Source organism: Camelus dromedarius, chromosome 8 (assembly GCF_036321535.1).
Source record: "Camelus dromedarius isolate mCamDro1 chromosome 8, mCamDro1.pat, whole genome shotgun sequence".
Taxonomy (NCBI): domain Eukaryota; kingdom Metazoa; phylum Chordata; class Mammalia; order Artiodactyla; family Camelidae; genus Camelus; species Camelus dromedarius.
Genome location: NC_087443.1, coordinates 40,399,123 through 41,551,648, shown reverse-complemented (window position 1 = coordinate 41,551,648; position 1,152,526 = coordinate 40,399,123). Strand labels below are relative to the sequence as shown.

At 39.7% G+C, this 1,152,526-nt stretch overlaps 5 protein-coding genes and 1 pseudogene across 30 annotated transcripts; 2 read left to right on the top strand and 4 right to left on the bottom strand.

The window, feature by feature from the left end:
* Window positions 1-25,114: 25,114 nt before the first annotated feature.
* Window positions 25,115-130,620, bottom strand: CCDC6 (coiled-coil domain containing 6). 2 transcript variants are annotated; one of them, XM_010985772.3, is made up of 9 exons: window positions 130,017-130,620; window positions 81,167-81,316; window positions 63,270-63,398; window positions 47,979-48,082; window positions 45,982-46,142; window positions 41,676-41,832; window positions 39,170-39,270; window positions 30,473-30,597; window positions 25,115-29,441 (listed from the first exon to the last, which is right to left on the bottom strand). In XM_010985772.3, the coding sequence occupies exons 1-9, from the start codon at window positions 130,326-130,328 to the stop codon at window positions 29,247-29,249; spliced, it is 1,434 nt and encodes a 477-aa protein (XP_010984074.2). In that variant the 5' UTR covers window positions 130,329-130,620; the 3' UTR covers window positions 25,115-29,246. The 2 variants fall into 2 exon arrangements, with proteins under 2 accessions (XP_010984074.2, XP_064344224.1); XM_064488154.1 differs by lacking the exon at window positions 130,017-130,620 and adding an exon at window positions 114,457-114,613.
* A 77,222-nt stretch (window positions 130,621-207,842) lies between these two features.
* Window positions 207,843-802,437, bottom strand: ANK3 (ankyrin 3). 22 transcript variants are annotated; one of them, XM_064488140.1, is made up of 46 exons: window positions 802,120-802,437; window positions 719,329-719,367; window positions 415,239-415,340; window positions 414,727-414,825; window positions 414,422-414,520; window positions 409,842-409,940; window positions 404,822-405,007; window positions 402,859-402,957; window positions 378,176-378,274; window positions 365,182-365,280; window positions 360,106-360,303; window positions 358,127-358,225; window positions 355,420-355,518; window positions 353,371-353,469; window positions 350,809-351,006; window positions 349,153-349,251; window positions 348,765-348,863; window positions 342,189-342,386; window positions 337,518-337,616; window positions 329,723-329,821; window positions 329,537-329,635; window positions 328,917-329,012; window positions 324,394-324,466; window positions 324,170-324,232; window positions 312,867-312,920; window positions 305,933-306,056; window positions 300,630-300,732; window positions 286,760-286,866; window positions 281,952-282,176; window positions 279,087-279,241; window positions 262,763-262,974; window positions 261,325-261,532; window positions 260,188-260,284; window positions 259,350-259,578; window positions 258,604-258,729; window positions 257,758-257,880; window positions 257,294-257,320; window positions 256,142-256,223; window positions 244,292-252,100; window positions 243,597-243,671; window positions 241,209-241,340; window positions 240,190-240,333; window positions 236,867-236,957; window positions 234,285-234,663; window positions 221,744-221,834; window positions 207,843-209,265 (listed from the first exon to the last, which is right to left on the bottom strand). In XM_064488140.1, exons 1-45 carry the CDS (start codon window positions 802,174-802,176, stop codon window positions 221,766-221,768), a joined length of 13,167 nt encoding a protein of 4,388 aa, XP_064344210.1. In that variant the 5' UTR covers window positions 802,177-802,437; the 3' UTR covers window positions 207,843-209,265; window positions 221,744-221,765. The 22 variants fall into 22 exon arrangements, with proteins under 22 accessions (XP_064344210.1, XP_064344219.1, XP_064344213.1 ...); XM_064488149.1 differs by lacking the exons at window positions 719,329-719,367; window positions 802,120-802,437 and adding exons at window positions 237,237-237,542; window positions 511,515-512,218 and having other exon boundaries at window positions 249,524-252,100; XM_064488143.1 differs by lacking the exon at window positions 719,329-719,367.
* Window positions 221,841-234,274, bottom strand: LOC135321825 (ankyrin-1-like). Its single transcript, XM_064488153.1, has 4 exons — window positions 232,541-234,274; window positions 230,360-230,440; window positions 223,446-223,529; window positions 221,841-223,320 (listed from the first exon to the last, which is right to left on the bottom strand). The coding sequence occupies exons 1-4, from the start codon at window positions 232,559-232,561 to the stop codon at window positions 223,222-223,224; spliced, it is 285 nt and encodes a 94-aa protein (XP_064344223.1). The 5' UTR covers window positions 232,562-234,274; the 3' UTR covers window positions 221,841-223,221.
* On the top strand, window positions 748,051-749,013 carry LOC105093850 (calpain small subunit 1-like; annotated as a pseudogene).
* A 28,805-nt stretch (window positions 802,438-831,242) lies between the features above and the next one.
* Window positions 831,243-842,349, top strand: CDK1 (cyclin dependent kinase 1). The gene is made up of 8 exons (XM_010985774.3): window positions 831,243-831,334; window positions 833,367-833,428; window positions 834,757-834,913; window positions 835,756-835,879; window positions 838,006-838,176; window positions 839,326-839,489; window positions 839,612-839,753; window positions 842,012-842,349. The coding sequence occupies exons 2-8, from the start codon at window positions 833,392-833,394 to the stop codon at window positions 842,108-842,110; spliced, it is 894 nt and encodes a 297-aa protein (XP_010984076.1). The 5' UTR covers window positions 831,243-831,334; window positions 833,367-833,391; the 3' UTR covers window positions 842,111-842,349.
* Window positions 842,350-903,503: 61,154 nt separating this feature from the next.
* On the bottom strand, window positions 903,504-1,019,971 carry RHOBTB1 (Rho related BTB domain containing 1). 4 transcript variants are annotated; one of them, XM_064488139.1, is made up of 13 exons: window positions 1,019,893-1,019,971; window positions 1,019,264-1,019,397; window positions 1,006,372-1,006,473; window positions 965,774-965,824; window positions 941,964-942,165; window positions 941,507-941,610; window positions 925,012-925,197; window positions 921,444-922,423; window positions 919,671-919,789; window positions 913,519-913,669; window positions 908,961-909,049; window positions 906,214-906,319; window positions 903,504-905,699 (listed from the first exon to the last, which is right to left on the bottom strand). In XM_064488139.1, exons 5-13 carry the CDS (start codon window positions 942,153-942,155, stop codon window positions 905,530-905,532), a joined length of 2,097 nt encoding a protein of 698 aa, XP_064344209.1. In that variant the 5' UTR covers window positions 942,156-942,165; window positions 965,774-965,824; window positions 1,006,372-1,006,473; window positions 1,019,264-1,019,397; window positions 1,019,893-1,019,971; the 3' UTR covers window positions 903,504-905,529. The 4 variants fall into 4 exon arrangements, with proteins under 4 accessions (XP_064344209.1, XP_031317101.1, XP_031317103.1 ...); XM_031461241.2 differs by lacking the exon at window positions 1,019,264-1,019,397 and having other exon boundaries at window positions 1,019,893-1,019,970; XM_031461243.2 differs by lacking the exons at window positions 1,006,372-1,006,473; window positions 1,019,264-1,019,397; window positions 1,019,893-1,019,971 and adding an exon at window positions 968,607-968,678.
* Window positions 1,019,972-1,152,526: the final 132,555 nt, after the last annotated feature.

Here is a 1,152,526-nt window from a genome sequence, read left to right as displayed (position 1 = left end):
TTTACCTGTGAGCCTATCCGTCCCTCTCCCTTAAAGATCCTAAAACAATTCCTGGAAAAGCGGGCGTGGTGGGGGAGGGGAGACAGGGCGTGGTTGGGGGTTGGGGAAGGGGGCGGGTCTCGGAACGGTATCATACGTAAAAGGGAAACTGTAGAAGTCAAGTTCGAAGAATGAAAGTGTAGTCATGATCTGGCTACTCGTTTGGAGTGACTCTCCCCTTGTGAAAAACTGTATTTCCAAAAAGTCCAAGTTTAAGCCTCCCCTGCCTCGACAACTGACATCAAATTGTTCAGAACCAGGAACAACGCGCCTAAAGACCTAAATCACATTAAACAGTGGCTCTGTGTCTGTCCGAAGTGTTAAGAGAAAACTGAGGATCACACAAAAGTTATTGGAATATATAAAGAGACAAAATTGAAGGGCACAAATACTGGTCAAATGGTCTCATTCTTAAGGATCCAGCTGCCTGTCACTCTGGCCCAGGCCTGGTAACTATTCTTTTCTCAAATTAAACTTTTTTTTTTTTTTAACTAAATGCTGGGGGTGGGGAGGTCAGAACATCTCACCACAAACCTCACACAGCGAGTGTTGTTCCGTTGAGGCCACTGTTAAAAAGAGAAAGCAACACGCCAGTTATCAGTTTAACAGATGAGCGAGGGGGAGCAGAGCAGGTACAGGACCTTAATTTTCAAAAAATGTTTCACGCTGGTCAGTCTTTAAAATTTGAGTATCCACTGAATATATGTATCTTCATAGAACATATTCATGTACTACTGTAATTATATACATCACAAAATAGAAATTTTTAAAAGATGAAATTTTAAAATAGACATTCTAATATACTCTCTTACACTCTCAATGGGTCATCCGACTTCCCAGTCAAGACTAAATAAGGACAAAAAAATCCCTCCTCCCCCACCAAGAAGGTGGAACTGGAATGAAGATCCGGAAAGATGACCCCAAACCCCTCCCTGCCCATGAATATTCTGCCCATTCGTCTTTACACCCGTATATCCAGCTTGCCACAGAAACTCAGGGCAGCCGCCCACCTAGGTTGGCCTGCTCTTTCCCTGTGGGCGTACTATCTGTCCCTTAATAAACCCTTGCTTTGCTTTCGTGACCTCCATGTCTCGTTTCTGAATTCTTTCTGGGACAAGAACCTTCCTGGAACCTGGTCACCAACAGCAACTGCAGAGAACCACCCTTCCTCAAATGACTTCAACAGGACTGGTAGATGACTCCCTTGTTTACTTAGGACAAGGCCAGACACAGACTGTCTGTGTCCCAAAGGACCAGCTGAACTGTTCGTCCCCACTGACCAAGCGGGACAAGACTCCTGCTAGTCGTCTTAACCAAACTCTATTCCGGCTCCTCCTCTCCAGACAGGCCCCTGCATGCTGACCCATCCTCAGCCTGAGCCAGCACGGAGTACAGGACAGCCCTTCCTTAACCACCTCCCCCCAAAATAAGCTGACCATGAAGACTTCTCCTGATCTCTCATCCGGTCACACACCCGCTCATCCCACTCCCAACACTCAATTCCTTTGAGCTTTCTTTACTCCTGTTTACAAAAGAAAAGGCCATTTTTTTGCCTGATCTTTGACTTGCTTGCTGTTCCTGTGGTCGGTGTGTTCTATATATTGCAATAGGCCCCTTCCCCATACTATAAGTCTTTTCTCTTTTTCTGCTGTGGTCAAAAGCATACATCATAAACTTTAGCACCCTGACCATTTTTAAGTGTGCGGTTCAACCATGTGAGGTATGCTCACATTGTTGTGCAACAGATCTCCAGAACCTTTTCATCTTGCAAAACTGAAACACTTGTACCCCTTAAGGAGCCATTGCCCACCCTCACAATCTCTGGTGACCACCTACAACAGTCTTTACAAATAATTTCCCCTTACCTAAATCTGGATTTGTCTTTCTTGGACAGTTTTCTGGGGCTGTGTCTCAGACCAATTACCCACTATCCCGTGGACCATGCTGGCTTCACCCAGGTGTTCATACTGGTTTCTCTGACCCTTTGTGCCCTGGGGATACAGGACCCATGACAAGGAGTCACAACGCCTAATCCAGTGCTCTGGACGTTTGTTGGTCATGACATGATAAGGAGTTACAGTGATTCTTTCAGGCAGAGAGACTTTCCTCTGCCTCTTCTGTTTTTCCTTTGTTCCTCTAGTGGAGATTTTTCGAGGCAGTTCCCTCAGCTCCTTAACTGAGGACTGAATGGAAGAGGATTCTGTGGGTGGGGATTGTGCGAGGAGCATTAGAGCAGCCATACAAGGAGCATTATCCTTCCTCCCTCCAGTAAGTTCTGCTTTAATTACCTAATCCCGTGGAGTACTGACCATGCTAGTCACCTAGGGCTGCCCTAACAAAATACCACAAACTCCTTGTAGCAATTTACGGTGAAAAATAATATGAAAACGAATATATGTATGTTCCTGTATGACTGAAGCATTGTGCTGTACACTGGAAATTGACACAACAGTGTAAACTGACTATACTTCAATAAAAATTATATATATATATACAAAAAAAAAATCCCACAAACTGGATGTTTTCAAACAATGGAAATCTGTTGTCTCATTGTTCTGGAGGCTAAAAGTCTGAAATCAAGGCATCAGCAGAGCCACCCTCCTCTGCTGGCTTGAAGAGAAGGTCTTCTCTTGCCTGGTCCTGGCATTTCCCCGGAAACCCTTGGCATTTCCTGGTTTACAGCGGCAGTACTTCAGTCTCTGCCTCTGTCATCATGTGCCTGGCTTCTCCCTGTGCGTCTCTGTCTTCTCTTCTCATAAGGACACCAGTCATACTGGATTAGGGCCCACCTTAATGACTTCATCTTAACTTGATCACGTCTGCAAAGACCCTATGTCCAAGTAAGGGTGCATTCTTGGGTACCAGGGTCAGGGCATCAACATATCTTTTGGGGGGGACACAATTTGCCCCCTAACAGTAATTATGTACCTGGCCCCTTCCCTCCTCCTCCCCACACACCTCATGCCTTACCATGATGTCACTAATTCAGTTCAGAATCTTCAGTAATGGCCACATTTTACCAAAGACCCCTGGGAACTTCGGTGTCCTCTTTGGAAAACTAGGGAACTCCATCTGACTCTCGTCTAGAACCTCTCCCTCCCCATCACTTCCTGCCCCTTGCTGTTCCTTCCTCCTCCTTTTCACTAAATCAGACCGTCCCTTAAACTCCCTTGAATTGCTTGACCTGTTCCCCTTCAAAGCCTTTACCTCTTCCCCACTCTACACCCTCCACCTTTCCCCTCTCTACACCCTCCACCTTTCCCCTTCCCACCGTAGCCCCTCAGCTCCCTATAGTCACAGAGCTTTAGGTGGCCCACCCCTTGTCAAGGGTTCTCGAGGGGCTCAGGACCCCAAGAGAAATCATCTGAGGTTGGAAATTTATCCACTTACATGAGCTGTGGAGACTCCTGGGTGGCAATCTGGTCCTCCTCAGCCCCTTGCCCAGAATTTAGTCCACAGCTTCCATAAGCTCTCATGTCAGGGCAAGGAAATCTTAAAGGAGCTCCTCCACAAATACTGGTGGACCCTTCAGCCCTCGTGTTGAATGGATAACCTCAACTTGCTCTATCTGCCAGAAACACAATCCTGGTAAAAATGTAATGGTGGGAAGAGGACAAGAGCCTTTCATATGAACCAGCAAGTTTAAACTTTATAATTGAAGCTATGAGCCCTCATTAGTGTCTGCCTGTCTGATTACATGTGTGTATGTTATATATGTGTAATACTTTCCCACCTCCAGATGATATTACCAAATTAGATTATAAAAACCTCTAAAGGAGCTTTATTGTGATTGGTTTGAAGTTAACCAAGTCCTTACATAAGTTAAACACTCCACGAATTTCCAGAAACTAAGAAAATTGAACTTCTAATACTTTTAAAAGTGCCCTTATAAACACTAACTCAAATGTATTAAGAATTCAAGTTCACAAAGTTTTGGTAAATCTTTGGCAAATAAGACTAGTTTAATATTATTGGTTTAATAAAAGCAGCTGTCTTCTCAGTTATCAGAGTTAGGTTTAATACAAGCATACATTTTTATTCTACCTAGGAATGTTCTTGCTGAACTTATACAGATTTATTGATTGAATAAATTAGCATTACGTTTACCAAATGTTTGAGATTATGAAAACTGTAAATGTGCATTTAACCAAATTAAATCATTATTCAGACAAACTTTGTCTCAACACTAATTACGTTTTCTAGTACGTGTCAGCTTGAAGACAGTCTCCAAAGTCTTTTGGTAAATTGAAACTCATGCTAGATTCCCTACATCACTTCTAATAAGGTAAAATACTGAAATATTAACTACTAAGCACAATTTTAAGGCTTTGTATGTTTTGGTCTGTTAATGAGTGCGTTAGATTTTGCCACATTGAGAAGTTGTACTGTAAGGATGTATATGGCTGTAGAAAGTTGTGAGATGTCTATTTGTAAGTTCTCCCACGAAACACTGGTGTGTGACACACAGTTCACAATTATCCACTTCATCATTATTTCTGTAAAATAAGAGTCACTATGGTTAAGAGTTACGATCAATATATGTGAATGAGACTCTCTGGGAGAAAAAAATTACACAGTGAAATACCTTTGTATGCAAGATATTCAGGATGTTCTTTTGTTGAGGGAAAGGAGAGCAGCTTTGTTTTGAAGTAAAATGACTAGTTGTTCCAGAATCAGGAAGAGGAATGAATAGGACAAAACCTGAGTGGAGACAGAAATTTGTAGACGGTTCACAGAAAGGGAATGGTATTTGTCATGGTTAATGTTGGCTAAGGTTTGACAGGCTTATTATAAGATTTTCTTTAAAAGATCATTAGTGTCAAATGTTGTACTGATGCAAAACTGGAATTTAATTTCTCTTTGCTAAATGACAAAATTTTCTCAGCTTATTGACCTGCTTCTTAAGAGCTTATAAGAGATTTTTCTTTACCTTCTGAGAAATCTGCCTAAAAGGCAAAGATTCTGTATCTTACCAGAATTCTGTTCTGTGCTTTATGTTGACTTTATTATGTCCTTGATGACTCAAAGGAACAAAGTCTTCTCACTTTTGGAAGAGCTAAGGTTCTTTACAATCATGTTACCTCTTAATTTTTAAAATTTTTTGTTATTTTGATTTTAGATTGATTACTTGCATACCACAGAAAAAAATTTCCTTGTCAATTGCTTTATTTTTGCAATGAACTCTTAACAGAGCTTTTATTTTTGAAAATTATCACTCATAAGGTAACCAGTCATTTGATGTCTTTTGCCATCTACAGATAATTTTTTGTTTTACCCTGATGTTTCCCTTAACACATTTGCAAATCAACTACAGGCCAGAATGTTTTGATTTTAGCAAAGGATGGTCTCAGAGCCACATGGGAAAGGGCTAAGCCAAGTACTCTTGAGCACAGGCTTCTGATGGCATTGCTTAAATAATGATGAGCCCAGGCCACTGGACTGAGTCACGACTCCCAGCACTCTGTGCTGGGTCCCTGAGACTGCTAGCCCAGGACGGAGCAGAGCAAGAATTGCACAGAAGGCTGAAAGAGCTGATGAGGGGTGGCTTGGGTTTTGCTTAGAATTTGGCTGTAACTTTAATATTCCATTCTCTGTATATAGGGAACTCCTTTCCCTTTTCTCTTAAGCTGTCTATAACAATTTTGATGACTATGCTTCTGAAAAATAGAAATGAAACATTTACCTTTTTCTCCATATCTGATTGCTCTGGAATTTGGAAACTGTAATTGAGTATTCTTATTTTCATGGCAATATAATTCTTTGCATAAGTTCAATAAGAATCTGACCTTCTTATTAACAAGATATGATAGAAAACAATGGTTATACAACAATGGCTTTGTCCAGAATGTTGTATTTGAGAATGAATGAGAGATGACCAGTCAGTTTTAAGGCACTAAGGTTGACTTTCTAGAGCCAGGGCTTACAAAGCTCTCTTGGGAAAGTCAGGGTGGTACCTGGCTTACAGGGCTCCCAGCTTACAAGTGAGTAAGATGTTCTCTTCCTGGTAGGCCCAGGAAAACTGGGCTATTTGAGGGACCATGATAAGGGAGGAATGCATCCAAATGTATGGGTAATGCTGGTGAAATTTGATGGGTAGTCAGTCCTTGGCTTGGCTTCCCAGCCTCAAGAAGTTTTTAAAGGACCATTCAGAGACTCCTTATGAGAACTTCCAGCAAAGCAAACTTTAAAAGGCCTATATATTAAGTCACCATTCTTGCTACGCCTGGCCATATCTAATGAGACCAGCTTTATTTTATGATCAGGAATAATCTTTCTTTGTGATTATCTTTGATCAAAAGAGAGGTAACTACGGAGAGAATTTTTGTGTTTCAGTGGAAAACTATAGCACATGGAGGGTTATCAGATTCTGGCCCTGGTCATTGATTTTGAGCAAGTTGAAGCCTCTTTGTAAATTGCAGGTAACTGATAGATATGATCACCTGTAAATTGGACAAGAGCCTATCATCTTGCTCACATAGTCAAACCTTATTAAATTCTCAGTTCTTTTATTTCCCTTTGGTGTCTGCTGACAATCATCCAAACTAACATTTCTGATGTTTCTCCCTCCCTCTTGCCTTGGCGTCACCAAGAATTAAAATACGACTGTCCAGATCCTTACTGGAACTCTAGTTTGCCTTGTTTCTGGTTCCCCATCCCCCCAACATCTGAGGAAATATGGAAATTTAAAGCCCCGATGACTTGATATATACCTTGAAAGACTTATCCCTACAGCAGCCTGCACAGGGGACAGGTTTCTCCCTGGAAAAGGCACTGTCTCAGCTACCAAAAAAGTTTGATAAAATGCTCAGGTTGTGTATGCCCTTATATGAGAAGTAACCAAGACCATGGGCAGAATTGCCCAGAGCATTAAATCTGGATACAACAAATTCAATGAGCAGTGCTGCATTACCCAAAGATTTTCACCCACTTACCTCTTGGAATCTGCTGGACTGGATATCCTCAGGGTCCACCTCCTGGCCCTATACTTTAATATAACCATTTATATTAATATTTCTCTTTTTCATTCTAGTCATCCCCTGATCGTAGAACCTTAAAAAAACTGACCCTAGCCACCACCTTGCAATAGATGATTCAACTGATTTTGCAAGAACACCACGAACAAGAGTCCTCTGAAGACTATTTCTTAGATGCTTTTTTCCACATAGGAGATTTATGATCACCTTTGAGTTATTCAGTGATGAATCATCTTGAATGAAAGAAAGGACTGATAATGTTGAATTTATAAAAATTTTAATTGTGGCAAATACATGTAACATTAAATTTACCATCTTAATTATTTCTAAGTATACGGTTCGGTAGTGTTAAGTACATTCACAGTTTTGTGCAATCTCCAGAATTCTTTTCATCTTGCAAAACTGAAACTCTGTACCCATTAAACGATAACCCCCCTCTCCCCTTCCCCCAGCCCATGGCAACCACCACTCTACATTCTGTTTCTATTAATTTGGCTATCCTAGATACCTCATATCAGTGGACTTACATGGTATTTGCCTTTTAGTGACTGATTTCACTTAGCATAACGACGAGCATGTTGTGGCATGTGTCAGAATTTCCTTCCTTTTTAGGGAAGAATATACAAAGGAGAAAAGACAGTCTCTTCAATAAGTGGTGCTGGGAAAACTGGACAGCTGCATGTAAAAGAATGAAATTAGGACATTCTCTAATACCACATACAAAAATAAACTCAAAATGGATTAAAGGCCAAATGTAAGACTGGATACTGTTAAACTCCTAGCAGAAAAACCAGGCAGAACATCCGTTGATATAAATCACAGCAATTTTGGTTTTGGATCTGTCTCCTAGAGTAATGGAAATAAAAGCAAAAATAAACAAATGGGACCTAACTAAACTTAAAAGCTTTTGCACAGCAAAGGAAACCATAAACAAAAAGAAAAGACAACCTATGAACTGGGAGAAAATATTTGCAAATGATGTGAATGATGAGGGATTAACTTCCAAAATATATAAACAGCTCATACAGCTTAATATGAAAAACCCAACAATCCAATTAAAAAATGGGCAGAAGACTTAAATAGATATTTCTCCAAAGAAGACATCCAGATGGCCAATGAGCATGTGAAAAGATGCTCAATATCACTAATCATCAGGGAAATGCAAATCAAAACTACAGTGAGGCATCACTTCACACTAGTCAGAATGGCCATCATTCAAAAGTCTACAAATAAAAAATGCTCCAGAGGGTGTGGAGAAAAAGAAACCCTCCTATACTGTTGGTAGGAATGTAAATCGGTGCAGACACTATGGAGAACAGTATGGAGATTCCTTAAAAAAGCAAAAATAGTTACCATATGATCCAGCCATCCCTCTCCCGGGCATATATTTGGAGAAAACTCTAATTTGAAAAGACACATGCACCCCAATGTTCATAGCAGCACTGTATACAATAACCAACACATGGGAGCAACCTAAATGTCCATCAACTAATGAATGTATAAAGATGTGATATATATATATACACACACAATGAAATATTACTCAGCCATAAAAAGGAATGAAATAAGGCCATTTGCAGCAACAAGAGATTATAATACTAAGTGAAGTAAGTCAGAGAAAGACAAATATCATATATCACTTATACGTGGAATCTAAAAAAAGATGGTACAAATGAATTTATTTACAAACCAGAAATAGATTCACAGACATAGAAAACAAACTATGTTTACCAAAGGTAGATGAGGAGAAGGATAAATTAGAAGTTTGCGATTAACATATACACAGTACTGTATATAAAATAGATAACCAACAAGGACCTACTATATAGCCCAGGAAACCATATTCAGTATCTTGTAATAAACTATAATGGAAAAGAATCTGAAAGAGATACACACACACACACACATATATGTCACGTTGCTGTAAACCTGAAACACAGCATTGTAAATCAACTATATTTCAATTAAAAAATCAACTATATTTCAATAAAAAAATTCCCTCTTAAGGCTGAATAGTACTCTATTGAATATATATGCCATACTGTATTTATCCATTCACCAACTGAAGGACAATGTTGAACTTTACCTGAGTCTTATGCGCTTAGAAAACAGTAATCAAGAAATCCCACTACTTTTTATGTATCAAAATGGCTTACCACACACACACATACACACACAAAAACCACCCTTCATAAGATAAATAAATATTAGGGATGTTCAGGTACAACATGATAAATATAATTAGCACTGCTGTATGTTATGTATGAAAGTTGTGAAGAGAATAAATCCTGAGTTCTCATCAGAAGCAAAACGAATTTTTTCTATTTCTTTAAATTTATATCTATATGAGATGATGGATATTCGCTAAACTTATTGTGGTAATCATTTCAAGATGTATGCGAATCAAATCATCATGCTGTATACCTTCAACTTATGCAGTGCCGAATGTCAATTATATCTCAGTAAAACTGGAAGGAAAAAAGAAAAACACACCTTTTCTGTAACTTGGATGAGGCTCATGGACACCCTCTTATGTACCTAGGATGAAACCAGATGCAAACTCTCCAAGTTCCCCTTCTCTGTCTCATAAATGATTAGCTGAATTGTTTGCACCCAATGACCCACCTAGACAAAATACCTGCTAATGCGGCTTAACCTGACTACTCCAGCTTCTTCCCCCTCCACGGGTGCCTGAACTTTGATACCCCCTCACCTGAGCCAGCATCAGAATACAGAAAGGCCCTTCCTTCCTGACCAAACCTGTCTGCGGAAACTTTTGAGACTCTTGCAAGATCTTGGGTTCACAGCGCTCTCTCCCCTACAGCAGTGTCCCTCCCCCTACTGCGACAGTCTTTTCAAATGAAGTGTCTCCACACCTTAGCCTAGATCTGTTTTTATCTGACTGTAAGAAAGTGAGAGGTGTGCACCACTAGATGAAAACATTGAGGACCGTGGGGCATGGTCCCAATAGTTAAGCAGACAGTAACTTCTTGGTCCCCTGTTACAGGTCAGGAGATAGAGATACAAGAAGGCTGATGGATTTGCTGACTCACAGCGCCAAGGGCAGAGCTGGGAGTCCAGGCTCCATCTCCGATCTTGTAGAAAACAGTTCTCCTTCCAGCACAAACAGGCCCGGTCCTGGTCAATGTTTGGAGTAGGCTTGGGGAAATGATAGAAAAACTTCGGTGAAAAACATTCTCCAATGTTCTAAGGAAAGGAAATTAGATCCAAGAATGGAAAAAAATAAATGGGATACCCGGAGCTTCAGGGGACTTCTCACCTAGAAATGAATGAAGAGCACTCAAATAAGAACAAGCAAAGGCTATTTAGTCAGGGGGAGTCGGCCACCATCACTTGCATTTGGCAGAAACTCAAAAGCAGGCAGAAGAGTATGAATGCGTTTTAATGGAAAAAAGGGGAAGGCTTCAGGTATGCCCTGCCTGGAGGCTGCTAGCAGGGGAAGCAGTCGGCAGGCCCCCTACAAGTGGGTATCCTGTGTGATTGGTGAGGGGTGCACACTGGCTTTCAAGTACTGGCTGTTTGGGACCAGCCGCAGGAGTGACGATTTGACTCCCAGGACTGGTTACTGTTGCCAGTAGGCTGACTGCCTGGGCTGGTTGCAGCAGGTTGTGGGTCAGGGTTCTATTTTTATTTCTAGTCTGGCCATTGTACGTTCAGACTCTCAGGTCTCTACAGGGACCTTGCATTTAGAAGAGGCTTTCAGACATCTGACCAGCCCTGCAGATGATTCTACACTCAGGCCAGAGAGATTGGCAAGAGGCTTTCCACTTCCTGTCTGTAGGAAGGTAAGTATGTAGTGGCCAATTTTGCCTCAACTACAGTCCCCACATAACCCTCATTTTTGCCAATAGGTGACAAGAAGGGCCTGAACATCAGCCCCAGCGTCTTGGGATTCTCAGGCCCTCCTTAGACTGAGGCCCTCTTGCTTGCCTCCTTTTCCTTATGTGGTTCATAGAATCTCAGAAAATCCAAAGGACTTTGGCAATCTCCTCCTACAGCCCTTATCTTTAACAGATGGAGATGAGATTCCAAATATCCCAGTGTTTGGGTTCTAGCCTAATGTGCACTGAGACCTCCTCAAGCCAGGCAGAGGGGATGTGACATCCCTGAGGAGCTCAGCCAAGTGGGAGAGGCAAGTAAATAGATGAACACAATAATTTCTCCAAACCTACCACAGGTTGTCTCGGCCCTGAGCTTGCAAATGCCATTCCTTCTGCCTGGAAAGCCTTTTCTTGCCCAAGCGCCTCACTGTGAGTTTCTTTCCATCTGTGAGTTCCTAGCTTCAAAATTCCCTCCTCTAGGAGGGCTTTCCCTGCACCCCGGGCTGGAGTCCTCCACCAGTGTCTCCTTGGAGTGCCCTGTGCCTACCTTCCCAGGACCATGCATGCTGCTCTGTGCCAGGGTTTTTGCTTCTTTCCCCCAAACGACCCTAAGACCCTGAAGACTATCTCTCAATCTTGGTTTCCACTGTCTGTCTCATTTCTAAGAGAGACCAGCCCCCCAGATATTCGGGGGCGTGCATGGAGCACAGGCGCAACCCAGGCGGGAAGACTGAATGATGGAGGAGGTGAAGCCAGGGTCAAGTCTGAAAGAAGTAGGGATTTGTCAAGGTGTCAACAGGAAAGGCATTCCAAGCAGAGCACAAACAGGAGCAAAAGTCTGGGGAGGAGGGGTGGATGTGGATGAGGTGAGAACAGCACGTAGCTTGCATTGCTGGAGGGTAAAGAACAAGGCAAAAGGGGCCGAAGACACGACTGAGACTGAGCAGGGATACTGGGAACTTGACTATTTGGCTTCATCCCTTACTAGCATTTTAACTCCAATGAAGTTATTTAATCTCTCTATGCCTTAGTTTCCTCACCTGTAAACTGAAGATCATAATAGTAATCCTCACTTAAAGGTGTTGCAAGGAGTAAGTGAGTTAACATGCTTGGAACATTTAGAAGAGCATGGAGTAAGAACAATGAGAGTGCTCGCTGTTTTTATTATGTTAAAGACTTCTTTCTACAGGCAAGATGGGGCTAATGCTTCTATCTAAGCAGGGGTGAGATACGGTTGGTGGAACAGAACCTGAGGCCAGAAAAGAACCAAGAAACTATTTCCTACAACAGTCCAATGAGCGATAACGACTGTACCGACCCCGGGCAGGAGTGGAGAGGACAGCAGGATGAAGCAGCATTTAGCAGGTCAAACCGGCAAGATTTAGTGCCGGGCTAGAATCTGTTAGGGAGAGACTGCAAGAAGCCCAGGACACCGCCAGATCTGTGGTTTAGGCAACTGAGTGGGTCAGATACAGAAAGACAAGGAGCCTGTGAGCGCCTCTGACGTGCCAGGCAGGGGGCTAGATGCTTGATGCCAAGAGATGCTGAGGAAGTGGTCCAGGGCTGAAGCGAGCAAGTGGCCAAAGGAGACTTGAAACTCTGCCTCCTGACACCCAGGTTATGCACTTTCCAGCACACCCCATCCCAACACGAGAATTGGGTCCTTCCCTGGGATAAGTATTTTGCCTCTCACATCATAGCTCTTAACCGTCAAAGAGAACCAACAAGGAAAATTCAGGCACTGAGGGAGATGAGAGGGAGCACTTACGAACTGCTAGGGCTTTCCACACCAAAAACAAAAACCAAAAAGTACACCTGGAGCTGCCTCCCTTTGGCAAATTCCTTTTATTCCATTCATTTTGATGTAATCCAAGTTATACAAACTTAAATACTTTGCCTCTAACACTTATTTTTATTGCTGGAGGCAAACCTCTTATATTTATTTCTTAAATTTCAAAGAGGGCTGTAGTTTGAAAACTGCCATTGAGCATAAGAAATGAAAAAAAAATCTATAGAATTATGTATGCAAGCTGTTTTTCAAGTATTTTTCCCCAATTTCATTTCAAGAGGCTGGTTTGATAAATGTGTGTTGAATGAAGGAGTCGGTGAAGCTGGTAGGAAAACTAAGCAAATCCTCAATCGATAAGATTCAGGAACCAACACGCTCTCTTCTCACAAGCCCCTCCAAGCACCCTCAGCAGCCAAGGGAAGTATTCAAGGAACTCCAGGCTCCAAACACCCACCGACAGTGCTGTTAGTGTCGAACAGAGCCTGTTTGTGTTTTCACTTAGTGGAAGGCACAGGATGTTTGAGGAAGGGAGCCTGGCTTCTTGCAGGCAGTTTCACCCAAAGTGAAGGTATTGGCAACATGCAACTAAAGGACTGCCCTTCAGTCCTTGATAATATTTATCAGGAAATTGACATCCTGTCCTTAATCAGCTCATTATTTTTTAAAGAGATGAGAATGGTGGGGGCAGTGGAGAGGAAGTGGCAGAGAACAGTAATCAAAAGCTGTTGCCTTATGTCTCTGCTCTGTCCAGCTCCACTGTGGCCCAGTTCCAATTTCTGGGCAAGCTGGGGGAAACCTGTGTGGCTTATACAGGTGGACCTCAGAGGTGGAGAGTTCTGCTCAGTTTTCAGGACTGACAGGCATAGTATCACATTTTCCAGGTGGGAAGTCGGTAAGAATCAAGCACATAAATCATTCTTGAGACAACACAGCACTCCAAAGGAGCCTACGTAACATTCAGAAAAGTTTAGAAAGATAATCTTATATATTCAAGATACAGCATTCACACACGACTACTGGCAAGAAAAGTAAGTTGACTTTGAAAAATGCAACTTTTTTTAAAATTGCGTTTTTAGAAAGCAAACACTGAAAAAGAAAAACTTAAGAGATATGAGAAGCTAAGTTGATATCTATCATCAGAACTTACTATCATGACAATCCTGGAGTGGTAAAGCCAAGGAATGCAGAAATGTATAATAACAGTTCTCATATATTGAGGGTTTAACTTGTCCTAAGTTCTAAGTCCTTGTTCTAAGAGCTTTGTATATAGAAACATATTTATTCCACACAGTTCCATAAGGAATACAAGAAAACGGACTCCGAGTGGGTATGCAATTCACCCAAGGATCTAAGTTTCACAGGCAATATCTGAAATCAGGCACTCAGGTCCCAAGGCCTCGTCTCTCACCTGTACTTTCAAAATATAACATGGGCAGCTCCAACAAAAGCATATGTTTTGATGCAAAGAAGAAAGGGGGTACGGGGGCCACACCTAATATCAACTGAACTGTTTGCTCTGGTCTCCTTGTAGGCAGATTTGATAAGAGGGTAAATAGTAGAGAAGTAAAATTCTTAGGAACTGATCAACCTCGAGAGATCACGATGGATGAACACTAGCGCCCTCTTTAGACAGAGACTGAACTTCCTTCAGAGATGTAAACAGGGTGATGCAAGGTTACAGCTAATTCCATTTATCATGTCACATAAACAAACAAACAAAAATGCAGCTCAGGGTCTGGGTTCATGAACATTTCATTTCAAACCCGGCTCAGAGTCTGAAATGTGGGTATGTCCCACCTAACCTTTGAAGGGACTCTTCAATGCATTTAAAACGTCGGTAACGTGAATAACCTGCACTTTGTCTGAATGCTAATAAAACTTATTTAACAGCTGAGGATCTTGATGCCAGTTTAAGGCACTTGTTCTCGTAAAACATACAGAGAGTAATTAACTTTAAAAAGCACTTGGTTTTTAATTGCTTTATAAATAAAATCATTTCTTTTTTCCCTTTAAGTTGCTATAATTACAGAGTAAATCAGCTCTGGAGAGCTGAACCGAACTAGTCTCTCAAGTATTTTCTTTAGAACCAAGGAAACCAAAGGCCTCTTTTCAGATGGGGGAATGGAATTTGAAGACAGGGTTCCACAGATAAGAAAGGTGGCTGGAAACCTGGGGACCAGTAGAATCTAATCAAATGTTTGCTAGTTCCATGATTCAATATTGCTGTCCTAAACTCTAAACCAAATTAACAAATTCTACCTTTGTGGGGAAGCCAGAAGGAGAGAATTGAAGAGCTTTCCTCCAGCCTACGTTTCTTTATATTTAGTTTTATTAAACCATTTGGTTTTACAGCCAAGACTAAATATGTGATGATCCCTTTAGAAAAGGAACTCATTGTATCAGAGTTCCATGCGGCCATTTAAATTTTTTTTAAATTGCTATGCTTAAGTCCTGACCTAGGGCTACTGAGACAAGCAAGTTAGAAGCTGCTCCCAAGGTCTGAAATTAGCCAAATGGACATTAAGCACATCTCAGAGCCAGACCCTCAGAGGATTGACCCCTTATTCTGCATCTCACCTTGATTTATGCCCATTGGCCCTACCTGACCTGGAGTTTTGCATTATACACCCTGAAAGGCTTATAAAAGGAGTCACGAACACCCACCACAGGGAAAGGCCAGCAATTTAAAAAGAGCCCACAAGTTGAACTTCATATGTCCACAAAGAGATTGAAAAGCCGAAGTGAAATGAAGCCCAATGACTTCCTCTCCCTAATCTCATCATGAGCTCTAAGTGGAGTCTCACTGGATACTTGGTTACGTATAGACTGTTTCTTTAGAAGCCTCATTCCTGATGTAGCTTCTCCAGGACTCCCAAGCTCCATGAATTCACCCCAAGCCTCTTAGGATTCCAAAATTCCATTAAGTCAACCCAAAAATGTAATGATAGCAACATCACATCTCGACTTAAAAATTAGAACCCCACAGAATGACTGCAAGCAGAGGCCAAGCAAAAGGGAAGCCCCTGCCATGCCAGCCAGCCACGTATCTGCGGAAATGTGCATATGGGAACTAAAAGGGGGAAAGGACAGGACATCCTCTTCCGTTTAACTTTACCAGGTCATCAATCACGCCAATCCAGTTACCCAGAGTCCACAACTCACAAACCCATAAACTTATGCTCAGTTCAGAGCAACTTCTCCCCATGTTCCTCATTTTGGAGGGTGATGTATAAAATACTCCTGCATTTCTGCAAAAATGAGAATTTTCTGTGGTTGCATCCCTAGCACTGTTTTGCCCGAGACTCCCTTCCCCTGTCCATCCTTAAAATCCCTCGATCCTCTCCCTTCTGTTTCTGAAAAAGTTACAATGAAAATCTTAGACATACATAGAGAGTAGGATAACAACCTCTCAGATACCCATCACCTAATTTAGGGAATCAACAAACTCCCCATCTTGTTTTCTTTATACCCACACCCACCTCTCCACCCACCCAATGAATCTTTTTTTTAAATTGAAGTATCCTAGATTTCAAATGTTCTGTTAGTTTCTGGTGTACAGCATAGTGGTTTAGTTATACATCTCTATATATACTTTTTCATTATAGGTTATTACAAGCTATTGAATATAGTTCCCTGTGCTACACAGTATGATCTTGTTGTTCATCTATTTTCATATATAGTACTTTGTACCTGCAAATCTCGAACTCCTAATTCATCCCTCCTCTGCCTTTCCCCTCCATGACCACAAGTTTGTTCTGTCTGTTTCTGTTGTGTAAACAAGTTCATTTGTGTCATTTTTTTTTTTAAGATTCCATGTATAAGTAATATCATATGATCTTTTTCTTTCTCTTTCTGGCTTACTTCACTTAGAATGACGATCTTTTGTTCCATCTGTGTTGCTGCCAATGGCATTATTTTATTCTTTTTTATGGCTGAGTAGTGTTCCATGGTATATATACCACATCTTCCTTATCCAATCATCTGTCAATAGACATTTAGGTTGCTTCCGTGTCTTGGCTATTTTAAATAGTGCTGCTATGAACATTGGGGTGCACATATCTTTTCAAATTAGAGCTTTCTCCAGATATATACCCTGGAATAGGATTGCTGGATCATATGGTAAGTCTATTTTCAGTCTTTTGAGGAATCTCCATACTGTTTCCCATAATGGCTGCACCAAACTATATTCCCACCAACAGTGTAGGAGGGTTCCCTTTTCTCCACACCCTCTCCAGTATTTACTGTTTCTGAACTTCTTAATGATGGCCGTTCTGATAGGTGTGAGTTGATACCTCATTGCAGTTTTGATTTGCATTTCTCTGATAATTAGTGATATTGAGCATCTTTTCATGTGCCTGTTGGCCATTTGTACGTCTTCATTGGAGAAATGTCTGTTTAGGTCTTCTGCAAATTTTTTCACTGGGTTTTTTTTGTTGTTGTTATTGTTGTTATTGAGTTGTATAGGCTGTTTGTATATTCTGGAAGTTAAGTCTTTAACAATTATATCATTTGCAAATATTTTCTCCTAGTCCATAGGTTGTCTTTTTGTTTTGTTTATGGTTTCCTTCGCTGTGCAAAAGCTTGTAAGTTTAATTAGGTCCCATTTGTTTATTTTTCCTTTTATTTCTATTGCCTTGGGAGACTGACCTAGGAAAATGTCACTACGATTTATGTCAGAGAATGTTTTGCCTATGTTCTGTTCTAGGAGATTTATGGTGTCCTGTCTTATGTTTGAGTATTTAAGCCATTTTGAGTTAATTTTTGTGTATGGTGTGAGGGAGTGTTCTAATTTCATTGATTTATATGCGGCTGTCCAGTTTTCCCAACACCACTTGCTGAAGAGACACCATTGTACCATTAAGTATTTTACTTATGAATGTCTAAAAGATACAGATCTTTTAGAAATATTTTTATTTACAGATAAGAAACAGACTGAATGCATCTTATATATCAATAAAAAAAAAATAGAAAGGAAAGAAAAGGACAATTAGAGATTTAGGAACTTCCATAAAGTCATGAACCAGGCAAGTTAGTCTATTTCCTGCATTTTCTACTGTTTGGAATTCTGCCCTTCTGCAGCCATAACTTGTGACCTCTCAGGAAACCCTATCCCTAATGGCTCTGCTGAGTAAGCCTCTGAACTCATGTTTAAGGGCAAAGCTCCCCTAACTACATAATCTGCCTAAAGTGATGAGAAAGGTCTCAAGGTAAACCTGGAATCTTCCCGGGATGGATTTTCCTCTCTGTGGCCTTCTCCAGCACTTTCATTCCAGGGTCCTGGTATTTCTCATGGATCTGGGGCCCAGGTTCTCAGGCAAATAGATTTTGGCTAAAATTAAAACCATTTTAAAAAAAAAAGGAAATAGCCACATAATACCATTATCATAGCTGGAAAGAAATGAACAGTAATTCTTTAACAGCAACTGTCCAGAGGGTGTTGCATCCATTTCCTCTTTGATCCAGGTGGCCCTGGTCTCTGGTGCTGGACTGGGTGCAGAGAGAGGAGGTCTCTTTGCTTCTGAGAGCACAGTCTGCCAACACCCACGTGAACATGCAGATGAACTGGGCACCTCTCCAAATGCTCACAGGCTTCCCTTCCCTCCAAGCTGAACCACCTGCCCTCCTTCTATGCCACTATATCCCCAGCATCTTCCCAAGGACTTTGTGGCTGCTGCCAATGACCACTGTGCTGGAATTCCCTAAGTCTGTGAGGCCTGCCCCCCGGTGATACATCCATCCTGTAACCACATTTCTTTCCCCCCAAGTAGTTAAGAGCACATTCTGGAGCCAGACGGTCTGGCCCGGCCACTTACTGTGTGATTCTGGGCAAGTTACTTAAACTTTATGAGTCTTACTCAGTTTACAGTCCCGACCCAGACAAAGAGGAATGGGGACTAGGGGCAGCCAGTCTAGTGCAGACTGCCTACCATCAAGGACACTCAAGGGAGAAACCACCCCACTGCAGAGCTTCTCAGCCCCCCGGTAACGCCCCTGCTTCTGCAGAATGAAGTTCTGACTTCCCATCCTGGCTGAAACTAGGATGCTGGGGAGGGGAGGTAAAGGTCGAGTCGGGTGTAGTAACTGTGATCGCAGGGACTGTGACGCCTGAGCAGGCCCGAGGCGTGTCTGGGTCAGAGCAGCAGTCACGGGACCCTTCCTTCCAGGGCTGCTGCCTCAGCTGCCTTGAGAGTCCTGACGGAGTCCCATCCTCAACCCTTTGTCCTCTGCCAAGTCCAGACCCAGCCTTGCTGGGAGCCTGCACCTGCGCTTGGGGTTTGAGGGCCCCCAGATAAATCACTTTCCCTTCCGTCACCACCGCCTTTGCAGTGGGACATGTAAACACCAGGGGCCCTGAAACAAGAGCCTCCACTGACCCTTGGCCCAGAAGTATCCTAGAACAAGGTCAAAAAGCTCAAGGGAGTCGACTGTTACATTTCCAGGAATTTTGTGAGCTGGTTGTTAAGTATGGATACTATAAAAATCTAATTATATAAAATAACAAGTGATTATGTTAAAAACACGGGTAATAAATACTCAAACCACCCCTCTTCCTAATTATTTTACTACATTTTACTCCAATTGTGTATTCAAGGCCACGTACACCTGATGTGTCTGTGTGGTAGAAACGCCGTATAGCGCTGTCACTGCTGCCCCTTTCTCTCCAAGTTCAGGGACTTCACATCGGTGGCTTGAAATTGGCCAAGGTGGGGAGTATTTCCACCATGAAAATTGGTGAGCAGGACAAACCAAGGCTTATTCTCCCAGAGAGCAGACTGTTAAGTGCTTATCCGCACTCCTGTCTGACTCATGTCGCCTCCAACTGTCACCCCGCGGGCACGTCCTCCTCTCAGCCTGCTGAGACCATGCGGTCTGTTGACTCTGGGGAGGGCAAGGGGCAAGTCAGGCGGCACCACAGCTCGGAGAATTCAGGGGCACTTTAATCCCACCTCGACTCTTGGCCGACCTTCCCCAAGAGGCTCACGAGAAAGACTGATTTCCCACAGTCCCTTGTGTGTCTGCAGACCACCTTCTTCTCACAAGCTGGACGTGTGGTAGCTCCTGGGGTAGGCCCCTCTCCTAACAGGCCTTCAGCTGTCACCTCTCACTCACTCTCCTACCTTTTCCCCCTTCTCTCTCTCTCCTGCACGCACACAAGCTCCAGCCGTCTCAAACTTCCTTCATTCCTCAAGTACCCGATGCCAGGGGTTCACAGACTCACAGGCCTGCAGGGACCACACTGTAGGAACTTGTGTGCTGGGCAGCGGGACCACTGCAGCTCTGACAGTGGGCAGGTGTCCTCTGCTCCCCGGCACAGCTACTGCCAGGACCCGGCTGACTGAGCAATGGAGGGGCGACGCCTTGCTGAGACTTTTTTTTAAGAGAAATTAGAAATCTGGATTTTTTAGAATTAAAAATCTCCATTATTTTAAATTAAAAGTTATTTCAAATTTTCATAAATTGTAACTGTGTGAGGTGATGGATGTATTAACCTTATCGTGGTAATCATTTCGATACACATACATACGTGTGTGTGTGTGTATATTGTACATCCTAAACTTATACCATGTTATGTCAGTTATTTCTCAATAAAGCTGGGGGAAAAGAAAAAGGAAAATAAAACACATTACATTTGTCCACCTTTGGGAAAAAATTTTTTTCATGACTACTTCAGACCAAACCAAATGATGGTGAAAGGTGTCTGGTCCCCAGGCCACATGTAGCAAATCTGACACATCACACCCCCTTGGCCCACCTAATTCCACCTCAAACACTCACCCACCTTGTCAGCATCCCTCATCGAAAACGGGATGGCCACCACAGGGACAGTGAACAGATCAGTGGCTACCCAGTGGAGGTGGAGGGAGGTGCCTGGATACAAAAGAGAATGACGAAACTCATTCATTGTGGGTGATGAAAATACTCAATAGGTTAAAGAGGAAACTATTACTGGGGCTTGGGTGATGGTGTGAAAATTCAGGGACAAAAGGACATCGCAGGAAGGTCATTTTGAGCATGGGGCACAGTTCTGTTGTCTTGAGAAACAAGGTCATCTGCCCAGGTTTTGGTTTCAACAAATGGTACAAATTTCTTTTCTATGTCCTTTAGGACATCAGTGAGGAGTTGGTGAACACAAGACATTGAAGAGAACTGAGAATACCCTGCAGGCTGAGCTCTGGTTCTTCAATACCCGCAGAAGGCCTTAAGTGGATTAAAATATGGTTCCCCTAAGCAGAAAGCATTGCCATGTTTTACAGAGAGTGTTACGTGTTCAATATCAGTGTTCTATTTTGGGGGGGCGACGTGTGGTCTTACACGACTGGGACTTTCCATAGAATTTGTAACTGACAGATTCTGCCTCATTAAAGAATCCTTCTAATTGAAGTACATCCCAGCTATTTACCATGGCCCCAAACAAACCCGCCTGGAAATGATTATGGTAGACTATAGGAATTCCAGCACCTAGGAGGTGGGGGATGGGGTCAGGGGGAGTGAGGACCGGATACTTTTGTTTGAGGGAACCTGTCCAATATATTAAGTCACATCACACAAGCAGCTGTCTATTCTGTTACAGTTCTGATCACAAGATCCTGGACAGCGGTATCTGAACGTGTCTCAGTGTCTGAACATACCACTGCCTATAAGGTGACCTGACGAAGAAGTTTGATCGAAACAACTGGTGTGAATGGAATCCTACGGTTATTCGGGGGCTGGAGCAGGTTTTTAGACACTTGTTATTGCTGATGTAAATTTTCTCCCTTATGTGTTGGTTGTACATGTACATATCCCTGCATCCTGATTATTAAGCACCGGGAGTTTATAAATAAGCATTCCACTCGGATGTAACATTACTTCTGAATTTCAAAACGTCACCATTTCAGCACCATGATATAAGCACACCCATTCTCAGACAGGATTTTCAGAACTGCAGATTAAGTGCTAAACAAACAAACACAACCATGAAGCAGCCACTCTTGGCTTTAATGTCTCAGGCTTTCCAGGAAGCCTGAGGCATAATCCAGAAAATCCAAATGTGGGAGTCATTCCCTCCAGGGGCACCTTCACCTCATAGGTGAGAAAAGTTGGTGAACAGGACAGCATTCCTGTCCTCTGATGAGACAATACTGAGACACATTCTACATCAGTCCTTGGGGAGACCCAGCCCAACTGAATACCAACTGCCCGCAGTACTAACAGGTTTATCCACACTCTCTACACTGGTCCCTATTTCTCATTCCGCTTCCTGGACTCACCTCCCAAGTAAAAGCACCCAAGTTCTTGTCTCAGTTTGCTTTCAGGGGACCTAAGCAGTTACCACTCAGATCACACTCTTACCGCCAGGTTCCCGCATGTGCTGTTTCTTCTGTCCCACTCTTCACCCAGTTCCCACGTTCCTTGGGAAGTCTTCTCTGACCCTTCCTCTCTTCCAGTGCTGTGGGATGCCACTGTGCTGTTTCCCCGGTCACAGCACTACCACACTTGTAAACAGGAAAAGCCAAAAGAGAAGGAACTGCGGGATTCTTGTCCTCCACTGCCTTCCCTGTGCCATACACAATTCGTATTTTTAAAATATTTGTAGAATGAAAGAAGTGACATTAGAAATAGTTAAGAAGATACAATATGAAGAATCTTACACTCTCTAAATTTTAACAGCGTTCACTGGATCCCAACAACCCCATTTGCCACAGAGAACAAACCTGACTCCATGTCGGAGTCAAGTCTGTTCCTTTAGCTCTAACCCTTGTGGGCTCTTGCCTGTGCTGAGTCATGCTGGCTCTGCACCTTTTGTAAAAAGAATGCTGTCTACGGTCTGAAACACACATATAGCCCATTCTCAAGGCTCTGACCTTTAAAGGTGTAACACTTTTCCATTCATATAGAGACAAAAAGGGTGCAGAAGAGAGAATAACATTTGTCTTGTTGGAGGTTTACAGTAATATTGTGACTAGACCTACACGGATAGCTGTAAGAACAAAGGATTCCTGCACTAAAAAGTTTGCACCAACCAACCACCCTCCTTTCCCTTTTAGTATAAAGAAGCCTGACTTCTACCTCAGGTAAGATGTTCTCTGGGACATTAGTTCACCATCCTCTCAACATGCTGGATTTCTGAATAAAATCACTGTTTCTTGCCCCAGCATCTCGTCTCTTGATTTATTGGCCTGTCATGCAGCGAGCAGAATGAGCTTGGACTCAACACGTTCTCATTCTTATTTTATAGGTAAGGAAACCGAAGCCCAGAAAACTGGACTTAGACCAGCCCTGAACACACAGGACACTTACTACTGTCCCTGGCTACTTGAAACTTGAGGCTTCCTGTCCAACATTAAAGTGACGAATTAGAGTAGTCAGTCTGTCCCCAAGGTTAATAACCTCCCAGCAGCAGTTCATCAGAACCCAGATAAAGCTATCCCCGGGGAGAGCGGGTGGGAGAAATGTACGCTAACTGGGCTTAACCTGAATTTCAGGAGTGGCCTGTCAAAGGAACATTTTATTAAGGAGCACAAATATAAATCCACAAAAGACTGAAAATGAGTTTTTTGTTTTACATAGTTCAGATATTGCATGTTTTGTTTCTAGAAGTTCAACTGGGGTCTTTCTTATGTTTCATTTTTCTCATCATACCCATGTGTCCTGCCTTCTTGAACACACAGAGAATGTCTAACGGCTGTTTTCGCATCCTTGTCTAGTAATTCTATCATCTGTTTAACTTCTGAGTCTGGCTTTTCCTTTTTTTGATTTTAAGATGAAAAATTTTCAGATTAATTACTAAAATCTCTTTTTGAGATAATTAGTAACCAAAGCTGCACTTCATCATTAGTAGTGTATCAGAAAATAAGATCTTTAGAAAAAGATCTAAATACATTTAGTTCAATAGCATTCAATGTGCTATGGAATGAGAAGCCATATGTAAGACAGAATAATCAAACTTTGAGGGGCAGGAATTCAATCTCTCATGTTGGCATAAACATTTGACACGAACCATAATTTACTACGAACTGACTTCTTCCTCTATTTCTAAAAACAATGTTAAAAAGGCTGGGTCTTACTTAGACATTAGTGACTGAATACGACTGCATCTCCCCAGGTATTTTTCAACAGTCTGTATGTTAAAACAAGGACCCAGATTTACCTGAGTTTTACATAAACATAAAACAATTCTGAGCCAACAGTTTCAACTGTAGAAGCATCATTGGATGCACAGCCCCTAGAAGTATTAAAAGAAAAAAAAGTAGGGCACATGCCCCTTAAATCTTTACAACTTACACATTGTTAAAGCACTTTGTTTTAAATACCGTTTTCTTCAAATTCTACCTGAAATAAGAATGGCTATCCCCATTACACAGATTGAAACTGGCAGATGAAGACAAGCCCTGAATTCAGAGGTCCTGGGTAATTTCTTAGTCAACATTTTCATCAAATTACAACTAAAACTTCACAGGCATAAGGAGAGAGGCATTTTGAGATTTTGGTCAATTCACCAAATGATGAACCAAATTAAAAGCTCTTTTCATTAACTAGTAGTTAATATGAGATCTTGCTTAAGCCAGAGTGAGTCAAGACTCACTCAAGGTTTATTTAGTACTTTCATACATAAAAGGACCTAGATTTCAATAGTGTGTTCTCCTAAGATGGTACTGCAGCCAGGTTCTTGAAAACTATGCCACCAAGACAAGATCCGGCTTTAAGTTCTGTGCTCTTCCCTCCAGAATGTGGACTGACTGCTGGGGGCTTACTAAAATACAGCTGGCTAAGCTACATCCTCCCAAACATGTATAAAACAACACTCCAAATATTCATTGTAACTTTCTTCCTAGATGAAGAGACATGGAAAGGATGTGTCTGTGTCTTACTGGGTGTGTGAAGGACTGCACTAGAGGTTTCATCTCAATTTTCTCATCCTAGCAAAGTATATATTACTTTTACAGCTAAGGAACTTGAGTTCCAGGGAGGTTAAGTCACTGAGCCAGTGAAGGAACTGGTACTCAAACTGAAAACTGATTCTAAAAACATGCTTCCTACAGGTAGGAAGGGAAGATCATACAGATAGTAAAGATGTAAGAATAAGCTAACACACCAAACAATTTCCAAAGCCTGACTACACACGTGTGTGCGTGCATATACACGTGTATCTGTTTATATGTAACATTTTAGCAAGGAGTGTGATTTTCCTTTCCTTTTCACAATATTCTATTTTTATGGTTTTCAATAGAAACACAACACAGCTTTGAAACGGTGTGCCAATCATAAACATACAGTGCCAGGAATTTTTAAAAACTCGATACATCCATGTAACAGCATCCTGATGAAGAAACAGAGCGGTACCAGCCCCTTTGGGGTCCACTTCTTAAGTTCCCTTTCTAAGGCAGCCTTTAGGATTCAGTTGTACGTCTGTCAGAAGCAACTGGAAACAATGTTCATTTTCCAACTCAAAGATCAGAAGGAAAGAGAGAGGGTTTAAGGCTCAAGAGTTTCATTTTAAAAAATTATCTTTATTTAGGTTTCTGATTCAGCACACGTATCAAAGACTAATCAACATAAAGAAGTAAATAAGACATGAATTGGAAGTCTTACATCTCTCTAAACTCTGACCAAGAATGTCAAGATTGCCACTATTACCAGAACTCCAACCTAGTCAAGTTGTAGACAAGCTATCATGAACGACGTACAGTGTGCACAGATATGTGGAGGCAAAAGACACGCTAGCACTCGGCTCTCCTCTCTTCCTCGCTGGCGTCCTTCCACGTGACAGTCCACTTTTGCTTTCCATGCCTAGTTCCAAATAAAGTCCAAAGAAGGCTCAGGGTCAACCTGATCCAATCCTCTTCTGGAGGAAGGCATTCTTACACTGTTGTGCCTGCAACTTTGTTTTTGCCAGGATGAAGTTCAGATCGAGATGTACAATACAATCCAGATGACAGTGCAGACTAAGTCAAGAACTGAAGTTGAGCAGTAACCCGAGTTAAGGCATGAATGCACACACACACACACGTGCACACACACAGCACCCACACTATCATGAACATAGGATTCCTTTCATTGCCTACAAGAGGCAACCAGGGCTTGGCAGTTAACCACGACTGCTGAGCATTCAGAAAAATGCTCCCCATAATTTTATGCAAACAGCTGTGTGTGTATGTTTTACCAAAAAAAAAAAAAAAAAAAAGTAAAGAGAAAAGAAAAAAAACTGGAAAAAAAAAAAAACCCAAATAAACAAACAAAAAAACCCCCAAAACCTAAAAACCCCTTAATCTCTTATAATGGCTCTTGAGCATGGAACTCACGTAGCAGCGTCAATGGCTGGCTCTTTAATAATTTGGAAATAAATGGTTGTTTTACTATGTATTTCTTTGGTAGTCATCACTACAAAGTTTTCAGTGTTGGTTATCTATAAGTACTAGACAGAAGATCAAGTTACATAGAAATATTTCTTCTGTACTGATGAGATAAAAATATTGAGCTCTCAAAGCACAAGTTACTATGCTTTTTCTTGCCTTACTGGGGGCGTCCTCTACAAGCAAGGCTTCGTGCAGGAGAAGTTCATGTCTACCTAACAAAGGGCGATACGTAGTCTATTTTCCTACAGTGGAACAGTTAACAAGACATTCACATTATGAATTCTCTCCGGTCAAATCAGAAGCCAATTACAAAGGGTCAGCAGCACTTGGTGTCAAAGCCACGTTCTGGTCGCACATTCATTTCATGATTGTGGTCAGTCTCTCAGGAGCTCAGAATTTGAAACTCCTTTCAGTTAACAGAGGATCGAGTCCAATTAAATCTTAAATAATTCTGCCATCTGCCAAATTTCTATAATTCTGTCTAGAATGCCAGCATGCTTGATGAGAGAGAGCAATCAGAGCCCAGAGAGGCGTCAGGTATCAGGGAAAGTAATCTGGTTTTGTATAAAGGCGTGGTGATCTGGCGTATTTATCCTATTAGCAGCACAGTGGTAGCTGAGGGTCTCTGTCAGCCAGACAGGAAAATGAAGCCACTGAACCTGCTGTTGCTCCCACCTGCCTTCGGGGGCCTCTGGGAGTCAGTCCAGGGCTACCCTTGGCGGGTGGGCAATGCAAACAGCAGGAACCACATTTAGGCCCAGGAGAAGCGCCCAAGGTAAATCAGCTTCTATGGGTAAGAGCCCCTGTGGGTTTGGGATCTGAACCTAAGAGGTCCCTGGGGGCTAAACAATTGCCAAGAAACTGCTCTAGCAGGGACAGCCCAAGTGTGACAGGCTCCACACGGGGTCATAAAACTAACAGGACGTGAGACAGCTGCAATTCAAAATAGTAGTGTTTGTTCTATCAATTCCAAATGTCGGCCGGGAGAGGCAACTGGATTTATGGCGACAAAGTGCTGTTTGAAGGAGCTGTGTTTTATTTTGAAATGAAATGACTAGTCTAGGGAAACCAGCACTACATTTCTGCAGAAGTCCGGATGTCAAAAACCTGTCTCTAAAAGGCGTTTATCAGGAACTGTTTGCTCACTCCAAGTGCTTTTTCAGTCACCACCATATGGCAATGTTTTGACTTTTGTGCTTTCGGGAAGTAACTAAATAGCCAGCAAGCGGAGGGATGATGGTTACATCACTTGGGTGAGTGTAAGACACTATCTAAAAGCACTGAAATCTACAATCTCCTAAGATTCTTGTAAACATATACCATATTTCTCCTGTAAGGAAAACTGAGAACTGTACCGTGAAGGCAACATCTGTCTGTCTGCCTGCTCTCAGAATTCCTCAGAATGGCCATGTACCAAGGGGGTGGGTGGAGGGAGACAGTGAGCTGTTGGTAAAATCCCCAGGTTGGATATGACCCTGTCTGCTCAAATTAAAAACCTCAAGCCTCAATAATTAAATGCCAAACCTCTTCCCTGTATTTGAGAACTGTACTATGATTATGTATATTACACATTATAAATAAACATTGATATAGATCTACAATTTCTTCCCAACAATTGAGGAGAGATGTTCTCAGTTCGGGGGTGTAAGCTGCAAGGGGTGAACACTCCTACTGCTGCTTTTACTCTCAAGTTCTTGAGATGCTAGTCCAACACTATTACCCAACAAGCCTTCTCTTCATTCTGTAACTCTTAAATATGCACTTGAAGGCAAAAAATGGAGGTTCCTCTACTGTACAACATTAAATATCTACAATGTCATGGTTCCTTATGCTTAGGAGTGTGTTCAGTAAAAAGCTAGCTGTTGGAGATGGTTGTCACAAAACAGGGACTCTTAAAAGTGACGGATAAATTAATTTTCAGTTCTCTGATTATATCCAACAGATACACATTCTCATCATAAAATATACATTCTCTAGTAAGTTATTTTTTTGTCCACAGCATATATAAATATGCAAACACAGGTGGTAAAAATCACTTTACTACCAAAGTACAAAACAGCAACTGCTGAAAAGCAAAAATAAAGATGTTGCGAGAGTTAAGAAAAGAGTGACTCACCATGTTCCACTTTAAAGTGAAACCAAATGATTTATTTGTGCTAAATGAATGGAAATAATGTATTCAGAATATACTTCTTTGTACACTGCACTTGCTTTTACTGGGCGAAATAAGCAGTCCTCAATGCTAATGTGCTACTTTCCTCTACACCTCTTCTCTTTTCTGCCAAGCAATAAAGTATTTTGTTGGCCATTATGCCAAGATATTCCTATAATGTTCGTTTCAAATAGTATTTTGCACCTTTAAAATATTTGTCTGAACTCTATTTTAGGGGAACACAAATAAACACCGGAAAGGGAAAATAGCTGTTTTTGTTACAACACATTGCCTTCTGCAAGCAGAAATCAAACAGCACGTTCTCATCAGCCACCGCAACCACTGGTGGGCAGGCCAACATTTATCGACTCACGTGAGAGGGGCCAGTCTGGTAGATTAAATCCAGGATAAAGAGAGACTCACACCTTGATATACAATCATCATCCGCCCCATGTATGTGGAAAAGGTACAGCCACGTGATCCATTGCCTTGGGCTGTTTTACCAGAGGCATGGATGTCGATATACACTGAAAATAATCTATACAAAGTGTATCTGCAGAAAGCTCTATTAAACAATATACTGTCTTGGGCACTGACCCCTCTGACTTCCCATTCTACACTGAAAGCTCGATTTTCAAAGGTCTGAACTGTAGTGCTGAATTACTGGTATGTTTGGTAAACACCATTATAATGGGGGAGAGGGCAATAACAGCTCCGTAATTTTCTGCAAATTCATGGGAAAAAATATAAAAAAAGATATCCCTTTTTATTTCACAAACCTAAAAGCCAGGAAAATGAAGCTCTGGGGCCAAGCGAAAATTGCACACTGCTGCTGAACTACCAAATACAGGATAGCCGATGTTCCAGCCAGGGAATGGACGTACATGTAGATTCAAGTAAAACACCGATGGAAAGAGTCGTCTGGTTAGTGTTGTAGACCCACAACACTGGCTGCGTCTCCGACAAACGTTTACAACACAATGAAGAGTGAAGCCTAGGTAACCTCAGTGCAAATAAGTCAGATCCAAATATGCCAGGGGAGGAAGCCTTTGGCGTAGAGGAGACGGCTCCACTGCACGAGTCCCAACGCGAGAGTCGGACCAAGCACATGCATTAAGGCTGGGAGGAGGGGTGCACCGAATGTTGCGAGGGGGCGGGCTGCGAGGTGGCTGCCGAGGGGACCGTGGGCTGCATGGGCGGCGGCGGTGGAGGCGGCGGTGGCTGGACCGGGGTCTGTGTGTTGGGAGACGGAGGCGGCGTGGGCCGTTTGAATTTGTCAGGGCTGTTGCTTCTCCGCGGTGAAGGCCTCTGCAGAGAGGACAGGAACAGCAGGTCAGTCTGCGTGCAGACGGCTCGCTTCGCCCGCAGCCTGTGCCGGAGCAGCGGCTGGGGCGGCGCGGACCAGCAAAGACACAACGCTGGCGATGCGCTTGTCCGCCACTGCGAGTTTCCGAGCTGGTAATGAAAACTTAGACGAGGCAGAGTTTACACTTACACCTAGAAAGAGCTATGAAACTGGCATTGACCAAACCCTTAACGAGACCATCCTAAAATTAAAAAACCACGGTCACGTCCTCCCCTTAAATCTCTTCTGTCCATTTTATACCCCCAGTTCCTTCTATCACTCAAACAAGTGTTCAACATCCTGAAAGCTGTAGCTCAACCAAAAATGTTCCCACTTTTACGTAAAGCTCATCAAACCAGCGAAACTACTTCAGAAATATCTTCCTTTTGCTTCCGTGCTTTTACAGGAGAGTTCTTTTCAAGATTCCCTCATCAATTCTACCTCAATTCTACCCTGCACTCAAACCCCTATAAGCTACAAGTCCAATTGCTCGGTAAGTCAACTAAACAACCAGCTCTACAGAAAACACTCCCCTGAACAGAGTTTTAACCAGATGCTCTTAAGATTCCTTCTAATTCCAGGAAAGAAAATTCTGAGTTAAACTTCAAATAAGTCTAATTTCAGGAAGAATATTTAGGGTCAGTGAACTGTGAAGGTGCAGACAATAAATATTTTAGACATTATGGCAACCAACAATAATTCATTATGGCAAGGAGCTGGCCAGAGTTCAGTTGAGGCATTGGCCAGAGTTCAAATTATGTTTCACAAAGGGCAATTTTTCACAGAAAGTGAAGGTGAAGTTCTGCGTCCTGGGAAGGATTTTAGTTTCAGCACCAGAATGCAGTATCAGACTGCTGGGAGGTGTCTAGAAGTTTAAGGTGAACTGACAGCAGGAGGGAAGAAAGGTGCATGTCCAAGGACATCAATGCTGGCCTCCCACGGAGGACCGGTTGCTGCCACCATCAGTGCTGCTTCCTGCCCTGGGGATACTCACTGTGATACCATGGGATGCTCCCATATGCTGCACGTGAAGACCTGGAGAATTGTAATAAGACATTCCAGCTCTAGTCAGTGAAGTTGGTGGTGTGAAACCAACTGTGTGACTTGCATACGAGAGACCTGAAATAGAACAACAATTTGTATGTATTATTTCAAACTCAATTATCTGGAGTCTTCAAGCATCTAGGAGGCTGTAAAATGCAGAAGTTCTTAGTTACCCACAAAAATGAAAACAGATGAGAGAAGCAGTGGGCTCACCCAATGGCCTGCTGGATGGATAACAAGGGATGGAACAGCCAAGCCCTGGAACAAATAGACAGCCCAGAAATAAGCCCTCACACAAATGGTCAAATGGTCTTCAATGAAGGTGCCAAGAATACGCAACAGGGAAAGGACAGTCTCTTCAACAAATGGTGCTGGGAAAACTGGAGATCCACATGCAAAAGAGTGAAACTGGACTCCTATCTTACACCACACACAAACATCAACTCAAAATGGATTAAAGACCTAAACATAAGACCTGAAACCTTAAAACTCCTAGAAGGAAGCACAGGGGACATTTATGACATTGGTCTTGGCAATGATTTCTTAGATAGGACACCAAAAGCACAGGTACAAGAGCAAAAACAGACAAGCGGGATTACATCATACTGAGAAGCTTCTGCTTAGCAAAGGAAAGAATCAACAGAAAGGTAACCTATGGAATGGGAGAAAATATTTACAGACCACATATCAGAAAAGGGCTTAGTATCCAAAACATATAAGGAACCCCTACAACTCAACAGCAAATAAACAAAGAATCTAATTTTAAAAGGACTTAAATAGACATTTCTCCAGGGGGGAGGGTATAGCACAGTGGTAGAGTACATGCTTAGCACGCACAAGGTCCTAGGTTCAATCCCCAGTACCGCCATTAAAAAAAATAAATATATAAGCCTAATTACCCCCCCAAAAAAACTTTTAAAAAAAGGGTATTTCTCTAAAGACATACAAACAGCCAATATGTACAAGAAAAGATGTTCAACATCACTAATCAACTACTCATCAGGGAAAAGAAAAGGTAAGTGTTGATGAGGATGCAGAGAAATGGGAACCCCGTGCTCTGCCGGTGGGAATGCAAATTGGTGCAGCGACTGTGGAAAACAGTATGGAAGTTCCTCAAAAAATTAAAAGTAGAATTACCATATGATCCAGCAATCCCACTTCTGGATATTTATCCAAAAGAACTGAAATCAGGATCTTGAAAAGAAATCTGTACCCACATGTTCACTGAAACATAATCCACAATAACCAAGATGTAGAAACAACCTAAATGCTCATCAACAGATGAGTGGATGAAGAAAACATGGTATATACATGCAATGGAACATTATTTGACCTCTAAAAAGAAGAAAATTCTTTTCAAAGAGAACACGGATGAATTCATGCTAATTAACAGAAGCCAGTCCCCGAAGGACAAATACTGCATGATACCGCTTACATGAGGTGTCTCGGTCAAACACACAAAAGCAGAGAGCATAATGGTAGCTGCCAGGGGCTGGAGGGGAGGAAACAGGGGATTGCTGTTCAATGGGCACAGAGGTTCAATTATATGAGAGTAAGTTCTAGAGATCTGCTGCACAACACTGGGCCTACTTAACAATGCTGAATTGTGGTTAACAGTTTGTTACGACGGTAGATCTCATGCTAAGCGTTCTTATCTCAACTTAAAACAAAACAAAACAAAAAAAACAAAGTCAAGCCGTGACAAGAGTCCAACTGAGATGTACAAAAGCAGCAGAAGACGTGAGAAGAAATGAGAATAAAGTGGAAAAAATAGAGTAAAGAAGTAAAAATCAGATGGAAGAAAAGGGAAAGTGTGAAAAGATACAGTGGTAATAATGAGACACAACCACTGTGTGTCTGGGGGTGTGTGTGTGTGTGTGTGTGTTTAGCAGCCACAAAGGCAAATAAAAAGCACCAGTGAGAACCTGGCAACTTCAGGATATTCAATGAAGGAAACAAAAGCCATATATATGCCACAAGTGCCCCTTCTACCTTCAGTTGTCCTGTCCCAGAACTTGTCTGTGCCCTCAACAGCTCATGTTAAGGATTTTATTTCTTGTTTTTTTGCAGTTTAAGTTTTTTTTTTTTAGGGTGGGGGAGGCAATTAAGTTTATTTTTATTTATTTATTTTTTTTTAGTGGCAGTCCCGAGGATCGAACCCAGGACCTTGTGCATGCCAAGCATGCACTCTACCACTGAGCTACACTCTCCCCTCTATTTCTTGGTTTGACTGTCACCTAGAGCTGCTTTCTATCTGACCTATTTCCATTTCCAACTGTGGATTTTGGGTTCCCATTTACGAAATGGAGGTCCAGGGTAAAACACAAGTCTTTGGGAGCTAAGTGGTCATTTACTGTGATTTTTGTTTGTATCACAAGGACTTTGTTCAGCCGGGGGAGAGAAGAGATTTTCTTTAAACAGCCTTAGGGGAATACAACCCTAATTTCATTTCTTATGAAAATGATGACATTTAGGAGAAAGGCTTTGAAAGTGAATCCTCATCCCCAGATAGAGAAGCTCACGGGGTTCAATCTGTAATTTTAAAAAGCAATAATAAAATTAAGCCTATTGTCCAAAATTACAAGGCTAATTATGAATGTGTTAAACTGCTAATCAAGAATCTTCAAAGACTTCCTATTGCCGACCTAAATTAAAAAAAAAAAAAAATCCCTCTTGGGCTATTAGAAAGGCTTGCATTTGGCTCCAAACTATCTGGGTTTGGTCTAGATTAGTTGTTCGCAGTACCGCGTATCAAAGCCCTCGCCTGACCCCAAATCAGATGAATGAGATCTATGGGGAGCAGGGCTCCTGGGCGGGGAGAAGAACCATAGTAAACTTACCGATCTTGATTCTGCCCTTTGCCTGTTGTCTTCTCTTTATCACAGGACCTGGTCCCTCCTTCTCCCCTGTCCACCAGGACCTCACTCAGCCTTTGAAGGAGTAAAGAGCCCAGAATCTAGAGCTGACTGTCACGTCATCTTGGACTCTAGTTTTACCTCATGGCGCTGAGTGACAGTGGACAGAAGACCCCTCAACTGTAAAACGGGATTATCACAGTGCCCTCCTAAGTTGCTGTGAGGATAAAATGAGGGCCTGGCACAAAGTGAGGGCTCAGTAAGTTCCAGCTCGCTAAACTGCTCCTTCAAGGCCCAGCTCAAAAGCTCTCCCAGCTGGCACGGCTTTCTTCTTTGAGTCTCTTTTTAAAATTATTTAGCCTTTTAAACATTGTAACTTAATTTTATCATAACCTTTTATTTTGAAATCGTTTATGATTCACAAGAAGTTGCAAAAATATTACAGGGTCCCTGCATACCCTTCACCCAGATTCCCCCAGCGACAGCTTACAGAGCCACAGCATATGGTCAAAAGCCAGGAAATTGACATTGGTCTCATACTAGTGACTAAGGTGCAGGCTGTATTGGGATTTCATTAGTTTCTAACGTACTGTGTGTGTGTGTGCGCGCACACGTGTGTGTGCGTGTGTGCGCGCATGTGTACAGTTCAATGTAATTTCACCGCATGTGTAGAGGCAAGTAATTACCACCACAATCAGGATACAGAACTATCACATCACCACAAAGAAACTCCCCTGTGTTAGTCCTTTTAACAGTCACACCTTCCCTCTAACCCTAACCTCTGGCAGCGACTGATCTATTCTCCATCACTGTCACTTTGTTACTTTGAGAACGTTACAGAAATGAAATCACGTAGTCTATAACCCCTTGAGGTTAGTTTTTCATTCACCAAAACACCCCTGGGATCCATCCAAGTTACTATGCGTATTAAGCTAATTTCTTTTTATTGCTGGGTAACCTGTGATTGAGTGGCGGTACGACTACTTAACTTTTTAGTTATATAAAATACATAAAATTGCCAGAGATCGTGTCTTACTAAGTTTTGTTTTCCTTTAAGTTCTAATCATCATGCATCTGATCCTCTGGCCCAGGAGTATAATAAAAGATAAGAATCCCCCCAAAACCTAGGTTGAAAACACCTCCTGAATAGAACACGATGGTTCTGTGAAGCTAGTGCTGGAATAAACTGCTCTTGCTCTGATACAGAAATGCAGAAGTGCATTAAGTAAAAATTTATTTAAGATTTATTTCATTGTCCACAAGCTCAAGACTGCAAATTTTCAAAATGATTCACTAAAGCAATTCATGACCAAAAAACACCAAGCAAAATGAAGCAAGAGACAGACATGTACCATCCATAGAAAACCAACTACCTAAAGGAAACCTGTAAGAGGAGTGGGGGACAGGGAGAGGGCACACTTGAAAACAACACTGAACTATTAACACTGCCCTTGGATAAAAGGATTCTGGGTGACTTGACTTCTGCTTCTTGATGCCTGTCTGACTGCCTCCAAATTTCCTCTAACAAATCTTTGCTAAAAACAAAAAACAAAACAATGTAGAACCAACTGAAGGCAGGCACCTTTTTTTCCCTGGAAGATATTTTAGTTTGATAAGTCACACATGAAAGCACCACCCCTATAAACCTTCATACCCTAGAGATACGACTTCCTCGTTAACGCTCCCCATCTGGCTCTGTCTCCATCGCTCCATCGAGGCTGCTCCTGCCAAGGTCAGCGGCGTTCCCGTGCTGCCAGCCGCACTGCTATTCTCCACTCCTCAATTCACCTGACCTCAGAGCAATGACGGACAGGGCTGACCACTCCCCTCACTGAAATGCTGTGTCTTAACTCCAGGGACATCGTACACCTACTTTCCTTCCCCTTCCCTGGTGGCAATGTCCCATTTCCTTTGCCAGGTTTCCTCCTGTACTTGACCTTTAAATATTAGAGTCACTTCAGGAGCAGATGGGAGGGTTTTTTCTCTTCTCCCTCTATCTTCCATGACTAAGTGATCTCATCTGTTTCAGTAGCTTTTTTTAAAATAAATTTTTAATTTTTTTGTAACAGTTTTAGGTTTACAAAAAGGGGCAAAAACAATACAGAGAGTTCCTGCATGTCACATACTCGGATTCTCTATTATTAACCTTTCATGCTAGTATGGTACCTTCATCATAACCAATAAACCAATATTGATGCCTTATTATTAACTCAGGTCCATACCGAGGTTTTACCTAGTGTCCTGGTCCTGTTCTAGGAACCCACTTAGGATGTCATGTTAGAGTTAGCTGTCATGTCTCCTGAGGCACCTCCTGGCGGAGACAGGTCTTCAATATTCCTCTTTCTAGATGACCTTGTCAGTTTTAAGGTATATTGACCAGTTTGTCACAAACAGAATGTCCCTCAATTGTCTGATGTTTTCCACATGGGTAGACTGAGGTTGTGGGTTTGGGGGAGGAAGACCACAGAGGTAGAGTGCCCTCCTCATCACTTATCAAGGGAACGCATCACCGACATGACTGACCACTGTGGAAGATGACCTTGCCCACCAGGCTGGGGCAGTGTCCGCCGAGACTTTCCATTGTGAAGGCCCTCTTTTCCCTCCCTTTCATACTGTATTCTTTGGAAAGAATTCCCTATGTTCTGTCCACACTTAGGGTGGGGAGCTATTTCACTGCCTTGAGGATAGAGAATCTATGCAAATTATTTGAAATTCTTCTATATGGGAGATTTATCTCTTCTCCCTCATTTATTTACTTATTCAGTCACTTATTTAATAATCAGTGTGAACTGATGGATATTTGTTCTATGTTTGGGTTATCATCTAATATTACATTGTTTATTTTATAGCTCCAGTTGTTCCCATTTTGGCCGCTGGGAGCTCTCTCAGCTCCTGGGTCTCTTGGACACAACCCTCAACTTGTTTCTGAGCTCCTACTTACTTTCTGGCATTGCCAGATTGTCCAGGTTCATCTCGTGCATTCCCTGCCCCAGGCCCTAGGAACAGCCATTGCTACATGGAGCCCCAGTTCTTCTCAGTGGAGAATGCAATTAGAAACCAAGATCTGGGCGATAGGTATGCTTGTTGCTAGTAGGGTGTAGACCCCTTTTAAAAACTTCATTATTCCCCATGCCTGATGTAGGCACACCAACTGGGACTACATACACAACTCAGACTGTATAGAACAGTGAACAATCTGAAAAACAATTGTTGAAAAGTAATACTGTCCCCATATATAACCTACACATGTCTCCCTAAGTCCACATACAATCAAGAAGAGGACCATTCATAAATTCTAGGAATCATACCTCTCAATCAAATTGTGAGACAGCACTTAAAATATCCCAGTAAGCTGCTGAGAATGCAAGACTGCCAACGTCGAGCAGAAATGATAAGGGAGGAAGAAGAGTCGAAATGCTTAAAATGGAAATGAAAACGACCTAAACAGCATCATTCCACTAAGGAAGTGAGTAGAAATTCTTAATGCTGAGAACCACAACTTCTTCCAATAAAAACTAATGTGAAAAGAAGATTTTGCTAATGTGTATTATGTATAAGACAGCAATGGACTAGATTAAAATAGGAGTAATTCCACTGCCAAATAGGAGATTAAAATCTACTCTGATGATATTACAGAACTTAAAACAGGACACAAATGTTCTCACCTAGGCTGGCTGAAAGAAGAAAAAAAACCCCTAAGTGTTACCTATTATGATGTAGTTTAAGGGAAAACCAAATAGCCTGCCTATACAAGCAAGCCCACACTACAGGGACCAGGGCAGTAAAAGCCAAAATTCTGTACAAGGAGTAAGATGCCGAGTATTTATTACCATAGAAGTTAATACTCCCAACCACGGTCTGACTTTCGTTTTTCTTTCTTCAGTGACCACAACATTATATTTAACGAACTGAAAATTACAAACCTCTATAGAGTTCTTTAGGTTTAAACAAATCAAACAACATTAAACTATACTTCATATGAATCAGCGTCACTACCGACTGCAAAAGCCACCCCCCATCTTGCTTCTTCCTAACTCATGACTTCCTTCTACACGCATAAATCAGAAGGCAAAGATGACCTTTATCCTGGTAATGAAACCCAAGCGCTATTTGGGGAGAACTGAGAAGCAGCGAGGAAGAGAAGCTTCTGGAGAGACCTAACGGCCACTGCAGAGTAGGAGAAACATTCAGAAACATCCTTCAGGCAAGAAGAAGAGTGATGATCATGCTGTTGACCCACCAGAGAAAGTCCTCTTCGTTGGCAAACGGCCAACCTCTTCACTCCGCCCTGCGATGCTGGGGAGCATGCTGGCCTGAAGTGGACAAAAGCTGCACACTTTGAGTTGGATTTTTTTTTTTTTAATTTCTCTTCTTAAAAACCAAAAAGTCACAGCAGCTCATGCTGGGCTGGACCCTAAACTCATAAAAGCACGCCATCTCTACGTCCCACTCTCTGCAGCCGCTGGCACCACTGCCCCATTTCTCCGTCCACCTGAAGGGCATTCCCCTGGTCTCATTATTACCAAAGACGAAATGAGATGTCACCTAATAGGAAGCTGCATTCCTGTCCAAAACCACAAAACCTTGATTGCTGCCACCCTTCCATGCCATCACCCCACTTTTTCTGCTGTGAAACTGCCCCTCTGCCTCCCGCCCTGCCCCCCCCCCCACTTTCCCCCCCAATTCTGTTGAAAGTCTGTTTACCAGCGAGCACAAGAAGATCAGTCTCGTCACTTGGGTCACAAGACACAGTCCGCTGGCCAGCTACCTCATCTTTCCTCCCCTCACTCTACTCGCCAGCGCCCACCCCCGCTTCCTCTTTCTTCCCTGCTGGATCATTTACTTGCCCTCCTGGCCCAAAAGGCCCACGCTGTGCTGGTACCAAGCCAGAGACCCTGGGGAGAGAGTTTTCGGGGTCAGAGGAAGACAAGCATGCCTTTGAGGGAAAGGCTTCTGAGCTCAGAGCAAAGCCAGATGCAGAAGCAAAGCCAGCTCCTTCTTGCACGGCCGGCCTCCTACGGCCAAGCCTCCTCACCCATCGCTGCAAGTGTTAGGAGGCTGCTCATGCTCCAGAGAGCACAGGCTCTGGAAACAAGGCACGCCCTGCCTTGCCCGCTCCCAGCCATGGGACCCGTGGCTACTGAATCTCTGAACCACTGCTTCCCCATTTTTTTTTTTTGAGTAAAAGTAGATTTATTTAGAAAGATGTACACTCCATAGACCGAGTGCAGGCTGTCTCAGAAGGAAAGAAAGGCCAAAAGGTGCAGGGTTGGGTGTTTAGTTCAAACTAAAAGTAGACACACACTCCATAGACAGAGAGCAGCCATCTACTGCTTCCTCATTTTTAACATGATGCCTGGGTTAATTATTCTGAAGCTAAAATTGAGATAATGTATATAGAATATAATGCGAGAATCCATAAGATTTGTTTTCATGCATCTTAGGAATCTACTCAAGGTTTTTGTCGCTCCACTGGCACTTGACCTCATAGTCAACGACAGTCTTTCTGAAAAGGTTTTGTAGAGTTAAATTACTTTGGTTACAAAAAAAAAAGGAAAAAAGAAAAAGAAAAAAAGAAAAAGAAAACCAGTTGGCACTGTAACATTTATGCTTAAACATTTCAAGCTAATACTATCACTCATTCATGATAGTATTGATTGTTTCTGATGTTTCTGGAGAACACATGACCAATCTGTTCACAAGATTTTTGTATGTTCCCTGTAGCACACTCAGCGATGCCTGTTACATGCAGCAGAAACCCGCCACAGAAGGAGGCCAGAGCACGTACTCACCGGGTGATATCGGCCTGCTTGAGCTCGGAGAAGGCGTGTAAGGGATCGGGCTGGACACAGTGCGAGGTCTTAATCCTTGTGCAGACATCTCATTAAAATACCTAAGAGGAGGGGAGGCATGGTTAGAACAGCCTGCATTCCAACAGCTCTGAACAAAGCTCCTATGAGAAAATGTTTGGGGTTCACATCTTGAGGTCAAAGTCCTGAGTGTTTAGAATGTGATTGCTGTAGCTAGGAGACCCGAAACAACAGCCTGCAGGGTCACACTGCTCCACTGCGGGGCAGAGCTCTCTCCCAGGGCTATAGGTCAGGAAATCTGGGGTGTTTCCTGCTGATAGAGCTGCACCGTGCAACAGAGAGGACCAGGCTTCCCGCCATCACACAACAGCTACATAGAAATTCACCTCCACCGTCCCAGGAACCACAGACACATCCATGTTCTAGTGGCTACATTTAAACTGTGACCCGAAAGGCAAACACGAACAAGCCCTCTGAGATTTATGTCATCAAATTAAAGCTTAAAGGTATGTGATCCTGTGAACCGCATGCCAATCGTTTACAAGGCAGGCCTTGCTGAACAAACATTCACGCGTCAGAATGCAGGATGTAATAAAAGATGCATGGGCCAAGCACCTACTTACTGCAGGTAGCCCCGTGCCGTGTCTGTCTCCTTCCTGGATCCGGAAGTCATATCGGACCTGACTTTGTGACAAGCACAGAGCGGACGAGCAGCAAGTTCTGCTCGAGAGACTCCCTAATGAGCGACCCTGCACAGGCCGCATGGCCAAAGGAAGGAATGGCCACGTGCACAGGCATTTCCACCCCAGGGACGATCTCAGCCCTGATGTTCTGTCAGTGTCGTTTCTACGCTGCATTATTCCCCCTCCAAGGAAACCGACCCCGAGCTGGGCCTGCACTTCTCGGGTTACTCCCACTCACTCTTCCCGCCCTCCCCGGTGCAGGCCACCATGGTGCCACCAGGGCGGACTTCTGGTACTCTCCAGCCAGCTACGCAGCTAAGACAGCCTCTGATCTTCAAGGAATTAAACACACCCACAGATGTCTCAGGTGTCTATTTTTCTTCTCTCACTTAAGACATCATCATTCCCAGCAAGGAGGGCAGAGAAGTCTTTATGGGGCAGCTGTACCCTACTTGGGATAATCTGATCTAAAAAGGTAAGGCAAAGCTTCTGGAGTGAATACCAGATCTGAAAAAAAAAATATTTGTCTGCAAACCTAAAGTAGCTTTAGCTACTGTCACCCCAGTGAGAAGTGTGACCTCAGGGTGTCTTTCTAAAAACCCAGCACCACGTGCTGTGTGTGCCAACCAACGGTCTGCTCCGTGCCTTAAGGTAGTTAATAAGCTATGTATTATTCTAGCTGATGTTTTTAGTACAACTGTTTTTAGAGGGAAGAATTTCAGAGAAACACCATCAGAAACAGAAGAGTGAAATTCAGAGTTAAGGAGGATAGTTTTGTAACATAAACTTTCGAGAAAAAGAATCATCTTTATTCTTTTCAAATGAGGAAGAAATTTAAAATAGTATGATCTGTTAGTCTGTTTTTATAAAACAATTCTTTTAAATTATAAAAGTAGATCTTCATTATAGAAAATCTTCCGTTTTTCATGAAATGATATTACCACTGTCCACAGAAAGTTAATCAAAAGCCCTGTTGGCCTTTTGGATCTATTTCATAAGAGAGCCTGAGTGCGGATCAGCTGATACTGCTCACGTGGTCTCAAGTTTCAATAGCCAGTACCAGTCATCACGGCCATCGGCAGACCTGGTCCGAGACACTGGCTGCCCAGTCCCATGGGATGTTGAATCCTAACACTCACCTCGCTCCCAAGCACAGGGGAGGAGGGTGGGTGGTGAAGGAGAGGAAAATCTGGACGAGGAAGAAACAGAGACATTTTCTCTAGTTAACTAAAGGATGGTTCCCTTATTCAGCCCATTTCTCAGCGGGACAATGAGGGGACTTGATGTTGAGGCTTGAGCACATAAACTCATTGCATTAGTTTTACTATGGAAAAGTAGTGGCAGGAAGCTCCAACGTTCCCAAGTGCACAAAAGCAAAGGCTCCGGCTTTCAACAGCCCCCACCTGCCTCCTGCAGAGCCATCACCCTGCGTAGGCAAGTGCTTCCTCAGGCTTCCCACCGCCTGCTCACCAGATCTATGAATTAAGACGCTCCCATGCCCTAAACAGGGCAGGATTAGGTGAATTCCACAACACACGTAAACACTGCCTCTATACAACACTCGCCTCCATTTCTCTCCCACCAAGTAATTTCGGAAAAGCAATTTTTTTCCATCGTTTTGTGTTTAAGGAGAAGGGTCAATCTTCATTTATCCCATTCTTGGCATCCACTTGGACGCGACAGCATTCACCACTGCGAAAAATCAACGTTTCAGCCACCTCTGTTGACGTCTAATGGATGTGAAGCGAGGCCAGAGGCTGGGCTCTTGTTAGTGCTTCCCCAACGCTCGTTAGACACACACGCACCTCTCATCATCCATCTCTAAGCTGGACTCGCTCTCGGAGAGCTGGCGGCAGAGGGCCTCTCTTCTCTCCATCTCCCTCTGCAGCTTCCTCTGCAGCCTCAAGTTCTCCTCCCTCATGTGACGTTCCTCCTCCAGATACTGGGCCATCTTCTCGGAATCTGAAAAGCCAGAGTTCTCAATTAAACCACAGTCCGGGCCATCAGACTCCTCTCTTTAAAAAGACAGCCGTCCAGCCCCTGTGGTACAGACAGAGAAGTGTTTGGAGAGAGTCATTCTCACTCTCCCACAAACAGCTGAGACCTGGATTTAAAGTCCATTCCAAGTACTGAGGTTTACCAACAATCTGCATTCAGAAAAAAATATGAAAAGCAGTGCTGGGAGATCAGGCATCTTCACTACTTCCTCGCCTTCTCTGGTGCTTTGCATAGAGGAGGAAATGGTGGAGCTGCAGCCAAATCTGGACTGAGCAGCTACCAGGGCTCTCTCTACACCATGGGAGCTGAGAGGGGAGGGAGTCCACTGGTGAAACAGGCTCAGCCCACAGGCTGCCCTCCTGGCACCTAATCTGCTGCAGACACAGTGGGGTAGGTCACCCACAGGAGCACACCCATCGGCCACACTTGCTAGCGCACCCCCAGGGCACTGTAGAGGGGCCACAGAACCAGTGTACTCAATGCGCTGGGTAACGGTTATAAACCTTTTCATCAAACTAGAAACTGACATAGTGAACAACTTAGATCAGTATTTCAATGAAGTCTAATTTCTCGTGTATGTTTCTGTTTCCCTGACTTATGCATGGTCTTTCTGAGTCCGACAGCACGTAAAGACCTGTACATAGCCAGGTTCTTGGGGTGGCATCTTCTTTATGACAGATACCCCTTCCACGGGAGCTGCCCTGCGAGTAGAGGTCTCTGCTGCAGCACTGGCCTCCAGGCCAGAGCTGACGGGTCCCGGGGTCAGCGCTGGACCCAGGCTAAGCCAGCCAGATTATCTTTCCCAGGAATCTGAATGCAGAACTGACATCTTCACGAAGCCCTGGAATCTCCTGCTGAGTCACCTAGAGCTGCTGTAACCCCTGCCCATCTGAGTTACTCCATGCAGGGTTCTGTGGCACAAACACACTCTGGCAATAAAGGTAACAAGACATTCCTCCCTACCCCACCCCTATCTGGTCTACCTTAGACAGAATGTTGTTACTAAGTAACCAAAATAACCTGAATACAAAACTCAGCGTCTACCCATCTTCTCGTGTCCTCCCCTTTTCCGTCTCAGCCAATGAACTTGGAAAAGGTGAAATCTCCATCTACTTCTCTTTTCTGAAAAACAACTACAAGTTCAGAGTGGCCATGACCACGTCAAAGAGACAGTCCCACGGGACACTGTTTCATACTGTAGAAAGGAAGGCACTCAATGCCACACTGACCATTTCTCTCCCACAAACTGACCCTACTTCAACTCCCAAGCCCACTGAATTAGTTTCATTTTTAAGCAACTCTATGGAGGTCTGGCATTCTTAGCAAATAATGACTTTGGATAAGTGTTCAGTGATATCCAAGATAGCACCGTCACAGAATCAATGAGTTCTTGAGTATTCTTATTTTAGAAATTCAAATGAAAATACCAAAATTATTAAGCACTATTATGTGCACTAAACACTAAATCCTTTTTGGCTGTTTTCAACATAACCAGAAACCCTGCTGTCTAATCCAGATGCAAAAATCTCTTTAATTGAAGGCATGCTGGGAAAATGCTTACAAAGCACACTTTTAATATAAACGATTTAAATTATTTCATCTCAAATATGCACACGTGCAGAATTTTTCACTTGCTCTACAGGAGGCAAGAGATTGGCCTCCCGGAGTATTTACTGTTTCTAGAAGTAGAAGGGGCTGTCAGAGAAGGTTGCCTTTCTTCTCCATAAATAGGGAAGCTTCACAGAACTGAGGATTCATGAGGCTTCAAGAATAATTGCTCAAGAGGAAACACTGACTTTCAAAGAAAATGGCAATCCTTTAGCATCTAGGGGAACCAGCAGCGGCGATCCCTGGACAAGGATCTATAGCCAAGAACATCAGTCACCAGGAGTGGCGGCTGGAAGACTTCCTGGTTGTTCAGCTATTAGCCCAGAAGCCAGAGGCATAGAGCAGGCACCAGCCCCAAAGCCTCCAGGTGCTAGAGACCCAGGCGCAGGGCGGACACCATGGCATGCCTTGGGTGCCCCCTGCTGGCACCTGGATTTACACCCCTGAGTCATCTTCCTCCCTCCACTCGCACACTAGGGGCCGTGCTTCCATCTCCTCCGTCTTCAGCCATCTCACAACATTCAAAGACAGCGTCAACTGAGGGTGGCTTCCAGACAGCTCCAAAGAGTTGGTTCCCGTATGATCCAAAGGTGGCCTGGACATTTTGCCTTCCCTTTCAAGTGTGTAGTTAGAAAATACGGATGCCCAGGCCCCACGCCAAATCAATTAAATCAGAATCCCTCAGGATGACACCTCTTCAGTAGTACAGCAAAAACTCCCCAGGGGATTCTTATGTTCAACCAGAGCTGAGAACCTATTCAGAGAGGAGGGTTCAAGTTCAGACACAGCTGGACTTGGTGGGGAGGGGCCAAGTGCCCCAGGAGCTTTCAAAGGAGGCCAGGTTATCTGACCTAACGAGGCTGAGGCAGGTGGAGGAGGAAAAGTCATGAACTCAACCTCAAAACCCAACCCCTAAACCCAACCCAGACAACTGTGAGCGGCTCCATGCCGCGTGCTGCAGCTCCGGGTCAGCACCCCTGTCCTCACCAAATTGCAGTCGCACCCATCAATGCCTCTCTTGGTATCTGCAGTCTCTCCGAAGACCAAATAGTGAAGTAGGAAGGAAGCAGTGAGAATGAAAAATTCTCCCCAAATGTCTTCTAAAAACTGTGTCTGGAGCACAAGGCAAGTCTGCACCAGGAAGTGAAATGTCAACTGACAGCACCGAAAGAAGTTCAAACGGTGCTGAAAGACTTCTGTCTGTCCAACACCACAGAAACTCAAAACATAGCCTCACCTAAGACAACCAGCATTTGAGAACTTGATTTGTTTTCACAGAACCCACATACATAGTGTTCTCAACCCTGGGTACCTATCAGAATCACCTCTATTTAAAAAAATACAGAGGACCAGGCTCCCCCACTAGAGTAAGCCCAGAAACCTGTATTGGGTTAGACAGAATACTGGACCCCCAAATATGTCCACAGCCTAATCCCTGAAGCCTGTGTACAAGTGGCCTTACGTGGCAAAGGGACTTTGCAGATGTGATGAAGGGCCTTGAGTGGGGAACTCATCCTGGATTGTGTGGCTGGGCCCATTGTAATCACAGGGTCCTTAAAAGGGGAAGACAGGAGGGTCAGAGTGAAAAGGTGAGACAAGGAAGCAGAGGTGGGAGTGACACCGATTATAAGAAGGAGCCATGTGCCAAGGGGTGTAGACAGCCTCCAGAAGCAAGGGAACAGATTCTCCCTTAGAGCCTTTTACAAGGAACCAGCCCTGCTAACACCTTGATTTTAGCACAATGAGACCTATTTTGAACCTCAGACCTCCAAAAACTGTGATAAAATAAATCTGTGTTGTTGGAAATCACTAAGTTTGTGCTCATCTGTTACAGCAGCAGTAGGAGCTCCCAGGCTGATCTTCATGTACCCACCCAGATGCACGACTGAACAGAACTTGCAATGAACTTCAAGATTCAAAAACATAAGATAAGAATCACTAAAATTTTACATGCACAGTTCATCTGACTCAGCAAATCCACATTCTGGAATTTATCCTCGGGGTGTTCTTGCACAGGGATCAAACTATATTTGTATATAGAGATGTTTACTGTGGGTGCAGCTTTGATTTCCAAAAATAAAAAGGGTAAATTCCAAAAGTACCATGAACAAGGGTTAGCTGAGACGGAATTTTGGTAGTAGCGTAGATAAACACTATTCTCTGCCTTAATGTCCCCGAAGCACACGGAGGTCGCCCGCCCTGCTTCTGTTAGCACAATCGGAGAGACGAACACCAGGGAGAAAGTTAGAAATAGTTTCTGTGATTCTGGGCCCTCCTGAAATTACGTGAATTATTTCCCAGAAGAATTCTAAACTACTTGCCCTGCCCTACTACAATATTTTTAAAAATAATCTACTCCAGGATGACAGACTTACAGAAGTATGTACTGACAATGAAATACATTATGAATGTGATTTACACACGTTCAAAGTGTAAGTAAAATCCTGTATTTGGTAAGTGGATGAATTCTGCAGACACACCACCAGCAAAGCCAAGGCTACGTACGCTGTAACTGGGCGGCTCTCAGTTGCTTCTTCAGCCTCTCCACTTCATTCTTTAAAAACCTGATGTGCCGCATCATGTTTTCCGGAGAGTCGATCTCCATGGAGATGTCCCTAGGCGATGGGGGAGCAGAGACCGGCTGGTCTAATTTCTCCTGCAGGATTCTTTGTTGCAAAGAAAAATTCCAACAATGAAAAACAGTTTGCTTTTAAAAGACAAGGCCCCAGATTCTAGCCGGGAAGGTTTGTTTTAATAGCAAGGGCCCGTTAATCGCCAGAATCTACCAAATTGTTTAACCCCTCTGCCCATTTTCTATCAACTTCTTCACTGCCCTTACCTGGTATTTATTTAGGTCAAAGGGCAGAGCTGAAGAATCCACTTTCTTTTTTTCCTTTTAAATGACCACAGGTAATTAAGTATTACTAATAAATCTCCAGTGAGGGTGTCTGGCATACACTAGGCAATCAGAATGATCTGCTGACTAAATGGTCCACATGCTGGGTTTGAGGGAATGGAGATACTGAAGGAATTTTACTCTCTCACTGCTTTCCACTTGAAACTTATGAACTGCACACTATACATCTCCTTGGAGGGTGGCATTCCATAAAGAGACTTCTAAACTTACCTCCTGAAAAACCAGCCCTGAGGGCATTGCTAACTAGACTGAAGACCCTTTGCTTCTGGCCTCAGCAAAGGTAAAGAGATTTAAAACAACCAAAACCAAAACTTAGTGGGTTAATAATTGGGGGTCCCACCTTTTCTACAAATTATTATTAGTTTGAAGCACATAAAATGCTAATATTCAAATATATTCTACAAAATGACAATTTCGTATTATTCAATGCAATAATTTGGTACTTAGATATATTATATATATATAAAAATATATATATCTAACACCTCCAATTGCTTTCTGCAGAGGAAAACAGACTGGCAACAGATCGCTAAGCCCCCTCTTATAAACTGTCGGGAAGTTTTTGGTTTAGTTTGGTTTTTAACTTTTTACCTTTAAGTCTGCCCAAGTGCAAGCTGTGGATTACCCTCAAGCCTGGCCTTGTTGAGAAAACTAGTATGATAAATATTATAATGGTTCCCTACATTTATTATATTACATAACTTTTCATGATTCAATTTATTACTACCCCGACAATAATACAAAACAGCTGGTTCACCCACAGCTTGAATCATTTTCACGGTATGAAAATGCTGCAAATCTTGAGATGAACAAATTATTTTACTTATGGATGTTCATCCAAACCAAACACTCATGGCAAAACGCCTCTGGTTAGCAAACAAAATATCCTGGTGAAGAAGACGGATGAACATTTTAAAGAAACTTTCTTACTGCACCACCCCAACGCCCCCACCTACAGAACCTCCCTGCCGTTCTTGGAGCCCTGCTCCATATACCCCAAAGTACACAATATTTAAACATAAGGGCCTGGCTGGATCTTGCACAAAGAGGTTCAAGACATACGTGCTGTTGAATATTTCACATCCTTGTACATATATTTAACATTTAGAACCAGAACCTTAAAATGTACAAATATATCCTTATAGCAAGTCTTAAAATACATAGACGGTAATTTTTCTATTAAAATCTCAGCCTTCCTAACGAAGTCCATTCTAGAGATGTGCGATAAACCCGAGAACTTCAGAGAACAGCTGGGGAGGCCAACATGTTCAAAACCTGAAACTACAACCATCTACCAGAACAAGCCAAAGGTTCCTTAGCTCATAGCTCCTTAACTAATTTCTTCATAGCCTTTAACACCAAGTGAAAGAAATTCTGCTGGGACAGTGAGAGAGAACTATAAAGAAGTGACTGACATGAGGATAGTTCAAAGGCTTTCAAAACTGTTTCCGCTTGTCAAATTAAAATGACATGCAGCAACCAAGGAATTAAACTGTCCCACTGTTACGCCTCAGTCATGCCAGGTACAGTGCCCCAGACACCCCCTTGCCCCCCCACCATAAGTGAACAGCACAACTAAACAAACCGCTTTTCGGCTTCAAGTTTATCCATCCTTTTCCAGAGACGATTAACTAGGGCTTCTTGTTCTTGTTCCAAAGTATTTTCAAGGTCGATCTTCTCTCGCCTCAACTAAAGGAAGGAAGAAAGTTTCACTGAGAACTGTAGGCCACTTAAACTCTTAATTAGATTTTCCGATTGGACCATTAGGACCCCTTTAATGGAGAAAACTGTAAAGAAATGGCCAATTTTCTGGCGCAGGCACATTAAGCGCATCTAGTTCTTAAACTTTAATTGAGAAAACCCAGACAGGTTCACTCTTTGTCGTTAAAGCTTAATTGCTGTCTGGTGCATGAATCACATTTGTTTCAGCATTTATTCAAGGCACATGGAAAGTCTTCCTTAAAGAGGGTTTGAGGAGTCCCGCTTACCAGTCATCCCAGAACTTATTGGGTTTGTCCCCCAGTCCTGCATGCAGTTCAGTGCTAAACCAGAAAGGTTGTATTACCATTTACAAAAATGACCCAAACACTTAAAAGACAGTTCTACACAGTGGTTAATAGGTACACACATCCTTAGATATAAAAACAAGCACAGAAAGGATTAACACCAAAATTCACAATACTGGTCACCTCGGGAGAGGTAGGGAAGAAGGGAAATTTGATTTGGGGGAAGGTAGGCAGTTGTGGAGGGCACCCCGAACTCCATTCTACTTCATAAAAAGAAAATGCGGAAAAACTCATTTCCTCGATTGATATAGAGCAGTGTGCAAATACAAGAACAATGCCAGACACTGGGTAACTGGGGGGGTCGCAGGGAAGCACAGATCAGAAATGTCTGCCCTCAGGGAACTTACATCTTAGTGAGTCAACACAGTAAATGAAACAAATACATCACCTACTTTGGTAGAGGGTGAAAGCGACAGGAAGAAAAAGAGGGCTGGTGAGGGTGACAGAAAGTGCACTAGTAACTAGACTTCATGGTGATGGGCAGAGGGAATGTGTTATATCATTCTTTGTACTTGTCTACACATTGGAGAAACTAAGTAATTTTAACAGGAATCTTTCCTTTTTTTTTTTTTTTAAGAGAAAAAGACTAGGTTACTGCCCCTATGCTGTCTCGTCAACCAACAGCGAGTTTCCTTTTCAACCACTGACTCAACAAATTATTTTTGATTGCACAGCTGCAGAGATGTCAAGGTAGCAGATTTTATGTTCCTTTAGCAGGTCACAGAGGCAAGCTCCTCACCAATCAACGATTCCTGTATATACAGTAAAGTGACACCAATCCCATGGAGAAAATAGTCTTACAGCACCCACCGGAGACCTTACCGAACAAGTAAGTAAACCAAGATCACACAGGCAATTCAGAGTACAGTTTAAAGACATTTTTTTCTTTGCATGGAGAAGCGAGAGGGCTCAGAGTAAGTCAGAAGCATTTTGTGCTGTGAAGTTGGGAGCGGGCTGATGAACAAACGCTCCTCAAGACGTGAAACTGCTCGTACCCGCGGCAAGGAGCATCCTGGGAAGACCTCGTGGAACGCCTAAGAAACTTTGTGATTCTCTGTGCTGACCAAATTTTGGGACAAGCTCTGAAGCACAATTCTTAGCCATTTATTTAAAGAAACAAAATTCCAAGGCATTTACCCTTTAAGGATTCTATTCCCATGTTTAACTAAAACATAATAGGGGGGTACTCGGTAGGTAAGGAAAAAATTCAAGCAAGGCATCACTTTGTAGTAGAGATGCCTGGTAAAGAGACTTACGCCCACTAAACACTTAATTTCAGAGTCATCATGCATCATGCTAATCAATTCTGAAAAACAAAATCAAGACAAAGCTGTCTTTATGCATGTGTAACTGACTGGATGTGTGGCTTTGAGCAGGTACTCATGGCTTTGAGTCCCAACATCCTCATCTATGCAGTGAGAAGGTTGGCCTAGATGACATCTGATGTCCCTTCCAGGGCCACCCACTCTATCATTTTCTGTCAGTCAAGATGGCAGCTGTCTTTAGTCTGGGCTAGCTCACTAGAGACTTTTAGAGCTAGAAGCAGTAAGAGAAATCATCGAAATCCACCTTTCAGAGCTGGGAGATGGTGTGATTCAGGAAAAGTGGTACTGCCAGGAGAGGAATGGGTGTCAATCACCACAGTGGCCAGAAGAGCTGCGTCCCATCCAACCAGCAATTACAGGGGATCTTGTGGGGAAAGCAGGGTTTGGGGTAAATTATCCAGCAAATTCTTGGGGGTAGCTTAGTGAGTCTGAGAGTATGCAGAAACAGAGGAGAGAGCAGGAAAAACAGGAGTTGAAAACAAACATGGACCGCAGCTTCTTTGGGGCATCTGTTGGTAGAGCTACAAGCTATCAATTTACTGCCCACTTCAGCGAACCAGTACTTCCTGGGGGTGAGACTTAGGTCTGCTGCACTAATTTGTTGTGCTCATTTGCTCCCATGAAGCAGGCCACCCAGGAGGCCCCAGTTCAGCAGCTTAGATTTGGGTGTTTCATCACACAGGCTGGCAGTGCCCTGGGGTCCATGGTTTCTTTAGCCTTAGAAAGAACAGGGTTTTCAGTCTTTTTTTTTCAGTTAAAAAAAACCTTAACTCTTCAGCATTGCTGAGGAGCACTTAGTGACATTAAAGGCCAGAGAAGTTAGAGGAAATTGTACTCATAATGATTACGACTAGTTATGATTATGATTAATTCCCCCTGAAGTTCTTTATCAGAGCTGCCCCTCCATCTCCTGCTCATCTAATTCCACAACTATGTATTCACAGCCACGGCGTACACACCAGCTCTACCAATTCAGACAGGAGTAGATTTCCAGTGCTATACATAATCCTCAAGGGTAACAGTTTATTTCAAGTTTACAGGGTACAAAGTCAGAAATCCTTGCTGGAATGGAATCAGCAGCCCAGTGACGCACTGCTTTCCCTGTGCTGGTCTCTATCGGTAATGCTCTCCCCTGTCTCCTTCCTAATCATATCTGATGGCTTTTTAAATTCGGTGTCCATGCAACAGGCACCCACTCTTCTATCATCAAGCATCAAACTCTCCAGCTAACCCAAGCCCCTTCTGACTGCGGCTCCTGTGAGCACACAGCACTAATGGATAGAGCTGACTTGTAGACTATTCATTTGAAAGCTGCTTTGTAATTAAGTCAGGTCAATGGGCTGCCAGCCAAACTCTTTTACTTCTCTTCAGTAGCTCCCTTTCCCATTATAAGTTAATTAACGTCACACCAAGAGTTCTTATTATGTTCCCAGAATAAATACAGAACTTCTTCAATGGATAAACTTAGTGTCTGAGAACAGGGCTGACTCATTTGAATTCACAGCCCATCCTAGCTGTGTCTTCTCAGTGGGCAGACACTCATCACCAAAACAGCAGACAAAGTGGGGGCAGCCAAGGGACAGCTCCCACCACCACCACATTTCTTTCTCACTGTAGCAATTTCCTACTTACAGAGAACCATGGCGCTGGGGTGCAGGTGGAGGTAGGGGAAAGGAATACTTGGCAAAAAAGCCTGATGAGAACTTCAGCATAACCACTGTGCTCAACTATAGAATTCATTCCAAAGGTTTTAGTGGATCTTCTCAATCTACTTTGAGGAATTTGAGTCTACCTACCATATTATCACCATTTCTTTGGGAGAATATATTTTGAAACCCAAACATCTGATTTAAAAAACAAATTTTGGAAGGCAGCCCATGACAACTAATCCAAGATAATAAACAGAGAAAAGCCCATGAAATAAGGGTTACCATATATACAACACACATACAAAGCTTGTTACAACATATGGTAAAAAGCCCTTAGAATAATTATGACACAAGAAGTAGACCTGATGTTTAAAACAAGAAATGGCAGAATGAGTGCTCTAAGACCTACATTGACCAAACTCTTGTTAGTTGGCTAAATGTTTGATTGTTTGTTTTAAAGAGAGAAGGGCAAATTCTAAAACAAGGGGGTGCTGGGGATAACACAAATCCCAAAATCCTTCCAAGTTAGGTAGCATCCAAGGGCCATTAACAGTTCAGCCCAATTTCCTACTAGTTCATTACAAAATACCATAGATGTTCAAAGTGGGGACCCTGGAGGTACATCAGAATCACCTGGGAAAATAAAAAGTACAATACTCAGAAAATGACTAAATCATAGTCAGAAAATGAACACAGTTTTTGCATTGGACTGAATGTCTGTGTCTAAAATTCACATGCCTAACCCCCCAGTGTGATGGTATTTGCAGATGGGGCCTTTGGGACGTAATTAGGTTTAGTTGATGTCGTGGGGGTTGTTGGACCTCCCCCTCTCCTCCCCTGGATGGATTAGTGTCCTTCCTAAGAATCATGAGCCACCTTGCAACTTGCTGCTCTCTGCTCTCTACCAGTTCAGGACGTAAGAAGTTAGCAGTCTGCAATCCAGAAGAGGGCCCTCACCAGAACACCATCAAGCTGGCACCCTGATCCCGGACCTCCAGCCTCCAGAACTGTAGAAAAAAATTCTTGCTGTTTATAAGCCAGTCTGGGTTATTTGTTAAAATAGCCCAAATGGGCTAAGACAGTTTTGTTTCGACTGTTAAGAGCAGAGCCAGTAAAGGATCATCCCTCATTTCATCACCCTACTTTGCCAATACATCTGAGTCAATCAAGGTTTTACTTCCACGTACCGATGGAGTGGCTAGTATAGTCCCTCACAAAGGGAATGTTAAAACATACTGTGTGCAGATGACACAGGAAGAGCTGAGAACCGTGCACAATGGTCCCCGCTCCCTGGCAACGCCCTCACAAATTAAAGCAACAGAGACAAGTAAAGTAAACGTACACACGGCCTCTGCTGGTGTCTGTTTGGGCAATCAGTGGAATTTTGCCCGGCCCTGGCAATTCTCCTCCTAGGCTGGAAGACATCTACCCTCTTGTCTTCTTGAAGAAAGAAAAACAAAAAAAATTTTTTTAAAGAAATCAAGCAGCAGATTTGTGTTAGAGATGAGTTAAGGCAGGTGTTCACAGACCACACAGCCCCTGAGGTACCTACTTGGTTAATCAAGCTGCAGCTGGTTTCACAATTTTTGAAAAGTTCTAGGTCATCGCCACTGGCTCCTGCAAAGCTGAGCCCAGAAAGAACCAATAAAAGTTCATCAGTGAAGAGCAAGAGAAATGGAGAGAAAGGAAGACCACTTCCAAGTCTAGGGGGTCAAAAATTACAGTTGAAAAGAAATTTATCTATGTGCACTAGATATCTCTACTGCTAGAGGAAAAAAAAAGAGATGCTAAATATAAAGAACTACATAGCAAGATAAGTAAGGTTGGATCTTGGGTGAAAGTAATATTGTTATTAATTTGTCTTCCTACATTTTTTTGTCCCACCCAATTTTTATTTATTATTTTTATAAGAAAAACTATAAAGATACTGAATTTTAAAAATTAAGTTTCCTAATAGTACATCCATTAATTTAGAATATTAATTTATACATATAAAGTATGGAATGAACCAATAAATTCTCAAAGGATAAATGATAGTCAAGGCTTTGCTATCTGGAAGACTGGGAATTTTCCAGACAGCCCAGAGTTAACCTCTACCACAGCTTACAACTTTTTTCTTCTCAAAAACTGAGGAAGAACTTCAGGATAATATTAAAACCCCATTAATATGTGAAAAATGACACTGTTTCATAGTTTACCAGCTCAATGACGTTGAGAAATGAAAGCGTTTTATAAAATAGATACACATATAATTAGTCAGATTTATCCAGTTTCTGGGCTTAAGTTTTCGTCACTTTGACATCAGCACAACATTATGCAAACTTGCATAATGGGTTCCTAATTCTAGGGGACTCTTTTACCAAATAATTACCATTAGTGGAAAAGCAGGTTCCAAAGTCTTGGGCGTGCATTCTTTTGATACATCAAGAGTGCAGCAGAGAAATCCTGGGGAAAGAACTCAGATCACAGTGTATGTTGCAAATACACCATCCCATCAGTAGCTACCATCAGCTCATTATCTACAATATATACCTCCTTAAGAAAACAATGTTAGGGAAACTTCTCTTGATATGCTTTCTCTTAAAAGGAAGTTTCCTCGATAAAAGAAATCATTTCTTTCTAGTCATTACCACATCCATCCTACTTCCTTACAGAGAGATGTAGGGTTTGTCTGCCATTCACTCATTTACCCTGTATGTTCAGCTAAGGAAAACACCTTTCCTCAGTCATCAACTGAATCCTTGTTCTGGTCATAAAGACATGGACTTCGTGCATTTCAAAATTATAAGCAACTAGTAAGTCTCAGTACAGTATCTCTGGATTTTATTGCCCTTATTGTATGTAGCAGATCAATGCCCTGTAACTTAATGGGCAGTCTTTCCCCGCAGTGCATGACCAGAAACACACACTGCTGGGTCACGATGAGGTGCCTCTTTCTTTACACAGGAAACCCACTTTTAATTCTGACCCTGCCATCATGTGACATCTGTACAAACTGATCCACATGCCGAGTATTATCCAATGCTTCAAAATAAAGTCTGGTAAGACGGAACATAGTTTTGTACTTAACTGAAATGGAGCCCAAGGAAGGAATTCTGGGGGATTTGTGTTTCACATTCTGCAGAAAGACCTGTCTGTGCCCCTGACTGAGCGCAGCGTCTGCTCTCGCAGGTCTGGATGTGAGATCTCAACTGGCTTCATGAGATCCTGACAGTTCCTGGGTTACAAATCAACTGAAAAGAGCCTGCTGGAGCCTCCCTGAGTACCACCTATTGCCCGTGGTGTGCCTACTACCAAGGCACAAAATCCCACTTATTTTCAGCTATGCTCTGAGGCTTTCCCCTCCACTCCCCAGTAAGCAGTAGGTAGGATGTTTGTAGTCAAGCTTCAAGTGACCCACATCTCCTCCAGGATTTGCTACATCAAATCCACACCAAGCTGACTTCAGGATTTACCATGATGGTATCTAGCTGTGCCCCAATATAGCTTGTCTAAATGTGCAGCCATAGGTTATAATGCTTTATTTAAAAAAAATTAAGCACAGGGCAGCAAGTTATAATGCACTATTATTCAGGAGTACAAAGGAACACAAAGTGGAGAAAGAGGGAGAGGATGAAGGAAAAAACATGAACAGAAGTTGTTTGTGGGAAGTGGGGGAATTGCAGTCTTGGTAATGTTCTTTTATTTTGTACTTCTATGTTTATGTTTTCTAAATTTTCTTGAAAGAGCCATGGAGTACTTGTATAATGCAAATGTTTACAAGTTTTCAAGACTTCCATAAATTTGCGATTAGCATTTGAAATCAAGCTTCAACGGGTGTACAGTGGCCACTAAATTCAATCTCCTACACCAAAGGATCCCTCAGGGAACACAGTCATTCTCTGAGATGAGCAGGGGCTCCCGGAGCTACTGCAACAGCCTCCTCCCACAGCCAGACTGCAAGGGCAGCTGGAGCTCGAACGAAATTTTCACAATACCCAGAATGGGCACACTACCTGCGATTTAAAGGTAGACCTTATTCCAATTAAAAAAAAAAAATCAGTCAAGGATGCAAACCTGAACATGAGCCACTGGACACTCGATTCACTGCTGAGTCACAAAAACACAAGGAAGGTCTACATTACTAGAGTTAGTTGTCGTAGCTACTAAAATAAGTAGCATCAGAACTGCATGTGGACGGATGGTGACGTCAGATGGTCTGTATTACTTTTTAGACAAGTAAGGTGGAAAGGCCATCTTGGATCCTTAACTCAGGACCACTGTTCAAAGAGCTGGAAACCTAAAATCTCCCTTTCTTCTTCGCAAAACTTAAAATGTATTAAATGCTCCGTTTCACTTTTTTAAATTGGACAAAAAAATAAATCTTGTGCTGAGGATTGAAATTCATTTGAAATCCCAACCTCTGTGATTTGCCACAGTTACAGTCGCTAAGGGACACCGGGAGAAGTGGATGTCACCTCCACAAGGTCCCTGGAGGCTGGGGTCTTGTCAAACCTCTGCAGTCACCTGATGTCGTCTAGTGGCTGAAGGTAACCCCTGGGCACGTCAGCACTGAGGCTGCAGGAGCCCTGGTGCAGCGACGTGGCTGCCCTCTCCAAGACACTCACTATACAGACGAGCTTATGCCCTCAGGGACAACACACAGCAGATGTACTGCCAGACCCCTTCTTTCTCCCTGCCCGGTAAAAAGAAGACGGACACAACTTCATGATTCTTCATGAGCTCTCTTTTCTTCTCTCAGCATCTCTTCTCCCTGCAGTACCTGCATCCACTTTTTACTGCCTGTCTTCTCTCCCATTCCTGTCCCCCTCACGTCCCTGTTTCTCTGCAAGAAGGCTGGACTTAGATTTATCCAGTCCATGTGTGTCAGTTAACAAACAAACCAAGTGCCAAGGAGCTTGTTTGGGTGGGGGGAGGGGAGGGTCCTGCTGCAGTAGTAACACTAGTCCCCTCCACCAGAGCACTGCACAGAGCATCCCACATCACTGTCCACAGGCCCACTGGCCTCTGGGACCAGGCTGCATGAGGCCAGGGACCTAACATCATCTTTCTTAGAGTCCATGGCAGACAGCAGCATGTAATAAAGGTATGTTTAATTAACGGAGGACGTGTGCCACACCAGAGCATCAACTGCATCATGGGCAAAAACGGAAGTCACAAAGACCTGTGATTCAAACAGATGCATAACCAGGTCATGGAAGGCGGTGAGACATTTGAGGCTCAAATATGCATGCTCATTTTCCTTGAAAATGGGTAGGGCAAAGGACCACAGAAACTAGATGGAAACTTTGACGATTAAAGGCAGCAGATACAATTTTTGGAGAGCTTACTCTACGTGAGTCACCAGGGATACAGAGGTAAGGTCAACATTGTGCCTTCCCTCTTTTACCTTACAGGGAACTTACGGGGAGGAAACGATCTGTTTAACTGCTAATTGCTGTCTGTGTAGCAAGTGTTACAGGAGAAGGACTGAACACTACAGAAACACTGTATAGCACAGAACCCTCACTGGCTAGAGGAGGGAGGTCAGTAACTATTAAACAGGGATGGGCCAGGGGAGGGAAAAAGTGGTTCAGGCAGAGGAAACATATCCATGAAGATCTGAGGACAGGAGAGCCCCGGGCACATCAGAGCATGATTTTCATTCAAACTGCAGATCATGACCCATTACTGGGTTGTGAAATTACTCGTCAGCTGTGACCTACATTTGCTAAAAATGAAATAAGATTGAAGAGAAAATCAGTGCAAAGCACACAAACGCTGTTTGACGAAACCTGTCCCAGTCATTCACACGGTTACAGAAACGTCCGTGTGCTGGGTTACCATGCAAACTTACTTCCTGCTGCGCAGCCCACATGGGAACAACTCTGCATCAGAGTGTAGGGGCACAAAGTTTGCCTCCCCAAAATGCATCTCTTTGGCGTGAGGATTAATTGAGGCTGATTATTTTTAAGGTCCCAAAGGAAGAAACTTTGACCTTTCCCCTAAATGTCTGAAGGAATGTAGACAGAGGACGTGCTCCAGGAAAGAACTATCACCATAGGTAGTGACGGTGTGAAGTAGGTGTGTAGACAGGGAGGGACCTGGCAAAGTGTTAAAATGCCACACTGGGTCCCACGGTCTCTGCAGGCCCAGCAAATGTGTGTTTATCAAACATCTGCGTTCCCTTCTCCGTGTCACCTGCCTTCCTCCCCTTCCTTGAAAGTCACAACCCCTACTCCCAACACTATCTCTGGTCTCTAGCGCTGACGACAGTATTTAAAGTGAGGGTTTCGACCGTTTTGGTGAATTTTTTCCTGGGTTTCTCCCACGTATATATATTATTAAGTTTTTGTTGTTGTTGTCTGATCTTTTCCTGTTAATCTTTCTCATGTCAGTTTGATTCTTAGACCAGCCAGAAGAACGTAGAAAGGTCGAGGAAAATTTCTTCTTCCCTGACAAGAGAAACGAAAAGAACTTCAATACGGATGGAGTGTGAGGAGGGGCAGAATGGAAGATTAATCCTCCCAGCAAACCTGCAAGTTAGATATCATGTCTGTTTCACAAAAGACGTCAAACTGCTTGCCTGAAGTCACACAGCTTCTTCAGACAGAAGGGGGATTTCAGCCTAAGGAAGTTTTCCTGAACTAGACAGGCTATGAGCTTGTAATTATAAATGGAGGCCAATGAATAAAATTACCATTCCAATCCTAAATGGATTAGAAATGGATGTCTGTGCTTTAGGAGGAAAAGACTTCTCAGATAAGAAAATACACCCCAAATTCCAGGAATAACTGAGAAAACTTTACTGGGCCAACTACAGGAGAAAAGAGCAAGATGTCTAGTACATGACAGTCCTGTTCATCATATCTGCTAAGCTGAACTTCACTTAATAAATAAATTAAACTTTTAATGCTAGTTATCCTCCAGAGAAGGAAAATTCTTCCTCGTTGGCAGAAAACATTCATTCAGATCAAGAGTTCTTGGCACTAAGAAAATACTTGATTCTAAATGTTCTTACCGTCACCTAAAAAATGTGCATACCAAATAAGAGATTAACAAAAGAGATTAACCATTCCAACCATAAACCCAACCTTTAGAAACAGATGTCTGTGGACCACACATTTGAAAAAAAACCTTCAAACAAGGGTGTATAGGCAGTGCCCACCAGTGTTTGTTAAAAAGAATCCCTAATAGTGCTGAAGTCATGTTGACGAGCCCAGTTTATGAGACTAATATTAACCACTAGTGCTGCAAAGACCGCACAGTTTTACATTTTCCTGAACATGCTTTTTTACATCTGCTTATGCATCTAGAATGCTAAGTTGTGAAAAAGTGGGAGCAGGATGAGCAGGCTGGGCCACCGACAGGGCAAACTGGTCTGTCACTCTCCCGAGCCTCCTCCTTCCCGAGTTCTGCAGGGAGAGGAAGCAGGTGCAGGTGGCTGTGATTCCAAATCCTGGAGCAGATCTGGAGCCCCTGCCTTCGGATTTCTTCATGATGTCCCCACTGCCTCATGTCCCCATGGGAGTCTGGGGATAAAGGTAATGACAAAGGTAGTCTTCCCCATAAGGCGGCCCTCCAGCTCTATGAATTAAAATTCTATGAATTCACATACCGCAGAACACCAAAGGAACCAATTATATCCCAAAGACCCTGAAGATCAAGCTGTTAACGTTCTCTTTTAAAAAGAATGAAAGGATCCCAGATTCTGGGTCTAAGAGAAGAACAAACGCTATCTGACTGAGTCAAGTGTTCATGCCAAAGGCCTGACTTGTGGTGAGACAATCTTATAATGAGGGCCCCTGGCATGTGAGTTAATTGGGGCCCACTGTGAAAGGAGCCCAAGACTTAGTCTCAAACCCAGCTAACTTCTGCTTTACAGAGAACAGGCAGGTGCCTTCTTAAAAACCATCACAACCCAAGCCACACCTGGAAAACAAACATGTTTTAGCCAACACAAATCTCTGGCAGAAGGCCTTCCAATATCCTTTCTGCAGGTTCAACCCATTAGGTTCAACACGTGGATAATTTTAAAATTAATAGCAACAGCTACCTCATGCTGAGTGCTTGTAGCAGGCATCATGCAAACCACCTTTCACTCTCTCTCATTCATCATACCCTGACACGGGTTTGCTATTCTTGCCATTTTACAGATAAAGAAACTGAGGCTCAGAAATGAACTAGTTGAGACAACTGGACAGCCACATGCAAAAGAATAAATTTGAACCCTATCTCACACCTTATATAAAAATTAACTCGAAATGAATCAAAGACCTAAAGACCTAGGAGCCAAAAGAAAACAAAGGCAAATCTTTGTGACCTCAGATTCTAAGATAGGACACAAAAGCACAAGCAACAAAAGAAAAAAAATAACTGCTCTTCACCAGAATTAAAAACCTCTATGCTCCAAAGGACATTATCTAGAAAGTGAAAAGAACATCCACGAAATGGGAGAGAAGACTTGCACATGATGTATCTGATAAGGGACCTGTATCTAGAATATATAAGGAACTCTTAACAATTCAACAATAAAAAGACCTTGAATAGACATTTTCCCAAAGAAGACATACAAATGGCCAATAAGCACCTGGAAAGATACTCAACATCATTAGCCACTGGGAACATAAAACCACAAGAGGCAATGCCTCACAGCCACCAGAACGGCTCCAACAACATCATGCAGCCACTTGGGAAAACTGTCTGGCAGTTCCTCCCAAAGGTAAACATAGGGTTCACGTGTGCTCCTGCAATTCCACTCCTAGGTATATATCCGAGAAAAAATTAAAACACATGTCTACACAAAAAACTGTACACAAATGCTCACAGCAGCATTACTCATAACAACCAAAAGGTAGAAACAACCCAAATGTCTAATAAATGCTGAATGGAAAAACAAAATGTGTTATATCCCTACAATGGAATATTACTTGGCCCAGGAAAAGGAATGTAATACTGATGCATGCTACACCATAGGCAAAAATACGGTGCTAAGTGAAGGAAGCCAGTCACAAAAGGCCACACACTGCACGATTCTATTTATATGAAGTGTCCAGAGTAAGCAAACACTCAGAGACAGAAAGAAGAGTAGTGGTTGCTTAAGGGAAACAGGAGATTGAGTGACCGCTGAAGAATACAGGGTTTCTTTTTTGAGGTGATGAAGATCTTCTAAAATTGACTACGGTTATACAACCCTAAATATGCTAAAATCCACTGAATTTGTATACCTTAAATGGGTGATTTGTATGGTGTGTGAATTATTACTCCATAAAGCTACTACCAAAAAATTTTTTTTGAAGTGAACTAAGACATTAAGCAAAGGAAACAGGTTCACATCTGGCTCCAATCAAGTCTAGTGCCCAGGCTCTGTCTCTACACTGTGCTGCTTTCCAAAGTGCAAACGACAGCTCTCCAGCCACCTGCCCAAATCTACACTTAAAGCTCTTCCAACAAAGCAGTGGTGGAGCATGAGACACACAGGAAACATGCCTTTCAAATAGCTTCTAGGTTTAAAAATAGACCTGTTGTTAGATAGAAGAGACGAGGCCTGCACTCCATATATACATACAGTTATAATGCATAGTGTAGTATATGCCTTGGCTCTTCTGATAACAACCTGTAGTGTAGGATATATTATATCAACTATGACATACAGTATATATTATGATATAGATAATAATTCCAAAGGATGGCCATAAGAGAGGGTCAGATCACATCCATGGAAACACAGAGATTTATTTCTACTAGAAGAAAAACCCAAACGTTCCCCTAAACACAGACTAAAATTATTTCTAGTGAAACAAAATATAGAGTAAAATCCTCAACATTTAATCATCCTGGACACACCCAAAACAAAGTGGGGAAAGTCTTATGATGATGTTCAATTTTTCCATCTTAAATAGGGACTTGACATCCCAGATCTGAGGTTTATTTCTAGGCTAGGGCTTTGCAATGCACATATTCCACTGTAGAAATCCGTTCCTTTAGTGCTGAGGTCTCAAATAAGCCTTCCAGTATACTAAATCATTAACCTGGGGGAGAACGTACGCCTTGGACCTCATTTTAAAGGGGGGCTCAGTTACTAAACTTTCCAAAGAGTCTTAAGATCCTACAGCAGTGCATCCTCTCACGGACTGTAGGACCAGACTGTCCTTTTCTGATTCTAGGCCACTACCTCCACCTTGTGGCCGCAGCTAAACGATAGGAGTCCCAGTCCCAGCCCCAAAGTCTCCTTAGAGCCTGGGAACAAATACAGGGGAGAAGCTGTTTAAATCACTGACAGTCATCACCGCAGAGGTCTTGATCAAGCGACATTCTCACAACACCAACCATTGTGAGAATTTCACTTGGTCACCTGGTTAACTCTTAAGTGTTAACTCATATCAACAGCAATTACTTGGTGTCAGGTACTTACACAAGAATCTTCAAAGTTTTAACCTGAACAGAACTGGCCACGGCCTATCCTGGAAATTAAACAGGTGAACTTCAGGAAAAAATGTTTTTAAACCGTAGGGAGTGGAGGAGTCTTCTAAATTTAGAAATTGCATCTGAATTCCAAAGGTGAATGGTAAGAATAGATTACTGTGGATATGAATAATAAACAGTCAACCCTTGGCAACTGAATTTTTTTGTTCTCTTACCTGGAAGGAATGAAAAAAATTTTAGGGCCATTATTCAGTCTTGGAAAAAACAGTGACATCCCACCCTTTGATATTGGTAGATACAAGAATAACACACACACAAAAGTCAGTTAGATTAGTTTAAAACAAACCCTGACTTCCTCTCAAACCTGACCTTCCCATCATAGTTCCATTCTCAGATACAGTGATGAAATAAGAGCAGTCGGCAGGAACTAAGATGCACAGAAAGACCCTAAAATCGGGATAAATCAGACAACTTTAGATGAAAGAATTGGCCAAGTCATGAAAATGGCAACTGGGATCCAAATTCCAAAGAGCTGGAAGATGTTAATCAGTATTCTGAATTTTACATGGAAACCAGGTAGCAGTAGGCTATGGCCAAGGGAAAATAAATGAGCGTGGGGTAAAGTATCAGGGAGCATCTAGGCCAGAGCCAACAGGCACTTCTGTCTGGCACAGCAGCCTGGATGGACTGATGACGGCTGTCCTCATGCTGTGTGTTGGAGTACAACGACTAGCTGGGACTCTTAAGGCGGGGCCCGGGCTCAAATCCCAACGTCTACCAAGGGCAATGTCCAAGCGGACTGTGTGCTCTTATCCTCCACCTTGTGTATCTTTTTAAGCTTGCCACTCCTGAGTTTAGTTTGTGCTTCTCTGTTTACAAATGGAAAACTTGAGCCCAGAGAAGTTGACACAGCTAATGCAAAATCATACAATTAGTCAGTGGCTGAATCAGGATAAACAACTGAGTCTGTGACGCTTTATCTGGGAAATCTAGATGAGAAAAGACAGGGTTCATATAAGATTGCTAATAATTCAAAGAAGGAAAGTGTTAACTCCTTGTTCTGAAGAACCCTTGAAAGAAAAGTTTTAGTTCCACAGCCACACTGTCTCAGGAACTACCACAGAAATGATCCTGTGGTTAAAAAAACATTCTTCCCCTTTGCAGCAGGAACCTAACATTTCCTGCCTGTAAATCAGCACATCACAACATATCTCCTGAAACTTGATTAACTGTGGTTAAAGAAAGAGAAAGTGTGAGAGAGTGAGCAGGTGCTATGCAGATCTGCCAGTGTGTACTTTAGAAACGAAGTCTCCACGGGGGAAGAGAAAGTTGGAAAATGTTTTTCACTGGTATTCCTCAGGACATCTTAAAGCTTGAAAGAACAGTTGATGAAATGAGACCGAACAAACAAAAAACGCCTACATATTCTTACCTGTTCTAATGTAAGCTGCTTAGAAATGGTATCATTCTCCAGTTTTTTAATTTTCTTCATCAGTTTGTTGACCTGGAATTCCTGCTCCTGTTCGAGATGCTGTTCTAGTTCAGCTTTCTCATGCTGCAGCTGGAAAAATGAAAAGAACACAGATGTGGAAACCACGACATTCAAAAGCCATGGACACACTGGCTCCAAAAGCTGGTTAAACTGAGTGAGAGAGCATCAGCCAAGTGACATGACTCACTTCTGTTCATGTATCCAAACGTACACCCAGGAACCTGCTCCTAACTGACTCCTCTAACATATAACCAAAAACTGTAGTGTAAAGACATAGGCACTTGATCTTAGCCCAAAGGCCGAGAAATGATAGGGCAAATATATCTGAGCATCAAACCATGATCAATCACCAATCTCAATTTTTAAAAATATATAAGTGGATCAATCAATGTAATACATCACATCAACAAGAGAAAGGACAAAAACCACATGATCATCTCAATCGATGCAGAAAAAGCATTTGATAAAATTCAACACCCATTTATGATAAAAACTCTCGCCAAAGTGGGTATAGAGGGAACATATCTCAACATAATAAAAGCTATATATGACAAACCTACAGCCAGCATAGTACTCAACGGTGAAAAACTCAAAAGCTTCCCACTAAAATCTGGGACAAGACAAGGATGCCCACTATCACCACTCCTATTCAACATAGTCCTGGAAGTCCTAGCCACAGCAGTCAGGCAAGAGAAAGAAATAAAAGGGATCCAAACTGGAAAAGAAGAGGTAAAAGTGTCATTATATGCTGATGACATGTTACTATATATAGAAAACCCTAAAAGGTCCACACAAAAGCTACTAGAGCTGATTGAAGAATTCAGCAAGGTAGCAGGTTACAAAATTAACGTTCAAAAATCAGTTGCATTTCTTTACACTAACGATAAATCAACAGAAGAAAGTAAAGAAACAATCCCCTTTAAAATAGCACCCAAAGTAATAAAATATCTGGGAATAAATCTAACCAAGGAGGTGAAAGAATTATACACAGAAAACTATAAACCACTGATGAAGGAAATTAAAGAAGACTTTAAAAAATGGAAAGATATTCCATGCTCTTGGATTGGAAGAATCAATATTGTTAAAATGGTCACACTGCCCAAGGCAATCTACAGATTTAATGCAATCCCTATCCAATTACCCAGGACATATTTCACAGAACTAGAACAAATCATAATAAAATTTATATGGAACCATCAAAGACCTAGAATTGCCAAAGCATTACTGAAGAGAAAGAAAGAGGCTGGAGGAATAACTCTCCCAGACTTCAGACAATACTATAGAGCTACAGTCATCAAGACAGCATGGTATTGGTACCAAAACAGACATATAGACCAATGGAACAGAATAGAGAGCCCAGAAATGAACCCACAAACTTTCGGTCAACTCATCTTCGACAAAGGAGGCAAGAATATACAATGGAATAAAGACAGTCTCTTCAGCAAATGGTGTTGGGAAAACTGGACAGCAGCATGTAAAACAATGAAGCTAGAACACTCCCTTACACCATATACAAAAATCAACTCAAAATGGATTAAAGACTTAAACATAAGACAAGATACAATAAACCTCCTAGAGGAAAACATAGGCAAAACATTATCTGACATACATCTCAAAAATTTTCTCCTAGAAGAAATAAAAGCAAGAATAAACAAATGGGACCTAATGAAACTTACAAGCTTCTGCACAGCAAAGGAAACCAGAAGTAAAACAAGAAGAAAACCTACGGAATGGGAGAAAATTTTTGCAAGTGAAACCGACAAAGGCTTGATCTCCAGAATATATAAGCAGCTCATATGACTCAATAAGAAAAAAATAAACAACCCAATCCAAAAATGGGCAGAAGACCTAAACAAGCAATTCTCCAAGGAAGACATACAAATGATCAAAAAGCACATGAAAAAATGCTCAATATCACTAATTATCAGAGAAATGCAAATCAAAACTACAACGAGGTATCACCTCACACCAGTCAGAATGGCCGTCATTCAAAAATCCACAAATGACAAATGCTGGAGAGGCTGTGGAGAAAGGGGAACCCTCCTACACTGCTGGTGGGAATGCAGTTTGGTGCAGCCACTATGGAAAACAGTGTGGAGATTCCTCAAAAGACTAGGAATAGACTTACCCTATGACCCAGGAATCCCACTCCTGGGCTTGTATCCAGAAGGAAATCTACTTCAGGATGACACCTGCACCCCAATGTTCATAGCAGCACTATTTACAATAGCCAAAACATGGAAACAGCCTAAATGTCCATCAACAGGTGACTGGATAAAGAAGATGTGGTATATTTATATAATGGAATACTACTCAGCCATAAAAACCGACAACATAATGCCATTTGCAGCAACATGGATGCTCCTGGAGAATGTCATTCTAAGTGAAGTAAGCCAGAAAGAGAAAGAAAAATACCATATGAGATCGCTCATATGTGGAATCTAAAAAACAAAAACACAAACAAACAAAAACAAAGCGTAAATACAGGACAGAAATAGACTCACAGACAGAGAATACAGACTTGTGGTTACCGGGGGGTGGAGGGTGGGAAGGGATAGCCTGGGATTTCAAAATTGTAGAATAGATAAACAAGATTACACTGTATAGCACAGGGAAATATACACAAAATGTTATGATAACTCACAGAGAAAAAAATGTGACAATGAGTGTGTATATGTCCATGAATGACTGAAAAATTGTGCTGAACACTGGAATTTGACACATTGTAAAATGATTATAAATCAATAAAAAATGTTAAAAAAATATGTATATATATAAGTGGTTGTCTCTGTAGGGAAGAATTAGGGATGAGGTAAGGAAGGAAACTTACTTTTCAGCATATATATATATAACCCTTGGTACTTTAAAATTTTTATACCATGGGCATAAAAATTATTAGGTTAAAGAAATTGGAATTTTGCAACTGTCAGTTTTCATTAAACTGCTTACTTGCATTTATACAGTGCGTGTAGAGGGGGAAGAGATGTTACCATCACGAAACATACTTAGTAAGTTATTCTGAATGCTATTTCCCAGTGTACTAGCAAGCAGGCTCTGCAAGAATCAGTATGAATAATTAACTTTCTGTAATTTGACCAAACATCACACCTCCTACCTTTTCCCTAAAAACCAAGAGGGAAGGCCACTGATTTATGCAATTAAAAGATAAGGTTATGGTGTCGTTGCAAAAGAAAAAAACGTTTAAACGTACTGCAACCTTCAAAACCATAAGGAAATGAGAGAAACTGAGTGGACACACGACAGCAGGGGCTCTCAGTAATAACCATGCATTATTTCCAAACATTCTCAACTGGGAGGGGTTGTGGATTCACAGGAGGGGATGAAAGGAATGATAGCCACAGGACCCGGTGTTTTCAGAACCAAGGGGAGATTAAGGTAAAAGCTATTAAAAGCAATGAAGCACACATAGTTTGATTCAGGGGTCCAAGATGACACCACTCCCTAACTCAAACTTCAAAATCCCTTCTTCAGCCAGGCACTGCGTCCCAGGCCTGACACATGCATGAGGCAGGTATGATCAGCCCCCATTTCATATGTGACATAACAAGGTACTGGACCAAGGTCATTCAGCTGGAGAGCGGCAGAGCTTGGGGCCTAAATCCTGCTCTGAACTCTAAGCCAGAGTTCTCCCACCAGATCTGGAGCAAACCTCAGGGGCTGACTTCAGACTCCTCCATCCCCGAGTGCCTAGTGCACCCTCGCCGTCTGGAAGGTCAAGTGATTAAACATGGCAAACAAGAAGGCACACGTGCTTGCCCAGGGGATGTCACGTCTCTCTGCAAACCTGGCATAGGGGACGATGGACAGGAGAGAAAGCTCAGCTGGGCCTGCTCAACCTCAAAATGGCTACATCTAACCGTCTCCACATTTGAGACAATTTCCACTGCTCTGAAAGCACCATACTTGGTTTAAATTTTTTTTAAAAAAACCTTAAAATCTGACATTGTCTTCCAACACTGGAAATGTTGACTAAACAGATGCTGTTTTTCCTCCAACTGTTTTTGATGTGCAACTCTGAAAAAAGCTGGTCAACCTTGCAGGGACCCAGGGAAAAAAAAAATCAGATGCAAAGAGGTGCTTATAGTGACAAGTCTATTTTTAGCTAGCTCTTTAAAACTCAGGTTCTGCAAGACCAAGCAGTAATTAAAAGAACCAAGAGGAACAGACAGAGAATGAAAAGAGTTCCCAGCATTTATGCCACAAAAGACTCCAATGGAACAGGTAACACTTAGGAGGAAAAAATAGCCAAACATTTGCATCTTCATCTAACACTTATATTCTGTAAACACGAGATGTCTTCTATCTGCAGGTACTATGTTAGAGGCAGTAAAATCTACAGCTAAGATATTATCCTCGCCCTAAAATAGTTTATGAACACTAAGCTTAAATGATATCTACTGGTTTTAGAAAAATGAACTTTAGTCTTAAAATCTTTAAACTATTTGCATATTTTTTATATTAGCTGTGTTCTCCTCCAATATGTTTGCAGTTGTTGCCATTTTTATTTGAAAGAGCCCCCTTCCTCCTTTTTTTAGCGTTATGTTTCTGCCTTGAGGTAAATTAAAACAATAAAGGATGCAATCTAATGCTGAAAACTCTCTTGCCCCCCAAGCAGCATTTGTCACAGAATATTAATCTGAGAAAATGTAAGGTTCTCATTGGCTTAGAGAGAAATACTCATATACAAGCAGATGGTCCAACACTGTCAATATCTGATTAGGTATTTCCTTTAAGAATATAGACTAAATTAGTAATGAAATCCACAAAAGCTCTCAATTTTAAGGGACTTTTTTCCTCTCAAGAGCAGTACCCTAAGGAAAATTTGATGGTTAAGCTGTCATTACCAGAACTCAAGTGAGGTCCCTGGGTTACGCTAACTCATTTGGAAAATATCAAGCCATTGTGAGATGTAACTCTGCCCAAGATTCACAGTTCTCATCGTCCCCAAAGGACAGACCTGAAACAAACAGCTCTGCTGCTGCTTTGTTCTGCCATCTCTCAGGTGACAGGCAATCTAGGGGCAGGGCATGGAGTTTCCCAACAGAACACAAGAAACAGAAAATACGTTTCTTCCTTAGAACAAAGAAACCTCCAATAAAAAGAGAAACATGGTGAGAAATACAGAAATAACCACGCCCCCAAAACAATCATGAGGTGAGAGTTAAGAGGAGCAAGGAGAAGGGCGCAGAGCAGGGGAAGGCGTCTCGAGAAACTAACAGCCATAGAGTTTGCCTCGTTAACAGTTTGAGAAAAATTCAGAAATTGTTTCTGTTTTAAACAGATACCATGTAAATTCAAGCCATTTGGCCCCAGTGGAGCTTAAACCAACACCCTGAATCCACCTGCTTATTTTAAATGCACTGATTTTGAGGGAGTAGGGGGAGGTAATTAGGTTTACTTATTTATTAAGTTTTTTAATGGAGATACTGGAGATTGAACCCAGGACCTCATGCATGCTATGCACATACTCTACCACTGAGTTATACCCTCCCCTACTCACCTGCCTATTTTAAAGCTGTATTAACCCATGACACCATACACAAAAACCCTAAAAGGAAGCACAGTTTAGGCTGATCCAGGACTAGCTATCAGAAGCAATGAACTCCAGTTTCATCTCTGAGTAGCATCTTCAATATGGGCACAAAATTCAAGACATGATTTAAAATTTCTCATCAAAGGTCTTAAAACTTTGGGTGATTTTTTATCTTCTAATAAATTGAGAGATCCTGAACAAGAACAAAAATCATTCAACTAAGAAGTAAATAGTCAAGCAAATTCTATTAATGTGTTTGAAATAAACTTATGTGTCTGCCTTAAATATATCTAAAGCAAAATGCTTAGGCAGATTAAAATTTGTTTTAAAAATCAGAATTTTCTATAAATACACCTCTTATAAAGTCAATCTTGGGGGGAAGCTATAGCTCAGTGGTAGAGTGTGTGCTTAGCATGCATAGGTCTTGGGTTCAATTCCAAGTACTTCCATTAAAAAATAAGTAAGTAAACCTAATTAATCCCCCTCCAAAACCCAAAAAACTCAGTCTCAAAGATTACCCTTATCTGTGCAATATACCGCTAACATAAACCACCAAACAAAAAACCCTAGTAGAATGGCATTTATGGTATACAACACTGTCAGTGGAATTAGGGTTATAAAAATAAATGTCTGCTCCTTAGGAATCACCATGAAAAACATACTAACATAAGTGGAAAAGCCATAAGCAAAGATATAACTATAAACCTGTAAAATTCGAAGTACTAAAACTTGAGCATTTTCTTATTGTATCCACTCACATACAAAGTCCCAAAGCAAATTTCCAGTTCATTAAAAAAATACAAGTGTAGCATTAATTTGATCTAAAACAGGCTAGCCTTAAGCATCATTGAATTACCAATAATTATTGTCTTCCTCATGATTTACAAAAGCTTTCTGGAGCCACTTCAGTGAACCAGGCTTCCAACAAAAGAGATTCAAGGACTCTTCACTGAATGAGTTTTATTCAGGGTAACACTCTCTCCAGCAGGTAGAGGGCCTGAGAGCCGTTCACCTGAGAGAAACACCACAGGTGCACACAGAAGTTGGCTGTCGAACCAGGCCGCCCACCCGGCACACAGCAGGTTTGGCAAATCCCAGGCCAAGCGAAGTGTGTTTGCAAGTCTGGGCCTGTTGTCAATCCAGCCAGTGCCAAGTGAGGCACACCTTCTGGCCACCTGCCCCAGGGCCCCGCTTTCTCAGTGCAGCTTGAGAATAAACCCAAGATGCCCCCACCTCTGTTTTCACTTGTCAACACTAGTAACTCCCTCTGTGTACTGCCCACGGTTCTGCAACCAACACCCCTGTTTGCTGACGACTGCCAAGGACCAGAGTCACCTGCACTGGCCTAAGTATAGGCCACCATAGTTCAGCAACTACATTAAATCACTGGATTGTCAGAAACAGTTACCATGTAGTTAACATGGGCTTTGAAAAAAAGTTCAGAACTCTCTCTCACAACACTGAGTCTCTTAACCAACTTTTTAACTGCTCTGCGGAGAAGCCTGAGCAGAAAGTCAGCCTCCCACCCCGAACTCAGTGCATCACCACTAAACGCCTCTTGGGCCCACACTTACTCCCACCTCCTTCCCCCTTCCGTTACTGGTACCATTGTCCTCAGCCAACACCTCACATTTCATCAGTCACCAGGTGGCATTAAGTCAGCCCCCATAACCGCTGTCAAACACACCCTGTTCTTTCTGTGCTCACCGCCCCAGTCTAGCTCAGGTCTTTTCTTCTTCACTGGGCCGCAGCCAAGGGCTCCTAATGGGTCTCCCCAGGTCCAGTGCAGATCATGCTAGCAGAAAAACCCTATTATTTCAATACCCTGCTCAAAACCTTTTAATGGCCCCTTACTACTTGCAGAGGAAGTCCAAATTTGTTGGCAAGACATTCAAGCCCTTCAACAAACCAGTCCCCATGCAAGTCTCCCTTGCTTTCCTCATGCTACCTTCACACTCAGCCCAAGTAACAGTTTAAGGTTTGCAAACATAAATGCCTTCAGGGCCCAGGCGTCTGGCAAACAAAGAATGATGGGTCTGAGCACAGAGAGCAGTGCTAACTGCCTTTAAAGGAACAGCTTGTGTCTTTTTCTAAAAGATCTTCTTCTGAAAAGGCACATTTTAAATGAAACCCATCATGCCAAGCAAATGTGTCTGGAGACCACTCTGGTCCAGGGGATTCAGACGGCAAGCCCTGCCAGTCACAACACAGGGCCACTCTAACACAAGCCGCCGCACATCCCAAGCTCACACTCCGGTCACACTGTGCCCTCTGCCTACAGTACCTCAATCCCTCCCCCCAACTTACTGAACCTGGGGGATGACTCAAAAGGTCCTCCCACAGGCCCGCAGCACAGCGTATGCTCCTCCCGCTTTAGGCTGGGATGAGCACAGTGTAGCTCTCATGCATCTTCACGTCTGCATCTTCATGCCTCATTCACCATGGTTTTCATATCCTTCCTACTAGTTCTAATAGCAGCCAACACTTCAAGGCACTAGTTACTACGCACCAAGCACTTTATGCACATTGTCCCATCTCTATGGTAGGTACCACCATCTGCATTTTACAGTGACAACACCACAGCTTACAGAAATCAGGGAACCTGCCCAGAGTCGCACAGCTGGTCAGGGGTAGATCCTGGGTTAAAACACAGGGTTCTGGCTTCAAAGTCTCTGTCTTCATCCTTGACGTGTGCTGCCACCCTGGGTACTTTCTCAATCACCCATACAGCACGGCAAGCTCTACGAGCAGGAGGGACCAGGACTTAATTCTCCTCCAGGGCATCTAGAAAATGCCTTACCTATGCAAGTACTGACTGGATCAATGGTAATGACCTCATTTCCTATGGACTCTCTGCCCCTAGATTATGCCTCAGGATAAACAAAACAACCAGGCAAGTGTGAAAGATACCACCAGCATATGTAGAGTACTCAGGTGACCATCACCCAAATTATGAAATGTTAACAGTGCCATCTCCCTAATGTGTCCCTTCCAGATCTCAGCCCTCTATCCCCTGGAGGTCATCACTCTCCTAATTCTTTTGGCATTCATTCCCTTGCATCTTTTTTCTTAAAAGATTGTATTGCCTATGTACTTATTCCGAAACTTTAGTTTTGCTTGGTTTTGTATTCTTGTTTGGCTGGCATCTTCTGCTAAATGAAATTATGATTTCATTCACCCCTGTTATTGAGTCTAAATGTGGTGTGTGTTTTTACTGCCTTAAATTATTCCACTGGATGAGTATATCACAATCTGTCCACTCTACGGATGATGGCTATTTAGGTGACTTCTAGTTTTTTTATTGTCATGAACAATGCCACAAAGAACATTCTTCTACACATCTGGTGCACATGTGCAAACATTATAAAATATATCCAGGAATGGAACTGCTAGGTTAAAGACGATGAATATTTCCAACTTCATTAGGTAATGTCAAATTACTTTTTAAATGGTTGAAGCTACTTCCATTCTCTGACAGCGAGCATGAGAATTCTCTCTAATAACATCTCTCTAGTTTATTTTGCCTTTCCTGATTACTCATGGGGTTGTGTTTTTTCATTTGATCCCTGGCCATTTGGCTATCTGCTTATATGAAGAGCTAGTTCAAGTCTACAGCCATTTTCTCTTTGGGGTTGTCCGTTTTTCTTACTTATCTGTAGTTGGGGGTTGGTTACATATGTTAAGAATATCTTCTTCCTCTGTGGCTTGTCCTTGCATTCTCTGAACATGATTTTCTATGTTATGTCTTTGGTCTTTTTTCTCTAGACATTAATTAATGACAACACTCCCAAATTTATAACTCTAGCCTAGACTGCTCTGTTGAGAGAACCTGTCCAGCTGCCCTATTTGTTATTAACTGGATGTTTAGACATCTCAGCTGAACTTCTGACCTCCCCACTCCAAGTCTATTCCACTTGCTGTCTTTCCCATCTTAAAAGATGCTAATTCTAGTCTTCCAGTCATTGAGGCCAGAAGCAAACTTCCATGATCTTGTCTTTTGCTCACATTCACTTCAAATCCACCCCAAAATCCTAGAGAATATTCCTTCAAAATGCACCCAGGAGCCAATGAAATTTTATTTGTGGGTGAAACTTGTGGCCTAGGATGATGATATCTTCCTTGAGAAAATTCCATTTTCTTCTGCCAGGCACCCTACATCTGGATCTACTTTAATCCAAAACCACAGCTTCGTGTTCCCTGGTTCACCAGGTGACGGAAAACGGGCTCACTCTTACCCTGAAGGTGCAGCTCTTCACGACTGCAGCTTGAAGTGGGGGTGATGTCGCCCTCCCCGCCTCTGGCCGGTCCTGAGCTCTGACCTCTGCAAGCCCAGCTCCCCACAACTACCAGAAGCACAGCTCAGTTTCTCGGCTGCTCTGTAAGGAAGAGCAAATGCTCTCAGGACAAAAAGGAGCCTTGAGTGCTGGGTCTCCGTGGAAGTCCCGTCCTCCCCAGACCTTGGCCACACAGCTGCTCACGGTCTTGTCTGTTCTTTTATTTATCCTCAGTGAGGTTTGTCATAGTTACCATATCTGTCATTTTCTAAGAAGAAAGGCACATACAACTTCTTTGCAAGGGAAAAAAATAGGTAGGCCCTTCCAGAAAAACACTTATGTTTTAAATGTTATTTTCTTGTCAGCATCCTCAACAACCAGAATGCTCTCCCCGACGAGGCAAGCACCCCAGTACAACAGGCTTCCCATCCACTCAAAATAGGGGCTAAGCTTGCGTTTCCTAGATTTCCAATAGCATGATGTTGCTTAAAGCATTAACACCTTTAAGGACATCTGGTTAGGAAGAAGGTTTAAAAAAGATGTTCCACAAGCAAGATTTAAAAAGTCCTTTAGACTCTAGAGTCAACCTGCCAAAAAAAAAAAAAAAAAAAAAAAAATTCCATTTTGTAAAAACTAGCAATTTCTCCTTTGAAGAACAGAGTGTTTAGCCCAAAGAAAGAATTCATTCTAAGCTGAGACCTTACTGTCAATTAAAATTAAAAGTCACATCCTTCCTAACCAGTTTATGAATAAAGAGGAAACAGGAAAGTAAACATAATTAGCAGCAGGATATAACTCTGTATTTTAAGGTAATTACTAACTACTAACCAGGCTGACAGTAAACTGTTTTGAAAAGGAAAAAAAAAAAACAAAGAACCTACCCAAGGAATGCAAAGCATTGCAACATTTATACCTGCAAAGTTTTTAAATCATTTGAAAAAGCATTTCCAGTGATAGCTCAAGCCCATCTACAGGGAGGCCAAGTGTCCTTCAACACCAAGATTCACCTTTTCAACTAGAAATAACAATGCTTACCCCTGTGCTGGTGAATAAAGCAACCTCTCACTCCAGCTTCATCTCATTCTTTTTAATTTCCTTTTCCTTCTACCTTTACTTTCCACCTGCATGTTTCCATATTTTGTGAAACAAGTCAGCTTGGGAAGCTTCTAAGTGCTTAGTCTTGCCCTTACATTGTGGGCAGTCCAGGCTGATGTGTCGGCTCGAGCTGTGGCAACACACACACACACACCACACACACAAACACAGTGAAAGAAACTCAGCGATTTCTTACCACTAAAGAATGGCGTCGTTTATTGTATATTCTAATCACAATGCAAATTATGTTGGACTGAGAGATCTCTGGCACACTACTAACAGGAAAATTCTGGCTTCCAATTTGGCCTCTGGTGGTTGCAGCATTTGAAATGCATTAACAACATCCCAGAAGCCCTCTGCAGATGTATCGTAAGCCCCTTGCTTCATGAAAAGAAACAAAGAACACACAAAGCTGAGGTTCAGATCACTTGGAATGAAAAACAACAACAACAAAAAACCCCACCAACTTTGCCCCAAATGTTCTGTAAGCTCTTAGATTAATAGCAAATTTTTCTGATCAGCATGAACAGCCCCCTAAAGCTAAAAGCCAAGGGGGCCCGTGGTCGAGCCACCTTAATGAAGAACATATTTCAAGGTCTCTTCCCTCCTGTCAAGGGAGAACGAGTTTTCACTGGAATGGATGCAATGGCAATGTTCGCCTTGGTGCCTTTAAAATTAACTAAACAGAATTTCCTACGTGTTTATTGCCCTGATGTGATTCTGCTGCCTGCACAAATGAGAGCACGTCACTGCCATCTTAGTGACTTGGATGGGGTGAAAAAGGTGTACGGGCTGGAGAAGGGAACTGGGAGACTGTGCCCACTTCTAAGGCCTGCAGACACACCTGCCACCCAGAGACAGCTTCACAGGGGTTAGGGAAGGGAATGCTCCAGAAAAAAAACAGAAGTCACTCAGATGGTACTGGAAGGAGACACGACTTCTCCAGAACCAAGGGGAGGAGGAGAAAGTAAACAAAGGTGAGCCTTTGTCTAGATGAACAGGAGACTTGAGGACTTACTGAAATCCTTCCTCTCAGTTTTATTCCTGTGCAAACAGAGATGGGAGGATAACGCTGCGGCACGACAGCCTTCTGAACTACTCAGCTATGAGCCCTTTGGCAGCAGCAGCTTCGGCAGTGGTTTCTGCCCGCAACTTCCTTCCTTTCATCCATATATCATCTTTCCATAGATGCTAGGAAACTTCAACGGCTTTTCATTCCAGGAGGCAGTCTCACCTCAGGGACAAGCCATGCCACTTAACAGGAGATCCAGAACACTTTTGTTCTTAAGTGCTTTCAATTCATCAATAAGAATGTGCCTCCCCGGTAAGGAAATGAGTACCATAATTTCTATTATAGCTAGAGTGGCATTATTTTCTGAGGACCAGATCCAATTTCAGATGTGAATCAAAAGTACAAAATTACAAACCTATTGGTTATTTTAAGGCCTCAAATTTGAAAATCGGACTAGACGGGAAAGATTCAGAGCTGTATGTCATAGCCGGTACTCTTATCTCAGTCCTGTTCCAGGGTTTAAAAAAAAAGTATTCATTAACTTCTGGCAGTGGTAACGATTAAGAAGAGTGTGGGTAGCCACTGAACAGGGCTTCCCAGAGAGCAGGACGTGAACCTGGTGGCCTGGGCTTACACAAAAGCAAGTGAGAAAATGCACAGTTACTAAAACCATTAGCAGTCTCAGCAAGGGCAGGTCTTCCAGTTGGCACTGGTCATTCATGGTTGCTGGTTCACAGTTAGCCAGGAGAATTAGGGATTTTAAAAAAGTTTTAAGACTGAGGGCCAGTGGAATGAATCATATCAAGACTGACAGGACAGAAGAGCGTTCTGTTAATGCTAGTTCTTAATAATCTGGGCAGTCTGGAATCTTCTAACACTGCAAATGAGCCTAACTCTGCAGAGGGCTCCAGGGCATTGCTGTCCATGACAAACAGATGCAACTATGATACTGAAACCAAGCAGGACCCCAAGGAACCTTCCTGGGAACAGACACCCCCCAGCCGCCCCCACCCAGGTGTCCCTGTCTCTTGTTTGTAGAAAAGCTATAGCCTCCTAGGCCTTCCCCGAGTTCCAAAGAGCAAATTTAATCAGAGAAGTGGGAAAAGAGTGAAGAAAGACAAAATAGTAACAGTTTAGCAATAAAACAAAGTCAAGAACCTTTAGTTCCCCCTCAAGGACTGTAGATACTATTCTGAGCCATATCCCTGAGCTGTTTTGCAGATACTAAAACCCACCCAGGTGGAAGTTGGCTGGATGCTGACCACCAGCATGGAGACCGTAGACTGGCTGGAAGCAGAAGATTGATGACTGAGACTTCTGAAACACCACCCTGTTACTAGCAACCAATCAGAGAACTGTACACCAGCTGATCAGGCACCCTGAGACCCTCTCCCTCACACTAAATCCTTCCCTAAAAGCCACTGAGGAGTTCGAGTCTTTTGAGCATGAGCTGCCTGTTCTCCTTGCCTGGTCTGCAGTAAACACTGAACCTTCCTTCACCACAACCTGGTATCAGTAGACTGGCTTTGCTGCGTGTCAGGTTAACAGGCCCACGTTTGGTTCACTAACAATAGGAGGGCTGTGAGCTCTCAAAGTCGGTGACACAGGAGGTTTCAAAAGATAAAGACAAAACAGGCATCAGAATTTTTACATTTCTTTTTCAGGAAATAAGACACTTTCCAATTCCAAAAGTAATGCATGTTCCTTTTATAAAATGAGAAGGAAGGAATAGGGCACCAGAAAATTAACATAACCTGTAAGCTCAGCACCCAAGTATAATTACAGCTAACATTTCAGGGAACAGTCTTTTAGGCTTTTTTTTTTTTTTTTCTAACATAGATATTATACATCAAATTCTGATGAAGAGTTTGCTCACAAAACATTTCTTATAAATTTTAATTTCAAATTTGATGAAACTACAACCTCTCTTTTCAAGGTATTCTAGAGATGAATTTAGTTCCAACGCCAGGCTTGGGTTGGACTCAGCAAATGTAGCAGAAGGTTCTTTTTAGGACAGTTCTCACCAGTCAGGTCATCCATCCCATGGTCTGGGCTCAAAAGGATGCAGATTTTTCAGACAAGTGTTTTCACAAAATCAAGGTCTACCTGATCCCTGTCTACCTAGTGGATATACACAAAAACAATGGAGAAAAGCTGCATGCTCTGTTTTGCTATCTCCAAAGCCTGATCTTCTGAAAGGGCAAAGGGACTTCCACTCATCTATACTTAAATAAACTTGATTCAGTTTTTAAAGATATTAGGTACCACCACTGCCACGGCAGATGGGAAGTAAGGTATCTCCTCTATGGCAGTAATATCATTTTATTCTCAGGATAAAAGAATTCCTTTGAACTGCGCATAAAAGCATGGTTCAATCACTCTCGGAGACAACAGCCATAGCACTGTGACAAAACCAAGATTGTTCTATAAATAGCCTTTAAGTGGCCTTTGGGTGAAAAATGCTAAACACATCTCTGGTGCACAGGTCAAGTTACTCATTTGTCTATCAGTGCCACCTGCAGCACAGTTTCTCTTCGTAGGCTATCATAATAAAGTCTTATCCAGGAGCAAACATCCTAGAGAGTCATATTAAAGTAATTACACACTTGGAAAAGCCTATCGGTACCAATTACTCTAAAAATCTTCCAGATGAAGATCAGTTCTTCCACACTGGGTGGCAGAAAATGTGAGCCTTCAACAAAGGACTGACTGAAATCCTTAAGGAAAGCCTAGGGGATTTCCTCCCCACAGCTATATGAGATCCTTCCAACTGGCCAGTGACAGAGGAACTCTCGGATACTTGGCACAAAATGGCATGATGTGACCCCTGATGTCTAAAGTGAGAGGTCACCTACCATGTCACGGAATAAAGCTAGCTCTGGAACTTCCCAGAGACCTCAACCTCAAACTACCTGCCACCCAAGTCCTTTCAAAAGTCTAAGTAAGAATCAGGAGTGGGGGCTGAGGGGTGACTTCTTTTAATGGGTTCAGAGTTTCATTTTGAAAAAGTTCCGGGAAAGGATGGTGGTGATGGTTGCACAACAATGTGAATATACTTAATGCCACTGAATTATACACTCAGAAATGGTTGAAATGGCAGATTTTATGTTATGCGTATTTTACCACTAAATACATATTTTAAAAGCCTAAGAACCAAGCTGGATTCAGAAGTGATTGCCTCAGAGACATGCTGATCATCCATCTGTCCAGATTCTCCAGGGAGATGACTAACAAGCTACAGACCCACCTCAAGCCCCTCAAACAGACTCACACTTTGCACCGGATGCAATGTTGTGACTGAGGGCAAACACAAGACTTGGTCACTTGAAGACCAGTGCGACACATTACCGACTACTTTTGGCAGGAAGAGTTTCTTGCATTGTTCAGTTTCTGTATTATTCAGTCTCTTTAAAAAGATCCATGACCCTCAAAAAAGTAAGTTTTTAATATATGAAAATTTTTTTCTCCTGACCAAGTAAAACTTTTTTTGATGTAAGACTTATGAAAAAATTCACATTTCTCCAGATTATGGCTTTATTTATAGGATGATCAGCACTTAAGTTTTAAGTTCAAACCTTCTTATGCCAAGACAAACAAACAAAATCCACCGTCTTATGCCAAGTGCATTGCTATACTTAACCTCCTTCTCTGCTGCACATGGCTCTTATGCTTTCCCTTTTCTTTCGTAGCTTATTTTAAGGGATATCAATGTCCTCGGAAAGCAGGTATGTCACGATAATAACTGAATGAGAGGCTGGTTATCAACTACACACTCCAGAACCGCTCACGATGAAAATGAGTCTTTACAGATAAAAGGAGCATGATCTGGCTCGTTTTGACTATTTTATAATGTATTTTAGTAAAAGACTCCAAATACTAACAACTATGCAAGTTGAAAACAAAAAATGTTCCTTGCAGTGTTAAAAATTAGAGCACTTGATTACACACTAAACTCAGAAAAGCAAATCTTAATTGCATCCCTATAGTTCTGAAAGCAACATACAGATTCAGTTGTCTAACGCTGCCAAGGTGAGAGAGTCAAGGGTGAAACTAACCTTCTCCATCATTTTTTCTCTGAATGAGAGTGTGCAGGAATAAACAAGACGTTTCAATGCAGAAATTCTGCCATAAATCTCTGCTAGACAATAATGCCTGGGTACCTATACCCTTCACATCCCAACAGCTACCATATAAATCAAACTTTGTGCAAGACTATAATGATATCTTTATTCAGTAGTTAGGTAGCAAAATCAGACTTCAAGAAAGATTGGGTAAAAGCTGCCTGGACCATTGCATGGTCTTAACCCTAAACTCTCTATACCAAAGCTTCTGGTCTCCTCTGCAAACATTCCCTATGTTGGAAGGTAAGAAAAATATCCTTTTATTACAGCCTCACTAAGATACATATTTTAATCAAATTAATGAAATTGTTGGTGATGCCAGTAAATAGAAAATACAAGAAAGTGTTTCTACCTTTCACAGCCATCTGACCAAATGGTAATAATGGCCCTCCTGGGATACTTTTAAACCCGCTACTGTTTTAGACATGCCATGTTAAATAATGAAAACTCAATGTCCTACTTATTCTGAAGTTCATACCAAAAAAAACCCCACAAAATATTTGCCCTAAACAAATTTTGACACCATGGGCAACTCTATGGAGCCCTTACCAGTACAAAGGCCATTCTGTGTCCCTCATCTCTTGTTTGTAGGAAGAAGGTTTCAGTCTCCTAGACCTTCTCTGAGTTCCACAGGGCAGTTTCAAATAGTCAGTAATTAGAGGGTGAGGGAATGCAGAAAGAACAATAGCACAACACGGGCCTGGCCTGGTTCCTCCTCAGGGGATGTGCATGACAATTCGATACAGATCTCTGAGTTCTTCTGCAGGCACTGAGGCCCTCACCCAGGGACAGTAACTTCAGGCTGAGCATAAGCTCATGGACCCCAGACTGGTTGGAACCAGAAGGCTGATGACTGAGATTCCTGGAGCACCACCCAGTCACCTCACCACCAACTAACCAGAGGAGGGTTACGGCCCCTCTACACCAAATTTTGCCTGTGAAAACTTCTTCCCCCAAAAACCTTACGGGAGTTCGGGCTTCTTGAGCATTAGCTGTCCCCGACGCCTTCTGCAGCGCCTTACAATAAACGCTGCTCTTTCCTTCACTACAGCCTGGTGTTGGTGGATTGGCTTTACTGTATGAGCAGACCCAAGTTTTGGTTCAGTAACAATCTAATTTCTGTGCTTTACTAGTGACGTTCAAGGGGAAAATAAATGAGGGGGAGGGGGAGAACCTCTGAACTAGAAAAATCAGAATTTCTATTATGTTTTGTGTGGTGTCTTCTATACACTATTGGTGATTAATGTTAAGTTTCAATAGAAGTCTGATTTGTTCAGTAACATATTACTCACCCATTTGAACACACCTGATTGTGTATAATTTTAACTTTCACGGATACATTTATTTTTCTTCCCCCACAGTGACATTTCACTTGGTGTTCGCATATATTAGTACAAAAGAGCCATTTCTGATGGCCAGAAATGTTTCTGTATTCACTACAGATTCAACATAAAAGGAGAAAGAAATCTCACATTTGGTATTAATTCTCTTATTTCCAAAATGCTAAATATATACAGTGTTTACTCCTGTGCTAAGGCCTTAAGCTCATCAGAAATTTTTTGAAATGTCAAGGTATGAAAAATCTTACCTTACCTAAGCAGATGAGCTAGGAACATAGTCTTGAGTATTACGCTGCTGCCACCTTTACTCAGTATTTTTAATCTCCCAAGAATTTCACCTACAACCTCAGCAGCAAATGTTTCAAGCCAAATGCTTTATCAAAGTTATTTTTACCTAGAGAGGAAAACGGGCAAAAGGAGTGGGGAGAAAAGGTAATTTACCTGCATCAGTTTTCTGGAGAGCTCATTAGTGAGAAACTCCTCTTCCTTCTCATAGTTGACAGCAAGGGTTTCTTTCTCCTTCTGTAAAGCCTGGATTTTCTTGAATAAAGTGTTACTGATGAATTCTTCCTCCTGTTCAGCCCTGGCTTGCTGTTAAAATTTTTAAAAAATTAAAAGAGAAAAAAAATATGTTAAGGAAGCAGGAATTCACTAGTTGAAATAATAGTTCTTATTTCCAGAGAGGGTGCCCATTTTCATTAAAGCTCTACTTTTGACTGTGAACCAATAGACCCCCAAGAAGGACAAAACAGAAGAATTCAGCAGCAACCATAAAAGCCAATCTGTCACCCCAAAGGGACACCCTGTACTGTACATGGCCCCTCTTCTTAAAGTGATATTCCGAGGAAATTAACAAAGACAGATTTGCAATTTTTACAACCAATCCTAAACCAATCACCAGAATACAGGAAGCTCCTTCGCAGGTGGCAGGCAGGTCCAATTCTGGGGTATGTGCATCAGTTCATGATAACACTCTGCAAGTCTCCACACCTCAAAGGTTTATAGTGAAAATATCTAGGCAACATTTTTTACTGAAGCAGAGACGTTTAGCTTGCTTAGAAGTACAATCATGTCACTTCCTTAAGCTGTTACTGAAAGGGTTTGGATATGCAATTTAAAAAGCAATACAGATATATAGATAGATTAATTTACACGTTTATTGAATAGTTACTGGAAGGGAATATAGCAAATGCCTAAAAAGTAGTTAATGCAGAGCAGCGAGAATCCATGGGGTGAAGGGGAAGGGTGGATGAGAGAAGTTTCATTTTCCACTTATTTATTTCCCTACTAGGAATTTTTTGGAGGTGAGGGCAAGGACAGGCACTACTGAATATTAAAAACAGAAGAGGGGGTCAGATATAATTCAAGGGAGAAGAAAGTATTCTTCTCTAGATCCCTCCCCTCACCTATGTTTTAGCAGAATAAATAGAAAAACCTAACCATCCTTGAGGGAAATTAATCTTTTCAGAAAGAGGGTACTGTTTCAAATGGACCCAACTCTATTCAAAGCACTTTTTCAACGGCGACATTTTGATGCACTCATCCCAAACTATGCATTCCTGAACGGGAAACTACCACTTCGGAGGAGGGAGAGCTGCACCAATTCCAAGCTTCCAGCACCTGTCATCTATACAAGAGCCAGGGGGCAGGAGACAAAAGGGTACCTCCCCTCAACAATCACGGCCTTTTATTGTACAGGAACAACCACTCCCAGCGCGGGTGGCTTAGATTTCTGTGCATATGTCCCTGCTTCCCGAACACCCACACCCTAGAGCCGTGGTTTCTGGGGAGTCCATTCTCCCTGTCCTCCATCACAGCCGCCTACAGGAAGTACGCCAGGGCCTGGAACTGCCTGCCAAGCAAATCTACAAACGAGAGCCACATGTAGTACTTAGACTGAAAAACAGAGTGATTGAGAAAGTGGAAATTTTGGAAGGAGGTCTGGCACTCCAGTTCTTTAAGACACCATTTGGGACAGGCTGGGAGACTTGAGCAACAAAGAAAACATCACTCAGCTAATAAGGTTTTATTAGCATCCAAGAGCACGGGTAAGCAGGCCCTGGTTCCCTGGGGCTCCCTTACACACCCTGTAATTCACCAGTACTGCTCAAGGTCGTATCCTTTCCTTGATGGCCAAGGTGAACACTGCTGAGGACTGGCACTTCCCCTCCCTTTAAATTAACCCCCACGTGGTTTCAAAACTTGCATACTTTGCGATCTCCTACCAGCACAACAGGCAGGAATCCAAAGCATTTATTTAAAGCATATTTGACGCATATATCCAGGCCCGCAATCTGTTTGAGCTACCTGTTTTTCTGGTTTTGACTGACAAAGTTCTGTATGATTTGAATTCTGATTATTCTAAAAGCTATAGAACAACAAGGTGGTGAGGAACTGTAATGTCTTGGAAGGTGACTGCACATGGAATTCAAAAGGGTGTCTGCCATCAACTCGTTTCATTATCTGGTCAGACTCAACTCCTTGCCCTTACCAGACCTTCCCTACTGTAGATGACTGGTCAGTTTCCCACCAACAGTGACAGACTCCAGGCTCAGCAGACCGCCTTCCCCTTTGGGGCCTAGAAGTGAGAAGCTGAATGTAAGAGGCCAGCCCCTAAGAGCTGATCTACGTAGCTTCCACCCCTCTGCTCCTGCAACATTTCATCTAACCATTAATTTACAGGGACAACAGATTTCAGTGGAATATAAAACAGAAGTTTGAATGAGAAATTGATTAGTGGTTGCCAGGAGCTGGCAGTGGAGGTGGGTAAATGGGGAGTGACTGCTTATGAGTACAGGGTTTCTTTTGGAGGTGACGAATATGTTGTAGAATTAGTGTTAACAGTTTACATAACCTGGTGAACACACTAAAAACCACTGAACTGTAGTTTAAAAGGGTGAATTTTATGGTATGTGAATTGTAAATCAATTAAGAGGGGGGAAAAAACCCTGATAATTAGCAGGGTCTGCGTTTCACAGAGCACATGTCCAATTCTTCCCAGGCAAAGTAGCAAACTTAAAAAGGATTGGGGGAGGGAGATGTTAGAACTAGATCTGCTCTAAAAGTGCCTTCCAAAGTCAGTGACAGTCGTGAGAGGCCAGGCCTAGCAAACAAATTATTCACCATTTTAGAACAGCCACTTATTTCTAGGCAAAGCCCACGAATAGAAAATGCCACTCTCAAGACCCATGAATAACATGAGAAACTGTTCCAGGGAAGCTGAGTAAAGCCTGTCTAACTTAACGAGGGGTTACCCAGGCCCGACACAGATTGTGCGAAAGGCCTCCCTTAGCTGAGTTTTGGCCACTTCTCCGAGGGGACTGTTACTCTACCTCCCACAGCATCTGAACACCTAGAGAAAAACCATCCAACTGGAGGGGGAGATCCCAGGTCCCCAAAACATAAAACCCTAGCACACTCTTTTTCCAACTGGCCACAGAGCTTTTAGGAATTAACACATAAATGAGGACAAAAGGCAAGGTGCTGTATCCAATACAACCACAGAGAAAACTGTTCAAAAAAATTCAGATCTAGTGTTACTGACACGCACAGGGAGGCAAGGTCATCAGAGTCTGAGCCAGGCACCCCAGCAAGCACCAAGCAACTGTTCTGATTTCTCCCTGCAGCTTCCTCCCCATTCTTTGCACATAATCTTCTTCATCTTCATCTTAAATCCTGGCTTTTTCTTCCCCTCATTTCAAAACAGGCCATAAAACAAATTACCTTTCCAATGTATTTGCTCCAAAGAAGCAAGGGTTAGGTAGACAGGGGCCTGGGAGCAAATAGACAGCCCCCAGAGTCATTTGCAAGGCACTAGGGGTCGGACAGGTGGACAGTGCAGAGATAAGACAGCCTGACTTATGAAATCTCAGTTTTATCAATATATTTCTCCTTTTTTAATCTGAAATGCTTGAAAATCTCAGCATACTGAAACACACCCAAATTCAAAAATAAAACTGTTTCCAAGGCTAAATTAATTAATTAAAGTTTGCTTATAACTCAATAAACTCTCAAAAGGAAGTATGAACCCAAAAATTGGGATCTCTTTGTTCTGCCTACGTTTGTAGCTTTGAAGATGGAAATCTGGGGGAGATAAAAAAAAATCTGTGACTATATTTTCCTGTTCAATATGGTTCTCACTGCTATGTTCAGAAATAGAGTGAATTTTGAAATCACCTTATTCATTTATCAGTGTCTGCTCTTTTTTCCCTCACCCAGCAGTGACCACTGCTGGTGACGACTGCTGATGTGAGGACTAGAGCACAAAGGAAGTCTTCATCATTCTTTCCCCATCCTACAAAAGTCCAATTAAAAAAAAAAGGAAACAAAAAGAGAAAGGGAGGTGTAGGGGAGAAACAGGAGCAACTGACTAAGTCCTCTGGGAAAAATACACACACACACACACACACACACACACACACACGTACACACGTCCTTAGAAAAAATTAGTTTCTCCGGAGTCACCACATGTCTAGGCAAACATACTGCAGGTGAGTACAATCTTCTGCTAATAAGGAAATCACAGTTTGTTCTGACCCACTGCTATTCTGACAAGGGCACAAACCTGATAGGAGATTCAAATGTGATTACTTAGTGCTTCTGTTCTTTATCAGTCATGTTTTGGAGATCAAGGGTTAGTACAGAAAGTAGAATTCAAAAACTCACAACAACAGCACTCACTGCTGACGAGAAAATCCAAGTGCCAAAACCAAAATTATGTAAGATGATGCAACTCATGATCTGTCAAGAGTAAGATAAAGGACAGTTTTCCAAAGCAAGAAATACAGGCAGTATCTATCTGGAAGCAGCCAACAGTAAAGGACAGAATCAAGAGGAAGTTCAAATGCCTACCAAGATAACACATTTGCATTTGTTTAAAAAAGGAAAAAAATTTAAGTTGAATGCTGGCTTGCTTTAATAACAAAAAATCCTAATACTAACATACCCTGAAGCTCTAACGCCTAAGAATCCAGACAGGCTCTGTTTATTATTTTGATTATTTATATTCTTTAGATTTATGAATCTATTTAAATGTGTTGTTCTAATTATTTAAATTTACCATTCTGTTGCCTAGTCACTTACAATCCAAATTTTAACGATCTGAACATCTCAGTTTGAAATAGGATCTGAAATCAAATTGTTAGGATAGCAGAAACCATTCAACACAAAGCAAGGCAACTGAGTAACACCCTGTTCTCTCTCCACTGTCATCTATTAGGTGCACCACCGCCCACGTCAACGGTTCTGGGAGAGGTTCAGCGCTCGGCAGAACAGGTGACTGATGGCTGCACCTCTCAGAGGCCTCACTCAAACATCAGTCATACCAGTGGGTTTACCAACGCAAACCACTATCCTGCAGTGGCCCTGCACTGCCTCCCATTCTAAGGGCCAGCACTGCAGGGGTGGGTGGCAGGAGATGCATACGTCAGGCCCAAAGCTCATACCTATGTTTCTTCTATTAGAAGAACTAGGGAGCTGATTTCAATTACATGCCTGAGAAAGACTCTCTATTTAGTCTGTGGAAGCATTATGTTATTTTCTGCTTCCTCCACACACTGCACACCAGCTCGCTGTAAAAGCAATTAACAGCTGATAGATGAAAGCACTTATTTATTTCAATCCAGTATTGCCAGCCAATCACTAAATACACAGGGATCAGAGCAGAATCATTATGAGCCCTCCCAACTGTGCCATTCTGCCCCAGATACTATGCTTAGGCCATTGTTACAGGACTGCCGGACAAGAGGAAAAACAGCAACAAAGAGTGATTTTCAGGACAAGAAGAGCTCACAGAGCCTTGGTGTTAAAAAGAATCCTAATGGTTACCAAGTTTTATCAAGCTGCAGTGCCTCTCAAACCAGCTTTAGTGAAAGCCAGTCCTCACCACACGTCTGCAGTGGACACCACATCCCTCTGGGCACGTCCCAGTAGACCTGAGCAGGACGCAGCTCCACGTACATACCTCGCCATGTGAATTCAACAACACCCATACTGGTCCACACGCAGTTCAAGAAGATAAATGTGCTGGTCACTTGCTTGGATACAGAGCAATGAGAAATTGCTGGACAAGTTGCTAAATGTTTATGCGGGATGATGGATTAAGAATTTATCTCCCCTAGGGCCGGTAACAGAGTACCAGTCCAGAGGCCAAATTCTGAAAGCACTGGCTTGGAGGGGAGGTTCATATACACCATCAGACTCTGGAGTCCTCTGGTTTACAAGGTGCCCATTCCCACCTCCAGCTGTGTGACCCCAGGGGAGTCATATGACCTCTCTGGGCCACTGCTTTCTCCTCTGTAAAGTGAAAATAATGGCACCACCCTCTGGGTTGGCTACAAAGAAAAATTCACATAATTATTCACATAAAGAGTTTATCACAGTACCTTGCATGAGTAAGAACTCAAGAGGTATTTATTAAAAAGCTTGGGGAAGGGGCATGTACAGGATGATTCATGAGAAAACATTGAAATCTTATGGAATCTTGCTTCACTTGGCTAAAAGGAGAAATGAACAGAATTATGGCACATCCATAGGAAAAAAATACACTGGAACCATTTTTTTTTTAAATATGGTTTGTGTATGTACTGTCATGAAAAGAAATCTAGCAACAAACAGTTGAGTGAAACAGGAAAGATGAAGGTGGAAGGGCCCCACACTGAACTCCCAAATAAAAACCACACATGAAGGACACAAACCACTATGAATAAATTAACAGAAACTATCTGTTCATAACTCCACACACAGACACTCACTGCTTTATCCTGACAATAAGCAAAGGCTTCAGACATTCAAATTCTCATAAACTATGAAATAATTTTTCCTAAAACATTACAAAGACAAAATACAGTGAATGAGTAGCAAGAGACTAACAAACAGATCAGGCAGGTTTAAAAAAGAAAAATGAACTTGAAATAAATGTTGAAATTCATCTCACATTCTGTATTTCAACAGCAAATTCGACATAGCTAACCAAGCAAAGGAAAGGCTGAAAGATCTAAGAATTAAACCAAAATGTAGCACAAAGAAGCAAGATGGAAAATGTGCAAGACATAGATACAGGAAGGAAAATGAAAAGATTTAACACACATCTAACAAAAGACTAGGATGAATAGTAAGGAGAAAAAAAAGAGAGGGAGAATATTTGAAGAGATGATGGCTTTAACTCTACAAACATACAATCTGAGAATATCATATAACTAATGAAAGACTTGAATCTATAGGTACAGGAAGCAAAGAATTGCTGGGGGGCAGGGAGTGGAGGGAGGGATATCTGTGCCTAGACACATTTCAATCCAACTGTACAACATTAAGACAAAAATCTTTTTAAAATCCTAAAAGAAAAGACTAAAAGATGGTCTACTAAGAAACAAGCAACTAACAATCACTTCTAAACGTCAAGAGGGAAAGGAACCCAATCCAAAAATGGGCAGAAGACCTAAGAAAGCAATTCTCCAATGAAGACATACAAATGGCCAACAGGCACATGAAAAGATGTTCAACATCACTAATTATCAGAGAAATGCAAGTCAAAACTACAATGAGGTATCACCTCACACCCGTCAGAATGGCCATCAGTGAAAAATCTTTAAACAATAAATGCTGGAAAGGCTGTGGAGAAAAGGGAACCCTCCTACACTGTTGGTTAGGATGTAGTTTGGTGCATCTATTATGGAAAACAATATGGAGATTCCTAAAAAAACTAAAAACAGACTTACCATATGACCCAGCAATCCCATTCCTGGGCATATATTCAGAAGGAACTCAAATTCAAAAAGATATATGCAACCCCAGAATTCATAGCAGCACTATTCACAATAGCCAAGACATGAAAACAACCTAAATGTCCAATGACAGATGACTGGATAAAGAAGTTGTGGTACATTTATAGAATGGAACACTATTCAGCCATAAAAAAGAACAAAATAATGCCATTTGCAGCAACATGGATGAATCTGGAGATCATCATTCTAGTGAAGTAAGCCAGAAAAAGAAAGAAAAATATCATATTATATCACTCATATGTGGAATAAAAAAAAATACATAAATGAACTTATTTACAAAACTATAAAAAGAGACTCATAGACATAGTAAACAAACTTATGGTTACCTGAGGGAAAGGGAGTGGGAGGGGATAAATTGAGAGTTTGAGATTTGCAGATACTAACTACTATATATCAAATAGATAAACAAGTTTCTTCTGTATAGCACATGAAACTACATCCAATATCTTACAGTAACCTATAATGAAAAAGAATATATGTATGTATATGTATGACTGAAACATTATGCTGTACAACAGAAATTGACATATTGTAAACTGACTATACCTCAATTTAAAAAAAAAAGAAAAGAAGGAAAGGAGACAGTGAAATATTCTCAAAATGCTAAGGGAAAACAACTGGCAAAGTACAGGTACTAGGATATCAAGAAAACCTGCCTTTCAAGAAAGATACAAAACCCACATTTCCAATATGCACCCAGACTGAAAGAGCTGACCGCCCACAAACCTACACTAAGAGGGCTTCTACAGGACGGACTTATCCCAGAAGACAGGTCTACAGTACACAAAGGAGTGGTGAGCAAAGAAAATGGGAAAAACGTAGGAAGATCTAACACAGATAAAATCTAATCTGTGAGGTTAGAATAAAATACCAAACAACAGCAGTGTAAGTCAAGGGGAATGATGAGAATTAAAATATTTTAAGGTCCTTACATTTTTTTCAAGAAAAGATCTAACATACTAGCTTTAAATTTGCAAGGTAAAACTTCAAGGATAACTAGTCAAAGAATAGAAATGAAGGACTTCTAAAGCAGCAGAAGAATAATTTAGTTTAAAAAGGTAGAAAAAAGAAGAAAAAGGTGGCAGAAATAAGAAAAATAAATCGGTAATCACAATAAACAAACACAAGTAGACTAACCAGATTGTGAGATATAGAAGGGGAAGAAAACAAGCGATACCTAAAACAAATGGATAAAAGCGTTGAAAATAAAGAAGTAAAAAAAAACCCAAAACGATACACCACACAGCAAACTTCTCCCCCACAGGAGAGGGTAGTTATACTAATATCCATCTTAAATAGGCTTTAAGATGAAATACATTTTTAGGAATTTCTAGCCAGCACAGGAAAAAAATATATTTATAAATAAGCAGTATAAAGACTGGCAAGGAAGAAACAAGCTGGTATTATCAGCTGCATGATTTAAAAACTGTAACGCTGTATCAAAAAACCAAATAATTAGGAAAAAAGACAAAGACCACAGCATTCCATCTATACCAGCCACAAAAAATTTAAGGCATCTAAGAATAAATTTAATCAAAAGTCAAGGATGTATATGAAGAAAGTAAGTTTTGACTGAAATATACTTAATAATAAATGAAAATACGTGAACAGATATACAAAATTTACTACTGTAAAGATGTCAGTTCTTCCTCAAACAGTCCATAAATTCAATGTAATTTAATCAAAATATCAACAGGGCTTTTGGAGAAACTAAACAAGCTGATTCTAAAATTCACATGAAAGTACAAAGGCCAAAAAGAAGCAAGATTCCTGAAAAAGACTATCAGGCAGAAACTTGCCCTACCACAGATAAAAACTTAGTATAAAACTACAGCTATTACCTCATACACTGCTGCTGAGAATGTAAAATGCTGAAACCACTTTGCAAAACCGTCTGGCAATTTCTCAAAAGTAAACCGAGAGTTACTGTATGACTTAATTCCACTCCTAGGTATATATCCAAGAATACTGAAGACCTATGTTCTTGCAAAAACTTATACAAGTTTTCACAGAAGCATTATTTATAATAGCAAAAAAAAAAAAAAAAAAAAAAGGAAAAGGAAACAACCTAAATGTCCATCAATTGATGAACAGTTAGGCAAAATGTAGCCATAAGAATTAAGTACCTGAAACTACAACATGGATGAATCTTGAAAACTTCACGCTAAGTAAAAGAAACCAGACAAACAAGGCCACATATTATATGATTCCATTTTTACTAAATTTCCAGAAGAGGCAAATCCAAAGGGGCAGAAAGCAGATTAGAGTGACTTGGGCTGAAGGTGGGAGAAAATGAGCAGTGACCACTGGAGGGTTTGGCATTTCTTTTTGGGGTGATGAAAATGTTCTGCAATTAAACAGTGGTGATGGTTGCATCATTCTACTAAAAACTACTGAACTGTACATTTTTAAGGGGTAACTGTTACGGAAAAGATGAATGTTACCGTATGTGAATTAGATCTCAATTGGAAAAAAAAGGGAGAGCCTGAAGCCACTCTGGGAGAGACTGCAAACCCTCTAGTCCCCAGGACCCAGGCAAAGAGATCCAGCTTCAGGAGGAGGGAGAAGCAAAGCCTATGTGCATGTGGAGCAGGGAGGGGGAACCCTCCTCCCCAGGACAGGGGCAAAGAGCCACCACCTCTGGGGAAGGGAAGAAACTCCCCCTGCCCAGCACCCGCAGCAGCTTAAAGTCAGAGTTTGGCTGCAGAGGAAGAACGCTGAGAAGACAGCATATCTGCCCAGCCCAGGCACACAAAGCAAAGCAAACTACCTGACACTAGACCAGACGCTGAGAACCACCCCTTTCCACTATGAGGAGCCTGGAAAAGAGAAACTACCCACAGCCGGCTACTTAAGAAGGGGTGGAGGCATGAGGGTCATTCAAACACTACATATTCAAGCGCCTGAGACAGTGGAGCAAGAACACTGAGCACAGTGAGGCACCACAGACCCAACTCTAAGGTCAGGCGGCAGCAGCCCACCACTGCAGGAATTTAAAGCCTGTGGTACGGTGACCACAGAAACTAACAACAAAACCCAGGTCCACTACTGATTAGATTGACTCAATCCTACACTAACAGCTTAACAGAAGAAGAGACATGCTCATTTCTGAGCTGAAATACTATTTATCAATCTTCCACATACAATTTCTCTAGTTGATCAAAAATTACAAAATCATAAAACTGTACAAACAGAAAAGTCTATTATTCAAAAGACAAAGTGATCAACAGAATAGACTCAAGAGATAACCTAGATGTAGGATTATCATACAGATATTTTTAAGTAACTATGATTAAAATGCTTAAAGGATTTCAAGGAAAAGATGGGCAACACACTTGAATACATGGAGACAGTAGCCAGATGAGTAATACGGAAATGCCGGGAATTTTAAAAACAGGGTATTAGAATTAAGAATCCCCCTTCAGTGGGATCATCAGTAAACTTGGCATGGCTTAGGGAAGATTTATTAAAAATAAGTCAACAGAAATTATCCAAAGTGAAATAAAAGTTGAAGGGGAAAAAAAAAGAATGGGAGGGGAAAGCAGGCAGACAATCCAGAGAACAATTTCAAAGAGTCTAATTAATAGTGTAAATAAAGTCTCAAAAGAAAAGAGAAACAGACAGAATTATTTTCAAAGATATCGGCAAAGAATTTTCCAAAATTAATGAAAGACAACAAACCATAAATCCAAGGAGCTCAGAGAACCCCCATCAGGGTAAGTACAAAACAACAGAAAACAGACACGTACGCCTAATAATCACGAACTGCTGAAAGACCAAAGAGAAGAAAATCTTGAAGGCAGCCAGAGAAAAGAACTTCACAAAAAAGGAGTAAAAGGCAGTGCTCAAATTGAAGGGGACCTGCAGTACATGTAACAAACAGATGAAGAGTAACCGGAATATACAAACAACTACTACGGGAAAAATACAGCCTCTAATAGAAAAATGACATGAGAAGGAAGTTTAGAAAAATAAAAATTTGAATGGCAATTCAAAAACTTGCATAAACAACCTCATAAGTAATCAAAAAGGTACAAATTAAGATCACCATTATCTATACCCCGGCTAGACTAGCAAAAATTGAGAAGTCTGAGAATATCAAGTGTTCATAAGGATGTGGATCACTGAGAATTCTCACTTAATGCAGATGGAAGTGTGAACCGGCACGGTATTTTGAAAAATTAAATATTCTTATAATCTACTGTGTACCAATTCTACTGCTAGGAATATGCCCTAGAGAAAACCTTCTGTGTGCAGAAGGAGGCAGTTCAAAAATATTCATTGTATTCTCATTCTTAGTAAGTAAAATACTAGAAGTACTCCAAGTATCTATTAAGAGAAATAGTACTTTCACACAGAAAACGAAAAAAGCAATGAAATCAATCCATTGCACTCCAGATGTGCTGACCCCTGCAATTTCCCCCAATGTGGGAAACTCAACTGCATAATTTGTGGTAGTAGGGGACTGCGTTCACAAAAAAAAAAAAAAAGCAGTGAAATCAAAGAAGTACATACAGCTAAGGCGGGGAGGGTGTAGCTCAGTGGTAGAGTGCGTGCCTAGCATGTACGAGGTCCTTGGGTTCAATCCTCACTACCTCCATTTAAACAAAAAAATAAACCTAATTACCTCCCCCCCACAAATAAACAAAAGACATACAGCTAAACACAACACAAAGGAATCTAAGAAATATAATATTGAGTCAGGGAAAAAAAGAAACTGCAGAAATACACATTTATTTTTATTTGACTAAAAAAACAAGCAAAATAAATGATGTACTGTGTAGGGATACATTTGTGAGATAAGAGGTGAGGGAACAGGATAGGAAAGGAATTCCTGGGTAGATGCAATGGTCTCAGTACCATTCTTACTCTTGAGTGGTGGGAATTCAGATGTTCACTTTGTCATACTGTATGACTTACATGTGTTACATGGTCCATTTATTACTTTTGTTTGAATAAAATATTATACAATAACAATGTTAAGCAATGGTTATTATCTCCATGATGGATAAATCATTTTCCTTCTTAGTATGCTACATGCTAAAACATGGATAAACCTCAAAAACATTATGGTAATTGATAGAAGCCTGACACAAAAGACCACACTATATGGTCCCATTTATATGAAATGTCCAGAACAGGCAAATTTATAGAGACAGACGGATAAGTGGCTTCATAGGCTTGGGGCTGGGGTAGGCAGGTACAAGGGCAGAATGGGAAGTAACTGCCAATGGGTGCAAAGTTTCCTCTGTGGTGATGAAAATGTTCTACAATGAGTTTACAGTAATGATTGTACAACTCTGAAAACATACTAAAAACCAGCGAATTGTACACTTTAGATGGATGACCTTTGCAGTATATAAATTATATATTAACAAAGTCGGTTTTTAAAAAGCCTTCCAGCAGGTATGTTTTTCATTTATATCAGAAATATCGGTGGAATGTAAAAATGTTAAATGGCCTTAGACAGAAATGAAACAGAAAAAGACATAGAAACAAATCTAAAACATAATAAAATATGAAAAAGCCCTAAATTTACATCACTGTAACAGTTCCGTGACTTGAAAAGTAATTATTAGACAAGTCTAATATTTGTCATTTTGATAAATTCAGAAAAACAGCTGGCCTATTCTTCAAATATCAGCTCTAGCTCTACCATGGTTAGGCAGACCCCAACTTACCAGTGCTCTGAAGTTATAAATGCTCTAATTTACAAGTTAACATTTTATATTCCAACAACATAAATTGTGGTTCAATTCCCAAAGCCAGCTTTCAAAAACACATTCATGCCATGATGTAACAAAAAAGAGGTAGTCAGAATCTGAGTTCTAAAAGCAAAGAGATCCCATATGAAATAAGTAGAATAAAGGAAGATTTTTTGCCCTCTTTAAGTATGGTGCCTTGAATGGGTTTCTTTGGTATTTTTTCATTTTTTCCTCTCAAAATTCTTTATCTCTTACTGAAACACTTACCAGCTCCGTAGTATACTCAAACTGCTGAAGTCCCTACTCCAGTGTAACTCCCAAACAATCCTTTCCCCCAAATGAATCATGCCCCCAAATCAGCCACCTTCCTTCCTTCCATCACAGAACAAAGCTGTGAGCACCTGGCAGCCCTTTCAGCAGATGACTAAGAAGAAAGCAATCAGACTGATCTAATTTATACTAAAATGTGAAAGACCTTCTTCCTAACCCTAATTTTTCTTTTTTTAAGAGGATAGGAGGGCATAACAGGATCCCTGCCTGAGTATTTTCATCCAGAACAAGTTCATTCCATCAGTTATCTACTACTATGTAAAAACTATCCCAAAACATAGGTATTACTTGTCATTATTCTATGGGTTGATGGGTGGTTCCTCGGTTGGTTTCTTTGAGCTAACTCATGAGGCTGGAGGTGGAGCTGAGCTAGATGATCCCAGACCAAAGGGTAGGAAATGGATTCAAATAGATTCCTTCTCTTAATGGGAGGAGCAGTGAAATACCGTGCTGCTGATTTTCAACGGACCACACTCAACCAGGATACTTCCCCTTTTCAAAGCTTCTTCCCTTCTTTTGAAGACACAGATTTCCTAAAATCTCTTGAGGTTTTTCCATAACTGATCAGCGTGGGAGAGGAGCAGCTCTAGAATTTGGCTCGTACGTGAAGTCAGATGTAACTGAGAGGACTACCTACATTGGTAATGACCAAATTAAGCACAGTCAGAAGCTTTTTCCTTTGTAATCTTACAACAAAATAATGTACTGCTAAACTCATTTCCTCTTAACTTGTTGACAGTACTAGAGAATGCAGTCTCACTGTGAAGTCACAAACCATTTTCCCAATTATTAACACAGGAACTGATCCTGCAGGATTATGATGGGTAATCTCAGGTCTATACGCAATATATAAAAAAGAGATCAGACCAAAAAAAATGTCTGTGCCTAACAGTCTCAAGCCATACACATCTGTGAGAACAGGGGTCACAAACCTGACAGATAAAGAGATATAGACAGAAACACAAAAGTAGAAAGGACCACATCTGTGATGTTTGATTCACATCACTAATTAATTTATATCCATGTTCTTCATATTGATGAATCTCTATGGTTTACTTTAGCTCACAAACTGTAGGGGTTGTTATCTATTGCTCTTGCAAGACATGTTCTTAAAACTGAGGTCTCTGTCATTTTTTTTTTCACAAGACCAGCATGCGTGCCACACCCTCTGTACCTCTCCCTATCCCCAGACACCTCGAGGTTTCCCAACATGGTGCTGGAGCAGTGACTGAGGTCTGGAGAACATGGACATGAAATGTCTACAACTCTACATTCTTAGAAAATGAGTGTTGCTTCTCAGGTGCCACCTGTGCAGAGGAGTGAGCAAGCACTACTCCAAAGAATCAACAGGGGGAGCTGTGGGAAAGTGATCCCCACACAACAGGAAGGCAGGCCAATTCAGACAAAACCTCCCTCTCTTCCCCCAACACAAGCAAAGACAGAGAAATTGTGAAGGAAATTAAAAACAACAAAACAGAACAAAATTTTGAGTGAAGAATAAACTTACTGGCAGTCAATTGCACCCTGGAGGTAAAGCTGAATGCAAATGAGGATTATTCTAGATTGAATATTGGCCACACCACTGGCCGGATGCCTAACTCGAAGCTCCCCTACACCAGGGACGCTATTTCTAATCATATCCCCACTGCTGCTGACGTGGGCAAGGGCGAGCCTCAGCACTACTCCCAGAGGTGTCCCTCCTATGACCCACCCCATAATAAGTTCCCAACCAGAACCGCTGACAAGTAGAGGCAAACTACGGACATTAGATTTTTTAAATTTAATTCAACACACATGACACAGCATCTCCTACACACACAGCATGTGCGGTGTGGACACGGCAGTGATTGCCACAGATACTGTCCTTGCCCTGAAAGGGTGTATAACTCTTCCAGCAATTAAAGGAAAGGAACATCATTAATCCATACATTTAGCAATTGGCCTTGGGATGATCTTGGCTCTATAAAACAGCCGGAAGAACCAAAGGATTTAAAATGAGATTAAGCAGGGGAAAGGTATAGCTCAAGTGGTAGACTGCATGCTTAGCATGCACAAGGTCCCCGGGGTTCAATCCCCAGTACCTCCTCTAAAAATAATAAATAAATAAACCTAATTATCTCCCCCCACCAAAAAAACCCCACAAAAACTAAAAAATAAAATTCTTTAAAAAAGAAAAAAAAGCAATATAAAAAAAATTCTTCCACTCCAAAAAAATAATTTTTAATTTTTAAAAATGAGATTAAGCTGCACAGAAGAAAAAGCTATTTTATCCACTACAGTAATAAAAGAAATGGCTCAGCACATAAGCACTCAGACACCTGCTGAATAATGAGAAGCATAAACTTACACAAATACACAAACTTTATATTATATACATGTGTGTATGTATATGCATATAGACACCTGAATAGTTATATACATATATGTGTGTGTATTTACAAATGAATACTTAACTCTATGGACTCTCTTCCCATAACAAATGATAATGGCAGTCCATGTTTAAGTATTGATTGTATTTCTGGCACTGTAGCAGGCTCTTCCATACATTCCCTCATTTAATCCACACATTGCAGCCCCACATCATCCCTGGGGAAACAGGAGCTGAGAACGGTCAAGCTACTTGCCCAGGGATCCAAGTACCTAAGTATCAGGGCTACCATTCAGACCTAAACCCTGACCTGGCTCCAGAGCTCCCAGTCCTCCTGTGGTCTACCTCATCATCCAGGAACAACGTCTTCCACTGGTTCAAGGGACGCAGCATCATGCTCCAGAAGCCAAGCTCACTAACTTGCTACCAAAGCCAACAGTATTTGTGCTGTCACCCAGTGCCTGAGCATCACAAAGCAGTTCATCTTTGGGAGGAGATACCCTGTAATTTCCTCACCTGAACAAAGTAACTCAGCATTAGGTGAGTGACAGGTAATCTTTAAGAACTGCAAAAGAGCCACTTGTTGCTACTGCTACCATTGCTGGTGCAGGTAGGAGACGACATATATTTCCTGACGGCACAAACATCACGTGTATGTGTATGTATCGTTTCCGTGTGTCGACAGCAAGCTCTGCTAATTTCACTTTAACTCCACATGCTTTTGTCCCCTCCTCTTTCAGACAGTGATTAAAGGTGCAGCTGTTGGGGATGAGGGAAGAAGACATGTCAAAGAGACTGCGGGACAGGTCAGCCTTAAGCAGGTCAGTGAGGATAGGGATTCAAGTCTGTAAAGAAAAATTGCAGAATGAGAAGAGTCACACTCTTTATTATGCAGAAAAGAGTTAACGTAACAGGCCTAACTGCTCTCCTCTGAAAGGCTGCTCACAAGGCAGCCCTTTGCTGGTGACAGAGAACTTAGATTTGGGGAGGGTTCCCACCTCCTGAAAAAAGTGGCTCACTGTGTCAAAACTTTATGAACAGAATGGTTTGTGACGAACACCTGCTCTCCTTTAGGAGGCTGGGATTTTGGTACCTGTTAAGCAGAGGATGCCTACAGGGCCAGCCCCCAGTGAAACGCCTGGGTGCTGGGTCTCTAATGAGTTCCCCTGGTACACACCTTCTCACATGTGTTGTCCCAATTTGTTGCTGGGGGAATTAAGTACATCCTGAATGACTCTACCAGGAGAGAACTCTTGGAAGTTTGTGCCCAGTTTCCTCTGGACCTCACTCCACGCACCTTTTTCCTGTGCTGATTTTGCGTCATAGCTTTCCGCTATAATAAATCTTAGCCACGAGGATGACTAGTACTGAGCCCTGTGAGTTCTCCCTGCAAAGTCAGATTTCTGGGTCTCCCTTTCAGCAGTGCAGCATCTACCCTAACTGATGCAATTCCTGAAACGGGCACTCATCAGTATGAGAGGAGAGGCAGATCTAAGTAAGAAATGAAAAGCTCCCCTACGATATAGTAAACTAAAAAGGCAAAAGGCTAGAGCATGAGAATTGTGAGCGCATGAATAAAGTTTGACTTAACAACGATATAGAAAATGCATTTGCTTAATAAAAATATAAAATAGAATAAGCTTTTATAAAAGTATATATAAATATCATGTATCTAAACCATTGTAAATATTTTGAAAGTGAACAGAACTGCACCCAAGAAATGTTAACAGTGCCTCAGGAGTTGTTAAGTGATTAACCTGCTGTACAACATCCACAAGGCTGAGAACACTGCCTTGTATGTACTAAGCACTTAGTGACTGTAAAAATGAATATTCACCTAGCATTTGTAGGTGTGCACACACACACACCTGGGTGGGACTGCTTTGTAGGCAAAGGATTCGCGAAGCCCAAGATTTTATTAGCATCACCTGATACTCATTTTAAAAAGGGGAGGGGGGTTAAAGCTACTGATGCCCAGCCCCTCCCATAACACACCAGGCCAGCTCTGAGGGGTGGGGCCGGAGGGCCCGATGAGCAGTCCAGCTGGCAAACCAGAAGTAGATGAACAGACACCGCACCGGCCATCGGGAGACCTCAGCTCTGGTCCTGGCTTCACGGTCATTAACTCCTGATGAACCTCAGCAAGCTTCCTCCTTCCCTAAGCCTACGTCTCTCCCTCTGTAAAATGGGAGAGAGTCCCTTATGACACCACAGCTAAGAAAAATCACATACTCATGAAGGAAACCTGTTGTCATCAGGGGACACTGAAGCCAGGGAATTCGGCTGGTCAGTAGGGAAACGAGAACTAGAGCCAAACATCCCTGTTCCCCACCCAGGGCTTCTCCGTCCTCACCATCCTGCCCTGGGGGCAGTGGGCACCATGCCCTGCTCTGAACAGTAACTCCTACGAAGTATCCCCCAAACTCAGTTGATAATTAGCAGTAAAAGAGGGCAGTACTTTTGATGAAATAGAAGAGAATACAACTCTCCCCCCAAAAGTAACAGGCCCTGGACCAAGGGACTTAGAGGAGAGGAAGCGAGGGAAAAGAGAAAAGAAAAAGAACAGATTACAGAAAAGTAGAAAACTGACAAACAGAAGGCAAGTAAGCAGTCTATTATGAAAAGCACGGCTGGTATTGTCATCCGTCCCTTCTAGACCCTGCGCTTACACCTCTGATGAAACTGATTCACATCATTAGGTACAGTTATCCCTTCACCTCACTTATTAGACTGTAAATATTCTCCGTAATTAAAAGTTTTAGATTTTTGACATCACAAATGTCCTATCTCACTGATGGGCCCAAACCATCTCCCTGACTTTCCAGATGTTCCCAATACTTCTGCAGTCAGGGCTGTTACAATGAACATGCTTGAACAATGCTGACACTTGACTCACTGGATGTTCCTTCCAGCAGGTTCTCCAGCCTTGGATTTCGGTTGGCAGTTGAGATACGGGGATTTAAGCAAACTGCTTCCTAATTTGCAGCGACAAAGCTGTGCCTGGTTCCTGTGCGGCCACAGGCGAGAAGGTGGTAGCCAAATTACTCCATCATCTGCTTGCTCCTTCAAGGTGTCCAGGGGTTTGGCTTCTACACTGACCCTCTGTGGAAGCCAACCCTTCTAAAGAGGGGAAAGGCATAAAACTTCGGTTAAATGGAAGGCTGGCTTTGTGGCTGTTGGCGAATGGAGCCTTTTTCTGTGAGGGAGGAGGGAGAGAAGGTTTAACATCTAGTAAGGATTTAACTTTCAGCATAAACTTTCTATTCTGGTGGGACATAAGGATATGGTGGTCAAACTACATCACATCCTTGATACCTGGGGCAACCAGTCACGGATAGAGAAAAAAGAAAAAGAAGGTAACAACATCAGATAGTACATGTGTAGTACTCTCCCCTGACAGAACTTCCAGGAAAGCTCACTCATCCGCCGTTAGGGATCAAAGAGAAAACCTAGCACAGGTCTTCGATCCTTTAAACAAAACTCTGATCCAAGAGATTCCAAACCCCAGAAGTTGCAGCCATGTGGCAGGCACCGAGCCCCAGCCTGATCTGCATTCATTGGGTGGCAAAGCTTCAAAGTGGGCTTGATGTAATCACAGCGGTTCTTTAAAATGGAAATGGAGGCAGAGAGGAGGTCACAATGAGGCCATGTGAGGACTCTTTTTTTCCTCAGGACACATGTATCACGTTAGGGCAGAAACCCCGGTACTCAGTTTGATGTTTTAAGACCTACACAGGCACCCAACTGGCTGAAATTGACCAAGCCAAAAGCTCTGACCCTCCCAAGCCTACCACATGGTGTTCTAAGTGTGTTTGACGACATTATGCAAAGAGCGTTGATATGCGGACGTAATTTGGTACTACATACTCCTACCAAAATACTAAAGTAAATTCTGCAGTCCTGAAAAAATCATGGTTGCTAAATTCTTGAAGAGGAATTTCACGACCACAAGCATATGTGTGAGCAACATGCATGCACGCAGACACGAATGTGTCTACACATCTGTCGTATTTTTAAAAAAAAACCTTACTGATGTGTGACATGCCCAGCTGCCTCACGAAACGGGTGACTTGCTGCCACTAATTCTCCCACCACGAAAGCTTCCAACATTTTTTAATGCCTCCTCTATGTAGAAAGGATACCACCCCAGATGATTTTTACAGAAGTTTCACCAAACTTTTAAGATAAGGGTAACTGCCATGTTATATAAACTATACTTGTTAATCAAAAAAAAAAAAAAAAAAAATCAAGAGACGCTACCCGAAAGTGGCCCTGCTTCCAAAGCTGTGTAACAAAAAAAGCCAAAGGCCACTTGTGTGTAATAAATGTACAGAAATCTTGAAAAAACATTAGCAGAATGAATATAAATACAGCAATGTACTAAAATAGAAAATATTACCTAGCAGGGTTTATCTCAAGGATAAGTGGATAGTTCAATATTAGATGATGTATTATTGTATTTCATTACATTAAGATTTTTAAAATATCAACAGATAGAAAGCATTTGGCAAAAACTACACTCATTGGTGACAGAAAACAAATCAAAGCGAAATCCTAAGTCCAGGCTTCTATCGAAAGCTCTGGCCAGTATTTCTGCATCAGTCACTAGAAGCCCTCCCATCCAAGTCGGGAGCGGGAGGAGGACGCCTGCTGTCATCCACACCACTCACACTGCACAGAACGTCTTCACACAATAAACAGGAAGCATGGTGGAGGCGCCTCTTGTGTTTGGGTTAGCTTCCAAGGTCAGCTTGAGTGGGAAATGGCATGAAGTCAAGTCTTCCTTTGATTATGATATGGTTGGGATAGGGGTAGGGAATCCTGTTCTGCTGTTAAGGGAAAAAAAAAGCACCACTAGAAAGGTTATGGGAACATCAGCAGCCAACTTAGGGAAGGAGAGACTGACCCGGGCCTACAAGCGCTCATGGAGTCAGTGAGAGGAGGAGCCAACACTGCTGAAATCAGTACCTCTTCTGTTTACTAGGTATAAATAGCTGAACATGGCAAGTTAAATGTATGACCCAATTCAATGGTAAGACATTAGAAGGTGCCAGAAAGGAGGGAACACAAATCAGTCATTCCAGATGTCATCATCCGCCTAGGAAGTCCAAGAGAACCAGCCAGCAATTGTCCAGCAGTGTAACCAGAAGCCAGGCAACACAGTGAACCACTATGCTGTATACCCAAAACTTACATAATATTGTAAGCCAACTATATACCTCAATTGTTTTTAGGTTTAAAAACTTATGAAAAAATTTTAAAGCAATCACAATGAGATATTTCAGTACCGCCATGGGGCATTCTTAGATGTAGTTTTTTTAAAGAACCCCCCTTTCAGAAAATTTTTTTCTTGGTGGGCAGGAAGTTGTCTCACAACCGTGAATGCTCATTTAGGACAGGCCATGAGGGAAAGGAAAGTGAAAAAAAGGAAAAGACGTTCTGGGACTGCTCAGAGGGAAGGCACACCATCTCGGCCACCTTGAAATCTTCTCAGAAGCAGGTGCAGTATAAATTAGCAGATGTCAACTCTCACTGTGAGGTCGAACCATTACATCACAAGGGGTCATTAAGAAATTTGGGTCACCGTTATAACTACTCTCCCTCAACAAGTAAGGAAAGAAGGGTCTAGTGTGAATGAGGATTGCCAAAAGCCCACTTGACTTCACAAGAATTATCTAAAACCTCTAAAAACCAGTCCACATGGGGCAACCCAGTCACTTAAGAAGCCTGAAAACAAGGATCTAAAGGGTAATGTTCTAAATATACTTTCTGTTCATAATTCTTATTTAGTATCTTAAGGCATAAGTATCTACTAAAGGTCAATCCTATTTTAAGAACACCCATATTATAAAGCATACATAGATTCATGGGGAAAAAAAACAGCCTACAAGTTTTCCTTGAGAAGGAAAAAGAAAAAAACAAACAAACAGCAGCAGCCCCTGACACCAAGGAGCTGGTCTGAGGCTCACAGCTAAAGCTCCACATTACAAGCTCATCTGACGCAGGAAGTCCTCCTGTGGGATATAAACCCTCTCACAGAGCATCCACATCAAACAAGCTCACTCTGAGACCATGACAAAATGAGACAAAACAAGATCACTGTGAAACCCACAAAGATACCAAACACCCATCCTCCTGGCTAACATGAGTGACTGCTGCTGCTTTACCAATTAACCAATTACAGCTTCCATTGGACTCGATTCTGCCCTCTCTAGGTAAGATTTAGGGAGATACCCAGTCATAGACCTGCCCCTTCTTTTTATTTATGTATTTACTTTACAATATCATATTTTTTAAATTAAAGCACAGTTGTACAATATTATGTTACAGGTATGCAATACAGTAATTCACAATTTTTAAAGGTTACACTCCATTTATAGTTAATATAAAATATTGGCTCTATTCCCCCATGTTGTTCAGCACATCCTTGTAGCTTATTTTACACCTGATAGTTTGTACCTCTTAATCCTCCACCTCCATCTTGCCCCTCCCCCTCCCCTCTCCCCACTGGTAACCACTAGTTCCTTCTCTACATCTGAGTCTGTTTCTTTTGTGTTATATTCACTAGTTTGTTGTATTTTTTTAGACTCCACATGTAACTGATATCTTACAATATTTGTCTTCCTCTGTCTGACTTATTTCACTTAGCATAATGCCCTCAAGTCCATCCGTGCTGCACACCAGAAACTAATACATTTTAAACCAACTGTACTTCAATTAAAAAGCAAACAACCAAACAATCAATCCATTTAAAATATGGACCTGCCCCTGCTTTTTGAAAACATCCAATCTAGAGGGAACCTGGGCTTTTGTAGACTCTCCCAAGATGAGCCAACCCAAACCCCAATCCTAGAGAAGGTGCTTTCTAGCAACACCTTCTTACTCTCTAGCCAGTGTTCTCCTTCACGGCAACGAGAAATATACTCAATTTGTTCAATGACAGGTACGTTCCTGGTGGTCTTCTGCAAAGGGGCACAACTGTCACTTTGCAAATTTCCAATTTCTTCCCCCCTTCAAGATCCCACATATGCTTACATTTTGATAAAATCAAATTTTATCTCATTTACAAACAAACTGTTCAGAATGCATACCTACTGCATAAAAGCACGTTCTACCTGTGAGACAAAATGTCTCTGGCAAAGGCTCTGAATGCATCAAGATTTTTACTCTATTCTTTTAAAAATACAAAAAGGCATTTCCCTGTTACTATAGAGAGAATCCTTTATATCAGGGACCCTGAAAATCCAGACAGCTTTTTCCCCCTAAGGTTCAACATGGCAAGCTTGACGACATTGCACTGACTACATTTTCCAAATTGACAAGTTTTGAAAATACCAACTGGACACCAGGAGGATTTTACAGCCCTAGGGTATAAATGGTTTTTCTAGACACTCTGGGCCCTGAGACTCAATCTGAAAAAGGAAGAGATCAACAACACAGGTCAGCCCCACAGACTTAACACCGGGAGAAACAAGTCACACACTGAAGAAGACCTATTATAATATTCCAGTTAAACAGAGTCCAAACTCAGGACAGGGGTTACTCCTGGGGCAATAATGTCTGAAGGGGACAAAGCAGGGTCCAGGGTGTTAGTAATGTTCTGTGTCTTGATCTGGATACAAGTTTTATACAAGCGCCTTCAATCTGTGAAAATTCATCAAGCTGTACATTTAGCATATGTGTTTATTATGTAAGTTCTACCTCAAAAACTGTTTTAGAAAAAGGGAGGGCTGGAGTAGCAGCAGGTCACAGAGCAGCCTCCACTGAAGTCTGGAGGTAGCACATGTCCACATTTAATGGAGGCCAGTTTCTTAGCCTCTCTGGGCTTTGTTTTCCATTAGTAAATGAAGGTAACTGCTTATAGTTCATAGGCTTCTTTTGAGGGTGACATGATAAAGGTACACAGCCTGGAGCCTGGTGCACAGAACATGCTAGTTCGACCAGCTGGATGTCCTGCCATCCAGTCTCTGCCCAGGGTCTCCTCTCTATAGCTCAAGAGGGGTGGTCATCTCTGGCCTGATCCGGGGAGATGGCACAGAGTGGATCGACATCTGACTGACCCCATTTGCACTCCCTTCACCTCCTCCTTCCCCGACCAGAGCCTCTGGTCCTAACCAGCAGGTCTCACCAGGCTCCCCTAGTCTGACCATCTCCACAACCTCTACTAGTGCAGATAATCCCCACCTCCATTCTCCAAACTGCACAGAGTGGTCTGGGCCAGTCAAGACCCGTTCTACTGTCCTCACTTTGTTCTCACAGATGTAACCACTGAAGGAGTGCTCACTCCCACCATGTCTGGGGCCCCTGGTACCAACAGCCACCCCAGGTCTGAGTTATCCTGAAGTGAAGGGGAGGCCTGGGGACTTCTGTGAGAAGTGGGCATGCACCAGAGTGTGACAGGTCCTCTAAGACTTAGGATGAGAATGCCTTTAAGATAAACATCAAGACAGTGCACTCAGAAGGAAAAGGAAAGTAGTGGGGCTTGAGGTGGGAAGAACTCCAGTCTTTGTCTTGGTGTCCCAGAAGGGGCACACTGAGGCTAGACCACGGCAACCCATCCCCCTCTGAGGGGTCCGCTGAGGACTGACCACAACTTCAGATTCACCTGGAGTTCATTTTTACACACCAATTCATTCTGAAGCTCACGGGGATGCTCTGCATAAATACTTAAGATTTTAAAAGGGAAGGATGTATGAATGGTCACAGGGAAGGAAAAAAGTCTAACAGCCAAATAAAGCTAAAAGTTACAGTTGCTAGTCAACAGGTCCTATGCATTTTGAAAATTTAGTTCTGAGTGTCCTAGCAGCCTAGCAGTTTTTGTTGCCCCAAAACTGATGAGCTTTACTTGGTATTAAGACCCAGGAAGACAATTTTTTCTGTAAGGCTCCATAAAGGGGACACCGAATGACCGGGTGGATGGCAACTTCAAAAATCTTCTCACCCGCATGGTCCCTGTTCCTGGGAGATGCACGCTGAATACTTAGGAATGAAGTGAACCTGATATTTGAAACCTATTTTCAGATGACTGCGCAAAAGGAGAGAGAGAGAGAAGGAGGGAGGGAAGGAGAGATGTGTGTGAGGTGGGAGTGGCATGGTGTTAAATACTGGTGAATGTACTTGTGCCCACCCAGGGATGCAAAAAATAAATAAATAAGTAAAGTGAATTTAGGTGAGGAGTATAAGGGTGTTCACTGTACTGATCTGTCTGAAAATTGAAATTGAAAAACATATTTAACTCATCAGAAAAAGAAGGAAAAGGGGATATATTGTTACCTGCAAAGCACCAGTGAGTAACAGGGATGCTGCCGGGTCATATCAAGGAAAGTAATCAATCAGCTGGGTTCCCTGCCCGCTGTCATCATGCTCTCCATTCCTCTGTACTAGCAACAGCTCTCAGAAACCTAGTCTTCGAGTTCAAACACCACGTGTCTTTGCAACAGCCATACAACAGACCACTTCTGCAAAAGATGAGTTTAGCAATGAAGGAAATGTGAGAGTGGACCTAGGGGACTGGGAACTAGGAAGGGAAATTAACACACCCTTCTGTGACTTCCAAGGGAGATGACGGCATCAATACCTTGCAAAGGATGAAAGAGTCAAAAACTGAGACGCACTCAGTTGTAGCCACAACCCAACCGCTACAAGTGACACCAGAAGCAGCGCTAGTACCTTCCACGGGCGCCATCACCTCCTGTGGCTCTGGACTTGGAAATCCAGGCTTTCCTTTCTCATCTCTTTGTACTTTCCTGTTCTATCGACTGAACCCATGAAAGCACGGGTTAATGATAAGAAAACTATCATTAACTACCTAATTAATTAGTCAGTTTTATTAGAAGGTTGCTCATATTATAAATCCTGCCCAACTGAACATAATATTAAAAGCTTGAGTTCCCTTTATCAGTTGGACTTACACAGATTAGAATGAATTCAACTGATTATGTACTTAATGAGGAAATCCACTTTACTCTAAAACTCCCTAAAATATAGTTGAGAGCATGAGGCTAAGATTCCTATCACGATAGTGAACCGATGGTGACCAGGGTAGAGCCTGTTTTACGGAACTGAGTCTACAGACTTTGTACACAGTATACACTGGATAAAGTTTAATGTGTTGTTGTCAGGGTTCAAAACCCTCAGAGCCCCAAACTTTGAACAAATTTCCTAACACTCTGTAGCATTTCACAAAGATCATCACCCTCTTATGTGACCTGAGCCGGCAAACCATGCTTGTGAAAGACAGGTCTGTCGTGGTACTCCAAAAAATGGTTTTGAACTCCCAGTATCTATCAATTTGCAGATTCTTATTTGTTTTCTCATCGACTTTTAGGTTATTTAGACAAAAGAAAAGTTTTCCATGTTAAGAAAGTTGACTAAATTCCAGGAAAAAAAAAGTTAAGCAACATGGCAACTTTTTTCTGAGAAAACACCAATCCCTTCAAAATTCAATAAAGAATGAAAGATATTTCTACCTGAAGGACAAAGAAAAGGCCAGAACAGACAAGAGAGTAAAAAGAAGAAAGGATTCCAAGTGCAGAGAGAAATGACAATAAGCAAAACATGACTCATGCTGCCCAAATGAATAGAAACAAGAACATTTAAAAACACACACTGAATCAGCAATTATACTCCAAGATATTCATCCTATTGATAATACTCACAAACCATCGCTAAAATTCACGCTAGAATTTTTTTTAAAGAATGTTTACTGTGGCTTTGTTTGTAAAAAAAACAAAAGACTGGAAACAATCAATAGAGGAAGAGTCATAAATCCGTGCTCCCATTTCATGGGATGCTCTCTAGGGAGCCCTTGATAAGAAAAAGGCAGCTCTATGCCCCTGCCAGGGATGAACTCATGACAGTCAGTGAAAAGCAAGAGATAGAAGAGCATGTACAGTGTGCTCTCGTTTCTGTGTATGTCTTAAGGGGGACAGCAGAGGCCCACACTTGCGTCTGCATAAAATTTACCCAGGAAAACACTTAAGAATCTGCCTAAGAAACGAGTGACAGCAGTTATGCCTATGAAGACAAAGCAGGGTCCAGGACAAGACTTACCTTTCATTTTTATGTGACATGAATTCCAAAGGCACCAGTTACTTAATTTTTTAAACTTACCTCTCCTAAACATATAAAACTTTTTCCCCCTAGTTTAAACCTGGAGCCTATGCATTCTGTATCAGTGAAACAGAAGTCCCAGACGATCTCTGCAAAGTGACAGTGGAGGGCTCAGCCCTGGGACAAGACATGGGCAGTTAATAGGATTTAATGACGGAATGGCATACAGAAAGAACACAGAATGGGAAAATGCCAGTAGGATATTCCTGCCTGTCTTCATCTATAGACTTAAACTCACCAATAAGCAAAGAGACGTAACAGCCTTGGGCAGGAAACACTGGAGAGCTCTCCGGCTTACCAACCTGCTAAGCAAACAAGTCTTATTCAGGCTCCTGGTGCCCTCTGCTGACCAGACCACCCCCAAAATAACCCGATTCTTCTCCATTCACCTCCCCAGGCAGAGGGAACCTTCCTACATCTGACCCCTGCCCACCTAAGACCTGAAAACTAACTGTTCCTCCCCACTCACCTTAACCTCCCCTTCGGCCCCAGCCTCTGGCCCACCTCGTGGATAGTACCACTGAATCCGCCTTTTCATCCAGGCTCCTTTTCCATCCCCTACATAAGCAGCCAAGATCTGAAATGTGCACATCAGACACTGCAGAGATAACCACAGCACAAAAATGTACAGGCTCCCATGAGGGAAGGTCTAGGGTCTCAGACTCACTCCATGTGCAAGATAAAAGGGCTCCTCAAACCCATTAGCAAGACACCAGGAAGTCCCACTGAAGACAGGCAAGAGCCTTCCACCACCGAAGGATCTAAGACTCTAACAGATGCAAGAAGAACATATCCTCGACCATCTCCCCGTTTTTCCTTCCCTTGTATAAAGCAAGCACAGAGTGGGCTACTCATCTTTCACTTAGAATGGGCACAGAATAAAGCATGAACCGCAGGGAGGACGGGAGAAACCCATTATGGATACATTTACTATCTATCGACAGTCCTCCCATCTTTACTCCATCTTCAATCCCCCAGCCAAGTGAGGAGGTTTGCTTAACAAGCAGGAAATCTTTTTGCCACATATGGGTTTTAAAACATGAAGACTCTTGGCAAAAACACATCCTAAAGAAAAACTAAAAAAAGGATGGATTAAAATGCCATTTCCACAGGCCAAATTTATTCATCTGAAGAAAGTTCTAGATTGCACAGGCACTGGAATAAACACCTATTCCTAATTTAAAAGACACATAACGCCAGCATTGCCCCTGGAGTCAAATGCTATAGATACTACAGGGCATACAGAAGCTGCGGGATTAGGAGCGGGGACGTGGTCTCAGCAGATTCCACCTTCCAGAAGGCAGTCTCCCCTTTTGTGTGGCATTTTTAATGCTACTCCAGAAAATTCTTCAATGATTTCATTTTTAATACCTTCATAAGATTTCTCTTACAAATCAGGAAAAAAACATACATCAATACACATTTCCAGGAGAGGGTCTAGCTCAGTGGTAGAGTGCATGCCTAGCATGCATGAGGTCCTGGATTCGATTCCCAGTACCTCCATTAAAATAAATAAGTAAATGTAATTACCTCCCCCCAAAATAAAAAAAAAAGTTAAAAAACAAAGCACCTTTTCGTTTGTACACAGAACACATGTTTTCTGAGGGAAGAGAAAGTACAGAGTACAAAGAACACTGTCTGCAAACCAGAGATCTAGGTTCAAGTTCTGCCACTGGCTCCCAGCGTAGACTCATGATAGTCATTTGATTTCCCTGGTCTGTCATCTGATAGAAGTGAGCATCAGCCCAGCCATAAGCAACATTCAAGGCAGCTCAGAAATTCGAAGACAGCAGGAGATAAAGCTAATGAGTAGGTCCCTTCCCTTCAAATGGATGTCTTACATATTTCGCAAATGGTTCAAGGGTTATTCAAAGGAAAACTCAGCAGTGCCAGAAGACAGGCTATCAACCCTGTCAAAAGGGGCCCCACCTACTTCCAGATCCTTCCTCAGGCCACATCCAGATGGTACTCTGACCACACTCATCTTTCAGTTCCTCAAACTTGCCATGCTTCTGTTGCTTTCAGGATTTTTGCATGGCCTGTTATCTGGGCCCAGGACACGTTTTCACCAACCCTCTGTGCAGTTAACTTTTTATTCCTCACTCAGATGATGGCAGCCTATGTGCCGCTCTCCTTGGCTGCCTCAGACTAGTTCAGTTCCCCTATCATATCCTCTGAGAACCACATGCATATCTTTCAAAGCATCTGTCACAATTTTAATTCTGTAACTTGAAAGTAAATGTCTCATGTCTAGTCCCCCAACCCCTCTGGAATATAAGCCCTAACAGGCAGGGATTGCCCTCTACAGCCTCACACAGTACCTGGCACACAGAATAGCTTCAGAAATATTCGTGAGAGGAACAGAGATGACTGGCTAATTGGTCAACATGGAAGAAAATTAAATTTAAGGTCCAGAGCTTTAAACATTTCTTTAAGCAGGGGAAATGGAAAATACTGCAGAGTAAAATAAAACCATCAGATAAACAGAGTCTGAAACTGACCGGGAGAGAGAAATAATGCCAATGAAACTTAAGGCCATTTAAGAAGGTTCCAGAGAGAGGAAAAGGCTACAGTAGTATTCCCAAAATGCACAGTGTTCAGGGATTGATCGGTTCATCCCAGGAGAATATTTATCCTAATTCAAGATCCTCTATGAAATATTAAGTGATCCTGTAGAGAAGGACGAGGGGGAAAGACACGGGGAGATGTGCCTCTATTACTCAGCTATGAATTCAAGTAGTTTAATGCAAGTTAAAAGAGGATCCAGCCGTCACTACTTCTATGATTTCTTCTGAATCACTCTTAAAAATGCACTGTTTATTACTTAAACAAAAAGGAAACAGTAATCTGCCCTTCATTTTTCCGAAAAGTGTAAATGTAACGTAATTTAACCATAACATCGTAACAGTATTTCCTGTAGATTCTAAATGACATTAAGAAGGCATAAAGAAACTTTATTGTGGCTAACAACAACAAAAAAACCCACCAAAAGCCAAGTCAAAAGACAAATGACAAGTGGGAAATTCTTTTGCAACTCAAAATTAGAAAAAAGGGCAATTCTCTGTAATATATAGACTACTGAGAAAAATGGATTAAGAGCAACGTCCCAATAGACAGATGAGAAAGACTGTGAACTAGGCATTTACGGAAAAGGAAATCCGAAGGCCCTTACTCACATATGAAATGATACTTATCTACTCCAAGAGAAATGCAAAGACTATCCAAGATGTCACATGTCATCTACAAGACTGGCAAAACCCAGTTCTGATAAAAAAAAGTGGTACGGGACCATACACACTCTCCCTCATATCCTGCACATGCATGTGAAAATAAATTAGGACAAGCCCTGTCGAGCGCAATCTGGCGACATCTATTCAAGTTACACATGCATAGTGCATCTGACCCCACAATGTCACTTCTGGGAATTTACCCAGAAAAGCAGTATCTCAAAGTCAAAGAATTCCTCCAGAATCAACATGCCTAGGTGTGAATTCCGGCTCTGCCATTGTCTGGAATGTGACTTTGGGCAAGTCACCCAAGTCTCTCTGAGTATCATCTGTAAAATGGAGATAATAATACTGGCTACCTCACCAACTAATGCGAGGACTGAGCCAACATAAGGAAGTGGTTTAAGAGGGTGGCCAGTACATAACATGGACTAGGTCAGCATTAACAACTGCAGTGTATCCCTGAGGTACACTCACCCACATACAAAATGATCCTTGTACAAGGTTACTGTCATCTTGTTTTTAAGACTGAAAACTGAAAACAAATTAGATGCCCAATGGTAAGAGCCAGGAATACAATGAATTACTATGCATCTGTGAAAAAGAATGAGGAAGCAATCAATGTACTTAAGGAAAAATCTCCAAAATATAATTAAGTGAGAGAGGAAAAAGGCACAGAACAAAGAATCATCTACTCCACCTTCTGTGTAAAAGGGGAGGGAAAGCCTATCATGAGGTGTCTCTGCTATTCAAAAAATGCAGTGAATAAATAAAAGAACATTTAAGGTAGTTACGCGACGTGAAGCACATGGTTACTGATGCTATGGTAGTAACCATTTTGCAATATAAAAGCCCATCAAATCAACACAGGATACACCTTCAACTAACACAGTGTGTTATGTCATCTCCAGAAAGCTGGGAAAAAATAACTAATGGGAAAAAAAAAAAGAACATTTTAAAGGGGCAGTATTTTTTTTTCAAGCCTCAGTTGAAATTAATACGTACTCACAAATGTATAGACCCATGGGTCCTAAACTTCATTGCTGGGTCAAAAGCAATGGTGGAATTACCTGGGAATCTTTCAAAAGATACTAGTGCCTGGCTCCTACCCCCAGACTTTGAAGGATGTGACCCGAGGTATCATGACTTCTGAAGTTCTCCAGGTGATTCAGATGGACAGCAAAGTCTGGGAAGCACAGACTTCAGACAGAAAAGGTAAAAGGCCACTGGCTACAGAGGTCAAATTATTCTCACAAAAAGTAATGGCTCCAAAAATAACCCTGGGCCCAAGCCCCCAGGTCAGCGGCTCACTTCAGACACTAGCTGATGCAAACACATGAGGGCGAAGTAAAATCATCTGGGCCCGCCCTTGGAAGGCATGTCAACAGCCAGGGCCCACGTCTCCTTCCCTAGCCGCATATGTAAGTGAAGGGCTTGGCCATCCTGCCCCAGCCCCGCTGAGGCTGCGTTACCCACATGCACTGGCCCCATCTAGCAGAGGCCCGGTAAATATTTGGACAACTTCTGGTAAAAGGACACTTGGTACTTGTCACCTCACTCTCCTTCGTGAAGTACTGTCAAAGTCCCCTTTGTTTCTAAGCATGGAACTACCAGATCCCTTTTTTCCTTTTCTGCTGAGGCGCTGACAGAGTGGAAAAAATGCTGGCCTGGGAGTCAGGCCATCTGCCTTGCTATCCCACTCTGCCATGCACCTAATTTAATAGCATTTCACCTGAGCCCCAGATCCTTGGTTTTCAAGGTGAGGCTCCTCCTACCCACCCCACAGACTTGCTGTGAGATTCAGATGAAATAACTGAGTTGGAAACATTCTGTGAATGCTGCACAAGCTGCAGATTGCGGAGCTGGAGGTTCTGTGCCAAGATGCTGGTTTTCTACCTGTCCAGAAGACGTGTGACTGCACACACTGCCCGCAGCTTCCTGTCTGATGCTCTCCAGCCCAGCATGGCTTCGCACACAACACTGTGCCAGACTTTCTAGAAGCCCTAGGAGGCCTGCCCATCTTGCTACGACATGATTCCTCCAGGATGCTCAGCAGACACTTCCCAGCTAAAAGCTTTCAGGAAGACTGCAAAGGAGATTTCCTTGCAGCAGAGCTGCAAATGCCAAGATTCTTGCCCCACATGCACAAGGTGGGGAAGTGAGAGTTGTACCACTGTGTGCCACAGGGGCTGGGAAGCCAGTCCAAGCACCTTCCTGAGGGAAGATCCAGCATGACTGAGATGCTTGGGGGACTAGTACCAAGAAACAGGGCAGCAGGTAAAAGGTCCCAGAGCCTGTAGTCAACACCCTAGGGAAGAAGAGATTTCCATCTGGGGCCTGCAGTCTCAGGGCACAAGGGTAAAGCCTTAAAGCAGAGAGGAAGCAAGGATGTTAACATTTGATTCCAGAAAAGCCTCTGCTGTTCATCTTTCAAATACAAATTTACTAGGGGAAGTATTACTATTTTTTTTAAATGTGGTAATGGTATGGTAGTTATAAAACCCTTATCAGAGATGGAAACTGAACTATTTCAGGGCAAAACCACTTTAAGAGTGACCATGTGTTGATAATGAGTGAAGCTGGGTGGTTTGTACATTCAATCTACTCTGGTATATACACTTGAAAATTACTCATCACAAAAGAAGTTTAAACAAAACCCTCTATCATCATAAAACAAATTTCACAGCAGGAGGCTGTGAGAAATGTATCCTAACAGCATGATCAAGTACCAGATGTTCAGGACTAGGAGGCAAGCCCCTAAAAGTCACTAACTTGAGCAGCTATGTCTCCTCCCAAGGCGTCAGCATCCTCATCAGAGCCCTGGGCCGTGATGGGACCCAGGCACGGCGGTAACAGGCACTGGCCAGGAACTCCCTGCCTGTGCTGGTGAGGCCCCCAGCTCTCGACCACGTAAACAACACATGCTCCATGAAGGATGCAGCTGGCCTTGAGGATACCCAGGGTGCAGCACTCCCCACCTGGCACTCCCCTGTGAGAAAACTCGTGTCGGCCGAAAAGACTGCATGGACACTCGAGAAAGTGTTCTATGAACTGGGCTTCAGAGGCAGAAGAAAGAGGGACGGGAAAGATCTCAGGTACCAATTCAGCCATTCAGAGCTGCATGTGAGGCTATGAGTGGCCCCTGCTGTTCAAGTGTGCCGTGACTTTGTCCGGGCCGTCCCTCCTCCCTGCAGTGCCCTTCACTCACCTCCTCTGGAGGGAATGAAAGCCTACAAGTCCTCCAACATTCTCTCATCCGTGAAGCAGTCAGCAACTGCCCAGGCCAAACCGAGTCACTGCATTTTCATTTCTGCCTGAGCCAGTCCTGGGTCTGTCTGGGCCAAGATCACCGCATTGCCCTTCTCCTGCTCTGCAGGCTGCATCTCCCAGCTCCCGGAAGGCAGCCAACTTCCAGCTGGATTCTGCCAATGAGAAGCACAGGCAAGAGACTGAAGGGCTGGAAGGAGGGAGGATGGGGGTGTCTCTCCCCTCTCCTCTCCACCCTGGGCAGCATTTCCTGTCTCCAGGTTCACCATGGTTCCAGCTCTCCGTGAGTGACCCCTGCTCCTAGACTCTGGTAACAGCACCTCCACCCTTTGTCCTCCAGAGGAGGTGAGTGAGTGGTGCCCTAGCTGTTTCAAACCCCTGGGTGGTCTCACTGCACCTCCCCACAGTGAGCTAGCTGTATTCTCAGTACGTCTACCACTGGGATAACCAATTCCTGGAATTACCTTCTCTCCCTCCTACTCTGCATGGTTTGTTTTCCTGTGTGAACCCTAGATGGTCAACACACCATCTTCTTTCAGCCATGCTGCGTCACTGCTTTCTCCCCTGCCTCGGGCTTTGGATGCCCGTAGCCCTAGGCAAGGCACTCAGTTATGACTCACATCCTGCCTCGCTCCTAAAAGGACATCTCAGGCATATAGCTGGCACTTAGTAGGTGTCCAAAAACTAAACTGAGTTAAATGCCACCAAGGATCACTTATCATCTATAAAAGATAGAGAAGGCCACAGGAAGAGGGAAAAAAACTCTTAGAAACATCCTTAAGATATAAGCAGATAGGGTTGGGGGTCCTTGGAGAAAGAGAACCAGGCATGGCTTTCTTGACATGTGAGAAGCCATTTTTAGGCTAAGCCACTTTGTGATCTAAGCCTGGCCACAACTGCTTGTCCTTGAACAGATCTCAGTAATTAAAGATCTTAATGGAAGGGAGGGAACGCAGGAACAAAGGAAAAGCAGTCAGAAAAACAATAGTTCAGCAATAAAACAGAGTCGTAGCTCCTCCTCCAGGGATGTATGTCACAATCGGATACATGTCTTTGAGTTCTTCAGAAGTGAAGACCCTACCAGGTAGAGGATGGAATGACGTTGACCTTTTCTGGCCCTAGTGAATTCCATCAACTACAGCTCAGACTGTGTAGACCTTTGCCCCAATTCTATGCTACATTATTTTCTGCCCAAGCCCCTTCATGAATATGCATGTACCCTTAGCTTAAAACCTCCCCAATTTTGCTGTTGGGGAGACACTGTTTTGGAAAAGATCCCTGTGTTCTCCTTACTTGCTGCTAGTAATAAATCCTTCCTTCTCCCAGTCTTTGGCTTGTTTGTGTCTTTTGGCTCAACACCCACTAAGAGGCGAGCCCAGTTTTCAGGTAACAAAGGGACAGAAGGATACTTGAAAGGAAACTGAGTATAAGGATTCACCACCCAAGAATTAGAGCAACTGTCCAGACGATAGAGCAAAGACTACAGATTATGAATTTAAGTAACAAACAAAACTACTCTACTCACTATAGAACGCTTACAGAACCTCACAGCTCCAAGTGGTCACAGAAATACAACACAGTGGTTAAGAGCAGGGGCTGCAGAGCCAGGCTGCCCATCCACAGACTCTGGCAAGTTAAATTCTCTGCACCTCAGCTCTCTCCATCTGTAAAACTGCAGTAACTGTGCCCTGTGGTTTTGCTTCAAAAGCTAAATCAAGCAGTGCACTCTGGCTTCATTAGTCACTACCTGCAACACAGCTCCCGGGGTCTCAAACCCACCTGCCGTCGGGATGGGAAGTCAATCAGCCTGTGAATGCCGGGGCATCCGTGCCTCTCCCTAGACCTCTCTTTCAAAGGGCTTTCAAAACTCTGACACCAGACCATTCACCTGCAGGCCAAATTTCGGGCTGCCGGTTTGTAATCCTTGAATTCTCAACAACCCTCCTCAGTGAAGGGAGGAGAAAACGGAGGCCCCAAAAGGAGAAGTGATTGATGCCTGCCCCCACCCCCGCCACCCTGAGAGGCCAGTAGGCCCCGTTCTCCACGTGCCGCTCTAGGCTCAAAAGGAAAGGAGAAATGAAACCAGCAGGTTGGGAACATGTGGCCAAATAAAGAGAGACACCTGAGACTAGAGTCAAAGACAGTTTCCAGGGAGGGAGACAAAGGAAGATGGTGATGGAAGGACCAAAAAAGTGAAAGCAAACAGCTTGATGAAGAAGAGGAGGTGACGTCCTGAGAAGACCCCCCAAGAGCCACACTAAAGGAGAGGACACTGGGTTGGCTTCACAAAGAGGAGAGGAGGCAAAGGAAGATGGCAGGAAGCAAATCCATGATTACCGCTCAAGAGGGAAAAGGAAGATACATACTGAGTGTGTCCTGCAGGCTTTCATGAGTCTCACCATGTGTCCCCAAAACCTAAGCGCTCAGACAACATAATCCCTTTCTAGAGAAGGTGTGGTGGCTTAGGGGTCAAGTGAGATGCCATATGATCACAGAAGGGGGAAAGAGCAAAACTGAAATTTTTTTTTTAATACTATGGATTTTAGGATTGCCAGATAAAATATGGATGCCTGGTTAAATCTGCTTTTAGATACACAGCAAATAACTTTTTGGTACACATATGTTCCATGCCACATTGGGGACATACGTATACTAAAAAACTATTCCTTGTTTACCTGAAATTTAAATAACGGCTCCTCATCCTATGTTTGTATTTGCTGAATCTGGCAACCCTATCTGGTTTCCAAGTCTCTCCCCATTATACCAAGCTTTCTCCAGGAGCCTGGGGTGGGAAAACAGAAAGGAGTTAATGAATAAGAGGAAAGGAGGGACGATTCACACAGACGGCCTCATGGAGAATGCTGATCGACAACCCATAAAGTTAAAGCATTAAGAACCCAAAAGGTGAGCAGTGGGACCCACGGAAAGGAAGACACTGTACTCATGAGAAGCAGCACAGCCTACTGGTTTTCATGTGTGGGCTGACAGTGGATTCCAGGTGCCTTTCCACATCACCCATCAGGTACCAATGATCCAGAGGTGCATGGCCTGGGGCCAAGTAAGAATCAACCAAATCCGGGATTCCAGTCATCAGTGCTGATCTCCCTCACCAGAAAGAGTTCAAGGAGAAGGAGGCAGAAGAAACCAAAAGACTCCAATAGCCTTGGCGAGAGCTGACAGATGGCAGCAAAAGAGGAACTCAGCCCTTGCATTCCTGGGTTCTAGCCAGCTAGCTTTAACCTGTTTACTTTACAATGCCAGCAGAGTCCCTGAATTACACCAACTGTCTGTCTGTCCCCCTTGCCCTCCCCTCACCACACCAAAAGCCTCCACACCAGGACAATAAAACCCCAAGAGCGCCCTGGTGAAAAGCATGCTCCTTCAACTTTCAAAAAGTCCCCAGGCTACCATTTCTACCACTAGAGAGAGAGCCGGAGGCAACAAAAGGTAAACCAGTCCCTTGAGGAGTGCCCTGCAAACAGAGCAAACTGCGGGCCTCCCACAGACCTGCTCCTGATTCACCAGTGGGGTGGTCCGCCCATCATTTGGGGACTGCAAGCCTGTGAAGTCAGGCAGTTTCAAAGAGAGTCATGTTTTGGTTTCTGTTCTTTAGACCCACAGATAAGCAGGAGTGGCACTTGCATTTCAGCCATCAAAGTCCACCCTCCGGAATCCATACGCCCATGAAACAGGGTCAAAAGTCACAAGACAGAGAAGCAGGCTGACTACCTGCTGCCCACAGCGCTAAACACAGAAAACTGGGGAAAGACTCACGTTGGGTCTTTTTTCAAGAAATAATGGAAAGAGCCCCCTACAACCAACCTACAAGAAAAAAAATGGATCTTTTAGGAAATGCGTTTGCCTCCTGCTGTCCTGTTACTTTTACACAGCCGCACAGGCTGGTTTTATCCTGACTCACCAAACCCTAGGAAATCGGCCGAGTTCCCAGGCATCCCCAAGTGCCAGAAAAACACGGGCCCTGAGAAGCCAGGCTGCAGCCGGAGTTCTCCCCGGAGCCTGGTGCCTGCTGCCTCTACCACCCACTCTCAGCTTCTTAGACGTTGTTTTGCACCATCATATTATAGTCAGGATTATCAAGAACAGTTTTGATCTTGAAACACATTTTGGAGAACAATAAAAAGTATGTCTGTGGAGGGGCATGGTTCCTAATAATCCTTACTATCATTTTCTACAAGAGTAACAATTCACAAGTTACCAAAACACTTGGATGTATACTGTTTCGTCTGATTCTCCTAACAACAGTGGGTGGAAGTGAGACTGATATTAACCCTCAAAACTATAGTTTTACCAGGTAAAGTCCACCAAGGCTCAAAGGCTCTGAGGGCAACAGAACATTAACTAGCAAGGTAGCTAGAATTTCAACTGGAACCCACGTTCTCTAGGGCCCTGTGTCCCCTGCTGTGCCACTCTTTCCACGTGGTCCTGATGTCCAGCGATCCACACTAAGGGAAGGGAGTGGGGCCACCCAGGGGGCAGAGCTAAAACTGAAAACAATTCCACACATACTCATGCGGTGAACGCTGCCTGGCGGTAACAGAGAACCGGCACTACAGGTAACACAGATGCTGTTTAATACCAGTCAATGTAGGAACTAGGATAAGAAATCAAAGCATCTACACACACACATTCTGAGCGAAGCCCTTGATAACATGACATTCAAAAACAAGCAAAGCGAATTTACAGTGACAGAAGACAAAGCAAGGTTACTTTGGTGGGGGTGATGACTGGAACAGAACGCTGGGGAGCTTCAGGGGTGCTGATACTTGCATGCATCTTGAGCGGGGTAATGATTTACACTGGTCAGTTCAATTGTAAATTCACTGAGCACTTCTCCATAAATTTGTGCATTCACAGCTTCTGTACTTTACCATGTGTTATACTCCATTACAGAGTCTATAAAAAGTAAACCTGGGCACCCCCCCAAAGTAAATTCCCCCATCTTTATGGAGCAGCTACTATACTAAGATTGTGGAAAAATGCAAATGATCTTTCAAAGGGCAGGGCTTCATGAGCCGCTCATCACACAAGGCCCCTCCTTGCCTGGTCTAAATCCCCATTCTACTGCTCACTGCCACCTTGGCCGGGGTGCTGGGGCTCCTACACCTCATTTCTTTACCTGCCACAGGGAGACCGCAAAGGGTTGCTGTGAGACTGAAGCAAGCCCCTGAACGTAAGGTGTTTAGAACTGCACCGGGCACAGAGTAAGATGTAATACGTAGCTATTATTATCATGGAGTAAGACAGATCATCTTAAAGATGACAAATGTCAAGTACCTGTCTCCCAAGAGTTTAAAAGGAAAATACAAATGTCCGCACTAAGCAGCCAGAGAGGATTATGGAAGTGCAGAAACGCTCCTACTGTTCCTCCATCTCCCTGCTCCTGTAGTTAAGCCCTGGAGGCGACCCAGGAACACAGCCCACCACCCTCGACTTTGTTTCTTTCCCAGTTTCCTTCCCCACCGTCACGGCAGGAACGCCTCCTCCTGCCACCACCCGGCCCCCACCTCTAGATCAACTTCCATTTATTCTTCAGGTTTTAGCTTAAACACCACCTCCCAAGAGAATCTCGTCCTTGACTATGGTCCCTCCTCCTGACTTGTGTCCAGGGTCCACACAGTGCCTGGCATACAGCAGGTAAATGATAGATCTGTTGGAAAAAAAACCCACTCTTAACTGCCGTAGTCAGACAATGGAGGTTATAACATAAGTACAAAGAGACTGGCTCCAGACTGGGATGTAGGGGAGAGGGGCCCAGATGGCTGTGCTGTCAGCAGAAGTGGCACCTACTGGGGAACACTGGACAGGGCACAGGGGAAAATAGACCAAGGAGGATGACAAAGCCAGAAAGGGGCACACAGACCGCCCCCCATGTGCTGAAGGCACCCTCTTTATCGTTGTTTCTTTTCCAAAGCAGGGAGTTTGCTACCCTGGAAACACTCCCTTAGGCCTGGGCTGGCATCCTGGGAATTTGCTGTGGTAATGGGGTAGCCCTGACTTCTCTAACTGAACGAACAGAACAGTGTCAGAACAACCAAGAGGAAAATGCCCGCAACAAGACAAAGATAAAGCTGCTCATAAATTAATGTACATGTAGCCTTGCACTTAAACTCTGAGGCCAGACCCAAGTTCAAGTTCCAGCCCCCGTGATGGCCATGCGTCCTAAGACAAGCTACACAACTTCTCTGGGCCTAAATTTTCAAGTTCGTAGGCTATGCATAACAGTAGTACACCAAACAGGACAGTGATGAGGATTGAGTAAGAGGACGCGTGCAAACCCCTCCCAACAGTACCTCTCCCAGAGTAAGCACTGGATGAACATCACCTGTTACCACAGCAACACAATGATCTGCAAGGAGAGTAATGCTGGTAAGTCAGAACTGTTACTCATTTCCTCAAGCTTTTTCTTTTTCCGACTCTCTTAAGTTATGGTTTATTTGAAAGGCTATCAAGGAAATTAAACTCAAGATTTCATTAAAAAAAAAAAAAAAAGCAGCAGTAGCAACCATCACCTAGGAGGTGCTAGGGCAAAGTCCTTTCTCTTTTCCAGAAAACAGGCTCTCACTGTGGCTTAGTCCCTCCCAAAGTTCTCCACATCTGGGTGCTTACTCTAAAGACAAATTAGGACAAATGGTCGGAGCCCAGGGCTGGGGTGCGAGAGATGTTCATTGAATTGGACAGAAAAGAACCACATCTGGGGCAGCCAACAGGCAAGAAAAATTGAAGCTGGAGCAAGATATTAACAGCACTTTAGTTAAAATGCTTTAGGTCCAAACTCATAACTTCAACACCAGGTAGTATAAAGCAGCTAGCTGCTTTTGTAGATCAGAGTAAACTTTTCCTTTTAAAAAAAAATAAAAATGTTTGAAAGTCACTAGGAATAGAGGTGACCAGGGGCTGGAGGTGGGGGAAATGGAGAGTTACTGTTTAATGGACACAGGGTTTCTGCTTGACATGATGAAAAGTTCTGGAAATGGACAGTGGTGATGGGTGCACAACACTGTAACCAATGCCACTGAACTGTACACTTAAATAAAAGTGAAAATGGTAACATTTATGTCATGAACATATTACCACCACCAAACAAAAAAAGGCAAAAAAAGTCACCAGCCCTCTTCTCTGGGTACCTAAGGTATTTCTTGATAATAAGCTATATGCATTCAAGGCTTAAAATGATATGAAAGAGTTAATATACTTTTCAAAAAACATGGCACTTTACCAGGTAGTGATTTGAAACTGAAGTCCAAACCTCTACTTTATGGCATATATACTTAAAATTGTACTCTTTGGTTAACAAAGACATTAAAACATCCAGCCGATTTTTTCCCCTCAAATTTAAGTGTTTCTATAATCAGGAGCTACTAAACGAAGCAGAGATACAATGTTTTTGACTCCCACCAAATGTCTTTGTTTAAATAAATTAAGGCCTGTCTAGTAAAGAACCAAAAAGAAAAAGAAAAAAAAAAAGCCCAAACAAAAACAAAAATCTCAATAGAGTAAGTTATTATTTGAGTTGGTATATTAGGATAATTGAAAAAAAAAAGCTTACATGCAAATAATTTCATGAGTTGAGATGCTCTTTCTATAATTAAACACTAAATAAATTCTTTTTCTCTCAGGACTATTTTAGCACTTCTAATTCAATCTCAAAAACCTTCCTAGCACCAGACTGTTCACTAATGAAACACATGAAAGGTTTAATGCTGGCATTAGATTTCTAAGAACTTTCCTTAGCTCACCCATACTCCATGCTGCTTTCATTCTTTCACTCTCCTCTTTCCTTCTATGGAAAACTTTTTTGAATTATGACCTAGGTCTGTCTGGCTAAATATCCCAACCTCCTCAGTACCGATTGGCCTCATTTGATCCCAAGTGCCCCGAGATGCCCCGGAGGGTATTAACCAGCTCACTCAGGACACACACCTGGCACCCACAGAGGCTGGTTTGATCTGGAACAGATGCACCGAGGATTATCCCGTCAATCAACGCTGGTTTTTTAAAAAACAGGAGTTTGAAATTGCCCCTAAACTCATATCTCTAACTTTAACGAAAGAGACTTTGCTTTCACATAGTTTTGGGTTAAAGACTTAAGAAATTTGTTCCAGCCAACAATGTCCGTTAAAGGAACATGGGTGGACCTCAGAGTGTCACAGGAATAGAGGAAAAAAAACCTAGATAATTTGGATCTACAGACAGATGTAAATTATGAAATTAAAAACATCAATGACCTTTCTTTCCAATCATCACCACATAAAAAAGAAAACTAAAAACAAACAAAAAGCCTTTCGTGCCACCTGGACACAGACCAATTGAGCAACAGCTCTCCCCATCCCTGTCTTACAAAACAGACTACAAGCTAATTAAACTGTGGGAGGGAACATGACACATTGTTTCCCTTAAAGGTATTCAGGAGAGAGACCAACTGCATTTAGGAAGGTGGAGGGTACCAGCCTCCCTGGACCCCCTGCACCACTCCCTCTCTTGCTTCCACTTGGGTTTATTTCTGCATTTCACAGCTCTCTGGGCTGAGAAGTGCTGGAGAAGGAAGGACCGTTGTCTCTGCTTGGAATTCCCTACAGCACGCAGCCAGGGCCAAGCTGAATCACAGTGTAATCCTCCCAAGGCTGCTGGAGAAGCCCTTACATTCCTTCTGCGTATTTCAGAGGATGTGGCACACAGTGGGCCGTTCACAAGCGCTTGTAGGTTGAATTCTGCCTGTTTCAGGCTGTATTTATCACACGTCAGTCATTCGGTGCTTGACTGAAGAGGCAAGGGGAGTGGGGGGAAATCACAGAAAATTTCCCAGCGTTTAACGAGTATTAAAATGAATTTTAATCACTAAACTGCACCCCATGCGTCAAATCTAGGGACCAATATTAAGTAAGTGGGTAGTAAATTCTAAGTAACCATTAATCAAATTATTAACTCTTTTTTTTTTTTTAAGTATTCTTTTCCCTAAAAGAAAACACCTACTCAAAGTGATGTTTGCAATTTACTGGTAGGAGCACTGGGATAGAGTCCACAGCTGTGGGCTTGACATCCATAAAAGATAAGAAAATCTGACAGCCTCGGGGAAGTAGGAAGAGTCTGCAAGCTAATACCACTCCAAGATCCTGATGATTAGAAACATTTTCCAGAGCATTCATTTCCCTGTCAGGAAAATTTCAACCACCACCAAGCAGAACACACCGAACCTGTGAACATTTACTTCACCAGATATGACAATCGTTCCCTCTATCTAAAAGCAACTGCGCTGTGATTGAAAACAAAAAGCAACACCTACCCACTGAGGGGAAAAGTATGTGAGGGAACAAGGAGGATGACTGTTATTCCTTGCTCAGCCTGGCTGGATAAATTTAAAAGCTCAGATTAGCATTTGTAGGCTTAAGTGCAATTATCTCTGTAAGATGTGATTTAAAGAAAGGCGCGGGGGGGGGGGGGGACCGTTTGATACTGTATGTGACACTGTATCAAACCCCTAGTCTCCCCTCTGCAAGCCACATGTGGGTATCTACAAGGATGCAGCAAGTCTCCCAACCCTGTTTGCAGATACTTCCCCTGCTGGAGATTCAGATGTCTGGTACCTGCAGATGCCTGGTACTTGCACTGGTGCATCCCCCGACCCATGATGGTTCAGAGTGGTTTCCCAGAAGCGGCTGTGGGGCATTTCAATGTTACAGAAAGTTGTAAGAAACACATGGAGTGATCTGTCACCATCACCAAAACTGAGCTGGCAAATCTGAACACTTCCAACAGAGCCACACCACCTTTTTTCCCCTAAGTCTTGCTCAAAAGCCCTTGAAAAGGTGAACCCAAAGACACTTTGTCCCCTTCTAGTGGTGAAATGTATCATAAATGCCTAGGTATATGCTACAAGGTAGCCTACAACATCACCCCTAGCTAGAAGGCAAAGGTATGGGACACATTATTGTAGTGGTCCCCCAAAGTATACAGTGTATCCACTCAACCATCCAACTATGGTGAAGATGGTGTCTGCTGTTGTTCAGGACACATGCAGGAGAGTGGCTCTATGAGTATATGGTCAGGAGACAGTACAGTCATCCTCACCCAGTAAAAAAATAAAAACACCTCATCACCCAATGGGGTCTGGGGTCAACCCAACATACCCTTGAGTGTCTACTGCATGCCAGTCACTGAGGGATGGACGTGAACAAGGCACATTCTGCCCCTAAAGGAATTTACAGCTCTCCCATCTTCCAAAGGGGAGACCTATGTGACAAGAGGTCAAAGCTGGGGAGGTCTCACAAATGGGCACATAGCCCAGTGTGTGGCTGGCGGAGAGGCAGTACCTAGTGCACACTGGGCTCAAGAGGAAGCGCGATCTACTTGGATTTACAAGACAGAAGGTGGGGAGGAGTAGGGAAGAACAACTGAGGGCAGGAGGTGCATCCTAGAGGAACCAGAGAAACCTATACAAACTCCAAAAAGTTAGCCATTCGGCTGATTGAGAGCTTCGAGAACGTGAGCGGAGTGAGCTGGGGCCAGATTGTGCAGAACCTGGGACAGCCCAGAACGTTTACCTGCATCCAGGGGCGCTGGGAGCCACTGCAGTTTCTGAAGAGCAATGACTACTTCAGATTTTTGCCTGAGACCAGTGTCTTTGGTCTTGAACAAGAGTCACCACAATCTAGATACGGTGATTCTCTGAACTATTACTCATCCTCAGCAAAATAAATAAAAGCACTATAAAAGGCTGCCCCAACTTCCTTTAGGGTTTTATGCCTTTTTTAATCAGATAATACAAAACACACAGAAGAAATCTAATAGCCTCTTCAAGAAGACTGGACTTGTGTCTAATTAGACCTGTATGTGAGGTCATACTTTTCTCAAAGTCGTGTCTAAAGTTTGGTGTTTCCATAAGAATCTTAAGAATTTTATTGTTTTAAACAGGGGATACCTTTTTTACAAGGGCAATGTCAATCTGATCACTTCATAGAGTCTGCCAAAACGAAGTCTTAAAAAATGGAAAATAGTGTATTAGGCTTTCAGAGCAAATAATCCAAAATCCACAACATTAACTATCTGGTGGCTTTTACTGGTTAATGAAATCATTACACTGCTGATGTTTAAAATAGCCAGGTTTTCTAACCATGCCATACCAACATGTTTTTCTACTGTAACTTCAAAACACTTTTATATATCTGCATTTTCATAAATTTCTATAATGAAGGACTAATTTTACAGATAGAAAGAGACTTACATTCTAAAGATTTATTATAGGCCTTTAGTTTTGAACCACACACATGCTCAAGGTCTGAACCAGTACAGAAAACATATCTTAGAGAACTAGCCACGCCAGGTATGAGACTCTGCTTTTACCCTGAGAAACTAGTCCAGAACTTAGAAGCCATTCAATTACAGCCCACCAATACAATTCCTCACCTTCTCAGAGACCACAACCCCTGGACACCTCCCACGACATTGAATCAGATCATCTCTAATTACATTTTAACCCACAGTACAAGTCAGTTAGAACTAGCCTAATAATCTCAAAGCTACTTAACAGTGTGACTATTTGTTTTTTGTTTATTTTCTCCACTCCAAAGAAGAAATTATGATCTATAATCAGCAGCCTGGTTCCACTGATGATTTAGTAGGAGAAACTGGATAATCACTCAAAACATTCCATTCCACCTCTAACCCAAACAAAACACACCAGGGGCAAGCTGTAACACCGGACACTTACAGACATGAAAGGCCTCGTACAATTGTTTCTTCCCCATAGCTGATGTTAACCTCTATCATACAGGTACTGAGAACACAGACCCATGAAACCAGTCTTTTATTAAATGGGTTGCTTGACCACAGTAAATACCCACATACCAAAAGAGACAAGAATGACCATTGGTTAAGAACTTCTATCGGCTTTTGGACTTGGCTTAAAAAAAGAGGGCACAATAATGAGATATCACCACACACGTATCAGAATGGACGCAATCCAAAGCACTGACAGCACCAAATGCTAGCAAGGATGTGGAGCAACAGGAACGCTCATTCACTGCTGGCAGGAATGCAAACTGGTACGGCCACTTCAAAGACGTTTTGGCAGTTTCTTAGCAAAACTAAAATACTCTTACCATACTATTCAGTAATTGCACTCCTTGGTATTTACCCAAATGAGCTGAAATCTTGCATCCATATAAAAACCAGCACACAGATGTTGACTGCAGCTTTATTCGTAACTGCCAAAATTTGGAAGCAACCAAGTTGTTCAGTAAGTAAATGGATAAGCAAGCTGTGGCACAGCCAAACAGTGGAATATTATTCAAGGCTAAAAAGAAATGAACTATCAAGCTATGAAAAAAACATGGAGGAAATGTAAATGTGAAGGAAGCCAACCTGTAAAGGCTACACTATATGGCATCCCAGAAAAGACAAAACTATGGAGACATTAAGAAGATCAGTGGAGGCCAGGGGTCAGGGAGGGATGAAAAGGCAGAGCATAGGGGACTGTAGGGCCCTGCATCAGCTCTGTACACTATAATCATGGACACATGTCATCATACAATTGTCCAAACCCATAAAATATACAACACCAAGAGTGAACCCTAATGCAAACCAGAGACTATGGGTGACGGTGATGTTTCAATGTTGGATCATCAATTGTAACAAATGTACCACTCAGGTGGGCCATGTTGATAACAGAGGAGGGGAGGAAAGGGAGGGAGTATTGGGGAAATCTCTGTACCTTCTGCTTAATTTTACTGTCAACCTGAAACTACTCTAAAATATAGTCTGTTTAAAAAAAAAATAAAAGGGCGCCTCTCTCTTCCCAGGGCATGGCTGATTAACAATGTACCTTCCTGAACTCGGTCAAGGAAAAGGAAGGACATCCATAATCACCTTTAGTGCTCAAAAACATGAAGGTTAATATTATAATTAGAAGAACTGAAGAGCCAGGAAGGCAAGTCGTAATAGGATTATGGTACGATCTTCTCTTCAAATAAACAACAATAGTGAAAAATCTAGCAAGGCCTTCACAGAACTGTGTATCTAGCCCTTGTCCCAAACTTCCTGGGCAGCTACCAGCAAGGGTTCTATGTTTCAGTTAGAACTGTCAGGCTGTGCAGCTTCACCCTGACACACACCTATGACACAGTGTTGTTCTATGGAGCCCTTATATCCATAGACCCATTTCATGTAGTCACACACATTTCTCCTCCCAAATGACATGTCTCAGAGATGACACCCTCTTCAACACAATGTGGGTCCTAGGTCAGTTAGTTAACTTTAACAAAACTCTCAAAAGCTTAGAGGAATCTCTCCTCTGTGTTTGCCTTAGTAACACCTGCCAAGTACTGAGGAACTAAGTAAACCACAAGCACTTTTATTTGCTTCCCTGAATATATTAATCAGAGATTAAAGAAGAACTGAGAGGCTTCCGGTACACACAGGCAGTCATCTAAAACAACTTTAAAATTTGACTCAGTGAGGCCACAGAGCATTTCACAAAGTACATTGGGATGGTTGTCAGTTTTAGTTGACGGTAAGTGCTAAGAAAGCCACCACTTTAACACACCCTTCAAGCCAAGTAAGTGTTCAGAGGTCTCTGATCTTAAACACCAGGAATGAACGTGTTTGTCCATGCAAAGCCAACGTGTTTATGTACAATTTACAGACCTACTTATAATATGGTCAAGTGTCAAACAGATAACCCTTTCATAGTTATCTCCACCCCCAACCCAGTCTTCCCTCCCAAACAAATACAGCCTGAATTGCTCACTCTATGCAAGAGGCCAGAGATTTTGTTTCACGTAAGTTTTACAACTTTTGGTGGTTCATATTCTCCAAGAGACTAACCCTCTCATTTACTAACTCCAACCTTAAATAAACTGCTTCAACCAACTTCCCCCACTTCTCAAACCCCTACTCACGAAAGCCATCTCTCTTGGGCAAGAAAGCTACAGAAGAGTCTTGGAAGTGGCTGCCTCTGCACATTCTTTCCCCTTCCTACCAAAAGGGCACTTTGGGAACATTACAGTCTGGGGACATGTGCATATTGCTCCAATTCCATTCAGTAGGGCTGGACTTAAGAATGCAAAGGGTCTTTCAACAATCAATTTCTATTCAGGCTGCCAATCACACTGAAACTTCAGTGGAAACCTGCTTTCTAAGCAAATTCAGAATGCCATCCAATGCCCAAGTGTGAGTTAGCACCGGGGGAGCCTACACACGCACTCACTCCCCCACTGAAGACTTTTTCCTGCCACAGGGGCACCCTAACTCGCCCCATTTGCTTTCCAGAGTGTGACTTTCGATCCATCCCCAAATTCATGACTTTTTCTCCAACTGAAGGTTCAGTCTAGTCAGCTATTATGCAGCAGCTATGGCAATTTATCCCCTCGATTTCTCATTTTCTTCCCTGCTCCTGGCTGGGAAACTGTTTTGATCTGAATAAAGTTGCCTGTATGGGGATTCTGCATGTTAATGATGTGGCTAGCTGGCAGGGATGTTAGGTGAGAGCACACAGTGTACTTTTTCCAGTTATGTTTCGCTTCATCACGGCTAACAGTGGCCTTTCTAAAGGCCTGCTACACTAAGAGGGAGACCTACACACCTAATCTTATCCTTTTTGAGGGAGCCTCTGGGGACCAGGTGGAAACAGAACAGACAGCCTGTTCTCCCGTCAAGTATCTGGACTCCAAGGCAAAATATCTCTAGCCACTCCACCACCAATGAAGCAAACCCACGTACATCCTGCTTAGCGAGGGAGTCAGTCGATACCCTTCACCCTGGTTTCAGCCTGTCCAGACTTCATACCCTTCACTCTGTCCAGGCCAGTATAAGATGCTGCATTCTCCCCGCTGAATAACGCCGCCGCCACCTCCCCACCCAGGGAAAGGACTTCTAACGGAGGTGGGAGCATCAGCTCCGGTACCCGCCCTTCCCTCTCGATCCTGGCCAGAAAACTCCACTTCCCGGATTCCCGGCCACTCTCTCCCGCCCCCTCCCCGGGCGATCCAGCCAGCGCCGTCCTGATGCCAGCGAAGTGCCCAGCCCAGCTGCGCAACCCCCCGCACCCCAAGTCAGGTCCCCGGAACAGGCCTCAGCTTCCTCCCTCTCCCTCAGCCTAGGGCTCCCAGATTCTGGACGCACCCCTCAAGCAGGCTAGGACCGAAAAAAGTCCCTCCCCGCCCCCCAAGCCACGCCGCCAGCTTCCAGCTCGGCCCGGGAGGGGCCTCCTCCCCAGAGGCGAAAAGGGAACGCGGGTGGTGGTCCCAGCAGACTCCTCCCGCACCCCGCAAGGGGCCTGGACCTCCCGGGGAGGGCAGACCCGCCTGGCCTCGAAGGGGCACCTCCCTCTCCCCCACCCTCCGGGGCCAGCAGGTCTCGGCAGGGAGTGTGCTCGCTGTGGGTTCTCGGGAGCCTCGGGGTGCCAGGAGGCTGCCCGGGTCGGGAGTGCAGCCTCTCCCGGGGGTGGGCGGAGGCTGGCGCTGCGGCGCGCCCCCCGGGGGCACTCACGATGGTCACGCTGGCTTTGCGCAGGTCACGGTTCTCCTCCTGCAGCGCCTTGCACTTGAGTTTGTAGGTCTCCAGCTCGATCTTCAGCACCTTGTTCTCCTGCTGCAGCGAGGCCAGGCGGTTGGTGAGCTCCTCCAGGCGGAACGGCGAGATGACAATGCCCCCCGACTTCCCACCGCCGCCACCTCCCCCGCCGCCACCGCCGCCGCCGCCGCCGCCCGAGGTCGATGAGCAAGACGACTGCATGGCGGCCGAGCTGCCGCTGTTGCCCCCCGCCCCGTCCGTGTCGCTCTCGCTGGCGCTGTCCGCCATGGCCGCGGCGGGCTGGGGAGAGGAGAGGAGGAGGAGCAGGGAGGCGGCGGCGGCGAAGGCTGGGCTGCGAATGAGTGGGCGCCGGGCGAGCACAGGGGAGCGCCGAGCTGGGCGCCTGGCACCAGGGCGCAGACTCGGAGCGGCGGCGAGAGAAAGAGAGGGAGCTTCCCGCTGCCAAGGGACCTCCTCTGCCAGAGAACAGAGACCCCGCCCGGGCTCGGGCAGTATTGCACTGGGGCTCTCTCCAGCCAGGCCTGGCGTGCTCGCTAGGCCGCTCTGCAAAGCTGGCCGAGAGCTCCGAGACCCGCCCGCCGCCGCCGCCGCCGCCGCCGCCTCCCGCCTCCCGCCTCCTGACGTCCGCCGCCCGGCCGAGGACGCGCGGGCCCCGGCGATGCGGAGAGGCCAGGCCAGCCTCCGCACCAGCTGCTAGCCCGCCACACGTGTTCCGAGGAAGGGCCTCCCAGCCCCCTGACCTAAGCCCCCGACCGCCCAGCCTCTTCCGGGCTCGCGCCCGCTCCTGGGAAAAAGAAACCTAATGCCCCACTAGCCTCGCAGGTGCTGGGGACACGTGGAAAGGTCAGCCTGGCTCCAACATCCAGCCCTGCCCGAGTCGTGGCCCCATCTTCCGCCGACTGTGTGTGCTCCTGTCTCCCTCTGTCTGTTTCAAACATACACGCAGCCCTTTTAGTTTAATATCGGTGAGCTTGACTGGGAAGCTTTGGATAGCGCTCACAGAACAGAAAGTTCCCCTGCAAGGAGCCGAGTGGGGCGATGAGACTGCGGCCACAGGTTAACCTTGTTAAGAAAAAATTTGCAGAAGAGACACACCGCCCTCTTTACTCCTCCTCCTAATAATCTCATAAACCACACAGCGCCCAATTGTTTAAACAATGTGCAATTCTTTTTTCTTTTTCTCTCTGCATCTTGCAGACAGTGCCAGGACCTGTCTCGCAATAGGATCAAGACAGTAACATTTATGTAATCCAAAAAGAAAAGATAGAGAAACACTTTTTGTGGATTAAAACACTTCTTTAAAGGCCAGTTTCCCAAGGTAACTGCAGACAGAGCATTATGCTACACGAATAGTGATGATTGAGTGAGAACACAACATAACCATCATTCTTTACTATTTATCTTGCCCACGCCTAGAAAACTTAAATAAGTCAAAAATAAAACTAATTAATTATTCTAATGTGGCCTAATCCGGGGTTCTGGTTTTGAAGTTTTGATTCAAAATCACAACTGGTATTTCCCCTCTCCCTTCCCAAACAAAGGCTTACAGGAAATTGACCCAGCAGGTGAAATGATTCTAAACACTTTACTCTGTTGACACAAAACAGCTTTCACTTATGTATAAAAATCAGAAAATGAAACTGACCAGACCTGTTCTATTATCCAAGCTTAGTCAACGGAAGAACAAACAGATAAAAACAAAAGGGGGGGGGGTGTAAAAATTTTTCCTTTGCTTTGAGTTTTTGAGAAAGTTTATGTGTTAGGAAGGATAAAGAGGTGGCTTTAATGACTTTTATTCCAACACCTCCATTATCTTTTAATCTAAATTTGACCTAATGATTCAATGGCTAATGGAAACTGGTACCTCAGAATAAACTAAAAATCCAAGTGCTTCAAACGACATTATCATTTACCAACATGGCTGCTTCTAGCAGACAGCTCCAAAATGCCCACTGCAATTAAACCCCAAATTTCTCATAATTATTTTTTAGTTTAGTGCTAGTGGATTTCTGAACTTAGTCATTGTTGGTGTGGCAGGGAAAAAGAGTTGGCTTTGCTCCTCAAAAATACATAGCCAATGTAAATAATTTTGTTAGAAGTGATCCAGTTTAATTTTCACTGAAACTTTCTTCTCTCCCTGACTTTTCCTTTTGGGAATCTGCTACCTCAGACAAGGAGCTCATTAAACTGGAAACAGTTTCTGGAAATCTCACTTGCTAGGTGAAATGGAGGAGTAAAGCTAGCAGGGAGTCGTGCCACAGGGGGAAACTCAAACTTAACAGCATTCTTTTCACTTTATCCAGCACCGTGATAGAATCTTAAGAGCCAGTCTGGCTTCCACACTGCACAAGTTTCTATTGTTCCGTATCCCATTGTATCTTAAACCTTCCACTTTTAGAGCTCACTTCGATAGAAACAGTCCTTCCAAGCAAACCAGGGGGCAAGTTGGCTCTCTGCTAGCTTTATCACCAACTTACCGCCTCAAAGAGGACTTACAAGTCAGCAGATGGGTGGGGTTTAAAGTGCCTGACTTTCTTAAAGGGCCCACGTTCTGGTAAATTAAAATGGATTGGTCTTGAATAGGATTTGGAGGAAAACTGCATTTCGACACGGTACTTGTAGGCAATAACAGTGTTTAGAAGAGTTTAGGGGGAAAGCCATCTTCTAAAGCCTCCCTGCTGATACAGATGGGAATAAACTGGAGAATATTTTTTCACTGTGGTTTTTATTGTTATTGCAAAGCAGAAGCGTGTCTAATTTTCTACTTCTTGTAAAAGTGATTCCCCTTATAAACAGACCATTTATCACAACATTGGTTCAGTAATAGCATTACAATAGAAACACCAGTTACAAGACCAATAACATCATTATAAAACTTCTTCTCAGCTTTCTGGGGGAAATGAATCAGAAGAATAAATGGTAGTATAAGCTGCCTAGAGGAAGAAGAGACAAATTTAGATCATCACTTCCATTGGAGAAATAATGAAATTTACCCTCTTTGGCCTAAACTCAAGCTGCAAAACTATAATAACAAAGGAAAAGAATACCTGTAGTCTGATTGCAAAGTACAGCATCAAAATCATTTTGTCTAATGCCATTCATTCAGCTGATTTACTCTATGGCCTTGGAACTTCCAATACTAAAGTTAAAATAAAGGTATATATCATAGGAAAATTTTGTTGTTTAATTTTTTGTTATTCTATGATCATCATGATGAATTTTTTTAATTGAAGTGTAGTCAATTACATGTTTAATTTTTAATGGCTATAAATAAATTGCTATATATATCTAGGTATGTTAATGTCAGGTACAAGTGATTTCATTCAAACTCTGAGTGGATTTGGTAGTTACAGAACCCACCATCACAATTGTTAAAAGAATCAGAGTGAGCCAAGTATGGGCTGGTTACCATGGAGTGTCAGAATTTGTATAGTATCGTAGAAGAATGTGCCAGGGTGGTGTTATCATTTCTTGAAAGGCAGTTGATAGTGTTTACTTAAGTAGTTGTTGATTTAGAGGCTGAGTCTAGTCCTTTGGTCTAGTACAGGGTTTCTTACCCTTGGCACTATTGACACTTGGAGCTGGAAAATGATTCATTGGGGGAGGGGGGTCTCCTGTGCATTGTAAGATGTTTAGCAGCATTCCCAGTCTCTACCTAGATACCAGTAGCATGCCAACCAAAAATGTCTCCAGACATTGCAAAATATCCCCATAAGAGGCAAAATTACCCACATTTGAGAAACACTGAACTAGAAAATTTACTTTTGCAAGGCAAAAGCAGGCCCACTTTGGTGTGACTCTTCTAGGAACACCTGGATAACATTCATCTGGGCCATTAAGAGAGGTTCCCTCTCATTTCAAATGCCCAGTGTCAACTAGCCAAGAGACCCTGGACCCAAACAACCACATCCAGGTCTCACAATTGCTTGTCTTCAACCACCTCACTTCTTTAATATGCCTTTTTAATAGTTTACACTTATTAACGTCCAAGTAGCCTTGGACCCAGGCAAGAGATCAAAGCTATGAGATTAATTACATATCTCAACTCTGTCCTCCCATTTGTGTTCGCTCATTATTTGTTTACAGGAATCAAAACCATTTCTGCAAATGGCAATCTAAAGAAATATCATCAGCTCAAGTAAATCAGATGAGAATCAAGAACTTAGGAAATTAAGACCGACAGGAAAAATGAAATATATAACTTACATGTCTGAAGATTTGGCAGTCCACAAAACCTAAAACACAGATCATACAGAATTACTGACCAGGAAATGCTTTTTAAATCTTACTAAATACACATCAGAGCTTGAAAGAAAGTAAAGAGAAATCCCAGGCTCTAAAAGCAAAGAGGAAAACTGGAAAAAACCCAAATGTCCACCTACAGTATAAATCCAGTTATATTCATACAATGAAATAACATAGAGCAGTGAGAATAAACTACAACTACATGAAGCAATATGAGTGAGCCTCACAAAGATAATGATAAGCACAGGAAGCTAGCCTCAAAAAAGAATATATGCTGTATGATTGCATTTATATAAAATTCAAAAGTAGGCAAAATTAATCTATGATGTTAAGAGTCCGAATAATGGTTCTCATTGGATAGAGATGGTGTTTGGAAAGGATACTAGGAGATTTCTGGTAATGTTCTTTTTCTTTATCTGGGTACTTGTTACATAAGTATGTTCACTTTTGAAAAGACATTAATCTATATATTTATGACCTGTGTGCTTTTCTATATGTATGTTATACTTCAATAAAATGCATGAATCAAAAAAGAGGAGGGGCAGAACACTATAAACTAGAGTAGTAATCTGGCAGCTGAAACTGAAACAGCAACATTATAGGTCTTCTCAACCACGACATTTTAGTTTAATGCCCATCAGGGACAGGATTTTGAGGTCCTGGGTCCATACAAGGCAGGAAGATGTCACTAAGACACCTACAAAATGTCAGTGTGTCAAAGAGCTACACCACACTGAAAGGCTGGGTTAGGAGGAAAGTCTTCCTAGCAGCCAACAGGAAGATAACAAGAAAGATCGTCTGCCTTAAACTGGATTCAGAGTTTAAAAGAAAATCTCTTTGGAAGAGTTATAATCTAGACTTAAGCCTCATGGAGTTCAGAGCTTCACATGTATACCTCCTACTACATACATGGTCCAGAAATCCCCCAAATGATTATAGTATCTTAAAAGTTGGGCTAGCATAGGAACTATTTGGGTGAGGGAAATGTTCTATATCTTGACTGTGGCGATGGTTACACAAATGTATAATTTGTCAAATCTCATCAAACATATTTCAAAAGGGTATTTGTACTCTATAAACTCCAACCAAAAAAATAAACTGATGAAAAACAGTTGGCATAGGGATAGTAATATCCCTAGGTCACATGGCAGAAACAAATACAAATTCACTCTAGAAGCAGTCTCAAAATGAAGATGGGATGACAACTGAAAATCACAAAACACACAGAGAAATAATCCATCTTGAAAAAAATTAGCAAACAATAAATGAGATGGTATCCCTAGAACTTCAGTTAAGACAAGTGTTGGATAGAGTTGGATTGGAGAAAATTGAATATATTTAAAATAACTAGAGTCATAAAAGAAGAAATAGAAAGCATAAGACAGAAAAAAACATAATCAGAATTGAAGATAGAACAGTCAGAATCACAAAATTATTAAATAGGACATTAGGAACTTAAAAAGGTAGTTCCAAAGACCAGGAACATATCTACAGTCAAAAAAAAGCTAGCTTTATCTAGTTTGCTATAGCAAAGGAGAATGTACACCAGAGCAATGGTGGGAAGGATTTACTATAGGATTTGTGCTTGAACTGAGTGGTTCTAAGCAGGGTTTAAGAAAGCAGGGGTCAGTTCTGCATCAGATGTTGTCAAGAAGTGGAGGAAATTTGGTGATTGAGTAATGATAATTTTTATCTAAAAAACAGGAGAATTAAAGAAAAGCTAGAATTATCATTGGCAGAGAGGCAGTAGTCAACATATTAGTCAAGTGCTTTGTTTAGTTATTTTTGTGGATGCAGAGTGTCCTTTTTGTTTTGTTCCAAACACCAAGATGGAGGGGGGGTCTTATCTGATCGTTGTTTTCACTCTGTTGGCATTGTCTCCTTTCAACTAGGAATATCTGAACTGTCACCTGAGCAGTTTTTCATTTTAAGTGATTAAATTTCAAAACCCTCAAGGAATTAAACTATTTAGCAGACTGACATAGTTGAAGAGATAATTAGCAAAGTAGAAGATAAATCTGAGAAAATTGGAATGCAGCATAGGGACATACAAAGTTATAAGAGCACATAGGAAACTTAGAGGATAGAAGAACAAGGTCCAACATACATTTAATAGGTATTCAAGAATCAGAAAACAAAGAGGAAGAATAGAGAGGTGATATTTAAAGTGACAACAGCTGAGAACTTTCCATAATTGATAGAAAGTCTGAATGGTCATATTCAGGAGGTAAAATGAGAATGGAATAAGATAAACAAAAATCAAGCTATATCAAAAGAGAATTTCACACATATACTGGTAAAAATTCTAAAGACCAAGTGCAATAAAATTAAAAACCATCTTACGTAAAACGAGAGAGAAAAGAGAGGAGATTTCCTATAAAGAGTGTCAACAAATTTCTTAATAGCAGCAATAGAAATGAGAAGACAATGCAATAATACCATCAAAATGCTAAGAGAAATAACTGTACTAGGATTGTATGCACAGCTATCCAACTATTTAAGAATAAGACTCAATTAAAGACATTTTAAGACAAATACAATGCCATTAACAGAGTCCAGCTGAAAGAATTTGTAGATGTTCTACTGCAAGGAGAAAGATACAGGAAGGAACCATGAGCAAAGAAACTTGGAAGAAAGTGTATAAATTTAAACAAACACTGACTACATAATATAAAATAATAATGATGAGGAATAATGAGAGTTTAAAAACAATAATAATAATTACTATTTTGGGAAGAACTAAAATACTGGAAGACGAGAAATTAGTAGAGAAGAATTAGTAGCATTCTAAAACCGTTATGTTCAAAAAAGAGTAGGGATAATGATTCACTTATGTTTTTGTCAAGTTGAATAATGCATGTTAAAATTTTAAAGCAAACTACTAAAGGAATAGAAATGAAATTTTTAACTTCCAAATCAGTTGAGGGTAATAAAAGAGAACAGAAAATGCTTAATCAACGTACTATGAGAGTTAAAAAAATAGAAGGAGAAAAGAGAACAGAGAAAATCAGAATAAATAGAAATCACACACCTTAACACAAAATTAAGAGAAATTTGTACAAATATATGAGAAAGCATAATAACTATAATTGATCCTACCTATAAAAAGAGTTAATCTGTTTAAAAAGGTTAGAAAAAAAAAAAAGAAAATCTCAGCCATATTTTTACAAGACTATAAGATATTAAAATTAAGGACTTAAAAATATTAAAAGTAATAGAATGAAAAAAGGTATATTACACAAAAAGTTACCAAAAGACAACTAAAAAAACCATATTAAAATAAGCCCCTCAAAGAAATCAACTGTAACAGAAAGCAGAAACCTAACAACTAAAGAAACAAATAGCAAGGACATTTTAACAATTAAAATTTTATGCACCTAGCAATGTAGTCTCAAGTATATGTGTTAAAAATTAATAGAATTATAAACATAAATGGACAAGTCCACAATCATTGTATCTGGTTGTAGCACATCTCTCTGTTGAAAGATTAAGCAAATGAAAAATTAAAAAGAAGATGGAAGATTTGAACACAATTAACAAGTTTGATCAATTGTGAGTGTGTGTGTGTGTGTGTGTGTATGTGTATCCCTGCAGCTAACAATTATGAAACAAGCATTCTATTCAGGCACACAATTTACCCAAACTGACAATGAAGTAGGTCATAAAGCAGGTCTCAACATGTAGTATCTCATATTTATTAGATCCTTACTCTGTGCCAGGCACTGGCTAAATGCTTCGGTGTTTTACATGTATTAACTTGTTTACCCCTCACAACAACCCTACTGGAGCAGGTACTAGTATTATCCTTATGTTAAAAATGAGGAAACTTGGGCTAAAAGAAATTAATAAAATTGCCCCAGTTCATCAACTGGTAAATTGGACTGCAATTCAAACTAACGCAGTCTGCAGACATGCACTTTTTTTAAGAGAGAGCAAATTTTAAAAGATACACAGGAGTACACATTCTAAATACCCTAAATTTATAAGTTTTGCCATTTGGTCATATTTCTTCCAGTGTTTTCCTTTTTTCAAAAAGACACAGAACCCTTTCAGCTAAGTCCCCTTAACAACCACTCACAGTTTGATTCCCAGCCTCCTCTCCACAACAGATATGTGTCCTTCCAGTTTTATATGTATTTTATATATTTATAATCACCAATGCTTGCCACCATTAAAAATGCTTAACATTGGTTTTCGGGAGCATATATGTGCAAATGTGCACATGCACATGGGCATCAATTAAAAGTTTTACATGGAGAAGGTAGGGAAGGGCATCTTGAGCAGAAAAAAAATATGGTAGAGGCAAAAAATTGTGAGAAATTTAGTGAGGTCAGAACTTAAACTGTGTAAGAGTAAGTGACTAGAGATGTCAACTGAGACCAGAGTCAAAGCATTTTTTTATGCCAGAGAAAGGAGTTTGGATTTTATCCTGTAGGAAATAAATCAGACTGTTGCCTTTTTCTTTCTAAGGAGGAAAGTGGTATGTTCATCTTCAAGTGAAATAGAAACATCATAATGTTTCACTCCAAATAACTTTCTAAATAACCACAATACAAAAATTAGCCCTAATACACACTATACAATACCATTATTATCCCTAATAAAATTAACTGCAATTCTCTTAATATCATACAATACTCTATCGATATCAGATTTTTCCCAATTGCCTCTAGCATGTCATTTACAGCTGGCTCATTCAAATCAAGATCTAATCAAAGACCACATATTGGTCTTTGGGGCTTTGTTTTGGTCTCTCTAGTCTCTTATTTCAATAAAGCCCTCCCATCACTTCTTCACGTCATTAAAATAATTGTCCAATATCCCACTTCTAGATTTGCCCAATATTTTCTTTAGATATTATTTTAACATCTTTTTCTCTGCCCTTTGTATGTCCTGTAAATAGGAATTTAGGTCTAAAGCTTGTTTAGATTTTGGTTAAATATTTTTTAGCAAGAATCCTTCATGGATGATGCTGTGTGCTTCCCTTTTCAGGACATCAGGACGCACATAATGTCTGATTGCTGGCTAAAAATGGATGCTAAGAGTGATCACTGAGTTACAGAGGTAACAGCTGGGTTCCACCATTGCCATGCTATCGTTTACATTTTTCTCCCAGCAGATAGTTGGTGGGGTGGTATCTTGGCAATGGATATGCTGTCATCTTGTCTCCCATCATCACTTGACCCAAAGGTTTCAACATCTATGGTTGATCTAGTTTTGAACAGTGATATCTTTAAGGATTCCAAATTGTCTAGTTCTGTCATTTCCTCTACATCTATATTAGCTGTCATTCTTTTTTTCAAGGAAGAGACTTTTCTCATTAGCTGAGATTATTTGGTTGCTCAGTATACAGTTCCTACTGGAAGGGGAGGATAAAATTCTTAATTATAGCGCATATACTCTTAACAACCATCATCTCTTGCTTCTCCAAAGAGTCAGTATCAAGTTTGATCATAATGTCATTAAATGAGAAATTATTAATAAAATATAACTAAAATAATAGGTATATTTAGAAATTTAAAATAGTTTCTAAATCAATTGTGGGTCAGAAGTGAATTAAATATAAAAAATTAACAGACATTTATAATAATGATAACTTAAAATCTACCTATTAAACATGTGGGATGCTGCTAAAGTTTCAAAACACCAGACAGACAGTAAGATTGCAAGGAAAACAAGACAAGGGGCCAATACCTATAAGAAATTTTATGACAAGAAATTAAAAATTTAGAAAAAATGTACATTTTTTTGGTAGAAAAAAGTAGCTTGCCAAGAATAGATAGAAAATCTGAATGTAACCATTGAATAAATTGAGTCAGAAGCTTAAAATGTTCCCCTCAGAAAACTCTCCCCTGAGGTCTGAAAGATTTATAAGGAAATGCTACCAAACAATCAAAGAACAAATAAGACTTGTCTTCTACAAACTGTTCCAGAAAATAGAAAAACAAGGAAATAACCCAGAACTATTTTATAAGAATAATAAACCTGACACTAAAACCAGACAAGGGCAGTACAAAAAAAGAAAGCAAGCAAGCAAGAAAGAAGGAAGAAAAGAAAGTTAAATGCTATTAGCCTGCTAACTATTCACCGAAATTGTTCCTATCTCTGTCTCCCTTGCAGTTAGATGTGGGCATCTGACACTACTCTCCAGGGTGGAACATAAGTGAAAGTGATAGACTCCACTGTCACACCTGGAGAATAAAACATTTCAAGTGCAGTCCTTCATGATTTTTTCCTTTATGACTAACTGTAATGGTGACCCCAGGGCTACCGTAAAGAATCCAAATTGAAGATGGCAGAGCCCCTATCAGCCTCAAACCCTGAAAGACTACATGTAGCAGATAAGAAATTTGCATCTCATATAACTGACAAAGGATTAATATCGGAATATATAAACAATCCTACAAGTGGATAAGAAAAAAGACAATCCATTAAGAAAAAAAAAAAAGGCTAAAGCTATTAATAGAGAATTCAGTGGAAGTACAAAACCAAATTGTGAGTAAACAAATAACAAAATGCCCAATCTCACTAGTAAGTAAGTGAAATCCAAAATAATACCACAGTGAGATTGCAGAGCTTTCAAATTGGCAACAAAAATTAAATCTAACAATAGCAAGTGTTGGTGAGAACATGAAGCAATGAAAACTCTCTTCTCTCACTCACTGCTGACAGAAACGTAAAGTGGAGAAAAATTTGGTAATAGCTAGTAAAGTTGAAAATGCACGTTTCTTATAATCCAGCAATTCCATTCTTTAGTGTACATTCTAGAAAACAATTGCATGCAAACACAGGGAGACACTCACAGAATCTTTGTAGAATTGTGTCAAAGAGCAATCCTTAGGAATAAATAAATGTTCCTCAGCAGGAAAGCAGATAGATAAACTCATTCTATAGAGCAAAAAAAATAAATTCTCTAGTACAACATGTATCAACATGGGTAATTCTCAAAAACATGTTAAGGGGAAACAAAACAAGCGGCAGAAACATAGTACAGATGATACAATTTACAGAAAGTTCAAAAGTAGGCAAAACAATGATCATTTGTGAATACCACCATATGTAGTAAATATATACATATATACTAAGTCTATAAAAGGCGTATGTAACAGTAAACACCAAATTCAGGAGGGTGGTTGCCTCTAGGAAGGGAGAGAAGATAAAGAGGTCTCCAACTGTGTCTGTAATGTTTTATTTCCTTAGAAAATAAGTATAGAAAGCATAGATATAAATGTTACAAAATGTTAAGATTTGGTAAGGTTGGATCCTGCATGCCAGGCTGATCAATAATTTTCTGTGTTTAAAATATAGTTGACAGTATTTGTGAATGTGCCTACTCTCTAAAATTTATTTGTAACTCTCAAATCAATCCATGTGGTGCTGTTTTGGTCATTGGCAGAAATACACAGTGTTAAAAAACTTGAGTCACTTGATACACATGTTCCCAGCTGAGTGAGGCAGAACAAGGCAACAATCCACCTTTTTGTTTCACTTCTTATAGGGTAAGAAGCGTCCTTTTCATGGTCTGTTTAGTGCCTCATGTTTTGCATTTGTGTGCTTTTTGTTGGTAATCTCACTGTTTAAAATGACCTCAAGCATCCAAAAAGGCTGTGGTACCTTGGCGGAGGGAAATAACATGTGTTAGATCTTCTGCCTTCAGGCATGAGTTATAGTGCTGTTGGCCATGAGTTCAATGTTAATGAATGAACAGTGTATATTAAACAAGTTATCTTTAAAGAGAAATACACATAAAGCAAAGTTATGTATTGATGATGAAAAGTTGTGACCAGAAGCTCACAGGAACCTAAATCTGTATTTCCGCTGGGAGCAATAGCTCCTAATTCAATGCTTGCTTATTTGCTAGGTGAGGGATGAGGAAATGTCTCCCCTACCCACCTTGAGTTCTTTTGACTTGTCTAATAATTAATTGACACAGACAGATTAAAAGGAGAAAAAACCAACTTAATTTGTACCCACAGAGATCTCAGGTCCCTGAACTGACCAAAGCAGACTGTTTATATATCACTTTTAGACAATTATTTGTGAAGATTTAACAAAGGTGCTTGTTCTTAGGGTAGCCACCTAATGAAGAATTAAGTTTGTTTATACACCTTTCTTAGCTTTGGATTCCCTGCCTCTGGTGGTAAGGATGCTTTCTATTTTCCTGGTACAGGGAGGAATCTCTCATATGGGAAATTTATTTCCTGCATTCAGAAGGAAGAGTGGAGTCAGAGTGTTTTTTGTATCAATTTTTTTTTTCCCACCAGCTGTTTCTCAAGTAACTTTAAATCAAAGTAATCAATGTGCCATTATGGTATATCTTGGGGTGGCCTGCTCTGAGCCCCAACAGCTAATTATCCACCATTTGCAGAGACAGCATTAACCATAATTACCATGAATAACAAGAATCAACTGTATTTAATTTAAAGTATTGTAACACATATTTCCAAGAAAGGTACAGGCTGTGGTATCTCCTTGATAAATCTGAAAAGAAAAGAATGTAAATACAAGAAAGAGGACACTTTTCAGGATGGATCTAAGCTAATGACAACATGATTTGAACCATATTTCCCTGTTCTAAGATGTATGTTTATATTGCACTTTTTACACTTTTGAAACTGGGATGTACCCTATAATCTATGTGTTCATTTAATGTGGAGGCATTCTTTTTATTCCCCTCAAAATGTTATTAAGCTAATGATGGGTTGTACTATTGATGGTGTTTTAGAATATAGGGAATACAGTGAGTGTAAGTAATTCTGATAAGCTTTATTGATAGCCAGTGATTTCAAGGAGAGGTGGGTGTGTGGCTGGTAATAGGGAAGTGCCCTGAATGTTCCATCTGAAGCCTCTGCCAGCCTCTAACCTACTTGGGCAGCAGATTTCATTAAGCTTCATCATAATATTTTCCCCCGCTCTTGCTAGAAGACACAGGAGGAAAGAGGGAGGAAACCTCTAAAGAATAATTGTCTCAGTTTAAAAAGGTTGAGGGATGATGTATCAGCAATGAGGAGTATCAGCAGATCAGACAGAGGAGGAGAGTAGTTTCTTAATGGGAAGAAAAAGAACATGAGTATGAAATGGTATGAAAGACAAATCTCAGAAGGTACGTGGTTATACAATTTTTGATTTTTGAACAATGTAAATGCATAATTAAAAACAAAATAATTAATAATAATTAATTTTAAAATGAATTTCTGAAAATCAAAAACTGAAACAAAGGAATTTAGGAATCCTTTGTACTGTCTTTGCAACTCTTGTCTGTCTAAAATTATTTTGAGACAAAATTTTAAAAAATAGCTGAAATAAAGAATCCTAATTATATATTAAGTTGGTGGCACAACCGCAGAGAGAATTTTTTAAATGTCTATATGTGATAGGCAGGACAGTATCTCCCCAAAGATGTCCTCGCTCTAGTCCCTGGACCTGTGAAAATGTTATGTTAAAATGGCAAAAGGAACTTCGCAGATACAATGAAGATTATGAACTTTTAATAGAGAGATTATCCTCAGTTGTCTGGGTGGTCCAATCTCATCACACAATGTTTAAAGGCAGAGAACTTCCTCTGACTAGAAACAGAAGATGTGCAGCAGAAGGAGAAGTCAGAGAGATTCTAATCCCCTCAAAAGTTAACATACTGTTGCTGACACTGGGTTAGAGAGGCTACGTACATGAACTGGAGAGAGGCTTCTAGAAACTAACAAAGGCTCCATGCTGACTGCCAGCAAAACATGGGGACTTCAATCCTACATTCACAAGGAACTGATTTGTGCAACAACCTGAATGAGCTTGAAAGTGGATTCTTCCTCAGAGCCTCCAGATAAGAGTCCGACCTGGCCAGCATCTTGACTTTGGCCTTGTGAAACCTGAAAGAGAAAAACTAGCCAAGCCAGCCTGGACTTCTGACCTCCAGAATTGTGAGATGACAAATTTGTGTTGTTTTTAAGTTGCTAAATTCGTGAAAACATGTTATGGCAGCCATAGAAACGTAATGCTCTTTGAAATGCGATGTTTTGGCTGTGTATTCCTGGAAGGATGTATTGTTGGGACAAAAGGAAGTACAATAAATGTGAAAGTCCATTCTGAGTCATCTTATTTTTAGAATTTACATTGGCATTATTATTATTTTGAAACCATGAATAGTTCTGTCAGTCATAGTTCCAGCAAGAAATAAATTGTCTCAAATTGGGATAATTTGAGGAAAGTGTAATAAAAACAGTACAGAGGTGGGTTGAGTGTAAAGGACACAAAAAGTAGTGCAGGAACCTGCCACCCTAGCTCTGAAGGGGCAAGGGAGTCATTCCTGGAACCTGTAGGAAGACAGCTATGTGAAGGCAGTTAACCTGATAAAAGCAGTAAATATTTGTTGAATGAATGAATACATAAAAGAATGAACTGACTTGATTAAATAATAGACCTGAAAAAAACTGCCCATGCAAAATACATACATAGGGAAAAAAAATGCTCCGTGGATAGAATGGTCTTTTTCTAACCTGTCCCCCAAACCATCTTTATGCCAAGATATATTTTTTTAAATGGGGCCTGTTTGTGCCAGTTATTCATTCCCCTCTAATAAAAATATACATCCACCGCTTTTTTACTTATCTTGCACTTACCCTCTCTCCGTGAGCAGAGTGTACTTCTGTCCCATTACGTGAGCAGAGAGCTTAAAGGTGTTTTCATGATTTGGGCTTAGTTTCTTGCCCTCCTGTGACCCATCAATCATTGGTAGCTGCAGGTTCAAAGAGAATGTGGAGATGTAGAATAGACCTAAACCCGACTTACTGGCTAGAGTCTGGAGCCTCTATCCAGAGCTAGGAGGTGGCCAAGCCCACCCAAATCCAGCCAAACCCTGGCAAGTAAGGCCAAACTAAAGCCTGAAGCACTGCTTCCCAGTTAACCTATAGGCTCACTCAGATTGATTCTGAAACGTTGTTCTGGAGGTTGTAGCCAGAGCAGTTAGGCAAGAACAAGCAATAAAAGGCAATTGGATTGGAAAGGAAGAAATAAAAACATGTTTGTTCACAGATGACATGGTCTTTTATATAGAAAATCATAAGGTATCTACTAATAAACTATTACAACTAATAAGTTCAGTAGGTTTGCAGATTTCTAGAGCAATATATGAAAACCAGTTGTATTTCTGTGCACTAGTAATGAATAATCCAAAAATAAAACTAATAAGGGGCAGGGTATAGCTCAAGCGGTAGGGTACATGCTTAGCACGCAGGAGGCCCCGAATTTGATCTCCAGTACCTCCTCTAAAAATAAATTTAAAAATAAACCTAATTACCCTCCCCCCATAAAATAAGTAAATTAAAAAAAATGAAAATATAATTATTTAAAAAAACTAATAAAATAACTCCATTTACAACAGCATCAAAAAGAATACATATTTAGGAATAAATTTAACAAAGTAAGTGCAAGAATTATACTAAAAACTATAAAAACGTTATTGAAAGAACTTAAAGACTACTCCACACCACTGACAAAAACAAACAAACAAACAAAAATAGACATTATCAAGTGCTGAGGAAGGGGTGGAAAAATTGCAACCTTCATGCATTGCTGGCAGGATTGTAAAATTAGCAGCCAGTTTGGAAAACAGGTTGGAAGTTTCTCAAAAACTTTCTCAAAACATAAAGTCACTATATCACCCAGCAATTCCATTCCTAGGTATATACCCAGGAGAACTGAAAATATATGTTCATACAGAAACTTGGATGCAAATGTTCATAGCAGCATTGTTATTCATAATGGCCAAAGAGTTGAAACAACCCAAATGTCAATGAACTGTTGAATGGTTAAATTAATGTGGTCTATCCATACAATGAATATCATTCAGTCATTAAACTGAATGAGGCATGCTACAACATGCATGAACCTTGGAAACATTATGCTGGATGAAAGAAGTCAGGCATAAAAGGCACACACCATATGATTCCATTTCTATGAAATGTCCAGAATAGGGAGATCTATAGAAACAGAAAGTAGATTTTTAGTGGTTTCCAAGGACTTGAGGAAGGGAGAAATGAGGGGTGGTGCTAATGGGTATTGTTCAAGGCCACATACAAAAAGGAAGGCGTCATAGTTCATTTGTTTTTAAAACAAATGATGTTCTCATATGATGAACCAGTGATCACAAAGCAGGGTCTGTTGAGCCTGAGAGACCATCTCAACCAGGTTTCTTATTCTATCTTTTCCTCCCTTGCTTTCTTCCTCCCCTCCTTCCCTCTTTTGTTCCTCCCTTCCTTCCTTCCTTCCATTTTGAACTTTTCACTATGGAAATTTTAACACAGATTCCAAATGGACTGTACAATGGACTTCCTATTCATTTGAGAGTATAGTGGTTGGTCAGACAGATGAATCATCTGTCTTCAACAATTATCATCATTACATGGCCAATTTCTTTTTTAAACTATAGCCTTTTCTTTTTTTTTCCCGCAGATGCCTAAGCAATGTATTTTTTAGTTTTAGTTATTAAGGGTATACCTCACACATTTATATTTCTGTGACTTGCTTTTTTTCACTCAGGATTCCTTTCTAATATTCATCCATACTGTGTGTTGCTGCAGTTTTTCGGTTTTATAGGCATAAACTGTTGATCTGCATGTTATTCTGCAGTTATTTATTCATTCTTCTGAATGATGGGCATTTGGCCTTTCCCACTTTTTTGGTTATCACTCAAGACATTGCTGTGAACATTCCTACTTGTGTCTCCTGGTTCATATGCGGTGAGGATTTCTCCTCATTGAGTACAGCCCCATTGATTCTTGTGTTAGGTTTAGTACTCCAACAAATAAAGGAGAAGACAGGATAAGATGAACAAGAGATTTATTGGGGAAAATATCTGAGGAAAAAGGGGAAGAAAGCTGGAGAAGGCTAGGAGAACTGCCAGACAGCAGTGCAAGGTCTAGGCCTTGTGGAGAGGAGGAGGGAGGAAAGTTGGGTAGGAAAAGTCTTAGACTTCAGTGTAATTTTAAGAAACTTTCAGCAAACTCTATGGGGAATTTTTGATCCAAGGTGAATGGGCCTGCCTTAGATCTCTGCTGCACTTAGTCATTGGCCGGAAAGAGATCATGGCAAGCATGGCCTCAGTGTAAACAGGTAATTTCAGAGTGCAGTTTGGCTGGGTGCAGTTTCCTACATTCACCTAGTGTTTTCACAGATGAAACTGCATACAAATCCAAAATTTGCATTATGCTCAAATCATTTCCTAATAAATCAATTGCAGTAGAATAAATTCTCATTTTCAAAGAAAGTGTTACAGCAAAACTGATAGAATAGCAAAGGATATCTCCACCTTCCCCTCAAGTAGCACTGGAAAAAAAAAAAAGAAAGCAATGGGAGTCTGGTGGGTCACCAGACTCACCTCCAGGGAAGACTATAGGCTGGAGTTCGATCTCATTTCCTTGATGTACATGCATCAATCAATTTCTACCTGTTTGTCAGAAAGAATTAGGTAGAATCAAACATGCCTTTGGTATTATGCTTATGTGGTCAAAACTGAAAGAGAATTCTTTGGAGAAGTTAATCATCTGAAGAATTGCCTTTAACCCTTTGATTTATCAGGTTGTTCACTGTGAGCACTTTATTTTTTCTTTTCTTTCTCTTTCCCCCAAATTTTTAAAAGAAATTTTTTTAAGGTTCTCTGCAATTGCTAACCATTTAGGAATACATTTCTGTTGTCCAGGAAAGTACTAATCAAAAATTTTAAAGGCCTTGAATTCCCTATTCCTCACAGGAAAAAAAAAAAAAGATACAACATATGACATTGGCAATATCGGTACAGTATTTCCTTACAGCAGCAAATTTATGAAGAATGCTTTCTTCATATTTCTGTTTGGGAAAGAATGTGGCAGTACAGGAAAAGGTACCAAATGGACATAGGAGATTGAGTTATGTAAGTTTTGTTTTTATTTTAAGAAATACATCTAACTAAGTGAAATAAAAATTGAAGCTTTTTTCACTTCACCCATGTTTTTATCATAAAAATTTCAAATATGCAGGGAGATTGAAAGAATAGTACAATAATCACCCATGTACCTATCATTTATATTCAGCAATTTCAAAAATATTTTGCCATTTAAAATATATTTTACATTTTTGTTTGTATATATATACATGTATATAATTTTTTTTTGCTGAACCATTTGAAAAGAAGTTGCAGACAACATATCTGTTTACCTCTAAATTCTTCAGCATTCATCTGTTAGTTTATATGGGCTCAGGAATTTCATATGCTAATGAGTAGGAGGATTATTCCAACTACTTTGGGGAAGGGGCAGAGATTTCCAGGAATTGGGTCCCCCGCACCCACTTTCTGATCTTTTAAGGTCAGCCTCGGAACTGTCTTGGCTCCCTGAGGCTCAAGGTCTACTAGAAATTGAACCTTCTGACATCTTGGTTCTAACCAGTTTGTCCTGTTCTCAATTGCTGTGTCATTCCTTCAGTGATTGTGCCCTGCCTCCTTCCCTCCTGTCTCATAACCTCTCTTTTTCTGGACACCTATTAATAGGAAACCAAAGCCCCCTAAATCTGAGTTCCTCTGCCAAATTTATGAATCACCTTTCCATCCAGAACATCATTCGCTTTCTTGTCCAATACTTGTTCCCTTCAAGATTGAGGAGTATCAAAGAAAAACAGGGACTGAAACGGAGCAGGACCCTGTAGGTCCCTCCCAGGCATGAAAGCCTTTCCGTGCCCCTCATTTTGTTTTTGTAGGAAGAGAGTTTTAACCTCCTAGACCTTCCCTGAGTTCCAAAGGGCAGATTCAGTTACTGATGAGAAGAGTGAGGGAACAAAGAAACAAGGGAAAGGCAGTCAAGAAACAATAGTGCAGCTAGTGCAGCCATGGGGCAGAGTTCTGGATCCTTCTCGAGGGGTATACATAACAATCTAACACAAATCTGAGTTCTTCTATAGGAAGTAGGCCCCCACCCAGGTGGAGGATGGTAACTTCAGGTTGAGTACAGGTGTGTGGATCCCAGACTGGTTGGAGCCAGAAGGCTAATGACTGAGATTCCTGGAGCACCACCCTGTTACCTCTCCAGCAACCAATCAGAGGAAAGTCTGACACCCTGCAGACCTTCCTCCAAATTTTGCCTATAAAAACTCTTTCCCGAAACCCATTGTGGGGTTCGGGTTTTTTGAGCAGCTGCCTCAGACTCCTTGTCTGGCACCTTAAAATAAATGCTGCACTTTCCTTCACTACAACGCAGTCTCAGTAGATTGGCTTTACTGTGTGTAGGTGAGAGGACCCAAGTTTGGTTCAGTAACAAATATACCCTAGTACTTTTCTCCCAGCCACATGATAGTGATGATTCCTGTGTGTGTGTGTGTGTGTGTGTGTGTGTGTTTAAGAAGTATATTTAGTTGCTAAGAGCATTGACTCTAGAGTTAGACTGCTGGAATTTCAGTCATGGCATTGTCACTTTACCACTGCCACTGTGCTATGCTATGTCTTTAAATTTCAATGTCCTGATACTTTACAACAGAGATAATAATATTATCTATCTCATGGGGCTACTTGTGAGGATTAAATATGCTTGTGCACATAGCACACAGCACTATCTGAAAAAGTGTAAGCCCTCAACAAATGTTTGCTACAATTATTTAGTCCTTCCTCATTTAAACACATGTTTCCTTCCACATGTGCTGAACTCTCAGCGTTTTCTCATCATGGGCTGATGTTTTGGTTGTTTGGCTCTCAGTGCAGGAATTTACATTCATCTCTACTTAATTTCACCTTAATGTGAGCATGACTCTCAGAATCAGATGATTTGGGTTTCGATTTCAATTCTAGCTGTCACTTACCGGAATTATGGGAATTAAATAAAAACAATATGTAGCAAAAGACCAAATGAGTGCTTCTTAACCACTTATGTACTTTTCCCTCCCAGGTGACACTTGGCAGTGTTTGGAGACATTTTTGGTTGTCACAACTGGAGGCTGTTAGTAGCATCTAGTGGGTAGAGGCCAGGGAGGATCTAAACATTTTACAGTACACAGGATAGGTTCTTGCAACAATTATCCAGCCCAAAGTGTACAGCGCTGAGTTTGAAAAACCCTGCATTAAATTGCAAATGTCAGGTGTTACCTGTTCTAGCACCAAACAAGCCTGTTGAGGTAATTTTGAATCCTGGCTCTGATCTCTCTAATACTTTAGCTCCTCCTCCCTGCTTCAGGTTGTGCTTAAATTTGATCAGTACACCATCTATTATCTTTAAATGAATAATAAAAGTTGGGAGTGCATAAGGATGGAGTGCTCCAGTCACGTTACTGTTGAGGCAGTATGCATGGCAGTTAAGTGCGCTGATAGGAATTTGCTGAGTTCAAGTCCCTTCTCTATCCATTACTAGCTGTGTGAATCATTGGAAGTCATTGAACTAATGTGTGCCTCAGCTTCCTCATTTGTAAAACAGAGAAATAATAATAATATTCCCATAGAGTCTCAGGGAGGATTAAATGTGATTAAAGCAGGTAAAGCATTTAGTCCGGTGACTAGCCCATAGCAAGTGTTCAGTGTTAACCAATTACCATCCATTAATTGAGTGAATATTCTCCAGGTGTACTGGTTCAAGGAGTTATATATTCTTTGCTCTGTACCCCAATCCAAACCACAACTTTATCGTTTTGTCAAAACAACATTATGATACAACTTGTCATACGCTCTGTTGAAATCCTCTCATCACACACATTTTATAAAAATATTAACTCTAATGACCTACCTTCCTCCCTTTCTCTCTTCCTTCCTTCCCTCCCTCTCTCTTTTTCCTAAGACCGCTGTCGGTACTCCGGAAATCTGAGCTCAAATTACCACAGTTGCTGCCTTTGAAATCACTGTAGATGACTTCTAATTTATTAGTTAAAATTCTATTAAAAATTTAATGAGACTGCATGTAAATCACATATCGCCATGCTTGCCACATCCAATGCTCTAAAAGACGTTAAGACTCCTTTAGGAAAGCAGCCACGGAATCCAAGGAGGGGCCAAAGTGGTGAGGAGGAAGGGTCATTGTTAAGAGATGGCGCTTGGACGCTGTAGAAAGAGAGGACTAGTCTCGTTGCTGCCCTAGGGCCTGAAGAAGGCCTGGGCAACATAAGAAAGAGGTCAGAGCTCCATGCAAGGGGGAGAGTAGGAGAGGTGTCAGAGTCAGAGATGGGCCTTCGGGTTCCCCAGACCCTGCAGGAGGCGCAGTGGTACTAGGGAGGCGTCAGTGGTACTAGGGTGGCGGGGCAGTGGTTCTAGGTTGGCGTCAGTGGTACTAGGGTGGCGTGGCAGTGGTTCTAGGGAGGCGGGGCAGTGGTTCTAGGGAGGCGGGGCAGTGGTTCTAGGGAGGCGGGGCAGTGGTACTAGGGAGGCGGGGCAGTGGTTCTAGGGAGGCGGGGCAGTGGTTCTAGGGAGGCGGGGCAGTGGTACTAGGGAGGCGGGGCAGTGGTTCTAGGGAGGCGGGGCAGCGGTGCGAGCGAGGCAGGGCAGCGAGCCGCGCAGGCGCAGTGCCAAGCTGGACAAGTCCCAGAAGGCACCGGGGCCTCGAGGACGCCGGGAAGGATGCCTTTGCTCCTGCTGCATATTCTGGTGCCTCGTAGCTGAGCTGCTCTCCCCTGGGCGCTGGAGTCACACACTGGTGAGTCAGTACATGAATGAATGCGTGTACGAGTCAGTAAACACGCAGGCCTCACACTCAGAGTCCAGGCACATCCCCGAGGCAGGTGCGAAGAGGGACTTGGCTGGCCTCAGGCCGCTGACTCTGCGCACACCTGAATCTCTGGGGTACAAGTGGGATTTGCCGGGCAGTGGAAGCCTCCAAGCCCGGTGAAGGTTACGTGCCTGGTTCTGGCCTCCTGAAGAGCCCACTGTTTATTTTATTTTATTTTATATTTTATTTTATTTTATTTGAAAATACACATGACATAAAACCTAACCATTCTAACCACTTTAAAGCATACAATTCAGTGTTGTTAAGTGTATTTACAACCAATTTTTATCTGTTAAAATCAATTTTAATAATAAAGAGCATTTACTGAACTCTTAACCGGGCTGCAGTGCAGCACTAAGAATAAAATTCAAAGTTGTTGTTGTGGCCGACAGATGAGTTGCTTTGACCTCCAGGAACGATTGGATGTATTCATTCTTTAATTAAGTACATATGTTGATCACCATTTGGCCTACACACAACGGAGTTAGTCAGCCCAGGGAGAGGATGGTAGTGCCTTTTTTACAAGGGATAGCTGCATCTCATTAGGTAAAAGTTGCTGTATGGAAGTTCACATATACATAGTTATAGACGGATGAGTAGCTGAGGGGTGAACAGTGCAGACTTTTAAGCTCAACTCTCAGCTGCCAATTTGTAGGAAACTCAAATCGCAGAGGAATATTTGAATCCTCCCCTGTTTAGGCAGTCAGCAAAACCAGGCTGTCTATAAGTAAAGACCTGAAGAAAACAGAAAACATGAATGCCAGGGGGAATATCTTGGGTGAGGGGGGTGGTATTGGGGGCGGGGAGTGCGCCTTCCAGGCAGAGGAAATACAGATAAAGGCCTCAAGAGAGGAGCATCCTGGTGTGTTTGAGAAATAGCTAGGAACTAATGTGATAGGATACAGTGAGGGCAGAGAGATGAGGGAGACTGAGAACACTTGAATGCTGCTGAAATGATTTTGGATTTTATTTTGAATAAGAATGTCATAGGAGGGTTTGAATAAGGGTTCCATTGTGATGGAGAGAAAATGGATGGGTATATTGATGAAACAAGAATGGCTATGCATTGAAAATTGTTGAAGCTGGGTAATGGGTAGGTGTGGGGTTTCATTATGCTATTCTTTTGTATTTTTGAACAAAATTACCGTAATAAAAAAGTGAAACACACAAATAAGAACCCTTCAGCTGCTGTGTTAAAAGTCGATGGAAGGAGGGCAGAGGTAGAAGCAAAGGGGACCAGTCAGAAGGTTTCTGTACTTACCCAGGGGAGAACTGATGGTGGCTTGGAATGGTTACAGTGAAGGCGTTGAGAAGTGGGTAGGTTCTGGATATAATAGTAAGGGAAAGTAGAAAGGATTGGTTCATGGATATGGAGGTGGAGTGAGAAACAAGAATCAAGGATGATTGAGCAACTGGAAAAAAGTGTTATCAACTGAGATGGAAAAGAATGAGGGCTGCCAGGGAAGATCAGAAGTCTAGTTTTAGTCTTGTAAAGTTTTAGATGCATATTAAAGTAAGTGTAGATTTCAAGTAAACAGCTGGATATAAGAATCTGATTTTAAGTGGGGAAGTCAGAGCTAGAGATGTGAATTTGGAACCAGAACTGTATGGATAACTTTTAAACCCATAGGACCAGATGAGATCACCAGCTCTAATTCTCTAATATTCTGTGATTCCTTTGAAAAACAGACCTTTCACCTACAGAAGTCACACAAATACAAGTTGGCTCTCCGAATGTAGAAACAATAGACTATATGAAAAATGACTGTACTCAGAACTCTGAGTGTACGTGTATTAATCACTTTTATGAGGGCTTTCAAATGTCGTTTAATAAATTGTGTGGTCTTTGGCTACACTAAACAGAGTCCACTTGTTCTGGAAGCATGAAAAGAAGTAATTTTACATCTTGAAGGGTACAATGAAAGATAAATTGAGTCACTCTCTTTTTCAATGTCAGTAACCTCAGTGGTTTTATTGAATATAAATTTTATAGTTTATTTATATGCTAGTCACCCTTCTAATAATCTGCCAATGAAAATGCCCACAATTATTTAAGGGTGTCCCAAAACCATGTATGAGGGGTAAGGAGGAAGATTGTGTTTTCTCAGTCTGGGCCTGCTAAGCACTGTGTTCCATGAATCTTCTAGATTTTTCCCCACAGATGTTTATAGTGTTTTCCAAACTGGTTGATCATTATAATCACATGAGGTAATTTTTGGGCCCAGCTCTTAGATACTCTGAGTCAGCATGTCTGAGGGGAAGGTATATAGCTCAGTGGGCACACAGTCCTGAGTTCAATCCCCAGTACCTCCATTAAAAAGTAAAAATATAAATTAAAAAAAAAAAAACCTAATCCCCCCCCCCCAAAAAAAAATTAAGAAAAAAACATGTCTGGGATGGAGCACAGGAATTTGTATATTTAACTAGTACCCATGTTTGGGAAATACTTTAAAGCAAACAGTTTCAAGAATTATTTGATTTATTCTTTCTCTACAGCTGTACTTCCCATGTCCCATTTTCCTGGCTTATTTATTATAAGGTATTTTTAACATCTGCTTCCCTTTTGCAGTTGGCAGCAGGGAACCAGAATCTGAGATGAGTTGAGGTGGACTATGGGAAGTACTGGGTTCAAGTTGTGGGGCCTCTTCTACCTGGACCCCAAAGTCACTCAATCTGATCACTTTACATAAGTCTATGTTTGTCTTTAAATCTACGCCGTTTAAGTTGGTAGGCCTCCGAGATGGTTTAGATTTAAACACTGTCTTAATGTTACAGAGTCCAGGCTCGTACTGCTCACTGCAAAATAGGCCAGTAAATTGAGAGATGAGTTGTTGGGGCAAGGAATAGTGACTTTATTCAGAAAGCTGGCAGATTGAGAAGATGATGGACTAGTGTCCCGTCTTGCCTGGGTTAGAATTCAGGCTTCTTTTATACTGAAAGGGAAGGGAGTAAAGTCAAACATTTCCTGGTCCGAATCAGCCTCTGGAGGGGATGTGTTAATTTCTTCCTTCTGGCAGTCATTCACAGGTGGGCCTTGTCAGGATGTTTCCTATGAGCTAAACAAAGGTATTTCAACTTAACTCTGATTACCTGGGAGACAGGGTTCCCAGAGATGGGCCATTATGTGTAATTTAATCTTATAGGCAACATCCCTTTAGTGATTAATTTGTAGCAGAAGCAATAGAATGCAAGGGTTAAAGTAAAAGAAACAGCTCTAATATGGAGTCAGATTTGTTCTTCCCTGTTACATTAAGCAAAAAACAAAAACGAAAACAAAAACAAAGACAAACTCAGAAAAAGAGCTTTCCTATGAAGTTGAGAATCCTGCCACTCTGGCATTCCAGAAACCAGAGAGGGTCATTTTGATATTTTGGGAAGAGGAATTGGAGGACAGACGAAATAGAAGAGTCTTGAGATTTTTACTCCTTTAAGGGGCTGGGCCAGGTAATTTTCTCCCATTCACAATCATGAACCCCCTGAATTTTGTCTATGGACTTCTTGGGAGTGTCTGTGGACCTCATACTGGGAATCGTTGCTCTTAGTATATTCTCCACAGTGAAGCCAGAGTGAAAACTTAGAACATACAGATCAGAGCACATCAGTCCCTGGTAAAACTCGTCACTTGAAGGCAAACTCTTTTGACGCTGTCCTCCGGACAAAGCCCTCCATGATGTGCCCCAGGCTCACCTTTCCAACCTCATTTCTTACCTCTCTCCCTCCACTCCCAGCACCCTCTGGAGCCCCACTGGCCGCCTTTCTGTGTTTGCCTTAAATCTTTCCCCCCCTACTCTTCTCTGTACTTGCTGTATCTTCTCTCAGTTTTCACTGGGCTGATTTTATCTTCACAGTGTAGTCTCATATAATATTACCATCTTCTTTCCTGTGTAACATTTATTACTAGCTAGTATTTTTCTGTTTATTCATTTGTTTACTGGCTTATTGTGGGTCTTCTTTCATTACAGTGTGACCCATAGGAACAGGGATCTTACTAGATTTACTTACCAATGAAATAGCTATGTTTAGAATAGCGCTTGGCCCAAAGTGCCCACTCAGTAAATATTTCCTGAATCGATAAATGAATAAGCGAGAGAGAAATCAGTAGGACCGATAAGGACCAAATCGATAAAAGTGGTCATCTCAGGGAAAGGGTTGGTGAGACTGGAGGGGAGGAGGAAAAGGCTTTCATCTTGTACTTTATAGTTTTGCCCACCATTGAAGGACAAAAATGACTAAGGGTGATTTTAAGTTTCTCTTTTGTGTTTTTATGTATTGTTCAAGTTTTCTAAAATAGGTATGTTTTACTTGGAAATCAGAAAAGTGAAAAAAACATAAATTGTGATTATAATTACTTACCAAGATTTGTATTTTCAAGGAACCCTGGCTTCCACATGCTTGCATAAACACATTGCTTTTGTTTTCTACACAGGACCTAGTCCTGTAAGGCCATACATTAGGATATTTTCTGAATAGGTATCTCCCTGGGTTTTCTTGGACATCATTAAGGAAAAGCATAAGATGATCTCCATGGTAACTAATTCAGAGCCAAGACTGATCCTTAAGAATAACAACAGTGGGTATTCCAGCACTGGAAATTTTTTGGATTTTCCCCAGGTTGAGTAGCAGCTTACGTGTTTAGTTACCTGAGCACCAATCTCAGGAACCTTCTTTAGCCAAAGATTGCTCTACAGATGTGATCCAAATGCAAAATGGTGAAGTGCCTTCTGGGTTGAGGCTGCTTCCTTCCTCTCTTTGTGAGATCCTGCTCCCACCACACAGGTTTTCTCCTATCAGAATCTTACTCATCCCTTAGTCCTCAGGTAAAAAGTTATCTCTTTGATGAAGTGAAACTCGAATCCTCATACCTCTCATTAGCCCTGTTTTATTCTGCTCTATAAATATGATCTTTACACGTCTATTCTTCTTAAATAGTAATGGCAAAGGCCAACACAAAGGAACATTAATTAGTGTGACAGTTAATTTTATGTGTCAATTTCATTGGGCCACAGAGTGCCAAGATAGTTGGTCAGACATTATTTGGGTGTTTCAGTGAGGGTGTTTTTGCATGAGTTTAACAGTGAATGGTAAACTGAGTAAAGCAGATTGCTCTCTCTAATGTGGGGGGACCACATCCAGTCATTTGAAGACCTGAATAGAACAAAAAGGCTGAGTAAGAGGGAACTCCTCCTGACTGACTGCTTTCAAGGTAGGACTTCAGTTCTTTCCTGCTTTTGGTCTTAAATTGAAACATCGGCTCTTCCTAGGTTTTAAGCCTGGAGGCATTTGGTCTAGAACTACACCTTTGGCTGTCTTCGTCCTTCTTAGGCTTTTAGACTCTACCATCAGCTTTTCTGTGTCTCCAGGTGTGTGTGTGTGTGTGTGTGTGTGTGTGTGTGTGTGTGTGTGTAGATTGCTAGATAAGATAGATATAGATTTGTTCCTATTGGTTCTGCTTCTCTGGAGAACCCTAACTAATAGGCCTTGAGCTAGGAGTTGGGTTCCCCCAGCTCTCTAACTTAAAAGAGATGATAGATTAACTTCAGTGTGATAAGTGATCTAGTTGAGTTACATACTTGCAAAATGTTATGAGACCACAGAAAGAGCACATAATTACCTAACTGCATAAGGAGTTGAGGTGGCTTCACTTAAGAATTGACATGATCACAGTTGTGAAAAATGACACCAGCTTGAGAAGACTGAAAAATTGAACTACTGGTACATCCAACAACATGGGTGAATCTCATAGTCATAATCTTGAGGGAGATAAAAATCAGACACAAAAGAGGACACATGAATAAAGGTGCTATGGACATCCTTAAAAAACAAGCTCTTGACGATGAACTTGGGAGGAAAACAGCCAATCTCATCATTCAGTGCAGTGTTAGCAGTGATAACCTAGTGTATATGACACCCCAAGAGGATCATTTATTAGTGTACCATTCCTCTGTGACAAAATTATTTTCAACAATAATAATGAATTAATTACTAAAAATAATTATTTTCTTTATTTAGGTTAAACACAATGAACAATTTAAAATGAATACATTACAGTTTTACAGATATTATTAAAATTCAGCAAAATATTTCACATATGGATTAAAATTCAGTCTTAACAAAAAAATTACACTAGACAGTTCACACTGTTTCATTGTTTTAAACTTTAAACACAGATAAAAGCTCCATGTGGTCACGTAGACTTACAGAATTGAAGTAACTTTTCTGTTTGTCTTTATGATCACTGTTCTATCATTCTATTTTCAATTCACTGTTTAAAAGTAGGAATATATAGTACCATAGAGGTGGAGATAAGAACTATGCATGAAGTAAGCTTGAATGATTCTGAGTTAAGAACTTTGTGAAATGAATGCACGTGGCTGAGTCTGTGTGTAGTGAGCTAACCGCAGAAGTGAAGTTGTTTGGATGAACTTCCACATAGAATAAAATGCTCATTACAGGGAAGGTAATAACACTAATTCAATACTTAACCATATTTATAAAGTTCAACAGTAATAGCGGCAGTTGTTTAGAACAGCAGTCCTCAAACTTTTTAGTCTCAGGACCTCATTGCACTTTTACAAATTTTTGAGCTTTTTGCTTTTGTTTATGTGAGTTATATCTATTGATATTTACCCTGTTAGAAATTAAAACTGATAAAAAATTTAGATAATTATTTTAAAAGCAAATTTTCATCTTAGGAATACATAGTCCACTTCATATTAACATACATAATATACATTATAAAAAATAATTTTCTAAAACAAAAGAAAGGAAAATTTAATGATAAGAATGACATAATTTTACATTTATGCAGCTGGAGTCTCATAGGTGCTCCTGCATCCAATCTGTTACAGTATGTTGTTTTAGTTAAAGTATCTGAAAAGAATTTGGCCTTATACAAATACGTAGTTGGAGAAGAGAGGGTATTTTAATAGCCTTTAAAAATAATGTAGATGTTCTTCTTTGATGGTACACCAAAACTTGACAAAGGAAGTAGTTTCTTACAGGTTAGTTATAATGTGTTCTGAAACCACATAAATGAATTTTAGTATTATAAAGTTATAATAAAATCTGTTGGTCTATCTTATATTGTAAATGAATCTTTTTTACTCATGCATGACTTTGTAGCATTATGCTTTGGTGGTTTGGAGAATATTATTTCCTGGAGTTGATGCAGCTTTTTCTAAATGTTGACACATTTAGTTTTATAATAGCAAAAACATTACATTTGTTAATATCACCACTGACGTCCTTAGAAGAGCCTGTAAACCCACTGAAGCTTTCAGGCTCATGGTGTGTACAATATTCAATTTTGGTTTGAAAGCTCAAATTTTAGGTAGCAAATATTTAGGTTGTTTTCCTTGAAATGCCAGGTTCACCTTGTTCATTTTTCAGAAAATGCCTGCTACATAACCATGTCTGAATAAGTAGTCTGTCAGTTGTTTGTTTGAGTCAAAAATGATGTTCCATAAAAAAAAGTGGCTAGATCAGCTCACAATTCAAATAATCACTAAAGTGCTTTTCCTTGAGACAGCAGAAATGCTTTTCTTTCTATTTCATCACACAAAAAAGATGAGTGCTCAAGGGTCAGGGTTTAATAAAATGTTTACTGTTTCATTAGGGGATATTTTTAAGTAAGGCTAGGTTTTTGTTATTGCTGTTAATCGTGAGTGTGTAGTGGTAAAGAATACAGTGTACTAGTACAATTTGTGCAACTGCCATGGCTTGTGCTGGGGAGTCAGCAATTTTACTCACTATTGTTTCTGGACCATCAGGGTACATAGTTAACACCATGAAAAGGCAAATAATGTTTTATATTACTATGGAAATCATTTTACCCCATAGACTCTCTGAAAGGATCTTAGGTTACTCCAGGTCTGTGGATCATACTTTAACTTCAGAACTTACACCAACAAAAGATATTTTTTCTAGATGAATGTTTTATTATGACATTGTTTGATATTTCCAGTGCGTGGTAATAAAGTGCAGACCAACTTTTAGTCAGTTTTATTACTGCTTTTACATTCTTCTCAGATAATACACTATTGTCTGTACCCAGGGCAGACTTATCCACTGCCCTATCTATGGTATACTGCGGGAAGCTTTATGTATGTGTATACACACACACACACACACACACACACACACACACACACACGTTTTATATATGTCTATATGGTATATATGTAAAGGAATTTTTTTTAAAGAATTGAGTTCTTTATTAGGTATATTTATTACAAATATTTTCTCCTAGTTAATGGTTTGTCTTTTCCTTCCCTTAATGTATTTTGATGAACAGAAATGTTTAAAAATAAACTTTCAATTTTAGAGAGGCTTTAGATTTACAGAAAAATTATAAAGATAGTACAGAGTTCCTGCATATCTCTCACCCAGTGTCTCCTAACATTAACATCTTACATTACCACGGTTGATTTGTCACAACTAGCAAATCAACATTGATACTTACAATTAACTAAACTACAGAATTATTTAAATTTCATTCATTTGTCCACTGTTTTTTTCCTGTTTCAGAATTCAGTTCAGGATACCACATTGTGTTTAGTCATCCTGTCTCCTAGTATCCTCTGTTCTGTGGTTCTGTGACAATTTCTTAATCTTTCTGTGTTTTGGATGTGACTGACAGTTTCAAGGAGGACTTATCAGATATTTTGTAGAATGGCCTTCCGTTTGGGATTGTCTGGTGTTTTTCTCATCGATTGGTGTTATGGATTTGATGGGGAAGGCCACAGCGAAGGCTCTTCTCATCACATCACACCAGGGCTGTATTATATCAACATGACTTGTCACTGTGATGTTAACCTTGCTCACTGGACAAGGTGGTATTTGCCAGGTTAAAATTGCTCAACATAATGATGTACTTATCCTACTGTGGTACAGTCAGTTCTTGCTTTATATATTTTAGAGCTCTAGTGTTATGCATACAGTATTGAAATCATCATATCTTCCTAATTAATGGAATCCTTTTGTCATTTTACAGTAACGATTTTTAGCAATCTTTAAAAAATTTTAAGTCTATGCTTGCTACTAATATAGGTACACTGGCTTTTATTAGAGTTAGTTTTTTTCCTCTTAGTATATCTTCCCATTCTTTTTTTCTTTTTTAATTTTTTAAAAATTGAGGTATAATTGACATAATACATAATATTAGTTTCAGATACATGACATAATGATTTGATGTTTGTACATGGAAAATAATCACCACAATAAGTTTAGTTAATATCCTTTAACATTCATACTCCCACCTCTGACAACCACCAATCTACTCTCTGTGTCTATGAGCTTGATGGGTTTAAAAAATTTTTTTTGTTTTTAAAATGTATTTTTCATGTATAAATGAGATCATACAATATTTGTCTTTCTCTGTCTGACTTAGCATCATGCCCTGAAGTTTTATCCATGCTACCACAGATGGCAAGATTTTCTTTATCCATTCATCCGTTTATGGACACCAAGGTTATTTCCATTACTTGGCTGTTGTCAGTAATACTGTAGTAAACATGGGTGTGCAGATATCTTTCCTGGATAGTGTTTTCATTTTCTTCAGATAAATACCCAGAGGTTGAACTGCTGGATCGTGTGTATCCATATACTGGATCATTTTTAATTTTTGAGGAATCTCCATACTTTTTTTCCGTGGTGGCTGCACCAATTTACTTTCCCACCAATGGTGCACAAGGGTTCCCTTTTCTCTATATCCTTGCCAACAATTGTTATTTCTTTTTTATACAGAAATTCTTCAATTTTGGTGAGGTTTAAATTACCAGTCTTTTGTAGTTTGTGCTTTTTATGCTTATTCCAGTATTTTACATTCCTGGCACAAATTCCACTTGGTCGTAATATATTATGCTTTTTATATAAAGGAGAAAACCCATATAATCATCTCAACAGATCCAGAAAAAATTTTTTTGATAAAGTTTAACAATTCTTTATAAATACTCTGTAATCTAGTAATAGAAGGAAACTCCAAGGTTGTGCTAATCCTATAAAATGAGTTGGAAAATATTCCTCTTGTCTAGTCTCTGGGAGAATTTTGTTTTTGTTTTGTTTTTGCCTTAGTTTAGTGTTTTTGCCTTAGTTTAGTTTGCCTTAGATTAGTGTTATTTTTGCCTTAAGTGTTGAGAAGAATTCACCACTGAAGCTGTTGTGACTTGAAGTTTTCTTTGTGGGAAGGTTTTTACTTATGGATATAATGTCCTTGATATTTAATTTCATTGAGATTTTCTATTTCATCTTGTCTTAGATTTGATAAGGTATCTTTTACAGGGAATTCGTCTATTTTATCTATATTTTTCACAGCTTCTTTGAGATGTAATTGATGTGACATAAGCTCTCCCATTAAAGTTTACAATTCAATTTTTTTTTTAGTATATTCTCAAAGTTGTGTAACTATCACCACAACCTAATTTTAGAACATTTCCATCATTCCAAAAAGAAATTTCATGCCCATTTGCAATCACTCTGATTTCCATCCCCAGGCCTAGATAACCACTGATTTACTTTTTGCCTCCAAAGACTTGCCTTTTCAAGATATTTCATATGAATGGAATCAAATGGTGTTTTATGTCTGGCTTCTTTCACTTAGTATGTTTTTAAGGTTCATCTATGTTGTAGCATGTATCAATACTTTGTTCCTTTTTTTCCTTTAAATTTTTTTTATTGTGAAGTATAACTTACATATAGAAAAGTAGATATATTTTAAGTGCAATAAAAAATTTTAAAGTGAACACTTCCATGAAAATGAACACTTCCATGAAACCACCAGGCACATCAAGAAACAGAATATTGCTAGGATTCTGAAAGCCCACTCATGCCCCATTCCCAGCTTTACCCCTTCCTTACAAAAAATCAGTATCCTTAATAATACTGTGGATTGGTTTAGTCAGTTTCTGAACTAAATAAAATGGAAAATTGTGTACAGTGCATTATTCTGTATCAGCTCTTAATCAACAATGTATTTTTTTAAAGACTATTTTTTAGAGGAGTTTTAGCTTCACAGCATAATTGAGAGGAAGATAGAGATTTCCTGTGTACCTTCTGCCCACACACATGCATAGCTTCCCTTATTATCAACATCACTCACCAGAAAGGTACATTTGTTACCAAGGATGAACTTACTGACACATAATCACTCAGAGTCTGTAGTTTACCTTAGGGTTTACTTTTGTGCTGTACATTCTATGGATTTGGGCAAGTGTCTTCTGACATATATCCATCATTGTAATATCATACAGAGCATTTTCTGTGCCCTAAAAATCTACTTTGTTCCTTTTTATTGCTGAATGCTATTTTATTGTATATATATTACATTTTATTTATCCATTTGCCAGTTGATGGACATTTAGGTTGTTTCCACTGTTTGGCTATTATGAATAATGTGTCTGTGAATAATTTTAAGTACAAGTCTTTGTATGGAACATTCATTTCTCTTGTATTGATATCTAGAAATGGAATTGCTGAGTCATATGGAAACTTTGTGTTTAACGTTTTATGAAACTGTTTTCAGAAGTGGCTTATACCATTTTAGGTTGCTAGTGGCAATATATGAGGGCTCCAATTTCTCAACAGTTTTGCCTACTCTTGTTATTATTTTTTAAATTATAGCCATTCTAGCATTTGTGAAGCAGTATCTTATTGCAGTTTTGATTTGCATTTCCTTTATGACTAATGATGTCGAGCATCATCTTTTTTGTGTTTATTGACTATTTGCATGTACTTATTTGGAGACATGTTTATTGAAATCTGTTGCCTATTTTCTTTTTCTGATTTCTAAAATGAATTTATTAGAACTCTTTTAGTTGCATGTAGCAGAAACCACCTCTGTCTTCAGTGAAAGAACAGAATTTATTTTGGTGTGGATGGTGTGGGGAAGAGATATTCATGGTATCCATGGGCATCATACAGTGAAACCCAAGAGAGACTGGGCACGAACACTAGGTACTGTGGAATACCCAGGAAGTCCTCTGTCAACTGTTTATATCTCCTCCTTCTCAATGCCTTCATTCTTACCTCTCATCAAGGCCTGGCTTTCCACTTTCAGGCCACATGACAAGACACAGTTATTGCTAATTATTCTTAGGTTTCCCTCTCTTCATTTTAAAAGAACAATCAGATATTTCTTAGTCATATTCTAATTTCCTACAGAAAAGATTCTAATTGTCCGAGCGTGGGTTGTGTACCCACCTCTAGAGCAAATAACTGTGGCCAAGAGAATGGTAACCCACATGAAAACCATGTAGATCCATGGCAGATGTTGACAACTATTGCCCTCTATCACACAGGCTATTAAGCAAAGAATGTTTTTTGCATTTTTAAAGAATAGTTTAAAAAAAAAAACAGCAAACAAATAATGTGTGATAGGAACGTATGTGGTCAGAAAAGTCTAAAATATTTTTTCTCTGGCCCTTTACAGAAAAAGTTTACTGATCCCAATCTAGGGGGAGGGAAGCAGTTTTGCCAAAAGAAGGGTGAGATGAACTGGTCTGGTACCCTAAAAGAAATCTACAGGCTATCAGTTCTACAAGATATTGACCCTATATTCATTATACTTGGGAAATCAGATGGAATGACCCTATATTCATTATACTTGGGAAATCAGATGGAAAATTTAAAAGAGCTTCTGTGTTGAAGGACTTCTCATAGTATTTGATATACTAGAAAACACTGAATCTTTAAGAATTTTCAAGAGGAGGCTATAGTATGTTCTGTTTCCCAAACTTATTTGACTATGGAGCTGTATTTCCTCCTACCTTCAAGGAAATAATATTTTCACATTTTCATGGAACACACTTTGGGAAGATTTTTTTATATGTGTGCTCTCACATGTACTGATGTGGGCTTTATTCCTTGAAATTGAGTTCAACAGTGACCATGTGCCAGCTTGTAGTGATACGTGTAATGGAAGCCAACAATGAATAAAACAAATTCTCTGTCTTAAGGGAGTTTTTAGTCTAGTGGGGGAACCCAGTTTAAAAAAAAAAAAAGCCATTATAAGGGTATGAAGAGTGCTATAAAGGATAAGATTGACTCAAGAAACACAGAAAGGACACCTCCTAATCTTGTGGGGTAGGAGTAAGGACATCAGGGAAGCCTTTCATGAAGACATGATGACTGAACCATAAAGATCAATCAGTAGAAGTTAACCAAGTGAAAAGGGAGAACGAAAGATGAACTTTTGCATAGAAGTGATAGAGGCAAAGGCAATGGAGAGAAGTAGATCATCTGAGTGTAGTTGAGTAGGACTCAGTGATTGATTGGATATTGGAGATGAGAGAGGCGAAGGGACAGAAAACAACTCTCAGGACTGTGAGTTGGACAGTTTGGTGGGGACCCGTAATAAATTCAGTTTGGATCTGTAAGGTTATCTTCCCACAGGCCATCCTACTGGAGATGCCCTGCAAGGTTGGACATATGAGGCTAGAGCTCAAAAGAGAGATCTGGGCTGGAGATACAGATAAAGGGGTCATCATACAGCAGATAGTTGAAACTATTTACCTACTTTTAAATTAGGTCATTTGTCTTACTAATACTGTGAGATTTCTTTGTGTATTCTGGATACAAGCCCCTTATCAGATACAGTTTTGTAGATTCTTTCTCCCAGTCTGTGGGTTCTCTTTCACTTTCTTTAAAGGTGTTGTTTGCAGTCCAAAACCATATTTCTATGGTTTCTATGGGTCTGGCTAATGCTGTTTCTATTAACAACTGTATAGTTGTGTAATTTTGAAATTTAAGGAGTTTTAATTCCTTTAATGGGCCCATGGCAAAATGCTTGCTGCTGCCTCCTGCTTTCTTTGTAAGGGCTCTTCTTTTTGCTCCTCTGTTCTATGTTTTGTGGACAGAACCTGTGGGAAGTAATTTCATGTTAGGAAGAATTTTATAGTCCTCGTTAGCTTTTTGTTGGGAGAGGAGCAGCTTTAAAGTCATAGCTGTTTATATGCAGATCATACCCAGATCTACACATCCAGTATTTACTGTTCATCTCAAAAGTCCTAATGCCAAGACTGCAGCCCAAACCAATTTAATCAGAACCTCTGGAGGAAGGAGAGGGGGTAGGTATCCCAGACACCCCTGCCTTTGAAAGCTGTCCAGATAATTTCAATTTTTAGTTAAGCGGAGAGCCTCTGTGGTTAGAGTCCCCTGCTAGACTTCATTTCATTTATTCATTAATTCAACAAATATTTATTGAAAGCTGGTTATGTTCTAGACACACTGTCAGATGCTGGGTATTTAGTGATCAATAAGACAAAATAATCTGCTCAGAATCTAGCTGGGAAAGGCAGATTCTAAACAAAATATCATATGAATAATCATTTAATTGCAGTTATGAGCTGTGCCTAATAGATAATCTCCTTTCAGATTTCCTCAAATTCATTGTGTCAAAAACTGAACTCTTAATCATACTCTCCAAATAACTTTATCCTCCCATCGTTTCTAACTTGTTTCTAACTTGGAAGGTCAGTTCAGTCATCTAAGCCTTGATGTTTACCTTACTCCTTTATGTTTCTCATCCATTCAGTCACTGGGCACCCTGTTGCTGCCTACACATCGTATCCTGTCACTGCCCTTTCCTTTCAGTCACCATCGCTGTTGTCTTTGGGCAGGTCCTCCTCATCTCTTGCCTAGATTACTGCAGTTATCTATAACTGCTATCCCCAGGTCCAGATTGGTGCCTTCCCAATCCAGTCTCCATAATGTCATCCAAATGATTGTTTAAGAGTCCAGGTATTTAATGTCCTCTCAAGACTCATTAGAAACTTATGGTTACCAGAGGCGGAGGTGAGTAGGAAGGGATAAATTGGAAGTTCAAGATTTGTGGTTACTAACTACTATATATAAAATAGATAAACAAGTTTATAGTGTATAGCAGAAGGAATCATATTCAGTATCTTATAGTAACCTATAATGAAAAAGAATGTGAAAATGAATGTATGTATGTATACATATGAATATATGTATGTATGAACTACTATGCTGTACACCAGAAATTGACACAACATTGTAAACTGACTATACTTTGATTAAAAAAAAAAGGCTCATTAGTTAAAACCCCAGCTCTTTACATAGCCCTCCAGGATCTGCCAATTTTTCTAGTTTTATCTCCACTCTCCCATGCCAAGTGTTTTGGTTATCTATTGCTACATGCCAAATCATCTCAAAATTTAGTGGCATGAAACAACAACCATTTATGACCTAGGAGTCTGAGAACATCATTTCTGCTGCATTTGTTTGACTAGGCAAGTCATGAAGGCCAGTCCAGGGGAGAAGAATTAGACCCCACCTCTCACTAGGACAAGTAGAAAAGAAAATATGTCCCTAATCTGCCACAACAAGTATACCACATCTGTTGAACTATAGGTCTGTTTTTTTCCAGTACTGTTGCATTTGCATCTTTGCCAGTTCCTTGACTTGGCAGATTTATGTTCTTCCAGAGTTAACTCCAGTGTCACAAAGCCCATCTTGAGTAAGAGGGCAACTGCATGCTCTTTTTTACTGTGACTTATCATTTACTGAGTGCCCTAAAAGGAAATTAAGCAAACCCTGGCTGATGAGTTCAGAACCATCCAAGCAGAGTTGATCCTTCTCTCTGTTGTGCTGTGACTGTGTATTGTATTGTATTGCCTACACTATGTTTTTGCAGTTATTTATCTATATGATTGCTCTGCTACTAAATTGACCTCCTCACATTTTCTGAGTCCATCTTAATTCTCTGAGTTGCAGGCAGCTAAAATCAGTGTAAGTGAAAAGAAAAAGTGTGCATGGGAAGAGGGCCAGATTTATTGCCTCAAGGTCATGAAAGTGATTTTTAAAAAGGGAGGGCTGGTACTGGTGTTTGGTGTGACTGGATCTAAGCAGCAATGCCCAGTGGTCTCCCTCTTACCCTCCTCACACTCCTGTTCCCTCTCTCTCCCTCCTTCTCTCTTTTCCTCCCTCCCTTTGTGCCAATCTCAGTGCTGGCTTCCTCCACTCCTACTGCAGACATTATTTCTCCACATGATGGATAATTTGGCCATGGTGGTACTAGGAGTCTAGAAAGATGTCCCCAGAGGCAAATGGCAGTCTTTGCTATTCATCCTAGATAAAAATTCCTGAGAGGAAGGGCTCTGATTTAGGCCAGGAGAATGGAGCATGGTGGTTGGCCAACCCTGTGGTTCTGTCTGTTATCAGAAAGGTGATGAGGAATTGTCCCAAGTCAAAAACCATGGGCTATGTTGTATTTGTCTCTGTTTTCCCATACCTCTTCTGAGTTATTGGCATGTAGCAGGAGCTTCCTGAATGTTTATTGAAGGGAATGAATGAATGAATGACTCAATCAATCAATCCTTGCCTTGAAATGTCTTCCTCTCTGCACAGAAGACACTATAACACTCTCTCAGACATCTCTCACTGATCATAGAAGTCAAGGATTTTGCTGTTTAACTACTTCATGGCCACTCGGTGAACCTATCTTACAGGTACTGACACAAGAAAGAACATGATTAACATACTAAATCCCTAGGCTTTTTGGTTTCATCTTCAGTCTGGGTTTGTTAGGTCAAGAAAGGTTTAGTATGTGTGGGGTGTCCTCGTGAAAGATCCTTCAGGAAATCAAAGAGCTTCAAGGTGAGTCAGTGCTGAGGGTGGAGCTGTTTGGGGATTTGAGTCTCAGCAGCTCCTCGTTACCAGGAGCATGGGCTTGCCTTGAAAGCTATGTTAGTTTCTATGGACTGCAACCTTTAACGCAGGCAGCAGCCAGTCCACAATTCCTCCCAAAGGCTGGTCGGTGAGCAGCAAGCTTTTGGAAAATTTTTCCCGAGATCTTTCACTCACATTCACTGTGTTCAGAGAGAGGAGAGAATTTCAAAGACCCTTCATCATTTCATTCTTACCAGAGGCTATTTCTTTTGTCACTGGTAAGAGGAAACAGAATCTTGTGGAGAAAGAGGGAAAAAGGCCGAATGGTTTCTACAGCTCTCACGCCGTCCCAGAGTAATCCTAAACCCATCAGCCAGGGCCTAGCTCATCCCCTTTTAGGGCATATTGCTTGTGCTTGGTAAATACTAAGTTTAAAAACTACATGTATTATCTTGTAGTCAAAGAACCACTGTACCACTGGCATTGCCACAGGCCTCTCACCCCAAGGGATCTTTGAATCATTCAAGACTCTAGGATAGTGATAAATAAACCAAGTCCCTGCATTTAGTGGCCTTTTTTTTTTTTTTTCTGATGAGGACACAATCAAACTCGTAAATGAATACGTGGAAACAGATGGTTTCAGTTTATGGCAAATGCTATAAATATGGTTTATAATGTGTTAAATGTGATAGGATTTAGGCAAACTTTAGGGATGCTGGCTAGAGAAAGCTCTCTGAGAAGGTGACATTTGAGCAGAAACCTGAATAAGAAGGAGTTGATATGTGAGCTTCCATGGAAGAAGGAACAGCAAATGCCAGGCAGAGTGAACTTGATGTACTTGAGAGACATGAAGAAGGTCCTTGTGGCTGCAGTGTACTGAGCTAGGGGAGAAGGTGGGCAGGGTTCAGACCATGTGAGGGACCTTGTTGGCCAGGCAGGGACTTATTTTAATTGCAGTGGAAGATTTTAAGCAGGTAAATTGTGTGATTAGACTCATACTCTTTATCTGTGCTGTCCAGTATGGTAGCCACTAGCCTTATGTGGTTACTCAAGTTTAAATTAGTTAAAATTAACTAAAATTTAATTCATTAGTTGCAACAGACATTTCAAATAGCTGTACAGGCTAATGGCAACCATTTTGGACAATGTAGATACAGAACATTTCCAGCACTGCAGAAAGTTCTGTTGGATAGTGTTATTACAGAGAGTGGAAGCTGGAAGCAGTTAGGAAGCTGCTGTTCTAGTTTATAGTGAGAGATTAGGGGCTGTAACAGTAGAGATGGTGAGAAATAGTTGTACTTAGGGTCGAGGTTGAAGGCAGGGAGAAACTGGACTTGATGAATCTTTTTACAAGGGAATTAAGAAAAGATGAATTAGTTATGTTTGCAGTTCTGCTTTGGGGAAGTAGAAGGGTTAGAAATGTTTACATGCAGAAGAAGTATGTCTCCGTTGGCTCAATGGAACAGAACTCATCCTTTATCTGTAAGAGAGCAGAACCTTTAAAAATCTCTAAGATACGTATATGACCAAAAAATGCCTGCAGGAGTTGCTGGGGAACTGGTGGGTTTTGGAACTTGTAAATACCTATGATTAACAGTTCAATGGGTCTGTCACTAAAGTGGTGGGAATAATTTTGAGAAAAATTTGGTCACTGCTCAGTAAGGCACATAGAGACCCCACAGATCTCATTTCTAACTTCAGATTATCTTTTTCAGGACTCCTTCAAGTAAACAATTTTCTTTATAATTTCTAAAAACAATTATATACTGTTTTTTCAAGTTGACAAGTTTAACCTGACTGTAGGTACTGCAGGTCATCAACAGGAAAGATTTGGGCACTGGGAGGCCAATTATGTACTTCAATGGGAAATTAGTAATTTGAAAACTGTAGGAGCAAATATTCTACTGTCATTACTCGCTCCTGTTCATGAAGGGATTTATTTGTGGAAAAGAGGTGTGCACTGGAGGATTCACAAGGTCAAGGCTTCAATGCTCAGTTGACTGCTTAAGGAGCCTGTGATATCAGACAAGCCATGTACCATCTCTGGGCCTTCATTTCCTCATCTTTGAAGTGAGATGATAAATTCCTGCTCTATCTGCTTTATATGAATATGAGCTTTAAATTAGATGAAGATAATAATGATGATACCACTTTATTACATTTATTAAGTACTTGTGTGCCAGGCACTGTTCTAAGCAGTGTGAAGAAGCTAAGACAGATACTGTGCTAAACTTAGTAGCTTAAAACAACACTTAGGTTTTTTATTCACCGTTCTGTAAGTCCAGAATTTGGGCTTGGCTCATCTGGATGGTTTTTCTGCTTTTCTTACCTATGGTCATGCATGTGGTTACAGATGATCTGACATCTCTAATGGCCTAACTTGTCCCCTCTCATATTTGCAGCAGTTGGTGGGAGCTGTTAGCTGGTTGATCTAAGGAGCCGAAACTGGGACTGCTTGTGTCTCCTTTATGGACCTTTCATCTTCTAGTAGTCTAGACTGGGTTTATTCACACGGGTGCTTCAGGGTAGAATTGCAAGAGGGGAGAGCAGAAACTTAAAGGTTAGTGAAATTCTGGGCTTAGAAGTCCTACATATCACTTCCACTATATTCTGTTGGTCAAAACAAGTCACAGGTACAACCCAGATTCAATGGTAGGAAGATAAACTCTACTTTTTTCTGGGAGGTGTGGAAAAATCACATTGCGAATGGGCAGGTGCGCAAGGATAGAAATTATCCTAGTCGTTTTTGTGAACAATCTGCTGTGCTTGTCAACATATGATCTCATTTAATCTGCACAGTAATCCTTGTTATCCTCGTTGGACAGAAGAGGAAACTGAGGCACAATGAGGTTGAATAACTTGCTTGAAGTCATATAGTCAGTAAGTGTCTAGGCTGGGATATGAACCCAGGCAGCCTGGATTCTGGAGGCCATGCTCCTTTTTTATGGTCATCAAAATGGAAATCACGTGTTGATAGAGATTACTTGTGTTTGCTCTGTCCAGTTCTCTTCTCTGGCACTTCCCATCCCTTACAGTTTAAGTGGGGCTACGTAACTGGTTCTGGGCCAATGGAAGCATTTAACAGTGGGTGTAAATGCTTCATTCTCTTTTATTCCCTACCTCTGTGACTTCAGAAACCAAGGATTGAAATGATGGAACTCTGAGATAGAAGTAGACTTGACTGCTGAGTTACCATTCAAAAAGAAGCTTCCCTATAGAGCTGCCAGATGATCAGATGAAAAGAAATAAAATTGCATGTGTTAAACCACTGAGATTTGGGGGATTTGTTATAGTGAAGACAATTCTCTCCTGATTAATACAAACTTCACTGAATTTTTTGCTTATAAAGTGAATCTATAATATAAAAATTTTAATTAAAGAGAAAAGAATAAAAAAAAATTAAAAAGCACTCCAAATCCTACTACCCAGGGTCAACAATTCTCAATCTTTTGGTGAATATCCCTCCAGTTAATCATCTGTATAAAAATACACAATTCATATAAATAGGTTCACACTCTCCAAGTTTCCTGATAGCCTCCTTTTGTCATCAAACAGTATAATTTCAAAATCATTCTGGGTCAAGTAAATAGAGACCTATGTAGGAAGCTCTTTGAAATATATAAAAGGAAAGTTTTTGAGAATATGCACCTAAAGGGTTAAGAATGTGGGTTCTACATCTAAGTGCTTAAATTCAAATCCTCAGCCTATCACTGACTTTGAGAATGTGACTTCATCTTTCTGTGCCTCCATTTCTTCAACTGTAAAAGGGGAGTAATAATAGTACTTACTCCACAGTGAGCATTAAATACAATTTATAAAACACTCTGCACACGACCAGGCATGTAGTAACACGCAGTAAACGTTAGCTACGGTACCAGGGTAGCAAATTTACAATTTATCTTATCTTTCTTAACTTATCTTGCCTTGGGATGGTTGGTTTAGTCTGTACTGGCATCCAGTAGGAAAACTAGTTCCATTTGATGTTTTGGCAAACAGTGGTATCCACTGATGTCTGTTGGTGACTTGACATTGCCACCAGTCATTGAAGGTCGTGACTTTGCAGGCCTCCTTTCCCCAACTCCAGATCTCTGCCAGTCCCATGGTCCTCTCAGCCTCTCTCCAGATGACCCTCACCAGGGTACACCAGAACTTTCTCTGCATACCACGCACAGACCATAGAGAGCAAAAAGCACTACCTCTTCAACTGTTACCCATCCCGTTCACCCTAACCCCTTACCAGAGCTTATCAGACTCCTTTGCACATATGTCCCATTCCAGGATTCTAATCGGGGAGTGGGTCAAAAACTCCTCTGATTTTGGCCCTTTATTCAAAGCTATGTAATAATCCTCTGTCCTCTCCAGAGTCAGCTCATGTGTCAGACAGCTTATTTCCCTCCCCCACCCCACCTATCCATGATTTCCAGGTACTGATTGGGGCAGGCTTTCTCCTCCATCTTACTGTCTGCAGGGACTTTGCTTATACCATTAAAGCTCATCGCTCAGCTTTAATGACAGACAGGTAAAATCTCTACATGAGAAAGAAACTACATGGCTCTTGATCTGAGGATCTATAAGTCAACTAGGAGTTAGAGTTAATTAACTATGAATACAAATACATTTATTTAATCATCTCAGATGTTGACTCATTATGGTATATTATCATTATCAGCTTGTAGGAAGTGCTTATTTCTTCCCTCAGTGCCCTTCCACCTTTCTCTTGGACTTTGTAGCAGCTTTGCCTGTTAAAAGACAGTTGGAAGACCGTCCACCTGCCATTTGCCTAGCCTGCAGGAAATGAGCATCATATCACCTGGACCCTTTAACACCCACCCACGTGGTCCCAGGCACAAGCAGCAGATCCTGTGGCAACTGTGGGCCAGGCACCGCTGGGGTGACTGCTTCACTTGGGGATAACACATTTAAAAAATCTTCTTAATTATATTTTTATCCCACTGATACAAAATTGATTTTTGGTCTTTCTGTTGTCTGTAAACCAGCCCAGGATCTCTCTCCCACTCTCTCTGATTGTCCATCCTACACATAGCCTACAAATGACCAGTAAATGTTATGTCTGTGGCAACTGCGTAATTAACACTTGCAACCAGCAGTGATAACCTTAGATAGATTGAATAAGACATCTGTCTAGGTGTGAGGGCCAGGGCTGCCACTGAGACCTTTCCTAGCTATGTGCTAAAGCCCAGGCTTTGGCATTTATTTCTTTGAATTAAGACCCCCTTTTTGTATATGTATTTCAGTGGATTTATCAGACCATATGAGAACCCAAGGGGTCTAGGTGGATCTTACTTTTAACCAGCATTTTGGGTAATTAATATGATCAACTTCAACTACAGTTTTTTCTTTTTCCTTTTCTTTTTTTAGTTAATTATTTTACTGATGTCAATTTCTGGTATACAGCACAATATCACAGTCTACAGTGTTTTCCTGATGACTGCATATTATTTAAAAACAAACGAAACCTGTTATTCATTTGCTTCCCCTTTAAGGTTAAATTATCCCAAGTGAGTCCAATTAAGGAGAACTCATGTGTATCTCTTTAAGCTGTGGCCAGAAAGATCCAACAAGGTTCTATGGCATTTTTGAGCTCTTTTCCGTGACTTCATTGTATCTGAAGTTTTGCCAAAATAAAATATCAAGACTTGTGTCTTGGGGCAGAGCTGTAGGACTAGCGCATGACTTTTGGTTTTCATTTAAGACAAGACGTTCATTCTGGAAATCAGCATATGCCTGCCTCCACTCATTAATTAAGCACACAGGTGGGACTGCGTGGGCAGCCCGCAAGTTGCCCCTCCTCTTCACCCTGCTCTCCTAGGTGAGGGGTGTTTTGCTGATGTGATCCCTGCTGCTGGGATTCCTGAATTTTCCCCTAGCGCCTTGCAGAAAGCTGCCTTTAGATGCAAGTTCCAAGATGGGGTTTACCTAATTTGTTTTGAATTGGCGAGGACTGAATGGAGAACTAGAGTTAGACTGTTTCTAACCTCGGGAGAGCCAGTTCCTCACTGCTCAAGTGGATAGAGAACACTGATACTGACTTTCGGTGGAGGCAAATGAACGCAAATGGTGGTGCTGCCGAAAAGTAAGTGCTGATGCTTCTCTCTTAGCCTTACTTTTTTTTCTCTCTGTCTTTAAAGTCAGCTATTCCTTCTTTCAAATGCTGTTTGCCCCCCTGGTTTTTTGGTTAATATGGTAGGAGAGATTAAAATGGTATTTGGAAAAAAATGTCAAGTTGCAGTTTCAATAACCAAATCTCATTTGGGGCTGCTTGGAATATCTAGGGCATGTAGTTTCTTTAAAGCAGAAGTTGCTAGCCTCATAATCCTAAGCCATGTCTTGGGGTCATCAAAAAAGGGGAGTGAGTGTGTGTGACTGTATGTGCACAGAGGGTGGGGACTATCAGATGATACAGGAAAAACGAATGTGGGGCGGTGTGAGGAGCGCTGTGTCCCAGGTCTTGGTTGAGCCCCTGGGACGTGCCCTGCGCCAAGTGTGGGTCATTAGCTTCGCGCAGTGAAGAATTCAAGAGCAAGCCACAGCTGAGTAAAGGTCTATTTATTTAGAGAGATACATACTACACAGAGTACGCTGTTTCATGAGGTCTGGGGGTTGGCTGCTCAGGTTAAAGTAAAAGTAGATGCACACTACAGATGGAGTGCGGTCCGTTTCCGAAGATAAGGGAGCGACAGAGGCGGCCACGAGATGTGGTGTTATGTTTTTATGGGCTTGGTAGCTTCACACGCCAACAAGTGGGAGGAATCATTTCAACTACCCTGGTAAAGGTGCTGGGATTCCCAGGAATTGGGCCACCGCCCACACTTTGACCTTTTATGGTTAGCCTTGGACGTCATGGCATCTGTGGGCATGGTTATTTATCATGCTAATACATTACAATGACCGTATAATAAAGCTCAAGGTCTACTAGAAGTCAAATCTCCCATCATCTTGAGCCTCAGTGCCTCCTGGGAGTGGAAGCTTCCACCATGTTGGTGTTCATTGCTGTGTCATTCCCTGAATGGCTGTGCCCTGCCCCCTTCCCTCCTGTCTCACAGGGAGGGGGAAATTTCCCCCTCTACTCCTCTTGAGTTCTCGTGACTGGACTAAGAAATCGACACAAGGCAGATTAACAGGAGAAAAAGAAACACGTTTTAATTTGTGTTCATGAAGGCCTTATAGGAATAGGACCCAGAAAGTGGCCAAAGCAGGTAGCTTTTATTTTTTTCAGACAAACAATACATTTGTGAGGAATTGACAGGACAGAGAAGCGGAGGTTTTGGTTGCTCAGTTAGTAAAGATTCTAAACAGAGTTTGGGTTTGGGGTAGTAAATTAAAGAAGTAACATGGTTTGTTTATAAAGGCTTCTTGGCCTAAATTCCCGTTTCTGGTGATAAGAGTGTCCTACTAACTCCAGATGCAGGGAGTGCGTCTTTCACATGACAGATTTATTTCATGCCTTCAGGGAGACCGAAAGAAGGGTCAGAATGTCCCTCTGGCATTGGTTGTTTCTTAAGTAATTAATTCAAAATGATCACTGTGCCATCGTGGTACTTTGGGGCTGCTCGCCCTAAGCCCCAGTAGGACATTGCAGCAGCTCTAGACTGGTAGGGGCTGGAGGAAGAAGGGAGGGACTGGCCCAAATCTTTAAAATAATAGGTGCTTGAAAGTCAAAGAGCCATCTCTTGTTTAGAGTCTCCCCACTCCCTCAGCTTTATCGTTCTCTACTGCAGTTCCTTGTGTGTTTCTTCAGGGACTTAACATGATTTTCTATTACTACATTAATTACATGCATTAGTTTAATTAATTAATTAATTATATTTATTAGTCTGCCCCTTTTTGTTCCACCTCCAAAAGTATATGTTCCCAGAGGGCAAGGACCTTACTTGTCTTTATTGACTATTGAATTTCTAACTCCTAACAGGTGTTCAGTAAAAATATACTGAATGAATGAAGGGTTGAATGCACATACATTGCCTCTCAGTAACCTATGGTGTAGAATAATTTGAATGAGAGATAGGTTTTTTGAATCTGCTTTTTTTTTTTTTCTGTTTATATAAACAAAAACCCGTGGGTGAACAGTTTAAGATTTTAGAGTATGGCTTTTGGAACCCGATCATTATATCACTAGATACGTGGCACCTTTCCATTGCTTTTATGAAGACCACATACATTCCTCTGCTAAACAAGCACAGAGCTGAAGACAAGTCTATCAAGCTTGCGTTCCATCTATTTTAGGACTGCTAATCTCTGCAGTCGGATCACAACTGTTTACATGTGTCTGTCATTTCAGTCCTCATTGTCCCAAGTCTAACCCAGAGCTGCTTCTCATTCTTGGCAGAATTCCAAAGGTAAAAATTGTTCCAGAGCCCACCTCAGCCTGTTACTGCTTCCTAAATAAAGCACCTTAGAGCTTTACAGCTTGGATACAAGGTTCAAACCTTGGAACAGGGAAGGTGGATGCATCGAGCATCAGAAAAACATGAGATACTTTTAGATGATACTGGTTCAGAAATTTTAATCCCTGTTCTTTGTGACTTTGTAAAACCTCTTAAAGGTAATCTCTTTTAAGTTTTTCCCTCTCCGACGTTCATCTTCTGTTACTAACAGTTTTATCTTTTTATAAAGTATACCCCCCTATTTGAAAGAGTATAAAATTACAAATTTGCATTCTTGTTTTCATACTCTGTGAAACCAGAGTCCTTATTGGTGGGATAGTATATCTACAAAATTACATTCTCCTCTGTAAGTTTACAGTATCTAAAAGAGGGAAAGGAATTAGAAATCGTATTCATTAATAATGTTAATAAGAGATTCAGAAATAGAAAATTTAAGGAGACTTGGCTTTGGCTGCGCTAAAATCTAAATATATGTAGGTTGCTGGGGGAGGGAAAGAAATAGTTTATATATTTGCAAGCTTTGTTTTTGCCTCTTTGGTCTTATTTTCCTTCTGAAATTCAGATTTTAATTTATATGGTGGCCACTAAGCGGTAACATGTTATATGTGTTACATAAGAAAAGAAAAGTAAAAAGGTAATATTCAAGACAGGATCGCCTGTGTTATAAGTGAAAATCCATACGCATATACCCACACTTGGCTGAGTGGTTGGGTAACTCAGGAAAATTCTTTGGATAATTTAATATAAAATACAGAAAGATCTGCTTATAGATTTTTGACCCAGTAATCCCACCTTTTGTCGCAGCAATATTCATAATATATTTGAAAAAAAAAGTACAACAACCAGAGAATATAAATTAAGTATAGCTTGTAAGTTTTGTATCTACTGGAAGGAATAGATAGAATTATTAAAATAGATGTGTATATAGTTATTTATATTATATACATACCTATTAAATTATATTTGTGAAGATCAGGCATGGGGAACAAGCTTTTTATTAATGTAAGTGAAAAAGCAAAAAGCAAAGTTATATCATTGTGATTTCACCTGTGGGAAAATATGAATACATGAGATGCAAACTGGTAATACTTATTTCAGGAAGGTAGAATTAAATAAGGTCTTTTTTTCTAGTTTTTTTCCTCTTAAAATGTAAAAAAAAATTTTAAAGATCGTAGAAGATCACGTAATTTCCAGGAAAGGACTTCACAAACTGCATTGAAATAAAATTGACAAAAGCTTTAACTAAGAACCTTAAATGAAATAAGCAAATGTTCATTGGTTACACAACATATTCCACTGTTCAACTTCACTTATTCTACCAATGCAAATGTTTGCAACCCAGCTTTTGTGACCCTCCCAGCATATCTCCACTGTTTTTAAAAGCTGTTCAAAAATATTTGGGATTATATTTAGTCCTGTTCAAGGTGTATCCAGCAACCCAGACGCAAATGAGGCCCAGATTACAGTAGTAAGGGGTGCCACACCTAGAAGTATAGCATTTAGCCCTCATAGGCCAACTCCAGCGAGCGAAGCTGATTAGGGGAGCACTGACCAGTATCACTACTGGAGCTGCCCGTGGGAGACAAGGCCCTGAGACAGAGAGCTCAGCACTCTGGGAAACCAGGTGGAGGCATGCTGAGCAATCAGGGGGAAGACAAGCAGCAGAATTAAACCAGTGAGTGGGTCTGAGAATGAAGCTGTATTAGTCTGGGTTATTGTTTGTAAGGGACAGAAAACACAATTCAGAGTATATTAGGCATAAAGAGACTATATTGGCTTCTGTAACTAGGAAGTACATAACTTCTGAGAGCTCAAATGACTTCAGGATTCCCCCTCCCCCCCTTTTCTCTCTCTCTCTCTCTCTCTGCCTCTATTTCATTTTCCATCTTTTAGATCAGCTTCTCTTTGGGTGTTGGCCTCCCTCCTACTTCAGTTGGCCTTCCTCCATGGGTCAGAAATTTAAAAATTTTCATTGAATTCAGTTTATGTGTTTTTCCTTTTGTTGTCTGTATCTTTGGTGTCATATCCAATAAATCATTGCCAAATCCAATATTATGAAGCTTTTCCTCTGTGTTTTATGCTTAAAGTTTTATAGGTCTGGGCATCATTGTCAAAAAAGCATACAGTTACATATGCAAGAGTTTATTTCTGGGCTATTTATTCTATTCCATTGTCCTATATGTCTGTTTTTGTGCTAGTATCACACAGTACTTTAGCCTTGTTTTGAAATCAGGAAGTAGGGGTCCTCAAGTCTTCTTTTTCAAGATTATTTTGGCCATTAGGAGTCCCTTGATATTCCTATGAATTTCAGGGTGGGTTTTTCTATTTTTGTAAAAAAAAAAAAATTGAGATTTTGATAAGGGTCACATTGAATCTGTGGATTGCTTTGGCTGTTATTCAATTGTTAACAATATTGTCTTCCAATTCATTAACATGGGGTGTGTTTCCATTTATTTTTGTCTTATTTAATTTATTTCAAAAATGTTTTGTAGTTTTCATTGTTCAAGTTTTCATGTCCTTTGTCAATTCCTGAATATTATTCTTTTTGATGCTGTAAGCGGAATTATCTTTGTAATTTCATTTTCAGATTGTTCATTGTTAGTGTATGGAAATGCAGCTAACTTATGTGTTGACTTTATTTCCTGCTACTTTGCTGAATTCGTTTATTCTAAGAATTTTTTTGTGAAATCTTTAGGGTTGTTTTTTTTTTTTTAAACATATAAGATTATATCATCTGTGAACAGAGATCATTATATTTCTTCTTTTCCAATTTGGGCGTCTTATTTTTCTTTCTTGCCTAATTGCTCTGCCCCTAATTTTCAGTACTGTGTTGAATGGAAGTGGTGAAAGTGGGAATCCAACTCTTTCTCTGATATTAGAGGAAAAGCTTTCAATCTTACACCATTGAATATGTTTGCTATGGAATCTTCAAATATGGCTTCTATTATGTAGAGATAGTTTCCTTTTAGTCCTAATTTTTTTAGTCTCTTTAATCATAAAACGGTGTTGAATTTTATCAAACGCTTTTTCTGCATCAGTAGACATCATCATGTGGTTTTTGCCTTTTATTTTGTTAATGTGATACATTATATGATTGATTTTGGTATGTTGAGCCATCTTTGCATTCCAGAAATACATCTCACTTGATCATGGTATATAATCCCTTAAATATGCTGCTGAATTTGATTTGGCAGTATTTTATTGAGGATTTTTGCATCAGTGTTCATAGGGGTATTAGTTTATTTTTTGTATATATTATTATTGTTATCTTTATGGTATATTTGGTTTTGGTATAAGAATAATGCTCTTCTCATAGAATGAATTAGGAAGTGTTTTTTCTTTTTCAATTTTTAGAATAAGTTTGAGAAGGATGGTATTAGTTCTTTAAATGGTAGAATTCAGCAGTGAAGCCATCAGGTTCAGGGCTCTTTTGTTGTTTGGAGGTTTTTGATTACTGACTCAATATCCTTACTACTTATAGATCAATTCAAATTTTTCTGTTTCTTTATGATTTAGTCTTGGTGGGTTTTATGTTTCCAGGAGTTGGTCCTTTTCATCTGGGTTATCCAGTTTGTTGACATACGGTTGTTCATAGCATTCTCTTATAAAACTTTTTGTTTCTGTGGATTTAGTAGGAATGTCCTCACTTTCATTTCTGATTTTAGTAATTTAAATCTTCTCTCTCTCTCTTTTTAGTTTATTTGGATAAAAGTGTATCGATTTGTTGATTTTTTCAAAAAACATACTTTTGATTCTCATTGGTTTTCTCTACTTTTCTATTCTCTATGTCAGTTATCTCTGCTCCAATCTTTATTTCCTTCCATCCTCTGGGTTTAGTTTGTTCTTTTTCTAGTGTCTTAAGTTGGGTTGTTAATTTGAGATTATTAATTTGAACAAGAAAATTTTAAACTGTAAGATTTTATGGCTATAAATTTCCAGTTTAACACTGTTTTTGCTGCATCTTTTGGTATGTTGTGTTTTTGTTTTCATTAGTCTCTAAAGTATATTTTAATTACCTTTGATATTTATTCTTTGATCCATTGGTTATTTGAGTATGCTGTTTAACTTCCACAAATTTGTGAATTTTCCAGTTTTGCTTCTGTTACTGAATTCTAATTTCATCTTGTTGTAGTCAGAGAACATACTTCGTGATACCTATCTTTTTACATCTATAGATGCTTCATTTGTGGTCTGACATATAGGCTGTCCTGCAAAATGTCCCATGTGAATGTGAGAAGAAGGTATATGCTTTGTTGTTGGGTAGAGTGTTCTGTGTGTTAGATCAAGTTGGTTTTTGTGTTAAGTCGCCTGCTTCTTTACTTATCTTCTGTCTAGTGGTTCCATTTATTACTCATTGCAGTATTGAAGTTGCTAACTATTATTGTAGAACTGTCTATCTCTCCCATTAATTCTATCCGTTTTTGCTTCATGTGGTTTGATGGTCTGCTATTAGGTGTGTAAATGTTTATGATTGTTATATCTTCTTGCTCTATTGAAACTTTTAGTAATATATAATGTCCTCTGTCTATAATGTCCTCTGTCTCATGTAACCTTTTTAAAAGTCTCTTTTGTCTAATATTAGTGTAGCCATTATGGCTCTCTTTATTGTTTACATGGAATATCCTTTTCTATTCTTTTCACTTTCAATATATTTGAGTCCTTGGATCTAAAGTGAATTTCTTGTAGATAGCATATGTGTTTTTTTTTTTTTTTATTCTGCCAACCTTTGTCTTTTGATTGGAGCATTTAATTCACTTACATTTAAAGTAATTACTTACAAGGAAAGACTTACTTCTGTCATTTTGCTACTTGTATTCTATTTGCCTTATAACTTTTTTGTCCCTTATTTCCTTCACTACTGCCTTCTTTTGTGGTTAGTTGATTTTTCATAATGAAATTCCTTTCCCATTTCTCTAGTTATTTTCTTCATGACTACCATGGGGATTCCATTTAACATCCTAAAATTGTAACACTCTAATTTGAATTTATACCATCTTAACTTTAATAATATAAAAAAAACCTGTTCTTTTACAGCTCCCTCCCCACCTTGTTCAGTTGTTGATGTCACAGAGTTACATCTTTATACATGTGTGCCCCAAGCATAAACTAATAATTCTTTTAAATGCATCAATCTCTTAAATTATGTAGAAAACAAAATGTGGATTACAAACCAAAGTTAAAATAATACTAGCTTTTATAATTACCCATGTATTTACCCTTGCTAAGATCTTTATTTTTTCATACTGCTTCAAGTTACTGTCTAGTGTCCTTTCATTTCACTTTGCAGGAGTCCCTTTAGTATAGCTTACTGAGCAGGTCAGGTGGTAACAAACACCCTCAGTTTTTGTTTATCTGTGAAAGTCTTAATTTCTCCTTCACTTTTGAAGGGCAGTTTTCCCAGATACAGGATTCTTTGTTGACATTTTTTTCTTTTAGCACTTGGAATGTATCAACCCACTGCTTTTTTGGCCCCCAAAGTTTGTGATGAAAAATCTGCTGATAATCTTATGGAGGATTCTTGTATGTCATAAAGTTGCTTGTCTCTTGTTGCTTTCAAGATTCTTTGTCTTTGGAAAGTTTGATTATAATTGTCTCAGTGTGAGTCTCTTTGAGTTCATCTTACTTGGAATTAATTAGGCTTCTTAGATGTTTATATTTATGCATTTCATCCAGTATGGGAAGTTTTCATCTGTTTTTTTTTTTTTTAGATATTCTCTCTGCTTTTTTCTTTCTCATCTTCCGCTTCTACCACAGTATGTATGTTGGTTTGTTGATGGTGTCCAAAAGGTGTCTTAAGCTCTGTTCGCTTTTCTTCAAACCTTTTTGTTTCTGTGATCATTTCCATTGCTCTGTCTTCAAGTTCGCCAGTTCTTTCTTCTTCCTGCTCAGATCTGCCTCTGAATCCCACTAGTTATTTTTTCATTTTGTTTATTATACTCTTAAGCTCCAGAATTTCTTTTTCATTTCTTCATAGATTTTCTCTTGTCTTCCTTTAGCTGTTTAACCATCTTTTGAGATAGTTGTTTTAAAGTCTTTTTCTAGTGGATCAGCTGTCAGGTCTTTTTCAGGGAAAGTTTCTGTTGAATTATTGTTTTCCTTTGAATGGGCCATATGTCCTTGTTTTTTGTTGTTGTTGTTGTTTTTGTTTTTTCTGTATGCCTTGTGATTTTTTTATTGAAAACTGGACATTTTAATCTAATAATGTGGTGACTCTGGAAATCAGATTCTCCCTCTTCCCTAGGGCTTGCTGTTTTCGTTATTGTTTTTGTTGTTTTGCTTGTAGGCTGTCTCTGTGCCAAGGACCAGCCTGGGGTGTAAACTGAAGATCTCCTAACATCTTGCTGGGCATACGCATCACTTTCTGATTTTCCTTACACATGGAATTGTTTTTGGATGTCCTTGTATTTAATGTCTGCCTCCTAAAAGAGGAAAAAGAAAAAAATGAAGTGGAGGAGGGGAGTGCCAGCCCTTTAAATTCCCTGGCAGTCCCTTCATCTAGAAGGTGGAGAGAGGTACAGCAGCAATGTTTGCTTGCCTCTTTGTTTGCTCCTCTGTGATCTGAAGCAGCAGTCAGTGATTAGAGCACAGATCCCTGACAGTTGGAAAACAGAGTTCTTTATGCCCACCCTGACTCCTGAAAGCTGTGTGCAAGCTGCTCTGGGAACATGTGCACGGCTGCCTGCCATGGGGGTAGGGGATTGGTAGCTGCTACTGTGTTAGTGGCTGAAATGGACCAAAAATAACTACAATTTACATACCAGGCCTTCCCCTGGAAAATGCAAGCCTTTAATAGACTCCAGAGTTCCAGAATTGTTACATCAGCCAAATTCTGCCAGTCCAGTTGTTGTCTAGGTGGGGAGACAGATTCCTGATGCTTCTGCTGCCTTCCCAGAATCCTTTGATAAAGATATTTTGCATTCAGATATGTGAGGTGGAAAGAGCATTGAATGTTTCAAGTGAGAATATTCTAATATTTTAAAAGGTGTCATTGCATAAAATCTTATTATGTCTGTTTAGTGCATTACAGACATTATTTAATTTAATCCTCACAATAACATTGAAAGAGAAGTGTTATTCCTTTTTATAGATGAAGAAATTGGGCACAGAAGAGTTCTCTCTGTATGTGTATGTCACTTCTGAAGAGGTCTTCTTTTACTTTCTCTTCTTGCCCATACCACTTAGGCTATTGGTTTGACTACTTTATAAAGTTAAAATAACAGGCTTAGTCAGAATTAAAGTTTCTTTCTCTTTCACAGTGATATAATGGTAGGCATATAGTCCTGGCTTTGTAGGTAGTTTTGTTTCTTGAGGAGGTCCAGGGACCCAGGTTTCTTCTGTTCTGTTGTTCCACCATTCTCTGGGGTTTTACCCTCATCCATGTATTTGAAACTGGCTTACTAGCACCCAAGGAGGGAAAAAAGGGAGTGGAGGCCAAGTAACTCGCTTTTAAGAAGTGAAGATGTTTTAAAAAGTGGCATAGGTCACTCTTAATCACATCCCACCTGCTAGTACTTAGCTCAGTCACATGGACATGGTGAGGTGGAAGGAATGCTCTGCTATGTAATCTGTATCTGGGTAGTGGAGTTATATTACAAAAATACAAAAAATGCAAATGGATATTGGAGAAATATTTAACAGTGTCTTCTACTCTCAGTTCACACCTCTCCTCTTTGAAAAACATGTCCTAGCATTCTCTCTATGTTGTGGAAAAATGTGTTACAGCTCAGTATTAACAGCTCAGTTGTGACAGCAATCTGGATCCGGGCGAGAGACCAAGCAGCACTCGGAGAGTTGGAAAATTCAGGTTTATTATGCCAGCGGGCACAGAGGAGTTAACAGTCCAAGCTCTGGACCCCGTCTGTGGGTTTACACCGGCTTTTATAGGCTGCTTCATCTTTGCAACATCATATGCAAATGAGGTATAACGAAAGTTGACTAATTAGGAACAAGCTTTGTAGAAATGGACCAATCAGGAGTGAAGGACATAACCAATCAGGAGTGAGTTCAGGGAACCAATAGAATTTTAGGGGGTAAGTAAGCCATTTCAGAGGCAAAAAGTGAGATAGAGCCTCTGGGCCAGGGAACCGGATGGTGCTGGCGGGAGAGTAGTGGCCCTGCTGGTCTTTTTATGGGGTCTACTGCCTCATCTACTTAAGGGAGAAAAGTGGGTCTTTGTTGTACAAAAAGAGAGTCACATCAGTGTCTGCAGGGGGTAGCGTTAGTAGTTGGGGTGAGTCTGATGGTGAACACCCTTGGGACCATATGTCAGTTCTAGGAACACACCTAGAGGCGGAGGAGGCAGGTAACTTGGAGAGGTGTTGCCAGCAAAATTTGGCTGCTTCACGAAGAACTGCCAAGGGTAAGTTCCTTGTCTCAGCCCTGGTTTAACTAACTTTAGGTCTAAAAACCATTCAGCCAAAAACATTTTGTTTTCTCTGTAAGATTATAAACGTTTGAAGTCAGTGCAAATGTCCTTATTATGCAGGGATGAGTGCGTTTTTTACAAATGACATTGTGCTTTGGAAAGCAAGTTCTACTCCAATGTTTGCCAAAATAAACAGTTCACTCATTAGAAATAAGGAGCCAATATATCTCACCCTTAACTGAATTTAAGTGAAGTAAGCTGAAATTCCTCTGTTCTTGCCAGGACATTGATATGTATTTTCAGTCGCTTTTCTGCACTTTTGATATTTTGAGTGTGTATGATTCTTCGCACTTGTTTACTCTTGCCAGGGAAACCTGAAGCAATCAAGCACATTAGTCTCCTGTATTAATCTTTCACATATGGGAGAGCAAATTATCTCAAGAATATTTTTATTTCCTTGATTCTTTATTTTTAGATTTCTTGTTTTTTCTCTGAATGAATGGTTTTTTATTTCCTCTAAGTCAAAAAGAACAAAAGTCAGAAGTTTTGTAAAGGATTTAAAACTACAGAAGCTGTGTTGTTGGCTTGCAAAAAGGGGAAATAGCACGAACTGGCCTGATTTTAATTCTGACTTTGCCACTTAGTAATTTTGTGAGTTTGAATTAGTCACTTGACCTCTTTAAGGCTTATATTCCTTGTCCAAAAACTAGGGGAAATTATCTGTACCCCACTGTGTTGTTATTAGAATTAAAACATAGTTACACTACATACTGTATGGCCTTAGTCGGGTTACTGAAGCTTCCCATACCTCAATTTCCTCATCTGTAAAATGGGATAGTTATAGTACCTACTATATAGAGTTTTTGAGAAGTAAAGTGCTTACAATAGTGCCTGGCACCATAGTAAGCTCTATATAAATGTTAGCTCTGTGGCTGCTCTATGAATATGTAATAGCCACCTGTGTGCGCTGGCTTGGTTGGGACATTGACAAGATAGGAAAGGGAGTCGGTCTCCAGCCTAGTTATCCAGTGCAGGCTGGAATTCTTACAGGCTCCTATATTTGCAGGGAGCATTATGGAGGCTGCTTGGAGGCCAGAACTACACTAAAACTGCCGAGGATGCATATGAGAGAACCTAGTGCCACAAAGTTTTGCTGAAGAAGGTAAAAAAAAAAAAATCTTACAATGAATATGTCTTCTTAGGGGCAAAATGCTATAAATGTGTAAATGAGAACAATCCCAGAAAGATTCTGGTGAAACCCATTCAGTGATGAGGGTTTCTTTTCTTTTTAAAAACTCTTTAATTATTTTATTTCATTCCATTTCATTTTATTTGAGCTTTATTTCTTATAGCCCTTAGTAATATGAGCTCCATCCTCTTCCTCATGTGCATGATGTATTTTCCTTCATCTATAAAAACCCTTCCTGGGATGATAATACTACAGTGATGCAGTTCTACATGTTAACAGGATGTAGCAGATAAAAATGTTTCACAGGGAACTCTTACCAAAGACTCTACCTTGGGACTATTTCACTTAATAGACTGCCCAGTTATGCTTAATTCTTCTACACCCTCCATTCCACTTTCCCCTACTTTTCAAATTCATTTTTAAGGACATTTAGTTCCAGAAACAGGGGCAGCATTTGATGTTGGAAAACATACATTTTTAGCTGAAAAAACTGTGTTGTCATTTCCCTTTTAGCTTTCTTTAGTTCCTTCCTTGATCCTGGAAGAAGGTGGAGATTTGCAATCATGTTTTGTTGGTACTTTTCTCCATCACAGAGATGATAAATTATTAAGAAGCCATTTGGTCTATAAGAATGAAATACACAGCCTGTCCCCTTCCAGCATGCTGCTTGGACTGGCTCCAGCTGCTGTGAAGAGCTAGGGCCCTGTAGTCAGAAAAACAAAGCAAATCCCTTATACATTTTGGGCTTGTTCCTTTGTAGAGGGATAGAGAGGAACAATGACCTGATGGACTATTGGCGCTCTGGATGTTACTGGAGGGCCACAGACGGAGTCAGCTCTTTTATTGCTCCAGAGAGATCCTTTGTTCTTCTGAGCGTCAGAGTTCAGAGATTTTGTACCTATGTTTTAGCTAGTTCTTGTTTGGGACCCCAATCAAAGATAGAGCTTCCAATAATTGACAGTGTTTAAAAGTTTTCTTATACTTTACTGCAGTCAGTTGTAACCCCTTTGTTTGAGTCACATACTCCTCTGAGAATCTGATGTTGTGAACTCTCTTTCTCTCCTCCCACCAACTGCACTTACGCACAAACACAGAAGACTTCAGAGTGTTTGTGAACCCCCAACCACCCAACTCTTCAACTCTTTACAGTTCTGTGAATCTCTCTTATTAGATTATATTACTCTATGGTTTTTAAAAGCATATGTTTGATAATATTGTAATTTATTTCTCTCTCTTTCAAAATAGAAGATGCGTTATTTTACTGTGACCTTGTCTTTTATGTGATGGTAAAATCAGCTGAACTTCTTGGAAAAAAAAAAGATTTAATTTTTATTTTAGGACACCTTTCTGGATTCTTAATATTTTAACACTCAGTTTTAGAATCAGATGGAGGTGTTTTGTTTTCCAAAATCTAAGTTTTTTTCTTTTTTTTTTTTTTACTGAAATTCAGGCAATTCCAGGATTAGTCTAATTTTTTTCCAACTTAGATTAGTTCAAATTTATTCAAATTTATCTGCAGTATAATGTAATGCTAATTATTTTGTTCTCCTGATTATCTTCTAACATTATATTAAAAGTGTTATAAGAACCATAACTATTCAGATATTTTTGGTGAATTGGTGCTTACTTGTTTGAACTGCAGGTGTGAAGGATAGTCAGGCATTAAGGAATACCCATTATCTTCTACATACTCATGGTGACATTGATAAAACCATCAGTATGGTTTCTAGAAGATGCTTTGTCATGGGCAGGTAATTATGGCTATCTAAATCTTGCTTCTCATTACCAGGGAGGAAATATTGAGCCTCGTAAGAGTTCCATTCAGGTGCTTCATTCTTCAACTTGATGTTCTATGTCTAAGTATCGTATACTTGACTGCCTTTAGACTCTGGATCCCATCATGAAGATTGGCATCTGCTCTTTGCTATTGCTGTGTTGATCTGTTATAGGCCATCACCTCCCTCTCCATCCTTACTGAGAATGATGTTACCAGGACTTAGTGACCATGCCAGTGAGACTTCATCCCTTAGTGCATAACTATCGTAAATCTATCAGTAACCATTCCTTTGGCATAGTCAGGATCTCCAAACCAGTCACCGTGGGGCTTTGTGTGATGTCAAGCTGTTGAAGTTCCAGTTTTCTGTGGCTAAACATGCCCATCTTTTCTATGGTTGAGCTGACCTAGTGAACAAGTCCATGACCTAAGATCGCAGGCTTTAGATGTGAGTTTAAATTTCAGCTGTAACACCACATAATTTTGTATTAGGCTCATGCTGCCTTTCTTGGTGGATTATTCTAGGATTAGAGATAGTATCTGTAAAGCACATTATAGGTGCTTAATAAGTGGTAGCTATTCTTACTGTTACCGTCTAGCCATAATCCCTACCTCTGTGATACTGAAGGGAATCAAAAGGTTTTCTGTTGGATTTGCACAAATGTAAACTAGCAGAATATTTGATGTTGGGCTGGGCGAGCCCATCATGGTAAGTGAGACGGAAAGAGGACAAGGGCCACTGCCAACTGCAAGTGCAGTTTTCATTTTGGAGCAGTGCCACCTCAGAAAGGTCTGTGCCGTGTGACCAGTACAGATGTCTAAGGGCTAGATCATCCAAGGTGAAAGCTTCTGTTACTTAGAAAAAATGCAAGTAAAGTGGGGAGATCATGAGCTACAAGTAGAAGTTCTCACTGGTTTAAAACAAACAGAAGTCCCAATCAGGTTGTACCTGTGAGTGCAAATAGATTGCCTATGGTGGTCACAGTTAGGGAGAAAATTATTTCTGTAATGTTTTGCAGCTTCACAGAAGACATAAGAAAAATAGATTTTTAGTTTCCCTGAGTGAAAAAGAAGAGTACCCTTACCACAGTGTTGCTCTAGTTGAGATTTGGGGTTGATTACTTGGTCCTTGAGACCCCTCTCTGCTTTGGGGAGCTGGAGACAGCTCTACTTCCCACATAATGCTGGTTATGGTGAAGACCTGTATCTGGGCCTCATTGGACACATTGTTCACATCACAAATGGTGGACTTGGTATCATCAGTCCTGGGAAAGATTTTGGACATTTCTTATCTTAACTTGCATATGAGGAGGTTGTGTGAACCTGTTTTTACTGTGTCCCACGGCTGGAAGAGTAAGGGGCACCACGGAATCCTGAGGGTTTACAAAAGTCCCCAAAATCTGATTCTGGCTCACATTTAAATTAGGCCAACCTGGTTTTTATTTAACGTAAATTGACTCAATAACACGATTGCCAAAAATCTGATTCCTTTTTGAGGAACAGCTGTTTTATTTGATGTTTGCTTAACTTAGTTGCCTTGGGGAAAACAATGGCACAGAGGCTCAGACCAGGATGGACTGAGTTAATCTTGCCTGTGAGCCCTGCCCTACACTCAGTTCAGAGGACTGGGACAGGGTGGTTTCACACAGGCAACTGGAATGCTGAAGGTTTTTATTGTCTGAGCTGTGGCCAATGGCTTCTTTCACTCTTCTCAGCCTGCTCTGTAGTTGACACAGATGCAGAATCTCTCTGTACTGGAGAGCCTAGGATGCTAATGCTAATTAGCTAATTAGTGAGTATCTGCCAGGATCTTTGCATATGGCTGTGTGGGTTGAACAGTGTTTGCTGCCCCTGGAGTCGAGCACTGCGTGGCTTGTACAACTGTGATAGAAGAGCCCTGATACCACTTTAAATGCGGAGAGGCGGGGGTTTGGGGCTCCCTTTCTTATGGTAATTGCACTTCAGATGTTGACTTATTTAGCAGAAAGGGTGGACTGGTCCTTGAGTTCCTGCCGAACAGCAGCAGTCAGGAGTCCTTGCTTTAAGAATTCTAGGAATTGTACTATATCTCTAGTTTCAGTGCTGGTTCCCAGAAACCTTGATCCATGTATGGTCCTGACTCAGGCTGAAGCAGCTAGATTCTGCAAGTATCCTCACAACTTCTCGATGAACCATGAGGCAGTTGGATGATAAGGCCCCTAAACTACTACTTGATGGAGTGGAAGTGGGGATAAGGCAGACTTGGAAATAAGTAATCAGAGCTGGCCTCAGGTAAGGCTGCAATGAAACTAGTTTGCTTCTAACACCTCCCAACATACTATTTTAAATGGGGCTCTTTGGGTTAGAAGAGACAGAAAACCACGTTAAATGGATTAAGTAAAAATAAAGAGGTTCTGTTGGTTCATTTTACTGAAAAGTATATGAGTACAGTTGGTTTCAGGTGCTTGAATGATGACACTGGAATCTAGTCTTTCTTTCTCTCTCATCCCCTGCCCTCCTCTCCATCTCTCATTTCTGCTTTCCTCTGTGTTGGCCTTGTTCCTAGGTAGATATTCTACATCTGGTGGTCTCCAGCATCTCCAGGCATATATCCTACAGATTTAAAAATTCCAGAAGAAAGGAACCCCAAAGCTTTAAAATGAACAAACAAACCCAACTCACACCAACCCAAATCAAATGAAAAATGTTAAAAAAAAAAAAAAAAAAAAGAACACACACAAATAAACAGTAAAGCACTTGTGTCTTCATGGTGTGGTTTGGGTTATGGGCTCATGTCTGAATCCATTGCTGTAGCCAAGGGAATGGGATCCTCTGATTGACTGGGCCAGGGTCATGTGTTCATATGGGTTAGGGAATGTCCATACTCAACCAAGTAGATGCTGACAGGATTCGCTCTCTAAAGAAAAATCAAGATGCTGTAACTAGGAGAAAGAGGAATATTTGGGTGGTAAAACAAGATCAGGCCTTTTCACCTCTCCCTGAATCTACCATACAGGATGGGGGTGCTGGGCTCTTCACCATGGTCTCTACTTTTTGAGATATATTTCCCAGTTTGGGGTAACCCTTATATTTATTAAAACCACTTACAGTGCCTTTACCAAAATGTCTAAAAGCCTTACAAGTATCAAACCTAAACAGACATGTTTCTGCCCCTAACTTACTTGACCTTTTCGTAAGCGTTTATGCTGTGGATATCCATCTCCATTTAAAATTGTCTCCTCTGGTGACTTTTTTTTTTTTTTTAACAGAATATATGGTTTTATTTTTGTTTTCTAAATAAAAAAATCTCTGCATACACTTTTTTTTTGTTTACATTTTTTCACTGAGCAATAGCTACTTCACAATGCTGTGTCAAATTCTAATGCAGAGGACAACTTTTCAGTCATACATGAACATGTATGTATTCATTGTTACATTTTTTTTTCGCTATGAGCTACCACAAGATCTTGTATATTTTTCCCTGTGCTATACAGTATAATCTTCTTTATCTATTCTGCATTTTAAAATCCCAGTCTGTCCCTTCCCACCCCCCCCGCCCCCTTGGCAACCACAGGTTTATATTCTATGTCTATGAGTCTGTTTCTGTTTTGTATTTATGTTTTGTTTGTTTGTTTGTATTTTAGATTTCTTATATAAGCGATCTCATATGGTATTTTTCTTTCTCTCTCTGGCTCACTTCACTCCAAATGACACTCTCCAGGAACATCCATGTTGCTGCAAATGGCGTTATGTTGTTGGTTTTTGTGGGTGAATAGTATTCCATTGTATAAATATACCACATCTTCTTTATTCAGTCATCTGTTGATGGACATCTAGGCTGCTTCCATGTCTTGGCTATTGTAAATAGTGCTGCTATGAACATTGGGGTGCAGGTATCATTTTGAAGTAGGGTTCCTTCTGGATATATGCCCAGGAGCGGGATTCCTGCGTCATACGGTAAGTGTATTCCTAGTCTTTTGAGGAATCTCCGTGCTGTTTTCCACAGTGGCTTTCCTTGCTTCCCTCTCCCACTCTTAATGATTTAGATGTCTTCTTTTACAATTTTATGTTTATTCTTTTTGTAATTCATGGCAATTATCTCCATTCCAGTTACAAGTTCTTATTTTTGTAGAATCCTGCTTCTTTTCTATTTAGAGTAGACCTGTGAATATTTCTTTTAGCATGGGTTTAGTGTTGCTAAACTCTTGTAGTTTTTGCTTATCTGTGAAGTTCTTTATCTCTCCTTCTATTCTGAAGGATAGCCTTGCTGAATAGAGTATCCTAGGCTGCATCATTTTTTCATTCAGGACTTTGAGTATATCTTGCCATTCCCTTCTGGACTGTAGTGTTTGTGTAGAGAAATCAGCTGAGAGCCTTATGGGGGTTCCCTTGTAACTGACTCTTTGTTTTTCTCTTGCTGCCTTTAGGATCCTTTCTTTATCCTTGACTCTGGCCATCTTGATTATGATGTGTCTTGGTGTGGATCTGTTTGGGTTCTTCCTGTTTGGGACCCTTTGAGCTTCCTGTACTTGGATATCAGATTCCTTTCGGTTTGGGAAGTTTTCAGTCATTATTTCTTCAAATAACTTTTCAATCCCCTTTGTTCTTTCTTCCCCTTCTGGAACCCCTATTATGCGTAGATTGGCATGCTTTATATTATCCCATAGGTCCCTTATATTGTTTTCATTGTTTTTAATTTGTTTTTCTCTCAGCTGTTCTGATTGGGTGCTTTCTGTTGTCCTGTCTTCTAGGTCACTTATTCATTCCTCTGCATTATCTAGCCTGCTTTGTACAGCCTTTAGGTCAGCTCTCATCTCAGCAGATGAGTTTACTAATTTTACTTGGTTCTTCTTTATAGCTTCTATTTCAGTTTTGACATATTTTATATCTCTAAACACTATTTCTTTTAGTTCTTTCAGTACTTTGATCAGTTCTTTTTTGAAATCTTGATCTAGTAGGCCATCAGTGTCTATTTCCTTGATCATGCTTTCAGGGGATTTCTCTTGATCTTTTAATTGGGAGTGGTTCCTCTGCTTCTTCATATTGCTCATATCTTTCTGGCACTGTGGCTTAAGGAGTATCAGTTATCTAGTTCTCCTGGAGATGGTGTGCTCTTAATGATTTTATTGAGAGGTCTTTGTGTCTTTGCCCTGTTTCACGAACTCAACTTGCTGTTTCCAGAGGCCCTCTGTTGGTGCCCTCGTCTGTGCTGCTCCCAGTGGCTGTCATCTAGCAGATTGCACCCCCTCCTAACACTGGGTCAGATGCTGTGCTTGGGCAGGGGAGGCAGGTGGGTGGATCGTGCCCCCTCCCAGCACCGTGGTCAGGTGCTGCATTCCTGCCAGGAAGAAGGGTGACCTCCCACCCTTTCCCAGCACTGGTTTCTCCACTGCTCTGTTCAGCTGCCCTCTCTGCCTCGGGTTGGCGCTCCGAAGGCGGGCTCGGGGAAGACTGCAAAACAGTCCTGCCCCTGCTCCATGCCAAATCTCAGCTCCTTGTTTGTCTTGGTGGCGTAAGTTCTCTGAGGTGCCAGGGCAGATAGATCCTATCTGCCTCGGGCTGTAAAAATGTCTCAGTCCTGCCTAGGAGGTTGAGGAGCCCCTCGGTGCGGATTCAGGTCTTGGCCCTGCCCCCGCCCCCGCCGGGCATTGCACACAGGAGGAGATGGCGGCTGTGGCTGCACCCCACCTCTCGTCTCCCGAGATGCACCAGTAATGGCAGTGCAGGTTTGAGGAGACAAAGGCTACGGTGCCCCTCCCCCCAGGGCACACCAGCCGTGTTGCTTTGCTTTTTTTTCCGCAATTTATGGGGGACTGAGGTTGTTTTGCTCCGTATCCCCTCCCAGCCACGATGTGCAGCACCCTGCAGTTCCCTGGGGCTGCATCAGTACAGCTGCCCCAGTCCTCTGCCCGGCTCAGGCAGCCTGTCCCAGCTGCAGCTGCTGGCTTATGTCTTGGCTGGGTGTTGCGGGGACCCTTTGCACCCTTTTAACTCAGTTCTGTTGGTCAAGGGGTGCTCGGGGCAGATCTGAGCCTCAGAGGCTCCCCCTCCGTCCCGCTGGCCTCTCCGTTGGAGAGGGGAGACTCAGCAAATGAGCACCAGTCCCCCTTTGCCACTCCCTCCCCGCGGGATCAGTCCCGCACTGTTTTTGCTTTTTCTTCTTTCTTTTTTCCTTTTCTCCTACCAGATTTTTGGCGTCTTTGTCTTTCAAACAGGGCGATGTTCTGTCAGAGTTCGGCAGGTGCTCTGGTTGGCTGAGTGGGTCCATAGATGTGAGTTTTGGTGTATTTGTGGGAGAGGTTGAGCTACAGACATCCTTCTACTCCTCCATCTTGCTTCTCTCCTCCTCTGGTGACTTTTATGACCCTGTGGTCTCCTTGTTCTCAGTCTACCTCTCAGATCCTCATAAATCTCTTTCAGTGGCAGCACACTAGGTTAACTCACAGGTTTATTAAACCGCTAACATTTCGTAGCCCTTCTTCCTTGGTGGTCCTTAGATCTAGCATCTCTCTGTCTCCACAGTCCCTTCATTTAGGGCCTCCTCATCTCTCATCTGTGATGTTGCCATGCCTTCAGTAGCCCTCTTTGCTTGCAGTTTTATGCTTCTCAGATCTATCCACCCGACTGCTTCCAGATTCTCTCAGTTCCCTGCTTGAATCCCCTCCGTTGTTTCCCACTTGCCTGTAGATAGTCATAATAGGCCCTCCATTTATTGTTCCTAGTCCCTAGCTCCAGCCTCATTTCTTCCTTGATTCCCTCTGGATTTCCATCACTTCAAACATCTTGTGCATCCTCTTGTACACTGAATGTTTCAATCCTACATGCTTTTGCACGTGATGCTAACTTTGCCTGAGATACTCTTGACTCAGACACTCATCGTTTCTTGGAGAGACTAGGAAGATTTTTCTGTTAAAATCTTGGCCAGTCATGTGTCAAGATGTCAACGTAGTCCTTTATATATAAACCTCAACAAACCTTCAGGATAACTGAAGAACAAGTTCCAGAAACCATATGGGTTGGAAGAGGCTTTTTATACCTTTTCACGTTACTGAAAATGGAAGAAATTGTATAGGAGGAGGGAGAGAGAAAAACAGGAAGAATATGAGGGGAAAGAGTAACAGAAATAACAGAAAACAATTTTTTCCTTTCTCCTTCTAGCCACTCTCTGCCCCAATCTCCTAAGGCCTTTCTGGTTTTCTTCCATGACTTATAAGTTCTCGTCCTTTTCACCTCCACCCCACCCCTCACCCCTCGCCCCACTTCCATTGAATCTGTGCTTTTACTGTTAGCCTCTTTAAGTGTTGTCTGAAGGTAGCGCATATAAACCATAAACACAAAAGAACACCATCTGTGGGGAACCTCTATACTTTGGGGATGCTGCCTGATAGCCAAGCCTCCTTTTGTTTGATGAGTCTGGTAGGAGGTGGAAAATGCTAATTGTAGAAATTTGAAAAGGCCATATCCTTTTGACTCCTGGGCACTAGGACAACCTGAGCCCAGCCTATCTGACCATCCCATCCAGGACTTTGTGTCTGGAGTGAGTGTCACAAAGAAGCAAGGACAGCTTTGTGTTCAAACCACTGACAGCAGTGGTGGCTTTGAGTGTCTCTGACAGTTGCAGGGTCTCCCTAACCAGGCTTCTCTTGTGACATGACGCTGGCTCCAGTTCCAGTCTCCCAACTTCTCTTGATCTGTGCTGTTTCCCAAAGCTCCAGCCTTTCCCTGGATTCTATGAGCTGCTTGACATTCTTTCAGTGAACTCCTTTTTCCTCAGGTTAGGCAAGTGGGTTTCTTTTGTTTTCAGCCAAGAACTCTGACCAGTAACCCTTCCTAATCAGCGTTAGAAAAGTACAAGGAAGAAATATGCAGTCTTATCTTGTGGCATGTCTTATCTAGGTCCCCCTTACTCTTTGATTTTATCCCCGCCCCTCCTTCTTGTTATTCTGTAGATATCTCTTTTCAATTCCATTTCAGTTTAAGCTAGTGGATTAATTTTGCCAGATGCTTCTATTATGTCTGAATCCTGAATAATCAGCTTTTTTCTGTATGGGCTTGGCAAGTGTGAAAAATACTGGAAATCTCTTTACATAGAACACAGACACATCTCATATTTGATGGTCAGGGAATCTATTTCCATGACAACAGGATGTTTAGGATTTTAGACAAATAAAGGGATACAGATGTACTTTTTTTCCCCTCAATAGTACAGGCAATAAGCACACCTCTGATTTAATGCCAGCCTGCAGAATTCATTTTCAAAAGTCATGGCAATGTACTTAATAACAAGGTGTCATAAGCATTATACATCTTCTAAGACAAAAGCAAATTTCTCTGTTTTTTTTTCCCCTTCTCTTTAGGCGAGGAGGGGAAGGTAGACATTTTCAGTTCCATTTGTCAAGGATGGAAAGACCTCTTTTTTTTTTTTTTCTAACTGTTCATTTTCGCTACAAACAATATGAAACCTATGTCTTTAGTATATAGTTTTCAGAGCATTTATGAGACGCATTTAAAGATAAAGCATATTTCTCTCTCACAGTCCATTTGCTCCCTGCCCCTCATGCATGGCTTCCTTTTGTTCCTACCCAACTGTGCTGCATTCCTGCCACAGCACAAAGTGACTCGTTTGCTCTGTCTGCAGTATGCAGCCTGATTCTGTGAGCGCCCTGGCAATTTCTGGTCAAAAGTCTATTTGATCACTGTAATAATAATTACCATTACTGGACAAGGACTTTTACATATATTATCTTAAATCCTCAAACACCCTTGCAGAGACGGATTGGTAGTCCATCTACGTATGGAAAGATAATTTGCCCAAGGTCACAGGGAGTCAGACCATGAACCCAGAGCTATCACACTGAGAAGCCTGTGCCTGTTCCACATCTCCATACTGCCTCTGCTAGCTTAACATCTTCAGGAGAATTTTTTGTTTTTTTGAGATGTAATTGACACAAAACATGTTAGTTTCAGCTGTACAAGATAATAATTCAAAATTTGTATGAATTGCAAAATGATCACCACAATAAGTCTGGTTAACATCTACCACCACATAAATTCAGAAAAATTTTTTTCTTGTGAGAATTTTTTAAGATCTATTCCTTTAACAAGTTTCAAATATATATATAGGATTATTAACTATAGTCTTCATGCTATATACTACACCCCCAGGACGTACTTATTTTATAATTGGACGTTTGTAGCTTTTGATCACCTCCCATTTTGCCCCCCTTCCATGTCTGGCAACCACCAGGCTGTTCTCCATATTTGAGTTTTTTTCTCTCTTTTTTAGAGTCCACATATAAGTGAGATCACACGGTATTTGTCTTTATCCATCTGAATTATTTCACTTAGCATAATGCCCTTAAGTTCCATACGTGTCACAAATGGCAGGATTTCCTTTTTTTAAATGGCTGAATAATATTCCATTGTATACATATATACCATGTTTTCTTTATTCATTCCTCCATCAGTGGACACTTAGGTTATTTTCACCTCTTAGCCATTGTAAATAATGCTGCCGTGAACACAGATACAGGTACCTTTTTGAGTTAGTGTTTTCATTTTTTTAGGTAGATACCCAGAAGTAGAATTGCTGGATCATATGGTAGTTCTATTTTTAATTTTCGGAAGAATCTCTGTACTGTTGTGCATAGTGGTTTCACCAATTTACAATCCCACCAGCAGTGTATCAAGGTTTCCTTTTCTCCACATCCTCACCAACCCTTGTTACCTCATTTTGTTTTCTGTTAATAAGCCATTCTGATAGGTGTGAGATGATATCATTGTGATTTCGATTTGCATTTTTCTGATGAGTGGTGATACTGAGCATATTTTTATGTACCTCTTGGCATTTGTATGTTGTCTTTGGAAAAATGTCTATTCAGATCTTCTGCCCATTTAAAAATTGGGTTGTTTGGGTTTTTTTGCTGTTGAGTTAATATGATTTCTTTATATATTTTGGGAATTAACCTCTTATCAGATATATGATTTGCAAATATTTTCTCGTATTCCTTACGTTGTCTTTTCATTTTGTTGACGGTTTCCTTTGCTGTGCAGGAGAATTTTATGACAATAGGACAAATTCCCTTTAACTGGTACTTACATTTTATCACTCTGTTTTTAAACAGACAAAAAGCAAGAAAAATTTGCAGTACTTGGAAAGCTAGAAAAGTCAGGAGAAAATAAATCCTTAGAGCCTAATGCTCTTTCTTGTCCCTATTGACTACAGGTAGCAAAGAAATAGAAGCAGCAATGCCTTGAAATTAAGAATGCCTCCTCCCTTGGATAAAACAGTTGAGCAGACACTTGTGAAAAGCAAATAGGCTCTGAGTGATTCCTGATGAATCAGCCATCATTTACTGTTCTTTAGCAGTACCATTGAAAACAACCTGTGTTGTTGAGGTACTTTGTACTTTGCAATGGACTCATGTCTAAGGCATGAGGTGCCTTTAAGTTGCCCCTGGAGAAAAGCTGCCACATTTGAAGATGATGTAATAGAAGTAGACTCAGGCATCTGAGAAAGCATTAGACAACAATCCTGAATCCGGTTTCCTGATTCACCTCCTATCCCAACTGGTTGGTTGTCAAGCTCAGCTTGGCCTCTAGGTTATTGTTTTCAAAATCCTCCCAGTGTCCTCGTGAGAACACATATCATCAGTCCTGACTGTGGCCCTGACTTTGCTGTCTGTGATCCTGGCTCCTTAGTGTGGCTGTCTGTAAGTCAGCATGCTCCTGGTTTGGACCCCTGCCCAGGCTGTACACAGAGGAGGCAGCTCTCCATTTTAATATCTGATTTGATATTTACAGGAAGTTCAGTCTCATTTATGACTTGGTAAGCTGTGAACTTGAGTACCGTATTTGATGATCAAGAGGTAGATAAATCATCCAGGAATCAAAATCTTTTTATTTTAATCTGTTGGTGTAATTGTGGATCCAACTCATAAAAAACCATGTCTGGATACAAGTTGCCCATGACTCAACATTCACTCCTCACCCCAGATACACACACATTTTACGCCTCTGTGAACAACAACAAGAAAACCACTTCTCTTTTCTTGTGGAGCAGAGGAAGTGGATTTGGAGAAACAAGAATGAGATGGGAGACCATTGTGTCAAGAGGGGACCTTCCTTCTTTAGAGAAGGAGTTAGTGACTGGCTTTAGAGAAGGGTGGGGCTGTGTGGTGGAGACAGAGGTGGTTTTTCTAGCAGGATGCTGACTTTTTGTTTGTGGGCTGGGAATGGAGGCCCGTTTGTCCAGGGGCAAGGGTGAAAGAGAGGGGCCGCTGGAGCCCTGAGGCCTTGGTGGGCTGTGGGAGCCGGGCTGGACCACAGGTCTCAGTGAATATCCCCTGGCCTCTGGAGCAGCATGTAGCCTCCTAGAGCATAAAAGATTATATCACAGGTCTCATACCAGCACCAATGCTCACAGACCCTAGAGGTCCAGGTAAGGAGTATTCCTGTTTCACCTCTCAGTGTAATACACCACCACAAATCATAAAAAGTAGGGAACAGTTATGGAGCATGTTACTTTGTGCCAGAGACTTTTTGAAGTGTTTTATGTGAATGATCTCATTTCTGCCATTTGTGGTTGATGAAACTGTCACCCCCATTTTCCAGATGAGGAAATATAAAGGTTAAGTATAATGCCTGAGGCCATAGAACTAGTACAGCATGATGTAAACTATATAAAAGCATGTATGCACATGAAACTGTGGTCTGTGTCCTAAATATCTGACATTTGGGACTGCTTTTGAAAATGAGCCTCACTTTTGTCTTATTCCTTTATGCAATCTGGAAGGCTGTGCAGAGTAGGCTTTCCATTGAGTTCGAGTGTCTCTTGTGATCTGCATGGGGTCTTGAGTAGCATTCAGGGCTCTCCATGGTGAGTTTCTCTTTCCTTCCTTGCCTCCTAGTCTTCCTTCTCAAGTTGTGACCAAAACAAACTTTGTTCATGCTTCTGGGTGCCTTATCCTTCTGGCTTCTTTGTTCCTTTTGCCTACTCCTCCTTTCTTCACATGTTAAAATCCTCCTTACTTCTCAAGTCCCAACTCAAATGCTGCTCTTTAACCAAGCATTCATTCATTCAGCTAGTGTTTACTGAGTACCTAATGTGTGCAAGAGTCTCAGCTAGCCTTCTCCTTTTCATCGTGTCAAGAGAAATCCTGAGATCATGGTTGTAATGATAATGTAATAATGCTGTTAACAGTCGAAACGGTCATAACTGGTAGCCAACACATGTAGCATTTACTGTCAGGGCTGTTTTGTGCCTTATGTGCATTTACTTAATACATAGCACTCCCCAAATTGTCTTATGTTCTATTTATTTAAGAATATACCTTGGTTTTCTGATAAGATTAAAGCTTTTTGAGTTCATGGGTCCCAGCTTGTATTCCTTTTTATTTTTGATAAATAGCTGTATCTAGGACATATGTAGATGTCTAGGACAGTGACTTGGACATAGTGTGAACTAAATAAATAGCATTTGGGTTGAATTTGATGTATATCATACTTGTATACATCCACACCCTCATTCAGATTTCCAGTTATCTCTTGAAAAATGCAGAAGAGCTGACAATTTCTGGGCCTGGATTCCTTCTTTGTAGTGTTTTGTTCGAGCTAGCTAACCACTGTGGTTTGAGTTGGGGCATGTGCTCCCAAGTGTTCTCAGTCCCTTCTACTCTGTGATACCTTGCATCAGGCCCTGCAGCGTCTGATTTTTGACTCTTTCTGAAGCAGCAAGAGAGTTTAGATTCCAGCCCCAGGTTGGCCCCTCAGGGTAGGAAGTGTTGCAGCCGTCATACAATGTAGCCACTTAGGCTCTCTTTGCTGTTATTGCTCCACCAGCAAGACTTTTGTTTCAGCCAGAAAAATGGCTCATTTTTGGAGCCCCAGTTTAGCAGGGGCTGTGCTATGTTTGGATGATTCAAAGAGTCATTTGAAGCTCTTATGCTGTGACACATACCAGATGACTTTAACAACCTTCCCGTCACATGCCCTCAGCACCGGATGGAAAAACACCACGAAGACACCTGACAGTCAGTAACAAGGCTCTCATAAAAGGCTGTGGAGGGGGAGTTGAGTTCTAAAGCTCTTCTGAGCAAGTCTTCTCTGGGGGTAGAAGTACAGCAGCCCTCCCAGGAAAGTGAAGTCTTTTTGATTCTTGACAATGAGTCACTAAAGATGTTGCTGGTTTTCCTGGGCACTCACAGCATTCACAGATATGTAGCCTGGGACATACTCATTTGTGCTTCCCTCCACCCCTCGTTCCTTTCTTCAACAAATGTTGCAGTGCCTTCTAGTAGTGCTAGATGCTTTGGAGATAGCAATGAATAAGGACAGTAAAGGAGCTTCAAATAAACAAAAAGGACGATTACAGTGATACATGCTATGGAGAGAATAAATAAAGTGATGTGACAGAATACTGGGGGGGGGGGGGGTGTCAGGCTACTTTAGAGAGGGTATGCAGGGAAAGCCTCAGGGGTGTCATTTGGAGATTGAGATGAAAGTTTCCCTGGCAGAGGGTGAGTACAAATGGGAATGAGATGAGGAGGAACTTGGCACTTTTTGAGGAACAGAAAGGAGGCCGGTATGGCTGAAACTGCGCTGTGCAGAGCAGCAGTCTGTGACAAGATAAGGAGCTTGCACCAGGCTGTAAATCTGTGCACCATTTCCTTCTTAAGAAAGACTTACCATGTTAAAAAAAAAAAAGTCAACTGAACCAAAGAATATGCTTAGTAACATAGCTGATTTGAAATTGGACCAGGTTTTTAATCTCATTGCAGCCGGCAGCAGTCTTAGTTATATTAAGACTAGTCCATGGACTATACTTTCTCACTGGTCTGGAGCGTAGTGAGAGAAAAGGGTAAGATAGCGTGGTGTGGTTATGGAGGTTGGCAGGAGCCGCATCCAGCCCAGACAGACAAGTGAAGATCAAATCTTCATCAAAATGCAATGAAATGTAAGTGGAAAAAGCCAAATGACTTCTTCAGGTCCTTAATGAAAATTTCAGCATTTGAAAGGATGCAGAGAACAACCAAGCTGCACTGAGGTGGGATGTTAAGTGGTCCATTAGGAAGCCTCAGGAATTACGGTATTTGCTTCTGCACACCAGCTTCATACTATGTAATTCAAAATCACATATCAGTACATTTGTATGGCATGATCCTGAATGTGTTCATTCTGCAAATGCCAAGAGCCAGTGGCTGAGGTTGAAGACTGGTGTCCCATAGGCAGGTTTTGTTTGCTCCACACAATATTACTGGGGGATACAATCAAATTAATTGCCAACATTTAAAAAAAACAACTTGAAAATCTGGCAGAGCTGGGCTTGTATTCCCACAAGGCAGACTTAGAAGGGCCAGTACCTGCCACCCTTTAATGTCTTCTACCTGACTAGTGTATTAATTGTGAGTTATGCTGCAGTAACAAATGGCTGAAAAGTCTCCATGGCATACTAGAGAGATTTATTTCTTGCTCACATTGCACATCCATTGTGAGTCGACTGTGGCTCTGCTCCAGCACCAGGCAAGGGAGCAGTCTCTGTGGAGCATCACTGGTGTTGAAGTGGGAGGAAAGGAAGCATGAAGAAAATAAACTATATGCTATCCAGGTGGCCTTGAATGGGTGAAGGTTTTGCAGGCTTTTCCCTAGATGCTCTTTATTTACTTGCTTTAGGCTCCACCTGACAAGGTACACTAACCACGACGGCAGTGTTAGCGAGCCAGGCTGGGAGGCGTCTCTGGCTCTGCTCTTGTCTGCACTCAAGCACTGCCTCCCTGAGGGTGGGGTGTATGCCCAGAGGGGCCATGAGGGTGCACTGCAGGTAGCTGGAGTCTGGTGAGACAACCATGAATGAGCATGTGGTTAGGCATGTGAAGCTGAGTATTTTATTACACCCTGCATGCACCCTGCTCTGCTCTTGGGACCATGGAAAACAGTCCTTGTTTGCAAAGTGCAAGAAGATGTTCAGAGAAACCGTCAAGGATGTAGGCTTGGGTGCTGAATCATGGGGTACTCATTTAGTTCACTTAAGTTGCCAAGGTGGGTTGGCAGGGGAGGCTTTGTGAGGAGCTCAGAATTAGGAGGGACTTGACCTATGGAAGGTGAAGAACACTGAGCTAAAGTTGAAAGTCTTAACTGTTTTCACCTACTCTAGAATCTCTGGAAGCAAGACGGACTTGTATTCTCTTGTGGAGCTGTTTAAATACCTTTGAAATGTTTTTAAAGTTTTCTACTGAAATGGATACTTTTGTCAGCCTGGAGTCTCACTTAATTGTGAAATAGTGGGTGTGACATGGAAGCAGAGAGGCTGCACTCAGCAGCACAGGCTGTCCCTCAGTGTCCGACGTGGCCTGCCCTGTTCTCCAGCATGCCCACTTAGGACGCACTGCAGCAGTTTTGTTTCCACAAGTCATTTTGGGGCTTCCTGTCCTGAGGAGCCCTAGATTTAGATTTCACACAGAAGCTGTTTATGTTCTCATTTTGAAAGCAGTGGGCAGGAAGTTGATGTATCCTATACATAGGGGAGCACCTGAAAAGTGGCAGGCAGTAAATACATGTTGTTGAATGAGATGGTTGGATGGATGGGTTCAGAGAACCACGTGAGTTACCCTTCTCTTCTCAGTTACTCATGTCATTATTCCATCTTCCTATTGGCTCTGAAAGAGACAGGATGAAAATGAGATTGATGATTGGCTTGCCATAAAGGAAAAAGAATTTAAACAGGATCTCATCAATTTGCCTTCTCCTTCCTCCCACCAGATCAGAGACTGGGGATAGAAATGAATAAAGTTGATTGGGTTTTAGAAGCCATAGGAAAAGTAGGGACCATGGTGAACAGTAAAACACATGCTTGTCCAGAGGCAGTGGGTACAATTCTGCTCCACGTGGTTGTTGTCTGAAGGCATTTCAGAAACAGCATTGTCAGTTCTTCTTATTTCAAGTAGTCAAAATCCATTTTTCATCTACAATCTCCTGATTTAAAAACAAAAAGTGTTGGCTGTCTTTTTTCAAACTCTAAATGGTCCAAACAAAACATGGCTGCAGACTGGATTTGGTCCAAGGGCTTCTAGGGTGTAATTTCTGGATCTCTGGTCTTTTACCAGCCCAATACTTAGCAACACTGAAGTGGAGATTTTGAGGTAGTCGGACTTTTAAAAAAATTTTGGATATTATGTCTGAAAGAGAGGAGACTAAGCTGACTTTTTTCATAGAGATTAGAGTTCATGATAAGTTATCCACACTCTTGCCTGGTCTCTCAGTGGCCTGTCAGTGATGAGGATGAGGCCTCTAGCTCGTGGCCATGGGAAAGATGCCGGATTCAGCAGTGTGACTAATGGGCTATTTGCTTATGAGGTATTGGTATACCCAAACCCAGTTATTTAAGACTTTGTGGCTAACAGGGGGATTGTGCAACTGGAAAGGGCTAGTGGATGGAGACACAAGTTAGTCCTTGGTGAGTGAAGTCTTTAGAATGAACAACTGTGCTTTCCTTTGATTTCCAGCTTGCTTGAGCCTGGAAGGAAAATGGTACACAAGATGGTGCAGAGAATAAGATTTCCCGTTTACTGGTCTTTGCCCTCTGACATTTGTTGATTCATTCATTCGAGTATTCAACACATATTTATTAAGCATTTATATATGAGATGTCAGGCAGTATTCTAGATTCTGTGGATATAGCAGAGAACAAAACAAAGTCCCTACCTTCAGGGAATGTGCAGTCTGGTTATGAGAACCTGGTTGTGTGCCTCACTTGCTGGAACTCTTTGGAAGTTCCATTATTCCTTCCCAGCTCTCAGAATTATGCCATTGTCTGAGTTAGATGTCAGGAGAGAAGTGGCAATTGAGGATGGTAGGGAAAAGCAGGCAAGGAGATGACTTATTTTTCTGGGATGTCAGCAGGATGTTCCAATGTGGTCCTAATAGTCCTTGCTTCTGGTGTACCTCTGTGGCCTAGTGGTCCTTCTCAATGTCTTTAGAATCCTCTGAGGGTATTCATCTCTGCTTTGCTTTGGAATTCCTTGGGAATTGGTAAGGAGTCTCAGGATGTCCTGCTGGAAGTGCAGCCCTCAGGGTGTTTATTCCTTAACTCAGGAAAGCACCAAGGGATAAGGAATAAAATTTCTTCACTGCAGGTTCACTTAGTTGTACACACTATTCATAGCTATCAGTCCTTGAGTGTAGCAGATATAATGGCAAATTTCATTTTGCTCTATGTTGAATCTGTCTGCACTTAATTCTGTTAAAAAAAAAAGTGAAAGCTATGGATGCTTATCAGAGTGTACTCTGGTTTATTTATTTATTTACTTTGTACTGGTACATGGTTAGGCAGATAACCTTTTGTCTTTATTATTGAAAGAACTCTTGTAAAGTTGGGCTCAAATCTCAATGTTGGTAATGTTTACTTCTGGACTATTTGATCATTAATTCATGAAAGAGCAGCAGCACCCAAAAGGTGCATGTAAGATGCACCTTTTAATATGTCAGGGTCTTTTTTAACAAATCAGGAATACTAAGAGTCACCCGGAGGGGAGGTTGGCCTTTGGATCACTGGCTTCTTTAGAGCCTCACAGGATGAATTCCCATTCCTGTGATTTATATTTCTGGGCTTTTTACATATCCCTGTCATACTGCCAGATGTGACCTAATGCATATAATAATAAAGGCAGGCAAACTTTTTTTGTTTATTTGCCCTGAAAAAAAACATCAGTCTTGATGGTACCCCAGGATGATACCAAAATGAACATGGTGGAACATCAGGATGCCAAGGCAGAATTTATTAATAGAAGGCTGGCTGCTTATGTGTTCAGTAAAGTAAATCCTTCTTAGAAATGGTGAAATAACGCTGCACAGTATATTGCCATAACTTGGCAATACAATAATGATGATACATTTTAATTTAACAAACTCAGGAATTTGGTAGGAATATAAAATTGAAAAATACAGCAAAGATCAGGAATCTATCACAATTCACTTTTTACAGCAATGTAAATCAAGGAAAAGCTGAAATACATTTTTATAAGCCAGCAAGCTGAAGACTGTGTTAGAAATATATAACGTATGCCCCCATTCAGTGCATGCATACATATATAAATATATACATATACACATCTGTATGCACATAAAATCTTGATTATCCTATCTTGAATACTTCTCCTTTTGAGTAAATTTATGAATTTTTACTTAAACTGCAGTTTAGCCCATCGTGTGTCCATAAAATCAAATTTTTAGGTATATAAACATAACAACCATTTAAATACCCAGACAAGTATACTTAACATTGAGTTTCTAGTTCAGGATAAATACTTTACTGTCAGGAACTGTGAGTCAGAAATTCGTAACACTTAGATGGGAATTTAGGATACCTGGAGTCTGATTCTGGTTTTACAAAGAGGCTTTTGGGGCAAATTTTTAAAAAAAACCTTTCGGGGTCTCGGTTTGCTCATCATAAGATAATTTGGGTGTGGGGTAAAGGCAGGGATAAGGGGATATCATGCAAATATAGTCTAGCCCCACTTTTTATGTGAAGTAGATTCCTTGTACCTGTGTTCTGCATTGATATGGGAAAAACTCATCCCATTTGGCAATAATCTTAAATGACAGGCAATATATGACATTGCTGAATGGCTCTAAGCACCCATTTAATATTTATACAGGAACTACTACTATCAAAGACAGAACCTATCTCATAAAGTAGTTGTGAGGACTAAGTGAGTTAATAAATGCAACGCACTTAGAATGGAGTCTGGCATATCGTGAGTGTTCCAATTTCAGTGATAATGATGAGAGTTGTTAGTGCCCACTGCTGTATGCCAGGCTCTGGGCCAGAATAAAGATGAAAACAACCATGGTCTTTGCCCCTGTTGAACTTACTGTGTGGTGTCCGGTTATAGATGACAGTGCCGACCAGGCCATTCAGGGCACTCACGATGTAAGACGTGGCGCTGGGACTGTGGTGCCTGGACACCACACCCCTGGTTGCAAAGGGCAGGGGCTACACGACCCGGCAGGTTGTTGCTTTCTGGGAATGAGGCTTGTGGTTGCTAAATCCTGCTTTTCAAGAGAAGTTGGAAATGTGGGTTATTATGTGAAATCTCCCAATTTATAAGCAGTGACAGTGAACGTCAAAAAAAAAAAAAAAAAAAGCAGCTTTCTGGGCTAAAAGCATCTGCAACCTGGATGGTTCCTGGAGATGCTATTTTATAACTTCTGGATGTGCCAGCTGTTAAAGCCTCAGTTCTCCACTTTTTGGGGGGCAGCTCAAACCAGATGTGGGCAAAGATCACTTGTCAGTTAGTCTTTACCTTTTGGCTTCTCCATGAAATGCACAGAATTTGTTAAGTTGGGAGTTGGCAGGGCAGAACTGAAATATTAGGGGTATCTCTTTAGTGACCACAGAGGCAGAGACACGAAAAGTACTGGTGAGGAGGACTGCTGCAGCCGGAGGACAGGGAGTTGGATAATGCCCTTTGGCAGAGAACACAAGGACACTGTAGCGCACAGACAGGTGAGGAGTTTGACACAATTTATTTTATGCTTAAATAATCGACTAGGTCATCCAGTGTATGGTTTTTCATACATATGTCATTAGAGCTAGGTGTCAATGAATGCTGATTTTATATGAATATAATCAACAAATTAAAGAATTTCACCAAAACCCAAATAAAAATGCCCTTTAAAACACAGCAGCCTTAATAACCTAATATGACACTGCTAGAATGGTTACAAATGATTGGCTTACTGAAAGGTGTCTACATCTTATAGCCAGTACACGATACAGTAATAATTTTACAGCGTGCTGCCATTCTACTAGCTAAGAATTTCTGTTCAGTCCATATAAAGTACCCCTGATGGGGGCCTCTTATGAGCACCATCCACCTCTAAAGCGGCAAGCATTACCCCCTTTTAAGCGCTAACAGCACCCCCCCTCCCCCGAAAGCAACTACTGTATTGGTTTTTTTTTTTTTTCATTTTTAGGTCATTTCATTGAAAAATTGGCAATAGCAACAAATATTAGATGAAGGGCTTTGTGTTTACAGATAAAATCTTCTGTGTTGCAGTATACTGTAGTGTTTGCAAAATTGGAAAAGATTTAATCAAAATAAGGTGATACACATGCATCAAAATATTAGTATTCTGAAGAAAAATTTTTTTCACAGAACTACAGAATTCCTCATTTTGGGAATTATTTAAATTTGCAGCAGATTTTAAAGTTTTTTTTTTTTAAATCAAGCTAGCAGTTTTGCATATACAAACATTATAATTGCTAATATACAAGAATCAGTGAAGATCCCCCCACCCATAACCCCGCCTTCTGCTTCTAGGGTGAAGTCACTTGAGACCCCTATAATGTTAAATGCATCTGCAATATTCTGTTTGTGTTCTAAGAGGCAGTGCCTTATCAACATTTATTCTATTTTTCTGTTAGAATTTATACAGTATTATTATTTACAGCAAAACTATAGATGTTTTAAAAAAGAAACAAATAGTGTTTATACCCTGACAGTTTGGGTCCAAGAAAAATAAGGCGAGCTGTTGTGGATTTAGTAATTTTAGTGTTTCTTCGTGGTTTGATCATTCCATCTCCTTCTGTCCCTTCTGGCTGCAGGAATTTCTTCCTTTTGTAAATGACACCAAATTACTTGAGATAAACTGTTAACAGCATGGCTTCTTGTATATACACTGCATTGCTAATTGCACACGTGCCAATCCTGGGAATGAAAGTGAATTTCCATGCTCTGTAAATTGGCTCATGCTAAATTAAAATGTGGGTGGTTTTCTTTTTCTTTTTTTTTTTCTTTTTGCATAAAAAAAAATCATGCCATTAATGTGTGGAAGCAGCAAACACACACACCCTTCTCCATGAATTTTTACTTCCTGCTGATTTATCTTCCATGAATTTCTCAATACTGGCAGTAAAAACACATGATCCTGTGGAAAGAGAAACAACAGGTAGTGAGTTTAACTTTATTTTTTTCCTCTTCTTTTTCTATTAAAGAGAATTTGCCTCAGTCTTCCTTGCCATTCAGCAGAATGGGGTCCCTCTCCTTCCTAATGGGGTGGTTTAACATGCTTTTGCCTGAGGCCATTTGCTAGATATCTCTGAGAAAAGGCCCTGAGGTATACTGGAAAGCTCTGTGAAGGCAGTGACCTTCTCTAGGTGACCCTCTGCCCTCCACAGAACACTGCTGACTGTATTTGTGGTTTCAGAGATTGAGTCTGAAAGATCTTCTAGTTCTGTCTCTGATGCTCAGGTTACTCAATCAGTACGCAGGACTGTAAATGGCCTCTGGGCCTCAGTCTTATCTGTAGAATGAAGAGGCTGATGGAGGTGTTCTCTGGGTGTATCTGAGCAGGCAGGACCCTGTGGGGCCTTCCTGAAAAAGGCTCTTACCCCATATTCTCTGTTGTAGCTCCTCTCTGAATTACCTAGATAGTAGTATCTCATGCACATTTCCTGAGTTTTTTAGACCCTAAAACCACCAGGCAGTGGAAGAAATTAACTACCTGATGATCATGAGCATGTGGGCCCCAGACCTCCTGATGCCTAGGGATTGATCACCATCAGCCAGTTGGAAAATTGTGCACAAGCTGATCACATACCTTGGGACACCCCTCCCTTACCTGGCCTTTAAAAATGCTTTGCTGAAGCCCTTCAGGGAGTTTGGGGTTTTGGGAGCATGAGCCACCCATTCTTCCTGCTCAGCCTTGCAGTAAACCTTTCTTTGCTCCAAATTCTGATCTTTCGGTTGTTGGGACTCACTGTGCGTCGGGCACATGAACTTGCATTCGGTAACGTGAGATTTCCATCAAAATGTCTGGGCTTTTTTTTTCAGGGGCACACAGGGCCAGGGATATGGAGTCAGGATAGAGCATCTTGGTCATGCCTGGATATTTTATAAGTATCTTAACCCCTAAAACACAACCAATCTTTCAAAAAGGGAGAATGGTGTCATTACTTCATTACTATGAAATTGCTTTTCCACATGCAAATTAAAATGAAGGATTCTCTTCTACCATTGCAAAGAATACTTTTCCTTCTCCTGCCTCTGTCATGACAGGATAAATGAATTTTGAGCTTTTTTATGGCAGTTCCACTAAGAATGTCTTGTCTTACTGGATAATACCTGCATAAAGTACCAATGTTTTATAGCCAGTCTTAATATGTCAAAATAAATTAACATTCTTGGCCAGAGGTTTTCATACTCTTGTGCAGTTCTGTTCTTGGTAGGGACTCCTCCATAAAACAAAGTTCTTCCTACATTTATTCCTTCCTCCTGTTTGAATGCCTGCCTGAGAATAAGACAGCCTCTATAGAAAACCTGAGTAAGGCAAGATTAATTTTGGGAACATACATGGTGGAGATGTTCACTCATATCTTCTCAAAACCAATAGCCACAGACTTATTTTTTCAGGTGTAGGAGACCCTTTAGAATTCTGCTTCTGTTGGGGCCTAAAAGTGTTCCCTTACCCGAGACAAGTTTCTTTCCCTTGAGATAGATCACCCGGGATACCTTGGCTTCTGTAAACATGTTAGCACAGAACTACCTCTCTGCCCCACTATAGTTCTGCCTCCCTTTTTTGGTATTGAAAGTGCTACTGACCTCCACACCCCAGGTCACTAACGCTTGAAGCCAAGAATATCAAAGCATCGATTCCTTCTGGGGTGGTTTCAGCACCTGCCCCATGACTCCCATGACTCTGCAGAGGTTCCAGAGAAGGAAAGTGACTCACTTGGGCAGGCCATGTCCCAGAAAGTGTGCAAATTGGAGTAAGAAGATCAGGATTTTCTCACCTCTGCTCTTAGCATCTACTGCTAATCTCCTAGGCACCAGGCTTCTTAGATGGTCTGATGATAATGTTACCCTGGTGATCTCACTTTGTTTTCTTAGGGAGAATTCTCAGCAATTTTCTCTAGTTGAACCCCACCCCCCCAACTTTCTACAACTTAATTAATATATAATTTATATACCATATAATTTATCGCTTGTAAAGGTACAGTTTGATAATTTTTAGTAAATGTATATAGATATACAGTCATCACCACAACCCAGCTGAACTTTTGTTTTGCTTCATCTTCCAAAAACCAATCCAGCTTCCCAGTTAATCTTGCAATAAACAAGGTCTTTCTCTTATCATCTCAATGCAAGTGAACATTATCTTTCTAGAAAGAGTAGATATGTTTCTGTAATTAAAAAATATACTACTAATTGTGCCCATTGATACTGGGGTATGATTTGGGTGATAGTTTCATTCTTTCTTATTTATTTTTGGCGGGGGCATGGTAATTAGGTTTATTTATTTTAAGGGAGGTACTGGGGATTGAACCCAGGACCTCATGCATGCTAAGTGTGCACTCTCCCACTGAGCTATACTCTCCCCCTGGGGTGATTGTTTTAAATAAATCTCTCTTGTTCTCAGTCACACAATCAGAGTGTGTAGGCCCCAACCACATAGGGTACAGGAAGGTCATTCATAGAACTATACCAAAAAGACTGTACCAAGTACAGTGTTGCCCAGAGAGCATGAGAGCCTTGGTTGAGTGACTGTGCCTGTTATAAACTGTGTTGAGATCTCCATCTGAGGGAAAGGTGTGCAGGCAGGATCCATCAGGATGACATTTCAGAAATAGAATTTGACTCATCTTCTCTTTCTGGGTATAGAGAATGGATCTGAGAAACATTTGCATTTAGGAATCTGTTTTGGGGTTTTCATGCCTTTCAAATTCAAAGGTAGTGGAAAACAATTTAGAAAACCAACAGTTCCTTTTAGTCATTTCATGATATATTTTTAAAAATTTTAAGAAACATTTAAAATATGGAAAAACAGCTATTCATTGGATTTTCATGGCAGTTTATATTTCACAGATGAATGTTGTACTTTCCATATCACATTTTCAGGACAGGAGTATACTTGAATTAAAACCAACCTTCCTTTATAGGTCCACATACTCCTGGGTTTTAGCCCCTAGTGTCTAGCTAAAAAAAACAAAACAAAACAAAACAAAACAACCCAAACAAAACAAAACAAAGAAGAAAAACCTCACATCTTTAGCTCTCTGCATTTCAGCCCAATGAACCTTTACATGTTTAATGCCCGCTATTCTCCACTGAAAAGCACTGCTTCACAATATCCAGTGGTTCTCAAACTTGGGTACACATTAGAATTATCTGAGGAGATTAAAAAAAAAAAAAAACTCAATGTCTCAACCACATCCCATACCAGTTTATTTAGAATTTCTAGAGGTGGAGTCCAGTATCAAAAGACTTTAGGAAAAACTCACTAGGTGATTCCAACAATGTTCAACCAAGTTTAAGAGCCAATGATATGTCCTGGAGCAGCACTTCCCAAAGCTTAGTATGCATAGATGTCACCTAGGGGTCTTCAAATACGGGTTCTGATTCAGTAGGTCAGCGTAAGCCCAGAGAGTCTGCATTTGTAACAAGACTGCCAGGTGGTGCTGACGCTGCTGATCCGTGCTGGAAAGCTCTAGAGGACCTAGACTACATGCTAGTCATCAACCCACAGGTTTCCAGTTTCCTTATTTTTTTTGCTCATGATTTTGTATCCACCTCTAATCCCCTTTTGTAATCTTCATTTAGCTCTAATTTCCCTTTACCCTTCAAGTTTGTTTCAAATGCCATCTCCTTGAAAGTGTGGGCTCTCTTCTCCCTAGGGAGATCACCTTTGCAGGTTAACTCTTATTCATCTTTACAGACAGCTCTGTTAGGCCTTAAGGAAGGATTTCTCTGATACGCCTTGCCTCTAGCCCATTTAGAAGAGAGGATTTGTTATTCTAGTTCTTCTTCTCTTCCTACCCACCTCTCTCTTCCCTTCCCTTCTCTTTTTCTCTCTCGTTAAGGAAGTCATGCAGCTTAAGAACATTTTTTCCTACGCATTAATTCTGATTACTTTTTGTAATCATAGTAACTATGGTGCAATTTAAAAATAATTCCTCGTTTATATAGATTTGTTCTTCAACTAATACCAGTAAGTGGGACTTTTCTGGAGTTCTTTTCTAGTGACTTGTGATTAAAAAAAAATCTGAGGTCATAGGGGGCAATTAAAAAAGAAAAGTGATTACTGGGAAAATATTGATACACATTTTGGCAGTGGAAGAAAAATGTAACTAATAAAGTTGTATAGCTGTTGTTGTTATTAAATGTTTATGATATGCCAGGCACTGTTCTAAGGTGGATTAGCTCATTTAATCCTAATAACAATGAGGTACTGTTTCTTCCAGTTTACAGATTAGGAAATAGAGCCATAGAGCTGTTACACGGATGGTACATTTAGTGCACAGGAGAGCCAGTACTGGAAGTCAAGCCACCAGACTGTAGAATCCCTGCACTTTTACCTTGAAGACAAGGCTTTTGGTTAATTAGGCATTTAAAGGCTGAGAAAAACAAAGTACTACATAAAAACGTTATCTACTCCAGATGAATTCTGGAAAATATTCTGGAGGTCAGGGTCCTGGAGTGAAGCACTTGAGGCCATAGTTCTGTCTGCCTGGAAGCAGAATCAGAAGGTCTAGGTTAAAATCCAGTCCTGTCATTAACTACAGCCTCAGGGATTTTGCTACCTCTCGTTAGTAAAGGGGAGTAAGAATACCTACTTTGCAGATTTCCCAGGGCTACTGTGAGAAACAAGTGATGGAAAATAATTGGAAGAATTCTGAAGTGTAAGCCAGCATCACAGGCAGAGGATCCCAGTGGCTGCTGTTCCCACTCCTCCCCACGCTGCATCCTAGCACACCTGGCTGCCACTGCTCAGTCCACTGGCCTCTCGAATCAGGCTCTTCCAGGTGCTATTCTTGGCTCTTTTCTCACCTCTCTTAGTACTACTGATAACAGCTGCAGGTACTGAGTGCCTGCTGTGGGCTTGCCAGCCACTATGTTAAGTGACTTACATGTGTTAACCCATTTAAACCGAACAACAACTCTATGAGATATGTTACTCTTATCCTAATAGAGGCAAGGAAATTCAGGCACAGAAGTTAAATCACTTGGCCAAGCTCGCTTACACAGCTAGTAAACGCCCCAGTGATTCCACTCACTCAGGCCACTTCAGTCCCAGACATGACCACACTAAGACCTCTAGCCCAGATTTCTCTTTCTCATCATCAACAAACATGGAAGGGCACTGCAGATCAGCCTCCTTCATCAGCAGGGCGCCTTCAGTGCCTGATTTGGTTCTTGTCGTCTTAGAGCCTACATTTTTATTAGTGATTATACAGAAGCTTACAACTGTGATGTCATCTTTAATTAAACCTCACTCCTTCCATAGAATTAATCTGGTTGTGATACTTCTAAAACATTCCTCAAATCTGCCTTCTCCTTTCCATTCTCTCTGCCTCAGTTCAGGCCCTCATCCTTGCCTCAGAACTGAGGTCCTTGTGTTCACTCTCTCCTCGCCACTAACTCCCTCTGCTACCACTAGGATTACCTAAATCCCACCTGATTGTATTATTCTCCTACCACAACACTTCCAGTGGTACCTACGTCTCCAGGGTTGAGGCCAAACTCTTGAGCTTAGCACCTATGATCACAACTGCATGGCCTCAAATCCTCCTCCTTCTTAAAAAGCCAATTCAAGTACGCACTTTCAAGAAGGTTTGCAAGATCTACTGTGTTGGAGTTTATTTCATCTTCCAGTGGATTCTCCTAGCATTTTGTTTATATTGTTTATTATAGTGATATATTTGATTTGTGTTACTTATGATCTAGCCCTCTTGGCCTAGACTGTAAAGTTACATGCTCTCAAATGAATGGCACATGCTTTGGATAATGTCTTTTTTTTTTCTTTTCTTTTTTGTACAATTTTTAAAGGTTGCTTTCCATTTAGTTATTACAAAACAGTGGCTATTTTCCCCATTTTGTACAGTACATCCTTGAGTCTATCTGACACCCAGTAGTTTGTGCTTCTCGCTCCCCCACCACTGTATTGTCCCTCGCCCCTTCCCCACTGATAACCACTAAGTTTGTTCTCTATATCTGTGAGTTTCCTTCTTTTTTTAATATTCACTAATTGTATTTTTTTGATTCCACATGTAAGTAATATCACACAGTATTTGTCTTTCTCTGTCTGACTTAATTCACTTAGCATAATGCCCTCCAAGTCCACTTAGGAAAATGTTTGGAACATTGGACTCCCCGTACCACCTACACAGGAGGTGTCACAAACTAGAAGTAAGGGGGCTCCAACTGTGCTTGGTCACTTATTTACAAAGGCTTATCAGCTAATCTATATTATATTATGGGAATTTTTTTCATCCACTGATATTAAACAGCATGGATTAAAATATTTTGAGGTAAAACCAAACAAATACACTAGAGGGCTGAGGATGAATATGTAGGAAGTTTTAGATTAGAGAATAGCTGGGGGATCTCCAGGAAGGAAGAGGTCAGAGCTCTGTGCCTCCTCAAAATGCTGTTCCCTGGGGGCTCAATCCTGAGCCTCTTGTTTGCTCATTTTCTCTTGCTCCCTAGGTAATCAAGTCTGTTCTGTGGTGTTCCCTTTCTCTGGTATTCAGTATGCACCCCTTTAGTGATCACTCTTACATTTTTTATATGCCCGGCCTCATCCTTTCCTCAGAGCTCCAGACTTGTCTATCAACAAGAGCTTGACTGATACTTTTCTTAAAACCCATTCTGTTCCTTTCTCCACCACCCACTTGCTCAAGCCTGAAGCCTGACCATCATTCTTGACTCAGACCTTCTCCTCCAAGTGAATCCATCCAATGCTGTTGGCTTTCCTAAAACTACTGCCCAGGTCCTAGCCCAGCCACCACTGTGGCTTAGTTGGGCTACATACAGCAGTAACCTCCCAGCTCATCACCTTCAGTTTACTCTTGTTATCCTTCCAATCCTTCTGTACCTAGCTGGTGTGCTTCAAAAAAAAAAAAAAAAAAAAAAGTTGGGCTCTTGCTTAAAATCCTTCAAAGGCTTCAAATTCTTTTACAATGAAATCCAAACTCTATTCTGGCCCATGAGGATGCATTTCTCACTTCATCATGTGCCTGCCTTACCCGCCACCAGCTCATCAGGCTCAGGCTCTGGTGTGCTGATCTTTCATTTCCCCAAATGTGTTAGGCCTTTTACCGCCTCAAGGCCCTTTGCACATGTTGTACCCTTCCTTTGCTTGGAGTCCTCTTCTCCTTTTCCCCATTCTTTTCATGGTTGGCGCCACCTGTGAGATCTTAGCATAATGTCATGACTTTAGAGAGACTGTCCCCAGCCCACAAGTCTAAATATGTTCCCACATTATTCTTTCATTGGATCTTTGACTTTGTATTTTAAGCTCTTAAACAACGTATGTCCCATCTCCTTCCCCATTGGACACTGATTGATCAAAAAGGGCAGGGACCGTGGAGGTTTTACTTGCCATTGTCTATCTAGGCTTTTCACTCTAAACCAGGTAGGCGGTTGAATACTTTGTAAAGGAGTAAATGAGATGAGTCAACTCTTTGGCCTTGGGTAAAGGGTTGCCTCTGGCAAGCATGGGTGCTGTTGCTGCTTCTGGCTTCCATGTGGTTGTGAGATCTGAGCATTTCCCTGAAAGAGGTTTAAAATGCAGCTGTTCTGCAGTCTTTTACAGCATGTAACTGGGGACCTTCCCTTGCCATAACCTCACTAATCAGCTCTCTAGTGGTGTTTCTGAAGTAAACATTTGGAGATTATGGCTACCTTAAAAGGGAAGTTTTGCTTTGTTTAAAAAATAAAAACTGTATCTTCACTGTGTTGTATGAAGCAACTTACGACAGAGTGTGTTTGTACATGTATTTGATTCAGATTTGCTTTTAGGTTTCTAATAATCATCAAATACTATGTAAATATTAATAAGAGTAATAGTTAAGAGCTAGGCTCTGGATAAGTTCACATTTTTTATTCTTATGCTCATCAGTTACAAGACCTTGGGTAAGTCATTTAACTCTTCTAAACTTCAGTCCCTCGTTTATTAAAAAAAAAAAAAAGGAAATAGTAGTACTTAACTTACAGCATTGTTTTGGGAACTATATGAGGTAATGTATGTAATGATCTTACCTGATGCCTGGCATATAGTGATCTTGGATAGACTATGACTATTATTATTACTCATAAATTATTTTAGAAAGACAGCTCAGTGGAATAGGGCACCAGGTGAAGTATCGATAATCTTGAGTTCAAGTCCTAGCTCTACCAATCATAGCTGTGTGAGGAAAAAATGCCATCTGACCTCTCTGAACTTCAGTATCCTCATCTGTAAAAGGTGGCAGGCAAAATTGGTCTGATCTTCCTCGAGGCTTATTTGAAGGATTAAATAAGACAAAAATGTAAAAGCACTTTATAGACTAAAAATCACTATATGTTATATACAAATATTTATACTTATTTTAAGCCATTGGCTTTTCCTTCACATTAAAAATAAGATAGCTGTGACTCAGTATTAAAGAAAAGCAGGTGTAGGGTTCAGATAGCTTAAAATTCAACTGGTTATAAAATGGGGAATAAAACTTTTGATGTCATCTGAGACTCAGTGAAATTTGGCTGCATTCCACATGCTTAGTTTGTTGTTTAAAAAAAAGACAGCCAACAGGGCTGTAAAAAAACTCTCCAATATATTTGCAAATTGATTTTTCCAGAGCACACATTCCGTGTCCTGGAATCCCAGGCAGTATTCTTGGACTCATTTCCTAAGTTCACTTACGGAAGGTAAATACCATACTGGAGAGTAAAATGAGGCTTGCAGTCAGATCACCATTCTTTCCATCTGACACATTCAGTTTGCTATATGCTGAAGCTAGTTTCACATTCATATGAATTCTCCTAGCAAGCATCTCTCTCCTTCTGAGTGGTGTAGCAAGTGAGCCAAGGCCCTGCCAACTGCTTTACAGGGTGGATTATTTATCATTTTCAAGTCTCTTGTACATTTAGTGACCAAATCATTTCTGTATTAATTCACTCTAAAGGACCCTGGAAGTATAGCACTGTCATATATTTTTGGTGTCATTTATTCATAGATATTAGGTACCTGTTACTATAGAAAAATGGCTCAGCTGTTGTGGGTGACCTTTTTAGTTTCCCACCTGGGGTCTGAGTCTATGAACAAGTTGCTAAACTTTTAAGGGCATACTAAACCTGTCTGAACTCTCTTCTAGTTTCATTTATCACTTAGAATTTCTTAAGCAGAACAATTCAAGACTGTAAACTCATGCTTAATGTTTTATTAAACTGCTGTATAGCCAAAGCAATCTTGAGAAAGAAGAACTAAGCTAGAGGTATCATGTTCCCTGACTTCAGACTAATATTACAAAACTACAGTAATCAAAAAAGTATGGGATCAAGAGGTACAAAGTACTATATAGAAAATAAAAAAGCTACAAGGATATATTGTATAGCAGAGAGTAATACAGCCAATATTTTATAAAAACTTTAAATGGAGTATAATCTATAAAAAATTTGAATTACTATATTGTACACTTGAAACTAATAGAATATTGTAAATCAACTACACCTCAATTTAAAAACTCTCTCTCTATATATATATCTTTCACCAGGTTTAGCTATAAGACATGCATAATGGGTGGGAACATTCTAGATATTGCCTCACTGATGTCATCCTTAATTTTCTCATCTCTTATCCTTGTCATCTGATAAAAAGCAAGTCATGTTGCTGTCTCTTGATTCAACCTATCTCTTACCATCCTCACTGCCCAAGCCAGCATCTGCAATAGTTTAACAGGATTTCCGCTCACCTGTTACTGCCACCTCCAGTTCATTCTGTGCCCTGCAGCTACAGCAAGTGATGCAGAACAGAAACTTAGTGTAATGAGGCCTATGGGGCCTGAATAATCTGACCTTTTTTTTTTTTTTTCCTATTGAAGTACAGTCAATTACAGTATGTCAATTTCTGGTGTACAGTACAATGTCCCGGTCATACATATACATACATATATTCATTTTCATATTTTTTTCATTAAAGATTATTATAAGATATTGAACATAGTTCCCTGTGCTACACAGAAGAAACTTTTTTAAAAAATTATTTCTATATAGAGTGGCTAACATTTGTAAATCTCAAACTCCCAAATTTATCCCTTCCTACCTGCTTTCCCTGGTAACCATAAGATTGTTTACTAAGTCTGAGTCTGTTTCTGTTTTGTAGGTGAGTTCATAGTGTCCTTTTTTTTTTTTTTAATGATTCCACATATAAGTGATATCATATGGTATTGTTCTTTCTCTTTCTGGCTTACTTCACTTAAGAATGATGATCTCTAGGTCCATCCATGTTGCTGCAAATGGCATTATTTTATTATTTTTTATGGCTGAGTAGTATTCCATTGTATAGACACACCACAACTTCTTTATCCAGTCCTGTCAATGGATATTTAGGTTGTTTCCATGTCTTGGCTATTGTAAATAGTGCTGCTGTGAACACTGGGGTGCATTGTCTTTTTGAATTAAAGTTCCCTCTGGATATATGCCCAGGAGTGGATTGCTGGATCATATGGTAACTATTTTTAGTCTTTTGAGGAATCTCCATACTGTTTTCCATAATGGCTGAACTGAACTACATTCCCACCAGCAGTACTATAAGAGGGTTCCCTTTTCTCCACACCCTCTCCATCATTTATTCTCCATGGACTTTTGAATGATGGCCACTCTGACTGGTGTGAGGTGATACCTCATTATAGTTTTGATTTGCATTTCTCCAATAATTAGCAATATTGAGCATTTTTGCATGTGTTTATTGGCCATTTGTATGTCTTCATTGGAGAATTGCTTATTTAGGTCTTCTGCCCATTTTTGGATTGTTATTTGTTTTTTTGTTATTAAGTTGTATGAGTTGTCTATATCTGAATAATCTGATCTATTCTACCTCTCCAGATACAGTGGCAAAACTCTTCTGCCAGCTACACTGACCTGTTCTCACAGTTCCTCCTTTCTTACTTCTTTTCGCTTCTGGCCTCTGCAGAATGCTATTGCCTGTGCCTCAAAGGCCACTGCAGACACCATCATATTTCCTGTCCTTCACCCAGCTGAGTCCTGTTGATCCTTTAAAATTCAGCTCAAGCATCATTTTCTCAAGCAAACCTTCCCTGTCATCTCAGACCGAGGTCAAATCTTGTTAACCTGCATGACAGTGTGGGCTCTGGAGGCAGCCTGTTAGGGTTTGTATCCTATTTCTGCCACTTTTTATTTAGATGACTTTGGGTAATTCTGGGCCTTTTAAATGGGGATGACCAAGAGGGTTGGCTGTGAGAATTAAATGAAAAGTACACCTGAAACACCAGAAGGGTATGTATAACAACTAATGTAATTTCCAGAGTACTCTACAATTCTTAGTTTTCTCAATGCCGTTAAATACTGATGTGATGAACTACCATTAAATCTCCAAAACGTAAGCTCAGTGAGGGCAAGTACCTGGCTAGTGTTGTTTACCAATGATTTCGCAGTGCCTGTGCACAAAGCCTCACAGAGAGGAAGTGCAATAAATCTTTAAGTGAATAAACAAACAAACAATAAGTTTTTTTTCTGGGGAAGAGGGATTAAGAAGTTATTTGGGCCTTACTTACAGTCACCTCACATAGAAAGGTAGGGTCTGTTTGCTCTTTGTTACTTTGACCAGTGGGGTTAAGAGAACTGTTGGTGAACAGCCCTAAAGAAATGCGCCTGCTTTCTCTCACAGACTTAGAACTTTTCAAAGCTCTGTCTGCTTTTTCACCCCAATGGGTTGTCTAATTAGAGCTATGCAGAAAGAAATAGGACAAAATAAAGTTCAGAAAACAATGTTAAAGGAAAATAACCTTCTCTATGAACAGAAGTTCAGACAGTTTTAAACAAAGCTCGCTAAACATTTTAACCTATAAAACATGGTAGTACTGTTAACCTATTTAATTTGCTTTGGTTTATACAAAATATATGAAGTAGTAGGTAGGGATTTCACTTCATTTAAACTTGGCAACCACTATTTTTCAACCAAAATTGTATTCTTAGATGCTGTTCTGCTAAAACGGTGAAAAGCCGGATCAGTACAGATCTCTGAGTACTTCTGCATGAACTGTTTTTTGCCAAATAGTCTTCCTGTTAGATCAAATAATGCTACTGCATTTCATACTGAGCCTTCCGCCTTAGAGGAGACTCAGAAATCACTATTTACATTTGCTTCTGCAAACATCATTTACGTTTAAATTCCTGACTAATTTGTGAGGGGCAAGTTTATGGACTGTGAGCTGGAGTTCCTAGGCTTAGTGTGTGTAAGTGTGCATACATAAACATAAAAATAACTCCAACAACTTCATACTGGCTATTCATATTGGATATGCAATTCAGTGAAAAAGAGAGGAAGGAGGAAGAATGGAATCACTTATTTGGTGAAATTAGAAGTTTTACAGGAAGTTGGGGCCTACTGTTGATTTGAGCACACTTACCACCTTGACTGACCATCTGCTGTTACGAGTGGCTCTTCTTTTCCACGTGCCGGATTTCTTTCTTTGTCTTCACCTTATAACCTTCTCCCTGCTTTAAAAGGAATGTACACATTAAGATCTCATAGTGAAAAGAGTTTTAGTTAAAAAGAAGTTTCCATTCTGGTCTCTTGAGGCTGGATTAGGATAAGTGAAACACAGGATAAAGCACTTGGTCACTTCAAGTCCGGAAATACAGTCTCTTTGCCTTAACTGCCAGCTTAGCGTCATCACAGCAAGCTGGAGAGCACCTGTCAGGACAAATGCAGCATTACTGTACTTCACAGCAATTCAGTAGGTTAGTGATACATCACACAACTGAACAGCCTCTTTCCTGCAAGCTAGAAATAATCACTAAAGCTCTCAAGGTACTCATACCCCAATTATAAAAAATATTAGTAAGTTATAATATATGCCTTTTTAAGCCAGCAGAATGTTAAGTACCCTGTTGCAACGAGACTGCAATTTCTCAGTAAAGCACTAATCACGAACTAAACACCATGGAAAGGCTGTTGAGCTGAGAGACTTTTTCTTTTTTAATTTGTGGAATTACCAACCCCCTCCTCTTACTCCAGATCAAGCAGGCATCCACCTTTCATAAAACAAGACCCCCCCTTCACTGAGCACCAAGGACACACTGCTCTGAGAGCAAAGTGGTTGCCCAAATATCTTCTTTTACCCTGTTTATAATGGAAGAAACAGCAGCCTTTCCAATTTTCTGATTTAGTCCTTCTGAGAAATTTTCAGTTTACTTTTTTCTTATGTGAATACAAGCTATTGAAGTTTCTAATTTCTTAATGAAATGGGAAAAGTTCTGAGAGAAGGAAAGAAATGAAAAATAACCAGCTATGATTTCTCTGGGAGATATAGATTCATTTGCCTAGTTACACTGCTAAGTGATGCGTTTGGTTCTTTAACTGGCACATTGGAAATGGGCTGTTATTAACCCAAAGAGGAAAACCCTCTTCAGGTTAAGATGGGGGAATTCCTATTTCCCTGCAGGATATATCAGAAAGAGAAAACATATAGATTTGATGTAAGGATCACGAATTGAGCTTTGTGTCATCCTATCTTTTGATTAAACACTGTGCATTTACTGGAAACAAGTGCTCTCCATCCGTGTCCCAGGCAGGGACTGGGCTGCAGGAAAAGCACTGGCCGGGGGTGGGGTGGGGCAGTGCCGAGGGGTTTGGTGGTAACAGAGGGGTTTTATTTTCTCTCCCATGCTCAAACCAGCACTTTCTAACCTCCATACATGAAATGATCTCTGTGGAAACTCTAAAGATGGTAAAAGTATATAATGTTAAAGAATGTTAGGAGAAAAAGTCTTTTTCTTTGACTCGGATCAAATGCACAAGATGTCAAAAGCAGCAATTGCTTCCAGCTGCCACACTGCAGATGCCAGCCTGTTAGGAGCGTATTCTAGAGAGTTCACAAAGCTTTTATCCTCTACTTTCTTTTTGACAGTCCCTCTCCATTACCACATCATCATGTTTTCTCTCTTGTGGGATAACAATTCGTCTTAAGACTTTCCGAGTGATCTGTAGGAAGCAATAGTGAAAAGTAGAGATTTTTCTTTTTTTCTATTTCAAGAGGTGACACTACAGCAAACAAATAGCAGAAAATCTAAACCCCAAGAGAAGCATAAAATCCCAGTGATGATTACTTTTCTGGTGATGAGATTGCCTTCTTCATCAGTAAACTGTTCTTCTGTGACAGATTCACCAGGAATGTTTTTTGCTTCCTCTCCCTAAAGGATGTGGCATAGAGATTAGCAACCTACTAGATGGATAGATCGCCACACCACTCCATACACCACACACATGCTCTTTGGAATTTTAGAAAAGAAGGTGTAAATTCTACTTGCTATTCCAGGGCAAGGGGGAAAAGGCTGACTCCACTGATGGTTATTTAGCAGTCAACAACATCCAAAGCATTAAACCTCAAGTACGTACAGAAAGATGGTTAGCAACAAACTCCAAGAAAGAATTTGAAAATATATAATTAGAGAATGCAGTTATACATTGATATACAAACAAAAAGGTTTCATTTGTTGAAAAAAGATTTAGCCAATGATTAGAGCCCTAATTAGATCATTTCACTTTTGTAATGTTTCTTCCACTAGTCCTACCATATCTCTCACTTCGATAGATTTCATTTTGTCTAATTTGAATTAAGACATCTTAGTTATTATTATATTTATTATCTTTTTATATTTATCACCTTCTGTTTTATTTAAAAATTCCTTTACTAAGTATAATATATACATTTTTGAAACATTATGAGAATACTTCAAGGTACAGAGAAAATTTTTTTTTACACTGAGACTTTCATAAGATTTAAAATACATAACTGTCTGATGAAGTACACGGTTTCAGAATATTATCTTCAAGTGAAGTAGTCTTATGTGATGACTGATTAATTACTAAAGGAATGTAAGATGACATCTTTTAATTAGTGACTGCTATCTGATTTAGGAGGGGAAACTGCCAAAGATCTTCCTGTGGTGAGTTAGAAAAGTGGAAAATTCTGAACTTGCCAAGGTGGCCTTAAATTTTCCTCCTTGTAGGCAGCACAGTAGGTTTAGATGGCTCCTTAATGTCTAATATCTATGATTGTATACTAAGAAAAATCACTTGAAGAGCAAAAGTAGGACTGCATTTGTAATACGTTACCTTCTTCACTGGTATCAACTTTAGCTTAGTCCCACTTACAGTTTTGGGGAACAAACATCTTAAGTACGGACCCATTCTAGACACCTACTGACTTGTTAGTCAGACTTCTTGTCGAAGAGTGACCTGGATAATGCTATGGTGAAGTGTAATGTAGTTATTGCACACCTGTGGGGTTTGGGTTTTGTTTTGTTTTGTTTTGAGGACAAAGAGCAGAACATGAAGAACAGCTGCATTTCTGGGAGAGCCAGGACTCTATCTTTCAGTGTTACTGCCGTAGGAAAGGCAGTAGCCCTGTTCACGTTGTCAGCGCCAGCAAGTGGTGAGAAAATTCTGTGATTGTTTCAGGTCACAGCTAGTAGAAAGGCAGTTCTGGCTTAAAGACTAAAACACTACCTTGCTTTGCTAACAAAATTCTGTTTTCATTCTTTTTTCTTTTTACAATGTGACTTTGTATTTTTATAGATTGTGGGCTGTTAGGTCATGGGTGGAACATTTGACTCATTTTACCTCCCTGTGCTATAGAGGTGGGATGAAAATAAAACAAGATGTTTCTTGCTGCTCATGTTTGTTGAGTTCACCTTGAATTTTGCTTATGATTAGTTTCAGTTAGCAGAGTTAAGAGAGGGAAGGAAATTGTAAAAATGTGGAGGTCTCCTGCCCAAATCCACTAAAATCTGCAATAAGTTCTTGGGGGAGTATTATTTATGTTTTCTGGGGTTGGTTTTATTTATTTGGAAAAAAAACATAATTTCACTTTGTTTTAAAAATAAGGACATAAAGACAGCAGAAAAGCCAAAAAAAGGTCATGAAAGGTTTTACTATAGTTTAAACATGAATAAGTGAAATATGTTTGAGCTAACTCTTGGACATGTCCAGCTGTTTGAATATTAAGACAATTCAAGGGCCCCAAGAAAATCCATTAAAGTCGTATCCTATTGGATATGTTATAAATTGACCCTTTGGTGGGGCAAGATGCCAGTTAATTTTCAGACCATCTCTGAAAGAAATGTGAAGTAGGTATATTTATAAGCATAGTGAATACATTTAAGTGTATTGATTTGTATTAATAGCCTTAGGAAAAAAGCAAAGCCCTATTTAGAAATAACAAGCCATATAGGTTTGTTGAGATCTGCTGTGGTATAGTGGCATTTCATTGTTTCCTACTGAAAATTTATACTGTTTATGTATAATTAAAGGTAAGGATACTTAATCTTAAGGAGGCATTAAATATAGTCAACCAGTTCTTTAATAAAGCCAAGATAAGCTGTATGATTATGTAGAAACTCACTAAATTGGGGGAATGGATTAGATAGGAAAGATAGTAAGGCATTAAAAAAAATTCATCCATCTTTAATTCTGTCATACACATTAGAGACCAGAAGTTACCAAAGAGAGGTCTTTGGGGCCTCACTTTAGAAAGTAATTAGAGATTATTTTCTCTCATTAAAGTTCTTGAAAACATTTGTACTTCTAAGTAAATAAAATTTGCCCCTAGTCTTGTTGATGACATTTTTGGCAACACCTTCCCCCACTTTTTTTCTTTCCTATTTCAAAGGAAAATTACAGCCCCTATGGTATCACAGTATCATCCCCGGTGGCCACCTTAATGAAGACTAACTGTACTTTCCTTTGGACCCTGGCTGGGAAGTGCTGCATTTTATAATTTTTATCCCTCTCTCCTTGAATAAAATGAAATAATAACAACATGAAATTACCAATTTACTTTGATGTACACATTAAAACGAACTTTCCAAAACATGGGATGAAAAAAAATGTGTGTAAACTTGGCAAGTTACTAAGCAATAATATATAGTATAACCCATTTTTGTATTCTGAGAAACTCACTTGCTGGGGATGTATGTATGTATGTATATTTTATATACACGTACATATTGATATATATTGATATGTTGATATATAAAACAACCTCTTTTTAAATTGAAGTATAGTCAGTTTACAATGTTGTGTCAATTTCTGGTGTACAGAAATGTCCCAGTCATACATGAACATATATATATATTCGTTTTCATTTTAAGTTAATATAAGATATTGAATATAGTTCCCTGTGCCATACAGGAGAAACTTGTTTATCTGTTTTATATATAGTAGTTAGTATCTGCAAATCTCGAACTCACAGTTTATCCCTTCCCACCCTTTTCCCCCCCAGTAACCCTAAGTTTGTTTTCTATGTCTGTGAGTCTGTTTCTGTTTTGTACGTAAGTTCACTGGTCTTTTTCGTCTTTTTTTCTTTTTTTTAGATTCCACATATAAGTGATATCATACAGTATTTTTCCTTCTCTTTCTGGCTTACTTCACTTAGGATAACAATCTCCAGGTCCACCCATGTTGCTGCAAATAGCATTATTTTATTCTTTTTTATGGCTTAGTAGTATTCCATTGTATAAATATACCACAACTTCTTATCCAGTTCTCTGTCAATGGACAGTTAGGTTGTTTCCATGTCTTGGCTACTGTAGATATATAAAACAATCTGAAGCTTGTGAAGAATGGTTACCTCTGGGAGATGGAATGGATAGATTGGACTTTTTGTACTTTTGAATTGCCTGATAGGGGGAAAACAAACATCTAAACTCCTACTTTCAAAGTCATTAAAAAAGCTCAAAAGTAGAAATAAAAACACAGTTGAACTGTATAGTAAAAATTCAGTTATTTGAATCTTATCAAACTTCGATAGTTTGTTATGAGTTGGTTTAAAGTTTTTACTTTCATAATCACTGAATTTGCTAAGCAAATAATGTAAGCAAGCTCATACGGACTGGTCAGTTTACTAAAATGCTTCCAAGCATTTTAAACCACTGTAATATTATCAAACTATAGAAATAGATGAACATGCTTATAAAATTTTAAAATCCCAAAACAAATGGGAGAGTTAGTTGACTTGACTCATTCCTTAAGGACCTGAAAATATTAAATGTAAAAATATAAAAAATAAAAAAGAATGAATCCATAGATGAAATTAAAGAGAAAAATCATAAAATTATACTTTCACCCCATTTATTATACAAATTGAATGGCTAAGAAGACAGATTTGCCTAGGCTTATGGTAATGGAATCCTGAACACACCTACTGCTTCCGTTGATACTTCCCAGCCAAAGCTATCTCTGGGAAGGATGGAACAACCCCCAAATAGTTCTTACCTTTAAGATTCTAAGTGCTAGGGGAATTACTATGGCAAACAGTATAAATATGCTGGTTCAGTCCAAGGTTAGACAGCCTCCATGAAGTAGGTCAAATTCCCAGCATTGGAAAGTCAGCCCATTGCTGCCTTCTTCTCTGCCACTGGAAAAGTCTAAATTGGCCAAGTACCTAATTTAGTCTAGGAAAATACTCCTTTTTAATTTGTTCGGGAAGAGAAAGAATACAGTATTGTGGAGAAAGCAGGTAGAAGGTACTTTACTAGAGGGTGAGGGATTAGGTTTTGGTCTGAGAACTGCTACTGCTCAACTGTGATTTTGGATAAATCAGTTCATCTCCAATCCTTGGTTTTGTCATCTAGGAAAAGAAGTGATTTTAATCTCAATGACCCTTTTGGGTCCTAACATTCTCATTCTATGATTTTGATAGAGATGGATCCCATGTCACATGTATGGTATAGTAGTACTGCAATCTCAAGCTCTTTTACATTAGAAAGGTACCAACGCATGGAATAAAGGGGAAAAGGACCGGAAGTGTGATCTTTTTCAACTGCCCCAAAAATCTGAACAGAAAAATATTAGCCATAAAGATTTCTATATATATAATTTACAAAGATTTTCTGGTTATACTTATAGCTTCCCATTTTAATTATAGCTATTCTTTAGATTTTGGTTTCTCTGTCACACACACAAGACATTTCTCAAAGGTTGTTTAAGTGATTCTGTTGTTTATACAATGCCCTCCCCAATTACAAAACCCGTTTCTCTGATGATACCATTCAACCTCCCTAAAATTGCACTGACTTTAAGAAGTGGAGCTTTGGGGAAAACAGTCTCTTCTGTTTTATGAAGCCTATAACATCACAGTGTATTTTAGTCTTTTAAACTTAAGTTCTTAATAAAAATGTTATATATAATTAATTATATGTTAAGCTTAAATATATATAAATAACTCATTCCAACAAAATTACTGAAAAGCTTAACTTGATAATGCTTTATGTTACATTATGTCTAGAATTCTAGGAGACCAAAAAAAATAACCCTCATTGATCTAGGGTGGTGGGGTGGGAGTAAATATTTCTATTGTTTTGTTTTAGTATTCTCCAGAGTAAAACTTCTCTACCCTCTCTCCCACTTTTTATGCAGGATTATGTTTATTTCCTTCCATCACATATATGAGACTCAACTTCTATAATGGACAATGAGGAAGTTCTCTGTAATGAGAAATGAGGTGAATTTGGATGCATCAAGAGTATGTCATATGTTAAGTATAAAAAGCAGGTTATAAGACAGTATGTTTGGTGTGCTTTTTCTAGATGTTTCACTTTAAAATACCTCTTGAAGACAATTATTATGGGAATAGCAAAGCCTGAGCAAAGAGTATGGCTTTAACATGTTCAGAAAAATCAAATTAAGTGTTTCTTCCTCATAATCCCAGAAAATGTGTGGGAGGTGACTGATATAAGGACTTTATAGATAGCAGGTTGAATGCTTGCAGATATGCTATATACTAACAATTGGGATTGCCCATGTGGAATTTTCAAAGAAGTGATTCATACTTTTTTTGGATAGCACCTAATGAATAGCTAAAGGTTGATTTATGGATAATTTAAGATTTAGACAAAGACTTATTTTCTTCTCTAATGTTTCCAGAGTCTTACAAAAACTCTGCTAGAGCAGATTTGGCAGATTTTCTTCTCTTCTTTCATCTGATCTACATGAAAAATTCAAGCAGCAGGATTAAGAGGTTTTGGATATGTAAGCCAGCTTCCCTGCCTCTCTGATGGGTCTCCTGACACTTTGGAAGTGGATGGTAAGTTTGATAAGTGGTTTTCAATAGATATTTCCCTTCCTTTCTTTTCATAACTGCCAAACAAGGAGCCTCATGTTATTTGGACCACATTCAAAGGCCTGTGTAATGAAAATGGCTTCCTAATTCTCTGCACTCAATTATTCTAACATCAAGAAAGACCTCTGTAAAGACAGAGTAATGAAGGCAAGTAGCAGACTGCAAAAAGCTTTCTGCTGGACTTCCCATGCATAAGGTCAGTGCTTCAAAAGGCCTTTGTAGGGGAAATCAGGATTTATTTATAGTTTTCAACTGTGCTGTAACAGGACGGAATTACATTTTTCACTTCCAGTAAGAGTTGCTTCCTCTACACTGCCTGATTTTTTTTTTTTTTTTGTATGTTAGTCAAGTTAAAAATTATTTCAGAAGTTTTGGCTTGGTTTGCATTATGTCACATACATCCATGCCAGGCTGTAACTCCAAATGCTTAGTAACTGATTGATCGTGAACAACTGGTTTTCACTTAAAAACTTTAAGGCAGTAGGAATTTGAGACTGAGGAGGGAGCGTTTTCATTCTTTCACTCTTTCTTCTTTATCTTACTTTATACTTCATTACAGCCTCTGGGGTTTCAATTGAACATTTTGCTTGATATGAACTATTCTCTCACCAAGATAGAATCTTGGTTCATACATATAACACTTCTCCATGGAAAGCAGGAGACAAATGCCAAGAATTCTTAGATAAAATTACAACTGCCACATGTCAAACCTAGGCCAAGATGGAATACTCACTACCATGCAACGTGAGCTTTTCCTTTTTGTGGTTGTTTTTATGTTTCCAAATATGCAGAGAAACATACAGAGCCATTTAGTTATTAAGCATGCTGAATCTTCAAAACCACAGGAAAGGGAAGTCTAATGATACAGTACTGCCCCATACTGATCTGGCTACGGGATACCTTTATAATCAAACGCCGGCGGATAACTCGGGTAGTGACTCTCCGTTCTTCCTCTGAGCTTGAATCACTGTCTTTCAAGTCCTGATAAATGCATTTTTAGTATAATTTTATCATCACATTTAAAACAAAAGACATTCTGAGAAGGGAAATCAAGAAAGAATTACTTTTACTTGCTGGCTTTCCCCCTTAAGGAAAATCATGATGTATGTTTGCAGAAATCTTAAATTTAAGTGGAAGAAAATTTTGAGCAGGATTCTAAATGAAATTACTCTGTATATTTATGTATATATGGGCATATATGTATTAATATATATAAAGTATATATAAGCAATATATATATTTAAATTACCTTGATCTTTACCTGCATATGTATTTATATACTTATGTGTGTATATAAATGCAGTGCATACATAGGTGTAAGTATACATGCAAGTCAAGATCAAGATAATAAAATGATAAATTATTAAAAATAATAATTATGGAGACTTTTTGGCATCAGAAACTACTTACATGCTACTGATTATTAGTTTGGGAAATATTATAGATTTAAAGCTAGTTTAAAAATGAATATTATACATTTGACATGAATGTATATAACCTTACAGTTAAGGCCATGTTTCACTTGATCTACAGAAAGAAGAGTAGTATTTCTGATTTTCTGATTTTTATGATATTTTGGTCATATTTGACAACTTTAATCAAAAGCTATTTTGAACTTTATGAAAAGTTTATAATTTATATCAGCAAATTTGCTGGGACATTTTTATTAGCACAACTGGTACCTAGTATATAATTGGTACTCAATAAGAATTTATTCAAATGAAGGAAGGAATAATGTAAAATAGGTGAAACCTTGAGGTCTTATTTTAAAGAACTGATGAAATTAGAATAGAAAAAACATTTCACAGACAAGAATATAACAGTACAGATAGGAATACAATAATTACACAAAATATTAATTTTTAAGCAATAAGGAAAAACTACCTAGTGACAAATAGTTTGTAATTCAAAGGGAAAATTATCTTCAATTTATACTTAAATGTCATGGTCAAGAGTATTTACTGAATAATTTTATTTCTAAATTTTAATGGTGAATTCAGAAAATAATGCTGGTATTTAATTTTCTAAGTTTACGAGTTACCCCAAATCTGACAGTCACAGAGATAGAAATTATAGTTAATGTCCACTGGAAAAATCAAGTAAAATTGTTACAGGAGGTGTAAGTGTTAGCTAAATTGATTTATGAAATGTTATTCAGATAGATAATAAAATAGGCCATTTTCACCAAAGGTAAACTTACCAAATATTTTAAAATGCTATAGTAATATCAGCCTTAACTTTGTAGGAGATTTCATCTGAACAAAATATCTTACTGAATAACATGGTGTCAAAAGGAAATAGTTTTTGAGTTTCTTACTTCTTACAAAGATATAGGCTGCTAAGTACCCTATTACTTTAAAATTTTTTCAGAAAAGGATCATTCAGGACACTTAGAATGATCTAAATATTGTGAAAGGCCCTACAATGGCTCAAAAAGGCAGAAAAGGGTAATTTCAGGAATTCATATTGTGAAAGAAAAGAATTACTAATCAGCATTCAGGGATTAACAGATTAGATGAGGCAGAAGAGAAAATTCAATCTGAATTGTCCACACATTGAATTTTTTTTTGTAGGTGGAGGTAATTAGGTTTATTTATTTTTGTTTACTTTTCTTAATGGAGGTACTGGGGATTGAACCCAGGACCTTGAGCATGCTAACCATGCACTCTACCACTGAGCTATACCCTCCCCTCTGCACATGGAATCAAACTGATGAAAGATTTTCACTCGGGATGGGACGGGACATTTAAAAGCAGAACATATGTTAATGCAAACACTAACCACAAACCTAGTTGTCAATTATATTGTAATTCTATCAAGAATTATCTGAGACCAGCCCCTCGCATAAAGAAAAAGTGGTCATTTGGCTAATGTTTCAGTTCCTATTTTCTCCCTGGAATCTCTGCCAATTTTAAGGTAAAGGGTAGAAAGAAGATGGCATTAGAATCTTGATCAGGATTCCTTTTAGAGAATTCTCTAGGAAATGGCACAGATGGTAACTAGGAGACCAAGTGGAATTTTCTCAGTACTCCTTGCCATGGGTTGCTGCATGGGAAGAGGTGGAAAATAGCAGAATTTTACCTTGTAACAGCAGGCAGTCATCCGTGTAAGGGCTGCACCTGGACTTTTGACCTGATTTTTTAGGGGACAAAAAAAGGGGGCTGTTTTCTGAAATCATTCATTAGAAGACCAAGTGGGCTGCTATTTGTACTATGGTCGAGCCACAAAAGATACGTCCTGAACACCTTTGGATTTCTTGTGAGGTCAAGCTCTTACCTCGTGGGAGCTTTAACTTCTCTGTGAATTGTTACGCTCATGAAGGCTTTATGCATTGGAGTAGGACCAGGGACCAATACTAAAGGCACAAATTCGTAAGAAATCTTCAAAACATTTTCCAATTACTGATGAATTTGGCTGTATTTCCATTAAGGGTTAAGACTTTCATTTTCAATCCCTCTTTATGCCTTCCCTGTGGTTCCCCAATGGCCAATATATTGGCACATGTATACTCATAGAAATGCTTTCTTAAATTTACATAGTAATTTGATTTCAGAACGTCTCTATCCATTTTTAATAGGCTTTTGCAGAATATATTTTCATAGTTAAAACATCATTATGTTATTGCTTCTCCGTATATTTTGTGTGCTCATTTTAAAAGGAAACATTCTGTCACATTGCTTAAATATACTAAGAGTTAACTAAAAGGCAGAAATCAATATTCAAAACAACACTTGTCAGAAAGGAAATGAAAGTAAGGCCTGAGAATTACTTCCTCTTTCTTTCCCTCCTGACAAACAGGAAAGTGATCAAAAGATAGCCTGCAGAAGGGAAAAGGAAAGGATATGATTAGTTAATAAGCAGATAATTAGCTCCTGAGTGAATGGGAGTTTACTCAGTTTTTCTAAACCTCAAATTAATCACGGACTCATTTTTAAAAAGACTTGTTTTCAGAAGATCTTAAGTAAAACTAGATGTTTTAGGGATAACTTCAAGTGCCACTATTTCCAAAGATGTACAACTCTCAATATATGTCTATTGCATAGTTCATGAAAAGACACAAAAATGGAAGAGAGCTGATTATTTTCTTATATCCAGCTGTGAGTCATAATTTCAGTTAAGTTTTTTTTAATATCTAAGAATGGGTAAACCTCAAAGAATAAAGAAATGTATTAGATGGTACCACAAAAACATATAAGTACAAAAAGCAAGCAAATAATTCTATGGCAGTAAGGTTTTAACATTATTAAATATTATCAACTTAGAGATAAAAATTATTAAAATGATACTTCTAATGTTACATTTTTAAGTGCTTTCAACCAGCAGTAGTTTACCCAACTCATTCTAGGCTTGGGAACTGTGTTTCTTCAACTTTTAAAACACACTTTCAGACAACAGACCTTATAGGGTAGAACTCTTAGATGGGTCACATGCTATAAACTCTAAATTACGCAAAAGAACCAGAAAGGGTTAGAATACTTATACTTTTTCCTCAAGAAAGAAGACTGGGTTGGGAGTCAGGAAACCTAAATCCCTGACACAATTAATACTGGACCTTAAGCTACTTACTTAACATCTCGGTAATTCTTTTCCCTCCTCAGAAATGGCTAAAAAGATGTTTATTCCTTTTTCACAGTGAATGAAGGTATGACTAAATAGCATATGTTTTACTCAGTACTTTCTTTACCCCCACCATTGGTGTTCTAACTTTCGATTACATGTTTATAATTTGGAACACTGGGCCCAGTGCTACAGGATTAACCAAAAGAACTGAAGCATCAGTACTTTCAGTTTAAGAGACAGCATAGTGGATGCCTAGATGACGTACCTTTTGCTCAGACCCATTGGACCCCTCTTCTTCATGGAGGTTAAGCTTTGGCTTTCCATCTGCAGGAGAAGTCCTACTCATCTTTTTCATACTGACAGGCACACAGGGTTTAGGCTCTTCTATGACAAACTTGCTGGTTTCTTCTAGAGCTTTCTGATACGCTGCTAGTGATGGTGCTGCTTCATCAGCACGCCCAGATCCTTGTATTTTTGGTTTCAGAGTTTCCTTTGCACTCTGTTTCCCTGCATCATTTTGGGCTTCTGGAAAGTAAGATTTTGTCTTTGCTTCTGGAGTGACTTCTGCATGGCTTCCATTTGCTTCGAATTTTCCAGGTTCTCCTTTGAGATATGAGGTAATGGAATCTCTACACTGGTCCGGGCTGTGAACGATAAAAAGTGGAAATTTACAATGGTAATATATGAAGCCCTAAATTTTTAACAACCATGTTTTTAACTACTTTTGAAGACATACAGTCGAAGAGTATGAGAAATCTGGTCATTGGATTTCAAGCTGTGAGGGCCTGGCATGGGTGTGGCTGTCGGGTGAGGAGGGGCCACGTAGGCTCCAGGCATCCTCTGCACCCTAGCACCCACCTTGCTGGCTGTACTGTCATTGTTTGCTTTGTTTCATTTAATTGTACTTCTAGAGCTACTTGGATTCTGTATCTTAAAAAGTAATCCTGAGAGGTTCAGGGGCATACCCAGAGTTCCAGAGCTACCAATCAAAGAGGGGAGGATGCCTCAAAATGCTTTTAGATTGCCAGTGAAAAAACTGAAGACAAAGAACAAAATGAATTCCTGTGATGAGAACTCCGGTATGCTCAAGAACCCTGTGTTCCAGTCTTTGTATATGATTCCAGTTGTGACTTGAGCATCATGCCTCTCCAACTGGAACACCCTTACCTGGGTTCTTAGCTTTCTCCACTCCTGATGTCTGCTGATGCCCTCTGGCGATCAGGTGTTGGTGCTCACCTGTTGCTTCTACTACCTGTGAGGACTGATTTCCTTTCAGCTATTAAAAATCTTTCTGTCACTTTCTTTTAAAATGATTTCTAATTTTTGTTAGTTTCAATACAGACTTTATTTTGTAGCTTATGTGTTGTTTTTAGCATCTTTGCTTATTACCTGTATAATTCTGAAGGCGATAACTAGTGCAGTGTTTTACATGTATAATATATATTATGTATATATGTGTCTGTTCCTATAAATCAGATTCTGATTGTCTAAACATATTTATCAAGGAAATATTAATAGCATACCTTATTCTGTATGTTTAAGGACAAACAGCCCCAGCATACTGTGAAGATCCTTTACCATATCTAGCTCTATTTCCTGTTATGCAGCTATAAATTGTGACTATATTTGAACATAGACATCACCATCAGTACTATTTCTTGTCCCAATAGTCTCTTTGATAGGCTGAACATAAAATTCACTGATGCTAACATTCTGAATGGTACTGTTTTCCCTCTTTGAGAATTTTTATTAAGCAGGAAGCTTATCATACTAAATATGCGAATGAAATAATCTGTTTTTTTAATCCAACTTCAGTTTATCACCAGTTGCCACTGAAGTAAAATATATTTCAGTCTAATGTGTGCATAAATAAAAATAATGCCAACCAACTATTACTGAGAGACTATTTGCACCAGTCATTGGGTGCACATGCTACAGGCTTTCTTTTTCAATCTATAAACCTCTTTGAGGAAAGTAATAGTATTCTAATTTTTAAAGCTTAGAAATTAATCTAAATTCACAAAATGCAAATCTAATGGTGGTGGGATTTGAACCAATGTCTGAAGGATATTAGAATCTTACTTTTTTAGAGAAGGCCAATATAAACAAAACCGGACTCATGATTAGGGAATTATTTCAGTTATAAACAAATTCCTATCATGGCAGTATTATTTGGGGTAAAGAATTACATATGCAGTTTTACAAATTATGTAAAATATTCATGTATAAAGAAAGGAAGGATATATAAAATGTTAAGTATTTTTCTTAGTATGATAAGAAGACAGATGACTTTTTTTGCTTCTCTGCATTCGCTATGACAAGATATTTAGAAACATGTAAAAGAAATCCACCAAAATTTTACTGGTGGTTATTGCTAAATTGTGGCATTGTATTGATTTTTTAAATACATATTTTTCAATTTCCTATTTATGTTTCAAGTCAGGAAACAATAGAAATGTTTATATTTCTGAAAGACTTAGAATTCTACTTATTACATTATTTTAAATGGACATTAATTACTGGCTATGTGAAAATAATAATACAACAGGGAAAGTAGAAAAGAGTAGCCTTCTAAGTGAAGAAAATGTTTAAATCTTTGGCATGTATAAAACTTTTTGCATTTTACTTCAGCTTATCAGTAGTTTTAAGCTTAATGATATTTGAGCTTTATGTAACTTTCCCTCTCTGGATTAGCAGAATGAACCAACCTTTAAAGCAGGTATTGTCCCAAAAGTGGAATGGTAATTTAGAAAAAGAGTAATTGCTAGAAAGCATATATTTAAAGCAGACTGCGAACATGTAACCTGTGTTTCACTTTCTTTTTTTCTGACCCGGAGCCATCCTTACCTGTCATCCAGTCGATCTAGTAACCCACCAGTTATTCTTCGAGCTTGCGCAGGGGACTCTAGGTCTCCACTTGATGTCTCGTTCTGCCAACCTGTAATTGAAGACATTTCCAGTTCTGCTTGCTGAACACGTTTAAGAATAGCCTGTACTTTTTCTTCTGTCATCTCCTCAGACTCTACTCCTTCTTCAAGTTGAATGTCCTCAAATAGAAATTTGAGTTTTTCTTCCGTCATCTCCTCATCAGGACCAGATTTTCCTTTCTCTTGCTGCTCAGATCTTATTCCTACTTTTCTAGTCTGCTTCAGTGGCTCTGCTGGCTTAAAATCTTTTGGGACCCCAGCCATACTTCCGAGGTATTGAGGATACTCACTCAGATACATATTCTCCAACTGGTTCTCTACATCCACTGCTTCAGGTATTTCTGTTAAAGGCATTGAGTCTTCAAGTTTGCTGTCTTCTAAGGATGTGTCTTCTGCAGTTACAACTGGAGGTCCATCTGCTGGGTGCTTTATATTTCCCTGGGAAGGCACTATCCCATCACTCAGTCTACTGGGGGTTCTAAGGGGAGATTCTATGCTAGAGATATCACTAAAATAATCATCTTGCTGGAAAGGGGTGGGTGGTGTGTAGTGCAACCCTGTGGGAGTTTCCAGTTCCACTTGAAGGGAAGGATAACCTATGGAAGACAGTACATTCGGACTGACTGGAATGAATTAGAGTACATCAAACAAAAACACATGGAATGACTTAAATTATATTAGGTATGAAAATGTATGATGAATTACAGAATAATGTTGATACATTTATTGGTTTAGTTCAATTAAATGTAATACAATGAAATAAAAACTAGTGCAAACTACAATAAAATAGAATACTAATTAAGATAAATTGTTTCTATCCATTTTGGTCATTTTAATACAGTAAACTTAAATACACAGACTAATTTAAATCCAGTATAAAGTTAGTTGTCATTATATAAAATACACTTAACCCATGGCCAAATTTAGTATCTTTTTTACTTTTAGCATGCAAAATCCACATTGTGGTAGACTGAATACAGCAAGCCACAAGAAACCAATTTTTATAATTAATTACTTATACCTTATTTTAAGAACTGTACATAAGAGTGATGCTACCCAACTCTTAATCCTTACGTATTTCACATGAAATTTACAGCAAAGAAAAATGAATTTAGTCTTTGGAAAGTAACGACTATTAGATTTTAAAACAGTAGCTCTGGGGAAAAAAAATCTAAAAAGATGTTAGGAAAAGGATTTAAAAAGCAGATAAAGTAGAAGAGACTCCATATAGACTTTAAAGTATCATAATGTGACAGAGATGAAAGGGTCGTGGTATATGTGGAGGACTTGGTGATAGGGGTCCACTCAGAACCACAAATCAAATAAAGAGAAAAGAAACAGTAACACAACAGAGACAGAGGAATACCGCTCTCAACAGAGAGCAAAGAGCTCTCTGAATATTCGTGACAGTGCTATGAAACATGAAGGTTTCTTAACCACCCTACACGAAAGGGAAGAAGGGAGCAATTCCTGTGTTTTAAACTTCGCTGCGTGGACTAAGGGAGTGTTTTCCTCCTTCAGCAGAGAGAAGAGTCAACAATGGTCTGGTCATGGTGAGGAAAGGAAGTTTCACAAAAATTCAAAGAAGAGGAGAGACAAGAAAAAAAAGCAACCAGGCACATTTTCTGACTTGTTGGTCTACAAAACTGAAGCCTAATTTTTCCATCAGTCCAAGATAAATAGCAGCTTAGCTTTGGTTGTAAACTCAAATTGCTATAGGTAAGTGAACATTTTTCTGTTATGGTCACCCATAAACCAGAATGTTGTTGAAAAGTTGGCTAAGACTAGGTGGGGTTTATAATCTGCAGAAGTGAAATTTATTTCATATACACATTCCTAAATTTCCCTAAGAATTTTTTAAAATAAGGAATATTAAATATTAAGGTGTTAAAAAAAAACCCTTGTGAATTTATTTCATAATATTCTGATTTTAAAATGTTAAAATTAATTGAAGCATTCAGTTCCACTGACTACTTCCATTGCTTACTGATGATCTTATTAGAGCCGCCTGTCTTAAAAAAATTTCCCTATAAAGAGTATTAAAATATTCTGTAAACTATAACTTGGTAATAATTCAGAATTTGATATAACACTAACCTATCTTTATCTAGTGCAAGAGAGTCTGGTTACCAATATATGGTCTCATATATAGGACAAGGCCTTGAAGAGAGCTTTCTTCCAAGGTTCTGTGGTGTTGATAAGCCAGAAAAGAAACCACTGCTGACATTACTACCCATCATGTTGATGTTATGGGGATGACAAGGTACGCTTTCAATTTTCTGTTGACTTCAGTTTTAGTAAGCAGAAACTTTCTAAGAATTTGGGATCTTTTGTCATATGTGCAGAATTAGAAGTTATTGACTGTTGTTAGCTAACGATGCCATTTAAAAGTGGGAAAAAACAGTATTTTTCAAAACTTCAAATAGTAGAAAATTATCCCTCGCTCCTCTTCCTGCCTTCACCCCATCAATACTTTTACTCTAAGTTCAGTATAAAAATAAATTTCCACTTGTGAAGGAGGATTAGCGTCTTGAAAAACATAGTAAGATATTTGTTATACTTTTCTTAATACTTTGATGAAAAAGCCCTAATTTATATAATGAAAGAAAAATGACAATATTATTATATAAATAAAGCTAATGTAAAAGAGGAATTATTATGTTACTGGCAACATCTATGCTCATGGAATTAGAAATTATGCTACCTTTTATATATGATGGGTCAAGTAGGGTTTTTCCAATCAATAAATGGTAGCATATGAAGTTAAAATAATGCTAAGTGACTAAAACACTTTTGAGTGATACATTAGATTCTTTCAGAACATGCTTAATTAAATACTTGGTCCCCAAACAGTAATTAACCATTTTACTTAAAAATTTGTGTAAGAGCTCACAATTTGGTCTTTTATATGAATAAAAGAGTTCACTAGTTTTTTAGGTTAATACAACACTGACAAAAGAAATGTATTCTCTAGATATTGAATTTTGTTCCATTTGGTCATATAAAATAGTTGGAAGTATCAACTCTTATGTCTTTATACCTCATTTGTATTTTATATAACAGAGACATCAGGTTTACTCTATTAAGTGTTTGTTTGCAGACTCTGGTAGAGAAAATGCTGTGAAAATGAGAAATTAAGTCAAGTAAATCACAACTGAGTTGGTTTTAAGTGACTGCATTGCCCTAATGCACTTTCAGATTTTATCAAATGATTAAGTAAATATGAACACTAAATTCAATTACCATCAACAGGGTCATGGAAAACATTGTTCTCATCTGCAAAACTTCTGGTGCCTGAAATATTTCCATAATCAAATATTGGTCCTTCTAGCAGAGTCACTATATCTATCCGATTAATTTTTGTCAAGACCGAAGTTAAGGCATCAGCTGAAAAAGGAGAAAAAAAAAAAAGGCTGAAAACCCAATTAAATTATTTTTTCTAGGCATCACAATATCCACACAAAGGCATGGCTTTCTTGACCCTCCTGGTGTTTTAGCTCCTTATTCCAGCTCTGCAATACTCACTATCCAGAGGGCTCAGGGAAGCTACAAGGAAGACATGTTTGGGTCTTAAGAGTCACTTTTGAAGCTGTGTGTGATGACAGCAACATTTATTCCACTGTTAAGACGCAGAGCAGATGGGCCTCCAAGTAGCTGGACTCCTTTTAGTTATAAAGGGATCTAATAAAATTTTAAACACATTCCTCTCCTATTAGACTGTCAAAATAGGTCACCCTTACATTTGATGCTTAGCACTTTAATGACTTATTAAGGTCAGGCTGACACAGGCAAACCCAGAATAACTTATTCCACATTGTTGTGGGTTGGCACTTTTCATAGTACAGCACCACTCCCCTAACCCCCACCCCAAACTAAACCACACAAAACCCAACAATCGTAGAGACTTCTCTGTCATCACAGACCAGGCTGCATAAAATGACCGGATCCTATTCTCCTCTCTCTACCTCCTGCACATCCATCTCTGGTCAGAGCAGCCACCCCATGATTTAATGACTAAAATTATATTTTCATTTTTGATGGTCACAGAGAACTACAGACAAAATGCAAAAACTCTCCTACTACTTGCTTTCTAAAAGCTTCGTAAAGACAGAAGTTTACAATGTTCGCACTAAGTTAAACAAGTATAACTTCAAAAGACTTGCTATTACTTTATGATCACTCTCATTTTATTAACAGTGGGCTTATCTAAAATACTGGACATCCGCAGTTTTGAAAGTTAAAGTAATATAATTTCAGCATACTTGTAGCATTTTTTCCGTCTCTGGTAACCCATTTTTTTAATAACATGAAGCTTTGAGAAATTAAAGAATTTGGATTTTCCACACGTATTTGATTGATTTCATCCACTGAAAAATTCAGTTCCCTTGCCAGTTCTGTAGAAAAGAAAAAGAGTTACTAAGATTTCATATTATACTTTTATCACTTACGTTTCATCAAAGTAATGCTCAACTGCCACAAAAAAAAAAAAAGAAAGAAAAAAAAAAAAAGAAAAGGAATTTTATAGTAAAACCCAAGTACAGCCTTGGGCATTGTTCTTTATATACTTGATTTCACAGGAAAGTCGTCCTCCCACACAGGCTATGACTTAACTCTCCTGAGGTCACTCCTTATCTTATAGTCAGATTCCCTTTAGAGATTATAAAGATTCTTGATCTGTTCAAAGAGGATGCTGCCGGATTCTTGTAATTCAGACAAAATACTCTCTGTAATTTGAACAAACTTCATACAGGGTAGGGTAGGGACATACAATTCATAAGAATGCCACAAGAGACGCTGCTAGGATTTTCTCTAGGCAGTCTTAATGAAGTACATCTTTCACTCACATAATATTCTGCTCTCTAGGCCTTCAAGTTTCATGAACTCCACCAGGGAGGAGTGACTCCTAAATGATGACTCCAAGCCAGATCACTGTCTATGACTGCTGCCATTTGTGTAAAAAAATAAAAGGGGGATAAACTTTCTGTCCAAGGAAATGTATATACCCATACACTCCAAAGTTCTTCATTTCTTTGGGTTTTAAGAGACAATACTCTTTACTGCCGTCATGACCAAACTGGATCCTTTGTCTAAAGACTCAGTGAAAAGACAAAACTGTCACTAAGAATTTTAGTTTTATGACTTTATGTCTCGCTACTCTTAAGTCACATCATCTCCAAGTTTATTCTGACAGACTAAGGACTATTTGCTTAAAGAAGAAAATCTAATAGTTATGGGCAAGCAATACCACAAATATCAACATAAGCTCCATGTTATTTTCAGATACAGTGTTCAGTGTTAAAATATAAATATTATTAGCTTTATGTTAGAAAATACATATACATAGTGAATTACTATTAACTCTCATCAATCTACAAAGGATTACTCAGAATGCCTGTCTTTCTGAGCTTCACTAGGCTCCAGGTCACTGGCAGTGTGCCTGAGGGCAGGACTGGGTGGAAGGAGAGAGGAGGACTTAACATGTGCAGGAGAGAGGATGAGGGACAGGGGGGCAGGGTTCACAGAATTTGAAGGAAAAAAAAAATGTAGAAATGTAGGTGACCTCTTTTGCCATGATCTAGTTTCATATTCTCCCTTTTGATAGTGTAGATAATTGTTTCCCTGAGTAGAGAGTGTATGTCGCTGATAGTATGAAACATGACTTTAGATATGACAATCATTTATTCATTTAACTATTATGTTTTTGGCTCTGCATTAAAAAAAACACTCAACCTATAAAACATAAAATTCCTCTGATTGATGTGAAGTAGGATTTCTGGTGCCCAGTTAACTTTAAAACCACAAAGCAGTATTGTCCGGTTGACACAGAGCCTTATCTTCATCTTTAATGAAGTAAAATCAAGCCAGGTAATCCTTTTCTACACACGGATCATGAGAAGTTTCTTTCATTTCACAGAATGCAGCAATTATTTTTGTAAATTGAATAGATTGTTTAAATAGGGTACACATAAATCATTTTTTAATTCAAAATTTAAGCTTACTGCCATCCATTGTTTTCTTGTTTATGTAGTTATTGAAAATGATTCTTGTTTTCTATTGTCAAAGAGATATGACTTCCTTTTAAATAAATCTTTTGAGCATTAAAGTGTCCCCTTCAAAGTGCCAGGTGAATAAACGTACAGATGATATGTGTATATCCTAAAAATTGTGAAGATGACTCATGAGTGATTAAAATTTGTGAAACCTAGGCATGGACAAGTGAACTGTTGCCCAAGAGAGCTGGTCTAAGGGCATAAACCATGTATAAAAATTGTGGATTATTTAAAAAATTATAGGCCTTAGCTATGTTTTCTTTTATGCCACAGAATAAATTTGCAAATAGGTGAAAATTTATCCTATATTAACAGAAATGGCATTGTGAAGAAAGTGCTTAATTTAAGGTAAAATAAGACTTAAATTTTTATGCTTTATTATATATGCACAGAAAAAAAGCTTTGAAAAACACCATATACAAGGTATCAGCCATAATTAACTCTGGGTAGATAGAATTATGGGTGATAAAAAAAACTTTTAAAAATTCATTGCTTGTTTCTTTTCTTTTCTCTTTCTTTCTTTTTTTAAATAATGAACTGCTTGTGAAGAGGACAAATTAAGAAACTGTATTTGTTTCATTCAGGCATGTACACACTTACCTGTCCAACTAAGTCCCAGATGATCGGCTACTATTGCCATTCTGATATCTGTCCGTTCACATGGACTCTGTGGACCTACGATTTACAATTGCTTAATTAAAATAATCATCAAGAAAAATACGACACTGGAAAATTGCTTTTAGCAGTACTCAGATTTTACAGAGACACTAATGCTAACACTGTACACTCAAATGTGTCCTAATCACCTACATGAACACTTCTCTTTTCACATGGCTCACTTGATTTTCAACTGCATCAGGCCAAATGTCAGACTACATGGATGCTCAATGTAATGGAATTCAACATGCTGACAAGCTAGCTACTTCACAGAAGTTACACAATTGTTGTGTTGGTGAAAACACCACGATGGCATTTCAACATCTGTGCTTTTACTTTGACAGAATCATATCCATTAGCACATTTTAAAAAAAAAGTTGCTCATCTTGAAAGACACCAATATCTTCAGCATGCTTCCCTAGCTGTCTACAGTGTTGTTGGGTTAAAAGGAAGAGAGTGTATAGACAGCACATACAGATGACAATGACAGAATGAGAAACTACGGTTAAGTCACTCCACAGGCAATCACGACAGTTCATGCACTAGGGTCTACGAGTCGGAAAGTGTTTACAAACTATGTTCGTTCTCCAGGATGTGAGCAAAGAGTGCTCGAGAGACCTGACTGCCTTCATTCTCACCAGTCCTCCTACTGCTCCTTTTCTCACTGCCGGCCTTTTCACTCTTTGATTTTAAAGGTGCTGCCTCTGTTTTCTTATCTCTAGTAGACTTCGTGGTAACCGAAGGCCAGCCACCCCGGGAAGTCTCGGACAACGACGTGGTTCTGGAGGTACTGTCTTCCTCATCGGACAGCTCGGACTGCATCTTTTTGTCTTCTTCAGAGAGGCGGTCCACAAGCTTTAAGGTCTCACCACTAATTCCCTTAAAATATTCAATGGAATGTTTACATACTTCCTTAAGCTGACTTTTCCTAACTTTAACTGTGGTGGTGGTGGTGGTGGTAGTGGTGGTGGTGGTGGTGGTGGTGGTGGTGACACAGGTGGATCTTACCTTTACTGGCAACTTGGATGGAAGCTGTTTGGCCTTGCCCTTCTCTGGCTGCTCTTGCTTGTGTGTGGCACACGGCTTTCTAACTGAGCCTGTGGTATCCCTGTGTGTGTTTTTCACTGGAATTCTAGACTTCACATCTACACATGAAGTAGTAGTAACAGTTTTGGTTTTCTCAGATTGACTAACTTGCTTCATTTTACTCACATTAATGTTTGGCATATGATTTGGTGGGAGGATATCTTTAGGTGAAGTGGCCTTTATGGGAAGTTTGGATTTTTGCCTAATCCCTATCGATTCCTTTGTCTTTGGCTGCTCTCCGAGAACTTTCTGCTTATCTCTCACACAGTGTCCTTGCAGTACCCCTGTCTTTTTTCCTGAGGAGTTTTTCACTGGATTAGCTTTCTCTGTGGTACAAGTGGGTGCAGAATGTTCTGTCAGAACTATGTTACTTGTGATGTTATCTGTCTGTATGGTGGAAGCATCCAAATTGTTGTTGTTATTAAAGTTATCTTTTTGAAAATCATGTTTTTCTTGGGGCCTAACGCCCATGTGGCTATTGGCTGTATTTGAGATCACTGTTATAGTTTCATTCTCTAATCCCTGACCACTGGTCATCACAGCTTCTATCTTATCTGTCACTTCTCCGGGGCCTTCTTTCTTCATGGTCATGGTGGATGCAGAAATTCCCATTTTTATAGGCGTGCGCAACTTGGGATCAACTTTAGAGGTGTTAGTGGCTGCCGCTGCCTTCTCCTGGGAGCCGCTACCGGATGTGCCTTCCTGACACTCTCCGCTGGTCGGGCTGCTGGGGTTAGGTTCGACTGTAGGTGCCTCTACGTTTCTCTCTAGATTGGTTTCTACAGTGGTGTCCCCTGACTGTGGCTGTGGTGTGGCAGTGACCATACTTTTATCCCCTTCCCCCGGGTCCCCTGACTTCCCTTCAGAAGTATGCTCACCAATCTGGAAAAATTGGAGCCTCTCTTCAACAAAATCCCTCTTGCTCATGTCAATTGCACCACTGCGAGTCATCTCAAACATTTTTCCTTCATGAAATGGGAAGGGGTTAGGCTCACTAGTTGGGGTACTTTCGTCAGTTGGCGTTCTGGCGGGCGTTGTATCAGGGGTTGTTGCTGGAGAGCGGTCTTCCACAGCCAGACCAAATGGCTTAGTTTCATCTTCCCGCGCTTTACTGTCATAAACTTCATCATCCCCTCGGTTACTGGACCAAGGGTCAAAATCTAGGCCTTTGGTAGCTACTGTTTTAAAAGGAGTGGCAAATTCTTCATCTACTTTGTAACTGAAGTAGGTATCGGGAAACACGGATCTGTCAGGGTGTCTGCCTTCTAGTGTAAAAAACTGAGCCCCTGACTTCTGATCAGTCTTATCAGGAGTCTTCTCAGATGAAGGACTTTTAGGTGGTGGCTTATCTTCATCCAGTCCCACCCTTCCCTCCTCCTCTTCGATAACTTCAAGTTTGCTTTGGCTAAAGGAGCGATCAGCTGGCTTCAGAATGCCCTCCATGCTCCAGACATCTTTCTTAATCTCCATGGCTTGGCTTGGGAGTTTAGAATCACTCTCTGTCAAGCCGTCATCTTCATCCTGCAGGTCATAGCCATCCAGGGAGTCGATCTCTGTGGCATCTGTGTCGTGAGAAAACTCTGCCGTGGTAGCAATGGAACACTCTGTGATGGACTGGTCGTTGTTCCCATTCTGGGCAGTTTCATTCTGAGGCGAATCAAGGCCAAGGCCAAATTCGTGATCTTTTCCGGATCCATTCATTTCCAGTTCTTTCTGGGTGGAGGCCTTTTCAGCAGAGCCTTTGGATTGTGTCATTTCTTTTTGTTCATCGTCTACTTCCTTTAACTTGAAGGTGTATTTTTTAACTGGGACTGGTTGATAAATAGATTCGTCATCACTGGAATCACTGATGTCTGCCCCAGGAGGAACTGGTGAGGGTGGCTGCACCCTGATGACTGGCTCAGCCAGCTGGTACTTGTCGTGCTCGTCCTGCAGATTGACCTCAATCATGTCAACCTCTCTCTCAGGGAGGTAGGGGTGTTTCTTATCTGACTCCATCTGGTCTGCATCCAGTGGTGGAGGAGGGGGAAACTCAATATAGGCAACTCTGTTGTTTTTGGGTCTTTGGCTAGAGTCTTTGCTCACGTTGTCAGGCACTTCGTGCTCGACTGCTGCTGTTTCCTCCACTGTAGCCTGCTTCACGGAGGCTGACTTGGCCTGCTCCTCTTCCTCAGATTCCTCAGAAACCTCGGGAATTGGGCTGGGTTTGCCTGGTATGTAAGCTATGAGCGAGTCTGGTGTCTTAGACGTAAATTCGTAACTCACTTCCTCTGAACTGGGTGTTTCTGGGGTCAGGGGGCTTTTCCCAGAGCTGTCTAGAAAGGAAACTTGCTCTAGAGTGTCATCTTCGGGACTCCCTTGGGGAGAAGGAGGTTGCTTCTGCTGTCTAGTTGTATAAAAGGTCCCCCTGGTCTCTTGTACTGTCTTACATTCCTGACTTACGATTTTTTTTACACTTCCTTGTTGTATCTCCTTTTCATACTGCTTCCCCACCTGCACGAAACTGACATACACAGGTAACGTTTTTATCTCTTTCCCTCCCTCTGTCTGGGCTAGTGGTGCCACTCTTTCCAACCCATCAATGGGACTGTGGTCGAATACATCACTAGGGGGAGATTCCTTTCCTGGACTAAACTCTAAAGAATCAGGAGACTTGGTCGGGGAGGTTTCGGTTTCCTGGAGAGGCGGGCATAAGCCTACATAACTCTGTTTGGAAACTTTGCTGATTTCTGAATAGGTAACTTTTTCATCTTCTATAGAATTAAAGTGCTGTGTCTCAAGTGTCTCTTTACTCAGACTTGACTGGGATAACTTTTGGGATAGTTCATGTTTTGGAAATGTCGACTGTTCGCAGAAACCATCGGGAATGTGAGAAGACGGCATCCTCCTCTCGTCCACGACTCTGACCGGGATGTGCGACACGGCTGAGCTGTCACTTCTCCTGGAAGGCTGGTCAAGAGAGCCACCTGGGCGTTCCCCTTCCTTAACAACATACTCTCTATATAAGACTTTTTTGGAGGGAGATTTTACAGTCATTTCCTTAATTTCTGAGAGAGAGCCATTAGTTAACAATTTGTGTTCTCTCTCAGTCACAGACAAAAATTCATTCCTTTGATCAACCATTTTACTCTCAGGGTGACCAGAGTGATTCTCTCTTACATCATGAACAAGTACATGTGAAAGTTTTTCTTTCTGCAACTTATTGTTAGTGGCTCCAGAACTTTCCCACGTTCTAAAGACCTTTTTGTCCCATGGTCCCTTAGTTGCTAAATCTGAGGTTACATGACAGGCCAAGTCTTTAGCCTGTTGTTCAGAAAAATAGTCAGGCACAGCTTTACTTAACATTTCAGTTCTCTGTTTTGTCACGTCATCAGAGCTGGAATCATTTACAACAGTTTCACTGCTCTGGGCATGCTCATCTTTTGCCTTTAATACCATAAAATCTTTTTGCACAGATACACTTTCATCCGAAATGAGATCCACGGCCTTCTGCTGTTTTTCTCTGGCAAACGCTTGGTAGACAGGTAGCTTGCTCTCCTGGATTTTTTTAACCGGGATTCTGGATTGGCCATCTGGCTTTTTGTCTTCTTGAGAAACGTCCTTACTTTTGGCCTGTGTGCCTTGTTCAAATTTTAGTCGAATGGAACTGAGTTTCGATTGTTTGAGCTGAAACCCAGACTGGGGCCCTTCGGGGTCTTTGCTCTGTGAAACGCTTCCTTTGGCTTCCTCCGTGGACTTGCTGTCCTCAGTCTGTTGGGCAACAACCTTCTCTGGGCTGCTGGGCGGGCTGGCTGCGTCCCTCTCATCAGCTTTAGGGAAGCCTTGTCCATCCTGGCCCCACTGCCTCGCCTTAACCCACTCATCACTGGATGCCAGCCGTTCTGCCAGGAGCACTTTCTCAGGGCTGCTACTGGTGGAGCTTTGAGATGAGTATTCTTTGCCATTTCTAGGGCGTGGCTTTTTCTCGGGGGACTGCAGTTCATCATTGAGCTTTTCGGTTTTGTCACGAAAAAACTGTGACACTTGAGTCAGTTTTTCTTCAGCTTCCTTCACAGTCCTGTCCACCCTATCTTCGTATATCAACTTCTCTCTACCTCTGTCTAATCTGTCCTCAGTAAAGCGCATCCACATGGCATGTTTTGGACTACTAACATCGCCAGAGTAGTGCAACACTGTCACTTTATCAAAATGCTCATCTTTAGACACTTTACCTACACCATTTTCAGACACATCTTTATAGATTTTGGAGAGAATTTCTTTTGGGGGGGCAGTGACTACTTTTTCTCTGGACCGCTTATCAGACGCCTGTAACTCTGAGCTAGGGGGTCCTGCATGGTCTGTAACCGATTCCTCAGTATCAGAATGAGACACATCTAGCTTTTCTGACAGAAGCATTTTCTCAGCAAACCTGTAAGACTCCCCTCTTAGTTCTGACAACTCATCGTCATGGTATTCTATTGAGTGTTGACTCAAAAGCTTCAATGTTTTATAAGAGTCATCAGATATGAGTTGAGCAGAACTAGGGCGGCTGTCTTCTTCTTGGGACACAGGAGTGTTCACTCTGGAAGACTCCAGATAAGAAGGCAGTGACTCTTCAGCAGTGAGTTCTTCTTCTTCTTGCTGACCCTGTTCCTCTGAACAAGGAAAAGCATCGTGTTTTTCTGGCAGAAAATCTTTTAGGTTAATATCTCCCCGGGATAAGTCTTTCTGATATACATACATTTCCTTTTCTGGATGCTTTTTGGTTTCTCTAATAATGACTTCAGTGGGTTCAGCTTGGTTACCTTTTTCGATGTGGACTTCTATTATACGCTCCAGTTTGGGTTTCATTTGGTTGTCCTCTGCATGCTGGGCTGAGGTTTCAGCAGCAGACTTGTGAACCTCTGGAGACACTGCCGACTTATGTTCAAACAGACCTGCCAGCTCTTTGGAAGGATCCCGCCCGGACTGAAAGGCCTTCATGATGTCGTGGACTGACATGGTTTCTTCAAGTCTTTCAGAGGCACCTTCGCTCCCTGGCGGAGAATGATAAACCATCCTGGTGGTGGTGGTGATGTGAGTCTCCTCTTTAACGCGCACGCCTTTGCCGAGAACTCGGTTGTGGTCGTCTTCTTCGCCATTTGCTTTCATTTGAAATGCTTTAACTTTCTCTTTAATACTAGAAGTGGTGGGCTTTGGTTCCAATTCCATAAAAGTAGGTGAAGGCTTGGGTGACACGGGCTCCTCTGGCTGGGGCTGGGGAGCATCCCCAGCTGAGGGCTCATAGCTCCTGATAACGTGAACCACTTCAGTTCTCGTTTCTGTAATGACTGGAGGGATGGGGACTTCATGAAAAAGTGGTTTAGGACCAGTGCTTTCAGCGCTTTGTGGGGCTGAAGGTGTTTTTTCACTTCTTGTTTCAAAGCCACTGTCGGACAAGGGACTTTTATCTTGATCGTGTTGAGAGAAGTCATCTGGAGACTCTAAAATTGTATCTGTTCCAAAAAAGGAATCGGCCATTTTACATAACTCTTTCTCGGAGGTGGATGGCCTCATGGAGGCTGGAGGCATTTTGAGTTTGTGTTCCTGCAGAGCAATTGCTGGCTTTAAAATTCTTTTCTGTCTCTCTTCACCATCCTTCTTTGCATCCTCAAACTTGTACTTTAAGTTTGTCAGTGAACTGCTCCCGATATCATTTGTCAAGTAATCAATCACTTTGGTCAAGTTATAATCCTTTTCGGAGGCGGCCTTGGCTTTTACTTGTACTCTCTCTGGCAGAGAGGGAGAATGACTCACAGAAGCTTGTCTTGCTTCTCTTATTTCTTCTGAACTAAATTCTATCCAGTCATCTTCGGGAGACTGTCCTGTGTCACTCTTTGGTGATTTGGGTGGTCCTTTGTTATCTACACAGACATCTTTTTTGAGGATTTCACTAACTTTCACTAAGTCTTCCTTTACTTTCTCGACAATTTTGAAAGGTTCTTCATCGTCCATTCTCCCCTCTTTGGGGAGTTCGGGTTGGAATGGCTTCTCCTCAGGCACATCTGTTTGGAGTATTGCAGTCATCCGCATTAGGTCCTCTTTCATTTCAGCCACGTCTTTTAGTATCTCCTGACTGGAAGATAGAGAAGATGGTGTAGACAACTTAAGGGCAGACGGTGCAAGGAACAAAGATGACTTAACTGGAGATGAAGTTCGATTGAAATGGGGCTGTGGATGTGTCTCCGTAGTCAATGTTTTAATGGGTGACAGCAAGGCTGCTGCTGATTTCGTAAGTGAATTAGAGTCTGGAAGTTTCTTTAGTGCTGGTTCTGGCGAAACATTGACTACAGAGTATACTGGCACTGTTATTATCGATGAAGTTACAGATGAGGTAGTTGCAGATATTGACGACCCAAGGGATGTATAGAGTGCACTTGCAGAAGGAGTCCTTAGAGACTGAAAAGCTGATGGTGCTGAAGAAACATAGGACCTGAGTGGGGAAAATGGCATTGCTGTCGTGGCAGGGAACACTTTCTCAACTGTGTCAGTGGTTGCATGAACCACAGAGCTCACAGAGTTTGTAGCTGTGGAAATTTTTTCCTGTAGCGTGGCAGTGGCTTTGCATCCATTAATTAAGGTTGAAGATGATGGATATTTCAGAGGGGAAACAGATCCGTTGACTAATGCTACCTCTGCGTGTCCAGGCATCTGTTTCACGGGTGATGAGAGAGAAGAGGCCATTGTAACTTTAGCTGATGAGATAACCTCAGCTGTTGATTTAGCTGGAGACACCACTGACTTTAAAGGTGAAGATATTAGCGGTGCTGCGGATGTAATAATTGACTTAAATGGCAAACTTGAGGAATACATATTAATGTTTGATTTGGGGGAGGCAGGGGGCGTCATAGTAATTGACGACCTCTCCAAAAGAGATCCTGCTGTAGTCACTGGAGAGGTTCGAGAGGAAAACGTGGAACTGGATGCCAGCCCTTTTAAAGGCGAGGCCTCCGTGACTGTGGGAGCTCTAACCAGGGTACCAGAGGAAACTTGGATATTGTATGGAGATTGTGACACCACTGTTTTTATTGGCGAAGAAATTGTCCGAAAGGATCTAATTGGAGATGCCACGTCACTAATGGATTTAACTGAAGATGTGGTTGATGCGCCTAACGTGGATTTGATTGGAGAAGGAGTCGAAACAGACCATATTGATTTTAATGGAGATGCTGATGGCGTATTAGAGGAAGAACTTGATAAGGAAGTGAAGCCTGACTTGGCCGGCCCGGGCACTGTGATCGGAGCTGTTGTCCAGGACTGGTATGGTCTTGTAGAAAAGAACGGCTTGTATGAGTAAGTAGTGGGGAGGGATCTTGTTGCTCCTGCACTCCGTTCAACTGTTTCTTAAATTTTAAAATGAAATCAAACACAAAAATCAACAAAAATGGTTGAGAAACAGAGAGACCAGAGAAAAATATTGGTCAGTAAACTTTGAAATATTACAGAAGCAAGTACAATTGTTTGCATGATTTAGAATGGAAGAGGCAAAAGGAACAATTATAAAAAGAGGAAAAAAAATTTCTACAGACATAACTAATCCAAAGTTAAAGATAAAACGAAATAAAACACAGAGCAATATGAAATGAAAGACAGAAAAAGCACGTTGCAACCAAATAGGCCAACAATGAAAAATAAAGAACATGAGGAAACAATTAATGATGAGAAAAATAACCACAATGGAAAACCGTTCCCTTACTTCCTATTGACTTTCTTATGTGCTGGTTTTGAAATATCAGTAGCCGTTCTGTTTTGCCTGTATAGGCACACGTTTGTTTTGTGCAACCATGTAACACTCATTTTAGTAATTTCTAACGTTCCCTCTCCTTGGACCTTTTGGTGATACAGATTGCACCTACTTAGAACTATATCATTGTGTATAGCTATACATTCAATGTCTAAGACTCTTTTTTAGAAAACCACTCAAGCCTAGTTCATGCAGATCCAAAATAACTTTTAACTGACAGGCAACTGATGTGCAAACTGTGAAGCCACTGGATTTTAAATTTGTTATCTTCCATGCACAATTCGGTTATGCTTCACACCCATAAAAAGCCAATAAGAGCAAGAAATTTTCTGAGTCAGAATTTTAAAAGAAAAAAACAAAAGGAATGTTTGCATTTATCTTTTCCATGCAGTATATTCCTTTTGATGAGGAAGAAAGAAAATGTATGAAATGATTTTAGAATGCATGTGTACACACACACAAAGCGGGGGGAAACCAGAAATATGGTTCATGGTTACCATAAGCAAGCAAAGCAACTGAAACATTTTCTCATGCGTGATATCATGGCAAACAAGCCAAAGAAGTAATACAGTTTTTATGCCATATTATGCACAATGTGTAAACTTTAAAAATACTTTCACAACAGCATTTAGAAAGAAGAGTACACTTTTTCCATGAGACGTGAAGTCTTGGTACCTTTTGAGATTTTAGAAAAATATTTAACATTGCTTATTAAAAATCCTTTGGCAACTAAATATATCCACATCTGGTGGTGTCTTCATTGCGGATAAAAGCATATAGTTTATCTTAGATACTTTTTTCATAATCCATTATGCTTTTAATTCTCAAAAGGTATCATGGGGAAAATTTTGAAAGCAGTCATATTTTTAACACCCCATATTTAAATATCTACAGTGGGATACAGTATATATCTGTATGTATATTTAATCAATGGCAAAGGTACCAATTCTCGTGCCTTCCCAGAATGTTCATGGGACTCATGGATACCCCCAAACACTGGAGCAGCCATGAGGCAGACCTACCACCAGGAAAGATGGATTTAATACCGGCATTCTTTTGGCAGTGGGACAAGAAACATACAAACGAGGTAAGCACACTGGCTGGGGGAGAGCAAACACACACTCAGTCCTCTCTGCTTCTACAATTCTAAGAAACAAACCGAGCTGGTCATTCGGAATGCCTGCGAAGGGCTAATGTTCTACGTCAGAGTTGAGTACGGTCTCGCTCCCAGAAAGCACTGGTTCAGAATAATAGAAATGCGAAGAGGAAATGAGACTCTGCTTCATCTTTATGCTCCTCTTCATGCTGTGCTCGTGCCATTGCTACACTCCAGTCCTTGCATTAGCAGCTACTCCCACAAGGGTGAAGATTTTCATTCCTAGCGTACATTTAAATTCAAACATTCAGAACATACCCTTTTCTAGGCTTACATATTATTCTAAAGAAAAGTGGAAGAACTAAGGAAAAACTCACCCATTCATTACCCTCCCCTACCCCCAGCCATAATTCTCAGTGTTATATTGCTTAATTCTTTTGGAAACACCACGTTGCAAGTGGAAGGTTTGGGGATTCCTTCAATTCAGGGATTTGGGCTCAGCTCAATGTCTCAAGAGAACTTAACTTTTATAACCAGCAGAAATTGGCAAAGCATCTTTCCTTTACCACTGAAATCTGGCTCCGTCAAGGAAAGAAGTCTTCTGAACCACATCTATGGTTTTATGCTTCGCACGAAGCAGCCAATTTACTGATTAGTTACATATTTTGTGATACCCTTTATAACAAAGGGGATTCTGGATGTCAGGCACTGAATTACACCAGAATCTTTCTTCTGGGGGCGTGGGGGTTTTGGAAAGGACACGGTAATGCGGGAAAAGTTGCATTCTTTTGGCGTTCTAACACCAATTCTGCAGCTACATTTCTTTAGTTTTTCTTTTAGTCCCTTCTTAGTTCTCTCTATCCTTTTGTTCATCTCACTATGCACCCTCTCATAAAACAGAAAAGTACCCTCTTCCTTCTATCAAAAGTCAAGGAAGATAAGCTACATACACCTTAACTGAAGGGAACCAAAAAGTAGCAGTATTTTCAGAACTGGGAAAAATTCAGTTGACTTAGCACACACCTGACCTTACAACTCCTATGTCCCCTAAACAAATACCTTAGGGACCAAAATCAGATAGGCGCTCTCCTGCCCTGAGGCACCCCTGACCTCAAGCAGCCGATCCATGGAGCCTGTCTGAAGCTTGCGAATGTTGCCTGGGAGTCCCAGCCAGCTACCCCATGAGAGCCTTCGCTCTAGGGTAAATTAGTATTCTAAGGAAAACTTCTACCTGGGAGAGTCAGTTGTACTGAAAAACCATCTTGTTACACGCACAAATGTACCTTCCCTGCTTTGTAGCAAAATGGGAGTTAATTTTAGCCTGTGGCTTTGGAAACATTTAGACATCTATACTAGAGGAAAAAACAAATTTGGAAGAACATTCATGAGTGTGGTAGAGTTTCATTTCTCTTATGTCCCCCATTTTGTGTCTGACTATAAGTTTCCCTACTAGATAGTCAGGGAGCTAGACTCCAGGAGATTATGCTAAGCCCACCTGCGTTAAGGAGTGGAGTAGTTTCCTCTTGCACATTTAATATGTGATGTTGGCTCAAGGAAACAGGAATTCAAGAAAGATGTGGAAAACCAAAGCTGTGGTTCTTACTGGTAAATGTCCAATCCTCCCTGAACTCAAGTAACTGTGAGTAATGGGAAACAGCTAGAAATGATTCCCTAATTTAAAACTAAGTTTTGTATAAATCCTCCTCTGATGGCGAAAGTGGCACCCACTCTGCATCAGTCAGACACAGTGCTGCTCCACTCTCTTAGTTCCTGTTGGTGGACAGGATTATCTTGAGGGCTGTAGTGACCACCAGAGGTGATGACCATAAGGGTAAGGAAAGGAGAGGGAGGAGGGAGGGGGAGACACAGAGAATGAACGAATATGACTGAATGAGTCTATGCCTTGATAACTTGCAAGCCAGTTAACAATGAACCAAAACAATCATCGAGAGAAGAAAAGGTAACGAGTCTAGTGAAGACTAGCCTTAGAGTTGATGTTTAATAAAGAGCAGAGGGAGGGAGGAAATAAGAAATCAGTAAACAAGTGCTACCTCAAGAAGGCACGAAAACACAATTCTTACAACTGGGAAAAGGAGGAATCAGGGCTAAGAGATAATGACCTACCTATATTAAGAAAAATGAGATGCTGACCAGAGTTACTTTATCATCCTTTATACCATTCCACATGTATGAAAGTAAAGATTTTCTATTTTGAGCACAGATTTAAAGCAACAATGGTACATTATCTCCTAGCATAGTTAACAATCAAAGTGAAATCAAGGTTTTCAGAGACAGTAAGTGTTTGGAATTTTAAAAATAGCTAATGGCTTAAAAAAAAACTTCTGAAGCTACGACCTAGGGGTGTTTGTACCTCATATTTTCACCTATCTACACTATATCACTTAGATTTTGTGATAAAGTTTTCCTGCAGGCAGTTTTCTTCTGCCGTGGGTTTTCAAATGACCCCCAAATTCAGTTTGTATAGAAAAAATGTCTCTTCTTATAAAAATCCACATAGATCAGTAAGTGTGTTAGGAAACTCACTCATTCCAGGCTCCGTCAAGTAGCTGTAGCGCTTACGTAAAGCTAACGATGCAAAGCTCTGTCGTCGGTCCGCTTTCTCGCCCTGGAAAAGAAAAAAAAAGACTACGTCCAGCTTCCTTGTGACAGTTTCATCATTCTGAAACATTTTTGTAGGCTGGCATGTGCACATCTCGTTTATGCTTTTTTCCCTTCTTATGGATTTTCCTCAGGGAAATGTTAATTTCCCCTTGTCATCCTACAACCCCACCCTGATGTCTTAACCAAATAACCACCATTTAGCAAAATGTAGGAGCACCAACACAGCAGACTACAGGGAACTACAAAGAAAAGACAAGCATTACAGAGACTTCTGATGCTGAGCGGTAAGTTTTCCCAAATTCATTCGTATTGAAAGCACATATATCACAATGTACACTCACTCTTGGTGAGTACATTCAAGGAAAAAAGGCACACAAAGTTTACTATTCCGATAACTGCTGTTGTTTCTGTATGTTAACAGGCATAAAATGTAGATGAGGAGATTAAAAACAGGTTAATGGTTTTATTAGAAGTAATGTTAGTCTTACAGCTGCCAAATTCTATTTATTATTGCTGAGGTGTGAGTTTTAAAAATCTAGTGATCATATAACTTGTAGAAATATTAGGAGATAACTTATAATGAAAAATTCATTTGAAACTTAATTGAACAATTATACCCTTAAAAATGGCCGAGATAAACTTCTTTAAATATAGAATACCAACTATTTATCAATAGCCATTGAGCACCTATTTTATATTGCATAAAACATAAGGTGATTTGCACAATAATATTTCATATATTACCCATGATCTTTGATTTAAAAGTTAGAACGGTAGACATGAACAGATGTGTATTTATCCATGCCAATCTATCACATTTAAAAATGATGAAAGAACTTGAGTTCCTCTTTTTAACATTAGCTGGATTATAATTTTATTGAATGTACTGAAATACTCTTCTGTGTATGTGGAAGAAGAGTGAACTATTAAGAAAAAATTTATATATCTCACTTAAGCTAAGAGCTGCACAAATACAATACGTTTCCCACACTTCAGCCCTCTGCAACTTCTTTTATACAGACGCCATTTCAAGTCTATCTCTGGATAGAGTAAAAGCAGAAGTGTTCATATTACCTCATCATCTTGATCTGACTCTGTCTCCTTTTGGTTCCAAGATGCATTGCAGAGACAAGGAATATTATAATGGACAGCAGGGAAAAGAATATCAGGATATGAAAAGGAACTGAGTAGGGAGCACAAAATGCAAGCTGCTTTAGAAAGCAAAGCAAATCAAAAGAAGCCGACAAAAAATATCAAGAGCTGTACATCCATGGCAAGTTAACATGTGAAGTTATCTGAAAGCATAACAATCTATGAGCTACCAGCAGAAGCAGAAGCAATAAACAGGACTCCATCATACAAACCATAAGAATTTGACACCACAGTCACAAGACTAAGTCAATCTACACAAAGAGACTAATAAAACTGGAGTTTTAAGAGCTTTAATCATGTTACAAAGCATTCCTTAGTTGCATACCAAGGGCCCACTTCTTCAAGACCAGGGAAAGAAAGTTAAAATAAACCAGTATTAAAGATACCTTTTTATGTGCTGGCAGAGTGATGTTTAAGTTGCAAACAGCTGTTTGAGGCAGTCCTTTTGTTGTCTTTGGTTCTTTCAGAAAAGACAGGCGACCACAGGGCTCCTGGCTGGTGTCTCTAATCTAGAAGAATTTAGATAGTTGACATTATAGAAAGAGACTTTTCTGAGGATGCCTGTCTGTACAAGAGTTAAGCACATTTGTTTTATGGAGTCCCTCAAGAGGCAGGAGAAAGTAAAGGAAAAATATGATAATTACATGTCAGCCACATTTAAACTTGGCAAGATTTTCTTAAATGCCCAATCCCTAGTCTAAACACAGGAGTGTTGTGTCTGCTTGTCTTATCCTGACAATTCAGTGTACAGTCTGTGTTATATGCATTTCCTCCTGCCTAATAATTTCTTTTTCTCAAAGCCACAGTTTTAGCAACAATAACAACAGAAAGTACTAGCAGTAAACAATTGTCCTGTGTCCTTCAGTTCTCTTAAGGAGGAAGATGGTTTCTCCAGCATGTCCTTGGGCTCCACCAGAAATGAAGATGAAACTTGAACCTTCAATCTGGATTTCACCCATTATTTGATTACTGCCCATTAACCAGATATCATGCATTTTATTATTCTACATTGTTTGGTCTTACAAACATTTGATTAAATATAAATGATTATTTAGCTGTTTAAAAGGTAAAGACTCTTTTTACTAACAATAAAGGTTTCCTGGCTCAGAAGTGCACTCAGATAGAACTAGGGCAAATTTGGTAGGATATTTCAAACTGAATAAAGCATTAGATCTTTTTTATTCTTTAAGAGCATTTACAAAAAAATCCAGAGTCTGTTGAAGGTGATTTACCTTGATGGAAAATGGCAGTCTATTTTCTTTGAAAGCATAGAAGTTAAAAACAAGTTGCTGTCCTCCTTTGATAAGTGGGGCCAAGTTTCCATAACAATCAACATAAATAGGTTTTCCTTCCAGAACCTTTTATAGTAAAACAAATACATAATTTCCTGTTAATTTAAACTGAAATAATTTTGAGATTTTAAGTCATGTAGCATTAAAAGACTGACATGTTTCTATGTCACACTTGTCTCCGTATTAGGAAATTATGTCTATGGTGCTGTTTGCCACAAAAATAATTTTATTGGTTTACAATTCAGTAGCTGTGATTGGAAACTGTATCACGGTCATGTATAAGAAAATTACAAATTTATTTCTATCCTAGCAACTTCAAACATGTTTAAGAAAATATCTGACATCAACCACTTATTCATAAAGACTATGAAAGTTTTTTGGACTTTTAATGCTTATTTGATCACTGGGTTTGAGAAAGGATAGACTGTGACCATGAAAATAAGATAACTCAAGCAGCCACAGGGAAAAGGCGACCATGACTTAAGAGTCACTGGTACTAGACTTTAACCAACTAAGATAACCTCAAAGACACTTAAAATAATTTGAGAGTGAATCTATATCAAAATTTTAAAACAAAAACTAAAATCAATAATGTACTTGATATTTATAGTGGTGCTTTTATGGCCTCAAAATAAAACCCCATATCTGGGGAACGTAATTGAATGAACTTGTTGTGACCAAGGTACCTCAATATCTTTGCTTCTTGCAACTTCCTCAAAATTCTCCTGCTGCTCTAAAGTCTTGTCCACTTTATCATCTGTCATGCAGAAACACCGCAGGGAGGATTCTACAGGATCATTCATTTTGGCAAAAACAACAAACTTGGCCATATATGGAACACATATTAATTCTCTGTACAGTTGTGTGGCTAACCCCACAGTTTCTAAAACTTGATGGCAGTCTGCAAGCCAAAATCTGAGAAAGACAAAAACAAAGCAGAAGTGTGAACATGAGGTGACTTCAAATCTTTAAAAATCACCATCCAAAAAATTAGAGTATATAAAGGAGCTAAGCCAGAACACTAACTTGTTCATTTAAACAAACAGCAAAGATGTTTACTCTTTATCAAACACAGAAACCGTACCTTTATTATTGTTGTAATTTTGCTAAGAAAATGCTAAGGATTTTTTCCCCTCTATTGTCTTTTTCATCAACCTCTTGTTCCTCTCTTATACCCACGATAAGCCTTCCCTTCTACTCCTGCTTAAGAGTTTAATTTATTACTTTACCATTGGAAGGAACAAGCATTTTGTAGGGGGCGGAATGGGAGAGGAAGGAAAATCCTATCAGGTTTTATGAATTCCTAAGAACTTCTACTGGAAGAAGCAACTTTACCACCTTGTAGCTTCCCGTGAGAACTGGATACAGCGACATCCAAGTGATTTTACAATTTCTGAGTTAGGCCCAACTTCACCATCAACATTTTAGGGAATAATTGTACTGGCATTCAGCACAACAGTTTTACTTGCCACAAGGTAATAAACACAAATTCCTAGCGCTTTTTGGGATCCTTTATTTCCATACCTGGCTGAAACATTGGTTGTAAAAGACACACAATCCTTTATAAATGTCAAGGGAGTGGTTCCTGTGATGTCTTCCCACTGAGCAGGCGATGTGCCCCCTGAGAGAACAACAGCACATAGGTTGACTTTATTATGGGAGATGCTCCTTGTAAAATTGTTATCATTCTGTTCTTCCTGCATAGCCAGTAACTCGCAAAACTTCAGCACTTTCAATCACACGTCTTAAGAGGTAGTTTTCCTCTCCACTCTCCTTTGATACTTTTACCAGCTTATAGGGATCTCCTTGTAAGACAGTATTAGATTTAAAAAAAAAAAAAATGACTTTTCTGTTTGCCTGGATACTAATGAATGGCTTCAATTTGAGGCTCACAAGTTTAGGCCATATATTATAAGCCACAATTTATAAGTGCACTTTGTAGGTACAAATGATTTATTGTTTCAGATAGACAATATAATTCTTTTTTTTTTAAAGGCCAGAACTATCAAGAAAGTTAAGAAGCAGCTCATTTTATACTGCCTGGACCGTTTAATTCTCCAGGCTAACAGGGGAAACAGCCATTAAGATTACTCTTCAGAAAAGAACAAAAAACATGCAAAAAACACCCTATCTTTACCTTGGACTTTCAGGTAAAAGTCACATTAAGTTAATCAAATGATGAACTGAGCGCCAGACTCCAGGTACTTACCACAAAATGTGCTCATCTAAGCCCCGTGTATCCAGTCTATTGGATGACACCCAGGAGCCGAGGGGGTGAGAAAAATCAGGTAGTCACTCTGCTCCTCCCTATTCCTGGCACTCTGTGGGAGCTCTGTTTTCCCCAAAGTCCATCCAATTTCCTATAACCTATGTCACGAAGACATTACCTAGATGCTCCAGTGGATTCAGTAATACCTCAATAGCCTTAAAGAAAAGCGCTGTTATTAACACTAAACTTAATAGCAGGCAAAGTGCTATCACTGAGTTTTAAGTGAGTCATGATATCAGCATCTTAAAGAAATCATTACAGGGGTAACAGAGATGAGGTGATGGGCAAGTATACGGTTTTACTCCTTTTTCCTACTCTTAGAACGCTGTCTTTGTACAGAATCACCATGAGTGGTAGCATCGGTGGCAAGAACAGCAACAACGTCAGCAAACCTGTGATGCTACAGAGGAGGCGCAGGTTGGGCGTGGCGTCCCCCTTGTACCCGTTGGCCACGCCTTCTCCTGAGGGCGGGGGCACTGGAATGGTCATTGTGATAGGCTTATGGAATTTCCTTCTTCTTGGTTCCACAGTGACAATTGGGCTAAATGTTGCTTTGTTTCCAAGGATCTTTTTCACAATTTCATCTGGAACAGGCTGGGCCTAGAGACAGGGAAAAGGATCTCAAATGGAAGTGGGTATTTTTGTCTTACCACAAAGTTGACTTTTTAGTTGAGGGAAAAACAGCAACAACAACAACAGATGTCTTCCTTCTTCATCCTTTCTCACTATTTCAGGAAGGCATAAAACCAAACCAAAAACAACCTAACACTGTAGCAGGAACCAGCCAGCCCGAATATGTCCCCAGTAGAACACTGACAGCATGGGCTTGCGTGACAGAGGGAGTCAAATCTCACAGCAGAGAAGCCTCTCGTCTAACCCAAAGGACAACAAATACTGAGTCCGGTGTATTTTAACTCGGTGCAGGACATTCAGTAAAACATTATAGAGGCAACCTGCACCCATGTAAAAATTTACGTTTTCAGAGTTAAGTAACAAAAAGGCGTACAAGATTTCAAAGGATATCGTTTCTAGCCTACCAAGCCTAACTTCTTTCTTCTGGTTTCTTTGCTGTTTGGTAAAAGATTCAATATGGGGGACAGTTGGTGGGAACTTCATCCACTGAAACGTTAGGTGGTCTCTTTAGCTCCAAAAGTTTACCGAAGGCAACTCTAAAAAACCCAACTCCTAGGGCAAGAGAGCCCAGTTTTACAAAAAAGACCATGAACTTTTAGTTAAACTATTAATTACTATATTAACAACACAGGTTATATTCCTTATTCAATGAGAAAAAAAGTACCAGCTAAGTTCTAACAGAAATAAGTATACACCAGAAAGACCACTCCTGCCAAGACTTTCGGCCAGCTTTCCAAACCAGAACAACTTCCAACCGGTTTGGCTAAAACCCAGCATTCATGATTTACTTAAATTGAACTAAAATTTGAAAGCTTGCAAGTTTCACTATTACTGATTTTATGATGTGGCACATTATAAACCAAATCAAATATGGTTCGTTTCTTTAATGGAATGTGTGCTCTTAGGTGCTTTGTTGCTCCACAGACTGAGACCAATAACCTATGGTTAAAAAAATGAACTGTCATCAGAAACCAAGTGATACTTCTATACAGAAAACCCCTAAAATACGTACCTTATTTAATAAGCCACCAAGCTCACTTAATACCTTTCATTTAAAATAGGTTCATGATTCCCAACGTGGCTTAACACTTTGATGAGCAATACCATTAGGATGAGTCATGACAGCTGTTTTCAGAGCAGAACGTGCTCACGTGCTCCTGACATGTACCAAAGAGGGTAACTTTTTGTGAATGTTACCTGAAGGCCTACTCGAATTCTTTTGGTTAAAGCACCCTCGGGGAAAGAAGCCTGGACGAGGGGCACCGTGGTACTGCTCAGAATTCCACCTTCAGGACCAATCTGGTTGCTTTCCTGCTTAATTCGTGAAACCACCGCAAAATACTGGGGGAAGTCCTTAGTGATGATCCTGCAGATGCGCTTTTTCCCTAGCTCTTCTGGGCTGTCGAGTTCTGAAAGGGAAAGTGAAAGAGAAAGCCATGAGAATAAGCCCAGCCCCACAATACTCGGAGACAGACTGATACATAATTTTGACAGTTAAAATTATTTACATTCAGTAGTCTAGAGTTTTTATGCTAGCGAGAAAACAACAGTGACTTTAAAGTAAGTCAAGCTTTGCAGAAACATTATAAAGCTGTTCACGTACGGTATTTGTAGAAAAATATTTCTACTGAAGAGGAATAAACATCTTTGAAAACTGGCATTTTACCACCTATGGACAAATTTCTCTTCAAGAAGGGATACCTTGATTCTGTGATTATTTACAATAATTTGCCCTCAAACCGGCCTAAAGAAAGAATGAGTCAGAAAAAAAGTAGTGCCTCACAAGAAGGTGTGTAGGGGCTTCAGTATGTGTAAAAGGCTGTAGAACTTGATCTGAAAAACCTCTTTAAAACATTTTAAAATTACACAACTGATTTGTATCATCATCATCAATTGCTGCCTGCCCGTCAGTGGTCCTCGTACATCAGTCTCGGCCTGTCTGCAGGTGGACACATCTTCCCTCCTGTGGTAACTCTGTTACCAACTCTGGTAGAGGGTTTACACTCTGCCCGGTTCTCCAGTCTAATAGCTTTGACTCACTTTGCGTTGTACTTTACATCAAAAGGTCAAAGTCCAGTTAATTCTACTTTGGAACTGGCTTGCTCTCCTGCCACCCCCTTGTGCAGGCCCTGTTCCAACTTGTTCACATGACTGAGACCACCTCTGAACCACCTCGCTGCCTCTCACCTCTCCTTCCTCCAGTCCATCTCCTATAACGCAGCCAGACGGCTTTCTTTCAAAAGCCCACCTTTATGCAGAATTCTTGTAGGTTTAATTGAAATAAATGATTTTTAAAATATATGAATTAACATTTGAGACTAGCCAAGAGTATTTGGGAGAAGTAGATTTGTGAGGGAGAATTTATCTTGTAAGATTTTAAAACTTACCTAGAAGTATCACAATAAAAGTTATTTAGAGAGACATATAAGAATATAAGAAATATATAAGAACAGACAAATAGGGCAGAGGGATGAAAACAGAATCAGATTCAACTTTATCTGTGTGTACACATATACACACATGTGTAAGTTCATATTTTTATATATGTATTATGTATTTAATATATTTAAATCAAAGTCATACATTTAAATTTCAGTTCAGTGGGGGAAAGATGGTTTATTTAAAAGACAATGTTGATGTAATTGGAAATTATTTGAGAGAGCAAAGCTAAATCATTACACCTTATCATATATTAATAAAAATTCAGCTGGCCAAGAGACTTAAGTACTTAAAAAATTAAAATATTACAGAAAAAAAATCAAGAGCATAGCCTTTAGCCTTGGGTAGGAGAAACCTCCCTACTCAAAACTGGATACCCAGAGGCCTGTAAGGGAGCTTTTTGACTAAATAAAAACGTAAAGCTTTCTATAACAACAGCAGTAAAAAAGGTAGACTTGGAAAGATAACAGCCACACATGACAAATTAAGAATACACACAACTCTTGGCAGCTACACGTTGATAAGATGACAGACAAGCCAGTGGAAGATGGCAAAATGTTATAAACAGGCAATTCACAGAGAATGGACAATAAACATACATTAAAACATTCAAAGTCAATAATTTACATGGAAATTCCAATTCAAACAAGATACAGTCTCCCTCCACACCCACCCCTTGGTAAGATTCAAGACTAATACAACATCTTGTCAAAGGAAATTTTGGGGAAAACAGGTGCTTTCAGTCATTGCAGGTGGGCGTGAATGGCGACCATCTTTTGATGATGTAACTGGGCATCATCTATTCAAAATGAAAACGCATCTATCCTTGGACTCAGCAGTCCCCTTTTCTGGAGTCTTACAAGCACACACAAAGCTCCACTGCTTGTAATGACTACAGCTGGAGGTAAGGGCGTCAGTAGGGATGTGGGTAGCTAAGTCACGGTTCATCCACACACTCAACACTCCTGCAGCAAGTAAACAGGATGAGTCAGAGTTGTTCATTTGCCAAGTATTTTTACTGAGGCCCTACTATGTGCAGGCGCTGGTCTAGTCACTGGGGACATAGCAGAAAGCAAACTAAAGTCTCTGCTTATATGGGAGATTACATTTGGGGGGTGGCAGGGAAGGAACACACCACTAAGCACATAGGAAGAAAAAAATAGAGGGGAGGAAACAGAATGTGACCAGGGAAGGAGAAGGGGAGGGTCAGGAAACACGTCTCTGAGGAGGTGACAGGAGAGGTGAGCTCTGAGGGCAGGGGGAGCCAGGCAGGGAGCGACTGACATGTATATAGAGTGAGGAAGGAACCAAGATGCAGAGCTGTGTGCAGAGTGTGATCCTTCTTAGAGGAAAAGTATAACCTGTATGTTTGTATATTTTTATAAGAGAAATTTATGGAAGAAACATTCTAGGCTATTAGCACTGGTTGTTCCAGAGGGGTGGGTGGTGAGGTGAGCAGGTGCAAAGAGGGTGGGGAATAAGATAGTATGACCTTTGGGTTTACACGGCTGGGTGGTTTTACTTGCTACAAAATAAAGGGAGAGTCCCCAAGCCTCAGGGAGGGGTGCTGGCTTTGTTTTAGTTGTTCGCTGCTTACACAGCCTCTCTTCATGCCTCTGCTCCATCCAACACAGGCCCCACCCTCCCCCCACTATGAACACGTCTGCCTCATTTATTAGACACAGGGCGGAGGGCATGATGGATTCTAAACAGGAATGTGTAGAAGGTAAGTGGACGGTTAGGTCGTTGATTAGTGACATCTTCTCATTCTGCAGATTAACCACCCAAGTCTGAGATGGGAGCACCAAATGAATTGTCAGCTGGGAGAGAAACAGAGTTCAGATCAAAAATGGAGCTGGAATCTTGGTCCTTTTTGTTTTCTGACCATCTCCTTCCCCTCTGCTCTGTCCAAACCCAAATACTGAGTCCCTAGTGAAAGGAAAAGAAAACGAAGGTAAAGAATAAAAAAGAAGGCTAGTGCAGAAGAACAGGAAGGAATCAAGGGTTTGCTTAGAAAAATACTCTAGAGAAGTTTTCACCTATTCAGCAATTGACAGAAAATAAGTTTTCCATACAGAGCAGGTATATTTCCCTTCCCATAATTTGGCTTATTTTAAAAAGACTGAATTCCCAGAGTTCATAATATGCTACAGCTGAGAAAGTTCTGATAATTTGTTTAAACTCCTGTGCAACTCATCACCATCAGCTAAGTAGATATTTTTTTATTTCAGCCTCAAACTTGTGATTATGTTCTCCTTTAGAAATGGCTTAGGACTCCACTCAGTGCAAGCAGTTTACACAGACTCTGCCATGAAATTACATCCTTCAATCAAGACAGATTTCCTAACTCAGCCTGTAACAAGCGTGTATCCTGTGCATCTGAAGTTTACTCCAGATCAGTCTGGACCTACCAGGGGGAGGGAGGCACCTTTCAGGGGACTCGTGGCCATGTGCACTTCTCAGCTGCTTGGAAGTGTGAGTGTTGCGGGTGTGTGCATGTACATCTGTGAGGAGTAAAGGCGGAGACAGATGTCTCACCCCCGGGAACCAACGGCAGTGGATTGGGAAGAGCTGCCTGCTTGTGTAGTGGAGGCAGCCCGGCCACACCTCCGGCATATTACCTCAGATAAAACATTAAGGTGGCCTCAATACATCTGCACACTTCAGATGCCGCATATGAGCGGTCAGTGGAGATGCTCAGATTTCCAACTCCACGCTCAACTTCTGATATCTTTTAGGATCTGCCAGGGGTTCAGGGACCCTGTGCCATTCCCACTCTATTTGAAAGCTTTGGGCAATTCCTCTGTCTCCACTAAAAACTGCATCATTATCCACCTTCAACGTGTATTTTAACAGATACTTTAAAGATAAGCCTCACCCTAAAGGAATGACTGAGGTGTGGATTTTAGGCACTGGAGTCTCCACGCACCATTCTGAAGTGGAATCACACACACACTGCCTTCCTGAATTACTCATATCCCCAGACCTCTGCATGATGAAACGGAGAAAAGGTACCCTCCCTTAACCAGATTATATTCTGTACACATGTGTATTTAAAATATTTTAAATTTTTTCCTCTGAGAATAAAAGTTAATAGAAATGTAAAAATACAAAGATTATTATTTAAGTATTGCTTTATAAAAGAGAAACATAATCTCTTCAAGAGCCACAGGTGAAGGCTATGCCATTACACTGCAGGGTATCTGCATAAATAAGAAAGTAAGTGATGTGGACAGAAGGTAAATGTGAGGAGAGAAAACCAGTAGCCACTACAGAATTCCTATAACCTGAAAGTCTATCACAAGATTCTACTGGCCATCAGCATAAATTATGATATGTTCATACTATGGTATACTGTGCAGTATTAAAAAGAATGGGATAGAAGTGTATGTTGTTATGATGTCACTTACATGTGGAATCTAAAAGAAAATGATACAAATCTTATTTACCAACCCAAAATTCACTCACAAACAGAAAACAAACTATAGCTACCAAAGGGGACAAGGTAGGGAGAAGATAAATCAGGATTTTAGGATTAACAGATATACATCACTATATAAAAAATAAACAACAAGGACCTATAGCACAGGGAACTATATTCAATTTCTTATAACAATGTATAGTGGAAAATAATATGAAAAAAATATGTGTGTGTGTATATATATATATATATATATATATATACATATATATATATGTATATATATCCATATATATATGGATAACTGAATTACTTTGCTATACACCTGAAACTAACATTGTAAATCAACTACACTTAAAAAAAATTCAAAAATACACTAATTCTGTTACAAAAAAGTATGTTTTAACGTGTAAATCTCTAAGGTACATTAAATTAGAAAGAAAATATATAACTGACAAATCACATCTTTATATGTCTATGTATAAATTCATATAATTTACATAAAAATTGGGGAAGAGAAGAAAATTGTAATGTATATTATAATGAGTGTACACTCATGTATTATTATGTGGGCAATAATACTCATGCTAGTATTAAATAATAAATATACATAAATATAAGTAATACAACAGACTATTAGAGTTTTAATGTGGATTCAACTCAAGCCCATTTTCCCCTCTATTTCTTGCTTTCAAAAAAAGGAAACTCAAAAACAATAATTGAATGATCTTAGCTCAGTGTTTGAAAACAGGTAATAAAGACCCAGCTTGGCCGGAGGAGTCTGCCAAGAGGGAGCTGAGAGGACTCCTGACACTCAGCTACTGTGAAGCCCTGACTGGTACCCGTTCAGCCGGCACCGTGAGCACCTTGGAAAGGCTCTTTATTCAGTTTAGAATCTGGTATATTTTTAATGGGTCTTAAAGTTAGATTTTCTGTTCACAAAATGTGAAGTGACCACGGTTAAACTACAATAAATGATGTTCACTGTTGAGCCCTGGCACACTGGAGGGCCTCCTCATATCCACTAAGAAATCAACTGAGAATTAATGAGACACACTTTCATACCAGATACTGCATCATTCTTTAAAAATTGCTCTGAAAATATATAGTAGAGACTGATGATTGATTTTTCTTTTAATAAGTTTTTTTATTTAAAAATTGTATGTGAAAAACTAGGTCTAGTCTTCCTACTTTTCAATCCATAGTAAAGTTTATTATGTCCAGGTATTTATAACTCAGAAATTACTATTTATTTAATGACTGCTTACTCAAACTGAATTAAAAACTCATGAGAATAAAAACTTTTCTGAAAGTCCTATGTTGCAAACTAAAAAGGCGTATCAGAAAAGTCAGATTTCCAGGCAAATAGCAATGAAGTGTGATCATGGGAAAATGAATGCCAGTGAGTCCAGGACTGAATTTATTCGGATTTTAAAATGGTCTATTACTTAGATCAGAGAAACCGGAATCTTTGCTTCGTCCTCACCCTTCACATACAGAGATAAACTCAACAAAGAAATCTGCAGCACAAACGTGGTGCTGCGTACAGAGCAGCTAGGCCCTAGTGCAGGGCGCCCCGAGCTGGCCCCATCAGAAGCAGCAGCAGTGCCACCCAGGCTTCTCGGCTTCTCGGCTTCTCGCATGGACATTCTGGTTGACAGGCCAGGGGTGGAACCTGAGATTTCCACACTCAGTCAATTCAGGTGACTTTATGATGATGCATTTGAGAAGCAAGATCATAGTAGACTCCCACCCTGCACCTGTCCTTAAAAATTCAGAACCCACATTATTAAAAACAGGACAACAGGATCCCATGAAAAACAACTCAAAGATGTTTCAATATGAGAAGAGGAGCTTATGGGGCAACAATAACTATCTGTTAGTTCTAAGTGGTTTTATTTTGAAAAGGATATACTAAACTCCTTCCCAGCTGTAGAATTAAAGGAGACAAGAGCATAAAGAAGTTAAGAGCTTCTTACCTTTCAGGGTGACTATGAAAGGACCCTGGACTCTCTCTCTGTTTTTAATCTGTCACTAGCAAAGTTTTCACACACACACAAATTAAAGGCAAAAGAGGTGAATTCTGTAATAGGTTTGGCCAGGAGAAAGGTTAGAATTTACACTTACAAAATGTCTACTTTGTGGCAGGTCAATCACTATTTTGCCTGTGCAGCATTTTGGTAAAGTAAGTGTCTGAAGTTCAGAGACATTAAGTATTTTGTCCAAACTGACCTAGCTGATCTGCTTTAGAGCTGAGATTAGAACCTAGGACCAGGGTGGGAGAAGGGATGGAATCACACAGACATGGACTTCAACCACTAGTCAACACAGTGTCTCAGCAGACTAGCTGGCCCGTGGGTGGTAGTTGATAAATAGATGAGTAATGGATAGATTTGCAAACACCCTTGGTCCAGAAGGTGACATGACTTCTTGCTGGCCCACTCCTGGAACAGAAAGCCCCTATTACAGTGACACTTACTGCTGCGTAAGAAGTGGAAGCTAATGTCCTGCTGCATTCTTGCTTCACTGATTAATGATACATTTCTTAAGCACTTTGTAACTCATTTAGTTGCTTTATTTCTAAAAGGTGGGACAGCATTCTCTGTAACTGAGATTTTGCAACAGAGCAATAAGGATCAAAAAGGCTTTGCAAATATAAATGGTTCTGAATATCATAATACAATGAAGCATAAATAACAGGATTGAAATCATGTTCCCACTGAGTTGCCTTTTTTTTTAAAGCATTCAAATGATGATGCTGATTAGTTTTGCCTCACTCTTACTTGCACATCATTAAATGTCTTGATAACTTGGTCAAATGGGGCCATGACTCTTTCTGTATCCAATTTTTAAAAAAATTATTGAAGTTAGTTAACATACTATGTAGTTTCAGGTATACAGCAAAGTGATTCAGTTACACATATACACACATACATATTTTTTCTTCTCTTATTCTTTTTCATTATACATCAATAAGAAGTTGAACACAGTTCCCTGTGCTATACAGTAAGTCCTTGTTTATCTATTTTATATGTAGTGATGTGTGTCTGTGAATCCCTAACCCCTAATTTGTTCTGAAGGCTGCCTGTGACCTGGTCAGGTGTGAGTGTGAATAGTCTATAGAAAGAATACAACTTCAGGGTTTCACAAAGCATGATTTCTGTGTCTAGGGTTTAACTTCTGGTCATGTGAATGCTCTGCTCAGCTTGTTCTTCTAAGAATGGAGTATTTGATACTGAGCAGTGGGGAAAAAATGGAGTCTTAGAATGTTAGAATTCAAAAGGGCGAGCTAGCTAGTATAGGTCTGTGGAAAGTCACTGGAGACAGGGGCCTGGGGTTCAGATCCAGCTCTCCAACCAGTGCGCTTGGACCCTGGGCAAGTTTCTGAACTCTGAGCCCTACGTTCCCCGTCTGCAAGATCAGGATAAGAGAAATTTCCTCTGGGGTGGATATGACAAGTAAGTGATACAAAACCACCAGCACTGCTCTGTTCACATCATAACTTAGGCCACATATTCCTTCCAAGGTCACACAGCTCTGGAGATAGAGGGATGCCAGAGAGCCAGTCTGTGGCAGATCGAAGGCTGGATTAAAAAAAAAAAAAATCACGCTATATCTGTTTTGCATCTCTCAAGCATACAAGTCATAACTGTTATCATTTCAATTTCATTCTGTTTTTAAAAGAAAATTTCACCAATCACAGAAAATTAAGTATCAGATAAATTGGGGGAAATGAAGGAAATAAGAGATACATCTGTAATACTTAACTCTGTCTGTAGAAAATGCAGAACAATAGAGCACTTGTAACATATTCACTGAAATATTTCAGAAAATTAGACATTCATTTCTTTGGAATTAAAGTTCAGCTCCAACTGAATATACAACTTTCTTAACAAACCCACCCATTATTTTATAGGAAAAAAATACCCTCAAATGATATAACTTGATCCTTCTTCCTCAAACACAGTAGGAACCTTTTCAGTTTTTATTTTGAAATAATTAGATCTACGGGAAGTTGCAAAGACAGTACAGAAAGGTCCCGTGCACCTCTACAATGTTAGTCATTTAACTCACATCCTTCCTGAATTCTGGCATCTGCTACACGTCTGTCTGGATCAGCATTATACGTCTTTAACTATCCAGAGTAACATTTTACCCTTAACTACCTTCTTTGTCATTCAGATTTGCACAAGTAATTGAGTGCTAATGACGCAGAATGTCTGGAAACAATGATATACCTGCTTGTTTTTCCCTCCAGTTTTAGCAATTCGTACGATTTCTGACAGTCATTTAAAGTTATTTTCAGAAAACGAATTCCTCATCATTACGTGCCCTTATCCTGCCCCTAGACCTCCTCTCCCTATTCGGTTGTTTAGAAAGTCCCTTTAGAAAGTCGTTTTCTCTCTTGGGTACGGATCACCGAATTACTGAGGAAATGTTACCACCCAGAGTGACGCATATGCCTGAATACAAATCATTCATTCTTCACTCAGTCAACAAATTACGATGAAGTAGCAACACTGCTAAGAGCTGTTACGTGTACTCGGCATAATGGCTGTCGCCAGTCAGAGCCAGTCCCTGCCCTCATGGACTTTACAGTCCACCAAGGAAGACAGCAAAGTTCAAAGTTTCTTGTTACTGAAGAAGACAGGCCAGGTGTGGGGGACGTACTTCCCAGGTGGCTCTAACTTAGGCTGGGGTTTAGGGAAGGCTTCCAGGAGGAGAGAAGTGAGGGAGGGCACAGCTAGCTATGCTGCAGTAATCATTCTAAGGCTTCCTCCATCACTGCAGAAGCCTCGTATTCTTTGCATCTGCTTCTCCGTGGTTTTTTTTCCCCCAAAGGGGGGAAAAATGTTTCTCCACATTTACTTTCTTTTCCACTTGTGCAAGTAAAAAGGCACAGCTTTCAGGCAATTAGCCCCCTTACATAACTTTTCTTCAACCCTTTGTTAACCATTGTTACTATACCCATACCAGAAACCATTAATATAATCCTATCTTCAAAGGCAGGGTTGTATATAACATCTTCAAGCCAAACACCGTAAACAGGACCCCAGCATGTGCAGCAAACACGGAAGTGCACTGAGCTCCAAGGGGCCTGACCTGCGGGGTCCGGCGCGTTGGCCTCTATCCCCTGGACGCAGAAGGTGATGGAGCCAACGCCCACTCTCTCAGACTGCCTCCCTGCCCTCGGAGGGCCCAGAGCCCCGCTCGGACGTGTGGGGCAGGGTGTCTGACGTCGTTTTTTGACCCACTAATGCTTCATCTAACTGCTAGCAAATCCATACACATAGAAATATATAAAATTTGGCATTATTAATGCTCATGTGCTTTGGTCCCATTTTCATTTCCTGACTAGTAAGTGGAGGGAACTGTCCCGATACAGTTACACACATGGTGGGCATTGTTCAGCTGATTTAAAATAACAGTTTTATGGCAATTGACAAAAGCAAATTAGTATTTTGTTATGGCTTAATTAATAGTGTTTGGCTTTTTCTTTTTTTAAAAAAAATCCCAGCCACAATCCTGATTTGGTTAAGTTGAATTTTTCAAAATTCTTAATAGATTTCTCCAACAGATGGTGCTGTGTACAACAGAAAGCTACATAGTTCACTTTTCAGTGCTCAACTGCTTCTACAATCTAACTTGACACTTTAAGATTACTGTTCGGTCTCATGGCTGATAAATTAAAAACAAGATCAACCGAAAAGAATCAAAGTAGCAATTTTTAACTGAGACGTGTTTCTAAAATATTATTGATATAGCTAGAAAATAAATTATGGACATTTTGTTATATAACATTGTAAGTATCAATTTTTCTTTCCTGCTTCAATTTACAATAAAATAATATATGTAGTTATTTTATCTAAAATGTATTATCTTAAAATCTCAGTTGCTTTCATCTGAATGTTAGGCAATGATAACAAGGGAGAAAGTATTTCCCCAGCACTGTAATGTTGCTTGGAGAACTGCAGCAACATTTTGTTCCAATATAGTGACTCGGATTTTAAAGTCATAGCAAAATTCTTATCTCCTCAAAGCATGCCTGTGATACTGAGGTGGCAATGATTTTGATTTTTAAAACCTACTGGATTTTAGACCTAATATGTGTAAAACAAAATCTACACACCACCCAGAGGAGGGCTGTCTAAGAGAAATATAATGCAAGCCACATAGGTAACTAAAAATGTTCATATAGCCACAGTAAAAAATAAAAAAGGAACCGGTGAAATTATTTTTAACAATGTTTTAATTAGCCCAATATATCCAATGTTACCATTTCAATACGTAACCAATGTCAGAATTATGAATGAGATATATATGGGGGAGGGGTACTAAATCTTCGGATGTCTGGTATGTTTTACTTACATCTGCAGCACATCTCGATCTGTCCCAGCCCCATTTCAAGTGTTCTGTAGCCACACGTAGCCAGGGGCTACTGTACTGGGCAGCACAGGACCGGCGCATTCCTCAAGCTCTTCAGGTTTTGAGACCTCTAAGGAGGAAGGATGCTTCTACCAGTCAGTCCTACTCCCAGGTCCAGCATAACCACGAAACTACAAAACCTCCTTTGAGGTCTCACTTTGAAGGCACAATTTTAAACATGTTTCACTGAACTTTGTGAGCTTAACTAAAGTAAGGTTTTAACTGAACCTACAAAGTGGATTCAATTTGGTGCAGAGGAAAGCTGATGTTTCTGCAGGGAGCAGAATGAGTATTTTTTGTTCTTTGATATCTTTTTCTCTCCCGAGAAAACACGAATTAATAAGTGCTCGAACAAGATCTATGTCTGCTGCCAAAGAGGAAAGTTACTCCTGCCACGTGATCCCTCAGTGGTAACAGAAGGGTCTTCACACCCAGACCACATGTCCTCTGTGTCATTCTAGCCTCTTCTTTCAATAGAGCTTTGCTCGCACACCTGCTTCATTAGCATAAGCTCTGATGCCTTTGTCTCTTGAGCTTGCTAGGGACATAAATAACTCTTGATTCCACGTTATTCTGCAATGACAATTTTTCCCTGAACACATACCACATCCTTTTGAGCCATCAGCAACTAGCGCTGTACCTTGATTAATAATGGAAAATTTAAATAGCAGCTGACATTTAAGCAGCCTTTTGTTCCCTAGAAAGCACTTTCACAGGCATCCTTCATTTGAGAAGATACAGAGGCAAGGGAGTACTGCAGAAAAACAGCTAGATTTGGAATCGAAGTCCAGATTTTGGGACTACAGATCTACCTAGTGACTATTTCCTGACTGGTGGTGATGGAGTAACCGTCTTCAGTCCTCCCATGATTTGGAAAAGGGCGCTCACTTGGGGTGGACAGCCTTGCAGGTATACGGCTCGGCAACTAGATAGTAGCTTTGAAAAAATTCCATCCAAGTGCCCCTTTGTCCTGGTGGCCAGTGTCAGAGCAGATGAAGAGGCAAGATTTCTGCCCTCAGTTGCTCTCCTGCCCAACTGTATGTGGCAGCCATGTCTATGACTTTGAGTGGTTCTCATGTCAGGTGTCATGCTAAGAACTTTACCTGTATTAACTCGTCTGTTCCCTGTTAGTTCTGAGTTTAGAGAGACCGAGGGCTTTGTTAGGGCCGCACAGCTAGTAAGTGGTGGAGCCACGACAGGAACTCCAGTCCTGACATCCACAGATCACAGTCCTGACGACCACACTACAATGGGCAAATGATCGCCTCCCTAGATTTGTCTTTCCCTGGAGTTACAATTTGTGCACGTAGAAAAGTTTGACGAGTTTTAAAATACTACTGGAACCACAATCTAATCTCTACAATTGTGTTGTTAGTAAAAATCAGTGATCACAATACTAAGATGATTTTTAAATACTTGGGTTTTATATATGTATGTATATGCACGACTGGAACATTATGCTGTACACCAGAAACTGACGCACTGTAACTGTCTGTACTTCAATTTAAAAAATTAAAAATAAGTAAATAAATATTTGGATTTTAAGATTTTCAGAGACAAGGGTGTACCAGGAATAGTTACAAAAGTAGAATATCGATTCCAGTAACATGCAGGATTCATTTATGGAAAATAGGGTTAATATGAGACATTTAATAAGCCAGGTATTGTCAAGGGTCACTTGCCATAGATGACAGGTAAAGCTTAATTGTTATGAGCTGGGGAAATTAATACATTAAATAAAATAATAGTAGGATGATTTATTTCTATTTCTCTTTCAGGAAGTCTTGAGTGGTCTGGTCACTGGCTTATTTTATGTACTATTTTTTCCCCCATTTTTTTAAACTGTAGTGTAGTCAGTTTACAATGCTGTGTCAATTCCTGGTGTGCAGCATAATGTTTCAGCCATACATCTTTTTCTGTACTATTTTTATCTTGGTAATTAACAGCTATCCAGGAGGACAGAGTGGAGAGGGTAGAACATAATGTGAACCCTCCTAAACCATCCCTCATGCTCCTCTTCCTACAAGAATACTGAGGGGCTGGGCCTTGAAGGAAAAAGAAGGTTGGCTTTTTTAGAGACAGATCGATTTTTGGTTTTGCCTGTCTGTTTTTAGAGAGTGTTCCAAGAGGAATGGAGGTTCTCTGGGGACAAGAGAAGAGCAGTGGTATGGGGAGCTTGAGCTGGTATGAAATCTGACTAATTGAGCTTCAGTTATAAAATGTGACGATCGGTTCCTTCATCACTATTTTTAAATTTAATACATGAAGAAAACCACTGTGCCTTGAAAATTTAGTCCTCCTTTTTTGCTGGAGTGACCTCCAGTGCTTGATTCTTTGAACTTGGAAGTATTTACATTTCCTTTTAATTGTCTATAATGGAACCAAAGTTTATCTGGTCTTTAAACATGTAGCAAAGAAACTCTAGCCACTATTGCCAAGGTAACATGTAGAATCCAGGACGGAGGGCTGTGTCATCGTGTCTTTAAAACACCTGACAGATGCCCTTAGTATGGCAGTGTTTGGGGCATCATTTGTCTAAGCAAAGATATGACAGATTCCTGTTTGGAAACTAGTTTATGAAGAAAAAAACGAAGACACACCAGTATGAAAACATGGAAGGCCATTCCATAAACAAACCTTAAAATTAAAAAAAAAAAATCTGCTTGTGCCTGATAGGACATACTATAACCTATACTGAAAAATGAAGAATATGTTATTAGAACCTACAGTGTTTATGTTAGAACTGCAGTGTCCAATGAGGGAACCACTGGCCACATGTGGCTATTTGAAATTAAACAAAGTTCAAAACTACCTTCACCAGTCACATTTTAAGTATTCAAGAGTCACATGTGACTACTGATTACTGTTGAGCAGCACAGGCAGGGAATACTGTCGAGCAGCACAGGCAGGGAATACTGTCATCATCACAGCAAGTTCTACTGGGCAACATTCTCTTAGAATATTCAATTTTCTTCCTAAAATATTGTCACTTTCTCAGAACATTCCTCAAAGTGAATGCTCCTCTTTAATTTTTTCCCCCTGGAGATTAATATTAATGAAGTGTCGGGTAGAGGAAAGGGACCGGTGAGAACTTCCCTCCACCTGCCCACCCCAAGGTAGCCACACGTTACAGTGAGGTTCCCCCTCCTGCCCCTCTCCAGGGGTGGCTGTGTCTCAGTCAGCACTGTGCCTGCTACTGGTGATTCAAAGGTGATCAGACATGTACTTTGCCCTCAGCAGCTGACAATCTCAATGCAGCTATCAGCTGAAAAAAATCCTCGTGTGGAAGATGCTACATTTTAAAAATTAGTAATCTAAGATATCATTTAAGACTGGATACATGAAAATATTTACATACTTCATTTTCCATAAAACAAACAAAACAAAACCAGCTACCCTCTATGGAAAACTGATTTATCTTATTCTCTCCATTTTTTAATCCTGAATCACCGATACTATTTTATTCTTTTCAAAGTGCTAATTCAATTCATTCTCTTAGGATTTATTCTTCTTAAACCTTTTGATTGTGTTTTCTTGTAAATTTTCTTATAAAAGAATGACAGTATTTTATGCTTTAAAATACATGAAGGTAATAAAAATTGGAAATTTTAATTACCATTGCATGTTTCCATCCATCAGACATCATTTGAAGTTGTTGATGGTAATGCAAGTATCAGTGTTATGTATAAACATTTAATGTCCACTCATTACACGTGTAACATTTAAAATGACTATTCTGGATCTTTAAACCTAGAGGTTTATAGGCATTTTCTTCTTTAGGTTTATTCTCCACAGGAAGGACACACATTTCTAAAGTAAGTGGGATATGGTTAAATTCTTTGAAAACAGGTAGAACTAGATTTCAACCCTGGTGCTGCTACTTAGTTGGGGTAAACCTTAGACACGTTATTTGACTTGTTTGAACTTCAGTTCCCTTATCTATAAAGTGGGATTAAAACAACCTACTTTGCAGTACTACGCTTTCATGCAAAATTTTCATATATAAAGGCATTTATCAGTGCCTCACAAATGCTAGGTACTCAACAATGATGAGTTTCCCCCTACCCTGCTGTAAAGACACTTTAAATTCCTGGCTGGCTGTGATTAACTGTATCTTATACAAAACCTTTGACATGACAATTTTTTTCTGTAGAATGAATATAATAGTGACAATATTTATCAAGGGCTTAGTGTGTGACAAGGGCTGTATTTCCAAAGTGCTTCACCTAATTTTTTTTTTTTTTATCAGCAGCAACCCCATGAAGTGAGGAAGGTAATCTCCATTTTACAGACGTAACAGAGGCTCTCAGAGATCAAAGAACTTGCCCGTGGTCGTCCCTCCAACACCCCCATGAGTCTGTTGGCCTCCTTTGTCCACACTTTGCAGCCAGGAGAGACCATGCTGGCTGCATTCCAAAAACCAGTGAATTAAATGCTAAGAGAGTGACTATATAAAAGAAAGCTGATATACAAAACAACTGCTGGATCTGAAGTGATTAGGAAGTCAGTATAAAGATTAGCTTTCTTTTATGGTGAGCTTGCTCTCTACTTTTTTTTTTTTTTTTTTTTTTTACATTTTTAAAGGAAAACACTGCATCAGGGACCTACTCTCAAAATAAGTCTATTCCTTAGGTCTCCTCAGAAAAACTGCTGTGATTTTAAGGGTCAGACAGCCTGAAGGGGCGTGTGAGAAGGAGACACGCTCACTACCTCCTGTCGCACAAGGTCAAAGACGACGATGTGGGAAGCACCACACACTCCAGTAATGAGCCTGGACCTTATGTTGTAAAACTGATTATTGCCCAAGAGAAATTAAAAATCCATGAAGAACACTGAGAGAAGACTACGATGAAAGAAAGAGTCTGGAAACAATAATTCCAAGAAGGAAAAGTGAATGTATTCTTTTAAAAACGCTCCGCGTGCTTTTCATAACTTCCATCATTATTTCACCCCTCCTTCCACATTTTCAACTTAGAAAACTCTCTTACGTTTTGAAAAGACTGATATAGTTGATTAAATCTATGATCAGAAGGTTGGCACCTTCTAATGAGTATTAGGTTAAATGGGACTTCATGCCTCAGACACAGAAACAGAAACACAACCAGAAGTGCTGAGCAACCTGATTCCCAGTTTAAAACACAAATGTGTGAAATTCAAGCACCGTTTCCTTTCGTCTAGCCATCCTTTGCTTTCTGCCTGCAGATGTTTATAGAAACAGGGAGCCATCACACTTACCTTCATCCATGCCATTAAGTAATTCAGTTAAATCTTCATTTTTACTGTCAAACTGATGCTCCTTCCATGTTTCACCATTTTCACTTCGAAGAACAATGAGTTCTCTCTCTTTTCCTCTCATAGACCCAAAGTGAGGGATTTCCACTATGACAGGGCTGGAAAAAAATCCCACATTATTTTGGTATCAAATGAAACACACTGATAGTATCATAACTCATAAAAATGTTTCATTAACAGTATTCATTTGAAAATCAGAGGTGCCACTAAGGTTGGGAATGATTTCAAAGCTGCAGAATCATTTGCTAATTAAATAATATATTTGAAGCCTGAGAACATGCCATCATTCATTCAGTCACAGACAATTCTGGGGGGCCTACCATACGTTAGGCATTTGATTTAATAGGGGTAAAATATTCAGCACACATGAGGAATTGAAAGTTATTAAAATAGACCATAAGAAAGAAAGTTGGTCCATTTTTAAAAACACGATAGGTATATTATATTATACAAAATGCTCACGATTTAAAAGGACACGGTCATTTCTTTAAAAAAGAAATTCCATGAATTTCCTATTTTGAAAGAGTCCAATTTTTTTCCCTTAGCAATAAAACAATCAATGTAACAATCCACTCCCTCCAACAGCCAGTTTCCATAACTTTCGTGGCCTGCATAGTTAAGACGGTTTCTCTGATTTTCAATTTGTGAAATGTTAGCGGGCAGCTTAATTTCCTAGCTCTAGTAGGACTGCACAGGAATTATTTAAACTTTCGGAGAAAGCATAGTTGGTATGAAATTGTCATAAACTGATTATTAATTTTTGACAGTGTCCTTTTGCAAAAGAATGTGAAAAAATGGCTGCAAATTGAAGATAGCCAATCAAGCACAGGAATAATTTTGTTAAATTTTAGAGTAGGATAAATACTAAAAAGATGAATGGAAGTAAGCAGACCACAATCACACACAGTTTATGTAGTTGGATTGTGCAGCTTTATTTTATGACGTTTAAGTAGACAGTATCATTATTCTCCTACAGAGGTTGTATGTAACCTCACCTCTTAGCCTATGTGTTGATGTGCACATGGTAATAGGATTACATAGGTAAGAGCTTAAAAAGGGATAGTGGTTGTAATGATCAAATAATATAAATAAAAACATATTACTATCTGATTTATTACAAAAGCATTCACTTAAAATGGGATGATAAATATGATCATTTTACTTTTAGCAAAATAATTGTAATTAATTCAAATTAAGGGTTTGAAATTTTTTTTATAATGCTTTTATTTTTCAATGAATAAAAACAAAACCAACGATTTCTAACAGTGTTAATAATTTCAAAGGTTATTAAGATGTTTACCATCATTTTTAACCACACTTGGAGATGAGAAAAAAATTTTTTTTTAGAACTGGATACAATCTTTGCAGGTTAATATATCAGATACTGTCACTGAAGATACTTAAGGAATGTGGCTTCGTGTAGGACATTCAACAATATTGGAGAGAAGAAATGAACAAGGGTCTTGGACCAAGGAGAAAGCCAAGCATAGCTTTTCATAACATGTTTCTTCATGCAGATTGCCAAGGCAAACACACCAGACAGACAGACAGACAAGCAGACAGATCACAAATACCAACACAATTCAGCTTAAACAGAACAAAACAAAACAACTGAACAACTTCAGTAGAATGTTCTACCTGTTGCCTATTTGGTTTTCATTAAATGTCTTGTATTTCCAACATTTTTGCAAAATCAGTTTACTTACTGATGACTTTTCCTTCTCCAAGCCCATAAAGATAACTTAGTACGCATAAGTACTTTTAAAAAAAAGTAACTGCACACACATACATATATATATCCATATATATATATACACACATATATCATTTATAGCAAATGTTGATTCATAGCCTACAGTTACCTTCTCTTACACTGGGTTAAAATTAGACTGTCAGCCTGTCTTAAAAACTATCCTACTCAGTCGAAACACTTCAAATCAAAGAAAGGTTTACAAAAGCACGAAGTCATGAAGCGGAATGCTCGCAGTGAAGTCCACATGCTCGAGAAGCACAAGAGAGTCGCGGTGCTACATTAAGTCAAGCCACTATGATTTTTTTTTTCTTTCAGTGACACACATCAACTGAAAGCATTAAAAACTGAAAAGAAAATTCAGACAAGAAGAAGACCATGGGTGTGACAGAAAAAAATCGAAAATGGAAAAAGAATTGTAGACATTCTGTATCTTGTCTATAAAGATCCTACCCAATAAATTTTGTTCCTTGAGGCCCAAGCTGCAGGATTCGGCTAACCAAGCTCTCACCCTCATTTACAGGGGGAGGATTGGTAGGAAGATGCAGTTTACTGAATAGCATCCATGCAGCAGGAAGAGAAACAAGAAGGGGAAACTGTGAACAAACTGTCAGTCACGACAGAGCCTGCCTGATTCACACCCAAGTGCCACCTCAGAAAATAAATTGATTTTTCCCTCTTGTCAAATACCATGTCACAATGGGCTGTTTCCAGAAAAATTATCTTTAAAAAGACATGCACCCAAAGATGCCAGTATTCAGTGTGATACAGATAAGAGTGGTGCCCTGACTTCTACGGGGCCGCTGGGGTTCCGTGCGCTCACTGAGCGGAGAACATGCTTCTCGGTTAGTAAAAGCTTTGACCAGCAAACGGAGTTAAGGAAATATCAGTCTACCAGCTTGTCACAGAATTACACATCTCTGTGACCACTATACGAACGTGGTACTCATTCGAAATGGTGCAACTAAATAGATTTAATAACCACTTGAGTTAACAAGGGTAAAGAAAGTCAAAGATGTGGTATGAGGGCCAAGATTAAAATTGACAAAACAACTTACCCTAAAAATTGTGCCCCTGCAGGACCCATTTCTACCAGCCTACTGGCTAATCCCTCTCCTTCCACCATGGGGGGTGGGTTGGCCAGTTTATGTCTCTTTACCAAACGGCAGGTGATGCGGGTGGGGGCTGTACACTTGCGTGGAGGAATGATGATTCTCATCCCGTGGTGCCGGCTTCCTCTCATGGAACCACCTCGTGCATCCACCATAAAGCTAACCAGAAACCTGCAGGCAGAAGATCAGAGGCCCGATCAGGGAGAGAAATAAACCATCCTCACCGGCGGGCTTGCAGTTAAATGTTCAGGTTTAAAGTGACAGACGATGTAGCTATCATTTCCTCTCTTTAAGAAAACACTGGAAGTAAATACAGTGGAGTCACATCAAACATGGATTTCACTTGTGAACTGAGCAGAAAGTGAAACACGACAACTTATTTTTGGGGGAAACGTGATCTTCTAACGGAAGCCAACTGCTTTGTCAGAGGCTCAAATTGAAGGAACAGTGAATGTTTCAAAGTTGGAATAAAAATTGGCTATTAAAGGACTGTCATGAATTTAAAAACAAAAACCAAAAAGCAAATGCGGTCTCTGTGGGTGGTTTAAGATCTATTCAAGGGTCATGTTAACTTTGAATGGTTTTAGCCATATGCTGACTACGGAATCTCTCTCTCCGGTAAGTCAGATGCAACTCCACAGTATGCCTTCACAAGTACAACTCATAAAATGAATGATATTTAATCAGACCAACATTCTATGTTTTACTATCACAAAGCGGAAAGTAAGAATAAAAGCAGAAGATGACTAAAGTTTTACTAAGACAATTTTGATGGAAAGGGATTTCATTTTTTCAGTGTAAGTTTGGCTTTAAAATTGTTTAAAATCACCTACATTGAGTATCTGTATAGCAATATAAAAATGGTAATAGACTTTTTAGAAAATACTCTAAAGTTATAATTCTGTCACTGGCTGTTGTATTAAAGCTAGTGAGGAAAACTGATGTGTTGGCATGTAGCTATGAAAATGTGAAGAATGAGTTGTGGCATATTTGGGTAGTATCTTGATTCCTATCACGCGGGCATGGGAAAAAGACCCCCATGACTGCTCTCGGCATCGTCACGGTTTTATAAAGCACCCAGGCGAACATAAACCAGTGAGCCTGACGCATGGAGGAGGGCAAGTCAGGCGGGAACAGAAACAGGTATTTTTGCGTTCTAATTTTCACATGTGAAAAAATACGCTTCTTAGCGGAACAGCACCAGATGTTGATAATCAGAAAGTTGTTTGAATACCTACAGTACTGGGCGGGGCGGGGGGTCGGTAATCCCATCCATCAAAATCCTCTACCGTGTACTCACCTCAGACACTGTTCTAACATCCTGCAAATAGATGTTAGGCCTTGCTCAGAGGTCCTAGCTGGAGACCCTTCCCTCAAGAGTGATGCCTCTCGACCTTGGAAGCGTAACCTCTTCAACAAAGCACGCTGACCCACCATCCCCACGGAGAGGGGGCAAGAGAAGGGGAGTCATTTTTCAGCCTCTCAGATTTTCAGAACCAACTCTGGTCATCAAGTGAGGCAGAATCACCTTTACACCCTTTGCTCATTTTGGATTTAGCCATTTTTCTCTGGGTTCATTAATGGTTTTCATACATGTTTTTTTATATCATTATACCTACTTTGAGAGACTGGAACCACCAGATATTCAAAGTACAAGGGCAAGACCTCAAACCTCTCAAAAACAAAACAAAATAAAAAACACTCCTCCCCAGTTAAAGACAAAGGTACTTGCTCATTTGTACCAGTGTCTGCGTGAGTTGCCTCCAGTGATAAATGGTACAAGGCTCACGTGAAACTGCTCTGGGGAGCCTCCATTTTCTTAGACAAAAACGTATTTAACAGCTCCTCTTCTCAGTTGTGAAGACAGCATGGCAATATTATAAAGAAGCCCAAGACAAAAATTTGATCTTTCCCAGCTTCTAGTAGTTAAAATCAACTCGTGGTTGGGACTAATAGTAACAGAATGAATTAAAAATGATTCAAGATAAACTCTGGGTTTGAAAATTCAGTTGTATGAGTACAAACACTGGCGTGTTTACACTGAGAGGGCAGTGTTTGCCCTGGCCACTAACAGCGGAGTCTCACTAATAGAGAAAGTAATCCAGATCAGGTTTGTCCTGTTTACGGCTCGACCTGCAGAGCTGAGCACAGTTCCCACACATAATAAGCACATGATAAATGCAGCCCGAATAAACCAACGAACAAAACCATTTTGTTAAGTGTGCTGAGAAACTGCCTAGGTCAGACTTGGTTACTAATACTGGAAAAAAAAAAAAGGAAAAAATATATATACAAAATAAACAAACCACTTGCAGCTGAGCAGTCTGAAGGTAATGTAAGAAGGTTACCAGTGTCGATATAAAAATACCCCAGCTACAAAGAATATCAGAACCAAAAGGAAAAAAAAAAAAAAAAAAACATGGCTTAGAAGATTTTAATGACAAATTGGAAGAATCTCTTCCCCTGAGTTCTGCATAGCACCCAGTGCATAGCTGGTGCTCATTGCTGATTATTTATTGTTCTAAGGTTTTCAACTTTATAGAGTCAAAAGACTGAGAAAAGATGGGAGTAGATGTTACGCAGGATATCGGTCCTATTATTCAATAAAATTATGACATATAGTGACGTGTTTTCCAAACTCATCCCTTACATGTTCTATGCAAAATAAAATTTCATGCAATATAACTCACAGGAACAAATTAAAAGGTGGTATTTCGTCATATTCATTGTATCGTATTACTATTTAAATGAAAGCAGGAATTCTACAAATGATCCTAAAACTAACACATGAATGTTTCTAGTTTTAGGAAGGGCAGGATGACAAATGCTGATATACTACAGACATTGACACGATCTAACTGTGGGAAAAATGCACATAAATTAAAAATACAAAAAAGGGATGGTTCACATAAAGGACACAGTCATCACCTTGAATCATACTGAGGAAGTGGAGAAGAATAGCTGCAAAATAATTTAGAAAAGCAAATGGGAAAAATTAATGTAAGATAATTAGAAGCAAGCAACAGAAAATGTCAATGATCAGCAAAGGAAAAATAAAAACCATCAGAAAATGAAACCAAAGCATTTGGCATTTGTGGGACAACTTGGAAAAATATTTACCGTAAATAGCTACATATAAGCTACTCCACAGACTTGGCATTAGTGAACTATTTCCAAGTGTATACCAACTGTATATTTGCCTTTTCAAAGCAGCCCAAACTAGTTGCCATTCCTTTTGCTTCCCTCCAAAAGTCTACTGTCTGCCATGAATTCAAGGGGAAGGAGAGATAAGTTTCATATTCAAATACTTCACTGTCTCCAGTGCACTGGAAAGCTCATTGCTGATTTTATTATCCTATGCGCCCTCAAGTCCTCGATTTATTAAATTAAACCCTAGTACTTCTCTTTCCTATGTAGAGTACAAAGTGATTTTTGTAACACGGTGGCAATTCACCAAGCTTGGGTCGAAGCACTCTTCAATACGTCTGCCCACCGAATGAATGCATCCTGAGTGTTTTATGTTTTTCTTCTTAGTAATTAAAGGGTTTTCTAATTGAATTAAAGAAATGCAATGTTAAGGACTTAAAGGCCACCATGTAGTTTACAGTTTATAAAGCACTTTCATGTAAATTATTTTTATTTAAATGACACTGCAGTGATTTGTTTTTCAGAATCGTGGTGTTACAAGCCGCAACTGTGCAAGAATACTTTAAAGAACCTGCAGCATTACTCTGACTCTAGGACGTCACTTCTGTAAAATGGGGCTAATGAGTAATGACACTATCTCACAGTGTCATTTTAAGGTTCAAATGAATGTTAAATAAGATAATACATGTAAAAGATTTAGCACAATGCCAGATACATGAAAAGCACCAGGTATGTTAGCTATTACAATTTATTGTAATTAAAAGCAGGAAAAAATGCTTCATAAAATACATAAGGCACTTCACAAATGTTAATTATTCTTAATTTATTTCATTCAAAACTAATCTGCACATGTGCTGGATCACAATGAACTTATGGCCTAAATGTCAATTTCAGAGTGGCATTTGTATCATCTTAATGAATTATTTCTATTTCATTTGTATGGGTATCAATTATCCCAAGTTTTAATAACCTATAGGTGAAGAATCCAGTATCCAACAATACCGTAATCATCAATTCAGCGGTTGAAGCAGGTCACCGCTTGGCTGCCTGCCTCCCATCCTGCTGACCAGCAGGGCAGAAACGAGGGGCCTGTCTGATGTGGCTTTTGCCGTGGCACTTCTGCTGGACACACATCAGTACATTCACTTTTTCTTTTCTTTTCTAAATTCATTTCTTTTAAAAAATTGTAATTTAATACAGCTCAATTATAATTTTATTTCAGGAAAACCAGATACTCAGGGGAAAAAAACTACATTTGAATCAAGTAAAATTGAGAGAAATGACTATATTTAAATTTGTTTATTGAAAAGGGAAATTAAGGACCTAAAAGTAGTGCCAGAATAGCCAGGAAATTTTTATGCAGTGATACTTTAATTTCCTTTCCAGCACTTCGTTTTTATCAGTAAAAATAAATACTCAGATTTACTTAGAAAAAAAAATTTACCAATGATTTACACATTTATATCACATATACTCACTAAAGAAGTTCCTTTAGAAGATCAATATTTCATATATGTGAAGCTTGTCAAGATGAATTTATTAACTGCAAATAGTAAGTGCAAGGCTAATTCAGCAGGATAAAGGAAAGTGACTTTTTGGTTACTTACCCAGAATGAACAGGACTTGAGACGAGATTGACATTGTCCAAGGTGTCTGCAGCCCAGCTGTAATGTCTAAGAGAATCTGAATCGAGTTCTCTTGTGAATGTTAGATGCTGAAAAATGAAATGATATATTGTGTCAACAACCCACACAAGACACTGGTTTCTCTATGCCTACAAAATATGCCAGTATGTCTCCGTTAAGTCCAGACAGTCTAACACTCAAAATAAACAACTTTTCTTTTTTTACAGCTGTCCCTCAATCCCCTTGAGGGATCAGTCCCAGGACACACCCCACTCAACCCCTGCCCCCGTGGGTACCAAAATCTAAAGATGCTCAACTCCTGTATATAAAACAACCAGTACCTGTGCCCTCTGCATCCACGGGGCTGACTATATACTCCTCTAAAGGTCTACATCGAAGTTTCAAGAATTAGACAATAAAGTTTATTCATATGCTGTATTATTTCACTCTTCAGAAATCATCTTGACTAAAAGACAAGGCAATAGGAATATCACAGCAGTAATTCTAATCCCCTTCAACAACCTCTAAATTCATCCTACAACAATTGCAAAATTCTTTTCCAAATCTCAAAATAAAAATTAAAAAAAAAAAAATCAACCTGATGACTTGTGTTTCCCAGTGGGGCAGAGTAGCCAGCAGCAGCCTAGTGCTGCGCCATGCACATCAGATAAGGATGGAAGTCTTCTCTGAAGGCAGCAGAGAACAACGGGGGCACAGAGAACTGGGTGCTATCGTAGGAGAGGGGAAGACCTTGAAGAGTTGAGCTGACTTCCTGTTGCCATTTTAAACTTGGGGGCATTTGTCAATTACCAGTGCAGACAGAATTTGGGCTTTGCACTCACAGGGGCTACCTGCTGGGGAGCAGAAAAATCAAGGGAATTTAGTGGAGACTGGGGTGGCCTCAAGCATGCTACAGATTTCTGTTAAGAACACTTGCTAAATTCTGGGGCTGTGCAGAAAACAGCAAGCGAAAAAACTAACCAGAAAAATCTCTGAAAGGCGTAATGGAGCTTTTGAACAGTTTCATGAAAAAAAAAAAAAAAAGGTTTAGAGTTTGAGACTTGGAATGGGAGGGGACTCCAAGATCACAGCAGAATTTCAAATAAGAACCTTGAAGGGCCAGGGACAAACCAGAGGTAGCCTGAGGTTTACCAGGGCTGCAAGCCAGCCTCATTTCAGCAAATGATTGATTGGATTAAAATGATCAACCACCACTCTATCTGCCTAGCAGAAAGATGGTGAATCCTCTTTGAAGGTATATATCATCATTGGATGTCAGGTCCACAAAATTTTTTTATACATCACCTCTAGCATGCAGTGAAAGTCTGCCAAGTGTGGCCGGAGCACGTGAACAAAAACAAAACCCCCTCCTCCAAATCCAGATACTATAAAGAAAAAACCAGATCATCCTAAATGTGAAGTAAGCGAATGAGAATTTTGATTATAGTTATGATAATAACTATGATTAGCATGTTTAAGAAAAAAGGGGGAGAGATAGAGAAAGGAAATTAAATGGTGGATAATTTAACAGAGCACTGGGATATACATAAGAAAGAATCAAATGGGCCTTTGTTCAGTTCAAAGGATAATGTGAATTCTTGACTAGATGCAATAGAAAACAGGGTTAGTAAATTGGAAGTGTAAATGGAAAAATATACAAAATGAAGGATAGATTTTAAAAAAGAATGGAAAATACAGAAAATCGTATGAGACTTGTGGAACACAATCAAAGGTTTTAATATATGTGTGATTGGACTCTAGGAAGTAGAAGAGGAGAGTATGGTGGAGGCTCTGTTTGAAGAGAGACTGGCTAAGAATGTTCCAAATCTGACGAAAGATGTTATCTCACAGACCAAAAACAAAATCATTCTCAGTTTTTGTCCTGCTAAAGATCTGCTTTCTACTGAAACCTCACGACACTGACAGTCAAGTATTCACACACACACACGGACAGAGAGAGTAAGAGAGGACACCAGCAGAAACACAAGGAATGGTTGAAAGTATCTGAAAAGTGATCAGATCCCCGTAATCCCCAAATAACTCCCTCCCATCATCACTGCAGAAAACTAGAGGCGGAGAGAGCAGAGGCAGAGGACGGGAAGGGCAGAGGCATCAGAATTAAAATGGAGATGAACTGAAAGTTTATGGACTGAAAGTTCAGATCCAGCCTTCTTCCTTTACTGGACTCTAGGCAGAAAATGGGCTGTCTTCTGTGGGATTTTCCAGTGAAATGTCCCAGGCTTATTACTTTGGTGGAAATCATGGCTGGCAAGCCCTCCACCAGGCAGAAAGCATCCAATGAGCTTGGTACTCAGTTATCCAAAGGGAATGCAAGCGGTTGTCTCTGGAGAGGAGTTGGGGGCTGAAAGTGTATATGGGGATTCTTTTTTTAATGAATAATGATTATGTCTTATAAAATGACATGACTTTTTGTTTGTATAACTTTGAAAATAATAAAACTTAAATTTAAAAAATTACTGTAAATTACAAAGATTAAAAACAACAAAGCCCTGAAACCAAATTGATAAATAACTTGTAGAACACTTATGTGCAAGTCACTATTCTACCTAGAATCCTAGGAAAATGCAAAAACGAATGAGGAGTGGCTGTCTCTGCATTCAGCGAGAGAGGACACATTTAGTGGGTGGGTGTGTGATCAATGGTGGTGGTAAGGGTTTACAGAACCTAGGTCCTAACCCCGAAAGAGCAACACATCACTTCACAAAGCTCCCCAAGTCTTTGGGGTTAACGAAAGATTAGGTGTTGGTTTTAATCTGGCCTCATTTACCAGTTTTACTAACTTTCAGAGACCCCAACCAACCAATCTTCAGAGTGGGGCCAAATATTTAACATAAAGTAGGCACTGCTGCTCATGTGATCTTTTTAGCAAACTGCCATTCCTACATTCAGGGCCCTAAGGTTGTTTTTCAACAAAGGACCCATTTTTTTTTTTCAAGTTCTAATAAATAAGTAATATCACTCCTCTTTGGTAATTACAGTAAATTATTTACCTTTGGAACTCTTAGAAACACGCACTGGAGACATTAATTATTGAAACAATGAATTGTGTCACACAAAAAGGTATCAGCGCCATCATGAAATATTTATCGAGGCTGGAAGGTGTCAGCACACGGGACCCACATCTCTTTGAGTCCATCTTTACTCCTTTACTCTCACAACTGCTTACTACTCCTAGGAACCTCGTCGTAACACAAATGAACACATGTATAATGAATAGCCTGGTTCCAAACAAAGAGCCATATGTCCCAATATTTGTCTCCATTTTAAATTTAAAAATTTTAAAAATATTTAAAAAATTGAAATATAGCCAATTTACAATGTTGTGTTAATTTCTCGTGTACAGCACAGTGATTCAGTTATACACACCCAGTTTATTTTTCCACAGAGTTTTGCTTAGGTATATGGGTGGTCCTAGCTATTTTAATAACCTAAATACGGATGTACAAAATGTTCTTCCTACAGTGTATCCATCTAAATATAAAATAAGGTAATTCATCTGAACTTAGGGGTTTTTTTTTTTTAGAAATGAATTGGTAGCTTCATTTCCAAGCTACCTGTCTCCAAACTTATTTCTACACACTAGTGTTTAACTTAAAACTAACGTGTAAAACTGGAACCATTTACTTAAGCTACAATATGAATTTCAAAAGTGTCTGACGTGCTATTGTGCATGGTGCCACGAAAAGCTCTTCTTCCATTTGGTTACTGAACAAATAGACATCTCAGATGACAAATAGGACACTCTATGTGATGACGGTTAAAAAAGGTGAGCTAGAGATGGCTCTCAAATTTCCACAACAAGTAGCGGTGTTACCAGCGTTTCATGGAAAAGCTTGGCTTTAGAGCTGAGTCAGACTTGGATTTGAAAACTGCCTTTGCCACTTGTTCATAGAGAGCACTTCTTTCCCACTCCTAAGTTTTCCATTTTGGAAAGGCAGCTCAGCTGTGTAACTGTGGGCCTCTCCCCAAGTAATGTGAAAGTGCTGTGAAAAATCTAAACTGCTAAGCAAATGAAGACACAGAAAATAATAACCTTGATACTCCCAGATTTTTTATCACTGAAATTATTTCCTAAATTTGTATCACATTGCAGCCCCTTATGTCGCTTTCTAGGATCGCCTCTCCCTGTCTCTCTGTATTCACTTTGGCCCTGGGAATGTGGGGTGAGTCGTTTATCTGAGTGGTAGACGTGGGAAAGTAGCTGGAAGGGCTCTGCTCAGATCCAGCTTTTACTGTCACGGGCCTGGGCGTGGTCACAGAGGGCGGACATCCCTCTCAGCGCCCCTGAGCACGCCTCCGCGAGGGGTCTGCTGCTCTGGGCTGGTCCTGCTGGTCGCTGGGGAGGGGGTCTCCTTACTTCAGGGGTTCAGTTACCAGGCCCAGTTGGCTCAGACACTAGGCCAGCCCTCAGCCTGGTCTCCATCAGGAATAAAGAAGATACTTTGCCTTTGACTTTTTTTTTGTATTTTTTTAAAGTGAAGTATAGTTGATTTACAATGCTGTGTTAATCTCTGGTGTACAGCATAGTGATTCAGTTATTATATGTATGTGTGTATATGTGTGTGTGTATATGTGTGTGTGTGTGTATATATATACACATACATATATATATTCCTTTTCACTATAGGTTATTACAAGCTATTGAATCTAGTTCCCTGTGCTATCCAGCAGGACCTTGTTGTTCATTCTGTATCCTTTGACCTTTCTTTGTTTACTGAAAGTCCCCTTGGATATGCCTCAACATTATTTGTTGGTTTCTAGATCCTCAGAATGTTTCTTAACTTTTCTCAGTTTCAGTTTCCTCATTTTCAAATTGAGGATTCATTGATATGGAGATTAAATGAAAATGTGCATTAAAAAATCTGGCACCAAGGCCAGCGTTGGCATGGTATAGTCGTTTCTACGTTTCAAAGGACTTTTATTTATATTAGTTCATCTGTTAAAATCTAATCATTTGTGGACAAGACAGCAGAACCAAAAATATTCCAGTGCCACCACTGGTCCTTTACACACAGGGCGCCTGTATTAAATCAACAGAGTCCATCCAGTTAGAAGAATGTATCTTATAAATGCCTAGGTATTATTTATTGATTCAAAAGCATTCACATTCCTATGTTAACAGCAATACTGCCACTTACTCTGTATCAACTCAAAGTCAAGGGCTGTCCTGAGGCCTTTACCTTCATTTGTTCTTTGAATCCTCAGGACCTGGTAGCCTTGGAGGTAAAATTATACTATTTTACAGATGAAGAAACTCAAGTTCAGAGATAGACTTCAAAAATTTGACAACACAAAGTCAATACCCAGCAGTGGGTGGCTTTTTTAATAGAACAGTGTGTTAAGGAGAAGCTCACACTAACTTAATAAGACCTCTTACTCCCACGTCAACAATGACTGTGAACAGGCACATCATTTTTTATCTTGGAAGTAGTATCATGGATACCACGAAAATCAAAATACACATTATTCAATAGAGTCCAAAGCCTGACTAACGATGATATCTCTGTCTCCAAGAGCTTCATACTTTCCCTAAACAGTTTCTTCCCAGCCCTATTCATCAGAGGAAAGAGGAGACCAAGCACACCCTGGATTCACAAGGAGACACCCAGATGCCCAGGTCTGGAAATAAATGTCCAGGCACAAAGAAAAGGGGCAGAGGCAAGAAAGTATTTGCAAGGAAAAGAAAGAGAAATCCAGTTAACCCCAATGTAAGATAAGTCTTCCAGCTGCAGACTGTCAGCCCCCAGCTGGATGACACCACCTAAGGTCCTTGTCTGTCCGCTCTGCTATCTCTGGCAGCGGGCACAAGGTGATCCGGCAGATTAACTGGGGGCCTCGATATGCTACTGTTAACAGTGCCAGGTAGAGCTCACAGTAACAGGTCACATGGAAAACCCAGGGCATCTGATCTGAAAAACTGTAAACATGACCTAGTTGGGAAATGGCTGGATGTTGGAACCAGCCTGGGAGCCCAGGAAAGTAAAGGCTTGTCAAGGATAACTTCAGCCTGTGGCCACCCATTGGACAGGGCCAGGGCAGGGGGACCCATGGGAGTGTCAGATCCTTTAGACAGAGAATTGAAGGTTGGGTTAGATGTGGGCTGCATCACTTCACAGCCCAGTGAACGGCAAGCCAAAAAATGTCACTGAACCTCCACTTCTGCACTAGAGTTTGGACAGATAACATTAACTGCGCCAACTCACCGTGAGAATGAAAGGAATGAAACGACCCAAGTAATGTGAAAGTGCTGTGAAAATCTAAACTGCTAAGCAAATGAAAACACAGATAATAAAAATCTTGATACTCCCAGATTTTTTAACATTGAAATTATTTCCTAAATTTGTATCATGTTGCATCCCCTTATGTAGCTTTTTAGGATCGCACATGTTTTATCAGACTGTAGGAGCAGCCTGCTAGATTAACAAGTAATAGTAGCATCTTGGCCCTCCGAACACTGCCCTATGAATGGGCTCTTCCAGGTCCACCACGCTTTGCTGATTCGAGTGGCACTGCCGCCTAGTGGTCGGCAGCGGAATGGGTTTAAGCAGGCAGAAGACCTCAATTTTATTCTTAGCTCTACCACCTAATGAGACACTAGGGAAACTGAAATACTCTTCTCAGCCTCAGTCTCCCTGTCTGTAAAGTGGTAATGACCATACCTCAGCCATAAGGTGGCCGAGAGCACGGAATGAGTGATCCATCTAATAGAATGTGAGGGAGGTGCTGGGCTGAGTGGTATGATTAATTTGATCTATAGCAGATACTTCGTGAAATGGCCAACTGCTCCTGGAATAGGCTGCAGTTCTGTTTGGACATCCACCACCATGACTTGGAAATATTCTTTTAAGAAATGGATTCCATCTTAAAAGAAAAAAAAAGTCTAATTCCCAATAACAGAGAATAGAATGGGAGTTACCATGGGCAGTTACCATGGGGGGGGGGGTGGAAGAAAAGGGGAGATATTGATTAAAGGGTGCAAACTTTTAGTTATAAGATGAATAAATTCTGGAAACCTAATGCACAGCATGGTGACTGTAATGAACAATAACATATCATATCCTTGAAAATTGCTGAGAATAGATCTCAAGTGTTCTTACTATGCACCAAAAAAGGGCAATTATTGGAGGTGATGGATATGTTAATTAGCTTGGCTGTGGAAATCACTTCACAATGCATACATATATCAAAACATCACGTACACCTTAAAAATGAATTCCATGGGGAAACTTTGACTCAGCAGCAAAATAAAAACTAAAAGCTTGCCAAAGCAGGTCTATTTTCCCTCAAGTACTTCTTTTCTTGAAATCAACTCTACTACCCCTAAGATTTATTTGAGACTTGAACACAAACCCTAACAAAGCTGGGTTCTTGGGATTTCCAAATCGGATTGATCTCAAGATAATTTAGCTACCAAATTCAACAAGAGAAGGGGAACCAAGGTCAGCCTAGAAGCTGACAGTGTTAACTCATCAACATCCAGCTCAGGATGTCTAAACAAACTGGACCACATTAAGTCAGTCACAACACCAGCCTCTCTGCCTTAAAAAAAAATCTGTTATCTTGCTGATCAATCTGTGAGAGGTGTTGAATGGATCACCTGAGTAATGCTGGCAAAGCACTTTGGAGAGGAAAAGCAGCATATTAAATGTCACTAGTCCACGGTGCTTATCTTCCAAGAGACTATCTCTAGCACATCTTTAATCCCAGACCGGTTACCTTCCACCACCATGCACATTTTGGAGAGCCCCTTAGACATCAGCTTAAACGAAAGAAATAGGAAGGTCAATCTGCTGATGAAGGAGAGGGAAGGGGGTTTGCAGGGAAAGAAGGAGAGAGCATCAGTACACCCAGCCTTTTGGGTTAGGCATTCTCCTTTTCTGTTAATGAGATCACTGAAAAGTGCTTAGGTCTTGAAAAAATAAACAGGAAATTTCCCCTGAAGAACTCTCCAATGTCCACATTACCTGCTAATATATCAAGCAGCACAATTCAATACATAACTAAATATTCATGACATCATCCTTAGCCTCAAAAAAGACCAAGTCTAACCCAAAGGCTCTGGAATCCTAGGCTGGGAGACAAATGAGAAGGATTACGGGGTGGAAGTGACAGTGGCCTCCAGGGACGTGGAGGCTATAATGAGGCCTCCAATAGTGACCACAGAATCCTCTCCACAGTGACTATCCAAACAGCCAGTGCAACTGTTCACACACTTTAAGTTAAACCTTCTCAACTGACCACCGTCTGAGGCCCTGCTAATAGTCCCCTGAGAAATAAACCACATGGGCAAATCTGTACTGAAAAAGGGAAGTCTGCAAGAAGATAGCAGTCTAATCAGAGAGGGACAGGGCCCTACAGCTGCCCCGTTTCTTTCTTTTTGCAGGTGCTCGGCATCTGTACCCAGAGAATTGAAACGAAAAGGAAGGAGCTCATGCCTTAGTGATCAACTGTAAAGAAGTCCTTTCTACAAGTTTTTGCTTGGGAACACCCAAGTTTATAGTTATTCTCCTAAATCACAGCTCATTTTCTTTTTATTTTGTTAAAATGAGATTTATTTCTTGAGAGAAGGCATAAAATAAGGGAATCTCAAAGCTGAACTACATTTTCAGATGCTAGAAGACTTCCTTTGTTCCAACCTTGACATGTGCTTGTTCATGCAGGATTTGACCACCACCAATAGCAAGCGTATTAGTGAGGACAGAAACCCAAATTAAATGGGCTTAAGACACCCCAAGGGTGGGGGAAGATGGAGATTAATGTATGGGTTTATATAGTGGGAAAGTCTGGATGGTATAACTTCAGGCATGGCTGAATCCAGCTCCGGCTCAAAAGGTGGTAGGGATGGTTTGTCTTCATGTTCCACCCTCAGCAGCTTTGAGTTGACATCACTTTTACAGCTTAGTAACCCTGAAGGCTAGACAGAGTCTCATTAGACTGGCTCAGATTTTATATTTCACCCTAATCTAATCACTATGATCCAGGAAAATGAATCCTCTGAATGGCCAGATTTGAAGCCCACCTTTGGAGGAGAGGCAGAGATTTTAGCTCCTTCTAAACTACACTGACTGAGAAGACGGCGGGTGTAGGGGGTTGACTATCAGATCCTGTCACTGTCACCTAAAGAAGTGGGATGGGCGTCTGCAGGCAAAAACCCATTCCCTAAGTGATTTCTGCCCTTCTCTCATCTTTGAATAACCACCAGGAATCATACTGATTTAAATGTTTCTGCCCACAGTATACATCCCAACTACTTCTAGGGTCATTCAAAAGAAGTGTAATTAACTGGGTAACCTGAAAAATATTTTTAGGCCACTATTTTTCCCCTATTTTTTTAAACTGAAGTATAGTCGATGTACAATGTTGTGTTAATTTCTGTTGTACAGCATAGTGATTCAATTATACACAGACACACATATATATATTCTTTTTCATTATAGCCCATTACAAGGTATTAAATACAGTTCCCTGTGCTGTACAGTAGGACTGTGTTGTTTCTCTCTCTTATATATAGTAGCTGGTATCTGCAAATCCTGAACTCCCAATTTATCCCTCCCTAGACCACTGTTAGACCTTCTACCTCATATCTATGTAAAGGTCAAATATTTCTATTCCTTTAATGATGCCTTACATGCCATAATTTTTAGTATAATAATTTTCTCCATAACTTTCATAATTTGTCACTGAATATAAACTGGAGCTGTTGTCAGCTCCTTTTAAAGCACATTAAATAAGAACTTATTATTAGAATTAGAAATAAGCATAATGAAGAACATGTGTCTAAATATAATCGTCCATGCTAAAAAAAAAAGGGGGGATACAGATGATTGTACCGCACCCATGTTAAGAATACTAACAAGTCTGAGATCCTGGAGGACACATGTAAAGTCCTGGGCTCTCTGGCTCCCTTCAGGGCAGAGGTAGAGTGGACAACCTACAGCCAGCCAGCCAGTGACTCTGCCCCTGATCAGCTGTGTCCCCTGACGTGAATTCCTTAAGCTGTCTGTGCCTCCGTTTCTTCATCTTTTTAACGGAGCAAATAAATGATCCCATAGGGTTTTTGTGACATGTAAATGAGTTCATTCTAAATTGTTCTAAGCTAATTCTGCAACACTTAGAACAGTGCCTGGCACACAGTAGGAGCTGTTTTCAACACCATCACCACAAGCATCACCACCATATCTCCTGACGCTACGGGGTCTACTGAACAGTATTTCATTTATGCAGTGAGGACTGGCTGAGCTGGATCTTACACAGCAATTACATAAGCCAGACCAGACAGTTTCCTTCAATAATTATGTCAGAAGAAATGAAAGAACCTGTTTATTATTTTCATGCTAGACAATCGGGCTTCAGTTGGGAGTAATCCCTTTTCTTTACTATCGCCTATTTGGAAAGGAATGTTTCCAGGCACAGATGTTGCTCTAGGACATCCTGACACAGACAAATCTCAGCTTATAGAACAAATACATTAGATGTTGACTGACCAATATACAGAAAGAGCCCAGCCAGAGCTGCTTTAAATCAGTGGTTCCTAACCAGAGGTGCATCCCAGAATCACCTATAGAACTTTCAAAAAGAGACACTGGGGTCTCCCCAGCCAGGGAGACTCCAATTCTATGGGCACCTTGCTCTCCAAAGAGCCACTTAAGGATTCGAACGCGCACTCCTAGTTCAGAATTCTAACTAGGAATCAGCGGCTCTCAACTCTGGGTGCATTTAAAAACCACAAGCCCAGGCCCCCTGGATCAGGAACTGAGTGATCGTCTCTTTTAAAGAGATAAGGATGGGCTTCCTTCCCCTATCCTCCCGCCCAGCTCTGGCCTCCACCCCAGCCTTCAAGCCAGCACAGGTTCTGAGGAGCCTGGGGGCAGCAGGCCTTGCTGACGCTCCTGGGTCTTAACTGTACTTTAACTGTGGTTAATGTGCAAACTGGTTAATCAGCGCAGGATAAGAGACAACTGTGCTTGGTATGGGTGAGGTCTACTTTTGTCAAAAAAAAAAAAAAAAAAAAGGACATTCATGGTAAGTTAATTTTTATTCATTTTTCACCTTTACTTGTCAAAGCAACTTTAACTGGGCAATGACAGGGCAGTTTTAAATGTGACAGAAAGTCATATATTATTGCTTTAGGAAGGCTCAATATTTTAAATTTCTTGCACGCTTTCAGGCAGAATCAATACTGCTGAGGAATTCCATTTTGGAATTTATAAATGCAGATTTTGAGGCATGATAGACAAACTAACAATTTTTTGTCATTTATTTCTAACATAAAGTGTTTCAGTGCACTTCTGAAGAAAATGCATCTCATTACTCATGCCCAGCATAAGCAGACTCTTCCCTCCTAAAGCCCTTCTTTTGAGGAATTAGCCTTTCTCTCTCTTCTATAATAAACGAGACACGAGGGACTAAATCAGTTAATATACCTCTTTCAGTTTTTTCCCTTTCCTCCAAGTTTTTATTTTATACAAATAAAAAAGTTGAAAGAACTGTATAAGGAATACCCACATACACTCCACCTAGATTCAGCAACGAACATTTCGCCATATTTGATTTTTCTGTCTCACTCCATGCCTATACAGTTCTGGCTGAACCATTTGGAAATAAATAGCTGACAAAGATTACTTCACTCCTGAAAACTTCTGCATGCACACCCCTGGAAGAGAGAGACTCCCCTGTCTAGCTTCACTACTGTTGTCCCTGCTAGGAAAGAACACTGGTTTCTTAACGAGATAGCCAATACATTTTCAAATGCCCCCAACTGTCCCTAAAATGTCTTTATGATTTTCATATCTTTTTTCCAAATCTGTGGTGAATTTATCACAGAGTCATGTGATATGCTCATTAAACATGCTAGTTCCACAAGAACGCCTGTCAGACCACGGGTTCTCTGTGGCCATTAAAGAAAGCAGCCTCTTGCTTCTGTAGTTATCAATTTAAGATTTGTCTGTAAAGATTTCAAGGCGTCCTAAGCTCTCCTTTCTCCTCACTGGCACGCAGGAGGCTTTGTGACGTCCACAGAGGTGTTTCTGAAATTGAAGCAGGAACCAACTACACAAAAGGACATCAGTTTTACCCCAAAAGTTCTCTCTAGCCTTCATTTCTGATCACAAATCCTCCATTCTGAGTAAAGGCTGCCTCGCCATGCTACCCGAGTACGCAGGTCTTGGCAGAAGCTGATGGTGACGGGTGAGAACCCTGAGCAGCCTGTCCACAGCCTACAGCACCACATTCACATTGTACTTGAAGGCTGATGTGCAGAAACTGAGAAGCTGTGCAACTAAGATGGTAAGAGTGGTGGTGGTGGCTGTGGTGAGGGTGACGTCATGGTGAAAATGGTGGCGGTGGCCCCAATTTCAGGCTCTTGCCCCCTAAACAAGAATATATTCAGAAATATAAACCCTTAATAGGTTCAATCAAGGACCTGTTCTTCCATTACAGAAGTAGACACATGTGGTACATGACAGCAAAGTGTTACTGATAACCAAGGCATCTCCTTTCACCTGCAATTTTCTAAGTTTTATGGGTTTTCCTTAGAGCACAGAGAATTTCAGGTATTTCTACACTTGTGACATCAATATATCCACTAACATTTCACTTCAATTGGGTCCATAAAGAGATCAGGATTACTCAGCTAGGTAGTGACCACAGCCAACCAAGCAGAGGATTCTTCAGAAAATCTCAGCCAATACCTGGGCAACACTTATACCTAAGAGCTTAGCTTCAGGTTCTGAGACAAGTGCTTTCTCTGTGGCCAACACCCACTTAAGCCATGGGATGCACCTATAATCATTCCACATAGGGTGTTTTGTTCGACCAAACACTGAAGAGCCACTGTGAACACTTCTGTAAGGCCTGCTTGCTAAGAATGTTCTAGAGAGTATAAAGCATTAAAATATGTACCGCAGGTCCTTGTGAAGTACAACGTACATCTGTAGTGTCTCGAAGTCGGCGTCTCCAGACTGGTGGGAGTTCCCAAGGTCTGACTACCTCTAACTTGGTGATAACAAGTATCTATCACTTATTCATCTGCTCCAGTTCATCTTCATTACACAGTGAATCAGTAAGTCCAGCGTGATTTCACCAACTATTTACATGGTTTAAATATTATAGGCCACCTTCAAAATTAGTTTTATGGTCCAAACAGTTTCCTCCATCATCAGCTCCTAACCGTCCACATTTAAAACCAGGTATTGTGTGTATCTAGAATAACGAACCGCCCTGAGCCCCTGTGCGGCAGGACTCTGTCGCTGGGACTTCCTGTAATAAGCCAGCATCTATTCAACCACAATCATCGGCAAGAAGAAATTGCACAAACACCAAATGAACTGAGCAGAGATTCCGGTAGAAAGCAAAATACTACCACATCTTGAGAAAGTCCATCTCAGGCAGCTTTGAAGCTGAGGGACCAAAAAACATGACCAATCTAGTCTTTAACTCACTAAAAACGATTTCAGCAAATTCCAACGTGCATACATAGTTTAGCAAAATCAAACATTCACATGACTAATGTCAGCAGCTTTAGCTCCCAATTATTCTGAACTCTCTTTTTAAAAAATGGAAAGATTTATCCCACAAATGAGGAAGGTATCCACACCTTTCCCAGGACTTTCTAAGTTTCTCTCTGTGGGATTTTAGAGGCTTACTTGCAGAAGAGAAGGATATTTTTATTTATGGTAAAACTGATCTTTTCTTTAACTGGCAATACAGGTAGACTTACAAATGCAAGATCACACGTGCAGAAAGAAGAGTTTTTGTCATGCGACAACGAGCGTGACTCAACCACGAATGGAAGTTGAACAGTCGAAGGCTGTTCTATGAAGCGCACACGTACCTGCTCCTTGGATGGGACCAGGAGTTCTTCGATCATCATGCTGTCGCGGGCGTAGGAGCTTCTGTTCAAGGTGTAGGACCTATCCGAACTGAACGAGCGGAGGCTGTTGTAGTTACAGTTAACCATTCAAGAGTGGCAGATGATGATGAGATGGATAAAAGAACATTAATGCATGCAATTTCGAGAACAGGCAAGATGGCTAAAAATATCAACAAAAGTCGCTCTTGAGAAGACATCATCAAAAATTAAATTCCTTGCATTTGAGGAAATTTCTTAAGCTTAGACCATCTCACAGTCAAGCTTTGTTTAAAATTAGGCCAATTGATGGTAAATCTGTGAGAAGATGAAACGCATGAAAACTCTGGATGCTGCACTATGACATCGAACCAACATGACAATTGAGAAGAACCAGATGACTCCAGATAAATTTGATAATTTGAGAGATTTTTCTTTAAGACCTAATTTTAGAGTCTCCTCTCTTTCTGGTCCATATTTGTCTAGTTTAAACTATTGAGTGGGATTATGTCTGCTGTAAATGTGTCTGTTAATAAGTCTTTGCTTACTAGATATGGGTTTAACCTATTGAGAGCTCTGGTTTATAGTTGCTACTCATGAAAGACATGAAGAAGGACATAGCATTATGAATACACCTGACAAGATCTCCTTCGCCATCTTTCTGTCCTTGAAAAACTCAAATTCCATGTATAGTTATTTTGTCTTCCCTTACTATCCTCTATTTCTTGGCTCCTTCTACTGTTCTCCTTTCTAGCCCCTCTCAAATCCTCTACACAGCCTTTGAACTTCCCAGAGTGTAGGCCCCCTGACCTCCTGAAGTGCCACTCACCACCCTCACCTCTAAACACCAGTAAAATTTGGGGGATGGGTGAAATGAGTGAAGGGGGTCAAAAGGCACAAAGTTGCACTTATAAGATAATTATGTCTTGGGGATGCACCGTACAGCATGGTGCCTATAGTTTATAATATTATTTTGCATATTTGAAAGTGGCTAAGAGAACAGATCTTAGAAGTCCTCATCGATAAGAAAAGAAAACATGTAACTCCGTGTGGTGATGCATGTTAACTAGTCTTACTGTGGTGATCACATTGCAATATAAACACATATCGAATCATTACGGTATATACCTGAAACTAATATAATGTTACATGTCAATTACATCTCAATTTAAAAAAGAGAGAGAGAGACCAGCAGGGTATGGGACCCTGGTGACCCTGCACATGTCCACAAAGGACACGCAGGCAGACTCAGATTCACCGAGCCTTGGCAGAAGCCCTCGTGAACCTTCAGGAACACAGGGGATGGAGGTGTGTGGAGCTGCTTAGAGGCCGCCTCCCACTCGCTGCCCTACCTCACCTGTCATGGTGGGCTGTCGGGAAGTAGCTTTTCATTGCCTCCCATTTTGAGAGGGGTCTGAGGCTCCCTGCTGCACTCTCCTTGGAAGAGAGTGCAGAGTACAAGACCTCTTAGCTGTGGTCTGGCACTGGCTCCGCAGCAGTGGGCAGCCCATGACTCCTGTGGGATACAAACAGCTCTGCCTGTTTCGGTGGCATCCTTTCTGGTGTGGAGGACAAAGACTGCGGGAAGCTGGCGCTGCCTATGAAGTAATGAGCCGTCTGAATCTAAACGTGGCTGTGTGAATCTTTACCAGCAGAAGCAGTCAGACTTTGGCCCTTGGCCTTGCTTTCTGTGTACTTGACACGGAAAAGAGCAAAGAAGAGGTAAATAAGGAATGATTCTGTGCTTGCACAAAACGATTCATTTCCCCACTGCTTATACTAAAGGCATGTATGGATATATTTGGGATATGCTAAAGAGTGTCCCAAAGTGGGCATTTTTATGCCAAGATACAGAGGCCCCTGAATGGCAGGCATCATTCTAAGCGTAGGTACACCCTGCTGGGATTGGAGCCTTAGTTCTCTCCAGGATCTCGGGGGGATCTCTGACCCCCAAATAACCATCATTCTACAGAGGCATTATTGAGTGTATTCAGCAAATATTTACTCAGTGACTATTATGAGCAGGACACAGTATTAGAAACTGGATACAGAGGCAAAAAAAAACCCCCAAAACAACCCAAAGTCAGTCATATCCCTCCATGGAGCTTACCTAGTAAGTGTGTGACTCTGGGCTGTGGCCCAGTCGGGCCTCCAGTACCCAGTCATGTGACCCACAGCTCTTTCCTTTTTTCCCCTATTTCCGCTGCAAACTTTTGTTGCTGTTACTCTTATTTCTAGCCCCCGATCTTCTCTCAGATACAAGATAAGCCTCTCAAAAGCAGGAATTCTCTGTCTCCTCTCTAACTCAGCGCCATCCAACAGAGCTTTTGTATCCAATCAAATGAGGGGCATGTACTACATCTGCACCCTCCAGTATCCTGGGCACCTGAAGAGTCGCTAGTGTGACTGAAGAATTGAATTCAGTTTTATTTAACTCATCTTAATTTAAGTAATCTTATGTGGCTGGAGCTACACCATTAGATAGTGCAACTTCTACGTACTTACAGCAAGGCTCCATTTTGCTCCAGTGATGTGATTTGAGAGGCATGGGAAACGCTCCACACTCTGCATCGGATATTCATTTATTTAAATTATGGTTCCCACGGCACATGTTCATATTGGTGGTATGTGCATGAGAACGGTTGTACTGTATATGTGAGTAAACACAAGTTTTTTAAAAAATATTACATATTCATTTTAACACTAGTTTTTAAAGATATCTAAGATTTGTTGGTATTTATTTTTTAAACAATCTTTTAACTCATGTATGAGTGCCAACTAAAGAACAGAGCCTAGAATTGGGAGCCACCAATGGAAAAGTCTAAAGATGTCTACATTTTACATAATGTCATTTTATTTTGTTATTTTTTAAATTTTTGTAAGTGAAGAAATTTGTATTCAAGAAAATCTACTAAATCTTGGTAAGATAAATGAGAGTCATACAACGTGATCAGTATCATTAACATTGCTCTATGTGACATATGAACGTTGTTAAAACCCTAAGAGTTCTCATCACAAGAAAAAATACATAATGTCATTTTAACATAATTCCTACTCCCCATCAATTTACATGAGGCAGGTGGAGCCCGTTAAATGCATTAAGGTTCACTCTGAATTCTTAATACACCAAAGTACCTTCAGCTACTAAAATAAGAGATTATCTGGCTAGGGGTCTAGATAGCCTGGAATCGTTTTTAACTAAGGTCAACAATATTATTTGTAGCCATCAGCATCTCCTAAGTGTTAAACAGAGAAAGAGTTAGAAAAAAACACATGCCTCAGAATTCTAAAGTTATACTAATGTACCTAGCACAACTCATATAAAACAGCACCCAGCAAACAAACAGACCTTCAAATCAAGACTCTTCCTTTAAACCCAGTGAAATCTCTCCAGTTACTCCATGCACTATACCACTCTGTTACGGGAAATCAATACCTTCAGTATGCAGTCAATTTTGCCAAAGGAACATTACTTATCATACATTTAGTTACTTGCTAATTTTCTCAAGTCACAAAGCTGATTTTTCTAAAGCTCAGCAGGGAAACAAAAAAGGCAAAGCACATCACAGCACATCACAGCACAATGCTGAAGAAAATAAAGATGAAGAAATGAGTCGGGGAGGGAAGAGAAACACTGTCAAAGTGCTGTATCTTCTTACCTGATCTTGGGGCTATTTTTAAGTATTTTTAGAAAAAAACAGGAGAAGGAGAAAGCAAAAAAATCAGACAGGGAAAAAAGAAAAAAATGTTATGGTTGAATGAGTCACACATTTAATGCATTCCTTTTTAAATGTTACACTCAGAATCTTATACTTGGTAATACTCTAACAATACTTTAAAAAACATATCGGCTTTATAGATTTTTTTTTTTTATATTTGCCTCTGAGCATAACATCAGTTGCCAATGTAAGAAAATGAGTTACATATAATAGCAACAAATAATAATGATGCAATCCAAACCAGAAGTGTAAAAGCCTCAGGACTATCTTGAGAAAAAATTAGACAATATTCGGGTTTCATCTCTCCCTGGAGGTCAGCTGCTACGATTTCCTATTACAAATGACTGAGTCATAAAATGGATACATTATTCGAAGAAGACAATCAGCTAGTCATTGGACTACAAAAGCTAGTAAATTTCTAAACAGGATTTTCCCTTGGGATCCTCTAAGATTCTGCATATTTTCAGTTCTAACTTGTCGCTATCTGTGATTACCTTAAATATGACGTATATTTTAAAAAGTTATTTTTCCTGACTTATTAGTGATACTTGCTACAGTAAGATTTCAAGGCCTTTTATAAATATATTTATAAAGCAAAAATTCTCCTAAGTTACATGAGGTTCCAAATTCTATTTAAAAAAAAAAAAAGACGAACTCAAATTAAAATCAATTCAGCATCTACACTAGCCACATCAACACTGAGAAAAAACTCCCAGGTTTACTTTGTGGGAAGTGCCATTTACTATCGGACAGTGAAACTTTTTACAACAGGTCCTTAAACTATAGGAAAATGTCCCCAGGGCTCTGGCTTAGAGGTTTAATTATTAGCTTTAAAATAACCTGACTGTCAGCAAACATGCTGTTAATCCAACCAGGGAAAAGAAATGTCCAAATGTCCAATCCTTTTCTTTCAACCAATGTCAGGCTGAAACCAAGGTTTTCCACATACAAGTTTGATGCTTCAGTTTTAAGTGTTAAATGTGCCACCGTGTGCCTGTGACTTTTGGTTAAGTCACAGTTTCACTCTTAACTTGTCCCTTGTAAACAAACTAATGGCATAGTTTTCGAAGAGCTACTCCAACAGTTGGTAGACAATTCCAGTAAACAGTATGTAATTTTTCCCCAAGAATGCTCTCGTTTAAGTCTTCATCATAAACTGTTCTCTCAGCAACGAAGAGAGAAGAGTGGGCAAACACCAAAGTTTCTTACTTATTGGAAAATAGGATTTTTCTTTCACTATAGAACAAAATTTAATTTTGAAACATGTGGCTGAGATTGGTTCTCCCAGTTTGCTCAGTGAGCTCTTTTGCTATTATGCTTGAAGCACGACTTAAAGGTGGGGAAAAAAAGAACAAACAATTAACATGTTCAATCACATAAAACTAAGGACTGAAAACCACAAAAGAAAACAGCAGCGTGTGTATACTGGAGCGGAGAACATTTCATCAAATTCACAGCCTCATCCAAAGAGCACATTTGGGGGTAATGGGAAAAATGAAAATGATTTCGGTTTATGACAAATCATGGTTGTTTAAAATTAACTATGGAAAAAGAGCAACAATAAAATACCTGGCAGAACGGGCCCCCAGACTGAAGCCCACGTAGCCCTCTGCGGGCAGAGAATCATCGCCCAGTTCCTTAAGGTCCTGTGGCCCAAGATACTTGTCAGTGTCCCCTGTCATCGCATCTTCACCTGCGGATATACAAAGCAAGCCGACGTCAGAAGCTTCCCTTTTGAAGACGTGTCCATGGTGAAGAAAACTGCTCCTCTGGTCATTAGCAAGTCACCCATTTTCACATATTCACTTCCCCCAGCCCCTGGATAATATTTGTAACTGCCATTTAGAAGGAAAAAGTATAGACAGAGGTTAGTTCATAATTTCAAGAGCGAATTTAAGTAGCAGAAAGAGCCCTTGGCATTAAGCATCAATTTAAAAAAATTTCCCCCAACACCTTCACCCCTACCTCAAACCCCAGCCTACCAAAAAGGTAGATCTGTTATGTCCGCTCACGTTCTCCTGACCTGACCATGATGAGGGCAGCTTGTTTGAATGGACCTGGGTTGCAAAATAAGAGGCACCTCTTCCTTACCGTTCTGGAAATTATATATGGGAAGGGAGCGAACTTTCTTTAAAATGGTCTTCTCACACCCAGGATTTCAATTGGCTTTTTATGTAAGAAAGTAAGTAGCAAGTTATTTAATCTGAACTGTAACTGCTCATCCGGGAAACCTTGAAACACATTAATTTCACACTGTTTCGAAATCTATCACATTAACAACTCAGTCCAGTTGCCCATATAGCTTGAACCCTGCTGGGAAAGCAGCTCTGCCTTCCCTGGAGATCAAGCTGGGGCGTCAGCAGGTTGAAAGAAGGACTATACAAATTGTTCTTTAACCGTCTACACAAAGAGTTAATTGCGTAAAATACTTTTACTAGCTACACATGCATAACATGACCTCACGCGGAAAAACCACATTCCAGGAGTGACAGGGCAGGTTTTCCAAATGCCTTTTGCCCTCTGGGACGTTTCCCATCCTTCTCAAAACGTAGCACTGGCTGTGGAAAAGTTCCTTTCGCAAACAGGCAAACCCTATCTCCTTTTCATGACTTATGTCCTCTTTCCGGACACCAGCTTGGCTGGCCGAGCAACATTCAAAGGCATGTATGTTATGTTTTCTCCAAGGTAAGTGATTTCACCCACTCCAGCTACATTTTCCAATCCTCCATTCAGTACCATTTATAATTTCCACTCATTTCAAACTCAGCAAACCACAAGAGCTCAGCTTTTAAACTACCAATCAAGTCTAAAAATACACTATCAACTACCGTTTTTGCAAATGTAAAAACTAAACAGATCAACTTTCTACTGCCACCCGGTACCAAGGGATTATTTTAAGTAACTCTGTACAGCTGGGCTATTTGCACATTCACTACCTATGAAACAAAAACAGCACACACCAAGTAGGACTTAAAGAAAGAGCTTACTCTGTGGTAAAGCCATTTCCACCAGGCTGGGCTGATCAAGTGTTTCACTGATGTTTCCAGGAATTCCTTAAGCAGTGATTTAGAATCTAGCTCCAAATCAGCCCAAACAAACCAATCCCTGGGTTGGATCCACCGTCTTCACCACCACCTCTGAGTTCCTCTCAGCATCTCCGTCTCCTTGTAGGCAACTGAGGAATTACACATCTTTTCCTACTCATCAGTGTTCAGTGATTTTCAATAGTTCAGATGAAGAAAAAAAAAAAAAAAAGAACAAAATCTGGCTACATTTAATTGAGATTAAGATCCTTTTTGATCACTCCGCAGACATCCTTTTAAAGCTCCTTCTGATTGGATTAAAAGCTCCTCTGGCAAGCCTCTAGCAGGACCGAATGGTGACATAAATGCAAGCCCTGGAGTTATTTGTATGTAAATATGAGGACTGCTCCAGTGTAGACTTTCGGTAATTTGATACCAATGCCCGGTGCCTACCCGGGTAACCGAGACAGCCTTAAGCCTAGGGAGGGCCAGCGAGCTACTGCATGTAATTGGGGGGCGACTCTTCTCCGACACACGAAAGAAGAAACGGCCAACCCAGGTAGAGGGAAAACAGAGGGAGAAACAAAGAATTGGCCTGGGCAGGGAGTGGCAGGCAGCTCCAGGCAAACTTTAACTTTGTTCTCAGCTGGGAACACCAGGAGCCTGGGTTATTTATGGTCCCTGTCAGGTGGAAGGAGAGGGGGAAAAAGAGAGGGAGGGAGGGCCTGCCCTTGAGTTGAGGTTGTGAAACTGCGGGCAGAGGGAGGCAGCAGTGATTCCCACAGCAATCCAAGAAGTGCTTGAGAACGCACTCATCACTGGGGCTTTTTATGCAGAGTTTGAGGAAAGGAGTAGGGGGAGAGACACTCTGGTGAAAGGGAGTGGGTGTTCTGCTTTTTTTTTTTTTTTTTGGTACGTATTCTTATCAAAGGAACTAACTGGCCCTCCCTCCTGGGGAGGTCTGCGCAGACGGGGCGAAGCGGAGGGGGCTGGGGTTGGCCGGGGAGGTCTCTGCTGCGAGGGGCGGAGGCAGCGAGGGGCTTCCGCTCCGTCCCTGCGCCCTTACACCCCTCCCTCTCCCGGGGCTCCTGGCCTCCCTTCTCGGTTGCTCCACCCTGTTTCTGTTGGCAGCGGACGAAGAACCTAGCGGGACTCCAGCATCCTCCATCTGGGTACACTGGAGAGGCAATTTCAGTGGCTTTTTCTCAGGAGAGCTGGAGAATTGGGCTAGAAAGTGCAAAGGGGTTTGAGATTACCTTGAGAAAGTTAGTGCTTTGCCGTTCTTTTTCATGATGTGGCCTCTATCTCTTGGATTGTTACCTACATATACAGAAATGTGGATCTGTAGAACTGATGAGGTGGGGAACGGATTTGCGGTTCCCAGATAAATGCGTAAAGAATGACTTATCCAGCATTAAGACGATGTGACACCTGGTGCTTTAATTTGATCGGCCTAGCTGTAAGCAACGTTGTAAATACACAAATAGAAGGGAAGCCACTTATAATGCCTGGTACATACGGAAAAATATTCCAAAAATAATACAAACATAAGAAAAAGAATCACTTCCAACTCTGTAAAGAACAGAAGGGGAAGTTGTGGTTAAAATGGAGAAAATCTCTGAAAGTTAATCTGTTTTCCACATGCCTCTCTCTGGCCCTCCTCCACACTGATCCTGCCCTTCCGTTATCCCCAATTCTTTCAGTCCCTAGAATTCCTGAAAATCTTTAGACTTTGAACCACTGCATACACTGTACTCCCTAATGGGACCTTTACTCCTCTTCTTTACCTGAGTAACTTCTCCAATCTTTGACTCTCTCTAGAACTCTCCCAACCCTCTACTCACCATCCTAAGTTAGGTGTCCCCAACAAGGGCTTCCCTTACCAAAGTGTATCGCCAGCAAAAACATCTGCTTGTCCCTCCCACTGGACACTGAGAACCCAAACCAGGAACCCAAAATTTTCCTGGGCCTGCCATATTGTAAGTGCTTGATAAAAAATTTTTGGAATCGCTGATTGCTTTTGGTAAAGAGGTTAGTGGTTTCACTTTTTTCCCCACTCACATGCCACAACTTTGTACTCTCTTGGCAAGTCAAGCTGGATGATGGTATACAGTAAAATTACGTTTCTATTCTTTTTCTATACATCCTTCTTAGGCTTCAGAAATGGTCACTACAAAACCAAAAGAAGCCCAGAGTTAAGAAGGAGGTGGGAGCTGTCAATTCATTTGGCCAAGATTAATTAAAATAGTCCTACCACTATTAAGTCATAGTCATCACATAATTATGCACTTATCATTTTAGAATGGTGGAAACATTTCTTAAAAGGCATGGAATTCAGAAAAAAAGGCAATGCTGTTATTTTAATGCAGTTTTGCATAGTAGGTGCCCTGGATGCAAATTTAAGCTTCATCACTTACTGATGAGGTGACCTTCGGAATACAGTTTACTCTGAATCACAGTTTCAGCCTCTACTAAACTGGGGTAACAACTCTGCCTCTATCCTAAGACCTCCTGGGGGAATGAAATGATATAATGCACAAAGAAAGGGTCTAATCAGCACTGTTAGTGTTATTCAGGAACACAGCTTTCTTTAGTGTGCAAACATCCGAATGCATGAATCATGTAGACAGTATTTAAAATGCTTCTATTGATAGTGATGAAGGCAAAATTCCCCACAGCAGCTCACGTCTCTACTCTCCAATGCCTAACACAGGGTCTGGTTCATCACAGGCATGCAACAAATATTTGTTGACTGACTAAATGAATGAATGCAACTAGCTCACTCTCATTGCAATAAACAAAATATTCTATAATTATTGTACAGTAAGTACAACATACCACTATACCAAACATTAGAAAGGTATGAGATGACCTGTATTGAGTGTCTTATTAACTGCACATTCTATAATCCGAAAATATTTTGATTAGTAGTGGCTTCTGACCAACAGGTACAAAGGTGGATAAGCCAACAAAAATAATTCTATGAATGGACAACACTCAAACAATTTCAAATACATTTAGTTAAAAAATATATATTACCAAAAAACACATTTTCACTTACTAAGTACTTGTGTGGGTTTATGTTTCTTAGAAGTGTTTGGTGCAGGGGAGTAACCGTTGTGTTAAAGATAAAGGTGACTATTTTCTGGCAAAGAGGGTGTGGTAGCTGGTGTTGAAGATGCCCTCTCCACCCCATCCAATAAGCCAAGTCTCCCTGTATCCATGCCTTGTGGACTGCCCTTATTTAAGTCTGGGCTGGCTCAATTTTTGAACAATAAAATGCAGGGGAAGTGATTTTACATGACTTTGAGTTCAAAGACGCCTTGCATTTTTGGCCTGAGTCTCTTTAGAATACTTGTTCAGGGGAAGTCAATCCCAATGCAAGAAACCTGACTACCACGAGGTCCCTTGTGTAAAGGTGTAAAGCAAGGCAAGCTAGCCGTATGGAGAGGCAGCACAGAGAGAGATGCCAGTCAGCTCTCAGCTGTCCCAGCCACCCCAGCTGAGGTGACAGACCCTTGAATGATGGCGCCACATTGAACATCCCGCCGTGTTACTCCTGCCTCAGCTAATCTCTGACTGCTGTCTTCTGAAAGAGCTCAAGAACCCAGCTCAGCCCCGTTAACTTGTACCACCATGGGAGATGATGATGATAAATTAAACCACTGAGTTTAGAGGAGGATTGTGACCTTGTAGTAAGTACAGGGAACAGAGGGGAATGAGAAATGACAAGCTCCAAAGGTAAGGCAGAGCGGTCACTCGCTGGTTGGTTAATGCATCCATAATCAATCAGAGTTAGCTCCGCACTGCATTATATGGCTGATTAGTGTGAAGTCCGGGAGAAGCACCCCGGCAAATGCCGCTAGAGGAGGCCTCACTATTTGGGGTGGACTTTATGCCTCTCAAAATTATGAGCACTGAGGTTCTTACTGAGAATCCATTTCTGACAATAAAATACCAGAGGCTGGAAAATGTTTAAAGAGGAACACAAAACACACCAATCCACCAATGGTGAATCCCACCATTCACCAAATAAAAGGCATTTCACTTCAACTTCCCAGCTAGCCCCTCTTCCTAGTCCTAACCCTCCTATCATGACTAGATTAAGAGAGGTTTCCTGGACTACAATCCACCTTTCAAAGATCTGTACACTTTGTCTACCAGGAAATAATACAAAATAGAATGAGGGACAAAGTAGTGAAAGACAGAAAGGGAATACATTAAATGATCATCAGGACTGTGGTTGGTCAAATAGGTGTCTCATTCCCTCTTAGACTCCGTGAGGTCCAGTGTCAGTACATGGGGGAATACACCTAACCCAGATTCCTTGCAATCTTTCACTATGCCCACTAATAATTTTTTAATGCTGCAAAAATGAAACAGGTCTTGGCTTAATATTGAAAAATATTTTCATGCCCCAAGAGTTTCTTCCCTCTCTTTTTTCTTTCTTCTTCTTCTTTTTTTTTTTTTTTTTTTTTGCATATAATTTTCTTCTAATCTTTTCCATCTTAAGATCATCTCTAAGGAATACTTTTGTTTCTTTTCAAGGGGTTGAAACTTGTTTTCCCAACTAGCTGGAGACTAGAATAATAAACAGTGTTCCTTAAGGTAACTATACCAAATTATATTGTCAGAACTTTGGTCTGAAGTGCTTAATTCCTTTGATGTGAAATGCAGAATTCCCTCTAGGTATGCACTTTGTAAAATTATAAAGTTGAAAATAATAGTACAAAACAGCTCTAAATAAATTGATAGTAGAAAACCGCCAAATGACATGGGATTTTAAAAAAACCTAGATTAAAAAGAATAAAGAGGAACATACTCTCTATAGTCTAATGAGTAGGAGTTGATTACTTAATAGAACTCAGCAAATAGTCTTGCAGACAAGCAGTTAATGATCAGAATTTAGAAGACAAATTTACTGTGCTTATTTGAAAAAAAAAAGGTGATTTTTTTTTTGATCATCATGTGGCAAAGAGCAGAAATGAAAACCTTTGGGAAAAGAAATCCTTCAGCCGTGTCTCATCTACATTACAGAAGAGCAGACTAATCACATCATTATCATCAACACCAATATTTATTGAGCATTTACTATGTTCTGGGCACTGTTTGGTGCTTTTAAAGTATTATTTCATTAATTCTCACAGCAACCTTATAGAATTGTTTGTTTCAAGATAAAGAGAACCCAGTTCACAGTGATGGAAAAAAATAGGTCAAGGTCACGTAGAACATGGGGAAAACTGGATTCAAAATCAGCTGGTTTGACTACAGAGCCCTACTTGTAGCTACTGCAATACTCTCTGCTATTGAACAAATACTACAAGTCAGCTCCACAAAGGCAAGCTTTTGTCTGTTTTGTTCCATATCCAGTGCCCAGAACAATGTCTGGCACATAGTAGGTGCTCAATACATATGTGCACTGAAAGGTCAGTGATTATGGGGAAGGGAACTATATTGGAGCAAGAGAGAGGGAGACTTACTTTTCACCGTAAACACTTGTACCTTGGGAATTTTATACCATGTGCATCTATCACCTATTCAAAAAATGAATAAAATTAACAAAACAAAACACATGGACTGCAGGTAAGTCATACAGGCTGTGTGTCCCATACACCAGAAAAGGTATTTTGACATACATCAGTCTGCCAGGTAGATAATAAGTTGTGTATGTGCACCAGCAAGTATCCAGAAAACACGGTGAGAAAATAATATGGTGTTCAACCTTACTTGCCTCTTTAAGAGATGGAAGAGAAGAGATGGAATAAGAGGCAGGAAGAGGAAGATGTGCATTATTGATGTGGTACTTCTGGTAGCTTCCCAGTGTTCTAAAGCGTGATTCCCAACCTATAGGATGCATTAGAATCACCTGAAAACTTGCATTTCTAACAATGCAAATTCCCAGGTGAATCTGATGCTGCTGGTCCAGGGACCGCATTTTGAGAACCACTGGGTCTAAAGGCTCCTTACAAATAAATGACAGTGACCTAATGGCAGTATTGATTCTCAACAATTCAGTGTCCGTTTTCCTAGTGGCAACTGTGAACATAACCAAAGTATCAGCTTCAGCAACTGAGTTCCTGAACGAGCACAGTATTTCTCAAATTTCAAGGTCTGTATTTTATCACCTGGGGACCTTGCTAAAATGCTGATGCTGATTCCACCGGTCCTGAAATTCTGCGCGTATGACAAGCCCCCAGGTGACGTCAAACCACACTTGGAGTGGTGAGACGGTACAGCCCTGGGCTACAACCTACCTTAGGAGTCAAGCCAACTACTGCCTTTGAGGCATTTAGTCTCTAGTAGAGAAGTTAAGACCAAGACACAAACAATAGCACAAATGCTGTCCTCCTCCTGCTGGCTGGGATTTATTTCGTGCTTTGAATGTGCAAGGCATTGTGCTAACTGAGCATTTCATATGCACAGCTCACTGAATCCTCAATCCTAGGAACAGGTACTATTATTTCCAGGTTATAGATGAGAAAAACAGATTCAGAGAGGTTCCGTTACTTGTCAAAACTCACACAGCTAGTTAGCGGTAGAGTCTAGATTAGAACCCACGCAGTTAGGATGCAGAACCCACCCTCTTCCCTATCACACCACAGGGGCAGAGGGTGTGCAACGGAAGTTACAAAGCAGTACCAGAGCCCAAAGGACAAGGGCGGCACGTTGGACCGCGGAGATCTGGTAGATGCTGAGTGGAGGGTGTGTGAGTAAAGACGGGGAGAGAAGAGTAGAAACAGGCAGTTGGCCATTCCCGGCCAGAGGATGCGTCCCAAGGGAAAGAGCAGGAAAGCTGGAGAACAGCGAGCAGCCAGCTTTACGAAAGTCACAGGCAACTGAGTTGTAGGAAATGGGCTGGCTGGGTCACATGTCAGGGCCTGTGAAATTGGATTCTAGAATAACATTGCCATCCAAGTAACAAGAAACATACATCCCTCAGTGGGTAACAATACAACGACTTTGCCAAGTCACGTTGTTTTTTTGTTTTTGTTTTTAAACTGGGGACCTAAACTCAAAGCTCTCCGTCTTCCTCCCGTGCTCTGCTGGCCTAATTCTAACCCTACACCAGGAAGCAGGACACAGAGCGGTATCCACCTGATCAAGAGGGACTGCATTTACTGAGCACCCAGTCAATTACATGCTGGTCACTGTTCTAAATGCTTTACGTGTATCATATTTTTTCATCTTCACAGCAACTCCATGCTATTATTAACCCCTTTAGAGACAAAGGAGACTCAGCATATTTTATTTTTCGAAGGTTCAGATAAGGAACATAAAAATACAGGTGATCTTTTTAAAATAAGTAATTTTGAAGAGAAAGTTTTCTATCAATTCAAAACCTTAATAATAAGATATATCTCTCCCCTAATGTTTACACAATAAATTCTCATCATCAAGAATCCAAATGACTGTATTTGCTCACATGTCTTTTCCCTCAATTTCCTGGTATTTGCACACTCAGAAAAGCAAAAAAGCAGGAGTAGGAAGGAGGAGAGCTATTGGGGGTATTGGGACACTGAGCTCACTCTAACCTGGAGTCACACAATAAATAATGGGAAAGCTACCTAGATTCCAAATCTGCATGCATTTCACCTTTCACTTTGCAGTTTGGAGCAAGAACTTGTATTAAGCAAGGTCTCCTGTGAATATTCTGAGAAACTGCTAAAAGGAAGGAGGTGACATGCAGACGACGGAGTTGTGCCACCTACTCCAAGAGGCTCCTGTGTGTGCACGGGCACTTCCGGGTTGGACTGGAGAAGCGGGGACTCCATCACCTCTGAGTAAGCCCCAGGTGAAGAATGCAGTGAGCCTCTCTCCTGCCCCCTCTGCCCTCCACCTGCCCTGAAGTCAGGAGTGAGCAGGTGCTGGTGCCTTCACTTTAACCCTTTGTTTTCCAGCATCTCCGGGAGCCAGTTGGTTGTCCTTTCAAAACATAAACTAAGTTCTGGAATATACTATTTTCTTGCTTCCCTTCTCAAAAGATGGGAGGGCAATGGGGTAAGCTGAGAAAATGACTAGATGAGTAACGGGTGACCGAGGTGGTCTTGAGAAGACCAAAGAAGCGTGTGTCATTTTAAGGGACTCGGGTACCTCTCGTGGGAGGGCCAGCTGCTGTGTCCTTTCTCTCCTTCCTCTAACTCCAGGTGCTCCCAAGATGCTGGCTTCATAGGTGGCCAAAAAGGAAACGGGCTTAAATGGCAAAGTTTGCACATTTCTTAAGCAGTGATAGAAACCAGTTGCTGTTATCCCACAAAACAGACCACTCTTTCTGCTCCGGCTGATTCTTTTTTTTTTAAAGAGTACGAAGTCAATTTGGTTCTTTCCTCTTAAATGTTAGTCTGTTCTTTGTGGCTAGATGTGCTTCTTTTTAAAAACTCTATAGCAGTTTACTGTTCCTTAATCCAGGCTAGATATAGTCACTAAAGGAAGCACGCATGACTCAGTGTTGGAACCTTTCCAGATGCAGCAACGAAAAAAACGTCCCCTGTGTTCTCGGTTGGGTTAATAAACAAACCCATCCCAGAAAGGGAAAAGAATTCTGCGTCTTTCCCGTGAAGAGGTAGAAAAAGACAACGTTGGGACAGACACTATAATTTTTTCCTATTTTTATCAGTACTCCTTGACCCTAATCCAGAAATTACCCTCAGTCATCTAAGATTAGACGTTACACTGACTTAGTCAAATCAACACTTAAGACCAGAGACAGGAGGCCGGTAGAGAGGCGTACAAGGTCACTTACACTGTTCTCGTTATCTGAAAATCGATGTCACTTTTAAAGGTTAGACAATGAGTAAATTCCTAGCCACACACTAGCTCTGTGAAATCAGGCACTAAAACAGTTCTTACCTACAGAGAAATTAGGTTGCTAAATTCAAGATGGCCGTGTTGTGCCAGCTGGTTCCTTCTGTTCATTCTTTCTCAGCTATATATATGTCTAGATGCAACCCCACATCCAGACCTCATTGGTCTTGGCTCTACATCACGCAGGTGTATAAGGACCATGTGTGCAAAGCAGGAAGACCCTCACTGTCCCCAGGTGTAGCAGTACCAGTGTTATGTGCCCTTTGTGGGTGAGGATTTGGCCTCTTCCTTCCCTTATACCCAAACTCCTTTACACTGTGCACAGCAACAAACACCTGTTACTGGTTTGTTTTATGTTCCCTGTCTCTACCTAATCAGTGTGGACATACAAGGTCAAGCCAGGCCGGGCCTGTTGACCGTTCTCATCCTCACTGAGCTTCTGGGCCCGGTGGTCAGCCCACCCCTTCGCGTTTGTAACATCTGCCCCTGCTTCTCCAACCCCTCCTGTTCCAAGCCCTCCTCCGCTCACTACCCCCCGACCCCCTGGCCATTCTCAGTGCTGATGCTCCCCACTCTCACCCTCCACTTTCTTCTTTTCGGAGTAAGAATCCCAGTGTGGGGCAGGGGTAGGGGTGGCCAGATGAGGACCCTACTTCTGCATGAAGCAGGTCAGACCTTCCAGGTAGACGGGCAGAGACTGAAATAATCGGAACTGAGGCAGAAATCCTATTCGAAATTACAACTTGTTTTGGGCAAATGAAAAGAGCACCTATGGTTTTTGGTGAATAAATGCGTTTCATTCCCTCCACCTCAGAATTCTAACAATTCCTGTCCCCACTCATTCTGCAGGCTACTCCTCTGTCATGGCTTCTTGGAGAAAAAATATATATATACTTACACTACATTAGAGCTACTCTATTCTGTGTTTATATCCGCGATGTCATGGATGTGGCAGCTGTTGAGGTCACCAGGGATCCCCAAACTGCCTGTGCTCATCTGACTGTTCCTTCCATGGTGCCCATGGGAACCCACTCTTCTGGGTTTCTCCCTCCACCGTTCACCACGCCCTCTTCATATTCTCTAGCATTCCTCTTCTAAAATGTCAGCGTGCCTGGAGTTTTCTAGAACTGTTCCCCCTCCTCCCAGCACCCTGTCCTGGGGTCCTCTTCCAGGCCAGTGCCTGGCTCCCCTGCTTCATGCCCAGCTCCTCTGTGGTGTCCTCTGCTTCCTGTCCCTGATGCTGTGACCAAACACTTTCCTGAACTTAGAACACTGGTTTCCAGTCCCCACCCTTCTACCCACCCCAAATCTCTGCTTGTCCACATTCCGTCTGTTCTGTAAAACACTTCCCTCTTGAGGGCTTCAGAAATCTCCCTTTCTTTTGCATTTCCTTATCTGTTCTCTTACAACATCTCATTGAGTAGAAAGTGGAAAAAACCAAATTCCAGTTTCCTTGGCTATGTGAACCTGAACAAATACCTTAAACTCTTTGAGCCTCAGAATTCTTAATGTAAATCAGGACTATTACAACTTTAAATTAGGGCTTTGAATTAGGACTGGCTGTATATTAGGAGTAATGAAAGTACCACTGATGCTCTCAACTACTTCGAGAAAATTAAGCAAGATAAGGTGTCTTGTAACTAACATTCCCTGAGATCTCTGGGCTAAACTTAATACACGATCTCATTTAAAACCTAGAATAATTCAATAGTTGTGGGGCCCTTACCTGAATTACCAAGCACCATGGATGTCAGAGTAGAGGTTAAAGAGACAGATTTGAGTATCAGCCCCTGCCTTGACTTGTGTGATCTGGATCAAGTTCCTTAACCTTGCTGAAACTGATTTTCCACATCTATAAAATGCGAATACCAATGGCTCTAACCTAGAGGGTCACCACAAGGGTTAAATGACATCATGCATGAAATGTACCTAGTTTAATGCCCAGCACATAAGGGCTCAATAAATGGTAAGTACCCTGTTTATGATGTTGAGAGTGTCCATTTATAGGGAATCCTGTGGAGGGACAGAGACACAGGGAAGTGTGTGGAGGTAAGCCAGTGGGTACACTCACTCCCCCATGAATGAGGAATTATATGTGTATTTCCCAAGTGCCATGACAGTGCTAAAGACGGCTTGGCTCTCATAGAGCTAACAGTCTAGTTGGAAAGAAAATAAAATTAATCACAAGGTGGCCAACTAGAGCCTGGGCAAAATTCAGCCTACTGCTTATTTTCGTAAATCAAGTTTTACTGTCACCCAGCCATGCCCATTTCTTTGGTTAGACATTGTCTCCGGCTGCTTTTGGGTTACAAAGGCAGAGTCAAATAGTTGGGTGGAGACCACATGGCCTGAAAATTTGAAAATAGTAACCACTGGCCCTTTTCAGAAAAAGTTTGCTGCCCTCTTCAATTAATGACTAATATGTTGAGATGAGTATTAGGAAGAAATAAAAAAATTTGATTGAGAGGAGAATGGAAGACTAGAAAAGGGGTAGCCAGGGGCCACATCACACAGGATTTATTGACTATGGAAAGGCCCTGAGTTGTATTCCAAGTGCCTTGGAAAGTTTTAATTTTAGTTTTGTATTTGGAAGGTTTATCTGTATTATTTAGATGTGGTGGCTCCTTTTATCAAGAAATACAGCAAACCTGCAGATGAGTACATACAATGTAAACCAACATTTTAACAGGTTGTTTTAAAATAAATATCATATAGGTTAAGAAATAGGACATTGGCACCTCAGCGGCCACCTACCACATTCCCATCCCCATCACAGCCTCTTCCTCCCTCCTCACGGTCATCACTTTTTTATGATATTCTTTTCCTGGCTTTTTTATAGCCTCAATATCTAATTTTATAGTCCTAGCTTAATGCTACCTGGTTTTGATGAATTCTGTTGTCTTTGCATGACCTACAACCCAGCAACTACAATCTTGGAATTATACCCTACAGAAATGTACATTTACGAACGTACACCGGGAAACATCTATAAGGTTTGTAGCAGCTTTGTTTGCAAGAGCCCTAAACTGGAAACAACTCACATTTCCATCAGTGGTAGAATGGATAACTTAATTATGATACAGGCATATTGAATATTATATAGAAATGAAAACAAGTGAACTATAATTATATGCAGCAACATGAATGAATCTTAAAAACATAGTTATGAGCTTGGGACGGTTTTAAGCTGGGAAAGGGAATAATGCGATCCAATTTACATTTTTAAAAGATCTCTGAAGATGCTGTGCAGAAAGCCGAGTCTGGGGGGCAGAGGAGAAGCGGACACACACAGAGAGGCTCCTGCAGTATTCCGGGGAGGGGTGTTGGCAGGTGGGATCAGGGTGGTGGCAGCGGGGAAAAGAGGGATGTGGGATGGTTTCTGGAAGCAGAGCTGGCAGGACTTGCTGATGGACTGGCTGTGAGTAGTGAGAAAAGGGAGACTGCACAGAACCACAGGGTTTGGCTTGGGTGATGGAGCCATTTCCTGAGATGGAGAAGGGCGGGAAGAGAGTGTTTTGCGGGGTATGTTTAGGATGAGTTAAGATATCTCTGAGACTCTAAATGGAAACGTCAAGTACAGAGCTGGGTAAATGGGCAGTGTGGCTGAAGATCACTAAACAATTCCAATTCCAAAGACAGGCGACCCGAAGTAGGACTGACTCTTTTAGAACAGACGCCTCTGTCTCTGTCCAAAGATCTTTTTCTTTAGCTGGAAATTCTTTTAGATTCACTAACTTCTCTGAGATGCAGATGCCCCTTGGGAGAATCATTATAAACCTGTTTATTGATTCAATACAGAGCCTCGGGCTGTCTCAGAAGAAGGGGTTTAATGGAAGGAAACAGGAGCCTGGCAGGCAGATTTTCTCCATCCTGACTGTTCTCAGAGCCTGGAAAACTATCCTCCCCTTGAGTCTCCCTCCACTGTGATGCAGCTGTCCAAATACATGCAGCAGGGCTGCTGTGTGCCGGGCACAGTGCTAGGTTCCGGGGCTACAGCAGAAGGCCTCTGCTTCCGATATTTCACTCTGACTTCATTGCAGACAGCAGCATGCAGTTATGCAATGTCTGATAATAATTTCTACCACATGTGTACTTAGATTCTTACTTTTTCTTTACATATTCAGTGTCTGCATTTGATCCTGTAAGAGATTTTGCAGTCCTCCCAGAAGTGCTAAGTAGCTAAGAGTTAAACAATTCTTCCCAGCAAGGGTTATCTCACCCAGTTGTCTTGGAAACCTGCTTAGTAGAGTCACAGTTCACAGAGCTGCCATTTTGGTTTTTATCTTCTACGGCTTAATTCCAGTTCTCAGTATGCCCCATCTATAGTTCTTTAAACCTATTACTATAACACAACCTGCCAAAATTCTGCAAGCTAAAATAACATTATTATACATTTTTAAATTTTTACAAAATACACTTTATAGGAATTTGCAATTTAAAATCAGCATTGAACCAAAGCCAACGCTGAAGTCTCCTAGGAGGGGGATTCAAACTAGAAGACAACTTGAATCTTAATTCCCCATTTGCTTCTTTGTTTTCCATTTTTCCTCCCTCCCTCCCTCCTTCTCTTCCTTCCTCTCTCCTTTGTCTTTCTTCCCTCCCTCCTTCCCTCTTCTCTCTCCCTCTTTCATCTTTTCTTGTCTTTCTTTTTAATTGCAAACTGAATTGCAAAATGTAAGACTCTAAGTGGTACTAGAATCAACATTAATTTTGCATGTATATTAATTTTATATGCATGCAATGCATTTTCTGGGAAAGAAGAAAGAAGAGCATTAAGATATTTGTCCATTGGTCTGGCGCTCCCAGGAGCTCTGCTTACCCAGTGCCTGTCCCACACCCACGTAAGGCTTATCACCTGCTTTGGATAATTTTTTTTTTTTTTTAGCTTTATCTCCACTGTGCTAATACTTCAACCTTTGTTCTACTCTGTAGCTTAGCTCCATTGTTCTCCTAGGCCATTAACTGATAACATTTTCTAGCCTTGTTTTCCTGAAATTTTTTTCTGCAAGATTATTCCAAACATTCACCTTTACTAAGTTCTTTTTAGTGGACCAAAGAAAAAGGAGAAAGAGGAGGAGAAAGCAAAGAAAAAGGAAAAGAGAAAAGAGGAGGAAAGAGACTATCTTTGCACTGTTCCCTTAATACTCATTTGATTTTTGTAATTGAGGATTAAAATTATATTTTCCCATATTATAAATTCATTCTTCTTTTCTTTCTTGAGGAATACTGGCAGTATATATTACTTATTATTTTTCTTTGCTTTTAAAAGCTGCTGATAGTCTTATCACCTGGGATACTTTAGGGTCTTACTAGTTCTTATAGAGAGAGATTCACAACATGCTGTGGTTCCATGGAAGTACAATTTGCCTCCATCCATGAGGGCTTCATGAAACAGGCAGCTCCAAGTCAAACTACAGTGGCAAACTGCTGGCAAGACTGCCAGGCAAATGACTCAGAAGTAAATACCATTTAGGGATTCTTGTAGAATTAAAATTTCATAATGATTTGTTGTGGGATTTGGAGGAAAACAGAAATGCTAGTTCATGCAGCAGAGAATAACATAAATACATGATAGGGCTAATTGTGGCTTACTGGAGCTCATGGAAGCAAAATTTAGGGACATTAGCTGACAATAATATTAACATGAGTCAAGTTAAGTATATATTATAACCTCAAAAATATCTTAATCTTCATAGATTTTTAATATCTTCCAATACAATAGCTTCTAAAACAACAACCCTGCTATACTCTGCTTTGATCAGACTGTTCCTAGAATATGGTGTTTAGTTCTGGCCACCCCAGTTTGAGATGGGTGCAGACACACTGAAATGTACATTGAAGACTGACCATGATGGTAAGGGAACAGTGGAAGGAATTGGTGATAATTCGTCTGGAGGAGAAAACACTGAGAAGAAATATGAAAAGTGTTTTTAAATATTGGAAGGATTGTTACATGGAAGAGGCATATTTTGCTCTAATTGTGACAAATATATGAGAGCCTGAATCAGTGAGTAAAAGCCTAAATCAATGAAAAGGATGAATAAATGATAAAGAATTTTTAAAGTGAGAGTTGTTTACATGGAACAGGCAACCTGGGAATTAGGGAATTCCCATCATTGAGGCAAAGGATGTCCTAACAGAGGTTCCTCTACAGGTAATTTCAGCACCTGGTGGTTGTTGCTCAGACTGAGTGACCTTTAACCAACCCCTTTTCAACATTAAAGTCTACAACCTTATGAAATCAAAAGCCATTTGATTCCAACAGCCCATGGACACACCCATAAAGCAAGAACCAAGTTTAAAGAAAGATGGACAAAATGAGAATTAAAATTTGCTTATTAAGTTCAAATTCCCAAGCTGAGATAAATCTAAAGTAAGTGATTGCCATTCCTAGTTAAACAGCTAAATGAATCATCTTCCAATTAAGAGATTCAAAATTTCTTTTTTGAAATTAGTTTTTCATATGTATAAGGTTGTTCCATTGTCCATTCAAACTTGGCCTCTCATCCATGCAGCTATTTTGGGATATTCTGTTAGAAACTAACAAATTTTTAGGTCTGTGATTGTCATATTGTATTTCATAATAATTTCATTTGAAAATGTACTTTTGATATCATATTTTGTGTGTATACACATCTTTGTGAGAACATCACTTTTATTTTCTGCACATGAGAAATTACTCTGAAAATGTTTCATAAGAAGGCAGTGAAATATAATATGACATTAAGGCATATTAACTGTAGAGTTCTAAAGATGACAAATATTATCCAGTAAGGGAGAAATGGAGATAAACATAGAGTTGATGTTTTAGAGAAAAAGAAAGAAAAACGATGAGTAGAAGCCTTTAACATTTACCAAAACAACACTTACAAACAATGAGACAGGTCCTTCCAGACTAAATGACCACCAAGACATTAGCTTTTCTAGGCAGGCAGTCCCCAGCCACAGCGCACTTATACTAAGGCAGCCACTAGATATCATAAAAGCTAAAGTGTCCTTGGATCAGGTAGGGTTTCCCAGTCTTTAGGTTTCCAGTGAAATTTGTGCAAATCAAAGAAGGAACCAATAATTGCACTAAGGAAGATTACCTAGAGGCAGAGAGAGGCTAGCTGCACTAAGACTGATCCAAGAGAAAGACACAATCTGAGAGATGGCAAACGGAGAAGCAACAAGACAGAATATCGTTTGACAGAGTCAAGTGATGCAGGAGAGAAACAGAAATATAATACACATTCTACTCTAAGTAAACGTTTCATTATTTCAGTAAAGGTCCAAAATTTGCCATCTTTATTGTATTATTCACTGTAAAAATGCTAGTTTTCCAACGAAACTTTTAAAGATGTCATTCATTAATATATCTATATATCATGACCTGGTCAAATGCATGGGTTTTTAAGTAAAGCAGAAAACCAATAGTTCCTTTTAAACACATGAAGAATAGATATAATCATCTATATTTTTATTTCTTTCATGAAATCAATATTGAAATTTTGTATTTTAAAGGCAGTTTTGTTCAGATTGGGTTTTCATCATTAGTTGAAGATCAAAAGTAGCTTTTACTGCAAAGCTTAGAGTCCATCTTATAATGAACATTTAATCCCTTCCTTATAAACCTTCTCTTCTTTATTTAAAGAAATATTTTAGATGTAAACGTTAATCAGATTTCCATCCCTAGATTTTCTAATGTAAACAATAAAAACATCAATTTTCTGCTTAACAGAACCCAACAGAAAGAAAGTAATTCAGGTAATTAGTGACACTTGTATTTTCAAGTTGGAAAATGGGTTCAAAGAGAGGAGATTCAGAGACTAAAAGAAGATGTTCAGTGATACCAAATACATGTTGTTTAAATGACACAGTAATTAATAATCAGAAGGTAAAATGAAAAGTTAGTAACTCAAGGAAGGGTTACATTTCAGGGATAAGAAATGGAAGATAAAGTTGGTAGTTAAATTTGATCACAATAAAAATTTGCAAATACCTTCTTCAACATCTGAGATATATTCGCCATCACTGAGCATTTCAGGGGCATTGGCTTTACGAACTGCATGATTTAAGTGAACAGTGTAAGTGTGAAAAATGCATACTCTTGATACTACAACAAAACATATCAATGCTTCTAAAAACATTTTCGCAATGAACTTTCTTCTGGAAACAAAGACACAGTCACTCTCTGTACTATGAATACAAAGGAGGTTTTCCTACCTTCATCATCAGACATATCAAGAACTTCATTCATTGTTTCTGGAACATTCATTTTGTGCTTCTCTATGACAGTCTAGTAACAACAACAACAACAACAACAAAAAGCAGTCACGTTAGTGTGAGCAGACTGCACATTTTAATGAGATTATTCATTTCTTTCTAAAATAATCAGTTGGTTTATTGTGGGGCTTATGTGTTGAATATCCTGAAGTCCCCACGGATAAAATGACATCAGAACCGGCCCACAGTAGCACTAAGGTCCTCTCATATGCACAATAGAGAATGAATACAAGGTGCAAGAATTCTAGTGGCAGCTTAAAAGATGTAGGTTCCTAATAAAGCTTTTCAAAGGAAAAGAGAAGGGAGATACTGCCTCTCTTAGTCCACTGCTATACTTTTTCATGGTCTGATGAACCTGCCAACCCACTCCAGTAAAAGTCTTGGCTGAATAAGCCAAATGAACGGCAAGCAGTATGTCTTTACTGCATGTGCCAAGCCAGCCACTTACTTTGTTTTCTCCTCCTATGCGTATGTTAATTCCTAGAATAAATCAACATATTAAGATTCCACAAATTATATAATTTTTACAGCTCTGTGTATGCAGAAAGTATTTGAGAGGTAATGCATTTTCACCATAATTTAAACCTCCACAAACTTTTAAAGAACCATATATTACAGAGCAAAGACCTTTCTGAATCTTTTACTTGCTCTTTGATGACTTTTTACCTATATAGATGTTATCCATCCAAAAGACACTGACAGGATTACTTGTTAGAAAATACTAATGACTTCATGTATTTTAGTTTAAAATGAGTCTTCTTTTAATCTGGTCATATGAAAGACTAATGGTACCAAGTCATGTTGAAAGAAAGCATTATTTGGTATTTTTTTCCAGCATGGAATCCTACAACTGAACATCTTCAAAAAATAAATATTTTATATTAGAACAGTTTTAGATTTACAGAAAAATTGTGAGGATAGTATAGAGCATTCACCCAGTTTTCCCTGTTATTAACACATATTAGCAATGGTATCTTTGTCATAATTAATGAACAAATATTGCTATATTATTATTTTGTTTTGTTTTGTGTTTTTGGTGCCAGGAGTTGGGTAAGAATGGTATCCTTTTTCTGTTCTAGCATCCCATCCTGGGTACCACGTTATGTTTAGTGGTCAGGCTCCTATGGCTCTGACAGCTTTTCAGACTTGCCTTGTTTTTAATGACCTTGATCGTTTTGAGGTGAACTGGTCAGGTATTTTGTATAATGTCCCTTCACTGAGATTTGTTCATGGTTTTCTCATAGATTAGACTAGGGTTATATGTTTTGGGGAGGAAGACAACTGGTAAAATGACATTTTCATCACACCACATCAAGGGTATATACCAGCAACGTGATTTATCAGTGTGGATGCTGTACTTGGTCGTCTGGCTGAAGCAGGCTTGTCAGGATTCCCCACTGCAAAGTTACTCCATTCCCTGCTCTGCATACTGTTTTCTTTGGAGGGAAGTTCCTATACTCAGACCCATGTAAGCAAGGGGTGATTATGCTCTACCTCCTTGAGGGTGAAGATTCCCCCCCCCCCCCCAACTGAGTCAGCCTCTTTTTTCCTTTTTCTTAAATTGAAGTATAGTCAGTTTACAATGTTGTGTCAATTTCTGGTGTACAGCACAATGCTTCAGTCACACATGAACATACATATATTTGTTTTCGTATTCTCTTTCATTAGAGGTCACTGTAAGATATTGAATATAGTTCCCTGTGGAGGGTGAAGTATTTTCATAAATTATTTGGAATCTTTTTGCCTGAGAAATTTGTCTCTTCTTCCCTATTTCTTCAATCATTTATCTATCTCAGTATGGACTCACGGGTATTTAGTTCACACTTTGCAGTGTACTCCAATATTCTTTAATTTATTTCTTTAGCTCAATTTGTTCCAGCTTTGGCCCCTGGAACTCTTTCAGCTGATTCCTGTGTCCCTTGAGCATATCCCATCATTCTGTGTATGTGTATTTATGTATTTATTCACTTATTTACCTGGCAGGGGGAGGGGTTCCTCACCTTTAGGAACTATAAGATGTTCCAGGCTCATGTGTATATTTCTTGCCCTGGTTCTAGATCTGCCGTTTCTCCAAGGAGCCCTGGTTCCCTTTGTTAGAGAGTGCTACCAGAAACCAGTCTCTGCGTGAGACATGTGCTCTGCTCATGGTTACAGAGGGAATTTTAAACACTGCAATTTAAATAACTTCATTCATATCTTTTGCACATCAGTTTTTAGCTACTCAGTCTCCTACTCTGCCATGACTATAATGTCATTAACTAAAGCATCTCTCTCAGAATTGCCACCTCAAATGTGGCACTCCTATCAAAGACACAGTCCTATTTTTAAGGTTTCTGACACACCGATGTCTGCGTATGGAGCCAAGGGCTGCTGGGCTTCAATAACTGGCTGTGCAGAGATCCACCTGTGCTCTGTTTAGTTCGCTTAAGACTGTAAGCTCCACTCTGCATGGTGTCAGTCCTTTCTAAGCTAGATGACCTGTGACTGCAGAAGCAGGGCTGGCAAGGTGGTGTCTCAGCCTGAAACACCCCAGTGCTGGACTAAGTCTTAGGGACATCGACGAACTCTTTTCTAGTTGAGGTGAGCACTTCATTTGGAGGAAGCCTCATTCACTTCATCAGGCAAACAGGACCTTCCTGTTACCATGGCCCATCTTTTCTCTCTGGCAGAAAATCACCAGCCAGGTCAGCTGATGACACTGAGTGGGAAATGGCACAACCCCCTATACATGCTGTCACTAGGAGCCCAAGCCTTAAAACCTTTTCTTTCAGTACATTTCCTGAGGCTGTAACTTCATTTTCTCTGTCTGTAAGTTAATTTTCTCCTAAAGCTTTTTTTTTTTTTTTTTAATCAAAGGAACATTTTGAACTTTCCTAGTGGGTAAGAAAGTCATTTACACTTAATCAAGGAAGATTTATATTTTGAACGATTATATAAGTTTCACTGTCTAACACTGAAACAGAAGTTTCATATATTTATTGCAGTGACTTCAAATCTTTTATAGCATTGGGGTGCTTGGCCATTGTTTAATCCTTCATCCTTCTCTCCTTCCCCACCCGAGAGTTATAAGACATATCTATAAAGTTAAGGTTAATAATCATTATTTATTTAATAATAGATTTTAAGATAATGAAATACTCGAGGCATATGAAAGCAGTATGTGAGAATTTATCTCTATTCAAACTACATCTTCAAGTTAGAAATGGGCCCCGGTTGACAACCATTGCTCTAGTCCATTAAGGCTACTGTTTTCTCTTTGCAAATTATGAAATTTCACTCTTGGGGTCAGCAAGCTTAATTTTTGGTTTCTAAAACCTATACACGGCCAAATAACTCAACAGGCAGGCAGCTAGAGAGTCCCTCAAGCCATGCTGTTTTACACGAAGCTCTGTGCACATGGACAGTGGATGCTAACAACCCCTTCTCCGCAGCAGAGGGTGGTGTACGAGGGAAGGCACAGCTGATAAATCCAAGTGTTGCAGGTCCTAAGTTTACATGGTCCAGAGTCAATCTCAGGCCTTTGTGTTGAGTCATGAAGTCAGGAATAACTCAAATAAGCCTCTGATATGGCGCAATATCTACCCTTGATTCCAAAGTTAACAAATCCTGATGGAGTTCAAAGGCACCAGATGGGGTTAAAGAGAAATGACTTGTCCCAGAGGCTGGCAGCTTGTAAAGACGCATCTGATGCAATAAGGCCTCCTGGCAAAGATTTACTTTAAATTTTAATAACACATCCTATTATTTTTCCTACAAAAACTCCAATAGATGAATGGAAGAGTGAGAATGGTGGTAAAAATCAATTTTAGTCCTATCTCTAATGTTTTTATATAACAATGTAAACATATTTTTATAAAAAATGGTGACAATGTAATCTATTATCATTTTTGAGTTAAAATATTTTGAAGAACCAACTTAGAGTTTTCAACTTTCTTGCATTGCCAAAGAAGGAGGTTAAAACATTTCTGCCTTCATCTCATTAAAACAATTTTATACCAAAATAAACAGTGAAATACAGTTTGGTTTATATGAAACCCAACACTCTATAGCTTTTTGAAAAGTGTAAATTTAAAAAGGTGTTATTGGTGTTTTGAATTTTTCTTAATATCAGAAATAACTAAATTGTATAGCACAGGGACCTATATTCAATATCTTGTAGTAACCTATAATGAAAAAGAATATGAAAAGGAAGATATGTTTGTATATGTGTGACTGAAACATTATGCTGTACACCAGAAATTGATGCTCCATTGTAACCTGACTATACTTCAATTTAAGAAAAAAAAAGAAATGAAAGAAATGAGAGTGGTGCTTGCTGACTGCTATCAATGAGATGACAGCATTTGGAGACACAGCGCTTAGGCTCTGGATGGAGGAAACAGGCTCATCTCCCCAAAGCCTGGCAAAATCTACAGTCTGAGAACCAGCTCTTGGGGTAACACGGCCTGGCATCCACTACTTACAGTCGTGGTCATGGTCTCCTCCGTCACCACCTTCAGGGTGTCGACCACTGAGATGTAGCCGAGCCTCCGGGCAATGGCCAGGGCAGTGTTCCCATTCTGGCAAAGAGGGAGACGTGGACAAGGAATTACAGGTCATCCCACATGCCTCAGCACCTGTGTGTTCCCACGTTTCACCTACACAAACGTAAGGCGAGGGTCTCACCATTCCTTTGCCACTGTCATATGAAACACGCTGTTTCACTAAAGACATACCTTGCACAAAACCCACCTAACCTGTTCCTATTCATACAGCAGAGTCTGGGCTGCTACACTTCAAATCAGAGAGGCTTTTTAATGTTCCAGGTTATCAGGGAAACAAATACGTGCTTCTTACGTGTGCACTTCCTACTAGTGAGCCATGGATGAGCTGTTTTTTAGTGGGAAACACTAATCACACCTCTCTCGGGACAGCTCACAACAACACTGTTTTTGTCCTTTCCCCTTCATTCTACTGAATGCTCTGTTTATCCCTATTAATGAAAGTCAAAAAAACAACACTGCTGCACAGTGAAGAATATGAGAAGATACCAGCACCCAGGCCCACGCCTTCCCTCCTCCCTTAGCTGGCCCTTAACTCTTACCACAGTGAGTTCATTGGGGGAGGCGTTGTTCTGAAGCAAGACATTGATTATGTGCGTATGTCCCTGTTGAGCTGCTTGGTGTAACGGCGTATACCCATTCTGCAGAAGGAACATGGAAGAAATGACTCTTACTTCCTTGGACACAAAATCAATGGCTTGATGGATACAAAGGAGCAAAGAGTTTACCTTCGTTTTGGCATTAACTTTTGCAGAATGCTGGAGCAGGAAGTTAACAATCTTGATGTTTCCATAGTGGCAGCCCACATGGAGTGGTGTGTACCCCATCTGTAATTACATGTTTTTAAAGAAAGAAACATCTTAAGCATAGTTTCAGTAACAGTTATCCTAAATAGAAACAAAAGTGTTACGGAACCTTTCTTAAAGAGGCAGAAATAGTTTCTTTTTTTCCCCCTACATAAAACCAATGTCCTTGATAATTCTCAGAGCTAGTCTGAGGTATAAATAACAATGCTGTCTCACATGGAAATAGTTATTAAATGTCCCAAAGTGCTCTCTCTTGCATTGGCTTATTTTATTCTTAGAACAGCTTTTCAAGAAAGGAAGGGAAGATGGACCTATCGACAGCCTCGACAGAGGTGATTCAGTGGCTTCTTGTCGAGGGTCTGAAGATACCTCAGTGGACAGACTTGGACTAGGATGTACTGAACACTCTATTCTCCAAAAGCATAAAGTTGAGGTTAAAAGCTAGGAAGTGGCTGAAAGATCGCGAAGGCAGGCGCTGATGATCAGAATGCATGGCAGAGATGGGAAACCCAGGAACACTGAAGGAGATGAGGCTGCTGTGAACTTAGGAGGTCTGAGATGTATGAAGTTGATTGAGGTCCACAGGCTCCTGTCTACCTTGCTGGAGCCCCACAGTTTGAAAACCCCTGATTTAGACAAAGCAATGGATGATTTCTCTAGTTAAGATCCACTGACTCCAGAGGGGCTATAACTCCTATCTGTTAATTATCTTCCTCCCTTCCTTCCTTCCTTCCTTCCTTCCTTCCTTCCTTCCTTCCTTCCTTCCTTCCTTCCTCCCTCCCTCCCTACTTTCTTTCTTTCTCTTTCCTTTCTTTTTCTTTCTTTCTCTTTCTCTCCCTCTCCCTCTCCCTCTCTCTCTCTCTCTCACATGTGTGTATGTATGTGTAGGTATATATGCATACACACACATACATACTCAAGATAATTATTTTTAAAATAAGGATATCCCAGATACTTTTCTCAATGGCCACATTGTAACAGACTTCACCACGCAAATTCAGTGCCCATGGTGAGCCTCTGTCAGCACCAGATCACTGAAAGGGAGAGCACAGACTTTTTATAATGTTTCTAAATGGGCATGGGTTGGGGGGGGCACATTTCAAAGGGTCTGTATCTCATATATGATGGCATTAATGTGTCTTTACGGTGATGTTGTGCCATATGCTGAATGTTTGTATCCCCCCAAATTTGTATGCTGAAACCCAAATCCCAGTGTAATGGTGTTTAGAGATGGGGCCTTTGAGAGCTAATTAGGTCATGAGGGTGGAGCCCTGGTGAATGGGATTTGTGCCCTTATTAGAAGAGACAGAAGACAGCTTGCCTGTTCTCTCTGCTCCCTGCTACCTGAGGATGCAACAAGAAGGTGGCCAAGGTGAAGAGCACCTTGATCTTGGACTTCCCAACCTCCAGGACTGTGAGAAATAAACATTCTACCAGTCTACAATAGTCTTATTATAGTAGCCCATAATAAACTAAGATACTCCAGCAAACAAATGTATTTGAATTTGGAAAAGGGGGTGCCCAGAACACAGCCAATTGTGGATGGTGAAGACACCTCACCGGGGATGTGCTGCCCTAAAGAGCTGACTCTGGTTAGATTCTGTTCCATGAACTGAACAGTCAGCCCAGCAGCCCGGACCCAACCCTGCTGATAAGCTCACCACAACCGCATGTGTATGAGTCTGACTTACAACCCCTGAGGCTACTTCATGCATGATGAAAGGCCTCCCTTTTAGGGAGCAGAATCCACCTGCCTGCTTTCCAGGGCTCTTCCTTGGTACTGAGGAACTCAGGATACTGCTTTAGGAATCAGAATGCTGCTTAGGGAGGGAGGCATGAAAACAGTTTTCTCCTATCAGTTCTCAGTACAATTAGCTTAACTGATTGAAGTAAAATTATTCCCAACTTTCGTGGCAGAGGATGGATCCCAAGCCAAAAATATACAGAAAATATTTTTAAAATCTGAATATTAGGGAACACTTCAAGTTTTTAGTCGATGTCTTTAAGCAATGATGCAACAGTTTCCAATGGCTATTGTATTAAATATATTGCTTAGATTTTTAAAATAAATTTAATCATTTTAAATATCTTAATGTACAGATTCTTCTCATCTTCATTACTTCCCTCTAACTCCTAGTAAAACCTGAAGTTATTATAATGGACTGTTGGGACCTGTCTGATCTGGTGCATACACCCCCCCCCCCCAATCTCCCATCTCTTACATCTCTGAGATCGTCTCCTGCTAGTCTCTCCCTTGTTCACTCTGCTCAGAGATACTGGTCTTCTTGCTATATTGTATTAAAAATATGTGTACATGGGCAGGAAGACTTATTTTGTACCCAGAGAAACCAAACTGGGTCTCCTCCATTCACAGAGGGTCACAAAGTCCCCATGTTAAGTGGCATCTTGCACAAATAGGCCCAGAGAGACGTAAAGTGGGAAATTCCTCCCAACTACTGGCAGTGCATTTTAGAAAGGCCAGCTTTTCTTTCCTGAATAACTAAGAAACAATCACAGTGCAGATAATTGAGCCATCTTTTGCTTCTTTTTTTCACCTTTGCCTACTTTTACTATCATTGCAAGCTGAAGTCAAGTCATCTCCTATAGGTGATGTTGAAAGTTTCTATTTGTGTAGCAAGAGCAAAGAGGCACAGAGGGAACGTTCAGACTGGTGTTTCGGACCCATGGTGGTTGCACATGGTATCTTACTGAGCAAAACTTGGGTACCTCCCTATGCAACGTGGTTGGGAGAGAGGGAATAGAAAATCTGCACTCAGTCCCTCACCTCCTAAAAACTGTGCTCAATCTGTCTTTGGTCTTTCTTGCACTTGGCATAGTCTTTCTCAGTGAATGCACCCATTCACATTACAACATCACGATTCACATTACAAAGTAGGGAGTCCTACTTTAATTTTAGTTAAAATTAAAAAAAATTTTTGGGGATACTGCTGTTTTAAGGAATCTCTTTGTCTTATCACATATTACACTAAATATTATATGACATGGCAAGTAAAGACCTGTGGGAGACTGTAAGATACTTTTATAAATAGACTTTTCATAATTTTAGTTGAATATAACTAATTGAGATGGGAAAAAATTACATTTAGTAACAGATTTTTTTTCCTTTAGAAAACTAACTCTGAAAATAAACTCTTAGTATCTCATTTCCTGAAGGTAGTACAGTTAAAAGTCTCAGCACATGAAAATGAGAAAGAAGTTGAAAATTTTTCTCCTGTGATTTTTTTTTTTTTTAACTTACTGCTCACCTCCAAAGTCAGTATGAGGATAAACTGGAAAACCAGACAAATAGCCTCTCGGATATTATAGAAGAGTCAGAGATTATAAAAGAGAATTTCCATAATGATAGAAGAATAAGCTAATTATCATCTCCATTCTTAGCCCAGCCTACCCCACTTCTGATACCCCCTTGTAATTTTTTTTAACCATTTCTCTTTCTACTGGCACCTTCCTCTTAGCCTACAAACATATTTACTTATTGCAACCAAAAGTTACCCCTTTCAAATATTTCTCTCCTTTCCTAGCTCTATAGCCTCTTAAAGCTTCTCGGAAAATAAAACCCATTTATATTTACCATTCCCTGCCATTTCCCCCGTAGCTGACCATCTCCATTGCTCCAGTGAAACTGCCTTCTAATAACCCAAGTGCTGATTTAGTGCATGTGTTTCAGTGCTTCTTTTCCCTGACACAGTTACTTGACATGCATGTCATATTCTTTCCCGTTTTCCCTCCTGTGCTCAGTCAGGCCTTCCTTCCACCTCCTTTATCGACTCTGAAGCATCACTGATCCCTGGGACTTTGTCTTTGATTTCCTCCACACTGCTCCTCAGGGACACATCCACCTTCACAACTTCAGATAATACACTGATTCTGACCACTTCCACATCCAGACCCACCCCCACTACATCCCAGACTAAAACTTCAGTCATTTACCGGCTGTCTGTCCCTGGATGGCCCCTAGGTGACCTCAAACTCAGCACACCCAGTAAGGAACTCACGGTGCTCTTTCTCCAACCAGCTGCTTCTCCTTCACTTCCTGTCTCCTTGAGTGGTACTTGGGATCCCCTGGTTACAGAGTCACATCCTTAGATTCATCCTGAATTTCTCACTTTTCTTCGGTCTCCATATACTCGTGGTCTCAAGTCCTACTGTTCATATTCGTTATGTATTTCATCAGTTTCTCTCTTGTTCATCAACATCCCATCTGCCACTTAGCTGAGTCCTTCTCTACTCTTCATCTGGACCTCAGCAAGAGCCTTCAAACGGCCCCTGCTCCCAACTCTTTTACCAGCGCCTTTACTGGTCCCCGAGGATCTTTCTAACCCACATGTCTGATCTTATCATCTTCTTTTAAAACCTTTCAAGGTTTCTCAGTGCAAATAGGATAAAAAATTTATGCCTGGCACAGGGAGGCCCTCTGAGATCTTCTTAATTTTCTACCAGTATCTTGGGCCATGCCTCCAATTTTTCCTCATGCTCCTGTGATACTAAACCAGCCATAGTCCGCTTTTCCACTCCCAACTTTGTAAATCTTTCAGTTAATGCCAGTATCTCTAAATGTATTTATTTATATATGGGGTCAAAAATCTAGCTTTGTACTAATTAGCTGTGTGACCTTACACAAGTAATTACTTTTCTGGGCCTCGGTTTCCTCCTCTGTAAAATAGCGATACTAATTTTATCAACCTCATAAGGTAGTTGTAAGAATTAAACCAATTAATAAAGGTAAGTGCTTAGAACAGTATCTGACACAGAGAAAATGGGTCATAAGTTTTGCTATTATTCTTATATTTTTATTGTTATTTGTATTCACAAGTGTCTCCCTGTCTAGACTGAGCTCTATGAGGACAAGGACTACATCCCCCAGGTAAGAATTTGATAACCAGTGGGAGCGCTAAAAAAAAAAAAAAAAAAAAAAAGTGAAATGAGTACGTAGCAGATAAACAATTTTCATGATTTTACATTCATTTAAAGAAATCCAATTTAACTATTTATTCATGAATCTGGACTGCTGGGAATCAGTGCTTCAGTATGTTTCAGGGTGGTCTAAGTAAAATGCTTCCGGAGATTATTTTTTAAAAACCAAAACAAGTGGCTTCATTGCAGTTAAACATCACTGAGTATTAAACCCTGTGGCCAGCAGCACAATTTAGTCTGAACTGACGTGGCGAACTTCAAATACACAGACATAGAAAATAAACTTACGGTTACCAGTGGGGGAAAGGGGGTGGGAAGGGATAAATTGGGAGTTCGAGATCTGCAGATACTAACTACTATATATAAAACAGATAAACAGTAAGTTTATACTGTATAGCGTAGGGAACTATATTCAGTATCTTATAGTAATCTATAATGAAAAAGAATATGAAAAGGAATGCATGCATGTATATGTGTGGCTGAACTATTATGCTGTACACCAGAAACATAGTAAACTAACTATACTTCAATAAACAGAATGAGGCGGAGATGTGGTGGGTCAGTAAGCGAGTGAGAAGGCTGCATAAGCTGTTACTGGGATGTCTAGTCTTTTCCCAACAAGAGAAGAAAACCTTTTATATTTCACTATTACAATTTTAAAATTTAAGCCAGTGAATCAAATGATACCATACACTCCCCCTGCAGGCTGCTTGGGGATGTCACATTTAGCGGGAAGAATTTGGAAGTTCATGGGATACAATCAACTCCACATTCACAAGGTTTAAGAACCAAGCCCAAGCAACCCCATCTCTTTCCCCTCCTGTTCTGCTCAACCATTGTTGAGCACAGCCTCCTTTCTCTTTGGTGCTGAGAAGAAAAAGGAAAGCAGAAAAAATTTTTAGAGGCAGAGAGATTCTTTCTGAAGTGCATCACTTGTGAAGGGCAGGAAAAGGTACCTGTTTAAAAAATATGACACTTAGTAGAAAAATGATGACTGACTATGACCTGGGTTGGGCCAGGTTAGGAGGAAACCCAGGTAGAGATCTGAGACTCTTAAACCAAGGGGTCACTGGTGCAAACCAGGAGCAGAAGGGTCACAGCACCATTTCTTCTCCTCCCAACCTGCCCTGGAGAATCACTGCCTTCATGCCCGACTGAATTTAGGTGTGTACCTTGGATGTGTTGGGACAAAAAAGTATTGGGAAACATAACCCTGTTCTTATCTTCTAGAATTTTCACTCTATACAGGGAGAGGCAACCAAAAATAATTTTTTTTTTTGGCTGTGTTTGTCTATGTGCATATAAAGAAAACACAGATTGGATATATTTACCATGAAGTTGCGAATTTCTAAAGTAAACATTTCTTTTTTGATGAAAGTCTACAAACAAAATAAAGAACATAAGCTAAATTCAATCTGATTTTTTTTTTTCAAATTTAAAAATGCTGGTATTTTCCAAATGGAATGTCACAGGAAACCTTTCTACCACCACCACTGCCTTTATTGGTTTCTTTGTTAAATACTCAGCTCCCTAGGAAGGCATTCAGGGCTGAGGACAATGAGATTTTTCAGAATGAAAAGTTTGGGAGGGAAATAGAGTGAAGAGAGAGCTGAGCTATTGAGGCAACCAAAGAGGCCGCGGGGACTTCAAGGGCACAAGGCTTTTCAGGAAGTGAAGTGAGGGGAGCTGCGGTCAGTCACAGCTCTACCCAGGGCTGGCCCGGCCGGGGACCGTTAGGTTTGCTTTACAGTTTTCCTACAGAGTTTAAAAAGCAGAAAGGATCTTGCCTGGTCACGTCTCTCTCTAGCAGAACACGCAGGGGTGGAGGGGCCCCAGCCCAGGAGAGTCGGGACACTGTGCCAAGGCGTGGTCTCCTCAGGGCTGCTCCCTCTGTGCCTGTCCTGTCAATTCTGCCTGACTTTGATGTCCTCAGTAAATACCTTTCTACCTGGCTAATTCCCAGGGACGCTTTTATATTGTCAACATCTTCCTTAACTGTCCATATACTCAGAATCTATCTATATTATACATAAAAATGTTTGTGGTCACAATACTTAAGTAGTATCCATTTTCGTGTAAAAAAATGTGACACAAAGAAATAAAGCAGTATTGTATTTTGAAGGAGATAAAACAAGTTTGATATGAAGAGTAACAAAATTAAGTGCTGCAAGCAAATGTTCAGAAGAAGAAGAATACAAAGTTGTACCTTTGATGGTGACACAAAACATCCCTTTTTCTTATGTGAGTTTGAAATTCTGGCATTACATGAGATTAATCAGAAATTTCTTTTTGAAAAGGGAACTATTTTGGCTGGGGGGGGGCGGTGTCAGTGATCACACACACCACAAGGAATTTAGCAAGTGCGCAGTAAATGAATAAAAATTAATTTGTCGTTTTTCATAGACTATGCCTGAACAGAGTTCAAAGTCATAAATGACTGACAACCTCTTCTATACGCATTTTAAACTCAGTCACAAAAACTAAGAAAGCTACAAGCTTTCACAGCTTGCCCTTGAAGGGCAGATCTGCTGTAACAAGGATTACTCAGTCGTGTTAACACCGGAAGTGCCACTATGCAGCTCGGTAAGGTATTCAGGGCACTAAAGGAAAGAGTGCCTGGGACTCCACAACCAGACACTTTGGTGTCCCTTGCACAGACACACGTCTGAAATACGTGTATAGAAGATATAATGAAAGATTTGTTCTTCCCTCTAGAAACTGGTACTTGTTCCACCCGGGAGTCACAAAAGATGCTCTGGATGGGCACGATCTTTTTGTATACCTTTGTCTGGGCGTCCACGTGTGCTCCTTGGTTTACGAGGACTTCGGCCACATTCACTCTGTCTTCCTGAGCAGCCAGATGGAGTGGGGTCAGGCCACTCTGCAAAAGATCAAAGGTGTCATCTTACAGGAGGACTGTAGTCCACGGAGGCATGCTTGAGACACAATTTATGAATTCTAGGAGAGGAAGCCCAGAATTTCTATGTTAAAAAAAAAAAGTCTGCAGAGTGAGTTTAAGCACTAGCATGTGACAATACTGTTATCTGCAGGCTTAATAAAAATTTTCAAACATACTCAAAAGGGGTGGAAATGGGTTGAAGCTTATGTACTGATCACAGATGCAGTGATTATCAAGGTTTTGCTACATTAGCTTCATCCTGCCCTAATCTCTGTTTGTTTTTTAATTTGTGGAAATATTTTAAAGCAAATCCCAGACATAATATCACTTGCCTCTTATGTACTTCAGTGTTCACTTTTTTAATAGAGACTTTCTTTTTATGAAATTATGCAAGAGTTTTAACACATTACCAATGGCACTAGCTTTAGCAAAAATAATTAAAATAAAATTGTTTATACACTGAAGATTGACATATGATGAAAATATTTTCTCCATTAAATATTAATACCCAAGACTGACAAACGTTTTCTGGATGTTGTCTCTGGGTAAGAAAGATGACCCATGAAATGTCATATGAGAATTTCCAGGTCATCTAGTGAGACTGGATATTTGAAACGGACTCTACCACAACATGGATGAGCTCTATGGTTGTTCTAATGGCCAAGAAAAAAGATCACTAAGACTGTGCTCTACCTTAAAAATCCTCTGCAGTTGTAAAGTAGTTTTTCATAAATAATATTTAAGAGAAAGTCAGCTGGTGGAAATGCTTCCAGATTCTTTTCTTTTATCCATTATGAGCACAGAAGTTATTATCTTGGAGGCCTTCCTTCTCCTCCTCTGACATGTGTGCCGCAAGACCATCAGCCTGCCCCATCTGTCAGAGGAAAGGATGAACTGCAAACAGCCTCAGGAGGGGCACGGAGCCCTCTGGGTGTGAACAGTATTTATTCAGGGGTGACTATTCTGTCAAACAAATTACAGGACTCAGGGAGAGCCATTCACTCCTGACTTTTAAACGGTGTTTACAGAATTTTGGAAGAAGCTCACCCAAACTGAATAAAGAGGAAATGTGAAAAGGAAGATGGGAGCATTCACTTAAACTCCAAGAAAAATAAGCCCGGGCCAAAACTGGCACCACCCAGACACTGACATCATCACAGAACAATGTTCCCTGTTCTACTTCAGAGGAGACAAGTATTCCAGCCGCCACATTTCGTAGAAGTGTCATGAGCACCTAGTCTAAGTCTGACTTCAAAACTTCTGAAGAACTTGACTGAGGGGCTCTCAGCATTGCTTGGGAAATGGATTCTGGCCCATGACCAACTTGTGCCCAACTTTCTCATGTGCCCCCTGCTACGTTCAGGCTGCCCCCAGGGGTGACCGGCTGTCCCTTAGGCACGGGGTCACTTCTAGATTTCCTGGGCTCCCCTTGCTCCCTGGGTCTCCCAAAGGGCTTCCCTGTTACACTTATGTGCATACATCCCATGTGCTCACTTCTACTGAGAGCATCATAGTCCTGTATTTTCTTGTCTTTCCACCATAAGCTAGTTGAGACAAATCCTGTACCTTTCATCTTTGTGTAATCAGAGTCTAGTATCTACCATTGTGTCCATCTACTAACTGATTAAGCCAGAAGGAAAAACCAACATCTTTAGGTAAAACAGGACACATGACATAAAGGAAAAATGATTTTATATCCATGATTTTGATGAAAAAGATTAAAAAAAATAATGAGATGGTTAAAACAGACCTGTTTGAGTTCAGAAGTTATCTGTTAATCTTTTAGAGGGTTTCGACCATGGCTCATTTTAAAAATGGCATTTATTTGGAACAGAGAGAACACTACCAACTCAGAACAGCAACGGCTCTGTTTAATATTCTATTAGCTGCATAAAGAATTAGAGCTGCTTGCGGTCTGCAAAATTCATGTGGGAAAGTAGGAATGACAAAAGCAAGACTGAGCCAAACACTAGCACTGAGCAGTAACTTGGGCTCAGGGTCTCTTTTTTCCTTAAAAATCTGGGAAGTGCTGGGGAATAATAAGGAAAAAAATAAGTGGTAACAAGAAAGTGTTTAGTTCCATACAACTTTTCACGAAAGTTAAATCTTTAATTATTCCTTTTTTTCAGCAAGGAAATAAAGTCTAACACGAAACGGGGAGGTGGGATGGGTGGGGTTGTGGAGGGACAGTAACTGATATTTAAGACTCTGACAGCTCAGGAAAAACGGACAGGAAAACTGTCAGAGTTCCTTATCGAATAATATAGTTCTTCCAATTCCTGGTTTCACATCAAGGCTTATTTAATACTTTCTACAGAAAATGACAGCGGAGGAAGGAAGCAAAGACTTACAAATGCCTTCATATGAGACTGCCTTTAGGTGCTGTGAAACTTCCTAAGTACAACGTGCTAATGGGGAGGCGGCGGATCTGCTTTTCAGAATTTCCTGGGTGGGATTATCTGCTTGTGCAGAGTATATTCAGGAAGGTGGCTGGATATTTCCAGGTTTCTTTGGTTTACTAAGTCTTCGGGGCTTCAGAATTCCCTTGCTAATATCCAGTCTACCAAAGTAAACACTGAGGAATTCTTTCTTAAGTATTCTCAGCCTAAATTTTTTTTAAAATGATTTTCAGGTGAAGTCAAGGCCAGATGCCACCAGTTGACTGAGGAATTTAAAGAAAAAAATTTAAAGAAAAAAAATTAGTTACACTGTACTTTGGTATCAAACCTACTGAAAATATTCACCTGTTAATCAATTGTTTAGATGTATTTTGTGTCTGGGAGAATTAATGAGATACAATGTTCTGGGCTCATAAGAAAATACACACTAACTGATGTTAGAATGTGTTTCAACTGGAAGCCAGACAAGTTGAATTTTGTAGCAAATTATTATAAGGCTGGTCTGTATATAGTATATGAACCTTAGACATTTAATTGTTTCATGATTCCCATTAATGCTGAGACAGATATCCTGAAAGAAATGTTTAAAAAGAAAGATAATGAGAAAAGTAATCAGTACACCAGGAAAAAATGAAAATCATGTTTGCTCTGCAATGACCACAACACATTTTCAAGATACTAAAACTAAAAAAAGGTTTCCCTGTTCTCTCACATACGTCTTTTGGTTTACAGAATTTGTTAAAGTACCACCTTAGAAATTCAGATTAGTGCAGAGTAATCTTTCTCCCAAACTGAAAAGTCCAAAATTAAGACAAATATTTTTTTTTTTCACTTAGAAGCAGGTGCTGAATGTTATCTCAATTCATCATCATGACATTTCTGGGAAGTAAATATTACGGACTTCATTTATTAGAGGACAAAACTGAGGCTCAGAGAGGTCACAGAACTTGTCCAAGTTACACGTCAAGTAGTAGTCACATTTAGGATCTATACCCAGGAGATTCAAAGCCTCTGTAACTATAAAACACAGGCCACATATATTAAAATATTTAAACTACTTATTATTTGCTGCCATAAAATTATGCAATCTTGAAACTCTACTCCAATATCTGAGCTCTGGCTGAGAGATGCCACAGCTGTGTCACCACCAACTGGTAGAGAAGAAGCTGAATGCCAGGGAGTTTGGATTACCAGGAACTGGGGGCCCTCTTGCAGGTTTCTCTTTTATCTGAAGACTTAGGAGCATCTGTCTGGCTTTTTTTTTTTTTTTTTTTAAATGGAGGTACTGGGGATTGAACCCAGGTCTTCGTGCACGCTAAGCACGTGCTCTACCACTGAGCTACTCTCCCCGACCCAACTCCAGCATTTCGGGCAGATCTCAGACCTAGGTATTAATGAGCAGGTCAGCAAACCCGAATTCTCTGATAGAGACAGTGAGAGGCAGGGACTTCATAACATGTCTCTGGTTAACTGGGGGCTGGACTTGCACTTTGCTTCACAGAACTCTTCACTCACAATGGGGATGCCAAATATGAGGGCAGGGGAGTTTGAAGACTTTTGGAGACGGAGACTTAAGAAGTTCCTTGGAACTGCCAATTTATACATAAAGACTAAACTTATCTATTGAATAAAATAGCTCCTCGAAAACTTTGTTATTAAAATGAACCCTCTGAAGGCAGACCTGTTTCCAATTTCTTTTTGTAACCTAGGACTTAAAACCGGGATAGGCAAGGAATAGGTACCCCCAAAATGTTTATGGAATAGGATCAACAGGCTATAACTTACAACTTCTTATTTGCTACATTCTGATGAGGTAACAATGAGAGACATACAATGAGTAACAATGTTGCTCTTTGACTTGTCATTACAACAAAAGTACAGGTTATTAGAAAAACGTTATGGACCTCCTTTTAATGGCTATATGTTGCTTAACTGTATGACTTTGCAATTAATGACTTACTGTTCTCTTACTATTTAAACAGATTTTTTTTTCAATTTTTTTTTGCTATGATAAACAACATTTTGGTAAATATCTTTGTGCAATATTACACTTTACACATTCTATTTGACCTGAATTTTTCATGACTTCTTTGTGGCCTTTCTGAAGGTGAGGTTTTGCTGTGCTGTGTGCTTTGCAGAGGGTAAAAAAGGTTACCTTATTACTCAAGTTCACGTTAGCATTTCTGCTGAGGAGCAGCGACACCATGTCCACGTGTCCTTCCTGAGCTGCGAGATGGACGGAAGCAATTCCTTGCCGGGTAACTGCATTTGCATCAGCACCATATTCCAGCAGAGTTGTCGCTATGTCCATCTGGTTCTTTTTGGCAGCGATGTGCAGCGGTGTATAACCGTTCTGTCAACACAAATCACTTGATCAGACCCCTAGTAACAAAATAACAATGTGTGCAGTGCATTTTCAAATAGTATGCTTCCCTTTCTAGTGATTTTCTTGGATGGTTTAAAAAATCATGATCAAGTAAGCAACACTGATAAATCAAGAAGTGCTATTAATGTAGCACCCTCCTGTCTACCTCATTCCTAAATACGGAAAATGTGCCCGTAGACAGTTTAATGCCACAGAGTCAGAGTGCTACTGGTTTGACAAAAGGAAGATAGAGCACCTTCTCCCGGGGGTTATGTTAGTAGGTGCTCAATGATTACCAGTCTCATTTAAATCAGGAATGAGAGGAAACTCAACTAGGAAACCAACAAATGGTACCAGTGTGCAGTTCAGAGCTATTATTCTACCTGTAAAATCCCTATAATGGCCTACTGCTTACAAGTTGAACATTTTCATTTTCATGGTAGTCAAAATAGTGTAATCTACTCCCATCTGCCCCTCTGATCGGCTCTTTTACAAAACTCCAGTTTCCATGTCATGCTTCAGCCAGACTGGTCTCCAAAACATACTGCTCGTGTTTCTGTCTTGCCTCACTCTACCGAAACTGTTCCTCATGACCATGCCCTTGTGGCCAGCATCTTTCACCCGAACATTCAGCTCAAGGGTCACACCCCTCCTGCACCTCCCCCGCACTTGACTGACTCCAATCGAAATCCCAAAGATGACTCGTGGCACTCTGCCTCACACACCTGTCTCCTCCTCCTAAGATGCAAATTTGTTGAGGGTAAGCATTGTGCCATGTTTCCCTTTGTATCTCTAGTGCTTTCCAGCAATGGGTAAATCCTTAGAATTTGAGTCAAGCTTCCTAGAGCTTTCAGAACGTCCTGGGATCCTTCTCTTGGTTGACTCTGATGCTCAGAGGTGGAGGTAACCAGAATTCCTTTGACAAATTGTTAATTAGTTGCTTCAGGTACCCTCAGAGTCCTCTGTTGCTAAGAAAGTAAGGTCCCCTACCTCCAAGAAACTTGTCCTGGCTCACAGTCATTTCAGAGAAATGCAAGATTACTGTTTGACATGGACATGAGTCTAACGATAGAAAGTATGCCAGTGAAAAATGAGAATGGTTTTTTTTTTGGTATAGACAAGAAGATTTAGAGAAAGAAAATAGATAACTAGAATTTGTAAATTATAAATAGGATTTATATTTGGGAATGTGATCTAAATCTAGTCAATAGATCAGTTACAATCTTTCTAAGCCATATGGATGGGTCAGAAACAACTCAGAGGGCAGTGGGACCACTAGTTAGCCAGGTTACTGTAATTAACCCTCATATTTAAGTCACTGGTATGTTCCAGTGTAACTGCATTTCTCCCTTGACAAACACTCTTCCTATAATTGATTGTAGAAGACTCAGGCTATTGGAGACCAAGGGATGAAAAGTGGAAATGCCACTTCCAGACTTTTCTGAAACCAGCCTCTGCCAGATGGGATGGGCCAGGGTAGAAGCTTTTATATCCCTATTTTTAGTTTTGACCTATCGCCATCTGGAAACCCCAGCTGACCTGGTAAGCATTTGGCCTTCTGCTCAGACACACCCTGAAGAGACCGCCTTCAGAAGCAAATGCAGAGCTTTGGACTGAGCCCAGCTCTACAGTGAGTGACAGGAGAGAGTGAGCTGTTTTACTACCAACCCCACCCTCGAATAAAAGGGAAAATTCACAAGACAGCGCTCAGATAGGAGAGATGATTAGTCAGTACTCGAACACTCCCCAGCGAGAGCGGTGAAGGCAAGAAAAAGTCAGAGTGGAGCCTCTTACCAGGCATCTTCTCTCCTTACTGCTTTTACTACTGACATAATCCTCAAGTCAGTACCTCCTCCACCCTAACAGCAAGTCAGTATCTTCTGAGATGGGACAGTCTCACTGAACACTTTTAATTCCACCAAAAGAATCATAGGTTGTTAAAAAAAGAGAAGCTCTGGCATCTTGGTAATGCATGCCAACTTCAGACAAGTTATTCATTCTTCCTGAGGGGTTTACCCTGAGCCCCCTACCTAAGATACAAAGGAACGTATAAAGAAAGCAAAAAACAAATCAGGGTATTATTTCAGAATGGAAAGTAATCTCAGAAAGACTTAAGGAATGTTTCAAATAATCAACAAATAGTCTATCTTGAGGCCTATCATAAAATATTCTGAATTTTCTAAGTTCTTTCTAATTTCTAAAAAGTTAAAGGATTCTTACTTGCCATACTAAAGGAGACAGGTACATTTATCAGAAGAGAAATAAAATAGCGATTCAACTGGAAAATTATCTTAATCAACACTTTTTTCCTCTTCATGTAGTGCATGTCATGTGTGCTTTTGTATTTCAAGATTAAAAAATAAGAGAAAATATAATTTTAAATTATCAAAAGTAATAAATTTACACTATATTTTATATTTCTTCCAAAAACATCCACAGTCTCTATTGACCATATCAATAGATATAGTGCACATTTTATGAAAGAGAAATCTGAAAACTAATACGTTAAAGCTCACTACACCTCCCACAGTTAGTGCCCAGGGTATGCCTGAACTCAAGCCAGTCCCCCTTCCAGCATGGTGTCCTGCCTCAGGAAGTAGTTCTGGCTAAAATGGATTATAGAAGCCCACGTAGTTCTTCGGCACCCCCCTTCCTCCCCCATTACCTAAAGTAACATCTCGTTTCTAGGATATGTAGGAGTAAAAAGATATGTTGGCAATTCTACAAAAGAGAAAAAAGGGCAAGAAGAAAGCATTACGTACTCTAAGAACCAAGAATGTGAACTGAAGGAGTGTTAAGAGTGAAGTCACCACTGTCATATCCATATGCATGATTAGCTCTACTGAATCTTGGTCCCTCATTTCTTACCACGGCCAGGATTCAGAAATGCTGTAGCTTCCCTGGAAGAAAGGAGGCTATCTGCCTGCCCTACGTCCATTCTCCCTCCTTCCTTAATAAAAGAATCTTTGGCCTTGTGCCCTATTGAAAACTACATCTCCCAGCAGCCCTTGCAGAAAGAGGCGGCCAATGAGATGTTAAGGAGAGATGGCTGGGTGGGGCTTCTGCGAGCTTTACTGCTTGAAAAGAGGACCCGGCAGCCTGAGCAACAGTATCTGAAGCAAAGAACAAAAACAATAACAACAAAAATCACAGGGTACTTTCTTCAACACTCTGGAAACACTGAACCAGCATCAACTGCCTGTCTCCAGACTGTTTACCACGTGAGAAGAATAGAGCCTCATCGGCTGTGGAGAAAAGGGAGCCCTCCTACACTGCTGGTGGGAATGTAGGTTGGTACAGCCACTGTGGAAAACAGTATGGAGATTCCTCAAAAGACTAGGAATAGACTTACCCTATGACCCAGGAATCCCACTCCTGGGCATATATCCAGAAGGAACCCTACTTCAAAATGACACCTGCACCCCAATGTTCATAGCAGCACTATCTACAATTGCCAAGACATGGAAACAGCCTAAATGTCCATCAACAGGTGACTGGATAAAGAAGATGTGGTATATTTATACAATGGAATACTATTCAGCCACAAAAACCGACAACATAATGCCATTTGCAGCAACATGGATGCTCCTGGAGAATGTCATTCTAAGTGAAGTAAGCCAGAAAGAGAAAGAAAAATACCATATGAGATCGCTCATATATGGAATCTAAAAACAAACAAAGCATAAATACAAAACAGAAATAGACTCATAGACATAGAATACAAACTTGTGGTTGCCAAGGGGGCGGAGGGTGGGAAGGGATAGACTGGGATTTCAAAATTGTAGAATAGATAAACAAGATTATACTGTATAGCACAGGGAAATATACACAAGATCTTATGGTAGCTCACAGAGAAAAAAATGTGACAATGAATATATATATGTTCATGTATAACTGAAAAATTGTGCTCTACACTGGAATTTGACACAACATTGTAAAATGATTACAAATCAACAAAAAATGTTAAAACAAACAAACAAACAAAAAAAACAGAGCCTCATCAGTTTAAGCCACCTTGTGAGGTCTTTTTCCCAGCAGATGAGTCAAGTCCTAACTGAGAGGACTGGCTTTGCTCAGGATCAAAGTCTAGAAAAGGCCCCAAACAAGGATCACTGCCTCAGAAAGCAGGGACGGAGGGACACGTGGCCGGGATGGCATTACAGAGGCGACCGTGCTATGGGAATGAGAATTACTGTCCTACTAGAAAAGCCTGTGTTCAACTGACTGTAAAAGACATGCCTAAAGCTAAAGGGCTGCCAGAAGGAACTAGTTAAACAACTGTTATTCCGGGGGGAGGGTGTAGCTCAGTGGTAGAGTGCCTGCCTAGCATGCACAAGGTCCTGGGTTCAATCCCCAGTACCTCCATCAAAATAAATAAAAACCTCATCACTTTTCCTCCCATGAAAAAAAAAAAAGAACTGCTTTTCAACTCTTTGTCAAAGATGTTTTGCAGATAGGGAACCATGAGGTCTTGTTAGACAAATACAAAGCTGGAAATCAACTGCAAATATATCAACTGTTGACCTGTGTAAGAGTTATTTGCGGAAGGAAAGGTTGATTGGACTCATCCTGCTTCACTTATTCATGATTTCTGCCAATTCTAAACTGCTTAGCATTAGTTGTGACAAAATTATTATTCTCACATGAGGAATGAATAGTTCACTTATTACTTACTTACTGGTTGCCTACCATGAACCTTAGGGTATTTATAATATAAGAAAAGTGGCCCAGGCTCAAAAGGATATGAAAATAAACAAATGAAATGGGCAACTATTAAATTTTATCATAAATTTTTTTCTTTTTAAAAACTGTGGTAAAATATACATTATATAAAGCTTACCATTGTAACCATTTTTAAGTGTACAGTTAGTGGCATTAAGTACATTCATTGTTCTCCATTCCTTACCACCATCCATCTCTAAACTGAAACACTATCCCTTAAACACTAACTCCCCCTTCCTTCCTCCTCTCATCCCCTGGCAACCAGCATTCTACCTTCTGTCTCTACATATGTGAAATCATGCAGTGTTTGTCCTTTTGTGTTCCTGGCTTATTTCACTTAGCATAGTATCTTGGAGGTTCATTCATACAGTAGCATATATCAGAATTTCCTTCCTTAAGACTAAATAATATTCCACTGCATGCATAGACCACATTTTGTTTATCTGTTCATCCTTCCATGGACAGTAGGGTGGCTTCTACCTTTTGGCTATTGAGAATAATACTGCCATTCATTTTTTTTTTTTTGACAAAGTGTTTTCAAAAGTCAACAGATGGCTTTATGATAGAAAGAACGTCAGGGTTAAAAATGATGGGGAAAAGCCACACTTAGATGAAAAGCAAATTTGGGAACTAGATTTTGAATTGGAGATTTCATTGGGTACAATTCTGAAGAGGATGGAGCAGGAGATGACTGAAAAGAGGTTCTGAAGAGAAACACCTGTCAAAGATCACACGCTCTCTACATGGAGAAAGTACCTGAAAACTTTATGCGTGAAGGTATCCAAAGTAATCTCTAACAGCCCAAGTTCTTTAATTTGTATGTATAAGAGATTTGATCCAAACACTAAGTTTAAAGGAGAACACTATAATTGCCCCAAAATGAAAGAGTAAAACAAAAACAAAAAGCCAGGGGATGCTAAAAGTTCCTTCAACCAACGGTATTTAGGAAAAGAACTGGGCAGCGTTTCAACTGTGGTTTGTATCATTCCAGTGTTCTCTGATCACAGCCACCTGCTCGACAACAGTGGGCTCACTAACTCGAGAGGACTCAACCTGTCTCTAGATAAACTCTTCTTTATGGTTTGCCTCTCAAATCAGAGTCCTGGAGTCGTAAGAAAGCCATTTACTACGAGCATCTCTTTTCTGAGAAATCTGTTGTCCACTGGTCAAAAATGACCTAACAATTAAAATAAAGGTTCTCCTTAGCAATAATAATAACACATAAGCAAAACCACCCCACCTATTTTATTAAACACACATAAACCACTCGAAAGCAATGTTTTATGGCCAGGAAAATGTAACACATATTTTATGACTTTGACAAATGAGAACTTTCTTACTCCTTCAGGCTGTGCTGATGTTTTTAATCTGGCTAAAGAGTACTTCAAAAAAAATTTTTTTTCCTGGATATTCCTCAGGCTCCAGGATGTCCTGGATTTTCAAGGAAAATCAATTGACAAGTAATTATTTATGGAGCATCTGCCACATGAGTTGACTAAATAGCTGAAGGCACAGATTTCCGAAGGAGCTTATATTCCCATGCCTCAACTCGGGGGGTGCTACGGATCAAGCAAAATTGGATATGCACATGGAGACCGATGGACACTCTCCATCAGTCTCCGCATGCTGTTGAATTACAGGTACCTTTGCAGCCGCATGAGGTGAGGCTCCTTGGTCCAGAAGCAGGAGGGCCACTTTCTGATTATCGTAATGTGCAGCTACATGCAGTGGAGTTAGCCCGCTCTGAAAACACGTGCAGAAACAACAACCAGTGTCAAAGCGTCTTAACATCAGAGGCCTAGATTCACTTAAGAGATGGGATTAGATTGGCTGCAACAGAGAGTGTCATTTACATTCCAGTTTCCACAACACTTGGGCCCCTGCTTTCACCTCCTATTTCCGAAGTGGTCTTCATCCTGTGAGGCTTAGATACGGATTAGTTATAACTTGGGTGGCTGTGGGTGAGTACTAGCAAGGGTGTGTTTTGCAATCATGGGTGTGGCCTGTTGCAGGGTGGCCGATGACCTCATACCTTCCCAGCAGCATCTGGAGACGCACTTTTCTGGAGCAGAAGATTGGCTACTTCAAGCTTCCCATATTTTGCTGCCACATGAAGGGGAGTAAATCCTTTCTGAAAAAAGAAACATAAAAATAATGAATGGCAGAAATGACGCGAAGGCATCAGTTTCCTGAACTGATGAATTATTCTAATGATAAAGAGCAGTTAAGTTTGTATGTAAGGACCAAGACGGGTAGATAACAGTTAAAGAGTCCCCTTAGCAACAAAGATGAGCAGGATATTTAATCTCTCTCTGTTGACTGAGACCCAACAAGATGCTAATCCTGGGACGAATGAGGCATCTGACAAGGATGAAGTCGGCAAGCTGGATCTTGGGCTATTTTGGGATTTTGCATTGTTGGAAGAATAGGTGACAGGGTCCTAGGTCACATTTGCATTTCGAGGGCTTGGAAAACTCCAGGGAGCCTCTGGACCTTCCACACTCTCTCATCACTAGGTGGGAACCCTTCCCTTCCCTTCCCTTTCTCTACTATCGCATGTATACACACGTCTTTACATAGGCTCCAGTCCTTAGGCGTAGAAGCCAGAGTCTCAGGCCTTAGCCTCCGCACATGAACTGAATAATATCACATGGTTCTCTCCCAGTAAATACGTGAGAGCTGGATATTGACAGTTGAGTGCCTGCCCTCCCTTGCTTCTACCTCCTACAAGGATCTGGGTATCAAGTAGTCAGTCAACATGCACCTTTAGGGATGGCCCCCAGCATGAGTCAGGGACTGGAGGGCCATCAATGTATTTGACCTCATGAGACTACAGCCAACTAAAGCCACTGGGCAGCTGGCTTGGTTGGAAGGATGGGGTGCTCAAAACTCCATCACTCATTACTCTGTTTCACAAGATAAATGAGATCCAGGAATTTGTATCTCAACTCTACTGAAGAGTCTAAAGAATCACAGGGGGTGAATTTTGAGGTAGTCATTATTTATTCAGCTAGATTGCCAAGTATTTGTAATTATTGTAATTATCTTCCACATTGATTACACATTAATGCTGATTCTCTGCATGCAAATAAGGGACTGTAACACCAATTTCTAACTTTCTAAGACACGCCATGGCCCAATTCATCTTGCTATCACACTTTCTAGGTTTACATAGTATCAAAGAAAAATGAGCTCTAAATTCTGCATTCCCCACTTAAAAAGCAACTGTGTAGTGGGTTATTCCTCTAAGACACCAGGGTTGAGATTAAAAAAAAAAAATCCCATAAATCAGAAAAGACAGCAGCAACAACAAACTGAGAAAAATCCACTTCCTGATTTGGAAGTATTATAAAAGCATTAACCAACTGAGCTTTGGTAACGTGGTTTGTATACCTGGCTGCAGCAAGAGAAATCTGTGGCTATGCTTTTAAACCACCATTTAGATTTATCCAATAACTTGTGAGAAACATCTGACTCCGGACACCAATAAGGTCACGTCAGACGATCATGTACCGAGAAACGTAAGCCTTATGCAGACACCTGCCCCACCCCAGGGCTTTGCTGGCCGTGTTAATCCAACGATCCAAGCACAGATGCTGCTGTGCAGCTTTTATACCTGTTACCATGCAGGTATCACTAAAGACGATGTGTCCTGGGGGACCAGCAGGATTTCAAGAGGCTTGTATACCTTTGTTGTTATGGATAACGATGCTCCATGATCCAAAAGGAATGCGGCCACATCCTCATGCCCTTCTCGGGCTGAAAGGTGGAGCGGGGTGTACCCAGAAGTCGTGGCTGCATTTGGAGACGCCCCTTGCTGCAACAGCTGTTGGACTATATCCGCCTTCCCCAGTCGGGCAGAAATGTGGAGTGGGGTTTGGTCATCCTAGAGGGCAAGGCAGAAATGCAAGGCTGAGGGGCTGAGAAAACAACAGTGATGTCATGAAAAATTTAGCGAACTTCGCTGCTTGCTACACTCCGCTCTTTGATTCAGTACTGAAAAGGAAAAGAACTTTATTTATCTTTTTCTTTAAGTCTCAGAAAGGTAGAGATGGCAGATCTAAGCATCTTCAATACCCTTGAATAACCTGTTAGCATGAGAACTGCGAAAGGCCGTTCTACCTATAAATTATCCCCACTCCCACCTGTTACACTTTATCAACGTTTTAAACCTCTAATGACTCCTTTTTTTGGGGAGAGAAGGGAAGGTATCCTGGTAAAACTGAAGTATCTGGGAGATATACTATACCTGCACCAGTTATCATGAAAACATATGGAATGAATTGTTTTGTTGGTGCTGCCCACCCCCACCCCCTCATAGTCCAAAGCAGAGGGAGAGGCGGGCAGCACAGGGTGGTTGCAGGAGTCTCCCAGCTAAGAGGGCTGGAGGGGCTGACAGCCAGCCTGCCCCCTGCTTGCTGAGCTGTCCTCCTGGCATGGGCTGCATCTGCCTGGAGTGGAGGGGCACCTTGTCTCAGTTCACCAAAGACACGAGGCCCTCATAAGTCCCTCTCCCTTAGCAGCTCCTCCCCATATTGGAGGGGCATCCTTTCCTCATTTGCCCAAAGATGGCCTCTGGAGGGAAACCCCCACTGGAACGTGGAAATTTCAGGTAAATACTTTACATAGGGCAAGTAGAGAGAGGAGACTAGAACACAGGACGCTGCTTTGGAACATTAAGATGAGGGTCAAGGTCAAAGCAAGAGAGCCTGTGTAACCAGGAGGAAGTGTGAGAAGTTAGGGAAGATGCCACAAGGAAGAAGAGGAATACTGGAAATAGAAAGAGGTGGTTGGCAAAGAAAAATCCCATTCAACCCCCACCACTGAACACTAACTGAGCATGTGCACGCCCCAGGCTCTGTTCTAGGTACTCCACCTACATTCACTCATTAATTATCGCAACAATCCTATGAATTACAACTCTTGTTATTTCCATTTTCTCTATGAGGAATCAAGATAAGGAAACATGGCCCAGAGAGGTTATTTAACGTGCCCAATGTTACACAGTTAGTAAATGGTGAACAAGGATTCAAACCCAGGCAGGCAGGCTGTGGAAGTCAGGCTCCTAACAATGATACACACGGTCCCCTTCATGAAATAACTATAAATCCTAGGGTCAATGTCAGCTTGTGGGTGAAACCATCTCCTAGATGAAATGCTTCATATGTAACTAACAACACCCACAAATGTGCGGTTTCTTGTACTGGCAGCGTACAGCCGCTCTTAACCATTCCACTTAACCGAGTTAGCTAGCGGATTAACCAACATCCTCTAGAGAAGGGGTCAGAACAGTAAAATCCAGGGGCCAGATCCAGCTGTCACTTGTATTTGTCAATAAAGTTTTATTGACACACAGTCATGTCCATGTGCTGATGTATTAAATTATGTACTGCCTATCTCGCTATTTCCACTCTGTAACAGCAGAGCTGAGCAGCTGTGATAGACTGTGTATCTTGCAGAGACGAAAATATGCTGTATCTCAAACTGCTTCACAAATGTCTCAGTTTTCTCTCCATTTAACCCCAAAATAGAAAGTACAGAATGTGTAAATAAATGACAAACAAATATATATTTGTATATTGAAGGGCTAAAATTAAACAGTTGAGGTGGTTACGTATCTGTTTATGATTCCTGACCTAAGCTGTCATTTTGACAACCAGACCAGCTACCCATCAGGATAGTGACAGAGACATGGGTTTGTCCTGGGGGCAAAACGCCAGGCAGACAATGATGCACTCAACTCAGCCCTGACATTCTTCTCTGTTCCATGAACAACTCTGGTCAAGTGTCAGGGTTTATAGTTTCACAACTTGTGGAGGAAAAGTTAAAACTTCTTTTTTCCTTTTGTGGCTATGAAAACTGACAAATAAGTCAACCAAAAGAACTCAGTCATGCATCCAAACTGAGCTTGTTCTAGAAGCTTCGTGCAGAAGCCCTTCTCTGGAGAGCATGTAGAACTCTGGACCAAGTCTAGGTTTGTTTCCTAAGCGTTAGCCATGTGCCAAGGACACAAAGTTCCTTCTGGCACAAAGTTCTTGTTCTATTTAATTTTGTTGAATAACTGAGTAGACACATGTGCAGGGTAGGGATGTTTTCAATATCACTTGGGTAGAGACTTTTGTCATGGGTGGTGGTTCATTATGTTAAAAGAGTGTTCCTGAAAGAGAACATGTGCATATCTAAAGGCTTTATTAAAATCTTTTTTTTTTCCTCTCGGTAGCAAACACTTTCACGTAAACACTGCACATACCTTAGCTTTAGCTTCTACCTGAGCTCCGTCTTGCACCAGATACCGCACGACTTCAGCTTGGCCGGACCGAGCTGCCATGTGCAGTGCTGTTTCTCCTCTCTGGGGAACAGGAGCCAAAGTGAGTTAACGCAGCTCTAAAGGAGAGCGGCATGTTTTATTGGCATCAAGTTTATGATGGAGGATTTTTTTTTAAGGAAAAAATAGTCCCAAGCACTTCCTTTTGGGGGGGGGGGTGGTAATTAGGTTTATTTATCTATTTTTTTTTTTAATGAAGGTTCTGGGGATTGAACTCAGGACCTCATGCATGCTAAGCATATGCTCTAACACTTGAGCTGTATCCTCCCCGATTCCAAGCACTTTCTTATTGAAAATAGGAAAGATAGGAAATGAAATACACGAGGATCGCACAGGAACCCGGTCCCCGATGGAAGACTTCAATGTAAGCCCTGGGAGCCTGGTCGCCGGCAGTCTCGGAAGCCGTGCTCAGTCGTCTACAGTGAGGCCTCACTGGGGGCTGAGAGGCAAGTGCTACAGGGCCAGGCAGGAGGCCAGAAGAGTGAAGAGGGCAGGTGGGGGGGGGGGTGGTGGCGTGGCGCTCCCAGAGAGAGGCCCTGCCCTGTCCTGCCTGAGGGAGGCGCCGCTACCTGGCAGGGGCAGACTGCCCCAGTAACTGCGGATGCCAGCCACATCATGCCACACCTTCCTATTTTTCAAAAACAGTGGCAGTCTGGATATTTATGTACATTTCTTGAACACTGGTAAAAAAGATCAGAGTTCAAAACAAAGCAAAACCAAACCAAAAATGCTGCAGGTACAACACAAACACACCCAGCTTGCTGGCTGTTGGTTTGCAGTTCCTGCTTTATCTCAACAGGTCACTATCCTATATCTTTGGACATTATCCCAAGGGGTTATTTTCTTTGCCACTGGACTCCCTCCACCCCTGCCCTGCCCCTTTTCACCAAACAGATTTTAATTCAGATGATCTCTTCATTTATTTAATTAAAAAAATAAAAACAACATATACAACACGGATAGACTGAAGTGTAAAAAGTAATAAAAATCAAATATTTTCTCTCATACCAGGGATGCCCACCTTTAAATTACTTTTATACATTTTGCTTTGCTCCATGGGACATCCACCTCCACGCAAGGAGATGCAAAGACACATTTCACATGCAGCTTGCCACTGTGCTTCCTGGAAAGGTGCTGAGGGTGTAGTCGACCTTATTACCCAGCCTTCTCTGTGGAAGGGGGTGCATCCTCTCTCTGGCCGTTAGTACCAGGAAAGACTGCATTTCAGCTGAGAGCTGGTTCCAGCTGCTAGAAGACAAGGAGCCTTACTGGAGGCCCCTCTCAGGGTGAGGGTGCAGGACCTTACAGCTTGCCCTTCCTGTGCCGGAATGTTGCTTGTTTTATTTTTACTTCTATAGTGCTCATGAGTCCAACTAGTGCTCTTACGCTTGGGGTCTGGGATGCTAATGTTATTATGATGTTAAATTTAAAATCCTGTAAGACAATATCAAATCACACGTGCAGACCTAGGGGGCTAAGTTCCTCCTCTGACATTTGCTATGAAGTGAGGCTCTTGCTTCTGCAGAGCAACGCTTAGTGTGGGAAAACAGCATCTTCCTCCAACAATGAGCTGGCTTCCATGAGTTTGCTGTAACACTGTCAAGCACACTCAAGAGAAATTACTTTGGAGTTTACTTGGAATCACAGTAATGATAGTGTTTGAACCACCTTCTCAACATGGAACACTTCTTAATGCTTCCACTGAAAAAAATTCTCTCCCTCCACAAGACTTTCCTTTTTAAAGCATAATATTCAGTAGCAATACACACAGTCCCTGTATCTTAGCAATCTGTGACCAGCTAGTGACTGAAAGGCTCTTGCCTTTGAGGTCAAGGAAACCACAGGTATTCTCAAATTCTGTTAAATTAAATAGTGATTAATTTACTTATCACAAAAAATAAACAGATCGGGAGCAACCTTTGCCAGTTTTGTAAATACTCACAGTTGGACCTGCGTTGTTAAAAGGATACTTACCACGTTGGTGGTGTTGGGTGAGGCTCCGTGATGCATTAGTTGTGACACGATATTTACATGCCCCATGAAGGCAGCAACATGGATTGGGGTGAGGCCCGACTGAAGGGAAAGAGGGAGATGTCAGTTCGCTGGCTTGTCATACCATGGGTTTGTCTGCCTGCCTGCCTGTCTGCCATCCACCCATCCATCCATCCATGTTAAGTTGACCAGTTTATTGATCAGATCAGAAAACATCAAGACATCACCACTATGTCATAGATTCTATAAGACAAATGGATCAATAATCATCATTTCCCTCAAGCAAGTTCCGTGATTATGAAAGGCCTGTGTCATAATCATTAAAGATTTATTTCATTTTATATAGTATTTTGAAAAAAATTTAGAGAGAAATAACTTGAAGGTTTTTCTCCCTTTGCTACTAAGCCTTTCTTATTCATACGACTGTGTGTGTGTGTGTGTGTGTGTGGAGAGGACACACATGTGATTACATACACAATAGTAAAAAGTCAACTTTTATTTCAGATCCTATTCTGGCCTTTAACAAGGACGCCTCTGCACTCAGAGTAACTGATTCTATGTATGTGAAAGGGCAGGGTAGGAACATAAAGCCACCTCTCTGATAAATGGGCAGATCACCATTAATCGTTCCAATCAGTTAAATTTTTAACTTTTTGAGTATTATAAATTAAGGTGATAAAATTAAGGCAAATATAACAAGGGTCACTAGACTGAACCTTAATTTTCATATGTGTTTCAAGTCTGACTTACACACACACACACACACCCCCCAAAACATTGGTATTTTTTGTATAAAATGAGTCCATTTCCAGTTTTTCAGAATTTAATTCCACTTACATCATAAACACCATAATTTGGAAAAATATTTAATATGGCTAGAAAACGCTACAACAGAAGGAGATAACTATTTCAACAGGAATTTGAGTAGTGTTAAAGAATACATGAAAGGAATTCTCCACAATGAAAGTGAGACTGAAGACAGAAGAGGAGGAAGTCTGGTTGCTGGGACTTCAAACAGTGGGAACCGACGACAGCAGGGGGAAGGAGATTTTGTTATAATTCGGCACCTTTTCCCATCAGCAGGGGGAGTCGTTAGGACACACGTGAGGCAGAGCCCTCATCCTGGTCAGCACCGCCTTTGCAAGCTCTTAGGGAGCTCAGGGCCAGCAGTGGAAACTTCTCAGCACGGGTTGGCATTTCTGGACGTGAGTCAAAAATCTCCTTTTGGCGGGAGGGTACAGCTCAGCGGTAGAGTGTGTGCTTAGTGTGCACAAGGCCCTGGGCTTAATCCCTGGTACCTCCAATAAGTAAAATAAAAACCTAACTACCTCTCCCCAAAATAAAAATAAAAATCTCCTTTAATTCAGAGCCCATTCTGATCTTTAAAAAGGGTTGCCGTGCACGGAGAATAAACTTACTTTTTTTATAATGAAAATAACTGGGTACCTACCATGAAGCCAGGAGACTCACAGCAAATCAGGATTCATATTTCCAATCATTTAGCATTTCAGTTAGAATTGTTAGAAATCAGGGCAAACATTTCTTTTGCAGATAAGAAACTGAGGCAAAGCAACAACTCCTAGACTAGACCTTAGTCTTTATGTTTGCTTCCGATCCTGTATGCATTCAACAAACCTTGACTGAATGATCTACTATGGGATCTACTGGGTACATTAAGACCAGTAAGACTCAGGCCTGCCTTGCTGGAGCCTGCAGTTTCTGGGGGAGCCAGGGGAGCGGCTGGGTCACAGGTAAGTCAGATGGACAAGAGCTTTGATGGAAATGTGCCCAGGATGTGGTGATGGTCCTGAGGAGGAGCTCCTAGATCAGGCCACAGGTTAGGGGAGGATTCCGAGGAGAAGGTGGCCCCAGATCTGGTCCTGAAAGGCAGGCAGGACCAGACTGGAGAGGAGGTGTGGCACATGGAGGGTCAGAGATATGGAATGAACAGGAGGGAGTCCAGTCTCGGGAAGTGCCAGTGGCTGGAATCCAGGGGGACCAGTGTGCTGGGGGGTTGGGGGATGGCGTGAGTCTGAAGGGTGGACGTCCCAGTGGATCACTTCTCTGAGTTCTGCGTCATTTTGTATGAAAGAAACCTAGAGCTAGTCCTTCAGCATTCTGAGTTTTCACAGAAAGTAATCCTTACTTCAGAAATACTCAGAGGTTATGTTATGCACGGGTTCTCAACCACAGCACATATGACATTTTGAGCCAGAGAATTCTTTGTTGCGGGAGGCTGGCCTGTGCACTGTAAAAGGTTCAGTAGCACCTCTGGCCTTTACTCACTAGAGGCCAGGAGTACGATCCAGTTGTGACAACTAGAAATATCTCTAGACATGGCCAAATGCCTCTTGGGGGGCAAAACCACCCACAAGCACTGCAGTGTAGGATTTGAGAAGGACTGCATTACAGGATTTCACATAAATTACACTTTGAGTGACAGCACCGCTCACCTTTAAGCATGACACATGTCTGGGCTACATTTCTCATCACAGGATGTATTTACACTCACCCACCCACACTCTTGTCTGCTTTCCTTAGGACTGGCAGCCCCTTGGGTGAAGGGTTCAGAAAGTCATCTAACACCACACACAGCAAAACAAGCACATTGTGGGGGACGGCTCTAGGACTCTGGCCGCTGAGGCTGCACTCCCGGCACCCGGAAGTGCAGAAATCCTCCTTCTCTCACCTCGGTTACGGCTTGGATGGATGCACCGTGTTTCAGAAGGAGTTCCATTACTTTAATTCGATTCTTTTTGCAGGCAATATGAAGAGGGGTAAAGCCATTCTGCAAGGGAGAAAAATAAATATCGATTTGATTACATTCCACTGAAATCTACTTCCACTGTGTATGGTAAAATATTTTTGCTGACGCAACGTTCTGTCAAGATTTGGAAATGAGCAGAAACAACAAGGGGTTAAATTGAATGTAGATTCTTTTCTGCAAGCATAGGTAGTCGACCTGCTCCCAAGAACCCAAGGTGCCTTCGTAATCATGAACAGGAAGCCAATTTTGGTCCCAATCTCCTGGTATCTAAGGAATAATGGTCATGCATTTTCTTAGACTACTTTATTCTGAAATTCACTCTTTTAAATAATACATCCCTCCCCTACCTCGCTTCGAACACAGACTAAAAACATCTGGGCCAAAAATTTGCCCTCGACGCGAAAACTTCATGCATGCCTGTTCTGACTTCTCTGCTGCATTTCAGGACAACTACAAGACCCATCTTAAATGTTTTTTCTTCTTCCAAGTTTTAAGATTCAAGTAGGTGCTTACTCCAAGGAAGCAGAAAGTTAAACATCCCAACATCATTTGCATCATTTGGTTTAATATTTCACTTAATAAAAGAACCTGCTTTTGAACAAATTCCCTACCACACTGTACTGCCTGCTAATTGAGACCACGGGGCATATTTTAGTCACTATAGAGAACCACATAATGTCAGGGTCCACTGCGACAGCGTAGGTTAAAGTCACCGCGGGTGCTTCTGTGGATTATTTGAAGCTATTTGCCTGGCCATAGTCCATCCAAGGATGGCTGGCTACAACCCTCCATAACCTGCAAGTGTTATGAAGTCTTCAGAGTCAGAGGGAAAGGAGAATGGAGGCCCACACCCCGTTGGAAGGCTTTTTTATTACATGGAAAAATGAGTCATGACTTCTCCTTTCTTTCCCTCCCTTCTCAGAATTCAAAGATATGTCTGATATCCTGGGTGGGTCAACTGTTCTTGAAATGCTGCTCTCGGAAAAGCTTTCAGAATCACGATGGCAGTGGAGCTGCCTGGGGCCTGGAGGGCTCCTGTCTGCCCATCCTTTCCCGCCCATTCCAAATCTCCATGCCTGCAGAGCCCCAAAGACGCTGCAGATCCCCGAGCCAGGGGGACCCCATCAGCTGCAAAGGGGGCAGAGACCCTTCCTCCAATGGCTGAGCAGGTGACAGCCTTTACAGCAAAGCTGCTAGGAAACCCACATGTTTTCCCTAGTACTTGGTGTCATATTTCTTCCTACACTTGGGTGCTTATCCTGAGCTAAATTGAAACTGCTTACTAAATTGGGACCATTTATTTTTCAAAAGACAACACACACCATCTCACTGTGAAAATCAAACCACACAATACAGCTAAGGGTTAAAACAGCAAATCACTGTAGGAGGTAAGATGACAAATGTGACCAAAGTTTTGGATCATGAGGAAAAGGAGATGGCAGATAATTTCATTACCTTACGTGGTTAACATCAAATTTCCACTCACAAATTCTTAGACTTCTCATGTGTCAGATGAAGTTTTTGTTTTTCTTAAAATCATTTTGCCTTATATTTTTCAATCTCAGGAAAAAACTTTTAATTCACAGAATTATAACTTTACCTACCATGAGATAAAGTTGACCACCTTAGTCTTTTTACACTTGTACAGTCTTTGGGTTTCATTCACTTAAGAGAATCAGTAGTGTAACCATGAAGAGGTTAATGATTTAGCCTCACTGGTCTCGCTCACGTCAGAAATAGAAGGGTTTACAGATTTCCCAGAAGGCTGTCTGTAGGTTCACAAGGAGTACACTTTATTTAACCACACCTTCCATTTTCACCTCCTGAAAAAGAATCCCGCGCTAGGGTAGCTTGTGGTCAGCAAGACAACATGGGCTGGACTTGGTAGCTTGGCCACTCACCAGGGCTTTGGCGTTGGGGTTAGCTTTCTTATCCAAGAGAACCTTGGCGACTTTGTAATGGCCACAGTGGGCAGCCACGTGCAGGGCGGTCAGGTAGTCATTGGTGACGTCGTCCACAGGCACGTTATGCTGGAGGAGAAGTTGGACGCAGTTTAAATGATCCCCTTGTGTGGCCATGTGCAACGGAGACAGTCCATTCTGGAACACATAAGAAAAGCAGAGTTTACTGTTGTACCTTTCAAACGCAAACATGTCACCAAACGTAAAATACAATACAGATCTGAACAGATGAAAATCCTAGATTTTCACACGGAATACCTTCTCTTTCTAAGAGGTTTTGCGGCAACTGTTTTGAATTGCAGCTACTTTCCAAACTAGTCCCCCCATCCCTTATATCAATTAAAAAAATTCCAAAGATAATTTATTTTTCTGATTTAAAAAGTGTGAGTTGTACTAAGGTTCACTATTTACTGCATTCGCAGTGAGTTGGAATTCTTAATATTTAAGACTGAAAAGGATAAAATAAAGGCAAACAGATTCGTATTCACTAGACTGGCTTTTATTTTGTCCTTCTGTATTACTAATACTTGGTGTTGAATATTATATTGGTCAATTAAAAAAGAAGACCTGAACACAACACATTTCATCTCACATCAATGTAGAAAGGAAAAATTTTTCCCTTTCCCATCTATCTGGTGCCCCCATGTGTCTATGATGAGGAAAGGCAGAGCTCTGACAACTCATTAACTAATGCTTGCCGCAGGTAGTTTATTTCAACTGGGTTCAATGACACAATTCATCATGTGCAACATGAATAAGTAAAAAATCATTAAGAGAGCTGAGAGGAGACATAAATGGGGTCAAAGGTAAATAAAACCTTTAAAAAGGCTAGAGTGACATTTAGCATTCAGCTCATGCTTCCTCATGAAGGCAAAAACAAGGTATTAAGATGCCAGTCTTTTCAGGCAAGCATGCCTTTAAAGCTCCCTTTAAATGAGTAGGCAACGTGGAGGAACCTGGGAAGTTCCGAGAGAATCCAATTATCAAGAGAGGCTCTATTAATTACTGTAACCCAGGTTAAGCTATGTCAGGGGAACAAGTGACAGCAAATTCCATTTCCAAAAAAACTGTCATCAGTGAACTTTGAAAATAATGATACATTAAATATACACTGATGAACTAGGTATTTCTGAATCCTCTGGGCTAACTTAAATTCCCCTAATTTATCTATGAATGATATAAAACAGGAGTTCAAGATAAGAAAAAAAAAACACTTTAGCCACTTTCCTGGTATCACCCACCAAGTTATGTATTTCAACTATTTGTGTTTCTTGAGAGCAAAAGGTTCATGGGTTATAATTTCCCCATATTGCCCAGCAGAGAGCCGCACTGCATGTATAGAAGACCTTTATAAATATTTGTGAAAATTTAAAGCCTTCATACACTGTCAGTCAATCAGGATATTTCTGCCTAAAAAATCCCACTCCAACATTTTTGAACCAAAGTAGAAACTAAGGTGCAACAAAGGACGGGAACGTTTCCCATTTGAGACGCTGCCACCCACCAGCATATGTACTTGTCTACTTCCTGCCAAAACGTTCTCTTGCTTTATGTTTTGATACAGTCTTAGAGGAAAACATGAAGTAAACAAAAACACAAAATCTGAGAGAACGAATGACTTAGTGGAGAGCAGAAATGGGAGGCAGTGTCAATAAAGGAAGGAAATTCTCCAACGATGTACAAAACCACCGTGTATGAGGGGGTGACAAAGAGAAAGTAATGATCATCTGCCCTGCGGAGGGGGTCCTGTTACGAACGGAATCTTCACCAAGCTAAAAATAGGAATCCAGTGTGAGGGTTTTTCTTAGCTCAGAAAGATGAAAGCCTTGAAGAATTAGACAGATGGTTTTAAAGTCAGGAATGCATTCATTCACTCAGTATTCATTCAACAAGTATTTAGTGAAGGTCTCCTATGGGCACTGATTTAGATGCTTGGGGCACTGCTCTGAATAAGGCAAAGTTCTTGCTTTCACTTTACTGAAGAAAGGGATGGCAAACAAGATAAGAATCTAAGAAGGCCTCTCTGAGAAGATGACATTTGAGTTGAGAACTGTGTGGGGACTGCAGAGATCTGGGACAAACGGAGGGAACTCAGCCTGAGGGAGAGGAAATGAGAACAAGCCTGGTGTATTTTAGGAGGTGGGAGAAGGCTGGTTGGCTGGGAGATGGTAAAGCGCAGAATGAGAGATGAGACAGATGTGGTCAGATTCTGGGCAGGAAGTGATGCTCAGTGCGGCGGGCGGGGGGACTTCCGGATGAACGTGGTAGATGTCCCAGCGGTGTTTATCCATCCCTTCACGAACTCCACTAAAAAAGCATTCATGGAATTTAAAAGGTAAAACCCACAGGACACCCACATATGTGTGCAGGCACACCCACACACTCACATACACAACATGGGAAAGGAAATGAGAGCAGATATGTGATGTCTACAAATGGGAATATGAAAAGAGATTTTCATTTAGCGGAAGAGAGAAGACTAAATCCTGAGTGCCTATTGAAGGGTATGATCAGTGGCGTGTTGATAAATGTTTAACAACAGCTCTTTGAAAAAGAAAAGCCCTGATATGTAACATTTGCCAATTTCCATGGTGTAAAACCTACTAGGACCAATTTTAAGCTGTCAACGTGATGTTTCTGAACATGGAATTGGGAAAAGATGTACATAATAGACTCAACCAACGATCTGGCTCCAGCATACCACTGGGTATAATAAAAACAACAGATTTACCTCTCAAACGGCCAAAACACATGGAAACATGGTACCTTGGAGGATAAAGATGAAGCTTGGGGGCCCCAAAGAAGGACTGGTTCCCTGCCTACAGAGTTGTCTGGTCTCCAGGCCCCTCCAGCCCAGCAAAGCAGATGACTGCCCCCTTGTACCTTGCAGGAAACCAGGAATTCAATCTCTGGAGAGCTATTGTGGATGCAGGGGCCAGGGCAGAGCAGAGGGCAGTGGTGAGGCTCTGGATTGAGAAGAGGTGCTCAGGGAAGGAGGAAGGACATGTGTTAAGAGCGTGGTCTCTAGAGTTCAACTGCGTGGGTTCAAATCCTTGTTCTGCCACTAGCTGTGACATCTCTCTTTGGGTCTCAGTTTCCTCAGCTATAAAAAGAGCATCATAGTAAAACTAGTACCTCAAAGAGATACTGTGAGGATTAAATGGGTTCATACATGTAAAGTGCTTCAAGCCTGGTATGTAGTAACCACTGTGTAAGTATTAGTAACCACCGTGACGACCAAGGTATGCGGAGAGGACCAGGAGAATGGCAGCGCCTTTTCCTGTTTCTGACTCTGAATGTGTTCACCCAGATGCACACTGCAAAAGGTTAGAGGATGCGACTTTCAAAAAACTGAAGTTCCCAGAGAAAAGGTAAACTCATCCTGACATTAAGGATTCCTCCAAACCACCTCCACCTGATACACCCGAGAGGAGCCCCGTGTGCCCTCAGGGAGCTTGCACTCAAAGGGGAGTGCCTGACACTTATGGGCAGGTACAGACATTCGTGGGAAATCCCCATCACGACAGAGAGAGCCAAAGCCAACAAAGAGAAAAAAGAAAATCTGAGGAGTAAGGGACAGACGAGAGGCAGCAAGAGTGTAAAGAAAAGTTACCTTGAGTGTTCTCAGAAAGGCAGCAGAATGTATTGCATCCATAAAACAAGAACTGGATGCTTTAAGAAAAGAAGCAATGAGAGAATAAGAAAATGTTCTTGCACGTCAAAAGCATAGAAGAAAAAAACTCAGGGAGATTTCTCTGCAAAAAAACCAAAAAGACAATGAGGTGAACAGTAGGAGAAGGAAGATGAGACAATGACTGGCTATTCACTCCATTGCTTTGATAAAATGAAAACTACTTTTAAAAGAGTACAATAGGGATTAACTGGAGGCTTTTTAGGCAGGAGGCTGATGTGATTTGGTTGACAGTTTCCATGGCCACGTTGACTGCAAAATGAGAACTGGATGGGAAAAGGGAAAGTGGGGAAACGGGGGACCAGTCAGGAGGCCATTACAATGACTCAGGAAGATGACGTGGCTCACAGACAGCAGTGGGGTGGAAAGAAGATGCAGACTATGTGAAAGGAGAAAGAGCAAACAGAATGGTTTAGATGAGAAGCACAGAAAATCCAAGATGTCACAGCATACAGTGAAAAACGGTGGCTGTTTAATTCTGTTGGACAGGTACCTCCAATGACTCGCCAATCTAAACCCTGCATTTCAAATGAGGGATGGAGTTGTTCAGACCACCGTGACCCTGTCCATCTTCACTAGAGTTGCTGAGGAAACACTGACCAGAGGGCAAACAGGAGTAATAATGTGCTTTTCTTGTTTTGATAATGTTTAGAAATTAAGGCTCTTTATAAAGCTTAATATAACTTCTCAAAAATCACTGGTTTGATTTATAAAAATAGTTATGACCCAGAGGTAGTTTGGATGCCCCCAAATTTATTTACAAATAGTCTCTTTTTCAAACAGTGTCAGATGTTTTTACTATTTAAAAATCCAGGAGATACTGAGTAAAACATTAATTTTTTTCAGGCAATCATTGTGTGTCCCTTTCAGATATGTCCACTTTTTCAAATGCCCAAGCAAGGCGCAATCTCTCCAAAGTTTCCAGGCTTCATCAGTTAAGGAATATCTTGGCCTTTTTACTAGTCTGTGAACCCTCAGGAAATAAACTCAGAGGCTGGAGAGAGAGCACCAGCCCCTGGATTTTAGCCTGCAGATCTTGTAGTCCTTCCCTAACAAGCAAACCATTACTGGGCTATGAAAATTCCATAGAATAAAATCAGGCAGTAAGAGCTCCCGAAACAAAACAAAATAAAGACAAAAGCAACACACACACAACTCCATCTGGAGGCCGCATAAACCCCAGCTTAATTTTGAGGTTCTACAAAGATTTGGTGCTAAACCCAAACTATGGCATCTCCTATGTCATCCATAGCCTGGGTGAAGTAACTAGCCAAGGGGTTCAGAGATGAATACAGCGTGACGCCCAAAACCTGAAGAGAATTTACCTTGGTTTTTGAGAGAATGGGGGCAGCTCGATCGAGCAGCATCTCCACCACCTGCTCGTGGCCACTCCTGGCTCCACAGTGCAGCGGCGTCAGACCATCCTGTCGAACAAGGCAACATCCTCTGTCATGTTCAGTGGGAAATTCTATAAATGAGTGTATCTCGTCAAGATTCAGCACAGTGTCCAACAGCCTGTGGACCAGTGAACTTTGAACATTTACTCATCTTTATCTCATAAAATAATGTTATATTTTCATCTAGAGAACTACATTTTTCATAAGTTTGAGTAGTTGCCAAGTGTGTGATTTCCCACATACTAGAAAACTGACATTTAAAATGTAACTGTTCCACTACTCTTTTGACTAGCCAGTGGAATCTAAATACTGTAAGTAATTTGATACCCACCATTTAAAAAAAAATACACATCTATACCTCAATTAAAAATTTTTTTAAAATAAAAAATGAGTACACTTCAATTAAAAAAATTTTTTTAATTAAAAAAATTAAAATGTTAAGACAGTAGAGGAAAAAATTACAAACTTAGGAATTTGTAATAGGAATTTTACATTGGTCCTTTTTCCTTCTGCATGTCTATTTCCATTCCACTTCCCCCATATAATTTTATCTTCATGTAATATATTTATGCTTGACTGTTTTTTTTAATTGATTATCATATATTTCTCTGCCGTGAAAATATATAAATTTAAATTTGAAAAAGGCTTAAAGATTTCCTGAGAACATAAGCCTTTATTTAAGAACTGAAACAAACAAACAAAAAACTGACTGGAATGGTCGTAATTATTCAAACACAACTGATCAAAACAGCAAAAATATATTACACATTTTGTGATTGTTAAGCAAGAGCAACAATTTATGAAAACTTCCTCTCTAAATGAGATGCACTTCTTTTCACCACTAGTCCATGTATCTGCCAATGAACAGTATTCACTGCTAGAATGAGGCAGGATCCAGCACCAGCACTGTCCCAGTTTTGTCTCTATAAATGTTAGTGCTGAGACATCTTTCTGCATAAACAAGCAGACCAGCTTTTGCTTTGGCAGGGTCACTAATTCTCTAAACTCCTTCTGAACTACACGCCACAAATCCCTTAATAATCTTTCATCAGGGATTTTTTTTTTCAATGATCTATCATAAGACAAGTCCATTAGGTCCTTCACTTTTGATTTCTAAGCATATGACATGCTGAAGAGTTGGTTATGTAATCATTAGAGTCATGCAGTTCTTAACAGGACACCAGTATTTTGAACTTTTCCCTCTGCCCCTCTCCGTCACCCCTTCCCCGCAGAGCTTCTGCACCCTGGGGCCTTTCTTTAGTACTAGGGGAGGAGGATTACTGTATTAAATAGGTGGGAAAGGAGAATTAATGGGGAGTTAAGGAAATGGAAACTTATTCACTTCAAACTATCTGAGTGGCCGCAAACCATACAGAGAAGTTTTCACACACCCGGTTTGTGTGTTCCCCAACGTGAAGATTCCCTCTGCTGACACTTCAGACTTACCCTAAGAATAGTCACATTTTCAAATACATCAAAAGTTGATTCAATGTACTGAAATCACTTTCCAGGTTGTGTGAGCAGATCTTGAAAGTGAGCCTGATTATCTTAATATTTAATCAATGAACTACAATCCTATTTCTAAACTCCTAGCCAAATCTCAATAGAATTAAAATGTTTTGAAAAATGAGATTTAAATTGCAAATATTACATGAGCTGGTTTGTATATACTTTGGGCATGTTTAAATATTCTGCCTTTTATGCTGATTTAAAACATTTGCTCTTATAAAGCAAAGTAAAGCAATATAACAGGCTTTCAAGCTGGAAACAACACTTTGCTAATAAAATAGAATAAAATAAAATCTGAGAGCAAATTAAAAATACCATAAAGTCCAAATGTCTTCCCAATGATGTCAAACCTGAAAATAACTGAAGGAGAAATAATATGATGATCACATCTACCTTCCCACACACACAAAATTCACATCCTCCAAGTGTGACTGTCTTTAATGAACTAAAAGGTCAAATTCGTTTCTTTCATTTTCTCATTAAGTAGACTCTAAGATGTAAGAGGCAGCAGATAATGTGTAGGCATTTTCAAACTATGGTCACACACAGGCAAAATAATTATTTTAGCTCAACTCATTTATCTTTGAAAATGATCTTCCCCCAAGCAAAATGCTACACATGGAACACAATGTTTGGCTATCTCAGAGCAAAATCTATTTCACCTCCTTAATCCTTTTGAACTCTACTGTTCCTTACAGACATACATTTTTTGCTGGTTTCACCTTTCTAAAAAAAAAAGTTTTAATTATGTAAAACTTCAAACATATTTCAGACTAAAGTAGACCGAATAGTGTAACGAGCCACTAGGTGTAGCAGGTGCTTAGTGTCAACAGCTGTCACCTCGTGATCGACCCTGATTCATCTGTATCCTGACCTTTTTTCCATTCTTGTATTATTTTGAAGCAAAGCTAAGACATTCTATCATTGTATACAAGGTGTAATCTTCACTTTATAAATGAAGACGCTAAGGTTCAAAGAGGTTAAATGACTCATCCAAGGCTGCACAGGCTGAATCCAGAACAAGGCATATCTTGGGAGGAGTTATTAAAACAAAGCCGCTCTGCTCAAACTTTCAGCCACTCTTCACCTTTCTTTATCTACATTCTGCAGCTGCTACCTCTGATCTCTGATATGTATGTATTAAAAACTCACAGAATCTACAGACTCAGCCAGGAGAGATGAGAGTTTTTTCTATCAGTGTAAGAGCTGTGAAGTGCTTTAGCACTCTAGCCATTGTTCCTTCAATCACCTTGCTTTAATGATAAAGTCCATTAGTTCCCCAAGCCGCATCAATCTCTAGCTCTTTCAACTGTAGCTTTACTTGCAATATTTTAAACATTGACTGCAAGTGGCTGACTCCTTTGGATCTTCTGCAGACCTGCTCTGAAACTTTTCAAAGGTGCATGGCTCTTCGAATAGCCAGAATCCCGGCAGGAGTGATGCCTCTCAGCAGGAAGCTGTACAAGGTGTCACGACTATCTGGCTGCACAGGCAGTGCCAGCCTGGCTGCTGGGACATTCACAGGTCAGTGGAAAACTAGTGCCTAGAGTTAATGTAAGATCTTTGATTAACATCACAGTTCCCTACAGTCATAAAGACGGAGACATGACCAGCTGATCCACAGTGAGACAGAAAAGTATCTGCCATGTAGTGATTCACAGTTCAGTTTAGAAAAAAAAAAAAAAAAGAGTGGGCACTGACATTACTTAATACCAGTTTTGGGGGGGCAAAAAGCAAACATTTAAATTTTGAACTAATTTCTTTGGTTTTAAAATAGGTGTGGCTTATTCACTTTCCTGAAGCACTTTCTGATTATGATGCCCCTATGTTCAAAAAGATCTTTAGTAACTGTCATTCCTGAGCCAAGTCTAAATTCCTCAGCTGAGCACTCCAAGTCTTCCAAAATCAGTCCCTGCTACACTTGACCTTCCCCTAATTCCCTTCCCTTCTGCCTCAATTGAACTATTTGCAGGTCCTGGTAAAAGCCTCTCATTTTCTTGTTTCTCTGCTTTGCCCACATGACTTCCATGTACCTCAAAGTTCCCTTTCTACTTTCACCGAGACCCAAATCCTTACCGTTTAAAGTACAATTTTTTGTTGAAGACATTTCCAAAGCTAGCCATCATTATTCTACCATCAGGACTCCCCTCATATTTTATCTGAACCTCTTTTGGGGATCCTATGCCTTTTAACTTGGTATTTTAATTATTTGTGAGCATGCATTATAATTCCAACTACTCTGTTTCTGAGGACATAGTTACTAGCTTAAAAGGGATACTTGAATCTCAGAGAAGGCAACTCAGTATGTTTGTGAAAGTTGCTTAATAAAAATGACTGAGTAAATCAATCAATGAATGAGTTTTTCGGCTAGTCTTTTAAAAGTGTTTTCTAATTAGTTGCTTAAAAATTCCTTTCCTTGTTAACTTTTTTCAGATTAAACTGATTTTGTACTTTGCAAGTGCTATTAAAATGTCTTACCTTTCCAGGAAAATTAAATTCTCAATAAATAAGTGACTTACAAATTAGAACTACACTGAAGAATATGACTCAGTCTTCTTAGTATTAAGAATAAGAAAGTAAGAGAAATATCGGAATATTTACTCTAAGATTTTTCCTCTTGCTAATTCAAAACATTATAAGCTTCTATAACTCAATAAAAATATTAAAAATTTAATTTTAAAAAATCATTATAAGCTTTAAAAAAAGAGCTACTGTGGATATTGTGTTTTACAACATAGAAGTGAACTGGTTTACATAGGGAACTGCTCTCTTTAAAATTGGGGCAATGCTCTTTCCAACACAAAATAAGGATTTTTACCTGCTCCCAACCTCTGGAAATATACAATGAATGTACAGTGTTACTTAGAATGGGTCCTGGACCAAAATGCAGTTCTTCAACTACATACAACAGTATATAGTTTTGACCTCCAGTTGAAAAATGCTTGACAAAGGCAGTTCTTGGGGCTCAAGGGAAGCTCCCTCAAGAAAGGCAGCATATGCAGTTGGACAGGAGAGAAGCAGAGAGGATGTGGAGTTGCCATAGTAACACTATGGGAGGGAAATGAAATTGCATGGGGTTAGTGATTCTTTTTCCAATTCCCTTGATTTTTAAAGCACTCACATAATGAATAAGTATTTCCTTGGGCAGAATTCTGAAGCAACATAAACCGGAGAGTCTAGATCTCATATTTCATTTCAGTGACAGTAATCTTATTAGTGAGGTGGGGAACTACACTTTACTGGCTGTACAAAATGCTCTCCAGTGTTAAGACTAAGAGCAAAATCTCGCACACTTGAAGGTCAAAAAGATTTTCTTTCAGGTTTGGTTTTTCTGAAAAGCACGAAAGCGGGGCATTAAAGCATCACATTTAGGAATACTGAACCCAGAATATGTCCTTACCAGGTTGAATTTGATCAAAGCCAATACTGAAATGATACAAGTTCATGACTTGGGAAACACTTTCAGAAAGAGACATCGTTTCTTTTGATTAGTATCCCCTAGGTTTCTCCTCTTCCCCCTAAGCAAAAGACTCAGTGTGGAGAAGTAAAAGGAAATCGAGCGGGGAGAACTCTGTGGAAATACACTTTTTTCTATGTCATGGCTATAAAACAGGATGTGATATTTAACTGAAGACTGAAAACACTGAAAGAAAAAGCAGGCAGTGCTCAGGAGAGGAGAGTTATAAAGACAGCCAGAGATAAAAGGCACCAATTAGAGTCGAAGAGCAAGCTATTCTCACATCTGTATTTTTCTCTAAAAATTCTGTTTCCTCATTTTGTACATGTTAGGCAATTGTAGATTTGGCCTGAGAGGAAGTGAAAAGATATTTTTTGAGGCCCCTCTATTGTCACATACACTTTGTATTTGTGATCTTACTGAATTTTTATAACAACTCCTGAGAAAGGCATCGGAAGTTTCATTTATAGGTGAGAAAGCTGCCAGAGCATTAATGTACCTCCTCAAGGTCATATGCAAGGAAACGGTTGGCACTAGAAGTTCCACGCAGGGTCGCCTCCGTCAGAGGGATTGGATTTCTTCTACTAGACCAAGCAATCTCCTTTTAAGATCAAGAATTCATTTCTGCCATTTATATACAGGAGGGAGAAAAAGCTCTTTCTAACGCTCTTCCTTGTTGTCCTGCCATACATTCTATGTTTAGAGTTAAACTAAAATAAGGTAAAATCCTACCGTTGTTCTTTCTGCTTAGAAAACTACAGCTTTCCCCCTGCGCCTAAAACACACCCTTCCTGTCTTTGTTGTTGTGCATTTCTCCACTCTGTTCTTCTTGTTTTTTGTTCTTTCTGATCTTCTTTTGGGTTACCTGAGTCTTATTTACTATTCTAATGATTGATTCATCATATATATATCAATGGCCATCTCTTCTTTTGGCTTTTTTTTTTTTTTTGCAGGGGGAGCTAATTAGGTTTTTGTTCTATGGAGGTACTGGGGATTGAACTCCGGACCTCATGCATGGTAAGCATGCACTTTCTAACACTTGAATTATATCCTCCCTGCTCCTTTGGCTTTTTAACTAAATCTCTTTTTTCTTTTCTTTATTTTTTATGGGTTGCTCTAAAGATTAAAATACGTATCCTTAAATTATCAGTCTAAATAATATTACGAATTATATTACATAGTAACTGATATTATATATAATGTATTGAATTAATATTATGTAACTTCATATATGAGAAATCTACAATCTTGTAATTCCACTTACATTATTACTTTCATCTTTTTTGCTACAGATATAATTTAATGTTTTGGGGGGGTGTGGAGGTAATTGGGTTTACTTATTTATGTATTTATTTTTTGAAGGAGGTAATGGGGATTGAACCCAGGACCTTGTGCACAATAAGCATGTGCTCTACCGCTCGAGCTATACCCTCCCTCTGTATATGGATATATATTTAACGTTTGCATACATTATAATCAAGTTTTTAAAATTTTAAGAAAAATAGTTCCTTATCTGATTATTTATGACTTCTAACTTTTCTCTCTTTTATTTAGATCCACATTCCATCTAGCATCATTTCCCTTCAGAATGAAGAACTTTCTTTAGTATTTCTTTTCATATGGGTTGGATAATAACAAGCTATCTCAGCTTTTGCTTATCTGAAAATGTCTTTCTTTTGCTTTTATTATGGAAATTTACTGGCTATAAATTCTAGATTTACAGGTATTTTTCACTCAGCACCTTAAAGATGTCCCATTGTCTTCTGGCCTCCAGTGTTTTTGATAAGAAGTCAGATAACATACTCATCATTGTTTTCCCATTTATACTGAATCTTTTCCTCTGGCTGCTTACATTTTTAAAAAACCTTTGACATTCAGCTGTTTCAGTATGATGCGCCTCTGTGTGCTTTTCTTTGTAGTTATCCTTCTTGGGGTGCTAAGTTTCCTGGGTTTGCTGGTTGCAGTTTAAGATTGAATTTGGATATATATCTATCTCTCCCCCACCATTCTCCTTCTCCTGTCCCTCTTGAACACCACTGTATGTTTCTATTTGGCTCTTGCTATTATTCCACAGATCGCTGACATGGTGTTAATTTGATTTTCAATCTTTTTGCTTTCTGTTATTCAGATTGGATGATGTTTATGCTTTGCTTTCAAGCTCACCAATTCTTTCGTCCTTTGCATTCCATCAGCTGTTTATCCCATCCAATGAATTTTTTTAAAATTTCAGATTTCATGTTTTTCAATTCTAGGATTTCTATCTGCCTTTTTTTTTTTTTGAAGGTTTCCTTACTGTCTCCTGAAATTCCCTTTTCTTCATCCATTATATGTCTTTTCCTTCAGATTATTTAATATATTTAATGTACAGTAATTTTAAAATTAGGTACTGGGTGTTGTGAAAAATATACCACCACCAGACCTTGTAGGGACTTGCTTTCAGGCTTTCAATAATGGGTCTCTTTCAGTTTTGTATTTATTCCTAGTGTGGTCCCTTTAGCCCTAGAGCATTGTTATAACTCTTAAAATGCAGTCCTTCCAGTGTTTCAGTAAAAAACCAAAGGTGTTTACCAAGGCTCTCTCATGTGGTAATTAGGTCTCCTCTGCAATAGGAGAGAGATATTAAAAGAAATAGGATGTGACCGTTACTAACATACATCAAGGGAAAACAGGATAAACGTGTACTTCTGAGTGTCAAGGTGCAGCTTTGAGTGTAATACTGTAGTAATGGGGTGATATGGGGATGTGGGCAGTGGCACCTTGCTAGAAAGGCAGGAAGTTGAGAGAGGCATGGTTAGAGCGGCATTCTGGGAATCAGAGTATTGTTATTACTGACTCTATCTGGAAGTCCTGCATATTCTCTGGGGCACTAAATATAAGCCCAGCTACCTTCATTATTGGATGGAGAAGTCAGTGAAAAGAGATGGAGAACTCAGAAGTTGTCACAAAGTCTTAAAATGGTTCTAACTTAGAGTTCATATTGAGCCTCTGATTTGGCTGTGAATTGGTGCAAAGGAAAATAAAAATGACATGGGACCATCCATTGCCAAGTATCTTCCTTCAAAAAGTATGCAAATACACGTGCTAGGTTTGCAGAGAGCAAGAGTTAAATGGAAAGAAACAGCGGCTACTGTAAGTGGCCATTCCTAGAAAAGCCTTTCTATAAAGAAACAAATTAGGATGCTGCATATAGACGAGATTGAAGCATTTGCCTTGAAATGTGTTTACATCTCAGCACATTTGCCACCATTATTACCCCACATAGATTACACTGTTGTCATGGTGAGAACATCAAAGCTCTACTCTCACAGCAAATTTTGAGTGTACCATACAGTATAATTAACAAAAGTCACAACGATGTATCTTAGATCCTTGAACTTACTCATCTTATAACTGATGTGCCATAGCCATGCCCCAGTAAGGAGCAGGGAAGGACTCAGGTGTCTGGTGTCAGTGAATGTGAGTATCTGTGGGGCAAAAACCACTGACAACCGCAGTGGGTCTGTGGTGGCTGTGCTCGCCACTGGTTACTTCAGTGGTGCTGGGGTCTCCTGCAGAGCAGGTCACAGGGACCCACAGTCATTCCTGCCATGAGGCTGATGCTCACAGCCCTGCTCTTTCCCCCTTGTTCCTTCCCTTCTCTATTCAGCTCAGCTCTGCAGTCTCTGGCTGGAGTGAAACAGAAGTGAGTCCCTTTCATCAGTGCCCCCAAAGGCTGTGGAAGCTGGCTGCTCAACTGGTTCTCCCCTTCTTGGTGAGGTGAACTCTTTCTAGTTGGGGAGGTCACTCTTGGCCCTGAGCAGTGCTGGCCTAGGGGATGGGATGATGCAGGCAGAATGAAGTCCTTCCTTCCCTTTCTGTGCAGTTATTCTCAGTGGGTTTTTTTTTTTTTAAACCAATTCCAAATCTTCCTTTTAAAAAAATTTTTCTTTTTTTGAGCTTTTTTTTTTAAAAACAATTTTTCCAGTGCCCTAGCAGCTGGGAAAGCTTGTAAAATCACTGGGAAGAACTCACTGTCTATACTGAGATGGAAACTCAGACTCGGGAGGATGCACTTGCTTAAGGTCATTATTTTACCTGCTAGTCACACTTAAGACTAGAGATCAGGCACCAGGAAAAGAAAAAAAAAAAAATCACTCTCATCCTGCTTCTCCAGCTGGCAAGGTCTCGCTCAGATCCTACATAAATGACTCTGACCACAACTCAAAGTTCACTTCCTTGATTGAAAGGGCACTAGGACGAGTCTGCTCTTAAACTGAATCCTTTACTAGGTCAGCAACACATGCAGGGAGCAGAGCAAGCAAACGAGGTCCCTGAGAGTGTGCTGGCCCCTGGGGTGAAATCCAGCGTTGTTTTCCTGTCTCTAAACCTGGGGGACCGGTGTGGAGGAGGTCAGATTGTTGATGCAACAAGGGAGCTATGAAAGTAGGAAGTACCTGGCAGGAGGTGGATGGGTAGATAATAATCTTATTTTTCTAAAGAACTACTGGATTGGGTCATTAAAACTTGTATTTATAAAATATTTTGCTACAACAGAAATTAACACAACATTGTAAACAGACTACACTTCAATTAAAAAAAAATAAGTGAAAAATTTTGCTTTCTGTTGTTAGGCTTGTCCCAGGGCTTTCTGACATTTTCTCTGGTCCCCTCCCTTTCACCCACACACCCAGTCACTGCTCAGTCATTTCAGCAAGAGAGAACGGAAGCTTTGATGGAGAGAACACACAACAGTCGACATATCTGGGGTATGCACTGTGCTTTCTTCCACACAGTCTGCCAGGAATTCAGTCTGTGCCCGAGTGAGTCCCCACCCCCACCCAACTCCCTGCAGGACAACAGGAGAATGACAGGCTTTTCTGTTCCCTGTTTCTCCAAGTCTCCTTCACATCCACACGTCACTCACAAAACACAAGACAAAAGTAACTCCATGTTAAAGCTGAATAGATGGTCACAAACAGTCGACACCTTGTTTAAAATAAGACACCCTTTCAAACAGGGAGGCAAAAGGGCAAAAGAAATTGAGTGCGTACTGAATTTGCCCACATACAGCACAGTACTCCGTACCTCTGATGCTTTTATCCAGAAGTGTCTGTATGTTTTTATCCTGGACCTCCCCTGTGACACTATGTGCCCTGCAAGATGGGGCCTGAATTTCCTATGTACCCTTTCCTCCTCCCGCTGTACCAACTACAGCAAGTAAGTGTTTGATAAATGATGCAAAATGACTGGCAAGCAATTGTACTGCTCTGGTGATGGACGGTTGTATCAAGAGTGGGAGAAATAAGGCAATTTCTAACTGGCGCACTCACTAAAACGCCATCTGGATACCCAGGTATTCCCTTTCCTGCTTGGCTCCAGTAGCTCCGACTTCTCTTCACAAAAGTTCTCCCTATTCACAGGTGATCCTTTAGCCCTACTGGTAACCAAGTGGCATAAGCAATGATTCTCTAATTTTTATTTCTCACAATCATTTTAAATAGCCTATACTCAGTGGAAGACCCCTGACATTTAAAATAGCAGTTCTAGCAGGCTGGTGATGGTTTCTTATCGAATAATGCCAAGTCAGTTCACCAAGACCTCCCTTCAGTTCACTTCCCCAGTCAGACAGTCTTGTTGGGGTCAATCCTCATCTTCCTTCATTTCTCCTCTCCAGAAAAGCCAGTTTCTTTGGCGCTACACACATGGTTTTCAGGCCCAAGAGGTACCAAGAAAAAGAAGTCTGGGTCTCCTGCCAAATCCCCATGGCTGGGCTGTCCTCGGGTCAGAGTACACAGGGGACAGACCGCCCAGCAGCTGCACGAGGGTAGGGAAAGTGTCTTGTCATCTTGCTCTCCACCTAGCTGTGCCCCCAGCAGGCACTCAGTCATCATCCCCTGACTGAGTGAATACATGCTCCGAATTATAAAAGATGTTGTGTATCAAGGAACTATGGGAATCAAGTTCAGGTTACCAGGCCAGTTTTAGAAACATGGAGATCAAGATTCTTGGAAAGAAGAAGCACGGGAGGTACAATTACAAGACAGGGAAAACTATCGAAAACCCTTTGAGAGGAGGCTGTGTATGGTCAGACCACATTTTATGAGCCTCACTCTTAACTCACACCTTGTAACAAACACATGAAATACTGAAAAAGTAAATCCCTAGTTAAAAGTTTAATGTTCCTTGGCGCTCTGACTTAACAGAGGCGTACCTTGTTTTATTGTGTTTTGCTTTATCGTGTTTTGCAGATACTGCATTTTTTTTTTAATTGAAGGTTTGTGGCAATCCTGCGTCAGGCAAGTCTATCGGCGCCATTTTTCCAACAGCATTTGCTCACTTTGTGTCTCTGTGTCACATTTTGGTAATTCTCACAACATTGCAAACTTTTTCATTATTATTATATTTGTTGTGGTGATTTCTAGTTAGTGATTCTTATGTTACTATTGCAAAAAAAAATTATGACTTATTAAAGGCTCAGATAATGGTTAGCTTTTTGTTTTTAGCAATAAAGCAATTTTTTAAAAGTATGTACATTTAAAAGACATAATGCTATTGCACACTTAAAAGACTCCAGCACAGAGTAAACATAACTTATATATACACTGGGAAGCCAGAAAATTCATGTGACTCACTTACGTGCAGCATTTGCATAATTTATTGCCGTGGTCTGGAACTGAACCCGCAGTATCTCCAGGGTATGTCTGTACTAGTAATGGCTGGAATTTGTTTCTGGTCTACTTTATGCCAGCACAGCTTATAAACATTAGCTTGATCACTGCAACAACCCTTCAAGATGGCTATTAATTTTCTCTATTTTCAGATAGAGATATTACACACAGAAGGTTACACAGCCGACCTAAGTCCGTCCACTAAGCTCACCTTCTGGGATTCCAACTTGATTCTAAGTTTCCCTTCTTCCCCTCCTTATATGTATCGCGCTGAACAAGCAACATGTCAAACACCTAGCTAGACTGATCTGTGTTTAAAAAACTGTTCTCAATCGTGGTAAAAAGCACATAATATGAAACTTACCTCCTAACCACCTCTAGGTACCCAGGTCAGTAGTGTTAGCCACATTCATGCTGTTGTGTGACGTCTCGAGAACTTCATCTTACAAAATTGAAATTCTATCCTACTGAACAACAACTCCCCATTTCCCCGTCCCCCCAGCCCCAGCAACCACCGTTCTGATTCTGTTTCTACAATTTTGTCTATGCTAAATACCTCATATAAGTGGAATCGCACAGTATTTGTACTTTGGTGAATGGTTTCTTTCACTCAGCACAATGTCCTCAACGCCCATTCATGTTGAAGAAAGTGATAGGATTTCCTTGTAAGGCTGAATAATATTCCACTGTATTCCTCACGTTCTCTTTATCCATTGATCTGTCCACGGATATTTGGGTTGCTTCTACCTCTTGGCTATTGTGAATAACGCTGCAATGAACGTGGTTGTGCAAATGTTGCTTCAAGATACTTTCAATTTGGGGGGCTATATACTCCAAAGGAGAATTGCTGGATCATATGCTAGTTCTATTTTCAGTTTTTTAAGGACCCTCCATACTGTTTTTTTTAATAGTGGCTCACAATTTTCCACTTCCACCAGCAGTGTGTAAAGGGAGACAGATTTGTTTTTAAGTAGAAACACTGTCAGTCTTAGTAGCAAATTGACCCAATAGCTCTGCCTGCAGTATAAAGCAGTGACTCAATTCTTAAAAATTTAACTCAACTAGAACTCTAGACCTAGGCCTTAGGGTCTATAATTAAAGCCATGCACTATTTAAACATGTATTAAAGATTTATAAATATGGATCATTATCCCATTTTAAGAAGAATAAACTCGGCAGTCATTTCCTAAGACACCACAGCAAATGAAGTAAAGATAAAGCCAGTGCTGAGCCAGCACCACAGGTAGTCAGAGACGTACTCCTGCTTCCTGAGAAGAAGGACAAGCACATGAAGAGGCTGCACTCTTACCCTTGTTTTGGCATCGATTTTAGCTCCTCGATCAAGCAATAGTTTTACCATATTGGCATTTCCTCTTTTTGATGCAACATGTAAAGGAGTGATGTCATTCTGTGGGAGAACGGAAGAAAAAATACAGTTTTGTTATCTTGAGTTTAACCAAAACATTGCTTCCTAAATCTTCCCCAACATGTCTTCATACTTTTTCTTATCTTTAAAAAAAAAAAAAATCCATTATGAACAGAATGCTTCTCAACATCTCTCTCTGACAGTAATTTTACTCAAAGGAGACTCAAAAGAGGGATGAATTTTCAGGGACACACTCTGTGGGAAAGGGTCCAAGTCTGTTCCATTTGACTGACATGACTGACGGATGAGATGTTGATTGTGTTTGCTCTGAAATCCTGCACCTTTAAGTCAGTGTGTTTTCCTGTAAACTTGGGTGACACATCCTGGCTACTGAGTGGCTGGCTAAGTGGCTGATTAGTCAGCTGAGACTCAGCTCAAGGAGTGTCAGGTTACTCAGAGCCTGCTCTGGGTCATCTGAGCACAAGCTGTCAAGGAGAGATGAGAGTAACTCAAACTGGGAAATCTGTCAGTGCTCTACGTGCTCACAGGACTTTTCATGCATGGTGGGCTCAACTGTGTTCACAGGCATTTATTAGCAATCTCTCAGAAAAATGACTATGATGATTTTTTTTTAAACTACTGTTGAGGAACAGACATCTTGTCAGGACAATCTGACATTCCAATCACAGTCCCCTTGATACCACAGTCCTTTCCTCCATGCGTCCTACAGGTGCTTTGATTGTTTCCAGACTGTCAAGGAAACGTGTGTAGAGTGAAAACATTCTCTATTTTGGCTTCTTACTGTTGTGTAAGGACAATATGGATTTAAGGTCTGCGATTTACAAAAGTCAGTTACACGAGAATTGAACTAGGCTCATAAGGGGTTATATTTTTGCCATGTGACAGTAGATACGCCATCCTAGCTACCAGGTATTGATTCTTTCCGTATGAATTAGGCACTGGGTTAAACTCTTTCACTTGGTTTCCATAATTCTCATTATGCTGCAAGCAATCTGAATCACAATGCCCATTTTACAGGTGTACAAACACCCAGCAAAACCAGGATTCAAATTAAACTATGACTCAAACTAATGCTTTTGGGAAAAAGCACATTTTCAAACAGACAGAAAGTCTGAAAGACATAATGAACCTCATGTACTCATCATTCTGTTTCAATTATGATCAAACTTTTCCCAGTATTATTTCTTTTATACTCCCTACTGTATTTTTCTGGCTGAAGGAGTTTAAGAGGAGAAAGAAAATCTTAGGCATATTATTTCACCCACAAATACTGCAATTTAGCTATCTCTAACAGATAGGGATGCTTGTAAACAAATAATCACCATATCTTTATATCTAACAAAGTGAGAATAATTCCTTCAAAACACTAAAACCATGTCAATGTTAAATTCTCCCATTATCTCAGTACAATTGCTCAAATTAGAAAACCTACATCTTGCAGTAAGTTGAAATGTCCGCTAAGTCTCTTTTAATCTCCATAGTTACCCTACTCCACCTTCTTCTTTCCATGCCCATATATTTATTGAAAAAACTAGGTAATGTATCACGTAGAGAAACAGAAACAGACTCACAGACATAGAAAACAAATTTATGGTTACCAAAGGGGAAAGCTGGGGGTCGGGGAGGGATAAATTAGGAGTTTGAGATTAACATATACACACAGCTATATATAAAATAGATAAACAACAGGGAACTACTGTATAGTATAGGGAACTATACTCAGTATCTTGTAATAACCTATAATGGAAAAGAATCTGAAAAAGAATATATATACATGTATAACTGAATCACTTTGCTATACACTTGAGACTAACACAACATTGTCAATTAACTATATTTCTATTAAAAATGCTTAAAAATTTACTGTGTAGAACTTCCTGCATTCTGGATTTGACTGATTGCATTTTCATGAAGTGTTGTTTAACGTGTTCTTTTTGTATTTTCTATAAACTTTTCTAGTTAAATGCTTTGAGTCATTATACATTCTCCCATCTGAATAACTCTTTAACTCATTATTCTTAGGTGCTAAGGTATAAATCAATTCAACAACAGTTAGTTCACTAAGTGAAAGGAAGAGAAAGAGACCTGAGTAAAACACCTGTACTTTAGTGACACTGGCAGGGAGTGGACAGGACTGATATCATCCCTTCTAGAGCAAGCAGGGGGCAAAGTCTTTCGGCAAAGGGCCAGGTATCAAATTATTTCTGGCTTTGCAGGCCACACAATCTCTACTGCAACTCGTCAGTGCTGCCTTGGTAGTGATAAAGCAGCCACATACAGCAGGTACAGAAAGGGGAGCGGCTGTGTTCCAATAAAACTTCATTTACAAAAACAGCTGGTGGGCTGCATCTGGCTGGTGGGCGGTCGTTTTGCCCTCTGCCCTAGACCCTAACAGCTTGTGGCTGAAGGCTTGAGCTGTGTGTGACAGGCCACGAGAGAGGAAGGAACACTGCAGGCTGTGCACTGTATATGCTTTGGGCCCCTCTGGTGCCGACGGGTTTCGGGTGTGAATGAAAGCTGGCAGAAGGAAATAAACTTCCTGATGACTTTTTGATGGTCTTGCTTGTCTCCACTGTCTGACTACAAGTATGTAAATAACCCAAGTGGCACAGCAGATGAATCCCAGACCTAAGACAGCAGATGGAGAGTCAGGTTAGGTCTAAAGGAAGCACAGTCTAACAGCAGAGCTCACTGAGCCCAGAGTGGGGAATGATGCGAAGACCTCATCACTCCCCAGGGTGAGTCAGGGCTTACGTGCTATTCCCCTTTAAAAATGTGCCCTTGCCCGGAGGAGAAGGACCTAACTAACCTTTGTCACAAGTAGGCTAATTTTAGTGTGACGAAGAGCTCCATTTCTAATTTTGCTCTCTTCCATATTCATGTACTCTCATACAACGATGTGGAGATGTCAAAAGGGCGCCTTGAAGCTCAGACTCCTCCATTTTTCTACACTTCTCTGACCCTCCTAGAGGAATACTTTATATTTATACAGCAGTTAAAAAAGTGTTGCAAATTACTTATGTAATTTCATCTTACCTTCATAACAATATACTTAAGATCCATATCATTAATCCAATTTGACAGACAATAAGCAGAGGAGTAGAACTGGTCGGTAATTTGTAAATTAAGAGACAGCTAATTAGAGGCAGAATTAGCGTCAGAATTCAGTTTTCTAGACTAGGGGTGGGGATGGGGTGAGGGATGTGGTATTTTCAGTCAGGGATCATCAGGGCTCTGCCTAAAGACTGCTGCCTCTCACCTCCATCCAGCGGAGCTTCTGAATGAAATGCATACTTTTGGATTCCTGAATCGGGCGGTGATGGGGAGGCTCCTGCCCATTAGGAGCAAGTCAAATGGAAAGTGGGGCCTTTGGACCACTCAATGGGACATTTATATTTAGAATCCTCAGTTAACCAATAAAAATCTTTTTTCCCCTCAGGAATGCAGACTGAAACACAAAGGAAAAAGAAGAGTGGAAAGAAAGAACAGAGCACCCAAGAGCTGTGGGATGATATGAAACCGCTGATTGGAGTCTCATGAGGAGATGAGAGAAAATAGGGCAGGAGAAATATCTGAAGAGATCACGGTCAAGAATTATCTCAAAATCATGAAGTATGTTAAACAACATGTCCAAGAAGCTTGGAGGACACCAAGCAAGACAAACAACAAACAAGTGGACTCCACAACTGGACACATCAGTCCAATGGCTGAAAATGAAAGAAAAAGGAAAAACCTGGAAAGGAACCAGAGGGAAAATTGACGTATTTCATACAGGAAATAAAGACAGCAATTTCAGCATCAAAAATTATGCAATGCAGAAAATAAAGTGGCATCTTTAAATACTGAAAATAAACCCCTGTCAAATGAGACTAGAGATGGCAAAAATGAACGTGGATACAAAAGATAATGGACTGTCTAAAGCAAAAGCAGTTAACAATGAATTGTGGGTTTATAATATAAACAAAAGTAAAATGCGTATTTTATGCCAAAGATGGCAGGAAAGAATTAGAATTATCCTATGATCAGACTTTCGCACTATATGGACAGTGATACAACATTTGAAGGTTGACTGTAGTAAGAACACAGGAAATATGATATACTATTAGATTAACAAGTAAGACATAAAACAGTGTGAAAATGATGCTCTTATTTCTATATATTTATGTATGTATATTTATGTATAAGATACACACACAGTCTAAGAAGGCTGTAGAGATACTGACCCAAATGTTAGTAATGTATCTCTCGATGGTGAGATTATAGATGATTTTTTGCTTCTTCACGCTTTTCTTAAAATTTCTACTGTGTACATTTATACAATATACTGTGAAAACATGGCTGTATTTCTTTTTCAATATTGCCCATTTTGCACCACCCCCATCTCTGTCTCAGCTTCCAACAGGTGCCTTCTTCACTCTGATGGCCACAGAGAGGTTTTCCCTGCTCATTAACTCTCCTAATATTTGAACTGTGAAGGAACCTGTTAAGCCTGGAAATATCCTCAAGGTAAATATATATTACTAATTTTCCCCATTAATGTAGAAAATTAAGTATGGTTTCTAAGAAGAAACCTGAATTAAAACTTGCATAAAACACTTTCAATTGGGAGTTCAAGATTTGCGAATCTTAACCACTATATTTAAAATAGATAGACAACAAGTTTCTACCGTATAGCACAGGGAACTATATACAATATCTTGTAGTAAACTATAATGAAAAAGAATATGAAAATAAATATATGTATGTACACATATGACTGAAACATTATGCTGTACACCAGAAATAACTGACATATTGTAAACTGATTATACTTCAATAATAAAAAAGAAAAAAAAAAACACATTCAACCTAGAGTTTTGAGGCTGACCTAAATTTAGTGCAAACAAATGCAAACGGTACTCTAATTTTGTATGCATTATCTTGTTAATAGAATATTTTTTCTTGTACCAAAGATACAGCACTCAAAATATAATATATAAGCATTTCAAAAGTTTTTTTTTTTTTTTAAACCAAGGAGGATCTCTGAGTTCATTCAGTCTAATCACTTATTCTATAGATAAGAAAGAGACTAGAGAGGTTAAGTGATTTGCCTGGAGTCACAAAGCTGGAGGCCTGGTCAAGACTCCAGATTTCCCAATTCCCAGGCATCACCCCTTCCATTTCACTAAGCTCTTTGGGCTTATTTAAAAGTCACCATTTTCCTCTGTAAGAGCACAACTGTGTCTTACTTAACTTTTCCATCAAACTAATCAATGCAACAATTATTCACTCTAAAAAACTGAAAGTGTAAATATAATAAACCAATGCCTTCCTTTCTCTAGGTGGTACTTCTCCTCAATCCTTTTGGGAGGATAGTAGAAAAAGACAAAAAAGTAATCACATCTATGCACATATACATGTTACAAACAGCAATGAAGGAAAAGGACTGTAAAAATCTTTATACAAAACACTAACAGGATTTGGATAAGTATTCAGAATTTTGACTGAACAAAATTACAGTACTCAGCAGGCTTAATTCTCTCAAATTTCTGGGCCCATAACCTAATTAAGTATTTAATAAAACAACATGAATCACTGCTGTATCCCCTATTGTGCAGATTTCATTCTCACTGTACTGTGATTTCTAGCACTTTTTCCTTCTACGTTAATTTCCTTCCATCTTGATTTTCCAGTAAGATTTCATCTATAACCTACACTTCTCAAAGGCACCAATCACTGAAGTTGCAGAGTTAAAAAAAAAAATTTCAATTTAGAAGAATAGGTTTTGCCTTCCACTTTTGGAAAAAAAGAAGCAAATCACCCAGAACAAGCTGAACTCTCTCAGGAATTCTACAAATTCAATAGATTCCTTTACAATTCATCACACTTCTAGACAATACTATATGTCATATTGGTTAAATGATATATTATACAATGATCACTGTTTAGAGTAAGATTCTTTAACACCAGAAATAAAGATTTTTACTATTTTTTTTTAAATGGACGTACTGAGGATTGAATCTAGGACCTCGTGCGTGCAAACTGCGCACTTTTACTACTGTGTTTCTTAAACTATAAAACTGGCTTAGATGATTTTTAATAATGAGTTTAGGGGCTGGGGAATTCTATCCTGGTTCCAACTTATTTTAATCCCATTTCTCAGTGTAGGTCCAGTGAGCCAGCACATGTCATTGGGAACGAGAAGCCCAGGCCCTAATTCTCACTCCTCCACACCCAACTTGCTGATGATGACACTCGGAATGCACCTTATCCTCTATGGACTTACATTCTCATCTGTGTAATGGACATAATACCTCTAGGGCCTCCATCACGGGGCTGCCAAGAGGAGAGATGAGATAACTCATATTGAAGCAAAAGGAAACACAGGTATCCCATCTCTCTTACCTCATTTAACCCACTCAACAACCTTAGTAAGTGGTACTATCAAGTTTTTTTGCTTTATGTTACAGATGAGGACACTAAAACTCAAACAAATCCCAATCACTTGCCAAATGTCACAAAGCTGCTATCATTTCACTCCAAAGTTCATAGTTCTCTTGTTAGACTGGACCATGCTGCCCCTGCACTTCTAAGGACACTAAAACTCAAACAAATCCCAATCACTTGCCAAATGTCACAAAGCTGCTATCATTTCACTCCAAAGTTCATAGTTCTCTTGTTAGACTGGACCATGCTGCCCCTGCACTTCTAACCAGTACAAACATGACCAGTTCTTCCTCTCAGAGCACTTCTGGAGCAGCTACCAAGGCACAGAGTGCACTGTGGGCAGGCTGTGCGGTAGTTAAGGGCTAACATTCTGGAGCCAGAGTGCTTAGGTTCAAATCCCAGGCCTGCTCTATACCAGCTGCATAACCTTAGGCAAGTTTATTTCATTTCTCTGTATCTGCAAAATTGGGCCAATAACACTACCTTTATTATAGAATTATCATGAGCATTCAATGAGTTAATCAGCATAGAGTCTTAAGAATGGCGCTTGGCATTTAGTCTACACCACAAAAGTGTCACTTATTAGTATTCTTTATTGCTTATCATGTAGACATTTAAGAATGTATGAAACAGAGGGGAGGAGGGTATAGCTCAAGTGGTAGAGCGCATGTTTAGCACGCATGAGGCCCTGGGTTCAATAGCCAGGACCACCATTGAATAAATACATAATAAATGAACCTAATTACTTACCCTATACAAAAATAAATAATTAAAAAAAAGAATTTATGAAACACCACATCTCACAAAGACATTATGAAATAGTTTGGGTAGAAAAGACATGCAGACCTGAAATAACTGGTAAAGTCTAGGAAGGTGCTAAACTTGGCAGTTCTTAGGATGGACGCCAAGGGGTAGAAGTGTGGGCTTAGCACAGCTAAGTCTGTGAAATTTCAGAAAGTCCGCGGCTGAGGCGAGTAGTGACAGAGAGCAAGGGGAGCTGTGGCTGACAGCACCACCCATACCTGCGGTACATAAGTTGCTATGTGATAGAACATGCTGGAAACACCTGAGTGTCATATTTTTAAAAATACGGACCTGGAAGAAACAGCTACCTCTGCTGGGAAATCATGGGACTGCTGATCTATTTCTCTCCTCTCAATTCTCAAAAATCCAACTACGTGGCAGCAAGTTCCTTCATGAAATAATCACCGAAGTAAGATCATTTCTGCAACTCCCCAAAGCAAAATCAGGGCCATTTGCTACCTTACTGTGATAAATGGCAGGCTTTTCATTCCATTTAAATGCATACAGGGCAGCTGATTACCAATCTCCTCCAACCCCTCATCTTTCTCTTTTTTAAACAAAATGTCAGGGGAGGTTATCATTAAGTGAAAGAGTAAGTGAATGGCATCATTCACAATCCTCCAGATAATGAAAGACTATGACTCTTTTAGTTTCTTGATATGGTCTCAATTGAACACAAATTCTAAAATAATTAAATGTTGAGAGGGAATCTGGTATCTTCTGCTAATTCTTCCCATTTGTAGTCATTTTTACCTCTAAATTGCTATTATGATCAAAAAAAAATTCAAAGTGGCAAAACAAGATGTCAGAAGATGAAGATTTCAATGTGGTAATGACTTACATTTAAAACATAGACCTTTAAAGATCCGTATATTTTCTCATCCTGTCCTCTTATACTGCATCCCTACCCTGGTGTGAAGATCAACAGGAAAATAATTAGTAAATGGTTCACAGGGAAAGCACTGGAAAGACATTTAAGCAAGGCTTACTAGCATCCTTGTTCACCGCATAGACATGTGCCTTTTGAAAAGGCTTTTAGTTTCTGAGAGCAGCAGCTGAAGATCAGAGAATGCCACCCCAAAATGTGCCACTTTGGCATAATGATTGCTCTTTGTTATGCTCCTCTGTCTAAAAACAGGGCATAAATTTCCCTTTGTAAAGGTGCCTCCTCTCCCTTGCCAGATACTTACCTTCTCACGATTTACCACCCCTGGAAGCCCAAACCCCCTTTCCTCCGTCTTGTCAATTTCCCACAAATTTATCACCCATTGTTAAAATGGTATATAAGCCTCCGGGGTTTAATTGCTTCTTGGGTCTTCACTTCCTTTCTATGAAGACTTCCACAGGCATACACAAACCTTTCTCTTGTTCATCTGTCTTTTGTTCATTTAATTGGCAGAACCTCAGCAACTAAACCAAAGAGAGTAGAGGCAAAAGCTTTTTGTTTTTTCCTCTCCAAGGTCATATCAGCTAATCTCCAGGCACAGAGCAAGTACTCAATAAATGTTTGATAAATAATACTTAACAGTCATATAGGTTTTGATACAATGTAGAAAAAACAGTGTTGAATTTCTGTTCCCTTTAATTTCTTTTGGAGTATAAAAACACATTTTTTCCTGTAAATGTTTTGTTTTTTTCCCACTCTGTTGGGGAATAAAATTTGCCACCCCAAAAATGTGTCTTTTTGGAATGCAGATTATTTCAAGCTGAAAACAATCAAGGCCCAAAAAACTCAGGAAGAACCTTTGACCAACTCCCTAACTGTCCAAAAGAATTTAGATAGACTGCCTGTTCCTGGAATAGAGTCATCACAAGAGATATCTGAAAAGAATATGGGCTAGATGTGGTAGGGGAAAACTCAGCAGGACCTGGAGATCAGAGTCCACTCTGTGTCCTATTTACTCTCCCTGGCGCAGCAAACATTTGTTTACCAAACATTTGCTTTTTCATTTCATTGCCTTCCTTCCCTCTGCAGTCACAAACCACTACTCCCAGCTTCCTCTTTCGTCTTAAGATGGTATTTAAGGTGAGGACTGCACCCATTTGGGCAAGTGACTCAGTTTTCCTGGGTTTCTTCCATGTATAGGTGTTATTAAACTTGTTTACTTTTTCTCCTGTTAATCTGTCTCATGTCCATTTAATTCTTAGACCAGACAGCAGAACCTAGAAGGGGAGAGGAAAATTCCTTCCTTCCTGGCACCTGCAAGTCTTCACTGAAACTTTACTTTTATAATAGGTTTACTGAGATGTAATTCATATACCATAAAATTGATCATTTTAAAGTGTGCAATTCTGTGGGTTTTAGTATATTCACAAAGTTGTGCAACCATGGTATCTACTTAGAACATTTTCATCCTCCAGCTAAAAAAAGAAATAGCAGGCTCTGAACAGAATCACTCGTGCTAAGCCCCACCAAGTCTTAATACATAACCTAATTGTGGTTTCAGCCTCTCCCAGGAATGTGACTTTTAACCTGTCAATCTAGAATTACCTGGTCAGCACTAGTGAGGTCATCTGCCTGAGAGACCCTTCCCTTCCCCCAAAGGAAGGTGACCTTGCCTGAAATAATCCACTCACTGTTTGCTAGAAACGTCTTTTTTCCACCCCCACCTTCTGCTTATAAAATCTTCCATTTTGTGTAGCTCCTCAGAGCTCCTTTCTGTTTGCTGGATGGAATGCTGCCTGATTCATGAATAGTCATTGAATAAAGCCAATTAGATCTTTACATTTACTCAGTTGAATTGTGTTTTTCCAACAATCATCAAAATAAACTCCATACCATTAAGCAGTCGCTTTCCATTCTTCTCTACCCCTGACCCCTTGGCAACCACTGATCTACTTTCTGTCTCTGTGGATTTGCCGAAACTGGACATTTCATAGAAAAGGAATCATACACTATGTGGCCTTTTGGGTCCAGCTTCTCTCACTGAGCACGTTTTCAAGATGCATCCACATCGTAGTACATATCAGTACCTCCTTTCTTTTCATGAGAATGCCTGACTTTTAATACTTAAGAAATCTATACAACACATGCAAGCAAATGATTCTTTAATGATAAGAATTCAAGACTTCTAGCATATACTCAGGAATATTTCAAACAGTGGAATACAAGGTAAGACCCTAGCCTTCACAGTCCCATACCTAAGTAAGGGTTTTCTAACAACAACAAAATTCAACCTCGGATGGCCTATTATTAATAATACAAGTATAAATAAACTCAGAAACTTCTCTTATACTACGGCCATCATCATTAGGATGACCACCATTATTAGTAGAAGTCCCTTTTCCTCTCACTTACTTCATCAGGCTCTAATGAAATTGAGACAGGAGGGAAGGGGGCAGGCCACAGCCACTCAAGGAATGACAGCAATTTAACACCAAAATGGTGGAAGACTCACCTCCTAGTTGGCCTTGAGGATTAAAAAGTTTGACTTCTAATAGACCTTGAGCTTCATTATATGCTCATTGTAACAGTGATCAAATAACATGCCCACAGGGGCCATGACAGCCCCAAGGCTAACCGCAAAAGGCCAAAGAGTGGGCAGTGAGTGGCCCAATTCCTGGGCATCTCAGCCCCTTCCCCAGGGCAATTGGATTGATCCCACCTGTAGGCACGTGAAGTCACTGAGACCATAAAAAGTGACAAGACCACGCCTAGCAGCCCTTTTCGCTCCCTCCCCTTTGAAGTTGGCCCGCACTCTGTCTATGGAGTGTGTACCTACTTTTACTTTAACCTGAGCACCCAATTCCCACACTTCTTTCCTTGCCTTATACTCTATGCAGTATGCATCTCTCTAAATAAATCTACTTTTACTCAACGGTGGCTCGCACTTGAATTCTTTCCTGCGCGAAGCCAAGGACCCACACTTGGTGGGGCACGTCTCAGGGGCCCAGTTGAGACCTGGGACTTGGCGCCCCTCATGCCCCACATCCGTTTTCCTGCATCAAAATGAAATAGACTTTTTGGACAAAGACTTTTTCTCTTCTCTAGTTTTACTAACTACTCGCTTATCCTATGCCAACTTGCCTCTCTCTGTGCTTTTCGGATAAGGAGATTAAGTCCACACGGCCTTGCTGAGACTGACACCCGAGGATACAGATGTCACTGACATTTCCTTAACCTCGCTCCCTTCCCAGAGAAACCCACCAAACGCCCACCGGATTAGACACCTGATAGAGCCAGGCTCCCCAGGAACCAGCAGCATATGCTTGGATTCGATGTTTGTTGTGAAATCATGCTCTGAGTGTCTGGATATGTTCTGCTCAGAAAAAACTCAAGTGACGTATTTATTTTCTCCTAAGGATAATAGGAGGCTGTGTATCGTTAATACTGTCAGAGGCTTCCACTTGGATTAATAAGAGGATGGTTCATCAACAATGAAGATAAGGCACTACCAGGTCTTCCTCCAGCTTTGTAGGTGATTTAGCAGTGGGGTAAGATGGAGCATTTTGCAAGTAAATATCCCACACCTCCTCTCCCACACCCTCCGCCACACACACAGTCCCAGCTGTCACCAGAGGGACAGGACAACTGGGGCCGAAGCCGGGCTTGGACCTCTCCCCTCAACCTCCTCCTCTGCCTTTGCATCACTGGGTGCTATAGCTCACTGGGTTTGGGAGCTATCTTTACATCTGCAATATATGCTTTAATGGAAAAAAATTAATTGTAGTAAAATATATATAACCTTAACCCTTTGTAAGTGTACAGTTAAGTAAAGCACATTCAGATTGTCCTGTAGCCAATCTCTTTCCATCTTGCAACACTGAAACTCTGTACTCTACTCATTACGTATCTCCCCACCCCCTGGCCACCACCATTCTACTGTCTCTGTACGTGTGACTACTCTAGTAACCTCGTTTACATGGGATGACACACTATGTCTTTTGGTGACTGGCTTATTTCACTCAGCATATCATCCTCCAGATTCATCCATGTTGCAGCACGGGTCAGAATTTCCTACCTTCTAAAGGCCCAATACTATTTCATTGCACATACGTATATGCAACATTTTGTTTACTCACTCATCTGCCAGTCGCACTTGGATTGCTTCCACATTTTTGCCTGTTGTGAGTAATGCAGCTATGAACATGGGTATACGAATATTTCTTTGAAATTCTGTTTTCAATTCTTTTTTGTGCGTGTATGTATGTATGTGTATTATATACACTTAAGTGTGTGTACGTGTACACACACACACACACACACAATCTCCAGGAATGGAATTGCTGGGTTGTATGGTAACTTTGTATCTAACCTTTTCAGGAACACCCTGCTCTTTTCCATAGTAGCTACATCATTTTACTTCCTCACAGAGCACAAGGGTTCAAATTTCTCCATGTCCTTGCCAACACCTGTTATTTCCCTTCTTCCTTCCTTCCTTCTTTTTTTTTTTTTTTGATAGTAGCCATAATGGGTATTCAGTATCAGCTTTCCACATATTTTTATCTCAGTACCCATTTCAGGGTTTCCATAATTCCATCAATAATGAGGAACTGTTGACCACTGAGGATCGAAATAGTAAATACTTTTTGATCCTGTAATAATTTTTAGAAAAAAAAAAGTTCTGCTAAAAAAGTTATACTTACTAATTTAGACCAAGTAATTTCATTTTACATGAGAATGAATGTTATTTCATTGAAATGAAAAAAAGAAAAGCCTCTACCATACCAGTTATTAGCCTCTTCCTTTGCACAGGCCCAATGAGACAGATACCAGCTCATTTAACCTCCACAACAACCCATGAAGTAAATGCTATTAACCCAAATTCACAGGGGAAGCTGAAAGGAGGGGAGCAGAGAGAAGCTGAAAGGAGCTGCGGGTCCCATGGCTAGAAAATGCCAGGGCTGGGATCTGAATCTGAGTTGTCTGGTTCCGAAAGCTGTGCTGGCTCCTTCCAGCGGACATATAGGACAAAACACATCCAGGTAGTGAGTCTCTTCCAACCTGGGCCAACCCCCGCTCTAGTTCTGAACCCAAACAGCAGAGTCTCTATGAAAATGCTGCCTGCAGACGATTTCCAGCCATGAGGAAACAGTGTACCTCACAGCTGTAAAAATATTCAGTGTCTGAAAGAGTGGCAGTTTCAACTCTGTCATTTTAAATAAGAACTCATGGCTTTCACATTTCTTTAAAGATATCATGATTAGTTCTGAATTAAAAGAAGCCTGCGATCTGTGTTACACTAAAGAAAGCCCCTCCTAGCTGGAAGTATCTGTGTAGAGAGACATATAGTCATTGAACCAAGAGGGGCATTAAAAATCCAGTTATAAAGTAATAAGTTACTTTCTATACATTCAAGAAAGTTGTTTTTAAAATGCTGAATTATTTAAAATGATTTAGTCTAATGATACTAGATTCTCTGCAATGTTTCTAATGAATGGATAACTTCAATTAAAAAAATTTTCTGACACTCCACCAGAAAAATTTCTTAAAAACAAAAATGTTAGGGGTTTTACGACTATAAATTTTCTACATTCATATCATTTCTGATACATGTGGAACTAAATTTCTGTGATGAATATTTTTTTTTTTGGTCCCCCTCCTGAAAGTAAATCACTTTGCTGGCTTTGGAGATGTCAGTTAACTTGAAACTGTTTCTCAAGTTTCCTTCCCCTCATTTGGCCTTCTGATAAACTGGATTCTTGCTCAAGTTTCAAACATGTCAAAAAATGAAAACAATGTCTTTGCAGTTTCTAAAGAAAGATGGCTTGAAGAGAAAAAAAATCCAGTCTAGTGCAAATTGCCTTGTCTGCATGCAGTGCACTTGTTCTAAGGAGAAGGAGCTGCTTTTCCAGGGACCATGAAGACCACAGCTACCCCAGGGCCAGCATCCCACCCTCAGCTCCCACCTGGGCACTGCTGCTGTGAGCTGATGGTCACGGACTGAGGCATAAAAAATGAGTTAGATGGTCAGGATTCAAATCTTTGTTCTTCCAACTTACTCTCAGTAGGATCTGGGACAAAGAACTTCTTGGGATCTCATTCCTCATTTGTAAAAATCTATTCTTCAGGGGGAGGGTATCGCTCAGTGGTAGAGTGCACACCTAGCATGCACAAGGTCCTGGGTTCAATCCTCAGGACCGCCATTAAGTAAACAAACAAACAAACCTAATTATCTTCTCCCCACCCCTCAAAATGTCTATTCTTGTAGGCCTCAAATGACGCATTGTACATACAAGTATTGTATAAACTGTAAATTTGATGTAAATTTAAGGTTATATTATTAAGAGGTTATAAACACAGATAGTTGTTATAAGCAAAAGAGTTATTGAGGTTTCTGTGACTCCACTTTGGACAGTTTATAGAGAGAAAGGTTTTCATAGCATGGCAGCAGTCAGTGTTTCCTAATGTGCTCCATCAGAAGAACAACCTGAGGCCCTTGTGCAAAACAGACCGTTAGATTCCTTCCCCGATGCACTGAATCCCCATCCAGGGAAATGCGAAGCCGTTGGCCAGCTGGGACACGCTGGCTGCAAGGCCCTCGGAGGCTACAAAAAATGGCTTTTAATTTTCAAACTCAGAGGGTCTCACTGCCTTGTATGTCTTACCAGAAAATGTATATCATACCTTTATGTTATAAAGCCATTGTTTCTAAGTACCAAGAGTCCATTTCAAAGCATGATCATTAGGGATTCAAAAATGCAGAACTGATGGAGATAATAAATAACATACAGTGGAAATGTGAATGCCTTATCTTTAAGAATGAATCTGATGATTGGTCAGTTTTTAGGTTTGCTACTATTTCAATTAAAATGTTCTTAAATGTGTAATGGGATTTCTTAAAAAATTTTAAAAAACCCTTTAAAATCTTTTTAAAAAATGTATTTATTTCATTTTGCAACTGGTGCAGGCAGAGGACAAATAGCCAGCTGGTACAAGAGAGGCTGCTGTCAGATCTGGTTTTCCTAGGACAACCCTGGATTAAGTCCAAAGCCCAGAACACACTGCCTCTGATGTTAGAATATTATGAACTACACAGTCTGAGTGTAGTTTACTGTGCTTTATTATTTTTATTGTTGTACTTTACTTATTTACTTTACTGTTCGTACCTCAAGCAGCACCACCACTGAAGCTGTATGGTTGAACTCAAACACAAGTTATTTAACTTCTTGCTTCCTGGTGTATGGTGTAACTCATACCCACACCTCACGGGATGGCTGTGAGGAATACATGAAATACTGTATAGGAAACTATTCTAGTACCTAGTAATAAATGAAAACAATTACCTAAAGTTTGAATTCTAAGTAAGTTTTTTCCATCTCATATTTCCAAGTCTCAGTAATCAGAGCTCAAAGGATCTCCAAGCACTGTCAGGGGTGCGTCACTGGGGGAAGCTTGATGCTCCGAGCAGCAGTCCTGGCCAGAGCACAGATTGCTGGGCCCTTTTCCCCCATCCTCAGACATCCCATCTCTCCATCTCTCAGCTGTAAAGAGATGCTCAGAGCGGGCACCACTGGCATTCAGTCTAGGACAGTGTATTGGTGTGGGACTGTCCCATGTCTGAAGGAGGTTTAGCCATCCTGGCCCTTTCCTGTGACATGACAGTCATCATTCCACTTCTCTATTTAAAGACTAGCAATGACTACACACAATAGCCAAAATATGGAAACAACCTAAATGTCCATTGACAGATGATTGGATAAAGAAGCTGTGGTATATTTATACAATGGAATACTACTCAGCCATGAAAATGAATGAAATAATGCCATTTGCAGCAACATGGATGGACCTAGAGATCGTCATTCTAAGTGAAGTAAGCCAGAAAGAGAAAGAAAAATATCATAGGATATCACTCATATGTGGAATCTAAAAAAGAAAAAAGGGAACTATGAACTCATCTACAAAACAGAAACAGACCAGCAGACTTAGTAACAATCCTATGGTTACTGGGGAAAAGGGGTGGGAAGGGATAAGTCGGGAGTTCGAGATTTGCAGATACTAACTACTATATATAAAATACATAAACAACTGGTTTCTACCGTGTAGCACAGGGAACTATATTCAATATCTTGTAGTAAAGTATAATGAAAAAGAACATGAAAAAGAATATATCTATGTATATGTATGACTGAAACATTATGCTGTGCACCAGAAATTGACACAACATTGTGAACTGACTATAATTCATTAAAAAAAAAACAAAAACCTGCAATGACTTGTGAAAACAGAGAGTAGAATGGTGGTTACCAGGGGCTGGGGCGGAGGGTGAGTTGGGGAGATGTTGTTTAAGGGTACAAACTGGAAATAGTAGATAAATCAGTTCTGGAGATCTAATGCACAGCATAGTGATTACAGTCAACAATACTGTATTATCAACTTCAAAGTTGCTAAGAGACTGGATCTTAACTGTTTTCACCACAAAAAAGAAATGACAATTATGTGACATGTTAGAGCTATTTGCTAACTCAACTACCGTCATCTTATTGCAATATATAAATGTACCAAACCAACACACTGTACACCTCAAACATACACAATGTTACATGTCAGTTATATCTCACAAACAAAAAACCCTGCAATTACTCCCTTCCACCTGCAGAACCAAGGCCAGTGCTCTCAGCCCAGCTTGGGGTTCAGGGAGTCCCTACCCCCTAGGTTCAACTCACTATTCATCTCCAGCCTCACTTCACATGTGCAAATGGACCTCAGTCTCCATTTCTTGGAGCTGATTCTAATTCCTTTATGTCCATCACAGCTTAGCTTTTCAATTTTTTTTTTTCCAACTATGCTAGTTCATGCTGATCACCTACTTTGGAGCCTATTGCTTTGATTTGGGAGAATGCCAATAAATTATATCCCCAGTTCACCTCTTTACAACGTTTTGGTTCTGCAAAGTCCTAAACTGTTCCTTCTAGGTGCCCCTTCGCCCTTCCTGTATTTTCTTCAAACCACCAGAAGAAGAAGCACAAGATTTTCTCATGGAAGAACCTGCGGTGCCCAGGAGGGGACTAGGGTGCCTCGGAGCTGATCCAAATACACCTGACTACATTAAGTATGAACAAGGTTGTGAACGTTCAGCAGGGGGCGCAGTAGCCCTCCAATGCTATTTGCACTTGCTGGAGAAAACAAAAATTGCACAGATAATGAGTAATTCTCTTTTAAAGTGCGAATGAATAAAGTGAGCTCTGCCAACTCCTACCTTAATAGAACTTTACTTCACAGAATTTCAAAATAGTGTTTATTCGGGTCATTTAAAAATGTTCTCAGAGCAACAGTTCTAGAGCAGCACTGCAGGAAGCAGGACATACATTCAAGGGGGAATGTGAAACAAAGGGAAATGTGTAGCTTCCAATTTCTATGACTTTTTATTGGCATTCTTACTGTCTCAAACAATGTCATGTTAATAGCTTTGTAAAGGCTGACCTTCTCATGCTGACAAGGACGGATGCAAACAATGTAACTCCAGCATTCTGGGAAGCACCATTTCTGACTAGCTCCGGAAGTACTCCAGAGAGCTGTCATGATGCCACTTGCTTGACATGTGTCATGCTTGACAGATGCATGTGCCTCACCATGATGGGCGTCCTTCCGGAAGAAAGCACTAATCACTACCACCAACACAAACGTGGCTAGGATCCTGGCCCCTGGGCTAAGCAGTTTATATGGATTATTTTGTTTAATCACAATGATGCTATGCCTTATGTACTATTATTGGACCCATTTTACAGAAGCTAAAGCTGAAGTATAAATAATGTGCCCAGGAGCATACAAGGTATGCTGCAGTGCCAGTGTGGAACTACAGCAGTCTGACTGTCGTGCTGTTGGCTTTGATCCTGTAACATACCTTCTCTCTACTGTGAAAGAAGAAGGGAAGCCGAAGGCCTCCATTGCTGTCAGACCAGGTGGTCGGGCAGAAGGGAAGGGCTTGTGGTTGACTGATCTCTTATCTGGCTGATAAGAAAACTGTAGCCTCCATGTTGAAGAGGCTGCCCTGGACCACACCAGTAACTGATGATACAGCCAGGACGAGAGCCAGGGCTCCAGCACGTATCTGAGAACCCCTGTCACCCCATGCTGATGCAGCTTAGAAACCTCACCTCTTCAGACGAGAACGATGTAGATCCATACCACACAGTATGATGTTAGCAAGCTCAAATATACTAATGGGTTTAACATAAACATATTCCTTTTAAAAATTATATAGGAGATTCTCCTTTGACTTGGCATGCTGGAAATTAAATGGAGAAGACAGGAACGAGATTGCACAGCGTGGATAGAGCCATTCTCTATAAAGGGTCTATCTCCCACCACCCTGCCCTCTGCTTGCTTACTGGTTTTGTTCTTCCTGAGATGTTAGTATCGCCATGGCAACAAGAATATGGTTAATGCAGTAGCCGCACAGTGGCTTTCCCATAACTCACATTCCTTTGCTAAATGCTTCCAAATCTCCATTTCCATTCTGAAGGAGGTTTATATAACCCAAGAAAAGTGTCTCTAATGCTGTTGAGCCTATCCTAGGAGAATAACCGAACGTATTCTGTATCTGAAAGTACGTATCATTAAAAATCAATGTATTTGTGTTTGGTCTTTATAAAGATGGACATCTAAATGTTTAAAAAATAGGACTGTTTTAGGTGGGTTTTTCTGTTTCCTTTCTTCTGCTTTATTGTAGTGTATTTTTAAAATGAATTACATAACGCAGGGAAAATATATTTCAAAAACAAATTTGTAATGGCATCACCACCCAAACCATGGTAGAGTTTCCAGAAGCCCTAGACTCTTATAAAAATGTGACAGAAGTCACTCTCCTACTGCAAGACACACACTACCATATAATTAATTTTCAACGCCAACCATGGGAGAGGAAGAAGAGGGTACAATGGACACATAGTGTGATGAGGAGAGTAGCAACCTATTTTAGGGGGTCAGAGAAAGCGTCTTTGAGGAATAGGATACAAGCATCCTCACACAGATTAAAAAACTGAAGCTTATGCAAGTTAAGTAACTGTGGCCATTGGAGACCACTATTGAGACTTCTCTCCATTTCTGAATTTCTGACCTCTCCATGGCATGAACTGGGGAGGAATTACTATGTTAAAGTTTCCAGTAGCATCTTTATTCCTCTTTGGAAGATTTATTTTATTATTGGTGGTGGTGATGGTGGTGGCAGTCTCCGTTATGTAATGGGAAAGGCAAAAATCTGCTGTAGGAGCCCAAAGGGGCAAGTCGAGTAGGGGTAAAATGGCTCCAATTTAAAGAGGAGCATCTGCTCTCCTTTCTTTGGGGAAAGTTCCATTTAGAGGTAATTATGACATGGAAGGGAAGGAGGCCTGAGACTGATGGGGTCTCAGCTTTGTTCCAAAGAACCTTCTGTGATGGTGTAGATGTTACATGTACTGGGTTAATACACTGGCCGTCGGCCACATGTGGCTACCGAGCACCTGCAGTGTGGTTCCTGAGAATGAGGAACACACATTTACATTTAATTCAACTTAATTTAGTTTAAAGTTAGTACCTGCTAGTTAGTAGCTACTGAATTAAGAGAGCCCAGGGGTTGAGGAAATAGGGTTTCCCCTCTCACTGAGCCCAGAGACTAGGTGAAGGGGTCTGGGCTCTGGCTAGGAGAGATGCAGTGAAAAGTTCTCACCGGGGGAAAGTGAGATGGACTCTCCAACACAGTGGCCTCAGACGAGTGGTCTCCCGAGGAAGGGGTCACGGCCTATGGACTTTGGAGACAGTGTTACCCGGAACTGGTCCTTTACTCCGTCTTTCTGCTCTGAACTCCCTTCATCAACCCTTAAGTTTTTAGAAACGCCCTATTGGGCATTATAGTCAGGGTTTAGTTGTGCTTTGGGGAACTCAGGGAGAGACTGCGTCGTATGGTTGAGCATTTTGGGGCCTAAACAAATCAGTAGTGTAAGGGCAGTAGGTTACTTGAGTCTGAACCTCCAGGTCTAGCTTGTAGTAGAAGCTCTTCAATATTTGCTAAATTGAATTTAACTGAGATAGGAAATCTCCAGATAAGGTTTATCCATGGACACCGTTTTGCTAATGTGTGTGCTGAACCACGTCGGCCTTTTATTTCGGCAGAAAGTAAAATCTGACACTTGTTTATCCATCAACAGGTTTAGCAGTTCAACTATCTTAAAAACACTGCTTTCACTTTAACCAAAAATTAAAATACTTTAAATAAAGTAACCTTTCTTATGACTTAATTAGTTCCAAATACGGCCCAGCACCTACTAAAACTTTTTCAAAACATCTGATATTTGGGAAAGGCAGTCCAACTGGACATGCTGACTAGTCACTGACCTGCGACACAGGTGCCAAGTTCTATCACACACAATCAGAACGTCATCCAGCTAAGACCCTGGGCCACAGCCTCTCAGCCTCCCTGGGCAGGGTGCCTTCACAGATGGAGGTTCACGCAGTATGGGGCAGGAAGAATTGAACCTTTCGAAATGTAGCTATTAAAGATATAATCAGCTATGAAACTCACTGTTCCTAATAGAAGGGTTCATATTTGAGTTATTTCACACACATACAAACTATCTCTACAGATAACTGCAAGATTTCCTTTGTCAAAAAGTGAAAACCATATAACCCGTGCTCCCCTCTTTACTACATAAATCAAAGCACTTAAGGCCTAACGTTATTCTCCAATTGTATTTACTAGTTCTTCGCAGCTGCCTGGTAACATTTACTTTTTCTGTTTCATCCTTGCATGTCTTACTTTGTGTATTTTAATCTGTAAAGCACCTGAAATCCTTTTAGAAACACATGAGGCATAGCACTCCTAACTCCTTCAGAGATCAAAACCAAAAAGCACTACGTAACAAGACCAGGAGAAGGACATTGTATTCAGTTATCTTCCCCAAATGGGAAATTAAATAATAATTTACAAGAGAAAGGCCAATGACAAGAGTGAAGATTAAGTTACGTGGTCCCTTATATTTGATGAAAAAACTCTTAGCCAGCAAAGTATTAACCTATCTTCTTCAGTCAATAAAATAATTTTGCAGGCATCCAATAATATAATTTGGCCTTTACTTACTCTAGTGCATAAATGCTCCTCACTGGAGTGATAATCAGTAGCAGTTCTGGCGTGCCTTACTTACGTTCTTCCCCAAGAGAGCGAGGGTGATTTGCTAAGAGGGCAAGGGTCATGCATAAATTCAGCCGGTGTCAATGCCGTCTCAGCACTCAATTCCGAGAATGGAGCGTGCTGACGCTGCACTGCAGGATTCAGCAGCTATTCTATTAACTGCCTGCAGCAGACCCATGAGGCTGAATAGGTCATCGTGGATAGTCCAAAAGGAAATATTGAAGTTGTCAGATGGGTATCTTAACATATACATAGCAAAAGTACAGTACAAAAATCAAAATGCACATTAGAATAAAAATCTAAGGAAAGGTGTTAGTAAAGAAAAAGATAAGTATGCTATAAATCGGTTACCATCGCTGCTACCCGGGGGTATACATTCACCACCGGCTAGGATCTGCTTTCTTGCTGCATAAATTAGCCAGTGCTACAAAGAAGCAAAGAAAGCAATCTGCTCTATTGTGTACTCCCTTTAATCACAACGCATTTGGCTTTGCCTCGTATCTGCTTTGGAAATGCACACGGACTACGTGCAGGAAATGATTCCAGAAAGAAGGTTCATCCATTCTCCCATCCCCAGCTTTCTTGGCCAGCAGGGAGCCATTCTTCAGGTTCTGCCCTCAGCCAACAGAGAACTACAAGAGTATATCTGCCTTTATTCAACAATCTGCACAGCCTGGAAACAGAAATCACCACCCCCAGGAAGACAAAGGTTGCTGTGGTTGTTTTTTAACTTTAACTTTCTAATCAATACCTCTATCTCAGCCCAGGTCCTGGCTCACACGATTTATGGTGATCATCGGCAGCCAGTTCTTAGCAACTGTGGCTTAACGAACTTTCCTTTCTTGTCTAACCAGGTAAAATCCGCTTCCGTCTGTGTTCAGGGCACCTCACTCTCACCTTCTATTTCTGCTGCAATCTTGAGCGAAGTCTGACCTGAGGAGACCCCACTCAAGTTGAGAAGGGAGAGGCCTCTGTAGTACAAAAGGTGAGAGGCTCAATTATTACCTAATAAATACTAGAGATTTGGAAACTACAATGGGTTTCAAGAGGCAACTAGCAGTTGCCTCAGCTTCAGCTCTTTGTGAAGACCGGTACTACTCAGACATCCTACAGCAAGCCCCTCGTCACCAACTGCAGAGGGAAACATGGGTTGTCGGCAGTAAGCAACGGTGCCATCCACCTAGTACATATAATCAAATCCCACCACAGCCTTCAGCTCACAGTGCTATTCGGCCTCATTAATTAGGAGTGACTAGAGAAGATGCTTTTCTGAATCAGTGGAAAGTCTGAATTTTAATATATTTTAAACAAAAGCACAATGCGCTTACTTTTAATCACTTAGGGTAATTCAGACAAGGTTAACAGTGCAGGTCTGAGGTCTCCACTGATCTTTAATCAATAAATTAGCATAATTCATAATTGCCACAGTCATTGTTTTAATGTAAATGGATGCTTTGGAATTGCTTGAAGGAGTCTGAAAACACCGTAATTTCTCCTCTTAAATTGCTTAAACACTTGCCCCAATCTTTTTATTTTCAGCAGCATCAGGAAATTTCTGAACAATGGCACAAAGACCAACTTCAAACACTACCCTGACATGAATTTTCCAAATGTCCTAATTAGAAGATGTGACTTAATGAGGTTTTCATTATACTGTGAATTACAGAAATAAAGCCAAAAGAATGTGCTTACAGATACGAGCTTCAGTTTTCGTATCAGCATACCCTGTTTATACATGATTTAAAGAAGTGCTTAACTTTGTCCTTCCAAATGTCACACTGGGCTTCGGGTCTGCCATGTAGCTGAAACCCAAGGATGCTGTTAATGCGGCAAGAACATAGCTCTAGAGTGACATGAGCTGCCTCATTTAAACTGATAAAGGCTTTTAGCAGGCTAATGACAATAGGATAGGAAATAGCTTTTATATTAGTACAGTCTGAGCTCTTATTAATTTTTACTGAACCAATGAATTATCAGAAGGAAAAGAAAAATGAATCCCCAGAGTCACCGGAGGGAGACTGAATACTGGAGGGGTTAAGAGCTGTGGGGCTGCAATTCTGCCTTTTCTAATTTATTAGCTCTGTGGTCTCGACCAGCTACTTGGTGGTGGTTGTTGTTTTGTTGTTGTTCCTTTTCATGCTCTTTTCCATCGTAGGCTACTACAAGGTACTGAATATAGTTGGACCAGCTACCTGTTATCTCTAAGCCTTGGTTTACCCTTCTGTAAAACAAGGATAATACTTTTCTTGATATGAGAATAACAGTGCTCAGTTCAGCATCTACTTCAAAGATGGTACTACTTTTGCTGCTGCTACAGCTACTGCTGGTACTAAGCTTATACCCATTCTCCCTATCTGGCCAATTGACATTTCTCCCCCAACAAGTGAGGTTTTAGTAAAACTAACACTTCAAAAGCTACATTCAGAATCGCAGCGCTGCTGCTGCTGCTGGTGACAGTGATGGTGACGTGTCAGACACTGTACCAAGTGCTCTGTGTATGCTCTCTTCTAATTCTCACAGCGACCCAATGAGGGCACACTGCTATTATTATTATTTAACTTCATAATTCATATTATTTCGTCTTATCCATAGGGAAACTGATGGACACAGAAAATTAAAGCCAAAATTTGAACCCAGAGAGTCTGAATCCTGAGTCTACACATTTAGCCACTCCATTCTGATTTCTACTTTGTTTCTATGTCTGATGATTCTGTTTCTGATGATCAAGCCAGCACTAGACAGGTTTTTACATTCAGAGCAGTATTATTCTGCATGTCTGAGTTGCTGTCCAGGGTATACACGATACAGTGATTCCTTTCTCCATGAATATGAGCTTGCTCAGGGTACAGAATCTCGCTACTCATTCCGAACGCTTGTAAAGGACAGAAGATAAAAGCAAAAGATGGCTTCTATTCCTTAGGTTCTGAAGTTTGGGCCTTATCCAGACATCCTGGCTCATTCCCACCTGTAAGATCAAGACCCTGCAAGTGCCATCTGACCCACATCTAACAGTCTCAGAAATTTCACCCTGGGGGACAGCTTGTCGTTTCCAGTCATGATGACTTACTTATATTTTGTAATATATTCACTTATATAATTATCAATCACCCCTACTCCCCACCCCGATCTTGGGGTTTTTTTTCCTGCTAGTAGACAGGCATATCTGGATAAAAGCAAAAAAATGCACTAGGATGAGTAGAAAAATCACAGCTTCCACTGCCTGGAAGGACCCCTGGGGGTCATCTGTCTCGACCCTCCCTCATGTTGGGGAAGGAGGGTTCAGGATCATTTCAGATGCCTCATGGGCACATCTGACTGCAGCGCTCTTACCCGGGCGGTGAAGTCCACAGCAGCTGCTCTGTTTAACAGCAACGTGGCCACATTGATGTTTCCATAGTGAGCAGCTATGTGGAGCGGAGTGAAGCCACTCTGTAAAGAAAACACAGCAGACAGTCAACTGATTCCTGCCGGCCCTTCATCTGACATGTTAATACCATAACCCCGCCCGAATAAAAACGAGGAAGCAAAATATGCTGAGGTCCACGTTCCATTCTGTACTAGGTTTCTTTCTATTAGTGCCAATTGCTCATAGGATTTCAAATAGATGCCAAACTCACAGGCAGGGGAGTAGCCAGGAAGGAACCAAGGGTGGAAACAGAGCAATTTTAGTAATCCAATAGCAGATCTGTACAGAAGCCAACGTTTCAAAATGTTAAAATAGGGGTGGCAAGAAAAATCTTGATAGCTCATAGAAAGTTCGATTAGTACCACTGTTTTATTGCTGATCGTAGAACTGTCCACTGAAACTCTGTCAAAATTTAACTAATATTATATATTCAATATAGAGTCAAATTAATCAATAGTAAAAGCCAATTTTAATGATAAAAGCAATTTGCGGGGAAGAAGTATGATTACAATTGGTCTCGAATAATGGGGATTGTGTTTTATAAAGAATCAACAAGTTGGTCTCTTTATTAGCAAATGCCTATTCAGTAACACATTTTTCCGGATTATTCATACCAAGGTCATTTTACTTCCTTAAAAAATGCTAAAAACATGCAGCGATTCACTTAGTCCCCAAAGATTTAAACCTTGTAGGAACTAGATGCATTTCTAAATTGTGAGCGAGCTTCTCAGCCATGCTAGCTGTCTCACTGACTCTGGCGAAGGGTGGGTCATACGGGTACCCTTCCGAGGTAACTTTGGTTTTGCTGACACCACTGAGGGTAAGTGTCATGCAGAACTCTGGAGAATCAATTCTAGATAAGTAGAATGACAGGGTTGTCTGCAGCTTTAGGTATACCTGAGAAGTTTCTAAGTGTCAAAGCGCTTCATCTCACGTAACGCTATTGCATTAAATACCCTTCAGTTTCAAGGATTCCTCATACTTCCTTTCCAACACCAGGTTCAGCTGCAGAAAGCCCTGGTAATCAAACTACTATCTTCTCTGGCACATGCTACTTCGGGGGCGGGGGTATAAAGCAGGTATCTAGCCTACAGAAGGCAATGCAAAGAAGAAGGGAAAGAAATGAGGCAGTAGCACTAAGTAATGGGAAAATGATGCAGATACAGATTATATGTACATGTATATATATATATATACCTCTGTTGTTCTATTCACCACCATCTAGGTTAACACATTTGGAAGCAAAGAGGAGGAAAAAATGAACGGTTAGTTTGCTCTTGGTGATATGGATGCAGAAAGCTCTGACCGCTAAGTCATGAGGATGAAGCTGGGATGGCGGCACAAGAGGCACAGAAAGAAAGCTAGACTGAATGACGGGCCGCCCACGGCTGGCTCCAGGTGCTGCACTCCTTCACCGACACTTCCCAGCACTACGTGTCAAGACAGTGGGAGGTTGTGGCTGGGGCTCTCTGGCTGCTGGCGCGCTTTCCACAGCTCATCAATACTTAGTGCATTGCCGACAGCCTTAGACAGCAACCCCAGGTTTATTTTGTGCACATTGTTGTTAGCATTTCGTACTTTTTCACCCTGATGTTTGAGCTGAAGTGTTAAACACCTTATATATATACATTAAAAGGAAGGACACCATCAGGTGCGTATCGACTGACTTCTTTTGAAGTGGCCTTTTAGCATTCAGAGAGCAGCACCCGCAGTTCCCTCCCACCTTTATATGCCAAGGGGCATGTGCCTTCAACTGGGTGATTTGGACGCGTGATTTTATTTCTCTCAGTGCCGTTAAGTGTTTGGCATAAGCTTGCCCCAGGGGAGCCCAAGAGTTCTGCAAGTTTGGGCGCCTAGCCCGGGACGGCTGCACCGCAGGCGCCTCACCTTGGACTCCACGTCTGCGTTGTTGTCGTTCTGCAGCAGCAGGGCAGCGGCCTTCGTGTCATCTTTCCGGGCCGCAATATGAAGAGCTGGAAGACGCACTTTTCCTTTAGTGTCGTTTTCCAGCAGGAGTGACACTACTTGATCGTGACCTTGTTGCAAAGCTACTGCCAATGGTGTGAAGCCATCCTGCAAATAAATGGATGGGTCAAGATTGGCCCCCATGGATATCTTCTTTTTGATGAACAAATCAGAAGGTGACCAAGTGACCAAGTGTTAATTTGTTCAGGGTTATTAAAGCTGACATACTCGGTGAACATAAACATGAAAAGACACTTAAATATATATATATATATATATATATGTGTGTACATATATATATACACACATACACACACACACACATACACACACACATATACACATATACACACACACTTATATACCAAAGCAGAAAATTTTAAAAAATCTAGTAAGTCTATAGGTTTTTTCTGTGGAAAAAGTGATATACATTAATTGGGTAAATTTTGAAAGGACACAAAAGTATTACATAAAGTAGAAAAAAATGCTGTAATTTCAGTATCTGTAAAATAACCTCAGTGAAAGCAGTAACACTTCAGGTTGAATCCAGGCAAATTTTTCAAAGGAGTTCATTTAAATAAATTATAAATATTTCCACTGATTTTTTAAAACCTGGGGAATACCCTGCCTGGTTCATCACTGTACCTTGCTCAATTAGTCTATGTGATTTCATGAACTATAGTCATTGTCATTTTAAGAAAGGTACACATGAAAGACTCTTGGCTTCTCTGACCAATTCAAGAAAGGATCATGCAAAATGTGACTAGAATACATTCAGACATACACACATAACTGGACGTTGACTCTTTGCATTGTATTGCCCTGGGATTTGACCAAGAAAAGACAGCTACAGATTTCACTGCGGTTTATTAATTTGTAGAAGATCTAGTGTTGCTGACTACGAATACATAGCACAGAGTAGAAAATCCTAAGGCTGGCTCACAAATTTAAATTCTGCAATGCTTTCATTATCACACACTCAAAAGAACATTTCAAAATTATTTTTACTAGGGAATTGGCAAGTGAGTCACTTATTATTTTATTTGGGTCATGATATTCTATATCTGCAGTCCCTGTGGTACAAATCAAGGCTGCTCTAATAGAAGCGTGTTTGTAAGGGAGAAAGAGAAAACGTAGTTACTCGCATGCTAATGTCTTGCATGCTAATGTCTTGTTGGTTTTCCTCAAAGATCATTTCATCATTCTTTTCCTGCTGGAAAACAGATAAGTGCTCCTAGGACTTATCTGAAAGAATGCAAATCAACACATTTATATTCAAGGATGTGCAAAATATTGGCCTGAAGCACTTAAGTGACAGTACTGTTCAGGTTCTTCTCATATAAATCTTGAAGTAATACATCTCCATTCTCCTTACTAACTGTGGACATGCAGACTATTTCTACCCTGGCTTCTAAACTCACACTCTCTGCCCCACCCTGAAATGTCCTCCTTGCTCTTAATTTACTAATTCTATCTACTCGCTAAGCTTGAAAATCCTGCTGAAGTTCCACTCGCTCCTTTCAGCTTTTCCAAGAAGCCCTACATAAGGCCCAGGGTGAGCGTTAACGTAACCAGAACGGCATTCCCTGCAACCAACAATAAGAAAACAGAGACAGGCTGGATACGACCAAGATGTCACTGAAATGACATCACAGATTATATACATAAGGACATAAAGTTCAGAATGTAATTTAATGTTATGAGAAAAGTAATCTACATAACTGTATAAATATAGGGTCTCATTTTCATTAAAGTAAATGTGTGTACCGTGAATGTGCACAAAAAATCTGGATGAATAAACAAAGTGTTATCTCTAGAGATAATTAACAGTGGCTTTTTCCTCTTTTTGCTTTTTATTGTATGTTCTCATTTATGTAATATATTACTTTTGCCAAAAAATACATTTAAAAAAATGGAGTGGTGAAAAGAAAATTGTGTATTAAGAGTTAATGTTGCATCTCAATTTTAAAACATCAGCAAAATCTAAGGGGTAAAAATGACAGCCCACTTCTGTTCAGAATCAAAATGAAATAGCTACGTTGCCACAGATAGAAAGTTTTAAATCCACTGGGCCTATACATAAAGGAAACCACTTTGCACTAGAAAATAAACTGCAGCTGAGACGATTAGCATGGACAAGAATGTGCTTCCTGCACAACCCAATTAAAGACACAAAGATACCAGCCCTAAGGTGTTAACAGCTAAAATTAGCAGCTCCAGATTTTGTTTCCAAACCAAGTTTAAACAATTTGATTTGCTCTGTGCAGTTAGTCTTAAGAGAAAAATACAAGCTGAAAGGAAATGTGATAGAAGCCCCATAATAACCTCCACTGCCTGGTGGAGTATCTGGCACAAAATAGGTGCTTAATAATTCCCTGTGCAATAAATGAACAAATAAATTTACCTCATGCTTCAGAATCTTAATTAGCAAAAGACAGAAGACATATATGGAAAAGATAGGATATGCAGTACACAGTACTATAGGAAAGGTTTTAAATAACCACAATCATGCCAAAGACTTGATGCATATATGCAAGATGCATACGAAAAACACTGTATTGAAGGAATGTGGTAACATTACATCACTTAATGAATTAAAAATACTATTAAAAACGTGCCATCCAGGTGATCTTTTCATTGCCCACTACTGTTTGTTATGTAAATATACACTTCTGTATAAATGATAGCAATATTAGTGCTAATAAGAGAGTAAAATCGTAGTCAGAACACTGTGTGAATAGAGCATCTTATTTCTTGCTGTTCTTTTTTATTCTCTAATACTAATAATCCAAAAGAAGAGATAAAAATTCAAAGTTTCAAATATCTCTTGATAATCAGATAGCTGTAGTGATGTACTGGCAACCCTCACAAGGACATGGACATGATTTGTTCTTAGAATATTCATTCATTTATTTTTTAAAGTTACAAAAAAGCCCTTGAAATTAAATATAAGAGTAAAAACATATATAAATTATACACACACACACACATCTTTGCTAAAAGACGGAATTAGTAGTTCTAGGATGTCATACACGATCTCTCTTTAAGTTAGTTCTAAGTGCCTCTTTTGAGGCTTGAAAGCTTAACAAATAAATACAGAGAACTCAAGAAATTATCGATGATTAGTTTACAAGGTGATTCTGATCTGTTAGTAGTAAATCAGGCTTATGTTCGCGTCTAAAGGAGAGATACTTAATAATCCAGATAGCACAGTCTGAAAAAAGAACACTACCTGTCCTTCACAGATGAGGACAGTACTATGGAATTGCTTTCATCAGGGTATTTATATTAGCTAGACTTTCCATCCAGAGATGGGAATGGATTTTCTCTTCTTCAACAACCCCCACTCCCACGGTCATTCTCCCTGCACAGTGCGAGGAGACCCATGTGTCGTACTTGAGAATTTGCTCAGGCTGCCTCCTGCCCAGGTGTGGAGAGAGGCACTGCTCTTCACCGACCAAATGTTGGGTCCTTTGTTATCAACCATTTGTTATTTCTCAACTAGCTCTAAGAATATGATTATAAAAATAATATATTCACAAGGTAAAAATCCCCAAGAGTATTGAATGGTATAGAGTGAAAAGTGGGCTCCCTCCTAATTCTCAGAATAAACCACTAGTAGCAATACACTGTGGACATTTTCCTGTATCACTACACAGAGTCTTGCCTCATTCTGAATAACACTGAGTAGTATTTTATAAGTTTAGCAATATTCACTCAACAGGTTTCCCAGCAGTACATATTTAGGCTCTTCCCAGTTTTTAAAAAACTGTTATTATTAATTATGTTGTTGAGCTTCTTATATAATAACCATTTCTTTGCATTCTCTAATACATATGTAATATAAATTCTTTGAAGTGGAACTGCTAAGTAAAAGGGTGCATAAGTATTAATTTTGGATAGTTATTGCTAAATGTTCTGCAAAAGTGTTGCAACAGACTGTCAACTTCACCAATATGGTAGGAAAGTTCTGATTTTTTTTTCCACCCTTCAAAATTCTTCCTCATCCCATGGGCAAAAGATGGGATCTCATTCTTTATCTGATTAATAAATTAAGATTTCTTGGACTAGGAGTGAAGGTGAGATATTTTCATACATTCATAATCATCTGTACTTCTTTTTGTATGAATTGCCTCTTCATTTATTTAGTGGTTTCCCCAGGGAAGGCATGATCTCAAAAACCGGGGGAGGTTACATGCAGTTCCAGTGTATGCCACCGTTTTTGCACCGCTCAGGAAACACTTCCGAATGACAGTCAGAGAGGCGCTATTATGACAGGGATAACCCTGCACCTGTGCTAATTCATTATGTGGTTAAAAATAAGTAATACCCAAACATTAGTTATTTATTATTAGCAAGAGGTTTCTAGTGATACACTTTACAAGGGAATCACAATCTTCCATCCAGATTAGTTTAAAAAGTAAACTGTATTACCTAAAACACTATCAGTGACTTAACTTTTTTATTTTTAAACACTCCCTCTATTCAAGACTGCAAACGTTTTTCTCAAATACCACTTTTACCTAGTATTTAATATACTAGTTTTTTAGAAGTGTGAATTAAATTTAATTAGTTAACTTTATAAATATGAATTCAATCATTATAATTATGCTAACTTAAATTTGGAAATAACAGATTCAAACTTTTATCACAAAAATATTTCAAAACAGTGGTTGTCTTTGAGACAAAATTGTAAGTTGCAGAAAAGTATTCTCAAGCAAATATGTACACAGTAAATGAATAGCTCAATTATTAGCTCAAAGATTCTTTAAAGATTAAAAATAGACTCTTCTAATGTATTCCATAAAAACTGATGAAATACATTAAAATACAACTGCAATTAAAATACCAGCGGGACAAATTCTCAATGTTACAACTCCAGGTTGACAAAATGCTCTATAAGCATGTGAACTTACCCATGGAAAGAACCAAAGCATCTTACCTCCGTGGCCAGGCTCTGGCTTGCACCGTTGTCAAGAAGAAACTTGACAACTTCCAGGTGGTTCTCCTGGGCTGCCATATACAATGGCGTGAAACCATTCTGCAAAATAAGAAATAAAACGTTTGCAGCTTTTAAAAGTGAATCTATCTTTCCACTGTATTGATGATGTTATATGTTTCAGGAAGGCTCACATACAATAATTTTAATAATATTTCAATGTAGATATTCAAATTTATTAGAAAACCTAAGCATGACAGTTTCAGCAGTATTTCTAAGTATAATTCACAATTGTACTTCATAACTCATAGTTTGAGCACAGTTCATAGCTAATAGTCTAATTCATACCAACATAACCACTTTAGATAAATATGTACATTCATTTAACTGTCAACCACTTACCAAGTGCCTACCATGAGTAAAGGATTTTACTAGCTGTCATGAGGATATAAAGAAAAATCATGTATTTTTACATTAGGTCATTGTCCCAATAAATTCTTTATTCCAAGCAATAATTACTCATTTTAAATATGTAATACTTATATAAAATTAAGCACCTGAGATGGTTTCTACTTTGGAAGGAATTTATATTAATTTCATATAGCTTCAAAATTACCACAGATGGGGTGACTTCGAGCAAAGGAAATATCTATATCATTGCTATTCACATACCACAAAACTCACTCTTTCAAAGTGTAAAATTTAGTGGTTTTTTAGTATATGCACAAAGCTGGGCAATCATCCCCCATCATCTAATTCCACAACATTGTATCACCTCAAAAAGGAACTCTGGACCATTCACAGTCATGCCCTCTGGCAACCACTCATCTGCTTTCTGTCTACAGATTTGCCTGTTCTGGACATTTCATACAAATGGAATCATATGATATATGGCACTAAATGGTCTCATTCTACTTCTGCTGACCATACTGATAAAATGTTTTTGGTGAGGACTCCATAATGGAAATTTCAATTTTATAGAGGGAATTTGAGAGAGAGAGAGAAAGAGAGTGAGTGTGTGTGTGTGTGTATTTTGGTCAACCAGCATGTTTGCCTTCATTTGGCAGTACCACTCCTATTCTCTTTAAAGGACCTGTTGCTTCCCGGAAGTGTAGGGAGAACTTGTCTTGGTTGGACTTAAAAACAAGCTGGCCTACCCTGTGCAAGATAGCTTCTATTTGCTCATCTAGGTCTACTCTTTTGTCCTTCTCTGCCAAATCCCCCCTCCTCACCCGACATGACCTGTAGGGACCACGTCAAAGGGCAACCTTACCCTTTAGCTTATGATTAGGTTCTTCCACTCCCCACCCCAACTACCTCGTTTCTAAAGCTTTCTGAAAGCTTCTTTAGTCTTCTATGGGTTCCTCATCAAATTCCAATTTACTGAAGTTATTTGGATTAAAGCAACAGAAACTAACACTGATTAATACAAGTTTCATCTATTGAGAAAGATCAACAAGGCAAGAGAACACATACACACTATTCAGTTATGGTTCTAGGGAGATAATTACAAGCATCCTTTGAACAGAGTGAATAAAAATATTACCACTACTCTCTGATGCAAAGAGGCTTAAGGCACAAGTAATTCAGTGTGTTGTCATTGGACAACCTAGAGCTGCAATGATTTTCTGTGAAATAGTACTTGGATTGGGAAGACAGTCAGACTTTAGAAAAGATGTAATTTTTCTCTTAAGAGAAAAAAGTACATCACTGGTTTTATATTAATTTCCTAACTTAGGAAATTTCCAAAACAAAGGGCTGACCAAAAAGGAACATATGGCTGGCCCAATTTACATTTCCTTTTCTGCAGCAACAATAGACTAAGTTCTCAAAAGGCAGAGCAGCTCAAGCCTGAGTATGCTTTTTGATGTCTGATTTTATCCAATATCTTTAATGCCTTCTGCTCTGAAGGTATTGCAGTGTTATTATAAGTGCTATGGTGTTGTAAGTATGCAAAGCTGCAAACATAATTTTATAGATAGTACTGAGGCATGCTGCCTCGTACCCACCAATAAAATAAAAATAAAATAATGATTTAATTTTTATCCTATTTCATTTAAATAAGGGCTGAAATTTCATCCATGAAATTTTCTTATCCATCCTAGTTTCCTACAATCAGTTTTTGTATATCATAAAATGCTCTTATTAATTAAAATGTTACAGGCATGGTCATCGATTTAAACTGACTTACAAACAATACTAACTTTTGTGAAAGTTGGTTACATGAGAGGTGTGCTATTAGGTCAAAGGTCAGAGAGGTTCTACCTGAACCACACCCATCTGCTGACTTCATCAGGACCTGACCTCCCCACCATAGGAAACATTGTAAAACACAGGAAGACCCAAGAGGCACTGGTTTAATGAAAGGACCTTGTCTTTGTTAACACCACTGTGAAAACCTGCCCATTGAGAATACTTTGATAGTTAAAATATTATTTGAAATAGACTTTGCTTCTTCATAAACACAGCTGGTGCCTTGTATCTCAGAATAAAGACAGAGAGGAGCGAGCAATGTCATTTGATGTGGCGGTTTGAGGTTTCTCAGGAGCAAACACTGTTAAACATTATTGTATTTAGTACAAAGTATTAAGGACTTCATCACAGTAGAGTTCTTTAAAATCACAACTTAATTATCCAACCTAATTTCTTTTGCAAGTTAGGCCTCAATGATTCCTGGAATGTTAAGTAAAGGAAAGAGTCAACTAACTGATTAAGACTTAAGATCAAGCAGTGACAAGAATTCGTTTACAACAATATCTACCAATTTCTAACTTGGAGAGCCTCAGTTTATCAGAATTTGATATTGTTCGATGCCATTTTTAACTGCAAGGTGAATTTTTATATTTAAGGAAGTTGAGGGGCTCTCTTTACATTATTTCTTACTGGCTATTAAATACTGTCTAATGCTTAGTAACATTTCCCTTAGATAGGGATACTGTCTTTCTTGAATATTAATATTCCTGTGCTGTTTTCTATTCTGCCTGTTCTAATTGGAATTTCATTTCATGGCATTATTGCCTGTTGTGCTTTATAAAAGTTCCTTTTGAAAAGCCGCTACCAGGAATTGTCTCAGAAACTCTGTTCTTCCGTGTGGTGATCTCACGACTTATCTGTCCACGGGACAATGAGGTTCAGAAGGCTGCAGGGGGCAGATATCCAGAGGAAGTGGGTAGGCTTTACTATCAAGTGTGTGGCAGGGTGTTCCAAGCACAGCTGCAAGGAACAGGGAATTTCACAGCCCATCTTCTTCCACGCACTTCATCATCAGGAGAGAATGTGTGTAAATTGAAATCAAATCTGGTTAGGATTTTATTTCAACGACAGGTTCTCCCACACCACACATGGCAGAGGAGGTTTTAAAACTATGCCTCCTCTAAATATTAGTCAAGAATGTGTGCAATGTTTAAAATAAGGAGGTAATTTTTCCGCTCTTAGGGGGGAAGAAAGGAAAATAAATATGGACTAAAGAGTTTTCCCACTACTTCAGAGCTTAACACTAGATATTTTCAATTAAAAAACAAAACAAAACAAAACCAAACCACAGAGGTATTAAAAACAATTGGTTTAAGAGCATAATGCTTCTCTAGCGGTCAGCTGGTCTGTGTTTCTCCCAAAGTATTATACTTCTCAATATTCAATTTGCTATCACTCCTTTCTGGAAAAGCTTTATTACTCCAAGTGAACTCTTACAGGAATCAGAGCAGGTGGCATAGACCCTGTAGCAAAGGTCCAACTGCAGGGAACTAGAAAGAGATGAGACCAGTTACATGTGGTTGGAAACTCAGTGCAGTTTCTTTGCCATGACACTGATATTTAATGACATGAGAGCTAACACTGCTGTGGCTGGTGTAACAAGGAAGGAAGTCCACAGTTCTGTAGACCCATAAAATGTAGGAGGCTCCTGTTATCCAGATAGTCAGCAGTGGAAAAGGCTGAGGAGATCAAGTGTACTTAAAGTGGTGTTCCTCTTAGAACTTCATGCAAGACTGAGAGCTTATAAGAAGACCTTCTGAATGAATTATTGGTATACATCCATCACAGAGAATCTGGAAATTTTAAAGTTTGGGGATTTTAAAGTTTATTCTTTTTAGTTTCCTTTTCTTTTTAATCTGTTTCAAGGAAGAATGATGATGCCTGAGTTAGTAAAGAGGAATTAACCAGTGTCTTCCCTTTTTCACCTAGATAAAGCACTGATATATTCTGAAATTTTAAGAGCATTTCCTTTTACAGGCATCCTTTTGTAGGTTAAGAAATACTAAGAATGGACTTTAGGCAGCATCATAAAATAGAGTAAGACTCTGCATTACAGATATCTTCTAAACATTTGTGTCTAAAACTACCAGTCATACATACCAGCTTCCCAGATGGATAACTTTAAAAAATCTCTACATCACACACATATGTATTGCAAATGAAGATATGTATGAATTTGAATAATGTGAAATAACATAACTAATCACTGAATACAGCTCTTAAGTATCATATTCTTAGATGGTAGATGAACCAAGCAATCACTTGACCCAAAGAACGTTATTTGTAAATTATAATAACAAAATCTCTTGGCAGTAGAGCTGTAGGTTTACCTGAGATTGTGCATTGACATTGGCTCCATTTGTAACCAAGACCTTTACCACCTCTGCTTGCCCAGCCAAAGATGCTATATGCAATGCTGTGTTTCCTTTCTGCAAAACAAAAAGCAAGATACCTCAACTCACCCATCTTTCTCCCTTCTTTCAACATTTACAAAATGTCAAATCTCTCTCTAAGTTCCCCAAAGAGAGTAAGGTTGACAAATATCTCATGAGAAGTGTGCCCAATTCTTACTGAGGGTTGAATTCTCATTGAATTGGGCAATTGATATAGAAAGCATGAAACGTGTGATACTGACCTTCGTAGCTGCATCCACATTGGCTTCTCTCTGGAGCAGTTCAGAGACAACTTCTACATGGCCTTCTTTGGACGCAAGATGGAGAGCATTCAACCCATTCTGATTAAGTGAAGGGAAAGCTTTACTCAGTAGATTGAAAACACAGCCGTAAACAGTCTACCAAGAACTCTAAGGAGAACATCCCACCAACGACCCCTTGCATGTGTGCAGGGTAGGAACTTGAATTTGGAATAAAGGTGCTTGTGGCCATTTGGCAGGGGGGCATGTTCTGATATGATTACTTATTAAATTTTAGGAGTTAATTATTAAAGGATGCATATCTACATATCTGAGTACTCTTCTAACAAAGCAGAGAATAACTTGGTAACTCAAACTAATGAAAGTTAACAGAGAATACTAGCAAAAAAGAAAAGTCTTGGTAACATGTAATGAAAGATTTAAAGAATTTAAAGTCTGGATTTAAAAAATTTTAACTAAAAAATTAAATAACAGCAACAATAACCACAACTAACCTGATTGCAAATGTTGATGTCAACCCCGTTTTTTATGTAGTCAAGGGCCTTCTCTAAGTGTCCAGCTCGAGCTGCTCTTAAGTAACTCGCGTTGGCATCAGACTGAAATAAAAAAGAAAACACATTCTGATGAAAAAGGAAACTAATAAGCATGTTTCTAACTACCCAGAGTATCTTGCAAACTAAAAAGGAAGTAAAACTGAGACTTTTCAATTGAACTATTGTATTTCGAACATGAAAATGCTAATAAAAGGTCTTTATAAAGTCACCAGGGAAAAGAACCAATTCTTCAAAAGTTAGTTTCAAGTGTACAAAGTTACCCCTCCTATGGTGTCACATCTGATTCTGAACTGAAAGAGAAAATTTCCCATGATGTGTAGACACATTAAATCAAAATACAATTTTGTGAACATTAAGAAAAATCCTGTAACTTCCTGGTAGTGACATTATGATAAACCTCACTATTCTATTTTATCAGAAATTTAATTATACAGATGTTGAACTATAACGCTGTACATTTGAAACTCATATAATTAAAAAAAAAAGAAAATTTGAAACTCGTAATTTAAAAAAGAAATTTAACATCTATTCCATTATTTTGTATCTAACTACTACAGCCATTTTTTCAATGAAGAGGTTCACAAATACATTTAATGCTGTTACACTAGTTTAGCAGGAATTTTGGGGTAATGATGGTCTCTTGGATTTTCCTGCAGGACACAGCCATGTGTTGGAACATAGATTGTATTTGACAAACTATACATGTCTACACAATTTGTGAAGTGTGGAATACATATTTTCCGCATATTTTCAAGCTAGCTAAGTCTACAGGCTGGGGAAAACCATTAGAAGCATTACCAGGTGCAAATAAATAAACACATACACATTTTAAAAACAACAAAAACAAAGTCTGTAATTCGTTCATTGAAAGTTTACAACTCTGAACTACTACTGAACTTGAATACCTACAACTATGTAGTTGAAACCACCTACTACTGAAATTTTTAATAGAAAGAAGATGATGAGAAGAAAGACTGCAAAGTTGGGTCTGCACAGTTTGCAAGGGAGTCTTGCTCCATGTAAAACAATACAGAAGTAGATTTTCTCGAAAGGGCTGCCCCAAACATCTCCTTACTGGTTATAAGTGCAATCATGCAGGGTATGGCTTAAAAGAGGAAAGGGTCTTCTTTCAGCCATTTGGCGACTACCTCCTTCAAGTTCCCGGCATGCCATCCCATCTGTAAAGGCTTCCCAGACCTCCCAGGCAGAACTTAATTGCTCAAGTGCTCCCAAGGCATCTATTTCACTGAGCTCTCCTGGTATGTATCACCCAGCATCACAGGTTTTGGTATACCTGTCCTTCCTCCTCCCGAAATTGTACGCCTTTTAAGAACAAGCAGAGGCAAATGAAGGGGTGGTCAACTGGAAAGCCACCAAGATGCCAATCTCTGAGGAATGCTAATTCAACCCTGGAAATGTAACTGAGATGAAGGAAACTCCGTCCCTCAGAGGGACCTTTGGTTCTGGTGTGGGTTGACTTGCTCAGGATCTCAAGAGAGGGCACTGTCTCCAGGGTCTCGCCCTCCCCATGGACAGCAGTGTGCCTCTCCCCAAAGCAATACTGCCTGCTCTAAATGTGGGCTTCTTAACTTCAGCACTGTTGGCTTTTGGATCCAGATAATTCCTTGATGTAGGGGATGGTCCTGTTCACTGTCAATGTTTACCACATCTCTAGCATCTACCAACCAGGTACCAGTAGCATCTCTTATTTGTGACAACCAAACATGTCTCCAAATCGCCAAATTTCCTTGGGTGAGGGGTAGCACCTCCCCAGTTGAGAACTACTGCTCTAAATAAATAGTAAACCAATTTATTTAAAGACTGTAGGTTTCAAAAGGCTTAAATCTTTAGCCTGCCTGGATTGTACCTGCCTTGACCTAGCACAAGGCAGTGACTGTCTGTGAAACATTCATCTCTCTGTTCCCCCTACAACCAGAAGCATCCCTGGCACACAGCAGGTGCCTATAAACGTTTTGCGAATGAATGAATCAACAAATAAGTAAATTATGTGGAAATAACTAATTAAAATATTTCCTGGAACAATACAAGAGGCTTTGTTAACAACAACAACAACAACAACAACAACAACAACAACAACAACAGCCATTTAAGTTGAGAATCTGCTACGATACAAAGCTGAACACCAGAGATCATAAACTGAGCCATGAGTCAGGCAGTTGGGAATTCATGTAGGCACTGCTGAAATAAAACTGGGATTTGAATCAAGCATGCAAATCATCTCATCAGAGCAGAGAGTTAAGTATGAGGAAGACAAGAGATTTGGTTCAAATCAGACAAAGGACAAACCAAAGTTTCAAGGAATGGAAAGAATAATAAAATTCAGTCTTTAAAGAGGTTTGGTATTTGGTGAAGGTTAGTTTTTGTTTGGTTTGTAAGTTCAGTTAGAAATAAATTAGCTATGCAAGGAAGGCTCACTGTACCGTAAAATATCATCTTCTTTGTGCGTGCTCAGTGACTTATCAGTGAATTTGCCCAGAAGGGCTCTGATGCTGTTCTGGGAACAAATGACATCAGTCTGCCTGGGTATTTCAATGGCCAAAGATAACAACTGTGAGTTAAGTAAGCATCCCAAACCCTGACTTTGAGTGCACAAAAACAGCAGCTAAAGAAGTTCAAACAGAGGTGTCACAAGTCAAGGGGAAACTCTGAACTGATTCCAAATCTGAAAAGGTTCGGCAGTTCTATATACTGTCTGTTTTCCTTCCCCATTTTCTCAGAATTTTCCCACCAGAAACTCTAAAGCAAAACAAAATGCAGACAGTATAAATCAAATCTTCTAACTCAGTGGTTGTCTATCAATTTGGAGTTTAGATTCTTTTGAGACCAACAAAAGTTATGAATAAATTCCTTTCCTTCAACAATTGCACATATATGCCTACACACACCACATCTGCATACACACATCAAATCTGCATATACATATAAACATGAATTTGCAAGCACAATTTGCATACTATTTCATGCAACTCAGGATTGCTAAGCCTGCTCATAGATTCGTGTTTAAGAACACCTGCTCTAATGATGAAGAATTCTCTGGTGGATACCTTCTAAATCTATTTCACTCAATGACTCTGCTATCAAATAATTCTCTGGGGTAGCTAATTTATTACCTGAGAATTTTAGGAAGAAGAGAAGGGACAAAAATTTACTTTCTTCACTTCTCTCAGCCCTCTGGTACCTGCAGACATGTTTAACACACCAAAACATAACCATCAGCCACTACTTGTGCTTCAAAGAAAAAATACAGGGGGACAAAGAGAGGAAAATACAAAGAAACAGCAAGAAGAGGAAAATAAAGACTGCCTTGAAGAAACACGGCAGCTTAGGAAGCACAGTTATAAAAGCCCAAGGACAAGAACAAAGAAGTTCCTCCTTCGATTCTCAACCACCTGCAAGCAACGCAGCCACGCCTCCCTTCCACAAACACTTGAACATCGATGTGCCAGTCAGGCCAACATCTGGCTGTATGGTCATGAACAACACAGATGTGCTACAAGTTAAGACTCACCTGCCTTCATCTCACCAGCACACTTTTCCAGCCTGTGCTGCTTAAGTGGCAGGGTAAACAATGGAGACTTGACTTTTTCCTTTTTTCAAATTGTGCCTGTCATACCTCTAGATTGTTGCTTGTTTCCTTAATGTTAAAAGTATATATAAGATTTCGTATTAGGCCCAACATCAATGTGTTGCATTTCTTAGCTGTCACTTCATCAAGTCACTAAGGGTGACTCTTAACACAGGCTACAGCCTAATTTTGAATCTTGAGCATTCTATTCAAACAATGTCTCTGTAAACCCAACTGTAGACAAATTACTGTGGAAGGAAATGAGGTCCCAGGAGAGACTGAGCTCTGTCACGTGGAAAGTCATACTGAGAAGGCCACTGCCTAAGGACTTTGTTGGTTGAAAATGAACATAAGCAAGTTGGTCAGCATTTCTTTTCCCCTTAGATGATGAAAGTTTGAAGGGAGAATTTGGACAATGAAAGTGTCTTTCATCACTATTTAATGTCTTGTCTACTTAGTAATTTTACTACACAGGAAAGAAATACGAAATAGCTTCCAGGACAGAATAAAGCATTATCATGAATTAGTCTAATAACTCAGAATTTTCACATGTACTAGAATATTGATATTATTCAGCAGAAAGCAGTAGATCGGAAAAATACTCATTTGCTGAGTGCCAGTCTCAGCCATAATCAATACTTCATACCTCTATGTGCAAGACACTATTACAAGCACTTATATTAGTTACATTACTGGCCACTTAATTATATTATTAATCACTTAATATAATAGGTATTAATTGTATAAGTACTTATACTAACTTAGTCCTTATAATATTTCCGCAAAATAGTACAGTGGGTTGAATAACGTCATCCCAAATTCATGTCCACTTGGAACCTCAGAACATGACCTTATTTGGGAATAGGATCTTTGCAGGTATGATTATTTAAGATGAGCTCATACTGGATTAGAATGGGCCCTAAAGCCAATGACTGATGTCCTTATATGAAGAGGAGATATATAAATAACAAATCATTATATTGTACACCTAAAACTAATATAATGCTGTATGTCAATTATACCTCAATTTAAAAAAAGAAGAGGAGGAGATACACAGACACCTAAGAGAGACCACATAAAGATGAAGGAAGAGACTGGAATAATGCTGCCACAAGACAGGGAATGCCAGAAGCCACGAGAAGCTGGAAGAGGCAAGGAAGAATTAACCCCCAGAGCCTTCAGAGGGAGAGTGGTACTGAGGACACCTTGATTTTGTGACAGCCTGACTCCACAGTCTAGGTTGTTAATCACTACTTTAAGAAAGGGCTTAATAAATATTTGGTCTATAGTCTATGCTCAGAAACTCGGTTTATTCGTTCACTCATCTTCCATCAATCAATTCATTCATCTTCCATCAATCAGTCCATCTGTCCATCCGTCCTTCCATCCATCCATCCATTGAATTATCTATGTAGGTACTTTCAGGTACATCCTCTCTAAAACATAATTCCTTCACTGAGTTTATTTCAACTCTCAAGATCAGGCTATCAGTAGAGAAGAAATGCAGACTGGCGACTCAGTGAGTACATAACAGAGCTCTTCTCCACTGCTTCTAAACCTCAAGGAGCAATCTGTGAGGCCTATTAATACCTGATCTACCAATTCTCTAGTCAGTTTCCCTTTATCTCATCTTTCCAACTACCTGGGAACCCCATGAAAGGGAAGAAGATCTTTCCTGTAAGCTTCAGGTTCTTCTTCTCTACTGGCATCCTGTTCTCTGCCTACCAACATACTCAAGGTGTTTAAGTCTACAATAAAAACAAAACTACACAAAAAACTTTCCTTCCACTTTTCTACCCAGCACTCCTTGCAAGTGATGCTCTCCATTTCTCCATGTAGCAGACTGGTTAACTGGCCTGTATCCCAGCTACTCCACTTACTAGCAGTGGCAAGCTTCGTAATACGCATGTGCTTCAGTTTTCTAAGCTGTCAAAGGGAGATAAAATGATTTACGCTTAGAATGAAATTAGACCGTTCACGTAAGGTGATTCACAGTATGAGTGCATAGCAAGCACTCAGTGAGTGATTATTATTTTAAAATTATCCTGTGAACATCAAACAATTTGAAGGATTGGTTTAGGTTAGTATCACCGCTTCTATATCCTTGCTTAACACATATTTGAGTCCCTGGCAATATGGCTTCTCTTGTTAATCAATAGTTTCTCTACGGAATCACTAATGACCTTCCAATCATCAAATCCCATTAACTTAACTGTAATTCTGGTCTCTTAATGTTGAACCATTTGACAATACTGATCACCTCCTCTTTCTTCAGCATCTTCCCTGTAGCTTCTCCTATCCCTTTATTCACTCCTTTTTGTTCCTCACTGTCTCAACCTATCACTGAAAAAAAATGGCCTTTTCCATGTTGAGAACTCACATTTCTTTCCTTCTTGTGCTCATTGCTACCACGGCTTCCACCATCTCTTTATGCCTAAGGCTCTATATCCATGTCGCTCCCACTTGTATCCCCAAACATTTCCATGTCCCACAATTTCCTCATTCTAACATCAACAACAAACACTTTCTGAGAACATGTAACATATCTGTCACTGCAACTAGGTACTAACGGCAGTTATGAATAATAAACTCCCTTGATTTCCTTATTTTGACTTAGAAAGGTCCCAAGATTATCCTAGCCACTCAGGCATACAACCTTAGCATCAATCTTTTTTATTTTAAATGGGGTATAATTGACATATAATATTACATTAGTTTCAGGTGTACAATGACTGTATTTGTATATACTGAGAAATGATCACCATAATAAATTTGGTTGACATCCGTCAGCATACATAGTTACAAAATTTTTTTTCCTGTGGTGAGAGGTGTGAATCTTTGATTACTTTTTTATTCTTCATTCTTTCCCTCAAATCCTCTTTCAAGAAGTTGCACATATGAATCCTATCAAATATTCTATCTCGGGGGGCTTTTATAGTTTCCACTCTCCTTTTAAAAAGTATTTATCATAATGTGTATCGTAAATACAAGTACATAAAACATATATGATCAGTTTAAGAAAAAAATCACAAAAGAAACACCCACTTGCCCACAGCCAGTCAGCTCAAGAATGAAAGTTACAAGCAGCTTTGTAGACTGCCAGTGAGCTCTTCCTTGACTGGCTCCCCAAGCCATCATCTGTTCTAGTTAATCATTTTCATGCCTTTCTTTACAGTTTTAACCTCTAGGTAAACTGTGCTAAGCCTAATATTATGTAGTTGAGAGCCTTAGCACTCTACGTATGTGCACTCATACCTTACGAATCTTTCTGTGACATGCTTCTTTTCTCTAATGCTGTGTTTCTGAAAGCTGTCCACGTTGACATGTGTAACTGTAATAGATTTATCACTGCTGCTGCAGAAGATCTCATCATGTGATGATATCACAGTCTGTCCACTGTGGAGTTGATGACTGTGTTGTTTCTGGTTTCAGTCTACTATGAACAGTGCTGCCCTGAACACTGTGGCACTAGTTCCAGTGCACACAGGCACGATCTTTTGAGGTACATACCTTGGATCATAAATGCTGGGTCACTGGGCATGTGCTTATTCAACTTTATCAGTTAATGAAAAAATTTTTTCAAAGTGATTGTACCAATTTACACTTTCCGAAGTTTGTGATTATTGATTGTGAGCTCATATTCCTTAGAAATTAATCTTTGGGAGTTCTTTTATGTCTGGGTTAACACTGCCTTCTTCCAAAGAGGAATTTTAGATTGCTTCTGCCAGTTGCCTAGAGACACTATCAACCCAACATTAGTTTAAAAACCAAATGCCCTGAAGGTTTTTTGGTTTTGTTTTTGTTTTTTAAAAGACTACACATACATTTAGACCTCAAACTGGTATGGACGTGAGGGATTCCTTGTGCTTACAAATTCTCAGGGGAGATTTTTTTTCTTTCCGTTTGGTGACAAAGTGAGACAGGCAAGTTTTGGTATAGTCTTCTAGGTGGTGGGTTTATTTCCTGGCCACCCTTTATACTGGGAGCTACACACTTTGGGGACCAGCTTATTGGAAGATCTCTTGTTAGACTGTCCACCTCGGTCGTGTTCTATGCTTTGTCTCCTGTGCCCTGTGTCTATGCAGCTGAGTAAAAATAGTCCTTTTTCACCTCATAGATCCCTTACCTGTGTCCCAGTTCACAAGTGCACTTCAAAAGACTTATTTTTATCATTATCCTAACATCTTCACTTTTCTTACAGCTGAAAATACACTTAACCATTTTTTTTTCATTCACCCTGCTACTTGCCCAGTTTGGGCCCTCACCACATGATGCCCAGCTCATTCTAAGAAACCTCCAGGAAGTTGTAGTCAGCACACTGTCCCTGGCTGAATAGTCCAGAAGCACTGAACACTATTCCCGAGCTCATGAGGAGGCACTGAGAGCTCTGAGAAAATCATGACGAGGAATATAGCTGCAGTTTAATAAGGGCCTACTACAGGCCTGGGACTCCTGGAGCATTTTATATATATTGTCATGTTCTATTATACAGGCATCATTATTATGTACTTCTTATCACTTCAGTCAAGATAGGGATTTCATTACAGACGCAAAAAGCTGACTTTCATAAAAGTTCAGTGACTGGCCCAAGGTCACACAGCTAATAAGCAGGCAACATGAACTGAGATCCATAACTGCTTGATAATGAGCCCAGGCTCTTTCCTCAACATCAGTGGCTCTGTCGAGCCCTAGCATTCAAGAACACTGAGGCCAGGAGTCAGGCTGAGTAAGCAGAGCTCCAGATGCCCATCTTCAGTGTCAGCCCAGGAGATCTACTTTTATCTGTTTTATCTATTAATGTTTGATGACATGCTTCATTTGTAAAAATGTTTCTGCTTTTAAACCACAGTATTTAATCAATGTCTATGGCATACTTCTAAGTCCCTTTAAAACCTGCCCCCAACACTTCCAGCCTGGACTAAAACATAAATACTGACCCTGAAGGCAATCTAGACAGCTTATTATCCCTCAAAGGCTTATTATTTCTCAACAGGCCCCATCATTTCCCAGCACCGTGACCTCACCCAGGATATGCCTTTGGCAATAATGCTCACCACCACCCCTTGCTTCCCCTCCCCCACCAAGAGATTCACCTATTAAATCCTGGGTCCAGCCCAAAAGCCACTATTTTCCCCAATACCAGACACGACCCCTTCTCTCTGCAGACCCCTAAAGCACTTGGTCTATTCAGCTTGGATGCCAGCTACCCCATCAAGATGGACTATGACCTCCTTTACGGCAGGTCCACGTCCTGCTCAGGGCTGAGTTCTGCGTAACAGACTCTCAGTCAATGCTAAAGGAAGAAATGCTCATCTCTCGCAGAGTCCCATGCTCTAACTACTCCTTGAGAAGCAAAACCCTATACCAACTTAACTGGGAACAACAACAGTCTATTTCATACCCTCTCCAGCCTCTTGCTCCCTCTTCATTCACCAGAGAAAAAGAAGAGTCAAGTGACAGAATTAGGAGTTCTTCCAAACTTCAAGAGAACACAAAGGAGTGGGTCTGAGCTTATTCTGGTTTCTTCATTCCCTTTGGGCGCACAGCCTGATTGGTAATACGCCTGCTGGGATCACCTACGGAACAATGTTTTGGTTTTAGCAGTAACTGTCAGAAAGAATATGCAGGTAAAGTCTGCATTCTGTTGTGCTTAATGAATCACAAGGCATTTAAGTGTCCTGATATCTAATAATATGGGAACACAACTAATAATCATTGGTCACTTATAACATTCAAGGCACATTCATTGATTGCCACACATTCCTTCTCACAGGTCTGTGCCAGTATCATCCACGTTTTACAGGCTAGAAAAGTCAGGTTAGGCAACCTACCCAAAGGGCATTCTTTTAGAAACTGGGGGTCAGGATGAGAACTCAAATCCATGATTTTAGAGCTCTGGCTTTGACCCTTACTATCTAATGCCTTCCTTGACTAAGTGTTCCAGACTGATACCAAAGAGGAAAAAGGAACTTACACTTGGCAGAGACAGAAGGAAAGAAACAGCAGCAACATTTACTTGGAGTCATCAGAGAGGCAGGCACTCTGCTAGGTGCTGTTCACGGATAACTTAGTTCACAATCGCCAACATTTGATATCAGTGTGTTTTAAATGAGAAGTCCAGGAAGCTGCCCAAGCTCCCACGGCCAAACAGTGTTAGAAATAGAATTTGAAGTCAGGTCTGGATGATACCACAGCCCAGAGACGTACTGCCGGACTGTGGGAACTCTTCTTTTAACCCACTCCCCTCACTCACCATTCCTTTTGTCCACCAGGACTGATGTCCAGACACAGACCATTCCTAGGATTCCCATGCCCACCAGTTCCTACTAGGAAGTCAGTCAATTGCTGTTTTTTCTCTCACATATTTATGCCAGTTGTTCTGGTTATAACTGTGTAACTTAATTAGGCATTATTTAAACTGTAAAATAGTACATAGAGAAAGAGTATTTTTATGAAAACTAAATTAAATGCTTTGGAAAGACATATTAGAAAGAAGTTCCTAAAAATGTTGCTGTTGAGTCAGATATAGAGGCGATGACTGTAAGGGATGAAAATCAAGATCAGAAAAATTCAGACAAATTCTATAGTCAGATTAGTTCACAGTTAACTTTAGTTTTTACCTTTCCTTAAAAAAAAAAAACTGAATCTGAGACTTCCAGAAAGTGCTGATGTTATGGAAAGACAACGTGAGCACAGTCAGCAGATGCGTGCTCAGAGAAAAGTCCTTGTTTTCACGTCCCATTTTTGGCAAATGGATGTACATTTATTTACGTGGCTTAAGGTAAAAAATCAAATGTTTAACGAATACGTGTACTTTTAATGATTTCCTGGATGGTAACCTTTTTTTTTTAAATTAACCAAAAAACTACTGATATAAATTTTGCCAAATAAAAGGCCTTTTACTGACCATGATTTCTACAACTCAAGAAGATTCTAAGACACCTCTAATAAAGTTTCTTCCACTAAAAATCTCCATAATCATTATCTAGGTGGCCAGATCCAACAGACCACATTGTCTGGTTTCTGGTCACACATCAGAAAATATGGTCCAGGAAGAGCACAAATTTTTCAGACTTCTCATATTGGAGATGCTAATTTAAATGTGAATGGAAGTACCAGAGTATCTAGGCAGACATATCCAGAAAGGAAATAAATCTGTTTTCTTAAATCCACATACTTTACTCCACTGTGAGGTTGTGGTGAAAGTGAAGTCACAGGTCTGGATCTTGAAGCCCTAAATGTCTTTTCTAACTATTAACCTAAAACAAATCTTCCAAGTGGATGCTACATGATCCAGGATTAAGAGCTCATATTCAATAAAGGGTTCAATATCCAGCAGTTAAGGAGTTATGTCTACTCAGCCTCTGCCTGGAGAATGAAGCTATTGCTTTCCATGATCTTGTAATCCGACTGTGCAGACCAGAGGCAGCACGTGGAGTGAGAATTCACAGCAGAAGAACATGTGGTGGATGATAAAGTCCATAGAAGCTCATTGAGAAGAGCCATTTCTGCATCCTGGATTAAACTGAGAAACAACTAAGAGGAGGAGGCATGACTTCAACAAGGAACTTGTTCAGTGGCATCAAGAAGGAAGGAAAAGTGGCTAGAAGGTACAGAAATGGAAAGGTTTGAGGAACGGTAAATAGACAGCCTCTACTGAAAATGAGAGTCCCCTGGGAAGAATGGCAAAGGAGAGGTTCACAGAAGGTCTGGAATGGCAGATAAACCTGATTTAACTTCACCCTAAAAATATTAGGTAGTAGTGAAGGGTTTTGAAGAGTGAAAAGAAATCATTCAATCTATATTTCAGCCCAATTTAATTGATGGCAGATTACAGTGTGGGAGAAAATGGAGACCAAAAGATCTGTAGGTCAATGACTGTCAATCCACCGTGTTTCACGGATCTCCAGAGGAAGATTAAACAGAAAATCAAACCACAGAGATTTCCCTGGTCTGAGACGGGACATTTTGATAAACGCAACTCAAGTGATTCTAATACACAACCAGAGGTGGGCACCACTGAAAGAACTGTATTTTTACAACAACCTCGATGTGATAGGGAGATATGGGGAAATAGCAGGTGGAATGGAAAAGAAAGGAGTGCTTTGAGAGGCGCTTTGAAGGTCTACTCACTGACTTTTAATGTCCTGTAAGAGGATTAAGTTCTCAATGCCAGATTTGTGAATTCTGGCTTTCAGATTTGCCTCTCCTCCCCTTTCTCTAGCCCCCCTTTTAAAGCAAACTTTTACAGCCAGAAATTAAAATGTGAAGCTTTTCTTGGTAGCATTGAGCAGTAATTTTTGATGGATACAGTAATACAGATTTGCTAATTATTCTCAATCAGAAAGGAGACTTACACAGTAGAGGCGCTTGCTTATCAAGATCCCCCAAACCTCTATGGCATTGCTCCTTAATTATTGATTTCAATGCTAATTACTGTTTTGAAATATACATGGAGCTGCTTTATAGAACATCTCAAAACCCAAAACTGTTTTGTTTATCTGGAATAAACCAATTTTCAGTGGAAAAAAGCCAAGTGACTTGAAAGTCACATTCTTCTGAATATAAGGCTTTGAGATCAGACAGGCAGACATGGTACTGGTCAAGCACACGAGGTGGGAGCCAGTGACAAAGGTAGAGCAGAATCACTGGGACGTGGCCATTCAGATAGTACCCAAAGTGTCCAACTATTTTATAATCAGACTATATGTGCTGATATTTTATAGATATTTTACACAGTGATCTAATTTCTGACCAATTTCAAAAGAATGTGACCAGTTGCGCAACTTTAAAAGAACTGTGACATTCATGCAACAATTTGCCTCCTGTCAATAAAAGCTTCAGATATTTAGGAGACTGGTTTTTCTTTTTTTTTTTCCCCAAAGGGGTATTAGGTCTTTATGTCAGCAAATAGATCCATTATAGGTGTGTGTTTGGAGGTGGGGAACAGAGATCTTAAATAAAGGGAAATTGTGTGTATGTGTGTGTGTGTGTTTTGTATGGCAAGTGCTTGAAAGGAGTTGAACCCTTTTAATTAGGGAAGACTTGTAGTTATTAAGATTATATGTATATTTTTATTTGATTGCTAACTATTTATTGGAAATAAACCAGTATCTTCCATCCATAAAGTGGGAGTAGGAGGAATACAGGGTTTGGGGGCTTAACCGGTAAGGACCATCCTCCTAAAGGCTGTCTCCATTTGTAATCATCACCATCCAAACCACCCCAAGTATGAGGGTCTGCCTCCACAGATTCCTACCGATTGCTACAAGGCTGCCTTTGTTTGTAAAGACTTTGCTTGGAAGTAACCTCAGTTCATCCCTGAAAATGAGGTCACTGTCCCCTAACACATGTTGGGCATGGTTAGCATCTTTCCCCTGGGACCTTTGCCAGGGAGGCCCTGCTGCTGCACATTTCCAACCTGCCAGGGCGTCTGCACGCAGTAGCCCCTCTGAAACAGAAAGGCAAAACATCTTTCCCATCCTTATCTTTAAGTAGGGGAGTGGGAATTGGTTAAAAAAAATAAATACAATGCCGGCAGGCTTTTGTTTTTATAAAGGCAGTGTTTTTTTTAGAGATTTATTTTGCCAAGCTGATAAAACCACTCTCATCAAGTTTGTCTTTTACGATCTGGTTTACATCAAAAAGAAGATCCAAAATCCAGGCCCCTTACGATAGCTTTTCTTACCCAGAATTCAGAGCCCTACAAATTCTCCTGGAGACTGATTAGAAATAAAAATAAATACAGAAAAGAAAGATGTTTCTCATAGGAAAGAAAAGCATGTTCAGGTATCTGTCCGTGGTGGGCGGGTGGGTATTTCCAATGTTCCCTAGGTTTCTAAGGTCGCAGAACAGGATTTATTGGAGTTTGTCCGAAATTTTCTGAGACTACAAAGTAAGATTTAAAGAGCCAGTATCACCTGGTTCTCAAGGGATATAGAGCCACATGGCGCAGGGGAGGAGAGTTTTGTATGCCTTAATAATATGAAGTCAATATAGTAATCTTATGTCCTGATTTGTACCAGCCTGGGGCAGAGTTTCAAATCACCTTGACTTTAAACTTTCGTTAAAAATTCTTTCTTCACACTGTAGGAGCTACAAGGTCTCTTAGCATGCTGTAGACACAGATTATGCCCTAATACTGTTACATGTTAGAAACTATAAATGAAGTTAGGAATTGATGGATTAGAGTGATTTGATTGAATCAGGTGAGTCCCCACCTCCCCTAAAAGCTCCCTGATATTGTGCAATGTGAAAGCACTCTTACAGCTCATGGTAAATAAATGGTTTATTTCCTAAACGAGCAAAAATGGAAACGTGTTCATGAAAGTTCTTTTGTAGCCGGAGAATCTCACACAAGATGTAGAAAGAGGCTTAGCTCTTTATCCAAAATATTTTTGAATTTTTAAATACATACAGTTCTATTCAAGGACATTTCAGGACAGGGTGAGTGAGTCTTCCCTTGCATCAGAGTGAAGTTATACAATGGAAACACATTAACCTTATGATTCATAAAATATTTATCTCTGGTTATTCTGAAATATAAAGGTCCAAATAAATAAGTCAGCCTAGAAAATAGCCACAGATGGAGAAATCATTTCTGAAAAGTATGTTTTGCAGGTATATTCATTATCAGGCTTGTCTGATATCCTGCTGCTTTTGGACACGTTTCTGGTTATCTCTTGGGACAAAGCAGCACTAGAGAAATGGTAACACATTGTTTGGAACAAACAAGTCTACCCACAGCCCTCTCACTGCTCAGCAATTCAGAACATGTAACAGCCCTGGAAATTTTTCCTTTTTTTCTATCTTACTCCACAAAGATGGAATATTACTACGAGGAAGGTTTGGTCCTTTTGGAAATTTTAATCATCATTATTTCAGGGAATTATTTTCCCCATTGAATTAAAACGAGAATGCAACTGAAGATTGCATAAAATAGTCAGAAGTTCCTGTTGGGTGGTAATGTGTGCATTTCATAGATGGCAGGCTCTCCAAAACATATGACCGCATGTCTTTCTCCATTTCTTAGGCAGAAGACGAGTGCTGAACAACAACAGCAACAACAGATATAGAGCCACTGAGTCTTAAACTGAGATGAAGCATAGCAGGAAAAGAGAAAGGGATGATGGATGATGAGAAAGTTGATCTGTCTCAACTACTTCCCACATGAACTTGTCTTCTGAGAAATTCGTTTTTGCTCTCCCATGAGTGAGGCTAGCTGTAAAATCTTTGATGCATAAACCGTACTGTACTGGTCACTTTGGGAAGTTGCTGTCTCTTAAACGAGCAGGCTCTCTCATCCCAGGAAAGATCAGCTGACAAGGACCTCATCATGCCTTCATTCACGATTGTGTTACAGCATGAGTGTCATTTACGTACGTGCCCTTGTCTCACCCCAACAATATTCATTAAATCTCAGGATACACAGCCCTGAGCTGGTAAACTGGTAAGCAAAATATTTAACATACTAATGATTCAATCTGAGTCTAGTAAGTAGTTTGGGTTTGGAGTAACAAAAAATGGTACATTTCTGGTGATGTTGCTTTTTCGCATACATCTTGTTTTTTGAGGTAGGGAGAAACCATATCATCTCTACTGTAGAAAGAGGAAACCGAAGCAAAGACAGGTATGATTTGCATAATTAGTTAGAAAGTTGCTGAAAACAGAACCTGAGATTCCTGGATTTAATAGTCTTTCCACTACCTCGTAATACAAGAACACAAATGAATTAGTCCACAGTTTTATGGTTCGAACTAGTAAAAAGACTTGGCTGCCAAGATTTTGCTTCCGGGCTCCTAAGATGAATGGGATCTCCCAGTTCAACTGGTCCAACCTCCCTGTGCCCGGACTACCATCCACGCTGTAACTCTCCCTGCACAGCCATCCCACAGATGCTGTGGTCCACAATAATGCATCTAAACAGTGTGACCCACGCCTCACAGATGAAGAGGGCTAAGAACAACAGTCAACTTTGTCTCTTTAGACATCAAAGAAGCTGCTGTGAGGCTCCAGTGGTATAGTATTATGCGATCAAAATTTGGGAGTCCGTGGGCACCTTTGTTTATAAAACAAATACCAGGTTGCTGCAGAGGTTGCCTAAACAGTGATGACAGCAAATGGCAGAGTCCCTTAGAAATGCACCTGGTCATGCTAAGATGCGGCTACTTACCACTTAGGGGATACATAGCAGTTACTTCTGGCATTATACGTGGTGGGTTATATAAAACATGTCACCTGTTTGGGATTTTTCCATTTATTTGGTGTTATGAATCAGAACAAGGATGTCAGGGCTTCATGCTTAAGGATCTTTATTATGTAGGAGGTATTGGCATGAGTCCTAAAATACTTAATCCAGGGAACTATTCACATTTTAAATATAGCAACTGAAAACAGTGATAAGCTAAAATTGGTCTAGGTATCAGGAGAAAAGAGTATTTACTGAGTAGATGAATATTTCCCCAACAGTTTCTCTCTTTTTCTTTCTTTTTTTGGGATTAGGAAACAAATAGCTTGGTTTTTAGTGGGGATAGACTTAATATTGCAAACACAACTATTTTCTTCCAGTGCATAAATATACTCAGTATAATGGGGATCAGCCAGGAAATCACAAGATGTTGGACTTCACCTCCTGGTCAGATAATTAGAGGCCTGGGGTTAAAAGCCCAGAGGAATTGAAGGGTGAGGCCCCGCAGCACCAGAGGGAGAGGAGGCGTTAGGTAGTGAGAGGAGGGGTTCTTGAATTTATCATCCTAAAATGTTGTGTGCCAGCTGGTGCAGCTGGAGCCTTGCTGGCATCTGAATCGATCTGCCTTTTTTTTTTTTGTCATCCTTGCAGGGAGGATGTTTCTACTGATTCTTCTCAAAACCAATATACCAAAATGCTACTGCTCTTTTCCATTTTAACTTTTAATTTCTACTTAAGTCAACCAAGGGATCTTAAAATAAAAAGAATTAAAAAAAAAAAACCAAAGGGTTTTTAGGAGACCTCAGTGAAAATACAGCTAAATAAGTTCTTATTTGAATGAGTAAAATACATTTAAAAATAAAGATGGAGTCACTAGTGAAGTCAGAGATAGATCGATCAACGGATGGATACATAGATTGATACGGGATTCTTAAATAATCTTCAAGTGACATTTACGTTTTTCCTGGACAAGGTTTGTAATGAAAAGACCTAACATTGAATGCCATAAAAGAGAGAAAAAGCAAGTAGTGCCCAGATGTGCAGGAGATCTTTTTAAAAATACAACAAAAACGTGGTAAAGATAAAGAAAGGTGTTATTTACTACATAAAGTGAAACATGTAAGAGTAGACTTTATTCCAAAGTTAAAGTAACCACTGGAGTGCAGTCACAAGTAGTTACAACATGGTAGGTGACTGAAATGTCCAGCTCTACTGTAATCTAACAGCTAAGACAGACGACTAGGATCCTGAGAGCTGCCCTTCATGTAGAAGATACAGGTACTAAGTCAAGGTTAGCATGTCGTACGTGTCTTCTAAGTGTCTGGAGAGAGATCTAACCTAATTCACCATTTTCTATCAGCAAGTCAATCTGTTTTGATGATTTTAGAATTCAGACTCTGGGGGCCACAATGTCTCAGTTCAAAATCTGGCTCTGCAATCTGCAAATTGTGTGAAACTGGACAAGACCCTTAAACACATGATAGCTCAGTTTCCTCATCTATAAAGTGAGACTAGCAGTAAAGTTTAACTTGTGGGGCTGTCGATAAGATTAGGGGAGATAATGTATGCAAAGTGCTCAGAAATAGCCAGGCACACATGGCCCCTACTGAATGTTATACATTATTGTGACTTAAAACATTTTTTAAAAAGTGTTTAGCTTGCTTGGCCATGGCTATGGCCACAAGAGTCAAGCGAACATAACTGGTCACATAGGAACGCAACTCATGAATTGACCTGATTTGACCAATGCTTTCAGCAACTAAGCTACGCATGCGAACAAGGCCAGAGAACGTTCACAGTGCACTCTGCCCACAGTAGCCTTCTCAGTTTTCCTTGTCTCAGGGTCCCATTGTACTCTTAAATATTATTGAGGATCTTCAGAGAGCTTTTGATTAGGAGGGGTTATAATTTTCACTACTGACTGTATTGGAAGATAAAACTTGGAATTAAACAAATATTTGCAAATTTATTTTAAAATAACAATTACACTTATTACCCTGTCACATAAAATAGATATCTCGTGAATAATAACTAGACTTTCCAAAAGAAACTAAAAGGGTGAGAAGACTGGGACTGTTTTGCAATTTTTCAAATCGCTTTAATGTCTGACCATAGAAGACACAGTCTTATATTTACTTCGGTATCCAGTTTTTGGTCGTGTGTTGTTTTGGTAGAAGGATATGAAAGAAATACGGCCTGAAATAAATAACATAGTTATAAGAGAAAGGACTTCACAGGTACTCTTCTGGAAGGGTGCAGGGACACCCAGGGGTTCCCGGATCACATTTTGAGAACAGCTGGTCTTCGGCTAAGTTGTCGAAGACTTACCTCATGGTATCAAGGTTTACCACCTCCTAATAGAATAACTGAGACAAGAGTCATGGCTGAGCGGGAAGGCAAAGTCTAAGTAAAGGCAGCGTTGCCATTTTCACAAAGTACAGACCAGGATCACTAACAGCGTCCTATTTATTGACTTTTTGCTATCTTACTGCAGCCTTCTTCCCAGATAGGATCTTTCAAAGGGGCCATTGTCCACACACTCCAAATACTCTGACGTTACTAGACTCTCCCAGTAGATAATACGGTCCTCAGAACATCAACTTAACATTCTTGGAAATGACACGTAAGAAATAAACAACTCATCCCACTGCTAGTGGTACCACCGTATCAGAAGGACAGCATGAAAATTCTTTACAGAAACTTGTCATTGTGTAAATGCAGCTATAGATACCAATCGTGTATTTTGTAAAACTTCTAGACTGGAAGTAACAGACTCATTTTACTGGAAAGTTAACTTGTGCGTTTTCCTGTTTAAAAATATTTAAATATTAAAAAAAAATTGCCTCTTATCATAAGACTGGTGGCTAGAAAGCCAAACATTATTTTAATTCTAATTTATGAAATATTTTTGGCTCCTTTTCAGCTACATAAGTACTACCAAGTTTACTTTCAGTTTAATTCAACATTATTTTGATGAGAAGCTGCACTCCTCAGAAATGAAGAATTGTTTTAAAAATTCTAACAAGTTATTTATTGAGTGCTTAATATGTGCCAAACTCTGGCAATCAAAAGATCAGTGTGACAGTCTGTTTAAAAGGCTACATAGTTATTCAAAGTATAACTTATCTTATTGATACAAGTGTTTTCAAAATAAAACAGAATAATCACTGAATTACAGAAACATGCAAATCAATAATGTACAGAATGATGCTGAGTTAGAACATAATATAATCAAGAATTCCAGAGTAAATAAAACTGAAGCATATTCAGATTTTACAAAGCAGTCTTTAACATAGATTTTTTTCACTTTTTAAATTGGTCACGTACTCACTTGCCACTTAGCGAAAGAAAAATGGCATTAGCTTCCCAATACTGTTCTCTGGAAATAAGTATCTATCTTTATAAGATACAGATATCTTCTTAAGATATGAGTAAAAAGGGGCTACTAAAATAGACGTTAAATTCTTTATAGATTTTTACACTTAAAATGATTAATTAGTAACTGTTACATATTGCCAGATACATTCTGAAATTTGTTATATAACCTAGTAATATATTTATTAATAGTCTAATTAGAAGGCATAGTTTAATTTCTATTACTAGCTTTTGCAATATATTCTGAGGTCCATAGTAAAAGGAAAACATAAACAAGTAAATGTTTGCCTTAGGATAAGAGAATTAGCAAATATATTTTACTTTGTGACTAAAAGCACCTTAACACTATAAAGAGAATGATTCTTCTAAAGGACATGACACTTAGACTTTAAACTCTCTTTCATTTTATAAATGTTGCTTAAACTTGGATTAGGGCCCAAATTTATAATTGAGAAGAGGTAGTATCTTTCTTTGTCACACAGAAGAAAACAAATTTAGTTGATAAATAAATATCATACTTACTTACTGCATAACTGAAAGTTTCAATTTCAAAACAACAAACCGTATAGACAGTCTCAGTAGCAAAAGATAGGTTTTGTGATTCCTTTTTTGAGTTTGTTTATACACATTTTCTTACTTGCCCCCAACTTCCTAAAGTGAAAATCATCAGCAATAAAACTAGGGATTCTCCCAACAGGTAAATATGTGTTTATTAGTGGATTATTGAAGACCAGACATATAAAATAGAACATACCTAAGCTGGAAGATAGAAAATAAAAGAACACCAAGAATTTCTATCTGGTATTATAGAGTACCTTCATAGGATTTAAAAATAATTCATAGCTATTCAAAGATCTTATCATTACCTGCCTCTAAAACGTGTAATAAGATTTTTTTTTGAATTTTTTTAAAGAGTTAACATTTAACAGTTAATTTTTCATGAATCATTTATGGCAAAACTAGTTCTTCCATAAAGAACTGATTATTAGCAATCCATGACAATTTTTAAAATTGACCAAAGTACACACACATCTACATTTTTAGGTTTGTGTGCAAATGTTTCACAGTAAGTTGTAAAATCACTAGAAGTTTCTCCCAAAACACAGGCTAGGCAACCCTGCAGAAAATCTCTAAACAATATGATAGAAACCGCAAGCCAAAAGAAGTAGCAAGAGGTATTAATGATCATTTGTGAAAATGTAATTATCTACCATACCCTCTGTGCAAGGAATTTATCCATAGTTCAGCTCATGCGGATGAACTGTTCAGTCTTCCCTTCAAGTCAGAGATGAAACCAGGAGATGAGTTATTCTTATTCATTGTCCAACTAAAGCCAGTACAGCAATAGTACATGCTACCCCATTGTGACGGGACTTGTATGTGATCTGTATCGGGTCAGTACCCTTCCAGAGTCACTGCTTAGGGCAGGATAATTTCAAATTCAGTCTGTCATTTTATTACACATTTTTAAAACAGCATGCCCACCAAAACAGAAAATGCTGCACATATGGGCTGAGATCAAATGCTTTCACCATTTAGTTGATATATTCTGACGTGAGGCAGAAACAAGATGCTCTGCTTTTATTCAAGTTTTCCTTTAAGATCTTGGATCTCTTTCTTAAAAAAATAACTTATTAACTCTTAAAAGGCCAAAGATTTTCAGTTTTTTCATTCTTTAAGATTTGTTATATTTTGCACGTGGCTCAAAACCTCCTAGCAGTTAGTATTTCTCAAAGCCAAGTCTCACAGGGTAATCAGCAAATGTCATTACGATTATTTGTAAGGTTTTCAATTCCACAACTAATGGAATAGAATGCATAACCAAAATTCAGCTTGATACAGCTCCTAATTTTTGATGGGTGAGTTGATTATTTTCAGAGTGATAAAATATGATCTTTTTAAGACTCACCTGCCAATATGCTTGTATTAGTAGTAAATTACAACTCATGCCTGGAATTCATGAACCATGTTTATATTTTATTATGAATGTCAATGTTTAATCTAAAAAGGCCTTTCTCTGAGGCACACAGAATTCTTCAAAGTCTCATTCAGATTAAAATCTCATAAATGTCTACTCTGAAATACAGTAACATTCCATAAAGGTCATAAAAGACACTCTTTGCTAAAAAAATTAACCTATCTCTAAGAATACCAGGATTAAAACTGAATCCGTTTAAAATAAGGTTCAAAACTGTGAGAGAATTCTCTGAATTGCTTTTTGTAGCACTATGAGGTAACAGTTCTTTTCTCAAAACCATTAGCATGTCTGTCTACCTGAGGTTAGACCTAGCACCAGTGTCCTCATTCTTATGTCTTCTTCGAGTCACTACGACTATTCCTTACACAATGCTCATCTTATGCTCAGGATTTAATGTACTGTATGAACAACAAATACTTCTCCCTTCTATTCACAGTACATGTGTGTTCTCATAGTAAGATAAACTGGAGCTAACTGCAAAGACACAGGTAGGAACAAGAGAGCACATCAACTCCTGAACTCTGCCATAATCTAAATAGCATTTTGTGAAACCCTCAGAATGGAATACATCACAGTTTTATAAACATAAACCAAATATTAACCCCTTTTCCATACAGTACCCCTTAAGGGGAAATGACTTACTGTGCTAATCCTTTAAAATGAAACAAGATGACATATTTATATCTATGTGCAATTCTGTTAAAACAAAAATAAAACAACATTTCCAACCTCCAATTACATCCTCCATTTACTATTTATACAAGTTGCAAAAACAAATTTTAACTCTACAATGTTTACTCCCCCAACTGTAAAAATCTCATGATCTTCCTTGTAATAAATAGACCAGAAAAGGCTGAGTTTTAAAGCTCTCAGATTTCTCTTGAGAAAAGTGTGAAAATATAAACTTTCTTACATTCTGGGGTCCACTAGGCCCTTCTTGCACCCCTAATCGCCCACCATCTTTTACATTTCAATCAGCATCCTCTTAAGACCGACCTGAACTGAGCACACTCCAAGCTACATCAGAGGCAAAACATACCTAGAATCCAGACTCGAGTAAAACAGAAAGAAAGGACAGCCCGTGGTCTCACACACATGGAACTCAGGCAGCCCACAGTGCAGACAGACTAGCTTCCTTCCTCTCCGGCAACAAGCATTTTGTAAAAGTCACAACTATTCAGACCAGAACAGCCCTTCTATACAGAAAATGCATTTCATTCGGAAACCATGGATGCTTACTTGTTCTGGGAAGCTGTCTCCCTCTTCCACGGCCATCCTCTGTGGCCAAGTATGTAACCTGATAACTCAATTAGTTCACACTCTGGACAGAGAGCATCATGGCTAAAAATACCCGCCTTGGGAAATGTAAAGGTTTCCCCTACCTCCTAGGAAGGAGGTCGGAGCTAGTCAGAATTTTCTTAACTATTGACATGAGGGGTGGGTGGAGGCAGCCGAGAGTCTGGAAGGTGTCTGCCTGACAAGGTAGTACCTCCCAGAATGCCTTGCTGACTTACCATATTCGTGGCTTCCAGTCAAGTGGCGTGTATTTAGTCATGATATGGGGACACCGAAAATAGCAGGGCAATCAGCTGGGAGTGTACCCTGGCTGCTGGGAACCACTCATGAAACCAGCTTTTGTCATTCTGCTTATCAGCACTTTCCCCTGTGTGCCAGCCACTCTGACATTCCTTCCAAAGACAATACCACCATTTTCTCCTCCGTCTCTGGGATCAGTCTGCCCTATACTACTGGGCTGTTTACACTTTTAATTTCTTTTGCTCCATCAGCTTTACTGTTAAAGATATGTTTGAGCACGCGCGCGCGCACACACACACACACACACACATACACACACACACATAAACACACACACACACACAGTGAAAGCAAACTGGGCTGCCAAGGAGCACAAATCTACTTATAAACCTACTTCCCTTCCATCTGAGAACAAATACAATCAATGATCTCTTAAAAAATACAGCACTATACAAAGTTTTTGTGTATAGATCAGAAAAGAAAACACTCATTGAATGCTTCTGGTCAATTTTTTTCAATTTGAGTTATTACTGATTTCTTTAACAACTGAATTCCATTTTTCAGATTTGGGGCACGTAATACTAGGCAACTTTTTACTAGTCTTACCCTTGAGCTCAGGAGTCAAAGCCCTAAAAAACCCATCATCTTAAGAACTTGCATGTATGCTTTATTTAGAATAGTTCTAATCAAAAGGTCCCTCAAACCTGTAAGGCTCAAAGGAAAGCGTCTGGGGTAGACTGAGTTCAATTTGGGGAAGACCAGCGTGCAAGCCTGTTCATTCAATGCATATTTATAGAGTGTCTACCAAGTGTCAGACACTCCTCTGGGTGCTGCGGTGGTGTGGGCAAAGACAATGAACAAAATGGGGAAAACCCCTGCCTTAATGCAGCCTGTATACCAGCAGAGGTGGGGCAGACAGACTACAAGCTGTAAACATAATAAGTAAGATATTAAGTACAACCAACAGAGTAAGAATGAAAAAGGGAGATCCTAAGTATGTGTTTAGGGAGTGGGTGTGTAAGCTTAATATTAACAATAATAATAATGAAATAATAACCATGTATATAGGATAGGGTTTTATATTAATATAATTATTAGTATAATTAGACTATATAATATTCTTAACCACATGATATTGCCATTTTTGTAGGTCAAGTCTACTGCACACCAACAATTTCACATGGTTTAATCTAATAATAATATAATCATAGCTACCATTGTCATTATTACTGAATAGCTATTAAGTACTGAGCAGGCAAGGCACTACATTATTTCTTACATATGTTCTTTTAGTCCTCATTGCTCCCCTGTGAAGCAATCTTTCTCTCTACACTTGTGAGCAAGAAACTAGGGTTCAGAGAGGTTAAGTAACCTGCCCAGGACACCAGCTGGTAAGTAGCCAGGATTTGAATCTAATTCTACAGGATCCTAAAGGGAAAGTCACATACTGGGATCAAAGAGCAAATAAATGTTTTCTTGCCCTCAATGGGTCTTAAAAAATATTTTCAGTTACCCACACTTAAAAGTGGAGGGATTTCATAGCAAAATCTAGTGCTTGTTTTTAAAAATAACAAGCAAGGATTGGCAAGTCTGGGCCATTTCTGTTGGGCCAGGTCTCCAGGTGTTGACAGGGGGCTTCCCGCCTCTGCCACCAGCACTCCCTGCTGTCTGACTGTAGTCTGCCTCCCTCCTTGACTTCAGGTGTTTGAAGTCGGGCCTCCGATCTAACGCCTGTGCTTCTGACCACAGCGCTAGTGATTCCCAAGGGAGTGCGGCATCCCAGGAGGGCACATGACACCCAAGATGGGGGTGACATTCTGGGAGGGTCCAGCGTGTCTCTGAAATACCTGGGGGAGTCTGCTGACTATACGCCTCCGTCCTCCTCACTTCCTGCATTCAGTCACTTACAGAGGTGTCACATACATGCCGAGCACCTGATGCCTGCTGGAGACTGCACTTTGGCAGAGAAAACCAGGAAAACCATCACTGGCCCCGTACCTGTTTCTGGACTGACATACAGTGAGTGGAACCAGTGTCATCTCAGAAACACAGCAAGTCTGATCCCCCTGCTGCAGACAGCAGGTGGGTGGGAGCCAGGGTCGGGATGGGGAAGGTACTGTCAGCTGATAACTGGGAGAGGGTGAGGCTGGCGTAAGAAATCCTCACCATCCCTAGGCCGGGTGCTGTCCGATGGAGGACAAACTCTTCTATCAAAGGCATCCCCAAGCCCAGCTCTTTGCTTCAGAGCTGCAGACTTCCTTCCAGTGACATTTGCTGTGTTCCTTGTCCTCTCCAAGGCTACCCTTTATGTCTGTGTTAACCACACCTGGTTTATCAGAATGCCAGGGGCCTAGGAGTCCAGGCCTGTGGATCTGCCCCTTGAATCCTATAGGCTGTCACTTGTGTCCACAATGGAAATCAGAGAGCAAGACATCCGGCTCCAGGCGGGCATCAGAGCCCCTCCCCACCCAGACCTCCCCTAAGGAACTCGTGTTGCAGTTTCATCCCATTTACTAGCCAGAGATTCTTCCTCGCATCTAATTTGGATCCCTCCTCCCACCAATTTCTTAACCTCCTGTCTTCAGTGAGAAGACAGAACAGTTGGCTGTCATCTTTCAAATATTCAAAACTGTTACTGAGTTATCCACCTCCCCTCCTGTCTTCTCTTTCCTAGGATAAATAATCTCAATTGATTCCATCTTTCTGTGGAGCTCTTCAGAGAAACACTCTATAATTACACCAAATAAGAAGAGAATTAATTCCCATAATTGTGTCTTTCAACCCAGCCCCTGGCCAGGACATTTTGTTTGCCCAATGGTCGTTGCTCATCTCACAGATACTGCAGCTGCAAAAAGAGAAGCAGCAACAGAAACTAACTTCCCCCAAAGGTGAGTGAGCATGAGCTGATGTGGGAGGCTGGTGGAGCCTGAACTGGGAGGCTGGTGGGTCTACTGAAAAAACAAGAGGCTCCATTATGGGATATGACGGTAACAATTTTCTACTTCATTCTGTGAAAACAATTGTGTGCTACCTCAAGGAAACTCAATCCTTAAACATATCCTTCTCACAAAAGTAGTGTCAATCATGCAACCTCAGAGCTCCTTCACTCAAATCCCATCATTTGGAAGATGAAGGAATGAACGAAAGGCCACATGGTGCCACGATGGTACCTTGTGCATCAATGCTATTGCTGCGCTGGAATTTGTGATGGGTTCCTTCAACAAACACCAAGACATAGGGTTTTTCAACAGAGATATAATTTACAAAACAACTTGTGATCTTTTTAAGGGGCACCGATACTGCTCATGTGGAATGATGCCTGTGAGGAATGACGGAAAGAACACTCTTCAGGTATTTATCATTAGGAGGCTCAGACTTAGGGACAGAAACTTGCATCAGACTGTGTAAGGAAGAGACTCTGGCTAAAGCAAAGTCTGGTGACACTTTTTCAGATGGATCTTTAAAGGACGGAGCATCTTAGAAGTTACAGCCTTTCCCATCCATCCAGGCTCCCCACTAGGAACCAAGGATCCAGTGTCCACGCACATCAAGCCACTCTGAATCAGGAGTCATGCAGCTGGGACTGGTGGGGGTGGGGGTCCTCTCTGTGAGCAGAGGATGAGGTCTGGGCAGTGCGGAGGCTGGTGGCGGGGACGCTGTGTGCCGCATTTCCCTTCTAACAGCCTGCTCACCCGTGTCCGAGACCCTCCCCTCCTTTCTCCAGCTCTGCCCGCAGGCTGCGCACTCTGCTGTCCGTGTCTTCGCGTCACCAAACCTCTAATCAGGGGCTCCTCCGTATGTGCCCAACAAACGTTTCCAGAAGGTGGGAGGAGGCAGAGGAGAACCAAGGAGAGTTTGGTAGAATCTGCAAGCTTAGTGGTTTTAGGGATAATCCCCAACCTGTCCATCCTGAAAATGGGCCTCCCATATCCCAATATTGTAATTGTGAAGGTCACTTTGTCTGAGATGTCGCTCATATCTAGGTCAGGGGTCTTTAAACGATGACCTGAGGGGTCTTTAAATGATGACCTGAGGGCCAAAACTGACCTACCACCTGTTTTTGTATGGCTTATGAACTAAAACTGGCTTTTACATTCTTAAATAGTTGAAATTAAGGAATAAATAATATCCTGTGACATGTGGAAAAAATATGCAATTCAAATTTCAGTATTCACAAATAAAGTTTTAAGAATATGTGGGAGACTGGCTAACAAAACCTAAAATACTTACTATCTGTCCCTTTTCAGAGAAAGTTTGCTAACCACTAATCTAGAACCAGGGGTTGGGAGGCAGTGTTCCTATGAAATGTTTCTGAAAGGCAGTTGAGTATCCTGCACACCTAGGCTGTCTGATTTCTGAAACTGAAAAATGGCAGAAACCCCTGAAAACCCCAGGAGAATGCTTTATGTGCGTTAAACCCATGAGCTTTATGTGACAGCAGATATCACTGTCTTTTCATGAAATAATTTCAAGTATTACTATACTCTGTCCTCTTTTTGTGTGTCACACACACAAGACTGAGCGCTAGGACCTAGATCCTGTGTAATTTTCTGTTCAATGTTCAGCAAAAACACAAAATATTTTCTGAAAGGAAACAAAATGATGCCAGCATTTACATCACTGATGTGACTCCTGAAAACTTGTAGTAACAAAGTGCCTTCTCTCTTCTCCTTGTTTTCCCCCTTCTTTCCAGCTGAGACCATGACACAGGCATTATTCACAGGAACACACGGAAAAAGCAGCTCACTGAGCTTTTAGGAGGGCAAATGATCTAATCTACAAGGGAGCTTTTAAAACCGCAGAGTAATCTGGATTGGCCATATTCAGTATTTTCCACGTCTTCATCAGGGCATAGTCTACCCTCCTTTGTCAGCATAGTAACAGACCAGATAAAGGATAAAAGAAAAGCTTAGAGATCCAGATTGGACAGGAGACCCTTGACTTTGGAGGGAGGCTGGTTGTGGATGGCTCCTGTGTGGCCCATGGGTGAGGAGAGGCTCAGGGGCCAGGGAGGAGACCCCACCTCCCCTTCCTCTCCGTTCCCAGGGCCCCAAGCCCCCACCATCCAAAATGCAGTGAAGCACTATCTAGGCGAGGACACACAACAGCTACTTCAGGGGTTACTTTTACTAAAACAACTGATTCTAAGGTGAGAATGACCAACTCACTGACCCCTCAGGAGGCTTGGTTTATCCCCAACAGAAAGTAGCTACAAATTCCTCTCGCACTGGGAGACTGTGTCTTTCAGGGGCTGCCCCTCTGCTGAGTTCACAGCTCCCTCCCCTCCTCCACACACGCGCCTACTCCCCAAGCCCCACTCCCTCAAATCTTGTATTCCAGGAGAATGACACTGATGGACTCAGAGCCTCTCTCTCCCTTTTCCCTTTTGCAAATGGCTCTATATGCAAACGAGGCCAGTAGAATAAAGAAAGGGGTCTCCTCAGCGAAGACACAAGAGAACAAATGACATATGATAACCTGTGTAGTCTTCAGCCCTTCATATATGTGCATTCTCAACACCTGCTCACTTCACTGCTAACAGGTTACAAATGGTGCTCTCCCTTAATGACGAAGGAACACTGGCTTTTTATGGGCCCAAATCACATTAAGAAAGCCAGGCTATTTCTGGACCACCAAAGCTGTGTTCAGGGTGGCCTGATGAAATAAAATGGCAAGATACCTATTCATCATTTCGTATGCTCTTGAATATACAAACATGAAGCATGCAAAATTCAGAACTGGTTATGAGATGGTCACTCCCCCCACTTCCAACGGAGACCACTGAATGTAAATATTCTAGGCTAGATGAAATCAACGCTGTTTCTGCCGTTGGACGTAATCAGGGCTTGAGATTTTGAAAATGTAAAGACCTCTGGGGGTCTGACCAGCCTAAGAACAACATCCTTAAAGATAATCAACTTACAGTAGTGCATTCTCAGCACTGACACATTACCCCGGTGGGCTTCCAGAAAACGTAAAGCCCACACACATTCCTGAAGATGAATCAGAAGGCCCGGATAACATACTCTGTTCAACACTTGGGAGTAAAGGAAAGACACCTGCAGAAATATACCAGCCTTTAAAAAAAATTTCCTATTTAAACCACTGGGAAGGAAGAAATCAAAGGTAAGAAAGAGAGGAATTGGACGTAAGGCCTGCAAAACCAATGAAGCCACAATCCAGCACTTAGTAGTTTCCTAAACTGTGTTTTGTCCTGCAGAAATCAGTGTATTCTATTTCTTTAAAAACCTTATGGCATCAGGTTAAAATGTGTGCACGCACACACATAAAATGACCTAGGTTTCCAGGCATCTTCTAATGGCTCTTCAACCCTAATTACAACGCTGTCATCCTGACATGGCTGAGAGATTTTAATCTGCAAGTGAAATGAAGAAATTAAAATCCTTTCTCCAGACACTGCCTTCGTTATAAATACACACAACACACATACATATTATATGAGACATGTTAAATACAGACAATTCTTTGAAGAGAACTGGTTGTCTTTTATGAATGGAAAACACTATTAATCCAGAAAAGTATTCCTTAGAAAAAATTATGCATGATTTGGATACATTAAGGAAAAGAGTAAATAATAGTTTAATAGGAGGAACTAAAAATCCATTTATCAGCAAAAATTCAGGAGCTGTAACAATTTAATAAATCAACATGACTTATTAAGGAGCAAGCCTGGACTCAGCAGCCCTGATGCCTTCCCCAGACAGACCCGCAATCCGATTGCTAACATGATGAGCCCCAGATTCTAACACAAGCAACTTCCAATGTCTAAAATGTGTAGAAATGATAGAGTCATCGAAGCTGTTTCCTTTCTACTGAAAATATGCTTTCCCCAGAAATTCAACAAGGGGCAGAACTAAATCCTAAATATCTTTACACATTACTCCTATCTGCAATGTCCTTTTCCCCAGGTCTGGAGTGGAAAAGGTCAAGTGGAGCAAATCACGTGATGGCCCGCTGCTGGGCAGAAAGGTCTGTCATGTGTTGTGTTCTAAGGGGTGAGAACACTTAATGACTCAAGCCCGCATTCCATCCATCCTTAATCTCTCCCAGGCAGCAGAGAATGAAGGGAGGCTGGAAAGCAGCAGTCAGTTATCAGAGAATGGAAAGAAACTCCTCCTCTCATCAAAGTGCCAGACTTGGTAGAGAAAGGCCATCTTGTGGCGGTGCTTGTTCAATCACAAAGACTTGTGGAAAGGTCCCTGCTTCTTTATCTCCTAAACCAGATGGAGGTCTGTTGGCTACTGGCTCAAAAGCAACATGCAGTCAAAACAGCACATGCATAAACTAGGAAGAAAGGGAAGATCATCTGTCCTCATTTGGGTGCTGCTGAAACAGCAGCTGGACAAGAATGCCCCCTTCAAACTTCCTAGGCTATTAGAGGTAGCCAGTACTGAGCATTTCTAAATCAAACCACACTGAAATGTAACTCTGCTCTGCCACACTAGGTGATATGTTCTTCATATTCAGTTAATTGACCAAATATTAATTAAGCAACTAGGTGCTGCAGAGGACAAAGAAAGGGACAGATCTCGCCCTATTCCCTTCTTTAAGGAAATTACACTTCAGTTGTGGGGAAAGAACGTTTATTTGCATAATATAATTTTAAAAGAATCTGTATCTAAACAAATTCTCTGATATCATTTATTACCTCTACTCTTCCAACCATGTCCCCCACAATTTATGTTAAGGCCACACAGGCTTCTTTCATATCCTTCCAAATGCTAATTTTATTCCTGCCCCAGGGCCTTTGTACGTGTTGTTTCCTCTGCCTAAAACGCTCCCTTCCCCTAGATCTTCCATGGCTGCTGGTTCCTTCCTATCAATGAGACCAGAGAATAAACCGCACTTCCTCAGAATGGCCTTTCCTGGCCCCTCAACCTGAAGTAGACTTAAAATAACTACCATGATACCATTATTTTCTATGTAGCACTATTTGATAAATTTCTCATTTATTAGTTCCTAGTTTGTTTCTTCCTTTCCTCCCAACTCCCATAGCATTTTAGTTTGTGAAAGCAGGACCTTGTCTATCTTGTTCACTGACAGAACAAGACCAGGAATATAGTAGATGATCAATAAATATTTTTAAATGAATGAGAACCACCAGAGCTCAGAGACTCTGAGCAGGAATGAAAGAGGACAAGCTTGAGTTGGCTCTTAAGGGCACTTAAAATTGTTAAAGGAAGATAAGCACATTCTAGGATGAGGAGATGAGTCAAACAAATGAGTTCTGGAAGTATCTTCCGCGGGGATAGCCTAGGCAAAGGGGGAGAGGGAGGATGTTAACATTACTGAGCCCTTATTCTGAGCCCAGCACTGAGCTGAGGAACTTGCATTTCAATGTTTGTTGATTTTCAGAAGCATCTGCAACCTATGTGACTACCGGTCCAGAAAGGCAGGAGTGTGGGGTGCTCTGTCCCCTAACGGGGGCCTCTGTAGGCCAGGGGGGAACAGTCTGAGTACCTCCTGACCTTGCCACGTCATAGCTACTCAGTCATGGTCTCCAAATGGCAAGTACAGAATCTTAGGCCTGGAAGGAGTCTGATAAACAACGAGGATCAACTTCCCCCATAATGAACCTGTACAGAATAAATGGCTTAGCCAAAGTCACGCTGCTCATTAGTGGGTTCCCCATTTTCCTTCATTAAGGTCTTAAAATTTTTTTAAAATATTCTAATGTATTGCCAACATTCAGAAGTAAAGACATTTCTCAAGAGGTGGGTATAACTCAGTGGTAGAGTGCATACTTAGCATACACGAGGTCCTGGGTCCAATCCCCAGTACTTCCACTAAAAAAAAAATTAAATTTCTGTCTATCAACATAAATGAGTGTCGATGATTGGATAAAGAAGATGTGGTATATACAGTGGAATATCACTCAGCAATAAAAAAGAATGAAATAATGCCATTTGCAACAACATGGATAGACCTAGAGTTGATCATATTAAGTGAACTAAGTCAGAAAAAGACAAGTGTCATGTTATATCACTTATATGTGGAATCTAAAAAAAAAAAAATACGAATTTTACTTATAAGCCAAAAGTAGATTCATTAACATAGAAAACAAACTATAGTTACCAAAGGGGAAAGGGTAGGGAAGAGATAAATTAGGAGTTTGGGATTAACAGATACACACTACTATATATAAAACAGACAGACAACAGGGACCTACTGTATAGCACGGGAACTATATTCATTTTCTTGCAATAACCTATAATGGAAAAGAATCCAAAAAGACAAAATATATGTGTATGTCTATGTATAACTAAAATGCTTTGCTGTACACCTGAAAGTAACACTGTAAATCAATTACACGTCAACAAAAAATTTAAAAATTAAAAAAAAAGAAATTTCTCATAAAAAGCCAGATATCTGCCTCTTAAAAAATCAGATGCTTTGGCAAAACCAATCCTTCATTTCCATGTGGCAGCAACTAGCAGGAACTGGGCCAGAGCTGTGACCTTCAGCTGCGCATCTGCTCTGTAGTCTCCTCCAGCCCCGCAGCCTGGCCTCAGTAGACAGTGGGCTTTGCAGCTTGATGGTTGAGAACCATCCGCGAGGCCCACCGGGATCCTCCCTGGGGCACAGAACACACACGGTGGGGCTCCTGCTGGGAACATCAGACTCGGCAGCAGTTCCCCTCCAGGGAGGGCGTCCCATTCCCCTCTGTATCCCTTTCACCCAGCACAATCCCTGAGACCTGAGCTGAGCATGTCCAGTCTGCAGGGGCCCGGGGGCCGACAGGAGCTGTGGTTCTGTTGGACTCAACACATCACTGGGCAAGTATCCTCAAGAGACTTTGGAGTTCCGGTGTTATAGGAAGCCAGTGACTTCTGAGTAATATGTGAGTCTGAGGAAAATGAATGAGCACATTTCTTTAACAACCGTATAAATATAATACCCTAAAACACTGACAAGATTGAAAAAACGAGCCTTGCTTGATTCAGGTGGATAATGTCCTCTACAGAAAGTAGGGAAAAGCGCTGACTTCACTCTCTCATGAGTTATCTTTACCGCAGGACAGGGTAAGCTGGGAGATATAGGCTTTCTCCTGTTGTCTAAGGCTTATCATCTCTTTGCCTGTGCTCTGGGGCCATTCATTTCCTCCTGAACTTTTTTAACCATCAATCACTTGATTTCCTTGAATCCTTAATTGGTCTTTCACTGACCTTGGCTCTCCCCCTGCAACTCAGCATCTCCATAAAATTTTCCTTCCTCTAGTTTCAAACCATGCTCATTAAACTCAGCTATCATGGTATGTTCCATATTTACCAAAATGGTTCTGCAAGGAGCCTTAAATAAACCCAAGAATAAATAGTTCAACAGATGACGTTGTACCAAGTTTACAGATCACCTCTAACTGATCACAGCATCGCAGATGTTACCTTGTCAGAGCTGTCTAGCCTAAACATTTTAGCTAAAAAACAGCACCTCCAGGCCACCCCACTCATTCCTCTAGCCCCTGAATGTTTACTTCTCTTACTGGCTCATCTCTATATGAATTAATATGTGTCTCTATGACTTTATTGTTTACCTTCCTCCTGGAGTGTAAGCTTCTCCAGGACAAGAGGCTGCCTGTTGGTTGGTTACTATAGCATCTCTCATATCTAGAACAGTGCCTGAGAGTCAGTAAATAATCTTTGAGTGATGTGGATAGACAACAATTACTTTAGTGGAAATTCTGATTAGAAGGATACATTGAGACAGTCAAGTTAAAAAAGTCAAAAATTTTCAATCCCATGGCTTTCAACAAATGATACCAGTTCATGTGATCAACACAGGCAGAAATACATACTGCTAGTGATATTAACTGAACATTTATGATCTATTTCAGGCACTGTGATAAGCACTATACATTCACCTTCCGATTAATTTTCCTAATACCATAAGGAGTCGCTGTGATTCATTCTGTAAGTGAATTGGGAAAGGTCTCTTACTACTGTGTTATTCTGCAGAGAATATGCAGACCACGAACCCCAGTAGGAATTAACCAAATTAACCCTTAAAATTGCAATTTTTCTGCTGTGTTATGTAAATAGAGCCAGGTCTGGGTCAGGCAAGAAATAGAAATGAGGACACAGTCCTGGGAATATGTGTCTTATGAGTAATATGTGACTCACCAGAAAAGGAATAAGTATATTTCTTTGGAACAATCCCATGAATATAAAACCGTAAAAGCACAATCAGGACTGAAAACATGAGCCTCACTTTCCTTGGATGAATAATGTTTCATGAAGGAAGTGCAGGCCGTGCTGACCGAAGGCACAGGCTGCACCTGAACAGGGCAGGGTCCACCTGGCCCAAGCTGACAGGTGAGTCTTCTGAAATTTCAAGAAAGGCTGTGAATTTGGATGTCTTTAAGAGCAACTCTCCCTTCTTTTTTGTTGGCAAATCATTTGAAAATTAGAAATACGCGATGAAGGACAGATCAGAAAGGAAAACACTTCTGTTTCAGGTCTGCACACCATGTCAAAAAAACTACCTGAAATCTAAAGGCAAAGCTTTTCTGCTAGCTTTGACTTCCAACCCCACACAGTTACAGAAACGTAGAGAAAACGATGGTATCATCCACTTACTAACGGTAACTTATATCAGTGCAGAATTTTTCAGTTTATAAAGCCCCATATCCGTCTTTTTCTTGTTTTCTTGCATAGCCTAGGGCTACATGAGATGGTTGGGGCTGGGGAAGGAGGCAGAAGAATTTAAAACAATCACAACCATTGGGCCATTGGAAGACAGGAGACAAGACATCAGTGCATGAAAAAGTTAGGAAGTATCTAAGAGTTATTCCATTAAAAACAATATTATTTCTCTGATCTCACTTTTATGTGGAATCTAAAGAAACAAATCAACCCACGCTCACAGAACAGATTGTTGGTTGCCAAAAAGCTGGGGTGAGGGGTGGGCAAAATGGGTGAAGGGGTCAAAAGTACAAACTTCCAGTTATAAAATAAGTCCTGGGGATGTAACGTACTGCATGGTGACTATAGTTAATGATCCTCCACTGCACATTTGAAAGCAGCTCAGCGGGTACATCTTAAAAGTTTTCATCACAAGGAAAACAAATTCTATAACTATATATGGTGATGGGTGTTAATTAGACCTATTATGGCAATCATTTTGCTGTATCTATAAATATCAACTCATTACACTGTACACATGAAACTAACGTCATGTTGTATGTGACGTATACCTCAACAAGAAAAGTCTGCATAAAAATAGAAATCAAATATGAAAAAAACCCAAAACCCAATACATGCAGTCTTGTCTCGTATATATCTATATTGTAGATGTAGCTTATCCATCCATCCCTATACGTTTCCATGTATTATGTGGATTTGCACATGACAGGCACAAATTTCACCCATACCTGTGCATGCCAACCTTTACTGTAAAGCTCATGTACCAAGTACTCTGCATACTCAAAGTCCTGCCCACACCTTCTTTAACCACCCACACCCCTAGCATTCCCCATCCTTCTTAGTCTGCTTAATTTTTTCCACACACTATCACCTTCTACTATATCATTTAACTTATTTTTAATATGTCTACTAAAAAAACCATTCATTGAAGAAGTGTAGTTTGACTTAATACAGCATTTCTATAAAGTAGGCAGTATTATCACTATCTGATAAATGAGTAAACTATGGCGGAAAGGTTGCCTGAAACAACACCATCAGCTACACGATGCGCTGCTGCCATGGCCCCAAAGTCAACTCACAAAAGAATTCTGACACAGTCATAAGGTCATTAAAAACAATACACAAAAGCTTTAAAGAAATATCCTTCACTATGTGAAGTTTATACAAATAATTTACCTTGGATCGTCCGAACCTATTTCATATTTTTAAATCCCAGGATTCAAATGATCTACTAAACATCCAATTTTCTAAATATTTTTCTAAAGTACCTTTCTTTACACTTTACATTGCATTATATCCTTCTAAAAACTTAACAGCTTAAAATGTGAGTTTCTAAGATCAGACTCTCAATGACAATGAATGACAAGAAATAATGGGATGAACTTTGTCTCACAAGCCTGAACCAACACAGCTCTGAATCAATGTACATCCTTTACTATAATATACATATTGGCTCAAAGAGAAACTCTTTGCTAATATACCAGACCAGGGAGTCTTGACCTCATGGGCTTTGGGTCCCTGAACACCAGAAAACAGAATGCAAGTTCTTTTTCCGTTTGTATATATGGGCTTTGGGGAGGGGTCCTTAACTCAAAAATTTAAGAACACCAGTCTAGAATGCCAGGAAGAAGAAAAGGTTGTCCCCCTCCCTGTCCTGCCCCTTTCAAAATACTATCTCTAAATGCTAATAGTGATCTGATACTTAAATGTCTGGTATAGAAACTTACAAAATACCACAATAATTTATGGAAGAAAACTTTCCTCAGCCTAAGAAACCCTGACAATTACCCCACGTGCTGGTGGCATTTAAGATCAGTGTGATCCTAAGTACAGAGCCATTTAGTGGCACCGAGTTCTGAAGAACACTTCACTAATCAGTAACGTGGCCTCACAGAGCCCCGGTACTTGGTAATCAAGGCCCTCACTCTCGCTCACTCAGGGCGGAAGATCAGTGAGCTGGTGTTCTTAATACAAATGATTTACTCATTCCTTCAAAATATCACCTGACTACATGGTAAATTAAATTAAAAACAACACTATAGACTGTCACAATAGTTATGCACTTGCAAAAGGATGTTTACAGTTTCCACGTTTGAGTTACACGTACTATTTCATTTGATAGCCACTAGTATCTGAGATACGAGGTATTCTGTGCACATGTTGTAATTCTCCTTTAGTAGACCAGGAAGCCAGTGCTCAGTTAAGAAAACTTTCCCCAGGTCAGGAGACTGGACTAGAACCTGGGTGAACCCGAACATGGACTAGAACTAAGCCTTTTAATTTCTAACATCGCATATTAACACAGCCTCTCGTCATTGCCACGGGAAGAAAACAACAGAAAAAATGCCAGATTGGGGAAGAACAACTGGATAGCATTGTAGAATCGGTTATTACAAAGTATGTCTTCTGTTCTGTACACTAATACATATTTTGCATAAGCCCCCAGCTTGCTCTAAAGCACATTCATTTGATTCATCTAGTACGTGATGATCACTGACCAGGCATCAGGCACCGTGCTCAGTGCTGGGCTAGACAGTGAATGAAGTCTTGCTTCAGAGCAGCCTACATCCTTGGGGGATATATGGATTCCACTCAGTGGGCAAGGTCTTTGGAGGTATAGCTATGCTATGAAGGAATCTTTCCCCACGTGGCTACAAAAAGCCATGACCACCAGATTTAAATATGTTATTACACACACACAGTACAGCGAGTAGCCTGACAGTTGCCTCTATCTTGTCTGTAAACCATGCCTGTTCAATCACCTGACCATGATTCTGCACAATCTAAATACTCTTCTACATTCTCTTCCCCATTCACTCCAATTTCCCCCATAATCCTTCACCAGTTCCTCAAACCGGTGTTCCAGAGGAATTCCTGGAGAAAATGGACAGCATTTTCCCTCGCTGCTTCCTCTTCATATCCACTCCATCCACCTAAGCAAGGCTCACCTTCCTCACATGTCTGAAAGTGAATTCCTCCTGGGTTCCAGCCACTTTCTTTTCTGCCTGCCTTCGTGCCTGTGGCCCTCCTACCATCCAATGTGCCCTTTGGAGTGGCCTGGAACTGCTGGCATGACTTTATTCTAATTCTGCTCCACATTTTCCCCATTTTGGGTACCTTTAAGCAGAGAAACACAAGGCTGGTTAAAGAGCAGAAGCTCCCACTCCAGCCCGCCCTGGGCTTGTTTTCAAAGCAGCAATGCATCTGAAGGCTGCTGTGTGCACAGCACTGAAGAGCCTCAGTGGTGACAAAGATCTGAAGGGAACAGACAGGGTGTGGCAAAACCTGCAGAGGTGGCATGTGCTGTCTGCACTGGAGGGACAGTGAGAGTTGAGAGAAAAGGTTTGTTGCTGCGCACACCTGTGAAACACACACTGAACAGGAAGTACCTCATCTGTGGGACACAACCCCACACCCCATTGGTAAGAGTGGCTTCGTGTGGCAGGGATTCAGAATCTCCAGAGGCTATGTGCAGAGTGACAAAGTCATCCCAGCTAGCTCCTTTGCAATGTCCCCAGCCTTGATGAAAATACTAGTATAGGGAAACTTTCTTTGACTCCGCAGTAAAATGAAGATAATTATACATACTCTTCTGATTATAGAGGTGTATTTTGAATATGAAATGTGAAAAGCATTGAAGACTGTGGAATGCGTTACACAAACATAATAATGCTATGAGAAAGCACAGCTTATGTCTTGGAACATACAGTGTGGTCTGGGACATATGACAAGTGAATATATAAACCAACTAGAGAAAGATATTTCACACTTACTCAGGGCTCACTCTGCCAGGCACTCTGCTCTGAATACTGCACATATTAGCTCACTTCATCCTCACGATGACCTCAGTAAACAGGCACTGCTATTAGCCCCACTTGGCAAAGTGAAGTTCAGGAAGTCACATGATCACGCAATTTTTTGAGCCACAAAGCTCAGACTTACATCAGCAGGCTGACTTCACAGCCCAGGCCCTAACCTCTAGGCATCCTACCTCCTTGGTTGCCTTTTGCTGATCATAAGGATCATGATGACAGTTTATTTACTGACCCTGGGAGTAATTCACTACTCAAAGTGATCCTGGCAATTGCAAATTTGTTCTCAAAAATACCTACATGAATAGGTGTGTTCCTGTAATGTTGAGCATTTAAACTATTGGGGTGGTGGAGGTGAGGGGGCAGAGTTCATTATTAAAAATGGTTCATTAGTCATCTGAACTCACCATCTTCATAACATAGCATCTTACTGCAGTCAGACCCTCTATGGGTATCTCAAATCCGCAGACATTTTTTTCCTAATTGTACAAATATTTCAATAACAATCAGAGAAGTTTCTTTTGGAAAAAAGCTGCATTTAACATCTTTAAACAGTCTAAGTGACAACTTTTTACCCTTTCATCCCCAACGTTTTTTTTCATTACCCAGTTTTTCCAGCCAAGACAGAAGACCAAGGCCAGGTCGTGGGTGAGCAGATGTGGCGATCGGGCCTCCTAAGCTGGGTCATGAACATGGGGCCCGTCAGCCTCTCCGGGGCAGAGCTCTGCTGGAGGTAACCTACCCAGCCCTGTGTTGCCAAGATAGAACGTCCCCTCCCCAGTGATGACGCTGCTCTAATTCTCTCATTCCAGGTCTCTGTTTTGCAAGGACAACTTTACTTTATTGAGCCCTCATGAATTCACGGAACTTCTGAGCAGGAAGGAACCGAAGCAAAGGTTGGTCTCAGTCACCCCCCTCATCATCCATGCCATCCCTCCACAATGTTTGCAATCAATGGCCCGTCTGTGGCAGTTCCAGGAATGAGGAACACAAAGACCCTTAAGCTTTCTAAAACCAGTTTTTTTGGAGAGGTCTCACTTTGGCTGCCTAGACCATATAATCTTTTCCTATTACTGTAATTCCAGAATATTCCTCACATCACCAACCACGATTACCTGACCATTAAAACTGAAAGCTCAGTGAGAAGGAAGTCTGCCCAATGTGCCCCTGCTGTATCCGTGGTTCTTAGACAAGCACATAGTCAGTGCTCCACAAATACTCAGTGAATACGGAGCAGGCAAGCCTCCCAGTGCCTCTCAATCAAGGTGGGCATGTCCGCTGTTTAACCAGCGTCTCACTTTCATAGGCTGGGCTGCTGTACCTTGACTCCCTTTGAATTTAACCTTGGCCCATTGTCACTGCCCATAATGTGCCTGGCTACCCAGGTAAGATGGGAAGCACTGGAACCCAGTTAAGCCAACAAGACATTTCTTCCCTGAATGTGAATCTCACAGGCAGTGACAGAGTCTCGAGTGCTATTTGGTCTCATCCATCTCAACGGAAGCACCCAGACAAGACCATCCAGGACAAGGTTCCTGTCCTTCCTGCTTCTTGGGCCCTGCATTCTGCCCATCCCAGAGGCACCGGATGCTCACCTGTGTCTGGCTTTCCTCTCTCTGTTCTTGTGGGAGGATATCATCTCTCTGCAGTCGGGAGGAGACAAATGACTAATCTGGGCCAGTGAATAGTGGGTGGAAATTACATGTCATTTTCTGGATAAAGCACTTAATTGCCAGTATTAGACCCTCCAGGGCTTTCTTTCCCTGCTGCAATGAACCAGAAACATTGGTAAGATGGTTTTCAACAACTCTGAGGAATGGAGTTTCACTTTCCCCACCCCTGACACGTAGCGTGCACAATCAACTAGCATTGATTCTCTGCTGTTTTCCAAGCCGGGTTCTCAGTCCTCTCCCAGAAGAGAGCTCCAAGAGCTTTCAGGAAAGCACCTTTTGCTGAGGAAAGCCACCGTTGGTGTCAGTGTGTAGCACTGCAAGGCTTCCATATTGCCATTTCACTCAGGTTCAAGGGTAAAGTTGATGATAGCCCCAAAAAGTTTCCACCAGGAGCCTGTACTTTACCTACCTACTTTTGTTTCCAGATCCTTTTCAACCCTGATGTGGGTATCCATCCTTGCTTGCTTCCCCCCTAAAAGTATTTGGACCTGAGAAAGCATTTTCCCTCTGTGGTTTCTAATATTACACCCCTCCTCTCCTTTCAGCCACAGACAGGGCTCCCCAGGAGCAGCCTTCTACCATCACCACTGTCCTCCGAGGGGCACAGAACCGCCTCCCCTCCCCCGACGCTTCTGCTGGTGCTGTTTATATGAACAGGTAGACGTGGACGGCTTGCTTATTTTCTCTCCCTTATTAAAAAGTAAGCTTCATCATGACAGGGACTGAAGACATTTATTTTCATCTGAGCGAGGAGCCAGATCAATGGACTTAATTGTGGGATTAATGGAGTGTGAGATGTCAAGTCATGATCACTCTCACTTCTAGGCTTACTTTTTAATATGTGCCCAGGGCTGCCTATGGTCAGTACATCCAACGGGTTTAGTAAATACAGATTTAGAGAGACTGTCCTCTCTCTTTTGAGATAGGGAAGGGGCAAATGATCTTCTCTTAGGTATGATAGCAAGTTCTGTTTCTTCTTTGTAAGTGGATAGATACAATACATATTAGTGTGTAAATTTAGAACAGTGGGATGGTTGGTAAATGCTGCCTTATACAAAAACTTTTTTGGGGTACTGACTCCCACATTTTACGAATCTTTTTTTCTCCTTATAATAAAGCAAAACAATCTATAAAAGTTACACAGTTTTCTAGATCCAGAGTCCCCATTGCCCCCTTTAATGGTCCAGAAAGGAAGAAGGGTGAGGGGATGGGAGAGTGCGTTGGGATTTCTCAGAAGTAAATGAGAGGCGCCAGGGCTGTGGGGGCTTAACTCAGAGTCCCCTGGCTCTTCCTCGCTCCTCTCCTTTTGAATGACGTCTTTCTAACTCTAAAAAGCATCACAGGGTAAAGGCTGCAGGATGCCCTTGGTTCTACAGCTCTCCTACCCGGCTGATGGTCAGAATCAACTGACCAAATTTTAAAGGTATCAATTCTCCATGACCACCCCTTGAGTATTTTGAATTACTGGTCCTAGTAAATTGTATTGTTAAAACGTTCTTCAGGTAACCTGGATCTGCTGCCAGGTTTGCAAACAACTACTTTAGAGTCCAAATGATTTATTTTCACAAAAGTGTGCGTGCACTAAAGTTTTTGGTTACATTTTAAAAACACTTGGGTTGCTACCGATTAAATGAACTCTTTGGTGAACTTTTTCTTTGAAAAGAATACTTTCTAAAAGGTTTGCAATCATTTTCAAAATTTTTTGTCTATTCAAATTTAGGCTTGATTCATTTACAGTAGATATTTCCAAAGTAAGAAATTGAAATCTACGCAGCTGGTGATATTTCTGAGACAAGTTGATGAGACAATGTAAGTGAATACAAGAAGCCTCAATGACATTTTTAACATCATACATCTATAGAGACTTACGTAGGCTTGAAATTATAAAGTGGTGTCTATAGTTTTACATCTTCGGACAAAGATGGAGTTAAAGTGTTACTGTTAAAGAAATAATATTATATGTGGATGAAGATTTACCAGAAAATAATGCAGCATTACTTATAATAAGGAATAATTAGAAGCAATGTCTAATAACAGAGTAGTGGTTAAATAAAAGGATTATATTCCTGTGGTGGAATATGTTGCAGGCATTAAGTCAATATTTACAAAAATGAGAATGATTACTTCTATACATTTTGTAAAAGTTGAGATGTCAATAAAGTAGAGGAAAACCTTGAAACTACCACGAAGTTAAACCAGCCTCCTAAGAAAAAGGTCTTGGTGGCTACCATCCAGGTCATTCATCAATCCTGCTTGTGATTCAGATCTGTTTTCTGCTCATCTCTCTTCCACCGTGGACCCACACAGGTCATTCTTTTTGCTAAACACATTAGCCTCTCCTTGACTTCCCATAGGCTAATAAATATGCCAAATTAATTTTTCCAGGAGATTAAAAAAATAAGTTTATATTCCAAGTTCAAATATACTATTGTATCCCAAGTAGCAATCAATTCAAACCGAGGAGTGACCTCTGCCTTCAAGTATGAATATTAAATGCAGCTCCTTTCTGCAGGGAAACCATTTTAAAGACAGTAAATCAAAAAAAGAAGAAATTGGCTTGCTCCTCCCTTCATCTCAGATAGGGTCACTACCTTCTTTTTAACATAAACTACAGATATAGTCTCTTTAATAACTCACTGGAACAACTCACAGCATCAGGAAATTTATCCATGTAGGTAATGCAATTTTTTGTGTTGTTGCCGGCTAAGCGCATTTTCTATTGTGCTAAGTTCAGCAGAAATGCACATCATCTAGTTCCCATTCTCCTCACGATTAAAACTAATTAAGACACTCCTCAGTCTCTGCTATTATAAGTGCATGCGAATGGGCATACTTCCTTATGTTCTGCTCTTAAATTGAGAACAGTATAAAAGCAGCAACTCAGGGCTTTATTCCTAGAGATTTCCTGCCGCAGGAGACATATGCAGCTTAATTATATGCAAAGCAGTCCAATACAATGTGGAGAGAAAATGATACCCAGGGCTTTTCCTTTAAAAGCTAATCTTAAATCAAGGATGAATGCACTTAATGCAAGTATGAATTTTGCAAGGCTGTGTCTGCAGCTGTTGGCTCCACGGCTCTGATGTAAACATCTACCTAGTACGTGCAGTGTGTATTGTTTTCTGAGTTTTAAAATATTTACTAATTTCTGCCAGTTGTACCTCTTTGTAGTCACCTCACTGTTGGCCCAGCTAGAGGGACACATGGAGGGGGAACAGAAGGGAATGGCAGGGCTGCTTAAAGTGGCAACTGTCAGTACTGCCACATTTGCTTGGCAGGAGCTTCAGAGGGGGAAGAAAAAGGAACACAGCAGACACTCAAAAAGGCAAAAACTGAATATATAAATAAAACACTCTCTTCTCAATTCTAAACCATATTAAATGAAGGCATCGTTCTATTTTGATAATTGCCTTCAGCAATAATGAGTCTGAGGCTCTTGGCTGTGTGCTGCCCCTAGGGTTTCTGGGATGCTGTTTAATTCCGACCGTTTCGAGAAACCATGCTTTAAGATAATATCAGAGAAATCACTGAACTGTGAAAAGTGATTACAACACAAAGAGGATGGATCTGTTGAAAGGACAAATGGAAATAAGAATAAATCGTCCCATTCCAGTGTTGTCACTTTGAGCAAATTTTAGACTTTTTGGCAGGGTGTATATACAACTATAGATTTTATAAATGCCCTTTAATCTTTTAATTCTGATCAAGAAGTCTAAAATGGGTCTCATGGATATACACCTACAGTCCCCAAATTTCCAATGTATATTTAAAGTAATTTGAACTTTCTTTTCTACATAAAAGACAAAACAAGACACATATATTCTGCTATTCTGAATCCTGGATACTATTTAATTTCTAATTATATTATTCTTTATTTTCATCAATCATCCACTAATGATATATAATACAATATAGCTGTGTTTTGTTTCATTTCCTAGCTAAGTGTTCACTAGATTTTCAAAAGAGTGGAAATGAACACTAACCTGTAAAAGGTTTAAAAAAGCAGGTGACAAAAGTTAGGTAAATTGGTATTAGTATTAATTTCTCTTACACAATGTTTTTGCAGTCTTGGGTATGTCAGGTACCAACTATCTTGTACTTTGTTATCTAATAAAGATTTTTTTTACCTACACTTAACGCAATGAAAGGGCTTCATGTATTTACAGCTGGTTTGACCACATTAAATAATCTTTTTGACTGGTTAAATTTCAAGGTGTACTTAAGTGAAAAATATTTCCTTGTTAGCATTTTATGGATATAGAAATAATCATTAAAACTCCAGGTTTCTATTGATTAACTTGGATTCCATGGACCAATATCAGGAAATTCACACCCCCCCCCAAAATTATGGCCCTATTAGGAGTTAATATATAGCCAGGGGTGGAAAGTGGAGTCTTTTGTTCTCATTAGATTCTCAGAGGTTAAATTCCCACTACTACTGTCACTTTCCAGGAGGCACTTGGATTTTCACTGAAGACAAGGTCCTAGGGAATTGGTTATTTATGAACATTTATGCCACTTTACGAAAATGGGACTTTAAGAAAGGATTCCATGTTGTGTGTATGCATGTTTCCTCTGTGTGTGTGTGTGTGTGTGTGTGTGTGTCTGTCTGTCTGTCTGATGGTTCTTAAGGAAAAAGAGTGCATTCCAGGGTATAGGTGTTTCCAAAGTTGGCAACAGGGGCCCTTGGGAAGCCAGGAGCAAGCATGAAGTTGTGCGTATTGGGGGAAGTGAAGACTGCTAATAAGAGTCTTAAGGACAAACTTGTCTACTTGACATCCAACCTCTAGGCAGCTAAAAAAGTCTTTGTTTTCTCAAAGGAATATATATATACATACATATACATATACATGCATACATATATATATACACACACACATACATACACACACATCCAAAACATACATACACATACATATATCTGTATCACATGTATATATTAGAACAAACGATTTCTGCAAAGAGGAGGAAATATTTTTTGGCAGCACTTAACCTGAAAGTTGTTTTCTTCCAGGCAATTAATACAAAATTGTGTCCCCTGCAAATCAGAGAAGTCACACCTGATCCATTCCTACTGTAAGCAAGAGAATGAAGAAAGTTGGTGCACCCGAATTCCAGTGTTTACAAACAGCTGTAGAATAGAAAATATGGGCAAAGAGACAGGCTATATAAAAGCAGGCAATGAAGACAGTTCTTGGAACTTAAGAGTTTTGAGCAATTATGAATGGAGTGATCAGAATTTTAAGAAATCCATCAGTCTTGATTCAAAAACTAACCTGCATGAAATGATCAGGTTTGGGAGAACATCAATCACCTGATCAAGATAATTTCTTCAGTAATATTCTAAGTAACTTTTACTTCATTTAATACTTATTAAAAAAAAAAAAAAACCTATGCAGTAGGTCCTACTATTATCCCTAATTTACAAATGAGGCAAACAAAGCACAGAGAGGTTGAGACACTTGCCCAAAGTTGCATAGCTACCTCTAGGTGGCAGAGATGGGAAATAAACTCAGGCTTAGTCACAGAAGATAAGAGCCTAGAATTTTAAGAAGCAATAACCCTAAGTGCCAACTGCGGCAGAAAAGCCCAGTCCAAAAAGGACCAAAACAGATTCTTTGGATTTTGAAGTTTGATGATCACTGGTGCATGACTGAGAATATTTTGAACACAGATTGAAGGACAGGGAAACCTAGGGGTAAGGACTAGGCAAAAGCCCTATTGGGCAGGTTGGGAAGGTAAAGGGTTTCTAGAGAACTGTTGAAAAAATGAAGTTAAAGGGGAGAGGGAAGCATTGGGCGGGGGTCCTGGGGCAACCCAGGCTTAATTTAGATTGGAAGTGAGGGATGTAAAAGAACCTGAGAAGGAGAAAAGCTTAAAATGCAAGATGGAGAGGGAACTCACAGAAACCTGGGGTTTCCCTTTCTCATCACGGATGCTTCAATTCAGTAAACTACAGGAGTGGAGAGCATGATGGAGCACATAAACTATGGGATCAATGTACTTTCCCACCAATGCATTTTCCTGAAGGAATCTGTTTACTTTTGTAGGACGCAAACACACCTATATGTACGAGAAAACACAATCCCAAAATGATGACAGTTATTTCTGGCTTGGTAGAATTTGGAGAAATCGTTATGTTCCTTTTGCTTACTTACATTTCCTAAAATTAACATGCATTTTAAGGGGAAAAAAGTAACAGCAAATTCCTAAAAACAAAACAAGCATTGTGCGCCAACTGTAAATGAGTAGCTTACATATCTATTGACACCAGCCGATGCTTTTGACCCCATAGCTGAGGACCTACTGCAGCCCTGGGGATTTGCTGAGAGCACCCCCAAAGCACAAAACGTGTACTCAGTGAGAAAAGTACCCAGTGTTGAAACAAAGAGCACTCCTTCCTTGGACCACTCTGCTGTGCATCTCCAGCCTCGTTAAGAGGCAGTCAGATAGAAGGGAGATGGCTCCTAGGGAAGCCCTGACCCTGGAGCCCACTGGCCCTTCCCTCTTGGTTTTCAGGGATGGATGCTGGCTCAGTGGCTTGTTATCAAGAGAAAGCCTCTAAAATCAGTTGAAGAGAAACAATTTGCGTTGCCAAGGACCAAAATATGCAGTGGGGGCTCTCAGGGAAGACGGCTGGGCAGCTGTGGGGGCACTGACAGATAGCTTCATTGTGTGAGTTGGACTCTGCTTGGATGATGAAACAGTAAGACAACAATGAACTTAAGAGTCCTTCCATCTAGCTGATCAAGTAAAATACAAAATTCTCATTCCCACTCCCTCCCCGCTGCGTTTTATATTCTCTCTTTCTGCTCATGGTATTTCTTAACTTCCATCCCGTCTTTTCTCTGCTGCCCCCAACTCGCTCCATTCTGTTTTCTCAATGCTCTATTCTTGTCAAACGTTACAATCCAAGTTGCCCTCTTCATGTGCAACCCTGTCTGTTTTCCTCCAAACATCCCATTTTCTCACCATCTCCTTTCCTTTTTCAGTCCTCAGGAAGCAGAGTCATACTTCCAATCACAGCATTTTCTCTTATCAGGCTCCCACTGAATATGGTCCCTATTAAGCTCCATGCTTCCCTTCTGATCAGTCTCTTAAGCTTTTCCTGAGTTTGTTCTTTGTGTGCTTCCCTTTCACTCTCAGTGACATCCTACTTGGCGAACATGCAGCTCCCCCCAGACCAGAAGTGTCTGCTTCAGTTTAACAGATATCCACTGAGCACACACAATGTATTAGGCGCGTACTAAAGGATACCAAAAATCTATAAAAGCATGGTGTTCACTGCCTTCCCAGAGTCAAGGACACAGGTTAACCAGTAATTTCCATGCATCATGGTAAGGGCTACAGCAGAAACATGTATTCCTGGAGGGCTGCAGTAGCTAAAAGCAGATTGCACACAACTGTCAATGAAGCAGCACTGAATGTAGCTTATCACTCACTTTTCTGTTTGACTTCCCAAATGATGTTTTGTCTCGCTCCATTTCGTAACCGCAGGCCCATAGTTCAAAAATACTGCAACTAGTGCTGCGACCTTTTAGGAAGAAGGCTGGTGCCTGACCTCCTTTACCTGTGCACTAGAATCCATGTACCTGGGCCCTTGTTTCTCTCTCCGTTTCTGATCTCTTCCCGAGTCTCGGGTTCCACCTCTCTGTACCCTGAGGTTCAATACATGGTGAAACAGAGCACTGAGCGACAAAGCACAGTCAAGCACGGTTAACCGGTGCGAAGAGCACACACTTGGCTGCAGTAAACCTCCCCCCCCCACCAGGGGGCACCAACAGTGCTCGGGTAAATTCAACACTTCAGCCAGCACCTAGACCGTTGGTTCTCAAGTGTCCACGTGCACCGGCATCGCCGGAAGGGCTTGTTTAAAGCCAGATTCCTGGGCCCCTGTCTCAGAGGTTCTGGATTCAGTACATTTGGTTGAAGGCTTAAGAATGTGCATTTCTAACAAGTTCCCAGATGAGGCTGATGCTGTCAGTCCAGGGACCACACCTGGAGAACTGGTATCGAAAGAAAAACAGGCAACAAACAAACTCATCTCTCAAGCTGAAGACAGAGAATCTTTTCATTAATGTTGTTCTGTAATGGTAACAGCATCAGGGCACATCCATCATAAGTCGCCACGTGCTAAGCAATGAAAACACAATGGTTTATTCCCAGCCCTTGTGGGGTCTGCTGCCACTCCAGTTCTCATTGTATGCTGTGCTGAGTTTACCAGGTAGAGGAGACCGGGCTAAATAGTCCCACTCCTTTGGTTAAACTCTTTATGTTGCTTTTCTAAGTAAATCCATGATACAGGCTGGCTCTCTGACCCTTCCTAGAAAAAATTTGCCCATAGAAGTTTAACGTAAAAAAATTTAAAGATATTGTTTGTTTGGTTGTTTGTCTCGAAATAAATGGGAGTCATATTTAAGTCTGGAAGCCATCAAGTCTGGAGGAAAGCTTCACAGATGTTTGGTGAATTTCCAAAGAGAGAATCAGTATACACTCCAAGAGCAGAGTGCAACAGAATGAGAGCTTGCTTCTTTTCTTTGTTAGTACAAAAATAGATTTGTGTTTATTTGCTAGAAAAACAAATTTCTAGCATGATTAAAAGGTTCAGACATTAAGTGGTACATTTTGAAAGTGCTGCATAGCTATATGGCTTCCATTAACATCCGTGGGAGTTAAGTCCTCCGCATAGCTATGAAAATGTAATCTGCTCAGAGACCAAGAACATTTCTGGGCTGTGGAATAAAACGAAAACATTAGCAAAGAGATAAAACATCAGCGAGTCTTCTTCAAATCCCATGACTTCTCTCTTAGGAAAAGGAAGACTCTACCTTATGACCTCTACCTGCACATGTCGAAGGGAATTCCTGGGCATCCATAATCAGATAGTAAACATGTCAGCATTTCACATTCACACAGCTTTCTGACCACAAATCTCTCACATGGTCTTTGAGTCAGTTCTCCCTGTCACTGAAAGCAGGGACAGACATTTCATCTGCGTATTAACAGTATTAATGGGGAAAAAAAATCAGACAGACCTGGGTTTATATTCCTGCTTTATCAGTCTATGACTTAGGGACCATAGGCTTTCAGAAAAAGCAGAACATTCTCTTCTTTTATAAAATGCTAAACACAACAGTTATCCTCTACTAGTTTTAAAAATATTAAACAAAATAATAAAACCAGAGTAGCTCCTCTGACTCATCCAACTTTCTCCCTCCAGGGCTAGGTTGAGGCTTCTGGAAGCAAGGAAGATGGGCAGTGGCAGAGGGAAGAACACTGGGGGTTCCAGAAGTGACAAGAGCAGTAGCAGCAGCAGTACCAGCGAGGGCTGAACACGCACCCGCTCCTACCAAATGTGACGACTTTGTGCAGATATTGGAAAGATCTGCTCCTTCCTCAAGAAACTGTACGAATCACTACGCATATCCATGATGACGATGAGAGGGTTGATTCCCTCTGCAGCTGTGCAATGCATAAATCCTATGATAGTAAGCTCTAGCCCTGGCAAAGTAACTTACAAGCTTATCTCCTTTAATCCTCACCAAAAAAGTCTATGTGAACCTACCCTCATTATTCTTCCCACAGATCAGGGAGGAGACTGTAATAGTAAAAAAGAAAAAAAAAAAAAAAAAAAAAAGGAAGCAGTATTGAGCAGCCAGCAGCAACTAACCACTTAGTCTGTGCAAGCCCTGTTGTTCTACGAACCTCCTGTGCAGTATTTCACTTTCTCCTCGCGACGACCCTATACATTCAGTAGTTATTCCCATTTTACTGATACAAAAACTGAGGCACAGGAGGTTAAGAAACTTGCCCAGCGCTTCAAAATGAGCAAAATAGTAGACCTGGGACTCAAACCCAGCATTATCTAGAACAGAAGCTCTACATCATTAGTCTATTTTGTCTGCTTCGAATCCTTTCTTCTATTTGCTCAAAACCCCTCAAAGCCTAACCACTTCCTTAGTCAGTAACTCCGCTCATGAGAATTCTGACCTGTCTTTTCTCTCCCACCTTGACATGGGCTGCTCAGCTCTAGACATTTATCAGTTTTATTATTAAGCATCTGGCATATTCTGATTTCTTGAGAAAGTGTAAAAGACCAATGGAAGCCAGTCGTGAGGGCATTTGAAATGCAAATCTATCTGTAATTAATCATGTTCTGCTTTATGACAGCTCATATATCTCTTTGCTTACATTGGTTACCTCTTCCCTCATTGCCTCTATTTTTGCATTCATGGCTTGTCTCCTGATTAAGTGTTTCAAGGGCACAAACCAAGTCTTCTGTTTCTTTATATTACTCCCAGTATTAACTAGTTAGGATGCATCATTAGTTAATATGATTGGATAATATCAGAGGTTCCATGAAAATAAACTATGTACAATTATTATTTGTATTCAGAGAATGTCCCATCTCCAAAAAAGCTGTATTTGTGGTCCTGTTACTTGCACGCCTCTGCTTTGCATTTTATCTGTCTGTGCACATGTCCAATATTCCTAGCTAAAGAGTCAGAATTTAAGGGTTAGCGTGATGCCATGTCCATCATTGTGTTCTGCTCTATGCTTGGTCTATAAGGGCTTTCAACAGAGTAGGCACTGAGTGGTTGGTTTTTGAACGAATTGTTATGCAAAGTATTCAATTTAATCAAGGGAAACAGAAAACATTAATTTTATGGGGAAAATATCTAGGTTGGTTTTTAAGTATCCTAAGACTGGGTTAAACCACACGAGGCATGGGTTTCATATGAAAATCTCAAATTCTAGGTATGATGGTAAAAACGATAGTGCCTCAAAGGTGAATCAACTGGGGATACTTCCCAGAAAGGTAAATATAAACGTGCCTCCTGCTGAATGACAAATTACACATTTATGAGAAAAGGGGAAAAAACACGCAAACCCTGAATTTGTAGGAACAAAGGAAAACAAAGTTTTCATTCAGTCAAAATTGATCAATAAATATTAAACATCTACTCTGTGTCCGTGTACCATGCTCACCTAGATTCTGCAATATGTTGCAATATGACAAGGTCTTTGTCCTCAAGAATAGTCCAATTTACTTTTTTTCAGGTTTTAGTTTTATATTTGATTTTTCTACTTAACATTTAAAAATTTTTAAAGGATAGTTGATTTACAGTGTTACATTGGTTTCAGGTGTACAGCAAAGTGATTCAGTGATAAGAATCTGGAAAACAGTATATGTATGTATGTATGTATGTATATATATTCATACATACATATATTCTTTTCTACTTTTCTCCATTACAGGTTATTACAGGATATTGAATATAGTTCCCTGTGCCATAAGGTAGGTCCATGTTGTTTATCTATTTTATATATAGTAGTGTGTATCTGTTAATCTCAAACTCCTAATTTATCCCTCCCCCTTCCTTTTCCCTTTGATAACCATAGTTTGTTTTCTATGTCTGTTGAGTCTCTGCTTCATAAATAAGTTCACTTGTATTATTTTTTAAAGAATCCACATATAAGTGATATTATACAATATCTATCTTTCTATGTCTGATTTACTTCACTTAATACGATGATCTCTAGGTCCATGCACGTTGCTTCAAAGGGCGTTATTTCATTTTTTTTTTATAGCTGAGTATTACTCATTGTATATATACCACAACTACTTTATCCAGTCATCTGTTGATAGGCATTTAGGTTGCTTCCATGTCTTGGCTATTGTAAATAGTGCTATGAACATTGGGGTATGTGTATCTTTTTGAAATAGAGTTTTCTCTGAATATGTGCCCAGGAGTGGGATTGCTGGATCATATGGTAACTCTACTTTTAGTTTTTTAAGGAACCTCCATACTGTTCTCCATAGTGGCTGCACCAATTTACATTCCCACCAACGGTGTAGGAGGGTTCTCTCTTCTCCACACCTTCTCCAGCATTTATTATTTGTAGACTTTTTAATGATGGCCATTCTGACTGGCATGAGGTGATAACTCACTGTAGTTTTGATTTGCATTTCTCTAACAATTAGTGATGTTGAACATCTTTTCATGTACGTATTGGCCATATGTATGTCTTCTTTGGAGAAATATCCTTTTAGGTCTTCTGCTCAATTTCTGATTGGGTTGTTTGGTTTTTTTTTATATTAAGCTATATGAGCTGTTTGTATATTTTGGAAAGTAATCCATTGTCGGTTGTATCATTTGCAAATATTTTCTCCCATTCCGTTTTCATTTTGTATAATGTAACAGATTTCTGTATATTAATTTTGTATCTTGCAACTTTACTGGATTCACTGATGAACTCTTAATAGTTTTCTGGTAGCCTCTTTAGAATTTTCTATGTATTTGCAAACAGTGAACATTTTACTTCTTTTCCAATTTGGATTCCTTTTATTTCATTTCCTTCCGATTGCTGTGGCTAGGACTTCCAAAACTATGTTTAAAAAAAAAAAAAGAGTGGCAAGAGTGGGCATCCATGTCTTGTTCCTGATCTTAGAGAAAATGCTTTCAGCTTTTCACCAAGGAGTATGATGTTAGCTGTGGGGCTGTAATATATGACCTTCATTATGTTGAAGTACAATTTCCTCTATGCCCACTTTCTGGAGAGTTTTTATCATAAGTGGATGTTGATTTTTATCAAAAGCGTTTACTGAATCTATTGAGGTGATCATATGGTTTTTATCCCTCAATTTGTTAACCTGATGTATCACATTGATTGATTTCCAGATATCAACAAATCCTTGCATCCCTGGGGTAAATCTCACTTGATCATGGTGTGTGATCATTTTAATACACTGCTGGAGCTGGTTTGATAGCATATTGTTGAGAGTTTTTACATTAATTTTTGTGATATTTTTATCTGGTTTTGGTATCGGGGTGAAGGTGGCTTCATAGAATGAATTTGGAAGTGTTTCCTTCTCTGCAGTTTTTAAGAATAGTTTCAGAAGGCTAGGTGTTAACTCTTCTCTAAATGTTTTGTAGAATTCACCCATAAAGCTGTCTGATCCTGGAGTTTTGTTTTTATGGGAGTTTTAAAAACTGCTGATTCAATTTCATTACTGGTAATTGGTCTGTTCATATTTTCTATGTCTTTCTGGTTCAGTCTTGGGAGATTGTAACTTTCTAAGAATCTGTCCATTTCTTCTAGATTGTCCACTTTATTGGCATATAGTGGCTCATAAAAGTCTCTTATGGTCCTTTGTATTTCTATGGTGTCAGTTGTAACTTCTTTTTTGTTTCTGACTTTACTGATTTGGGCCCTCTCCATTTTTTTCTTACTGAGTCTGGCTAAAGGTTTACCAATTTTATCTATATTTTCAAAGAACCAGCTTTTAGCTTCATTGATTTTTTTCCTATTGTTTTTTATTCTCTATTTCATTTATTTCTCCTCTAAATTTTATGATTTCTTTCCTTCTAAAAACTTTGGGTTTTATTTGTTATTCTTTTTCTGGTTTCTTTAGGTATAAGGTTAGGTTGTTTATTTGATATTTTTCTTGTTTCCTGAGGTAAGCTTGTGTCGGTATAACCTTCCCTCTTAGAACTGCTTTTGCTGCAGTCCATATGATTAGATCATCATGTTTTCATTTTGATTTGTCTCTGGGTACTTTCTGATTTCTTCAGTGATCCATTGATTATTTAGTAGTATATTGTTTAGCCTCCACATGTTTTTTTGGGGGGGGCAGCTTTTTTCTTGTAGTTAATTTCTAATCTCATAGTTTTGTGGTTGGAAAAGATGCTTGATATGATTTCAGTTTTCTTAAACTTACTGAGGCTTGTTTTTTGGCCTGGTATGTGATCTATCCTGGATAATGTTCCACATGCACTTGAAAAGAATGTTTATTCTGCTGCTTTCAAATGGAATGCGCTCTAAATACCAATTAAGTCCATCTGGTCTAATGTGTCACTTAAGGCCTGTGTTTCCTTATTGATTTTCTGTCTGAATGATTTGACAATGGATGTAAGAGGGGTGTTATAGTCACCCACTATTATTATATTACTGTGAATTTGTCCCTTCATGTCTGTTAACATTTGCCTTATATATTGAGGTGCTCCTATGTTGGGTACATATGTATTTACAATTGTTATATCTTCTTGGATTGATCCTTTGATCACTATGTTGTAGCCTGCTTTGTCTCTTGTAAGTCTTTATTTTAAAGTCCATTTTGTCTGGTGTAAGTTATTGCTACTCCAGTTTTCTTTTGATTTCCATTTGCATAGAATAACTTTTTCCATTCCTTCACTTTCAGTCTTTATGTGTCTCTAGATCTGAAGTGAGCTTCTTGTAGGTAGCAAATATATGGGTCTTGTTTTTGTATCTATTCAAGTCAGCCTCTGTCTTTTGCTTGAAGCATTTAATCCATTTACATTTAAGATAATTATCAATGTCTATGTTCTTATTGCCATTTTGTTAACTGCTTTGGATTTGTTTTTGTAAGTCTTTTTTTCTCCCTTTTCTTTTGTTCTCTTTCCTTGTGATTTGGTGACTTTAGTGTTCTGTTTGCATTCCTTTGTCTTTTTGTGTGTGTACATCTAGTATAGATCTTTGGTTTGCAGTTACCATGAAGTTTTGGTATAGCAGTCTATATATATATAGATAGATAGATATATTATTATTGTTATTGTTATTATTATTATATAGCAGTCTATAGATATATAAATATATATATGTATATAAAATTGCTTTAAGTTGCTAACCTCTTAATTTCTGATGCATTTTAAATACCCTGCATTTATACTCTCCTCCCCTCACAATTACTGTTTTTGATATCATGTTTTACATCTAATTGTTTTGTGTATCCCTTAACTGCTTATTGTGGATACAGATGATTTTACTACTCTTGTCTTAACCTTCCTACTAATTTGTGTGTGGATAATTTCCTTCTTTCACTATATGTTTTCCTTTACTGATGAGCTTTTCCATTTAGTCTAGTTGTAGCCTTTTCTTTTCTGCCTAGAGAAGCTCCTTTAGCATTTGTTGTAAAGGTGGTTTGGTGGTGCTGAATTCTTTTAGCTTTTGCTTGTCTGAAAAGCTTTTGATTTCTCCATCAATTGTGAACAAGAACCTTGCTGGGTAGAGTATTCTTGGTTGTAGGTTTTTCCCTTTCATCACATTAAATATATTGTGCCACTCCCTTCTGGCCTGCAGAATTTCTGATGAAAAATCAGCTAAGTTGTATGGGATTTCCCTTGTATGTTATTTGTTGCATTTCCTATTGCTTTTAATATTCTCCCTTTATCTTTAATTTTTGTCATTGTAATTACAATGCATCTTTGTGTGTTCCTCTTAGAGTTAATCCTATATGGAACTCTCTGCACTTCCTGTACTTGGGTGACTATTTCCTTTCCCAGGTTAGGGAGGTGTTTAGCTATTATCTCTTCAATTATTTTCTTGGGCCCTTTTCTCTCTCTCTCTTTTCCTTATGGGATCCCTATATGGTGAATATTAGCATACTTAATATTGTCCTAGAGGTCTCTTAAACTGTCTTCATTTCTTTTCACTCTCCTTTCTTTCTGTTTTGCAGTAGTGATTTCCACTACTCTGTCTTCCAGCTCACTGATCCATTTTTCTGCCTCATTAAGTCTCCTATTGATTCCTCCTAGTATATTTTTCATTTCAGTTACTGTATTCTTCAAATCTGGTTGTTCTTTTTATTTTCCTCTTTGTTTAAAACTTCTAACTTCTCACTCTGTGCATCCATTCTCCTCCTGAGTTCTTTGATCATCTCTGTGATCATTACTCTGAACTTTTTCTCAGATAGCCTATCTCCACATCACTTAGTTTTTCTTCTGGGATTTTATCTTGTTCCTTTGTCTGAAACATATTCTTCTGCCATCTCATTTTGTCTAAATTTCTATTTGTATTTTTACATATGTGGTAGGTTACTTCTGTTTCTCAGCCTTGGAGAAGTGGCCCTCTGTAGGAGATGTCCTATGCAGTGTCCTCCCCTCTAGTCACCCAAGGGCCAGGGTCCAGCTGGTCCTGGGGTGGGGTCTGGCCTGTGTTTGTGGACTTGTTCAGCAGGTTGTGGGATCATAGTTTCCTCACTTCTGGTGCCTGCCCACTGGTGGGTATATCCGGGTCTTGGTCCTCTGGTGGGCAGAGCCATGTCTAGGGTCATGTCTGGAGGCAGCTGTGGGCTCAGGAAGTCTTCAGGCAGCCTTCTCCTAATGGGTGGGGATATGTTCCCCCCTAGTTAGTTGTTTGGCCTGAGGCATCCTAGTACTGGGTGCTACAGGCTGTTGAGTGAGGCCAGGTCTTGGTGCTAATGACCCAAGTAAGATGTCAGCCTCCAGGAGAATTCATGAAGATGAACACTCCTGATATGTCCACCACCATGTCTCTATCCCCCAGGTGAGCCACAGCCACCACCCATCTCCCCAGGAGACCCTCCAAGAGCAGCATTTAGGTCTAGACCAGGCTCCTATGAAATGATTGCTTTTGTCTTTGGTTCTGGTGAGCCTTAGATTTTGGGTATGTCCTTTAAGAGTGAAGTATCTACTTCTCTCAGTCCTGTGGCACTCCTGCAATTAAGCCCCTTTGACATTCAAAGCCTAATACTTTGAGGGCTCCTCCTCCCAGTGCTGGAGCCTCTGGGCTGGGGAGCCTGATGTGGGGCTCAGAACTCTCACTCCTGTGGGAGAACCTCTGAAATATCATTACTCTCCACTTTGTGGGCCACTCACCTGGGGGTATGGGATTTGATTATATCGCAAGTCTGCCCCTCCTGCCTGCCTTACTGCGGTCCCTTGTTTATAGCTTTAGTTATGGAAGATCTTTTCTGGTTGATTCCAGTCTTTTCTATTGATGGTTGTTCTGCAGTTAGTTGTGATTTTGGTGTGTTGGTGAGAGGACGTGAGCTTCAGCTCCTTCTACTCTACCATCTAGTCTAACTTATTCTTGAATGATCATGAATCAGATTGAAATGAAATGTTTTCCACATTACTGTCATATTCTAAAACAGTGTTTTCCAAAATAAAGGACTTTTTATTTTAAGTAGATAAGAATTCAGATATTGAATTCTCAAGAACTGAAAATGAACTTCAGGCATTTTCTAATTATTAAATGAGTCCACTAATGATTAAATGGCTTTGCTTTTCAGAAAGAAAATATCTTTAGAGGAGGTGGTTTGTTAAGGTCACTATCCTTAGGATAAGTTGGAAGAAAACAAGAGAAGCCAAGCATTTAGGAAGCATGCAAATCACAGTCATGTTATCTGATACAAGAAAATCAGGGAACAAGCATTTGGACAGAAGCCAAATGGTGCTGGCAGTACTTAAGTACATCACTCATATGTGGCTCTTAGAAGCTATTATAATAGCAGAGGGGGAGAAGTACTTTCTTGGGTCCAGTGAGTCAGAGCTAGGATCTCAGTGAACAATGGTTCACTAAGTCTGAGCACTGACCCAATAGGCAGAATGCAGAATCTAGGCAAAAAGAAAATCTTCTGGATCAGAGGACGCATAGGGATGAGATGCCTATGAAAGAGGGGTTCCCCCTGAGAAATGCTCTATGTCGATTGCTCTCTTCAAGAGTCATAATTTTCATCAGAAATTAAAGGCTATGAAGAGTCCTACATTAGTGGGTTTAAGTTTGCTTGATTGTTCCCCACTCATTTTGCCGTATTTTGGCTTCCCACCTATAGAAAACACTTTGGGACATGCTGTTGTGGAATACTAGAAGGCTGTGGACCAACCAGGCAGGAGTCAAGGACCAGAGGACTCACACCAGTGGGGAGAGGCATTAAGTCAAAGAACAATCATACTGCATTCTGCAGCTCATCATATTTACATAACCATTCTACTGCCGACACTATTTCCAATTTTCAGAAGCAATGTATAAACTAATTATCAAATAATTTATCATAGTAAAATAGAGATGCCAATAGCCTAAAATTATCTGAAAGAGGGAAGGAGAAAGGAAGAGGTGGGGCAGTGAATGCCAATTTCTTCACTTTACCTAACACGAAGTTTAACGGGTGAATACTTAAGAATTGAACTGTATCATTTAAAGTTATAAAGGTAACCTCTGCAAGAAACAAAATTTTAAAATGTAGGTGATAAAAAAGTCAGAGGCAGGAGAGAAAAGGGAAAGGAGTGTAAGTGAACTAAACCCTTACTGCTGAAAGAAGGTGGCAACAGATACTTTTTACAAATGATACATAAAGAATGTATTTTAGGTCAGGGGGAGCACTATTAATATATTTAAAAACAGAAATGATGAAAAAGGAATGAGAGTAGAGGTGCATCTGTGGGATACCTCCCTCCAAATTTGAAATTGTTGTATTTTATGCACTACACATTCATGAGTAAAGAAAATAGATGGCTGTAAGAATGTGCCTGTGGGTTGGGCTTCTGCTCTTTTAACAGTCACAGTTGCTAACCTTGAGCTTGCAGCACAAGCACACGGAGGGCTTGTTGAAACACACTCTGCCCAGCCCACTCCAGAGTTCCTGATTCAGTGTTGGGTGTGGGGTCTGAGAATCTGTGTTTCTAACAAGTTCCTGGTGCTGCTGCTGCTGCTGCTGTCTGAGGACCACACTTTGAGAACCACTGTTCTAGGGAAAATGCCAGGTCCAATAATCCATGGACCCAAGCCTGCATTTTTGGAGTGGCTGCTCCTAGTTCAAGGCATGAAGGGGCAGAAGTAGAGGCAAGTCCCGATAACCACTTAGTTTTAAACCAACTCCATAAAAGCAGACCCTGTCTGTCCTTCACTGCCATTTCCACTTAAATTACCTGCTCTCAATATCCAAAATGTACAGATGGAAAGAGACAATTCAAAGCAATCTGTGAACTGATTTCAGGTGTCTGATATGATGGCCACAGCTTCATATCCCCCATGGAAGCCAAGACAGATGCCATACAGAAGGGTTTTCCTGTGGGAATAGACAACTGAAGAATAAAACTGAAATAGAGCTATTGAGACAGCCTGTCCTGCTGCCGAAGATGCTCTGTGAGAATCTAGATGTGATGAAAGACGTAAGGAAGAGGTAACAGCTCAAAAGGTACAGTTTGAGGAGTGCTGCCAAGACACACAGGAAACAGATCAAAATGGTCTGCAACTCCATGGTTTGCATGGATGTCGCCCATCACAAAGAATGCTCCTCTTAAAAATATTCTAATCCCCCCCCACAAGTATTGCTATTGGCACAAAATACAGAACTTAAAAACATTAAAAATGTTTTAGAATACATAGCTATCATATTTGTCTCAGAATAAGATTTTACCCAGTACATACAACTTTGAAAACAGAGTTAAGAAATGGAGAATCAGAGGGAGGTAGTCCATGCCTTCTTATTTAATAGCCACAAAAAGTCTGTAGATAAGTGCAAACAATCTCATGTACTGTGGGATTTGTATCTTCAAATTAAATGTTTCGTTAACTCTGAAAGACGAAAGAGATTTAAGTAAAAAGGATGTGTGTGCACCCAAAGAATAGAAAGTAGAAGTAACTTGTGGACGTTTTCATTCTCAAAAGGCTAGTAGAATTTTTGACATTTATATAGGTGGGTCTTCAACAATTTACCCTGCTGCAGATGTCATTTTGTTTTACCCATTTCTTGCTGCATAAAGCTCCAAATGTTGAATCAGCAGCCAATATTGTGAAACAATGCTCAGTTAAGGGGCTACACATGTGCCTGTGCCTCAATCAAGCATTAAATTAGATTTATGGTGCAATTCATTTTACTATAGAAAGCAAAAGCTAGCATTATAAACATTCAGGGGAAAAAAGAGTGAAGTCCAAAATGTCACCCCCAGCAAACCGTTGATCATTTTGATGTTGCTCATTCTAGGCTTTTAGTATAAATTCTTTTTATAGTTGGTGGATTATATCCCGATTTATGCTTTTAAATTACTATTCTCAGTAATTAATCTTATTGACCATTTTGGTCCCTTGATATCAAGATTTTCCTAATATATTAAAGACTGTTATAACGAGAATTTTTATACATGTAATTTTCCCCTTCCTTTTTGATTTTCTTCCTTTGGATAGATTCTTAGAAGTAAGTATACTGGAATAAAGACCATGAAAAGTTTTATGGCTTTTGACACAATGTATCAAATCCAAAATAGTTGAACCATATCCATTTAGGTATATTACTTTCTTATCTGGATGAAATATGTCAACTTTTTAGAAAGTGAAAAGCAAACATAACATGACAATACCAAATCACCAATTCATTCATTCAATTTATTGAGAATCTATTCTTCTTTATGCATGGCTCTATAACCTCATGGATCTTACATTCTTGGAGAATGTAGCATTAAAAATCATGAACTCTATTATTATTGTATTATTGTATTTATATGCTATTACAGTCTAGATGCAAATACTCTTTAATAATGTTAACATCTCTCCCTTTCTGTAAAGTGTACTGCTGATAGTGTTCATAGGAAGCAAGTGTGGTCCTTTATTAACTAGAAATTCATTCAAGGAGTATTGACTAAATTGGGGAAGATGCCAGGAAGTCTGAAAACTGATGCAAAAATAATGAAATCACTCAAGTAAAACTGGGAATTTAATATACAACAGAAGTGGCATCTGAAGTCAGTGAGTTAAATATCATGACTGGGTCTAGAGTACTTGGCTGGCCGTTAGAAGAAAAAAATGAAGTTAAGTCCCATCCTTATTCTTTATACTACATAAAATTCAAATTTCTTTAAAAATTGTATATAAAATACCACCATAAAACAACTAGTTGAAAACATGGGTGAGTATCTTAATAGTTTTGTAGCAAGGAATTCTAAGTAGGAAACAAAGTCCAAAAGTCATAGAGAATAGAGTTTATAGATTTGTGTACATAAAAATGTAGTACTTCTGTATGGCACACACACAAAAATTAAGGTTAAAAAAAAAAAGAACAAACAGGAAGAAATCTATCCAACTCATACAAGAAAGGGATGCCATCCATACAGTACAAAGAATTCTTACCAATAAGGAAACCCTCCGATGAAAGATAAGACGCAAAGGATGTTAAAGACAAGATAAGCCTATGAAAAATCACTCAAACTTACAAATCTTTAAATATAAACAAAATATCATTTTGCCTACTAAATTGGTAGAGATTAAAGGTATTGATGATAAACATGCAGTGTCGAAAATAAGAAGAGAGATGACCATACACTGTTAAAGAAACTATAATTACACACATCTACACAGGGAGCAATCTAGCAACTATTGTTGCAGTTTTACATGTGCACAGCTACTCTCGCAAGCTGGAAATATATATATATATGCAGGTATCTATACATATGTATAAACACACACACACACACACAGTAAGCTATGCCTCTTGCCTCTTTGCCCGAGGCCCAGAGTAACAAACTTCAATGTACTGATTATACAGATTTATTCTCCTGGAAAACACTGGTGGGTTGAACGACCCTCACTGATCTCACCCTTTATTCAACCACTATTACATCATATCACTTAGGCCCTGATAGTCTATCTTTTGTTGTTTCCTAATGATTTCATACAAAGAATCTTTTAAGTGACTTGAGACCATCCATTATTCTTTTTTTTTGTTTCTACCCAGTACCTAACACAGCACTGTACACACTGGATATATGTTTACTGATGATGTGCACACTAGCAGGTGTTCAAAACCTTATGGATTTAAATGTAACTATTTACACAGTGTTCCATGATTATCAACTGTAGACAAAAAGACTCAATCTCTTTACCTCACCTCTTTTTGAGAAGGGAATTTTTAAGGGAACATTTGCTTGGTTAACTCCCTGTATGCCAAAAAGGTTAATTTTACCACCATGAAATTATACAGAGATAGCAGGGCTTTCTAATTGTTGCTGTGTGTCTATTTTCCACTTGACTGCGAGCTCCTTGGCATATCTTGCCTAATTCCCAGAGCACATAGCCAGAAACTTGGTTCAAATCCCAAGATGGTTGTGTGCTGTTGGACAAGTCATCTAACATCCCTAAACCTCTGTTCCCCCAACTGTAAAATGGGGATAAAGAATGTCCCATGGGATTACTAAAAGATGAAATAAATTAAGATCTGGCAAAGCACTTGGCAAAAAAATGGCAAATGATAAACGAATGGTTAAGTTCCAGAGAGGCGAGCTGATACTATTACAGAACGGTCTCACTTGTTTGCTTCACTAGACCTGTCTGCCATGATGAACAAAGGTGTACCTTAAACCAGTGGTTGTCATACTCACAGTGCAACAGAATTTCCTTGTAAAAACACAGACTGCTGGGACTCACTCCCTGAATTTCTGATTTAGTGGATGTGGAGTGGGGCCTGAGAATTTGTATTTTCATCAAGTTCCCAGCTGATGTGGATTCTGCTGGCCTGGGGAACAAGTTGGAGAATCACCACCTTAAAGACTTAAAAATGTGTGACTAAGTGAAAAAGGCTTTGAGGTTTCGGAGGTGATCTTGAGCTTGGAAGCACTGCTCCCTCACCACCACGACGCTCTTGTGCCCTTGCACAGCCAGGAAATGGTTTTGTTTCCTACATATCCTTTCTAGCCTCATTAGCAACAGAGCAAGGATGGATTACAAATTATTTGAAGGGCAAAAGGGGACCCCTCCATCTTGCTTGCTGCTCTTCCCCAAGCAAACTCATTAAGTCTCTGTCACCCCAGCTAGCCCTTTCCGAGTCTGAGTGGTACAGAAACCTGGGTCCTTGGGTTTTAATTATTCATGGCCCTACCTTACCTGTTGTATGAAAGAAAATCCCAGAACTAGCCGAAACTTCCTGGCTGTTTCAGGATATATTGGCATTTGACAACCTCCAGGAAAAGCAGGAGATAGTGACAAAGGACACAGACTTAGGGGTAAAACAGGCTTAGGTTTGAACCCCAGCTCAGAAACACATTGGCTATGTGACTCAGGACAAGTAATTTAACCTCTGTGAGCTCCAGACTTCCCAGATGTTCAACAGAGATAAATACCCATTTCAGAGGGATAAAAACTTAAAATGGGATGTTATACTTCAAGGGCACATAACAGTGCCTGGCACAGAATGTCAAGTCCCTTCACCTGGTAGGTACTATTATTATTAGCAGTAGCAGTAATCGTAGCCATAGTAGATGTTAACATACATGGATACTGTATTTCTATTTTACATAGAAGGAGTGCCTCTAAAAGAAGATGTGCTATTTCCTAAATCATACAAGAAATCACTTTACAGTTGTTTCATACAGATTACAGGCTCCCAATACCGGGTACAGCATGACATGCATATGAACAGGTTGTCAGTTATTGTGTGGTGAGTGAAGAGGAACACATCCACTATCTGCTAAAAGATCTTAGACTACAAAGTCTGAAGACAGAAGGGCTGCCGATGCAATGTGCACATCTCCTACACATTTACAGCCTCTACTGCCATCCTGGCCTCCTAGGCACGGCCCTGGTTTCTGAGGAAGCCTTGCTCTTGGATTGAGCAAGTGGTGACAACGCAGGCTCATGAGAGAAACACAACAAAGAGGAAAACACCAACTTAGCAGAGCAAGAGTTGCTTTAAACAGAGAAATGTAGAACATTTTTGGTGCAAACTGTTTGGTGTTCCACTTGGCATTTTATTTGCTACTTGAACTTCAACCTTTCATGTAACTTGTGATCTCATGTATTCAACCAGAGAAATCAGAAAAAGATCTCTTTCTGTAAGATGTCTCTGTAGATAGACTGAATGCTGGATTTCATCAACTACTGGAGAAAGAAATACAAAGACCTCATGTGTTATAGCTCTGGCAGACAATTCTGAACTGCAGGAAATGTCTTTCAGTTCTCATGAAAATAGTAAACAAAGATTAGTTGGGGATAACTGATGCTAAGGAAGATAATTGCTCAATAAATAAATCCATGAAATATTCCGTGCATCTAAAATCTACTCCCACAGTCTTTTTTTTTTTTAAACATCAAAAACCTCCAAAATATGTGAAAATCTTAATCTTTCCTCTTCACATAAATCAATGCTTCACAGATAGATGGCCTCAAAATAAACTCTGGTTCTTTGAATTCTGATCAGCTAAAAGCCCATGTGAACCCTTTTTGTTTCCCTAAATACAAAGAAAGAGAAAATACAAAAATAGTAGCAATCACTGGAACAGGAGCTAGAATGAAGGTAAAAGTAGTTCTTACCCTCTCTGCTCTCCTTTCTACTTAACACAAATATTCATGGAAAGATAAGGCGCCTATGACCACTGGTTCTCTGGACAAGTCACACCTCCCAGAGGTAAGCTGAACACATGATGGGGGGCAGGTATAGCTCAAGTGGTAGAGTGCGTGCTTAGCATACACAAGGTCCTGGGTTCAATCCCCAGTACCTCCTCCAAAAATAAATAAACCTAACCACCAAAAAAAAAGTTAAAAAAGAAAAAAAGAAACACATGATAAGAAAAGAAAAGAAAACAGCAGGGTTGGGGGCAGGAAAAAGCAAGGGCTCTATGCAGTTAATAAGCATTTTCCTAGAAACAAATGGAATTGCACACAATGGTGCTGAGACTTCAGGCCTAATAACCAATATATCTGTCATTCACATTTTTTTCAAACAGATTGAAAACCACAGTGCTGGCCGCATTTACTCAAGACTCACTACATACTATATATATGGCACTATACTAGGGAGAGTAAAACATGGATAATGCCTTGTCTTTGATTTTAAGGAATTTACAATGTAGTAGGAGAAATAAAACAATGTATACAAATATCTGTAATACAATATGCATGGTAAATAAATGTAGTAAACATCCAATAAATATAGGTTAAATAATTATGGTGCTTAGGTGGGAGCTAAAGGTTCTGGCTTTCGGAAGGAATGAGTGGGTATGAGGGAAGGGGAATAAAATAGCAAGGGAACAGCCTGAAGGAATAGAAACAACAAAAAGTGCTATGGCTATAAATGAATGTGGTGAAAAAACTTTGGAGGGTAAGGAAATCTTCACTATAGCATGAGTAAGCAACACAGGGTCTTCTAACTTGGCAAGTTACACATGAGGGGAGACAGGAAGATATTCAGTCATCGGCAGAGGCTCTTCCAGGTCTGTCTCCGAGGGGATGGACGAGGCTCCTCTGGCCACTCAGGCCAGCCCTCTCAATCCTCCTCCTCCAGGAAAGAGGCTTGAGAAATCTAACCCAGAGAGTCTCGTAAGCCCCAGCTCAAATCTCTAAAGGAAAAGCAGCTGTGGAAAGCTACAACTGCGACTGTCACCAAGATAAAAGAGAGAATGTTGGAGGAACAGGAAAAGGAGAGACGTCACAGAGAGAAATTTAGGTCAATGATCAGGACGGGTCTGGAAAAGCTGAACTGGGTTTCCCGAGGTCGTTATGGTTGCAACGGCCCCTCACCCAGCAGCTGGGGGAAGACAACGTTGCTGGTGCCCACCTGTCAATTCCCTGTGCCCTTTTGTGCTTCCCAGGCCTCGGACCTGGCTGTGTTCCAGGGAGAAGAGTTCAGCTCCAATTACTTAAGCTGCTTTATTGGTTTCACATAAGACAATTCCCTAAGTCGACTTGCACAAAAGCAAGCAATGCCAATCAGAGGGCACAAACGTACTTCCTCAAATGCTTTCCTTTTAGAAACAATCAGAATTTAAACAATTAAAGAGGCCAGGCTTCTTTTAATTCGGTAGAAAACCTCCAATCCCAAAGCTTCGCACAGTTAGCAGGACCACAAACATGTAAATATAAAAATGTTCAGTTAGGGATTCAGACTCAGAAGGTTTTTCCTTGGGGACAATCACTCAGAAGACAAAACAATGAGGGGGAAAGTCCTCGGTTCCCCTTCCTTCACCATCCCCCACCCCCAAATCTGTCAATAACCAGTAAATAACTCCCCAGATGCCCACAAATGGCAGTCACCCAGCACGTACATCTGCTGCATTTATGAGACTTGCCTTGACACATAACTGCCAAATATAGAATTATTCACTTCAGTGCTAACGTAGATTGCTCCATCCAAGGGCAGGAGCATTTGGGAAGTTCCCTATATGAAGAGAGGAAGTAAAAGATCACCCATTTGCATCTTTTGGTCTGGGTTCTCATATTGAAATATGCAAAAACCTCAGACCATGTCAAGATGTTCGCTTCTATTTTGAACCTTACTGCCTTGAGATTTTAGGAGAAAACTGTATGGCAGGATAAGGAAAGGAGGCAGCTAACTACAATTCAGGCTCCTGAAAGATCAACGGGAAACGCAGGGAACTTAGAGGGGAAGGGGCAGTCAGGGATGGGCAGGGACAGCTGTTCAGGCCAGCAGGGTTCCACCGAGCAGCTGAGCCAGAATCCGGAGTGAAAAGGTACATCCTTATTACTTTAAAAATTGCTTTCTAACAAGGATTATAGAATTAAAAGCTCAGCTGTCAGTGCATTGAAAACATCCATAAATGCATTTAAAATGAAAAATAATACCACTGTAAATGTAAAATACAGGTGCACAATGGCAGTTTCTCACGTTTATTTGATTTATGACTTCAAATAAGCAGCAAACTGAAAAACAAAGCCTAAGTAGAAAAAAATCTCGCACTTCCAATAATGAAGCTGTTGCTGAAGATTTGCCCTCAGCCTCACTCATGCCCTGACACAAACACAGATGCTTGTGAACTGGCTACAGAGTCCACAACTAGGCAAACACAATCAGTCTCATTTCCCAGCAACTGCACGACTTAGAAGTTCAAGTTGGTGAACTTCAGTCATGCAAGTATAGAACCAGATCCCAGGAAACCACGGGGTCCGACTTTTATTGATAAAGACCCCAAGACCACAGGTGAGAACCTTCTTCCTGTGATGTTCTCATGAAATGACCCCATCACCTTTGAACTGTTCCTTCAATGCTTTCAACATTTGTTTTTCCCCCTCCTTCCTTCTCTTTTCAAAAGAAGGGAGGGTGGGAGCAAAGAGAAAATAAAAGCGTATGAACCATTTCCTTTTCTATTCCACTAATGTTTCTAAGACCCAGGAATGGTAAGTTCTGTGTGGCTGGATGTACACACGCACAGTGCAGCTGAATTAGGCTCATATTTAACTCAAGTAAACTGAACTGGATTGTCTTGGGGGAGGAAGGAAAAGAGGGACAAAGGGATGAAGAGAGGAAGAAAAAAAGAATATGAATAAATGAACAAAGAATAGAAACTGAAACTTACATCTTTAAATTCCTTTAGTCCATATGAGTTCCCCATAACTATTATAGCATGTACTGTAATTAGCCAGGATTGGAACATCATCTAATTAAACATCTATTTTTTTTAACATTTTTTATTGATTTATAATCATTTTACAATGTTGTGTCAAATTCCAGTGTTCAGCACAATTTTTCAGTCATTCATGGACATATACACACTCATTGGCACATTTTTTTCTCTGTGAGTTATCATAACATTTTGTGTATATTTCCCTGTGCTATACAGTGTAATCTTGTTTATCTATTCTACAATTTTGAAATTCCAGTCTATCCCTTCCCACCCTCCAACCCCCTGGTAACCACAAGTCTGTATTCTCTGTCTGTGAGTCTATTTCTGTCCTGTATTTACACTTTGTTTTTGTTTTTGTTTTTTAGATTCCACATATGAGCGATCTCACATGGTATTTTTCTTTCTCTTTCTGGCTTACTTCACTTAGAATGACATTCTCCAGAAGCATCCATGTTGCTGCAAATGGCATTATGTTGTCGGTTTTTATGGCTGAGTAGTATTCCATTGTATAAATATACCACCTCTTCTTTATCCAGTCACCTGTTGATGGACATTTAGGCTGTTTCCATGTTTTGGCTATTGTAAATAGTGCTGCTATGAACATTGGGGTGCAGGTGTCATCCTGAAGTAGATTTCCTTCTGGATACAAGCCCAGGAGTGGGATTCCTGGGTCATATGGTAAGTCTATTCCTAGTCTTTTGAGGAATCTCCACACTGTTTTCCATAGTGGCTGCACCAAACTGCATTCCCACCAGCAGTGTAGGAGGGTTCCCCTTTCCCCACAGCCTCTCCAGCATTTGCCATTTGTGGATTTTTGAATGATGGCCATTCTGACTGGTGTGAGGTGATACCTCATTGTAGTTTTGTTAAACATCTATTTATTTCAATATGAAGTCTTCTGTAAAAATTTCCTGGACCACCCCTACCCAAGACACCTCTTTGGAGTCTCATACTATTTACAGTCTACAAGATTTCCTGCCACACCGTCTTCCTTTCATCATTAATTTTGTTGATTGATTAATACAAATGGAGACCACTCTTGTGTGAGGGAGTTGTCTGTGGCGAAGATGCTGTGTGAGACTTCTATCTCTGGCCACGGCCCCCAGCTGAGCAGCCAGGGCAGAATCTGACAGGCCCCATTCCTCATTCTGTTCTCTGCATGTGGCCCTGCTTGTCTGGGGGAAAGGGGAGGTCGGGAACATTCAACCACCACTAAAATACCAAGACATCAAGGGCGCATTTTAAAATGAAGACCGATTCTAAAATAAACACTGTCTCAGAAACCTACTGTCCCCACCCGCCCCCAACCCTCCGTGAACCTTTGTGCTTATTGTCTCTTAGGGTTTTCCAGGGAGATCCCACCTACAACAGTAGATGTCAGCAGGCCACGTGCACTGGAGTCATCAGCTCAGCCCGGGACCCGGCACAAAGCGGCTGTGCTTGGCAGGGGCATCTCCGTGCCCACGTGCAGTCCATGATGTCATGGGGACTGTGCTCTTGCCTGCACAGTACTGTATACCACCCATCAAAACCGCATAAACAGCCCAGTTTTCAGTTCCACCCCACCTTCTACGATCAGCTAGACTTGATCGCTGAATACTCTGAATTGTGAATTGTTCAATGATGGTGAAAATAAAGCATTAGGATTTAAGCGATTCTTCCCCTCCCCCAAGACAGATGACATATTTGTTAGAATAAATGTGGAAGAAGATTTGAGAATTTTTAAAGTGACAGTGCTTCAAGTCTCTCAGATCACCAAGCGGTTCTCCCAGAATTATAGTATCTTTAAAGACAACAGATGGACTACATCTTCACTTGCTCGAAAAACTCTTCTCAGGAGCTTTCATTACCACAAAAAAGGGCAGACACTATCTTCAAACTCAATAGAAAACTGAATTTGAGATTGTTTGGTAAATCCTTCATGAAAAATAACTAGAACCAACGTTATTTTTAAATCGCGCTTTCCAAATAAACTGGAGTTAGGAACAGCAGTCTGGAAACTCTGCCACCATTCCTCCTGCAAATCCCAGAAATAAAGAACATGTATCATAAAAATAGCTCCTTGCCCCAGTTCTTCTTGGCTCTTTGCTTAGATCCTGATTGAGAGGAAAGGCTGTGATGGAAATTATTAATGTTAATTCTTTGCTTTTATCCTATTTTAAGGAAGTTCCCCCTTCCCCTAAAATGTGCTTGTATAAAAAAGTGGAAACTTCTATTGTAATATCTTGTGTGGATTTTAAAATTATAGATACCATTCCTTTAGTATTAATTCTCAGATATTGATAGTTTTGTGTTCTATTATAAAGAGAGAATTCCATGTTCAGTATTTCTGCTAAAGAAATAGCCCTGGAAGGGATAAATCAGTAGTTTAGGATTAACAGATACACACTACTGTATACAAAATAGAACAACAAGGGGCCTACTGTATAGCACAGGGAACTATATTCAATATCTTATAGTAAGATAAAATGAAAAAGAATCTGAAAAAAAAATCAGTCCATTTGCCATACACCTGAAACTAACACAGCATTGTAAATAAACTATATGTCAATTAAGAAAAATTAAAATAAACAGAAAAAAAGAAATAGCCCTGAATTCGATATTTTTGTGAAAATTATTTTTATGAAAATCATATTTTCTGATTGTAAAACAAATACACACATTGTTTTAAAAGTTAAACAATACAGAAAAACTTAAAGACAGTAAAACACACACACACATCCTAGAGATAGTCATTGTCTACCATTTTGATGAAAATGCATAACGTTGTCTTTGTCAGCCGAGAAGGGATTACATCTCACATCCACATCGCCTGCCTGATATCCCCAGCAACACTGTTTATGCTATTAGGATATCCTATGTGATCATTTTTAATCCTTCCACAATGCTCCATTTTCTATTTAACCCAAATCCTAGTGATGAGTTGGAATGTTTCCAAATTTTATTATAAAACGCTGCTATAAAAATCCCTCAAACTTTGCACATATCTTTGCACGCTTGTTTAATTATCTTCCTAGGATCAACTCCAGAAAGTATCAACTATATTTTACATGATATGCCTATTCATGTACAACCAAGAATATTTCGTATGAATAGATTATTCTGTATAGTTTGTAATTTCAGAGAATTATACTGATGGTTACACTGAGCTAAAATCTGTATCATTAAGAAACCAAATGGCCGTAACTATTTAAAACTGTGTACAAAAATTCTAGGAAGGCAGAAGACCTACTGTCCCAGACTAGATGATTTCTATCACACATGAGCCAGCAGGGCTTTGGCAACAAGCTCCCCATAGTACCTTAATGAAAACAAGTGGTCAGGGTTGTGGTTTCACATTTCATCAGGGGAATGCCCACGGACAGGATGGGATGTCAGGAGGAAGTGAGATCTTCCCAGTCAGCGCTCTCCGTCTACCTCCAGCAGCTGGCTTCAGGAAACGCCCAGGGGATCCGCACACCCACATGTTCATTCATTCTTCCAGCAGCCCTCACCGTGCACCATGCATAGTCATGCGGTCCTTGCGCAGGGAGCGTGCTCAGTCTAGCCGATGACAACTGCAGGACAAGGTGGGTTCATAGGGAAACCCTCTGCCTGAGCAATTCAGGGAAGTCCTCACACAAAGGGACATTAGAGCTGGTCTTGGGAGGGTGAATGGGTTGGGTTACCTTGGACAGAGGTAGACTTGTTCCCTGGTCACCCACTGGGTGACCCAGCCCTTCTTTTACTACCTCCACAGAAGAAAAGCTAACTACTCCCTTTTCCAGCCTCTCTTGTAGCTCGAGGGGTCTGGAAGAAGTAATTTTGGCCAGTGAGATAGAAGTCAGCTAGGGGCTTCTAGAAAGGCATTTTCTTTTTCTGATAAAGGCACTGAAGTAGCTAGCCCTGTCCTTCACTTCTCTTTGTCTCCCAGTGCAGGTTTGAGCATGGAGTGGGGCAACCAAGGAGTGAAAGCCAGTACCTCTAAACCTCTGAAACAGCACCAGCAACTGTCTCCCTTCAGACTGCTCACTTTGCGGGAAAAAGAAACGTCTCTTTGTTTACACCACTGTTAGCCAGAGACACCACTATATGCAGCCGAAGGCACTCCTAACCAATACATACATCACTCCTCCAACCAAGATGGTGTCTAGATGGAGGCACGAACATTGGTGGAGAATAGGAGCTAACATGGGGGCAATACATACAGGGAGGATGGCTGCAGGGTTCAGAACATGCACTTCAACTTTCTTATGCTCACAGCATATGGCCCTTTCAAGCTCAGGAGGCATGGCTAGGAATGCAGGGTGACAATTCTTCTCAGGGTCAAGGCGTGAAAGGGCATCTGAGTGTGTTTTTCTAGAAATATGTTGATGCTATCTGACAATGAATTTGAAGCCCTTTGGTTTCCTTAAGATGTACCAACTTCAAAAGTGCCCAAAACAAAACAAACCCTAACATGAATTAGAGAGCCAGAGAGTAAATACAATGTAGGACTCAAGAGTGAAAAGAGCAGCACAGCCAGGCTAAGGGAACATATGTGTATAATGTCCTTCCTCATTCTGTCTTCTTCTGGAAGAAACAGTAACAGTTTATAGGAAAATATGAGGCCAGTATTTTGTTTTGTTTTATTTTTTTTTAAAGCTAATAGGCAAGTGTTCCCAACCCACTGGAGTTAAATGGATGAAAGTGATTACTTTTTAACTTCAAGAGAAAAGCAAACAACAGCATCTTGACATCACATGTCTTGGTCAACTGAATAGTCTACCAGTAAGATTATTCAAGGCCGTTGGCGGGATCTAGACATGAAGCAAAGAAGCATCTCAAGAGAAAAAAGAACTAGTGATGAAAATGCCTACAATTTGTTAGAAAAATAAGACAATGAATATACAGACTGTTGTCATAACAAATCAAACATCCTAGTAAACTGTTTCCCAAGGTAATGGGAAAGTATGGCCATCATGTTTAATATGGACAATTTATACGATCAGAAATAGGAGGAACCACATGTTGAAGAAAACAGTAACAACAAAAACACTGAAACCTAAATAGAGACATTTTCTACATTCCCAAAGGATGAGGGACACTATCCTAATAGGTGCCACTTAAAAATAACCAAATAATCAAAAATCATCACACATTTGAGGGTGAAACAGAAGATGTGTAATAAATGTGTAGGTGTGAAAAAACAGACTTTAGAGTAAGGCATTGACTATTTCCCACTATTTCCCAGCATCTTGCATAGAGCCTGACAAATCGGCGCTAAAATATTTGTTGGAAAAAAGGGAAAAATAGAAGGAAAAGAGAGAAGAAGAAAATGGAAAACTTCCTACATGAACAAAATGTTCTTAATACAAGACTGCGCTTTTTCAAATAACAGGATGTCATTCAATATAAAATACACGTAAGTTGCAAAATAGTATTAACGAAGTCAGAATGAACGATGGATACATTCTTATGAAATGGGTTATGGATGGACACGTTTTGAAGCTCACTCTCAGATTCCATTCTCAATTCTATTCATTAAAACCTGATAGATAATACCTATCATCATTTACACTGAACACTTTTCAAGTATTTGTTGCAGAATCAATCTCTAAAACAACAAAAGGCAATCTACTCTTAGCAGGGAAGATTGAATTATATGATATCGAATGAGGTTACAGGCATTTCCCACTTGTTAAGAGCATCTCTCTCTTGGTTGTCTCAAGTTTAAGAAACACCTCCTGTTGGCGCGAGTAATGAGAAACTTGTCTACGCAATTCTCAACCAAGATTTAATCTGAAGCATGTTCTTTAGTGGGACAGAAAGAAAGCATCAGAGACTTATTTAGCACTTCCAAGTGTGGTGCTCATGTTGTATTGACCGTTTCAGAAAATTCTCTCAACAATCACCTAGAGACAGGGATTATTGCTGCCTCTGTTTTATAGATAAGTAAACAGACTTTATGAGATTAATTAACAAATCCAAGTCCAAGCAGTTAGTAAAAGCAACAGAGACAAGAGTAACACACAGGGAATCAGGGACTCTGACTGCAGAGCTGCCTCCTAATTACAGTGATAAACTATTAACGTCGGGGGATGACAGTGATAATAACTGTTCATAACACTACTAGTAAATTACCACACACAACAGTTGCTGGAGCAACTTCACACATACTTAATCTTTGTAAGTTTTCCCAAACCTTAGTTGCCCCTTGCCTGCCAAGGGCAAAAATATTTTTTAGGAGTAAAGCATTGAATCACTGTACTTGAAAACTGTGGATCAAAACCCAACCATTCTGTCTTCCTCTTTACCTTAGTGCTAATGACCTTTCCAGGAGAGGAAACACTTTTAACACCTCCTCCAGGCCTCTGGGACACTCTCTAGACAGGGCTGGACCTTCCTTCACTGCTTTCCCTGTGGTTCCATGCCTGAAATTGTTACAGGCCTGAAGCTATTGCTCTGGCAGAATAAGAGAACGGGTATTAGATTTTCTTGTTGTTCGGTGCCAGAGAGAAAATGAATAGCTGCTCTAACTGTCCTCTGAATGCACACTTAAGAAATATCACCTCGGTTTTCTAATATAAATTATACAGAAACAACAAAAGAGGTGTGTCATTCATGGCTTAAACAAATTCTGGGAACTGCTCTCCACAGCAGGTTATGCTGTGGTCCTAACTTGTCCTGTTGATCCTATTTGAAATATCAAAATTTGGTACCTTTTGAGTTTCTATAATTCTGGTTCACTGATCTGGAAATTGGCTATTTAATAATAGATCTTAGCTTTAATATTTTATGTTGGTACCAACTCAATCTCTGCATGTTACAGTAATATTAGAACCACATGAACTGGCTTTCCTATTTCCTTCTGAACTGAAAGACAAGGTTTATTAAAATTAAAAAACAAAAAAGGACAGTTGCAGAAGACATGAGTTGTGTGAGCAGCCAATCCATAAATGATTGGCTAGCACACACGAGAAAAACACTCATTTGAACAAACAATAAAGTATGACAAATTGAAACAGTAATGACATGAACATTGTTCAACTATGAACTTGGCAAAAGGAAGAAAAAGTTAACACTCAACACTGGAGAGGGTGCAGGGAGGTCAACATACAGCAGAAGTGTAAACTGGTTTGACTGGTGTAGAAAGCAAATTTGCCTGGTTATTTCCTTTAATCTCCAGTTTTAGTCCCACGCAGGAGGTACACACAGACACACAGACTATTTTTACTTTAAATTTGGGCCCAAATACCATTCCTGTGTCTAAAAGCCCAAACAGTTCTCTAGAGAAACACTGGAACCTAAGGACCCCAGTTTGCGGGGCCCACGACACCTGTCTTCAGAAGAGAACATTCTATGCTCTAACATGTTGAAAGGAAGAAAGAAGGAAGGAGGGAGGGAGAGAGAAAATTCACTCAGGGTTCTAAGGCTAACTGACCTTGAGCAAGTCACAGAACTTCTTGACTATGAGAATATCCTTTCCACAGAGTTACAAGGATCCAGTGTGATAATGTGTGTGAAAGCCCTTTGTAAATAACAAATTAACACACACCTTTTGAGATTTCAAGAGTTTGTCTTTTTCAGTTTCTCTCTTCCGTGTCCTGAGAAGTCCCCCTGACAGCACTGTAGTATCTTATCCCATCATCCAGTGGACAAACCTGCTGTGACTTCATTCTTACTAAATTTCCATGATTATCTCACTGTAGGGACAGTGTATTTTACTCTCCAGGGTAAGGATACCCTCACACCCAACCTCCACCCTGGCCAATGTTGCTCCAACAGAGTAACGTTATTAAAATTTTCTGTTACACTGAAGTTAACCGAGGCAGAAATACCACTGACATCAAGTCTTCAGGGAGAGATGAGTGAAGAGCAGAGCCGTGGATTCACGAGAGAAGTCTATTATGTAGATAGATGGCAGAGACCACCTTACATAACCGTTCCTACCAAATCGGACCTTGGTGTAACATCCAACAGAGCCCTGCTCCTAAAAGAGTGTGTTTAAATTTTTCATCAGACCGCCTTTATAAAAAATTGAAACAATAGTCTCCAAGTAGGGGGAACAGTTTGCTAAAAAGATCAGAGCTTACAATTACCTTCTGAACCATCCTTTCAGGGCTCTATGCCTCCGATAGACGTCTAAAATGTCAAGGAAATGCTCAGTTTTGAAATTTGCAAAAGAAAAAGTGAGTTTTTCCTTTAGCCCAAGAAGGAGATTTTCACGTTTCTGTGCCTTAAAATTTTCCATAATTAAAAGCCTTTGCCCTTCAGGCAACGGAGAAAATTGTGCTAAAACGGAAACGCGTGCCTCGCTTCTGGACGGATCGTTGGCATCCTGTGTGAAAATGCCTTTTGTTTTCCTTCTCAAGGTGATTGGGCCGGTGAGGTGATGAAGGCAGAACTACAGCAGAATTACCAAGCCAGGGCCCCTGCACTGCCCTCTGCTGCACTGCAGATACTTTCCAACCCAACTCCGGTGTCCTCGGTGACATCCTCTGAAAGGGATGAGGCAATCCAAAGAACAGATGAGGAGATGCATCTCTTTCAGAACTTGAATATGATAATTCTGCTAGCCTCCAATGTTAAAATGTTTCAGTCCTGGGTGTTTTAGAGACAAGGGGGCATTTTGGGTGGTGGGAGCCTGCTGTGAATGCAGATGGAAATTTTATGGCTTGTCTAATGCTTGTCTATTTTAATAAAGAAGAAACCACAGTGGCAGTGCAGTTTCACCCCATATTCCATGTGCTGCAACGCTGCAGTCAGAGTAGCCCCCTAACCTGGAATCTTTTCTGTCTCTGCCTTGCTCAGTCTATTCCGATCTTGCCTCTGAAATTACCAAGAAGAGAACGTTAGGTAAAAGAAAGAAAGGGAAAATCTCTAAGGGCCATATGGAATGCTCAACACAGATACACAGACACTCTCTCTCCCTCTCTCTCTCTCTTTTTCCAAGGGAGAGAATGGAAGTACTCTATCTGGTTACCATGAGAACCAAATGATGGAGCCTCCCCTTGGAAGCAATGGCACACACTCACAGAGAAGGACAAGATGTGAAGAATATTTTACTTATTCCCTTATCACTCCACAGAGGCTGATGGGATACCAAGGCAAACACTGCTTCTCTCCATTTGGGTGGGCGGTGGGAGAGGTTAACTGAGTTTTTCAGCTTTATCCATGACATTTATTGATGATTCTTACTAAATTTCCATTAATTGATCATTCATTCCACCCCACACAAATGTGCACATACCACTCAAAGTTAAGGCACTGCTGACATTTTTTTTCCAGAAGTGAAAATTAAAATAGAGCCAAATTCAAAATGCAGCAAGAAAGAAAATTACTTGAAATCTTTTTGACAGACTGGAAATGGATCTGCTCCTCTTTCAGTAACAACAGGACATGTGAGATGCTCACATGTGTTTGAGAAACAGCCCACTGAAGTTCTATGTGGCCAAGTTTCAGATCCCCATTCTGGATCAATCCCCATTCTTGATCAATGATCTTGATCTGAATGGTTGCCTATGGGGGAAAAGATTCCTTAAAAAGAAAACATAATTTTAAAGATCCTTCTTTGATCTTTGATGAACAACGGTGCTGGAAATTGTAACATCGGCTGCTTCAAGTGGAGAAGGGATGCTGAGTGGGAAACGGCACAGAAGAACTTTCAGGGACAATGAAGAGGTTCTCTTGTTGGGTGAATGGGTTAAACAACTATGTATTTGTTAAAATGATTAAATCTACACTTAGCATCACTGCATTTGGCTCAAGTAAATTATAACTCAATTAAAAAAATTATCCTGGAAACATTAAAAAACCGTAAGATTCTAAGAACTAAGAGTTACTTTCAGAATTTTCCAGACATATAACTGTAAGGCAAATAAACAAAGTGAATGTCTTTTGCTGTAGGTTTCCGTAAAAGCCGAGGGATTCCCGGTGCCACACGTCTCTGCTTCAGTACCATGTTTTACTAAGACATTACCATAAACAGTTCATTGTTCTGAGATTAAACTAAATATCGCTGAGAATGCAATTATAAGCTCCGCATTAAATTGCAAGTTCAAGCAAAAAGTCTGGGCTAGGCATTCCTATCACAGTCCCCATTATGACATAAGGGACCTTGGGACTTCCTGGCCATATCTGAAGTAAATGTCCCAGCTGTGGTCTACAGCACAAAACACAGAGTCTAGGAAGACCTCTCTTCATAAATGGGATGCCCGCCTCATTTTATGATACTTGGATAGTGAACCTCAAAGACAGATAAATCAAGACACAATTATCCTAACATATAAGGATTTCTTTAGATCGTCAAGGGCTATTGTGTATTTCACAACGTTCTATCCAGGGAACTTCTTGTTAACTATCTATTGCACTGAGCAGTAGATACCTATTTTATCTTTAAAAAAACAAAAACAAAAAAACCGTGGACTGCTTTCTCTCATTTGGTCTATGCCAGCTCTCAACTAAGCTAAACTCAGATTAGATGTCTGTTCATTTCTCCTAGAACCAGTAACTGCAAATACTGGTATCCAGTTGTCAAGCTAATGAAATTAAAACTAAAGACAAATATACAAACACACAAACACAAACATACAAGTAGAAAAAAAATTCATCTCGTGTATTTTCGGGTAATGACATTCCTTGGGTTTTAATATTTAAGCAACATTTTTCATCAAAATATTATGTATGTCTCCCAGAAGTGTTTTACAAAGGTCGACTGAGTGCATTTAAATTTTTTTTTGCAGAAGTCTTTAAAATGAAGCTTCAAACGAACTATTCTTTCAATAAAAGTAGCACATTTCAGGAAAGTTAAATCTGGTGCATGTTACTAGAATCAGTTTGGCAAACTTTCAGAGAACTCTCGTATTCGAAGTGCAATCAAGCCCATTTCTGTTAATGAACATATTTGTTAGAAAAAACTGTTCTCCTATTAAATTGCTTTTCAAGATATTTCCTTTTTTCATTTCTCTGAACTTCTGAAAGTTAAACCTTTAAAGATGTTTCATGAAAGAAATGGATTGATCATGCAGTTTTACCATGGGTGATTTTCTTCTATGTTTCTAGTTCTTTCTTTTAAAAAAAATGACTATAAATACACTGCTCGCAAAATGGAAGGATACGTTAAAGCATGTCACCCTTATAAAGGGTTTACTGTGAATGTAACAAGTACTTACAGTGTATGGGGGAATGTGAACACAACTTCACAGTCCTCACCATGAAGGCTGTCATAATCTAAAGGCAAGAAGCCTGTCACTAGCATTTCTAAATTCATCACGTACAATGAATGACAGCCCAGACCAAAAGCAATGGCTTCAACATGTCTCAGAATAATTCAGTAATCATTCTCCAGGTTTCTAATTTATCAGCTGAGTGGATTTCTGTTCTCACGGGTGTTTCAAATACTGAACTTGGATACTTCTGGGCTAACATTGAAAACCCAAGTTAAAAGTTAACATAAAACATCTTTTCACTTTGCAAAAACATTAAAAGAGTTGATAGGAGTAAGGGAAAGCAGGAGGGAGGGCACATGTTGCATAAATGTAAGCCAATTCTCTGCGTTCCTTTAATACAAGGTGTAACTCACCTCTCGGATGCTCACATTGGACATCTCTGACCTGTCCTTCCTGGCTCCTTCGTTTCTGTTCTACCCCACACTGAGCCATCGTGTCCGCTCCCTCCTACTTCTAAAAGCTTCTAACTGTGCTCTCTACGCCGTCTGCCCACACGTCTCAGTCTTCAGAGCCAGCTTCAGTGTCCACATCTCTCTACCCTCTGTCCTGGTAGACCTGCCCCTTCATACCACCTCCATTTCACTTTATACATTCCTGTATCAACTATGAGACTATTTAAATTCTTTTAAAGTTGTCTGTCTCGACTCACGGATATAGAAAACCAACTGTAGTTACCAAAGGGGAAAGAGCAGGGAGGGATAAATTAGGGGTTGGGGATTAACAGGCATGTTGCTATACATGAAACAGATAAACAGCCAGGACCTACTGTATAGCACAGGGAACTATATTCAATATCTTATAATAACATAATGGAAAAGAATCTGAAAAGAAGAAAAATATATGTATGTATATATATATATAAAACTGAATCACTGTGCTATATACCTGAAACTAACATTGTAAATCAACTACACTTCAATAAGAAATTTAAAAACATGTCTGTCTCCCTTATGAAACTACCAGTTCCAAAGAACTAGAAGTATGTTTGATCTTTCTTTGTATTCCCAAAGCATACATATTTGTTGAACCAAATGTTTGTGAATCAAAACAATACGCAGATTTCATATTCACTGTGCTCTAGCAAATTATTTCACAATTTTGCTACTTTTATGTCCTTATTACTGGCTAATTTTTCTGTCAAAATAATCCACGTGCCTTAGCTTCTAAGGATTCAGCCCACAAAAGTTAGTCTCTAAGAAGCCAACTGTTTACCTCAAACAGGTTAATCTGAAATATATGAAAAGTCAATCTTTGATAAGTTTAACACATTCCACAATTTGTTCCTCTCTGGTATCCAACTGAAGTATTCCTATCTGTCCTAGTGAATTCTAGTAAACACTTTTATGATGAAGATGATAAGGGAAAAAAACAAAATGGAAGGGCAGAAACCAAGTAGAAAAAGAAGGAAAGAACAATGCAGGGCACATGGTTGGTACTTCTTAACTACTGAGAAAATAATTCCCAAGTACGAGGGATAAAGCAATGGGCGGTATTACAATGGAAGATATGGAAGATGAGGTATTAAAAGAGACAGAACTTTTGCTTCTTTATATATTTACTTTTAGGTATGGCCTATAAATGTTCCAATGTATCCACAAATTCATCAAATGTATATACTATATTTTGATGCCAACCAGGAGACAAAATTACTAACTAATATATATAAAATAACAAGGCCCTGCTGTATAGCACAGGGAACTATATTCAATGTCTTGTAGTAACCTATAATGAAAAAGAATATGGAAACGAATATATGTATATATATGTATGACTGAACTAGTATGCTGTACACCAGAAATTGACACAACATCGTATACTTCAATTAAAAAAAAAAAGGAAAGCTAAAATCCATATACAAACAGAAACAAAGTTCCCATGAAAAGGGACTGAACAGGCTCTCAATTGTCTTCCCCCTAAAGTGACTGTGACCTTGGCCCCTTTTACCAACAGTGGCAACAGCTGAAGCTGTGCTGTATCAACATGTTATGAGCTAAACAAACCCCCTGCAAACTAGTATGCCAATTCGGGGTACCTACTGCATGATGGGTCAGTGGGAATTAAGGGGCTTTGCAACTGTCTCACGAGGACTGGTGAGACACCAAGAACACTCAGCTAAGAGGAGATGCAGCGCCAACACATCGCTCTCTCCATCTATATAAAGAGCTGGCATATGGGTGGACATAACAGGGCGCTGGATTTAGTCTCAAAATGAGAGTACATGCTAACATTCAGAACTGTCCAGAAACGGTGTGGGCTAAGTTTAGAGGTAGGACACCTGCAGTCACAGGCAATTCAGAGGCCAAGACTGACAAGCAATTCACAGGGCTCTTGTCAAGGAGAGGCAGGCTCTGCAGAGGCCAAGCTCAGTGACCTCAAAGGTTCCTTTCACCTCTAACATTCCATGACTCTGGACACTCTTTGGGAATTTTCCACACAACTCTGCCCTTCAAAACTGATGGATCCGTCCTTTACGTTTGTCCTATAGGTTCAAATAGCTACAGTACATCTTTTCTTCATTTAAATGAAATTACATCAGTCACTTACTCATTCTAATGAAGTGACTGAATCATATTTTCATCTGCAGTCCATAAATCATTATTAATCCGTTACATATGATTTGAGTTATTGGTATGAAAATGGAGGCATGGTATGTGAGTTTTTTTTAACCCGGTATTTATTGTAAAACCATTTGAAAACACATTTGTTCTCTTCATCATGTAAATTAGAGTAAAATGTGATTCTCTTGCAAATGTAACATTTTAGTTATGTAGATCTGTAGCGGCCCCCATCTAAACATTTCCTAGTAAAACAACGGTGAATTCCCTCTGACCAGGACGCAAGACTGTAAGCTGGAATTAAATTGGAAAGTAGTAAAGTTCTTTATGTCTGTTGGTGTCCAATCCCCCCATACACAGTGGCAAGGGGCAACCAGAACAGGCAGCCTCCCCAGGGGTGAGATCAGTGGAAGGTGAGTGTGTCCTTCCCTTTGCAGGTGGGGTGGGTGGAAGGTGACAGCTTTGGCAAGGCAGAGACGGGGATGCTCTAAGCAAGAAGGTGAGTGAAACATACGAACCAGGGAGTTGAAGGGGCAGAGAGAGAAAAACAAAGCACAAGCAACTGGGTCCGAGTTGAGACCCTACATAATGCCAGCTGGAGTCGTTGCTCAAAGCTACATTTGCTGTACTTTCCTACACTTGTGATGGCATAGCAAGTAAACGGTCCACTGAGTGCAACGATCAGGAGATGGCAGGAAATTTAAGAAGGAAAAATGCCCACTGATGACACTGGAAATTAAAAATGGGACATGGACTCCTAGAGGAGAAAGAGTGACACCATCACCTTTGATGGAAGGCAAGACCCTCCAAGGAAGCAAAGCCGAGAGGGTTTCAGAGCCAGGTGGCACAGAGGACCTCTCCCCTGCTCCATGATTTATCCCCCACCCCCCTCCCCTGCCATGTTCTACCAATTCTAATATTCCCTTGGGAAGAAGGGCAGGGCAGTCCCAACTTTAGCACTGAAAGTCCCGCATCCTGGGAACCCCTCAGTCATGGACAAAGCAGGCTGGCTGGTCACCCTATCCCCAGGTGAATGTGACACAGCCTCTTCTCTTGCCAGTTGAGAGCCACAGGCCTAAAAAAATCTCAGTTGAAGGCTAGAGGGGGAGCACAGAGCCCTGGGCAGAGGGCTGCGTAGTCACTGCCATTTATTCATTCAACAGGACAGAGCCAAGGGGGCTTGGGGAGAACACACTCTGAATCAATAGACATCCAGATCCAAAGAATTTGTAGTCCTGCAGGAGCACGAGTGAACTCTTGGAGCTGGGAAGGACTCTCCTTACCGTTGTCCCAAGATCCTCAGTAAAAAACAGACAAGGAAAAAGCAACAGAAGTCGCCATCTTAGGGGCCTTGCCAAAATTCAAAATCAAGACTTGTGACGTTTCCATCTAGAAGTCTTCATATATAAAAGACTATAATTCCATGCAGAGTATCTTAAGTTTCCAAGGAAGTACAAGTAGCTGTGTTAGTTAAGAGGAAACAAGTTACTTCCAGCTGGTAGACCAGTGTCCCAGTAAGAAGGTGGGATTGCAGATGAGCCCGAACAGTTGGAAGGGGAGGCGCGGGACGGAGGTCCTGCAGGCAGACCAACACAAAGACCAGCGGTGGGAAGCAGGGGAGATGCTCTGGGAAGGGTGAAAGGTGGTCATTCCGACTAGAACTCAGATCCACGGGTGGATTTGGGGAAAATGACATTGCAAATATGGGCTCTGGCTTGAGAATGGAGGACCTCGAATGCTACACTAAGAAACCACCAGATATAAGGAGAGCAGAAAACAAGAACACTGTGGTGTTAGAAAAAGATGAAGCTGTACTGTCCTTTGTGTCATTTTTCTCAACAACAAAAATTGAAAAGAATATATAAAAATAAGAGAGTAGTTGACTACAATTTGGCACATCTATAAAGTAGAATACTACATAGATCCATAGAGACTTACAGAAATGTATTTATTGACATGAACATACCTTTATATTGTACCGTTTAGTGAAAAAATCAGGTTACCAAACAGGAGCTACCACCATTATCTCATCTCTACTAATTTTAGGGAAAAAGGGAAGAGAAGGAAAGAAAGATAAGTGAGAAAAAGAGAGGAACGAAGACACTAAGTAGACCCACGGTCAGAAAAATACTGGGAAAACATAATTCAGAAGGATAATACTGATGCCCTCTGGGTGACCTTGGCCTCCCTGTGTTGAATGTTGTGTCTACAATGGACAGCGATTATTTTCATGGTGAGGAAAACTAAGTCAGAGGACTCACGGGATGCCCCAGGAGATTACAGATAATCAAGCAGGGAGTAAAAGTGGCACAAAAGGGATTCAATGCCATCAAAGGCTCTCCAAGAAGTCTTCTATGATTGGACATGCATAGTTAGCAAGCCAACCTGTCTGTCCGTGGTTTGCCTACTTCTCCTTAATTGTCCCTGGGAAACACACATCAGAGACAGCCTCTGGAGCACTGACAGGAGAGTCACTAAAACTGAACTTGGGCTGACTCGTTTCCTCCAAGTGGATTTCACTCCAGGAGTCGAGGAGCAGCTGTCAGTGCGAGACCTTCAATGGGAAGGTAAAGGTAAATGCCTTGAGGCCGGCCCAGGACAGAAGGTCCAGCTTGTCACTCAGTGTAGAAAATCTACCAAGAAGACGGAGACACCTGCAATGGAGGTGGGAGTGGGTGGGTGGGGGGTGCCTGCTGCAGAATAAGCCAGCGCTGTGCTTAAGGATCCTGGGAAAGCCCTGCACCTCCAGAGGACCCCAGCGCCCCACATCCCACACCACCTTCAACGCTCACTCCACAAACCACATTTCCTGCTTATGAAAATTAATGAAATTTGGCTCTGGGTTTAATTGTCCTATGTAGAATCTATCTATCTATGGAATATATATAAATATGTATATATATATATAGAGAGAGAGAATATATAATATATATGTAAATGTGTACATGTAAATATTTTTTCTCTATATAAACATATACTTTTTATTTCTTACCCTTTGCTTTTAATAACTTCAGCAAATTTACTTTCCCCATCATAACTGACACCTCTCACTAAATACACTTAGCATAAAACAGAACTCTCATTTCTTCCAAGTGTACAAGAGAAAGAGGAAAGGAGTGGGGAAGTGGGAGGAATGAACATTTGATGAATCAGTGCACTGTGCTGGACACATCAGGATCGATTTAATTTTGTCCTCATAACCTCTCTGCGATAGCTGTTATGATGGATGAGGGCACAGAGGCTCAGAGAGGTTAAGTAACTGCCTTGAGACGACTCAACAAAGGAGTGACAATGGCAAGACTCAAACCCTATGTGACTCCACAGCTCTTGCCCAGACCCATTTGCTGTTTCCACAGAACCTCCAAAAATCAATTTTCCTATGATTTCAGAGATTCCTCAGTAGCACTTTCAAAAGAAAAGAGGCTGGATTAAGCACTGTGTGCAGAAACAGCACAGATCATATTAATAATTTAGGTTCCACTAAAGCTGAAAGGAAGCTCCAGGAAAGCAGGTCAAAGCCGAGAATGCCAAATGCACCTAAGAACACTCTCCCTTCCTGACACTGAGAACAAAATCCTAACTAATCCATCCCAAAACAAATAAATCAAAAATAATGCTTCTCAGATGCCAAATGGATGGCTACATAATTATTTTAATCTCATCCTGTGGAAAATCCACTGAAACCTGTTATATAAAATCAAATGACAAGCAGCAGTGAAGACAGGGCTCTTCCGTGGGGAGCTCAGGGAAAGACCAGGGTCTGGACCCACACACAGCAGAGCAAGAGAAAGCCCCACTGACTTACCCACACTGAATGTCTGTGGAAAATCAGCACCAAGGCTCACACGTGCCAGGGCTTAACACAGTCCCCAGGGAAAACACGTATTTTAAATGTATTCGTGGTCACCCTCAAAGATCCAATTTCAGCTAAGATGAGGCACAATCAAAACCTTCTGAAATGAATCACAGACTGGAAATGAGGACGATGATCAGGATCACTAAGTCCTCGCTAATGAAGACAAGTGATGTGTGGATTTCAGACGCCTGAATTACCAGTATTAATACAGTAACTTCATTTGGAATGAATGTGGATGGAATAAATGTGCCTAACAAAACCATTTATTTTTAGATGGCAGAGAACTGCTCCGCTGAAGAGGCATAGTAAAGCAGGATCGTTAACAATGGCCATTCTTCAAAGGAAAGAAATTAATTGTATTCAGCATTTTTAAACATCGGTATGGTTATCTTCCTGTTACGTAGGGGCAGGCAAATGTATTTTGAGTGTTGACAGAGCTAAGTAAATATACTCATTATGTTATTGAATTAGGCTGCAGTGACGGAGCCACCGCGCAAAGGGACAGCAGGTCTCTACCGGAGAGGGAGGGAGCAGCGAGCATTCAGTGACCTCAGAACCTTCTAGCACATCCTCTCTCCTCCTCCCCTAAGCAGCCGGGTAGCAGGAATGTGGCCGGGAATTATGAGCCTGGACATCTTGAGGATTTACTAATAGAAAAAAAAAAAAAAAAAAAAAAAAAAAAGCGTGGACAAATGGCTTCCCCAGACTACCATAAATCCACAAGTCCAATGTCAGTGATGATCTTTTTGTACCTGATTCAAAATTGCTGTGCTTTGCAATAATCCTGAAAGTCCCCATGTAACATGCAAAGATAAAAACAGAGCTTAAAGTCATGTATCATTATTTAAAAAGCACTTCTGATTTAGTATTTATCATGTAAAACAAATGAATGATAACCTTGGTGATGGTGAGGCATAAAAATGATTAGAAAGCTGACTCAGAAATAGTGAAAAATGAAAGTATAAGACTTCTCCAAATGCAAGAATTTTACATGACCAGTGAATAATCTGCAAGCAGAACAGTGAAACATGGGTAGGGAAGGCCTTCGAGTATGACAGCTATGGGGTCAAGTTCTGCCTCTCCTTTTTGCTGTTACTGATCAGTTCAATGTCTGAGCCTCATTCTCTTCATCTGCAAAATGAGAATATTGCCACCTACCTCAGAGGGTTCATTTAAGTATTAACAGAGATAACCGCCTATGGCACCTACCAATTACATTATCGTAAACTCGCTTACAAGTTTCCTATTGATTCACACAGATGCTGGCTAGTAAAGCCTAAAATCATCCATTCTAAGTAATAAATTTTTAGAAGACTTTAATTTTTACCAACTTGTCTTCCCAAATTAAAGTGGTTTTTTTTGTTTTGTTTTGTTTTGTTTTTAAAAACCCATTGTTCTTACTGTCAAGGGGGAAAAAAGTATCACTTCATAAGACCTAAGAGATCTTTTCTACCCTGAGGACAAAAGAGACTGGCAAAGCCCATGGAGACTCAAATTCTAACATTTTGTCTGCCATCAGCTGAAGTAGCTTTTTGATGGTGGTGTTAATTTCTTACCATTCTACAAACTGTATTTTAATTTTTAATCTAGGCCCCTAAAAATTAGTCTGTTTTGAGACCCTGAGTGAGTTGTTCAAAACCAGCTTTCCTACAGTTTTCTCATAAAAAAAATGATAAGGCGTGAGATGGACGGCATCGGCAAGTACATGGGAACACAACTCATTTCAAAACCCAAGAAATTAGCCAACACAAAATAACCTCACCACTTATCTTCAAAATTACAAACGTCTGGGAATTAATTATATTCACTTCTTTATTTTACCATTAATACGATAATGATCTTGTCAAGGTAGCATGCATTTCAAGTAAATGTGTAAAGTCAAAGTGCCTTGAAAGTTAAGAAAATTGATTTATCACATCCAGTATCATCACTCTCCTACCTTCCACACCCCACTGTGTACTTTTCTTTTAGGAAGTGATAAATCACAAGAAGGATTCTATTAGGAATTTTCTAGAGGCAGAAACCCCAGCAAGGCAGTCCACGGTCTAGGAAAGATTCAATTTATGGAGCCTAGTATTTGGGGGAAATTGTGCTCTCAGTGGTTACTGGCAAGTGATTTGGGTCTGGTGGGAAGGAGGGGTGAGGAGTGAGGCAACAAGCACAGGGCTGGGAATCAGGCGGATCTGGGTGTGAATTCCAGCTTTACACTTGCTAACTGTGCAGCCTTAGGCTTGCTGAAACCTTCAGAGCACAACTCCCCTAATACAGAGAATTAGAATAATACCACCCATGCATGAGGATTCAACACAGTACTCAAGGCACTTGATAGAGTGCCTGGCCCGCTGTAGTTCCCCAATGAATTATAGTTCAATACATGAAAGAAAGGGTCAATTATATTCCATATACTTTTGCTATTGGGAGTCTCACTGTACTGTCCTCTTCAAAAAGTGAAAAATCACACAGAGCCTATCATAAAGATGAGAGACGTCCAGGATTCAGGTTTTTCTATGTGGTTTAGGGTGAGTGGGAGTATTTAAACACACTAATAATTCTAAGTGGTAGTTATTGAAGTGGGCCAGTTTGGTCTGGGGCAGGGTAACTTGCTGCGTCTTTGACTGAAAATGGTAGAAGCCCTCCCCAGGGGCAGTCTGAGAAAGAAGAAAGAAGGGAATGTGCTGGTAAAGGAAGACAGTAAACAGGCTGCTTTGAGTTCTGAAACGAGGTATAAAAGGTGATGACTCTATATTGGCCAAATTCATCCCTCTTCTTTTGGTCCCTGACTATGCTGCAACTGTAGTAACATGTATAGGCACGCTACCTAGAGGGGGTGATGAGCTAGTTGGTAATGAAATACAGTGTGTGTATATGTATCTGTTGTAGATATACTACATAGGGTACATTGTTTCTTTTCAATAATTATAATGCATAAACTATCCAGTGAAGATTGTTTCATTCAGCCCAATTGAGTACTTTTCCTTTATAAATAGTTCAACATTATGGCCAAATCTGCAAAATAAAGTTCATCTGTTAAAAGAAGTATTTGACACTTCGATCCTTACATCCGGTTCTTAAGCTTTCTTTAATATCTACCTAGTGTATCATTTAACTACTGAAAGAAACTAATTAATAATAGTGTTAATGAATGGAAAATGTATTTAACATGAGTCTTTGGGAGTATTTCTCAAAATGACAGATTTCAATTCCCCAAGGGCTAGAGAAAAGTTTGCAAAGAGCTGAATTGTAGGACTCAAGTTGCTGTTTGAGGATGCCAATCTATTAGTAACATTTTATTCATCAAATAATTCGAGTACTTCTGCCACATAAAACTTCTTAAAACCATTCTCCCTTTTCTCAGTTCCTCTGCCTCCTTCCTGGCTACAGTCACTGGATTACACTTGCGAGCCCACACTCTAAGGGAAACTGGAAGCCCTTGGAAGTATCCCTTTATGCCAGGAAATTGCAAAACTCTTTTACAATATTTCTACTCTTTACAATATGTATGCAGGTAAAGGATTAATATCCCTACTTGACCAATAAGGAAACTGAGTTCCATAGAAATTTAGCTCAAGTCCGCACAGCTAATCAGGAGCAGCTGTGATATAAATGCACATCTAGCCCCGAAGCCCACTCTTTCCAGAACCATCAACTGTCATAATTAGCCCTCTCCCCACATCCTCCTCCTTATTGCCTGCCTACTTTACTGATGTTTTTAATCCTTTACTAAACAAAATTGACTGTCTTCATACCCTCTTCAACTGTACAGACCTCTTACAAAATTATATTTTAAGATAAAATAATGCTGTTTGTATTAAAATCACAAGGTTTCTAGGGGATCTGCATGTAGACTATAAACATTTCAGTAGCACCAACTCCCAGTCACTAGGAAATCTTGGCTTCCTTCGATCCAACCCTCTCTGGCCAGGTTCCCTCCCTCGGTTCTCTTCCATGCGGTCCCTACGTCCTTCTCAGAAGCCGATGGTACTAGGTGGCTTTTGTTCTGGCAAGCTACAGAGCTGCCAGGTCTGAACATTAGTCTCTACACATTCTAATAGGCTGCATCTAAATTCAAACAGAACTGATGATACGATCCTAATTAGTGGGAGGCCACCAATGACTGAGAAATAATTTACTGGAACCGACTCAATCTAAGTTGAAATCTACCCACTTTATAGGCACTCCTGTATTTGACAATGATGGTCCGTTCTAGTTCATGACACCACTTTGGGTCCAGGGAAGCATAATCTTGAGTGAATGGGATAAGTGCCAGAAAAGTCTGATTCGTATGTAAAAGATTCAAGCTTGATTTTCATCTCTGTGCTTTCAACTCTTCTACTTTTAATTTGCACAAACTAGAAACACCAATTTGGGTAAAATTACAGCAGAGTGCTTGTTTCCAAATGTTACCTTTCCATACAAGTATAGAAATTCTCTTTAGAATAAAACTGGGATTATGTAACTGACAGCACAACATCGTGCTTAGAAATTCTTTTTTAATATTTAACCTATACATCAATCAATAGATATAAGCTAATGATTCTTTTTTTTTTTTCCAGTGACTGGGTTCCTCTTAATTCTTTTAAATGTAGAATTACACTAACTTAAGTGTAACAGTTTATACAGCATTTAGATTTTGCAGTTAAATTTAAATGATTTAAGTCGTAAAAATCCCAATTACTAAATAGTTGAACTTTAAACATTTCAAAGGTGGTAATTCTTCTCTTGACGTAAGAATTCACCAGAGATGCCTATTAGTAAGGACCTCCCTTAAAAAACCTATTCTGTGGAGGTTCTGACGGCCAAGCAAGGGACTCACAACCTCAGAGACCTTGGCTCTCAGCTCAGCTACTTCTGTAACTGAGGCAAGTTACGTAACAAACTCAAGCTTAGGCTAATACCTCTGTACGTATGGATAACATTACAGCCCAAGACTGACAAAAATTCAAATAAGATGAGGAATGCAAACGGCACCCAGCACACTGTAGATCCATGGAAAAAATACTCATTTTTTCCTTCAGTCCCTCGCTCCTCCCTGTGTACAGTCAGACGAGCAGAATCTAAAAGAGCAGGTAGATGGACCTAGAGGGCCCATCCTTTATCTTACCTGTCCCCTGTTCAGTGACAGGCACAATGGAAGTACACAGTACGTTTTAGCTGATGAAAAGATGCAGGTAAAATATGATGCGATTAACGTAAACTTCCCTAATAATATACCTGTAAAGAGTTTAAAGCACTGCTGAATCCTTTTTCCTCAAGCATGCCTACGAGAAGCTAACACTTTTCCATACTGAGATTCAATAAGAGACACACACACACACCCCCAACAATATATCTTCAAGCCAAAGGAAAATTAAAAGACAGGAAAGATCATGGGCCTGAAGAGTAATGAAGGGATGCAGTATGTTGGTGACAACGCCAACAAAAAACTTTAAAATCACATATTCAGATGTTAATAAATGTATAATTTATCCCTAACATGATCCTGTACTGTTTATTAAGGTAACTAGTCAAAAGCAAGAAAATGTTACTTTTTTTTTTTTAATTGAACAGATGATTTTGTTAAGGGAAAAACGTGCCATGACAGTAACAACGCACAGAGAACCAAGCAGCTGACAAGTGTTACTGCACTGCTTCCCTACGCCTAAGTACATGCAGTGTCAGGGGACAGAGGTCTACAACCTTCCCTACGAGTGAGCTAAGCCTTCTTCGATCCACCCTGCTCCAGGTGGGGAAGAGGGGAAACAGGGCAGTGGCCTTATGTGCTCCCAGGGAGCTTCCCTGCCTGGCTGCAGTGAGTTGACTTGTTGGGACAATCCCTGAAGGCTCAGGATGGAAACTGTCTATTCATTCTCCCCTCTACCTGCCTGCTCATTATGAACTCCAACAGCTACCACTGTATGACTCTTACTTTGTGACAAGCACTGTTCTAACAGTAATTCATTGAAATCTAGTATTAATTCATTGAAGCCCTGTGCCTAAGTATATACTACTATTATATTCATTTTGCAGGTGAAGAGGCTGAGGCATCTAGAGGTTAAATAAATCCCACAAGGTCACACAAGCTAAGTTACAGCGCCAGCATCTGAACTCAGTCTTACCCTGTAGTGCACGTTCTTAATTGTTACCCAATACCGCCTCTCACCTACCCAGGCCATCCACTGATCCATCCATGCGTCCACCTCTCTCCCTCCCCTCCCTTACATTACCCACCTTCCCACCCACCTACCTACTCTGCAAGCCCCAGTTTGGTAGTAGCTGAGTATGATACCACCTCTGCCCTCAAGGAGCTCACGGCCTCCCAGGTGAGACACACATATAAACACATAATTACAGTACAGAATATCAAGTATGCTGATGGAGAAACCAGGCTCCCTAGAGATCTGGAGCCCATCCACTCTACAGAGCAGGAAACAGAGTAGATCCCTTTTGTCCCATTAGGGTCCACACCACCCTCTCCCCTAAAGCCTCACCCTGCCTGGCATCTTACATCATGGGTGCCACAGGCACCTCGGTAGCCAGGCGTGGGACAGCCTGGACAAAGTCTGGAAGCACCAGCCTTCTAGAGTAAGAGATTGCACTCAACAGTTCATGTCTCCCGAAATATGTTCTCAAATCTTTAAATTGCTTTAACCCTAAATGACCCTGCTACAGTTTCGTAACAATAAACCCAATGGTCAAATACAGATTCCGAAGTCCTATGACCCCAATTGAAGTCCAGGCCCACCACTTACTAGCTGGATGACCCCAGGCAAGTTAGTCTCTTTGGGCCTTGGTTTTAGCTATGAAAAAAATAGGGATGAAAATAATACCTGCCTCATAGAAATGGTGCGAGAAAAAAATGGAATAATCCACAGGGAACCACTCTGCACGCTGCCCGGTGTGCAGTGCACACTCTAGACATTTCTCTTGTTACTACAGCAACACGTCTGAGGATCTGAAGTCCTGGTGTTGGTCATTTTTCATTTCATTTTCCAAAATTAAAAAAAGAAATTCTTAAGGTAAAACATTAAAATCTATTGCAGAGGGTAAGAAAAATAGATTCATTAAATACTGAGTTTCTTAGAGGTATAAAGCCTGTTTTTCCAAGGTTCCAGATGTCTAGAAAATAGCTTATCATTTAGAAGATTCTCTGAATCAAGCCCAGTTTGATGTACAGCTGTGAAAACCTTAACTACATACACTGTATAGTGTTAGGAGCACAAGTTAAAGAGTTCGATTCTCCAAACTGGAATCTCAGCTCTACCACTCATCAGTGTGGTAATTTTGAGGGAACAGCCTAAAGACTCACACCTCAGTTTCCTCATCTGTAAAATGGGGATATGAAAAATACTTTCTTTGTAGGGTTGTTGTGAAGATTAAATGAGCCTCCATCTCTGAAAGCAATTTAAAACCCTACCTGGTACATTTTTAAGAGGTCAAGAAATATCTTGGGAGAAAAGAAATGAATCCAGGAAATTTAATTCTTTATCTTCCGCTTCAAGCCAGAAACTTGGCACTTACCCTAGAATCTGATCTCCCCTTCACATCCTACGTGTAATCCATCGCCAAGTTCTACTGAGTCTTCCCCTAAATATCTCTCACTGCAACACCCCTTCTCCATCGTCAGAGTCTCTTCCCTAGTTCAGCATCTCTCAAGCCTGCATCACCATCAGTGCGTACTGACTGCTCTCCCAGCTGCCGTCTCCGACACTGATGGCTGCGTGATGGCTCTAAATCCAGAAAGCTCTTCAGTCTCTTCTCTCTACCAACACCATTAAAGGCCACTCGAGACCCTCTCTCCTTTGAGCAGGATAATTTCCATCCTGTACAATGGGATACCAAGGCCTTCATGACCAGGTCCCTGACTATTTTTCCAACCACATTTACTGCCATATGTCCCCTTTGCTCCAAAATAATGTTTGTTTCTTGCATACTCCAATGTTCTCTCCGACTTCCATCACTGTGGGCACGGGATTCCTGTCCTTCTGCTGGTCTATCCGGCTCACTCTCCCTCCAAGGCTCAGCTTTGCTGAGAACATTCTGTGTGCCCATTTGAATTGAACTGGGGATCTTCCTGTGGTTCCCTCTACATGGAGTGCTTAATGGTGCTCCTCTCTTCCTCCTTCCTCTGCAGGGAGCTACCGGACGGTTGCCACTCTGCCTCGTTTAGCTTGGTCTCCAACATGCAATGCACTGCCTGGTGCCAGAGGTCACTCCATAAATGAATGAATGAATGCACAAATGCAAAAATGAAGCAATGAGTATTCATTCTTACTCTGCCACTAACTGGCTCTGTGAGTTTGACATCAATAATTGGAAAGGATATTAATCACAGAATGAATTGCCACTATATCCCAGTATATTCCTGTGTTACGTACACAAAGAAGGGAATTCCATAAATGTTTCCTTTTTTAAGCATAAATTTCCACAGGTCACCTCAAAGTTTGTTTTTTTTTTTTTTAAATAGGATATAGCAAATACATATAAGCATACACTAAAAATTATTGAATAAATTAAGGTCAATTCTCTTACTATTCCTCACTACTGAAATGTATTTTATAGTTTATGTGGACAGAGAGCAAAACATGTAAGTAACATGGCACCAGAAGCCAATGGCTAACAGGGAAAGTACAGGACCAAAGAGCATTTGTGACTTCTAACCCTCGGGGCTCATGGTGGCTTGGACCATCCACTGACCACCACCTGTGAGCCAGGGACCCTGCTGGGTACAGGAGACAGATCGTTCCTTCCTGCAAGTTACTGAGTGAGGGCAGGGATCCAATACTATCCACCCAAAGGCCCTGCCCACCTTTGGCATGACTCCCACTTGCTGCCAACCTTAGCAGCCCAGCAGGAGAGGAGAGTGAAGGGGAAAATGTAACAGAGAAGAGCAATGGCAAGTGGGGCTTAGATACTTATTGAAACTTTTTTCTGCTTCAAGCCAGAAAAATTGGTGATAAAAAGATTAAGGGTCCATCCACCTAGATGAATTCCCTTTTAACAAACAGGAAGCTTTCCTTTCTCTTGACACTGAAGTTGTTGGGCCAAGAATAAAAAACTTCGTTATTAAAATTCGGCTTCTGATAAATTCCTAGAAGTCTCCTACTTTTTTCTTTGATAGGTAATCACTTATTCATGGTTATCAATATTCAAAATAGACCAAGTATATAATCCATTGAGCTTTAAACTAATGAAATGTGAGCCCAATGTTAATTTCACAAGTGCATTATGATTTAATTATAATACTTAGCAATATCCCATACTGCATGATTCTGTGTCACACAGATATATTCAAGAAAGGTTCATCTTGGGCTTGCTCAAACTTGAATTACAGAGGTACCATGAATCGAAATCCTTATTTTACAAATTAGATACTCTGAGTTTTTCTTCAGCTTCTGTATTTTATGATTTTGAGAGTACTCACTATGACTTTTAGGGAATTAAAAGATCCTAAAGGGTATTTCTGCCTATGAGCAAGAGCAACAATCCCCGTAATAACCCACAAAATATTTAAAAGCAGCTTTTCCAACTGACATGGGGCCTACCACATGGAGCAGAGTAGCCCAGAAACCTTAATCAGGACTCTGGAAAAAGGAAGGAAGAAGAAACTCAAAGTTGCAACAATTTACTTCGTGGAGAATGAGTGTTACATATGCTGTATCACAGAAAGATCTAGTGGTGTCTTCCACGTCCCCGAACCTTAACTTGGCGCACTAAAAGCGGTCTGTGCCATCCTTTGACCGTGGACATCACGTCTTCCATACTACATGTACCTTTGGTGGGGAGTATACATACTGCACTGTGCTACAAATTAACAAGCGCAACAGCAATGACAGTGTGATCCACGAGCCCCTTTCTGCATCTCCTCTGTGAGTGCTCTGAGAACAAAACACTGAAATCTGCCTGCACATTGACAATAGCGATATTGATATTTATCCATGTTCCCTTCTGGTTGCTAAGAGATTTACACTGGACAGACTCTGTTGTACTTGTAACAAAGCATTTTGGTCCACAAAGCATTTACTTCAGTTCAGTGAGTCCAGAAACTCCCGTTGCCTCATCCCTTCCTTATTTTGCTTCCAGGTCAAACGGCGGACCAGGCACAGGGGTAGAGGACTTGTCATTGCTCCCATAGGAAAATGCTGTCCGTCAGCCTGGCTCAGCTATTAACTCTAGGTAATAACATTCAGGATGATACTGTGTCTTTATACAAATACATGTTCCTTTCTCAAGCCAGTTTACCACAGTGGTGGTGGCGTGGGGTGGGTTGAGATGTGTGGACGGGGTTAATCTCCAGTGACCTACCCACAGACAAACCTAAATTCAATACAGTTAGACCTAGCAAAACATGGCAATTTCATCGCAGCTCTGCTGTGCGAGGCTCTGAAATACACCTGCAGAGAATCTCCTAACTTAAGTTTGTACTTTTGTGAAAATATATTCAAGTTTATTGATGAGAACACTGAAGTGGGAACTATCTCTGTTTAGCATCTGGCAGGAAGACAACTGCAGTCCTCCAAACTCATTCTCACCAAGTCTGCCATGTCACAGGAGGCAGGGAGCCCTTCTCTCTCCAACCTAACTCCGAAGCATAGGCAAAGGTACCACAAACCTCCCCATCACTCCTGAAGAAAGGGCCATGTGGTGGGTGAAATCTGCGTGTCATTTAGAAAGCACATGCATCGCTGCTCAGAGCAAATTAAAATGATCTTCCCCTTGGGAATTCTCACAAAGAGACATAAAAATGCTTTATGACCTGACTTCCATATTCAGCTCACAGAGGTTTAGTCAATTTTCACGAATTGTCATGGAAAGAAAGTGCTTTGGGGTCTCACTTCCCACTCAGTACCTAGGAGTCATATTTAAGGGCACAGCCACCAAACAGTAAGTACTCTCAGGCTGCAATAACACAGCACTGACTTAGAATATTCCCCTTATTTGCTCCCCTGCATCAGAATATCAGTAGGAGATGATCAATGCTTATGATTTGATCTAAAGCCATCAGTGCTAAAGGCTGCAAGTCGCTGCCATGTCATAGGAATTCCTGCATTCAGGATACTCACTCTTACCCAGCAGAGAAAAACGAACCTCTATGATTTTATCTGCATTTAACAAACGAAAGTTATTTCCAGAGGCTTATTTCCATTGCACAACCTAACTAAAAGTACCTTATAAAAATGAGAGGCAAAAGGAAAGGAGAAAAAAAAAAAAGCAAAGCAGGAAATGACTTTTCTGCTACGCCTTTAAGGTCACAGATCTGCCTGAGAAACACACACATGTGACACAGTTCTAGCACAAAAGCTTCTTTTCCACGAGAAGGACTGTAAGAAGTACAAAAGCTGGCTCTCCGGCCTCTCCCTCAAACCTAAGTCACCGCAGTCCCTTTAACCTTGACCGGGCTGGGAAGAAACTACTCTTAACTCCTTGCAACACCTTTGTGTCCTGGAAACCTGCCCATGCCTCTGTAAAGTGAAAGCACACCTTCCGCATCAGCACTGCAATCACCCCCACACAAGATCAAATCTCCCCTTGCCTTGCCCATCCTACAGCCGCGGTCTACCATAGGGTTTTCATCATCTGTTCCCAATTTACACACCCAACTTACACACCCAATTTACACTCTCCACAGCACGTCAAAAGAGCCCCAAATGCTTCTCACAGATGTCAAGAGATTAAAACAAAACGAATCCGGGCAAGATCTCTGCTCTGGCACACATAGCTACCTTTTTCTTCCGATCCCGGGACCGTTTGCGGTGTTTCCTTTTTTTCTCCGGCTCTTCTTCGGTATTGATTTCTAAATCCCTGTTTTTCTTTAATTGTGAGGCTGCATGAGCCATAATGCATTTAAAAAGATCCTCTCAAGCACGCGGGGCTCCCTGGTAAAAGGTGATATCCTCAGGCACCTTTAATCAGGCTTCCAGCAGCATTCCGCTCCCTGGAGAGAAACCTTTGACTAGAAGCAGGAAGACATTCAAAATGCAAAGATCCTGTAGACGCTGAAGCTTTAAAAACCCCCACGACGGTTTCCAGACTTCACGTTACACCTTCCTCTACCTGAACCTTTACACCGGAGTGCAGCCATCCTAATGCATTTACCGGAGTGAAAAAGACAGCCGGGACAGAGGAAGCTGTATTATGGCTGTATCCCCGGCCACCAGCTGGAAGTGTCTAAGTGATTCCTCGGAAGGGGGAATGCTGCAAAGGATGCTTCTCCGAAGGGAAAAAAATCAAGAGTCACCACACATGCAGAAGCAAAAATCCAGCACTAATTCTGAAAACCTATTTTAGAATCCTTCGAAAAAAAGACAGGGCTGCAATTTATACATCACCACTAGGTCTGCACCGAGCATAATTTAACCCGTAGTAGAATGGAGCCGTTCCTACTTTAGTTTAACTGCTGATGGTAACAAAATATATGAAATAAGGTTATACAGAATACCCTGAATTTGGCTAAGCAGATCCTGACTGCATGATGGGGAAAACAATGCATGCATTGCCCATCTCAACAGTGCATCCTTTATGCTGAACTCTCATCCTAAATGCAGTTTGTGGGGGAGGACTACAGAAGGGCCTGTTGTCTTTTAAAAACAACATGCTGATTACAACACATCATACAGAAAGCCGTGAGCATGTTGGGGTATGGAACAGATGCCTGGTTCCTAGGAACCAGTACTCGGCTCTCCTGAGGTCCAAGGGTCAGAGAATGGGAAATCTGTGCTGTCATCAGGGGCTCTGAGTCGCTGAAATGTGGATCTGGTGTTCATGTCAGGGTGTGCTTCAATCACCTTACTATTTTTGCCACCTGAGTCCTCAATGACCGCAGCCTCTGAATATTCATGAGGTGAAGTGAGGCGGCAGCAGTGCTCAGGGCCTGCTGGGGTGTCTTCTGCTAGGATGCATGCACTGGAAGAAATGTAATAAGTCAGGAGTCATTCACACACACCAACACACGGGATCCACACAGCGTTATCAAGAAACGGCTTAAAAGTCAGACTGGACCTAAAACATTTGGATCCTGGTGAAAAATCCTAAATTCACCAAGAAAATGAGCAGAGGGGAAAAAAAAAAAAAAAAGATGGTGCTCTGTTGAAAGGAATTAGTATGTGTGTTTCCAATACCCGAAGTCCCTGACTTTGGAGAGCCGTGCGTTTGACTTTGCGGGACGGTCCAAGTGTGTGACAGCGCAAGCAGAAAGTCCAGAGGTGTCAAGCGAGGATTCGGGGGGGTGGGGTGTCTCTGGAGCTGTCCTTCGCCTGCTTCATAAAGAGCCCCACGTGTGAGTTCCTGCCATCGACCACTCACTGTGTTTCTGATTTGGAGATATCCCTCCTTCTTCCCTTGTAGGCTGCCTTACACTTTCTGCCAGGTGGTGACAGACAACAGAAGGGAAAGGAGGACCATGGCCACGAGCTCCTAGTAGCAGTGGTCCGCACGCTCCTCTCGGGCCTCACTGTGAACCACGTGAAAACCACTCTGGTCCAACGTCCCCGAGGGCCTACTGCGTGCACTGGTGCTCATGGGCTCGCTTTCCCCCAGAAACTATCTATGTGAACGAAGAGTTCTGGAAAGGTTCTCCACTGTTTGCGAAACCACTGGAAACTGCCGTCTGACAGATAAGGGGGGAAGGAGGGTGCGGGATTAAATGTGACTCAAATCCAAAAATGATAAACTATATTTGGATCTTCATAATAAGGATGTGTTTTTCTATCAGAAGAATTTTTTTCATTATAATAGTAATAGGTAAAGTAGAGAAAAGAATAAATGTGAAAACTTTTGCATGCTTTCTCTCTCTATACGTCAGCTGTACTTTTGAGGAACATTCATACAATTTCCTTTCCTTCTTTTCAGCAAGCTGAAGAGGACAGCCAGCTCAAAAAACTGGCTGAATTCCCACTGGCTTCAAGACCTTCTTTTTCCCCTTTCTTTATAGACAGTAATGATGCCTTAAAATGTATTTATAAGCACCCTTGATCAAGGTAACCTCTCCATCTGAGGCTGGCAAAGCTACACTTTCTCATTGATCTCTATCAGCAAAAGCTTAACAAGAAATTAGAAAAACAGGCTCAAATATTTTCAACGCATTTCTCTCTGGAATAATTCTTTGCTTTCCCAAATTGTTCTGAAGGTGGAAAATCTGTCACAACTTTCATGCCACCATAATATGAATTTTTTTGTTACACTGGATTTTGCAGGAAGTGGTTAACCCACCAAAAATAAATCCTAAGACATAGCTTGTTTAGATTTTCTTTCGTATAGAAAATATGGGCTTTTGTCCGCCATTTCTAAACTAGAACTTAAAACGGCAGCTGCCAAGGAAGGCAGCCCTGTGAGTCCTAGATTTTGACTGTAATATTACTAAAGTCTTAATCTCTTTCTCCCTTCCCAGCTTACACCCTGATAGGTACCTCTGTACAGATAACAAGCTCCTTGTGTACTTGTTCTCAACACAAAGCCATCCACCCAAGATTGGCACAAATATTAGCTTTTATTCCTTCCAAATTGATTTGAAAACAGTTCTGTTAATAATTCTAGAAAGCAAGCCCTTATAATAGCTGAAACAAACATGAAAAGACCTTTTAAAAACTTTCTTCTTTGGCTGAAGTTTTATTAAACTTTCCCACTTCAGTCTCAAGAGTCTGTTCTCTTCTGGGTGATTACACAGAATTAGTTTGAATCTTCAGAGTAAAACCGATCGTGCAGCTGGGACAAGAGTATATCTCTGAGCAGAGTGGCAGGTCTTGGACAGCAATAAGAAAGAGATGCAGACACAGCATTATGGCAAGCACCCCATGAGAAACAATAATCCAAGGTTCCAGAGTCCAATGGTCACCCCTGTACATGGTCACTTCTTCAGCCCTGCTCCCTGACATTGGCCATGAGCGTGTAATGAACAGGACTTGCACAGGATAAGGATGGCCTATGCAAGGAATGTCAAAGCCTTGGAAAGTTCAGGAAAAACAGTTCTTAAACCACTTCTCTCAAGCAAAGGGAAAAAAATGTTCTGGTTTTTATAAAAATCTCAGATACAAGAATTTCTAAACCACCCTTTCAAATGAAGTCAAAGGTGATCTTTCAAACTTTTATTAGCTGCAGAAATCTTTCCTTGAGTAAGACTTATAGGAAAGGCATTTAGAATAAATGTGACACTGGAGTTGCCTGGCCGAATTGAAGGCACAATGCCTTAGAGCCCCAGCTTTTCAGCTCCCCAGCCTTCCTCCAGAAGGCAGCTTGGACGACCATGGTTTGAAATCGGGCACATTGCAGCAAGGAGGAGTCCTGGTCTTTCCCTTGTTTCTACTTTTACAGCCAAGTTAGACCAAAAAGTGACTTCCTATTCAATGGTTCCTCATAATCTTGTTCAAAATAATTCCTAATTTCTTACCAGAAGTGACACGTTTCATCAAGAGTCCTTCCTGTCCACACATAATTAGAGTATGAAACCAGTACCCAAAGGTTAAGGGTACTTTCCAGTTTGGCATCTGGAGTAATAGTTACACTGCTCTACCTCCCCCAAATAATTTCTAATCCAGGAATCAAAAAACAGTGACTACATATGCCAGTGAAAATAAAACCAAATCAATACACTGGACATTGTCCGTAGCCAGGGAATTTGTCTCCCCTCAGTTTTGGCGCACACCTTGCCAGGATTTCAAGGTAAGCTTTGACTATTCTTCGGCTAATTAATAACTTAACTACTCTCAGTTGTCATTTCATACTGTGTCTCCACAATGTTGAACTGAGCTGACACACAAACACTGTATTTGATTTCTCTGGTCATCTTGAAGCCACAGTAGCTGCGCACTTTGAAAAAAAAAATATGACACAGTGAGGTGGAGAAGTGGGGGGTGGGGAGTACACAAAAGAACACAGGATGGGAGTAGAAAAGAAATGAAAGAGAAATTGCCTCCAGCCTGCTAAGGAGGATGCACCTTCCCAACCCTGCCCCCGGCTCCTGGTAACCGGCAAAGTGCCTGTTTTGACGGGATAAGAACTATTTCATGCTGCACCCACTTCAGCTTTCTCAGAAGCAGAGAGCAGCCTCACTGAAAGAGAGTCAAAATATTTTTTCTTCAGGAAGAAAAATGAATCCATTGTCATTTCATTAATTTTGGCACCCTAGATAAAGATGATGTCAAGAGACCTTGAGCAGGTTCTGAACAGTGTGGGGAACAAAAAAGAAAACAAGCACTAAACCTTTCAACAGTTATAAATGACAAGAAGGCACCCTAGGAAATTCTTAACTCATAGTCACAGATTCTTTTTCATTTTCAGATGAGACACATGAAAAAAAAAAGTGACTAAATAATACTGAGGGGCTGGTGGTCCTTTCCACACTCCTCATAGGGGGTGGCGCCTTTGGATAAATGAGCAGGGGCCTTGGTTCCATCTGTCTTAGCACTCGGTCTGCCCTCTGTCCCTGGAGCAGGCTGTCTGTCCAACTCACCGGCCTGACCTCAGCCTGGAGTGAGCCAGCTGGCCCAGGGTGCCAGCTGCTTCTGCCACCTCACATGGGCGGCGGGGGCAGGCGCCCCGGGACTGCTTCCCAGCAGTCTCTCCATCACACACATCGGCTGGCAGAGACAAGGGGATCCCTCACCGTGCATGGAAGACTGGGACAGGCACAGCCCCGAACTCTGTCCAACCCAAGAAGGTAGCTGGTAGTGCCTGGTGAAGCAGTGAGTGGAAAGCTGGCACTGAGAGTTGTGAGCAGACAAACTACTTCCTCTCTGCACCCCTTTCGTACAGGAGAAGCAAGCGGGACCAGATGACCATAGAGACACCCACTCACGAACCCAAAATGCAATGATCTGAGGTGGTAGAAGGTGGTGGGTGTTATGGCAATAAAGGAAGATATAAAGATAAGGTTTACTGAAGAAGAGTTTACAATCTGGGCTGGCCAGTGCAGTAGCCACCAGCCAGATTTAGCTACTGGGCACTGAAATATGACTTGTGTGACTATGGAGCTAACTTTTAAATTTTTACTTATTTTAACAATTTAAATTTCAAAACATTCTCAATTAAGATACTGGAACACATTCAAGTGTGTTTGGAACAATTTGGATATGTGACTCTCCCTTTCCAACTGCAAATTTTATGAAATAAAATACAGATCAAGTACTTCTGATGATAATTTAGAACCACACTGAGACATAAAATACACACTGAATTTCAAAACAGTATGAAAAAAAGCAATGTAAATGTATCTTAATAATTTTATATATTGATTCATGCTGAAATGAGAATATTTGGATACATTCACTTAAATAAAATACATTGAAATTAATTTTGCCTTTTAAAAAGCTTTTTAAAGTGGCTACTTGAAATTTAAAATTCTATGTGCAGTCACAATTTATTTCTATTGGACAGTGCTGTAGTCTGTATGAAGAGCTTATATTAACAAAAAGAGAGCCCACCTTGCCAATAAGTATTTTCCTGAAGGCAGATATTTCTCCAAACAAGCATTTGAAGACCCTTAGCAGCCGGTCATTATGCTTTCTATGTGAAAATGTGAAGCACAGAAGTACAGTATGTTCTTAGGCACCTGTGCTAAAAGCAACATTCACGTACCCATGGACTTGCTTACTCAGTCTGCTGGTCACGAGTTCGGCAGTGGGGACATGTAAGTGCATGAGACTTGGTCCCTCCCCTCAAGTAATCAATGGGAGAGAAAGACAAGTAAACCAACAATTACAACACGTGGACAGGGGCGGTGGAAGTGGGTGAGGGGACATTTACTACAGAACCAAGAGAAAGCATGCAAAACAGTGCTTTCTAGGTCGGGGATAAAGACTCTCTTCTCCATCCAGAGAGATTACAGCTTCACAATTCAATGCTTTGCACTCTGGTCAGCCTGGCCAACTGCTCATGCTTGAACAGATACTATGGGATCCCCTTCACGCCCCAGGCACTGTCATAGGCACTGGGGATACAACGGGGAATAAGACAGACGAGGCTCCCCCGCTGCAGCTTCTGTCTTTGTGAGCATGGGACGGGGAAAGTACACCAGTAAACAAATTACCGAGGAAGAAAATTTCAGACAGTAACAAGCGTTATGAAGAAAATAAGGCATATGCCTGAATTCAAAGTGTCGAGAGAAGGAACAACTGTTCACGGGCTCCCTGCTTCTTTCCATGTTTAGATTCTCCAGGAAAAATAAATCAAGATGGTGAGGAGCCAGTTGAGACGAGTCTTCCACTCTATTAGGGTAGTAAGTCCCCCCCAAAAGTTCTCTAAACCAAGACACTGATTGCAGTGGTCGAGAATGAATATGAATGGTTTCTCAGTAATGTGGTCAGTTCAAATATACTTATTACCGAAGATAAAGAATAAATATGCTTTTGTATGAATTTTCCCATAAGCTATCCGGATAACTATAGCTTCCATTACCTTTTATTAACTTACAGTTTAATAACTATTCCAAAAAGGTTGATGGAGGACGTCCATGGAGTAATTGAATAAATTTTCCTATATACTTGTGGAATCAAGTCTCATTGTTCCATGGCCAAAAACAACCTATTCTATGAAGTGATAGTCTGATGATATTTCACTGAATCCCTGTTACTTAATGTTTACATTAGAATCATACTTCAGGTGGCTCACAGGAAAAATAATGCAAACCAATAAGGCAAAAGAGCTCTTCCCCCAACTTTGCGACAAGGAACTTTAGGACCTCAAAGAAGTCCTCCATCCTTCCTGAGTCCCTGGTTAAAGCCTCCCTCCTGTCATACACACTCATGCTGAAACACAATTGCAGGAAGGATGCGATGAGTGGTTCACGTGTGCTGCTTCTGCTGGCGCATTCTGATCAAGATACAAGGAAAGTAAGTTCACTTTCAACACATTCCTCTCAAGAGAGAACTCAAAAGTGAAGGTATGAAGAAGGAGATAGGCTCTGAAGATTCAGGAAAGCACTGGCATCTTTAGTGATCATTTGCTGACCCTGAATAAGATATATATATAGAGAGAAGGGGGGTGGGGGAGAGGTGCACAAAAGAAAGCAAAGATGCTTCGTTTTGAATCGAGTATCTAATTTGTTGACTCAGGAGGTCATATTATCGTGGCCAAGGGGAAGATCATAATAACTTACCAGGCCAGATGCTGTAGAGGAAATCACACTAAATAGTCACATATTCACATTAAAACTCAGGTCATAATTCTTTGTCATATTGTGGACACTATCAACCATGCAGAGATTTACGTCTGACAAAAAAGAAAAACAATTCTATTTTCTTGGATCCAGCACTAACTACTATAGAAAGAGCTACATGCAGAGTTTATAGCCACTCCCTTCTGCAAAATGGAAATAACATTTGGAATAATGGGAATACGTGTTTCTTACCAGTATGTTTTTATAGCTAATGTTTGTGAAACAATATGATCACCACAAATGAAAAGAACAGAACGCATAGACACATTACTGAGTTGGGGCAGACCGTAATACAGACTAGCCCCCGGGGTCCCCCTCTTCCCACCTGTCCTACAAGCTTGGTAAGTCTTGGTAGGTCTTCTCTTCCTTGTTGATTAAGAAGGCAAACTTTAAATCAGACTAATTAAACTTTCTATTCTACGTTCCACCACTTGGCACCTTTTACTCGAATTTCCACTGTATCATGCCAGGATATAATCATAAGAGTTAGTATTGGGACATAAATTTATGTTTGGGGGAAAAAGGTGTGAGGCACTTAAGATAAAAACTGAGTACTGTTTTCTTATTCTTTTCCAATTTCTCCTAAAAGAAAGGGCAAAATGGGGAAATATTTTCTCAACTACACAGTCATTCAGGTAGACTGTGTCGTACTCATTTCTTGTATCTGCTAAGGGAGGGGTCAGTGAACATTTTTGGGAAGGGCCAGACAGCAAGTATTTGGGATCCTGCAGGCCGGCTAGCCCATGTGTACCTGCTCCACTTCCCGGCCGTGGTGCACAGGCAGCCAGAGACGGGGGTTAAGGAGTGAAGGTGGCTGCAAGCCAATAAAACTTTATTTCTGCGTCCTGAAATTGAGATTCACGTTACGCTCACGTGTCACCCAGTATTACTCTTCTTTTGTTTTCAATCATTTAAAAATGGAAACACAAAAGACACAAATAAACTCACTTACAAAACAGAAACAGAATTACAGACATAGAAAACAAACTTACGGTTCCCAGAAGGGGAAGAGGGTGGGGAGGGATAAACTGAGAGTTCAAGATTTGCAGATGCTAACTGCTATACACAAGATAGATTTTAAGTTTCTACTGTACAGCACAGGGAATTATATTCAATACCTTGTAGCAGTAACCTATAATGAAAAAGAATGTGAAAACGCATATATGTATACATATGTGGGAATGAACTATTACGCTGTACACCAGAAACTGACACAACATTGTAGACCGACTATACGTCAATCAAAAAGAAAAACAAACAAAAAAACAAGAGCTGCAAAAAATATCTTTTTAATAAAAATGGAAATACTATTCTTAGCTTGCAGGCTGTACAAAATGAGGCTGACCCTCTTCTAAGACATCACACTACTGGTGACATACCACGCTGAGGGGCTCTGAGAAAGACACTGAATGGACAGGAAGGTCAAAACCTGATGCTTGGAATGTTTATGTGTATACATATGTAGGTGTGCATCCATGTAAGTACACACAGGTGTAAAAGCGTGTGAATTTACATAATAATACCCGTAGAAATCTATCCTTTGCATTTGAACATAATAACGATCACCTGAGTGACAGAATGACATCTGCTGCTATGGGCACTTTGTATACTGTATACACACAAATAAAATTTCTTTATTAATTCACTCTTTTACAAATATTTAACAGGCACCTCCTTTACTGAAGTAGCATAATCCTACACGTGTATTTAAGACACCCAAGCTCAACAAGTACTCAGGAGGGTGAGGGAGAGACTGAGTTAAAGTAGGACAGCTGATTCCATATGCCATTTCCTTCGATGGCCATCTGCCCTCGAGTGAGCCTCCAACAGGACCAAAGCCACGTTATTCTCTGCGCAGTGCACAGGACAGACAGCTGGTTCACTATGTATGTTCTATTTCCTCCCCTGGGGTGGGGGCGGGGCAGAAGAAGTTCTGATGCTTTCTGTTTCATTTGTAATTTACTATTATATATACTTCCCACTAAATCACTTCAGTTCTTTGGTAGGGTAAGGGGCAGCAATGGACAAATATTTAAGGAGTAGCTTCCATATTTCTAATAATGTACTAAACCTAATGGAAAATTTAAGAGAAAATGCATAACCTCTCTTTAAAAAATGTGCCAGACTCATGATGACAGACATACGTGCTTCTTTTGGCATTATTTTATTAAAAGGACTAAACTTGGAGGTTTATCAACAGTTAATGAACGGTGAGTATTTCAAACAATTAACTGGCAACTGAAGAGGTAGAAGTTACGGAAAGAACAAGTGAAGGTCTATGACCTACAAGGAACTCGATGTGCTCGGAAGGAGAGCGGATTGTCCTTTCTCGTATGCTGCACACCAGAAATTGACACAATGTAAACTGACTATATTTCAAGAAGAAAAAAAGAAAGAAATGTAAGCTCGGTCTGCTCCCCCTCTTCTGCCCTCACCCTCCGCCCTTCCTCCACACGTACACTAAACTGTTATTCAGAGAAGGGGAAAGCCAGATGGTTTGGGGGATTAGCAATGAGGAAAGGCCCAAGTTTCACCTCAAGGTTGTTATTAAATTCTAGCACGGATTGGCAGGGATACAAAATTCGGGCCATCTGAGAGCTCTTTGGGAGTCTTGGTCCGGTTCCTAATGAGCAGGTGTTGACACGGAAAAGGCTGCCTGTACACCCGTGCTGCAGGCACGGAGCGCCGTGGTTACCTGGGGGCGCTGCACCCTCCTCCTGCCCCAAGAACCCCTGCCCTCCACTCCGCACACCCAGCCGGGTTTTGATCGTTCCGGCAGCAAATCCAATCAAATAAATCGATGAAACATTTTAAATTGTTGACTCTTCTGCAGATGTGGTGATTTCACAGCACTTTGCCCCACTTTAAAATCCTCTCCAGTGTAACCAAATTTGAGTCTCAGAAAGTTTCAATACCCCCTTGTCAATGTGCCTGTTCATTACAGATTTCACACCATATTAACCAATTCTTAGATAGAAATTGGTCTAAACAGTCTATTCCATGAGAATAACATAGACATCAAAACCTTCACACAGGATTTGGTTTTGTTTTGCAGCCATGGTAAAATCTAGTAGAATTTGGCCAAAGTCGATATTCCAACAGCGGGAACAGGAATAATGGTGGGATTTACTAGATGGAAAAACCCCTTTACTGCAGAGGTGTCACGGATGCTACCCTGTCAGGGAGCTCTTCAATGAGACTGGCAAGAAAAGCATAGACCTGGGGCTTGCAGCTTAGCACACAGCAACACCTATGTCTATTTTTAACAATAATTTGCAGCCAACAGATTTTTTTTTTGAAAGACTCTGGACCCTATGACTGTTTGAGTTGTAAGAAAGAAATAAGAACGCCGATTCTGCTTCCAACCCAAACTTTTACAAGACTTTTTCACAGTGGTGATGTTTTAAAATAAAAACATGATGTTTATTAGAAAAAAGAAATTTCCCCAGTCTTTGAGTTCTTGTGAACGTTAAAAGCAAGACAAAAATCCTCAAGGAACTACTGCATTTCATGACGGCATGATTTATTAAGGTGTCAATGAAATCGGGCTTTTGCAAAAGCAGGTCATCTTGAGTTTTAGACAATCCCATAGATTTTATAGAGCTCAAAAGCTCACGTTAGACAGGGAGCAGCAATAAAAAATACAAACAATCCTGAAATTGTGGCTCTGTGGAGCTTTTTAAAAAAGTAATTTCTATTTATTTTTCCCATCTCTTTCAAACATCTTCATTCTGAAAATTTCCAATCATGGATTAGAAACAAGAAAATAAAAACCATTTTGCCATCACCTCACACCTGTTAGCATGGCTACTGCCAGAAAGACAATTTTACTGCTGGGTTTATATAACAAGTGTTGGCAAGGATGTGGAGAAAAGGGAAACCTTGCACACTGTTGGTGGGAATGTAAATTAGGAAACAGTATGGATTTTTTTTAAAAACTAAAAATATAACCAGCATATGATCCAGCAATTCTTCTTCTGGGTATATATCTGAAGGAAATGAAATCTCAAAAAGATACCTGCTCCCCCATGTTCAGTGCAGCACTATCTATAATAGTCAAGACATGGAAACAACCTAAGTGTCTATTAATGGATGAATGGATAAAGAATTTTTTATACTTACACACACACAGATGGAATATTATTCGGTCATTAAAAAGGAAATCCTGCCATTTGTGACAATATGGGTAGATTTAGGGCATTATGCTAAGTAAAATAAGACAGACAGAGAAAGACAAATATTGTATGAGCTCACTTATATGTGGAATCTAAAAAAAATCAAACTCAGAGATAAGAGAGCAGATTGGTGTTTGCCATAGGCAGAAGGTGGAGGGAGGGTGGTTGAAATGGATGAAGGTGGTCAAAAGGTACAAACTTCCATTCATAAGACAAGTAAATCCTGGGAATATAATATACAGCATGGTGACTAAAGTTAACAATAGTGTATCATGTATTTGAAAGGTGCTAAGAGAATAGGTCTTAAAAGTTCTCATCACAAGATTTTGTGACTATGAGATGATAGATGTTAACTAAACTTACTGCGGTGAGCATTTTGCTGTATAAACATATATCCACTCATCATGCTGTACACCTCAAAAACTCAAACAATGTTATATGTCAATTATATCTCAATAAAACTGTATATTCTTCCAAGCCTTTATGTATACATGTACTTAGATATCACTGTCTACCAAAAATATCATAAAAGTAGCAACATAATCTGCTTTTAATTATATATCAACTATATCTAATGAATATCCATCTAGCTCAATAAAGACTCTTCTATCACTTTTAAATGGTTATATAATATTCCATGTGATGAATGTCATATTAAAAAAAAAATCAGCCCCTTCTATTAGACATTTAGACTGCCTCCAATTATTCTACGAGAGAAACAATGCTACAAATAACCACTCATCACCAGATGAGTTCACACGCCCATAAGTCACTCAGGATAAATTTCCAGAGGTAGATTTCTGGAAAAGTAAAACAAATTTGACTTAAAGGGTAGGATAAAATATATACTTAGGGACTGACAGAATTAAATTGCATTTCTATCATCCCATTGCCAACTCTACTGATGTTTTCTGTGTCCAAGAATTTCCCTACTGACAGACGGGATAAGCAATATACTGCTAGAGAAGCATATTACCTATGCTACGTAAATTGACTTCCCTTCTTTTTACTCACAATTTATCCACAAATGAGAATTATTTAAGGCTTAGGCTGTTTTTTAAGCCCAAAGTCAACACAGCCATGATAGTTTTTTTTTTTTAAACCAGTACTATATTTTGAATTTCTCAAGTATTATCAACCAAAAAATAGTTTGAATCTCTACTGGTTTGGAGATGACCAAAATATACACTGACTTACAAAATAAAACATACAAATAATCAAAAATCTTTCTATGTGTTAATGGGAGAAATTGGTGTTGCTTTTGATGATACACCAAAGAACCTAATGTTCTGTGAAGTCCAGAGAGATGCACGAGGATTGTTGTATCACATACTGGTTTGATAAGACCAGACTACTTACACAAAATTGCCAAATTCATAACAATTGTTCTATGATAATACACCTTAATACACATTAAGGTGGAAGATCGAAGAAATGGTACTAATTCTCCCCTGCCCCACACCCACTGTTGTCTGGAATCGGCGGTAGGTCTGTTTTTCCACCTTGTAACTGAGTTGCTCTTGTGACTTACTTTGGTCAAAAGAACGTGGACAAAAAGCACCTGTAGTCCTAGACCATAAGAGGATGTTCATGCCTCCATTCTCCCTCGGAACTACACTGAGCCACCACGAGAACAAGCCTGCGTCAGCCTGGTAGATGAGGAGACACACGAGGCCCATCCCCCTCGATGCTCCAGCCAACAGCCACCCAAGCCCCAGAGGCAGAGGCACCTAGCAGGCTGGCGGCTGACCAAAGACTTCTGTGTGAATCTCCGGATCCTAGGAACTGCTAGCTGATCCTAGCCCAAATGGCCTACCCACAGCTAAAAAGACGATTATTATTTTAAGTCATTGAGTTTGGGGTGGTTTGCTACACAGCACAAGTAACGGATGCCTCAAAAGTCAGAGAATACAACTTACAAAGACTAAGAATAAAAGAGGAAACAAATTTCTTCTGTATAGCACAGGGAACAATATTTGGTATCTTGCAATAACCTTTAAAGACAAAGAATATGAAAATGAATATATGTATACATACATATAATGCATGACTGGGACATTATGCTGTATGCCAGAAATTGACTCATTATAACTGACTATACTTGAATTTAAAAAAAAAATAAAAGAGGGACTCTCACTACAAAGCGTCTAGATATTAAAAAGATAAGTGAATATTATAAATGACTTTATGACAATAAATTGAAATTTTAGATGAAATGAACAAATTCCTAAAAAAAATACAACTTAATCAAAACTTACACAAGATGAAAAGGAAAATCTTAAGAGGCATTTGTTTTGTTTCATTTTGTTTTGTTTCGTTTTTAAGAAATTAAAATCACGTAAGACCATCCCACAAAGGAACTCCACACCCACATGGTTTCACTAGTGAGGGCTATCGAACATTTAGGGAAGAAATATCAATATTACATCAACTCAGAAAATAGCAGAAGTTGAGACTCAACTCATTTTATGAGGCCAGCATAACGTTAACATCAAAACCTAACAAAGAGATGATCAGCAAAAAATAATAAAGAATGATCTTGCTCATCAAGATGAATGCAAAAATGCTTTGAAAATATTAGCAAAATCAAATTTAGCATTAGAGTGGGGTTTATTCCAAGAATGCAGACTTGATTTAATATTTTTAAAAAAATCAAGGAAGACAATGCATCACAGTAACCAATAGAGGAAAAAATTTTATATACGATCATTTCAACAGATGCAATTTAACAAAATTCCACCCACTTATGATATTAAAAAAAAAACTCACCAAATTAGAACAGAAGGAAATTTCCTCAATATGATTTTTTTAAACTCTGTGAAAGACCTACAAAAGTTATTATTATATACAATGGTGAAATACTGAATGCCTTCCGACTAAGAGTGAGAACAAGATAAGTACATCCACTTTTGTCACTTCTATTCAACATCACGCAGGAGATCTTAGGCAGTGTAATAATAAGGCAAAGAAAAGAAAAATAAAGTCATAAAGATTGGAAAGGAAGAATAAAACTGACTCTTTTCACTGTTTACATAGAAAATCCTAAGGAGTTTACAAAACAACTCCTAAAACCAGTAAGTGAATTTAGCTTGGCTTCAGGGTATAAGATCTACACACAAAAATCAACTGTCTTTTATATACTGGCTGTAAACAATTAGAAAATATAATTTTAGAAAAAGAAAAATCACACTTTTGAAAGCACCAAAATCCCTAAGATACTTAGGAATAAATATAATGAAAGATATATAAGACCCTCCTCTACATTGAAATCATTGCTGAGAGAAATTAAAGATCTAAGTAAATGTAGAGCTATTTCTCCTTCATGGACTGGTAGTTCCAACATAGTCAAAAATATCAGTTTTCCTCAGGCCTACAGATTCAATGAAATCCCAGCCATAACTCCACCAGTTGTTTTTTTTTCAATAGACAAACTTATTCAAAAATTTGTATGCTAATGTAAAGGACCTAGAATAAAGTAACCTTGAAAATAAAAACAAAGTTGGAAGACTTACACACTACCTGAATGTAAGATTTACTATAAGCCGACAGTAATCAGCAGAGTATGATACAGTATTGAGACAGACAAATAGATCAACAGAACAGAAATAGACCTGCACTTATGTCTTTGATTTATTTATAATAAAGGCACAAGGCAATTCAGCAGGGAAAAGAATGTCTTTTGAATGAACTGTGCAAAACAACCGCATACCCATACAGATAATAATGAATTTCTACCCCTGCTTCACACTATACGCTATAAGTAATCCAACTTCATCAGACACTTATAAATGACCAACACTCAAAAGTTGCTCATCATTGTTAGTCATCAGGGAAATACAAACTAAATCCACCATGAGATCCCACTACCATCTACCAGAAAGGCTAAATTAAAAAGACTGACACCGCCAAACGTTGGCAAGAATGTGAAACGACCAGAACTCTAATGCATTGCGAGTAGGGGTGCAAAATTGTACAACCACTTCAGAAAAAAAAAAAAAAAAAGTTTCGCAGTTGCTGATAAAACTACCTTATGACCTGACAACTCCACTCCTGGATGATTACATATGAGATAAAAGAGCCTACATCCACAAAAGACCTGTGTAGGAGTGTTTATAGCAGATTTATTGACAATAACCAAAAATTGGAGACTGCCTAGGTGCCCATCAACAGGTGAATGGGTAAACAAACTGTGGCCCTGTTCATACAATTAATAGTACCCAGCAACAAAGAGCAAGACAGCTGTTATACACAACAACACACCGAGCTTCAGACTCACTATGCTGAGTGAAAAAGGTCAGAAGAGCAAGCTGCCTCTGGGAATGGGGTGAGGTAGGAAGTGGCTGAGAAGGGGATGAGGAAACTTTCTGGGGTGACAGTAACGTTTCATATCTCAACAAGGCTCACCTGTAAAAATTCATCAAATGGCACACCTATGTTTTGAGTATTTCAGTATATGTACATCTTACCTGAAAAAAGAAAACACTGACCTCCAGTTGGTTGTACTGATGTCAACATCTTGCTTTGAAATACGTAAGTAAAAAATAAGATGGATTGGTGGATGGATAGAGAGATTGGTAGATGGACATATAGGTAATAAAACAAATACAGCAAAATTATAATTGGTGACTCTAGGTGGTGGGTAAATGGGAGTCCATTGTACCACCTTTCAACTTTTTAATATCCTTGAAAATTCTCTTAACAGCATGTTGGAGAAAAAGTAACTGACGCTACATGGTAAACCACTTTTGTTTCCACACAATGTCCATATATAAGAGGTTTCTTTATCACAACCCTGTAAGACAGACAAGGCTGACATCATGAATTGTTTTTACAGCTGAAGAAACTGTCTCATTAAAGTCCTTGTTCAAGGTGTCAGGGCAGTAAGTAGTAAAGTAGTAGTTCGGGGGGGGGGGGGGTCAGTCTTTTTTGTAAACGGTCAGAGAGTAAATATCTCAGGCCATACAATCACTGCCACAACTACTGAACTGTTTTTGTGGCATAAAAGCAGCCATAGACAATTAGTAAACAAAAAGACATGGCTGTGTTTCAATAAAGCTTTATTTACAAAAACACGCAGAGGGCGATTCAGCCCATGAGTTACAGTTTGGTGATCCCTAGATGACAGTTCAAGTTTCCTCATCACAGAGGTTACATTACAGACAAAAGGACTGATTTTCAAGTCAGACTGACCTGTATTTACCTACTACCTGGGGTTAGGATGACAATTAAATTAGAAAATCCTTATGAAGCAACCAGCATAGTGCCTGTTTCAGATGTTCAGTACATGTTGGGTTTGTTCACTACCTTGCCTTTTCCTCGTTTACTATTTCTGCCACTACACCCCATGGCCTGGGTGAACTATGACAAGAGAACAAGCTGCTTATGGTTGCTGGACCAGATTAGTCAAGCATAGTGGACCTTTTTTTCAGTAAATCTGTATCAGTTGCACTGTAAGTGGAAATGCATTGTTTTTTCTGCATTTTCTAGGCTAACTTTCAGACAGAAATGCATTGATAGCCCTGCAGTTTTCTACTCTGTCCTGTCCCAGGGAAGCCCCAGTTACCACTCCTCACTCCATACCTGAGTGAACAAGTTGCTTAACTCCTGCTTTGACTTTCTCTCAGGGCACTTCTCCAACCAGCATGAGTTCACTTACTTCTTGTTACCCAGCTGTGTTATTTGCATCCAAAATCCCAATGAAAATCAAGCTTTTCCTCAAGTACATGGTACCTCTACCATCTTCTATCTTTGGCCTCTCTCCAAACACCTTGAAGCAACTGAGGCAGCAAAATGCGAGTGGTAATTCTATTAACTCCTCTCTACAGAGCTGTGCAGAAGAAAATTATCCAGTCATCTCTTAATTATTATATCAATGGGCGAAGTTACAGAAGTATAGCCCAACAGTAGATAATAAGGGAAGAGACTTCTACCTTCTTTAAAACGCCTTACAAAATAATGCCATAAAAACAGTAATAGGTCCATTAAATGAGCATTTATTATGTGCCAGGCATGCTGTTAATCACTTCATTCTTCTGTTCATTCTTTCATTCATTCATCATTATGTAGGAAACACCTACTATATGCCAAGATTTACGTAAATTATCTAATGAATCTGTACCAAAATTCTGTAAGGTGGGTATTACAATTCACAATTTTACAAACTATGTAAATTGAGGCTAAAGAGTAATAAATTACTTCCCCAACGCCGCATGGCTGGGGAGCGGCAGAGCCACTAACACAGATCTAATATTCTGGAGACTTTTAATGTCTGTTGCGAATATACATTTAATGTCACTTGTTTAGTGTGTTTCTGTAATGGCTTTGGCCTTTTCTGGTACCTGTGTCCTGTTATCAGCCACTGACTTATTACTCCTGTAGAGGACCAGACCAGGAGGCCCCCTCGCCATGACCGCCCCCCACATCTCCCACACTGCTCTGCACGCACAGCAAGATCAATAACTTCTGGGATTCTTACCCTCAACCCCCACTGCCATCTGTTCCGACAGCTCATTTTCTAGCATGCCCCCCACATGATGTTTTCTCATTTTATTCCTAGCTTCTCTCAAATTAAACTGTGGCAGGCAACAGAGCCAGGGACTCCCCCTCCTACGAAACTCTCTTTCAACTTCACATTTGGCCAATTATACTTTAACAGTCAGCTACAGTGCTCAAGATTTCTCTGTCATTATAACAAGAAAGAATGACTGGAGGAGTGACCGAAAAGGAAAGAAAGCACCAATCTACATAAACTCCTTTAGGGAAAGGTGTGCGACTGAAGGGACACTGCCTCCCAGCACACGCATATAAGAGACTCCGGGCACTGCAGCCCGGTGTGGAAGCACTGCTGCACCTGCGCTTTCTTCTCTTTCTTTCCTTCCTTTCTTCCCCTGGTCAGGCGTCTATACTAACTCAGAGCCTTCCGAGTAAAGAATCTACCTTCTCAGATCAGTTAACACGGGGAACACAAACTAATTAACAACAGCAAGGAGTTCAGAAAACAAACAGGCACGGAGCAACGCTGTGATTATGTGGCTTCTGCCTGACACTGCTGTCCTCATTACCCAAGCAGCAACGTCAGTGTACCTGGTAAGGAAGGCAAAGTCAAATCTGTACTGCAAGCTGCCAGCTGGGTTCAAATTCCTTTTTCCTGACATTATAGACATAGCCACTGCTGCAGTGAGGGGTGCGACTGATTTCTCCTTTCAGTTTGGATTTTTTAAAAAGTCTCAGGTGTTAACTGGACTTACAGCGATCATTTCACAATATATATAAACATCAAATCACTGTGCTGTACACCTAAAACTAATACAGTGTTATGTCAATTATGCCTCAACAAAAAACAAAAAAAATTTTTTTCTCAAAGTCTCCTCTCAGCACCATAGCCATTCTGCATTGCTGGGAAGTTTGGTTCATGAAGCTTCTTACTAACCCAAGTGGCACTTCTCCATTTTAACCTTTCTCACCAATTTACAAATGGCTCCTTTCTGAAATGAATTTATTCCAAATATCCTTGCATATATCACATTGTAGAGAATCTGTCTACCTGCATGCAATTTGTTAAAAACAAAATAAAACTGACTTATTTTCTGATTAAGTAAAATATGAATATACGATGGCTTTGGTTGATTTACTTTCCATCAGCTAGTTATTATTTTTTAAGAAACTAAAGTTTAAGAAGTAGCTTTTATGAAGGAGTCTGGCCCCTTCTCTGTCTCTTTGCAGACCCAGCCTGCTTTCCCATTAGATACCAGAGTCCTTCAAGTTTCCACTCTGAGCCTTCTCCTCTTACCACTCTGTACCATCTCATCCACACCCACTGCTTCATTTATCACCTGTATTAGATGGTTCACAGTCCAGACCCCTCCTCTGAGCTCCTGACCCCAAAACTCAACTGCCCAGTTGACATCTTCCCTTGGATGTCTCAAACTCAACAACCTCCAAAAGTAAGCCTACGCTGTGCCTCCCACAAGCCTACCACTGTGCCTTCGCTCAGTGAATGGTACCATCATCCATAAGACAGGAGCTTCTGCCACCTCCCTGACATCTCGGGCCATGTGGTCGGACCCCCACCCTCCTTTCAGGTTCATCTCACCCGTGTGCTCCTCACTCCTCATGTTCCAGCCACTATGGTCTCTGCCAGCCCCTCCGCTACCCCTCCCACCTCCACTCTCCACCTTGGTGATGTCTCCTCATCCTTCAGGTACCAGCTGAAGCACTACATCCCTGACCAAGTATATGCTGGCAAAGCAGACTCCCATCATAGGTTTTACTGTACCACACACCTCTCTTCAAAGCGCTAGTCAGAGCTGCAACTTTCCTGTTTGTGTGTGATTATCTGATTAGTGTCTGACATCCTTACACCATGGAGGGGAAGGGGGCAATGTCTGTTTTTGTTCAAGTTCTGTCGCTTAGAGCTTAGACTTAATGGGAGCTTCTTATCAAATATTTGTCAGAAGGAAGGCAGGGAGGGAGGAAGGAAGGAAGAGAAAGAGACAACAAGAATATCTGTGCTTATCAAACTTTGGTTGGTATAGCAGATCCTAGCCAGAGAGTCTCTACACAATTTTCATTTTCCTGCTGAGCACGTATCTTGACTGCATTTCCCAGGCTCCTTGCAGAGGGGGGAAGCCATGTGATGAGAATGGAAAGGGATGAAGACTGATGTGACACATGGCACCTCCAGGCCTGGCCCTTTACAGCTTCCCACACAGTCTTTGCCCCCGTCCCTCCCTCTCTTGTGGTGGCTGTTGACCAGCTCCCGGGGACCCACTAATGGACTCCCAGGGCCTGGACACTGGGGCCTCAAGCTGCTCTCCAAGTAACTGCACAAACCCTGCTCCAAACTCCAGCAGACTGTGATGTGGACCAGAAACAAACCTTTACTATGTTTTGGGGTTGTTTGTTTTAGCAGTTAGGCTAAACCAATTTATGGTTTGAAAGAGACAAGATAAAGCAGTTATCACCTTCTGTCTGTAGATTTCCTTATGTAAACTCTATTTTTTTTTTTAACTTGGAGAAAAGTTGTGCTAGTTAAGTGTAGGGTTCCAAAGGCAAATATGTCTCCATGTGAAATATACAACTAGTTACCAATAGCTGTACCTTCTGGTCAGGGCAACCTAAACAGAGAAATGTTAACTCCTCTCTGCCAGATGAAGTTGTGCTCTTAAGGATAAATACATTCAGCTGTCTTGCTGGTTCTTTTGTGTGTATGAGACAAGAACCACCACCACAACTGAAAAAAGCAGCACTTCTAATAGAGCAGTCTTGGGGAAAGGGGACCATTTTAGAGTTTGGTCTGCTTCTAATACTCAGGAGTGGGGCATGGGGAACACTGGAATGGAGTCGCATCCCAGACGGGGGTGAGGCACCTGTGTACAAACCTTGCTAACCTTGGAACGTCCAAACACAAATGAATTAAGAAGTGAAAGTTAGACATGGAAACAGCCTAAATGTCCATCAACAGATGACTGGATAAAGAAGATGTAGCATATTTATACAATGGAATACTATTCAGTCATAAAAACCGACAACATAACACCATTTGCAGCAACATGGATGTCCCTGGAGAATGTCATTCTAAGTGAAGTAAGCCAGAAAGAGAAAGAAAAATACCATATGAGATCGCTCATGTGTGGAATCTTAAAAAAAAAAAAAAAAAAAAGAACATAAATACAAAACAGAAACAGACTCATAGACATAGAATACAAACTTGTGGTTGCCAAGAGGGGGGTGGGGTGGGAAGGGATAGACTGGGAGTTCAAAATTTGTAGAAACTGACAGGCATATGTAGAATAGATAAACAAGATTATACAGTATAGCACAGGGAAATATATACAAGATCTTGTGGTAGCCCACAGTGAAAAAAAAAAGTGACAATGAATATATGCATGTTTATGTATAACTGAAAAATTGTGCTCTACACTGGAAGTTGAGACAACATTGTAAAATGACTATAACTCAATAAAAAATGTTTAAAAAAATAAAAAGAAGTGAAAGTTGTTAAGAGAGTGGATCACAAAAGGTTTCATAACAAGAAAAAAAATTTGCAACTACATGGGTTTGAACTGCACGGGTCCACTTACATGTGAATTCTTCCCAACAGTAAGCATAGTACTACACAACCTGTGGCTGGTTGAATTCACAGATGCAGAACCCTGGATACAGAGAGCAGACTAAGTGACAAGTTGATTTGTGACTTCATAGAGGGTCAGCTCCCCTTGTTCAAGGGTCAACAGGATATGAGGTGATAGATAACCAATCTTAGTGTGGCAGTCATTTTGCAATATACACATACATCAACTCATTATGTTGTACACCTTAAACCAATACAGAGTTATGTGTCAATTATATCTCAACACAACTAGGGGGCGGGAGGTGGGCAGAAGCCACAGAATACTAGACATGAGCCTAGATTCCAGAATCAGACTGCAGGCTTGAAGCCAAGAGCTGCAATACTTACTAGAAGAATGGCCCCAGACAAGTGACTTCACCTCTCTGTGCCTCAGTTTCCACACTTCTGAAACATGGAAGTAAAGACATAGAAGAGTACTCATAGCTTCTTTATGGAGATAAAATGAGTTAATATTTGTAAAGTGCTTATCCCAGTAAGTGCTATGTAAGTGTGTGATTTAAAACATAGACTGAGCCAGGGCAGTGAATCTCAGCTGTGTACTACCTGCTTATAACGGGTCCTATGATATTTCTTGAAGAGAAACCACTTTTGAATCTCTAAAAGGCTCCTGAGCATCATAGAAGAACCCAGAGAGAAAAGAGCCCTAAGAGTGTCACTGGTGAGGAGCGGGATTCCTCACTGGCTGCTAGTTAGGGAGCATCTGGGGAGATGCTGATAGCCACCAGGTAGATAAACTGTTTTCAAAAATCTCACCGTCAGTTACTACCCAGCTGTTGGGAAGACTGGGTCCTAACAGCTCCCTGGAAGCTAATACTGTATTATTTTAACTACAGCATCCTCAGTGCTGATTATTGCACCCTCACAGAGAAAATGTGCAACAAATATGTTTTGATTGGTTTTACCCCTCTAATGACACTCTCGACTTTCTATAGGATTACGATTATTTTAATGGGCATCTCTCTGTCTCAAGTTACTTGAGGACTGAGTCCATACCTTATTTATCTTTTCATTCCCACCTAGCAAATGTCTTGCACATAACAGAGACTCATTTAAAAAACTGGAAAGAATTAATGAATCAGTAAAAGGATAGATCATCCACTGTCTATTCATTAATAATATTTCTCCCCAATTTGTGAAATAGTACAATCTGAGTTTACAAAACTGAACTGTAAAGTACAAAATAATCATCATCTCTCTATGATACTGAGCTTGAGCCCTTTTATAAAGGGGATGGTAGCAATTCTAGCCACTTCTTTCTCACTAAAGTTTAATCATCTTGAATGAAGACTTAATCTTGGCCAATTTACTAGAAGAGATTTAAGTTCATAAAAGAAGTCTGTTTTCTCTCGTGACCTTATGCCACATCGTGCACAAGTAAGGAATTCATGGTACATGAAAGTGGTGGCGACCGCGTTGCTTTACGTTTGTGTCTCTAATACTTCCATGCCAAGTGCCTGAGGCTAAGCTCTACAGAACAGGTTTTGAAAAGATGATGGATAAAATCTTTATTATACTGACAAGCTTCTCATCTAGCTCCCGGGATAATTATTAAGTAATTTCTCTTTTCTTTGGAGACAATGTAAAGTCTGTAAGACACATCTCTTGAATTCCAAAACAGTATCGTTCACCCAGCAAATCACACTAACTTTGGGGAAATCTACTGAAATAAGAATGTGATCCTGCAAGAGTGTGGAAGAAAAACAACTTTATTTCAAAAAAATAAAGGAGTTGGAAATGTTTTGTTCAGAACAATGCAGAACAGTCAATGAATATTTAATAAATGGAATAAAATATACTCAAGTGCTAATAATTCATAATTTGTGATTAACACTGAAAATTGAGCACAAAAGCAAAGACTGACATAATATAGGCACTATTACTTTGTGTCCAATTTTTTTAACTTTCCAATTTGAAAAAGAAAAGAGTTTCTATTATTCTCACAGCACAAAAACAATGGTATTTTAATTTAGCAAATTTATATTCATCACGTAAAGCATGCCAACAAGAGATGTGTTCTGCTCAGTAGATTCAACCCTGGTCTCAGCAAGTTCCCAAACCCACCTTCTGCTGGGCAGGAACCAATGAACTGCAGCTTGTTTGTGTTGAGCCACTCAAGGTACTCACGTGGAGTAGATTCCAGAACATAATGGAAGTATCTCTCAGAAGCATACAAGGTTACTTATATAATAGAGACTGATGTTTACCACAATTCAACCAAACACAAGGCATATCCACAAATGACTACAGTAAAAGACAAGATCTCATAAGTAATTACAAAAAGAAAAAGGTGACAAAAATAAGGGCGATCTCCTTTGAAGATCAGGGAAGGAAGCCACTGTGAAGGAATGGGCTTTGGAGTTGGGATGAAGTTTATGTTAATATACCTTCTCTCTTACATGCAATGGACTACCAGAGAAAGGTCAGTGCTTTGATGCTGGCAGAAATCATATGCATCAAAACGGTATATGTTTAACAGGATCATGAAATGAGACTGTTTCAATCTCCCTTTTGGCTTCAAGCATAAAAAGTCAGTGGCAACCATGGCCACTTTTAGAAGTGGTTTTAGATACCTAAGGAGCATTTGCAAAGAGAGTGAGAGTCGGCTTTGCGACCTCAGTTTATTCCTTACCTTTTGACCATAAGAGGTTAGAAAGTCTGAGAGGAGACAGATGAAGATTAGAGAGGAATCATTTGGAGATGTCAGTATGCTCTGAGCATGCCCACCCACCCACAATGACTGGGAGAGCAGAAGCAAGGGACTTCCTTGGAAGTCTGGAGTGCCAGGGGCCAAGTGAGTCTCCGTACAAGAGGCTATGGCTATCGATGGGAGGCTGTAGGCAGGAGAAAGAATCAGGCTGCACTGACAGCTTCCAACAATCCCCTGTCCCACCTGCAGCAAAGTCTGAGTGCCCAGGTGTTTCTTGCGGTAAGTTGTGGGTCACCAGGGAGAAAACAGTGTGGAAAAATTACTGAAAAATCCAGTCCAAGAGGGCTGCTGGAAGGAACCCCGTGCCTCCAGTATTCCCAGAGGCAGAGGAGGACACAGTGAGTGGCCAGCCTGTGTCACGGGAAGTGCAGTCAAATGTTTTCAGAGGGGATCCTCTAAAAACTCCCAACAGAGGCAGCTTTGATCATCTGAAAAGCTTTACAAAGAGAAGGAGAAAAGCCCTTAAATGCCTCCTAAGCAGCCAGTGGGAACTGCCGCCAGATTCCATCAGTGGCAGTCCCTGCCTCATCTCCTTCCACCTGCTCTAACGCCACAGTGGCCATGAGCTGGCACAGCGAGCCAGGACCAGACCTCCACACTCCCGTCCGTGCTTCAGGCTTCCACACAGGCTGGAGCTGGAACGAGGGAAAGGCTTTCACGTCCCACAAAGTTCTGAGGTTTTAAATGATCGCTATACTTGAATGAACCTGTTAATTTCCTAAATATAAGTATTCTTGTGATGGAGAGTGCCCAAAACAAGTCAGGGGGTTTGCCCTAATATTTCACCCAAGCAGCAAAGAAAACAGCACCTCAGAAAGGATTTCAGTGGGCAGCAGGGGCACTGAATAGAGTTGTTTCTGATTTATGAATCCTGCTCATTCAAATACTGGACACATGTACACATAGCTTGGGCTACAGTCTTCATAATTTATATTTTGGGTTTTTTTTTAAAGATAGAAAACTTTAAAATGAACAACTACCGTTACATGCAATTACACAGATAACTCTTAAGCAAAAGATGCCAGATGCACGCGTATCTGTGAATATACTAAACCACTGAATTTGTACATTTTTCAATGTGTACGTTATGCGGTATGCGAATTATATCTCAACAAAGCTGGTTTTAAAAGTCAGGTATAAAAGAGGACTAACAATTTAACTATTTACAAGAACTTCTAAAGTAAAACAAAGTCAGTCTCAGTGGAGGTTGGTGACTAGGGGTGGGGTGATTGACTGGAAAGGAGCATTAGGAAAATTTGGGTATGATGGAAAAGTTCTGTATCTGGCACAATATGGCAGCCATATTTTAAATTAATTAAAGTTTAAAAAATTAAACTCATTAAAATTTAAGTTTAAATTCATTACAGATTTTTCAATTGATAATTCATTTCCTTAGCCACACTATCCACACCTTGAATGTTCAACAGCAACTCACGGCTAGTGGCTACTGTACTGGACAGCACAGGACGGAATGTTTTCCACATTGCCAGGAGTTTTACTGGGCAGCATCATTTTATATCTTGACTTCACTGGAAGTTCTGTGGGTCTCATTTGACACGACTCACCAAACCAAACACTTTAAGCTGGATATTTTCACACACACACACACACACACACACACACACACACACACACACACACACACACGTACGTGTGTATAAATATGTAAGTAATACCATTATAAACTGACTTTAAGTTATTTGGGAAAATAAACCTGATAAGAGACTGTCATCTGAGCTTTAACAGTAACTTGAATGAAAGTAGATGGAGGTAAAGAAAGGACGTATGAGGTAAGTGAGAAGGTAGGGAAGATCTTTCAAGAAGGCAGGAAGATTTGGTATATGACATTTTACAGCAAACAGCAGTCTAAAAAGAACTGCATGAACTGAACAGAGGTGAGTGGGCAAGACAAAGTTTGAGACCTAAAAGAGACCTCTAGAGATCATGCATACCCAGGGGGCAAGTCTGGAAGACAGATGTTGGACATAAAGGTTCTATAAAGTGTCTTGAAGAGAACTGAATCGCTAGGCCAAGATTCAGGTGTTTTGAGAAAAAGCAACTTCCCTGTGGCCAGCAGAGAAAACTGAGTTCCTCAACGGTTAGACAAAAAGTCATCAACACAGCCAGGTCTGAAACCTGGAATAAAAACATGTAGAAGCTGTTTGTCAAGCTAGTTTGATAGTATAGGACTGGTTCCTGGGAATGTGAGAATTTTGGATAGTGTTGGTATTTTGTATAATAGTTTTGAACTCAAAAACAGATGTTTGATCATGCACTGTTTGAACAATGGAGCCAGAAAAAAAATGTAAGCAAAAGACCTATGTGCCACCTATGAAGTGGTCAGCAACCCAGAGCAAGAGTGAGGAAAATCTACATGAAGTTTTATCATGTAGGAAACCTCAGTTCAGTCCCTTCTCTGTCATTAGCTTGAAATATGAACTTGAGCACAGCACATAACCTATTTGCTCAACTACAAAATGAAGAAGGTTTTTTTTTTAATGATTCCAAAGGCCCCTTTCTCCAACTGTAATAGTCTGTAACTGCACGAAGCCAAAGCCATGGGACCTGGTAGGAAGGAAGGAGTGCAGGTGGTGAGTCAGCAGACCAGAGTCTGCTGGGAAACTTTGTATAAAATACAGGGCTGGCAGGAAATCTCCACGCACCCCTGTCCTCACACCACTAAGGTACACATCCCACCTGTGGCTCATCTCACTTTTCAAATAAGACATCGCCAAAGACAAGGAACTATGGGCAGCAGAGAGGGTCTGCATAAGCACGGGGGATGTCATCCTGGCTTGTTCCCTGCAAGGGGAAACAGTCCCTTCCCCTGCCTACCATAGCCTGTCTTCTGATTTCAGATTTGCCTTTTCTTTCTTTAAGAAAAAGACTTCTGGAAGGAACTCGTCCCTTCTAGGAAGATCACACTTTCACAAGGAGGTAGACCTCAGGAAATCACAACTATCAGGACCCAACATAACAACCCCAGAGTTCATCTGTGAAAGTCATTCTGTTCTATCTTACCTTTCTGAGCCTTGCTTTTCTCCATACATCTTAGCACTTATCTTCTAACGGCCATTACCTTTGCTTTTCCATTAGGATTTCAGTCTCAGACACAGTAAATCGGTCAATGACTGCTCACTAAAAAAACTGAGTGTCTCATGTGGACCAGCCCCTGATTGACGCACCCAGCTTGACCCCATTACTGGCTGCTCCTCAGTTGGGGGCTCCGTGCACCCGGGCAGCTCTGTTCATGTGCCGGAGGGAAGACTTAATGAGCAGATTCGGAGGGTTGCCCAAAGGGAGTTGATGCTTTTTCTAAGTACCACAGAGGCTTATTTCATCACCGAATTTATTCAATGAACACGTGAGGGTATTTAAAGGCAGAACAAAATGCTACACAAATCATTCATACATTCACCAGCCCTTTACCATGAAAACAGCATGTTCAAGGCACAACCCACGTGAAGAGACTGGGATACAGAAAGTATCTGCCCTCAAGATGAGGAGGGTTGAAAAATGAAGGAGCCTTATGAATAAGCATCTAAATAACCCCAGCCTTGTAACTAACTTCTTCCCTCTTCACAGTGTAGATGGTACAAGCTAGGGGAACAGTTACTGGTCAGCCTCTGTGTGAACACAATGAACACCCAGAACAGAGAAAGGAGATGTTCTGTAAAGGAAATAAACAGCAGGAATACAGTGCCTTGTATTAGTCTAGTCTGGATCAAAATGAACTGTCATCTATATCTGACATCCCTTCCCCACTACCTGCCACAAATAAGCAGTTATTTACACGTAAGATACAGATTCTAACATATAAATACCATAGCAAGCTTTAATAATGCATCTGGCCATCTTCAGACTTGGGGAGAGAAGGAGATGATCCCCTTTTCCAAAAGGGAATAAAAGCTTATAGTTTGGTGGTTCCTCAAAAAGTTTATATATATATATATATAATTTTATTGAATTATAGTCAGTTTACAACATTGTGTCAATTTCTGGTGAAATACTTGTCATATTGGAATTTACATATATTCATTTTCCTTTTCTTTTTGACTGTAAGTTGCTATAAGATATTGAATATAGTTCCCAGTGCTATACAGTATGAACTTGTTTATCTATTTTATATATAGTAGTCAGAATCTGCAAATCTCAAACTCCTAATTTATCCCTTCCCACCGCCCCTTGCCCCTCTGGTAATCATAAGTCTGTTTTCTATGTGAGTCTGTTTTTGCTTTGTAAATAAGTTTATTTGTCTTTTTTTTTAGATTCTACATATGAGTGATATCATATGGTATCTTTCTTTTCCTGGCTTACTGCACTTAGAATGACATTCTTCAGGTCCATCCATGTTGCTGCAAATGGCATTATTTTATTCTTTTTTATGGCTGAGTAGTATTCTGTTGTATAAATATACAACTTCTTTATCCAGTCATCTGTCAATGGACATGTAGGTTGTTTCCATGTCATGACTATTGTAAATAGTGCTACTATGAACACTAGGGTGCATGTATGTTTCTGAATTAAGGTTCCCTCTGGATATATGCCCAGGCTTGGGATTGCTGGATCATATGGTAAGTCTATTTTTAGTCTTTTGAGGAATATCCATACTGTTTTCCATAATGGCTACAGCATACTAGATTCCCACCAACAGTGTAGAAGGGTTCCTCAAAAAGTTAAACAATTACCAAATAACCCATCAAACCCACTGCTAGGTACATGCCTTAAAGGAGTGAAAGGATGGATTTAAATAGATACTTGTGTGTGAAATATTCTTTGCAGCATCAGTCACAATAGCCAACAAGTAGAAACAATCCAAGTATCATCAACAGATAAATGGATAAACAAAATATGGTATAGACATGCAGGGGAATACTATTCTGCCATAAAAAGGAATACAATTCTGGTTCGTGCTACAATATGGATGAACTTTGAAAACATGCTCAGTGAAATAAGCCAGATACAAAAAGACAAGCATAGTATGATTTCATCTACATGAAATATCTAAAATAGGCAGATTCATGAAGACAGAAAGTAGATTAGAGCTTACCAGGAGCTGGAGACAGGAGAATAGAGATTATTGCTTAATGGGTACAGAGCTTGTGTTTGAACTGATTGCAAGGGTTTTGGAAACAGATAGTGGGGATAGTTTTACAACACTGTAAATATAATTAATGCCGCCGAACTGCACCCCTAAAAAAGGTTACAATGGCAAATTTTATGTTACATACATCTTACTACCATAAAAAATCAGGGGGTTCGGCATTGTTAAAAACCTCCCTCCGCGCTCCTTGCCAACTACAGGCCACTGATGAAGAGCGAGGAGGGGCGCTTGCGCCACCTACTGGCCTTTGGGTTTGGAAAAATCGGGTTTTGATTTTTCAGTCAAGGGGAAACCAAGTAAGGGGCAATGAACAGAGAAAGTGCAGTTACACCAAGAGGGTCTCTGCAGATAAAACAGCTGCGTGATCCTGTGACCTCATCTTCCTCCCGAGTAGTCCCCCTCAAGCCTTCACTCTAAGGGGTTAGTTAGGTGAAACCCTAGTGATTATGTTGAGCACACATGCACTCAAGGAGTGAGCTAATAAGCAGGCACAAATCATTCCAAGAAACCTTTAAAAATATATTGTTAAAATCCAACCTCACTCTTACATTGCACATGTAGCATTTATGCCAAAATTCAAACTTGGTCATTGTCATCAAGTCACATCAGTCAGGTCTATATTTAACAACCACAGGCTAGCAAAAAGGAGATTTTGTTGAGATGTGGCTTTTTTTTTTTTTTTAAAGAGGGCCCAGACCCCAAAGTATTGTTAGATCTAGATAGCATAAAAATATAGAAGGGCTTGGACAGAAGTTCACTGTGGACTTTCTGGAGCAGGGCTCTGGAAATGCATTGGGTTTGGGTGATGAAGGAGTCTAGTTTCACACTCTGATCTCTGCTTGGAATCTTTTTTTAATGTTGGCTTTGTCTTGCCTTTTAATTTTGAATAGCTTTTACCAAAATCATCCTCCAAACAATTCTACCTTTGATTACTTTCAACTATGACTTAGAGCCACAGAATCCTGGCCACTAAAGAGCCACAAAGAACTTTCTCTTTCTTGCTCTCTCTTTCTCTGTTATCTACTGAGCATCTCCGACAAAATTATTCTGCTTCACATGTGATTAGCAACGTGAATTTTAATTTGAGAAAGACTGCTGTAATGTTTGGGTGATTGGCCAAGAGATCTAGACCCTATATGCTGTCCAAGTTAGCTGAAACAATCCTAAACATCTGCCTAAAATCCAGGCTTCTAGGGGCAAGAGGTAGAACATCTTTTTATAAGATTCTTCTCTTTTGCATTTCAGTTCTATTTGGATTCAGTAACACATTATTTTATTCATTTCTAGGTCACAAAACTTGAGTAAAACATTTTCCTTGTTCCTTTCATTAATTTGGTTCATAAATATAATTTCTTTCCCCCACTTTCTAATCTATAATGGCTTTTGTACAGCTGTTGCAATAAGGGAAGTTTTAGAAATACAAATAGACAGCAGGTAGATTGCACAAGCTAATAAGAGCTTTGCCAAATGGAAGAAAAAAAAATTCTCAATTACACTAACAGAATAAAAAGCTCACCCAGGAGTGATTTTCAGTGACTTTAAAACCTGAAAAATTTGTTTCACCTTTCATAAATATGGAGAAAATAGAATACATACCCTCCAAATCAGAACAGGAAATCCAAGGTATTTCATAATGAGGCACTACTGACATTGGGGATGGGCGATTCTTCATTGTGCAGGATAATATTGCGTAAAGAATGAAGGATCTTACTACCCCTGACCTCCACCCACCAATGTCAACGGTGCCCTGCCAATCACTGCGACAATCAAAACACCTCCAGATAATTCTCAAAGCCCTCTAGGGAGGCAGTATTAGCACAGATGAAAACCAATCCAGTGAAACTCTCCACAGGTATATGCCCTAAATATATTTGTAGGGCAAGAGGACAACTAAAGATAAACTTGAGTCAAAATAACTTACGGTCCATTTCCAACGCAAATATCTGCACATGACTTTTCCTTTATTATTGACAAAGTTGATTAAAAAAGAGAGAGAACAAGAAAGAGTGTCTACACTGCCTCACAGTCAAAAAAAAAATCTTAATACAAGATGGGATAGAGCAAAATGGAATTCCTACTTTGCAACAGTGCTTCACAATCACACTCTAGCATTTTATTACCAGAACTTTTAGTCATTCAGCTATATTGACCCACTGGCCCACAGTGTCTAAACAGCATCTGTGGTTGTCCCAATCTTCATACGGCACCCTTCATGCCCAGTGACTCCTGGAGGACAACTGCCTTGACTGTATCTCTTACGTACCAACAAAGCAAAGTTCTTGCACATTCCAGGAAAAACACTTTCTCTCTGCCAATAGCTTCATGTTGCCAAACTTCTTATCTCTTAACTAAGAGCAAGTTCCCTCCTCTCCACTGCATTTCATGATCGATTACATCAGTCAAGATGCCACCACATGGGCATCTTAGTAATGACATTGAGACCTGCAGTATGCATTTAGACGATGATCCAAATGTGGCCCTATTCCTGTGAGAGGTTTAGAGATACTACAGTTCTAGAGCACCAGCTGCAAACAGCTCTCCTACCACCCTTTCATAAAAATTACCTCTAATGGTGATTTTAAGGAAAAATAAAGTTTGAAGTTCATGTAAGCACATTAACATTAGCAAGTACAATATACAATAGCCAAGATACGAAAACGAACTAAATATCCATCAACAGAGGACTGGATAAAGAATTTGTGGTGTATTTATACAATGGAATACTACTCAGCCATAAAAAAGAATAAAATACTGCATTTGCAGCAACATGGAAGGACCTAGAGATAGTTATTCTAAGTGAAGTATGCCAGAAAGAAAGAAAAATACCATATGATATCACTCATATGGGAATCTAAAAGAAGAAAAAAGAGGACACTAATAAACTCATCTACAAAACAGAAAGAGACTCACAGACATAGTAAACAATCTTATGGCTACTGGGGGAAAGGGGGTGGGGAGGGATAAATTTAGGAGTTTGAGATTTGTGAATGTTAGCCACAATATATAAAAATAGATTAAAAATTTTCTTCTGTATTGTTCTGTATAGCACAGGTAACTATATTCAATACCTTGCAATAACCTTTAATGAAAAAGAATATGAAAATAAATATATATATATATGTATATGCATGACTGGGACATTGTGCTGTATACCACAAATTGACACATTTTAACTGACTACACTTCAATTTAAAAACTTAGCAAGTACATATTACTTCCTTGGCCATTTCAGATTTCTTCTAGGAACGTGACATTTTGTGAAGATATACTATGCTGCTGGAACATACAATATACAATAAAAGAAACTCAGAAGACAACCCAAGGGTGATTTAAGGGCTTGGTCAACAGCATTGGAGCAAATCTCTCCTAATGGTGATTCATTACACTTAGGTCACCACACGTCCTGGTTTTGCCCAGGAAAGTTCCAGTCCCATCTGTTCTCTTGATGTACTTATTAATAGCACTCCCTTTCATTCTCAAAAGGGTGATCAATTATATGGCCATTCTCATTATATTCAGAATCACTGGGAGGCAGATGGCAATGTCACCAACAACAGTATCTAGAAAACCAATTTTAGGGGAAAACAAAATCAAGTCTTTTTTGAATGTCTGTTGGCTGTAAAACAGTTTAAATAGTGACTCTTCAGTATATATTCAAAGTTTGAGATGGGCTCTATCTTCAAAATAAAAATAATGAGCAAGGGTATAAGAAGAGAATTTAGGTCAATCCTATTGAACACAGTTGGGCACCTACTGTATTAATATGCTGGGGTTTAGGGAATGAGGGGGGAAAAGCTATCATTCCTGTACTTGGGGATCTTGAATTCTGTCCTGACAATTTGGTGGAGCAGACGGAAATTTCAGCAGAATTTTGGTATGCAGGGCGGTACAGCAGTTAGCTCTCCCGCTTGCTAGTTGGGAACCTTGGGAAAGTCAGTGAATCACTTTGAGGATAAGTTTTATCAAATGAAAAATTAGATAATCCTCTCTCATCGGTTCATTAATGCTGTTACTCAATAAGCCTTTCCTGAGTGCTTCCTAAATGCACAGTATGAAGTGGCTACAAGGGTTAGAGATAGTAACACAGTGATGATGCATGGTAAACAATAACGTCCAAAGAGATTATTATTATTTCACATATTCAGCTTATTATTTCAACCATAGAACAGTACACACAAAGGGATATATGACTCCCAAAGAGGGGCTCTTAGGTCTAGAGATGGGAAAGAGGTCTGGTCGAGGGCTGACTTTGAGAAGAAACAGTGCCTTATCTGACTCTTGAAGGATGAGTAATAGTTGATCATCTTAGTAACAGAGATGAAAGATATTAGGCAGAGAGAACAGAAGTAAAGACATGAAGAGGTGTTGTTTCATAAGGGGCTTGTGAAACCCCAGCAAGGTGGTAGGTGAGTGACTAGAAGGGAAGCTGCGGGGCTGGGTGGAGGCCAAGGTATGGAGTCTTTGTACATCCAGCTGAGAACGCTGGGCTGTTGCTCCAGGCCAATGAGGACCTGCTGAAGGGTGTTAGCAGGTGAATGCCACACTCAGACACGGAGACCAGTACTCCGGCCATGTTGGAAAGACAGATTTGAGTTCAGAGGACAGTAACAGAGGCAGGAAGGAGTCTGGAGGCTATTGCATTGATGACATCATGCAATAAGAATTGGCAAGTAACACTGAAATATGCAGCGATTCTGTTCCCCCTGCCACATCTATTTTCAAGTCCTATGGGTTTCAGTAATGGGCTCCTCTCAGCAGCTGTGGCCATTAATAAGTAGGAAAGGTTCTGCCTTTCATTTCACCTCTGGGAGCCACGCTCATTCAACACTGTTCCTCATCACATGCCTTTTATCCTGGCTAAAGCCCTTGCTGAAATAAACAACCAACCCCAACAAGAGAGTCATGCACTGTGCATTTAAGTTTTTGCTCCTGAGGCCGGCTGCTGCCTTTATGAAAATATCCATACCAAGTAGCTCGTGAAAGAAGCATGCAGGTAAGAGGGCCCCCTCCGGCATGAGAGGGCATGACTAAGGGAAGTCAGCAAATGCTGCATCCAGGGGTTTGGGTCTTGGTGTCAGTTCAAATAAGCTCAGAGATAACAAAAGGGGAAGAGGAAGTAGAATAATGAGTGTGAGGTACCAGAAAATCAGGAGAAAATTTAGTCTTTATTACTTACCATGTGACCTTGAGAAAGCCCCTTATCTTCTCTGGGCCTTAGTGTTCCCATCTGTTAAAATGGGCACAATACAAACCATTGTATCTTTCAGGTCTATGAAGAGGGAAAAAAAATAGTGGACTCTTTTGTTCAACTAAGAACAAACCTTAGAAATTATATAGGGAAGTAAAAATACTTTGAAAAAGTTTGACGTGGTATGCAAATATATATCAATTTTAAACTGATTTTCTTCCTCTTCAGTTGATTTGTATTTTAACCTTTGCAGCCTCACCACATTCTCTAACCTTCCCCTCTTGGTCCCTCCCTTGCTTCCTGCTTCCAGTGTGGCCAATAAAAGTGTGTTGTATCACTGACGCCTCACTCTAGCACAGTGCTAGTTCTCTCCCCCATCCCCTTGCTTTAGCAGAAGTCTATATCCCATCCCACTTGCTCCCACAGCTCTTGTGTCCCTATATTTAGCTACCTCTAGCTGTGACATTACTGTCTTCCACTTTTCATAATCTAGTGACCTATACAAACCCCCGAAGCTCTCTTTTTGTCTCATAATGGTATATTTTATTATGACAAAAAGTCAAAAGCCAGGACTCCGCCTTATAATTTTATATCTAGAAAAGGAATTTTTTTTTCACATTTGAATTTAGACAGAGAAAGACAAATATATATCATTAATATGTGGAATCTAAAAAAAAAAAACACAACAGATATATATGCACTTATTTATGAAACAGAAAGAGACTCATAGACATAGAGAATAAAACTTATGGTTACCCAAGGGGTAAGGGGAGAGGACACTAAACTAGGAGTTTGGGATTAGCAGATACACATTACTATATATAAAATAGATAAACAAAGTTTAATGCCTTATCATTTTTCAAATCCCAGTAACTTAGATTTAGTTCAGGGGCAGGGCACACAGTGGGTCATTCAACAAAGCCTTGATCAAAGTTCTGTTGAATGATCAGATCTGTCCCTGTCGTTTCCCAAGGGTGTTGACTGTTAAACGGGCTAGTATGTAAGAGATGCTTTCAGCTCCTGTAAGAATGAAACTATCAATCCAAGAGATTACTATTTCAACCAAAAAGCCATCAAGCTTCTTCCCACAATTACTTATTTATAGCTTCCCACAATTACTGATTTAGCAAAGCAAAAATCAGCATCTTCAAATAGGTCCCCAAGTTCTACGTTTACGAAGTACAGAAGCCAGTATGTAAAGAAGAGATGATGGGAACAGAGCCTATGAAAACCTGCAGGCGCTGTAAAACCACAGTAAGGGAGGGGCCTCAGTTTGAGCAAAATCATAATGACTGATTCTCAAAGAGGTTCAATCGTAGTGACCTTGGAGTCTCAGTTTTCTCACCCATAAAAAAAAAAAACCTAGAGTTGAATCTGACACTCTGAGTTCCTGTCCAGCTCTGATGTTCTATGCAACCAGGCTGGCAAAGTAAGTGATAAAGAATGAAAACTTCATGAAAACCAACAGAACATCTGATGAAGGTCATTCTGAGAATAATCCATAGACTTGGGCAATATTGATGCCAAACATTCCAATGCAGGTAACCAAGTCAACAAGATGTTACATCCAAAGCAAGTAAACAATCAGAGATTATTAAAGAAGATGGCAACAAACACTTCTTTGTGATACAAGTTAACTACTGAAAGGTACTGAGTGGTAGAGAGAGAGAAAGACAGACAGATTCTGACTCTGAAGTACGTAAGTGTGGGTATCTGATGGCAAAGTCTAGGGTAGTTCATACTGAGAGCAAAGTGAACAATGAAGTGAGCTTTCTTGACTTCCTAGTTGATGAACCACAGAGATGAGAGAAACCATAAGGTGGTTCTTTTAAAAGCACTTTTGTATCAATAGGTCCCATGACATAGAATGTGGTGTTTTAGAGCCCTCAGAAACCTCTGGAATTTAAACTTGGGAAGCAAAAGAAATGGCATAGCAGAATCAAGTCTGTCAAACATCTTTCAAAAATAATGTATTCAAAATGATCCTGTTTAGACTGTAATCACCATGGGCATTCAGTGATTTAAAAAAACAGCAAGGGCATAAAACCTTCATGATTTTAAAAGGGTTCATTGGTTAATAGAAGAGAAAAGGTGGAAAAATACTGGTGGCATCCAATCTTCATGCCCAGAGAAGCTAAGTGACTTTCCAAAGGTCACCAGGTTAGCTGTGGCTTAGATGGAGAGCCCAGTCTGAAACTCACATTTTCCGCAAGTACCCCGAATATGTGAGCACCACCCAAGTTCCGTCTGGGAAGAACATAGCTGCACCAGCAGTTCAACATTGTGGTTACTAGTGAGCATCTTAGGCTGGAACCCTTATTTTGAAAAACTTGGAGGCAGCCAGCACTTGGTCCAGAAGGCGGTGAGCAGTGCTAGGTCCTCCCTGGGCCAGAGCCCAGAGCAGCCGTAACCAGCTGCATCTCTTCTCCCACCTGCTTTGTTTCCTCCAATACCCAATTCCGAATGGCTCATTTAATTGCATTTTCATGTAGTGAGTCTAGGCAGTGAACTCACGGCTGCTTATAAAGTCCTTCAAAAGCCTGTTTAGACCATCACTGAGTTAAACAAGCATATCGAGAAATGAAGTTTAGACAATGAGGTTGTCCGAAACACAGCCAAGCATGAGGAGTGCAGTTCGATCAAGTCCTAAGCACGTGGAGCCACTCCTGGACTCCGTGCTCAGCACTCCTTCAGGTCTTGGTTGGCTTCTGGAAACACATTTTTCAGGGTGCTGTGATTTCTTTAGTGGCTCACAACCAAGACAGGTCTTAGAAAGCCATTTCTCTAAAACACTCCGCCAATAAGCTGTGCTCCCCACAGTTCTCATGCGTCTCACAGTCAACCTGCATGTGACTTGACTGCTTCATCACTATGCGGGGACATTCCCAGAGGTCTAAGCATGCCACCACAACCCTAAACAGGGATTTCCATGCAATACCACATGACACTTGTTTCCAGAAACTCCTTCAGCACTGAAGTCACACACTAAGACTTCAGACAAGTCAGGATACGAGACATGTTGAGTTTCCCTGAATAAATCAATACCGTCCTCTCCCTTAACAGTTCAACAGAAAGAGCTGGTGGTTTCCAACCTAGTTTCCACGGGTACAGAATAGGCTATGACATTTTGGCAACCGCAGCTACTTGCACTAAACATGCTATTCAGTAGGAGGAAGACGTGCCTTATCTTGCCTTCTTTGTGCTGATAGAGGCAATTCACTATCAATTCCTATCCAATTCCCTGGAATAAGCACTGCTCTTTATGTTGAGACCTCTCCATGTTTTATTAGATAATAATACCAATGGATGCATTTGGCAATCCAAGAATTCAGCACTAAAATCTGGCCATAATTCTACTGCCAAATATTAATGTGACTACAAGCCCAGGGCTCCCATCAGATAGGAAATCATGTGGTTTTGAAGATCCTGAACCTCTATAACCTTCATCAGATCCAGCTAATCGACAATTGTTGAGTCACTTGAAACAACGTAACTTGAGCTTTTTTTTCTTTTTCCAAGTAGTATATTCCTACCTGCTTCTCTGAAAGGCTCGGGGAAAGTAAGAGAGGAGGGGAAAGAGATTTATGCAACGAGATGTCAAGGAGGGGAAAGGTATAACCACTCCTTAGAGATTAGAATTTTATTTTTGTAGGAAAAATAAGGAGTATAATCAAAGCAAGCATGATTTTTAAGCTTCTGGGTGAATGTGCTGATAAAAACGGAAATGAACAGCCAGGGCTCTCTTAGGTTTGGTGGCAGAGCCTTGGTCTGGTTTGGGTCTTGGCTTTACTTCCAAGTGGCAAAAAGTCACTTAGCCTCTCTCCAGCTCGGGTGCTTCCTCTGTAAAAACAAGCAAAATTTCCTGCCCTACTTTAATCACAGGAATGTTGGAGGATCAACTAAGATAATAGATGCAAAATTTCTTTGAAAAGCCAGAGCACCATATGCAAATATGTTATTAATACTATACATTGTTTAATATTTCATCACTTTTGAGTTAAAATGTGGGATGAAGTAAAACTAAAACTCCTTTACTTTGATCCTCATACTCTTTCTCAAAGGCAAAACAAAAGTTTGGAAACTGCTAGTCCCACCTGACTGTGCTGGAGAAGACGATCTGCTTACCTTGTGGGGTTCCAGAGCTGCTTCTGTACGAGTCATAATCAGAAGAAGTTGTATTTTTGGAAAGTTTACGTGAGCATCTTACCCGGTCCGTAAGAAGATAATGTTCATCTCTTAGAGGAGCCATTATTTAAAGTTCATCTTTTTTTTTAAACACCTTTAATGTGTTATGGTTCCTAAACAGTAAACTACATATATTACAGATGTACGATTTGATGAATTTTGATAGGTGTACACACCCATAAAACCACCACCACATTCAAGATAGCTAACATTTCCATCATGCTTCAAGAGGTACAATTTTCAAATTCCCAATTTATCCCTTCCCCACCCTCTTTGCCCCCTGTTAACCGTAAGTTTGTTCTCTATATCTAAGTCTGTTTCTGTTTTGTAGGTAAGTTCATTAGTATCCTTTTTTTTTTTTTAAGATTCCACATATAAGCAATATCATATGGCATTTTTCTTTTTCTTTCTGGCTTACTTCACTTAGAATGATGATTTCCAGGTCCATCCATGTTGCTGCAAATGGCATTATTTTATTCTTTTTTATGGCTGAGAATATTTAAATTTTCTCCCACCAACGCATTTGACTAGCATCCTTGAGTGGATCTGGAGTGGTCACTGGCTCATGGGCTTGGAAGTGTGGACAGAAAGTTCTGACACTGCCAGAAGACTGACTGCCAAGAAAATCAAGAAGGGTGACTGAGGTGTTCAGATACAGGAATGAAAGGGAACAACCAACCAGAATTTATTGATCTGCAGCACATAACATCTATTCTCAAAGCAGTTCAAAGACTGAAAGCTGTCATTGCTCTAAAGATGCCTGAAGTGGGCTGGGATAGGTGGTCTACAGGAAAGCCAGAGAGATGGCTAGCCATCTGCTCAGACTCCCACCTGGCAGGTCTTTTCTCAGATCTGCTCTGGCAGAAAAGAGGAGGTTATATATAGGGTAACCATGTAATTTGTCATCCAAATTGGGACACTACTGAAAGTGAAAAGATATGCTGACAATCATTACACCAAGGCATGGATATGAATAGAGTTAGTCCCAAGCAATCTGTGCATATATTCATCCTAGCTACACATATTACTGTTTTATTATGGAATAGATTTTTGTGTCCCCCTAAAATTCCTATGTTGAAATCTTATCTCCGCTTGTGATGGTATTTGGAGGTGGGGGCCTTTGGAAGGCAGTTAGGTCATGAGGGTAGAGCCCTCATGAATGGGTTTAGTACCCTTGTAAGAAGGCCAGCGAGCTAGCTCAGTCTCCTCCTGCCAAATTAGGCTACAACGAGAAATCAGCAGCCTAACACCCGGAACGGAGCCCCCCACACCCCAGAATGTATTACCCTGCTGGTGCCTGATAGCAGATTTCCGCCCAGAAGTATGAGAAATACATTTTTTGTTGTCTATGGTACTTCATTATACACCTAAACTAAGACATGGTTTTTTTCCAGAGTATTTGTTAGAATAGAAATACAGTCAACCAACTTGAAGGAAATGAGGAAAAAAATGAACTGTTATTCCCTCATTTCCTGGAGGATCAGTTTTACAGAGTTTCAAAAACACTTTTCTCACGTCAAAAATCTGAGGTTTGGAGTCAAAGACTTGTATTTGAATTCTTACTCACCTACATCCTCGCTGGGTGACCTCAGGCTATAGCAACTTAACCTCTCAGAGCCTTAGTTTCCTTAGACAAAAGGAAAGAAATGCATGCCTTACAGGTTTGTTTTGAATATTAATTAACGAGCTAATGCTTGTGTAGGATTTATCATAGGACCTGGAACAAATGATAAGTTACCGTATTATTCTTATCATTAAAATGTAAATTCTAGAATATCTGGCACAAAGGTGTTCCACATCCAACCATGTACTTCTCAATGATTCTTCACCTCATGTGTCTCTGCCCTTCTGACTCTTACCATCTGTTAGCCTGTTTCCCAAGCCACAAACTGCCTCTATGTCATTCTCTTTCCTACCTACTCATGGATTGAGATGAAAGTTCAGAACATGTGAAAAAGCCTAAAATATGTCTAAAGAGGTGATCAATGATCATGGTCTAAGTGGCCATTTGCAAAGCAGAGACGGACACCTTCACGGCAAGCAGACCTAGTGCACAGGGCTCCCAGGCTGCCGTCCTGACAAACGGAGGCTCCGTGCTGGCCACTAACATACAGGTGCTGATTGTTCTTCAAGCCAGCTTTTCTCCTGCTTTCTATGAGGGCCTTGAGAGTGAAGCGTCCTAACTGCCAGGGAAAGAGGTGGTCTCTGAGGTGTTTTATATTTCCTTGGGGATGAACTTTCAGAGAATTGACCCAAAGGCCCTCTCTGAGGGCATCAGGCTGACAGGATCTCCTGTCCTGGAACCAGTACTTCCCAAGTCCTGCTCTGCGTCCAGGGGGCACGGGAAGTACACCACCTGCTAACACTCATCAAGTCAACCGTCTTCACTGCCCTCTTCACTCAGAGACGTCTATTTTATTTCTTATTAACTCCAGGAATTAACGAGACATGGAGGAAGATGGCGTCTCCCTTCTTAGGAAACAATGACAAAATGATAAGAGTGGACAATTCTGAAAACATCTGAGCTGCATCTGAAAAAGCTGAACAAGCAGGAGACAGAATATTACAATTCTCAGACATTAAGGTGGAAGCCTGGGAGGAGGCCCTGCATGGGATCAGGAATGAAATGTTTATCAGCACTTTTCTAAGATCTTACAGTAATGAGGGGAGTGCAGCAAGTTCTCGTCAAGTGAAATTATCCCAGTGGGGCTCCAACACCATTCAGAGAAAGTCATTTACAGGATGAGCTATCACAGCCTCACGAGTAAGTGGAAAATTTGCCGCAGGGCCTTTTGCTTGCATCAGGCCATGGCACCATTTTCCAGCTTCAGCCAATGGTTGGCCATGCAGAGGGAGCTCCCTCTTGAGACAGTGTGATACTGACCACTGAAACCCCAATGCTCTTTAAAAAATTACCCCACTTCGAAGGCTGTGTGTATCTAGGGGCAGATAGTATTTGGGAAATCTCTGTATCTTCTGCTCAATTTTGCTGGGAGCCTACAACTGCTCTAAAAATTAAAATCTGTCATACATTAAAAAAAAAAGCTCCATTTCAGGCGCTAATCACAGCCTAAATGGACAGAAATTGTGAACAAAACCATTTTCAGAAAGGCAAATAATGAACACTGAAAAGGCAAATGGAAATGGAAAACGAAATGAATCCTTAAGTAACGTGGTGGGGCCTGGGCGGGTGGAGGGAGGTCCAAGGCAGAGATAGGATCAGGAAACGGGAAAAGGGCTTGAAATCACTTGGTTATGCTTCCAGGCTGTTTTAGAAAAACATTCTTACTACCTCACTGATAACATCGCCCAGAGTAATCCAGATTCTTGATCTGTTTCCAAGTCCTGAGCACACATCAAATGCAGCTCACATAAATCTTGCTTTCCTCGTTGAGTCTTGCCAGCAAGGTTTGCATGAGCTGCAGAGTAACATCAAATCTCGCTTACCATGCACTGTCCCAGCTGGTAAAACTTTCTACACTTGACATGTGTCAAGTGGGTTTTGTAGAAATTCATAGCAAATATCACCTACTTATTGATCATTAAACATAAAAAAAGTCAAATGTTTCATAAAAGTGAGGCAGACAGAGTGTACAAGCAAGTGACTTAAAAATACGTTTAAAGCTATGTACAATAAGGCAGGTTTTGGCTAAACCTTCAAAACCTCTATGGAATATCAAAAAATACTTTTGTGCTCTTTCATATTTTTCATTAATATAACTTTAACTTGTGACTATTCATCCTCATGTCAACACGTTGTGGTGCAGGCACGTGGAAGAGCTTACTACTGTCTTTCAAGTTTATTTTCATCCATGTGACTGTCCCAGCCCACATTTGCTACAATAGGAAGTAATCTAGTCTAATTATGGTGCTATGGGGTTACTGGAATGTGGCACGTATATCAAATCACACGTTGAATAAGGTACATGAACTCATGTGTAAAGAATAATTGTGAGGTTTTTTTTAAGCCAAAAATGTGTAATGTGAATCGTCTTTCATCTTGTGTTTTTTTTTAAAAATCTAATCGAGTTTATCATTGAACTAGGAGTCATCATTTAGAGAACAGTCTTCTGTAGGTAGGGAGGTCTTTGGCAGGTCCTAATTGTGTACCAGAACGTTCACTTTGAAGAGAATTTTTAACAGTATGTGGCTTTCCTGCACTGCCCCCCTGTGGAATATTTGGAGAAGACAACCAGATTTGAAAGCACAACTTTGTTAGGAATATCAGCATCACCCGCCTCCCCAGCCCAGAACACCCGACTTTTCATTATTTACTACAGTGCATGCATTTTTGCAGAAGCCCAAATTAAATGGTTTCAGAATTTCTATATACACCATGACTTCATACCACAGACTTTCTCACTGAGCACTCTGAATAACTAAAAACTCCCTGATGTTCTGGTTTTGATTAATCTAAAAAATTGTTTCATGTGAATGTGAGTTTCTTTTAAGCATGTTTACTTTTTTTGCAAACAAGATTTTATGTAAAGCTCTGTGAAGATGTCCAACAGAAGTAACGGACAGAGTTCAGGAAGCAATGAGCCGTAATAGTTGAATCTTTCTGAAAAGATGCCTTATGATCAGCGGCACACCGCACCTATTCCTACGGTCCAGTCTCATTCCTGAGCACTGTGGGAGTGTTACTGTAACAGCGGACACAGCACAGGAAACAGTGCTTCTCACAAGAGGACATACCGTTTTGCTCAAGATTTTAATATGTTGTTTTCTGGTATTATAAGACATTATAGGATTACGGGTTGATATTTGGGTTTTTTTGTGATGGTTACTGGAATATTTATACTTATATTTCCAAGTTGGTAAATAAAATTTATTTTCCTCCTAGTTTGATATAAATGCTGTCTTACATTAGAGATAACAATCCATCTATCAAAAAAATGCATAATTGATGCCGTGAGAAACAAGTGTGGTTCTGCCTCCCTATTAATGTCTCTGACTTCCAGCATATTTTATTCCTTATAAAATCTTTTCTCTAGATGAGCTCTAATGACAGTAAAGGACTTTCTCAAAAAAAACTTCCTCAGGTAAAAATTCTAGAATATGTAAAAAAAAAAAACCTCTTAAAATTCAATAGTAAAGAGATACATAACCCAATTAAAACATGAGCAGGGACTCTGAATAGACAGTTCTTCAAAGAATATGAACAAATAGCAGACAAGCATAATAAAGATGCTCAACATAATGAACCATGAGGGGAATGTAATCAAAACCACAGTGAGATACTACTTCACACCTACTAGGATGGCTATAATTCAAAAGATTTACAGGTGTTGACAGGATGTAGGGAAAATGGAACCCTCATACATTGCTGGTTTAAGTGTAAAATGGCTCAGTGCTTTGGCAAACAATGTGGCAGTTCCCACCCTCCCCCAAAATTACTTACCAATTCCACTCCTAGGTATATTCCCAAAGAATTCAAAACATACTTCCACACCAAAGCTTATACACAAATGTTCATAGCAGCATTATTCATAATAGCCAAGAAGTGGAAACACTGAACCATCTATCAGCTGATGAATGATTAAGCAGAATGTGATATAGCCATACGATGGAAGATCACTCGATTATTAAAAGGAGTAAATACTGACACATTCTACAACATGGATGAACCTTGAAACATTAAGTGAGAGAAGCCAGACATAAAAGGACAAATATTGCATGGTTCCATTTAAACAACAGACGAAAGAAGGGAGGAATGGGGAGTGACTGCTAACGAGCATGGGATTCTTTTTGGAGTGATGAAAATATTCTGGAATTAGACAGTGGCGATGATTGCACATCTTTATATACACTATATACTATTTGTCAAATGATCTGCAAATGTATCTCCCCCTCTGTGGATCTGTCCTTCACTTGCTTGTTGGTGCGCCTTGAAGCACAAAGTTTTTCATTTTGATAAGTTGTATCTATTTTCCTTTGGTTGTTTCTGGTTTTGCTGTCATTATCGGTTACAGTCTAGCTCAATCCACAAATACGGTGGTGGATTTAAACAGAAATAGAGCAAGAAGAGACATAACATATTCTCTGCAATACCAAGATTATCACAGAGCATTCATCTTATCTTTATTCGGTCAGAGTACACAATCCTTATCAGCACCCTATGCTCAGAGAGTCCTTCCTTAGCACAGGCTGTTCCTTCCCTTCATCCGGAACACTGCTCCTGGTAACAGAGCTCTGCTGCACAGGACTACACCTGCCTCCCCGGTGTGTTGAGACGTTTGTTTATCAGGCACCAAAAATTCACAACCTAAAACTGGCCCAGGGCAAGTGCAGGCTTCAGACGCGTCGTGCCCAACAGCCCTGATAAGAGGAATTTCGAGTCTGAGAAGAATCAGTATTAGCCAAAAAGCAGGCAGGGCAGGATTTCTGGGTGCCATATTTTAAGGAAAATAAAAAATTGAAATATAACAAGTTGCTGGTAGACAGGATAGTGAGGGGGCTGGAGAACACAGAAGACACTTCTTTGAAGAAAAGAGACTCAGAAGACATGAGGATTGCTCTCACTTAGCCAAAGGATTGCTACGTTGGAAACCTGCATTGTTGCAGGGACCAGAAGGAGCACCCAAGGACAGAAGTCACAGGGATGCTGACATGGGATTTGCTATGAAGAAAAGCTAGGATTCTAGCACAGTGCCTGGCACTCAGGAGGGAGTCAAGAACTATCACTGAATAGTAATAGAATGAGTGAATAGACTCAAGCTTCTGAATTATGCAAATGGACATCCAAGGAATCAACAAGCTCCTTGTCTCTGAAAAGACACAAGCAGAAGGAGATGGTGAACAGACTCCTACCTCGGGCAGAAGGGGCCTGCAGAGCAGAGAGATGAATGTACTACTTTCTTGACCTGGAACAAGCACTCATTAACAGATTATGTGTTAGGACAATTAGGATGGAGAGATCTGTCAGATGGAGGAACAGACTTATAAGGATTAAGTATCTTATCTGGGACGACACGGAAAGTGAGCTTTGATTGACATTTGCTTCCAGAATGCCAGTCTTTCCATTTATTCACATTATTGTGTGTTAGCTCTGAAGTTCTTACCAACTCCAAGATTCTGTGCTTCTATTAAAATCTTGACAATTATTATATAACAGAAAGGCACTCTTTATTAATTTTTCAAAATGGAAAACCTGAACAGTCTACTGAAGCAGAGAGGAGACTGGACCCTTCCTGAGGGACTGGCACCACGAGCCCTACCTGTGATCACAGCACAGACTTCTCCCTTCTCAATTCCTAGATTAACTAGTGCCTTATGAACATACCTAGCTTAAATGTAACTGCTGATACACCAGATTGTTCTCCAAAGTTGCATGCACACACGTGTGGTCTGAGGATTGAGGCTGGGATGGGCAGGAGAACAGACATTAGGAAGCCCATGGCTCTGTACACCACAACCTTGCCTGCTACTAGTCTCCATTTAAAGGAGGGGAAATGAAGCTCCTACTGAAATGTGTTCCCCCAACTTCCTCCTCCTCTACCTTTAAGCCTCTACCTAGTTCCTGACACTCCAAGCTCTGGTGCTCTATTTCTTGAGTTCAAGCAATTAAAAGCCCAGTTTCAAATGCAAGGTCGGGGAGGAAGATGGCAAATGGGAAAGCAGCAGCCATTTTCAGCCATGAACAACCTCATGATGATCAACTGGATGGGTTGTCAGGGGGTTTTTTTTGTTTTTTAAATGCATTTTAAGAGAGAAAGATCAAGCATGTGCTAATACAACACCTCAACAGAGTCCGTGAGTAGCCAGCTATTATTACTCAGGGAAGGAGCTGGTAGACAGTAACAACTCCGATCTCTGCAAGTCACCATAAGGGAAGATGCATCCGAGCTGTGGCATCTGCCCCACTCACACTTCTGATTCCCCAGGAGCACATGATTGAGTGAGACAACTCTAAGAGCGTGGAAAATTCCTTTGGCCATTCCACAGAATAAGCACACGTTCCCCAAGCCCAAAACCTGCTCTATCCTCAGAAAGTCTCTGGACCTCAAGACGGAGGGAACCCCTGTGATTCAATTTCTTTAAAAAAAGTATTTTTCTTATAACACGATCCTCAAACACAAACCAATCAATTCAACCAAAAGAACTAAACATCTATTTCAAAGTTGGAGGAAAAGTTGGTGTTGTTAAAATTACCAAGAGATGATACCTAACTAAATGCTTCTCAATGCTAATTTTGATATGCCTCGACTTTCAGACCTTAGATCTGACTCCATGCAAGTAGCTTCCATGTAGTAGCTTAATGTAGTTACTTCTATGAACTGCTAGGGAAGGGAAATTTTCAAAATATTTTCATTTACCAAAAATGCTGCATTACATGAAAAAATGCTCAATATCACTAATTACCAGAGAAATGCAAATCAAAACTACATCAGTAAGAATGGCCATCATTCAAAAGTCCACAAAGGACAAATGCTGGAGAGGCTGTGGAGAAAAAGGAACCCTCCTACACTGCTGGTGGGAATGCAGTTTGGTGCAGCCACTGTGGAAAACAGTATGGAGATTCCTCAAAAGACTAAAACTAGATTTACCTTATGACCCAGCAATCCCACTCCTGGGTATATATCCAAAAGGAATCCTAATTCAAAAAGACACCAGCACCCCAATGTTCACGGCAGCACTATTTACAATAGCTAAGACATGGAAACAACCTAAATGTCCATCGACAGATGACTGGATAAAGAAGTTGTGGTATATTTATACAACGGAATACTATTCAGCCATAAAAGATGACAACATAATGCCATTTGCACCAACATGTATGTCCCTGGAGGATGTCATTCTAAGTGAAATTAGCCAGAAAGAGAAAGAAAAATACCATATGATATCACTCATATGTGGAATCAAAAAAAAAAAAGACAAATGATCTTAAATACAAAACAGAAACAGACTCACAGGTAGAATACAAACTTGTGATTGCCAGTGGGGAGGGAGGTGGGAAGGGACACACTGGGAGTTCGAAATTTGTAGATACTGCCAGGCCTATGTAGAATAGATAAACAAGATTATACTGTATAGCACAGGGAAATATATTCAAGATCCTGTAGCAGCTCACAGTGAAAAAGAATACGAAAATATATGTATATTCATGTATGACTGAAAAATTGTGCTGTATACCAGAAGTTGACACAACATTGTAAACTGACTATAACTCAACTATAAAAATTATCATAAAAATGCTGCATTAAAAACAGTCCCATAGGAGAGACTGGCATAAAAGTTCTTTAACATAAAATAGACCTTGTTTGAAAACTTGTATTTGGGGTTGTGAAACACTGGAACTAGGTACCGCAGTGGGTATTAAATATGAAACCTTTGTGAGCCTCAGGGAGGCATCCAATCTGGGGTGAGAACAAACACTAGAAAGAGGTGGTACTCAAGTCTAAATTCTAGATCTGATTCTGATCGTAACTTGCTGTGCAGCTTGGGCAAAACATTTCACATCTCTGGGCTTTAGTTCCCTTCTCTATGAAACAAGAACATTGGTTTCAATGACCTTTGAAGTCCTTGTAGCTCTGACAATTCCCAGTTGTACTTGAATGTTTTCCCTAAGTTCCCACCCACCTTAGCTGGACATCTTCCTTCTAGCAGCTGCATAACCTGTGTGAAAACCTAAACAAATCATAGCAATTTCACTTCACGGGAAAAAAAATAAGTCAGTTAATCAACACATTCTGCGTACTGAGTTTTTCAACCTGTACAAGTACATTTCAGCGTAACCTTCCTTGCTGAGAGCCCCCAGGAACCTTCCATGTTACACAGAACAATCAAGCTGCCACTGGGTATTCACAGGCTTGGCTACTCCAACAATTTATGCAAAAAATAAATAAATAAATAAATAAACAAAAAAAAAAAAAAACCACCCTAAGTAAAACAGTAACAAAATTCAAGGTGAAAGTGGGAAGACAAAGACAGTAACAACTTAAACAATGTGCATCTGCTTGTCCAGGGCGATGGGTGGAGTTTCTGGACCTGCAGGCTTGAGACGAGCTGCCCCACATCACGTGGGGGTGGGGTGGGGGCTGTCTGGGAGGCCCTGCAGATTCCCGAGGTGCTCACCAGAAGACCCACTGCCTCAGGAGCTCCAGGAGTGGGAACAGGAATCTGCTCCCTGGGTGATGCCTTTGCAGTCTGAGTTCCCAAAACTGAGAGACTTACGTACTTTCGGCTGCATAAATTTTATCCAAAAGCCTAAATTAAGGTAGGAAGTGCAGCGTGGGAGTAGGCAGATCGCCTCCGCAACTGGAACCGACAAGCAAGGCAGAGTATACAGGAAACTGAAAAGAGGTGGTTTTCCATAAACTGATCTTCAAACGGCACGGGGCTTGGTGAGCTTGTGGGACATCAGAGTGGCTCTGAGACAGATCTGAGCTGGCAACACTGACTCAAGGGTTACTGCTCATAGGCAGGAGGATGGCAGCAAAGGGACAGGGGACAGGACCAAAGGCAGGAAAAAGTGCAGGAAGGTGTCATGGCCGAGTACTGACATGGACTGTTACTTTCTACCTTCTTTACAATACCCTTCCTCTCGTGTTGTTTGGATTTGCTTTCCAAAGAGCATTTCTATCTTTATAGCCATTAGTCAAAATATCATTCCATGTCTGATATAATAGAGATGAGAAAAACTGCCAAAAATAGCAACAAATAATTTCTTGAAAACAAAATCCAGGATTAAATTATATGTATTATATTTTATTTACTTATGTTGGGTCTAAATATTCTCTGAACCATGAAACATGAAAATCAGAATGACACTTAAAAACATTTTATTCTCCTTTCTCTCTCTCTCTCTGTTCTTTTGAGCCCTTCTATACAGCTAAGGGCAAAAAACATGCACAAGATATCAAGCCTGATATTGTTTTTTTCTTTTTTCTTTTTTTTTTTTTTTTTCCAAATAGCAATGCCATAGTTGTTTTAAAGGCAGCTCCAACTTCAAAGGTTAATTTTGGGGTGCATCTATGGGAAAAAGACCAGGATACAGCAAAGTATTTTTAAATTATGAAGACAATTTAGTACACTTTTAAAACTCTAAGTGAACGCACTACTTTTATTACAATGTAATGAATATAATATATGGTGAAACCTTTAATTCACATTATCAAAAGCTGTAATTTTCCCCTTCTGGATTTTTTGCTAATAAGTAAAGTTTCTGCAGCTTAATCTCTGCTTCCTAAATTTAGCGTTTTCCTCTCAGAAACACTGTATGCAGGTCCTATACATACAATAGCAATTACAGGAGCAGAATTCCTTTAAAAATCTGTTTAGTGCTTAAATAACTTACTCAGGTTCAGAAAATGTTTGGACCCCACACAAGTAAATAAAATATAATACATGTAATTTTATTTGTGTTTTCAAATAAATTTTATAAATTTCTAAGCATAAGACCGGTGTTCATTCCTAACCGTTTGTTCACAACACTTCCCCCTAGTGTCCAAATGAAGGAAAGCTAGATGAAATGCTTCGGTTTTTTTTTTTTTCACTAAGTCCCTGAAACAACAATGGAAGTGAAAAAAATTTTTGCACAAGCCTTTCAAAACTAACAAATCACTGATTTCCAAAATTGCTCCATCACATCTTTCAATGCTCACTCCCAACCTTAACTTCATTTTAGGATCCCCGTTACCTTTCGCCTGATTTATTTCACACAAACATGATTCCTTCTGGAGGAAATTACACTAAAAGGTATATTAAAAATAAAAGCCTTTGAAATTTCAAGGAGTGTCAGACTGTGACGCAGACAGATGCTTGGGGCAATCAGAAAATGCCATAGACCTTGGTTTAGTGTCATCACAAGAGCCCTGCTCTGCTCGACAGTCTTCCTCCTCTTCAAAGCTTGTTAAATAGCGAGGCTCCCTCATTCATTCTCTCAGCAAACATTTCCTGAGCCCCTGGTATGTGTCGGGCAAGACGGTGGCCACTGCTTATTGAGGGGCCCGCATCCATCTCAGATGTACTCATTTCAGAACATACACAATTTTCTGCGATGTCGTAAGTCCTTGAATTCACTTTCACTGAACCAGAGGACCACTCCAGTGCTGCTTATGCACTGGCTTCAAGCATGAAAGTGTCAGTTTCTCATTAAAAGAAGGAAAAGATAGAGCTCTATCTCAAAAGTTAATAATGGCATGAGATTATAAATGTTTATTTTCTTCTTTTGCTTTCATTACTGTTTCTACCTCCACCTTGTATCCATTTATTGTGCATCACTAGAACTCAAATTCTGGCAAAGGGATATATATCAGAATGAAAATATTTAACCCTAGCTAAGAAACAAAACTGAGTATTACTAAAGTTAAAAAAGTGAAAGAATTCCAAATCAACCTCCAAGATTTTACATTCAAACCCATTCACATGATGTACTGCTTCTAAAAATCAAACAAACAAAACCCGCTAATACTACAAATGCTAAGAATATTGACAAAGGAATGGAAAGAGAGACAAAACAGGGAGTGGCTATTAACAGTTTAAAACATAAAGTTAAATTAAAGGCTTTCCACTTACCTACTTTTCCATATTTTAATCTGTATTGATCTCAGCCATAACTCATGTTTTATCTGAAACACAGGGCTTTTTTTTTTCTTCCAGTGCTTAGAATTCTAACCAAATTCCACTTTGTTGCTAATTTATAATTTGTCACTAGAGGGAGTGGTTGTTCTTTTTTTCTTTTTAAGTTTTTAAATGGCTAAGAAAAATATTTTTGTTCTTCAATACAGTTAACATGTATTTAAATAATGAAATATAAATGTGTTGTAAAGGTCATAGGTGGCCAAGTGGTGTCTGGAAGACCTTCTAATTTTCTGTGTTGCTTTGGCTACAGTTTTGTAGCCCCTCCAGTTGAACCCAGCACCATCCTGAAGCTGATTAACTATATCTCTAATGACATAATGCAAATGCAAAAAAATAATTTTGAAAATGAATCTCTTCTGGTAGCATCACAATTACACAGCTGTGAAAGTACAAGTAATACAGAAACATCACTGTCCTGAGAGCTGATTTTATTCTTTAATGAACTTGATTTTCAAGCAATTCCAAAGCACAAATTAATGCAATGTTCCAGATCCCAAGAAGAAATTCACATGAAATGCCATGTTTAGGAAAAAGAGAGAACATGGTGATTGGCACATACCAGGATCACAATCAATATTTACTCACTAAGCTAACAACACTGATTTAAAAGAGAAGTTCAGGGGTCCAGAGTTAGTCGACCTCTATCTAGTCTGTTCCCCTCCACCTTCCACATTATTGTAAAATGAGAATTGAAATTCAGATGTAACTACACTCTGGGTTTTACAAATCTCACTATCAAACTCAGGTTTTCCATATCCTCAGCAAACAAGATTTCCTAAATAACTGTAATAACAACTTCAAACAAGAATTTCTGGCTAAATCCCAATCAGAACAGTATCCCAAACAATGCACTTGAGTTCTCAAGCTTTTTGGCCCATCCTGGTTTATCAGGGAAATTTCTGAAGGAGCTCATGCGGGGTTATATCTTGTTTCCCAGACTTACGAGCACGTCAATCAATGACAAAACTACAGACACCAAGAGGCTCCCCTCTTGTGATCACGGAACCTGAAGAGGAACATGCAAGTCCAGAGAGCGGATTTGTTTTACACCCGCCCAAGTCAGCCACCTCTGACATTTATCACTGACATGGTTCTCCATTAATGCTGTTCTTAAAATTATAACCTCTGCGTTCAGAGAACAAGGAATAAAGGGAAAGCAGAGGTGATCTCTGGCCCGCTATAAACACCCATCTTGAAAGCACAGCCAACCCAGTGCCTCAGTCCTTTGGACAATGGCTAGCTGCTTGGAGTTTTCAACCATGAAGGGTTTTATGTTTCTCACCATGGAGAGATATATTTTAAAGAATTGTTTTTCTTGCCTGCTGTGAAGGAAGACGTTCCCAAGAAGTAAATATCTCATCCATTAGAATAAAATGCACCCATCCAGGGCCAACTGAGTTTGAGAAAATCGCATCGCCGGGCGTGCTCCATTAGGCCCTGGGAACTCATTCATCTCCAAGGCTTAAACAGCTTGACTTGGGATCAATTAGTATTAATTCTGGGTAGCATCTGATATTCTCGGCATGCTCCCCTACCCTCTTCATCTCTTCATTCCTATAATTAGCATGAATTAATATGAGATCCAGTTTAGAGATGAATTGGAGATTGAGAGGCTTTTTGGTGACTTCTTTGGGTTCAGAAATAGCATTTAGAAATCCGAGTTCAGAAAATCAGAATGACACTTAAAACATTTTATTCTTCTTTCTCTCTCTGTTCTTTGGAGCTTTTCTACACAGCTAAGGGCAAATAACATGCACAAGATATCGAGACTGATACTGTTTTTTTTCCCCCAAATAGCAATGCCATGGTTGTTTCAAAAGCAACTCCAACTTCAAAGGTTAATTTTGAGATGCTTCTATGCGAGAAAGACCTGGATACAGCAAAGTATTTTTATATTATGAAGACAAACGAAGCCTCATGCAAAACCACCACAACCAATGAAAATATCTTTGAAAAAAATCATAACATGGCACCCGAGAGGTATTTGGGAGTAGAGAGCCACTTAAGATTAATTTACTTAGCCATTTAGTCATTCTGTTTGATCCTGAGATGACTCTATCTGGTGTAAGAGAAGTGCTCCGGAAGCAGGAAGTGTCTGCTTAAAATACAAACCTCCCCGGGTTAGCAAGGGTAACAGGAAACACATTCCACAAGCGACAGGAACTATCAGTGGAGTGTGAGAATGGGCACGCTCCCAGGGCCACCCGCTCTGCCAAATGCCACACAACCACATCACAGGCGTCAGTGCACAGTCACACGTACTGGAGGGAACAGGAGACGTGTGTGTTCAAAGACCAGAGGGTTCCGCTCAGGTAGAAAAAGCTAGTAAGGCCGTAAGGCTTTCACTGTAAAGCATTGTGGAAACATCACGGCCTGTGACACGGGGCGGAGGATGGATCAGTACAAAGGAAGGGTGGGAATAAAGTATCGGCACTGAGTATGGTGCCAAGGATGGAGATGGCTCAGGAAGAAGGCAAGAGTAGAAGAAATTCCCTCGCTGCTACAGAGGCAAATCCTCCCCAAGGAAACATACTTTTTGAAGGATACTAAATTCACTTTGTCCCCTGTCTAACAAGAAGGAGAAGGATCTGTGCTGCTCCAGCTCCAGTCAAAGCATCTCAGTCCTTGTCACCTACATTAACTGAAACAAATGATGTCTGCTGTGAAACGGCCGCAGCCGGGAATTCCCAAGTCACCGTGAAATGAGGTGTTCCCCGGGACCAATGCATCACGTCTGGATTTCCACATTTAATGACCCCTAATGACACCAGTCCTGACCTTGCTTTAAAACCAGGCTCCTGCCATTCAGCTTCTCCCTGTGGATGAAATGAGGACTTAAGAGGTTGCAGAGTGAAATGTGAGCACCTGACATGGTGGGGAAGGGGTGAGGTTCGCAGTCAGGAGACCTGGATTATGTGACCCTCTGTAAATGACTTAATGGTGCTGGGTCACTTCCTTTAAAAAATTAGGAGGTGACACTAGATGATTTTAACACTCTCTACCATCTCTAAATCTCTGTGGTTTTGTTCTCTTTAGATGAACGATGTTAATATATATACAGGGACCCCTGGAGTTAACACTCTGCTCTGTAAACGGAGGAGTAGATGGATGCCCCCTGCCAGAGAAAATCGCCCCTGATACAGCTTACAGAGCCCATTCATTCCCAGCGCAGGAGTTTACATGGGACTCAGTCCCATACACCCGGGAAAGCCGGAGAAGAAACAGCAGGAAACACCTCCTGCAGCATTCTGCAACTGCCCGTCCGGCACAGCCATCAACACCGCAGCCTAGGCACAATCACCAGGCTCTGGGCCTGCAAAATCGGGGCGATTCATGATGCTTCTCAGAGTTAGCAATCAGAGAAACTTAGAGCACTGAAGAAAGTCCTAAACAATGACATGAAACTATGGCACTCTGGAGAAACATAAAATGTCATCGTAACATTTTCAGAATTTACTTCTTCATTAGGAAGGCAGGCAAATTAGGGCTCCCACATCATTCTTTCCTCCTGACTCAGACTGGAGTATGGAAGTGCTTCCCTGGCATAGAAACAGAAAAGCAGGGAGACCAGTGGGTTCATTTACTGACATTTATTGGTTTTCTGAAAGATTTGACCTATTCTGCACAAATTATACATCTTCTTCCCTCACTGTTTGCCTCCTGTGATCACCTGGTGGAGACGGAATGGCTCACTCTCAGTTACCTGCTTTCTCTATTCCCTCTACGCTTCTGTTTGAAAGTGAGACTCCCATCTCGATGACCTCAACCTGCCAGCTGGGGAGAGCTGCGGGATTCCAGCACAGCCAATCCTGTGTTTACTGGAAGCAGCTTCCTGCCCGGGAGGAAGAGAGGAATTGATTACTAATTCCTTTGAAATATCTTCTTTTGAGCTGTGGCTCCCCTCCAGCTGAGGAGACACAAGATTTATTGTAAGTGATATTCACACATTACTCAGAGATAAAATTTTTGCCAATGGCTCCAACCTTGTTCCATGACTCCTTGGATGTCCAAACTTTTCTTAAGATGCCAATTTGACTGAAGCACTGACCTTTATCTCTTTATCCACAGCAAATGCCTTGTCTCAAAGGGTCAGTGAAATGAGCAAAAGGCAGATTTCAGAGGAAGCCAGGGACATGTGGAAGACTCTCTGAATTACCACGCCTTAGCCCGACGCTAAAGATAGACCTCTTTGGCTGTGTGAGTGCTAGTGCCATAATGCTGCCGCTAAAGCAGGCTCCCAGGTCCTAGGAAACAGGAGTCTATACTTCCACAGAAACACAACGCAGCCACGCGTTTCTAAAATTTTCTAGTAGCCACACTACAAAGGTAAAAGCTAATATATTTTTAACTCTCTCCATACATACATACATATATATACATATATGTAATATTATAAATTCAACATTTCGATACTTGACATCCATTTTCTTCATACTAAGTCCTTGAAGTCCAGTATGTGTTCAGACTGGCCACATTCCAAGTGCTCAGGAGCTGCATGCAGCTAGTGGCCACTCTACTGGATGGCAGACGTCCAGGATGGGAAATTTCATCGTATTCAAGAAGAATTTAATGTAGTATTTGAGGATTTTGGCTGTGGTTTCACACTGTGGGTTCAGCTACTAGCTCTGAGACTCAAGGCAAAATGCTCACCTCTCCAGGCCTCAGTTACCAACTACACAGCAGGTGCAGTAACAGTGCTTCCTGCCCAGAGCTGCTGTCACAGAGGGAGGGCTCAGTAAACGCTGAGCGTCATTCCTCTGCACTCCTTCACCTGACTACTTTAACAAGGGCTCCTGAGCATCTCGCAGGTGTCAGGTGCTGTGTCAGGCTGCTCGGGCAGCTGCAACAGAGTACCACAGCGAGGTGGCTTCAGCAACGGACATTTACTTCTCGGTCACGGAGGCTGAGAAGTCCCTGATCAAGGTGCCAGCTGATTAGATTTCTGGGAGAGCTCTCTTCCTGGCTTGTAGACGGCTGCCTTCTGGCTGTGTCTTCAGAAACAGAGAGAGCTCACTCTCTGGTGTCCCTTCTTATAAGGACACCAATACTATTATTATCATCAGGGCCCCCACCCCTATGACTTCATTTAACCTTAGTTCTTCCTTTTGGGCCTTATCTCCAAATACGGCCACCATGGGGGTAAAGGTTTCAACACACAGATTTTGGGGGGATATACCATTTAGTTCAAAGCAAGTACTGTAAGATAGAAGAGCGCTCTACAGAACACAGAATACTGCTTTGGCCTCAAGAAACAATCTAGCAGAAGTGGTATCTATTTACATAATAAGCATATAATGTTTAAAATGCTAAAACAGAGGAAGAGACAAAGCGCTATGGAGATGCAGAGGAGGGAAGAATTCCTGGTATGCTGGGAAGGAGGGAGAGAGGGCAAAGAGGGAGGCAAGGAGGAAGGAAGGAAGGAAAGAAGAAAGGAGAGGGAGTCCTCATTTGTAGAGATTTCCAATTTCCATGATGTAAATACTCCCACCATGGCTAATTTCCAGCTGCCAAAAGTATTACTGAATATTTAACCGTCAGCAGTCAGCCTTCATCAGCGTGAGTTCGCTCCAGCACACTCCTGAAAAAATTTCAACTTAGGGGAAGAACAGCGAGCCAAAGAAGTGGGGTATCAGCCTGGCCTTGAAAGATAAGTAGGAGAGGAAACAGCGCAGAGGAAGGTGGAAGAGTAAGTGGAAAAAATGAGGAGGATGAAAGTACGTGGTGATTCAAAATATAAGTAATCTCTCTGGACCAGAGTATGAAATACCTTAGGGACTACAACAGGAAAGGAATCTAGAAAGACAGCTCAGGAGCAGATCATCCAGGAAACAGAATGCAAGAATGGGAGAGACTTTCTTCCATAAAAAGGGGGATTTACAAAGGCCTCCAAGCTGGAGAAAAACAAGAATACAGTGTAGCCCTTGACCTTTCACAAAATCCATGTGCCTCACACAGACCTGTGCAGTAGGCTGAGCAGACATTACCAGCCCCTGGGTGGGCTGAATACAAAAAAGGTGTGTCTGCTTGCACCTCCAGGACATAACCTTATTTCAAATAAGGGTCTTGAGATGAGAGCACCCTGGATTAGGGTAGGCCCTGAATTCAAAGTCCTCTTAAAATAGGACAGAAAGGGAGAGGCAAGGAGACACACAGAGGGAAAGGCCATGTGAAGACGGAGGCAGAGATTGGAGTGATATGACCATAAACCAAGGAGGGGCTTGCATCGTTTTAAGGAGGGAGACATGGGATGGACCTTCCCTCATAACCTCAAGGAACCAACCTTGCTGACACTTTGATTCCAGACTTCTCACCCTCTGAACTGTGAGAGGATAGATTTTTGTTGTTTGAGGCACCCAGTTTGTGGTCATTTGTTACAGCAGCCTTAGGGAACTCAGAAAACCCCTCAGGAAAGATGAGTGTGAAATGAAGGCTTCAGAGAGGTGAAGTCACTTGTTCAAAACCACTGGTCTAGAATGTGGCGAGGCTGGAACCAGGCCCACATCTCTTGGCAGCTGGTCTGCTGCTCCGTCTAGTGCTGCACACGCCCTTGTCTTTCAAAGAACAGGCCGGGGTCCAGCCCAAGTAGAAGCTGCACAGGGCTGCCTGAGGATGGGGAAAAGCCAAAGGTCAACTTCACCTCCGGCCCAGAAATGCAATCATGCTTTTTTCTCTCTTTTCCTTACATCCCCTACTGCCTGTCCCCGCAAACATGTGCATGAGCCCCCAGACCAGGGTCGACTGCTGGTTCCCAGGCAGGACCAGCCAGCCTTCCGGGCAAGCCAGGCCTCCGGGCGGCTCTGCTCTCACAACCCCCACTCGGCTGGTGTGTGCCGAGTCAACCTTTGGCCTCGCCCCAGAGCGAAAAGTCACTTAAGGCGCTGAGTGATTTTTGCCATCCCTGAAGGATCTGACAAGTCTATCCCAAGGGTGTCTACTATCTTCTAGGACACTGAACATACTCTGGAGGCCCCATGGCAAGGTCACGTCTAAAATCAGACTGAAATCTCACCAGCACGTAGGTGTCAGGGACACTCTAGGTCCTGCTCCATCAACTCTGAAGTGCTTTGCCTTCTAGGGGAATAATGAAACCCAGAACAACATGTTCTTGCCCGTTCACTGAAAATGTTATTTTTAAACTTATAGAAATCTTGGTAATCCCGTGGTAAGAGAGGTGACACCCATTCCCGAGCAGAGGGCACAGTACAAACCAACAGAGTGGGTGGGTCAGCTGGGGAACACCTTTAGCCACTCCTATTTTCTTGGGACAAGCCTCAAGAAACTGTTTCTCTGCCCTCCACCCTGCCAGGAATGTGACCTTCTTGGTCTCGGTGTGACCACCATCACCACAGGCCCCCTTAGCACCGCCGGTTCTTCCACAGTGGCTTCCTCACGCCACCTTCCAACATGGTGGGCAACCAGCGTTGTTCCTCTGGGATGGAGGTCTGGCGGGATCCAAGATTGTCAAGACCAGTGGTGATGTTTTCCCAGAGAGATTTTTGGTGAGTGTCAGAAGTAACCTCAGGAAGCCCAGTGTTTCCTCTCGTTACGGGCAAGACTCTCCTACAGATGTCTACACGTTGACAGAGGTGCTAACAAGAAGGGCAACCGACAGCTCACAGGAGAGGGGCAGGAATGGCAAAGCCAACCTGAAAGGATGAAGCCATGGCCAGGGTCCCAGGTGGTAGCCCCTGCTGGATCTTTCAAAAGGAAGCATCGCTGAAAACTACCTATTCTGCTCTTGCAGTAGTCTTGATAATCTATCCCCAGTGAAATGAAGAGGCACCTTAGGGAACGTTCTTTTTGTCAGCAATGTCTTTAAAGTCTTAAAAGGAGGGCAAGCCCTTGTAACAAGCCTGCTCCACAACACCAAGGGGATGAACACCAAATACAGCCTGCAAAGTCAGTCTTCTCCTCTTAAACCCTTCAGAACTTTATAAAGCTACCCAGAGACTCAAGCTTAATCCAATTAAATGAGACTTTTTTTTTTTTAAATAAAGTAACACCCTTTGCAGCAACATGGATGGACCTGGAGATTGCCATACAATTCGAAGTCAGAAAGAGAGAGAAAAATACCATGTGACAGCAGTTCTACGTGGAAACTTTAAAGAAAATGACACAAATGAACTTATTTGTAAAACAAACAGACTCATAGACATAGAAAACAAACCTATGGTTTCCAGGGGGGAAGAAGGGGATAAATTGGAAGTTTGGATTCGCAAATACTAACTACTATATATAAAATAGATGAACAACAAGATCCTACTATATAACATAGGGAACTATATTCAATATCTTAACAGCCTATAATGAAAAATATGAAAAGAAATCTATGTATGTGTAACTGAATCACTAAGCTGCACACCAGAAATTAACACAACACTGTAAACTGACTATACTTCAATTAAAAAAAAGAATGATCAACAGAAAAATAAGTGAGGTTTTCAAAGATTATGCTTCTGATCTAAATTGCATACAGGTTGCCTGTAGAATCTGGACATCTCTTCTCATTTAGTGTCTCCTTTCACATCTTTGTTGGGAGGTGTTACTGTTTTGTGACTATAGGGAAGTTTCACATAAGCTGAATTCAAGGAATTCAATGTGTTTACAGCTTTTGGAGAAGGATGCTGTCACACATACCTGGACACAGATCAACCTGGACACACGTCCTAGGGTACCAGGGAACTGCTGGCCGTGTCAGTGAGATGTCTAGTTCTGTTTCACACAGCAGCAGGGGGCTGGAAGAAATTCTGTAAGTCAAGTTTGTTATCTGTTTCAAAGACAACTAAACTTATGGAAATTATGTCTAGGGGAAGCAGCATGGTGGTGTAGTTAAAGAACACGACTCTTAGAAACAGGAAGACTTGAATTTGAATCTTGGTTCCAGCATTTCCTAGCTGTGAAAAACCTGGGCAAATTGACTCTGAGCCCATTGACTCCTGTAAAAAGAAACTATCCATAATAATATACCATCTACAAAGTGGTTGTGAAATGTGCATGTACACAACCCTGGCAAAACACCAGCCCAGCTGAACGCTCTCCCTCCCTCCCCACTGTGTCCCAGATGCTTTCTGGAGAATCAAATCCTATGACCTACTTCCAAAATCTGTTCTAACTCCTTCGAGTTAAGAACTCTTTGTTTAATTTAAATATATTTTCCAGCCACTTAAATTGTTCTCATGGCGTTCTATTATCAAAAGAAATTAGGTCTCAAAAGAAAAAAGGTTTATCTCTGTGTGCAGCTACCAAATTCTCCATGTCTCGGAGAATTCAAAGCTCAACAGTAAATGATCTTGGGATTTGGAGAGGATCCAGAAGACACACAAGGGGAAAAAAGTGGCTAAATAAAGGCTGGAGGAAGTTCAACTCTGCCTAACACTTTTCCTTGCTTTCCCCTTTATTCCAACTGAAGATGGATCTGTTGTGACACTTGACCCAACCAACAGGAAACAGCCAAAGAAAATACAGCTAGTATGACTGAAACGTTACGCTGTACACCAGAAATTGACACATTGTAACTGACTATACTTCAATTAAAAAAAAATATATATAGCTAAATAGGAATTTCCTGGGTAGAGTATTTCTGAAGTAGTCGGAATATCACAATTTTTCAAATTGTTTGTCTAAATATTAGCAATCATCCTGGATGTTCCCATTAGCACTGATTTATGAGAATCTGCTTACTGTTGGTAACCAGACACTGAAAACAAGTGAAATACAAATTTACAGCCAGACTGAAAATGACTGGTTGATAGATTTCTCATCACTTAAGTTTAACAATGAATCAAACAGCTGGCATGTTTTCTTTGTTACATGCAAATTAGGTCTTTTAAAAATCATTTTTATCCACTACTCTTTTGAAAATTCACAAGGAACAGGATGCTTCCTTTGTATTTTGTTCCATCTATCAAATCTTAATAGCGGTTGGAATTTTAACCACTGAACTGTCATGTTGCCTCCCAGGAGGAAGCTCTCGAGGACCACATCTTCTGGTAACATTCTCGGTCTTCTGGGATATGAAGAGGTGCCGTTCTGTAGAGGCTGGAACACGAAGGGGTAGAAAAAGCACAACCCACCGGAAAGGCAGTGGAAGTAGAGGACAATCAAGAATGACACTGTCCCCTTCTCTTTTCCCATCTGCTTACTGCCCTCCGGCGTTTGCCTTCAGTTTCTGTTATTGCCAGCCCAGCCTCTTAGAATCTCTCTTGTGTCTCTTGGCTTCACAGCCCCGTGAAATTGTAACGCCAGCACTGATAAGGACAGGAAGGGCAGTTTTTTTATGGCAGGGAAGAAGGCCGGGGAGGTCGGTTTACAAAACCCCCCCCACCCCCCCGCCAAAGAGAAGCCCCATTCACCGCACTAGGAAGAAAACAGGCCACCCCTGGCTCTGCCGGAAGTAGGACATCCTGCGACGCTGTTTCTATTACAGACACAAAAGGGTTCCTCTGTTCAACCTGATTCTGCTTGAAAATCAAAGGTAAAATAATCTCCTTCCCTACCTGAAGCTGAAGTTCACTATAAATAAGCTTTCGGGCCTGAAGCACTAATTCAGTGAGTTATTACCAAGAAAATTCAGCCACCAAAGAATCTCATGTTAAGATAATAAAACCTTACACAGCACTGCTGTTTTCAGTTTTGTTTTGTTTTGTTTTTTCTTCAAATCACTCAAAAGAAGTTCAACAAGTGGGGAAAAGATCACATTCTTAAATTTGAAAAAGCTGTAAGTTATTGTGAAAAACTACATTTCTGTTTCATAACAGGCAGCTCTAAGTACCACTGTTTGGTGTGGCATGTCCAAACATCTGTTTTGTTGTTGTTAAAATGTTTTTCAAGCAATATCACCATTCTCAAAATCTCAAAAAAAATCAATGCATAGAACAGATTCAAGCGTTAAAAATTTAAATTTCATTTTACTACTAAATGTACCCACTATAAAGTTGGCGAGAATAATGAAGTTGCTTTGATTTATCCCCCTCATTTCAAGCACTATAGGTAATACTTGTTTCAGCACTCCAATTACGTCTGTTTTCTTTTTGGTTGTCCAGTACTGAAAAATGCCTAACGAATACAGAGAAATTGTTTCAAAGAACAGTTTTTAATTTTTTACCCTGTTGTGTCAAGATATTTTTCAATTAAACAGAAATGTTGTTACAAGCTTTATTCAAAGTATGTACAAAATAATTCAACCAGGCAAGAAGAGTTAATGCACTGGGGGGGCTTCAATATACCAACATTTTGTATTTCATTATAGTCTTTAAAGTTTATAGCTGGGAACTTTAAAACTATTATGTTTATTGCTTGATAAACACAATTTAAAATTTATTACCTTTACTTTGCCTATGAAAAGAAATCATTTGTCCACATGACCCTCAAGTTACTTTGACTTTAATAAAATAGCTAACTTTGCATAATTTTAATTATGTGCCTATCTCCTCAGTACATATCTTTCTAATTTTGTACATTCGAGGCACTGTGAGTTCATGAACAGGCTGACTTGGTTGCAGGCTCTGACACCTTTCTTACCTTGGTTAGGCAGTACCAACTCAAGTGTTGGCTGCTGGTCTAAAAATGAATCCTTCCTAAGTCTTAATGATGTCAATCTTCTTTCCACTCTAACTTCCTTTAAGGGTTACTCCTCTTGGGAGACATGATGAGGACATGGGTGAAAACATCTGCAATGAGACTTTGAAGAGCTCCCTCCTCAGCCTATCCAAAACAAGCCCTTTTTGGCCAAAGGAAAATCTGTCTTACCAACAGCCTAGGCAGGGAATACTTGGTCTTCACAGCTGGTTTGACTCAACATGTCATCTCTTAAAAATGTTATATGTGCAACATAATTTAGAGGTCCATCGATACTCAAAAGGCTGAATCAATTGCCCTCCAATTAGTGGAGGACACCTGCCAGGGGTTCCTTCTGAAAGCACACTCTTCTTCCCTGCATCTGACCAGGGAAATGAAAAGCCTGTGAGAGCTGGCAAAAAAACCAGTTCCAGTTAGGAGCCAGGCCACCAGTGCCCCTTCTGGATAAAAAAAATAGCTCACCTTCCCAAGACATTGTGATTCACTTCCTTGGGGGTGAATCACAGAATTCCCCATCACTAGCCAAAAAGATCCATGGATGTTTAGTTTCTATACTTTGTTTTACAAAAATAATAGGGCTGCTTATACCCTGGGTAAAACAAGTATACACTAATCAAACTACCTGCCTTCTAGCCTGATCCCACAGAGAGGAAATAACCCTTTCCAGCACTTACTCCACACCCCCAATGCCTCCCAACATTGCTCACCAAACCCAACTAACCAGGGATCAAGCTGCAATGTGGTAACAGGAGACTGAAACTGACCACTGTAATTTTGATTATGTCAGTCTTCTTGCCATGTATCCTGACTCCCCACATTGAGGTACTGCGATCATCCACAGGATGACCCTGTAGCAGGCTCTGGCCCCACCCTTGACCTTCATCTGCCAACATTAACTCAGTCTTAGCTGCTGGTCTTGCTATGATCCCCTACCCAAGCTTCTCCAGAACTCAAGTCTGGCCTTGGAAGAGTCAACTCAGGGATTGGCGTCTGACTCCCAAATCCCCATCTCCAAAACTAGCTCTCTGCCTCCCGATGTCAGGTTCCTAATGCTGACCAAGCTTAGCCTACTGTCTGACTGTCCTCTACCACAAAACAGGATTCCTATTCCTGTCTATCCTGAGCCTGGGTCTTGCACTAGCTGAATATCTGCCTAGTATTTCTACTAGCAACTCTACTGGGGACTTTTTTCTAGCCAACAGGCAAGACATTGGTGGGTGTCCACTTCTGCAGTTAGTCACTTGAGGAAGAAGCATCTCTCTTAAGAAGTTGGATATCTAAGACAGCCTTAAATAAGAGACAAGTGGGGCCTCTCTACCTTGGCCTTACTCGTGGTTTGTCACAAATACTGAGAAGGGGCTCCTGGGTTGAGGGGATAAGACAGCACCCTCTGCACAGAAAGAAGCTAAATGTGTACAAAGTTAGAGCTAAGCAGCGGCTACCAGAAAGAGGCGGCAAGGATGAGCACAGCAATCACAGAAGGCCTGCAAATTCACGTGTGCAAACACTGTCCGTACACTAAGTAAATAAAAGTTGTCCTCATAATAGAAAACTCAGGACTCACCATGGTAACATGGATATTGAAGGACATGGGCGGGAGAGAAAAGGATCTCCCAGTCCTGGTCAAAGGTGAAGTCACGTAAGACAGGGCCTGGAATCTGTAGACAGGACTGCTAATATATTTGCACGTTGTGTTTACATCAGTTTTGTTCTCCCTTGGCATTTGTCCAGTTCCAGGGGTCTCTGCTACATTAATGGAACCAGAGGAGGGGATCAGCCCATATCAGCCTGTAAGTCATAGGATAAAAAGGTCACTAGTGTCTCCCTGGGGCAGTGGGTGACTGAGGAACACAAAGGGAAGGAGCTTCATGGGGGAAGGTGAAACGGAGAGAGAAAGAGTTAGGACCTCATGGTTTCCTTCAAGAGAATCTCCCTGAAGGTTTTGAGTTCTGTATTATAACTATTATTAAAAGGAAGCAACTCTCCCTTCACATCTGGCTAATCTCCAGGTCCTCACTGTTCCTAGCCTGGTGTGTCCTGCCAGCCAGCTGTTGATCTGAGAGCGCATCAGTGGTCCAGCGTGGTGGGAGGCAGTGCAAGTGAAGAGACGACATGATATGGAGCAGAAACAGTCTCAATCACAAAAGTGGTTGTGGTTAAGTTAGTTAACCTCTCTCTATGAAATCTCATATATTGAAGAACATACTATCTCTTTATAGGGTTATTATAAGCATTAAAAGAGGTAAGGGATGGAAAAGTACTTTCAACAATATCTAATCCATAAAATGAGTAAAAACTGTTGGCTGCTATTTTCATTTCCCGTTTGTAAAACTTTTCCAGGCAAGGTGTGCTATTCACAGAAAGCATCTGTGAATTGGCATCCTACGAGAAAGAGAGGCAATTGCTGGGAAACGAAGTGTAGTCTCTTCTGTCACGTTTCTCTATTTGAAGCCGTCTCCTTCCAATGATCTTATGTTGCCATCCAAGTCACTTGAGAAAATGATATTTGCCAGCAGCCCAGTTGATCCATATCTGGAGGTGTGGTCTGTAATTCCCCTTAAAGGAAGACACAATTTAAGATTTCCTAGGGTCCTACCTTGTGTCTGGTATAGCTTGGGCCACTGTGATGAATAGTGATAAGAGACCCATCCCCATCAAAACAGGAGTTCATAATCCCCAGAGAGAAGCAGACAAATGCCAGCTGATCATGACATCACATACAAGGGTTGTATGTTGCAAGAGCTACACTGAGAAAATTCAGCAAGAGCATGAGGGAGGTAAAGACAGAACACTAGTTCTGTCCTTTGGGAGCAGAGGTGATTAAGGCAGAAAGGCTACTCTTCCTTATGAACTTGCAATATTACTTTGAGTAGATGAAAGGGAAACAAAAGAATAAGCTTAAGCAAAAATATCCACTACATAGCAATGGGTAGTCTAAGAGAATGCTAACACAAGCTATTGACTTCACCCAGAGTTACGTGAGGCTCCCAATCATTTCCCTGGAGTTTTGCCTGCATCAAGATGAGGCATTTGGGCTCATGTTTTAAGGTCTATAAATAATGTCATGAAAGTAAGAAGCTTGTTATTTATACCCTAAAAAAACACAAGGAGTTGATGGGTATGCATCTCCTTTATCAAAGAGGATTGGATTGACCTTAATGTTACTGGTTAAAAAAAAATGTATATGACATTCATCCTACTTATGGTTGGGATTTTTTTTTATATGAAATAAAAAGCAAACTAAAAAGTCTCACAAAATATAGTACATCAAAAGGAGTGATGGTGTATGTATCACCGTGAACCTAAACTGAAAAGTACTCAGTGTTACCTTGGGACAATTGGTTTACAAGGAACAAATAGATTTGCTCTTCAAAAGATAGATGTGCTATATAAACAGCAATATGAGATTCTGTTCCTGGAACAGTTAATAGACTTTTATGTCTCTCAGTCTCAGAGTCAAAGCTTTTGCCAATGTTTTGTTTTCCTTCATCTAAAAGCTGCCCACATCTGTAACAAGCAGCACCTCTCCCTGTCTCTTCCACCATATTCCCCACTGCCCTGCTCCCTAAGATCTGGCAGGCCTGAGAACCACCACTGTGCCCTGGACTAACTAGAAACTTCGGTCTGAATCACACACCTGGATGAGACGGGTGAGGCACCGAGGACTCTTCCAGATCCTGGAGCCTTGGTTGTTTTGGCACTTGCTTGGGAACCACCTCTATCTTATTTTAATCATCTGCTTTCAAAACTGAAGCACTGTTCTGGGTCTTTTGTCTTTCTGACTGACTGCTTCTTTTGTCAGCTCTAATTAATGATGCATGATGGTGTTTAAAACCACTTCCATAAGCCTTCCCAGCGTTTATCACCCAGAAAATAAACCACGGCCCCTTTCTGGAACATGGCCTTCATTAACCACAGTGATCTCAAATCGCCCTGGATTTCTCGAACAGACCACCCAGATGAGGACATCCTCAGTAATCCACTGAGTTTAAAAACCTACACACACTTTCATAGAAATGTTTTCCCATTGGTCTTTGACAAACTCCCAGCACTGGTCTCTAAAAATACACAACAGCTCCAGTGGCAGCAGCTTCAAACTAAAGTCAAGCGTATGAGACGTCAGACTGGGAAAATGGGAACCAACACCTCAGCTTGGGGGAAAAGAAAAAAAAGACACACGACATGTTCCTTCTGACATTAGGAACAAGGTCTGCAGATAAAACCCAGTGCAAAACACGTCTCCCATTCCTTGGAGCACATCCACCACGAAATCTCCCAGCCCTGAGCTTAGCTGCACACTTGCTCTGCAACAACTGTGATTTATCTAAAAAGAAGCCGAATGGCAGAAACACCTAAGCTGCTAATGTGTAGGTAATCACTTCTTGTCAGGAGTGAATCCTCTGGGAAATAACTTCACATCTCCCAGAGGCACAGGCAATGATTCAGCAAAGTAAAGGAGCCAGAAAAGCAATATTTAGGAGAGCAAGAATCATTAGAAATTCAGGGACAAAATATTACTTTGCATGGTACTTACCTAAGCAATTTGAAGGCACAAGAAGATAGTTGCCAGAAAGTACTGTTAGAATAAACAAACCCACACAATGTAGAAAATGTATGGCCTTAGAGAATTACTTTAAAACAGCATTACCAACACCACACACACACACACACACACACACACACACACACAAAAGAACACCTGGGTTATGTTGTCCATTGTCCTAGTTGCATATGATCAATGCGCAGACTCTAATTTTCACAGAATTAAAATTGGTATCTACAAGGGGAGTGGGGTAGGGACCTACTCTTCAAAACAACAGAAATCATGCAATTTGAATAGATAGATCATTTCATTTTTTCTTACATCTCTTGATTATTCCTTAAATAAACTGACCATACTGTCTTCTATGGCAAAATTGGACTGGCTGGCGTTTCCAGGGCTTTCTGAAGGGCACTGTTCAGGTTTCATATTCCTGGGTTTTCCATTTTCTATCATTTTATACCTTTATTTATGTTGAATTTCTGTTATCACTAATATTTTGACGTACCTAAGAACTTGCAGGGAAATGGCTCAGTTCCCCTGATTTTGAAAGTACTCACCCCCTCCCCTCAAAACTATACCTCAGAGTCCTTCCTGCCCATAATTGTAAGAATTCTTTTTATTCTCATAATTTCTACGTAAAGATGCCAACAACACAATGTAAGCAAAACTGCAAGTTTATAAATGTGGATGAACATCAAAATTACTGCTAAATCTTGTTAAGATACAATTCTATGGCATAATACTACATATAAATGGGATATGGCTTTATAATTATACTACCATATAGTACCATACTACATAATTAATATAACACCAGCTTTTTGAGTAAGGAGAGATTTTTAGGATTATTGACATCAAATACTCTCACTTTGTAGAGAAAGCTCAGAATTTGTGACGTCCTTTCCATAGCATTGTATTCCATCATATGCTAACACTTCATTAAAATGAAGGCCCTGGATAAAGAAGATGTGGTACATATAAACAATGGAACACTACTCAGCCATAAAAAAGAATACAATAATGCCATTTGCAGCAATACGGATGGACCTGAAGATTGTCATTCTAAGTGAAGTGGGCTGGAAAGAGAAAGAAAAATGCCATATGATATCATTTATATGAGGAATCTAGAAAACAATAATGACACAAATGAACTAATTGTTTTGATTTCTTGCATATATGTAAGCACATTTGACTTGACCTTTATGATTGGATTACCACATTCTATTGATTGTTATTTTGTAGTTGGTTTTATTCCTTTGATAACTATGTAAGTTAAAAGCTAAAGATATAATCTGTTCTTAGAAATAATTAGTACATATATGTAAACTTTAAAAAATGTGCAGTATACTGTATATATGTATTTACATGCAATATGTGTATGTGCAGTCAAACTGTAATAATTCTACTTAATGAAACTGAAAAAGGGAAAAAAAAAAAAAAGGTGGCCCTAGTTTCTGACCCACTCCCTCATTAAGGAAGCATCCTTTCCCTGACACCAAGTCTGAGGGAGAAACTCCTTTCTCAAACTAAACAACAATTAATGAATGCTCTTCTTCCCATGCTATGGCATTGCATGGCCAAATAATAATTAAAATTAGAATTAAAATAGCCTGTGTTAATAAAACCATGCATCACAGTTACTAAAATAGTCACTATAAAATAACTAGACCAAAAAGATCATTTCAATGCATAGACTGATTGCTAATGAACAGCAGTGTCTGAATATCTGCTAGGGAGAATTTTACCTGCTGATGCTGTAAACACATCAACAAAGCAGAGGAAAGAGACTGTCAGCCAGGGATGGGTTGAACATGACATTTGTTTGAAGTGAATTCTATGCACCTAAGACATACTTGGGTGGACTTCCCAGTCGACGTTTATGCCCTGACTCCAATATCCCATGAAAAGTCACAGCAGAGCTGTCACCAGGAAAAGGCAATCAGTAACTCGAGGGCCAGTACAACTGTTATTCGAATGGTTCGACATCAACCCAAGTGTTTGAAATGACTCCCTCGCAAGCTCAGACTGGGCAAGGTCAAAAAGCACGCGATGAAATACAAACTCGCACATTTCAGTTCTGATAGAGTCGAGAGACTGAAGTGAAAATAGCCTCTTCCCACACTATTCCCCACTGTCATCACCAGGCCAGCCTCAGCCGCCTGCCACCTCACAGTGCAGAGAAAGCGGATGCTCCTTACACAACTGCTCAGGTGTGCAAGAGGTACCCGGGGACTTGGGTGCCCAAGGGAAACAGGAGCACCCGTGGAAGCGCCCGTTTAGGGCTGTGAACCGCGTGCTCCCAGGAGGAGACCAGAACAAAGAAGCCATCCACTACACTACTAAAAGCAAGAAGGGGCCAAATGGGAAGATTTGGTCAAGGACTGGTAGGAATCTGTGCTTTTCCATGATTGGAAAGCCACGGCTCTACATTCTAGACTAGTCTGTTGCCAAAGTTTTAAAAAAAAAAAAAGTTGATACACATGTACAATCCCAAACTGTCAGAAAATGACTTGTTTTAATGAGGCCTCTATTTCTTGCAAACAAATCTGTAATATTCAGATTCTTTGCAGACAACCTAGCCTAATATTTTTTGTAACATCCCCAGAATAACCCAGAGACTTTTCCTTGAGAAACCAGAGTATATAAAAAGTATACATACAGAGATCTCATCTTTAAAGATGTTTACTACCCATGTTTATATTCACCATCTAAGCGTTTACAACTCCTTACAGAGTTCTTGAACAAGACCCTAAATCATTTCACCATTTTCACCTTGTTCTTCCTGGACACACTTCCCCTGCTTCATAAAATACCCTAAATGTGATCTGATTTAAAAAACTAAACTTTTCCTGAGTGAAGAGGTAGACAATGACATTTTATTATTACTTCCTCACTGGGTTTACCATTTATCTACAAAATAAATAGAATCAGTAGTTTCCTAATGTGGATGCACAGTAAAATCACATGGGGAGGTTTTTAAACATACCAATACGTGGGCCTCATCCTCAGGGATTCTGACTTGATTGCCTGGAGTGGTGCCCAGGTGTTGGCAGTTTTTAAAAGCTCCCCAGGTCCCCACCCATGTCATTCTAATGCAGAACCAAAGCCGTCAACTTCTGCCCTCTATTCTTTCCCTTAGGTTTAATAGCTAAGAATTTCTCTCTTCTCCTGGACTTGTTCTGTAGGTTTTCTTCAATCTTACATTTATCGCTATGAATGTTCATCTCTCTGATCCACTTTTCCAGACCTTGTTACAGTACTTTCGTCATTCAGCATATTTCCCCCACTCCCAGATTTGAGGCATGCACATACAGAAGCATTTTGTCTACATCGTATCCTGGCCACTGACAAAAATAACGGCTAGGTTAAGGCCCAAGACAGAATCATGTGGAGTGTTTTTTTAATAAACCCTGTCATCTTTAGGTAGGATCAGTCCACTATTTACCACTATCTCTTCTCAGCATTTCTCCATCCTTTCCATAAGAAAATCAAGAGGGATCTTATCACTGATACTGAAATTCCCTCATCAACCAGGTGAGCAACCCTGTCAAAGCTAAGGCGAGTCTGATGTGACGGAAAGGCTTCATTTCATTCTCAGCTGTCACACTTCCATAATCGTGCTTCTTAAAACCTCAAATACATGAAAAGAGAGTTGACAGATTTTCTTTGCAAATACTTTCCAGTTTCATTCTTTTTTCAGAGCCTAATTTAATGAGCAAACATAATAAAACAGGCTTGACCTTTCCTCCTCTAGGAAGATTTCGTATTTACTTGGAAGAGAGAAGCTCTCCGTATATATCGTATTTCCCCTGGGGAGTGATGGCTTCATTCCATCAAAAAGACATTTTAATTCTCTGCTAACGAGCTAAAGATTCTTTCTTCTTTGCCAACAAATGCACCCCCTTTAAAACTATGACATGGTCCAGCAAACAGAAGAGATGAGGGTTGTTTACCATGGAGAATTTATCTCCACGCTGTATTAAACACTGCACCTCCCCTGTGGGGACTCCGGGCACATGCATTAAGGAAGAAATAGCTGCAAGTCTACTGGGAGATGATAATGCCAGAGGCTGAGTGTGCTAACTGGTGCTTTTGTCCCCATTCATTGGGACAGCTTATATCACGGAGCTAATTCAGAGGTGAGCACAATATGAATTCCTTATTCAGGAATGAAAAATTCTACGTATGAGATTTACTGGAATTTTTTTCCTTCTGTTTTAAAATTTTTAAACAATACACATTTTTGCTCATTTCTTGATTTAAAATGTGGTGCTACACGGAGAACTGTGTTCAGCGTCTTGTGGTGACCTGTACTGAAGAACATGAAAACAAACGTATGTATGTATACACGTGACTGGGGCACTATGCTGTGTGTCAGAAACTGACACATTGTAACTGACTATATACCTCAATAAAAATAAAATACGGTGCTACAAATTAACAAACCTTTGTTTAGCAAATGATTTTGTGGTGAACCAGATAGCGGACAAAGAAGTACCCTGCTAATTATTTCAAGATTTCTGTCATACTGGTTCAAGATTCATAAAGTCTTGTTTTATGAGAACAAAGAGATATTCAGTCTTAATAAGAATATTCTCTAAAAAATTTTAAACATTAACCAAAAGTGATTCATATGCATAGAGAACACCTAAGGAACTACTGCTGGCCAAGTGTCTTTGTTTCTCTCTTTTAACATAAGATGGAACATTTCTGTCTTCAAAAACTTAGTCTATTATGTTTAACTCAACTTGAGATTCCCAATGTCAAACTGCCTCATGGCAAACATTCAACAACTAAATTGTAACACAAATGTCATTGATAATTTGGTTGCAATGTGTAGAACTAATTTTATACCTGTAATACTTAAAAATGCAAAATATGCACCCTGAAATTTTTAAAAAATTATGCTTATAAGAATATTTCCATCACCTGCTGCAGCTCATCCTTTATCTCAAAACCAAGTGAGCCACACCCAACATCTGTTAGGCTCTCCAAAACAAAGGATACAGAGCTCGATTTTCTTACTTTATTTCTACAGTCACCTGGATTCTCATGAGAAATTCTTCTCTTACTACTGAGACCTGTGTAGAGTTTTACTGGTGAGGTATAAATTTCCACGAAGCATGTGAAGGAGTATTTCCCTTGGGTCTAACAAGGAAGAAACTCAAGATTTCTGGATCCGATTTGGGCCATGAAAATTCTTATGTCCTCTGCACAAAACTGTGGTGCAATCTTAACGGTTTCCAAGTTATTTAGAATAACCCAAGTCCTTACCTACCCATTCAATGTCCAGCGAAAGTGAATTCATTCCTAACTTGTCATCATTTTTTGTGTCCATAAGGAAAGTGTTGAATGCAGAAGAAAGGAAAGACTTTCATCTAGAAGAATTTTGGACATAATTAAACCAAACAAACAAGAGAACAGGCTCAGAAGGAGAGGGAGCAGCTACGCTGCTTCTGCCACCAAGGCCAAACGTTCTAGGATACCTCTTTGTATTAAAAGGCAGGAGGATCTATTCTTAAGTGATTTCTAAATTTTTGGAATTCAGTCGTAAAATCTGACAAAAAGCTCCACAGCATAGGAAGAACTCTAATGGGAGCACAGCTTTCAACAGAAAAAAAAAAAAAAAAGATGATGACTTAGGAGAAAGGGTTAGGGTATTCTACTGAGTGGAGTCAAGGTATTTATAAAGTTAAGCTACTTTTCTGGCTATATCAGAATCTAAATATTAGAGCTGGAAGCAACCTAGAGACCATCTCCTCTGAGTCCTTACTTTACAGATGCAGTAAGCAGCAACTCAGTGACTCCGAGTGGCAAAGACGGGAGGAGATTCCAGACAAGGGCCCTCGCTCTTTCATCACACTGAGGGTCCTGCCGCTCACCCTTCGGTCCTCTTGAACACTCTTGACTTATCTAAGAAAGATTATGTGGGTTTATTCATGTACAACGTAAAGCCAACTGGGGTAAGATTGTACTGGTTAAAGCAGGATCTTGGATAAAGAGGTCATGATAACCACAGTCCAGGATCTGAAGGGCTAGCTTTGGCAGAGGCAACAGATTCATCTGGTTCTCTCCAGTGGGATTCCTGTGACTCAAGATTTTGGCTCAAGAGGTCTTCCTAATGATGACAAACCAGTGAAGGGAACCTTTAGTGAGCCCTCACTATTTACCAAAAACCACCCTTACCGCTTTACATATGCTGTCTTGTTTACTCTTCATGACAATAGTGAGGTAGGTTTTATTATTCCTATTGTTGAAATATGAGAATCCTCATACCCTGTTGGCAGGAATATAAAATGGTACAGTTGCTTTGGAACAACAACAATCTGGGAGTTCCTCAGAAGGTTAAATATAGGGTTACCCTATGACCCAGTCATTCCACTCCTAGGTATATACCCCAAACAACTGAAAACGTATGTCCACACAAAACTTGTACATCGAAGTCCACAGCAAGATTGTTTCTAGAAAGTGGAAACAAGCCAAACGTCCTTTAACTGATGAATGGATAAATAAACATGGTATATCCTTACCATGAATATTTATTCAACCATTAAAAAGATGAAGTATTGATAAATGTTACAACAGGGGTGAAACTTGAAAAAACACCATGCTAAGTGAAAGGTGCCAGTCACAAAAGACCATACAATGGATGATTCCATTTATGTGAAAAGTCCAGAAGGGGCCAATCCAGAGAGTCAGAAAGTAAATCAGTGGTTGCCTAGTGGGTGGGGGCAGAGGAGAATTGGGGGGTGATGGAGAGTGCCTGCTGATAGGAATGGGGTTTCTTTTCAGGGATGGATGATGAAAATGTTCAGGAGTTAGTAGTGATGATTATACCTCCCTGGGTAGACTAACAAACATTGAGTATTAGACTTTCAATGGGTGAAATATAGTGTAAGTTATATCTCAACAAAGTGTTAAAAAGAAAAGGATATGGTGAATGATGCTCGGGGAATATATGCAATTTATGCAAGATGAAAAATGTGTTGACTGACTAAATATCCAATTATTTGGCAATTCAATATACTATCACAGCCCCCTTACTTGACATAAAATCCACAAACTTTCACAGGAGGAAAGAACAAACGCAGGTATCACCACGAGCCATTTCTTGTGCTTTAACTCAGCAATTCATGCACATCTATTAGCTCTTCCCCTCTCTAGGTTGCCACTGCACAAGTTTTATTTCATCTTAATCCTAAAATTATTCCACCAACATGTGTCATCCTGATCCGGAAGTCATCTTTAACAGGATGTAGGAACCATCATGTGATCTGTGGAGAAGTATGGCTCTATTCCTTACAGAAGATTTCAAAAGCAACTGCCAACCAGCACAGAAATAGACTCACAGATATAGAAAACAAACTTAAGGGTACCAAAGGGGAAAGTGAGGGGAGGGAGGAGAATAAATTAGGAGTTTGGGATTAACAGATACACACTACTTTATATAAGATAGATAAACAACAAGAACCCACTGTATATAGTTTTCAGTGCTATTTAATATCTTATAATAACCTGTAATGGAAAAGAATCTGAAAAAAAAATTTATATATACACATATGTATAACTGAGTCACTTTGCTGGACTCCTGAAACTAACACAACATTGTAAATCAACTGTACTTCAATTTAAAAAGGGGGAAGATGGTTAAAAATAGTGAAGAAAATAACCTGTCTTGAAATAAACCTTAAAAAAGTAATTGCCAAACAAATTTATGTTTATTACATTTAAATGTCAAAATTATTAATGAATGTATATTTAGTCATAGCCTGGCATTGTTCATCTTTCAAAAGAACATTTTTCACCTAACTATCTGTAAGAAACATTTAAAGTACATCTCATATTCAATATTTTCATAATTTATATATTTTATCAAAGTATAGTTGGTTTACAATGTTGTGCCGATTTCTCATGGACAGCATAATGTTTCAGTCATACATGAACATACATTCATTTTCATATTCTATTTCACCATAAGTTACTACAAGATATTGAATATAGTTCCCTGTGATATTCAGTATGAATTTGTTGATTTTATAGAGATTAGTATCTGCAAATCTTAAACTCCCAATTTATCCCATCCCACCCCCTTCCCTCCCTGGTAGTTAGTAAGTTTTTTTTTCTATGTCTGTGAGTCTGTTTCTGATGCATGTAAATCAATGAAGATAGAACACTCCCTCACACCACACACAAATATGAACTCAAAATGGCTTACAGACTTAAACATAAGACAAGACACTATAAACTTCTTAGAAGAAAACATAGGCAAAACATTCTCTGACATAGCTCTTAGCAATGTTCTCCTAGGGGAGTCTACCCAGGCAATAGAAATAAGAGCAAAAACAAATAGGACCTAATTAAACGTATAAGCTTTTGCACAGCGAAGGAAACCATAAGCAAAAGAAAAGGACAACTTACAGAATGGGAGAAAATATTTGCAAAAGATGAGGCTGACAAGGGCTTAATTCCGAGAATATATAAACAGCTCATACAACTTAATAAAAAAAAAATCCAAAAATGGGCAGAAGAGCTAAATAAGCAATTCTCCAATTAAGACATACAAATGGCCAATAGGCACATGAAAAAATGCTCAATATCACAAATTATCAGAGAAATGCAAATCAAAACTACAATGAGGTATCAACTCACACCAGTCAGAATGGCCATCATTCAAAAGTCCACAAAGGATAAATGTGGGGCTGTGGAGAAAAGGGAGCCCTCTACACTGTGGGTGGGAATGTAGTTTGGTGCAGCCATTATGGAAAACAGTCTGGAGATTCCTCAAAATACTAAAAATAGACTCACCATAGGATCCAGCAATCCCACTCCTGGGCATATATCCAAAGGGAACTCTAATTCAAAAAGATACATGCACCCCAATGTAAATAAATGTAAATGCACTCAAATCCATAGCAGCACTATTTACAATAGTCACAACATGGAAACAACCTAAATGTCCATTGACAGGTGACTGGATAAAGAAGTTGCGGTATATTGATATGATGGAATACTACTCAGCCATAAAAAGAATAAAATAATGCCATTTGCAGCAACATGGATGGACCTGGAGACTGTCATTCTAAGTGAAGTAAGCCAGAAAAAAAGAAAAATACCATATGATATCACTTATATGTGGAATCTTAAAAAAAAGACAAATAATTTTTTCATAGTTTAAGAGTAAAAATGGTTAAACTGTTTTTTAAACCAAAAACGTTTCCCAGTAAGTCATGTAAATTATTCATACTGTTTCCTCATGGCAGAGGAGAGTAAGTAATTAAATGAAAAGAAAACCAGTTTCAAAGCAAAACAACAAAAAGTTTTCTTCCATAGAATTCTTAGACTAGAAACACAAAAGTTGGGGAAAACTAATAAATACAGAGTTGCAAATCAATGAGATAAACTAATTGAATTCATGTATACACAACGTTGGAATTAGTAACTAACACAAAGTTAAACTTATTTTTCAATACAATGGAAAAAAACTTACATATTTATGTGAACCAACACCATTCATACTTAAAATAGCTAATGCCCCTAAGTTGTGGGGAAACTTTCATTTGTGAATTAAGCAGAGTAGATTTTTGTACATTATATTTCTGCAAGAGAAAGAAGCAGTTCTAAGTTGGCTATACTCTTATTTAAGTATGGCTATATGATATTCCACAAGCCTACATTTCAACTAAAATCGCAAAACCACATTATAAAGATCAGACTGTCTCTCTTCCTGTTCCATTTCCAATGGTCCCCTAACCAATCTCTTATTTACTGTAGTTATGGGTTCATCCCCAAGGGTATTCTAGCCTGGTTCCAAATGGAGCTCAGCCATTTACTAGCTGGGAGAACTCTGGCAGATTTATTTTCCTTTAAAATGGAGCTGATGGGAAAGCTGATATAAAAGAGAGAGTAAATAAGATGCCACAGCTAAAGCACTTCAATATAACACCTTACATGACTCAGTAAACACAGATTAGCATTAGTTGTTATTAGGTGCCATACATTAATTAAAAGATAACGCTGAAGTGAAAATCTAAGACAGCCTTGTCTTGATCTGTATTCCTTCAAGTATTTCTTTGTGGTCATCATCCTATAGACCACTTTTAACTCACATTGAACATGAGCTAAACATAGCCAGATTTTACAGTTTACAGCTGTGAAAGAAATACTATCAACACATTATAAGTCGTATCCTTTCAGTTACCAGGTTGGAAAATGAATCCGTGCCCACGTAACCATCTCTCACCTCGTTGACTCTGACACATGTGTGGAACTCAGGCATCACAGACATTGAGCTTTAGAGGCGAGATTGAATACTCACAAATGAATCCTATGATTATTTATTTGTGTGTAATTGCTTTCCCCAAGCTCTTAACTTTAGACTTAGTGATACAGAAAAGCCAACGGGAACCAAAATCAGAGTTGAATGCGGTTTCCCATGTATAAATAAGGATATGTTTATAATAACCCTCCATACTGGTGTGCAGAGTACTTTGGGTTTTCTTTGGTTTACCAGCTAGTCAAGTCACAAAAAAAAAAAAAAAAATCACAGTAACAGCAGGATATTAAGTATCTGAGCTTTGAGAAACCCACAGTATCACAGGGGAAATGCACATTTGACAGCTCGATGTTGTTGTTTAATTGGATAGGGATTAGTCAGTTTGGGTAACTGTGTAGGCCTCAGCTGTTCAATTACATGATTACACAGTAGGGGAGCTGTGTTTGGTAAATTAAGTTAGATAATCATGACAATAAATAAACCACCATGATTTCTTGCAAGTCAGCATTTTCTTCTACTAGGCAATACATCATCTTCCAATAGTACCAATGAAGTATCATGGTCAAACAATTTCATAAAGAAACAGCAATTCACTGTCTCCTGACACAAGACTACACAACATCAGATCTAGCTGACGTAAGAAGGAAAAGTAGGTTGGGAAGTTCGGCTGAGGGAAGACATCACTCAGGTAACTGGCCAGCGACAAGCACGTGATCAGTGCTGATGCTGACCTGGTCAAGACACCCAATCCCTGCTTCTCCCTGCAACCCTAACTTGACAGAAGAACTGCAAAAAGCCACAAGAACCAAGGACAGGGAGCAGGAAAAAGTGCAGCAGAACAGCCAGAGATGGAGGTCAAAGATGAAGGAGCCAACGAATAAGGTAGAGGTGGGGGGACGGTATTAGCTCAGTGGTAAAGTTCATGCTCAGCATCACGAAGTCCTGGGTTCAGTCCCCAGCACCTCCTTTCATTCACATACACACACACACACACTTTTTATACATATACCTAATTACCTCCCTCTCCAAAAAATAAAATCGACTGTGTTACAAGAATAAGGTAGAAACACAACTGCTAGAAGAAGACGGACACAGAGAAAAAAAACTTAAAAGGGAGGAAAATGTAGTTGGTAAAGTTTAAAATAGTCACGCTTTCCCACACTTCCCAGACAAATCTTCCTTTTCATATATTCCCCCTGACCACCATTCCTTTGACTTCCCACGGCATATTATGCTTCATCTCCTCTGGCCATTATTATTTCCTAACAATGCTGATTTTAAAAAAAATAATATTGAAATATCAATGGAACACTACTCTAGGATGTTTTTTTTTAAACATTTAATATTAGAAAAAAATACCCCAGATCACATCATACAGATAACCTCACTGGAAAAAAAGAGTAATAAATGCCATTAGTTAGGAATTTCGAATACAAAAAAACATAAAAGGCAAAATACAAGCTACTCAGTCCCTATCCTCAAAGGAAACAAAACCTTCTTGTACACAGTTCTTGGGAAAAAACCTATACACATACATGCACACGTGTGTATGGATACGTGTGTGTGTGTTACAAAAGTGTAACCTTTTTTTGTTAATGTTAATTTTAAATGAAAGATATCATTCTATATAAGAGTCTTCCCATCTTACTTTTATCAGCTTATTATTTTCTGCTGGTGATCTTCCCATGCAGATATATTTATACGTTTTAGTCACTGCCTGGTATTCAACTGCGTGGATGGAATGACTTGGAGTTAAAACCTCACAGGAAGACAAAGCTGAGATGACTATCCTTGTACATTATCTTGGAAGCTTCTTTTTATAAGGATGTTAACTAGATAAATTCCTAGCAGTTAAACTGTTCAAAGATTACATACATTTAAACTACCGAAAAAAATTGCCAAATTGTCTTCCAACGATGTTGGGAAGATTTAGAACTCCCATCAACAGTATAAGAAACTATCAATTTTCACATACTTTCTATGCATTAAAATACATTTTTAACCTATGGCCTAACAATAGAATACATTTCTGAAACACTGTGCAGGCATACCTCACTTCATTGTACTTTGCTTTACTGCACTTCTTACAAGTTGAAGGTTTGTGGCAACCATGCATCAAGCAAGTCTATCAGCACCATTTTTCCAACAGCATTTTTTTTAAACTGAAGTAGCATTATTTTTTAACGAAGGTACATATATTGTTTTTTAAGACAGTGTTACTCTTTGCTTAACAGACTACAGTATAGTGTAAACAACTTTAAGTGCACAGAAAAACGAAATTCATGTGACTTGTTTTATTGTGATATTTGCTTTATTGTGGTGGACTGGAACTGAACCTCTAATATCTCTGAGATATGACTGTGCTAGAAGACATTTATGAACACCAAATAAGTCAGCTGAGATGGCAATGTGACTTACAAGTACTTGTCAATATTGCTTTCACTTAACGGTGCCACCACTGGATACTGGATGCTTGCCTGTGCTGCTAATAAAGATTCTCAAGAGAAGAGTTACAAAAAGAAGCCAAGAGCAGATTAATAACCGTATTAATATTTGATAAGGAGTCATTATCAGAAAGCCCCTGCATTCTCAGACTTTATTTCAGAGAAACTTAATAGAAAAAGTTTTGCAGAAAGAGAGTTAAGATCTTACCAGATCAAGTGGCTTCTAATTTAGCATTTCAAGTCATGCTTATGACGGATGTCAAATAACAGACTTGGAAAGAGATGTCTTCAGAGATTCGAGTCAGAGACTAATTGAACTGTCTTCAAACAGACATACGTGGTTAAACACCACTGTCATCCTTTACAATTATTGAGCAGTGCTGAAATCTCAGGAAAGCGTGTTGGCATCAATGTCCTTAAGCTGTTGTTATTTGAGACTAACTCAAGTCAAGGCAAAGTGTCCATTGGTAATTTATACTACCATATTGATTTTTCCGGTAACAATCTGACCTCCAACCTAGATCTAAAACAAGTAAGTGTTTTCATAAATATATAAAGACAATAAAAATTCTGGAAAGCTAAATAATTTACTTTATTTCTTAGGGCAATTTGGGAGAATCCTAGTGTGTTGGGGTAAATATTTCTTTGATAAGTTCAGGAAATACTTAATTTAATGAAACTAAGTTGGGTTCTTTTTTTTTTCTGCAAGACTTTTCAGAGACTTAAGCCTTGTGAATCTCCAAGGATGAGATATAGTTGCAGCATTTTGTAAACTTATCAAACCAATGAATGCCCCCCCCACCCAGCCCCTAAAATACTCATGGCTTAAGGAACGGCACTGTTACTTTCAACAGAGATTGGGTCATACAACTGCACATTCCGAAGAAGGGACCATGCCTCAGTCTTTCCCCATTGCTCACACATCCCCTGGCACAAGGTAAAAACTCACTAAAAATATGTGGTGTAAAGATAATTCAATGTCACAAAGAAAAACGGAGCTTCTTAATTTAGCCCACATTTGTAAACTCACAGCATTCTCCCTTCCACACGAAGAGCAACCTGAAAACCCTGATAACACAAGCAACAAACATTTACCAAACCTAAAACCTGCCTTCTGTGATGTCCCCACTCCCCACACACAGGTGTCAGGTGGGTATTATTCCCTGTGTAACAGAGTGCACCACTGAGAACATTTTTAGCACAACTTGAGAATATTTAATGATACCAACAAGTACTCACTTAATAAAAAAAGCAGGATACAAAACTGAATATAAAACATGATCCCAACTTTGTAATTCCCCCCAGACATGCCTACACACACCCACAAACCTTCACACTCATATCTGAATGGAAAAAAATTCTGGAAGGAAATGCCTAAAAAAAGCAATTTTTATCCGAGTTACTGATTTTCTGTTTTCTACATTTACATTTCTATTTTCTACATTTTTACAAATAACTATATTAAGAGCCTACATTTATTCATTAAAAAAAAAACAGGATACAATCTTTCCAGTGCTTCACAATTTCCAGATATCTAAGCATTCTTTGTCTACATATTAATTCTCTATTCAAATACAAAAATCTAAATTCAGAGTCTTGTATTTACTGATGTGACTCAGACATCCCTGAGGACTGTGATCTGGTAACAAAAACAAAAAGGGGAGCACGAAGGTCCCCTTAAGAAAGGGCACCACTTTCCCATGTGTTCATGAGGGACACCAGGTGACGTGCTTCACAGAATGAATGACTTCAGTGGCTTTTCAACCTCATGTACACATGCTGGAGGTGAGGAGACTGGAGTATAACACCCTATGGAAAAACGCGGACATCTTCCTCAAGCACCTGTTTAACAACCTAGGGAGGGAGGTAACAGCTTGACGTGTTCTTCTTCCATCAAAACAAGTGCTGACTCAGGATAGGAAAATGCCAAGTGTACACGGACTTCTAAAATAAGAGCATTTTCCGAAGTTTCCAAAGGAATTTCAAGCTTGCTACAGTTTGTGACAGATGTAAGTTTACTGCCTTTTAGTGACTTTTCCAAAAGTCTAGGGAGTGCAGGAAAGGGAGAATACACACCCAGAGAGGATGGTTATGTGCCGACTCATTTACAGAGACCGTGCTCCCCGGCCCCGCAGGCCCCATGCACAGGCAGTTAGAGATCTTCCTGGCATTTTAGTGGCAGAAGAGGCCAGAATTTCTTTAGATTGCTGACGTCACTCTGAAGAAAAGGTAGTCAACAAGAAAGAGTGGGCTGAAGATGACTGTTTTTCTCTGAAAGTGGGAAGGTTAGTGACAGGAGCAGTGGATACCGTCACATGAAACACACATTTCCCAGCTTTATATGAAAAACTTCAGAGATGTGCAAAAAAAAAAAAAACAAAAAAACAAAAAAAACAGTAAGACTGGATTATTTCAGGATCTGAATTCATACTGCTTTGGCCTCCAGCAATGATGGGCTTTCAAAGGACTTGGCCCTGAATTTTTCTTTTGGTTAAGAAAGAATATGAGTTAACAAGAGGCTCTGGAGGATTTAGGGGCTTTTACAGTATGAATCTAAAATCTAATTACTATGCATGCAATTACACTGTTTTAAAATATTCCATGCTCATTTTGAAAGAAACACAGGTGTGTGTGTATATATATATATATTTTTAGCACGTACATAACTATGTGATTAGTAGCTGTATTTCTAAAAGGGGGAACATGGGAGATTTTCATTTTCTTTATATTTTTCTGCATTGAAATTTTTCCATAAGGTTTTTGTATCTAGAAGAAATAACATGCAAACACACACATATACATACACATACTGATACACGCACACGCACACATATACAACCTAAATGAAATGTTTTTAAATAACCCCAAAACTTCATTGTCTTATCTACTGAAATAATATGTGCCATGAAGGAGCTACCATTCAAATCCAATTAGAAATTTTAAAAAGTCATAAAATTTGTTGGCAGCATTGACCTATTTAAGAATATTGAAGTATATATACCGCTCTATACTAACGATGAATGAAATGAAATCTCAAATGCAAATCTTACCATACACAGACACACACACACACAGACACACAGACACACACACATATGAGCAAATGGACCCACTGATAGCCTTCTCTACTGGCAATAATCCTTACCGGAAAAACACACCTGGGATAAACCATGACACTTACCCTTAGTGTCTAACTTTACCATCTCCCCATTTTATATAAAGCCAAGTCGAAAATAAAAAAAAAAAAATTACACCGTAACTATGGTTACCAATTGTAGACTGGAGTTGCACTTCCTGTTTAGCGGTATTAACTATGTGCATAAATTTTGACTTGTTTTGTCACATCGGCTCTACAGACATGCTTTAGTTCTATTTCAGAATTGAACACAGAATTCAGATTTTACCTATTTGAGAGAAAGTATCTTCATTTCTAGATTATACATTTTTCTGAGCCTAAACAAATGTATTCAAAAACTTTAAAAAAGAGGCTATGTAATTCTTAAATAGTGTATCAGTTCTGTGAAGAAAATCCAGTTTTAAGTTCAGAATGATCTTTTTCTCATCAAAACAAAACAAAACAAAACCCCACAAATGTTAGTAAGTGATCACTCCCAATTACACACAGATACATTCTGGGTAATCAGAGAGCCCATCTCAAAGACTCTGGCCATGTCCCCTATCTGTCCGTCCTGCCACACTTCGGTCTCATGGCCTGCAACTGCTTTTAAAAATCAAGGTCCATAGTAGCCAAGTAGCATGGAGGACACACAGCATGCCAGTAGATACTCCAGCTCAACCTAAAAGCAGCCACTTTAAAAGTAAGTGTTTACAATTCCAAGCATATCTCTGATCAATGTGCAGAGAGAAAGAACTAAAAGGATACTTTTCATTAAATTAAAAAAATAAGACTTAACAGAAATCACATCTTCATAATTGTTGTTGTGATAATATTCTGTCTTCAGTTGTGAGGCCAGAAGCTAAGTAATGTGATACCTAGACGTTAGTTATGAATTTGGTAATGAGGATCTCAAAATGAAAACATAAAACATTTTAAAAAGGACTTGAATGGGGTGGGAGAGAACAAGACAGGTTTTAAATCTGCTCTCCAGAACAGCTGTCATAATGAAGAGGAAGTAGAGTTGAAGGGACAAATGCAGTAACCTCAAGACGCATCCACGTTCAAGATGACAGCCCACATGTGATTTGACAATGTTAACTGTATATTGAAGGGATAAAACAGTAGTATCATTTCTACAGGCATTGCTAATTATGACATTCTTCTTTAAATGATTTTAACTTGTTCAAGAAACAATAAAAAGTAGGCAGAAACTGTTTTGCCCCAACTAACAAAGTGCTTCATATAAAACTGTAAGTGTCTAAGGGTAGTTACTCTGGTATTTCAAAATATCTTATGCAATGCCAAAGATTCTACATAGATACATCATATGATTTTGATGAAGTTTAAGGGGTCAATATCCAAACTCACACCTTAGCTCTAATGGTGAGAATATTACATTTATACTCAAAAGTGTGGATTTGAATTGTGGCTCTGTTATTTTTTAGGCTGTGTCAACCTGACCCAATCAACCTGACCTAGTCAGTGAATCTCTGGAGACTCCATTCTTTCAACTGTAAAATAAGATCCTCACTTAAAAATTAGATTATGGATGCAAAATGAAAAATAACAGTCATAGCCAAGATATGGAAGCAACCTAAGTGTCTATCAACAGATGAATGGATAAAGATGTGGTGTGTACATACACACAAACAGGAATGTTAGCCATAAAAATGAAATTTTGCCATTTACAACAACATGGATGGATCTGGAGCGTATTATGCTTAGTGAAATAAGTCAGACAGAGATAAATACTGTATATTACCACTTACACGAAGAATCTAAAAAATAAAACAAGTGAATGACTAACAAAACAAACAGATTCACAGAAATAGAAAACAAACTAGTGGATAGTAACGGGGAGAGGGAAAAGGGGAGGGCTAAGGTAGGGGTAGGGGATTAAGAGGTACAAACTACTATGTATTAAAATAAATAAAATACAATGTTGTACAGCACAGGTAATATACAAAGTTATAATAAATCATACCTTTAAGTGGAGTATAATCTATAAAAATACTCACTATGTTGTACATCTGAAACTAATATTGTAAATCAACATCAATAAAAAAGAAAATATGCGTTTTTCCATCTCTAGGTGGAAACTTAACACTACCATGAATGGAGAGAATTTCTCTCCTACATTTATGTGACAGGGTTGTTTATAAGCATTTCTGAGCTTCAAGATTCCTAAAGGTAGCACACTTAAGGAAATTAGGCCTGCAAACAATCTTTTAGAAAACTCACCATAAAGGTCTCTTTATTCTTCAGGTGAGCCCTCTTTATAAACCATATACAATTCCACAATTCTGCATGTCACAGAAAATTACTACTTAAAATATACATTTTCATTTTAAGAATGGGGAGCATGGGTTGGGTAGGTAACAGAGTGTCTTTGATGCTACTGACTGAAAAAAATAAACTTTTCATCCAGAGACTTCATAATTATAGGATTTAATTTGCAGAGAATAAATACTGCACAAAAAATGAGAAGCATAAGGGGAATGGTCAATTTCCATTTTAAAAAAAAGGAAAGAACCCTACACTCAACTAGACCTGGATCAAGACCTTGCAAGACCAAATACCTGAATTATACAGAATTATCTGCAAAGTGCAACATGAAAAACCCGTCCAAGAATCATAGAACCCATTTTTCTGTACTATTAGGTTCTGAATTATATTTTAACTTCTAAAGAAAAAAAAAAAAAGGTCTTGGGACACAAAGTGCAAGTGAAGGCAAAGCAACACTTTAACTACATGTGCACCCCCACACACACACACCAGGAAGCATGGAGAATAGCAGAAAATATCAAGTTTTACAGGACTATTGCAAACAACCAGAGCAGTAAGATATTGAATGTGGGCTCTAGTTTAGTTACTTCAATCTGAAAGAAAAAGTTCCTAAATGTTGAGAGCTCATAGAGAGCTCAGGAAACTCCCACACTTTGATGTCAAAATGACAGAGAAAACAGGTAAGCAAAAAAAGACAGCAGAATCATTCTGAAAGCCATTTAGGGAAGTCTAAAGTATATGTCCCCATTCTTTCCAAAAACAGTAAGATCAAGAAAGAAGTTGAAAATGGACAAGTTGAAGCAACTTCATGCAATCTATAATTATCTCACAGGAAGGACATCCTGGGATAATATGAAGGCAGGTAAACTTGAAAGTACAAAGTCTATACTTGCTAATTATGTCAGAAGTCAACTACCACTACCCACTAAGTAAGATGTTATTTTAATGAGAAAAGAGAGACCAGTCTTCATTTGGGGAAATGGATATGGGGAGAATGAATTCATTATTAATCCCCTAAAATTTGAGTTTCTCTCCTAGTTGAGAATATTCAGGACAGATTTTCCAAAGAGCCCATCTGGGAAACAGTCAATAATCAACATTTTTAGCAAATGAATTCAAGTAGGTTATTAGTCTTATCTAATGGGTCTCATTAAAAGTTCAAATTCAAAAATCTTTAGAAAATTGCTACTTCTTATACTTTGATTCTCTTCTTAAGAGTCAGACATTTTCAGTAACGCTCTCAAAAATTTTGTAGTTGTATTGGTAGATTATATGGTACAGGATTCTATACAGTAGTAAAAATAAAAACTGAATGGAATGAAGAGTAAATAATGGGACTTTGTGAAATTACCAGCATAGCTCTACGTTTCAAATCTGACAGCAATATTTAAAGACACTTGATGATGAAATAAATGGTAATTATTTCAAATATACATAGATCATTTTTAATGATATGAGCAAGTCATTTGAGGATGTGGAAAAACTGTATAAGAATTTAAGATTTTGATACCTTAATCATCCTGACAAATAACTTCTTTAGTCTGGTAAGTATGAGGAAAGTGAGAGGAGAAAATGATGTTTTTGAGCTAATCATGGTTATTGGCGGAACCACTCTTGTTAAAAAAAAAAAAAACAACGCAAAATTTGATAAATACGTTTAACACGAAGCACAAAAACCAAACGTCGGCTTGTAAGTGATTAAGAGCACAGGCCTCAGGGTGGGAGGAACTGAATTAGGGTCAGAAGAACCTCTATGAAACAATTTCCTCATTTATAAAATAAGGATTATAATAGCTACTTTAGGGTTGTTATGAAGTCTGAATAGGATGGCCCATGAAAAGTACATAATTACTGTTCTCAGCACATGAAAATCATGGTTTTTATTATCAATATTGTTATTTTTTTAGAAAATGCAGCTGTTCCCAAACCACTACTTACCTGTACTAACCAAATTAATTCTAGATATGTAACTAAAGCCCTTTCCAAGGTATCATTTAATTTGCCAATTTTTAACAAGTTGAACTTAAACTGTGATTGATTGTACCACAAACTGAACGAATTTCCAGTAATAAAAACAGAGCGTGAGAATCCAGTGATTTTTTCCTCCTGAAATCAAAGTGTATATATTGAGGGTGACGTACTAACTGCTTCATTTCTGAGTTTTGAGGGGTTTAGAAATCACAGAATGAAATTATAGAATTATACCTCAGCTAAATGTTTTTCAAAGCCATCAACTGAAATATATTTCCTTATTACAAGGCAACAATAGAAAACTGAACAGCCTCAAAAAGGTGGAGACATTCTTACTTAAGTATCTCTTTTTATAGACTAGTGACATAAAGGGACTTTGCCAACTGTGCTCATCAAAACCAAGCCCTTCGAAGCTCAGTTCACATACAATCATCTCCTGAAGCCTTCTAATATACAGCCAAAATTAACCTCCAGGACTTTACAATGCTTTTTATTACCTACCATACACTGACGTGTTTTTAATGTTTGTATGATGACTCTTTTTTCCCTTGTAAGTTTCTTGAGGGAACGGGCTTGGTCTGTTTATCTTTGATTTCTTCTACTACATTATATACAGTAACTCTTCAGTACATTTGGAGGTTAGCAATACGTACAAAAAGCTGGTGAGCACAGCCTGGGAGAAAAAAATCTATTGTTTAGGAAATGTGGTCACTTTCAAGCCCTGACACATCAGTATTGATTAGATGAATAAAGACAGAGGGGTCAAAGACAACTCCTAGGGTTCTGACAGAACCACCCGAGCCATTACTGAAGGAGGAGAATTCTCAGGCAGATTTGGGGGATAAGGATGAGTTCATTTTGGTCATGCTCAGTTTGAAATGGCCATGAGAGCTCATGACCTATTGGGTTTACACATCAGAATCATCAGCATTTTAAAAGTATTTAAAGCAAAGAGAAGGGATGAATTCACATAGGGTATTTAGAAGGGAGAGAAGAGAATGAAACTTGAAAGAATTAACACCTGATGGACAAGATTATAAAGTAACCCAATTTATAGCCCAAACATTTGGGAACATTCCACTGCAATCAGAAGAGATGAAAGAAAGGAGAGTGTAAAAGCTAAAAACAAAACAAACCCTGATTATTATTCAAATTCAACAATATTCAAATCAATAGATTTGAACACCTTCCATTCATTCAAACATTTATTTAGCATGTATGTGATGAGCACTTTGTCAGAAACTGAAAATACAAGGATGGACAAGACAGTGGTAATGTAAGAAGGGGATGGACATGGAAATAAGACAGGGAAAGGTCATCAGAGGGAGCTCCCTGGTCATGCTACTTGGATATTCAGTGCTTTTTGTAGTTCTGTCCCTGAACTACAGATGATATTACAACTCAATGATACTGGCCAAAGTCATTCAACGGTTCCCCAAACTCTTTGCAAACTATGATAATAATGGGCTTTCCAAGTAAGTTCTCCCTTGGACTGAAAAATAGTTGACAAAAGTTTTGGCTCCATTCATTTATCTTACTGTAAATTACGTTGATGTATACATTAGCATCTTGTAGATTCGGTTTCTTACGATCAGTTGCCTTGAACTAGACTGTCAGTAAAACCACTGTCAGCTGATGTTTCTGGATTCCCAAGTCAAGCACGAGATTTTAGAAGCTAATGACCTCACTGAGATACCACTGTTTTATGAACCACCCAATCTCCCTGGGTAGTCACCTAACTCTGCAACTTTTTGTTAAAGCTTGCTCAAAATGACCTTCATAAGCCTAAACAATACAGGATACTATTTGCCAAAGAGTGCTTTACTGCTAAATGCTCATCTTTCTACCAGTCCGTGTTCAACCCCAAGTTGTCTTGATGGGGATCTTTGGGAATTTTACAGAAAGACCAGCACAAGGCAACATGTGAACATGTTTTTAAGACGATTTCAGCATATCTGTCAGCATGACTAACAGCAAGGCCTCTAGCCAAAGTCATGCCTTACATTCTGCTGCCTGGCTTTCGAGTGACATTCCATGGTCAACTATTAGCTACCAACACAAGTCATCTATTTCAATCTCCTATTAAACATGAGAGCAAAAGCCATCAGCACACTTCTGCTGTATCCTAGCACAAACACCAAAACACTGTCTTTATCTGCAGTAAGCTGCAAAGATCTAGAATTTCCTGAGAATCTGGGTTGGCAGTACATACTCACTGAAAGATAGTCCACTGAAGAAGAATTTATCAGAAGCAATAGTGGACATTGCTGTGAAATCCTGGCATTGCTTAAAAAATAAGTCGGACTCAAGTCTTGGTACTGCTCTCTTTTTCTGTTCTTCAAGTCTCTCATTTCCTCCCACTCCCCATATTGCTCCCTTCATTCTGAAAAGTGATGCCTTCTGTCATCTGTTGTTCTTTAATTCCCAACTCCCACCCATAAGCCTTGCTCCCAGGTTGCTCAAATGGCAAAGCCCTACCTGTTCAACGATAGTCATAGGATGTTGAAACCCAAAGCATCTGCACCATCACCAATCCAAACCAAACCCCTCCTTCCAACAGAGGACAATGATGTCCAGACAAATTAAGAAAATTGCCTGAGGTCACGGAACTAGTTCCTGTCAGAACCCAGATCTTCTAATTCCCAAGCCAAAGATATTCCCAGTCTTTCCTTCATCTAATCCCCAACCATCTTAAGATAAAATCTCCATCAGATTTCCAAGGGTTCTAAGAAACTATCAAAATAACTACAATTACCCTCTATCAACACCTACAATGTCTTGTAAAGTGAAATTAAAAATACTTAAACTTTTATCCAAGATAAGAGACTCTGATCCTAAGGGGACAGGCGGGAACCCATAATACAACACCTATATAACAGAACCATGTTCACTGAGAACAATCAGTGAACAAATCACAGGATTGTCGTAAATTTTGAGTATCAAGGAAGGACACGTGATAGCTACATCCTTCTAGTGGTTACTATGTGTGTCTCAGTGCTAAGCTCTGTTAGGTCCAGTATCTTGTTTATCCCCTGTAACAATTTATATGAAGTATTTTTCTATTTTGTAGATGAATAAACAAACTTCGGTAAAGTTATTAATATTGTTAGTCCCGAGAGAAATGTTAGTGACAGAGCTGGGATTTGAAACAACGTCTGTCTGACTCCACAGCCTTGCTTTTCAGTCATCCTAAAACGTCATTTCTCTTGGGGGAAAAGTTGGAAGAAAATCATGATTCACAGTAGGCAAAGTGATTTCTACCTGTAATAGCTCTATCACAAAACGTTAACTCTGAAAATAATGCAAGCGTCCAACATTTCCAAAATATTTTATATGTAGTATCTCATGTAATCTTCAAATATTTTAACTATGGCATCTAACGTGTAGGTCTGTAAACATCAGTATGTCCTTTTCCATTCCTTGCCCATTTCCTCCTTTATTTGTGGTCATGCTCACCCATAGATGATTTTCTGCATGGTGAGAAACAGAATGAAACAAGAGCTTTGATCCAGTGGGCTCCATTCAGTTCTTTCTGTATACTTATAAAAGGTAACTGGCCTTTTTGTCTCTTTTGTTTTTATATCAATATATCACAGCGATTTGAAGATAACACAGGCTATATATTATGTTATGCTTCTACTTTTAGGGAAGGAATCATTTTTCAAGTCTAAATGCTTTTCTGTTGATTTTTCCCTCCAGCCCCCAGGAACTGTTATAGATACCTTCTAACCGTGGACCCAGGTCAGCTGCACACTTGTCTATCCCAATGACCAAGAACTTAGGAGAAGCAAAGCAGAGAATGTGTGATTATTTATGCCAGGGCTTAAGCCAAAGAGGGTTAGGATACACTTGTCAAAGACACGTATAGTAGGATAAAATAATGTCCAGGCACTGGCCACATTTTACACAGAGAGACTCCAACTAAGAAACTTGTCCAAGTTCACTGTGTTAGAAAGAATAAAGCTAACTCGAAGACCCTGGATGTTTACCTCCTGATCCACCTGCATGCTTCTAGAGGTATCTTTCCTTCTTATTCAACTAATATCCTAAATAAACAATGATAAAGTATTGCTAAAACTTACTACCACCAATGATGCTAAGTAGAGAGGTATTAAAAATGCACAAGGCATTCAGAGATCTCACATGGGCAAATTCAGAAAAGAGAGATCACATGCAAAACTAAAAATGAGGAGAATAAAGGATAATGAGAAACCACTACAGGTAATGTCTGTGCTGACCAGGCATACAAAGCAAAGGACACCATGTGAGTCGAGTTTTATCAACTTAACAAAGGTGGGGAGCTAGTCTGAAGGATTCTCTATTCAAACCTTGGCTCTTGCAAACTGGGCAAATTTGAATGAATAGGTATTAGATGATATCAAAGGATTATTTTTATATGCAATAATAGTTTCTAAAAAATATTTAAGTCCTTATCTGTTAGAGATACATACAAAAGTATTTATGGATGAAATAATAGGATGTTCAGGTTTGCTTTAAAGCATTTCAGCAACAAGTAAACAAATAAATAAACAGCATATGTAATGAGAGAGACCAATGAACAAAGAGTGGCAATGAATTGATGATTGGTCAGTTGGGTGACAGGTACATGTTGGTTCATTATTCTCTTCTAGGCTGTTCATTATCAGAGGGAATTAAGTAAAAGGATTAGGTAACGTACAAAGGAAAATCGGGAATGTTTAATCAGTTGGAAGAACTTCTTTTCCCCTGATGATAAATTCAATATTACCACTGTGCAAATAAAAAAAATTCAAGCAACTTCCAATTATCACACAATGAGCCACAGAATTGAGAATTTCCAATTTCTAACTCTAAGTCAAACTTCTGAGAAATTACTACATGGTTATATTTGACACTAAATTTAGGATGACCCCAATGTTACTTTGCTTTTCCCCTTATCTTTTATATAGTGAAATAATGATTTTGAAATTATACACGGATATATATACATGTGTCTATATTTTTGCATTTGTAAAAATGACATTTACTTAACCGTATCATTGATATAGTTAAACCTGATAATGGAACCCATGAGAATCACCCAAGTCAAATAACAATTTCAAAGCAGTAGTATGGTAGAAAGACCCAGAATAAATAAAGAATTCAAAGACGTAGGGAATCATACTGGCTGTAACTCTTACTATGTAAATTCAGGCAAGTCATTCAACCTTGAGCACCAGTTTCATCATCTGTACTATGACTGGATTCCATTACATGTCATCCAAGGTTCCCTTGGTTCTAACATCCTACAGGCTGAAATCTGTCTCTCCCATATCTACACCTGTTCAGGAACCCAGTGCTCACCACAGATTATGACACCTCCAATTTTAGGAAGGCTCCAGGTCTCAACAAGCCTGACTGATGGAGCAGCACAGAGAAGTCTATTTCTGGCCTTTCTCATCGGATGTGAATGCAAACCAGGCAGGGAGTCTTGGAGTTGTATCCCAGTCATGCAGAAGGGATTGCCCCCAGAGAAGAGATAAGTGTGCTCAGTTCTCTGACAGACTTGCATAAGTGACACCAACAAAGGACACAAGACCCCTGGGGGAGATGGAGGGAGGCAGGCAGACAGGAAAAGATGCTGCTGATCAATCACCTGTGAGGGCAGTTCTCCCAGGATTGGTTAGGTGTCCCCACCTAGTGTTCCAAAAGTCCCTGTGAATAAATCTCTGTGCATCTGCTGCACTGATTTATAATTATCTATGTGAGCTCTTGGGACAGAACCTGTGACCCCGATTCACAGTTTATCTCCAGCACTCAGGACAGCGTCTGGCATTCTGGATTTGCGTTTGCTGGAAGAGCAGTAACACAGAATGGCATGGAAAATATGAGAATTGGCATGTTGAGAACATTCCATCGAAAGCAGCTATAAATTTTAAGTAGCACATTTAAAAACTGGCTTTCTTGGATACTAAAATGGTGGAAGGGAGATAGCTCAAGTGGTAGAGTGCATGCTTAGCATGCACAGGGTCCTGGGTTCAATCCCCAGTACCACCTCTAAAAATAAACAAACAAACCTAATTACCCCCCCTCCAAAAAAAGAACCTGTAACTTCTTATTCATCTTATTCATGCAAACATAAAGAAGTTTCCAACCTTCTATAGCAAACACAGTAATACAATTTTTAAAAGATGCTTTTCAAAATTGACTTTAATTTCTAAAGGCTTACACTGTATTAGTTTGTATTATTATTTATAGTTTTATAATCAAAATTTTAAAGTTAAAATTCCATGCTATTTATGCTCAATACTAAGTTTTTAAGCTGCAAAGTCACATGTACTTCTTTCTAGATTTAATAATGCAAATATATTATTTGTTCTAAAACTTAAAGCTATGAGCAGTTGGAGGGATAAAAGAAATATAAAGGTCTAATTCTTTAGAGGGGAAAATAAACAAAGTATGTTGTGAGAAATCTACACTGTAAGTTTTTTGAAGATATCAACTGTATTTTATTCATCCTGAAATACCCAGAATATCCAGTACATCACCCAGAATCACCCAATATGTTGTATTGAAAGAACAGAAACAAGGAAGTAAAAAGAAGTGAAGAAAACGAGTAAAACATTTTAGACGCAGTCTTCAAAAGTGAATCAAATCTCTCAGGTAACCATTTTGACCCAGCTCTTCACGAAGCAAAGACTGAAGCAAAGGCGTTTAAAGCAAAGGAGTTTCCTAACACTCAAAGAATGAACCAAATGAAACAGAAGGACATGAACAATAGCTGAGCATCATAGATGGACCAGGTCTTTAATAAACTGTGATTCTCAGATTGTAGTGCAGTTAAAAATGATTGCAAGGCGGAAGAAAGAAATTATGGTAAAATGTGTATCTCCAGTTGCCAGCAGAGAAATTCTGACTTGGAAAGTGTATTTAGTAACCCACAAGAATCTCTGGAAATTGGACTTGGGGCTACATTTTTAATAAATTACTCAGATAATTCTGATGCTGTTGGTTCATGGGTTACCCTTTGAAAACCCTGGGCATCCAATCAAAATTTCCTTGTAAGATGAGAAAAATTATACCTAGGAATAAAATTTAGGTCTTGGTTGCTTTTTCCACTACACATAAAGTATGGGAAAAAAGGTGTGGGAGAGGGTAAAAAACTGGGTACAAGTTTTCACATATTTAACTCGATGAGCTAGATACCATCTGGATTTTCTTGGCCTATCAGCTAATTAAAATGCTTCTCAAAAGTAATTCTGTTTAAAAAAACTCCCTTAGGCCAATTTTTCTTTCACTCCGAAGTATAAATGCTCAGACAAGCGTACACATGCCATAGAAGAGAAGGGGGAAGGTGAGCAAGAAAGGACACTTCAGTGATGCCTGCATGGGGCCCATCAATCACCCAACAAAGATTAAGATGCACCACCGTGTAGAGGAAGAGCTCTTAAAAGGCTGAAAAATGTGTAAGAAACAATTGCACAGTTCTATTGAAGTATAACTCATATCATACAAATCATCCATTTAAAATGAAAAATGCAATGGTTTAAATATAGTCAGAGTTGTGCAACCATCACCACAATTTTCGAACATTTTATTACCCACCAAAGAAACCCCACCCCCACCAGTAAGTACCCCCTATACTCCCCTTCTGCCCCCAGCCCTAGGTAATCATGAATCTACTTGTCTCTATATGTCCCTCTTCTGTATATCGCACGTAAATGGAGTAATACGTTGGCCTTTCATGCCTGGCTTCTTCTGCTCAGCCTTAGTTTTCAAGGCTCATCCACCTTGTAGCATGTAGCATGTTCCTCAACCTTTTTTATTGCTGAAAAATGTATTTTTAAACCAAATATTTAGAAAGAAAGAATTATTATAAAAGCCTTTACTTATTTATGTTTTAAACAAACCTATCATATGCTGGAAGATTTTAAGGTGTTTAAATCAAAGAGTTGATCCTATGCGATATAATTCAATTTACATTCTTGGCAATTTTTGCCCATATCCACGAGTAAACTCTAACCGAAAATGCACATCATATACTATATTTTATACTGATAAGATGAATTTATTAACTTATTCTAGGCAAAATTATAGCACTATAAATGACAATTGCTACAATGGCCAGAGCCCATAATGTCAGAAAATTTTGAATCCAAAGGAGGACAACAAGGTAAATGTGAATAATAGAGGACTTGGAAATAAAACCTTGCAGTTTTTGAAATATCCAATAGATGTAACTTACTACTAAGATGTAGTAAGTTTAATCACTCATGTCCCAAAATATAAATTCTGAAAGGACAGGGCCATTTTCCTTGTTCACTGATACATCCCAAGTACCCCAGGATCAAGACCAGTGCACTAAAAAAATTAGTTTGTATGTTACTAGTTATTATGTTATACATTATGCTAGCTTAATAGACTTTACTTTTTAAATGACTTTCTTATGAAGATAACTTACTCTTTTTAAAAGCTTGAAAAAACAGAAAATCAGATTAAAGTCATCTGTGGTCACACAACTCGAACAGCTACAGCTAGTATTTACTGCATTTCCTACTACCTTCTTCTGTGAATAAACAGGCATATTAATTGGTATATTATAGTTCAAGTCACATTCCACCATTGCTTTTCAGTGGAACATATCTATGTAATTTAAAAGTCTTTAAATGTTAATTTCATGGATAATATTTTGCAACCATATTCACATCTTATTTATAATATATGTGAAATATAATATACACACTAGGTCTGAAGGAAAGCATGTGCTTGCAAATGAAGTTCAGTACCAACTTTTTAGAAAATGTAATCATACCTCCATTAATGTACTAAGAGCAAGCCTTCTTTATAGTGGAAAACAAGACAAAGCCTTCCTATAAGCCGAAGCTATAACCTGAAGCTATGCTGATATACACTCAACAGGGTAAAAACCATCTAGTTCTCCACATTTACTCATCCAGCCACAAAGCGCCATACACCAGGGTGACCTTCGCGAGATTTGCTCTAGTAACCCCAGCTTCTTCTTCCTCCAAACTTTCCCTCCTAGTACCCAACCCCTGCATCACCTCCAGCTCCCATAGCTTTCCACTGCCCTCCCTTACTGAATTCAGAGAGAGCATATGGGGTCATCCTGGGCTGGAGGCAGTAGCCTGGGGTACTTGTCACAGTTCTAGCACCACAGATCAACTGCCTCATTATTCAAAGCATGACTGTCTCAATAATAAAAATGCGAGCTCTACACTAGTGGTTCTCAGAGTCTTGTCCAAATCAACATTGTCTACAAACTTGCTGGCACAGTCTTAGGGTCTTTCTCAGTCCTACTGAACAAGAAACTCCGAGGCAGGCCCAGCAAATTTGTTTTCACATGCACCTTGCTTCTGATCAAGTTTGACAGCCACTGTTCTACACTTCTTCAAATCTCCAGCACCTCCTCCTCTACCCTCACCAGGAGCTATTGCCGCAGCTTCCTACTTCTCAGAAAGAATATATGGTGAGGGAACCTGGGTTATGTATCCTGAATAAATCACCTGTTCTTTAGTTTCAGATTCTGCAAAATGCAAGGAGACCTCTTTCCTAAAAACATGAGACTGCTCAATCAAAAAAACCAAAAAACAAAAACCTGCCACTATGAATGCAAAGCTGAGTAACACTTTAAATTTTTTGAGAGGAATCTATGACCTATTTCTTTATCCACAAACACTACACCAAACATTCTTTCCATTTCTTTCTTACTCCACCAACACTTTGTGCCTACTGTGTTTAGAACTATAGATGACTAAGAATTGGCTCAACTTTGAAGGAATTTTTGGTATAGTCTGAGAAATAAGACAGGAAAGATAGTGCAGTGAGGTATTTTAAGCACAAGAATAAAAATATATCCAAGGAACAATGATGCCCAAGGAAAGACTGAGCAAATGACTGACAGACTGTGAGGTATCACGCCTAAGAGCACAATCCAAGAGTCTAAGGTCAAGTCCCAGTGTCAGTGCTTATTGCCTCTGAGTCCACAGGGGGGCTGCTTCATCTCTCCGTACCTGAGTTTCCTCATCTATAAGACAAAGACACACTAGCGTCTACTTGATAGTTTTTGTGTGGCTTACTATGCACCAAGCACTTAGAACAGGGCTTCTCACACAGTAAGCCTGAGATATAATGTGTATTAGTCACCACCACCACCGCCACCCCACATCCTCAGCTCTCCTGGGATGTGAAGGAAACAGAAGAGTTGTGAGACCTTTAAAAGAGAACACTGACTGAGCTGAGACATGAACAGTAAGCAAATAAAGCAGCATGAGCACAGGTACTACCAGGAACAGCACTCCACACATGTTCAAAGAAAATAAGAAAATCCATCTGAAATGCAAATTTTGATTACAAACAGTGTACAAGAAATACAGGGCACGAGATGAGGTGACGGTATGGAAGATACTGATACGTCACAGCAAGGAATTCCACGTGACAAAGGGAAGCTGCTTACTGTAAACAGGAAATATCACAACCAGACTTAACTTTAGGAAGTTGACTTAGTAGATGTGAAGAAGAAATTGCAAGGTGGAGCGGCGTGAGTGAAAATGGAGAGATCGCTGAAGACAACACAAATACCAGAAGTAGCAAGAGCCCAAAATGAAGCAGTAGAAACATAGAGGTGGGGGGAGAATAGACACAGAAAAGAGGGCGAAGAATTAATAGAATTTGGTTACTGACTGGTTGAATGAGCCAAGATGATGCCTGGGGTTTTAGTTTAAATAACTTGCCAAGTTGGAAGTAGAGTTAGGACTTTAAGGTAAAGATAGTAAGCTCAATTTTGGATTATCTTGAATTTAAGACTTTGCTGGCAGTTCCAAGTTGAGTTTTCCAGGAAGAAACTAAATGTATGGATATGAAATTCTAAACATATTTTTGGATTGACTATATTGATGTGGAACTACCACATCGAGGTGGTAGTTAAGCCATGGGAGTAGATAAAATTACCAGAGGGTGTGCAATGAGAATGTAAGAGATGTTCCAACACAATCCTAGGGGTTATATTAACATATTAAATATAACGTTATATTTAACATTTCAAAGTTGGCAGAGAAAGAGGATAGTGGCTACTTTGATTGTCTAACATCCAATGTACCTTACTGTAAAATCACCGGAACATGCCAATCATGATCATGTATTTAATTTCCCCTGTTAGGAAAGACATGGGTCCAATTTAGGTCAAAGAGAAGTATGGTGGGAAACGTCTGAGAAAATTTTCCTTGTTTTAGGAGAGGAAAGAATCTGACCTTTAATGGAATTGGTGAACTAATCTATCAACCAGATCTGAAGCCTGTCCTACTTCTAGACTGACAGCTATTTGAGAAAATAACTGTCTTTTATGTGTGAGTCAGATTGAGTCAGGGTTTCAGAAAACACCCTGACTGATTAAAGATATCCATGCTGGAGATGGAAGGAAATCATTAGACTGGAAATAGGTAGAGCTATTATCAAAGCAAAGAAGAAAAAAAAATGTCCATATGGAAGGCATAAGAGATACACTACCTGATCCATGAGTCATGTGTATGTATGTATATGTAAAATTTATATTGATATGTATTTCTATATACCTCAACCTGCTCTCTCTCTTGATCATTGTATTAAATAAATGCATGATTAACAATATTAAACATACTAAATGTTTACCTATTCTCTCTCCAAAGTCTAACCTAATGTCTGGCACATCTTTTGCAAATAACACTTATTTGTAAGATGAATGAAAACTGTTCCAGTAAGGTCAAGGGTTTAATATTAGGCTTTCTTTTAAAAAACTGATCAGTTTTATTTTCTAATTAGTTACTATGAGAGATGATCTCCATTACATTTAATACACATTTTAAAAGGTAGGAATCTTGATACTTAAAAACATCAAATCATGACATAAAACTATTATTACTTAAAGTTATTAGACACGATATTACAGAATTGTTGGTACAAATACTGGATACAGATAAATATAGCTGTAGCCTAACACAATCTGTGACTTTATCACTCTAAAACATCACCACAGAGCAAGAGGAATTCTACAGGGGTCAGCAAAGACATTTACAAACCTGGATAACTCTACCTTTAAAAGGAACTGAGAAATTAACAATGCCTTCTCTATCAAAGGATCAGATTAACAGCAGACGGCAGAAAGAAACATGTAAACCCTCATTCTCTCATAAGAGAGAGAGACTACTACCTCCTGTAAGAAATATCCATAAAGTAGCAGAATGTTCACATCAACAGCAAGTTACAACAGTCTTGTGTAGGCAGATACGGCAACCTTAAGTAGTTCCACCAAAGCTGCGTAAACCAATAGCAACACTTCAAGGTCAGTATCACATAAAGCGGTACTAAACTCCTGAGGTTATGACTCATGCCAAAGTAGCAGAACCTCACTATTCAAAGTGCGGTCCCTGGACCAGCACCACTGGCATCACCTGGGAGTTGAAAGGCAGATTTGTGGGCTCCACACAGATCTACTGAATCAGAATCTGCACGATGACAATCCTTAAATGCTAGGTAGACACGTTACAGTTTGAGGAGCACACTTCTAAGAGTTTTCACCATTTGACCTCATGCTGAAATTCTCACTGAAATAATACAAAGCCCATGACTTCGGACAGGTAGTCTCAGTTTTAGCGCAGTGCTCAATTGTTCACTGTGTGCGCGGGGCTCCAGCAAAAAGCCAAGGGCCAACAGTCTGATTCAAGACCCAACGATGACATGACAACTGCCTTTTTATGAAGTACTGTGAAAGCACTGTAGGTAATTTCTAATACTTAGAGAGGAAATTTCTACAGTCTTACAGCAAATTCCAACATGAAGGGTAAAAGGAGGAGAAGAAAAAACAAATGTGCAATTATGTAATTATAACATGAAGTGGGGCAAAGAGTTAAAAGTCATCAAGCCTCAAGCTGAGAGGCAACCGTTAGTTATGAATTCTTTAGAAGACCCGAGAGGCTTGTCTTTAATAATTAACTTGTCTTTGCAAATCCCTATTCCAAAAGGCATTTAATAGGTGTTCTTATAGCTGATGTAATCCGAATTAAGGACAGATCCCTGGTGTGTGCATGTTTCATTTTTCTGTCTTTTCTTGGCCCTTCACTCTCCCTGCCCCTGGATTTCAAGAATAGCACAACTGCCTGCTCCTGATTTATATGACCAGGACGGACATAGTGACTGTCACATTAAGGAGATCAATACTGAATGAATGAATGAATGAATGAATGAATGAATGCAAGCAAACAAAAATGAGTCTTTGCTTCTCCTGATGAATGATTTAGTATTTGGAGAAGGACCAGTAGTGACGCCACCAAGATTCAACATGGAACTTTCTTGCTGTAGTCTCCAGTCATCTACTGAGCCCAAGAGATGCCCTGAGTAACTAAATATCAAGTAGTGTTTACCAGTCCAATGAGAACTGGGACATTAACATTTCCTGCCACCTCTCCATGCATTATACCGACATACTCTCAGCAGACTCCATTATATTTATAATGGCAGAAGCATGAGTGAAACGCTTTCTTATTCTGTGAGCAATCTGGTTGCTACCCAACAACTGAAGATGAGTTCAAAACAAACCATCGTTCAAACAATCACGGCAAAATTAATTGTATTCTGCCTCCTATTTCTTTATAATGATTATTTCTTCATCATTAAAAAATTGCATAGTATTCTATCTCTGGGGAAAGTCAGTCTGCTCACTTTTCTCCAAAATGACTTTAAGGAGGAAAACTTCCATATAGATATTGGCTTTCCTTTTTATTATTATGGCTCATTTATTCAACTTTAATTACTTTAAAGGCAAAAGAACCTTCGTTCTAAGAAATATGTTGCACTTCCACTTGGTATTCCTGGCACAAACTTTCGAGACAAAAATAAAAATAGATCATCCTAACATACAAAGGAGAAAAGCACAAGGTGTGGTCAAGCTGAACTGCTGTGCTGGGAAGTGGTTTAGAATCAGATGGAATAGGTCTCTTATTTCTCACCCATTTTAACCACTTCGTTGCCTCTTTATAAATATACCAAGATTTAGATAGACTATGACTAGTGTTCAAATCTCCCGAGAAAGGACTTGTTTCAGGAAGAATTTGTTTTACTTTTTGAATACAAAACAGGCTTTGAAAAAGAAATGGCCCTTGTGATTTATAATAAACATGCACCTGGTATCAATCCTCTCCATAGCATACTCAGAAAGAGAGACTGTGGTTGCCCTGGTAGTTACTCAATTACATTCAAAAATCCCAAAAGCCAACAATAGATGACATACAAACTGAAGTCCCAGGCCATGTGTGCACAGAATTTGTACATCTAACTGGTGATAAGCAAGCACAGAAAGGTATAAAGCAAAATCCTACAGGGGAATTCAGTGCATGCATGTTGGAGCTATGAAATTTTGTCCTTGTTTCATTTTGGTATACCTATACATGGCTCTCGAAGATCTTTTAAAGAACAACGAAAAGGCTCCTTTGCTTGGAATTTTGTGGAATATTTACCGACTAAAAAGTTCCAGCTGATTAGCACTGCGGCCATGTATTTTAAATCAGATGCTCAGGACCCCTGTCACAGCTTTAACTACCTAGGTGATTCTGATTCACATCAAAAGTTGGAAAAGCACTGTCCTCAGTCATAAAGCAGGAATTAAGATATACCGTGCAAAGCACAGTAAAATGCGCAAGACAAAAACAGTTGCTATAGATCAATAAAATTTCACTCCTCGATCTAGACAATAGAACTTTCAGCATCTCTCAGTAAGAGAAAAGATTTTAGAGGTTTCATCTGCAGTTGCACCTTCCCCTTGTGGGAGCATCTGTTATCACTGTCAGATTCCTGACAATCCACCCACAATCCCGACCTCCACGTTGCCTCTCATCGCTCTTCTCCCAAGTCTCACATTTCCATGTCTCTACCCCTAGACCTTTCTCCTTGAACCATAGGACCTATTTCACTTTCCATGTGGAATTAGAATGGTTCAGACTTTTGAGGTCCGAGTGATTTTCCTAAGAAAACAAACTCCCATTTGCAAAGCACTCTTTGTAATGTGTAGTCTTTCAAATATGTTGAATTCGGGTATCTTACTGTTAAGAACTTTGTGGAATGAAACTTGAAGTTAGCTTATTTTTACATTTAATTTTTACAATAATAGATTTTGCAGTGCATTCATTAACTTTTGTATTGAAGTATAGTCGATTTACAGTGATGTGTTAATTTCTGGTGTACATTAACTCCTTTACTCAATCTTTCATCCCATTCCATCATCTTTAAGTGATTTGACTGATTTTGCCAGGCGGTCTGCCATGCCAAGAACTAGTTATCATTGTATGCCATTAAAATACCAAATTCAATGTGGCCAATAAAATACATTTGTAATAAGATCGCTATAGTCATGTTAAGGATAAAGATATAAGAAGTACTTCACACTAACCCAACGAAAATGATTGATTTCAGTGAATACATACTTGTCATATCAAGTAATTGATTAAAATAGTTCAGGCACATCATGGCACATTCTTAATCACAATATGGTAAAGTGACAGTTTTTTGTAACCACCATTCACTTATTTGTTATAGCCAAGGACCCTGTGACATTGTCTGCCAGGTGTTTCAGGGGAGAAAGGACAGATGAAGACAAGATCCCGCCCTCATGGAGCCTAGCAGCCTAGATATGTTCACAAAAATTAATTAGTATCCTGGTTACTTGACAAAAATATATAGTCTCTCTCCAAAAGGTCATGTATAAAGCCATACAAACCATTTCTGAAAATCCACAGGCATCCTATTTATAATATGCCATGCAACAAGAAATGTATTCAGTTCCATTTGAGCACCTGTTAGTAATTATCAGTCTTCTATAAAGTGTGTGATTTATAGGGCTAGCTATATATACAATATACATTTTCATGAATAGTCAAAAAAAGGGAAGTCTTTTGAAAATTATACACAACTCATGAGATGTTATGAAATCTCTTTATCAAGGAGTCAGACAAACATCCAAACATCAATTTGGTTTGACCTTTTCTGTCCAGATTAATGTGAGAGACATGGAAGGAAAACATCACCACAAGAAAGGGTACTTAAAACAACGTGTTCCTTTAAGTCTGGTACATCTTTTCCTCCTAAGCTCAGCTCTGCAGGGTGCAAGGTTGGCCTACAAAGGAGCTAGGTCCTGAGAGCATCAGAATGCTACTTCTCTGAGGGACCAGTTACAAGAGAGTGACAGGAGAGCTGGGCCAAGTTTGGTGAAATGCTTTAAGTGGATTTTAATTTACTGTCTTATAAAAAATCTCAAACAGGCAACATAGAGAGAGCTGTATAATTAAGTACCATGCACCCATGGCTTAGCTTCACTGATAAACATAAGGACGGTCTTGTTTCTGCCAGACTGCTCCTAATCCTTTCCACCTACATACCCACTGAATTATTTTAAAAAATTCAGAACCATCTTTCAGAAACCTCTAGGTTAACTAAATGCTATCCATTATAAAACAGACAATTATTGGCACTTATCAGAAGCCAGGTAGCTTGACTAACTTACCTGAGTTGCTGCTTCATCTGTTACTTTTTTGAGGTGTAACTGACATGCAACATTGTGTTAGTTTCAGGTGTACAACATCATGATTTGATATTTGTATATACTGCTGCCTACTTTATTGACCAGGAAAAAAAAAGAAAAAAGCTACAATCTGGCTTTTATTTACTTGCTACTAATAAAGCATTACAGATAAGGTTGATCTTGCTTCCCTAGATGTTGTGTGACTGCAGGAGTTCCACGAGGAATGATCCTTCACCCCAATCATTTCTGCCCACAGGGTTATTCCCTAAATCTATCTTCTTAACTGAATTTTCACCTTAAGTGTTATTCATCTGGGTTTTGTAAAGTGCACTTTGGGAAGGGATACCACGCTGAGCACCAGTCAATCATGCATACTCTGCCTCCAATCAGTCTTTTGGCTTTTGCTGGAGACAGCACATGATGAAGAAACAAGAGTGTCAATTTGTAGAAGGAAATGGGAAAGTATCTGAAACACAGATACACCAGATACCCTACACACACACACACACACACACACACACACACACACACACAGAGGAAGTGAGGCGAGGGGTTGTGGGGCACAGAGAGAGACAGTGGGAAGGGTCCACAAGCTCAACATCTTTCAGGCTCTACCCTAATGGTAAGTGCAGGTATTCTGAAATAACACTGAAAACAGAGTAAGGTTGTGAGACAACAAAGAACCCTAGAGCAGTGATTCTCAATGTGTGGTAAGAGCATTACCAGCACAGAAACAAGTAGGATAATGTTTCAAATAGATTCCTGAGCCCTGCCCTGCACCCACTCAGTCAAAATTACCACTGGTAAGACCTAGGAATCCGTATTTTATAATGAGCACCTCTGGGGAATCCTCAGGTGATCCCTACAGCGCCCAAGATGGAGAATCATTGCGCTAGAGGGTTTTAATGCCTCTCCTTGAAGGACTTAAATTCTCGCCTTAAAATCTCTGTCACACAAGTACATAATCTGCACTTCCCAATTAGACAACAGTGGTAATTTTACCCCTTTACTAGATAAATATTACTATTTGAAAATACTACCTACCTTGAGAGATGCAAATAAACCGTAACTATTCTGCCTTCCAGGACTTTAAAGTCTCAACTGACCTATGTAATCATGAACTGGATCACTAAAAAGTCAAAAAAAAAAAGGACACTATAAAAAAACAAAGACTTCTACATTCAAGGGTATTTTTTACCAGTAAGACAATTTTCTTCAAGCTCAAATCAATGCATTTCTCCAAGCTTTCGATTTTAACATAAGCCGAGGAGGAAGGCAGTGGGCAGGATGGGGACAGAGAGCAGACAGGAGGTGGGTGGGAAGGGCAGAGTTAAGATTTCAGAGTTGAATGCCCAATCTAATCTGCAAACTACATTTCAGGGAACTCACTTTCTCAGGGGGAGTGCATTTTTCTTTCCATATTACAAACCACAGTGCTGCCAAAGGAGAATGTACTTCTTCATATAAGGAGCAGCATTTAAGTAATGAAAAGTTGTCCTTTCAAAAATGACACATTTCAAATGTTCTCCTAAATGACTACAGAATATCCTAAATTCAACTAATAGAAAATATTTAATCTAGAATTTTTGACTAGCTAGAAAAGTCTTAGCTAAAGTGGCAAAGTTATCTGAAGCCTCAAGGCTGAGCTGACAGCAACCAAGGTCCCAAAACTATAGTGATAGTTCAGGTGGTCACATTCATAATTGAACCTCTCAGACGACAAGATGCACTCTTCCTGGATGATAACGTATATTACATTAGCAAACAGAATCCTTTAAGAAGCCCCTTGAATGACAGCGGGTTCCAAAAAGGAGTACATACAGAAAGTAATGTCAGGCTCCAGAGTCAGAGAGACCTGAGACCTACCCTGGATCTCCCATGTTCTAGCTGTGAGACCATGGGACTCAGTTTCCTCATCTAAGAAATGGGACAATAACGGCACAAACTATGTGACTGTCATTAAGAGTAAACGAAAGATCTACAGAAAACATTTGGCAGAGTATTTCAAAGCTCTTTAGTTAACTACAACTTTAATGGTTCATCAGATAGACTTCTTAGAATAAAATTACACATGCCATGCTTAAGTATGTAGCCTTCTTTTATGACTATGTATTTGAAAATTTACATCCATTTTTACTGCTGTAAGTCAACTAACAGCAAACAGGTTGACTGTGATTCTGTTGATGCACTGGTCTTTAAACTTTTAAAATTTAGCTTTTATCATTAGAGGACTTTGGCGTACAAAGAACAATTTTTTTGAAATGAAATAACCATCATTAGCCAGAGAAACCTAGAAACTAAGAGTTCAATTTAGATTTCTCTGCCAGGATTTGCTATGAGGTTCTTAATGAAGGGAACAACCATTAGTTACTATCAGTAATAAAGTAGCAGTGATGACATTTATTGATCATTTCCAAAGTACCAGAAATGCCTAAGCACTTATGTGGATTGTCTCACTAAATCCTCGTTAGCAACTCTGTAAGGCCAAGACCTATTATTATCACCATTCTACAGATCAGGAAACTGAGGCTTTTCATCAAGTCAAGTACATTTTCTACAGTCACATGTGCAAGAGCAGCGATTTCAGTTCACCCAGTGTGAATCTGGAACTTGCGCTGTGGACCACCAAGCTGTACTGCCTGCAGTCGAGGACTGGAACTCTGTCTCCTTACTCCTAATCCATTCTCCCTTCCACATGCCATGGAGTGTGGGACAGGCATCAGCAATGTCATTCAGCTTACGAGAAACCAGTCAATCCCATCAGATCTCACATTCTCCTTTCGAAGTTCCCCCACTCCTGCAATGGACTAAGTCTTCACAACCTGCTCCCCAAGTGTCCAAAGCCCCACACAATATCCCCCAGAAGAGATGTCCACCCAAGATCAAAACATTCTTCACATGGTGCCCCTGGGACCACCATCTTGGTTGGAGGACAGCAAGTTTTATGTTATCTTTCCCAGATAACGTGATACATTAATTCCACTCTAATTCCACTCTGATATACATTTCCATAAAGCCGCTAAAGAATGATCCTAACAGAATTTTACACCGAGTGAAAGTAAACGAGATGGTGAATTAATTATTTAAATAAGGGGAACAAAAGCGATCTAGCAAGGTCTGTAAGCAAACCAAACCTTTATCTTCGTGTATCCTTATGATGTATTTTATTCCCACATAATATGTAGTAGATGTTTATCCAAAACAAAAAAACATTAGATTTTAATAGTAGTGATGGAAGTAAACCTTGATGGACAGCAAAGATCCAAATGGCAGGTCTGTGTCACTAAAACGTGTCCACAGCATGTGGATAACTGCTAACCGGGCAGTGTGAGGGCAGCAGGTGCAATCTGGCTGGTCCTTTATTGTTTATGACAGACATGGAGAAGGCAGTTTTCTTTATGCATGGCCAAACAGATTAAAGGGTCCACTCTGCTTCTGGTATTTCATGCATCAGTTAATTGAGGTTGACTACTCACTCTTAAGTGTTTAATTACAACAAAGACTTAATGGGTTAATGGGCAGAAGGATTTTTTTTTTCCTGGAAAGAAATTACTTTTGAATATGGCAGTAAGAAGTCCATTTGAAGAATGGAATTAAATAAGGTTAGTTATTAAGTCAGTGTGGTTGGGATACTGAGAAGGTCTGTCCAAGTCTCATCTATGAAATATTCTTGTTGATTATTTTCATTTTTAATATTTTCAATCCTTTAGATCCAACTTCTAGTTTATCCAAATATGGGGGATGGAAGAACAAATTAAAAGACATCACTAAGATGAAATCAGAAAAATCACTAAGTAAACTTTTCTATAGGACAGCTGACCACGTTTCATCAATTCACTGACCAGAGAAAAAGTTAAGAGAGAAGTAGAAATTGTACTAAATTTTAAAAGCCCTGAATGATATAACCAAATGCAACTAGTAGAAACTGGTTTGGACCCTGATTCAAACTATCTGTAGTAAGTCACTTCCGAGCCCTTATGGGAAGTCTGAACACAGACTAAGTATTAGAGGTTAAGAAGGGTATGGAATTTCTATGTGTGATAATATTATTGTAGTTAGGTAAGAAAACGTTCCCCTTTTTTGACAAGCACAAAGTAAATTAAGAGTGAATGACATGTCTAAAATTTGTTTTAAAACACCTTAGCATCCCCCGTGCAAATAAAGGATAGTAATTATGGCAAAATGTTGATAATTGTTGAAAACGGGATGATAGGATTTTAGGTAATTTTCTCTTGTGTATAATATTTTTTTAAGTTTCAGAGTCTAGAATTCTAAATGTACAAAAACTATTATACAGTGTTTCAAATCAACATGAATTTAAAAATGCCTAATCTTTGAAAATTATAACATAAGTAGCCATAGCAAATTATGTTTTTGAAAGAGCTGACGTTTTACCGGCAGACTAAAAAAATTTATATCAAAGTTTGCTCAACATTCATTTCTTGTTCTGCCACTAAGCTTTTCCATTCGTCTGTCTTTAATATTTAACTTATGAGGGTTAATTATTGCTCAAATTAAGCATTAGCCATCCTTCTTGGAAAATTACAAGAAAAATACAATTAAAAGTTGTTCCTTGTCAGTATTAGGAGTTAAGCCTCAGATTTATTGACATTTCCAAACTTACTGATAGCTATTTGACATGTGTTATGTACAGTTACTTATGATGCAAAATCTGTCAGAGGGGATAGTGGTACAGTTGGCGTGGGGAAAAAAAAATCAGGACACTCCAACTAATTCACGATCTTCCAGTTTCGGGGGACGGGGCAAAAATTAGTATCTATATTGGTAAACTGAAATCAGTTAGAAGTTTTAGGGGAAAAAAACTCTTGATTTTATAGAAATTCAACTTGATATTTTCCAACAACAAAAAAAATTATAATCCAAAACAGATCAAGTAACCTACCATGGTTTACACAGTGAAGGTATATTTCACTGTCACCAGTGTGTGAGGTAGGTTCAAACTTGTCCAGGCAGCCCTCAAAAACACCCTGCTTCTTCAGCCAAGTGCATCAAGTTTCCTCATGCAATTAACTAACCATTCATATTCACAGGAAACCCCCAGATCCGTTTCTTCAGAAGAGCACAGCAGAGGAGACAAGAGACTGGGTGATTACTTCATGTTTTCAAATGTAAACAATAAAACTGATGAGAATGCTCCCTGACATAGAAAAATACGCAAATCCAACTATTTTCTTCCCCATCCAGTGACATTGTTTTAATACAGGAAGGCACTGTCCTCCTAAAAAGCCATCAAAATGATTCAGCTTTTACAAGGAAGGCAGCCTGGTTGCCATCGGCACTATTTAAAGGACTGTGCAATGACACACACAGAAATAAAAAAAATATCACCCAAGGAAATTACAAAGTGGCTCTAGAAAGCCGCCCCCAACCCCAAAATTAACAACTTGGGCTATTTGTGAGCTTCTGTTAAAGAGAAAGATATGGCTGGGGCATCTTACAGGACTTAAGAAGATAAGGTATAAACCATATACTCCAAACATAAAACACAATTTACCAAGCTTGTAAGTGATCTTTAAGGTTCTCAGAGGAGTCTAAAGAAACTTTGATTTCCCCGAGATCCAAGGCTCTGGATTTCAGTAGTTCAGTGATGCAGACAGAACTGCTTCTAATCATAATAGAAAACTCGTGACCAGGAGTCCCCCAGAGAAATCTGTGATATTAGAACTGATAACATGATGTTTATTGGGTCAAATCATAATGTTGACTAAGATTTTTATTTCTGACAAATAAACCAGTCATAAAACTTACATACAAGATTTCAGAATCCAGAAGATCAACTAAAGGTTTCAAAGGCCTGAAAGGCATGGCCAGTGTTCAAGGCCTCGTTTTGAAAGTTGAACATTCTGAAAGTTATATCCCTTTTCAAAGGATGTTTCCCATCTTTTAAAAGTGAAAGTAGCCATGTTTCAAATAAATTAGTGAGAGTAATATTCCATCATAGCTCCCCATTTGTGAGCTATGATAGATAACATTTCACTGAGGAAAATGACCACCATTATAAAACGAGATTTATTCATACATCCACTCAGCAATTAGAAATTGGCTGTTGGAAAGTGGTAGGAGTATGAAAGTTGGTGCTTTGAGAGGGAATCTGTTTTCTATTAAAGTAATCATCCTCAAAGACTAATGTGTCACAGAGCCTAACAATTAAAAGAATCATCCTCAAACACACAGCATCTTAACATATCCTGAGGAAAAATACACAACTGAAATAGGTCTACATTTGGAATGCGCAACACTGAGCCTCTCTAGAGTAAAATTTCTAAAGATAATGACACTATTTCTATTTCTTTATTCTAGACAAAGCTGATAAAGAGCAGGACCCTGAGGGGGCCCCAACCTCTGCCTCCAGTTTGTAGAAAAGCTGAAGCCTCCCAGGACTCCCTGAGTCATGGAAGAGCAGGCACAAGCAGCTGATTAGGACAAGGATGCCGGCACGGGGAGGGGGGGGGGGGATGGCGACGACTCTGACCACCTATCACAGTGATTAACTGAGATTACTCCATTTCCCTTTAAAACTTTCACGGCTGAACAGAATCTTTGGAGGTGATTTTTCGCCCAGGGATGGGGGGGGGGGTGCTGGATCCACTAGAATGCAGGCATTCTGATTAAAAGCTACTTTTTTGTTACCATGGCTATTCCCCTGAGGATCATACCCCTGCTCCTCCCTCAAATAGAAACCAGTTACTCTTGTCTAAGTCTCAGGAGGCAGCTGCAGAGAGGAAACGAGAACTGGTTAGAACTCAGTCCAGGATGGTGGCGGGTTTGACTTCCAGTGGACCTTTCGCCTCGTTATACGCTCATTGTAATCTATTAACAGGCTAAATGACACACCCACCAGCATCAAGACAGTTGACGATTGCCATGACAACCGGAAAAGCCCACACAAGGACTGAAAAGCTCAAACAAGGGCTGATTGGCTCCATCACACCCAGAGGGAGGACAGAAGCCTCCCATAAAAGTCCATGTGGCCTGACCCGGGCCAGAGCTGTGTCTACCAGACAACTTGGCCGACAGCTTCCTTTCCCCACTTGAGCACTTTCCTTCCTTTCCCTCTTGAGAAGTAATAGTTTTCACTCTATCCCTTTGCTTCAGCTGTGAATTCTTTCCAGCTGCCAGGCAAGGACCCACACTTTGGTGGGCCACCTGATTTCGGGGTCTCACTATTGGCTAACAAAGCTCTAACAAGCCAATGAACCCAGGTATTTTCTAAGTATGTCAACCTGACATATATCAGAAAAAACACTTTCAAGCAGTGTACATTTTCCAATAACCAATGAAAAGAACAACCAAAAAAATCATCAAGGATTGATATTTAAGTATAACTTTTCTGGGTCTAATTTTTAACCAGAGTGAAAAAAAATATTTCTCAACAGAAAGGAATAGCCAGCTAGTAAACTGAATTACTGGTTTCATGAAAAAACAAAAACGTCACTATACTGTTAACTCCTAGAAAACTGACAACAATGGGAATATTTAAAGGACTTAGCTATAACAGTCCTATAATATTAAAAAGCTGCTTAATACTTTCAAACTCTTTCAGAGTACATCCTTTCAATAGTGAACCGAATAGGAATTCACACTCCTATTTAGCTTAAAATGCTTTAAATTCCCTTCTAAATAGAGATCTAATGTTTGAACAGGATGCTAAATACATTCTTCAAATATTTAAAAAGGAAACTCCAATTGCATTTCTTTCATTTAAAACTGTGATTTCCAACAAGAGATCTAATAATGCTCGAGACTTTAGGCAGTTGCTAATTAAGCGTGTTTTACTTCGGGTGGGACTTCAAGCTCTTTCAGCCTAGAGTTTCTTTCCTCTGAGCTACAAAGACCACTTCGTGGTGACTCCATCACCGTAGTATCACAATATACTCAGCTTCATTCCCAACTGGCCGGACGTGAAATATAATGCACTGCGACCCGGAGTCACATAAAACACCAGCAATGCCAAATGACTTCCGATAGGAACCGCCCTCCAAAAAAGCACATCCAGCAGGCCTGAAAGTGAAGCCCATTTTTCAATCTTTTAGCCATGCCAACTAGAGACGCTTACTTAAACCAATAAAGCCATTTTTGCTGGGAGGACCGGTAAAGGGAGTGGGCTGCCCAGCTAGGTACCACGGGGTAAGGTTAAAGTAGACAACACTTACCATCTCTCTTAGAACACACAGTTCAATAGAATCCATAGTACCTGCATATCAGTATCTTTTTTAATCGCTTTGCTGACTTTTAGTCCATCATATGGCAGCATGAGTAAGAGCCAGACGGGACACATAATGAGCAATGCCCAGTGCCATGTTCACTTACCTGTAAAAGGAAAAGCAAAAGGTTTAAAACCCTCATCGTGAAGGCAATTATCTCCTCACATCTCTACTAATTAACTTTGACTTAAAGCAGATTATGTGATATAGAAAAAGATAAATATAACCTCATGGCCTTCAATAACACCTTTTGGAAACAGAAGCTCCCTTCCCCCACCAATAAACCATGAATTCTTTCCCAGGTACAAGATAACTGGATACAGAAGCAGGCTCACTGTTTTCCTTAAGATGAGCTGATAAATAATTCCTCTACAGTGTGTTAGAGAGATACGACAACAGAACAGGGGATGGAGATAGCAATCTCTTAGATCCTACTCAAGAAAACTATCTTGGAGGTGTATCCCTAGGAAGTATCTAATGATTGTCAGCTTTCTGTATCTGTTGTAGCTCTTTCTTTATAGGATAAAATGGTGCTAGTTACTGCTGGGATTTTGCCAGTGATCACCCAGGCAACTGACAGTTAAAAGAACCATAAATAGAGCAGCAAACACCATCCCTGTTTACTGCCCTGAAGAATTTTGCCCCTGTACACTTCAGTGTGCATGTTTTAGCATGAATATTCCTGTATAGGAAATATCTAAATACTGACAGGATAGGAAAGCATAGGAAATATCTAAATACTGATGCACCAGGGACATAATTAACAACAAAAAAAAGGTAAAATGTAAATGAACCACCTCTGTATGTATCTACCTAGAACCATAATAATAGCTAATATGAGTTCTTCTCATGTGCTAAGTACCAAAGTATCTTAGGTGTATAAACTCATTCTGTTTTTTCAAATAACTCTTTGAGGCAAGAACTAGTATTGTTTAACTTCCGGATTTATAGAAAATGAACAGAGAAATTAAGAAACTTGCTTGGAGACACATGGCCAGGAGTGACAAAGCTAGATTTTTTTATTACTATCATCAACTCAGATTTCACAGAATCCTGAGTCAGGACATCACGTTCCTTTCCCTCATGGGATTCATTTTGACATGTTACTGAAAGCTAGAGAAAGAGTCTATAATTGTGCACTTCAAAAAAACATCAAAATGACAATGTGGCTTTACAGCTGTTTTCTGTAAGATAGAGACCATCATTCCCTCAAAATCAGCTACTACCAGGAAGTGCTTAATAGAAACCAAATACCTCCATGGATCTAAGTGCACAAATACCAATCTTTTTGTCCTTAGACTAGCCTCACGAAAGTTTTTTCAAGGACTGTTCATATAATCTGGTATATAGATTATATATTATAAACATACATACTAAAGCCTTTTACAGTCAATGACATCTTACTTCCTTTCAAATGCATCCCTGCATGGAAGCTATGTACTTACTCGACTGCAACAGCTTTGCCGTAACTAGTATTAGAATCTTTTTTTGGAGCTATATTCAGACATATGAGTTCTACAGACAATGGTCTCTATTTTTGGTAACAGCATTTTTTTAAATCATAGATTTTTAGGAATGTTTTTACTTTTTATTGAAGTAGTCAATTACAGTGTGTCCATTTCTGGTGTACAGCACAGTTCCAGTCATGCACATACATACATATATTCGGTTTCGTATTTTTAGGCAACATAGTATTTTTGACTAAAAAACCTTATTACCTGGGGGTGTAGTCTTTCACCTAGTACCAAGTAAGATTTTCAAAAAGCAAATCCCTCCTTATAAAATATTTGTGCTCATTACAGTTTTCATGTGGATAAACAGGCAGGCAGGTAGACAGATGATAGATAGGTAGATGCGTATGGCTGTACAGAGACATCTATGTATCAAGGCAAGTATCGCTTCAATGTGCACAACATTTTCTAGAGTGAGCTTTGAAGAGCGAAATAGTCCTTTGAATGTCCTGACATGTGTGGTTTTTTCCTCTACTAACATCTCATTTCAATCATAGAAAGGATCTGATTCAATGAATAGTCATTGATTACTAGCCCGTGCCAAGTACAATGGTAAGCATTTTTAGATGTAAGCTAAATTTACTTTAGTAAAAAATCTTAAGGTAATATGATTCCTATTTTACAGATAACGGACTTAGAAATGCAGTATGAGAGGCTCAAGTCAACATGGCTATTCACTGGGACTCCAGCCCTGGTCTCCAGACTGTAAGACATTCTTTGGACCAATAGCTTCCATGCAACTGCATGACTGACCATCTCCTCTTTATAAGGATACAGTGGGATATGTGCCTACTGAGTGGGAGCATTTTTCTGTACAAGGGAGAAAAGGACATTTATCAGGCCAGGTCACCTTCTTTCTTAAATAACTATTTTAGTTCTGTCTCATCCATGTTGACTCTTCTGGACACCACCTGAACTCCCCGGAGGGAAACTAGGCATGTATATTCATTTACAAGCCAATTCTAGTTCAAACAGAAAACAAGACTGTCCCAAATTTTTGTCTCTCCTATCTTCTGCCCAGAATCTGTTAGCAAGAGAATGCTGACCATTGAGAAATATCTTGTTACTGTCACTGTAATTGTTACTCATTGGCGAATTACAAAAGGAATATGACAAGAAAAGGAGTCAGACTAAAAAACAGAAAGGCCACTCCGAAAGTCACTGTGCTTTTTGCGAATTCCACAAGATAAGGTGGTTGTTGTGGTAGAGGACTAGCACTAACACATTTGTGCTTTGACCTAACAATATAGTTCCATTCCAGAATTGCATAATACAAGCTATTAGCAGCTAGAGATAAAGTAAGTGCTTAATGCATCTTCGAGATTCTTTAATACAGGAGTTTTTTATGCAAATAGCAATTCATGTCTCAGAATATTATTTTCAAAGCATTTGCAGATAATTGCACATGGCCTCCAGCTTCTTTAAGCACATTCATCCACAGACCAAACCTCAACTTCTGCAGTACATTGAAATGATAAACCAGGTCTCCCCAGTACCTGACTACCCTCCTGCTTTTTATCTACCAGTTCCCCCAACACAACCATTAGCAGGACAGTGGTCAATGGCAGGAGATTTTGCAAACTGAATAGTATACAGATTTTCCTTTCTAAAGAGGAATTCAATCATCCCTCATAGTGACAGAATCTCTAGGACACTTTTCAGTCTCAAACATCAAACAAATCCCAGGCAAAGGCCCACTGAGTCAAAATAGTTATCTTGGAATTATCTACATTCTAGAAGTATTCACAGCTCTTCATATAGAGTATAGGATAACCAACTTCACTGTGGAAATCACCTTTCCTGGATGCATAAACCTCATTGGATTCAGAAAACTTTCACCTTTTGCATCATTTAAAAAGAGTACAACATGCATCCATCAATCTGGTTTTATCCTGCATTGAAAAAAAGGTCATTTTAACCTCCCCAGAGACAGGGATGTAAATAAAACAACAACATAAAAATAGAATTGAATAGGGTCATTATATATCAGCTGTGATTGAAAAACATCATTCATTCACTTACATCTTGAGTTCTGTATCAAGCAATGCTAATTGCTTGGACTTTTTAAACTAAGAATTCTGAAAGGAAATAGCCATCCAATTAGTGGAAAATCCCCACTGGTTTTAAATGTTAAAGTTACCACCAAGTGGGAAAGTGTCATGGTATATACACTAGGGATTATTTTCACACTGAGGAAACAGCAAAATCATCTTTCCACAGGGGGAAAAAAAATCTCAACAAAAAAACTGATTATTCATTGCAATGTAAAGGAAAATGATTTTGCTGCTGACTTAGGATGCTATCAATAATGTCCTGGCTTTAGACATTCTTAGCCTCTTAATAGAAGGAGGATTGTTTGAAAGATTTCTGACAATCTAGAAAAGAATCACTGAGGGAACAGAATTTCTTTTTGTGACACTATTACTGATGGCTATGGTTTTGGTGTAGAACAGAGACATTAAGCAAAAGAAAACTTTCTTATTTGGAGTATGTATGTATTAATAACCAAGCAGGGTTAAGTAGCACAGCAAGAGCTGGGAAGTAGCAGTCATGGTGGGCTGTACTGGGGGAGATCTGGGGAGCTCACCTAAGGTCAATTCAATATATAGAAACAATAAGGAGGAACTGGTTTTCATAATTTAAATGATTCATGCTTACTAATTTTCACTGAAAACCTGCACTTAAAAATTTTCTAACCATGAACAAATTTTATGTTAAAAACAACAGCTTTGTTTCAATTCATGGGATAAGGAATGAAATCAACTGACAAAGAAATCTGAATTTGTTTCAAGAGGGAAACATACTTCTACTCGTGTCTTCTCACTCAACTATGTGTCTGCCTCCCTCATGAAATTGTTTATAATAGAGTGAGAGCAAGCAGCTCATTTGTCTTTGTATTTCTAGAATCTAAAACAAGACTTGACCCACACATTGTATTCAATATTGCTCGATAAATGAATGAAGACACATCTAGGTGTGAGGTGCTCTGGGGCACAAAGACGATAAGACATGGCCATCGCTCGTGAAGACATGAAAAATTGGCTGGGGATATTTAAACATAAGAAGCCAAGTACCAACCAAGGTTCTACTTTGTAAGTAGTTAAGTTATTTGTTTTGATTTGATCACCTATGAAAGTTCAGATCAGAAAAGACCACTGTTAGATTGGCAGAGGGAACCAGTAAGGCTTCCTCAAGGAAGTAAAACTCAAAGGAAGTGAAACTGAAGGGGTATGAGTCTTTGAAAGCTAAGAGGTGTTTGGCTGGAATAAGGGTTAGTGTTGAGTAGAGAGGAAATAAAGGTTGAAAATCAAATATGGGTCCAAATTTGATAGTCAAATGGCTTCAAACTGATAACACCCCCCCCCAATACACTTTACTATTTGCCTTCTACATACTGTGCAAAATTAGAAACTCCATCTGTATAATATATTTAAAAGATTGTATAGCATTCACGAAATGGGAAACATTTGTTTTTTAACATTCTTATGTATGACACCAACTCTGGCAATAGTAAGAAACAAGTAGCTATTACAGAGTTAGAACAGCCTTAAGAAGTAGTCTGTGTCATCAATCAGCAGGTTGAGAAAATGAAAATTCCCAAAAGGGGAAAACCCCGCCAATGAGGAATGAAATTCAAAATTGATTAAGTTGCAAGTTAGGTTCAGGCATTAAATAATCAAAAGGGCCTGCTGGCCCATCCAAACAGGGCCTGGTTTGCCTGGTTGATTATCAGCCCCAGTTCTAACACTTCTGTGCTCAAAATTGCCTACCATTAGCTGCAAGACCAATTAAACATTTTTTTAAGATAAAAAACAAAGAACAATATCTAGTGATTTGCCTGACGGACTGCACGTGCGTGAATGAAAGTCTGGATTAGAGAGATCTGTGAAGCTGTACAATGATCAGGGAACTTGAATCCCATGTCTGCCAGAATCAGTGGCACTGCCCTGGGAGACTCGTCACACACCTCAACCTGTTTCCTTATCTACCCAATCAGGGTAAGGATATGTGCCTATAGCAATGCTTGTAGGATTAAGAAAGATGTTGAATGAGAACATTGCATGTCATGTGTAGCACGTTCAAATGTTCAAAGACCAGAAATATTCAAATGACCAAGGATAGTCTACTTTAAAAGAGAAAACTTAACCTAGGTATGCAGATGTTTGCCTCTTTGCTGTTGTATAATTCAGAGGAAGTCTGCCACCACCCCAGGCCCTCCTGGAGGGATGGGCCTGGGCAGATCTATTCATACTGGATGCCCCAAACCCTACCCAGAGTTGGCTGGAACAAAGATAGACACCTGATCAATGCTAGCCCAATTGAAACTGAAATTGGAACTTAAAATGCTGAGACCAAGGCAGTCAGCCATTGGAGACAGAGGTGCCTGTTATGGGAAGCTATGCAGGGCCACGTGGAAGGGAAAGGAGAAACTGCTGTCAGAAAACGACAGAGAGGATGAACGGATGGAGACCATATAACTCGGACAAAAAGGGAGAGAGTCTAGCTGCCTGGTGGTTTTCCTGACCCTCAGAGTTAATAAGGCTACTTCTTGCAGTGGGATTCCCCCCTAGTCATTCCTTTAATGCCCCAGACATATGTTCCTTCCTGTTTCAGCTTCCTTGAGTGGGTTTCTCTTCCTTCAAGTCCAAAATGAACAGAGAAAACACAAAATAAAGTGAGGACCTCCGTCCTCTCCCTCTCTGCCTATCAACCCTACACTGTGACTGTCCTTCCAGGGTCCTTTCTTCTTTGAAACCAATGATTAGAAAGCTCCCTAAGAGGAAAACAGGAGTTGTTTATAACTATGTCAATCTGAGTGAATCAAAATTAACTCAGTAACAACACAGCCGATAAATGAGAGGTGCGGCTAATGGGCGGCTCCTCTCAGCTGCGTCATGTAAAGTGTCAACGCTGATTGTGAAGAGCTGCACCTGTGGTCAGTGACGCTCAGTAGATCTCTAAATAGGCTCTGAAATAACAAGACAGTTAAATTTTTTAAAAAGGGAAAAAGAAAAGACTATTGCCACCAGCTAAGTGTGAATGTGGTGAGCTTAAAGCTAAATAGGCTTAATGGTAAGTAAGAAAACTAGATCAATACTATTTACTCATTCAGAATGTTCTGACCAGGAGCCTACAACAGATAATGTATTAAGCTACACGTTCTGGAATGCTGTCGGTATGAATGCTTCTAGAAAGCAGCTGACATCATAGGCCAAAGGAGGACAGCGATGATTAAATCAACTCATCACAGCTACTTTCCAGCTTTCTTATTACTTGGGGAATAAAGTGCGACTGCAGGAAACATTGGCCATAAATGCTCCCTGGTGGTTCTAGCCTGTGCACATTAAGTAGGGTCTGGTCTGGTCTGGCTTGGAATGACAGTAAAATGAAAGTTTTACAAGAATTGGTTTTCCAGAAAGAAGATAAACATGCTCACAAAGGAGCCCACCCGAAGAAGAGAAGTAACTTTTCAAAATAAAACGGTGATAAGGCCCAGAAAAAATGCTTAATTCGTTAATTTTAATAAAGAGCTTTGGTGTAATTATAAATCATTGTGAAAATATCAGTGCCCGGGATTTACATGAAGCTGTATGTACGTATCCCAGTGGTTCACAACCAGCAGGCTATTTCAGAACCACCACTGTCCCTCATCAAGACCAAGTTTATTCTCAAAGGAAATTGCTTCAGGACTCGTGGCTACAGTGGTGGGACATGAGAAATTCCTACACAAAAGGTGACTGACAACCACCCGGAAGGGAGCTACGAGCAGTGGGGAAACCACAAGCTTGGCGTCAGCAGGGCTGCTTCCAGCCTTGGTGCCTCTGGGGAAGGAAGCTCGGTGGTCGGGAATACAGACACAGCTGGCTTTTACAGGAACGCTGGGTACCGAATGAACTTGGTGCTTTATGGATTTATTACCAATGCAGAAAGCGTAAAGTTTAAAGAGATAAGTAAAATTTAAAAAAAAAAAAAAACCTGCAACTCTGGACTAGTCATTACCTTTCTAAGACTGTTTTCTCATTTGTGAAACTTGCCTCTCAGGATGGCTGTGAAGATCCCATAAAACCTGACATTTGAAAATGCTTTGCAAGTTGTAAAATATAAACCAGTATAAAAAACCATCTTTAACAAGAAACGAGAGAGAAGTGCACTATGTAAAGGAGAACAATTGAGGTGACTCCCGGGGGTACACACGGAGCAGCCAGTGGAGACTCCTTCGCCAGCACACAGCAGGGGGCCCAGTTAAGAGTGAGGCTTGGAAACCAGAGAATCACCACGCTGGCTAGGGGGTAACCTCAGGTGACCTGGACAACTCTCTGTGCTCCCATTCCCATCTCATCAGAAGGATGAGAACAATATTACGTCCCAGGGAGATCAGGAAGCTTACGTGGCATCGTCCATTTGCTTGGCAAAGTCCTGGAACACAGTGAATCTTGATAAATGTTGGCTAATTCATTTGAAAAGCAAAAAATACCTCAGCACCACATCATCCTAGACGGTACCTGAGCCAAATCTAATCTAAAGCCTGGGGCAAGATGGAAATCTCCGAAGGACGTATTCCACACTGGTGGAAGTTTCCGGTGTAGCCATCAATTAACTTATGTAAAATTCACTCACTTCTTCTGTTTTCAAATAACATGGCGCATGTCCGCAAACGTCAAAAGGGAAAAAACAACTAGCTGCAACTTCCCAGAAGAGAGAACACTCAGTGCGACAGGCAACAGGGCTGTACCGCTGCTGCTCTGCCCTCCCTGTGAGCGCGGACTCTCCAGCCTTACCCCCTGCAAACGGCTTCTTTAAATACCTAGGAAGCGGCACTGGGCAGGGTTTCCCCACACCCATCATTAGAACCACCTGGGACGCTTGTTACAACTCCAGATTCCCATCCCTCCCACAGAAGCCCTGGATCTGCATCTCCAGGGAGAGCCCTGAGACTGTGCACCCCAAAAGGGGCCTCTGTTTGGGCCCACTGGGGATACACTGCACACAGCGGCCTGGCCTAGCAGACTACGAGGGACTAGCCATTATTTGGTTACCACTTTCCCCTCCTTTCCAATCCCTAGTCTCACTGCTTCTGAAACCATCCTCTTCAGGTTCCTAGAGAAAGGCACACAGTAATTAACCTTAACGGCAGGAGGATTGTTTTCACCTGAAGATGACCAATGGCTTGAATACAAATTGTGTTGATGGAAACAGCATTTAATTATCTAAGCCAATGTGCAAATCTGGTCTACAATGCCTGTAGGCATTTTGATAATTCGTCCCCGATCCAAAGGATAAAAGGAACCAGCCCCAGTGTTGCTGGGAAGCACTGGGTGGCTTCCCCATCTCACCCTTGGCTCACTTCCCAGCCTTCTTTCTCCCGGGTTCCCTCCTGCCTCCGGGAGGGAAATTAAGTTTTTTTCCTCCTTCATCATAAAAGCCTTACTGCAGATGCTGGAGAACTCAGTGAGAGAATCTTACCTTTGCTTCCCACCTTGCTGCAGGCGTAAGGAGGATAAAGAAAAGCAAGGTTGCAATATCTAAGGAGCTGAGAGGTGCCCTTGGCCCAAACACAGTGCCCTGAGTGAGACATTAAAGAACGACAAGCCCCAGCACAGAGGCTAACAGAGTGCCTCAGGCACCAGCTCTGCTGTCCATCCAAACACTCACCCAAAACCTCCCAGAGTATCTTATATATTTAAGGCCCCAGGCACGTGCTAGAAGAAATCCAATTCATGTTCACACAAAGTCTCTGCACTGCTTACAGGAACTTACAGTCCAGCCAGGGCTGAAACATTCGTAAAAAGGAAAAGTGCAAATAGGTTACAGAGGTTTGGAGGAGGGAGAAACATCATTTTCCACTAAATGCATGGCAAAACATCTTGGAGAAATGTATCTTGTTTTACCAGAAGTAAAGTTCCGTGCCATTCTCAGTTGTGATGGTTCTAAATGAATTCTCAGATAAGAGACTTGACAATTAGCTAAGAACAAGTTTGGGGACTCATCCAGGTTTTCTAATTTGAAGTCAGTTAATGTATATTTAACACCTACTACATTCTAGGCACATTTTGGGCACTGAGATACAGGATGAAAAAGACTGAATCACTGCCTTCAAAGAGCTCCTTCTAAGGTTAACTTCATTATGTGTCACCACAGTAGGAACGAAGGCACACAAGAGACAACGCTTGGAAATACAGATGACATCAAAGCCGAGGGTGTGTGTGTAGGATCAGGAGGATGGGTCAAAGGATCCACCAGTTACAAGATTACTGAAATTTCTTTGTCATGAAGTGGTAGGCGTCGTGTTCTGATTGTGGGTCGCAATTTAAGCAATGTTAATACGCACACATGTACAAAATCACAGAACTCGATAGAAAAGGATGGGTTTAAGATTCAAGCTCAGGTCTACTGATTTTAAATCCTATTCTCATTCCAAACCAAGCACAGGGCAGAAAATCATGAAATTAAGAGACTTTTCAAAGGAGTAAAACAAATGAAGATAGAAAAAATGTTCAACTAAGACATCTTCTAAGAGGCTTTCTCAATCTGTGTACAGCTTCCAGGACACTAACAACCCTTTAATATCTTTTTCCTCTCTGAATTTTTTGTCCATGTACTCTGCCTTGTTATTTAGGTCATAAAGTACTCCAGTAAAGGCACAGGCTTTTCTGTTTTTTGTGTTATTCCCCAAGTACTTATTACGGTGTTTTTGTTCACTATCTCTTAAATCATACTGATTGGCAAATTGAAAACTTGTCCTTCTGAAAATTTATATGCTATGACCCCCTGCTCTAAAAACACCAGTTTTTAGACATTAATAGACCAATTACACATACAGTGATACATTTCAAATTCTCTGAATTCATACCTAACCCAAAAGTCTTCACCATTTTTCCATTTCGCAATTCTGTCTGAAATATTTTGTTTTTCAAAATTTGATTCACAGACTAGCTCAGCTCATGATACACATGAGTACTATGTATCAGCAGCAAACCAGCCGTTATTTTCTGCAAAATCCATTATTTCAAAAACAAAGGTAGTTATAATCCTTTGACAAGTACAGCCAAGTTTCATCTATGTGGGAGCAATATAAATCATGCTTGTGAATAATCAGGGACTTCTTATTTTTTTCTTTTCTTTGTGTATCAGCTATAAAGTTATTTTTCTCCTTTGTAGGAGAACTCCAGTGTGCATACATCTCTTGAGTTGTAGTAAATCTGTGAGTCAAATTAGAGTGTATTATTTTAAGAATGAGTTGTATCATACAGCAAATAACTTTTTAAACTACCTAGTACGGAGACTTCCATCATATAAAGGAGTGTGTTATACATTACCTAATGCAGAAAGCTAACGCGTCTAGGGCAAAGAAGTACCCTACTAATTAGCCAGTTGCTATTTAGGCTCCTGATTAGAGAAGACTTTGGGGGAAATCATACTTGTACTAAGCATCCTAGAGTTTAAATAAAGCCTGAAGTTCTGAGCGGAGGCTAAAATCTGAGCACATAAAATAATTAGCAAATTTATGACAGGTCTGATTAAAGTTTATTTCTAATCATGATGAGTTAACTTCACAAGATTTCGTGGTTAAAATTAGCGATTAATGTAAAAAAACAGTGGCTGCCTCATTGGATAATGATGTGGAATAAAGCAGCCAAGTCACTTTTAACATCTTGCATTTAAACCATCATTTATGGTTTCTTACAAGCCATGCAGGGCCAAATCTGGAATCACTTTTTTCCTTTGTAATATAATTGATCAAAGCTGTGAGAAGGGCCGCCTTAGTATGAAGACCGTCCTACCCACAAAAGTAATCACCAAATGGCCACTATTTCCTAAATTACTTCCAAAATATCACCATTTCCTGATTCTCTGTAGCAGATAATGAAAGGTACCAAAATATCTACCTTGCTTCCAAACTGGACAGGCAGCAAACATAACGGAAATAAAGTCAAGGGGAAGAAAAAAACCAACCAGGTAATGTTGCTACCATCAGGAGACTAAAAATAGCTTGGCTAGAGAAGTTTCTTTTCACTTTGAACACAGTTTGATTAATCAGAGTGCTAAGAAAATGTCAGCTCCACGGGGATTTGGGGAAAGTGTACAGTTTTTGAAATAAACCACATGGCTAAAAATCAATGCAAGGCCTTGCAGCTGAACCTAGCTGAAGGCCATTGTCCTGATGTGGTCTTCGGGAGTCCCTGCCTGCCTCACCCACCAGCTCCTTCCTTGGGCCAGGTGTTTCCAATTTTATGCTTAGTTTAAATACCCATGCTGGGGTTGCTTCCTGCTGACAAGGGACCACAGAACAGCTCCGACACAAAGGGACTGCTAAGGCTCCCTAACAAGACATGCTGTTTGTAAGCAGTGCATGCTTTTTGGTCAGATTTCTGCTTGGATCGTGGGCTCCTTACGGTCTCGCTCCATTGCTGGATTCGAACTTTTCTGTTCATCTACCCTATACCTCACAGCTGCTGTTTATTTAAATCTTTGACAGTTTATTTTCCATCTTTGACCCAGGTTTTGGATTTTTGCCCATTGTCTGGCTTTGGCCTATCTGAGCCTCCACTCTAAACTGCTGAGTTCCAGATCCTCTGGTCCAGCAAAACCAAAAGTTCCTAAGTATTCACCTAGATCAATTGGATGATTAGGGGATCCTCATCCCCTCCACTGGCAGAATTTTTCTCATCTGTTAAATGGAGATCATAATGCCCATTTTGTGTATCTTTGTAAGGCTTTATAAGGATAATATGAGTTAAAGGATAATCTTTTTAAAGGTTAAAATGATGATTCTTACATGAATATATCATTAAAATAATGAAAGAACCAGTAAGATGTTATAATCAAGTCAAAGAGCAGATACATACATAAGCAATCCGGAATGCTGAAATTAATCAAATGAGACAGTGCACAGGGTGCTTAGCAAAGGGCAGCTATTTAAAAACAATCAACACGTATCTGCACAGCCACATGTACGAACACACACTGAGCTGTTCCAGAGGTCTACATACGCAGCTTTGGCCCGGCCTTGTATTAAGTCAGAGGGGAGCTACGGAACTCCTGTGTCCACAAGGGAGTGAAACATCCAACTCCTTCTGGCTTTCCCCATCTTTCTCCCACCTCTCCACCCCAGTTATCCCCAGGTCTACTGCCTGCTTGCCCTAGACGTGGTGGTAACCCCAAGGGGCTACAAACTTCTGGTGACAAGAATCTCCTAGGCTAACTAAAATCCTGTCTGCAAGAAAAGGTCTTGGGAATTTTAATTAAGTATCCCTGGGAATTTTATTGATCAGCCAAGTTAGAGAAAAACTGGAAGGGGCAGCCTCTTGGAGGCTGGCAGTAAGAGGGGAGTCTGTACAAGAGGACAGACCATAAAAGCTCCTGGCTGAAGGCAGCTATACATTTAACCTAGGCAAACAAATAAAACTGAGATTGGGGCCAAGTGAGATTCTATTCATCTCAAACTCTTGTGAGGGCACACTCTCGAGACTGAAGGGGAGAATCACCCTAAAAGCACAAAAAATCCATGATCCTATAGCTCATATGATAAACTGAACCCATAGAATCAGGTGCTTTTCAGTGCAATCGGACACTACGAGCTGAATCAATAATAAAACAAACATTGTCCTTTGTCAGTTTTTATTTCTCTTAATCATTGTGATTTTCAACACCAAAACACACAACTTAAACGCTTTACTTTCCCTTCAATAATTTCATTTGACACTGATTTCTTTGTAGAAACCCCACCCCAAAGAACAATTCTTTAATGGGAAATTGTGGGAGGAATTGGTTAAGTCTGAAGTGTAAACAGAAGCTTCCATTTTGAGCAAAAATCTCAGAAGGTTCTATTATAAACATAAACATCCGTCTCGAAAAGAGACAGGATTTCATCACTTTCCCTCCCAGAAACCATGTAAAAATTTCAAATCAGATTCCCAGCATTAACAACGAAAGTTGTCCTTTAGCAAATCGGAAAATCCATGCAAATATTGCTTACTGATTTTACTGCAAGGACGCTAGGGAAGATCACTGCACATTGTTTCAATAATAGACAGAGCTAGAAGGGCTGAAGAAATTAGTGCCTTTTAAAGAAAGAAAACATAATGTTGAAAGAACTCAGTATTAAGCATCTTTGTAAAGAGATAAGATGTTAAATACTTTCTGAAACCCTACTGTGTGCACAGAACTGAACTGTACCAAAATTTGAGATGTGGGTTCTGCCCTTGGTAGTTGCAATCCTTTTTGAAGACAAACGTTAGACTTTGCTAATTATCAGCCACTTTACTATGTATAAACTCTGAACTTGGACGATTTAACTTCCTTGAGCCCTGTGTGCAACACAGAGAGAACAGAACATCCCCATCATCAGTGTTACCATGGTGAGCAAAGGGGATAATGCATCTTGTAAATGACCAAGCCCCTCCAGAACGCTCAACAGTATCTGTTCAATTATTCTGCACAGATGTGAAATCAATAGCATTATTTGTATAAGAAGGAGCTGGGCCAGATTGCCTCGTGCTGGGTCAAGGAAAACCTGGCCCTACTGATCAAGCTATTGCAGAGATTACAAAGAAAGGAAATTTGAATCTTAAAAAAGCATGGATAAACGATGCTAGCTAGCCCAGGTTAGTATTTATACGGCTTTTGTCAGAAACTCTGACTCCTCATGACAATATGAAACAAGTCAGCCATGAAGGAATTCCCCATCCTAATGGTATTTTTTCACTTGTAAACCTTCCTAAGTTAACAGAGTCCTCGCAGTGAATCAAATACACTCATCTTTCTACACAGGAAAATGAGAAGGGTTTTTGAAACTCTTAGTTTCCCTGCTATACAACAGATGTGTTTAATGGATCATTCTCAAAGTACTACTGTAAGGTAGGTTTCCCCAGAAGGATTTCATTAATGTTACTGGATCAGAGAAATCAGTAGCAACTTTAAAGACAGGATCCATCTCAGCTGAGGCAACTATAATACATAACACTGTTCCTGACACCCTGATTCTATACGTGGAGCCCCTTTGTGCATTCCATCAGAGACATTCTTTGAATTTTGCAGTGACTCATAAAAATGTCAGCAGTGATTATTCCAGGCCACTGTGGTAAAACAGCTCTTTAATGTTATATGCTTACCCATAAAGAATTTGAAACAAAAGAGGCATTGTTTTAAGAATACATCAGAATCTTTCTAAAGAGACTGCCAGGAGACAGGTCATCAGCTTTTTCCCAATGCCAAATTAATATTTTCTTCAACAGGTTTCCAAAGAAATGAGGTCAATGCAGTGGAAAAAGAATGAGAGACCTACAGTGGAGTATTTAGAAAAAGACTAATTTGAAGAAATAAACAATGTAGATTGGTACGGTGGTGGTGGTGGTGGTGGTATTTTAAACATGCTCTTGGGAAAAAACACAAATTGGACATTTAGTGAGTCTCCTTTCCATGCCAAATTCCAGATCCCACTCTAGAGAAAAGTACTAAAAACTTTGGCTCATCTCTCCATAAATTATTCCCTGAATATATTGTAAGTGTGAGTATTCACAGCATATATGCCTGTGTATGAATATGCATATTATATATCCTTGTGTTTTTTTCACTTAAATATAGATATTAAAGACCTTTTACATAAAGCTCTAGATAGGCAATTATATTTTTTAAAAGCTGCAGGATACAAATGATATGTAACTTCTAAATCAGTGGCTCTCAGCTCTGACTGAAAGCTAGAATCACATAAAGACCATTTAAAAAATATTGATGTTAGAGACCAACCCCAGATCAGGTATCTTTATTTTTAAAAGCTTTCTAGGTAAGGCTAACATGTATTCATTGCTTGAGTGACAAGATGATAAGCACTGAATGTCTTCAACATGCTTCACACCATGCAACCGTATGCAGGGAGAAGTCTTTTGTTTGTAGTAATCCATATTCACTGCAGAAAAGTTAAGAACACAGAAGAGAGAGAAGTTCAGGAACACCCACACCCAAATGAGTTCGTAATAAACACCACCTCCTAAACCAACAAAGCAAAAATAGCATACAAACCTCCCTAAGAATAAGAACCTTGGGAAAATCACGTTTCTTCAGAGGATGTTATTAGAAGACTCTCCCCTCCTCAATTCAAAGTCCTCCTCAATTCAAGCAGAATGTCCTCTGGAATTCATTCAAAGGAGCATTTATGGAGCTGCGACTACGTGCTACATACTAAGGACGCTGAAAAAGGAGATCGTCCCTGCACTTCAGAAGGTCACTGCCCCATGCAGTGGTTGTCAGAGTGTACTTCTGCCTGCTAAGGCCTCTCTTCAAATGCAATCTAAATGGATGATCGATACCTAAGCTTTGCAGGGCAAAGCTGCTCTGACTGAGGTGGCAAACAAGATTAGAGCCAGATTCCTGCAGGCCTACCCTACAGGCAGCAGCCAGGCACTCAGGTCCCACCAAAGAACCCCTCCCTGTACAGAAGAGCACAGCAGAAGACACTCTAGCCTAGTAAGTTAATGGCCCTCACACCAAACGCCAGATTAAACTACAGTTAACACCAGTACTATCCAAGGGGGGTATGTGCAAAAGGACCCACAGGGGCCCAAGAGAAAATATTTAAATGCTCTATATATTTATTTTCATAGACTCTAAAAGAGCCTATTTTGTGGATTTATAATGTAAATAATTCATGGGTAGAACAGTTCTTTTGTACAATCTGTAATTATACACGTTATGTTAAAAGGTGTGAAACCACCCTTTTTGTAGACAAAAATTGATCGAACATCAGTATTTCATACGGTTCACTTTAATATGTATAATTAGAAACTGTGTGCAGTTTCATATGCTTCACCTGGTTTAGCAGGGCTGCTCACACTCAGCACTACTGGCATCGGAGGGGTACTGACAATTCTTTGTTTGGGGGGATGTCCTATGCACTTAGTACGTTTGGCAGCATCCCTGGCCTCTACCTACTAGATCTCATAATAACCACCACCCCCCCAGGTGTAACAAACAAAATGTCTCCAGACATTATCCATTGTTCCCCAGAGAGGTAAAAATCACCTCCCTTGAGACCCCGGCCATGTACTGAGTGCATGGGCTGGCTTTTTGCTTTTTTTTTTTTAAACTAATGATCAAAATAGCATGGACACCCTGGCCAAGAGAACAGGGGTGGTTGGCATTAACATTTATAATAATGCCAAGATGCTAACCCAATATGGACATTTTCACAAGCCTCACATTTGGGCCATCTGGGAAAGATAAGACAGGTCCATCATCACCACAGATGTTGTGATCTACCCACTGAGGGGCCTCACGAGAGCGCCGGCTACATACGGCGGGCATGTGCAAGGACCCACTCATGGGGGGATGCAGACACAGCTGCTCTCCCAAGCTAAACTGGGGGTAGACAACAAAGGTGAGAGAGAACGTCCGGGAAAAACCGAAAACAACAGTCACAGAGAGGCCAGCCCAGCGTGCAGTCATCAGTCCTGCTCTTCTCAAGGAAAGGCTTTCAGGAGGCTCTGACAGCTGGATCACAGAGTGTTCTCAAACGCCTAGTCATAAACACGAGGGGACATTCAATCAGGAGCCAAAGGGCTGTCTTCCCAGATGCACACGGTCAAAGAGGCTGTTACTCACAAACTGATCTTCCATGTGCCACCCCCACCAACTGACGGAGGCTTAATCAGTATCAATGATTTTTAAAATTTATTTATTTTTAAAGGAGGCACTGGGGATTGAACCCATGACCTCATGCATGCTAAGCACACACTCTAACACTGTGCTATAGACTCCCCCTAATATTATTTATTTTTGAAAATTGATTGGTGATACAGTGGCTCATGTGCACCCACTCCCAGGTACAGACAGTGCTGAACTCACATCTCTCCATCAGAAACAAAAATAGCAAATATGCTCATTTACTCATGTGGTCTGAAGGCACATTCGTTTTTAAAGAAAAGAAAAAAAAAATATTCCTTAAAAACATCAGTTAAACAGCTTTGAATCATGAATCAATTCACCTTGGTTCCCATTAAGCATTGGCACATTTAAGACGGGACAATATAGACATCAGACATCATCACCATCTACACACAAACACCAGCTTTGCTATATTTTGCACAATTTACAAATACATAAAGAAACATGACAGACATTTTTGAAGTACTTACTTAAAAGCCTCCGAATTCACTTTCTTTCTCAACCATTAATATTTTGGGGTATGTGTGGGAGGGAGTGTGGGAAGGAGGGAATTCTCAAAAGGATCCGAATAAAAGCTGGCATTAAATAGGAGTTGGGATTCCCCCAGCCCACCTCCTGCCTCTGAAGGGAAAGAAAAGAAAACTTGAGTCACAAGAAAGCCTGCCCCCGGCCTGACCCCTCGGGGCAGGCCAACCTTTGCCAGAACCCTGCATCCAGCCCCCTAGTCCTGAGACAGAAGCCAACCTCAGTGCCCAGACAGTGGCTTCTTTTGGGTAGACCTTCCGAAGATGATGACTTAACAGGAGATGTCAGGATCCTCCTAAAGTCAGGTCATGAAAATAGCTCATAAAAAGCCATTAAAATATTCCTTTGTTCTCTTAAAAAAAAATTTTTAGCTCCCAGAGTTCCACTTATTGAAGCAAGATTATGACTATTCTATGTAAGTGAAAAATCACGAAACTGTACTTTAATTATAACTAACTTTAACTAGGACTTACTGCAGGTCAGGTATTGTTTTAAATACCTCAAGTATATGAATTTCACTAATTCTCACCAAAAAAAAAAAAAAAAAAACAACTCTGAGGAAGGTGCAATTTTTATCCCCATTTTATAGATAAGAAAACTAGGGCACAGGGTCTAACTCAGGTAAGACAAATGAGGCGCGTGGGGCACAGATGCACAGCTCTGAGCGTGAGCTCCTCCTAGAATGTTGAGCCCAAGGTGCCTTGTGGACCTCGGCCTAGAACCAGTCCTTCTAAGGAAGCTGCAGAGGCACACAGCCTGGGAGTGCTGGGCCCAGGTTTGCACCCCCAGGGTCTCCCGCACATCCCGAAACTGAAGGTAGTCATGAGAGGAAGCACAAGGTGCTGGAGTTAGTAGGAAGTGAGTTAACACCTTAGCTCCACTATTTACCAGCTGTAAACCTTAATCTCTCTGAGCCAGATGTAACTCCTGTGAAAAAACATGGTAACAGCTACCGAAGCGCTGGCTCCTAGTGACTGAGTTTGACAACAGGTTAGTGGAAGGCCTGGCCCGCACTTGTACGCAATACATACTACGCTCCACCCTGCCTTACCCACTAGAGCTCTTTATTTAATATTTTAATGGCAACTTTTAAAAATTCTATTTTACACTGATCTAAATGGAACTTTGTTCTTATTTACTTAGAACCAAGGAGAATATAATTATTGAACAATGCCAAAAAGAGGTCTCGTCAGGAGCTAACGGAGAATAGAAGGCCATTTGCTCAAACATGAGGTTTTTGGACTTTGAGTGTCTGCTCTTTGGTTTATTTTTGGGCTCCATGACTGGAAATTCAATTATGCCCATCAGTAGGAGGCTGTTTAAACAGATTATGGGACAATCATATGATGAGTTACTACACAGCTGCACACAAAGAACCAGGAGCACTCGATGTACTGAAATGGAAAGACTGACACAATATACTCCTTAGGTGAAAAAAAAAAAAAAAACAAACAAACAAGGTACAGAGCAGTGAATGCTAGCATTTTACTTAAAAAGGAGGTTCAGTATGTGCACATTTATATATGTATGCCCGTGTACACATAAATATCTCTGGAAAGATACACAATTTACTAAGGAAAAAAATCACTGGCTGTGGGCCAGAAGAGGTGAGCTCATGTAAGTAAAGTGTGACATCTATCTGGGAGCTCAGAAGTCGTCACGGCAGTGTTTGAGATCAGGGCCACGGTGCAAGAACCCGCCACAGCGGGAGCCTGTTAGAAAAGTAGGTCCTTGGTCGCATCCCAGACCCAGTGGAGAAGCATCCCTGGGGGTGCGGCCAGGAAGTTGTTTGCAGAAGCCCTCCAGGTGACGCTAACGCCCCCTCGGCAGCACAGATCTAGAACCACTGACTCACAAACACTGTGCAGACTGGCCGTGGACACTCCTGGAGAGTTTATTTACAACAGGGTCCTGGGCCCCATCCTAGACTGTATAATAATATCAAGGATGAAACACAGGAATGTGAATTGTTTAAAAGCCTGACTGTGACACACAGCCAGAGTCCAAGACTCACTTCCTAAAACCAGTCTACTGTGATAATGCAAATGTTCTACTGAGATGAATCTGCGTATGGCAGTCAAAAGGGACCCAGTTCCATGCCTGCTTCTCAGTTAGTTAGGCTTCTCAGTTGAGTATACGCATGGTAATAATTCTCTTTGTACAACAGATCTCAAACTTTGCATGAATCAGAATGAGCTGGAGGGCTTGTTCAAACAGACTGCATCATCCCCTCTGTAGAGTTTCTGATTCAGTACAGTGGGGGAGATGGCCTGATAATCTGCATGTCTAACAAGTTCCAAGTGACACTGCTGCTGCTGCTGCTACTGTAGGTCCATGAGCTTCCAGCCCACTGGTTCTCAGTCAAGATGCTACATGCTGCCAAATATGGTCACCACATATAATTTTTGCTCAAACTGAAGATGCAACATTTTACAGGTATTGCTGTGAGGTAGAGCTTTGAGCTAAGCAGGTTGTGCTGTGCAATTTGAATAGGGTACACCTGAGAAGGGTAATTAATAAGCGGTGTGGCTCTATGTTTAACAGCTACCCTCAGGAGAATGTAAGAAAGCTGGGTCAGGGCTGCAAACAGGTTTTTGCAACCAGCAGACCATAAAATAAAAAGTGTAACATGTAGGAATGCAATTTAATCTCTTAAGATGTTCTTCCAACATTTCTTGCGTGTGACATTGATCTTTGAATGCTGAAGGCTGAGAAGCACTGCTCTCATCAACACAGCTCCTGCCCACCTTGTCCAATGACCTTGCTGCCCAGTCTGGACTGGGCTATGAGACCAAATGAAGATGGCACCGTCAGTCACACAGGGGCTCCCTGGCTATGTAAATGAAGGAGTAACTAAGAGCGATCAAATGTACTAAGACTCACAACCTTAGAGCTGGACTGGGTCTGTGTGATCCAGGAAAGCCTCACCATTTTGTGGTAGGTAAGAACAAAACTGACTCCATATTAGGTCTATTCCTTTACCTCTAACCCTGTGCTCTGTTTCCTGTGCTTAGTCATGCTGGTTCTGCACTGTTTGTAAAAGAATGTTGCCTATAGCCTAAAAAATATACAAGATAGCCCATTTTCAAGGCTCTGACCTTTAAGGGTCACTTTCCCATTCATTTAGAGATAAGAAGTTGCAGAACAGAGGATAACATGTCTTGTTGGAGGTTTACAGGAACATCATGACCTGACCTATGTGGACAGCTGTAAGAACTAAGGATTCTGAACGCCAAAAAGTTTGCACCAACCAACCACACCTCTTTCCCTTTGTAGTATAAAAGGAGCCTGAATTCTGACTTGGGAAGATGGTTCTGCAGGACATTAATCCCCCACCTTCTGGGTCTGCTGGCTTTCCAGATAAAGTCATTATTCCTTGACCCAGCACCTCGTCTCCTGATTTATTGGCCTGGGGTGAGCAGAACGAGTTTGGACTTGGTAACAGCTTTACATTTGAGGAAGCTCTGACAGCAGATGAGGTGCTCAGCAGCTCCCGCAGCCCGAGAGCCCGCTTCTCCTCCGGGGCAGGGACCCCATGCTCCCAGCGCTGACCCTTCTGCAGCCCAGCCCAGATGCTTTCCTTGTCTGATCCGCTAAGACACTCCCACACGTATCAGTAAGTGCTTCTCGGAAACAAAAGATAAAACTAGGAGATATTATGGCTTAGTAGCACCACAGGAGGTGGAGTAAACAGGAAGATATTTATGCGGGTTCTCGGGGAAGTATCAGTGACACTGGGAAACGCCACCGGACTGAGAGGAAGAGAGGCATAAAGTGCAGAGTAGAACTGAATTCATTTCTGACCCCATTATTTGTAACGCATGTTATCTTGGTCGTAAGCTGAGCTGAATTATGTTTAGGAAATGGTTGTTTTACGTTCCCAAGGTCAATGTATGATGTAAAAATATTAGTTGGCAGAGGAGAAAATTGGAGAGGAGGAGACAGATTGTTCTCAAGCCACTCTACGCCATTCTACTTATATTTATCTAATTGCAAGAAAGACTTAATTTTAAAAAACCATCCTATCATTCCTTCAAATATCAACAAGATTTCTTCTTATAACATGGTAATACTGGATATATGAAAATAATTAGTAAGAAACTAGAGGTTTTCGTTTCTAATGTTGTATGTCAAGCTTCATTCCAGCCGGTGTCTGTTTCCAACTTTTCTTCTGCCCTGACACACCTGAGGTTGTGTAACATACCCGATCACTATGGAAGTGATTCTCAGAAGGGCCATCTTAGAATCTCCCATTGGTGGTAAGGATCACTGCTCTGATATTCCAAAATAGTGACAACGACAGGAGCATGCTGGTATGTGTAACTAGAAGAGCCAGAGGCATCTGTGGCTCCCCAAGTTCATGGATCCTCCTGCATATAATTTTCTCCACACGTGTTAAATGACAAAGAATACAGGATGATTTAAGTGCAATGGGTGGTTGGCCCTGAGTGGATGAATGGACTAGCTCACCAAGTCACAGCTTCTGCACACCAGCCTTCTAGAACTCTAAACACATCCATGTCTCAGTAAAATTACAGATTACTCTGGATCACTTGGGAAATGCTGGGACTATGCTGTTAAACTTGCAAAGGTCAAGGGTCAACTATACAATAAAAGATAAAGGGATGATCTAAACTGCAATAACAAGTCAAGGCGGCAGAGGTGGGGTGTATAGCTCAGGGGTAGAGCACATGCTTAGCAGCAAGGGGTCCTAGGTTCAATCCCCAGTACCTCCATTTAAAAACAAAAAATTAAAAATTTATAAACCTAATTACCTCCTTCCCAAACAAACAAAATAAGTTCAAAGAATGAAATCTATTTTTTTTAAAAAGTCAAAGATGTCTTCCAGATGCATATTTTTTGCTACGTGAATGGTTCTTAGAGTCCAATGTATATAATGTAGACACACTCAAGAAAAATACATCTCATTACAGTAGCTCAGCGCATTAAATTTGCAACAACCTAAATTTCCTCCAGGGTATATACAAAGTTTCCACTTCTCAGAAGCTCCTCAGTTCTACCTCAGAGTGTGATTCTTAGAAAATTCTAAATTAGAGTTATTAGTATATGTAAGAAAACTGTAATTAGTCTGAAATCATAGCCATAAGCCAGCTGTAACAGTTAAAATGACAACTTCCTATCTTCAAGTATGGAGAAAATGCTTGTGTCTGATTACTGAGCTTGGTGAACTACTGGCTTGTGACAAAAGTCCCAAGGCTGTAGGATGCAAAAATATTTCCTGAGCCTTTCAGCCAGGAACAAACTCAAGAAAAGAACCTCAGCAGGATCAACCCATGTCAAACAGCCTCCGCTGTGAAGCCCTCATAGATGCTCAAAACCAAACCCAATTTCATCACAGCTGGATAAATATCCACACAACTGCGGAGGCTAGCTGTGCTCAGGGGACCCAGGGCTGTAGGGCTGCTACCGTGAGACACACTTTTCTTTTAGTAGAAACATTCAGCATGGCCACAGGAATTCAGGTCACTATAGGCTGGGGACCTTACATCAGAGCATCTGTAATTTTTAAAACAACAAAACCTTTAGCTTCTGATGTTGGCAGTTTCATAATCACTCAGAACCAGTGGGCTTTTAGATGTAGCCCAGATACTAAATTAATACACTCTGTGAGCCAAATCCTGACTGGGAAATCCCTTACTTTCCATTTCTCTCGTTGATCAGCAGTAGAAGAAAATAAGGTCATCCGAAACTTCTGATTCAGTGACATCCAATCAAATGAGTCCTCCCCGGGCACAGGCTCCCTCAACTTCAGAAGGCTCTGGAAGCCCCTCCGTCTGAGGAGACCATCATTCTTTTCACTTTGAATAATCATTTGCAAACAAGGATTAGCTGTATGCAGTGGAACAACCTGACCAGGAAGCCTAATGTTCTAAGGAAGAGAGCTGTGCAACCTTCTCTTTACTTCACAGTCTAGAGAAGGGGCCTTAATTTCTCGGCGTGATTCTGATCTTCCCTCAGGTGGGGCTGTGTGGAGTCTGCGCTGGACCCTGCATCTCAATGAGGCAACGTTGTCCCCCCACAGGGAAAACACTGGTTCGGGGCAGGGTGTGGAACAATCTTGGGTATTACACATGACTTTTATATATAAAGCATGGATGTACATACAGTATGTTAAAAGATACACAGTATATCATATTAAAATTTCGCTGGGGGAGGGGCAACGAGGAAAAAAGTGTCTAAAGAGGCTCCTTAGTCGGGCAATGATGAAACAATAGTTGAGAAGCAATGCTCTAGATAGTGGCCAAGCAACTATTTGAAACCTGCAGCCAAAACAGTCACAATATTTATTTTGGAAATAACAATTCGTTGTTTAAATTTCGGCTTTCAATAACAATCAAATTATTTTCATCTCGAGAATAGCCACTGCAAATCACAACAAAGCAGAAAAAGAATTCTATATGGTTACAGGTATTTTTACAAAATGCTTGTGATCTTTTTAGGAATCACTCAAAACTACTTTTACTACGTTGATCGTGTCGTTTTCAGGAATTCCCACAGTGTTTCTCTCTCTTATTAAACATAGCAAAACATATATAATTCTGTCAAATTCCTAATCACAGATAATTTTCTAATTGCTGATGAGAAATTTAACAATCTTATTTTAAAGGTGTAATCATCTGCATCCCTTCCGTTAAACTCCAGAAAGCTTGTTTTGCAGAATAATGCACGAATTTCAAAAGCACACATGAAAAACTGAACAAGTCACGTATTGTCACAGTGATAGAGTAGCAAAAATGAGCCAAACACCACCTGCAACTCAGCCACTTTCCCTTCAAAAATTCTTTCAAATCAAATTCTACAAGCTAAACATAAAAATATTTCCCTCATTAAAAAAAAATAGGTAAGTTTCTAAAACATTTCACATTCAGGGAGAGGGACATTCTTTTCTGAATACTCTAAAATATGCCTAAAACAAGTTTATGCACAAAATCCCCTTTTCTGGGATCATCTCAGGCCATTTCAAAAGATATGAATTATAGAAACAACAAAAAATGGCCACTTCTGCCGTTGGAAGGAAAGGCAAACAAGAAGCTTCCAATCAGTTAACAGCGAGTCAACTGGTGACAAAGACTTGCACAACTGAATGCCTCATCTTGAATGGTAAGTCAGGCCTCCTTTTTTCCAGTCCCTTCTTCTTGAAGTAGGATTGCATCTGAGAATTAAAGAATCAAGAAAACAGGTCTGCTGGCCATAAAAACTTTTCATTTGATTTATGCAAGTATAAATCACGCTCACAAACAGGGACTGGCACTCTTCTAAATTAAAGTAATCCCAATAATTACAATCAAAGTTCTTTAGTTGGCTAAAACAAAGCCAGCAGAAGCATTAACCTAAATGTCTGCTTCAGCAAGAGCCAGAAAATGCTAATGTTGACATTCAGCTTCAAGAAAAATTATACAGAAAAAAAAAATTGCACACACAAAAATCACGTATCAGTAGAAGGACTTGCAAGAAATGAAAATCTGTGGAAAAGATTTTAAATTCCACATTCAACTAAACAAGAGTTTTGTTTTCATTAGGGGACCATCATTTTGTAGAGTGAAAACAGTTATTTTATTTTCCAAAATGGCATTATTGTGGCCCTTCCGTTTTTTAGCCGTTGATGTCAGACTTGGGGAAAAAAATTTCAAAGTGATGTGTTCAACAATTCAGCCATTTAATGTAATGCAAATCTAGCTTTAGATTTTCTGTGTATTTCTCCAACATACTGATTATCTGAAGATTATGATGTAAAAGTACTTTTAAACAGAATAATGGAGATCATCTTCAATAGAGAACCTCAAACTCACTTGGGTATCTCATGCACAGAAAATAGAGGAAGTGATGGCACTAAGTAAAACTTCCACACCATAAACCACCAGATCATCAGTCAATCTTCATATACACTGTTGTGTTGTATTCATCATAATACACCAAGTCATTGGCCAAAAGAAGTTAGCTTCTGAAATTTACAAAGTGTACTTACAATTTTCTGTGTTCTGAAAATAAAAGTATTGCTCAAATGGAATAAATATTTCTGCAAGCCTTATATTACAGACATAAAAAGTTTCATATTTGATTTTCAAAAATATGATGAAATTATAATTGCATTCACCATATGATACAACCTCATAAAATCTGAACTGGAGGCCACACTCATCATGGAACAAACAAGGTGACATTTCATTTTCTTTTGTGTCACCATTTCACTTGTGTACAATGACTAAGATGCTCCTATAATGTGTGATTCATGATGAGTCATTCTGACAAGGGAATAAATTTAAACTGTATTAATGAAATGAATAAATTTTAAACTCTTTTTTAAAATAACAGTAAGGAAATCTGAGCACATCAAGAATACTTCTAGAGAAACGCCACTTCACGCCAAGCAGTGTGAACGCCGCTATACTTCACATTTTGTGTTACTCTTTAACCATGAGGCCACCAACCATGGCCTCATATTTGTGTTGGTCACATGTCCTTTGACAGTTGTTTTTAGAAGCAGAGTAGATATTTCAGGATGATGACTGAAATTGAGTAAGGCAAAGAAAAGGAATCAGTGATGAACAAGAGTAACAGATGAGGGGAAATTTACTCTATGGAGTTCCAATTAGAACAACCTACTGTCTACCACTTAGGAACAGTCTTGTACCCTAGACTTGCCCTATAGTCTAGTGTACATGATTCTTAACAGCCAGCGCTTCGTGGTTATGTTTGTCTGCAGGTTTTACACCATAGAGTGTTATCTTTCGTTCCCTTGGAAGAGGAAATCCTTACCCATGTTAACCCTGTGCCTGGAACACTTACCTTCTGGCCACTGCATTGTCTCCTAAAATTTTGCTTTAATCACTCTGCTTGACAGTTTGTTCAATTATTCAGCTGTTCATTTACTTAGTCACTTAACAAACATCTACATCGCATATTCTACATGCTATGAAAGCCACAGGCCCTGGGCCAGATATGAAGGAATGTTCACATATATTTAACATACGGTGTGGTTCTGCAATTATTTTTTCGCTGTGAATTTCCCTCTACACTTAAAACTTCCAAAGGCAGGGACTATCTCCTTCCCTACAGAAAATAGTCTATACATCTATTCCTCAATGAGACCCATACCAAGAGTGTCCATTGTAACTACTTTTACACTTTCTCAAAAGAAGTAGTTTGTTTAAAATGATAATCTCTGTATTACAGTCATTGAAACAATGTCTAACAGATACATTTGGCATAAATTTCAACTTGGTGTCTATCATTGGTTTTACACATCTCACCAACCCAAGTCGTATCCACAAAGTTCCTTTTACACAATACACAGCAATCCTCTGTTAACATGAGCGAATGAGTAATGGCAAAGTCTAAATGAAGAAGGAAGCCAGTGCCCCAGCATCTGTTCTCTGGTATTACATCTGCAGAGATCCACAACCAAGGGAAGCACGAAAGAGGCTGTCTATACAAACCTGAAATTAACACTTCACAATTGAAATTTTGCGATTATATTGACATGATATTAAAATAGAAGTTTAGATAAATCAGTAAAAAATGTTTAAAAAAAAAGAAGTTTAGGAAAATATGACTCTTGCTATTAGAAATTTCACATACATAAAATGATTCTACGAGAATTTTTTAAAGGTATATGCTATAATACCATTGATCTTTTTTTCACTTAATCCCTTGCTTTGTCTTATTAGGAAAAAGCACCTTTGAGTCTGATCTCAAAGTTCCTTGTTAACCCTAGCATAGGAACCAGAAACCTGGGTTCTAGAGTGAGGTCCATCAGCTACTAGATTTTTGACTTGAACAAAGTACAAAATCCTCCAGCATCTCAGCTAATGCTTCCACCAAACAAAATGACACCTGACTTCCTTACCCAGGGCGGTTGCTGTGAAAATTAAATTAATAAAATGGTAAGCAATTTAAAGCTGGCAAACCCTATTTAAAATGGGAAGTAGTGAAATATATGGTTCTTCAAATAAGAGAAATAGTCAAACACACATATAGGAGAAAAGAGCTCCCAGAGAAGTTGAAACGTACAATTTCACTAGTCATTAAAAATACCCATGGGACAGCCTCTGCAAGAAACAGGAGCATCTTCTAGGTCTGTCCATCTGTGTCTTGACTCAACCTGTGTCTACTGAGGGCCTCCTGTGTACCAAGCACTATTTTAGGCCCTGGGATTACAGCAATGAATAAAATGAATATTTCCCTTATGCTATGGGAGGAAAAGACAGAAAGCAAGTAGCTCAAGATCAAGCGCCAGGAAATAATAATGCATAATCATGAGATGGAACGTCATGGGCAAAGAGCACATTTTGGGTGGGTGGGAAAGTGCTCTCTGAGATAACATCTGAGGAGGAGGAAGTGAATGGTAAGAAGAAACCTTCAGGCATGTCTCTGCTCCTTCACCTCGACTGCCTCACTATCCAGAGGTGAACACATGACTAAGCCAACAAATGAAATATTCTGTCATAGGAATTTGGAATCAGGACTCCAAGACTGTAATTTTCTAAAGGGGTTGAACCAGGCAGTGATGTAGAGATGGCTTGGGGTGGCTTGTTCCTGGTTGGTGGGCCCAGACCATGGATCATGAAAGAATGAAGGAGCTGAGCACACAGAAGTAAAGATGAGAAACCACCCGGTCCTGAGGAGATGAAGAGACCTCAGTTCGGCACGGCTCTCCATGGTTCTAATCCCTTTTGAGGCACCACTGTGTTTTAAGCCCTTGGGGTCCAGGAGGTCCATCTGGATCCTTCAGATAAATTCCCTTTTTTGGCTTCAAGTATTATAAGTAGGTTTATCTTTCTAAAACATGGTTATTACAGCTGGGTTGAATTATTTTCCTAGCTCCATCTGGAAGAACATGAGGACTCTATTTATTAAATTAATCCTAAACACTGTCAGCTAAGAGGAAGCAAGGTATGGTGGGAAAGGTACATGGGATGGAGATGGGATGACACTGAGCCAAAGGGACACCATGGAGACAGCTCCACAAGATACACAAAGGATAGTTCAGAATGTCCTTACAACTCAGGAGACTGGGTGGACTCCTGTATCATGGATCTTGAATGGAGAACAGATGGGTCCTATCACCAAGGAAGCCACTGGCTTTAGGCTGTACCTGGTTTCCTAAAATAAGTCTAGCTTTGAAAAACCAGTCAGGAGAGTGCCAATTTGCTCACGTAGTCTTCAGTTTTTTTAGTGTGTATATCGAAATTTCACTCCAAACATCACAGAAGTATTTGCCTGAGTATACATTCTTACCCATAGGAGGATATTTTTTACTGCAACAGCCTCTTAATAGTGAAAAATTGGAAATAACATAAATGTACACCAAAAGGCAACTGGTTTACTAAAGTACGGGATCGTCATAATGGAACATCACATAGTTAAAAAGTCACTAGGTAATTCTACATGTACTGGCATGCAATGATGATCAAAATATAAGGGCAAATGAAAAAAAGCCAAGCTTCAGGAAAGACTATATAATATTATCTTAGGTTCACCCAGAAGCATATGTGTGTGCGCACTCATATGTGTAATCAGAATATGCACAAAAAAGCGTCAAGCTCTCCTTCAAGCTCTTCACGGAGGAGATTTTGTCAGATCAGGATTAAAGGGGGATCTTCATTTTCTGATTTGTTGTTTTCTGCATTGTTAACATTTTTCACAAGTTTGTACCATTCTTCTGATCAGTGAACCTATCAAGATATTTAACGAAATCCATGCCAGTGCAGAAAATAAAAGGTAAGTCCAACTGTAGGAGAGTGGTGAGCAAACTCACAGATCTAGAAATGTAAGGGAACATAAATTTGCTTTCTCTCTCTCTTTCTAACTGCACTCCAGTCCTTTGGAGAAAGAAACCTAGTGATTTCACTTCCTGCTCATAGACGGCGGCAGTTTTAGCAAGGCCCCAAGTGCTGGAGGGACTAAAAATAGCCACCACTCCACACAGCACCCAGCTTTCTTCTAACTCCCATGGCTATAAATATCTTTAAGAATAACACCCATACTCTGGAGTACTCCTAAAAGTGAGGCTGCAGAGGAAGTCGCGCTACTTTCTAGGCTAGAATATGGTTTTGGCAAAGGAGAGCGCTCCCCGTGGGGAAGGAGAAACAGGGTTGTCACAGCTCCCTGACAGGCTTTCCCCAAGAGGCTAAACTGGGAAATCACTGTACTCAGGTTAAATATAAAGCATAGACATTTCTCCAGAAACAGGTGACTGGAGTTTTGCCTGTCTGTGAGGATTCTTTCATCCTGCACAACACGCAGAGCTCCTCGTGGGGCCCCTTCCACCTGTGAGCAAGGAGCCCCGCTGCCTGGGGACCGGGCTGCCAGAGACGGGTGTGCGCTTCATTTGTAAACACGCCTGTAGTTTATTTAGGAATATGGCAGCCACGCCAAGAAACGTCCTCGCACTTCCCCTTAGACTTGTGAACACCACACACCAATTACCAACTGTTTGGCTGTAATTTTTTTTTAAATTTCTTTTCTCCCCTTCCAGTGAATTTTGGACTCATTTGACGGTACTTGGAAAAAATACACCAGAGTCCCCACCCCCAGCAATTGTCTGGTTCTTTTATTGTGTCTGGGGTCCACACCACAGTTACAGGAGCAGAAATTTACCCTAAAATCCCACCTTCACCCCCATTTACTTTGGGGACACCAGCCCACATGAAAAAAAATGGTAAGAATGTTTGGATTGGTTGGATTTTCCCTTTTGTCTTTTTTTTCTGCCAAGAAAGACAAACCCTACAGCTTTATTAAGTTACAAAATGCCTCACGGCAGATACGGACATAATGAAGGGAGTAAAATCACACAAGGACACCCAGAGCCATTTTATCTGTAAAGTACATTATTTATGAATTCAGGACACCAAAGGTGATATAATGCATGTTCCCTGATCCTGTCCTTGACTAGTCTTTGGGTGAAGAGAATGAAAATAATTAAACGACTGGAGAATAAAACTGAAACAGGAGGTTTGGTCTTTTCAACCTTGGAAACCTCACCTTTCTAATGGCTAGGATTCCCGTTCACTCACTGGGTCATTCATCCAAGCAGTGAGGGCCCAGCCAGCCCCAGGCCGAGGCGTGAAACCCTCTTACTGATGTCAGTGGGGTTTACATTGTGGAAGCCAGGAAATTGTAGCCATAATTTATAGCCCACATACCCGACATGATCCAGCGCAACCTTAGTATGGCTTTTTCGTATGACTGAAACTTGATCCAGTAAGTAATCCTTCTAGTAAAAATTTCACAACAAATCTTTTCAAAATGTCCTGTCTTAAATAGCCCATGAAGAACCATGCTATTTATATTATTTTAAATCGTGTGAAACCAAGAAATGCAAATATAATCACAGTGACATACATTTTTCATCTTTCATATTGACAAATATCAAAAAGTCTGACAACACTCTGTGATGACAGGGCTGGGGGGAAATAGGAACTAGCCTATGTTGCTGACAGAAAAATATGGGATCCAATGGGAGACAGTCTGTGGAGGGAACTATGGCAACATCTATAAATTGACAACGTACACATCTCTTGCTCCCAGAATTACATTTCTAGGAATGTACTCCACCGACACATTGACACATATGTGCAAAGATAAATATACAAGATATTTACAGCAGCAGTATTTGTAAAAATTAACATGAAAACTTAGCCAAATGTCCATCAGTAGGTGGGTGGTTAAAGTACTTAAATAAAGTACACTCTTCCATATAAAGAGATGAGCTGCAGCAAAGAACAAGATCTCTCTATGTGGGAAAAGTCAGGTCTAGGAAAAAAACCGAGACAAATGGATAGACAGACACATACATACACACATTTGAGCGTACACAGACTTCTTTCTCTGGAAGAAAACTGGTAATAGTGATGGTCTCTTGGGGAGGAATTTCCTTGTCACTGTGTATGTACACTATATATTATGTATATTATTTATACATTAAAATTTTCACCATTTACATGTGGTACTTACACAATTTTTTTTTAAATCTCGTAAAATTTTATCTGAAATTTCCAATTAACATAGCAATTGTTAGGGGGAGGGTACAGCTCAGCAGGAGTGCATGCTTAGCATGCACGAGGTCCTGGGTTCAAGTCCCAGTACCTCCATTAAAAAATAAACAAATTAATAAACCTAATTACCTCCCCTCAAAAAAATTTAAAAAAAATTTTTTTACACACAGTAATTTTTAAACTGTTAATACAAATTCCATTTTTCTCACAACATCCATTTTCTCCCAACTATCAAATTCTTCAAGCTTCAGTTCAAACCTCAGCTCCAGCATGGAGCTTTTCCCTAGCCACTCCACTCGGACTCAATTCTTGTCTCCTCTAAGCTTCTGCAGGACAGAGTCCACACCTCCATTTTGCTTTATATGCGCCTTGCTTCGCAGTTACTGTTGCTGAACTACTCATCCTCTCTACGAGCATGAAAACTCCTGAGGGGAAGGCGGAAGGGGTCGGGGGAAAGGCTTTGGCTACACCTCTCCCTGTGACTTGTTACAGTGCAGAATACACCGTAGCTCTGGATATGTGTATCTAGATTCCGTATGCCCAGAAACTGAGAGAAAGCAAACTACACTGGGTGAACAGCAATATCCAGAAGGCAACCCAGAGAAGAGGGCAGGCATCAGTAAGCATCCACATCCATGTCATTCTAAGAGCCCACTCAATGTGTGCTGGCACGAAATCACATTGCTCTTATAATATTTCAACCCTTTTGAGATATAACCCTTTAACTCAGTAAACTATCTGAATTCAATGCCGTTATATTAGAATTTTAAATTTATGAGAGATAAAGAAGAGTACTGAAAAGGTGATTACCAAATCCTATATATGTAAACTAAGAATATAACATTCTCATTTGCCACTCTTGCCACAGTCCTGCTTTCTTCAGGACTTCAGTTGAAATATTGCTTACCATTTTTCACTCATATTTAATCACCATTAATATCTTCAATGCTGACAGGTTAACAAATTCTTCCATTAAAAAATAATGACTTTGCACTGAGCTTCAACTTATCTCTAAATGGCAGTTAGAAATATGAAAATATTATTAGATGTTTCACTTTAAAATGACAGACTTAGATTTTAATCTAAAATAACACATGCAAATACCGAAATAATGTAAAATAAATACATTCGAACCATTTTTTTCTTATTTATAATGCTCTCGATCATTTTGTTTGCATTAATCTCTAGCACTGCTTAACCTAGGACATTTGAATAAGTCTAAATATTCATTACAGATGGTTTCAAATTTTCATATTGCTTGGTCTCAACAAATAATATTTTAAGACAAATCCACTTAAAATCCTCAAGGAAATCAGTGGTAGATGTGCAGTTACCTGATTTTCTACTGAATTCAGCATTATAGGGAGAAATGTGTTTGAAACTGTAAGAAAGCACCACATTATTTTGGCTAAGACTGTCCCTTCTTGATTCTTCCCAGGAAGACTCTCACAATTTACCTACAAAGATCTATGCATTAAAAAAATTAAGCAACCATAATTATTAAGGATAGAAGATACAGAGAATAGGAAGATCAGTATCCTGAGGGAAGATGATGGTATTAGGGCGGGAAAGAAGCAATCAAGAGTGCAAAGGAAACCTATGGGTGCTAGACAGATGATCAGCGAGGTCAGAAGGAACTCAGATGGAGAGGAGAGAGAGAAACTAAGTGATCTGGGGAAGCAGTCAATGTCAAAGGGAAGAACAGAAAAGTGAGATTAGAGGACTAGCAGCCTCAGAGATGATCTGGCCAGGAATAGCAATGTTCTCCTGTGTTCCAGCTCTAGGTATCTGGGGAGAGTACCAGAACATTTTACTGAACCAAACGTTTTTTGAAGTACTTCCAAAAAGGTTCTATGGTTCTAAGTCAAATGAAGAAAAAAAAGCAGTTCTAATACTAGGGTTTCTTGTCACTTTGGTGCCAGCAAGTGTTACAGACCTTAGTTAACAAAATCTGAACAAATATTCAGGAAGCCCTTAAGGCTACAAATAGAACAAGAAACATTCACACGACTCTCATAAATGTGTAAGATTTTCAAGGGACCAAAAGAAACACTAGGTTTAGCCTAAAGCATTCATCAAATCACAGTCAAAGATACTGTGAACGGACAAGATCAAAGATCAGGACGGACGAGAGAGAGAGCATGATGAATTAAGAACTGAGTGTATATGGTATGTAGATTTCATCAAATTAAGGACATTGCACAATAGCAATATTGCCTCAGTTTATATCATTAAAATTACACAATTAGCACAATCCTAGGCCTGTCTACTTATAAGCTAAGATGATGCTATAAAATGAGTTTTCATAAGGAGGCCTCAGCCCAGAGAGATTGAGAGAGAACAGGCTCTACAAATCAGCATGCAAAGTCTTCCAGAAAGCAGGGCTCCCTGGTAAAAAGCAAAAGGTACAACAGACAGAATAACCAACACCTTGAGAGCCTGTAATTTACCAAGTACTTCCACATTAATAGTTTTAGTAACACTGCAATATTATTGCAATCCTTAATTCCATTTCTATCCCTCTGAAAGCAACTGCATTTCTCTGATTTAGAGCTTCTCCCTTGCACATAAGAAGATCCACTGAAATGACTGCCCAATTAAAAATGTAAGGCAAACACAAGGAGCTTCGTGTACCTTCAGGGTGAACTGTCATATTCCAGTACATTCTGTACTGACTGTAACTTAGCTAATAACTAATATTCTATTCCATTCAACTGCCCACTTATTCCTGCACAGTCTTCATTTCTCTCAGACACATGACCCCTCCTGGAACAAGCAACTGAACTTAGTTTCTGCAATGCAAGAGGCAGAGCACACACAAACAGGGAAAACAATAATTACAAAAATGAAACCATGCAGAATAAATAATCACATCAAAAGAAAAGATCAAGGAAGGACAGAATATCAGGCCACTTTATTTAGCAAAATCTCACATCATGCCTTCCAGTGCCAGGTAATATTTTAATCCATATAATCCTCATAACAACCATATAAGGTAGATCATATTATCCCCATTTTATAGAAAATAAAACTGAGTGACAAAGAGGGAGAGTAATTTGTCCAAAGTCACACAACTGATAAACGCCACAGCCGAGGTTTGAAACCAGGCATACTTTTCACCACTGTATATGCACTCACTACATCTTGTTTGGGGTTTTTTTTAATAGGATTTTAAAAACTGAGATGTAATTGACATATAACATTGTGTTAGTTTTAGGTGTACAACATAATGATTTGATATATGTGTTTATTGGGAAATGATTAACACAAGTTTAGTTAACATCCATCACCACACATAGACACAATGTTTTTTCTTGTGATAAGAACTTTTAAGTTCTACAATCCTAGGTTCCTCAAAAAACTAAAAACAGGGCTACCATATGATCCAGCAATCCCACTTCTGGGTATATATTCTGAGGGAAAGCTAATGCAAAGATACATGCACCCCAATGTTCACAGCAGCACTATATCCAATAGCCAAGACATGGACGCAACCTAAATATCCATCGACAGATGAATGGATAAAGAAGTTGTGGTATATTTATACAATGGAATACTATTCAGCCATAAGAAAGAATAAAATAATGCCATTTGCAGCAATATGGATGGACCTCGAGATCGTCATTTTAAGTAAAGTAAGACAGAAAGAGAAAGAAAAATACCATATGATATACTCATATGTGGAATCTTAAAAAAAAAAAAAAAACACTATGAACTCATCTACAAAACAGAAACAGACTCGCAGACTTAGTAAACAATCTTATGGTTACCAGAGAAAGTGGGTGGGAAGGGATAAATTTGGGAGTTTGAGATTTACAAATGTTAGCCACTATATATAAAAATAGATTTTTTTTGGTTTCTTTTGTATAGCACAGGGAACTATGTTCAATATCTTATAATAACCTGTAATAGAAAAAAGTATGAAAATGAATATATGTGTATATGCATGACTGGGACATTGTGCTGTACACCAGAAATTGATACACTGTAATTGACTGTACTTCAATAAAAAAAAAAAAAACTTAAAAAAAAAACACAATCTACTATCCTAGCAACTTTCAAATATACAATAAATACAGTATCATTAACTCCAGTACCTTCCATCCCCAGGACTTATTCATCTTATAACTGGAAATGTATGCCTTTTGACCCCTTCATCCATATGCTCCCTTCTCTTTGCCATCTTCTTTATCAGTCTCTTTGAAAAAATTTTTTTCAACAACCTTTGCAGTTAACCAGAAATTATATGCATTTAGAGAAAAAGGGAGAAGGAAATTGATCTTGTTAAGTAGATTAATGATGTGCTTAAGAACAGGACAGAGCAGAAGGCAGGATCTCAACTATTCAAACTCTAAAATATATTATAAAACTCTATTTAGGAATCACAGACAATAGGGAAGGGTGGAGCCATCTCGACATCACAGCCCTAGATTTTTTTCAATTTCTAAGGGAAAAAAAAAAACAGTATATAAAAAGGAAATAATTACTTAAAATTACAAGGCACTGCACAGGGAACACACAGTAAGTCTGAAATGGTATAATGATCATCATTTGCCTTATGGACCATATTATTTTTTTTTATTATTTTTATCTTATTATTTTTTTCTTCCAAAGATGAAAACACCCTGAAGTAAATATTTGAAAACATTCACAGAGGACATTCACAACATCCAATAATAATACATACATAATTTTAGAAAATATCAAACCACTCATGTTATATAACCAATGAGTCTCAAACTCAAGTCTCAAACCCATTTTTACATATTTCCCCCAAAACTTTAAGTCTGACGATTCAAAACGAGGGCTAGTCCATGATTTATTAATACTCTTCACTTATATACTCAAGTAAACATATTATACTTGTTCCACCGACTATAATGATTTATCACTCCATTTCTCCTATGTAGCTAATTCTTAAAATACTCTAGTATAGGATTATTATGGTAACTTACATTTATACTATTGTTCTACAGTAATGACCCACAGAATACATCACATTCACAATCTCATTTAACTCTTCAAAAAGTCTCATGAGGCAGACCAGACATCATCTTCTCCCTATTCTGATGGATGAGGAAACTGATACTGAGAGAGTTTGGGACATTCTATCATCAGAATTTATAGCTTCACCTCACTTAATCCACAACTTCATGCCTAAAGACAAATAACACATAGAACAGAAAGTAAAAGTGTCAACCTCACTAACTGCAATTTCATGGGTATTCTAATTTCAAAAGAAATTAAGTAAGAAACCAAGTCTTTATTATCAGTCCTTCTGAATAATACAGTTCTTTTTTTTTTTAAGCAGGCAGTGATATTTATTGGCCCAAAATACTATTCATGAGGGATTTAATTTTCTTTTTTTTCCTTCCAGCTTTACTGAGATACAATTTACATATAGCACTGGAAAAGTTTAAGGTGTACAGCATGATGATTTCACTTACACACACCATGACATGATTATCACAATAAGTTTAGTGAACACCCATTATCTCAGATAGACACAAAACTAAAGAAATAGAAAAGAAATATTTTCTTGTGATGAGAATTCAGGATTTACTCTTGTAATAACTTTCACATATAACATACAGCAGTGTTAATTATATTTATCATGATGTGCAATACATCCCTAGTACTTATTTATCTTATAACTGGGAGTTTGTACCTTTTGACTGCCTTCATCCAATTCTCCTTCCCCCAAGCCCCCTCCTCTGGTGACCACAAATCTCATCTCTTTTTCTACAAGTATAATTGACCTACAAGAATAATACAGTTCTTCAGGAAATTGAGCTAATCAAGCACTGTCACACATACCAACACATATCAACGGTCTTTCCAAACATGCACACACATGAGTGTACACGCCCCCACCCCCGACTATGGTGACTGTAGCATACACAGAAACACCATGGTTTTCTAAGAGATGCTATACACCACGAGTCTAAAATGTTTAACAACTTAGAAATAGGCTTCAAAACCTATAGTTTAAAACATTAATAATTAATAACTAGCTTATGGCTAAAGACTCAATAATGTTACATTCTGGAAAGTCATTAAAATGTTGTTCTTACTACATGAGTTACCATGATTTAATATTTTATTCTTGCGCTTCAAGAGCGTATACTATAATAACTCAGCATTTCTTTTACAACTAATGCAAGTGCTATTCAAAGACCAAACTCTTATTTTTGCATCAGGGAAAAGATCTAATAGTGCTCCCTAAGCTACATAATTAACTGAATTAACTCTTTTAAACTTCATTCTAGGCACAAAGTAGGTTAATCTGCCCAGAATTCTAGGCAATTTGGCCATTTAAGTCAGTTCTCTATTGAGAAATATCACATTTCTTATTAGGGTAGGAGGAATGAAATTACATGTTGAAATTTTTTCTACATCTAATCCAAACATTTTTACCATAACCAACATTTGGGAATATAAATAAAAAAAGATCCTAAACAGTACATACACAGGTGCCCTTCAAAAGCACTCTGATAAAGACCTGTAACTATGCATGGCTTGAACACAGACTGGATTGTTGAAAACTGTGAATTCTTTTTGGGATCACTAGGTGGCATATTACTCTGGGTTGTCTGCACAGGTAGCTTGTGAGGAGCTTATTAGCAAGGACAGTAGCAGAGGACAGGGAATGTCTTCAAAGAAATAACCAAGAGTACTTAGTATGCTTTCATAAAGAAACTTTGTGTTGACGTGACCTAGAATTATTCAAACCAGAACAAGAACTATTCAGTAATCTGTCATATCTTATGAAAAAGGAAGTTATTGAAACTAAAAAAAGGTAACAGCAAAATCATATGTGAATCATACCATAACCTTTTTCTTAATAATTACAGGGTTAGGAAACATTATATGTACATATATACATACATGTTTATTTACTTATATGTTATACAAACATATTGAATATATTTATATTGCATATTTTTATTTTATATTACAAAAGTATTCCCATGTGCTAGGGATAAATAGGTTTGATTGTGCAGCTTTTTTTTTTTTCTTAAGTAGCTTTGAATTGTATCAGTAACAGATTCCTTTCCTATAAGCTAACAGAATTAGAGGCATTAACTTGGTATAAATATATCCTAAAAACTTTCAAGCTAATGTGTCTTTTTTATAAAAAGAGAAAATATATGTGTTTAGCTTTTCAAATAGCCTAGAATGAATGAGAACTTCTAAAAGGTCTAAAACACGAAGTAGAATTTTTTAAAAGTTTATGTAGCTTTCTTTTCTATTTTTTGGCTTTTTTGTGTGTGTTTTCTGGTATTTCTAGGGTGAACTGTATTACTTGTATTCTAAAAACACAATAAAGCACATTCTCTAAAAGATAAACGTGAAACAAAATGGCAGACTGAAAGACAAAAATATAAAGATTTAAAATAAATGAATTTTAACTCTACCAGTCATTTGTCCACCTCGTATATCTAGCAGAAAAGCATAAACACAGCATGTTTTGGCAGCTAATCTGTCTTTGGAGAAGCCACTGCTGTAGAGAAGTGAATCACAAAATGGCTAAGTTTTTCATTTGTGCTTTTATTTTTTACTTATACACTGAATATTATGCCATTTTGTATTTCTGCTTATTATGCCAAACACACCATTGCAAATACTGTTCAGTGTCTCTCCAGAGGTGAAATCACATCACTTGGGTATATCTACAGGTTAAGAGGACATGTGTAGGATCCTTATCAAGAATTTTTCTACACACCAAGTTAAGTTTAAAATTTCCTATTTCTTTACTCACCTATTTTAGCAACATCAAGATACTGGTTCTCTTTTCAATATAGCACATAATAAAATGCCTGGTTCAGATTTTTTGTTTGCTTGCACTTTCAACTTAACAATATTTAATGTGTGAATTTAGAAACTGAATATTCAAGGACATCTAGCACTGTAATACTTAAGAAGAATGCTTTGAAAATGAAACTTTATGGCTAAAATATTCAATAACAAATTTAAAAAGTAAGAATCAGATTGAAAGAAAAAGAAAAGGCTATTATTGATGAAAATATATTTACAGAAGGAATTAAAGGGAGAGCCAACTAACTTCCAGGCCATTCAATTACGTTCTTGTATGTGATTTGGTCTTATTTCAAGTTTAAGTTGGTGGACACTACAAACCCATAGGCTGCCATTTACAAAGTAAAGTGAAAGGACTTGAAAAGAAGATATGTACAGTTCACATACTTATTTTGACTTTGGTTTAACCTTGAAGAAAAAATATCATTTTCCAGAACTCAGCAGCATTTAAAAAATATAATTTAGCGACATAGTATTATTATAGCATATAGCAGAAACTTAACACCCTTAAGTTCCCAATTTTAGCCATAAAAATGCAAACCATTTCTGAGCTTTGAATTTTAACTTGAAAATTATTCACTCTTGTATTTCATCAATCTAAGATGCCACTGATTATAAGATTTACCACTTTAATATAACATAAAAATGGAAAATAACTGTCAATTAAATTATAACATAATACATTATCACATGAACTTTCAAATTTATTCTTTTTGAAAATAATTATTACTTAGAATCCTTTATACATAGGCTTTTATCATATGTGACCCATAAACATACTAAAACAGGAAGATGCCAGTAAAATAAACTAGTTAAGGTATTTGTAAAACTTCTGCACATTCAGAGCTTTACTCCTCTGCATCATCAGTGCCTGAGGTTGACTCTTCAGTGCGTTTTCACACAAGATCAATCTCTGAGCCATCAAGATGGTAGCTGACGTAGCATTTCTTAAAGTGCTCCCCCGTTGTCTCAAGGATTTTTTTCCAACCCACAGTCACCACTTCTGCAAATTCTTCACTCAAAGAATCCTAAGTTTATTGACTGAAAATTTGAGGCACTGCAGTCATGTTACTCAGAATAACCACCAATGCAATGACAATTACATCACGGCTGCTACCTGGCCAACAGCAAGGATAAGGCTTTGTCCATTGTAAGATGCACCCCACTTTCAGACATTAAATGTGGAAAATACTCTGTTGCTTAGAACTGAGGAAATACGATATTCATATTCATTTCCTGTTAATCTGCAATTAGAAATGGGAGTCTTCATACATCTTCTATCCTATAATTACAAAATCTAAGCTAATTTTTGTGCTCTCAACTAAGTATTTAATAAGATTGAATACATAACACTTTTAAAATATCCAAGTATGAGCTTTCACAAACAACTAAAATATACATATGCTAGGTTTCCACAAAATGCTTTTATTACAACAATAAATATAAACATCACTGGCTTTAAAGTTTTATGTATAGTGACATAATACAAGCATATGTTTTTGTTAAGGATCTTGGACACCTTGTGAATTTGGTATGGCACGTTAGAGAAAATAGATGTGTTTGCTACTAACTGTTCATGTATTAGTAAGGAATTCCAAATATGTGAGATGTTTTATAAATCCAGTTTGCTGTAGAATCTTAGAAATTTGCTATATATAGTAATAAAGTATAAAGAATTATTTTGCTAAATCCACTAAAACAGGTATTTCTGCTTCCTTTACTCCATGTTAATATCAATTGATAAACTACAGTGACTGAAATTTAATTATACTGCCTAAATGGCAAGTTTCCTTAAAACAGGAAAGTACCAAAAGGCAGGAGGGAAGGAATCAGATGCTAGATAGGCTGGAATCCTGCGTCTGCCACACACCCACTGTCAGGCTCAGATAACTTTCTTAAGTTGAGCATAATCATTTGTGAAATAGAAGAAAACACTTCATTGGTTTACTTTGGGACTTAGGAAAAGGAGATAAACTGTGTAAGTCTCATAGACTACATCTGGTACATAGCAGGGATTCAGAAATGTTAGCTTCATCTTCTATTTTTCTGAAATAGTTGATTTGCAATACATCTTTAATAAAATAAATTCTTGCTTGGCACATACTAATTTGGAAATCTGAGCTTTCAGCCACCATTTAAAGCCCCTGAGCTTCTCAAGTGGCATCCAGGTTTTTTCCAGCAACAGCTTCTCTGTTACTTCCACCACGTGAAATAATATGTTAATTGCCTTAAGGATCATTTTCTAATTATTGATTGGGGTGGGGGTGCAGTATCATTGTCTGATACGGCAGTGGGGTGTAATCTGACAGCAGCATTTGAACAACCAAAATTAAAAAACAAAAAATTAACCAATAAAATAAAATAAGATAGATTTATATTAGATAAATATTTACCATAGAGATTCTCTGCACAAGACCTCAGTTCTAAGGTTCTACTCAAAGAGAATTGAAGACAGTAGCCAACCCTTCATAACACAACTAAGAACAGAGGTGCAAACTTGGAGTCCAGGAGCTTGATTAGTTATCAGTTGGCATGATTGTTTTGGCTCAACTAATGTCTTTTAAAAGCTATTAATTAGACTCAATATTTCAATATCAAGAGATTTCTCATAGAAATCTAGATTTCTGGCTTTTCCTGGATAATCACTAGATCTGGCCACACTAATTCCAATTTATTCATTTACTTCTTTGGCTCTGTAATTATATGAGCTTGCCACCCTGGTTCAGACCAGCTCTCTCCAGAAAAGCCTTTTCAGATGAACACCAAGTCAAGTCACACACCATAGCACAAAATACACCCTTAGGTCTGTGTCCTTACTGGTTTTATGCTATTCTTTTAATTTTTTAACATGTATTACCCTTTTCAAACTGTAACACCTATAGTTCTTTCTCTAAGTAAAATGTTAAGGTAATGTTAATGCCATCCTTGGGATTACAATGTCCCTGACAGCAGAGCCAGGGCAGTGCCCACAGAGCTTGATATGGTGAGTTTCACCAGGGGTGCTGGCAACCACAGTGATTCTGGGCTCCAAGAACCCTCATGCTAAATCTAAAACCTTTCTTTCCTGGAGAACCTTTCCACAAACAGCATCTGCTTACTGTTGACTGGTTTCAAGACCATGAAGCCAGAAACTAAAGGGGCATGAGGTTTCATAGTTCAATCAAAGTCAAAGGATAAATGATATTTTAAAGTCCACAGACAAGCCCAATAGCCACAGTGAATCTCATTAAGAAAAACCTAGAAGCTACCCAATAGACACTGATGTCTTCAAGGATGTGTATCAAGGTGCATTTCAATGTGGATTTACTCCTACATCTGTTTACTATTAAACTTATTTTTCTGATGAAATCAACCATAGTTTACCATTTATCTTTACTGTACTATCCCCATAATTACACAAAGTTGTCATAATTACTACACACTTTTCTAGGTTATATGTTATAATATCATGCCAATATCATGAGTCAATATACTTGTATCATATAAGGCCCTAAAAGAGATTTAGGGGAAAATTTATTTGAAATGAAAAGATGAAATATCTAAGTTGATTCTCTCAGGAGGGATATTTCTAATTTTTCAGTTTTGTATTTCTCCATTATCAAACAGGACCCAAGTTCAAAATTCTTAGAGAAGAGGGTAGGAAACAGAAAAAAAAATGGTAAGAATAGAAATTGTAAAATTTTCCAGTTATAAATAAATTTAAGACAAGAAACTTTAAGAAAACGTTTAGGTAAGGAGGCCATATTTTACTGTAGTATATACTTTTAAAACTGAAATTATAAAATTTTTCGAGTTGTAAATAAATTTAAGACAAACATTTTAAAAACATTCAGATATGAAGGCTCAATTGTATTTTGTATTGGAAGACCATAAAACAAGCATTGAGTGGCTTTCCAGAAGAGTTAATTCTACATCTTCAATATTGTAACATGACCTATAGAGTACCATCAGTTTTGCTTAGTGGACTGTGGAATAACTTGACTAATTATGTATTTTCACAAGGTTAGGTGCCACCGAAAGGAAAGGAAAGGAAAGGAAAGGAAAGGAAAGGAAAGGAAAGGAAAGGAAAGGAAAGGAAAGGAAAGGGGGAAAAAGAGAAAAGACGAGACAAGAAAAGAAAAGAGAGAAAACCTACCCCACATACAAGAGATCTGGGGAACTTCCCTGCTGCTTCTCTAAAGATCATGTGACCCATAAGCCGATTCCTTGCCAATACTTTTCTCGTTCCTACAGTGTCTACCACAGAGCAAAGCAGTGAACACTTGTTTATTTTGATGTCAACATTCTTCCCGTTACAAGCACATATTCGGGAGCTCTTAGAGGAACCTCTCAGTGTTGTAGCTCACCTGGTTTTGCCCCTAAAGTTGACCAAAATATTGGCTACAGCTGTTAGTCACAGCCCACTTGGCTCAGAAACCTCTTTGGAACGTGGCCTGGGGGCATCCTCCCACTCTAGATATCAAAAAGAGAAACAACTTAGAATGACTGAAGCTACACTATGAAAGGAGAATTATAGACTATTTGCTCCGCAGCTAAGTTAACCATAAACATATGCAACACAGAGGACATCTGATATTTTAAGCTTCTAAATTACTTCTCTCTGGAAGAAACCTTAAGCCAGATGTGGCTCAATGCACCATTTATTTTTCTGGCCTAGTGTGTAAAGGATTCCTCTTCATGCACTCTGTTCTGAGACAGCCAATGACTTATGCTAAGAGATATAACAGCCATTGCAAAATTTCTCAATTCCGCAACTGCACAAAGTTCATATTTCAAGTAAAAGTTCGCATCAGGGATGTTCCCACAATATTGCTTTTCTCCGATGTGCTAGGGCACACTTGCTGTCCGTCACTGAAAGGCCACGAGTGGCTCCTCTATTTCCATTAGATCACTGTCTTTCTCCACAGACCCTTCCCACCATCTCTATCTCTCTATAATAAATACATACCAATTTTCACTACATTTTACCAAAAAACCCTCCAAAACAATAATATGACTGGATATGTAATAAGATATAGAAATATGAATACAATAGAAATCAAACTATAAAAACCTATCAAAGGAAAACATTCTGACAATTCCTTAATAAGCTACATAATGTTTATAGAATTATTATGACCAAGCAACTCCACTCATAGGAATATACTCTAAAGAAATGGAAACAGATGCTCAAACAAAAACTCACATATGAATGTTCATAGCAGCTCTATTCACAATAGCCAACAGGTAGAAACAACCCAACTGTCCATTAACAGATGACTGGATAGACAAAATGTGGAATTCCATACAATGGAATATTATTTGGCTAAAAAAAGGAATAAAGTACTGATACATGTGACAATATGGATAAACATTAACAATATGCCAAGTGAAAGAAACCACACACAAAAGGACACATACTGTATGAACCACTCCTATGAAATATCCAGAATAGGTGTAAATTCATAGGCAAAGAAGGCAGATTAGTGATTGCCTTGAGCTGGGGGAGGAGGGAATACAGAGTGATTGCAGGGGTTCCATTTGGGGTGATGAGAAAGTTCTGGAACTAGATACCAGTGATGGTTGCATAACATTGTGAATGAAGTCAGTGCCACTGAACTGTACTTTAAAATGGTTGCAGTGGTAGACTTTAGACTGTAAGTATTTTACTACAGGGGAAAAAAAAAGTCAGAGTGGCAAACTGTCCATGATCTAGGTGTGAACAACACACAAACTGTCCCTCGAGTGGGTATCAACAAAAGGTCCAGAAATGAGAGCGCCCAACTACTCACTTCGTTATTAAATAGCGTGTTCTTTCTAAAGCTGCTTTAGATGCCATACTTTATTTTTATTTTTTTTTAATTGAAGTATAGTTGGTTTACAATGTTGCGTTAGTTTCTGGGATACACATACTTTAAATCCAGAATGACTCATGTGGTGGTGTTGCTAAATACAATAACAGAATGGCCACTGGAATTCGACCTGCAGGGTGAAAGTTTAGGAAGTGTTCCTTGTCTTCTTTACCCTTCAATGATACAAATACAAAAACTAAAATGCAAATCAGGAAATAAATGGCTATACCGTTAGAGACAAAACAACATTAGAGAGGTTGGCTAGAAGATGACAACAACAGTGAGGGGGTTCTCTGAAGCCTTCGCCTCCCTTCAGCAAGCCCACAGCACCGCCCAAATCTCACCTGTCGCACTAAAGCTTTGAACATACGAATTCAGTATCTCTGGTAGAAAGCAGAGTCTGAAAACCCATCAGTGCCAGAGGCATCATCTGGTTCAGCTACATTTCCAGCATTAGAAAAGGAGAAGTTTCAGTTCAAAGCCACACAGGTAAACTCAGTGATCATTTTCATACAAACTGCCTTAAATGTCTTTGATGTAAATATCAGCTGATTTTGAATTTCCTCTTTCTTCCATCACACTGCCCCTGCTGCTGTTACCCTGGAGCCAAAAAGAAAACCCACAGCACCATTGTTCTTTCTTATACACCACCCTGTTCCCTCATCCTAATGGTTAAATAAAGTACAAATTGTGAGGATTTTTAGAGCACAAACACAAGAGTGAAATATACACCACTATGCCAATTTACTAATGTAATAACCAGATCCATCAGAAGTCAACATTACACAAACATATAATGAACCATGTCTACCAATTTTTATGGCTATAATGCAGTATGTTCCATAAATCTTTCCCAAATCAAAATTTCACTAGAGACAGACTAAATGTGTAATTTTCTAACCCGAATCAAAAGATAATTTTAAAAAATGTTATATTTGGAAGACAAATTTCTAATTTTCTTATTAAAAATGTAAGAAATTAACATTACAAATTAATTTTACCATCATGAAACAAGCTATTCTGATTTGTAAAGAAGAAAGGAGAGCACATCATATTAAAATTACACACAGAAATTCTGATTCGGGGAGATGATGAACTATAATTATATCCCTCAAATTCTGCTTCTCTTCACAGGTAATAAGCAGTACAAAAGCTAATCTAACACTATCAATGCTTTTACCACTGATGACAGCAGCAGCTACTCTGTGCCGTTATGTCGATTTTTGGCCAAGAGCTGTGCTAGACACTTGACATATACTATTTCTAATCCTCTAGTTAAACCTCTAGATAAGCAAAATACCCCCATTTTATAGACTAGGAAACGAGGACTTTGAAAATATAAGTAATTTGACTAACTTTAAATAGCTATTAAATGGAGAAACAAAGATTCAAACTCAAGTGTGTGTGATTCTGTTCTCTGCTCTTGTTGGTTTCCCATGAAGAGTGTCTCCCACTGACCATAAGCCTATGATCATAATATTTTAAAGTTCACCCCCAAAGACCTTTTACTCAGAGATAAGAGATTAGTGCTAAAAGCATTTTCATCAGGTGAACTAATGAGAGAAAACTGGTCATCAATTTAAGCAATTAAAATGGTATTTTATAATTTTTACATTTTGATCATACAGAGGACCTTCATTTTTAGAGATTTGTTCTAGAGATCCTCTAAAATAGCAAAATTCTGTGAAAGGCAGTGAAAACTTTTCAAGCACTAACGTGTTGATGTAAGTTGCTAGGACCTATTTCAGGCACACCCACATAACTGAATTCATCAAAAGCCATATCTAGCATATTTTTAAAAAGAAAGGCCAGAATCCTGGAACCTATCGGTATTACTCTAATTTCATAAACACCCTGTACATTTTTCTCCAATTTTAAGACATAGAGAACAGGTAAGAAGGATGAGCCCTGCTTAACGGGTGGGAACAGGGAACTTCAAATATCTGAAACCAGGCTGCTTCCTGCAATTCTCTATCTGTCCAAAACAACAGATTGAGTGAAATAACCCCGCATGTGTAGTAGGAGGCAAGCCATTAAATTTCTGATAAACATCTCTGTGGGGGAAGGGGGGTGGGAATCCATCAAATCTTAACTGCAGTTGCCTTTGTTTTTAAAAAGAAACTTTGAAGTTATTCATAAATATTTACCTGAATGCCTGATTCACTTAATTACCTGTAATTATACACAAAATCTTTTTCATTAATAATCAGACCACCATGGTTCAACTTCTGTATGTATTTTTAATGTTTCTGTTATGTTAAAATGAACTAGGTTGAAAAATGGTGAAACCCTCACATAAGATAACATGACAATGTTCCACAGAGATTTTTTAATTCTGTAAAATGTCAAAGCAAAAGATCCGGTGATGAAATCACTGCATGTAAAGACTTAATAAGCCAGTATCATGAAAATAATACAATGTTCCCAAATAAATTATCTAGAGGCTAAGCCTTGTGTCAAGGAATTAACTTGGTTTACTACAATTATTGCTTAATTTTTCATTAACTACCCACAAAACACTAACATTAAATATGACACATGTCATGGTGCCCGCATTGTAAGGCACTGTATATTTCATAGGCTACATATTTGCTATTTGCAAAATGACTGTGTACAAACATCATATCAAGGGTTATTAAATTCAGTTTCTGATGTGTGCTTTTATCTGTATTTCTAATTTATCAGGTAGACTGTGTTCCAAGGAGGAAAGTGTTAATTGGAAGCTTAAGAGATGTGGGTTTCTGCAAGAAGGCTTTAAATTCCTCACTGGACCTACGTCACAGTGGTTAACAATGAGTAGCACTGAAGGGAAAGGGAAAAGTAGAATAAAAGTTCATTTTCCCAAGTTCACAGGGCGCCACAGTGTTCGAATGCCGTATATCTGTCTCCAGCTGATTCCCTAAAATATTATTCCTTACCCTGAAAACTCACTAAACATTAGCTGAATTCCAAGAGAAAAAAAAATATGAAAGCTGTGTAGAAATCTTTAAAGTTCATGCCCACTGGGAGAGTCCATTCAAGTGCTGTAATTCCTTGGAACCCAAACACCAAAGGGGCCTTTTCCCAAACATGTCCTTCTGTCTAAAATGTCATCTTTTAGAGCTGACCAAGTCCCTGCAGTGACTGAGCTCACACATCAAGGGTCACCTTCTCAGCGAGGCCTTCTCTGCCACTCTGCCTAGGGGACTCGTCCCTTCTCTGACTCTTTCTTCAGAAGAGCACCTCTTGTGGAATTTCCATACTCACTTATTGCTAGTGACCGATTTGTATGTTTATTGTCTGCCTTGCTCCCTAACGAATCCCTCGCACCCAGAATAGTAAGTCCTCAAAAACTACTTGTTGAAAAAATAAATGTTATGGCATTCAAGGAGAACCAAAATGATGAACTAGATCTATTAAATAGCTTTGCATGATTATACTTTATTTCAAAACACACACAGCAGAAACGTCAGACCAACATACCTCATGTTCTGTGGAACGTGTAATTTAAAAGATGAGTGAGTTGGGAGTGCAAGATGAAAGTTTTGAGGCTGCCTACAGAGACAGTTCGCCTTGAGCAAACTGCTTAATTATGTTCTGAGTTTCACAATCTAAACTCTACTCAAGCATTAAAACTTCATAAATGATTTAGAGTCTTGTTTTTCTTAAGGACACAGTTAAAGCCAGTATATCAAGTGATATCTCTAAAAATATTGAAGAGATACTTTATGACAGCAAGTTTAAAATATGCTTTGTTCCTGTTACTTCCCCAGTGGTGGAAGGACCAATGGAATCCAATGACTAGAGTTGTAGAATTAACAGAAGAATAGGCAGTTGAGAGAAACGTCTAGATTTTAAGCTATTCACACAGCCATGTAATAAACTGCTTTATACTTACAATTATGTGAAACAGGAAAATAGAATGGAAACTTAAAAAAATTAAGTTGTGCAAAAAATACACACATAAATGGGAATTTTTATTTAAGGATGGATGACAGAGAAAGTAATTTTATGTACTCATTGTGGGAAATTAATTATCCTGCATATGATTAACAGTATTTTTTTTGGCAAGTAGGCACAACAATTCAAACAATAACTTCCCTAAAGTCTAGCTTTTCTTCCAGAAAATATATACCAGAGTTAATTTTGTGACTTCATCAAATGGCTGTGAACAACAAAAAATTAAGAATTTCCTAAATAATATAAATAATAGATTAGGACCTTTTCTTTTTCCTTCTTATTGACTACCACAATTTACTACTTAGAAAGAAAGGAAAAAATAAAAAAAGAAAGAAAGAAAGCCAGCCAGCCAGCCAAGCTTTATAAACATCTTCAAAACCACCCTGTCTAAATATTCAGATTTATTACCAAGCAAGCCAGTATCTGTTAGAATGCTCCTGGAAATAATTTTTCCTACAAGATTGAAAACTGCAATTAGGACCTTTGATACAGTGCTTGGCATCACAAAGCTCCACTCTATCTGGAATTTATTAAGGACAAAACAAGCCCCTTCCTCCCAACTCCAAGCTCACTTTTAGTCACACTGGCTCATCACCAGTCCCATCCCAGCTCAGAGGCAGTACAGATTCACAAATCTGAACTCCTTGCAACCAGAAAAGGTTTGGAATTCAGAACTTTCCAGATTTTAGAAAGGTATATACTAATACTACGGACAGCCCCCGCAGCACTGTGGGACAGCACTCCATAAAACAAGAAATTTTACCTCTGCAGCAAAATAGTACAAATATTCACACTAAGGAGGATAAATAAAGACTATAAATAGCTTCACATAAGGTCAGAACAGGTTTTGTTACCAAATGAGTTCAGGTTAGGTCAGATTTTGCCGCCAAAGAAGTTCGGAAAAAATTTTCAGTTTTTTGTTTTGGATTTTGGAATTCCGGGGAAAGGCATATCAGTTACTCGCTTTAAAAACCATGCTCAGAGTCCATGCCCCAAGGCTGCTGTTATACTGAAAATAAGTGTATACCACACTTCTTTCCGCCCCCTTTCTAACAAAAAATTCGGAAAAAAAAAATCCAGATAAAGTCACCACACTACATTCAATTTTTTAAAAAGGTAATATTATATCGAAAGTCTATCATTTTACGAAATCCTGAAATCAAGAAGTAATTTCCCAGGTTCTCTTCATTCATTCAATCCCTGCCTACAAAAAGCAAGTTCCAAAGGCACAAAAACATTGGACAAAAACAACATGGAAATCTGTGTACTAAAAGGAACAAAATCCAGTGTTAAGTTCAAGAAAATACCATTGCATATTAATTACTGGAGGAGTAAAAATTTCTGCTCCATAGACATTTCAACATTTGAAGTGCCTATTAACTATAAAATTGATGGCATTTGTGACAGAAGGATGAACAACCAAGAGGAAGAATATTAAGAGAATACAAAAATTATAACATTTCTAACTATAAAAGACTAAGAGAAAAAAACAGTTGTCAATGATGCATAGAGTGAAATGGACAAAGATATAAAAACCACTTGAGGGGGAGTGTGTCCCTAGCCCCTCAGAAGTTACCATGCACTGGACACGTGATCACACTCAGTGAACCGTAACTCAAATAACTCACCCCAATCACCAACAAAAGACTTCGTTAGTTGCTTGTAGAACAGGAACGAGCAAACTGAGCAAGTCCAAACACACAAACAAAAATTACAAAGCAATACAACTGCCGTGTGCTCCAGAGGTGGCAGCACACCACTTTTAGGATGGCACCGGGTGTTCAAGGCACCCTCATCACAGACCCTGAAACTAAAGAGAAATCCAACAAGGAAATTCCAGGAGCACTAGGAATACTGAGTGAACATCAGAAATGAATATTCCCCTGACTGTCCCTCAAAACATTAGTGTACATTTGGATAATTTAAGCAACATCAGAGAAGAAACAAATACAACTCTCGGACATAAGGCAAGGACATGGGAGAAAAGAGAAAGAAAAAGAGAACGTGGTGATGTCCACCCTCAGAAGAAACACAAACCATAAAAACTAATTTACATAAAGAAATTTATTTTGAATTCTGAAGACGAAAAAGGCAGCTGGACTGAAAAGGTGAAAATTTCTTTACTGATGCTCCCTAGGAAACAAGCAAACTCACTGCAAAGGGACTCATTACCTCGTAGGGGCCAAATGAGTGATCTTCTTCAATCTGCCACTAAAAAAAAAATCAGTGAAACACTTAAGGGACCAATTCCACAGTAATCATTGGCAATGAAACTATATGACATAATGACGTATATTCCTAACAGATGTAATGATGGTATAAAATAAAGACCTAGCATTTCTACCAAATACTAGGGGTGTTTTTCTAGGAAGCAAATCTTACTTTGGTAACTCATCTGCTTAAAGCCTTTTGTTGAATGTCATTCTCATATCTTGCAATAACACACCCCTGTACTCTATACTCCAACACCACAACACAATGTTTAGATTCCTAAGCAAATCAGACTGCTTCAAATCCTTCTCTCTTTTATCCCACACGCTATCTGAAAGCCTCTTACCCCCTGGGGAACACTTGAAAAACATATCTGTTAAACATCAATTGAAACATGCCTTCCTCAGTGTATCCTTTCCTGATGTCATCCGCAAACGGATTTTACCGTTCCTCCTTTCTGCCACCAATGGAATCTGAATTCACCTCTGTTTGGTACCCTTACACTTTCTGCACAGATTGATTTGCCATAGCTGACTCTGGCCCAGTAATGAGCCTCAGGCTCTCCACTACATAGCATCGGCTGAATAACTACATTAATTGAAAGGACTTTAATCACCATCACATGGCTTATTAAGCATATTTAAGTCGGGAATCTGAACAGCACACCCTTCCTTGGGTGCTCCTACGGACTGGAATTGCATCCCTTCCCCAAATTCATATGTTAAAGCCCTAATCCCCAATGTGACTATAGTTGGAGATAGGACTCCGGTTAAATGAGGTCATAAGGGTGGGGTTCTAATCCAACAGAACTGGTGGCCTTATAAGAAGAAGAAGAGAGAAAGACCTTCACTTGCACACACCAAGGAAAGGCTATGTGAGCACACAGGAAGAAAGCAGACATCTACCAGCCAGGAAGAGCTCTCACCAGAACCCAAGCATGCTGGCCCTGGATCTTGGATTTCCACTCTCTAGAGCTGTGAGAAAATAAATTTCTGTTGTTTAAGCCAACCGGTCTATGGTACTTTGTTATGGCAGCCCAAGGTGACTCATGCAGATACTAAATAAATAAAATCATTACATATCACTTTTTTATCCTTCTCTTTGGTGACTGGTTATTATACTCTGGCAGTATAATATCGGGTGGGGCAAAATGTCCTCATTTCTACTCTAGAATCAGCCACTCTATAATAGCAAGTTAAAAATCCCATGATGACAATCATTATGAGTTTAGATGTTATCATTTTAAACCCTCCTTTGAAAGTATGGTCTTACTGTTATTTTTTATTTTGCTCTCATAATATTCCTGATAGCTGTGCAAGGCATATGAACCTCTTTTTTTTTTTTAACAGATAAAGAGTTTGATTGTTCTATCCAAGACAATACATCAATTCAGAAGCATAACTAGATTAGAACTCAGGTCTCGTGACTTTTAGTAAATCCTTCTCTTGTAAATAGGATAAGGAGAGGGAATAGCTATGGAATGTGAAAATACACACATGCACACACACACCCTCATCACATTCCAGAACAAAATAGAGAAATTATTAGAAAAAAATATTTCCTAACATCAATCTCAATCCTTATATTCTTGAACAAAATACAAAATACTTTGTGCTAACAAAGGAATGATATAATGATCCCATCACACTGATCTTACTGACTGCAGTATTAAGTAGGTCTCATGAGAGGAGTTATGGGTACCCAAATGTGTTAAGCATGTGATCTGCTCTGAAAACACTGAGCACCAACACACAATCTTTAAGGCCACTTTGAGATATATTCCGATACAGAAAGAATTCCACACTAAATTCTATCGAAGAAATAATTCCATAAGGAAAAATTTTTAAATCTTGGAGGGCTTGTTGCAATAAAATTTGTCAGGCTGCATGTACTTCTCACCTGAAATGCTTTCATTTGGCCACACCCACCAATGCTGCAGTGTAGGTCATCTGGAACAGCCAGAGACTCTGTGAAATATGTGTTTTGGAAGGAACTGGAATACACACACATATGTGAGTGTGTGTACTTAAAAATCAACAAAAAATACACAACCTTTACTCAGAAAATATTGGGGGGAGGCCTATTCATTTAAAAGATACCTCTTATTCAATATGCATCTGCTCGAACACTGAAAATTCTTGGTGAACTCTGGTCAGCAAATGGTAGAGATAATTCTACGGGACATCTATTCAGTGTCAACTGCATACAGGGAACAAGCTGAGTGCCTCCTGAGGTGAGTACCAGCAGGCTCGATGTGATCAAGGACACAGAGCAGGTCCATGATAACTTGAAAAAGAAGTAGACTGTGTTACGCGTCCTGACAATACATGGTGCTATGTCAATCGAGAAGACTGACTGATTTCTAACTAGAGGTGAATCGACAGATTTCAAGAAGGTGAGATCTGAGTTGGACTTTTGAGGATGGGTAGCATTTCACCAAGTGGGCTGGCACAGAAATGCCTTCTCCATGGATGGAGGAAAAGCATCGGAAGAAATGGATTCATTCAGCGAATGGTAGGAACTCCAGTATGGATGGAGTCAGATATGAAGGAAATAAATGGTGAAGGGGGAACAAGCCCAGGATGTGGGTGCAGGTTAGATTGGGAAAGGCCTCAAACTCCATGGTCGGGAAACTGGATGTCAATGAGCAGGCAGGAGGGGGTTTGGAAGGTACTGGGGCAGAATGTGAGGATGAAGGCTTTCCTAAAGAGGACCCTGGCAGCAGCTGGAAGAGTATAGAATGGAAGAGAAAAGGTTCAGAGCAACTGACTTAATATTTTGCTCTGAGTAGGATAACCTAATATAAGGAGAAATGGAACATGGCCGGGATAATTTCAAGGAAGAGCGAAAAAAAAAAAAAAATGCCCATGTTAAAGGATTCCACATAAAAGCTCGATGATTTACAGCAACCCAGTCACTGCTCACTTTAATCTCGGTTGCACTGTCGGCCTCACGATGTCTGTCTGGCTCCCTGTGACACTGTGTTCAGAATCATGGTGGAGCCAGTCAGACACTTAAGGCCGGATCTCATAAACATGAGCAAAGCTGACACCTTTCCTTGAGACCAGCACCACTCTGCCAGGCATTAAACAAATCGTTTGTGCTGTGCAGCTGTGACCTGCTCCCTTGGGAAATCAGAACTGCACCTTTGCAACATCCTCAACCCCCGCCCAGACAATGCACAAGAAGTCAGGGCTGACTTAAGTCAGTCTGTACTGCTTCCTCATCTGTGGGGTGTTGAACCACTGCCCTAGAATGTTGGCATGTTGGTCAGTGTGGTCCTCAGAGGAGTCTGCTGAGAGTACCTCCTTTAAGAGCATCATATTCAAATGAATCTTTTCATAAATAATAAAGAGATTATGAGAAAAACTGTAAATGCCTGACAATTCAACGAGTAGTTGAAATCTTTATCTTCTCTACTATAACCAACCAATTTTCTACATGTCCATTGGCTGAGCATACATTAAAATGCTTCCTCGACCCTATGTAGAGTCACAATTATATATAACAGTCACAGTGATGAAAATATAGTATCTGAAGATTCTGATTACAGATAAAAAAAAAAATCCACATTTTTCTTCAACAGCTATGAACTAGAATCCTGTTTTAAGGATTTGTTTTTCTTTGTTACAGATGTACAAGTGTCTTTTCCCTTGGTGGCACGCCCTATGGAAGCCAGTTTATAAACCACAATGGATCAAAAGCAAATGCTAGACCTAGGGAATTACCTCCCAACCCATTTCAAAATGTATTAAAAAGTTAGGAGAACATTTCAAGATAAATACATGCAAGAAAACCAAAATGAATCTACAGGTTTATAGTAACTGTCTACTGCTATTTTGAAGATTCTTCAATTTGTATGGAAAATAAAATTGATTTTACAAATTACAATGGACAAATGAGGCACATGGCTGTACAACTGCAGAGTCGATTGCAAATCTGAGATTTGTCAGCCATAAGCTGATCAATAATTAAAATGGAGTTCACCTCCATGCTGCAATTTTGAAGCATAACCACAGGTTTCCTTAAGTTTGCTTAAAATATGTGTTAAAGCTAAACATCTATACCATAATAATATTCATTAGTAATTGTACCCTGTTGATTAACGAGCATTCTGGAAAATTTAAAGGGAAAAAAACATACCCACCCACATAATTAGGACATGTGTTTACTTAATAATCCTGAATATCACTATGAAAAACACACCACTTCAGTGAAATCTAAATGACTATATTTAACTGTTTAAATATTTTAGCAATATAGCTGAGTTGTGATGCTTTTCCCCAACACAGAACACACCCATTAATAGACCAAAAAAACAAAAGCATTCTGATTCTAGCAGCTTCTTAAAATCCAACCTCTTAAAAATCCAGCCTGAAGATCACTCCCTCCCCAGAGCCAGAGAACAATACGGGAGAACATGTTGCTTACTCATTTCTTACCTTTTTCCCTTTCCTTTTCCTATGAGCAGGCTTTGCATTTTTCTCCTTCGGTTCTTCACTCATCTTTCCTTTAAATCAGGTGAGTTTATAAAAGACAGGAGATCACCGCCGGTATTCCAACATCCAAAGCCACGACAAAGAGTCACAGCATTGAGCCCCAAGTCCATTTACGGGTGCTCCCCAGGCAAGCAGCCGCTGCTGAAACCCAGCCCCTGCTGCTGTCAGACAGCCGCGGGCTGCAATGGCCCTGTTCAGCTTTCCTCGGGAAGAAACTGGGGGTTCTCTACATCAGTCAATTCTCCTTCTAACGAAAATCAGTATTTCAGCCTTTCATTTTTAACTAATCGTTACCCTGAGATAAAATCTTGACAAGACTTTGTTGCCTGTTCCTCCACAGTGATTCTAGCCTGTAAATGTTGAGAGAGAGAGAGAGAGAGAGAGACACACACACCCTCACATACACAGAAATAAGCTACAGACTGCTGACAAGTCTCCGAAGCTTTCCCAGAGGCTGATCTGCTGCTTCTCTCAGGCTGGGAAGCCGAATGTAAATTGCTCTGGTGCTGCCGGCTTCCCAGGCGAACACATGTGTTGAATGCATCGGGCATAGCAGAGAAGGAGGCGGTCCCGACGAGTGATAAAAGATCGGGTTACTTGTTCTCAAAAAAAAAAAAAAAAAGCTCAATGATTCAAACAATAAAAGAGACCTACTACTACTAGGAAGACCACAGGTTACACTTTCTCCATGATTACTTTTTTTATGGGATAAGCCAAAAGATAGGCAAACTGCCAAGCTTCAGCTAAAGATGCCTAATGAGGGGCTAATTACAGAAAGCCCCATACCCAATTTGCCAGCACTCATATTTAATCACCCACCTCCTTCCATGAATATACCAGCCAACCAACCAACCAACAAGAAGCCCTTCAGAATATTCAGGAAATACTGAGAGCAGAGCTGCTGTCTCCGGGGCAGACACCTTCTGTGCTTCTTGGCCATGCTTAGGGCAGAGCCCTTCTCGGGTCCCATTACACACGCCACGCTGTATGACATCCTGAGCCCGAGGCTTCTGAGTGTCTTGGGGGGGCTTCACACCTGGGTGGAAGCTCCCTCACCAGGCCTTCCATCCATTTAAACACAGCAGACTTCCTATCAGATGTTGTCATTTCAGCATCTCTTGAAGAGTACCTTCCTGATTGAGGACGGAATGGGGTTCCATGAGCTACAGTGGGCAACCACTAAGATGGAGATGGACTTTGTGAAGCAGACAACAGACACAGGTACAGGGCAGGGAGAGAGCAAAGCGGGGGCAGGGGAGAGAAGACGGGGAGCAGGGCCAGACCCCTCCTTAGGGACCCACACACTAGGAGTCATCCTATTATTTCCTTACTCTAACATGTTTATTCAGGAGAAATTGGATTAAAATCAGTATTAACATTTTTATTTGGGAGAAACTGGATTAAAACCAATATAAAGCACAGCCTTACAGGGAAAAATACGTCACATGGACTAACGTTCAGCAGTGTGTGGGGGAAGATTTAGCGCTGGTTTGAGGAAATGATGCTAAAATATTGAACCCAAAGGACAGATGTTTATGCTAAAATATTCCCCATTCTTTACCTATCTTACAAAAGGGGTTTGTGTCTAAATGCAATTAACATTCCTTCCCCGATGCCTCTAATCACCAGTGCCCCGGAAAGACCTGAGGATGAAGGATGCTTGAGATGGCTTCCCCACGGTCTAAGCAGGCTGGGGAGAGGGACGTGAACGACCCTACAAAGAGTTACATGAATTTTGCAAACTGTGTGTTAGCTGCTTGAGCTACTTTTCCACTGAGAGGTTCCACATCATTTAATTACAGTAATGCACATCTCAGTAAGTCTGGTGTGGTCAGAACTCTGAATGCCATCAGGCACCTAACCCCCATGTTCCAAATTTCTACTCCAACTTTAAACTGCTACCTACCCACAGTTCCCACTTTCTGCTGCTATTTCTCAACATTCCTCTTGTCATGCAATGAAAGTTAGAAAGTCAGACTATGGCGGAATAAACCTCCCAGCTTCTTCCATGACTCAGCCTTTGCTCATATTCAAAACAGAGGGAAATCAGGGGAATTGGCAGTCCCTTTACTGCCCCCAATCCTCCCTTTACTTCAGTGCATAAGTCTGATTAGTTGTGGGCCTCTTGAGGGACAAGAGCGAAGAAGGCGCTTTATACAAATTCCATGTAAGCTAAAGGGTATGAGTAGGTGGACTGAAGTCAGACTATCTAAATCTCTGCATTCTTCACTAGTCAAGCAACAAAGACAGTGTATCCACTTATAGTAGAATTCTGATATTTTGATTCTGAGTGTCTAAAGAATGATTGAGTTGAATTACCTTCCCAGAAACTATTTACTGTGTATCCACAGAGTATAAGCCTCTTTAAAAAAAAAAAAAGTGTACAGAAATTGAGACTAAATTTAGCTTGTCCATGTAAAAATTTACAAACTAATTAGGATTATAAAACGTATGAAATACAACTAATATGAAATTTTCTGACCAAGGAAGAAACGTAAGAATGCATTTGGGGAAAACGTCATTATAGTAACTTTTTTGAACTATGAAAGTGCATTTAAACTGATGAAACATTTAGGAAATTGATGAAACAAACTGGAACTGACAGGACAGAACGGGGCTGTGACTGAAGATAACTGTCTACCCATTTCTTTGACAAAGCATAATCTAGACTCTATTCACTTATATGTATATAATGCTTATGTTACAAGCTAAAGTGCTCTCTGCTGGTTGGATGGGGAAAAAACAGGACTTTTAAAGAGGATCATATGGCAAAATCCTACAAAAGATCATTTTAGGAATTATCCTTACTGATGATGAACTCATAAATCTGACTGAATAATACTTCAAGCTGTTATACCGTATACTCACATCTGATAGAGAGACTAGTTTCTAAAGTTAATTATAAAATATGTCAAATTGCATACTTAACAAAATGCATTAAGCTACATTTAACAATAAAAAGCATGTGATGTATAACATGTTTTACGTTCATTTTCTGTAACTTGATTAAATTCTAGACTTTTTAGAAGGAACTAATAATTACACTTCTAAAAGTCTGTAAGGCAAAAAGTTTCTGTGTTAGAACTAAGGCGTCAAGACATTACAAAATCAATAGTGATTTAATTTCTAACAACATGGAACATATTTTGGGGGGTAAAACCAGACAATCAATTCATTTAAAGGTTAAAAAGTAAAACTACTTAAACTTAATAAATAGAAAAACTAGATGTTTCATACATTTATACTCTAGAAATATGCATTCACAGAAATACTAATTGTTTTTAATACACCCAAAATGTTCAAATGTATTTTAATTAAAATTGCTCTGGGTTAAAGAGTAATTTGATTGATCTAAAAACAGTCTAGGGGTGATTACTTGTTATAAAAGTGTTAAGAGTTAAGAACTTTCCAATGGTAATCTCTTTTTCATCCAAATTATAAAATTCCCCCAACCCTTGAGGAACTTACATCTAGCCTAGGAAAAAACTTTGAAGCTAAACACACTGAAATCATCATATTGGACACAAAAGCCTTCTGTCAAGTCACCAAGGAGGAAAACATAACTAGATTAGAATGCTTCCAAACATGAATCCACAGAATGGCCTGCCTAATTAGAGTTTACTCCAGATAGAAATGATCATAAACTAGTTGATACAGATCTACTGAGACAGTTCTATTTTTAACTTAAACAACTCGCATAAGAGGACACCAACCAGGGCCAAGTGAAGTCTTGTAGAACAGATCTATTTTTAAAATGAAAGTGGCTTACCACAGAAGTAAGAGAGATGGGATTATTATGAAGCAAAAATTTTTAAGCCATGTTCTGCATAAAATTCACTTGAAAATACATGGAATGTAGTTTCTTGGCTAAAATTAAAAGTAAAAAAAAACTTTCCATTTAAGTTCAGCAGAAATAACTATATGAATAGACTAATTTTATTTTTGAGGCTGGACGTCATGCACTTACTGTAAGTTACACTGCTAGTTGGCAAGCTAAAGTAGTGCTAAATCTTACTAACAGCATTCCCTTAATACCATTCATTAGCCTTCAATGTTTAAAATACTTGTAACGATGAAGACAAAACTACAGACAAGTAAGCTATTTTCTGGAAACCTGGGAATCTTTGGAGCTGAGTGAAACGTGGATATGTAGTTCTCTCCTCATCCACCCGTGGTCCTGACCGGTCTTCACTGAGGTCACCCGGCCTGTTAATAGTAGAACTGGGACCAGAAGCAATTCCACAAACTCCTCTTCTGAAGGAAGTTTTCCCCCTCACTACATAAGTATTTCCCAGAAAGGGTAAAATGAACCCAGCGTGAGGTCTGAGATAACAGTCAATGGTAAGCAAACTTGTCTTCAATAGTTATGCATGTACTTTTAATTAAAAAAAAAAAAAAACTGGCAGAGGGCAGTGGGTGGGTATAGTTTAGGGGTAGGGCACATACTTAGCATGCATGAGGTCCTGGGTTCAATCCCCAGCACCTCTATTAAAGAAAAAGATTTATAAAAAAATTACTAACTAGGGTTCACTGGGTGTATCTCATGGAACGCTCATCGTGGGGTTCTGGTATTTACTTTGTCCCATTTTGTGGGACTGCTGGGTCATCCCTAGTGATGATTTATAACTATGAAAAGTATCATGCTGTGTAACTGTCTGGATCAGAGCCGTTATGTTTTATATAAGGTCTTAATATCTCTAACGTGAGTATAAACATCTGAAGAAACATGCTGTAGGTATTCAAGCTTCCAGCCTTCTCTGAGTCTTCATATCGAACAATGACCCACAGTGACACCTGTATTTCTGCTGAGAGTAAATGAAAATTCAGGCAGGGGTGGGCATGAGGTGAAGCAGAATGACACCACGAATTGAGTCTCAACTTTCAGCCCATTTTCAAATACCCGACATGATTTCTGCCATAGCCAATGGCTATCTGCACTACTCATTAATACTTTTTAAAAAGAAAATGTGTTTAAACCTAGCTTTGCTCTAAGCAACATTACCCGTGAAATGACAGTTTTGATGTGGTAATTCCATTTTTGACAACGCATCAGAACGCTTTGGGCAGGTCCACAGCAGGACTTTCCTGTTTTGTGCTGGGTGTTCTTTCTTTCCTGATTATTCAGCCATGTGCCCATTAAATATATAATGATATAATCAGAGTGGATTAGTAAAACAGGGAGAGACAGAATGTTCAAAGAGTTACAGCCTGTAAATGGGTAGCTTGCTTTTTGTTTTTCTTTCCTGAACCTTTGCATTTTCATCAGTATGATTTTCTGAGCAGGGTAATTTTCTTTCATAGGCTAACAATTCTCTTTTGAGGCCCAGAGATATTTAGATGCCAGATATACATCCTTTCGTGAGGTGATGGGCTGATGAGTCATTCCTTTGATCGTCCCTAAATCCATGTGTTTTACTTAATAAAGATAGAGATCCTAAATGACTTTAAAAGAACCAAAAGAACCATGGTGACAGATTCTAAAGACAGCCCCTTGCTTTGTAAAAGATAATCTCCAGCAGTGTCGATATTAAAATGATTGAGAACTCTGGATGCCCATGTTTGGGTCCACACCCAAATGCATGGGGTTAGTACTTCTGCTGGGCTTTCTTTCACTGCTGCAGAAGCTATGCAGTAAAGGGCCAGACACAGCTCTACTGCCTTCGTTTTTCATCAGACATTCACCCCAAACAGCAGCTTCTCAACTCTCCACACCCCAACCAGCATAGTAATATTGAGACCCCCTACTCTTTCATCTATAAGAATAAAAGGGATTAGGAAAAAAAATCAGATTTTTAAAAACCTTACCTTAAGCCATATCTCATAGTATCTTAAAATTTAACACTACCATTAATGCTACCTTGACTCAAACCATCTGACTTAGTGATGAGTGTGTCTTCATTTTGTTCTGCTTAATCACTGCTGGCACATTTGCCTGAAATTTATTTGTTCATGGAATAGGAAAAGGAATGGGCCTGAAAGATTTTTGTAGCAGGAAAAACTTAAAAATAAAGGAGAAACTACAACGAAGGAGGAATTGGTCACTGAAGTGGAGAGCCTGTGGAATGAAGGTCATGGCTGCTGCCCGCAGAGCCTCCTGCCTCACCTGCACCACACACCTGTGAAACCAGGATGGTGCCTCACTGAGCCCCGCGGTCAAAGATGATGCTGGACTAAAGCCAGACCTAGGCTCCAGCCAATGATGTTTTCATCATGTCATGACTAATCCTCAGATTAGGTGCAAGTAAGAATTATAAAGTTCAGGTAATATCCTTAATTTTAATAGAAGTTTCTGTCAATTACCACCCAGTATTCTGGATCTCTCCTGGTACTTGACCCATATTCCTCCAACCAAATAAGTGAGAAAACAAATTCCTTTTGAAGTGAGGGATTTCAGGGCAATGTCAATCCTTTACAATCATCCTCAAATTATTTTTAATATTGATGCTTTTGACACAAACATGTGCCTCTAATTTAAAATGGTTTATACATTTAAGACATAGTAAGATTTTTATTCAGAAAAACACATCAGGATAAGCAGTAAGAATGTCATTCGCCTGGAGTTCGTCATCCATTCTCAAACTAAACGTGCCTCCACAGTGTATAAAGATGTGTGTTCACTTACACCTTCACCAACATAGTTTAGCATCAGTCTTTTGTCGTATTTGCCAAATTGACAAGAGAAAAATATTACTATGCTAGGTTTTACTTTGCATTTCTCTGATTGATGGAAAAGTTGAGTCTCTTTACATTTACTAATCACTTTTATTTCTTATTTTGTGGATTTTATTTTTGTGACTGTGCTCAAGTTTATCAAGATAACCAGTGAAGATGAATTTGTTTCTAGGACAAAGAATCAGAGGACTGAAAAACACATGGCGTCTACTCTAAATCAAAATGAGCGCTAAAGGAATGATTAGGGAATCTCAACTGATATCTGAATCAGTTTCCAAAAAGTCCTCTTCAGATGACTGTGAGCATGCGCGCGGACACGCGCATGCATACACACACACAACCCCCCCCCTTGGACATGCCATATTTAGTTAACTCAGACCCACCATTGCAATAATAAACATGTCCAAATTCTGCTCCTTCCTAACCGCCTCTTACTATAAAAGAGTTTTTAAAAGAATGTTTCCACATAAATTAAGGTTAGCTTGACACAATTAATCTTTATAGTATGATTCTGCATGAGAATTTATTTATTCTCTGGGATGATTCACTACAACATCCTACAAAGTTATTAGGAAAGTGTGCCAAACAATTAACTTCAATGTACATTCTTTATTACTCAACTCTTGTAACACATTCTGTATAAAAAAAAAAAAGCCACAAAAGCAAATTCAACTTTTATGCTGACTTTGATTTAAACTAAAGATATGCTCATCCAGAAACTGAAAACATCCCCAAATAAGTAGACACAACACCTCCACAGGGAGTCTGGCCTATCCCATCTGACCAGGAATTTTTCAGGCTGGAAGGGCCGAAAAAATTCCTTAAAAGAAATTGACTCCAGGCGTATTTTCTCTACCTGTGTGGGAGAAGACAGAATATTCAAGAGGGTTACATCTATGTCTATGCAAACGTTTATCACCTTTGAAAGTGTTATGTCTAGTATTATGCCCCATTACAACAATGTGAAATTTAGTATGTAAGCTCCTGGCACAACACTCGTATTACGTTCTGTGTACATCTTAAGTGCTAGCACAGGGCCTGGCACAGAACAGGTGCCTCCCAAATACCACCTGGATTAACAGATGACAGAATTACAGAGCCCTGTGGCATGCCAGGCATTGTCCTATACTGAAGGTGCCATGTCATCTAAAATTTGCAATCCTATCTTTACATTTTGATATGCTGTGGGAGAGACTGTTAACACAGAAATCTCAGCAGGCCACTTCCCATGCTGCATCAAAGTATAAAGGCAGCAGTTTCTATTTCCCCAAACCAACCCTTTCCTTAACCTTGGCCCATCTCACCCTAAGTATGCCCCCCTCCACTCCCCCAACTAAAAGCTCAGAGATGGTGAGAGGAAGATTGGGAACCAGGGCTAAGGGGACATACATTGGGTCAATTATCTAGTAATGTTTTTAAGCTAAATATTAAATAGCTTATTATTAAGACTATATCAAAATAGCTACCACAAAATGATGTCATCAAAATGTCCTTAGCATTTTGATTAGCAGGAAGTTACAATAGCCAAGACATGGAAGCAACTCAAGTGCCCATCAACAAACAATTGTCTTAAGAAGATGTGGTGTGTGTGTATATATGTATATGTATGTGTGTGTGTGTGTACACACACACATACACACACACACACACGGGAATATTACTCAGCCATAAAAAAGAATGAAATACTGCCATTTGCAACAACATTGATGGACCTAGAGAATATTATACTTAGTGAGGTAAGTCAGACAGAGAAAGGCAAACACTGTATACGTGAAATCTGAAAAACAATACATATAAATTTATCTACAAAGCAGAAACAGACTCACAGACATAGAAAACTTATGGTTACCAAAGGAGAGAGGAAAGAACAAATTATGAGAATATGATTAACTGGTACAAATCACTATACATAAAATAGATTAGCATGAAGGATTTTCTGTATAGCACAGGGAATTGTATTCAATATCTTATAATAACCTATAATAGAATATAATCAGAAAAAAAAACTGACTTTGCTGTACACCTGAAACACAATAACACAATATTGTAAATCAACTATACTTCAATTAAAAAAATAAAAAAGATTAAAAGCAGGAAAACGTACAAAAGATACATAACAAAGTCACACAGGTCTTCTAATCTATACCTTTCTTGAGGCATTTCTGTTGACGTTCCAATTGTTTCCTGAATGTTCCTTTCTTCCTCTCTTTTTGTCTGCGCCCCAGCGATGCCCTAACAGAGTCAGACTTACACAACCCAAGTTCAGCGGGAGATAGTTACTAAGCCTGGAGTTTGTGCCAGGCTGAGCTGGGGGCTGCAGGGGCAGAGATGGATGGCCACAGCCCCATCAGGCTGGTGACTACACGGCCCCAGGTCACTGTGTAGCTCTGGGCAAGCCTCACTGCTTCTTGTCTTGGTTCCTGATTCCTCAGATGAGGAGGTGGATGTACTACAATATCTCTAAAGCCCTTTTTTAGTTCCAAAATCCTCTAATTCTATGACAGTCTCTATTACAGCAGTTAGCATTACCCTAACGAATACAGAAATTAGTACGTTATACTCAGGTGCTGCCATAACACACAACTAAAATGGGCCTCACAGGCTGGCAGCAGGCAGCCCGGAAACTCATGCTGGACGCTGGACACCTGGAGATCCTCGGTGCACACACTGGTGAAACACTTGGTAAATCCAGCCTGTGGTAGCTTGAAAGGCAGACCGCATGCCTGCCATGCCGGCATGTTTTGCATATGTTGGTTGTTACTGACAGAATTTAGCAAGGTTTTAGAAGAAAGAGATGAGCTTAGGTAAAAATGATGAGGGGAAAAAATGTAGAGAAACTCCAGAAATTTGGGGGACTTGCAAGGATGGAAAACTAAGCCTCAAGGCCCCAAACAGTAGGACAGAAGACTGAAAAAAGTTTTAAGGACAAGGGCCCAAGAGATTCAGCCTTGGGGCAAAGATCAGATTAAGAATGTAGTCTTCTCCCAGACTCTAATTCAAAAAGACACATGCACCCCAGTGTTCACAGCAGCACTATTCACAACAGCCAAGACATGGAAGCAACTGAAATGTACATCCACAGATGACTGGATACTGAAGATGTGTATACACACACACACACACACACACAAAATGAACTACTACTCAGCCATTTAAAAAAGACTGAAATAATGCCATTTGCAGTAACATAAAAGGATTCTGGGTCTTTAAATCCCTGCATGGAAGACTGGCTGCCAATGTACTAGGTACAGATAAATCTGGATTGCACTAAGTCACTGAGACTAGTGCTAGTTTCAGTAGAGTTTCCTAACTAATACAGACTCCAGACTGAAAATTTCTTCAGCTTAAAACTTAAGGTGACCAGGTATGTTCTCTAAATACCACTTATTCAATTAAAGAAACCAGGACTCCTTAGAGAAATGGCTGATTCAAGATTTGGGACAGAGAAACGTAAGATGAGCCTGGAATATATTGGCATTCCTGAAAGCAAAGAAGCTGTCAGAGTCCACTGGAATCATGTTAAAAGGACCCAGAGCCAACTTCAAGAGGCTTCCACTGGTCAGAAGTGGGGCATCAAAAAGAATAATAAATAGAATGTTTTGAGATACATCAAATATGTTTAAATCCACAAATTCTGCCACTAAAAAAGAACACTATCTTTGAAGGATACCTTAGGGGCCAACTCATTCTGAAAAGTACTAAATAATGGGAAATAATCAAATATTAATCCTGTCTTTGCTGTACTTCGAACTAACCAAATTATTGATAAGGGATTGTTTCTCTATGTAGAAATATTCTAAATAAATCTAAAAATTAAGATGGAATGACAGAATTAGAATACCATTATTCTGCAATCCCTCATGAACTGATGGAGCAAAGCAATGATCATCAGTGGCGGCTAAAACCATTTGCTAAAAGTGTTTGGAGAACTCTGTACCGGCTGGATGGTTCCGGCTCTTGACACATAAACAAGTCCATCAGTGTTAACACTAGGAAAAGAGAGATAGCCAGACATTATACGCTTCCCCAGGAAAGTACAAAATAGCATCTAGGAAGTATTCTTATCAAAACAAACAAACAAACGAACAAACCTGAATCTGGTAAAAAAACAAAAACAAAAACAAAAAAACAACTTTTGATCTAACTACTACTTTACAAAAAAAGCAAGAGACAGAAGCACATGATAACCAACATCACAGGGATGCAATCAGCACAATCCAGACTATAGGAAACTTACTGAACAAACTACCCAGTTCTCTCAACAATGATCTTACAAGAGAGGAAAAAAGAAGAGAAGGAAGCCTATAGAGCATGTCAACCACATGCATTATGTGTATCTTGACGGTATCCCGGTTCAAACAAGCTTATTATACATAAAAAAGATAGCTGTGACAATATAAACATTGACCGAGTATTTGATGATATTAAAATCATTTAAGTTTTAGGTGTGATGTGGTATTTTATTAAAGATACTAAAATTACTGATGAACTGCCAATGATTCTGGAATTATGCTTCAAGGTAACTGGGGACAGAGCTATAGATGAAAAGGAAATTAGCCATTAGTTAATAATTGTTGACACTGATTAATCAAGGTTCACCAATCCCTTCTAATTTTGCGTATGTATGAAATTCCCTATGATAGTTCAGGCAAAATGAAAGTGACATTAATCTCATGTAAATCCTTGATGACTGTGATCCAAAAATGTAAATGCCTCATATATAAAGTGCTTAAGCTTCTTCTATATGTAATGTCATCCCATAAGCATGGTCTATGTGACTTATCATAAAGGAAGTTACTAAGAGAGGTTTTTAAAAAAAGTTTCAGGTGGCACATTGACTTAGACCATCAACCACATGAAAGACAAGTCACAGATAACTGGCATGGAGCATGAAAAACTCTAACAACAGATGGCACGAAAGAAGAGAATGCCTTAATCTCTGCACAACTGACTCCATTCCATCGTAGACCAGATAGTTTAAAGGAGGAAAAAAAAAAAAAAAAAAGCACTGCTACTCTCAATCAGAAAGAAAAAACACTGTAATTTCTCATTGACCATTATGGGTAATTTATCACACTCACTTTTTAAAAAGTACTATTTCAACCAGCTTCCCTTCAACATTACTAAATAGCTGTTGATTTTCTTCCCCACCAATAATAACTAAAGATATAATCTTCCTTTAAGTTTCCATATTTGAGAGCTTAACTGCTATTTGAATTTCTGAAAATAGCCAACATGGTTTTTAATCCACAAACTCTTTTTTTCTGTTTACCATGAATGAACTTTATAAAAAGCACATATTGAAAATGCACTTCAGATAACTTCAGTTCATTCTTTTTCTTTCTGTATTTCTCCTTCTAGGTGAGGATCTGAGAATAGTCCAAAGCTGTTTACTGAAGAATTCACGGCTAAGGCTTAGAATCTGGTGACATAATTTAGCCTTACTCTGTCCACTATAGTCGCCACTCGCCACATGTGGAGATTAAGCACTTAAATCGTGACAAGTGTGAATAGATGTGAAATGTAAACTACACACTGGACGCCAAAGACTTAGTATGAAAAAAGGAACGTAAAATATCAATAGTTATTTCTATTTATTACATGTTGAAATCATGTTATTGGGGACATGTCAGACTGAATAAAATATATTATTAAAGTTTATTTCATCTCATTCATTTTACTTCTTTACAAAGCTACTAGAAAATTTAAATTATATATATGACATCTGTGGCTTACATTATCTTTCTATTGAATAATACTGACGTGGTGTTTGACGATTTTACCCAGGCTGAATTTTAGTGCATTGAAGAGGTTGGGATAGGCAAGAACCCAGATTGCAGGGGTGGAGGGGGAAGGAATGACTTTTATATGCTCAGTGCTTTACCAACAAAGTTTTCCACTACTTTGTGTCCTCTAACAGTGGCCAACTAGCAACCTGAGGTTCAGGTTAGCACATCATATAAAAATCAGCATACCTTGCTTGTAGGTATTAAAGAAGTATGTGCTAGATAAACGAACTCTTAAGGAAATATGCAGTACAGATAATCCAGCACGAAACTTAAAAGCATTTACATTTGGTATTACCTACTCTTTGTTTCTATAATTAAAAATTTTATATGCTTTAAAAAATATATTAACTGTTACTGAATAGTCACTATGTGTTACATTATTTGATTACATCCATATAACAAGTCTCTAATATATACACTATTTCCTCCATTTTACAGAGACACTTTTACAGTGACCTTAAAAGGTCACTAAGGTCACTCGGCTAGTGAGCAGCAGAAATGGTGTTCAAAGCCAGGCAATCCGACCCCATTCTTAGCTATGTGCAGCACTGCCTCTCAAAATTAAGGCTTTCCAGTATGCTGATAATAAGTAAGTCAAAAGAAACAATAAATCAACATTATGCAGATGCAACTCAAAAAACTATCATAGGACAGACGGGCAGTTTTCTGTCTTCTTTACTCCTGGTTTCTTATTCACTTGTTAGAAATGGAAAGCACAGCTCCCCAGAAGGTAACAGCCACCAACCTGTTTGGAAGAAGGGAAGTAAGAATTATGTATATAATTTCCAACCTCTTCTAGGCTAGAGTGACAGTAGATCTCACGTTAGGAACTACTTGAAAAGAAGGCTGGGCCAGATAAACGAAAATGCCAATCCATTCACGCAAATAATTGGGAACTGAGTATTTCAGATTTAACGTTCTATTTTACTATATTTTAAGGTCAATTTTAAAGTGATGAATGACATTAACTAAAGTTATTTGTGTGTGTGTGTGTATTGCACATACATCTTCAGTAACATCATGAATACAGTTCCTGAATCTTCTATCCAGCCTTCCTCAAAGGACTTTGGGGCCATTTAGTAGACATGGACATTGGGGAAGGAAAACAACACCCTAGCCTCTTAGGAATTATTGGGCACTGGTTTTAAGCCAAAATGAATTCTGGGCACATAACACTGCAGTTTAAGAGTCAGGGTGGAGGTTTCTGAAGGTCAAGTTATAAGTGAAGATTTGACCTAATCTACCCCACATTAAGCCCAGTGGCACCTGAAGCCCACGATGTGGTTGTTTCCTAGTTTCTTGAGTACAGAGTTACTAGAGCCCTTTCTAAAGAGAAAACGCACTGAACCATGAGATGGGGGTTATCTTGGTAGAAATAGCCAAGTGGAAGCCTTTGAGCTTCCTTTCCTTGTGATCAAAATTGTAAGTGAAGTAATATAATATCCATGAAGGAATGGCAGAGATTAATGACAGCATGAAAGACCTGAGAGACCCAGGGATGGTGGGTCCTAATTTATGCAGAGAACAAACGGATCTTAAAGAAAAGCAGCAGATTTACCATATGTTTAATCAGGTGGTAATGGGACTTCTACCTGCCAGTCATGGTCTGCTCGCCAGAACAAGCTGACTCAGCCCCTGAAGCCCACTATGCAACCACTGGCTCTGCAAACGCTCGATCCTAAAAAGCAGAAACACCAGAGGAGGTCTGCTTCACCTAGTGAGGATGCCGTAACACCTTCAGGGTCTTGCCTGAGGAGTACCTCTACTCTCTGGCCATGTTCCAACATTTAGTCTGAGAGAACTTTGCCCGTCCTGCCAAGTTATAGGATATTACAACCGTTTACGACATGGATGACAGGCACCATACTGAGAGTTCCATAAGGCCCAGCAGTTACCCTAGATGCCTCCTAGGACACACGTGTGCCACAGATACGAAGCATGGGGGCATAATTGGGCATTCACAGAAGTGGTGAGAGGGCTCAGTGTCCAGCCGTGATCATGCAAATGCCGTTAGTAAAGTCCTGACCAGAACATGTTCTGTGCATGGCTGGCTGCCCCATTCAGCTTGCCCACACTCCCGTGCTTCTGCCGTTAACTCCACACCTGTTCTCCACGCTCCCATTCAATTCTGCAGACTGTCTGATATCCTTCAGCAGATTCTTTCTCTGCTTAAGTTAGCCAGAAGCAGTTTGTTGTCTGCAACCAAGAAAAAGATACTAAACGATTTTATATTATAGAATTTATAGGGCTACACACTAGAGGGCAAGCCCAAAGCTGTCCGTGCGTGATAGTGCCTGAGTGCACACCATACTCAGTCAACATGTGAAGGGACAGGGGAGGCCTCCGGTGACTACCTAGCAGCTGAGCTGCTCAAAATTTGGACTGAACTGTTTCAAGACAGACGAGAGTTTGAGAGTGTTCCCCTCACATATTCCTTCCAGCAGTTCCCATAGGCTGTCTGGGCTGCTGACTGGCTAAGTAATATAAGAAGCTGTGGCAGGAGATAGCATTCTGCAGCTAACCCAGGGAAAACGCCCCCGAAGCTTCTTTCCAAAGGCACAGGTCGTGGTGGAGAAAAGGGCTAGAAAGGAAATGAGAGGCTCTTTTCCCTCTCTCTAGAACCCACTGAGCATTTCTGTTAGTTAGCCTGCATGAATGACCCCTATGCCCTTGCTGAGAGCAACACCACACAGAACTCTTCAGAGTTGCCAATGGCTACAGCAACGCCTAGAAAGGTAACTGATACTTAAGCAAACACAACAATTAATCTTAAAAGAGTTCTATGCACCTACTGATAATTCTCACCCTTATAGGTACCCGAGAACCTACGGGATTGATGACAATGTTTTCCTATCCTTTTAAAACATTTTGTGCCTGCCCTGCATCCAGAAAGTGAAACAACAACCACAACGTGTTCTGATCAAAGCACATGAATTACTGCCTATGTAAAATGTTATTCCTAGGGTTTTTTTTTCCCCCAGGATGTTTTGTTTTAATCTCTAAGAACTCCCTGTGAAGAGAATCAAGTACTTGGGGGTGCTACCGAAGTGTAAGATGCAGAGACAGGGCAAACAATAGTTGCAAGTCTTTTTCATATAGCCAACAAAATTCCCTAATCCATAATCAGGAAAAGGAAAAAAGGTGCAAAAATTAGGATTTTCAAGGTTCCTATTGCATTCTCAATATTCCCACAAGGGTGAACAATGTTTAATAATTCCCTTTAGGACCTTTAAGGCTGGCTGGCCAAGTGTAGGTTTACTACAAGAAAATTAAGTATGTACTAGAGATAATTTTGATGGAAGATTCTAAGAAAAATACTCTTATTCAAGGGAAGTATGAACTGCAGATTCTCCTCACCCAAGTTCTAATCCCTTTATTTTTTCTGCTGCTATAAAACCCAGACACTGAAAAAAAAAAAAAAAAAGCAGGCGTTTTTCAGGAGTTTCTGAGTGAAATGCCTGTAACCTTTGACCTAAGAGCTATTACAGTGAAAGCACTTACTTAGGGCTTTACATTATACATTAAAGATAAATGACCTGGAACCAGTATCTATTTCCCTCGTGCTCTAAAATACAAATTTGGATGAATCATGTGTTGATATAGCCCTCTGAGGCTTTCTTTCCTACGTCCTGGCAATGGGTAAGTGACCAGAATCCATAGAGGAGATTTATGTAACTCAAGTTTATCAAGGAATTGTCTATTTTAATTTTTATATAAAATATGAGAACAATCTAAAGTAATCTGGTTGTCCTCTCTCTCTCTCTCTGACCTGTCCATCCACCTGCATAATTCTTTCCATCTAGCTTTCTGTCCCTTTCCCTGTAATCACTTCAATCTTTCCATCTGAAGATAGTTAAAGCAGGGACCACAGCCATGGAAAGACTCACACGACCTAAGGCCAATCCCCAGACTGTAACTTTCACTTCCACCGGACTCAGCAGCATTTACTAATCTAGAGTATGCCGCTCCGTCCTTCAGGTGCTGTCTTTAAGCATAAACCCATTTTTCAGTGAAAGACTTTATTAAACTTCTTCTAAGGAAATGCATCACAACATGTACCTAAATTTTTTTAGTTTCATTCTTTCGAAATTATGTTTTAAAGTCATTCATTATCACACATCTTGCAAAACAGTGTTACTAACTTACTCACTATCATACTTTTTGCATTTTGCCTATAAGAATATACACCCCTTCTGATAGCTATGTATCTATAAAAGTAAAACACAAGTACAGAAAATTTTTAACAAACCTGTCATTTTGTGGCCTGTATTTTATCTGCAGAAAATTTACATTCATGGCAAGACTATTTTCATTGCAGGTACACTTTCGTTTGGACTAGGATGATGCAGCGATAGCCTCGCTGTGATGAGGTCTCGGAAGCTCACAGGGTCGGTCCCTGATTTTGCCTGAGAAATGCATGCTCTCTGGTTTCTTTGTGATTACTTTACAGAGAACGGTAATGGCTCCTTTCAGGCAATCATTAGCGATCGTGGGCTGATTCCGGCCTAATGGCATTTCTTAGGTTATTACCACTTCCAACAAGGTAAGGGCGCACTGAAAGCTCTAATATCTGAGGGACTGGAACATTCCAGAAGAACTTCAATGTTCAGACCTTGATATTAAGCATAGGGCCAGTCAAACAAATCCTTGCAAGACCAATTTTTTTAAATGGCAGGTAAAAGAGGTCCACATTTTGCCAACAAGAAGTCAAAGAACCTACAGGCCAGAGAGGACAGACTGTCAGTTCGCACTGAGTCTTTTCTTTCTGAATAATTCTTCTGTGTGAGGTTCTTAGCCTTTTTAATATTTCTAATAGCACGCCTGCAATATCATGTACAGCATCCCCGCTAAGAGGCTCCATGAGGAAAGGAAGAGGAATTTAGAGAAATACGTGGATTTCACCCGACACGAATAAGACCATAATGCAAATGAGAATATAACACTTCTGGGATTGTCAGTGTTGCACATGCGAATTTGTTCTACATACTGCGCGTTCTCTTAATAATTAGATACTGGGAAACTGTTCAGAAGGAAAAAACAAATGCTTGAAATAGATCTTTAACAAGCTGTGAAATGGCTGAACACTCAACATAATGAAACACCAACACTGAAATTAAAATCTGCCCCCCACCCCAAATTCACTGTTATGATCATTAATAAGAGCAATTATTTTCTATGTTAAAAATGCTTGTTCTCATCAAACATGGCAACAGATCTACACTCATTCACAGCCATTAGCTTACTGTGGACTCCATTTGAACAAGCTCCTATTTTTATATTGTGTCGAAAATAATTTCCCAGATTATCTATTCTCCAAACCTGATAGGTTTTGTTCCAGGACAAAATGATGAGAGGTACCCATAGACTTTTCCATTGGATGCTCTAAGGGGCTTAGTATGAAGGCAGCAGGATATTGAACAGGTTCCACATTAATCAAATCTAATATACAAAAGTATAACTTTTTTGAAACCAGTTTATTATAAGAAGACTAAGTAAAAAAAAAAAGTATCCATATCAAATGAAAAAGGATTCACTCTGAATACAGAATTCTCATAATTAAAAAAATAAAGCTTCTTAAATATATTCTTTAAAATTCTGATTAGAATTCCTACCACTAAAGTGAGCCGCAAATATAAAAAAATAGAAGCATTAAATCAATTGTTCATATATAGACTCCTAGTAGACCAGGAGACTAGAAACCCAAAAATTAAATCAGATGTATAAGAAACCAAATTTTTAAACCAATAAATTATTTTTAAAAGACTATATAAATTTAAAAAAAACCTGACTCCATATCATATAAAAGGATTTACTCTGAATGTGGAATGTTATAGACTAAAAAAATACAGCTATTTAAATGTATTCATTTAAAATTAGCACTCCTCTCCACAAAAGTGAGCCCCCAAATGCTGGAAAATAGAAACATTAAAACAAGTGTCCTTTTGCAGACTTCCAGACTAAGAAACTAGAAACCAAAAACTCATCTCAGAGATCTCTATCAACATTTATCCAGAGAAATTCTTATGAATTCTTTCTCCTACCAAAGATGTTCTTTCTGCCTCTGATTTGTAGCAATCAAATCAGGAATTGCAAATAAGCTGTGAAGTGAATAAAATAGACTGCTAAGATATCACAATGTGAAGACCGTTTATTATGTGATTAAATTACCTTGTTGAACCGATTTAAATACACATTAGTAAAACCTACACTGTCAGTGCCCATCCACGTGACTGTACTTGTTCAGCCGCCTCTCAGTTCAGGGCACTTTGTGAGCTGTCCAGTGACAGTGAAGTGACAGACACAAGCCCTGCCTGCAACAGAAGAGCCAGAATAGATGCTGTCGCTTCCCACCTCCATAGCTTTCCTAAAAGCTCTGCCTCCCTGTCATTTCCACCTGTTTAAATTCTACACCTCCCTTAAAAACCAGTTCAATGCCAAATTTTATGGAACCTCTTACGGCCAGACTCAGTCTGCCCACTGGATGCTCTCCCAGCGTGTTGCAGTCACTCTCCCGGGCACACACAGAAACAGTTCCAGACAGCACATGAGCAGGACTCTCATGCCACAACTACATTTAAATTCTTTAGGAAAAGACTGCTTCGTTGTCATCTTCATATCTACCATGCCACTTTCTCCAGAGCTTTCCTCTTTGTTCAAGTAAATTTAATCAAAGGAGCAACAGAATTCATAATGGCAACTTTTTTGGTTTAGTTTGGTTTTTCACTCTATGTCATTTTGAGAATAGAATCTCCTTGGGGCCATCAAAACCACGAGTCTTTCTTCAGAATGACTAAATGAAATATCAAAACACTCTTTCCTTATATAGACTGAAGCAATTTTCAGATTTCTTTTTTATTTTCACAATTCTTAAAGTATATATTTTAAAGTCACTTGCAAAGCTTGCTTCCTATTTCTGGGCTTCACTCACTAAAATAGTCCTAAAACTTTCAGTAAGATTATACTAAAGAATATTCAACACACAGAGTTAATTACATTCCAAATAATAAACCTGGGCAGATTTCCTTGCTTGATACTAACTTATGTTTTGATAGGGAAACCCATTTCAACTTATAACATCTTATTCTTAAAACAACAACAACAACAACAAAGCACACCCAGTGATGCAGGAACATCTGGTTCACTGTAACACAAGTTACCTATGTGTTATTAAATTAAAGTACAGCAATACCTGCCCTAAAAAATAGACAAGAACCATAGTTTCCATAACAGTAATACCCATTTGTTTCATTTCAGTCTCATTCATCTACTTATGCAGTATTTTTTAGAAGTTTATACAATGTAGAGCACAGGGAATTATATTCAATATCCTGTTGTAACCTATAATGAAAAAGAATATGAAAAGGAATATATGAATGTATATACATGACTGAAACATGATGCTGCACACCAGAAATTGACATAACATTGTAAACTGACTATAATTCCATAAAAAAAAAAGTTTATTAACACTCAAATGTTCATAGTGGCGCTATTTACAACAGCCAAGACATGAAAGCAACCTGTGTCCATCAACAAATGAATAGATAAAGAAAATGTGGTGTACTTATATACAAAGGAATATTACTCAGCCATAATAAAAAAAAGAATGAAACGATGCCATTTGCAGCAACATGGAAGTGAAGTAAATCAGAAAGAGAAAGATATTATACAATATCACTTATATATGGAATTTTTAAAAATTGTACAAATGAACTTATTTACAAAACAGAAACAGACTCATAGACACAGAAAACAAAGTTATGGTTACCAACAGGGGAAGGGTGGAGGGATAAACTGAGAGTATGAGATTAACAGATGTACACTACCATATATAAAACAGATAAACAACAAAGATTTACTGTATAACATAGGAAACTACATTCAATACCCTGTAATAAACTATAATGGAAAAGAATTAAATATATATATGTATATATAATCAAATCTCTTTGCTGTACACCTGAAACTAACACAATATTGTAAATCAACTATACTTCAATAAAAAGTTTATAAAAATGGCAAATATTTCCTTTCTCCTAACTCATCAGTTCCTTAGCAAACCCTTACTAGAAGATACAAAGAAATTGTTCCTATCTAGCCTACTTACCCCCAAATATTAAACTGAGCCTGACTAAGGAAGTTTTCATTACATTAACAGTCATGTTTCTTCATACAGCAAAAATAAAAATACTATGAAAATGTAAAACAAAGCAATTGTTATAATATAAAATTCCAACTCCCCATAAAGTGAATTGCTGTATTTGATATAAAAATCAAAACGTCAAAACTGTGACTACATTTAGTTATTCACTTCAAAGAAAGCTTTGTGAAACCCTTTATCAAAAGGCATTTTGCATGTTTTAGTAACAGCTACAAAAATGAAGCATTTTCTCAGTGATTCCATAGTTCAACATTAATGTATGATTGAAATTTGTTCTGCTTTGCTTAATATTACAATCATTATGACATAAAAGCGATTCACAGTGACCATTACATCAAAAATATTATTACTAGGATGAGAATCTCCTGAGGAGCAATGATCAAGTAAATGGGATGATTAACTCCCCCAGCTTGTCATAACCCCTAAAGAAAAATTCTTACTGTTGTGGAGTTGGTGGTTGCAACAAACTTACTAGATAATAAAAATTAAGAGCTTATTAACTTGCAAGTTTCCTCTTCTGTTACTGATGTGTGGAGTAAGTTACAGTGGACACAGCTCCCTAACTTCTTCCCAGCACATTAATGTGGGTATTTGACACCATTCTTCTTTTAAAGCATTAGACTTGCTTGAAGGATAATCTATATTTGAGGCAGTTTACAAGGCATCATCATCTTCTCTTTCTTATTGATTCACATCTGCTGTAATAATTTAATCCAATTCATCTACAAATGCTGGCAGTTCTATCACCCAAACACATCCCAGTCTATTTGCTTTTGTCCATCTCATTGCTGGTCCAAGCCACCATCCATCTCTCACTTGGACTCTGACAATGGTCTCCAAACCGGTACTATTCTTATTTCCTCTTCTCTCCCTTACAATCCATTTTCCACACAGCAACTAGAAGCTTCTTTTAAGACACATGTACCAGAACATGTCACTCTCCTACTTAACACCATCCAGAGGCTCCCCATAAAATGTAACTCTGCCTGTGAAGTCGTGCCTACCTCTACAGCCCCTTCCCTATGACTCTGTCCTCACATAGCCCATGCTGGCCTTCCTTTTATTCCTGGACTCACCAGCCCCCTCCCTACGCCAGATTTTGCTGGAATATTCTTCTCCCAGATTTTCAGATGTCTGGACCTCCTGCAACCTCAGGCTTCAGTTCAACTGCCTTCTCCTGAGGCCACAAAACCAAAGCAATGCCGATGTAACCATCACAACCAAGTAATTTGCTAGCACTTCACCCTGGTTCTTTAAAGCACTTATCACTCTCTAAAATGATCTCTTCCATTAATCTTTAATGTGTTTACTGTCTGTGGCTCACATTAGAAACATGACCTATCTTAGGTCAGGCACTTGATTTGTGTACTCGCCACCAAACCACGGCTAGAACATAGCAGGAGCTCAGTAAATACCTGTTAACTGAAAAAAGACCAAAAATACCTGAGTCCATATTGAAGGTTTATGTTACGAAGTCACATGTAAACTTTGATAAGACAGCAGCATCCCTAGACACTAGTCATTTGTAAAATGTGACTCTATGAAGAACTCTTTATTTGGTCACCTGGAGCAAATAACATGCTATCAGGTAAGCAGCTTAGCCATGACCATCTATGAATATCAACAAAGCCAATAACGTAGCACATTGTTCATTTTGAATTCAGCTCTGTGTACAAGCATGATCCAAAAAACAGGGAAATTATAAACCGACAGACAAAAAGCAATCTCTGGGCAGCCAAAGAGGGGTGTCCCCTAATAAGACATACAAAAGGAGGTGGGGATAGATTTTGGGAATTATCTTTGAGAACTCTAGATCTGATTTTTATTCTGCAGAGAATGAATAAAAGCCAAAAATACACTTTCACACAACATGTAAAGTCCAAGGGACTATTACAAAGTCATTAAACACACCCACAGCACCCACCTCCCTAGAAAGTGGGACTTCAACCTACTTGAGTGGGCTGCACTTAGTGACTTGTTTCCAAAAAGCAGAGTATGGAAAGGGAGGAAAAAAGTACTTCTAGGGGGAGGGTATCACTCAAGTGGTAGAGTGCATGCTTAGCATGCATGAGGTCCTGGGCTCAATCCCTAGTACCTCCTCTAAGAATAAATGAATAAATAAACTAACTTACCGCCCCCCACCCCCGGCCAATTATCAAAAAAAAAAAAATACTTTTATAGTACAAAACCTGGAAACACTAACTCGTTCAGGTGACCAAGGTTAGTATCACTGCTGATAAGCCATGTCTATGCTATAAGCATGTACTCTTAATATGGGTGCTGAGAAGGACATCTCACCTCTGTGGTCATGCTCCTCCAAGCCCCTAATGCCGGTCTATCCAAAAGGAAAACACAAGACAGACTCAAATGGAGGGACATTCCAGAAAAACACATAACCAGCATTCCTCAAAACTGTCAAGGTTGTCAAAAACAAGGAAAAATCTGAGAAACTGCCTCAGGCTAGGGGAGGCTACAGGAGACATAATAACTAAGTATAATATGGATCCTGAAACAGAAAAAGGGACATTAGGGGAAAAGGAGCAAAATGCAAATAGAGTTTGGAATCCAGTTAATAATGAAGCAACAGTGCCAGCACATTAGGTTTGACAAATGTATCACAGTAAAGGGGAAGGGGGTGTGGAGGGTACGGAACTCGGTACTATCTTTGCAACTTTTCAGTAAATGTAACATTATTCTAAAATTAAAAGTTTATTTAAAAAGACAAAGCAACTAACTATCCAACTATGAAACAATCTCAAAGATAGAGTATTCATCAATATGCCCATGGTGAAGTATGGTGTGTTGCACGCAGCCATTTCTGTATTTAAAATTCTATACTGTGTGTGCACGAACTTGTATATGCATCAAATCTCCCTTAGAAGATGAATCTATTACATTCTATGAGAAGGGGAATTGGGTGACTGGGGTAAAAGGAAGCAAAAAGGATTACTTTTCACTACATGTTCGCTTTTATATCTTAACGATTTTTAAACTCATGTGTTACCTATTCAAAATATAAGTTAAATATATCCCTGATATCATCCCATAATCAAGGGCAGATCACACCTTCAATTATCACTGTTGTATATGTAAATCTAGTTTTTTTGAAATTAGAAATAAAGCTTTATGGCCTCCACGACAAATGTGTAGAAATCAGCAGTGATAACTTACGCTGGAACATAACAGCACTAATGCATGGCTCACTGTGTGTCGGGCACAACTCGAAGTGTTATGTATGTAGTAACTCACAAATACCTATGAAGTCAGTGCTCTTATTTGTACAAAAGATTTACAATTTGACTCCTGACATTATTCACTAATGAGCTGGGCGTTTCCCCTTGGCCTCTTACAGGCTATAAAGATGAAATTTCTCCATCTAAACTACAGCTGTATTTCTTATGCTCCTTCAACAATATAATGGAAGACTGGCAAAGGGCCCAGCAATTTGGATCTTCTATAAAGATTTGCCATTCTTTTCTATTGATAATTAGGCCATGTGGACAATATACATGTTTGGAACTCATTTATCTCTGCTGTTATACATGCTAAATATAGTTTGAGCCACACACATCAACTGGAATACCCCCAAGGATTCTAATCCCAGAGAGTTTACCATCTGGAAAGGATGTATCATTATCTTACATTAATATTATATGTAACTTTGTTTTTAAGACAACTACTTTGTAATAGAACTAATGGAGAACATGTAAATGGTTTTCTTTTTTTAATTGGGATATGTGGACACCCTGCCCACCCACCATGGAACTGTGGATTCATGAATGGGGAAAAGTACATCTTTATTTTCACAAACATCTAAATGGAATCTGGCATCTCCTTGCATTACAAATATAAGCCTTATACAAGGCACAAGATACCAACAGTACCTGTGACTCCACCAATAGAAATAACAATCACTTTCCCATCACTTACTATAGGTGGGTAGCTATCTCATGACATTGCTTAAATTTATCACGATTTCAAAAACACAGCTGATACTGAACTCTCTACTGTTCTTATTACTTAATGCATTAATAAGTATATCTATTACTTAATCACAATTTTTCATCTTTGGTGACTATTTTAATATAATTAACTTCTCTTATATTTTATTTTACGTATTTAATATTTTCCTTCTGAGAGGGCGGTTCACAGGCTTCATCAGGTGGCCGAAAGAGTCTAAATAAAAGGTCAGTGTGCGAGTTCAGCACGTAACAAGAAGGCATCTGCCCTGCTTGTCCTCAAACTGCTGAAGGGCACGGCTCAGCAAATGCTTGTGGGTTGAAGAAATGAAAGAAACCAGCATTCCTAACTACGGCTTTATGGTTTGATTTAAAATAGTTCACTCTCCGCTCTTCTACAAAGAACTGAAACAAAGTGTCAGTCCTTTTTCCAAGTCACCAATACACTGACACTTCGTACACAAACCCCAGCAGTGACAAGGGCCTAAGCTGAAACCCCACTTGCTCTGGGAGGTGCACAAGTGGTAAAGACAAGTTCATCCTAAATGCTTTGAACTGCTCAGTCCCAAAATGTGAGCTTATGCAATAAAACGCTAAATCCTGAGTTTAAAATCTAGAAAACTATTTTTTCCCAGAACAATTTTCCCACAGGACAAATTACAAGGGGAAAATGCAAATGGTAATGTTTATATGCAAATGTTATATCCCTGAATTTCAAAAACATTTATATCAGTTTTAATGCTTTGTGTCATTTCTTCAAATAATTTACATAGAGAGCCATCTGCAGAAAAAAAAAAGTTAAGTGCCATTTTAAAGCATAAAAGCTAGGAAATGCAGTAATGAAATGTTGATTATCTTAAGAAATTTCACCAAACGTGTTACTAAAATCCATATCCAGTGGCTATAGATTTACAGAAATCACCAGCATAATAATATCATCAGAAGGAAAAGAGGTTTAATTTCACAGTGAAATAATTTTGGCTCCTGATTATCGCCAGTTCTTCTTAGTCATCACAAGCTAATAAGTTCAATAACCCAAACTACTATTTGGCCAGACATCAGTATCATGTTCCCTGATACGCAGTTTCTACAATCCATCTCTTCCTCCTCTGGGACACTGGCAGAAGATCTGTATCACATCAGTCTTCTCATCCCCTCTTCTCCACCTGCAGGGCACCCTCCTCAGCCTCACTCAGTAAACATCAATGTATAATTTGAAATGGATAATTGAAAATATAAACATTGGTTGCAAGCATTTACCCAAGCATTTGTTTAAAAGCTGGCTCGTTCATATTTGAAAGACAAAATCTGTAAAGGGCAAGGATTTACACAGACGGTAATGGGAGTGGGGGAATGGGCAAAAAGGTAAAGGGGGGTTAAGAGGTATAAGCTCCCAGTTATAAAATAAATAAGTCACAAGGATGAAATGTAGGGGACAGGGAATACGGTCAATAATATTGTAATAATTTTGAATGATGACAGACTTAACGTGGTGATCATTTCATAATGTATAAAAATATCAAATCACTATGTTGTACACCTGAAACTAATGTAATATCGTAAATCAACTATACTTCAATAAAAAAGGATACAAATTTTTAAAAGAAGGATTTACATAAAAGATGGCTCCAAAAATTTAAGTCAGAATAAATCCTGCTTACAAAGGTTTACATGATCTCCTATTCAGAGATGACTTTCAAAGACAAAAGAGCTGAAGGTACCACAAATTCCAAGCCACCGACTTATGTCAGAGAAGTGCACAACAAATAAAAACCAGAAGCAGAAGAATGGAAAGCTACATGTATGTCTTCTTAATAAAAGAGTGGCTAAAGCAGCATTTGACGCCATCATATTTTATAAAACTATTTTGTCTGCCTAATTTCAGCACCGACTGCTCACCTTTTTATCTAAAAAGATCAAACCAAAATGCCTTCAACAAATAGTTTCTTTGAAAAAGGTGTTTCTATAAATAAAACTCCCCAAAGGATGTAAATACATGATATCAAACACAAGAGCTGCCAAACAAAACAAAACAAAACAAAAAAACAGAACCATAATCAAAAGAAAATATGGTCTCTTATTTGATTGCTGGCCTGTGACAAAGCTTGTGAACTCCTCTCCCGGTTGCATAGCAACCAGTCTAAGCAGCAGCTCTAGTCTGTAAGAAATTTCCACACCAGAGCTGTGGAAGGAGACGCTAACTACTCAGTATATTTTTCAAGGTTACCTATATTTGCAAAAGAAAAAAAAAGAAGATAGAATATTGCTGGTGGGGTTTCTAGAACCAAAGACCTGGAAGGAAGGTCTCTAATACTTTGAGCCCCTCTGTGGCTATTCCTACTGCCTATGTGCTAAGTAGACAACACCCAGATGGGAAAGAAAGACCCCCCAAACCCTGGGAAGTGTGCCCTGTCACTAAAACACAAAACTAAGCCCCTAAGTTCAAGAGTTAGAAGGTAGACAGTGGACCTTTACTCGTGAGCATCCCCATTCATCGTGCACCCTCTACGCTGTTCCCAAGATTGCTATTGAGCAACAGAACAAGATTTATTTTAGGTTTTGCTGTCTTCGTTTTCCAATAAACACATTATTGTAACTTTCTTTCAGAATCTTCCACCATCCTTGATTATGGCTGATCACAGCACTAGACAATCCCTAAAATGAGCAATTTATTTCCATAGAGACTCATCTTAAAAGCGTGAGCCTGGTAAACATAATCAGTAAACTTACTGGCATCAGCACCAGTGATGGGAACAGACCAGCTTTAAGTCTGTCTCCATCTTGGTTCTGCAGAGGGAAAAATAAACAACACACATTACCAGGTGTGGTGAGTCCAGACCCAGATGCTCTCAGGGGAAAAGCGGAGACATACAGAGAAGGATCTGCTAAGCCCTGGTGGACTGGTGTTAGTTTCTCTATACTTGCTGACAGATTCTACCCATTAATGTTTAATGTCCAGGCCACCAAGGAACAGGGCTTGCCTGCTTCTCACAGGGAAATGATGTGAATGGGGGCATGCGGTCTCTTAAATGAGCTGGATAGTGGGACAGTGGAACAAAGCACTGGACCAAGGTCCCGGCTCTAGTTACAGGTAGGTCAGTTACGGGATGTGCGTAAGTCATGTAGGCTGAGCCTCCATCTGTCTACAGAGTTATATCAAGAAGAGCTCCTCTGCCCATCTCATAAGGATGGCCTAAAAACCAATAAAAGAAAGAAACAGGAAGCACATACAACTTCTAAATACTTCCTGCTTCCTCAAGTTATATTGTCATGCTGGTACTGATTATCCAGAGCTCCAAATTATTAGTAGATGGTAACGAATTTCAGCTTATTCCTGCCTATAAAGAAGTGCATGGGAAAATTAAAACACAGCTTTATCATTAGACTTTAAACCAACAGAAGATAAAGTACTAGCTTTTGAGGAGCCACAATACTGACAACTAGAAAAGCAACATAAAAAATAAAAGGTGATCATTCTTTAGCTTCCTGTTATTTCCTGATTTTTAAAAATGTGTATTTCTTAGATTTTCAATGGTTGAAGACAAAAATAAACCCAATTGTAAACTGCCCAGGGGAAAAGTTTCCCTTGGAACAGTGATAATGGTGCAAAACTAAAAATAATTTTAAAGATTTGATTAGCTCAAATTAATTGGTTTCATGAGATGATTTAGAAAAAGTACACATCATCCTTTCTAAAATATGTATTTCTATAAAGAGAAAGGTCTTCCTCATTTGGTGATTAAAAATACTGACTTTTCCATTAAAAAGTATGCCTTGAATATACACACACTCACACACACACACTCATGTATCTGTTGAATTAAAAGTGAAAGAAGAGTTGTCAATTTTAATTCTAGATACTGGAGAGTGTCCAAGAGTTGATTAATTTAAGGTGAAACCTTGCTAGGCATGTACTCATGAACTGTTAACATTTGTTTAGGCATTTTAATATCATTTGCAAAAACTGTTGAGTTTACTGAATACAGCAGGCAGGTGGGAAAGGCCAGTCTTTATCTGGGAACAGAGAATTCACAGACAAGAGAAGAGGAATCTGAGATGGAACACGGTCCCTACACAGCCGAGAAGTGTTTTCTCTTACGGCTGTCAGCCTTGACCTCCCACATTAGTCATTTTAGCTTACTGCACAATTTCAAAAGCATCACCTACGTCATGATAAATGTGCTGGAATCATCAACAGCTAAGTCTACTAGCAAAATGTGGCTCTCAACTCACTGCACCCATATCCGGCAGGAAGAACACTTGCATGGAACAGATGTATGGAATACACCCAACAAGCTGTTGTATGTAGAGTCTGAGTCTTATCTCATGCAGAGGTATCAAGAAAAGAAGAGAACTTAAACCTTTATTTGAAATGGAACAGATGTAGAACTGTAAAGGAAACACAGTCTTAGGGTGAGGAAAGGCTTATTTAGTCCTTCCCATTATACAGGCATTCATTGGAGGCAAGAACACAAAAAAGGCATTACCTTCCAGGTCAAGACACAAAGAACTAATATTTTCTCAGAAAAGCTCTGTGCTAGGGACCACACTGGGTTAGAAACAATCCCATGAGGTAGGTATCACATCTACGTATAGACAGGCAACCAGAGCTCTAAGAAGTAAAGTGACTTGTCCGGTGGCACCCAGACAGTGAGGCACGGGACGAAAATTGGGGTCTGCATCAATCAGACTCTCAAGCTCACCTACACCACATCTATACCACACACTTCCTCCCTTTCTAATTTAAAGAAAAATCTTAGTAAGAAAGGCCAAATCCAACCCAGAATACCTAAATCATTGCAAAAGGCTGCCTATTGAATTCTGGAAACCTTCTGTTAAAGAGCAACATATTTACATGCCAGAAGGCTTTAGCATATGTTCTATCTATATCATTTCCAAGCACCTATCAGCACAGAGCTCAGGAATCCTGACAAGGCTGACATCTTAATTGCTGACTCTTTTCTCAGGAGGTTATACATGCCTCAAATTATAGCTGGATATTCAAAACACTGGAGCAGAGTTGAAATAAATAAGTGCAGTAAGTAACTGTCACCAATACGGCTTTACCAGTTACAAAGCCAATCTAGTGAATGGTAAAACTTTCGTGAGAGGGAGGAGGCAGGTTAGAAGTCAGAGAGCCAAGGTGCGGAGTGAACAGCAAGGCTGTACCCCAAAACCTGAGAGCAGAGAGAGGGGAACCTTCTGGGTGAGGGGAGCCTGCTTCACAGAGCTTTCACCGTCAGCAGTGGCTCCCGCTGACTTCCCTGGGTGTGGCCAGTGGGGCCGGGACTTGAACCAGCACACACAGTAAACTGAACAATTTTCCTGGCCTCCCTTAATTCAGAATCTAATGTATCAGCAGGTAGCCTAGTCCTGGAAAGAACATGATTTGGGGAATCAGCGAAATCTGGGTTCATGTCAGAGTTCTCCTGTTTACCAATTACTTGGAGCCTCAGCTTCACCATCAATAAATCAAGGGTAATTACATCAGCCTAACAGATTCAGTGGAGAATCAAATGGTTTACATCACGTAGCACGTCATGGCCACTGAAGAAATGTTAGTCCCTCTACTTTTCTTTTACTGTGCCATTTGAAGTACTTAAGCATCAACACACTGGTTATAGATTCAAAAGACAAACTACAAACAGCTACATAAGGAAGTCTTTTTCTCTTTGGTGAACCTAAGAAAGAATACACATGTTTCTATTTTCTTTCTGGCCAGGGACAGCAACACTTTTTATGCCAATAACCTTTTGAGCTGGAGATACAGACTGAGCAGTGGTTGATAGGCATTATACCCCATCGGGAAGAAAGGTACCCTTCATGGCAGCTAAGAGTAAACAGCATTTGTTACACTGAAGCTCCTCCCCAGGTCCTCCCCGGGGATGAATTAGCAGAGTAACTCTTATCAAGAGGCTCTGAAATTATGAAGACTTTTTAGAGCTCTGACTCTGTATCATTACATACATTACCCTAGCACAGACTCTGTGTCTGTGTGCACATGCACACATGTGTACCTACATACATACATACATCACATGTAGTGATATCTACATACATACAGCAATAACGTACACATTAGATAGATAACAGATAGATAAACATTTCTCATTAAGACCAAAATGAGATTAACATTCTCAAATCCTGTTCATCTATTTTGATCCAACTTTCAGAAGATCACAAATGGATGTGGACGTGTGCGACATGTGGGCCAGAGAAGCATCCATGGGAAGAAACTTTGATCACTTTGAAACTGAATTTCAAAGCATCGGTTCCTGGATCTGTTTCCAACTTCTACTGCTTCACTACTACACTACACTATTAAAAATGTTAAGTTTTCATAATTTTCTGAGTTTTACCACCCTTCTCTTAAAACCTGCTACATGCAAGATGGGCTTAGCATGTCATCAACTGAGGAAAAGAAAAGAGGAAGTGGTATCGGCATGTTGATGGGGGGTGATATTTAACATTTAGCAAACACATATAATGTACCAAGAACTTTCTTGAGAATGGTGAGTTCTCATTTTATTTCCATAACAACTCTGTGAGTTAAGTACCTGTTATTATTATTCCCTTTTAGAAATTTAAGAAAAAAATGAGGGCTATAAACAGTCAGGCAACTTGCTCACAATTCCTAACTAGTAACCAGCCTGCCAGATTTGAACCAGTAGGCTATCCTGTCCTCTGGAAGAAGGTGATTTGTGATCGGGAACTATACCATTACCCAAGTTAGGACCGTAATTTCCATCATGAAGATGTGAGCTCTAGAGCAAGAATTTACCTTAGAATTTTAGGGTACTAATTTGAGTTCTAGAGACTCAGTTAAGACATGTCCACATATTAAGCCTTTCAGATGTGATCATGGACTCAGATCGGATATGAATAAATCCATAAAAAGGTCTGCCATGAAGGGATTCTCATGAGGGCTAAAAAAAAGAGTGAAATAATATTATAGTGTCCAGGTAGCTTGGAATCCACTCCAACGCTTCAAAGAGATTAACAAGTTCGATACCTTACCACACTGGGATTCACAACTGCATCCAATCTGATATGAAGCACATCTACACTAGATTCAAAGCCCCCAACATGACTCTAGCCCACATTTTCAACCACACTAACTATCCTCTTCAGTCATAATTACCACCTTTTGGCTTTCAGATCAGAAATATGATCTGAAACTGTGCCCAAATATATTTTCTTAAAAAATTAACATATTTGAAAACAGTTCTACACTTAATAGTTATACCACAGTTGGAAAATACATGCTTGTTTACTAAATTTTGAAATTAAACGTTGCAAATTAAACATAATATAAAGAGAATTAAAAGGCAAAGGAACTCTAGAAAAATATCTGCCATCAAAATGGAGCCAAAAGGCTAACAATGTTACATAAAAAACTCCTATAAATTGACAGGAAAAAGATGAATATACTAATAAAATAATGCCCAAAGACAAGAATAGACAATTCACAAAAGAAGAAGTGAAATGTTTACTAAGCATGAAACAATGTTTACTAAGCACAAGAAGAAAGGATGGAACCCTCCTGTAAAAAGATTCTTTTACAATATCGTATTTTTAGAAATGAAACGTTACCAACTGCCAAAATCTTGAATATAGGAATCAATCCAAACTAGAATGTCACCATAGTATTTTAAGTCCTGTTACAGGGCAAATATGATATCCTCACTACCAACTTCAACAAAGCATAATAAACTGGCAGGAAAAAAATAAAAGAGGTTATTCCCTCCACCTTCAGGGAGACAGTAAACAGATAGCATCAGATGTCTGGGAGAAAATGCTGTGATATCGGACGTCACTTCTGAATCTTAAAACAAGCTTGAAGTGGAGTACTGGAAAACAGAGGGTCAGTGGAAAACTTAGACTTTCTCATGGTATAGAAGGATCCCAGATAGTATCGTTTTGTGAGAGCATGAGATTAACCATTTTGGGTTACACGTTCCTTGGTCTGCTGAGCCAGGATTCTAAACTTGCCTAAGTTACTTGTATGTGATAACTACATGTTAGTTGACTTGTCATACATAAGTTGATTTCTAATACAGGAAAATTATGCACATTTATAACTGTTCTCAGTAAGTGATATTATTCTTTAATCTTCCAAATCTCCCCCTTTCATTCTCCACACACTCCCATCTCCCTCTCCCTCACTGTGTCTCACACACACAGACACACACACTTGCATTTCTAACACTTTTTTTTTATTGAATTATAGTCAGTTTACAATGTTGTGTCAATTTCTGGTGTACAGCATAGTAATTCATTTATACATATATATACTCCTTTTCATAATGGGTTATTACAAGATATTGAATATAGTTCCCTGTGCTATATATAGTAGGACCTTATTGTTTCTCTATTATATAGAGTAGTGTGTATCTGCAAATCCCAAACTCCCAAAGTTTTCCCTTCCCACCCCCTTCCCCCTGCCCCGGTAACCATAAGTTTGTTTTCTTTGTCTGTGAGTCTATCTCTGTTTTATAAATAAGTTCATTTGTGTCCTTTGTTTGGGGGGGGGGGCGGCATATGTAAGTGACATCATACGGTATTTTTCCTAATACATTTTTTTAAAGGGTCTACCATAACATTCTCTTTAGAACAGAAATCAAAGCAAACATGTCTTCCCTGAATGTCATGAAAGTGTTTAGGGACTAATACTCACAAGTGAAAATGGGAGTGTTTTCTTCCTACTGACCACACCCCTTCAGGAAGGGCCCACCTGAAGGAGCAAGGAGGAAAGACACGTCTGAGCCGCCAGCTCAGTCCTTAGCTAAGGGAAGTGACAGAGCCTGATGTAAGCCAGTCTCTCCACGGAAAGACCTTCAGGGCAGCACAGCGCCGACACCGTGGCAGCTCCGATCTGTTCTGAATGTAGAATGAAAACAAACTTCGCAAACACCACCGATCGCCCAGGTATTTTCAGTCAGCCTCATTGTAACCCATACCCTCAAACTGAGCATGAGTCAATTCTAACAGTTCTTAGAATTGTGTCATCAGGATGCAGACTTCGCCCGACACGCTGCAGCACTGTTCCTGATGACTCATTCCTCAGTTCAGAGACAAAAGAATTCTATCAGAGAGGCTCATGCTTTACTTCAGCCTTTCTAGTAAGTAAATCGAATGTTCTGACAGCACACCTATCTACAGATGTCAAGTCACATTTACAAACATCTCAAATGGAGGCCTGCCTAGGCAAGTCTCTGGCATATACGATTTAAAAAGTGACCTCGGTTTCTTAAATGCTGCTGTTTGATTCACATTCTATAACAACACATAACTTTGATTAGAGGGGGAAAACGAAGAAAGAATCAGATACCAGATATAATAAATGGATTTCCTTTAGTTTTTACTGATGCTCTTTCTATCTCATTAAACTCAGAATTCATCCAAGCCACCCCTTCAATTTGTGCACCATGAAGTCATATCGCCTCATTCTCTAATCCCAGGAGGGCTTAAATATTCTAGGTTGGGTGAGATGATTCAATAACAAGGATCCTGAAAAAGGACTATGTTGCTTCCTGGAGCCCCATTCTGCTGGCAGAGTGGACTGAACACAAAGTGATTGGAAATGGAGGAGCTGGAGTGGCTGCCAGGCAGTGAGGGGCCTGTTTAGAGTTCAGATCTCTGACTTCCGGCATGTTCTTTGAAACAATGACAAGAAAGAAGGCAAACTCAGTTGACAGACCAGTTAGGGCTCCAAACTCAAATCGAATAGAGACCAAAAGAGACACTCCTAAGATACCAAAAATGTAAAGCAGGAGAAACCCTTCCCTTTGGGGATAAAAGGCTTCAACTCCCAGCCTCTTTTTGCCCCAGTCAGTTTCAATCCCTCACCTAACTGAATTCCTGGTGTGTGGGAGCCTGTAGCTTGACAATTCCAACGGCTGCCTCATGCCTTCAGATATCACAGGTACAGAGCCAGTGCTTCAGTAAAGACAGTATTTAAACCACATGTGAAAGACTGCTACGTGAACTGACTACACTTTAACTTACAAAAAAAAAAGGTAACGTGATCACGCGTTCATTCCAGAAGCTGTTTAAGCGGCTAAAGGTTAAACAAAGGGGGGCAGTCGGTGCACAAATCTATGAGGAGAACAGAACAAGAAAGCTCTAAATCCACACATGAATATTTGTTTTATTCTCATAGAAGATTCAAGATAAACAAAAATATTTCAATCCTGAAATGAGATAACATCTAGTTTTGTTCTTCATCAGAGTGTTAGTAAAATTCATGTTTCATTCATTCTGAAAATGGTATCAATTATTAACTATGCTAGATTTAAAATTCTAAAGCACAGTCAGAGAATGCTTTTCAGCAACCACAGAATTCTAGGAAAAGAGTAGGAATGGGGGAAGCTGGGAGACACCCATTCCTGTTTTGATTCTGCTATCATCATTTCAGACATTTTAAGATTTTTATTTATCTAAATATATAAAATGAGAGTTTTGATAGATAAACAACAAGTTCATACTGTATAGCACAGAGGACTATATTCAATATCTTGTAGTAACTTACAGTGAAAAAGAATATGAAAATGAATATATGAATGTCCATGTATGACTGAAGCATTGTGCTGTACACCAGAAATTGACACAAGTGTAAACTGACTATACTTCAGTGAAAAAATATATATACAATGATTAATTAATTAGTTAATTAATTAAAATGAGAGTATTGAATAAAACCTATCAAAACCTCTCTTAACTTTGAAATTATGAAGCTCTCCACTCAACTCTCTGTACAGCTACTAACTTGAGCTATACTCTTGGTCCAATCATTTAACCTATAATTCATCTTTTTAACTTTTGAAAATGAAGACAGTTATACTTTTGCCTTTTAAAATTATTGGAAAAGAAAATACCCTAAAACTGCAAAACTTCTTTAAGAGGTTAGACATATTAAACATGGGCAAGGTGAAATTAAGTGTAGGACCCAGATGAACTTGGTTTCAGTTTCTCACTGGTGACACAAATAACAATGACCAGCCATAATGCAACATGGTGCAGAGTTGGGACCTTGCTGGTGACATGACGAGAAATGCCTACTGAGCCAATGTAAAAGCTCAGTAGACTACATTATCATTCTGATGAGCAGTTCATGACAGAAACATCAGTATTACCCTATCATTTCATTAAATAGCAACAAAATAACATGAGCTAAGGAAGATAACTCAAGTACACCTTTATTTCAAATTAGGGAAGTGATACGCGTTAAGCAAAATAACTAAAGGTTCTACAGGTAAGAAACAGAACTGTAAGTGAATTATTATTGGGTTTAACCATATGAAATAGCTGGTGTTTTTAACATATCAAAATGGCAATTTTACATAATTCAACCTAATAAAATCTATACATGTGTGTGCAGAAGTCGCTTTAAAACAAACAGTAAGAATGATATTACTTGATATTTATTGAGCATTTATTATGGCACTAAGTTAAATGTCTCATCTCACAACAAACCTATGAGGTAAGTACTATTACTAATCTATTTTCCAACCAGGAAGATGAAGCAAAGAGCAATTCAATAACTTTTCCAAGAGCACAGGGCCAAGCAGCATTGACAGTCTGCCTTAACCCTTACCTTAGCCTGATAGATGGAAAGAATGCTACTTCCCAGACTAAAAGCAGAAACACCAGTGGATGCTAGGAGCATGTGGAAAGATGAATGGTGAACACTCCGGGAAGATGGGAAGCTGAGAGGGAAGTTGCAGCATTTACCGGCACACTGCAGAGATATCGCAGGTTCGGTTCCAGATCACCGCAATAAAGCAAATATTGCAATAAACCAAGTCACACCGATTTTTTGGTTTCCAAGTGCATATAAAAGTTATATTTACACTATACTGTAGTCTATGACATGTGCAATAGCATTATGCAAAAACAAAACCCAACATATATACCTTAATTAAAAAATGCTTTATCACTAAACAATGTTCACCATTATCTGTGCCTTCGGTGAGTCAATAATCTTTTAGCTGGTGGAGGGTCTTGCCTCGATACTGATGGCTGCTGACTGGCAGAGTGGTGGCTGCTGAAGGCCAGGGTGGCTGTGGCAGTTTCTTAAAATAAGACAACAGCGATGTTTGCTGTGCTAATGGACTCTTCCCTTTATGAATGACTTCTCTGTAGCAGGCAAAGCTGCCTGACAGCATTTTACCCATAGAACTTCTTTCAAAATTGGAGTCAGCCCTCTTGAACCCTGCCACTGCTTTATCAACTAAGTTTGTGTAATATTCTAAATTCTTTGTTATTTCAACAATCTTCATAGCATCTTCACTAGGAATAGATTCTATCTCAAGAAACTGCATTTTTTATTCATCCATAAAAAGCAACCTCTCATTCATTTAAGATTTATTCATGAGATTGCAGCAATTCAGTCACATCTTCAGGTTCCACTTCTAATTCTAGTCCTCTTGCTATTTCCACCCCAACTGCAGTTGCTTTGTCAACAGAAGTTTTGACCCTTCCAAGTCTTCCATGAGGCTTGGAACAAACTTCTCCCGAACTCCTGTTATTGTTGATATTTTGACTTCTTCCCATGAATCATGAATGTTCTTAATGGCATCTAGAATGGTAAAATCTTCAGAAGGTTCTTCAATTTACTTTTCCCAGACCCATCAGAGGAATCATTATGGCAGTTACAGCCTTCCAAAATGTATTTCTTAAATAATGAGACTTGAAGGTTGAAATTACTCCTGATTTATGGGCTGCAGAATGGATGTGGTCCTGGCAGGCATGAAAACACCGTTGATATCATTGTCCATCTCCATCAGAGCTCTGGGTGACCAAGTGCATTGTCAATGAGCAGTAATAATTTAAAAGGAGTCTTTTATTCTGAGCAGTAGGTCTCAACAGTGGGCTTAAAATATTCAGTAAACCATGTTGTCAACAGATGTGCTGTCACCCAGGCTTTGTTGTTCCATTTATAGAGCCCAGGCACAGCAGATTTAGCATAATTCTTAAGGTCCCTAGAATTTTCAGGATGGTAAGTGAGCTTTGGCTTCAACTTAAAGTCACCAAGTGCATTAGCCCCTAACAAGAGAGTCAGCCTGTGCTTTGAAGCTTTAAAGCCAGCCACTGACTTCTCCTCTCTAGCTGATAAAGTCTTCGATGGCATCGGCTTTCAATGGAAGACGGTTTTGTGCATGTTGAAAATCTGTTGTTTGGTGTGGCACCTTCATGAATGATCTCAGCTAGATCGTCTGGACAACCTGCTGCAGCAGCTGCTGCTTCACCTTGCACTGGTGTGTCATGAAGATAGCTTCTCTCCTCAAATCTCATGAGCCAACTTCTGCTGGCTTCAAACTCTTCTTCTGCAGCTTCCTCGCTCTCTCAGCCTTCACAGAATTGAGGAGAGTTAGGGCCTTGCTCTGGATTAGGCTTTGACTGAAGGGAATGCTATGGCTGGTCTGATCTCTTCAGACCACTAACACTTTCTCTGTATCAGCCCTAACACTGTTTTGCTTTCTTGTCATTCATGTGTTCACTGGAGTAGTGCTTTTAATTTCCTTCAAGAACTTTTCCTTTGCATTCACAACTCAGCTAAATGTTTGGCACAAGAGGCCTAGCTTTCGGTCTGTCTCAGCTTTCACTATGCCTTCCTCCCTAAGCTTCACCATTCCTAGCTTTTGGTTTAAAGTGAGAGATGATGACTCTTCCTTTCACTTGAACACTTAGAGACCATTGCAAGGTTACTAATTAGCTTAATTTCAATATTGTTGTGTCTCAGGGAACAGGGAGGCCAAGGAGAGGGAGAGAGATGGGGGAACAGCCAGTTGTTGGAGCAGTCAGAACACACACATTTATCAATTAAGTTCACTGTCTTACATGGTCACGGTTCATGGTGCCCCCAAGCAATTACAAATAGGAACATCAAAGATCACTGATGACAGAGCACCAAAACAAACAGAATATTAATGGAAAAGTTGGAAATATTGTGAGAATTACTAAAATGTGATATAGAGAGATGAAGTGAGTAAATGCTATTGGGAAAATGGTGCCAATAAACTTGCTCTGTGAGAGGTTGCCACAAACTTTCAATTTGTTTAAAAAAAAGTGCAATTTCTGCAAAATGCAATAAAGTGAAGCACAATAAAACAAAGTGTGCCTGTACTCATCACTGCATGGGGAAAATGCACTTGCATGGCCCACGGAGCAGAGTTCCCCTCAAGGTTAGACAGATACATCAGGTTGTCATGGCTAGAGAGTCTTTCACTATCATAATCTTCAAATGGCTCTCCCTGTTCCAATTCCAGGTCCAGAAGCAAATGACCAATCATAACTGGATTTCCACACAGGCTTTTCAAACAGGAGAGAGTGACTGTACTAACGAGCTATGCCAAGCACTGGGGTTTCTTTTTTTCCCATCTCTTTATTGTAAATATTAAAATTAAGTTTGTTTCTATAAAGTTTACCATGTTTTACATGTTTTTATAGATGCTGCATCAGTCTCTAGGGGACATGGCCACTCTCTCATCCCATAAACTCAAACCTCAAACTGCACAGCTGAGGACCAGATGTGGAACATGGGGAACACCCTCAGGGCACAGTCCTCCCACGAGCACCTGTCCAGGTGACCCTACTGGGCAAAACTCTAAAAGCTTTCAAATTATTCTCTAATTTGAAAAAAGCAATAAGCCAATTAGAAGTAGCATCTCATATGAAAAATTCAATACAGTCCATGTTTATAATTACAACAAATAAGGGAAACCAAAAATACTGTATTTGTTAAATTCAGCATTACTCTTGGTTACCTTTCCAGAGCTTTGTGAACAGTAGGATCCATAGTGACCCTAAAAACAAAGAAACAAACATTCAGCAAATATGAAAGAATTTCATATATTTACCATGACAGTAGCTCACAAATGCCTGTTATTAATGAACTTTAAAACATTGGAAGTGCCTCAGAAGGGGACATAAAAGAAAAACGGAAATAAGATGGGTTCTAGTAAAAGACGTCTGCAGGAAATGCTTAGAAAACCACTCAATAAAGAAAAGCTTGAGGTACACACACCCAATCAACGGCATCAATGATCTGAACAGAGTTTTACAAAGTGAAATTGTGTCAAGCACACACGAAGTAGGACCCTGAACTTGAAATGAATATGCTCATGAGATGACAACTTCAACAGTTACAATAAGTACAATGCAAAAAAATTGTTTTCCCTCTGTGTGAAAATGCTGACATAGTGAAACCTTTTCCTGTACTACTTTCCCTCACAGCTATTATGAGAAACCCATTTTCTCTCTCAAACTTCATTACCCCAAATATTGTTTACCAAGAGCCAGAATAAGAAGGCATGTAAAAGCCAAAAGCCTGATTATGCAAGAGATGGCATGGCTCCTATAATATTATTACAACCTCAACAGAGAAAACTAAGGACCCACCCTGGGTACAGGCCCTCTAAGACGAAGGCTAAGGCTGACTTCCTGCTTTTACAAAATGCTAACTTTATTCCATCAGGGGGAAGAAGTGCATTCAGCCCATTTCCTGCTAGGAATATAGTAATATGTGCAAGATGCAGATTGTCCCAATAGGAATCAAAGATTAAATATGTAGAATATGAAGAAAGGGACATTCTGCTTTGTACTTCTAGCTCTAACTGCACTCGCCTAGTTAAGTCAACTCTACTGAAACCTATACAAATTGATGCCACAAAGATGATTTGATCTATCGGTGTTTAAAAATCCACTGTTAAAGCATAAATAATTAAATCTAAAATGGAAGTTTCTAGCTGAGGTTCTACTAGTAGAAAATAAAATGAACATTTCTAAAACCTTACTTTATTCTCAGTTGTATCTTCTTATTTAATATTCAAAACTTCTAAAACTGTAATAACTTTTTATAATTATAAAAGCAATATACATTCATTGTTGAAAGTACGCAAGATACAGAAAATAAAAACAAATCATAACCTCACCATTGTAACAAAATTAACATCTTACGTAGTTCTCTTTCAATATACAATACTCTTGCCTTTTCCCCTTAACATTGAATCATTTTTATATACACTAGTCTTTGAAAATACAATTTTAGTAGATTGTGCATCTTAATCTTCATATTCACAAAATTCGTTGAAACATTTTCTGATATTTATTATTTAAATTATTGTTGTTCTTTTGTCTAGTACATCTAACATTGCAATAATATCCTTGTACAAAAATCTTGACATATGCGCTAATTTCCTTAAGTGGAATTCAACAAAATGGAATTTCTGAAGAAAAAGCATAAACGTTTGCCATGACACTTGTCTACAATTTTCCCACCAAAAGGACAAAAATCTATAGACTGTTCACCAAAAGGGCAATGAGCAGTGTAACTCATGTTCTATTCCTCAAAATACTCACAAATGTACCTTAACATTTTCATAAAATGCTCTTATTTCATAGTAAAAATAGTATCTACTTCTGATTTTAGTTATTTTTTATCATGATTTCTGAGTAGTTTTTAAAATTTATGGTAGTTCTCCTTTTACTATTTCTACTTAGGAAATTTGTGGTCTCCATTGGTCTGTTAAGAGCTCTTTATACAACAAAGATACTGATCATTTGTGTATCATAACTGTATAAATATTTTTCATTTGTCTTCCCAGTCTATTATTTGCATTTAGGTTTGGTTTCTAATGGTTTCTGATGCACAGAAGTTGAAATTTTATGTAATCCAATATATCAGTCATTTCTTCTGTGGTTTCGTCCATGGTGTCTCTGCTCGGAAAGTTCTTTCCCAGACCAATTTCAATTAAGTAGCTACGTATATTTTCTTTCACTTGCCCTCCAACCCCTGCCACCCCCTTTCACCTCCGGCTCCTTTTTTTCAACCTGTGTAGAATTCATTATAAGTACAGTGTGAGGTGAGTACTGAGTGTGATTTCTGAAGGCCCCTCTTTCAGCCATTTTCCCAGCACCTTTGGTAAAAATCACTCTTTCTTCACAGTTCGTCTGTATAACATGCACTTGGAGAACGGTTGCTCTGAGGTACCACCCGAGTGCTAATGTCAGTTTTGATACCTGGGTAAGTTTTTTTTAAACTTCTCTAAGCTCATTTTCCCTAAAAGTAAAATAGGGATAGCAACAATTACCTTACAGTTTAGTTACAAGGATTAAACTAGGTAACGTACAGAAAACACTGACCTCAGTGCCTAGCACAGCACACGTGCTCAATGACTAAGTCAATGGCTGGACACCAGATTCAGGACTCCCTATTTCTCTTCTTCTGATCCATCTGTCAGCTCCTGTGCTCACAGGGTACACTTGACAGAACGCATAATATTTGGTAGGAGAAATATCGCCAACTACTTTTCCTAAATTTGCTTGGCTGTCCTCACCTGTTTGCTCTATACACAGGCCCAACTCACTTTTCATTTCAGAGCATCCATTCTTAGGCTGCTCTTTTCTTCCCACAAATTTATTTTCATTTTCTCTCTCTCTCTCTCTCTCTCTGTTCCTCTTTGGCATGCCTTACTTCATAGAACAAAACTTGCAAAACAATGTTTTCAAGTAATGGTAAGTACAGATATCCTTGTTTTTTTAACTGATTAAAATATTAAAATTCTAGGGTCTCAAATGATGAGCTTGATGTTGGCTATGGATTCAAAACAGGTAGTCATTATAATACTGAAAAAGTATCCTTCTATTCTTAGTTTGTTGAGATTGATTATTTATACCTCCATCTCATAGAGGAAACTGAATTTTAAAGCAGTCACGTGAGTCGCCCAAAGTCATAATGGGGCCTGAATGTACACCCAAGTTGTCTGGTTTCAGTGCCTTTTTATTTTCCATTGCAATCATCCTACCACTCCATGACATAGTCGGTCTCTAATCCAGCAATATATTTTGTCCTGAACAGAGCCATATCAATTCATTTAGACCTTATAAAATATCTTCTTATGAAGGTGATATAATGAACAATGCTAATTCCTCAGGTGATCTGAAGAAATATAGACCATCTATTATTACTTGCAGAAATATTTCAGTATTCATCAACTTTGTATGGGAAAGATAATTTGGTAGAAGATACAGAGACATGGCTGGGAAGGCTCTCTAGTCATCTCCTATTCAGGGAGAACAAAGAGCTTCCATAACTCTGGGGCACTGAGGGCACAAACAATGAAGAAGAAAAGGGTAGGACTTTAAAGCAAAATAGAAACTCTTGAAGAAAGAGGGTTGGGAGTTAGCAGATGAGATGGAAATGGTGATAAAAAGTAGGGTAGAAGGGGCAAGCCAGGGGACAGCAGCCTCTCCTCCTCCTTCTTTGTAGACCCATTAGAGTGGAGGATGCCTGCTGGAGCAAAAGCCAAACAGATACATGGCCACCATCCAAGCTCTGACCCAAACTTTTCCCCTTCCTTTGATCCACTGCATTTTGGAAAAGCAAGTTTTCCTTCTACTGGCCTAATCCCAAATGCATACGTGTCTGTGCTGCTCTAGGAGAGTTTAACTTCAACAATTACTGATAAATCATCAGGATATGAAAACAGCAGATAGAAGAAAGTTGCATTTTCAGAAACCTTCAAATAAAGTTGATCCTTGTGTTTCCTAGAAGGTAATTATCCAGGTCATACTCTTTCTCTCAGTCAGTTCTGCCCCCTCCTGGGAGTGCTCCTTTATCAGCCAGGTTCCTCCCTTCGCCCTGACAGGAAGCCCAGATGCTGTCCCTCCCAAACCTCTCTGTATTCTGAAACATACTGCTCCTACCATTTTTTCCTTTATGCTCCCTAGAGTAGGACTGAGAGTCTTGCTAACCTCATCTGGATTAACAAGGCTTGACAAAACGCATCCAAACACACCCTTTTCTGCTTCACACTGCAACCCTCTCCCCTCCTTTAAACCAACCCGACCCAAGTTCCTCTTCCTCTGGTCTCATTCTGCCAAACAGGTGAAAATCACATGCTGGGAGGTAAAGTGATACGTTTAATTTAGAATCAGAATGCATTAAATAGAATTAAATTAAGTATAATTAAATTTGGTTGAATAGAATTAAATAGAAAATATCCCTTCTGCTTTTCTCTTCCGATAGCCCAAATCAGGTATCCATGGTTCCACAGAGAAACAACAATGCTTAATTCTTCATCCTTGTCCTGACATTCATAAAGATGGGAAGCACAATTACGTGCCCAGGGAGTCCATGTGTTCTATTATTGGGCCCATAAAACAATCCTGTGAGAATAGGAGGGTAGACACTATCATCATTATTTTATAAGAAGAAAGTGATGAGCAAAGAAATAACTGAATTACCTGGAGTTATAAGCCTCATGAGTGGCAGTAACAGAACTTGAACCCAGGACTTCTGTTCTTCTGTTATTAAATCCAAAATTCATCCTGTAACTGACTCCCGCAGTCTCTAGAATAATGGGTTGCTAAACTTTTACAATTTCTATCAGAGCCACAGAGATAATCATGACTCATGTCTCAGCAGCTGTTCTCCAGCAAGACTCTCCTGAAATCCAGGGTAATTACTTTGAGACTGTCCCATACAATTCTTGTTTCTTTTCTGAATAATCTTTAAGGTAACAAGCAGGGAAGTGTAGGTCAAATCATGTCTGAGTTTATAAAAGCAGGATTGGAGGTTATTATATTGCCATGAATGCGAAGTAAATAAGGGTGAACATCAGTCACAATAACTATGTACAATTTTGTGAATGGTTTCTTTTAAATAATGACCCTATTTCCAAGGAGATCTTGAATTTGTGATTTTTTCCATATCTGACATATTCCTTATTCCAGTTAATCAATGTCTACACTAATAAAGAATTATTCCATCCGTGATTGAAAATGTATATCCATCATTACAGTTGGAAATCAAGGTTAGTTGTGTTTGTATCATCAGCATAAAATAATAATTTAGTTTTCATATAGTGCTTACTATGTGCCAGGTGCTGTTCTGAAGGCTTCACAAATATCATTTGATCCTCGCCTAACAACACTATGAGGTAGGTACTTTTATTATCTCCTTTTACACACAAGAACACTGAGGCACAGAGAGAGTAGGTAACTTGCCCAAAGTTACACAGTAAATAAGTAACAGTAAACAAATAAGCTTAGATTTGAGCCCAGGTTGAGTGGCTCCAGAGTCAACAGAATTTCAATACCTTGTAGTTTCCAAAAGATTTTCGTGTGATACCAAGAATTAGGCATGAATTCAAAACTCCTATGCATTGACCATGAGAATCAAGCGTGACAACTTGAAAACAACCCTGTTAAGAGACCATTATTTGTGTGTTTCTCTTTGTTCTTCTTTGCAGTGGCTGTTGTGAATTTAGTAATAACACTAATCACCAAAACCACTTACAGTTATAAAGTGGAAATATTTTTAATAAATGAAAAGAAAGAAAACTGATACTTTCTCCAATAAAAATAAATACAACAACAGTAGCCTTTTGGAGCTAGTGGGTATTTAATATATGCCCAGCACAGAACATGGTTAATCCTTCAAGCAATCTGAGGTAGGAATTATGATTGCTCCCATTTTACAGATAAAGAATCTTGACATTTAGATTAAATCACCCGAAGTTACACAGCTTATTGGTAGCAAAGGCAACATTCAAACCCAATTCTGTCTTCAGAGCCCTACTCTTAGCCATTCTATTACCTGCCTTCAATCTGTTCTATCAAAATAGCACTGATCAAATTAGAGAAAAGCAATTTGAGCTAATATTTCTCCACTAAAACTGTGCAAAGGAACACAACATATTCACTTACATCCACAAATGCACCCACCAATATGTTCAAGAGAAGTGCCTTCTGGAACGAAGCACTCAATAAAGACCTTTAGGGGAGAGAGTTGCTGGAACAATAAAAAGCAATACTGCCTCCCTACTCATTTAGATAATTAAAATTCTAGACTGTTTTGTCCTGAATATGACACTTTATTTATCTTTCCTTCAGGAAATAAGCCTGTCAGAAAGCTCAAAAAGTTCAGATCTCCAAATGCACCGTTTCAAGTATACTTGAATAAATAAACTGAGATGCTCAACATCCATAACATTCGTGCATCAGAGAGCAATGAGACAATTTGTCACTGACAGACCAGCATTCCAGACCTTCCTGGAGTCATGGGATTCACTGCAGGTTTCAGAATAGCGATGAACTCGCTGATAAAATCATTTCACTTGTTGAACAAACCAAATAATGTACTTCGAATGAACTACGAGAAAATTCCATGTGTCACAATTATTGTTAGCAACATGTAGCTGATTAAAAAATATTTCTAATATCATCTATTCCTTTTATCCTAAGATGCTATCCAAGCAATATAATTAGGTTCTGCAATGTAAAGAACAAAGGTAAGTACTGCTATGAACAGGTCATGGATTTGATCCATTCATTCAGCTGATAATGTAGTGGCAACTCAAAGCATGAATTTTAACACAAGCAAGAGCTATGTTTGACCCCTGGGCTGGAATAACAATGCAAGATGGAAGTCAATCACAGCAAAAGAGAGGGCAAGGCTCCCTCAGCCTAGTAGTAATCTATCACACAGTGAAGAAAAGTACAAAGTCTAGAGCAGGTAAACCTGAAACACAGTCTCAGTTTTCTCAGCCGTCATGTAATGACAATTATGATGCTACTCAAATGGTTGTGAGGATTAAACAAGTAATCAACGTAGAGTACCTAGCACATAGTAAGTGCTCAGTTAACATCAGCCACTGCAGATGGTATCCATTTAGCTCTCCTGTTTCACAGACATATTAGGAAAACGAATGAGTTGGAGGTTAACTAAACCAACAAAAAATGTACCTTAGAATTTTAAATTTTTTCCTAAGGGAGAAAACTGGGGCAAGGGCTATATCCGTCTTGTTCACCACTGTATCTCCAACATCTGACAAAGTGTACAATAAATACATGTTCCTTAAATACATGCTGAATCATTACACGAATGAATACATTAAAGTGTTGTCTCTCTCAGCATAAGGCATACAGGAATCCTGGCAGCGGGAAGAGAGAGGGCTTAGTATGAGAGAGAGAAGAGGACCTAGAACTGAAGTTAAATGAATTCTATAAAATGATTTTTCACACTGGGACCAACAGGACCCAATCTTTAGATTAGAGTCCCCAAGTCACTGATCTATCTACAGTGCCAAATGCTGGAGAATGACCAAGGAACACAATGTCTGTTCCTTGTGTTTACATGCTCATGTGAATTCAGTTCTTTAAAACAGCTAAATCCTCAAAAGAAGCTTCCTAACCACCCCAGCCCACTGTGGACCCTCAGAGGGTCTATTATCTACAATGTCATCTGACACTTAAGTACAACAGAGAAGCCACCATTTTAAGTTCATTCTGGTGACATTGAATGTTTGTTGGATCTTCTCCAAAAGACAGGAATTAAATTCTGCACGTATTCCAAGTCCCAGGCATTATCCTGGCCTCTACATGAAATATAAAGAGGAATAAGGCACAATCCTTACTCTGAAGGAGCTTCCTGTCTAACAAAGAGAATAAAGCAGATACAAAAGTAACTTTAGCACAGGGCAAGCATCATGGAGATGTACAAGGAAAGGGATCTGCAGAGGAATCAAATAAATCTATTTTAAGTGATTAAGGCCTTATGACAGTGGGCATATGGATGAGCTCACAAGGATTTTGAATGGCAAGGGCATTAGAGCTTGAGAAGACATCAAGGGTAAACAACAGTTAGAAAAACAGGGGGATTAAGTACTTTGGGACAACTCTGATATTTTACTGATTTATGGGGCCAAGAGAATATTTATAATCAAAACCACCTGTAAGATCTAGAGTATGGGGACAAAAGTATAACAAGAAGACCTCAGAGGTTGTTGAGCAGGAAAGTGGCATGCCCAAGACTATTCATTAGGAAGATGTGTCTGGCAAGAGCTTGTTAGATGGGATGGAGAGGGAAAGAGAGAAAGTAACTCTGTAGTAAAGGATTAACTTTGCCTGATGCAAGGTCTAGCCTTTGTTCTTGCTCCTGGGAAGTGGCCTCGAAGCCCTTGGAATACCTGCCTGATACAGCATCCCTGATTACCCTGGGGACTTGCGTATATGCTATGCAAGCAATGTGACTTATGGTGGGTACTTGTGACCACATGCTACCTGCTTGATCTCAGGAGGGATTGGAGAGTAAGGCTAACCGGAGAACAGTCAACAAGTCTGTGTGACCAACCAAGTCTATGAGACTGAGACTCAGTGAAAATTCTGGACCTCAAGGCTTGAGTGAGTTCTTCAGTTGGCAATACCCTATGTGTGTTATCACATGTCATTACTGGGATAAGTAAGTCCTGGCTGCATGACTCCACTGGGAGAGAACAAAGGAAGCTCAGCACTTGGAACTGTTCTAGACCCGACCTGTGGGCCTCTTTCCCTGGCTGACTTGAATCTGCTTCCTTTCACTGTAATAAACTGTAATTGTGCATATAACAGCTTTCAGAGTTCTGGGAGTCTTTCTAGTGGATTATCAAACCTGAGAGTAATCTTGGGAGCGCAAATTTGTAGCTAGTATCAGTTGTGAGGGACGTCTTGGAGACGTCCAAACGTTAAAATAACCAATAAGAAAACCCTCCATCACAGTGCAGGGGAAAGTTATGACAGCCTGAAAAACAGTAGTAGGATTGAGGAGGCATTAATGCTACAGCTCTACAGAGGAAAAAAACAACAAAAGTGGATAGAGACCAGATTAGCCACAAGAAACTAAGAGTTTACCTGGGAGAAAGTAATCAATTAAACTGTTAATAAATTAAAGCTGAGAAATCAGAAGGAAGAGCTCGTTTGAGGAGAAAAGCAAGGTGAAGCAGGAGAAATGAGAAGCTTGGGAACCTTCAATTCTTTCCCTGTGCCAATGCCCCATCAAGAGGTGGCATCTGTGCCTCCACCCCTCGGAATCTTCTCTTGCCAACAGAACATGGCAAAAGTGATGTTGTGCCCACTGTGGCCCTGGCCTTTAAGAGGACAGGCAGGCCCTGCTCTCTGCCTCTTGGCACCTGATCCACCATATAAAATGGTCCAAGCCACTCTGCGGAGAGGGGGCCACAAGAAGAAACACAGAGGTACCAGATGTGTGAGTGTGCAGAGCAGGGGGTCTTTAGATGACAGCCACCACACAAGGGACACCAGGCAAAAACCCCTCAGAGCCAGAAGAGATAATAACATAGTGTCATTTAGGCCACTATGCTTTGAGGTGGTTTGTTCTGAAGTAATAGATAAGTGAACTGTAAGACAGTAAATATAATTCAACCAAATCATTTTCCCTAATTTCTTTACTTAGAAAGTCTATGATCCTCCAAGATAATGGAGGTCAGGAGTAAGAAGTATAACTAATTAAAATCCCTGGATGATCCAAAGAGCTTGAGAACATATTGCTGTGTGACTACAGATGATCAAAATCACTTTATTTTCCAAAGTACCTAGTTTATATGTAAGGAGCCGCTAAGGAGAATGTGTTCAATCTGGTCTCTGATGATACCTGGCTCATCCTCACCCCTTGCCTCCAGCTCCACTTTTCTAGTTTATTAATATCTTCAATCTCATCCTGGTTGATAAATTGCTGGCAAGCTTGCTTAGTTCTGTGTTATTCACAATCACTAGAAGGTAACACACACACACACAAGTGTGCACAAATTAATCTTTTCCTTAATCTTTGTTTTACTATATTAAAAACTATTCAAAAGAATCCATGGTTCTTGTAAAATCATCGCATTTTTGGTCCTAAAAACTAAAATAAAGTATTGTTTAAAATAATGCCTGAGACATAGGCAGGTATTTTTAAAACACTCAATGAAAAATAAATAAGCAGTACCATTCAAAGCTTATTATGGCTTTCAAATTTTGTGTGAGCACATGTTACAGGAACCTGGGGTTCTGCACCGTCTTCTGACTATGGACCCCTTTTGGAGACTTGTGAAGCATCAAGAGTCCTCAAAATAATGCTTGTAAAGGCATAAAATCAAATAATATTACAAAAGAAACCAAACACAGTGAAACACAGCTATCAAAATGCTTTAAAAACAAATTTAGGATAAGATAATGCAAGTGCTTCATTCCTGTTGTTAATTATACTGAATCTGCACATCTTCCAAAACACTGAGCCTTGGCTGATGCCTGGAAGATGCTAGTGCCCTGTCAGAACTGCAAAGTAAGAGGAGCCACTGGTTTTAAAAGACGGTAGGAATGAGTTTAAGAGGTAGGGTTGGGCAGGGTTAAGAGGGACAAAGGATCTGGGATCAAATGTCTGTGTGAACGTATAGCCAGGTACTCAAGTGTAAACTCTGGCCTACAAGTAGACTTAGGGCCGACTCAAAAGAGACCAGGATGATGACAAGACAGTTTTTCAAGATATCCACACAGAGCAGGGCCATGAGATTGGATGAGGGAAATTAAAAACCTGGAAAAGATAGGACAGAGATGAGAGCCTTGAAATTTACCAAATTAGGGCAAAGGGCGAAGGACTGAAGACAGAGAAGCTTGAAAGCAGTGAATGAGAAATAGAAAAAGGTTCGTTCAGTTCAGGGCCACACCAGACAAGAAACAAGAGAGTCTGAGTCAGGGCTGTGGATTAGCTACGATGTCCGATTTAAAGAGACAGCCTCAATCCATTACAACAAAAGGAATTTAACTATAGCAAGAAATTATTTACCAAATCAAACTGCAACTTCTAGAAAGAATTTTATCTATCTTCTGTTTAATTTTTCTGTTAAGTATTCCATTAAGAGAGGAAAAAATGGTAGGTAAAGGGGGTGGTATATAATAACAACAAATCCTATTTAACTTCATTATCTTTTGTCATAAAAAAAAAAGAAAGAAAGAAAAGGCATCTGTATCCTGCTGCCAAAAACTTTGCCAAAAACCCAAGATAATAAAGATGAAAGTTAATAAATCTTTGTTGAGCTTGACTGGGCTTGCTAGCAAATGGAACCTTGATATATAGTGTTATAGCAATGTCTTGAATACATTTTAAATCTGGAAATAATGAAACAAGCTCATTATTTATGGTATTGTTTATCTGACTTCTTTGACATTCATGAATCTTTGATTCAGTCTGAAGTTCACCCTCTAATCAGCTGTCATCAGCTGGGTGATTCTGAACCCCAACCTTCCTACTTCTTTCCGTTTTAATTAACATACACCTAAAAAAGCACTTTCTGTGTACCAGGTCCTGCTACAAACACTTCACAAATGTAAATCCATTTAGTCATCATAACAACCTATAACACAGTTACTATTATTATCCCATTAAATGAATGAGGAAACTGAGGCCCAGAGAGGTTAATTTAACTTGTCCAATATCACAGAGTTAGTAAGTGATCAAACCAGAAATCATATTTGGGCAGTCTAATTCCAAATCTATGCTTTTAACCATGGCATTCTGTTATCCACTGTCTGGGATATCCTGAGGCAGAGAAAATGAATGCACACAATAATATTTTGAATGCATTCTCAACAGTAAACCCTAAATTCAGTAAATTCTGGAATTTAATTTTATTCTTTTCCTAAACTCAATACACCTATCCTAGACTAGTAATGTCCATTAAGTTACTAATTCCCTCATCTGTAACACTGTAAGGGCTATGGGTTATTATAGATGGGCATCCTTGTTTGAGAACCCCATAGCTTGGCAGTTCAGAGTATCTTACTCTCAACTTTGCCTGAAGTTACTCCTTGCAAGAAGGTTCCTTGATACAATAACATCATGGTTTAGATCAGCTTTTCAATATCTGCTATCAAACTCTACATACTTTCTCTATGCAAGCTACACCTAATAAAACATTGGTTTTATATTTTTCTCTCATGTGCCATATTTATCCAGGAGCAATTCATAAGTTCACCAATTCTCTGAAGTACTGAATTACAACCTGTGATTCTGTGGGGCGTCCCCACTCTGTTGTAGAAGCGGCTATCTTCATGTGTCCCACAAGAAAAAGCTTCCAGGGAAGACTGCTGGAGAGTTCCTATAAGACAGGCTTCAAGAATACAAAAACAAGAAGCCCCACATCACACCCTCCCACAACTTCAGAGGAAGGCGTGGCAACTGTCTTAGTCCACTCAGGCTGCTACAACAGAATACTGTGCTGGGAGACTTGTAAACCACACATACTTATCCCTCACAGTTCTGAAGGCTGGGGAGTCAAGGTCATGGCACCAGCGATTCAGTGTCTAGAGAGGACCCAATTCCTGGTTCATAGATGCCATCTTTTCACTATGTCCTCACATGACAAAAGGGGCAAGGGGCTCTTTGGGGTCTCTTTCATAAGGGACCTAATCATCTCCCAAATGTCCCACCTCCTAAGACCATAAATTGGGCATTAGGTTTCAACATATGAATTTGGAGAGGACACAAACATTCAGATCACAGCAATAATTAAGAATAAAAAAATTTTTAAGCCAGGTTGCAAAACTAAAATTGTAAAACTTGAAGTTCACTCATCTTTTTAAAATCTCTAATGTACTTAGATGTAACTTGCTGAATTGTTATTATAACTTTTTTTTTCTACTTGCCTCTATGACAAAATAATGGTGTGCGTCACTCTATCAAGGTAAAAATAAGAAAGGTTATTTGTAGACCAATGACAGAATATGCCTAACGTTTCTAATAGGTGAGGAATTTCAAAATTATTGCTAACGGGTTTGGATCTATCAAAACCCTTCCAACAGTACGTTTTGAACGGTATGTTTAAATAGTATGTTTTAAATAGAATGTTTAAAACTTCTCTTCTACCAAGGGATTTGCCATTTCACTGAAAATAGTTTCTCTGCTTTTTTCCTTTCTTTTGAAAAGCTACACTGAGCACTGAGTCACCAGGTGATTTCCTTTATTTCTGAGCCCCCCCTTCAAAGACAAAATCTACTCTTGCTCCTCTTTGTCTTCTCACAGGTACCTGAGCTGCCATTGTTCAAGGTCATGAAGGAGCCAGAAGCTGCTTAAAACAAAAACTTACATTTGACAAGAAGCTTTATCACGTGGGAGTTTATGAGTGTCAAACATTTAAGGCAATTTAAATTTTTAGCATCTCCAGAGATCAAGCTAAATGGCTAAAAACTAGCTTTTAAAACAACTTTCATTTCTATTTAATTTATTTGAATAAAGGGTAACGGGCATCATATTTAAAATATCTGTTGAAGATAACGAGGATGTTGAGATACTGTTTGTTTCATTTTTTATTGTTGGACTCTTAAACAGTATCCTTCAGATTCACTATCATCTCCAGCTAGCTGATACTGAAAAATACATAATGGCAGACTGTTGCCATGGTAACTCCTCTACAACTACACATTTTCTATGGCAACCCAGGCTCCATGGAATACTAATGAAAACCCATAGCAACAGAGAGTTAAAGAGGTGATGTCTGGAAACCAAAAGGCTCTTGTAACATTTATTACAAATGTTATGGATGCCTTTGTACATTTAACAAACCATATCAGTGTTCAAAGAGATATTAGCTAGAAAACATAAAAGGCATAATTGAACATTTTTCTGGGGGAAAAAAAACCTAATGCCTATAGTATCTAAAAGATTCACATCAATGTACTATTAAATGTGAAAATATGTAATTCATATTTAAAAACACAGAAATCATAATTTTTTATAAAAACGGATATATTTTCTTGGTTGCAGAATACTTACGTGCTATACAATGCAAAGTGAGCCCTAGAAGCAACTCAGGAGCACTTCTGTTTAGATTTACTCTTTTCCTAGTCTCCTATTCTTTTCAAGAGTTCCAGCTATGTAACCTTTATCACTTACCCTCTAACAGCCTCGGGTTCTCTTTTTCAAAAAGGATGTTGTATTTAAAGGACACGAAAGCTTCTATGATTCCCATTCTATCATCTACCAGCAAAGGAATGTGCACAAGTCACTTAATCTGAGTGTCAGTTTCTTATCTGCCTCCTCCTCCATACCATTTTGCTTTAATATGTGCTAGATATATATGAGCACTCCGGGAAAATTTTTAATTTATCATCTTAGCTAAAGAAAAAATAATTAAAACGCTTCTCTTCATATTTTTGTTTTTAAAGGTTGGAGTGAATTATAAAGATCCATGCACATTACAAATTACTTTGATGCACAATTATTGACTGAGCACCTACAATGCTGCCAGGTGTTAGTGTCACAGAAAACAAGACAGATGGGTGGATCCCCACACTCATAAAGCTTCTGTTCTAGCAAAAAACACCAGAAAATAAGTAAGTCAACAAAGATGATTAAGTATTGTGAAAGTGCCACAGAGGAAATAATCAGAGCTAAGTGACGAGGAAGGATCTGTGAGAAGAGATGGGCTAGTTTAGGTCCATTTGTAGTCAGCCCTCCCAAAGGAAGCAAGAAGGGGCTATGAAGTGAGACTTCTAAGATGAGAAGGAGCCAGCCATGGGGAGAGATGGACGGTCTAGTAGACCATCAAAAGACGCTGAACTAGGAAAGAGTTTAACATGCTGACAAAACAGCACAGAGGTCAGTGGGAATGAAGGAGTGGAGAATGGAGACAGAATAAACAATATGAAAACTAAAAGGGAGGCAGGACAATAGTGGGGCCCAGGTAAGAATATAAATGTTGTTACTAGCACAATGGGTCTTACCAACAGAGCGCATGTTTTTGTGGGTGTGTAGAGAATGGACTGGACAGGGAGACCAGAGAGGAGGCTGCAGTGCTATCTGTGATGGAGAGGATGGTATGACTTGTACTGTGAAGTGGCGATGGAGACAGCAAGAAGTGGACAAACATGAGGTATATTCTGGGGTAAAGAACACGGGACTTGCTAATGGATTTAAGTACAGGAGACAGGGTGAGAGGGACCTGATTTTGACTCCCAAGTTTCTGACACAAACAACTGGGAGGCTGATGATACCACCATCACTATGGGCAATATGAAGGGGTGAACAGGTTTGGGGTGACATGAGGGGTAGACAAGAATCAGGGCTTGGTTTTGTCCTGATTTGCCTATTAAATATTTTTCCAGGCTGCAGTCACAGATTTCCTTAAAAATACTATTAATACTATTTCATTAATTGGTGCCCACTATTTCAAAACTTATGCAAATTCAAACACAGGCTCTTCAAATATGCACTAAAATTATATAAAAATTATAAAATCACCATATATATCAAAATTATAAAATTAGACTAAAATGTAGTTTAGGCTAATGATACCTGTGTGATAATGAATGAACACAGGGAAGAACATAGATCTAAATAAATACATTTTGAAGTACTCATCTTTTCTATGGTAAAACTAATACAGATTCAGTGCAGAAATTTTGGAAAACATAGAAAAGTTTAGAGAAAATAACAATTACCTCAAACCCTATCATCCAGAGATAAATCTTGTTAACATTTGGTGACCATAAGACTAATTTTTTAATCTTTGAGTGTTTAGTTAGTTTTGCTAAAGCTAGAGAAAACTAAAATTCACATCCCAAAACTACTTACGTGAACTAAGGGATAACTCCTTAGTGCCTAGTTATTATCAAGTGCTTCAGAGTCTAGTGTTGGCCATGAATCCAATTCCAGACATAAGGACAGAGCAGATCCTTGGAGAGGGTCAAGCCCACTTTTTGCCACATTCACCTTCCCCACAACCAGTTCGCCACCACCAACTGCCCCCCTTTAAATCTACCAAAATTAGACGTGAGCTTTCCTTTTTAAAACACCATTTAAACTTAGTGATTTATTACTTTGTAGTTCATACACCACGCATTCATTTAGATGAAAGCCAAATTGTTCCTACAATCAGCAAGACACAGACCCTTCAATTATGTTTTCAATCACTTCTAACTTATTTGTAAGACAACACTTACATATGGTATTTAAAATTCTGTATTACAGTTCAGTAGAGTTCGAGTTCAAAACATTTGCTTTTTAAAAACCTTGACTATTAACAAAAGAAAAAGAAAAGAAAAGGCTTAGAAAAGCATAATGTTTAAGACAGTATGTCTTAGGTTAAGACTACACAATGTGTCTCTGATAGTCAATTTTTATTATGTAAAATTAAAGCTCTGGGAATTTTTAATAGTTTATTTTGGGGTTACCATCTACATTATTTCCAGAGAGAATAGTGTACAGATTTTACAGTAAGCCCAAAATTTTAAACTTCTATTAAAATCATCTTTGGAAGTGTAATATTACTTACACCGGGTTTAATGACAACAAAAAAATAAAATGGGATTTCTACCTAGATTAAATCTGTTTTAACAGATATGCAAAACAATGAGATCATTCGAATACTCTTTAAAAATAATCATTAGCATGCCTAGTGAAAGAACAAAATACGGCAAAGCTTAAGACATTTCATTTCATTGCAATAACTGTGCATTAAACAAATGCTAAAAATCTACTAAGATTTAAAAAAAATTAAGTCATAAAGACTCCTTTAAGGTTATTTTAAAGTGCTATCCTATGGCCAGGAATAATTTATTTCTAACAATAGATTGCTGGAGGGTTTTTTTTGTTTTTTTTTTAAGCAAACACAGTGAATCATTATATAAGTTAAAAATAAAAAATAATTACTAATGCAAAGGAAACACTAGTGACTAGGGAATTTCAAAGCACACAAACTTATACAACAAGCATAAACATTTAAGCAAATCAAAACAAATGCACAGATTCTAATACAATCCAAATCATGGTCATGACTTACTGCTTTAAATTTTAGCTGGCCAACCCAACGAAACTGAACAAGGAAAAAGGAATTGAGCTGGGATGGGTGAAGATGTTTAGTCTTCTGGGTAACTGTGATATTTATAAGCACACAACATAGTAAAAAAAATCATTGGCAGACCAATATCCTAAGAGTCCACAACATCTGACGTGTTCAAATCTAATTCTATTTTTTTCTAACTTTCAAGTGTTCATTTTCTCGAGTTGAAAAATCTATGCTTTCCACTGAATGTCGGCTCTTGTTTTTGCCGAACAGATTTTGTCAGTGTTTCCTACCTTAGGGTAAAGTATAAAGGAGAACATAATTCAACACAAGAAGAGCAAAGAAATAGGACATGGGTCTCATGAAACTAGCACTTGAACCTAAAAAAGAGATATAAATCTCAATTATAATATAATCTACACTGAGTTCTATTATAACTATTTGAATGGGGAGTTGTTAGCTGCAATTTATTCACTCATTCTGCATAACAAGCTATAAAAAGCTTTACAAGTACAGAATAATTTAGAATCTTTGAAATTACCTTGGAAGTTTTTTGCCTACTATTTCTGCTTGGGGTTTGTTTGGTTGAGTTGAAATTTCTGAAGGGACATGATAATTTAGCAAGAAGGGGAAATAGTACGAGACCGTCAGTCAAGTATTCCAAAATTTTCCCACAAACCAATTTTAATGTGTGATTTACACCATGAGTAGATAAATCAGTTAGGAGGAAATCTGATATTTAAAAATTAAGTAAAGTTTTATCACAATCTTGGGAGCACAGGCATTTCTAAAACCTTACTAGCCCAGGGGCTACACCTCAGGCACACTGCAGTTTCCCCAACTTTCCACTCTACTCCACACCTTCAGATACAGTCTTAAGGAAAGACTTCTCATCATTCAAAATGGTGGTTATACCTAAATTCTGTTCACCTGCCTGTAGGGTGGTCTTTCAGAGACCTCCTCAAGTTATCCATCTAATTTCCCTGTAGTTTGAATAAACTCTAGTACCTGGAGTCCCAGCACAAATCATATTAGAGCAGTCAATAAAACTGTGAGAACAGCAAGCATACCTCATAGAAAAACCTATGAAAGTGGATAGGATAGCTGGAAATACAACAATTTAGGGTCACTCTTTGAAGGAGTGTATGCCTAACCTCACCAATAGTTTCTGAACCCTATAACAGGGTAACTTATTTCATACCAGTGGCTTCAAATCATTCACAGACCATTTCAAGTATGCTCTCTACACAGGCAGCCTCCACATTATGAAGAGGAATTTGCCCAAAACTTAAGCATAAGTCTGCTATTTAGGACTCAAAAAGTTCTTAGTCATTAAAAAAGTTATTATAGTTTATGCCCAAGATAGCACACAAAAGCCCATTTAAGACAAAAATAACTGAAGTGCCAGATTAATGGTACTTTAAACAAAAATTATAATACACAGGGAACCCTTTTTTCTTATCTCACAGGATAAGACAAGTAAAAGCCTTAGAATTATGACAAAAGGAGAAATGGAAAGAGGCCACAGATGTTTACAACCAGGACAGCTATTCTGATTTTAACCCTTGTAATAGGAGGTCTCTTAGGGAAGTATTTGACACCCATTTAAAAACTTTCACTATATTCCTAATAAAATATCTTCAGTTTAAATATCTGCTATGCGTCTAAGATAAATGAAAAGTAACCCAATATATCTTGCTCAGAAATTAAGTTCACACATTATGGTGAGAAGACAATTAATTTGAAAATTAGTATTGTGTTTATTAAAGGTCCTTGGTTATCGGGAAAATTTAGATCATTATGGACCATAGCTCAATGTTGCTTTTAGTATAAAACATTAATTTCTATATCCACAATGAAAAAATTGGTTTAAATTCCTTTAAAACCCTTTTAAACTTTTTTAAGCTTTGTTTATACATTCAAAATTTAGAACTAGTAGAGAATGTAAAAATCTTTTCATTAATCAACAAGAAGAGGCCCAAAGAGCTAAGTGACTTGACCAAGCTCATTCAACCCATCAGTCACACAACAGGCTGGAAACTAGGCCTATCTCCAAAGTCCCAGTGCAACTCTGTTGCTGACAGGTTTCCACTTCCTCCCTGTGACAGCTAAACTCTGCTTACATTTCCTTTGTAGGACAAAATACCTATGGTTTGTCTTTGTTCTAATGAGCAGACAGTCACGATGAGGCCTTCACTCCTAGAGAGCCTGAGTTGGTAAGAGCTGGCCCGGAGAGAACACGGACTCAGGATAAAGAGCAGATCTGTTCAGCTCAAGGAAGACAGCTCCAGGCAGGGTTATGTCTGCACAGAGTACAACATAGGCTGTTTAGAAGACAAGAAAGAATGAGCCTATTGAATTTACAAGAGTAGACAAGACCTCAACCTGTTCTCTTAAGAAACAAACAAAAAGGGTCACTGCAGTATTGAGATGCTGGTGTTAACTTTCAGATGAAGTAGGACCCATGGTATGAAAAGACTTTCGCAACCTTTGTAAGGAGTAAGAAAAACAAAGCCAACGGTAACAAGTTGAATTTGACTGCATATAAGGATTCCAGTGCACCCATAAAATGTAGAAGATTGGAGTATGTGTTTCACTAGTTCAAGACCATACAGAGCCCTTCACTATCTGCTTTCTGCCTCCAAATCCTACTTTATTTCCTACTATATTCTCACTCCAAACACACCGTTAGTACCAGCAAAACCATTCAGTGAGTATGCTATGCTGCTTCACACGTTCAGTCACCTGAAATGTACTATTAACCCTTCTAACACTTTTTTCTCTGTGTGATCTTATTATAGACTAGTAATCCTCAAATTTTTAATGAAAACTTGTGAAGTTTTCCAAGGCAGAGTTTGATTGCTCCTTCCAAAATTTATCATACTCTGGTGATGGGTTTACTGTCTCTCTCCATCGTTCACATATGACCCCTCTGGGAAAAGAGGCTGTACTTCATTCTTTCTGGCAATAGACCTCATACTGTAATTGCACTCAATATGTGCTCAAAGAATAAAATAGATTGTGCTGTTGAGGTTGTGGCAAAATGTGTATTCTTGTACAATGCCAATGGAAAATTGGTACAATCTTTCCAGATAGTATTTAGCAGTACATTTATAGGATGTTAACACTCTCAAATCTTTCAACCCAATATTCCCACTACATGAAATATATCACAAAGACATAACTGGATGTAAACAAACAAAGGATGTTTAACATATTCAAAGATGTTTACCATAGCCTTCTTTGAAATAGTGGAAAACTGAAAACAGGTATAATATACTAAAAGAGGGGAAGAGTTAAGTAAATCATGGATCACCCTTAGGATGGAATAATAGGACATTTTACCTAATGACATTGGGGAAATTTTTAATGGTATAGTATTAAGTGAAGTATGCATTTGTAAAATGAACCCAGTTATATAATATTTTAAATATCTGCTTCTACCCTTAAGGATTTATCTAGCTGCTATAGGAATTTCCTTTCTGCTTATAAATTTGACAAAATATATGAAAAAGTTTTCCAGATACTGGAAAATAAGCAGTACTGAAAATATGATCCCTGACCGAAGGGATCAGCCCTACTTTGCTCTAATTCAATCCATGGGGGTTAGTTTCAGGCCACAGGACAGGAAGAGAGATCTCAAACTCAGCACAGCAACTTTGCTAAATGGAGGAAACAGACAGCTAGAATTTGTGAAACTGAGTATAAGAGAGGAAGGAGCTGCACAGAAGGCTCTGAAGATGTGAAAAGAGGTTCAATGAATCGTTAATGAGTACAGATCTGTACATGCATGGAGTGAAATTCCATGAAGCAGAGAAACAAACAAATAGGCTAAAAAGTTCCTAACGCTTACACAGGGCTGGAAACAGCTCATATCCATGGCAGCCAGAGTGGGGAGACCTTGTAGTACGTGGAGCATTCGGTAGAGTCCTCAGGAGGATCATGCCGTAGTAAGTGGCGCTAAATTATCCCAAGAATAAAGGCTACTCTGGACCCACTCTAACAAAGCTTAACAGCAGACTCAAATGATTAAACAGATCTGCAAGTTACTTAAGCTGCATGACAGAACAAAAAGACCAACAATTTTTAAAGGAATACAACAAAATCCAACATTCAACACTGTAAAATCCTTGATGTCTGGTATCTAATTAAAAACTACCAGGCATGCAATGAGTTAGAAAAAATATGATCTACTACCAGGGAAAAAAAATCAATCAATAGAAGCAGACTCAGAAGTGACCAAGAAGATGGAATCAGCAGACAAAAATGTTAACAAAGCTATTACAAGTATTATTAATATTCTCAAGGACATAAGGGGAAAATATAACCAAAATAAAGAGAGAAATGTAAAAATATATAAAGGCCAGATGGAATTTATACAGATGAAAATATGCTGGATGAATTCCAGAGTCAAAAATATGCTAAATGAGATTAACAGCAAATTGGATACTGCAGAAGAAAAAAATCAATGAACATGAAGACAGAAATGGAAACTACCCAAAATGAGGCCCGGATAGAAATAAGACTGAAAAAATGAACAGAGCATCAGCGTCCAGAAAACCATGTCAAGTAGTCTAGCATCTGTTTGTCATTGGAGTCTTAGGGAACAGGAGACAGGTACAAAAATATTTGAACAAATAATGGTTAAAGTTTTTCCAAATTGATAGAAATTATAAGTCTACACATTTTAGAAGCTCAAACAGAATAAACACAAAGAAAAACCACACAAAGACACATCATAATCAAATTGTTGATAGTGATAAAGTAATAAAGAGAAATTCTAAAAGCAGCCCAAAGTAAAAAGACACATTAATTATAGACACAAAAATAAGACTGGCAGTAGACCTCTTGTCAGAAACTAAGCAAACAGGAGACAATGGAATGCCAGCTTCAAAGTTCTGAGAGGAGAAAATTGTCCACAGAGAAATCTATATCAGCAAAAACATCTTCCAAAAATGACAATTAAATAGAGATGTTTTTAGGCCAAAACACAAGAGGCAGGTGGGAGTGGTCTGAGAGAATTCATCACTATCAGATCTCCTCTAACAGATGGAAATTTAGATCTAAACAAAGGAGTGAAGAGTGCCCAAAGTGGTAAAATACATGGGGAAATATAACAGATAGCTTTTAAAATATTTTAATCTGTTTTAAAATATAAGGGACTGTTTAACTTAAAAATAATAATGATATGGTGTGGGGTGTATAATACGTCAAACTAAAATGTATGACAGCAAGAGTGCAAAAAGGGAGGAGTAAGTGTAAGCACACTATTACAACGTTTTTACACTGGTACTATACTATTACTTGAAGATATACTATGATAGTTGAAGTATGCCTATTATAACCCCTAGATTACAATCATTAAAATAAATCACTAAGATAAAAAAAAGGTAAAACAAAATAACAAGGTATTTCTAATGAGCTAATAGATGAGATAAAATAGAATCTTAAAAAATACTTAACTATTCCCCCCAAAAAAGGAAGGAAAGGGAGGAAAAAAACATAAACAGTTAAAAAATAGGAAAATGATAAATATAAACCAAAGCATGTCATAAATATATTTACCATAAGTCGTTTAACATTCCAATTAAGAAGCAGGGATTGTGAGGTTGGACAAAAGTACAAGACTCAACTACACGCTATGTATGAGACGAAAGAAGATTTATCATGAAAACACTAACAAAGGAAAAAAGGCTGGAGGCTCTACATTCATATCAGAAAAAAAAAAAACTTCAGAATAAGGAGTATCATGGGTAATGGCAGACATTTTATAATGACAAGGAATCAAGTCATCAAGGTATAATAATTCACAGTAAGTATGCAACCAATGACAGAGCTTCAAAATACAAGATACAAAACCTGATAAAACAGACACAGTAAATTCAACTACATAATTAAAACACACACACCAATATAATATTTTTAAATGTTAAGTGTTACTTCTTTAGATGGTAAGACTAGAGGTCAGTTTTTCCCCCCTTCTTTATACTTTTCTGTATTTTCAGAGTTTTTTTCAATGAGCACATACTGAATGTTAATAATAATGGTTTCCTGGTTCCATTTTACTTCTGTCTCTCAAGTCTTCCTTGATTTGGTAACAGAATCCCCATTTTCCCTCTGAAACCACCCCTTGTCATGTGGTAGAGCTCTCAGTATGAAAGTCCACAGTTCTGCCAGAGTAACCAGTGTAACTCCGTCTCCCTAGACCCAGTGATGAGTCCACAAATAGAAAATGACCCACGCAGAGCTACTCATGCTCCATGTTCAGGAATTCGTGTGTATGTTGAAAGATCTTTCTGAGGGCCTAGTAATCCTGGACCAGCCAGGAGCATCTCTGCCATCTATGGAGAATACCTTCATGGGACAGGAGCCTACTAAGAAGAAAGCTGTGCTGAATATCAAAGGGGAAGAAACAGAGATGTGATAATTCTATTCAAGCCCTCACATCCAGCTATAACTAAAGGCATGTCCCCCAGACCTTTCAGTTACATGAGCCAATTATTTTCCTTTTTTTTGCCTAAGCCAATTTGAGTGTGGTTTCTGCCTGAGGAAACTAAAGACCCTTGACGAATACAAAATAACATAAAAGAATAGTTCAACTAACCTCTGTTTTGCTTATGTCTGTATTTGTCTTTTGAGAAAAGAGTGATCAATGTAAGATGACTTCCCTTTTCTTGGTTTTATCTATGCCCATCACGCTGGCACTGGATCATCTTTTTGATGTGATTGTAAATGGGTCTGTTTTCTTAATTGCTCCTTCTGATAATTCGTTGTTAATGTATAGAAATACAACAGACTTCTGTATATTAACTTTATATGCTGAAACTTTACTGAATTCATTTATTCTAATAGTTTTCTGTATGTAGTAGTATGTCATCTGCAGATAGGGACAGTTTTCCTTCCTCCTTTCCAATTTGGATTCCTTTTATTTTCTTTTTTTGTCTGATTTCTCTGCCTAAGACTTCCAATACTATGCTGAGTAGAAGTGCTGAGAGTGGCCATCCTTGTCTTGTTCCTGTTTTTAGAGGAAATACTTGCAGCTGTTCTTTGCTGAGTATGATGTTAACTGTGCACTTGTCACGTGAGGAGGCGTGGCTATTCTCTTTGATAGATGCTCCCAGAGAAAATAAGCCTCTGGGATATACACAACAGCATTAAACATAAGGAGAACATGGTGTCTACCAAAACCAAAATTAAAAATATAAAAAATACAAGGTAGATTCTCCCAAATGCTATTTCAGCCTTTAAAATATATTTCTACTCATTTGTTAAAATTCTTTCTATAGCATGAAACAAGGTTTCTTAATTTCCCTTATAAAGCCATGAATATATTTCCTCCATGTTATATAGATTTCTAAGTAAATAAATATGCCCCTAAGAAGAAGCAGAATGTTTTAAACTATTCTCTGAACCAAATGAAGGAATAACTCTCTCTAAAAGTACCACATTTTTCTATTATGAAAAAAATGCAGCAAACAGATTAGGCTAATCGCCACTAGAAAAGAGTTACTAAACATTGCAGCTTGGTTTATGGGATTGGTTACACTATTCTTGGCAAATAATTACCCTCCAGGCTCACACTGCTCCTCTTCATCCATTCCCTTCCTTTTCTCCTAAATTTGATAATGGAGGAGATAGTGTATCTTACAGGAAAGTATAATTGTGAGTAGTGTAGCAGGGAGCTTTTCAATACTGATTATGCGACAGACAATTCTAAAATCAGTAAGAAAAGCTATCCAAGGATGTTGACTTAGAAAAAAGAATGCTCTCAGATTGAAGGCTGAACTAGATACTTTCAATTTAAAAAATAAAACAGTGATGAGTCACTGCTGCTCTTCCTCGGTGTACAAATTTAGACATTAAAAGTTAGGTATATTTTTAGAATTAATTGTCATCTACAAGGACTAATTGATTAGGACTAAAATGTTATTTACTTTAAAAATGATGGAGCCTTTGTACAAATATCTTAATGCCTTTTTCATCTAATTTTAGAATATGTCTGGAAACGTGGGCTAGGATGTATACAATTCTCACATATCCTAACTTAAATAAAACAAAACAAATTTTTTTCCTAATGAGGCTTTTTTTGATGTCCAGGATTTAAAATTCTTTTTTGTCATCTAATTTACATTGTCCAAAGCTATGATTACCAAAAAATCCAAAACAAAATAAAAATATGTGGTATGTATTCTATTAAAAAATTATTAACTTTTAATAAATATACAAACTATGCCACTTCTTAAAAATACACTTGGTTCTAAAAAGGTCATTTTGACATGAATAATTTTAAACAAATTTCTAGTAGCAATTTTCTTACTAAAGTTATTGGTCTAATAAGTTGATACATAAACTATGACAATGAAAATCTTTAGAAATTGAGAATAAAATGTTTCTGAAATTCCAGAGATATTTATTAAATGCAGTTTATCATATTCCAGGAATTTTGCTGAGAACCAGGATACAATGGAGAATCAGGTAGTAATAGCTTATAGACTAGGAAGGAACACACGATTACATAAAATTTTATTTAACTGGAGCTGTGATAAGGGCTCTGAAATAAAAGCCAAATGAAATGAGAACTTGTCACAGGAGGAGGACCTGAGATGGTCTGAGGGGACAGAGAAGGAGTTCTTGAGGAAGAGACATTTAAACTGACAGGAGGCTGGGGTGCCCTTGAACCAGGCAGAGAGAACGTGCTGCAAGGTGTGCAGGCAGGTAGCCGAGGGCTTTTGTGGAAATGAAGCAAAGCTACTGTGGCTGGAGTGCACTGAGTGAAGGAGAAGACTGAGCTAAAAATGTAGGTGGGGCCGGAATACACACTGCAGTGGTACGGATTTGATTTTTATTCTTCTGGACAATGGAGGGCTTTGGGAGTGGTCTTACTAAAATAAGAGAAGTTGCTTTTGAAAAGCCCTGTCTGGAGAGATGTGGAGAAGGGACAGGCAAAAGGCAAGTCTGGACATTAGAGAAGCAGTTAAGAAACAACTGGGTGAGCCAGGTGCAGAGGTGGGGAGCCACAGTAATGGAGAGAAGTTGGGGGTGGGACGGGGGACATGAGGGGAAGATGTCAGAGATGAGTGTTGCCTGAGGAACTTCCGCATTTACTCAGACAGGAGAAGAGGAGGAATATAATGAATGCTGAGCAGTTGCTACTGGAAAAGGAGGGACGAATTGGAAGATGTAGAATAGTACACTGTAAGCCCAGGGACCGCAGTGTGGGAAGTCATTGAAAGCAAGAAAGATGAAGGCTGCAGTTTGTCTCCTGGTTTGGCAACAGGAAGAACACTGGAAACCTCAGCAAGAACAGCGTGGGGGCTGTGATGAGGGCAAAAGCCAAACTGAAGTGGACAGACAGCAGTCAGTGGTGGGCAAGAAGTATAGACAGGGCAGGCAACAGCACTTGTACTAAGTTTGGCTGAAAGCAGAGGAGAGATGGGGTAGAATAAGAACATGGAAAGCTCAAGGAATAAAGTTTCTAACATAAAATTATATTATAGCACGGTCACTGAGCTTTATTTGGGTGTGTTGCACGTACGAGTACGTCTTTACAAGACCTTATCGGAATTCACGGGACTATAATTTGAACAGAAAGTGTAATAACAATAAAACATTTGAATCATTTTTGAGCTAAAACACTCATGATCAAGTAGCTGAGCAATTATGTGCCTCGCACTGTGCTGAGCTTTCTGGAAAGAAGAGAGAAAAATTATAGCATACTATTACTAACGGCAGGATGCTAGCTATCTCACAGGCAAAGCTACTACGCCCGAAATGATGTAACACAGATATAAGCAAGGAAGAAATTGCTTGCTCAGAACTCACTTAAAAGCTGCATGGTTGTTGATTAAAATGGAACTTTCTAAATGAAATATGAAGTCATTTTGCCAGAATAGTGCCAAATTGAAGGTGAAATTCTTTTGCAGAGCTTCAAGTGCAATGCCACGCTGCCATCTACTGGCTGTTCCTTGAATTTTCTTTCACAGGTTTTCTAGTTACAGATCAGTGGATACCACCACTATTAATTGGGACAATAAAATCTCGGACAAGCGTCATATAAAATATAAACATAATACAAATACTTAGATGTTATTTTAAAAAGCTCAGTTTTAATAAACTCCCAAGTTTACAGTGTCTAAAAACAGTAAAAAAAAATAAACTGCCTTGTGATATAGTTTTATAGCGTATACTGCATGAGCTTTAAAAAGGGAGGGGAAATTATCTTTACTACTGCTTATGATGATCAATTGCACAAAGTAACAAATCACGGGACGAAAATTTGTCAAGCTCATTTTATAGCACAGAATAAAGGAAAACCTTTCCCTTTTCAATTAAAAATGGGTTTTAGAAATTTAAAAGAAATAGTTTGTCTTTGGGGAAAAGCTTAAAAATCTGTTGGGAAGAGGGGCAGAAGGGTCCCACCTTAGATACACCTCTGATCCACCGATTTCCAAGGTCTGTCTGCACCCACTGCCCTCAACCCAGGAACAGTTACTAACCTTCTTGGCCAAAGTCCAGGGTAATCATAACCAACCAGGTCAGGTTAGTGTACCTTAAGAGGGTATAAAGTCACCTTCCCTATCTCTTTTCCTGGTTCTGTGCATCAGAGAACGTAATGGGACTCAGGGTTCTTCCTAAGAACTGGACATTCCTGGCTAACTTTCTATGCAGAACCACTTAAGCTCACTGGTCCCAAGACAGCTTCAAGCTAGTCCAACAGTTTCCTGGTTATTAAGAGATGGCACTTTCCTTCTCAGATTCTCAACTCAATATATGCTGTTCCAGGAGCTCCACAAGGAGGGAGAACATAGAATGATGAGCATTGATGAGCACTGCCATATGCCAAATACCCACCCATATCACCTAACACATAGATTAAAAAATGCAAAGTTACAGTAACACAAGAGGAATAAGGCCCAGAGATCTGCTGTGCACCACACTTCCCATAGCCAGTGGTTGACAATAAGATATTGTGCATTTAGATTTCAGATTTAAAATCTGCTAATCTGTAGATCTCATGTTAGGTGTTCTTACAAGGGAAGGGAAGGGAAGGAAAAGAAAAAACAACGAAAGACACAAGGAAATTTTCGAAGGTGACGGATGTGTTTCTTACCTGCGTTGTGGTTACAGTTACACAAGTACATACGTATGTTCAAACTCACCGACTTATTTATACAATAATTATGTGCATTTGTATTCGTATTATATACCTCAATAGGGCTGGAAAAAGTGCACAACCAAAAAATTAAAATAAAAAATAATTTTTAAAGTGCACTGTCTCTACAGTTCTTTTAACACTGTAATTGTTTTACCATAGTAACCATCTAACCTATTAAAGCAAAGATAACAATATTATGTTAATACTACATATTACATATAATATGTAATAAATAATATTTCCATAATCCCTTGGGGAAGTCTCTTAAGATGAAGTACCAAGGGTAAGAATTAAAATAAAAGCTCAACAAAGTCAATGAACTGTTTAAAAAATGACACTATCTAATACAAAATCAGTTCGGCTCATTTTTGATACATACCTTTGAAACCTAAAACTAGTTCTCCCGACTGTCAGTCTAGTGGTTTTCTTTAAAGGAGAGGTTTTCTAGCTATAATCTACAAAACTCGAAGAGACCCCTGAGGGTGCCTTCGGGGAGGGTTTCTAGCCACCCCATCCCAGCCCCAGCCTGAGCAACTCTCCTTTATATGTTTTCATGCTGTTTCATATTTTATCTGTCATCTTTCATGTAAGATTTCTTACATTGCTCACAAGTATTCCGTTTCTTTTCCTTCCAGGTTCATAATAGGATTGTCCCCTTTAAGTTAGCTGTGGCCATAGGACTTACTTCAGCTAATTAAATGTGCCACCTTCAGGTGAAGCTTTAAGGGACATTTCGACGAGCGGACCGGCGGACGGACGTGAGAGCAAGGCGGAATCTGGAATCACAGCCATGTTCCTGGTTAACTCATTCTTGAAGAGTGGCAGCGGCGGTGGGGGAGGCGGAGGCCTGGGGAATACGCTCAGAGGCCTGATCAGCGGGGCCAGAGGAGGCAGCTGCGGGGGAGGTGGCGGCGGAACTGCCACGCGCTTCCTGGGCGGGGTCGTTAGCGCCACCGGTGAGACGGCTGCGAAGTACAACCCAGGGCCCCCACCCCCTCCCACCCATTACTCCAACATCAAGCCCAATGAGAGCGAGCGGGTCCGGCAGTTCCGGAGGCTCTTCGCCCAGTTGGCTGGAGACGACATGGAGGTCAGTGCCACAGAACTCATGAACATTCTCAACAAAGTCGTGACCCGACATCCTGATCTGAAGACCGATGGTTTGGACACTGACATGTGTTGCAGCATGGTGGCCGTGATGGATAGTGACACGACTGGCAAGATGGGTTTCAAGGAATTCAAGTACTTGTGGAACAACATCAAAAAGTGGCAGTCCAAATACAGTTTGACGTTGACCGTTCAGGGACCATTGGCAGCAGTAAACTCCCAGGAGACTTTGAGGCAGCAGGGTTCCGCCTGAATGACCATCTCTACAATATGACCATCGGACGCTACTCGGACGAGGTAGGGAACATGGATTTTGACAATTTCATCAGCTGCCTGGTCAGACTGGATGCCATGTTCCGTGCCTTCAAATCTCTTGACAAAGACGGTACTGGACAAACCCAGGTGAACATCCAGGAGTGGCTGCAGCTGACCATGTATTCCTGAAGGGGAGTCCCAGACCTGCTCCCTCATCGCCTCGCTGTAGGAGTCACCTTGGACTCTTCAGTCTCTCCCAGGGCTGATCCTACCTGCAGTTACATCTTCTAGGGTCCTGCTGACCCACAGGCCTTGCCGTTCTCCCAGCTCTCAGTACCCAGCTCTCAGTCAAAAGCCAGAACCCAACGTGCCCCAACACACCCTGCCCCGAGGGCTACCCCAGCCCTAGCACACCCACCTCACACCCACTCCGTAACCCTTCTCTTGCATGTGTGCCAAGCCCAATACTTGTGTTGCTTCCACACCCTAAGGGCCCTTCTCTCAGTTCTGAGTATCACTCCAGTCCCTACGCCCAGTTACCACCCAGGCAGCAGAACTCCAGGCCAGTAACAGACCCACATGCCCCAGTGACTTTGTCTGTATTCTGCTCCCAGCCTGCCAGGCCCAGGAGGAAATAAATGCACCCCAGCTGCTGTTCTTAAAAAAAAAAAGGACATTTCATGCTGTGACACCTTTTCCTTCCTTTGCTGCATAAGAGCACATGTGCAGATGAAGTGCCTATCAGCCTGGGGACCTGAACGTCTAGAATGAGCATCTTTAAAATACTCCTAATTATAGTTAATATTGAATTAATTCAGGTAAAATATAGCAATCATGCAAAAGTATATTTCTACTTACCTGCTCCTGCCCCCATCCTTAGTGGCATTATTATCATATATATTTATATACATTATAAACCCATTAATACAGTTATAATTTTGCTTTAAATAGTCATTACCTTTTATATTTGCCCATATATTTATCATATTATGTGCTCTTCAAAGTTGCTTCATAGGTCATTTTCCTTCTGCCTGAAATGTTTTTCCTGAATATAGGTCAAATGTTCTTATTTCTTTGCAAATCTAGTGAGATGATATATTGTAGCAAATATGGATTCTGTTATGTTCCTCTGAGGATTATTGGTCTTTTGTTTTAGTAGGCAGTTTAACTAACATGAATCCCACCTGCAAACTTTGTCTCCTACATAATATGCTGTATGTAGCTGCTGATAGCTTGTTCTGTTCTTGTGGCTTCCCAGTGAAAATATTTTTAGATTAACCACTGAGGATCTCATCTATGCTGTATAATTTGTCAGTAAGTCAAAGATTTGGGCAAAGATGGGGCTCAACCTTTATAATTTTCTTGCTTTTATGATATCTGCACTAATTTTCCAGCTGCTTTGCAGGCTTCCATCTTTGTTCCCTGACATTTCCAGCCCATAAGGGTCAACATGATTGAGAAATACACTCAGTTAAAACAAGCAGGAAGTTCACAGATGTGATATCTCTAATTTTCTCTCTAGTTTCTACTTATTTTTGAGGGGTCTTTTTGATCAGGCTCCCTGGAGTCTCCCACAGACATATATGCATTTATGTACATACTTTCTATGGTTCTGTTGCTGCCAGGATTTCCCCTTCTAAATTTCCAGGTGCTTTTCCAGCCCTGATCTTTGATCTCTGCTCCCTTTAGCTAATAAGGCTGCAATTTACCATTGCAGTTATGGCAAGGAAAAGCACTACTGGGCCAGAAACTTGCAATTCTAACCCCCTGCAATCAGTTTTTTGAGATTACATTTTCCTTCAGTTTGTCTGCTCTGTGATACTTGTCAGAATCTTTAAATAATTGTAGTTTATTATTTTTAATTATTATTTTACTCTGTTCTTTTCATTGCTGACTGCAAGATGGTTTGGGTGACCACGTAATTTCTCCATCTGTGTTAGAAGCTGTTTGCAGTTGTACACGTTCAAAACTCAAAAGTACATAATGGCTATTTGGCATTTATAAAATTCACCATAATGACTGTACATGTAAAATGGCTTAAACACCTTTAACAAAAAGTAATCCTTAGCTTATCATAAATATAAAAAGATATAATAATCATTAAAGTGAATGGGGGAAAAGATGTTCCTTGCTTTAAGGCAGATTGTCCTAAGTATAAAATTAGGGAGGCAAAACTAAGAGGACGATTAGGACTAAAGGACAATTAGAGATACTGTACATAAAGTCAAATTAAGAGCTATAAAGCTTATAAAAGGGACAAGCGGTACAAAGGAATCTGATTATGGGCTCTTTATATTTCCAGGAGACTTTGCAACAAATAAGAGAAAATATCCTCAGATCTTCTCTTTGCTAAATTTTAGAATTTATTTCTACTTTGTTAATCTAATCAGTTGTCTGCCTGTTCTTAAAACCTAGTCACACTGAAGATTATTTTTGTTATACGTATAGGAAAGTAGGGAAGCATGCAGGTAGGTAGGTGTATATCTAGACTCTCAGGTTATGCCACTGCTGTGGCATCTATTTTTCTGATTAAATGATAGTTGTTTGTATATTAAATTTTGAGCTGCTCCAGGACTGGGATATTCCTTCATTTGCCTCTTTATTCACTGAAGTTCCTATCACATACAGGCACTAAAACATTCCTTGAATACATATATGTCTGTATGAACATATCAAATGTTTACTGCAAAACCTATGTGTGAGTGGCACTGTTCTAGGATGCAAAGATACATCAGCTAGCAGCATCCCTTCCCTCAGTCTGGTGACTAATATTGTCATACTTACAACTAACTAAAATACCTGTCTGGTTATGATTAATATTGTAACAGTAATCATATTTGTATTTACTATTTCTGGTGCTCTTCCTTCTTTCCCATGGATCCAAGGTCATTTCCCTTCTGCCTGAGTGTAAGTCGAACGTTCTTGTTTCTTTGCATATCTAGTGGGATAATACATTGCAGCTACTCTGGATTCTGCTGTGTTCCTCTCAGGATTATGGCAGAAAAGTCAGGAAGAAGGGAACATTTTATTCTCATCCTGGATTAGAATTAGGGAGGCTTAACAACAAAGGTGACCTTTAAGCCAGGCCTTACGGCAAGAGTAAGATTCTTGTAGATGGAGAAGTTGAGAGCATTAGAGGCCAAGAAAATGGTGCATGCTGAACAATGTGAATGTTTAAGGGTTATCTCAGGAATCAGGAATTGGTCTTGCCTCAAAACCTTGAGAGAAAAGGAGCTAACACCTAAGAGTATTAAAACTACCACACACATAGACACACGCACAAACACACTCACACACATGCACACATGCACGCATACCATACCACACCCAACCAACCAACCTGGAAAGGATACCAAGGAGTTCTGGCTTAGTTCTACAGGAAATAGGAAATCTCCAAGAAAATTTTCTGAGCAGGAAAGCAAAATAATCAGAAAGATGACCCTATTGGCAATGTAAAGGATTATGAAGGAAGAAGTAATAGGGATGGGGGGTCGGGCAGAAAGAGGAAAGGTGGTTTTTTTCTGAAAGACTATCTACAACGGAACTGTAACCAGTGTCCAGGTTATAGGTTTATGTTCGCCAGTCAAAATAACATAAATATATAAGCAAATATGACTGAAATAGTATATCTAAACTTCTAATCTTTAATTATAAAACTAAAGAAACTTCTCAAAAAATGAAAAAACAAGAACCAGAAATAAAAATACTGTAATTTTTTTATGCATTCCTTTTTCCTTCTAGCAAGGGAGCCTCTCCAGTCTACAAAAATCACCATGCTCAGGGATACAGATTATAAAGTCCTACTCATTTGTCCCTCTAGTTTCTTTCTTTTTCCTTAGCCTATAAAAACATTGCTGTTTTCACCTGTCTATTCATCTCTGTTTACCAATACCAGTTAATTCCAGGGAAATTCTACTTTTATCCTATTTTGTCTATTCCTACAGTCTCTTAACTTCGGATTCTGGACTCCCAGCACACTAAGGACCTGCTGCTCACAGTATGCAACCTTGCAGACTTAAAAGACCCAAGTAGCCATTTCCCAAATGAATGGCAGTCTGTTTCCAGGTGTAGCTGCAAAAACAGGCATCCCCAAACCATGTCTACACAAATGATGCACTGCTACCTGCTGGGAGCCCCTTGGCAACATCACATTACAGCTGGCTCAGTTGGGCTACAATAGTATTACTTCTTCTAAACTCAAATTTTTGAGCTGACACACCCGTGTGCACTTTTATCCCCCAAACAAAGCCAGACTGGGGTTTGAAACAGGTCATCTGGTCCCAATCTTAGCTCTAAACTAACTAAGCTCTAAACTCCTGTCAGGAGTAGGACTCAAGGCTATCTTAAATAAATTCAGTGAAATTTTTGGATGAAATCTGTCAGAATATATTCTAAAATAATAATTATAAACAAATCAGGAAAATTGTGAACATACTTTTTCACCTCCTTTTTTTAATTGGTCTTTTGAATTTTTTTTTTTAGAAAAATGACGAAAAACAATAAAGGATTAAAAAAATGGTGACCTGCTAGCCAATTTACATTGTGAGAGTGCCCTGCAATGAGCGGGAAGGCGGAAATATTTTCAACTGTCCCACTGATATATTGAGACATAAATTTAAATTAGTGTGTGCTTAATTCCTATCTGATGAATACATTTGTTACGCACTAAAAGAGAAAAAAAAGATAAATGCACAACATGGAACTCACAGAAGAATACAATGAGTCCTTATCTACCTCTGGAGAAAATTGAAAAACTAAAAGCTGTATGTATGATCCCTAGAACCAAATCCTAACAATCTAACTTACATATGTATTTATATTTACATACACATTCATTATCATCACTTTGTAACATGTACCTAAGTCATTAAGACAAATATATAAAATATGCTGATCATTTCCTCAAGCAAGTTGTAATTAGAATAATCACCTTTACCAGTTAATTCCTTCCTAATGTTTATATCTCTGTTTTCTAAACTAAAACATAAATGCAAGTTCCAAAAGGATAGAAATCTGTTTTGTTCACTGTTATCCTGAGTCTCTAGAACAGTGTTTATCAGATAACTAGTGCTCAAAAAATATTTGTTGAATGGATTAATATATTTAGAGTAAAGTCCACTAAAACCTGCCTTTAAGATAAACTATTGAACTATTCCAGGGCTTTCCCCTATGTTTTATTCATTTGGTCACTCGGATATTTGCAGAACACCTTACAGGACCTCATGAGATACACAAATAAGCCTTACATAAGGTCCTCGAAAAGTCCCGAAAAGTGACTTACCTGGTCTTTCGAGGGGGAAACAAGGCAAGTCAAATAATGTAAGAGTCCGAGGTAATTCCAAGACTTCCTGCCCCCCTGCTCCTTCCAGAAACTTGTCCATGTTACCCCCAATGAAGTAACACTAATGTTTGCTATACAAATAGCCCACACTCCTTCCCTGCTCCCCAACGGATTGCAGCCACCGAGCCCTTCCTTGTGTGTATTCTGGGCCACCAGGGAGTTTACATTTCTGACTCAAGAAGCTACTACAAGCACCACATGAAGAAAAGGCACTGGCTACTAATTTTCCTAGAATGGTCAAGGGAGAAGGCAGAGAGAGTCCACAGAAATGGCCCAGGTTTGAAGTCACTGGTCCCTAAGACCCTTGTCTCTTGCTTCAAACCAAGCAGCTCTATCTTTACCTGTGTTACAGCTGAAAGGAGGTAACATGAAACCTTCAAGGGATGACTTTCTTATACCTGCTCAGGAGCACAAAGGGAAAGTTGAGGTGGTGACAGTGGCCCAGGACTGGAGAGGAGCCCTGGGGTCTTAACCCTGAGTCTCCTGAAGCTGGGACAGCAGTCAGGGCACCAAAACTCTCAGTTTCTTTATTCCCAGAATAAATCTGGTTAAATCAGTGTCTCTTCCTGCTTTGCTATAGTGTTAAAATGTTCAGATGAGACCTACTGTGAAATTATAAAAATACCATTTAGTTTGAATTATTTTAATTCTTTCATCTTAAGTAGTTGGCACATTAACCCATTTCTCCAAATTAATACATAAATATTATTTGTATATAGGGCTTCTGAATTCACAAAAAGCCTTTACAGATAATATCTTATTTATCCTTCCAACATAAGCAGTGAGGTAGTTGGAACAGGGCAGATGGTACTATTTAAAATAAGGAAATGAAGAGAGATTAAGGGGCTAACTCAAAACCAAATGCATCTCAGCTCATCTGCCTTTTTAATGCAGTGCTTTTCTCCCATTGCGCTCTGCTGGCTCACAAGGCCAAACAGCAGTGCTGGGAACATCAATGCAATCTGAGGCTCACTCACCCACGCAGCTTCCCACGGGTGCTGTCAGAGAGGAAGGCAGAACAGGACATGAGAGGCTGCACAAACCCTGACGCTAACTCAGCCTAAAATCCAACCCAGCACTTCCAAGAATTTCAAACCTTGGTCTTTGGAATTAATAAGCAAGAAGAGTTCAGTGTCATATTTCTTATACTAATACAGGCAAGTTTGGACAAAGTACTAAATATGTTTTATTGTGGTCCGATTTTATAATTGTGCCCGAAATGACAGTTGTCATCACATTTTATGAAACAAGGAGCCGAAAACTGAGAAGCAATGACCTTGTCTTAAATCTAAAATACAATCCAAGATATCTGGGAAAAGGTAAATATATGTGTATGTATATAGCGGAGAACACTTTGAGAAAGAAACATTTAATCAAATAAGTTGAGAATCGGTCACCTTGATACACCAGATGGTCCTGGTGTAAGCTGGTTTCATGCAAAGTTAGCCATTTAAAATCTCAAGGCACAGAGAGAAACCAGAATAAATTAGCTTTAAAGAAACCGCTGCAGGCCAACATGGTTAGCAGAATGCTCTTGAGTTCAGACAGACCTAAAGTCTAAAAAATCATGGACTCCAGGATCCATTTAAAGGCGTAAAACTCAAAATTCCAACAATGACCTTCACAGAATAAGGTGCCTATAAAATACTTTCAAAAGGTGTTGTAGGGACACGTGCCTCATGCCGCATATACAATAATGCTCAATTTAATCACAAAGTAATAATTAATTATGAAATCAAGTTGAAATATTTTAAGTCCACAGATGCCAAATGTTGATTAACAGAAAACAAGAGGAGTAAAATATGAGGAATTTAAACTACTTTTGTATCTAATATGCAATTCACTTAAAAAAGAATAAGACTTAAGACAACCACAGAATTAATGATAAATGTTATGGGAATCTGTTATAAAATAGGAATACAGAAAGTGTTTCCTATCCAGATGGGAAGAGTGAGAACGTCGATTAGAATAACTAAGTAGATCTTCCAGCCCAATCAGGTGCTCAGATTTTGTCCATGCAAAGGTACCTGGGAGCACCAAGCTTCTGTCTCCTCATCAATGAAATGAGAAGAAAGCTCCCTCTCTGAGGACTGCTGGAGGCTACAAAACACTGTAAGAATTTATTTTTTGAGTTTTTTTTTTACTATTTAAAGAAATGGAAAGAAGTAGTATTGTTTTCTCCCTCTCTTTTTTTTTAAACTACTGGAGACAGCACAGGACAACAAAAAGACCAAAATGCAATTCTGTTCAAAAGCACATCCTGAGAACCTAAAACATGCTCATCATCATGTCTGATGCGCACTGTACAAGATAAGAGGTGTCCACCTCATACCTGTTAGGGTGGCGACTATCAAGACCACCCAGAAAGTGACAAGTGTTGAGTATGTGGAGGAACTGGAACCCTTGGGCACCGCTGGTGAGGATGTAAAAATGCCGCAGCTGCAATAGGAAACACCATAGCCGTGCCTCAGAAAAAGTAAACAGGATTACCATATGATCCAGCAATCTCCTTTCTGGGTATACACCCTAAACAACTGAAAGCAGGGTCTCAAAGAAATATTTGTACTCCCATGTTCATAGCATTATTTCCAATAGCCAAGAGGTGGAAGCACCTAGAGGAATCAAATTCATACACAGAAAACAAAATGGTAGTTGCCAGGGGCTATAGAGTTGGGCAATGAGGAGTTCATGTTTAATGGGGATGGAGTTTCAGTTTTGCAATACGGAACAGTGCTGGAGGTAGATGGTGCTAGGAGTTGCCCAATGTCAGTGTACTTAATGTCACTAAACTATACACTTGAAAGAGTGAAGATGGCAAATTTTAAGTTATGAGTATTTCATCACAGTAAAAATATACACCAATAGGTCACTTATAAACTTAGAAAACCCAAGAGAGAGGAAAAAAGAGGTGTGTATGTATTACCTATTCAAAAATTATATTGTAAAACATGTAGAGTGCCTTCAGGGTTATCCCTGTAAGTCTATCACTCTCATTCTCTGCACTTTAATGTGATTTCTTGAGGAGTAACAATAGTGAGATTTCCTCTTAGGTACTGAAAACTGTACATAGCCCGCAGCCAATCTTATCTGAGGTCGTAACTATTTCAAAAAGTTTTTAATTAAACTGGGACAATTTGGGATGACTATAATGCTTAGACATAACTCGAGAGTTACTAGGAATTTAGGGTTGACAGATAAAATGCAAGACACCTTGTTAAACTTAAATCTCAGATAAGAATAAATAAATTTTTAATACAAATTTGTCCCAAATATTGCATAGGACAAAACAAACTAAAAACAAACAAACAAACAAACAAAAAAAAAAAACCCTATTCACTGTTTATCTGATTTCAGATTTAACTAGGCACCCTGTACTTTTTATTTGCTAAAGCTGGCAAACCTACTCCAATTGCTTCTTACTTTTATTCTCAGATAAAAAATTTTAATAAGAAAAAGATAAAAAGGAAATTAAATCATCTATGTTTCACATAGATATGATGTGATACACGCGTCCTTCATACAAATTACATTCAGCAAATCAAAGGCAGCAAAGCGATGATGCAACAACACAACTCATACTAAGATGTGGAAATGTGCAAGTGCTGCATTATTTTAACAAGAAAACAAGTTTACTTATGCATATTTTTAAAGAATGCATGTTCTTCATTTATGCTATTAGCTATAGATTGGATTTCCAGGTGTATAATTAAGTTCACTTTAAAAAATTTTTTAAATTTCCATTTGCCAATTTATATTTTCTTTGACAAGTCATTGAGGTCTTTAGAGATCTGATTTCCTTGCCTATGCACTTTGAAAATGCTGTTAGGTAACCTATCCCCTCCCTTCCTCACTGCCAAAGAAGAAGCTGCAGCTTCCTTTGTTATATGTCCTTACGTATTTGCAGTGGGGTTCAGATCCGGTCACACCCAAGGAAATAGGACAGGCATGTGGTTATCATCCATCATAGACCACCCCCCTCCAGGGATCAGCCAGATGTTAGAGATACAAAGAAATTCTCCTTTCCTCCTAAGAGAATACAGAAAGGTTCCCCTCCCGTAGTCAAACAAGAATGTTCTCAACTGCAAATAAAAGCAAAAATGTGTTATGGATGTTGTTGAATTTTAAAAAATTAACACATTCAAAACAATTTTTGCAGAATATGTCTTACCATTTTTGAGTACTGAAAAAAGAAAACCAAAGTAGTGAAATGATTAAAATTTCATAAAAATTAAAGGTCTCAACCTCAAAAGACACAACAAAGTCTTAGACGTAGGATGGTGGGCCATCTTCTGGAAACGCCTTTTATGTATGTTTTTATACTTTACAACCCTGTCACTCTTCTATCCTCTTTTATAACCTGAGGTGTCTTACTCAGGCTGTCTCCATTTCTACCACTCCACTTCATTTCCCACCATGATTCCCTCTCTTTCCCTTCTTTCCTTTCTACTGAGCACAGGGGCAGACCGGGGACACCTCTAGGACCTCCGAGAGTGGGTTCAGAGGCTACAGATCTGTACTGCCATGCAACACAGTCAACCCTAACCCTGGCAACTGAGATTCATTTTCCTTATTCTAGAATGGCCTGAGTCACTCCCCTTTTCGATTAAGACAGTGCTTCTCATCTTTAGCTTGTAACAAAATCACCTGCAGTGTTTGTTAAACCACAGACTGCTGGGAACCACCTCTCCACCCCCAAAACTCTGGATACAGTAGGTCTGGGTTAGAGAGGAAAAAAAAATTGCATATCTAACAACATTTGGGATTTGGTGGCTTGATGCTGTTGGTCTGGGGATCACACTTTGAAGACCACTGCATGCTGTGCAGTCCTGCTCCTTGGCCTATTCCAAATGACCCCATTTCACTTCCAAAGAAGAGGGAGGGGAAGGAGCTCAGGGAACGTAAGTGCTCACTCTCCTCCACAGCAGGAACTACCCAGAGGAGCCAGAAATAACTCACCAGATTAGGGGAGAATTTTAAGTCTGGCCTGCCTTCTCTCCCGATTACTCATGACAAAATTTAGCTCCTGAGTAGAGAAGGTGCCCCTGAAATGTAAGAACTACTTAGGAAGTAATTATTCATAGGTCTGGGGACCACTGCAGCGTGGCATTGATTATAGTGCTTAAGGGACACAGCCATCCACAGAGGCCGACCAACTCACAGATAAATAAGTACAAGCTTTACAGCATAAAGATCTGGTGGACCATTTTCACATCACTGGCATCAGAGGGTGGGCCCTTCTTGTTGCCAGGTGCCAGGAACTTCTTAATCATAGGCAGTGTTCATTCCCGCTGAATTAAAGAAATGTGGAGAAGATGTTGGGGAACTTCTCTTTCACTGCAAAAAAAAAATAGTTTCAAGCAAGTGCACCTCAGCCAGGCTCAGCTTATTACCATCAAGAAAGCTTTGCCCAAGAGTCTTAAAAACAAAACAAAACAGAAAAAAAAAAAAAAAAGAAAAGAAACACCTCTTCAGACACAAGAAATGAAATGGCTGTAGCTCTGAGGGCCAGTAATTTTTCACCTATGAACTCCTGGTTTTGATAAGGGGTCTAAATGATCAGATTTGTGGTGTCATCACATACATGCCCAACAGGTTTTTCTCCCTTCAGGCCCCCAGTGAATCAGTGGTACTTGTGAGCTCCAAGCAGAGAAGGGCAGTTTTCTGGAACAGCTTCCTCACGACTGTGTCCACCCTCAACAACTGTGGGCAAAAAGGTGAGTATTCAGTAATTGGATAAACTGGGTTTTTTTGTTCCAAAAGCAATTCCTCAGCTGCTGTCTGGCAGGCAGTAGCTTACACCCATTTGATGGGCTCTATCCTGCCTCTCCCAGGTTGTCTACTGAGAGTTTTCATCTTCCCGTCGTGATGAACTCAGTCTTTCAGAGACTTACACTCTATACACAGCATTTGGGTACTGTTAGGTCTCCACTCACACTCGAACCCATTTCCATCTGGCTTCCATCCTCACCACTCCACTGAAACGTTCTCATCAAGGGCACCAATGACCTCCAAGTTCCTAGGTCAGATGGATCCTCTTCTGGCCGTATCTAATTCAGCCTCTGAGCAGCCTTGGACGACTGAAGCTCTCCATCTTGAAGCCCTGCCTTTCCGGGTTTTCATGACACTACACCCCCTGGTTTTCCTCAGCCACTCCTTCTCACTCTCTTCTGTCAACAGCTCCTTCCCCATCCAACTAGCACCCTTTGGAGCTAGGTCATGCCCACTCCTGTCCTTTCCCTTTCCTCCCTACATTCTTTCCCTGGGTGATTTTAAACATCTCTATGGCTACAAACACAGTGGACACTCTGACCTCCTTTCTGAATTCCTGACATTTATATAGTGAACTGCTTACTCAACACCATAGATATCTCAACCCTAACATACTCAAAACCAACCTCCTCATTTTCCCTCCAAGCTCACTCCCTGGCTGTCTTTCTCATTTCCATGAATTGTACCACCATCCTCAGAGTTGCTCAATCAGAAAACCTGGGTTTCACCCCTGATTCCTCCCCTTCCCTCACACCTCCCTTGTTACCCAGACTTGTAGATCTGAACTCTGACATACAGCCTATATCCAGCCACTTCTGTCACCACTGCCACTCCCCTAGTCCATTATCTCACTTCTGAACTACTCCCACAGGCTCCTCCCTGGACTCCCTGCTTCCACTCTTCCCTTCTCCCACTGAAGGGACTCAGAAGCTATTTCTTACCAGTTATCTCTTATAAAGGATCATATTGCTCCTGGTTTTAAACCCGTTAGTGGTTTTGCATTTGCAGTATGGACTCCTGGTTGCCTCAATGGCCACTTTCCCTTCCCCTCGGTAACAGGGACACGATATTCAGTTGGGTGCTCTTCATCCAAAATAAAAGTTTACACTCCCTCTTACCACTGAAGAAGGCATGTGAATATGTTCTGGCCACTTGGCTCTAAGTGGGGGCGTTGTGTGGGATTTCTAGGATGGCTACTTCTGGGAACTGATCAGCTGGGAGGAGGTCCCCGTTTTGCCCTTTTGACTTTCCTTCTTCTGCTCTACAGCCTGGAGAGCTGCAGCAGCCATAGGAGGTCATAATGAGAACTTCAGGATGGAAGCCATGCCACAGGACAGCGGAGCCAGAAATAGCTGAATAAACAAATGAATCAATGGGAGCCTGGGTCTCAGATTATCCTGCCATAAGACTCCCTTCCTAAGAGAGTGAAAGGATAAACTTTTATCTTGTACAAACCACTCTTTTGGGAAGGGAGTTCAGTTACATGCAGCTAAACCTAAATGCAAATAAACAGTGGCATTTGTATTAAAATTCAGCTCCTTATGGTGCACCAGCCCTGTGCCATCAGGCTCCATTGGTGTCATCCTCCTCTTCTCTACTACATTTCAGTCAGACTCACTGGCCGCTCTCAATTCCTCCAAGAGGCCAAATGCTCTCCTTCCTTGGGGCCTTTGCACAGGCTCTTCCCTTTCCCCTCCCAGCCCTTCTCATGACTGGCTTACTCACCCACCTTGAAGGTCACTTCCTCTCAGAGGTCTTCCCTTGCATCCCCCTCTAAGTGGGTCTTCCTGGTTACACTCCAACTCAGTACCATCAATTTTTGTCACAACACTTTTTGCCTTAACAAATATTCTTTTTTGCCATTAAACTTATAGAGCCGCATGTGTATGTGCTGCCCTGGTTGGGCTCTCAGCTGCAAGGCCAGGACTGTGTATCTTTGTGCCTTTTGCTCACCAATATACCCCAGCACCCAGGCCAGCCCAGGATACAGTGAAAATGAAGGAATGTACACTGTGAGGCCAAATCACAAGACACTGCAGTCCCCATCTTCACTCTTCCTTGGATCACTCACTGTGGGGGAAGCCAGCTGCCATACTGGAAGGACACTCAAGCAGCCCAGGGGGGAGGTCCACACTGTGAGGATGCTCAAGCACCTGTGAAGTCTGCACGGTGAGGAAGTGCAGCCTTCGATCAATGACCTGTACCGACTTACCAGGCACGTGAGTAAACCACCCCCAGTCAAGTCTGCAGACACAACTGCAGTCCCTGCTAACATCTCGGCAGCAATCTCGTGAGGGGTCATGAGCCAGAATCACCTAGCTAAGGAGTTCCTGGATTCCTAAACCACAGAAACTATGTGAGATGATAAATATTTATTGTTTTAAGCTTCTAAGTTCTGTTGCAATTTTTCAGTCAACAAAAGAAAACTAATACACATTTCCACCATTTAAATTTGGTAACAAGCTATGTTTGCATGTAGATGATGTCCACCTATCTAAAACCTCAAAAACTTGAAAGAGTTCATGTGATACAATGATGAAGTAATTGAGTTTTTTTTTAATTGCTGCTACAAACATGTTTTGCTAAAAAAGTTTTTTTTTAAATAGGCATAAAAGTCATGTTTGAGAGACCATAAACACCATCTCTCCAACTCGATAAGCTGAAAAACCATAAAACAGGAAATAACTCATAGGATCAAGGGTCTAACTTTAAATCTGCCCTCTCCTCAGAAAACTTTCTAAGTTTTGACCGTTCCCACAAATGTTCAAAGGCATCAAATAAACTCTAATTTTCTTCTGGTTGCTGCTCTCTTCACCTTCTTTCCCTCTGCATTGCTCAGGTTACCTCCCTCCTCTCTGTTCTCCCAGGTGGTTACAAAGATGGAAGAAGGAACGGTCACTGGGGCAGCAGAGAATGAGAAGGCTGGGCTGGAGGCACAGGGACGTAGTGTGTAAGTCCCACTGCTTTGGGGGCTCTACTCTGGGCAAGAGTATTGTTCACGCATGGTCAAGTTCATTTCACCCGGCAGGAAACAGCGCTGGGTTTGGGACAAAGTCAAATGTAGTTATAAATGTTGTTCAGTAGGCTGGAATGTCCTCCTTGATTGTGGGTCCCCAACTGAAATCCATGGACCTAGTCGCAAAATATGAGAATTCTTATAAAATATTTTTCTAATTTTGTGCCTTCATTCCAATTATAATTTTTTAAATTAAGGTAAAATTTACAAATGGTGAATTAAAGTGTATAATTTGACGAGTTTTGAGAAATATGTGTACCCATGAAAATAATACATAAATCAAGATAAAAATGTTTCTACCACCCCAGAAATTTCTCTTATGCCTCTTTCCAAGCAATCTCCCCCTTAGAGGGAACCACTGGTTTGATATATATTACCATAGCAAGTATAATCTTTAAAAAAAGATTAAACCTCCTGAGTCATCTGGATAACTGTCTCCTAACTGACTACTACTATGCCCATTTTATGTTCACAATCAAGTTGGCATAAGGTAGTAATATTTCAAATATTTGTGAGCTGATTTTTTTAAAAAAGAACAAAAGCATAAACCACACATTTGAGTCCTGGTAGCACGGGCAAGCTGAACTCAAAAGAACCCCAGCCATAATGGCTAGTGGCCAGCATCACAGTTGCACTGGAAGTGACAATTTATTTGCAGTAACCTATCATTACTGTGGTCTGTGTCGTTTTGTTTGCATGGGATGTGTAAAATAGTTTTGGGTTTTACAGTTGCACAAGAGTTACAAGCACAAAGTGTTCAAGCCAAGTTTTGTGCTTTTACACATTTAAGTAACATTAAACTTTAAAAATTTAAGTCAACACTAACAGGCCACAATAATTATTTTTTCTTTTAAAAGGAGTCTTACATTACTTAAATTTGAAAAACGCTGCTTTAGTCTACACATCCATCCTAACAGGATCCAGTGATCTCCCTTTGAAGATTATAAGGATTCGAGGGTGTGAGGTCATCACTAAATCATTGCAGCCAGGCTAGCATGATCCATTTCTTCTACCTATCTTCCCAATCTTCCTAAGCCTAATTCAACCCAACGTACCGAAGAACATTCCACCCCACACAATTAGTCCTTCTCTAAAATTGCGCAGCCAACAGTATAAATTTTTGGTTCCCTAAGAATTCCTGGCTTCTTCCCAACAGGTAAATTCTATAACATGTACAAAATTGATCATCAATAAATATTCTTCAAATGAATACAAAATAGTTCTGTAGAAATGGGGAAATAACATACACTAACTAGCATATACTAAATTTGGGTACTTAATTTCTGAAATTACACAGGAATAGTGTCTACATATAAGACAGGGATTCTTAAACCAGAGTTCAGGAAATGCCTGGAGATGCAAACTAAATTGTGTGTTTATAAATATGGGCATTTTTCTTAAGAAAGGGTTCAGTAGCTTTCCTCAGATCTCAAATGGAACTCTAGTCCCAAAAGATGGTAAGAAATCAATTAGCTATCACATTTCTTCATGCATTTGGGGCCACAGTCCCCCATGAACATAGCCAGCAAAGAAGTTGCAATATTAAGATAATGGGGGAGGTGTAACATCCATAGCAACCTAAAAATTAAATTGCACATGTTTTTATATCTAAACACAGACTCACCTAAAAAAACAAAAATATTTCCTTTTTTTGTACATCTCATCTGTATACTAGAAATTATACAAATTATGACTACCACAAAAGGTAAGGCTTATTTAATTTTGACATAGAACATCATAAAATGAGTCAATAAGTGAAAATGCTACAAAACAAAATAGCTGGTGTTGCAATTTTCAAATGAAAAAATTAAATTACTAAAGCAGATGATTCTTGCAAGTAATTTGAAAATATTTTAACTTTTATCAATCAAATGGAACAAAACTAACTGAAATTAGCTTAAAAGGGTGTATGTATTCATAAGCTTATTAAATTTTAAAGCATATATTAGACCATCACTTTAATATAAAAGCTTATCATTCTACATTCTCTTTAAATCATTGTGGGCATATACTAATAGAATTATAAGTTAACATCTATTGTACACACTTCCAGTAATGTGTTCACAACACGAATCAGCAAGTTATATTTGTTGAAGAATCTATCTCTGCATTTCTATTGTAAAAGTACTTATCAATCATAAAACACTCAAATAAATAAATTCCAAATCTCAGGCTACAATATACTTAGAGAATCATTAATGATCATGATTCCTTCAGTGGTGAAAAAGGAACAACTAGAGAGGGTACAAAATGTTGAGAACCAAAGGTACCTAACAGTGATGAAAGAAAGTAAGCACAGTGACTCCTTATCCATTCACAAGTGTCTGGGGGTTAAGTGGTGCCCTTGTGATGCTCACTCATGGCTGAGACCAGGTGCCCTTCAGTGTAACGATAACATTATAGTCCAGAGAAAATAAATCAGATCAGAAAACAGATAAAACAGCAGCAACAACATCTTATCTTGTTCTTTCAAAGAAGTGACTGACTCCAACACAATGAGACACACACTTAGTGAGGCGTTCAAGAGGAAGATGAGCTAAGACAAGAAGGAGAACAGAGGGACTATATGTATTTGTAGTTATATGGCGGTAAAAACATGTAACTTTACTTCTAGATTTCAGTCAATTCATCTTACTGTCCAAAGACATGAGTATACACTGTGTCATCTAAATGTTTAAAATGTTGAAACAAAGAAAACCTTTGTTTTGGAAGCTACAGTTATATAATTTTTAAAAACTGATTTTAATTATTTCATTTTGTTTTCCTACTCAAATAAGCAGCTTACAAAGTTGCAACCTTACCTTTCCAGTTTTCAAAGAAACAAGTGTATCTGGAATATCTGAACGCCTTAGATTTGGAAATGGTTATGGAAGATTTAAAATTATTTATGACTGATGAAAGCTCCAGCCTTTCCAATCAAGCATTAAGTTTGGTCTCCAGAGAATCTCGAATTCCAAGCTTTCTTACAACCTCACCTAGAGACCAAATCCCAAACTAATCCTTTCTCAACTACATTAAAAAAAAAAAAAAAAAAAAAAAAAAAAAAAGACACCAAACACTGCTAGCTTTTCATCACATGATGAAGCACAATAGTCCTTCTAAACATCAAACTCTGCTAGACTTCTATGGTCCTTTGTCACAGAAGCTAAATTCCAACCCACCGGCCCAAATACACTCAGACTGCCCTACTTACAGACAGTACTTGACCACACAAGGTTAGGGAAGAAATTGCAATGAGGCAATTTCTGCGACCTGGTGGATTTACCCTCATAGATGGAGAAAAAATGATGTAAAACACAAGCTGAGAAAAGGCAATGTAACAACTTCAGAATAATTTTCTAACTCTCCATGAACACGAAGGCAATAACAAGAGCTCTAAGAGTTAGTTTTAATATTTCAAAAACCGTAAGAAAATGGTATTTTAAAGTATATTAAGGTTGCAGAATGCAACAAGAAAATAAATTGATAAGGCTTTTGTGAGAATTAAATTGTCATCTTAGTACGACAGGGTATCTCATGGTGATAGTTATATTGGTTTTCACATGGGGAAAAAAATGGGAAAACAGATGACTACTTAAGAAACAATTTAGTGGGCAAATTTCAAAACACTGAATCAGTAGAATAAAAACAAGAAAGTCTGAGGTAGCCTTAGAACCACAATGCATAAGTATACATAAAAGTCTATATTTAAGCAAAGCACAAGATTTATCTTATTATCTAGCTTAAACACCATATAGCTTTCTTCTCCTTGAAGTTAAAATGTAGATATGTTTTTAAATGTTTAATTTATAAAATGCCTTACTTACCAGAATTCAATATCATTATGAAATAAAATCTACAAAAGCTATCATGGGTAATGCTATCAAGCTTCTACTAGCAAATGTGTGTTATTTTATTCTGCTTTATTCAATATTTGTATAAAATTATTCATTTATGGATTACTGAACATTAAAACAAAGTGAAATACATGACTAGCCCTTCAAAGTTTCAGAAATATGAGAAGGTTTTTTTTGGAAACTGAATCAATGCAGTTCTATGATTTTTTTTTTCTTTTTCCCGTAATGTTCTGAGGCTTCAAGAAGAAAATAAAGGAACAAGCCAACCACAGGCCTAATTCAATGTTGAGACTTGGTCGTGGAAGTAGGTTAATGAGGGGAGTCTAAGGGTAGATTTTAAAGGGTTGGATGGCTGATCACAGAAACCAGGTTGAACTGAAAATCAAGGGTGGAGATCACAGAGAGGGTTTGGGGAGGAACAGAGCAGATGGCAAGTAAGGAGAATGTGCAGGGCAGGGAAATGCAGGGTCCCCAGCCTGACCCAGAGTTAAAACACTGACCAATGAACTGAGTGGGTGCCATGGACTGCATGCACACTAATAAAATACACAAAATGAAGCATGGGCCGGGCAGACAAAGAACGTGGTCTGAGAGGTGAAATTATCCAGGAATGTGTAACTGGGGCGTGAGTAGCAGGGACACACTACAGTAGAAGATAGGAGGTCTGGAGGGCCAGGAAGAAGGCAGGAAGCGCCAGCATGGCCCAGTGGCTCCAAGTCATGGAGGGAGCGCAGAGGTGAGGACTTCAGTCCCATTAAAACAAGCTACCCCCATGAGGATGTCACTGAATGTGTAGCCCCCACTCCCCTGATTTTGTTGCTAACTCTGTAGTCTTGCTTAACCTCAGGGACCTGGGAATGTCTATACTACTGGTGTCCCAAGGCCTCCTCCTGTTTTCACTCTACTACTTCTTCCCTTCACAGTTCTATTACCGTACAGGCATGTGTTTCCCAAATCTCTGTCGTGATCTACATTTTTTTTTCCTAAACTCCAGGCTACTGGGTTTCTCTATTTAGACGTCTTGATGGTGCCTCAAATTCAGCATGTCCAAAACTGAACTCATCTTCCCCAGGGGTAAGACCCAGCGGGGGGCAATGGTTAAGAGCCAGGATTCTGAACCCAGGGGTCACAATATACACAGCACTTGCTACGTGCCAGGCACTAGTCTTGTTTTTTTATAAACACTAATGCATTTAAGCCTCATAACAACTCCAGGAATTAAGTATTATGATGATCACTTGCTTACTTTTTATTTCATTTTTGGACCTCGAATACACAACATTGGATTAATCAGTCTCCTTTGTTCATGACACCACTTCCTCACAGATCCATGGAGGACCTACTTTTACCTACTAGTCAGTTTGCTAGTTACGTTAATGACGTGACAAGTAAAATTTGAATCAGAAAAGACTTCTAGAGTCCCTGCTTTTAGCCCCTACACAGCAGAAAAAGAGAAACAAATGAAATGTTTATCAACAAAGAATGGAGGCCTATATAGAAGTGTACTTATAAAATGAAATCACTTACAGTAGTTAAAAATAAATGAACTACACCATATACACAAATAAGAATAAACCTCAAAATGTTGAGCAGAAAAAAAGTACAGAACTATACGTAGAGCATGAAACCATTTATATGAAATTTGAAACAACACTATACATTCTTCATAGATGCAAATATGCCACAGTTGTACGAAAACATGCTTGAGAATAGCAAATATCAACTATAAAATACAGTTATTCTGGGCAGGCAAAGAGAAATCAGATTAGAAAGGGGTAAACAAAAGGGATGAACATAATTTTTTTTAAAGAAATACCTTGAGCAAATGTGGCAAAAGTAAGATTTCATAAAGCTGACTGGTAGATTCAGATGATCATTATAATAGTCACTGTAATTTCACATATTAGAAAAGCTTAAGAAAATATTTTTAAAGGAAAATAGATTAGTGTGATATACTAAATATTCAAAACCCATCATAATAATTAAGGCAAGTACATAATACAGACTTACACTAGAAAGTGATACTATAGGTTGTATATTCTTTTATAGAAACTACCTTCTGAAAGGAGATAGTTACTTCTCCAGGGCAAGATTTATAAGTATCTCTCCCTCTCAAAATACACAATTCAAATAAAAAATAATACTGAGATAACTGGTATAAAGAAATCCAAAGTAGTTCTGCTTTTACCAATAATAATTACAGAAAACAATACAATTTGTTGATCACTTATTTATATGACAGGCAATGTAGTTTTCTAAAATTATTTTGATACTGATACTGAGCAGGACCCTGTAGGCACCCCCACAACCCCTGCCCCTTGTTTATAGAAAAGCTGAAGTCTTCCCTGTCCTCCCTGAGTCACAGAAGAGCAGGCTTAATCAGTTAATGACTGGGACAATGGAGGCACAGACCCATTATCTGATGCACATTCCTGAGTTGTTTCAAGTCCAGATTTCTTCCTTAGCTTCCCCTTCAGTAACTGTTACCAAGGCTGTTGCCCCCAGGATCATACCCTTGTCCCTCCCTCGAATAGAAACCAATTACTCTTATCTAAGTCTCAGGAGGCAGCTGCAAAAAGAAACAAGAACTGGTTAGAACCAATGAAGCCCAAGATGGTGGAAGATTTGATTTCCAGTGGATCTTGAGCCTCATTATATGCTCACTGTAATGCTTTAGGATGCTAAGTGACACACCCACCTACCCCATGACAGTTGACAATTGCCATGACAACAACCAGAAAAGCCTTTACAAGCACTGATCAGCTTTGTCACACCCAGAAGGCAGACATGATGGCCCAAGGCTCCCATAAAAGTCCATGCAGCCCGAAGCTGGCTGGATCAGTATCTACCGGCCACCTTGGCTAATAGCTCCCTGCTCGAGCACTTCCTTTCCACACTCAAGTGCTTTTCTTCCCTTCTCACCATTCTGGCACTTTCCTTTTCCTCTTCTGAGCAATAAAGCAGCCATTCACTTCGTCCCCCTGCCTCTGCTGCGAATTCTTTCACAGCTAGTGGTCAGGGCCACACTTTGGTGGGCCTCCTAATTCAGGGGTCTCTCTATCTGCTAACAATACTTTTTATGAAATATGAAATAAATTTTTTCCAAACAATTTTTCATAAAAAGGAAGAAAGGAATGAGGATTTTGTTGTTTTGGTGCTAACTGGTAATCTACATGTTGGTTAAGTACACTGCTGATGCCTCCACCCCAAACAAACCCCAAAAGATAATTAATATAGCCTACCAACCATGTATGACCTACCACTTCCTCGAGTGATTTAATAAGAGCTACACCCACTAAAGCCCCCAGAAGCTAGGCAGGAAAATGTAAAAGTATCAAGTGTCTAGGTGTGCAGCAGTAGTAGAAACTGTTAGTGTTCTTAGCCCACGAAAAGAAATACAAATTCTGTTTTTGTTTCAATAATTGTGCTGGGCTATCACAGAAGGTTGTGCATAGAGTTTTCCAGGCTAAATCTAGCCACAGGCCACTATTTTATAACCTGGATTAAATCATACAGCTTTGCTTTGCCATTCAGATAAACAATATTAATAACTTCATTCAACAAGTCGATTTGTTTGTGTACTGTTCTTTCTTTTTAGTGGGTGTATAGGGAACTTATGGCATCTGCCCGTAGATCATTGGGATCAAAGCTCTCCTACACTTTCAGCAGAGTCTCCTAATCTTTTCCATTTCTTGATACACATAGAAAATAATATAGCACTCCTGGTGAGAAGAAAAGGTAAATTGGCCCGGGGGCTCCCGCCATCTCTGAGAGGATCTATGTACTATAACCCATTCACTCTGAGTGACACAGATTTGGAAGCTCTGCTCTATGACCTTTTATTCGAACACCTCAAGGAAGCATAATACAATGGTTAAGAATGGAGACTCAGCGGGTAAACAGTCTGTGTTGAATCCTTGCTCTACTAAGCACTAGTGTGTGATCTTGGGCAAATTATTTAATCACATCATGCCTCTATTTCCCTGACTGTAAAATGAAAAGGATAAAAATCAGTATGAACTCTTGCGGGGAGGGCATAGCTCAGTGGTAGAGTGCATGCTCAGCATGCATGAGGTCTTGGGTTCAATCCCCAGTTCCTCCACTAAAATAAATGAATGAATAAATAAATAAATCTAATTACTCTCCCCCAAAAAAACCCAGCATGAACTCTATAAGGTTATTATAAGAATTAAATGAAAGGATTAATGTAAAATACTTAGAATTGTACCAGGCATACAAGGAACACGCCACTTTTCATTTATTTAAATAACCAGCAGATCAAAAGCAAATTCTTAAAGAGCAATTTGCCCAATGGAGGGGTGCCTCTGCTGTTCACAAAACATGGAATGAGACGACCATTTTCCCCCAACCAAAATATGGGTCAGGCTCTTTGGCCCTTCAATATAAAATGTCAGTTGTGTCTCTTGCATGCCTAACAGAGATTGCTTTGCTAACACACCAACACCAAATATAGCCCTGCATTTCAACTCCTAACCCTAGGCCTTCATCTGCTATGCTCTTTCTCTCAAGAGCCCAGCTGAGGTTTTTGAAATACTTAAGAATGAATAATTTAAGGCAGCAGTTCTGAAATGTTTTCTGCCAAAACACTTGCACGAACATGCTCACATACCTGTACTAAAGATTCATTCTTCCCAGAAAAAGAGCTCAACCCTATCTTTTAAGCCCAATAAGGTGGGTTATCAGGAACAGATGGCCTCAGCTCTACGGAATATGCTGATGAGCTCTCTATTCCTCATAATCAACTAAATTCAAGTAGTTTCCAAGTAGACTGACCAAAGTTATATGAACATTATTTAAGATCCACATAAACAGTATTCAACAGAATTAAAATTCAATGTGTGGTGTTTAAGACTAATTTTTAGAGCTGTTTTAGGTTCACAGCAAAATTAAGCAGAAGGTATAGAGGTTTCCATATACCCCTCCCCCACACATACATAGCCTCCCTCATTGTCAATATCTCCCAATACACCTGATGAATCTACATGCATACGTCATAATCATCCAAAGTCCATAGTTTACATCAGGGTTCACTCTGGTGTTGTAAGCTCTACAGTTTGAACAAATGTATAATAATATGCATTCATCGCAGTATCACAGTTTATTTTCACTGCCCTAAAAATGCCCTGTGCTACGCTTATTAATCCCTTGCCCAGCCCCCAACCCTTGGCAACCACTGATCTTTTTACTGTCTCCACAGTATTGCCTTTTCCAGAACATATAGTTGGAATCATATAGTATACAGCCTTTGCAGATTGGTTTATTTCACTTAGTAACATGCATTTAAAATTCTTTCATGTCTTCTGATAGCTTGATAGCTCATTTCTTTTTAGCAATGAATAGTATTTCACTGTCTGGATGTACTGCAGTTTATTTATCCACACACCTACTGAAGGGCATCTTGGTTGCTTCCAAGTTTTGGCAGTTACGAGTAAAACTGCTATAAACATTCATGTGCAGGTTTTTGTGTGGATATAAGTTTCTAACTCCTTGAAGTAAATACCAAGGACTGCAATTGATGGATCATATGTTAACAGTATGTTTGGTCTCATAGGAAACACAAAACTGTCCTCCCAAGTGCCTGGACCATTTTGCATGCCCACTAACAATGCGTGAAAGTTCCTATGGCTCCACGTCCTCGCCAGCATTTGGTGTTGTCAGTGTTTCAGATTTTGACCATTCTAATAGGTGTGTAACGGTATCTCACCATTGTTTCAATTTGCATTTCTCTGATGATATATGATGTAGAACATCCTTTCATATGTTTACTTGCCATCTATGTATCTTCTTTGGTGAGGCATCTGTTAAAGATTTTTGTTTTGTTTTGAATGATCACACATTATCCTGCATAAAACAAACTTGTGGAGACAAGGTCTATATCCGAGGCAGTGCCACTAGACAAGCAATACCAGCCTAAATTCTCCTGAGCACGTAGCACTGCCTCTGCTGACCTCAGCAGTCCTGCCTCTTTTTGTTAGATGAGACCAGCGTAGCTCAAGGTTCTGCCTCTTCTCTCACGGGCTGCCTAGAATGGGGGTCTTCAAACTAGGGCTCACGTACTCCACAAGTATAGAATAACAAACCAGAACAAAACGGATTCTCTTATCTGTAGCTGTCCAATTTTCCAACACCATTCATCGAAGAGGCTGTCTTTTCCCCCATTGTATATTCTTGCCTTCTTTGTCATACATTAATTGCCCATATAAGGGTGGGTTCATTTCTGGGCTCTCTATTCTGTTGCATTGATCTATGTGTCTGTTTTGTGCCAGTAGTTTTGATGACTGTAGCTTTATAGTAATAGTCTCTATTTCCCACAGCTCTCCTGAAAGTAATCCCCACTGGTCTTCAAAGCCAAACTTTCTGGGGGTTTGTCCTCCTGGTGCAGGACCCCTGGGCTGGGGAACCCAATGTGGAGCTCAGACCACTTGCTCCTTAGGGAGAGACTCTGCAATTATAATTATGGTCCTGCTTGTGGGTCACCCACCTTGGGGTATGACTATACTGCGTCTCCTACCCATCTCATTGTGGTTCCTTCTTTATACCTTTAATTATAGAAGATCTTTTCTGCTCTTCTTCTAGTCTTTCTCATCAATAGTTGCTCTGTAAACAGTTTTAATTTTGGTGTGCCCATGGGAGGAGGTGAGCTCAGGGTCTTCCTATTCCACCATCTTGGCCACTCACCTCTTAAATGATTATTTTAAATGTATATACATTTTTATTGCCAAGAAGTATGATACAATGGTCAATTAAAAAAACAATTTAACATAAAAGTGTATTTCATTACGATGTAATTCCATGCAGGAAGGGGAAGGAAATACACATTTAAAGACAAAAAAGTATGATGCAAAATTTAGCTGTTAAAAATCTTGTTTATATTTTTTCAATGGATGGCCAGAGGTCTTAAAATTGCCAAGTTACTTCAATTTCATTGGCTACATTTAAAAGAATGATGTAATGGTATCATTTTTAAGTGACAGTGGTTACTATAAACAGGAAATCACATCATTTGCAACAGTTTAAATTTATGGTAGAAATGTTAGGTGTCAACTAAAAAATGTGCCAAGAGGCAAACAGTTGTTCAAAATTCTTTCAAAGGATACAAACACTTAGAAGTTCATATAAACATTGTACATAAATGTAGGCACCAACCACAGTCTCGGTTTCTGAACAGTTCTCTCTCTTTCCCATACCCATTTCCTCTCCCAGTCAGCCTTTGTTTTTTGTTTTTATTGTTGTTGTTCTTCTTTTACTGGGCTAGGGTGTACAGCTTTCTGATTAAATATTAAATTAAATTAAATTAAATTAAGCATTAAAAATTACTTTAAGTAAAGATACTAAATACAAATACAAAAGATTTACTGAAGATAATATCAATAATACAATTTCCATATAGAGAAAATGTAACTCACTAAAGCAATAATCCTCAATTTTTCTGCTTAATATACTAAGTGGTATGAGATGTCTTATGAATTAATTTAAAGTGTTAACTAATTGTCTAATTTAAAGTGTTCACTTTAAATTGCCGAACTAAGAAAAACTAAGATTTAAATAAGATAATATAAAACACATGTCATGAAAGCAAACTTGAACTGGAAATGGAAAAGTATGCCTTAATTAGAAAGATTCACTATCACTATGATGTAAATTCTAATTAATTCATCTAATTAATTTAAAAGAATCCGAATGAAAATACCATTTTAAAAAGATTCCTGGGATTTGGAGAGTCAATACTGAAATTCATTTGAAAGAGCAAAGATACAACAAAGTCAGGAAAATGCTGCAAAAGAAAATGAAGTTGAGCTATAATGGATATTAAAACATACTATAAAGTCTCTCGTATTGAAACAGTCTGGTAATGACATATGACTAAGCAGACCGATCGAGCAAACCATAAAACCCAGACTTACTTACCCAGAATTACAAATGCAAATCTAGTATCTGATGGAAACAGTTCCTCATGGGGGGAGGGAACATCTTAATAACTAGATAGAAAATACATAAAACTGAATCCATTCCTTACACCATACACTAAGATATATCCCAAATGGATCAAAAATTTAAATGAAAAAAAAAAAATAAAACCATATAAATACTAGAAGAAAACTGAGTGAATTCCTCTATAGCCAAGGAATGGAGAAAACTTTTCTAATTATGAATGACCCAAACCCTGAAAGAAATGAGACAAAGAGATAAATTTGATTACTAAAAGGAAAAAGAAAAACCAACAGCAATAAAAACTACAAGAAAATAAAATGACAAAATGGAAAAAATATTTATAATTTTTATCATAAATGATGGGAGTATCATATATATTTCCTAAAAATAGAGGGAAAAAAGGACCAATAATGATATAAAAACTGGGCTAGAACAATCAACAGCTGCTGTCTACATAAGAAATCCCAAGAGAGCTGAACCAAGTCTACCAACAGAACCATGAGAGATAAGTTTGCAAATGATTTTTTTACACAAACAGTGCATAACCAGAACACTACATGTCTTACACTTTTACTACGTATTAATAAAATAAAGTATCTTAATGGAGCAAATACTCACAGTAAAAATACCTACTATCTATGAATACTTTTCTACCACTACACTTGTCAGAAAAGATGAGACACCAGACCAGGGTCTGCAAACAACAATGCATGCACCAAATGTGCCTGGCTTGTACAGCCCAGCAAGCTAAGTATAATTTTACGTCTTAAGTGACTGAAAAAAAAAAACAAACAGAAAGAAGACTATTTCATGACACATGAAAATTACCTGATACTCAAATTTCAGTGTCGATAAGAAACTTGTATTGGAAAACACTCACACTCATTCATTTCTGTATTATCTATGTGCATTGTCTTTGGCTGTTTTCAAGATAAAACAGCAGAGTTGAGTAGTTATGGGCTGCAAAGCCTAATTATTTACTATCTGGCCCTATCCAGAAAAAGTTTTCCAACTCTTGCCGTAAACTTTCAAACCAAATACATCTCATGGAGCAGAGAAACCCATTAAAGTAGATGAGAAACAATACATGGAGACCTTGAACTTGACCCACAGGAACATGGCAGAGATTAGCCTTTAAAATACCATCAAACAAAGTCTAGCAAGAAAAACACAGACAACTATTATCCTACCACCAGATATACTCATGAACAGACTAAAAGAAAGACTGGGAAAAAAGGAGAATATGGTTTCAAGATCATTTGAACTTCCTACTCTCAGGAAGATAATAGTTAAAATATGTCCTAAAGAGTATGTTAGGTACGGCTTCCTACCAGAGTAAAACAACTTCAAATGGAAATGGGGAGGCAAGGGGAGGAAAAAAGGAGGTACACTAGAAATTTTACATGCAAAAAATATTTTAAGCATGCCTTCTAAGTCACACAAAATGGCAGCATGCATAAAGCACTCTGGGGCTGAATAATAAAAAGCCATTAAGTGCCAATAATTTTGCAAACATTTACATCCATTATCTCCATATAATCGTAAGACAGACATTATCTTTAATATCGATTGTTCCTTCACTATTAAAGGTTGACATTTCGCTTATGAGCTCTTGTGAGGTTCAAGCAAAAATCCACAACAGCTTTGGTTTTGAAATTTAATCTACAGACCAGTAGATCCCAAGGAAATGAAGGATACTGTAAAAGTTTAAAATAATAACAATAATGGTAAAAGCTGGAATACTATTATCTCCATTTTATTGAGGATTAGCAGAGTTAAGTACAGTTGATCCTTGAGTAATACTGGGGTTAAGGGCACCAACCCTCCGGGCAGTTGAAATCTCATGTATAATGTATAGTCAGCCCTTCGTATATGCAGTTCTTCTGTATCTGAAACTCTGGATCCTCGGGTTCAACCAACCAGGGAGGTGGTACTGTACTATTTACTATAGAAAAAAAAATTTGCATGTAAGTGGACACAGGCAAATCCATGTAGTTCAAGGATCAACCATTCTTGCTCCAAGTCACAGAACTAAGACATGGCAGAATCTGAGCTCAATCCCAGAGCCTGATTCCAGGGCCTGTGCTCTCAACCCCTATACTTTACTGCTTTTCCAAAAGTTAACAGTAAATAACCAAATAAGTATAAGCCTAATAATGTAGAGGTGGAATCAAAGTAAAAAAGTATGCTGTTAAGCCTCCAAGAAGCTTTAAAGTCATGACAGGTAAATGTCAAGTACAATATTCTTCTCCACATCAGTATTAGTTTTGTTTCTCTCTTTACGCTATCTCAATGTAATACCAGTTGAAATAAAAAACCTCAGGTCTAGAATTCATTTTAATCAATGCTGATTGACTCCTTAGCCTGAATAAGTAGCAGCCATCAGCATGTGCCTAAATTCTGAGATGTTCCGAGTGACTACACAAAAAACAAGTATCCGAAACAGAGAGCTGTGAACGTGCAAGGCCTTTATCCCAAAAGTCAAAAGAAAAGATCACCTCAGAAAAAGCAGTAGATTATGGCAGTGAACTGACAGAGATCTAAAGAATTTTAATAACGTTGTCCTCCTGACCTTTCTCAACAAAGAAACTCTACAAAAAGGAAATACCAAGGTCATCCAGTGACATGAGTATGAGTGGAAGAGGGGATCCAGCTGCATCAGACAGTTACCGTTCCACTCAGATGTCAATGCACTTTAATTTGGGGGGGGGGGGGCAGTGAGTAGTCGTGCATTTCCTCACAACACAGGAAAGGACACTAACGCATCCCTTGGAGCAAGTGGTCCCTGCACAGGCACATCTATCCCAGGGAACAGCTACCCCAGGGCTACCACGGAGCACAAGGCCTGCCAATCACTTGGATCCTTAGCATCTTCTCAGTTTTGTTTTCGGCTGGAGGTTCTTATGATCCGACGCTGCAGGAGTTTGAACATTGCTCTACTCTCCCTCATACTGCAGAGTGTAGCTTAATAAAATTTTAGGGGTCCATGAATACTAAATGCATTTTTCCTAGAACTTGTTTGTTCCCAGGATTGCCACCATTACTGCCCTTGTTTCTGGGGGACAAATTATTCAAGTTTACTAGACTTAATTAACAAAACTAAGTGGAATAACTTGTAGAACATGTAATAAATACCTAAAGCACCACAAGTGCAGGTCTGTAAACCAATTTGTACTTGATACTCACTGAAATATTTTAAACATACTTTGACTACATGTTTGAAACCAGAGCAAATTAAAACTGTTGTAATGCTGAGGTGATATAAACAAAGACAATATTTATAACAAGAAATAAATTGAGTGTGAATGCATGTGTATACATACATGTGCATTTGTTCATATATACATACTTGTGTATGTTTCACACCTAATAATAATATATAAATGTGTGCATATATGTAAGTATTTCTTCACTGGAAATTCTAGGAGTTCACAATTAATATTTAATGTAATGCCACTTGGCCAAAATAAAAACATCTTAACCTTCTAGTCAGAATTACTAGTATGGACACAACATTGTAAAATGACTATAACTCAAAAAAAAAAAAGTTTAAAAAAAAGAATTATTGTATGAATAATGTACATCATGTAAAATTAAATTTTAGATTACAGAGATTCTAATATAAAATTATTAGCAAGCTATATTAAATTATTTCACTTTTTGAAATCTGAATCCTCAAAAGTCAATATGTCTCAAGGTATTTTTTAACTTCCTTTTTTATTTCATCGTTGACCCCACTGGTTTTTTAGTAACACGTTGTTTAGTCTCCATGCAATCGTTTTTTCCCTCCTTTCTCACAGAAAAAGTCAATATGAAATCCTACATTTAAAAGAGGACATTTTAACCATTCACCTTAAAATGCAGGTCTTCACATTTCAGTTGGTTTAAGAGATTGCTTACCTTGGATTAATACATACACAGTATGGGGCAGGTTATGTAAAATTAAAAGCCTCAATTCTAAACTTGCTAAAGTGATTTAAGTCTAAAATCATCAAGCAAAAGTGCTGCAGTAATTACTAGAATGTGCCAGGACTGCAGACATCTGACTTGGACCAGCCTAGAAAGTTTTCCTGAAACTTAACAAAACACAATTCTGTTAAATTTAGACATGATTACAGAATTGAAAATGCCCATTTAAAATATTCAAGTTGATGACAGAATAATTTCTGTGCATATCATGCGTTTAAAAAAAAAAAAGCCCCTAGCAATTTGTACTTTTTGCTCTTGGTGTTTTCCTTCCCAGTCATAAACTCCAACCCAGGAGTTTTATCATATTTAGCTCTAACTCTGCCAAGATACCCAAACCACGCCCATGTCTGAAACTCCAATAACCTATAATTTCCATCTGTCTTAGAAGTTCCTTTGCTGCTACTGTACCTGACAATCCAGCCTATCTACAAAAAAAAAAACAAAAACCAAAAAACACCCTCTTTACGTCAAAACCAAAAAGGGGACTGAAACTCAATGTATTTCATGTTTTCAGAATGCCAGAGGTAAAACGCCTAAGGTGGGAAAAACAAAATCTATGGGAAAGGTTGGTCAAAACAGAACCTCACAGAGGAGACTGCATTTGAGATAAGCTCTGAAGAAAGAGTTGGATTTCAAAAGGGAAAGATGAGGCAAGAGCTGGACTCTGCTGTCAGAGACAAGGACCAGCACCCAGGGCAGGTCTCCCATCTTTCCTGGTGGAAGCACAACTATAACGAGAGCCAGCACTGATGCAGAACCTACTGGGTCTCTGACACTATTCTTAATGCTCTCTATGCATCTGCGCATTTAATCTTCACAATAACACTCCAAGGTAAACAGTTATCTCAGGTTTATAGATGAGGAAGCTACAGTATAGAGACAGTATGCAGCATAGAGTTAGTAATCTGCTCACAATCACATATCACCAACTCTGGAGGGAGGGAGCCTGCAGGGGGAAGGGGCTGAGTGAAGCAACAGTGGAAAGAGGGAAAAGCAAGTACACATTTCCTCTCCAAGAAAGCCTGTGCTCAGTTCAGCCAGGTCACTTCTGAATGACAGGATCACTTTTATTTAGGCCACACTGTCAGGACTTTCCACATTTCCACAATGAATGTATGTTAGTTTAATCATCAGAAAAAAAAAAGGAAGAAGTGTAAACATGAGCACTACTGGGTCTTACCTGCAGCATAAACGGTCAGCTCCCGCAGAGTCCACACCTCATACATCTACACCCTAGACACCTCCTCTCCCCTCTGCCCCATTTACTCCTGGTGGGGCGGGGTCAGCAGTGAAGAGGAGTGCCAGATCATTTAAGAACACGTAAGTGTTTTTTAAATGTGGGCATTTAAGGTCTGTTATTTTTTTCTTATCTGAGGAGGTAGGGATATGTGCTGTATACATAGAAGAAAATTGTGGCATCCAAGGGAGAAAAAAGTGAGGACGTTTAGGGTAGGTTAATCTAAGCATAAATCCTAACCAAATTATTTTTAAAACTCAGTCCCTATGCATAAAAGAATGACTGGATGTTAACAATAATTGTAACTACCGTTCACTAAATAATCTTTGTGAGCATCTGTGCCAATCCACTGTACTGGAGGCTTCTTATGTGTGATGAACAATACACGGCTGCATTTCATAAATGAATTTAACAGGTGAGTAGTTTCCCCAAAGTCAGTAAAAAACAGAAGGAAAAGGAGCTGAAAAGTACCAAACCACTTAGGGAGAAAATTATTCTCTTTTCAATATTCTCTGAATCCTTCTTATTACATCAAGGAGAAACTTAAGTTTGGAGACTCTAACACTGCAATAAGTGCTAATCTTGCCTTTAAAAAGGGGAAAGCAGTTCTTAGATCAAAGCCTAGAGCAAACTTCAGTATCTACCTAGGATTCTGTAACATTGCTTTATTTTTATCACAATCTTTAGGTTTATTCTCTACTTCAGAAAAGCCATAATGATCTTCAATTTACAATAGTGATATTTCCTTTCTGAAAAAAATTAATCTATATGCGTAAAATGTGAGTTGACTTAAAGAATAATACTTACATAAATAAGGTGGTACGTGGATCTAGCAAAAAGTCATGGGCTCTGGGATCAGAGCCAGAGTGCCTGGGACTGACATGGGGTTCTGCCTCTTAATGTCTCTGTGACCTTAATCCAATGCTCTAATCTTCAATCACCTCATCCATAAAATGGGATCAGCAATTACACCCATCTCATAGCAATGCTGTAAAATCAGATGAGTTAATACAATTAGTGATCTTAAAACCACAGCTGGCACACAGAAGACTCTCAATAAATGTCTTATTCTAACAAAAAAAAAAAAAAAAAAAAAAGGAGAGAGAAGGAATGTAACAAATTTCAATAAGCTATTATTTTTAAAATCACCCTTGTCAACTGAATTTAGGAATTTAAATATCTAAATAATTATTTTCCTTCCTTTTCCTTGGAAAGCACACAAGACAGGAAAAACTACATTCAAGGAGACCAAGAGAGGCCAGGAAAACAGTAACCAAGACAATCACTTGGGGGACCCTGCACTAAAATTGTCCATTTGCAAAGTAGTAACCCAAACTCTGTACAGCGAGGAAAGGTGGAGCTGAACAAGATAACCACAAACCTGAGAACCTTATCGAATGGCTCCAAACTCACATGCTTACTTTTACCTTCTAGTACTCCTAATCTAGGCAAAGAATAGTCAGATTCACACCTCAGTTATGGTCCTGGGTCACATGACCAGAATAAAATACTTTTTAAAATTTAAACCATTCCCTAAAATCTATTCATCAATACTGAGTTACATCCAGCTGCTGAGGCTAAAGATTTCATTCTCAGATAACATATAAACTCTTGAAAAGAGTCAATTTGATACTTAAAGATCACTCTGCAAACTAAGTCTTGTATAATTCTTCATCTGATAAATTGGTCATGCTAAGAACAGACTAACCAAAAGTCATCCTGGTATCTTAGTTTATCTGTTCAGTCCTACCATTCTCACCCTTAATGCATTAAGGCAGTTTGTTATGGACCACACCCACTGCTTCGACCAAAGACAGACCCCATGGGACTGCAAAGCCCAGCAAGCTTGTATCATAGAGCTAATTTACTTTCAGAGCCTAACTGATTTAGGTTTTATGGAAGTCTAACCTACCTGGGGGAAAGGAAATATCCAACTCCAACACACCCTGGACTTCCAGTGTCACTTAAGAGGGAAAAGAAAGGCTGAGAAATAATCTGAAGGTCACAGCTTAGGAAAACAGTCTCACTAAAAGACTGAGAACTAATCAATCTGGCTCCTGTGTGATAACAGGAGGTTATAGCTGACTGAAAACGGAAAGCTTTAGACCCTTTTAAAAAAAGATTCTCTAGGGAAACTCAAAGACAACAGGGCAGACAAATACAATGACACTAGAGGAAACAGCAGCCCATGACACCACAGACACAGCAAACAATAAACAAAGCCTAATTTCCAGCAGGATAAACACAGAGCCTCACAATAAGGTCCTATTTATAAATTCCTCTAACTGATACATCATATCTAGCTATCAAAAAACATTACAAGGAATACAAAAAGGAAAAATAAAACCCACAGTTTGAAGACACAGAGTAAGCATCAGAACCAGTCTCAGATATGACAGAAGTGTTAGAATTATTAGGCCAGGAATTTCAAACTGATGAATGTACTAAGGACTCTAATAGAAAAAGTGAACAGCATACAAGAATGGATGGGTAATGTGTGAAGAGACATGAAAACTCTTAAAAAGATTCAAGAGGAAATGTCAGAAATCAAAATAACTATAATAAACGAAGAATGCCTTTGATGAGCTCATCAGTAGACTGGACATGGTGAAATAGAGTCAGTGCATTTGAAGATGTCAGTAGAAACTTCTTAATTTAAAATGCAAGGAGAGAAAAGAATGAAAAAAATTGAACAGAATATTCAAAAACTGCGGGACAATCACAAGAGGTGTAACATATGCATAATGGTAATGCCAGAAGGAGAAGGAGGAGAGAAAGGACATATTTGAAGAAGTAATGGCTGAGAATTTTCAAAAATTAATGACAGACACCAAATCACAGTTCCAAGAAGCTCAGTGAATACCAAGCATGATATATACCAAGAACTCTACACCTGGATATAGCATGTTCAAACTGCAGAAAATCAAAGACAAAGAGAAAAATCTTGACAGAAGCCAGAGGATACATCTGACCTAAAGAGGAACAAGAATAGAATTACATCACTTTCTCTTCAGAAACCATGAAAGCAAGAAGAGAGTGGCAGGAAATACTAAAAGAAAAAAAACCTAACAACCTAAAACTTGTATCCAATGAAATTATTCCTCAATAAGAATAAGGAATAAAGATCTTCTCAGGCAAACAAAAGTTAAGGAAATCTGTTGTCTGGAGATCTGCCTTGGAAGAAATGTTAAAAGAATTCTTCAGAGAGAAGAAAAATGATATAGGACAGAAGCCTGGATCTTCAATAAGAAAGGAAGAGTGTCAGAGAAGGAATAAATTAAGGTAAAATAAAATCTTTTATTTTTCTTATTCTTAACTTATCTAACAGATAAGAGTATGTTCAATAACAACTCTTGTTCAGTAATAATAGCAACAACGTACTCAGTAATTACAGCTTATGGATAAGTGAAGTTAATGACAATAATGTTATAAGGTATGAGAGGGGGAAATTGGAAATACTTTATTATAAATTACTTGCATTACTTGTGTATAGATGGTAGCATTTGAAGTGGACTTGGATTAGTTGTAAATTGATATTACAAACTCTACAGCAATTGGTAAAAAGGTTTTTAAAAGAAGTATAAATTATATGCTAAAAGAAGAGAGAAAATGGAATCATCATATAAAATGCTCAATTAAAACCAAAGAAGGAAAAAAAAAGGGAAAAAAAAAAGAAAAATCAGTGGAAAACAAAAAAAGAAACAAGCAGGGCAACAAATAGAAAACAATTAAAAATATGGTAGATACTAACCCAGCTTTTAAATAATCACTTTAAACATGAGTGGTCTCAATACACAAATTAAAAGACACTGTCAGAATGCATTAAAAAAAGAAGACCCAATATATACATTGTCTATAAGAATCCGACCTTAGCTATAAAGACATACAGAAAAAGTAGAAGGATGGAGAAAGACATACCATGTCAACATAAATCTTTAAAAAGCTGGTGTAGCAATATTAATTTCAGAAAAGCCAACTTCAAAGCAAGAACAAATATTAGCAGCAAAGGGGCAATTATATGATGATTAAAAAGGATAATATTTCAGGGGGTGGGTAGAGCTCAATGGATGAGCACATGCTTAGCAATGCACAAGGCCCTGGGTTCAATCCCCAGTACCTCCATTTAAAAAAAAAGGTTAATATTCCAAAAAGGCATAACAATCATTAACGTGTATGTGTCTAATAATGGAATGTCAAACTATGTGAAGCAAAACCTGCTAGAATGACAAGGAAAAGCAGATGAGTCCACTATTATTCAATACCCTTTTGTTAGTAACTGACAGATCCAGCAAAAAAAAAATCAGTAAGGACACAGTTGAACTAAACAGTACCATTAAACAATTGTATCTAATTGCCATTTATAGAAAACTTCATCCAACAACAACAGAATACACATCCTTTTCAAGCTCACATAGAACATTCACCAAGACTGAACACAAGTTGAGCCATAAAAGACAACTTAACAAATTTAGATGATGGAAGTTATACAAAGTATGCTCTGGAATTAAATCAGAATTAGATCAGAATGGAATTAAACTAGAAATCAACAACAGAAAGAGAGCTGAAAAATCTCAAAACAGAGATTAAACAACACACACCTAAATAACCCATAAATCAAAGAAGAAACCTCATGGGAAATTTAAAATATATTGTACTAAATGAAAATGCAACATATCAAAACTTACATCATGAAGTAGAATTTTATCGTATTATAGGCATATATTAAAAAGAAGATCTAAAAATCAATAACCTAAGCTTCTATCTTAAGAAACTAGATATAACAACAATATAAGTCTAAAGCAAGCAGAAGAAAAGAAATAATAAAAGAGCAGAAATCAATGAAATTGAAAACAGGATATTAGTAGAGAAAAATCAACAAACTAAAAGCTATGTCTTTGAAAAGATCACTAGAGCTCTAGTCATGCTAACCAGTGAAAAAGGAGACACAAATTACTAATACCATAAATGAAAAAGGAGCATCACCATATAGCCCATGGACATCAAAAGGGTAACAAAAGCACATTATGAACAGTTGTAGGCCTACAAACTTGAAAACCTGGATAGAATGGATCAATTTGTTGAAAGATACCTCAAAATCTACCAAAACTCACACAGGAAGATAGAAGTCATCTGAATAGGCCTATAGCTATTAAAGAAATTGAATCAATAATTAATAATCTTCACAAACAGAAGCAATTAACAACCTTTCAGAATTGTTTACTTGACATCTACCAAACATTTGAGAAAGAAATGATATCAATTTTCTAAAATCTCTTCCAGAAAATATAAGCAGAGGGACTTAACTTCTATTTTTCTTAACTAATTCTATGAGGCCAGCATCATCCCAATACCAAAACCAGACGAAGACATTACAAGAAAGGGAAACTACAAATCAGTATCTCTCATGAACACAGATACAACAACTCTTGCCAAAGTTTGAGCAACTCTAGTCCAGCAATGTATATCAAAATAATTATTCATCTCAACCAAGTGAGATCTACTGCAGGTATTGAAGGCTGGTTCAGCATTTGAAAATTAATTAATGAGACCTATGACATCAACTAGCTAAAGAAGAAAAATGATATATATGATCTTATCGATAGATGCAAAAAAAAAAAAAATTGACAATAGACAAAACTCATTCATGATAAAAACTCTCAGCAAACTAAGTTCCAAACTAAGAACAGAGGGGAACTTCCTAAACTTGATTTTAAAACATCTACAAAAAACTTACAGTTAACATCATTCTTAATCAGAAATCAGATGCTTTCTCAAGATCACAAGCAAGGCAAGGATGCCTCCTTTCACCACTCTATACACCAGCGGTGAACAACTGGAATTTGAAACAAAAAACACAGGCATACTTCATTTTATTGCATTTCACTTTATTATGCTTTGTAGATATTGTGTTTTTTACAAAAATGAAGGTTTGTGGCAACCGTGCATCAAGCAAGTCTATCAGCACCATTTTTCCAACAGCATTTGCTCACTTCATGTCTCTGAGTCACATTTTGATAATTCTTGCAATATTTCAAACATTTTTATTATTATTGTATTTGTTATGGTGATATGTGATCAGTGATCTTTGATGTTACTATTGCTAAAAGATTACAACTCACTGAAGGCGAGTGAATGAAAGGACAGGCCACAGACTTAGAGAAAATACATGCAAAGAATAAATCTAATAAAGGACTTGTATCCAAATTATGCAAAAAAACTCTTAAAACTAAACAATAAGCAAAGAAACAATCCATTTAAAAAGTGGGTAAAGGACCTGAACAGGCACTTCACCAAAGAAGGTATACAGATGGCAAAGAAGCATATGAAAAGATGATCATCATATCCCATAAGGGAACTGATAATTAAAACAACAGTGAGAAACCATCACACATGTTAGAATAGCTAAAATCCAAAACACTATCAACACCAGGTGCTGACAAGGATGTGGACAGACAGCAAGTCTCATACACTGCTGGTGGGAGTGCAAAATGGTAGAATCACTTTGGAAAACAGTAGCTTCTTATAAAGCTAAATGCAGTCTTATAATCCAGCTATTGTGCTCCTTGGTATTTACTTAAATAAGTTAAAAACTGTGTCTACACAAAACCTACACATGAATGTTTATAACAGCTTTATTTATAACTGCCAAAACTTGGAAGCAGCCAAGGTGTTCTTCAGTAGGTGAACAGATAAATAAACCACAGTACAGCCATACAATGGAATATTATTCAGCACTAAAAAGAAATGAGCTATCAAGTCACAAAAAGACATGGAGGAACTTTAAATGCATATTCCTAAGTGAAAGAAGTCAATTTGCAAAGACTACATACTATGTGATTCCAACTATATGACATTCTGGAAAAGTAAAATTATAGACAGTAGAAAGATCAGTGGTTGCCGGGAGTTTGGGGAGGGGAGAAAGATAACTAAGTGGAGCACAGGAGATTTTTTTTTGTATGATACTGCAATGGAGGATACAGTCATTATACAATTGTCAAAACCCACAGAACTGTGCAACACAAAAAGTGATCACTAATGTAAACTATGGGTTTTAGTTAATAATAATGTATCAAGATTTATTCATCAATCATGACAAATACACCATGCAAATGCAAGATGTTAGTAACAGGAGAAAATGGGTGCAGGGTTTGGGGAGAGGGTGGTATATGAGACGTCTCTGTACTTTCTATTCAATTCTTCTGTAAACCTAAAACTGCTTCAGAAAAAGAAAGTCTCTTAATTTAAAAAATATATGCGTATATATATACTTGAGAGCACAAACAGTGTTTTATTTGCCATTGTATATCCAGTCCTAGCAGAGTGCCTGGCACAAAGACGTGTGTCAGTGTCAGATAAATTAAAGGTACAATGCATAAAGGCATGCAAACTTTGAAACACACACACACACACACCTGGTGGTGGTAGAGACAGAGACACATACTCAAGAACCTTTTTCAAAAGAGGTGACACTCAGAGGCTGGGCTTAGAGTACAAGAAATCTTTCCCAGGTAGATAAGGGTGGAAGAATACACAAAGAGAATGGTTGGAAAAAAGCACAGAGACAAGGAGTGGGTGTGTTTGGGTAATGGCAAGAGAATAAATTCTGGGGACTTTCTATTCTTTCTAAAGCCAAAATGAAAGTTATTTCAGACACTACAATTAAAGATCTATGTTGACAATTTACGAAATGCATTCTTAAATGTAGTTTTGTATATTTACAACTCTGCTCTAGCATGGATATTATGATATTCATTTTCATGAAGTTACCTTCTGTGTTTTTTTTTTAATCCAAAATTTCACAATATCTTTTGATCAAAAGACATTAAGGTTCTGATCTGAAGATCACAGGAATGAAATCTGAGGACCATGTTGACCAAATTAGCTTGGCTCTATTCCTTAACAAAAGACTGTTCCTGGTACAAGAAATAATGGAAAAGTGTATGTACAAATTAAAATAAGTCTAGCTCCAACATTAGGTAACTTACCTTGGATGGTGAGTTAGAAATGTCATATTTTCCTCTGAAGAAACATACACTACTGTTACATATAGTACATATTCATGTATTCAAGTTTTATGTACCTATTACAAGACATGAATACGCCATAAAAATCAGCCCTTTATCAAGAATCATTAATACTGTATCCCATAAAAATTTTAACACCAAAATCCAAGAAAGTTAGAAAATGTCATGATAAATATTGAATTTCCTTTTTTTTTTTTTTAATAATTTTCTTGCCGTATCTTAAGGGGAAACAAACAAACAAAAAAAAAAACTGTGAAAAAAGTGATGGCTGCAATCCAAGTATAGATACTCATAAATAAAGCAAGCATTTGAAGGAACAAACTTTGTACTGCCATAGTAAATTACGTGATTAAATATTGCTAAGGAAGAAAATTTCAAACCTCGTAAGGAGGAAATTCCTTGGATCTCTAGCCAGGAAAATAAATCTCAACCTGTCACTCAAGTCATAGATTGTCCTCCATGGTCTCACAATTTCACATTTGTCAATACTAAAGGGGAAAAATTTCAGAATGAAGATTTCTGTGTTGAATCTTAATTTAATAACAGGTTACACAACTTACCAGAAGCACTAGGTGTGATGCTGTAATGTGAGCAGCTGAACTCCCAGGACAAGTCTAAAGAGATCCCAAGCATAGCTTCTTATTCAGCCGGTGATTTATAAGGCTGTCAGGTATTGGTGCCGCCACACTTTATCCCTTGAGGATCTTTTCTTAAAGCTGGCTTCCCATATTTTACTGTTACACTGATCAAAAAATTATGACCACAGAGTAAAACAACGTGGGGTCACTTTTCACCATTCATATTGGCAAAGGTAAAGAAGTAATGACACTGTCTTGTGGGAAGTTCAGAAAGCAGACCCTCTTGTACGCTTTGTGGAGGCATAAATTGGTATAACCTGTCATCTGAAGGGAGATTTGTCTGTATGCAGAAAAATAAAGGGACATAAAAATGTCTAAATCCTTTGTGCATATTCTTCTTCTGGCAACATTATAAACCCTACATGGGTTCTGGGTGTGAGGAATTACGATCCCTTGGTCTTTAGTCAATGAAAAAGAGCTTAGTGTGGCCACAGCCCCACAGCACCACCTTCATCTGGAAAGCAGCCTGGTCCTTAGGCCCCCAATGTGCCATATCATAAAAGGGTTCAGAAGCATAATGACTGATGTCTCTGTACTGAACATGTACTACTTACATAATAAAAACAATAATCAATATACATGAAACTTTTAAACATAGCAATAAAAGGAGCTTACTGTGAACCAAGCTCAGAGCTTTGCAATTTAGTGCTTGCAACAACTCTATGGTACTATTTCTTATGCCTGTTTTCCAGATAAGAAAAGTAAGATACAAGTCAATAAGCTCTAGGGATGGAAATTCAGATGTCTGTGTATTGCAAACTTTTAAAACTTCTTATTTTCCTGACACCTCACCATCCTCACAAACAGGCTGTGAATAACCCACCTAGGTGACCAGGCACATCTTGTGATAAGGCTGATCCCAGCCACAGGTTCCCCTTCTTGCCCACCCTTAACTGTGACCTAGTGACATTCAAACACACCAGTGGAATCCCCTCATGCCTTTGGCCTGTGTACTTCACCCTGACCTCTTGGAACTCTTCCCATATCCGCCCCTCTGCATGCCATGCTGAGCTCAACTCTTCTAGGACTCAAGGATGAAATAAGTTTCTTTCGCTTTCATAAGCCTTTCTGCGGTGTTATTCCACACCTGCGCCCAATTGATCATCAAAAGAAAACAACACTTTCAAGGAACATAATTATTCCTTACAACACAATCTGATACTTAAAACCATTCATCTTTCATTACTGCTCTGCAGAAAATATTTGCAATGAATAGTTTGAAAGAAAGTTACCCAGGGATTGAGAGACTGATATCACATGAGCACGATTTGCATGATTTTTGGCTTGGGAGGAAAGGGAGTTGGGCTTGTTGGTATTTACTTGACTATGTTTCTGATTTTTCAGGAATGAACATTTGCTCTTACAATAAAAAAGAAAGTGATTTTAAAAATTTAAACTTTAATAAAAGGCAAAGTAATAATTTAAAAAGAGGAGCCAATGAGGCAAGGACATTACTTACCTAGAAATAAAAAGGATGAAGATACAGCTACTTCAGTTTTGGGCATGAAACAGAGGGGAAAGTAAGCATTTTTAATTCCACCCTGTAAAAATATGATTATGCTACCAAAATCCAAGCAAAAATTCCATATAGCTCCAGCTCAGCTTTAAATGTAATGTCTATACAGTAGGCCTGTGCACAGGGACAAAAAATCTTAATTAGCCCTGAGAAAACATCCACAAGTACAGATACCAAGACATTTTAGAGTCGGATTCTGTGACTAGATGAATAAGAAACACTTGTAATGCCAAATGTACAATAAATGACAGTATAAAAATTCAAGCAAGTAAAAGATATCCAAGGGAACAAGGCTTTCTTTTTCCTTAGACTTAAATTTTTCTTTCCTTGATTTTGTTTTGCTTTATTGAACTTTTTATTACAAAATATATGCTCATTTTATCAAGCAAAAGGAAAATCAGTGATTTCGCCTGCCCCTCAAAACTCCATTCCCCTGAGGTAGTCAAATCCATCAACCACCTATGCTCAGACAAATACTATGATTTTCTTTTTGTTTTCAAAACTGGATTATGCTATACACAAAAGGTTACAATGTGTAGCTCTAACTCCTTATTAAATTATCCTAATCATATTCCCATATAATAGAAAACCATAATACATTCATACATTCAATCAGTCCCATCAAGGTAAATTTAGTTTGTTTCCAGTGTTTTTGCTTTACAAACACTGTAAGACACATCCCTGTAAATATGTCCTTACATACTGATGCTTTAACTTCTACAGCAGAGATTCACAAAACTGGTTGCTGGAGCAAAAAGTTAAGTATGTTTTGTTCTATTTTAATAGATAAATAGTGTGCTTAATTTGCCACCCAAAAAACAAAACAAAACAAAACTGTACAACTGACACTCAAACCATCAACATTTGGAAGAATCCGTATCTTCAACAACCGAAAGAGGATTTTTTTGTCAATCTAATAAATAAAGTGCTACCAAATAGCAATGAGTCATTTTAATCTCTTATGACTTGTAAATTTAACATCTTTCACACATTTATTGGCCAGATGTCTTCTTCTTCTTTGAGAGTCTACTTTCACAGTAGATAAATTTTCCTTTTGGTACTTCATCCTTTTCTTCACAATGTCTAAGAGTTCTTTGTATACTAGACATAAAATATCTTGTCACATTACTATAAGTATTTTCTCCTAATCTTTCTTCTGACTGTTGTTGCCGTTTGCTATACTACTGGGTTATAAATTTTACAAATCAATCAAAAGCATATAGCATTGGATTGGGGGCTATAAGAAGCAGACAATGGTGTTTTTTGCTTTACACATGAGATCTTTGGGCTCTTCACAGACTTTAGGTGCCACCTATCATCAGCAAGGACAGAGGCTTGTTTAATTTTACTATAAACAGATTATGTCAATAATCTCTATTTTTTAAATCACTTTAAAGGAAAAATTTGGTAATTTTATGGTAAGAGGAAGAGAGAAGAGGAGGAAGTTTAAGCAAAAGAATGTAATGTTCCTTTACAAAAGAGAATTTATGAGAACAGTCCCTTCCTTACTAGGATAATAAACTGTAGGAATGCATACTATTAGCATAAATTATCACAGATACTACGTACACACAGTAAACTCAGTATTATTGGTAGATGCCCAAAAGACAGTAACTGTGAGCCAGGCACTATGCTAAGTGCTTTCCACGGAGGATCTCATTTAATTCCCTCAACAACCCTATGAGATCTGCACCTCCATCAAAAGATGAGGAAACAGATCTCTGAGAAGTTAATTTCACTTGCCCAAGGCACACAGCTACTATAAAATCCAAATACTATATACTATGCTATTTAGCAGAAAATAGGTGCAAGGTCAAACCTTCCAAAAGATAAAAAAAATTATTACATACTATCATATATGCACACTCTTCCAGATTTCTGACACGTTTCTAAAATCACATCATATATCTACACCCGACTTAAATATGAATATCTTTTGAAGATTTTTGAAAGTTAAAGTAACCTCAAAACTGTCTCATAGGAGACCATGTTGGCAAATATGTCCAACGGCCAATTTTGTTCAATAGTCATAAACTGAGTATTGGATGTGCTAGATCCTAGATGAGGGAAGGCAGACACGAAAATGGGGAGGGAAGGGGTAAGCATGCCCTCTAAGTTGTTTAGTTAGTTAGGGAAGACACGGTAAATAAATAATTTCAACAAAATGTGATAAGTGCCATGACCTCCAAAAGTACATGAAGTGCTGCAACACTATAGAAGATAGTGTCAAATCTGCAGACGTCTAGGAAGGTTGCCTAGAAGAGGGGCTCTAGAAGCTGGAAATAATAAAGATAAGTATTCTTTCCTTTTGTCCCTAGATGGAATAAAGTCCTGCCAGCTCATTTTGGACTTCTGCTCTCCAGAACTGCACCATAATAAATCTGCATTATTTTACGCCAAAAAAAGAGGAAGGGTGATCTATTACACCTCAAACTTAACTTGGAAAACTAAAATTTGAGTATCATTTTAGAACTAAATATTTAGCACTATATTATATCCTAATTCTGTAAAAACTGATTGCACTTTATGACACATCGGTCTCTATTATCCAAAAGAGAAAATTTTAAAGGCATTTAATTTTATGTTATACAATATTGTAAATCTCTTAAAAAGAAAAAGATGTTGCTCTCCATGCAAAATTTTACTTGAAACTTTAGAAACCAATCCAAATTTAATTTCACTTGGAACATTCGTCCCATGTATAAAGATAACAAGATCTCTTCAGTTAATCCTAGTGGTAACCAAGTTTATCACATAAAAGGTATTCAAACTATATCACTTAACAATGTGTTGTTCTGTTTTTAACATCACCATTCAGCAGGTTGAATCAGCCATACTTACTGGTTCATGGCACATTATCATCATTTTCTTTACTTATGTATTCCTTTTTATTTCCATAGCCCACTCCTATGCACTGGGCCCCTCAGGCAGCCATTCTAATGTGCTTACTGAGTACTTTACATAAGCATGATGTATACTGTGCGGTGCTTATGAATTTTTAATTCACATAAACAAAAAATATACCTCACACTCTTACATTTTTCACTAAGCACTATATTCTTCAGATCCATTCATGCTGCTTTTGGTTATCTAATCTGTTGCTTCTAATGGTTGCAGACAACTCCATGACAAGTCATTCTGCCTTTCCCCTCTCCCAGCAATGGTCACCAGTTACCTCCCACCCCCTCCCTCCCCCCACTAATAACACAGCAGTGAATAACCTTGCTCATGTCCTCTTGGGGGCCTATGGGACACATTCTAGTGTCCATCTGTAGGAATGAAATTGCTGGGTCATAGAGTAAATAACTAGTTAATTTGCTTAAGTAACGCCAGGACTGCTTTCCAGAACAGCTGCCTGAGACTGTGCTTCCACCAGCAACGCACAAGGTTTCCTACTTATAGCCCCCTTCCCTCACTCGGCTTTGCCACTTATTAGCTCCATGAGGACCATGAATGAGTCGACCCCTGAACTTTGTTTGTCTTTCCACAAAAATTAGACTATTTACTCCAATTGCCTGATACAGTTGTTATGAGACACAAATGTAAAGAAGTAACATGAGAGTACTCTTATAAATATATAAGTTGTTTATAAAGGTAAGCAATCATTGTTGTAATTTCTACTCTAATTTTTGTTCTTATGGTAATTTCTAATTATCCTGCCCTCGCTCACCCATACACACACACACACACACACACACACACACACACACACGCCTGCCGAATTAGAGAACATGAGTGAATAATTTGAACCTTAGAAAAAAACTTTCTCTTGGATACCTAAATATTAAGGGAGACTGAAACAGAAGAAGGAAAATATTTTTTTCTTCTTTATTTACCCACTCATACATTTACTTTTATTAAGGACCATGTAACTGTCACTTTACTAACAGTAAAATACAAAAACATGTGCAGCAAATATGCACATAGTTCATGAGCAAAGTTTCCATCTATGCCTTGAATTTTGTACATAAATTTTATTCTAAGATGTAATTACTTCAAAGTTGGGAGCTTCTGGTATCACAGAAGAACAGCTCCTATTTAGTAAGCACCTACCAGATCAACATGTCACGTGCATTTCCTCAAACACTTAGAACAGTCCTACAAGGTGGACGTTTTCCCTCTAGTTCTTCATGTAAGGAAACAGACACAGTTAAGTGATTTACCCAATTAAATGGTAGAACCAGAAAACTCCAGTATGTTATTCTAAAGTCCCGGCTTCCTCTTTCCACTCCATATCCTCTTACAAGACATGCTCAAAGATACCTTTAGCAGGGACAGATTTGTAGGAGCTATAGGATATGAACAAAATGCCACAGAAATTACAAAAATGCAGGCACAGTTCAACAATAAACACTACCATTTATTTAATATTTACTATGTACCAAGTGCTTTGCGTGTATTATTTAAAATCCTTATAAAAATACTATAAAGGAGGCGGCCTCGTTTCTACTTTCAAAGGTGTGGAAACTGAGGTTCAGCTGACCATGGTCACACACTGCTAACTAGTAAAACTCAGACTAAAACACAGCTCTTCCTAACTCCAAACTCATGGCTTTGTACTGTAAATTAGGACTCCTCTGAGAGTAACAGAGTATTCTAAAATTAGATTGTGGTGATTGATGGTCTTCCAACTCTGGAAACATTTTAGTAAATATACTAAAAGCCATTGAATTATACACTTCAAATGAGTGAATTCTGTGTATATAAATTATATATCAATAAAGCTGTTAACAGTTTTTATACCTTCTTTTATAAGCCTGTAGACTCTTACTAACATCAATTTTTTTCAATATCCACATTTTATCCATAGTTAAAACACTTGTTCCAAAATTCTCAGATTAAGTACATTCCAAAGGAACAGTTCTGCTGTGTATTTTCCCTTTCCCTCCCATCTGATCTGAGATCATTCTCTAAAGACGTCTTCTTCTTGCACAGCTAAGTATATACTATATTTTGATTCTACAATTTTACTCCTGGTATTTAATCTCACACACATAAACACACAAAGTGGGAGTGGGGGAATATGTCAACAACAACAAAAAAAATCTATCTAAAAACGTTCATAGCAGCTTTATTCAGAATAGCCAAAGCTGAAAACAATTCAAATGTCTGATGGATGGATGCACAATCTGTGGTATATTCATACGATGAAATATTACTCAGCAACAAAAAGGAATAACCTACTAATACCTACAACAGCACGGATAAGTATCAGAAACATTATGCTAAGGGAAAGAAGTAAGGCACAGAAAAAATACACACAGGTAAAATGAATCTATGGTGAAAAAATCAAAACAGTGCCTGCCCAGAGGGTTGGAAGCTTATGTTGGGAAGAAAACAAGTGAACTTCTTAGGATAACAAATATTCTGTCATAATAGAGTATGAGGTATAATGTTTGAAGAATTGGTACAAGAGTAGACTTAAATTCGGCAAATTTTATTGTATATAAATTATAGCTCAATAAAGGTGATTAATAAACTTGCACACACAGCAACTAATATTCAGGGGTAAGAAATATTATGCTTAACTTGACCTCTAAAAAAGGGGCCTTAAAAATCCCATTTCACCCTTCTAACATCTAATAATCCAGTTACAGACCTCAGTTCTCTCTTTCTAATCCAGGTATCTCAGGAACTATTTGGTATTTATTTTGTTCTCAGTGGAAAAGAGACTTGATCAACCATTCTCAGTACAAGAGTCCTTTCTTTACTTAAAGTTCATTATAACAGTCTACTTATCTATGACATTCTGGAGAGTAAAAATTAGTTCTTATTTACCCACACTTCCCCCATGTGTGCCTGACATCCAGTAAGTGTCAAATATATTTTGGATAAACAGGTTACGCATTTAACTAAAAAAATTCAGTGCATTTCACTGTGTGTAAGTGGTGTGCTGGGACTAGCTAGAGGGCGAACTCTATACCTCTTCTCCACTCCTTGTTCACCTCCCATGGGCAGCTTGAAATCAGCCATGATGGATGTATTTAGTGATATTGTGATCTATGATAAGAAATCCAGTTCAATAAAAAAAATTAAAATTTTTTAATTTTTTAAAACTTTCTAATTTTTTTTCAAAATATATATATATATATTTGGTCTTCGACCTGTTCCTGGCACAAAACCCTTGGGATTTCCGAAGTGATGAAAGCAATAAAGGTGTCTTGTTATGTTAATGAGGTGACTTTCAGAAAGCTCCTAAGGAATGGGGGCTGGTTGCCAGCGGAGCCAACCATGTGATTAGAGCCTTGGAACTTTCAGTCCCAAATCACCCCACCCTCTCACCTCTAGGAGGGGGAAGGGGGAAAGGGGAAAGGGAGTGGAAATTGAATCAATCACCAATGGCCAAGGATTTAATTAATCATGCCTGTGTAATGAGGCCTCCATAAAATCCTAAAAGGAGGGGGTTAGCAAAGCTTCCAGGTTGGCGATACAGGGAGAATGGTGTGCTCAGGGAGGGCATGGAAGCTCCAAGCCCTTTTCACAGACTTTGCCCTCTGCACCTTTTCCATCTGGCTGTTCCTAAGTTTTATCCTTTTATAATAAACCAGTAATCTAGTAAGTAAAATGTTTCTCTGAGTTCTGTGAGCTGCTCTAGCAACTTAATCAAGCCGAAGAAGGGGCCACTGGAACCTCTAATCTATAGCCAATTGGTCAGAAGCACAAGTGATAACCTGGGCTTGTGACTTGCATTGTAAGCTGGCCAGGGGGCTGGGGGGCAGCCTTGTGGAACTAAGCCCTTAAACTATCTCATGCTATCTCGGGGTAGAGAGTGTCAGAATTGAGCTGAATGGCAGGACACCCTGCTGGTGTCAGAGCACTGCTTGCTGGGGTGGGGAAAAGTGGGGAAAACCCTACCACCCTCGATCACTTTGGAATTGATCACCAAAACTCATACTTCCCCTACAGAAACAGGCAAATGCTATAAATCAGGGCTGTTTGGTTTGGTTTGGTTTGGTTTTGAGAGCCGGTTTACCAGTATACCATTGATCACATCTCAAATTTTAAAAAGGAGGAGAGGGAGTGGGAGGAGGAGGAAGAAAAGGGGGAGGAGGAAGAGGAGGAGAAAAGAAAGAAAACCCAGAGGACCCACAGAGGCCAAGCGGATATCCCACTGCTCTCCTCGTACTAAGGGAAGTGTCCCACCTCTTCAGCCCCATTCTAACTCCTTGCTTCTGGTGAGTGTTCAGTTATCAGCCCAAACTCACTGAGGTTTCCTCTTGCTACTTTTCCTTTTGAACTAATAAATTCCTTATTCTCTAAGATGTCATGAATTGCAAGAAGCACAATTTCTTTAAAACCAGATTTTAGAGGAAAATAAAGCACTGAAAATAAACAATACAAAATAAACTTAAAAGTTCCCAGCCTCTGTAAAATTATCCTAACATCAGGAATGCCAAAATATGAGGGGGGGTGGAATGCTTCTGAGAAACAAGGAAATGTATTGCTTTATTACCAACTACCTCTACCTCTCTTTTAGCATTTAGACTATTTTACCCGGAATAAACCCTAGAAACAGTTTATTCCAACCCTCTCCTTTTTCCAGTGAAGAAACTGACACCGGAGAGGTGATAAGATTCAGACGTTATAGTGTTAAAGTTAGTTGGAGAATGCAGACTCCATACCTGGCCTGATTTCACCATAATCGTTCCATCCATTACTCAAGCAGACAAAGGTTCCAATCCAGTTTCAGCCCTTACCAACCACAACTTGCACAGCCCTCCGGAGCCTCAGTTCCTTTGTGTATAAAACAAGAAGGGGTAATGATTCCTATATCCTATGGTTTGCTTTGAAGTATATAGCATGAGAGATACAAGAAATCAAGGCTGTTATTATTAAAAAATGCACATGTCTTCTCTATCCAATTAAACTATGAATAAGGATATTTACTTGCAGTATTGCCTGCAGGGGCCAAAAAAACTAGAAAGAAGGTAAATGTTTATTAAAAGGGAAATTACAAAATAAATTATGGTCTATCCACACTGTGAATATTAGGCCACTGTGAACAAGAATAAATTAGATCACCTTTCCAGACAGTTCTCCATGGCTTCTATTCATGTTTCCTTTCTGTGGCACTTTTCAGTCCTAGGAAGTATAAGTCAATTTCCTCATGCATCTCTCCTTCAATTCTTAGGTGCCTTTATCTACATTTTCCCTTCTTGATCAAACATTAAAGGTCAAACTAGACATGAGACACTGATTAAATGATACCAAAGACCAAGGCATGGAAATTTTTCTGGGGCTGGCTCTGTGAAGCTTCCACTATGTAAACTCAAAGTAATTTGGATTATGAACTTCTTGGGAGTAAAAACCAAGACTCTGTGTACCTGAGAGGGCCTTTCACACGACAGGAATACAAAGTATTGTTCATATGGTTAACGCTGCCCCTTAATCTGAATGCCAGATTCCTCTCGATATTTATTCTCTCATTCATTCAATTACTAACTGAAGGCCTACTCTGTGTCAAGCCCTGTGTTTGATGTTAAAGAGCAAAGCTGAAGTCACAGAGCTGCTTTTTGGCAGGTTCCATATAAAATGTCATGACATGAAGGAAAAAAGAGGGTCCAGAGAAGCCCCACACCTGTATGCAGATCCCTGGCATTAAGTCATGGCATTACCCAAGGGAGCTGCACAGCGCAAAAATGGAGTTAGAAGCTGGAGCTACAAAATAGCTACTAATGAATCATTGTAGTTATCTTTAAAACACTTTGGGAAACAGCCTTTCCAAGTCAGTAACACACAGTTCTTTACCCTACAATGGCATTTAAGTTAACTTCAATTCTGCCCCTTTCCTCTTTCAGGCTAGGTCCAAATACTCATGCACTGCCCAGAAAACAAAATGTATGTTAGGGTCAATTTTTCAATATTCCCATTTTCTTAATCTTATCTGCAAATAGCAGTAATTAAGCATCATCTGATGAAAGAACTACCAAAATAATTTATTTCATATTTTAAAATTCTTTAACTCTAAGTGCTATTTCACTTAATCTTTATTTATTAATATAAATTGTCAAGTACTAAAGACAGTTTATTCTGTGAAAAATACCACTTTTTTCTAGTCAGTTCTGAAAACATATAACTTTTTTTTTTAAACATATAACTTTTATGTTACATGTGATTGCTTTCTTCCCATCCAACATAAGATACACACTAATTAATCTAGAGACAACCTTCGCATGAGAGGAAATTCAGGAGAAATTTCCATAAAACATCAAAGAATTGGTTCTATTCTGGTGCCACTGATCTCACTCCCATGGTCAAATAGGGACCTGATTGGTTCCTAGAAAAATCTATGGCCTTTTGAACAGATGAATCCATTGGAAGATACAGTTTGTCCACTTTCAAAAATGCCAGGATAAGTGTCCAGGGAGTATTTCAACTATGACTATAGATTTTGAAGATTTTATCACATCCTTTAGGGTCCAATCAGGAAAAAATATCCGAACAGATACTATACTTATCTTTTATAGAACTTTCAATCTATAACTAACCACAGTTGTGCCTTCAGTATTTAAAAATACATCTAATAGGAAGTACACAATATTAAAATAAGTTTTTAAATTATATCATGAATAGAAGGCAATTAAAAATTTTAAGCTCTTTTCACATATTGACATAGGATGAAAATGAAGAATCACAATCAAACAAACCCACTGTTCCAGGTACCTTAGTATTAACCCAACATCTCACTGGCATTTACATTTGCAAGATACAAGGGTAGAGTTAGGTGAACAACAGTCCAGTCAATACATACAGGTAAAGATTACTTTAGATCTGATTAGATCACTGGTAACCGTGATCTTTCCAGAAGGGTGGACATAATAAGTTAGAAACATTGTAGCAAGGCTAAATAGTCCAATTAAAATTCATTAACTCAGAACCATTCTTATGTAAAAATGTCAGGTAGTGGGTCTCATCAATTTCAGGTGTTTATTCAAAAAAGTAAAAATCACTTATATAAGCTAGAATTTCACATAATCACCAATTTGGATTATGATTTCCTATAACTACAGTAACAAATTCTACAAAAGTGTACAAATATGTCATGCATTAAAAATTGACAATTTTTAAATACAGATGTTATTAATTGGAAATCAACCTAAGAACAACCAGAGTCCCAAACAATTATAATATTTTCAATTACCAAAATATTATTCTAGAATTAGGCAGACTCACTTGCTCAATGCATTAATGCTGTAAAAGGGGGCAAAAAACTGAAGTACTGAATAAAAGAAAACCACAGCCCTAATGTAACCACCACCACAAAAATGCAAACAAATTCAGAATCCACAGTGTTTCCTTGGATTCCAAAACACACCACTGGTCTTTATATTGTCTGAAGGACGCTGGGCCACATTCTCTGCTATGGAGCCTCACACATCACTGTGTAGATTACAAAACAGATATTTATGCTTTAACAGAAACAACACTGAGAACCACCATAAACAGTTCATCATAAATAACCATCTAACTACAGTCCAGATTCACAACTCACTTATTTATCTTCCACTGATTTGAGAACTGAAAGAAATCAGTCCTCTAGATATGAGTAGCTGGGTTGAAGATTTTCAATGGATTGCTTTATTTCACTTTTTGTTTCAGAGCTGTGGTTTTAATTTTACATTCACTTTCAAAATTGAAAATTTGCTTCCTTATTAATGCATCCATTTGAGCCCAGGTCAGCAGATTAGGAAGACGCCTGAACTGCTATTACAGCAAACCATGTCCACTCTTGACTGTCACCCCCTAGTCCACCTACTAGAGCCCACGTACATTGGCCTACGCTCCTGGACTAAGTTCTGGTAGACCCCGAGGCTGTCTCCTGACCGGACTTTTACCAGAAAGCGGCCTCTTCCAAAATTAGACAAGCCAGTTTTATTCTCAAAGCAGCAAACTGAAAACTCAGAATCAAGGTAGAATCAATAAAAACCACCAAAGGACTTTGTCAAGGTGTGAATCTTCTTTTGAAGACTTCCCCTTGAATCCCTGAGGATTTTTAGAGATGACAACTGAAGGAAAGTGTTGATGGGGCTAGGAGAGTTACAGGTTTCACGGAAGCCTATGCAAAGGTGCCTCATTTTTTTTGGAAAGGCAGTATTTCTCTCTTTTTTTTTTTAATAGGTAATGTGCGCACACGGTTTTAAAAAGAAAAGTCCCAAACGGTATGTGAAAGTAAGTCCTCCTCCCACCCGTTTCCCAGGTCCCTCCCCAAGGTCAACTACTGTTTCTGAGTCCACTACTGTACATTCTATGCACATGCAAGCACGGGAGTGCTTTAAACCAATTATCGTCTATTACACACACTGTGGCAGCTGCAAAATTGCTACTAAACGCCTCTTGGCTTAAAGGGAGCAATCTTCTGGGGTGTACGGTGGGAGGAAGCAGACATCTTCAAGCTGCGGTCTTTCACATCACGCACCCGCTTTTTACTTCATGGGTGTTTTATATGCACGCCAACAGAAGGCTCTCAAAGATTAGGGGAGAAGGTAAACCCACCGCAAGCCACTCCCTGATACTGCACCACATTCTCATTAGTCTGCACTTTTTCTATGTCCCAATCTTTAAAGTATATGTTGTATTCTTACTAGATTAAATGAAGTATCCCGACTCACCTTCAGAAAAGGAGAAAAAAAAAAAAAAAGCCTAACTCTGAAGGTAACTTTCACAAGCAGGTGATTGCATTCCTCCCCGCCAAAAGTGCAGCCTACTTCGGTCTTGTCCTTAGGAAGGGTCAGCCTGGCATGGAGTTGGAGAAGAGAGCCAAGAACACAGAAGCCCAAAGACGGGAGACAGAGGTGAGGGTGTCCCGAGCTCCGGGCCGCGCTTTTCTTCTAGTCAAATGTTTTGAAGCAGAGCCCCAAATCCTTGGGCCCTCCCGCCCTCCTCGGGATGCTCGCGCGTTCAGGCAGATGACCAGCTCCGGCTCCCGCCTCTGCCCAGGGCGCAGCCGGAGTCCGGCGCCCGGCAGGGACCGGGTCTCCTCTGCTGGCCCGGCCGGGGCCGCCCGACACCCCCGGGAGGGCAGGGCTCCAGGCAGCGCCCCCCGGCTCCCGGCACCCACCCCGCCCCGGGCCTCCGGCGCCCCGCGATACCCGCGCGCCCCCGCCGGGAAGGAAGCCACAGGTAGGGGGGGCGGCGCGGCGCTCACCTGCGCAGGAGGGGTGCCCTCGGCGCCAGCTGGAGAGGAGGAGGTGGAGGAGGCCATGTTGTGGAGCCGCGGCGGCAGCTCCTTCCAGGAACTCCGCTCTCCCCTCCCCGCCCCGCTCCTTCGGCCCCCAAATGTGGGACTTTGTGGAGAAAAGTTCGGCTGCGGCTCAAGAACGCCAAGCGCGGTCCCGCGGCGCCCGCCCCGCGCGGCGTCTCCTCCCCCTGCTGTGTCCGCAGCGCCCGCCAGGTGCCCGCCCGGGCCGGTGCGCCGGGGGCGGGCTCGGCTCAGGTAGAGGCGCGGGGCCGGCCGAGCCCGCTTCCCGCTGGCCGCCCGGCGCCGGCGAGCATGCCCAGTCGGCCGGCGCTCCGGGGTCGGCGCCGCGGCGGGGCGGGGGCGGAGGGCCGGGGGGCCTCACCTGGCGAGTGGGGAGCGGAGGTGGCTCCAGGAAGGGAGAGAGGAGGGCAGGTCCTGTTTCCTGCGGGCTGCTGAATAGAGTTCCATTATAACAAATTCATCATCACCAGCCTCTTTAATTATTTGATTCATTGATGCTTATTCAAGCATTAAGTGAATAAAATCATTAGGCAGTTTGCTGGCGCGTTTTTATTATTGATCTACAGCCCGCAACCCACGTAGAAGCAGTGTTTGCCAGGCAGACAGCTTCAAAACAATGTCCACTGCCTCCCTTCCACTCCACTGAGGTCCCAGCGTCACCTTGGTGGCCTCGGTTACCTGTCCAATTAAAAAATTAAACTCTGGAGCCATCGAGGTGTGAGGCAGGCACTGAGCCTGATCCGGCAATGAAACAGGCAGCAGGACCTCTGAGTGTCCTTGTTTCTAGGAGCTCAAATGGCAAGGCTTTGTGGAGCTCCTGTCCTGGGGGATAGCTAGCTTCAGGACGCTGCCCCCACAGAATTGTTTATTCAGGTTGGGGTGGGGAATGAGGCACTTGCCTCTCACAAACGTCGCCCAAAGGACAGCCCCCTCACCGGAGTCAGGGGAGATGCTTTTATTCAGTGCTCTGAGCAGGGCCGGGCACTTCGTGACAGCCAGCAAGACGACGGTATTCTCAGACACTCGCTGAACTCCCTATTTGTTAAAGAGTAGGCCCCAGGCTCAAAGCCCTAGGAAAGCGCTGAAGTCTCACGCGAATTTTATAGCATTGTTAAATTTTCATTGTTCAGTTTCATTGCTTATCATTACTGTTACTTTCTATTTATGGCAAGCGAAATGGTTTTCTATTTCTGATCAGGATCCAAAGTTTTTCTTTTTTTAAGCAAGCACATTTAAGTTTAAAAACATTGTGTAAACAAAGATAGTAATCATTCAGATGGGACTGAGATAAAGCAAAAGTTATAGAGATAGCTAGGGAACGACTGATACATGGGAAACTGACCCCAATGTTTTCATCAACGGGTGACAACTAAATATCAGAACTCCTTAAGAAGAGAGCAGTGAGTTAGCTCACTTCCTCTGTAACTCACTTAAAGCTGAAATAACATTTATTGGCATCAGTTCTGTGTCGGGCTCTGCGCTGAGCCCCTTATTCATGTTATCTCATTTAGTTCTCACAAAATGCTTGCAAGACAGGCAGCAAATCTGGAAATTGAGGCTCAGAACCACTATTTTAGCCGAGGTCACAGACTAATGGAGCACAAATTATTTCTAAAGTTTCAGCATTTTTAACTTGAGTTTTAAAGACCACTTCAGAATCTAGCAAGTTCACAAACCCCCTGAAACTTTACCTTCAACTAATTCCGTGTGCTGCTTCATGGAAATGGGGTACATACTTTTTATCAGCTTTTCAAAAATATCCATATGCCCTGCAAAGTTTAAGAGCCACTGTGACCATTATTTAGAAGACAGTCCCATGGCTTGGATTATAAGGTCTAAGGAGTCAAATGCCCTGTCTTATTCTATCTCCACTGTGCAGAGCCTGGTGCTCTATCCCCTTAAAGGAGCTAACTGAACTAAGTCAAACGCTTGAAGCAGACAATACAGACTACAAGAATGGGCTGGGGCCGCTTGGGAAGAGCATTACCTTGGTAAATCCTGTGCTCATACACAGGTATTTTTTTTTTAAGCCAGCTCTCTGGCACAGACACAGCCCTAACAGCCATGTTAAAAAAGTGGCAAGCAGCCAGCCAGGTAGACAATAGAGGGAGAAAGGTTCAAAACCTCTACAGGAAGTTAGCACAAGCAGCAGCACCTGGGAGACCAGCCCAGAAAGACATTCTTTCCTGCAGAGCTATTCCAGTCCAGTCTGTTTATCGGGCCCTCTGTTTCTGAGAAACCCTCGTGTTCAGGTTAAAGACACTTCTCCTCTGGAGGCAGGCTGCAACACAACCAAAAAAGCTGACTACTGGGAGTCTAGCAGCATCTCTGCTACCTTTAAAAACTAAAATTAAACCAAAAACCTTTCCATACAGCCCATGACTGCCTCTAATTTTGTCCTTCTTCTCTGTGTCCCTCCCTTCACAGCCAAGTGTCTTAAAGGGACAGTGGTCAGCACTGTGCCCCTACTTCCTCACTTGGCCCTTCCTTTGTTCATAGTCACATGTCTCTGCCCCTCAAGGCTGCTGAAACTGCTTTCTCAGATCGCAGTTCACCTCCTCTTTGCCATGTCCACTAAGGATTTTTCCAGACCTTGTCTCAGTTGATCTTTCTTGAGCACTTAACATGGCTGACAAGAAGGGGGAGGGTATAGCTCAGTGGTAGAGTGTTTGCTTAGCATGCATGAGGTCCTGGGTTCTAATCCCCTGCACCTCCATTAAAAAATAAGTAAACCTAATCACCTCCCCAACACCCCCCCAAAAAACATGTCTGACAGTTCCTCTCCCTTCCTCTGAAGCCTTTTCTAGGATCTTGACCTCAGTTTCCTTCTCATATCATGCACTGTCTCTCTGTGATCTCATCCGCATTAAGGCTGCTGCTTTCACATAACTCCCAAATCCAGTCAAGACAATTACCCACATTTTACCATGTCCAAATTGGCACGTAGAGCCACACAAACCTGGAAGCCAGAAGAGGAGACTTGGAGGTCTTTGCTGGGCGGGCGGAGGGGACTCTGCCCCACTCTCTCCCAGTCCAATCAGATACTGAGTCCCAAATAATTCTTTAGAGTATCTCTAGATTGTTCCCTCTTAACCAACCCCGCTACATGCCTGCCTTTTCCCTTCTAATTGCCATGATTTACTGAGCAATTACTATGTGCCAAACCATGCCAATTTGCATGTTCTCATCACCTCTCACCCAGACACCTACAATTGCCTCAGTTTTGTGTAGTGCGTCAGCTCTTTCATCCAATATTACGATTTTCCTGTAATTTCAAATCTATTCACATGACTACACACTTAAAATCTTTCAAAGCTCTCTTCCTCCTTCAGGATAAGGTTTGATTTAGCAAGGGTCCGTGGCCATTGCTCCTGCCTGATCTCAGCTGTTCTCCATCAGCATTTCCATCTCCGTGCCCTTCCTCAGCTCTGTCTGAGCGCACCACACACACAGCCATCCTGAATTACTTGCAGTTCCCCCCAAACACCAAGTCCATTTTCTTTCTACAGGCTGTCCTTGCTGCCTAGAAAATGCTTCTCCCCATCCTCCAGCCCTCTGCATCCCCGGTCCTATCAGCTTAACTCCTACTTATCTAGCAAGACTCTGTTCAGAAAATGCATCTTTAAGGAAGCCTTCCCCGACCCCATTAAAAAGTCGCTCATTGCCCTTTCTTTGTTCTTCCAAAACATCCTGCAGCATACCTCTAGTTAGTTTGGAAAATGGGTCTACGCTTCTTACAATTTGGGAATCTTAAACATTACAAAAACCAACCACCTACACTGAATTGATGTGAAGTCATTTACAGTCTTTATTCCACATAGTGTGAATACTCGTATGTTTTCATTATGGGGTACCTGCCCCAGACTTTTAAGGGTGTTATATACAGTTTGTGAATCATATTAACATTCTAAAAATTCAGATTTGTGAAACACATCTGCCTCCGAGGGTTTCAGTTAAGGGACACAGACCTGTATAACCACTGGTTTCCTTGTCTGTCTCTACTTATAATCAAAACTTTTTGAAGCTTCAACTATATCATTTTCATGTCCAAATCCCCAGTATCTGATGCAGTGTCTGGTTCTATAGAGGTTTGATGAGTGAATTGAGGATATATTTGTGAACTTGGACTGTATTTCATAGGACTGATGCCTAAAGTCAAAACCCCATACCTCCCCTTGCTTTTCATATGGTTATCCCTCCTCTGGGGTATAGTGTCCCTTCCACACACACCAGATTTCTCACTGTATAGTAAGTGTTTGCATATCTGTGTCTCCAGTGAGACTGAGCTTTCAGTAAAGCAAAGATACTGATGTATTCATCTCTGGATTTCTGTATTAATCTTTGGTTTCTATAATTATGTACTGGTTCATCATCCACATCTTGTTCAATGATAGAAGGAAGAAAAGAACAGTGGGGGAGAGAGGAAGAAGAGAAGGTCAAAAAGAAGACTGGAAGAAGTCTGGATGAAGATGATTTAATCTCCATTTAGAGGTTTCTAGTAGTGTGTTCCAAACTCAGTCACTTCACAATACGTGCCCTATCTGCGCCTCATCTTTATTATTTAATATTTTAATTAAATTAACTTACTTTCTATCTAAACATATTTATTTTTATTTTGGTTTTTTGTTTGTTTGTTTTGGGGGGAGGTAATTAAGTTTACTTATTTTAATGGAAGTAATGGGGATTGAATCCAGGACCTCATGCATGCTAAGCACACACTCTACCACTGAGCTATACCCTCCCCACTAAAACAAATTTATTTTTAAAAGAAACTTTCTCTTAATACCCAAATGGAAAAGTCTCTTTCCCTTGCACTAAACAGATATAATGAAAACAAAATATTGTTAATTTGTTTTATTCCATGTTCTGCTGAGCCCCTCTGTTAAAAAGGAGACTTAGCAAGTGTCAAGAGGACATGCAAACCGGCACTAGATATGAACTTTCTCTTCAACGTTAACCAAAGGAGTGAAAAAGAACTGGAAAGGTGATAACTTACTGCATAATCCGATTTTATTTAATGCACTGTCCAACTCATAATTATATTTAAAAAGTGGGAATTTCACACCTGGCTAATAGCGAGAGAGAGAAGCTGATTTCCCACGTGGTGTCTATGAAATCTCCAGTAAACAAGGAAACAAGAGCTAATACAGAAATTTTTAGCCTGTGAGAAAAAATTTATTTAAACTTCAGGAGACTATGGTTAACAAATGTGTATTTGTTTCAAAAAATAAGCAAGTAATTGAAAAATCTTTCTCAAATAAAAGAAATATCTATATATATATTTGGTTACCATGACCCATGGGAACTATAATCATATGTATAAAGATGTCCCTTAATTTGTAAATTTTATGAGGGAAAACAGCTCACCAAGCACAAAGTTGAACCAAAATGTTTTCTCTCTTGTGGCTTTTGGCTTCTCTCCCCATTTATGGTCTCAACTGGGTAGAAACCCATACTTCTAAATACAAAAAAAGATCATGGCTTAGCAGTATTTTTTCAAGGTCAACTAGAATGAGACTATGATGTTTATTTATTGAGTAAGTTTTACAACCCCATGTAGAATATGGTTAAGTAACTTACTTTAACGTCACTTCCATTTCTTAATTCCTTAAACGTTTATAAGGAAATAGGGATTTTTTTTGATATCCCCCATGGAATGAGAAACATTGCTGACTCAGCATATTTAAGATAACTAATTATTGATTTAAAAAACCCAATCACTCACATGCTCCAACAATCCCATTCCTGGGAATATATACAGAAAAATGAAAACTCTAATTTGAAAAGATATATGCACCTTACAGTGTTCATCGCAGCCCTATGTATAATAGCTAAGACATGGGGGGAACAGATGTCCATAATTTATCTGTGTCCATCAACAGATGATCTGATAAAGAGGTTGTGGTATATATACAATGGAATGCTACTCAACCATAAAAAGAATGAAATATTGCCACTTGCAGAAACATGGATGGACTTAGGGATTATCATATTAAGTGAAGTAAGTCAGACAGATACTGTATCACTTATATGTGGAATCTAAAAAAATGATATAAAGAAATCTATTTAAAAAACAGAAACAGACTCATAGACTTAGAAAACAAACTTATGATTACCAAAGGAGAAGGAGTCAGGGAAGGGATAAATTAGGAGTGTGAGATTAACAGATACATACTACTATATATAAAATAGATAAACAATAAGGATTTACTGTATAACACAGAGAACAATATTCCATACCTTGTAATAACCTATAATGTAAAATAATCTGAAAAAATATATATACAACTTAATCACTTTGCTATATACTTGAAACTAACATAATATTGTAAATTAACTATACTTTAATTTAAAAAATTATAATGTCTGCAGGAAAATATACCCTAATCAGAGATCACTATTTATATTATACTTCTCTATTTTCTTTGGGTTTATTTCTCTACAAGTGAAATTTTATAAAATCACATTTAATTTTCATATTTTAAAACTATATGTCACAAAAAAGACCAAAAAAAAAAGAAAAAAACTATGTATCACATTAATTTGCAAGGCTACAACTGTGTATATTTAAAATTTAGAGAATAAACCTCTTTACTCTGTAAAAAAAAAAAAAATCACCAAGTAGTTTATGAAATGGGGCTAATGAACTACATAATAATAATAAACTTCATAGTAGAGTTACAAAAGAGAAAAGATTGATGTGGTGAAATCTACTTTATCTCTACATTTTGATTCTAACAGCTTTTCATCAATTTGTCTTACTTTGATCTGGGATTCAAAAACATATAAAGTGATGGTAATATGAATAATATTAATATCAATCACCAAAAATGCATATAAAAAGTTAACATGAAGCAAAACTAATTAGCAATTGGAAATAAACTGGTGATTTCTGACACCTATTAATAAGGAAAAGCAAAATTTTCTTACTACCCTTGCCCAAATTCCCAAAGAAATGAATGGTGTTGATTCTACTTGAGGGTGCTTAGGAAAGAAAAAAGAGAGGCTTTGTTTTGTCCACTGACATGGCATCTAGGACACAGAAGGAAAGGAATAAAAGAAAGTGACACCTCGAAAACAAGATTTGGGAGAATGAAAAGGAACACACTTTCAATTACAGTATTCTTTTCCTTCCCACAAGCTCCCTTTAATTCCCTCTTGCTTCTTTTACTCTCCTCCATTCAGATTCTGCTAAACCAGAACGAGACTCTCTAAATTCATATATATTTTCACGTTTGTCCTGAACGAAAGGAAAAATAATCCAGAAGCTCCTTGACCTACACCATGTACACGTTGCTCCTAGGTCCAGTGGAATTGCCTATTCCAGACTTCGGGATTTATAAAGCTGTTTCTAGTGGCCCTTTGTGGGACTTCTGCACCTAGGAATTCTAATTGCATACCAAAACCTTGAACTTCAGATCAGAGTTTTGAAAATTCAAACCAGGAAGTAAATAAATAAAGTAGATTCAATGAAAATGGAAACACTAACACAACTTCACAGCCCTGCCCTCAAACGGGCTGCACCTTCGGGAAGTACCAAAAATTTCTGGTCACTTGGACATCCTATAATGGATCATTTAATTTTGCCACACTCCTCCCCTTGTCCATCTTTCAAGCACAGTATATAGCTTGCTTAAATTTCATATGGAAAGGTTTAGAGAGCCACGTGGAATTCTAGTGGACACCCTTAAGATACTGAAACAACCGTAAGTAGGAATCACTGACTTAGTAAAAATTTATAACTAAAGAAACAATCTTCCCAATCTTCAGCTCAGTACCGTCCCTTCTTTATAATATCATTATTGCCCCCCCTTCTGAACACATACCTCTGGTGTTTACATGTGTAACTGAGCGAGTTTACTGCAAAAGAGTGCCATACCCATGCATGATTCACACCATAGTTACCCTAGAGTTGAATATTTAGCTTAAACTTTTTGCAGATGGCCCTAAGAAAATCAGTGTTTCCTACAGATGGAGGTAAAGTGTCTTGCAGAAGGAAGAGAGGGTCTTTATTTACACAAAGATACTCACTCACATGCAGTCCTTCAGGCCTTCCTCCAAGAGGAAATGTTAAAGTCCCATGAAAGCAAAGATGCTGACCGCCACGTCTACCACTGTCTATCCCAGCACCCTGCACTGGACGTGGCATGTACTGCATGCTAAGGTAACGTTTGTTGACTGCCAGGCTGAACTCTCTATTTTATTTATGGCTCTTCTATACCATAAATACCATATTTATTGGTATGTATCTTTTTCCATTGCTTATCCTGACTTACACTGAATATATAAATCTATGGCAGATTAGTCTAATAAAATTATTGTTGAATGGAATGGAAACATAGGGGCACTATATAAATGTTATGTGGTATTGTTGGTTGGTTTATGTGACAATGACATTTGAAGTTTCTTTCAAATGCTTCCTTTTGTTAATAACCTCTTTACAGTTGAGGCCTTCTCTTTTGCAGAGCACTTGAAAAATACAGTGCATGACATGCCACTAAGGTTTCTCCAAATGCCCTGTCGCCAAGGTGTACAAATATAGCATCTCTTTCTTATATTCCTCTTACTCTTCATTCCAATCTAGGTGAGGGGTCAGCTAACTTTTTTTTGTAAAGGGCCAGAGAGTAAGCATTTTAGGTTTTATAGGCCATGCGGTTTCTGTTACAACTACCCAACTTCACTGTTGTACCATGAAATCAACTGTACCTAACACAGGTGTGGAAAGTTTCAGTAAAACGTGTTAATAAAATAAGTGGTGGCCCAGAGGAGCCAGAGTTTGCTGACTCCTGCTGGAGATTGCCAGCACCCTAGCCTTTGGCTCTGTGCAATGTCACATAGTACGTGCTGGGCACTCTGTTTTATCTCATTTAATCCCCAAAACAAATCTCCAAGATGGGTATTATTCTCCAGTTTTTATGGATGAGGAAATTAGGGTTTAGCAAGCTGACTTTGCTGGCTCCCCAAGCTCTTGAGTCAAGAAGCCAGGTCTGTCTATGTGACAGCCCCACCCTTGTCAGAGGCCACCATCTCTCACCTAGACTACTGCCCTTGCATTCCTGACTGGTCTCCTTCCTTCTCTTCCCCGCTCCCTGTAATTCACTCTGCTCACTGCATCAAGAATGTTCTTCTAAAACTGTAAATTAGATCATATGATTGCTCTGCTTAAAACCCTTCAGTGACTTCTATTGCCTTTGGAGTTAAAACCAAAGTCCTTATCCTGCCTACAAAGCCTGAAAGAGTCTGCCCCCTGCCTGCCTGTCTGACCTCACCCTCTGCCCTATTACTTTTTTCCTGCAGGTCCCAGCCTCACCAGCCTGAGTTCTACCCCTAAGACCTGCCCAGATCCTTCTGCCCTGATGGTCTCTGCACACAGTGCTGCTTCTGCCTGTAGCGTCTTCCCTGCCCTTCCTCCAGGTCTTCCCCAACCGCCTCCTCTTTCCTTAGCCTCAAGGTCATTTCCCCCCCCCCCCGGAAGTCTTCCCTGATCCTCTAGTCTGTGCTTTACCATCAACCAGTTTCTTCTCTGCATACCTCCCATTATTATGTGAATTTTGTAGTCTCTTGTTCATTGCCTGTCTATCCTACTAGAGTGTCAGCTTTCTAGAAGCAGGGATATCTTTCTCTCTTATTCACTGCCACATCATCAGATTATTCAGTAGTGCTTGGCATATATTAAGGACTCAAGAAATATTTATCAACATCTGCTGAATGAATGAATACTTGTTAACAAACATCCCATGTTCTTCATCACTCTAACCACTTCCCAGGACTGCCTGAGGCTACTTCCCATGAGGCAACAAGCGGTTGGGGAAGTATTTGGTTTGTGTTGTTCCATCCACATCCCTTAACCCCAAGGACATAAGCAGAGAAAAACAAAATACACCAACTATGTTTGACCAGTTAGTTCAATGACCAAAGATGATGATATACTCCGTTTAAAGAATAATAACCTTGAAAGCAACAGCCCCATTCTGAAGTGGCTAAAATTCTGTTGTTTAGATAAGCAGTCTTACGGAAATTATTTAACTCTTAGAATGCCATTCTTCACAGGCTCATTAAAAAAAGAAAAAAAATGGTCTAAAACGGAAACAACTTTTATTTCACACTGAATTCAGAGCAAAACAACAGGATTTTTCCTGTAATTATCCCCTGCTATATATAAGGTCATATTTAACTAGATTATGATTTCTTTAAGAGTAGGGACCATGTTTCTTTGGATTCCCATGATGTTTAACATACATTTAATAAATAAATATTCAACGTCCTAAGTGAAAAATAAGGGGGGGTCACAACACCATAAACTGACTACACTTCAATAAAAAAAAATGTTTTAAAGCTATAAAAAAAATAAAGGAGGTGAGAAACTATAGAAGTGGTTGATTTTAAGGCAAGTAAAAGGATTCTGAATTGGGAGCCTGTTAAAAGGTAAGCATTTATTTTGCAATGCTAAAGCGTTTAGCTGTTGTAAGAGGTGGGGGTCGGGATTTAGAAGAGCAATTCTCCCCTGGACAATAACTTTACAACTTTTTCAGCTTAAGTTTCTTTATCCATTAAAAATGATAAAGGATTGAACTATGTGATCTTTAGTATATCTTCCAATGCTAATATTGTATGATTTCACCAACACTTTAATCCCAGCAGCTGAAAAGATAAGCCTGAAATTCAGTTAAATAAGCCACATTTCCATCAATACCATTAGTACGAGAAATACAGAAAAAAGAAGAAACAATATTTGCAGATGCTTGGACTTGTATTCTTCATTCGCTCCCTTTTCCATTCATTCATTCATTCATTCAAAAATATATTCTCACAGATATTTTATTGGATGTAGTGAGAGGAATGAATCCCAGGGTTATTATTTAAATATTCAGTGCATTTTGAGCGCTCTGAACAGACAGGAGAGAGAGCATGAGGCTTGGACTCTATATATATATTCAGTTCTAGTCTGTAGAGCTCAAGAAAGAACATTCCTAACTTGATGCTCCAAGGAGTCTGCCCAGTTTGCCAAGACATGATGGGTCAGTCACAATACTTTCAGATACTTAGATGCATCCTTTCTAGAAAACTTGGTGATATGAGGACATTGAGGACAATCTTGTAAATGAGTACTGCCAATTAGACACTGTAAAGAAAACTCAAAATGCTCTGAAATCTTAGAGCTCATATATGAAAGAAAATTGCTAGTGGTTTTCGCAAAGTCAAGAACATCCTGAAAATTTACATGACATTATCAGTAATTAGTATGAAATCAAAATAAACTTTTCTAAACAAATTCAGATCAGCCTAGTGAAAAAACTGAATTATCTTTTGATTTTCTCTAAAGAAAATATTACAACGCTAATGTCAACTTTCAGTCCCCACAAAATCTGGATTCTCCCCAGGATGTATCATAACAAAGGAGAGGAATTTAGGGAAGACCAGCATCAGTGTGGTTAAGGAAGTCTTCCCAGAGTGAGTAGGATGGGAGCTGGGCTTTGATAATAGATGGACAGAATTCAGAAATTGCTAAGTTAATTCACAACTTAGGAAGAGTTCACAGAGCACCCCATTTTCAAAGCTATGCCATTTCCCAGGCATGCCAAATAAGTATTCTTTAAAGCGTCATCTCTAATTGATTGGTCAGTGGTTCCAGCTTCTAGAGGCTGACTGAATGGACAAAAGGAATTGGCAAAGGATGAAATCGTGTAGTTAATACTGTGGAGAGGATTCAGAAAGATTCAGGAGTGTGGTTTTGGGTGAGAACAAAGAGAATAATTTCAACCAATATGACAGGGAGACTTGGAATATACAGAAAAAAGACCTCCCAGGAGCCCAGAGACCATTAAAAAAGAAAAAAAAGTTCTATCTTTGAACAAAAGAGCAAGGAAGGGAAGATGGATTTCCAGCAGCAAAATCACTACAAGAGAAACTGACAACTTACGGGAGACACCAGCAGAAATTTGTCAAACCGGTGAAGACACAATTTAGGAGCCTCCTGTTGGAGCGGGGCTTGCATTCAGCTTAGTTACGTGGGGTATGAAGTGAGGTAGGAGAGGATGCCTCTTCTTAGGTCCAAAGATAAGGTGTAAGAGTATTCAAACTTACTAGGGAGCAGAAATTCCTCCTTACATCTCTTGGGACATGGATCTAGGGCACTGGTTCTCAGCTGGGGGCTGTTTGTTCCCCAGAGCACATTTGGCAATGTCTGGAGAAATTTTTAATTGTCACAACCTGTAAGGTTGTTACTGGCATCTCATGAGTAAAGGCCAGGGATGCTGCTGACTGTCCTAAAATGCACAGGACAGCCTCCATAAGAATTATCCCGCTCCAAACGTCAATAGTGCTGAGCTCAAGAAACCCTGCTCTCAGGTAGGGTGCCCTGACAGCCTCCAACTCAGTCACATATTAGGGGACAGTCTTCCTAGTGAAAATCTCATGTCTGTAGGCAGCAAAAGCTGTACCTTTGCATATTCCTCCTGAGTAAAAATGACTGAGAACAATTACAAGTGACTGAGAGAACTGGGGGGTGGTGACCAGATGATTTTGATGAAGACCTGACCGCAGGACTCAAAGCAGAGAAAATCATGTAAACAGGTCAGATAGACAACCCCCACCTTCTCTGTCTCGAGGACCTTGGTGCCCTAAAATCCAGTCACCTTCTCCCAGGTCTTTCCCTGTGTGTGAACATTGGCTGCCTTCACACCAGCAATTCCAGCCTTGCAAGAGGGTGGTACCCAAGGATACATATAGCCTTGGGATGAGAAATGAACTATTTAACCAACCACTCTGGACATCAAACATAAATTACACTGATCCTGAATCACCAGTACCATTTCATCATTTAACCAGCAAAAGTAAAATCTATTAATTATAAAAGAAACCCTGTAATGAATTTCTCCATGACCTTGTGTGCTGAGAGATCCAAGAGGCTAGTATTTTGCACGTAATGTGTTCCAAGAATTCACTGTGTATTAAACATAAAGATCTATCTACTTCCTGTCCAGAATTGCCCAAGGCTACCAGATGCTCAATTAAGAGAGTTTCGAATACAATTCACTAAAAGTAAAAAAGAAACACAAATCTGATTTTACCCATCTCTGGTATCTTTTCCCTGGAACTGCTTATACTTAAATATAATCCTACCCCCGATTTCTCTTTGTTCACTTAATTAGGTAGCAATGTAAAAATTTGCAGGTAAAATATAGGTTTATTGGATTACTTTGTTGATTTTTTACCTCTCTTCTAATTAGACTTGTCTTCTAATTAGAGTTGTCTAAGTTTGTCTTAATTGTTTTTTAACCCTTTAATTAAAATTGCCTGGAATTTAATTAACTTCTAATTAATTCCTCTGCCTCTTCCTCCACTTCACAAGCAAAGTGGTTGAGATAAAGAAATTTGGGATATGGTTTTCAATATGTAAATTGAAACTAAAGCCGTTGTCATTTTTTCTCTTTTGTTCTTATTTTTGTTTTTTTAACTGGGTGATTTGACTCGATAAGCTCAGCCTTCCTACAGGACATTTCTTCCCGGGTCCCACCTGGTTACCTCTTAAAGCACCTGGAGAAATTTTGCTTTGGCCTCTAGGACTCTGGGCCTCTGGAGAACATAAAGACTGAGTCCACTTACTTTCCTAGTTTTTAAAGAAGTTTTTAGAATTAGAAAACAGAAATGCCATGAATATATTTGGTCATAGACTTATTTGTTCTGATAAAATCACAAGGGTTAAAATTCTCTCTGGATAAAAAAAAAATGGACATATTTTGAGCTGGTTAATCTTTTCCTGGTCACTGAGTTATGAGTAATAATGAGGAAATCACTCTGACTTTGCACAGGGCTCCTGGGGTCAGGGAAAGGAATCCATGTGCCCAAGCCAACGTAGATGAGACTGGCCTAGTCACAATTACAGCAATTACTGTTAAGAATGTCAGAAAACAAAGACATGATCTGAAACAAGATCTAGTTTTCCACTAAGTGTAATTTCCCTTTTACTCTGATCTTGCATAATCACACAGCCTTGCCTGTGCAAACACACACACACATATATGCTTCTCCTTGCACACAATTTCTAGATCTCCATTCTCCTACTTTAATTGACACAGCCACATAAAAATTATTAGGACTCTTATTAGAGAAGTCTTTTCTCAAAATTGTAAATGGGCTTGCCTTGACATCAAGCTCCTGCTAAAAGTATTGCCCATCCACTCCTTACTGTTAATCTCATTCCCCTTCATTCTTTAAGACTCAGCTCAGTCACTGCCACCTCCTCTGGGAAGTGTTCCAGGATGCTCCAGTCCCAGTTGGAGGAAGCTGTTCTTCCTCTGGGCTCTCTGGTTATGTGTATGTTCCTCTATCTCTGTTGTAAAGGTGTGATGACTGGAGACACCCCTTCCCCTGCCTTCTGCCTCTGCCTATGAGTTCCTTCCAACTGACTTTTTATTATCTTTGTATACCTGGTGCTCAGGACAGAGCCTGTTACATGCTAGGTAACCAATATATGTTTTATAAATTTTCCTTGACAGGCTTAGTGATGGAATGAAAAACTACTCCTCAACTATACAGTACAGGAATGTTTGACTATCAAAAACATGGAATTCACAGCGATGTGTCGGGCAGGTAGATATTCCTGAGAGGCAACCAACCAATGTGATCAGGAATCGCCACACTCAATAACACCCAGAGACATGCTAAGCTAAGCGACTTCTACTCCAGCGTAAAATCCACGTATTCACATCCAACAAACACTTAGTTGTGTGTTAAAAGTCAGGCACTGAGCTACTTTGTAGGGACAGAAAGGTTAAAGAAAGCACCAGGGGGTGCCAAGGTTGTACAATTATAACGAAGTGAAATAAGAGCCCAGCAAAAGTGCATGTAAGTGTGACAGCACAGTCACGAGGTCATAAGCTCTGGAGTCAGACTGTCTGAGTTCAGGACCCTCACCACTGATTATCACCGATGTGACTTGGGCTAGGTACTTGCCCTCACTCAGCCTCGGGATCCTTACCTGTAGAATGGAAATACAGTAACTCTTACAGCATGATGTTGCTCTGATTATTAACTTATATCATCCTTGGAAAGGACTTACACCAATGCCTGGGACATGGTAAACAGTCAGCAAATGTCAGTGTTTCTACCGCTGACATTTTAACAGTACAAAATATGGAAGAACGTCCTACTTAATGAGTAGAGAGGGAAAATGAGAGGTAGGATTTTTTAAAGTTTTATTTATTTAATAAATTAAAAATTAACTCATTATTTGACCACATTAGAAAATAAAGGTTAAACATAAATCACCTGTATTCTCTAACGTTCGCTTTGGTGCATACTGTTCCACAACTTCTTATTTCCATATATAGGGATTATACTATGCATACTATTTTGTATCATATTTTTCCACCATTACTGTCAATAAATATGTATTTACATCATAACTCTTTACAGGTCCATGTGTTCATTGTGTAACTGCATACTATTGTGTTTATTCAATTGCCTGTCAGAGTTATTTTACTTGGTTCTGTTAAAAATGACACTATAATGAACATCTCTCTCCCACCATTCCCTGCCCTGCCAATTGTCTGAAAATTTCTTTTTGATTCATTTCTAGAAGGTAGTAAATACTCATCAACAGTTAAACTTAGTTTCATTGTCTTTTTTTCAATAAATAAAATATTTGCATATTTCAAATGTGAAAACAATACAAAAAAATCATAATTATCTTACTAATACTCTGTCTCCATCTTGTTTCCCAATTTCTCCCATCATAGAAAACCACTTTAATTAGGTTATTATATAACTTTATAGTGTTCTTATGCAAATATTAGCAAATACTCCATTTACATTCTTATTTTTCCCATTTGTTACAAAAAAGCTAGCATAGTATACTCTTGTTCTTCATCTTTTTTTTTTTTTCATTATAGCTGTATGTTGGAGATGACAGCATTTGGTACATAAGAAACTTTCCCTCTCTTTCTCTTCCCCCTCCACTTCCTCCCAGACTTCTTCCCCTCCTCCTCCTCTTCCTCCTCCTCCTCCTCCTTCTTTTTCATCATAGTTTAGGATTACACTCTGGGGAGATGGTGTTTATGTCACATGTTCCTTATAGATTGTCTCCCTGCTCCACTCCCCAGGATAGGTTTGGCTAAATCTGACCCTGCCCTCTACATCCTTCCACCCCTTCCTGGCTTCCTCATGGCAGGACAGGAAGAGGAAGTCAATGAGCAAACAGCCTAGATTGTTCCAAACCCATGGTAGACAGCGAGGGTCTACCATTCCCCTGGTCTAGCTCCTTGATTGCCAGGGTTTCCTTCTGAACATAAACATGTGATTAGACCATGAGAAACATTGATAACCACATGATTTGTTTACACTGACTGACCAAAAACAGCAGGGAAAACACAGGTGTATGGTACCAGAAAGCTCTCCCAAGCACAGGCTCAAGTTAATCCTGTATATACAGAAACCATTTTCTTCCCCTCCATGACTCATTCTTTATTTATAGCGCAGACCCCTCCCAAAGTCATCCCATGACTTTCTTCTAAGAAATGCTAACTAGATCAAGATCCCTAATTACTATTTATTTCATTCACATGTGGGTTTTCTCGCTATGGTATAATTACCATAAATGATGATACCATTGCCAAGAACTTGATAATGGATGATGAAACTTTAGCTAATTGTTCTATTTCCTCTCCTTGTTTTGCCTCCCCCTCTATAAGGCTGCTGTCCCTCATGTGCCAGCTGACCTTCAGTTTCTCTTGAAATTACTGAACTCCTTCCTTCAATTTCTACCAGCTAAAAGTAAGGTCTTTCTCCTCCTCTGAGCCAGAACACTGCTAACCTTTCTCACGCAACAAAGTAGAGATAAAGCAGATAGTCATTCTAGGTAGAGAGAATGTCACATGATATGACTGAAGAACCACAAGTTGTTTGAACCCTATTGGGCGTAGCACAGAGGAGGCACCAGGGACATCAGGAGCTGTGACAGGTGACACAGGCTGGGACTGCACTGTACGGAAGGTGGAGTGCTGTGCTAAACATTTAGGCTTTATTATCTCTGTGATGGAGAGCTACTGAATAATTCTAAAGAACATAATAACGGCTGTAGAGATTGAGGAGACACTGGAAGGAAGACAACCAGTTAGGCAGTTATTGAAATGGTAACCAAGAAGTGATGAGGACATAAACTAAAGAAGGAGCAGTAAGAATAGAAAGGAAGGAAAAAGTAGAATGGACATGTCCGATTAGGTGTGGCTGGGGAGGAAAACGGAACACTGCAACTTCTGGAGTGAGTGAAAATGGAGAGACTATATTTGGTTGGGGAAGATATTTGAGATTCAGATGCCAGTGGGAAATCCAAGTGGAGCTGTCCAGTAGGTAGTAAGCCTGGAGCTCAGAACAGAGGTGAGGATTGGAAATATGCATTTAGTCATCACCATTGTATAGATGGTAGCTGTAACCTTGGGGTTCAACGAGACCATTCAAGGAAAGACAACAGAGTCAGAAGAGAGTGCCCACCTTGGGAACCATAATGAAGAGAATAGAAATCATCCAGTGAAGGAGACTGAGCAGCAGAAACCAGCAGTCAGAGGAAAACCACAAGAGAGCCTGGTATTGGGAAGGATGTGTCTTTTAAAACAGAGTTTCAAAAGAAAAAGTTTTGACAACAATTTTGAATTCCTCATAGAGGTCATATAAAATTTTGTGTGCACCCAGTCAGAATGGCCATCATTCAAAAGTCCACAAACAATAAATGCTGGAGAGGCTGTGGAGAAAAGGGAACCCTCCTACACTGCTGGTGGGAATGTAGTTTGGTGCAGCCATTATGGAAAACAGTATGGGGAGTCCTCAAAAAACTAAAAATAGACTTACCATATGATCCAGCAATCCCACTCCTGGGCATATATCTGGAGAGAACACTAATTCAAAAAGACACATGCATCCCAATGTTCACAGAAGCATTATTTACAATAGCCAAGACACAGAAACAATGTAAATGTCCATCAACAGAGGACTGGATAAAGAAATCGTGGTATATTTGTATAATGGAATACTACTCAGCCATAAAACAGAAATAAAATAATGCCATTTGCAGCAACATGGATGGACCTAGAGGCTGTCATTCTAAGTGAAGTAAGCCAGAAAAAGAAAGAAAAATACCATATGATATCACTCATATGTGGAATCTAAAACAAAACAAAAGAAAAAATACACAAATGAACTTATTAATAAAACAGAAACGGACTCTAAGACATAGAAAACAAACTTATGGCTACCGGGGGGAAAGGGGATGGGAAGGGATAAATTGGGAGTTTGAGACTTGCAGATACAAACTACTATGTATAAAACAGACAAACAACAAGTTTATACTGCAAAGCACAGGGAACAATATTCAATACCTTGTAGTAACCTATAATGAAAAAAATATGAAAACAAATATATGTATGTATATGTATGACTGAAACGTTATGCTGTACACCAGAAATTGACACAACATTGTAAACTGACTATACTTCAATAAAAAAAAAATGTATAGCAAATAAAATACTTGTCTGGCTTTTCTATGTGTATGATTAATGAACTGAATAATTTTTGTTTCTGTAAAATAACCTAATGAACTTAAATTTGTTTTCAAATTCCCTATAAAGCCTTGCCTTCTGTCTTCAACCTTCTTAAATAGCCAATATGTGTTTGTAATCAGTATGTAAATACCCTTCTTGTCCCACTCTCATCTCATTTATCACTATTTCACTACAGAATAATTTATTGGCCCGTTGCCATGTGCTAGACACTGTCCTGTCCCTGTGGATTCAGAGATAACCAGTCTCTTTCTCCAGGCCCACATAGTTTGCACTCTTGTCATCTTAAACTAAACAACTAGAAGTCACTAGGAGACTGGGGGAAAGTGCTGGACCAGAGGGCAGCACAGGAGAGCCACACAGATGAAAGGCAGAGAAAGCAGCTGCAGACCAAGTCCTGGCCAGCACTTCCCCATCCCACCCCTCATATTTCCTGGGCTTAGCTCCACAGTCTAAGGAGGGAGGGAGGAGAAGATAAGATAAAGCAAATTTGGCAATATGGTAATAATTGGTGAATCTAGGTGAAGGTATAGTGAGTGGTTTTATTATTATCACTCTTAACTGTTTTGTAGGTTTAAAAACTTTTTTAAAGTTGAGGGGAAATATATACGTACACACACTCTTTAAGACTGTACAGATAAGATAAAACTACACACAAATACAAGCAAAGGAATGATGACTCGGGATGGCAGTTACCTGGGGTTGGGGTGGTTGTGGAATGAGACAGTACAAAGACAATCACACACATACATGTAAGCTATCGTTAGGGTCCCAGTTTTAAAGTTGGGTTATGGCTTCAAGGATACTTATTACACTATTACTATAAATTAATAATTGTATGAACAAAGATGGCCAAAAATGCACCAATGATCAAAGTGTGTCATGAACTGTTTAATCCACTTCTGTGTTCCTGAGGCACCACCAGCTTATTCCCATAAAAAACACTGAAAATACCCAGATAACTTGAGTGGAAAATTCTAGTAACGAGAGAAAGGCTGGACCTACAACTATTTGAGAATGAACTCTGAATTTTTCATCCCTTTCATCAGAAGCTAATCATTGTGGTGTTCCAAGAATAATGAACAACTATTTTAAATACTCTACTAATAGCCAATGATTCAACTTTGTTTAATCACATTATTATTTAAAGAAAATGATACACTTCTACTGTTCTTTAAGGAGACACCAGTGAGAATGAAATTATTCTTAAGACACGCAGTATAAGGACTAAACCTATAATTCCTATTTACCAAAATTAGTGTTAGTAACATTTCCAATAATTTATCATCTTAGAATATTGTATTTATTTTATTGCACATATGTCATCAGGAAATCCTGAGTTCAAGCCTCCATGCTACCTCTTATCAGCTGTCTGACACTAGGCAAATTATTCACACTCTCTGGATCTTAGTTTCTTCCTCTGAAGCCGAATCTGCACCAATAGGATTGTTGCATCTTTAAAGATAGCCATTCAAGTTGTTAGTACAGTTCATGGCGTAAGTCAATGTTATAAAAGGTAGCTATTATTACCATACTGAAACATTTAAACTGATGTACTTATCTACACACACACATACATATATTAATACATGTATATATATTTCCTACTTACTGACAAAGTTATATTGTTTACTATCAGAAACGTAAATAACAGGTCCATAGCGTTCTGAAAATAGGGGAAACGTAAACAAACAGTTAATCTCCTTAACATTACACTCTTCACTTCTCCTTAGATGATCTCTAAGCCTCCATCAGCTTTAACATTTTATTATCTTATAAATTCTATGATTATTGCCTTGGCAAGTGTTTAAAAACCATTAAAATGAAGATGAGTTTACTTTTAGTTTTGGAGTTTTGTTATGTTTTTAAAGATGGAAGAGGATGTTCAATTTAGACGTTCTCACGACTGAACAAGTTTATGAAGCATCTACTACACTAGGACATGCCTATTTGATATTAGTAACACCCGGTACTGCTACAATAGGGACAAAATTTGTTTGATATTTCTGCTTGCTCTGCTGGCTTCTTTGCATTCCTTTTCTTAAGCTGCTACGGAAGGTTCTTAAATAAATCTTTTTAAATACTTAATGTTACTCCAGAGATAATATTGATTGTACACATATTCATTCTAGGAGTCTCAATTCAGTTTCTTCCTTTCCTTTGTTCCTTCGTTCCTTCCTTTCTTTTTTCCTTTTTGTTTTGTTTCTTCTTTTTTTTTTCTTCTTTTCTTTTTTTTAAGGTAATTGAAGAGAGTTATTCTGATAAGATGTTTAATATATAGTAATTTTTAGACTGTGATGCTTAGAAAAGTGTTAGTTAGATGGCAATATCTTGAAATTGTAAGTAAAATGTTGGCAGCAGTACCTTCCCTTTTAGTGTGTGATCACTGTAAAAACAACATAAAACTAGTTAGATGTAAATGTTTTGAAATCACATGAAGAGAACAATCCTGTGTTTATTTCCTTCTAGTAAAAGTTCATGCTTTTATAAACTCACAATTATAGTATATGTGTCTGGGTGTGTGATACTTAATTAACGGAAATACTATAATTCACCTATTTGGTTATTTCCCCGTTTGACTTCTAGGTTAGCTCTAAATTTTTGTTATAGAAAATGTTGTAATAAGTTTTTTCAAATATATGACTTTTATTCATATACATTTTTTTCCTTATGATAAAATAATTTTGAAGGAAATGCTAAGCTAAAAAAAAACAGTATGGGCATTATGGCTCTTTAGTGCTATATTACTTTCCAAAAAGATGTGTGTATGTTTGTATGTGTGTAAAATATAGCAATATATATAATACAGCAATATATATTTTAGGATATTATCTGTAAATGAGTATATCAAAAATATACTTCTTCCAACTTAAATTATCTAACCAAGAGAACATACCAGAATCAGCTTTTACCGATTTTTCTTTTCTTCTTCTTCTGTTCCTCTTCCCCCTCCCTTTCCTTCTCCTCTTCCTCCTTCTTCTTCTTTTACCATAATCAATAAGAGACTTGGATGTAATATTCTTGGTTCTATTTTTTCAAAAAAGAATTTCCATTCAAGGCCATAATGAGAGATTGATTATTGTGAAAGGGCTAGATGCCAACTAGTTTTCTGGTCTCACTAACCCAGCTCTATCACCTTCTAAAAATGGGTACGTTGAATTTACTAACTTGGCTAGAGCTACAACCTACTAAATGTACTTGTCATATTTTTCTTAGCCACGGAATAACTGAATTAAGTTTGCAACCATTACAAAATAAAGACGAAAAGAAAAATACTTGACTTGTAACAGGTAGAGATGATAATAGCTTCATCTATCTTACCAATTTGTCTCTACTACCCTCTAGTGGAATGATAGTCATAATACCCCTTACAGCATTGCCTCCAGGTTAAACACACACACAGACACAGATACAGACACAGACACAGACACACACAGACACACACACACACACACACACACACACGTATACAGAGGTTTATAAATTTCAGCTTTAGGGAATTGGTCTCAGCCTTAGATATGATGATCTCCTGGAGGGAGTTAGCTTTTAACTGACAGTGTTGCTCCTCTCTCTTCCCACACTAATCCTTTCTGAAAAGAGCTGCCAGGTTAATCTGTTTCAAGGGGAAATGTGATCCTATCCCCTGCTCAACCAAATGAACAAATCTTTAGTCCTTCCCTCTGGGCTGTTTGAAGTGCAGCTGGTGAACCTCCCCACAGTGACTTCCAAAAGTCTTCGCAATATGAATCCAACTCTCCTTTCCACTCTGCTAGTCCTTTACCTCCTATCACACCCTACCTTCCAGCCAAACCCTGCTGCTGGATGTTCTCCAAACCTGACCCCTCTTTTTCCCTTCTGCCTACCTCACCACCCACATAGTCATCTCCACCCCCACCAACCTCCTTTTTCTATTTCTATTTGCCAGAGTTGTGCTCATATTTCAAGAGTTATTTGAAATGCACCTTTATTCAGCTTTACCAGGCTCCTCCCTTCATCAATTTCACGCAAGCCACGTACCCCTCTGACACTATGCTGCCCGGTTGCATATGCTGCTCCCTCTGCCTGGGTGCTGTCCTCAGGCTCCTCTCCTTCAATTCCCACTTAAACTGACATCAGCTTTCCCTCCCAACCCAATACCAGGCTCATGTCATTTTATGAAGCCTGATTTTTTTTCCCTCTCTCCTGTGGCCCCATAGCAATTTCTTCAAATCTCTGTTCCAGTGCCTACCACCAGAGCTTTTTTTGTGAGTCAGTCATCAATACAATCAGGAAAAATCCCATGTGTGAAGTGCTTCCTGTGGGCCAGGCATTGTTCTAAGCTCACTTTTCATGGAGTACCTCATCTCATGGTCAAAATGACACAACTGGGTACTGTTACTATCACCTTTTGAGTAAATGAGGCACAGAGAATTGAAGTGACGTGCCTGAAGCCACAGGTAAGTTAAGGGCAGGATTTAAAAGGATTTGAGCCCATGTGATCTCTGGATCCTGAGCTTTTAACTGTGATGACACAGCCATCCCAGAAGGGCTCCTTGTCAGGACAGTGTTTCTTGAATGGTTCTCTTCCTACTTCTCATTTTGAGCGTGTGGTTTGGGATTGGCTGAGGAGGAAATCAAAAATGATTCCTGGGGTAAGAAAAAGGTTTTGTTTTGTCTTGTTGAATAAAAAGCTCTACTTTCCTCTTTGAAATTTTTTTCATTTTCTTCGTTTCCCTGTCTGGACTTTGAAGTTTTAGACCCTGCGTTTGATTCTTGTGTGTATGCACATTATTTAAGCCAGCGTTTGTGACAGAATAAGGGCTTCATAAAGTTAGCAAATATTACTGAAATAGCAGATATCTTTCCCTTTGTGTCCTATCTGAATGTAACATCACTTTTCTTTGTATTCCCTCAGTATTTGGTTCACAGTACCAGCTGAAGGAAGATATTTAATTAATTAGCATAAAAGACATATAATCATTTGGTGCATTTTTCTTATCTCTGCTGCTCCTGTCAAGCTCAATGAGAACGGATCTCTAATTCATCTTTGTATCTTAAGTAGCCACCAGATAATGCCAGAAAAACACAAGAAATTCAAACATCTGGTGAGTGTTTAATGGCGGAGTTTAATTTGCTGCTTTACTCTCCCATCTCTGGTATAAACTGATGCACAGTCAAGAGCCAGATAACTGAGGTTCCCAGGGAGGCCCTCAGGCGCTCCAAGGCTCTGAAGTGTCTGCCTCATTTGTGAGGAAAGAGTAAATTATGTTTCATATCATTTTAGCAGTAAGTGGATGTTGTTGTAACTTCGCACTTTGGAATTCATCAATTACAGTAAACATTTAACATGAAACGGAATATTTTATAATGTGAAATCCCAGGCCTGTATCATTCCACATGACAGTTTACTGAGTTCAAGTAGGACCTTATTTGATAAACACCCTTAGAAAATGAACTTTTACATTAATTCCTTAATATACTGATTAGAGATCTAGTCATAATACATTGCCCTGGTTTACTGAGGTGACTTTTCAAAGATAAAGATTTAAAGAATTATTTCTCACTATAAATTTTTAGTTCTGGCAGAAGGGCCTATCTTAGACATATGCAATATTTGTGGTAACATTTCTGGGATATTAGGAATTCATTTTTTTAAAAAAATCAAAAGTATCTCAGATATTGAGCTAAAACAATAGCCCTGATCATTTCTCCTGGCTCCAAATATGCAAGAAATTTTCTGGCAGTTTCAGGTTTAGATTCACCATGAATCTAATAAAACTTTAGTGTCAGGCTCCTGCCTTTGCAGAGGCCCCTTCCAGGGCTCTCAGAGAGGTGTTCATAGGGTCACGTTTCTGTAAAAGGTATAAAATAAGATACTTTAAACACAGTTTGTTAAGGCCACTGTTTCTTTCCACCTCAGCTTCTCATCAGCCTCACTTCTCCACCTGTCCAGTGACCTTGGCAAGACCACGAACATTGCTGAGATTCAGTTCAGGAGACATTGAACTGAGGATCCATTTAGTTTAGGATTAGTGGTCTCTGCATAACACTTCCAAGTTATTGCCAGAAGTTCTAACATAGGAAAAGCTTCTGGGACAATTCCCACCACCCATTCTGCTGACCCTCCTGGCATCTGCAAATGAAGATATGGGCATGAGATCTTATCTGAACTGGAAATAAGTGGGTAGTGGGTAAAAGAGGAGAAGCTAACCTGTGGAAAATTCTTCCAATGACCAGAAGTATAAAGTTATATCTACACATCCCATTAGGGTCGGTGCAAAGAGGAATCCTTACCAGAGGACTCTTATTGCCCCTGGTTCTGTTTTACTCTTTTCTTAAAAAGTATTCTTTAAGAAATGATGTTCACTCATTAAGAATAATGTTGAAGTGCAGAAATCTCTCTTAAGGATACGGTGGAAAGCAATGAAAGAGAGACTTTTTGATGCTGTATTACATCACTGCCTCATCTAAACTGAACTTCTATCAGGAATACCCTCATGAGCATGGCATCAACAATTATTAATGCATCAGACAACTTTAGGGATCCGGAATATTTAGAATCATGCAAAATAGGATCTTCCAGAATTCCTGCATTTGTAGGGCATAAACTTAGATTGGTAGTACAAATAGCTCATATGTGAAAGAAATTTGATTTAAAAAACCTCCTAAACAAACAAACAAAAAACCCTATTGAAAAATGGGCAGAGGACCTGAAGAGACATTTTTCCAAAGAAGAGATACAGATGGCCAACAGACACATGAAAAGATGCTCAACATCGCTAATCATCAGAGAAATGCAAATCAAAACCACAATAAGATATCACTTCACACCTGTCAGAAGGGCTATTATTAAAATGACAACACAGAACATGTGCTGGCAAGGATGTGGGGAAAAGGAACCCTCAGGCACTATTGGTGGGAATGCAAACTGGTGCAGCCACTATGGAAAACAGTATGGAGGTTTCTCAAAAAATTAAAAACAGAACTTTTATATGATCCAGAAATTCCACTTCAAGGTATATTTACAGAGAAAACAAAAACATTACTTCAAAAAAAATGCATCCCTATACTCATTGAAGCATTATTCAAAATAGCCAAGGTATGGAAGCAACCTAAGTGCCCACCTAGAAATGAACAGATAAAAAGGATGTGGTATATTTCCATACAATGGAATATTAGACACAAAAAAGAACAAAATCTTGCCATTTGCAACAACATAGATGGACCCAGAGGGTATTATGCCAAGTGAAGTTAAGTCAGACAGAGAAAGACAAATACTATATAACTTCAGTTATATGTGGAATCTAAAAAACAAAACAAATGAACAAACATAACAAAACAGAAATAGTCATAAATACAGAGAACAAACAGGTGATTGCCAGAGGAGAGGAGGGTAGGAGGATAGGTAAAATTGGTGAGGGAAATTAAAAAAAAAAAAAAATATATATATATGGAAATAAAGTACCAGAATGTTAACAGTGATCCCTCTTTGTCTCTCTTTTGCTGAGAGAATGAGGGTGGGGGCAAGGAGGTTGCATGGGACAAACTTTTACTATGGAATGTTCGAATAATTTACGAAAAACACATTACTTTTGTAATCAGAGAAATGCTTAACGGAGCAACAGCCACGATGGTTCAGTATTTTCAGTTGTGATTAAAAGATCTTGAAACTGTGTGCCTTGCTTTTCCATCGTTTTACTTTCTAAATTAATATAAAGGAATATTTTCCTTTTGGATAAGTTTTTTAGAAACTTCTATTAATTTTATATATACTCCTCCCCCTCCCTCCTCACACCTCCCCCCCCGCCCCCCGCCCCCCCCGCCCCCCCCAGCTCAAAATTCTGAACCTACAGGAACCCCCCTCCCACCTCTGGGCCCCAGGCAGTTCTCTATTCCCCAGAGGCACATTGTTATTAGTTTCTTGCATCTCCTTCTAGGGTATTTCTTATACCTACAAAAAAAATGTTTCTCAAACTTTTTTATCTGAAAAAATACTTGTCTTAGCTCAGGCTGCCATAACAAAATACCATAGATGGGTGGGTTAAACAACAAAAATGAATTTCCTCACAGTTCTGAAGGTGGGATCAAGGTGTTGGCATGGGCGGTTCGGTGAGGACGCTCTTCCTGGCTGGGAGATGGCGCCTTCTAGCTGTGTCCTCACGTGGAAGAAATACAGTGGCCAAAGCCCCGTGGTGTCTTTTCTTATAAGAGCACTAATCCCACAGCAAGGGCTCCACCTTCATGATCTCATTTAAACCTACTTACTTACCAAAAGCCCCGTCGCTAAGTCACCTCACGTTGAGCCGTAGGGCTGCAACGTCGGGAAGGAGCGAAGGGGCGAAGAGGCGAAGGGGCGATGGGGTTGGGGGCCGGAAACAGAACACAGTGCACAGCAGTACGTATATCTCCACACAAAACTTACGTGCCGTCTCAACTGATCTTTTTGTTTTTCCTGCTTCTAAATGTAGGTTCCCGAAATATAAACACGAAATTCTGGGGAGCACATGGCGTTCCATCCTCTCCGCTTTAGTTTTTTTTTTTTCATGCTACTTCTAGAATAGTTCTAAAATATGGCGCCAAGGCTGTACCTCTCCCGCGCAGCCCCTTAGAACAGTATTCAAAGAGTCTGACTCCAAATTCCCTTCCTTGCCTCACACCTGAGGAGCCCTACACCCTCTGACGGAGGCACCCTGAATTATTGGACAGACTTCAGTGTTTTACTTATGTGACTGCCTCTGCTTGGAAGGCCCACCCCACCATTCCTTCTCCAGTGTTTGTTCAAATGTCACATACTCTGTTTGAATTAGTGATTTCCTCCTCTATGTTTTCATATCACCTTACAGCATAAGTTACAACGTAAGTGCCGGAAGAAAATTATAAAGCAAATTATAAGTAATCGTGTTCCCCTACCCTCAACATCTGGAGCAGGAAATGTATCTGATTTATTTTTGTGACACTGACTTGAAGTTGGCCCAATGTAAAATAAACTGTGTTTGCTAAGATGTTAGCTTGAATTTACAATAACCCCTGAAACTCCAAAATGAAAGATAACCAAACAAAAATCAAAAACAGACAAAAAACACAAGCGACAAAAAAAAAAAAAAAAAAAGGGAACGATAACCAAGTTAAAATTAAATAAAAATCTAGCCATCAGAGCTGTGGAAGCTTGTGTGTCTTCTTTATGCTGAGTGTAAAATGTATATAATGAATTACTAGCTGTTTTTATATGATGCAAATTGAATCCCTTGCTTAGGCCTCCCAGAGGGAAAGCTATATTATATATTCATTTTTTAAAATTAGAATCAAAAACTAGCAAAGAACAGTCTTCTCTAGAGCACTTCTCTGGTCAGTTTTTATTTAAAATGTGAATTTGGGATTTTAAAAATAAGTTTTAAAAGTTACTAGGTTCAGGTCAAGATTTCCCAACCCCCTACATCCACCATGAATCCCAAATGCTCTGCTTTTGTCTCCCAGGAGCACAAAATTGCCCGGGCTGAGAGTGCCACACACAGGGTCAGATGACAGATGCTGCTCATTATATAACAAGATATTAAATGCCTGGGATATGCTACTTTCATTCCTTATCCTAATCTGGGTTATCTAATACAGAATTGTAGAGGTCATGGTAATCAATCTTTGTTCTTCGTCCCTTTAGGGTCAGCGCAAAGACTCTTATTAGCCCCAGTTCTATTTTACTCTTATTTTCTTCAAGACTTAAGAATGATGCTTAAGGACAGAAATCTCTCTCTAGGATATGGTGGAGGGCAATGAAAGAGAGAGTTTGGGGATACTGGATTATTCAAAGCATGATTTAGATCTCTTTTTCTTCTCTTCTAGAAGTATCAACTTTTGTATTTTAAAGAACATTTAAAATTCTGATGTGAGAATATTTTAAAATGAAAAAAAGAAAACTTTTGTTTTTAATTTTTAAATAGATACAAAATTAAATTTTAAAATGAGGTAAAAACGTAACACAGCTATATGTGTGTGTGATGTTAGAAAAAAGTATCTAAATCCAACATATACAATGGAAATTTTTCTTTACATTGTTAAGGACGTGTTTGAGTTTTCTATTATCTCCTTAGAGTAATCAAAATGTGCTCCTTCAGAGCAGCCTGAGAATAATTAATGTAGAAAAACACAAATATACACTAACTTTAAGTATTAGAAGAGAAAATAATGGGGTTTATGGATTAAGTATAGTATCACTTTTGTGATGAGATATTTTGAGTATAATAGATTTTAATTGTGCCGGTATTGGAGGCGAAAAAAACTAACCTAGAACGAAGTAGATTCCTGATGACTAGAAACAGTAGGACGACGCTTTCCTGGAAAGAAAGACTGCGCTTGCGCTCAGATTCAGTTGGCGCCCGCCCTCCTGCTTTTTCTCCAGCCGCCGTTTCCTCCTACTTTCGCGCTCTAGCCACCCAGGAGGCCTAGCCCCAGGGCAGTTGGGCTCTGATTGGCTTCTTTGAAAGTCTACGGGCTACCTGATTGGTGGACCCAGACCCCTTTAGCGCGGTGAGTTTGAAACTGCTCGCACTTAGTTTCAAAGCTGGCTCTTGGAAGTTAAGGGAGAGCGACCGCGACGAGGTAGCTGCAGCTGGTTGCGCCGCGGGAAAATAAGCCAGGTAGAGTTGCTGGGGTCAAGGTCATGCCTATGGGCCGTCGACTCTGCAGGGCCGGCTCGCGGCCCTCGGAGGGGGAGTATTAAAAAACTGGGAGATAATTGGAGGCTGGGCTCTGGGCAGTAGGCGTCTGCGTGCTGCCAGGCCGGGCCTTCACCTGGGGACGGGGGCCTGGGGGTGTGAGAGACACCGGGGCCCGGCTTTAGAGAGAGGCGTGGGGGAGCCCAGACCTGGGGGGGTTAGTCCGGCGGGGTGGCGTTTTCCTGGCCTCGGAGGTGCAGTCTGGGGTCGCGGGCGGCCGAGGAGGCTTTCGGGTCGTGGTTGAAGCCAAGTCCGTGCCTTGGTTCGACAACGCCGAGAGCTTGCGGAGTGCCGGGCTGGGTCTTCGGCCCTGCAGCTCCCGCCCGGCCTTGGTGCGTCCTGCCCGCGCCTCCCGGGGTGGAAAGCAAGACCACAGCTGGGCCAGGTACCCGCGCCAGTTCCTAATCCCAGGCCTACCCGGAAAACTTGTGGGCCTTCTCAGGCTTGCCTCTGTGCCCATGACCCTGGCCCGCCTAGAGCTTCTAAGGCATGGAGCCCGAGAGAACTTGTATTTTTTTCTGTTTTTATTTTGTGCTTGGTGCTTGTTATATACAATAGGCAAAAAGTGGAAATCTAAGAAATGCCGAGAGTTAGCTATGTGTGTTTTTAAATCCTTTAATCAATTTTTATGTAATACTAAAGCCACTGATGTGCACGTCTTGCTTCTTCTAAAGCCCTGGAGGTCTCTGTGTAGATTGAGCCATTGATATTTTACATCCTGCCGCTAGTAGTGGAGGAGGAATCCAGAAGGCATTCTGGAGCCTCATCATTTACTTAAAATAGCTACAGCCGGGAAATGGAGGGAGAGTAAATGAACCTAGCTTTGAGTTAGTTTTCAGTTATTTGTTTAAAGTGAGGTCAACAATTTTATTGTGCTTTAGGCATATTAAATCTGGACATTGAAGAAAAGACAATTAACCTAATCATGCACTGCCTAGTAAAATTAAACATTTTAAAGATTGGCCAAGATTTCAGTCATGGCCAGTGTAGTACAAAGTTGTTCATTTAAAAAGAGTTACCTCTACTTACTGCTGGAATGATTTTGAAGACAAAAGTGAGAAATAGAACTTACGATTCAATTATGCAGAGTGTCCTTTGCATGTGATCTTATCAGTGATGTATTATAAAGTTAGGCTTTGGACTTCTGAAGTTAATGTTTCATTAGCAAACTTAACAGCTTAGACTTAGCAAGAAGTCTTCAGTACCTGGGTGTTGGCATTTCAGCTTATTTTGGCCATTCTTTGTGATTCAAATATACTTTTTTTTTACTTTGTTCTTGACATTGTGTAAGGTATAATTAGATTTTATCTGTGAAATTGCACCTTTTCTTTTATCCTGCTTATTTCCTATTCTTGCAAAAAGTACCTTAAAAGTTTTTATCATGTTTGTATATGTGACTCCTAAAAGCAGGAGATTAAAACTGTCACTTGAGCAAGTTGAAACAGATAAGCTTTTGTTGCTTTAAACAATCTTTTTAGCGGGTGAGTAGTGACCACATTTTTAGCTCCGTACTCAGGTCTGTAAAAATTGTTTCTTTTGAATTATCTTTATAAAAATATCAAAGCTGAACAAATTCAAACAATGGTCTTTGTTAAAATATTTGGGTATAACTCTGGCACACACTGGTGCTCCTTAGAAGTGTTACAGAAAGAACATCTGGGTTTTGTTTGGGAAGGCTGGATAAATGGTGTCTGAATTTGAGGGTTAATTTGGAAGAAGTTGCAAGTTAAACTGGTATAGGGTATACAGATATTTCCAATGTTTCAAGAGCTAAGGTAGGAGAGTCTTTTGAGTTCTTTCCCTTGTAAATATTGTTTTAATACAATAAATATTAATGGAAAATGAATACTGCACTTGGCACTGAAAAATGGTTTACTTAATGTCTCATTAGTAACTTAAAACCACCCTTTGAATTAGTAGCTTGTAATCAAATCAGTTTTTCCTCTCATTTTAGGATTTACCATACGCATTGATAAACTATGGAAGACTATACCAAAATAGAGAAAATTGGAGAAGGTAAGTGGTTTAATAATACAAAAGGGTTTTTTTTTATTGAAATATAATTGAGTTACAGTGTTGGGAAAGTTTTTTAAATGATTTAATGATATCTTGACAAGAAGACGTGAATATTAAAATCCAAACTTTAAGGTATCTTACAGTATGTTAGTGCATTAATGTATATGTTCTTTATATACTAACCTGAACACAAAAATATTCCCATTTCAAGAGAATTGAAATTATTTTGACATGTCTCCCCAACCAAACCCCCCCCAATAATCTTACATTCTTCTAATACTAAGCGCTTAAAGCAATATTTGTATTGTGAAAACACTGTTGATACCTCATAGGTGTGTTGGAGAGTAGGGGGTTAGGGCAGTAGAATTACATGCTTCACTGCTTATATATTCAGAAGTTCTAGTCAAGGTCATGCATTTCATTTATTAGTTAATGTCTCCTTAATCTCTTCTAATTTAGAGTAGTCCCCCCTTGAAATCGAGTTTTTTGACAACCCAATTCGTTTCTTAAATACATTCAGACTTTTATTATTTCAAATATTACGAAGTTGTTCTCTGGTTTCTTCTGAATTATAAAAACCTGAGTGTTGCTACATTAATCTTTGAACTCCTTCCTGTCTTAAGAAAATGTCTTTTTAGATCATAGAGGATATAACTTGTATCCATGATGTGGAACCTTAGTTGGCATTGAGTAGGCATCCTGTAAACATTTGTTGATTAAAGGTTTTCAGTCTCCATAACTTCTCCGTATCGAATATTTTTAAGAATCAGTGTTCTTTGGATGTGAGGCTTTCTGCTATAAAGTAGATAATACAAACTTGAATAGATTTTTTAAATATTTAGTAAAATATATTATCCCCTTTTTTTCTGGATGAGGATTGTTGACTATATATTTGAAATGGGTGAAGTACTCTACAGGAAGTTTTCTGAAAGTGTCACAGTGACTCCTGTTCATAATATTTCCTGAGCACAAATCTACACTGTATTTTATGCCTACCTTGCTGTTGAGTAGGATAATTTGACGAGACATTCCAGTTTGCAAATGATCCTTTTTCTCTAAAATGTGCTGGAAAATTACTGGTAATTTAAATATGGGAAACCTATGATGACTACACAAATTTTATTTCTAAACTACAGATGCAGTAGGTTGTAGTTACCCTCAGCGGGTTTTTTAGAAGTGATAAGGGTATAATTTTGAGTAAGATGCCTCCTCTCTGGCCACAGCAGACATTTCTATCATGTGACACCTTATGGGATTCAGCCATTTTAAAAATATTTTTTAGTGTGAACAGTGTCACACAGCAGACATTTTTACCTTCTCTGTTTCAGGTACCTATGGAGTTGTGTATAAGGGTAGACACAAAACTACAGGTCAAGTGGTAGCCATGAAGAAAATCAGACTAGAAAGTGAAGAGGAAGGGGTTCCTAGTACTGCCATTCGGGAAATATCTCTATTAAAAGAACTTCGTCATCCAAATATAGTCAGGTATGGTATAATAGCTGAATTTAAAGAATTTTCTACATACTATTTCAAGTATGAATTTCAATGTGGAAATTTCTACATTTGCTTAATTCTGGTCTAACTTTGCTGAGAGGAATAGAACCCTACTCTTTTTGTTAACTGAGAATGCTGGGCATAGGAAAAAATAGTCTGGTAAAGCAGGAACAGAGTATGGTCGTAGAGGTTAGTACTGGGGGCTGCAAAATCAGGGTAAACTGGTCAGGGGAGGAAAGGAAATCCTTTTGCCAGAGCTTTGTCACTGCTCCCACTTTGAGAGCTCTGGTCCTTAAAGACCCCTTAATCAGAGTCCTGGGACAGGTAGCTACATCAGATGAAGAAGTTTTTTTCTTTTTTTTTAAGCATCTGGACTGGTGTCTTGGGAGTTGTCATCCTAACAGTCCAAATAAGGATTTAATTGCATTTTTCTGGGACTAGAGATAGTGAGCAACTCTTAAGGTCAGATATTACTTTAAAATTTATTTCTATAATTTACCTCAATGGAAAGACAAGCTCTGAGCAACAAGCAGTCAACCTAGAAATATTCTTCTGGAATACAAGTAGTTTGACAGTTAACAACTGTATAATATGACTAAATTTCCAATTGCTGCCCATAGATTCCTTATTAGTACCACAGTTTTTCACTACTAGGGAAACTACCATCTCTTCTTTCCCAAAACAGTATATAGTATGTATGTGTTACCATAGAAAATTTCTGATAGCCCTACTTTTTGTGATAGCCACTGTGAAATTTAAGGATATAGTTTTATTTTGTAAGAGGTCAAAAATATTTGTTAGATTTTTTTTCGTATAATTGTTTTATTCTTCAGTCTACAAGATGTGCTTATGCAGGATTCCAGGTTATATCTCATCTTTGAATTCCTTTCCATGGATCTCAAGAAATATTTGGACTCTATCCCTCCTGGTCAGTTCATGGATTCTTCACTTGTTAAGGTGAGAATCTAACCTCATTTTATTAGTGTTTATCCATTGTGTATGTAAAGGATCTGCTCTGTGTTTCATGGGAATATGCTTGGAAAAAGCATTAGAAAGTAGAACAGTGAAGAAAAGAATATTTCATTTGCTCCTGCACAGTTAGTGTGTAGATTAGATTGTTAACAGTTACCCATTTTACTAGATAGTGCTTCTAGTTGTAAAGTGAAAAGCAGAGCCTGAGATAACATAAAAGTAGTAAGTGGTGTTATATTGTTGGAAACCGGGATAGTCTGGTCTCTGGCAATCTGAGAGTATAAAACAGTAGCAAAAGCCTGGGGCACAGTGGTGGCGGCAAATGGTTTTATTTTATTCTGGTTCTGAATGTGTTTGGGTTAATTTATTGTAGCCATTTATTATATTTCACTTAAATTATAAATGTATGTGTTTTTTTTTAAGTACTGAAGTGATTAAATTCTCTTACCTTATGCAGTCTCTACCAAACCACTTCTCAGAGGTAGCCATTGTTCTGTTAGTCATCCTACAGGTACTTAAGTGTTATGTCAATTTGTATGTGTATATACAGAAACTTTACAAAAGTGGTATTATTTATATTTATTATATACATATGTATTATTTCCCACAATTCTGTGTAAAGCATTTCTCCACATAGGTCTACCTGTCTTTCTAATTTTTTGATATAAGTATGTAAAGCAGTTCCATACTGATGGACATCGAGGTTGTTTTCCAGCATTGTCATTCATGCTGTTAGGATCAGTGCCACAGTGAATATCCTTATGTCTTCATATGCAATTTTATAGGCTAAATTCTTGCAACTAGAATCAATGGATTGAAGATGCTTATTTACATTTAAAATCTTCATAGAGTGCTGGTTGCCCTCTAAAAAATTACAGCAATTTACTCGTAAATATCATGGTGTGTGAGTTATTTTTTTAGTACATCACTGTCAAAACTTGGTTTTATCAGTCTTTTAATATCAATCTATTACGTGAAAAAGACATTAATAATCATTTTGTATTTCTTTAAACATTTTTTCACTGTTCTAGCCATTTATAAACAGCCGGTACATATTCTTCATTGATGATTCTGTTAGGATATTATCTTTTTCCACTGATTTCTAAAATCCTCTTACTGGCAACATGCTGATATTCTTCATTTTATTCCTTCTTTTTGTCTTTTGACTTGTTAATGTTGTATATACCATTACTAATTTTTATAATTTAATAATCTTGTACATGACTTTTAGACTTTGTGCTTTTGTGTCTTATTTAAGTCTTCCTCACTCAAAATTCATATATATTAGAACAATACATGACAATTATTTTTCTGGTAGTCTTAGGAGTCTTAGGAGATTACTCCCCTCCACATCCCCCACCCTTTAGAGTGTCCTAATTCTGGATAGATAAAGATTAAGACCTTGGGTTCTTAATTTTTTTTCCAAATACCTAGCCAGTTGTTCCGACTGATTGATTTTATGTATTTTATAATCTTGAACTTTATAAGTCAGTACTGTTAACTATGTATACTTTATATTTCTATAATATCCATGTTGCTTCAAATGTCAATTACATTGTCTTGGCAATAAGTATCTTGTAAAACACTTCTCTGAACTGCTAAACAGCATTTTATGGTAATTGTATCTATTTAAATATATAGTCATAATATTCTTTGTTTTTTCTTTGGGAATCTGACTAATGTTTCCAAAGAAGAAATGAATATATAAAGATAAAAGATAGAAATGGAAAAGGCTAACCTTATTCAAGATAGAAATAGAGTTGCTATAAATATACAAAGCTAAAGTTTAAGAAATGTTCTAAATAGGAAACTTACTTATCACTTAAGAATTAGGGACCAAATAAGTAAAAGAATAAATGAGTTCATAAAGATAGAGATGTGCCCGTAAGATGAATATCTTTGGCTTAGGTATATAAACATGATATTTTATGGAAATGGACTTCCGACCCTCAGATACTTCCTGGTGGTCTCAAATGGCCTGAACCAACTGTTTTGATAAATTATTTCCTAGTGTTATAATTTATTTTATCTTTGAAACAAACCTACCAAGATTGTTTAGAAAATCATTACATGGTATGGTTAAGTTTCTAACTTCTGTTTCCTTCTTTCAGAGTTATTTGTACCAAATCCTACAAGGGATTGTATTTTGTCACTCTAGAAGAGTTCTACACAGAGACTTAAAACCTCAAAATCTATTGATTGATGATAAAGGAACAATTAAACTGGCAGATTTTGGCCTTGCCAGAGCTTTTGGAATACCTATTAGAGTATATACACATGAGGTATGATTTTTGGTACTTTTGAGTTATGTATGATTGCTGGATTGTTTTCTATATTCTTTAAGTCAAAAAAGATTTCCACTCTGTGCCAGTATCAATTTATTGCCTCTCTGCTTCAAACTCACCCTTCATTGGCTGCTATGTGAAAATGTATATGAAACTTTTAAATATGTTTAAAAATTGTAATGTTAAGTAGAGGGTGCCAGAGGGACGTTGTAGGAAGAAGAGGTTTTCCTTGCTATTGTTTTTAGTTATTTCTCACTAGTCAATCTTTGATTTTCTAATTCTCTGTTATAGTTAATAATCCTGTATAGTAAACTTCGTGCATTCAAATTTCTGTCTTTTGATTGGATCCTCTCTTGAAACAATAAGATTAGTTAAAAGATAAGTTGGGTTTAAGAGCTAGTGTTTCAGATGCATTTAGAAGCTGCTAAATATAATCAAGTTTTATCATTGTTACATTGATGACTTGACATTTTGTATATTATTTCTGGAGGGAAAGGGAATGTTGAATGACATAGTTAAGGAGTATTGGAAAACTTTGTCTTCTGTGGAGTTGCTACCCTTGAGCCCAAAGGCTTCGTTTGCTTCCTCCAGATCAAAACTTAAAATAGTGCTCATCTGGTCAGATGTCTTCTCTTCTTTTAGTCATTCCTTTCTATCATTTTTCCCCATGGCTATATAAATAAAGATTATTTGGTTTCCACTGGCTTAAACAGATGCTGTTGATCTCCATTGTGATAAATTAGATATGCTAAAATAGTAGATTGACTCTAGACTAATAAATGTGTTTGACTTACTCATGATTTTAGCATGTAAGCAGTACATGTACTTATACAATGTCACCCCCAAATCCATTATTAATGTGCTTTTTTCTTTAAAGTGAAGACTATCTTGATTATTTTGATCCTTGCATTTGGGAGGGGGATAATTAGGTTTGATCCTTGCATTTTAATGATTTGAGAAGACTTGGTATGTTTTTATCTTTGTTTCCATCTAACAATATTTTGTATGGTTAGTTGACTTTTAAACAATGCTATCAGAGGCAGTCATGCAGCCTTCTAAAGAACAGTCCTAATAATAATAAATGTTTACATTTATGTAATTTAATGTACCACATTTATTCAAAGTAAAATATTTTCATTGTAATAGGTGGTAACACTCTGGTATAGATCTCCAGAAGTATTGCTGGGGTCAGCTCGCTACTCAACACCAGTTGACATTTGGAGCATAGGTACCATATTTGCTGAATTAGCAACTAAGAAACCACTTTTCCATGGGGATTCAGAAATTGATCAACTCTTCAGAATTTTCAGGTATTTGTTTTATACTTCAGCTGTCAATAACTTTTAAACTAACTAATAAAGGCAACATGTATATAACAAGATTTATGTTTATGCTTTAACTCATAAGTTTTTGTTTTGCTATGGCTCTTTAGAGCTTTGGGCACTCCCAATAACGAAGTGTGGCCAGAAGTGGAATCATTACAGGACTATAAGAATACATTTCCCAAATGGAAACCAGGAAGTCTAGCATCCCATGTCAAAAACTTGGATGAAAATGGATTGGATCTGCTCTCGGTAAGGAATGCCCTTGATGATGACTTTAACATTATTGATTCTGAATGTACTCAATTGTTTCTTTCCCCTAGGAAATAGGAAGAAAACCAACATATACTGAGCTGGGCACATAACTTTTACATCTGTCATGTTTATTGTATTACTAATTCCATTTTAGATACCAAAAAACACTAGTGGTTTTGAGAGGAGAATTTAGCACTAGTTGTTTTTTTTTTGTTCTTTCTTTTTTTTAATAAATTCCTATTAAACTTTTGATTTATTTGGGGGGAGGTATTTAAGTTTATTTATTTATTTTAATAGCGATATTGGGGATTGAACCCAGGATGTTGTGCATGCTAAGCACTCACACTCCACCACTGAGCTATGCCCCGACCCCAAATTTTTTAAATTTATTTTTTGGTGGGGGGTAATTAGGTTTGTATGTTTATTTATTTTTAATGGAGATACTGGGGGTTGAACCCAGGACCTTGTGTGTCAGGCACTCTACCACTGAGCTATACCCTCCCCCCGTTGATTCGTATTTAATCTGACAGGTAGCTATAAATACTCTGAAGGAGAGGACGTGGTTGCTACATCTATAAGTTGCTGGCTTGTAGTGGCCTTCCTTTCCAGTTTTTTTGTCTCAATATTTACTACTTTTTCATTTAGACGTAGATGTCTTCCTTATTGCTTCATATTTTTAGTTACTAAAGCTATTACCGCATGAGTTCCCATTTCTCCCTTTGTGCTTCATTTTCACATCAGAAAGGTTAGGGGAGGGACTAATGTAGTTCTTAAAATTTTTCCCCTCATTACATTGCTGTTCCCAACTAACAGTTGTTTTATTTAAAAACAAGACAAAAGAAATTGTTAGGATAAAAAGTATATTGTCCTAGGCCTGCTCCAGAAAATAAGTAAGATTTTGGCACGCTATTAAACAAAGGAAAAAAATTACTGCTATGTCATCATATACGTGTTCTAATTGGTCCTTGGGCCCTTTTCACAACCTATAAATTTCATGGTTTATAATTCAGCTCAAATTTCCCAAGTGCTTAGAGTGAAGTCTAAGATCTTTTACTGCTGCTCAGATATCTTATATGTCAATATTGCTGATTCGATGTTAAAGGACTTCTATATTCTGGGCCCAATCTGTCTTTTTAACTTCTGTAGTTCTTGAACAGAAATAATTTTACTTTAGTTAACAAAATGAAAATCATACTGTCAATCATGGTTCCTTAGTCTAGCCACTACTGACATCTTGGACTGGATTGTTCTTTGCTGCTAGGGGCTGTCCTGTACATTGTAGGATATTTAGCAGCATCCCAGTCCTATGCGCTACAGATGCCGTTAGCACATTCCTCCCACTTGTGACAACCCAAAATGAATCCGCACATGTGCCCTCTGTGGGGCACAGTCTCTTCCAGCTGAGAATCACTACTGTAAATCATCAGTCAGTCTTGGTTTCAAACTTCAGCTTTATCACTCTTAAGTTGTATGAACTTGGGCAAGTTAACTTAACCTCATTGGGCCTCAGTGCCCTCATTTGTAATGTGGGACTACTACCTACCTTTTGTTCTGAGGACTAAGTAACATGAAATGTACAAAGCACTTAATATGGTGCTAGATAAATAGTAAGAGTTCAAATGGTGACTAGATAGTAAAAGGATCTCTTATCTGCTTGTTGATTTGGCTTTCTTTAAGATTATATGTATTTCTTTAAGGTAAAATTTAACTTTATTCAACCTTTTCTGGTGATGTGTAAATTAACTTTAATACTAGATTATTTGACCGTGACTCATTTAACTATGTTTATAACACACTGCACTCTGGTTTTGTTTTTATTTGGAACTTTCTGGAAGGTACACTAGAAACCACTATAGTTAACTGCCACTATTTCAAGAATGTTGTAAATAATTCAGATGGCCATTTAATTCTCAAAGTGAATATAATTAACTAGATATCTTTCTTAAATTTATGTTTTGGTTTTAAAACTATCTGTGAATTCTTGTGTCTTAAACCATAATTTATAGCAAAAAGTTTATCAAGATATCTATGATATAAGGGATAGATTATTTTAGAGCTAGAGGGTGAAGTAAAGAGTCTAAGACATTTATGTGATTTGGTATTAAACTAAAGGAAATATTTATTTAGCAGTTTCTCATAAAAATTATTAGCTTATGGCTTATTAGTATAAAAGTAAACCTTTATGGAGTTTTTTTTTAATGATTTAGTTCTTAAATAAGTAAAAACCCCTTTTTAATCTTTTTTTCCTCCCCCAGAAAATGTTAGTCTATGATCCTGCCAAACGAATTTCTGGCAAAATGGCACTGAATCATCCATATTTTAATGATTTGGACAATCACATTAAGAAGATGTAGATTTCTGACAGTTTCCACGTGTTGTGTCAAGAACAGATAGTTGTATTGTTAACTCTGTTTTTTGTCCTCTGTATTTTTCTATTCTTTGTTGTAAAACTTAAGCTGTACTTCATCTTCTGATTTCCAAAGTGTAACTTAAAAATGTAAATATTGTTCCATATGAATTTAAATGTAATAATTCTGTATATGTTTGTAGATCCCACTGTAACAACTATTACTATAATAAAACTATAAATCTAGTATTGATATCAGGAATCGGAAAAAAAAATGAGGTAGCTCAAATCATCTCATACCCTACAGCAGTCTGGTTTTCCTGTAGTTAGAAATATTAAAATTTAGGAAAGTGTCCTAAGTTCAAAGTTCATAATGCTTTGAAGTATTTGATGCTCTGAATGTTTAAGTTTTGTCAGTTTCTTGCCATGTGTTAACTGTACAACCTGCCTAAAGATGAATAGTTTTCTACTGGTATTTCAATTTGTGGCCTAAGTGTTTAGACATTCAGAATGAAAAAAACTACCCAGATTTGAGAAATGATGCTTAATTTATAGAGGTTTTCAGTAACTTATAAAACTAACATTAGTGTATGCCAAAGTTTACTGCATTTTACAGTCAGATGAAGAGCTGTCCACAGCAAGGAAGAAGAGTTTAGAAAATTTATGAGCTATCCTACTTTTAGGTAGGTTATGAGTTATTTGAATTCATATGCCTTGGACAGAGGGAATAACTGTACAAAAGAGTTGCTTATCTTGGCTTTCGAGTCTGACTTTAAGACTATTTGCAAGTTTTGACATACTTAAAATTTCTTAGCAGCCCTCTTAGATGGTTCTAATGTATAATTATTTAGCTGAAATCACTAGCTTTGGGAATTGTCTCAGTAATGCTGCTCATTGTGATTTTTACCTATAAGCAGCCTAATTTAAATTATTTGTTAAAGCCAAGAGAAATGTCTCTAAAATTGGTTTTATCACTTTTAGTATCTATCTGTTAATTGAACATACACTATTTTCCCTCATGGTTGCTACCTATGGCTGGAACAGGTGTTCCCTGAGCCAGCTTATTGGATGTGTAACGGGTGATCTACCTCATCTATACTGTCGGAATGTTTGCACTTGACAAAGTATGAGTCACTTTCTTTGGCAACAGGGCTTGTAAGACAACAGGTTTGGTGGCTGCGTTCTAGGTCCTTTGGTGGAAGCCAGCCTGCAGCAAGTGAATGCAGTGCCTGAAGAGGAGCCCTTTGAGGTAGGAAGCCCTTTGTGGAGACATTACATGGTGGGAATTTGGTAAATGAAAGGTCACAGAAAAGATTTGAGATAGTGAAATGGCATCTCTCTACAGACTTGTTTTTTCTTATCTATGAAGTGAAGTATTAGGGTGAGTCTGTTTTTCAAAATTATAGATTTGCAGCCTTTTAACTAATGGTTCAGGATCAGCATTAATCACTGATAGCCCTCCTCCCCCAACTCCAGCCCCACAGAAACTAGCAATGTGTTTAAACAATGCGTAGGTGGACTGGTTTCACCAGTATTTGGGGCCTTGTGGATTTTGAAGAAGCAGGTTGCATCCTCACTTCTGTTGTCCCATGCAGTCTAATTGTTTGAAAAGTCAATTCATCAACTTAGAACCTACTTGGTGGACCAGGGAAATGAGATGGTAGAGCACTGCCATCATTGCTGTTATGAGTGACCTACTTTTCTTCCTGCTCCACCTGTCTGTGTAGTCCTATGTGTAAAGTGTCAGCTTCAGTGACTGGGTGAAAAGCTATTGAATTGGGTCTTCATCTCGTGTATAATTTTAAACGAGCTTACGCTGTGGCACTTATTAACTTTAAAATGAAACTTGTCTCTGGGCCAGTAGTTCCTAAATCTGTTGTATGCAAGAAACACCTGAGACTAACTCTGGTCCTACCCTGATCCCTTTGGAAATTGGGAAATGGTGTTCCAGGACACTTTTCAAACGTTCCCCAAAATGATTCTGATGCAGCCAGGAATCAGCAGTTGGTGAGTTTATCAACTTTGGGCCTACTTCTAGTTTTAGTTGTCTTCGGATTTCACATTAGGACAGCTAATGGCGGTGGGCAGCAGATTGGGACCTTGGGAGGGCTGGCGCCTCTCCCCTCGGCTGCAGCGGGCTGGCTCAGTGCTTGGGATAGGCCAGCTTGGGAATGGAGCAGGATGGCTGGTGTGGGGCTGGCAGACAGCAGGACACCCCGTGGTGGTGGGGACCCCTGAAAGTTGCAAAACCAAAAAAAACCCCTTAATGTCACCTTGCAGTATCTTTAACTTGTTTTATTTCTACCTGAGGCTGTGCTCTTCAGTGAGAGGAGAGGGTTGTGTATTTCATCACCGTTAGAAGAGTTGCATGTACTTGAGCCTAGTACTGGAACAAGTACTCTATCTTAACATTGTCCTTGGTCTTTAGAGAATGGCATTTTTTCGTTTAAGTGAAAAAATGTAACCAGTAATTATGCAAAGAAGTTAATCCCTAATACACAGTAAAATCTTATATTTTGACATGACATATGTGAATTAAACGAAAAATGATAGTGGTTTACTGTTAATAAAAGGTTTTTGGGGGACTTGGATTAACATGCTAAAATAATTTTTAATCAGAGTAATTTTTAAGGTACTTAAGGAGACTTAAGTTCTATTAGGTGGAATACACTTCTCTATTAGTGCCTTTTGCAAACTGGTTCATAATAGGTCAACTTCAGTCCCACCCCTTTTTAAATAGTTGCCATATTCAAACAAGTCAGTGAGGTTCTATAGGGTCAATTTGCATTTTGTGGACAGAGTAGAGACAATTTGTTTGTGGAATGTGGAGTTAGATTAGTGGACATTAGGTCTGGAACAAAATGGATAGAATATTGAATGACTAAAAGGAGAGCGAGAGATGGAAGGATAAAGCATGTAAGCTCCTGAAGAGGGAGAGGTAATTCCTACTTTAAAATAGCTAGGAGAAGGCTAAGATGGGGGTAGTATTGATGAGGATTGTAACTTTAGTTTTTTTGGAGATAGGAGTGAAGCTTAATGAAGTATTTGGCAGCAAGAGTAGACATTTTCAGTCCCATACTGTAGTATAAACTCCACATTTCAAAGATGCCGTAAAGGCCTTGGAAGAAAGGTATTGAGAGCCATAGACTTGTTTGTTGAGGAGGGAAAGAGGTGTCACAATACCAGCATTCCTTAGAATGCTGAAGGTCTGCTTTTCCAACCTCCATTAGGATCGCCTGGAGAGCTTGTTAAGAGTTTGATTAGGAGGTCCTGCTTGGATAGCCTTAGCAAGTTCCCAGGTGATGCTAATGATGGTCCAGGGAGAATCGCTCACAGCATGGGCAGTTCTCAGGATCCTAGAGAACTGAACAGAAGCTCAGCTGTTTGGTCAACTTGTCAGGTTTGTAGAGGAAGCACAGAGGTGCAGAAGGACAAATTGATCTCAGGCCAAGCATACATGTATAGATTGAACTGGAATTTGAACCTAAATCGTCCATCGTCAGAAAAAGTGAACAGTATAATGTAAAGCTTCCAATTTTAGAGCCAAGTTAGGGCTTGGTTCCCAGTTCTGCCATTTCTGTCTGTAGCCTTGAGTAAGTCATTCAGCGTCTCTGAACCTATTTCCTTAATTGTACAATGGAGATAATAAGTGGGATTTATTAATTATATAAATACATAAATAGGATTGTAAGATTGTGGTGATGGATGTAAATAGAGTTGCTAACTGTCCTGCATCCTGCATATATAAGACATGTCCTCTCTGCCAGGATGCCCTAAGTGTTCTCTCCAATACATTACAAAAATTGGGCAGTTTTTTTGTTTGTTTGTTTTTTGTTGTTTTTATTCTGCCACAGTAATTGGTGCTTAAATCTGTTAAACAGCAACACTAGGTGGTGAATATGGGCAGAGTTCCTGGCACATGGCAATTTCTTCTTTGAACTCTCAGCACTTTTTTCTCATTACCTCTTACAGCACTTTCATTTTTTACCTTGCTAAATTCTAGGTGAGAGCAGGTGCCATGTCTTGTTCTTTCATCCTCACAGTCCTTGGTCTGTTACCTCAAGCGTCAGACACAATCCCAGTCCTTTCAGGTGACTCCAAGGTCGTGATGCCTCACCTTCAGTAACACCTGAACATCTGCTGTGAGCAGCCACTGCGCTTTATGTACGTTTCCTCTTCTTCATAGCAACCTTGTAAGGGAGAGGGCATCTTCATCTTTCAGATGGTGACACTAAGATTCATAGAACTTAAGTAGTTTGCTGAAGGTCTCAGGCTGGTAAACACCAGAGCAAGGATCTGGGGGCTGACTTCACACTGTTCTCTTTCCGTGGCACCATGTTGGTTCCTAAGATGAACCCATAAAGAGAACATGTCTTTAGTTTCAAAAGCTTAAGAAGAAAGAACTGAAGAAAACAGGCAAATTCTAAAGCCAGCGCAGCCCAGGTACCTACACTCAGTGTTGTCCAAAGCAGGACCTCAGGCCTGCAGACCCCTCATGAGAACTGAAGCTCCTGACAGAATGTCAAAGACATCTACTTCAAGGTTGAAAAGGCCAGGGTGAGATACAGCTTTCAGTCCAGTTCATCTTCCTGCCCCGTTTTGGGTAGCAATATCCCCTTTTATCACACTTTGTGTGGTCCTTGGGGTTCTTCATTCTGGCTCCTTGTTCATTCGGATGGCCCGGCTTGGGCCAGCACAATAACCCATAACCCAGCAGCGGGAATTGGTCTGAGGGGTGAGCAAATGACCTAAACAAGACCCACAAGGGTCTTTTTTGCTATAGAAACCTTGAGAGGATGAAGTCCCCTTTCTGCTGACAGTGCTAAACTGGGATGGCATGGCTGGAAGCCTGAGGCACGTCCCTGACTTTGCGGAGCTGGCTGAGCCAAGAAAGTGAAAGTTTCCTGGGACTTGGTGTCCCTGGTTCTGGTCCTGAAGCCCTCCTCCTGCAGTGCTGCCTTAACATTTGTGAGCTACCCAGTGTCCCTTGTAGGTGTCGGCTTTGTTTTTTGTTTTTGGTTTTTTTTTTTGCTTAATCTGGTCTGAATTGGAGTTCTGTCATTTAAACTTCAAAGAGTCACAACCGGCAACACTAAGACAATTAGATAAATAATTTATAAATCCTTGCATAGTTTAAAAGCTTTATTGCTCATACTCATCGTTTTCACTGTAGCTCCTAGGATCGGTTGTGTAGAATGGTACTGATGTAAGTGTATATCTATTGACCTTTCAAACAACCTACACTCTTGAGGAATGTTTATATGTGTGTACCTACTCTGTACCAGTCAGGAGTAGAAATCTGTAAAATACACTCTTCTACTGGCAGTCATTCCTTCCTTTGAGATAGAATTTCAAAACCATGCTATACTTTTCTGTTAAGGAAGTAATTCAATAACAAAAGCAGAATGTATTTGGAGAATTTATTTCCCAATGAGTATCAGTAGTTTTTTTATATTTATAAAGAGCTTTATAGTAATTAAGTAGCACAAGCTATTTCAAAAGACAGAAGCTTCCTATACTATAAAAATGTCCTTAACTATAAAACCATGAGAGTAATTATATCATAACACATACTTTATAATATGGACAGAAAAGATACATTTCCCAACTGAACATAGCCATTTGTCTCAATAGTTCTGGTATAATGACAAAACATTTATGTACAAGAAAATAAAAATATATTCTTCATGAACTGTTTGCTGCTTCAGGGATTCAAATGCGAAGCAGAACATTTGCTCCATCTTAAATCTTTTTGCTAGAATTTGAACATAGTTTTAGAAATGACTTTTGGCTTCTTGTTTGAATTATTTCTCATGCACAGGCACTAATGGAAAGTGGTTCAGAACATAAAAAGATTGTAATTTCCCAGGTGAGCACAAAACATTTTAGACCGGTCAAAATCAATCTGAAGCTATGTGGACTGGATGACAAATGCAATGTTATTTATATGTTAGGAGCTCTTAAGTACCCACGCTACAGGAAGGTCCTAGCAGCTTGGATAACCCTAAAAAGTAAACGTCTCACCTCCTTCACCCCACTTTGGTGTTGACTATGTGTGTGACCCACCCACCCGGCAACAAAGTTCACTTCCAAGTTAGTGAAAGGAAATTTTAGAATTGAATGAGATCTCAGACATCATTCAGTTTAATCTTTTCCCAAGGAGGAACCTACAGATTTCAGCCACAGAGTGAGAAATAGAACGTTGGTTTTCTGACTTCTAATTTCAAGAGACTTCTACTCCATTTAGATTGGTTCTGACAGCGAAGAGTGAATCCATAATGGAGTCAAGAAAGAAATTACGTATCTTAAAGATAAAATGTTCAGACAGCAGAGAACCCAAGTAATCAGTGAGGAGAAAATAGAAGTCAGATCAGAGAACGTCGCATAGATTTTCAGTTTCCAGAAATTAAAAGTGAAATAGCCAACAATGCAAAGTAGCGCATGCAAGCCAAGCATATTGTATATGATAGGGATTGAGTGTTCTTTGCAAGAACAATAGCAATTTTCATTCTCTACTTCCCTGCAGAGGGTAAACTTGGGTTTAACTCAGATGCTATGACTATTTTTGGAATAGTCACAGTCTAGAAAAACCAAAAAAAGCCAACTTTATCCAACTACGATTTAATTTAGTATGTATCAGATAATAAACATTGTGATGTTAATATTACATATTCATAAGCTCTCTGGCACTGGAATAGCTAACTTGTGTGTAGTAACGGAAATAGGCAAAGAGCTCAACTTTATCTCTTTTATCCTTTTTCAAGAGAAATAGCTCATGTGTTACCATGTTTGGAATATTTCCTAGCATGGTCGAAAAGCAAGGAATAAACAGCAATAATTCAGTGTGTTTAATGGCAAAAAAATAAAGGAATTATTCGCAAACAGAAAAGTGGACTTTTGAGCAGATGTTTATTTCAATACAAACAGCAACTCTTAACTTTTCCTGTTATCTCCAATTATGTGATGCAATATTTTTACCAGAAGAAGCGCTTTTTAAAAACAGCCTTCCAGGGAGTGAATAAACAATACTATATTTGGCTAACAGCTGCTTTTGGAAAATGAGATGTCAGCAAAGCTGAATGTTGTTTAAAGAAAACTAATTATCCAGCTACCTTTGACTTGGATCAGAGTAAATAAAGCACTTCCCCCATTTGCTGAAATGTTTTGTCTAGGATTTAACTATTGGTATTAGGTATTTCACTTCCTCCGTCATTTGCCATGTGGAGCAAATGGATTTAAAGAAGTATCTCTGTGCCTGATTTTGCCGCCCAGGCCACCTCGGGCTATCTGGTGCTGCGCGGGGCCGTCGCCGCTTAGCTGCTTCACTGTCCACCGTGGATTCTGTTAAGTTTAAAGCAGTGTGCTTATGGACACAGTGAAACAGGTAAACTAGTGACACACGGTGCGGTTGCATCTGTGTAAATGTAAGTGTGCAAATGTCAGCGAATAAAAAGTTTATCTTGAAGCTCATGTGTGGCATTGGAAATCATGCAAGTACCACCAATTTTTGAAAATCCATTTTAAGCTTGGCAAACCAAGCAAACTGGGAAACTGGTTTATCCTCCGGCCGGCCGGCACTTTGGCAGGGGAAACAAATACCTGCGTCCCTTTGTCAGTGTTGTGTAAGCCGGGCTGGGGCTTTCCTCAAGCACAGCTCCTGCGGGTGCCCATGGTCATGACGCTCCTTTGAACTCATTGACTGTCTTATAATTAGAAATGTTTTTATCTTCTGAGGTAATCTCATCTGAGCACCCATTAAATGAGTGACAATGCTAGGGCTAAAAAATAGGCTGAAAATAAGCCATTTTGGAACAAACTTTAGATGTGCTTAAATGTCACAAAGGCCAAACAGTTCCCACAGCACATTTTAGAGTGAGTACGCTATAAAACGTTAGTGATAATCTTGAGAAAATAAAAAAGAGTATGAAAGCAAAAATGTCCAATAGTTGTAGATTTTGAGGAAGCATTGCCCTACTTTACACTTCTGTGGAAAAATCAGTATTGAGTTATGCACATTCAAGAATGTATCCTCTGTATAAAATCCGGTGTATGATTTTCATATAAACAGTTGTTAGAAAACAATTTTGGGACAAGCACAGGTTTAATGATTCTGTAAATGTTTGTTCTTCTAATGAGAGTTTATTGAAAGTGTATTATGAGCCAGACACCAGGCCAGGTTGTGAGGACAGTGTTCAACTAAATAGCTCTTGTCTTCGGGAACTTTGCAACCCCTTGTAAGGAAGACAGATTATAAGCAAGTGAATAAATGTAGTGGGATGTTAGCAAGGGGCTCCTCCTGCCTGTTCTGACTTAGGCCAGCCAGGTAGTTGTCAGAGTAGTTATCAGAATTCCATAACTGATAGGCAGATTTACTGGGAAATGGCTTTAAGAACCTGCCCTACAACTCTTACAGCCCGGGATAAGCTACACAATTTCCAGGGCCCAGTGCAAAATGAAAACGTGGAGCCTTTTGTTTAAAAAGTATTAAATTGCAGACAGCAGCAACAGCATGAAACCAGGCACAGGGCCCCTCCCAAGTGTGGAAGCCCGTGTGACTGCACAGGTCACATGCCCATGAAGCTCGCCCTGCTTAGCTCCTTGAGCCAAAAAAAAAAAAAGTGAAAAAGCTTAGAGTGAAGAAGAGATTTGGGGGATGGCGGTCTTTGGAGAGCTGTGCTTTGGGAAAGCTACCGTGTAACTAGCCCACGTCTAGTGGGGGGGTGGTTCAGAGCGACACTTGAGCTCTGAGACGTGTTTCCAACTACTGTGAGGCACAGAGCCAGCGCCTGCCTGAGGCCTGAGAAAACTGAAGCTGAAGACTGTGACCAGGAGCATAACAGCTCCTGCCCACCGTGTCTGCAGGACAGTCGGGAGGATGCCACTGGGGTGGGGCCCACCTGAGTGTTTACAGATGGTGGGGGTGAGGGTTGGTTGTTTGCCTAATTGGGTTGCGTCCAAGGGGGAGAAAGAGCTGCATGGGGATTTCTGGGGCCAGTTTGCAACTTATACTCCTACCAGCAGTGTATGTGTTTCTGTTGTTTGAATAACCAGTGTTAAGTATTGTCAGGCTTTTTATATTTTGCTAATTTCATTGGTCTGAAGCAATATTTCTCTGAAGTTTTAGTTTTCTTGACATGGAGGGTCTTTCTATATGTTATTGATCACTCAGGTTCTCCTTTGGCAAATTGCTTGTTTACCTATTTTTTGACTGTCTGGTTCTTGGGTTTGTAGGAGTTGCTTATGTTCTACACACTCATTTTTTGTTGGTTATATGTGTAGCCAACGTCTTCCCCCATTCTTTATCTTATCTTGCCATTTTTTCAGTGATATCTTTTCATGGCCAGAAGTTTCTAATTTTAATGTAGATCTTACAAAGCGTTAATGTTTCCCTGAGCTCCACGGAACATCACCGATAAGATGAGAGCCATGTGTTGTGTGCTAAGTTACCAGCAGACTACCTGCACTGACAAACTTCTGCAGCCCAAGTCCCCTGGACAGGGCATGTGCACAAAGCAGCTCGCAGTGGCTGGTCAAGGAACCACACATCAGTATTTCCTGTTGGAATAAGTGGCTGGACCCAAGGGAGGATGTCTGAGGCTCTATTTGCTGCAGATCCTAGCGGGGAACATGGAGGGAACGTGGCTGCCCTGGGAGCACCTCCCAGGCTTTTCTAGCCCAGCTGTACCTCAGACTCAGCCAAATGCAAGCCTGTGATGGGGATATGTTTTTGTTTTCGTTTTTGTTTTTTTAACTTTATACTGAACCTGGCTTGGAAAGTTTATTCAAGAGGGTGAGTCCCTGAGCTGCAACCGGCTATGTTCAATGTGATCCACTGGCAACCAAGAGCCACGCTGGGCTGGAGCAGAGAGCACAGTCAGCGTGCGGCCGGAGCCTCGCGCTGCCACAGGAAGCAGATAAATCTAAGCACAACTACACAGCAGGCTAAGGAACCGAGCCCAGGACCAGCCTGGCGCGTCCCTGGCCGCACAGATCTGCACATCCATCTCTCTGCCGGCGACGGCAGCCTCCAGCACCAAACCCCTGTGAGGCCTCAGAACGAAGGTCAGGACTTCTTCTAACACTTGAGTTTTAAGACAGTTATAACCTGCATTCGATACGTTAAAGATTCAAACAATAGAACCAAAGTACACGAAGTCTTGCTTCTTTCTTGTCCTCATCATCTGGGTTCCTACCTCTCACTCCCCTCCCCACTCCTCCTCCCTGATGTTTTCTTTACACAAATTCAAGCAAGTATGAATGTATGTTGTTATACTTCTCCATATTTCCACGAAAATAGCATGCACCAACAGATTTATTAAAACCACAGATCTAGGAGATATTTGATGATTTTTTTCAATCAGGTTTTATTTCATGAGATCTTTCCTATGAATTGGCTGTGTCATTTTGATAACTTTTTCCTTCTACCACAATTTTAAAATTTTCTTACAAAAATCCATGGTCACCCACCAGCCCAAGACAGAAGTAAGTCAGGTATAAACAGGGTGATGTTCATTTTTTCTTTTTAAATATTTCAGAATCAGAAAAAAAAAAAGGTTGTATGATGTGTTTATTGAAGAAAATTTAGAGAATAGAAAAAAGCACAAAGAAGAAAATAAAATATAAGAGTAATTCTACTACCCCAAAATAGTCCAATGATAACCATTGCAGTGTTTAGGGTTCAATATTATAATGAGTATATTATATGTCCCAATAAAACACAAATATAACTAACATTTATTTTAAACTATAAAGTGGAAAAGGATTAATTAGTATTTGTTTATCATAAAATCACAAGTGTTCAATATTTCCAACTCATAGGTGACAATAATGTGATGTGTTGATATATGTGCTAGCTTGCTCTCTATATATTTAAATTTTTCTCTCTCTATATATATTCTCTATACATGTTATTTTTAAAAGGAGTCTTAAATACAGGCACATGCACATTGCCTGGTGTAAAGAATCACATCGCCTCTCTTTAATTCAATGCATTTCAGGAGGTATTTATTCTGTATTTTAATTATAATAGTAATTCCTTACATTTGTAGACAGTACCACAGTTTGCAAAAATCTTGTTTGCTCTTCTGAACATCCCTTTGAGTGAGGTAGTACTATTCTTATTGGCTGGAGAAAGAAACTAGGGATCCCCAGAGGTTAAGTCCCTCGTCTAAGGCCATCGAGCTAGTTGGGTAGAAGAGTTGTAGGTTTGGATCCCAAGTCTAATTCTTATTCCACCAGATCATGGCGGAGACAGGAGAAAGAAAAAACACCCTATATCCCCAGACCTCTTTAGCTTTTACAATGTAGTTGACAAGTCACAAAACCATTAGACACCCAGAGAAGAAAACAGACGCAATTACGGTCACCCTCATCAGACCTTATGCACCATCCTCCATTTAGCCAGTTTCCATCACTTCTCTGTTGCCTTCCTTGATCTTCTTCAGGCATCTGTGGTACCTGCCTAGACCTCAAAGACCTCCTGATGAGAAATTAGGAAGAACTTTAGCCGAGGCCTGGTCCTAGGAGTTCCAGATTGTAGGCAAGACAGAGGATGGGCATTTCTCCAGCAATGGAGATTTATTTTTACTGACAAGTGAGAATTACACTTTAACTATTGTGTTTTTCCTGTAGCTTAAAAAAATGTTTTTCATGCATTCATTTGATTGTTGGATCATTTACTCACTCAGGTTTGACAACAAGCATCCCTGAGGACCCAGCATGTCCTGAGTGTCCCAGGGCACCCTGCCAGCCCTAGTGGAGGATCGATAAATAAAACAGGAGTTATCCCCTTAAGGGGCTCCATTTCCACATGATTCTTCTGGTTACTCGTGCAGCCAACTGCAAGTGCAGCATTATTAGATAAACCACAATCTATACTTTCAACCAAGACACAACTGGGGGACAGCTCTGTAAAAGTATCACTTTGCTAAAGCACAGGCAAAGAGTTGTTTTTCATCTCTTTTTGATACCATAAACAATCTTGTGAAGATAAAGTCTCTGTTTCAGGACCAAGACTGAAAGTGGTGGTATCCAACATGCATAAAACAAACCAGATAGGGTGCAAGAAGAAAATATTTGGATGTATTCTTCTAACATTCTTTTATTGGGAATAGATTTTACACGATGCATGCTAGTAGTACATACAGTAACGCACGTATATACTTAATGAATCCATAACTACACACGTTATGTGTGAACTATATTTTACTCATGGGGCAGGCAGTCAAGAATTTGGGTTTCCCTGCTCTACAACCACAACCACAACCACAACCACAACCACACTGCCTCTCCTTTCTCTACAGTATATAAAACTCTGCTGAAAGGCTCATTTGGGAGGCTTTCCAAAGTCACTGGGTTCACATTTGGCTTGATGGCTGAGGAGAGAATTACACAAGGTTTCCAGAGGGGTAAAGTTCAAGTGAGGTCCTACAGTCTGTGCCAAATCTTTCAAACACAGAGAGAGAAAAATAGATTTCTTCTTAGCTCAATAAGCCCTTCCTTCCTGTAGGATCCTGTGTTTTAAGAGCTTACTTTTCTCCCTCAATCTTGGAGAATTCATTTAATGTTGACATTCTGGAGCGCTTCCCCAGCATGACTTTTCACCTATTTTCCCAAATCAGCGGCACGCGTTTTTCACTGCCTTCACTCCTCCTCATCTGGAGTAGGAAGAGCATCGGTTGGGGTCCTGAGTTCCCATCTCTTCTATTGCCAGACATTTACGTTTGGCAGTGGATGCCCAGCACAGTCCCCCATTTGTCAGCTTCAGCACATTCTACCAACTTCACCAACTGCTTTTGCTCGTTAACCCAGTTTCTGTGCATAGGACACTCTTTGCCTACTTTCTTGCCCAGAACCCCCTTCTGCTGTACCATAGTGGATTGCTGGACAGAAGATTATTTTTCACTTTCATCTAAGTGTTCTATTTTCTTCTCCATTCTGCCTCTGATCTCACTTCAGTGATAACATGGAAATCATGACAGCTTCTGAAAAATAGAGCTTGTGTTTCACTAATTTACTAGTCTATGACATTTCAAAAGTCTTTAGGTGGGGAATGTGGATTGTGATTATTTGAATTGCAAAAAAGATCTTAAAAGATTCTTTTTTATCTTCTTGACATAAGATCCGTTTGATAAAAATTTCAATTTTGATCAACTGTTGCAGAAACCCATCCATAGAGTGACGGGAATTTTGCTTGAGGTATCCCTTTCCTCCAGTTCAGGCCTTTAACTAAAGTCCCTGCGTGGAGTGTCTGTGTTTTGAGGTGAAATTTGGAAACGCTGCTCATCTACATTAGAGATAAGATCCTTGCAAACATCCCCACCTGGTTTCAGACAAGAATTCTGAGCTTATCAACTCCCAGGGCCTCCTGGGGCAAAGGCAGTCTGGCGGAATAGTTCTGAGTAAGCCATTCTGGAGGATCTTTTCTTCCAAAGCAAATGAGGGATTCCTGTTCTTGATGCTCAAGTGTAATGACATGTGAATGACATCTGTAAATAGATAGGAAAGGCTCACTGCTGGAAGAGACCAACCCTACAGTGTATAATGGCGCAGACACAATAGAAGTTTAGTTACTGCTCTGATGACAGCACTGGGTAACGAAAAGGATGACAGGATGGGGGACCCAGACTGGGGCACCCAGACTGGTGATGCTCTAGCATCTTCGACCCATGGCTTCCAGAACTGCCCTAGGAGGCCTCTCTACACCAGCCATCCAGAGGGCAGATAAAAACAGGGAGAAATGTGTGTGGCCAGGTCTGGACATGGCACACTTCACTTCTCACATTCCATGAGCTAGAACACAGTCACATGGCCATGCCTGACTGCAGGCAAGGCTAGGAAATGAGGGCTACGTGGGCGTTAAAGAAGAAAGGGAGAATATGGGTACCAATCTCTGCCACCGCTTACCTACCCTTTGGCTCATGGAAACGTTTACTCCAAAGTCCCCCTTTACCAACAAGTGAAAATCAATTGTGTATCCAGAGGCAGCTCTGGGATCCCTTTCCTACGCAGGCCTGGTGCCCTGTTATTTTGTAAAGGATGACAAACCTCTTCCAAATGGCACAGAGTGGAATTGAGTGTTTCACAAAGGGATGTCTGATGATCAACAAATCTCTACGGGGACAAGCAGAGGTGACCTCTCTGGAACCAGGCACACGGGTGCGACATACCTACTTCCTCGCCGGAGGCTGTGATCCAGTATTCCCACATGTCTGAAAAGCTGATATACACGGCCTTTTCACTTGTTCAGGGGAAATTCTGGTCTTATCTTTGCACATAAAAATAATTCTTATGCTGAAATTGCCTACTTGTTATCTGGAAAGACAGCAGGAATTCCTTAGCAAGAAAGGCCCTGGCAACCGGCCTCAAACCTGGGTGATGGAAATAGATGTGCTTGGGAAATGCCGGAGACGTTCATCTTTTGGAGAAACTAATACACAGGGCATCAGCTGAGTTTCCATTTCAGCGCAACTTAAGCCTGAGTGATAAAGGCAGCCTGGTCTGTGAGCCCTGTATTACATAACCCTCAGGTGATTCAGGGCTGCTATTTATAGTTTTCCATTGTGTGCGGCTCTGGACTGCATTACAGGGATGCAGCTTCCTTCTTCTCCAGCAGCCCAGGAGGAGATGAGGACGTCCCTGCGTTTACCACCTAGCCCAGGCCTTTCTAAACTGCTTCTGTTTTTCAGTCAAAAACAATTTTGGCTTCTACATTACCCTAACATTTGTTCATTCAGTCATTATTTCTTTCATTCATCATCCACTCATTCATTCATTCATTTAACAGATATTTGGTGAGTGCCTACTAGACACTGGGGGTACAAAGTTAAGAAAACATGCCTGGTGGTAAGCGACTGAAAACACTGATTCCTCGACCCCATCCCAGATCAATTCAAAGTATCTGAGGGTGACTTCTGGTCATAGGTATGTTTTAAAATCTCTCCCAGAGAGTCCAATGTTCAACTAGGATTGAGAACCACTAGAATTTATAGACACTGAAGCCAGAAGAATGTGTAAGGTTAAATACACCAGAAGGAGGACTAGAAAGAAAACCAAATAAAGAAGGTGTGGAAGAACAGTGCAGAGAGAATGGGAAATTGCTTGATTCAGAGAAGGAGAAGTAACTTCGGTGTCCAATCAATCTGTGGTGGAATTTCAGCATTTCTACTTTTTAGCTTGAGTGATGCTGGACAAGCATTTTAACCTCCCCTGAGCCTTGGCTTCCTCATTTTAAAAATGAAAGTAGTGATAATCTTCACATCCTAGGATGGCTGTGAGCATTTAATCAAAATTAAACCAAAATTGTGGTGTGCAACAAATCTCAGTTATTTTTGTTATTATTTGGGATTCAGGAGGAAAGATCAAGCATAAAAAGATGGGTAAAAATGTGAGTATGGATCCTAAGTGATTCTCTCTTGCTGCCAAAACAGGGAGTTTTGTATCTGTGTATATGTAAATATCTGAGACCTCAGCCCCATATGGTGCATCTTCCTTGGGGAAAAAGTAATCATTATTTTAATCTTAAAAATAATGTAAATGTGTTGTTGATGAGAATATCAAATGTGTATCAATTAATTAAGAAAAAAATGTAACTTCATATGGTTTGAAAAGATTCCTCCATTTTTTCAAAGGACACATGAGGGAGCGCTCCGGTCTCCCTGAAGCTACCATTCACACGTCTCTGCCATTGACATCCCCTGGCTTTCAGGGAGCGATCATAGCCTTGAGCATGACGAAAATCTCACCATTCTTTGAGTTAGGGCATTCACAGCCCATTCTTTCTGGATATTTAACCAACCACTGTTAGCACTTTTTCCAGTGATAGACTATGTAGACATAAACAGACATGCATTCAGTATTTTCTTTTTTTGATTTGTAACACAAATGACAGCACATTCTAAGCATTGTTTTAAGCCCTGAATTTTACCTTAACAATATATCTTGGAGATAATCTAGATCAGCCTATAAAGGGTGTCATCCTATTTTCTTTTATCGCTGTACAGTATTCTTTTATGTGGATGTATTACAATTTATTTCACCAATATTCTGTTGATGATAGACTTCTGCTATTTAAACGTTGCTGCACTGAATGTCTATGTACGTAAGTCAGTTTGCATATGGGAGCATCTTTTGTTCTATAAATTCCTGGAAGTGGAATAGCTATCTCAAAGGATATGCGTTTATCGATTGCTCTTTCCAGGGGCTGTTCTAATTTCCACTTCCACCAGCAATGTAGGAGAATGCCTGTTTCCCCACAGCCTCAACAGTCTCCTACCAAAGTCTGATTTCTGCCAATGGGCTAGGTGCAAAGTGGCACTTCCCAATACTTGTAAAGTGCATCTCTTCAATTGTGAGTGACATTGAACTCCTTTCCAGATGTTTTAAAACTCATTTGAGTTTCCTTTGCTGGGAAGAGCTGGTTCATATCATTTGCCTGTTTTTTAATTGGGTTATTGGTATGCTCCTTGTTGGTTTTTAGAAATTCTTTATATATTTAGGAAAATGAGCATGATGTCTATTGCAAATATCTTTCCTTCTAGTTCTGTCATTTGTCTTTGGTTTTTTTTTCCTGCAGAATATTGTGACCTCTGTTGTTTTATGAATGTCATAAATACAAAGATATTCTGCACTCTGAGTTTACTAAATAATTCTCCCATGGTATCTTTTTTTCTCTCCCATGGTATTGTATATCACTGGTAATATGCTATTCTTTTTTACATGTAAATTTTTATACCACTTGGAATTTTTCCTGGTGTGAGGTAAAGGTATGGGTTCCAACTCTGTTTTTAGATGACCATCTAGTTGTCCAAAAGCCTTTTCTTGAATAACCTATCTTTTCTCCATGGATTTGAGATATTGTTCTTTAAGCTATATTAAGTTTGTCACATACTAAATTTCCATTTGCTCTTAGGTCTATTTCTGGACTTTCTATTCTCTTTCATTGATCTCTCAGTCTATTCATGTATCGACACTGCACATTTTTAGTCACTACAGCTTTATAATATGCTTTAATGTCTGGTTTGGAAAAAATTTGGTAATTATTCTTTTTTTCAATTTTTTTTTTGGGGGGGTGCATAATTAGGTTTATTTAGTTAGGCATTTATTTAGTGGAGGTACTGGGGATTGAACCGAGGACCTTGTGCATGCTAATCACACACAACCACTGAGATATACCCTACCCCCTGGTAATTATTCTTCTTCAGAATTTTCTTGGCCACTTTTGCCTGTTTATTTTTCCATCTAAACTTTAGAATTAGCTTATGTAGTTTGCAAAGTTAATACTTTGTTGGCTTTGTATGACACACTGATTAACGTAGAGAGGACTGACGGCTGAATGCATCACTATCACCGTGCAGGGGTCCTGCCCCATGATTAGTGAGACCCGGTGGATGTCAGACCCTCACAAACATAGCCAATCCGATATCATATTGCTCTCCCTATGGGGTTGCATGAGTGCCAGGGAAGACAGGCAACAAGAAATTTACCACTATTTTGGGGTGAGTGGAGGAGAAAACCTCTCCTCCCGCAGAAACATGAGGAGCAGGTGGATGAAGGTGTTCACTATAACAGTGGAATTTGGGAGGCATCTGCCAGAGATTCCTCTCAGGGCATATTTCTATGGCTCTTAAAGGAATTTGGTTTTCTGACTCTGGAGATCTGGGATGCCAATGGTGTGTGTGGATTATTTCATCTTCTGCAAAGGGCAGTGAGAGGCAGGTGTAGTGGAAAGAGCACGGGCTTCAGAACCCAAAGGGACTGAGTTTAAATCCCAACCCTGCCAGTTGTGTGATTTGGGGGCACTTAGTTTCTCCAACTCTCACTTTTCTCACTTTTATAAATACCTTGCAGAATTGACAGTATTAGTATTAAGGCATGTCAAGATTCTAGCACAGCACAGATTCATACATCAGGTACTTAATAGTTAGATGCACATTTTGCACCAAAGACAAACTTGAACGATTTCACAGCTTCTCTGGAGGCCTTGGCAAACCTCTTCTGCAGAATGGTGCCATACATCAGAGAGACCCCACGTCTTTGGTTCCACAGAGAAGGCATCTGCGAGACAGAACAAGTCTTTGTGTTTCTGGATTTCCCAGCTTTTCAGCTCTTCCTGAGTGACTTTGCTCTTGGTCTGTAATTCCCTTGGGTTCCCTTAGCTCAATGCATTGCTATGCATCTCACTTTGTAGATTTTTTTTTTTCATGTTTCTGTGTCATTCTGAAATGGAGGTATTATACATACAAACAAAGAGAACCTTGATTCTTTAAAAAAAAAAGTCCTGAGTATTTTTCCTGATTATGATTTTAATACACATGCATTTAAGAAAAAATAGAAAACCAAGAAAAATGTAAGCACATAAATATTAGTTATAATGCCATGAAAATGTTTATTAGTATATATGTTTTCTTCTGGACTTATTTCTGTGTCTACACCCTCCTCCACGTGGCCCTTGATATTGACATTTACACCCACATTTGTGTAGACATCTATACTCATAGATATTCACTTTGATAGGTAGATAGGATCATATCTGATATATAGTTTGGTGTCTTCCTTTTTGAACACTACATCATATTTTTCTTCTACATTTTGCAAAATTTGGGGTAAGCAGAATTTTTTAAATTGCTGCATAGTACTTGGTACATTTTTCTTTTAAAAGTCAAGAATTATGCAAGCAGATTTTATCTCCATTGACACTAGTTAGGGAGAAGAAATCAAAACTGGAGAGTTATTATTTATACATTTTCATCTAAATACTAAACAAGTGAAGTAAATAAGCCATCTGTTAGTTTCTGAAAGCTCAGAATGAAAATAATGAATGGGAGCTCATTTAGAATCACTGTTTCCAGTCTCTTTTTAGGGAAAAGATTTGGGTATTTCTCTGAGAGTTATTACTGAGTAACTTGTGCAACACTGTTTTCATGAGGTGCCCAACAAGAAGACAAAAAGAAGAGTTACGTCCTTCTTTTCCCTTCCAGAACACAGAATGTTTATCCTCCCTATGGGGGCAAAGTGGAACACTTTCCATAAAGCAAAACAACCTGGAAACCTAGAGTGATTTGAGCCAACTGGTAAATAAAAAGCAAATCAAGTAAATCAAGAAATAATTGTGGGAGACTGAGCTAGATCACTTTTGTCATTCCACCAGGACCACTTTTTGCTGTGTCTCTGGTGGTTGACCACAAGATGTCACTATGGTATCTTTAATCCTAATAATTCAGTAGCTGGCTGGGGGTGGGGAAAGAGGGAAAGAGAAAATCTTACAGTTCTATGCAAAATGGAATAGTAGGGTTTTTTTTCTCCCTGGCAGGCAGCCAGGCTAAAAAAAAAAAAAAAAAAACCACCCCTTTTTTTTTTTAAACCAACACTATAAATTGAAAAGGCTTTCAAGAAACATCTGCACGGTAAAACTGTTAACTCCAAAGAAGTCTAACATCGTATTTATACTGTATAAATTAAAATGGAAAATAAAAACCCATTTGGGCCAATGTGCAAAATCTCCAAAGCAAGAGAAAAATACTTCTGAAGTCAATCCATTTTCAAAACGATGGCATTAAATATGGAGGATGTAACAGCTGAAAACAACTGAAATCCTGCCCAGTGAAGCTTTAAATAACCAGTTTCCCAAAACAAATACTGTTAATTAACCAAATTTCCCTTCATGGACTCAAATGTTAGGAGAAAGAAACAAATCCTTTTTTAAAAAATGCAAGCTCCTCTTATGTTACTCGAGTAAAATGATTTGCAGAAATGGCTGGCGCGGTCTGCAGGGTCCCCTCCGCTTGATGCAGCCTCAGGTCAGGAGCGAAGAGCAACTTTCTGGATCATGATTCTGAAGAACCAAAAATTCCTGAGTCATCAGAAAAAAAATTGTATTTATTTACATAGAAGGCGAGAAAGTGTTTTGGAAAAGCAGCTGTACACAGAACAGATCTTTGCATTTGAACAGCAGTCTTTGGGATGGTCTGCCCAGCTCCCTACATGTGTGCTGGCATCCATGATGCAACTCTCTCCATCCACGTGGTCATGGTGTGACTGGCATGCGATGTGACCCACCCAGTGTTTCAATAGTGGTTAGCAGCCTGACCAAAAGCCTTTCTCAGGAATTTGGGATTGAGTCAGTTGAGTCTCTCTCCTGATGACTGGACAGTGATATGCAAACTCTGGAACTGTAGGTCGCCATATTTTCCATCTTGCCACCACGAAGCAAAAACGTAGCTCTTCCGGGAGAGATAGTGAAGGCAGCGGGCACTGAGGATCTCTGACAGGGAGGGAGCCTTGGTGGCATCCAGGTGTCCAGTTTCAACTTGAATCCAAGTCATCCACTCTTTGATTGGAAAAGAAAGCCCTGTATCCTCACTACTAGTAAATAATCATTTTCTTCAATCAAACCACTCTTATGACTTTTCAGGATAAATTGGAGCTCAAGTTGTAATTTCTTCTCTTTGCACCCCAACCTTCTCTGCTCCCCAACTGTCCTCTGCCCCCCCCCCCATTTATCCAGACCTTTAGGTTTTGGGATATTGTATTTGGTCGTTTGAACCAACTCTTATGGCTTGTTGAGAGACAGTGAGAATAACCTATACAGTCCTCAGGGAATGCTTTGAAAGATGACTTTCAGTCTCCATGATTTTTGGGTGAACTGGATCTATAAATTAGGAGACTACAATAGCACTTCCCAAAATGTGTTCCTTAGAACATTAATCCTGAAAGTCTTAAGAAAACATATAAACAAAATATTCCATAATAAAATAAGTTTGAGGAAAAAAGGCAAAATATACCTTATCTCCCTTTTGGAGACTTAGAGTTCATGTTACTATATTAAAGGCTCTGACAAGTCCTGCAGTAAAGAAAGGGATCAAAATTTGTTTAGCTCAGGAGTTTCCAAATTTATGTGATAATAGATTTCTTTGGGGGGGGGAAGGGGGTTAATCTTTACTGGTGACATATTAAATGCTACTTAAAATGTTTGTTTAACTCTCCTTTATAGACAAACTGAGTTTGACGTGGGCTGACCTTGGGAATTTTGATAGGAAAGGCCCTGGAAAATTCTCAGTTCCTTCCCTCCTACCTCATAGCCCTTTATTAGTCAGGCAGTTAGTCAGAAGGCTAGGAAATGGCCCAGACATCCAGTGCTGTGGGAGAGACTGCCCTGTGGCCTCTCTTGCAGCCCCTACATTGCCCAGAATCCTGACTTTATGCTTTCATTTTATGCCTTTTTCAAAATAATTTCACACAAAGAAAAGTGCATAAATCACAAGGGTACAGCGATGAATTTTTACAAACTGTTTCATACACTACTGTAGCCAGTACCAAATCAGGAAACGACATTACAAGCTCCCAGAAGCCCCTTCATGCTCTCTTGCAGTCACCTCACCATACAAGGCTAACCACGGTCTGACTTCATGCCTTTTCTTTCCACATAAATGGATATATCCTGGAGGATAAGAGTTGATCCTTGATCTCCTTGTATCCCCGCAGTGTCTAGAATAAGACTTAGTGAAGGATAGTTAATTGAGCTCACCTATAAGAAAGAACCACAAAGGCACAAGTACCCATCAGACTCCTGTACAGGGTAGTGGAAGGCCCTGCAGTCAGACTGCCTGGGTTCAAGCCTGTGTCTACGACTCCCACATGTTTGACCATGGGCAGTTACTTAATCTTTAAGGATCTCAATTTCCTGGTTTGCAAGGAGACTAGCCTGGATTATCTGGGCAGGCCCTGAAAGCTATCACAACTATCCTTATGAGAAGGGTAGAGAGAGGTTTGAAGATGGCTTGAAGATCGGAGTGATATAGCCACAAGCTAAGAAATGCCCCCAGTTACCAGAAACTTCAGGAAGCAAAGCACTGATTCTCCTCTACAGCCCCCAGAGGGAGTGTGACCCTTCCAACATCTTGATTTTGGCTCAGTGAAACTGATTTCAGACTTCCGGCCTCCAGAAATGTAGAAGGATAATTTTCTGTCGTTTTAAGCCCATAAGTTTATGCTGATTTGTTCCATCAGCCACAGGAATTGATCACACTTAGCATGTGACACGTGTTGGGGAGATAGCAATAAAGAAAAAGTAACCGTCATGTAGCTTATATTCTATCCTGGAAGACAGGCAATGAACAGGTGCATAGATGCACAGTCTAATGCCTGACAGTGCTGCTGTCCATACTCTAAAAATAAAGCAGTGCGTGGAAGCCCATGGAGCCTGGGAAAAGGGAAGAAAGTAAGTTGGGCGGGGTATGCAGGGCTCTGCAGGCAGTGCACGGTAAGGAGGTAAAGCCTTGGTATTTCCTCTAAGTATGACTTTGGGGATTCTCAGCTATGTGGACAGCCAGTGGGTTCTTCAAGTTGTCCTAGGAGGGGCTCAGCGCTGGAGTCAGTTGACCGATGTTTCTGTCCTGTGTTAGCCCTTTAGCTGGCTGTGCCCTTTGGAGCTTTCTTTAACCTCTCTAGATTTTAATATCTTTAACCCAGGTTGCATTAACTAATTTAAAAGGCTCTTGCTCTTAAAACAAGAAACCAATGCTCCCAGCCCCTTGCTAAACGGGGAAGCCATGGTCACAAGCACAATGGCTGTGACGATCCTACTTTGGACCACGAGAGGGAGCCCGAAGAGGCTACCTCTGCAGAACTGAATTGCTAAGAAAAGACTGAGGGCGTGTTGTTTAAAAAAAGGAAAAAAAAGAAAAAGAAAAGAAAAAACCCCAAAACAAAAAACAAAACAAACCTTTGCTCGCTCCCAAGATCTGCTTCTAATTATATGTAGGACTAGACTCAACCACACACTTTTCAGCCAATCCTAAATGGCCCAGGCCCCTTTTTCACCCTCAAAGCAGTCAAGCCGCAAGCTTTGCACTTTCAGACCAGAGAAGTGGAACGAAGAGTCATGGATACCGTGTCCCACCCCCAACCCCCTGTCACCTCCTGGAATTGAGAGCAGCTTAGGTTAACCTCTGTCAACTGTCCTCACTCCTGATGGCTAAGGCAAAGATGTGACGCAAATGCCTTTCTAAATTCTTCCAAGAGTAATTATGTAATTACCCTTTCCTCATCTTGTGTTAGAGGCTGGCAAATGAACGTCTTTCCCCCACATCAAAGGAGGAACAAAATAATTTGGAGTTCATGTAATGAAAACCTCAATTTTTGAGGGTCTAAAAGCCCTTTTAAGAAAAATTACAAGGGAGGTACATTTTGGAGACATTTTTAGCTAATCTTATTAAAGCAACCTAAGGATATAGTAATAACCATTAAGAGACTTTTCTTTTTCCTCCATTTAATCCTTCTTACATCTAAATCCAGAAGCTGAAAACGGTGGAGTAGCTAGAAAAAGATTCACTCATATATTCATGGAGTAAACTTTTTTCCTTTTAGCTCTTCATTTTAAAATAATTTCAGACTAACAGAAAAGTTGCACAAATAACACAAAGAATTTCTGAACTTTCTTTTCCCAGATTCCGAATACTAATCTTTTACCACGTTTGCTCTTTCCTTTCCTCTCCACTCTCACAGTTTTCTGAACCATCTGAGTCCAAAGCAGTCCACTGTGTATTTCCTAAGAACAAGACCATTCTTTTCCATAACTGCTGTACAATAATCTGGATCAAGAAATTAACATTAATACAATATTATTTTCTAATCTACAGACTTTATTCAGGTTTCCCCAGTTGCCATTAATATTTTAAAAGAAATCCCCTGACAATAAGTGGCATTCAGTTGTCATAACTCTTCAGACTGCTTTAAACTGAAAACATTTCTTGGTTTTGCTTTGTTTTTATCTTTATTTTTTTGATATTGCCATTTTTGAAAAGGACAAACAGAATTTTTGGTAGAATGTCAGTGTTTGGGTTTGTCTGATGTTATTTCATGATTAGATTTAGGATGTGCATCTTTGTTCAGAATACCATAGAAACGATGTTGTCTATTTCTCAGTACATTACATGGTACTACACGATGCTGACTTGTCCTGTCACTGATGATGTTCACTTTGATCACTTGCTAACAGTCAACAGACTATTAAAGCTATAAAATCTATTACATATTGACATACATATTGAAATATGATATAGAAGTTAAATAATATAATATTATATAACACAATAGGAAATATGCTGTGTTAGTGGTACTTAAACATCTGGTCTCATCTCAGAAATACTTTACACTCAAACATTATTGAGGGTCTCAAGGAGCTTTTGTTTATTTTGTCTGTCAGTAATTACTATATTAGAAATTAAAACAGAAATTTAAAAATACTGAATTCTTAATTTATTTAAAAATAATAATGATGTACCTGTTACATAGTAGCATGAATAACACATGTTTTATGAAAAACAACTGTATTTTCCCAAACAAAAAATAGTGAATAGAACGTCACTGTTGACATTTTTGCAAACCCCTTTAATGTCTGGCTTAATAGAGAGCAGCTGAATTATCATATCTGCTTCTGGACTCAATCTGTTGCAACATGTTTTTTGCTTAAAGTGTATGAAGGAAAAGAAAAAAAAATGCAACTGTAATTGGAAAAGGAAGGGGTATTTTAGTAGCCTTTTCAGATGATTGTGGATCATCTTTGATACTATACCAAAACTCAGTAAGTGATAGCTTCTTAAAGGTCACCCTGCAGTGTAAAATCTGTAACTGCGTCCTTGAACATTTTGTTCTCTGTTACATGAAAATCCACTGGTTTATCATTCACTTTGAACAGATCTTTTACCCAGGCAAGTCTTTGTTAACATTGTACACTGGTCATTTGGAAAATGTTGACTCCCTGAGTTGTACAAATTTTCCACATGTTGCCACTTCTGTATATAATAACCACCCCCCACCCCACCCCCGGCCGCAGGCTGAATTTCACATTTGTTAGTAGCAGCACTAACTTTTTCAGAAAAGTGCTTAGATACTGAGAAACTGTGAAATTCATGGTGGTGGATGCAGATTTTCTAAAATTTGAGTTTTCAATTGAAAGCTCAAATTTTTATTATAGGCAGTAAGTATTGTGAGTTGTTTTCTTTGAAGTGACAGGTTTACTTAGCTTGTTTTGAGAAAATGTCCATTAAATTCCCAATTCTGAATAACCATAGTTTGTCAGTTGTTCTTTCAAGAAAAATGGTGCTACAGGAAAAAAAGCCAGTAGTGCTGCTCACAACTCAAACAGTTGCTCAGCTGCTTCTCTGGGACAACACCAGCAGGTCGGTGTGCAGCAGAAGTGCATTCTGCACGCCCCCACTCGTCACACAGAATGTCAAAAAGGTGAGCATTCGACGGTCAAGATTTAATACAATTAATACATTTTAGTGCTCAATGAAGAACTTTTTAAGTGAAACTTGCTTTAAAAAAAAAACAAAAGTTCATAGTATTGAAGGTTACAATGACCACCTGTACAATGTGGGACTACTTATCTTGATGGATGCTAAGGTACCAGCAGTTTTATACACCATTGCTTTCATAATTTGTGTAAATGTCAGCATATAAGAAAGGCAAGTAATGTCTTAGTGTTACTATAAATACCCTTTGAGCTGAAAGTGTCTCAGGGACTCCCAGTGTCTAGGGATTACACTTTGAGAAGACAACAAAACATAAGCATTTGTATAAAATACACGTTCTGCCTGAACTTAACATCCAGTTGGACCCGCAGATGAGCTGACAAGAAGCAGGTTGAGGGAAGGATCTATAGGCAGATACAAGGCATTGGTAATATTTTAGGTCTTGTTTTTGGTCATGCGTGCATGGAGTTTGGCTATCTTATAAACCTATGCTGTCGTGTGGTAGCCACTGATCACATATGACTAGTGATCGTCTGAAATGTGACTAGACCCAATTAATTTATGCTCTAAATGTAAACTACATACCAGATGTTGAAGGCTTCAAGTGGGAAAAAAAAAGAATGTAAATATCTCATTAATAGTGTTTATAATTGATTATATGTTGAAGTGATAAATCTTTTGGCTGTATTTGGTTAAACACATTGTTAAAAAATAATTTCATCTGTTACTTTATATTTTTTTAAACAGGGCTACTAGAAAATGTAAAGCTACATATGTGTGTCTTCCCTTGTATTTCTACTGGGCACTACGGTTATAAATAAATTCAAAGATAAAATAAAATATTGATTATAAACCAGGGCCAACCATAGACCAGTGATAATAAATGCATTCATTACAAGCCAAGGACTATGTTTCAACCAATTTGCGCCTATGACATCAAGGGCAAAAACCACTTTATTTAAACAGTGTGGTAAAGATTATTTAAATTTTGGATAATGACTTAGGTTGCTGAGCGAGCACAGCAGAGGGGCAACTAACCCAGTCTTGGGGAGATCATAGAAAGATCTCTTCCCGGAGAAAGGACTGTCTTGGTTGTAACTAAAGGAAAATTAGAAAACTTTCAGATGCAGAAGGTGCAAGTAGGGAGGAAAGGAGAGGGCCCTCCAGGGAGAAGGAACAGAATTTGCAAAGACTGAGAGCCTTTGCTCAGAGCACACTTGGAAAACGCCAGAATTTATGCGGGCTATTGTAATACAATTACATCACCACCTGCAGCTATTTACATAAAATTCTGTTTTCCCTGAGGCACTTGTACACAAAAAAGATTTATTTTACTTTCCTGCATTTTTTTCTCAAAAGGATCATGAATTTAAAGTTATATATTTTAAAACCTGGGAAACATCCCGGCATCATACTAAGAGATACTTTGAAATTACTGTTTAGTTTTATAGACACACATGGGGTTTGGCTTATCCACATCTTGCCAAAAATGTGACCTTTCGTGTTCAGGATAGTAAAAAACCTGACTCCATAATACACAGAGCTGCACATGACTCTCAGCAAGAGGAAAAGTAAAAAAATAAAAGTCTGCAAAGACATAAAAATCATATTATGCAATGACATCACATCAATACTATGGTTAATGCCAAATTGAGCAGTGGGGTCCCAGTGTCAGGACCTTGATAATTAGCCACCTTTAGTCCAGTTGCTACTGTGTCAATTGAGAGAACAGGCCCAGGTGAGTGGTGAAGACAGGATTTAAAATGTCTCCTAATTTGACTTCTTCCCTCCTCCTTAGATGAAAATCATGGCTGAAGACCTCAATCTTTCAAAAAAAACCCCCAAAACCATAAAACAAAAACCTGGAGACTAGGACATCTTCAGCAGGAAAAAAAGCATATTCAAACCCTAAACCAACTACCTGAGCCCCCCAATTTACCTTGGTAACCCTCTCACTCAGACGGCAACCACAAACATGATCCTAATTCCCTGTGCTTTCCTGTTTACGGTCCGCTGAAGTAGACGCTTTGAGAACTGGGACCCCATCTGCCTTGTTAGCGTCATTGAGAACGAACATGTGTCCATTTATCCCAGGTGCTCTCCGTTCCCCATGAGGCTAAAGAGGACATGACTTCGCAACCGGGCTTCCGTAGTGACGCCGCGGCCACGGCGGAAGGGCGGGGCTGGGGTCAGGGCCCCGCCCCCTCCCAGCCCCGTGTGTGCTCACCTCACGGTTCCTTCCGCGGCTCAGCGCCCCCTCTGCGCTAAGCTGGGCCCCTCACAGATACCGTTTTTAGCTCTTACTGATAACCCTACGAAATGTTGTTGTCATTGTCTCCACTTTACAAAGGAGGAAACTGAGGCCACGTACTCAAGTCCGTGCTGCTGGTAAGAATCAACTTAGCAGGGATTTGAACCCTACTTTGATTTCACTTCATGTCCGGCCTTCCCCTTCCACCCACAGATAGTCTGGTCTAGGGTTCTGGAATGCCAGCAGCTGGAAGAGGGGGATGTGTGTTTGGGGGCACCTGGAAGAAGGTGAAAGTGAAGAACAAATGGTATTGGGGCTTTTAACGCTTCCTGAACACATGCCATGGGCCTGCTCTACAGCAAACACATTACTGGTTTAATCTGTTACCTGTGGATAGGGTTTTTTACGGGGAAAGAAATCTCAGGCTTGGAGAAGTCATACATTTTGTACATTTGTGCCAGGCCTTGGAGCTAGTGAGTGGCAGAGGCTGAGTTCAGACTCTTCGTGAATCTGAGGTTCATACCCCTTTTAAAAAAAAACTATTTTTTTTTTTTGGATAGGCATTAAATTCATGTGGTTCAAAAAGTCCAAAAGACATTCAAAGATATGCACTTAAACAATTTGCTCCTGTGTCCAGCAGCACTCCCCCTCCTCCTGTAAGTATCTTTTCTAATGCTGCTCAGTGCAAAGAAAAGCAAGTACAAATAGGAGTTCGTATTTTCTTCCATTTCTTATACAAAAGGTAGCATATTCTACACCTCCAAACTTTGCTCTTTTCACTTATTAGAATATAAAAGTAACTAACCCTTTTCACTTAATAGAATATAAAAGTAACAAATAGTGCTTCTCTGCTGTGTGCCAGACCCAGTTCTAAGCATCTGATGTATATGAACTCATTTAATGCTCTCATCAACCCTATGAGATAAGTACTAATTATTATCTCCATTTTGTAAAAGATTGTATCAAGGCACAGGTTAAGTGTCTTGCTCAAGATCACACAGCTGAGAAGAGGTGGAGCCAGGTTTCTGACTTGGCTCCAGAGTCTGTGCTCTTAACCTTTACTCCAAGCTGCCTTTCTTATATTATGTATGTATATAGAAGATACATCGTGAATACATAATATAGATCACATGTTATAAAAAAATCTATTCACTTTTATATAATATGAATTACATATCTTCTGTATGTGGTGTTAAATATCTACTGTATCAGTACATAGAGGGCTTTCTCACTTTTTTACTATGCTGATATGATGTAATAATTTAACCAGTCTTACTGATGGATATTTTGTTTTTTTCTAAATCTTTTGCTATAGTAGGAATAATAATAACAACAGAATATGCTATAGTAATAATAATATAGAGTATAATAATATAAACATATATAACAGACAATTATAATATACCATTTTCATATATAACTGCAATAAAATATAACAATATAAATGCCACTATATCAATATCAATAATATCAATAGATATAATAATATGTATTTATAGTCTATTATTGTATTACAATATGCAATTGTAATATATATACACCACTATACTATAATATATAATTAATATATAACTATAATATATTATAATAAATAATATACTAATATAAATGCTATGATAAATATCAAGTGCACATTCATTTTTTATGTGTGCAGGTCTGTCTGTGGGCTACAGTCTCTGAAGTGGGATTACTGAATTGAAGGCCATATGCATTTGTAATTTTGATAGCTAGTGCCAAATTGCCTTCCAAGGGACTGGTACCCTTTACCATCCCCACCAGTATGGACAGCACTTACACACAGTGTGCTGTCCTAAGACCCACACCTTTGATCACTGTACCATTCTGCCTCCCAAGGACAAATTAGTTTGAAAGCTGTTTGAATCCAAGGAAAACTAAGTTACATAAGAAAAGGTCAGAAACTTGACCTGAGTCAGATGTCTGACTAGAAGTACTACCAATCAGAAGCAAAATGGAAGATACTTGTTAATTACACTCAGGGGAAGCAGTATAAAGACATTTATGCCAATAATTGAATTCCCATTCTGGAGAGCCTAGGTTTCTACACTGTCTGCTTCCTCTGCAAAGAGAGGAAGATAGTTGAATTCCAGGAAACGCCACTGGATCCGGAACACAGACAGGAAGTGTATGCTATCCTCTGAGTGCCGAGGAGGAGGAGCTGCTAGTCTGGGCTCCTGAAAGCCCTGCGAGCTTACATGAGATAAAAATGCCTTTTCTGGTTCCAACTCTGGTAACCTGGTTGAGTACAAATTTCTGGGAGCTGTTCTAAAAGGATCAAGCAGGATCCAGCTTCTCCTGTGGGCTGCAGACACCACAGGAGCTCATAATGTGGGTAGAGGCTTCCAAGGAAATGCACTGAGCTGGTGATGCAATCCTGGGTGATTTTGTCTTTTTCTTAATTCTTTTGACAATAATGTTTTCCTGATTTTTAATAGGGAGCACATATTACTTTTACGATCAGGGAAAATAAATAAAGGTCATTGAAACCAAAATAGTTCTTTCTTTCCTTTTTCCTCCAAAACAATTCTTTCAAAACAGGCCAGCAGCCTTCTACATGGTGAGATTCAGGGCCCCAGGAAGTTCTTGGCTACCCCGAGGCCTTCCATCAGCCTTGTAGTGCCTGGGAACTTTGCAGATGCAAATCCCCTCTAAGAGGAGCATACTTTCCCTCTTCTCTATTTCTTCCTTGTAATTAACTCCTTCCTGGAATATACAGGTCCAGTAGGGATTCAGGTGGAGAAGGCTGAGGCACTTTAGACCTGAAGGGGAAGGAAGCACCGGGAGGCAGGGCGGAGGTGGAGCAAGGTGACTGCATGAACAGGAGTGAAAAGCAAGTGATGTGGCACCAACGACATTTCTTCTCTGACTTCCGCAGATTGTGTGCAGCCAGCCCTACAGTCACCACCTAGGAGAATCCAGAAGAGAAAATCTTGATGAGAGTGGATTGGTGAACCTCCCCTGCTGGTAGGAAAAGAAATCAATCTAGCCTTTACAGAACTTTGGTAAATACAGATAAAGATTCTAACAATGTGATTTGATTTTGGGGAATTTATTCTGAGGACATAAGTTGTAATACGAAAAATGCTTACTGAAAGATAATTACAGCATTACTAATAAATCTGAAAAATAAGATATAACTTAAATGTCCCAACAGTAAGGAACTAGTTATATAAATTAGGGTACATACACACAACACAATATTAAGCAGCCATTAAAAAAATTGTTACAATTTTAAATAGAAGCAATGTGCAAAAGTGATTTACTTTATGATTAAAATTATGCAAAAATATGCATCGAATGAAGACTCTAAGGAAAGATACTGAAATGTTAAATGTTAGTCTTTGGGTGGTTAGGATTATGAAAATTTTAATATTTTTTCTTTCTTTCAATTTTCTATGCGTATGACTTTTAAAATTAAAAAGATATACTTATCTAAAATACTATTACATTATTAATGATTAATGTAACTCTGAGTCTAAAAGTGGGCTAATTTTTTGCATCACCAGTGACCTAGTGAGAGTTTGACTCAGAATTCAGTATAAAGTCACTGAAGTCAATACCAGGTGCCAATAAAATGCTTCAAAGGGTCTCACTGGAAGTATTTTAAGTAATTGAAGATTCATTTTAATCAGTATAATTTGCATATAAGCAGTAATAGAGTCAACAAAGCCCTTCATTTTTTTCTTTCCTGCTAAGTAGGTTAAACAAACTCCTACAAATTCTGTTTGTGCTGTTAGCTTGCTTGGCAAAATATACCCTCATAGAAAATTCATAGGTCAGTTTCAGATTGGACTCTTCTGGCCTTCACTGGATAATCAAAATTAGAAGGTTTTATTGTTCATATACATGTAGTTTGTCTAAAGCTTACTAAACCTGAATCTTTTCTTGGGGTAGTGACAGGGAAATCTAACTCTATAATCTATACACCTCACTTACATTTTGTTTATAGTGTTTGGTACCATTTGCTAATGGTTTTATAAATGAGATCTTACTTCCCTTTGTTCCCCTGGAAGGCCAGGATTTGAATTTGGTTGAACTGATTTCAACCAAGAGCCCAATGCAAGGCTGTGCTCTGGGGATTTATTAACTGGTAAAATGAAAGCAAAACAAAACAAAAAAGAGGAGGCAGAGTGGGCAGAAACATGCTCTAGACACAGCTGACTTACAATGTCAGAGAGGTAACAATTCAGGGTTATTTATTGTGTCCATGCCACTTACCAGGTGCTGTCTGGGTACCATAGGGATGCAGCAATGAATAGGATATGGTCCTTTCCCAGGGGCAGTTGTTGCTTACGAACTCTATTATGCTATCTTATGCAGGTAGCATTGATTAGTAAGGTGAGATAAATATGAGACAATGGGGAGGAGAAAGGACTGTGGAAGTTAGAGAGGAGTCTGCAGATTTAAAGGCTTTGGTCAAATCTTATTAGTCCCTCTGAGTTTCTGTAAGACAAGTTAGCAAAATGGATTTTTACCTAAAATATCCAGACCTCTAAAATGTCATCAACTAATTTAAGGTTTTTTAAAAACATTGTGGCTTTGAATCAAACAATAAAACTCCACTGGACCGTAGTGGGCCGCATATGTGCAACTTCTGTCTTTGAGAAACAGTCCTGTTAAATGACAAAACAATAAAAAATGTGTCTAATTGCAAAGCAATATGATAATAATACTCATTTCAGGTTTATTGGAAATGCTAAATAAGATATTGGGTATAAAGTACTTGGCAAAATGACAGCTCTTAATGGTTATAAATTAGTAATAAAAATTTGTGTGCCAAGGATAGATGTAATCAGACAATGTAGTTACAGACTATTCAGGGAAAAGTCAGAGTTTCCCTGAGCATTATTTTAATAACAGCTTTATTGAGAAATAATTCATATACCATATAATTCACTCATGTAAAGTATACCGTTCAGTGGCTTTTTAGTATATTCATAGAGTTATGCAAAAATCACCACAATCAATTTTATTTTATTTTATTGAAGTATAGTTAATTTACAATGTTGTTTTAATTTTTGGTGTATAGCATAGTGATTCAATTATACATACTATATATATACATATTTTTTAGACTCTTTATCATTATAGGTTATTGCAAGATATTGAATATAATTCCCTGTCCTAAACAGTAAGACCTTTGTTGTTTTTCTAGTTTATATATAGTAGTTAGTATCTGCAAATCCCAGACTCCTAATTTATGCCTCCTCTCCTCTTCCCCTCTGGTAACCATAAGTTTGTTTTCTATGTCTGTGAATCTGTTTCTGTTTTGTAAATAAGTTCATTTGTGCCATTTTTTAAAGATTGTACATATAAGTGATATCATATGGTACTTGTCTTTCTCTGTCTGACTTACTTACTTTGAATGATAATCTCTAGGTCCATGCATGTTGCTGCAAATGGCATTGTTTCATTCTTTTTTATAGCTGAGTAGTGTTCTTGTGTGTGTGTGTGTGTGTGCATACATATATACAACTTCTTTGTCCAGTCATCTGTTGATGGACATTTAGGTTGTTTGCATGTCTTGGCTATTGTAAATAGTGCTGCTTTGAGCATTGGGGTGCATGTGTCTTTTTGAATTAGAGTTTCCTCCAGGTATATGCCCAGGAGTGGGATTGCTGGATCATATGGTAAGTCTATTTTTAGTTTTTTTAAGACTCTCCATACCATTCTCCATAGTGGCTGCACCAAATTACATTCCTACCAACAGTGTAAGAGGGTTCCCTTTTCTCCACACCCTCTCCAGCATTTATCATTACCACAGTCAATTTTAGAACATTTTCATTAACCTCCCCAAAGTAACTTTACTCATCAGCCGCCACTTGCCATTTCCTCCAACTCTCCCATCCCTAGGCAGCCACTGATATACTTTCTGTCTCTATAGATTTGCCCTTTTCTGGCTGTTTAATGTAAATGGAGTCTTACAATATGTGGTCCTTTGCATCTGGCTTCTTTCACCTAGCAGTGTTTCTAAGATTCATCCATGTTGTAGCATGTGTTAGTACTTTATTCCTTTTTAGTACCAAATAATATTCCATTGTATGGATATACCCTATTTAGTTTATCTGTTTATCTAAAGTTGAGGGGCAATTGGGTGTTTTCATTTTTTGGCTATTATGAATAAAGCTGCTGTGAACATTTGTGTTCAAGTTTTTGTGTGGACATGTTTTCACTTCTCTTGGGTATAAACCTGGGAATGGAATTCATGGCTGTGCATTGTTTTGAATAATTAGGGTTTTAGGTTGAAGAGGCAGGGAGAGTCAGAGGAGGGAGAAAGAATGGGTGAGAATTGGGAGGATATTTTGCATTTTGAGCAAAACCAAGGAGGTATAAAATAAAAAGGCATATGCAGGAAACTTGAAGGGGTTCTACATGGAAGAAGTGGTGATAAGTAAGGGTAAAGAAAGAAGAATTCAGAGCATAGAGGGACTTGTTGGTCTGTCTGTTCTTCTGAAGGTACTTGAGAGCCACTGAATGGCTAAAAGCAAGGCAGAGAAAAGAACACTCTGGAGGTCATGTGAAGGATGGATTTGGTTTCATAGCTGGGATTCTACCTGGCAGGCAGCTCTGGTCAACATGTTGCTGCCTGCAGAGAACTTTGCTCTCCAAAACCATCCGCATTAAATATTTGGACTGGCTTCTTACACTCAAAATAATATAATATGGATTTGTGATATGTGATATATTAATAATATGGCTAAGGGAGTTTTAAGATAAGCCATTTTGTTGTCTTGAAAGGCAGTGCACAATTGGGTGAGGCTTATTTATGTTGGTATCAAGATGTGTTTGGATTAAGTTTTTGAAAGTGAGTGTGCCAATTTGCTTAGATTCCTTTTTTTTCTTTCCTGTAGTAAGAAATATTCACTTTAGCCAATGAAAAGTATACCAAAATTGTGATTGAAATGGAGAAGCTGACTCATGTTTTGAACTTGAATCTTCTGAAATTAAAATCCCTCTACACTGGTTGTTCTTAACAATAGGACATTCAGAGGGTGCTCCCTGTGTATTCTAAGAACCTGCATTGAGATGTTGTCATTCAGAATGAATATTTTTTGTGTCTCTATGCTCTTGGAATTATTAGACATTATTAAGAATGCTGTTGTGTATTTCCTCTTTCAAAGCCACAAATATCAGGCTATAATTGATTCCAAGTTTTATTTAATATATTTTCCAGGCCTTTTCAGTTAAGGGCCTTCAAAAAATAATATATCTCTGTGCTGACTCCAAATTGAATTTAAGTCTGACGATTAATAAAACAGCTTGTAGCTACTTTTTAATTTCCTTATTCACTTGGTCAACAGCCGAAGTGGAGCGATATGAAAGGACTTGGAAAAGTTGTATAAAGCCTTCTAGTTTCTGTTTTCTAGCATTTAATTTGAGTTTGCTTTCTCCTTTCTGAAATTAAATACACATCTGGAATGTTTAAAGTGATATAGATATGTATTAAGTTCACAAATATTTATTGAATACCTACTGTATATCAGAAACTGAGAGGTTTGGGGAAAAGATGACTAAGGTAAGTGTCCCTTTAGAGATTTTTAAGACCTACTGGAGGAGATAAGAAAGGTACACAAGTGGCTCTGCTAGGAGGCAGATGGGGGGAGGGCCCCGGAGGGGGACAGTGGAAATGCTTGGGGTGTAGCCTGTTTTTATGGGTGATTTAATAAGGGTTGTACAGAAATGGGGTCTGTGATTGACTATATTGGCAGCCTTGGTTTAAACAAAATTAAATGCACAGTATAGGATAATGGCTAAGAGTGCCTGAGTTCAAAACTGGAATCTTTTATTTATCTGTTGTGCCATTTTGGTCAGATTATTTAACCCTAGAATTTTCTCATCTGTAAAAGCGATGTATTTTGTAGAGTTAGTAATGAGGGTTAAATCAGGCATGTGCAGCAATTAGAACATCCTGGTATAGAGTAAGCTCTCAGCAATGATCGTTCTTGTACAGCAGAACTTGTCAAGCCCCAGAGTACTAAGAGGCATGCTGAATCAAAAAGAGAGAAAGAGGGAAATCATGCAACTGCTCCCAAGCCTGTTTGACCACAGAACACTTCTTTTTTTTTTAACGGAGCATCTCAAAGAGCTAGTGTTCTAAGGAAGAGATTTTGAAAACGCTGAAATAGGGAGATCAGAGGTGGAAAAGACAGTACTTAGGCTGGGCCCTGTAAGATGGGAAGGACTAGGTCAAAGAAAGATGGGGTACAGGACATTTTAGGCAGGGAAAAGAAAACGCCAAAACCAAAGTATTATCATCATTGAGGGCAGCAAAAATCTTCTGTAGAAGATGTATTTATTCATGGGGAAAAGGTGACTTAGTGATGGAAAGAATAAAAGCCAACACAGTTGTAGTGGACAGCTACTGTTTTGGCCTGCCAGAGTTCACCCTTCTTCAGGAAATAGCATCAGAATTTTCCTTGGGGAGCCACCAGAGGTGGGTATGTTGTGAACCTATTGAAGCTTAAGCCTCCAAGCCTTTCATTCTCATGACTGTCGTTTCATCCTGACGTTCCTCCTTCACATTTCCCCTTGTGTTCACAGTATCAGAAGGGCTGAAGGCATGTTTTTGAGTCCAGTTAAGGGGAAGTTGAGTTGGCAATACATTTAGTTTGTGTTTCAATGGATATATTTATGTGGCTCATTGTCACTTGATTATATAGTTTAGTATTTGCTGGCATCCTAATGTGATTCCTGACTTCTAGGAATATTCACTGCTGCCCCCTATGGTGCCTGATCTAATATGACAAGAGGACACTGACAGCAAACTGGCTAATGAATGTGTCAGTTCCAAGAGTATTTGACATGAGTCCAATTTGGTCAAGAAAAATTGAAATATCTTGAAGTCATCCAGTTGATATGTAGGAGAGATTTGAGAGAAGTCCCAAATTTGGCAATGATAAAATGTAATAATAATTTCTATATCCTAAAATATACAGAAAATTATCAATAACGGTGTGAAGTTGAAAGAACATTTTAAAAACTATCAGTGATAAATATATATTGATCAACCATGGTAGAAGAAAGATTGAATTATCTTTATATTCTCCTTTAAAAATGAATGATATTTTGAAGTCACTGTTGTATGAAGAAGTAATTGAAGGTATTCAGACAAAAATTGTAGGGAAAAAAACAATAATAGAGATATTCTAGGGAGGATTTTGTGATGATTGGGGCATTTCTTTGTTTTGGGGGATTTGGTATTTTTTTCTTTCCTTCTTTGAAATATTTTCTTTCAGTAGCTAATTTTGAATCTGTAATTTTGTCTTCTTTTTCTGAGAAAGCTCCCTCCCCACCAGAATTGGTAAAGTGTTAGAGCTCACTAAACTTGATCTGCCTCTGGGAACGACCTTCTTCCCACACTCACTTTATGACATTGTGGTGGAGCCAGTTCCATCCCAAACTCTAGAAGGGCGGGTATTTTCAGGCTGGCCAGTAGTGTACCACCTTCAGTTGGTTGGAGAGAATGGATCAAGGGTTCAGAGGTTCTGGGTCATGTGACCCAATCAGAGCCAAAGAGACTCAGTTCTGAGCTTGTGTGTCTGGAAGCCAGTGGGTTGGGAAGCAGATCCTGCCCTAACAGCAGAGCTGCTGCAGCAAGGGCACAGGTGAAGGCATCTCACCATATGTCTAAAAGTGATGAAGTTATAAATCAAAATACCAAGTTGGCTAATAAGACCATTCTGTCTCTCCACCATGACAAATACCCCTTCATTATGACAATTCATTTGTTATATAATGGGTTTTATATAGTTGAAAATTGTCAAATCCCCAAAGACAAATGAATTAAATTTTTATTGAGCATGATTGGGCATTCTTTTAGTGTGCTGGTGATGATTTAAATGAGTAATAAAGTAAACTTACACACATACATATACTGCAAATTATTCTGTATTTATTCCATAAAGTTTATTTTCCTTTTATTTATATCAGCAAAAAATCACTATTTTTAAAAATATTCTTTAATTTTGAAACCATACTTTTTTTTTTAATGGAGGTACTGAGAATTGAACCCAGGACCTCGTGCATGCTAAGCATGTGTTCTTCCACTGAGCTGTATCCATCCCCCCCCAAAATCAGTATTTCATTATCAAGGTTTTCACATAATTTATGTTCTGTTGACAGTACATTGTCAATAAATTAAAATAATCCAAAAAATTAAAAAATGAAATTTTAATACATTTGCATCAGAAAAATAGAATTAAGGTAAATGTAAATTTTTAAAGATTAACAATATTTATATGTTTTTGAAAAGTTATTTGGTTTTTAATATTTTAACATTATCTATAAAAACAAAATAAATATAATAGTTAATCAATATTAGAAATTATAAATCAAAGATATATAGCTTAAATTTTAAATTAATGTTAAAATTTTAATTTAATCTTACTAAATTAAAAAAAAAGTTCACGATTCTAGCATTCAGTGTTCTTCTAGTTGCCACTGTATTAAATCAAGATCCATTTGTGCATGTACTAATCTAGACCCATGTGTAAAAAATTTGAATAATATGAATTCTTTAATATTGTGAAATGTTTCTGAGCTACCCTGTGCAAATACTGCAAACAACACTCTAGTCATTGACTTCCTCTGTAACGATAAATTGGGACTTGTAGAAATGGAAGAAAAAGAATCCTTAGCACTACTGGAAATTAATATTTCATTTGCAAGACATTGTGTTCATGCCAAATTGAAAGGATTTGACAGATGAATTCATGTGTCTTTTCTCTTACCTGAACTCTTCCTCAAATCCTCCCCACACTTCCATGCAGTTCCCATCTCTGACACTGTGGGACAACATACAAAACTTCATGGCATCCAGATGCAGTTAGTTTGAGGAACTAGAAGAACAAGAGATGGGGAGAAGTGTTTCACTGAGGCCTACAAGTTGTTATGCACAGGAGCAGGTTTTTAGCATGTTCTTTAATGAAAATAAATATACTTATGTTTAAGTGATCTAGTGGACTCTCCTAAACTTTGGGGGCCGGGGCTGGAATGCCTCTTGTCTCTGGGAAGAAAGAACACTGCCTACAGCCCACCATTCTGCTGCTACCCAGAACTCGGGGGGCTTTGTCTCCTAGATACACTTCTCTTCTCCAGGGTTGATGGGGTGGTGGAGGTGAGGAAAGCTGTGAGCAACGGAAGGTGATCTTGCCTCTCATTCTCACTACTCTCAAAATCTATTTTCTCCTTTCTCTCTCAAGGACTATTTGTATACTCTTTCTTATGAGCTAAGTATTTGGGAAAAAATGGACTTCAGCTAGTGAACTTCGAATTTCTGGGTGGGAATGGAGGGAGAGGCGACAATCTGGAGGCAAGGAATTGTGAAAGGTCTGGCTGTCTGCTTAAAATAGGATGAGGGAAGGTCACAGGAAAAACAAACAGAATCAGTATCTCAATAGATCATCCTGCCAGTAAGTGGCATGGCTACTTATTTCTCCATTGGTTGGTGGGAAGGTAAGTTTCAATTGTTACCTTCAGCTTCCGAATTACAATGGGGACCATTCTGGAAATCAGGTTAGAGAAATGGAAACAGGTAGTAGAGAGAAAGCCTGCAAGTACCACCACCTGAGAGTGATGGAATTTAAAGGGTCAGCTGACGGGGGCAGGGCTGGGGCCCAGAGCTGGAGGTCTTCAGTCACTGGCGGAGCCTTTCCCAGGAGCCTGGAGGGACACCTTGTCTCCAGGAACAGGTATTGTTAAGTGGGACAGTAGCCAACTAGCCAGGTTGTATTTTAGTAAACCCAGCATGAAAAGAGGGGATGTTTTGCATCGGATTGAGCAGGCATAATTACAGTATGGGTTACAAAAGTAGTAAAAAAAAAAAAAAAAAAAAAAAAAAAAATTAGGCCCAGAGGAAAAAATATCAAAAGTAAATTGTAATTTTATGTTGTGAACTAATTGGAAGCTTTAAAATGGCAATTGAAATTCTTTCTGGGCCTCAGGGAGATAAGGTGGCCTTCTTCAGGATGTTTGAACTTAATTACCAGGTGCAGCAAGAGCGGAATAGATTTTGTAAAATTACTTAAAATAATCATGTTGGGCACCAGAAATGGTTACATTTATCTAAGGGCCTTAGCACACCTTTCAGGTTGAAAGATAATTTGTATCATTGAAAATTTAGTAGAATTTTAATGCATCTCCAGATGAGGGGGAGAGTGTTTGAAAAATGTGCTTTGTACCTTATCAGAAATTCATGTGGGTTTGAAAATGTATATGGAGATTTCTTTAGCGGAATACTGGTATGCTAGCAGCAAACTGTTTTTATGTTCTTAAAAATATTTTTAAAATATAAAATAATATAGCAACGTTACAGAGTTTTAGAAAAACAAAAAAATTCGCCTATGATCTTACCAAGTCTGCTATAAGAACTCATCTTTTTATAATCCTTTGTGGACATATGGTTTTCATATTGTTATGTAATTTTGTATCATGTTCTTTTTTCCCTTATTATAAAAATAAGTTTTTTCTTTTGCTCCATATTCCACATTTAAATTTAAAATTCTAATGGTTACATGATATTCCTTCCAGGAGGTGTGCCAAAATTTTTCTGTAGGATGAAACATTTAGATTTCTTTTTCCATTTTTTGCCATTAAAAATAAAAATGTAATGACTGTATAAAGTGCTCCTCCTTCATCTCTTGTCCTGGTTGCAGACTTTCAGTTATTTCTAAGAAGTGGCATTAATGGTTAAGAGTATAGGACATTTTCTTGGCTCTAAATACATATTGTTAAATTACTTTACAAAAGTGTTGTTCTAATGAAATAACATGCTGCAGTGTATCAAACTAGCACATTCATTGTAGTCAACAGCATTTTGTCTTTTTTTTTCTAATTTAATAGCCGTTTTTTCATTTATGTTTCCTTAATTGTAAGCAGAGCTAAATGTTTTTGCTTACGCTTATTTTTTTTCTTATGCCCACTGTGTATTAGGGTTTGAAGAGTGAACCTAAATTCATTTGATGACAAATTCATGAAAAGTTTCTGAAAATTTGTTAGAAGAAAGTAATTATACTCCCAACCTAAGTGAACAAAATTTTTAGTTATATTTGAATTAAAAATTGAATGTTTCTAATGAGGGCTATTTAACTCTTGAGATAACTGTTTTCTGTGGTTACTTCAGTCTCAAACTAATTTCCCTCAAAATGTTACTGAGGATTCACCGAAGAAAAGAGTTTCATGATCAAATAAGGGGGAAGAAAGCACTTGGGGATGGTGGGCGAAGAGAAGAATGCTTTTCCTGAGTAGTTTCGGCAAATTGCATCGTGAAATCTCACATTCCCAGTTTGTGGCGTTCTCAATCCCTCCGAGGGAACCAGACACCAGCTTCCTTCTGGCGCCTTCCAAAGCATATTAGCATAATAATAGCTCTGTGAGGTACTGGGCTAAATCCTCTTAACAAATCACTTGATCTTACATTTGTTTTTCCATGGCTGTAATCAGGAGAGGTACCTAGGACCTCCTACCGTTCCACAAGAGCCATTTCCCTCCTTTGACTTGGTGCCTTCCTACCAAAGCCAAAGGAGTAGGAAGCGGGAATGGGAGCAGGTGTTGCTTTTCTGGGTCTGAGGGAGAAGGCTTCATTGCCTTGAATCTCTGTTTTTTTGCTCTTCTTGCCTTTAAGTGGTAAAGATCTGCAGCTGTGGTGGTGGTTGAGGGTGCTTTGAGATGCATAAGAACATCCACTAGAGCTCTAGAAGAATGTATTAGAACCTCTAATTATATTTACTTCTTTCGTCTTATTTTTGGTGTTTCTATTTCTGTGTGCTTTATCATGCAGAGTCGTGTATGTTTATAAGAAATACGTACTGTTGGGATACATGCTCCAATTTGGATACTAGTGATCTAAAATGGCTAAGAATAGATTGTGAACCTAAAAGGAAATAAAGAGGCTGTTCATTTATTCATTCATTTATTCAAAAATATACTTCTTGAACAAATATTGATGGTCAAACCTACTAGGCACTGAGGATATTATAATAAACAAGGGTCCCTGCCTTCACAGAGCTTTTGAGACTCAGGCTAGAGGGAAGAAGTTCTGGTACCTCACATGTAATGGATATAGCTTATTAGACCAGAACATTGGGATTTGGGGCCTAATTTTACCTGGAATTTCCTTTCTGCACATGTCCATCTCCAAACTGTTGTGGCAACCAGCAACTCAATTATTTGTCCTTCTCTTTCTTTCTATATCTTTCCTTATTAAAGATACAATGTACAATATGCTTGAACCTAAACTCTGTGATTCCCCAAACTGAGTGTACTTTAGAAGTAGTCTAGCTAAGAGGTTCACCATTATGTGAATTGTCCAGTTGACTGATATCAACTTAGGGTCATGTGATGATGTACCAGTTTGCTCAGGTTGCTTTATGGGACAAAATGCTGCAAACGGAGTGGCTTCAACAAAGTTTATTTTCTGGAGGCCAGAAGTCTGAAATCAGGGTGTAGGCAGGTTTGGTTTTTTTCTGAAGGCTGAGGGAGAGTGGGTACCACACCTCTCTCCTAGCAGTGTTTGGTAGTCCTTGACTTACAGATGCATCATCCAATCTCCATTTTCATCCTTATGTGGCATTCTCTCTGTACGTGTCTGTTTCTGTGTCCACATTTCCTCATTTTATAAGAACATGTTATATTGGACTAAGTCCCACCTTTCATGACTTCATCTTAACTCGATCATCTGCAGTCACCCTATTTCCAAGTAAGATCACATTCACAGGTGTTGGGGTTAGGAATTCGTCTTTTGGGAGGGACACAGTTCAGCCTGTAGGAGATGCTTAGAATGTGCTGGCAGTTGAATATGGAGTCCCACTCTGAACCCTGCCCTGTGTCTGGAACTTGGGCCACCACCTAGCCTTTGTGGATCTTGTGCGCCAGGGTGAAGGATCCTATCCTTGTCATCCTGGCACTGGTTTCTATTGGGAAAAATGTAAGTGGGATGGGGAACTGCAGCGGATTGTTGGTGTCTCAAGAAATTTGGGAAGCTGTGTATTGATACTGAAAATGTGATAGAAGTGGAAAATGTCATGAAAATACATTGCCACCATAAACGAAAAGGTGGCAGAAGACAGGACACAGATGTAAGTGATGATGATTTTTATCTTCAGGGGGATGCGTTATTCAGTCCTGGCTGAAATTATCATCCACACTAAGGACTCTGGGGAATCCTGCTCTCCAGGACTAGAATTCTCATTTCCTACCCTGTACATCCCTTTATTACATGTTTTACTTTGCTCTGTGCATTTGCTTATCCACCTGTCTCTGCAAGACTGTGAGGTTCTCAGCAATTCATCTTTACATCCTTACTGTTTGGCAGAGTACCTGGCCTTTAGCAAGAGCTCAACAAATGTTTGGTAAATAAATGAAAGATTTAAGTAACTTTTTATTAAACCAGGCAGTAAAGGTATCAAAAATTAAAAATAGCCAAAAAAAAAAAATTGAAATGAAGTAGTCAACATTAGGGGAGTGGATAGATAAATTATGACCAGAACCACATGATGGAAGTTCATGATATGAACAATGAATGTGTTCAAAGAAAGTTTAATGACATTAGATAGTAACTATTTATAATAAGTTAAAAAGCAGTGTATAAAACTCTGTGGTGTCATCCTCATTTTATAAAGGATGATATACATCTTGGTGCATATGTATGTATATAAGGGCATAAAACATAATTGTGTGTATATATTGGACATGCAGAACTAAAACAGGAAGGAAACATACCCACATATGATCTGTGATCATCTCCATTTGGTGAACTAGTTTTTATTTTCTTTGATAAAAGTGTCTGCATTTATATTACAAATTTTCTGCATGTATTTTTATGTTCTGAGAGAAATTGATGGCCTGGGTGAAAAAATAAAACACAAACTAGGAAGCCTTCATGGAGAGTTGTGAAGGCTCTTCTCACGGGGAATAAAAAGGGCAACAGATCATTCATTACCCCAAGGTTAAGTTAGAAATTTATCCTCAGGTCCTCAGGGCCTTAAAGGAACCCTCTTCTTGTTCATGTCTAAAAGCGACTCCGTGGAATAACCCCACCTGCCCCGGGATGTCCTGGGCCGGCCTGGCTGGTGTCACGTGGGGAATGGCAGTTATTGCAGTTTTGCTGTTTTCCATGTTACAGTCTGGGGTCCTGCAAAGACAAGAACTCTACCCAGAGCTGTCCCCAAGTGGTGGCCTTCCCTTTTTGTACCGCCAAGGCAGACTCCTTCTCCAGGTGCGCGGGCAGCCTCGAGGGCCAGAGTGGAAAACATGACACAGCCGTGTGCTTGTGCAGAGGCTAATTTATTTAGAAAGAAAAAAAAAAAGTCATTGCCAGGATTCTCAAATGAGGGCTGTTGACACGTTCTGGGGCTAATTTAAGGAGGGGCTGGGGTTAGGGAATTGGTCTTGGTAGAGGAAGATGAGGAATGGACTGGAAGCCTCTGAAAAGATGGTAACCAAGAGGCAAAGGAGATGAGGCTAAATTTATCTGGGGCATCTGGGCCATGCTGGCCCGCTTGGGGAAGGGAAATTGAGGCGGGGGCTGAGGGTGAGCCGTGTGGCAGACGCAGAAGTAGAAGGAGCTTAACCAGGCTGCTCAGACCTTCACAGGCACACGGATCAGTGGGGGTCAGGTCACAACACAGTTTCTGGGTTTAAAACCCAATCATTCGGGGTGGGGCCTGAGGGTCTGCATGTCTGACAAGTTCCCGAGGAATACCTGTGCTGTTGGTTCACGGACCACAATTTGAGAAATGAGGGCTTAGAAGGTAGAGGGCCCACAGGGGTTCTGAGGGGCTGAGAGGGGTGCAGTTTACCTCGTTGTCGGAGCTTGCAAGCACTGAGACTTCTGAGTGATAGGAGAAATTACCTGATCAAGTAGGAGGCCATCTGTTAACAGCCAGTAGTATTTGGGAAGCCATGTGGTGTGGTAGAAAGGAGGTCAGGATTTTCAGTCTTGTCGACGTGGGTGTGAATCTCAGGGAGCTTGGTGTTTATCTTGTAGGGGATGGGGAGGCTTTGAAGGGTTTAAGCTTCTACTGGTCACCTCTTTCCTTGACCTCCTGGCTCAGTGCCTCCTTCGTGCTTGAGACACGGCCAGGTCTTCAGTGGAAATGGCCCACTGCCACCCTCCTGGCCAGGCTGAGGGACGCCTCCTGCCCAGAGTCACTTGGCTAGAAAGGGAGAAAGGTTTGAAAAGTCTGTCTCCCAGCTGCAGTCACGGTCCACACTGGGCCCTCAGGGCCTCTTCCCATAATGAGTTTGGCTTCCTGGTAACATCGTCTGTGCTTGACACCCTCCCTACTCAGCAGGATCTGCATTACCTTGTTAGAAACAGTCTTCAACTTCATCTTAGAACTTTAGAATCAGAATCTGCATTGCAACAAGGTCCCCAGGTGACGTGTGTGCACATTTCAGTTTGAGAAGCACTGCCTTACGTGACTCTCCCCCTGGCCCTTCTCTGTCCAGGGAAAGAGACTCAATAAATTAAAGAAATGCTTGCATAGCATTGCTGTAGACTAGGCAACGTTCTGAACACATTAATTACCCGTCAGTCACACCATGCACTCTTCTCTTGCCTGATGCCTGTGTCAGGGCCACCGTGTTATATCTGGGTGGGCATCAGGTGCCTGGTCCCATGGAGCCCCCACACCAGTCTGGCCAGCTGGGGACTGACTCAGCCTCTTTCTGGGGCTCAGCATAAAACAGAGCCTAGTGTGGGAGTGGGGAGACTTGCGTGTGAGGGAGCACTCTGTCTGTATTAATCCTTTTTAAGCATCATGGAAAGCTTTCTAGGTTCTGCCAGGGATTGCATTCTAGACATGGGTGGGTCTGTTGACTCCCACCCTCTCTCCAACCACTCTTCAACCTCTAGAGGGAGGGGAAATTGCTGTATTCAGTCTCAGGTCATGCTGATGGGGCGAGTCTCTGGAAGGCAAGACACTGAGTTGGCGGTTCCTGCACTTCACTCTCGAGGGTGGGGACTTTTTGCTGCATGGAGCAGTTTAGAGCTTGGACTCTGAAGAAAGACTTCTTGAGTTCAAATCTGCATCCTGTCACTTACCAATGGTATGAACCTTGGATATATTACTGAATAGCTCTGTGCCTCAGTTTCTCATCTGTCAAAGGGGGCTATAAAGTATCTACTTTACAGACATGTGGTGAGGATTAAATGAATTAATATGCATAACATACTTAGATGCACTTAGATGCATTTGAGGAGGGGATTGGCAGATCTTCTAGGGTGCAGAGGGATTCGGGGCAGTATTAGTTCTCCCTTGCTTCTGTAACAGCTTGCCGCAATTTGGTGGTTTAAAACAACGCAAATTTAGTGTGATACAATTCTGGAGGTCAGAAGTCTGAAATGAGTTTCACCAGGCTAGAATCAAGGTATCTGCACAGCTAAGTGCCTCCAGGAGGCTCTAGGGGAGAATTCATGTCTTTGCCTTTTCCATTTTCTAGAGGCTTCCTTGGTTCATGATCCCCTCCTCAAGCCTCAAAGCCAGCAGTCTAGCATCTGCAAATCTACTTCGTATCACTCTAACCTTTGCTTTGGTGTTAACCTCTTCTCTGACTCACGTCCCTGCCTCCTGCTTTCATCTGTAAGGACCCTGGAGTGTCATGTAAGGCAGTGCTTCTCAAAGTTTAATGTGCACACACATCATTATAACACCGGGCTCACCTGAAGAATCCAGGCTAACGTCCTCTTCATCTCATGGTCCTTAACCTAATCATATCTGTAAAACCTCTTTTGCCATGTAAGGTAGTATTCATAGGTTCCAGGGATTGGAAGATGGATATTTTGGGGAGAGGGGCATAATTTTGCCTACCTCAAGGACCAAAGAGATCCAGCAGTTTACTTTGCTAAGGAAATGAAGAAAACCCATGTTAACTGTTAATCCATGTTAAATGATGTTGGTCCGAAGCTGTTGGTAATTAGAGGGCGCTACCATTGCTGGGTGTCTGTGCCGAGCCCTGCAGCAGGTGCTCTTGTGGTTTGTAGCATTTAGTTTGTGTACTAGCCCAGTGTCAAATGAGGAATCAGAGGCTGGGAGAGATGGGTCACTTCTCTAGTGACAGGGCTGGTGTCTGAACTTGTGTGTCTGGTTGCAAAGCCCACCCTCTTCCCACCACGCCATGATTTTATTCTGAGTCAATAGAGCCCAGTGAGGCCTGCCCATTCAGAAGGCTTAATGTCCTCCATGGAATCCATTTTTACAAATACTGCTTGAATATTTCTACAGCTCGGAACTGGCCAGAGTAGAATTTGGCAGGTAGCCTTTGGAGTCTAATTACCCAGCGCGGGGGGAGGGCTGGGGCAGCCCCTCAGGGAAGAGGCCTCCATTTGCTTTTCCCCCCTTCCCCGGCTTGGGCTTCATCTCAGAGCTGCGTGGTTTCCAAGACAGTGTGGCTCAGAAACCCGATGCCCTGCATGGCCCAGCCCAGCCAGATGCCCAGCCCAGGGTAGGATCCTTTCACATAAATAAATGAGAACATCTTATATATGGTGTGCAAACGACTCCACAAAATCAATTCTGCTCCTCTGGCAGCAAAGTTCTGGGCATTAGGAATATTGGGAGAGTTCATGAATAACGGAGATCACACTAAATGGCAAGAGAAACATGGTTTGGCGAACAAGTGCTGTCTAGGTGGAGATGGCACATTCCACAGTACAAACAAACTTGGGCACAGACCCTTCCAGAGAGGATTGTGAGAGGGGGAGGAGCCCCAGGGGCGACTGATGAAGGTGCTTTTGTACTGGCAGGGGTGGTACTTGCTCCCCCGCGGGACCCGTGGAGCATCCCTAGGAGCTGCTACTGGAAGCAGGTCTGGGAGATCCCAGTGACTAAATGGGCTCACAGGGAAAACGACAGGGAAGCAAACTTATGCTTCATGTGAGAGAGATCTTTGCAGCAACTAGAGCTGCCCAGAGATGGAGTGGGCCACCGTAGAGAGCAGTGTGTTCAGAATTATTTAAGGAGCAACCACGCATAGATCACTTCGGAAGCCTGGAGGAGTTTCTCCTGTAAACTCAAAGTCCCTCCCTTGTGGGTTTCAAGAGGCGGCATTAGCTCCGAAGTCCACGTTGGAAAGATTTGTTCCACCTGTAGAAGTCTCCTGGGTTATCTCTGGGAGTCCCCATGTGTTTCGCACATGCTCAGACCAGTCCTCCTCTGGTCATTTGAATGGCCCTGCTTGTCAATGTCACCTGCCTATGAGCTGCTTGAGGAAGGCACCTAATGCCCACCATTGCTCCACTCCATGACATGCAGCTGACTGCCAGATGCATTATGTACCAAGTGCCCTGTATTCCCAAAGAATGGGGAGAAGGCAGTAGGGTGCTAGTAAATGGTTAATAACTGGCTCTCTGAAAAAAAGGTTTCTGATTTCTAGTGTTTTCCACTTCCTGTGGTATAAATACTTCCACCATGGCTGATAGCAAGCTATCAACTTATTGTCAACTGGTTTGCAGAAGTTCCTGAGAAATTACATTTGATTCTCCTAAACAGGTGCAGGTCAGCCCCAGCGCATGTTGGAAGGAAGTTTCCATTTCTGTCTGTCATTCAGAGTCCCTGCTTCTTGTGAGCAGAATGCATTATGAAAGTGGCTTCTTGGTTTCTGCCTATAGAATCCTCTTCCCCAGGGGACCAGACCAAAGTTCTTGGGGTGGGCTTGGGGACTTTGTGCCTGCCTTCCTACTTTCTCCTCCTCATGACACAATATTTCCCTGGCTCTGGGTACCGTTTCAGGAGAGACCTTCCCACCTGTGCGAGTAGTCACCTCGTGAAGTCTCCAGATCAGGATCCTCCTCCAATCTGTTTCAGTTCAGCTGGTTCTGCAAAGTGGCTGATCATCAGAATTTCATGGATAGCCTTAAAAATGTAGAATCCTGTGCTGCTCCTTCCTCTAGAGATTCTGATTTGGTAGATAAAGTGTAGGGCCTGGAAATCTGTAATTTTCCAAAGTTCCCTGAGAGATTCTTATGATGGGACATGTTTGTGAGTCACCATGTATGACTGCTTTGGGAAGGGAGTTAGAGAGTAACTTTTAATAGCCTTTCCAGAAGACTCAAAGCCATTAAATCTGCTTCCCAGTGGGGGTGATGTCTTAAGTGAAGCATGATATCACTTATATGTGGAATCTAAAAAAAATGACACAAATAAACTCATTTACAAAACAGAAACATACTCAGACATAGAAAACAAACTTATGGTTACCGGGGGGAAAAGGTGTGGGGAAGGATAAATTGGGGGTTTGAGCTTTGCAGATCCTAACTACCATATATAAATTAGATAAACAACAAGGTTCTACTGTATAGTACAGGGAACTATATTCAATATTTTGTAATAACCTATAATGAAAAAGAACATGGAAAGGAATATATATAACTGAAACTTTATGCTGTACACCAGAAATTAACATAACACTGTAAACTGACTACAATTCAATTAAAAAAAAAAAGAAATGAAGCAGTGAATCCAAGGGGTAAGACTGTGCCTTCCTTCTGACTGTAGCAGAGCAGATTTGGAAAGCCGGTGGTCCACATACCACAGTCCCATGAGAGCGGCTGAGCAGGTGAGTGACAGGTGCTTATGTTACATAGCTCAGAAACATGTATTCTTAATGACCATCACCCAGGGCCACTGGGCTGTGGCTAGGCTGTTCCTCAAGCTGTGTTCACCCTGCCCTCTTCCCTCATTCTTTCTCCCCACGTCTTCCTCTACATCTTGGATGCCTTGTGTACTGGGTTTCTCTAGGGGGCAGAGGAACTTCCTTCTCAGCCTGGCCTAAGAGACAATGATCTCAGAGAAAGGGCAAAAGAATTAAAGTGGCTGTAGTGGGAAGAGACTGGGGTGAGGGGGAGTCTGAAACATTTCAGAGTCCTCACCCAAGTGATAACCCAGGCCTCAGGGCCTGCTGTGAGCAAGGAGGATTAGAACAGCAAGGCTGTTGATAGGAAGAAGGCTTAGGGCTGGGGGTGGGGATAAATCATCACTGGAACCTGAGTAAGACTCTTGGACAAGCCATCTGTCTCGCACTGTGACCCTCAGGCCCTGTGTCTCTGATGTGCCCTTCTCTGAACTCCAGCACATTCCATGCCGTGCACACCGGCATTGGTTACCTACGATTGCCTGCCGGGTTCACGCTGATGCCTCCTGGAAGACTAATGGTCAGTTTACATGACCTCGAAGTTCCCTTCCATCCTCCTAATTTCCAAATTTGAGGAAATAGGTTTTCTATGTTGTTGTCTCACCCAGTGAGGTGTCTTCCAAATGGGTTACTGGAGGAATACTGGCCCCCTGTTCCAGAGAACAAAGGTGCAGCCATAGAGCCCACATCTGCCAGACTCAGGGCTCATCTGTTACCTATACCTGCAGATTACAGCTCTAGTGAACTTTGGATGACTTCAGAATCCCGTGACAGGTTGAACTTGAGATAGAAAGGAGATGCACGTTTCATTCAAAGGATCCTGGAACCTAACACCTGGTTCTGTGCACACAGTGATAAGAGGGCTTTGTAGGAGTGAGAGACAGTCTGCAGACATGGCCTCAGTAGGGAGCAGGAGGGTTATGGGCAGTGGGAGGGAGTTCAGGTGGACGGCATATGGAAATACCTGAGAGTGAGGCCAAAGAAACAGGCTGTACCCATAGTAGCTTACACTAACTCCCTGTGGCCTGGGCTAAGTCACGTATGTTCTCTGGCCCTCAGGATCGTCTTAGATACAATTTTGATTTTATACAGTTGAAACTATCAGTTTCTTTTATTTCCTGAAGATTTGAATCAGAGTCATAGATGTCATCCCACTCTCAAGAAGTTCACCCACAGTGGTGGATTAGTTCTCTGGTTGTATTTGTTTTATTTTATTTTATTTTGTTTATTTATATTTTTATTGAAGTATAGTCAGTTACAAGATGTCAATTTCTGTTATACAGCATAATGTTTCAGTCATTATATCTGTTTTATTTTTACCCTGAGATCTCTAAAGTTAAAAATGATGTGAAAGTATGAAAGTATTTTATTTTTTCTTTGCAAGTGGCTATCCAGTTATCCCAACACCTGGATTTATTAAGAATTCTCTATCCTTCCCAGTCATAGGAAGTACAACTTTAATTATAGGATAAATGTACTCTGCACGTGTTTATTTCTAGACTTTCTATTCTATTTCCATGTTTGTTCTTGTGTTGGCATTAACTATACTAATTGTAAAGCCTCCTTACAGATTTTAATATCAAACAGAGCTATTCATTGCCTATTTTTTTCTTCTTGTTTTTAGAGCTTTCATAATATTTTAGTCCTTTGGGCTGCTATAACATAGACTGGATGACCTAAAAACAACAGAAGTTTATTTTACAGTTCTGGAGGCTGGGAAGTCCAAGATTAAGGCACCAGCAGATTCTGTGTCTGGTGAGAGCCTGCTACGTGGTTCATGGGTGGCTATCTTTTCTCTGTGTCCTCATGTGGCAGAAGGAGTGGGGAAACTCTCTCAGGTCCCTTTTATGAGGGCACTAACCCCATTCATGAGGACTCCACCCTCATGACCTAATCGCCTCCCAAATGCCCCACCTCCTCATACCATCACCCTTGAGGGTTAGGTTTCAACATATGAATTTGGCAGGTGGGCACAAACACTCAGTCTATAGCAGATGGCTATTGTTATCTGTCTCTAAGAACTTTAGGGTAAATTCATCTAACTCTAAAAGGAGATAAGTAAATAAACAAATGAGAGGTGCAAATGATACACTGAAGTTGGTTAAAAATCTCTGCTCTGGTTCTAAGTGTGGAAACTTGGTAAATTATTTAGCCTCTCTGGGTGTGTTTTCTCATTTGTAAAACAAATATGAAGATGTACAGCAAAGCACTGCAGAGTAGATTTAGGGATCAGATGGACCGGGGTCCTGCTCCTGCCTTGACCACTCAGTAATGTTGTGACCTTGGGTAAATGACTTATCCTCCCTGAGTCCCTCCCTCCTCACCTAGAAACAGGGTTAACAGTAGAGCTGATGCGATAGAATTGTTGTTGGGGAAGCACGGGCTCTTCGTGAGTGGAAAGAAAAAGGCAGTTAGTCACCTCTTCCTGTTTCTAGGTTCTAACCCATGGAAAAAAAATACAAGCAGTCAGATGGCGATTAGTGTTAGCTACATGGTGGTAAGTGCCCCCAAACCCTGAATTTCCCGGTTTCTTGATGGAGCTGGATTGGGGTCCAAGCGAGGGCCTCTTGCTGCTTCTCAAACCCAAGCCTTAGTCCCTGCCTGTGGGGAGCACTAGGTGGCATGTGGGCCCAGGGCTCTCTTAGCCAGCGGACTTCAGGGAGCGCCAGAGCCTGCTCACACATCCATTGCTGGCAGAGAAAGGAAGGCCCTTGGGAGAAGGGTGACCTTCATGCTATCTCTTGAAGTCCTGACCCTGGGGTTCTCTCTGTCGGGGCAGGGAATATAAGAGAGCCCTGGCCCTTCCTGCACTGCCTCGAGGCAGGAGAGAGAGAGACTGGGCCACTCTGTCCAACCAGGGTTGAGTGTCATACTCCCACCAACCAGGTCGCCTGTGCCCTGTAGGGGAGGAGCCAGTAGGGAGTAGAGGGAGGCTCTGAGAGTTTCGCTCTGAGACTCCCCCATGGTGGAGAGGGGTGTGAAAAATCTGTTGGAACACAGACAGGGGGCTGAGGGTTCCCTTCTGAAATGATTGTGCCTGTGGTGATGAAAACAATAAGTCTACTCTTGTAAAGAGCTTGGGTTCAGGGTATTTACAAGTTTGGCAAGTGGCTGGCTCCACTAAACCCATTGGATGGAGTGTTTCCAAGAGTGTTTCCTGTCTCAGACATAATCTGCCATGTTTCCACTCACTTTGAATGATTTGAGTATCAGTTCTTGTTGAAGTTTGTGAAAGCCAAGGGCAGAACAGCTGGAGTTTATAGTGCCAGATGTCCAGGAATACATAATAAGTTAGTGATTTTGATAGAAAGAAACAGGACGTCTGTTTTTGGAGAGGTTACCCTGGGTGAGGGGGAGTTTTTCCTCCTCAACACTCCATCCCCTGGCCCTCATCACTGCCCTGGGGCTTCCTAACTGGTGGCCCTGCTGGCGGTGTCTTCACCCTCCACTCCCTCTGCACGTGCATCCGGCCTCCCCAGAACCAGAGACAAGGAGCAGCCAGAGAGTGGCTGGGGTTGCAGCCAGACCAGAGGGCTAGTTTGAAGGTAGAACAATGAGTTTTCCTAGGAATTCTCAAGAGACTCTTTTCAGAAAAGGAGCCACGTGGGAGGCTGAATCGCTGCTTCTTTGCTCCGATGGTAAAACTGACAAGTGAGCAGTGATGTGGGTAAATTACTGAATTACCAGTCTGAATTCTTTTCAACCCTTGACTGGTATGGTTGCTCCTCTGGGCCTCCTCGAAATGGTTTGTACAAATGGATAGAAACTTGAAGAGGTTTCTGTGGTAGGATATCCAAGGAGAAAGAGGGCTGTTGCTTGAAACTTTATGGTCCTGGGGCGGGTCCTTGAATTGAGGAGTGAGTCAGGCAGATAACAGGGGAAAGAGCATCTGATGGCTGAGGGAACAGCATGTACAAAGACCACAGGACAAGAACATAGCCCATTATAGGCTCGTCAAGAAGACCCACTTGGCTGGAGCACAACAGACAAGGGGAGGAGTGGCTGGGGGAAGTGGTCAGGAAGGGAGTCAGGACAACCAGATGGACAGTAGTTCTCAACTTCCGTGCACATTAGAATCACCCAGAATGCTTTAAAGACGCAGATACCCTGGCACCATCCGCTTGGTAATTTGTAGTGACTTTCATTGAAAAGACTTATTGCTGCTATTGTTGTTGATGAAATATTTGTTTTTTGAATTTTTATTGAACTAAAGGCCATTAGCTCAAGAAGTTCAGACCTTCTTTGGAGAATTTGTGTGAGGATAAAGGGAGGACATGTCCTTTAAAGAGGTTGTTTCTTTCCTGGGAGATTCAGTAGGAAAACAGCTGAGACTCCTGGGGGTCAGTAATCTTCAGACGGTTAAAGCTGCTGAAATCGAGTGGCTGCCCCCCTTGAGGAGGTAGCTAACCATCTTGATGATCAAAAGCTTGGGTGAGGCGGGTAGAGTTCCCATGAGTTAAGTAAACAAGGGTTAATGTAGAAATCAGGCAAGGAAGGTCAGAGAGCAGTCCTGGCAGTAGTTTTTCATGGAAAAGAAGATGTCAAATAATAAAGCACTTGGTGGCAGAGCTTTTCTTCCTTGCTCTGAGCCCTAACTTCACCTCAGCCTCTCCTTTTCTCCCTTTGGGTATAGAATATCTTTCAGTGTCTCTCTATCTCTTTCTTCTCTTTCCTCCAATCAAAAACCAGCTCCACGAAACTAGTGAACTTTAAGTTACTATGGCAGAATACAGCAACAGTATCTACCATTCCACATGTTCTTCTTACAACTTGACCTTGACATTCCTCCCGATGAGTGGTAAAGTCTGTGTCCTCTCCCCTTGAACTTGGCTGAACCTTTTGACTGCCTCAAATAATAAAGTATGGTAGGAGTGACACTATGTGACTCCTGACACTGGATGAGAAATATGCCATGTACTTCCACCTTTTTCTCTGGACACTCTTGGAGCCGAGCTGCCATTCTGTAAGAAAAGTGAAGAGACCTATAGAGATGTTCTAGTCAACAGCCCCACTGTTGAGTGATGGAGGTCTCATCCAAGAGTCAGCATTAACCACCAAATATGTGAGGGTAGACACTTCCAGATGATTCCAGTCCCTAGCCATTAGTCAACCCTGCCCTCCAATTCTTGGCTGAGGCCCCAAACGTTGGGAAGCAGAGACAAACTGGCCCTGCTGTGTCCTCTCTAAGTTTCTAGCTCATTTTACCTCCTGGAGAGGACTTCCCTGACCACCTTTGTCTATAATGGTATTCTTGAATTTCCTCTTCCTTTTCCCTACATAGCAATTACTTGGTAAAAATAACTATTTGTTTGTTGGTTTTCATTGTATGCCTCCCACAATGGAATGTGAACTCCATAATGATAGGGACATTCATACTTAGAAAAGTGACTGCACATATTAAGCAAGTATTTGTGCAATCAATATTTGTGGCATGAATAAAACTTGACAATTGTGCTACCAGTTCATTCTTCCAGAGTCTTTGCCCTGGAGCCTGGATTATGCCTCAGAGTAACTCAGAACATAGTCATGCTTTGCTAATCTGAGTATAGTTTTAGCATGTTTATTTATTGTCTTATTGTTGGCATTATTTGGATGTATTCAACCAGATACTAGGTGCTTGCCAGGGTCATAGACTGGGTTTCATAGTATTTTTGGCACATAGTAGAAGTTCAAAATGTCCTAGATGAATTTAAATAATTTGTGATAAGCTTTAGATCAGCCCTTTGGCAAGGAAGAAGGAGGACTAAATCAACATATAATCATGAGGCTTCCCAAGGTAAGGCACAGATGATTTGCAACACAGCAGTAGGGAGTATCTAAGACTGAAAGAACTGAAGCTACCTCCTGGCAAAATACAGTAGTTAAGAAAGTCAGTTCTGATGTAGAGATTTTTGGATGGCAAGGTGTTCAGTAGAAACCTCTGTAGGATTTGAAAAGTGGACCTTTTTCACCTCTCCCACCACACAGCATCCAGACCTTCATTTGCATCATCTATCTGGATATCTGGATATGGTATGATGTTGGTCAAATGGAATTTCTACAGGGCCAGGCATAGAAGCGGGGGTCAGGTTTGGGGTGAGGGAGAAGGTGGGAGGGGAAAGTGATGGCTATAATGCATTCCTTCAGACTTGAGGATCAAAGGACCCTCTTAACAGATTTTGCTGGGAGTGGGTGGTCTGTTTTAGGAGAAATGAGATCTGGAGTGATCTTCAACCTGGAAGGCCCTGACTTCCTGGGTGGATTTGGCTTAAGTGTTTTCATGGCTGCCATCTGAGGGGCTCACTCATATCAGGTGTTTCTCAGATAGGGGAAATATACCCTAATTGGTTATGAGTGCAGTCATTTCTGCTTTAGGGCATACATAGTCAAGAAGAACATCCCCGTTGAAAGGGAGAGATGAATGCCATTTTTGGAAAGAGCTAGTTTCAGCAAAGATCATCATCACACATAGAGATATCATTCACCCTGATTACCAGTATATCCATCAATCAGAAATAACCCAAACTCTGAAAAGGAAACAAAAAGATATGCCATTGGGAAGAGCTCAGATATTTACTCCCCACACCCTCCTGTAGCAAGTTGCAAGAAGATGTATGGATCAATGAAACCATACTCGTCCCCACAGAATTGTCTGACTAAAACCAGAAAAATGATCCGAGGGGAGATAGTGCCCTATGACTGCTGCTGGCAGGGTTCCTTAGCATTTGGGCAATTGGAGGAATGTTTCGTTAATTTATTAACACTAGGAGTCTGGTCTAGATTCCAGTGGTTAGGCTCTGAGCAGCGACTTTGCTTTTGGTCCTTTGGTTAGCTCAATAAAAATCAGGCAGTGAATGCTATGCAAATCAAGCAGTTGGTATTGAAATAAAAGTTTTAAGAGTCTTAAAATCTTTAGACTTTGATCCTTGCTCCTGGACTGAATCTGTATGCATGTGTAGGGAGATGGTGGGGGTATTGAGTGAGAATCAGAATTGTCATCCAGGGCTTTTTTCAGAAATTGTTGTAAATCTATAAATGCTGTGTGGCAGAAATTTGTTTAGGTTCAAGTAAATCATTATTAAATTTGTTTTGCACCATCTAGGGGAAATTCAATGATGTCCTTTCAGATATGGTCTTATGTAAGTGTTGGGGAAGAATGATTATGTTTGAGATTGTGTGATTTTGAAAAGTTAATCAAAATAAATTCGTCTTTTGATCTTCTTGAAATTAATTTCAGAACCTTCCTGACAAGAAAGCAAAAGAGGTTGCAATGTTTCATCCATATTTACTCATCAGCACCCAAAACTTCCATCAGGGTGCCCCATCAAATCATCCAGGTTCTCAGAATTTCAAAATAGAGGCTAGTAGATAGTCAACCTCTGCTCCTCCCAGATGCTCTGGGGTCCTTTCCACTTTTCTGGGCATCCCTCCCCGGCTTTTATGTTCTTCTGTTTACCTTTAACAACCCCCATCTGTGACTCTCCTTGGAGGATTTCCTACATGCTACTGGAACGACTTTCTTCAACTTGCCAAAGCAGGCCTAAAATGCCCAGGAGTTTGCACTTTTCCCTTCCCATCCTCTGCCAAGAGCACTGAGCTTTGGATTATCTGTGCAAGACTATAAAAGCCAACTCCGAGGTATAGGTTCTTCTCCAGGATGTGCCTTGAGACCAGGCTGAGAGTGGGACTGCCTGAAACCATGCCCCTGCTTGGCTTCTTACCTTCCTGCTTCCTTAGCCCTCCCTTGTTGGTCTCACCTAAGGGCACTTCCTCACCTGCCTGTGAACCTTCATTTCAGGGTCGGCTTCTGGGGAACCCATTACCTTTTCCACCCATACTAGTGAGAATTAAATGAGGTAAATGCATGTAAAGCACTTATTGTCTGGCCATCATATATATTAAAAATGTTAAATATTACTGTCGTGGTCCCTCACGTCTTTGTTTTGGACTTTGGTCAATTGGTGCCAAGCTTGGAACATCAATCCATCCAGTTGGGCGCAGTGAGGCAACACTGAATCAGACTGAAAGAGCATGTGAACGTGCATCTTAACGTCCCAAGGCCTCACTAGCCTGGCTATCCATGCAAATGTAAACAGAATAGGAGCAGGGGTAGCCAGCAGTACAGAAGTTGCTGGGGAGAGTCCACCTTATTATTATTCAAAAAAAAATTGGTAAGTCTGTTTCCCTGTGTTGGAAATTTCAAATGTTTGGCCATTTACTGTGACTGCTTACTTTTTTTTTTTTTTAGCATATTTTAATTATTTATCTTTTAATAAATACTGTATTTTTAGAAGAGGTTAATTTGGAGAATTCCTGGTTATACAGTCAGCTTTTAACACTTGTGCACTCAGAATATGGTTTCATTTCAAAATAACTTTGGGATGGTTCAGAAATTAGTTGAGCTCTCTTTGGGTGCTGTATGTATCTTTCATTCTTTCATTTAAGACTATTTACTTTTAAAGAATTCTTTCAGATACACAGATTGAAAGATATCTTAGTGGTGATCATGGGGTCGACGCATCCCAGTGAGAGTGAGGCTGGCGGTGGAAATGACAGTGGTCTGAACACCCTCCACTTAATGAATTAGTTGGTGTTGCCCTGTGCTTTACCACCCAGAGTGGAAAACTAAGAGAAAGGGAAATTTTATATTCATACTGATATGATTCTGTAGAAAGAGTCATAAAGAATCTGAAAGACACTTTGAACAATCCATAAAGTTTGTGTTAGAAGGTTATTTTTCCTTTAGACTTTATGTAGAAAATAACAAAATCAGAAGACAACCTTCGAAGCATATGCACAAGCTTTCTAGGGATTTTTTTTTTTTGGCAGAAAATCAGAAATCTTAGTATTCAAGGGGCTTTTGAGAAGCCATCTTGTCCTCTTCCCTTTCATGAGGGTCAGATGCCAAGGCCAGATGGGTCTAACTCATTTCAATCGCTAACAGCTTTCACCGTCAGGAAAGCCTCTTTAAGTTTCTCAGCAGGAAGTTGAGCTCAGTTTCTCTGTCAGGGGATAGTCAGTCTCTGGGCTGGACCAGAGCCTTTCAGATTCTTTATAGCTCTTGAATTCTGTAGCATCATGTCAACTTAGTGCTGGGAGCAGAGAGGGACTTTCTCTCTGAGTCCCATGTTCCCACATATCCATCACTTCAGAAGGCTGTGGTTCTATATGTCTAGAGTCAAACCTAGAATCTGTCTTTAGATCTTGACCCCAGGGCATGAGCAGGGAGGTTCACTGTAGCGCCTGGGAATGGAATTGACTTGTGCTTCTATGGGCAGTGGAATGGGAAAGTGGAATTTGGCAGATGCTGTAACCAGAACGCTGAGCAGCCATGGGGAGCAGAGGGCTGGGTGCACATGTTACAACACGGCTTAGATGTCCAAGGCAGTGTGGAGTCTGAGAAGCAAATTTATGATTTAACACCATCTGTGCAATAACCACGCACACAAAACAACACGGTGTAGAAGGACATCTGCACATTTAAAGACATGTATCGAACATATTACGGGAGTTGGTATTATGGAAGAAGGAGAAAATAATAAAGAGAGGGCTTTGTAGATGGAAGATGATAATGCAGAGCACTGAGGAGTCTGATTGACTAGACTCTGCTTCCAGTCTTCAAGAAAAATAGGGAAAAAGTGACTGAGAGCAATTTAAAAAATAAAAGAAAGCAAGCTCTAAGTGAATCAGAGGCTCAGCCAAATTTCACCTTAGGGTGGCCCATCCTTACTCCACAAAGAAAAGGGAGAAATGGTGAAGGGGACTGTCTTCTTTGAAAGAGCCATACTCTCCTCCATCCTCCCACCACCTGCTTTTTCTCTTTCCGCAGCTCTTACTTTCTAATTCTTGAATCACTGTCATGAAGTACTAAGCAGCAAGGTTGGCCCTCGGTTTGAGAAATGTAGGAAAAGATCGCATGGTTCTATTTTGTAATGTGCAACGTTGTCCCCCTCTCTTGGATTTCTTGCCTGGGGGTATTTGATGTGCTCTCAGGTCCATTTATTGAGTGCTAACTAGTGCCAGGCACTGTGCCAAGTGCTTTTACCTAAATCATCTCATTTAATCTGCACCAAAGATTCAGTGAAAGCTGTTTCCTTTTTTTTTTTTTTTTTAAGATGACTCAAGTTAGAGAGTTTATATATCTTTTCAGACAACACTTAAGCTTAACATTCCATGGTATTATCGCTCCAGTTGGGACTACCATGGGTCATGAAACCAAAAGGATGTTTATTTTTATCAGATTGGGAAGGAACCAAAAAATGCCCAAACTTGGGTTGGCCTCCAAGCAGAGAGAAATGAACCAAGTTCTTTTCTCATTGATTGCCTGCAAAATCTAACTATGCTTGTCGTTGGGACTGACAATATATTCGGACTCAAATAATTTAAATACCCATTCTCTGGGGCCACATTTGGGAATCACCTGTTTTATCTACATGCTACTGGAGATTCATGTCACTAAAATGTTCTGTTCCTGGAGAAATGGCAAGCATGGGAGTGAGTTGCTAGCAAGTCACTTCATGTCTCCTACTGTTGTTTCTAGCATGTTCATGTCTGTGGATGCGCAAATGTATGATGGATTTGTTTCTACCCAAGAGTTAATCTGCTCCCAAATTATTTCCATATTTTGTAGACTCTAGTCTGTAAAAGTCTAACTGATGAAGCACCTGCACATGCACTCAGTGAAAAATCATGTGTCTAAATGGCTTACGGAAAAATACCCAACTTAAAGGGACTATTAGCATAGGCTGAAATTTTCAAATGCAGCCAAAGGGAACAGCCTGGCTTCTCCTTTTACAAGTCACCAGTGTGGCCACACCACTGCCTTTCTGTGTTGCATACATCACCTGCCTCCTAACTGGAAATTCAAGAGAGCAAAGTCTTCATCTGAAAGTAAATTAAGTCATGAGATATGGAATAATCTCACAAATTAGCACTTTGGAAGAAAGACAGTCCATCCATGGCTCAGAGTGTTAAATTCAACTTCCATGGCTCTGATCAGTGGCCCTTCTCCCTCTTTTTCTTTTTTTAAAATTATCTTTAGTCTCCCACCCCTCGCTTCCTTCTGTTGTTGCTTCTTGATTATTACACACATGCTCATATACACACAACACAAACATTCTCCCTGGCTTTTAACTCGACATCTTTTATGCAATAGTCATATTCTTCTAGAAAAGAGAAATTATTGCTACTTGCCTACTAGCACCCAAGTAGAGCATTCAATTAAGGAAATACCATTATATATTTCCACAGGAAAAGGCCTGATACATCTTCGGCTTGCAGAATAGCATTCATTTCAGAAATGCTGCACTCATAAGTTTCCAAATTCAGAATTCACTGTTTTTCCCTCTGCCTAGTAGAATTTATTCTACTTAGGCAGTGTCACAATGATGAAAAACTGAATTTTGACAACTGATATACCATATAATGGAAGCAAGTGTGGGGGAAAAAAGTCTTAGAAGCATATGATTCTTGCTTTTGAATGTCTGTAATGAAAATAATTGAGTTACTTCTAAACCAGTAGAATTTGTGGTTTCTGTAATGCTGATAAAGGGTTGTTGAAATCCTCAATGGTTTGCTAGACATTGCCTTATGAGAAACTTACACCAAGACTTTCTTCAGGTGAGACTGCACTGGAGGCAGTATGTAGAAGGTGCCTAATCTGGACCTCCCACCTTTAAAAGGTGTGCTGATGTGTTGGAAACTGCCTTCTTCCTGCAGTTGTTATTATTTTCTTTTATAGCTGTCAACTCCTTTCCACAGGGAATTTTCCACTCAGAAAATCCCCCTTTGCGATCTCTGTGGAGACCCTTCTTCCCTCTGAGCTTGGGCAAACATTACACTACCTAGAAGTCCAGAAATCGTTTTCAAATTTTCCCAAAGGTTTTCTCAGATGTGCTTCTGAATAAAAGACTGATCTTCAGGAACCCACCAATACATACGTTCACTTAACTGCTGGCAGAACTGCCCAAACGGAGATTATAATAAGTTCATTAGAGAAGAGATGTCATTTTTGTTTTTTCCGAAAATGTACCATGTCTAGTGACATAATGGTACTTGCCAAGAGCAGAAAGCCAGACCCCTCATGTACAGCATGGTGTTAGACTTTCTGCAGTACTGAAGACAAGGACAACAGTCATTCAAGCCGCCTTCTTCCTGGAGCACACGCAGCCCCCTGTGACCCAGCACTCTTCGAGTTTTTAAAAAGAAGTTAAAGTTATACACATGATAATGATGGTAGGCCTTAAAAAAAAAAAAAACAAAACTGGAGGTATTTTATAGCTAAACAATTTTATTGGCTTTTTGTGAAATAAAAAACAGGAAACAAACCACCATGGTTAAAGGCCGTAATCAGCAGCAACCAAATGAACCAGCCACTTGGTTACAGGAGCTGACAGCAAACACTAGTGGATATTATTGCTTGTACCCCAGGTGCATTTACATGCCCATTACGTTTTGGCAAGGTTACAGTCAAATGGGAGCTTTGGTTGTGTAAATTCAACTCTGACTACTCGTCAGAAACTCAACTTCTACCATTTTTTGATGGGATATATGTCAATTCTTCCTGAGTCTTGACATCTATCCTAATCTTCTGTCTCCTTTCTCCTTCTATTAATGATTTACAACCTACTGACCAAAAATTAAAGCAGATGCATTTGCAGTCATCCATCCCTACTCTACTGCCCCCTCCTTTACCATGCGAGGGTGACACATTTCTGGGCCTCTCCAAACTCTTGTAACTGGTGTGTATCCACCACCTGGAATAAATGCCCATCTGTAATCTGGATAGATTTTCCAATGTTTTTGGCTGTCAACACTGGGCTCAATTGCCTCTTTTCCAACTTCTGAAAGCTAGAAAAAAAATCAACAGCCTTTAGCATCACTAAAATGACCTCCTGGTAGAATAAGCCCCAGCCTCCACCGCACATCCCATGACAGGCATGGAGCTGTGGCCTTAAAACGCTCTGTATGAGTCCTGTAACAGCTTCATTTACAGAGAGGCGATGATTGGCTGCCTCACCAAAGCTCCCCTGCTCAATACTTTCTATTTTAACACTGAAAACTCAGAAGGACAAAGGGTCAGAACTAACTCACAATAGCACCATTTCCTAGACTCTTGGAATAAAATTCCTGTCTGCATTGGAGGATGCAGGGACCCTAGACGACCCAGCCTCCGGCTTTGTGCCTTCACAGGCCCCACTGCATTTCAGCAGGGGTGGGTGGTCTGTCTTGGCCTACTTCTGCAGCGACACGAATTTTCCCTGGAAAGAGTTAAAAATACGGGTCTTACAAAGTGAAGTTGGCCGCAGGTGAGAGACCTGAGGAAGCCTTTTTCTGGTGGTGAGATGTGACAAGCCTGCAGATGTGGGGACAGAGTCCGGGGACCCTTTCCCTTGCGCATTTCGATTCAAGTCAGTGGAGAATCTGCGTGCAGAAACACGGCAGGATCCAGGACTCCCGAGAGACAGACATCCTCAAACAGCCATCCCAACACCCATCTCTGATGGTATCTCTTGTATTCAGATCCACGAGTGAGTTTGCCCTGGATAATGCTGGGATGTAATAAGCCCTTCTAATGATTATAAAGATTATCCTCTTGAATCTAGATGTTTTAAACAACAGAAGATTTGATATCACTATATTTTACATGGCACATAGAACCATATAATTACTAGCACTTACACGGCAAATATTGTAAATACACATTCTTGGAGTTGACTTGGTAATTATACCAATGTTATTCAGCAGAACAAAGATTAAACGCTCTCTGGCTTGCACTTTGGGGAATTTCATTCCAACCCTTTACTTCACAACAAAAGGATAACCCACTAATTAAGTAATAATGCTCAGCGGTCACGTGGGTGAAGAGACTCACAGGGCGACTGCATGGTTAATTTGTGGTCTGTAAAATAAAGCAATACACAGTATTTTCATTTCCAACAAAATACAAGAGACCATATAAAAATATTTTCCAATTTGGAATTTGAAACAGGAAAGCTGGATTTTTTTTCCTTTGTATAAAAAGAAAGGAGATAACGGACTGAAGTTTATTAAGCCTTGTAACAAAAAATTATACATGTAAGTTTAAGGAATGCAGTGAGCGTCAACTTCCCTTTTTGTCCAGGCTCATTGATGGTGAGCTTGTGCTTTGATCCCAACAAAGATAAATGCACAAAAGTGGAGGCAGATCAGTGCCTGAAACCTGAACTACATCTTATCTCTAATAATAAGACTAATTTTACAGTAGTGCCTTTAAAAGTGGTGTGTCAGATTACTGATTTTCTTCCCTCTTCCACCTCAGGCGACTGCTGGAGATGAATTCCAGAAGCACCACTTTCGTCTTGAGTGATGTTTATTTAGTGCAATGTCTTCCTTCTCTCTTTCTCTTTTCACACGCTGGTAGTGGTCTTCTTCCTTCAGGTACCACACTGGGGGCCAGCGGTGCCGCTCAAAGTATTCCTGGTTGTCTGGTGAAGGAGAAAGGTGAAGATGATGATGCCTGCTGTTCACTGACCGCTTCTGTGTGCAAGGTTCTGTGCTTAGTGCTGCTCATACGTGATTATCCTGTGCATCCTCTCAAAAACCCAACGTGCAGGGACTACGAGTAGGACCCTTTGCAGATCGTGACACTAAAGTTTTGGGAGGTAGAATTACTTGCCTAAAGTCAAGCAGCTGGACACACAGGGTCTGAACCCAGAACCCCCTGATTTCAGAGTCTAAGCTAGCTCCTAAGCATGCCTCCCTGAGCAAGGGTGAGCTAACCACCTTAGCTTGCTCTGCAGCAGGGCACCCGAATCCCCCCAACCACGAAGTTCTCCGAAGAGAATTCCCAACCACAAGTCCCTGTGTCCCGTCACATGAATCTGGGACTGCCAGCCAGTCCCAAGGAATTCTCCACATTCCTTCTCAAGGGCAGTGAAGGCAAACCCTTCACAGTCAGAGGTGAGGAGAATTGGACACATGGGGACCGCACAGTCTCACCTGCAGATTTCGATTTGATTTCCTTGCGGAACTTGGAACACACGCTGTTGTAGTTGGTGCAGATGTGGTGCAAACACCAGGCAGCCAGCTGGTGGGCGTTGTGAAACTGCAGGGAAGTCACCAAAAGGGTGTCAGGCTCTATTGTCTAAAGTGATGCAACGAAGAAATAAAATGCCGTCGCAGGGGTGAGAGAAATGGCCCAGAGGACTAATTCAGAAACCTCCTGTTCTGACGATAGTGTTTTGACTTTGACCACGGTTCTGATGCCAGCTGAGTAGTGTTTGGCACACTCCTCCCCTGCGCCCTGGGATAGGCACACTAAAAATAATCACTGTAGCAGATCAGGAGTCTGAAGTATACCTTGCCGCCGCCCCCCCCCCCCCCGCCCTCTAGTGATAAGTGGCTGTGGCCTCTGGAAGGCACCAGCCAACAGCAGAATGTTGCGGTGTCATCTGTTTAAGGAAGCCTCCGCAACAGAATCCTCCGTGTCGCGTGTCAGAGCTCAGCTTGCTGGGGCCGAAGACCTGAAAGAGGAGACTGAGGAATGTGTGACTGTCTTATACCTGTCCTTTGGTTACATAAGAAGAGCAGGCAGTGTGGGCAGGGTAGGAGGGATCCAAATACTCCATCCACCCTCTCCTTTCCGAGCACATGCTCAGGATGGTGGCAGCTGACTTGGCTGAGACTGAAAAAGACCTGATGCTCAAAAATCAATAGTCCACTCCCTATTCCCTCCCCAAACTGGGCAGGTCTCCGCATCCCTCACTTTCTGTCCATGCCCCTTTCAGGCATCCATCCTGCGGCCTGTTGCTCTTGAAGTTTCTCTGATCAGGTGAACCCTGAAACCTGCAGGGTGCTCCCTCTGGGGCCCACATCTCCACCCTGAACGAAGGCCAAGGAAATAGCCAAAGTCCTCAAAAACTAACTCAAGAAACTCTCTGCAAATCACAAGCCCAACATCACAGAGAATTTTAGCAGGTGCTTTTAACTTCTCTTGATAGATTTCTTTCTGAAAATAAGATTAGAGCAGTGGTATCCTGGAGTTGGAGTTGGCTTGTACTTGCTCAAGAGAGGCAACTGGGTACATTTCTTCCCTACTCTTGAGTTTGGTGACTTCGTGTTGTTACAGTTAGCCAGGTAGGAATGTGTATGGAAACAGCAACAGGTCAGGGTCCCACCTGTCCCCAGGCTGACTGTTAAATACTTACCAGTACAGCCTGGGGTTAGAGTCTAACGAATGAGCTGAGGTACGGGAGACGCCACGCTACACCCTTCCTGCCCAGGCTTGTCAGAGCTTAGCAGCCATCATACTATTTCCTTGCAGGGTGTAGGTGTGGGTGGGGGCGGAGTCTGTGGTCAAAGCCAACAAACAGACAAAACTGCAACTCATTACCTCATGTGGACTGGCCCTCTATGAAATTCCAGGTCATTTTATTTTTCTCTAAGAGGAATACTTATTGTAGAGAGCACAATCATAAACTCTCCCCCAGGCCTCTTTCAAAAGACCTCAGATTCCAAATGTGGACAGTTTTGACAGGGCTTGGTGATTTTACTGCAATGTCTGATGTCTGTTCTCAGTTTTGACTGTAACCTCTATTGGGCTGTTGCTCATACTGGATTTTAATAATCTATGCGTATGTGTTTTTTTCTCAGTTGCCCACAATCGCCCCAAGGGCAGAGCATTGACCTTTTGTATCTGTCTGTCCTCTTGTCTAGTGTGGTGCCTGGTTCACGGGGAGAAAATAACAAATATTAGTTGAATGTTAAGTCAGAATGAAGAGGTGGATGTGAAGTCCCGTCCCACCTTTCTCCCTTTTGAATCTGGGCCACCTCCCATGGCCACGGTTGGAATGGCTGGAGGAATACCTGCGAGAGGCCTCCCTCCTCTCCCTGAAACCGCCCTCTCTCTCTTAATTGAGAAACACTGATTTAAAATGCCTGACCTAAGACTCCATAAACCACTGTCTTAAGGGAGACAGGGAACAAAGAAAGCCAACAGGCCGAAGAAAAGACTGAAGAATGTATTCTTAGTTCCTTCTGAGTGTAAACTCATTGCCAGTAAGTCTGAGCCAGGGACAGGTAACTCCGAATACCCTCTCCAGTGCACTTTTTGGAACATTCTCTCCCACTTGATTTTCCACATCATCTGTGAGGTTGCTAGGCTGTGAACTGCCAACCCCATTTCCTACAGATGAGGAAACTGAGGCAGAATTTAACTTTGTGCCTGAAGTAAGTTGTTCCGTGACAAAGCCGAAGCTAGATCTCAGACCCTCTCTGGAGGAAGAGGCTAGTGGGTATTGGGATTATGGAATCACAACATCAACAGTAACAAATACTGATTAAAAAACAAAAACAACCCCAGGAGAGCTACAGTGAGATGTGGGGCATCACAGGACTTCCCGGAATTCTAGAAACTCTGATCTCAGCCAATATGTGTCTAAGAATTCAAAACAAGAGAGACAGAGCCTTCCCCTCCCTTGCCCCAAGCTGTTCTCCCACTTGTGAAGCTGGTGCCTTGGGGGATAATGGGGCTGGCGTGGGGGTGGGGTCCTTGTTTTTTCAAACGAAGCCCAGCAGGGTGAATGGTGCCTGAAATGTAAAACTCTCAGATCTTCTCATTGCACACAGGGGGCCTTTGTGACTCAGTGGTGACATCTTTATTTAGACAGATGTAACAGCAGTGTTTTATCAGCATTAAGTGAACTGGTTGAACACACTTAAAAGGTGAAAAGCAAATGGCTACAAACCTGGGCCAATTCCAAATAAGAGAGCACTTCCCCATCGATGCCCACGCCACTCATGGCAGCCTTGGTCAGCTCCTGAACGGCGTGCTGCTCTGGGGGAGAGAGGGAACAGGGGAGAGTTAATACCTGGAGGGTCTGGTCTGGGACCCTCTAACAGAGGAGGAAGTATGGGACAGCTCTGCAGCCATGCAGATTGAATCTAGGGCCCACTCTGATATGTGGCCTCTTAGCACATGGAGTTCTGGTCTCTAGCCATTGCACCAGTGACCCCGGGGACACTTGTTAGCCCTTCTGAAATAGCCAGAGTCTGTAGACTTGCACTGTCCAGTATGGTGAGTACTGGCCACATCAGACTATTTAAACTTAATTAAAATCAAATCAAATAAAAAATTCAGGTCCTCAGCAATACTAGCCACATTTCAGTGCTCAGTAGCCCATGTGTATTGGATAAAAGCAAACACTCACAGTTTCCATCACTGTGGAAAGTTCTCTTGGAGAGTGCTGCTCTGGACAGTCCAGTACTTTCCTAGAATCCTCTAGACTCCGCACTATCTTCCTGCTGGACAGTTTCCCCACTCACATCACTCCAGTTCTCAATACTCTGACAGTGGAGGGATCGAGTAACAGGAATGAGTCCAAATGGGGAATTAAAACTGAAAGTGTACGTCTGTCTCAACAGCAGCAGATGGGGGACATTATTGTTCAACCTCTTAGATTATAAAGATTGGAGGGAACTTCAGTCAGAAGTCACAAAAGTCTAGGCAGGAGGGCCATTTCTGCTTCGAAGCTGTGTTCAAGGCTTCTGAGCTGAATTCAAATTGTGGTTCCGAGACTGCGTTGTTGGCTGGCCTCTGGGATTGACGTGTGAGGGTACAATCTTGGCCCCGCATTTCAGGTTCTTTGATGCTGATATATTTTTTTTTCTTTTTAAATTGAAGTACAGTCAGTTACAGTGTGTCCATTTCTGGTGTACAGCATGATATCCCAGTCATGCATATACATATATGTTCATTTTCATATTCTTTTTCATTAAAGGTTGGTACAAGATATTGAACATAGTTCCCTGTGCTGTACAGCAGAAACTTTTTTAGAATCTATTTTTATATAAAGTGGCTAACATTTGTAAATCTCAAACTCCCAAATTTATCTCTTCCCACCCCCTTTCCCAGGTAACCATAAGATTGTTTACTATGTCTGTGAGTCTGTTTTTGTAGATGAGTTCATAGTGTCCTCTTTCTTTCTTTCTTTCTTTCTTTCTTTCTTTTTTTTTTTTAAGATTCCACATATGAGTGATATCATATGGTATTTTTCTTTCTCTTTCTGGCTTACTTCACTTAGGATAACGATCTCCATGTTGCTGCAAATGGCATTATTTTATTCCTTTTTATGGCTGAGTAGTATTCCATTGTATAAATACACCACAACTTCTTTATCCAGTCATCTGTTGATGGACATTTAGGTTGCTTCCATGTCTTGGCTATTATATATAGTGCTGCTATGAACACTGGGGTGTATGTATCTTTTTAAATTAGAGTTCCCTCCAGATATATACCCAGAAGTGGGATTGCTGGATCATACAGTAAGCCTATTTTTATTTTTTTGAGCATTTATCATTCGTGGACTTTTGAATGATGGCCATTCTGACTGGTGTGAGGTGCTAACTCATTGTAATTTTGATTTGCATTTCTCTGATAATTAGTGATATTGAGCATTTTTTTCATTTGCCTATTGGTCATTTCTATGTCTTCATTGGAGAATTGCTTGTTTAGATCTTCTGCCCATTTTTGGACTGGGTTGTTTGTTTTTTTGTTACTAAGTTGTATGAGTTGTTTATATATTAGGGAAATTAAGCCTTTGTCAGTCTTATCATTTGCAAATATTTTCTCCCATTCCGTAGGTTGTCATTTTGTTTTGCTTATGGTTTCCTTTGTTGTGCAAAAGCTTATAAGTTTAATTAGGTCCCATTTGTTTATTTTTGCTCTTATTTCTATTTCCTAGGAGACTGCCCTAGCAGAACATTGCTAAGATTTATGTCAGAGAATGTTTTGCCTTTGTTTTCTTCTAGGAGATTTATTGTGTCTTGTTTTGTATTTTTTAAGTCTTGAAGGCATTTTGAGTTTATTTTTGTGAATGGAGTGAGGGAGTATTCTAACTTCATTGATTTACATGCTGCTGTCCAGTCTTCCCGACACCACTTGCTGAAGACACTGTCCTTTCTCTGTTGTATATTCTTGCCTCTTTTGCTGAAGATTAATTGACCATAGGTCTGTGGGTTTATTTCTGGGCTCTCTGTTCTGTTCCATTGATCCATATGTCTGTTTTTATGCCAATACCATGCTATTTTGATGACTGTAGCTCTGTAGCATTGTCTGAAGTCTGGGAGTGTTATTCCTCCAGCTTTGTTCTTTTTCTTCAATATTGCTTTGGCAATTCTGGGTCTTTTGTGATTTCATATAAATTTTAGGATTGGTTGTTCTAGTTCTGTGAATAATGTCCTGTAATTTGATAGGGATCACATTAAATCTGTAGATTGCCTTGGGCAGTATGCCATTTTGATATATTCTTTTTCATCTCTGGCACTGCATCTATGCTTCTAATCTAGTATACTATCCAACTCATGCTTACTTTCTGCTCTGGTTCTACATACTCGTTGGTCAGTATGTCTCTGTCTGGTCAATGTGGCATCTAGATATACATGGTTTCGTTTGCAACCCTTCCTTGTTGGATTGACAAACAAAAAACTGTTCGGAACTTTATTTCCCAGAGAAGTCACTGGGTTTTGAATTTTAGGTAAGAGCAGTATTTCTTGGTATTCATTTAACACTTCGGCTTGCAAAGCATTTTCATCCTAGAAACTGATTTTTTTTAATCACAATGTATTTTAAACACTATGTTTGAAACACTCTATACTTACACTAAACAGCAAACACCATATAAATGAGTAAAGGAATCATCTTGGGAAGCTGTATATTAAATAATCATAACAGTTAATAATAGCATTTAATAAGAAAACATACATGGGAGTCTGTAGTTCATACAAGAAGGTTTCTTTGGGTCGGTTTCTTTCATGGAGAAGCCAGTTCCATGTTTCCATCACCATACTTAATATTCATGCAAAAATGACATTACTTCAAGATTGATCATAAACCTTGTTTAACAGATTTGGTTCCAAAATACTTTTGACTATTTAAAACAATCAAATTTATCTTCAAAGGGTAAATATTGTAAATACTGTAGATACTCAAATGGTTTGGGACTCTTCTGAAAAAAAGGAATTGTCTATTGAAGCCTCCTAGAGTTAGTATTTAAAAAGCAATAATACTCATTTGGCTCTATGACTTCAGGTGTATTGATTAAAGACAGTTACAAAAATTGAACAGCAATACTTCAACTTTGATCTCTTGCTATCCAACTGGTAAAGAAGGAAGGTAAGGAGGAAACTTTGATCTCCAGCTGGTTGATTGTAGTAGAAACCTGGAGTACAGAGAAATACATCTTTTTTTCTAAAGGGATTGCCAGAAAGTTGAGTGCAGATATGGCTGGTTGATTTGTTCATACACTGATTTTCACTTAATGATTCAGTAATTTTTTATTGAGAGCCTAATAAGCTGAGGCACTTTTCTGTGTGTAGGGGACAAACCAGTGAACAAAACAGGCACTATCTCTGCTTTCATGGTTAGTAGGAGTCAACTAAATGTAGCAATAAACACCCATATTGCTAACTGACACCTCTGGTGAATGAAACAAAAGGTCCAAATTCAAGAAAAGAGTATTTGAATGCATATATCTTGTTTAGACCTGCTTCAGCTTACCAACTGAACAAATGTAGAAATGATAAGATTTCGTGAAGTTAAGCCAAATTTCCTTTTTTCCCTTTTTCCCAAAATGATCTTGACAATTTCAGAACATTTTCTAAAATAGCTTTAAGAAAACCACTTACATAATGCTTACTAGGTGCCAGACACTGTTCTAAGGACTTTATATATATAATGCACACATCTTACTTAGTCTTCATAACAACTCTATTGTAGAATAATAATATCCCCATTTTGAAGAGAGAGAAAGCTGAGACACAGAATGGTTAAATCAAGTATGAAGTCATCCAGCCAGTAAAAGGTGGAGTCAGGATTTGAACATAAGCAACCTGGGTCTGTAGCCTATGTTCTTAACCACCGCCTCCTACTGCCTCTTCCTTAGAGGCTGTGTTTGAGCACGTTATGGGGATAAATGGACACAACAGTTTTGTTTCCAATTCTGTGGTCCACTGATGAGGCAGAGTGCACAGAGCATGGGCCTCGGGGGCAGTGGTCATGCATTACTCATGTTTATATATGCGGCACCGAGCAAGACCTGCTACCCAGTAGGTGCTTAGGAAGTAGCTGTTGAATTGAGTTGGGCTGTCTGATACATCTGATCAGTTCCTATCACCCTACACAGGACACTCTTATATTGGGTGATAAAAAATTAATTTTTCATCCCCTGGAAATCTTGCTTTTGCTTAAATGTGATTTTGATAAATATGACAGACAGACACTGCATGGCCCCGAGTCATCAGCCTTACCTGCAAGTGCAACCAAGTGTGGCAGGCAAAATCTGTTTGCCAAGGCAATTAATTCCAGTGGGTCCAGGTCCAAGTTAGGTGACAACTGCTTGGTATAGAGATAATCCAATACCGCCTGCATTGACATCTTGTTTATGTTCGGGAGGTATACCTGAAATGTTATTTGAAAAGGTAAGTTCTGCTGAAGAAAGCAGGGGGCACATTCTCAGGCTATACTGCTCGTAAATAGCCCAACTGGGGGACTGGTTATTAGCGGGTCTGGGGCACCTGCTCTGAGGCTGTGCTTAGAAGTCATTCACTATTTACGGCTTTAAACATAACAGTTTGATTTGTAGATGACAAAAGCGTGCGGCTGCCTGACAAAGCCTGATTTGGAATTTTTAAATGGCTATTTGGGCTTATAAATCAGACAAATGGGCTGTAAATGTATGATGACATTATAGGCCCTCCTTGCCAAGTACCTTACAATACTCTATTGTGGGGAAAGAAATCTCCTAGCAACATGACAGGTGCCGGGGGGAGCTGCACACCGCACTGCTGCCGACACAGGATACAGCCCAGCTCTCTTGAGATGTCAAAACAGAGCATGAGCAACCACCCCCGTTGCCACGGTGACTGGCTTGATTCCAACATTCTATCAATATATGCTTGCATGATATACACACTTCAGTATTTTTCCTACGGCACAAGCACCTAGATTCAGAACTACTGGAACATTATCAGGTAGCAGATTGAGAGACTCCAGAGAAACCTTTGCCTGGGAGGACATGTAGGGGAATGGCTAGGCAAGGGGAACTGTTCACTGTTGGCTCCCCCTAATCTCCCTCCTGACTACCTGTAGTTGTTGCCCATACACATACACGCTAGGGTTTGCTAGGGCACCAGGGACGGCGTGCTAAGCGGAGTTCCCAGTGTCTGGGCATGGGTCAGTGGGGGTATACACGGTAGAGCAGCTATTCTTCATTTTCGGTCTCTCACTCCATGAGGTGTGCTCTGGCATGGTGTAGAATGGTACCTCTAGTGCTTGCTGTTGGCATGACGACGATTAGAAGATTTAGCCTAATTGAAGGCCTCCTGTGCACAAGGTAATGTGCTAAGAAGCTTTCCACATGCATTACCTACTTTGATCCTTACATCCGTCCTAGGAGGAAAAGACTATGATTTTTGCCATTTTACAGATAAGGAAACGGAGGTTCAGGGAGGTTAAGTCCGTGTCCAAGGTCACAGAGCTAGGAAGTTGGGACCAATATGTGAACCCAGGAAATACAATTCTAGTTTATAGTCAGAACTGCTGTGCAGGACCGGAAACCCTTCATGGTAAGGAATAAAGCTACAATGCAATAAAGCACCATATTTCACTAACAGTTTTTAAGAATAGATTTCTAAGTTCTAAAGAATGAACAGTTTTAGGGTGGAGGGTATAGCTCAGTGGTAGAGCATGTGCTCGGTGTGCATAAATTCCTGGGTTTGGTCCCCAGTGCCCCTGTTGGGAGGAAAATACAAAATTAAAAAAAAAAACCTAAAATAAAAACTTAATAATAATAAATAGAATGAACAATTATAGACTTCTTAATTCTGGTACTTAATAAACCTCTATACAGTATATAAAAATATACACCTATGTATGATTACATCTATGTATTATTTATATCTGTATTGTATATCTAATCTCTCTCTCCATATATTTGTGTGTGTGTATTTGTCTATAAAATGCCTCCACAATCTACAAGGGGCTCACAGCCACTGCAGTCTTCTATAGTGGTGTGGTTGCAGAATGGTTTAAGCTCTAGTAACCAGCTGTATCATTTTCCTGCATGGCCACCAGCTACCTCAGAGAGGGAATAACCTTTCAGACAGAGCTTTCCCTTAGTTTATCAAAGGGAAGGCCCAGAAAAATTCCTAGAAATACTGAGAAAATTACCTGCTCCCCTCTCTGACAGAGAGAAAACAATTGTGATTCTACTAATAAGGTGCATGGGTTACTACCATCCATGACTTGACAAGTGTGATCATTTCAAGTTTCTAGCATAACGTCTACAATAAATAAAACTTGGCAAGTAGAAACTGTTACTGATACTATTTTAAAATAAAAAAGCTGTTGTATTGTAATTAATTACTATTCAAGTTAATCTTAACACCGGTTATATTTGTGTATATATATGTTTACATACACATACATTTATCTTAGACATGAATTTATTTATAGATACAGAAACTTGTTCTATGTGTATGAACATATGGCAAAATTTCACTTCTCTAGAATGGTGTCTGGGTTAGTACAGCTAGATAATTGAAGGTTAATTAAGCTGTGAAACTTTAAAATTTGGGCCATTTTGATAGTAAAAATATATACATTTTATAAACTGCTAAGTGCTATAAAGTGTTTATTAGTGATTATAAATTTTAAAAATCCCAGAGCTTCCTGTGAACACCTACTCTCACAGGGATGGGAATGTCTGCTGTTTCTGAAAATAATGATTTGGAGGACAGGGCAAGAGGCTAGGCAGGCCCAGGGTTGTGACACTACAATGCTGTGTGACCTTTGACAAGTCATTCACCCTCTCTGATCCTCAGTTTCCTCATCTATTAACATGGGAGAGATTTGAAATAGATGACATCTAAAGTTTTTTCTTCTTCACTGAGATTATGGATTTTGAAGATATTCAGATTACCTTAGCAATTTTTGGTAAGAGTGTATTCCACACAATGGCAAAATAGACATCTTAAATAGAAATTATTTCTGGCAGCAGCAGATGACAAATTCCAGCAAGCAGCCCTGCCTCAATACTCCCAATATCTTTGGAGTATTCTGACATTTGTAATCATCCATGACCTGCTGTTTCCTTCCTGCTTAATACAACACCAGCTTTTTTTTTTTTTAAAGCATTGGTTCTTTTTGGCAAATAATGTTAGGAACCCTCAGATAACCAGCAAATGAGAATAAACTCAAAACACTTGCAGAACATGCTTTTTTTTCCCCCTCATGGTTGATTTTTTTTTAAGGCTGTTTCTGTGGTTTCAACATTTATAATTAATTGTATAGCAACAGAGTGACCATTTCTGTAGAACTTTAAAAAATGATATGAATAAAAGAAATGGAATTAAAAATTTTGCATCCTACCTGCTGGTTGTAGCTTAAAAAAAATAAGAGTAATGAAAGAGAATACAATGCTACTCTAAAACTATGACCCATATTCCAGTTTAGTTGGTTTAAAATTTTAATTGCAAAGATCAACTCGGACTATTAGGCTTATAATTAGAGACGGTCTTATAGAAAATGAGAAAATATTCTAGATCCAGAGCATTGCTTACTACAACCCAGGCATGCATTTTTAATGAACCACTTGCTGAGTACCTCTGGGGAGAGAATTATGCTTACTGCTACATTAAAAGTAATGAGAAAAATATAAGTAAAATACAGTGTCCTCTTAAATATTAAATGACAAAAAAAGTAACATCAATGGGCATATTTTATTTCTTTCTAGATATGCATGTGAATTCTATTAATGCAAAAAAAAAAATAGGCTGGATTTTTGTGGGGGATGTCAGATTTTCAAAAGACAATAAAGAGTAAAAAGGTGGCCTAGAAAGGTCCATGTGAATATGGGCCAAAATTAACCATGGAGCATTTCTTGAGTCTTTAACCCAGTGCTTCTTCTTACCCCCATAACTACCTCTGCCATACTTTGCTGGTTCAGGGAGGGAACTGGGGGCTGGTGACATTAGGGCTTTCAGGTGACAAAGATCTTTAACTCCTCATGGAAACACTTTAACAAGGTCCTCCAGGGTAATAGTCACTAACACTTCCTGAGCATGTGTATGTTCTGGGCACTAAATTCGATGCTTTACATGTGTATTCTTATACTTACTTGCCCTTTGAAGAAAGTTCTCCTGTTGTCCCCATTTTTGCAGATGAGAACACAGGTTAAAGAGGGTCAGTCACTTCCCAAGTTCAGGCTGAGACTAGAGTTCATAGCTATATAATGTTATAGTCTACTCTGGAAATAAAGAGAACGGGCAGGAAAGGGTGGATACGGCCGTGGCTCACAGCATTCTTCCTAGATTAGCTATCTGGGCACAGACCTTCTGTTGCTTGATTCCATGGTCTTTGTCTTTTGAGCTGGGTTGAATCTATACGTCTCTATCAGGCTCAGCTGCATTCTAAGTAGTGAGTGACCTCACTGTTCTTGGCGGGTGGGGGTGGTGGTGTTAGGTCCCCGGGGGAAACGCTAAACAGGTGCCGCCTCCAGGAGAGGCTGTTATACCACCTTACACTTGTGTGTTCACATCTGCTGCCAAGTTTCTGTTTTGGTCACCTCTCCGGCACATTTTAATCTGGAGACAATTACAGTCCATTCTGGGAAGGGATAAAGGGGATTAGCATTTGTGAGGTCAGCTCCGACAGTGTCCCTTTGTGCCTGGGCTCCTGACCTTGATTGAGTCCTCTCTGCTGGGTTAATAGCAGGCGCTCCGTGGCACCACCAGCACACACTTCAGTGACCTGGAAAAATCAGGGAAGCCAGCCTCCGGGCTTTGTATCTCTGGAGATGACTGAGGTTGGTGACATGCCGACCTGATGAGGCGTTATTAATTGGTGGCTTCCCCAAATTTTCTTGGAAGTGAGAAGGGAAGCATATCATCAATGCAAGTGGCATCAACCTAAGACTGATGTCAGCGACTGCGTGTTTCGGGCTTACGAGGTGCTTCACGAGTACTGACTCACACCTCACAACCAAGCTTTGGGTTATTAACGTGTTTTCCAGATGTGGAGGTTGCAGCTGGAGGCTGGAGCTCAGAAAGGTGGTACTTGCCCAAGACCACACAGCTTGCACGCAGGGGAACTGGGGATCTGAGCCCCTTCGTCACTGGGCAGCATCCAGCAGCTGTAGTGTCTTGGTATCAGTGCCCCCAGACACCTTGTAGGGTTCAGGAAAGACTGCATGTAGCTACAGGAGAGGACCTCCTGATTTACAAAGGCTGGGAGACACCAGCAAAGGTCATCAGGATAATTCTAGTATCTTTTCTCCAAACAGCAGACAGTCTTTTGCTGGGGATTGGTTTAGAAGCAGCTGCAGTTTGTTCTGGAAACAGGAGAGGGGCGTAGTGACGGCCAGTCACCCTGGCTTGTGATGCTAGGATTCTGTTTCCCTACTTGGGGATGCAAATGCAGGCTCCTGGGTCACAAAGGCAGTGCTCAGATTTCTGATGTGAGGGCCCCTCTGGAAAAATTAGCCATTGTTTTCTGTATTTCTGTTCAAAGTTTGGAGAGATGCTGGGATAAGCAAAACCAGCCCCTGAGGACAGTAAACTTGATGGGGTGTCCCTGTGTGTGTGTGTGTGTTTTTTTTAAAGACAGCTAAGAAATACTTGCAAAACTCAACAAAAAATGCCTACCTCCAAACTAATGCTTGAAGGGAATTTTTCTTTCTTTTAGAACAGTTTGTAAAAAGATGAAGATACAGGGTCTCTTGCTCTGTGCTCTGAGAATAACCCACTTTTGGAGACAGGGCCAGGGTTTGACAAGTGACCCAGTGGCTTCCACTAGACGTAGTAAGCACTGAGAGGCCTGGTTGGAGGAGTAACCCTTTGCTCCGTTACTGTTTCCCCAGAGTTGACAACCCCTCTGAGAAGGCAAGTCAGGGCCGAGCCTCAGGGAGTGCTGTAGCTCAAGCACTAGGTGATCTCGTGCCTCCCTCATCTTGCAGATAAGGGAACTGAGACACGAGGTGGCTTTTTAAGATCCCTCATCTATTAGGGACAGAGTTGAGCCCAGGAGGTAACTGACTGAAGAAATTTTTCACTGTCTGGAACTTGGGGGGACAGGCATGACCCCTCTTTTATGTGATTGATAGTATCTTGCCTGGTGACATTTGTTAAAAAAAATACAGTTGAGCATGTGTTCAGGGATGAGGAGAGCTGTGAGGATGAAAGGATATAAGAGCACTGAGGGGCTCACAGGTAACAAGTGAATGGTGGACAATCCTGCCTCGTAATTGCAGAATCAGGAAGAGGGTAACCTAAGACTCAAGTACCGCGTAAAAGACTATTTCAAGGAAGCAGTTAAAGAATTGAAGTCCTCTGGCTAGTTAAACACCTTATATACACATGCGCGTTCATAAAGATACCACTGGGGCTTTTCGGAAGGCACGTACCTCACTGTTGGCGCTTTCTACAAACGACCCCCCGAACATGGCAGCCATCCACTTGCAGCTACAGATCAGCAGCGGTTTGTGGGCACTGATGGCTCCATCGTCCAACTTAAATGTCACATCTGCCCAAGGATTGAGGAAGCACAACCATGAGCCAGCCTCGCCCAGAGCTCCCCCCACCCCGTACTCATCAGCCTGTGTCTCGGATTCTCTCCCAGACCTTTAATGACCGATGTTGCATCCACCCCTGCCTCGGGCACACCTACTTCTCTCCACGGTCTCCAAGGATTAAGGAGTGAGCATTTACAGTTGCACATCAGGTCACAACACATTCTCTGAACCACAAAGTAATGTAGAGGAGTGGAGTATTTGTTCATCCTTATGATGAAACATTTCATATAGAACATTTGTCACATGGTTAACATTTTGTCATGTTTGCCTTAGCACTATATATATACATATATATAGGTATATATATATTTCATGTGTGTAAACATTTTTTAACAGCATGATACTTCACTACTAGCTACTTTACCAAGAATTTTCTAAAAATAAGAACATACTCCTAGATAACCAAACCATTATTACTCCTAAGAAAATTAGCAATAATTCCCTCATATCATTCATTATCTAGTTCACACTTAAATTTTTCTTAAAAATTTAATTGTAATATATGTATTTACATACACACATATATATTTATTGTAGAGAGAATCCACCTGAGGCTCACACTGGTTTTCGTTACTATGCCTCTGCAGTAGGAGAGGGAGATTTCATCACCTTCACTTTCGGTCCATTGTTTAATTTACTGCAGGTTTGTAACATATCTTTTCATTAACTTTCAAGTTTGCTTCTGTACCATGATGGTCAGTGTGCAGAGTAAATATTACTCAAAGCTTTAAAATTAAGCCACAGATGCAGTTACCACTTATTAAATGGATGTTACAATGATAGGCATTATGAAAGATAAAGATAAAAGCAGAAGTATCCACATAAAGAGAAGTCAGGAAGTCAGTTTTTTATACCAAAACACACACACACACAGGACAATTACAGAAGAAAAACAGCACAAGCATGTAAGATGGTGCAGGTGTGGGCTGGTACCCCCTCTTGGATATGGGCCACCAGTGCGCTTCAGCCATTCTGCAGGGGCGCTGCGGGCAGCACTCGGCACAGTTATCGAAGGCAAAGAGGGGGCAAGAGACACGGAGAAGAGCAGGGTAAAGGAGTGTGAGGCTGAAAGGAGAAGGGAGAGAAACAGAGGAGGCAGCCTGTATGGGAGTGCAGAGGGCCACCAAGGTCGCCTCAAGGATTTCAGTGGCCTCAGGACCAAAGGTCACTGATTTTTGTCACGGGTAAGTGCTGAAGGGTCCATGGAGAAGAGACTTGGTCAGGGAGGGATCCTGAAGGATTGTGAGCATCAAGCTGACTGGCTCAGGTTCAGGGATAACTTGACCTCCCTAGAGAAGCATCATGACACCACAGGGCTGCAGGGGGCAGCTTGGGTTCAAATCCTGGCTTGACCATTTCCTACCTGTGTCACATGGGTCAGTTATATAACCTCTCTGTCCCTCAGTTTCTCCATCTGCAAAATGGAGACCATATTTAACCCTTAAGTCTGATGAGAATAAAGTGAATACATGTAACTTAGGTACATGGGGAAATAAAGTACTTATCTATATTAGGGATGGTTATCCTTTCCCCTGATCACGTTTGGCTAATGTTTGAGAAAACACAGCGAAAGGTATTGATGACTTTGCCGTTGAACCCACTCACCTGAGAATGTCCCCTTGCTGAGACATTCTTTTATCCGATTGGCTTTCCTGACGTGAAAGGCTTTTGTAATTTCCTGGTTCATGAAGGCTTCCTTGTTCATGATGTTTTCCACCATCATCCTCAAGTCAAACATCTCCAGGACCTCGGCGATCTGAGCCAGGCCCACCAAATCCTTTTCCTTTTCATCCAGTTGCCCTGTATAAAGAAACTGGAGCAGGGTCCGGAAAGGGCCTGGCTGGACAGACGAGTCCATCCTGACCACGGTCACGGGGCCCACTCGCTTTGAGATGGGATTGACTTGCATTTCCCTGTGCATGCCAATGAACCCCTTACTCCAGCCCGACAGAGGCTGTGTCTCCCCGACCGGGCCCCCAGCTTCCAGCCCCAGGCTGTCCTGCTGGAGCAGGTTCCAGCTTGAGAACTTGCCGTGATTGGCCTGAGGTGTCCTTGGGAGGCCCTCTTCCCTTTCCTCGTCTGGGTCAGGACTCCATGCCTGCTCCTGGAAATCCCTGCTCTGCTTCTCAGTCTCACAAGCCCCTTTGATCCAATTTGGGGTTTCTTCACATTCCATTAGAAAAAGATCGTAAAACTTGGAAGAGGAGGTAGCGAGGTAAATTCGGTGCGCGAAAATCTGCTCCTGGTCCTGGAGGACGAACAGGACGTCGGCACACAGAGGATTGTCCAGTAAACAGGCAGCTTCATTCGTCCCCATGGAGGGACATTCTGGGACCTTGATGACCGGTGGAGGGGCTTTTGGAGGTAGGAACGGTGCCTGAAGCAAAGGTTTCTGAACTTTCTTTAAGTGGGATTTCCAGAACTGCAGGTGCCGGCGGGCAATCAGCGCGGCTCGGATTGCGTTGTCAAACACGTCCTTGATTCCAAACTGGTCAAAGACGCTTGTTTCATAGTAGGGTATGCCGAGCTCCTTTGCCACCTCTCGGCCTTTTTCTGGGGGCAGAATATCCCCTCTCTTTATGGGCCTGAAATAAAACAGTTAAATTAGAATTGGTCTTATTTGAGGGGGAAAAAATAGTATCCAGGGCCTAGCTAAGCATCTAATTGAATTATACATTTAAAATCCTCTTTAAGCTTTTAACTGGACCCCAAAAATCTACCAAACTTGAGTCTTTCAAATATAAAAGACTTAATGACTGCAGAAAAAAACTGCTTTCAGTAGTTACAACAATAACTGAAGTATCAGCAATTTACTAGCTATTTGATCCTGGGCAAGTTACTTAACCTCTCTCTAAGCCTCAGTTTTCCCATCTGTAAAATGGGAACGGTAACAGTGAGTACTTGTATCTTTAAGGAATATTTGTATTTTTTTGGCGGGGGGTTTAGGTTTATTTATTTATTGTTGTTTTTTAGTGGAGGCACTGGGGATTGAACCCAGGACCTCGTGGTTCAAGCACACAACTCTACCACTGAGCTATACCTTTCCCTCTTTAAAGGACTATTGAAAGGTTTAAATGAGTCATTTGTCCAGCCTAGTACCTGTTCCACAGTAACTGCTTAATCAATGTTAGCTGTTATCCTCATTATTGTCACCACCACCATCATCATTTTCATCATTATCACCTTATGCTTAAACTTTGCTCTATAAAATGAATCCATATTCATTTTCTCACTTGAGCCTCACAATAACCCTACGGGTGGTATTATTTTTGTTCTACAGGTCACATTTGTAAAGTGCTGAGAGATCTTTACTAAGCAGTCGGAGTCTAGAACTCCGATGGTCCTAGTCGGAGTCTAGGACCATTTAGTCTAGAACTTCCTAGTTCTAGACTAAATGGTCCACGTCCAACAGCTCAGCTCCTCTACTGGGCTAGGGAACCTTCTTTCAGATCTCACCCCTTCTCTTCATTTCCATTCTCTTCAGTTGGGCCTTCATCATCCTTTGCTTGGACTAGTGCATAAGCCTCTTAGCTAATCTTTCTTCAGATTCTCCACATTTTAGCTCACAGTTCTCACTGTGGCACAAAAATATTCTTACATAATACAAGTAGGACTTAGCTATAGTTTTTAAAAAAAAGTTTCCTCTGGTTCCACAGAGCCTGTGAAATAAAGTCTCGGCCCTTTGTTAGGAGTTTGGGATTAACAGATACACGCTATTATATATAAAACAGATAAACAACAAGGACCTACTGTACAGCACAGGGAACTATATTCACTTTCTTGTAATAAGCTATAATGGAAAAGAATCTGAAAATATATTATGTGTGTATATATATATGTATGTATATGTGTAACTGAACCGCTTTGCTGTACACCTGAAACTAACATTGTAAATCATTGTAAAAACTACACTTTAGTAAAAAAAAAAAAAAAAAAAAAAAAAAGTAAAAAAAGAGAAGGATAAAGTCTAGGCCCTTTTGGCTGCCACACAAAGCACATTCACAGTCTAATCTCACCCAGGGAGGCCAAACCTTTGGAAGGAGGATCCACAGAGTAGTGCTGGGGTTATAGCAGAACCACAGCCGTGCAGCCTGTACTTTTTTTTTTTTTTATTGAGGGATATTCAGTTTACAATGCTGTGTCAATTTCTGGTGTACAGCACAATGCTTCAGTCATACAGGAACATACATATATTCGTTTTCATATTCTTTTTCACCATAAGCTACTATAAAATATCGAATGTAGTTCCCTGTGCTATACAGTATAAACTTATTTATCTATTTTATATATACCTGTCAGTATATGCAAATCTCAAACTCCTATTTTATCCCTTCCCACCCCTTTCCTCCCGCTGGTAACCATAAGTTTTCTATGTCTGTGAGTCTGTTTCTGTTTCATATATAAGTTCATTTGTCTCTCTCTCTTTTTTTTTTAAAGATTCCACATATGAGTGATATCATACAGTATTTTTCTTTCTTTCTGGCTTACTTCACTTAGAATGACATTCTCCAGGGCCATCCATGTTGCTGCAGATGGCATTATTTTATCATTTTTTATGGCTGAGTAGTATTCCATTGTATAAATATATCACAGCTTCTTTATCCAGTCATCTGTTGATGGACATTTAGGTTGCTTCCATGTCTTGGCTGTTGTTAACAGTGCTGCTGTGAACATTGTGGTGCAGGTGTCTTTTTGAATTAAAGTTCCCTCTGGATATATGCTCAGAGGTTGGATTAAAGAAAATGAGAAGATTAAAAGCACTTGGATATGTGTATCTGTATGAACCTCATGCTCCTCGGGCCAAGAATTGTGGCTGAGTGCTCTGAATATTAGTTAACTTCATGATAATAATTTCAAGAAAGACATTATTATGAGTAGCTAACTTTTAGTTTACTACTTTACAAATTTCCAAGCACTTTTATACATATCATGTCATAATTAGAGAATTCCCTTTAAGCACTGGCCAAATAATGGGTTCCTGCCTGAAAGGTGCTGGTGAGCATGAGAAGAGCCAGGACATACCCCCTCATGATTCACAAACTAACTGAAAGCATACGGCTGGTGGATGGGGTCCCAGAGCCACTGAAGAGCAGACCCCAAGGCTACAGAGACATCTCCTCTATCTCTAAATTTTAATTTGGCGGGCACAGTGAAACTGAGTCTCTTGGCTTACCTTGCTAAAGGGCGTCTGGCTCTATTAACGGCTTCAAGATCAGCATAGCGGAGATCTAGCTGGCAGCCAACTAGAACAACAGGTGTGCGAGGGCAGAAGTGCTTGATTTCTTGATACCACATGGTTTTCACATGATTTAGGGAATTAGGATTAGCAATGGAAAAACAGAGGACCACCACATCGGACCTAAAAGGAAATCACAAAAGACGCTGTATTGCCTTTTAGCTTTTCTTTTTCTTTTGTCACTATAGTTCCTCCCTTCCCCACATCCATCTAATGCCATATCATGTCACAATTTAAAAAAATTACCGGATATTAAAATATATCTCGGAGTCATGCAAACAGCCTGATAAGCCCCCACATTCCAGCACCAACACAGCCTGAGTTCATTTCCATCTTGCATGGCAGAATGCCTCTGCATTGAAAAGTTTCCAATGAAGTTATTTTATGTTATAGATGGTTACCCACACTGGACTCATTCCTGGAACCACCACATGCTGAACTATTTCTGTTCATCACCAGAAATAGTTTCAAGATAAAAAGAAAATAACAAAAAAACTACCATTTTCCAGTTTCAACATAAAGATGATGATGACTCAATGAGATAAAGCGAACAGTTTAAACATGACTGAAAATGTAACGGGTATTTGCTGTACAGGGTTGGCAAATACACAGAAGGATTTCTGCCCTTCTTTTCACTTAAGCGCAAATGTAGAGAGCACAACCACTTATCTGTTCCTGAAAAGAAAGATTTCTGAATTTGCAGGAATTTTGACTCTTTACTAGGTAGAAGGCAAGAAGGTATTATTTAACATAAAGCTAGCAAGAGTTAGATGGATGGCTAGTAAGATGAGAAAATGCTGGAAGCAGATTTCTCAAATGTTACGTATGACACAGCAGGGTATATGGGGAAAAGAAAAATTGTTTTATAGTCATTTTTGACATCAGGATCTTCCATTTTCTATATAATAACTTACCATTGTAGAAGCCAGAGAACTGTTTTACATAACAGTTGTTCAGTTGTGGTGTTTGACAGCTGCTAAAAGGTATCTTTAATAATTATGAATCATTTTTCTAGGTTAAAATATGCAGAATCATGACTTTGAAAACACGGAGGCAGAAGACTATAAAGAATAGAAAAAGTTATGCCCAAGGACGCAAGACTATCTTGCAGCTACATTCAGAAATAAACTTATAATTTTATTCGATGTTAATTTATTGCCTTTATTGTTTATGTAATGAGAAGAATCAAGTCGATGAATCAAAACACCTTCTTTTTAAATCATTAATGAGCTTTTCTCCCTACATATCATTGAAGACAAACAAATATATCCAGGCAACCATAAAATTTCTAAAAATATTCACTTGCAATGCAGCAAACTGCAGGGTGCTTACATTAAATGTAACTCACAAGTTGAGTCTTTAAATTTATATCCAAAGAAAAACTGTGCCAGGCCACAACAAATAAAGGGGAAAATCTTGACATTAAAATACAAATTATAAAAGAGGACCTAAGACTCAAAGCACATGAGTGTATCCATCTGCATGTTTAGAATGCCCTTGGAATAAAGATATTATCAAAGATTCTTGAGCACTGGAAAATATAATGTGTGTAAAATATGCATTACTATAGAAATGAAAGGGAAGCATGTCTTGTCTTTGGGATTCTGATTTAGTTAGTGGAATATTCTGTGCAGAGTCTTACTTCTAATTAGCATAAATAACAGTATCCAGTAAAGTCAAGAATGCTTTGAATTTTACATTTTTTTAGGAGTTGAGCTTTCTGTTATTCATAATCCTATTTATATAGGATATCTGGTGCAGCTCTGCAATAAGCTTTGTCCCAATCATAAAATAAAGCTGCCAAGAATTCTGGCACAGTAAGAGTAATATGGCAATATCTGAGGTTCAAAATCATAGAGAAAGAATTGAGGAAACGCATCTTGCACCTAAATGTGGAATAGCATGTATATGTACAAAATTGTTCTAATTGGTGCCTTCATTCTCATGTTAAGGCACATGGCTATAAAGGAAGTCATTCTCGGAGCTTAATTTATATGACAGACATGTAGCTAAATGTCAATTCTGTTATCTAATTTTATGATGCAGCATCTGAGGTTTTGAAATCAGAGCTAGCTCGGTTGCCAAGGTTACCGTGATAACACTCATACCACTGAACATACACTAGTTGCTATCCAGATGACCTGTAAACAAGTACAGACAGGACCTTGGGGGTTGGAATAAATGGAATCTCCTTATGAAAGCAGCACAATGCCATTGCACAATACAGGTCCGGAGGGCCCAACTTCTAACTATGTCGCATCAATATCTCAGTGCATGAAATGCTGTTGGAAAAGCTAGAAACAGAATTCAATGCTCCATAAATATTTGGCCTGAAAAGGATGAGAGTTAAAGAGAGGAGGGTGTACTGAAAGCCATACTTACTGAGTCAAAATTCTATTTGCATCCTTGGACTGAAGTTATCCTTTTTCCTTTTTTCAAACACACATTTAGAGGCTGTGAGAATCTGTCCCCATTATTTTACATTGAAAGCAGTTAAAAAATTAGATCCTATTTAATTTGCCAACTGCTTAAATGTCTTTAACCCTCGTTGATTTAAATACAAATGCAAGTTAAGAAACACCACATACAGATTATACAGAATCCTAGTCTTTAGGCCTATCATACAAATGTAGTATCTTACACCTGATTTTAAACAAAAGCCTGTGAATCAGTGGACGAAGTGATGGGGCTATAGAAAGATGTGGCTTTGACACACCTCTTCTTAAACCAACCTGCTTTTCTAACTCCTGATTCCTAACACATCAGTATCCTCTGTGATATAAACACCTACATGAAACAGTAACTATTTTCAGAATGCCATTTATTCCCTCTAGATGTTGAGCCAGTTTTCTATCTAGTCAAAGGAGGCACAAGACCTGCAGCTAAGAATATCTCCAGCTTTAGGCACAATTCCAAGGAACCAGAGATATTAAATAACTTTTAATCAAAACATTCATTCCTGCGTGGAGACTGTTCAGTGTCTGACACGAGTTCATGTTTTAAAATGCCATTCCTACGAAAGATAAAAAGAAAAAGGCAAGTTCCAGCATTTCTACTTCTATGGCTCTGTGACATTTTTTTTCCTTTGAAGAGTTGAGTTTAAAAATAATTGGGAGGGGGAGGTGTGATGAGGACATTCTCATATACTAGGCAGCAGGGTTAGCCCAGAAATGACCTCAGGGTTCCTATTTCAGCTGTAAAAAGGATCTGATAGGATTTAAATGGAGTCCTACAGCTATTTGGAGTAGAAAACACAAGAGTTTGAGAATGCAGAGGCAAAGCATGTAGTAGACAAAACTCTATTAAACTCCAGAACTTGAATACTGAGGAGGGTAGGAAGGGATGTGGAATTTTTTTTTTTTTTTTTGGATTGGGTTAAGTGTCTTTATTAAGGAAAACCAGGATTACAAAGGATTTAAGAACGTGTGGTCTCAGTTGCTTGCCTATGAATGTTTATTTTTTGGAGAAAAATATGGTCTATTTGTTCCTAAGGGAAAAATACCAATATAAAAATGTCACTAGGATACTAACACATCAAATGATGCCCATGAAATAATTTGTTGATTAGTTAAGTTAAAAACAACCCAAAGTAAATCTACTTTGAAACAACTGAATCTCCAGTTTCAGGGAGGGACGAGAGGTGGGGAAGGGATGAGAGACTGAGTCATCCAAAAATTCTTGAGCTGATAAGGCTGACCTCAGTTGTATCAGTTTTTCTTCAGATGTTAAACAAACAAAAAAAAGCATATTTTTTCAGCTATCTTTTAAGGAGAGCACTGGCCAAGGATAGCATATGAAAGACTGGCAGTGATACTTGGATAACATGAGGAGTGCATGCAGAGTTGGGACTAATCTTCGTTGGGGGATTAAAGAAAAAAAAAAATCTGAAAAAAGTCCATCTTACCCACATATCTTGCTTGGCCTAAGAAAAACTTTTTTAAAAAAAAGTTTATTATACTTTATTATACTCTTGATTGGATATTGCTATGGACATAGAGTCAAAATTTTTATGGGAAGCCCCTTAAAAATAAATTGCAATTAAACACGTAGCAGATTTTCCTTTTAAGGTAATAAATTGTGTATGTATGTGTGTGTATATATATATATGTATTTTTTCTTTTTCAAGCTAGACTTTACATATCAAATGCCACATGTTCTCATGGCCTGCATTTATAATATCTGTAGTCAAATACAGCACACTTGGTGGGAAAAGAGCAGGGAAGCAAACAGTAGCTAAATTCATCCTTTGAAGAACTAGTTGAGAAAGGAGAGATAATCAATATCAAAAATTAGTGTTAGGAATGAATTTTCTACTTTCTTTCCTATCACAAAAGTATTTTCCATCTCCTTAGTTTGTCTTCCCTTTTGGAGTTCCCTCTATTTTGCTACCACTGTCCAGCTAGGGAGCTGTGGGCCTTGGGTTTTCTTACCTGCTTAAGTGAAAAAATAATTCCTAAATGATCCTTTATCCTAGAGCTGAAGATCAGGCCAATTTGATGGGCAGTGTGAAGGTCAGTGGACTCTTTCCAGTCCTCCAGGCAGCTGTGAGTGGGAAAGTGGGTGCCTTTCTCTGGTGTGCTGATTCTGGTTGGGTCTCTTGCTGCTGAACACTGACCCAGGGTGTGCTCACAATTGTATTTACCTGAATCTTGCTTGGAAGTATCTCCTTTTAAAGAGATACTTCTAAGCCTTTTCCTGTGCAGTAGGATCCCACTTCTTTATGTCACTACTGCCTATTATTATTATTATTTTTAGTAGAGACTCCCCTGTCCTCTATATTGGTCAAGATCATGATCACATTTCAGTGGGCTTCTTTTTTAATGTACATAAGTCCTGTTCTGGCAAAGATTCAAGTAAGAGTCTCTCCCTCCCCCCACCCCATAACCAAGGAAAGCTCTTTACAGAGACATTTTCAAAACCATTTATGGCAACAAAACACCTTTCATGCATATAGTCTGACAGCACTTTGCAAACAGACAGGTCAAAACAGCACAAAACAGCTGAAAGCATGGCAGAGAGAAGGAATGTGTAACATGTGGCTTTGGAAAGTTTTAGTAGGGGAGCAGCCCGGTGTGTATGAGATGTGGAGGGAGTTGTCAGTGATGGTGAACATAACCACCTGGAGATGAATGGCTGTGTAAGCTCATACTCATGGAAAATGGAGAGGCCTGTAAGGGAGCACCTGGTAGGGGGTCTGGGGAGAGAGCAGGGCAGTACCATGCAGTGCCCTGGGTGTGAGCAGAGAAATCAAGTCAATACTTTACCAATAGCAGTGAGGCTTCTTAAGTACAGATGTAATGTGGGGAAAACTGTGAAAACACCCTGAAATATATCCAGATTTGGGAGTGATTAGCATGCGCAACTATTTCTTCTAAGTCTGTAACTGTATGTTTAGTTTAGTAGGAAGCAAAATTTTAAACCAGTCTTCCCCCACCCTCCAAAAATGGGGCCAAAGCAGTGCACGCTTTTAAGTGCAGGAAAGCCATATCAACACCACACCCATGCCACCAAATCCTAAGATAGATAATACTCAAGTCTTAGAAATGGTTGACTCTGTTATCATGGTACAAATATCACAGAAGGCAATGGCCTGACCACAGAGAAGGTTGTGGGTATCATCTAATGGAAACCAGCTATTTTTTACTTTATATCCCATTTTTCTACCTATGCTGTCTTCACGGTATAGATCTTCTGACTTATGATGGAGTTATGTCCTAATAAGCCCATCAGAAATCGAAAATATCATAAATAGAAAATCATTTAATACACATAACCTATCAAACATCATAGCTTAGTCTAGACTACCTTAAATGTGCTCAGAACATGTACATTAGCCTACACTAGGGCAAAATCATCTAACACAAAGCCTATTTTATAATAAAGTACTGACTATCTTATGTAATTTAGTAAATACTGTACTGAATGTGAAAAGCAGAATGGTTGTGTGGGTACAGAATGGTTTTAAGTGTATTGGTTGTTCACCCTGGTGATCACGTGGCTGACTGGGAGCTGGGGCTCCCTGGCGCTGTCCAGTATCACTAGAGAGTATCGTACCAGGTATTGCTGGCCCAGGAAAAGATCAAAATTCAAAACTCACAGTATGTTTTCTACTGAATGTGTATCACTTTCACACCATCATAAAGTAGAAACATTGTAAGCTAGATCATTGTAAGGCAGCCACTGTCTGTATTCTTACACCTCACACAATCATCTGAAAAGTTGAATGCATGTGAAATTGGGGGAAGCACAAGTAATTAATTAAAAGAAATAGCTTAAGCAATCTCATTTAACTCTTGGTCAATGAAAGGAGGAAACACTGATACAGAGAAGGCTTCCTTAACAGGAGAAGGTGAAACTGTGGTAATAAATTCCCGCCCTCTTGCACCTCATTCTCATTTCTCTTTGGTTTGCCCTGAACCTAAATGACTGAGGAACTTCCTTCCTACACACTGATTTTCCTCCTAAGAGCAAGACTAGCTACACATATAACAATGCCTACACATCAGCTAGACCGCCAGATGGGACGCCTCTGGGATTAACCTCCCTGACTCTTCTGAAACGAAACTATGCAGATCATTCCACCACATAACGAAAGGAGTTTACCCAGTCTTCTCACCAGTGGTCTTTGAATCAGTAAAGGCACAGGACTTGTCAAGTGATTTATCCAATATCAAAAAGCAATCAATCAGTCAATCATTTCTCCCAGAAATATTAACTGATAACCTCCTATGTGCCTATGTGCTCATGGAGACATTGGGGATACAACAGTTAAAGACACAAATTGCTGTCCTCATTGTGTTTATCCTTTTCACGCTTATATCCTACTGGAGATCGGAGACAATAAGTAAGAAAAATATGTAAAATATTTAGTATACTAGGGAGTGACAAGTGCTAAGTAAGAAACAAAGCAGGGAAAGGAGCAGAAGTTGCTGTTCAAATGATGTGGCCACAGAGGGCATTACTGAGAATGTGACATTTTAGTAAAGACCTGAAGGAAGTGAAGGAGCTGACAAGTTGATATCTGGGGGGGGGGGGGGGGAGCACTATGGAAGAGGAAACAGTGCAAATGTCCTGAGGCAGGAGCATTCCTGGGGCATTTCCCAAGGGCGAGGGGGAACACAGCAGGAACTAAGCTCAGAGAGGCATTGCTGGGCTGAGGTAGGGAGGGCCTCATGGGTGTCTGGCTCTTACGTTGATTTAACTGGTAGATGATTTTGGTTTTTTGAGCAAAATGACTTAATATAATTTATATTTTTATATATACATATATATTTTTACAGGATCACCTCACTGTCATAAAGGGAATTGATTAAATGGTGGTGGTGGTGCTGGTGATGGTGATGGTGGGGTTGTCAGGAGGGATAAGACAGAAGGAAAGGACAGTTAAAACATAATAACCCAGAAAGAGATGATGGTGACTTTGGCCTGGGAGCAGCGCAGGTGGTGAGATGTGGCTGCATTCTCTGCTTGGAAGATAGAGCCACTGGGGTTTGCCAATGGACCAGGTGTAAGGTGTGACCAAGAGGAGTCAAGAATGATGCTAGAATTTTTGCCTTGAGCAATTCCTTCTTCCCTGTTCCTGACAGCTTTAGTTCAGCATTTTAACACTGAGTTGTAACTGTTCATGTTGTTGTCTTCCCTACAATACTTTGAGTTTCATCTTTAGGGATTTCATTTCATCCCTTTCCCATTGTGCACAACACAGTGTTTGTAACAAAAGAGGCCCTCAATTACTGTTTATCAAATAAAAAGTCCTTATATAGATATCGGAGGATTAAAAAATGTAGATTCAAATGTGCCTGCAGGACTCAAAATCTAAAAGAAATAAGTTTAGGCCTAAAATAAGTCAGTTAGGGGAAATGTTAGGGTTTTAACAAAGAAAGAAGATAGTATGTGAGCTATTCTATTTCTTCAGACAATTATTGCTGAAAGATAGCCATTTAATATCTCTAGTATATAGCAGAGATTATCCAGTGAATATATTTTTAAATTATTTGAATTTATCTAAAAAATCCATTTATCTGATCTAATTGGATACTTTCAGAACACCAGAATAACAATGGATTAATGATCTCTTCCAGGAATTAGATTATCTCCGGAAGCAAAGGAAATATAAAGAAATAGGCAGGTTACTTTCAGGATTAATTCTGGGTTAGTTCCACAGAAATGAGGCTTAAGGGAACACCCCCTATTTCACAAATCATCTTGTTTTTTTTAAAAAACATACCAGCACACCCCCTCACCCCCCACAAGAAAAGCACTAAATTAGATAACCAAGGTGATAAGTTTAAAAGAGAATTTTGGTAATTTGCTTTATCTTTCTGTAATTCAGGACTTTGTCAATCTGACTATATTCTCTAGGCTGGGGGCAGAGGAATTCTGGGGAGAAAATAAAGTAGTGGAATAATTTTGGAAATCTAATAAATGGTCAATATAAAAATTGCCGAAATGATTATTGTTAAGATTCACTAAGGAAAATATCTGTGAGAATGTGCTATAAACCATAGGTACCGATATTGTCAGATAAATATATTATGGGTTCAGAAGTCACCAAGGACATATCTTGTATATTGTAGCTAATAAGAATGGCAGAGCATTCTCATCGAAAGAACTCTGCCTTGTGGCTTACCAGCTCGTGTCCTTTATTGACACGGAACTGCTGAAAGATGGTAATAGAATTATCCTCTGAAGACACTGCAGAATTACTCAACAGTCTCCTTTCTTCTTGCCACCTAATTTAAAAGGGAAAACTACATGGGCTGAAATATATTTCTTCATCAGAAGATTCCAGGATAGAAACATCACAAACTGATGTTTTCATCCATGATGAAAAGTCAACACATTTAGCTCTATTTGACCCAGTGTGTCAAGCTTGAAGTTATTAAGTAGTACCAGAAAAAAAGGTAAAAAGGAGGCAGAACACAAGATGTTAGTGTACTGAACAGTGCATGTGTTCCTTATTCTCTTTACCCATCTCAGTGGCCTCATTTGTCTTATTTCTGCAGCATCTTTTGGTGCATTGACACTTTTCTGGCTGAACCACAAAGGACCAGCCTCCCCAGCCACGTGACCAGTGTCTGGGCAGCAGCCAGCATCCTCCAGGGTCCTGGAACACAAGTGACCGGGTCATCAATCAAGCCCTGTTCCTATCTCATTTGTCACTGCTGCTTCCCAAGGACAGTTTCATCCTACGGGCAGGGCTGGGTCAGGCACAGGAATCCCAGCTCTTCTGATATTTTGTCCTCTGGTTATAATACAAGATGTACCAGTTCAGAGCAGGAGGACAGTATAGGACAGCAGGCTGAGCGGGGCACAGAGCAAGGCACAGACATATTTTCTGTGATGCCAGATAATCTGGCATCACTGCAATCCTACGCTCGAGTGTGTTAGGACAGAATTCATATATTTCCACTGCATTTACAATTTTTAATTACTTGTATGCATTGATTCTTACATATTTTTTTGTTTTGGATTAGCAGTAACAATCCACTTTCAACTGTTCTACTTAATGCCCTCATCTATGGGTAAATGGATTAAAAAGATACACATATAATTATTTTAAAATAATTCTTACGGAGATCTTGGAAATGATACCCAGAGGAGAAACAAACTATAGTTGGAAAAGCGTTAGTGTTAATACATGTAATTCTCTGCTTAAGAATACTCATTCAAACAAGGCATTCCCCACAAAACTTCCAAATTCAAAAATCTGGTGGAAAAAGGGGGAGGTTTGGGAGGTGGCTGACTCTGCCTCCTTCCTTTTCCTCTTGACCTCACAGCATCCTCCAGTTCCAGAACAAATCAACTATGAAAGACAAAATTTTTACTTTTTGATGGAGAAACTGAAAGCTTTTCACAGAATGTGTTATTCTCTGTTAGGCTATCGAAGGGTACCTGGGGTCAAATGTATCTTCTCAGAAAAAGATGCACACGTAAGGACAGCCAAAGACACAGGCCACTTGGTCAGACTATGATCCACACAGCTGAAGGCTCTATCTCTGGGAAAAGGGAACCAGCATGATTTGCGGACAATTTGATAGTGTCCCCATATTAGCTCTGGGATGCTTGAAACATTCCATTTCTCATACTCAGCTATTAAGGATCTGGTCCAATTTTTTTTTCCCCCTAAGTTCACACGAATGATTTCTTTTCAATGAGAACCAAGTTTAAGTTCTATAAATAAAACATATTTTGTTAACCATGCAAATTTCCTCACATATAATAGGCTACTTTGCCCATAAAAATATTTTATTTAAAAAAAGATTGAGATACAATTGAAATACACTAAACTTTGTATAAAAAGTGTTCAGTTGGATTAGTTTTGATACAGGCGTAGACTCCTGACATGATCAATCAAGAAAACAAACATTTCCATCACCCCTAAAGTGTCCTTGTGTCCCTTTGTAACCCATCCCCCTTCCCACGCCATCCAGTGATCTACTTTCTGTCACCAGCGATTACACTGCATTTTCTAGAATTGAATAGAAATGGAAACACACACAATATGTGTTCTTCTTCCCCTAGTTCCCTTTACTCAAAAGCTCTCTCTAACCTTCAGAGGATTCCTCCCGTTTGCCTGAGTTTCGGTTAAGGGCATTGTGATATTTTCCAGGCAGTGTTTACCAAAGCATGGCCTGAAGACCGGCTGCTTTCTAATCATCCAGGTACTTGCTAAAACTTGCTGATTCAGCTCTCCCCAGATCTCTGACATCAGATAACCAGGATGCTCAGGCATCCTCAGGCACGAGCACTAGCAGTTTTTAGTCTAATCTCTTAGGGAATAACTATTCCTGTCCCTTGGTCCAGCGAGATCCTCTTATGTCTTCCTACTGTTTCCTATAAACCAGGCAAATCTTAGTCCTTTTTACACAGCAGAGCACAGGACTAAAGAGCTTTAGAAAACAAGCTGCAATAATTTTCCTAGATCCCTCTGTACCACACGTTTACAAGTGTGGTTTGGATTACTTTTCCATAAAGTACCTGCACTGATAACTTCCCTTTGCTACTTCGTTACCAATTGATAAAGTCTACCTTCAGGGTCAGGACTTGGGTGAAGAGTGAAGCACTTGCCTCAGGTGCCAAAGTTAAAAACATCCCCAAACCCTGAGGAATCCAGATGAACGATATTTTTTCAAAATATCAAAATTAAGGCAAACAAAAAGTCTATGATGAACAAAATTCCAAAATTTAAAATCAAGTCAGGACCAGTAATAGCGCCATGCTGAACCTGAGACGGAAAGAAAAGGTCAGTAACAGCGATCCTATCTTTTAAACTCTATTATCATTTACATTTTACAGCCAAGGTGAATGCCTTACTTGTCCCACCCTAGTCCTGGTCCTGGTCCACCTCTACTTGATATGTTTCTCTGTCCAACAGGCTTTTCACCATCCTGAGATCATCATTAGAATGTTAGTTCTGGCCCAGTGTTTAGAATACACCATGGACTATAAGGGCCACTTCGGAACACTTCATCTAGACACATTGGTTGTTTCTTACTTTTCCCCTTGCCATTAACCACAAGTATGACCAGTCCCACACAAAGACATAAACCCTGGTCACCCACAGTCCTGAATTTTTTAAAGGACCTCAATCGATCATTCAAAATGGGATATATTCATGCTGTATCTGATTACATGTGCTTTCGACTTGAAACTAGAGCCATCTTACCTAAATAGACACACAGATACCATGGTTCTGATTAATGTTATCATTTAAAACATGTACTGGGCTTCTTTTTGTGTGTGTGTGTGTGTGGAGAATGTTTATTGTAAAAACATGTCCTGTACTTCTTATAGGACCTAAAAACATTTGTGAAAAATCAGTGTGTAAGAATAACCTATATAATAAATGAGTTCCAACTGACCTGAAAATATGCCCAGAAACTGCTGGGTGTAAGGACAAACAGGACAAATACAGTGATTCTGCATGCTTAAGTTAAATTTGGAGGAAAAAAGCATGTCATATAGAGTACCCAAGATTCCCACTAACTCTCAAAAAATTCGCTTGGATGTATCATTTTTACTGAAAGTGAAAGGGCTCATTCATTCATAGATGAACATAAAGAATTGTTATTTGCCATGTATTGAATAACTTAAGGGGAACAATGGAATATCAGAGCTAGTGATCGATGGTAAATCTGGCCTTCCAGGTCCACATGGAACAGTGTAAGAATGAGACTAGACTAGGAATAAGTTTAAAGTAAGTTCTGCATCCATCATCATCATCACCACACAGCATGGAGGAAAGAGAAGACACAGGCTTTGGAGCCAGACAGAACCAACAGGAAAGGTTCAGTTCCACTCTTTCTTAGCTGTCTGATGTTGGCCCCTTTCTGTGCATGTTTGCTCAACTGTGAAATGACCCTACTTTACAGGGTCCCCACAAGAATGACAGGGGATAAGATATGTGGAGCCCTGAGCACAGGCCTGGCTCATGGGGAGCCCTGATTACATTGTCACTGCTGTTATCACCACCTCCAGCCCCATAGGCTTTAGGTGTTTGAAGCTTCTCTGACCCTGAAACAGATCAATGGTGAAGGTTTTCAAGGAGGGTAAACGGTAAAATTGGTAATTATTTATATGTGTGGTGTGAGTACAGGAGAGGGACCAGGTGAGATACAGGTGTCCTGTTGAAGGCAGACCCATCCTGCTTGTCTATGTTTTCAGTGCCAGGTACCTAACTGTGAACACTTTCTTATAATAGTTCAGGCAGAAAATCTCTTCATGGAGATCATCTCTGTCTCCTAGGGTTCCTGAAAGGATTAACTAAACTCATGTTGGTAGAACACCTAATATTTTGACTGGCATACTGAAGGTCTATGATGAATTGGAGCTGTTATTCTAGTTGGCTAAAGAAAAAAATGGGTTGAATAGTTACCTTTGAATCATAAAGAGAGCTATGACATTCTGGTTGTAGTTAGACCATACTAGGAAAATAGCCCTCTAAAAAGAGGCTTTTTTTTTTCTTGCCAAAAAAGAGCAGCTGATCACAGTCATGGTTATTATGTACAGTTTCGTTCTTGACATTTTAAAAGATCCAGAAAAGAGCTTCAAAAGTTCATCCAAAAGTGGACAGAAAGTAGGTGGTAAAAAGAAGAAAGAGTTGGAGTCATTCGCTCCAGACAACAGAGGGCTTGGGAGATTTCAGATGTGTTAGTTGTGTTAGGACGCTGATGCTACGCTGCTACTTTTCACGTCCATCGACTAGAAGGACTTCCATCACTGCTTTTTCTTGGATGGACGGTTTCCCTTCCTGGAGAAAAGAGGTTGGCCAGATGACTCTTTGAGATTGCTTCTCATTCTAAGCCACTGTACAAATACAGAAGTGCAAATGGATACCCAGCCCATCAACGTGGGGTGGTTTTTGGTTGCATCCTGTTCAAAATGAGGTCAAGGTAGCTTGTCATGATGAAAAGAGTGGGAGGAACGAGTCAGTCAGAGTGGGTTTGAATCTGCTCCTGAAACCCCCTGTTGGGCAAGTTACGGTAGTAAAAGAACTCAGCTCTCTACTCACCTGTGGCATGGAGATCATCTCTGTCTCCTAGGGTTCCTGAAAGGATTAACTAAACTCATGTTGGTAGAACACCTAATATTTTGACTGGCATACTGAAGGTCTATGATGAATTGGAGCTGTTATTCTAGTTGGCTAAAGAAAAAAATGGGTTGAATAGTTACCTTTGAATCATAAAGAGAGCTATGACATTCTGGTTGTAGTTAGACCATACTAGGAAAATTGCAAATTCAAGTCAGCAGACTGACACCAGCCTGGCCGACTGAATCCGCTCAGCAAATCAGAGCTTGTCTATGCAAAGGATGTTTGAGGGGGTAACTTATGAACTCCCTTAGTGCTAAGCAGCAGAGGAAACTGAAGGCGAGGTCTAAGACATCTTGATATGAATCTGGTTTCTCTCACTGTCACCGTAAGAATCAAATGAATTATTTTAAAAAGGTTCCAAATACATTTCCAAGTATAAGGAATACATCACATCCCACTGACTTGTAATTCACACCTAGTATAGTGAAAACATCAGTCAAAAAACTGGTTTGCAAACCAAACTGATTGTCAGAAAATGTAATTATGATTTTTTCCTTCACAAATGACATGGATCTAAAAACGGAAGTCATACAGGAATTAAACAGCTCTCACACAGCAATGAAATACAGGGGTCAGAGCCCTATACTGAATAAAAGAAACTACTACTATCAGACATTCCCATAAAATGTAACTTTTTGGTGCTCCATCAATGCGGTATCACATATTTAGCATTTACAGAAAAATGCCGGGATCCAAGACAGAACGGCTCTGGTTTTGTTCTTCACCAGTGGTGGGATTTGTGGCAGGAAGCCTGGAGGCTGTGGAGCATTGGAAAAGACAGAGGAAATACAAGGTACAAACATGCACGTAAAGTGAGGCCCACTGAGAGCTCGGCCAGAAACAGGGAGTGTTTCCTGAAGCCCCTCTGTGTCACTCAGAGAATCAGACTTGGCTTGGAAAGCACATCCTGTTTCCATCAAAGGGGGATGCGGGTTACAGCTGATAGAACCGAATGTTACAGGCAAGGGAGCAGAACAATGCACTTTGAACTGATAGAGTCACATGAAAGAGCAGCTTATTTTTGTTGGGAGTGACCAAGCACAGGCATGACGTGTAAAATGATCCCAGATGCATCGGGAAGCGGGGCGAGGCCCAGAGCAGATGCCTGTCGGTATTAGATCTATGAAGGCCCCCGCGCCCCTACATCACCCCTGAGCAGGAGTCTCACATGGTAATGAAGCAGCCCTTATATAAGCACAGGACCAGTTTTACATTGGGGGGCCAAGTTAAAATTCATTATCTCAAATACATAAATTTTAAGTGGCAATAAACCACTGAGCTCATGAGGCGGCCTGTGGAAGCTAAACCCGGTATCTCAGTAGGTTCATCTTTATTCACCACACCTTTTTAGAAGTCGGGGTACAAACAGTCCTTTGAAATCTACTGTATTTATCTTTACTTTACTCAAAGTCATCATTTCATTAGGTTTCCTTAAAACCACAGGTGTTACAAGTCTGACTGCATAGTACTTATGAGCAGGTTCATTTATTGTTATCTTGTGTGTGTGTGTAATAATGAGACAACAGAAAAAACCGAAATGGCAACAAAGATAAGAATCAAGAACATCAAGGAAAGGAAACAAAACAGGAAACTCAAGGAGAAGAAAAGTGTCTATGATGCTGAATATTAAGTTCAAAAGTTCTTGTTACCAAGGGAACATTAAAATCAAAGTCTTACTTCTATATGCCTCTTTCTGAGACCTCCTTGCACAAACTGGTCTAAATCATAGATTCTTTCAGTGTGTGAACGACTTCTCAGGAATAGGGCAAACCCTTTCAGCAGTTTATTCAGTATTTTAGACCACTTGGGTAAATGCCAACAAAATTCTGTTCAGAGGTTTAAGAGACTACTGGCTGGAAGGAACAGAGGTATTTTCAGAAATGCTTATCTCAGTACCAAGGAGTAACTCATTGTGTGGAGTGTCTAATCCAGTTCTGTGAGGTAGCGTGATATTTGATGTTAACAAAGAACAACTGATCCACAAGACCTAAATTCTAAACTTAAAAGGCAATGTGTTCATTTATAATTCAGGGGTAAAAAATCTCCTTATCTGAATTGATAGTTATAATATATTTGCTTAGAGGGACTTTAAGGAAGCTAGAGTCCTGGAGACTCCAACAGAGTTATGGTGACAAGGAAAGGCTGCTAAATATTTTAAGGTCCTTTCACCTGTTCCCACTCATATTAATGCCCTTCTAGATTTATCTTCTCGTCTACTGGATTTTTCCTTCTTCTTCTTCTTCCTTTTTTTTTTAAATGAAAAGTAGACTTAAATGCTTCAGTTCATTTTGGAGAAGTGCCTTGTGAAGGACTTCAGAGATATTTTTCTTTCTTTTTAAAAATGACCTTCAAATAAAAATAATAGACTTCTCAGACAACAAAGCCCAAAGCAAGTAACATCAGATTCTGCTAATATGGTCATGAAAAGACCAAAGAGACCTTCTGAAGTGGGGTGGCCAAGTGCTAAGAAAACTTAAAGCATTCTAACACAAGGCAAATAAAGTATTATTCGGGAAAGCAGCAATCAAAGCAGCCCAAGATTAGAGGGTGCAACAGAATCCTCGTCTAGTAAACATCCAGTTTAACTAGCACTGGTTGTTTTAAATAAAGTACTTCCTGGGAGGAACCAAGTGGCAAGGCAGACTGCTTTTCTTGACCTCAGGAAACAACGCTGCTCTGGAGTTTTTCTTTTTTTTCTTTTCTTTTCTTAGACACAGCACAGAACCCAACACATTTCAAGGCCACATGACGGGGTTTTCGTTGATTTATGAAGCAGAGACGGGGTTTGGAAAGGAAATTGTACTCAAACTGAACTGCACTGCACTAATCTTGGCTTACCTGCCATATGCAAAACGCCTGTCTTTGTGATGATCACCAAAAGTATCCCAAAGCCTGAGAGAAACACTCACTTCATCAACAACATCCCGGGAACGCTCCAAGACCTGCAGGAGAGAGAGAGAGCATCCCTGCTCAATGTGCATCTGAGGCTCCCCAGGAGAAGGATGCACAGGTCAGCACCCCTCATGCCAGAGACACTCACTTGCATTTAGTTTCCTCATTCCATCTAACGGGACTTAGCGAAGTCCTAACTGGCTTCCTGGAATCATGTGACTCAAACCCTCAGGCAAGATATGATAGCCATGCTCCAAGTTTTGCCTTTGTTTCTCTTGCGGCACTGAAAAAGTTAGTTCTGTCTTGAAGGTACAAGTTAACCCCTTCCCAAACTTTTTGAAAATCACACTGGTTACAGCTGTGATGTGCCCTTAGGATTCTAAAGAAACTCCATACATCTTACCTCCTGGCAGACCCGGTACTGGTCAATCGCCCACACAGTTGGTACGTGGGTGGCCAGCAGCTGATACTGCGTGAGTGTTGTATTACATGCTCTGGCGCAGATCAAGCGCGTCTTCCCCACGGCGTTGTCTCCCACGACCACACACTTGATGGTTTCAACGTTGGGTCTTTCGTAGTCCATGTCAGTGTCCATTTATAAAACTCTATAAGAAGAGAGTGAATGCCACGTTAAAGACATCAGGGCTTTCCAGAGCAACCAAAGACGTGAGAGGTTCAGGGAGTTTCCCTTTGGTCCAGGTACTTCTGTGGAGGTGCCCAAGCATAAACCAGAAGTTTGGAAGTTCTTACTGAGCCTAAGTGAAACTCAACTTTTCTTTTTATATCTCACACAAGTACAAAAACACCGCATTGTTATTTTGACCCCAAACGGTTTATTCCAGTCAACATGTTATTTTCTCCTTGGTTTTCTCTAAACACAACCTGCCTACTGGAGATCCATCCAGGCGAGTTGGGACTGCTGGCTCATGTTAACAGCTCACTAACTATTCATGTTGACCTGCTAAGGAGACACTGGTCACCTGCAGGTCTAAGCATAAGCAGCCTCTGCAGTACTGGTGTCTGTCACAATCGTCCATTGATCCAAGGGCTCTCATTAAAAAGCAGTTTCCTATAGGTTCTAAACCATCATGGTGATCATGGGAAAATCAAAAGTGCAAGCAGAAAGGACTCCTTGACTTTAAAGAAGAGTGAACTATAAGTCTTAATTACGATACATTATTAAAACTATTTTATATTTATATTCATTCATTCATTTATTATTGATCAAATTCATTTAAAAAGGAATCCTTAAGAGTAGCACTAGATGGCAATTTTTTTTTTTTTTTTGGATTCTCTTCCTCTCTTTGTTTGCATAGAAAGAAATCTGGAGCATATGGTAGAGAATGGTTTTACCAGGATGAGGAGCTACTTTGGAATCTTCCTGAAACCACCAAAAAAAGGTTTGAAGAGGGCTGCTGAGTAGGGCTGAAGAGGAAGAGGGGGAGCTGCTGGCAGCTCTGTGTCCCCATCCAGGGCAGGAACCGCCACAAACTACAGGGCAGACTGCTTCCCAGTAGCAGCGGGACGGGCGGCCAACCATGCAAGATTTTAAGATTTTAATGTATTGTGATTGCGCTTTTGAGGAATTCTATTGTTAATCTGGTTAGATGGTCATTTTTTTCCCCCAAAAGTGCCCATCATGGTCTTAGCAGTCATGGTAAAAACAAATAAACAAAAAAACCCCAGAAAACAACTGCTCAGAGTAGCGCCTAATACATAACTGGGACTTAATACATGTTTGCTTAATTCAATTGATTTGAGAAAAATGATAATTTGGCTCATATGAGACTGAGGGTATAGAAGGAGAAAGATAAGGAAGAATGTCAAGAAGAACGTGTCTTCACGGTTAGGACCATCTGAACATGGGTAACACCATCACAGGAGGTGTTAAACTCGAGGCTGGAGAACTATTTGACAGGAATGGAGAGAAATGATTCAGGGAACAGATGTGCGGTGAGGTTAGGATCTGATCCTACACTGTGGAGAGGCTTAAAATAGATACCTGTCCCACCACCTGGCAAATGCTGACTTTGAAGGTCTTGGGTGGGAAAGAGAGTCTTGAAAAATCTCCAATTCTGATGATTAGCCAGGTGTGGTGACTTCTAAAATTAACCTGTTTAAAATTCAGCCTTACAATTCTATGGTTTTAGTAGTTCTCTATTTAATAGTATAATGTGGCAAAAGCATGACTTTGGTATATAGATCCGTGGTTCTTAAATACTGGCCCGAGAACATCTGGCAACGTCTAGAGACATTTTTGGTTGTCACAGTGGGGTACTGGCTTCAGGTAGACAGAGGCCAGAGATGCTGCTAAACATACCACAATGAACAGAGCAGCCCCCATAACAAAGAATTCCATAACAAAGAATTATCTGGCCCGAAATATCATAGTGTGAGGTTGGGAAAACCCTACCTTGGATGGATGAGAGTTTGAATCCTGGTCTCTCCACTATTCATTATTTGACTTTGGGCAAGTTATTTGTATTTTCTAAGCCTCAGCTTCTGCATCTGTTAAGCGGAAATTATAGGACCCATCTCTGAATGTTGTGAGGACTCGGTGAGCTGATGTTTGCAGTCCCTGGTGCAGTACCTGACACACAGATAGCTTCAAAAATTCTAATCATGATGCTGAAATGCTTACCTCTAGATGACAAAAAAATTGAGTCAGGTGGAAGATCAGAGTTAGATGTAAAATCATAAACTTAATAAACATAAGAGCTAGAAAAGGATAAATTTTAGCAGAACTATTAAAGGGTAATTCATTGAAAATCAAAGAACATAAATGCAAGATGGAGCACAGCTAACCTGATGCCAAGAAGGCAAAAAGTTCTGGGTGGGGAGGAGAGGAGATCGTAGTTCACTGAAGGATAGTAGAGTTGGAAAAGTAGGTTAAAAATATTTTTATGGGGCATTTCTAGATTCTGGAATAAAAATGGTAACACTTCATAACAGTCTTTTACAAGTTTCTGGTGCTATTACCATGGGGCAGCTTGTGTCAGGAAAAAAAAACAAAAACAAAAAACCAGGTTCCTTTTGGAGTCTCACAACTCTGGAATCTGAGGTGTATTATTTGGAATGTCCTAAGTGGTGAAAACTTTACTCTTTTGCTAGTGAATTTTAACTAATTAACTTTTTGGTAGATAAATGTCAAAGAAAGCCAATCCCTGAAATTTGGGCAATGTTTGGATTTAGTAGAAATTCAGACACGATACAAAAACTATAGAACTGGTTTTCTTGTTGGCTTGCAAACTCTGATAGCAGCCCCCAAGAAGGAGTGCCCCAAATAATGTGAATCATGGCAGCGCTGGCGGAAGAGCTGTGTAGCTTTTATAGCAGATGACTCTGAGGGGGACAAAAGCCCTCCTAGTTTTAATATTAAGGCCATGATTACAAAAAATATCACTACTTTACTAATTTATAGATACATCTCACACACAATCCTAAAAAGAATTTGTGTGAAAGGTGAGAATAACATCCGTTGGTCCTCTAATCTCTAGCAGTCTGCTCAAAACTGAAGTGACTGCCAAAGGTGCTGAGCCCTGTGTACAGGGGACAGCAATGCAAGGGAAGTGGAAGGCAGGCAGAATTAAATCCTCACAGCCTGGATCACTCACTCAACAGGGGGAACTTTCAGGAAGAATTTGCTGAATTTCCAAATACTGAAAACCTTTCCTTTTGGGTAGAAATTTATTTTGTAGTAATCTAAAAAGCACTTTAAGAGTATGAAGTCACAGCCAAGGATGTAAACACATGCTTTTCTTGTACTAGAAACCAATTATTCATCTGTTACACATAAACAAATAAACATTATATTAGGGTATAATCATAAAAGTATGCAATTTTATCCTTCTTTGCTTATTATGGGCTCAAATTTATTCATATCTAGCACTCTTATGGTTGAATGAGCTCTTAGGACCATCTGGATAATGACTGTCTATGTTTCTGATTTTTATTTACCTGGAAAGAGAGTAATAAATATTATTCATTTAACATTGTTAATAAATGTCACCACCATAAATCCTGCTGATCTATGCAGGTAACCTTTTGCCTTTTGATCCATATCTGAGGAGACAAGGAGGTTATAAAAGGAAAAGAAAAGCAAGGAAGAACTGATACTCTTCACCTGATATGATGGCAGCTCTGTAATCTTCTCACTCAAAACTGACTTGAACTTCGTTTCATACTTTCACTGAATCTTTTGGACATATTGCTGATAGTTAAAATGCTACCTGAAGAATCTACTTGCACAGTCTCTTGAAGTCAGAAGTGGTAAATTTACTTAGAAACAGGGTGAGTGATTAAGAAATAAAAGAGAAGAAACAACAATCAATAGCGCAGGAATATGAAAAACCTTAAAAGAATGCTATGAACAATTATATGCCAACAAATTGGACAACCTGGAAGAAACAGAAAAGCTTCTAGAAGTATACAGCCCACCAAAACCAAATCAAGAAGAAATAGATCATTTGAACACACTAATCACTGGAAGTGAAATAGAATCTGTAATAAAAAAAAAACTTTCTGCAAACAAAAGTCCAGGACTGGATGGCTTCACTGGGGAATTCTACCAAACGTACAATGAAGAACTTATACTGATCCTTCTCAAACTCTTCCAAAAGACTGAAGAGGAGGAAATACTCCTAAAGTCATTCTATAATGTCACCATCATCCTGATACTAAAGTTGGACAAAGACACCAGCAAAAAAGAAAATTTAGGCCAATATCTTCGATGAACATCGATGCAAAAAATTCTCCACAAAATACCAGCAAACTGAATCCAACAATACATAAAAAAGATTATACACTACAGTCAAGTTGGATTCATCCCAGGGACACAAGGATGGTTCAGTATACACAAATCAATCAATGGGAAAAAATACCTTGATGAATATAGATGCAAAAATCCTCAACAAAATATTAGCAAACCCATACCAGTCAGAATGCCCATCTTCAAAAAGTCTACAAATAATAAATGCTGGGGAGGGTGTAGAGAAAAGGGAACCCTCCTACACTGTTGGTAGGAATGTAATTTGGTGCAGCCACTATGGAGAACAGTATGGGGTTTCCTTAAAAAACTAAAAATAAAGAGTTACATATTCCAGCAATCCCACTCCTGCACATACATCCAGAGAAAACTCAAATTCAAAAAGATACACACACCTTAATGTTCATAGCAGCACTATTTATGATAGCCAAGACACAAAAGCGACCTAAGTGTCCATCAACAGTTGAATGGATAAAGAGGATGTATGTATGTGTGTGCGCGCGCGCGCACACACACACACACACACACACACACACACAGAGAGAGAATATTACTCAGCCATAAAAAAGAATGAAATAATGCCATTTGCAGCAACATGGATAGACCTAGAGATTGTCACACTAATTGAAGTAAATTAGACAGAAAAAGGCAAATATCATATGATATCACTTATATGTGGAATCTAAAAAGTATGATACAAATGAACTTATTTCCAAGATAGAAACAGACTCACAGACATAGTTATGGTTACCAAAGGGGAAAAGTGGTGTGGGGGATAAATTGGGAATTTGAAATTAGCAGATATACACTACTATATATAAAATAAACAACAATGACCTACTGTATAGCAAGCAGAGGGAACTATATTCAGTATCTTGTAATAATCTGTAATGGAAAAGAGTATGAAAAATAATATATATATTTATATATATTTAAGAATCACTTTGCTGTACTCCTGAAACTAACACAACATTGTAAATCAACTGTACTTCAATTAAAAAAAAAATGGTAAGTGAACAAGATAATGTGGTAGTTGAGAAGTGAAGGAATTAGGTTGTGCAGGATGGCCGCTGCTCTGGGTATCTTAGCCCACCATTCACGAGGCTGACTTAGATCAGTGTGGTCACGATCTTCTGGCTATTGAGTTACCCCATCTGGCTTGGTAATCCCATATCTGCCCCCTGCCATTACTACTGTCATCTACTGGACTTCATGTCACTCTGTCACATTCACCACCAACTCAGTCTTCTTGTGTCCAAAGGATGATGCATCCTACACCCGAGCCTCACGGCTTCTTCCCCTCTTCAGTGCCAGTGATAATCACCACACTTTGCTTGTGACATTCACACCTTTAGGCCACATGCTGGATATTGCTGTTATCCAGAAACATTTTGCCTCTAAAGTCTTGAATTTCAAAATCCTACTCTCAGCGCTAGAGCTCCTATCTTTACAGCCTGTACTGGATGTCATATGGCCTCTGTGTAAATGCCTATCAAGAGATGTAATCTATTTCCCTTCCTCCTGAATTTTGAGTTAGACTTGTGACCTCCTGGCCCAACCCTAAAGAATGTGGTGAATGTGATGCTGCGTGGGTTCCAGAATCAAGGCCTCCACAGGCCCTGCAGCTCCACCTTCATGCTGTCGGAACAGTGTCTTGAGGCCATCATCTAAGGCCCACCAAGCATTCAGTGAGAAAAACCAAGGCACTGTGGCTGATAGCTGTCACCAAATGCCACATAATGTGAGGCCATCTTGGACCTTCAAGGTCAGCCAACCCTCCAACTGAATGTTTTATCAGGGAACCTGCGTGAAAGCAGCTGAGGAGTCACCTAGCCAATCTACAGAAACATGAGAAATAATAAACTGTTGTTTTAAGCCACCAAGTTTTGGGGTGGCTTGTTACATAGCAATAGTTAACTGAAACATACCCATTATACTTTAGGAAAATCTCCAGAACCTTGACTCTTCCATTAAAAAAGAAAATCACATTATAGGCCCCTCTTGGATGGATGATCTTTTCTACCTAGGGGTGATGAATCATGCCAACTTTTCTCTGCACCATCACTCTCAGCTTCTTGTCCTGCATGTGTAGTAGGCAGAATAATGGTCCCTCAGAGATGTCCATGTCCTGTCTCTGGGACCTGTGAGTATGTTCTATATCATGGCATGGGGGAATCAGGGTAGCAGATGGAATTAAGGTTGCTAATCAGATGACCTTACTATAAAGAGATTATCCTAGATTATCTGGGTAGGCCCAGTATAATCACGAGGGTCCTTCACATGTGGAAGGAGGAGGCAGAAGGTCAGAGTCAGAGAGAAATATGAAGATGATACACTGCTGGCTTTGAAGATGGAGGGAAGGGACCTAAGCCAAGAAATGCAGGTCATCTCTAGAAGCTGGAAAAAGTGAGAAAACAGATTCTCCCCTAGAGCCTCCAGCAGTAGCACAGCCTGCCAACACCTTGATTTTAGCCCAGTGAGACCCATTTCAGACTTCTGACCTCCAGAACCATAAGATAATAAATCTATTGGTTTAAGACATTTAATTTTTGATAATTTGTTACAGCATCAGTAGGAAATTAACACAGCATGCTTTAGCCACACAAAATGCCTTCTCAAATTCCAAACATTGCTTGCTACCTCAGTACCTTTACACATACCATTCCCTCTGCCAACCTGCCACCATTCCTCATCTGCTTGGCAAGTTCTTTTCATTCCTTGAAGTCTTATTCAGATATTACCTCCTCTAAAAAGCTTTCCTAACTGCCCCATCTCCCCACAGACTAAATTACTTTCTCCTCTGTACCAATAAATGGTTTTAGGAGAAGCAATTGAAAACATAAATACTTTCTCACACACTCATTTTTTAAAAAAATTATACTAGCAAACCATTGGATGGTGGTAATTGAACTTTAAATTTTTTTCCTCCTGTGGCTATAACTTCAAAGTGCCCATCTTGTGAACTTAATGAATCATCAGGTGTTTCTGGGGTATTACTATATACTGAAGTGCTTGGCATATAAGAGTATGCAATGCCCCTCTTCTATAAAGCTTTCTGTGTCCACTCACTCTGGTCCATAGGTCCCCAGTATACCTGTCACTCTCTGCTAGGGCCAACTATGGGCAAAATAGTGATGTAGCCTAACATGACCTTAGCTGCCCTAGCCTCCTCTTGAAATAATTTTCTTTCCTGTGGTGCTACCCCACCCCCAACTTCAGTCCTTGAGATGATGGCCTTCCTGGTGTCCTGTTCTCCCCATAAGAAACAGGTTTTCAGAAAGTGTCAGGCCATTCACTTCCTAAGTCACATGACGGCTAGATGACCATGAGAGTGTTGTCCCCATAATTCAGTAATTCAGGGGCACTGTGGCTGATGAAACTACTCCTTGTTCCAGATAGGTGCATGTTAGTGTAGGGCCACCATTTTAGTTCAGATAAGGGTGTGAGTCTCTTCTAACATAAGAAATTCAGATATTAGAGAGGGTGGGCAGGGAAAGGTGCATCATTTGTGTAAGATGCTTCACTAAGCGTCTCCTAATTGCTCCGAATCACCCCACCATTGGAATATGCCACCTCTTACCATCACTTTTGCCGTGTCTCTTGCTATATTTGCTATTGCAATCAAGGCATGGTAAGCAGTCTGCTTAAAGCCTGAAATCGAAGGCCCATAGAGGGGCCTTTGTCCTTGAAGCTCCATTCAGCTGTTCACAGGCAGTTTGAACAGTGCTACTGCACAGCCACTAAATTTTCTTGTCCTTTAGAAAAGTACATGTTCTGAACTTTGAGAAATCATTTAACTTGGTCATTAAAAATACTAGTGGAACAAATTTTAGTGTCTTTGAAGAGTTAGCTCTGAAAGAAAAACTGAGAATTTTGTATTATTGGCAGAAACAAAAGGGAAATGTTAAGAGTTGCATAATAACTATAGCCAACAGCCAAGTTTCAACTGTGCAGATTTCATTATCCTGAGCTCTTAATCACCAGTCCTAGTCAGGCAGGAGCTGCCTTATGCATAATATAAACATCTCTGCTGGGAAGGAGAATGGGTCCAGACCTGGGAAAGAGACAGTCAGGGCTGGGCTGGGCTTCCCTAAATCAAAACTTCATGGAAATCTAACTCCAGGATAAAACTGCCTTTCATCATTCAAATCAACAATATTTTTTCAATTGAAAAGTTTTGATCAAAACAGAAAAGAGAAGAGATTAAGTAACAGAAAGAACACTGCCCAGAAGTCCAGGAATACAAATCGTACAGAGGCACTTAAAAAAAAAAAATTCACTCCTTCTCCCCACCAGAGCCCTGTAAAGACCTGCAAGAGATCATGCTCTCTCATTTCAAAACGCAGTGTAAGTGGGGAAGGTGGGCCAGGATTAGAAATAATAAACATCCTCTTCTATCTATCCACTGCCAGTAATAAACGCCGACCCAGCTGAAAAATAAAACAACAGATCGAAAACAGTTTAAAAGATGCATAAAAATTTCAGAGTAGGTTTCAAAACCCCTGTAATTAAAGGGTGTGCTACGTTATAGACACCCTGGTCTACTTTTGTTTCTAAATATGCTGTGTAACCTCTCCTTCGATGTTGATTATGCCATTGTTTCTGCTCAAATGCCCTTTCTTATGCCCCTGATCCACCCAGTAAAACCCTTAGGACCCAGGCTGAGCCCCTAGTAAGTGCCAGGCGCACAGGTAGACAGCAGTATACAGGGCAGGTATGGTGCTTGTCTCCTGGGACCTCACGGTCGGCTGGGAGGGACAACTAGATGGGGGACATAATCATATATTTGATAAGCTCCTCGCAGGAAAATGAAAGTTGTCACGAGAGACGGTGACGGGTGGGAGGCCTACAGGGAAGACGAGGGAGGCTCCATGAGGAGACCCCACGTTCCTGCTCTAAGGAGAGTGAGGCGGGTCCAGTCACGAGATGGGAAAGGAAGCAGGTGGGAAAAGCTAGAATGGAGGGAACTGGGGAGAGGGAAGGCTGCAAGGCGGGTGGGGGTGGGTTAGACCAAGCATGGACTTTGAGGCCAGTGCCAGGAGTTTGGACTTTATCCTCAATGTAGGATAGAAGCCACTGCCATTAAAAATTTTTTTGTTGTTGTTGAAGTGTAGTTGATTTACAGTGTTAGTTTCAGGTGTACAGCACAGTGATTCAGTTACACACACACACACACATACACATTTTCTTTTCAGATTCTTTTCCATTATACGTTATTTCAAGAAACCGAATGGAGTTCCCTGTGCTGTACACTAGATCCTTGTTGTTTATCTATTTTATATATAGAAGTGTGTGTCTGTTAATGTTTTAGGCAGAGGAGTCACAAGTTCTGACTTGCTTCTGAAAAGTATCACGGAGACTGCTGGGCAGAGAACATGCTGTGGGGAATGTGAGCAATGGCAGTCAGGAAGCTCCGAAATTTCTCCCGGAGGGAGAGAATGGTGGCTGGGACCAGGGTGGAATCGGCAGAGATGGAGTGGAGCAGACACATTCAAGTTCACTTTTTTAGGAGATCCACTTGGCACATTCTCTCTTTAGACCGCTTCTAGGGTGTTTATCACATTCTTATTTGTAATATTGACAATTATGCTTATGTATCTCGTTTACACCGCACCAAAATTAGGCATTTTTGACAAAAGAGACTTATTCATCTTTAAATCCTCAAATCTTTTCCCGGTACCCGGGCCACATGTGGCCTTCAATAAATATTTGTTTAGTTGCATTTAAAAGTACAGCCACTCTACCTTCCTCAGGAAACCTTCTACTTGGGGCTGGCAGAGACCTTGCACTTGGCTGTCTCTGGTGACTGATCATTAAGCCCATGGCGTCCAAAGCAGCAGCATGTGGCTGAGCCTGCAGCTGGTGAAAGGAACACGTTGAGGGACATCTGTGTGGCCATCATGAGTGGTCTCTGACAGATGGCATTGCACCAGCTATGGCTCCCCCAGCAGGAAGAGCATCAGTAACCATGGGAACCACCAGGGACCAAGGCCTAGGCCCCCCACCAAACAGGAAGGCAGGGGGCAGGGAGGAGCCCTGATATGGGCAGACAGGAGTGGCTTAGGGCTGGATTCGATTTAGAAAAGTAAAGGAATGTGACCTTTCACTGTGCTCTAGTGCTTAGGGCCAATTTATGAATCTTAATAATACTCACATACAAAGGTCTCCTAAGGTTCTCACCCACTTTTAGACTTTTAAGATGCTAATTTGAGGGATTTCCAGCTATTTTCAGTGAGTCACTGCTTGGCTGGAAAAGAAGGGGAAAAGGGAGGCATAGGCAGCCACCACATAGGGAGAAGGATTTCTAATTGATATGAAAGTGAGTCTGGAAGAGGGAGTTCACTCTTCGCCTAAAAGAGTCACATCACAAAAGGCAACGAACTGGACTTTGAGGCAAGTTAGCAATGAAAGAACAGATGCCTTGGTTTCCCCTCTACCCACGTTTCACTAAAATTAACCTTATTCTCTGCAGACAGCAGACTCCAAAACAGTACCAGAAACTTAAGAATAAGGAGTCACCATATACCAAACATTGGAAAGATCTCTGCCCTTGTCCTTTTCTCACCCTCCAAAGTTCTCTCTACCTGAACCAAACTGAGTAGCTTTGCTTGTCTGCTCTGGATGGGGTGGGTTCCTGGGTCTCTATAGAGCTCTGTCTTGGTCTCTGATGAGCCTAGGTTATCCAAGCATTTGGAATATAAATATACTTCAACCCTTGGCTGGCATAAATCCTTTTTTATATAGATGGAGCAAACAGAGACCATTCAATATATGGTCTATTAAAATCCCTGAGACAGAAAAGGACAAGCAGTTAGCTAAAGACACAGAAAGTCTTCATACCGGGGTAGATATGCTCTAAGACAGAAGAAAAAAAAAAAAATCCAATCCATGTACTTGATCATGCAACAGAAGATAATGCAGGTATATACACTAACAGCAGATGAGGCTACAAGTAGGCAACAGAATGAGATAAGTAAAGGCCATGTATAAAGGAAATAAAAGACAGCCAAATTAAAAACCATAATGGCATCAGTCACTAGCAGCCTTGAAAAAGTAGTAGAATGAATTAGTGAGGTACAGGCCAAACATGAGAAACTCTAAATATAGGAGGAAGGCCATCTGAAAATGATGTAACAGAAGATAGGAGGTAAAGAGGCTAACTGTTGAAAAGCAATCCCCTAGACAGTAGGGTTCCTGAAAAACTAAGGTTGCAAAGTGTGACTGAACAGAACAAAATTTCCCCAATACTGAAATGAGGATGCAGTGGGGAGAAGGAAAAGAATAAGACTCTGAGTCTAAACACTTTTCAGGAAAAAAACACTTGTATAATAATCCTGTAAGTATCTCCTAAAACTAATGGTCAAAACATTTCTTTCTATCAAGAAATAATAATAGGGATGACACTTCGCTAACACCCTATTTTAAGACAACAGGAAAATACAGAGCCTTCAAAGGAAAAGGACATAATAACAAATTTCTGAATCAGGTCAAATTAATATTGATGTGACAGCAACACAGAGTTATTTTTAGATACCAAAGACACAGGGGGCAAAAACTCAAATGTCTTTAAGGAATTAATCTGCTTAAAGATACTTGCCAAAACACCCAGAGATAAATCAAAATTAAAAACTAAAAAAAATTTCAGTTTTAAAGAACTTGGGAAACCAAAACCAACTGAGCATATAAGACAAGCCTACATAGTTATTTAGATTTTGGTTTCAAAATTATTTAGAAAAATTGTCTGTAAAAGATAATTAGACAGTAAAAAAAAGGGGGAGGGCAATTCATAGTAAAAGCATAGACATAACTATGAACCTTCATAGACCAAAAGGCATGTAATAAAAATGAAAATAAATTCCATAAAGAGAAATTAATGCAAATAACTGACACCTTAGATGACATATCAGACCCGTGATCAGATTAAGAATGCAAAAATGAAAAACAACACATGGAAGGCTTGCCCATAGCATAAAAAGTGGGCTTAAGTTGATAGATAACCCACCTTCAAAAAAATCCGCAAGAGAGTGCTTTTTTTCCAAGTGTTCTTGGCACATTTATATAAGGACCGACCATAAGGACAAGTATCCCCCAAAACCTAAGTTGTATCAACCAAAATCTCCAACCACAAAGAAATAAATGAAACAGTTAAGAGGAAAGGTTTTATGACAGCAACAAAAAAACTCAACCACTTGGAAATTTTAAAAGTACTCATCTAAGGAAATAACTTTATAAATGGAAAATGTTTTAAAAGCAAATATATTTATCACATCTTTATTAAGAAAAAATGAAAACCACCTAAATCTGTACCAAGTGGAGGAATAATTAAGGTACTTGATATGTGATCTTGGGCAAATTACTTATCTCTCTAAGCCTCTATTTCCTTATCTGTAAATTGGGGATAATTACCTCTCTCAATGGACTGTTGTGAAGGTTAAATTAGATAACGCTTGTAAAATATTTTAATCACTACGCCATCAAGAGAACACTCAGCAAGTCTGATCTATTAAAATTGTCATAATTTACACAACATGGTAAACTGACTATACCTTAATTTAAAAAGTATTAAAATATTTTTTAAGATTGTCATTATTTAAAATTATGTTTACATTGAGTTTGCAATCATACAGAGAAATGCTAATGCTACAGTATTAAGGGGAAAGTGCAGGTTAGTAATCTGGAATCCAGCTGATGAAAACTACATAAAATAAACAAATATGTGTAACTCAGATAAAACTGGGTCTCCTCATTCTCTTACCTAAGTATCATTTTAGCACTGGTGACACATCTAAAAGAAACAAAAAGGTGACTTTTAGAAAGCCATGAGGACAATATTGGTCTTTAAGAATAGGTTTACATAATATAGCAAGCATCTTGCAGCAAAACTCCTGAAAAGTCTCTTTGGAATGTTTCCCCAAAGAGTTCCGCCTCTCAGGGCAACTGCTCACACCTGTCTTTCTGCCTCTCAGGACCCCAGATCTTTTCCCTTCAGGTGCTGCTTCACCCCTTCTCCCAGGCCCAGCCATTGCTCTCTGCTTCTCTCACCTGCATTCCCCTCAGCCAATGAAATGGACCTTCCTTGGGGACTACCCTTTTATTAGAGGGGAGGTGATGGGTGGGTACTAATATGTGACTACTTAAAATTTAATAACTGTCTCTGTCAACTAAAGGGTAACAACACCAATCTCTTCCTCCTGCAACAACACATGGAAAATAAACAGGAAGAAAGTAAACAGGCTTAACGGTGATGGTTGCTGGATAATGGAGCTATGACTTGGTGCTATTTTTCTGTTTTCCTTTAGTTTCTAAATTTTCTACAGCAAAAATATATTACCTTTTTTGTGTGGTAACTTGAGATAAAATTCATATGCCATAAAACTCACCCTTTTAAAGCGCGCAATTCAGGGTCTTTTTTTTTTTTTATATTATATTCACAGAGTTGTACAACTATTCCCACTGTCTAATTCTAGAATATTTTCATCATCCTCAAAAGAAATCTTGTGGCCATTAGCAGTCATTCCTATTCCCTCCTCCTTCCAGCTCTGGAAACTATGAATTTACTTTCTGTCTGTATGAATTTCCTACTCTGGACATTTCTTATAAATGGAACCATACAATATGTGGCCTTTTGTGTCCATCTTGCACTTAGCACGATGTTTTCACAGTCATCCATATTGCAGCATGTATTACTACTTCTGTTACTTTTTATGGCTGAATAATATGCTTAGATGTATTACATCTATAATGAGAAAAATATTTTAACTTAAGAAAGAAGTAATGGGTACATAAGCATAAGCCTTGATTGTTAATTCTAAGAGTACACTGGTACAATCCAATAATAATAAAAAATGATTTTTGATAATGCATAAATTGTTTTTCAGAACCACGTATTTATAAAGCATAGTGAGCCTGTTAAACCTGTTTTTTTCTGACTCAAGCCCTCAACTGAAAAAAAAAAAGTCAGAATCTAAATGATATCTTACTGAGTATCAGACATAGAAACTGAACCAAAAGAGACAGCTGTGGACAACCAGGACGCATATATACAAGTCTATCTCAAAGAAAAGATGAAGAATTCTTGGCTCTTAAATTTTGACTGTTTAAAGGGAATACTTAACGGTAACTGAAATGAGCAACTTAAGAAAACATTTGGAAACTTAGCATATGAACTATTCTGTGGCAATCAATTGTAGTTAAGATTTTTTAAGCTGGATAAATACAGTATAATTTAGCTTTATATTCATTAAGGAAAAAAGTTCCAAGTTTATTTGTATGCATGTATTTGTGTATCTGCAAGTCACAAACACATAAATATTGATGCACACTCAGTGCACAAATTTAATGTTATAATCTTTACTTGGAAAGGCAAATTCTACTTACTTTCAGTTATTAGGGAGATAGCTTGATCAACGTTGACTGCAGCTAACTCATATAAAAGTAAAGGTTCAGTGAAAAATCAAATTCTGTAAATGAGTCAATTACCCAGGACATAAAATTTGGAGCAGTTCAAACACACTGAGGATGCAGTGGGGTGGTGACCAGAATTGGGGTGCTGGTGGTGTCTGGCTCTTGATCTAGGTGCTGGTTACATAGGTATGTTCAGTTTGCAAAAACTCATAACTTCTGATCTGTACACATTTCTCTATGCATGTTATAATTCAATACATTTTTTTAAGTTAAAAAAAAAATAAAGAAACAAAAGACCCTACCATTGTTTTCAGAGGGCTTGTATTCCTCCTGTGGGTGAGCCTGAGCTGAGGGCTAGATCAGGAAGCTTTGTCAAGAATTAAGGATTAAGATCTTTAAAGAGATGTCAAAGTTGTAAATGCTTGTTTGAGAAACCATTAATAATAAGTCTTCAGACTAGATGTGCTTAAAAGTCTATTGGTATGTAATGAAGTCTCTATAGTAGTCTGTCATAAGTTGTTGTTCATTGAAAGTATTCTCTAAAGAGGTCACTTGGGCCAGCTTGTGTAGCATCAGAGACCACCTGCTGTGAAACCGTCAGATATGACAATCAAACCATTGCATTTAGTCATTTATGAGACTATAATATGTCAGTTAGCATTAAGTTATGCTCTGATTCAGGCAAAGGAAGAAAACTGTTTTCTTCCCCCCTCTGGGATTTCTTAGCAAAGTTAGACCATAAACCCAAAAGTGCTGGTGGTCAAAAGCCAGATTCCTTAAAAGTCTCATATTTTATTCGAGGTTATTGGCTGACGTCAATGTGAAGATTCTGGCTAGGATTTCCAGGACATGCTTCTATACCCTCCAATTCAAGAGGGGAATTAATACACAAAAGATTGCACATTTTTAAAAAGCAGGATGAAGCACTGTTTGAGGGAGTGGAAGATGATACCATTATTTTGGCATGCAACTGGCACTCAGCAGACTTTCAAATGTCCATAACTTTCATCCAATTATAAGATTTTATTCCCAGAAAAATATTTAGGGTTACAAAAAGATTCCATAAAGGAATGTTCATCATATTACTGTGGAAACAAAATATTAGAAATAATTTTAGAAATCCAACCAGAGGGGACTGGTTAAAAAAAAAAAAGTCCATATAATAGGAGTATATAGCCATCAAAAATGGGCTATAGGAGACACTTATTATTATAGTTAGAAGTTCATGAGTAACACCATTCTTTAAAAATTATGTACCTAAATATACACAGAAACATTTGGGATAGAGAAATGTTAAAATATTAATGCCAACTAGGATTATAATTGACTTAATTTTTCTTTTCTACATATTCCATCTTTTCTATAACAAACGTGATAACAAAGGAATTTTACAAAAAAGTGAGGGTGAGGAGGTAGGAAAATCAGGTGCTAAAATGTTTATGTGCATGAGAATACATTCTTCTTTCATTTTGTGGCATTAGTGTCTATTCTTTACTTCTTCTCTACATATTGTGAAAGCTTTACATGAAGTGCCTTTCATATGGTAGGAAACAGCCTTAACACTACTAGATGCTTCCTTGCAGTTCTGAGCAGCCATCCAACCCATCAACAGTATCATCTTAAAGCTCCTGGTCATTCAGCTCCCTTGAATTATATCAAAGAGACTACCATCTCAATAGACTCAACACAGAAACTGCACAGCCACTCAGCCCAGAACAATGTAGTGGGGATACACCAACTGCCCACTATGTGTAGGAACGCCCATGGGAAAACCTCCTCCTGTACTCTTTCCAGACCAACTCATGAGATTGAGAGATTTCAGTTCTAGTGTCAGGAGAGAGCTGCTGGTCTACCCCCAATGAATACATTTAAAAAAATTTAGAATCTGAAATATTGTAAAGGTTCGCTGTGGATTTTTGTTTGATACACACAAAGGGAAACAATCTCCCTTCCTTGAAGTCTCTTTCCAGGAGCCTTAATGATCAGCTGCCAAATTTAGCCTTGGCTGCATCTCCATCATGTCTATTATTCCTCCATGCTATTGATGTGAGGCCAAATCTCATCCCTATTTAGAGCACACAAGAGCAGATGTCTTGATGAAAGGGGGAGTTGGTGAACGTATATTGAAGAGAGCCAGGAGCACATGCTGTAATGAACGGAAGCATACAGCTTCATGGCTTAGGGTGCTAAAAGCACATTCACACAAAAGAATCAACAGCCTTGGTCACATCACATGAGAAGTAAAAGAAAGGAGGGAGAACCATAGAGAAGGCACTCAAGAAATCGGCTGCTTGTTAGAATCACTGGGGGAATGTGTTCTGTTCTAAATACTGCTGCCTATACAAGAGTGTCCTTGGCAGCACTATTCATGATAGCCAACAACTGGAAACAAACCATCAACAGTGCAGTGGATAAAAAAATAATAAGTCAAGGTCTAGCCACACAATGGAATATTATACAGCACCAAAATGGAGGAACTACTGCTTCATACATTATAATGAATCTCACAAACATAATATTGTGGGGAAAAAGCCAGATACAAAAGAGACTTCATTTATGGAAAAGTTCATAATCAGGCAAAACTAATGCATGGAGTTAGAAGTCAAGATAATGGTTGCCTTAAGAAGGGATTTGGGGGTGCTGGTGATGTTCTGTTTCTGTGTTTAGGTCCTGGTTATGTGAGTGTGTTCAGTTTTTGAAAATTCTTTAAGTTACATACTTATGATTTGTGTATTTTTCTCTAAATAAGATATACTTCAAAAAAAAGTTTTAAATTCAGATTCCTGGGTCTTAACATGAATTGACTAAGACTGGGCTATAAATTTCCTGGGAGTATCCCAGTGTATAGCAAAGGCTGAGAATCACTGGACCAGATAATCTACACCTAGTGGTGTGCTAGAGCCAGCGCTTACTAGTTCATGAACTGATTGTTAAATTTTCAGGATTTTTGCAAGCTTATTAAAATACAGTCAGTATTAAAAATTAAATTATATGAAGTTTCAATTAAATAAATTATACTAAAAACAAAGGTACTAAATCCTCAAAACTCATCACTTTGTATTTATTTTACTGTATTTTACTGTTATGTATATTTGTGAGGTTATTTATGTCAACTTATCTGTATGGTGGAAATACTATATACCAGTGCACTTCTGTGTCATCTGTTTCCAAATCCATGCTCTGTCACAGTGGTGGTTTGAAACTGGCCATGGTGGGAGTAGTTACGCCACAGAAATTGGCAGCCACTCCACATCAGGGCTTGCTTTATTGTTCTGTTGACTCTCTTGACTTAAGAAAATGATTAAAAATGTTAATAATGCATATTAAACTTAAAAGTGCATTGTATGTGTAGCTGTTACATGTGAATAGTACATTTAAGGAAAAATCCGTATAGTATTACAGCCATTATTTGGTTCAGCAAAGAAATCATTCATCTTTGATGAATGAGCACAGTTCTGACCCAGTCTTTGTTATTTCACTTTTGTCTTACTCATTCACATAAAGGAATATACCAGCCAGAATTTACTTGGGAATCACACTCCTTCATCAATTGTACTACAGGTAAAGGATAGATAGATGAGTTCAGCAAAACCAACAAGCATTTTGTGAAACCCAGTTAGCTATATGGAATTTCCAATAAAGAGCACTTTTTATTTTATTATTATTATTTAAAAATTGTATGCTATACACATTCTTTATGTCAGTAACCTTTATAATCAATTTATACATGCACGTAAAGGCATTCTTTTTTTTTCTCCAGGGAGCTAATCTGACTTACCGGCACATCCCTGTCATGCTTAAGATTCCATGACTCTCTACTGTGATTTCAGAAAGAAGCAAACAAAGTAAGACAGGACCCTCTTTCAGCCTCTAAGACGTGAGTTTCAGCATAAGACAGAGCAACTTTAGAGAGCCTCGCTACTCAAAATGTGGTCCTCAGCCCAGCAGCACTGGCAGCAGTGAGGAGCCTGTGAGAAATGCATAACCTCAGGTCCCACCTCAGAACTCCTGAATCAGAATCTGTATTTGTATCAAGATGCCCAGGTGACTGATCCGCACATTCAAGTTTGAGAAGCCCTGCTTTAAAAATAAACTCCTCGGTAGGAACTGAAACTTATATAACCAGTCTGAGACAAGTAATAAGGTGATCTTTAAGCCTTTTGCACCAATTTAACCATCGCACTGGGGAAAATGCATAATCGCTACCTCTCAACTTGAAGAGAAGGACACACATCTTGCAGTACACATTTGTCAAATACTGAAAAGGGAAACTGAGCCAATAGGAAAATAAAGGCTCTTCTAGGCCACTTGGATTATTAATTTAAAAAAAGCGGGGGGGGGGGGGGCGGTACAAGTAAGAAAAAAAAACCCGACAACACAACAGTAGTTTTCCTCCATGTATGTGATGAACGGGACATATTGCCAAAGACTTCGTTCCAAAAATCCAAAACGGGGCAGCAAGTGCCACATGACAAAGTGTGGCAGCTGGGGACAGGAGTGTGAGGAAACACTTCCCAGAGATGTAATTTAGGCCAGGGTAGCTATCAAGCGCTGAGGGTGAAAGGGGGAAATTGCAGTGCGTACACTTTCTCCCATCAACATATCAATCAGCAACCCAAGACAAAAAGAAAAGACAGGGCCTGCTCACAGAAACAATTCAATCCTAGAGTTAACTGAAATGAAGGGAGGGAAGTCTCACATGCTTTGAAATTGAAAGCAAAAATGTTCTACTGGCCACAATATTCTCTGGAAATATTTCTTAGTTATTCGGCTGAAAATATAGTAGCTGCTTTGAGATGCAAAGGTCTACGTGGAAAACACGTTAGAGACTTAAACAGTGTCTGGAAGGAAATGAGAATCACAAATCTCCAAGACGAGCTTGGTATTAGTTTGTGGCAAAAATTGAAGCAATAAAATAATTCAAGTGAACCTTGGCAACCCTAGAGTGTGAAGAAAACAAATGTAATTGTGACCAGGCCACTGGTACTCAGAGATACCACTCGGCCTGTTTCTACCCAAGAAAAAAGGTTACTGTAATCATCCCTTGCAATATCAGAATTCGAGTGACTCCAGTACATTTAGCAGCAAAATGATAAGAATGCCCTCATGTGTTACGTTACATTTTCCCTTGAGATACTTTGGCAAGGCTGAGAAGAGAACTCACCCTCGTTGAGCACCTGCTATCTGTGTTACATGTGTGATTTCATAACACCCTTGGAATCCTCTGAGGAGGGCTGATACTGTCCCCATCTTACAGGTAAGCAAAACGAGGTCCAAAGAAATATTTCACCCATGTGACAGAGTTAATAAAAAGCCAGAACTCCATAAAGTTAAAAACGCCACAGTTGATTAAAACAGGTATCTCAACAAAAGACAGCTTGGAAGGCATCAGAGTATGAGGCTGTTATGTTTTGAATGAGGGGAAAGAACTTGTCTATACTGGCATCAGTGAAGATAAGTGAGGTTTCTCCTAGTGCCCACCATATCTGTATTCTGCTGGAATCCTCCTATCACCCACTTCTTGATGTGTATTAGGTTTCAGATGTATTTCAAACTTGATCATTGTAATTTTGGCTAAGTTGGAGGGTTTAGAAGACTTGGCATAGTTCAGGCAGTATTATGTAACAGAACTGAGCCCTGGGCTGGGCCTGGGAAACCTGGGTTCGGTTCCAGCTGTGTCACTGAGTAACTATGTGAGTGGGTAAGTGACATTGCTTCTTTGGATGATAGGTTTTTGGTTTTTTTTTTCTACCTACATGAGGCTGGACCTTTCTGGGTCCATGATTCAACCCTCCCTGACTCAACTGTTGAAGATTGTGACTCCCATCATAATATATTAGAAATGACCTGAAGAGTTAATAGATCTGTCCAGGTGAGACTGCTGTGTGGTTCAAGTTACCAAATAAAAACCAAAAAAACAAAAACCCCACAAAAATAATTACTTAACTCCTATACTCTACTACCTGCAAGAGTAACCTGGAATGTCATATGTCTGTGAAAATCCAAGCTCTATCTCCAGTTAGTTCTTTGACTTAATATATGTTTCCTTTTTGCTTCTGTAAAATTGGAATTAATAAAAAACATTAGCTGTAATGCAGTAAAGTGGCACCTAGTAGGAGCATAACAACAACTGGTTATTGTTACTCCAATGGTCAGTAGGGGTTTGGACTATGGTTCGGTAATAGTTTAGAGGGAATTTCTTCACAGAGGGAAGGAGCCTGAGAGTGTAACCTCATCAGCACCGAGAACTTGCACTAACCTCTGCAATAGATAAACTCAGGTGCAGAATGGAGAAATGTAATCATGCTTCTTCTTGACCTAGTGATATCTACCTCTTTCTTTCTTTGTAAAACTTTCTAGTTCACCTCTCAGTGGATAAACCTTACCAGAGACATCCTGGTGTACCTGATGGAACAGCTGGAGGGAGGATTTGAAGGCAGGGGTGTCTGGGAACCCCTGGAAAGAACAGCTGTCATACTCATATTTCATTTTAGTGTCTTTATTTGCCCATTTCCCAGTTTCTGCCCCATGTGCACAAGGAACAAGAGATTCTACGAAGAGGAGGAGTGAATTCACTTTCTTTATAAACTACAAAGACAAACCTTTCTGATGCTGACATGTAAATAACCAATCCATACACATCCCATCCATTTGAGTGACAGCCTCTTGCCCTCCCCACCCAAGCACTCCCTTTCCCCACCCCTCCCCCACCACTCAAACACTCTCCCATCTCCTGCCCTTTCCTGCATACATCACACTCTTTGTGACTTATTTTTCCTTCCCTCGACAAATTTTGTTTTAGTGTCGTGAAGCTGATGGGAAGCCCGGGTGGAGAAAGGAAGATGAACACGAGGACCAGCTTCAAGTCACCTGTACTCTTTGAACCCTATTAGGTGAAGCCAGAGTGAGGGCTTCAAATGAGATTGACCTGCCTGTTTTCTCAAGGGAAGATCAATAGAAAGATGAAAGAAAAAAAATTCCTCTGTTTTCTCCAGGTAAATTTCCTGAGTGAAAAACATAGTAACATTTCAAATATTTCCAAGATGTTTTGGGATAAATCAAAACATTAATCAAAGCCTCTGAAGTTCAAAAAAGCAAACAAATGATTGCTAATTAAATTACTATTAGAGATACTGTGCTAATTCTAAGGTCTCTTTTGGTGCTAACATTATATGATTCAGAGTATAATTTTATTCTTTAAGTAACTATAGGTTTATAGTTGTTATACTGATAATTTACAACACACCATTGTCATAGCTAAGCAAGTATCAGTTGATAGTGAGGTCTTATGCTGTAGTGGGATCTCCCCAGTATGATAGTGCTGTTAAGGTATATCTTGTAATGATACATTATATAACAACTTTTACAGGACAAAGCTGTTATAAGGAAAGCTTATAACAACCCTTTAAATGCTTAAAAGTATCTCTTAACTAAGCTTTTAGGGTTATTAGCTTCAGTTGGGGGTTTCAGTATATTAAAAAGATGACATAGTAAGATTTTCTTTAGTAATTTATTCATTTCATTTTTATTACACCTTTATATAATACTCCCTGAGAAGCATTAACAAGTGTTAACAAACTATTCTACAAAAAGTAGGAAGGGAGCATGGAAGAGGGGGAAGAAAAGATTGTCAACCCCGGCAAAAACTGAAAAAGTCCTGCTTAGTCTTTAAATACCGGCCATTTTCAGGACTTTAGTTGGGGTTTATCTATTATGTATCCAAATCTATCTATGTGACACATTTCAGTCAAACCGAGGTTTCACAAGGAATCCAGTACTCTTAAGCATCATGCCAAGCTGTAATGCTTTCTCAAAGATGCTGTGCAGATTCAGACAGCTCTCAATGCTTTTGAAGCAATAACATCTTGAGCCTGAGATACTGTAATTCAGTGGTTCTAAATGAATGCATAATCTCTCCCTCTTTGGCTGAAATTTAACATTCTGTCTTTCTCCTAACTCTCACCCTTTAATTATCTATCTAGGTAAAAATGTGCTTGGAAAAATTTTTTTCCCATGCATACATGGAATTGCAGAGTAATTCCACAGAGTGGAAAATGCTGAACTTCTCATAAATGTACTGTTGACCCTCAATTCAGACTTTTGGCAGGTATGATCTTGATTTATTTTCTCATTTTTCCTACATGAATGTTTAATATCTTGTTTTTAAAATCTGTTTGTAGGATCCGTAAGACCGGAGACCCCATGGTAAAAAAACTTTCTTAGATTTTTCATGGTGCCATGCCAGAAAGTACACATGAATACTTTTTTTGCTGTTTTACTTAAAAGAATGAAATTTTTTTTTTTTAAACAGCTATGCCATTGAATGTTATAAGCTGTAACTACCAAGGTATCTTAGACAAGTTACCACCTTTCCTGGCTCCAGTTTCTCTTGGAGAAGATTTTTCCAACTAGAGAATTTAGTTTTTGGAGTAAGACAGAACTTAAAAAAACAAACAACTATTTCTTCCATTTATTAGAAGCAGGAATTGAACCCATGGCCTAATCTCTTTGAACCTTCAATTTCTCACCTGTCCTTTGGGGATCAAGACAGTAGTTTCACCTCACAGTGATTTGTTTTTGTTTTTTGTTTTGATGCAGCATGAGAACATAAATGTAAAGAATGCAGCACATTACCTGAACTTTGGTTTATGTTCAAAAATGTTAACTATTATTATATCAATTTTCTTTCAGCCCTAGAGCACTAAGATTAGAAGTAAAATCTTCATTATCAAGCACCCAAATCCCTAGTATCCTCAGCTGTTCTGGCACCACTTGGAGCCCCAAAGTAGAAAAAAAAAAAAAAAGTCTCATCAAGAACAACCTGATTCAATGCCCATTTTTAGTACCACTGAACTCACAGAGTAAATAGATTAATTTTAATAATCATTGAAATTATGATATTCATAACTGAGTCAGTCAGAAATGACAAAGACAAATTGTTTTAAGACAAATGACTATGAAACTTGTTCTGAAATGTAGGCCTAGGCCCAGAATTAGACACAGGACGTCACCAATAGGTCATGGGTTTGCACAAAGACACTGACCTGGCTCGCTGGAAGTGAAGAACAGAACACCTTGCTCACTGCTGGACTTACCTGCATAAAAGAGAGAAATAACTTTATAAATCCTGCTGCTTGCTAGAAGCACATGGGGAGCCACTAACATTTTCAGCATACATCGTTTCCCCCCGCCCCCAAAGGGCAGAATCTGCTGTACTTTTGCTAAGTGTCAGTGTTAAAATGGCATTTCTTGGGGTCAGAGACATCCTGAAATAGCTAAGTTAACTTTCTGTTGCATTTCTGAAAATATATTTCTGAGCATTTAGGGATGATATGAAAAAAGCATTTAGCCTCAAACTCATGAATATGAACAAGGAAAACTTTACAGGCATTTTACAATACAGGAGTCACGGAAGTGGACATGCTCCAAAATAACATTTTTAGACAGTATTTTCTTAAGTAAAAGTCCGAATGATTGTGTTTTTTCCTATTAAATTATATTTGCATAGTTAATAAGTTATGTTGTGCCAACGACATCAAATTACCCGTGCTTTTACTTACAACTCTATGATCACACACAGCCCTCTGTACTTAAGTTTACACGACCTTCAAAATTTGGGAAAACAACAAACAATGGACAAGTTTAGAATACTGACCGTGATTTTACTGCTTCCTAATCATTTTTCAAAGTCTTCCACACTGGGATGAACAAGTTAAATCCCCTTCCCACTAATACGATCAAATATGATCCAGGAATCTCAGAGGAAACCTAGTTTAATAATACTTTGTTGCCCACTCCACCTGTGGAGCAGTATGCAGACATTATTTATATTTAAAAGAGCTTATGTTTATTTTCTAGCAACTCTCTTAGGTATCTAGAGTTATTGAAAATGAAATATAATTCCAAATTTCTGAAGGGTGTTTGCAAATGAACTTACCAGTGTATGTTTAGAAAAGCCCAGTTTGCTGAAACCAAACAAACAGCCTATCAGCTATTTATATACACGGATAGTGAGAGGACAGTTACACAAAGATGAAAACTACTGATAACAGTACTTTTGCAGTTCAGAGGGGCTACAGCAGTACAGTGTAGAATATGCAGCACGGCGGGTTGGTGCTGGGGGAGCCCCAAACTAGTGAAACTTCAAGCTGAGCTTCTGGCTGCAGTCCAGCAGAGCTGCATGAACAGCACAGGTTGGGGGAAGTTCAAAGTCAAGGCGACTCTTCTGGTCTCAACTTCCCAGATCTTCCTAGGTCTGGGTGCCTTTGAGTATATATATCAGTCTTCATGCATCCCCCCCCCCCCCCAGCAAATGTGTACAGTCAGCTCGAAAGGCACAGCTTGTGTGCTGACGTGCAAAGCCAAGTCAAAACCCTGCGCTTGGCGCTCCCTTCTAACTTTCTGGCTTGTCCAAGTCTAAATATTGACATTGCTCCTCAGTTGACATGTTTGATACTGCTGAGGATAGAAACGGCAGAGCTAGCAGTAGGGTCTAATGATATATTTTTACATAGTTGTGCCTTCCTTCCACTTCTTTTTTTTTTTTTTTTTTGTAGAGGTGGTTGGATTCCCTTGTCTGCACATCTTCCTCCCCACCCTCCCCCAACCCTGTTTTTCTCCCGGAAAGCTGAGCGTGCAGAGACAAGGTAAGGTGTTTTGCAAGCCCCTCATGGCAGCTCCTACTGTTGTCACAGCAACTCACAACAGACTCCACAGACACGGGGCTGGGGGTGGGGAGCGCCAAACTGTGGGCTGACCAGTCAACTCTTACAGGGGTGCAAGCGCCAAAGGGGCTAGCGTCCCCCTTTTCAGTTCCTCTGGCTCCCCACCACTGTCCTTCGAAGGAAAGAGTACTCTGGTCGGCGCGGCGCCACCCCCTCCCTGGTGCAGCCAGCCTGCTAAGGGTGCCTATTGTGCATTTTCTCAGCTCCAACTTAGGGGTGCGGCTGTGCGGGCGCTCCTAGAAATCTCTTCTGCTTGCCTCTGATGAGAGGGTTCCCGGCCTCGCAGAGAGGCGAGGGCGGCTCCCAGAGCAGCTCCGTCCCACGACTGTCTCTCGGGACGCAGCCGGCAGGGTAGCGCGGCCCCGGGCCCCCCGCATGCCACCCCCCCGGGGCCGGGGCGGTGGGGGCTCCGCGGAGGCTGCTCGAAGAAGAAGTTTCATAGCATAGCGCACTCACGACACAGAACCTACCCTGAAGCCGAGCGAGACGCGAGCTCTCTCCGCCTTCAAGGGCCGGGGGGAGCGGGGGGGCCCCCGCCACTCAGCAGCAGCCACGACTGCGCGCGGTCGCGGGTGTGCGGGGCCCCTGCGCGCGGCGTGCAGCCCGCCGCCCAACTTTGCACAAAGGCAGCATGGCACTGCCTCGCCTGGCGGGCTCGCCCGGCGCCGCGGCCGCTCTTCCCTGTCCGGGGCCAGAGGGGCTCGCCCCTTTCCACCTCCCAGCCCTCCCCTTTTCCTCCTGCCCCCACCCGCTCCCAGGCTGGCTGGCCGGGCGGAACGGAGAGCTCGGCACCCAGCTCCGCCGCCGTGGCGGCAGCCGCTTGCTCTGTGACGTTAGCAGCCTTCGCGGCTATTTATATCCACACGATTGGATTTCATTCATGAAACCAGGGCCTGGTTTGTCTGTGCGCCGGGGCGCGGGTGCAAAGGTGCCTCGGCTTTACGCAGACCTGGGGGGCCCCGGGCTCGGAAGCGGGCCTCCGGGGGTTAACGTACGCAGAGCATGGGAGACCCCAGCCCTTCTAGCCAGCGGCCGCGAGGGGAGGAGCAGGGCGACCTGTGCCCCCTGTCCTCTATTCCCAACACCCCACTCATTCCTGTGTAACTGCTGGCCCTTTGTCCCAAGCTCTGGAAAAGTAAGTTGGGCCACTAACCGGTTGGGCAGCACGGCCTTCTTCGCCCTAGGAGCTGACCGGCCTCGGACTCTGAGGGAGGAAGGACATTGGCTTTTGTTTCAAAATCGAGCACAGCTGCTGACTAAGGGCTGCGTTAGTCCAGTCTCCTCCTGCCCTGGGCGCTTGCACGTGCTGGCGGGCTCCCCCCTCTGGGTTACCTTCCTCTGTGATTTGGCTCATGGGGTCCCCGCAGGGGGCGTAAGGACGCATTGGCTGCCCCTACCGGAGTAAGGAGGAGATTTACAACCTCCTACAAATGGCTGAATGAGGAAGTGAAATTGGCTTTTGGCCGCTCATCAGTGGTCAGGAATCCTTGGATGCCCACGACAATCCGCCCTTCCTCATGAACTCTTTCTCACTCTTCTAGGCTGTTAACTCCGAGGACACGAGGGGAATGGTTTTTAATCACATAACAGATAATTATTTAATGCCTACAGTATGTCAGGTACTCTATCAAGCTCTAAGGCTGTGACAATGAACCCAACCAACCTAGGTGCTGGCCTTCAAGGAGCTTACAGTCAGCGTATTAAAATTCGTATGCTTTAAACCTCCTCATTCCCAGCCTGTAAAGAGGCAATTAGGGGATAAAATTACCGCTATGTTCAGCTACCTAAAGGGATTTACGCATTTAATAAACCTTTATCGAGAAGGCTGTGTACTAAGGGCTGGGGATACAAAGATGGCAATAACGTGTCCTTAGTTCTCACGGAGTTCTCAGGTAACGGGTTCCTGAGGTTATGCAGGGCTGGGAAAGAGGGAGCCATACTTTATTGCAAGTGCTATCTCTGTGTTATCCCTCAAGAAACAGAACATTAAAAAAATTATAAATGCAACAAACCCCTTTATCCCTCAGTTTCTTCCAAGAAACCATCCTTAGTTTCCCAGATGGAATACTTTCCCTTTCCAGGATCCCCAGATGAGTTTTAGTCCATTGGATATTCCTACTCTTCCCCACTCATTTATATTCCCTTTGTTGACAAAATCTTGACTGATGCTCTCTGACTCCTTGAGAGACCCCAGAACATAATAAAATTCAGTGTTTTTACAAGGGAAGATATTAAGGGCTAGCTGCTTTCTTTAAGCCATCCTCACTGGGCTGTCTTTGGAAATGGAGTTATCAGTCCCCAATCTTTGATACTCAGAAGATAGGACAATGGTAAGTCAAGTATGGGGGTCTACTCTAAGAAATTCCGGACAGATACATGAAGGTGTAATCATTTACTTGGCATAAAACAAACTTCATTTACTCTATTTAAAAGTTACTCCATTTTGAAAGGTTTAATCAATATACTTTTTTTTTTTTTCCAGAGCACATTTCCTGGGGTAAAGTTAATTAACCCTGTTCACTCCTAGCAATCAGTCCTCTTTATTGCAAGCCATTTCTCTTCAAACTGCCCTGGGGACCAAGAAATAGTGTAGCAACTCAAAAGAAACAGCAATCAACATGTATTATGGCCTTCAGGTGTGGCATGTGATGGGCTAGGTTAGGAGATTTCAAACACCTTTTCTCAATTAAGCCTTACAACGACCAATGAGGTAGACGCCATTATTAACATAACCATTTTATAAGTGAGAAAACTGAGGCCCAGAGAAGTAAGTCGTTTTCTAAGATTCTGACAGTTGCATTTGCACCTGGGTCAGCCTGTACCAAGGCCATATTTTATCACTGATTTTTTGACATCTTGCCTTTTCTCAGTTTCTTTCATTTCCTCAGTTATAAATTAAAAAGAGTTACATGGCATGTTTAAGCAGCAGGTAGGTGGTAGAACCAGAAAGACACCTACACAGAGACCCCAGTTGGTAGGTGTGGATCAGATGTTGCCCTTCACCCTTAGGAGGTACTGAGTCTCAGACAGACCTCCAAAGGACGTTTCTTCTACAGGGAGTAAAGGACAAACAGTCACCATAGAATTACCCAGTTGCATGCCTATATCTGAGGGAAACTGACCAGAAGAACTTCCAGGAAAATAAATTATTGTAAATGATATTTCAGGTGTGGCAGAGGAAAAGTTAATTTTAGGAAGTCCTTCCAAATCAGGTCAGTAATCTGAGGAGGAGGTTGCCACAATGGTGCTATGTAGCTTTTAGATTTTACACATGACACCCCTGATTTTGGAAAGGTTGGAGAAAATGCAGTAAGGAATACAGACTATGTTTTACCAACAGGAAAGGAGAGAAAAGATACAATAGCAAATAATCCCCTGAATAACTGCCACAAATGTATTCCTGTTCCTGTTTATTACCACAAAATGATCCACATTTGTATACTAAGATTGTTGCTTGCTAATAAAATCAATACCATTCACTTTTAATAAATATAAAAATTGGTACTTAAGCTTAATTAAACCAACACTGTGTATTTAAACACTCAGGATTGTACTGCACAAAAGTGGTGTAAAAACTTTTAACTACCTTTTATGGTAATTCTTTACCAAAGTCAGAAGATTAAAAAAAATTCCCACAGTCAACATACAGAACTGTTTCATTATCATAAAAGAACTTCTTTATGCTAACTCTTGGTATTTGCATCCCCCTACCAACCATTAATCTGTTTTCCATCTCTCGAATTTTATCATTTTGATGTTTATATTTATACTTACGTAATGCTTTGAGGTTGAATGGACATTTTTTTTTACTGGGCGTAATGCTTATGAGGTTCATGTGGGGTGTTGCATGTATCAATAGTTCATTTCTTTATATTGCTGAGTAAATTTTTAGTGGATGGATATACCAGAATGTGTTCATCTATTTTCCCATTGAAGGACTTTTGAGTAGCTTCCAGTAGTTTGCTATTAGGAATAACACTTCTGTAAACACTGTACTGTAGTTATTTGTGTGAACTTAATTTTTTATTTCTTTGGGATGAATGCTCAAGAATGCCATGGCTGGGTCATATGCTAAGAAACTGTCAAACTATGTTCCAGAGTGGCTGTACCATTTTACATTTCCACCAGTAACCTATGAGAAATCTAGTTTCTTCACATTCTCACCAGCACTTGGTATTGTCACGATTTTTTAAAAAGTTCAATTGTTCAATAGTTTTGTAGGGACAGGTCATTTCGGTTTTAATCTGGATTTCCCTAAATGACTAATGATATTGAACATCTTCCCACATGCCATCCATATCTCTCCTCTTTGCTGAAATATCTGCTCATGTTTTTGGGCTATTTTATACTTGGATTTTTTTTTTTTAATATTACTGAGTTTTAAGAGGTTTTCTTTCAAAAATATATTCTGGGATCATACTATTTTCAAATTGCACATTATTACTTCAAGATAACTCCATTTTCAATTCAGTCACCATTGTTCAACATTTCTATTGCCATCCGTTTTATAGAGAATATTCTCAAGTATTTGCATAAAGTATTCTTAAGTACTTACGTAAAACTTGTATAGAGAGGGTCTTTTCGGGATTATTTTTATAAACTCGCTTTCCAGCGGTCCGTAACCGAAACCCAGAGCCCGCCCAGCACGAGGCCGCAGCGTTGCGTGCACAAGCCGGACCTTCGCGCAGGCGCAGACGCTGACGCCGACACATCCGCAGGCTGCCCGCGTGCCCGCGATGCCGTGCTGGCTGCATCTCAAGTGTGAGGTGAGGTTCGTTTTGCACAGTTCGTGTCTTCCTCCTAGGATGTAGAATTTGATGCTCTGCTTGGCTGTTTAAAGGATATTATCAGTCAGGTGTTCACACCACCTCTTGTGGTCTCTGAAGTTCGTATTTTCTGCCCCCTGTCCTGGGGAAATCTGAGCTAGTCTTGGCTGTGGAAGTCAAGTGAACAGGGATGACCTTTACCTAAGAGCAGCAAGGGTGGCGACTTCTAGGTGTTCTAGAGAAATTTCATGGACAAGCACTACCAGAGTTTGAAGACGTGACGAGAATGAGCTCATCCATGTCTATTTAAGAAGAGATGTGTTTGGTAGAAAGATACTGAAAAACATTTGTCGGAGTGGATTCCTGGTGTTAACATGGCGACTTTCGCAACAGCCAGCAACCCTGAGGTACTTTAAAGATGAGATGGCTGGAAGCATAGTGACATGCTGGCTTATGTTTTCGGGTTTTCTGGCTTTTGAAGAATCGCTTCTGGATTACAGAACTGAGTAAGGGCCGTGGGCACTGAACTTAAGCCGTGGTTTAGGGGCGACTTGCTTGTACAGATCGTCTCGCGCGCCCGGTGCCGGGGAGAAGCCGGGCTTCGCCTCCGCCTCCGCCTCCGGGCTGTGGGTCTGGCTGGACAGAGCCGGCAGGAGGCAGCGTGCGGCTCCGGCGAATGACGGCGGGAGGTAAGACAGACCCTGTTCCGGGGCTCTTCGTTAATGTGCGGTATTGAGGGATAAAAAGAAAATGAACCGACCCTCCTGAAACCTCTGTTTCTCCTGAAACTTTACTGTGTCCAGGAACTCTGCTTTCGCCAGCTTAGGTGCTTTTCCCAGAGGTCAGACTGCTCTGGGGCCTGACGGTGTCCAGCGTTCCATAAGGGGTCCCTTCCCTAGCTTTCCTGTCTTGACAGCAAAATGGAAGAACCTACTATCAGCAACCCTTTCTGTCCAAATTCTACAGGCAGGGTTGGCACGAATCTTTCTCTTGGGTAGAGTGAAAACCCTTTAGCCCAATAGTCCAGCTGTGTGGAGTTTTGGCTACTTGGGAATTTATCTAAGGTGTTATTCGCCCCAGGTCTTGTGGTCTCTGAAGTCCCTATTTTCTGCCACCCTGTCCTGGGCAAATCTGAGCTGGTCTTGGTTTTGGAAATCAACTGAACAGGGATGTCCTTTACCTAAAAGCTGTAAGTATAAATTAACCCCTAGTCTTGGGTTTGAAGTCCAGTTATTCCTGTTGATCTTGACGCAGTTTCTAGGAGAAACAGTTTTTTTTTAAACATTTTTTTAATTGAGTTATAGTCATTTTACAATGTTGTGTGAGAAGCTGTTTTTTAAAGCATGATTTAAAAGAAAATTTTTTTTTTTTTAAATTGAAGAACACACAGGCTAATCTAGAGGATCCAGTCTTGGCATTTCCTTGGTTACTCATTTAAAGACAGAAGCATTAAGTATAGTGTGCTTCTTGCTTGTCAGTTCTATGAAGGTGAAAATGCTTTTTACATTAGAGTTGCTATATTCCTGGGCACCAATGGTTATAGGCCATGTGTTGGAAGTAGACAAAAAGGCATCCTTTTCTTATAGAATGTTAACTATATTTGTGCAGGTTTGCATAAACTCCTTTCTGCATGGATCCATTCATTAGGTTTTCTGTTGCGGTGGGACTAATTTGGTAAAAATATGACCTTGCAAGCTCCACAATTCTAAGTACATGCGTCTTCCTGTCAAAATCTCTCTCACAAGATGGCGTTCCCTGGTCTAGATCTGCATGTGTAAGAGGAGGTAGCAAACAGCCTTCCCTGTCCTCTGTCTGGCTTTGCTTAGTATGGCGTTACTAATTTAAAACCTGTATGTCACACCTCTAGAAAGATGAAAAAAGTATTGTCTAATGCACAATGTGTATCTTTGATTAAAAAAAAAAGTGATAATAGGATTGTGTGCTGGGAAAAAATCTGCATGTGAAAGAGACATTAATTTCAGAATAAGCTGTGTTCCTAATGTTACAAAAAGTGTTAATGTTAGACTTCACCTTTACCTAATTAAAAATAAATGACAAGATTTATGTGTTATAGCATGCTTAAGGCTATCTTGCCTGACCAACTGTTTCATACAAAAAATACAAGACTATGTTTCTCTTAAAGAAACAATTAAAAAAAGAAAACCAAACACACAATAAAGGGAGCACAGGGTGGTGGAAATGGAGTTGTGTGTTGGCCATCTTAATAACTAGTCATGCTATTCTGGGCTAGTCCCTTAATCCACTGTATTTCAAATTTCTGTATACAGGACTAATAACTTTATAAAAAGGTAAGGGGACTAAATGAAATAATGTTTGTGGAAAATGTCTTATAAAATGTGAAACCATGCACACTGGTAAGTGTAAAAATGACTCATCATGAGGCCATTTAAAAGTGCGGTGCAGCACAGGGTGTCCTTTGGGAGTAACAGAGATCAGTCATATAGGAACTATAGCAGTCACACAACTCATCCCCTAGTGCTGACTGTAAGTATTATACAGAATTGCCTCCACCAAATTCTCCAGGAAGGTAGAAAGTTTAGTCTTTGAAATTTGAGGGTTTTCACTCCGGCAGTGACTCGCAATTGCTGCGTCCCTCCTCTCCCCAGCGATAGAAGTGAGCGAAACCACATGCAGAAATTAGAAAAATAAATGGACTATACACACACACACACACACACACACACACACACACACAGGGCCTATTTCAGAAAAATAATTCCACCTATTTTCATATCACATATTTCTGCTTACTGAGCATCTCTAATATACACGTCACTTAATCTTCATGGCAATGTTGAGAATTATTATCAAATCTGAGAGATGGGGGAATGAAGTTTACTAGGGGATTGGTGACTTATCTCTGTAAGCAGAGGGGAACCAGAACTCTGTCTAACCCAGAATTCTAACCCTGATCTTCTGCCCAAGTGAAAGTAAATATTCTGAAGGAATTTAGTGCATAGTACACTGACTTGTGCATAGATACCACTTTAAAAGGAATACAAGTTTTTTAAAAAGAATCTTCAGTGACCTGGAAGGAGACCAGTCAGACCCTGGAAAAAAAGCTGAATTGTGAAACTTTTTCTTGATTGTCACCACTTCTGCTTTCATAATGGTTTCTTATCTAAAAGCACAGAGGTCCTGACTCCTTGCACTGGAGTCAAGACCATGTCTCTGTGCACACAACTGCAATCTCTCCTTAGCTCTGTAAATATTTCTTTACCTAAATACTTCATAGGGCCTATTATTCACCAGTTGGTGAACTCCCCTTTCTGGACAGGTAGTTAACTGCATCACATTTGAGTAATATAAGCAGTTAAATACTGTTATCATCAACGTTGAAGGAGCCCAGCCTCTCAGCTTGTAGACGTAAGCTGATAAGTCTTGGGGTCAGGAACAAAATCGCACATCCCATCACAGGATGAATTTTAGAGGACCCTGTAGCTCTGGTGAAGACACGTGTTGTGTCTTTGTCCCTATGGTGCCTTGAACAGCACTGTTGGCAAGAAAGCCCATGGTGGATGGTTTTTAATAAAGATGAATAATAAAACTGACAAGGCTCCTTAATTATAACTTCTTCTAATTACTAATATATACAAGGCTACCTGTGTGACTTACAACAGAGCTGCAGTTTTAAGGGAAAATTATCCTTTGTGGCTTTATTTGTTCTGCTGTAACCACTGCCAACATGACACTGATCATCCATGAAAGGGCACTTTTAAATCATGAAAATATTTTGCAAGGATTAAAGTGTAATAAACAGGTAAGGTACTAGTGTGCACAAATAATAGTAATAAACACTAGGATCACCACCTGACTTTTTAATCTGTAATTATACTAGTTAATATTTAGGGAGCATCCACCATGCGTTGGGCATGGTGCTAATGCTTTTACATGCAACTTTCTTTAACTCCTCACAATGACTTTATGAAGGAGGTACCACCATCATCCCTGTTTCATTTATGAGGAAACTGAGGACCAGAAAGTTCAAGTCACTTGCCAGAGGTCAAATATCAAAGTTATTCATCTTAAATCAGAATGCCTGATAGAGAGGAAGTCTACTTTCATACAGTTAGCACTTCATATTTACCATTTCTTCTTCAAAGTAATGCTGATTACAGTGTATGACATCACGCAAACCTCAGGTAAACTTCCTTAATACTTCATATCTTAGAAACCTCAGGGAGTTCAAGGTTGAGTAGAGCTGAAGAGAGCTTATGGTTATGAGATGACAACTTCAGGACTTGCAGGGTCCTTGACAAGCTGGCCAACACCTGTGGGTCAGTTGTCTGTGAGTGTTAGGACCTCACCACCATGTCACAGAAAACACAATTTATGGAAAACCATGCAATGCAATCTCTAGTTCATTCCTTGATAGTTCCTTGAGAAATTAAATTCTTGCTCCACTTTTTAATGGAACAAGTGGGGTACTGCAGTGGTTTCACCCTGTGCCAGCAGTGTCAGGTTGATGAGATAAGAGGGGACGGTTATGCAGAAAAAATACAGCCCATTTTGACAGATGGTGGGATTGTGAAGTTTAAGTATATGGGCAGCATGGGTAAGGCAGGGACTTAGGGTTCCAGTGAGTATATCATTCTCCTATATTCAAGTAAAGAATATTCCTTGATGTTTAAATATCCTTGATGTCTGTCTACTGGGGGAATATGCTGAACACGTAAGAGCTCGTTAGTTCAGAAGGAATGCTTTTTCTGAATTCTTGGTCAATCTGGAATCCTTGTTGACGAGCCTGGTGTCTGACTCCTTTTTCTAAGTTACATGGCACCTGAAGGGACGATGGTATTTGTGAGGGATGGGTACTAAATATGATACTTACAGAAAACAAAAAGCAGTACCTTTTTTTTCTTGGCAGTTTTCAGTACTTTAATCCAAACAGTACCTCTTTTTAATAGTAAAGATGATATACCATCTGTGAATATAAATAGTTCTACTTGCTGTAGAAAGGAACCCATCACATGTTGCTCTTATAAGCATTACTTTTGTACTATTTGACTATTGCTGGGCTTGATGTTTCTTCCAGTAATGCATTTGAGGTGGCGAATGGGTGGGAAAAAAGCGTGTATATCCTGAACGGTAGTTTACAAATAGAAACACACAGGCATGTGGAAGAAACTCTGGAATTCTCTTTAAATTTGTGCTCTAGCATACTGTACAGAAATGGGGGAGAAACACTGGGAGATACAGAAGTGCATTCTGAATGGTAAAAAAAAATTATGTCCAGTATAATTTAAACTTTAAATTTATTTTAATGTATTCAATATTATTGTGATTTTATCAATTAAAATGATAAACTTAGCTAACTATTATTCAGAACATTTATTAACCCATTTATCACCTTTTTTCTTTTTTTTTTTTTTTTTTTGGAATTGATAGTTTTTGGCCCTACCAGACACAGTGTACGACAATAAAGACAGCTTGGTTGGAAGTTCAGACCGTTGGCTTGAGAGTTAGGTAATGAGAGCTCAAGACTGGCTGTTACCAAATCCTTGTGGGAGAATTTCCTTGGGCAAGTCAAGTCACTTCTCTTGGGGCCCAGTTTCCTCATCTTTAAAATGAAAGTGCTCTGACTGGAGTACCAGACTTCATGGCAATCCAGAGTGAATACACTCTTCATGTTGAAATTATGATAAAAAGGCCAGAGACACAGTAATCTCAAAAAGCGCTTCACGCTTTTGTTATTATGAAAGACTCAAAAAATGTTCTCAACAAACACTGAATGAATCCTTTCCATGTACTTCCTACTGAATTAAGCTGATAGTTTCATTAATTACTGATGGCTCTCATTCGACTTGTGGGGAGGGTTGCTAGATAAAATACAGGACACCCAGTGACATTCAGCTGTCCCATGTGATATTTGGGACATATGTTAGAAACATTACTCATCTGAAATTCAGATGTAACTGGGTATCCTGTATTTTCATTTGCTAAATCTGGCAATTTAGTGGGTCAGGAAGGGTGAGGAGAGGGGAGCAAAAGTGAATTGAAGGAAAGTAGACAGAAGCATTTTTGGAATTATCTAGCAGTGAATTTACTAAAAAGAGAAGGAGATGAAATAAATTAGTCAAGTAACATTTCCCAAAGTATATCCTATTGGACTAGCTCTGAGTGAAACTCTGTTAATAAAGGAGACTATTCCTTTATTTATAAATAAGGGAGATAGAGGAATACTTTATATTTTATCCTCTTCTTAAGGAAAGTTACATTTCTTTTTTTAAAACAATTTTTAATCCATAAACTCTTCAAGTTTTTTTTTTTTTTTTTTTTTTTAGGGGGAGGAGGAGGTAATTAGGTTTTTATTTATTTATTTAAATGGAGTTTACTGGGGACCTCGTGCATGCTAAGCACGAGCTATACCCTTCCCCCACCCAAAGGAAGTTACATTTCTTACTGTGAGGCTTCTCAGGGCATTTACGGGTGAAAGTAAATTGTGCATTTATAAGAGGGAAATAGTCTGTGTTGAGCTGTCCACACTTGTTTGACCTGGGCTCCTCCTTTGTGATCTTAGAATACCTATCAACTATCCAGAGTATTCCCCGAGTACACTTTGTGAACATCTAAGTTAATGATACCAAAACAGTGTGCTGCGTGGGTTAGTCATTCCAAACAGTTGAACACAGAGGCTTCTTCCTGATTGGGTGGACATGTGGGTCATTGTAGTCAATTATTCAAGGAGTAACTGTCCTGGGTTGCCCCAAACCACAGTTAATTGCCAGCTATGGTTACACAGCACAAATACATTCATTTAAATAGCCAGTTCAGTATATACCAACAATGTGGATTATAAAACACTGTAATTAGTTAATGTAGATGGTAGCAGCTTGACCCAGTGTTAGAAAGCCTTCTTAGTCTAAATTTGTCATCTGTAACTTGTTAGTGGTACGTACTCAAACGGGTCCAGTGTTCGATTGCAAAGGAAACAGAAACCTATGTGTACACCAAGCTTGTTTGTTGTTTGAAAAAGAATGTCACTATTTTGAAAGTTAATAATGTGCCATCATAGTTGATGAGGTATTTTTCATTTAAACACGTTATAAAATTCGTAACAATTTTTAGCCATTAATTTTATCAGTGAGCACACTGAACTACTATCATGTGGGATTCTACGGAAGTTTTATAGTTGGGCCTCATCTGTTAGTAGGCTGGTAATCCTCTTTTGAGTAACTACAACTGTTCCCAAATAATTTGATGCAGTGGTGTGACCACCACTAAGCCTTAGGAGTCAACTAACATTCCTTCCTTCTCCCAGCCTTAAAACCAACCAGAATCAAATGCTAATTGACAATGACAATGCTAAAAGGCAGGTCCACCGAATAAGTAGAGGAGGGAAAAAACAAGGACAATTTTAGGACAATTGCAAATTTAGTAATCCATTTCTGAATAACGGAAAGAGTATTCTTAACAATTTGTCTAATGATAATAATAATAACAACAACATTTTTTACTGAATGTTGACTATGTGGCTGACACTCTATTCAGTGCTTTTGCAAGCTTTATCTCATGTAATCCTCATGGCAACCCTATGAGGTACTGTTCTCTCCACTGTACAGCTGGGAAAGCTGAGGTTTGGAGAGGTTAAGTCATTGGTGCAAGATCAAATTCCTGGAAAGAGGAGTTCAAGGATTAAAATTCTAAGCCTAAATCCAAACCCAGTTTCATAGCCACTATGCAATATTGCTGCAAAATGTAAGGACTTACTATGAGCAGACATTACTTGTGAGTGTATTTTCTGTGCTTTGCCAGAATAGACACAGACCCCGCCATTAATTGGATGAAAAAGTTAGTAATTGAGTCCTCAGAACATGTGGTTAGAAGACTCAATACAAGGAACAAAAAGGCTACAGCCAAATTTAGGGAGATGGGAAAGTCAAGCCTTTCTAAAGGAAGAAGTCATAGGGAACTTGATACCATTTATATATATATATAAGGTTGAAGCCTGAAAATACTTTGTTTTGGGCACAGTGTGTTATAAAGAATGCTAATGTGATCCGAAATTTTCTGAAAAATTGTCCAGTATAAAAATATGAAACTCTCAGTTCGTTTACAAATCAGTTTCTGAGCTGATCTCTTATAAAAGAAACCCAGTAAGTTTCAGTTTTAGAAGGGTTTGGGACCTTCATAATGCATAGGTCAGAGGATCTAAGTTTTTTTATTTGGTGAGTAAACATAACTGGATCTCTAAGGCAAAACTTGGAATTAAAAGACTGTGTAGATATGAATTTCCAAATTTTTTTCAGAAAAATCTCACTAAATATCAAACATTAACAGAGAGGAAAGGGTAGAAGTTTAAAATAAAAATTGCTTCAATTTTACAGTTAATATGGTTAACATCTCACTATGGTAGCATGTTACTTTGGTGGTTCCCAGTGAACTATGCCTCTCATTATTTCTGCCTGGGGCAGTCCCTCCTGGAGGAGGCTGGCACTGTGACCTATGTTAACCAATAGAATGTGGCTGAAGAGAAACTGTATCAGATCTGGGCTCAAGAAGGCCTGGCAGCTTCTGCTTGTATGATTTGGAGGAAGCTACTCACAGTGTAAGAAGTTGGACTGCCAGTATTAAGAAGCCTAACCTAAACATGTGGAGAGAGGCCCTAAGGATTAATAGCCGAGCCCTAGAGAACAGCCTCAGCTGAGCAACCAGCTGACAGCCAGTGCTACTTGCCAGCCAGGTTAATGAAGCCATCTAGGAAGTGGATCCTCCAGCCCTAGCTGAACCACTCCAAAATGATGCCATGTGGAGCAGGTGTCCCCACAGAGCCCCGCCTAAGTTGCAGAATTGGGAGCAAGTAAGTGAAATGGTGGTTGTTTTAAGCCTCCAAGTTTTTGAGTTAATTTTTCATGCAACAATACATAAACATAATTATACCAGTTCTTCTCCCCTCCCCCCAAAATTGTTTTGGAGGAGGCATTCACTCATTTGTTTATTGGTTTTATAAAATGGTCATAACTTTACCATCTTATACTCTTTCCCTCCCCACAACTGCATTAGAAGAAGCATTCATTCTTTTAATAAATGTTTGCCAAGTACTCCTGTTGGGTGCTGTTGGGCCCTAGACACCCAAAGATAAGATGCAGAAAAGCACTTAGCCTAACAGAGGAGATGGACACACTCACACTCATGATCTGTTTTGTACTGGAACATTGTGTGCCAACTACAATGGCAGCATCGAGAAGGGACTAACTCATTCTGCCTGTGGCTGTGAAGGGGTTCAGAATCTTCCAGAAAGTGTCCTAGAAGAATAGCATTTTGCGTTAAGCCTTGAAGGATAAAAGGAGTTCTCCCAGGTGGAGAAAGAAAGGTATGGAGGAGTCATTTTGTGCTGAAGGAAGAGCATTATCAAAGTTCTGACAATGTGAAAGAATAAAATAGTTTTGAGTAACTAAATGTAGTCTTAGGTGGCCATGGTGCAAGGTGAAGTAACAAAGGTTACCCAGCTGTCCAAGCAGACAGAAGAGAAGCCTTGGAGGCCATTCTAATCAATTTGACTTGAGGACAAGATAGAACCATCTGAACAACTTTAAAAAATTGTACTTACATGAAGTATAACTTACACACAGTACAATGTCCAACATCTTAAGCTCAGTGACTTTTAATATATGCAAATGCCTGTGTGACTCATACTTGAACCAAGATGAGGCTGTATAATTTGATAAAACCTGACAAGGACATCATGAGCATTAACCTATATATCCTGAACAAAATATTAGCAAATAAAAATATTAGCAAATCCAGTAACTTAACAAAGAATAATACTTCAAGATCAAGTGATCAGGAATGCAAGGTTGGTTTACCATTAAAAAAAATCAGTAATGTAAATCATGGCATTAATAGAATAGAAAACCATATGATGAGCTCAATAGATGCACATAAAACAGTCGATAAAATTCAGAACCTATTCACGGTCAAAACTTTTATCCGAGTATTTAGAGCAAGGAAGAGACATGCCCAAATTGGTGCTGTTCAAAGTAGAAGGCTCTTTATGAAGCAGTCATCATTCTTGGTCTTGGAACAAGGAGCTACAGTATGACATTCTCTGGAGAGTTTCCAGAGATAGGGGAGAAAGCAAAATCCACAGACATCCAACTCTACCGCTGGAGGAAATGTGCCAAATGCTGACTCCAAGTGAGCCATAGATTAACTTCAGACCTCTTTAAGAGCTGTGCAGACAGGCAAGGACTCAGACAGAGTCCATTAAAAGTGTGATTGCTCTACACATGACAGGCAGCAGTGCTAATGAGTATTGCTTGCATGTCTCTGAGACTGGCTGCTCTGTGCTGAAACAGAAGTAAAACAAAATTAAGAGCTGAACAGCTTAGGCCTATGGTGATGGCTCATGGCAATAAGGGTAACAGGTGGAAACCTGAATCCTGGTTTTGTCTGCCACTGTCTAGCTGTGTGCCCTTTGGAAAGACAGGTTACCCCTCTGGGCCTGATTATGCATCCATGAAATAAGTGGATTAAAGAGTAGATGGGCTTCGGAATAAGTCAGACCTGGATTTCAATACTGGCTGTGTTCTTTACCATCTGTATGACCTCTGCCTTGGTGTAATGGAAAGAAACCTCAGTGTGTTTCCTTGAGGGTGAAATAAGATCATGTAAGTGGAGCACTTAACACATGCACTGCCTATGTTGGACACTCAATAAGGGTAGATGTTATTAATGTTTTTGAGAATTAATTATTAGGTTCTAAAATGCCATAATGATTTTAAACAGACTGGAAACACTACTTTTTTTTTTCCTGACATGGAGATTGGTAGGTGTTGTGGAAAGCTTTGAAATTCTGCATATTCTGCCTGTCACAGGTGGTCTTGTAAGAGGCTTGATAACTTTAGCAGGAAGGAAAACAGAAGGGTAGATATTCTTTCATGATTTAATCTTGGTAATGTACCAGTGATTTCATTACCATGTGCAAAAAACTATGATGACATTTCTTATACTCTGATAAGTACTAAGTGAAAAATCTAATTAAATGATGCATTCATAGAACTTCCCATAGAATGTAATTAATGAAACAACCAGAGCCCCCTATTGATTATGCTGGTGAATTTAATCAAATCGTATGTTTATCTGAGTAATCCAACAGAGTCTGACGTCCACAGTCAGGCATGTGGTTTTTGCCAGTTGTAAATAAGAACCGGAAATTTAATGATCTGCATTTGCAACATAACATATTGTATCAAATAAATGACTGTTTTTTTTTCCCAAAAGTCATATTCATAATATCTGTCTGAGAGTTTGAACTATTCAGTTGGACCAAATATTCAAATTGGAAATATTCATGAGAGAGCTTTGAGTGATGTTACTTTTGGACCTCATCCCCATTGTACATCTGGCCCTTTCTTATTTATGGGCAGTCACAGCCCAAGTCTTGAAGAAGTTATACTGACCATAGTTGAACTGCATTTTCTGTGGCCTTTTGAGCAGTGCTGGAAGCCTGGCTACCCCTACTGCCTGCTGCATTGCTTACCACTTGTAACAGCCTTGACCTTGTTATTATCACTTTGGGAAGTTGCCGTCACCATCGTGACCACAGTGCTGAGAGCAGGACTGTGGAGTCTTTTTCAAACTTCTTTCTATGGCTCTTCCTTATCTTTCTTGACTTGAGGTTGGGTTTGTGGGTAGGGAAGTCCCTAACTCTGTCCTGTACCCAGAGTCAAATGTGCTTTTACTCAGGACCTCTTTTTCTTCCAACTCATCAACCAGCTAAAGGAACAGGAGGGGCGGCTGTCACTTTTTAGAGGGCCCTGGGCTTCTGGCACTGCTGCAGTTGGTCCTCTGTGGATGTTCTGGAGGCATTAGCCATGCCATGCTAGTTGCTCTTGAAACATAGAGCCCACACCAACAGCATTTGGAGCATAGAGAAAACCTCCTATTCAGTGAAAACATACAGGGCAGAAGTAGCACCAAACCATGGACAGAAGTTGCAAATAGAACAATTAGGGCAGCGAATGCCCAGTCTAGAATAATGGTGGCCCTGAAAAGAAGGTGCTTTTCCGGCAGGCTGTGTGGCTTTGGAGTTGGACACCCCTGGATGTCCCGGCTCCACTGCTCACTAGCTGTGTGATTCTGGGTGTGTTAGACTTGCTGGGGCTCTGCTTCTTCCTCTCTAAAAAGGAGACCTGTGCTTGGAGTACACTGCCTGGCACATGGTAGCAGCACAATTGTGCGTCTGTTACATCAACATGTAAGCAGGCAGCCTTGTGTGATAAAATGAATGCAATGATGATCTGAGTACAGCCTCACTAGAATGTCGCTTAGATCTCGACTTAGACGGGGGAGACCTTGCTGGAGAAATAGCTCAGCAATTTCCTAGCTATGTGACCTTGGGAAACCCCCAGCTCTCTAATTCTTAGAAATGTCTGGAATGGACTTAACTTTACCCACCTAGGATCAGCATGAAGTTTAAATGCGTTACTGTGTGTAGAAGTGCTTATAATAAATCTATAAATTCTAAGTAAGATGGGTTATTCTATAAATGTCTTTGTATGTTATTAAGTGTAGTGATTGTTTATAGTATTTTTAAGGGGACTGGCCATGTTTCTGCACTTGAGATCCAATAGTAGGACTGTCATGAGTAGAAATGTTCAAAATGAGCCCCATGATAGAAAATGTCTGCTGATTACATGCTGTTAGTGATCTGGAGTTCTTGTTGGAACCAATATTAAAATCATCTGATTATCTCTGACCTCTAATAAAACCCTTCAGAACAAAAAAGCAGATAATGTATCAAAATACACAAAATGGTTATATTTTCCTTTTAAGCATAAGCACACAGAAATGGTAGAGTGGAGAGGAATGATTAAGCTTTAAATGTAGTCATTTTATAGCTCATCACAAACCACAAATGCAGACTAAAATCAGGAGGCCATATTGGCTCTTATATGTACTTTTTCTACAAGCATTTTTTTTAACCTTTTAAGGGAAATTTTCACACCCAGGGGAATAAGCAAATTATATAGTGTTTTTTTTTTTTCCCCTTGTAAAATGTCTGAAATAAATGTCTAGGTCTTTTTCAAACAGTCGTAATTTTCTATTTTGTTCTAAACAAGTTTCCCACTTGACAAATACTTAGATACTCAACTGTCCCTCGATAAAGATTTAAGATTATTTACTGCAGCCTTGGAAAAAGCAGTTGGCTTAGTCAATTCTGAGAAAATAGAAATAATATAACGATGCTATGGTTCCTGGTCCACTTGTAACAATTTTGTCCCCTTCCTGGGTTGGTCCTGGCTTCCTAAACATCACCTGTACACTACAGTGCTATGATTCTGCTGCTTTACCTCTTCAGAGCAATTTCACTTAAACTCTCCACTGGTTTCAGTGCACTTAAACAAATAATGTCATTCCTAATCTAGAGTTAGACCATCATAAATAATTAGCAGCTGTATCGTTAGCACTGGAAGTCCATTTTCTAAAGTCTCAATAAAGTCTTGATTGTAATGCAGACCATGGCTCCAGATGTGATGGCAGAAGTCTCCTAGGAAGTATTGCAAATATGTGTAATTTCCAGCCAGAGCAATCTGCATAAACAAGCAGTCACATAAACCACACCATTTGGTTTGACCTAAAGTTATGGCAGGAATGTCCTCAGGGTTGTTCATTGGTGTACTGTTTTCGTTCCCCTGTGCTCCATGCAGAAAACCCAAATGGCTCAGCAAATATTGACCAAATTATAATTTTGACATCAGTAATCTTTTTCTTCAGAGACTTGATTGAGGTTTGCATCTTGCTCCCAATTTCATAAGATGAAAATGAATAAAGAAGTTTAATCAGCAGATAATCCGAATACAATAAAAAAAGTTCCCAGAAGATAAATTCACAAGCAAGATAAGAGGCTTTTAGGGCAGTCTTGCAAAAAGGCTCTTTTGAAAGTTGCTCCCTTTGCATAAAAATGTCTATGAGCAGAATAAAATATTCAAACAGCAACATTAACTAAAAAAGAACACCTCAGCATTTGAAAAGTGCACACTCAGGCACTCCTTTCCTATTTAGGAAGCTGCCTGTATTTGGTCATCACCTTTTAAATAGAAAACTGTGTGTTCTGTTGGAATGGGCTAGGATTTCAGACCTGTGGGCCTCCAGAAGGATTCCACAGCGTGTGTCAAAGGATCAAAGCTTTTGATGGTATGTTGCTCCTAGTTGGCGCCACTCCTGTATCATCCTTCCTGGTATCATGGGGTTTAGCCTCACTTTCTTAATTATAAGCTCCCTGCGGTAGTTCCTTGGTTCCACACATTACCAAATGTAGCAGTTGATATAATTGTTCTTGCATGTAGGTAACTCCTGAGTGAATGAATAATGAACAGGCATTCAGTAATAACTATGGATTGTTTCAAACCAACTGGAGGAAAAAACTTTGATTTCTTTCCCTTGATACATCTTATCTTTTCCCAGCTGTCTCACGCTATTCTCTACTCCAAAATGCATGAAAAATACATTAAAAGACCAACTAGAGTGTGTGTGTGTGTGAAGTGATATACACAAACATAAAGTACAGTCTTCACATAATGTTCTTTCCTTTCAATCTCTGCAAAAAGATACTTCACGCAATGTTCTTTTCTAATATTTAATGATTTTGCTCGTTAGGTACTCAGAAATAAACATACCACTGCCAGCTAGCTTACAGAAGGCGGGCCTGTGAGAAATGGGGAAGGGACTGGAGTGAGGGTTGTCGCCAGAGAGAACGAGACTGACAGAAATCCTGTGTTTTAGGTCACCACTGCCCTCTAGGGGACACATGGAAAATAAGCAAATTCTGTCAAGCTTCTGCTAGAAATTAAGACCTTGGAAAATAAACTTCTCTCTTCAGCTTTTATTAAGGAAGGCTTAATAGAAAACTTTTTAAAGTTACTTCAAGGATATTTGTATAATCCTTAAGCATCTTTACATTGTGTGCTGTTTTAGAGTCACTCTCAGCAGATAAAAAGTTCTTTATTTTGTCTGTCCTAACTTTCTTCCTGCAGAATTTTAAACGTGTTATTTCTCATCCTGTTAAGGAACAGCTGCTTACTATGACTAATGTGTTAGTCAGTGTTTATGCTTTTAGATTTCAATGCTCCAGAAACCCCAGCTCCTGCAACCTTTCTTTATAAAGTCAGCTTGTACAGAGGAAAATATGCAACCATTTCCAAAGTTGCCAAATTGTTACTTACTTCTAGACAAAAGAAGCTTCACTAATTTAGACTGACTTTTACATGGAAGATACAACTTAAAATCCCTCAGGTCAGTCAACCTTCTTTGTATAAAACTTGAAAAATTAGGGATAGTATCTGCTGTAGTCCTACTTTATAGGCAGAAGTCAATCTGCTCTTTCATTTCTACAGTCTTAAAAGGAAATTTAAATAGTACAAAAATGAAGTTTCTGGAAGTAAATATTCTGCCTTAAGAAAAAATTTCATGATCTTATAGAAGAGTTACTTGTAAAACGTGTTTGCTCATTTAACATTTGTTGAGTATTACATTACTCAAAAGAGGGGTTCTAAGTGTACAAAGAAACTTATCATTCAGTAGAAAAAATAGTGTTATAATATTACATTTTGTCCTGTATTATGTTTGATTTTATTCAACAAGTTATTATTGAAGTGTTTAGTTTTTATGTATATTATCTACCAGGCTTTAAGTATCTTGAGAAATGGGAATTTATTTTGTTCATCTTTGTATCACCAGTACCTAGATGATTTAATTTCTCAAGCCTAATATTCTCAGTTTACAGATAAACTTAGGTTGTTCAGCAGTTTATAAAGTAGTACATAATTGAGATTTATGTCTGTGTCACTAACATGATTCCACCCTGCTCACGTGCCTAGCATAGTGCCTGACACATAGTAGGCGTTCAGTAAATTTTTTCTGAAAGAATTCATTGGTGTGCTTTTCCTAAATAGTATATTCTTTGCTGTCATCTTGGTATCGCAGGTGTTTCAAATATAATAGGTCCATTATAATTGTTCAGTGAATGAATATAGGTGTCTTAGGAAGTCTCTTTTGAGTATTTTTCCATTACCTTAATTCTTACTGTATATCCTGAATGGTAGAACAAGGCCGTAAGACTAAATGAGACAAGTGTTTTATAAGATGAAGTACTAATGGTGGTTTCCAGTTAGTTACCCTGGAATTCATTTTTATATAAACTCAGGGCATCCGATAGGTCACTGACCTGCCTTCTTGGCAATTTGATTGCCTCAAAATTTGAGGAAATGAATAGGGGAGCTGGTATTTAAAAAAAAAATCAAGTTCTAACTCATAAGGGAGAACTGGTTGGCCATGTGGAAGTAACATGAATCTTAAGGAATAATAAAAATATAGTCTTAGAAACCATGGGGATAGAAGGTCTGAAAAATATCAGACAAATATGGCAAATTTTTGAGAACAGATTTTTAAAAGTTCAGGGAACAGATTAGAAGAATTCTATAGCATAAAAATTTGAAAGAGAAAATGCCTTGAAAAGATTGAGAAGCTTGCAAAAATTTAAAACACCCCAACCTCTTAGCGTCAAGTTTTCTTGATACTAGGATTATGAGTAATTTCTTTAAAATTTTACCTCACCATATTTTTAACTTATCTGTGAAGTGGTTTTCAGATGATCAAAGCAATTCCAACTATATTATAATTTAAGAAATAAAACAAGAGTTATTTTAAAACAGGCAACTTCTACCATGTAGTTGCACATAATTCTGATGTGAAAGTTGAAAACTATAAAGAAGAAACCACTGTGGTGGTTTTTATATGACCTTCTTCCCAGTTTCTGTGCATCTGCATATGTTTATTGAGAAACTCTGTGTAGCAGCACTGTTCCAGGCACTGGGAAACTGATGTCTTTGTTCTTAGAGGGCTAATATTCTAGGAGGGGGGAAAGACAGTAAGCAGATAAACAAAGCATGTCTCTAATTCTAGGTAGCAATCTTGCAATCAAGAAAAATAAAGCAAGGTAAGAGGATAGAGAGCTGTGGGGTGTTGTTGCTCCAGACATGTGGTCAGGGAAGTCCTCTCTGAGAAGGTAGTGACTCTTGATTGGAGGCTCTGAATTGGCCTTGGGAAAATCCATGTGAAGAGTTGTACAGTCAAAGGAATGGCACATTTAAAGGAAAACCCCCAGATGATCTGAGACCAAATAAAAAAAATCTCCAGATACACGGTTTTTGTTTGTGTGCTTTTTAAATTCAAGGAGCACAGTGTTCTGATAAAAGATGGCCTTGCAGCTTAGAGGTGATGGTAACACTGATAGATGAGAAAGAGAACAGAATGGTAAGATTTCTGGTTTCTTTGTCTATGTCTTTGGAATGGAAATAATAGATGACTGTTGCTAAGAGGAAGGAGAAGATGAAAAAAGAGAATGTCAGAGGGTGCCTACAGCCTAGATGACTTCAGGGTTCTGATTGGTGGGAACTTTGCCCCATTTTTTTCATCCGTTAGAAATGATTGCAGTCTTGGAACAGAGAGACAATGTGTTGGTACTCCTATAATTCTTCTGAATAATCTCAGTTACCAGGGTTTTGTTGAAATGTGAGTTTTGGTCATCATCACCTCCATGTTGTCTTTAAAAGCTGTTTCTCCTGAAAGTCTCTTGTCCTTTTGGCTGAAATTTCCCTAAAGAGGCTGATGGAGGGAGGAGTGCAGGTTGTATTACATAACCTAGTAGAAGAAGAGTCAGGTCCTAAAAGAGTTTGGCCCAAGAGGGGAAATAAGAGGGAACAGAGGGATCCTAGCTGTCGGGGCACTGAAGGATGAGGCTGCAGGGACTGAACTGGACACCTCCCTCGCTTTCCACAGCTCTGATCCTTGACTTCACTTTCCTCTTACTTTCTTTAATGCCCCCACACTTTTCTCTCCCTCTCTCTCACCAAACAGTTCAAATAAGTCTCCATCTGAGCCTCAGACTAGTTGGGAAACTAGTGCTCAAAACATCTCCAGCTGACTTTCCAGAAGTCATCTTTCTGGAAACTCGGGGAATGCCATGGACAACCCTTAGAAGAAAACTTGGAAGTGTGTTAAATAGGTGTGGCATATAGTCAGGTGTGGGGCTGTGGCTAACTCAAAATTCTAGTGTAGTGTACAGTAAATTTTATCTTCAGACATATATATATGTGTGTATATATATATATGTATGTGTGTGTGTGTATATATATATGTGTATATATATATATACACATATATATATATAATTCTTATTTCAGAGTTTTAAAACGTGAATATAGCAACCAACATACCAGATTTTGAGTGGTTTGTTTCTTAAAAACAAACAGTAGGGTTCCTTTTAAGTTTTAGACACTGTGGTAGGTTTTGGGGACAATGGCTAAGCAGAGTCCCTGCTGCAGATGACACCTCCTGGACCATTGCTGACCATCTGTGAGGAACTGCAGAAAGCAGGAGAGGTGGGCACAAGCAAAGAATTGGCAAATGTGGATCTGATTTTCAAAAGGGGGACAGGGCTGTTTCTTAAAACCTGCATATCAGTGAGCCTCAGATCACCTGTGGGGAGGCTCACAACTGGGTTCCAAAAGCTTCACCAAGGAACAGATCATGAATATCCTTTCCTTCTCCGAAGGGATTATTGGACTAACCAGTTGGGGTAATATAAGTGTATCTGCATTTCTACAGGCTATTTGCCAAGGCATCACACAGCATCTTTGTGGCTGTGATGGAAAAATATGAACAACTTGTCGGATAACCACACTCAGAGGATAGCAGTGAGATCAGGGTCTGTCTGGAAGGACATTGTAATGGTGAGGCCCTTGGTCCCAGTATTGTCAACACTTTGAAAAAACCCCAAGTATTGTAGTAAATTGAAAGTATGCTAGTCAGGTTACAAGTTACAGCCCTAACGTGATGACATGAGTTAGGATTCCACTTAGTTGAATAAGTGAGATGACAGAATTAGAATGCCCTCCCCATTCCAAATGAAAAACAAATTAAAGTTGATGGGATGGAACAAATTTAAGGAAGTAATATTAATGGAAATAAATGTGAAGTCTGCTCTGGGGGAACAGAACAAAAGGACAAAAACCCAGCTACGCAGATTCAGGATGGGGTATGTGTGACTTGGCTCAGACATTTGAGAAGCACTTAGGAATTTCAAGTGTTGCTCGGATGCCGTTGCCACACAGGCAAATTCAGTGTTAACAGAAAGACAGTGCTTGGAATAAAGCTACTGCTAATTGTGTTTTATCCTGTGCAGGTCAGTTGGTACTCTAGGTTTGCCAAATGTTAAGAAATTGGAGCACGTTCAGGGGAAAGTGACGAGGGTGTTGAAGGGAGGAAGCCAGAGAGGATGAGGAAGTGTTGGAAAGGAGCTGGTCAGGGGGTTGGAGGGGAAGTAAACACTGCATTAGTGCCAAAGGTTACATTGAGGACAGTAAGTGGCATTTACAGAAAGATGTATTGTAGTTCGATTTAAGGACTTCGTTTCAACTAGAACAGTCTGAGGTTGGGAGGCCAAGAGATTCCTATCATCCGTGGTGTTTCAGTGTCACATCAGTCATCAGAAGAGTGTAAGATAGTTACTCATGACCTAAAAGGTCCCTCTCAACCTTGAGAATCTTTAGTTCTAGAGTTGTTCACATTGAGGTAGCTTTGGGAGGCATTTTTAGGCTACACTTCTAGAGACCTTTTAATCCCTCTTGCCATCCCAAGGTGAAATCCTTAGAGGGCAGGCTGCAGGACTTCACACATTTTTTAACCATCTCAGTTCGGAAGTCAGCAAGAGAGAAATGGCAAACTGGGGCGACTGCATGATTGACACGTACAAGGCCAACTGGGTAAAACCATCATCTGGAAACTGCATTTTGGCGGGGTCTCTAATTGTTATCTGGCAGAGGGATCATTCACTGCTATGGATTGTGGTCTGTCATTTAGCGGAATGTCATTGTGAGCGGTGATCATTTGCCTATAGTCAGTATCACCCTTTCTCTCAGTGCTGTAATAAAAAAACATGGGTTGTTGGTGGTGACAGTTCTAATTATGTTCATTGCATAAAAAATGCTTCCCAGTTTCAGATACAGTGGGGCTTAGGTGATGTGAGTGGTAGTCACACCTTGTATTTGGCACAACCAAATGCCACCCTTTTTAGGTATACAAACCCACTATTCCACCCATAAGACAAGCTTTTATTCAAGGGATAAGGAATATTCATGATAAATATATTCGTGATATTTTCCTTTTTAGTGCCTTATATAAAATATGTGCTGATCAATATAATTCAGACCTGTGTTGAATGTTAATTCCATATTTCATGGATCTTGGTAATTGTATTAAGTTCAGTGCTGCACATTTCCCTGAGAAACTAATAAATTTTGATTTAAATATTTCACTGTAAAACTTCAGAATCATTTTTGATCCTAGCATAATTCTTTTTATACTTACACTACACACAATAGAAAAGCTACCAAACAACATAAGAGTTAAATATTTTCTAACAGTACTAAGCTCACAAAACAGCTTACTTAGCGTTTTTTTCTGCTTGCTTTACTTTTATATTTGTGTCACAATACAAATAGGGCTTTTACGGTCCAAGATTAATGGTTTGGTTTTTCTCTGTTCATTCTCTATCATCCAAACTGCAGTTGGACCAAACAACAACAACAAAATAATCAACTGAATGCTGAACAACTCATTGTAAATATATTCATGGACATTCACAGTCAGTATCAGAAAAAAGGTCCGAGAATATATGAGTAACTCACCACTTTTGTTTTGGTAAAACTTCAGAGAACTGTTGTGACGAGTCAGTAAAAATAAGTAAAGCCCTGCCAGAGATTAGCTCAGGGTAGCTAGTTTTTACGGAATAATCTTATCATCTTCATTATTAGTAGTAATAATGTAATTAATTGTGTTAGCACCTGAATCTGGAATCAGGCAGATCATCCATCTCATGTGTATGAGGTCTGTTTCCCACTTTTCATTTGTAGAAATTATCTTTTAAAGTTTTCTACTGGTTCAAAAATAACTGATTACAAAGTAAGGAGAACTAATAACCTAATTGTTGTGCTTCCAAGAATCATCATTGGCTTAGTGCGCAAAACCACTAGTGGTGGATTAAATGGCAAGCTCAAGGACGGCTTAATCTAACTACTGCTAATCTTCACCAAACAGCCTTGTCAGATGTCATTTGCTCTGTGGCAACCTTGCCCAGAAGGTAGCCTTGGAAGTAAAATGTCCACTGATGTTAACAAAGCTCTCCCATTCATACAGAAACGATCACCCCAGTGTAGGAAGCAAGGACGATTTTAGGTTGAACAAAGTAGAGTTCATGAATCCTTTAACCACGCCTATAGGAGTGAATGCTTCTAATGCAGAGCAACAAAGGGAAAAGTCAAGAAATAAATTGCGTATCATTACATAGTATGTCTGCCAATTTTTCTTTTATGACTTTCTTTGGACTTAATGATTCCATATGAGTGGTTTGAATATAAATGTAAGCAATTGTTAAGGGAATTACTTCCAAGAAAACAAGCAGAATCTTTCCTCCATTAAAAGGTTTTCATCTGTTAAACACTCTCATATCTTAGGGCAGATTAGATTTAAGTGTTTGGAGAAAATGAGATGCTGGGAGCTAAAATTATCGAAAAATCACAGGGCTGGGGAACCATCAAGAGGCCGTTTAGTTCATCCTCTTGTCTCCATTCAAAATAGCATCCAAGGGGAGGGAGGGTATAGCACAGTGGTAGAGTGTGCACTTAGCATACACAAGGTCCTGGGTTCAATCCCCAGTACTGCCATTAAATAAATAAACCTAATCACCCCTCCCCCCCAAAATAGCATCCAAGGGAGAAAGCTTTTCATCCTTTCCTTGAAAATGTTCAGCAAAAACTACATTTGCGCCTTATCTGAGATAGCTGACTTGTGTTTGTTTGTTTTTGTTTTTAATGAGTACTTCGCTTCTCAAAGAATTTTGAAAACATTATTTGGGGACTGTACCATAGAAACATCGGAGCTACATTGAGGAGGGCAACACCCTTTGGGTCTTATATTCAAAAGAAATAACCCTGACAACTGAAATGATGCTGTCAGTAACACACAGGAAACTAATTTCTTAATAGAAATACTGGTCTAGAGGAAACTTGGAGGCCTGGGAGAATGGGAAAATAATATAGATTCAAACCAAGCATTAAAAGGATGAAAAACCCAGAATAATGAAAATGATTTAGTATTACATTACTTGTAGAGGAGAAGAATAGGACATTCTGGGAGAGAACTGAGTTAGATTTTAGGAAGAATTTATTCAAAGTGAAGAGTTATGCTAAACCCTGAAATGTGTTTATGTTTAGGTTATACAATTTCAGTCTTCGGTGATGATCTTTTCTTAAAGAAAAGGTTCTAATATTTGAACTAGTTTGGGCAAAATAGTTTATCGGAAGATGGAAAGATGACCTCATTAAATTAAATCAAAATGATTTAATAAATGACATTTGATACCTATTTTTTTTAAGATGAAAAAATAAAATCTCCAGAATTTTCTGTCTGCATAACATGAACTACAGTTGTCCCTCAGTATCCCCTGGGGATTGGTTCCAGGACCCCCATGGATACCAAAATCTGAGGATACTCAAGTCCCTTCTATAAAATGGTGTAGTATTTGCATATAACCTATGCCCATCCTCCCATGTACTTTAGATCATCTCTGGATTATTTATAATACCTAATACAGTGTAAATACTATGTGAATAGTTGTAAATACAATGTAAATGCTATGTAAATAGTTGCTGGCAAGGCAAATTCAAGTTTTGTTTTTTGGAACTTTCTGAACTTTTTTTTTCCTGAATATTTTTGATCTGCTGTTGATTGAGTCTGTGGATGCAGAACCTGTGGATTCGGAACCTTGGAATAAGAAGGGCTGATTGCATATTACTCCTAACACCTAACATGCATGGTCAAAATCCAGACTATCTCATCTGTGCATCCCTAGGTTTATAATTAATTAGGAGTGCCCTCACTCCTACTAGCTCCAATTAAATAGATTTAAGACCTTTTTTCAGATTAGTTTTAGGTAAATAATATAAATGCATACCTGGAAACAATTAAAACTATACTTCAGTGAACAAAATGTGATCACTAGACCTGGACTCATAACTAATTACATAATAGCCAGACCAAATAAAAAGATAAAAATAGACAATAAAAGACAACTGTGAAACTGCTTTGGTAAAATAACTATGGTTTCTCTTTGCTTCTCCAATTCCCTGATACACTGAATTCTTAAGTTCAGTATGAACACATGTCTTTCTGTTGCTATTCATTTTAAAATGAGATTCCAAAATGTATGTATAGCTAAATGATCAGGCGAGGTTTCTCTGCACGTCCAGGGAGATAAGACTGCCACTTACAGAGCACCCATTTCTTGAGTGAGATCTGGGTTTAGACTAGTTTAGAGGAAATAGCCTATAGGCCCAGTGTTTATTCTCCATCAGGCAGGGAACTTTTATTTGCTTCTCCTCATCAGGGCCCATGTTGCTGTGAGTAGAATCTAAGTAAAGACACAAGTTTAGTTGAAAGACATCTGTCAGATCTGAGTTTTACTCTCCCCTCTATGACTTAACTGGCTGGGTGAGCCTGCACGTGAACTTGATTTCTCTGAGGACAGCGTTGGACCTACTGTCATTTCTTACACGTTACTTCCCTTTCCTGTCGGGAGGGGAAGGCATTGTGATGGTATACATGGGAGTGGCTGTATTTTATAAGCAAATATATTTAAAAAGCTTCTTTACAGCAGTATGCCGATATGTTACTTTATAATAAGAAACATATCTATCAAGCTAATGAGTTGCAGTGACTGCTGTAGGTATAGATATAGATGTAGATACAAGTATATGTGAAGAATGATAATCAATGAACTGATTACCAAGTGAGTCTGGGTTCAGAACCAGGGGAGTAAGTCGGAAGGTGTAAATGGCTGATGATTCAAAGCCGTGAAAACCTAATGGATCCTTCTCTGTCCAGGGATACATTTGCCTCTTGGTCTAGACACCCATGTTCTCAGGCTGGAAGGCACGGCCCACATTTACTGCTTTGAATTTCCTCTTTCTGTACCAACATCTGATGGAATAGAATGCTTACTTGTAACAGTTTTCAAGTCATGTATAGACTGAAGCTGACATTTTAAGCTTAAGTATTATTTATCAGTTTGCATGGAAATGCTAGGTAGTAATTGTGTAAATGCTGTGCTGACTTTATCTGGAAGCAAGATTGTTTCAGCAACTTCTCTAAATGTAGTTCTGAAAAATCATGAATGCTTGGTAAGTTCTCTCTTTGAAAAGGAACACAGTGTTTTTACTTAGAACATTACTTTTCAGTTTTTCCATAAAAAAAAAAATCCCTCCTCAAAATATTTCTTTTTTGGCAGAGGCTAACAGCATTACATAAAAAAGATGACAGTCAATGAAAACAGAAATACCACAATAATGGATCCCGAGATTACAAGACCGAGAACCTGGGAATCAAGCCCAGTTCGACATTTACAATAATGGGCGCTCATTTGTATCTCACGTTCTGTGAGGGCTGCTGGAAGATAGGGAAGTGCAAGGGAGTCTTAAATGGTTCATTGTTGCACCAGAAAGTGATGTAATGTCACAATTCTCCTGTAAGGCTGTGTAAGGACATGGAGTTCTCAGAGGAAAATGATGTGTCCAATTCAGAAGCTGCAACATGTGTCAAATAAATGTCCATGGGAAGGGAAAATGCCATCGAGAAAGTCTTGGACTGGAAAAAGCCTTGAGGTATTAGATACTGGAACTGTGGTATGAAAGGGAAGCTGTAATAGCATTTCACTTGGTTATTTCATTAGTTGGAGGGATTTTTAAAAGGATGAAATTTCTATACCCCATATATTTAAATTTTACTTTCTTATTTTGAAATTTTTCTTTTAATGACATTTTTATTTTTTCTATTTTTATAAGAGAGTAAGATGGCTAAAATTTCCCAATTTCTCTCTCTCTCTGTCTTCATTAAATGAAAATAATCCACAGTGCCCACTTAAAGGTCAAGTATATCTACTTCTGAGTTACAAAACTGCACACTGAGGTGCTGATTTCTTTTACAACTGATCTCTAAGCAAGTAGCCTGAGATTATTTTAGTGACATTCCTCTGTAGTAATGCTCCTTGTTTTAAAATAACTCATTTAAAAAACTTCCATGCCCTGATTAAGTCAATACTGTGCAATAGATCCCGTAGCAAATGACACAAGTTAAAAAAAATTACTTCATAATACATTGTTTTATTGGTAGATTTGATGTAATGGAGTTTATATTTCAACATGTACAACATTTTAAAAAGTAAAATTTTTTCATAAAATTTATATCATAGCATTTTCTGAATTTTCAGGTACTTTCCTGATTTCAAAAATATATTTAAATTTTGAAAGAGACAATTTCTGGATTCTGGAAGAGTTTAAATACCCAGTGCACACAATGTTTTAAATTGTCTGCCTTTGACAGCTAAGATGCCAATATTTAGACTTTTATCAGAAACTTTCACGTGTGAAATAAGGGCAGGGACTCTGCAATGAATTTTTAAAAAACCTCAGTTTTATTGGCTAAATTTAAGAGTCTTGAGATTAATAAATGAAGGAGAATTATGTATTACAAATTATCATGAAAGCACATTTCTAATTAATTAAAACATTTGACTTATGATAAGATGACTGAAGTTTTTGGTGCTTTGTCCTCTAAACTATAAGTTTACATAGCGAAATGGCATTAGAGGGAGTATAGCTGAGTCAGTGCTTAGGGAGCTTTTTGAGAACCTTGACTTCAGGTGCAGCACCCGTGGAGAGAAGCACTTTTACGTACAGCTCCATAGAATGCAATACAGAGAGAAATAATGCACACAGGAGTGTTGTGGGGGTGGTTACCCTTTATACTAAACCTTCATAGATCACTTGTGTGTGGTTAGTCTCTTCTTCATTCAAGCAGCCACAACAACCTTCTTACTGATGCAAGAACTGATAAAGAAAAGGAAGGGGAGAAATGAAGGCAGAAGAGGGAGAATGAAGTGAGCAAGACAGCAGCCCCATAGCCCCAGGTTACTCCTTGGGCAGATGTAAATGATCAGATTTGTTTGCTCTTCCACTTGCCAATGTAGCGATAAGCCTTTTGGTTCTTTAATTTACAGTTAGGATTTTAAACTCTGAAAATCTCCACACATCTTTTCTGTGTCACTAGACAGGTGCCACGTGGTCATTTTATAGAAGGACCATCATTTCTCACCCACACAGACCAGAGGCAGCTTTCAGAAAGGTGGGGGGGTGGTTGATTTAAATACCCCAACTCAGAATTTACTGTGGATTTAAAACCTCTGACTTAATGTTGCATTTACTACTGGTGGCTGCTTTACTGCCTTTAAAACATGCATATATAATTGGATACTGTAATGCTTTGCGGGTAAAATAAATACCACCTCACACTAAAATAAATACTCTGCATGATGAAGTTCATGTAGACATAAATTAATCATTTACCAGTTAACCAATATGCACAGGAAAGAAATAGATCACTTATTAAAGGTTGCCTCATCTATAAAATGGGAAAAATAAAATGCTGATATATTTTACAGTGGTGCTATGAGGGAAAATGTATAAAATTATTGCTAAGCAGTTTATAAACCATAAAATGCAGTATGAACATTAAATTAATAATATTTGTACTAATTCAGATTCAACACCCTCTGCATTAAATATATCTTTTTGCCTTTCGAAGCATACACAAAAACCAAGCTGAAGCTTTTTATTTAATTTTTATTGGTGTCTTTGGAATTCTGCAGAGCGTTGCAGAAGTTACTGGTTATGTTAAAAACTTCTCAGTGGCTCACCCCCAACATTTCTAAGACAGAATTCTTGGCTGTTCTAGAATGGGGTTGCAACCCCATTTTTAAAGTCCTCTCCCAAAGGGTCTTATGTCTCTCTTATGTCTTTCACTTGTGTAGACATAGTAGTTACGAAGGGAACATGGGTTTGAATTTTTTGATCAGGTAGAAGTGATTAGCATGCTCTGTTACTAGGTTTATTCTAAATTATGGATGAAATAGGGAAGTGATGTTAAATTGGTTGAGGGGATGTGTTGGGTCTGTCTATTGCATGAGACTGATCTGTGGTGGAAATGTTTTGTGCTGGGACAGCAGCATTGCCTGAAGCCACGGGGTTTCAAGGATATCATGCTGTTCAAAATGTTACAGGCTTTAGAGATAAATCAAGCTTCTGTTTCTCAGCTGGAGCCCAGACATGTCATTCAAGGGCACAAGGGAGGACTAGGCAACATAGAACATATTTCCTGTATTCTTTACTTTTTCTTGTTCTTCTTTCTTTTTTGAATGGAGTTTTATTATTTAGAAGACCAGTTCGTACAAAACCTGTAATCCACTCATCACATTTTTAACATTGTCGGTGTCCCTCTGACTCTCAATGATAAAACACATCATTTCTCCACTTACTTCCTTTTATAGGGGCCGTTAATATAGAAATCCCTCGTCATCTTCCACTGAAATGATAAATGGCTGACTAGAGATAGCTGAAATGCTGCCAGATCTCCCCTATGTATCATGTGTCACCAGCAATAATAAACAGTGACTAATCTTTGGTCATGAACTATATTTATGGTTTTCTTGTCATCGGAAGGTAAGTATTTCTCGAATCAGGTTTAAGGTTCTAATATTTATGCTAGGAACATGTGTGCTAGGAGAAGTATACATAGGTCCAAAGGAAAATAACGCTCACATTTTCTTTCATGTAACTATCTATGAAACTTGGCATTTCCATCTGTATCTCTTTTTTGCATCACGATTCACCCAGGAGTGTTGCAATCAGGTATCTAACTTATCCCAGTCCATTTACCACTTTAGTGATAATAGTCTTCTTATCTAACAGGAAAAGTAACAGGGAAAGGTACATGGCTATAATGCATATTTATCCCAGTTGAATCTTATCAGAGATCAGAAGGAAACACAGTGAAACTGTTTCCTCCTCTTCCTAAATCTGTTGAGGGATTGAAGTTTTCTTAAAGGAACTGTAATAAGGGCAGAACACCAGAAGATAAAATTATAGAGGCATATTAAGGCTTTGAAGGAAACAAAAGGTCAGTAAGGCTACAATTCTGCTTCTGTTCATTTTAACTAATATCTTATCAGATGCCTACTGGATACCAGGCACTGGAATAGGTGCCTGGGATACACCAGTCAAAACTAACAAAAATCACTGTCTTCATGAAGCTTAAATTCTAATGGAAGGAGAAAGACAGACCGTAAATAATTGAGTAATAAATGAGTAAACTGTTTAATTTATTAGAAGATAGTAAGTTATCATGGTGAGAAACACATCGGGGAAGGAAAACAGGAACTGTGGGAAGGGATTGCATTTTTTAGAAGGGTGATCAGTGAAGATCTTACTGAGAAGTTGACATTTAAGGAAAGACTCAGAGATGAGAGAGCAGGTCATGAAGATTCCTTGGGAATAATGTCACAGACAGAAAATAGCATGTGCAAAGACCTTGAGGCAGGAACATGCCTGGTGTGCTGGCAGAGCTGTAGGGAAGCAAGAGTGATTAGAGTGGAGTAAATGTCGAGGTGGGGGCAGAAGGAGAGGGTGTTCATGATGGGTTGAAACACATATGACTTGAGGACCATTGTTAGGCTCTAACTTTTACTCTGATTGAAACAAGGAACTACTGGGGAGTTTTGAGCCAAGGAGCAAAATGACCTGACTTATACTTTATTGCAAATAGACTATAGGAGGCAAGAGTGGAAGCAAAGAGATAAACTCAATTAATTAAAATGAAAAGTTCAGCTCTCCTCTCTGCATAAGTTTAATGAATCTGCACCAGAAATTGAGAGACAGTAGTTCAAAATTATATGCAAAGACATTGAAGTTCTAACTACGCAAAGCCAAAACTGGTTGGAAGAGAGAGTTCAATAAAGCAATCAGTTCATCTGATCAGCACTAAATGGTTTAAGTTTGAAAACATTTTAAGCTAGGGTCTATGAATAACCAATGATAAAAAGTATAACTATTAAGGTTTGGGAACTTTGGACATCCCTTGTTAAGGAATAGATTTAAAAAACTCCCTCCTTAACATGGAATGGGTTGTGGAATTAAATAAATGCCTATCATGATGTTGAGATGGTCTCCTTTTGGTCCTGGGAATAATAATAATAATAATAATAATAATAATAATAATAATAATAATAATAATAATAATAATAATAATAATAATAATAAAATCATCCAGGTACCTTTCAGTTAGAAGTTGGAGAAACTGGAGTAGTTAAGAAGAAAGTAAACCACCAAGAAAAATGAAGGGAACCATAGTTTTGATTAATTATGTTTTTATTTTCAAATTTAAGACATATGAATGATGGGAAGAAAAAATACAGTTGTGTCTTCTTCAGGGAACAAAGAAATGGAGAAATAAAATACTGATTAAAGGTGAATTTAGCCTTACAGTCAACCTTCCTGGCAGTCAGAATTTTTAGGTTATGAAACAGCTCTTCCCATCTCTCCTGGGCCATTGAGGTTTGGAACAAATTGGACCTGGAAAAAGTGTCAAAATTCACAGTAGGAGTTGCCCACTCAAAGCACCGTTTCTCTCTCTGAAGTAGGTTACTACATTCACCTAGGGAAATTTCTATTGAATTATAATTAGGTGGCTAATTAAAAAGTGGATAATCAACTATATTAAAATATGAGAGAAAGATGTGCCCATCATTCATTCTTTAATTTGGGAAATTCACTGTTTCCTTAAAAAGATTCTCACTGGGAAATTCCATGTGTAATGTGTATGTTTTTTTTTTCTTCTTAAATCGATTTTATTGAAGGAAGCCTAGGAGTTTGTTTTTTGAGGTAATGGAAGTGATTTGAGCTGTTTTTTTGTTAATAAAAAAGTACTAATACATCATAATTATCATTCTTAAGAATGAGAACTGAAGGCAATGCAAGGTTCCTAGAAGAAATAATAACAAAAATAATAACTGCTACCATTTATTCACTGCTAATATGTTTCAAATACTGGTTGTCTCATTTAATTCTCAACAACCCTATTAGGTAATTTTATGCCTATTAAACAGATGAGGAAACTGAGCTCAGAGAAGTTAGGCAAATTATTCAAAGTCACACAGCTTGATGGTTATAAAGTTGAAATTCAAACCCAAGTCTGTTTGACAAATAATCTTGAATTAAGCAAGAGTTTTCCCTCCTTAAAATGTTTGAACATTAAACTAAAACTATATTGTTGCTTTCAGCTGGTTTTGAGATTGGTAATATTCATGTACCATATAAACAGTTAAGCTATATCTTATATTAATGAGAAGACCATATTTCCTAGCTATTTGTCCAAACATCAGTTTATTTGATAAAGTAAATGATCATCAGGAGACTGAGCCATTACTAACAGCAGAAGTTAAAAAGTAAAAGTCACCGGGTATTGTAAGTTACTTTTTATTTGTCTTTTCCTGTTTTCTTCTAATTTCTAAGAGGGTAAAAATTAAATGATATCCTTGAACTTTGTTACAGTCTTCTTTACGAGCCTGCTAGACTAGTCAGGTATTAAGTGGGTCAGTTCATTCTTAAAGGCCCTCAAAAACTGGCCGCCCCAAGTAGATGACTTAGCAGTCAGACACGATGGCCTATGCTGGGATGGGCTTACTGAATTGTTTATAGTGCTCAGTCCTGATACCATGCAGGGAATTGGGAGTTCCTTCTCTAATAAATGATGACAACAATAACAATGTCATTATACTAATACTTATTAAGGGCCTAGTTGTGTGTCAGACACTGTGCTCGTGGAGTACATTGCTTCCCTTTGCTCCAGGGTTTCTCAGTCTTGGTACTACTGACCTTTTGGGCTGGATGACTCTTTTTTGGAGGGTTGGAGGTGTTTTGTTCTGTACATCTTAGGAAAGTTTGAAACATCCCTGGCCTCTCCTCCCAAGGGGCTAGTAGCACACCCACCCTCTCCAGCTGTGATGTTGCCAAATATCTCCTGGAGGGCAGCGGCATCCTGGCATTCCTGGTTGAGAACCTGTTTTACCTCCTCAACAACTCGAGGGAGGTCAGCACTGTTAGACAGAAATATTACTGATGAGGAAACTGTGGCTCCAAGGGGTTTAAGTAAAATGCCCAAGGTCTCACAGTTAGTAAATTAGAAAGCTGGAATGCACACAGATCACCTGCCTCTTGAATGCTGTTATTCTCTGGTTGAAACTCGGGAGGGAAGATCTGCCCTCCCCGCCCACCCTCTTCCCTCATCGTGGGGGTGGAGCAGTGGGAAGGAAGAGAGAGTGCACAGAACTCTACGGTACTATGGTCTTTTATGCGACAGACTAATTCCATTTTAATTGGAATTCTGAAAACTAATGAAAAAAATTACAAATGTTTGATGGTCTGTTCTCAGGGTTTTTGAATCTGTCTGATTTAATTCTAACCAATTAGCATGCCATTATGGAGGGGTATTACGCTGAGAATCAATATTATACTAAACACTAATATTTTATTCAGTATTAAAAATTTATATAAATGGTAATACAAGTGCTTTATTCTTGCTTTCTCTAAATGAGAAAAAATGCTTCCTTAGGGCAATTCCAGCTACAAAGAGAATGTTATCATCTTAGGAGGCCATTGGTATTATACTTTACATAGATCATTGCTTAAATGAATCAGTAAGATTTAACTGAATGAAATTTGTTCATTTTATTATAAAGTGTGTGAGTTTTTTCAGGATATCAAAAATTGTTTTCCTTTTAATACCTATAGTATAATCCCTTGCTCAGATGACAACAAAATTACATTATTGTCCAATATGGCTAAAAAAAGGACAGAATAACTATCATGCTCATTCTGATTTTAGGATATCATTTCTTTTTTTCTTCCTTTTTTCCATTTCTACCCTTTTTTGATTCAGTATTTCTTAGGCTGGAATTTGAACCTAAATATATTCAGATTCTGCATTTTATGTCTTTGCAAAGGGGATCTAGTAAACCAAGATAAGCAGTTAACTAGATAAACATTTAGTAACTGCCTTGTAGTTCAGTTAGGCTGATTTAAAAATGGGATTTCAAACCTGCTTTCCAAGTTGTGCTCCTTCGTGCCTTTCCCAGTGTCTGGCCCTTGCCATGATACTCTTTGATGTCAGACCCTGGGCCCGCTGTGTGGATCCCATGGCTCTCCCTGGCCCCTCCTTCATCTGGCCTGTCCTGTGCTGCTTCTACTCTCCTAACTTTGGTAGCTTTTGCAAGCTTCCAAACTAGAGTAGCACTGAGAGATTTCCATAGTTTGGATCTAATGAAGGCATTTACAGTTTTTATCTTGTGTACTTTAATTCCCAAATTCTCAAATATTTGAAAGCTGTGCCTTCTAAACCATGCCTAACTTTGTGAATTACTGTACTTTGTTTTTCAGTATTAAAAAGTTTTGCTCAATATTTTAGTGATCTCCCAGTTGGGTTGGCAGGATCAGTCAGTTTATATGCACATACCTTGAAAAAGCTACTCTTCAGGAAAGGGTTGCTTGTAATTCTGCAGGCGTATTAGTACTTAAAAACTGGCATGCAAAGTCAAAGCAGGAAAAAAAAACCATTGAATAAATAAATAAATAAAGCTAACTAAAACATTAGCAATTGAAGGTATGTTCAACATGGTAATCACCATTACAAATAGGAAAATTTAAACTTAAAAAACAACATTTAATGGGTTGACTTTTCTAAAATATTGATTGGATTTCATTAATAAACATTTTATGCATATGCTTATTTGGAAAGTTCCTTTAAGAATGAAAGACTAATGCCTTAATGAGAGGTATTATCACATGAACATATTTGAATCTGGCTTATGAAAAATAGGGCTTGAGATTTTAAAATGTGTGCATAAAATGCAAATGGATTTAATTAACTGAAAACCCATAAGACAGAACTTCTTCAAATAAGCAATTACTTTGGGGACTAATAGTGTAAATAGGATCCTGATTCATTAGCACAAATACCCACATGAGAGAAGGATCAGCACATTTTATTCTTTAAGTTATTTATGCACACATGGTAATATCTCATTAATTTAGGGCTTCAATAAATTTAAAATCTTTGATAATTTGCTCATGAGCTGAGCTGACATTTACCTTTGTTTCACAAATAGTTTATTTATAGGTAGATAACATATGGTGTTTTAAACATTTATTTTCAATCTCATGTACACTTTTTGGACACAAAATAAACTATTTTTGGTGAACCTTGGGCACTTTATAAGCTCCTACATACACCCAATCTATATGCTAATAACAATGTTTGTATGATTTATTATAACAGGTCTTCTTAAGGTTTTCTATTTTGTAATGTTTTGTTGAAGTTACTATATGTAGTTTGAAGTAATAAAAGACACATTGGTTTAAAAGTTATCTATAATTCAGCTTTCCCACAAATGAAGATATGCCCACCTCCCTAATATATTAGAATAGATGAAATTTTACAATATTCACGGCTACACATATATAGAGAATTTTTCTTTTAAATATGTATTAGGACATATAAAGAAAATACAGTGAAGAGTGAAAATAAGCGATTTTCGTGAGTGGACAAAGGAGAGTGAACTGTCTCAAATCATTAAGTCCTTCAGGCACAATATACTGGTGAAAGAACTCAATAAGATAGCCCTTTCTTCAAAGCTGATTTCGTGCACTTGGGATGACTCAGTTCTAATCACTGGCAAAGTGATAACTTTTTCCAATTAAAGACAGTCAGTGCCCAGGCCAAAGTAGGGCATGTGGGATGAGAGAAATGCCACAGCATAGCAATCTGGCATTTCTAAATCTTCCTTGTATGTGGCCATGACTTTTCAGAGTCCACATGTCAATTTTCTGCACAAGATGCTGCTCACTAAAGAATTTTAAAAGTGTGTATAAAGTGGGTAGAAGAGTTATGTTACTTCAATGATCAAAACTCATTTGTAGATCCAAGTGACTCAAATTCTAAACCAGAGAAAACATATTTAACATGGATAAAAACCACTATCGAACTGAAAAATGGAATATTCCCCCTTTTTGTGAAACATTTCTGAAGACAAATCTGGATAAGTCATGCAGTCTTCATACAAGAAGCATTTCCATTTCTTTTGCAAATATTGTGAGGCAATTAGAACTACCCGTAGTAGTAGTTACTTACCATACGAAGGAGAAAAATAAGTTTCCATCCCATTTTCATAACTTAATCAAGAATACTTGATGAAAGAGGCCTCTTTCACGTACTTCTTGATAGTTACAAAACCTGGTAGGAGATACAAGCATGGAATGGTTCATCACCAAGAAGAAAACTTTACAAGCAATACTGATTTCTTATGTTAATGATTATTTCCCATCTGACTGAGAGGTATCCCAGCCAACCATACGTCATGTACAAATCAACCAGCTGTCCACAAAGGTTTGAGCAAGAAAGGCTGAAATGACTACTGCCATTAGAACTGAAAGAAGACCTGGGGCCGAATCCCACTCAGTATTTATTTGTCTGAGTAAACTGAAAGTCCTTAACTTCACCTCTGCCATTTCCTTCACCTCTCGTGTGGGAGTGTTAATGCCACCTATTCAATGGACTGTTCTGGCCATCAAATGAGACAATGTGTAGAAAGATACTGAATTAACAGTCAAAGTATTTCATTTATTTATTCTCTGACTCTTTATCTTAAGGATCTGAGGTGGCTTCCAAAAAGAAAAAAAATAATGAAATATGAATTAAAAATAAGAAAATAGGGTTGGGAGTGAAAAAAAGAAGATGTATCTATGCTACCTATGTTGGTCAACACTTGAAATGATTAACATTATAATTTGGATTTGAATTTCTTGGTAATTTAGGTAAAAGGATAATTTCTTCCTAAGCTCCTATTATTAGAAAAGAGAAAATACATCACTCCCCTGCCCCAAAAGAAATCAAGTATTTTATCCTCTTGATGTGAAATTCATAGACTTTTTTTAGTGTAACGTGGTACAGGGGCACTGAGATAAAATGGACTATTTAACAAGAGTAGGGCTGACTAGCTACTATGAAACCCAAAGGGCAAAATAATACTTGTGCTTGAAGGTATTTATTACTGCTATAAAAATTGTATTACTCCTCGAGACAAGCTTGGAGCTTGGATAAGGGAAATCCTAAATAGAAGCCCACTGACTCCCAGTTAACAAATGATCCAGCTCTGCTCCCTTGCTGTGCCTTCCTAACAAACACACCAGGAGCTCCTTCACTCAAGTCATGTTCTCAGGAGTGAGGAGGAGCTTCTGAAGGAAATCACTGATTGCTCATGACTCCAGGTGACTCTGGGCAAGTCACTGTTCATTAATAAATAGAGGGTAGAGCTGCAGAGAGGAAATTCGAACCCAGACGAGATCCAGTACTGCCAGCTGCACAGCGCATTTGGTGCGGCCATCCCACAAGGGAAAGGAAGAGAGAGAGAAAAGAGACAACCAAATGATAACCCTGTAAATGAAACAAATTACAGGGAGAGGCTCTTCCTTGAAATCCACCTCACTTCTATTCTCACAGGAAGTTCCTCTCAATGTTCCTTTTTCTACCTCCCCTTAAACATGGGCTTCCTCAAGATTCTCCACTTGGCAGCAATTTCTTTCACACTCAAAGCTTGAGTTACATCTTTTTTGGATGCGTTTCCAGGCTGGTTCCTCATCTCCATCCTCTCTGGAATTTGCTTCTTTTCCTACCTAAAGTCCCTGGCATTGTCACTCTCCATGGCTTGGACACTGGGCATCATCTTCATTCTCCCCTCCATTACTGTACTCTGCACAAAACACAGCCACCTGACCACAGCCACCTGGTACAAAAAAGCTTGACTTCCCTTTCACATGTCCAAGACCACTGTCAACCAAAAACAAATCCCCCATCTCCCATTCAGGCAATGGCCTCCCATCTCATATACTCTCTGCTTCCAGTCGCCATCATTTCCCAGATTTCATAATGCCCTAGTTCTTCCTAAACTTCATACTTCCCCACTTGCTTGAAAATGTCTAACAGTTATCCAATCCCTATAGGATCAAGTCTAAACTTACCGTCACTACAAGAACCACAGTTACAGTACTCTGGCTTTATTTTTGATAGTTACAAATACAGCAGTGTAAGGAGCTCTCAGAAAGCTTATAATCTAGCTAGGGAAAACCCTGCTTTATTCACATTTCTAACTTCCACGGTGTAATATTTCATGCTTGAATACTGTGGATACTATATAAACAACAAGAGATTAGATGGGTTTTAAAAGTCAGACAGTGCCGTGGAAGGCCACGATTAAGGACACTATTTTAGAAAATATTTTCTGAGTAAGTGACAATAGCAAGACTGTCCAAATTGGAAGACAAAAGTAATGAAAGGAGAGAGGATGAGGGAAAAAACCCCAGATACAGGTAGAAGTGTTACTTTTCTCTCTTTATTATTTTAACACATTTGTTTGATCAGTTTATAAAAATCAAGTAAGTGTTTATATCTGAGGAAGAATTATGCGTTTGTCTTCATGAATCAGATCACAAAACATTTAGTCATGACGCATCTGAGATTACTGCACGCAGTCCATCTTACAGCAGATCTCCCAGTACAGATAGAGGATGTCTTCCTGGTACCTAGCCTGTTGCCTGATACATATAAGGTAGTTTCATATTTGTTGAATGAATAAGTGCTTACTCATCCACTTATCCACTCTCTCCAGCTGCCCTCCAGTCTCTCTCTTCCCCTTTGTAGCCAAACTGCTGTAAATCATTACCGACGCTCGTCTTTTTTTTCTGACTCCCATGTGCAGCTGACACCACTTCAGTCTGACCTCTGCCTTATCCCATGGCTCACTGTGCTGAGATAGGACTTCCACTCCATTCCCTCTGGGTGGGCTCAAATATTTGTGTTATAGGGGTGCAGGGAGGAAGGTCGCCAAGAATGTGCTCTGCAGTTTCTCAGCCCAGGGCCTCCTTCCCCCATCCAGCAGTGCCGGCAAGTGGGTGAGGCAAGTCAACACTGCTTCGTGAACGTTTGGTTTATTTACCCTGCCCACAAGAGCACCATCGGGCAGATGAACAGGCAGCCTTGAGCTCATAAAATTCATAAAATTCCCTAGTATCAGTTTCAGGTTTTCTTTCCAATTCAGACCCCAGAACCTCAGACTGTTCTGTGCCCAAATTCCACCTAGTTCCACTCTTTCTGATGGTCACCAGTATGTCAAAACGACTTTCTTCCTGATCACGCCTGCTCCCCAAGTATCTTCTTAAGATATATATAAAATATGAACATGTGAAATATTCTCAGGCATGACCACAGACAGAGCCAGTTACAGCGCTGTTTCCCAGACATATCATTTGTTAATTTCTTTTCATTTTAATTCAAAACAGTTCTCTCCGATCAGTGTTCTCCACTTCTGCTAAGTAAACATTTCTGTCTTCCACATTCAAGCCTACTGACCATTCCCACCTTCTCAAAATGAAATTCTTGCCTCTTTGCCCACCTTGTCCCAGCAATCGCCTGGGTTTCCTTCTGCTGCTACTCCTTCAGGCTCCTCCTTCACTATTTGGCCATTATGGATTTGAATTCCTCAAGACTTTGCTCCTAGCACTCTCTTCCATTGCTAACTTGACAGCCTTTCTCTGCACAGTCAGATCCATCTGTGGATCACACCATATCCAGGCCCATGAATGGGAAGATGAGTCACACGTTTTTGGCTTGGACCACAGAGCTCTCTGACAAGCTCCACACCCATAACCAGCTGTCTGCTTGCTCTACCCTATGATACCTCCAACACATCTCAAACTAAACATGTCCAACATGGAACTTAGCATTCTGTCTCTTCACACTTGTTCCTCTTCCAGTGTTCCTTGACACTTCCTCATAGGCTTCACATAAATATCGCAGATGACCTGTCAATTTTACCTCCTATACATTTCTCGAATCCATTGACTTTTTAGAATTCTTCCTTCCTCCCCCAGGCTAAGCCACTAGTATCTCTCTACTTAAGAAGTTCAACTGGTCTACATAACTTTTGCCCTTTGCCAACCAGTACTGCACATTGTAATCAGAAATATTTTTTTGAAATGTAAAATTGATGATACAACTAACTGTATTCCTCCTCTCCCCTCGAACAAACAAACAAACAAACAAAAAACCCAAACCAGCCTTCTCACTGGTGCTAAGACAAAGGTATATGCTTTGCTACGGCTAAAAAGCCTTTCATGATGATAGCCCCTGGTGACATCTCCAGACTCAAGCTATTCACCTTGCTCTCTGTCCTCCAGCTACTTGGCCTTCCTATACATCATGCCTTCTGCTTATACTCCTTGTCTGGTTGACTCCTATACATCATTTAGATCTCATTTTCTAGAACCTTATGTCTCTCCTTTGTTGCATTGGGAGAGCAGTTGTGATTTCAACCTGATCGTGTCATTCTTTTACTGTCTGTCTTCTCCAGCAGCCAAGTGAGGGCAGGGAATACCTGATGCAGCTCACTGCATCCTAACAGTGTCTGGCACATAGTAGGTACTCACTGAAGACAACTTGATTGAAAGCATGAGTATATAAAATGAAAATAAACACAGGTATAAAATCAGCAAGAAAAATGTACTTATAGCCTAGTGTTTAAAAATGCTAAAAGATAAGCACAGTACTGAGATCAGTAACAAGAACCTGGGGCGCTTTTGATAGATTTAAGAAATTAAAGTAGGAGGGCTTTCTTTCTCACCCAGATTCATTAGTGGGTAGATAAGAATGATAGGGATTTTTTTTTTTAATGAAAAATTTTACCTGGGCTGAAAAGAAGCTGGTTTTTGCACATGAAAAATAGGCTAAGATATGAAGGTAGTAGTTTCCAACCCTATTCCTGCCATTTTTCTCACTCTGTGTTGAACAAGAGCCACTGCAAAGACAGGAAGAAATGATTAGGACTAGAGACAAGCTGGGGAGGCAAAGGAGAGAAGAGATTTCAGAAATGTTTCTGTCTCTGGTTTGTGGCTATTCTGCTGGGTATGCCTTTTTATATCTTTACTTCTAAAATCCATGTCATTACGTGTAATATAATTGTCTCTGCCTCCATATGGTGACAGAATTCTATCAGCGGTATCAGGATGTCAGTAAATAGGCAAAACAAAATGTTGCATAAGTTGTTTTCCCTCCAGGACCACCCCCTCCCCCTTCAAAATAATGAAACACAAATTTTGTCAATTAGAATAGGATCAGTTGTGAATGCATTTTTGCTATTATGAGAGTAAAGACATTCCACATTGAAATAAGAAATGCCATCTGATTTTGATTTAGCACAAAGGGGGAGAAACACATTCCGTTTAAGAATGACAAATAAAGCTGTCAGTGTGATCCATTTATAGCCCCTCAGAGAATGCCACACATCCACATAATGTTCTGAGAAGCTAGTTATTGTATTTGCTCTCTCAGAGAGAGAAGGCATGGATGCCCATGATGGACTGCTATCCAGGGAAACTAAGGTTACCTGGAAGAACTTGTGTTAGTCAGCGTCCTAGACACACAGCCCTCACAGGGGAGAATGAAAGCTGCAGTTGTTCTGTTTAAACAGTGTGCATCAGCAGGAAGGGTGGAATGCTGCAGGGGCTGATGGCGGTAGAAGAAAATGGAGAAACACCTTTGTCTTCCTTGTCTGTTTCCCCATCCCTCTTTCCCTGAGTTCTGGGAGGGTCTTACTGACCAAATGAGGCCTCTTTCTGCAAGATCTACTGCTAACAAAAATTACAGATAGCCATAAAATCTTGATTATAAACATCGACAGTGCTGGTTATTTTTGAACATTTCACAGTAGGTTATTTCAGGCTCAGGTACAAGGGCACTTACCAAAACCAAACATTGGAAAAAATAATCTCTGTTCCTTATTACTACACTCAGGCTTCCTTCTTCTAAGCAGTGTGCTGTTAAATACATATACATATATTTGTATGTAAGTATATGTAAAATATGACCCTCTGCAAGGCATAACTGATTACTTTTTTTCTCCTTTGCTTTGACTGCTAAGAAACTGAGAATAAAATTTGTTACTATCTTCTAGCAAGAGTGTTGAATTTCACGTTATAAATTTTGAGTATGAATCTCTCTCCTAGCTCTCTTACATTCCTGGCCTTATTTTTTTCCTTTGACTCATTTTTTTCTTACCTATTTGAGATATATTTTATATTGCTGTACAGTATGTATTTTTATTAGCCTTTCTCTATAAGCTTTAAATCCTTTCCAGCATATAAATAAAATATACATTTATAGATAGCCTTTTTTCCCCCTTTGGAGAGTTGCAAAATTTTCCCAAGGCAACAGATAATTCATTACCATAAATGTATGAACATTAAGACACTGGTGTTGATAGTAATTAAGTTTTTTGTGATATTTAGCTCAATGTTTCAGTTAGATTTTCTTAATATTTATACATACTTTTAGAGCTAGAACTTCTAGCCTAAGAGCAAGGGACTCTCAAATTATATGTAACATTTTATGCATATAAATTTTTATTATGGAGGAGTTTCATTTTAATCCAATTCTGAAAGGTGAATTTGACCCAAAAGATGAAAAATTACTCATTTGCAGTGGAATGAAGCCAGAAAACGAGATCTTGGTCTTTTGACATTCAACTAAGTAATAAAATATTTATTGACTACCTACTAAGTACCTGACACTGTAATAGTTACTTAGAAAACAGCAGTAAACATATTGACTTGACCTCTGACCTCAGGGTGCTTCTAGTCCAGCGGGGATGAGGGTAGACAATGACACAAATACGAAATAATTGGATGGTAATGTACTATAACAAATAAAACAAAGTAATGTAAAATAAGTGAATGAGATTGCATGGTCAGGGAAGGCTGTTCTGAGGAGGTATAATCTTAGCTGAGCCAGGCAAGATTGGAGGAGAGAGCATTCCAGAGAGAGACAGCTAATGCAAAGACCCTCATGGAAATACAGGCTTGTTATCATCCATAGCTCTTCTAAAAAATAGGGATGGTAGATCTCCACATTCACTTTTCAAATTTATTATCAGTACTTCAGGCTAGAAATATTGGACTAATGATCTTCTGCATGAAGGTTAGATATCTTTTCCTTGTTTTCATTTTTTCAAGTTTAATTCCCTAACGTGAAGGAAAGTATACTCAGAAAAAGAATGTAATGGATTTTATTATACATTAAATTCAGTGTATAAATATTTGAGTCTACCATCCTGAAGGCACTGTGGGAGATGCCCTCAAGATACTCAGCACAAACCAAGTAAAATATAACTGCCATACCTGTAACTATAATATACTTTAAAACAACTTTGTATTGTTCAGTAACATAGGTTTATGAGCCAAGTAAATTCTAGATTCCAGAAGCTTTAATGTACAGTTTGAAACCCAAAGCTCTTTAGCAAGGCATCAATCATCCTGTAAAAGTTGAAGACGGATGAGAAGGAGAAAGGAACAGATAATGAAAATTGGGATTGAAAATTCTTTGAAATAAGAACATTGTACTCTATGGCTTGGAAAATGCCCTTGGAAGTGCCTTGGCTGTGTAAATCAGTAAATTAAGAGGTGACTAAAGATCACGAATATCTCCCACATTATATGTTTTCCTGAATTGAACTGTTTATGAATATATTAAAGAAATACCGGTAAGATGAAGACAGGACTGAGGTCACAGAATTCTGTGTGAACAGTTAAAGTGTACCGGAACTGCGTGAGACCTCTATACTCATGGCCTTCGAGGTAAAGGCTGTTATAACTTCTGTTTTACAGATAGGGAGAAACTGAGGTCTAAAGAAGCAAAGTGACTTTCCTGGTCACAGAGCTGGTTGGAAGACCCAGAGGGGATTGATACCTGAGCAGTCTGACCCCACAGTCTCCATGAGACCATCTCCAGCATTACCAGTTAGCTCTGTGAAGGGAAGTTTTGGTAAATTATAGCCGATAAACTCATCTGCCTTGCTGTTTAAACGGCTTTGGGGAACCATTCTGATCAATTAGTCTCAGCTTATCATGTGCAGATTAATTTAAATATTAGCCAAAACCAAAGAAAGACAGCAAATCTGCTATTAAGAATAACACACACAAAGTAGAAGTTTACTTGACTCTGGATCAGGGTAAAGTATTTGGATTATCCATAATATTCCCTCTTTTAGGAGAAATAATGAAGAGTTGAGAGTATTTTAAAATTTTCAGTCAGAAGTACACACATGATTTTACTCACTTGTTTCTGCCCTCTCTGATGTTTGATAATGAAATTTCAAGTTGGGAAAAGGGACATTTTAAAGCCTTATCCAAATCTAGGGCAGACCATCCTTTTTCGCATCTTTCACTCTCCTTGAACTGTTCCTGTAGGCTACTGGGGGGCTGGTCCCCCTTAAATAATAACAAGGGCAGTAGCAGTAGCAGCAGCAGCATGTCAGAGTACCAGGTACCAGAGACTGAATATTTACACAGTGTCATGCACTGTGCCAAGCACTGTACAATGCACTCTGTCTTCATAACAACCCTATTAGTAGCCTTTATTATTATTCCCAATTCCCAGCTCAAGAGATGGTGGGGGTGGCTCTCAGAAGTTGCCCACACATCAATGGCTTCCCAACTTGTTAATGGAGAGCTTACACCAAGCCTGCTGACCCTGGAGCCCAGGCTCCCGGCAGCTTCCCCACACTGTCTCCCTTTGTTTGATCACGTTTTCTCCCCTAATTGATGAATCATTGAGGATACTCTATTTCCCAGCATAGGCAGTCTGAACCCTTTAGAATCCAAGGTTGTCCATGATCTAGACTTTTTTTTAACCTGTCCAAGCTAATTTCTCAGTACTCTGCACTAAATACCCTCAAACCCTATGGGGACCTGCTTCTCAAAGTATCAGAAGTCCCCCTAAACCCAAAAACCAGCTTAAAGATAACTGCTCTTAAAGGCCCTGTTCAAATTCCACTTTTCCAAGACATCTTCAAGGTTTCCCCAGCCCAGAGTAAGTAGCTTGAAGAGCCAGCCTCTGATGTCCACCACTGCAGTGACCCTGGTATCCCCGAGAGCTTTGGCAGCCTGGAATCCATGGAATTATATGATAGTTCTTTTGGAAAGTGCCGTTGGACATTTTTCTCAAGAGCGTGACCAGAGCTTTTATCAGTTTTTAAAAGCTTAACAACCACTCAGCAACCCCCGCTCCCTAACACACACTGAGTTCTGGAAACTAATGACATTAAATGCTAATGTTCCTTGAGCAAGGTGGCTGGATTTAGCAAATAAAAGTATTATATGAGACATGCCTATACTAAAACATGATTTGTTGTGTATTTTAAATTCAAATTTAACTGGGCCTCTTGTACTTGATCTGCAACCCTGTCCTTGAATGTTTCATGGATATTAATCTTACTTCTCAACTTTACTGAGTATAATCATCTAGAGGGCAAGGGTTTCATTATTTCTCCAAGGAATTTAACATTCAACTTTTATTGCTAATTGCTGATTCATTTTTGTGGTCCAACAGAAGCATTTTGGAACATTCTTGATTTGGGGCCAATATCAAACCTGGTAGCTAAATCATGATTATACATATATGGCTTTTACAACAAGGAAACAGATGTCGATAATACTGAATAAACTAATTTTGATCATCTCCACTATTTACTAGATTTAAACACATTTGTCTAAAAAATCCTCTTAGGAAGAATCTGGGAAAAATTTCAAAGCATACCAAAATTATTATTGGCCCTTGAAGTGAGATCTCAGACCATTTGACTGAGAAGTCACTAAAGGTGTCTGTTAAAAATGCGCTTGTCTGGGTCCAATCTCAGACCCATTAATTCAAAACTGTGCAGAATGGCTACAAGCTATCTGGATTTTTTAAAAGCCTTAACAGATGATTTTTATGACCTCTAAAGTTTAAGAACTGCTTTTTTATGGGATGTAACACTCTAGCAAGGATTGCTCTCTAAGTTAGAGAAGAAAAGTTATTTTAGTCCTTAAAAACAAGCCAGCATTATTTGGAGTTCAAAATATCAATCATTTTTTAAGTGTATCTGGAATCTATCACACTAATGTTAAATGCTCAGCACTGTAGATTTCCCATTTGGAGCTCCCAAGCATTTAAGCAGAATTGGTAAACTAATGGCAGGTATTAAAAGGCTGCCTGATGGATCATTAAAGTAGTAAATGAGTCACTGAAGTTGATAGAGGCCATACAAAATTTTAAAATAAGATTTTCTGAAGTAGGATGTACTGCTAGGTATTAATGCGGCTACCCAGGATTGGTCTGGGAAACCTAAGGATCTTCAGAATTTCTGAAAGAAAGCATCGTTGTCCAAAACTCCCTACCCCTGTTGACTTGAGTGGTCCTCGAGATTTTTGAGTCTGGAAGTTAGGAGGCATAGGTTCTGTACTTAACGGTTCAGTGTTTTTCTGAGCTTTTGTCTTTCCTTGTCAATAAAACAGTGGCTTTAGGCCATTGACTGGCTGGTTTCTAAAGTAGCTCCTAAACCCAAAATTTCTGTGATCATTCTGAGCTTGTTTTCTCTGCTGTAAAATATGGGGGTTGGACCATGTGCAGTGTGCCCATCTGTCCTGTTGTCCAAGGACAGCCCCTGCTGTCTCCATCATTATACTTGGATCCCATTCATAATTTAGAGTTACTTGAACTGTGTAAGACTGATGACATTTCATATAAGTTACCCATGGGAGGGATAATATATTGGCCATCAGCACATGTCCTTCATAAGAGAAAATTATTCTTTCAACATAAACTTATTGATCATCAACTATGTGTCATGGTGCTAGGCCCTGAAAATAAAATAACAAAAACAGTCAGACAAAAGAGCTCTGGCCTCATGCAGCTTATGATTTCACGGGGGAGTGATGGGGGAGAAGATGAGAACAACCACCATGTGTTAACTGACGCATAAATAAAATAACCACACTTTGTAATCGGTGTTCTGAAGGATACTAGGGTGAGACAGAGAATAATAGAAGCCTGAACAGTGACTGGGAAAAGCCTCTTGGAGAAGACATTTTCCTGCACCTAAAGGAAGAAAAAAGCTAAACAAGGGAGGAGGTTGGAGGGCAGGGCAGGGCAGGGGAGAGGATAGTTAGGAATCCCCTGAGATAAGGGGAGCAGCTTACGTGCTTGGCCCCCCAAATCCTGGAATAGTCCCTTCCATCCCTGAGAGATAATTTAATCCAAAACTAGAGAAAAGAAAACCCCGAAGGGTTTAAGGGAATTATCAAATGGCGAGTTAGTTAATGGGAGAACTCTTCCATGCTTCAGTCCTGAATGTGAATCCTTAGGGAATCACAGTACATCAGAAGGTCCCAAAAGGCCTTGGTCCAGAGCTTCTTTGAGACTCAGTTTCCTTCTGTGAGAAACACAGATGGCATCGCCCGCATCAGATTGTTAGAGCAATTTAATAAGATAATGTCATACAGTTCCTGGTATATCATAGCTGCATGATAGATGCAGACTGTCTTGATTTCTCATCTAGTCCACTTACTCATAGCAAGCTGTTGGAAAATAAGTGTGGCAGAGGTTAAGTTACTTGGATCAAGGAAGAGTGGTGGCAGAGGGGAAGTTCTGGAATACCAGACTGGTGTCTGTTTAGCAACTATCCATCTGGAGAGAGCGGAGGAGAGGAAGGGAGAAGAAAAGGCCACTGAAAGTGGGAAGGTATGAAGGGAAAGCATTCCCACCTTCATGGTTTTGCTCACCCTTCAATCTGCTAGAGGTGAATCTAGAATTGTCTTCATAAGACAGAAAAGACCATTCACAGCCATATTTATACTCAAAATCAGCATGTAAGAAACAGGCTTTACTCTAGGAGACTGGCAAACAGAAGAATGACACACTTTATTATTAAATACATGCAAAGAGAAAAATGTTAACATGTCACTCAGTCTGCTGGGAACAAACTAATTCAGTTATCTGCTGGATATTAAAATAATTGCTGGTATTAAGGATGCTTAAAAACCAAGCCTATGGTATTGGAAGAATGAATAATTTATGCAAGTAACTATGAAGATTTTCTTGTCTATGAACAAAACCACAGATTGAACTTCAGCCTTAAAATACCAAGAGGTGTATTTTGTGGATTAAAGTGGACAGCTCTAAGGCCATCCCACCAAACCTGCTTGTCCCTCCTGTTGACTCACCCTGCATGTAAGGGAATATTTGTGGTTCAGGCACACTCGAGCCAGGGCCCAGGATTTTTTAGCTTCAAAAGTTCACTGGGTCCCTTTTCCCCCAACCATAAGGTAAAAGGCCATTCCATAGATAGCTTTCCGAAGTGCTGCTTGCTTTATGATTCCCTGCCAGTGGTGCCTTATGGGAGAAATTATATTTCAAAGTTTCACAGGATGCGAACTGAACTCATTATTTTACTCCAAACTCATTGTTTAATTGACAGGAAACATGCATTCTAAGTCATCTTGTATGCATGGCAGAAGCAGCTACATAAATTTAACAATGGATGGATTATTACTATTTAGCATATTTATGGAATTTTATATTCAGGAAGCATTTTACAAATATTTTATTAGTTAATTCTTACACTTCCCAGTGCATCTGACAGGTGGTAAACAATGCTTTGGGTTTTAAATTGCCAATATGTGAAAACTTTAATGGGGAGAAATCTACGCTGTTCCTTCTTGCTCCCCAACTTCCCAAGAGCACATTTCTGATTCCTTTTTCTCTCACTAGAGACCAAGGATAGAGGCCTGAGATGCGGGCTTGCACACACCTGAAATATAAACGGGAACGTACTGGGCTCTGTCCCAGGTCAGGTAGCCAACACCAGAGGAAACCTCACAAGACACCAAGGTGATATGACAGGATTCCCAACAAAGATGCATCCCACTAATACAGCACATAAAAAGGCACATAAAGAAGCAGTCAGTTTTTCTAAAACTATACAGTGAACTTAGTTTTCAGATCCATGCCCACTGGACTCACTATCTGGTGTCAGCACCAGTTATTGATTCTTCTAAAATACATACATTGAAAAATAAAGGCTAATTCAAACTAAGAGAGTTTATATTTTCTTTTTTGAAAACTCACACATTTTAAAAACTAAGGTCCCTTCAACACCCACCTTAAACTCTTTAGAATCCTCCAGTCTACCCCTGTTCCAGACACCGGAAGATGTTGGCGAGCAGGGCAAGGAAAGCCTCTGTGGATCAAAGTTTCATTCTTGACCCAAACGTTTTACAGCCCGGGTTCTCCAAGCTAACGAACCAAGAAATGTCTGTCACGCATCACCTGAGGGCCGGACACAAGGAGACGCAGATCCTGTGTCTACTGTCTGAGGACCCCGGCGCGGACACGTCCAGCCCAGATTCTAATCTGATTGACGTGACCCTATCCCTCTAATCCCTCAGGCCCTTGTCTCCGCCTCCGCCTGCGTGTGTGTGTGTGTGTGTGTGTGTGTGTGTGTGTGTGTGTGTGTACAGTTAGGTATGTAGGTGCAGAAAACACCCCAAGTATTTTGGAAGCAAGCACCCTCTGGGGCTCTACTTGCTTAGTGCAGCTGGGCAGCTGTCAGGAGGTCAATGTGAGGTAACCAGGTCACCTCCCTTTCAGGGGTGCGAGGGGATGTTCCCAGCCTTAGCGTCCTGAGTCTGCGGCTATGGTGGGTGGGGTGCACCGAGAGCCCCCTCTGACCGCGCCCACCCTCTCCCCCCACCTCCGGCGCGGTCCCGCCCCGCCCTGCGCCAAAGCTACCTGGGGACACTGGAAGCACGTTGCAGTGGCTGTGGCGGCGGCGGCTCGCGGTCCTGGGCTGGCGTGAGCGCTTTGTAGCTTTGTAAAGCCGGGAGTGGGGGGAGCAGTGGCCGACCCCGCCCTTTCCCACCTCGGGCGCCCCCCCACCCCCCGAACCTGCGGCAAAAACGGCCCCCACTCAGCTCCGGCCTGCCGCCGCCTGCCTGAGGGGCGGGGCTGCTGGGCCCTCCCCACCCTCGGCCTGCCCGGGAGTCATCGGGGCGGGGGCTCGGGAACCCTGGGCCGCCTCCCGCCTCGGGAGATGTCAACCCACTTGCACCGGGCCCCCCAGGCTTTGTTGACCCAAGTGCCCGCGACCCCGCCCTTCTCAGCGCAGGGCCGCGTCCCAGTGTCAGCGTCCCTCCCACCCACCTCTGGGACTCGCCTGGGAGCCAGGAGCAGGGATGACTCCTACAAAAGGAGACCAAGTCTGGGGAAAGTTTCTGGTGATGTCAAGGGTCAGCCTTTTCTTGTAGGGACCTTCTCTAGCCAAGGAATGGAAAGTCAAGCCATTCTATCTGCCGGTTGTGCTGACATCACAACCCACACATCACTTGGTGTCATCTGTCTCATAAGACTCTCCATCACTGCAGCCTTCTGCGTGTTTGTTTCAAACGAGTAACATTTCAGTGAACAGGTTAAAGGGACTTAATTTTTAAATAAAAAGTTAATGCTAGAAACCAGTCCATTGCGTATTAGCTCTGCCCCAGCCTCTTAGTATGGTCACCTCTGAATAACTCAGATTCCCAGTTACCAGGAATACCTCAGCTCGTCACTACCTGCACCTCCACATAACCAGAACTTTCTCTTTACTCTTCTTTTTCATTTCTTCTGCGTTGTGGAGGAGTGAAAATGAAATGCAACAAAATCAATTTGAAGAGTTTTTAACAGCTGATATAAAAGTTTATAGGAGAGGCAGTCTATAATCATTGAAAATAAGATTCAAGAATTATCGGTAGACCCCACACTTCAGTTCCACCATTTCTCTTAAGTTTGGATAATGGAGGGCTAAGGGTATCTATTACTTTTAGCAAAAATAATACTTTTCTAAGAATTATTAAATAAAGTGTATAATATGGTTATGATATGTCAGGTCAGGGTAAAACTATTTACAGAAGAATGTGTTAGCCAGCTGATAGTATAGGAGACACATCTCTTTAAAGTGGTAAAATTGGTTTTGTCTTAGAGTTTAAATAACATGAAGGGGTAAGCTAGAAAACATTATAGAATCTTTATAGTCCTGTCTGCCATGAAAATACTTCCTTTTCAGTATCCCTCCATCTTTCATCTGTTTCTAATAAGGTATAATTTCAAGATTGCTCAAAGCTTTTGACATTTGTTTATTCTTTAAAGTATTTAATGAGGGTTCAAAATGTGCCTGGCATTGGGCTTGGTGCAGGGATGTAAGGGTGAACTAGATAGATAAAAGTCCTTTCAGAGGCTCACATTCTAATGGGGGAGAGATAGTTGCTTAAATAAATGGACAAACAATTAATTTCACCTGTGAAAGGTTGCATGCGGAAGTATCGCATGCTAGGAGTGGACACCATCCAAGTGGTCTTTTAGATTCCTCTTTTGTTTTAAGCCCTAGAATTACTTCAGTGCAAAGATTGTTGGGGGCAGCATCCTTTCTTTCATATCTTATATCCAATCCATCAGGAAATCCTGACAGCTCCATCTTCAGAAGGTGTTCCAAATCTAACCTCTCCCACTACCATTCTTCCAAACCAGCATCACCCATTTGGATTTCTAAAAAAGCTTTAAACTTACCTTGCTGCTCTCAGTCTTGCCCCCCTGGTCTATTATTCATGTAGAATTTAGGGTGACCATTGGGAGTATGTGCATTAGTTCATGTCATTCGTCTGCTCAAAAACCACCCAGTGGCTTCCCATGGCGACAACATGAACTTGACCCTAGCTACTAAGGCCTTACCTGCCGGCCACCTCACCTCTCTTACTTCCTTCTCCATCACTCTCCCCTCCCACCCCTGGCCACAGCCCCTCTGTCCTTTCTGTTATGCTTTCAACCCTCATGCTCCTGCCTCTTGGCCTTTGAGCCTGGATTTTCTTTGCCTTAAACGTGTACTTAGAGGTTTGCTCCTCAGTTACATCAGATATTTATTCCCTTGATCTCTTGTCAGAGAGGCAGTCCCTGACCAACTATACTAAAATAGCCCTTCTCTCAACACTCTCACTCTATCTCTAGTCTACTGAAGTTTTCCTTTTAACATACATGTGCGCAAGCACACACATGTACACTTACTGTCTGCTGTCTGGCTTCTAGAATGAGAACAGCAATTTGATTATAGTGTCAGGCACACAGAAGGCACCCCATGAGTATCTGTTGAAGAGAGCCTATAAATTATGCTATGGACTACATGTTTTTGTCTCGTCACAACTCATATGTTGAAGCCATAACCCCCAATATGACTGCATTTGGAGACAGCTTCTTTTGGAAGTCAAGTTAAATTAGGTCATAAGCATAGGCCCTGATCTAATAGGATTAGTGCCCTTATGGAAAGAGAGACCAGAGAGCTCACTCCCATACAGAGGGAAAGCTGAGAGCACACAGTGAGAAGGCAGCTGTCTGCAAGCCAGGATCCGAATCCACTGGCACCTTGATCTTGGACTTCCCAATTTCCAGAACTGTGAGAAATAAATTTCATTTGTTTAAGCTATCCCATCTATGATATTTTGTTATGGCAGCCTGAGAAGACGAAGACAAATTACAAAAAATATGAAAGAAGGAGTTTAGATATAAATTATACTCATACTATGGCTAATCATTTCAAGATCACTAATTCAAGGAATGATGTAATGGTGTGACCTTTAACCAATGAACAAACTTTACAGCACTTCTCAGAATAAGCTGAGGCTTGAAGATTAATCTTATCTGGACCGGAGAATAGAATAAGTGGTCAAGATAAACAAATGTCTTTTACAACCTTTTTTTGTTGTTTGTTTCTGAGCTCATGAATGATTGAAGCTCAGAGGGAAAAGAATGATCCAGTTACTATGGTGAAAAATGCTGCTTCAAAGGCAGAGAGCTCAGCCTCTAAACTCCCTAAAAATTCCTTCCTGGTCAAGCTAAAGGACTCATATGCTGCCATGTGCCTAGAACATAATCATGGCCACATTCAAACAAAGTATCACATGCTTCAGATAAACATCTTTGGTTACCTACCACAACTGTTTATGCCCTTGGTCTCCAAAGTAGGCTGTGGGAAATAAAATATTAGAACCTCCACTTAATTTTTTTATTTGAAGTAAAATAATGAGCTCTTGCAAATATATAATATACAGATTGATACTGACACTGTCACTTACCCATTGGTCAGCTGATCTCCTGTCCTCCCTTGCAGAGGTGTCTTGAAGAAACACTGGGAGACCCATAGCATGGAGGAGCTAGCATGTGGTCCCTACACTTATTTCCTTTCCATTGTGTTGCATCTTACTGATTTTATGTGTGTTCAATTAATGAATTAAAACTATTATCTTAGTTTTAACCAAGCCAGCAATCAGAAAATGGAAAAGTGGCTTAAAAGGATTTAAAGGTGACTTGGACAATTAGATAATACTAATAATACAAGGATAAGCAAACAACAGAAAATTGGTGAAACTGAAGCTTTTCTTAATGTTAGTAAGAGTTCTTAGCCATTATGAGAGGTTAACAATGCTGATGATATATTTAATTCAGTCTTAAAAGAAGTCAGCTTCTCCCTCCCATTGGAAAAAGACATATGAAATGTGGATGTACACTCACTTTTATTAACCATGAAGTATCGTGGCTAGCAATAAAATAACAAATATGATCTAGTTCATCATTAAATCATTTCAACAGTTTTATTTGTGGGTATGTTTTATAATGTATAATGGTATATGTAATAATAATATAATAAATAAGAAATTTGATGAATAAATTAATATTTGAATAGATATTGAGGATATACACAGAACATTTTTAATGGAGGGTCCTGTTGGAAAAGTTTGAAACGCTTATTTACGTAACCAGGGGTAAAATAATTAGAGCCCTAAACCCTGGTCCTGAAAGAAAAGAACAAATAAAACTAACTTCTTAAACAGAGAACAGTAATTTAGGGTATGGATTATCTGGAGCCTTTTAATATCTTTCTTTACTGTATTTTGATCATTTCAAAATTTCAAGAGAAATAAGAGAACAAACCTTGTTAATTTGCCACGATATTTGGCAGGAAAGATTAAACTTGCCAAGAAAAAAAGAAGTTTGAGGTTACTTAGGGATGTTGGTTACCCTGCTAATCTAGTTTTGAATTACTGCAGATCATGATAGTATTATTTTATATTCACCCATCTTTAAACTAGCTGATTTTTTTTTTACAATGGAATGTGACCATAGAGCCTGCGATTTGAAGTAGTATTAAAACACGTTCAAACTCTTCTCACTGCTCTTTCTCACAGGTGAGAAAGGTTTGCCCCATTTTTTTTTCCAAGTTCTGCAGAAAACCCCACCTCCCCATTCTAAAACTTAACATGTTGCTCTGGAGGATGAATTGACACAATCTAACATTGTATGACAATTGTTATCAGCATATCTTTAGCTGAAGGACTATCTTTAAGCTCTGTTTTCTTAGATGAGTATTGTCACATCATAACACTTGAGGGGGTGAAGGGAGACTTGGCTACAGTTCCTTGTGGGGATGGAGAAGCTGAGGCTCGAAGTCCCAGAGGGCTTGCCTGCTGTCCAGCCGCTGGATCCTGGTGGAGCTGAGAGACTCCTACCCTCCTCACTTCTCACTGTGAGAACTCTCCACTGTGATATGCCACCTCAGAGGGAGCCTGGTGGGAAGGTTTTTCTTTCCAAATATGAACTAGATTAAGTAGGACACCCTGGACTCTGCCTCATTGTGTCCATACATATATGTGTCAGGCAGCCCAGGCACTTGAATTCCCCAAAGACCCTTCCCCTAAAGATGCCCGTGAAGGAAAGGGATCATTCTCTCCTAGAGGTTTGTTTACTTTACAATTAATGAAGGACGAGAGTAAACCTTATAGATTATTTCATTTTTCTCCTTGGGGTCTCAGGATTTAACTTGCCACTAAGCCACTGGCAGCTGCTGGTTTCCCAATTAGAACTTTAACCTTCACAAAAAAATATTATTTTGGTAATACAATCTTAATGAAAAAATAGTAATAAAAATATCAGTAAGACACAGGCAGGCAGAGCACTTTAAACTGGTTGATGGGGATTATTAGTTACTTAGCAATAATATCTAATAGTTTGGAAGACAATTTTCAAGGAGAGTGATGGAAACCTAATTTCCCGAGGTACGTAAAATAGGACCGAATAAAATAGTGAAGAGTGTATTGTAAAGATAATCTAGTTGCCCAGATGGCCTTTCCTTAGTTACAGCTATTATGGTTCTTGAAATGTGTGTGTTCTTTATTCTTTTATGAGAAAATAAAGATTTTCTTTTTCCCAGGGGCATGAAGTTTAGTTGTTAAAATACGCTGAATATTTTTTCTTTGTTACTTCTGGGACACTCATATTTATTCTGGAACTCACCTTAGTTCTTGTGTTTTCCCACTACATTTGAATTTCTGGCTCTAGACTCCAGATTTTAAACTTGTTAGTTATGTTTCTCATGATATTCCTGATAAGCCAGTTGATACTAGATTTTATGACATGGGTTAAAGGGAAAAATTGCTAACTAAGATTTGGTTATAATCCTCTCTAACTTTGATGCTTCCCCTCCCCCAAATATTAGAAGTTGCAATAAGGTGGAATATTTCTGAAAGAAACTTAGAAATTTATCTGTAGTCCCTATGAATGTGACTTGTAAATCCTATAACCAAATTCCCAGGGATTGTGTAAAAGTTTTATTTAATTTTCTTACTAGAGTCCCAGAATTTAAAAAGTTCATATTTTTACAGTACTATGCCTTATGGGTTTTATTATAAAGTAAAATGACATCTCTGTAAGGTCTGTCCAGGTAGATTTTGTAGAAGTGACACCATCTTTTTTCCTTGCATAATAGTAGACAAGTACTTGATTAAAAGGATTCTGTCTGTTTCTCTTTCTCAATATGAAATACTTAATAAAATCATTTTATGGTTGTAATGTGTTCATTTCCACCTATAGCATGCTTTGTGAGTAGAAACTGTAGAGCTGGAATTAATTGCAAGGGCTATCTTGAATTCTGAAACCATGCTTTTAGAGTGCCAATATGAGAGGATATTTCACCTCGGGAGAATATCCCCAGCTGGAAAAGATGACACCCATCAGTATCATTAAGTATTAGTAAATTAAAATCTGATCCTTCATCTCTCACAAATTCCATTATTTCCTGGGATAGAACTGCTTGCTGAGAGTGCATAAAATCCATTTGCTTTTGGGGTTTTTGTGCCTTGGTCTTTTGGGGTGCCTTATGAATTCATATCTTTCTAGTCTCTTTCTCTATATTCATTGTTTAAAATGATGCATTATCTGTATTTAAAAAAATTATATTGTAATCAAGTCACTTCCCTCCACCAAATGTGGCTTCCACGGATTTAGGATTAAACTCTAACTCAGCAGCAGCAGCTCGGCCCTCTAGGAGTTGGCTTTGCCTACCTCTTTGATCTCTTCTACAGATCTTCCCCTGGGTCCCAAGCTCTGTGACACTGGACGACTTTCTGTTTCTTGAAGACAGCATGCTCATTCCTGACCCTGCACCTGTGAACTTGTAATTCACTCAGGCTGGAATGTTCCTAGCCCCGATTTTCAAAGGACTGGCTCCTTCCCAGTATTTCTTTCCTCATCAGCCATCTACTGTTGCTACCCACCCCTCCAGTGCTTCTCTGCCACTTTAACTTACTTTTTTCTTCATAGCATTTATTGCCTTCAGAAATGATATTATTTGTTTGCTTACATGTTTATGACATGATCTCCATTATAATTTAATTGCCGTGAAATTAGGGACCCTGTCTGTGTTGTTCACACCTGTATACTCATTTTTTAGTGCAGAACCTGGAAAGTAGTAGGTGCTCAGTAAATACTTATTTTTAATGAAAGCATGGATGCAGCAATAGTGTCAGCGGTAGTTAAAAGTAAAGGCTTGTGATCCGTGATTCAGTCTTGGCCTCTTGACATACCACCTTTCTCAAGTTCCTTGGCTGTATCAGTCACAGTAAGATGATAAAAATACCAATCCTTCTGTTGTGAGTAGTAGTTGAGGTAACACATACAAAGTGCCTCACACATGTCTAATGCATGGCAATTGCTCACTAAATATTAGCTATAATAGGTTTTCCTCAAGACAGGAAAGGAACAGAATGGGCTGGAGACCAAGTACACTCTGAATCCTGGGGTATGCCGGGGGTCAAAAGCCAGGAAGCAAATTCTTTGATCAAGTTCAAAAGCACAAACAGCCAACGTTCAGAATTTGGGAAAATCAAGGGAAAGCAAAAAGCAAGCTATAAGGTTTTAGGACAGTCACTGCCAGTGGAATCGGAGTGCTCCGAGCCCATTTTTATCAGCAGGATTGCACAGGGATAACACTATTCGGCTTAAAACCCCAGGAGCAAGGCTAGAAACTGATTGTCTTTATGGCTGAAACTTCTATTACTTTGTTGATTAATATTTGAAACTATTTTGGATATTATATGTATCGTGTTCTAAATAATTAAGAAGAGCCCAGTGTGATTATTCTATAAACTATCCTCTTTCATATGTATTGTTGTTCCAGTTTCAACCTGAAACTTGAAGCTCAGATAAACCTTATTTGATGACTTGATGGTAGCTGGTCCTAAGTGAATATAGGAACAGTGCTTTAGAGCGCTAGCAAATAATAGGCAAACAAAGCCCTGTTGAAAACAATTTAATCTTTGATGGTTAAAAAATGAAAAAGAAGAAACAGTATAGTAGCCATTGGGAAAAAATTAGGAATTTCTTAGAATTTCTTACACATACCTATGACTTTGCTTTGCCATATTGAATTACTTATGGGCAGAAGGGTCAGGGCCAAATAAAATATCTCTGGTGCCAGGACCTCCACACAGGTTTTAATCCAGTCCTCTCTGGACACGTTTTAGAAAACCGGATTGAGGATTTTAAAGCTCAAATCTTATGTCCCAGATCTAAATTTTTACCTCAAACTCTAAATAACTTTTCCTTGAAACCAAAAGAAACAAACCCTAAACCAAAAAACGCACAAAACCAAATCTTTTCTGGAAAGACCGGGGAGTGGGAGGAGGGCGTGGTGGAGGCTGGAGAGGGAGAATGTGATGCGTTTAACATTTTTTGAGACAATCTCTAAACAGAAAATTTGGAGAACTGGAAAAGCAAACAAGCATACTCTAGTTCCCGATGTCATTTTAGAGTATTCCCATTCAATATTTGTTTTCTATGCATTTTTAAAACTAGCCTAGTAGTAACCTGTTAAGCAGAGGATCTGAGGGATGATGAGTTGTTTTGGCTGTTTTCAAAGATAGTTAGGGTAGATTAGGTTATTCTGTGGGAACAGATATCCCCAAACTCTCAATGCCATAATACAATGAAGTTCATTTCTTGCTCATGCAAGGAGCCGGTGGGTTTGGGTGACTTCATAACAGTTGTCTGCCTCGAGATTATATAGCGGTCCAGGCTTTTTTGGTCCTTTGGCTCCCTCCTCTCAGTACCAGACCTCCTTGGTTGTTGCAGTGTAGAAAGGGAAACCACGTGGTCTTTCTCTGTTCTTGAGCACTGAGAAGTGATGACCATTTATCTTGCTTATGTTTAGGCTATTTATAACTGTTCCCATGGTCCCACCCAACTAAGTGCCTGGAGAAGTGCAGTTTTCCATGTGCCCTGGAAGGAGTGAAGAACCTGATGCTAGTGTGACTGGCCGTGTCTGTCATTCCTTGAAACTGGGGTTTTTTGTTTTTTTTTTCCTTAAAGCTAAGTATTTAACCCAGAGCTCAGAATTATTCAAAAGGGGGTCTTGACACTCATGTAAATTTATAACCAGTAAAGTTGAATTATTGGCTACTCCAGGATAATTGATGGCTCAAGGATTACTCAAGGATTGCACCCAAAAATACATTCTTAAGGCAGATGGGACATAGCCCAGTACACTTGCATAATGTCATCTTACTTATGTTCTTTAGTTTCCATAAGAAGATTGGTCTATGTTTGCTGTTTTGTCTAACCTCCCCCACTTTGGCAATAGCTCCAAAAAGAGTAGATTTAGTCTATTCCATAGTCTTAGACTTGGAATAAGTGGTCGACTTGCAATACTTCCCTGAACTCAGAATGTGAAAATCCCCAGATGGATAGGTTGAATATTATGAAATTACTGATATATAACCATTAAAATAAACTTACAAAAGTAGCAGTTTTATATGGTTTATGTTTATAGTTAATACTAGATATAAAAATAACCAGGATGTTGACATTCCCCTTATTTTACCTATTTGCCTTGTTGTAACCCTAATTTAGGTCTTCTAATAGGGTCTTTGAGCTGATTTCAAGTAAGGAATTTTGCACACAGAATTTTGAATTGTAAACATCATTGTTTTACACAACCTCTTCAACCATGACCAAGTGGTTCCCAGCATGACAAGTGGTTAATTTTAGTGAATGATTTAACAAGTTAAGTATCCACACTTCCTTAGAGCATGTGGTTCTTCCTTAGATCAAGTACTCATCAAATATCTCTTAACTGAGTGGCTCATGGTGATGAAGGATACTTGCTCTTCGTTCTTTAGTTCATCCAAGACTTAGTGGCTTCACATTAGTATACCAAGGAAACATAATTCTTTGTGTTACAGTTTCTGTGTTGTTGCAACCTTCGTGAGTAAGGACATACCCCTTTTTCCTCCCTTACCTCCTCTCTCATTGTGAGGATAACTACCATTTATTGTCTATGTGCATTGTTCCCAGGGTTATGCTAAGTGCTTTACTTACATCGCCTAATCTTCACAACAACTCTGTTGGGAAAACAACATAATTTTGTATCTGTTTTATGGATGAGGAAATCTGAGGTTTGATGAAATTAAATAACTTCCTCATGGCTGTGAATCTAGTGTGTGGCAAAACCAGTATCGGAATCCAGCTCCGCCTCTTATAGACCTCAAGTTCATAACTGCACTTCTGCTCCCTTTCCCTTCATCTTCTTTTTAAAAAAAGCAATACGGATATTTATACAATGGAATACTACTCAGCCATAAAAACCGACAACATAATGCCATTTGCAGCAACATGGATGCTCCTGGAGAATGTCATTCTAAGTGAAGTAAGCCAGAAAGAGAAAGAAAAATACCATATGAGATCGCTCATATGTGGAATCTAAAAAACAAAAACAAAAACAAACAAACAAAAACAAAGCGTAAATACAGGACAGAAATAGACTCACAGACAGAGAATACAGACTTGTGGTTGCCAGGGGGTGGAGGGTGGGAAGGGATAGACTGGGATTTCAAAATTGTAGAGTAGATAAACAAGATTACACTGTATAGCACAGGGAAATATACACAAAATGTTACGATAATTCACAGAGAAAAAAATGTGACAATGAGTGTGTATATGTCCATGAATGACTGAAAAATTGTGCTGAACACTGGAATTTGACACAACATTGTAAAATGATTATAAATCAATAAAAAATGTTAAAAAAAAAAGCAATACGGCTCTTAAAAAATGTACTTGTGTGAAGTAACCCTTGTACTTAAGGATCATCTATTGCAATTGAAGGGAAATTTTAGTAGGCTAGCTTTGCAAACCAAAACATGGTACTACTGTAGCCCTCAGAAGGTCTGAGTGTAAGGAATTCTAAGCAAAAACTGAGTTATTTGTTCTAATATCCCCACCTGGAATTTTTTGTAATAAAAATGGGCTAAGAAATACTTAACCTTCCTGAAATCTAGATGTTGTGAAACACTGTCTGTTTTATTATTTTCATAATTAAAAACAAACAGAATAAACAAAACAGTCCAGAAGATAAGCTCTTCGAGGGTGTATTCCATAGAGTATGCCTCATAGGGTCTTGAATATGACAAACCCTTAATTAGTTTTTAATGTGTGAATCGAGCAGTGGCTTTGAAATGAATCACAAAGAGTTGTTTTGTTCTAAAGGCTATTTGGGTGAATTCTCATAATCTCCAAGTACCTATTTGCTTCCCAGTGTAAATATTTAAACTATTTGGGTTTCAGAGTTTTAAAACAAGGACTGTTTGGCTCTTAAGTTCCGTATAGTTTTGGCTTCAGATCATAAAACCAGCAAATATTTCTGACTTGTAAGCTATCTTTGTTAGGATAGTACGTTAGGCATATCTTCTAAAAGGCTTAAGATTCTTTTAAACTTTTAGAGAGAATTTGGATTGATACCTATTTTGTGCACATTATTCTTAATGAATGTGATACTAATTGGACCAGCAAATGGAAAATATTAAAGGCAGCAATGAATATCAGATTTTATGTATTTGCTTTTTTACAAAAATCGATTCATAAATGGATGGAATGTAGTGTAGTACTATCAAAATCTTTGTGGTTAAATTTACTTTTAATCCTTTTTGCTTTATTATCTTTTGGCAGCTGGAAAATCTTTGATTAAGCTTTGTGAAAATAAATTAAACTTTAAAACTTACACACTAAAAAAGCTGTTAAGGTACACAGTTAATAAATATAATAATAACTGTAAAATTAATCAGTCAACACTAGCAAATTCACAGTTAGAAAACTATGCTGATAATTATGTAATACATATGTTCCTACTTTGACTTACTCTATTTGTTAATTTCTCAGTAATAATGACTCATATTTTTTGATAGCCTGTAATTCCTATTGTAAATATTTCAATTTGTGCTCTCTGTATACTTTTGGTTTTAAGACAGAATTTTAAAATGATATTCAAACTTGAGTTTGGAGAAATAATTATACAAATGTAAAAAGTATGGTCCCTTCTGAAATGAGCAAGTTAATCCTCTCCTCCTAAATATGATAATCTGGAGTGAAATTGTCTGGATTTCAGTTCTAGCTTTATCATTTATTAGCTGTAAAACATTTAGTAATTATTTAACGTTAAGCCTTGGTTTTCTTACATATAAAATGGGATTAATTAAAGCTTCTACCTCATAGGATCCTTGGGAACATTAATGAGATGATCTGTGTTAAACTGTTTAGCACTGGCACAGTAACTGGCACATGGCAAGTGCTCAGTAAATCTTAGCCATTATTTTTATTAACATGACAGTAATTTTTTTTAGGAGTAAGAGACTATCTGGTTCCTTTGAAGTTTATATAGAAATAAATATGTCCTTGGTGATTACGTGGGACCTGATGAAACAAATAGTAAATATATTAAGGCAGTTTCTACCAATTATGGTTCATTGGTAGTATTTGTAACAGTAATATAAAGTGCAGCTTATATTAATGAAGATCCCCATGAACAAATCATATTTGTAATAATGAGTATAATTATAACAGATTAATAGCATAATTAGAATTGTGATGACTATTTAAAATGTGAGTTAGAAGATATTAACATTATGTATGTTAATATGGATTGTTTATGCCAATATGGAATTGTGAATGTGTGAAAGTTATGAGATAGCAATCAAGAAACTTATGTGGCCTGAAAAAGAGAACTGCATGTAGAGAAGGCATTCCTCAACCAGAGGAATGGCCATGCTCGAGAACAGAAATGCATCATCCTAAAGTAAATACCCTTGAATCAAATGACAAGTCAAATGAGGGCAGGGCATCCCCCCAGGAGTCAATATTCTGGTGCTATTGTATGTCACTCAGAGTAGTGGGCTATTAGCACTTGGTAAAGTATCTGTTGAAACAACATAAAGATAATTTGCATGCAAGGCATGCCACACCACTGGATTTCATATAAACTCAAACCATGCAAATACAACTCTATGAGATTTCTTTGTTGGAACTGCAACCCAAGTATAAAGGACTCTTCATGCTTCCTCTTCTCTGTGAGCTCTTATTTGATTATATTAGACCTCATTATATTACATTAATTATGAACTGACAATACATGAAGGAAAATACAGTTACTAAGAATGAGTGATTTTTATCAGGGTGAAAATTTGAGATTAATAAAAGGGCAGAAGGACAAAAAGTCAGAATTTTATCACCGCAGATAACTTGTCTCAAACCTTTTTCCCTGAAAAAAATTTTTACTTTCTTACAAAGTGTATTATTTATTTTATTTGGCCACTGTTATATGGAAACTACTCTTTTCAGTTGATTTAATTAGTTAAAATTGACAGAAGCCCTCATAAGTGCAATGAATAGGTACAGAAAGTTATAATGTATCAGGCATAGATTTGCTCTCAAAAAGCTTATGGACATGAAGGAAAGTTAGGAGTATAAGATTAGGCAAGGAGAGATCAGGCTATAATAAGAGATGTACTATGAAGTCCATTGTGCTGTAAACAGGCAAAATTACATATAAGTGCCAGCTCTTCTGATAAGGTTCAGGATAATGACCACTGGGCTATTTACAGAGATAATGTAAACTTAAGCTCTTCTTACTATTATGCTGTGACAATCATCTATCCTTCTGTCCATATATCAAACGTTTATAGAATGTCAACTCTGCCAGGCACTGAGCCTATAAAAATGAATTAACCTTTTATGGAGTTCACAGTGTAGAAAGGGAGACATCACATTTTACTATAGTTTATTTACTTGTCTTAGTGCTAGGACTGAAATACATCCAAGGTGTATGGAGGTAAATGGGATGGAAGTTTAAGGCATAAGCATAGTCATTATTGTTAAGATCAGCTTAAAATGATCAACTTAGAAATGTAGAGTTTTAGATCTTAGGGGGCATGAAATTGACTTCTTAAATTTTACACAAGAAGAAAGGTTCAGAGAGGGTAAATGATTTGCTCAAGGTCACACAGCTTATTGGTAACTGAACTGAGGGTGGGACCCACCTCTGATTCTTTCAGCTGCTCTGTTCCTCTTCTGATCAAGCCCGCTGCCTCAGGAGGGTTAATAGTTAATGCAAAAGTTTTGTATAGAACCCGAGCCAAAGAAAACAGGCCCAAATTGCTGTTTAAAGGGAAATAAATTAGTGATATGAGCAACTTAATGGCAGGTACCAGACCAGAAGTAGATTTACTCTGCAAAGACCAACAAAGGAGTTAATGCAGCTTTATGGAGATACCACCTTACAAATTAGATAGTCGTCAATATTCCACATGCCTCTGTTGTGAATAGAAAGAAGCATTTTATAAAACATTGAAACATATAAAAGCTCAGGGCAGATTCATAAAAGCCAAAAGGAAAATATCCCAGGTAGGGTGACTATAAATGGAATCTGATTCCTTTGCAATCTGGAATTCCTTGTGATAAGGCTGAAGTAGACTTTCAATAAATTAAGCTCTTTTTTGGCTATTAAAAAATGTTGCCAGGCAGGAAAGTGTAGGTCAATGTTCAACAGTTACTACTGAAATAATATTTGGACTCTAGGATAGTTTTCTCTAATAGAACATTCTAGAAGCATAACATCTACTCTGCCATTGACTAGCTGTTGACTTAGGACAAATTACTTAACCTTTCTGTGCCTCAGTTTCCTCATTGATGCCATGAATTATGGACTATGAAGACACTTAGGCTCTCTTCCAGCTTTAAGACTCTATGTCTTTGCAATAGATAGTACCTGCATGTTCAAAAAAGTACAACCACACATGGTTAGCTGAGCTTTGTGTTCTACTTAATATGCACTGCTAAATAAAGTTGCTGATAACTAGGAATAGTAAGAAAAATGATAGCTCACTCATTTTAATGAGAATGCTAAAAGCATATGCAGTGGTTTATTATTAAACTATGCCACTAGTGGAGAAATTGGAAATATCACAATAAAAATTTTCAATTTTCCATTTCAGTAACTTTATTGAATTGCCAAGGCATATAACAACAGCCAAAGTTGATACATTAAATGTGGATGTTTAAGAACAAAGTTAATATGTGATATTATTGTTTCTCATTTTAGTCCCTTTCTGCCAGCCCTCTTCAAAGTTAAATAAATCTTCTTCCTTACTTATAACCAAAAAGTATCTTACTATTTTTGATAGTTTTAATATTTTTTCACCTAATTCTTTAGTCATGTGTAAAGGTAGTAAATCACTAGATTTCTATTTCTTCACTGCCAAGTGTAATAGTGTCAATATTCCTTTGGTTTCTACTGAGTCTGTCTTCTGGTTTCTATTTTCAGTTTGTGATCCTTGTGTCTATATTTGGTAAAAGTCTGCTTATGTTTTTCAGATATGATGTAAGGCAGTCTTTTAACAAAATGTTTCTGAGTGGAACCTAAAGCAATCTGACTTATTATAATTTTAGATATATGATTCCCAAGAAGGCAATATAATGCTTTTTAAAAAGACAGAGTTGCTATTTGGATTCAGGTATGTTACATTTTATGTATATATTCTATATTTAAGAATAATAATATTTAATAATATTCATATATGTTACATTTTATGTGTGTGGCTCTGACGTTTGTCTTAGCTGGGCCAGCAGTCCCGCCTACAGTGACTCCTTGTCAGGCCAGTCAAGCTCTGTCCATTTACTGGAAACTTCTAGTTCTCTGCTGAGTTTTCTGATATGTCCTGCATCTGTGTATGTGGATTCTTTCTATGATATGATGACTGTCGATGTGGATTTTGATATGCCTCTTAAATTCCCTCTTCACTGTCTTGCACTGCAGCTTATGGGCAAGTGGCAATTGTCTCCTTTGCTAATGTGGACGACAGGATACCACAGCCCAGCCATCCTCCAGCACTTCTGACTGACACTTGTTGAATCATCTTAGTGTGTTTATATAATCCATTAGACTGGAAACTTTCTAACTATCCAAATCCTCCACATCTGGCAAGTCTTCATTCCTCCTCCACCAGGAACCTGCCACCACAATAGGTCATAGTGATTCCACTATGTGATTTTGAAATTCATGGTATTTAAAATATATAAATGGTCTCCAAAAAATAAATTTGAGAGCCTTTCTTGATATGAAATTATATGTGAAGGTCCACTCTAGAAATTGAAAAGCAAACACAGAGAACAGAAAACCATAAAAATGAGAATTACTCTGCTGGAGGTGAAAGCCAGGATGGGGCCTTGGCTTCAGCCCCACTTCCTTGGTGCTTCTCTTTTTCTGCACTGCATCCCTGGGGGTTCTCCCCACCTGAACAGCTGGGGTTCCCTGGAGCACAGTTTGCAAACCACAGGTCTCAATATCATTCATTTAGCATTTAATCAGTTACTGCTTTGCTTTTTTTTTTTTTTTTTTCACATTTCTTACGCTTCAGCCACATGATTACACTTTGCCTGGTTATTTAATTTTCCAAGTACATGTTCTGAGTTCCTCATGAGAATGTACTCTCCTTGAGAGTAGGGAGAGGATCTTGTCTAGAGAGGAGCCATGTCAGAGTCCGCACAGACCTAATCAGGGCTCAGCTTGTGAAAGGGAGCTCTGTCAATAATTACTGATTGATTGCTGATTCTGTATGGTCTCTAACACTCAAGAGAGGAACCTGGACATGAATAAGTAGTAGGTCCAAGTAGCACAGTCAGATGGTAAGTTGGGCTCTTGTTCTGTAGGGTTAAGATATTGACCCCATGCTGTTGACACTCTTCCAAAAGAACGCCGTGAGGCACAGTGATTCAGAGAACAGTGTGCACTTTTTATTGATGACAATGTTTACTTGCTATAACTGGACTGATGGGCTCATAAAAGACTCAGGGTATGGTTCCACCTTTTATTCCAGGTGTGACTTTCATGTGAGCAAAGTTTCAAATCACAAGCAGAATTGAAAGCCCAATGCTGTTCTGGTCCCTTCATATAACAGCGTTCTACACCCAAGAAACCAGAAAAGGTGGAGGAAACTAAGCCCTCTTATCAAAGCTAGCCATGTGACTAATTATATGGAGAATGAATAGGCAGTATTATGTGCAACACTTCAATAGTTGGCTCGGGATGAAATTTTTCATTTTGTTCATTGGCGTTACCACTGATCAATAGTCAGCGTGACTCAAAAACATATTTGTATCCACAGTAGTTAGCTGGCTGACTCACATGACTCAGTGTTATTTATTCAACATACACTATCGAATGATGGTTGTATTTTTCAATATGCTTTATAACCAGAAACCACTTGTTTCTCTTAATGTGAACTAAATGCTTTATGAGGGAGGAATAAGCTTATATACTATCTAGTACTGAAAGGGATTTCTTTAATTAATGTCTATTTTAAAACCTTGACTCGTTACTTAAATGTAAAACTAGCTTGAACAAGGCTCTTGAAAATATTTAGTAGGGAATGATTTATATACTATTGACCTCCTGTTACTTAAAAGTATCTTCATATTTCCAAAACCTAGGTAGTACAAAGGACTGGTATCCCTGCAGAGTAATTATACTCTCCTGGCCTTTTGACAAGGGTTTCTTGGAAGAAATTTTTAGTCCAATTTTTATTATTAATCATACAGGGTATGCATATGTTCTCCTCTTCTGAAGAATGCCTCCATGCATGTGATCTTACTCCACTTTCCTATATGGGAGAAATGAACGGAAGTGGCTGTGATCCTTTTGTAGCTGGAGCAGCTAAGGAACAAAGAAGTGGATGATTTGCCACAGTCACACTTGGACTGGGTTGAAATGAAGATTTGTGGTCTCCTAGCCTAGTGCTCTGTCTACCAGCTGTGGATTCCCAGTCTTGCTTTCCCACCAGCATCACTCCTGATAGATGAGACACACTTCCTTCTATACCATGGATCGTGATGCCAGTGACTTGCGTGTGTGTGTGTGTGTGTGTGTGTGTCTGAGAGAGAGAGAGAGACAGAGAGAGAGACAGAGAGAGAGAGAGAGAGGGGAGAGAGAGAGGGAGAGAGAGAGAGAGAGAAAGAGAGAGAGAGAGAGAGAGAGAGAGAGAGAGAGAGAGGGAGAGAGAGAGAGGGAGAGAGAGAGAGATTGATTCCAAAAGGGTAGGAATCAGAATTTTGGTGGGGGTTTACTGAGTGTGGTTTTAAAATGCTCTAAGAAGTGTCCAGCTCTTTGAAAATCCTGGATAGTATTAATGTATTTTCTGTACTTTTTCTAAATCTTTCTATACCTCTTACATCTTTCCCTGGGATTCCAGAAATCTTTTACTCTGGAAGCTAAGATGCTTCCTCATTAGATGCATCTAATACTTGTCAGCTGCTTTGTTTATACAGTGAAGCCTTTGCCATGTGATCATTTTTGGTTCGATTCAAAGCCGACCTGCTGCCAGATGACACCCAACCTCTCTCTCCTGACAGATCAGGTTTGACTTGGCTCCAGCTGTACATTTCCCCATGCCCTTGAAAAGCACAGTGTGTTCTTTTCCTTTCTTCTTTTTCTGCTCACTCTTTGGATCCTGGCTAAATCAACCAAATATTTCTCTTGTATCAGTGATTACAAGGTAGCCCAGTCTGCCAGAGGAGGTGGGGTGAGGGTGAGGGGGGGATGGAGAGAATGTGACTGTCCCTTGCTGGGACAGTGAAGTGTCCTGCTCAAGACATGCTTGGTGGGATGTGGAGACTCTGCAGGACTATGACTGGATCCTGAAGAGTGTAGGAAGGCGACATCAGAGCTGTGATGTGGGGTGGTCTGGGATGGGGATGGTGGGCAATGGGGGTATCACTTTCATTCCATACCCCACAACTTCCAGAGGAAAACTCATTTGTAACTGGGAAACGTGACAGACTCATCCAAAGTACATGCAAGTATTTGTTCATTGAATAAATACTTGTTGAGAGTTCACTAAAGTAGTAAAAGTAATGCACACATTGTGCTGCCAATGGGCCAGGTAATGGATGGAAAGCTTCGCATCCATTGTTTGCTTTTAATCCACACAGCCAGCTGTGAAGTACGTCATTATCTTGCAGGTGAGGAGATTGAGACTCAGTGAGGAAGAGGGCAATGTCAGGGGCTGCACAGCTCATAGGTGTGGATTTTAACACCTGTTGTTTGACCCCAGCACCCTTCCATGTTCCACCCCTCCACATACTCCAACACTAGGGTCCCCACACTAAAGATCCTCTAGGGTGTAAAGCCAATGTCTGCCTTTGGGAGACTACCTGCCATTAGGATGGCTAGCTGTCCTGGTGAACTGGGGGCTGTCCCAGTTTTAGCATTGAAAGTCATATCCTGGGCCATCCCTCAGTCCCCGGCAAACCGAGACAGTTGGTCACCAACAGTACTAGTGTAAATCTGTTTCTCCTCTGGGCAGGGAGAGGCTTGTCATAACTAGGGGATCGATATCGCCCCTGACATGTTAGTTCTACAAAGTCCATACTGAAGGGGGTCACTGGTGTGGACTCCCCAAGACCCTCTGGAGTGTACTTTTCAGCCCTCCTAGCTGCCTGTGAGGATGTAACCCCAGGACGGGACTGTAGCTCCAGGGCAGCGAAGACTGAGCATGGAGAGGAGTCAGGGGGAGTATTTCCTGCTCTCTCCTAATTCTTCCCCTCTTTCATGGCATATTACCCACTTCTTCCTCTTTTTGTATTTTTCTTTTAGAGAAAGATTTCACTGCTTGATAGTTGACTCTCTGGTGAGATGGATGAACTGTGCTATAGCTTGCTCCACATAGACAGATACAAGTGTATTAAAGGAGACCAGCTCTGGACGTGATTAATTTTCTTCGAGGATATTCTTTAGTGCATGGAAGAGTAAAATACCTCTGTTCTTGCCTAGCAGCAGTTTTGGTTGTCACATATCATAAGCGTGGGTTTAAATGATGGGAGCTTTGAATTTTATGTCTGTTTTACCTCTGTTCCTAGCATTCATCACATGCTTTCTAAATGTGCTTTATTTATGGTTTGAGGTGCTCCCTGTTAGACTGTAAACTCTTCAAGGGTAGAGACCACACCTGTTTTATTTTTCACTGTTTTTTATTATGCATTCAGCACAAAGCATGACATTGAGTATGCACTCAATATTTCTTGAATGAATGCATAAATTCTGTATTGGAGAAACAGTGGCATTCAATTTAGTTCACCTTTTTAGGCTTGCCTTGTGACAAACAAGAAGGGAAGAATTTACAAAGTAACATGTGTGATCTAGGTCCTGATGTATAGACTTTTTCCAGTGCATACAAAATGGCTAACATTTATTGAGTATATATTATGTGCCAAGTATATGCATGTATACTTTACATGCCCAAACTCATCCAATTCTCACCTAATTTCATGAAAGATAAAACAAAGGCAGAAAGAGACTAAGTAAGTAACTTGTCAAATGTTAAGTAATAAGTGATCTGAATTTACTGCTGACCAGAACTTAAACTTGGGAAACCTGACTCCAGTTTTTAACCACTCTGGAGAGCTGTCCTATCTACATACTCTGTGGCTAACTTCACGAGTGCGGTGAGCCATCTGACTCTGGGCCATGCACCAGATTTCTTATGAGGCCATTGATCAAAATGGAGGGGTAAGAAGGTACCCTTTTTCATCCCCAAAGGGCTCTATAAATGTGCTTATATAATCCATTTAAAAATTTTCTTATTAAAGAGAAGTATATTTTTGGCCCAAATAAAATTTATCTTGGCAATTGTATATTCCATAAATATTCAACTACTATGTAAAGCATTTCAAAGGCATAGACTTGTTGACAGTTGCAGAAAATGGCATTTGGAACCATTCAAAGATGGGAAAGAAAATAAGGCTGCTTAGATGGGATTATTATAAAGGACCATGTGATTAGGGCTTCAAATTTGAACTCCACTAAATCTAAGTACAAAATTGTGATGGAGAAATCAGATAATATTTTAGTTAAAAGTATCCCCAGGTGCTCACTCTTGCACAGGTGTTTTCTCGCTCCAGTGAGCCAGTGTCCCAGTTTTCTGTGGAGCTGATTACACATCCTGGCCTTGGAATCACAGGCCCCCCAGCGACCTTGTGGCTGATGCTGCTCTTAAGTTCCTGGTACCCTTACAGCAAGTCTTGAACCTGATTCTTCCAGCCATCAAAAAAAAAAAAAAAAAAAAAAAAAAAAAAAAAAGCCCAGGTAACATAACTGTGCACTAAGTGATAGACATATACTTGAAAAATTCTAGCTTTTGAAGGCTGTGGCAGAGCTTTTAAAGATGGAACGGGGGACAGTTCCCTGTGGTGAGTTTTACTCAATAGTGGACAGGTTTGTTGACCTTTTGTATCTTGGGGATACTGTATGTTTTGGGAGGGGGAAGCAACTATGAAACAGTAAAAGCAATTATGTCACATATTAAACTTTGACTGCTAAGTGCTATAATAACAGTATAAGTGGGCTGTTCTACTTGATAAATTGGCACCATAGGAAACACTGAAATTTTGATTGCTGGTGTTTACATATGCTTTTCTGAATATTATATATGTTCACAATTAGATTAAAGCACTCCATGAAACTTTGCTTTTAACAGATAACATACTCCTTAAAATGGTGGTATGAGGAACAAATGAAAATCAGTCAACCAAAACTTCCCCCCAAACTTCAAAAATCTGTTAAATCTCATCCAGTGCTAATTGATGTAAACTTCCAGTTGAGAGAAAGAAAATTTAAATAAACTGATAGGTTTGGTGAATTGACTCTTTGCTTAACTGATTTTTCAGCAAAATGATTTTTTTTGAAGATGAACCCAGTTCCCCAAAGGCCCCCTTTTCTCAGCTGCCATCTGAAACATGTCACGCATCTTCTCAAGTGGACATCGAATGGAAACCACTAAAACTGTCTGGTGTCACCACCCCCGGGGGAGGCTCAGGTGTCTCTCCTTTTAGCCATGCTGACAGCCATCCTCTCCTGCTGTGCCGCACTAGGGAGGCACGTGGGCTTTCTGTTTTACTGAGTTTTCCCCTTAGTGTATCCTTGTCTGTGCTTTAGCCCTTGGATGCCTTTTCTTCTCCCCTCGCCTGGCTTCAGTTGTTATATTCTGTCTTAATCTAATTCTCAATGAATTTCTTTACACTTTCTCTCTGTTGTAAGCCTATGACCACATTCGCCCATCCTTACAGACTTGTTTCCTGGTGCCCCACGTTCCACTGACCACCCTCCGAGCTCCTTGTTGTTGTCTCATTTTCACTGTTCTGGTTAACTATTTAATATTAAATTCTCAACCGATTGTATTTGGCTTCCAAAATTCTACCTTCCTCCATTGAAACTGTTCTTAAGATTATCAATGATTTCTTAATTTTGACCTTTTATTGGTCAATATCCCTAAAAGCATCTGTCAGCCTTGAATCTCCTTCCCTTTTGTTCCTTTAACATCCTTCTCTCACGGTTCTCTGACCTCTGTCGGGCTCTCCCTTTTTGGCTTCTTTTCTTGGGCTTTCTTCCACAGTTCTCTTAAAGTAGTTCTACACAAATGTAAGTGGAATTCTTGTTACTGATTTATTGATGCTCAAATTCAAACAAGGGACTGGACGTTTGTTTTCCATTTCAAGAAAGATACACACATACACAGCCAAGTAGAAGAAAAAAGTAACTCAGAATTCTACATAGAACTCTTTTCCTGGCCCCTAGTTATTATAGCAGCAGTACAAAAGTAAACAGAAGTGACTTTTTCAAGCCTCAGAGACACCTTTGGTCCGTGGGATCAGAAAGAAGTCCTGGGATTCTAAGCCTGACCAGAGCAAGTTTAGCTAGAGGTGGTCAGTGAATGCAGGATGTGAAAGGACAAGCTGTCAGATTCCTGGGTTCTGGGGTGCTATGGGATGAATTGTGTCTCCCCTAAATTCATATGTTGAAGTCCCAACCCTCATTCCTTCAGAATGTAACTATATTTGGGGATATAGTTTTTAAAGAGGTGATTGAGTTAAAATGAGGCTGTTAGGGTGGGATCCCAATCCAATAGGGTCAGTGTCCTTGTAAGAAGAGGAAGAGACACCAGGGGGTGTGTGCAGAGGTCCAACTGGGTGAAGAGGCTGCAAGAGGTTGGCTGTCTCCAAGCCAAGGAGAGAGAAACCAAATCTGCTGACATCTTGACCTTGGATTTCCAGCCTCTAGCACTGTAAGGAAATAAATTTCTGTTGTTTAAGCCACCCAGTTGGTGGCATTTTGTTATAGCAGCCTTAGCAAACTAATTAATACATGGAGGAAGCTAAATTCCTGGATAATCCGTTTGGCACCTCATAGCTGAGAGGCTTATTGGTAAAGGGGATTGTGGCCATAATAAGGTGTTCCTGCTTGGAGTAAGGAAAATCCTTTCTCATGAATATTTTCCCCTAATGAGGAGATGGGAATTTTCTGCTATTTCCAGAAGAAGAGTGAAGTAATCTCCCTCAATATGCTATTTGCTTCTTTAGTTGGAGCCACTAGCTCTGTATAATCTTCACATAAAGAGAATTCTTTGTGACAGTGATCTAGCAGACTTCAAAATTTGTCGCAGCAAAGAGCTAAAAAGCAAAACAAAACCAAAAATGCCTGATGTTTGAAGAGCTCACATCCTTTACTCTAGAAAAAAAAATTTATGCAATTCAGACAAGTTTCCTGCATTAGGATTTGTGCTAGCTTTAACAGAAGATACACTAAAATTGGAATCGGGTTTTAAATTGGTTTCATGACAAAGGCTATAAATTATACTAGGTGACTCAAATTATTCATAAGAGAGAAGAGATCTTGATTTATGCACTAGTTTTGTGTAAATTTCATTTTTCTAAAGTAAATCACTTTTCCCATTGACTCACATTACAATTTGAGATACGCTTTATCTTCTTTTCTGAGTAATCTTCAACTGACAGGGGCTTTTTGCATATCCACGCAAGCTTTTAATGACCTAAATGCAAACACTTAAATGCAGCATAGCTATTTACAGAAACTGCAAGGGAGCCATGTAATCATTTAGCACGTACAAGACACATTCACCAAAGGCCAGCTATTTGGCTGAGACTGTGGCTTCAAAGTGCTTACCGTCTTAGATAGATTGAAAAGTTCTTTTCAGAAGCAAATAATCAGCCTCCACAATTTAAATGTTATGTAATCATACCCTGTGATACTCGTATAATAGATATTCTTTAAAATTGCATAATGTAACACTATAGAGAATTTTGCCATTGTTTGCTCATATGTGATCTAATATATATCAATAAACTTGATGTTACATGTATCGCCAGGATTTCCATTACTATTTTATTGCTTTGAGAGAGCAGGGATTCTTAACCTGGAATCCACTGTGCTTTAAAATGGCTGTGGAACCACCCAGAATAGTATGTAAAATCAAGTGTGTATGATTATGTGTGATTTTTTTTCTGGGGGAGGAGTTCATTACATCTATCAATTTATCAAAAGGCTCTGTGATCTCCAGAATGATTAGAATAATTAACACTGAATTTATTGTCTTGGTGCAGGTCTCACAGATAGTATTCCTATGAATCCAGCTTTACTACCAGCAAGCAATTTTGAGAAAATAAACTACAGTTACTGGAGAGGATTCATTTCTATACAAAAAGCATTTATTGAGCACCTATGTGTTTGTTGCGTGGTAATAGGCCTTGCAAGGTCAACAGGTGATGCTGAGATAGAGCTGAAGAAGCCATAGTATTTTTTAAAATTGGCTGCTAGCCGTGTGGTGTCAGGATGGGTAAAGCTGGCTTATAGGAAGAGAACCAAGATGGACAGTTGCGATGTCAGCTAATAGCTCCATAAGGGACTATGTAATATTTGTGCAGAAAATCCCATTAAACATAGATGGCCAGTTATGTAAGAGATTTTTAAAAATATTGTGCTGGCCTATAAGTAGTAAGGAAGTTACTGACTTACAATGCTTTATTGCATGGAAAGCATGACTAACGGAGATTATTTTCCATTTTCTGTTCATGTTTTTCCTCATTATTTCTCTTGGGCTAATACTGTTTGGACACAATGAACACATTAACAGTACCCACCCTTGAATGCTCTTTAGAAAACCACAAAGTATTTATTGATTCTTTATGGGTTTTTATACCTAATGAAAGCTAGTTAGAATCAACAACGTTAACAACAATGTGTTGTGTTCTCCCTGCTGCTAAAAAACAGCAGGAAAACATTTTTTAAGCAACAGAGTCATGCTGCAAGTTAGAAGTAAATGAGCACTTTCTAACAATAAGATCTGCTAAATTACTGCATTTATATCCTTTCCTTAATCCCTATTATGAAGATCACACAATTGAAGAATATCTCCGTAGAATGAAGACTGTTGCTAACTCGAACACGATAACACAAAGCAGGATGCCATCTGTTAGAAAAATGTTGGAACCTCTAATTTTACAATTGTTCAGAGCCCATCATTACTTTTCTATTTATTTAAAATATATATTCAAAAACCTAATGCTTCAAGCTTCATAATAAGGCTCTGGTGATACGTTCTATAAAAACATGTCACTATAGTTTTCTCTTGGCATGTCAGGCAATGCCTTTTACAAGGGAACAAAGGAAACCTCTAATATGGAATCTAAGACGTTCAGAACTTAAAGAAAACAGACTGACAAAAATAGTCCATCAACTGTATTTACTGTGAGTTCTGGTACATGGACTAGATACTTGGACTCCATTACAGCAGAGTTCTTCAGTGTTGGAACATCTTGGTCTTGATTTTTCAGGAAGTTTGAGAACTTTCACCCTGGGTCCCTGGGTCCTTTTCAGGCAAGTTTCAGCCCCAGAGGCATGACAGACAGACAGGAGCTCAGTTATCTCAGAGATCTTAGAAAGATGAAAAATACTGGTTGTGATCCAGGGGACGTTTCTTATTGCTGAGTCTAGCTTCTGGCTAACAGAAACCATAGGAAGCTGATTTGTCAGCTGTCTGAAGGGAGACTCTCTAAAAGCTCACTTCTTGGCCATTTGGTTTCAGTATATTTCAGTTATGAAGAGAGAGCTCGGGGGGTCAGAGACAGAACGGGAGGGAACTTCTATTTGCTAGCAAACAACCTCAGATCCAGAAGGCACCTCAGCGATTTGCTGATGGTCACTCAGACCTTGAGAATAGCAGAACTGGGATTAGAATCCAGGCCCACTGGACTTTCAGTGTAATATTGTTGCCTTTGTGTGATGGTGCCTCAGTTCAGGAAGTGTCATTCTATTTCTTCTCTTCTGAGCAGATCTAAACCCCTTCCCAAAGAGTTCCAGCCACAAGGTTTTCTACAGTACAGAGCTGGGGCTCCGTAACTACCAGTTTGACCATTTGGCTTTTATGCCAGCTCTCTCTTTCCCCTTTTCTCTGCATTTATTTTATAACTCCTCTTTCACTCTCCTTGCCTTGTGGTCAAGGAACAGTGAATAGAAATGAGTAGAGTGAGATGAAAGAAGAGCTCAAGGTACCATTTTTTAATCCCTTTGTTCTTCTCAAGTTCTCGGGGTAATTATTTCAGAAATAATGAGAATGTAGAGGTTCTTTCCCTCTTGGCTACAACTGGCTCCCCACAGCTCAGCTGACTGGTCTCACTGCTGAAACTCTTTGTTTTGGCTTCTCTATCTCTGAGACAGAGATAATACTGTATATCTCAGTAGAATGACAAGGAATTTAATTGGTAATTGTCAAAAATTGTTTCTCTCTTGTCTGGGTATCGTAATACCCCTGTATATTGCAGTTGCATTACAGCTTGAACAAAACAGCATCACCTGACAATGCCTGAAAGAAATGTATTCTTCACAAAATGCTTTTCTTGCACTCTGAGGACTTCTTACAAAGGCTATTATGTTTCACAGCCCTGCAGGTTGTGCAGTTGAATTTCCTGATGTGACACCTGGATGTCCTGAACTACAGATGTCCCAGGAGCCAGCCTGGTGGCAGCATGAGGGGAGCAGGGTCCCGGGGATGTGTAGGGATCACAGCAAATACCCCTTTGGGGTGCTGGGATGGCTGGGTTGCTGGGCAAGTACATCACCATCCAAGGCAGAGTTGCCTTCAAGTTGGGAATATTCTCAACAGTTCTTAGCTGCAAATGTTGAGGTGGTGAAATACTGCAGTATACATGTGCATATTTATTTTTCTAATATTCCTTGCTTCTCTGCTGTTGTATATGTCTTCCCTTCTATACGCAGCCACATTGGTTCCTGTTGCTCATTTGGCATTGCTGGCTTCATAAATATAAATTTTATGGTTTACTTCCCTGACTCTATCTTAAATGTTTCCCACTCTGTCAGTTTCCCATGCATTTTTGAGCTGCAGCCAGTTTTCTTTAACAAGCTGTAAGTTCCTTCACAGTCTGTTAAAAACCGCTATTTCTTTACTGCTGTCCTATAGACTCTTATCAATATTTCAAATCTTGTGATCACCAAGTTACCCAAGAATAGCATCTGCAGTTAAATTAACGGGGAAAAAATTACAAGATCTATCAATCTTCATGCTTCACGATGTAAGGAGGTCATTAACTGAGGTCAGGAGAAACTTTCCCCTGACAGCGAGCTCCTTCAGAATTAGTGCATTATGGGAACACTTACAAATTAGTCTCATTATATTTAGGAGCATCTGGTATGAACCCCTTGTCACAATCATGATTCTGGGAAGGCAATTAATAGGTTCTTGTGAATTCTCAATAATCTCCAGCCTCATTTAAAAAAAGAAATTTGGATGAATTTCAGCTATTTTATCCAAAAAGCCTTTTTCTTTTTAAACCTCTCACTTTTGTTAATCTAGTGGCCAAGGACTCCATCCTGAATCATAGATCTTGCTATAATTCTATAAGGATGTCAGTTAACACGAAGGGACAGTGCTGTGACTTGACTTTTAGCCACACATGTCCTCTGCCTTCCCACACATTACTGGTCAGAGTCACGGAATGCAGGAGCCAGAGCGATAATGGAAGTCCCCTTTTTCAGTATTTACCAAAGCCTGTTTTGCAGATGGCCACTCTTGGGTGATGCTGTAAGTTGCAGCTTTCAGGGGAAAAGATTTGTGGTCACATCCTTTGGGTCACATAATTTCTCAGAAACTTTGGATTCCAGTCAGGTTGCATCAGTGGGTGGTGTGAGTAGGAGTTGGTTGGCGTATTCCTTTGCCACCTCCTTGCTGTGGATGCTTCGGGCTCTCTGCACTTCTCCTCTGAAGGGCACAACTGCCGGTCTGGTGGCTCTAGTAGGTGCCCCACACACCTACTCCCCACAGCTAATTGTTCTGGAATCTGGTTCTGGGACCCACTCCCTCCTCCTCTTGTTTCATGTCAGGGGTAATAACAGCACCCTACTCTAGCTAGTTCTGGAGTAATGTACCATCCCCTTTTTTGTTTCCTTAGACCCTGCCCATAGTTTTATAAACAATTCCATTATTAAATTCCCTTCAGATTACCCAGTTTGAGTTTTCCATCTGTTTCCTACCATGACCCTGACTGATACAGATTGGCTTTTGCCCAGGCAAAGTGATGGCCTGGCATTGTGGCAGACTGTGAGAGCAAACAGATCCGGCAGTTAAAGAACGTTTCTTCTTCGGAGCGCTGCAGTGGAAACTAGGTGAAGGGACCTATGATCTCAGGCGAGGTCTGCAATGCTGGTAATTGGGAATGGTCATTTCTGCCCAGCATAAATCTGGATGAGTGGCTATTCAATTTGGAAGCTCAGATAAAATAATTATGTGATGATGCTTTGAAAAGTAAGACTTTATAGTTGTACCATCATTCTGAGGTTGACAGAAATAATTGGGGACCTAATTGTCTTGATAGTGCCAAACTTTTAGATAGGCCTGATACAAAAGGATCTAAGACAAACATACACCTGTAGGCAGTACAAGAGGGTAGGGTCTGCAAGACTGGCTCCCATCCAGCCCAGTCTTCTTAACTGCTAGATTTGAATTTACCAGTTGCTTGATGCGTGTCCAGGTAGAATTTGGCAGTTGACACAGAATGCTTTAACATGACTTTCACCATTTGCAGGAAGACAGATATCTGAAAGGTCTTGAGAGTGAACTCACATTCATGGAATATATTAGAAGCACATTCTCTAATTAAGCCTGCTCCAGAACCTTTTTTCCTGATGTGACACTTGGATATAGCTTCAGCTTAGTCTGAAAGTTGTCCCAGTTAGTTTTTTTTTGTCCGGACTTTGTACATAGAGAATTCTTTAATATTCATTAACTCATTCATTCATTCAGTGACTATTTATTGGCTTCTGCAGGGCAGGTACTGTGCTTGGTGCCTGAGCCAGACAGGTAGTTCTTTTTTAGAGAATGTGCTAGTGGGGAAGGCTGACAGAACCCAGCAAGAAATGTAAACAATGACAAATTGTGACAAATGCTGTGAAAGATATTAGCAAGAAATGTAGAGATTGACAGGGAAGAGACTTAACTTTTGAGGAGGTGCAGGGAAGGCCTCCTAAGTGCATGGCATTTAGGCTTGGAGGGAAATGATGAGAAGGTGCCAGAAGGGAAGAATTCTGTTGGCAAAGAGAACATGTCCAAAGACACAGGCTGGCAGGAACCTTTGATGGACTGAGGGACCGGAAAACAACAGATGTCTGGAGTGTCAGAAGCAAATGGTATGGGCTGGAGAGGCGGTGGTAAAGACCATGGCCACTCTGTCTGAGTCTGAATCCTGGATCCAGCACCTCCTAACCCTGTGACCTTGGGGAATTCTCTTCACCTCTCTGTGCTCAATTTCCTCCTCTGTATAATGGGGATTAAAATAGGACCTCCTATTCTTAATATTCATTAAGATGATTAAGTTAATAGCTGTAAAATCCTTGGGACTTTGCACATGGTAAGGACTCTAATTATGTAGCCAGTGCTGTTAAGATGAAATTGCATAGAGGCAGACAGGATACACAGGCCCAGATGAAATGAGATGCATAGGATTTCATACAGAGAGATAAGCCACAGCTAATTAAAAAAAAAACAGAACAGAACACCTCTTTTTCAAGGCACATCATAAACTTAAGATTGATGATGAAATGTGTAGTGTATGTTACTGGCTTTATTTTTAAAGACAAATGATGTTGTCTTACGGTCTTTTGAATTCATCATGGGCATATAGGGCTCTCTTTCATCCTCCCCCAGCCAATAATCCACTCTGTTATATATAGATCATTTTTCTCAAGGAGCTTTGAAAGTACAGAAGTATGAGGTACTATCGATTATTTTAGTAAGTGTACCGTGCCTGTCATTTTATCCTGCTTTTATGCCTCATCAGAATTTAAAACTATTTTTAACTCCACGTGGGCATAATTGTATGTGATCTAAAAGGATCATGGAAAGAAAAATGCTGGACAGAAATCTCACATGCTCATTGTCACTTGTATACCACATTGCTCATTGCAGACTTTTTATAAAAGTCCTTTAAGAATGCCACTTGTTAGTGTATTTTATTTCCTAATTCTCCCCATATTTTGAAGGGGGAAAAACACATATCATTTTCATGTATGTCTCTACTTACAAAACTGGAATACAAGATGGTGAGGGAGACAGAAAGATAGAAAAAAAATGTCTTTAAGCCATATGTTCAAAAATCTGCTCAAGGGAGATGGAAGAACCAGAATAAATATTTTGGTGAAACCTCCAAATGTGGTTGCACACCAGAAGTTTTCCAAAGTCTTTCATTTTTCTTGGTGTATGCTTTCTGCACACAGTTCTAAAGAAGTTACTCTTCTGACTGCAAAATTACCTCTTTGGAATAGATTTCAGAATTGGTGTATATTCAGGCGGGCTGCCCAATCCTAATTCAGAATTTGGGATGAATAGTTTAGAATATCGAATATGACTCTCTTTGCAGTCTTGGCCAAGAGAACTCATACTCTGAGGGCCTTGACCAGAAAAGCCAATCGGAATAAATTGAGTTGAAACAATGCCTTGCATTTTGAAGTGCATGTTCAAAGCAATAGATGTTAGAGATACTCCATGTTGTCAGGAATCTGACTGCACTTCTCAGTCGTTTTTAGAAGAACGAGGGCAAACTGTAAGATTAAATAACACGTTGGATACTGAGCTTTGATACGCTGCTTAACCTTTGCACACAGGCAGCCCGGACGTGAGGGGCTAGCTGGCAGGGTGGAGCAGAAGGGCTGTCTGATTGTGTTCCTCGATATTTTCTCATCTTCTACCCTTGCCTTTTTACTCACCTGTTTTACGTTGCTGTTGTTTTTCTGCTGTGTACGGTGTTCTTTGAGGTGGGAAATAAACTTGTGGCCATCAGAGGCAGAAAAAAATGTATTTTAAAGCCCTTACCTAGGCTTAACTCATATTCCTGAGTTCAGAGAAGAGGGATAATGAAAAGTTCATAGCTGGCTGGTGAACAGTTCTTAACTGAAACATGTTTAATTTCCGGTGAGTGAATGTAATGTCCTAGTGACTCACATTTTAAGTTTTGAAATAGTATGGAAATATTTTAAGGTGACTGACTCTCTAGTTTGCCTGGGATTGAGGGGTTTTGCAAGACATGGGACTTCTCAGTGCTAAAATCAGGACAAACCAGGACAGTTGGTGGCCCTACTAACACCATGATATCATAGGATTTTTTTCCTCTTCCTTCCCATCCTGGTCTTTCTCCCTTCCTTTCCAGAGCTGCTGGGAAGTGGTCTGGCCTTCCTTGCATTTCAGTTAAGATGGGGAAACTTTCAGCAGGTGTTTCTCTCTTCCCCTCAGATGGTGCTCTGTCTGTCAGGTCAGTGGACTTTGAGAAGCATTACACTTAACACTTTTCACAGCACCTTTACATTCCCTGTGTCCTTTGATTTTCACAACAATTCCGACAGGCACCAGAGGCAGCTTATTAGCCCCACTTGAACAATAAGAAAACAGGAGCTCAGAAAGTTTGCTAGTAACTTCCTAGAAAGTTCTACACAGCTAGACTTGACCCCAGACCTGATGTTAAAAGCATTAGTCCTCTCAGTTCACAATGCTGAGTCTTCCAAATTTTTGTCATCATGGACAGCTGGAGGATAGTCTGAGGATAAGAGTCAGAGCTATTCTTGGGCTTGGTAAATTGGATAGTGGAAAAGAACATTAGCCTGACAGTCATGAGACTTGAGGTGTGTTCTAAGCTCCGGCCTTATAAGCAGAGTCATTGGACAGTTTTCATCAGTCTGGGCCTCATTTCCTCACAGTAAAATGATGAGGTGCGACTAGATGCTCTCTAAGTTTCTTTCTAGTTCTAAATTACATTCTATCTCTTCTTTGGATCTTCTGGAAAATCATATGGAGGTATTTTACCTGGATATAAAGTTGGAGCATGATGGGAAACCCATACTGGCTGGCAGCCAAACTGGCATGTTTGTGTCCAAGTCACATCTGCTGAGCACCTGCTATGTGTCCCAGGTCACTGCTCTTTTAGGGGTAATTCTGTTAGGAGGTTTTAGCTAAATGACCTCTCGCTCGTACCTTTCAGCTTGGGGACCGAGCATGTTGAGGTATTAGAAGGAAAGGGAAACAAAGAAGGTGGGCAGCCAAACCAGGAGAGCAACTGCCCTCAGAAATAAATGGAAGGTTCATGTCCTGAGGTATTGTTGAGTTGAAAACTGCAAATTCAGGCTAGATATTGCACCTAGAATATAAGGTCTAAATTCCAAGTGAACTGGGATCTGTCTATGTTCCTTAGAACTAAACAAATCTCTACTGATAATCAAATGGGTCTTCCAGCACGCTCCCAGTAACCTGTCACTCTATGTGCAAAATTTATGCTAAGGACATGTTGATCCACAGCAGGATATAATATTCAATCTTTGGTGTACTTTGTAAGTATAGGTTTTTAGATCTGTGCACAGGAGCGAGGATAATGCTGAAGGGTTTTTTAAAAGAAGAGTTCGCAGAGCTCAGAAAATGGGGAATTGGGACACTTTCTTTCTCATTTCCATTCTGGGGCATCAATAAAAGGAGGCAGGGCAGTGATTCAGGTCGTATAAGCTCCCATACATGGTCTACCCAATTCAACCCCCATAATTACAGGACAAAGGAATGGGGGTGGGGGAAGGTAAGGCGCCTTTACAGCATCTCCTCAATGTTCATTTAAAGGACTTCTTAGCTACCACCCCCTCAATCTATTGCAAATTATATAAAATACCTCCTACTGGTCCCAAATCTCACCCCTGAGACAATGCTTGCAGAAAAGTTTGGAATAGTTTGGAAAGCCACCTTTGGGTGATTGATAGTCTGTGATTTGGAACTGAAGAGAAATGAGAAAAGTGGTTTAGTGGATGGACAGAAAGTTGTGTCAGGCATTTTGAATGGAGTGGGTGTCTTAGGGCTTGAGGAGCTTACTCACTTCCCTAAGAGAGACAGATCTGCTCGTTGGCACAACTCACAGGATTAGACAAGAGAAAGGATATCCCATCTCTTACCCTGAAGCCATTTGAATTTGGTTGGTGATTTCTATAGCCAGTCCAACTTCTCAGGAACAGAGTCAGTAGTAACCAGGAAGTACTGTTCGTGTTTCATTAGTATGTTGATACAGAAATGTTTGAAGTTATGTTTCCATGCCATTCCCTGCCTACTCTCACTCCAAGTAATTTCATAGTGTACAAACCTCTCCTCCAGTTGCTCAGGTTGAGATCCTTGTTAATCAGCAAACCATTTCCCAGGAGCCAGGCTTGGTAGTTTGCATCATAGCTGAAGGGGATGTCACTGGAAACCTTCAACCTGTGTACTCTGGTTCTGAAGAAGAGCTGCAGTCCAAAGGCTGAGGCTGCTGTGATCTGAAAGTGTTAGGATGTTCCCTTTGGAATCTCAAATAAACTAGTGGTTCTGCTTTCCGAAACTGCTTCATTTTGTGGTTGTGCTTGAAGATTTTTTTAATTCATAGAAGGAGTTATTCTTCAGTCACAAGAAAAGGGTTCAGACTAAAGAAAGGTTCCCAATTTTGCCATTGCCCCAATGATATCTGCTGAAAAATAGATTTAGTTCTGACTCAGAAAGAGGAGATTCTGGTTTACAGAAATATATCACTTATTTTGCAGAATTAAGGATAAATTATCATCTTTCTATCACCCTGGAAGCCTAAGGATCTTAGCAGGCTCAAACTTCTCAATGCCTCCGCTTTTCCAGGACAGGAGTGCAATGTGACCTCTTCTAAAAGGTGTGGTTGACCCTAGAATTGTATAGTGTTCACTGACTGAGAGGCTGCCACGAGCTTCTGGGGTGGGTACTTGCTCCAGATCCTCTAATTTAACCCTCTGGACAATCGTAAGGGCTGACGCTTCAATGCTCTTTTTCCATATAAAGAAATGAAGACTCAGAGAGTGTCAGGATTGTATAGTTCAAGACCATGCAACTGGAAGTGGTGAAGTTGAGATGATTCAAACCCCAATCTCTTTACCTCCCAGATCCACACTGTTCAGCTGTCTCTGTGAAGCCATTTGAGCCACAAACAAAAGTGCTTGCTAGGCATCCAACAAATGTATTGTATAAGACAAATGTTCAATAATTCAGAGGAAGAGAGGAAAGGAATTAAAAGTCCCTTCCTTTTTAAAAATGAACAATGTTGTCTAATAACTGCGCTGCCTGAGGGCACACTTGAGTCCCCAGTTTGTCAAATACTTGATGGTGGTAATTGCATTTCTCCAAACTCACTCCTTCTGTGAGCTAGGGAGCAATAAAGAGCAGCCTAAGAGTGGCAAAGACACACACACATCTGGGAAATCTTTTAGGATTTCTCTGTGCACTTCGGGTGAAGATGACAGAGAAGACCATAGGGAAAGAGGCCTGAATCTCAGGCGTGAGGAGGGGAGCTTCAGTCCCCACTCTGTCTTACACATTGGACATCCTCAGGTAGGCTCCAGACCCTCCCGAGTTTTAGTTTCTGCATCTGAATAATAGATGCTATGTCACAGTTTTATCTAGAGAGAGTCATTGGGAAGATTAAATGCGGTGGTGATGTATGTAACAGTTCCTAAAACACTTGGTATCCCATAAATACATTATAGAGCCTAAATAATAGTTCTGGTAAATGTGGTGTTGTAAGTGTGAGTGTTATTTCAATGTCCATACATCCCAAGTCTGCTCCTGCCTTAGGGTTTTTGGGCTTGCTCTTTTCCTCCTCCTGAGCTATTCTTTTCCCAGATTCTGTCAAGCTCCCATGTCTTATCATTTGGGGTGTAAGCTTAAATGTTGCCTTGTCTTAAAGATCTTTCCTATTAGGGGTTGGGAATTAACAGACACACATTACTATATATGAAGTAGATAAGCAATAAGGACCTACTGTATAGCACAGGGAACTATATTCAGTTTCTTGTAGTAACATGAAATGTTACTACACATGAAGAGTGTGTATGTGTGCTATATATATATGTGCAATATATATATATATTGCACACACATGTATATGTACATATATCTGAATCACTTTACTGCACACCTGAAACTAACATTGTAAATCAACTACACTTCAATAAAATATTAAAAAAAACCCCATCTTTCTTTACCACCCTATCTAAAGAAAAATATCCTGGCACAATTTCTTATTTTATTATCTTCATAGTACTGTTACCTAAATTAGTTATTTACTTGCTTTTTTATTCTTTCCTGCCTCCCTTAGAGTGCAAGTTCTTTGAGAGTGGGGACCTATCTATTTTGCCTGCTGCTAAGCAACCGGGATCTAGGCCAGTGCTGTCCAGTGACAATAGAATGCAACACTTATGTGATCTACAGTTTTCTGGTAGCCACGTTGAGTACAGTAAAGACAGAGATAAAATTAATTAATTAAAATTAATTTTGAGAACGCATTTTATCTAATCTACTACATCCGAAATAGTATCCTATCCACATACACTCAATAAAAAAATATTAACAAGATATTTTGCTTTTTTTTTATTCTAAGTCTTTGTAATCTGATGTGTCTTTGACACTTACAGCACTTGTTGCCTTCTCAATAGTCACATGTGCCTCGTGGCTGCAGTGTTGGACAGTCAGGCCTAGAAGACTAGTGTGCCCAGGTAGTGGACATTTGCTGAACAATATATTTTTCCATCTTTGTGTGAATTGCTCCAAACTCTTTGCTTTTAAATCAAAGAACTTTAAAACTAGAACTTTAGAGATCACTTACTCTTTCACATTATAGGTGAGGAAACTTTGACCTTGAGAAGGGAAATGCTAATTTCTACATTGTCTTACCCTGCAAAAGGGTGCAAGGGCCAGGCCTGGAACTTGTGTTTTCTTATTCTAAAGTAAATGTTCTTTCCAAATATTCATAATGATCTAAAGATTTTCATTCTGTGATATATACTGCATCCTTTTGTTTCTGAACATGCCAAACAACTATACACAATACTCCTTGACATAAATAGGTGTAGTTCCCAGAGTCTGGCATCAGACAAGTGATCAAATTTTAGGCAGCATTGTTATGAGACATCTTCATTCATACCTCCTTTAATTAAATCATTTAATCTAGATCACTGAAAACTTCTAAAGAACATCAGCTTTATCTTAAAATGCAAAACTGTTCATTTTTGTTCCAGTGTTTTACAACCCAAGATGATAAAAATTCCAGTGTCACCCACACACCTGCAGAGCACGTGGCCACCTTATTCACATTCCTTCCTCTCTTGAATCCTGGGGAAGAAGGCGGGCAGCTGCTTGTGAGATGGCATAATATTGATTAATGGTGTCTACAGGAAATCAGCTCAAGACAATTAATTTTTACTGCACCAGTCCTGTACTTTTAAGCATTCTATTAAAATTATGCATTGTTAATTGATACTGCTGGGAATTAGGAGCAAAGACCAGTTTGCTAAAAAAATGAAAGCAGGACACAACTCTTTAGCATATTCATATTGACTTTCTACTTAATAATCCAGTGGAGGGGGGGAATCAGAGCTATGCTCTATCAAACCCATTATGGATAAAAAATGATTGCCCCTTTCCTTTTAAGTCATGAACATTAGCAGTGGTGTTCTAAAATAATGAATTGTCACTTTGCCGACTGAGACACGGTGCATACTTCGTCAGTCTTCCACTTTTGAACCTCCAGGGGCAAGTAAAAACAGTCCCTGTGCTGCATTGTGTTTGCTGATTGAGTCCTCTTTCCATATCTATTTGCATCTCTAGAGCATCAGAGAGCACAGTGTTGCTGCCATCTTCCCTGTGTGGTGTCCAGGGAGTGAGACTGAAGGGAGATTACCACAGCTGCTGTGCACATCTCCAGGGCACTGACCAAAATATGTTACAGAAAGGACCAAATTGAATGTGGATCCTAGGAGCGTGAATTTCCTTGCCTTAGAGAAAATTCATCATTCTTTATTTTAAAGACTTCATTTTAATAGCTTCAGCAAACAAGGGAACAAGATGAGGGAAGTGGATTAAAATCCTGGATACTATTGCTGAACCAAACTTTTTTTTTTTTTAATTTTGAGTTGGGCTTTTCAGTTCTGTTTTAGATTCCAAGCCTTGCTCTTACAGTTAAAATTGTTAATGGCTTATTGTTCATTGCTTTTTTATTTGAAAGGAGCCTTCCGGTCTCAGTGAGATTGAAAGTAGGGCTGACGTTGGATGGGATACATAATGATCAAGAAATCCCCTGACAGTTAAGAGTGTATTCGCTCAGATGTTCAGGGTGGAGTTAAGGCTTCAGGCTGCAAGCTGTGGAGTCTAGTAGAAGGGACCCCCACCTCATGCTAGCTGCGTGATCTGGGGCAAGAGATTTTACTCTCTTTAAGCCCAGTTTCTTTATTTGTAGAATTGGGATCATCTTAGACCCTATCTTAAATGGTTATGGAGAAGGTAAACGAGGAAATACATGTCAAACTCCTGGTACATTCGAATTGTCTGATAAACAGTAGTTACTATCATTATTATTGCAATTCTCATTGAATAAAAGTGGCTACATCCCAGAGTAAAGCAACTGATATCTGTGTATTTAAATAATTGTATATTTTTGACATATTATTAAGCAGTGTAGCCTTTTGCCATTTTTTCATTTTCTTAATTGAATTTATTTTTAGTACTTTTATGTATCTGAGTTTTGAATGTGCACAGTATTTGAAAATAATAAAGCCGTCTTTTAAAATCATTTGAAATATGGCCTTCCACTGACTCCTTGGCTTTCCCATCCGCAGACTTCTGAGATTTTTTTTTTAAAAGACAATGTTGTGATTCCATGTCATCCGAGAATGACAGTCCTAATATAATTGAAGTCTAAGGGTCAAGGCAGAATGTCACAAATTTGTTGTTTTCTGCAGGCTCAGTCTAAGATTCTATCTGCACAATACCATGACAACCAGTTAGAAAGAGAAAAATTTAGTTAATCAGGCAGTTGTTTTAGCTACATGAAGCCAAACAACTGGTTTCAATCTTCTTTTCTTCTGCTTCATTGCATTGACGAGATTCAGCCTGGAGTTCTGACATCATGGGTGTGACCTAAATCACATTTTTGTACATTCTTGAAATGGCTTTAATTGAATGTTTAAAGGAGTATTTGCTCCATTCGAAAGACCATCCTTTGCACATGTGTGTGTGAGGAGAATTGTAATCCAGTGATTATGTGTTCTGGGAGGGGCTCTGCTTCAGTGTCAGAGCTTTAAAGTATTTTTCCTATGGTTGCATGAGAGTGGGTGACTTCAGGTCAGGCTCTCCCAGAGTAGTTTCATGACAGTGAAAGCCTGTCCTGATGATGAGTGTTTGTGCATATTTATTTCTTGTTTTAAGTTCTACCCAGATCTCCTCGTGATTATTTGCTCTATATTGTGTTGGATAAGAATGAGGGCTGTGAAGTTAAACAGACCCTGCTGAGCCTAAGAGGAGAGACTCTTAAGTGCATCGCTTCATTTTCCTAAACCTGTTTCCTCATCAGTAGAGTGGGTTTTTGGGTTAGAAGGAAATGAGCCAGTGCAGTGGTTATTTTTATTTTATTTTGATTATTTATTTATTTTTTTTAGTGCTCATACTGATGGCCTCAGCATGTAGAACGCAAGCATAAATCTTATTGTTCTATTTATGCCTCCTACTGATTAAAACTTTAAAGAAAACTGTTCTGTTCAAAGGGAAATGGAAGCTGCTGGCATATAATCTTCAATTTAAAAAATGCTCACCTACCCTTCTTGTGCTAGAGATTTGGGTTCCCGAAAGAGTTCCATGGGGACCTTCTGATCTTGTGCAAAAGAACAAAGAAGAAAAGTGCCTGGAGATGGGTCAAGGAATGACACCGTGGTTTCCTCTCCCCACGTCTCCAGGATTTGGTGGCAGTGACAACAGGCAACTCCAAAGCCTTATCTTTAAAACAAGCCAAACTGTTCCTGTTTGATTTGGCTATTAACTGTCATTTTTACATGAAAAGAAAGAAATGTTTGTCAAGGACAGACTCTTGAATGCTGCCAAAAGGGCGCTTCCAAATGTCAGTGTGTCACTGGGCTGTCGTTCAGTCCACCAGGGGAACGTCATTTAAACTCAGCTTGAATAGCTCCATTTCTCTGCAAACTGCATCTCCTACATAGCTGTTTAGAGTCAAGCACAGGTCTTAGGTGCGTTCACACCCTCATGACTGTTTTAACTTTATTTTGAAATAATTTCAGACATACAAGAAAGTGAACCAAAATAGCAGAGAGAGTTTCCATGACCCTTTTCCTACAGTAACATTGTGTATTACCATGGACAGTTGCATTCTTATTAATTCAGTCCCCATTATGAATTCAATTCCTATTAGGCAATATTCCAACATGCAGTATTATTGGTAATCATATTCTTCATTCTTTTCAGAATCCTGAGGGTAGGTAGAATGAATACTTTTTTTTTTCACATTTATGAGTGAGGAAACTGAAATACAGGTCATAGAGCTGGCTAGGGCCAAGTCGGAACTCAACTTGGTGTACTTGTTTCCTGACCCTGTGGTCTTTTAATCAAAATTCATTCTTTTTTATCAAGAGGTAAAAATAAGTAAGTGTTCAGAGTGAAAGACATTGTTATATATCTGCGCTGTGTGGATCATCATTTTGATGGTTGGCGAACTAATAAAATGCTGAGTGTCTGCACAACCCCCCTGCCCCTCATATTGAATCCACCCCTTTTCCTCCGAATGTATTGAGAAACGACTTCCTGCTTCAGATACCACAGCTGCTACCTGGAGTTCATATCTTCCCCTTCCTTTTCCTGTATTTTTGCCAAAATTCCTTATTCATGGCCCTGACTGTACACTGTTACCAGAGAAATCTTTCTAAACCACTGATCTAAACACATCCTTCTTCTGTCTCAACCCTTGAATGAGCCCTCGTGTATTGTCCACTGAATGAACCCTCATGTATTGGTCCACTGAATGAGACCTCGTGTATTGTCCACTCACACTGTACAGGGCATGGAGCAGGGATCATTGTCTCAGACCCACACAATTCCATGGAGTAGGCATTTTGTCATTATCTTTATTGGGTAGGTTCATGAGTTGAGATAATGAGGTGGCTGAATGGCAGAGCCAAGATTTGAATTTAAGATTCTGGAAAGCATCAGATCACCCATTCTCCCCATTACCTTAATTAAAAAAATTTAGGGGGAGGTTGTTATGTTGGTTGGTTGGTTTGCTTGGGTGGGGAGGGTGCTGGTGGTGGGAATGGTCCACCTGGCAGAAACCAAGACATTGTCTACAGAGAGTTTTATAGAAAACAAAACTGACTAAAGGCATCTGCTTGTTATCAGTACTGTGTGCCAGCAATCGCAAAGAATATCAATGGCAAAAGACTCCTTTCTGTGGGGCACTTTCTTACAAATTCATCACCTCTTTGTTTTTTTTCAGCTTCACTGAGATATTAATGATATCTCAATAAACATGGTGTATCTCATTATAACATTGTGTGAGTTCAAGGTTGTCAAATCAACATATTGATTTGAAACACTTATGTATTGGAATATGATCATATCATCATGTTAACATCTCCGTCACATCTCGTAATTACCATTTCTTTTTTTTTGTGGTGAGAACATTTAAGATCTACTCTCTTAGCAACTTTCAAGTATTTGTGTGTGTGTGTATAAAATACTATATATAATATATAATAGTATATATAAAATATATAATAATATATATATGTTATTGTCTATAATCACAGTGCTGTGCAGTAGATCTCCAGAATTTATTTATCTTATAACTAGAAGCTTTTACTCCCCATTTCTCACCCCACAGTTCCTGGTAACTACCATTCTACTCTCTGTTTCTATGAGTTAGGCTTTTTTAGACACCATATTTAAGTGATATACAGTATTTGTCTTTTCTGTCTATTTCACTTAGCATAATGCCCTCAAAATCCAACTGTGTTGTTGAAAATTGCAGAATTTTATTCATTCTTATGGCTGGGTAATATTCCATTGTGTATACGGATATGCAGTTGACTGTTGAACAACACAGGTTTGAATGGCATGGGTCCATTACACAAGGATTTTTTTCAATAAATATAATACCTGTATTTTCATTTTACAAGTCTCTAAATTACCTAAGTGTGTGGAAAAATTTGTGTTCAATTAGAACAAAATGTGGAATTAAAAGAATTAGTGTTTGAGCCCTGATTCTATCCAAACTATTTCAGCTTCCTCCTATCCTGGGGTGAGTCATCTATCAATTTCTTTGCTTTTAAGGCAGAAATAGCAGTGTGTGAATTTTTGACCATGAGTGGTCAGTGCCTTAATCCTCACGTTGTGCAAGGGTCAACTGCATCTGTGTGTGTATGTGTGTATCTCACACCTTTTTAAATGCTGACGGGCACTTAGGCTGCTTCCGTGTCTTGACGATTGTAAATAATGGTGCAATAAACATGGAGTTCAGATATCTCTTTGATATCCTGTTTTCATTTTCTTTGGATATATAGCCAGAAGTGGGAATGCTGGATCAGGCCAGCCTATAGATGGCTTTGGGCAGCATGGACATTTAAGCAATATTCCTTCTTCTGATCCATGAGCACAGGGTATCTTTCCATTTCTTTGTATCTTCTTCAGTTTCTTGTGTAAAAGCTTGTAGTTTTCAGTGTATAGCCTCTTTCACCTCCTTAGTTAAGTTTGTTCCCAAGTATTTTATTGTTTTTGATGCTATTGTCAATGCTTTTCTTTATTCCTGTTTCAGATATCTTATTGTTAGTGTGTAGAAGCACAACTGATTTCTGTATGTTGATTTTATATTCTTCAACTTTACTAAATTCATTGATTAGTTCTAATGGTTTTTTGGTGAAGTTTTTAGGGTATTCCATATATATGAGTATATCACCTGCAAATAAGACAGTCTAACTTCTTCCTTTCTGTTTTGGATGCCTTTTATTTCTTTATCTTACTGGATTGTTCTAGCTAGGACTTCCAGTACTCTGTTGAATAAGAATGGTGTGAGGTCTTGTTCCTGATCTGAGAGGGAAAGCTTTCAACCTTTTATTGTTGAGTGTGAGGCTAGCTAGCTATGGGCTTGTCATTAATGACCATCATCTGTTGAGGTATGTTCCTTCTATATACCCACTTTGTTGGGACTTTTCATCACCTCTTTGTTTCTTCGGTATTTACTATGGATCTCTATTAGACCTGCTGTCGTGTCGTGTTACAACTGTGTATCTCTTCCTCATCTGGACCACGGGCTCCTTGAGGACAACAGCAACATCTTAGACACCTTTGCATTCTTTGTGCTGAGCACAAGCCCAGAGTAGGTGTCTGTATGAATGAGTTAAATATCCCAGAATTATTCCCTTCATATCCTTCCTTGGAGGTATTTTCTTAGTAGTAATGTAATATGTATACCTTTCTGTTCTGAAGAAATGTTGTAAAGGAGCATCTAGTATTTTTAAATTATATAATTGCATGTTATAACCAATGATTTAAAAGAATGTGTGGAGCAACTTTAAAACATAAAATCTGGATATTCTAAAGAATCTGGGAGCTTTTAGCTGAGTAGCCTTAAAGTGACATACTCTGCGGGCCTCCTGAAAGCATCGTGAAGGTGAGTACCAGCTTTGGAACTTGAGAGACCAGAGGCCAACTCCTGGCTCTGTCCCTCACATCACAGACAGTGATTGTGGGCAACTTGTTTATTACCTCTGGCACTTAACTTTCTCATGTGAAAAATAACTCTGTAGAGATAGATGGTGTGTCTATCTTTATTAGCAGTGTCTGGAATATAAAATTACTAATGATTATCAATTCTCAAAATTTGACCTAATTATGAATATTTCAGAAATGTATATAACAATTCATTTTAGATAATATAAAATAATTTGATAAGTTTATATTAATTATGAAACAAACATAAGTTTTCATGAATTCCAAGAGAAAAAAAACAACTTTGTAGTAGAGAATGTTCTATAGGTATTACCCTGATTTTGGTCCATTGAAATGTAAACTTTTCAACTGATTGCTGTGCGAGGTTATCAGGCTGAGGAGATAATTTCTGTCTTGACAGGGTTAAATATCCAAAGTCTACAAATATTAAAAATTTTGGTAGAAGTGCTACCTTGTTCATATTGAACGTAGGGTTTATTTGAAATGAGTGTAGTAGAAGCCCTCTTATCGGATGTGATTGGCATTGGCTGATAAATCTGTCAGTAAACTGAAAAGGATTAATGAAAACAATATTTAAAATCTTCATGTTGTTTGCCAAAATTTTGATGAGAAGTCGAGGCCTTTTCTCTGAGTGTCAGCCCACAATTAGATTGTCCCTCTTTCATAAACCATACCCACAGTGCACTGTCTGCCAATGTCCGCTAGTTTCAGTTTGCTAAAAGGAGAGCTGGTAATTAAAGAGTTGTGAAGAAGTCCGAAAGCAGAGTCTGTCTAGATTTTTATGAACACTTCTCACTCTTTCACAGATATCTTACCCACAATAAATTTCTTACCAGACTTTATCAACTCTAATGCATTCAACTGGGTTTTCATGGAAACTCCAAGCACTTTCTCCACATTTACATTTTATCAGTTTGAGTCATATTTAATTGACTTACATAATTGCAATAGCAAGAAAACTGCCATGAACTGACTTGAGAACAATGTATGGAACTCATAGTAAACATAAAACGTCCATGTGAACCTTCTAGAAGGTAACATACCAGTGCTCATTGTCCACTGTGATGTCCATCAGATGACTGACAGAGGGAAGGAGTCCATGGCTCAGTCAGGTAGATTGGTTATGTGGTAACGGTCGGGAGCGTCAGCTGAATTTGATCTTGAGAGCTTAGCTCCATTCTTTGAACTGAATTTTTCTAATTAGAAATGCTGTGAGCATTTGACCCTTAAAGTGTTTTAAACTTTGAAAATCTTGTTGTTAGGTTATTTCAAGACTTTGATGAGAGCGAAGTGTATGCAAAGAGCCAGAGGTCATGTTGGAAGTGTTGGAAGTTTGGAACTGTCTTTCAGAGGGTTATCTCAATCTTCCTGATAATGCTCTCTTCTTGAAGAGCCATTTCATTGGGAACGATAAAAATTTGCATGACTGTCTGTGATGTGATAGATTAGGTTGGTTTAATTTTACAGATTGTCTTTTTCCTTTCTAGTGTCTTAAAAGCTGAAAAATTACCCAGTTCGAGTGAAGTGTAGGGTAATGGTAGGAGTGTCCTGTTGCTTGACAGCGATTGGCTGGATCAGGGCATCAGCGGCCCCTGGGACAGGGCTGCTCACTCTAGTTTCTTGCTCCTGGGCCTACGTGTGGCCAGTAATTCATGTTACCTCCTGACTCCTTTAGGCAGGTGAATTTGCAGTCCCTGTCATGAACTTTATTTCCTGATGTAAGCTGTATGTACAGAGATATATTGACCCAGAAGGATTAGGTTCTTCCAGTGGAATAAATTGTTCTTGCTGCTGTCTGCATGAACACTTTCAGGCTGTTGAGCTGTCTCTTAATCTACTGCAAACATTCAGTGTAGAAGAAGGTGCCTCCTTAAGACATGAGGAATCCCAGTTTAGCCAGATGTAAAAATTTATACCTTTAATGTGAATGTAGCATCTTGCAGACACACCTTCAGAGGCAAATCTCTCCAAGCCCAAGTCATGTGTGGTCATTTATTCACTTTTTGACTGCCCTGCTCCTGGGTTTCCTGATTCTTCAGGTTTCATGTGATTTCTTAGAGATGGTACTGAATGAAGTACAAGGGGAGGCCCAGAATTGACTCTCAGCTTCTGTCCTGACTTCCTGAAACATTGGAGCAGGTTGTCTGTGGCCAGTGTCCTGGTCCCCAAGACTCGTTGATGGTGCTTCCCCAGTGGTTTGGTGTTAAGGAACAGTAGGGTTGGAAATCATTCCAGAAGGAGAGGGTATATAAGGACAAAGATATACCAAAGATGATGAGGAGCTTGGATAAAGTAGGGCAGGTAGGATCAGGCCATGGTACCACAGGAAAGATACAGCTGAGGGCAACAACTAGAGTGGAAGGGAAGCTAGAATCTAGAAAAAAGATGAAAAGAAAGAAGAGTTTCTGGGTCTCTGTTTTTATATTCACTTTTTAGGTTGGAAATTCACGTTTACTGAACAAGAAATGTAGAACCAGCATGGTCCCTAAGAAATTCTATGAAGAATGAAGAGAAAAAATGATTTCTCAGGAGATACACATTTATTCCCTGTTACATAGAACACCTCACACATATTTATTTTTGGTCATTAGCAAATGCAAGGATAAGTTGGCTAATGACAGTCTTATGCTTAAGTGACTTCTTAATCCTTAAATTCTCTTAGTTTGCAGACCAGTGGGCCCGTCTGTGAGAGATGCCAATATTAGCAACAGCATTTCTTGTCACCTTTTAATGGCTCTCTTTCTGGGAACCACAGTTAGTGTGAGTGATAAAACCACCTAAAAAGAAATCCGTGCATGAAGCAGGGTGGGGAGGTGAGTTGTGGTTTGACTGGAGGAAGCCCGGCTTATTTGGCTAAATAGCCAAGTTTTAAAATCCTTATATAAATAAAATATTTTTATAATATTATTGTTTGGCTCTTTTCCCAGATAAATACATGAAACTTACATCATTGGCCTTGACTCAAAAATGTGGATTTTCATCTTTAAAGAATTTGGGGTCATAGGTTATAAATCATAGATTGTTTGAGCTGGAAAGAATTTAGAGATCTGCTAGTCCTCTCCTTTATTTTTTAGAGATGAAAACAGTTCCCAAACTCTGTCATATCTAAATCTCTCTTTTTTTCTTTAAAAAATTAAAAAAAATATTTTCAGCTTTAGTGGTATATAATTGACATATAACACTGTGTCAGTTTAAGGTGTATGCTATATTGATTTGCTACACTTATGTATGGCAAAATAATGATCACTGTAGCTAACGCCTCCATCATGTCATGTAATTACCATTTTTCTTCCTTGTGAGAACATTTACGATCTACTCTCTTGGCAACTTGCAAATACTTATTAAAGTATAAACTATCATATTTAAGTAACTCTTAATACATTGAAGTATATTAGGTAATACGTCAGTGTTGATTTTCTGAACAGGGAACTTTTGGTGCTCCCTCTTTATTTCGGCTCCAGCCTGGTTTAGTGCTTTCTCGATTTGGACACACCAGTCACTCTGGGACTGCCTTTCTTAACCACCTAGAACACATTTTGCCTTGTTCTTTTGTGGAATCTTGAGTTTCCTTATTTTTATGTCTTTCCCTTTTTTGGTTTACACCTTCAGTTTGGTGGAGAACATTTTTTATCCTGTACCTTCTGCTGTAGGGGTCATAGCAGGTAAGTATCTCAAGCACTTGCACGCTTAAAAGGTCTTCATCCTCACCTTTAATTGAGAATTAACTTTTTCAGTTTCTGCTCTCATAGTTTTAATTTCAAAGGACTCTTTTTATCTCTCTAAATATTTCTCCTTTTTGTGGCACCCTTGTTCTTTGACAGATCTCTGATGCAGTAATAATTTTGTAAGTTACCTTCTGATAATATTTTTGTAACTTTTCAGTTTTGTCATTTATGAAGTATTTGTCCACTTTCATGTTAGAGAATGTCCTTATGTTTCTGGTAATCCTGGTTTTTCTATTCCTATTAAGGACTGAGTAACTGAAAACATAAAAACAGTTCTAAAGTTTATGAGCATAAATGAAACTGGTGAACTGCTGGGCTTGTGTATTTATAATTCTTTATTGTATCAATAAGTCTGGGGAGGGAATGGAAGTAAATGCATCCATTCAGTTCACAGTATTTAACCAGGTGTTGTGGTCGATAGACTCTTAGACTAGGTGCAGTGTTTCTAGGCCCTAATAAAGCCTTGGTGCCTGTCTCCCAATCTTCCTCCCCTCACCAACATCCTGTCTCCTTCTCCTTCCTTATCTGCCTGTGTACATCCGATCTCTGCAACTCCATGTCCCTTTCAGGGAACCACCTGTTCAGTAGATCTGTTTTTCTTTAGCATCTTGAGCAGTTTGGAAAAAGTCATCATTGCGATACAATCCAAAATGTAGTGAGATCCATAACTGTCAGTCTTTGTCTAAGACCAGGGCTTTAGGTTACGGATGATTTCAGCAAATACCAGGTACCTTTCACTTAATTCAAGAGATATTTATTGAGCTTCGATTATGCGAATTGCATCTAACTGCCAATGAAGGAAAGTAAACAAACAAAAAATAAAACAGTACATCTATCCCAAAAGGCTTACATGCTGATACTTTCTGCCTGATCCATGATGTTGCACTTACTGCTGTACATTCCATTCTTTTTTCTTTTTTTAATTGAAGTATAGTTGATGTATAGTATTATATAAGTTACAAGTGTACAACATACTGATTCACAGTTTTTAAAGGTTGTATTCCACTTATAGTTATTATAAAATATTTGCTATATTCCCCATGCTGTACAATACATCCTTATGTATTTTATACATAATAGTTTGTACCTCTTAGTCCCCTCCCCTTTTTCTCCCCCTCCTCCTCTCCCTACTGGTAACCACTAGTTCCCTATATCTGTGAGTCACTTTCTTTTTTGTTATAGTGACAAATTTGTTTTATTTTCAGATTCCACATATAAGTAATATCATAGAGTATTTGTCTTTCTCTGACTTATTTTACTTAGCATAAAACCCTCCAAGTCTATCCATGTTGCTGCAAATAACAAAGTTTCATTCTTTTTTATGGTTGAGTAGTATTCCATTGTGTGTGTGTTTGTGTGTGTGTGTGTGTGTGTGTGTGTATACACATATACATTCCACATCTTCTTTATCCATCCATCTGTTGATGAACACTTAGGTAGCTTCCATATCTTGTCAATTGTAGGTACTGCTGCTATAAACATTGGGGTGCATCTATCTTTTCAAAGTTCCATTATTTTAATAGAAACTCCGAATTCACTCATATAAATTTCAAATTAAGGTCCTCCAAAGTTTAAAATTAGAATCTTATATAAGCTTTTTAAAAATCATTATTAAGATTTTTGAAGGTACCAACCTTTATATTGTACTCTTTTTGTCTTGCCTCACACTATCTTGCACCACGCTTTACCTGCCAGGTAAGCCATGTGTGTTTGTGGCTGATGATGCCGACAGTAAAACCCTGGTCAACAGCACTACAGTCTATTAGATTTTGATAGAAGAATCAATGCCTTGCTTCAACTTGGGAGGTAAGGAGCAACCACAAAGATTGCCACATGTGGTGAAGGAGATTCTGAAAGTTAGGTCAGGTTCAGAGAAAGGGAGTGTGGAAGGACTTGTACCTTGTTTTGCTGTTTCTCAGATAAGCAGTTTCCATGGTTCCCTTGTGGATATCATTCCTGGGACTCATGAGGGGAACAGTGATTAACTGGCTCAAAGTTGGATCTTTCATCTCTTATGTCCATTGCAAGATTTCCCCACACTGGATATTTGATACCTATTATCTGGAACTGGATGGAGCAGCTCTATTTCTGGATCTTCATTCTGAATATAGGAAGAGTAATGTAGCCCTTCTGCTAAAAAATGGCTATTTGAGTGAAGGTCTGTCTGTATATATAATGTCAATTAAAAGCATATGTATATATACAACATATGTATACATATTATATGTGTTTGTACCGTCAAATCTCATTATTCACACTAGTTATGTTCTATAAAGTCACTGAACCATTGCTTTTAGGAAAAATACAGAGTTAGATTCCTGTGAGCCTCTAGTCACAACATTTTCATCAACTGATCAATAAATAACCTTGTTTTATGTGACCACTTATTTAATATATATTCTTGATTCATTAACATTGAATTCACAGCCAACAGCACTGTAGCTCCTGTCTGGACGAAGCTTACCTAAAGGTATTTTCTCCTAAGGCACATCACAGCCTCCTCTGCTCAAGAGCACCAGGCAGCACTTCAGCACCACCCCTGGGGGCCACTGAAATCAGGGAACTCACCACCAAGAAGCACAACAATGTGAAAAGTGTGGCACCACGTAAAGTGTGAAAAGGACACTTGTTTACAGGAGCAGAGAGGAGGAAACAAGAAGGCAGAGCATTGGTTCACCTCAGCCTAGAACAAGCATGGGCAACTGAAATGTTCTGCCTGCTTTTGCACATGTCTGTGAATGTTCACAAAGCACCATGGGTGTTGATTTGAGGATAACAAATTTTAGCAAGTAGGCGAAATTTACAGATACAGAATCTGTGAATAATAGGATTGGCTGTGTGTGTGTGTGTGTGTGTGTGTGTGTGTGTGTGTGTGTGTTATGGATAAAGGGCAAACAAAGCAGAATTAATCCCTAAAGCTTGGTGACCTCTTCAGCTTCACCTGTGCATGACAATGGGCAAGCCTGACCTTGACCTTTTAACCTCATGGAGGGACAGATCCTATTTTTATTAGCTCTGGCAGCTACTAGCCAGCACTTGACATGAGCCTCCAGGTTTATTTTTGTTTCTCCTCATTTCATTAGGTTCTGGTTCAGGGAAGAAGCCAGATGAGTACACAGTGACCAATATTCTGGGCTGATAGTGGGTAGGAATTGTTGAAAAATAGCTGAAGGAAGCCTCCTTCCTGGGGGCTTAGATCTTTACTGAGAGCTGCCTGAATCGCAGGAACCATCTGCTATTGAATTATCTTTTCAGGACACATAGGCAGATTTTGATCTGTCTCCTTTCTTTGTCCCTAGTTCGTGACATTTAAAATATCTACTCTGCTTGAATAATTTCTATTCTTGTCACATGGCTCAGCAACTCACCTGGATCTGGAAGGAAAGACCAAATCATATGTTACCAGGAAGGGAAAAAACAGTATAGAGGAACCTACATAATCACTCATACTGTGGATAAGATTGGGAAAGCTGTCAGTGTATGACAGATTTATTTGAACGGTATAAAGTAAATTTGTGGCAACAAGATACTTTAAAAAAAAACAACCCATTGACTAATTTACTTTGAAATTTGTTTTCTGACTCTCCCTGAATGTTGCCCAGGGATGTTGGTATTTCATGATGCTGCATTGAGGAGGAGTAATGGTGCAGGTTGGATGGGAGTAGAGGAGAACTAGCATGGTCCCCAACACCTTCTCCAGCTGGACTTCCATGAGTGACAGGATGTTGTTGGAAGAAGCAGTGGTTCAGAGCTGATCCTGTTCCTGAGAGGACGTGTTACATAATCTGAGATGGGTCCTGGAACAACCTTAATCCTCAGTGATGCTAGACATTTCAGTAGTGAGGACTTTTTCTTTTTCAAATGGAGAAAACCTATTCAAATGAGTTTTTTTCACCTTCAGCTTTATTGAAGTATTATTGATAAATAAAATTTATATATATATATATAAAAACCGTACAATGTGACTTTTAAGATGTACATTGTGATGACTTAATGTACCTATACTCTGTGAAATGCTTACCACAATGAAGTTAATTAACACATTCATCACCTCATATTGTTATCATTTTTATGTGTGCAGTGAGAATACTTAAAGTTTACTCTCTTAGCAAGTTCAAGTACAGTATTATTAACTATATTCATTTTGCTGTACCTGAGATCCCCAGAACCCTTTCATCTTATAAGTGAAAATTTGTATCCTTTGGTCAGCATCTCCCCATTTCCCCAACCCCTAGCCCCTGGCAACTACCATTTTACTCTCTGGTTCTAGTTTGACTTTTTACGTATAAGTGATATAAAGTATTTGTCTTTATCTGACTTATTTCCCTTTATAGCATGTCCTCTAGATTCATCCATGTTGTTACAAATGGTACAGTTCATTCTTTTTCATGGCTGAGTAATATTCCATTGCATACATGACACATTTTCTTTATTCACTCATCTGTCGATGGGTACTTATGTTGTTTTCATACCTTGGCTACTGTGCTCAGTGCTTCAGTGAACATGGGAGTGTAGTTACCTCTTAAAGGTACTGATTTCATTTCCTTTGGCTGTATACCCAGAAGTAGGGTCACTGGATCATATGGTAGTCCTATTTTTAATATTTTGAGGAGCTTCTATATTGTGTTCCATAGTGGCCATACCAATTTACATTCCCACCAACAGTGTACAAGAGTTCCCTTTTCTCTACACTCCTACCAACACTCATTATCTCTTGTCTTTTTGATAATAACCATTGTAAAAGGCGTGAAGTGTTATTATAGTTTTAATTTTTATTTCCCTGGGAATTAATGATGTTGCACACCTTTTCAAATACTTGTTGGTCTCATGTACTTCTTTGGAAAAATGTCTATTCTGGTCCTTTGCCCATTTAAAAATTGGGTTATTATTTTTGCTATTGAGTTGTATGAGTTCAGGGAGTGTGGTGCTCTGATCGACCAGGCATCCATCTAATGACCACTTGTGAAACCAGGGCTGGAGTTAGTGCCACTTGTATCACTTGGAATAAAAGTGGTATAGGGACCCTTCATCAGGGAAAATCAAGGTGCTGGTATCAGAAGAAAAGCAAATGCATGCTGGGCAGGCAAAATAATAAATGACCATGTGGGAATCCTTTAAACTGTTGGCTTGATGTATGTTTAAATTAGGATCATGGATATAGAAGTGCATTGAAAACAACACATATAAATGTAGTATAGTCTTCTTCTTACTGTGTATAAATAATATCAATTTAATTATGTAAACACACGTTTATAGGTATCTGTATATGGAGCTAATGCATACAGTTCACTAGGCCTTATGGAAGACACCAAGGTGAATAGGAAATAATCCTTGTTGTAAAGGAACTTAGAATTTCATGGGGATATTGGCAAGTAAGAAATAATTAACAAAAACACATGGCAGAAGGAAATTATTGCTAAAAAGCAACGTGTGTGGGAAGGCACAGAATGTTAGGATATATTAATTTTGAGGGAAGGATGTTTAGAACATAGATGAGTGCCTTAGTAAAGCAGGAAGATTTCATAGTTCTTGAAGGGCACGCTTTTAAGGGGCAGGAGGAAAAAGAAATAGAGGAAATGAACAACAGAGTTGGAGGTCAAAAAGAGAGGAAAGAAATATTAATTTAAGGACAGGAAAGAAGTACCAGAGGGGCTAATAATGTGGAGGAGTTATTCCTTGTGGTTTTTAACCCTGGTTTGAAATTAGCTAAGAACACTTGAAAACAGATAGTGGTACTGTTCCTCCCTTGACCTTAAGAAGCAGAATCTCCAGCTGGGGCCTCCAGGCGTGGGTGAACAAGTGAACAAGCCCCACCTGGGACTTTGAAGTATGTGACTGGTGTAATTCTTTGAAGATTCACTAGAAGAGTGTTCATGAATATGCTACCTTTTATTTCTCTCTCCAAATATTTGTGATCCCAAATTAGTACTTTGCTCTTTGGGTGTTAAATTATGCTTTGTGCTCAATAATATTTACATTGCAACCCAGTGTTGCATAATTTGGAAATGGAACTAGATTGGTCTTCAAACTTGACTTGTTTCTTTAAATCTTCAATTAAAAAGAATTTGTGTAATATCATGGTCCATTAATAGTTCATTTATCAGAATGTCACTTAACCAGCCACATCAATTGTTGCGAGCTTAGCTTAGAACCAGGGAAAGAACTCTGAGAAGCCAAATGTGGCTCTGGTTTCCGGTAACTCAAACTCCTGCTCTTTACTCATGGAAGAGTCTTTAAAGCCTGGTTTACAATAATTTCTCTCTCTCTCCCCCCCTCCTCCCTGACTGAGTACCCCCCACGTGCAAATCTAGTCTATTTGTTCATAGCAAATTAGAAATTAGGAATCAGAACAAGTGGGGTTTTAGATAACTGAGAAAAATTACTTAAACCATCAGCCTGAAATGATACCAGACAGCTGAAAATGTAAAGGAGACTAAAAACTATAAAAAGCCAAATCAAAATGCATAGCAATATTAGGATACTCAGATTACCACATATGCACAGGTTCCTGATTATGGATCTGTGTTATCAAGAAGCAGTCATATGGAATATTTTGTTTTAAAAGGCAAAAAAAACCCCCAAAACCAGAGTCCTATACTTACAATTTACTTATGTATAATTTTATAATTTTTATATTATACTATAAAATTACGATGTATATATGTTTTTATTCCATATGGTTTATATGTCTACCTGGTATGCTTTTAAGAAGTTGATGCTTAATGGGGTCATTTTCAGTAATTTGGAAAATTCATTCACCTGTAACTACTATTCTCTGACTTTGTTAGTTGAGACATTATGGCATTTTGTGATTTAATCTCCCCATAAGATCTGCTGTTTCATATATGAAGGAGTATGTCTAAGGAAGAGATAGTGGTACAGATATTTTAAAAAAATCTTTTTGTTTTGTTGTTAAGAGTGTTTTCTATCTAACCAGCAAACCAGGGATGGGCTTAATTACCTTCTCATCACCAGGGTCATTAGTGCTAATAAAATATGCTGAATATTTTGTCACAGATGTTCCTTCCTGAGGGTGGAACCTACTTTCTTTGTTGGGTGAAGCTGGGGTTCTGGGATTAGGCCTCAGTGGAGACCTGAACTGAGCCAAGACATTTTTCCGGTATCCAAAGTCATAACCTGGTAGAGAGCATGGAGTCATATCCCAAGGGACTCCTATTTCTTCTCTGTCTGCTGGAGTCCCTAACAAATACCTAGCAACAAGCCTGTGGTTACCATGTGGGGTTATAATTTAAAGCTCTTTGCAAATCTCTGTAGTGATGAATTCAAGCAGACATTTCCTATTCAGTGTATAATGTCAAGGCAGCTGTAGACAGTCTGACATTACAGTAGAATGAGAGGGTTGAATTCCCTCCAGATTCTTGTGCAGTGGCTTTTAAATGTACATTTAATTATGGTCTCAAGTCAGGTATGTTAACATGCCATATTCCTGTTGGAGGGTGACTGTTCATTGCTGGATCAGCTCACCAGTTTTTGGATCCAATGGAGACTCAGAGAATGGTGAATTGAATAATGCATATATTCTATTTATTGTTCTTACTTGTTAAAAAAAGAAAAAATCTTGGTTAAAGGATAGGGGATACTGACTGCAGTTAAACCTTAGCTGAACCTCCTAATTTAACTTAGTGTTTGAAATTCACAATCTAGACTATTTCTGCAGAGAAGTATGTTGTTTGGACTAATGGGAGGCAGTGGCATAGTTGATACTCTTTCTTTCTGCCTCATGCAGGCCTGGTCTTATGATAAGAAGGTGAGATATTCTTCATTCTCCTAGAATCAGTTTAATTCCAGGTCTGATCTTCTGCCCTCAAGTGGTAAATTGTAAAAGTTTATTCCAGTCTCAAGAGAGAAGATTTTATCCTCCCAAATGTGTTAGCTCACCACAGATGGGGCTCCTTTTGATAGAGATTAATGGAGGTCAAAAGCTTTCCAAAAATTAAGGATAAAAGAAAATAGAATGCTTCTTTACACGTAGTCTTCAAAAAGCATCCACTGTTACCAAAAACATTTCTTCTGTGGTTTAGCAGATTCTGGGAACCTCAGATTTTTAAGACTTTGGAGATTAAGATCTCCTTTGGAGACCCACCAGTTACCTGTGTTGCCCTTTTCTTCCAAGGCATGTTTAAAGGATAAGGAAGGGTCTGGTGCCAGCAGGCGTTCAAGCTAGTGTGTGTTGCTCCCATCCACAGTAGGAAATATTACGATGCCTTGTTTGCTTCTTTCACATAGTTTTTCAGGACCACAAATGAACATCTAATCAGTTCTGTAAACCAGGCAATTTCATAATTGAAGCTTAATAATTTTAATGTTCAGATGAGATCATTCATCAGAGCCTTTTAGTCTCCTGGCTTGTGTTTGGGATCTGGTTTAATGATGTGGTGTCAAAGATTCACTCTACAGCAAAAAAAAAAAAAAAAAAAAAAAGATTTTCCAAAATGGATGTTTCTAATTTAGAAAAAGGAAGGTTTTCTGGAGAAATGAGGAAGTGTTTGATTTTTCTAGCTTTTATCCTTTGCCACAGATATACTGCTGAGGCAGATGAAATGCCTTGTTCCTCAGGCACCAGCATTACCCTTTAATGACCAGCCATTAACTTTTTAAATAAAGTGATGCTCGGGTGAGAATGCAGGAGGTGAAACGAGCATTGCCTGTAATCTCTTGTAAAGAACCCAGGAATCAGACCTTCAGAAGCAGGTAGAGGGGAGGGAGGAAATTCAGAGTAGATCTTTTAGAATAGGGGATCAGGAACTTTAACTCCTCAGGGGCCTAACCTGTAAAGGAAAGGAACACAGCTGTCCAGGAAAGGCACCTACGCAGGGACCTCCTGAGTGATGCAGAATGTGAACTGTGGGTACCACGTTGTGCCTAAAAGACTCAGCAGCTTCTCAACTCCAGCTAACTGAGTCCTCATAGAAATGTGGGGCGGGTGATGCTCGATCTGTGAAATACTTTCAAAAGAAGCTAAGGATTCAGATCTTATGTAAAACTTCCCTGTGTATAAATTCTTGTCCAGATTTATAAAAACATTGTGGAACCCAAGTAGGACATGATCAAGGTTAGAATGAGGCCCAGGGGCTGCTCTTCTGCACTTTCAGGTTTTAATTGTCAGTGTTCTGACACCAACATTCCCACATTGTTCAAGTAAGCAGGCTGTGGTCCCAAGTAACAAAAACTCATTCATGTATGTTTATGTACAGATATATAGATGTGTGTGTTTGTCTTTGGTAAGGATACAACTGGCCATCTCATCAACATCATGAGTGGCAGGAAAGAAATTGTCCCGGGGCTCATGGGGACAGGACCGAGATCCGCAAAATCAGGAATTGCAGTACCCCTGTGTCTTTCTGAGGATACGTGGTCTTGTGTTTCTGCTTTTCTAGGCACATCCCTCAACTTCTTCTGTGGACTGTTTCCTCTGCCTGTTTTCAGGTTTTGCTGCTCCACTTCTGAGGCCTAGACATGGCTTTGGGCAGCTGAGAAGCTGACTCTGGCCTTTAATCTACATGACTTTTTAGTTCTAGAATCTACCAGTTACTGATGACAGTCTCTCGGTCAGTTTAGAAAATCTAATTGGCTGAGCCAAGCGTGTGGATTGGTTCCCTTGGGTGAAGAGCCTTCTGCTGGTGTAATAAGCAATGGTTGGACAAGGATTGGGTAGGCTTAGGCAGAATGGAGTAATCCTCTCTAAGGTCCATGGGCAGGTTAGGTTAAGACAAAAGGGGAAGTCGGGTGTGGAAGCAGATTGACTGACCTTATGTATACAACACACATGAATTCTGACATTTTAGATTTTAAATGCTGGCAAATTTAAATTAAGTAATATGTGATCATTGCAGGAAATTTGAGAAATTCTGCAACGGCTAAACATAATGAAATTGAGCATCATCTCTTTACCCAGAGTCAAATACAAACATATGAGTATATTTACTGCTACTCTTTTTTCCTATGTAGGTATCTCAAAATTCTGTATTTAATTAAGGCAGGTCCTGAAAGGATGGGAACAAGTAGGTCCATTTCTCTATTATTTGTGCATTAAAATGAATTTTAATGAATTAAAAAATTTTTAAGTAATATATTTTAAGAAAGACTTATATATGCATGGCCTTCAATCTAGTAGTTTCTTATCTAAGAAGGTTTTGACCTGAAGAAATTCTCAGAGGTGTAAACAAAGATGTATGTACCAAGATACTCATCAGTGTATTATTGATTGTAGTCAGAAACACTTGAAATGTCCAACAATAAAAGATTGAAAAAGATCTTTTAATAAAGATTCAGAAAGATCTTTTTTTGTGGGAATATATTTACTGAAGTAAGGATGTTCACAGTGAATTGCTAAGCAGTTTACAAAATTGTACGTGCTGTATAAGCATATTTTTGGATAAAATATATGCCTATTAAAAGAGCTTGGAAGACATTCACCAAAATGTTAATAATGGTTGTCTCTGAGATGATGAATCCTTTTTGCTTTCAGTATTTTCCAAATTTTCTGTATCAAGCCTATATTATCTCTATAATGTTTATAAACAAATAAACCAAGTACACAGAATGAACCAAAAATGAATTTGATGGCATGGAACTGTGTGAAAATGAGGAGGAAAATTATGGCAAGAGAAATTTTAGCAGTTTCCAAGCTTAGTAAAGGGGAAGGTTGACATGTGCTCTTTGACCAGAACTTCTTTCAGAAAGCTGTCCCATCATGCGAGTAAAAATCAAAATGGATGCACCTCCTTCCTTGTCACATGAGTGCATTGTATGGAGTTGAAATGTCTCTTTCTTTCTTTGATAAAATAGAAGGCTTTCATGTGCTCATTCTTGGATTTTCCCTCCCCCCAAGGGTTTTATTTCCTTTTCATATACTGAAAGTAGTATGTCCACATTATGCAAAAGCAGGAAAATATTAAAAGGTACAAAGAGGAAGAAAAAAAATGCCTCCTAGTTCTACAGGGTTACCTTTCTGAACCTCTAGGTAAGTCCAGGGAGACTGGTTTGAATCTACACTGGGCATGCTCGGGAACTTGATCTTTCTACTAGATGGGAGATGGAGTGAGATGTGTACACGTGTGTTTCCTTTCTCCTGTGGGGTGAAATGCAGCAGCGGCAGCAGCAGCCGTCATTCGGCTTAAGGGTTCTGCAGAGCTGGATCCTAAATAAGCAACAATTCACTTCACTTGCTAAAAAACTTGGCGTATTTTCAAAGGCTAAATATTAAATCCTTCCTAAGCATATCTGATTCTGCAACTCAGATGAGATTATTCCTGCTCATTTATTTCTATCACTTTGTCTTTAATTTATTTAATATATCTTTAATAAAGGGATATATATTACTCTGTCAAACAGGTAAGTACGGCCTTTAAGGAGTTCTGGAATGGCTGGAAAATGCTGAAAGGCTGAGAAGGTTAAGCGTCCACAGGTGAAATACAAAGGGGCAGAGGCAGCCTCGTACATGGATTGAGATGAAGTGGATAGAAGCTATTTTGTTTCTTACATTGCATTAGATTTAATGTCTGTACCTTATTTAATGCTCATGATTTAAAAAGTCAAATACTATTGAAACACTTAGAAGGAAAAGCTAAAGGCTTCTGGTAATTTTCTGACTCCATCCCCACTTCTCAGAGATAACTACTTATTTGCTTTTATCTGTTTGCATGTTTTTCTTTATTTAAATACTCATATTGCTGTTTCTTCATTTATTTTTCTTCATTTATTAGTGTTCTGCCTATTATAATATGCAAGCAGTTACCATCCTAATACTGGCCTCTGTATCTCTCTCTCTGCCTGTATCCAAAATCACTCTTCTCCTTCACAGGTCATTGTAACTCCCATTTCTTGTTGCAATCACAGCTGATTTACAGTATTCACTGACTTCCTGCTGTGACAATAATGGTATTGGTGTTCCATGCTTTCCTCCACCTCAACCCTCCCTCATCCCGTTGTACCCTTGGTCAGATACAAGTTTCCTTTTAAAAGGAAGGCAAAGTTAAGAATATATACGTTCTGTTTGGTAATTTTAGCAAAGTATTTTCCAGTTTGTCTACAAATTGATTCTAAACATTGAAAATAAATCAAAATTCATATTATTTAGATAAAGTATAACGGTATCTTTATCTCAATGTTTTTGTCCTACTGTCTGAGGGGTTTGCTTGATTTAATATTACAGTGTGTGTGGATTATTTTTTAACTTGATAATTTTTGAACTTCTAAGAATTTTTTTTTGTCTTTGTACTCTTTTATAGCATCCTCTTCTTGGCTTATGATTGCAGTATCTTCTCCACCCTCTCTCTGAATACTAACCAGAAGTATTTTTGTTCTTTTTTTCTCTCTCCTCCCACCCTTCCTGAATTACTCCTGTTTCATCTTCAGTCATTCTTGTCTACTGTCTTTATTTTGCCTGTTTCAGCTTTTCTCCAGTGCCACCATTGAGGCATTGAGGCAGTGTGGCATTAAAAAACTGACCATGAGCTGTGTGTGGGGGTGGAACTTGGTGAAGGGGAAGGAGTCAGTTCTATGGTAGAAAATCAAAGACTATGCACTGGGACTCCTAAATGCCAGGATGATGAGGAAATTGCTCAGGGGTGCTAATTATACACTGCTCTACTTCTTCATAGATAATCTATTCGCCATATCCGGAGGATACCTGTTTTTCCCTACTGTGGGATAAGTATCTCACTTTAGAGTGTTCTGCACGGGAGTAGGTGTGAGGAAAAGTGTTGACTCTTGCATCTCCAGACTCCCACTTCTCTTTTCAAGCCTATTCTTTGAATCTGTCCGCCGTCATACCTGGTGTCTCTGAGTTCTCCAGAGCAAATCTGTTCCCTTATTGATTGCAGTTCACTTCATTAGTATTCTTGGTTGTGGTTTTCTCTATCATTCTCCATCACTCTTCAGACCCATCCATCTGTTTTTGTCTTACAGAAATTTTATGAGAGCTCTTGCTCACTGGTGACTGTGTTCTCATTCCCTTTGTTGCTGTGGGTTTATATTTATTCTTTAGCATCAGTATGATGATGTCTCGGAAGGGAGAAGAAATAAATGCAGATGCCATATAGAGATGTAAGCCACTGATATACTTTTAAGCAAGACATGTTCTGGGCTCTATGTTCAGAAGGACCAGAGGCTACCAGTATCCTACCAAGTTGAATACAAAACAAGAGTTAATAGATACATAGGTTTCATATGGCATCAGGCTTCCAAATATTGCACTAGAAGAGGACAATATGATTTTTGATTGAGAGAGACAAGAGATTTGTTGAGTGTGAAAGGTGGAGGATTGTGATTTAGAAATTCACAGTTATGCATTCATGCATTCAGAAAAGCGGTAGCTGACAATTGTGATGTATGCTGTACAGCAAAATTAGGCAGTCCTAGGTGGAGTGATATTTTTCATAACAGAATAACAGATTCACGTGTTTTTAATAGGTTGCTGAAACCTAGAGAACACACTAGTATATACTGACTAAGACTTTGAAATGTTAAGAAACACCAGAGTTGCCTAAAAATAGAATTAAGGACTCAAGAACGTACACAGTTGACATAAGTGGATTTTCTAATAACCTTTTAAAGTGAGATATCCCTATATTGAAATAAAATGGTCTCTTCTAGAACGTAGACTGAAGTTTTCAAAAGGCAGACAATTTTGGCTTGATTTTGTCAAGGCATGTTCCAAAAGCACAGGCTGGCACTTCTCCAGTTTATTTTAACTATATTCTTGTTTTCTATAGGGCATTTATTGCTAAGGTTATCTATCATTTTCTGAGTGTCTATTTTATGACAGCACTCTGCTGGATACTTTGCAAGTATTACAGAGTACCTGGTATAACATATGCCTTTCCAACATAACTTAATAATTATTAATAAAATATTAATACTACTTATTTATTTATTCATAGAATTCATTGTAAATCCAATTAACAATCTCATTCTTTCAGATGCACCACTTAAATCCAGCGATCAGACTCTTGAGATAGCAATATCTAGTTGTCTGCATGAAATGACGGTTTGTAAGATACAAGCAGATTTTGTCAAATGTCTGTTCCTAAGAGGCCACAGATGTGCACAGAATTTTTACAGACTTTTATGCACTGTATCATTTTCAAAACAGGGGAAACCATTTTAGCATTACAGTTGTAGGGTTTATAAAATTGAATTTTAAAAATTAAGTCTAAATAAATGCCAAGAAAAACAAATTATTCTCAAAGCAGCCTCTCCTTCTCACCTTTCAGTTCTGACCCTGAATTAGTAGGCATGGTTTTCACATGATGTCTGTCTATTGGCAGATATGGCCATGTGGTCCCCAGGTAAACCCTCTGGAAACAGTGAAGACCACACTCAGTTATGTATAGTTTAGATTTAGAATCTCCCCTGCACCCTGCAAAATAGATACAACTTTACTTGTTTTGTAGAGGAAGGAAAAGAAGCCCAGATAAGACAGGCACTTTGCCAGGGACATCAGTGTTAGCTCAGTGATGGAGTTAGAACTCACATCCGTGCTAGTTCGGGATGGAGTTAAGGTTCAAACCCAGATCTAGGACTACAGAACCTAGTTCCTTTTACTGTTCTGACTGGATTCTCCACACAAGAGGCTGTCTGAAGCCATTTGCCTCCTTGAGAGGTACCTCACTTGATTTAACAAAAGAAAGAAAAGAAAAAAAATTTTCATGATTTACCCTCCAAAAGTATTCTTTATCTGCCTACCTGGTGGGTCAAAATAATGCATTTCAACATTAGCTTCCCTTCCTGTAGAGTCCACGCTCCATGAGAAAGACAAGCCAGTGAAACCCTGGTGATGTTCAGAAGAAATTCTTTATCAAAATACTGAATTACTATTGCTATGAAACCTGCATGTCAGCATAATATTTTAAAAGTTACCTAATTTGAGGAGAAGCGAAGACAGCATATAATTATTCACCATCACCTCAGCTGAAAGGGTGGCCATACCCTTTTGAAATTTGAGTCTGCAAACCCAAAGCTTGAGCTGTCAGGGCACATCATTACTCTGCTGCAGAGGTGTTCTTCCATTTCCGTTTCTGTGAGCATCACTCTGTTTCTCTGATCTCTGGTTTTCTTTCTTTTTGCACACCCTTGGCAATGTGAAGGTCTGTGCACACCAATCTGAGCAGAGTACCCCAATTCTGTCTCAGCAATATTCTGGTATCCTACTGACACTATAAATGGCACTTATGGTCTATCACCATATTGTCCACATGGTCCTTAAGTCTCTTTGTCCAGTGGATAGTTTTGCAACACATTCCTTGTGCTGGGATGCTGGATACATCCTCCCATTCTGGAACATTGGCCTTTTCCCTCCACTGCTTTTAAGCTACACCTTAACTTAGAATTATTTCTTCTTAAAATACCTTAATTTGAACAGTGTTTCCCTTGTCATTCAGTTTTGGCCCCTGGAAGGCCAGCTCCTGGTTATGAAAGAAAATTTCTTACGTTTAGATTCAACAGATATGTATTTGCATAACGAACAGTTTAAATCAGAGTAAAGGGCTGAAACATGTTCTTGACACAGAACTAAGCCCTTGACAGATGTTAGTTTGCTTATTTCCTACCAGATTTGAATAGTGTGCTGGGGTGTGTGAGTGTGTGTGTGTGTGTGTGTGTGTGTGTGTAGTTACTGTTTTTTAAACACATGCAGAACTCAGATTGAATTCTATAACAATGTACTGTTTACCTTACATATGTATGTGTGTGTGTATAGAAACTGACTTTATCTTATTTATAATAGACTCCCGAGTAAATGCTCTTCAGTGGGGCTGATTTCAGTGGGGCTGATTTGAGTCTCAGGTTTTTCTCTCACAACTTGTTAGTGATATCCTTATGAAGCATATTTAAGGCAGTCCATGTCCTCTTCAGCGGTGCATTCTATCTCTTGTAGCACTAGTGATGCTTTGACCTGGGATTTCTATTTCATGCTTCAGGGCTCTTAGACAAATTGCTAAATATTAGATTTTCCTTACATATTTGACCAATTTAATCTGAGTAGTAAGTTTTTTGCATGAATATTTATATACTTCTAATTGATTTTATCATGACATTCATGTAATGGGCAGGGGGGCTGTATTAAGTGAGTTACTATATGCAAAATGCCTGAGAGAGTACCTGGCATCTCATAAGAACCATGTGAGTGCTTGGACTCTGAAGTCAGACCCCTGCATTCAGAGTCCAGCTCTGCCACTTCCTAGTGACGCTGTCTTGGCAGGTCCTGGTGCCTCAATTTCTGCATCTATAAAACTTTTTCTTTCTTCCCAGACCTGTCTTTCCACAGAGGAGTTTCCTTTTGCCTCATGTATCCCAGCATCAGATCAGTTTATATACTTCCTTGTGTGATATTGGCTCCTAGACTCTGGCTGGGGGACGCTGGACCCCTTGCTGGCCCTGAGGAGAGTTGGGGAAGAGGCTTGGGGGCTGATGGATGATACACTTTGCGCAATGTGGCTGCCAGAGTTACTGCTGCATGGTGCGGGACATCTTTCGAACTCAGCATTCTTTCTCTTTTGTTTTCACCTTGCTTTGTTTCTACTCTGATTAGTATTCTTTGCAAGCCGTTACTGTCCGGCGTTGGGGGATGTTTTAAACTTTTGCTGGAAGGCTTATTGACTGATTGAAGTCTAAGCTGAAGGTGGCTTCCTCATTGTAGTGTAAGAAAATTCCCAGGTAATACCTTTCACTACCCCTTGGCCTGGCTCTTAGGTCTCCTCATGCACAATACAACATGAGCTGCACTTCCCAGGGTTGTCACACTTAATCCTTATGACAGCCCTGTGAAGTATTATTACTACTTAATGGATAAAAATGGAGGCTAAGGCTAGGAGGTCTGTGTGGTCCCCATGGTATCCTAGCTGCCTAAGGACACTTCTCACAACCTCTTTACCAGGGTCTGAAATAGCTCCTCTCTGTGACCCCTTATACACTAACTAGATGGTCAAAATGCTGACCTTCAGCTTCTGGGAGAATGACCCTGGAATCAGCAGCTTGGGAAGAGGCCTGGGGCACAGTCATTTAAAAACTTTCACTTACAGGGAGTTGCTAAAGCAAGTGATATTAATATCTATTTTGTTCTCACAGTTACAGGAGAGTTGGAAAATAAATGAGAGGTGTTTTTCTCTTTTTTGTCTTCCAGAGAGCAAGCAAGCTTTGAGCCCCAGAAGGGCCATTTCTTGCCCTCAGGGGAAAATTACCAGATCTTTGTTTTTGGAAATCTAGACCCACTGAGGAAAGGGAGCCTCTGAAAGGGAGGAGGTCCTCAAGGACTAGAGGAAAGAGATGTGATTTGACCTGGGAGGAAGAGAGATGGATTTCCTCTCTCCCATCCCAAGATGGCTGTACCTCAGATGCACGTGACAGCCTAAATGCCTGAAAAATCTATACCCTAGGTCCCAGCCACAGCAAAAGATCCTGTGCCTGCACTTGGCAGGAGGCAGGGGAAACACTTGACTTTGGATGGCCTGGGTGTGTGTGTGTGTGTCTTGAATAATGAGCATCTCAAAGTCATTCATGGTAGTCTGAAAACAGAGGCCTCTTTCCCCAGTGTTAAGGATTGGATACACCCTCTGGGACTAATGAATAACCCCCTAGAGAGAGGGAAGCCCTCCCTAAATATGCCTGAGATTCAGTTTATCGACCCTGATTAGTGAAGGGCTTGGCGCCAGAGTGAAATTGATTAAGAACAAATAAAGTAAGGTGACATTTCTTGCTTCTGAGTATCAGGCATACTGATACCTATTAGACATCTATCGGTAAAATTTGGCCACTATCATTTGATTTTATTATTTACAGATCCAAACTTAGTTCTGGAATAGAGGATATTGTAGAGGAAAGTAGGTGGAAAAAAAGAAGGGAGAGAGGAGAGACTACATTTCAGAAAGACAGGGAAGGGAGTGAAAGTAAGAGGGAGCCTGGTTACAGACTGAGTTTGGAGTGAACCTGTGCAGCGGGATGATGGTGTGCTGTATGTGTGTGGGAGTGACTAGAGGTATTTACAGTGAGTGGGAGAGGAAATAGAAAGGGCAGTGGTCTTGGCACCATTTTCTAATTCTGGAGGTGGTTGAGAATTCCCATGGTTGTTTGGGGCCAGAATTTCGAGGTTGCTCGTGATCCTGGTTGTGGAGAGACGTGACAGCTATGCAAGGTCATTGGCCATCAGGGCTGTGCCGTACCTTCACTAATGTGTTCAGACTCTTGATGGCTAAGAAACAAGGAGCCAAAGGTAACATCTTATTGAGAAATTGGTAGATCTGCTCTGGGGTGCCAGCCTTGCTCACTCTTTCTTCTTTAGAAACTCCCCCTCCATCATACTGTTTATGGAAGGGATGGGCCACGGACCATGTGGTACAGCTGCCTCTCCTGTATCCCACTCCTGCCACCGCCTGCTGTACTGGAGATAAACCCAATTTGCCAGAGACAAATCGTGTTTTTTTCTTGCAAGTCTGGTGTCAAAGACACAGAGTGCACTCACAGGGAGGTGCATGCTTGACTGCAGCAATCACATAGCAATAGGGCTGGGATGGGGTACATTTCCAGCTCAGTGCCTTATAGGTAGAGGAGGCTGGCCCCCAAAAGGAAAGCAGGTAAGGGAAGCAGGGAAGAGAGGCCAGCTGGCTTCAGAGGGAGAGACTGAAGCAGAGTAACGGCCTTTGTCACAACAAGTGAGTTCCTGGGTCCTCAGAAGACTTGTCCTTGAACTCTCCCCATAGCCTTCCCATGTCCTCCTTTTTTTGAGCTATTTTGAGTGGGCATCTGTTGCTTGCCATCTACAATCTCTGACAAAGGAGAAAAGCTGTCATTTAAAAAGTGGACTTCATAAACAGTAGACTTACAAGACAGCTGGCTCTGTCCTTGGCTTCTGCAGTTACGTAGAGAAACCACACTTGTGAGGAGATATTCTAATACAAGGGAAAATGAATGTTTATTAATCCAAATTTTGATGTTGGTCACTGTGCTAGGTGCTTTACAAGTCTCTTTTATTTAATCCTTAGAATAAGCCTGCAAGTATGTGGTTATTATCCCCATTTTACAGATGAAGACCCAGAGACCCAGAAAAGTTAGCTTTCATTTTACATGAAAGGCCCAGGAACCAACATCATTCCCTTTTTTCAGTCCACCACGCTCTCTCATCTGACTTCATTTAAACCAGAATATTGAAAATTTTCTCTCCCCATGGTATGGCTTTAAAATTTCACACAGTTTGTTAGCCTTGATGAGTATGCAGGGGCTATTTTTGAACTTAGAAATGTTATTCATGATTCTCTGGGATTTATGAAGAATTTTTATCTGCACTTCTAATCTGGGACCCTCAGACTCTGAAGTGTCTGTGAAACTGTTGAGAAAGTGTTGTTGAAACCAAGGAGATTCAGAGGACGCTGAAGGCATCTGAGTGAATTCAGGAAGAATGCAGAGTAATTATTCTGCAGGGTCCAATAATTCCTACCCGTGCATTATTAGCTGAATAACTCTCAGGAGCCACTTGGTTCGCCCTGATTATATAACTTAAGAAATTACTGGAAGAATGTAAGACATTACTTATGAGACTTAGACTTTAGAGGGGAAAAAATATCTTGGAATCTGCCCCGAGGACATTCTGAATGGATTCCAGGCACACCGTACTGTTCTTTACTGATTGATGTTCTGTTTAGTTAAATCCTGCTGTTTTGCAGTTTCAATGCCATCCTATAACTTCATAGAAATTCCCAGAGGCAAAATTAGCATCTGTGCCCTATTCTCCATCACCTTAAAGAATCATTGTTGAGGACAGTGAGAGAATGTTTTAGGAAATGATGAGATGCTTAAATCTCTCTGTCAATCAGAACTTTCTCGAGTTCTTAAAAATATTTTAGGGTATTTTAAAGGAAATTTTAGATGGAGCTTAAACTAGTTGGGATAAAGTTACAGTCCTTAAAAAAAAATCTCTGTTGAACTTGCTCTTAATCTCTGAAGGATGCTAGATGTCTGTGGATTTAGAAACATATTTTCCAGGGAAAGAATTTTTGTTGGCTCTCTTCACTTTGATGCAGACTGTAAATCTAAAGCCTGATTCCTATGATTTTTGATCACATAACGTGAGTAGAGAGACCTACTCTGTAAATAGAGCTGTAAGTGATCCTATTAAGGGAACGCTCATGAAATTCAGGCTTTCAGTTTATTATAAATTGCCCAACCGTTTTTCAATTGGAACCCCCCTGAGAGAGATCCACTTTCCCATCAGATTTTCATTAAGATCTCTTTGCCTGAACCTCCGTCTGTTACTCTACTCTTGCAATGTCTTGAGAATCAATCATCCCATTTTATTTGCCTGAATGTCAGGCGACTGTAAAAACACATGGCCAAAGGTTTGGGATCACTTAACCATAACAAGCACTCGTTGTATTTGTTTTCATATAGATTTGGCTTTCAGTTATTGAAGCAAAACATGCTGGTGCTCACCTCAGTGGGAGATGTGAGGACCAAAAGTTGGCATAGTTTGTAATAGCCGCAGACTCTGCTGTATAATGATTATTTTCTGCAGATTTTTTTCTGGGATCAGAATCACTCCCATGATATGTTGTAGTACTAATCTCTGAAAATTAGTGCCATATAAGAACAGCCACAGACTGATAACTGAATGTGCTAGTCTCTCATTCCTAACACTTCTCCGATTCTTTTTCATTGGGATAAAATTCAGCAGAAGTGGGAACTCTGAAAAAGATTCAAACATTCATGTGAAATATTTGAAAATTGCAACTGGCCTTCCTTTTGCAAGATTCCTGACACCCTTTGGCTTCTGAGACGGCAGGTCAAAAATTTTATCCATTTTCCTTTTCCTGCTTTTATAACTAAAATCGATTCAAGCATTTGCCAAGTATAATTCAGACTTACTGGTTACAGGCCAAGTTTTCACACTAAGCATTATGAATTTGCAGTGAATTCATAACATTTAGTATTCATGGTAATAACAGTGATCATTATGAAAAGATTTAATATTCATGAGGGTTACATTGCTATTTTCTCAGGTGCCATGATAATTTTTAATAATATTTCAGCATTTCTTCACGGGCAGCTGGCGTAATAGAGTATGATCCTAGAGTTTTGGTTAAAGATATTAGAGGAATGAAAGTACGGCATTAATACCAATTTTAAAACTTGATCTTCCATGAGAGCATTTGATCAGTATTATTCTGTAATATTAAAACAAGCCATCTCTGTTAAACAGCACTAAAAAGTCAAACACATCTCTCCATTGCATGTGCAAGTTGATAACTGGTGTAGTTTGCAGTTTAATAGGAGAGAGAAAATGAAAATATCTGCAAGTCCATTTTTCTGGGGAAAAAGCACTCTTCGTATGTGTGTCATCCTTGGCCTTTGTGTCCTTAAATTTGCTTTTTACCAGCACAAACACTTCAGAGCTTTTTTTTTTTTTTTTTTCCAGTACGCCATCTGTTTCTTTGCAATTGGGGATGGTTGAATAATTTCCTGAGGAATTACTGACAAGATGGGGCCCAGGAACGATAATCCAGCAGGACCAGATTTCTCATGAAAATCGCCAAGCTCAGCTGTGTTACAGCAAGCTCTTGATTTAAGATGGTCACTCTGATTGGGCAAAGGGCAGTGGCCAGCAACTACCTAGTTTTTTCCCTAAAAATACGACAGTAAAATCTGTGTGTTCATGCTGTAAACAGTCCCATATACAGGGCCATTTAGATGGGAAAGTGTCACTTGTCCCAAAGGAACTCTTTTTGATTACCTCGGTTATAGTGACCATCCTTGTTTACCTTCACGTAGAACTGTCTCTCATCCTCTGAGGGGACTCACACATCACACCTATTTGACCTCAGTCTACCGCTCTTTTCTTCTCTAGTACAGAGATGAACTGGGGTATATATTTGCTTCCCTGGAATTTCCCAAGATTCTTTTAGCAGAGCCTGACCCTCTTCCCCAGTTGCTCTGGAACTGGTGACCAGTGGAGCAGGAGACATCCAGAATCAGCAGGAGTCCTAGACAGGGTAGAGTGAGATATGAATTTTACCTATTATGTTCCCAACAACTCTCTGACTTAGGTATTACTGTTTTTCTCATGGAGAAACTGAGTCATGGAATATCTCATAACTTTCCCCAAGTAACACGGCTGGTCAGTCATGGGCCAGGGGTTCGGACATTTGCCAGTTGTCTTTACCACCTACAGAGTGTGCAGTCTCATCAGCCCACATCCCACATCCTTAGAGTAGTGTGCCCCAAAATGTAGTCAACCCATCACCAAGATGAGATGCAGCAGGACTGTTAAAAAGAAAATTCCTGCTCCGTTGGACTTACTGAATCAGAATCTCTGGGTTGGTGGGTGCCTGGAGTTTTTAACAAGCTCCCCTGATAATTTGGATGCATACTAAAATATGAGAACCACTGTCCTACAGCATAATAAATGTTATTTAATTAATTGGTTCATTAAATATTGAACAGTTAAAGTCATTATAAAGCTGAGAGTAGAGTTGGGTGAAATTAAAAGTAAAAATCCAAAGTTTTGCTGGAGGTGGGAGTGGGGTTGAGGGCGAACAGAGGGAGCAAGGCAGGGCCCCTCTTGTGTGGAATAAATCACAGCAAGGTTTTGGTATCCAGTGTTGGTACAGCAGTATTGATGGCCTGAAATCGAAGGAGTCCTGTTCGACTCCCTTGTTTCACGTCTCAGTTGACCCAATTGAAGGTGGCCCCACACATTCTGTCTGCCTTTTTGCTGCAACCTCTTAATTCTCCGGAAAAACCAGGAGGTGCGGCAGCTCTATGTTCTTATGTATAGTGCTCAGAATACAAAGGCTTAAAATAAAGAGGTTCCATTAAATATTCAGCATGTCATATTTCTGCTCACTTTCTCCATAAACATGTGTCTGAATTTGGGATGAAGTCTCTCAAGACATACTATAAATTTATTTTTCCTATCTGCTATCTTTGAACTATAAAGGGGACTGTTTTTAAATTGTACAACATCCTGGATTGAACTTGGTAAGGTTTGCAAAATAGAACTACTGTTCAACTCATCAGTTTCTAACAACACATTTAAACTGATTTAAGAAAGAAAGAGGAGGGGTACTTATTTTACAGGAGTATCTCAAGGAGCCCGAAGGCAGGAGTGCTGACGGGCCCTAGGATGGAATTAGAAACAAGAACCATAGTTCCCAGAATGTCCTCCCTGTCTTTAAGGTGCTCTCCCCTCTGCATTACTCTTCTGTTTTTTAGGCTGTACCATCTGACAGTCCCACCTCAGATGCTCATCTTACATCTCCTCTATTCCTCTTCAAAAGAGGACAGACTATTTCTTAGATCCCACTCTCAATTACAGGGGCAAACATCACATCAGTCTAGCTCGGGGCAAGTCCCACTGCCAAGCAGGTATGTGTAGGGGTAAGGGGATGGAGGATGTGGATGAGCAGAGGAGGACATTCTTAGCTTTCTAGTGAAAAGGGACAGGGAAGATGTTCCAAAAGTGAATTCTTCAAGAAAGGAACTGAATGCATTTTGTCAATGCCTGGAATCTTGCTTTCTCTTTGGGTGAGAGGCATGAGAGATAGCATGGGACAAGGACTACGGGAAACAGTGCTTTGCAGAGAAAAACCAGAATTTAATAGGTCCTCCAAAATTTGGTAGCAGTTTTCTTTCTCCTCACTAAGCTATCCTCTCCCAAAATTAAACCACCCTGGATAAAAAACAAGCAAAATAAACAGGAACCATGGTTAGCTGTGAGACGTTTGGATTTATATGTAATTCATCCTGCAATTAAATCTTAATGACACAATATTATGTGTGCAACTTTTTATGCGTTCCTGAATGTCATCATCTTGAAATAATATTCATCAAGAGTATGGAAATGTTTCCAATTTGACATTGAATCAGGCAGTGAAAGTCCAGGCCTATTTCATCTATTATGACATCTGTACTGGGGCTCTTTATGAAGTGATTTGTTTAACAGAGAAGAAATAATATTTAATGGCAAATTCTCTCAGACATTTCCATTGATCTTAGTGGTCAGTTCTCTTTATAGAGCAAAAATAAAAATTAATGGTGTGCCATTTTGACAATCCCAGCTGCTGGTCTCAAAATATGAGGACTTGTCTGTGTCTATCCCTCAATCGGAGGGAGAGAAGTAGTGTATTTTGGGAGAGCTTTGATGTCTTCATTCAGTACATATTTAATGCATATGGCACAGGTGAAAAAATGGTAACCTGTGGGCTGGACTTGTCCAGCATGTGTTTGCATGTGTCTGTTTGTGTGGGTGGGGGGAGAACACTTATATCTATATGGAGAGGGTTTAAAGATGTTTAATTAGTTGCTAACATTTAAAGGTTAGGAGATTTCACATAAAAATCCAGATTGCCAGCTTTACTTGAAAAATCAAGAGATATGTCAGTACTAAGTTTACATATCTACAAGGTAATATTGGCTAGAATTCTGGAGGGATTGGGTAGGGAGCTTTAGAAGCACATGTTCCCCAGGTCATCATAATTTCCGCCTCCTGTCAATTGCACTTAGCCAGTTTTACCCATTTGCATTTGCCATGCTGCTTCTTGTGGACATTTGTATTTTTAAACTTGTGTATTTCATACTAAAGATAATTTGTACTAGATAGTCTCCTGAACCTTATAACAAACAAACAAACCTTCTCGCTGTGTAAAGGCTGGTGGCATGACAAAACCATAGATCTGACATCCAATAAAATGCAGTAGCCTGCTAATGTGGTTAACTCCAGTGCCCGCTTTATCCCTGTAACCCACTGTATGGATGGAGCAAGCACTGAAGGTAACCAAGTTAACCATTTATAGGAGGAAGCTGACAGTTGATTCCAGTCACCTCAACTCTTGGTTCTTGATCTACAGAGCTGAGTTGTCTGTATTATTTAAGCTCATCCATGGGACCCTTCTCCCAGATTTATGCCCTCTAAACAGGAAATGTTCCGGCAGGGAGTTGGCTTGAGCTTAAAAGGTGGTCATAAAACTCATATTTCATTGCATCCTCTTTCTATTTTGGTATTCTCCCAAATGATTATCATGGAGTAAATCTTTCTTCCTATCTATTCATAGTAGGGCAATGTAGAAAGTTTGTGGGAAGAGGTACACAGAGAGGTGTGTCAGATTTTAAGATTTGGAAGCTTCAGCTATGTGGGCCTCATGTCTGCTCTACCTGGACCAGCAAATTGCCCAAACTTCTAAAATTTGGCAGGTGTATCAGCTTAAAATGGGCCATTTTACAGATCCCTCAATAATTTGCTCAATCTACCTGGGGTCCCAAACTAATTTAAGTCCTCTTCTTCAGTAAAGTATTGCAACGTAGATTGAATTCACCTTGCTATACTTTTATTATACTTCTTATTTTCCCAGAATTATGTCCTCTCAAAATGCATATATTGAAGCTTTTGCTTCCAAAATGGCTGCATTTTGAGATAAGGCTTTTATGAGGTAATTAAGGTTAAGGTACCCTAAATCTGGTGAGATTGGTGGCCTTATAAGAAAAGGAAGAGATCTGTTTTAGAGTGTGCAAGGGGGTGAAAATTTTCAGGTCAGTCTGGACCAGTGATTAGGACCCCCTGGAATAGGCAGTCTCCTAGGGAAGGGACTGCTTTTAAAGGCTTGGCTGCCAGATTCTCAGCCTTTTGGTGCCCATCCATTCCATACTTGCACACATTTCCACTGAGACTAGAAAAACTGAGGTTTAAACAGCCTTTTGTGTGTTAGTGTCTTCTGTTGCCTGAGCCACTGGGGACTCTTTACCATTGTTAGTTAAAAGCTTGATAACTGCGTTCTGTTACAATATAATTAAATATTTGATTAATTGCTTCAGCTCTATTCCACAGAGTATGCAGTTTTCCTGAATCAAAGAGTTTTGTCTCAGCACGATGTCAAAAAATGTGAAGAGTTAAGGCTCATCCAAGCATCAACTCACAGCTGATGCAGTTGCCCTGACTCTTGCTGAATGGTAGGATTAAACAAACATTTTAAAAGAGGGGGCTGCTGACACTGCTGAACAAGAATGTTAATAAAATGTGTTCAGTAGAGAAGAATACAAGGTTACATTTTTATGTCTGTAATATGTGCTCTGGCTCCTGTTTTTGGTTTCCCCTATTAATGGAAGAAAATAAGATTTAATCTGTAAGAAAGAGGTCAGGGTGTTAAATGAACTCGGATGTGGAGAAAGTCTTAGTCACCGAACACTTACCCATTACCTTTTGTGTCCCGGACACATCAAGGAGTAAAATTGTTTTCAGGGTGCTCATATTCTGTTAGAGGATATAGACCTTTGTAAGTACATCCTAATACAGAAAAACACGAATAAATGCAAAAATAGAGGCAGTATGGTTAATGTGGTAGGGCAAGAGGGAGTGAAAAAGGAGGGAATTCAGAAAAAAAATCAAATACTAGAATGACTGAATTTTTTTTTAAGGATCTCTAAAGGAAAGCTAAATGAATGGGAAGAGAAAAAGGAAAGATGTACGCATAACTCAGTGTTGACTTTAAATACATGTCATTGTGACTGGCTTTAGCATTAGTACTAAGGGAAAGCACCACTAGAAGAAGACCTGGGTTGGAGTAACTACCTTGCTGCTGTTTCTATTCTATGCAGTCTTCAGTGTCTTCACCCATAAAACTGTGATAGGGATGAATACCCTAAATCCATGCTTCCTTCCACAGTGTGGATTTGCTTCCAGGAAGCAGCTCCTCAACTAGGGACTAACTTCCCCTTCATTGGCATCCTAGCCAAGGCCATGTGACTAGTTCTGGCCAATGGAATGCGAGTAGAATTGATGTGTGTCCCTTCTGAAGAAGTGGAATGTCTGATGTACCTTCCCCTGTTCTTTCCTCTTCCTGTGTTGATGGTGACATTACAAGGGCATGTCTGAGAACTGTTTGGTTTGCATTAGACTCAACATCAGCAACAAATAGATTGTTTTGAGTTACTGAACTTCTGGAGTTGTGAATTGCAGCAATTAGGCTACCATGAGTAGTCTCAAAATGCAAATAGTGACTCAACCTTTCATTCGTTGTTGAAAGTCTCAAACCTGGTAGGAGACATAAAAAGTGTTTTAAGTACTAGAAAAACATTAGGGATTATTATTGGAAAGAAAGTAAAAACTTCCCTATTGAAAATTAGTGAATTTTATAAGAAATGCAATTAACTCAGTTTAGAGCATGTTTAAAATGATTACTGTTGTAGTGTTATTTGCTATATGAGAACATTTCAACTGAAGGCCTTTTGTTTTGAGTGATTTTCAATGCTACAAAATAACAATTTAATGAAATACTCTGAACATAAACTTGAGGTTTATCATTATGACATTGAATCTGTATTCTTTTGTTTGCTTTCTCACAAAATGTGAATTGACTGTCTCAGGGGAGATAGAACTTGAGTTGGCAATAATTAAAAGCAGGAAAGGACTGGGTGAGAGGATTTAGAGGGGAAAAATAATGAATTGGCCAGAAGTATTTCAGGTACAAGTGATAGAAATTTAACTTGAAGTAGCCCAAGGGGGACTTTATTGATAGGACGTAACTGCAGGAATGGCGAGGGTGCAGCTGAGTCTCGCTGAGGGTCTTTCTGCTGCTCCACGTCTGCTTTTCTCTGCGTGCTGTTTCCTGTTCCTGTTGGGCACTGCCTTTTCTTTTCATGGCTGTCAACAGCTCCTTGGTTCCCATCCTACACACTCACCCACCAAGGCAGGTACTACCTACAAACTGTTTTCTTCCAAGTCCTAACTTTCCTGGGAAGGGGTTTACTGGGTAATCTGAATTACGTGTTGGTGGGGTGAAGTCACTAACAGGCAGCTTCCGGGTTAGTCGTGTGCATGAAGCAAGATTTTATTAGAAAGGAATCCTATGTGCATGTCTAGCAGCTAAGAGAATTTTTAATGCAAAGTTGTTGACTAAAATAATCACTGTAAAGATGCTATTTTAGATTTGTAGGAAATATAGTAATGAACGGAACTTAGAATCTAATATGGAGATAAGACTAACAGGTTTAAATTTTTTTATTTTATTTTTTAATGTCATTTGAGTTGTGCAAAAGGAGATTTTTATTTACCTTCCCTTAACATACATGATTTCTCTTATGAAAAGTCTTGAGGCTTACACAGTATGCAAACTTGTAGCTCATATATTTTGGGAGTCTTACCAGCTTTAAGATACTACAAAACGTTTCTCAGTTTAGTAAACTCATATTGCTAATTTCAGCCATACTTTGTAAAAATCTATATATGAGTTTTCTTTTCAAATGAAGTTTTACTTTTATCTCCATTGCTGAGATCACAAAAAGGAAACCTGTGTCACAGTAACAGAAACTTATCATAGAAGATAATAATGTTTGACTTTGATCATCTACATTAGAGTGTTTATACAGATTCAACTGAATTTTTCTAAAAGGATTCTAAAGTCAACATTTGCCTGGTCAGAATTTCAATAAATTTACCTGTATTTTGAAACACCTGATTAAGAATCTTTAAATTTACCCTTTGTTGTCTTACTTTCACCATTCATTATTATACTTTTCAAAAATGCAAGACCACCTAGATTTGGGATGAGATGAAGAAAGATTGTGTTTAAGAAAGGAAACTTCAAAAGGATTTGCTTTGAAGGAACACTGAAGAGAGCATCTCAGGTGATGACTATGGGTAAGCATAGATTCAGTCTGTTTAGGGCATAAACACAGACGATGCTTTGAAACTCTTCTCAAGAATTCTTTGCATGATTTGGCAATGATGCTAAATTCCAGGATGATCTCTTAATCACTCCAAGTCTAAGTGCTATTTTTTCCACCAAAGTTACCAATGGAAAGGGAATGTAAGATATAAGACAAGAATATATTAAACTTAGTTTTTCTGTCTCTGAACACCCAACCTTCACACTCTAGGGCTTCTCAGGTGTCTAATTAGGACTCGGGGAATATGATTTGAGAAGAGTTATCAAAGAGACTTCCTGTCCTCAGTATGTCCCATGTATTGTTATGCCCAAAGCCTTCACCATAGGACTCATTTAGTCGGATACATCACTGTCCATCTGGGACTCTTCCTTAAACCTGAGAGGCCAGTGGACTTGAGCAAATCTAGAGAGGCATATAAATTGACTCCATGACTGTATATTTATAATTTGTGCTCTTCTACAAAATTTGTCCTACAAAAATCTTCTGGAAAATGGAATAATACTATGCTTACTTATTTGTATGTTTGTAGACAATATTATAGTATATTTTACTATTTTAATAACTTTCTTACTGAAGATTTAGGCTGTTTCTAAAATTTTACTTATATACTATATATAGCTATATACTTCTTTATAGCTAAATCTTTTTTTTTTTTCAGATTATGACTAAGGATTTTTCTTTGAAGTGTAACTAATGGGCCAACGGACATGTCTTAACATATTTTTTTTTCTGATGTGTTACCTAACTGTCCTCTAGAAAGACTGTTAAGTGTTTATACTCCTAAGTTGCCCTCCAGAAGTGCAAGAAACCTAATTATTGGTAGCTTTTTTGTTGCCAAACTCAATATTAAATTTATTTTGAATATGGACCATTTCATAGCTGAGACTTTTTGTAACATTTTTGTTTAATTTGTATTTTTATTATTAATGAAGTTAAATATTTTCAAATTTATTAAATATTTATTTGTTTATCATGTATTTATCCTTTGCTTATTTTAATCTTAGGGTGCTTGCATTTTTTTCTTAGTGATTTATAAAGACTATTTGTTAAGGATAATAGCTTTATATCTTATATACTGAAAATACTATATTTTTCCCTCAATTTGAAAATATCTTTCACATTTTTATAGCATTGATTTTTACCTAAAGTTTATAAATGTATAGTTTTTATATGGTCAGATCTATTCCTCTTTTATTTCTTTCATGGTTTCCTTCTTTGGTATTATGCTCAGAAAGATTTTTGAATTGCCAGATTTATGTGTGTGTGTGTGTATGTATATATATATATACACACACATATATATACATATATATACATACATATCTATAGTTTTTCCTAGTACACTTAGAGTTGTAATTTATTATATCATTTTGAAGATATCATTTCATTTTCTTCTGACTTTCATTGTTATTGTTAAGAAATGAGCTATACATCTTACTAGAATTTTTTGAAGGTATTATGCATTTTCTCTGGCTTCTTTAAACGTTTTCTCCTTGTCTTTAGGTTCCAGTAGTTTTGCTCTGATATGTCCAGTCATTTTACAGTGGTATACGTCTTCTTGTTTATTCTCCTTGTGAATCTGTCTTAATATCATTGATGATCAGAACAGTGGAGAAGGTAATCACAGCCTGAGTCTCTGCCAGTCAAGCTTTCTCTTCATGCATTAATATGGGGTAATCCTTCTAAGCTTATCATGGGGCTGGATGAAACTGAAGGACTTCTGAGAATGGACAGTGAATGAGTTGGTTTGTGGTTGTAAATTACTGTATGTAAATGGTATCCTATATTTATGCTGGGAATGGGAGCAGTATAGAGAGAGAAAGAAAGAAATTGTCTGTTGTATAGGTGGGAGTGTGTTTCACTTAGGATTCTTTGGGTTACCAAGATTCATACTAAACCTATAGAAAAGGGAATTTATTGACTCTTATAACTTAAAATTCAGTTTTACACTTAGCTTCAGGCTCAGCTTGATACAGGGACCCAAATTATGTAATCAGGTCCTGGATTCTCTTTTAAAGTCTGTCAGCTACTCTTGTTCTCTATTGGATTTATTCTTAGGTTTTCTCTTGTGTTGAAAATAGTGGCTTCACCAGCTCTAACCCGTATCTGTTCAGATTAAGGTCTCATGAGAAAAAGCACTTTTTCTGGTTTAAGAGTTATAGCAAAAGTGTATCTTATTTGCTCCAATTTGATCTGTGAGCAGTTACTATGGCCAGAGAAAAGAAATGCCCTGAATGACTAGACCAGTATAGATGGCCACTCTATCCTAGGCTGGGGAGTCAAGTTAAGTCTATTCAAAGGGCATTAGTTGATATTGGGGGAATGGGTTATTTGCCAGAGGAAAATTGAGGTTAAATTGTGACCTAGCATCCGTTTCTTTTTCCTTTGGCCTTCAGAAACTGAAATGGGCTGATTTTCAATCTTCAGACTTTTATTCTTGAGAACATTCTTTTTAAAATTTCCTAAGTGGCTATCTTGAAGCATTACATGCTCCTGAAATGCCTGTAGGTACCCATGCCCTACATTAGTGTTCGCAGATTCTCATTCAAATAGTCTGCAATCATCTTATAACTAGAGGCAGCTTCAATGTTTCTGGACCCTGGATGCACATTAGAATACCTGGAGAGCGTTTAAGACGAGTCCTGGCTTTTTTCTACAGATTTTGATGTAGTTCATCTCAAGTGAGAATTAGACATTGATGATTCCAATGTACAGCCAGGATGAGAACCATAGGCTGCAAAATTCTGGAGCAAATCAATTACAGATTTTCTTAGGAGGTAGATTTTAGGTTCTCAACTATTTGAGGATGAGTTTCCTTTAACCACCAGTACTGACATCGTTTATTTCAATGTTGATTTTTGACTTAAAGCTCATTGTGGAGGGAGAGACGGGAATGAAAGTGGGAAGGACAGGAGAGTGTTTAGCTCCAAGTGAAGTGCTTTTCCTTAAAGATCTTTGTGAAGCCACAATATAAACAGCCCACCTTGAAAATCTACTTGGATTTCCAAAACACTTATTGACTGGTATCTAAGCAGAGGGCACATTGGAGACATTTTCCCTTGATGCTCGGCTGCCTGCCATTAACTGTGCCTAGCTGAGGGGACTTCAAAAGATAACAGCACTCGTGTGTATTTCCAGCTGCCCCATGCTATGGACTTCAGTTTTAGCTGGGTTTCTTTCAAGACCCATTTTTAATTCCCTAAAAATGGCTAAGAGAAAAGTATTTCCAACTGAGCATTTTAAGTAAACAGACCAACTCAGAAGAATGATGACCCCGCCAGTATCTGGCTAGTGTCTGCTTCTTAGCCACATTGGGCATTTGGGCATAGGCATGGTAGACTCTAAATGTTTTCAAAGGTTTGGACAGTGTTTTCAAGTGATGATAGATGAAAATCTTATATTTTAAAAATCAAATTCTACATAATTTTTTCCCCCTCTGCCTTAAATTCATAGCCAGTGACAAAACAAGGGTGAGTCTTACATGAGCTCTCAGATACCAACATCCAGAATGCCATGACTGGTCCAAATAACTTTATTTTTTAAAAGAGTTATCCCCTTAATTTTAAATTTTGTGTTAATTTTCCCAGAGAGTAAAGAATAGATAGACTACCTTCAACCTGCCAATCTTCCTATGCGGGGATCAGGGTCAAGAGGGACTTCAATTCTAGCATCCTTTAACCAAGTCCTCTATTTTCAGCCCTGTTTCTCATTCCTGCTCATAGTCTTACGTCTATCCCAGAGCCTCTCTAGTTGTGTACTGCATCTGCAGTGATTTACACCATATCTCCTTATGGTAGATGCTGGACTGTGGATTATTCTGCTGTTTAATCTGCTTTACCATTCCAGAAATGTGAGGCGCTGCCTTCTCCCATTCTCTCTGTTCCCATGGTTGTGTTCCTTTGTATTGATATGCTCTTTTAGGGTAGACTTTTATGTGGAAAAGAGGTGAATCCCTGGGCTGCCATCTTATACCTGAAACTCTTCTGCTGTCCGTCCTTCCTTTCTTCCTTCCTTCCTTCCTTCCTTTCTTCCTTTCTTCTTCCTTTCCTTTCCTTTCCTTTCCTTTCCTTTCCTTTCCTTTCCTTTCCTTTCCTTTCCTTTCCTTTCCTTTCCTTTCCCTCCCTCCCTCCCTCCCTCCCTCCCTCCCTCCCTCCCTTCCTTCCTTCCTTCCTTCCTTCCTTCCTTCCTTCCTTCCTTCCTTCCTTCCTCTCTCTCCCTCTCTATTATATGCCATCTGATTGTTTATCTTACCATTTAATGAAACATACTAGAATAGTTGATTTTGGAAGTAAATTTATCTAAATCTGTTAGGTTTATATACAGGGATATTTGATGAGCAAAGGCATTATTCTTGGAGAGAAAAAAAAACCTTTATATTGCTTCTATTGCCAAAGTGTCCTTTGAGACCTTAGAAAATAATTTAAAAACCAAATAGGTGAAAGGTTTTACAGTGTATTTTATAACTTTATTAAACTGATAAATGACTGTGGAATTAAAAGAATGAAGCTTTTTGGCAGCCTGTAGGACATTCACCTAAGAATAAATTACTTTGGAACTGTGTTAACTTTCTTAATATTTGTTACCAGTTTTCACCTAAGACATGATGCCAAGCAGTTCCAAAAGTATGAATTATTACTCACAGCTCATACCATTTTATCTTTTTTTTGTTTAATTAAATATGTCTCTCATCTCTTTACCAAGAGGAATAAAACTCGATTGCTATGTGTTTAGTCCATTTTAGCTTATTTTTCTGGTACTTTAAAAAAGTCAACTCTATACCATATGCTATGCACCAGAATGGCTGTAAATAATCATAAAATTAAATGCCAGAATTTACCACTACATGTGGTTTCTCATTAAGGTTTGATGTGGCTTCCCTAAACTGAAAATGGTTGAAGCGTTGATTTCTTGTATTATCAAGCTGTTTTCTGAGCTTTCTTACTGGCCCACCTACCTGGATATATAATTAACTTCAGCTCTCAAAGGTTTCTGGTATATTTGCGCTATATCTTTGGGAAAATAAGAGGTTATTCTCTGAAACACATATGTGGGTTGGAATAGCAACTACAAAGTACCTTCAGTGGCTGTTCCCTAATAGGGTGTTGACCGTATGTTCTGGATATTCCCTAGCAATCCTATGTCATGTACCCTGATTCAGGGCTTGGAAATATAGCCAATACCGTATGTAACCCTTACTAAGTAGGGAGAACAGATTAGGCTGCTATTGCTAATGTGCTAAATGTTATTTTAGGATAAATCCCAAACTAACCCAGACTATATAGCAGTCATTATTTTAGATTCATGCCTTTAATTTTCTTCCTTAAATATTTTTGTATCCTAGAGAATTAGAAATTTCCATATAGAGAAAACTTTGGTCTTATGGTAATAAATCCATTTAGAGAAGAGATTATATAGATTACAATTAATATGGATTAGGTTGTATCAATTTTTAGATCTATTGCTTTGAAGGTCTTCTTTAGATATTGTTGCATTCTAGAGATTTCAGAATTTCTATACAGAGGGGATAGTGGTCCTGTGTTCACAAATCTATTTAGAGAAGAGATTATATGGATTAAAATTAAGCTTTTCTGCCTGTGTTTTGTTCTGCCATCATGGTAACAAGTAAAGATCAGCTCCACTGAACAATGTATTAATGTTTCCATACCTTCCAATGGATCTAGTTTCAGTTCTATCACCAGTGAAAGTAAGGATAGTCATTTCAGAACAAATATTTTTGAATGTCATTTGTTGTACCAGTTACTGTGCTGAGGATGAGGGCACTCAAAAGTAAATACCTTTTACTCCAAAGCAGATCAAATTCTAGTGGTTGAGAAGCATATAACTTTTGCTTAAGTGCTAGGAGTTAGACAGATGTGGGCTTGTCACTGATGAGCTGTGTGACTTGAGCAAGTTATGTAACTTCCTTTGAGCCTCAGTTTTCTCATTTGTAAATGGGGGGAAATAATACCTATCCCATAGGTGGTTGTGTAGGTTAAACGAGGTGATAGTAATGCAGTGCTAAGCACAGTTTCTGGCACACAGTGATCATGATAATAATGTAGTTTCTGTTCACATTGATCAGTGATACTTGTCAACATCAGGCAGTGCTTCCCTTCAGCAGACGGGCTAAGATGGGTTTGCCTTGGTTTTTTCAGTATTACAGTAGGATGGGAGTAGGGTTGAGGTGTGGCAAGAAAAACACAAAACCACATATCTTTGCTCCTTAATGGTTGACATGACTGATTTTTAGAAACTCTACTCCTCTGCATTTCTCTCAGTCCTACTCTCCCCACACCAGCAGTCCCTTTCCCCCTTTCATAGTCTATGCAGCTTCCCAGAGTATGAAGAGTTTGCTCTGCTTGATGGGGGGGGGGGGTAGTGGTGCTGGTCTTATCCCAGTACCAAACATAGATTCTAGGATAAGAACCCAAAAAAGGCAGAAGGACAGAAAATTTCCCTTTATTTTTGTATTTATTTATATAAGCAGCTTTATGGTATAATAAATTTTTATCACACTGAATGAACTGGCTTTATTGATACAGCTAAAATTAAATGAAGTAAGTACAGTCCAGGAACATTGTGGTTGTTCCCAGTATGGGCTGTCTAAGAAATGTACCACCACTGTGAACAAGGAAGGAGAAAGAAGGTCGAAGTGCCTGGTGGATTAAGGGATATCCTTAGAAATAGTTTATTGCTACATCAGCAGAATCTAAGACCCAGAGTGATGATCAGAAGAAACGATGACCACATACTCACTCTCCAGATTTATTTCTTCTGAGAAATTCATATGGTCTTTACTGGGAAACACTTTACAGACCATCCAACCCAGTGCTTTTCAACATTTTTCTTTTAAAATGATGGCAGCCTTTGTTGGTATGGAATCCTCCATAAGGGTCCATGTGTAAGAAACAGAATAACTAATCTGTGTGGGAGTGGATATCAACACGTAGAGACTGCTTGCTTGCTTTCCCGCCAGTTCTGCTGCATTTGCTGTCCTTGCTTTTACCATGTGTTCATTTGGGATTCCCTAAGGTTTTCAACACTGTTGAACTATGGGGAGCTCATTGAACCCTTTCTTTTTCACATATGGAGAAACTGGAAGCCTGAAAAAGAAAATTATACATTTAAAATCATTAGCTAATTAATATCCAAACGGGTCATAGAACCTAGATCTCCTTGCATCCCAGCCTTTATCTCTCCCTTACAGTATCTCTCCCTCCTCCTTCAGTTTAAGTCTTTTTTTCTGTAGGATTCTCGGTAGAGAGAATACAGCTAAGCACAATCTCTCATAAAGGATGTTACCACCACCACCACCACTACTACTATTACTACAACTACTATTTTTACAAAATGGAAAAATAAAAACAAATACATTAATGATGAGAATGTTACTACAATCCATATGTATAACTGGATCCTATGTGCTTTTCTCTTCAAAAACACATTTTTAAAATCGACCAAATTCTGATTGTATTTGATGAGATAGCATATATATAAAAGAGAAGCTTCTTCAGCTAATCAAAGTGGTTAGATGCATATATTCTTTTCAATAGAATAGTCACTTTGAGGATCTGATTATAAAGGAATAATTCCATGAGTTCCTCTCTGAAGTGGATTATGTGTTCCCCAAAAGAGGATAGAGAAAATATGACATGTGTCTAGGCACTTATGCCCAGTGTTATAACTGAAGAAAGAAAAGAAGACCAGTTGAATACCATGTCTAACATTTGCTTTTGCTTTTCTGGCAGTGTAAAGTAGTGCCATTTATGGGAAGGTCAGTTAACACATTCTGTTTGACTGATGACTTTTACATGTGTTCATCAGCGTATTAGTTTTCTATTGCTGCGTAATAGATTACCAAGAATTTGGTGGCTTACAGCAACACAAATTTATTATCTCATAGTTTCCATAGGTTCAGAGTCTAGATGGGAGATTTAGATGGGCCCTCTGTTCAGACTGTCATCTGGCTGAAGTCAAGGTGTTGGTTGAGACTTGCAGTGCCTGTACAACCTCAGTTGTTGTCGGCAGATTTATTTCAGTGCAGTTATATGACTGTGGTCCCTGTTTCCTTGGGAGCTCTTGCCTGGGGATAGCTCTCAGCTCCCACAGAGGCCACTCTCCTCTCACAACATGGCAGTTTTTTTTTTTTAATTTAATTTAATATTTATTTATTTATTTATTTATTTATATCGTAGTATAGTCAGTTTATAATGTGTCAGTTTCTGGTGTACAACCTGATGTTTCGGTCATACATACATATATTTGTTTTCATATTCTTTTTCATTACAGATATTGAATATAGTTACTACTACAAGATACTGAATATAGTTCCCTGTGCTATACAGTAGAAACTTGTCGTTTATCTGTGATGTGTATAATGGTACCTGCAAATCTCAAACTCCCAGTTTATTCCTTCCCACCCCCTTTCCCTCCTTGTAACCATAGGTTTGTATTCTACGTCTGTGAGTCTGTTTATCTTTTGTAGATATGTTCCTTTGTGTTTTTTTTTTTAGATTCCACATATGAATGATATCATATGGTATTTTTCTTTCTCTTTTTGGCTTACTTCACTTAGAATGATGATCTCCAAGTCAATCCACATAGCTACAAATGGCACTGTTTTTTTTTCCCCTTTTTTATGGCTGAGAACAATCGATCCATCGATCGATCGATCGATCTATCTATCACAACTTCTTTATCCAGTCATCTGTTGATGGACATTTAGGTTGTTTCTATGTCTTGGCTATTGTAAATAGTGCTGCTGTGAACACTGGGGTGTATGTATCTTTTTGAATTAGAGTTCCCAAAGGTTGTATGACCAGGAATGGGATTGCTGGATCATATGGTAAGTCTATTTTTAGTTTTTGGAGGAATCTCCATACTGTTTTCTATAATGGCTGCACCAAACTACATTCCCACTAACAGTGTAGGAGGGTTCCCTTTTCTCCACAGCCCCTCCAGCATTTATTGTTTGTGGACTTTTGAATGATGGCCATTCTAACTGGTGTGAGGTGATACCTCGTTGTAGTTTTGATTTGCATTTCTCTGATAATTAGTGATATTGAGCATTTTTTCATGTGCCTATTGGCCATTTGTATGTTTTCATTGGAGAGTTGCTTATTTAGTTATTTTGCCCATTTTTGGATTGGGTTGTTTGGTTTTTTTTGTTGTTGTTGTTATTAAGTTGTATGAGGTGTTGTATATTCTGGAAATTAAGCCTTAGTCAGTCTCATCTTTTGTAAATATTTTCTCCCATTCCATAGGTTGTCTGCTTGTTTTGCTTATGGTTTCTTTTGCAGTGCAAAAGCTTATAAGTTTAATTAGGTCCCATTTGTTTATTTTTGCTCTTATTTCTATTGTCTGGGTAGACTGCCCTAGGAGAACATTGCTAAGATTTTATCAGAAAATGTTTTGCCTATGTTTTCTTCTAAGAGTTTTATAGTGTCTTGTCTTATGTTTAAGTCTTTAAATGATTTTGAGTTTATTTTTGTGTATGGTGTGAGGGACTGTTCTAACTTCATTGATTTATATGTTGACTGTCCAGTTTTCCCAACACCACTTGCTGAAGAGACTATCTTTACTCCAATGTATATTCTTGCCTCCTTTGTTGAAGATTAATTGACCATAAGGGTAGTGTTCTTTCTTTCAGACCAGAAGAATGTCCCTATGACATTCTTTTAAAGGATCCTTTAAAGGATTAGATCAGGGTTACCAGGATGATCACCCTGTTGGTTAACTCAGAGTCAAGTGATCAGTTATTCAGTCATGGGTGTGATATTCCATCATCTTCACAGATTTTGTCTTGCCTGTACTTAAGAGGAAGGAGGGGCTTATTTAGGGTTTGTATACCGGAGAGATAGAGTCTTGGGGGCCAGCTCAGAACTCTGCCTACTACATCCAGATTTTCTAATTATTGCTAGGGTAAATGAACGGTAGGCAAAATTATAAATTAGACCCAGTTTGTCTTTAGCTTCTTCTCATTACCCTTAGGAGTATCTTGTTAAGGAATAAATTGCCAAAAGGATTTTCTCCTAGTGGGGAATGTTGCCATAAGAAAGGAGGGAAGAGAGGAAGGCCCCTTCTCAAAGCGTGAAAGATCTGCTTAGAATACAAAGTTCACCCCTCAGCACATTTCTCAAAAACAGGCAACTCAGTACTCTAGAAGTAACCTTGTGTGGGTGTTGAAACTGTTTTCCTACCAGTTATAATTGTTATTGTCATTAACATTTTTGAAAACAAATAGAAAAAAATTCTCCAGAGTTAAGTTGCACAGTCTTACTGTAGATGAACACAATTCTTATCTAGTTACCAACTTATAGGGATAAAACCTAAAAGACGCAATAACTCTATGACTAAACATTATGAATTAGCAAAAGGGTTGGGGCGCTTTGGCAAGAGTGAGTCATCAGTTGAGTAAAGAATAATTCACTGTGTTAAAAGATAAACTGAGGTGTATTAAAAATTTTAAGAATTTATTTGAGCAAAAATTTGATTTGAATCAGGTAACATCCAGTCTAGCAGATTGAAAAGGGCTCCAAGGAGCTGTACAAGAGAGACTTTTGTAGGCAGAAAGGAGCAGGAACAAGGCAGTTACACTAGGCAAAGAAGCGGGTTGGTTATTGCAAAGTTACTTTACTCTAGGGCATGGCAGGGTTCTATTAGGCAGATTACCTAACTAGTCCTGAGCAGGTGATTCCTGATTGACTGGTTTAAGATTCCATTTTGGGAAAATGGAAAGTATAATTAAGTCTCAGTTTGGTGACATAGGCTTAGCATAAGTAACTCCATTTTGGGCCTGTTGTTTTTAGCAATTGTCAAAACAGCTTTGGCTTTCTCTCATAAAAAGAAGTCACACAATTTCTGGCAATTTTCTTCTTGATTTAGTTTCATGAAGGATTACTTTCTACCCACTTCAAATTTCCCTTAGAGTTTCAGGTGAATCCTTTATAAACTCTCTCAGTTTACTGTAAGTCAGAAACCTCTCAGTGGGACTCCTGGGTCTGGCTCTACTTAAATAGAAAACGTTCTTGAGTTTCTATAATTGGGGCTAAGTTCATATTGGTTACAAACTGTGCAGCTGTGGTTTTGGCTCTGGTTTCTGGTTGGAGTGCCAGCATTCATGGGTTGTTGACCAAATGCTTCTGGGTTCAAGGTTGCTGAAATGCATCTCATGATTTAATGGGACAGTCTCTTTTATACCAGGAGTTTGATTCTACCCATAATTTGCCATTCTTTGTGTCTCTCACCATACCTGAGTACTTAGTACTTCTAATATATAGTATTTAAATGTATTGATGGTCCCACATTCCAGTGCTTTCAGTGCCCAAAGCCTTTTAGATAGATGAAAAAATGGAAAACTTGGGGCATACATGAGAATTATGCCTCTATGTTAAGTAATATTATTGCTTTTCCTCTATCCATTCTTTTTTTTTTTTTTAACATTTTTTAAATTGAGTTATAGTCATTTTACAATGTTGTGTCAAATTCCAGGGTAGAGCACAATTTTTCAGTTATACATGAACATATATATATTCATTGTCACTTTTTTTTTTTTGCTTTGAGCTACCACAAGATCTTGTATATATTTCCCTGTGTTATACAGTATAATCTTGTTTATCTATTCTGCATATGCCTGTCAGTATCTACAAGTTTTGAAATCCCAGTCTGTCCCTTCCCACCCCCTGCCCCCTTGGCAACCACAAGTTTGTATTCTATGTCTATGAGTCTGTTTCTGTTTTGTATTTATGTTTTTTTTTTTTTTTTAAGATTCCACATATGCATGATCTCATATGGTATTTTTCTTTCTCTTTCTGTCTTACTTCACTTAGAATGACATTTTCCAGGGACATCCGTGTTGCTGCAACACCTGAACCCCAATGTTCATAGCAGCACTATTTACAATAGCCAAGACATGGAAACAGCCTAAATGTCCATCAACAGATGACTGGATAAAGAAGATGTGGTATATTTATACAATGGAATATTATTCAGCCATTAAAAATGACAACATAACACCATCTCCTCTATCCATTCTTCCTGACTTTCCTCTTTCTCTCTCTCTCTCCTTCCTATGGGGAAAAAGACAAGAAATCCAGACAAAGAAAAACAAAAGGAAAGGATTTGCTCAGTATCAAGAATCCAGGATTGGACAAAGTCAGAGATAGAATTTGTAGTCCCTAGTCCTTAGACTTTTGCTGAGACAAAAATCGATGACAATGGCTGTGCTGCAGCCTCCCTCCCAGAGGACCCCAAGGCCAGGTACATCATTAGGGATTCAGATTTTTCTAAGCAAGACTTTCTGGCTCAAAGTCCTTAAAATCAAGGGGGTTCTGACATCTTTCTGAAGATGTTCTGCCTCCTTTCCTCCCTTCTTCCTTTCCTTCCTTCCTTTATTAGTGGCGAACATTTTATAGCATGAAATAACTTAGGTGATGAATGATTGTGCTAAGGAATCTCACTTACCTTTATAATTATCTGGCCATGCCCAATTCTTTTAATAATTATGCCACGAGATTAAGTCATTTTGGTGACATTTACATTGCTTTCCATAGATCAAATACCTATTTTTTTATAGGTAAAGTATTTAGAATGAATTAGTTCTAACTGTACCGCTGTGTAGTACCAATGGTCTAACTTTTAAACTGGCCAGCACACCCAGGATATTCAACCTTAAGGTGAACAATGTGTTAAATGGCTCTGTCGTCAGAGGAACATATGTTTTCCAATTTGTCTTGGGCTTCAGAAAGGCAGTGAGGGCATTTTCTGCAGCTGCTCTTGTATATTAAATAATTCTACTTTTCTCTGCCCTTTGGTTAAAGTGATCCTGGTTCAGAGGAAGCAGTAGGAAAGGATTCTCACCACTGGCCAAGTGTGAATTTGAGAAAAAGTACATGGCTCATTTATCACTGCCATTTAAAAACCTACAGTCAAATCAGTGTAACATTTCTATCTTTAAAAGCTTTGCCACCAAAAAGATTGGTTTTTTTTCTTTCTAGAGTAGGCAAATTAGGCTCTTAAGTTGAGACAAACCTTTTTTCTATCCCACTCAAAACCTTCTGAAGAGCTTCATGATGTCAGCAGTGTTGGGAAATTTAACTGAGATTTAAGTGCTTAATACTAGAGTTAAGTTTTGAATTCCCATAGAAGTAATGCTTTTTCCAGAGTTCACATAGTAATTTCAGATCTGTGACATTACCAAGGAGTCATGAGATCATAGCAGAGAACGAAGGAATCGATGAGGCCTTCATGCCCAAGACTTTCTGTTTTGTCTTAGTTGATTGTTTTCTTCTTAAAAAGCCCAAAGCCTATATCCCCCAAAGCATTACCTTCTGCTAAAACATTGGCTTCAACCTTAAAATTTCCTGCTTTTGCTATGGTTCATAGTAATATAGATTATTTATTTCAAATAATGTACACTCTCTATTTCAATGACCCTCTGGATAACTCTGGATAAGAACTTAGACTAAGTGTAGAAATAGACAATAAGTGGTTAAACCTGGGACACAGGCCAAGTCTCATAATTCTTATAATTATATTCCAAAACCCTGTGTCAGATGTAAGAATCACGTGACAGAACCGTGGGCCTCTACTCCCTCACAGCTGCCAGCTACTCTTAAGTCTTTCTATTCAAGAGGATGATCTCCTCAGACCAGAGTGTTTCGGCCAAATGTGATGCTTTTTCATTGGATCCTCCAAACAAACAGTAATCCTGAAGCAAGAGAATTCTTTCTCAACTACAACAAAGTCATTCCAATAAAAGCAATGGAAAAGGCACAACCACTACAGACTGAACATTTTGTGCTCCTTTTCTCTTGTGCATGAAAAAAGTCTTTATGCTTATACAAAAAGGATGCTCCTGATTTATTGTCAATAAGACTTGTATTTTTGGTCTGTACACCTTGATTCAAGTTATCTTTATGCAGTAAGCATTTACTCAACTTACTAAAAGCCTGGCACCATGTTGAGTGCTTAGTGAACAGTTCTTACTGTGGGAGGCAGTCCAGGCTGCCTGATGACTCTGCAATCACCAGGAACTTAGATTCTCTTTACCTAGTTGTTCTGCCATTATCAACACTTGACTTCCACCTCTTGGTCTAAAATGGCTACTCAAGCACCAGCCATCACATCTATTCTAGCAAACAGAAAGAGGGAAGGAGTGAAAAATAGCATGCCTTCTCTCTACATCCTAGAAATAGCACATAACACTTCTGCCTACATCTTATTCACCAAACCATGGTCACATAGCTGGTCACACCTAGCTCCAAGGGGAGGCAAAAACAGTCTTTATTCTGGAAAGCCACGTGCCTGCAACCTGGAAATTCACTAACCAAGTAGAAAGAGAGGATAGTGATTGGAGGAAAATGAGTGTTTTCTGCTTCAGGTGTCCAGATGAGGGAGAGAGAATTTTATCTAGAAAGGAAAGAAGGAATGGAAGGCTTCCTGGAGGAGGCAACATTTAAGCGAGGTCTCTGAAAAACACAGGAATATGTTAAATACAGAATCAGAGGAAGCATTATATAGGCAGAGGGAGCAGTGTTAAGAGTTTGCTTTCAGGAAAGCAGCCAGCCTGAGTAAGGAATGTAGTGGATCAGCAGAGATCAGGAATGGCGTTTCTCTGCTCAGTGCTGACTGGAGATCTAAAGGAAATCTCAATATCTGAGCTACTTTGTCTAATCACATGTGTGACTGCTAAAGACTGAATTAGCACATCATGCCCACAGAAGTGAAGAATAATTTTTAAAAAATCTATTGAAATTTTTGCCCATGTGCACTGAAAAGGATAATCACTTGTTAAATTAGGAAAGATGTTCAGAAAGTTGATTAAATCTAGATTCTGACTATGACAAGTAACAAGTGTGAAATAATCATCTCTAAGACCATTTACGCACATGTTCACTTACTAAGCATCATAACAGCATAACATCTTGCTCAAAAACAAAGGAACAATTAGTCCTGAAACAGAGGCACAGATAACCCAGGATGGGCAGTATAGCACAGGAAAAGTAATAATAATAGAGCAGATACTTATTGAGCACTTGCCACATGCCAGGCATGCTCCTAAGTGCCTGGCATGTTGTAACTGATTTAATCTTCATACCGATGCCATGAGTTGGGTTTCTATTACTTTCTCCATTTTTATAGACAACACACTGAGGCTCAGAGAGGTTAAGTAACTTGCCCAAAGTCCCATAGCTAATATGCAGGGAAACAGAGACATAAACCCATGCAGCCTGGCTCCTTAACCACTCTGCCAGGTAGTAAAACAGAATTGGGTGTGAGATGGATCCCAGCTCCATGACTAACTAGCAATGAGACTCTTGGGAAAGTTATTTCATCCCTCTCTGTCTCAGTTTCTCAGTTTCTGTGATTGAATGAGAAGCTGTATGGAAAAGATTTAGCCTGGGGCCTGGCACGAGGTAGGTGCTCAACAGTTAAAAGGCTGAACAAGGCTGAGTCATTCATTGCAAACACTAGCCCATATTTAGTCCTTAACCATACAAAACAAAAGAGAGACTGAAAGCTATTTCGGACATGCGTCAAATTCTCTCTCAAAAGAACAAAATTTCTCCTCCTTCCACCAATTTACCCTGATCCCCTGAGGTCTGTCTCTCTGCTAGTTTTTGAGTTTGAGCTGCTTTTTATAGCCATCTGCTACAGTGTTGTGTAACAACAAACAATATACTCCTAAAAATGTTTACAAAAGCTTCTTACATTAGTGCTGTATATTTTTTCATTAAGCTGTGACATCGCCATTGAAAAATTATTTTAATCATTGCAAACTGAATTACACAAGGAGAAAGCATAAAGAGATAGGACTTAAAAGGCTGAATGTACATTAATTGCTTCAGCTAATGAAAGAAACATGACTTAGCCACTGCACACAACATGAATCCTAAGATGCATGGACAATTGACTATGGTAATAGAACAAGTATTAGTGTGTTACATCTGAAATCCTCATTATGCTTTGTGCAGCAAAACCCACTGTGTACCTGCTGTTCAATGTGTATTTCCTCCTCTTGACACTGAGAACTAATTATAGCACCAGGCACAGGCCGAAAGCACCTGACCTATGCTTCCACAGTTGGGGGACCTTCAAAAACCCTGCAGTTATGTCTGGTAACTCTTTTTCTTTTTTTAAGGTGATGACTTTTGCTGTTGGTCAGAATGATTTTGGAGTATCCCAATGTTCCATAGGCAGTTTGAATTAAAATATGAATTATTTAAATATGCATACAGTTTATTTTACTTACATTGGGATCTTGCTGTATCTCCCTTGGCTCCATAAACTAGTAAATTATTTAACTCAAGGATAATTTATGGCACATATTCAAGATGCTGTCCATTGACTTTTTTTGTCCGTCTTTTCATTTCATGAACCTTAAAGATGATGAAGGAGTGGCATTTAAGAGATAGGAAGAGAAGTGAATGTCTTATTTTTACTCTTCATTAAGAAACACATAGATTGCAAAGAGACTATTAGTAGATAATAAACAGGTTGTATTAACCTACAACCTTCTGTTCATAGACTAAAAATACCACTCTGTTAGGACCCTGAGTGAAACCTGATACAACTAGAAGTGTCCTCCTACACCCACCCCTCGCTTTTTTTTTTAAACTTTGAGGGCACCTCTAATACTTCAAGGGATATGTAATTATATGTCACAGTTGGCTTAATCTAAAATAATTTTTTTTTATGAAAATGTTTCTTTTCTGATAGAACTAGAACTGGAAAGCCAATCTTTTTCTATTTTTGTATTTTATCCTACATGCTGTCTTTCTGTTATTTTTTCAGTAAAATTTTGGTTATGGTCAAATATATTTTCTTTGCATTTATTCTCACACGTATTATATAAATTGACTTCTTTGACACCAACGAGCCTCAAATTTTAGACAGACATCAGGGGCTTGCAGAGTTCTTTAAAGGTACTTTTGGAAGCTATCCGGGAGCCAAATCAGCATAGGCCATACTTCAACAGGGAGAGTGTGAATTGAATAGAAACTGCAGGATCTCAGCAAGTATCATTTTGAGTAGTTTTGTACTAGGGGGTGAATATGAAAAGGGGAAATGAAGGGACATGAATAATGAGAAATGGCTTCCTTCTCCTTGATCTCTGATTCCAAAAGTTAATGCACACTAAACTGCCTGAACATTTGTTTTTATAAATTTAATATTCAGAATCTATTCCCCAAAAGATTTATTACATTCCAGGTGGGTCCTGGAAATCTGCATAGCTTACATGCACCCCAAGTGGTTTTGAAGCCGATGACTTGAAAATACTATAGAGACTAGGAAGAGGTGTTCACTTCCAAAAATTAAACCATTTTTAGTCATTTCGTTATGCAATAAATATTTAGGTGAGCCCCTACATCTCACCCCAAATCTCAGCCCTCAAGGAGCTGGGAATGTGCTGAGGGAGAGTGAAAGTATCCAGGTGCAGTTCAGCAAGATTGGTGCTACAGTGGTGTAAGAGTGGGGTGCTGAGCAGAATGATGTACAGGGGTCGCCTAGCCCAGTCTGGGGTATCACAGAGGGCTGGAGAAGACAGTGTCTGAGCTGAAACATGAGGGATAAAGGAGAAAGTGGGAAAAGTTAACCAGTTCTGTTTTTAGCTTTTGGCAAAGAGGCTGTGGGTCATGGGGGTAGGAGAAAGGATGGGAAATGTGAACAAGAGGTCAGAAGGTTGAAGAACTTGGAAGACATATTTTCAGGTCTCAAGGAGCTTCCGCGAGAATTGGGGAGAAAAATGATAGCTGATGATTTTGGTAATAGATGAAGACAAGAGAAGCGATTTCCTCAGAAGTTTTTTTGATTAATTAATAATTGAATAAAGCTGGCTGACGGTGCTACAGGATTTCTCCAGTCAAAGTATCTAGACTCTTCCAGCAATAAAATTCTGTGATCCTTGATGTCATTCTATAGTGGGAAAAGAAGGCTTCATGGGAGGTATAAGGAGTCAGCTGGACCTTGAAAAAAACTGGATAGATTCTTGTAAGTTATTATTTTGATATAGTTTTAAACTCAGAAAAGTTGTAAGAATAGTACCAGAAGTCACCTTATACCTTGTCCACATTCACTGATGTTTGCATTTTGCCTCAGCTGCCCTTGTTCTCCCCCTTTCTTCTCTCTCTCTCTCTCTCTCTCACACACACACACTCACACAGGTAATTTTTTTCTGAACTACTTGAGATTAAGTTGGAGACATTTTGCTCCTTTATTCCTAAACACTCCAGTGTCTGTTTCCCATGAAAAAGGACGTGTTCTTACCTAATCATAGTGAAATAATCAAACTGATGATATTTAACATAATATCAGCAGTACGTACTCAGCTGCTGTCCCTTGTCTCAATCACATGCTTTACAGGTTTTTCTCTCCCAGTGCAGGATCCAATCCAGATTTACACATTGCACTTAGGTATCTCTGTAATTGTCCTCTCATTTTAAACAGTTCTTTAACTTTCTTTGCCTTTCGTGATCTTGACTTTTTTTTTTTTAAATGAAGGGTTCAAGACATTTATTTTGTGTAAAGTCCCTCAATTTGGGTTTATCTAGTGTTTCTTTACCGTTAGATTCTGGCTATACATTTTTGGAAAGAAAGAAGTTAGGCTGTATCCTCCTCAGTGCATCTCAGGAAGAGGTACTTGCTGTAGGTGTGTCTCAGTGTTGGTGATGTGAACACTGGTAACTGAAGATAGTGTCCACTAGACTTCCTCGATATAAAATTATGAATTTTCCCTTTGCAGTTAACAAGAATTTTGTGGGGAGATATTTGGAGTCTATGTAAATATTACGTTCCTTATCAAACTTTCATCTGATAGTATGAGCATCCATTGATGACTTTCTAATCCATGGTTGCTTCAGGATTTATACTGCTATATCTATTACTGTAAGAAAGAGCTTTTCTGGTTTCCCCATCTATGTATTCATTTACTTATATCAGTATGATCTTAGGAATTTTATTTTTAAAAATAAGTTATAATCCACTATTGTCATTATTTATTTTGAAGTTCAAACTGTCCCTGATTTTAAATCTGGGAGTTTTTAAAATTGGTTCCTGTGTCCTTTTGATAGTCTCTGTCATTCTTTAAACTGTTCCTTTCTGGAGCAGTGTAGTCCTCTGGGATCATTCTGTACTTTCCCTGTCCCCAGCCCTGGAATCTGCCTTTTGTCCAAACTGCACTGGTTAATAATACCAAAATTTTGATGTATTCATTACTATTGGGATATTATTGTTTCTAATTCCTTTGATGGACAGAAATTACGTATATTTGTCTCTCTGTATTTAAAAAACCCTGAATTCATTTGGATAGTGATACATTCTAGTTTTCTTGCCTCGTGTTTATAAACTCCAGTCTCCAACAGTGAGAAACCTTGCTCAGAATGAATACATTTTTTTTTTAAAGGCAGAAAGAAATAAGAAAATTTCTCTGACCTTGAAGAATCTGTGAGACATCCAGGTGGAGAAAGGTCTGGCTCTGAGTTATTTCTACCAAAGGAAAAATTACCTTTAACTTATTGCAACTTATAGAGTGGTATAAATGCTAAGAAATTCAAAGCTGCAAGATCTACATGGGATTAGGGGTTATCTATACGTAGGTGTGCCTCCCAGTTTCTTCACGATGAAACTGTCATCTCTGTCTTCATTGTGCAGGGTGGGGATTTCCCTTTGTGCAAAATGATGTCAATAACTCCTTGCCTTCAATGTTGAGATATTTAAGACCAAACTCTTGTTGAACTATTTGCAGTTGATATCAAGTTTCTGCCCCTGGGACTACAGATTTGGCACTATGTCCTAAAAAACAAAACTTGCCTAAAACACCCTCTTTTTCAATTCATTTTGATAAAGAGTTTATCTGTCAGGTTAAATGGTAAAACCTCTTTAAAACTTAATTGCTGAGCCTTTGTGCAGGAATTAAGAAATGTCTTTTGATGACTTGTTTCCTTTTATAATCCTAATTATGGCAGACGGTATAGTGCTGGTCCTTGTTGAGCAAGGTTCTGATGACGATGATTTTTTTGTGAGCAATGAAAGATTACTTGAGACTATAAAACCAGGTGCCCGAGTACTGGAGGACTGCAGTTTATTAAAAAGAAAAGCCATTTTCAGATCTTCGTAGTAAGCTGTGGGGGCTGCACAAATGTTTCCAAGTTAGGCCAAAGGCTATTTGCTTCTTATTATGGGAGAGGGAACACTGGGTACCAGATGAACAAATTCTCTCAGCCTAGGGACATGATAATATGTCAATTGGAAAGAAAATTTTCCCTCTTTCAAGTGATTATTAATTGCAGAATTTAATGCTTTTCCTGAAACCTTGGCCCAAAGATAATACAAGTTGTTTCTTATGGAGTTACAGACCTTGGAAGAACTTCACCCGGTCACATGAAAGGCCTCATGATCTGAGTCTTGAGTCTAAAAAATATGTCTGAAGCAAGGAAGTTAAACCTTCATATCAGAACTAGCTCCTTTTGCCTTTTGACAAGAAAGGCAGGGCGGGTTGTGAGGGCTGGTTCCAGAAACAAACGTTGTTGTCTATTCAGTGAAACATCTTTCTGAGCTCATTTTTCCTTTATATCAGAAGAACTTTTGGGGGCCTGGGCCAGGCTGATCAATGAGTGAAGTGGGCACTGCTTCACGTCCTCTGTTTTCCGTCTCCTACCATCTCCCTCACATGCTCCCCAAAGCCTGACGCTTCATTCACAAGGGACCCCTCCTTTTGTTCCATGATGATTTTGTAATACAAACTCCCAAATCCTGCACATAAAGTGCCTAACATGGTGTGTATCACATACAGAATAGTTAATGTTCGGCAGTGACAATGATTATTTTGCATTGATTAAAGTTTCTTCACAAAGCTGGATGATTGAAATGTCATGTCATTTCCTTTAGATTCCATTAAATATACCCTCCAGTCTCCTTCATGCTGGTTGGCAGGAAATCTGCTCTCAGTTATTATTTGACCACCCCAATCTCAATCCTTGGGACCTAAGAGAGAAAAAACTAATTGTCTAAGCATATATGGCTGCTTGAGTTTAGGGGGCTGTGCGCATTTCTGCCCTCCTTGGTCCTGGGGACTGTGGAGCACACCCTGAAGCCAAAGGTCCAGCCTCCTGGGGGCCAGTACTCAGTCCCCTCCCCTGAGGTCCTGCACCCTTGTTGTGGGAGGCGAGAGCTCAGGCCCAGCTCTGGGAGGGCCCCTCAGAATCTGCTCTGGTCGTGTGGGGGTTCTCCTTTCTCCTACTGTCATGTTTGCAAAGGCTCTCTCCTTCACATAGTAGGGTTGCCAGATTTAGCAAAAACCAAAACAAAACAAGTCACCCAGCTAAATTTGAATTTCAGATAGACAGTGAAGAACTTTTTAGTCTAAGTATATCCCCTTCAATGCTTGGGACATAATTACACTAAAAAAACTGTTCCTTAACTGCAATTTTTTAATTTAACTGGGCATCCTGTATTTTATCTTGTGACTCTATCCTTAGAGTTCCTGCTTTTCAGAGAGCTAGGAGCAGAAGTTGTGCGTAGGGTTCAGTCTTTCAGTGCAAATCTTCATTGGGGTAGAGAGAAGAATAGACCAGTCTGGATAGACTTAGAAAGGTACGGGGGAAAACTCAGCACGGACAAACACAAAATAATACCCCCAAATAATTCTATTACTTTCATCATGATCATCATTCTCATCATCACTTATGGTGAATGTCTGCTTAAGAATCCATCCCCTGGGGAAGCCAATGTTAATAGTTCTTTCCCTGAGTACAGCTGTGATAAACATAAAGGAGGAGGAAGTAGGAGGCACAGGAAGTCTTCCAGCTGAGGCATCCGGACAGGAAGCAAGGGGAAGAGGTGTAGAGGGGGTAGGGACAGAAAGGCCACCTTGCACCCCACAGCTTCACTGGTTGGCCTGATGCAGGTAGCATGGGATGCAGAACTAACCCTGACCTGATTCTATTCAAGTCCCGGTGCTGCCACCGTTCCCAAGCTGTGTAGCCTAGGGCAGGTTGCTTGAATTGTCTGTGTAGCTCAGACCTCTTTTCCAAGATTCAAACCCAGAGTGTTTCATAGGTGCCACAAAGTGGACCTGTGCAGATGTGAACTCCTCCTCCTCCTCTCTGGGCCTGCCCTTTCTGTGTTCTCCAGGTTAGCACAGTGACACCGCCATTTGCCCAGGACACCTGCCAGTTATCCCAGGCCTGGCCGTGAAGGCTAATCTCCCGTGATGGCCAGAGTGAGTCAGGGTCACTGGGCTGGCTAGGCACATGTCCCCTGCCTCCTTCATTGCTGCCACAGGTGAGGACACTCTCAGATATGAGAGGGCACATTCGTACTTTTTCCAGGAGGACAGAGCCACCGTGAGGTGGCCAGAGAGAACAGGAAATGGCTCTTCCATACATTTGGAGGGAAAATGGAATGAAATATACTCCCGTACCTTTTATGATGACTTTGTAATAGTCCACTCTGCGTCCCTTTTCTTTTCTTTTTTTCCCCCAAACAAGGGTTGAATTTTCTTTAATTGAGGTATAATTGACATATGGCATTATATTAGTTCCAGGTGTACAACGTAATGATTCGGTATATATATGGTGATCACCACAGTAAGTCTACTTAACATCCAGCCCTCCTTTTTTTGAAGCGACTAGAACAAGTCTCTGTTCCTGTCTATCAAAATAGCTTAACAAACAGAAAATCATTTTACTTTCTTTTTCTCCATGGACATTTTACCAGGAGATGTTGAATAAAACTAGGGTGGCAGGGCATTATACTAGGGGCTATTTACACCCTGAGAAACTTGTGTTTTTCAGAACTCAAAAATACGTGTTAGAATATACCACAATGGCAGTTTCCTCAGTAATAATACCCCAATGAGCGGAAAGTTATTTTAAAGGAATCCATTGAGATTAGAGTAACAGAACAAGGTAAGAAGGCATCTGAAAATAATTAACCAGTCTTCTCTGCTCTTGAAATAGCTTCTCTTCTCCAGGAACACAGAGGAAAAGAAACCAAATAATAGGGGGAAAGATGAGAAAGCACAGATTACTTCACAGGTCTTGCTTTGAAAGACAGAGAAAAATCGTTTCTAATGCATGCCCTTTCCTAGTTGTGTCACAGTGAGGCCTGTGGCAGAAGGATGGGAGGAAAAGCAGGGGCATTAGCCATGTTTGAAGAATTGTTAAATTGTTGGGAAAAGGGGGGAAAATCTCATCTTAACAATCCCAGAGAAATACAACTTACGGGAGAGGTTCAAAAGGGCCTGTAGAGTGAGATCAATTCAAAGTAATCCTAGGGAGAAACACACACACACACACACACACACACACACACACACACACACACACACACACACACACTGTCTCTATCTCTCTCTCTCTTTCCCTCTTAATTTTTTTACGTATTTATGTATTGTATATAAAGTGATATGTGTTTAAAATAAAATATGTATAATACCAGAACACAGAATGTAAACTTGTGACACTCCCCAAATAAAAACTAGATTCAGAATTAGGTTTGGATCCTCAGCCAGCTGTGTCAGGTACCTGGTAAATGTGATAGGATTTGAATAGAGAAGGAGGTGTCTTCTGTCTTTTGAGTTCTACAAAGGGCCAGCTGGTGTGTATATTTGCGTGTGCACAAGCTTATAATTCTTTCCTTTATAGTTTGCAGCATCTCATTCTGCTTGTACCTCTCAGATCTTTAGAGAGAGAAATAGTCTGGAGTTGATAAAGGCCATTGCAATGCTGGATCATAGCCAAAGCTGGTCAGTGAGTTTAAGATGTTTGTTAAGAAATGGTTTACTATTGAGTGTCTGGTAGGTGCTAAGTAACTTTGTCAGGATAATTTGCTAGTTCAGAATTTTATTAATTTTACAAGTAAGGAATATGGTTAAGTCACTTACTCAGGGTCATATTTCACCTCCAAGTGACGAAGCTGGAATTCTGCTTCATAGTGCAAAATCTGAAAAGCCACCATCGTTTCCTTGATACTGATGACATGTATAAGTGGGTAGGAACACGGACTCTGGAGCCAGACTGAGTTTGAATCCTGCTTCTGCTGCTTTCTGGCTGTCTTATCTTGGGCAAGTTACATAACTTCTGTGCTTCAGTTTCCTCATTCAAAAATGGGAATAACATTATTAAATTACATAATAAGGTTGTTGAGTGTGTTGCTGGTAGATGTAACAGGTGTCCAGGTTCTTGTCCTACCCCAAAAAGAGATGAGACACAGAGGTTAAGAAAGTAAAGTGAGGATTTATTAAGGGATAGATAGTACACTCTCAAGGCGAGAGCGGGCAGGCTCAGGTGAGCGACTAACCTGAGTTTCTTTGGCAAGCTGGTTACCTGGAGTGTAAAAATGAATGGGTGGAATATTCATTGGGGAGGGAAGGGTTTGGGGTTGTATTCCCAGATTTTCATCCCAACTACATCTTCCCAAAAGGAGGAGGGATTTTTGTCCTTATTTAGTCTGATCAGAAGTGTCGTGGCATCAGTGCATGATGGGTACTTCTAATCTGCAAGGCTAATTTTATTGAAATGAGGGCATAATGAGCAAAAGGTTACATTCAGACACTGGAGATTCCTGCTTTTTCCCACCTTTCTTTGTCAGCTTCCAGGCCACCTGTCACCCCAAAACGTGTGACCACTTACCAACCCACAGGTTCCTGTTTTTCTTTCTCTGCCCAGGGACCCCTGGTGCTTACATGATGTAGGGTTTCCTGCATTTAGCCTGTGCCCCTCCTTTTTGCCCAATTCCTGTCCTCTGGTTTGCATCCCCCTTTCTCTGCTCCTATCTAGCTATCTGCCTGCTCTAACAAGAGGATTAAATGATACGTATATAAACTTGTTATCCCATCCACTGTAAGACCCTGGTCTTTGTTGGTCGTTGTCACTGTTGCTGTTCTGTACTCTGGAAGGGATTCAAGCTTTGGCTCTCTCCTGGCACATGGAGATGCTAGTTGACCACCAGTTTGCCCCACAGCCTGGCTGGCTGATAGTCAGCAGCAACACTTTCCCCCCTCCTTTATTCTCTTGCATCCAGAAGGGCAGTGCCTGGGGTGTGGATGCTCATCACACTCAGACAATCAGGATTTCTCCCAGATGCTTTCTAGGTTCCTGAGAACTGACAAGCCCATGTTTACTTTCCCAGATTGTTTGGAAAAATCTGTGAACCTGCTGAGGGTGGGATGGCTTTTCACTTAGAATCACATCATCCCAAATCATAGATCTATTTTCCTTCTGGGAAATATAACTTATTTGATTCCAGTGTCCAAAATACACTTTCTCTGAATACCTCCCACCATGGTGCCTGAGTGAGGGGCTTTCCACCTCAGAATGAGGTCAGAAGGCTGTGATTATTCTCCTCCATGGAGCTGACTCTACCGGGCTCATTTACAGAGTTACTCAGCTGTGACTTGGCCACTTAAATAACCCTATTGCCTAAAGATATCCCTTGCTGCAGCCATTTACCCCCAAGAGCCAAGTTCCTGTTACAGAGAAATATAAATACCAGCGCGTTCTGCACCGGCAGTGTTACAGAACTGTCAGCTGTAAATTATACCTGGTCTTGGGTCGGGTGGGGGAAACCAACAATTGTATATTCCATGAAAGAATTTCATAAGAAATATTAGACCCTCCTAATATGGAAGTCTCACACACTAGTTTTATTTCGTTCTGGAAGATTTTCCAAGCAAATAGTTCTCTGGATGCCGAAAAATAATGCCTAGGTTTCTGTTTTTACATATTTAAGCTATACATTTAGATACAATTCAAGCATTCCAGGGTGTTAACGGTGTTTACAAAGGAAACTGCCAGAGGCAAATTCAGGCAGTTCCTTAAATTAATAATGTTTTTGTTCGCAGTCCAATTTTTCCTTCCAGTTCTGCTAGCGCCAGTGTGCATCTTCTCCATTTATTCAGGGGATAATGATGACAATTTCCACTTACACACTGCATTTCATCTGGAAGGCTCTCTCTCTCTCTCTCATGCGACATCACTATCTGCCTTTCTGCCTGCAACAGAAAATGCAGACTGCATCACACTCATTGGTCAGTGAGGAGAAGAGAAGCCCCAGAGCAAACACTGAAGGAAGACGAGGCTGAGAGAAAGGCAGGAGGAGCAGAGTGAGACTCAGTATGTTGCCATGTTTGTTTGGAAGAGGTGCCTGGCCCAAGGAGCAAAGCGTTCTTCTGGTAACCGCCCTGCACCTTTGTAGAAATAAGTAGTATAGTAGAACATGTGGCTCAGAGCTAGCAGCCCTGCATTTAAGTCCTTGACCTATCACTTCCTTGTAGGGTGTCTTCAGGCCAGTCCTGTGAACTCTTTGAGACTTAGTTTTTGCATCTGTTAAAGGGGCATAATAATTCCTGCTTTCCAAGGTTGTATATGTTGGATATATGTAAGTAAAGTGTGTTATAAGGGTTTAGTAAATGATCACCAGTATTTACTATTTGTGATTATGACTAGTGTTGCTATAATTATTATTGTCACTACCACCTATATACAATTGCATCTGACAGGCACTGTGGTTTTCCCTGGGGCCACGCTCTGTCTGACTCCACCTGCCTGATCTTAGAAACAATCTTGAGGTTTACACAGAAAAAGGAGGGGTATTATCATCCAAAGGTCTAAGTTGTCATGCTCCTCATGAGCCAAGGAGGACATCTGGTGTTCCATTAGCATGGGCTCTGACACAAGGACTTTAGACAGTAATCCTCACATTTTAGTGGGCATAAAAGTCATCCAGAGGACTTTATGAAATGCAGAGTGCAGAACCCTGTCCTAGAATTTCTGATACAGTAGTTTCAGTGGCCCAATACTTTGCATTTCTAAATAGTTTCCAGGTGGTGCTGGTGGTGCTGGTCTGGGGACCGCACTTTGAGAACCCCTGAACATCAGGTAGCTAGTTATCACCTTGGAAGCCATCTCAAGCCTAATCTCCAGACTTCGTTTTGTATCTGGGGCCCAGACAGTCCAGAAGAGACTGGGGACATTAAAGGTGAAGTCAGGGATGGACTGAATATCTGCAGAAGGTGAAGACTGAAGGGGAGAGCAGGCATCAAGACCGCAGGCCACCCAGCTGGCAGTTGGGGCTGGAACTCTTGGCTTAGGGTTTCCTCTCCTTCCTTCCCTCCCTCCTGGCTTTCTCTCTTTAACACCTCTTATCCCTCTGGGTTTCTTCTTCTTGCCACCAAGTCACCTCCAGATTGGCCTAATGAAGAGATACGAAAAGAATGCCTTGGGTAATGGGAACATCACGCATAATGGCCTGGAAGTTGGATCCGAGGACCTAAAAGCAATTCGACTTGGCTGGAGCCTAGCATGCAAAGAGACTCCAGCTAGGGAGGGTGCTGTGGATAACCCAGCAGAAGTCAGGCCATGAATTGGACTTGATCCTAAACACTGCGGGAAGCACCTCCAGGGTATTAGTCGGCAGAGTCACACTAGATGATTTGTGATTTAAAGGCTCACTCTGCCCGTACTGTGGGAAACTGATGGGAGGAGCCTGCGCCTGGGGAGAAGGGCCAGAGCATGGCTGTTACAGGTGCCTGGGCGCGAGGTGTCGGTGGCCCAGGCCAGGGCGAAGCCGCAGGAAGGGATGATTCCTGGAGTCCATATTTAACAGTAATCAAGTTCTTGAACTAATTCTGTCATTTATTCCCGTAGTTTCTTCTAGTGGCTCCCATACTTGAGTGTGTATTGGAATCACCTGGTGGGCTTATTAGAACACAGGTGGCTGTGTTTCAGTAACAGAATTTCTGATTCAGTGAGTAGGTGTGAGGCCTAAGAGTTTCCATTTCTAACAAGCTCTCAGGGGACACCGATGCTGCTGGTCCTGGGACCACACTTTGAGAACCACTGATTATTTCTCCCTTTCTGTAAGGAGAATGATAGCCTTGGGCCTTTTCAGCTGATAGTATTCTCAGCTTTTGGTAAGCAGTGCCCTGCTGTTTAAATAAAACACTGAGTCTCGTGGCTAAGATTGTATTCCTCAGGATCTGCGTTAGCTCACGAAGCTCTTTCAGGCTCAACTAATTTGTCTTCATGAACCAGCAGCCTTGCCCTAACTTCTCCCACGTACGCTTCCTCCAAGGCGTCCCTTGGCTTCTACTGCAAGTGTAACCTACTCATCCCCAAGAGATTCTAATTAACCCTCTCGAGGTCAGCTCCCTGAGCGAGTGGCTCAAACTCAGCACAACTGTAATGTTTTATTTATTTAAAGATTCCGAACTCTTCCACCCTGCAATCCTACGTTAAACAAGGACAAACCAAAAAACAATCACGAGTTAAAAAAAATGTTTCTTTATCCCACCAGTTGCTCCTTTTCTCCAAATCTTTCCATGTTTCTTTAAGTCTCACAAGATGGCCAACCTTTCTTGATGTTAATTTTGGCAAGGGCCCTCCTGCCCCAAGCAGGAGCACGTTAAACATGCCTCGATGATGGCAATAGTAAAGAAAAACTGCAAGGCTGCCATCCCAGTCAGCTGTTAACAGGTCTTCCTTCCCTTGGGAGGGTTAGCAGGGTGTCAGTCAGAGGCCTTGTTTATTTGTTTCTTTGTCTTTCTGTCTGTCTTCCTTTCCTTTCCTCTTCTTTTTTCTTCTTTTTTCTTTCTGGTTTCCCTCCTCTTAGGCCCAATCCTTCCAGTCTTCGTTTTTTGCAGCTTGGAATTTCTTGCCACAAAATTGGTGTGGTTACCACATTTGCTGCAGTGAATATATGCTTCCCCTGTGCCCTCTGGAGACAGAGAGGCTCTCACAGTCCCAGTTACCTTCATCTCCCTGCGTGATGGAGCATCTTAGCATCTTAGGGCCTGGGAACAGAGTCCTCAAAGCACCCCTCCAGCATTGCTTATGAGGTAGGGGAGCGGGGAGGGGAGAGAGCAGCAGAGGAAAGTAAAATGTTAGTGCTCCTTTGTGCCGTGCTGTAGTCTAAGTTGGCACTCCCAGTGTCACTGAGGGGATGAGGCTCGAAGAATTCCGAAGAGGAGAGATAATTGAGGGGTAGATGCAGGGGAAGGTGAGTTCAGCACTGAGCCTGAGAAAACCTCACACTGCCCATTATAATGCAGTCAAGTAGTGAGGAAGGAAATGAATGAGCCTGAAAATCTGAAAATGAAAATTGTACCAGGGAGAAAATTCTATCATAGGTTCAAGAGAAATTCTAGTTTCAGGTATCACTCATGATGCAGTATGTTGATGTATTCCCTTGAGTGGAGTTTATAAAACAAATTACTTACAGTGAATCTATCTTTCTCATTGATTTCATTATTAAAATTATTTTACAATGTAATTTTATAATATAGATTATTTATTTATTTATATTTATTTAAATATATTTATATAACTACTTAAATATATATTTATACCATATAAATCTTCTTATACTATAATATAAATATGTACATGCCTCAGTTGTAGAAATTCTTTAAATAAATTAAAATAAATTCTTTAAATAAATTAAATAAATATTCTTTAAATAAATATATAAACCATTCTCGTGAATGAAGTGAGCACTTTTGATGAGGGGTCAAGGTGATGGATAGTCCTTTGGCATGCTGGACATTTTAGAGAATTGGATGGGATTTTACTTTTCACATTTCCCTTATTTCTGTTACTACAATCTAATTCCTTAGTGAGAAGGTTCATCCTTCCTGTCTACAATTGATGGAGGTAAGAAGTATTTATTTCATACTTCTGAGTCCCCTCTTTCCATATTTACAGTGCTCAAATTTAATCTCTTAATCTTTTGTCTGATTTGAATATAGAAATTTAAAAAATTAATTTGGATTTTGTAAGTTTGAAATTAGTGAATTTTCACATAGGGTCATTTTAAAAACATAAAATTCGATTAAAAATTCATCAAGATAAGGTTGTGAGATGTTTATCTACTCAGGAGCAAAGTGACTTTAAGAACTTTAGGAACCCTGATTAAAAAATAATTAATTGCAATTGAAGGCAGTATCACTGCTGTGTAGGCTGAATATTTGCTGTACTAATCAGAAATATTTTCTGTAAGGCTCTAGAAGGTCTCACTTTTAGTCTGTGTCAGATTACCTAGACTATTTGAAGGTGATAAAAGCATATTAAAGTGATTTTTTTTTCCTACCATGAATGTCTCCTAATTCAGTCTGGCTTTTTATCCGTTGTGTCTGAGTTAGAGAGATTTGACTGTATTATGGTATTCTGCAGTCCTGGTGTACAATATTACGCTTCACCAATAGGTGTCACTGTCTAACACATGATATAGTCAAACAAATAAAATTCCTATGTATGGATTTCTAGGTTCTGTAATCCTGATTATTTTCATAGTTTATCAGCATGGAAGGGTAGGAACTTTGAGCATTGTTTCTTTAAAGCAAGGACTCCAGAGGCTGGCGGGAGCAGGGGAAGGGAGCAAATCATGTGTGAAGTTCTAGTGCTTTTGCTATTTCAGGGAGAGGTTACAGGAGCAGCAGAGATTTTGAGCTCATCGGCATTAGGTATCTGTCACCACAGTGATGACATAAATGCCTTTTCATGATTGTTCATTGGGCTTACTTGATTTTTTTTTTAAGTTAGCCGAGGCTTTCTAATAATAATGGAGGGTCATTTAATTCAAATTCAGTTCCAAGTGGTGACCAAATTTCAGGGCTCAGAAAGATTTTTGTCCTGCTATGCATAACTGAGACAGGATAGCTCAACTCAAGGTTTTCATCTTTGTCAAATATCAGTGATGAGACAGATACCTGTTGTATGATGAATATGAGTTGGCTTTTTGGAAAGTTCATTTTTTTACCTGCTTTTTTGAAAAAAATTATTATAGAAGTTTTGAACATACACAGAATTAGAGAAAATAGTATATTAAACCTCCATGTGTCTGTCACCCGTATTCAACTATTATTAGCTTATGGACAATTTTATTTCATTTATAACTCCTCTCCCAGGCTTTACTCTTACCGATTGGATTATTTTGAAGTAAAGACTGGGCATGATATAGCTTCACCCTGAAGTATTTTGGTATGTATCTCTAAGAGACAGGGACACTGTTTTTTTAAACTATTGTTACAGCCAAAAAATTAACACTATTTCTGTAATATCATCCAATATGCTCTCAGTATTTGACTTCCCTTTATTGTTCCATAACATTTTTTAATTGGTTTATTTGAATCAGTATTCAAATAAAGTCCACATATTGCATTTGGTGTATCATAAGATCCTTTTAATCTGTTACAGTTTTCATCCCTGTTTTTTTAAAATGCCATTTATCTGTTATGGAAACTGGATCTTGTGTCCCAAAGAATATCCTACACTCTGAGGTTGGCTGAGTGTATCCCTGTGGTGTCATTTGACTTGTTCATTTATCCTCTGTGTGTTTTCTGTAAGCTGGTAGTTATATCTAGATGATTGATCATATTTAAGTCCAATTTTTTGTCAAGAACATTTCATAGGTGATGCTGTGTACTCAGTATTATATCACATAAGAGACATAATGGTGCTTGACCCACTGTTCTCCCTTTGTTGTATTTTATTTTACCTTTTATATTTTAATTTTTATAATGTTAAGATTGACCAAAGGGTTTGTCCAGTTGATCCATGCATCATTTCCCACATGGTTTTAACAACCCTTGATGACTATTGCTGAGAGCTATTATTTCATTAGAGGCTACAAAAATGTAGATATTCTGATTCAATAATTCCTTCTGTAGTTACCAAATGAAGTTCTTTTATAAAGAAGAATTTTCCTCATCAATTATGTGACTACCCCAGAATATAGTTAATTCAGGAAAGGCAGGATAAATGCTTGATTTCCCCCCTTCTATTTATCAAATTTCAGCTTGGGAGGTTGGTGCCCCAACAACTTTCATATGGGACCAATGAGGTTTTTAAAAAATGTATCATTAGGACCTCATAGATTAAAAAATAGATAGATAGATAGATAGATAGATAGATAGATAGATAGATAGATAGATGTGTTTTGATCTATTATAATGATTATACTCTTTGATGCACAAACTTTCTCATCTTTGGCAAGCCAGTGGGAGTCCCTTTACCTTGGCTCCTGTTATGTATTGGCATGACCCCAGTGAATGTGGATAGCTTCTTTGCTTTCCAGTATGACAGGATGTTCCAGAATTATATTATAAATTTATTGCATCAGACCTGGAATCAGCCATCTTTCCAAGGTTATGAGGTTCTTTTTCGTGGAAATGGTAATTAGAAATCACAGTCTGGGCACTCAGTAGCAACCAACTCACTTGCTACTGAGTTGATTACTGCTGCTAGACCTTTTGAGTGAAGATAATAGTTTTTTAAAAAATAAAATGCATCACAAGTCTATTAGAGTTCTCATTCAAATTCAAGTCTGTAGATCTCATTGACCTGTATTTCCTATAACCATGCTTCAGGCTTTTGTAAGATCCATGTCAGGGAATACTGACTTTATGATATTTAGGTTGGGTTTAGTGAGTATATTAATGTGATTTCTCAGTCACTTTTGTGTAGTTAAGCTATTGCTAGCCATAAGTGTATGAATTATTTCTAAGGTTCTTGGAAGCAGAAACACACGGATACTAGAGTCAAAACTAGGCTTACATCGTATGGACCCTGAAGCTGATCCCTGGAAGATTCTCCCAGTCATCAGATATGTTTAATGGTTAGTGGAGAATTCAATTCTTATCAACACCTAGTCAAAATGGAATTGCTCTGCTTCAGGAATAACGTTTGATAGTGCAGTGTATATAAAATAAAAAGCAGCTATATTAAAAAAATTTATAGTAATCATGCAAAATAGGATTTATCAAAATTCCCATGTTTGTAGAGCACAAACTTATATCAGGACTACAAACAACAACAACAAAAACTTGTGAAGTTGCATATTTTATGTATCCCAGTTATCAATAATAAAAATAATTTTTGATTTATCATTTTATAAAATACTAAATTATCTTCCTGTTCTCATTCCAGAAATTGATATTAGAAAGTTGTTCTTATATGAAGAGATGATGAAAACATTAGAGCCAAAACTGTAGAGAAAGTAAATATTACAAAATTTCCTAGACAGTTAATTAGTAAGAATGTAGTTATTTTTGGCTTCTATGATAGTTGAGTATTTGTAAGTTATTTAAAATTTGTTTGTTGTGATTTTTCTCTTTAATCTAAACAAATAATGCACTTACATTCCTAATTTTGTATTTTTAATTTTGTTTTTTTTTTTAAGTGAGCCTCTCAAATTGTAGAAACACCATACTCCACAAAACCTGCAGCTGCAGGGTGCTGGTTCTTTATTCAGCCCCTCCCAACTTTAGCTTTTCTCTGCTCTATTCTGTGCCCAGGGACCTCTGCAGATTGTCTTGGCTAGGATTACATGCTCTTTGGCTTCCATATGTGTTTAGCCAGAGAGAGGTGCCAGCTGGAATTCAAAAGGAAAGAGAAGAGAAAGGTTGGGATATTCATTCCTCTTGCTTCCTTCTTGTCCTGTCTCTCACCATAGTTGTAGCAGTGAATGTGCTTCTCTAAGGCATCAGGACTTAGTGGAAGGCTCCTACTTTGTGGTTTCAACTTTTATAGGGCTACAGTAACCATTTTCTCTGTTCCCCCTTCAGGCTTTGGATGTAATGACATTCTCCAAGGTGCCTCACCATCCTTGTTGATTTCCTTAACCCTATTCAAGAGTTAAGTAATAGTTCCCTTATAAACTCCTTTAGTTAAACTTTTTAGATGTGCCATTTGTTTTCTGCTTGGACTGATACGGGTATTGAGGTTAAGCCTGAGCTGAGAAGGCTGGGAAGGGGAATTAGCCAGTGCTTATTGGCTCCAGTTGATACACACAGTACCTCAGCTTGCAGTTCCCTTTTTGTCTGAAAGCCGTGCTGCCTCTGGACCATGTTTAGGGCATGGGACTCTGGTAAGGCAAAGATCTCCTGTGCTTAGGTTTTAGGCTTCACTGGGACACCACATACCAGCTCCTCTAAGGGTATACTGTCTCCCTGGAGTGTGAACACTGAGTAGCATATGAGTTTTTGATTCCCCAAGATATCTGTATTCTGTCATCTCTCTAGTGTTTAGAATTATTCCTCTTGGCTGCTTCTGCTCATGTAGACACATCCCTTTCTTTCTTCCTCCTCTAATACTTTTCACATAATATCTGCAATAGTTCAGGCATTTATTTTATATGAGGAGAGCTTATGGTTTCAAGTAACTTATGTTTTACATCTTGCAAAAATCCCTGAGGCAAAATGCTGTGGATTGGAATGAAATAGGTAAAAGGGAAATGGAATTCCTTATCACACAAATTAAAGTTGTTTTTATGCTCCCAGACCACCCAAAATTGTCATAGGGTGTTTAATAGTGTGATACAAAGTATTTCCTGGAGCCTACATGGGGCGGATCTTGGCCTGCTTTCTTTCAGATTCATACTTTTTTTTTTTTTTTCCCTGCTCCCTATTACAAGAAACTGCACTTCCCAGGCCCATTGTCCTCTAGCATCTCTGTGGTTTGGCCAATGGGAAACACTGGTATAAAGAAGAGGAAAAGCCTCAATACTTCTCCTCTCCTCTCTGCTCTTGGTGGCATCTTAGCAGCATCTCTGTGCCTCTTCTCTAGGTCCAAATCCTTTTGGAAAACACCTCTCTTCATGGTCCCACTGTGGTCCCAACTTATACTCAGTGACCACAGCTCTCACTTGGAGAACACAGCTTCCTCCCTATGTTCCTCCAACCCTAGGGTAGTGACAGTTTCTTGTTGGCAATCTCTAGGATACCTCGTCATCTGTTGTTCTGCTTCTTAGATCCTTCATCCCCTGTATAATCAGTTCCCTAGATTGAATTCTATCTGTTTGAAATACCTCAAGTGGTTTCTGTTTTCTAGCTGAAATCCAAATGATACATCATGTTTCTGCCCAATGGGAGAATTTGTTTTTAGCTGAGACCCCCATCTTTATCAGAGATTGTTTGTATAGAAAAAAGAGCAACCCAATCAATCTATTTTAAGTAAAAGGAGATTTATTGCAAATATACAGGGCTAATGAAGTTCAAGATTCATTGCAAATACACAGAAAATGGTATTTATTTTACTCTCTACTCTGAGCAAGTTTAACCCTCAGATGGTAGTATGTATAAGTGGATTGAACTAAGCCACAGCAGACTATTTTACTGCAACCCCAGGTCAACTTATACAAGGCTCCTGGAGAAAAAACTCTTGCATGTTTCCAGTTCATGGTTAGTTTCAAGCAGTTTCCGGATAAGAGGGGGATAATGTAGTTATGTAACTACATGATTTGTTATCCACTTAGACTTGACCAGAGACAATGGGAGAAATAATAGCAGGTCAGTGGTACCCAGAAGACTGTACAATAATACAGGCTTATGTTAACTTTGAAATTTCAAATTCCTTTGCTTGCTGACTTTATTCTTTGTAGTTAATTCTTTTCATGCTTCTTTCCAGACTTCTTTTATTTTATTTTCTTTTAATGTTATTTTTATTTATTTTTTCTCATTATAATAGCTTCAGCATGCGGAAAGAGCCCTCGGTCCAGGACAAAAAGAATGGGTTATGCACAGACCTTCCAGTCCATTTGGTCAAACTCCAGATATAATTATGAGGTCTCATTTCACTTCATGTAACATTGTCCAATTTCTCTTTTATTAGTTTGACTATTTCCAAAAAGTCTGAGGAACTTGAACATATTTCTCAACCCCACTGACTATACACATTTTATTTATAACTGTAGTTTCCTCCTCTGATCTATATGCTTTCTCAAATTATGTTGTAGGGAGGACCAGAACTGGGGCAGTCCTAAGGTACCTCAGCAGCAGGAGTCTGTGTTTTTGTGCGGTGCCCCACCATTAATGTGTCTCAGCTCCTGTCCGCCTCCAATTCTGTCTCTTAGTTTAAGAGATCTGACAGAGTCAGCCTGGCTTCAAAGGTATGGGAAAGGGGTCTCTATTCAACCACTCTGCCGTCCTCTCTTAAGTTGTACCTAGTTGGTAAGGGATTTGATTGCGATCTTAGTATTTTACCTATTCCTTCCCCTTCAAATCATGAAGATTGACTTTTCCTCTCTATACTTTAAGGAGCAAAAATAAAAATACCAATGCCAGTCATTTGAACAAGAGGAGTATTATTATTTTTAATAAAATTGAGTTATTACAATGAAGTACCATACACTTCAGAGAATGAATGATGTCAGCATGGTTACCTTTCGCAGTCTGGATGAGCACCTCATTTTTTCTTGATCCTACTGCTCAGGTGTTATTGGTCTAGATAAATCCTCCAGAATGCTGCCAGGAAAGGGAATCTAGAAGTAGTTGCCTCTGGTGGGGCTGACCTGCAGATTTACAGTCTCAGAACCCATAACAACCAGAGTTTGTTTGCATGTCTTTTGAGGTTCCACAGAACTAGAAAGCTGTTAATCAGAATTACTGCTGGTTGGTTACTTATTCATTGGGCAGTCCATGAATGTTAAATGATTGCATAGCCAGCCACTAGTGACCGAGGTAAGATACTCAAAGTCTGCTAATGGCTGAACCACAGGCAGCAGGAAAGCTCTGAAAATTTCTGCAGTTATTAAACCTTGATAGAGGGCACACATGGGCCAGGGTCCCAGGCAGTGAAGATTATCAAAGAACAAGTGTCTAGGGAAGGCAACCTCCATGACTGCAGCTTTTGCTGAGACACTACCCTCATAAGTCTTTAGATGGAAAGTGAGACCACTTCTAGGTTATTAACGTCTACACATACCAGGGCAAAATAGCCAGGTAAAACTGCTAGCCTAAATATACATATAATGGCAAAGTTAAGCTTGTTAGTGTGGTAGACATTTGGATGGACTTTGATGAGAGATTCTGTAGTACTAATTAGGGTATGTATGTATTATAGGATTTTCTAAAAGGTATTTGTAAGGGCAGGAAGAATAGAAACTCTTTGTGCCTTGAGTTATACAGAATAAGGTGCCTTTCTGACCTACTACTCCCACTCACAGTGTTGCGACTGGACTAAATGTGGCAGAATTTGGCCAGAAGATCAGTGATAGACCATGCTATATCAGTTATAGAAGAAAAAGACTGAGCCATAGGACCTTATGTATAGAAATAAAGGCACAATTTCTAGATAACAAGCTACCCTTTAGGCATATTGTTGCAGAGTATTTTGGCTGAAAGCAAAGTCCCCTTAAAAATCAACTGACCTCTTGTCCTTGTTAAAAGTCAGCAACTAGAGCAGCTTTAGACAGGACCTGAGGATCCTCTTTACTGAGAAACCAGGAATCTAGTATGTAGGAAAATGGAAGTTTAGAGCCTAAAAGGATCTTCATAAAACATAGGAAAAAAATAAGGACCAAAGGAAATGGAAGCAAAAATCTGAATTGTATCAGGGCAGAGGTATTTCATTTACCACACGACCAAGGTCTCCACCAGCTTCTTACCAAGCTGCCCTTAGGCATTAATGTCAGACACCTGATGCATAATAATTTATGATACTTAATGTTGCATACTTTTGCTACTCCCTTTATTTCCTATGTGAGTTCGCATATTTGTGATTTATTAATTTTACCATCTTTATGACATCCTGAGTTAAGAAACCCATCCAAGTGCTGTTGCAGATAGAGATCAGCACCAGATGATCTGATGAAATTTCAGTGAAGAATCTTAGCTCAGAGGCTAAGCCCAGGTGGGATGCACCCCACAGAGAATGCTGCTCTATTGTGGCTTATTTCAGACTGGGTATGTCACCAGTCACATATAGGAATCAAAGGAGAAACAAGTTTCCGTTGAAACAAATGGCTAGAAACAGCTGCAAATTATAGCCAAGGATTTGATATTGGATGCTAGTTAGGTTTAAAGGTAGCCATACATAAACTTATCTGTGGGTAGGGTGTAGTGCCCAGAATAATTTGGCTCAATCACTTAGCAGCTTTGTGACCTTAGACTGGGCATTTAGCCATTCTGTGACTCAGTTTCCTTTTTTGGTAGAGGAGATGGGTATAGCAGTCCTTTATGAGTTGTGTGAAGATTTGAGGAGATAGTGCATCTAAAAACACTTGGAAAAAGCATTCAATAAATATTAACTAATATTAATTATTAATCTTGATCATAAATAATTACATCAATAATTAATCTCACTGAAATAAAGGCTGATATGAAATGAAAACTACTGCATATGAGTTTGAAAGCATGGCTTTTAGTCATGGCTCTGACAATTATACCCCAAGTAAGTTATAGAATTTTAGAGCTAGAATGTGGAAGTGATTTTGAGATTATCTTATTCAATTTCCTCAATTTATGTGAAGAAATCAAGGCCAAAGGATTTTTGTTCTGAGCCACACAGCAAGGGGGTAGCAACATGCGTTATATTCTCCTGCCTCTCTTAATTAAATATGGCCCTTTGTTTCCTCATCTGGTTTCAAAGTATTGAATTGTATTAATTTCACCCCAAATTCAATTAAACTATAGGCTCTTTTAAATCTATAGGTTCTTTTAAATTAGTGACTTACTTAACAAATGTTTATGTCTAAATCTGAACGTGTGCACATTCTGTAACATGATTCCACTCCTCAGTATGTATCTTACAGAAATGTGTCAACCAAAAGATATACACTAGAATGCTCATAAGAGCATAATTTGTGTTAGCCCCAAACTGGAAACTACTGAAATGCCCAGCGGCCATGGAAGGGGTCAGTCACCTGGTACCTTCATGCCAAGGCATGTGATACAGCATGGAGAGCCAGCGAGCTGCGGCTACACACAATGGCGATGACTCTCACCTGTATAACGTTGAGTGAAAAGTCATACACAAAACAGTCCACAGTATGTGATTCCATTAATATAGAGTCCAAAAATAAGCAAAACTGGACTGTGCTGTTAGAATTCAGGATGGTGGTTACTCTTGTGTGTGTGGGGGTGGGGGTGGGGGCGGGTAACTGGGAAAGGATACAAAAGAGTTTCCGACATGCTGGTAATGTTTTGTTTCTTGCTCTGGGTTCTGCATACGTGTGCTCAGATGGCGACAGTTTAGTGAGTTTTATACCTAGGATATGTGTGCTTCTCTGTATGGATATTATACTTCAATAAAAAGCAAACAGTAAAAAAATTTTTTGAGTGGCACCTGTTGTCAGCTACTAGTCCAGGTACTGGGGATATAATGTAATGAACAAATCCAATAATAGTCCTGCCCTCACAGAAGCTATTTTTAGTGGGGAGTGGAGGAGACAGATATGTGCGATGAAGGAAAACTGATGTTATTACAGAACTGCTGTTGGTCAGGGATTACTGCATTTAGTAAGTAGCTACTTTGTGGTTGCCATTGTTGTCTTTCAATTTATAGCTAAACATTTGATAGGCATTATCTTTCATTCTGTCTCTAAGTCCTTCTTTTAAGTATTATTACTCTTTTTTTAAAAAAAAAATCTTACTGCTTTTCCTTTTCTTGGCTGTCTGCTGATTTCGAAGTGGTTTTAGACTCATTTTTCATCAGCATGTCAATGGACAGGTGCCAGTTACCACAAAATATTCATTTCTGATAGACTAGAAACACAGCAAGCAAGAAAAACTTGCTCTGGCAGCCAGTGGTACAAGGGACCTATTACAGCCATTTAAGTAACTTCAGCAGTGATCTGTTTACAAAGGAAAGACCATTTGCTTTCTAAGATCTATTGCCCATTTAGTGACCTCACTGACAGATGTAACGTTATTCAATATTATTGTTGCATGTTTCCAAAGTTGTACTTTAATTGCCTTTCAGACAAAAAGGATGCTTTAATTATTATGCCTAATTGTGCAGAGAGAACAATGGCAAAAAGAGGAATGTGCATTGATGTTCCAAAGTGTTTTTATGGGTTAAACGGAGTCCGAGAATCAAAGGGAAAAATGCTAAGAAAACAGATGAACTCTTTGGGAATGTGCAAAGACTTTTATTGGAACCACATAGAAGGCCCCTATGAGAAGCAAATAAAGATACTGATCAGAGAGGAGAATACAGTATTTTTGTGTCAAAATGTCCTTGTGGACTGGTGGACTGCATAAAACTTCTAGCTTGGATTTTTAATGAGGTTTATGGTATTATTTAAAGTTTTATGAGTACTGTATTACTTAGTAGTAGTTCCTCTTGTGGGACTTAGGGTGGACATGTTTTCATTGTGATCCCAGCCCCTTGTTTTCTAGTAGTTTTCCCTGCCTCTCACCTCAGTCTATAGTGGGTGCGTGGTCTCTGTTTTTGGCCGTTTTGCACAGCGTGGTTCTGCCCACACGTTACAGTGCATTGGAGGGAGGGAAGAGGACTGATTCAATCAAAGGTATTTTCAATCAAAGCACCTTTCCCAGGTTGTGGCTACAGTTGATTGATCAAGAGACTGATCCAAGCTTGGCCAGTTCCTTCCCTGGGAATTTCAGCTTGGGTCTTAGAGAGAGAAGTCAGTTCCTCTTTGGCTGATGTGGTTGCTGTTAGTAGACATCTTTTTCTGTCATGTGTTGTATACTTGTTAATGGAAATGAATGGTGCAGGTGCAGAGATGGGAGGTGAATGTTCTTGTGGTCATTCTAGATCTGGTTCCTGTCCACTCAGGGGGCAAAGGGAGCAGTTCTATCCTTGGATTCCATGAGAATGTTAACAACCCTGAAAAGGCAGAGTGAGTTTCTGTACTTGCGAACAACAACCCTACCTACTACTGTTCCCTTACGTTATTTACACTGACTCTCCTACAGCCAGTAACGCAGGGGTTAGCACTATATAACCTAGTAAGTCAGCTCAACTCCCTATTGGAAAGAAATAAATTTTAAATAAATCTACTGGTAATTAAAGGAGTAAATAAATACATATTTTAGAATTCCTGAAAAGGACTTATATTTTATTTCATATTTGGAATTATGTTTCACTGAATAATGAAGACTAATTTTAGAAATCATTCCATTTTAAAGCTGAAAGGGATATCGACTCCAGATTTTTTTTTTTTTTTTTTTTTTTTTTTGGCTGAGGAAACTAGAGCCCAGGGAGGTCAACAGATCTACCCAGATTTTGTAGTTCGTAAGACCCAGTAGGACTATTCCATTTGGGACAGTAAACAGATTGTACAGAGATCACTAAAGAATCTGAGCCCAAGAGCAGAGAGCTGAATTCCCGAGAGAATGCAAGCCAGGGGCGATGGGGCACTAGGAGCATTTTTTTGGAAAGCATAGAGAGTGGAGTTGTGAATTCAGTCTTAGATTAGATCAGTCTTAGATTCAGACATCAAATTCTGTGGAATGCCCTTATGTTGCCTGACCCATCATGCTCCTGTGTTTTAGCAAAGAGTTCAGTAGTCTGTGTTTTGCAGTTGCTACTTTCTTCTTTCCGTCTTCTAAACTCAGAACTCTTACTTCTCCCCATCATTCTCCAGCTCTCAACCTCTTTGGAGGAACTCCTAGGTTAGGACTGAATGAACAGCCATCTTGAGAAGATATCTTTGTTATCAGCCATCAGAGATCAGAGAAAGGTGTGATTCGTTGAGGCTGCAGGCAGGATGTGGACTAGAATGCCCTTTGAAAGAATATTCTCAAAAGGGAAATAAATCAAGGAATTTTGCATAATGAACTCATCTAGTCAGAGGTAAAGGAGAACTAACTAGAAATTTGTACATTTTCTGGGTGACAGAGGATAACCTCTTAATTTAAGTCTCATTGCTTAGGTGGCTAAGTAACTTGACCTCTCTATACCTCACTCAATGTATCTTTTTAAAGGGGAAATAGGCTAATAGACACAGTTGGATGGCTTAAATGAGAAAATGCACACAGAATTTAGCACAGTAAGTACTCACTATATGTTAGTTATAAAACTGGGAAAGGATAGTTTTTTAAAAGGTAAAAATCATGACTCTCATAGAGATACAGACAGAACCTGTGTCCAAGATTTAAGTCAGTATTAAATGAGTACAACTGTTTCAAAGGGGATCCAAAAAACTGACTCATTTATAGACTGGGAAGGATTATTGAAGTTAACTGCTCTAAACAGGGCATACTTTTCCACTGGAGGCCACCAGTGATCTTTTTTGCTTATTCCAAATTTCCTGCCATTGCTATATTTATTATTAATTCATCTGAGCTGAGTTCCCCCATTCATGCCCACTATCAGGAAGGACTCTACTTTTGACATATCATAAATCTCATGTGCCTAAAACCCACATTTACAATATAAATATTCCTGCCCATTCCAGGTAGATTTCACAATCGAGTTCCACTATTACAACCCCTTATTATCAAGCCTTCAATTCTTGGCCATAACTTACCCACTTGGATTAAAGTCAAACGATGAAAAATATGTTGAGGCTTAAATAAGAAAGAAAAACGGAAGTGGTCATGCTGGCAATTTACCCATTTAGAAAATGTCTGGGCTATGAAAACTAAATCCACTGTTGGCAGTGCACGCTCAAGCAAGAAAGTCTATTTGGTGTGGGAAATAGTACTCAACCTTTCATTTTCAGCAATTTAATCAAATCTCTTCTGCTCTCTCAAATATTTATTTAGTTTCCTATAATTTATGGTAACCATGGCACTTAGTATTACCCAGGTGTTAAATCTTATACAAAAAAAGGTAAAAAGAATAGTAAAGAAGTATCAAGTGATGCCCAAGGGAACTTATTAAGTGTATTTCATTTAAATAATCCAATTCAACGAATTGAGGCAGAACTCTTAGAAAAAAAGTACAACTTGAAAGAACTTGGCTCAAATTGGAGCAGGCACCTCACCTGCAAGCTGCTCGGATCATTAATTTTAATAATTTCTATTGCATACTCCTTGGGTAGACTGCTTTACAGTCATTGCATTGGTTGTTACTTACTCTTATTCTGTGATAAAATCAGATGGATTTGAAGATCTCCATTTGAAAGGCGCACAAAAAAGCCAGTGACTTGTGCAAAGGCATAGGCAAGACCACAGACACACTGTTCTCTTTCAGCTAATTTTTAGCTTTTTTCTTCAAAACCCAAGATTTCTTCTGTCTGGAAACAGATCATATCTGAAGGTTAGCTATGTCACCTTGAGGTTCCCCACCCCTACAGTCTCTTACCCTTCTCAGAAACCACTGAATTTTATGCCTTTGTCTTCAGCAGTCACCATCAATTCCGTGCCCCTTCCTGGGCTCAGCTGGTGAGTTTATTTAGTGATTGCTACTTCATCACACCTAAGAACCATTTAGAAGCGAGGGATTCACCCAGAAGCCCACAAAGGCTGGTGGACCACCTAATGAGTTGTGGGCTCACCCTGAAGGCTGCCCAAAGAAGTGGAAGGACTCAGGAGCCTGAGTTCTAGGTCTGACTTTGCCACTATCAAACAACACGACTCTGGGCTAATTTAAAATTTTTGTCCTCAGTACTTTTACCACGATGTGAACTAATTTAATTGGGAAAAAAAATGATTATAATGGACTCTCCAATACTAATATGCTAACATTACAGAGTGTAAAGATTTTGGGCTTTGGAGGCTCAGATCTAGGCTCTGTCCTTAAGTAGCTGCTATTGAGTGAATTTTAAAAAGTGCTTAATGTCAGGAAAATAAAAAGTTTTAAAAAAAGAGGTTGAGGAAATCATCAGGAGGGAAAAGTTCATCTGTTTATTAGGTTTATAGGACTAGCTGGATCTCAATAAATAATGAACCCACTGAAAAAAAGTTACTTAATTTCTCTGAGCCTCAGTTTCCACACCTGTAAAATGATTGTCGTGGGGTTTCTCTGAAGATAGTCTGCAATATGTTTAATGTACTTGGAACAGCGTATGTGTACCCTAAATGATAACTATTATTTTTACATTACTTCAGGACCAAGTCCTCTGCAAATTACATATTGTTTTTCTTTCTAAATTTACATCCAAATATTGGAGGAGGGAGAATATGAAAGTTCAAATATAGTATGCTGCTTTTTGTTTTTTAACCATATAAACTCGGTTATTTGTTCATTTAGGTGACATTTTATCCATATATTGGATAAAGATATGTTGGTGATCTGTGGCAAATTTTCTGTCTCAGGGAAAGATTTTTTATAATGTTATCTCCCATGTATGTGAAATTTCCTTTCTCAGGTGGTGATTGCTCAGGTAGTGCAAAATAATTTTGTTGATATTTTCAGCAAGATCTGGACCATTTGTTCAAATCCAATAGTGCAGAGAAATATTATTATAAAGATAAATAAGAAGCAGTAGCATGTACTGGAAAGACAGACTAGATGGAGAGTAAAAACCCACAGCGCCCAGTCCACCTTCCACACTAATTGTAAATGTGACCCCGAATCATTGCTGGGCTTCTGTGGGGCTCTGTTTCATCTGTGCTGTGACTTGTTGAACCATGGTATTCTGATGATGATTACATAGTGGCATTGATGAGTCTGTGCTAATTAGAAATCGGTTATTGAAGCTTGAGGAAATAAATTCAGATTCTCTGTGTTTTAGATACTATTATTTCCCTTCATTAATGTAGGAATCAAGAATATTGATAATCACTACTACTAACAACAGCACTGGTATTTCTGTGTTTCAAATATATTAGTTCATTTGGACTCAAAGCAGCACATGAGATAACTGTTTCTATTCTCTCCCTTTGATGGACAAGGAATGTGTGTGTGCGTGTGTGTGCGCATGAGAGAGAGAGAGAGCGAGAGCATGAGCCCACAACACTGTAGAAATCAGTAACAGTCTGGGTCTTGTTCCAATGTGTTCCTACTCCTGCAGCTTTGCTACTGCAGCCATGCTACACCTGCTTCCATTTAGCCCATGCCCATTAATGCAATGCTAACATTGGGAACTCCGCCTGGATGAATTCTATGCACACATCTCAGGATAACTCAAATAATTAATCATTCATTAATAATCCAAAGAATTACTGACTTTTAAACACATGAAAGCGGAATGTCATCCTTATATGCCTTCCATTGGTCCCAAAGATGACTTTCTGAACGGTGCACAAAGAAGGTAATTTAATTATTTTCCCTAAGCTTTGGGACACTTTATGGAAAAGTGGTCAAATCAGTTTTTCTAATTAAAAAGTATCAAAATAGTTTAAAAGTTATTACAAAAAAATATATTTACTGTAGAAAATTAGGAAACACAGAAAATGACTCCAGTTCTACCAAGTTGAGAACACCTTTGTTAATATTTAACACCTATCAAGGACGGCAATTGTGGTTGGCCCCCTAGGATGGGCAGAGTAGTCAACTTTTAAGGCATTTTTTTCCTTAACCTGATTTTGCCCTTAGAAGCTTTCTCACCACAGTGCTTGTGGAATCCATAATCCTTGATCAGAATTGGCCCATGGGTTGATACCTATTGTCCATCTCTTGTTCCTTTCCAAAGCCTTTCCTCCAAGCCCAACTATTCATATATACACATATTTTAATAAAATTTACATATTTTGCTGGCTTCGAAACAATCAGCTGCTTTAATAATGTGATACCATCTATCCTGTTTTCTATAAAAGGTGCAATTCTTGCACACCAAATCAAAGAATTTTCTCCGCAGCTTTAGGGAATGGTGAGATAAGGGTAGGAAGTTAAAAAGACTTATGCAATCACAGAAACCAGTTCTGAAAATGAGCTTTAATTTGACTAGTTTAAATGCAAAATTTTCAAAAGGAGACTTTTGTGGTAAAAATACTTAATACCCAACATTTCGTGTTGAGCCTGCATGCTTTCCAAATAAGGTGTCCCCTGTCCTTCTAAATTACCGAGTGTAAAAGCTGTAATGTTATATGTTCCCAAGGGGCAGAGAGTAATTCAGACATGAAGTAATTTTAATAGAAATCATTCCTCTTTTCTTGGCAAGAGAAGAATTTCAGTAGGAATTTTTCAAAATTACAAAATATCCTTCCCTGGGGGATTCATGCCGCCACTTAGCAGATTTCTCATTTCATTTAACACAAATATTTTGATCCTCAAGGGAAAATCTGCTCAGTTACAGTTTCTGCATTACTGTCTCCCAAAGATAAACGAGGTGCTTTTCTCCAAAATGGACACAGGAGTGGTAAGGTGGGAGGAAAATGATATAAATCCCAGAAAGAAATTTCTAAAAACAAATCATTTACCAAAGTCCTTAAAAAATGGAGACAACCTCCGATTTCTATTTCATTTTCTTCTCAGAATGTTTTTCAAAGAGGAAAGATACTATTTCTCTTTAGAAAGCTAGCCTGAAGGAGAAAGAGAAGATGATCTTGGAAGGCAACTGTGTTTCTCCTCTCTCATCAGTTCAGGTGGACTGCAGTGGCCTCCAGGGTGGGTGGGTGGGTTGAGAGATTATGAAGCTTCATCTGGATTTAGCTGGAAAGTGCTCTCTAATTATCAATGTGTGCTGGGGAGTTGAGAATGAGGATGCTTCCATTTGCTGACCCCGGATAGATGATGTCTCTAGCAGTGCCAGCCCACCTGTGAGGATGGCGTAGCTTGTCCTCAGTGCCTGTCCCCAGATGTCCCCTGCCCTCAAGATCTTCTGAAACTTTGTGCTTAAACCTGCCCTTCCCAACCATCATTAAAAATTCTAGGTTGGCCCATTGATAATTCCATTGAGGTTCCACTCTTTGCCAAATAATAGGCAAAATGAATCTCTCTGGTTGGATATGAGTGCAAATGGGTTGCTTGATGTTTGTCACTCACTTTGTAGGAAAAGTTGAGTTTAAAGGAACTAACTCTGGTTATAATGTCAGGCACCATGAGTTGCTAGGAAAAATGTTTGGGAGAATGTAGGTATTTCTGTCTTCATCAAAGTGGGCATCGTCCTATTCTGTCTCTCTAAAAGATTGACGTTGCTCCTAAGGTCAACTTCAGCACCATGTTTTGGTGATGAAACCATTCCTTTCTTAGAAGGTAAGTGGTTGTAAGGCTACCAGGGAAGGGGGCACTAAATGAACTTTCAAGTAAACCTTGATGTCTACCAATAAATTCAGGCTCACAGCTCCTTACATGGTCCTTCAGTTCCAGCTTTATATGTCAGGTCTCAGGAAATTCATTTAGCCATACTTCAATTAAAAACGTAGACCCTAGAAATCTGAAACGATGGCCCGTGGACATCTTTGTATTGTTTTACCCAGGGCAATCATGGCAGCTAAGTACACAGTTGGTGATCAATAACTGTTTTTGCCCCAGCAGTCCTGAAAGGTTAGCAACACCAGGGGCAGTTACTTAAATGACTCTTCAGAGCTCTGCTTCAGCCATATAGCATGTTTATCATGGATTCATGGTTGTTACAAAAATTTGGGGCCAGGAACAATTCTAAGATGCAAGTGGTCAGATGTCTTAGTGATCTTTCTTTCCTACTGGAATGTTAGATGTTTCATTGCCTGAGGGATTGACATCAGTGTCCAAGGTAATTACCAGATGTTTTCACACTAGGTTTTAAGCCCTTTTAGAGGAGAGGATAAGCAGCTTTCTAAAACCACAAGCTGCTGTAAAAAAAAAAAAATACAATTATTTTTTGAAATGGAGTTTTTATGAGCACTTAAGCTCTAAGAATTGTTTAAAGTTATATTTAAAAAAAACCCATAATACCACTATTTTACATTGGTCTTCAAGTGGCCTCTTTATAAGGAAACAGATTTTATTAGGCCAATAACCTTTCTCCTCTTCTTTATCTTTTGTTTTGACTATGTTAGGCCTAGGAGAAGTCACTCCAAAATCAAGTACATTGCTTAATCCCTGCACTGATGAGGCCAGGATGAGTGTTAAGTTTCCTGTGGCCAATTCAGGGTCAGCAAGGGCTCACCTAACCGATCATTCTTTGCAAATGTTTCATGGGACATGTGTCTTTGTAATCTGGGACAAGAGAATATAACTAGATTAGTGTAAGCCCATCTCAACTACTAAAGAACTAATACTAGCAGTATTTGTTATTAATATTAACAGTTATAACAACAACTAATATATTTTGAGTGCCTACTATGAAACAAACTCTGCTAAGCATTTTACTTACAATCCTCACAACACTCTTACAAGTGATTCCATTTTACAGAAGAGAAAAAATAAAGCTCATAGAGGTTAGGTGACTTCTCTAGGATCAGACTGTTATTAAATGACAGAAACCAGATTTGAAACCAGGTTTGTCTAACATCAAGCCCACCCTCTCTTTATGCCAGGCTGCCTCCAATAATACCATTTGCATAGTAATTTATAATTGATAAAAGACTTTTTCATTTATTTTCAGTCTCATTGAGCTGAGGATTACTCATTAGGGATATAATCTTTGTCACTGCCTCATTAGGGATGTGATCCTTGTCATTGTCTCATGTGAGAACAGTTAGGAAGCTCATTCAGATTCATGCAATTGGGAAAAACGCTGAGCTGTACCTGGAACCCACATGCTCTGACTGTTCATACTGTGCTAATTCTGTTACATCAAAGATACCCAAGGTTTTAGGGCCAGTGAGAGTCCATAGCTTGCCACCACTGACCTTTTCCTTGGAGGTGCATCTTGCACTGAGAATCAGAAGACTTCTCAAACTTGGCGAGAGTTTATCAGGTACACGGCATGAGGCATGTTCTCCACAGTCCCTACGTCCCAAAAGTTTACACAAATGCAATCCCTAAGCATACTGATAAAGCAAACTCTTGGAAATTAGTAGGCAATTCATGTATGTTAACTCAGTAGTAAATAAATGAGTAAACATATACATAATTACAAAACTTACTAAGCACAGAAAGGACTCAAATGACAATTTATGCCCAATGCCTAAGCTTAAAGTTTGGATCCTATTTGAACTCTAGCCAGTTCTAAGATACTTAGCATGAGAGAAAGATCTGGAAGACTGTGGTATAGTTAGAAAAAGGCTGAAAGATATTGAGTGGGCCTGGGAAACAATTTTGGTTCTTATATCTGTGACCTTTTGCTAAAGTGAGCTATTCTAAGTCAGGGGCCATGTTTATTTTTAATGTCTTCTTAGCACACCATCTCCATTGCCTAATAGCATATAGAAACAGGGTTCTTAAACCAAGAATTCATTGATGGGCTTGACATCATTTATGTACTTTCTGGTATTAAAAGTAGAATGAAAGATATGTGTACATTTTTCTGGAGAACCATAGATTTCATGGGTCCTTAGAATGCATGACTTTGCAAAACATACTAGCCTAAAATGACTCTTCCTTCTGGCTACCTGTTAAAATCATCTGTGCAGCTCTTCAAAATTATGAGTGGCCTTTTATCGGTACTGTTGAATCAGAATATCCTGGGAAGGGGAGATGGGGGTTGGAGATTCACAAAATACTCTAAAGGTTCTTGTATTTCACTAACAATGTTAAACACTATTGATCTAGTAGGACTTAGTATTGTCATATTATTTGAATCAAGAGGGAAAAGGAAGGTGGGCGATCATATGCCTGTTTCTTGGGGACTTTCAAATCTATTGGTTTTTTTGTCTTTTACTTTTTGTTAGTAACTTTTAGTTTAATTATGCCAAAGCTTTTCTTATAAACTACCTCAAATCTTTTCTAAAAGTAGGTAGTGGTATACTGTTGTGTTTTATATTGTTTACTGTTGTTTTGGTGGCAAGCAAGAGGACTAGATTTTGATTAGTTAAGCCAAGAGTAGAGGAGATTGGAATGACTAGGAATGCTTACAGAACTGAAGAAAAGCTGAAGATATAGCTTCTGGAAAGACCAATACATGGACAGTTCCTGGAGCCTCTTAGCTCAGTTCCCAAGACCTCCAGATTAATATGTTTCTCTAATCAAGGCTCAGAATGCCAGAAAAGGCTCAGATTGGCTCAGATGTCTGCCACCTATGGTGAGAGGTGGGTACAGCCACTGGGAGGCCACCTCTGTGTAGTGGGAATAATTCCAAGGAAAGGAGGAGTCTCAGAAGCTTAGCAATCATATCACTTGATATCTACTCTATCAATAAATTCTGGTTTAGTCAAGTCCAAGGCCAATTTTCAAGAAATAAAAGTTCAGGGAAAATAGGAAAGTCACAGCTTTAGAAAAGGCAGTTCACTAGAGGATTGATTTATTGGTTGGGCTAGTTGTGGCTTAGATGGGAACATCGTTATCAAGGTACTGTGGTTTTCTGGTATTTACTCTACATAGCTGGTAAAGGATCCACTGTAAGAACTGTATAACTGGGTAAGGCAGGGATTACCTGGTGGCTAGTAGACCACAGAATGGAAAGGGCCAGGACACAGAGCAGGGCTTCTCACTTTTGGCACTATTGACATTTGGGTCTCGATAATTCTTCGGTGTGAGTATGTGTACATTGGGGGCGTCCTGTGCATCTTAGGATGTTGTGAAGCATCCCTGGCTTCTGCTCAACAGATGGCATGGCAAACAAACTTGTCTCCCGACATTGCCAAATATACCCAGCAGAGCAAAGTTACTACTGGTTGAGAATTACCTAGAGGATGCTTGGAGAGTGACTGGTTCAATTTGCAAGTCATTGTTGTGTTCTTATAGTATGCATTGTGGTTGTCATTGGGGTTATGAGATTGGGACATGCCCCCTCCCTCCCAGCAGTTCATTCAGTAATAGGAGAAGAAGGCACAAATGACACTGCTTGTGTTTCTGTTGTATCATCAGCACCCCGAATATTCCCTGGGACATACTACCTGCGCAAATATATGTTGAAAGAATTAATGAAAATGCATCCTTTATTAGTCTGACCCAGGACAAGTTCAGTAATCTCAAAGAATCTACGTCCTGACTTATAAAATAGGTGAAGTGATACTTACAGGATTGTAGTGAGGTTTAAATAAAACGACGCACACCTGGAACATGGTAGACATTTAATAAAGAATTGTTAGAAAATGAAAGTGTAAAGTGCCAACTGGGATCTTTTCCTTTTTCATCTACAGCTGAACAGTAAGGCAAAGGGTACCACACCTTCTAAATTTAGGGACGGTCTGACAGCCACCGCCCACTGCTCTTATGTAGAGAGGCCATCCCAGCAGCCCCTCACCCCTTGACTATGTAGAGAAAGCTGAGATGGGGAGAGGAGATTGTCCTTTGAAGAAAGGTGAATTCTTTCCGCCCTTGAGTAGAATTTGCCAGGTGCTAACCCTCTGCTGTCAGGAGTACCTAAGAAATTCATCACATAAGTAGGGGATAGGTGATGCTCTCCTATTTATAGGTTGCTGTGTGTGATGTTGCAGGTGTATGGAGAAAGGTGTAGGAGAGAGAGAGTGGGTCTGAGAGATGGAGAGTTTAGGAAGAGGGGGAGGTATCGGCAACATTTGGTGTAGCAGGAAGACCCGATGCTCGTGAGAGCAGCTAGGATTTAAATCGGCTTGCTGGGAACCTGCTGGCTGTACAGAGGAGTAGGTGGCTGAGGAGTGGACTTGCATGGGGGCTAAACCATATTTAGGGGCCAGGGTGGTAAAGGAGGAAGCCAGGTTGTGCCAGCATCTCCTGCAGGGAGGGACCCTCAAGGGTCCTCTGAAGAAATAAATACATCCACAAGAGGAAGCCAGCATTTGGAAAGTGGGTGCATGGAAACACCTACATGCTGTTCAGTAGAACAAGCAGCAGAAAAGAGACACAGAACTCATTACCCTGGACATGTGGATGGTCCAGTTATGTGAATAATGGTTTACATCCACAATAAGACCAAATAAAGACTGACTGATAAAAAGTAGTGAGGCTCCTAGTCTAAGGATCCTTAAATTCCCTCTAACCCAGGTCAGGATTGGCCTCCAAGCCCAGGGCAAGGCTGAGTCAGAGGTGGGTGTGGGCGGACTGGAGGGCTGCCGGGCAGCTGGGGGGACAGGTCATTACCCCGATCCACCGATTTTCTATGCTTGTGTTGCATGCTTGCTGGTCTTGCACAGAAACCCTGGACTTCTACAAGAAAAAGGATCTTACCTCACGATATATCAGTAGCACCAGAGGGAGTCTTCATTTCCAAAGGTAATTGCTGCAAACGTGTTACACAATATCATTCATTACTTGCTAGGATTGAGTGTTGAAAGTACATTTCACAAGATAATGAAGTTGTTTCCCAGGACTAAAATAACTGGTTATCTGACTCTTAGGTTCATCCCACATTAGATGTATTACACACACAACTGTCAAAATAAATAACTTACTTGGGATGTGTCAGAGCTCACAACAAGCTGATGAGAAATATGTAGGGTTGTAGAAAGCAAATCAGAGAAGCTGAGTGAGTGAGGGGAAAATAATGGTCCGTGTCAGCAAAGGGACAGCCCAGCACGAGAGATAAAAAGCCTGGTGAGATTTTAAAATGCCCACATTCCCATTTCTGTAGGTTTCAGTGAACAAATAGGGCCACACGTGGTCACACCAAAAATATCAGTTTGAAATGAATTCCCAGCTGCCATAGTGTCTCAGGAAGCTGGCTCTGTAATTTACAAAGGTGACAGCCAAAGCCATAAAACTAAAATGGGGGTTTTCAATCAGGTAGCATGAGACAAGTAGGGGGAATCATAGACTAGCTGGGAAAATACATTTTTATCAGGCAACAGGTGTCATTAAAAAAGAAAAAGGTTGGACAGCCTGCTCTGTACAGTTAGAGTTGCAGACGTGGATTTGCAGTCTTCCACGTTGAATGGAAAATTATTTTTAAGGAAGATTTAGGGAATATTCAGAGAAGCTTCCAAGTGGAAATGATAGGCTGAGGGAGGCATGGGCAAACCAAATGATGATGATGATGATAAAAGAAGAGAAAAAAGGAGGAGGAGGAGGAGGAAGAAAAGAAATAAATCTTGCCCAGGCCAGCTAAATAAATAAAAAGCCAAACATGACATATACAAAATATGTACAAAAATGTAAGCTCAATTAAAGAAGATGACAAGGAAGGTGAGCATGAGCAAATATTCCAGGCTTGGCGATATTCTTTCAATGGCTGCAGTCATCTGTCTCATGTGTCATCGCTGTTGGATGATGTCATGTAATAAAATGCTGTGAGTGGCACTGGCGGTTTGCCGCTGTCCCTGGTGTGTGCCTAAAGAGCTCCAGTCTCATGAAGCATCACTCAAGCCAGTGGCCACATGGAGTGCCCCAGTCTGTCCATCTTTGGGCTGATGAGGTTGGAGATTTTTTTTTTTTTTTCTTTTAGAGGTTGGAGAATTTGTTGAGCTTGGGCAGTTGGTGTAGGTGTTTTGAGGCCTGGGACCCCTTCCTGAATTCTGCAGCTTTTCTCTGTCTCAGCCAGACCATTCCCCAGTTTAGGCAATTTTGTGATTTGGCATCAGCATCTTCGCTTTGCCAAAGACAGAGGAAGGAGAAGAGGATTCCTGGAAGAGAAAGCTGAGAGAGAGCTCATGAGCCCGTGGTAGGGGTTGTTTTTTTTCACCTCCAGTAATAGGGCTTTTATGAGCACCGCTATTTGAATAAAATTAACAGAATAAATAGAATCATAGGTGTGAGAAAAGAATCATGGGCTTTGTGGGCAGACGACCATGGATTCCAAGCCTGCCTATTTAGGGCAAATTGCTTATCTCTCTAAGCCTGTGTTCTAGTGAAGAACACTATATATTTGGAAAGCTAAAAAGATGAAATTGATGATCACTTTTACTGAGTACTTTCTAAATGAAAAATTGCCTTTCTGAGTACCTTCTACGTGTCAAGCCTTGTGTTAAACTATCTACAGTATCTCAGTTAAACCTTATCATAACCCTAAGAGATGGGAACCATCACTTCCCTCTCTTTTACAAAGGGAGAGACTAAGAAAGGAGAAGCACCTTGTGAGAGGTCAGAGTTAGTGGTAGAATGGGATTTGAACTAGGTCTGTGTGGCTCCAGACTCTGTGTTCTAACCTCCACGTAAAAGTGCCTGGTTCACCACTGAAACAGTATTTAATAAATGTCATCTCATATTATTACTACAACTACCTTAAATCCACTCAAAAAGGGATGTACATAAAATAAAAAGAACTATTATTGCTGTTTGATGTCTTTTTGATCAAAGGAAATATAAAATGCCCATTCACAAAAATTGAGATATACAAGATTTAAGAAAACTTTGAGTTGCCTGCTGCAGTCGAAGTTTTCTGGGACTTGATTTGCATAGAGTTTTAATTTCCTCCTGCATTGTACTTTTTGGTATAACAAATCATGAACATGTTTAAAGGAGACAATTTATCAGAAAAAGCTCCTATTAAAAATTGTATGCTTAATTTCTTAATTAGGTGAATAAGAATGACTGAGGTCTGGCCAAAAGAGTTTTTCTCTTTTCTTTTCAAATAACAGTAGGAAAATAGGCCAGGTGATTAGCAGTCTATTTTTAGGACCTGACAGGTCAGTTTTATTCCTAGGAAAAAAAAAAAGGGCTTAATCTATTTGTAGAACTTGATCATAGCCCAGAGCCATTTGTCACTGCAGGTTAAAAACCTCTGTGCTAAACTTCCTACTTTAAACAGCCTAGACTAATCCCTCTGGAAATGCAGTCTTTCTACCTCATCACCAGATGGCACCAAGCATCTTCAGGGGGAGGAGAGAGAGGTGAGTGGGAAGGTTTACTTTCTGGTGTTTCATCTAAAAAATAAATCCACTTAAAATGCTAAATGCTGAGGGAATAAAATGTACAGAGAAATTGAACCAATTTCCATATTAAGCAGTCCCGCAGCATTCCAGGTCCCTGCCCTAGATCAATTTCATTGTTTCTAAAAGATTAAATCTGATAATCCTAGGAAAAGAGAGTCTTTCTAGAGTCATTTTTTTTATTGTGGTAAAATTTACATAACATAAACCTTAATTATTTTAACCATTTTAAGTATACAGTTCAGTGGTGTGTACAGTCCATTGTGGTGTGCACATCTACACTGTCCCACAACCGTTATCACTATTTCTGGGATGGTTTCATCATTTTAAACAGAAACTTTGTACCTGTATAGAACCATTTTTTAAAAAGCTTTTTTTTAAAAATAATAATAGAAACTTGCAGAGATAATACAGAGAGGTCTCATGTACCCTCACCCAGTTTCCTCCAGTGATTACAGCTTATATAACTAGAGTATAATATCAAAAGCAGGAAATTGATACTGACGTTGCTACAATGTGTGTGTATAGGGGGTGACCCCTCACCCCCAGCTTCATTCAGATATAATTAGCATATAACACTGTGTAAATTTAAGGTGTTCAAGGTGATGATTTGATGTATGTATATACTGTGAAGCAATTTCCATGATAGGATTGGTTAACACACCCATCACCTCACATAGTTACTGTGTGTGTGTGTGAGATGAGAACATCTAAGATCTCCTCTCTTAGCAACTTTCAAGTATACTATACAGTCTTGTTAACTTATAGGCACCATACATTCAATCTCCAAAATTTACTCATCTTATAACTGGAAATTTGTACCCTTTGACCAACAGCTTCCCATTTCCCCCACCCTCCATCCCCTGGCAACCACCAGTGTACTCTCTACTTGCACAAGTTCAGCCCTTCTTGCTTCCACAGACAAGTAAAATCATACGGCATTTGTCTTTCTCTGTCTGACTTACTTCACTTAACATAAGGCCCTCAGAGTTCATCTATGTTGATGCAAATGGTAGGATTTCCTTCTTTATTATGGCTGAATAATATTTCATTGTATATATACCCATTTCCTTTATTCATTCACCCATTGATAGATACTTTGGTTGTTTCTATATTGTAGCTGTTTTAAATAATGCTGCAATGAACATGGGGGTGCACATATCTCCTTGAGACAGTGATTTCATTTCCTTTGGATACATACCCACAAGTAGAATTATTGGATTTTATGATAGTTCTATTTTTTATTTTTTGAGAAATCTCCATATTGTTTCTCATAGTGGCTGTACCAATTTATAGTCCCACCAGCAGCATACATGTGTTCCCTTTTCTCCACATCCTTGCCAGCTCTTGTTTTTTCTTGTGTTTTTGATATGTGTATCATATCCGATAGTTATATGCCATTGTATAACATGTGTAAATTTTGTGTAACAGCCACAGCTATCAAGATACAGACCAGTTTGAGTGAAATGTACAAAGTTCACCTCACTTGAAGTCCTTTATCCTTCTCTGTTCATAATATAATTACCTTTCATATTTATTCTACATATGTTGAGAATCAAATCACACATGTTAAACTTTTGGTTTCAACTGTCAAATGTAATTTAGAAAACACAAGAAGAGACAAATGTATCATATTTACCCATATTTTTGTTCTTTTTGTTGTTATTCCTTCCCGAAGTTCCAAGATTCTTTCTTTAATCATTTCCTTTCTGTTTCAGGGCCTCCCTACATGGGAGGTATACTGTTGACAAATTCGTAGTTTTCCTTCATCTGAAAATGTCTTTATCTCCCTTTCATTCCTGAAAGATAACTTTGCTGAATATAGAATTTAAGGTTGATAGTTCTTTTCTTTTTGCACATGAAAAATGTGCTGCTTCCTTCTGGCCTGCATGGTTTCTGATGAGAAATCCACAGTATTTGAATTGTCTTAACTCTGTAGGTAATTTTTCTTTTCCCTTTTGCTGATTTCACAATTTGCTGATTTTTGTCTTTGTTCTCCTGAGGTTGGTTATAATGCATCTTGGAATGGATTTCTTTGGATTTATTCTGTTTGGGGATCACTCTGTTTTTTTGCATCTGTAGATATATGTCTTTTGCCAAATTTGGGAATAGTTTTTTAGCTGCATCCTGTTTGTCCTGTCCTGGGACTGCAGTGACATGAATATTAGATTTTTTGGTGTAGTCCCATAAGTCCTTCAGAACTGGTTCATTTTTCTTCAGTCTGTGTTCTCTCTGTTCTTCACATTGCATCATTTCTATTGTTCTGTCTTCAAGGTCACTGGTTTTGGTCTTCTGCTTTCTCTTTCCTGCTATTGAGCTCATCCATTGAGTTTTCTATTTTGGCTGTTGTATAGTTCTAAAGTGTTCATTTGACTCTTCTTTGTATTTTCTATTTCTTTGCTAAAACGTTCTATTGTTTTATTTGTTTCAAGAGTGACTGTAATTGCTTATAGAAACACTTTTTTATGATGATCACTTTAAACTTCTTGTTGGGTAATCTTTACATCTGTATTGTGTTGCTGTTGGCATCTATAGATTGTCTTTTCTTGTCCAAGTTTAGATTTTCCTGGTTCTTGGTAATGATGACTGATTTTCACTTGTGTCCTAGACGTTTTGAGTATTATGATATGAAATCTGGGTGTTATTTACATCTCCTGTTTTAGCAGGCCTCCTTTGACACCAAGCCAGCAGGTGAAGGGAGATCTTGCCTGTTACCATAGTTGGAAGTAGGTGACCAGGTTTCCCACCGGGGCTCCATTGACACCTCCATGCCATTCCTTGGGTCCCAGGGTTCCTAGCTGGTCCACCTTCTCTCCACTTTTCAGCATCTAGAACTAATTTGCTTTCTATATCATGGGCAGCATTTTTAGCTGTACATAGTGGGAGGAGTAAGAAGTGTATTATGCTATCTTGGTCTTCAACCGAAAGTCCTAGAGTTGTTTCATTTCCTTTTTTTGTGTAGTTGGTGAAACACAGATCCAAGTTAAAACTACAGCAGTGATGATGTTTTTGGACAAAAATTTAAGAGTGTAGACCTCATCAGTTTATTA

Bases quoted from the DNA above. Each gene is read 5' to 3' on its own strand.
- CCDC6 (XM_010985772.3), bottom strand. From the start codon at position 130,328: ATGGCGGACAGCGCCAGCGAGAGCGACACGGACGGGGCGGGGGGCAAC. The intron at 81,317-130,016 runs GTGAGTGCCCCC...AAATTTTAACAG, and splicing joins GCAAAGCCAGCGTGACCATC to CAAGCCAGGGCTGAACAGGA. The intron at 29,442-30,472 runs GTGAGTATCCCC...TCCTCTCTGCAG, and splicing joins GAGCATCCCATGGTATCACA to AGGCCTTCACCGCGGAGAAG.
- LOC135321825 (XM_064488153.1), bottom strand. From the start codon at position 232,561: ATGACTGCCTGCTGTTACAAG. The intron at 223,530-230,359 runs GTATCCCGTAGC...CACATCCTTTAG, and splicing joins GCCGGCGTTTGATTATAAAG to GGAGAGGAAGCAAAAAACAT. The intron at 223,321-223,445 runs GTAATCATCACT...TGCTTCCTACAG, and splicing joins GCAATCTCATCACCAGAAAA to ATCACTCGGAAAGTCTTAAG.
- ANK3 (XM_031461251.2), bottom strand. From the start codon at position 511,628: ATGGCTCATGCAGCCTCACAATTAAAGAAAAACAGGGATTTAGAAATC. The intron at 337,617-342,188 runs GTAACCTTTTTT...GATCTTTTGCAG, and splicing joins ACGTGAACTTGAGTAATAAG to AGTGGCCTGACCCCACTCCA. The intron at 240,334-241,208 runs GTATGCTGAAAT...CTCCTTTTTCAG, and splicing joins AGACGGAAAAAATGCTACAA to CTGATGCCTTAACTTCGGTC.
- CDK1 (XM_010985774.3), top strand. From the start codon at position 833,392: ATGGAAGACTATACCAAAATAGAGAAAATTGGAGAAG. The intron at 838,177-839,325 runs GTATGATTTTTG...TCATTGTAATAG, and splicing joins TTAGAGTATATACACATGAG to GTGGTAACACTCTGGTATAG. The intron at 839,490-839,611 runs GTATTTGTTTTA...ATGGCTCTTTAG, and splicing joins CAACTCTTCAGAATTTTCAG to AGCTTTGGGCACTCCCAATA.
- RHOBTB1 (XM_064488139.1), bottom strand. From the start codon at position 942,155: ATGGACACTGACATGGACTACGAAAGACCCAACGTTGAAACCATCAAG. The intron at 919,790-921,443 runs GTGAGTGGGTTC...ATCCTTGGGCAG, and splicing joins CAGCAAGGGGACATTCTCAG to ATGTGACATTTAAGTTGGAC. The intron at 905,700-906,213 runs GTGAGACTGTGC...CTCCTTCACCAG, and splicing joins AATCAAATCGAAATCTGCAG to ACAACCAGGAATACTTTGAG.